The sequence below is a fragment of the Pleurodeles waltl genome, chromosome 10 (genome assembly GCF_031143425.1).
Source record: "Pleurodeles waltl isolate 20211129_DDA chromosome 10, aPleWal1.hap1.20221129, whole genome shotgun sequence".
NCBI lineage: Eukaryota > Metazoa > Chordata > Amphibia > Caudata > Salamandridae > Pleurodeles > Pleurodeles waltl.
Window position 1 is genome coordinate 181,221,670 of NC_090449.1, and position 1,153,433 is coordinate 182,375,102.

General features: G+C 44.0%; 1 protein-coding gene across 4 annotated transcripts; it reads left to right on the top strand.

Annotated features, from left to right (window-relative positions):
- Positions 1-81,559: 81,559 nt before the first annotated feature.
- LOC138261322 (uncharacterized) lies at positions 81,560-969,960 on the top strand. Of its 4 annotated transcripts, none has more exons than XM_069210158.1 (74): positions 81,560-81,712; positions 127,267-127,317; positions 138,776-138,936; positions 180,515-180,585; positions 211,894-212,059; positions 212,917-213,054; positions 246,291-246,477; positions 248,169-248,296; positions 321,722-321,825; positions 335,993-336,158; positions 344,157-344,339; positions 359,970-360,122; positions 383,315-383,459; positions 388,026-388,184; positions 391,691-391,809; positions 408,967-409,254; positions 411,112-411,267; positions 413,969-414,153; positions 421,801-421,983; positions 423,948-424,039; positions 435,011-435,180; positions 481,255-481,414; positions 482,568-482,647; positions 483,678-483,858; positions 514,493-514,648; positions 523,088-523,221; positions 553,254-553,412; positions 556,820-557,000; positions 557,920-558,131; positions 580,918-581,106; positions 591,017-591,156; positions 611,153-611,315; positions 620,091-620,177; positions 624,532-624,666; positions 625,880-625,999; positions 631,209-631,301; positions 641,905-642,122; positions 643,465-643,658; positions 650,611-650,913; positions 656,663-656,892; positions 658,344-658,505; positions 664,395-665,516; positions 669,950-670,324; positions 680,662-681,018; positions 683,176-683,526; positions 720,052-720,183; positions 722,539-722,688; positions 749,311-749,427; positions 785,952-786,125; positions 786,222-786,429; positions 788,617-788,783; positions 792,077-792,189; positions 796,812-796,893; positions 823,379-823,516; positions 835,008-835,170; positions 842,613-842,734; positions 853,815-853,955; positions 860,342-860,455; positions 864,100-864,228; positions 870,666-870,827; positions 884,252-884,413; positions 893,656-893,821; positions 898,968-899,155; positions 912,206-912,298; positions 914,699-914,903; positions 922,984-923,171; positions 933,837-933,934; positions 937,762-937,946; positions 939,628-939,830; positions 945,458-945,617; positions 950,771-950,880; positions 961,120-961,242; positions 966,366-966,507; positions 967,933-969,960. In XM_069210158.1, exons 1-74 carry the CDS (start codon positions 81,649-81,651, stop codon positions 967,935-967,937), a joined length of 12,711 nt encoding a protein of 4,236 aa, XP_069066259.1. In that variant the 5' UTR covers positions 81,560-81,648; the 3' UTR covers positions 967,938-969,960. The 4 variants fall into 4 exon arrangements, 3 of the variants coding, with proteins under 3 accessions (XP_069066259.1, XP_069066261.1, XP_069066260.1); XM_069210160.1 differs by having other exon boundaries at positions 81,561-81,712; positions 664,395-664,472; XM_069210159.1 differs by lacking the exons at positions 81,560-81,712; positions 127,267-127,317 and adding an exon at positions 131,959-132,155.
- Positions 969,961-1,153,433: the final 183,473 nt, after the last annotated feature.

Here is a 1,153,433-nt window from a genome sequence, read left to right on the forward strand (position 1 = left end):
TGCTCACTGCTAGGTGATGATCTGTTCATTCGAACACCCAGTTCTTGAGTTCTTTTCTATATTGCTGGAGAGATGAGGCAGACCTAAGATGTAAGGGGGAGGTCGTTCCAAGCTTTGGCCGCCAGGTGTGAGAAGGAGCATCCTCTGCTGTTTCACCAACGGATCTGATGGGTGTTAGGAAGAGGGTTGCACATCGTAGGTGTCTGATTGGTTGGTGGAAGGTCATGCATTTGTTGATGTATGCTTGTCCTTCATTGTGCAGGGCTTTGTATGTGGGGTCAGCATCTTAAACTGGCATCTCTTCTGATTGGAGAGCTAGTGTAGGTTGTTGAGATGGACAGTGAAGTGGGTACATCTGGTGAGGTTCAGGATGTCTGGTCACTGAGATTTGTATAGTCTGTAGTCTCCTTAGGTGGCGTGTGGTGATTCCTACATAGAGTGCGCTCACATTGTCCAGTCTGCTGAGGAAAAGGGCCTGCTTCACGGTACACCCAAAGATCTTGCAGAGCATGTGGAGGGTGTGGAAGTGAGCAGAAAAGTGTTTACCTGTTTCTTCATAGATAGCTTGCTGTCCAAGATGATGTTGAGGTTTCAGGTGTCGTCTGTCGGGCAGGGGATGGGTCAAGTTCCGCAGGCCACCATGTGACATTCCATGAATAGGTGTTGGTTCCAAAGATGAGGACTTCTGTTTTGTCTGCGTTGAGCTTGAGACAGTTGTCCTTCATCCAGTCTGCAACGTTCATTATACATCTGTGGAAGTTGGCTCTGGTGGTGGAGGGTATTCTGACAGCTAGAGGATGAGCTGGATGTTGTTGGTGTAGGAGATGATGTTGAGTCTGTGCGACCTGTTGGCGTTGGCCAGGGGTGCCATGTATGTATTGAAGAGAGTGGGGCTGAGGGATGACCCTTGAGGGACACCGCAGATGATCATCTTAGATTCTGAGGTGAATGATGGGAGACTGGTTCTCTGGGATCTTCTGGTGAGGAACGAGGTGATTCATTTGCGGGCGTCTCCCTAGATTCCGGTGGAGCCTGTTGATCAAGATATGATGGGAGACAGTTTGGAAGGAGGTGACAGGTCCCAGAGAATGAGGGCTGCCATTTTTCCACGGTTCAGGAGGGCTCTGATGTCATTGTTGTCTGCAATCAGGACTGTTTCAGTGCTGTGGTTCATTTAAAATATGGATTAGGATTAGGTTATTGTGTTCCAGGGGTTCAGTGAGTTGCTGATTGATTGCCTTCTTGAGAACTTTTGCTGGAAAGGGGAGCAGGAAGATGAGCTAGTAGTTCTTTGGTTCCACTAGGTTGGCAGATGGTTTCTTCAGGAGAGGCCTCACTTCAGCATGTTTACTGCCCTCAGGGAAGGAGACCGAGGTGATGGAGGTGTTCAGGACTTTCTTGAGCTTGTCTCCAGTTGTCTTGCTCCTGAGATTGAAGACATGGTGGGGACAGGGGTCCATTGGTGTTCCTGAGTGTACGGAGTTCATGATGGAGATTGTGGCTTGAGTTGTGAAACGGTCCCAATGGGTGAGCAGGTGTTCAGGGTTTGTGGTCATGGGTGTGAGTAGGCTGATTCTGTCGGTGGTGGTGAGTTGGGGTTTGAAGTTTTCATAGATGACTGAGATCTTGTTTTGAAAGTAGTCTGCTAGGGAGCCACACAGTTCTTGGGAGGCGATGATGTAGCTGACAGCACCTGCAGGGTTGAAGAACTCCTTCAAAATGGTGAAAAGCTCCTTGGTACAATTTCTGCTGGCTTCTATGCTGTCTTCTGGGTGGTGTTCTTTTTTTCATTCCGGAGGTGGTGGTACTGGTTGAGTGCTGTCTTGAAGGTGGTATAGTCTCCTACCTGTTTCTGATGTGCCACCTCCTTTCTAGTAGCCGGAAGATGCATTTGGTGGATTTTAGCTCCATATTGAACCTGATAGCTCTTCTAGCAGGTCCTTTAGATTTGACTGGCTTGGCAAGGGCAATTGTGGAAGAACCAGGGTTCCTGGACTGAACGCAGTCCAGGCATGGATGGGAGCTGACGGGCTTGCCTTTGGCACACCTTTGGCCTCCCTTAAATAGTCCTCGGGGGAGGCGGCGCTATGTGGTGGGAGGCAGGTCAGTGAACTGAGGCAAAAGGAGTGGGCAGGAAAAAATAAACTGAGATAAAAACTGCAAGGATAGTGGAAAAAAGAAGGCAGCATAATGCTAGAAAGCAGATCCCCAAGGCAGAATACAGTCAGCACAAATACTGAATCACAGTACAGGCAAACGGCATGGTAACACCAACAAGACCTGGCAAGCAGTGACTGTAGAGTTAGAGACCTGCTATGAGGGAGTGGATCGGGGATCTGTTTCTGATTTTCTGATCTGAATTTGAATCACAATTCCAAAAATGCCACTTTTAGAAAGTTGGCATTTTCTTGTCCCAACCATTTGGTGCCTGCAGCCTGGTTCCTGGGTCACATGACAAGGGGTAGCTGGGAATTGTTTTTTGTGTATTGCTTCCAGACAGTGAGACAAAGGGGGGAATAGGTGTTGGAAAGATGGGCCATCTCTGACTTGACAGGAGCAGTGCTGTCACATACCACCCTTGCATATCACAAAGCCTTTGCTTGAGTACATTCGCAAGAGCTGTGACACTAGTCTTTTGTGTCCCCAGACAAGGTGGATCCAGGGCAGGTAGGGAAATTGTGAACACCTCTGGGGGAGGAAGCCTCCAGAACCTTCTCCTACTTCAAAGCTAGTGCTGGGTATAATTAATGGACTCTGAGACCCAAATCTTCAGCATACCTCTGGACCTGTGGAAGACTCAGAAGGACTGTTGTGCTGGTCTGCTACAAGAAGGACAGCTATTCTGTAATTCTGCTACTCTGCTGCTCTTTTGCCTGAGTGAGAAGGACTGGACCTGCATAATGAACCCAGGACCACCAGAATGACTCTAAGGGTTAGTTGGTAGGCCTCTTGATCAGGGCCTCAGGGACAAAAAATGATCCTACCACCTTGAACCCTGCACCTGGACTATGCCTGCTATGAGTCCTTACCCCAAGTGGTAATATTCTATGCCACTCCAGTCCTAGGCCCTTAGAGGTTGGTCTGAAGGTGCTCTGCCAGCCCAGCTGGGGTCCCCCTCAGAAACGATGCAAAGTGATGCAAGGCCGCACAAAGCCTTCTTGTACAGCTGCCAGCCTGACCGGAATTGATCCCGGGTGGCGCAAAGCCTTACAGCACAGCTGCCAGTCTCATTGGATGTGATGCAGAGTGAAGCAAAGCCGCACCAAGCTTCGCCACACAGATTACAGGGACTAAAGCAAAGCCATGCAAAGCCTCGTCTGACAGCTGCATTGGAATCGATGTGGAACAATGCGAAATCTCACAAAGCAACGCCACATAAGCAATCGCACCAAGGACATAAAGTGCTTTGTTTAATGGGTCTAACTTCGTCCCTGAGCCTGGCCTGCACTCCTTGTGGTCTCCAGAAATCATGTCATTGGACCAGCAACAGGATCGATCTGTTGGTGGTGCAAATAGAGACATTCCCAGCCTCATACTCAGATAGCAATTTTTCATTTTTTCCTTGGCCTTTTCGAGAGGATAAGGTGATATGTTAATAAAAATCATCTAAATATTCACTTTCAATAGCATTCACTGTTTGATTCAGAGCTATCTCCAAGGTCACAGATTCTCATTCTGAAAGGTGTTCTATGTCGATTAAGATATGGAGTGTGCTCTCTTGTGAAACGTGCATATGCAAACATGCAAACACTAACACATTCCCACCCACCCCTACCTCTGTACCATAGTGCAAAGGGCTGTGTGTTATGTCTAGCATAGATTTTGTACTGGAAGGGTACTTTTCCAGTACAGAACACCATGCTGAGACTAACATTAAAACATTTACAATTTTGTATGTGTGTTGTACATTGCAGCATGCATGTAAAGTTCGAAAAGGTTTTAGAAATAACTTTGAGGAAGTGTAATAATTTGGCGCAAAGCCCTGTCTACCATAGTTATTAGATAGGGCTTTGCATCAAAAGACATGAGTGGCAGCATGGGAATGCCCAGCTCAAAGTGTTAAGTTAGGTTGCTAAGAAGGCAACTTTCCAAGGCAAAATACGTTTTGTGCTGGAAAATAAATAGTAAATAATACTGTGCATTGGTTTGTGCCGTTTGTGGGGAATTTGCCCAGTGGAAAGAGTTGATAAATCTGGCCCTACATTTATAAAAGAATAAAACTTGTACATTGACAAAGCCAATAAGTTCGGCTTGCCCGTAAATACATGAAACCCACTAATTCGTGAACTGTGGCTAGAGGTCACACATTAAGGGGCATATTTATACTCCGTTTGCGCCGAATTAGCGTCGTTTTTTTTGACGCAAATTCGGCGCAAAACTAACGCCATATTTATACTTTGGCGTTAGACGCGTCTAGCGCCAAAGTATGGGCAAATAGCGTCATTTTTTTGCGTGAACGCCTTCCTTGCGTTAATGAGATGCAAGGAAGGCGTTCCCGTCTAAAAACAGACGCACATAGCGGTGCGTGGTATTTATGCTCCAGGGCAAAAATCACTCCGGCGCGGCAGGCGGCGCAAAAAAATGGCGCAAAGCACGAATAGCGTGAAATTTTAACGCCTGGGTCAGGGCAGGCGTTAAAATGGGGCAAACACACCTGTACTTAATCAGAACACACAGAACAAACAACAGAGCAGCAGAGCAGCAGAGCAGCAACAGGGAGACATGGAGGTGCTTTTTCTTCAACGTGCACGTAGACGCAGAGCCCTGCAGCAACAACAGCAGCCACAACAACAACAGCAGGGACCCCAAAGACAGCGCAGAAGGCAGGAGAGGATATTCCGCCCACGAACAACCCTGCATGGCCTCAGGGAACGAGACATCATCCAGAGGTACCGGTTGAACTGGCAGGCCATTCAGCAGCTGCTGACAAATATTGAACAGCAATTGGCCCCCACTTTAGTGACTCCACGCACTATCCCAACCGAAACAAAGCTGCTTGCCGTACTTCACCTGCTGGCAAGTGGCTCGTTTCAGACAACTGGTGCCCTGGTTGGTGGAATCTCACAACCATCTTTCTCCGCATTCCTGCCTAAAGTACTGGATGCCATCATTGGACTGACACCCCGCCACATCTGCTTCCCTAACACAGTGCAGAAGCAGCAGGAAACAAAACAGGGGTTCTACGCCATCAGTGGCTTTCCGCACGTCCTTGGTGCAATCGACTGCACACACGTACGCCTTGTGCCACCTGCTGCGAGTGAACACCTCTACCGCAACAGGAAGCACACACATTCCATCAACGTGCAGGCCATAGTCGATCACCAAGGACTGATCAGCAACATTGTGGCTAAATATCCTGGGAGTGTACATGACGCATTCATCTTCCGTCACTGCACCATCAACCAACACTTCCAGGATGGACGGTATGGCAATGGACTACTTGTTGGTAAGGACAAAAATCTACTTATATACTCACTGCACAGAAACCCTCTAGGATAAACAACCCATACACCACAATAGCAACACCTAGACAGGAACACACTGAGGTACTCACATCACTAGCCATGTGTCACAAGTCACCATTGAACCTCTCACACATTTGAATTTACTCCACAGCTTAGTGTGAAGACATTCATGACTGTGGTTGCCTAAATGTCACCTTGCAAATTGGAAGTCTCACAATAACCTGTACACTAATACAATGCATAACTTTTAAGGGATGGGATGGCCTGGCTATGTTCATATGAACGTTTCTAATACCCTTTCATGTTTCAACTCTGCATGGAACTATCATCACACCCCCAGTGAGGACACACGGACACCTGTGTCACAAGTCACAATGCAAGGGAGGGCACACTGTACTTGAGAAACCAATACATCCTGCTGACAAACAGTTAGACAACAAACACTTGCTCAGCCAAGGAAAAAAAACAATGCCAAAGTTTCCACCAACAACCATAGGTTGTCACATTAGTACACAAAATAGTCACAGACAACACAACACAACTACTGCCATCAAAGATACGTACAACAGTGCCTCCTACATCTAATTGATACCATTCTGTGTTTCTCTTTCAGCTGATCAGGGGTATGGCATCCATCCTTGGCTAATGACACCATATGGGAACCCAAATACTGCTGCTGAGCGGGCATACAATGACGCCCACAAGAGGACACGCAGCATTGTGGAGAGGACCTTTGGGATCCTAAAGTCCAGGTTCCGCTGCCTTGACATCACTGGCGGAAGCCTACTATACTCCCCAGAGATGGTCTGCAAAATCATACTCACTTGTGCCATATTACACAATATTTGTGTACAAAGGAACATTCCCCTCCTTGAACCGGACCCAGACATGCCTGAGGATGATGATGAGGAGGATGCTGGCCTGCAACAGGAGGGGGAACAACCTAACACCGCAGCAGGAGTGCGTAGGCGCCAACAGCTTGTGAACAACTTTTTTACTTAAGTTATTATAATCACTTGTATTCCACACTTGTAAATAAACACAGATAACAAACACCACATCATGCTTTGGCCTATTCATTTCTGACCACCTTTAGTTTGAAATAGCTGAAGATGAATGTCGTCTCATTGATCAAGAATGCCATTAAAATTCATCACACCAAAAATAAACATCACAACTGTATGCACAGAGGGTAGGATGTGACATGTTACATTACCATACACAGAGCCCAACAAGAGTACAAATGTGACAATTACACATGCCGGATCCAAACAACTGAAACAGTCTCTCATCCAGCCCAAAATTGGAGATCATTTGAAAGTCACATCACACGTGTTCAGAGACAGGGTGGGACCATCCATGTGTACGTGAACATGTCATCAATGGCTTCTCTCAAGTGTATGATGTGAGCAATACACAATTGCAACAACATCAGCTGCCACTAACTCAGGAGGAGACCTTGAAGTTACAGTGACAACATACACACAGACAGGTCATACTGGATCCACATTCCCACACACATGTACACATATGTCATACAACCAACCTAATATTTGAAAGTAGACCATCACAGTTGTGTCCCAGTTTGAACCTAGCAGGAAGATTGTAACATGACACTAAACCAGTTTATGCAGAAAGGGACACAGACAAGCAAAACAATCTTCGCATTATCACATCGTGAACGCTGAGAGTCTTGCAAACTTAGGGGGTCATTCTGACCCTGGCGGTAATTACCGCCATGGCGGAGGTCGGCGGTAGCACCGCCAACAGGCTGGCGGTGCACCGATGGGCATTCTGACCGCGGCGGTTCAGCCGCGGCCAGAAACGGGAAGTCGGCGGTGTACCGCCGACTTCCCGCTGCCCTTGAGAATCCGCCATGGCGGCGGAGCGCGCTCCGCCGCCATGGGGATTCTGACACCCCCTACCGCCATCCTGTTCCTGGCGGGTCTCACGCCAGGAACAGGATGGTGGTAGGGGGTGCCGCGGGGCCCCTGGGGGCCCCTGCAGTGCCCATGCCAATGGCATGGGCACTGCAGGGGCCCCCGTAAGAGGGCCCCACAAAGAATTTCAGTGTCTGCTTTGCAGACACTGAAATTTGCGACGGGTGCAACTGCACCCGTCGCACCTTCCCACTCCGCCGGCTCCATTCTGAGCCGGCGTCCTCGTGGGATGGGTGTTTCCCGCTGGGCTGGCGGGCGGACTTTTGGCGGTCGCCCGCCAGCCCAGTGGGAAAGCCAGAATGACCGCCGCGGTCTTTCGGCGGGAACCGCTTGGCGGGCGGCGACCGCCGACCGCCGCGGTCAGAATGACCCCCTTAGTCATATGAAAATGGTATGCAACTTAGCTCCAAATCATCATTACTGCAAACGTCAAATGGGCTAATGAGATGAATGAATGGTCAACAGTCATTCATACCATATGGCCTTACATTCGCCCGCTGCTGCAGGTTTGCCAGGATATGATAAAAATACTCCATGGATACAGTAGCTATTCTGGATGGTCAAATCCTAGGGTGCTGGGGGCCTAACTCCACCTCTACCACCCCCAAAACATACAAGAATCATGTACTTGTGAACTAAACACATGCATAAGGCACATGTGTGGCCTCCATGTCACAAGTCCTACACAAATATGAAACACAAAATCATAATGGGACATGGTCAGCCCCATAAAAACTGAAAGTGACTCTCCCACTCCCTGTTAGGACTACAGATAAAAGCATCCCCATCATAAAGGTGGGGACATTTTGGAGACGGAATACATAATGGTATCAAAAACATCATTTCAAAATAGCCATCAGCAATTACACCAAATATGTTGTCAAATATGGTCAATACATTAGTTAACGTATCCCAAACATCACAGTGTGAAGGCCGTCTATACATAAAAGTACGGACATTTGTCATATACAAACACAAATGTGTCTCACATCGCACCGTTTTACCATGACAAATCACCTTTCCAAAGCTAAACACATGAAGACATTTGGATAAATTTGCTCCATATTCTACGCATACAGCATGGCCGTCATAATTTGTTCACGTACATGAGTGCACACAATGCAGAGTCAGATACAAATGTATCCAAAAGTGTCTTGATATTTCACCTTCAAATTATTATTTACATCCACAATATTTTTGACTCTGCATCATGTGCACTACTGTACGTGTAAAAAAAAACACGCCCATGATGTATGCGTCGTGAAATTGACGCTACATGCACAATATGTTGGTCATTTCATGTACAGTATTAATTATTAATATTCATATCATATTTTTTCACTCCGCATCATGTGCACCACTGTACGTGTAAAAAAAACGACGCCCATGATGTATGCGTGGTGAAATTGACGCTACATGCACAATATGTTGGTCATCTCATGTACAATTTGAAATATTAATATTCATATCATATTTTTACACTCCGCATCATGTGCACTGTAATGCGTCAAAAAAATATGACGCACATCTGTGTATGCGTGAAAATATGACGCATTACGCGAAAATAAAAACGGCGGCCATTTTATGCAGGAAGTGATGTAATAGGATATCCTGTTTACCAAATCTGTACTGGGAGTTGACTTTCACTTTCACTTTGCAGTCTCAGAGTTATCTAGACTGTGTGGTTGTGTGAAAGGTGTTGTCCTGTGTTTTACTGCTTTAGTGTCCTGTGTGCCTTGTATTTTGTCTTTGTGTCAATCTTTTATTGTTGTCTAACATTGTCTCAGTCTGTTTAGTGTTATTTTGTCTATACCTGTGATAGTTTGTATTGTCTGTGGGAGTCTGTTGTGGGTAGCATAGTTTGGGGGGTTAGTTGGGCTATTTTTCTCCTTCTTCTTTTTCTTTCACACCTCTACCTTTCCCCATTTCCCACTTTTTCTTTCATTTTTCTTTTGTACTTTTTTACACCTCTCATCATGTCAGGTAGGCCTCGCCTGTCCAGGATGGGTGAGGACGAATTGGGGGGCTTCATATGGCTCGTAAGCCATTTCCTCCCACTGATGCTGGAGGCTGGGGGCCGTGTGATACAGGGGTATCACACGGAGGCGAGGAAAATCCGTTGGGAGAAGGTGCGGCATCACCTGGTCCGGGTCTACGGGAGTCTGAGGAATATACATCAACTCAAGCACCGCTGGGCAGATCTGATCAGCAGGGAACAGGACCTGCTGGACCACCTGGGACTCCGGATTGGTGGCTATGTTGGTGAATACTAATCAATTACATGGGAATAATAGGAATGTGTGCGTGAACATGTGATGATTGGTAGCCAATCTGCAAAATAAGTAGCTGACTGCGTGTTATGCTAGGGAAACCTAGGCCCATGGGTATACACATAAATCCCCATTTTTGCTACACATGTACACCCAATAACAGCAGTAAAATGCAACATCTATTTGTATTTTGCTAAGTAGCCCCCTCTCTGCGTCACAAAATGATGCAAATGCTGCGCTACAAAGGTATACATATGTGTCCAAATGTGTATTTGTTGCAGGATGTGTATGAAGACCTATGCTACCAGGCCGATGCCTCATTTTTGCAACACATACCAGATGGCTGTAGCTGCATGGAATGTACTGTTGCATTTGTGTCTGAAAAGCAACACGTGAACTGCTCTATTTGTACTCTACTGGTCATAATGGCCAGTGAGTACGTCATGTAGAAACAACATACCTACATATGTAGACGCCATAGCTAGACCGAAAATTGCAAACACATGATGATGCTACACATGTGTGTTGCCTTCACGTCACATGAAGTTAGTCATGTTGTCCACACATATGTCACATGTGTGTCTGGTTGCTGTGTGTTGAACCTGTCCACATAGCCTGTTTGATTGTGAGTGGTCATGCAGTCCTCATGGAACCAGTTGTGGAATGTTTCTCTCTGGGATGCACATGCTGAGATGTATGGATCACATGATTGTTGGGGCCTACTAATGGAGGATTAACTTGGACGACACATGACTGTCCTGGCCACTGCATGAGTGTAGTAGGGTGTGTCACTGGAGCAGGAGACTCATCCAATGATAATCTAGAATACAAAGTCAGCCAGGCAGGATGAGCATGTGTGAAAGTGTATCATTACCATGTAATATTCACACACTGTCATTGTAACAGAAATTATTTGTCTGTTCACCCAGTCTGAGTATAATCTTCCTTTCATGCTTTACAGGTGGACCAGCCCCGTACACCGTTGGTGAGGTGGCCCATTTTGACGACCCCGATACCTACAGTGAGTGTTGCCTAAGTGCTATTTACATTGTTTGGAAATGAAGCATGATGGATTACTGTGTGTTCAGGATAATTCATGATTTGATGTGCTGGCCGTTCATTGGCTTTGTTGTTTTGGTGTGATATCAAATTGGAATAATGTTTCTGTAAAGCAATACCTAGTCATCTCTCAGATTGAGGGGCAGTAGGTCATTCAATTAGTGCGACAATTGGGAATGGCATGACTCATTTTGAATACACTGGTCAATGTTAGACTTGGTCAGGAACTTGCCATTAACTGAGTCAGCATATCAGACTGACAGTCTCCCAGATAGCTTAGGCACATGGCTTCGATGACAAGTGCTTCTTCCTAGTTGAGGATAGACTGTGTACACTGTAGGTCGGATCTTCCGGGGGCATGTACTTCCACAAGGTGACCTCGAAGTGTGTGTGACTTGAGTGCAATGGCCTAGGTGTTCTGTTGAATCATGTGAATGGGTGTTCTACCTCCTCTGTGTGTGTTGTAAAACATGCCTCACTAATAGTATGTTATGTTGGGCTAAGTCATATCATTTTGACATGTGTGGACCTGGGATGTGACAAGGTTGGGCTGACTCCAACGTGTTGCTAGCCCTTCATAGGTGTTGTGTGTGAAGGCACATGCTTGTTGAACTTTCTGTACACTCCTGGTTGTGCATTGATCATGGGATTGTTGTTTGTTCTTCCCACACCACCCACAAAGACTGGGATGTTACTGTGAAACAGGGTACCTAGGACTGTAGCAACCAGTATGTTACACGTACTTAACACCTTTTGTGACTTGAGTTTGTACCTAGGTCCAGATGTAGCAAAATGTCTACACATTGCAAATAGCATATTTTGATGTTAGTGAGTTGCAAACGTCTGTTTCCTAATCCGAAATGTTTTTGGTGGTCATGTACATATTAGCAAAATGCTTTTCTAAATGAAAAAAATAAAGGAGTTTACCAGCCCTACTTGCAAATCACAGTGGTAGGCAATCCCATTTGCTAACGAGTACGTGGTTGCAAAGTGAGTAGCTGTTATCATCCACTTGAAGTGGATGCTAACCAACTTGCTGACTGGAAGGGGTCCTCATTGTGAACCTTCACCTTTGTGAGTGGACCAAAATACTCCTGCACAAAACAGCCAGTGGTCTAGGGGAGCAATAATTATTGTGTAAATTACGAAAAATCAATTGTGAATTTAAACAAATCGCAGCTCATTTTCCTTTCAGATAAAGGGCCTACACTTGGTGAAAAATAACTTGCTTCATTTAAAAGCAGTCACGTCTATGGAGTTCTGCTGTTCCCAGCAGGCCTCCATCCCCGTGAGTGCCCATAGTTGCTAAGGTGGTGCAAGTTGGAACCCACATCATTGATGTTCATGAGGTGGGATTTAGGGACCCCATAGTGACTCGCAGACGGTGTCAGAGACACCGTTCAGCTTTGCAATTTGCTAGTTGATTTCCCATCAATTCCTACATCTGGCCCATAGTGTCGACATATGATTCATGGCCAGGGGTTCAATCTTAGCACACAACTATTTCGAAATGCCATTGAGTGAGGAGTGTGATTCTTATCACATAGAATGACATATGTAGTGAAGTCAGTATGCGGACGAGCTGGTGCCATAATGTATAATGCCTTAGGTATGAATTGTAAGAGTAGTTTAGGGTGATGTCATCCATCATGTAGAGACATGGATATGCTATATGTGATATGCCCTTCAGTATGCATGATTCACATGTACTTCCTCTGAGCCTTCCCGTGAACTATGTTGTAACAATTGCTGCAACCAATACATTGCTAGTAATGGACAAATTACCCATTGTGGTATTCAACCCACTGTAAATTCTATGCTCAATATTTGCCTTTTCTCTTCACAGCTGCAAACCTGAGTGCCGCAGCTCGCAACCAGTTCGAGCGCCGGGCAATGAGGTACAGCCACATCCTGCAGGTGCAGTGTGGGTATCGGAGGATGGCCCGCAGATACAATTCGGAACGGGCCTCCGGGGGTGGTATGCCACACCACAGGCTCCCCCAACGGTGCCCCCAACAACCCCCGCCACTACATCCACCAGGTCTGGCCAAGTGGACCCAGCAACGGACCAGGCATCCTCATCCAGACCTGGACCCAGCCGTGTGGTGGGAGCAGGGCAGTCCCGTGCCCACACCACTCCACCAACACAATCCACCTCCACCGGCACCCAGACCTGCACTGACCCTCCGATCAACCCAGCGGACTTCCACGCATTGTCAAGGAAATTGGACAGGTTGATTGGAAAAGTTGACACCCTGACGGAGGACATGGCTGAGGTGAAGAAGAAGGTGCGCTCCATCCGGCGAACACTACGGAGGCCAAATCAGTAGACATTTTGCCCTCCAGAACTTTTACCCCTCCCCTCTCACCTCTTTCCTATTTCATACTGTTAGTTGGGTTTGGGGGGTTAGTTATAGGATAAGTGTAGGAAATTAGCTTAGTTAGTGTTAGGTAAGAGGGTGGGGGGTCCTTCTTCTTTATATCTTATCTTTTTTTGTGATTGGGCAATGTTGGGATTCCTGTTTAAAAAAAATAAAAAATAAAAATAAATAAAAAAATCAATAAAAAAAATAATAAAAAAAATATATGTTTGTTTAGGATAGTGTAGTATGTGTGTAGGTTAGTAAGTGTTGTCCTGCATGTGTCTTGTCTCATAATGGTGGGTGGGGGGTTGATGTTTAGATCGTTTCGTTACATGTGTAGAGTAAGTTTAGCTTAGGTTAGTTAGGGACAGTTGTGGGTTAGTAGTAGTCAGGTTAGATTAGTGTAGGTTTATCTTTCCCTTAGTTGCCTCTTTTATTACTTATTGGAAATAAAAAAATTGTTAACCCTTTACCTGATGCGTTAGGTGCTACCTTTTCATGGCCTTGACATCAGTGTAGCAGAAAGTTTTAGTATGACATTTGTGTCCTATGCTCGCTATCCCCAGGCTATTGAGGTTTAACATGCCAGCTACCCGTGTGCTAACTTGGTAAGTATCCACCATGTGGGAGAGCCACCATTGGTAGTGTGCATAGATCATCAAGATTTGGGGTTGGTATGTATCCTACTTCACAAAGAGTGCTTCCAGAGTTGATTTTGTAGGTAAATAGATAGGTCGGACAGCATTGTGAAATTCAGGGAGAGCTTTGTAGATGAGTATTTGTTCACACTCTTGTCTTGTTGCTGTCATTGCTGACCTACATCATGTGTGTACTGCTTGAGCATGACTTTCCTTCATGGTAGTATACGCTGTAAGGGTGATTGATGCAGTGTAATTTGGTTATCATTCCTTTCATTTTACAGCATAATTTCTTGTTTTAGTATTGCTAGGTGCCTACATTTCTCAGCCACCATTAGTTGTCTAGAATAGCTATGGATGGGGCCTCATTCTGTCCAACACAGCATGATTGTGTGTGCTTAGTCCCTACATCAGTTATTTTCCTCAGTCTAGTAAAGCTATGATGCAATCCTGGCCACTGCACAGATGTTTCAGTATACATGAAATCAGGACAGTAGTATAGAGAATCGACATGGTTGCCACACAGCCACTTTGGAGTTATGTACTGCACTGTTGAAGTGTGAAATGACACAGAGACACAATAGGTGTGCAAGTGATATTTATTTTTAGGTGGAGTAGTGCAAAAAGTCCATTAACAATGTTAGGTGAGTCCGTTCTGGTGCATTCTTAAATGGTGATCCTATTTACAGGGTGTGGATGATGCTCCTGACATGCTGGGGTGATGTCACAGACGGTGCAGAGGAACAGGAATTGCCAAATGGTAGGAGAGAAACATTTACAGCCAATGTGGACAAGTTAAACAGTGGATTGCCGAACAGTCATTGAGGGTAGTTGGAGTGAGGCTGGCATGTGTCAAAACGTAGGACCTTGGTCAGAGTAGGGCATGGTGCAGGGACTAGGGCTTCCGGGTACTCTTGCGAGTGAATGTTATCTGTTCCATGTCTTCTTCTTCTGATGTGTGTGTTGCCTGGTGTGTCCTTGTTGTTGTTGGTTGTGAAGGGGCAACACACACCTCAGTGTCAGAAGACATGGAGGCAGACATCCCGGGGGCTGATCCTTGTCCAGTTATGAAGGGCAGTACTGCAGCAAGGAGGGCGTGCTGGTTTTTCAGAATGGCAGCCACATGCCGATGGTAGGCAGCCAGGTCGGCCCTGAGGGGTTCGATGTTGCATTCGTGCACACGCTGACTGGCTTGCTGTTGGAGTTGTTTGGTCAACTGGATGACAGCTGTGCAGATTGCCTTCTGTGTTACTAAAAGTTCCTCCAACAGCGATGTTCTGGCTTGCATTGCAGCTGCCTGATCAGCAGTTGACAGCATGCACGAACGCACCCCCTCAAGGCTGGCTGCCATAGTTTGCATCCCCACCCGCACCTCCTTGGCCAGCTCCCGCTGGACCCCAACGACTGTTCTTTCGAAGCTGGTGCCAGTGTCGTCAGAGTCCTCAGCTGTGTTGGAGCTGGCAGGTCTTACAATTGGGGTGGCGGGTGGTTCTACTGTGGTGGCTGCTTCTTCTTGGCTCCTCCTTGTTACTGAAGGGGGGGTTTGGAGGCTTTCGAGGACCATGTCAATGGTCTCTTGTGTGAGGTTGATGGTCTCGTCATCCATGTCATCAGGGAACTCATGGACAGGCATATCGGCAGGAGATCCGTGTTCCTCTGCAAAGAAACAGGGTACAATTAGTGTGTCTGTGTTGAGATCATTTTGCACTAAGATACAAGCCTTTGGATGCCTTAACTTTGTACTCTGATTTTGTCTTGGTATCTGCTGTCCGTCATAGGGCATTGTTGTAGGCCTATGGCCCACCTGTGTGTCACATGTATGATATGGAGCTATCAGACATGCCTGCCAGGTCATCTCTAGGTGTTGATTTGTAATTATTTCGGAATATGCATTTTTTTGTCCTACTCCTCCCTCGGTGTTTCACTATTGTTATGGAGGGACATTTGTTTGGGTGGGCTCTCATTATCCTACATGTGATTCTTGGCTTTCTAGGCAGCAGGATAGCTAATGGTGTGGGGGACTAAGTTTGACCCACTTGTAAATAACTCTGTCACCCAGATATTCTATTTAGCTCAGACAGACTAGCAGTGCCTCTGGTCTCCCACAACAGAGGAATGTTTAGAAGTCCAAGCCCATGACATCTTTGGGACTTCTCAGGGAAGTGGTGGTCACTCAGGTCCTACACATTTCTATCTTTTCCTGTATGTTCCCATACACAAATGACACAGACAGTATTTGTTTGATATGAAGTTTCATTGTACAACTGACTTGTAGGAATTTAGGTGTGAGCCCCAATAACCAAAACAATACACACAGTTAGAACTGAAATAGTCCGCAGGAGAGTAATACATTGGTACACAGCTATCATGGTGCCTAACAGTTTCTACTCTCCCTCTGCTTGTTCTATATATAGCACAGCATGTTAAGTTTGGAGCTTGGCTGTCTGAATCACAGGGGAGACATCATCCCTCATATCAGAGGAATGGGCTGGGATCTGGTTGTGCATCAGCAGCAAGGCAGGCAGCATCTAGATGTGATTTTCTGTTTGTAAACTCCCCCATGCGTGTCTTGGGACGAGGAAGTGAATTTAAAAGACATATGTCATTGTGATGACAAAGTTTCCCTACGCAGGAATGGCAAACCTTAACCCCTACCACATCTATCATCAACGAACCAGACGGTATCCTTGACTGGGGCACAGAGTGAATATGTTCTGGCAAACTCCAGTGCAGAAGTAGGCAAAACAGGGTGATTTGACTAATTGCCAACACCTTAGGACTGACTATTTGCTACATTAACTGATAGGAAGGGCAATGAGATTCATTTAGTGCAAAGTGCTCTGAGGCACTTAGATGTGAGCAAATGAGTATAAGTACATTCAGGGTAAGATGCACAAAGGCCTCCAGCCTGAGGCTATTGCGCAAAGTATACGTTTCACTTGCCACGCTACACTTTGACTGACTGTGGGTGTTGTGACTGCCCTGCCAGCACACTTGCCTCACAGGCCCTGCACCATACACTTTTTATTCACATTGCATGATCTGTACATGTTAGGTGGCATGACCTATGTATGTCAATGTTAGGATGTGGTATGGATGTAAACATTGTTGATGTTTGTATCTGATGGGGTCTCATGTGTGTCTTACTGGATTGGCCTGTTTATCGTATGAATGTCCTATTTTTTGGTTAGACTGTGCAGATGTGTTTCATTGACCAGTTGCCTGTGTCCCCTCGTCAATGTTGTTGTCTGAGCAGTATGACATTTGTGATGTAGCATTGTTAGGCAGGCACGTGAGGGACCCTGACGTATGCAGCATGTGTGTGTCGTTAGTGCTGTGTGGCTCCTATTGCTGTTTACTTAGGCTTATGTATGTGTCAGTTATGGACATTCGGCATTTAAGTGTACTGGTACCTTTGTCTTATTTCTAGGAGTAGTTGCAGATGTCATCCTCACCCCCTAATTTAGGTATGTATGTTCCAGGGTGGGGTTCCTGCCATTTGGTACTATAGCTGCCCAGAGATGAGAGGTGTTATTGTCAACTGTGGTGGCAGTTAAGTTGCAGTTGTTGTATTTGCTACTGCATTACAGGTAGGGACCTAGTTGATGGGGAATAGTTTGTGCAAAACAAGTGCCTGGATGTGGATTCAGGGTAGTGTCCTTCCCACCTGTCACTGGTTTCCCTTGGCTCTCTTGTTGTAATTACAGGATGTCCCCGTGGGACTGTAGTGGTGGCAGTATTTTGTCGTGCCCCGGCTATGGCCAGTACTGGGCATTCCCCCCTGCCGTGCCCCTTTCCCCATGCCACTTCATATATGTGCTAAGTTACATGCATTGTGTAGTAGGTATCCCCCCCCTGCTTACAGTCCCCATTATTGCATTGTAATTCCCCATGCGACTTACCCTGCATGTGCGTAGTGTCATGGTAGTCTGCGCTGTCCAGTCCTTGTATCCCTGTGACGATCTCCTCTGGGATGACGGCTGCGACCATCTTCTCCATGTGGTCCATGGCCTCCTGTTGTGCTGGACTCCCCCCTCCAGTCTGCATTGCTGCCTTCCTGTTCCTGGCCATTTTCTCTTTGGTCCTACGTTTACAGTCATGCCAGCGTTTCTTACACTCGGTGACTGTCCGGCGTTCTTCAGCCACACTGTTTATCTTGTCCACAATTTCTTTCCAGATGGCCTCTCTCCTGCTGAGTGGCAATTTTGAGGATATGAAAAGTTGGTGCTGGTGTTCCGTCACCTCTTTCACCAGGATTTCCTGCTCCTCTGCACTGAAGCGACACTTTCTTTTTTTCTTTAACATGTCCTGGTTCCTGTATGCTTCCTCCTGGCTGGTTCCTGGTCTGCTCTCATCCTCCTGGGGTCTGTTGGGGCATCTAGGATCCATTTTGGGTCTCCTCTCCTGTAAGTGCAGTTTTCGCGCAAAAATGTCACGCAATAGCGTGAAAAAAAACGGCGTTTTCAAGATTGCGCTGTCGTAAATCGACCCACAGTGATTTGCGTCACTTTTACGTGGGTTTCCCTTACGACAGACCGACGCTGTGTGCGTCACGAAATAATGACTCCCACCTGTTGGTTGCGCCGCCGTACGTCAAAGTATAAATTTGACGCCCGAATGGCGCATCCAAATGGCGTTAGACGGCGCAAATATTTTTGACGCAAAACTGCGATAGCGCAGTTTTGCGTCAAAAAGTATAAATATGGCCCTAAATATCAATTGTGGCGCCAAGTCACATTCACCAGTAGATGAATTAGTTCACAAGAGAAGTACTACTTCAAATACTTTTAAATCGTTTGTGAGTTGACCCCACAGATTTTAAAAATGAAATCCATTCAAACTGGCAGTAGGAAGACCACAATCATATTTGGATTTTGGATACTATGCATTGCATAGATTTAAAACTGTCAACCTGATTCATTAAACCTTAGTACCTAAGTGAGGGATATTTGTGATTTGCCGAACTCCCTGGATTATGCATAGTTTCTCTAAATGTGTGCTTGAAGGGTATTTGCATTCCTGTGGTTCCAAATTTGCAGAGGCAGTTACACTGTGCAATTCCAAAAATACATTTCTTGATTTTTTTTTATTATTGATTGGAAAATATTGCCCTTCTTTTAGTCCCCTCCCCTATTAAAAATGGGATAACATTGCGCACTTTTACACACTTGCCTGTTAAAATTAAACATGTTTAGAAGTGCGGAAAATGTATCGCAAATGTTTGTGAATACGTACAAAGTTACGACTGTGTAGGCAGTGACCTAATTTCTTTGGATTTTCTACTCACTTTTGTATAGTTCGCTAGGGAATGCCCGCTTCTAAACATCTCTACCTCACCTACACATTTGTACGTTGTTGATACACGCCGAATGTTCCAAAGTGTAAAGAACACATCTACAAACATAACTGAGACGGGTCATTCTACACGAATCGTTACTAAGTAATGCAAGTGTAAATAAAGGTAGATTCAGACTGGCCTATTGCCAATCAGTCACTGCCCGATGGGTTGGTCTGAGAGGTCAGTATGTGGGCCGGTTTTTGGCTGTTGTGTGTGAGCCTGTTTCATAGTCTGATGGGTCCTTTTTGCTGCTGATTTCCCAGCAGTTAAAACAAACATTTCCTGCAGCAGGCTCAAATAATTCCATGTAGTCTCCCATACCTTGCAAACCAATTACACAGCGTGTCTTTACGTTCAAAACTGTCCCAGTTTTCAAACAGGGGCACTTTTTTTAGATATCAATTTCCCTTATGATGGGGGGTCAATTTTATTTTGGTGCCTGGGCCTATTTTCAGTCCTGGTCAGACACTGGCTAAAAGTCGAAGGTTTGAAGTTTGCAATGTTACAGAAATAAGCCGGGGAACGTGCCTCTTAAAAAAAACACATCTAAAAAAGGCTGTTTTTTTTAAACCTGAGCTAATTAGTAGATTTATTTGCACTATGTATATGACGGTAAATTAGTTGAATGCATTGTAATGACATACGATGTTTATATAAGAGTAGCTGTCAGTAGTGAAATCTGGGAAATTCTACCAACAAAGAGAAAAATACTTTCAAAAGGATTCATAGTACTTGAGTGAATGGAATCGGCTAGACGAGGGAAGGGCGGTATAAAATAGAAGTTCGATGAATCTGTGTCGAGAAATGGAGCAAATTATGCCTGAAATATGAGGCTAAAAACATAACTGGCAATAGAAAGCAGACATTAATTCTCAACATATTTTTAATATTAAATACTTATTTTCTTCGTAGAAAATAGTACTATGTTGCATAAGGGGTTCCACTGCCATGCTGCTCTCTCATTCAACCCTTTGCCTCCTTAAATGGTGGCAAACTCCATTACCTGTTTCGACCTAGCACTACTCTGCAATATAAAATCCATTCCTACCCACGTATCTTTTCCCCACCACTCAGCCTCCAACTTCTCATACACCTCTCTCCAGGGAGTAGCTCCAGGAGTGGTGTTTGGGGTGTTACTTCCCCTTAATAAATGTATTATTTAATAAATAGTTGGGTACAGGAGCTTTCAGTCAGGTAAGATAAAGGGCCTGATTACAACTTTGGAGGAGGTGTTAATCCGTCCCAAAAGTGACGGTAAAGTGACGGATATACTACCAGCCGTATTACGAGTCCATTATATCCTATGGAACTCGTAATACGGCTGGTGGTATATCCGTCACATTTCACATTTGGGACGGATTAACACCTCCTCCAAAGTTGTAATCAGGCCCAAAGTGTCTGTTGGAAGTCACCAGAAATACACAAAAACATACACTCTTGCCTCTGTTTTCAAGATCTTAAAACATGGTTATTTTACAAAATACTGGCCCATATTTATACTTTTTGATGCAAAACTGCGCAAACGCAGTTTTGCATCAAAAATTATAGTGCCAGCTTGCGTCATTCCAGAACGCCAGCTGGGCATCAAATTTATGAAACCCCGGAAGACGGCGCAAAGGGTGGGCTAGCAACTGGGAAAATGATGTGAGCTGGGTGGAGGTGGCGGTACAAGGGAAGGGGGGTTTTGCACCAAAAAACTGGCACTAGGCTGTTTAGACGCAAAACAAAATGCCTTTAACTAGCCTAGCGTCCTCTGATGACGCAAAACAATCCAGGCCACATGACTCCTGTCTTATAAAAGACAGGATTCATGCCTACCACCCTAATGGCCAGCACAGGGGACAAGAGTCCCCTGGGCATGGCCACTGCACCCAATGCCATTTCATGGCATTTCAGGCCCCCCAATGCCACTTTTATGTTTTTTTAAAAATACTTACTTCTACTTACCCTACTTACCTGGGATGGGATCCCCCTATCCTCTGGTGTCCCTCTGGTGTGGGTGGTGTGTTCCTGGGGCTTGGGGTAGGCCCCTGTGGGCTCTTTCCGTGTTGTTTGACCTTGGAAATGGGTCCACAGGTCCCCTAACCCAGGCTTAGCACCATTATTTAGGCCGACCTCTTTGAGTCATTTTTTGGACGGGAATGCCTGCCCTGCATCTCATTGGCGCAAGCTGGTTTTACACATCCAAAAAATGACTTTAACTCCAAAATTTGGAAGCTAGACGGGTCTAGCGTCAAAATATAAATATGGGGTTAAGTTTGCGCTGAGTTTGTGTCAAAAACGGACTCTAATTTGGTGCAAAAATAGTATAAATATGCCCCACTGTGTTTTAAGTACCCCTCACAAACCACCATCGTTTCCTTTTCCACTGTCTCTCATAAGCTGCTTCTCATATAATGATCAACATGGTATGCCAGCGTAATTGTCAGAAAATCTGAAGCTCACACCCCTCCAGTCTTACTCATCAAGCTACTCCCCTGCATGTCTCTGCTGGCATCGCCCTTATAGACGGAACCACTGTATAAATCCTCATAGTTACTAGACCTCTTTCGGTCTCAGTCTCCCATAGGTCATAGAAAAGGAAGTTGCAGAAAAGACAGTAGCTAGTCAGCCTTCTGACATAAAATACACTTTTTAAAAATAAATAATTGATGTTGCTCATCTTCTAGCTTAGATTCTTTTACATGCACATGTTTAGTAAGCCGGTCTGGCTCAAGCACCCAAAGATGCCTCAATGTAATATGTTATTGTTTTGGGCTCCATTTGACTTTATTGTTTTGAAGCCCTAGTACCTTGACATTTCTCAAGATTTTGACTGAATGCAGGTAGGTGTGTGTAGAAGAGCTCATATAAGGTAAGTTGTTTTCTGGGCAATGTTAAATGTTCATGGTTCCAGTCTAGGATGGCCAAATTCCCATGATCACTTTGCAGGACACTTTGTGCATGCGGAGACATCAGAAGATGTTTGTTAGGGAGCTGGGGGACTACAGGTCACAGAGCACATTTTCAGTGTTTCATTCCATAACCTGCTCCTCTAAATCAGGCTATCTTAAAAGATATACCCTAGCAAGATATTAGCTTGTTGAGCTTGATTACCTTGTCATACTGCAGTTGAGTGCCACTTCCATTATTATCTCTTGGAGTAAGCCTTGACGGGTCTGTATTACCACTTATTATAGACACATTTACAAAAGGAAAAACTGTGTCACAAAATGGAGAAATTCTTAAGTAGTAGTATCCATCATGGATAATGCTCGGCAAACATCTACTAATGCAGGCCCCCAAGAAAAAGCAATGCAGTTTAGTAATCTACCAATATCATTTTTGCATTAAATAAAACTTTTAGGATCATAGGAAAAGTCTAATTTCATAGCAAAGGTGGGCTATTCAATGGGATGGGTAAACAACATAAGTAAACGTAGTTAAGTGGATATGTTATAACCATATAACTAGGAGACTTGGCATCTATGTTGGCTTTGCCACTTCACTAAACTATGTGGTGAATAAACAATATATTCTAAATCTGGACAGGGCCAACAACACAGTATATTTGAATTGGAAAAGTAGTGCCTTGAACTTTCCATCACAATCAGTGCCACCTCTGTTGTAGTCTAGCAGACTAGTACGAAACTGGAGACATTGTTTGTAGTCCCGGTTTCCACATTTGATCAAATTGTGTTTTAGGTAATCACTCTTTTAATCTATTCTGTTCGAAGTTGGACTCTTGCTCCTTGGCGAGACTATTGGTTGAAGAATGACAGCACCTTGGTTTGTAGGTGACTAGGCCATTCCAACAGAAAGTCGCATCTGTCGGCCCAACCCTCCAGGCTCACAAGCAGTACCTCACCAAAAACCCAAACAGTAAAAGGTGATTTCTGACAGCCTTACGCATGGACTCTAGAGTGCGACATCTCAGGGGAGTAATGGTGGAACAGAAATTATCCTTTTCTCGTGTCATCAATAAGTTTAAGACACAAACAGGCAATAAAGGAGATGAAGGAGAGTTTTCAATAGATTTATTGAAAAGGCTGAAATCTATGATAAAATGCATGAGCTGCAATGATTATGATAATACAGAATAAAAGAAGCATGATTGTAGAGATGAAAGGCATGAATACAAAGACCCCCAACATATTGCAATTAACAGAAAATGTAAAATATGTAGCACGGAGAACCTAATATCTAACCAAATGAGAGCTAGGTGTGATAAACCTAATCTGCAGTATCATTTCTATGAAAAGACCCCGTCAACCCTCAGTACCTTGGAATGAGGTCTAGGTCAGACTTCCTGGGGACACGAAGGCTAGGTGTGCATCAAAACACCGTGCAGCATATATGGCATCGATAACATCTGGTAGGAATCACTCTGATAACCTTTTCTACCTTGTCTGTGTGAGATGTATTTATACAGATCTTGGAGGACCCCTGACACAGGTATGTTCCCAATCAATAGATAAGGGGGCAGGCTTGTGGCAGCAATTATGTAAGCAATTTCCACCAAAAGTACATTATGTTCCTGTCACACGTAAGTGGGAAAGTGACAAAATGTGAATACCTACGTACATCACTTAATTTTGACGCTGATAGTGAAGCCTACACAGAGTCGCATTGATAACGTTAATCAAAACACTGCTCTAACTCTAGACAGAGGGAGCCAGCTTCAAAGAAATAGTAAAATAAATAGGCTAAGATAGAGCAGGCTAAGTAGGTAAAAAGTCACTAGGTGACGGGGGCATAGGCCTGCAAGCCAGAAGGCTAAGCTAAACTCCTGAGACCCATTAAAACTAAATAGGATCCAGTACAATTCCTTTGCTCACTCTTTTGGCTAGATAGTTTCCTAAGGCTAAATGGACCACATTTAAAGCAATGTGCTTAGCTCACCAAGCACTCTGCAGGACTATACTACTCTTCCTTCAACAAAATCTCCACATCTATCCATATACTAGGCCCCCACGCTTAAGGCTTGCATCTTTACTTTATTAGCATCCCTTTAAAATGACACAAACAGATGGACTCTCCCTCCATATACAGTCTGTCAAACTTTGAAACTCAATGCCAACTTGAATAATGGAAATTGACAACCATCTCCAATTCATGAAAATATTAAAAACACAGCTTTTCCTAATGCTGTAATCACAATATCCTGAATATGATCAATGCCAGTGGTTCTTAATCTGTGATCCGAGGACACCGGGTGTTACAAGGCTGTTAAGGGGGGCTGTGCTGCTTAGAAAAAAATAATAATATGGACATAATCATAAAGTAAACAAAGAAGAAAAATTGAAAATTTCAAAACGTTCTGTGAATGTGAAGGTACATCAAATTGAAGACTAAAAACTAAGTTGGCATCCTCAGATTTATTAGTGGGAGCAATGCAAATGCTTTAAACATAATATAGTATTGACAATGGGTGGCCTTAACTGAATTTAGAAAAGCTCCAACATTCCCTTAAAGTTAAAATTTAGGTTTTTTATATTTGTTTTGAATTAACTAAAATATTTCTTAATTTGTGTATTTATTTGATGAATGCTTGTTTTGGTATTTTCGTGTATTATTTTACAGTTAGAATCATAAACATTTCTTAGGCCAGCGAACCTGGCTTCTAGAAATGACTCAGTGGGGTTCCACGGATTCAAATAATTAATCAGTGAGGGTCCCCAGAGTCCAGTAATGATTAAGTTGTGGTCCAGAGAAGTAAAAACACTAGGAGATGCTGATGGACGCCAATAAATGTAATAAGTAGGTATCTCAGGCTGCATCTTCTCTTACACTCTACAATATTCCATGTTTAAGCACTGGTGTGCTTGCTGCACCATGCATGGGGGATGTGTCTAAACTTCACATACCTCAAACAAAATTCCCCATTGGACAGTTTGCTCATATAAGCTGAAATAGAGCTGTACACTCTTGCTTGAAGTGCTCCACATGGCAGCATGACTCCTTCCATCCTGCTACACCTGTGAATGACAGAAAGTAGAACATTTGGTGTCATACAGCAGCTCAACAGCCAGCGGAGTAGACCAATACAAATGGGAACTAACCCACAGTAAACAGAGTGGTTGGCCACCTCTTCTACATACAGTGCCATTGTCCATTTTGGTACGGCAAGTTTGTTCTATTTAAACGTTTACAGAATAATTCAAGCAATCCCCCATCACCTTTTTGTTTTACTCACTTACATCATATGGCAGTAGCTAAGTGTCTCACTAAAGACAGCAAAGGTTAAAGTGAAGTTATAGTTAGTGTTCTAATACTGTCAGCATTGTTTTTAAACAAAAAACACTGACATTCACTAGTTAAAGATCACTGAGTTAATTATAACTTGTGCCCCCACCATGCCCCACTGATGACCTCACACATTACATCACTCAGGAGATGGCAAATTACATGATTGATGACATCACTGATGACGTTAAATGACATTGTTGATACTATTAGTGATCGCATCACTAATTACATCGTCACAGCTACTGCTTCACAAATAGAAGTAGTGTAATACTGAGACAAGTCTCCTTCAGTAAGGTAGAAGCATAGATAGATAGATAGATAGATAGATAGATAGATAGATAGATAGATAGATAGATAGATAGATAGATAGATAGATAGATATTTTCACTGAAAAAGTTAGATGGAAATGTCAGTTAAAAATACAATTTTAAACTAAAAAAAACATTACAATTGACCAGTTATACCAGTTATAGATCAGGGAGCTAATTATAACCTGCATCTCCTCTAAAGAGTGCTTATGGACTTACATATTGTCCATGTTACCCATGACATGGACAATTACATCATTAATGACATCACTGATACAATCTGAAATTACATCGTTAACATCATAGATGGCATCACTGATGACCTCACCCAGTGAGTGTGAGATTTTGCCATACACTTATAATAGTGATAGGTATTTAGTAAGCTGCATAAAAAACATTGTTTCTGTACCTTTTGTACTGTTTAATAAGTGTAAAATTATGCAACATGCTTGGACTCCTAAAGAGGTCTGAGTGTCTGAAGAGTGTGGAGTTTCTGTTAAGAGATCTTCACAGAGCGAAGGTTGTGTTTATTAGGTCCTTTGACATCTAAAGGAGTTGGTTATGTGAAGGGAGTGCACTCTTTGCAAAGACGTGTGCACATACTGAAGGCTGTGCATAGTGGGGGTTTAAAAATCTAATGGTGTTAGGGTGACGTGAAGGAGTGACCTGTTCATCAGGAGCTATGCTCAGGGTGAAAGATGTTCATAGTAGAGGTTTGTCTGGAGGGACTGGGTTCTCTGTAACGAGCTGTGTACAAAGCAAAAGTTGGGTGTAACAGGGTCATAGACACCTAATGGTGTGTGTATGCGGAGGGAATGACATATCCGTAAAGAGTTGTGCACAGGGTGAAGACTGTGCATGGTAGGAACGTAGTCACTTAATGTGGATTGCATGTCTGGAGAGACTGGCCTGTCTGTGGAGAGTTATGCACCGGTTAAAGGCAGTGCATTGTAGGGACATGGACATCTGAAGGAAGCTGGGTGTGCTGAGATAGTGTATTATTCGTGAAGAGTTGTGCACAGTGTTAAGGATTTGCTTAGTAGGGACTTGCTACATAATGGAGCCTGTGTGAAAAGGGACTGGGCTTCAGTATAATAATTTCATATAAGCACATATCTTCTTGTAATTTATGTTTTTGTGTGATTCTATGGCATGCAGCAGTTATTTTAACGTATGAAAGGCTGTACTTGTATGTAGAATAAATTGAACATCAGTAGAATGGATGATGCCATCAGTGGTGTCTTCAATGATGTAATTTGAAATATGATTGGTGATGTCTTCAATGATGTAATTGAACATGTCATGAGTAACATAATATATGAGGTCATGAGCAATGCATGGCAGGGGAAAAAGTTATAATTAGCTCGCTCAACTTTAACTGGCGAATTTCAGTGGTTTTCTGAGTTTCAAGCATCATGTTATGACTGACATTGAAACCTTTCTCCTGCGTACCCTAACCTGGTTTTGTTTCAGTGAATGGCTATTGTTTTTTACTAAAGTTATATTGTTTTGTATACCTAACTATAACGTCACATTAGTCTTTGTTTTTGTCGTGATTTTCTAAGATAATTGTAAATGTAGGCTGAAGTTAACCATCAATTGTATATTGATTTAATGTTTTATAGTTATTTACAATAGTATTGCCTAATGTTAACATCTAATGTGTGTTATCGAGTCTATAATTTTTTTTCTCTTTCTGTGGTCCAGCTGTAGTCTCCTGGCACCTCTACAACCAATGAAACCCCCCCCCCCCCAAGAACACTGAGTTGATTTTACTTCTTGATCTCGGTGTTGCAGGAGTACAGTGAGCCTGCTGGCAAAAAAGTTATGCTTATTATGAAAGAGTAATTTTTATTTGAACCGAATGGTTTTCAAAATAGCTCAGTAATGAGGTACATTTGAGCAAATTTGTGTAAAAATTGCCCTGTTTCTACATTTTGCGTTCCTGCTAATGTATCACAGTAGTACAGGTGGAGTTCCTTGAGACCTCTGGCACACATGAAAGACTTCTGATTGGTTAAAAGCACTGCCTTCCTAAATTTTCATGAAGTTCCCACACTTTCATCTTTATTTGAGATCAACACTTGTCTGAGAGGTCAGTCTGTGTTGGATCCTGCAGTTTCAGGGGCAATTGTTATGGTTTTGTATCGATTATTATCATAACTACTTGTTCTGGTTCAAAAATAGAAAAAATCATGTTTGTTATGTGTATGGCTTTATGTTTGTATATCGTAATAGTCTTCTACAGCAGCCTTTTAACAATAAAAAGCAAGCCTATTGTTACATCTGGAAATAAAACCCACACACTGAATAGATTTATCTTACATTTACAAATATTTTGCACCAGATTTGTGTTACTTATAGAATGCAGATAAAACACAAAATGATATTTCTCATTGAGAAGTAATAGAAATTACTTTTTAGGGTGGTTTATAAGCAATAGTAATTCAATGCAGGACAACGGACTGCCTTGCATTACTTTGCATCCATGGGTATTCTTAAAGGTGATGTACAGAGATTCCCATGCACCTACCAACACATTTTGATGCAAATATATAACTACAATATCTTATAGACATGGGTTTGTGCCAAAATCCTGCACCTCTCTGGGGCTGGTATAATGAGGAAAAATCATTTTTATTTCTCTTTGTTTTTTCTGTTTACATGAGGGCTGCTTTATACTGTACGTATGCATGATGGGAATAGCCATAGAGAACAGCTTTTGTGCAGTAAGATAGATTGTAGTCCACAAATTGGTGTAAATCTGTTCAGAAGTTTTTGAGAAATTGAGGTTCAAAATACATGTATGTCTAGGGACTAGATTCTCAGTGGAACCAACAGATCTGAAGATATTACCTGATTGGCTGACTGACAGGTTTGCTCTACTTATATATGTTGACGTGCTGACCAGTTGATAAAGCCAATACATCTGTCGCATTTTATATTTTGGTGTTCTGACCCTTTGACTAAACCAGTAGCTCTCCATTACATAAATGACACCCTTTATATTGCCACAGGACATAGTCAGCGGTGCGCGGTGGTGGGATGTGGGACAAAGGACCTGGCTACAGGTGGGGGTTTGGACACGCCAACCCAACTCTGCCCACGGTGATAGAGATCTTACTTTAGATTACAAAAATATAAGGTCACTTAAAAAAAAAAAACAAAGGTTAAAGTGAGATTAGAGTTAGGGATTGTAATAATGTGTTTTACATCAAAAAAACCTTAGAAATCCACTGAAAAACCTAAATGCTAAAGAGATGTTACAGTTAGGTGAAAATGTCAGTTAAAACATACTATTTTAAATCAATCATACATCATGCTCCACAAATCTTCATATTGATGTATATACATCTTAGCTTATTTTAGCAAACTCATTACACCAACACTTAAGCACAAGTGGGTGTTCTTCTCACACGCTCCTTTCCATCCATTAATATTACTGCAGTTTCCACCCATGTGTTATTATGCTTAAAACACATTGTAAAAGAGGAACAACTGCATGATTATTACAATTGCAGAATTCTAACCCCATCAAATTATCCAGTGAGACTCCTGCGCAATCATTTTACTCCAGTCATAATTTGCAAACTAACCAAAAGAGAAACACAAAGAGGACACCATAATTCAGTCACTGCCTAAATTATGTATACACGAAAGTATATATCTCCTCATCATTATTAAAACCATTTGGTGACTTAGAATCAAGTTCTAAAATATATTTTGTCTCCAGTTGCTTCAGTGCTTTCACTCAATTTCCCCCTCATTAACTCCTGGGCATTGCATCGATAACATAATACTGCATTTGTATCATATCACAATTATGAAATTCTGCACACTGCCTAGCAACTGGAAATGTTGGATCAATATTACTAATAGTTCCCATATGTTGCAGTGTACTTTTATGAACCTGCAACACAGTGCTTCCTACATATCACAAATTGCAACTGCAGGTCTAAACATACACTGCAAACTCAGTATTTCACTTAAATACACCATTAATTTTATGCAGTTTATCATCAAAGGGGGTTAGATATTCTGAAGTATTTACCCCTATTGTGCGTGGTCTACACTTGGTGCATTTTTTAAATTAATTCTTTGGACTAAGACTTTTCGGTTTAGTTATCACTGGGCTACTTCTCACCAAAGCATCTTGCATAGAGTAAACCCTGTGATATGTAATCAAAGGAAATCAGCACTTTTGCCCCTATGATGGGATCTGATTGAACAATGTGCCAAAGCTAATGATCTTAACACCTTGTCCTTGTTACTGTAAGGGGTGATCAGGTTCAGTCTGAGTTCCCCCTTCCTTTGTTTATTTGCTCTCTTAGCAAAAAGAATCTCACCCCTTCCTTTGTTATGTACCAGTTCTTGCATATGCCTCAGTAATTCCATATTGAATCCTCTTTGCCTGATTCTTACTTTCATGTCATTCTGAATTTAAGATCTAGGCTCTGTAAGTTGAGCCATTCTATAAACTCTTTAAGTTAATCCACATGGCCATGCCATATCATGAAAATGTTATCAATGTAACGCTGTCACTCCCTATTCTCATCCAAGTAGGAAAATCGATACATAAATGGGAGGGCTAAGGTAGTTCAACGAAATTTCCTTGAATGTTAAAAAAAAAACAGTAATCCTAGAACATTTCTTATGTCTTCTGGTGTAAAAGTACAGTCTTTCTTAAAAATCCAATGACACGGGGGGCTCTGCGCAGAGGAGATATTGCGTCCTCCTTTGCAACATACACAGGTCCAACTGTGGAAAAGGAAACATGTGCGTAGTTTGAGATGTGCTATAGAAAAAGAATTGTCAGAGAAACAGTAAAAAAGTGAATAAAGAACACTGATGGAATCCTATTTGGGGATGAAACAAGTTAGTTGGGCTGATGCTGAATGATCATTAAAAGAATAAAGAAACTATTTTGGATTGAAACACAGTATTATGGCTCCCGCTTCATTGGATTTTTAAGAAAGACTTATTTTTATACAATTAAACTTATAAGAAATATTCTAGTATTACTTTTTTGAACACTCAAGGAAATTTCTTTAGACTACCTTAGCACTCCCTCTTATGTTTGTATTTTGGTATTGGATTTATGGGCTCTGAGTAATAGGACCACTGGAAGGTAGAGTGCTATATCCTTACCATTAGCACCTGTGCAGCTGCTTCCAATGGTACTTATCTAAGTAGTGTTTTCAGAGATGATATATAACCATCTCCTCAAATTTCCCCATAAACAGGTTTGCTACATTCAGCACAGGCACAGATACTGATGTATACCATCACCCGCAACTATAGTATATTAACTCACTCTTATAATTAGCATGGTTTTAGCATGTCTGAGGACCTTATTCAGGTTTTCTTTGGGTTCACACTTGTCTCAATTCATGTATACAGGTACCCACAACTGGTATTATGGAACACATCATATAGGCCCTCATTAAAACCCTGGCAGTCGGTGATAAAGCGGCGGTAATACTGCCAAGAGGCCGGCAGTAAAAAAAAATGGAATTATGACCACGGCGGAAACCGCCAACACACACAGCCACTTTAACACACCGACCGCCCCGGCGGTAGCAACAAGCACCGCAGCGGTAACTGCCAACAGCCAGGCAGAAGACAAGGTTCTGTCCACTGTATTATGAGACACCAATCCGCCACCTTTTCCGGGGCGGTACCAATGCTATCAAAAGCACGGTGGAAACAGTACACAGAAGGGAAACGACTGACCTCTGGACACTCAGGGAACAACCGTGACACCATGGAGCCCGAACTGCATGTGTTCCCCATGTTGGTCTGCCTCTTCCTACACCAGGAAACCAACTCCGGCGAAGGCGACCATGGTGAGTACTGCCCCTAGCACATAGGGGAGGGGGAGGAAAAAGAGAGTGACACACACACGCAACACACAACACCCCCAACACCATAAATACAAACAGATGCAGTAACATTACATATCCACCCCTACCCCTCAGGAATAATGCAAGGACAAAAGGAAGTGAGTAAAGTGATTTTAAGAATATAAAATACTACAAATACGTCCTCAAAAATCAACACAGTATATACATTTACACAAATGGAGGGCCCCTCTCCAGTCCATAATGTCCGTGGGCCACAGGGCCATATCACATAGGCCAAGGACCCACTTAACTCCTGCCTCAATACGGAGAGAACACTGCTGGGGCATCAGGTCGAAAATACACAGCCACCTCGGGGGGGAAGGGTAAGGTTGGGGCACCTCAGCCAGAAGATGGTACAACGCCACTGCTCCTGGAGGGGGAAACATGCCCCTGCAATGTCCTTGGGAGTGCAAAGCCACAGTCTCTCTACTGGGTGGTTTGTCCACTGCTTGGTCCTGGGGAGTGCAAAGCCACAGTCTCTCTAGTGGGTGGTTTGCCAACTGCTTGGTCCTGGGGAGTGCAAAGCCCCAGTCTCTCTAGTGGGTGGCTTTCCCACTGCCTGGTCCTGAGGAGTGCAAAGCCACAGTCTCTCTAGTATATGCCTTCTTCCACTGGTTATGGAGGGGGCATAGTGCCCAGTGTGCTTCATCCTGGCAAGGAGGGGGTGAGTGGATGCCTTCTTCCACTGTTCTGGAGGGGGCATTGTGCCCTGTGATGCAGATCTTGGGGAGTGCAAGGTCACAATCTCTCACCTGGGTGTCACACCTACAGGATTTGTAGGGGCCAGGACGCACAACAGCCCATGGAGGCAGGACTACACACTGCCTGCCGGCGGTGATGGCTGCTCAGTAGTGGCAGTGGTGGTGCTGGTGTTGGGGATGCCAGTGGTGGGAGGAGGCTTCAGCCCTTCCCCAGCAGCCTCGGACGTCTGCCCACTGGGGCTGCTGCTGTTGCCAGTGGTGCTGGTGCTGTCAGTGATGGGGGGAGGCTCCAGCCCTTCCCCAGCAGCCTCGGGCGGCTGCCCACTGGGGCTCCTGCTGCTGCCAGTGGTGCTGTTGGCTGTGCTGGTGGCGGTGCTGGTAGCAGTGCTGGGGGCAGTGGCGGTAGGCTCCAGCCCGTCCCCTGCAGCCTCGGACGGCTGAAGTGTGATGGTTGGTGTTGTGGGCTCAGATTCAGCTCCAGCACCAGGCCTCCTATCCTTCCTGCCTGCAGTGGCCGGCCCTTTGTCCTTGCCCTTGGCAGCTGGTGGTACCTCCCTGCCGTTCGCAGCTGGTGGTCCCTTCTTGCCTTTCGCAGCTGGTGCAGGCACACTGGCAATGCTGACGGGTGTCTCCCTTGGAGCGTCTCACAACTGCAGTAGCTGCCGGAACTACAGTGGCCGTGGACTGGGTGGCTGAGGTGCTGTCCTGGGTTCTGCCCACCCTGGCCCAAAGTGAAGGACAGGGTGAGGTAGGTAAGAGGTCAAGGGTGGAAAGGAAAAGTTTCTTAGGGGCAGTGGTGCGGGAAGAGGATGAAGGTTTGGGGGTGGAGGAAGAGGGAGTGGTTGTAGGAGGGGACTGTCTGCTTTGTTTTGGTGAAGGTGCATGGGCAGGATGCTATTGTGAGGTGGATGCCTGTTGGGTGTCTGAGTGCTTGCGTTTGTGTACTTTAGGAGGAGGGGCAGAGACACAGTGGGAGAGGACACAGGGGACGTGTGCATGGATGTGGCGGTGGGGACTGCCAGTGAGGGGCGTGTAGTGATAGGCACACTGGTGATGGAGGTAGTGGATGAGGATGTAGTGCATGCAGGTGTGAGTGGCGACACTACTGGGAGGAAGGTGGACGAGGAGAAGGAGGGGGACTCAGTGGAGGCAGTGGATGTTGATATGTCTGATTCTGGATGGTGTTTGTGTGAGTGCCTGTGTGATGATGTGTGGTGCTTGTGTTTGCCTGAGCCACTCCTGTGTGTTGTCTTGGGTGCATGCTGGTCTGCTGGTGTGCTTGGGATAGGTTGGGGTTGAGGGGAATGGGACTGGGCAGAGGAATTTGTACGGGGGAGGCTAGAGACAGGGACAATGGCTGCCATCAGGGAGGACGCCAGAGCCTGGAATGATCTCTGTTGGGCCGCCACACCAGAGTGATGCCCTCCAGGAATGCATTTGTTTGTTGCAAATATCCTGCCAGCCCCTAGATGGCATTCACTATGGTTGACTGCCGAACAGAGATGGATCGCAGGAGGTCAATAGCCTCCTCACTCAGGGCAGCAGGGCTGACTGGGGCAGGGCCTGAGGTGCCTGGGGCGAAGGAGATGCCGACTCTCCTGGGTCAGGGGGCACTGGAAACACGCTGGGGGGCTGCTGGGAGGGCGGTGCTGGTACGGGGGTGGCGGCTGTACCTGTAGTTGGGGTGGCCACAGAGGTGTCCGCCACCACCAGGGAGCTTCCATCGGAGGAGGTCTCACTGTCAGAACTGTCCCCTCCAGATTCCGCCGTGGTGCTCCCCTCGCCGTCCGTCCCACTGGTGCCCTCACCGTAGGTGGATTCAGCCTCATGGGCCATGTTGGATGCAGCTTCCTCCATCACGGGTGCCTCTGCTCCTTCGCCAGATGATGCTAATGCATATAAGGACAGGGTGATAAAACAAAAAGGGGTGGAAGAGACAGAGGATACATTTGGTCAAGGCCAGCACCAACACCACAGTTGGCGTACACAGCACACAGGGAACAGCCCTATGCACTAGGCGATGCACTACCAGTCACAATGCTGGCCACCAGGCCATGGACAGTAATGCCTAACACCAATAGCAACATACCTGAGACCCACAGATCCCTGCCCAGTAGTAGATGCCCACTAGCATATTTAGGGCTGGAGTGCATCAGACCCTGCCCAACATGGAACCTACCCTGCAATGTCCGGTCTGGCCTAAGGGCACCCACAGGCGCACATCTCCCTCCCAGAGAACACCCCGTCACGTGCAATTTGCAGAACTGGAAACTGTACTCACCCCCTTGTGGCTGCTGTGATGCCCTCAAGCACCCATCCAGCTTCGGATAGGCCACCGCCAGTATGTAGAACATCAGGGGGGTCAGGGTTCGACGGGCACCCCTTCCTCGTTGGGAGGCCATGCCCAGCTGGGCCTCCGCCGTCTTCCTTGCCTAGCATCTAAAGACCTCCCACCGTTTGTGACAGTGGGTGCTCCTCCTGCCGTAGACTCCCAGGGTCCGCACATCCTTGCTGATGTCACGCCATATACCCTTTTTCTGATGGTCACTGAACTGCAGATAAATGAATGCAGAAAAAGGGATCAGTCATACCGTTCATCCTGTTACACCCCCCATGCCTACCATATCCCTCCCATCCCCTTACGCACATACATTGCCCACCATACATGCAGCACTCTGCCCAGGACCGCTCAACCCCCCTCCTTACACAAGGCCTTCACACAGAGCACTCCATGCATTCATGCCCCATACATCGTGCTCACAGTGTACTCACCTGTTGGTCTGGAGGCCCATAAAGCAATCAGTACTGGGGTAGGACCCCATCCACCTGTCTCTCCAACTCCGCAGTGGTGAAGGCAAGGGCACTTTCCCCAGAGACTCGAGCCATGGTCACTTCCAGACACAGGTCACAGCAGCACTTGTCCTCTCCTGTTGAAGGTCAGGTAACAAGTGAGTGAACAGATAGAAAATAGCGGTCACGTCCATGGCGGTGCGTACTGTCACCACTAGCGTACATCACCATTGGATACTGTACCCCATAGGGCTCAATGATAACCAATGAGTAGTTGCACGGTGGTCCTCGACTGCTTCCTGCAGTGGCGCACAACATCAGCGGCAGTACCTCATTTGCATCTGTCCCTCCACACAGGACAGGTGTCCGCCATTTCGGGGTGGGTGGTAGGCCATGGCACCTAACTGGGACACAGCAGACATAAGCACATTTAGGGACTACATGTCAACATACTGCTTCTGTGACAACATGCAATGCATTTTACTCTGAGGATATGTTTAAAAATGACCAGCTACTCACCGTTTTGCCCCCTAGATTACAACCGCTGAGGATAATTTGGAGATAGAGACATTCCCCGTGTACAGGACCCTGGTGGACTTGGCAACAATGGAGGACAGGCACATAATCCTCACCTACAAACTAGATAAGCCACAATCCAAGAGCTGTGAGCTCAATTAGAGCCAGACCTGATCTCAGCTATCCGGCAGCCCACTGGGATCTCCACTCTTGTGCAAGTCCTATCTGTGCTCCATTTCTTCGCAACTGGCTCCTTACAAGTCCCAGCCAATGTTCTCAATAGTGCTGACTAGAGTGTTGTCTGCCCTAATGAAACACATGCGCAGCTACATTGTTTTCCCCCGGGTGGAGGATTTGACCACAGTGAAAGCTGACTTCTATGCAATGGGACATATCACCAACATCATTGGAGCAATTGATGGTACACATATTGTCTTTGTCCCCCCAGAAGAAACGAACAGGTGTTCAGAAATTGAAAGAGCTTTCACTCTATGAATGTACAGATAGTGTGCCTGGCGGACCAGTACATCTCCCATGTCAATGCAATGTATCCTGGGTCTGTGCATGATGCTTATCTCCTGAGGAATAGCAGCATCCCATATGTGATGTCTCAACTCTAGAGGAACAGGGTGTGGCTAATAGGTGATCCCATGGTCCCCACCCAGAGTATGTTGGTATATAGGTGTGGGGTTGGCCCTAAGGGTGAGTGTCTGGATAACAGGTATCCCTTGATATTAGCAGGTGACTCTGGTTACCCCAACCTCTCATGGCTACTGACCCCAGTGAGGAATGCCAGAACAAGGAAAGAGGAACATTACAATGAGGCACATGGGCGAACAAGAAGAATTATTGAGTGCACCTTTGGCCTCCTGAAGGCCAGGTTCAGGTGCCTACATCTGACAGGTGGATCCCTGTGCTACTCACCAAAGAAGGTGTGCTATATCATTGTGGCATGTTGCACAACCTTGCCTTGAGACGCCAGGTGCCTTTTCTGCAGGAGGATGGGGTTGGAGATGGGTGTGTGGCAGCGGTGGAGCCTGTGGACAGTGATGAAGAGGAGGCAGAGGATGAGGATGTGGACAACAGAACAAATATCATTCAACAGTACTTCCAGTGACACGCAGGTAAGACACTGTACCGTCACCTTCCATTGCAGTTTTGTTTAGTGAATTTTCTCTGGCAGGCTGCTGTTCCCACTACTATGGCCACTTACTATACGCTTTGACATGTCTAATCACAGATATTTGTGCCCTTCTCTGGCTCCTGGTGTATTGACTGCAGCACATTACAGGTCATACCTATGTATACATAACTGTACAGTCTAATTGGAATGTCTACAGATTGTTAAACAAATATATCCTTAGATCATTTGACATATTCCATACTTGTATTTTTTCAAAGGGTGTTTATTTAAGTGCTGAGAAGTTAGTGGGGATGTGCAATGGGTTTGGGTGAAGGGTGGAGGAAAGTCCAGGATAGAGTCCAGTATATTTATATCACAGGTGCATTGTCCAATGGGGCACAGGAAGGGGAGCAATGGAAGTTCAAGGTGGACAGGGTAACAGAGTGGGAAACAATGGTGACAATCAGGAGAGTCTTATTTCCTGGTGGGGTCTTGGAAATGTTCACTGGCTTCTGCCTGGTTCACAGGGCCCATTTGCGTGGTGGTTTTCCTTCTGCAGGGGAGGGGTGCTGGTGGCCTGTTGTTCCTGTGGGGGGGCCTCCTGTCCACTAGCGTTGGCAGAGGTGGGGGGCTGTTCATCGGTGTGGCTAGTGTCAGGGGCCCGTTGGTGTGCCACTGCCTCCCTCATGGTGTTGGCCATGTCTGCCAGCACCCCTGCAATGGTGACCAGGGTGGTGAGGTTGTCCCTCAGGTCATCCCTGATTCCCAGGTACTGTCCCTCCTGCAGCCGGTGGGTCTCCTGCAACTTGGCCAGTATCTGGCCCATCGTCTCCTGGGAATGGTGGTATGCTCCCAGGATGTTGGTGAGTGCCTCGTGGAGAGTTGGTTCCCTGGGCCTGTCCTCCCATGTCGCCCAGCAGTCCTCCCAGCTTCCCTGTTGTCCTGTTCCTCTGTCCCCTGAACCGTGTGCCAACTGCCACTGACCCCAGGTCCCTGATCGTCCTGTGTTTATGGGGTGTCCTGGGGTCCCTGTAGTGGTGGACACACTGCTGATTGACGTGTCCTGGGGACAGAGGTATGGGCCCGCTGGGTGGGTCCTGTGCTAGTGCTTCCTGAGGGGGGAGGCTCTGTGGTGGTATGGGACTGTGGCTGGGTACCCGACTGACTGGATGTCCCTGATTGGCCAGGTTGGTCATCCTAATCCAGGCATGCAGAGCTGCTGTCATCAGTGTGGGCCTCTTCTGTGGGGGGGACTGGATGTTGCTGGCACCTCCTCTACGGTGACGTTGTGTGGGGAACCTGTGGGGATGTAAATGCAGTGTTATAGTTTCTGCGTGTGACATCTTGTGCATGGGTGTGTTGCCCTCTATGGTTCATATTGCCATGGCAGATTAGCCTTTGTGTGAGTAGTGATTTGGTGGGCTAGGTGATTGTCTCTACTGTGCATGCAGTGGTGATAGTTGTCCATGCAGGTCTGTGATGGGTGTCCATGCATTGGTATGGCATGCAGGGCTTGGCATTGGGATGAGTGGGTTGTGAAGGTGGGGTGTGTGTGAGGTAGTGAAGTGATGGGAGTGAGGGTAAGGATGGGGGTATGTGATGGCATGCAGGTAGGGGGGTGATAGTATTAAAGAGTTAACTTACCAGAGTTCAGTCCTCCTGCAACTCCTGCCAGGCCCTCGGGATGCAGTATTGTCAAGACTTGCTCCTCCCATGTTGTTAGTTGTGGGGGAGGAGGTGGGGGTCTACCGCCAGTCCTCTGTACTGCTATCTGGTGTCTTGCAACCACAGAACGCACCTTCCCCCGTAGGTCGTTCCACCTCTTCCTGATGTCATCCCTTGTTCTGGGGTGCTATCCCACGGCGTTGACCCTGTCCACGATTCTCTGCCATAGCTCCATCTTCCTAGCAATGGATGTCTGCTGCACCTGTGATCCGAATAGCTGTGGCTCTATCCAGAAGATTTCCTCCACCATGACCCTTAGCTCCTCCGCTGGGAATCTGAGGTGTCTTTGTGGTGCTATGGGTGTAATGTGTGTGGTGTGTGTGAGGATGTGTGGGGTGATGTTTTGGGGTGTGTGCTGTGAGGTGCGTGGATGGTGTATGGGTGATGGTGTTCTGTTGCTCTGGTTCTGTGGGTGCTCTTGGTGTCTCTTTCTCTCTCAGTTGTCAATTTCTATGAAGTCGTAAAAGGTTGTTGGTAATGTGAGTGTGTGTTTTCTAGTGTTGTGGGCGTGTGGGTGTGGTGTGAGTATGTGTGTCAGGTGTGTGTAGTTTGAATTGTCCAATGTGGTGTTGTTTGGTATGTGTGTGCGTATTTTGAGCACAGCGGTATGTACTGTCAATAATTTACCACGGTTGAATGTCCACTGCGGTGATTCGTGGGTCATAATGTTGTGTGAGTAGTTCTGTTGGCGTAATACTGTGGGTTTTGGTACTGTCAGTTTATCACTGACCTTTGGGCTGGTGGACTTGTGTGTGTGTCTATATAGTGACGGATTGCTATGTGTGGGTCATAATATGGGTAACGGTATACCGTCGCGGTATGTTTTGGGCAGTCAGCATGGCGGTAAACGGCACTTACCGCCAATGTCATAATGAGGGCCATAGTGTTTTACTTAGCACTGTGGTACCTGTGAGCAAACTTATACTAGGAGGCACATTGGTGATTGGACACTTGTATGGTTTTTATCTGCATGGTTGGCCACATATCCAGGTAAATGAATACCCTACAATGGGGGCGGTTGAATGACCCAGTTGACAGACGGGATTGATGTGCACTTTTCCAGGCATTGATGGTCCAGGTGGTTTCAGTGGACTAGGATAGCATTTGATGGAAGAGTATCCTTAAGTAGAAGAATCACAGCTGTCATACAGAATACACTCAGCAATAATAGCAACTGTGTTAATCCTGTTAAACAAATTGGGATGAGTCTATTGACAACACATACATCACACACTATATAGGGAGGTGTTTATCAATTGTAGATTGTTGATTGTTCTGGTTTCTGTTTTTTTTAATTATACATGTATGGGGCTAGATGATCTTGTCCTTAAGAGACTCTTTCACTAAAAAGGGGTCAAAACTGTCGACATACATACATCTGATTATTGATAGATCAACATTGTGTTAGGATACATGCACATGATTGTTTGTAGAACAGACTTGTAGAACCAAGGATCATTGATAGTGCCTCTTTTTACACACACCTGAGCACTGTGCCGTCTCCACCATATATGAGTCAGATTGTCAGTAGTATATTTACTGCTTGATAATATACTAGAGCAACATAAACTTTTCCAATCTAGGTGCCTGTTTTGTTGTGCAACCTAAATGATAAATTAACATTAGGCTGTGGAATAAGGACATTCACTGTTGGGTACTTCAGATTCATACAAGGGATTTTAAGCTTTGGCGTTTCAAAGAGTCCTACAGTTATCACTAACTGTGACATATGTGCATACATTTTGAAAAAAAAGGGTTTGAGTTGTGAGCAAAGGGCTTGGAGAAGAGTCTAAGAAATGTCTGAATAGGTGAAAAAGGGTGACATGGGATACTTTAATCACAAGCAATGCATGATTTGTAAAAAACTATTAGACAAGTCCAGGGGACGAAGGATTGTTTAAGCAATTCTCTGCTGATGTTGTCCAATACTGGTACTGGTTGCCAAATACCAAGACTACCCAATCTTGATTCTACCTCATGCCTCTTTCTTCCACCACCCTACATTTCCTTTCACTTATATCAATCTTGTGGGTTCTTTTTCATCCTACGTTTCTCCCTTTGTCACTGTTTTCCTATCACTACCTTCCTTCTTCTTCCTTTTTCTGCCTTTCCTTTTCTTTCTTTGAATCAGTCTGATGCTGAAATATAACTCCAGGGCCCCAAAAATAAGACCTGATACTGCCCCTGGACAGCTACTAGCACAAGTGTAGAACTGGTAACAGTAAACAGTGAAAAGCACAGGCAAACTAGGCTAACCAGCCAAATTACCTGGTAAAACAATGTCAAGCTTCCAAACATAGGACCTGATTTAGAGTTTGGCAGACGGATTAGTCCATCACAAACCTGACAGATATCCCGTCAGCCGTATTACAAACCCCATAGGATATGATGGAATTGCAACAAGGAGGACGGGATATCCGTCACGTTTGTGACGGAGTAACACCATCCACCAAACTCTAAATCAGGCCCATAGTTAGGAAAACAGAAACTGAGTATGAAAGCAAGTCCGATGAAAGGTGATAAAACAGAAAATATAGATGCCAGACAGTGTATGATGCAGAAGGGAATGGCTTACACACCTTATCAAGCCATTTCAAGACCGTGGAGGGTGAAGTATTTTTGGTGAACATGGTCCTGTTGAAGGTCAACTTTAAGGGCAAGACTCAGACATTCACTTTGGAGGTTAAGGCTAAAGAATACTTGAATGGCCTCTCTCCCAGGATGTGAGAGTTGTCTAATTAAGGAGCATCTTCTTTGTTAGGATGTGGTCAGATGTGTTACAATGTGCTTCTATTTATATTGTTATTTTGAATCTAAACTTTAATCAGGCTTAGAATGAAATATTGTATTCACATAGGGCATAGTAGGTGTGATGTAAAGTAAGACATTTATCACAAAAGCTGGGTGGTGTGCTATGCTGCTTTCTTTCGGGGGTATCTCAATCAATCAATCAATCAAAGGCATTTGTATAGCGCACTGCTCACCCGGAGGGTCTCAAGGCGCTGGGCGGGGGGGGGAACGCTACTGCTCGAACAGCCAGGTCTTGAGTTGCTTCCTGAAGGCGAGATGGTCTTGCGTTGTCCGGAGGTGGATGGGGAGGGAGTTCCATGTCTTGGCTGCCAGGTAGGAGAAGGATCTTCCTCCGGCGGTGGCTCTGCGGATGCGGGGGACGGTGGCGAGAGCGAGGCTGGCGGAGCGGAGCTGGCGGGTGGGCTTGTGGAAGGTCAGGCGGCTGTTGAGGAACTTGGGGCCCAGGTCGTGGAGGGCCTTGTGTGCGTGGGTGAGGAGTCGGAACGTGATTCTTTTGTTGACGGGGAGCCAGTGCAGGTCTCTCAGGTGTTCGGAGATGTGGCTGTGTCGGGGGATGTCCAGGATGAGTCGTGCTGAGGCGTTCTGGATCCGTTGGAGTTTCTTCTGGAGTTTGGCGGCGGTGCCGGCGTAGAGGGCGTTCCCGTAGTCCAGCCGACTGGTGACGAGGGCCTGGGTGACCGTCTTCCTGGTCTCGGTGGGGATCCACCGGAAGATCTTTCGAAGCATGCGCAGGGTGTTGAAGCATGAAGATGAGACGGCGTTGACTTGTCTGGTCATCGAGAGGGAGGAGTCCAGGATGAAGCCTAGGTTGCGAGCGTGGTCCGTTGGCTTGGGGGTGGCTCCCAGGGCGGGGGGCCACCAGGAGTCGTCCCAGGCGGATGGTGATGATCCCAGGATGAGGACCTCCGTCTTGTCTGAGTTCAGTTTCAGGCGGCTGTTCTTCATCCATTCGGCGACGTCTTTCATCCCTTCGTGTTGGCTGGCTCTGGCGGCGTCCGGGTCGCTGGTGAGGGAGAGGATCAGCTGGGTGTCGTCGGCGTAGGTGATGATCTTGAGGTTGTGTTGACGTGCGATGGTTGCGAGGGGGCTCATATAGACGTTGAAGAGGGTGGGGCTGAGCGATGACCCTTGTGGAACTCCGCAGATGACTTCGGTGGCCGCTGACCGGAACGGGGGGAGGCGGACTCTCTGGGTTCTTCCGGCGAGGAATGAGGTGATCCACTCCAGGGCCTTCTCCTGGATGCCGGTGTTGTTCAGGCGCTGTACCAGGGTGCGGTGGCAGACAGTGTCGAACGCTGCGGAGAGGTCCAGGAGGATGAGGGCCGCAGTTTCCCCATTGTCCATTAGGGATCTGATGTCGTCTGTGGCTGCGATGAGGGCGGTCTCCGTGCTGTGGTTGGCTCGGAAGCCGGATTGCGAGTGGTCGAGGGATCCGTTGGTCTCGAGGAAGGCGGCTAGCTGTCTGTTGACGGTCTCCTCGATGACTTTGGCAGGAAACGGGAGGAGCGAGATGGGGCGGTAGTTCTTGAGGTCGGAGGGGTCTGCAGTTGGTTTCTTCAGCAGGGCACTGATCTCGGCGTGTTTCCAGCACTCCGGGAAGGTGGCGGTGTTGAAGGAGGCGTTGACGATGTCACGGAGGTGGGGTGCGATGATGTGGTCGGCCGTGTTGAAGATGTGGTGTGGGCAGGGGTCCGTAGGGGATCCGGAGTGGATGGTGTTCATTGTGCGTGCTGTGTCTTCGGTGCTGACTGGGGTCCAGGTGCGGAGGGTGGCGGTGGGGGGCATCGGTTCGGTGGTGGGGTTTGTGGTTGGTGGGCCGAAGCTGTTGTGAATGTTGGCGATCTTGTCGTGGAAGAAGGCTGCAAGGGAGTCGCAGAGGTCTTGCGAGGGAGTGATGTCATTGTTTCCGGCGTCGGGGTTGGAGAGCTCTTTGACGATGCTGAAGAGTTCCTTGCTGTTGTGGGTGTTGTTGTCCAGTCGTTCCTTGAAGGCTGTCTTCTTTGTGGCGCGGATCAGTTGGTGGTGTTTGCGGGTGGCGTGTTTGAGGGCCGTCATGTTGTCTGTGGTCTGGTTGGTGCGCCAGGTGTTCTCCAGGGAGCGGCAGTTCTTCTTGGAGGTGATGAGCTCGTCGGTGAACCAGGAGGCTTTCTTGCTGCTGCGTCTGCTGGGGGGGTTCTTCTTCAGTGGTGCGAGGGCGTCTGCGCAGTTGGTGATCCACTGTGTGAGGTTGTTGGCGGCTTCGTTGGGGTCCGTTGAGCTGGTGGGGGGGTTCTGGCTGAGGAAGGTGGTGAGCTGGTCGCCGGTGATCTTGTTCCAGCTCCTGCGGGGGGTTTGTTGAGGGTGGTGGTGGGTCGTCGTTTTACTGAAGCTGAAGTGGACGCAGCTATGGTCAGTCCACTGGAGATTGGTGGAGTGGCTGAAGGTGACATATTTGCTGGATGAGAAGACTGGGTCAAGCGTGTGGCCGGCGTGGTGGGTAGGGGTGGTTACCAGTTGCTTGAGTCCGAGGTTGGCCAGGTTGTCCAGTAGAGCAGTGGTGTTTCGGTCCTTGTCGTCCTCCAGGTGGAAGTTGAGGTCCCCCAGGAGGATGTAGTCGGTGGAATTGATGGCGTGGGGGCTGACGAAGTCTGTGATGTCTTCGCTGAACTGTGTGCGTGGTCCCGGTGGTCTGTAGATGAGGGTGCCTCTGAGCGTGGTCTTGGGGTTGGTGTGTATCTGGAAGTGGAGGTGTTCGGCGGAGGTGAAGGTGTCATCGGAGTTGGTCGTGATGCGGATGGTGTTCTTGTGGATGATGGCGATGCCTCCTCCTGTCTGGTTGACGCGGTCCCTCCTGGTGATTTTGTAGCCTTCTGGGACGGCGATGGCGACGTCGGGTGCTGAGGAGGCGTTCATCCAGGTTTCCGTCAGGAAGGCGATGTCTGGTGCTGTCGAGTCGAGGAGGTTCCAGAGTTCGACGGCATGCCTGTGAACGGAGCGGGTGTTGAGCAGGATGCACATCAGGTGTTTGTTGCTGGGGCTCGGTTTAGTAGGTGCAGTGTTGGGTCGTAGGCTGGTGAAGCGGCAGGTCAGGCAGGTGAAGGGTCCGTGGGTGCGTCTCGGGGTGGCTCGGTAGCAGGCGGTGTTTCGGCCGGCGTTGAGTGCGTGGAGGGTTCTGGCATCGTAGCTGTGCAGGGTGTGCTGGCGAGGGCGAGGACCAGGGGGTCTGGCGCTGGGCGCGGTCCAGGCGCGGACGGGCGCAGACGGGCTTACCTTTGGCGCACCTTCGGCGCTCAGTCGGTGCTCCCGCTGTGCGCGTCCGCTGCGCGGTCGCTCTGGGGGCGTCATAAGTAAGGAGCCGGGAGGGAGGAGCAGCTGGGTGGCGGGAGCGGTCCGGCGAATGGAATCACAGGGGGGCGGGGCCGCAGGGAGGCAGCGGCGGGAAATCCCAGGAGCAGCGAGCGATGGAATCTGCAGGCAGGAGGCGGCAAAGGCAGGCAGGAGCGGCAGCAGTGAGTGGGGCGACCAAGCCTCATAATCTCAAAATTATGTTTTTCTCTTCTCTCTGCCTGCTCATTTTTCTTCTTTCTGAGTTGGTTTTGTGGTAGCTGTGGGGGAGAACGTAGATGGCGTTCTTGGGAACCATCACTAAGGTCAATGGGTGGCCTGATTGCTTCATGGTTTTGGTTGGAGGTGGGGAAGTTCTGGGGCTGGGGGTGGGAAAGTGGAAGGTGGGACTGGTTTGGGTTTGGAGTGGTTTAGGGTAAGGCTGGGTGCGGGGAAGGGGGAAACACAGGAGGAGAACCAAAAGGATATGTGGTAACAGTAGAAGTTGGTGAAGTGTATCTTTTAGAAGGTACTGACCTCTTTGGTGGTTATCTTTTCTCACATTTTAGTAAGCTCCGGATTACAACTTTGAAAATATGTGGGCTGAATGACAGTGGGAAAAGACAGAGAGTGGCACAAGATACTAATGTGCTTAGAGCCCATATACTTTGTTTACTGGAGACACCCATAAAAGGAACAAGGAGGCACCTGTTAGAATCTTTAAGGTTCCTATAGGTAGGGTGTATGAACCAAGGGACTAGGACCTGGGGGTGGCCATCATGGTATGGAGAAATGTGTGTAGGTTTGATCAGTCAATGGCTGACAAATTTGGTATGTGAGTGATCATGGAGTGTTATTATCCCAGGGTGGGGGAATTTACTTTGTGTTCTGTGTATGGTTCAATCATGGATGACCCGGCAGTCTTTGAATGGTTGGATATTGAGGGCCGTATTTATACTTTTTGACGCAAAACTGCGCTAACGCAGTTTTGCGTCAAAAAGTTTTGCGCCGGCTAACGCCATTCTGAAGCGCCATGCGGGTGCCGTATTTATTGAATGGCGTTAGCCGGCGCAAGCAGACCGGCGCTGCCTGGTGTGCGCGAGAAAAACCACGTACACCAGGCAGCGCCGGCGTAGGGGGAAAATGGCGCATGGGCGTCTTAAAATGGGGCAAGTCAGGTTACGTCGAAAAAATCATCGTAACCCGACTTGCGCCATTTATTTTCGACGCCCATCCCCCATCAACATGACTCCTATCATTGTAAAGATAGGAGTCATGCCCCCTTGCCCAATGGCCATGCCCAGGGGACTTCTGTCCCCTGGGCATGGTCATTGGGCATAGTGGCATGTAGGGGGGCACAAATCAGGCCCCCCTATGCCACAAAAAAAAAAAAAAAAAAATACTTACCTGAACTTACCTTAATGTCCATGGGATGGGTCCCTCCGTCCTTGGGTGTCCTCCTGGGGTGGGCAAGGGTGGCAGGGGGGGTCCCTGGGGGCAGGGGAGGGCACTCTGGGCTCATTTTGAGCCCACTTGTCCCTTAACGCCATCCCTGACCCAGGCGTTAAAAAGCGGCGCAAATGCGCTGTTTTTGGCCACGCCCACTCCCGGGCGTCATTTTTGCCCGGGAGTATAAATACCACGTAAAGGCCTGGGAGTCATTTTTTAAGACGGGAACGCCTCCCTTGCATATCATTAACGCAAGGAAGGGGTTCACGCTAAAAAATGACGCACATTCCGGGAACTTTGGCGCTAGACGCGTCTAGCGCCAAAGTATAAATATGGCGTTAGTTTTGCGTCGAATTTGCGTCGAAAAAAACGACGCAAATTCGGCGCAACCAGAGTATAAATATGCCCCTGAATTAGTACATTGGCCTACCCCGATCATAGTCTGCGGGGACTTTAACATTAATATGGTGGGAGTGTTCCTGGATACTGGTGGTTACTCTTATTCTGGTCAGAAGCCCATAGTTTTTAAATCTTTACTCTACCTCGGAAGGGATCATGAGCTAGATGATGCTTGGCACAAGATCAAAATGTCAGACCTTGGTTTTACTTTTTACCCCGCCCCACATAGGTCACATGCCCAGTTGGATTATTTATTCATCTCCCGTAGATTGCTCGAAGGGAGCAAAATTGAAAAATTCCTCCAGGTTATGTTTGATCACAACCCACTGGTTTTAGAGATTGAAATGTTGGGCTGGGGAAAGAATATGCAGAATTGGTCTTTCGAGTGGACACTTCTTACCAACTTACTCTATATACAACACATGAGCAATTAGATCCCACAATTTATAGAGCAGAATAGAGGCAGTACCTTGTTTGGGGTAGTCTGGGACGCATTTAAGGCAAGTGTGAGAAGAGAGACACTTAGCTTCAGCTTGAGTTGGCAAAAAAAAGAGAGGTCCCACCTGATGGAGCTGCACAGGATATTTGGGGAAGCGGAGCCACAGCTAATCCTGGCTGTGGTAGAGGGGGGAGATTTTGAAAGGGCACAACACAAAGTGGCACTAGCCGGAGCAAGGATTAATGAAATATCTGCAAAGAAGGCAGCGGACAAATATCCTGCTGGGAAGCAGAAGTCTTACAAGTATGGGCCATCTGCTAGCTGTCCGCACCAGACAAAAAGAGATGCAAGGTGAGATAACCGAAGTGAGGGACATTAGTAGAGGACTGGTCACTGACCCAGAGGGTATATGAGAGGTCTTCCAGGGGCTCTACAGTAAGGAAGAAGGGCAGTTAAAAAAAGGATATAAGACAGTATCTGGAGTCTGTTCCGTAAAGCAGATGAATGCCAAAGATCAAACGTATTTGAACGCTCCCCTCCTGTAGGAGGTCTAGCTGCTACGAGAAGTCTCCCTTCAGGGTAAGCTGTAGGAATGGATTAGATCCTGTTAGAGTACTACAAGTGTTTTCTCCCCTTGTAGGAATGATTCTGAAGGAATTATTCTTAGAAATACAAGGGGGGCAGTTGGCCCAAGAGTTTGGGCTTTTGCAAATATAGTAGTGTTTCCTAAAAAAGGTAAACCTTCACAAGAGCTTGGATTGAACAGACCAATTACTCTGATTAATAGTGACACTAAGATATATTCCAAAATATTTGTCCATGTGTCTAAGTCAAATTATTGGTAAGGTTGTTTCTCCCAGACAATATGATTTAATTCCGGGGAGGGGGCCCACGGCCCACACTCTCTGGGTTATTACACTCTTTGATGTCTCTGCCATTTCAAGGGACCCTTGATTTTTTTATTAGATGTAGGGAAAGCATTTTATAGGGTCTCCTGGAGTTTTCTTTGGGCAGTCATGAGATGGTTTGGTATTGGGCCTGGCTATACTAGTGCAGTAAGGGCAGTTTGCGGCAATCCAACTGTTGGGCTCCTCATGATGGGGGTCAGTCTGATCAAAACCACATTCAAAGGGGTACAAGGCAGGGTTGTCCTTGCTCCTCTCTGCTTTTTGCATTATACATTAACCCCGTGATCTGGAAGCTCGACACCAACTCCTCAATTGTACCAATGAGATTTCATGGTCGGGACACCAAAGTACTTGCCTATGCTTATGCCTTGTCCATTGTAGCAGTAAGGGAGATTGACAGGGAAGCCCAGACCTTCGGGAACTTTTCGACATACTCTCTAAATGAGAATAAGACAATCAGACTAAGGCTGTTTTTAATACATTCACACAATGCAGTGATAATCGGGTAGTTGAGAAAGGCACGTATCTGGGTGTTAGTATGGTCTCAGATGTGGACAAAATAGTAGAACCTAATTTAGCCCCTGTTATAGGGAAAGCAAAGCAGGACCTTGACTTCTCCATAATTGGGCAAAGTAATGTGGTGAAAATGATTTTTTTACCCAAGATATTATGGGGGTCATTATGACTTTGACGGTGAGTGGGAATGTGTCAGTAGTATCGCCAACAGGCTGGCGGTACATACTGACACATTATGAGAATAGCGGGTTGGCACTTCTCCACTCATAACGCATTAGCAATGCCATGAAAACCATGGCGGTAGGCCCTGCCGGTGAAAGGGAATTCCTTCCCTGTTACCGGTACGCTGCTCCCCTGCCCCCAACACTCACCTGATGCCCCCACCTCCTCTCAATCCAAACTCCCCACTCTGATCGTCACACTCCCCCCACCCCTCTGATCCTTACACACTCCTCCACCCCCTCCAATCTTTACACACACCCTCGAACCCCCATACACGCACACACCCGCAGACACACACCACGCATACACCCAATCACTCACACTGGCATACACGCATTCATACACACACTGACATACACGCATTCATACACACACTGGCATACACGCATACACCCACGCAAACAACACAACACAGACAGACGCATTCACACACACGCTCACACACTCATGCACACAACCAGACACACACACACAAAACCACCCACCCTCCCACCCCCCCACTGTCAGAAGTCCGACTTACCTTTGTCAAGGAGGTCGCCCGGCAGGGAACGGTAATACGGCTGGCGGCGTTCAACTGGCGTGGCGGTTCTGGTGGTGGCAGCGCCAGCTTACCACCGTCTGCCAGTACGATCACTGCCGAATTTCCAACCTTCTTGTGGCAGAACTCCAGCAGTGCTCATAATCTGGGGAATGAATGGTAGCTGCGGTGACGGTATATTGGCAGACATCACCGTGGCAGTAGGCGGTTTTTACTGCCATTGTTATAATGAGGGCCTATATCTGTTTAGGGCTATCTCCTGGGAGTTCAATAGTCATTAGTTTAAAGCAATTAATGACATTGTGACTAGATTTATCTGGGCATATGCCAAATCTTGAATAACCCTTAAATATCTAACACTGTCTAGAGATAGAGGGGGCTGGGCCATCCTGAATTTTAAGCTTTATTATTGGGCAGCGGCACTCCAATATATGGGTCAGTTGATCGGGAACTAGGAGGACTGATGGAAAGGCAGGAAATCCCAGCAATGAACTGCATTTGAGAGAAGATGCCCGTGGCTGCCTTTAGTGGCAGGTAGAGCCCAGTTATTTTAAAAAGGTTTATTTTAAGACCCTTCATGGAGACATTGAGATTTGGACAGAACTTCGAAAGGGGCTAGTGTAGTTGAATTTTAATACTCCACTACACTGAATCCTATACTTCCCCATATTTTTTGGGATCCTTGTGCACTTTGCTGGGAGGAACGAGGATTAAAGAAGTTAGGTGATTATTTTTCCTATGATGGAAGAATTTCCTTTGAGGAGTTACTGTCTAGTTCTGAGGTTCCACAAAAATAATTTTTAAATATCTGCAAATCTGGTATTTTTTTTATCTAGTAAAGGGGGTAGCCTAAATGGTTTCACAAAAGTGGAATTGGTGGACTTGTTAGTGTGGGGGGTCAGCATTGTGCTATTAGCCAAATTTAGGGGTTATTGAATCTCCTCTCGCAAGACGATCTCAAGAGGCAGTCAAAGAAATGGCAAAATAAACTGGGGGCCTCAGATTGTTCCTTCTTAGAATCCCTCAAACTAGCTCAAACTCTACTGCTTTCAGCTAAAGTACAACCACAAAATTGTAAAACTATTTTTGACCTATAATATACAACTGGAAGGATTGCAAATGGGGATGGGGTGGATTGGTGGGAATTAACTGTCCATTCTTGCAACATCCCGGGGCAGATTTGATACACGTCCTGCAGCTGTCTTGCACTTCAGCATCTTAAAAGCGAGATTACTAAGGCCCGAATTGATACTTTTTTGTTTAAAAACTGCAGGAATGCAGTTTTGCACCAAAAAGTATAGCGCCAGCTTGTGCCATTCCTGAGCACCATCCGGGCGCTAAATTAAGGGATGGCGCAAGCCGGCGCCCAGCTTGGACTAGGGTCAACGAAAATGACGCTAGCTGGGTGGGGGTGGCGATAGGGAAGGAGGAGGTTGTGCTCCAAAAAATGACGCTAGCCTGGTTAGAAGCAAAAAATGCCTCTAACCAGACTAGGGCCATTTCCTGGTGCACAACCACCGAAAATATGACTCCTGTTTTAGGAAAGACAGGAGTCATGCCCACCACCCCAATAGCCAGCACAGGGGAAAAGTGTCCCCAGGGCATGGCCATTACACCGTGTGCCATGCAGGGGGCCCCAAGCTCCTTGTCCTTCTTCCCTTTCATGGAAAGGGAAGAAGTAGCTTTCTGAAGGTGATGTGAGTAGTGAATGGGCACATCCACTACATAACATTAGGAATGGGACAAAGAAGGAGGAATTGGAGTAATGAAGATTACCGGTAAGTAATCTGAGCTATAAAAATAATTTTAAAAAAGAATGGGAAAAAGAAGGAAATAATGTGCTTCATCCAATACTTGCAATTCCATCTTTGCAGGAGTTATGACATTGTACACAGAAATTAAAGTGATCATAACCCTTAGGTAATCACAATAAATTTTAATTTTGATGAGTTTCCCCTAAATACCAAATGAATTGATGGTAATCTAATGTCAGTACACAATAGGGTTATCCAATATAATGAGAACTTTATCTCAAAATTATCACTGCTGAGGGAAGAAAACTTTCCAATCAAGAAGCTAGAAAGCTATGAGAATTTAGATTTATTGATTATAATACCTGTGATTAGTTGAAGTATTGATCTCTTTTTCTTGGCAACGTTTTGAGCTTTTTGTATCCAGAAACCAGAGGGGCAACTGTCCATTCAGCCAAGAAAGATAGGGGCAATTTTCTGGCTCAGAGAATTAGACAGCAAAATGCATCGGAAGATGCTATGACAATTACAAAAAGAAATCTTGCTCACTTACACCTGCTTTTCAAGAAAAACTGCACTACAATCAGGTATTAAAGAAAATAAAATATACTCATTATGAAATTGCATGGGTGAATGTTATCGAAACCATTAAATCAAATCAACTCAAAAGATGATGGCTTTTGGCTGGAAGAGGAATGAATGTTTACAGTCCTCAAAAGATTATTTAATTCACTTTGGGAAATGGGAAGCATACAGGGGTGGCTCCTCCCCTATGGCAGAGGACGTTAGCCCCGGCTGCCAGCAGCAGCAGTTGCAAAACTTTTACAAGAAAATGCTAATTAACAATAATAAACAATGTTTATTATCAAAAGGGGCATGGCCACGGGTGATCACAGGGACGGAGGGGGAGTGCACAGCATGCCCCTTTATTGTGCGTGTATGTTTGGCCGGCTGTCTTGGGCTGGCCAAACACAAATGCCCCATAGGCTCTCTCCATCCTGGCACTGCGTTGCCGGGTAGGAGACAGCAGGCAGGGACTCTCACTCTGCCTCAGAACGCTCTGGCTGGAAACTCCGTCCAATCCCGATACTGCTTTCATGCTGTCAGCAGCTTGAAAGTAGCATTAGGATTGGACTCTGGGCAGGCTGGGAGGCTGTGCCTGAAGTGGAGGACCGAGGAGCGGAGTGGTGTTGTGAGAAAGAAATGTTTAATGTTGTCCTACCACGCTCCAGCTCACCCCTTTTCCCTCCCGGGAGCTGCCACTAGAAGCATACATCACAACTCTCTCTGCAGTAACTGCACACAATCGCTGGATAGACATTAATATTGCAACTTAACTTTTCGTATAAAATAAGATTAAATCATTTCAATGACAGCAAACAGCTGCTCCTCTTGGGCTCCTGGGCCAAACTGTCCACCCATTAATATAATAAAACATGACCCTTCTCTCTGGAGTATCTTTTTATGTTACTTGTTCTAAAAAATCATGTGCGCAGGCACAACACCACCATCTTGGAAAGGATGCATTATCCATTCGATATATAAAAATGGAGAAAAAAATTATCCAAAAAACTATAGATTCCTAGGGCCATATTTATACTTTTTGAGGCAAAACTGCGCCAACGCAGTTTTGCGTCAAAAAAATTAGCGCCGGCTAACGCCATTCTGAAGCGCCATGCGGGCGCCGTATTTAATCAATGACGTTAGCCGCCAGCGCTGCCTGGTGTGCGTGGAAAAAAACGACGTACACCAGGCAGCGCCGGCGTAGGGGGATATGGGGCTTGGGCGTCAAAAAATGGGGCAAGTCAGGTTGAGGCAAATTTTGCGCCTCAACCCGATTTGCGCAATTTTTTTCGACTCCCAACCCCCGTAGAAATGACTCCTGTCTTAGCAAAGACAGGAGTCATGCCCCCTTGCCCAATGGCCATGCCCAGGGGACTTCTGTCCCCTGGGCATGGTCATTGGGCATAGTGGCATGTAGGGGGGCACAAATCAGGCCCCCATATGCCACAAAAAAAAAATAAACATTACTTACCTGAACTTACCTTAATGTCCCTGGGATGGGTCCCTCCAGCCTTGGGTGTCCTCCTGGGGTAGGCAAGGGTGACAGGGGGTGTCCCTGGGGGCATGGGAGGGCACCTCCCTTAACGCCTGCCTTTTGCAGGCGCTAATAAACGGCGCAAAGGCAGCCGTACGTAATTTTTTTGGACCCGCCCACTTCCGGGTGTGAATTTTGCCTGGGAGTGTAAATACGGCGCACATGCCTCGGAGTCAATTTTTTAGACGTGAACGCCTACCTTGCATATCATTAACGCAAAGTAGGTGTCCACGCAAAAAAATTACGCAAACTCCATGGACTTTGGCGCTAGACGCGTCTAACGCCAGAGTATAAATATGGAGTTAGTTTTGCGTCGGAATTGCGTAAAAAAAAACGACGCAATTCCGGCGCAAACGGAGTATAAATATGCCCCCTAGTTCTTCTGGACTGTAACAGTAAGATCTTTGCAAAATATTTACTTCACAGATTGGCTGACTGGGCTATCAAGAAGAGTCCAATAAACTTTCATCAGACAGGTTTTCTGCCTGGACAATCTACTGTTGATAATATCGCAGCCTTGATGTTCTTAGCTCAGAATGGCATTGACACGCATCGCTCTTTTTTTGTCTGTTACATCAATCATAGTAGAGCATTTGAAAAAGTCAATGGCTCCCACCTATGGTCCAACCTGCAAAATTGAAGAATTGACAACTCACTTCTTCACTTTAAAAGGCCTGGCATGAAGAAACATGGCTACAAATCAAATCATCAGACAAAAATGTCCTCTAACCCAAAATGTATTATAGAACAGATTAAACGGCTGTATATTGGCTAATCTTTTATTTTCCCTTTACATTTCTGATCGCCATGCTAATCTGATCAACACTGATGGCATTCCACCAAAAATAAGGAAGCAACCTATAGCACATCTAGTATATCCAGATGATCTGGTGTTTTTCTCACTATTATCCAATGGCCTTAAGTCTCAATTATCAAGAATTCATGAATTTAACAGGATGACATTTCTTTTGGTTAACCAATTTAAAATCAAAAGTAATGTGTTTCGGGAAAAGTAATCTGATCAGTGTCCATTGATAAATTTGGAGTCTATGACTGTTTCATGGTACCATAGATGACAAACAAAATGGAGGTTGCACATCCAAGAAAAGAAAGTGGGAATAGTAACAAAGCCAATTTCAGGGTTTTCAAGGGTCTACAGAGGAACGACGGTTGATCAGGCAATTAACGTATTCATGGCCTGATTTCTGAAAAGTTAGTGCCGCCTTTACATAATTTTTGGACGCAAAAGCGGCACAAACTTTTCATAAATCAGGCTCATAACACATTCGGTGCGAAGGCCCTAGCCCCTATTTACCTGGATTGGACCTTTGACCCGTCTAAGGCCATTCCGGACCCAACCTCGCTGCCTCAAAGCCACAACTTGTACTTCTCCCTCTCCCCTTCTCTTTGTTTTTTATATCTTTTTGTGTCCATTTTCCACTTTCTGCTCTCCCTTTTGGGTCTCTTTGTGCCCGTTCCACTCTCTCTCTTGAGCCTCTGTGTGCCCATTATCCACTTTCCAACTGTTTTCCACTTCACAATCTCTCTCTTGGGCCTCTTTGTATCCATTTTCACACTCTACTCTCTTTCTCTTTGTGCACAACATTTTCCTTTTCTGTGCCTCTTTGTGCCCGCCTTTCCTTTGTGCCCATTCTCTCATTCCAACTTTGCCACTCCTTACCTGTGTCCCTTCTACCATCTCCTGTGCCCCGCCCTTGCCTAGCCCTACTCTCCAAACCCCACGGTCCAACCAGGACCTACTTAATGGTGGTTGCTGAGTGACTGTGCAGCAGCGTGCCACTGGATGGCAAGAGCTAGCCTGTCTGTGTCCATCCATACCTGGACCGTGCCCCTGGTTTGACCAATTGCCACCACTACACAGCCTCCAACCTACATAACCTCAACACCGTACGCTGCCACAACAGCTGCTTCTGCGCCTCCCCTTGCTCCATGGTAGGCCATTTCTCATCAATCAATCAGTAATTTGTTGAGCGTGCTACTCACCCGGTAGGGTCTCAAGGCGCTGTGGGGGCTGGGGGGCTACTGCTCGAAGAGCCAGGTCTCGAGCTGCTTCCTGAAGGTCAGGTGGCCCTGGGTCAGATGTAGATAGATGGGGAGGGAGTTCCAGGTTTTGGCAGCAAGGTGGGAGAAGGATCTGCCACCGGCTGTGGTACGGTGGACGTGGGGGACAGTGGCGAGGGCGAGGTTGTCGGAGCGGAGCTGGCATGTAGGGATGTGTAAGTTGAGACGCTCGTTGAGGTAGGCAGGTCTGGCATCGTGGAGAGCCTTGTGAGCATGGATCAGGAGTTTGAAGATGATCCTTTTGTTGACGGGGAGCCAGTGGAGGTCTCTGAGGTGGGCTGAGATGTGTTTGTGGCGAGGGAGGTTAAGGACGAGTCGTTCTGAGGCATTCTGGATGCGCTGAAGTTTTCTCTGCAGCTTGGCCGTTGTTCCCGCGAAGAGTGCGTTGCCTTAATCCAGTCTGCGGCTGACGAGGGCGTGGGTGACCGTTCTTCTGGTTTCAATGGAGATCCATCTGAAGGTCTTGCGAAGCATGGGAAAGGTGTTAAAACATGAGGCTGAGATGGCGTTGACTTGCTGAGTCTCAGTGAGCGATGAGTCCAGTATGAAGCCGAGGTTGCATGCGAGGGTGGTGGGAGTTCGGGCGGCTCCCAGAAAGGCAGGCCCCCAGGAGTCATCCCATGCAGATTTGTTGGGGCCGAAGATGATGATCTCGGTCTTCTCTGAGTTCAGTTTGAGGCGGCTTGCCTCCATCCAGTTGGCAATGGCGTGAAGTCCGGTGTGGAGGTTGGTCTTGGCGGTTGCGGGGTCCTTCGTGAGAGAGAGGATCAGCTCAGAGTTGTCCATGTAGGAGACGATGTTGAGGCCATGGGATCAGATGATGTTGGTGAGCGGTGCCATGTAGACATTGAAGAGGGTGTGGCTGAGAGAGGATCCCTGAAGGACTCCGCAGATGGTCTGGGTGGCTTTTGACAGGAACAGGGGGAGACGGAATCTTTGGGCTCTGCCAGAGAGGAAGGATGTGAGCCAATCCAGGGCTCTATGGCGGATTCCAGAATTGTGGAGGCGTGTGCAAAGTGTGTGGTGACATATGGTGTTGAAGGCTGCAGAAAGGTCAAGGAGGATGAGGGCAACGGTTTCACCTTTGTCGAGCCTGCTCCTGATGTCGTCGGTAGCAGCGATAAGAGCGGTCTCGGTGCTGTGGTTCTTGCTGAAGCCGGACTGGGAGATGTCGAGTAGGCTGTTGTCCTCCAGGAAGCGAGATAGTTGGCTATTGACTATCTTCTCGAGGACCTTCGCAGGGAAGGGGAGTAGGGAGATGGGCCGGTAGTTTTTTAGGTCTTCAGGGTCAGCTTTGGGTTTTTTGAGCAGGGTGTTGACTTCGGCGCGTTTCCAGCTCTCCGGGAAGATGGTGGTCTCGAAGGAGCTGTTGATGATTTGTCCGGAACTGGGGAGCGATGATTTGGCTGGCTTTATTGAAGATGTGGTGAGGGCAGGGGTTGGCGGGTGAACCAGAGTAGATGGCGCTCATGGTCTTGGTGGTTTCTTCGTCGTTGGTGTTGGTCCAGGCACTCAGGATGTTGGTGTGGATGGGTGCGTTGGGGTCGGCATTGGCAGTGGTGGTGGTGGGGGACAGCGGTGCGAAGCTGGCATGGATGTCTGTGATCTTGCAGTGAAAAAAGGTGGCGAGAGAGTCGCAGAGGTCTTGCAAGTGTGGGGGGTCGGCACAGCAGGAATTGGGGTTGGTGAGTTCCTTGCTGATGCTGTAGAGCTCCTTGCTGTTGTGTGCGTTGTTGTCAATTCATTCTTTGTAGAAAGATCCTTTGGTGGTCCGGATGAACTGGTGATGTTTACCGATGGTGGTTTTGAGGGCGGCATGGTTGATTACTGTTTGTTCTTGGCGCCAGATGTTCTCGGCTTTTCAGCATTCTCGCTTGGAGGCCTGAAGGTGTTGGTGTTGGTGGAGCAAGGGTGTTGGCGCAGTCGTCAAGCCATTGCTTGAGGTTGAGGGCGGCAGTTTTGGGGTCGCTGGTGTTGGGTGGCGGGGCGAGGGTGGAGATCAGTTGGTCCACTTGCGGTGAGGGGTCCGATGCTGTTGGTGGTGGGCGGTGGATTTCTGGAAGGAGAAATGGACACAGCAGTGGTCAGTCCAGTGGAGTTCGGTGGTGTGGGTGAAGGTGATCTGGCTGCTGGTGGAGAAGATGGCGTCAATTGTGTGGTCGGCTGAGTGGGTGGGTGTTGTAACGAGTTGCTTGAGGCCGAGGTTGGCGAGGTTGTCTAGTAGGGCTGACGAGATGCTGTCGCCAGTGTTATCCAGGTGAAAATTCAGGTCGCCGAGGAGCATGTAGTCCGTGGAGGCGAGGGCATGAGTGATGATTGTGTTGGCGATGGTGTTGCAGAATCGTGGTCGGGGGCCCGGGAGTCTGTAGACGAGGGTTCCTCTCAGGGTGGTGTTGGCGTTGACATAAATCTGGAAGTGCAGGTGTTCAGCGGCATCTAGAGCATTGTGGGTGTCGGTTGAGATCCTGATGGAGCTCCTGTGGACTATGGGGATTCCTCGTCCTGGTTTGTTGGTGCAATCTCTTCGGGTGATTTTGTAGCCCTCAGGGATGGCTATGGCGATGTCGGGTCCCGAGGAGGGGTTCATCCAGGTTTTGGTGAGGAAGGCGATGTCTAGGGAGGTTGATGTAAGAATGTCCCAGAGTTCAATGGCGTGCTTGTGGATGGAGCGGGTGTTGAGGAAGATGCAGCTGAGGTTGTTGTTATGGGTGGCGTTGTTGTGGTGTTTGGTGGCTTGAGCGCAGGTGGAGTTGCACGTCCGGCACAGGAAGGGTCCATGGGTATTCCTAGGGGAGGTCTGTACGCAGGCGGTGGGGCAGACAGGGTTGAGCGCGTGGAGTTATTCCGTGGTGTAGCGGCGTCTGGCGGTGTGGGGGTGTGTAGGACTGGTGCTAGGTGTGGTCCAGGCGTGGACGGGCTTTCCTCTGGCGCGCCAGCGATGCACCTGCTGCGCGCAGCCGCCATTAAGAAGGGAAGGTGGGAGGGAGGAGCAGCTGGGAGGCGGGAGCGGTAGGCAATGGGGGCGCGAGAGAAGCGGGCCGCAGGGGATTCAGCGGCGGGGATGGGAGAGTGGATAAACCGTGAAAAAAGGGCAAAAAAGAGAAAAGGCACTATACAGAGTCGGAAAACAGAAAAATGCACTAAAAGGAGGAAAAAGATGGCACAAATAACGCGAAGGCAAATACAGTACGGCACAGATAATGGCACACACAACACGATGGCAAATTACAGGACGGCACAGATAATGGCACAGATAACACGAAGGCAACTTACAGGACAGCACAGATAACGGCACAAATAGCACGAAGACAAGTTACAGGACAGCACATAATACTTACGGCAACCACTAGACACCAGGGATGAGGCGCAGGTGGGTGCCTGCGGGTGGTGGAGGGCTTTGAAGTCGCAGCAGCAGCGAGGGCAGCGTGGGGGGTGCAGTGGCAGACAGGAGGAGCTTGCAGCGTGTGTGGAGTGAAACATGGCCTTAAAACAGGTCAGGGGTCACCCTTCATGCACTCGCTGCAATATTTTCTGCACCAACACACACTCCCCACATACCACACATGCCTCACCCCATCTGGCATGCAAGTTACTCAACACCAGGTCTCTCAACCAACACGTTACGGAGACCTGGGGCACCATCAAGACACACTCCCCATACATCCTGATAGAGACCTGGCTAGACTCCACATTGGCACCCACCATCGCAACAGCCATCCCCCCGGACTACAAGATTCCCTGCCAAGACAGACCAAACAAACCAGGAGCAGGACTTGCTGTTACCCAAAAGAACTATGTCACCCGCACCACCTCCACCAACAACCTTCATGGAACACTTACACTTCTGACTTCAGACTGGCAATCAAGCCTCCATCAAAGGCACCCTATCCACTCCGAGGATCTACTCGAGAGCCACGAAATCCTAGATTGTTCAGGGTTCTACCCATATTGCGGGACACAACCTGGACCCCATTTGCACAGCCAGCAACAAGGTCAAGTTCAGCCACCTCACTCCATATACCTGGATAGACCACTCCATAATACACTTTTTCACTGACATACCCCAACCCCCTTTTGCCAAGCCTACCTACAATCACAGACATAGCTAGAACAAGCTAAAGACGGGACTGACATGCTCACTGTCCACCAACCAAACCTCATTGGCAACCTGCATGTCAACATCAAAGCCTCTAACAACTGAATCACTACCAGTGTGGACACCCTGGCCCCACGAAGAATGCCAGGCACTCAAGAACCAACTCATGAGCCAGCTGGTACACTGAAGACCTTAGAAACTTCAAACAACTCGGCAAACAGATGGAGAGAAATTGGAGAACCAGTGGGGATACCACTGCAATACATTTTTAAAAGTCTGTACTCAGGCAAGAAAAACAGCCCTAGTTCTCGTGCTGGAAAAGAGCTCCACAAACTGCAAACAACATTGTCAAGGAATTCCCCAACCCCTCAGGCACCACCAACTCCACTACCTCATTGCAAGACCTATGTGACAACCTCCAAATTTCTTCCATAACAAATCCTCAACATCTACAGCAACTTCAATACATAACGCAAGACACAAGAACTCATTAGCCAGCTGGACACCACCACCAAATCGGAGGACCACCAGATCACAAATTAGAAACCTCTCAAACCAGAAGACACAGCTTGAATCATGAGAACAATCCCCTCCAGGGCCCCCACCAGCCTGCCCTCAACATATCTTCAACTTTGGAAGAACTCTAATCAGCGCCCACCTCACCACCATCAGCATCTCATCCAAAGGGGAACTTTCTGGACAGCTGGAATCATGAAGAAAGCACAGCTCTCATGAAATAATACACAGCCTACCCAAAGCAGCTCAGCAACTACAGACCCATCTCACTCCTGCCCTTCCCACCAAAGTTGTGGAGAGAGCATTCAAGAAATATCTCTCCAACCTTCTTGATCAACACACCCTACTAGACATCTCACCGTCTGGATTCCACAACAACCACAGCACAGAAACTGCTCTTGCTGCAGCGATTCATGAAATCCAGACCAATCAAAGGAGAAACCGCTGCACTCGCTACCTTCAACACTGTCTCACACAGCACCCTTATCACAAGATTCCACAACTCTGTAATACATTGCCTTCCTTGAGCTGGGTGGACTCCTTCCTCTCTGACCAGGATCCAGCGAATCAGACTCCTGCCCTTCACCTTTGAACACAAGAACCTCACCTGCAGTGTCCCTCACTCAAGAGTCATCACTGAATCCTATCCTCTTCAATGTCTATATGGTGACACTCGCCCACGTCAGGAGATCTTACAGAATCAACATTGTGTCCATCACAGATGACATCCAGATCATGCTCTGACTCACCGACAACAACCACAAGACCAGGACCAACTTCAGCACCTGCATGTCCAATGTAGCTAACTGAATGAAACAGAACAGCCAGAAGCTCAACACTGATAAAACTAAAGCCCTGATCTTCGCAAAAGAGCTCTCCATGGGACTCCTCCTGTGGCCAACAGACCTGGGACCCATGACCACCCCCACTGACCACACAAAATACATTGGCATCATTGTGGATGACTGACTCACAATGGCCAAACAAGTGTATACCATCACCTCCTCCTGTTACTCCGTCCTATGCATACTCCAAAACGTATTGCACCGGCTCCCCACCAACACCAGATGCATGGTCACCCAGGCCATCATCACCAGCAGAATGGACTATGGCATCGCACTCTATGCCGGCATCATGAGTCAAATCTTACAAAGACTCCAGACCATCCAGGATGCCACCGCCAGACTCATCCTCAACATCCCTACCATCGCACGTATTACAGCTCAGAGAGCTACACTGATTACCAATCCAGAATAAATGCCAATTCAAACTGCTCCCCCATGTATAGAACGCTCTCCACAATGTCGGACCTGCCTACCTCAACCACTTGCTCAACTTCCACCAACCAGGCAACTGCGCTCAGACTCACTCCTCCTTTGTAATATGAAAGCAATGCTAGACATGAACACAATACATATGCAAGCAATAAGATCCTCATTTAATCTACGGTTGGTGATCCCTCAAAGTACGTTACATGTAGAACCAAATAATACATCATCATGGGCACTCCATATGGCAGCAACAATAAATTATTTGTGACTGCAGTTGGGCCAACATCGACTCACTTTAAGTGGCTTATCCTTTAAGACTTAAATACAAATGACAACATGAATTGGGGGCTGAATCTTTCTGCATTAAAGGAATCAGTGGAGACTCAAAAAGTACCCCAACTAAATAATAACAGTAGAACACTGTTGGATAACTGTTGTGAGGAAGGCTTTCTGGCATCACTGAAATATAAACATGTAGGTTTGGTTTTAGAAACATACATTATCGCAAAGCAACCATATATCAGTTCAAATTTGGAAGGTCATGTAAAAACAAAAATTTTAAGATTGTAATTACTTATGGCTGTTAGACTTGGCATCCTTGTCGTGGTTTCCTCCTAACTTTTTACCTTCAGACCTCCTCATTTTGCTGTCTTCATTTTTGCTGGCTAATCAGTGCTAAAGTATGTCGGTCTTGTAATGTAACCCGTTGAAGAGGGGGTTAACCTACTCCCAAGACTGGAAATCCCATGCCATGCAGAGAGTAGTGTGTTGTCTTGCAACCTTTTTCCAGAGGAGAGGAAGGCAGAGAGGGAGTACAGACTGGAGATGGCCAGGCTTAAGATGGAGGAAAAGAGAATAGTCATGTAGTCAGAGCAAAAGAAACTGGCTATGTAGGAGAGGAAATTAATGCTGGCTCACAAACTGAGTCTTAAGGAGCCTTACATTAAGGCCAAGCAGGTAGAGTCCAGCAGTAATGGTGGCACCATTTTCTACTTTACTCTCTGAAGACAGTAGGGTCCATGTTCCTAAGGGTCTGGCACCTGACCTTTTTGTGGGAGACAATATTCATAAGTGGTTTGAGGCTTATTAGATTTGCTTACAGATACACAAGCTCACTGAAAAGTATTGGTGGGCTAGTCTGTGGAGGCATAACCCTAGGGAGGGGCGGGACACCCTACTGGCTCTATAGAAGGGAGACACGATGAGGTACCCAGATGAAAGAAGCCCTTGTCAGGAAGTATGGTCTGACCCCAGATAAGTACTGACAGAACCTTAGGGGCAGTCAGACACTGGCCCAACACACTTAGATAAATTGTGTAGGTTCTTTTCGAAAAGCGCTGCCTGGTTAGGTGAAGACCAGTGAAGTGAAAGATTATCAGGGGATGCACAATTTGATTGCAAAGGAGCACATGTTCAGTCTTTGTTTTGCAGATCTGCACCAACACTTGATTGATAGTAAGGTCACTGACCCCATGGAGCTTGCTAAGGAGGCAGACTGCTGGGTCAGCACCAGGTTCCACAAGAAGGTATCTGAAGGCAATCACCATAAGAGTGGGCACGGTCCCTATCAGAAGAAGGAGATAATTGATAAACAAAAAAACAAGGAGTTATCAAAAGGGTCCCAAACTAGTTCCACAGGCTAGGACTCCTATCCCCCAACTAAGAAAAAGAAGAGATGGTTCCCTGACAGTAAGTCTTCAGGGGCGGCACTCCCCAAGTTCTATGAGTGACAGCATGAAGGGCACTTTAAAGGGAATGCCAGGTGTACCAAGCAGGCACAGTCCCCAACAGTGGGTAGTCCCTGGGGTTAACTAGTATAGTGCTTGGGGGTGTGAGTGTCCCAGTTAGTGTGGAAGATAGAGTAGAGCGTATCCTAGTGTTTCTGGGTGATGTAGAGATGGTGCATAGCCTAGGAAGTACGGGCAGTAGGTCACCATCAACGAGCAGAGCATGGAGGCTCTAAGAAACACTGGAGTCAGTATGACAACTGTTAGATGTCACCTGGTGACCTCAGAGTAGGTATTCCCTAATGCATTTCCCCAAGTTGTTGATGCTGACAACCTCAAGAGTCACTTTCCAGTGGCTCTGGTTCCCTTTGAGTGGGGAGGGGGGGTTGGGTCTGAGGTTCCTTAAGGGTAGATGTGAGTCCGCCCATGCTTGTGTATTGTCTGCTTGGCAATGACCTGGTGCACTCCATCTTGAAAGAGGTAGAGCTCAGGTCCCACTTGGAGGTGTTAGGGTTGCCTGGGTGGATGTGCATGACCACTTGATCCATGGCAGCCAGAGAGGGCAGTCAGGAGGACCTAGACTCTGGAAGCACAGGTGCCTGAAAAAAAGAGGAAGAACAAGGCGCATGGGAAAGCCACTCCTGAAACTCCCACAGTCAGGGATGACTTTGAGAGCGGCACCCTGGAGCCTACAGGGGAGGAAGTTGTGCCTTGGAAAGCCTGCCGGGACTCCCAACTGGCAGCAGGAAGGGGCTCCTGTCATGGAGGAGATTTGCAAGACACTGAGGAAGTGCCCTACTCTTATAGCCTTAAGCAGCACACTGAGGCCAAGGCAGATGGCGACATCTCTGGTGACCTGATTTATTGAGATAATGGTTGCCTGTATAGTAAGCCTAAGGTTCCTGTTGTACCCCTGGCAGGAAATTTGGGGCAGAACAAGACTTTTTACAGGCTTGTCCCCCCAGTTCTATTGGCCTCAAATGAGAAGGGTCTCAGATGATTTCTCTGGATCCTACCCTACCTGCCAGGCCAGTGGCAAATCAGGAAGAAATCACAAGGCTCCAGACCATCCAGGACTCCACCGCCAGATGTTGGTGGACCACGCCACCCGGTACTGGGAGGCTATTACTCTGAGAACAGTGACTGCGCCCCGGTGGCTAGGGCACTAATGGGGATCTTTACCCATATGGGTTTCACCAAGGAAGTTGTGTCAGACGGTATACCAACTTTTTGTCAGGGTACATAAAGGCCAGGTGGGCAACCCTACAAGTTCTCTACTCCTTACCAGTGTGAAACTAAGGGGCTTGTTAAAAGGTTCAACACAACCCTAAATGGTCTGTCAGATTTCATGAGGCAGAAGTGGGATGTTCTTCTGCCATGCCTTTTATTTGCCTACTGGGAGGTACCACAGAAGGGGATTGGTCGCACCCCTTTGAACTTTGGGAGGACCTCTCAGTCTGATTAAGGAGAGTTAGGAGCAAGCTCCCAAGAAGTCTCCCCACCACCCAGGATGTCATCTGCTACATGCTGGCAGCTAGGAACCACATGAAGCGCATCAGGACCCAAACATAGGAAAAACTAGAAGGCAGCCAGGAGGACATGAAACAGCAGTATGACCAAAATACCACTCTTCTCGAGTTTCAGCCAGGCCACAGAGTGTGGTTTATGGAGCCTGTGGACCCCTGGGCCCTGCAAGATCACTTGTCTAGTATCTATGAGGCGAAAGAGCACATGAGTGATGTCATCTACTGGGGTACCTTGAGACTCCCAGGAACCCTTAAGGATCCTGCATTTCAATTGCCTAAAGAGGTCTGAGCTAACCATGCTCCTTGTCACGGATGATGAAATGGAAGAGGAGAGTGAACCTCTCCCGACCTCCTTTCTTCCAAGGAGCAGGATGGGTCAGTAACCTCTATTCTCACCCTTAAACAATAGAGAGACTTCTGCTAGTCACTGGGGCAGTTTGCCTCTTTATTCACCCTTACCCCAGGTGTACCCATGACATTGATACTGGGGACAGTATGTCTGTGAAGAATAAGATATACAGATTATCTGATAAGGTGACAGCCAGCATTAGGGAAGAGGTCTCCAGAATCCTGGAGTAATGGTTATTCAGCCCTCAAACACCCCTTGGTCCAGCCCAGTGGTGTTGGTCCTCAAGGCTGCCCCTCCAGGTGCCACTTGCAAAATTAGATTCAGGATCAAATATCATGTATCAATGCAGTCACCAAGATTGATGCCCACCCCATCCCCTGAGTGGATGAGCTCATAGATCGACTGAGAGTTGCCAAGTTCCTCAGCACATTTGATTTCACTGCTGGGAACTGGCAGATTGCTGTGACCAAGGAGGTCAAAGATACGTCTGCGTTCTGAACCCCAGAAGGGTACTTCCAGTTCTGGGCGATTCCCTTCTGGTTGAAGGACACCCCTATCACCTATCAGAGGTTAATCAACCAAGTCCTGGCTTTGTTGGAGAACCTCAGAGCCACCATTCTGACAAAACTGCGGGCTTCAGTTCTATCTGGGAAGACCACCTGTGTCACCTCAGAAAAGCTCCCAGGCTCTGTACAGAAAAGGCCTTACTATCAAGGCTAGTAAGTGGCAGATAGGGCAGGGGTCAGTGGTGTACTTGGGTTACGAAGTGGAAGGATGCAAGACGCAGCCCCCCTGGGCCAAAACCCATACAGAGGTGAAAACCTTCTTAGGTCTCACCAGCTACTATAGGAGATTTGTTAAAGGAAATGGCACCATTATTGCCCCTTTGACAGGGCAGACATCCAAGAAGGAGCCAGGTTAAGTGATCTGGAGAAAGGCATTCCAGAATGCTTTTGACACCTTGAAAGAGGGCAGGTGCACAGCACCTGTGCTCAAGGCCACAGACTTCTCCAAATAATTAATTGTGTAGGCAGATACCTCAGATCATGACATAGGGGCTGTGCTCTCACAACTGAATGAAGAGGGCCTGGATCAGCCTTCATTAGTAGGAGGTTACCTCCCCAGGAATGAAGGTGAAGTGCAATATAGAGGAATGCGTTTGCAGTGGTATGAACACTGACAAAGCTGACGCCACACCTGTTTGGTGCTCAATTCATAAAGACCACAGGCACCTCAAATGATTAATGCAGATAAGGGGTGAGAATCCCAAACTTTTTATGTGGTCCATCTCCATCATATTGTAGCAGGATTTTAGCAAGCCTCAAAAAATCTCTCAGTTATGTGCCTGAGCTCTCCGTCATATTAGTTAATTCCCTTCGACCAGATATCCACAGATGGCACTTTACACCTATTTATAGTGAAACAAACTTAAAATTCAATATCTCCAATTCTACTAATTAAATTTTTGTCACTTTGGTCATGTTTTACTTATTAAATTCAGCTCTATTTCTCTAATCTGGTGTGGGATCCTTTTAGTGTGGTGCTGCATAAATACTTTACACACTGCTCCTCAGTTAAGCCTGACTGCTCTGTACCAAGCTACCAGGAGGTGAGCACCGGTTAATTTGGGGTTTGCTGATGCCTTAACCCTAACAAGGATTGTGGTTACTCCTTGACCAGAGCCTACACCACAGTCAACCAGGAACTCAATTTCTCACAATTCCAATCTTCTAATTTGAAGGGTCATGGAATACCTGCTGTGCTGGTTCTGTGGGATTTAGGGTGTGCAGCTATAAGATTGAGCCAATAGGACATAACATTGGTCTGTTACCCCTAGCATCTGCATATTTGGAAGAAATGCCTACGGGACCACTTCTGAGAACGCAAGGCAAAGACAATAGAATTGGCTTGTAAATCATGATTTAACGCACACAGCATTTTTTTATTAGTGACCCAATGACATTTCTTGATCAAGCCCATTTCCATCTTAAAGAAGTCAGCAAGAGAATGTAGTTTCAATTTTCTCACTGGTTTAAAGTTTTAAACTGCTTCATTGTTTTACCATTTGAATTGTATTTGATGTTCAATTAAGGCGGATGTCGTATTTAGGGGAGTTTCGAATTTTATGTTCCTGATTTTATTGTAATCAATGATATATACAATAAATTATTACTACTACTAATGTGACCAGAACCATGGAAAAGAATGAAGTTTAACTTTGTGACAAGGTGAAGTCAGTGTAAGAGGCATCAGGGTGGGGAGGTAGTTCAGGACAGGGCACAAAATCAAAGGGCCCCATCACAAGTCTGGCAGTCCGAAGACCACCCGATTCGTGTTAAAGGTCAGACCGCCGTAGCTGTGGTAGTCTGACTGCCACATTACAACCCTGGAGGTCGGACCGCCAAGAAACTGCTGCCCCACCAGGATCTTTGATCCAATGGGATGTCAGCTGTCACTGAAATACATGTGCAGCCGAGTCCAATGTTGCTGCACATTTTCCACTGAGCTGTTTTCGCTGGTCAGCCCACTGGAAAACTCGTAAAGGGGCCAGTGAGGAGCCCGTCAGCACTATGGCGGTCTGCTCATTGGGAGTTTGGAAGTCGGGTTTTTCCAATTGTCAAACTCGTAGTCAGCTCCATATTGTCAGAGCCAGGCTAGCGATATAGTTGAATATAAAACAGGGATAAAATAAGAGGAACATGCAAAGCCACACATGTCACAAAAAAACAATGGCCCCCTTGCAAGGTTAGTTGAGGAGCCAGTAAAATATAATTTAATCTTGTGACCTTATAGATAAGAAAATCTCTTGGGCATTTTGGGGTTCAAAGAAGGGATCCTCTGCATTGCTGACGTTTTAGGTGTCTTCCTTACACTAGAGGTTATGAAACATAGGCTCTCGAATAATGAAAGACAAATGCAAGCCCTATGTCATGAGGAAGAAACCACCCTCTCTGCCTGCAGATGTGGGGTTATACAGGGCAACAAAAACATCAGTGTACAAAGAGGCTGATATATGGTATGAGCGCTGGACCACGCGCAGGGGAAAAGTACATTTTATCCTGCACTGTGATGGTTTACTTCCTGTCCTGGTACTTATACGGAGGTTGGTTGGAAGTAGGTTGGGCCGGGCAATGATTTTCTTTCCTTTCTTGAAGTTGTTGGAGACTATGACAGTGACAAGGATTTTAGAATAGTCAGAGGTATGGCAAGAAAGATCTTCGGATAACCAGTGTAGGGTACGGTACATTTTATATAGAGACATTTGAGCCAGTCCTGGTCCTAGTGAGGTCACGCTAAATGTGAGTGATGAGAGGGTTTGAAAATTAACAAGTTAGAATAAAAAAATGGAAATAATCAGAAATAAGATTGTTGCGTTAATTGAAGTTGAAATAAGTAGAGGAACTTCAAAGATTTAAGGGATGGGATTGTATTGGGAAAGAGGGAAAGGGTAAGTTGTTTATGTGAAAAAGCTTGTTGGGACATTTAGATTGTGCTGTGGTTGCGAAGGATGCTTATCATACCTGTGAATTCTACTTGCTACCATTAAATGTGGCTTTTTAAACTTTACAAATGAGTGATGAAGTGGCATGCTCACCCAACCACAGGATTCCAACAAGAAAGAACAGGTGCTTCTTTGGAGCAAGATTACAGATCTGCAACAAAATATAGCTCGTCAACTGACTTTAAAGATGAAACCAGGGACACTCACAGCACTGGTGACCTGCAAGTTTCAAAGTCCTTTTGTTTTTGATGATGAAAGATTTTAAGATTTTGTTTCTGGGAGGAAAGGATGAAAAGGCACAAGTCACTTCACAAGTCACTAATACCTTACCCCTGGAGCAGCGTAATTTAGAGCTCCACCTCTTTACATGCAGTTTATATACTCAACTTGTGTTGAACCACATTCATCTGTGTGCAGTTATTTGCATTAATGAGAAACACCCGTATATCTAGTTTAATTGTAGTCAATGTAAATATGTTAAATAGAATAAAATGTACCTTCTTGAAATCTAATCACTGTATTTGTTAATGCCACCCACATTTACTGGGGTGCCATTTTTAATTTAACATTGGGCTACTGTGTAACCAGGCCTGATTAACATGAATTTCATTTTATTAAAATGCTTTGCCAGTGTCTTGTTTCCCCTCTCCTTTGCAGGTGTCTTATCATCACATTTATTAAGTTAGTATAGGCTTATTGTTTATTGTAGGAGACTGATAAGTAAGGAGCTGAACCTCAATTAGAAGTTGGCCTCGGCCATGGAGGCTAAGATGGTGTGAGAGATCCTCCTGTACCAGGCACACCGGACAGACAGATGTTACATCTAAGGTCACCCAGGTGGTTGCTCCTTTGCTCAGCATTCGGAAACTAGGGAGTTTATCTGCTCTCAGCCATGGGGATTTTTGATTTGCCCGGTTGGTGGGAGGTGATATGGAGAGTCTTCTAGAAGTTTCTTTCATGCTTACATTCTGTGCTCTTTAGAGTAGTTTGGTAGACTGTGTCCTGATATAGTGGAGAGATTTCTTCTCAACTTTGCTTATATCCCCTGTCTGCGTATTGATAATTATGCTTGAACACTCATACTTTTCCCCCTTAGAACTTAAACTTGGTTCATCTGATGCTGAAACCTTTCTCGTAGAATGTATTCTTACCACTTTCAACATAGGGAAGTTCCTTCATGAAACATTCATGGTTGATACTTTACTTGTTATATGGGATTTTAATTGGCAACTTTTTTTCTTATAATATGAACATTCAGAATGCATGATCACTTAAATATATTTTCAGTTTCGATGATTGACTTTATCTGTAACCTGAACTATAATAAAACCCTTAAGGTTTTTACACTATTCTTTCTGTAATTTCTGTAGAACTACATGGTTTTCACTGTACTTGAAATGCTGATGTTAGCTCCTTTCTTACACTTCGCATCCAAAATAGAAGGTTCATAAGCCCAGTCCGAAGTCCTCTTTGATGACATCAACAAGAGGTTAAAAATCAAGTATCTCCACTCCCTCAAGCAGGAGCATACAGTGGATGGTTTGTCTTTGAAATGTAGGAAGTTACATTACTCTAGAAAAGATTTAGAGCTTTCCCAAGTTTGGTGTTTGTACAAAATATTGAATAACAAGTATTGTGCTGCAGAAATATTGTGACAGGAATATTGAGATTACAAATATATCATGGCCAGGAATATTGAAGCCAAAAGTATTGTTCTAGTGTTATTTTTAATGTTGATGTAAAAATATCAATGTAGTAATTATCATTGGGTATACTATTGTTTTTTACTTTTAAATAGTATGCAATGTCTTGTATTTTTTATTTTATCTGTACATTTTTTATTTGTTTTCACTTTAGAATTGTTTTATTTATTACATTGTTCACATTTGTATTTTAATTGTTTTAATGATTTTTAATAATTGTTGAACATTTTGTTTAGTAGCAGGATGTTGGGTTGCTAGGGCATAAGGATTGGGAGCTTACTAAAAATGTGTATTTTAATTCTTATTTCAGTAAATAATTTTTAAAATGTTCATTTTATATTGCAAAATGTATTTTATTATATTAATGTTTATTTTATTTTTATATTTCATGTGAAATAGATAATGTTTTTTTAAATAAATAAATATTTAAAAACATAAATATTTCTTTAATTTTATAAAGTTTTATATTTGGATTTATTTAGATGTTTAAATTAAAATTATTGCTTTTTTTATAAAAACTGTTTTGATTGTATACAAATTTTATACATTAATTACATTTATAAATTATGGTTATTTGAATCAAATATAATTGTACTTTTTTAACGTTTATGAAAATAGTATTTAACATTTGAAAACCTTTATTAAGAAATGACATATATACATTTTGTTTTCTAACTTTACATATTTATATAAATGTTAGTAGTTTACATTAGTGTGTTATAATATAATGTGTTTCAAATATGTTAAAATTTACTAAAGTGTGATAATGTGTAGTGTGAATTGTGGATTTTGCATTTTTACAATATATAACTTTCTAGGTAAATGTTTTATGTGGAACTGGATTAAAATAAAATCATTTAGATTGGACTGGGAATAGTAAATGTCAACCCTTTAGTGTCTGCCACTGCCCCCAAATTGACTTAGATTAAAGAGAGAATAGTAAAGGTCCAACACTTTCCCTAAGTTGGTTTACATTGGAGTGGGCATTGTAAATATCACCTCTTTTTGGTGCCCAACACCTTACCCAAATTCATTTAGATTGCAGTTGGAATAGTGAGTTTCCCCCCTTTAATGTCCAACACCTTCCCCGAGCTGGCTTATATTGGAATGGGAATAGTAAATAACACCCTTTTATTGTCCAACACCTTCTCCAAGTTACTTTAGATTGGATATGGAACAGTAAATGTCACCCTTTTAGTGTCCAACACCTTCCCTGAGTTAGTTTATTTTGGAATGGGAATAGTAAATGTCACCCCTTTAGTGTCCAACACCTTTCTCAAGTTGCTTAAGATTGGAATTGGAATAGTAAATGTCACCCCTTTTGTGTCCAACTCCTTTCCCGAGTTGGTTTATATTGGAGTTAGAATAGTAACTGTCACCCCTTTAGTGTACAACACCTTCACAAATTTGTTTAGATTGGAACACTTAGGGCCTAATTATGAGTTTGGCGGAACGTGGACTGCCATGCCGGTGGTGGTGGTGGGACCACCGTCTTTTCTGCAAGCTGGTGGTGGTGGTTGGACTGCCATCCGGTTGGGGTCAGACCTCTGTAATCTGAGTCATGCAGGCCTATGGAGCAAAGACCACTGCGGTCCCTCCGGCACCGCCCGGTAGCATAGACGACCCCAGTCACAAGGCAGCACAAACAGGCTGGTGGAGCCTGTGTTTCTGTGGACACATTATAAGGTTTTACACTGCAAATGTGATTGTGGCAGTCAAACCACCAATTCTCAGCATCAGGGTACAGACATGTAAAGAGAGGAACTCACCTGCAGGAAGCTTTACATGTCCAGTGCCACCATAGAGCACAGCACACATGTTCTGCCGCTACTGCTGATCATCGAAAGGACCAAAATCCACGCCGCCATGGAAGCAATTGATTGTAAGTACACACACCTACTTGTGTCATTGTGCTCAACAAAAGAATGTTGCGCCGTCATCCACAAGATATGAGGGTTATGCTATGGGCACCAAGTACATGTCTCATTGTTTCCCGGTAAGGAACTATAAACACAGCAGGACACATTAACAGTCACAAAACCCCCTTTGGGCAGATCGCTCACCTTACACTGCATCACTACACAAAAACACATATCTGCTCATCTCAGGCACAGGGACAGTAAAAGTGTACACAACATTGTGTCACATAGCACCAACAACACAGCAATGTCACTTCTACAAATACAACTGACAAACTCACATTCCTCACATGCCATGGACTGCCGTCACATTCAACACACAAATGTATGGATGTGTCATGGTATACAAATACCACTTCCATTAAAAAGCCCTGCAATAGACACTCACATCACTCACATCACCCACAGAGCAACACAAATGAAGGACAATGGGATGCACAATAGTTAGAGAGACAATTATCCAAAGCTCACTATGCAAACAATACCCTCACAATACGGAAGGGGGCATCAAGAGCACTCAGGGAAGGGTGCGGAATAGGGACACATTACAATTTGCACATACCCCTTAAACAGCGTCTGCACAGGGACTGGCCCTTCAGGTATCTCAGGGACAAATAATACTAGAGTCAAATGAAATACCTATCTGCACAATGTGGAAGTGCAAGTCAACAAAGCACATACAACTCCAACTGCATGGAACATACATCTACATGAAGTAGCTGGAAGGTACAGAGCTAAATGGACACATTCACAGTCAAATACAAACAAATGTAGCACTATTGAACACACTGCACAAACAAAATGCAAGCTGCCACACATTAGATGAATTCACAATCCTTATCAGGGGGCAAGGATACACCATATATGCTCACAATGGACCACACAATATGAAATACTTACCATACCAAACAGAACAAAATGCTAGGACACCAAAATTACATTGCCAAACACATAGCCATACAGTCAACATATACCTTTGTCTTGGGGGACACCAGCAATGGCCATAAAGTCTGATTTTGCAAACAACAGCAAATGGATCATTCAGCAGGCTGAAACACACACAACTACATGCAGACAACACAAGTTACTCAGGAATAACATAGCGATAGAAACGTACACAAGAAGACTACCTGAAACACAGGGACACATTATAGCCTGTGAGGAGGGAAGCATTTGAGAGATTACAAATATGTATTTGGGCAAGTGAACCCTGTGCTGTTGTTTGGAGTTACAGACTCTAAGCCTGCTGGGAGTTGCAGACATGTCATTCTCTCTACTACACACACTATACAAATGTTATCCCCCCATGTGAGTCCACTTCAATTGATGATTGTGATACAGATGAAGTGCAGCATTTGACCTCTGTGCTAGTGTATGTTGTTACAGGAACAGTGGCTCCTGGGAGTTGTAGTCATGTCAGTCCCTGTACTGCACACTAAACAAAGGTTATCTCACCAGGTGTGTACCCTTAAATTGATAGGTAATAAACAGGGGTGTTTGGACAAGTGACCACTTGTCTGGTGTTAAAGAAACAGTGCCTGCTGGGAGTTACAGTCAGGACAGTCCCTGTACTACACACGTTATACAAATGCCATTTCTCCAGATGAGTACACTTCAATTGGGAGGTGCCAAATAGAGGTCTTTGGATAGGTGCACACTGGGCTGATGAATGTGTTAACAGTAAATGAGGCAAAAGGTAAACTATGTGCATGCACAACATGTAATTTTGTGATCTATTTTTGTGTTGTGACTTACCAGACTCCACTCCAACAGGTATATCAGTCAAGCCCTCAGGATACATACAGGATGGCCAAGAACTTCTCCACCAAGGGAAAGAGATGTAATGGGGCAATGGGAGGGCTACTGCCAGTCTTCTTTCCCTGCAGCTGGTGCCTGGAGACCAGGGAACAGACCTTACCCTTGGGGTTGTTGCTCCTGATGTGCTCCATTGTGCACAGGGTGGTGCCTACAGCATTCACTCTGTTAACAATCCTGTCTTACATTTCAATTTTTCTACTGAGAGCAGTATACTAGACTTGTACTCCAAACAATTGTATCTCTACCTTATGATTTCATCCACCATGACTCTTAACTCACCTTTGGAAAAACTGGGATTTTTAGAATGTGCAACAAAAAAAACAGCGACAGTGACTTACTAAACAAAGGAAGTGCAAAAGGGGGTGAATGGACAAAAGTGTGTGCAGGGTGTTTAATGGAATGGTGAAAATGGGGTGCCTAATATTTAAACTCTGCGGACAAAAAGTGTTCTGGCTGCTGTGTTTTGTGTTGAAAATGCAAAGGATTGTGGTCTGTGAAGTGCTCTGTTTTATAGTGTCCTTTGCAGGTGTGTCCACTGTGGTGATGTGCGTCAGATGTGTTGTTTTCAAATTAATCTAATGATCAGTTGTGTATTGCTTTGCTGACCGCAAACCGCCATTGACCGATAACCATGGGGGACTTTCACAGAAACTGTGTGCTTGTAATAAGGTCAGTAGTTGGTCATTGGGCTGACAGCGCAGGCGGTCGGACCACCTATTTCCTGGCTGCCAGCCAATGGCGGTCAGCCTTTTTTGGTTGGCAGTGGGGGCTCTTGCCTATGCAAAGAAAGGTAGCACAATTCAACACACTGCACGAACAAAACACACGCTGCCACACAATAGATGAATTTACTATCTTTATCAGGAGAACAAGGCTAAACCATATATGCTCACATTGGACAACACAAGATGAAATACTTACCATACCAAAAGGAACACAATGCTAGGACACTATAATTACATTGACAAACACATAACCATAAGGACAACATATACCCTTGTCTTGGAGGACACCAGCACTGCCCACAAAGTCAGATTTTGCAAACAACAGCAAATGGATCAGCAAGCAGGCTGAAACACACACAACGGTATGCAGGCAACAGCAACACAAGTTACTCAGGAACAACATAAAGGTAGCAAAGTATACAAGAAGACTACCTGACACATAGGGGCACATTGTAGCCTGTGAGGAGGGAAGTATTGGAGAGATTACAAATGTGTATTTGGGCAAGAGAACCCTCTGCTGTTGCTTGAAATTACAGACCCAAAGCCTGCTCGGAATTGCAGACGTCACTCTCTCTACTACACGCACTATACAAATGTTATCTCCCCAGGTGAGTCCACTTCAATTGATAAATGCTATACAGATGGATTGTAGCATTTAACCACTGTGCTAGTGTTTCTTGTAACAGGAACAGTGGCTCCTGGGAGTTGTAGGCATGTCAGTCCCTGTATTACACACTAAACAAAGGTCATCTCCCCAGATGTGTACCCTTAAATTGATAAGTAATAAACAGGGGTATTTGGGCAAATGACAACTTTTATGGTGTTCGGAGTTATAGAAACAGTGCCTGTTGGAAGTTGCAGTCATGTCAGTCCCTGTCCTACACATGCTATACAAATACCATTGCTCCAGGTGAGTACACTTCAATTGGGAGTTGTCAAATAGAGGTCTTTCAACAGGTGCACACTGGGCCGTTGAGTGGATTAACAGCAAATGAGGCAAAAGGTGAGCTATGAGCATTCATTACATGTAATTTTGTGTCCTATTTTTGTGTTGTGAATTACCAGACTCCACTCGCCAGGTATTCCTGTCTAGCCCTCAGGATGCAGGATGGCCAATACCTTCTCCTCTAAGAGAAAGAGATGTAATGGGGAATTGGGAGGGCCACTGCCAGTCTTATTGGCCTGCAGCTGCCTTCTCACTCGTGAGACTTGAGTCAGATTTATCTTGGCCTTTTTGGCTTCAAGCACTCCGTAACCCTTTTATCTCAGCTTATTTAAGGCTGAGGATGATCCTGTTTCTAGGGGATCGAAACAACGTTGGCCAAAGTACCTTGACTTGAATTTGTAATATTGTATATAAGTTGGCATAAACATAGGTACTATGAGTTAATGACTTCTTGATTCATTTTTAAGTCAATCATGTAAAAGCCACAGTATGAAAGCTTGTAAATCATTATTCTGGATGCTAACCAATGTGCGATATGTGTTACTTTTTAGGTTGAGCCTGCCTCTTGTGTTTGTCAGTAAGCACTTCTGTTCACGCGTGCGGTACGTTTTCCGCGTTTGTCCTTCACTTGGTCCTTCCTTTACATAATCAGTAAATACACGTAGCTGTGTCGTGCTTGTGTTTTGTACATTTTTTTGTGGCTTTATATATTTTTATATAAAATCGACCCAGAAATTAATCCTCAACAGTGGCTCTCCCTGCACAGTGGGGGAGCTGATACTACAATATTCACTGCACTCAGGGAAACTCACCACATAATGCTTTGCAGGCATTCCTTTTACAACACATTTTTTCTCATTCCTCAGCCTGTGGTGGTCCTAGAACAATGGGACCACCACCAAAACATTCAGAATGATTTGCTCTTTCTGTCCATGCCATCTTGTGGGTCACGCTAGGTTAGAGGGGGGGGCAAAAATCATAACATTGTCGACCATGCAATTATTATTTAAACTCTCTTATAGCTGAAATTTTTGTTTTTACAGCTGAGAAGAGTTTGTGTTATACAGGCCTTGTTTGTAATAATATGCTGACATCCTTGCATGATCTGCAAATGTGTGATGCACTATGCTTTCCAAGACCTGAAGAATGATAATTGCCCCAAGACGCTACTAACTCAGAAGCCTCTACAGGGACATCTAATCACGACCAGTGGTATTGCACCTTCTGCTAATACACAAACATAGTTTATTTCTTCTAAAGATGTAATGTATGCACAAACACAGTTTATTTCTGATAAAGGTTTAATGTACAGCATGACTAAATATTTTAGCGTTTCACTGAGGACCTAGTACTTCGCCACCTGTCTCCAGGTTTGGGGGACATTCTGAGCTTCTTACATCAGAAGAAGTTCTCGCAGTGTTCTGTGACACTGTACTCTGAGTGCTTTTGGCTCCACAGGGACATCTAGCCACGATCAGTGGTACTGCACCTTCTGCTGTTGGCTCTACAGGGACATCTAGCCACAGCTTGTGGTACTGAACCTTCTGCTGTTGACTCTACAGGGGCATCTAGCCACGACCAGTGATTCTGCACCTTCTGCTATTGACTCTTCAGGGACATCTAGTAACGACCTGCGGCACTGCACTCTTGTGCCGCTGACTCCACAGTTAAATATTTAAAAGGCCTGCTAGGCCTCAAAATGTGTAATACACTATGCCTATAAGGGGCTGATTATATGGTTACACTGTAATGTTCTGTGTCATTCTTTTTTCATGTGATTATGCCCTCTAGGAGCTGACTATATGGTTACATGACCATGTTTCTTTCGAATGCTATTTTTAATGTGGTGCTCTGTAAGGCTATTCAGACCATTACAGTCTAATGACAAGTGTATGAAGGAATGAACAAACACAGATTATTTCTAATAAAGGTTTAATGTGTGGCATGGCTAAATATTTCAGCCATTTCACTGAGGACCTGGTACTTCTCCAGCTGATTCCGGGTTTGGGGGACATTCTGAGCTTCTGATGTCAAAAGAGGTTCTGGCAATGTTCTGTGACACTGTACTCTGAGTGCTTTCGGCTCCACAGGGATATCTAGCCATGGCCAGTGGTACTGCACCTCTGCTGTTGACTCTACAGGGACATCTAGCCATAGCTCTCCCTGTCATTATGGCAAGCACATTGTGAGAATTCTATGTTTCTCCTGTGGTCCTGAATGGGGAAACACAGCTTCCAGCTGATTTGTTGGACGAGACCAGATCGTCCTGCACCCGGCCCACGGGGGTAGCGCTAGCGCTCCCCCCTGTGGGCCTCCTATCCCCCTCCCATGGGCAGGGATGGAAGGTGAATGCTTCCTCTTACACCCCTGCCCCACCTCATCAGAGGTTGCCCCCAGCGCGATTGGAAGAGAATGCTTGCATTTCTCTTCCGATCCGGGTGGGGGAGATCAGAGAGGCATCAAAGGAAAGAAAAGGCTTTTCCTTTCTTTTGCTGTCTTGCTGAGCATTCTTGCAGCACAATCGCATAGCTGCAGGAATGCCCATTAGACACCCAGAAGTTTTCTTTACTTTTGTAAACAAATAAGAGGAGCAATTCATTTCTAGGCCGATCTGCCCCAAAGGGTGGCAGAAAAACACTAGACATCAGGGATATTTTTTTTTTGTTTTCTACGGGGGAGTTGCCCGTTAGGCAAGGGTCGCTCTCCCGAGTGCCAAATGTATTTTAGGGCATTTCTGCCCCCTTGGGGGCAGAACAGCTTATTTTTATTAGGCCAATCGAGGGACCCCTGAAGCAAGGGTCGCATCCCTGAGAGGCAATTTTATTTTACGCCATTTCTGCCTACCTTGGGGGCAGAACGGCCTATTTTTCATAGGCCAATCTACCCCAACGGCGGCAGAAACCACTAGACACCAGGGGTGTCTTTTTTTGTGTCAATTTCAGGTAAGAGGAGCGATCCCTTAGGCAAGGGTCCCTACCCATGGTGGCAATTTTATTTTAGAACATTTCTGTCCCCCTTGGGGGAAGAACGGCTTACTTTTATTAAGCCATTCTGCCCCCAAGGGGGCAGAAAACACTAGACACTAGGGATTTTTTTGCTTGTTTTTTACAGCTTGGGCTCATCCCCTTAAACAAGGGCCACTCCCCTGGTGGGACAATTTATTTTAGGCCATTTCTGCACCCCTTTGGGGCAGATCAACCTATTTTTGTAAGGCCCATCTGCCCCCAAGGGGGCAGAAAGCCCACTAGACACCAGGAAATAATTTTTTTTAAAGAAAGAGTGTGGGGATATGGACTTTCCCCCACCCCAAATAAATGGGGACAAAGTTGTTCTGCCCACCAGTGGGCAGATGGGGCAATTATCCCGGATCCACTCCCTGGGGGAGGCAGAAAGCCTATTAGATGAGAGGAAATTTAAAACAAAATAAAAAATTGTGTGGTGGTGGCTACCAACCAGTATGAGCATGGTTATGCCCCCACCCCAACTGAAGGGGTTAACAGTCTTTCAGCTATCCCCCGAACACTAAAAGATTTTTTCCCAACAGCAAGCAAGAGGACATTTGATTATTTGGGGTTTTGGTTTTACATCTGGGCCTTGGGAGCTTGGCTAACTCTCAAAATCGTCCCACTTGGAATGGTGAGGACTGCCGTTTTTGGACTTTGGGACGCTGCCATGTAGAAAAATCCATTTTTATCGGTAGACTTGGGGGAACACAGATCAGAAGAACAAGTGTTATTGCCCCTTGTCTTTCTCCACATTTTTTCCTTCCAAATCTAAGACAGTGTGTAAAAAAAACGTCTATTTGAGAAATGCCCTGTAAATCACGATAGTATGAGGACCCTGGAATTTAGAGATGTGCAAATAACCACTGCTTCCCAACACCTTATCTTGTGCCCATTTGTTAAATACAAAGGATTCCTTGATACCTATTTTTCACTCTTTATGTTTCACCAAATTAATTCTTGATGAACCTACAAGTCCTATAAATCTCTTCAACCAGAAGAGTCCAGCAGGCGTATAGGTATATTGCTTTCAAAAATCTGCCTTAGCTGGAAAAAGTTATAGAAGAAAATGTTGACAGAAATGGCTCTTTTTTTCACTTCAATTTCAATATTTTTCCATTTTAGCTGTTACTTTCTGCAGGGAAACCTTGAAGGATCTACACAAATGGCTCCTTGCTGATTTCAGAATTGTATCTAATTTTCATAAATGTTTAGCTGTCTGGGATCCAGCATTGGTTTCACACCCATTTCTGTCACTAAATGGAAGGAGGCTGAAAGCACAAAAAATAGTAAAAATGGGATATGTCCCAGTAAAATGCCGCAATTGTGTTTCTTCTGCAGCCTTTGTTTCCATTAAAAAAAAAAATTGCTGTATTTTTATTCATTTCTTGGTCTCCTCCAGGGAAACCCACAAACTCTGGGTACCTCTAGAATTCCTAGGATGTTGGAAAAAAAGGACGCAAATTTGGCGTGGTTAGCTTATGTGGACAAAGTTTATGAGGGCCTAAGCGTGAACTACCCTAAATTGCTAAAAAAAAGACTCGCCACTTGAGGGAGAAAAAGCCTGGCAGTTAAAATAGAGTTGAAGAAAGAAAAGCACTATTCCATTTGTTGCTTTAAACAGCTGCATTAATGATGCTCTGTCACCTGATCTGCTGCTAGCTCTGGCAGAAGACACTGTGATGTCAGAACTCAACTGTAATAACCTTACAAAAGCCTTTTTCTGATGTCTTTTCTTTATAATCAGTGAATGTTTTTTCTTAATAATCAGTGACTTGGTGCGTCACAAAAAGCAGAGTCTAAAGAAATTAGTGATGGCCGTTTATTCAGGGATTACAGATCAGGGCCGGCTTTAAGGCGGTTGGCGGCCTGTGCCAAGGTCTTTTTTGGTACCCCCGACCCCATGACCACCTCCTCGGATTCACTCACTACCACCCAACAAATGCGCCCCTCATATCTCCATAGCCTGCTTTCACATACATTCATTTGTTTTAAAGTGCTTGTGTAAAGGCTGGCGTTACTAATCCACTCACATATCTACATAAAATATAGTTATGTTCTTTGCAGCAGGCATATTAACCCTCTACTCTACTTTATGGCAAGTCAAAGCTGCGCTAGACAAAACTCCCATCTCTCTCCCTAGCAGGAACATTAATCACACGAATTATCTTGACATTTTAATTATTTTCTGAAGGCTGGAGGCACAAGGAACTTTTCAGCAGATACTTTTAAATTGGGAGTTTCCTAAGTCATTGCTAAACACAGCGCCCCCCTGAGGGAAGCGCCCCCCCAATCCAGGTCAGCACCAGGTGCAATTGCATTGCTCGCACTGCCCTAAAGCCGCCCCGTTACAGAGTCCCATGTTTTACATAGCCTGTAACTCCAAGAGCATCTTCAGTGTAAATGCTCCCAGTTATGAGTGATGTGGAGCTGAGCTGCCCAGGATCGCACACAGGAGTAGAAGTGTTATTAGAACTATGGTTTCAGAGCACAGTTTACAATTGTTGTACCTGATTGCTTTTGATATCTCTGATTCGGTTCCAAGCTGCATGGTGAATGTGGGGAACAAAGGGTATGTTCTTCCTTTTTACTCTCCTACCTTTATTTGTTTGCTTCAGTAAGATCCAAGGTTAATGAGCATGTTATTTTTACATTTGAGCTAATTGCTTTGTGAATGTAAACAACATTAAAGATACTTTCAGGCTGTGACAGCATGCTTTCCTTTCTCCCAATTTCACATCCAAACTATTTGATTGTGTACATTTATCGCAGTTCGCAAACAACGGGTGGTTTGTATAGGGTAGATTGAAAAGTCCCCAAGGCTGTCCCTGCCCCCCCTCCAAGAAATGTATTATCTCTTACAGCTCCTGCCTGAGGACAGGCGTGAAGCAGGGGCGCAGACCCAACGTGAACATTGCGGTGGTAAGACTTGCAGCAACCGCAGCATTAGGACGTCGAAGCGTAAACCTCGTCATATTTCCACGAAGTGTTTGAAAGAAACTAAGTTAATTGGGTTTCTGGTCATGTTTCCAGGGGGAAAAAAACACTCGGTCCATTGACTTTTAATTTTCGGACCAAAGCACAGTTTGACAAGCAGCATCTGTTACCAGTTTCTGAAAATGGTCGTTAACCTGCGCGCTCCTTTCCTGACATGCTGCGAATCTGGGATTTAGAGTCACATTCAATCAGATTGGGGGAGGTGTGACATGTGGTAAGATCAAGTGCCCGGGGGTCGGTGCACAGAGCTGCACAGTGCCGGGCGTTGTCTTTCCATAAATGCTTGCACTTTCCTACACTAAGGGGTCCTGTTTGCAGGACTCCTCTGTGCTCTCCTCGGTTCCCCACATGGGACCCAGCTCCCACCACTCCGTAGTAAACCCTCCTGCCTCTCAATGGTGCGCGAGCATGCTGCTGATTGGCTTCACCATTCCCCATCAAGGGGGAGAAGGGGAGAAAACTCCCTGCGTGTGTTGTCATTGGTCACTTTGTTTTCCCACCCCTCCCTCCTTTAGTTACCTCCACCGCCCCCTGCACCCACCCCGAGAAGTGGGTGGAAATAAAGTCCTTGTGCTTTGTGAAACCCGTTTTCCTTCCACTGCTGGGCTCGGAACTTCCTCTGAGAAGGACCGCTGGCTCTCTGTGGATGTTATGCTAAGCAGGGATTGATGTGCGCAGTCATGGGGCAGCGGGCATTCATCCTGCTCTGTGCAGTGGCCGGTGCCTTGGGCAGTAAGTCAAATCCCTTTAAAAGATATTGAATGTGTCTAGTTTTAATATAATGATTTCTAATTGCAATGATACAGCGTTTAGCGTTTACTACTGCTGCACAGGCATTACAGCGTTTTGCGGCGAGTTGCATGCTACTCCAGAACCCCTAGACATCTATTATGGGCTCTACCCGACTTCTAAAAAGGTGCTCAATTGAGCAGAGTTCAAAGTGAGGTACCGAGAGAGGAACGTATTTGCCCAAGGTCACTCAATTGGGTCAGAAATAGCCGGGATTGTGTCACTGGTGTCTTGGCCCCGCAGATCACAATTGAACTCTTAAAGGCATTCCGGAGTATGGTATTGTTTGCAGGGGACATCTTGCTTTATGGAAAGAGCTGACCCGATCTATCTTTCCAGACTTCCAGGACTGCTCAGTTTGTTTTATAGTGCCTGCATCACTTCCCTCGAGCAGGGGTCGCGATAGGTGGATTGATGTATTCAAATGCCAAAAGAAAGAAGAAAATAGGGCCAGCAGTTTTTTTTTTTAAGCTCAGCATTCTTCGAAATGCAGACCGCATGAGCCTCTCCAAATGAGGAAGGATACAAATCACATTAAATTGTGGAAATTTGAAATGATTTATGTGTTCTCTCCAGAGCAGACATTAGAAACTTCTTCCGAGAGAAAAGTAACATTATTGGAATGGGTGATTTTTCCAGATGTCTTTGGAATACAAAGACAACAAGGATGCTGTTCAGACTTGGTAAATTTCTATTGTGAAATCAACACAATTTAAAAATGTTATTCTCCATTCTATTATGTTATCCCATTTAGAAATACAGACGTATGGTTTTGGTTGTATGCTAAACACTTCTAACTTGTCCCAATTCCCTTCCACACAATAATTGGTCATAGAGCCACCTTGTTTTTTAACACAGCCTCTTTTAGAGTACAAGGCAACAGTGGCGGGTTAACATAAAGTGATTTTGCCAAGGATAATCCACTGTTGTCAGACTCAGCAACATGGAAAATAATTGTATTTATCTTTTGATTTGAAGCAGACTATTTTTTGAAAAGCAAGCTTAAAAACACAATATCTGAATGATCAGGGGCAGTTTATACTGCAGCCATTGGTATTTTGACATTAGTTCAACCTTTGTAACAAGGCTGTTATCTGCTTAAAAGTGTTGCAGGATGAATTTGCTTATGTCAATATAATACTTGTGTTTTCAGGACAATAAATACAATTATAAACACAGCCACCTTTCTCTCAGACTGCAACTGATGAGTTTGCACCCTCAGCTAGTGTGAGTTGTGCAATGTTCGCTCATATGGGACTCATTTCATTGCCTATGTACATAGGCAATAATAAAACTATCACTGAAAGAATTTCTGCTGGAGGCATTTCAAGTGACATGCTTGGAGGTAGAAAGGAATTATTTGTCTTGCTTACCCGAAACAGATGGAGCTTCAGGAGTCATAGCAAGCCCAGAATAGTTCTTGGCAGAATTTCAATTATGCCGGAGTAATTTTGTTAATTCCGCATTACTCTTTGATGCGAAATTACTGATAACTATGCAACTACTTCTCCTCCCGTGGTTAGGAGTAATTTGGGGGGACCAAATCCTATTGCAGAGCACAGCTAGGCAGTGTGAGCCGCTGCTCGCTATTCTTGTTCTGCTGCATTTAGCGTTGCCTCTTAGTGCAAAATGCATCTTTACATCCATTTTGGATGCAAAGGTATATTTTGTGCTAAATGCTGGTAGTAAACTGAGGGAAAATCCTACCTCAAGAGCACATATAGAATGAACAGGTGGTTGCTTGTGATTGCTATTTGTGTTCTGTTCCATTTAGCTCTATTTCTTAGTGCAAAATGCATCCCTGTGTCAGTTTTGTACAGTTTGGACAAGACTGTTCCCATGGAGAACAGGGGCAAGACTGATTTGCATATGGCTAGGTCCAAACTGGGGTGGCGTGATGGACAAAGAAACGATGGATTAAACCCAGATCTCTGTGACTGGGGGGCGAATGTTTGCATTGTTCAGCATTTCATCAAGCATCTGTTCTTTTTTGCTTTTGTTGCCCTAAGTGGAAAGGGTATGCCCAGACATGGGTCCCATTCTCACTGAGTCACTGGATTGAAGCTAGTGTGGCTAATGAGGGGTGATACCCCAAATTTGGTCCCAGAATGCATGTTTCTTGTCCAGGGAGGACCTAGCCTGGCAGTTTGGGCTGGACTGTTCCCATAGAGAACAGGGTTAAGATGATTTGTAAATGTCTGGTTACAAACTGGGATGGTGGCCAAAAAACAATGGATTAAACCCAGATCTCTGTGACATGGTGGTGAGGGGGGGTTCGAATGTTTGCATTGTTCAGCATTCTGTCCATCATCTGTTCTTTTTGCTTTTGTTGCCTTAAGTGGAAAGGGTATGCCCAGACATGGGTCCCAAGCTCACTGTGTCTCTGGATTAAAGCTAGCCTGGCTGATGAGGGGGTGATATCCCGAAACCAGTCCCAGGATGCTGATTTCCAGTCCAGGGAGGACCTGGCATGGCAGATTGGGCTGGGCTGTTACCCTGGGGAACAGGGTCAAGACTGATTGAAACTATGGCTGGGTCCAAACTGGGGTGGCATGATGGGAAAAAAAAACGTGGATTAAACCCAGATCTCTGTGACTGGGGGTGAATGTTTGCATTGTTCAGCATTCTGTCCATCATCTGTTCTTTTCTGCTTTTGTTGTCCTAGGTGGGAAGGGTATGCCCAGATGTGGGTCCCCAGCTCAGCACCACTGGGTTCAAGCTAGCCTGGCTGATGAGGGGTGATACCCCAAAACCGATCCCAGGAAGCTTGTTTCTAGTCCAGGGAGGCACTGGCCTGGAAGTTTGGGCTGGTTTGTTCCCATGGGGCACAGGGTCAATACTTACTTGCATTTGGCTGGATCCAAACTGGGGTGGGGTGGTGGGCAAAACAATGATGGACTAAACCCAGATCGCTTTGTAACACACTTTCTGGCTTTCCATTTGTTGCCATTTTTTGCTTTAGGCTCTCCAGGTTCAGTTCATCCCTCTGTTGCCTAAACCATTTTTTCTGTATCCTTCCACAAACTTGCTTTGTGTTAGCAGGCCTTTAAATCTTGTTCTTTGTCACACTTGCTGTGCATTGAAAGGCCAAAGTCAAATGTCTGACACTGTTTTCCAAGGGCGCTTGTTTACTTTTCATTCTCTTACTTCAAAGTGAGAGGATTTGTGTGACAATCTTGCTATATACAGGTGGCAGCAAAGAGGTTTTGCTACCACATGACAACATTTAAATGAACTGTGTAAGTATTTCAAAATATATCAGAATTATGAACCCATAAATGAAGCATATTTTTTATATTTCTGAAGTGTGTTAGAAACAAATACTTTAATATTAACAAAATCAATCATGAAACTAGGTGATGTCATTTCCACACATTTTCGACTGTGCACTGTATAGTTTTATCAGCAAAACTGTATGTCTGTGCAAATGTAATGATCATTATAATTGAAAATCTGTTGTCAGTAATAGCAGTGTGCTACCACACCGTTAATGCTTCACTCTACCTCAGTCACTCTGCTCTGCACTAATCCACACTGCTGCACTCTACGCTGCATCACTCCAATTTACACTACTCCACGACACTGCACTTTGCACCACTCAACTCCACTTTATGCCACTGCACTCTATGTCTCTCTACTCTATCCTGTACCACTCAACTCTAAGCCAATTCACTCTTTGCTCTCTACTCTACACCACTGCACTCTTCACCACTGGACTCTACATCACAGCAGTCTAGGCCACACCAATCTACTCTGCACAACTCCGCTCTATACCACTGTACTCTACGCCACTGCACTCTAAGCCAATACACTCTATGCCAACACACTTTACTCTGTAACACTCAACTATATGCCCCTGCACTCTATGCCAATCTGCTGTATGCCACTCTAATCTACTATGGACAACTGCACTCTACGCTGCTGCACCCTGCACGTTTTTACTGTATACTATTATACTCTATGCCACCATATGCAACCTCAATCTTACCCTGCACCATTCCACTATATGCCACTTCACTCTACTCTAAAACAATCTACTTTAAGCCACTGCACTCTATGCCACTCTACTCTTAACATCTGCCCTCTACGCCTGTGCACTCTATTCAACTGCTCTCTATGTCATTGCACTCTACGTGACTGCACTCTACTCTGCATCACTGCTCTCTATGCCACTCTACTCCAATCTACGTCACTGCACTTTAACACTATCCGCTGAAACACTGCACACTCCACCACTGAAATCTATGCCACTCTACTCTATGCCACTGCACTCTGTGCCACTGTATTCAATGGCACTATACTCAACTCTGCACCACTGTATACTACTCTGTTCTGCACCTCTCCATGCCCCTGCACTCTGGGTCACTCATCTCTACTCTGTGCCACTGCCTTTTGCATCACTCAACTTTACGCACTCCACTCACCCCACTCTACTCTATACCACTCTACTCTACGCCACTGCACTCTGTGCCACCCCACTCTGCATCATTTCAATCTGTGCCACTCCACTCTGCACCACTCCACACCACTCCACTCTGCACCACTGCACTGTACTATGCATCTCTCTAATCTACACCACTGCACTCTACTGTTGGAAATTGGGTCTCTGGTTGGCAGTAAGTTTGCACTCTGTCCAAGCAGGGACCCACACTCTAGTCAGGGCAGACAGGGCAGGGCAAAACACACCCAGGATAAATCCTACTCACCCCCTTGGTAGCTTGGCACAAGCAGTCAGGCTTATCTCAGAGGCAATGTGTAAAGTATTTGTACCAACAAACAGTAATTCAGTGAAAACGCTGCAAAATGGACACAACACGAGTTTAGAAAATAGCCAATATTTATCTACATCAAACAAGACTAAAACGGCAAAAATCCAACATAAACAACCAAAGTTATGCAGTTTTAAAGTTAAAAGAGTCTTAATCCATAGAAATTAATGGATGCATTGTTTTTACACAACGTACCTAGTTTGCGTCAAAAATAAAGCCACATGGGCGAGCGTGCATCGGAAAAGTCAGCGATGCGTTGATTCCTTACTCGCAAGTGAGGCCGTGCGTCATTCTTCTCCGGTCGGGTAGGCAATGCATAGTTTTTCTCTCCTGCAGAAGAGCGAGACATCGATTTCCGTACAGGCAACCTCGGGTCCTCGCAGGTTGACAATGATTTTGACACCCAGTGACCATGCATGTGAAATTCCAGCGCATGTTTGTGAGGAGCTGCGCTGCATGGGTGATCTGTTGATTTTGGCAGCCGCAGACAGGTGTTGTGTTGATTTCCCAGCTGCGATGCAGGTGGTGCGTTGATTTTTCAGCCGCGAAGCAGGTGCTGCATTGGTTTTTCTCCCTCCCAGCTCCTGTGCATGGATTTCAGTCTTAGTTCCACCAGCTTCTCCTTTCAAGGGCCCACTGACTGGATTAGGCATCACTTGAAAGGGTAGGAGTCTCAGAAAGAGAGTCTAGGTGCTGGCAGAGGAAGCCTTTGATGGCCCTGAGATTCAGAACAGGGGGCAAGCTCAGCCAAGGTCCTTGGAGACACTTCATAATCAGGAAAACACAGCAAACTCCAGTCTTTGTCCTCTCAAATGTAGACGCAGCAACTGCACGCCAACCCAGGAAAGCACCCTCACAGGCAAAGGGGCGTACTCCTCCTCCAGCTCTTCAGCTCTTCTCCGTGGCAGAGGTTACTCTTGATCCAGAAGAAATCGAAACCTCTGGGATTTTGGGTCCACTAAATATACCCTTTTCTGCCTTTGAAGCAGGCAAACTTCGAAGGAAAGTCTCTGTGGGTCACAAGTTCCTGCCTTGCCGAGGCCTGGCCCCAGAGACACACCAGAGGGTTGGAGACTGCATTGTGTGAGGACAGGCACAGCCCTTTTACGTGTAAGTGTCAGCTCCTCCCTCCCCACTCTAGCTTTGGAGACATATGAGGATATTCAGGCTACACCCCAGCTCTCTTTGTGTCACTGTCTAGAGGGAATTCACAACAGCCCAACTGTCAGTCTGACCCGGATGTGGAATACACAAGCAGGAAGAGGCACAGAATGTTTAAGCAAGAAAATGCCCACTTTCTAAAAGTGGCATTTTCAAACTTACAATCTAGAAAACAACTTTGCCAAAAGATGTATTTTAAACTGTGAGTTTAGAGACACCAAACTCCAAATCTCTGTCTGCTCCTAATGGGAAAGTGCAATTAAAAGATATTAAAAGCCAGTCCCAGTGTTAACCTACGAGAGATTTAGGCCTTGCAGCAGTGAAAAACAAATTTGGCAGTAGTTCACTGTCAGGACATGTAAACACATCAGTACATGTCCTACTTTTAACCTACACTGCACCCTGCCCATGGGGCTACCTAAGGCCTACCTTAGGGATGCATGTACAAAAAGGGAAGGGTTGGGCCTGGCAAGTCAGCAACAACAAAGTCCAGCACACAGTCACAACATAGTAAGCAGAGGCAAAAAAAAGACAGGGAAGACTACCCCAAGGATGCCAGGTATAACATCTACTATGCACGCCTCCAATCTATATCACCGCATTCTACAATGCTGCATTGTACGCCACTGAATTCAATGCCTCTGCACTCAATGCCCCTGCACTCTGCACCATTATACACTGCAACACTCTATGCCAATGCTCTCTACATCGGTTCACTCTATTCCATGCCATTCCAGTGTATGCCACTCCATGCAACGCCACACTATGCCACTACATTACACTACACTCTCTGCCACTCCACTCTACAACATTCTACTCCACTCTTCACCATTCCACTCTACGACACTTCATGCCACTCTCCTCTTGTCACAATCTTGATCGCAAGTTATGTATTCTTTTATTTGTTAACTAATTTAAAAAATATTGTTTACAGTATATTGTCTTAATATAATACAATATGTAATAAAAATAATATTTAAAAATGTTTACTTTAAACAAATCATTTAATAGTATGAATAAAATTAATCTTATTTAAGTTGTATTTAAAATATGGTATTTTATATGTCTCCCTGCATGTTGCAGTACCATTGGTTAGCCATGCATGGTGCTTGACACTCCAAGGCTGGTCTCGAGTATTTTAATCCTTTTTTGTCAGTAGTACCAATGTTTAAGATTCAAAAGTGTATTTTGTGAATTTCAAACCGCATTTCAATCGTGGGTGCATATTTTGTATTACCATGTCCCTCCTTAAACCTTTCCCTCCTTCCTCTCAACCCATCTATTTTGCAGTAATTATTCTCTAGTTTTCCACCGCTCCTTCTTATTCCTTCCCCATTTCCTACTAAATCATATACTTCTGTGTGCGGAGCTCCCCACCCTGAAGGGATCACCATAGAGAAAAGATAGGAGAGGCAGAGCTCTCTGGCCGGAAGTTTGCAAATTACATTTTGCATTATCTAATGTAGTACTACTTAACCTAATCTAAAAAATATTTTATGAATAAGTCCTCTTAGCTGTTTACCTGAAGGTGGGGTTGCTGAGCAGGTGCCACTTATTCAGATGATCAGACTCCGGTTTTGGATGCCAGTTTGTCACACTAGTAACTTCTGCTTATTAAAATGACAAATTAGGGAACACCGAGCCTTCTAAAAATGTTCTTTATTAACCGGCCCTTAACTATTCAACTTGAGGATGCGAGCATGAGGACTTAGTGGCCCTTAAGCTGGGATGAGGTTGTCGCATTAATTCACCCACAAACATCACATTCTCATTTTAAAAGTCTCTTAAACAGCTTATTTGAACTTTGTTTTCTCCGCGGAGCATTGTTTGAGAATATATAGGCCTTGGATGTGGTTTGGCAAAGACAGCTAAAATATCTTAAGCCATACTTTTTTTCATAATGTTCTTCATGTGCGAGCAACCAATTGTCTGATGAGCCGAAAATATATTTAAAATAAACTATCTGGAATGTGGGGCAGATTATATTTTTGTTGATGGAGTAGATTGTAGGTTATTGGACAGCACCTTTTCCTGTGCATCAACTGTACTTTCCAGAAGGACATCAAGAGAAAATATTCTAATGAATAATGCAAGCAGGATATTAACCAGGAATCCTTAAAAGAAATCTGCAGGATGGCATGTAAAGTCTACTCAAAATGTTCCGTTTACAACGGGCGCTTGTGTAATGAGTGTATGAAGCGACTCTGACTGTTTGGGGTTTGTATTCAGTCTCATGAGTCGCAAGCTCCTACAACCCCAAAAGAGCGATTTCACTAGGTCCATTCATAGTGATTAAAAGGTAGTGTCAAAAGGCAATGCTGCGCCTAGGTCATTGGCTAAAATGGCAACTGTTTGGTGGTGGAGCTTTTTCAGCATTCTCTAATGCAGCAGCAGGAGACACAGGAGCTCTTAATTATGTCACTGTTGGCCTCTATAGTTTTGAGTCTGGCTACACAGCACCGGTCACTGCATACCTATCGTTTATGTATATTAACATGTATATAGGGGGGGTTTTGGCTGCGGCCCACAGGATTCTTATCCGTGCCCTTTGGTGTATGTTTCAGCTTCCGTTGGATTACTTTTGTTGCAATGCAAAACGGAGTGTTTTTACGTCTTAAAAGCCCACTGCATCCTCATACATTAAATTATTTATCTCATACAAACACTGTATACAGGAAACAAAATTGTTTTTCTGTTTTGATTTGTTTACTGTTGCATGCTTTTTAAAATATTTTTGTCAACATAGCTAATGCTTGTTTCTTTGATTTGACCTCTTGTACATTCTGCTGATCTGGCATAAAAGTGAGTAGAAGTGTTTGCGCAAAATCCAGTTGAGAGGCTCCCCAACCATATGCTCCCAAGGGGTTCCCTGTCAGAAAAGCATTGGCAAAATACCGTCTGGTAAAAATATTGTGCCTTCAAAATGTTTTACAAAAATATTGCTCTATTGAGTGTAGATTTTCTATTATTAACTATAGTAGAGTGATTCTTTTTTAGTGAATGATGTGTAGGACGTAATATTCCTGTCAGATGATATTTTGTTTAAGATATTCGCATACTTTACTGTCCTTGGGTTCACAAAGACACTCAAAGGGGACCAGCACCCGCAAGCAGAGCTGAAGCGCATACACAGCAGTGTGGGAAAAGCATGATCCTCTGCACTTAACAGGCATGCCAATAAGGGTCAAATGGCAACCCAAGATCCTTTGCGATGCGAGGAGTGCCCCACTCACTGCTGAAGCAGCTCTTGCTATCTTTGTGAGCTAATTGGCTCAGACCTCTCCCTACTTGTACAGAAAATGGGATGACTGTTCTGTAATAGTAAATCTTGAGCATCTACCCCCTTCTAACAATTTCGGTTTTGTATAGGGGTGTGAGAAAATCGGGTAATTACCCTTTGTGCAATTACACAACATTTTGAAAATAAATTGTTGCAATGATGCACTTCACTTAAAAAAAAAATAGTGCAAAAAAAACCCTGTACCATGAAGAGACACTCGCTTTCTGTCCCTTCTTGTTGTTTCGATGCTCCCACAGTAAGAATTTTCACCTGCGCACCACTAATTAAGCCACATATGTAATGGCATAAATTTACAGGTTTTCATATAAAAACCATTACTGAATTGCGTGAAATTAAGCAAATTATACCAGCCAAGAACAATTTTGCTTGAGCCTAGATACTAGTCAGGAGTTTGTGGACTGAAATCCCAGGTGTCAGTTGAGTCTGAGTATTGCTTTGCTTTTCAGAGCGGGGTGGATTGACTATTCGTTTTTTACGTCTCAAAAGCCCACTGAACCATCATACATTAAATTATTCATCTCATACACACTGTCCGCAGGAAACAAAATTGTTTTTCTGTTTTGATTTACCTACTGCAGCATGCTTTTTAGCATGACCATTCAGTTTAGATAGTGATGCATTGCAACATAAGTTTGTCCCAAAAGAGCTAGATTGCATCCTAACTCTAAACATTGCATTTTATATGTAAAGGTGTGATCATGATCATGCAGCATTCTAAGGCCTCTCAAGTATTCTGGTTTGAGATCCCATTAACATTCAACACAATTACCCTTTCAATTGGGATGTTACATTTTAATCTTCATCAAATGTTTTGTCTTAGACTTTTCATGCTGTCTCTCAATTTATGCATTTGTGTTGCATGAATTGGTCATAGGATGTGGAATAACATCAGTGTGGTACAGTCTGCTATGGATAGTAGTGGTGTAGTATAATGTGATATGGTATATAATTATGAGTTAAATACATAAATTATGGGAAGAATGCTAGCACTTCAACTAACCAATAAATCAATAATTCGTGGTAGCATTCCAATCCATCATTCATTCCACATGCCACATCATTTTGGGCCCAACCATATGCAAATCAGTCTTGAACCTGTTCCAATAGAAACAGTCCAGCCTTCCGGTCCAGGTCCTCCCAGATCCAGGAACCTAGCAGCAGGCCAAGATCAGTTTGGGCCTGATTGTGGTTCTTCAGGCAGCTGTAGCTTGGTTCCAGTGGCACAGTGAGCCCTAGACCAACTTCTGGGCATGCCCCTGACACTTATGGTAGTACATCAAGCACACAAAAGGTGAAGGGAGAAGGGCTTTCAATTGTCTAAGTACTGGTAATTGCTCTAGGTAGCACTCCAACCCTTCATTCTTTTGCCCAACATCCCACCTCAGTTTGGACCCAGCCATATCCAAATCAGTCTGGACCCTGCTTCAGTATGAACAGGCCAACCCGAACAGCCAGGCCGGAACACAAGCAACCCACGACTGGTCTGTTCCTGAGTAGGGCCCACCAGTCAGGTGTAGCTTGGTTCCAGTGGCACATTAAGCAAGGGGACCATGTCTCGGTGTAATGATGGGTGACATTCAAAGGCGTAATGAAACCCAGAACCCACAAGACTGCACTGAGGGTGGGTGAAGGAAGGATAATTCAGGGAGAAGAAATGATGGGAAAGCCTGGTGAGTAGGATCAACAGCCAGAAACACTCATACTGCACTGGCTGTCTGATTAGTAGTGCAAAATTGGTAACCATTTTTAGTCACCTGGTTAGCTGGAAAGGAAGCTATAAGGAGAAGAAGCAAGGTTGGGATAATGGTGGTAGTGCCTATTGTTAGAAATTGGGTCTCTAGTTGGAAGTCGGTTTGCACCCTGTCCAAGAAAGGACCCTCACTCTAGTCAGGATAAGGGAGATACCCAGCTCATATAACCCCTGCCCACCCCCTTGGTAGCTTGGCACGAGCAGTCAGGCTTATCTCACAAGCAATGTGTAAAGCATTAGCACAAAGCACACAGTAATACAGTGAACCACTACAAAAGGACACCACACCAGTTTTAGAAAAATAGCCAATATTTATCTGTGTAAAACAAGACCAAAGCGAGACAAATCCAACATGCAGTAATAAAGATATGACTTTTGCAAGAATTAACTTAAAAATACAGTTCCTTTAAGTTGATAGCTCTGTCTGTGGCTATCACAGCGTCGTGAACAACAAATCCAACAGTTCAGGCCGGGTGCAGCGTCGTGGGCCAGCTATAGAGTCGGGAAGGCCCACAAACAATACATTGGAAATGTAGGGCATCGTGACCCTCGCAATGAGATCAAGAGTGTGACGTTGCATGTGTTGGTTCCGGAGGTTGGTGCAGGGGTTGTCGGGCTCTTGAAGGCACACGCATTGCAGATCCAACTCTGGGCTGATGACGAAGTCAGGAGCCCTGGCGTGCATGGCGTCGGGCTGTGGTTCAAAGCGGGATGGTGTGATGTGTGGTGCCCACAGGTCACGGTGCAGACAGCGACTCAGTGACGGTGTCCTGCGGCGTTAGTGAGACAATGGCTGTGGTGTGAAGCGGGGCGGTGCAACGTGCGCTGTCTCCAGGTCACAGTGCAGGCAGCGGCGTCATCGTTGCTGAAACATTGTGGTCGGTAGGCCCAAGTTGGTGGTGCGGCACGGGGCAGGCTCCGTGCGGCACCAATGGGTTGCATTGCAGACAGGGGCATCTGTTGACGACACTGGAGCCGATGGTGCTGGCGTCAGTGGACTGAGGCTGCGGTGCGGGCAGGATGGTGGGTCATGTACCTCACGAGCAGTATCCTCAGACCACGGTGCAGGCAGCGGTGTCAGTGTCAGCGTGGAGTGGCATCATCAGGGATGCCAAGGCTCTAGTGTGAGCAAGGTGGTGCAGGCAGCGACCTAGTGACGGCATCAGGTGGTGGCGTTGGTGAAACCAGGTTTGCGGTGTAAAGTGAGGCACGGCTCTGTGTGGCGTCATCAGGCCATGGTGCAGGCAGTGGCATTGTTGATGGCGTCACAGTGGTTTTTCTTCTGTTGCAGTACTAATCACACAATTCCCAGTGCTGTACGCAGACGAAGCTGAAGTCTATGATATCCCTGAAACTTCCAACAAGAGGCAAGCTTTACTCCAAGCCCTTGGAGAAACTTCACAAGCAGGATACACAGCAGAGTCCAGTCTTTGTCCTCTTTAAGCAGCCAGCAGCCAGCAGCCAGCCAGCAACCCAGCAAAGCACACACAGCAAAGGAGCAGTACTCCTCCTCCAGCTCTTCACCTCTTCTCCTTGGCAGAGGTTCCTCTTGATCCAGAAGTGTTCTAAAAGTCTGGGGTTTTCGGTCCACTCCTTATATCTCTTTCTGCCTTTGAAGTAGGCAAACTTCAAAGGAAAGTCTCTGTTGTTCACAAGATCCTGCCTTGCCCAGGCCTGGCCCCAGACACACTCCAGGCGGTCAGAGATTGCATTGTGTGAGGACAGGCACAGCCCTTTCAGGTGTACGTGTCAGCTCCTCCCTCCGCACTCTAGCCCAGAAGACTCATTAGGATATACAGGATACACTTCAGCTCCCTTTCTGTCCTTGTCTAGAGGGAATTCACAACAGCCCAACTGTCAGTCTGACCCAGATGTGGAATATACAAGCAGGCAGATGCACAGAATGGTTAAGCAAGAAAATACCCACTTTTTTAAAGTGGCATTTTCAAACTGACAATCTAAAAGCCAACTTTACCAAAAGATGTATTTTTAAATTGTGAGGTCAGAGACCCCAAACTCCAAATCTCTATCTGCTCTCAATGGGAAACTGCACTTAAAATAGATTGAAAGGAAGTCCCCATGTTCACCTATGAAAGAGATAGGCCTTGCAATAGTGAAAACCTAATTTGGCAGTATTTCACTGTCAGGACATGTATTACACATCAGTATGTTTCCTACCTTTAACATACATTGCACCCTGCCCCTGGGGCTACCTAGTTCCTTCTTTAGGGGTGCCTTACATGTACCAAAAGGAAAGGTTTGGGCCTGGCAAGTGGGTACACTTGCCAGCTCGAATTGGCAGTTTAAAACTGCGCACACACACTCTGCAGTGGCAGGTCTGAGTCATTTTTACAGGCACTCATGTGGGTGGCATAATCAGTGCTGCAGGCCCACTAGTAGCATTTGATTTACAGGCCCTGGGCACACATAGTGCACCTGCCTAGGGACTTATGAGTAGATCAAATATACCAATCATGGGTAAACCAATCACCAATACAATTTACATAGGGAGCACTTGCACTTTAGCACTGGTAAAGTGTGCAGAGACAATAAACCAGCAAAAACAGAGTCTAGCGTACCATAAAAACAGGAGGTCAGAAGGCAAAAAGACAGGGGAAACACACCAAAAGATGTCAGGTCTAACACCTATGAATAGAATACATGTATTGCAGAGAGTAAAATGCCATTTATGCTTCTAGTGTGAAAATAAGAGAAAAAAGCAAGAGAGAGAGAGATCATAATAAGGGATGGAATATTTTTGTATATGAGGTTGCCTTTTTCGGGTGATAGAATATGTACCTGACAGGAGAAAAAAAATTGAAGGTAGTTTGGTAAGGGTTATTTGACCCTGGGCTAAGGAAAATGACACCTCCTTTTCTGGTATCTTCTGAAGTCAGACGTCACCCACGGCCCCTCCCTGATCGACACACTTGTGTGGCCCAAAGCTAATTAGATAGATGGGAAGCATTGGATCTGATACGTATCATCTTCATCATCCTTTATTCTGTATCATCTGGGAGGACAGATGTTAGAGAGTTCATGCTCCTCTGGATGCTGAAGGGCATGCCCAAGCACTGATCCTACGTGGCCTGAACGAGGCTACCAGACTTTAGGACCTTGTGGGCATGGCAAAGTCATGGGCTTTTGTTTGAGAGGGTTTGGTAGAGTTTGGAGTCATATTAGACACCATGGCATAATGCCCCCACTGTTTGCTGGTAATACAGCATAGATAGAAAGAGGAAGTACCAAGGAAAAATAAAGATGTTTTTCCTCGTAAGATGATTCCTCTTCGGAGGTGTAGCATTTTGACACAATCCCAGGTTTACCACTGGTGGTAAATCTAAGAATGAGCCAAAATCAATGGGTGGATTTGTGGGAACACCCACACTCCACCAAAGGAACACCTACCTGGGGCAGAGTAACACAACGCATCAATTTGCGCTGTGTTGCGTTACTCTAGATTTATCAAATCAGGCAGGACCAAGGAAGGTGGTCTTGCGTGGGTTGATAAATCAAACTTAAAAGTTGCGTCGCTCATTCACCCCATTGTATGGCGCAAGGACGATGTAACTCCTACATAAGTATGCCTCCTATTCTGAATGAGCTGTGCCCATCCATCACACTTTGTTTTTGTTTTTGTGCAGACTTTTGCCAAAGTATATTACACACATTGAAGCTTGGGCGTAGCCGCGGCTGTCCAGTCATAAGAGTCAGTGTACAGGAATGCTGAGCTCAGAGGGAAGGCGACATCTGAGAGTGGGCCTCGTCACACAATGGTATACAAACATTGTGTTGAAACGAGGCACCTGTCAGATTACGTCAGCTCCTGAGAGAGCAATGTCCGATTCATTTACACCTTATGTGGGCACCCGCCAATGACGTAGAGAAAGGATTTCTTACCCTCCCCAGAAGCAAAAGTAACCTGAAAAAAATGCGGCCGTTACAAGTGACATAGAATAAATGTTAGCATTTTTGTACACACAGATATGTTCAGTCAGATTTTTTCCTTCTGCAATTTTGCTTCTAAAGCAGTTAGCTTCTTAGGTCATAAACTCTGTTAACTTACTGATACTAAAAACAAGTATTTTCCCTGGTTGTCCATGAACTTTGATCGCAGAGTTTATAGGTGCTTGCTAACATGGAGAATATGTGTATTCAATTTTTGTACACAATATTTTTCGGCAAATTTTCGTAGAAGAAGTCAGATTCCTTCATCCACATTTTTCTGAGTTTCTGACATGTAGAGCATCTGAGCCAATTCTACACTTTTGATAACTGGAAGTATTGTATGCGTTTATGGTGAAAAATGATGAACGTTAGTCACAGCTTCCAGTCCTCAGTGACAGTTTGCAAGAAATATGTAATATTTGTTTTATATGTTCTGATAGGAACAAACTGGTCAATTTCTTTGGAAACCTTATTTTTCCAAAGTAATTTCATTGAGGCGCCATCCCATAAGTAGCATGGCCAATAGGAGAACTTCTAAGGCTTTGCCTTGTGTGGATATTGTGGAAAATCTCGAGCTGGCTTCAAACGGAAGTTTGATATTACAACATGTTCCTGAGCTCATGCTCCATGCAAACTTGGCTAGGGAAATCAGTAGTTAAATATGTGAGAAAGAGGCACAACAGCCTGCAATCGAGTGTTCCAGTATTACATCTTTGAGATTTATCCAACCGGTCCAATCTTATCATGACTTGGGGCAATACCACACCTTTAGTTTTTGCACCGGAGGTATTCCTTATAGCCTTACATAGTAAGGCCAGGTGGATGTTACTTTTGTTATTCCATTGGCCCTTTTAATACGAATTTTACAATGCATTTGATCAGGTAACTCAATTTTTAGGATGGATGAATTACTGTAGATATGACACAGCTGCTGCCTGTGGCATATTTTGTCACAGTGGCGGTGGATCATGGGTTAAGACTGTTATTGAAAATGGTTTAAACATGGGTGTGGTTTTGTCTCCCTTGTTATTTATTATGCATGTATGTGATTCATCCATATGCGCTGATGCGATGAATCAACACAGACATTGCCTCAAAGACCCTCATTTATGAGTTGCTGCTTAATTCTGTGAGTGGTAGTCGCAGTTGCTGTGTTTGTCTGTCCCCACCCCCCTTCGGAATTATGGGATATATGGTTGGAAGCAGTTAAAACCTTTTGGTGAAAATCAGAGGCAAAATTAGGAATAACAGTTTGAACTGGATCCAAAATTACTGATTCCAACAGTAATTCCTCATGTCAAGGGTCCAACTCGCGATAGGATTTTCCTGGCTCTTGGAGTTTTCTGTATCTGTGAATTTGATAACTCCAGGAGTGAGGAAATACCACCCCTTTGTAAGGACAAACATAATGAGGGCCTAAATCTGCAAACTTGGAGTAAATCAGCTAATGTGTGTGGATGACACCTTTCTTCGTTTGAAAAACCTATAAGGGCTATAATTGCACTTGAATTAACACTGAAGTTAAAGAGCAAAAACTCTGGTGAAAAATAGTTATAAAGCAAATAATTTTTGGCAGATCTAGGATGTTCTCAAGGTGACATTGGGGGAATAAGCCCAAGAACAAGCACACAGTAGAAATATCTGTGGCAAACAATTTCCACATTCAGCTTCTGCATCATGCATGAAAGTTCTTCACTGCTGAGGTAAAATTTGAGGAGGCAATTCTAGGTAAAATATAAAGAGGCAAATCTTTGAAGAGTCTTCTATTGGTTTATGAGCGATGTAAGAAACTGCTTATGACTTTAGAAATGAAGACATGGAGATCCAGCTTGAATGTATTCACAATACACTTTGCATTTATTATGAGAATGCATTTTTCATCAATCATCTAGCAAGCTAACTTTAATAAGAAATTGGACTTGAGGGATGGAAGTTCTTTGGCTGGGATAGTTTTTGAAGAATACAAGAATTGTGAGAACACCTGACAAGTATTTGAATTTTCATTATTTGATTAAGATACCCCATAATGCCAGAGCAGGTTAGAGTGTGACCCAATTGTTGTTTAAAAGACTAGATATTTTTTGGGGAAAAAAACATAAGGTGACTGAATTTTTACAGACGATGTAAAGAAAATGCTGCCTCTGTCATAAGAAGGCGGCTTGCAGTTGTTGAAAGGGTAATTGTTCCATGTAAATACATCGATGATGTAAATAAACTAGTGAAATGTATTCTTGAAATCCGGGTTATGTAAGTAATTACTTAGAAGGTACGTCTTAAGTGAGAGTTAATGTTTGTGATATTGAATTGGTGGAGCGTGCAATACAATTTTAGAGCTGTGTGTGGATTTGAAAAGGATTACGCCACAGATGATGAGTCTGAATTCTAGAGTGCAATCATAGGATGGCACATCTTCCTGACTACTCTCAAGCATTTGCATGAGCTCATGGCTGGCTTTTTTTGATGGGTCCTTAGACCCACCAAGTAAGTTTGTCTAGAGATTTCGTTCCTATTTGAAACTGATTGAAGGAGTGCGGAAGTAGAGGTAAATATTCAAATGATTGCACAGGACAAAAGCCGTCTTTGAAAATAAATGACTCAGACAGTTCGTGGACACAGAGCACATTATGCCTGCTTTTATTAGGAATGTAACTTCTCTTTTGTAGTGAAGGTGGAATTGAAAATTGGAAATGAAAGACTGAATGAACACCTTATTTTTATTTAAAGTCTAGAAAAAAATCTTAAGACTTTGCCTGAGACCCTAGCTGCATGAGGACTCGATCCATGGCAAGGTTAGATAGCTGAAACACGCATACCCGTGATTGTAAAAGGAAATCAGCCTCACACAGATTCAACTTCAATGAGTGAATGGCCACCTGCTTCTGCATTACCATGAAAGATTGACCCAGATGATAGATTTCCTCTCTTGACAGTAATTTTAAGTAGTTGGAAGTAGAAGGATTCGTAAGAATCTTTATTTTGGTCGATCAAGAAGCACAAGAGGCAATGACACTTATAACCGTATTATATTTGGTATGCAAGCTAGGATATATATTAAGTAAATATACAGTGTACTGTGCGATGCTAGAATATTAATTTGGGGGAAAGGTTTCTACCAAAGTAGTCATTTAGTATCTTTCTATGTCAAAACACAGTTTTAATGAGAAAACCTGCACCTAACCTCCAGTAGTATGTCCTACCGCGGCACGTTTTTCTGGAGAAAAACATGTGAAGTATTCAAACAGCACCACACAACATTAAATCGAAGAGACAAACCAATATAATTACGTAGCTGATTTATTGAAAACCATCTTATAAACAAAATGACACACAAGTGGTCGAAAAAAGATTAATGGAACCAGAGATAGGAAGTTTGAAGGTAAAAAGTGCCAAGAAAACATAATGGCCAGTATTAGTGAACAGTTGCGATTTCAGTCTAAGATGATGGAGTGGAAGATGGTTAAGCCTAGTGGGATGCACCAATCAAAAGTTTTACCTTAAGGTGTAAGTCAATTTTTGGAAGTCCAACTCCTATCTCACAATAAAGCAGGCAGAGGTGAGAGTCCCTTTTGTTGTGAAGTCTTCTATTTTGGTGCAAAATCTCAGAGTGGAACAACTGTAGTAACTGTAGTTACTAGGGCCGATAAGCCGGGCATGGCTTCGCTAGGCAGGATGCCAAGCTAAAAAGTCCAACTGAGGCCTTTTTTCTTTGCAGAAAAAAACTGCGAATGGAACAAACCTGGAATTCTCGCACGCTGTGGATCCACTTTTTCTGGGAAACCTTGGGAACTTAACCTGGTCCTTTGGAGATCCACAAATGATTGCGTCTCAACGTTTTGCAAGTGGTGAAATACGTCTCTTTAGTATTCCTAAAAGTCCCAAACAGCTCGGGTATTTCTAGGATCCAGGTCTTAGATTCAGCAGTATGAGACAAGTTCAGCCACTCACTTTATCCAAGACTCCCACAAGGTCCAGCCCAGCCTATTCTCCACTGGTCAACTGGTATCTTCCATGCTGGGGAGTCCTTCTTCAATCTTTTGTATCCTGTGGCTAACAGGATCCCTTTTGAGTGACCCTTGGGTAGCACTTCCAGTCCCTCGCTGCAAGCAGAGAGTAGGTCACACCTGTCGTTCGAACAGCCAGATTCACTCACAACTTCTTTCTTTTTCTTCATCAGGCCACTTATGTTGTAAAGTGATGGTGGTGGGGAACCATTAGTATACTGCACACTTGCAAGTGATTGGCAACTTTAGGAAATCAGCCTTTACTGTGTGGTCACCTCTGATGTTTTGCCTTCTGCTGGACCATATATTTTGCCTGCTTTAGAACTCTGTGCACTTTACCATTGCTAGGCAGTGATAAAGTGCCTGTGCTCACCCTTTAACCATGGTTCAATTGCCATACTTCTAACTGGCTTATATAATTTGCCTATAAATCTGTAGGATATGCACGGCCCCTGGAACTATGCAGCGGAAGCAAAATTTTGCTGCAAGGTTGATTCAATTATGCTACAGGAAAAGGCAAATTATGCTACGTAATGTGGCACATTTTTTGTGATAGTGTTACTTTACTATTCTGTCATGTTTACAATTGTTAACATTGTCTGAGCATAGTTGCACTTCATCAGTAGCAGTTTATCATTAAAACCTAGCAATAAGCATCATTAAAATTACAGTCAACCTTTGGAAAGGGCCTTCCACTATGCAGTAACGTGTGGCTACAGTGTTAGTAATTTTTTTAATAGTTTGAGTTTGAACTCTTTTTTTTTAAATCTGAAGATTATGCAGCAGTTGATGGATTAGGTATCAAACATGGCAAGTCCATAATTATGTGAAAAATGCAGTTGCTTCAAATCACATAGTTCCAGTGGCCCTGAGTTTATGGCAATACATGTACCAAGGGCCTGGAAGTTAAATACCACTATTGGAATGTAGCACATATTGTGCCATCTACTACACTGGCAGTGCAAACATGGCTTAAGGCCTGACCATAATAGGGCAAAACATGCACAGCAACCTATCAAAATAAACCCTTTTTGAAAGTTAAAAATTATTTTAATTACTTAGTCACTCTTCTGTAAGTCTTGTAGCTGAGAAGCCAAGGTACATGGTATTGTAAAGTAGGACTTGTCAAAATTTAATGTTAACATGGTGCAATAGTGACTGTCACTAAAAAGCTATTTTCACTGTGGCTGGCCTGGCTTATCCTATGTAGAAAACTAGAGCACAGATTAAAATACTATTATTGTGTCTCGGAGAAAGGACCAGCTAGAAAACTCATTAAATATTTTTTTTAATACTTCTTAAAAATCCAGTTCAATGGCGGTCGGTATTTTAACAAATATGAAGGACAAGTACATTTTAGAAAGTTACCCTTCACCTAAATGAACTATCATAAGGCTAATTAACATAGGCATCTGCCAGATCCCAGCCAGAAATTAGCTTTGAATAGGTGTGAAATGCCTCCCAGGAGCAACAAGCAAGCTGTTCACAACGGCAATGAAGTATCCATACCATCAAGACTGTGGTCCACGGAGATTGTCCTCTAATCCACCCACTTAATTTAGATGGCTGGAGTTAAAGATCAGTTTTCACTGCCTGTCTCTGCCAGAAAATCCTGGCAGGAAGGGCAGTGAAAACTGCTAAATGCTCCCCTTGGCAGGGGAGCATTTACATTTTTATTTTTAAATGAAAATCCTGCTTAAGGATTTTCTTTTTTGAAAATTAAAAAAAAAAGTTTGATGGACGGCTCTGTCATTTTGACGGAGATGTGCACCAAACCTTAAACAGCATTGAGAAGAACTACTGTGATGCAGTTCCTACAAATGCCTTAGAAATGACTGTTGGCTTAGCAGACATTTCTAAATTTGGCTGATGGAGTAGCCTCGCCTCGCTGAGGCATATGTTAAGTTCTCCATCGGGAAAACAGAGTTTGCTTTACCTGCCAAAACATAAATCAGGCCCAAAGAGAGAAGATAAACTCTTTGACCAGGAAGAACCAGATCAGAGTACCTTACCCGTGCTCCTCAACAGTCATCCTGAAATTATGCCTAGGTCCCAGCCTACCATGAGCTGTGACTGTCATTGGCTGTTTGTGCTTTTTGGCACTATTTCCTCTTAAACCTCAAATATCCTGATCTGGTTAGTGGATTTTTGCCATTTTGGTGTCATATTTTATTACATTTTCCTCTACTATTCTAATTCGAATTAGGGATTTTTATTGTTTTTCATTTTGACTTTATTACCTTTAAGCTTGTGCCATAGCTACCAGGGGGGGTTGAGTTCAGGTTAATTTAGTGACTTTGAGGGGTTAACCCTGACAAGGGTTGTGATTATTCCTTGAGGTTGTTAGTCACCCACCCCAAATGACAACTATTTTCTCAACTCTAAACCAGTCCACACATAATTCCCACAGAATGGTCTTTACATTTTTCCAGAACTTTCTGTTTGCTTTCCTGCAAACTATGGGTCCAATATAGATTTTGGTGATGGAGGAACCTCTGCACCAAGCTCTTGGTCTGACTGTTGATTTTCAGTTGGGTGGTCCACCTGGTTTATGCCGGTGGAGTAAAATTTATTTTGTGAGTTTTAACCTTTCTCAAGTGGTGTAGGGGATGTCAGAGGAAGCACTTTGACAGTCCAGCATGTTTAGGGTAGATGGCACTATGGGGGTCATTACAACCTCGGCTGTCTTTTAACAAGACCGCCGAGGGACCGCCGTGCGGAAGACCGCCAGTAGTGGCGGTTTGCCGCTCGCGTATTATGACTGTTGGCTGCTCTCCGTCCTTTTTACGACGGAGAGCCGCCAACAGCCATACTGGCGAGTGGCGGGGAAGTGGAGGTTGCTCCACCTCCACCGCCACGCCAACAGAACACCGCCCAGCGAATCACGTCCTGTGATTCGGCGCAGCGGTGTTCTGTTGGCGGTGTGGTGTCGGCGGAGCAGCCCCCATGGCTCCCGTCCCCTCCGAGAGGATCGACGGACAGGGTAAGTCGATCGTCCGTTAGGGGAGGGGGGTGGGAGGGTGTTGTGTGGGTGCATGGGGGTGTGCGTCTGTGTATGTAGAGGGGGGTGTGAGTGCGTGGATGCTTGCGGGTGTGTTGGGAATGAGTGCCTGTATGTCTGTATGTATGTCTGTATGGATGTGTGCGTGTATGTCTGTATATGGCTGTGCGTGTCTGACTGAGTGTGTGGATGTAGACATGTATGTTGGTGTGTGTGCGTGTATGTGTGTTGGTGGTGCCTGCGTGCGTGTCGTGTGTGTGTGAGTTATGTGATGTTGGGGGTCGGGGTGGGGAGGGGGGCCCTGCCACCTTTGGGGGTGGCAGGGGTGGTGGGGGGTGTAGGGGAGGGAGTTGGGGTGGGGGTGGGGGGTGGATGAGACCCCTATCAGTGCCAGGGAAGGAATTCCCTGGCACTGATAGGGCTTACTGCCATGGATTTCATGGCGGTTCCTACCGCTGGAAATCCACAGCGGTAAGCCGAGTCGAAATACCTCGGCGGTATTGTGAGGGCCGCCGGGCTGGAGACCCAGGTCTCCAGCCCAGCGGTCGTCTCCGCCCTGGCGGGCGGAACAGTGAAGCGGCGGATGACCATGGCGGTAACCGCCATGGTCATAATACAAAAAAAAAGACCGCCAGCCTGTTGGTGGTCTTACCGCCGCTTTAACTCCATCCGCCAGGGTTGTAATGACCCCCTATGTGTTTTTTCTTGTTCTTTAGGGAAAGAAAAGAAAATTATGACCCCCAATAACACTTTGGAAACGTTTGTCTATCAGACTTTTCCAGGATTGACAGGAACTTTGAGGCTGGTGCCAATAGATAGACCTGTAAGACTCAATGCATAGACTCAGAAGCATATGTCTCAGTTACGTCTCTCAAGTAAAGGAAGGTTAAAGGATGTGAATTCATTCACCACCCTTTCTGCCTTTATTCTGTCTGCCAACCCCTAAATCAGGCCCTCTACCGTAGTGTGTTGCTCCATGGATCTTCCTAGATGGCAGGTCTAGTGCCAGTGCTCAAATTCAATCCAGGGGCTGCCTGAGAGAAATCAGGACCCACCCCTGACAACCCATCTCTGATTGGTTATGGAAATATGTTCCCTTCAACTGTGAGCAGAGGCAGGATGGTAAAGAAGTATGCCAGTTCTAAAACCTTTTTCACCAAGCCCTTTTTAGTATAAACATGTTGAAAGTCTAGACCAGAGACTAGTCCTTTGTAATAGTATCTGTGTTGTTGTTCATTCCCTTCTACTTAATTCAAGACTAGTGGTCAGTAATGAGTCCCACAGCTTTCCTGCCAGCTGGATTACTGTTGTCTGCTAGGAAGACTATTTCATACCTAACCAGTATGACATTTACCGCCACTGGAACCAAGAGAGAACCCAGCCAATCTGAATGAATGAAGGTTAAGTCTCTCACGCAGAGACAAAGTCGTTTTTATAAAGTCATTGTTGCAATATATTCAGTGAACATTTATTTTCACCACTGAACTAGATTTTTGATAAATATAACAAAAAGTGTAGGTGTCCTCTGTAGCATTTCCTTGTTCTGCCCTACGGAAAAAGTACCTCAATCATGAGTAGGCCTTCTCAATACTAGAAGGCACAGTAGCTTGTACAGTACAATAGTATTTTGTAGCCAGACACTGAGACAGAACAATTTCAATGTTTATGATGTTCCAAACTATACGCACCCAGTATTTTCTCCAATATAGGGGTCCGTTAGATAATGTTAAAAACAGGAATTTCCTCATGTCAAAATACACTCTTTGGACATGTGCTGCTCGTAGACCTTTAGGCAATGCATTTATATTCACTTATGTGAGTGGCGTAAATATACACTGTATATCACATGTAACATTTAACTTTTATCCCACTAGTGTTTTTATGTACCATTTTACTATGGAATTATGTACAGGTTAAATAAGTTTATCAAGTATAACCAATATTTCACAATGGTTTGAGGGTCCACGATGTATACTCTAGGGGCAGAATCACAGTCTTCCAGTGCACAAAATGATAAATGGCAGAATAACAGGTCTATAAAGGCAAACAAAATCTGGTGAGATGTTAGTATTTCTGCTATCCAGCCACTAGATGGTGCTCACGAAGGCCCTCTGAAGTTCTGCCTTTATCCATGAATATAATATAATATACACTCCCACTCCTTGCCTTCCCAGTTACAATTTATATTCTAGTCCATGCTTACACACTACCTTCTTGATGCAGGATGGTCCCTGTAATCTTTCCTGTATCCAAATCTTGCTCCAATCATGCCCTGATGGTGGTATTCTAGTTTCTACCTTGATTCCTATGGCTATTCTAACCTCTTAAACTGCCTTCTGGACTTTGCACCCTCTTAGCTCTAACCATCTTTTGTTCCTGGCTTACCTCTGACCTGTCTTGTCTCTGCTGGTTTCCCTGGTCTTCCCCTTTCCAAGTCCCAGTTCTCCCTTTCCCACATTGGTGGTTTCCTGATTCCTTGCATCCAGTTGATTCCTTTCACCTGTCTCTCTGCTTGCACATGTGTTCCTTTTCTGAGCCTCCTGCTATTTCTGCCTAATACGCCTAGAGTGCTGCGGCTCACAACTGACCTGGCTGCTGTGCTCCTACCTCTCCGTTTGATCGTGCAGCTATATTCCAAACTTGCCTTTCATTTAATTTTTGTTGTTTAATCCTATGTTCCTGCTCTGATTAGTTATTTATTTCTGTTGCCTATCTCTCCTTTATTCTGTCTTCTTGTACTCCTGTTTGTCTTGATCCTAGTTCTGACTGCTCACATCCAGACCTGTCTTGTCTATGCCGTATCATTGCCTTATGTTTCTGTATTTCTGTTCTGACTGCATATTCTGGTCATGTCATAGTTAGTGAGAAGTTTCCCAGTGTATTCAGTTTTGTGTATTCCTGTGTCTGACCTTTATTCCAGTCCAGTTTTTCCCTGAGCCTAGTTCCTGTGTCTATGTACCTTTCACTGTTTTCCTTTGTCTTGTTCGTTTATAGTATTATCCTGGTTTTTACTGCTTTCAAGGATGCCAGTTAGATTCCAAGGCTTGTGCCTTTGGCACTGAGAAAAAGCCAGTGCTCCTTCTCCATAGTTGTTGCTAGGTGTCTCCCTGAACTCTTTGATATTAATCTGCTCCCTGCCTTCTTGTTAACTGTTTTTCGCCTCATAAAGAGATCACTTCAGAAGAGCAGACAAACTAAGTTATGAAAGGTGGTCTATTGTTTCCATGCTTATACCTTCCTATTTGTATTTCTGTTATCTTTATAGTTTACCCTGCAGTGGCAGGTCTGAGACATGATCACAGAGCTACTAATGTGGGTGGCACAACCAGTGCTGCAGGCCCACTAGCAGCATTTGACTTACAGGCCTTGGGCACCTTTAGTGCACTGTACTAGGGACTTAGCAGTAAATCAAATTTGCCAATCATGTATAAACCAATCACATACATATTTTGTATGGGAGCACTTGCACTTTAGCACTGGATTGCAGTGGTAAAGTGCCCAGAGTAACAAAAACAGCAAAAACAGAGTCCAGAACACATAAATAACCTAGGAAACAGAGGCAAAAAGTTAGGGGAGATGACGCCAAGGATGCCAAGTCTAACACGTGTACCCCCCAGCTGAAAGTGGGGAGCAACTACCCAACCTCATGGGAGCTCTCATCACTAAGGCGGAAGAATCTGGACAGACCATCAGCATTGGCGTGTTCTGTACCAGGGCGGTGTTCCACCGTAAAGTCCATCCCCTGTGGGGAAATGGACCACCTCAACAGTTTTGGATTCTCACCCGTCATCTGCTTTAACTAGCTGAGGGGCCTGTGGTCGGTCTGAACCTGGAAGTGAGTCCCAAACAAGTAGGGCCTTAGCTTCTTCAGCGCCCAGACCACAGCAAAAGCTTCACGTTCTATGGCACTCCACCTATGTTCCCTGGGAAGTAACCTCCTGCTAATGAAGGCTACAGGTTTATCTAGGCCCTCATCATTAACATGTGAGAGTACTGCTCCAGTACCATGCTCTGAGGCATCTGTTTGCACAACAAACTCCTTGGAGTAGTCAGGTGCTTTCAGCAGAGGTACTGTGCACATGGCAGCCTTCAGGGCATCAAAAATAATCATGCCTTTCAAGGTGCGGTTGAATCTCTCAACCAGACCATTGCTTTGGGAGTGGTAAGGGGTGGTGAACTTGTAGGTAACCCCACACTCCTTCCACAGAGACTTCATATTTGTAGATATGAAGTTGGTACCCCTATCAGATACCTCTTCCTTGGGGAACCCCATGCGGGTAAAAAACCCCATCGAAGCACGACCTACCACAGGGAAAGTGATTGACCTCAGAGGAATGGTTGCTGGGTACCAGTTGGCATGGTCCACCAAGACCAGGATGAACCTGTTGTCCATGGCTGTCTTGGGATACACAGGCCCCACAATGTCAATACCAACCCTTTCAAAGGGGGTACTAACAACAGAAAAAGGTTGGAGGGGGGCCTTACATTTCCCCCCACTCTTGTCACTTGCCTGACAAGTTTGGCAATACCTGCAATGTGCATCTGAGTGCCTTTGCATTAGGGGCCAGTAAACGTGGGTCTTGCCCCAAATGTCCAGCTAAAGGCACATCATGAGCCAACCCCAGTAGAAAGGCCCTGAATGTTAGGGTTTGTACACAGCAAAGAGCATGTCCCCTCTCACTGCACTAGTGGGTTCTGTAATAGCTCCCTTTTAAACTTACTATTGAAAGCCTTTCTTGTTATCTCACCTTCCCCCCCCCAGGCTTCTGTGTATGTTGTTTAATGTGCTGTTTTGTTTACACATTGGGCCTTGCTTTTACCAAGGCTTCTTTAAAATACTCCTCCCTAGGCCATGTGTTAATCCAAATCATTTGTATAATAACTGAAACTCTGCACACCTTTCAAGAACATGTGCAGCATGTGAGGACCACACCCAGCTCTTCAAACCACACCCAGCTCTGCACACCTTCCAAGAACATGTGCAGCATGTGAGGACCACACCCATCCCTTCAAACCACACCCAGCCCTGTCTATAAAAGGCATCCCCCGAGCCTCACCCAGTGCTTGTGCTCGTCTACCTCCCGCTTACCTGAGAACAGATCCCTCGGCGCTGGCACTCCTGCTCTTTACAGACTTTCATTGACTTCAATGGGCGCAGCTTCTGGCTCTTCCTTCTTCCGGTTTCCGGTTCCTCCTTGCTTCAGCCTCTCTCCTATGAGTAACCTGCAAAAGAGAAAGAAGACAAGGTTAGACTGATCAGTATCTCTTGCCAGCAGCAAGTAAGTGCAAAACCTTTTATTACCTGAAAGAACTTTGACAACAATTTCTGGATTCGTGTATAGACAATTTGAAACGAAATACCTTCCACGAACATTGTGATTCAAACTCTTTGTTACAAGAATATTTTGCAGAACTTTGTGAAGCAAACATTGTTTTTCTCATGGAACTTTTAAGAATCGAACAGTGGAAACCATTAACAGCAAGGCAAACAGTAAATCAAGGACTTGCACAAATTACATGCTGTATTTTGATGTAAAAGTACAGTATTTGTTTTATAAAAGATTCTGGAAATATGGGAAAAGTGAGTCTGCTATTGGGAATTTAGGCTTTAGTTATATTATGATGAATGTTTGATATTGGTAATTCTGATAACGGTATTTGTTTAATGTTTTAGAAGCTTTACAGTAATAGAAAACACATCCCAGAGCAGTAACACATTCCAAACCTGGAAACTAGAGACCAGGATCCAAGAGGTACTTTTAGAAGAGAATTTCTAATAAATAAAGGGATAGTCAGGAACCCATTTAGGAATAGGTTGCACTTATCTGTTCTTTGTTTATGTTTCATTAGCCACCAGTTTCTACAGAAGTCAGAAAGGGCCGCAGATTTGTGCAGCACTTCAACAGTGGAAACGCAAGAACGGTGTTGTCTCTCTTTTTTATTTTATCCACTTCCCCCCTTCCCTTGAGCTTTTGTTCTTAGTGCACTGTTTTAAAAACTAGTGTGCTGGAACAAGCAGTTTCAGGGTGGGGTCGGATTGTCTTCAACCTCCATCAGAACTGAACAAGAACTCAGGTGAGCTGGGCTTTGACACTGAAGCACTGTGGCACCACCAGCATATGGGCTGACCCAGGCTCAGGAACCTTAGGCTCACTATATAGGAAGTCGTCCTCCCAATAGATCAGGTGAGATCCTGGCTCCATGCCAGCCGCCTGGTCTGCAGCCTGTTGCCACAAACCCTCCAGAGTAGGGCATGTCTTCTGTGCTGCAAAGAAAGCTTCCCTGGTGGGCCCCCCTTCCTGCTGCCACTACGACAGTTCAGGGACCTTCCCCAGTTCAGCCACCTGTTACCCTGTAGGCTCTGGGGCGTCTCCCTCAGCTCCACCTCCTCCCGGACCGTGGGAAATCTGGGGCTGGTATCCCGCACCCCCTGCCCTTTCTCTTTTTGGCGCTCCCCTGGGCCACTGTTTCTGGCTCCAAGGGCTCTTGACCACCCTTACAGGCTGTCATTGACTGGGTAGATACGCATACCCACCCAGGCAGACCCAACATCTCCAAGTGTGACCTGTGTTCTACCTCCTTCCAAGGGGAATCCTCCAGGTCATTGCCAAGCAAACAATCTACAGGCATGGTTGGACTCACAGCTACCTTCAAGGAACCTGCGACACCCCCCCATTCAAAGGGAACCTGTGCCACTCTACACAGGCGATCTGAGTTGTCCACTGCAACTACTTGGTGAAGTACAAGGGGATCAATCTGCTCTTCAGACACCATGTGACTCCTCACTGTAGTCACACTGGCTCCTGTGTCTCTCAGAGCCTCCACCCTCTGTCCATTGATGGTCACGCACTGCCTGTACTTCTTAGTGTTCTCAGGCATGAGGGTTCTCCTGACCATCTCACTGTCCCCTGTTGAGACAAGGGTCATCTCAGCTGGCTTCCACCCACCTGGAACCAACTCCTCCCCAAGTGCTACACTAGCCAAACCCTGGGACTGCGCACAGTGGGTGCCGGTGTACTCTTGGGGCATTTGGGGTCCCCCCTCAAATTACCCACTTGGTCACATTCATAACACTTACGTGGGGGACCCCCTGCCGCTGGTTTCCCTTTGGAGAACCATGGCTTCTTCTCATTGGGGGGCTGGGAATCTTTACCCTGGGAATCAGATTGGGGGCCTTTAGAGAACTCCCCCTGTTTACCCTTACCCCCCTTTCTTCTGAGAGTGGCACTGCCCACCCTTGGAGTGGTCTCCCCCATGCATCTTTTGGACCCTGGTGCGTACCCAGTGGTCCGCTTCCTGCGCAAGCTTCCTGGGATCAATCAGCTTGCTGTCAATTAGGTGCTGGCGCAGCTCTGGAAAACATTAACTGTACAAGTGCTTCCAAGCAATCAAATTGTAAAGCCCCTCATACGTTGTTACCTTACTGCCCTTCACCCAACCAACCAGTGACCTGCAGAATGAATCAACACACTCCAACCTTGTTTGGGATTCCTTCTTCTTATAGGACCTAAACTTGTCCCTACTGCTCAGGTGTGAAACCATATCTTGGGAGTAGGGCATCCTTCATAATGGAGTAAGTGAGCCCCTGAGAATCCCCTAAGGATGTCAGAGTATCCCTCCCCTCTACCTCAAAGTGCTTCCACAGACCCACCCCCCAATGAGCTTCAGGGACCAGATTCATGTGGAGAGCAGACTCAGACCCCTTGAACCACACGTATATGTCATCCTCCCTTTTGTAATCCTTCACTAGGTCTTTTGGAATGTGTACCCTTCTCTCAGGCTGCACTGTGCTGTTGCTGCCACCATCTCTCCTGGACTGGCTCCTCTGATCTAGCTCCCTCAAACTAAGCTCATGAGCCAGCAGTATCTTCTTTTCCTCAATGGCCATCCTCTTGTCCTCCCTCTCCCTCTCCATCTTGAGCTTGAGCTTCTCCAGCTCCAATTGATACTCTCTCTCTTCCTGTCTGTCCTGTAACTCTTCAGGAGTCAAACCCTTGGATGACACACTGCTACCTGCCCTGGAGACTCTCTCCCTGGTCATAACAGGCCCCCCACTATACCATTGTGGATGAATTGCACCCCATCCTCCTCATCCTCCTCCTCTTCCTCTGTGTGCCCCTCAGCTTCTTTGGCTGTCACCCTTTTGCAGCTCCTCCTTCTTGGCGGAGCCCTTAATGGGACATGCAAAATCTTTACAGAACTGCTTCAACTGAGCCACAGTATAGCTCTCTAGTTTCCCTAGGTCAAAAGCAGCTCCAGCTGATGCATCTCCAGATTGGGACATGATGAAACGTCAAAAAAGTGCAAAGGTCCAAAGGCAGAAAAACAAGTTCCCAATGAAGTTCAAGAAAAGTCAATCAAGGGATCAGCAAGAATATGGAAGTCGAACAAAACAAGAGTCCCACAGAGAAAAAGCAAAAATCACAAGACAAGTAGTATGTGGTCACGTTGTGGTCTGCACTGAAAACAGTAGTGTACACTTAATCACTGGATGTCAAGTACAAATACAAGTCCAATCCCATCCGCTGATCACCAGTGTTAGAAATGGGGTCTTTGGTTGGCAGTCAGGTTACCCCATGCCCAAGCAAGGACCCTCACTCCAGTGAGGGTAAAGGAGAATCACCCTCAGCTAGCCCACTCTCACCCCCTTGGTAGCTTGGCACGAGCAGGCAGGTTTAACTTCAAAGTGCTAGGTGTAAAGTATTTGTATCAACACACACAGTAACTTAAGGAAAACACTACAAAATCACACAACATAGGTTTAAAAAAATAGCAAATATTTATCTGAACAAAACAAGACCAAAATGACAAAAATCCAACATACACAAGTCAATTTATTAATTAAGAAGCGTAAAGAGTCTTAAATCCTTTTGTAAACAGGTAAAACACTGTTAACATTGAAAAGTACATGGGTAGCGTCAAAATAACATGCATGAGCGAGTGTGCATTGAAAAAGGTAAGCGGTGCGTCGATTTTGGACCCGCAAGCGAGATCGTGCGTTGTTTCTCCTTCTCCGGTTGGACTGGCGTGTGTCGGTTTTTCTCCCCGCAGGGGAGCGATGCGTCGATCCGGGCAACACTCGGTCCAGGCAGGCGGGCATCAAGGTTTGCCTTGAAAATCCTGCCGCACGGTTATTGCAAAACCGCACTGTGTGGGTTGCAATGTTACCAGCCTCCGTCAGCGATGCTGCGCGTCATTTCTCCAGCCGCATGCGTCGATCTCCCAGCCGCACTGCAAGCACTGCGTCGGTTTCAGCTGCGGAGCCGGTGGCGTGTCGTTTCTTCAGCCGCTCTCCGAGGTTGCATCGGAAATTTCCCCGCACTGTGGTCTGTGCGTGGATTTTCAAGCTTGATCTGCCAGCTTCACCTGTCAAGGCCCATGGAACTGGATAGGGCACCACTTGGCAGGGCAGTAGTCTCAGTAGAGAGTCCAGGTGCTGGAAGGGGAAGTCTTTGATGGCCCTGAGGCTTCAACAACATGAGGCAAACTCAGGACATTGGAGATTTCTTCACAAGCAGGAATGCACAACAATGTCCAGTCTTTGTCCCCTTTCACCAGGCAGAAGCCGCAACTGCAGGATAGCTCCACAAAGCACAGACACTGGCAGGGCAGCACTTCCTCTCAGCTCTTCAGCTTTTCTCCAGGCAGAGGTTCCTCTTGATATCCAGAAGTGATCTAAAGTCTGTAGTTTTGGGTGCCCTTCTTATACCCATTTTGCCCTTTCAAGTAGGCTTACTTCAAAGGAAAGCCTCTCTTGTTGTGAAATCCTGCCTTGCCCAGGCCAGGCCCCAGACAGACACCAGGGGGTTGGAGACTGCATTGTGTGAGAGCAGGCACAGCCCTTTCAGGTGTGAGTGACCACTCCTCCCCTCCCTCCTAGCACAGATGGCTCATCAGGTTATGCAGGCTACACTCCTGCTCCATTTGTGTCATTGTCTAGAGAGAGGTGCAAACAGACCAACTGTCAAACTGACACAGAAAGGGAATCCACAAACAGGCAGAGCCACAGAATGGTTTAGGCAAGAAAATGCTCACTTTCTAAAAGTGGCATTTTCAAACACACAATCTCAAAATCAACTTTACTAAAACATGTATTTTTAAATTGTGAGCTCAGAGACCCCAAACTCCACATGTCTATGCGCTCCTAAAGGGAATCTACAGTCTAATCATATTTAAAGGCAGCCCCCATGTTAACCTATGAGAGGGATAGGCCTTGCAACAGTGAAAACCTAATTTGGCAGTATTTTCCTGTTAGGACATATAAAACACATCAGAATATGTCCTACCTTAAACATACACTGCACCCTGCCCATGGGGCTTCCTAGGGCCTATCTTAGGGGTGTCTTACATGTAAGAAAATGGAAGGTTTAGGCCTGACAAATGGGTACACTTGCCAAGTCAAATTGGCAGTTTAAAACTGCACTTACAGACACTGCAGTGGCAGGTCTGAGACATGATCACAGAGCTACTAATGTGAGTGGCACAACCAGTGCTGCTGGCCCACTAGTAGCATTTGATTTACAGGCCCTGAGCACCTCTAGTGCACTGTATTAGGGACTTACCAGTAAATCAAATATGCAATCATGGATAAACCAATTACATACACATTTTGTATAGGAGCACTTGCACTTTAGCACTGGATAGCAGTGGTAAAGTGCCCAGAGTAACAAAAACAGCAAAAACAGAGTCCAGCACACTTCAACAACATAGGAAACATAGGCGAAACGTTAGCGGAGACCACGCCAAGGATGCTAAGTCTAACATAATTCAACAACTTCATGTATGCACTTGTCTGTTCTGTTCCCTCATTGACATACCAATACCCCATACTATTTACTCTACTATAACTACTAACCCTGTTCCCCCTTTTCTTCCCTCTTATATTTGTTACCTGCGAACGCTCTTAGATGAATCCCCAAAAGAGATATACCAGGTGAGGTCATTCACTTTACCTTGCGTGTCAATGCTGAGTCCCTTACAAAGGCAATCTTTGACAATACAGTAAGCACAAAACAAAAATCCAATGAAATGGCACCTGGGCTGGCATCAACAATATCTGCCAAATACTGATCCAGGTCACAGATAAAAATCCTCCTACAGGTGAAAGCACAAATTGTACACTTGGTATAGGCATACATTCTAGGCTGTAGTTTGACAGTTGCCTATGGGTCCCTGGAGCTGGTGTTTCACTCCACAGACCCCTGCAGTAAGCTTTTTTAGACCAAATTAAGGTAATGAGAACTCAACCCAATTCTTTGGATAGGTACCTCCACTGCAGTTCCAGGGCCAGGAGGACTGACAGATCTGGTCAGTGTATCCATCTGGATATCAACCCACAAAGTGATCAGACCCTCACCATCACCCACTGTACATCATCTTGCCCCTCCACTAAGATATTAAGAGCTAGTATAGGTTCTACATTGCCACTTAGCCTATTGAATCCCATGGAAGCTTCCCCTAAGAGCTATGCAAGCAGCTCCTGACATCCGTTACTCTGGGAAACTCTCTTGGCTGGGGCTGCTGCAAATGTGTCTTCCGGATGCTTCTCTGGTATCTTGGAGCATTGAAGGAAGAGCATGCACCCACAGGTTTATGCACCTTTCTTCCACATGCATTTCCACCGCCTGGGGAATTACACCCTGATATTGACCCTTGTGCTCAGGATTTGTTCACTGAAGCTGAACACTTGCTTAGCAGTGCAGGTCTTCCAACTTGACACACAGCCAACATTAGGGTGGCACTTAGTGCCATGCAGGGGTTTGCCTTGTCCAGGTTGCTTGTCTAAGACATCACTTCTAGGAAAGATGTTGCTATAAAAGCAACAGTGGTATAGACTTCTCCTGTTAGAACAGGTGCCCCTGTCTCACTTGTCCCACCACTGCAGGCCACACCTGACTCGTATTACTTACTCTCCTCTTTGTCCTCTGCACTGTAAACTCAGGGTCAGTACCCTGATACACCTGCGGAGGGGAAACCTAGATGCTCTTAACATGTAGCTTGGAATGATGCAGATATGAAACTAAGAAGGCATGATCATTGGTTTGGTGCCACTCCCTTGAACTAAAAAGAGACCACCAGAAGAGCACCAGCATAAAGCCAGTCCCCAATATAACTGGAGCTGTGCTTCTGTCACATCGCTCTTTTCTCCTTCTCCCGGTAATCACATCAGCAGCTCTCCCTGAAACTATTTTGTCTAAAAAAGACTCACTCAGTCACCTAACAGTTATTTCTAAGATCTGTGCTTCCAACTGGGCAGTAAGTAGTATTTGGTCATAAAGCTAATCATAATATCTGTTAAACTATCTTCTGTGATTAACATATTTTAACAGACAGAAGTGTAAAACAAACATGTTTTTTGTATTATAGACCCATGTGCATGGTGGCTCATATTATTTGTGTATTGTAGTATGACAGTTGACATAAATAATAGTTTCCACAAATGTTTTTAACCATTGTGGGTCATTAGGTACTTCCTGTGGAAAAACCAATGAAATCTGAAACATCCCCACAGGAAGCTCTAACTGTTAATATAGGGTTTATCTGAGTTTTTTGTATGAAGACAAAAATCAACAGGTATAATTCTGCCCCAGACCAAAAGGGGTAAGATGTTTGTGGTGTCACCCACCACATGCCCACATGTTGACATTAAACTTGAACTGCAGTGGTGGTGTGCACACCTAGGTTTATGGCAGAGTGGGATCTGTTTAATCAGTGAATGGTAGATTATGCCATGTCATTCTAGACAAGGTGCTTCTGCAAGATTCATTGACTTGCGTGATAAGTGTTTCTTCAGTTAAGAAACAAGCATTGGCTTATATGTGTCAAATCATGTGAACACAGGCACTCACAGATGCTGTTTATATGCATTACATGCACACATTTTAATTATTACATGATAGCTATCCTTTTTGGCTTTGCCTAACCTGTAGGAGAAAGTGTAGGGAGTGCTCCAACAATGTCAAAGTGCTATTTTGCCCAGAGTGCTAAAAGGTATTGTTCTAGTCATGTGCACATCACTTGTACCTAAATATACGTTTGGGGGAGTTGACCTTAGTCAAGAGCTGTCTTTAGGACATATTATTCCATACTACAAGTGGCCCCCCCTGCCCCCTTAAAGGACTAAGGACCACATGTAAAAAGATCCGGTTTTGTGACTCAAAAAATGCGAGTCTTAGAAACTCGTAATTTGCGAGTCGCAAAAACGGATGTACAACAATGTACTTTACACTGTTTGCAATTCCCAATGGGGTCGCAAATGACCTACCTCATGAATATTCATGAGATAGGTCGCAATGTGCAACCCCATTGGGAATGGCCGCCCTCACAGGGATGGTGGCCTGCTGGAGACAGCAGACCACCATGTCTGTGACTGCTTTTAAATAAAGCATTTTTTTTTTTTAAGGCAGCCCATTTTCCTTAAAGAAAAACGAGATGCATTTGAAAAACAAAAATGAAAAGTATTCTTTTCATTTTTTCAGAGCAGGCATTGGTCCGTGGGACCACTGCCTGCTCTGAAAAAATATTTTTGCTTCCATTCACAAAGCGGAAGGGGTGCCATGGGGCCCCCTTCCTGTTTGCGAATGTGTTAGCACCAGTTTGAAACTGGTGCTAACTGCGATTGTTTTGCGACCGCATTCGCGGTCACAAAACAATCGTACATACCATCTGGATTTGGTATTAGGAAGGGACGCCCTTGTCACACCCCTTCCTAATACCGAATCGCAAAACCCAAACTGCGATTTGGTAACAAGTTACCGAATCGCTGTTTGGGCTTTGTACATCCCAAATAGCATTTTTCAAATAGCATTTTTCAAGTCGCAAACAGGACGATTCGCCGTTTGCGACTTAAAAACTGCTTTGTACATCTGGCCATATGTGTAACAAAGAGCTTTTAATTAATGAAATCAACAGTGGTCTCAGAAAGGGTGCCAATAGGGCTTGGTGGAGTAGGAACACCATAGAATTGTATAATGGCACTAGAGTGCAACTGGCAGTGACTATCTCTGTGGAGTGCCCAATGAGAGCTAGTTGAAAGGTGTGGCTGACGACACTATGTTGGTGTTGCTGCTAGTACCCCTAGAGTGTGAAATGTGTAATGTCCAGAAGTGGGCTAGGGATAACATGTCATGCATTTTCATTACCTGTGGCCAGTGGCATCAGGGTCAGCAGCAGTCTCTTGAGAAATAACGTCCTACTCCTTCTGCCCATTTCTAATTACAGAGGAAGGAGAGCACTTAAAAATGGACTACTTAATAAAATGCATACAGCTTTGGGGAGCCTCTGAAAAACAAGAACGTGAAAAAGTATTCATTTTGTTGTTTAGAAAGTCATTGCAGATGGTGGAGGTAAGGGTCCTGTAAAAGCTGTGAATCACATGCTTTTTTTAATGGATTCAAGTAATGGTTCTGCAAATGAAGATACATGGATTCTAACTGTAGAGGGTTCTGAATTTTAACAGGAACACTGCACATAAATCTGAGTGGAGTACACAGGTGGTGCCAGCAATGGCCATTCCAGAGCATGAATATGCTTTTTACCTGATATGCTTATTCCTCAGGACCAGGGTAGCCTACTTGCTGGTGTGTGAGCTAAGCTGGGGGAGCTAAGGGATGGCCACAGCAGCTGGGACAAGAGCATGACTTAGTATTATGGTGTCACTTCTTGTTGCCACCTTGTTCATGGTCACCGTTAATATGGGCATTTCCCAAGGAAAAGGGTTAAGAATTCTCACCAGTAGCTGGGCATAAAGTGTGGGCTGAATATAAAACTGTATGCAGGTTTCCAAAGTGCTGTGTATTCCAGCCCGGATGAGTCTCCACTGTACATTGTAACATGGTTGTGTACATTGTTGGAAGTGTGTTGAACTTATACAAGATCTCTCATAATAATGAAGCTGATTCAACATGGCCTCTTTGTCAGGGATAAACCTTGATTGCAGTGACTGCCATGAACATAAATGACTGAAAACCAACACACAAGCAACAATATAGTATGTCCCATCATCTAACATTGTGAATTCCTGTGATTGACCACGGACGCACCACCTAACACAATGCCATTAGTGAACCAAGAGACAAGTCAGTTGTAAAGCGCACCCTAGATGTGACATACATTTATAATATAGATGGAGCTAAATTATAGTCAAGTGAGAATTTTGTGCCACTAAAATCCTAAACGGATGCATTTCAAGGTGCTTCAAAGTGCAAAGGTATAGGATGAATAAGGTAATTTCCGTAGATTACACAATTTTGGTTAAATATAGAAGCTGCGATTCATCCCAGGTTTTCTGGTTGCGCAGTTCGGCCATTAGATGAGTATCGCTTTATCCTGTTTTACATCATAGATTAGGGTGCAGAGGGAAGCAGAGAGCAAGGCCGCTGGTAATGGGGACCCCGCACTCAGGCAGCAGTCAGACCCTCATTTCGATTTCTCTCCTCTGTGCACACGGGGACCAGCACTGGGCCAGGACATTATTTGTACATGATGGGGGTCTGTGCTTGGAAAAAAGGAAACTTTCAGGCAGAGCTCCACGGAAAAGAATCTGTCTCCGCAGACTCCCTGAACTTTTTCTGAGAGTCGGGAGAGACAAGTTCTTTTCCATGGAGCTCTGACTGAAATAGTCATTGTTTTCTGAGTACAGACCCCCCCCACCCCGCCACATATGCAATAATGTCCAGGTCTAGTGCCCCCACTCCCTGTGCCTCTCATCTATGGGCAAGGGGGTGAGGGCACTGGGCCTGGACATTATTTGCATATGTGACAGGGTGGGGAGATGCCTCTCTGTGCTGGGAAAAAAAGAAACTTGCGGCCAGAGCTCCACTTGAAAAGATCCTGTCTCCCCAGAGTCCCGAAGAAAGGAAGTGGTGTTCGTGGTATGGTGCTGAGGCCAGCAGGGAGAGCTGGAGACCGGGTAGGTGCCAGCTGACCTAATACTGGGCCCTACAGAAAGGGCAGTCTGAGGCTGTCTGTAAGTGCTGAGGAAGCGATTGCAAGGCTGGTGCAAGACAAGGGGTGTGCGTGTCCCTCTGTAGCGAGTTTGCCAAGGAAGGCTTTGGTGAAGGGAATTGTGCAGGTGTGGTTAAAAGCAGAGGGCTCCAGACTGGTTGGCTGTGTCAGAGGCTGGAAGCTTTTGCTGCCTAGAGCCCTGACCTAAATGCACCAGATCTCGGAAGTGCTAAACTTCTGAGATTGGGTACATTCTATCCAGGGTGGTAGGGCAGGCAGCACTCCGCAGCTTGTGTTTTTAGCTAACTACATGGAGTTGAACTCTGTGAGCTCTGCCCGACCCCTTGACACAGCTAAAACTGACAATGGGAGGATGCTGCAGCAAGTGCGAGGAGAGCGGATCCCAGAGATCATGTACTATCAGGGGCGCAACATAAACAAGATGAAGGGCAAGGGTACCAGGGAAGAGACAGGAGTAGGGATTAGTGTTATGTTTGCTGAAATTAAGGGCACTGGGGCCGAAATTGTTGAAATTGTAGGAAGAGAGATAATAGGAAAGAAACATGGGGAAATAAGAGAAATTAGAGAAATCATTGGAATTATAGAAATCACAGAAACAACAGGAATGACAGGGTTGATAGGGATGAGCTCAAGCCATCAGCACCCCCTATGCCCAGAGGCATCCAGCAGACACTGCACCCATTGTGGAGTCCTTTCTGTGGATCACAAGGATCAGCATAAGACAACATGAAGAGAGAGACAGCGGAGAATCTCATGTTTTCAATTAGGGTAGGCAGTAAAGAGATCGATTTTTTGATTGACAGTGATGTGACCCTATCAGCGGCAAGAAACAAGTTAGGCCCGAGCAGTGGCAAAAAAGTGACCGCTCTGGCTGAAAATGGGAGGCTGATGCATGAAGAATTAACAGAACCCCTACCAATATCAGTTGATGACTACAAAATGAACCATCAGTTCTTTTTATCACCAGATGCGCCTATCAATTTGCTGGGGAGAGACCTCCTCTGTAAATTGCGTGCAACATTATATTTTTTACAAAATGGAATTTACTTACAAGTGCCTGAAGATGGGTTAGAATTGGCAAATAAAGTGCTGAATGCTTGTAATTAAATCAGGTTTCTGTGTTATGTGCTCAACCAGTCTTCTCTCTCTCTTCAACTATACATCAATGAACACGATATTGATGAACTACATCACAGGGAGATTGCTATAATAACATGTTTGAAGTACTGTTTAACTACAGCCCTGAAATTGATAGTGAATTGGTCACTCATTTAATGCAGTTGACATTAGAATCAGGGCCTGTACACTGTACGCAGCATTGTTGAAAGGCCAGTGCCTGAATGGTATGCTTACATGGCTCACAAACATTTGTGCTGGACGATTGAGTTACTTGAGGATACTTTGTATGTGGTTAAGGAAGGGTGTGTAGTGAGCGTTGATTTAGGACCACAGGAAGAAAGGTTATTTCAAGTGCCATCTACAGAACCACACATGTATATAGCTGGAGCACCAGATTTCTACACTAAAGATTTAGGGCCCATGGTCAAACGCTTCAGGACTTACCAAAAATTTAAGATTTTACATTTCGATTAGGAGTTGTGTCTGTGTTGGGGGTGGTGAAGGATGGTGTTGGACTTTTGGAATGCTCATGAAGTACAGGACTGCATGTTTTGACAAGCTTGAAGGGAATATGGATTTACAGGTGTCTAAAAACAATCACTAGAAGCCAGTGAAACAGACAGTGTAGCTCTGCTAAACCACCTCCAGGACATAAAATACAAAGCCAAATTCCAGTGCTGCCAAAGAGTGGTGACTTACCTAGGCTATGAGGTATCCAAGGGTACACACTGCATATCACCTGGCAGAATAAAAATGATTCAGAGGATGCAGCCTCCTTCCACCAAGAAAGGAACGATGCCCTTCCTGGGGATGATGAACTACTTCTGCCAGTGGATATCTCAGTACAGATCCTATGATGCCATCTTGTGACAAAATACACTAAAAGATTCATCGAGAAGCATTGTATGAACTAATGAACTTGCAGACTGTTTCAAGAAACTGAAAGAGACATTGTGTACTTTGCCAGCATTGGGGCTGCTTGATTACAAACTGCCCTTCCATCTCTATGTGTCAGAACAAAATGGCATTACAAATGGTGTGCTGACACAACAGCATGCCTCTGGAAAAAGACCACTGGCATACTACTCTGTGGCTTTGCCTCCAGCTTCAGCAGTGACTGGGCATCCAGCTTGTTTGAGAGTGGTGGCTGCAGCAGCTGTGATGGTAGAGAGGATGGCTCCCATTGTGTTGGACCATCGTTGTATTGTTTATGTGCCACTGTAGCAACACAACCCTTTTCGGCTGCCAGGTGCACAGGTTATGATGTCATATTGCTGTCTAACACCAATATTACCATTAAAAGATGCCCATCTGTTAAGTTGGCACCATTATTACCTGCAAAAGGTGATTCTGAGGAGACCCCGGACCATGACTGTAGTGAGGTTGTAGACACATGCACCACACAAAAAACAGATTTACAGCAGACACCATTAGAAAAGGCAGACTATGAGTGGTACACTGATGATTCCTCCAGCAGAGTAACCTACACTGACTACAGAGCAGGGTATACTATTACAACAGTTGACACCATAGTCGAAAGCGCAGATCTGCCACCTTGCACGTCGGCCCAGCAAGCTAAGCTGTATGCTGTAACAAGAGCATGCATCCTAGCTGAGCATGCATCCTACACTGACTTGAGTTATGCTTTTGGAGTTGTCCATGATTTTGGCCAACTGTGGCAATATCGTGATTTCATAACAGCAGCAGGGCATTTCAATCAAAATGGCCCTTTAGTAATGAACTTGTTAAAAGCAATACTGCTATCCCTGAGGATAGCGATTAAAATATTTGCTTGTGTGTGAGTGGATCGGTTTCCAAAATGGGTGGAAGTGTCTCCCACAAGAAAGAATGATGCAGTAACTGTTGTGCGATGCTTGATGAGAGACATCATACCCAGGTTTGGGGGTCCCCCAGTCCATAAATAGCAACAGAAGGGATGAGTTTGTGACTGCAGTTGTGCAAAGAATGTGTGACTATTTGGGAATAGAATGGAAACTCCATGCCCCTTACCACCCACAAGGCTTACGCCAAGTGTAATGGATGAACTCCACCAAACGAAATAGATTAGTAAAGACTACTGATGCAACAGGCTTTAAATGGCCTGATGCTCTGCCTTTAGTGCTGCATACCATAAAGGTGACACCATCCAGAACAACTCTTTTGTCCCCCCCATGAGGTACTGATAGGGTGGCCTATGTCGATGGGGGTGAGATTGCCTCTCACAGCATCCCAAGCAGCACTACTCTGGACTGATGGAAACATTTCTGACTGCGATGTACAGTTGTGAGCAGTCTTGATGCGTCAGCATCTCCAGGTAAAGGAAGCTTTGCTCCGTCCATCCTCAGATCCCACACACCCTTTTAAAGCTGGAGACATGGTAGTGGTGGCAAAAAGTAAAGATGTTTCTCTTACATCTAAGAGGACGGGACCCCCACCTCGTGCTCCTATTGATGTGGACTGCAGTCAAAATAGATGGACATCCTGAGTGGATTCGTGGGACAAGATGCAGAGCTGCGCCCAAAGCGCCTGAGATGGAAGCTCCAGTAACTGATGAACATCTGCCATCAAATGAGCTGCACGGCGTATTGGTAAAGAGGAACACAGACTTGACCATTTCCAGGAGCCATCCTGAGGGCCCTTCACCAAGTGCCACAGGGATGGTGACACCAGCTGATGCTGTTGAATGAAGCACGCACAAAAGTCTCGAAGAAATGTGAATGGTCTACACCTGCAGAAAAATAGACTGAAAAGGACACCGCAGGGCAGGTCTGTGAAACCGCCCCTGAACAAGACGACCGTGTACCAGGAGGAGAAGCAGATGACAGCACACCGCCTTTGCATTGCTGACACTTAGAGTGTCCTGAAACTGAGTGACATAAAGAAATTACATAGAAATATTTAACAATTTCGAAGAAAAAAAACATTGCGTAGTACAAACAATATTTTTTAGTCCATTAATTATGTGTGTGCTATCTGTGTTACAACCACCACCAGAAATCCCCTCATATCAGTGCATGAGAAAGTAGCCCAAGTTTTACATCTTGGAGATTACTGGATTTGTAGAGGGTTATCCAGACACCACAGCACCCCTTTTGGACTAAATAAGGCACCTGAGCCTATACAGAATTATGAACAAGGGAAAGGATGCCTTATATCAAATGTAACTTGAGATGTTGGAGAAGGAAGGATAGATTAGTACCCACAATGCACCTTACTGCCAAATATTCAGGCCCAGTTCCAAGTGTCACCTGTGGTGGAACAAAATGCAGAGGACAATCATTATGTATTCTGTATGTATTAAGAATCAGGTTTCAGGATGCAACCCAGCTTCTCAATAATTAGGATATTAATAAAGTAGCAAGTGTCCTAACATATTGGAATTTGATTATACTAAGGGTAATTGGAATATGAGGGACAGACAGTTAATGAGTAGGAACTGGACTGCTGAGGTGCAAGGGAAACAAGTCAACTATACATTACATTACTTCAACATCACAGTAGAAGGGGAGACATTGGTCAATCAATTGAGTGAGGAAATTATTACGCTACAGCACTAAAGGTGACTTCTAAAACATTAGAATATCCCTTATGGTCAGCTCGCTGCTCTTACATGGCACCATGGGCCAGTGTTACACTTATAAATTCAGCTTAGATTGATTACAAATGATGCGATCAGTTTCAGAACACCTTCCCTATGGAAGTAGGCCTTCCTCTTCGTAAATATCACATGTAGGCCACACAGTTACAGGGAGGTATGTATTTCATTTGTGGCACAATGGCACACAAGGTGCTTCCCTGTCACAGGGAAGGTATGTGTACTATTTCTTATCTTACATCAAACATTTCCATTATACAGAGTACTGCAGCACATGATCCTTTAAATTTGGGGAGTTTCACTCATAGGTATAAAAGAGATTTACATGGCCTAATTCTGGAGACTGTTGAGCTAATGCGTGTATTAATTCCCAAATATGGTGTATATGATTTAGAACTGGCCCTTGTTAACATGCCTTCTGAGTTAGCCATAGCATTCAATGCAACAAGAGATGCACTTCAAGAGTTGCAGGCGGAAATTAATTCTGTAGCTACCATGACTATTTAACATGAATTACACTTGACCTAACATTGCAACAAGGGGGACTGTGTGTTCTACTGAATTCCTCTTGCTGCTGTTTTGTGAATAAAAGTGGAAATATTCAGGGTAGCAAAGAAAAGGACTGATTCAGGGGAATGGTCCTGGATACCAACAGGTTGGTTGAAGAGCCTATTTTTTTTTCAAGTTAATGGCTATTGACAAATAGCATATAGATGCATTCAGTACTACTATACCATTGTGTATTTGTTTAAATATTAATTTCATCTTAAATGTGTATCTGTGTGGCACTATATGCATTCTATCTCAGCACCAGGGAAGGCCATCCAAAGCTGTGAGCTTTATTGTTAGGTTTCATGAGAGATATACATATATATATACCTCCTTCTCCCTTGCTGGCCGGCAAGCCTTGATACCTGCAAATACATTTTGTCTGTTCCCATGCAGCTCCTGTGTCTGGTGCTTTTCTTTTATCTCTCTGGGGAAGGTTGTAAGTATTTACCCCATGATAAGTAGCACCCCTTGACTTTCCTGTGTTCGGATTCACAGACAATGTGCCTTATGGCTCTGTACCCTGCAACCGCGCTCGCCATCATTATGCCTAGAACCATGCGTAACTCTGCGGTTATCCCTCAAACCTGCAGCAACATCTGCTATTTCAGTGCTAACACCCACACACTGCTAGGCAGCCGACTGCTCATTGCACAGTTTGCCACTACATATGCACTAGCTGACTACATACCATTTACCTGGCTGTCTGACAAATGACATGTTCACACCTATCCAGCCCAGTGACGCTTCAAATAATGAGTACTTAATTTTACCGTCATGCTATTGACAGTAAACAAAAATGCTTGTTTATCTCGCTGCCTAATAGCTCATTTTTGGACCTATGTATCAGAAATTCAGAAATTGAAATGACAAGTTTTCTGCAATTTATCCATCTGCTAGTTCCACGAGAGTTGTTTAAGATGATACTGATGTATGCTTTGTAGACGGGCCCTATGCATTTTCTCGCTTGGTCCCTGCTTAAAAATCACGCTTTAGCTTTTCTCCCGCCTGTGAAAACGGAGACACCATGAACGTGTTCCAAATATTAACATGCAAGTTTGAAAAAATTGTTTCAGGGAGGCCGTTTTGATATGGGCTATTAACAAATAGAGCTACTATAATAATAAGAGAAAAAACTTTTCGCTATTCATGTTTTAAGAACAGTTTCAACGAGATTTTTGGAGTTATGCACACACTTCATAAACATGATTACATTTTGCACACCACCTCCGTTTCTGAACACTAGCGCCCCACAAATTGCTGTGTTCTGATCTTTCAAATCAAATAAATGTATTATAGGAAATTAAAGGAAACGAGCACCATTCTTTCAAGGAGCCCACGGTAAAGCATGTAAGAATGCATATACATTAGTGTAGCCTTGGGTATCTCGTATTCCATTCTGTTCTCAACCACACAACTGCACCGTGAAGTCTAAAGCAAATTATTGAAAGGGAAAGACAGGGTGCTGGGACTGAAAAATTGCCATACAGTGCTCATGCCCTCCTCCCTATCTGTGCTCTTGCCAGGGATAAAAAAAAAACTCCATAAAGTATAAAGGAACACATGCTACACAGTATTCATAAACATGCTGTGAATGTAAAAGTGTATTTCACTCACACAATACAAAAAACAAAATGAAGATTTAAACGTTCATTCCATCATAACGAAGAAGTTAAAAGTCACAAAGTTATCCAAATAAGATGTGAATGGCAAACCTGCAGGTTCCTTATAAAAGGCTAACGATAATTTAAAAAACAACGTACTGGTACTGATAAGTAAACATTAACCAAATGAGAAAAGGAGTGATTCATTTTTTGCCTTGTTGATGCGTTAGATTGTCTAGCCTTAAAATAGAACCATTCCAGGTTGACCATACATCACTTAAGACTTTCAGCTTCCGCATAGTACACCAAATTTCAAAGGATGTCGCTCTGAAGGTCAATCATTCAAATTCAGGATAGTTTCGAAGGGAAGCTAATGCAAACCCTGAAGTGTGGCAATGATTCGTTCAGACCGCCTGGCTCCGCCCACAAGGTTTGACTTCAGCCATTGAGGACTAGGTTTTATACATGACTTACATGTACGATTTCTCTTCTCACCATATCCATAATGTGTTCTGTTTTCTGTAGACTGCGTTGGGACGGTAGAATGAATTTACTCTAATTTGGCACAATAAATAATAGAGTAAATAATGATGGATAATTAAGGTGGTAATTGTGTAAGTATTTTACCATGTTTTTCAAATTCTCATTTGGTGAGAATACAGCAGAACACAAGCTTTTGTATTTTAAATGGATCCCTGGGCCTGTGTCAATTAGTCTGTATTTGTTTTTCCAGGTAAAGCCGAGGATTCGGGGCAGAAAGCCACTTGTGTTGCCGAGTGTTCTGGTAAGTCCGATAAAGTTACATTCTTCAGAGCACCATTAGAACAGTGGCACGGTTCAGTTTGAATCTAGGTTCAAGCATATGCAATGGGTTGTATCACCTACATCGTTCCTTCGTAGTGATGTGAGTTTCTCAATTTATCTATGACCAAACTTTTAATGCAACTTCCATTAATTAAATTGCTTCCCTCCAGAACTGCAGATTAAAGTTAAATTGTCTATGTCAAAAAGGCTAGGCAGCAGATGTACTAAGATTGAATTCACAAAAAGCGTTTATAAATTACACACCAACCTTTTGAGAATCCAAGCTGATTTTGTGAACAGACCCAAGTACTTAAAGCTAATTTTACAAAATAGGTACTCACAGGGGGTCGTAGAAAGACCTGTGGTTAATATTCCTTATACAGACTAGCTTGAATCGCTGGGTTGGTGGCCTGCAAGACACGACAGACCATCAGCCCAGTGACTGCATTTGACAGTGGAAACCTTTTTTAAAGCATCCCTAGGAAATATGAGTGCTTAAACATTTTTTCAGATATACCCCAGTGTAAGTGGTCAATGGTTTGTGGCAACAACCGACACATACTTTTCTGACAATTTTAAAAGGAATGACCAAAAATGCCCCTTCAAAATTGCAATTTCATTAGGCTTGTAAATCCCATTTTACTTTGTGGTAAAATGGGGTTAATACATTGGGAAATGGAATTGTACAATTGCAAAGCCTGTGATTTTGTGACCCGTAGGGGCTGAATCTGCAAAATCTCATAGTACATCTGGCCCACAGCATTTACCGAGAGGTGCATTTTCAGGTACACAATTAGGGTTTTTTCTAAACGTGTTTATTTCTTCAAAATGTGGTTCTGCTATTTCATTGTCTTGTTTTGTATGTATACATTGTGTAAGACACATCATCTGTCCTGATGCTATGTGTACAGTTCTGATATTTATCAGGGTCAAACAGATCTCTGCTTCTGGATTCAACTCACAGGACCTTATTCACTATGAACAAGGGTGTCACAGTGTCCTTTCCTCGGGATCTGCACGCCGCCGAACAACAGGCCCACCTTCCGGCGTCACCAACTCAGAAAGCTATTATATCACAGAGTTATGGTGAAGCCAGTCGGGGGGAAGAGAATTAGGGTTGGGAACAGCAGGGAGAGAGATCTGAAAAGGAAAAATGGTTAAGCATGTATGTATATACTTGTTCATAACAGCATTAACATTCAATTATACATTTAGACAAAGGCGTCTCTGTGAATGCAAGTGTTGAGACCCTTATGGAATAAACAAAGGTGTCTTAGGGGATGCAAGAGTTGAGACCCTTATGGAATAAACAAAGGCATCTCCGTGTGTGCAAGAGTTGAGACCCTTCTGGAATAGACAAAGGCGTCTCCGTGGATGCAAGTGTTGAGACCCTTATGGAATAAACAAAGGCGTCTCCATGTGTGCAAGAGTTGAGACCCTTATGGAATAAACAAAGGTGTCTCGGTGGATGCAAGTGTTGAGACCCTCATGGAATAGACAAAGGCGTCTCCGTGAATGCAAGAGTTGAGACCCTTATGGAATAGACAAAGGCGTCTCCGTGAATGCAGGTGTTGAGACCCTTATGGAATTGACAAAGGCTTCTCTGTGGATGCAAGTGTTGAGACCCTTATGGAATAGACAAAGGCGTCTCCGTGTGTGCAAGAGTTGAGACCCTTATGGAATAAACAAAGGCGTCTCCATGGATGCAAGAGTTGAGACCCTTATGGAATAAACAAAGGCGTCTCCGTGAATGCAAGAGTTGAGACCCTTATGGAATAGACAAAGGCGTCTCCGTGGATGCAAGAGTTGAGACCCTTATGGAATAGACAAAGGTGTCTCCGTGAATGCAGGAGTTGAGACCCTATGGAATATTCACAAAAAGCGTCTCTGTGAATGCAAGTGTTGAGGCCCTTATGCAATAGACAAAGATGTCTCCATGTGTGCAAGAGTTGAGACCCTTATGGAATAGACAAAGGCGTCTCAGTGAATGCTAGTGTTGAGACCCTTATGGAATAGACAAAGGCGTCTCCGTGGATGCAAGTGTTGAGACCCTTATGAAATAGACAAAGGCTTCTCCGTGAATGCAAGTGTTGAGACCCTTATGGAAAAGACTAAGGCGTCTCCGTTAATGCTAGTGTTGAGACCCTTATGGAATAGACAAAGGCGTCTCCGTGGATGCAAGAGTTGAGACCCGTATGGAATAAACAAAGGCGTCTACGTGGGTGCAAGAGTTGGTAGAATCATGATACTTCAGGATGTCATGAGCATTAGCCAAAACTGGGCGTGCCCTTCTCTGAATCATGGATCAAGAACAATTGGTAAAGTCATGATACTTCAGGATGTCATAAGCATTAAACAAAACTGGGCGTGGCTCTTCCCTGAATCATGGAATAAGAACAATTAGCAAAATCATGATACTTCAGGATGGCGGGAGCATTAAACAAAACTGGGCGTGGCCCTTCTCTGAATCATGGAAGAAGAACAATTAGTAAAATCATGATACTTCAGGATGTCGTGAGCATTAAACAAAACTGGGCGTGGCCCTTCTCTGAATCATAGAACAAAAACGAACTGAGACCTCTGAACCTTGAGAAGGCAAGAGCTTGGACCTTGGACATACTCTGAACATCAATCATGCAACTACTATGCATTCATAAACATAAAACGTTTGGACTCAGTCTAGAAATTAAATATGTATCTCACATATCATCAAAGGCTTAAATATGTCTCTCACATATTATGGTTCCAAAAACGATGAAACTATGATTTGCTTATCTTTGAGATGTTTTCACATTTGCCACCTAGGCCTGAAAGTTTTACTTATGTAAACTGAAGTGCCTTGATTATTTGACCAAGGGCGCTTTACTCATATGAACTGAAGCGCTTTGATTGCTGTGCGAAGGGCGCTTTACTTCCAATGAACTGAATCGCGTTGACTGTCGTGCCAAGTGCGCTTTACTCCTGTGAACTGAAGCGCTTTGAATACCATGCCAAGTGCGCTTTACTCCTGTGAACTGAAGCGCTTTAAATGTCGTGCCAAGGGCACTTTACTCCTGTGAACTGAAGCGCTTTGAATCCTGTGCCAAGTACGCCTTACTCCTGTGAACTGAAGAGTTTTTAATACCATGCCAAATGCACTTTACTCCTGTGAACTGAAGCACTTTGAATACAATGCCAAGTGCCCTTTACTCCTGTGAACTGAAGCGCTTTGAATACCATGCCAAGTGTGCTTTACTCCTGTGAACTGAAACACTTTGAATACCATGCCAAATGTGATTTACTCCTGTGAACTGAAGCGCTTTGAATACCATGCCAGGTGCGCTTTACTCCTGTGAACTGAAGCTTTTTGAATACCATGCCAAGTGCGCTTTACTCCTGTGAACTGAAGCGCTTTAAATGTCGTGCCCGGGGCGCTTTACCCGCGTGGCCTGAAACGCTTTGCTCATTATGCTAAGGGGCGCTTTACCTTTTGGAATTAACGACTTCCTTCAAACTTGGATTCAGCAAGGCCTTACCGCTACGAGTACGACCTACTCGTTTTTGAATGCACCATGGAAACAAGGATACTTCGGTTGGATGACACTCTGCCATTCAGGAACTCTGCTCTTCTCCAGAGAAATCCCCACGAGGTCTGGCTGCATTGAAGTCTTCAAAATAGTGAGCAACGTGCTTGGGTTTGGCTGGGCTTTATAGGCCTGCCACACCCCAAGATGGCTGCTGCCTCTAAAAACATGGGAATTGTAGTCCCTTCATGGAATAGCACTGATAAGGGCATCTTGTCCACCAATGACCTGAACCTGCAGCTTTTTGAGCTTTGCCACAGGGCAGACAACGTTGATGGCCACCTTTGGAGCAAGAGGGGATGACAAGTGGTGCGCAGAAAGCACCACAGAGCCGCGCAGCGGAGTTTCGGGCGGGACCTGGACCGTGCATGGTTCTATTCCTGACAAAGGGTGAGCATCCAAAATGTTATTGTTTACGCCTGGGATGTCTGCCCTTTTCTCTATTTTCTTGAACAAACATATACACCGGCATAAATCGTCTTGAAAGCACAGTACTTTTACTTTCTATCTACTATGCACTATCTAGCAGACGGTCACATGCTCACTAGTGAGACCACTATCTTATTGTCCACAGCGATTGTAGTTTGCCTCACATTTCCAAATAATTTATGCTATATCCTATCGTTTTCAACCCATTGCCCATTATCCTACTGTTAGAAATGGGGTCTTTGGTTGGCAGTCAGGTTACCCCCTGCCCAAATAAGGACCCTCACTCTAGTCAGGGTAAGTCACACACACTCCAAATTATCCTGTGCCCACCCTCTGGTAGCTTGGCACTGAGCAGTCAGGCTTAACTTAGAAGGTAATGTGTAAAGTATTTATGCAAACAATCATGCAATAATACAGTATAAACACCACTAAAATACCCCACACAGGTTTAGAAAAATATAGAATATTTATCTGATTAAATGCAGGTCAAACGATCAAGATTTGATAAGCACACTTGAAATATCACTTTAGAAAATGATAAAAAGAGTCTTTAGTTCTTAAAAGCAATGTGTCTGTTGCAGGCAGAAAGTACCTGGTTTACGTCTAAATTATCCGCAAGGGACCGCAGAGGAGGAGATGCGTGGAAAACAGGGAGGTGTGCGTCTGTTTCTCCTGGCGTACACAGACGATGCATCAGTGATTTTCCCGTAGCCAGGGCTATGCAGACTTGGATCCTCTTCGGGTTGCGGGGTATTTGGACGCCCCGGGGACGATGCGGAGAAAGCCTGGGCATGCAGGATGAAGTCACAGGAGCTGCATAGATCCGGTGAGCGATGCAGGGAAATTTCTGTCTCACGGCAGGCGCTGCGTCGATTCTTCTCGCAGGAAGCCAGGCTACATTGTTTCGGCTCGGCTATGCGCTGATCCAGTGGGCTGTGTAATTGAAGTTCTGGTAGCAACGCTGGCGCTGTATCTATCTCCACTCAGGGAGCCGGGCTGCGTCGTTCCGGTTTGGCGTGCAGTGATTTTCTCACCGCGATGCAGGCTGTGCATCATTTCTGGCAGGCTGTGCGTTGAAATTTCACCACACAAGGGGTTCTTTGCAGAGATGAAGTCTTTTTGGCCCTGAGATTTCAGAAAATAGGAGGCAAGCTCATGCTAAACCCTTGGAGAGCACTTCACAGCAGAGCCAGGGGGCAGAAAGGCAGCAGGGCAACAGCAAGGCAGCAGTCCTTTTCAGCAAAGCAGCCAGGTGAGTCCTTCGGGCAGCCAGGCAGTTGGTAGGGTCAGAGGCCCTGTTTAAATACCCAAATGTGCCTTTGGGGGAGACTTCAAAGGGTGGCTTAGAAGTGCACAAGGTTCCATTTCAGTTCCGTCCTGTCTGCCTGGATCCAGGTAGGGGGTTTGGCAGTCCATTGTATGAGGGCAGGCCACTGTCCTTTGACATGTAAGTGTCAGGCCCTCCACCCTCCCAGTCCAAGAAGACCCATTCAGAATGCAGATGTGTGCAGGTGTGACTGATCATCCTGTGTTTGGGGTTGTCTGAGTGAAATGCACAAGGGTGCTGTCAACTAACCCAGCCAGACGTGTATTGTAAGGCACAGAAGGATTTAAGGGCCAGATGTAGGTAGCCTTTAGCGCTTTGCAAACTGCGAAAAACGCAGTTTGCGACGCGCAAAAGGCCTAACGCGTTGCACAACCTCAAATTGCGAGTCGGTACCGACTCGCAATTTGAGGCTGCGACTCGCAAATAGGAAGGGGTGTTCCCTTCCTATTTGCGACCGCATCGCCATGCTGAGTTGTTTGTGACCGCGAATGCGGTCGCAAACCAACTTGCAGTTACCATCCACTTGAAGTGGATGGTAACACATTCGCAAAATGGAAGGGGTCCCCATGTGACCCCTTCCCCTTTGTGAATGCCCCCCCAATTTTATTTTTCAGAGCAGGCAGTGGTCCTATGGTTTCGGATGTTTTTCTTTTTGCAGCTCGCTTTCCTTTAGCAGGCCACCATCCCTGTGAGTGCATGGACTTGCTATGGGGTCGCAAACTGCGACCCACCTCATGAATATTCATGAGGTGGGTCTTTGCGACCCCATAGCGAGTCGCAGAATGTGTCTGAGACACCTTTCTGCATTTCTTATTGCGAGTTGCAATTTGCGAGTCGCTATGACTCGCAAATTGCAAGTCGCAATTTTATACCTACCTACATCTGGCCCTAAGTGCAGAGAAATGCTCACTTTCTAAAAGTGCAATTTTTCAAATAGTAATATTAAATCCAACTTCACCAGTCAGCAGGATGTTGTATTATCATCCTGGCCATACTAAATATTACCTTGTTATTCCTTTCAGATCAGAATCTACCACTCAAACAGTATATGAGGGTAGCCCCAATGTTAGCCTATGAATGGAGCAGTCCTCACAGCAGTGTAAAACAAATTTAGGAGTTTTACACTACCAGGACATATAAACTACACAAGTACATGTCCTGCCTTTTCCCTACCTAGCACCCTGGCCTATGGGTTACCTAGGGCCTACCTTAGGAGTGACTTATATGTAGAAAAAGGGGAGTTTAAGGTTTGGCAAGTACTTTTAAATGCCAAATAGAATTAGCGGTGAAACTGGACACAGAGGCCTTGCAATGTCGGGCCTGAGACATGGTTAAGGGGCTACTTATATGGGTGGCACAATCAGTGCTGCAGGCCCAGTAGTAGCATTTGATCTACAGGTCCTGGGCACATGTAGTGCACTTTACTCAGGTCTTAAAAGTAGATTAAATAAGCCAATTGGGTATGAACCAATGTCATCATGTTTTAAGGGAGAGAGCATGGCACTTTAGCACTGGTTAGCAGTGGTACAGTGTGCAGAGTCCTAAAACCAGCAAAAACTGTGTCCAAAATGTGGAGGGAGGCAGGCAAAAAGTTAGGGGTGACCCCCCTTAGGCTGTCAAGTCTAACACCTACACCATTCGACCCCACCCCTCCCCTGCTTCATACAAAGACATGTTGGCATCCAAAAACAACTAGTTTAAATGTATCCACATACACATTTCAAATAAAATGTTCAGCTAGTTTTTCCAAACTTCTAAAATTATACTCATCCGTTTTTGCCAACAACTTCATTGTCCTGATGTTTGTTTTCACCAAATTCGATATATAAACAATGTGAATAGTTCAATGTCAGATTCTGAGTACTCATTCAGATTATTAATTGAAGAAGCTCATCCAGTCCAAGAATTATAAAGAGGATTGATTTGCTTCTAGAAGAAATGTAAGTCATGCTTTTGCTATCATGCCTGTTATACCTGGCAGCTTTTTGGCGTGTCTCCCCTGACTTTTTGCCTTCTGACCTCCTGTTTTTATGGTATACTGGACTCTGTTTTTGCTGGTATATTGTCTCTGTGCACTTTACCTTTGCTAATAAGTGCTAAAGTGCAAGTGATCCCTATATAAATTGTACTGTTGATTGGTTCATCCATTATGTGCATATTTGATTTACTTGTAAGTCCCTAGTAAAGTGCAATAGATGTTCCCAGGGCAAATGCTACTAGGGGGGCTGCAGCACTGATTGTGCCACCCACATAAGTAGCCCTATAAACAGGTCTCAAACCTGCCACTGCAGTGTCTGTGTGTGCAGTTTAAAAATGTCAATTAGACCTGGCACATACACCCACTTGCCAGGCCCAAACCTTCCCTTTTACTACATGTAAGGCACCCCTAAGGTAGGCCCCAGGTACCCCATGGGCAGGGTGGAGTGTATGTTAAAGGTGGGACATGTACTGATGTGTGTTACATGTCCAACAGTGAAATACTGCTAAATTCAATCTTCACTATTGCAAGGTCTATCTCTCCCATAGGTTAACATGGGGGCTGCTTTAAATAACTTTAAAGTGCAGATTCCCTTTGAGAGCAGATAGAATAATGGAGTTTGGGATCTCTGAACTCACAATTTAAAAATACATCTTTTAGAGAAGTTGGTTTTCAGATTGTTAGTTGGAAAATGCCACTTTTAGAAAGTAGACATTTTCTTGCTTAAACCAATCTGTGACTCTGCCTGTTTCTGGATTCCCTGTCTGGGTCAGTTAGACAGTTGGGCTGTTTACACTTCTCCTCTAGTTAGTGACACGAGGGGAGCTGGGGTGTAGCCTGCATATCCTGATGAGCCATCTGAAATAAAGTGGAGGGAGGAGTGGTCACTTACATCAGAAAGGACTGTGCCTGCCCTCACACAATGCAGTCTCCAACCCCCTGGTGTGTGCCTGGGGCCTAAACTGGACAAGGAAAGATCTTGTAAACAACTGAGACTTTCTGTTGAAGTTTGCCAACTTCAAAGGCAGAAAGGGGTATAAGTATTGGACCCAAAACCCCAGACTGGTGGAATCTTTCTGGAATGAAGAGAAACCTCTCCCAAGGAGAAGACCTGAAGAGCTGGAGGACGAGTACTACCGCTTTGCTGTGTTGCTTTGCTGGGTTGGCCTGCAGTTGCAGTTTCTGCCTTAAAAGAGAGCAAAGGGTGAACTTTGCTGTGTATCCTGCTTGAGAAAGTTCTCCAAAGGCATGGAGTCGAGCTTGCCTCCTGTTGGAAGTCTCAGGGATATCAAAGACTTCAGTTTCATCTGCCTACAGCACTTGCAGCTGTGTGTTTTGTGCTGTTCAAGAAGAAAAAGCAACAATGACGTCAACAATGCTGCTGGCCTGCTCGTGACCTGCCGACACCGCGCAGAGCTGTACTGCCTCGCTTCGCACCACAACCCTTGTCTCACCAACACCATCATCTGACGCTGCCTCTGCTCACACCGTGACCTGGGGCCCCACACTCCGGCATCACTTGATCACACCGCAGCCTGGGCATCCCCGCCGCCGCTGCTCCTGCTGACACCGGCACCCCTGCCTGACCGTGGCCAGTGGAATGCGCTTGTGAGGAACACAAAGCACCGTCCCGTCCCGCATCGCAGCCACGGTCCACCAACACCAGCTCCATCGCCTTCACTGTCGTCAACCGCCATCCTTGTCTGCAGCGCGACCCGTGGACACTGCACAGAGCCCGTCCCGTGCCACACCACCGACTTGGCCCTATTGACAACAGCGATTCAACAATGACGACACCGCTGCCAGCACCGTGACCTGGTGACACCGCACATCGGGCGGTCCCACTGCACACCGCAGCCCTGGTCTCACCAACGCCACTGGATGATGTCACTGAGCCTGTGCCTGCACTGTGACCTGTTGTCACCGCACATTGCATCGTCCCACTTCGCACCACAGCCCAGACACCATCCACGCCAGCGTTCCTGACTTCATCAGCCCGGAGTTCAATCCGCAACGCGTATGACTTCAAATGCCCGATGACCCCCACACCGACTCCGGAACTGACACCGCAACACAAGCGACGCCAGCGACGACGCTCTCTGCATCTCATCGGGAGAATCTCGACGCCCTGCAATTCCAAAGGTACCGTTTTGGGTCTTCCTGACAGCGTAGCTGGCCCGCGGTGCTGGGGTCGGCCTGAACTGTTGGTTTTGTTGATCAAGATGCCGTGATAGTCCCAGGTGGAGCTATTGACTTTAAGGAACTGTATTTTTAAGTTAATTCTTATGAAATTCTTATCTTTATTACTGTATGTTGGATTTTAGTCGCTTTGGTCTTGTTTTACACAGATAAATATTGGCTATTTTTCTAAAACTGGAGTGGTGTCCTTTTGCAGTGTTTTCGCTGTATTACTGTGTTATGTGCAAATGCTTTACACATTGCTTCTGAGATAAGCCTGACTGCTCTTGCCAAGCTACCAAGGGGCTGAGCAGGGGTTATGTGAGCTGGGTACCTGCCTTATCCTGACTAGAGTGAGGGTCCCTACTTGGACAGGGAGCAAACCAACTGCCAACTAGAGACCCCATTTCTAACAATGCTGAAAGAGAAACAATTGTAATATATTGTTAATATCAGTTGGCTATGTGAGCTTCAGCAGCAAAATGTAAAAATTGTAGATGGATTGGTATCCACAACAGATTTCCATAGGGAGAGGTATTCCAAATCTGGATAATAAATTTCATTTCAATTTACTCTTTTGATTTCTAGATGAATTATAAGACATTTTTTCCTAAAAATGTTTTACTCCTAAAGAATACTACGAACCACTGTGAGAGTGTCATTTTATATTGTTTTCACTGCCCATGGGGCTACCTAGGGCCTACCTTAGGGGTGCCTTACATGTATAAAAAGGGAAGATTTAGGCCTGGCAAGTGGGTACACTTGCCAAGTCGAACTGGCAGTTTAAAACTGCACACACAGACACTGCAGTGGCAGGTCTGAGCCATGTTTACAGGGCTACTTATGTGGGAACACAGCCAATGCTGCAGGCCCACTAGTAGCATTTGATTTACAGGCCCTGGGCACCTCTAGTGCACTGTACTAGGGACGTACTAGTAAATCAAATATGCCAATCATGGAAAACCAATTACACATACATTTTACTTAGGAGCACTTGCACTTTAGCACTGGATAGCAGTGGTAAAGTGCCCAGAGTATCAAAAACAGCAAAAACAGAGCCCAGAACACATCAACAACCTGTGAAACAGAGGCAAAAAGTTAGGTTAGATCACACCAAGGATGCTAAGTCTAACAGGTGAGAACATAAATAAAAGAAGTTTCTACACAAGCTGCCATGTGAAATCATATATTTTTATCATGCAAATATATTACAGGTGATACTAGGGATGAATCCTCCAGGTCAAGCTTAGAGGAAGTGGCCCCTGTAAATGGCCCAGAACTAAGCAACGACATGCCGAAATGGGTGTTGAAACACCAATTTCTGATGCTATTCCACATTCCACAGTGAATACATAGGGGATTACTAGTAAATCCATAATAATTCTGCATCCCAGGGATACGAATATCTGAGATAATTGTATTTACTTTGATAATTATAGTGTGGGTTCATGTGCTTGCCAAACCTTGTTTCTAAAACGTGCAGCTCAAAAAGTATCCTGACATATTGGGTGGTTAGACGTTGCTTTGCTCTTTATTAATAGCCTATTTTAATCAATTTCAGATCTGGGTCTGTGAAGTAGGTTTAACTAGCCCATTTCTCCTATGTAAAGCCTGCTGGTAGCCAGTAGAATGGAGTGCAGCTACATTAAAACCAACAAATACACTGAAAAATGGTCAAACACTGTTGTTAGAAAGGGTAGCTGCAGAGATTCTGATTTTTGCCGAATTCAGATCCTTGCAGTTTTCCCAACAAGAAATTGAAATGGAAAGGTATTTACCACACATGGAAAATACCTCACTGGTGGTTAGTGGTATGCACTGGTTGTGGTAAATAATCTGCCCTGTTCTGGTCAATGTCATAATAATGGCCGTAGGAGGTTTATATATCAAGCAATGGTGAGCAATGATTGAGGTGCAGTGTGTTCACATCGAAATCTAATTTGTATTTCTTGATTCTTTTCAGAGTCTAGCATGTCACGTTACCAAAAAGGATACAGCTACACCTACAAGTATTCAACAACAACCAGCACCTTCTTGCAGGGGACATCCTATGAGAAAAGTGGAATAATGATTGAGAGCTTGGTCATTATTAAGGCAATGGGAAGATGTCACCTTGTTTTGGAGGTGAGTGATTTTTGATAAACAGGCACCCGCAATAATTGCTCAAACCACCCAGAAGTAAATATATAGTTTAATGTGATAGTAGGCAACAATCGTTGATCCCATGCGGTTTCACTAGACAAGTGCTTCATTTTGACAGGGAGCTAAGCCAGATTATGTATAGCAAAGTAAATTGAACTTTTGCCTTTTATCTTCATCTCAGTTTCTTTAGTCTTGACCATGGTAGGAAGATCTTTAAGCAAAAAATAAAGATGAGATATTTTAGTAAACATGTTTGAATTGTGGGCCAGATGTACAAAGCCAATATGGTCACAAATTCTGTGATCTAAATCACAAGGTTTGCAACTGCTAAGTGGCACATTGGCATGAACTAAAGCCATTTGGCAATACAGTAATACGTTACTGAATTGATAAATGGGTTTACAAATGCATTATGGGTCACTAGTTGAAAGGACGTGTTTAGTGATTCACAATGCAATGTGCCAATGTTTTGCAACTGAAATCAAGTCTCCAAACATTGAAAAGTTGCAGTTCTGCTAGTTGGGGTTTTAACACATTCACAAAGGGAACGGTATTCGAGTATTGCATTAAAAAAAGTACTTTATTCATATGTGATCACAGAAGTGGCTGTATGCTGACCCCAGCCGACCACCATCCCCGTGATGACATTCAATCATGAGTCAAAATTTGCTCCTACCTCATCAATATTGATGAAGTAAATTGGATTCGTACCCACCATAATGTAGAAATTTTTTAATTTATCTAATTGTACATATGTTTGTTCTCAAAATTAACATAACATGAAATGTCATAGCCATTGTTTTGACAAGTATTTTGTACATCTGGTCTTCTTTAGCAGTATCAATATAAAAGTGGCACATTAACGACTTTTACTTCACAATCTCACATTTAATTAATCAAAGCTAAACTTTAAAATCTGCAAGCATGAGACTATTTCAGAGCTTTAACATATACAGAAAAAACGGGTACGTAGCAAACCTCAGTAAGTTTAATTTCAGACAAAAATAAATTTGACCACAGTACACATATTCTACACATTCTCCACTGGCTCCCTCTGGAGGCTGAAATACAAGAAAATCGACTCCATAACTCTCAAAGCTATCCATCAGAGAAGACCGGACTGCCTGACAAACCTTTTGAGTCATTGTGGTGGCTACAAAAACTCCAGAAGCAAAAACACATAGGGCCACATGTACCAACGTTTTGTTTTGCGACTCGCAATTTGACGAATGTTGTATAGTGTCAATGACACTATTAGTGATTTGCAAGGGGGTCGCAAATGCCCACCTCATGATTATTCATGAGGTAGGTCGCAATTTGCAACCCTCTTGGGAATGGCAGCCCTCACAGGGATGGTAGCCTGGTGGAGACAGCAGACCACCATGTCTGTGACTGCTTTTAAATAAAGCAGTTTTTTTTAAATGCAGCCCGTTTTCCTTAAAGGAAAACGAGATGCAATTCAAAAACAAAAAATGAAACATTTTTGTTTCATTTGCTCTGAAAAAATTTTTTCATTGACCTTCACAAAGGGGAAGGGGTCCCCTGGTGCTAACTGTGATTGTTTTGCGACCACATTCACGGTCACAAAACAATCATACATGGGACTGCGAGTCGCAATTAGGAAGGGAACACCCCTTCCTAATTGCAAGTCGCAATCCCTTTTTGCAATTCTGTAAATAGTTTACTGAATCGCAAAAATGGGTTGGTACATGGGAAAGTGCATTTTGCACGTCGCAAATAGCCCAATTCGCTGTTTGCGACCTGCAAAAGGCTACGTACACGTGGCCCTTAGATCCTAGAATCACTCAAGCTCATAACATGAAAAGCACTGAACAGATCCTTCACGGAAGCTAACAAGAAGCCTGTGAAACTCTGTGCTAACAGGACTTTCTATTCTTTAAAAGGGGCTTACTGACTCTCATCTCAGAATACTTAGAGTAATTATCATCCTAGGGCTACTGAACCGGATCCTCCCCAACCCACTGTTTTCACACTAAATACTAATCCCTCAACCTTACTAATCAGCTAGTCCATTTACCACTCCCATACCCCACTTCCATTTACCCTATCCCCAAATGCAGCACTTCGATATTGTTGCTGTTTATACGTGAATGAGGATGTATTGCTTTTAAGGTTGTTAAAATTACAAAGCACTTTAATGCCTAAGGGCTTAGCTGTGCTATTTAAATATAAATATAACAAAAAGCTGATCCTCTTTTACACCCTTCGGTCTATGTGGCTGGCTAATAAACCCAGTTGAGTGAATGTCTGAACTGGACTGTTTTGAGACATTTCCTAAAATACTGAATGATCAGTTCCCACCTCAGCTTGTATGCTGGATATTCCATTTTAAGCAAAACAGCCCCAGTGACCACCTACAAGTGAAATTATTAAAGCAAGTTTATACAACGGATTGTGAGGCCAGATTTTGAAAGTACCAAGGGCTTTTACTTCAGCAGTTCCTGTGTGTGGAACAGGTTTTCGAAACTTGAGACTTGATTTCATGTGATACTTTGTAAACAGGTTTACAGGTACATTGATGGTCTCTTTTAAGCCGTTGTTCCTGTGTGTGCTCTTGAATAGGCACATCCAGGCAATGTCTGCAATTCCAGAAAAAGCCTCACCAGGATGCTCACCACTTCTACATGGTGTGATGTCTGTTCAAGCACAATAATTCCACTGTATGTGTAGTTCTATGATGAAGTCTATGATGAAGTACTTGACTACAGTGTTAATCTGTAGTCCGAATAGGATATCTGAGTTGAAATTGATATCCAGATTCCTGACTATAAGATATAAGCTACAGGCTTGGATGCCAGATGAACCGAAGTGGTAGTAGGTTCTGCTACAGCACCATAATTCTAAGATCTTGTATTTAGCTTGGTTTTCAAAGAGGAAGAATTCTTTCATTCATTTATGAATCTGGTGTAGGCCTTTGGTGCAGGCTCATTGTGATGTTTTTGTGCACCCCCATGTTGATTTTCAGTTTGAGGAGAGTTTGAGTATCATCAGCAGACATGTAGAAATTCTCCTAATATTATATATGGTGAATGTCCTAATGGGCGCATATAGGCATTAAACAAACTTTATAATCACTAACACACAAATGATATGGCATTCACAATGGAATGAAAGTTTTCTTGTAAGGATAAACAATCTGGCTATTCAGTGCACAAAAACATTGAGGGATTAATGATTACAGATTCTGTTTTTAAACAAAAGGAGAATGTATCCCAGCCAGGTCTACTACAAAAATGTGAAGACTTATCAGCAGCAGGTGGCATCATCAGTGTTATCTTACAATTCCATATAAGATTTTGATTAGAATTCTCCTTACAACTGGAGCATACCAGATTTAATTAATTTAACAAATATTGTTCTTAGAAAATTCTCATAAAGATGTTCTTATTTAAAGGAGATTCATTATTCAAATGCAGCCATTAAGGCTCTGGTGAATTCAATCAGTGGATCAAGTATCGGGAATTTGAAAGTGTAACTTTTTCCTGATGTTTTTGCCTATGTGCTGTTCTGCATGTTGGACAGCCCAAAATATTAAAACAATTTCAAGTGTGGAAGCACACTCCAAGGCGTTATGGAAATTGCCACTTATTTCACATAGCTGCAGTCCCCCAAGCATTCTGTTACTTGCAGTATTCATTAATAATAATTAGATAATTTCTTATACTCACTGGCCACTGCTGGTTGGTTAAAATGAATTGAAGTAGTAGAGGGCTTCACAGCGACTGAGTGCGCATCAGGGAACAGGGAAGCATTGCATTGGGTGCCTCACAAGGCACTGGATGATGTGCGTCACTGGAAGACTGGGTGTACTGGATGAGCTGGTCACTGTGTGTTATTCATCATGGGAGCAAAGGTGAGGTGCTGCTCAGTGACACAGGGCTTGAAAGGGAATAATGCCTGCTCTCAGTCAGAAAGGGAAAGAAAAATTGCATGGGAAGGGTTATGCAGTTCCTGAACCAGAAAGAACGTATCCAAATATTTCATTTACAACAGTGTGTTTACAAGAAAATAGTGTATTACCTTTCCTAGAAAAACACTCAAAGGTTGACACAAGAAGGCTAAAAAAGGCTGAAGATGCCCTTTTGTCTTCCAAAATCTCGTAATTTTCCCAAGTAAAGTGAAAGTAAATTATCCTGTCTATTTTCTTTATTATGCTACTTGTGGTCCTCATTTATATAAACATACTAGAGGTACCAAAAATGCAAAAAAGAAACATGACTTGATGAGCTACTCATGCATGACGTGGGACAGCTTTGAGATCCCAATTATTTTAGAAGAAAACACTATGCAAAACAAGCCATACACTGATTGACCTTTCAGTTGACCCCACTTATGTGATGTACAGATTAGAAATATCGGCAGGAATTGTGGGCAGTACCCTGTGTTGCTTCCATTTTCTCTCTAATAATAGTCAAGCAATCAGGATTGGATGGCTGAATCACCCCCTGCCTGGTACCCTGCAGCATCACCCAAGTGTTCGTCTCTTCCCTTCCTCTTGCAACATCTGTGCATGCCTCTCTGGTGCTACTCCTCAAGCAATTTTGTCTAAACTTTCAAATGTATGTGAATGACACACAAATGTATTTCTGGTAATAGATTAGCCAAAATAATAAGTCTAAAATCACATTGTACTTGAACCACATACTCCTTTGGATGACAAAAAGCTTCATCTGCATGAATAGAAATAAAACACATCATTTTAATGGTAGAAAGTGGGCTCATTTCAAGGCCATTTTACATTCCTTCAGTTCTTGGAACTACCACTTCCAACACTCCTGTGGTTAATAAGCCAAGGATAATCTTTAGCTCAGAACTGTTCATCATTATAAAGGTCAAAGGGCTCAATCTCCAGCTCTATGTACTCTGCAAAGTACGCACAAGACCGGCCCTCGTGTGACAAGGCACTTAAGACTCATCTGGTCAGACTTTAAAGTCATCACTGTTAGACAATGAATCCTACTGGCTGAATACATGAGTTACATTCACTCATAGATCATCTTTAAACATACATTTTCCTATCCTGACATATATGCATAATTTACTTGGATCAGATGTACCTTAAAAATGGGAATATCTTCCTTTGCCGTTTGGGAAAAAAAACTGCTTAAATAGGTTAAAGGCTTTTGCATAATTTATGGGTTTGCTAAAATGAACAAATGTATATTCAGTGAGCGTCTTAAATACCTTATGTGGCCAGGACTTAAGAGCCGCATTACCAATGCAAGTTTTATAGGTTCGGTTCCGGTCATGAATCCATCGAATTAACTATATGGAAAACTTGCAACTGAACATTATCAAATGCAGAATCAATGTAATGCATGTACATTCAGACCACAAAAAGTGTAGATTCACTGTAACAAATGCAGGATTAAATCAGTGAAATACGTTCAAAGCCACAAATGTCCATTTGTACCAAGCAATATTCATTTACAACAATAAATGTACATTCACAAATAAATAGCGACATCTGTAGTTTTCACTCCATATTCTATTTATAGAAATCAGTTTAACCTAAGATGCACCGCATTAGCTGACAGTAAAAAGCTAGTTTTATCAAGAATCCCATGGTGCTTATGCTGGGTCATTTACTAAAGAAGCATGGGAAGAATAGTTACTCAGACTGGAGAACTCGTTACTGTGTTCTGTGACGCTCTGCCTAATCACTATCATTCACTTAATACAACGTTTGCACCATGAGTTAAGATTACAAAGGGTGTAAGGTACAAACCTTGAAATACAGCAATTAAATATAAAGGCATGTAACGTGCTATACAAAATCCTTAACTCATTTTGAAAGATCACCAACATTCCATGACACAACTCCCTACGATATTAAGGAATAACTCCAGTATTTTTTTAATAGTTTATGAGGTATTTTCTTTTTAAAAAGCATGTTATCAGATGTGGTACATTACTTTTAAGACTTGTTTTATTATGTATTGTAGCATACACCTGTTGATTAATATCCACCAATACCTTTGTTTTTTTAATCAAACAAATACATTGTAACTTGTTTACATGTGATGTGTGTCACAACTAATATGTTTCACTTTGTAGCACAGTGAATGACAAATGTTCCTATTTGTCAGCTCTGGTATATACATGCCACCATTCAGAGACGGATGAAATGCTGAGATACTGTTGCCGGGAAGCAAACCAGTATTTTACAGATTACATATAGACTCCTGAAAAATACAGATTATAGGCTCGTATACCTATGGGAAGCCGTTCATGTCAAAATTACAGCTCCCTATATAGTTCACCTCATGGAATGCTTAGCGTGTTGCAAAATGATTATGACATACACCAGAATGAATGTGCCATGTGTCAAAATATATGTGATACCTGGCAGAGTGAATCTGACTTGAACCAAAACAAATATGAAACCAGGCAAAGTGAATATGCTACTTAGTGATTATTATTAAAAACACACACTCAGAATTGAATAAGAGATGTACTAAAATATATATCAATCATACTGAAATAAATATGGCCCTCACTGTAAATAATAAAGCAATCACTGAAACACATACAATATTTGTCAAAAAGAATGAGACATTTCTTGAAATGACTGACATATGCCAAGAGGAATATGACACACATTAGAATGAATATGACAGCTTGAAATGAATATAAGGTACTGAAATGAAAATGCAAAATTCTGAAAGGAATATAATGTGCAATGAACATTACATTTATAAAATAAATGAATATGGTTTGCATTGAAAGTAATATGATACACATGGACATGTTTATAATATGTGTTGCAATTGGTATGAGTCATGTTAAAATCAATATCATGCGTTAATATGAATGAGACATCTATTGAAAGGAATATGACACATGCTAAGATGAATATGACATGAAATGAATATGAGCCCTTTTTAAATTAATTGAACATGCCTTAAACTGAATATGACCCATGCTGACATTAAAATGAAACTTGTCAAAATGAATGCTATGCTTTGAAATCAATATGATACACAGCGACATGAATATTGCATATATTGAAATGAATTTGACCTATGTTGAAATGGATATGACCCATATTAAAATGATAATGTCAGATGATAAGGTGAATATGACATCCACTGACACGAATATGCTATTCATTTAAAGCAATATGACACATGTTAAGATTTATATGAACCATTTTCAAATAAATATGATATCTGATGAAGTTGATATGACCCATATCAAAATTAATATGACATTCATTAAAATTAATATGACACTTATTGAAATGGCTATGAAACTATGTGAGATAAATATAGCATGTTTTTAAATTAATAAAGCACATATCGAAATTAACACAAGCCATGTGTAAATTAAAATGCTCACTGTTTAAATATGGTTTGCCTTGAATCGATGTTGATTTGCTTTAAAATTAACAATACATATTGAAATTAATATTAGATATTCTGAAAGGATATTATATGAACACAAATTAATTAACTAAAATAAATATATGTTTTTGACTATGTGCTACTTTAAGGGCCAGATGTATCAAAAAATCAAATTGCATTTCTTAAATAGCGAATTTTAAGAAATCGCTATTTAAGAAATGCAAAATGGTATGTATGATTTTTGCAATTCAGTAATAGCGATTTCTTAAAATTCGCAAATGCTATTACCGAATCGCAAATAGAGAATCCAACTCCATTTGCACCTATGGGCCTGCTGCGCATGGTTTTGCATTTCCTAAATTGCGAATTCCAGTTAGGAATTCGCAATTTAGGAAATGCAAATCCGAGGGTGCTGGGGGCCTAAGGCCCCCTCTGCTGCACCCCAAAAATATTTTTACAGACATGTGAAGCACACACATGCCTTAGGGGCATGTGTGCGCTACATGTCAATTTAAAAAATGCATTTAAAATGCATTTTTAAAATTTGCACATGTTTACCACCAAACTTTTGTTGGTGGTAATTGCATTTCCTAAATGCCCAATTCGCAATTAGGAAATGCTTGATACATATGCTTATGAAATCGCAAATAAAGATTCCTTATTTGCGATTTCCTATTTAGAGAATCGCAATTTGCGATTCTCTAAATGGGGTCGCAATTTTAAGGAATCGCTATTTTAGCGATTCCTTAAAATTGCACTGCGAATGCCTTTCATACATTCTGAAAGGCATTTTTGCATTTGCAAACGGCCGAATTGTGCAATTCGCACCGTTTGCGAATGCAAAATCGCTTGATACATCTGGCCCTTAGTTTTTGCCAGCTCTTGGACTCTGAGCATTTTACCACTGTTGACCAGTGCTAAAGTGCAAGTGCTCTCTGTCTAAATTGTCCTGATTATTGGTTTATCCATGATTGGCATAGTTGTTTTACCCGTAATTCCCTAGTATAGTGCAACATGTGTGCCCAGGACCTGTAAATCAAATGCTACTATTGGGCCTGCAGCACTGATTGTGCCACCCACATGAGTAGCCCTGTAAACATGTTTCAGACCTGCTACTGCAGTGTCTGTGTGTGCAGTTTTAACCTGCCATTTCAACCTGGCAAGTGCACCCTCTTGCCAGGCCCAAACCTTCCCTTTTACGACATGTAAGGTACCCCTAAGGTAGGCCCAAGGCAGCCCCATGAGCAGCGTGCAGTGTATTTTAAAGGTAGGACATATACTGCGGTATTTTACACGTCCTGATAATGAAATACTGCTGTAGGAAAGTACCATCTTCCTTGGCATGTTACCCCCATTTTTACCTGTATGTCAGTATGTTTTTGCCTGTCTCACTGGGATCCTGCTGGTCAGAACCCCACTGTTCATAGTTTATGGTCTAATGTGTGTGTCTGTATAGTGCTTGACTGTGTCACTGAGGCTGTGCTAATCAGAACGTCAGTGCTTATGCATTCTCTGCTTTTAACTTTGTAACTGTAGGCTAGTGACTTCATTTACCAATTTCAATTGCTACACTGGACCCCCCTTATAAGTCCCTAGTATAGGGTACCTAGGTACCCAGGGCATTAGGTTTCCCGGAGATCCATATGGGCTACAGCATTTCTTTTGCCACCCATAGGGAGCTCAGACACACCCTTGCACAGGCCTGCAATTGCAGCCTGTGTGAAATAGTGCACACACTATTTCACAGCCATTTTCACTGCACTTAAGTAACTTATAAGTCACCTATATATCTAACCTTCACTTGCTGAAGGTTAGGTGCACTAGCAAAGGTGCCCCCACATAGTTCAGGGCCATTTCCTGGGACTTTGTTAGTGCGGGGACGCCATTACACGCATGCAACACATATAGGTCAATACCTATATGTAGCATCACAATGGTAACTCCAAATAAGGCCATGTAACATGTCTAAGATCATGGAATTGTCCCCCTATTCCAAATTTGGTATTGGGGAGCCAATTCGATGCATCCTGAGGGCTCCAGCATGGACCCCCAGTTCTGCCAAACCAGCTATCTGAGGCTTGCACTACAGCTATAGCTGCTGCCACCTAACAGACAGGGTTCTGCCCTCCTGGGGTCTGAGCAGCTCAGTCCCAGGAAGGCAGAACAAAGCATTTCCTCTAAGAGCAGGTTGTTACACCCTCTCCCTTTAGAAAAAGATGTTACAGGCTGGGGAGGGGTAGCCTCCCACAGCCTCTGGAAATGCTTTGAAGGGCACAGATGGTGCCCTCCTTGCATAAGCCAGTCTACACCGGTTCAGGGACCCCATGTCCCTGCTCTGGCGCGAAACTGGACAATGGGAAGGGGATTGACCACTCCCCTGTAAATCACCACTCCAGGGGTGGTGCCCAGAGCTCCTGCATTGTGTCCCTTGCATTAGCCATCTTGTTTTCCAAGGTGTGGGGACACTCTGGAGATCTCTGAGTGGCTAGTGCCAACAGGTGACGTCAGAGACCCCTCCTTATAGGTGCATACCTGGGCAGGTAGCCAATCCCCCTCTGAGGGCTACTTAGGGTCTTTCCTGTGGGTTCCTCTTCAGATTTGGCTTGCAAGTTTCCACCAGGAATCCTCTGCAACTCCTGCTTCATCCTCTGACCTCGGATCAACCGCAGACTGCTCCAGTAACTGCAACAAAGTATCCAGAAAGGCTACTGCGACTCTACTACTTCAGTTCCAGTCAGCAACTGCAACAGTTTCCATGGTGTGCACTCTCTGGGGACTCCCTGTCTTCACCCTTCACCAGAAGGACCAAAGAAATCTCCCGTGGAGTGACAGAGTCACTTCCCTGCTCCAGCAGGCACCTTCTAAGACGACAACAGGTTCTCTGGGACTCCTCTCCTGATGACGAGCGTGCTCCTTGGAACACAGGTGGTGTACCCCTTTGACACAGACTGTCCTAAGGTCCAGCTGTCCAAATGTGGAGGAGGTAAGAGCTTGCCTTCCCCATTTGTGACAGTACCCCTGTGCACTACGTCATCTTCACCTCCTGAGGCCTCTGTGCACTATGTGCAAGAATCTTTCATGCATAACCTGGCCCAGGTCCCCAGCACTCTATCCTGTGACACTCAACCCGCTGTGTTGTGCTCCGGCGGCGTGGGACCTTCTTTTGTAGTGCTTCAGCAACCAGAATTTGCACCTTCTTTGTCCCCATGTCCTGGGACCTCTGTGGGTGCGGCCTGTCATCTGTGGGTTCCCTCCAGTGTTGGGAGCCCTCATTGCCTCCTCAGTTTGAGTTGAGGCCCCCAGGTCCCTCCTAGGTCCAGGCAGCGCCATTTTGACACAATCCGTGACATTGATTGAATCAAGGCTTGTTCGACTAATCCAGCGCTACAACTCGCATGCATCCAAAATCTCCATGTGGGACATCCTTTGCATCATGCAGGAACCCACAGCCATCTTCTTTGGTGCTCTTCTGCAGACTTCTTCCAACCTGAGAATCCTCTTTTGCACCATCTTCTAGGTTGACAGGAGCTCCTGTCCTTCCTGGAATCTTCTGCGACTTCTGGAGTTGGTCTCCTCTTTTTACAGGTCTTCAGGTCCAGAATTTCCACCATTTGTTGCTTTCAGTCTTGCTTGGTTCTTGCAATAACTCTATTCACGACTTTTAGTGTGTCCTAAGGAAACTTGCAGTACTTTACTCCTACTTTCCTGGGCTCTGGGGTGGGGTATTTTACCAACCTTTGTGGTTTTATTACACTCCCAGTGCCCCTCTACACACTACACTTGCCTAGGGGTGAATTTGTGATTCGCATTCCACTTTCTTAGTATATGGTTTGTGTTGTCCCAAGGCCTATTTCTTCCTATTGCATTCTATGGTATTTTCTATTGTTTGCACTATCCTATGACTATTTACTTACCTGATTTTGGTGTCTAGTGTATATATTGTGTGTAATACTTACCTCCAGAAGGAGTATTGCCTCTAAGATAATTTTGTTCTTGTGTCACTAACATAAAGTACCTTTATTGTTGGTAACACTGAGTATTGTCTTTTATTGTGTATATGTACTGTGTAACTATAAGTGGTATTGCAGGAGCTTTGCATGTCTCCTAGTTCAGCCTAAGCTGCTCTGCTACAGCTACTTCTATCAGCCTAAGCTGCTAGAACACTACTACATCTCACTAATAAGGGATATCTTGACCTGATATGATGTGTAAGTACCTAAGGTACCCACTACAAGCCAGGCCAGCCTCCTATCACAACCCACAGCCCCACACACCTCAGTCACCATACCCCCAGACACCACCACAACACCCACAGACACATCCACCACATTTTCTGTTGTTTTTTAATATCTGCATTTGTGGGAAGTGTTGGTCACCCAAGACAAGGGTAGATGTTCACTGTATGGATTTGTGGGTGTTGATCCAATTGGGGTGTCATTGCATTGTGTTATGCTTGCTAGGGTAAGTATTTCATCTTGTGTTGGCCAATGTCAGCATGTATGGTGTAGATTTGTCCCCTGATATAGATTGTACTTTCGTCTCAAGTGCGGGAGCTAGAGTTTTGTTTGTCCACACATGGATGGTGTTAAATTGTGGTAGCTTCCTTTGGATTTGACTGACCATGTGTCCATTTTGATGTGTGTACTTTACAGCTACATCATCTAGATGTCTGGACCATGCTGTTGCCGTTGTATGTGCTTTCTTGACTTGCACTTACACATTTGGCAGCTAGGCATATCACTTGGCTCAAATATTGTTTGTCCCTGAGATACATGAAGGGTCAATTCCTATGCAAATGCTGTTTTAGGGGCATGTGCAAAGTGAAATGTGTCCATGAATGCTCCTGATGTCGCCATCACTATTATGCAGGTATTGTTTGGATTGTGAGCTTTGGATATTTGTTTTACAACCTATTGTGCATCCCATTGACCTTCCATTGTGTTGCAATGTGGGTGCAGTGTGGGTCCATTGATGAGCAGCACCTGTGGCAGGACGTTTGTATGATGGGCTCCATGGTGGCACAGGTCATGTAACACTGCCTGCAGGTGAGTTGCTTCCTTTATGCTTTCTGTTTCCACCTGCTGGGATGTGGTGGTTGGACTGCCACGGTCACGCTGGCGATAGGCAACATCATAATGTTTCCATCCGAAACACTGGCTCCGTCGGCCTTTTTGGCCTGCCTCGCCACCGCAGTGGTCTGCGCTGCCTGGTGGTGCTGGCAGGACTGCGGCAGTCTTTCCCGATGGGACTGCCAGCATCGTAATACTGTGGTCTGACTGCCAAGCAGATGGCGATCACACCGCCGCCGTGGTGGTGCACAAACCGCCAAACTCGTAATGCAACCCTTTGAGAATATGTTACATTCATTTCAATATGTAATATTAATTTTAAAGCAAATCCACATAAGTTCAGAGCAAGCCATATTCAATTAAAAAGCAGTCATATTCATTTAAACATGGCTTGTGTTCATTTCAATATTTGCCTAATTCATTTCAAAGCATGTTACATTTATCTCACAGTTTCATTTTCATTTCAGAAAGTGTGATATTCATGTTACAGGCTGTCATATAACTTTTGATGTGGGCCATATTAATTTCATCAGGTGTCATATACATTTCAAAGTGGCTCATATTCATCTTAACATGTGTCATATTCCTTTATATGAATGTTATTCATTTCAATGGATGCCATATTCACCTTAACACCTGTCATAATAATTTTAACAAGGGTCATATCCATTTCAACATAGGTAATATTAATTTCAATATATGCAATATTTATTTTACTGTGTATCATATCAATTTCAAAGCACAACATATTCATTTTGACAAGTTTCATTTTAATTTCAGCATTGGTCATATTCAATTTAAGACATGTTGAATTAATTTCGGTGGAGCTCATATTTATTTCAATGCATGTCATATTCATCTTAGCATGTGTCATATATCTTTCAATGGATGCTTCATTCATATTAACACATCTTTATTTTAACATGAATCATATGCATTGCAACATATATTGTGATCATGTCAATGTATATCATATCACTTTCAATGCAAGCCATATTCATTGTGATAAATGTCATGATCATTTTAATGTTACTCGTATTAATTTTAAAACATGTCAAATTAATTTCAGTGAAGGTCATATTCAATTCAACGTAGGTCATATTCATTTTAACATGTGTTATATTCTTTTCAATCAATGTTAAGTTATTTCAATGGATGTCATATTCATATTAACACTTGTCATATTAATTTTAAGATGCAATTTATAATTTTTAACATATATCATATTAATTTGAATATGTATCATATTAGTTTGGATATGTGTCATATTAATTTCAAGGCGTGCCATATTCATCTTAACAAATCTCATGTGAATTTCAGCTGTGGTCATACTCATTTGAAGACATGTCAACTCCAATTCAGTGGGGTTGCATTCCTTTTAACACAAGCCATATTAATTTTCAATCATCTCCTGTTCTTTTCTGTGAGTCTCATATTCATTGCCATCTCGGTAATATTCATTTCAACACAATGCAGATTCATTGCAACATGTTTAATGTTCATTTCAATGTACATTGTATTAGTTTCATTGTGCATTGTTTTCTTTTTAGAATATAATATATTCATTTCAATACTTTATATTATTTTCAATCTGCTATGTTAATTTCAATGTATGTCATATTTCTCTTGGCATACGTCAATCATTTCAAGAAATGCCCCATTCTTTTTGGTGAATATTGTATTTGTTTCAGTGATTGCTTTATTGTTTACAGTGAGGGCCATATTAATTTCAGTATGATTTATATATATTTCAGTATATTTCTTATTCAATTTGGTGTGTGTGTTATTCATATTAATTACTAAGTAGCATATTCATTCTGCCAGGTTTCATATTTGTTTTGGTTCAATTCAGATTCACTCTGCCAGGCATCATAATTATTTTGACACATAGTACATTCATTCTGGTGTGTGTCATATTCATTTTGTAGCACGCTATGCATTTCAGGAGGTGTCCAATATGGGGAGCTGTAATTTTGACATGAACGGCTTCCAATATATATCCCTCTGCCTTCACATGAAGATCATGTCAATTAGGTAAAATGATCCAAAGAATTGTCTTCTTTACCTTTGTGTTAGGATACAACATTTCACTTGTTAACCTTCTTCTTAGACAGACTCCGTTTTCCATCGTTTACAAGTGGATACAAACGAGCCTATAAATTGAGTACTTGTTTAGTTCTGTTATCTTTATAGAGCCTAGAAATTGTGCTCTAGTATTTATTACTATTTAAAATGAGTTGTTATTTGCCTTAGGAATGGCTTTACTTCGGGAAGGAAATAAAATAAACGACTACTAAGATATCTGTTCTAATTGCACGTACAAGTTCATTTACTTTCTTTGGGAAGGCAAAATAATTTTGTAGGTTGTTCATATCTTGACACTGTTTATGTATCCTAAGTCCCAGATGATGGGAGTTTGCAGACTTTGTTTAGGTCTGCTTTGACAGCACAGCTTTTGCCAGCCCTTACGTGTTAAACAAGCATTTGCAATGCAATAGGTCTAGCATTTTCTTGAGTTAGAGCTATTGGCATTGTAAATTAATAACCTGACTTTTCCTGTCTCATAAATTGGTCAACCCTGCCTCAGAATTTTGTCTTTTCCTGGCATATAATTCCAGTAGCCCAGCATTTAACTAAAGCACTCCCATTTACCTTATTCCTCTATCTTAAAAAACATACAATTATCATATAAACCTTTATCAGAAATGAACTTTTGGTATTAGAGTGTAATGCTCAAAACACCATAACAAAAACATCGCTTGGGACGGATTGAAGGGTGAAAGGAAAGAGGGAGTTTGAAATAAAGATGGAGAGGGTAAGGGGTGCAGTAACGGTGTCATGGGCCCTGGAAAGGAAAATGGTTGACTGGAATTTGGGTACGAAAATAGAGCAGTAATTAGAGATGAGTGAAGTTCGTAGGTCTCTGGGCCCCAGTGCCACTAACTTATTGCTCCATTGATAACTAGGCCTCAGGAGAGAAAGCGGTAGGGCAGAGAAAGAGAAGCGAAAGGAATGCAACAGACAAAAGGAAGAAGGAAACGGGGTCACAAAGAAATAAAAGAAAAAAGGGAAAGAAAAAGTGAGAAAATGAAAACGCAGCTAAGTGAAGAAACAAGGCAAACGTGTGAGACAAATGAGAAAATGGAAGGAAGCTAGCAAACAAAAGGTAAAGAGAAAAAATAATGAAATAAGTGTGAAAAGAAAGAGAACAATTAACATTAGAGAAAAAAAGAGAGATGGTGGGAGAAACAAGCAGCGGAAGAGCCAGGTCATGTATGTACTGACACATTTCCTTCAGATACAGAATGGGAAAACCACTTTGACACTTTGGGTCCCAACAAGTAACTTGTGGCTTCCACATACAGATGGGAAAAAGAGTGATTTATACTAAATGACAGATAAAGATTAGAAAAACATCAGCGAAAGGAAGGAAGAAAGATCTAAAAAAAAGTGAAAGGGCACATACCAAGTCAAAGGAAAGAGGAAATAAAAAGACAAAGAAAGAACAAAGAGAAGATAAAAAATTGTGAAAGAATGAACGCCTGATGAAGAAGAAAGAGAGGAATAAAACAAGGAAAGAAATAACAGAGTTTTTGCAAGATTGAAAGAGGAGGTAGAAATAGGAAGAAGGAAAAAAGGGGGGGAGGAGTGGAAATAAACAGCTGAAAAGAAAGAGCTAAACCGTTAACATATGGATGTTAAGGAAAGAGAAAGGTGGGGGAGAAAGAAAACACTGAGAGTAAACAGGGTAAATGAAAGAACAAAGTGAGATAGTTGAAACAGACCCTCCCAAATAAAGATGGCAGCTAAGAATAGATTTAATTTGCTCCCCCTTGTCCTCAAACAGAAGTCTGAGTGTGGAACAGCAGGGGCCCTGCAGAACAGCAGGAGGTGCACTAGCAGAGTTGTATATGAACCCCCTAACAGCAGTATTGTGGTGCTTCAGATCAGTATTGGGGGTATAGACAGAACTGCGTCGTGGACCAGTGCTGGAATAACAGAAAGGCAGCGGGTGAGGAATGTGAAATGGAGCACCGTATAATTCCTGGTATTGGAATACTGGGGCGCAGCAGGTTAGGGTTGAGGTGCACTGACAGAGATGTATGTGGACTGCAGTATTGGAATAGTAACGGGCGCACAAGATCAGAAGTGAGGTATGTTAATGGAGTTACGTGTGGAACCTAGTATTGGCATGCCAGTGTTGCCAAGTGTAAGCCTGGAGGTGCCCTGGTGAAGCTGTGAGTGGGGCGCAGCATGGGAGTGTCTTTGCCTCTGAGCCACAGAAGCGAGGTGTGTGTGTGTTTGTGTGTGTGAGGGCCTTAGTTTTGAGAAGAAACATACACTGAATGTTAGAATTGATGTATTTCGGAGGAGCTGTGCTGTGGTGGTTCCGATCAACAGTGGCTTTGGATGTTAGATTTGAGGTGCACTGGCTGAGCTGTGATTTGCTCTTTTGAGACCAGTATTAACTTGGCAGTGGGACTGAATATTAGCATTTAGCTGCTGTAATGGAACTGTATGTGAGCAGGGTCCCAGTATAGGAAAGGAAGTGGCCTCACTGCAGTAGAACTAAGGTGCACTGATGGAGCTGCGCCCGAGGTCACAGTACTGGAACAGCAGAGTGTACTGCCTGTAACAACTGAGGTGCTCTGGCAGACACCGTGTGTGGTGTTCTGGCATGAGCACGGCTGAAGGTCTTGGAGTGTGTGAACTAAGGTGCACTGATGGATCTGCACATGAGGGCGCAGTACTGGAAAAGCAGTGTGTCCTGACTGTAAGAAATGAGGTGCTCCTGCAGCCAGCGTGTGCTGGTTTCTGGCATATGCATGGCTGAGGGGCTTGGAGTGTGTGAATTGAAGTGCACTGATGTAGCTGTGCCTGAGGTCCCAAAGCTGGAAGAGCAGTGTGTACTGACTGTAAGAACTGAGGTACTCTGGCAGACAGTGTGTGTGGGGGTCTGGCACATGCACGGCTGAGGGGCTTGGACTGTGTCAACTGAAGTGCACTGATGGAGCTGCGCCTTAGGTCCCAGTACTGACACAGCAATGTGTACTGACTGCAAGAACTGAGGTGCTCTGGCAGACAGCAGGTGTGGGGTTCTGGCACAGGCACAGGTGAGGTGGTTGGAGTGTGTGAACCGAGGTGCACCGGTGGAGCTGCGCCGAGGTCCCAGTACTGTAACTGCAGTGTGTACTAACTGTAAGAATTGAGTTACTGTGGCAGACATCATGTGTGGGGTTCTAGCACTGGCACAGCTGAGGGCTTGGAGTCTGTGAACTGAGGTGCACTGATGGAGCTGCGAGTTGGAACCCTGTATGGAGCAGAAGTGGGCACTGTCTCTATGGATTGCAGAGCCCTGGCAGAGGTGGGTGCCTAGGCTATACACAGTTACAAGTGATCCTCCACCCTGGGGACCACAGGCAGGCACACTTGGTAAAGAATATCTAAGCCAACGAAGGGTGGGAGCCAGGCAGCTGAGGTTGGGTGCAGAGAGCCCACAAAAACAAATGTGACCAAGATAACAGCCTGATTTTAGTCTTTGTTTACAGCTAAGCTCAGAGCAATAATGCTCTGCAAATGAAAAAGGGAATCTTCACTAGACAGGAGCAGGAAATAAAGTTAAAAAAGTCTCCTACAGACCAGACAAAGAGGACAAAGCATAATTATATGGTAGTTGGTCCCTGCTCCCACACAGAATAAGGTGAGACAAAGAGGCATGGCTGACCACTAGGAAGCATGGAGTTTAAAATGACACTGAAACTTACAAACTAAATAGCTGGAAGCCCACAGAAGAAGTATACTTACAAGTATACAAGAGGTAATTCGCTTACGCTCGAAGTCAAAATAGCTTTAAGGACTTCTAAACAGAGGAACTGTGGCTTCACCGAGATGTTGTTTCACCAGCATACAGCTTTTAGGTTTTGCAAAACAACAGAAAGAGTGCTTACCCTCCAACCAAGTTCATAATTGTTCTTTTTTAATCAAGTTGAGGGAGACCAGTCTTTTTCCTGCATATGGCATGTAAGTTACCCTTTAGGCCACATGCATGCCACTGCAATGCTAGGAAAAAGTCCCAGATAATTAGATAGTTATGGTGTTTGTTAATCTCGGGCAGAAGCACAGATGGGAGAAGCACAGTCAGGAGCTCTGTGTTGCTGTACTACAGTCCCAGGCCCCTTCTCTTTCGATCATCAATTTCAGTGTGCAGTTGTGTGTTTGAGATCAGTATGGGATGCCTGGGGCTACATAAATACACCTGTATTGTTACCCACCTTAACATAGCTCTCCTTTAGAGAATGGTGTTATTTGCTTATACCTAGAATAAATTACTATTTTGAAAACTAGTATTAATTGTAATATGCAATGTTGCTTTTAGATGTGTAATGTGCTCTGATAGTTATTAAAGAAATACCATTTGTGAACAGTGAGTGAGTGCTTGGTGAGCACTGAATGAGTGCTGGATGAGAGGTATGTGGGTTCAGGGTGAGTGGTGTGTGATGCTTGGTCAGTGGTGGATGGGTGCAGGATGAGTGCCAGATGAGCGCATGGTCGGTGGGGAATGAGAGCAGGGTGAATGGAGAATGAGTATGAGGTAAGAGGTATATGAGTGCAGGGTGAAGAGTGTGAATGTAAGGTACGTAGATGTGTAGGCAGTGTGTGAGTGCAGGGTGAGTAGTGAAACGCAGTCTGTGCAGGGTGAACTGTGCAAGAGTGCTTGGAGAGTGTTGTTTGAGTTCAGTGTGAGTGTCAGGATGAGAGGCACTTGAGCGAATGGTGAAAGGGTGTTCTGCAGAGTGAGCAGTGTTTGAGAGGGAATGGTGAGTGTTGTAAACATGTGCAGGGTAGGGTGTGAGTGTAGGGTGAACTGTCAGTATGAGTGATATTTTGTTTGTATGTAAATACAGGGTGAGAGGAATGTTATTGGTGTAAGTGGGAATGTGAATAGGCGAGCATAGCATTACCCCCCACCTGCCACCCAATACCTTGAATGGGAGAAATGCTCCCATTCTTCTTGAGGCATTCAGCTGTGCTGGTGAGATTAACAATAATAAGCAATGCTTTATGGTGATGCACTGATAGGGGTGGTTGCTCCTAAGAGGCATAAGAGCGTTGCCCCACTGCCTCCTCTGAGCTGCCACATGTCTTAAACATTGTACTATTTATGTTCCTTATATTAAAAAAATACATCATTGACTGCACTGTTTGGGCAGGGCGTAGCATATCCTTTTAATTTGCAGGCTGCAGGCTGGGAAAAAATCAAGTGCGCATGTCAGGTTGGACAGGTTTCTTACGGTGTCTAACCTGGCATGCGCACCTAAGTCACTTGACCCTGCACTCTGTTTGACAGCCAGGGGAAGACAGCTCTGCCACCTAGTCTCTCTTTGAGCGCTGAATTCACCTGCTCCAACCAATCCTTGCATGGCTCTCATGCTGTTAACTACCACAAACAGCATGGTAGCAACGCAAGGATTGGCTCTGATCACGGAGCTTCAGTTTCACCTGTCCTCGCGGCCCCACATACAAAGGCAGTGTGGGGGCAGGCATAATTAACAACATGGGCAATTAATATGTGGCTGTATTTGAAGTTGCACCATCTACTTTTGAAGCTGCACCATCTACTTAGCACGTGACAAGGAACTCTCGCACGTAGTGCTCTGTACAAATTCACAGGTCTTCCATGACTTGTACTAAAGTGTGTGTGTGGCATTAATTTTGGGCCTAATTCCTATTAGCACTGGGAAAGTGCTTTTCCCGATATTCATACCAGAGGTAGCAGCAGGATGCAGGCTCTAGAAAGGAGTGTGGTGGAGCAGAGGGAAGACAGCGTCTGCATCAGATAAAAACATCCAGCCTGCTGTGCACAAACTGTAGAGCTTTTGCATGGCCGTTCATCTAATCACGGTAATCTGGGCTGTTTGTATTTGGAAACCTGGGGCCACATGTACAAAGATCCGGTATTGCGACTCGCAAGCTGCAACTCTTAGCGACTTGCAATTTGTGAGTCGCTATACTGGATTTACAACAGTGTACTTTACACTGTTTGCGATTCCCAATGGGGTCGCAAATGACCAACCTCATGAATATTCTTGAGGTAGGTTGCAATTTGCGAATCAATTGGGAATGGCCGCCCTCAGAGGTATAGTGGCCTGCTGGAGACACCAGACCACCATGTCTGTGACTGCTTTTAAATAAAGCAGGATTTTTTTTTTCAAGTGCAGCATGCAGAGATGCATTTCAAAATCAAAAATGAAAAGTTTTCTCTTCATTTTTTCAGAGCAGGTAGTGGTCCGTGGGACCACTGCCTGCTCTGAAAAAATATTTTCACTGCCATTCACAAAAGGGAAGAGGTCCCATGGGGACCTCTTCCCATTTGCGATTGGGTTAGCACCAGTTTGAAACTGGTGCTAAATGACAATCATATATACCATTTGGATACGGTATTTGGAAGGGACTCCCTTGACACGCCCCTTCCTAATACCGAATCGCAAAACCCAAACTGCGATTCGGTAACAAGTTACCGAATCGCGGTTTGGGCTTTGTACATCCCAAAAAGCATTTTTCAAGTCGCAAACAGGCCGATTTTGCAAATCGCCCCTTTTGCGACTTGAAAAATGCTACGTATATCTGGCCCCTGGTTTGCACCAAACACTGCCTCGGAATCATAAAGGGCAACAGTGGTAGCCATGTAAAATTCCCCCAACCTCAGGCACTGCCAAGTATGATGATGAGAAAACCCATGTAACCTTTCTGTTGTTTCAGATCTTGATGGCTCCACTGTTTTCTCAAAAAGTTTCCTGCTTCTCCCCCTCTCAGACAAGGCACTGTATTCGTGCACAGCACCCCCACTTACTCCCCTCTCTTCAACCTGCAAGTGTAGGAATTTTAAACTTATTTTTTTATTCCAACAACCCCCCCCGCTTTCAGTCCCTCATTTAATAAACTATTTCAAATGGAATCAATCCAACTAATTAAATAATTCATGAATTAAGTAAATATGTGCAGAGTTTCTTGAAATTGACAGATCACTTCATTATATAGAACTGTGTACCTACCATGCACTTCAACATGTGTAATAAGTTACAGAGGAAATTGTTGAGATAGAAAATCACCCCACTGTTTCCGTGCAATAGTTGGACAGTAGACTGTGACATGGGGACAATTCAAAACTAGGCAACCTCGGTATTAGACAACCCTGGCATCAGACTCCTAGAAATCTAGATCCCAGGACTTTTGGTTTATTTTATAAACTAAGCATTGGTTTGAAGTGTAAAGAGATGTGACGAGAGCAGACAAAGGGACATTCTAGTTTGTGACACGCACCATGTGGTTAGCGCTATGGTAGGAAAAAGGGCCAGAGTGAGACTGCTTCCTAAGTGAAATCCACTGAGACAGCAGCTGAAGTGCACCATCTTTTCTTCATTGTAGATCAACTTAATCTGAACATGCAGGGCAGGATTTACTGGTTGGAAACACACTGTGTGATAGTTTGTGTAGGTCTGAGCTTCATTTGGGGTTTGTAGGGTATTTTGGAAAAATACAAATTGGGGATTATGGCTAAGGAATGCTTTGGCTGTGAAATGCAGCATTTGAACCCCGTATGTTTCATTTTATATTGAGTTTTCTAGAATAGTATGCTGTGAAATGCACCATTACCCGCTCCGCACACCCCACATCACCATCTTCTTTCAGTTCCTCCACACTCAGTGTGCTCATTCACATGTTCTAATTGGGTTATTTCTTTCCGCCCACCACTTTCACCATCCACCAGCCGCCACTGGATACAGGTCTTCATTTTGAACGTGTTGCTGTGCAAGTACAGAATTGCAGTAAATGGTAATAACATTTTGAAAGAAAGATGTCTCCAGTGGATCATTGTTTGGCACTACTGCAGGACCACACACCAGCATGTGGCAACTAGATGCATAGCTGACATGACATTAAGCTGTTACAACACACAGAGCTGAGCTTGCATTCAGCATGTGTGGATCCTGAAATAACACTGTTAATGGAAAACGAAGCACGTGGAAACATTCTGTCAGAAAAACAATTTAGACATTTATGAAGAACGTGTTACTCCTAGCAGTCCCTGCCCAACGCTGTCCATGTTTCAGGTTGTAGCATAAAAACAGATATGTTTGCAAAGTGTGTCCGAGCTTATGGGTTTACCTTCTCTGATATATCCTGTGTTTAGTTGTTATGTACTATCCGTGCCCTCGTCATCCTCCTCTCATCTGTGAGTCAGCATTTCATCACAAAAGTATGCTACAGTTTCCCTTTAATTCGATACTATTTGAGGTTCCTGCTATAGCTTTCAGGCTCTCAGGACGAGCAGGCCAGGTAATTGCCATGAATGCTTAACTCCTGTGACCGCACTCTTGTGATTAATGTCAGTACCTCAAACCTTCCTATATTTATGTGGATGAGGAAACGCCCCATGTTTACTGGAATGTGTTGGTTTTGGTGCCACCGTCACCAAAACTCGTAGGATATTCCCCGGAAAGCTCTTCATTGATTGGTATTCATTGCAGTCATAAATTCGGACTCTGGAGAGTTGAATGTTATCAGGGTCAATAAATATCACACCGTTTACTCATAATGAAGGTCTCTGTATCAACAGAGGCTCCCGGTGCCATTTTAGCTCTGCCTGCTACTACCTTATTCTAAACTGCTCTGCTCTGATCCTTCATTAGAAATGGGGGCAGTGAGTTCTCATTCCCACCCAGATATCAGCAAGATCAGGAGGAAGGGAAAGAGAAGACAGACAGTAGTTATGACACTCCATTTCCCCCAGAAGGGAGTGGGAGGAATCCAAAGTGACATACCTCAAGTGCCTGTACATTTAGTAGCACCCTCTCTAAAGAAACAGCGACTTAGTCATCTATGCTGTCGGCAGGGATAACATTTCAAGCTCCACCCAGGGATGGTAGTGCTATAATATAACGACCCATCCCTGTAGTGTGTCCCTTGGTCTCAGACCCCTACTAACTTATTTTCTCAACCTTAGACCTTCACATACATTCAGCCTATTTGCACAATTCTCTATTCCGTTTCTGTGGAACATTGTTTTCCAGCTCATTGTTGCCTAACATCTTGTTGAATAAGGGCCTAGTCTACAGATGAGCTTGTTACAGTCTTGGCTTTGGCTCTGGTAAATAATCCCAACAGGAAATCCTCAGAGGTGCGTTGAATCTTCCTGTCTGTTGCCTTATTAACAAACTGGACTACTCACAGCAAAACATTACCTAAAGAGGGCATACACACATCATATTATTAAATTTGTCTCCTTCCTCTCCACATCTGGGGTATCAAACATTTGCATCTGGATACGTGCAGTTGATTCTTTTGGACCTGCTACATTTAATCCAATTGCCTTATTCTATCGTTCTGCAGACATCATCAAACCACTTTCCCTGGGGAGAGGTCAGTTAAATTTTAGTCTGCTCAATGAGTGCCTTATATATCAGGGTAATAGCTTTGTGTCTACATCTATGGTGCAAATCGCTTTCAGACAGTGGTGTACCAGCGGTTCCGAAGGCCATGTTTTCCTCTGAGTTTGCATCTTGAATCGTACAGCTCTGTACAATAGAAAATTACCTTTAGATATTCACTACAGAGAGCTTTGAACCCCCCCCTCCATAAAGTTCACCTACAATTTCAAACCCTTTCTTGACCCAACTCTGGCATTTTGTCCAGTTCCCCTGGTGCAGCAAGGCTCTATGGGAAGTCAGTGGTACATAGAGGGCTTTCATGCACATGTTTATGTAAAAGTCTAATCCAAACATACTTGAGTGTTATAAGAAAACTTCTCATATTTGTCTCCATGTCTACACTGGGGTAGACAGTACTAATCACATAAATGCCATATTTGTTTTGTGTGTCCCCCTGATGGCCCCTTGGATAGGTCACTCTGCTATTCCTCCACATGGCCGCCCTTTGCAGTTGAGCAGCCAGGTAGTACAGTTCCAGGTCTGGACCGCTAACCCAACCTGAGCAATATGTAGTCACAGTTTTTACAATGCTACTGTATGTTTATTTGTACCCCAGATTAAGTCAAGGTGGATTGTATCCAGCCAATCCTAACACTGCTTTCATGCAGCGTTAGGATTGGCTACTGGGGAGGCTGGGAGCCTATGCCTCTATTGACCTGTAAAGAGTAATGGCGGTGCGGAGAGGCAGATAAGTTAAAAAAAAAAAAAAATGTTTATTTTGCCCCGCCCCCTCTGCCACGGGCCGCCCTGTCCCTTTACCAGGCAGCGAGCTGCGACTGATGAGGTTTACCAGAATTTAACACCATCTTGTGTAGCTGCTATGACCCCCGAAACAGTTCTATGTACAGAATCCTCTAAATATTTTATTGTGGATGGTTCCTATATTAAGTCCACTCAAAGTGCAGTAGTCCTAGCTTCCTTCTCAGATGGGCAATCGGGAAATGCACAGTATTAGCCCCAGTATAATTTTAGGCCAGACTGCTTTTTAAAGCTCCTGTGGGCTGTAACATCACCAGCAACCTCTGATTGCTCCCACTGCAAGTATAGTAACATATTATCAGCATAGCAAGAGATCTAATAAGACGTGCCTGCAATGTTTAGGCTCCAAAAGCATTTTTCTTGCCTTATTACTGGATTTGTGGATTCTAGAGCCATAGCAAACATTATTGCCTAGTTCCTTTAGTTCTGTGGCAGGAGCGCAATATTACACCACCTATCCTAACCCAAGCTGTATGTTGTGCATAAAGTAACTCAGTCCTTTTCTGAAAACCCAGTCCCTAACCTACACTATCCAGTATGAAATGCAAGTATCCCTACTGCAGGGAGTCAGAGGCCTTTTCAATATCCATGGCTATACTATGTCCTTGGGATGATTTTGAGTAGGATGATCTAGGATTCTTATCAACCTTGTGATATTCCCCATTATATTGTGTTTTGCCATAAAACTGTTTTTGTCAGGATGGATTAGACTTGGGGTTCTGTAGAAGGATACATTCAGCTCATCCTTGCTCTTTTTGGGAACAGTTACTGTGAGGGGTTCCCTCATCTAGGGAGGAAGCCATCTGGTGGGCCTAGCAGAATTCAAGTCTTTCGTTAACTTGGTAGCCAACAAGTCAATAATAAGCAGCATAAAATTCAATGTGTAGGCCACCTCAGCTAGACAGTCTGCCCCTGGCTATGTCTTTTATAGCTATCTACACTTCATGTTCAGTGATATCAGTGCCCAGATACTCTGCATCTTCTTTCTGCATGGCTGCCCCCATTGAGTTGTCAGTGATGTCCGGCCTTTTGAGGAAACTCCGAGCCATGTATGATATTCCATCATATTTGGTAAACATGGCATTCATTTCAGATTGAGAATAAAGAAGCTTTCCCTCATTGTGCCAAATACATATGTTAGGAGAGTCCCTTTTGTGGGGTTAGCTAACCAATCTAATAGTTTGCCAGCTTTATTCCTTATCCCTTATGTCATGAGGTTTAGTCAGCTAACCCTTTTAATCATGGCATCTCAGACTTTCTACAAAAGCCAGTATTTTTGTTTCTCTTTCCACAGTTGTCCATTGAGTTTCAGACATTATAGGCACTGTCTTCCTAGGTTATTTAGTACCTGAGTTAATACATCTTTGGGCAATTGCATGTGCACCCTAGTGAAATTTAAATTGCACTGCTCCCTAACCAGAAATTAAACAGCTTGCAGTTTTATGAAGGCAGAGGAAGTTGTTCCCTAATTTTTAGTGTAATCATTTTATATTGCGTCTCTAAACTCTTGTTGGTACACTAAATCCTCAAGTGTCTCTAGTTTCACTTTCCATGTCGGGATGACAACTCCTAATGACACCTCAATCTATTGATAAAAGCAGTGGGTTGTGGTCTGAGTAAGGCCTTGCCTGGTATTGTGTGCAAATGACTGCTGCATGTATTTGTTGACAGCAAGGGTATTTATCCAGCCTGGAATAATGGTCATGCACTCCTGAATAGCAAAAGTATTGTTTTCCTGCAGGATTGGTTGCTCTTCAGGATTCTATGAGTGTCCAGTGTGATAGCCAATTTTGCACACTTTTGCTACTCCGTAGGTTCCTGATGTGGGCAGTGGCAGTGTGATCTATATCATATAATGTCTGTGATGCAATTCAAATCTCCCCCTTTTATACAAGCATAGTGGAATACTTTAGTAAGTTGTAGTGAAAGGTTATCAAGAAAGGAATGATGTTCTACTTTCATAGCATTTATATTTATAAGGGCATGACCTTATAACTTGACCCCAATAATGATAAATCTACTCTCTCTGTCAGCAGTCTCCAGAGTGGACTGAAACGGGGTGCTGGGCCTAATCCATATTAGCACACCCCAAGTAAATGAAGATTAGTGGTTGAAATAGACCAACCACCACCATCGTTTCTGGAGTGTAGAGCTGTTGCGTAACCTGAGTTTTCAGCTCAACTCTGCAAGGTTTGTTTCCACGGTTGACATGAGTGAACTTAGTTCAATGCATTAGCGCTGAATGTGAAAAACTTCTTATTGTAGTCCCTCAGAACCCCATCCAGTACATAAATGAGGTGGTGTCAATGCCTTTGGGTAACTAACAGTGAGCAGTGGTAATCCAAATTATCATTCATTACTGATTTGCATACTCAAGATCACAAGAAACGGAATATGTATTTCAACATATTTATTTTAAAATAGTAAGATAGTGAAAAGCAGCTACGCTTCTCAATAACAGTGAAAACAGGGAAAAATTGTCACATCACAGTTTACCACTCTGAAACCCTCACTGTGCTATCTCTAAGAGATATGCTAGTTCTAGGAGATGAACAATGAATAAGCCTGCGTTTTGGGGTGGTGCACATACCTGGACACTAGAATTTGCTGTGTGTTTGGAATATTTTATCAGCTATTTTGAGCACGAGGCCAAAAGCTAGGAGATTGTGTCTAAGACAGAATACAGTCCTGGCACCATTTCGTGAAGGCAGAATGGAATGCTTCACAGATTTTCAGGATGTCTTGCTGGAGGCTTCTTTGGTCGGTATGGAATCTGGTGCTGTGCTCATCTGGATCTGTGATCCTCATCTGTGACCTGAGTGCAGTGAGTGAGCAATGTTTCTCCCCTAATTAAGTGGTCAAGTTGTAGTCCTTATATATTGTGTCTTATCCAAGATGGAAATTACAAAGTCACCTTAGGAATGTTTTGACATAATGAGATACATCAATGGATGCACTAATAAGGTAAACATATGTCAATATAGCTTATATGTTTTGAGTTACATTTGATATATGACCTTGTAAAAGGCATCTGTCCCAGACTGATGTCCTAATGGGATTTTTATTGACGTCTGTCTCCGAATGACTTGACACTTTCACAGATCTTGGAAAGATAGACACAGACAACATCTGTGTCAAAGGCAGACATTTTGATGATTCTGCATAATTTGAGAAAAAATGGCAGCCTCCATTGTCAAAGATGGTACCCTTCAAGCTCTAAGATGGTGACAACAATTACCGAGGATGGATTCAGGGCCAAAGGTAAACAAGCCGGACAGGCTAATAAAAATGGAGACCATAGCTGAAATAGAACCTGCCCTATATGTGTTTAAGAACCTAAAACTAAAACAAGGAAGCCTAAAAAAAGCAAATGCTTAGAATAGATAAAATAATAGACTTATGGAGGGTAGCAGTTAATTTCTAAGTAAAATAGTCACTAAATTATTACTTTTGATCTTGCTGATAAGATGTATTCATTATACATTTACAGAAAACAAACACATGCCAGAAGTATGCATTTGATGAAATATCAGTTCACCACCTGTTCAATAACAAGTCTTCAAACTGGAATGAAAAGGGGTCTCTGCGCTGGAAGACATGATCCTTACAACTGAGCTTTCTGCTTCTACTAGATTTATTTCCTGGAGAAACACAATATGTTCTCCCCATCTCTTAATATAAGCCTGGATGTTATACCTCTTGCTGTGATAATTTTGACCCCTTACATTCCATATGAGCAATTTAATCTGACTTGTTGGTGTAAACAATACAGATATTTCTTCCTATTACCTGTGGTGATCCTTCCACCCACCCCCATTCCCCGCCTGTCCAGTTGCATTTTACCTTAGACAATCCTTGTAGTGCAGCTATCCTGGGACACCGACCCACAACTATCAACACATTTCTCCAACTGACCCCGCCCCAGATTAATGAGCTGAAACCCACTGTGCAAATGAGTTACTAATGGAGAAGAGAACATTTGAAATTTGTCTGGGGGATCAGCCTGATGGTGGTGTCTTTTGGTGTGCATTTCAGGTGACTCAAGCTGATGTGTGCTCTAGGTTGACCTTTCCCCCCAAATGGTTTACCAACAATAAGCTAGATGGGGTAATGAAGAGTTTTCCCTTTGTCACAAATTACTATTATCTGCACTCATATCCAAGCCAAAAGATCATTGCCTAATTTCTCAAGGATATAGAGCCTATAAGCAGGTGATTGATGACAGAAAAATGGAACTTAGGGAGACTGCCTGGGCTGACTTGCTGTAGGCATCCAATAAGGCAGACAGTGGCCAATTTTGGGAGGTAGTCAATCGTCCTCTTTTCAATGATAATGGAGCCAATGCCACTTCTTCCCACATTACCCCGGAGAAATGGGTTGAACACTTTGATGGTCTGTATGGTGTTGAATATGATGTTGATATGATTGAGCCTTTTGTCATGGTTGTAGCATATGACCAGAATAGTCTAATTTTTGATGTAAAAGAGGTTAAGCAAGCTATCGAAGGGCTGGCAAGTCATAAAGCCCCTGGCCCGGATGAGATTCCTGCCGATCTGTTTAAGTCATTACCTAGTCTATGGGCTCCGATTTTAACCACATTATTTAATTTAGCTATTCAGAGGGGGTTACTGCACTCTTGGTCCAAGTCCATATCATTCCAGTTTACAAGAAGGGCTCTGGGGATCTCCCCAGTTGTTATAGGCCCATCTTATTGATAGATTTGGTTGTGAAGGTAATGGGCAGGGTGATCCTTGAGAGGGCTATAACTTGGGTGGAGGATGAGTCTATTTTAGTGTATTTCCAGTATGGTTTTCAACCAGGCTTAGGCACTTGTGATCAGTTTCTTCATTTCTATATGCTTATCAATAAATATACAGTAGGCAAACCGGGGTCACTATTTGTTTCTTAAATGGGCTTATCATCCACCTTTGATAAAGTTAATAGGTCTAAATTATGGCAGATTGTCTTGGACATGGGCATGTCCAACTTTGTTGGTTTTGTTGCTGATCTGCACAGAGATATGAGGGCGGTAGTGCGTTATAACATAAATGGGGCTTGGTCTGGCTCTTTTAAATTGAATAGTGGAGTAAGTCAAGGTTGTCTATTGGCCTCTGTTCTGTTCATATTGTATGTGAACAACTTTGGGGCCTGGCTCCTGGACAAACTAGTGCATTATCCGCAGATAGATTTCTCGCCAGATCCCTACATTGTTGTATGGGGATGACACTGTTCTGTTGGCAAGGACAACCTAGAGCTCCAGTCATTACTTGATGGTTTTGTACAATATATGAACAATTTAGATCTTTCTACTAATTACAGCAAATCCCAGGTGATGGTGCTGAGCCCCAAAAAGACTAGGTTAAGATCATTCCATGTGCAGGGTAATAGGCTTTCAGGGTTCAGTCTTATACTTACTTGGGCATTGTCTTTGAGGATTGAACCACGTGGGGCACCCTGGCTAAAGCAAAGAAGTTAGCCTTGTCAAAAAACATAGTTGCCTGTTTCCTTTTCTGCAACAAGGGGCAGTTAGACAGCTCTCTGTCAATGGAAGTACATGTGAAAAGATTGACTGGCACATGTTTGGCCATAATAAGGAAGCTACATAAAATCTTGGACCTATGACCTCTCACATCCAGAAGAATCATGGTCCAGGTCTTAATATTGTGTCGCCTGGACTACGGGAATTCTTTGTATCTGGGCTCACCTAAATGAGTCCCCAAGAGACTTTAGGTTGTTCAGAATGCTGCGACCAGGCTCATTTTCAAGTTACCTAAGCAGGCCCCAGTTAAAGGACTTTGGCCTCTCCACGTTGGCTCCCGGTGGAGGAAACAGTTAAAATTAAGGTGCTGTGTATCACCCATGGTGATCAACCAGAAAGGGCTGAAATTGATTAGGGATCTTTTAACTTTATACACTCCCAGCAGAACTCTTAGGTCTGCCAATTCTGGTTTGCTGATGATCCCCTGGATTCAGAGGGCCAGATCAGGAGGGAGATCTTTTTCTTACATCTCCCCTAAATTGTGGAACTCCTTGCTGCATTAATTGAGAATGAAGACTAACAAAATCACTTTTAGGAAATGCCTCAAAACCTGTCTCTGGCCCATCTCTTGAAACACTTGTCTGCTGGAGTGGTAGTGCGGGGAAGCCTTTGGGTAGCCATGCACTCTATAAATCTCTATAAGATAAGATAAGGCAGTCAGCCATTTGGGACCTCGTTGAAGGTCTACCAGGCAAAATATGTTTAATTGGCTACGTATGGCAGTGATGTATGGGGCTATGCTAACATTAAGGAATTTCAAGTGGCCGAAAATGGCTTCTGCATGTGCCTATCAGTGGTTCTGCCTCTACATCGGCTTATATGGTTCATGAGGAGTTACGGTCATTTTTTTTGTCGGACCTTATTGTCCTTCACCCTTTGATTAGGTGGTTGACCACCTGGGTGTGTACTGAAAACCTTTTAGGTAGGGAGATCAATAAGGATTGTTTGGAATTGGATGGATGGAGATCGATTAGTTGTTTAAAGTGTATTAGGGGCACTTTTGCGAAACAAGGAAGGTCTGCTTTGTTTGAGTCGCCTATTTCTATAATGAAGGCAGATATTGCATGGATTTGGGAAAACATTTTGCTGTGGAGAAAAACTGAGAGGGAGCCAATTGAGCTCAATAAACCCCTTGTTCGTTGTCACACCTTGCTTCTGACATGTCTGACCTTTGAACCCTATCTGTTTAATTCTTCCAATCTCCACTATCGCTTTCTTCTAACTAGATTTAGATTTAATCAGTACCATATGCTGTTGGCATACCCAAAAGCTATTTCGTGGATTAATAAGCAGGGACCCTCTACTTGCGATAATTTCTCTTCACAAGATCTCCTGCACTTTGTTTTCTTTTGAAGCTTTTATGAGATCCTCGTAGAATGTTTTTACTACTTTTATTGAAATACATGCATTTTGTACAGGTGAGGCCCATCCTTATGTTTTTACAGTTACTTCCGGATGTTTATACTGCTTATGCCATGCTTACTTTCTAGCTTCTTCATTAAAGTTAAGGAAATTGCTGGATGCGGGGGAGGGGGGATTCCTTAATGGTGCACTTTATTTATTACCTGCAATGCACGCTATTATATGACTGCTCTGGTTATTGACATGTTTTTATTGTTTTTTTTAAATAAAACATATTAATTGTTAAATGAATTATGTGTACTATGATTTATCCAGATTGTTTGTATATACAATGCGTGGGGTGGATAATGAAAGATTTGTCTGTGACTGCATTTCCCATTAATTTCTTTTTATGTGTTTTATCTTTTTCATTGTTGTTTTTAATGTCATGGTAATTCTTGTACTGTACATTTTATCTTCTTTTGCACTTTTAAGCTCTTGTCTAGACCGAATAAAGTATTTTTTTATTGATTGAGTTACTAATATTGTATTACCTCTCTGCTCTCATAGCCTCTGTAGATGCTTTGGTGAGCAGTGTAATTAAGGAAGGGTGAAAATTATTAGTTAAGACAGCACTCTACTGGCAGCCCCAGAGTAATATGGCAACAACTACTGGCATACATTTGGCCCAGATCTATTATATCCAGCAATAATATTTTCCAAAGCTATTAAGGATTACCAGGACCATGTTAAAAGCATATGCACATTTTGTATCAGTTTGCCCTCGTTGCGCACCTGGCTGTTATGTCGCTGCCCTTGGACCCACTGGTGATGTTATCTATAGTGCCTGTTTATTCCAAGTGTAGTCACCATCTATACTACGCTTTTCTTTGTCCCTTAACTTGATACATGTAGTCTTCGCCTGTTCCCTCCTCATACTGTCATGATGACTAGTAGGTCGGGACACTCATAATTGTTTCATTTTATGGTGTTTGCATTTTCTTGGATTGTGTTGATCCTTCAACGAGGGGGGCCTTCCGTCCACATTTCATTGGTAAATCCATTCCCAAACTTACTCTGGGTTCATGAAGAAAAAAGATTACCCATCAATGATTATTTTGAGTTTGGCTGGGAACAGTAAAGCACAACTAATCTCAAGTTCATATAGGCTTTTCGTGACCATTGTAAACAACACTCTTTGACACGGAACTGACACTGTACTGTAAAGTGTGTAGAAATCAGAACCCTTGCATTTTCGATAGACTAATGACCTTTGCTTCATGCTTGCTGAAGTGTGTGGTCCGTGTCATTGTAGTGAGGAAGAGAAGCAACAACAGGGCTTGAAATAGCCTCTGAGGGGGTGTGGGCTCTTTTGAAGGTGTAGTAGGGCAATAGACCATTGTGGGCAACCTCCTCCTAGATCCATTTTTCCAGGAACATGAAGTTGCATGGTCCATTGATTTTCACATCGAGCCTGCCACCGCAATATTGCTTCTCATAGCCCTTCTTCATTGTCCTCTCTGTTTTCAAGCATTTGTATATGTGGTGACATGTTGCCACCTGTTTTCGGAGACCTTTAGTGTTGGATGTTAGCTCAGCCTTAATAGTCTCGACCTTGTGCAGAAGGTTCGCAATTTCACTGTGGTTGTCACAGAGCAATTAAAGCTCAACATTCACAGTGTTTATTTTGATCTCAAGGGAGTCTTAGGTGAAAGTGATAGCACCAGGTTTTTGCCAGTATCAGGATTCCCTGTAGAGCCCAAGCCTTGTGATTGTTTTTTAGTTTTGTTCAGTGCAGTAAGCACTGCTATTGGGTCCTGATCCCTTTGCTTAGTGCTGCTCCCCATTGTGGCTTATGTAGGAGATGGTACTAAGTTGGACAGTCACAGCTCTCATCTTGACCCCACAGTAAGCAGTGTAACTAACCACCACAATTGCAGCAAGCATGCATGGGATACATTGAACAGTTTTCAGTAGAGTCAGCTATGTCAGGCAGATGGTTTGGTTATCAGAGCCCCCCATGGGTATGCCCTAGCACACTGCCCGTCACTTACTCTGTGCCGTTGAACAGTTTAGTTTTCTAAAGTAGGAGGCTTACCCATTCGGACACTCAGGTGCCTCTGCCACTCGTGTTCCCCGCAGATATCGCAAGCCAATAAATGTTTTTCTGTGGGGCGTTCAATTCACCTACAGTACATACCACAGCCTCAGTCAGTAGGTTGAATGCTAAATAGGCCACAGGGGTCACATGCATCAAATGCAAACATGATCAGGACCTCCTCTCGCAGCTTTCATCTTTCTTAGTCGCACTCCGCCCAGTCTTCGAAGGAGCCATTGCAGCATCCAAGATTGGGGGAGAAGATAGGCCTCGAATGCACCACTCCTGTGGTGCCGTATAACACCTTCAGTCTACCCCCGAGCCGTAAAGATTGGTTCCGGTCCCCTGTAGCCCATGCTCAAGAGGAGTGTATGAAGTGGGTCTTGGCACAGCAAGCAGGTCCCACATTCACAAACAGACATGTACACTCCAGCCGCAGAGTCCCACACTTCTAGTAGTTGGAGCTGATTGCTACCATCCTATTCACGGCCAGGATGGTCTAGTTCCTCAAACTGCTGATTCATCATGGATATGAACCCCCAATGCGACCATCTCCGCTTCCACAACACTGTGGTGCATGGATACGGGGAAGGTTTCAGATGGGCATTCCACACATAAGGGATATTAAATTGCCTGGTGCAGCCAAGAGCTCAAGAGTTCAACTCTTCACACCATGATACTAAGGCACGCCATCCCAGATGCATAGTACCCTTCATATCAAATACCATGTGTCAAGGCAATCAATATTTCGGCTGCGTGTAATATTGTTGGTCTAGTGGTAGAATGTAGAGCTCATATTAAATGGGAAGCTTGGGAGAAGGAACCCCCATTTGTATTTCAACAACTCACACAGAAGCCTTGTCAGTGCATACTTGGTGCTTGTAAATGCAAGCAGCATTTCCTGTTGACTGTTTTGATTTTTTTAAATAGTATTTCTGCTACTGTCTTTCTTAAATGGAACATCTGGAGGAAATATTTTCAGCAGGATAATAGCCGTGTGGACATCTAGCAGCAGATTCCACAGGACTTCCACAACTTCCATCCCCATCAGTGTCCGTATTCCCCCGTCTGTAGTGCACTGGGACATGGTTGGCTTCATGGTTGGCTTCTCCATTGCTGCAATGCAATTCAGCTCATTGCTCTTACACAATACATTTCACATACAAAATTGTTTCCAGACAGCAGAGATGAGAGACGACAAGCACTGGCAAAACGAATGGGTCTGGCATGTTCTAGCATAAATTGTTGTGTGATGTGTTTGAATACATAAATAGAAGGCACAGGGACAGGGGTTCATCAACACACAGAACACCCCCAGATTAAAATCTGGTACTACACACATGCAGTCAGACACCACATCAGTAGGTGCATGCAGACATAGGTGGTTGTTGGTTATTGGCATAGATGTATTGTTTAGCTATGTAGTTGCATAGAAGAATAGTTGGATGGCTATGGGTGTATGAAATGGTGGGAGGGTAAATGGATGAGTGCAGCTGCACAGCTGAATGAACAAATGTGTATGAATGAAACCATGTTTGGTTGTAGATTAATGGATGCAGGTGAGGATAAGTGTAAGTAGAAACAGATTAGCCTGGGTGCAGTTTGACTGATGCCTAGTTGTAAGTAGATTTGGTGAAAGGGCAGGTGAACATTCATGGAAGGAATAGAAGTGTGCATGGGTGGATAGTTGTGAGTAGAAGGGTGGATGGACAAATGACTGGATGCAATGTTGAGTTTAAAGGTGAAGATAGAAGTTGCATGGACATTGTTGTACAGAATACGTGATTTGCAATTACAGTGATCTCCTAGTGAATAACAAGTATTTTAAGAAATCCACATGTTCCCTAAAACTGGGTTTGACAAACAGGGGCTTATGTGGCTCCCTGAGACCTACCTGGGCAGCATACCAAGCCTTCCGGTGGACTGACTGCACAGACTGTTAGTCATGCTCTGAGCCCTTGTGCCACTGTCACTGCTTGCAGACTCCAGTGACAATAAATAGCAAAGCACTAGAAATGACACAATCATTCAACAGGAATCCACCTTATATGTTTACAAAGGATGATCATTGTGGATTTACTCTCTTCAGATATCTCGTTACCCCCTTTAAATTAAAATGTGTCTACACAAGAGCTTCTGAGGTAATTGGGCCCAACCACTTCCACAACGTGGCTCTCACCTTTGACCTAGTCAAGGTGCGATGAGATAGTAAATCTACAGCAATGTGCCAACAGAAGAAATGATAGAAAAAACATAATAGAAGATAACTGAGAAGCATGTAAGTGGAAGAAATAAGCTCTCAGGATCGAAACAGCTATAGATTCATGGCAGACATGAAGACTGCACATTTTAGGAAAGCCTTCCACCGGAAAAGCTGATTTCCGTCCATCACTTTTCTATCCCAATGGACTGCTCCAACCGAGCAAGCATAGCACAGGCAAAATGCCACAACATCAAGCACTTGTTCTGTACCATTCACTGTCATAATAAATGACTGTCATTCAATACTGCTGGTGCCATATACCCAATCCACAACCCAGGACTGGGATCATACAACTGATTATGCACAAGACTAAGCAGTGGGCAGAATGAGTGCACATGAAAATAGCACAAAACTCGTACACAAGTCTGGTTACTGAGCCCTCTTAGCTCTGGACAACAATGAAATTAAGAAAGATCTTGGGAACAGGGAGAGACTTCAGCTACAATCCAGGAGTCTGGGCAATATGTGGATCTCTTGGACTTGAAAAATAATGGGGAGTAATTTGTCAGGTTTGATGCCAAGAGATTTAGCTGTGGTGAATGTTTTTGAAGACTGGCCTGTGACCTAAGTTGGTTTGTTCAGACTGTAGATAATTCTTACTTTTCTTATGGTAAACAAGGGAAATCAATGCCTTCTTTATGATTAGCATAGGTTTTCTATTTTTCACCCAATTTTGACTTTCAATAAGGGAGAAGGTTTAGGTATTTTGAGCATTCACTCTTAGGTTGATGTCACCAGCATATTGGGGAAAAAAATGCCTCTGCTTCATTCAGCACTCACTCAGTGGTTCTGAAGAAAGATTGAGACGTAAGGGTGCTAAGAAGAAGTGTGAGGCACCCTGGATGAGATTTTGATAGGGATGGACATGAAATTGTCAATTTTGATGTGAGCTGGTTTATTTGATTTTTCGGGACCTAATTACCACAATTCCTCCAATAACAGTTGATCATTTAAGATTTTTAGTAGGATTCCGTGGCCAATAGCATGCATGGCCATTTGAGGAGGACCAGCAGATAAGAATTTCCTTCATCAAATAGACTAAATTGCCAGAACCTTAGAGAATAAGGTTTTGGTGAAAGGGTTGCTACTAGTGTACTTTTATATTTCGTTGGCCACACATATTTGCAGAATGTTAGAGAAGAAGTTGAAGCCTGTGATGGGCATGTAGTTGTGTGTTATCAGATGACAAGGAGAAATTATGGTCGCAATTCTGTACTCATCAGCTTATAAAAGCTTTGCAGTAGCTGCACATGAACTCTGTTTCCTTGACTGAAGCAAGATTACCTAATTTAAGCACTAGCTGATGATCATACCAAAGCAAAACCCAGAATTGATCCCTATAACTATACGGATAATGGCACTGATACTGCTAATCATGTTGCAGACATTTAGCACTCCAAAACTCTAGACAGTGAGGAAGGAAGATGTAGTCATTTGAACTTTATCAATTGAATACCTTGATTCCTCTCGCAAACAATAACATAAGTCAGAGCATAGTGCTGACATTATTTGTTCCATGACATGACAGATATTTAAAATGATTGTCTACAACATTAAATGCTCTTATATCTCAGAAACTAGTGGTTTCATTATGATCTCCAGTGGATATGTGTTTGAAACTCATGTGGCTCCATCCACCTTGCAGTAGGTAAATGGAACAACCTCCACTCCACATCAAAGCTTCCTCCTCACTTCTTGAATTCTGCAAGAAGATGAAGACCTGGCTTTCCAAATAACTAACCACACTAGGCAGGGCTAGGCACGCACACCTGCTCAAAACCAGGATACCCTTGCGGCTGATAGTGCGGCTTACAAATACACTTAACGTAAATGTAGAATGTCTTCTACACCACATATCTGTATGCTTCCATGTTTTGATATAGTCTTTCCCTTACACACAAATGTGACTAGTGATCCTGTGATGTTATACACCTAATTTGGACCACCAAAGTTACATTGCATAGCAGCATGGTTTGAAATCCCAGGCTCCTCAGAATCGGAAACTTGAGGAAGCTTTTGTTCAATTGGATGCAGTTGCCATATTGTATGGTAAGGTGCTGTCAAATGTGACAAATCCTAAACTGTTACAAGTGGCAAATTATTCTTGGGCTAAGTGGTTTAAGAAAATGGTTAATAGAGAGTCATAGCACAAGATGCCACTATGGTCTCTTCTTAGGTTTCATGATGTGGTTCAAAGAAACTGCAGGAAAGAATGGAAGGGTGCTGGGGGTACACAGGTCACTAAATTGTATGCCAATGATACACTTTGATACTTCTCTGATCTGTACAGGTGTATGCTGTCCCAAAAGGACAATTCCTTATGCATGCATTGATACTTAATGCCACCTGCATATCATGGGACTGAGAGAATGACTCCAGAAATTCACAGACCTTCACCTTTCATGAACCTTAGATGCCCTGAAAAGTTAGAAACACAATTTCACAAATTAATTGAAGCAACAGCACCATTTGACCTAGCATCAATGAAGTGGAAATGGGATGCTGTTGGGGTCTTCAGAAACATCAGTTTAAGTTGTTGCAACTTAATAATATACATTGTACTTATTTGATGGCCAGACTTCTAGAGAGAATATATACATGTAGACACTAAGATACAGATATTTTTCCCGTAGCGTGAAACATCTCAAGACTGAGAAAATGCTAGAAGGAAGTGACAGACTCATTGACCACCCAAAAAGGCAAACTTAAACTCCTTCCTCTTGAATCATGTCAATTAGGACTCATGAAAAGACCTAAAAAAGATAAAGTGTACAGCTGCTTCATACATCTGGCACTACTGTTAGCCAAGCTTCAGATTCCAATGAGTTGGCCAGATGCCAGACATTACAGCTTGGAGATACGAGTTACTCAGATGGCAACACCAGAAAACAAGACAAATACATCACTAAAATGAAATGGGGGAATACATTATACTCTCAACTTCTGGATCAAAATAAATGCTAGAATGTAGTGGGATCACGTCACAACACAGTTCTGGCAGCTGTTTCTGGGTTGAATCTGGGATCCAGCCGACTCAGGGAAATATGCTGAATTTGTACCAATGTTATTTTCAACACCAGGACACAATTTAGCAGCTCCTGCACGTTATTTGCATTCCCTTTTGTGGATCAACCAGCAGAGAGCTAGGGGTCTTTTTTATTTTTGTTCTAGTCAGGCATATACAAAGACCTGATTTAAAGGGCCATCAACCCTTATTTTATTCAAGTGTCATCGTGGCTTGGAGCCATCTGGAGCCTAACAGAGATGCCAATGTAATGGAACGAAACAGAAAATCTTTGGCTTGGAGATAGATTGTTTACTTTGTCCAACTTCCCCCATGTAATAAATGTGGATGTGCTGTAAGAATGCAAGCGTTTTCTGTGTGTATGAGTAATTACACTTATAAACATTTAAATGGCACATGCTGATATATGTTTTATTTAGTTCTTTTAAATCACAACTCATTTCAGTGTATGGGTGTCAGAGCACTTTACTTCACACACAGAGGGCCCCATTATGAGTTTGGCAGATGGAAAATTCCGGCAGCCAGACTCCCAACAGAGTGGCACTGCGTACGCTGCAACATCCCCAACGAAGCAACTATAGGTTTCCTGCTAGGTTGCAGGGCAGAAACCTAAGTTTCCGCATACCGGCCTAGAAGGAAACAGGCTACAGCGTTGTCTCTGGCTTGTAATCGAGCCGGCGACAATGCTGTCACCTGCAGGCTGCACCAGCACCCTTGCAATGTTCACTGTCTGTCCCCACCAAATGAAAGCCCACCAATAGTGTTCTTTCCCAGGAGTTCTCCACATGTTGTAGCAAAGACTCTTCTTTTCTAGCTCTGCCATTCGTAACTCCACCCCCTTCTCCTCTGCCTCACCTTGACCCCAAATGTATGGGTTCCATTAGTAATATTTTTCCCAATTAAAGCACTGACCACAACACTAAGGGCTATTTACAATAAAATCTGAAATCTGAACATCTATAATCATCATTAAATTAATATTCTAATTCATTCAGAACACTGGTAGTTCTATACTCTTACTTCTAATTTGTAGGTGATTGGAGGCATGACTTTATTCGATATGGGCTGAAATAGTGAACCCAATCCTAGACCAATTTTTTTTTAAAAGAGTCACATTTAGTGAATTATCTGAGATGAAAACAACCAAAATGCCATCACTAGAACTAGAGCTGTGCAATTTCAAAGATTTAAGGTAAGTATAGCGCCTAAAAGCACAAAGCGTCACTCAACATTATCTGGTGGTGCAAGAAAGTCACAGGTTCAGGCCGACCGCGACAGAGCGTGGGACAGATAATGGGACCCAGTTAGCACTGCTGAAAAAGTTACCTTGCAAGGTCCAACGCGAAGAGTCCAGTTCACTGTGGAGGCGGCCACGAGGATCAGAGTTATAGCTGGAGATTCACGTTGGTAATTACTTGTGGGCTGTTGATGCTGTAGCGTGAAGTGCAGATCTCACATTGCAGGTTGTTGCTGGCGGACGCTGCAGCACAAAGAGTCTAGTTCACTGAAGTTTCGCATTGGCAGTCAATTCACATTGGTTCAACTAAAAGAGTGCCTTAATCACCAGCAGCAGGCCTCATCAACCCCACATCAACCCCAACTAATACAATTAATCTGACTTTTGGGTGAATATCGAATATTCTCTCGAATGCCATGCATTTTGCCATTAAGCTAATCAGCACCAGAAATAAGTGCATGACAAAAGTTTAGCATCTCTAGATGACCTCCATCTATAACACGCAAAGAAACTCTTTGCCTCGACTCTCACTCCCTGTAAGAACAAGACTCTCGAAACATGGTACACCTATGCACCTCTCTATTCTCAAGATTGTGTTTCAGTTCATACTGACATGCATCCTGCTGCAAACTGAAGACCTTCTTTAATGACACCTCGGACAAACACCTGATTGCACAACAACTACCAAACACCAATGTTATTGTCAATGATCCGGATTTAAACACCCATGCCACATTAAACTATAACACCCTTTCTCCTCTAAAAGATACACAGGGAGCGTATATATGCATGACTGCAAACAACAGGGGAAAAGATCCCTGGTGTAAATAACATTTCTGCTTGGTTGCAGGTCCTATTAGCTCTTAGTTTACATTTACGTGTAAAAGAATGCAGAACAACACAGGTTTTGTGATTGCCTACCATCGTTTGGTCTTGGATTCGCTTGGAAAGTAGCACCAGGTCTGACTTGGTGGCACTTGATCGTGCAAACACATAAGGCAGCAGAATTATAAACTCACCCCTTATTAGCCAGTGATTTGAAAATCGCTTCCATTGGAAATGTCACCGGATTTTACAATAGGGAATGGGTCTCCGTGGCTCTAAAAATGAATTCTATGTCAAGTGGGGCTGGTTCCAGCTAAACAAAGTCTACACGTGAATAAACCAACAAACATAAAATCCTGTCACTGTTGTGCCACGTAAAGAAAACTTCATTTCATAAAAAGCTAGAATTATAATTTAGATTCATTTCGAATTTTACCCTAAATATTGTGTACATGAATACCTATTTTTCACCCAAGAGTTGTGAATGCTAGTGCTTTTAAAACACAATTCCTTGAGAGGTACACATTTTTACGTTCTTTTGCCCCCAGCTCCAGGACGTGCAGTTGAAAACAACGCTGCGATCCAAACAGGATCCAATGAGGGAACTTCAAGATTTACGGTAAGTGCAACTATAAATCCTAGACTCTTTATCTATGTGCAAGAAGCAGAGCGGATTAACCGTACTTTTTCCAGAGACTGCTTTTGTCATTAATGCGAAAGGAGGCACCAAAGGTTTCCCACTTAAGCTGATCTACCCACAGGATGTAAGGAAGATGGTGGACATAAAACCCATGAAACTGACCCACGCTCATGCTCCAAGCTGAACAGTTTTTTGTTTTTTTTTCCTGCGGGTGTATTTACGATGATTATGCTTGTATTTCTTGACGATTCAGATTTGTTTTAACCCTCCAGAGTGAGGACGCGAGTTACAGTTAAAAAATCAAACTCACTAATGGTTTTATATTTTATTTCTAGATGTGTCATTTTATCTGACCAGTGTTTTAGTACTCTGAAAAAAAATACGTTTTTGTGCAATGTATGTGTTTTTTGTTCGTATTCCGTAGTCGGAAGGACCTCAGCATAAAGGAAACATGCCCAGGGTCCCCGAAACTAACATTTTCAGACTTTTCTGTATCAATCTATAGACGGTGGCCCTGCATGTAATTTTAGGGTTGTAGTTAATGGTACTAGTTCTTAACAAAAAATATATAGGACTTCAATGACATTCGTTATATCGCAGCACTATGATTTACCACGATGTCAACAGTAGTAAAATGCAATCTTAATAGAATTTTACAGGAGTAGAATCAGAAACTATGCGATCAACGGTTAGAGGCCGGGAGTTGTGAAGAAGTAGATATCCCCACATGGAGAACTGAAAGCTCGGTGCGGCCATACCGCTGCCCCTGCGCATCATTCAGTGACTATGCCATGTGTTAAAGCAGTTATTCTAACGAGGCCTCAAACAGGGCAGAACCCACTTTAATCCACACGCAGTTCAAATACACAAAACCAAACTTATTCACTCAGCGAGGAAATCACCTCATCTGGACTGTGAGGAGTAAGTAAACAGATGCTTTCTATTTAGGAAGGCGATGACAGAGGATTTGTAGAAAACTGTCTGTCACGTGTAAAGCTCTGGCACTCTGCCAATATCATAAGAGTATCTAACCTACGGTCAAACACAGTCAAATAATCACAGCAGTGTGTTGTGGGAAATCAATTACAATGCAGTTGAGAAATAAAGAAACAAGAAAGCTAAAACAAAGCTAGTTAAAAATGAAAAAATGTTTAGCAAAACGCTACAAAAATGAACACACAGATACATTGATTAAACGTAAACACTCAACTAAAGCTCACTAAATAATTTATTTCGGGGTACACCCCCCATAAAAACACAAAATATAATGAGAGGAGGCAAACTGCAAAGTGCATATTGCAAAATCTATAAATAAAAATTCAAGACTAAAAACACTATATACATGCATGATACAGGTAAAATCTCAAAGCATCATTAACATGACTAAAACAACTACTATGTAAACTCATATCTCTTCATGTTAAAACAACGACCTGAAGTTAACTCCGCAACATGCAAAATCTTCAAACCATTGATTATTCTGTTCAATGATGCTCTACAATGCCAACGTCCCCGGTTGCTAACTAACCACACTCATCGTAAAAACCTGCTTACTTAGAAAACAATAAAAGGTGACTTGTCAGTTTGAACAGCTCTTAAAGCAGGTTTGTAATGTCAAAAACTCATGGAAAGACAATGACAGCGAATCCACCTTCTCTCTGCTTCGATGTTACCCAGGCAGAGCAGTAACATTTGCTCACTATTTCTACTTTCTGGGTGTTGCAGATTGTGCAAGAGGTATTAAAACCCCGAATAGAATTCCACTTTTTTAAAAATTATTTTTATTGAGTTTTGTAAGTAAGTCAGTAAGGAAAAGGCAATATGTCAAACCATGAAACAGATAAATTTGGTAGTTCACCAATAATATATCATCACGTTTTACTCCCCCCCCCCCACCTAGATCTTATGCAAGGCTTTCCATTTAACAGAGTTCAGAAACAGTATACATAGTAATGGTTATTACTTATCTATTCACCACTTTAGGCATATCTGGTATTAGTTAGCTGTTCAGAAATAAAGAAACAAGAAAGCTAAAACAAAGCTAGTTAAAAATGAAAAAATGTTTAGCAAAACGCTACAAAAATGAACACACAGATACATTGATTAAACGTAAACACTCAACTAAAGCTCACTAAATAATTTATTTCGGGGTATACCCCCCATAAAAACACAAAATATAATGAGAGGAGGCAAACTGCAAAGTGCATATTGCAAAATCTATAAATAAAAATTCAAGACTAAAAACACTATATACATGCATGATACAGGTAAAATCTCAAAGCATCATTAACATGACTAAAACAACTACTATGTAAACTCATATCTCTTCATGTTAAAACAACGACCTGAAGTTAACTCCGCAACATGCAAAATCTTCAAACCATTGATTATTCTGTTCAATGATGCTCTAGAATGCCAACGTCCCCGGTTGCTAACTAACCACACTCATCGTAAAAACCTGCTTACTTAGAAAACAATAAAAGGTGACTTGTCAGTTTGAACAGCTCTTAAAGCAGGTTTGTAATGTCAAAAACTCATGGAAAGACAATGACAGCGAATCCACCTTCTCTCTGCTTCGATGTTACCCAGGCAGAGCAGTAACATTTGCTCACTATTTCTACTTTCTGGGTGTTGCAGATTGTGCAAGAGGTATTAAAACCCCGAATAGAATTCCACTTTTTTAAAAATTATTTTTATTGAGTTTTGTAAGTAAGTCAGTAAGGAAAAGGCAATATGTCAAACCATGAAACAGATAAATTTGGTAGTTCACCAATAATATATCATCACGTTTTACTCCCCCCCCCCCCCCACCTAGCTCTTATGCAAGGCTTTCCATTTAACAGAGTTCAGAAACAGTATACATAGTAATGGTTATTACTTATCTATTCACCACTTTAGGCATATCTGGTATTAGTTAGCTGTTCAGAAATAAAGAAACAAGAAAGCTAAAACAAAGCTAGTTAAAAATGAAAAAATGTTTAGCAAAACGCTACAAAAATGAACACACAGATACATTGATTAAACGTAAACACTCAACTAAAGCTCACTAAATAATTTATTTCGGGGTATACCCCCCATAAAAACACAAAATATAATGAGAGGAGGCAAACTGCAAAGTGCATATTGCAAAATCTATAAATAAAAATTCAAGACTAAAAACACTATATACATGCATGATACAGGTAAAATCTCAAAGCATCATTAACATGACTAAAACAACTACTATGTAAACTCATATCTCTTCATGTTAAAACAACGACCTGAAGTTAACTCCGCAACATGCAAAATCTTCAAACCATTGATTATTCTGTTCAATGATGCTCTAGAATGCCAACGTTCCCGGTTGCTAACTAACCACACTCATCGTAAAAACCTGCTTACTTAGAAAACAATAAAAGGTGACTTGTCAGTTTGAACAGCTCTTAAAGCAGGTTTGTAATGTCAAAAACTCATGGAAAGACAATGACAGCGAATCCACCTTCTCTCTGCTTCGATGTTACCCAGGCAGAGCAGTAACATTTGCTCACTATTTCTACTTTCTGGGTGTTGCAGATTGTGCAAGAGGTATTAAAACCCCGAATAGAATTCCACTTTTTTAAAAATTATTTTTATTGAGTTTTGTAAGTAAGTCAGTAAGGAAAAGGCAATATGTCAAACCATGAAACAGATAAATTTGGTAGTTCACCAATAATATATCATCACGTTTTACTCCCCCCCCCCCACCTAGCTCTTATGCAAGGCTTTCCATTTAACAGAGTTCAGAAACAGTATACATAGTAATGGTTATTACTTATCTATTCACCACTTTAGGCATATCTGGTATTAGTTAGCTGTTCAGCGGGTACATCTGGGGGAAGTTCCCTGAGATCAGCAAGCATGGCTGCCCATGCCTGAAGTTAATCCTCTAATTTATTATCAGTACAAACATGTTTCATTTGGACTTCTTCTGCCGTGGCCCATTCAGTGACATCCTTGAGCCACTCAGTATACTCAGGAGGTAGCACGCAACCATTTTATTGCTATTTTGTAAGGCCCAATACAACACATTTTCTACCAGGTTTCTTACCAGAGGGGGAGGGGATGAGGCCAAGTATCATTTGTTGAGTTTCTAGTGGTACTGCCCTACCAGAGGCTCTATTAAGACTGTTGAGTATCAGTCGAGAGTATGAGGATATGGCCATATAGTCCAAGACCATGTGTATGAAATATCTTATTAGGCTTCAGAACCAGGAACACGTGTCAGAATGTGTGGGCTAGATTACATGTAGGGCTGTGGGGGAGAGGAAAGTTTGATGAATAAAATTATATTGTGTGAGTTTAAACCTAGCATTGGAGTTGGCACTATGGACCCCTTCACTGTCAGTGGATCTAGCTGTAATCCCTCCCACTTAGCTTGACTAAAGAGAGGTCGCTTTGGGAAGGTGTCCTGCAGTGCCCAATATAGATGTGACACTAACTGTTGACCCCTTGCCCTCTCCATTATCGTGGTGAGAATGACAGAGGTGGGCAGAGTGTCAGGAAATGTGGGCCATATCTCTTTCGCCATAGCCAAAAGTTTTTGGTATTGCGAGAATTGACCCGGACCCAGGGCAAAAGATTGTACTGCCTCAGCATATGGAATAAAGCGTCCTCCCAGGTAGAGATCCCCCAATGTAAGACAACCTCCGTCTTTCTATCTTTGGAGCTACGTGGACTCTGATATCCTGCTGAAGGGCTGTTGCATCCAGAGCAGTAGGTCTGGAGCATAGGGAGCCCTTTGTATCACTCTTTTAACCGCTTCCTCCCAGACCCTCATCACTTGGTGTATCTGGTAGGGTGTATCAGGGGCGACTCGAGAGCCGGTCATCAGCCATGTTTAGAGTGTCCCCACCAAATGAAAGCCCACCAATAGTGTTCTTTCCCAGGAGTTCTCCGCATCTACCCAATAAATGGCATGTTGTAGGTGCAGTGCCATAGTAGAGTTCCATGTGTGGGTCCTAGCTACAACCCTGGGCCCATGGTCTCTTCAATGTGGAGAGGCTCACCCATCTACACTTGTCTGCCCATAATAAGTTGACTGGTAGGCCATCAGTTATCTTAAAGTATTGGTGAGGGATCATAAGGAACGTACCCCGAAGGGCATAGAAGCATCTAGGCAGTAGTATCATTTTTGAAATAGGTAGTTTTGCGATAAGGGAGAGAGACAAGTCTATCCAGAAACGTACTTAGGCTTTTAGTTCCCGAACTACCCTCACAATATTCAAATTTAAAAATTTGTCCTGAGTAGGTGCTAAGCGGATACCCAAATAGATGACATCTCTTAATTCCCAGTGGAATCCCTGCTGAGGGAAGATCCTCGAGTGAGGTTCCTGCCAGGGAGCCCATAGGGTATAGTCGGGATTTAGAGGGGTTGACCCGTAGCCCAGAGATCTCTCCACACTTCTGCATCACCTGCATGAGTATTGACACAGAGTAGGCTGGGTGAAAAAGATATAATAGGCCATTGTCTTCGTAAAGGGAGACCACATGAGTGGGGTCCCTTATCGTGATCCCCCATGGGACTCATTGTTGGACATAGTCGAACAGCCAGAGGTTCCATTGCTAGCACAAAAAGGAGAGAGGGCAGCCCTGCCTGTCACTCCTGCTCAGATAAAAAAAGGCCAAAAGCTCTCCACCAGAGGGTATTCGGGCGCAAGGGTCCGTATTTTGAGTTAGTCCCACTGAATAAATTTAGGTCCCTTCCCAATCATCTTCAGGACATGCCATAAGAATGTGCAGCTTAAAGAGATGAATGCTTGTTTGATATCAAAGAGGGCCAGTGCAAGCTCGTAATCCTACCTTTGCAAGGTGTGATATATATGGGAGAGCCGTATCAGATTATGTAATGTACTTCTCCCAGGAACAAATACTGTTTTGTCCGTATGCATGAGGGATGGGAGGTGCGGAAGAAGGCAGGTCACCGGGACACTGCTGAGTATCTTAAAGTCTATATTTAAGAGCGAGATGGGCCAGTATGCTGAAGCTACGGTAGGGTCTTTACCAGGTTTATGAATCATTATTAATGGAGCTACTCGGAGCGTGCGAGGAAGGCCACCCTTCTGGAGGGCTTCTTCAAAGACCTCTAGCAGCTTATCAGCTATATATTTATGATAAAATTCAGCAGGGAGGTCATCATTCCAAGGTGTTTGGGCTGTCTTCAATGTCTGGACAACAACGAGAATTTCGTCTTGTATAATAGGTTTATCTAGGTGTTTTCTGTCGTCTGAAGTAAGGCTGGGGAATAAAGTTTCCAACAGATAGTCTGAAATAGTGCATGATTGGGTCTGCCCTCGGCTGGTTTTAATGTCACTTCAATGGGAATGGAAAACCTCATTAACGGCCCTTTGTGTGCAAATAGAGTGCCCTGCATGCTCATGTAGGATCAGGACTGGAGTTCAGGAATTCTCCTGTTTAACCAGGTGAGGCAGCACTGCTCCAGTCTTATCCCCCTCTGCGTGAAGTGTCTGGCCGTGTGCTGGAAAGTTGTGTTTTTCTAACTTGCGCCAGTACTTCAGGTGCTCTGGTTGTGAGGAAAGAGCCTTCACTAAATTGCCTAGATCCTGCTCATGTTTCGGTATATCTCTTTCAAGACACCGTTGGACTCCATATGGACAGATTCCATCTCCTCCCAAATAGTTGCCATACTGTTTAAGGTGCCCCTATTCTCCTGGAATATTGTGTTAGTCTCTCTGTGAATGTGGCGTCAAAGGGAAGTCCATCAGTACTTCCGGTCGGAGTCACCAGAGTAGTATTGTTGGCCTACCAGTTAGTTTCCAAAGCACTAATAGAACAGGGGAATACTCTGAGAGATATCTAGGTAGATAAGAAGTTCCCGAGACTAGAGGTGCCAACGTATCTGAAACCAGGCAGTAATGCTCATGGCAGGAGTATAACAGGAACATTGTTTAGTACTTGGATGCCAGACTCACCATAGGTCACTCAGTTGCAATTTATGCATGATGTCATGTAATGCACCTGTCATGTGAGGTTTGGTGTGCTGTTGGGGTGGGATATGGTGCAGGCCACCATCTAAGACACAATTTCACTCCCCCGCAAAAAAAATATCAGCTGCTAGGTACAGGGAGGCAACCATGCCATGGTAGTGTAGAAATCTCTGCAATCGTTGTTAAGTGCATAAACATTAATAAAACAGACCTCTCATCCATCTAGTGTGCCATTCAGGATTACGTAACAGCCCACCAGGTCCAGGATGTGGTGTCGATATAGAAAGGGAACTCCCAGGGCCACCCAAATCAATACCACTCGGGAATAGCCAGAGGCCAGAGTAGGACATAACCTATAGCTGTCCTCTCCATCTCTTTCGAATGGAAGGAATACAATTTCCCCAGATGTGGGTTTATTTTAGAAATGCAATGGATATCTTATAATGCTTTAAGTAGGCATGAACCCTTCTAGGCTCTGTTAGTTGGGCAATACTGCGGACATTCCATGTAATTAGTTTAGCAGTGTGGTCCGCCATCAATCAATCATAGTACTCCCTCCTCCTCCTCCAGACATGGAATTGCCATGTCCCTAGCAAACCTTCAGGAAGATGTTCTTTGGCAGTGATTGAGACTGTGAAGAGCACGATACAACGTCCCAAATCAACAAACTCATTAACCCAAAGTAAACATCCAACTTCCTCCTCCCCATGGCAGTAGTGTCACATCCACCCATCTAGTGTACCTGCAGTTGAGGGATGGCAACAGCTGCCCCATTTCTCAAAATTTGAAACACAACTAGATTAACTTACAAATAATACAATATGAAGGTATGGATTGCTATGAATGAGATGTGGATATCAGAAAGGGTGTGAGGTCAATCGCATTGTAGCTCCCTAACTATCTCACACAGCTCTCTTCCAAAGCATCCCATTAGTAGAATCACAGGGCAAGATAGACATGCAGTTTACATTAGTATTAACCATCCGAACTCTTCTCCCGGTCTGTGTTCTATGCTAGTCTTTGTCCCTAGAAGAATATTTCCTATGACCGGATAGGGCACAAGCCATTCCAGCCACAGGGATCCAGTATGCAGCACAGTAGGGGTTCAGTCTCAAGCTGACATAGTACTCACTGTTCATCAGGGAAATTCATGAGGTCAGTCCATACCAGTGCTATCACTAGCCATGATGGATACACTACGGCAGCGTTGGTAGGACTGCCTTGAGTCCGGGATCACATCCGCAGTTTGAAGTGCTCCATCTGGGCACACTATGATTTTCGCTGATTGCCAAGTGTCATCTAGACTTTTCCTTTGCATTCCCAGCCGACCAGAACAGGCAGCGTGTCACTGCTGGTGAAGGTTCTGTAGAACCACACCCTGACCAGAGTATGGAGGGGGAGTGTCCAACCAGTCATTAGCCTCAGCTGGGTTAAAAAAAGAACAGAGCTGATCCTCCGTATTGGACCAGGAGTTTTGCTGGAAATAAAGACTATGGGGGTTATTCTAACTTTGGAGGAGGTGTTAATCCGTCCCAAAAGTGACGGAAAAGTGACGGATTTACCACAAGCCGTATTACGAGTCCATTATATCCTATGGAACTCGTAATACGGCTGGTGGTATATCCGTCACTTTACCGTCACTTTTGGGACGATTAACACTCCTCCAAAGTTAGAATAACCCCCTATATTACAAATTAAGATCTTGCATTCTTTTCTTGATAGCGATAAAAGATTTTCTCTGTTCTTGAACCTGTTGAGTGTGGTCAGGAAATATGGAGATGGGCTTTCCCTGGTATGATGGAGGTTCCCAGGTCTGGGTGCTCTGTAGAATGGCATTGCGGTTGCAAAAGTTAAACAGGTGGGCAATGTTAGCCCGTGGTGGACCCCCCTGTTTCGTCAGTGGCCTCTCTGCTGCTGCAGTCCCAGGCAGCCCCTGGCAGGCCAGAGGTAACATTCGCTATAGTCTGTTCCATTGCCCTCCAGGTCCCCAGCAGCCTCGAAGGGGCCAAGGGATGCCTCCACGGAGGGGCACAGCCAGGCACCTTAGGGTCGCCGTCTTGGCCCACAGGTGCTGTTGACCACTTTCGACGACTTCTGGAGCTTCCCTCCACTGCCAGGTAAGTAGGAGAATATGAGAGGAGAGAGGATGGCCAGGAATATGACAGGATTATAGCAGGATTTATTAATCATTCATGAGAGCTTATGGAGGGATGTCTGTTCGACCATCTTGCCTGGCCACGCTCCCCCATTCTACTTTGATGTACACCTTTTGATTCAAAGAATTCAGTCTCTGAATTTTAGTAAACCTGCTTTTGCTAGTGGAGGGTGTACATCATCCATAAACCTCTCAATGGCGGGTAAAGATTTAAACTCTAAACATTTAGCTGTATGACTCCCCAAGTTAAAAACCCAAAGTTGGCCCTAGACGTGCAGTTGACAGGGAACTAAGCTCTCTTTGTAGCTAGCTCGTAATAGACCATACATGTGTTATAGTTAATGGTTAATTCCAGGCAAAGATTACCTTTAGGCATAGAAACCTTTCTGGTGATGAGAGAACTTTAGCTGGGTAAGGGCAAAAACTGTGACTGGGAAGGGTTCTGTAAGGATGGAGATGTAGTTAAACAGTCCCACCGTAGCCTCAGACTTCTCTGTAAATACCTCAGAGTGGGAAACCACCAAGAAGAAGTTACTATGGTCAAAACTGCTTTGAGCAGCTTTGCACCTTATTCCTTTCTTCCAGATATTAACTTTGAGAAAATGTCTTATGTATGACTGTTGCACAGATGAAAGGTGCCCACATCTTCAGGATTGGCCTCTCATACTCTGGCCCACAGTTTCTTGTTGAGGGGGGCTACCAACAACTCCAGTACAAGATCACATCAAATGTCTGGTTCCAGCTGATCTTAAGGCTATCTCTGCAGAAGCAGCAGCATCCTCTCTCTGAATGCCCATCAACAGCCTCCAGTCAGAGGAGGGAAGTTCTACAGGGGTAAATATGATACATGGTCTTTTTCCAAACAGCATCCTGAGCTACTAAACTTTCTGCTAGCAAGAGGCATAAGAGGAAGATTCCAAAGAGACAGATAATCTTTACTGTTAGTTACTGTAATCCAGTATCCAACAGGTAAACAAAAGAGTGTATATTTGAGCAACGTTCTGGAGCCAAAGACACACAATGTTCTGTCAGGCAGGCAGAGTTTCTATAGTAAAGCAAGCAGGGAAATCATGTTTTCTCCAAATGTTCAAGACAGTTTTCTCCTATGAGTTTGATCAAGCAAGTCATTTAAGATGAAAGCACTTATTAGCAAACAGTGGTGATGGCACATTGACTAAGACTAAAATTCCTGGTTTTATCTCTCCTTGTTTTGCATTAGAGTGATGCAGACCATGTTCCAGTGACATTCATTCAGGCTTTTCCATGGTCACTCCCAATGCACAAGCTACTATGAAGAATATTTTGTTCCTTCTAGTCTTCTAACTTCTCCTAGGTCAGCTCAAGTCAGCTCACCGAGTGTCTTCTCCACCCGAAGTCCACATCGGTCCCTGATTCAGTGTTCTGTCTCTACCCTTGAAGTTGAAAGGAGAGTGGTGTAGCCAGAGCCATTCAGGGGCAGATGTAACCAGAACGTGTCAAGACAAATCTTTTCTCCCCATGCTGGCTACTATGTGGAATTGAAGAAGCAATGAGCTGCTGGCTCAATTTCCTGGAAGTGTGCATTAGGTATGATATGACATGATCTCATCCAGGATTGTAAATACATTGTGTTAAGCATTAAGCTGAATCTACTAAGACTACGTGTAATATTTAAAAAGTAGTAGAAGCACTATAAATACTACAGATCTAATCATACCATTGACCTTTTTAGACTAGATTACCCCTATGTTTCATCTTAGATTTTCATAGCACTTTCCTGTCAGCTGTTAAAGGATTAAAGTCAAACAATTTGATACTTTGCACTATACTTTTCAGTCTGGCTGTAAAAACCGCACACTCTTGTGAGCATGTTTCTAAAAGAATTGCATGTTTTAAGTGGGGTGCGCTGGTACTAAGAGGGGGAGAGAATTACTAGGATTAAAGCATCTGTTTTTTATTCTGGGACTGAATTTGCACTTTATTAAACAATCTGGATCGTCTTAAACCTACTAAAGATTTGATCACTCTGTGTGGCGCATTTTATCACATGTTCCTTAGTTAAGCATAGATTGGAAGTAAATGACCACATTGCACACACCAAGTCAGATTTAATGTTGATTAGTGAATCCTGGCTGGCAGAGTAATCCCTTCCAGCACTGCTTGAAGCAAACTCTGATGACATTTTTCTCCATCAGAAAAATAGGGCTATTACAAAAAAGAAAGGTGGCGTAGCTGCATTTGTACATAAACACTTACAGATTTCCAAATTGCAGTGTAACACGAAAATGTGGATTCCTTATTGTTCAAAATCGAACTAAAAAATAGTGCAATAGCTTGCCTACTGGTGTATCGGCCAACTTGATACATAGCATATTTTAGTCGAAAAATATTTGAAGTAATTGTTAATGATTATCACCATTTAAAATACGTAGTGTGGACAAAAAACGTAAGAGTTGACGGATCTCGTGATACAGCCCTGCATTTGGTCACATCATCATTTGATTGAATTATCCATTTCTAATTTGAATCACTCAAGTAGCCAGTCTGCTTAGTTTTTAAATACTCAAAGATGGAACAAGTTAGTCAAAGAGATGGAAGACATGCTTGTCCTGACGACCCCGACACTGAAGAACTCAGTGTCAGAGGCTGAAATAGTCAAACTGGCTAAAAGTAGCAACTGATCAATTTGCACTATTTAAAAATTAACACATAATTAAACATGCAAAGCCAGCTCCATGGTTCAATGATGAATTGCAGGAAGCTAAACTCAAACTGCTCCAGATCGAGGGCCGGTGGCGTGAACATCTATCAGATAGATTACAAAATCTTAGTGGGACTTAAATAATTTAAAGCTAAACTACAATCAGTGAAACCCAACTATATAGCGGTCGGATTCTGAAAGCCCCTAATAAACAGAAGGAAACTTTCCTAATTTTAGAGGGCCTTATTTTCTCGAAGAAGCTAACCCCTAATGAGAAAGCTTTTCCAGACCTGTATGACCAACTTCATCTTTTCTTTATGAATACAATAAATGGCATTAGGAATGGTATACTGCCTCCATGCCCTACTTCCTACCTGGAGATTAAATTGGATACCAATGACCATGTTTTTCTTGTTGTTCTGAAATTGACAAGACTAGTTTAAAGGTACTACTAAATGAAATAAAATCAGGTTCACCTCATCACCCTTGTCTGCCTTTTACTCTGAAAGGAATGCTCCAGGCAATATTTATTCTGAAACAAATGTTACTCAACAAATCACTTCAGCAGAGTCTTGTTCCTCAGAGCTTTGAGCATTAGGAATTGATTCCCCTACTGAAGAAGCAAGGGATGATATGACGGCTTAAAAAAATTATCGCTTAATCTCAATTTTCTAGTTACTAGTGACTCTCAGTAAATTGTGTGGTGAGTTCAACTGAACCCACTCGTTATTAAAGTTGTGTGGGTCCCAGGACCAAGCTGTGACAGTCAGACTAATTTTACCTGACTTATGGTGCCTGGTTGCAGTGGTGTCCTGGTGGTCCTTGGTGCTGAACGCAGGGTGCTGAGAAAATGGTACGTGTGACACTCGGTCACTTGTGTGTCAAGTTTGTGGGAGCCCACTGGTGGTTAAGTTTATGTTGGCCACTGGACCAGGATTCATAAGGCAGAACAACTGCACTAGTCCCAAGGTTTCAAGTGCAGAGATGTGCTTGGCTATCCTTGGTGCTGAATGGGAGCTGTGCTGGTTCTACCACTGGGACGGTGCAGGCGAGGAAACAGATGCAAAAGCTCAACAACGAAGCCACGGGTGACATTGGCTGAAGGTGTTGCAGTGTGCCCTTGGGTTGCAACGGTGGTCATGACTGGACATTCCACCAACAAGCCTTGGCAGTGGTAAGGTGGAGGAGAAGCTACCTCCCTTTCAGGAGGTCCATTGGAAAACAGTAGTCAGCTGTAATTTGGCAGAGAGCTGGACTACACCTCCCACAATGCACTGCACCATCTGTCTGGGCGATCCCTCAGAGGGCCTGATGACCAGCACTTCTTCGGATCTGGTGAGTACTTTATACCTGCGTGGGCGGGGGAGTAGTACCACTAGTCCAGGGGAGTCTGTTCTTACCTTTGGCTCAGAAAGGGTTCCCTCTTGCTGGACGAAGCAGTCTTTGGTCCAGGATGAGCCGCAGTGGAGCAGTTCCAGGAGGTTGCCTCAGGTTCAAGATATCATGCCATTTGATAGGGCAGGTCCCTGTTGTTGTCGATGCAGGTCTTCCCAAGTCCTTTCTTTGCAAGTTGTTGCAAACCAAAAGTTCTGATGTCAGGGGAGCCCCTTAAATCCAAGATTGAGGGGCATTAGAGGTATGGGTGCAAGTAGCCAATGTGTCAATCCGCCCCTGAGGTGGCCACATCTGATGGGTTGTGGCACCTTTTCTACCCAGAACGCTTTATTCTGCCTCTTTCAGAGATGGTAGAAGTCCTCCTCAGCTGTACAGACCAGAATGCCCACCCTAGGTGTGGCTAGGCTTCTGGGGGCATACCCCTCCTAACTAACACATTTTCCCACTTGCCTGGGAGCAAAAGTGCCTGGGGTCAAGTAGACAGCTTAGTCCTCCACTGGCATACAGCCTGCTTGCATAACACAGGTAGTGTGCCCTTTGAAGCTCACCGCCTTGATGTGAAACTTCATTAGCCTTCCTGGAAGGGAGGAAGGTGTGACCTCCTTCCCATCCAGGCCATTGCCCTGACTCCTGTAAGTGTTTGTACCTCTGCCCAGGGGTCAAAATCCTGTCTTGGTGGCAGCAGCTGGAAGTGGCAGCCAGTTCACAGGAAATCAGGGGTGACTCGGTTGACAACGTCTAAGGTTGCTTACTGGATCCATGCCACATCGCCCTCAGCAAGAGATTCATATTGGGGTGAGAAGGCACGTTGTTTGATCCCAACATGACCCACTTCAGTGCTACCATGATGGAGTTGGCGACTTCGGGTTTGCCCGGGTGCTAGCTCATTTTATTCTATGGACTGTCGATCATTTATAGTAGCGTACCATGGAAAAGGCCACTATAGGGACATATGTGCTTCTTTTATGCCTATACCTTTAATATGATGCACCTTGCTTCCTGAGCTCTGAGGCCTACCTTAGGTATGACTTACATATATTAATGGCAGTGGTGGGGCTGTACCACACATGGTATGGGCACAGTTGTTGTCTGAGCAGTTTGCACTACTCATGCAGTCTGCAATGGTAGGCCTTCTATCAGTGGTTTGCTTGGGTCATACAGAGTGGCACAACCAGTGCTTCAGGCCCTGGTGACCCCTTTAACACCCACACCCTGGGTGTCACTGGTACCATATACTAGGAGTGTATAAGGGGGGGTAAAGTATTGGCCAACTGGGGATAACAATTCACAGTTACCAATTCAGGGAGAGAAAATACTGGCCCTGGGGCCTGGTTAGCAGGCTCCAGTGCACTTTCGGAGTTATAATCAACAGCATCTAGAGCAAAAAGTGGGTTGTGACCATCCAAAAGGGGCACTTTCCTGCAGTCAAAAAAGTGGCTAACATTTAGTAATACCTACTGACCTAGTGACTGGATCCAGAACCTACTCCATCACTCTCTAAAAAGATGGAATCCTAAGCTTAACACCTTGATAGGATGTTGTATCCAAATGCTCCTTTTTTATTAAAGAGCTTGAGGAAAATTGCACCTTTGTTGTCCTTTGAGGACAGGAAAATAATTATGTCAATCATCAAGTCGAAGCTTGACTATGCCATCTCAGTATATGTAGAGTTACCTCATACTGCCCTGCATGAACTACAAATTACTCAAAATGAAGGAGCACAGCTGATTTTCTCCTTCCCTGGCACTCACATTCTACACCTTTATTGAGAGAGCTGCACTAGCTTCCAGTAGAAGAGCAAATTTGCATTAAAATATGCTGTGTGGTGTTTAAGTATTTGAATAACAATCGCCCTTCTTCCTGGCGGAGAGAAACATACGATATAAACTCCCTCGAAATTAGAGATATAGGGCCAGATCTATCAAAGGGTTTTACCCATTCTGTGTCTATGGGAAAATGCTTTAGTACATATGGTCCATAGCCTGGAAATCAGCTTGTTATACAGAGATCTCAGAAACAGGGGACATGAGATCCTAATTTTTTAGTAGTGGCCCTTTGTACATGGAATGACTTACCAGATAAAATTTGATTGAAAAAGGGCATTGGGACCTTTCGTGGGATTCTGAAAACATGGCTAATTAAACAGGCTTATGACATTAAATAAACTCCAATTAGGCCTTATTCGGTCCCACTATTTCTAAGTGCTAAGAAACCTTTGGTGAACGTGCGCTCTACAAGTATTAATAACATAACATAAAGTTTTAATGTGTAATTTTAAATGTACTTTCTTCACTCCTGCGTACAGGCAGTGGATAGGCGACTGTGGCAGTTAAAGCACCTTAGAATAAAAAACTACTGCCCTTTTAAGCAGAGCATTTGGGATTCATGTCTTTTTATGACCCTTTGAGCCACTTCAGAGGTTAAAAGCACCAGTTATCTAGAGTGAAAAGATGGACGGGACACGGCATAAAGTGGAATTTCCTTATATCTAACTTCAAGAACAAAATTATAATTAGAATGCATTGTAAAGGAACATATTTATGTTTATGGATCGATTATAAGATTTGCTGCAGAGGTATGACGTGGCTCCATTACAGCTTAGTAGTCAACACAAAGTGATCTAATGGTCCTCTCCTCTTTGAATATAGGTTGTTAGACGACTTAAGACCTGAAGAGACTCACATTTTCACCACAAAGGGTTGAAACGTCCACAGACCTAAATTTAACCTTTCCAACCTACCAATACTCTTAGAACTATATTGCTAATTAATTGTGTGACACTAAATGAGAGTTTGAAAGCTAATCTGCTCTTTGTTCAATAACATCCGGAGACAAATTATTGTATTACTGCTAACACCCTGTTGTACTTAGAACAACATTTAACATAGTGGAACAGCCTGTCTTCATGGATAAATGGCATCAGGCTGGAAGATGAAGGAGACCTTAAACTGGCTTCAATAATTTCTGAAAAGACGGACCCTACAGTGTTAGAGTATGCCATTTTGAGTTAGGACAAATATCTATGCGATGTGGATTACCCCAGAAGTGAGCTTTGTCCACTGTGGTATTTAACAAGAAAATTGCCGCTTTTTTAACTTTATGCAGAGGCTTCCAAGTAGGATTTCATTTTAGGTCAACAACATGTAACTGCTCCTTAAAATATTGCAGAATTCGTCTTTGTGGCGCACCTAGGGCAATGCCTCTCAATTAATTTGATCTGATGAATGACACAAACTCCAGCTGAACACTGCTAAAATTGGAAATTGTTTCATGTATTTGGATTAGGCTTCTTTATCCAGCTTGTGCCCCAAATAGGTGAAGTTTTTAAATTAGAAAAAGACTGGAAAGTTTGCGGCCACCTTTCTAGACAGTGATGTATATGGGTCTAGCCCCACATTCCTCAGTGCACTTAAACTAAATCTTCGCATATCTCCATGGGAGGATACAAATTCTGCTCTCTCAGCAACATTGTGCTATTATCCTGGGGTGTGCTAGTCGCCTAATGTTCAGATACTGCAAGACTCCCTCCTCATCTATGTAGGACTCCCTAAATAAATTGTTTGAAGACTGAGGAGATGGACTTGTGTCAGAAGCTCGTAAAAACCTACATCGTGATTTATGGCAAGCTTGTTCGAGGACGAACTTTCTAGTCTGTTGTTTACATATACGACCGTCTTTTGTGTTTACAGCTCTGATCGTTGAAAGGGAGTCTGCCTTTGTCTCAGCAGACATAGTGCTATTTATCCACCTTCTTAATCAACTTGTGTGTAGGCCACTCCAATGGGACTCAGTGACTTGGCATCAATATGAGACATGACAGGGCGAAAATATATTGATGGGATCCAAGGACCTTCCTCCTGGTTTTATAGCAGACCTTGTTCTTGTGGCGTCTGCTCAGGTTTGGGAAGCTGAGGGTGCAAAGCCTTCCGGTTGAAGCAGTGTTCCATTTTTACTAGGTAAACCTTGACTGGCAAATCGTTCAAAAACCTACAGCGCAGGTGGCTTCCAATGTGTTCCAACTTTCCAAGGGCACGGGAAATGGTTTAGTAAATCACTGAGTACTTGTCAAAAGTGATAAAGAATGGTCTTTTGCTTCTATCAAACACTGGTATATCAACCAGTCCGGAGAATTAATTGTCAATTAAGGTGTTTGATTGTTTTTCTTCCACCGTCCACTTTCTTTTGAAAACCTAATGTTTAAACACAAGTCCTTCAATTACGGACACGTACACATAGGACAAAAAACAATTTCCCACAGGAGGAACAGTTTTGTAACAAAAGCCCCTCTGTTGTCTGGTGTCAGTGTGACCTTTGACCGTCCAGTATTGTCCGGCATGTTGGATTTCCAAGAGGCAGACAATGTGTACCAGACCCTTACTAAAGATGGCTAACTCAATTGAAAGGTCAGAAAGGCAAGCCGGGTTTCTGCATCTCATTGGGGATTTTGTGAAAGGAACAACGCCTTCTTCGCAAAACTGAGGTGACATGTCTCACTGTGTGTCTTTGAATGCTGTAAGCACATTTTATTCCTTCCATCAGGCAAGTGGACAATTTAAAATACAGATGTCATTAGAACCTATACGAAGAGCCACCCCATGTGTGTCCTGTAGTGAAGGTGTTTTGCCAGTTTTGAACAGTTGTTTAGAAGTGCAAAGGCCATTAATTGACGACCCATCTGTGACTTATCTATATTAAATCTAGGCTCTTCATTCTCACCACTTATATAAAGCCTACACGTATGTGGTAGGCAAAGATTTTATTAAGAACAAAGTTTTACGAAGTACCATATTATTTGCCTTGACTTAGTTCACGGATGCTCTTGCCTTTGTCTATGCCTCTGCAAGGGGTTTCTCTGCACATGGCGCTGAAACTGGCAGGCCATGAGAATTTTGTACACAGGTGCATTCTTTTTCTACCGTTCCCTGACGGGATTCTCACTCATGAAATAAAGGGAAACCAAACTCCACTGCGTCCAATACGGTGTAAATGGGGAGGATGCAATATTAAAATCCTTGTGAAATCCCTGTTTACACTTCGAAATCTCGGCGTTCTGAAAAATACAGTACTGGATGAATTACTCACGCATGGACCTGGGAAGATCGAAATTCCTGAGAATACATATATATATATACATTTTCATTTGATTATATACATTTACGTTATAATATATATGTATATATATGTTTATATCCATTTATATACATGTTTTCATTTGATAACTGATTAAAAAAGTACATTGTTTAAGAAAAGCTAGCAAGCAAATTGCATTGTTTGCCTGAATAAGGAATTGATTGTTTATTTTCTTTGGATGAATGGTAATGCAATGCACAGTGCCAGAAAAAGAGAGAGAGAGAGAGAGAGAGAGAAATTGTGTGTGAGAGAGAGAGAGAATGAGAGTGTGACAACAAAACTTTCAATTCTAGTTATGTTGGAACATCTCCAATACGCTCTTTCATCTGAAGCTGGGATCTGTACAGCAGCTCAATGCCTGTCTGGAATCGCTTTATGGATCAAGGAGACCTACCTGCGCTTAACAGGGCCACTTATGCCTCTGCTCCTTGGATAATGCACTGTCCATTGTACAAAAACTGAGAAATCAGGTGTCTTCTTTGAACAATGAAGCATGGCTTCTACCTACAGGTCAGCTTTGTAACTCAAGGAAAAATATCCAATTGAACTGGCAGAGGAAGGTGCAGTCTCTCGTGGAATTCCTGATAAATTACATCTGTCAACTTCAGAGAATTCAAATCAGAGCAGTCTGAGAAATCAAGAGATCACTTGCAACCCAGAGAAAAAATTCAAAACTGTGGGGCATGCATGGTCCTCCTGGGCAAGACCAGAGGTGCTCACAACAGGCCCATACTTAAGTCCAATTAGATACATTCTCTACAATAGCAACTTTACAACTGGTCTCAACAACTTTAGTCTTAATCACCATGGAGGCAGATTCCTCAAAAGTACAAGGGCCCTGGCCTTGGAATAGACTGAATAAGTCGCAGGTGCCTGATCAGGCAACTTATTGTGAGAAGGCATCTGAAAACGATCCTATGCTAATGGGGACCACCTCCATCCTGCCTTGAAGAGACTCCTCCACTCCAAATGGGATGCCTTTTTCTGCTGCACTATTCAAACAGATCTGTACTTCTCTAGAACCACTGCGCCTCAGCTACACTTGAACCCGACCCAAAAACACAACAGTGCACACGTGCCACAGACAAAGACTGCATGGTTGATACTGATTGGACAAATAGGATTGGGGCCCATATTTATACTTTTTGACGCAAACTTGCGTAAAACATTTGACCGCTGGCTAACGCCATTCCTACGTGCCATGCGAGCGCCTTATTTAAGGAATGACGTTAGCCGGCGCTGCAGACTAGTCAAAGTAAAAAAAAATGACTCAAACCAGGCAGTGCCGACGTAAGGGAAAATGGGGGTTGTGCGTCCAAAAATGGTGCAAGTCAGGTTTGAGGCAAAAATCATGCCTCAAATCGGACTTGTGCCATTTTTTGATGCACAACCCCGCTTGAAATGAGTCCTGTCTCAGCAAAGACAGGAGTCATGGCCCCTTGCCAAATTGCCATGCCCAGGGGACTTTTGTCCCCTGGGCATGGCCATTGGGCACAGTGGCATGTAGGGGGGCCCATATTAGGCCCCCTATGCCACTGTAAAAACAATTACACAAAATACTTACCTCAACTTACCTGTACTTACCTGGGATGGGTTCACCCATCCATGGGCGTCCTCCAGGGGTGGGCAAGGGTGGCAGGGGGTGTCCGTGGGGGCAGGGAAGGGCACCTCTGGACTCCTTCCATAGTCTGAGACCATGGAAGTGAGCCCAGAGGTCCCTTAACGCCTGCCCTCAGCCAGGCGTTAAATAACAGCGCACATCAGGCTGTGCGCTGTTTTTTAAGGCCCGCCCTCTCCTGTGCGTCAAAATGACGCAGGAGTATAAATAAGGCGCACAGGCCTTAAAGTCATTTTTTGGGCGGGAACGCCTACCTTGCATGTCATTAACCCAAGGCAGTTTCCCGCATCCAAAAAATGGCTCACACAGAGGAATTTTGAGATCCGCGAGCTCGGGCGTCAAAGTTTAAATATGGTGCACGGTTTGCGCCGAATATGCGTCAAACTTTTTGACGCACATTCAGTGCAAACAGAGTATAAATATGCCCCTTAGTGTTTATTGACATTATTCTCAAACAAAGAATACATGAACATTCATACATGGACCATGCGGAAGATTGCACTCCCCACAGTAATTAAATTCATGAAGTGAAAATTAAATACCTAAATATATAAGTTTTTCTGTGCCACTTATAAGGCACATGGCTGTAAACCCCGATGCTCTTAAGTTGAAGATAAAGTGGAAGATCTATATGGCCCTTTTTACATACACTTACTTACCCTGTACATTTTCAGTAAATCACAAAGTCAGCATCTAGGCAATTCCCAAATGAATGACATTATTGATGATACAAAAAAACAGCCTTTGCAATTCGTGTCCCAAAGATGTTGTACAAAAAAATCTCGTCCCCAAAAACCGTGATCAGAGCCCTGATATATGAGCCATTCCTCTATTCATAGCATGCACTTAGCTCCCACGAACGCGGCCCTTACAACTCGGAATATCCTAAAAATATTCACACAATACGTGAGCATGGTTTCAAACGGGAGCCTAATCCCCAGTGTAACTGTGTACTCTGTAAGAAGAGCTATTACTTCCCTACTGCAGTGAAATCCGACGAGTTCATGTTCTTTCAGGGTGGTATAGCCCTACTGCTGTGTGTGACTGCACAGTATGCTGCTATTTATGTTTATGTTAACACCTTGCATACTGTAATTGTGACCTAAAGAACCCCCTTACAAGTGCTGCAATCTTTTATTTTTAGACGTTTTGCCGTTAACTGGCTGCATTTTCATTTAGAGATGCCAAACTAGTTGTATACTTTAACACGGAAACTAATCCATTTGTTAAGTTTGCATTTTTAGTTGCTTCAAGTATTTTTTCAGTGACCTTTTATTTTGCCGTTTCTTTCCATTCCACACAATCCTTTTTTTTTTTTTGGTATATGTTTATTGAGAAGTACATGTCAATATACAGACTGTGTTAAATAGAGAAACAATACATCAAATTATGGCCATACATGAAAAATATTATGAAATATTAACTTCTCAGATTTCTAAACACAAAAAAAAAAAAAAAAAAAAAAAAACATTATACATATATCAATAAATGCAATATATGAGATTATTTATAAGGCATCCAACTGTGCATTAACTCTTAGAAGTAGACCTATAACAGAAAATATGGAAAGAAAGAATTATGCAATATGTATTAAACCATATATTATAGGGTGTTAGAAGACAGTCGAGATAGTAATATCATGCAAATCCACATATATAACATTTCAAATGCAGATATTCCTGCCAATTCAACAGTGTTGAATTGGTGAACAGTAAGTCCTACTTAGAATAACAGTGTTAATGGGTGAGATATCAATTGTCTTAATAACAGCATGACTCAAAACAATAATAAAAATGTCTTAATAAAGATAGGAGACAAAGAATGAGAAAACGTTTACGTGTGAATATTAATAGAATATGTATTAGCTAGAAAGGGTTTCCAAATTTTGATGAAAATCCCAACATTATCTTGCAATCTGTAAATCAGTTTTTCATGTGATGCCATGTTATACATTTCAATAAGCCATTCATCATGTGTAGGACGTTGTGGTGTTCTCCAATGTCGTAATATACAAATTATTGCTACAGTGAGTGCAATAGCAATCAATCTTCTTGTATGGTTTGTTAGATTTGGGAGATCAGTAACATCATGTAATATAACTAATTTTTCTGTTAAAGGAATGGGCACATGTATAGCTCTGTGTATAGAGGAAGTTATAGAAGACCAGAATTCCGTCAAAACTGGACATCGAAATAAAATGTGTAGGATATCACAGTCCTCATGAGGACACCTCCAACAGGTAGAATGGTGTAGTAAACCTGCTGCCTTGAGTTTTTGTGGTGACCAGTACCAATTATGAAGAATTTTGAAAAGAGTAAATTTCATTCTTGCCTCTCTGATTCCTTTATCCATGTTCATAACAACATCCGTCCAGTCCTCATTGGAATACGCTACATTAAGTAATCCTTGCCATTTGACGTGGAGTTGTGCTAGTAATGGTGATGAATGTAGTTTATGCACAATGAGATTATAAAATCCAGAGACCGCTCCTTTCAATTTCCCCCAAGTTTTTAAGTATTGTACGACTGGGGAATCCTCAGGTATCCACGGAAATGGTCCTAGTCTACTAAGTAGAGCTTGTTTCAATTGTAAGTATTTCCCCTTTTGAGAGCTAGGGAGTTGAAATTCTATCTGAAGCATCGTAAAGGTTTTAAGCTTGCCTTCTAAAGTGAATAAATGATCCAGCATTAGAATACCTGCTCTCTCCCATGTATCCCAGGAAATTGTCTGTTTCCCTATTCGAATATCAGCGTTATGCCATATGGGAGCCTTATTATGTAGCCTCGGATTACTCTTAAGGAGTTTGTGGGAGTGTATCCAAATCTTAAGCATAGACTGAATAATAGGGTTAGAACTTTGTAAAGCAGGCGATTTATGAGTAGAAAACATTTGCAAACCTGAAGATACCTTTAAAGATTGCTTTTCAATAAGAACCCATAGTGGGGGGTCATCCTGTATTGGCCAAAGATAAACCAATTGAGATAAATGGAGGGCTGTATAGTAATGTTCAATGCATGGTAAACTAAGGCCACCAGATCGCCTGTGAGCAATCAGTTTGGAGATTTTGAGTCTAGGTCTCAGAGATCCCCAAATAAAGGTTTTAATACCTTTGTCAATGTCTCGCAGTATTGATATTTTAACTGTCAAAGGTAACATACCTAAAACATATGTGAAACGAGGCACTATAATCATTTTCACTGCCTGGACTCTACCCCGAAAGGACAGGTTAAGATGGGACCATTTTTCATATTCTGACTTCGTTTTAGCAATGAGTGGATCTAAGTTATCTTGAATCATACGTTCTAAACCAGTGTTGATATAAATACCTAGATACTTCAGGCGATCCGCTTTCCATTGAAAATTGTAGCCTAAGATAGCTGCTTTTGTTGTGCCCCGGGACAATGGGAGAGCTCCACTCTTATTCCAATTGACTTTGTATCCAGAAATGTTTGAGAAGTGAGAAATAGTAGACATGAGTGCCGAGAGTGAAGTAGGTAGATCTGTAAGTGTGAGTAATATGTCATCCGCGTATAGAAGTAGTTTTGAGATGCCTGCTGGTGTAGGAATGCCTGCTATTTGTGAACACTGTCTTATTGCTGCAGCCAGTGGTTCAAGTGCAAGAAGAAATAAGAGGGGCGATAAAGGGCAACCCTGGCGGGTACCTCTTTGCACTAAAAAGGTTTTTGAAAGGAAACCCCCACAATTCACTTGTGCAGATGGTGTCTTGTATAACCATTTAACCTTAGAGATAAAATCATCACCTAATCCCAACCTATGCAATGTACGGAACATATAACTCCATTCAATGCGGTCAAAGGCCTTTTCAGCATCTAAGGATAATGCTACTCTGTCTTCTCCAGCATCCTTAGAAAACCAAAGTATGTGAGCCAAAGTGCGGAGATGGCTACGAGAGTTTCTGCCTGGCATGAATCCAACTTGAGAATTATGTATGAGTTTAGAGATAACTTGTTTGAGTCTTTTGGCAAGAATGGTGGCTAATAGCTTTGAATCTGTATTCAGAAGAGATATCGGACGATAGTTACTGCAGTATAATGGATCTTTCTCAGGTTTGGGATTGACAGTTATGATAGCTTGATTTGAGAGTGAGAAGAGACTACCAGTTTCCTCTGCTTCTTTATAAACCTCATAAAGGGCATCTATTGCTTCTGGTTTTACCCAACGGTAAAATTCCCCAGGAAAACCATCTTCTCCCGGTGCTTTATTGTATGGGAGACTGGAGATTGCTTGCACAATTTCATCCTTTGTTATTTCGCCAGTCAGTATGAGCCGGTCCTGTTCATTGAGACAGGGTAGTGTTATTTTATCAAAGAATTCCTGTTCTTTGAGGAGTTCATCATCAACTTCTGAACTATATAACTTGGTATAATAATCTGCAAACGTATTAGCTATTGCTTGAGTCTCAGTTATTAGTTTACCCTCAGGGTTATACATAGCTGGAATAGCTGTCATAGCTTCTTGCTGTTATAATCGTGCCGCTAGTAAATGGCCTGCTTTTTCTCCTTGTTCATAATTGCGAGCCTTAAGTCTATATAGCATATATTCTGCTTTGGAAGTATATAGTGTATTAAGTTCCATCTTCGCTTTTTCCAATCTGCATCTGGAAGCTTCAGTTGGATTACTAAAATGAGTATGTGTCAGTGTTTTGATATCATTTTCCAAAATGGCCTGTTGTTCTATTCTGCGTTTATTTGTTATGGCAGAATCCCTCATAATTTGCCCCCTAATAGTGGCTTTTGCGGCTGCCCATAAGATTTGTGGAGAAGAAACTGATCCTTTGTTATCTTTCATATAAGTAGTCAAATGTGATTGTAATTGTGACTTTTCTGCTGGTAGTTTGTAGCGCGATATGTTTAATCGCCATGGTTTCCTACAAGGGCGTTTCAGACCCCAATCAAGCTGGAGACTGATAGGAGCGTGATCCGACAGTGCAATTTCTAAAATATCACAATCTAGTACTTGTGGTGTAACAGAATGTGAAATAAGGAAGTAATCTATTCTAGAATGGGAATCATGTACTGTCGAGTGATATGTAAACCCTTTATCTGATGGATGTAGTAAACGCCAGATATCGATCAAACCATGATCTTCTCTGATGTCTCCCAGTATGGCTCTATCTCTACCATGAGTTGTGTCCAGGGGACCTGTCCTGTCTAAGATCACATCTGGCGCAAGATTCCAATCGCCTCCCAAAACTATTCTGGAAATCCCATTTCTGTTAGAATTCTATTTAGATGAAGGAAAAAGGGGGCTTTAGTCCCAACAGGGGCATATATGGAACCCACTCCTAATATATTGTTACCAACTTTAAGCTTCGCTAAAACAAATCTACCATCCTCATCTGACCATGACTGAAGTATTTGGCATTGCAGTGTTTTCCGTATTAGAATGGCTACACCACTTTTCCCAGTAGTAGCGTGGGATGTAGCATCTCCTGATATGTGAGAAGGGGATTTGCAGCTGTAAAGTATCTGACCTACCCAATCTCGTTTTAATTTTTCTGATTCTATATCAGATAGATGAGTCTCCTGGATGAGAGCAATATCAGTATGTTTGGAGGCTAAATAGGAAAGAATTTTCTTCCTTTTAATGTAATTAGTAAAGCCATTGACATTGAGAGAGACAATTTGCATAGGACTTGTTGTCATGATGATGACTAAAAATGTTAGAGTATATTTGTACTGTGTGAAACAGAGTCAAAATGCTAAAAAAGGGAAAAGGAAGTAGATAAACTATATGGTAATGTGATAATGAGAACTTACTGGAGGAAAAAAAAAAAAAAAAAAAAATATCTGGAGTATAGTAAACCTGAAACCAATATGTGGAACTATAATCATAAAATATTGTTAACACTAAACTCTAAATAGTGTAAGTACACCGTTCTAAGTGCTAGAATGTAAAAGAACACTGCAGATCAAATAATATGTATCTTTCGTCGGTGGGTCTAAACCTCAATTCGAAACCCAGACTCTGGAGGGGAGGAAAGGAAAACCACTCATGGTAAATAAATTATACGAAAAAACACTCCATGGAGTTATAAAATCTATCCAAGAGAAAATCTGCAAATACAAACACAGTAGGAAACGTACATGGTTATTGAACAGCAATATATGAGGATAGGAAATAAATCATATCCATCAGAATTAATAATTGTAGTAAAACACTAATAACATTATATTAATACATAGCATGTATAAATATACTCATCTAGCTGGAAGAAGTGATAGTGGAAGGTTGAGCATCAGTTACTTTATTAAAAGACGTGGGTGACTTTAGAGGTGATCTCGATTTGTCTCTGGGATTTTCCTGTGTGAGTGACTTTACGCAGTGGACTGCTTTATCTCTGTCAAACTGTTTCTTAAAGGTACGGACGTGTAATCTACCGGTGCGATGGCTTTGTGGATCTTTCTGTAATTGAAGCGGACTATTCATAGATGTTTTGTCCAGTGGCGTTGAGTCCATATGTTGGTCATCCAAACTGTCCAGGAAGCATACCAGATCCTCAGGCTCCGTGTAGTACCTTGAGTTCCCATCCATTGTGATCCACATTGTGGCAGGTTCTAAAAGACCATATTTGATATCCCATTTGCGAAGTCTTGGCCTAAGTTGCAGGAACGCTTTTCTTTTGGCATTGGTTTCAGTGGAGAAGTCTGCAGCAATAAATACTTTATGGCCTTCCAAGTCATACGGACCATGTTTACGAGCAGCTGTTAATATTTGGTGGACCTGTTCATGGCGTAAGAGGCATGCTATAATCGATCGAGGTCTAGATTCAAGAGTTGAAGTTGAAGTTCTTGATCGAATTCTGTGAGCTCTCTGCAACTCAAGGGGATGCTCAAAAGATATGTTCAGTAGCCGCGGTATTAACGTTAGTAGCAAGTTCTTCACATCATTATTGACTTCCATTTTTTCTGGAATTCCATAAAAACAAATGTTATTTCTTCGGGCCCTGTCTTCCAAATCTATAACTTTTTGTTTTAGGTGCCAGATATCCGGACCCCAATACTCTGCATTATCTAATTTCTCTTCCAAAAAAGTGGTTCTTTGATCTAAAATTTCCACTTTGGTATGAAAACAGTTTAGATCCATCCGTATTGTCTTCATTTCTGTTGCGAGATCTGAAATTTTTACATCCATAGATCCCAATCTTTGCCCCACGGCAGAGATCTCTTTTAAAATAAGGTCCATAGAAGCAATGTCTTGTGGGACAACAGTAGACGTGCCTGGAGGTACAGTGTTCCCTACTACTTGTGTAAACAAAGGCTTTCTATTAGATTTGCCACTGGCCATACTGTTATATTTTAATGTTAGAGAAGACAATAAATAAGTACAGCTTAGTAATCAAATATGATATCTAATTGACTCACAAAGTAGATAGATATTAACACTGTAAATGGTGACAGACATCTGGGATTTTAAAATTATGGCTATATGTTTTCAAGCAGGTGTCGCTGAGAAACAGTGCATCAGAAATGTTGTACAGTTTTCGTCTGCCTACCCAAATTCACTTTACCCCCTCTGCTGATAGGAATTCCGGCGTTTATGTAATTTCGTAGTAGAGTCTGAATTGTCAGATTTAGAAAAATATCTCTGAAGTGAACGTTTACATGCTTCTCATACAGCTGCCTTTCGACATTCAAGGAAAGGAATTTCACATATCTCTTCAGAAGCAGAATTCCTGATAGAATGACTAATTTTCACAAACTCTGTCAGCTGTAGGAATGGTGTACAACACTCATTTGCCAAACTGTATTTACGCCACACACCTGTAGACAAGAAATTCCTGCGCTTACATAATCACGTAATGGATCCTGAACAGTTAAGTGAAGAGAAATACCTCAGAGTTGAGAGTTGTCAGAGGCTTCTCTTACAGCAGCCTTTTCACTTATCTCACCAGCAGCTGACTGTGTTTCCTGACAGAATTAGTCTTTGCCACAGACTTCTATAATTTTAAAAAATAATGACTGAATGCTTTCAGACAGGTGTCCCTGAGAATCAGTGCATCAGAAATAGCTCACATGTTTTGCCTGCCTATCCAGATTCGCTTTACGCCCTCTGCTGATAGGAATTCCAGCATTTACTTAATTGCGTAGCAGACTCTAAACTGTCAAATGAAGAGAAATACCTCAGAAGTGAAAGTCCATATGTTTCCCCAACAGCAGCCTTTCAACTTTCAAGAAAGGGAATTCCACTTATCTGTTAAGAAACTGGCTGTATTTCATGACAGAATGAGTAACTTTCACAGAGTCTCTCAGCTGCAGAAATGGTGTATAACACTCACTTTCCGAACTGCATTTGCTCCACACACTGGGCTGACAAGAAAATCCTGTGCTCACATGTTTATGTAAGAAGTCTGAACAGTTAATTGAAGAGAAAATACCTCAGAGTTGAGACTTGTCAGAGGCTTCCCTGTGCTGTGTGGAGAGTTCAACCAAAGGTCAACAGTTATTTAATTCCCTAAACACAAAGAAAGCCCCATATCTCTTCAGCAGCTGACTCTGTGTCCTGACAGAAAGTGTTGTTCTTTGCTCAGCTGAGGGGCCGTGTTCAGGTGATTTGTAGCCTGGCTTCAGGGCTTCAATTAAGAACTCCGTTTTAACTGGCATTTCTTACTTGGAAAATAACTTCAGAGTTATGTTGCTGTTATCGCATGTATATTTCCTTTCATTCTGAGGCGGCCATTTTGGCAGCCAGACTCCGCCCCCCATTCCACACAATCCTAACCTTTTGCTGTTCTACCTTGTACAATCCTTGCCTGCCTACTGACTCTCTGAGCTCATTTCCTGTGACCGTGATCGTGATATTTTCACTCTCTTCTAACCACCCTTTCATTCATCGATCCTGGCATCTTTCCCACCCTTGTTAGTGTGTTTGCAAACCTCTTCAGTCCTGAGCGTTTGCCAGGGCTCTTGCTAGAGGTGCTTTGTGTTGGCCAATCTCCTGCCCACATCCCTCCAGACCCTGCCCCACGTCTTCCCCAGTGCAACTCCAGCTCATGTCATATCATTTTATTTGCTGAGGAAGAAGGGGGCTTATTTTAACCCAGTGGTATCTGGAGTGACCTTTAGAAAACATTTATTTGAACAATGGAATGTTCTTTAAAGTTGTTATAATGTCTGTCCAACAGTAACCCAGAACTGCTAGCCCAAGTTTATCCGTTGTGGAGAAAGCTGTATCATGATAATTAGATGGAAATCATTTTGTTTCATATTAGGGTATTTAGCAATACATAGTGCATCCTTTGTGCCCTAGGCGACATACCACCTATCAACTTTTCAATCACTCTTATTTTCTTTTCTGTTGACTATCTACAAATTATTATCCCATATCCCTCTGACTTCTCTACCCCTCCACCGCACATCCCTCCCACATCCTCCGCTCACATCCACTGTGCCCCATTCCCTCCTCATCCCCCCACTCCTGTCTTCTCTTTTAAACTCCTTCACAAGTCCACACTCCCTTCTGCTCACGTCCCCTCCACTAGCCTCCCTCTCATCTCCCCCTCCATTAATCTATTGCCTCTCTTTCTCCTGCCCCTTCCCCTCTCTGTGCACCCATCCTCTTCCCTCTTCCTTTCCATTCTCCTTCTCACTTTTTACCGCCATATCCCTCTTCAGGCCACTTCTCTCCCATCTCCTTACTCCACTACACACGTCTCCTCTCCCTATCCACAGTCCATCTCTACTCTCTCCTCCACATCCACCTCCTACCTCTTCTCCTCACCTCCCTGCCCTCTTCTATCACTTCCCCACACTTCTCTTCTTACCCATCCTATCTCTTCCCCCCCTATCTCTCCCCTTTTCGCTTCCTTGCCCTCTCCCCTACCTGTCTCCCTCGTTTCTTCTCTCCCTAGCCTCTAAAAAGCATAAAACAGTTATGAACACATGCTTTTGCCTGATAATAAAACACATGTTTTCCCCTGAAGATAAGAGGTTTATATTGCCACATTGTCAGATCTTTGAAACAAATGATTAATAATTTCGGGATCCTTTCCCCAATGTCATAAAGCAATGTACAATTAAATGTTGCTTGACTTAAGGTGCTTAGCAGCGATTCACCCCTACGACAACTCATGCCCGATTCACAAAGGTAAACTTAGACCAAAAGTCTAAACTTGAATCAAAAGTCTTACTTTATTCGTAGTAAAGTTAGACTTTTGGTCTAAACTTACACCAACAGTTTAAACTTACAACAAACGTTTAACTTTACTCTAAATAAAGTTAGATTTTTGGTCTAGACTTACACAAAATGTCTAAACGTAGACCAAAACTTCGGTATAAACTTAGACTTTGGGTCTAAGTTTACCTTTGTAAATTGGGCTCCTCCTCTCCAATTTAGAGGAAAATTTGCATTACAAAAAATGTCTTGGGACTATTACTCATAAAGATAACCATGTGGAATTATACAGTGCTACAGCAGGCCATTTTCTATATTTAGTTTCTGCAAATCTGTGACCTTGCCCAGACTTACAGCTACCTGGATTACAACATAACACCAGTTCTTGCAATAACCCCATCGGACTGCCAGACCCCTCAATATCTCCCAAAGTAGACTCGGAGGACTCCTTCAGATGAATTAAAAGGTCCACATCGGCAACATGTAAATTGCCTTGCCAGAGATCATAATCTTTATCTGTTACGTGGAGCTCTGGTCATGAATAAGCTGATTTTTTTCTCAAAGCCTGTCCTACTGGAACTATGCAACAATTATCATTTCGTTCCTGTAGTCTCCACACCTGAAAACTAAGCAACTCTTTAACAGTAATAAATAATGACTAGGTAAAACAAAAGTCTTTTAAATCATTGGTTTGCTCCAAGATGTCTTGAGTATTTTATTTTATTTTGTGTAAGCAGAATGTCCTCCAAGAAATCTCTGCTATAAAAAAATTACTATTTTTGTTAAACTTCCGGAGTTTGTAAAAATATGTCTGAATTACTGTGTTTAATTTGGCGATAAATTTCAAAATTTTGCAAGATGCAGACGTCACATAGATTTATTCAGCTGAGCAGACAAACTAACCATTGTTTGGCACATGGGCTGAGAAGGGTGTTGAAGCTCGTACCATTGGTAATTGCCTTCCTATTGTGGGGTTACAGGTATTCCAATTACTCATAGGTAAATTTGCGTTTTTCATAACTCTACAGGTGTGCGAGAATACATTTTGAATTTCCTTTTTTAATTTTACAGAATATTTGTCCCCAATATTTGTTTACAGTGGATAAACAGACAGTGTGATGTCCAGTTTTGGAACAAACAAAATGCATATCATAATATCTCAATATAACCATTAGCAACTATTTTTTGTCGATCATTGTTTTCTTCACACAAGGATTTCTTTGGAGAAGAATCCTCTTGAGTTTACCTTTTGTGATGGGAACATTCCTCTCATCTGCCCCCCAACGAGTGAGCAGACCTGGGCACTGAATATCAAGCGTGGCATCTTGAGTCTACTCCAGAGCTCATACACATCCTCAACACATGGACCAGTTGAAGAGGTGAGTGCTGTCATCGTACTCAAACCTTCATTAGGGCAGAAGAGTGCAGTGGTGGTGGAACAATTTTCAGACTATTGGTGGTGGATGGTGGTATCAACTTACTAAGATGTTTGAAAACATTTTATTACTGAATTTACAAATATGGCAAATGAGCAAAATAACAGAGGAGAATGTGGCTTTTAGGGAGCGGGTAGGTGTTAAAGTGGGATTTTTAAAAAACGAAGTCCATTGATATTTTTTGCAACACATTTTCTTAAATATAAGGGAAACATATTTTACAAGAATAGTACAGTAGTGTACGGTCAATTTTAGTTAGTGGACAAATCCAATTACAACCCATAGTTACAAGCCCATACAGTTTAATCAGTCTAAACTTCCCTTCACTTTTTTATAGTATATATGCTTTTATATTGTGCTATTTAATTAAATCTTAGTTTTTACCACATTACTTACTTATTCACACTCTGTGGTTACAGTTGCTCAAATATTGTCATGAAAGTATACCATTAATCATTATCGGGGGTCAAAGGTCATACTAATGGACCAATAATGTCCTTTTCGCTACAAATATGAGTTTGGTGAATGGCCTCTGTCTACTATTCATAATTTTAACAGCGATACTAATGTCTTGCCCTTCTGTTTCTCCAAATGCTTTGTAGCCCCACAATAAACATTAAAGAGCCATGCATGCATTATACAGAAATATTCACGCAACAGTTGAAATTGATTATCTTTCAGTGTTGATATTTCTGTTTCTTTTGTGCGTTCATTTCCAGTAAAAGTTCAAATAGAACTAACATTTGCCTTCATCTCTTTCTTGAAAGTCGCCTTTTCTCACACTGTAATATTTGCTCTAGGTGGATGTCTTGGGAAAGTGCCCGACAAAATATCATCTGAGGGGTTCGGTTCTGTGGAAAACAAAAGATTTAAACCTTTGCTCGCAGAGATCTTCAAGCTTTTCTTTCCTGAGATCTGTTCCTCTTCCACATAAAGCGGTGAGCTTTCATTGCCACATTAATGCTATGCGCACGGTATTGTTTTCAGTCTTCTGTCTCAGGCCAATCAAATGTCTTAACAGTAGATATTCCGCCGTCTGTAAGTCAGTGTGAAGTAACTAGCACACTTCAAACATAATACCTGGACCGGGGAAGTGATTAAAAATTGGACAGCACACAATTTCAGAATGAATATCTATAAATAATAAGCAAGTACATTTAGGTGCCATTTCAAAACTAAACTCTGACTCGCACGGATAACCCCGGAGCAGGCTAATTTGCTGATATCTGCCAGCATCTACTAGCTCTTTTTACTTTGAAACACCATTGATTGAAAAGCAGCAAGTCGGCGTTTAACGTTTGTTTTGAAAATATTGAAATACAGTGTATAAATTATTTTTTTAGCTGTGATGCAATATTTCGGTGCCCCCTTATAGTTGAAGCAATAAAAGATGTCGAAGACATAAGGGTTAAAGTGATGAATGGCAGGTGGATGTGGTAAAAGGATGCACAAGTAATTAAGGTGTAAAAGTTAAAGAAATTGGGAGGCAAGACTGTCCCTGTTTATTTGAAGTGAGTCTGTAATTTACAGAAAAGCAAAGATGAATCAGGCACACGTGTTAGGCACCCTACAGAAGAGGGGTATATTTTACTAAATTAGTTAATATAACCTAAATTACATCATGAAGTGTTTTTTGTCATAGCAACTTACATTTGACATAGCTATCATTATTTTACTTTATAGCTTTCTTAAAAGACAATGACAACTTTGCATCAAACCCACCAATGATAATAGGTACCTCCTGGCTTTCATCAAATCCACATTACTCAGCATGTAGTTCCAGGTTCCACTAAATTGGCCTGACCACATCCTATTACCCTTTATAATAAGCATTGGATGATTGAGGAGCATAGGCGAAACGTCAGTGTACACTGTGACTCAGTGAGGGCCTCTCAACCTCCGCAATGACCAGTGACATAAGACTAGTGATGGGTATTTACATGAAATTCCCTTATATTTCAAATGACATAAAAGTACAACTAATACACAAATAAACTGGCCTACCCTACAAGGAACAGAAAATTGTTATCTCTAGTTTTTATCTTTCAAAGAAAGGTCTTTCAGGCATAAGAAACTGTAGCAATTTGCCTCAAAAATCTGGATCATCTCTCTCTAGCTGAGGTCATGCAAGGTATCTTGCTTATACCCTCCAGATGTCTCAAATGCTCCAACTTCCTTAGCAATAATTGTTCTTTAGTATCATGCCCTAATACTTATTATCATTCGTTCATCTCATATTATATTATTATCTAGAATAACCTTGAAATGTAGACGCTTAAGGAAATAAGGCTCCATATGGCAACAGAGAAATTGATTAATATTGCTGCTGATAGCTCCTCGTATGGCCATTTTTTTTCTTCAAATAATTGCCATCAAATAGAAGGGATCGGATGTGTTGTGCAAATGATGCTCAATAGTATGTTTTAAAATCTGGTAATGCCCAGCCACCTTTTTGAATGAGATGCTTGATTTTGGAAAGAGACTGGCATGCCCCATGATATGAAGCTGTTGATAGCTAAATCAAGCTGTTGTAAATAATATTTGGAACTCGTAGCGTGAATGACCTAAATAAATACACAAATTTGAGAAGAATGTTCCTTCTCACAATATTGCAATGCCCAATACTGCTACTAGGGAGTTGATGCCAAAGATGAAGATTATTTATGGATTTCTTCAACAGCTGCCCATAATTGAGTTGTATGATACCTTTGTCCTGGCTAGTAATCTTAATACCAAGATATATTACAATCTGTAAAATATTTATTTTTGTCCAGTAATGGGTAATTGAGGATGACCTGAGTTTTATGAGTATTAAGTTTATACCCTGATATAGACCCAAATTGGGAAGCCTCTATTTAATGTGCACTATAACATGTATTGCCTCTCTTGAATTACCACACTGAAATATGGGATGCGTGGTGTAAGGCTTACCATACCCCTGACATCCATTCATATGCCTGAAAAACAACCTCTCTCTCTACCAGCTGTTTTTCAGGCTGGTTTAATAAATGTATGGCTTCAACATGAGCTTAAATGCTTTGGACAGTTGTATAACAGAGGGTTTACCAAACTTTATCAGACATACAGTCCCATTTTGATTTACTGCAAAACAATTTTTACAAATATTTACAGGTACAACATTTTGTAAATCATCATATCTTTCATAATTTTAAATCTGAGGATTCAGCAAATCTATCAACTTTGCACTCCAAAAGATAAGTGATATCAATCAGAGAATTAAATCAGGTCACAAGCCATTATGCAAAGGATAATCTTATGAATTTAGCTAGGAAGTGGACCTAAAGAGTGAGAATCATAGAATGTCCAGAGGATATAGAGGGAGCTTTTAGTGGAATCAACTCTTTTGTTAAATTTATCAATTTGAAATGCCAACAATTTACAACAATCTGTATGATATGCTATACCCTAGATAAAATAGTGAAATTGAAAACTGCTGTTAGAAATTATACAATGAATTGCTGTATATGTGGAAGTGTTGCAGCAGATATTACACAAATGTTCGCTGACTGCCTATGCCTAGTCTATTTTTAGTCTAAAATCATTGGCTATCTTGCAGATCAACTACTTATCCAAATCGAGCTATGTCTAATATAATGCTAACTGTTAGAAATGGGGTCTTTGGTTGACAGTCAGGTTACCCCCTGTTCAAGCAAGGACCCTCACTCTAGTTAGGATAAAAGAGAATCACCCTCAGCTAACCCCTGCTTACCCCCTTGGTAGCTTGGCAGAGCAGTAGGCTTAACCTCAGAGTGCTGGGCGTAAAGTATTTGTACCAACACACACAGTAACTTAATGAAAACACTACAAAATGACACAACACCAGTTTAGAAAAATAGGAAATATTTATCTAGACAAAACAAGACCAAAATGACAAAAATCCAACATACACAAGTCAAGTTATGATTTTTTAAAGGTTTAAAATAAAAAGAGTCTTTAAGTAGTTGTAACACCACACTAGCGCTGCTAGCGTGAAAATGTACCTGGTTTGCGTCAAAAATAACCCCGCACGGGCGGTGTGCGTCGAAAGTAACCCTGCACGGCTGTGTGCGTCGAAAACAACTCGGCACGGCGGTGCGCGTTGAAAGAGCCAGCCACACGACGATCCGAAAGTCCCGCGGCGCAGGGTGCGATCTCTCAGCCTCCGTCAGCGATGCTGCGCGTCGTTTCTCCTGCTCCGGGCGTCGGTTTTTCGGTCGCGTTTCCTGCGGCGTCGTTTCTCAGCTGCGGAACCGGCGTCGCGTCGTTTTCTCAGCCGCGATCGGATTCGCGTCGATCTTTTCTCCGCACGGTGCTCGGTGCGTGTATTTTTGTCCTTAGGCTGCCAGCCTCTCCTTTCAGGGTCCCAGGAACTGGAAGGGCACCACAGAGCAGAGTAGGGGTCTCTCCAGAGACTCCAGGTGCTGGCAGGAAGAAGTCTTTGCTATCCCTGAGACTTCAACAACAGGAGGCAAGCTCTACATCAAGCCCTTGGAGATTTCTTCTTCAAGATGGAAGGCACACAAAGTCCAGTCTTTGCCCTCTTACTCAGGCAGAAGCAGCACTGCAGGAAAGCTCCACAAAGCACAGTCACAGGCAGGGCAGCACTTGTTCCTCAGCGATCAGCTCTTCTCCAGGCAGAGGTTCCTCTTGATTCCAGAAGTGTTTCTAAAGTTTGTAAGTTTGGGTGCCCTTCTTATACCCATTTTAGTCTTTGAAGTCACCTTTCTTCAAAGGGGACTCACACCTTCTTGTGAAATCCTGCCTTGCCCAGGCAAGGCCTCAGACACACACCAGGGGGCTGGAGACAGCATTGTCAGAGGCAGGCCCAGTCCTTTCAGATGAGAGTGACCACTCCACCCCTCCCTCCTAGCAGAGATGGCTAATCAGGAAATGCAGATCACACCCCAGCTCCCTTTGTGTCACTGTCTGGTGTGAGGTGAAAAACAACCCAACTGTCAAACTGACCCAGACAGGGAATCCACAAACAAGGCAGAGTCACAGAATGGTTTAAGCAAGAAAATGCTCACTTTCTAAAAGTGGCATTTTCAAACGCACAATCTCAAAATCAACTTTACTAAAAGATGTATTTTTAAATTGTGAGTTCAGGGATCCCAAACTCCACCTGTCCATCTACTCTCTAGGGGAATCTACACTTTAATCATATTTAAAGGTAGCCCCCATATTATCCTATGAGAGAGACAGACCTTGCAACAGTGAAAACGAAATTGGCAGTATTTCACTGTCAGGACATATAAACCACATTACTATATGTCCTACCTTATCCATACACTGCACCCTGCCCTTGGGGCTACCTAGGGCCTACCTTAGGGGTGCCTTACATGCAAGGAAAGGGAAGGTTTAGGCCTGGCAAGTGGGTACACTTGCCAAGTCGAATTTACAGTGTAAAATTACACATACAGACACTGCAGTGGCAGGTCTGAGACATGATTACAGAGCTACTTATGTGGGTGGCACAACCAGTGCTGCAGGCCCACTAGTAGCATTTGATTTACAGGCCCTGGCACCTCCAGTGCACCTTACTAGGGACTTACTAGTAAATCAAATATGCCAATCATGGATAAACCACTTACATACAATTTAAACAGGAGAGCATATGCACTTTAGCACTGGTTAGCAGTGGTAAAGTGCTCAGAGTTGAAAAGCCAACAGCAACATGTCAGAAAAATATAGGAGGCAGGAGGCAAAAAAGTCTGGGGATGACCCTGCATAAGCAAAAGTCCAACACGACCCCCTACCAGCCTAAAGCCAGGGGAGAACAATCAATACCTTGATGTACTTCCCTGATTGGGGCGATAGAACAGGGACCCAGGCCCACAACAGCAGGGGCATGTTCCAGTTCTACGCCTTCCTGACTCCAGTTGGATCTCTCTGTCCATACTCTCAGGGTCCACTAAGCTAACCCATGGGGAACCCTTCTCCACATCTACAGACACCATCTGTGCAACACCTAACTTTACTTTGCTCACAGATGTATTGCAATGGGCAGATAGTACCACCAGGGCCAACACAGTGGTGTTGCCCACTCCACCACCGGGTTGTGACTCTCGTCCTCCCCCCCCCAGGGGCAACTCTGTCCACCAGGACAGCAAGCCACAGTGGCCCCAGACAACTGTCAGGGATGAGAGCCCGACCTCAGGCCTCTCTAACCACTGTGACTGTGGAGAGTGGGGGGTGGTAGCCCCAGGTGCCTGGCACCCTTTGACCACTCTCTCTTCCACCAGGTCAGGGATGTTAACCTGACCCTGGTCCTCTCCTCTGGGGCTCTGTACCCTTCCTGCAGAAGCGGCACCCCCAGAGTCAAAAACTGTCAGGGTGCTTGTAGAAGCAGTCCTGCACAATTCTTCCATCAGTGCAGGGATGTTAACCTGCAACTGATCCTCCAACCTGGGGTCTGTACCTTCAGGTTGGACCAGGGCCAGGGGTGAGGCTTCCCTCCCCCTGCCCTCTCTTCTGGGGTCCTGAACCACCCAACTAGGAGTGGCCCCCCCAGAAGACAACATGGTAGGGGCACTGTTAGCAGTAGCCCCTTCCTCCAGGTCAGGGGGGACACCCTTAACCTGGCCTCCCAATCCAGGGTCTGTACCCACAGACTGGATCACTGCCTGGCAAACCAGGACTTCCTGGGGGGCATACCTACCCCCTACCAGGTCAGAGTTTACCCTCTGAACCTGGTCATCCAACCCAGGGTCACCACCCTGCGGTTGAACCACTGCCTGGCACACCAGGACTTCCTTGGGAGCACACTTACCCCCCATCAGGTCAGAGTTTACCCCCTGAACCTGATCATTCAACCCAGAGTCACCACCCTGCGGTTGAACCATTGCCTGGCACACCAGGACTTCCAGGGGGGCACACTTACCCCCCTCAAGGGACACACTGTCCCGAAGGGCCACACAAGAGTCTGGCTGGCGCAGGTCTCCTGACCTCTGCCCATCTGACAGAGTCTGGATTCCCCCCAACCCAGAAATGGTCTCACCAAGGTCATTCATGGGGGGCTCTGCTCTCAGAGCTGACCCCTGACCCTCCAGGTTCTCCACTGGGGTCCGCAACCCCCTCTCAACCCTCTGTCTGGACTTCTGCACCCCCTCACTAGGAGTGGTACTGCCAGACACCAGAACTGGTGGGACGCTGGCTACAGCGGCCCCCCCAAGTTCTCCTGACACTGTGGGGTCTCCCTCAACAGATGGCCCTATGGTACAGGCTAGGCTCCCCTCCTGGTGTTCCCGCAGGGAACCCTCCAGGACCTGGGACCGGATCTCGGGCACCTTGGGCCTCAACCCATCCCCATTCCCTCTCCTCTGAGACTGGACATGGGGTCCCTCACCCATCCCACTACACTGGGACCTACCTGGGACACTACAATCCTTCCCTACCTCACCTGGTTGGGAACTACCTAGACCACTCCTCTCAGGAGCACCCCCAAATGCCTCTTCAGACTCTCTGGTACTCACCCAGAAGTCTGCCTCCATTGTAAGCTCCCTGGGGTCAGAGAACTCACACTCCACCTGGTGTTGGCATAGCTCTGGAAAATAAGGACTAGACATATGCTCTCCAGCAATTACATCACTCAGCCCCTCACATGAATTAACCAAAGTACCCTTCACCCAACCATCCAGTGACTCTGCTTTGAAAAAGCACCCCACATCACCCTCCTGAGACTGGTGAGACAGTACCTGACTGTCCCTGACACTCAACCCACACTCTTCTGGGATGTTTTCACACTCCATAACCAGGACTTCTACCTGGGGGGAACCCCTCTCCCTGTCACTCTCACCTAGAGTCAGTAGAGTGTCCCTCCCACCAGTAGGAATATGACTCCCCATGCCAGTTCCCCAATCCACCTCAGGGACCCTGTGCATCACTGGAGCTACCTCATACCCCTGAACCTCCTGGCGTGTGTTAACTCCCTCCTTCAAGTAGGGCACCACCTCTCGGGGCATGTGCACTTCTGCAGCATCACTGGATATACAATTGTTGCTGCCACCATTCCAGCTGGACTTAGCCCTCATGACTTCCAGCTCTTTCAATTTAAGCTCGTAAGCATAAATCATTTTTTTAATCTCTAAGTTCCTCCTCCCTTCTTCCAACTCTTCCCACTTGTCATACTCCCTTTGCATCCTCAACTTTTCTGCCTCCAACCGGCGAACCCTTTCTGCCTGTCTGTCCTGTAACTCTTCAGGAGTCAGACCCTTGGGTGACACCCTGCCATCCCTCCTGGGGACCCTCCCCCCAGGCGTAACAGGTTCTTCCACTACACCACTGTGTATCCTCTGCACTTCCCCACCCATATTCTCCTCCTCTGTGTGCCCTCCAGCCTTCTTGATTGTCACCCCCTCCCTGGTGGAGCTCTCCGTGGGACAGTCAAGATCTTTAAGGAACTGTTTCAATTGAGCAACTGAGTACTCCTTCAGTTTCTCCATTTCAAACACAGCTCCAGCTGTTGCATCTCCAGATTGAGACATGATGGTCACAAGTGCAAAGTTCCAAAAGGCAGAAAAAATAATTTTCCAATGAAGTAAAAAGAATCAGTCAAGGGATCAGCAAAATCATGGAAGTAGAACAAAAAGGAGTCCTTAAGAGAAAAATCAAAAGATCACCAAACAAGTAGTATGTGGTCACGTAGTGGTCTGAGATCAAAACAGTAGTGTACACTTAATTACTGTATGTCAAGTACAAACACAAGTCCAAATCCCGACCGCTGGTCACCAATGTTAGAAATGGGGTCTTTGGTTGACAGTCAGGTTACCCCCTGTTCAAGCAAGGACCCTCACTCTAGTTAGGATAAAAGAGAATCACCCTCAGCTAACCCCTGCTTACCCCCTTGGTAGCTTGGCAGAGCAGTAGGCTTAACCTCAGAGTGCTGGGCGTAAAGTATTTGTACCAACACACACAGTAACTTAATGAAAACACTACAAAATGACACAACACCAGTTTAGAAAAATAGGAAATATTTATCTAGACAAAACAAGACCAAAACGACAAAAATCCAACATACACAAGTCAAGTTATGATTTTTTAAAGGTTTAAAATAAAAAGAGTCTTTAGGTAGTTGTAACACCACACTAGCGCTGCTAGCGTGAAAATGTACCTGGTTTGCGTCAAAAATAACCCCGCACGGGCGGTGTGCGTCGAAAGTAACCCTGCACGGCTGTGTGCGTCGAAAACAACTCGGCACGGCGGTGCGCGTTGAAAGAGCCAGCCACACGACGATCCGAAAGTCCCGCGGCGCAGGGTGCGATCTCTCAGCCTCCGTCAGCGATGCTGCGCGTCGTTTCTCCTGCTCCGGGCGTCGGTTTTTCGGTCGCGTTTCCTGCGGCGTCGTTTCTCAGCTGCGGAACCGGCGTCGCGTCGTTTTCTCAGCCGCGATCGGATTCGCGTCGATCTTTTCTCCGCACGGTGCTCGGTGCGTGTATTTTTGTCCTTAGGCTGCCAGCCTCTCCTTTCAGGGTCCCAGGAACTGGAAGGGCACCACAGAGCAGAGTAGGGGTCTCTCCAGAGACTCCAGGTGCTGGCAGGAAGAAGTCTTTGCTATCCCTGAGACTTCAACAACAGGAGGCAAGCTCTACATCAAGCCCTTGGAGATTTCTTCTTCAAGATGGAAGGCACACAAAGTCCAGTCTTTGCCCTCTTACTCAGGCAGAAGCAGCACTGCAGGAAAGCTCCACAAAGCACAGTCACAGGCAGGGCAGCACTTGTTCCTCAGCGATCAGCTCTTCTCCAGGCAGAGGTTCCTCTTGATTCCAGAAGTGTTTCTAAAGTTTGTAAGTTTGGGTGCCCTTCTTATACCCATTTTAGTCTTTGAAGTCACCTTTCTTCAAAGGGGACTCACACCTTCTTGTGAAATCCTGCCTTGCCCAGGCAAGGCCTCAGACACACACCAGGGGGCTGGAGACAGCATTGTCAGAGGCAGGCCCAGTCCTTTCAGATGAGAGTGACCACTCCACCCCTCCCTCCTAGCAGAGATGGCTAATCAGGAAATGCAGATCACACCCCAGCTCCCTTTGTGTCACTGTCTGGTGTGAGGTGAAAAACAACCCAACTGTCAAACTGACCCAGACAGGGAATCCACAAACAAGGCAGAGTCACAGAATGGTTTAAGCAAGAAAATGCTCACTTTCTAAAAGTGGCATTTTCAAACGCACAATCTCAAAATCAACTTTACTAAAAGATGTATTTTTAAATTGTGAGTTCAGGGATCCCAAACTCCACCTGTCCATCTACTCTCTAGGGGAATCTACACTTTAATCATATTTAAAGGTAGCCCCCATATTATCCTATGAGAGAGACAGACCTTGCAACAGTGAAAACGAAATTGGCAGTATTTCACTGTCAGGACATATAAACCACATTACTATATGTCCTACCTTATCCATACACTGCACCCTGCCCTTGGGGCTACCTAGGGCCTACCTTAGGGGTGCCTTACATGCAAGGAAAGGGAAGGTTTAGGCCTGGCAAGTGGGTACACTTGCCAAGTCGAATTTACAGTGTAAAATTACACATACAGACACTGCAGTGGCAGGTCTGAGACATGATTACAGAGCTACTTATGTGGGTGGCACAACCAGTGCTGCAGGCCCACTAGTAGCATTTGATTTACAGGCCCTGGCACCTCCAGTGCACCTTACTAGGACTTACTAGTAAATCAAATATGCCAATCATGGATAAACCACTTACATACAATTTAAACAGGAGAGCATATGCACTTTAGCACTGGTTAGCAGTGGTAAAGTGCTCAGAGTTGAAAAGCCAACAGCAACATGTCAGAAAAATATAGGAGGCAGGAGGCAAAAAAGTCTGGGGATGACCCTGCATAAGCAAAAGTCCAACACTAACCATCTGATTAGACTCCTTTAGCATCTTGCCCCTAATATTACCATCACAATTATCTCTGGCCCACTATGCATAGCACATCATTGGATCTGTCAGACATATTTAAACAAAGGGTGAAAGGGGTGCAATGTTAAATCCATCTTCTGAGAAGGATGTGTGAAATACCTGCTTCCAAAATCAGAATGTGGTTGCAGTCGTTCTGGCACTTGTTGTGTTCACGCAGCATTTTGAACAGGATGCATGATAGTCTTGTCCAGCAAACATCCACATCCAGACCCAATAAAGGTTACAGAATCTGCCTTGTTCTGACATGTCTCTCACACACAGACACACATATCTACCTCAACTCCATGAAGTGTCTCATGAATGAATCATCAGTGTGAGGTGGTACAATCGTGCTGCCATGCATAAAGAATCTCAGACTTAACAGAGAAACAAACCATGAAGTAATCTGTATGGGGATTTACCCTCATGAAATGGAGCACATTACTGTCAGTATAGACCCTATAAAATAAAGCATCTCTCAGTTTAATAAAAAATCACACTCCGGTTACCAACTTGTACAAACTTTTGCTACAGTAGCATGGACTACGCAACTGCCTAATATTTGTTGAACTTCTTAATTGTTCAGCTATATTTTCTACTGTCTATGTCCTAGTGAAGATTACTCGCTTATCTCTGTGGTAGCCAATCTTGTCCTTCTGCCACCATAATCTTTGTGGAGTAATTATCCAGAAGGCATGCAAGGATGTGGTGCTCAAGGTCTCTGCCCTTGCCCTCTTCATTCTACAGTTGGTTCCCCAACAAAGATCATCATGTGCTATTCCATGACATACAATACATATACACCCTTGTAATAAGAACTCTCACACTTCCATACCTCCTGATTGTTACTCTAGTATCTTACCAATTGTGCCCTTGCTTTGTATTTACCTGCAATTGTTTGTGTCTAAGGCATGCAAATACCAGCTGAAAAGAGTCACCGCGTGGCCTTTTTGCGCTCTGTTGGATTATTTAGTGTGTGCCATAATACACTGCTGATTCTGTCTCTGCTTGTCCTTCACTTTTACCTAAATTTCTCACTTTTTTTGTCTTTAGTGTATCCATTCATTGTTAAAATGTGTAGTTATTAGCAATTTGGCAAACCATTATTCCTAAGCCCCTGTTCTGCGGGCTAATCTAGAGCTTTAAAGGTTTTCACACCCTCATCAATATGTGTCCTCCATTCCTAGCACTGACTTGCAGGCACTATGGGCAGGGCTTTGACTGGAAATGTCGAAGTGCAGGTACTAACTCTTCTGAGTACCTGTTTGCTCTTGAAAAGTGCCGATACTCTCCCATTAAATGTATTGCAGCAGTGCTGAGAAGTGCAGGTACTCTCACTTGCAAATTAAAGAAGTGTCGGTACTCAGTACCGGACAGTACCTGCCCATTTAAAGCACTGACTATGGTTAAATACCTGGTGCCAAATTACGAGTGATTGGGCAATCCCCATCCGTGCCGCGGAGTGTTTTTAATTGGTTCTTCCCATTAGGGATCAGGATAGTGTGTCCAAATATGTATGGACAATATGTGCTGTTCAGATTGATATGCGAACCCTGCTCCCTCCTCCCAAGCGCACCCCAAAGGCTGCAATCACTTTCTTCGTGGGGAGTAGTCAGCACAGGTGTGTGGGCAAAGACGTTCCTTCCTTTACACGAGGCCACTCCCAAAGAAAACGATAAAACGTACCCTTAGGATTACACCCACACAAAACGTGCACGAGCACAGTCGATATTTCAGAAGGGATCGTGCACGAGTCTGGGGTTCCTAGTGCAATGCTACCGTGCTCCAGAGTGCAACAGCGGAAGCACATGCTCAGTGTGCACCTGAAGGTATATTCTGCAATACGGCCCGTGGTTAGGGCTACTTTGTGCTCCTTATAAAATAAATAAATAAATTAAAATTACACCTGACGCCTTCTCCCGTTTCGATTAGAAATGCCATTCACCGTCCAGTGTAATATTTCTGCGAATTTCTCTCTGATTAAAGCCAGGGGTTTAGGGGATATATTGCAAGGTTATCACAATGAATATATATCGTACGAGCCAATATTTTGGTATTATCTACTGCAAACAAGATGCATGCCACATGTGAACTTACAAACCATCAAGTTTCTTTGAAGCCCTTTTGAAGGGTTTTTATATTTGGCGATCAGAAACTGGGAGGATGTGCTTTTTCACTGTGAAACACCCTCCTTTGGTGTTTAAAAGTTAACATGTTTTCCTAACCGAAGGTCTGCTTCTCGAAACCGCTTTACAATAAAGTACTGTGCTGAAAGCCTGTAGACATGATTATGTATAGTTTTGCGCTGGGAAACAAATGTGGGAAATGCAGTTTCCACCGCTTTCCCCATTTTATATTAGAGAATAGAGAAAGCAAAGTTGTTTACACTTTTTAATTTCAAAAATGTTTGCATAAGGTCCTTCTTTCTTATTACTAAATGTAGAAAACATGTTTTTTAAATACTGTTCACGTATTTAACCACACTACCTTTTTTTATAAGTAAAGTACTTCCCTTTCTTATCCTGAAGATGTAAAAATAGTGCCAAATCTGTTTCTTTTGTTGCCTATGTCACAACCAGCAACAACCATGCAAAATGTAGTTGCTCTGTTTTAGTATCAATTAAAGATTTGCATAACTTGGCCTCAAATGTCCACTTCGGATGTGAAGATCTCAGACTCACAGTCTGCTTAGGAAGCTACTGCCACACATTTTCACAGCCTCACTTCTGTACGTACTGTGTCTTGTTAAAATGTTGGAATAAAACAGAAGAACTGCTATTTGTACATTCCTGACTTACATGTACAAACGGTTGAATTAGCGATTTCCTAATTGCGATTTCCTGCAAATTGCAATTAGAAAATCACTAATTCAAATGTATTAAACTGTTTCATTTGCGATTCATAGTGGATCACAAATAGATACCATTAATAAAAATGAGGTAAGTCACAATTTGGGACCCATTAAGAGTCGCAACCATCACAGGGATGGTGGCCTGCTGGGCTCAACAGAGCACCATGTCTGTGACTGCTTTTTAAATAGAACAATCTTTTTTTTTTTTTTTTAACACCGCCCGTTTTCCTTCATAAAATGAAAACCATTTGTTTCATTTTTTAAGAGTTGGCAGTTGTCCGTGGGAACTCTGCCTGTTCTTGAAAAATACTTTCCCAACCATTCTCGAAGGAGAAGGGGTCCCTTAGTGACTCTTTCTATTTGTGAATGGGTTCCCACCAACTTTCTATTAGTGGTAAACAGCAAATGTTTTACAACCACTTTTTGGTTGAAAACATTTGTACATACTGTCCAGATTCGGTATTAGGAGGGGACGCCCACAACGCGCCACTTACTAATACCAAATCACAACACCCAAATCACGATTCGGCAACAAATTACCAACTTGCAATTTGGGCTTTGAACATCCCCCCAAAAATGTCTCTAGTCGCAAATGGGTCGATTCTGCGAACTGGTCCATTTGCGACTAGAAAAATGCTTTGCCATGTGGCCCTTTTTTTAATGTTTGCTTTAAAATGCACCCTGCCAAAAGTATTCTAATGACATCACTTTTAAATGGTGTTATCTAGACATTTCCATGTGCTCAGAGGTTAATTTTTATTTTAATATGCCATAAATAATATCACAAATCTGGCATTACCAATCTGAAAAGTTTTGTTTTATTTTTCACACAGATCTTTAAGTACAGCTACTTTGCCTAGTCAAATTTATAAATACCATTAACTTGGTCCAAGTTCTTTAAATCTTTGAAGGAGATAAACACTTTCACTCCGAAACATATTTGCATGACATATGAGAAAAGGATAGATAACATGACAATTAAAATAATTTGTTGCATGCACTTCTAAGAAGGATCATTTGATAAATCCACCAGCTGTCAACTGTGAAATGTTCAGGCTCACAAGTTTGAACAAGCTTTTGCAATGCAATAGTCTTCCATTTTCTTGCGTTATAGCTATTGGAATTGTAAACTCAGAACTGGACTTCTTGTGCCACTTAAATTGGTCAACCCTGTCTCATAATTTTGTCTTTTCCTGCCCTGCCTTGTTTTGGTGGTCACTGGTGGCTACTGACATCAGAAATCACAAGCCCTTGAGGAGAGTCGAGAAGATGACTGCACTTCCTCGTACTGTGTGAACGTCTGAACAGAAATTGTAAAATAAAGCTGGAAAAGTATTTTCTTTAGATTTTAACAGAATAAAAAGTCTTGCAAGCATTCTTGCATCATACTTCAATGAGCAGAGCAGCCTGAGAAGATTTATGCCCCCAATAAAGGAGATAATCAATGCCCTGTTTGCAATATTGTGAGTTGTGGCAGGGAGGTACCCAGGAGAGAGAGAGAGGGAGATGCTGTAATAAAACGCAGGCAGCTACCAGCCTAAACCACTACCAGTGAAAGGGTAGCACCGAAGAAATATAAAAAATAGTCCTTCACAGCAACAGATAAAGAAACCAAGGTGGAATAATACAGTAGTTGATCACAATTCCAAAATCAAATGAATATTATCCCAAACCTTAAACGCCTTTGATTTTTGTCCTAGCCATCCTCTGCCCTATCTTAACCCAACACGGTTTAATGGAAAAGCAATTCTGAGAATATAACAAATACAATCCCTAAAACATCCAAAAATGTTTTCTGAGAAATGTAATGTATTTGGATGATCAAAAATGATATAACATGGGAAAAAAGACCCCGGGCACTGTATCAAATACAAGGTCCAGATGAGTATGAAAACAGGCACAAATAAAAAAAATTCCTCCCAAAAATTTACCAAGAATAAGAAATCAAAATGAAAACATTAAAGTTAAAGTGGCAGAAGGCAGTGGATGAGAAATACAATGATAGGAAAAGGGGTAAATTAACACCTTCGCTGCCAGGACTTTTCCCCTCAGGTGGCAGGCCTTTTTATGGCTATTTGGGGCAGTTTGCGCTTAGGCCCTCATAACTTCTTGTCCACATAAGCTACCCACGCCAAACTTGCGCCCTTTTTTCCAACATCCTAGTGATTCTAGAGGTACCCAGACTTTGTGGGTTCCCCTGATGGAGATCAAGAAATTAGCCAAAATAGAGTGGAAATTTTGTTTTAAAAAGAAAAATGGGAAAAAAGGGCTGCAGAAGAAGGCTTGTGGATTTTTCCCTGAACATGACATCAACAAATGGTTTGCGGTGCTAAACTCACCAGTTTCTCAGCTTTCAGGAACATCTGAACAGAAATTGTAAAATAAGGCTGGAAAAGTATTTTCTTTTGATTTTAACAGAATAAAAAGTCTTGCAAGCATTCTTGCATCATACTTCAATGAGCAGAGCAGCCTGAGAAGATTTATGCCCCCAATAAAGGAGATAATCAATGCCCTGTTTGCAATATTGTGAGTGGTGGCAGGGAGGTACCCTGGAGAGAGAGAGAGAGAGATGCTGCAATAAAACGCAGGCAGCTACCAGCCATAAACACCACCAGTGAAAGGGTAGCACTGAAGAAATAGAAAAAATAGTCCTTCACAGCAACAGATAAAGAAACTAAGGTGGAATAATACAGTAGTTGATCACAATTCCAAAGTCAAATGAATATTATCCCAAACCTTAAACGCCTTTGATTTTTGTCCTAGCCATCTTCTGCCCTATCTTAACCCAACACGGTTTAATGGAAAAGCAATTCTGAGAATATAACAAATACAATCCCTAAAACATCCAAAAATGTTTTCTGAGAAATGTAATGTATTTGGATGATCAAAAATGATATAACATGGGAAAAAAGACCCCGGGCACTGTATCAAATACAAGGTCCAGATGAGTATGAAAACAGGCACAAATAAAAAAAAAATCCTCCCAAAAATTCACCAAGAATAAGAAATCAAAATGAAAACATTAAAGTTAAAGTGGCAGAAGGCAGTGGATGAGAAATACAATGATAGGAAAAGGGGTAAATTAACACCTTCGCTGCCAGGCCTTTTCCCCTCAGGTGGCAGGCCTTTTTATGGCTATTTTGGGCAGTTTGCGCTTAGGCCCTCATAACTTCTTGTCCACATAAGCTACCCACGCCAAACTTGCGCCCTTTTTTCCAACATCCTAGTGATTCTAGAGGTACCCAGACTTTGTGGGTTCCCCTGATGGAGATCAAGAAATTAGCCAAAATAGAGTGGAAATGTTGTTTTAAAAAGAAAAATGGGAAAAAAGGGCTGCAGAAGAAGGCTTGTGGATTTTTCCCTGAAAATGACATCAACAAATGGTTTGCGGTGCTAAACTCACCAGTTTCTCAGCTTTCAGGAACATCTGAACAGAAATTGTAAAATAAGGCTGGAAAAGTATTTTCTTTAGATTTTAACAGAATAAAAAGTCTCGCAAGCATTCTTGCATCATACTTCAATGAGCAGAGCAGCCTGAGAAGATTTATGCCCCCAATAAAGGAGATAATCAATGCCCTGTTTGCAATATTGTGAGTGGTGGCAGGGAGGTACCCTGGAGAGAGAGAGAGAGAGAGATGCTGCAATAAAACGCAGGCAGCTACCAGCCATAAACACCACCAGTGAAAGGGTAGCACTGAAGAAATAGAAAAAAATAGTCCTTCACAGCAACAGATAAAGAAACTAAGGTGGAATAATACAGTAGTTGATCACAATTCCAAAGTCAAATGAATATTATCCCAAACCTTAAACGCCTTTGATTTTTGTCCTAGCCATCTTCTGCCCTATCTTAACCCAACACGGTTTAATGGAAAAGCAATTCTGAGAATATAACAAATACAATCCCTAAAACATCCAAAAATGTTTTCTGAGAAATGTAATGTATTTGGATGATCAAAAATGATATAACATGGGAAAAAAGACCCCGGGCACTGTATCAAATACAAGGTCCAGATGAGTATGAAAACAGGCACAAATAAAAAAAAAATCCTCCCAAATATTCACCAAGAATAAGAAATCAAAATGAAAACATTAAAGTTAAAGTGGCAGAAGGCAGTGGATGAGAAATACAATGATAGGAAAAGGGGTAAATTAACACCTTCGCTGCCAGGCCTTTTCCCCTCAGGTGGCAGGCCTTTTTATGGCTATTTGGGGCAGTTTGCGCTTAGGCCCTCATAACTTCTTGTCCACATAAGCTACCCACGCCAAACTTGGGCCCTTTTTTCCAACATCCTAGTGATTCTAGAGGTACCCAGACTTTGTGGGTTCCCCTGATGGAGATCAAGAAATTAGCCAAAATAGAGTGGAAATGTTGTTTTAAAAAGAAAAATGGGGAAAAAAGGGCTGCAGAAGAAGGCTTGTGGATTTTTCCCTGAAAATGACATCAACAAATGGTTTGCGGTGCTAAACTCACCAGTTTCTCAGCTTTCAGGAACATCTGAACAGAAATTGTAAAATAAGGCTGGAAAAGTATTTTCTTTAGATTTTAACAGAATAAAAAGTCTTGCAAGCATTCTTGCATCATACTTCAATGAGCAGAGCAGCCTGAGAAGATTTATGCCCCCAATAAAGGAGATAATCAATGCCCTGTTTGCAATATTGTGAGTGGTGGCAGGGAGGTACCCTGGAGAGAGAGAGAGAGAGAGATGCTGCAATAAAACGCAGGCAGCTACCAGCCATAAACACCACCAGTGAAAGGGTAGCACTGAAGAAATAGAAAAAATAGTCCTTCACAGCAACAGATAAAGAAACTAAGGTGGAATAATACAGTAGTTGATCACAATTCCAAAGTCAAATGAATATTATCCCAAACCTTAAACGCCTTTGATTTTTGTCCTAGCCATCTTCTGCCCTATCTTAACCCAACACGGTTTAATGGAAAAGCAATTCTGAGAATATAACAAATACAATCCCTAAAACATCCAAAAATGTTTTCTGAGAAATGTAATGTATTTGGATGATCAAAAATGATATAACATGGGAAAAAAGACCCCGGGCACTGTATCAAATACAAGGTGCAGATGAGTATGAAAACAGGCACAAATAAAAAAAAAATCCTCCCAAATATTCACCAAGAATAAGAAATCAAAATGAAAACATTAAAGTTAAAGTGGCAGACGGCAGTGGATGAGAAATACAATGATAGGAAAAGGGGTAAATTAACACCTTCGCTGCCAGGCCTTTTCCCCTCAGGTGGCAGGCCTTTTTATGGCTATTTGGGGCAGTTTGCGCTTAGGCCCTCATAACTTCTTGCCACATAAGCTACCCACGCCAAACTTGCGCCCTTTTTTCCAACATCCTAGTGATTCTAGAGGTACCCAGACTTTGTGGGTTCCCCTGATGGAGATCAAGAAATTAGCCAAAATAGAGTGGAAATGTTGTTTTAAAAAGAAAAATGGGAAAAAAGGGCTGCAGAAGAAGGCTTGTGGATTTTTCCCTGAAAATGACATCAACAAATGGTTTGCGGTGCTAAACTCACCAGTTTCTCAGCTTTCAGGAACATCTGAACAGAAATTGTAAAATAAGGCTGGACAAGTATTTTCTTTAGATTTTAACAGAATAAAAAGTCTTGCAAGCATTCTTGCATCATACTTCAATGAGCAGAGCAGCCTGAGAAGATTTATGCCCCCAATAAAGGAGATAATCAATGCCCTGTTTGCAATATTGTGAGTGGTGGCAGGGAGGTACCCTGGAGAGAAAAAGAGAGAGAGATGCTGCAATAAAACGCAGGCAGCTACCAGCCATAAACACCACCAGTGAAAGGGTAGCTCTGAAGAAATAGAAAAAATAGTCCTTCACAGCAACAGATAAAGAAACTAAGGTGGAATAATACAGTAGTTGATCACAATTCCAAAGTCAAATGAATATTATCCCAAACCTTAAACGCCTTTGATTTTTGTCCTAGCCATCTTCTGCCCTATCTTAACCAAACACGGTTTAATGGAAAAGCAATTCTGAGAATATAACAAATACAATCCCTAAAACATCCAAAAATGTTTTCTGAGAAATGTAATGTATTTGGATGATCAAAAATGATATAACATGGGAAAAAAGATCCCGGGCACTGTATCAAATACAAGGTCCAGATGAGTATGAAAACAGGCACAAATAAAAAAAAAATCCTCCCAAAAATTCACCAAGAATAAGAAATCAAAATGAAAACATTAAAGTTAAAGTGGCAGAAGGCAGTGGATGAGAAATACAATGATAGGAAAAGGGGTAAATTAACACCTTCGCTGCCAGGCCTTTTCCCCTCATGTGCCAGGCCTTTTTATGGCTATTTGGGGCAGTTCGCGCTTAGGCCCTCATAACTTCTTGTCCACATAAGCTACCCACGTCAAACTTGCGCCCTTTTTTCCAACATCCTAGGGATTCTAGAGGTACCAAGACTTTGTGGGTTCCTCTGATGGAGATCAAGAAATTAGCCAAAATACATTGAAAATTTTGTTTTAAATGAAATGGGAAAAAAGGGCTGCAGAAGAAGGCTTGTGGATTTTTCCCTGAAAATGACATCAACAAAGGGTTTGCAGGAACAAGCAGACTTGAATCAGAAAACCCAATTTTTCAACACAAGTTTGGCATTTTACTGGGACATACCCCATTTTTACTATTTTTTGTGCATTCAGGCTCCTTCCAGTTAGCGACAGAAATGGGTGTGAAACCAATGCTGGATCCTGGGAAGCTAAACATTTCTGTAAAGTAGATAAAATTCTGAATTCAGCAAGGGCTAATTTGTGTAGATCCTACAAGGGTTTCCTACAGAAAATAACAGCTGAAATAAAAGAATATTGAAATTGAGGTGAAAAAAACAGCCATTTTTAGGCCTAATGCTCGTGATAGGAAACGCAACCTGGACACATCACATGTTTACATTGAAATCTGGCTTGTTTTCTGCAAAGTGCCTAGCTATTGATTTTGGCCTCTAGCTCAGTCGGCACCTAGGGAAACCTACCAAACCTGCACATTTTTTAAAACTAGACATCTAGGGGAATCCAAGATGTGGTGACTTGTGGGGCTCTGACCAGGTTCTGTTACCCAGAATCCTTTGCACACCTCAAAATTTGGCCAGAAAAACACTTTTTCCTCACATTTTGGTGACAGAAAGTTCTGGAATCTGAGAGGAGCCACAAATTTCCTTCCACCCAGCATTTCCCAAGTCTCCCGATTAAAATGGTACCTCACTGTGGGTAGGCCTAGTGTCAGATAAAGGAAATGGCCCAAAACACTATGTGGACACATCAAAATTATCAAATACAAAACTATCTGTTTTTGTGGGGGGCACTCGCGTTTTTGGAACTGGGCTCAGTGACCATCTAGGGAAACCTACCAAACCCAGACATTTCTGAAAACTAGACACCCGAGGGAGTCCAGGGAGGTGTGACGTGTGTGGATATCCCAGTGTTTTCTTACCCAGAATCCTCAGCAAACCTCTAATTTAGCAAAAAAATCGAATTTTCCCACATTTCTGTGTGGGATCACCACACCAGCACAAATTTCCTGCCACCCAACATTCCCCTCAGTCTCCCAGTAAAAATGATACCTCACTTGTGTAGGTGGGCCAAGTGCCTGTGACAGGGAAGAGCCAAACATATGTTGAAAATGAGGGGGAACAAAAGCAGGTCCAAAAGGGCAGTTTGAAAAAAAAAGTTTTTAGGCTGACAAGTGGGGCAGAATGTTTATTGGTATAGATGCAACAATGCTGGGTGGTAGGAATTTTGTGGATTCCCGAAGGTTGCATCATAAAAATGAGGGAAAAAAGTGTGATTTCTAGCAAGTTGGAGGTTTGCAGGGCATTGTGGGTACAAAAATGGTGCGGGGTGCATGTGAAGCAAACCACCCTGGACTCACTCAGACGTTTAGTTTTCAGATGTGTCTAGGTCTCGTAGATTTTTCTAGATGGCAGCGTCCCTAAGCCCAAAAAGAGCAGCCCTCGCCATTCCAAGTGGGGCGATTTTGAGAGTTAGACAATCTCTCATGACCCAAATGTAAAACCAGAACCCAAAATAATCAAATGTTCTCTAGCTTGCTGTGGGATAAGATGTTTTAGTGTGCAGTGGGAGAGCTGTAAGGCGGTTACCCCCTTCAATTCGGGTGGGGGCGTAACCATTCCCATACTGGTTGTTAGCCATCACCCCACTATTTTTGTCTTAATTCCGTGGCATCTAGTAGGCTTTCTGCCCCCCCCCCCCCCAGGAAAGTATTGGAGGTAATTGCCCGATCTGCCAACCGGTGGGCAGAACAACATTGTCCCCATTTATTTGGGGTGGGGGTATGGCAATACCCCTACCCTCTTTTTTTAAAAACAAAATTCTTCCCTGGTGTCTGGTGCTCTTTCTGCTCCCAATGTGGGGTTGATGTCAGAGGTAGAAATGGCCTAAAATAAGTTTGCCCCCAAGGGGAGGAACCCTGGCCTAAGGGGTCATTCCCCTTGCATGAAATTGGCGCAAAGAAAATCTCTGTTGTCTAGGGGTTTCTGTCCCCTGGGAGGGAGATTGGCCTAAGGAAAATAGACCGATCTGCCCCTAAGGTGGGCAGAAATGGCCTAAAAACAATTTGCCCCCCGCCCCCAGGGGAGCGACCCTTGCATAAGGAGTCGTTCCCTTTATCAATGTAAAAAAAAATATAATCCCTGGTATCTAGTGGCTTCTGCCCCCCTGGGGGGGGGGCAGAAATGTCCTTAGATAAAATGAACCCCCCTTGATGAACGACCCTTGCCCAAGGGCCCGCTCCCCTAATGTCCATTTAAAAAAAGAAAACAAATCCCTGGTATCTAGTGGCAAAAGAATGCTCAGGTGGCAACAGTTCAAACCATACTAGCTGCTCAGAGAGACATGAAAATGGAAGGAAAAGCCATTCCTTCCCTTTTCATCCCTGCTTGACCTCCCCTGCCCCTGTACAGAGGAAAAACTAATCTGTTTCTCCTCGGATCGCGCTGGAAGCATGCTTCTAGCACGATGGGAGGCGATCTCTGATGAGGTCAGCGCACAATCGCGCTTATGTCATCAGATGGCACTGGGGAGGGGGTCAAGGGGGCTGGGGTGGAAGGGGATTCCATCCCTGCCCACGGGAGGGGGGGGGTGAGGCTCTCGGTGGGAGTGCTAGCGCTTCCCCCATGGGCCCATTCCTGGATGAGGTGGTTACATCCCTGGCGCCTGAGCGCCACGGCAGCGGACGTAACCACCTCGACAAGGGCAATAAACATTTGGTGAACGCATTTATCATCTTCGAGGATGTGATTAGTTGATATGGATTCACATAACTGATATTCTTCTAGTTTACTTTCACAGAGATTATGGCCAATTGCTTCATAATTAGCTGTATGCGATGTCCATCACTGCCCATCAATTGATAGTGGGCGAGTGAATTGTCTTTTGTGTAAGAAAGGAGCTGGCTCTTAAATCGTTCAGTATAGGATTCTTCTCCAGAGATCCTTTGTGTATTTGTGAACGAAATAGCAGATTAAGATTGTCAATAAAACCAGAATATACGTGCTGTGAAGTACTTTCAACATTTGCTTTTTGTCAAAGAACGTCTGATGGCCATGTATTACACATATTACACACATTACAGAGAGATCCATTATATATAGCTGTGTGTGTGCTTCCAGCACAATCTATTACCAAAGGAGCTGCACAACTGCACCCCACACACTTTCTAAAAGAGATCCTGCAAGTGCAAAGTTTTTGTTCACACCATACTAAGCGTGATTTTGCATATACATATAGGAATATTTTTCCTATTACAAAGGTAATTATGGAATTCATAGTAACAAGTTTCCTATAGGAAATACTGATGCCTCGCATCCCTGATGTGATGCGCATTAAGTACCCCTCCCCTAAAGTGATTTGAAGAGTGGTCATTTCGTGAGTCCGCGATTTCAGGACACATCACTAAGAGGCAACAGTCCACTTTTAAAAGTGTGACCATGAGGTACCAATTTACAAACTCTTTTTAGAGTGGTGATGTTTACTCTTTTTGGACACCCACACCAAGGCCTTCTCCATGTCCTTCGTCCCATGGCGAGGGCTTCGTGATGGTTCACCTCATCCTCCTCTAGACCATTGCACGTAGTCAAGGCGTGCAGGCTGCATGGGGGGCTTCTTGCTTTCCCTCAGTTCCTTACATGGCCTTGGTATATGCTTGTGTTACCCCACTGCGGCGCGGTGACTGCATAAGCAATGAACAGCCATGCCGAACTTTCTGCAAAATTGCATATTATGAGGAGGGGTATTTTACAAACCATATCCATGGAGTGATTAACAACAGCTGTGTGCTGTAAAATATTTTAATATGGTTTTTAAAAAAGTCTAGAGATGTAATCGCTGGTACAGGATATTACCACTGACTAGATGACCTGTTCACAAAATGTTGGATCTTCCTTCAAATGTTATCTCAATTAACACTTTCCAACCTATTTTTGTTATTTTCTCAGTCATTGAATTTGTGTCACTTATGTGCTGTGCTGTTTTTGAATGTAATAGAGAATAAAAACATAGATAGTTCGCCAGAGCCAATAGTACGTTATCATACCCACACCAGCCAATGAAAATGCTCTATATGTATTATACAATTCCTCACAAGTGCATCTCACTTAGCCCAATCTGTGTCTGCCCAAAAATATTTCAGCATGTCTTCACTTTCTCCTTAATGTATTTGGCACAATAAAAATGTACTTAATCCCTTAGGCAAACAGCAGTGCAAAACATGATAAAGTCTTTCCATTCACTGTTGATGTTTGGATTCGCATTTTATTGCTGTTGGGAATCACTCTTGCTGTGCTTACCATCTGGAAAGCAAGTAAAAACATCTGTGACCTGGATTGTAACTCTTTTATTTCCTCGGCCCAGAAATATGTCCACTTGTTTCTAATTTATCATACTAAGTCAAGTTTATGTTGGAGAGATCATTGGGTGATGTAACAAAGAGGGTTAGTCTTCAGAATCAGTGGCATGCAAATAATTCAAATGTGAAATGCGGATTTAGTTTCATAAATACATTTATGATATAAATTAATATATAAAATGTTATAACCCCTTCAATTGAGCAACTCTTACTTGAGATATATCCAGAACAAATTGGCGGAGATACTCAGTGAAGATGCAAGGCTGCAATTTTTTATAAATTTACATTTCTTCGCTTGGCGGTGTTCAAAATCATGCATAACGTAACTCAGAATCCATGTAATTCAAGGTACGTACCCATGAAGTTGTGGATCGTTGATGGCATTGTAGTTCCTTAGTGTCGCAGGAAGTCCAGCATTTTGAGGGGGTTAACGTTTGGAGTGTTTAGACTTTCTAGCTTTATAAGTGTCCTCCTGTTGGCTTCTCCTGTGCCTGCACCATGGTCGCCCCGGTTACTCTGATCTCTCCCATTGGCTATGCCTTTTGGCAAAGCAAGGGCCGTGGGTATGAGATGACTACACCAGTTGGTCGTTCTTGTGATCTTGACATTGGTGTTGCTTGTGTGACCTGTCATTACCATTGCCTGTACATTGCTCAATCAGTGTGTTATTGCAAATGGTGCCTGTGTCATTTGCTTTCCCTTTTGATGTGTCCTTCGGTGTGAGTGGGTGGGCCAGCTTCCAAGTCGCAATGGGAGTTGTCAAGGTTTCCGGAGGGTGGTTTAAACTCCCTCCCTTCGCCTCTATCAGTCTTTTAAAATGCTGCCAGCTACTGCCATTGGCTGTCCTCTTCTTGCCCCCTGCCCGCTTCCTTTAGACACCTTGCCGTTCACAGGCTTTTTCGTAGCCTCATTCCCTACTGCTGGCCAGGACGGATGGGCATGCTTTGTTCACAAAAAAGGACGGGGTGGCTGGGCTCGGGGCCTGTGTTAAGGCTCTGGCCCTCCAAAGCATACTCTGCGGGCTGAGGCCTTCTCTCAAAGCATTTGGAGAAAGCTAAAAATGCACATTTTTAGAAAGGCTTAAAAGGGTTGAAGGGCGGAAGCTATTCCAAATTTTATTTTCAGAGTAGTCTCTGACAATGCAAACATTTCCATGTAGATTCATGGTACTTTTGTGCCTCTTGTGCATAGTCTAAAAAGGTGGTTTGACTCCTTGGGCCCTCCCTTAATTGCATTGTCGTACTTTTACATCTCCAACATTTACAGTGTCATCGAGTGATTTAAAATTCAGGGTTAAGTATTGTTGTTTCTGAGGCAGAGTCAGTGTTTCAATTAGTCATGGATTAGGAATATTGTTTGTGAAAGGATTAGAGGTGTGTTGTGATTTAGGGGTTGGAGGCAGATTGTTGGGTGACAGCTGCTACTAAAGTAAAGGTAAATTTGTTTGTTCCAATTTCCATTCTGTGCTTTTCAGGCATTCCTGGACAATGAGCCTTAACACCGTCAGGGAGCAAAAAAAGTATTCCATTTGACAACATATATTTAGATCTGACATTAGCAAGGTTTTTTGATTTTACGACACATAGCTATATTACACTCATGGAGGCCTTTAGCCAACCTTCTTCATCCGTTGGTCTGTGCTTGTATCATTCACGGACATTCAGTCAGCCCACTACACCCACGGTCCACTGCAGTTTTCAATGTGAGTAATGGCCTTCGGCTCTTTCACAAGGATCACATCCTTATTCAACATAGACCTCTTTAGTGCCAGGAATAGTTATGGCAATGTGTGATTTTGAGAGCAACAACATTGTTTTGCTCTTAGCTAATATATGTTTTTATTGGTGAGTATCGAACAGCTCATCCAACAATAAAATATTACAAAAACCATGACAAAACAAGCATTGACAAAAGTAGAAGGTTAGAAGCCTATGCCTGATATATTGACTTTGCCAATGCTTGTTATCTTGTGTACCCTTTTAGTTTCAATGGTCGTTTAACATGAATAATGTACCCAGATATACCGACAGATGCACTCTCCTGAATGTCCAGGAAACCCACTCGGTTTCCCTTTTCTAGACTCCACCCCCAAAATGAATCACCGCTCTATTCCACCCTCTTCAAGAGCGACCACTACATGACATCTCAGACCTCTAATATAATCCTGTTGAACAGGTTGGTTCAGTGCTCCACGCCGCTAAATAGTGCTGCGCTTCCCCAGGCCCAAAGCCCTCAACTTCTGGGGAGCAAGTTACAATTTCAGTAATTTTTGTTAAGGTGAACGTGTACACTGTTTAAAAATTTGAATGTTTATAAAATTCCAGGTACAGAAGTGTTGTTGCCATTATGAATATTGTAATTTAGCAGGGTTGTCATGTGCCTGGAAATGATGTGAGGTAAGTCACAGTCAGTGTATAAGGGGTAAGTGGGTGTGTAAGATGGTTAAATCTATGTGATCAAGACACAATCTTTTTCTGGGATTTCCCCAAACTACGGCGCCGACAATGTATTTGTTTCTAAAGTAAAAACCTAGGTTTGTCACCTGCCACATACTATGTGATGTATTACGTTCAGTTTTAAAGTTTTGCTGTATTAGATGACCTACTTGAACACATCATTTTAAAGTGTTGCTGCAAACAGATACTCAGCACGCTCCAAGCTGCAGACCGCTCACTCACCCGCTCTCCTTCAAATTGTTATTTCGACACATTATACTGACTGGCCACGCATCGGGCTTTGAGCACAGACAGAGCGAATGAGTGGATTGCCCATTCCTGAGCAACAACAACCCTGAGTACTTCAAGACAGGGGGAGGGAGAGGAGCTAGCAGATGCAGTCTCCATTGCCTTGAAAACCAGCCTGCACCTCTCCAACGATTTGCCCGCCAGTCAAAATAGTCATTCCATCCCTATGGGTTTGATGCTAAGATTAGGAGTAAGGGTAAGTTGTGAATGGTTAAAGATTGTGGTTGGGTGCAGGGGCTATTGTTAGTGTAAGTGCCTAAAGTGTGGGGTGGCATTAATTCTAGGTGTAAAGGTTAAGATCATTGATTAGGATTAGAGGTTGGGGTCCACGCTGGAGTTAGGGTTCAGGCAAGGGTTGCGGCTAGGGGTTGGGCCAAGCAGCTTTTGTTAGTTGTTAGGGCTAGGAGTAGGGGTCACGTTAGAGTTACATTTCTAGATATAGAAGCTGACAATATCAAGACATCAACCATGTAATGGTGATATTGTGGTGGCAAATGCTTATGAAGTATACATTGAAGAAGTAGTCATATGATGTTGTGTAAGTGACAGCGCAAGTGCTGATTATGTAATAATTGTACCTATGGTGACGTATATTGCCCTGGACTTATGTTGACTAACAGTGGTTTGGAGAAACTTTTCAAAGCTGTGCACGTTTCTGTATTTAATCAAATTTAAAGGGAACTAAACCCATGCATATTGACTGTGGAGTTCTCAACCTTATTTTATGGCATGAGCAGTTAATATAAAACAACATGGAGTTTCTGTGCCGTATGAAAGAAAAAAGATTTAATTGCCTAAAAAGCTTGTGATTGTTTAATAGCAGATGTTCATCACTCAAACATCAAATAAAATATGTATTTATGCTCCAACAGTTGTCTGGAATGCGAGTAAAATCACAACCATGATTGTACGCTGAGTCTCTTTTTGTGTTGGCATCTTAAGGATAGGTCCTTGTTAGGGTCGAGAATGCAGAAGCATGCACTAGTGCATGCGTATTGCTTGCAAAACACTCTTGTAATCAGAAAAGGGCTTGGAGCCCACCTGTTGCTTATCATTTGTTTGATTGAGTGGCACTCTGCTTTACAGCCTCGCAGTTGGTCACTGCTGGCATGTCATCATTTCTGTTCCTCTCTGTGGAGCTGGGACCAAGCACTGATTGATTCAACTTAATCAGTGGTGGTCACTGCTCCCAATGTGATTGAGGTACTATTTTGTTCTTTATAACAGTTAGTGCCCTGCAAACAGAAGACGCATGTGTGGCAAAAACGGCCTTAGCAGAACAAACAAAACTTCTGAGTTTTATTTTCTATAGTTAACTTTTTGTTTTATTTTGCCAAGTGTACTTTTCTCACTTTTCCCTGACGTTTTGTATTGTTTTTGCTTATGAGTGCTGTTCTCAAAAGATTACTATTTTCTTGGTCTAAATATTGAAAGCAACATTGTTTCTTTCTTATGTGTAATTTTGAAAACATAAACACATAATCAGGGTTTATGCCCCAATCCACCCAACTTCAGCCCAATCCGTTCCACTCCAATCCAAACCATTCACTCCCATCCACTCCAATTCACCACATTCCAATCCTTCCAGCCCCCAATACAACACACTATGCCCCACTCCAATCCATAAAAATTTACCCCTCCCCAGTCCAAAACAATCTGCCACACTTTAATCCAAAACAATCTGACCCACTCTAATAAAAAACAATCTGCTCCACTCCAATCTGCTAAAATCAAAACAATTCTGCCCCACTCCAATCCAAAGCAATCCTCCCAACTTCAATCTGCCCTACTCCAATCCAAAACAATCTGACCCACTACAGTCCAAACAACCTGCCCAACTCAAAAACAAACTGCCCCAGTCCAAGACTAACTTGCCCACTCCAGTCCAATCTGCCGCACTCCAGTCTAGTCCTCCACACTCCAGTCCCAATCCACCACACTCCAATCCTCCCATCCTACCCAACTCCCTTCTGCCCCACTTTAATCCAGAACAATCTGCCTCTCTCCAATACAGCAATCCAAAACAATCTCCCCCACCCAATCCTAAACAATCTGCCTCACTCAAATCCTAAACAATCTGTCCCACTTCAGCATGCCCCACTATAATCCAAGACAATCTGCTGCGCTCCAATCTGCCCCATTCCAATCCAATACAATCTACCCCAATACAATCTAGAGCAATCTGACCCACTCCAATCCAATCCATAACAAACTACCCCTATCCATTCTAACACAGTCTGCCCCACTCCAGTCTTAAACAATCTACCTCACTCCGATCTTTCCCACTCAAGTCCAAACCAGTCTGCCCCACTCCAATGCAAACCAATATGCCCCACTCCATCCTAAACAATCTGCCCTACTCCTATCCACCCCACCCCACCCCAATCCAATCCACCACACTTCCAACCAGACCACCTCATGCTGATCCACTCCGATCCACACCACTCCGATCTGCCCCAGTCTGATCTGCCCCACTACAATTTGTCCCTTTCCAATATGCCCCACTCTGAACGGACCACTCCAATCCAAAACAAACGTCCCCACTCCAATCACACTTCAATCCAAAATAATCTGCCCCTCTCCAATCTGTCCCACTCCAGTCCAAAACAATGTACCCTATCCAATCTACACACTCTGCCCCACTCCAATTCAAAACAGTTTGCCCCACTCCAATCTGTCCAACTCCAATCCAAAACAATCTTCCCTACTCCAATCCAAAACAGTCTGCCCCACTTCATTCCAAAACAATCTGCTGCACTCCAGTCGAAAACAACCTACCTTTTTCCAGTCTGCCCTACTACAATCCAAAAAGTCTACCCCACTACAATCCAATACAATCTGCCCCAGTACAAACCCCCAAAATTCTGCTACACTCCAATCTATCCCAATACAATCAAAAACAATCTAACCCAATCCAATCTGCCCCACTCCAATACAAAACGATTCAGTCCCACTCCAGTCTGCCTCACTCCAATCCAAAACTATTTTCTCACTCCAATCCAAAGCAATCTGCCTCACCCCAATCCAAAACAATCAGCCCCACTCCAATTCAAAACAATCTGCCCACTCCAATACAAAACAATCTTTCCCACTCCAATCTGCCCCACTCCAAACCAAAACCACCTACCCCACTCAAATCCGAAATAAATTGCCCCACTCCAATCCAAATTATTCTGTATTACCCCAATCCAAAATAGTCTGCCCCATTCTAATCTAAAACAATCTGCCCAGCCCCAATCAATAATAATTGAACCCACTCCAGTCTGCCCCCACTCCAATCTAAAATAATCTGCGCTAAACAAATCAGCCCCACTCCAATTAAAAACAATCTTCCCTCTCAAATCCAAAACAACTACCCAACTCCAATCTACCTTCCTGCTAACCAAAACAGTTTGCCCTACTCCAATCTGACTCAGTCCAATCTACAACATTCTACCCCACTCCAATCCAAAACAATCTGCCTCACTCCAATCCAAAACAATCTGCCCACTCCAATCCAAATAATCTGCCCCACTCCAATCCAAAACAACCTGCCTCACTCTAATCCATTGCAATCTGCACCACCCCAATAAAAAACCTTCCCCACTCCAATCTGCCCCACTGCAAACCAAAACAGTCTGACCCAATCCAATCCATAACAATCTTCCCCACTCCACTCCAATCTAAAGCAATCTAAACCTCTTCAGTCAAACTCACCCCACTACAGTCCAGTCCACCCCACACCAGTCCAACCCACCCAAATCTAATCCAACCAATCCCATTTCAATCCACCATATTCCAACCCACCCTACTCCAATCCAACCCATTCCAATCCAACCCACCCTGCTCCAATGAAACCCACCCCAATCCAATTTAACCTGTTCCACCCCAGTCCAATCCAGTTCACCTTACTCCAGTCCATTCCATTGCAATCCAATCCACCATAATCCACCCCAGTCCAATCCAGCTCACTTTAAGCCACCGCTCTCCATTACAATCCACCACACACCACCTCAATCAACCCGACTCTAATCCAGTCCACCCTACTCCACACCAATCCAATCCACTGTGCTCCACACCAGTCTAATCCTCCCCACTCCAATCCATTTAATCCAACTTCATTCCAATCCACCACACTCCAATCCAATCCGCCTGCCTCCCACCAGTCCATCCCACTCCAATCCAATCCACCTTAACCCAGCCAGTCCAATTCTGTTCATCTTAATCCAGTCCCTCACCACACCCCAATCCAATCCACCAAACCCAATCCAATCCATCCCACTCATTTCACCTCACTCCATTCCTGTCCACCCCACTCCATTCCACCCCACACCAATCCAATTCATCTCACTCAATTCAACTCACCCCACCACACTCCAATCAACCTACCTCACTCCAGTCCATCCCACTCCAATCCAATCCACCCCACACCACCTAAATCCACCCCACTCCAATCCAATCCACCATCACTCCACACAATCAAATCCACTGCATTCCTCACTAATCCACACCACTTCAATCTAATTCACCTCACTCCATTCCAATCCACCCTACACCAATCCAGTCCACCCCACCACAATCCAATTCACCAAGCCCAATCCGATCCACCCCACTCAATCCAATCCACCTCACTCCATTCCTATCCACCACACTCCAGGTCACCCCACTCCAATCTAATTAACCCCACCCAATCCAACTCACCCCACTCCAGTCCAATCCACTGCATCTCAATGCATTGCATCTTACTCTGATCACCCACCATACTCAATACAAACGCATCCCACCCTAATACAATCCACCCTACTCCAGACTGCCCCACTCCAATCTACCCCATTGAGACCACCCCATTTCAATCCACCCACTCCAATCTAATCCTCCTGATCCACTTCACCCCATTCCAATCCACCTCACCCACACTCTACTCCAATCTACCCCACCCCACTCTACTCCAATTAACCCCACTCTAATTCAGGTCTACCCACTCTACTTCAATCCACCCACCCAACTCTACTCTGGTCCACCCCACCCCACTTCAATCCACCCTCTACAGTCCAATCTACAACACCATAGTTCAGTCCACCCCACTCCAATCTACTTCAATCTAATCCAATCCACTCATTTCCAGTCCAATACACTCAAATCCAATCCACCTTAACCCACCCACTCCAGCCCAAAACTGTCCATCTTAAACCACCCCGTGCCTGTCCAATCCACCCCACTCCACTCCAAACCACCTTAATCAAACCCCAAACCCACACCAATCAAATCCATCACACATCAGTCCAAATGACCTCCCACCAATCAAATCTACCCTACTCAGCCCAATCCATCTCACACAATCCAATCCAACCCACTCCATTTTAATCCACCTCACTCCATTTGAATCCACCCACTCCATTCCATTCCACCCACTACAATCCATCCAACCCACTCCTGTCTGCCCCACTCCACTACAATCCAATCCAGCCCTATCCACACCAATCCACCCCACTCTACTCCACCACAATGCAGCCTACTCAAACTCCAGTCCACTCCAACCTAATCCACTATACTCCACCCCACTACAAAAAGCCATTCCACTCCAATCCACCCATGCCAACCCAACCCAATCCACCCACACCACTATAATGCACCCCACCCCACTCCAATCCAATACACCCCACTCTAGTGCACCCTAATCCAGTCCACCCCACTCAGTCACTCTACTCCAGTCCAATCCAACCCACTCCAGTCAAATCCACCACACTCCAGTCCAGTCCACCTCACTCAAGTGCAATTCACCCCATTTCGATTAAAAAACCACCTCAGGCATACCCACTCCACTCCAATCCACCCCACCTCAGTGCAGTCCACCCTGCCCCAATCCACCCCACCCCAATCCAACTCACCCACTTCAAAACCCCCTCTCAAATCTAAACTTCCCTCACTCCAATCCACTACACTACAGTCCACCCACCCCAATTCAATCCACCCACTCCACTCTATCCAATCAACCTCACTGTACCCAAACCCAATCCACCCCACCCCAGCTCAATCCACCCCACTCCCATCCATCCAGCCAACCCCACTTCAGTCAACCGCATCCCACTCCAATCCATACACTCCACTCCAGTCCAACCCACTCCAGTCCAAACCACCCTAGTCATGTCCACTCCAACCCAACACACCCCACTCCAGTCCATTCTAATCCACCCCACTAAAAACCACCCCAATCCGATCCACCCCACCGCAATCCAATCCACTCCACCTTAGTCCAATCACTTCAGTCCAATCCACTCACCCCAATCCAGTCACCCAACTCCAATCCACCCCACTCCAATCCACCTGACTCCATTTCAATCCACCACACTCCATTCAAACCACCCCACTCTCTTCCATTCCACTCCACCCCACTCTACTCCAGTCTATCCCACTACGTCACTCCACTCCAACCCTCTCCACTCTACTGCACCCACAAAACTCCAGGCCACTCCGTCACTAAACTCTACTTCCCTCCACTCAACTGTATGATACTCTATTCCCCCTACTCCACTTTGTAACACTCTACTCCCCCACTCCACTCTACGACACTCCATGCCACTAAGATTTAGCCATGCCAAACAGCAGCCACACTAATGTACAACATGGCAAAAACGCATCACCAAAGCGAATAGCTATTGAATAGGCGGGACCTATTGGCTTTGCCAGCGCTTGTTTCAGACCTGTGGTGGTATTGGCGAGCCTTGCTCCCGAGTAATGGCATGCTAGATTAATGATGAGCAGCTTCAGCATCTCTCACCTTTGTGGTATTGTATTTGTGCAGTCACAGCAGCACATCCTGGAATCCAAGCTGGAGTGTATGCAGAGCTTTAAAGATGGAATCCTGTCAGAAACGTTGTGCACAGAGTCTCACCTCGCCACGCCGTTCTCCAGGAAAGGGAACGGGGCAACGACACTAACAGAATCCATGCTGAAGTTGATTACCGTGGACTCTAAAATGGTGCATACAGGTTAGTCACTTTAAACATATAGATATGTACTTTCAGTTAGATCATATACATTATCTAGTTATTTATAGTATAGTACTTAAGGGCTCAAAACATCATTCACTTTAAGTATAGTTAAAGCAGTATCTTAATTGATATTAGATTAGATGGCAGGAATAGGTGAACATTCACCTGTTTTACACTGCGCAAATAGTTTAAGGTGTTTATTGCTCATGCACAGATGTAGTAAAATGTGCACACTCCTTCCCAATTTCACCCTCAAAAATATCCCATTGTCATTCTGCAGTATTCACAGAACTCCCAGAACAGTTGTACAAAATTCATCTGTAAGTGTTTGACCCATGTTGCCCAGCAATAAATACAGAACCCCACCTGTATGCTACGGTCTCTAACACGTCTGATATCTGACTGAGACACTGACTCTTGCAGAGTTCCAAGATGACACTTCCTTGCCGGTAGCGGGGGGGGGGGGGGGGGGGGGGGGGGTGTTCAGGGGGTGAAGCAGTTTATTTCTTTGAAGTGCCATCAACGACCCCCTCATGTGGTGAACACTCAATCATGTACTCATCCTGGCACCGCCTATTTATCAAATGGCTCACTCTTTCATTCATAACTTTCTGTGTATTTTAAAAATGTGTACGGCTTCGTAGCTCCTCAGGGGAAACTTCACAGAAGTTCCAAAAACGCAGGGTGATTCAAGGCGTATGCACCACAAGCATTGCTTGTAAACTGCTGTAAGTGAGGCACAATGATTTGAATTAAGATATCCTAATTTGTGAATTGGAAGTTAAAAGCAGATATGGTTTTGCCTCACAGACCCATTTTTCTCCTTTGATAATCGGAAAAGAAATTCTAGTTGTTTGTATGTGATCAGTGGGTAAAATCAGATTGTGCCCATGTTTTGCCCTGATCCAAATACAATTTTCTCCCATCTTTATTGCATAAATAATGTCACTGTACGTTTAGTCTTTTTACCAACGAACAACAGGCTTGTGTGAATTCTCAAACAGAGCGAATGTGAAAACTGTGGTCACATACATATATCTAGCAGGAACTTTTATGAAGTCTCCGAACATAAATTTCACTGATTGTGAGATTTACAAAAAACTCTGCTCTGCCTTTCTCGCACTTCATCTACAGCTCTGCGGGGCCAGTGATACTAAAATACTAAATATGGGTTTCAAGTGCAGTGCATATGCACTCTTGTGTTTCATTTCTGTTTTGCATCTTTATACATCCTAGCACTTGGAAGCAGGGTGGAACTATAAATAGTACAACAGTTGTAGTTGCACCGGGGCCCAGTGCTGTGAGAAGTCGTCGGCGCCCCCATTTTCGCTGTGTTGCATAAGTGACCCTGGGCGACGTGCAGCACTTTGAAAAGATTTACATCCCCTTAATTACTTCCTTATTGCATTTCTCTCTATTAAAACAACAAAAAACGGTTTCACGTTTCAGTACCTTTGAGAAACAGGTCTAAACAATATCTCATAGTATATATGCTCTAGGGTTCTTTTTTACATTGACAAAAAATCTGCAATTTTTCTGGGTATTTGTAATAAAGAAAATGAATTTGGGGATGAATTTTCGATTGCCAAAGGGTTGAATAACGGGCTAGGAATCGCTGGTGGCAGGAGGGTATCATTATCAATGGAAAGTCTAGACTACAATTCAGCCTGTTTGATTTCTATTTTTAGGGGATTCAAAGGACCTCTTTATGAGCAGCTTGCTATATGAAAAAGAAGGCATTGTGTCTAAGTCCCAGGGAGAAGAAGTGATGGAGACCGTCAGGAAGCTTTGCATTGCCCAGAGCATGAACTTTGCGGTAAGACATGTCCCTGCAAATAGCTGCAGTTTAGCCTTTGTTCGTCATTGGAATAATTGGAAGTGCTTCGAGAAAGTTACATCCCCATGATCTCATAAGGTCACTTTGTATACCATGTCACAGGCTTCAGAGATGTCTTCTCCATTCAAGAATCCCAATCCTACTGTGTGTTTATTCAGATGAGGCCGGCGTGTGCAGATGTACTGTCTGCGTCTGACACCTGTGTGCAAAATCTGATTACCTACTACTGACCCCTTGTTGCACCTAAGGGGCTAACAATGTGCACTTTCATTCGGGCTATGAATGGTCAGGGTGGTAGCGTTCCTCATTCAGATCTGTTGTAAAGCTCCGGGAAGTTACACATGGTATATCATTGGCCTTGCACTCCATGAAACCATAAAGGATTAAATAACCTGACAAATAAAGCAAAGCTCACAGACCACCCACACACCACTCTCTAAAACACTGATCTATCAATTAGAAACCACCTTTCAAATTCAAGTTCTGCTTTGAGTTCACCGCCACTCTAATCAGTTTGGGGTAGTCACGGGCAGCAGTTGTTCTCCTGCCTTGTCTCTTGGTACCCAGGTATTACTCTTGGACTCACGGGTGATGAAGACAGCAGCAGCAAGAAAAGGAAGTAAAGAGGGCTCTAAGAGTCATGCATAATTTATTTCGTTCCTACTGTTAGCTCCTTGGGAACAAATAAGAGGACCAAGGGGATGGCACTTTAATGTCTATGATGGAAAGGGTCTGTGATGTTACTTTCACTACCCTTGACAGTTCAATGAGTAGATGTCACTGAGCTAAGTGCGTGGGCTGATGCATAGTACCTGCATGTGTGCCTCTCCTGAAACACCATGAGACTTACTGAGCAGCGTAATGTTGCATTTCAGCCAAATTTCGTTTTCATTTTTGGCTTAAAAACCACAAATCTCCCAATCTCATAGTAACTCTGTCTAGATAATTGTTAGTGCTCCCAATATGTTTGTATAGAAGGCAAACCTTCTCTCAATCCTCCTTAAATACCCCAGTGGCCACACAGCGATGAAGAAATGATAAGAACAGTTGTGATTCTGCATCAGACTTGAGATGGACTTTGTGTGGTCAGTCGTTGTGAGTTAATTGCAAGCAGAGTTTTTCTGTAGTGCAAAGAACTGCAGGTAATGACCTGCACTCCTTAGCATGAAAGTCTAAGTTAGTCTTCCACCAGGTATTCATGCAAAAATATATTTTCATGGGACAACCTCGCCAATAGAAGAAAAAGAGCTCTGGGCATAGCTCAGGTATATCAGATGCTGTTATGTGTTGATAATGGGCCCCGATCATCGCCACTTTCTGTAGCACCCTTATTTGAAAATGGCACCTGTGGCATTGGTGGGACAGACCTTTGACATGGATGCTGATATCCTGTATGCCGAAAGTTAGTTACGCTATACTGTCCTACCAGTTCAGTTTATCTGAGCAGGCATGACTGCACTAGAGTCTTTAAGATCAGGGACACTTGTCAAAACACAACCTGTGTGGAGAAGTGTGGCACAATGGTTAGAGTGGTAGACCCTGATGCAGACATCTGGCCCGGGACCAGGGTTCAATTCCCACCTTGGCGAGTCTTGGGCTCAATTCCCTTGGACCAGATAATTCTCCCCTCGGTGCCTAATCTAATTAATGGGTCCCACTCTGGGCAATAGCTTGCTCAATCTCCACAACATCTCTCACAGTGCTTGGATGTCTGGCTTCACCCTGGGGCTGTCCAGTAGTGGGTGCCTCACAGGGAAAAGCCAGGAGGGGTTCCACAGCGGTATGCGTACAGCACCTTGAGACCCTAACAGGTGAGTAGTGTGCTATACAAGTGCAAAGTTTACTGTTTTTTAACCTCTGTCCTATAGAGCATAGGAGGCTGAGGCATGGGGAAAGTGTCTTTCATTGCAATTAGAAGAGTAGGCAGTGCCAGCCTGCCACATGATGATACCAACTTATATTTGGAGCATGGCATCCTAGAATGACACATGAAGAATAGTTCCATTTGGTAGCTGTATTGTATGTATAATAAAACCACTTGCAGGATATCCATGTCATCACAGGAAGGAAAGAATATAATTAGCCAATCTCCACTGGAGGCTTTCTAGAACTATTAGTAAAAGGTTGATGCTCCCCTCATTAACATTTGAGATAAAATGAACATCTCTTCTTTTCCTAAAATAATAATAAATAATAAACTATTGCTGTTACAGAATTTCCTCCTCCACGTTATCAGTTAAATCCAAATGTCATTGGTGTCATAATTACATGACTAAACTATGTGTGTAAATATTTTAATAATGTCGCTTTTTAACCCATGCGGTACGTTGTGTGTTAATTTCTCAGGAGATGTATTAATTGGTTGTGGTGAAGGTGTTAGTTTCTGGTCCTAGGGAGATGAGACAGAGAGAGGCTCGGATCCCGCCATTTTGCCCCGTCTCATCACACTGCCTCCCATTAATAGTGCATAGACTCCTAGGATGGGTTGGCCACTTTCTCGTTGAAATGCAGCCGCCACCTTACAGGTACTAAATTCATAGGCTGGTAAATCATTCAAAAGTTATTGCGCCAAAAAGCACAACACAGACAAACAGAAGGCAGATTACCATGTGTATGCAATATGTGCAGATACATTAACTGCCTTTCATGTATCTAGAGGAGGGGCACAGCACTGTTAAAACAGTTTATGTCTATGTCAACTAGAGCTTTGTCTAGAAATGTTCCTGCTGGAAAAGAGTTGTGGGTAGTCCTGCTGTACACGCATCACAAACGTTAGGGTTGCATGTTGGGGTGTGCTTCAAATTCAAGTCACAGGAAAGGATGTTTTATACAGATAAACGGCAACGTTTTTCTCAGTTTTTACACCAACCAAGAAATCCCTTTGTTGGAGTGAGTGAGTTATGCGGTAGTTCTCGAGCCAGTAATTTTCTGCTCTCCAAGGATTTACAAAACTATGTGTGAAACCACAGACAGACACCAAACTTTTAACTATACTGCTCTGCATGTGCGGAACTCTGCTTGCAACCAGATGGGGCTGCTGGGAACTACGAGCCTGTAAATCTGATCTCAAACTTTTTAAATGAATTGCTTAATGTCTATGTTGACAATCAAGTGCTGTCCAGTGATTGCTTACTTTAAAGATTAAATGGGTTTAGGAAGAGAAACCAATGAGAAATGAGCCAAAGGTTCAAAATGCTTCTTAGTTCACATTGCATGATATTTCACGTGCGGCTGGATTATTTATGTTTATATATTGATAATATGCAGTATTTATGCGGCCAGACTGCCTCCAAAATGCCCTGCATTTGCACAAACTTGGGGAATGGCCCAATAAAATAATTATGTACATCGCCTTCACGCAGTACACACTGCATGAAGCGTGGTATATGTGATGTCTACGTCCCGTGACAGTTTTTAAGGGCTTCGTTCGCGGCCTTTGTGACGTGTTAGAAGTGCTTTAGGCCCATTGAAGAGCATGGGGCAGGGAGCAACTGTACACTGTTTTATGTGTATATAATGCCACTGTTAGTCCACCGTACAAACTCTTAAAGTTGTTGTCAGACAAAAGTAAGGTATTACGGCCTGCCCTTGCCTCTGATGTCAGTATGTGTCCCTCTGGTCTTTGTCTGGCCTAGGGGTGTAAAACAGACCCCTGGAGCCCCTGTAGTGCAAGGGGGCTCAACCTTCCAGAGGGGGCCTTTCACTTCAGAGAGGCCCCTCTGAGGCCAAGGCCAATGAATATCTGAGAGATGAATATCTGAGACTCGGGAGCCCTCTTCACATTCTGCGGTGGGGCACATCAGTTTGTGTTATGCCATTGCTTGTCTGCCTGCACTGTCGAGCACAGGAGGAACCGGTTCAAACTGAATATTTCTAAGCAAGGGAAGCATGTGCTGATGCTGATAACAGGAGACATCTAGCACAGACTGTTGGACCTGGCTTTTTGACAGGGACATCCCCAAACTTTTTGCCTCCTTCCTCCTATTTTTGCTGACCTGTTGTTGTTGGTTTTTGACCTCTGGGCACTTTACCACTGCTAACCAGTGCTAAAGTGCATATGCTCTCTGTGTAAATTGTACTACTGATTGGTTTATCCATGATTGACTATTTAATTTACTTGTAAGTCCCTGGTAGAGTGCACTACATGTGCCTAGGGCAGGTAGATCAAATGCTACTAGTGGGCCTGCAGCACTGGTTGTGCCACCCACCTCAGTAGCCCCTTAACCTTGTCTCAGGCCTGCCATTGCAAGGCCTGTGTGTGCAGTTTCACTGCCACTTCGACTTGGCATTTAAAGGTATTTGCCAAGCCTAGAACTCCCCTTTTTCTATACATAAGTCACCCCTAATGTGTGCCCTAGGTAACCCCTAGAGCAGGGTGCTGTGTGGGTAAAAGGCAGGACATGTACTTGTGTGGTTATATGTCCTGGTAGTGTAAAACTCCTAAATTCGTTTTCACACTACTGTGAGGCCTGCTCCCTTCATAGGCTAACATTGGGGCTGCTCTCATACATTGTTGAAGTGGCAGCTGCCGATCTGAAAGGAGCAGGAAGGTCATATTTAGTATGGCCAGAATGGTAATATAAAATCCTGCTGAATGGTGAAGTCGGATTTAATATTACTATTCTAGAAATGCCACTTTTAGAAAGTGAGCATTTCTTTGCACTAAAATCTTGTTGTGCCCTTCAATCCACGTCTGGCTAGGTTTAGTTGACAGCTCCTTGTGCATTCACTCAGACACACCCCAAACACAGGGTACTCAGCCTCACTTGCATACATCTGCATTTTGAATGGGTCTTCCTGGGCTGGGAGGGTGGAGGGCCTGCCCTCACATAAAGGACCGCCACACCCCCTACTGGGACTCTGGCAGACAGGATTGAGCTGAAAGGGGGCTTGGTGCATTTCTTAGAGACTCTTTGAAGTCACCCCCACTTCAAAGGCACAACTTAGTATAAAACAGGGCCTCTGCCCTACCTCATCAGACACTTGCTGGAGAAGAAACCTGAACCAGAAACTACATCCTGCCAAGAAGAACTGCCTGGCTGCTCAAAGGACTCACCTGTCTGCTTTCTACAAAGGACTGCTGCCTTGCTGTTGCCCTGCTGCCTTGCTAAACTCTTGTCTGGCTGTGAAAGTGCTCTCCAAGGGCTTGGATAGAGCTTGCCTCCTGTTCCTTGAAGTCTCAGGGCCAAAAAGACTTCTCTCTTTTACTTGGACGCTCCGTGCGCCGAAAATTTCGACGCACAGCTTGTTTCGCGGCGAGAAAAACGCTGCACTCCGACGCTGATCAACGCAACGCTCTGGGGACGATCGAAGATCTGACGCACGGCCTCGCAAGGACAACGCCGCCCGACCTCTAGAGGAGAAATCGACACGACGCCTGCCGTGAGATCGTAATTTCAACGCGCAGCCCCGCAGATCGAAGTCTAGAGGAGAAATCGACGCGACGCCTGCCGTGAGATCGTAATTTCGACGCGCAGCCCCGCAGACCGACGCGCAGCCGGAGAACAAGCCGGAAAATCCACGCACAGACCCGGGACATCTGGTAATCCCCGCGATCCACAGAAAGAGACTGTCCACGCGCCGGAAAACGACGCCGACTTCCCCGCGTGGAAAATAACGACGCAAGTCCGTGTGTGCTGAGGAGAAATCGACGCACACACCAGTTTTCCACGCACCTCTTCTCCTGTGGCCCTCTGAGGAGATTTTCCACCAGAAACCAGGTACTTTGTGTTTGAAAGAGACTTTGTTTACTTTCTAAAGACTTAAGACACTCTCTATCACTTTTCAGTGATATCTTTACAAATTCGTATTGCAACTTTGATCGTTTTGACCTGAAGATACCCAGATAAATATTATATATTTTTCTAAACACTGTGTGGTGTATTTTTGTGGTGTTATGCTATGGTGTTGTATGATTTATTGCACAAATGCTTTACACATTGCCTTCTAAGTTAAGCCTGACTGCTCGTGCCAAGCTACCGGAGGGTGAGCACAGGCTGATTTTGGATTGTGTGTGACTTACCCTGACTAGAGTGAGGGTTCTTGCTTGGACAGAGGGCAACCTGACTGCCAACCAAAAACCCCATTTCTAACATTGGTGATCAGCGGTGAGGATAGGACTTGTGTTTGTGCAGTGACATACAGTAGCTAAGTATTTCACTACCTACCCACAGTTGAAGGTCAACTTGATTTTTCATCTTTTTCGCTTTTGGTTCTCTGATGTCCTCCTGGATATACTATTGATATTTTGGACTTTGAATTTTGGTTTTTGCTGATAAGATCTTATCAGAATGGGATTGTGTACCTACTCATTCTTTGTTCGTACTGACCACCTCACTAAGGCTGACCTAAGGAAGCTTTGCAGAAAATGGGGCCTTCCTGTAGCAAGGAGATCTACTAAGGCGGAGATGCTCCATCACTACATAGTCTGGGGGGAGGAAAGATGGGCAGAGAGAGAGGCAGCAAGAAACCAAATGACTAAGTACCCCTCAGATGAGGAGGAGGACTACGCACATGAGGAGGAAGACTACTCAGATGAGGAGTAAGTCTACTCAGAGTTGGACAGTGACCCAGAAATAGATGAATGGCTCCGAGGTCAAAGGCGACAGGAGCAACAATTAGAGGAGTATCTTGCAGAGGTTGAGGCAAAAAGACTCTTAGCCCTGGAAGAAGAAAAGATTGCAGCTCAAGAGCTGAGCTGTAAAGAGCTGAAACTGGAGGCCGGAAGGGCTGAGTCCAGTTCAGATGGTGGCAGCAAAAATCTTGCATCTAGTACTGCTGAAGAAGGGCACAAGCCCAGAGATGTGGTGCCCAACTTGAAGAAGGGAGTTGACACACCCCAGGCAGTTCAAGGGTATGAGGTAGTTCCCGTTATGCACTGGGTCCCTGAGAAGGATTGGGGAACTGGCACAGGGAGTCATATTCCTACTGGGGGGAGGGACACTTTACTGACTCTAGCAGAGAGTGACAGAGAAAAGGGTTCCCCCCTGGTGGACGTCCTGGATATAGAGTGTAGAGACATCCCAGAAGAGTATGGGTTGAGTGTCAGGGACAGACAGATACTGTCTCACCAGTCTCAGGAGGGTGAAGTAGAGAGCTTTTCCAAGGTTGAGTTACTGGATGGTTGGGTGAAGGGTACTGTGGTTAATACATGTGAAGGGCAGAATGATGTAATTGCTGGAGAGCATATGTCTGGTCCTTATTTTCCAGAGCTACGCCAACACCAGGTGGAGTGTGAGTTCTCTGACCCCAGGGAACTTACAATGGAGGCAGACTTCTGGGTGAGTACCAGAGAGTCTGAGGAGGCATTTGGGGGTGCTCCGGAAGGGAGTGGTCTAGGTGGTTCCCAACCGAGTGAGGTGGGAAAGGATTGTAGTGTCCCAGGTAGGTCCCAGGTCCTAGAGGGTTCCATGAGGAAACACCAGGAGGGAAGCCTAGCCTGTACCGTAGGGCCATCTTTTGAGGGAAGCCCCGCAGTGTCAGAAGAACTTGGGGGGGTGACTTTAGCCAGCATCCCAACAGTTCTGGTGTCTGGCAGTACCCCTCCTAGTGAGGGGGTGCAGAAGTCCAGACATAGGGTTGAGAGGGGGTTGCAGACCCCAGTGGAGGACCTTGAGAGTCAGGGGACAGCTCTGAGAACAGAGCCCCCCAGGAATGACCCAGGTGAAACCGTTTCTGGTTTGGGGGAAACCCAGACTCTGTCGGATGGGCAGAGGTCGGGAGACCTGCGCCAACCAGACTCTTGTGTGACCCTTGGGGACGGTATGTCCCTTGTGGGGGGTGAGAGTGCCCCCCAGGAAGTCCTGGCATGCCAGGCAAAGATTCAACCTCAGGGTGGTGACCCTGGGTTGGGGAACCAGGCTCAGAGGTTAAACTCTAACCTGGTGGGAGGTAGATGTGCCTCCCAAGAAGTCCTGCTGTGCCAGGCAATTGTCCAACCTCAGGGTGTTGACTCTGGGTTGGATAACCAGGTTCAGAGGTTAAACTCTGACCTGATGGGGGGTAGGTGTGCCCCCCAGAAAGTCCTGGCGTGCCAGGCAATTGCCCAACCTCAGGGTGGTGACCCTGGGTTGGGGAACCAGGCTCTGCGGTTAAACTCTGACCTGGTGGGAGGTAGGTGTGCCTCCCTGGAAGTCCTGGCCTGCCAGGCAATGGTTCAACTTCAGGGTGATGACTCTGGATTGGCTAACCAGGTTCAGGGGATAAACTCTGACCTGTTGGGGGGTAGGTGTGCCCCCCAGAAAGTCCTGGTGTACCAGGCAGTGGTCCAACCTCAGAGTGCTGGCTCTGGGTTGGATAACCGGGTTCAGAGGTTAAACTCTGACCTGGTGGGGGGTAGGTGTGCCGCCCAGAAAGTCCTGGCATGCCAGGCAATTGTTCAACCTCAGGGTGGTGACCCTGGGTTGGAGAACCAGGTTCAGAGGTTAACCTCTGACTTGGTGGGAGGTAGGCGTGCCTCCCAGAAAGTCCTGGTGTGCCAGGCAGTTGGCCAACCTCAGGGTGGTGACTCTGGGTTGGATACCCAGGTTCAGAGGTTAAACTCTGACCTGGTGGGGGGTAGGTGTGCCCCCCAGAAAGTCCTGGCGTGCCAGGCAATTGCCCAACCTCAGGGTGGTGACCCTGGGTTGGGGCACCAGGCTCAGAGGTTAAACTCTGACCTGGTGGGAGGTAGGTGTGCCTCCCTGGAAGTCCTGGTGTACCAGGCAGTTGTCCAACCTCAGGGTGCTGACTCTGGGTTGGATAACCGGGTTCAGAGGTTAAACTCTGACCTGGTGGGGGGTAGGTGTGCCCCCCAGAAAGCCCTGGCGTGCCAGGCAGTTGTCCAACCTCAGGGTGGTGACCCTAGGTTGGAGAACCAGGTCCAGAGGTTAAACTCTGACCTGGTGGAGGGTCAGTGTGCCCTCCAGGAAGTCCTGGCGTGCCAGGCAATTGTTCAACTTCAGGGTGGTGACTCTGAGTTGAATGGCCAAGTTCAGAGGTTAAACTCTGACCTGGTGGAGGGTCAGTGTGCCCTCCAGGAAGTCCTGGCGTGCCAGGCAATTGTTCAACTTCAGGGTGGTGACTCTGAGTTGAATGGTCAGGTGCAGAGGTTAAACTCTGACCTGGTGGGGGGTAGGTGTGCCCCCCAGGAAGTCCTGGTTTGCCAGGCAGTGATCCAGTCTAAGGGTACAGACCCTGGGCTGGAAGACCAGGTTCAGGGTGTCCCCCCGGACCTGGAGGGAGGGGCTACTGATAACAGTGCCCCTACCATGTTGTCTTCTGAGGAGGCCACTCCTAGCTGGAGGGTGCTGGACCCCAGAAGGGAGGGCAGGGAGAGGGAAGCCTCACCCCGGGCCCTAGTCCAACCGGAAGGTACAGGCCCCAGGTTGGAGGGCCAGTTGCAGGTTAACAGCCCTGCACTGGTGGAGGAATGGTACAGGGCGACTTCTGTAAGCACCCTGACCATGTTGGACTCTGGGGGTACCGCTCCAGGAGGGAGGGTACAGAGCCCCAGAGGGGAGGACCAGGTTCAGGCTGTCATCCCTGACCTGGTGGAAGGGAGAGTGGTTAAAGGGTGCCCAGCACCTGGGGCTACCGCCCCCACTCTCCACAGCCACAGTGGTTGGAGAGCTTTGAGAGGCCTGGGGCCTGGCTCTCATCCCTGGCAGCTGTCAGTAATCACTGTGGCTTGCTGTCCGGGTGGACAGAGTTATCCCCGGGGAGGGGACAAGTGTCACACCCCGGGGGTAGAGTGGGCAACACCACTGTGTTGGTCATGGTGGTACTATCCTACTCCTGGGATACATCTGTGCGCAAAGTAAGGTTAGGTGCTGCACAGATGGGATCCGCAGGTAAGGAGAAAGGTTCCCCATGGGTTGGCTTAGTGGGCCCTGAGAGTATGGACAGAGTGATCCAATTGGAGTCAGGAAGGCGAAGAACTGGAGCATGCCCCTGCTGTTGTGGGCCTGGGTCCTTGTTCTGTCGCCTCAAACAGGGAAGTATATCAGGATAGGGATTGTTCTCCCCTGGCTTTAGGCTGGTAGGGGGTCATGTTGGACCTGGCTTTTTGACAGGGACATCCCCAAACTTTTTGCCTCCTTCCTCCTATTTTTCCTGACCTGTTGTTGTTGGTTTTTGACCTCTGGGCACTTTACCACTGCTAACCAGTGCTAAAGTGCATATGCTCTCTGTGTAAATTGTACTACTGATTGGTTTATCCATGATTGACTATTTAATTTACTTGTAAGTCCCTGGTAGAGTGCACTACATGTGCCTAGGGCAGGTAGATCAAATGCTACTAGTGGGCCTGCAGCACTGGTTGTGCCACCCACCTCAGTAGCCCCTTAACCTTGTCTCAGGCCTACCATTGCAAGGCCTGTGTGTGCAGTTTCACTGCCACTTCGACTTGGCATTTAAAGGTATTTGCCAAGCCTAGAACTCCCCTTTTTCTATACATAAGTCACCCCTAATGTGTGCCCTAGGTAACCCCTAGAGCAGGGTGCTGTGTGGGTAAAAGGCAGGACATGTACTTGTGTGGTTATATGTCCTGGTAGTGTAAAACTCCTAAATTCGTTTTCACACTACTGTGAGGCCTGCTCCCTTCATAGGCTGACATTGGGGCTGCTCTCATACATTGTTGAAGTGGCAGCTGCTGATCTGAAAGGAGCAGGAAGGTCATATTTAGTATGGCCAGAATGGTAATATAAAATCCTGCTGAATGGTGAAGTCGGATTTAATATTACTATTCTAGAAATGCCACTTTTAGAAAGTGAGCATTTCTTTGCACTAAAATCTTGTTGTGCCCTTCAATCCACGTCTGGCTAGGTTTAGTTGACAGCGTTGTGCATTCACTCAGACACACCCCAAACACAGGGTACTCAGCCTCACTTGCATACATCTGCATTTTGAATGGGTCTTCCTGGGCTGGGAGGGTGGAGGGCCTGCCCTCACACAAAGGACTGCCACACCCCCTACTGGGACTCTGGCAGACAGGATTGAGCTGAAAGGGGGCTTGGTGCATTTCTTAGAGACTCTTTGAAGTCACCCCCACTTCAAAGGCACAACTTAGTATAAAACAGGGCCTCTGCCCTACCTCATCAGACACTTGCTGGAGAAGAAACCTGAACCAGAAACTACATCCTGCCAAGAAGAACTGCCTGGCTGCTCAAAGGACTCACCTGTCTGCTTTCTACAAAGGACTGCTGCCTTGCTGTTGCCCTGCTGCCTTGCTGAACTCTTGTCTGGCTGTGAAAGTGCTCTCCAAGGGCTTGGATAGAGCTTGCCTCCTGTTCCTTGAAGTCTCAGGGCCAAAAAGACTTCTCTCTTTTACTTGGACGCTCCGTGCGCCGAAAATTTCGACGCACAGCTTGTTTCGCGGCGAGAAAAACGCCGCACTCCGACGCTGATCAACGCAACGCTCTGGAGACGATCGAAGATCCGACGCACGGCCTCGCAAGGACAACGCCGCCCGACCTCTAGAGGAGAAATCGACGCGACGCCTGCCGTGAGATCGTAATTTCAACGCGCAGCCCCGCAGATCGAAGTCTAGAGGAGAAATCGACGCGACGCCTGCCGTGAGATCGTAATTTCGACGCGCAGCCCCGCAGACCGACGCGCAGCCGGAGAACAAGCCGGAAAATCCACGCACAGACCCGGGACATCTGGTAATCCCCGCGATCCACAGAAAGAGACTGTCCACGCGCCGGAAAACGACGCTGACTTCCCCGCGTGGAAAATAACGACGCAAGTCCGTGTGTGCTGAGGAGAAATCAACGCATTTTCCACCAGAAACCAGGTACTTTGTGTTTGAAAGAGACTTTGTTTACTTTCTAAAGACTTAAGACACTCTCTATCACTTTTCAGTGATATCTTTACAAATTCGTATTGCAACTTTGATCGTTTTGACCTGAAGATACCCAGATAAATATTATATATTTTTCTAAACACTGTGTGGTGTATTTTTGTGGTGTTATGCTATGGTGTTGTATGATTTATTGCACAAATGCTTTACACATTGCCTTCTAAGTTAAGCCTGACTGCTCGTGCCAAGCTACTGGAGGGTGAGCACAGGCTGATTTTGGATTGTGTGTGACTTACCCTGACTAGAGTGAGGGTTCTTGCTTGGACAGAGGGCAACCTGACTGCCAACCAAAAACCCCATTTCTAACACAGACAATATCACATTTTTGAGTATCACGATCCAACTACAAACCTAAGAATGAATGTCCTAAGTGTGATGTGTCACCGCAAGCTCCTTGAAGGTATATGTTAGTTGCCTAGCTCCACCATTGAAACACATTTTTAGGCCAATATCTTTTGAGTTATTAAAATGATATACAAGTTAAAACATGTTGCTTCTTCCCATCTTAACAGATCAGATATAACGTGTTCATAATATTCACAGACAAGGCACTGGAAAGGCAAACCCCGTCGCCATATCTGTGCTCTTTCTGGTGTCCACGGATAAAACAATAGCTGGTCACATTAGGGATTTAATGCACTCTTTCTGTCTGCCCTGCTGAATACGCAGCGGAGCTGGTGAGTCAGCGCGGGAGGTTTTGGCAATGCCCTTTTCGTTGCTGGGGAGATGATGCTTTAAATTTCTGTTTAACTTATTAACTCATCCTTGTTTCTAATGGGAGACACAGCAATTTTATCTTAAAAAGAAAAGAGAAACATAAAAATATACTTATTGTAAATTTCTTGAATTTTCAGAAATTTGGTTTAAGTGAACATATTTTAGATATTCTGATACCTGGTTGCCAAGCTCTAGTATAGAGCCCAAAGCGTAACCCACAAGGGCCACATTTGACCAGGAGCCATCTTATGATTAATGTGTGTGAGAATGGAAGCCTCTTGTAGAAAGAACAATCCCGTGGCATTAGAGAAATTGATGGGCCTGTCATTTGCTGATGTGGATTCAGGTAATTAAGTTTTTTTGTCCGGAGATTACTAAGCGTGTTGCTATTGGCGAGTGTAGTTTTCTGTAAGTAAAATGAGAAGTTATTATACAGTGGACACTTTACTCATGCATCCCATCCCTGTCCACAAGTTGGGAAACAGCCACTTAGTGGTGAGTCTGGAAAAAACGCCATATCTCCACTCTTCTCTATCAGAAGGTAGGAATTTTTCTTTCAGTGTGTTACAAAGACCATAGTACAGAAAGTGTGAAGGCTGTTCTAATGACGCAAGCTTTCCACTCTGTACCTCCCTTGAAGGTTGTTATTAAGGGCAAGTGTTAGAAGACATTCTGCAGTACCTAATGGATGATCAAATTTACTCCATACAGTGGCGTTTCCCCTGAAATATTTACTGGAATATCCAACAAGGCAATGCACCTCTCAAGCAAAGCAAGAAATATAGACCACTTGAAGGTGAGTTACATTTTGAGTCACCCTTCACTCCTAAATGGGAATGACGAGAAAAGTCCAATGTTGTCTCCTCAAACACTAGCAATGGAGTAGCCAAAGTCGCAACCTACTCCCCTCTGAGGATCCTGGCCTTCTGTCAAAGGAGGCCTGGGTGTACCTGGCCAAGAGTAAATCAGGTTAGCAGTGTTCATGGTGCTTGCATTTGCCCAAGCTATGCTGCAATTGCTCCTTAAGGTAGGGGTGCGTGCAGACAGAGAGGTTTATTTACAGTTTGGTGTTTGAAGGACATCCACCAGTCTTGTGGCCCAAACTCCTCTATTTAGAGTCTGTGGTGGAGCCTTTACAGTTTTTTGCATCTGAAGTCCCTCCGTTTTTTCTCCATCAAAGTACAAATGTTCATCCACCTTATGTAGGGTGGAAGGGCTGTTGTACATTTTTCCTACAGTGAAAGCCTGGAAGTCCAACAACGAAATGGGCCTCTAGGTTTGGGTGTTTGATTTTGAATAACAAAAAACTTCACTGAGTGGGTGCATTAAATATTGTGCCTGCTCTACAGTGGTTCAAAGTCTTCAATGGAGCCATGAAACTGCAATCTCCTCTGAAGACAAGGAGATCCCTGCCTTCCTGGTCGGGATATTGAACTATGGCGTGCGTTCTTCCACCAAGGGAGTGGAGGGCATTCATTCACTGCTGCTGAGCTTGCGGTTCATCCATCAAACGAGTTCCAGAGAGTTGGACCAACTAGGTGGAGCATTGCTGACTTCATTCGAAAAGCTGATGGGCACAGGTGTAGACTGAGAGAGTGGTAAATATTATGGTCCCTCTCTCTGGTGGTGCCCTTCTACTAAGGAACATTTGTGCTCGCTGCAACAGTGCTCTTGTGTTCTTGTTAAGCACAAAGTGTATGTAATGTGGCATACTTCTTTGCAGCACACATTTCTTGCATGGTCATATCACAGATACGACATAATCAAGCCCTGCTCTAGAGATCCACTTCACCTACCCACTCTCTATCACGTGGCTGATAATGACAGATGAGAAACAGTCCAGAATATCTGAGCCACAAAACTGGAAACTAATTTAAAATACATGGCACAGAAGAGAAACCAGAGAATGAAAACGTACTGAAGAAGGAAGGAACTAAGTGGATTCAATGAAATTCCTCAAGTGTATATACAGAGTATCAGATGCAAGCATTTGTCAGCGGTAGAGTTCTCTAAATCTGCAGTTCACATTTTAAGACTGGATCGCTGAAGCACATTTTGTTGTTGAAAATGGTAGTGAATACTTGTAACAACAAGCAGAAGTGGCAAAAACAAAATGAATACGTAGATTTTACAAGGCCCAAGAATGAGGCAATATAGATGTTGATAATGTATTATTATTATTAGTAGTAGTAGTACTAGTAGTAGTAGTAGTACTATGATTGTTATTGTTAATACGACTACTATTATTATTATTATTGTTAATAATAATAAAAATAATAATAATAAACTACAATTATTACTAGTACTAATGATTCTGACAGTAATTTACTCTAACACCATTTACCCTGGACTGACCCCAAACAACATATAGAAGTCAGGCAATCTGCATTTTTAAATTATGCCTCAACATAGTCCATGACATGTCACAAAGAGACTCCTAGATCTTCCCTTTGTGGCTGATCTTGCCGTCGTGGTGATCCCTTTGATAATTGGCAAGGAAGAAAGACTGAATTGTTTTTGCTGTCTTACTGTCAGTGCTTAATTTGTAAAACAATAAGTGCTGGGCTCCAAAGATACGCCCAGAAACTCGCTGTGGACAATGCGAATGTCGTGATTGCCTAATACCAAGGCTTTGTAGTCTTGGCTCCATCTCATGCATCTCTCATCCACTACCAGATTCTCCCTGCCGCTTTGCTCCGATTTTGCAGGTTCTTTTTTCATCCTTGCTTTCTTCCTTTGTCACTGTTTTTTTAGACTTTTTCTTCCTCTTTCTTTCACGGTTTTGTGTTTTTCTCTCTGTTTCTCTAGTTGAAAGCCTGATGAGAAATAATTAGTGCCAATCCCCAAAAATGAGTGTCAGTGGGCCCCACTTGCAACCATCAGCTCAAATTAAGTACTGCTTACTACTGTGTTTGTCTGCTATAAACATTACTATGGCTTATGTTGTGTTCAAACCACCGAAGTAAACATTTGTGCTCATCAGCAATTCCTAAACTTTAGTTTCACTGTAAGAATCCCCCTGTCAGGATTGAGGTTGATGTGTTGCTAGGTATTGTTCTATGTGCTCCAACATGAAATCCACAACATCCAGTTTGAAAGGCTCCACAGGGGCAATCCTACAATCTCCTTAAAATATCCTTGTACTTGATGTATTGAATGATTTTTCCTGTTCTGTGTCTGAAGGCAACTACATTAGTAAATAAGGGTTTTTTGGCTGTTCCTCATGTAGCAGAGGCCCAGACTAAGCCTTACTGTGAGGGAAGTGCTTGGGAGAAAACCTCCAGTCGGAGTAAACACCACAATCCTTGTTAAGTGTAGTAGTTTATTAGCAAACTATAAAAACATTTGAAGAAAACCAGCAAAGCAAAGAATAGAAAATGAGCTTTAACCGTATTCCATTAAAATCAACAAACACATCTGTGAACATAGAGAGTATGGAAGGCAGTGTACGTCTATGGTAAATGATGTCAATATTGTGTTGCTTGGGTCTAACATCCAGCTCACTTACCCAAGTCAGCTATGGTAGTGCTACTTGTCAATTTTTGTGGATCATAATCTGCCTCTGTGAGCAATCTACAATCATTTATTTGCATCCGGCTGAAATTGTTCACATTACTTCTTGCTACTAGCAATGATTTGTTTGTCTATAATATTATAATTTATCTTAACGTATGTCCATGTTCTTTTTACTTTCTGTATCCAGCCTCTTCATTTCGTCTCATGCACACCCACCCTTGCATACATCTAAATGTCCTTGATCTTTGTTCTTCCTGCCTTACCCATACCAATAATCCAGTGCATTTGTTGCCAGTATCATCTATCATGCTCTCTTCTCCAAATCATGGCAACACTGGCCCTAACCTGATGAAATTGCTAAAATATACACTAGGCAACAAGGAGGAAAAGCAGAGAAATACATGGGACCCTATTGGGTGGGGGGGGGGAAACCATACTTAGAGACTGGTATAAAAATGGAGGTGTCCATCCAAGGTAAGTATGTTAGAATCCCAAGGCTGGGGGAGTAAGGAATTACCTGAGGTAAGTATCAAAAATCCCATAGGTGCCTGGGTGCTGAGTAGTTATTGAGCCGGTCATCCCATAGGGTAACACAGGACTGTTGCGGTTGGAATTTTCTGGATTCAGGACCCTTCCCAGAGGATCCCAAAGAAACCAGTTGGCACAAAGAAGGTTGGATAGTACCCCCACCCGTGGATACCCAGAAGATTAGAGTTCCTACACCAGGGAGCCCAGGTGCATAGGTGTGATTTGACGTTGAAAACCCTTGTTGGAGTCAATGGGAGCCTCAGTTGTCCAGGTGCTGTCGTGACCTGTGGACCACGTTGGTGGAACCCAATGTGGATTCCAGATGTGAAGAACCTGAAGAAGAAGGTGACAGTGTCCAGACCACTCCAGGCAGTGCAGGTAGGTAATACCCACCCTCTTGTAGGTGAAGTTCCTGCAGGATGGTGAAGGAAGAAATCCAGATGTGGAGTCCACGGGATGTAGTAGATCCTTTGACTCACCCACGAGCTGTCCCACATTGGTCTCCAGATTGCAGGAGAGTCAGTGGCCTGAAGGACAACGAACAGGCCTTGGCAAATGCTAATAGTTGTTGCAAGGAAGATTGTAGGTTTTTGAGGACCAGCAAGGTCCTAGCGACTCAACCCTTGGAGGGGATTTAGGGCAGACCTTCAGCAGGAAGGACAGACAGCCAGAGTCAGAGGAGCCACCACGAGTGACCCATGGACACCAGGCACAGGGAACCACAGGGAGAGTGGAAGCTGAACTTTGAGTTGCAGAGTGCTGAAGGTTGGGGCTTCTTGGAGCCTGAAGATCTCCTGGAGGAAAAGTCAACAAGCCTTGGCAAGAGCAACATTTGTGGTTCTCAGGGGTTTCCACTGACCCCAACTACGTCTCAACCCTCATTAACCACCTACATCGTTTGAACAGTTCTTCTTCACACTCCTCACCTTTCTAAACTCATTTACTTTATCTTCCCCCACCACTCCTCTTCCTGAACCTACCTTTTAATTTCCACTATTTCTGACCTGCCGCTCACACTGACAATTCTGCTCCCCTAAAAAAACTACTATTTAACTTCCTCCAACATGCTACACCACCAATAGTCATATGACCTAGCCTACCTAATCAAAATATTTGTGATCACTCACATTGCACATCCTTCATGGCTCTCAAAGTCCCCAGAAAACACCACACCACCTTTCTCCTACTGTACTACCTTTCCCACTGCCTACCCTTTCAACACCCCTTGTCCTATTTCATCTAAATCTGGTCTCCCTATGCTAGAACTTCTACACCCCATTCTTAGATCTGACTGCTTTCTCCTCACAGCCACCTCAGCTCCCTCTACACCAAATCTATCCTCCTGCAACCTAAATATCCTCATGAATGGTATCTATCACATATGTGATATTTTTAGTGATCAGACATGTACTGCTCTACTTTATGGAAACTTGGTTTGTGAAAGATTCACATCCACAATTAATGACTGAAATACGCTTCTCAAGATCCAATTATAGAACCATGGGCTCACTATTGCCCACAAGTCTGCATTGACAGTATAAGCCTATATTGCCATCTGTGCGCCTCAATGTAATCCTTACTTGTGAGGTGCATTCTCTCACCATATTCCTCTTCTTAGTTGCTGTTAGTTTCTCACTTGTCTACTTATTCTACTTTCCCTGAGTCCTGTAACCCTGTTGGGCCCATTACTTCTCCTTGATCATCTTCTTTTACTTAAACTGACCGACCAGAAAAATCTCTCATGCACAGTATAGAAACTTATAGGATTCAACATTGGTTTTCTCATTTTGTTCATTCAGCCGGGAACACTCCAAATGCCATTTTCTCTTCCTTCTACATGTCACTGTGCATTGGGATGGAAAATACTCTTGCATGGTGGGTGGGCATATACTCCTGTCTCAATGCCATAACAGTGGTGATATCTAGATCCTTGGTAACGATTTTTGATCATAACAAACATGTACCATGCATGTGCGCTATGACCTAGGCCTGTTTCATGGACTGCTTAGACTGGGATTGATGCCCACAGCATGATCCTCAGGAGTTGTAAGGCTACAACCTTCTCCTGCAGTTAAGTAGCACGAGTGTGGTTGTGGCAGCATAACATGATTTTAGTGATCGGAAGAATGAACATGTCTGTTTTACCTGTGCTATTACAGTCATGCCTCCTGGCCCACTCCAGTAAAGTTCCACGAGCTGTGTGCTTAACTCAACCCTGGGCCTGCATTGGTTTGTGTGCTGTCTTAAAATGTCTGTGTACATAAGAGCTGGTGCAGTGTAGGATGAATACCGTGAGCAGTTGCTTGTGCTCTCTAGGATATGTGTGTGTGCTTGCAGAAAGCTACAACACTTATCGCCTTGCTAACACCGTAGCCTTGGCATCCCCGACGACGACGCTCAATGCTGACACCAATGCCGCTGCCTGCACCTTGGCCTGTGGACACCACTCATGAGATACATGAAGCACCGTCCCATCCCGCACCTCAGCCTCGGTCCACCAATGCCAGCGCCATTGACTCCAGTGTCGTCAACAGTGCTCCTGGCTGCACCGCTATAAGTGGTCGCTGCATGGAGCCCGCCCCATGCTGCACCCCTGCCCTGGACCTATCGATGACAGTACATCAGCAATGACAATGCTGCTGCCTGCACCGTGACCTGGAGACACTGCATATCTCACCGCCCGCTTCAGACCACAGCCCTGGCCTCACTGACGCCACAGGATGCCGTCACCAAGCCACTGCTTGCACCGTGACCTGTGGTCACTGCATGTCGCATCATCCAGCTTCACACTGCAGCCCAGACGCCATCCACACAGCGCTCCTGACTTTGTCATCAGCCTGGAGTTCGTTCTGCAACGCACGACCCCCGCAACCGGAACCGACGCCCGCGACGCCACACTCTGGATCTCACCACAAGGATCACGACACCCTATATTTCCAAGGTACTGTTTGAAGGTCTTCCCGACACCGTAGCTGGCCCGCGACAGCATGGCCGGCCTGAACTGAACTGTTGAATTTACTGATCATGGCGCCGTGATGGCCCCAGACAGAGCTATTGACTTCATGGGACTGTATTTTTAAGTTAATTCTTGCAAAATTCATATCCTTGTTATTGTATTTTGGATTCTTCTCGTTTTGGTCTCGTTTTACCTAGCGTGTGACATTGAATGGGCACACTAGGATGTGTGTGTCCCTGGGAAAAGATACAGAACATTGGAGATTGCACATGTCTGAATGTATGTGGGCAGCTGCACACCAAAACAAACTGCCAGCTACAACTAGTCATATGATCTAGGATACAGGCAGCAGACACCATGTGGTTAGGACAAGAAAATGGTGGGTACAAGAAAATGCAAACTTACTAAAAGTGACATTTTAAGAATTGGGATTTAAATTTTGACTTTGCCATTTAAAAGGGTTTTAAATTACAATTGCATAGACTCCAAACTCGACATTCCTACCTGCTCCTAATTGAAAAGTATCACTTATTAAATGTAATAATATGCTAACCCAATGCTATCCTATAGGAGAGTCCCTTGCAGTAGTGAAAAACAAGTTCAATAGTTTTTTACTATCAGGACACGTCCAGTATTTTAAATACACTGCGCCCTACCTTATGAGATAGTTAGGTCCTAACCTAGATGTGACATATGTATTAAAAAGGAAGGTTTGGGCCTGGCAAAAGGTTTATTTTGCCAGGTCAACATGGCAGGTTACAGTACAAACATAGGCTGCAGTGGCAGCCTGAGTCCAGTTTAAAGGGCTACTTACGTGGGTGGAACAATGAGTGCTGCAGGCCCTCTTGTAGCATTTAATTTACAAGCCCTGGGAGAATGTATTACTACTTTACTAGGGATTTACAAGTAAAATAAATATGTGAATTGGGTGTAAGCGTTAGCACTGGTTAGCAGTCCTAAGGCCAACAAAATGAGATCAGCAGAAAGGGAGGAGTAAGGCAAAAGGTTTGGAGGAAGCCCACCCTAAGGCTGTCAGGTTTAACAGCCATGAATAAAGTACTGTAATTTATTGTAGTACTGATGACAACTACTGTGACACAAGCACTGAATATAGAGAAAGTGTATCATTGTAACATTCAGTTTTAATTGACTTCCTCATAACGCCTTCAGAAGTTGTAGGTCAGTGGTAGTCCCATCCCATTTAACCTTCTGACCTGTATTTCAGCCATCAAAAGCAGTGAATGAGGCCTTCCATCACGACTCATATCTCATTAGGAAATATATTGCCCAGCAGCTGTTCCATATGTTAGTAAAGGGAATACAGTCCTCCTTATTCATAAGTACTGTTCTTTGTTACACTCCAAGTGGTTTAGTGCCCTCACTGACTAACCAGCTAAATTCCTTTGGTACATCATACCCAGGGTCACTGAAATGATGTGGATCTGTGGCTGGGGTCGTCTCTGTATAACTATGGATTTTCACAATTTGCCACATAATCCATCATCTGCTGCTTAATTTGCAGCAAATTTGAATCAATAAATCTTGTTTCTAACTCTAATGTATCAAAAGTTAATAAAACATTCCTACACAATCCCTTTGCAAAGATTGACTAGTCATCTTTCAATTGTTTATTGCTGTAATTGGTTGTTAAACTGGTGCTAATGAGGTGAAATGTTTTGCCAGACCGAATTACCATCACAAAGGTTCCACATTATGCTGCATAATTCGCTTGTTATTGCCGCAGAATCTAGTCTATTTTGTGGCATAATTTGGTCACATGTTTCAAGTGGCCGTGAGCATAGGAGTGAAGTGACACTTCAAATGCACTCTTGTGGGACAGCAGGATCTGATTCTCAGAGCCAGATCCATACATAGCTTTTTGCATCAACAAAAGACACATGGACGTTGGTTACATGCGTTTCCAGTCAAAATTACAAGCACGGAGTTAAGGATTATTTTCTCTGCAGAGGAAAAACATGATTTGACCATTCTATGAAAGTCCTGGGGGCCACGAAGGGACAGATACGTTTGTACAGGGTGTATTTTAGATGTGGGAGTGATTGATAAATACAGTGTCAAAGGAAACTTTGTGTCGTCGAAATAAATCGATTTCTTTCTTCCCGCGCAACAAAACAAGCCTTGTCAACGTAGCACCTGCGACTGCCAACTGCCGCTCTTTAAAAAGTTACATTTGAAGCAGTTTTTGAGATTTTCGGGCACGTTCTTTTAAAAATCTGTTTGGTCCTGATGTCGGGTGTTATTTTAAACGCAACTGAAATAATACTGCGTATGTTTCCAGGCCATCAGTCAGCTTGCGACTCGCACGCTCAATATTTGCATTCATTAAAACGGCTTTTAAGTCCAAGCACGGGATAACTAACAAACTTTCTTGAGTTCATAAAAATGTTACAAGGTAAAATAAAATAATGGCCGCCCTGAGTTGATTTGGAAGGCAGTGGCCCCATGGTGCTGTGAACTTTTGATGTTGAATCAAAGGGAACTTGTACGAGTTTATTATTGCAATCTTTACCGACCTGGGAATGGTTGCTGTGGTAAATGAAGCTTTACGAAGGGCATTTAGTTACTGAATGAATAATTTATATAGCTCAGCTTTGCACATGGAATAGCTTCAATGTGTTTACTGGTTGAAGGAGTTGCCACATTGAAGTTCAGAAGTGTTGCAGAATGGAGCTCTTCTGAAGATGTAGAAAATGTGGACCGTGGCCTGAGGAGATGATTTGATTGGATGAACAGATTGACTGAAATAGCACCACCAGCATTAAGGGCCATATGTACGAACACTTTTTCCCATAGACACAGAATGGGTAAAAACCTTTGCTACATCTGGCCCTAAATTACTAATAAGTGGACATGGGCTACCGGGGGACACAACGAAAAAAAAACAATATGTTGAGATACAAGAAACGCTTCTGTGTGGGTGTTCTTCACATTTTCCCACATCACATACACTACTCACTGTTGCAGAGAAGCAGTACTTCCTGTTACTTCTGCACAAGACTCCTGGAAGTCTTGCTGTGTTTCATGCGTTTCACTCTTGAAATGCCTGTAAAACCTGTATAATTTTAGTTAAAATTATGAGCTTGGACCTACCTACAGCTTGGTTCCTAAAAATGCAGCAATGCCTTTATAGCTGCCATTAATGGTGAGAGAAAGCACTACAGCAGAGAAAATACTGCAGATGGTATTTAAAACATTTTGTTTATTTTCAGTGGTGAAGATGGTTTTGAATATGACTGTGTTGACAGTGAACATCTTTGAGTATTACTGAGTAGTGACAAGTGAGCATTTTAGAGTGTCCAAGTACTTCATTCTGCCTGTGCCTCTGGCTGCAATGTTTAAAGTGACATGCAGTTGACAGATTTGATGTTATTATGAAGCCTGTGCGCAGAAACACATTTAATATGAATAGTGGCATCTACATTTGAGAGCACTCAAAATTCACTGTATGGTCAGGACTGACCACTGATATATAGAAAGTTCAGTAATCAATGATAATTATAGCCAGCTTTCAGTTAGTAACTGGCAAAAAGTAGCAGTGAAGGGACCGGCCTATGCTAGAATAGGTTGTCTTTGTGTAAATATAATTTTATGACCAGTAACAATTTCAAATTAGAAAGGTTAATCATCTCAATCAATGTTATTGATCTATAGTGTCATTTGTGGTAAACCATATTTTCATGGTTTTCAGTTTTGCTTTCACTGGGATGGATCGCATAGTCAGTGATGTTCTGTCAAGCAAAGCTCAAAGATGAAGAGAATATTACAACTTTTTTTACCCATTTTTGGAGGCAACATAAATAAGCACAATTTTTCTTCTCCGTCATTATGTCTTGGTGTTCAAATTTTGGGTCGTATGAAAGTATAGTTGGCCTAAGAGTTTGGCGCAAGGTTAGAGCACCTTGCATTGCTATCTTGCAGCATCATATCAATCAGGATGGTGATGATGATGTTGATGGTGACAGTTCCTTAACCTGTTGAACAGTTGTTGGAAAATGGCCCTCTCTGAATGGTCACCCGAACCTTTTGCCTATTACTCTCCACGTTTTGCTGAATCTTTTTGTTGTCCTTGAGACTCTGAGCACTTTACCACTGCTGACCACTGCTGAAGTGCATATTCTTTTCCCCTAAACATGGTTACATTGGTGTATACAAAATTGGCAGATTTAATTTACTGGTAAGACCCTTGTTAAGTGGAATACCATATACCCAGGGCCTGTAAATAAAATGCTAAATGGGTAATAGTTTTATATGGCGAGTTTTGGAAATGTGGTCTCTAGTTGGCAGTGGTTTGCACTGTGTCCAAGTAGGGACCCTCACTCTAGTCAGGGTAAGGGAGTCACACAGCTAAGATAACCCCTACTCGCCCCCTAGCTTTGCTCAAGCAGTTAGGCTTATCTAAGAGGCAATGTGTAAAGTATTTGTACACACACACACACATACACAGTAACACAGTGAAAACTCAAAAAAAGTTCTCTACACCAGTTTAGAGAAATATCCAATATTTATCTGAGCAAAACAAGACCAAAATGACCAAATTCCAACATAAACAAGTAAAGATACAATTTTTCAAAGATTAAATCTTTGCATAGTGCTTAGAAACACAATAGCTCCAAATTGAACTATCGCTGCGTATTAACAGAGTCACTTACAACATTCCGACGCCACTCATGAGGGAGTGTAGGCAGGTGATGGAGTTGCACGGACTCTAGGTACAGTACCTCGGAAAATGATGCAGAAACAAAGATGTTGCACTGAGTTGGGGAGGTGAGGCGTCGCTGGAGCTGGTGTGGTATCGGTTCCATACTGCTATCGGGGAGGTGAGGCGTTGGATCCTTTCTGCTAGGCAGGGGAGGTGAGGCATTGGATCTTGGCGATTGCAGGGTAGATGATGCGTCATCCGGGCGAGGTGTTGGTTCCTTACGACAAGGCAGGGTCAATTAATACGCAAGTCAAGATGTGAGGGGTCAACGTTGCGGTGTCACAATCACATCATGGGGCTACAGGTGCTGCAGCGGAGTCGGGTGTCACGGTCGTCAGTAACACAGCATTTGGGACCTATGCTGTGGCAGGACTTCTGAGGCGCTGCAGCGGTGTCAAGCCTGTGTGGTAGGTCGCAATTGTTGCATGCATTGGGGACCACGGCTCCGGTGCAGGCACTGGTGCAGAGTTGGAGAGTGGCGGCAGTTCCAAAATTGCTCTGGAGTCGATGAGCTTAGTTTCTTCTCACCAGAGCTCACTTCCAAAGGCCCAGGAACCTGATTTGGCAAGTCAGGACTCTCAGCAAGAGAGCACAGGTGCTGGCAGGTGAAGTCTTTGAAGTCTTAAGACTTCTTAACAAGAGGCAAGCTCAGTTCAAGCCCTTGAAGAACCTAGGAAAGTTGGATGTAGAAAGCGATGTCCAGTCCTTTTACTCCCAGGACAGAAGCAGAAGGCCAGCACAGCAAAGCAACAGGCAGAGTGGCAGTCCCTCCTACAGCATCCAGCTCTTCTCCCTGGCAGAATGTCCTCAGTTCAGAAGTGTTCTAACTTTGTGGTGTCAGAGGTCCATTATACCCATTTCAGTCTTTGAAGTAGTCAAACATCAAAGAGAAGTCTTTGTAGTGCACAAGACCCTGCATTTTCCTGGCGTGGCTCCAGACAAAATCCAGGGGGTTGGAGACTGCTTCTTTGTATGAGGGCAGACACAGCCCTATTCAGGTGCAAGTGCCAGCTCCTCCCACCACCTTAGCTAAGGAAGACCCATCAGGAAATGTAGGGCACACCTCAGCTCCCTTTGTGTGACTGTCTAGAGTGAATTCACAAACAGCCCAACTGTCATCCTGACTCAGACATGTATTCCATAGACAGGCAGAGACACAGAATGGTTAAGCAAGAGAACCTCACACTTTTTTAAAGTGCTATTTTCAAAGTTACAATTCAAAAACCAACCTCACCAAAAGTTTTAATTTTAAATTGTGAGTTCAGAGAACCCAAATTCCATTTCTCTATCTGCTCCCAATCAGAAATTACACTTAAAAGATATTTCAAGGCACTCTCCATGTTTCCCTATGGAAGAGATAGTCCTTGCAATAGTGAAATCAGAATTTAGCAGTATTTCACTATCAGGAATGTAAAACACACCAGTACGTGTCCTACCCTTTAAATACACTGCGTGTACAGTGAGTGCACTTGCCAGTTCAGCATGGCAGTTTAAAACTAGACACACAGACACTGCAATGACAGGCCTGAGATGTTTGCAGGGCTACTCATGCGGGTGGCACAATTGGTGCTGCAGGCCCTCTAGTAGCATTTGATTTACAGGCCCTGGGCACACCGGGTGCACTATACTATGGACTTACTAGTAAATCAGATATGCCAATCATGGATAAACCAATCACCAATACAATTTAGACAGAGAGCATATGCACTTTAGCACCAGTTAGCAGTGGTAACATGCCCAGTCCTAAAGTCACCAAAAACAGGTACAGGTCAGAAAAAATAGGAGGAAGAAGGCAATAAGTTTGGGGATAACCTTGCAAAAAGGGCCAGATCCAACAGCGAGCGCATCATGGAAATGCATCGGTCCAGAAGTGATTTTTTTTTGCACTGGCCCAAGTACCTTGGCCTGAAAACGTGTATATATATATATATATATATATATATATATATATATATATATATATACACATACCTGCTTGATGTGTTTTATATTGGAGAGGCTTTTGTGACTATTAAGTCTCACTAAAATGTGCCGCAGTGTACTTTGATATGAACATTTTTTATTTATACTAGTAACATATATAGAGATTTAAAGGATACACCTTGATCGAAGGAACATTGAGTGATTCCATAAACAGCCTGCCACCCAAATCTCTTTATAACAACTGAAAACAATAAAATAAGTAAGTAAATTATATGAAAAAAATTGAAAGGAAATGAAAAGGAAATAATGCAAATTTGTCAAGTAGCACGTTAGATCCGGCGAGCGAAACCTAAAGACATTATTATTCCTGGTCCAAAACATGCTGAGGTAGTTATACCTAGCCATATGGCGTGAACATGTATAGATAGAACGGGAGGGAATTACTTAGAAGTTAAAGAGAAAAAAATGTATGACAATGCTCGAGCTTGTTTGCAGGCAGCCCCATAGATAAACAAGTTAAATGCCATAACAATTACAGTGTAACGAAAGAAAAGAAATTTGGTAGTGCAAAAGTGAGTCCGTGCCTTTGGAAAGAATGATTGGAAATGTTGACAATGAAGACGAGTGTTTTATAGAGGATGCTTCACCTACTCACTGAGTGCTGAGTTTGCTGTTATTGAAAGCCCGCTGGCAGACCACTGTTCAGTTTTAAATGCTGGCACAACATGACACCGAACGTTTTCTCTCCTTGGAGAGAAGTCAAGACATTTATTCTTCTGCTGAATAAATAATCTTGTTGGCCCAGGTGGTGACCAAGGAGGAATTTCATCTCAAGAAGTCGCACGCATGCAAGTACATATGGGCAAGAGCTGGTAGCATTTTTTTTTCTCCAAAGGAGGAAGATTCATACAACATTTTGTCAAATATGGAGATAAATAATTTGTGCCGTCTGCTTTAAATATAATGCTTTGCTCCTGCTTTAAATGCATGCTGGTACTGCGGAAGAAGTAAAATCTGCGCACTATTTTGCTCATTTAACATACCAACCAAAATGGCCTAGTTCTTGTCAGAGTGAAACCTTCTAATCGATCCCATATATTATACATTGGAAGCAAATGCTGCCCATATTTCTACAGTTCATAGGAAAATTAAGGGTAGTATGTGAAAAGCTAGCTTTCCTTGCAAGAGATAGTCTTTGTTTCTTTGTAACCTTTATTAAAAGAGTATGAAACAAAATGTGGCACTATGCAGAGGATCACGTGCAATTCTTGCACACCAGTTCCGTCTTTCCATAACTAAACAATCATTGGCAAAGTCAATGGGTCTTGCTTCTAAAATGCAGAGCTATTGCTTTGCCAATTCTTTTTTCAAATCACTTGCATGTGCATACATGTCATAGCAATTTTGGAATGGGTTTCCTAACAAACAAATACCCGTTCCACAATGGCCCTGAAATCATGAAGCAAGCGCCATCGCCGTGAAACATGCATCATGATGCATGTGTGCACGCACATCGAGATGCTAGTGGCCATTTTTAATTTACCAATCTAACATGATGGACATCCATGTTACATCAGATAAAAAAAATACATGGGGAGTGGGTTGGAAGCGGGATGGGTGTTCAGCTGAAAGGAGCAGTGGATGGGGGATGAAAAGAGAGTGCAAATATGGGAGGGGTATTTAAAGAAACAAGCTGAATGGGGAGTGATGGGGAAGGCTGAAGGGGACATTCAGCAGGAGAGAGAAAGCAAACGTGTATTTTCATGTAATGATTCTAAAAACCGAATCAGGAGTAAGAAAAGGGAGGTAGACATCAATGTCACCCAGTCATAAGCAAGGGGCAGACCCAAAGCACATATTTGTCAATTGGACACAATAGGTCCTGCCAGCAGACATATAAAGAGTTATGTAGGTAAGACCTAAATAATAGAGATTTGTAACCTGCTGCTGTCATCATTTCAATGAGCCAGTGCTATTTATTTGGGTCAATTTCAGGGCAGGGAGTTACACCAACTACCAGCAAGCAATCATTATAAAAGCTGTCTGAGTAGGAAAACAATCTATAGAAAAAAATACATATTCTTGTCTGATTTACACCAAGTTTCCACCTGTTTCTAACAGTCATTGGAGGGGAGTGTATAAGGTGGGTGGATCGGTAGAGCCAGCACAAGGAGAAATCATGGAAAGCATTAAGGTGATTAAGAAACACAGACATGATGGAGCTGTGTACTCATTACCAGCTTAGACACTGAGAGCCTCCTTGCGAGTGTGGTGGTCCAAGGACCACCACACTCGCATTGACGGTCAGAGCGCCACACTCCAGGTGGTTTGACAGCCAAATTACAACCCTGGCAGGCAAACTCACGAGGGACCGCCGTCCTCGCAAGCAACATGATTCCCGACAGAATGATGGTGCTCAGAGTTGCACTCAGCCAGGGCGGGGCTGAACTCAGCACCGCCTGGCTGATTACAACCTCCTTCACCACCAGGCTTTCCATGCCGGCCTGACCGGCATGGAAAGGCTGGCAGTGAGGGTGTGCTGGGACCACAGGGGGTCCCCTGCACTGCACATGCCTATGACATGAGCAGTGCAGGGGTCCCCCTGCCCAGCACCATGAGAATGTGCACTGTCTGCTTTGCAGACAGTGCGCCTTCCGAGGGTGGTGGTCGGTTCCCTCTGTGCTATGAGATAGCACTCAGCTCCTTCAAGGGAGCTGAGTGCTTTCTCATAGCACTGTTCCTGCCGGTCTGACCAGCAGGATTGCTCTATTGCAATATTCCTATCTGTCAGACCGGCGGGAACATTGTAATAGGGCGGGGGGGATGCCATGGTGTCCTCCCTGTGAGCTTGGTGGTCCCACAGTGGGACCGCCAAACTTGTAATGAGGTCGTGAGCTATTGAAATTTTCTGCCTTACCTTTTCTTGATTGGTTAAACTAGTTAAGGAGGAGAGACAGTGGGAATGGTATCCATTTGGACCTGTCGGTACACACGCCTCCAAACACAATTCCGTAGTCCAAGAAGTGCCTGGCTGTCAGTGTAGTATGCCTTCACTATTTGCTTTTGATCAGCAGTACTCAAGAGGTGCCCTGTTAAACGAGTAGCTGAGAAGTGCTGGTACTGTTATACATATATCAACACAGTTTAAAATGGTTGGTACTGTCTCATTCAAAGATTAGTAACACTGCTAAGTGGAGGCATTATGGCCTCCCCTTAAATGTGTAGTAGCTCTCTGACAAAATGCCGGTAGCCTTTCATTGTGACAGTGTGATATATATCTTCTAACTAAAGTTAGAGCAGACCTAGGGCCTCATTATGAGGCTGGTGGTCTTGGGGCCGCCAGCCTCGCGATGGCAGACGGACTGCCGCACTTCAGGTGGTCTGACTGAGACGTTACGACCAATGGCGGATTAACCGCCATGAAAAGGCTGGCGGAAAAGAAGTGATGGGGGGTCTCAGGGGGGCCATGTCGTGGGCAGTGCAGGGGCCCCGCTGCCCCGCACCCTCGGAATGTGCACTGTCTGCGTGCTGCGGTTGTGCTGCGGTATTGGCCTCATCTCCCTTAAGAAAGCTAAGACCATAACCGTAGCACTGTTCCTACCAGTCAGACCGGTGGGAACGTCGTAATACAATCTGCCCCCCGGTCAGCCCCATTGTAATATGACTGGGGTGAGATCGCTGTGTTAACGCCAGTCTTATCTCCCATGAGTTTGGCGGTTGGCTCGTCCACCAAACTCATAATCAGGCCCATATTCATATCACAACTTCTCTACAGTAGTGTTGGTTGTGGTTCATTCAAAGTATTGCAACCTTGCAGAGATGTGTTGGTAATCACTGTCTGTCTGCATAATTTCAACAGTGGGCAATTTTGATTGGGGAAGGTGCTCTAAACCTGGCTCCTGGTGGGTCCACGTTGCCCTTTTGGCTATTAATGAGTCCTAATAAAACTTTTAAACTACTTTGAAATCTCAAAGGGGATTGTTAAATGATATCTAAAGACTTTTGTTTCAGCTTTATTAAATTTGCATTGAGTAAGGACTTTACTAACCAAGGAGTATATGCATGTAGGAATTATCAATAAACCCATCATTGTAGGGTAGCTATAATCATCTTTTGTGTAACATTTACATGCCCATCAAAGATGAGTAGGTGGGTTGGTATGGTCAATAAATCACAAACAGATATAGAAGCCTTAATTGATATATATATATATATATATATTTAGAAGTTAGGCCAGCACACTCTAGGGGAGACCACCCCAGGAATATCCAATCAACAAAAGAAATTCACCCCACTCCAGGAATCCAATTGTATCACCGCTATTTGTTGAACAGCAACTACCAATGTGTTTCAACTCTTATGAGTCTTGCTCACGGTCAGTGAGTCCTTCCACATTTTCTAAAATATATATACAGCAAATTCATTCTGCCATTTATGAGGCATTCTGCTTCTTGTAGTTCATCATAATCATAACAATACAAAAACTCAAATAAAACACTTAAATGCATTACACGATAGTTCCACTAGAATGTCAGTTTTGTCACTTTACATAGTGATGCAGGAATATTATGGATAGCATTGTTGCATGTAAAAACTTCGCTTTCTGCAACCTGAGCTGTTTGACAGCTTCCACTTGCAGACAGCAAAGTTATGTTTGCTTTAGCTTGGTGGGAGCTGTCAGCTCCCATCAAGCAAAAGCAAACAGCTACCTCCTGAGGATGGGCACCTCAGGAGGTAGCAGGAGCCAGCCCTGAGGGGTGGCAGTCCCCAGAGCCATTCATGGTTCCACAGGGGGGGGGGGGGCGTACAGCCCACATCCATAGTAGCACCTAGCCCGGGGGAGGTGGTGGTCCCCAGGGATGGAGGTCTGCAATGTAACCCCTACATTAATTTATTTTAGCCCCAGGGAGGTGGCGGTCCCCGGGGTTGTGGGGGAGCAACATGACCCCTCTTAATTTGAATGAATCGCACCTTGGAGGAGGCAGTTTCTGCGGCTGTGGGGGGGTGGGGCTGCATGGTCTCCCGCATTAATTTTATGTTTAGCCCCGGGGAGGTGGTGGTCACCAGAGCTGCGGGGGTCACATGGTCCCTCTTGCTTTATTTTAATGAGATTCGCCCTGGGGAGGCTGCAGTCCCTAGGGCACGGACGGTGCAGTGGGCCTGCACTCATGCATATTTTTGATTGCCCTGTGAAGATAGTGGTCCTTGGGGCTGCGGGAAGGGGGCGCAGGTCCCCCAGCATTTAATTGTACAGATTAGCCCTGGGGAGGGGGCGGTCCCTGGGGCTCTGGGTGTCCACACAGGCCCCCCTTGCATTTTTTTAATGAGATTTGCTCTGCGGAAGTGGTGGTTCCTGTGGCGCTGGGTGCTTCGCGGGCACCCCTGCATACATTAAAGGCAGTGTCCTAGGGGGGTGGCGGTCCCCAGATTTTCATAGGCCCTCACAGGGGTGCCCAATGCAATGCACCCTCCTCCTATTTTTATGGTATGCCAAAGGACCTGGCCTCTCTGGGTGCCAAAAAAACCCAGAAAGTCTGGATGACTGCACTTGCTTTTTTTCTTTTTTTTTTCTTTTATGGCAAGGATGTGCCACAATTTTCACCTTGATATAAAAAAAAAATACTTTTCAGCCCAGAGGGGGAAGTCCCTAGGTAACCCCTGCACCAAGGCTAGAGGGGTGGGGTAGAAGTACCCTACACCTTTTTTCCTTTTTTTGTTTTTTGTTGAGACTCAGCTGAAGCCGAATCTCAAAATGGCTGCCAACTCTTCCATGTTGAAGTGTTGGCAGCCATCAGAGCAAAATGGGAAATGCATTTTTTTTACCACCTTTATCTTGGTCCCCGCTTGACGGATCCCCCCAAAACTTTTCATGCACAACAAGATTCTCCGGTACACTTTTTATGAAAATTTCATGAAGATTCTCAAACTGCTGCAAAGATATAGGCAAGTCAAAAAACTATTTTTCTCTGGATACTAGGTCCTAACTATAACTAACTTTTGGCGACCGCCAGTAGGTTATTTATTATATATATATATATATATATATATATATATATATATATATGTGTGTGTGTGTGTGTGTGTGTGTGTTCTCACAGGGACTTTAATGGATGCTTAGTCCACTTAACCATTCATTACGGGAAATATGCAATTCCTGTGTCAGGTAGCCCTAGGATAGCTGTACCCGAGCTTTCTCCTGGAATACAGAGGAACAAACAAATGACTGTTTGTTGTTCTATCACCAGAATCTATTGGTAACACAAATTTGCCATGATAATTAGCTCATCTAAGCAATGCAAAACATGAAAGATATATGAAAGCCAGTGGCTTAAGGGAGCTGATTCAAAGCCAACTGTCTATACTTGTAGTTTTGATGACCTGAGGTCTTTTGAGACTAAAACTGTCCTTGCCCACTCCTAAAATGCCCCCACTACATTCAGGGAAAGAAAAGTGTACAAAGATTTGTATGTTAAAGGAGTAAACAACAATTTTACCAGAAACATCTACTAAAAATCTATATTTTTCATTAACCTTCGAATTGTTTCAAGGTAACCTGGGTGTGTGGAAGCACCTTAAGCTCTCCTCCTTCCAGTGCCACTAAACTTGGGTACCTTTTATCAGGGCTAACAGTGCATGGCTCACCAGATTTTTGCTTGTCCACACCATGGTAAAGCACAAAGACATTACTTCTTTGTTACCCTAATAAAGGCACCGGAGAGCACATACACATTTTATAGCGGTGGGTGAAATAAATTTACTCTCGAAGATAGTTTAAATTCTTTTGACCTCATTATAGGGCAAGCCTAAGTTCACCTGGATCAACAACACATGCCTGAATATTGGTTTTCTTTTTACAATCAAACCTTATCATTAGTAACAACTCTAACAAGCCTACTAGTTCATTTGCCAGGGTGTACACATTCTTTTAGTGTGTCAAAACTAGGGGTGCAAAAAAGTTTTTTTCTTTCACCAGCAAATTTTGCCAAAGTTTTCCCTTTGCCTAATTAATCAGAGTGTTTTACCCATTATGAGTTCATTTACATAGCATAGACATATCACTTTGAATCCAGTGGAAACCAGTCAAGCTGGAAAATATATGCAGAATATTGCTCTGCGGGTATACCTTTTGCAAAGCTTTTCTACGCACAAGGCCAAATGCTTGCAGATTTTCTTCTGAAAGTTCAGAGTCTGGATACTATTTTATTCATAAAGGTACTGAGCAGAAAGAGCACTTTTTGTTACTGTTAAAAAGCATATGTGCATCACAAGTTGTCCCGTAAGGCATGTAATGGACAAAATAAAAATGCTTTGTTTGCATAAGGATCTCAGCTTTGAACACCAGTTAGAGGGAAGTCCATAAACGTCACAAGATATGGAAGGGTGTTTTTCTAACATGCCAACGTTAAAAACGGGCTAACATTGTAAGTAGCCACATTAAGTGATTACTAACCCCCTTGTGTTACCGTCTTCCTAAAGATTCACCACAATTCTGATTTTGTTTCTGTGTAAAGGCGAGGCTTAGACCGACGGCCCGTCAATCAAGGATTCTGGTGTGGTGGGTGGTTAATGGGAAACAGCCCCGGTGCATGTGTGAGCTGATTGCACAACGCCTTTCAGCAGTTGGTGAGAAATATGACTTAAATATTCCACTGTTGAGCTCAGCCGCTCACTTGAGGAAGGTTGTGCTTAATTTAAAACAAACTGTAAAATATGACCATCCGATATTTGGACATGCCCTAAGTGCTGATAAAGTAGAAGCGGGTGGTCGCATCTGTTTTGAAACAGCTGTGTTGTGTTGCCAGGTCACCACTGGTGTCAGTTTTACCTCTACTTATTTTTATAACAGAACTGGCAGTTTCCCATTTTCCCCACCCAGTCATTTCATGCTACATACATATGAGCTAAAACTTACTACACTTTGTTAAACACAGAAAGGCAATTCCCCAAGATCGGCCACCCTGTTTTGTGTATGCAAGTCATCATACTTGATTAAGGATGTAAATGCTGAATGTTTTGTAAGCGGGTTACTCCCTCGTCATAAAAGCTACAAAGATTAAAACCCATTTGTTTTCTTTAATGTTCATTTGCGCCCCCATTTATTGAATCACAGAATTATCAGGATTGTAGGCTTAATGGAAAAGTGGAATACTGAAAGAATGCAAAGCTAATCAAGCACAGATTGAAGAAACACAGTTGGTAATATGGACGTTGGAGGGATGCCTTTTAGTAGCCAAAGTCGGCCATTTTGGTTAATTGGTCCTCTACGATCAGAGGGGATGATGGTAGTTCTGCTTTGAAATTTAATGATACAGTGGGCCATGGGATTGGGATAGTTTGCAACAACCCATTGGGATAAGATTGATGTTTTTTTCCTTGTGCACACATTCTCCAAGTTGTTACAAATCTAGCTTAGTATCCTTGGACATCAAAGGCTACCAAAATAACCTTGTAACATTTCTAATGTTTGTTTTGCACCAGGATGGCCTGGTAATTGCAAAGTGTGACTCTAGTATAAAGCATGCGGTTGTAGATCCTTAGTCGGGAGGTATGCATATAAGACATTATCTTGGGTAGCCCCTCCATGTTACACCACCATTTTTAGTACTCAGGATTCACATGACTTGGGCATAACTGTGCATTAAAATTAGGTACTGTGATTGCTCCCACAGTTCTTTTTGGTGCTACAGTATAGGTTGTATTTGGGCCATCTTCTGTCACGGAATGTCTTTAGTGAGCATGTCACCTTTTGATCCAAGTTGGAATTGGATACCAGAGAGCCTTGGGCAGGATTCAGGATCCAGTAGACAATCAGAGGAGCTAGGGGAGCAGTATGGGAGTTAATATAGTGTGTCAATATAGCGCCCTAGAAGCAAGGGTTCCAGTAGCAGTGTGCAGCTGCTGGTCCACAGCAAAGGCAATTTAAAACAATTAATACATAAAACTGAGGGTGGAGCTGATTGAGGGAGGTGGGAAGATAAAGACCAAGAGGCTGAAAACGGGGATGAGAGCGTGAGGAAAGTGATACTGAAAGGAAAATAAAAACATACTCTCATCAAGTCAGCAGTGGAAGGCTACCACTCACTCAGTCAGAAACGAGGTAAAGATGAAGGACTTGAACCTCATTTCACGACATGTGTAGCACTAGGATTCAACAGCAGAAAGCAGACCTTGAGTCCTGGGTACTGTGACCATGGAAACCTTATATGTTTATATAAGGTTTCCATGGTGTATCATAGTACCAAGGACATATGTAGTGAAATGAGGGTAAAGTCGTTCATCTTTACCTCATATCTGACTGATATTTATATATATATATAGAGAGAGAGAGAGACAGAGAAAGAGAGATAGGGAGTGGGAGGGAGAAAGAGAGAGAATTCTGCTCTTCTGAAACTAGCAGTAGCATGTCGATGCACCACATTGGACACCCATGTACAAGAGTAGTGCTTGTGCTTCTTAGACAGACTAGTAATATGCTTGTGGTTGGTGTCTATTCTACATCTCTGGGCAATACAAGGGGTATATGACAGGCATGGCCTCCTGGGCTCTATTGAAGCCAGGGAAGTGGATAAGAATTGTCTACAATGGAACAGATCAAACATAATTCACTTGTAGGCACTTATCCAACTTACTCTTCCTGGCCACACTGGGCTCTTCAAAAAGTCATTAGAACTTGGAACACCTGTTCAGGGCCTGTTGAGACTTCTTGATTAGACAGAACTTTTAGCGCTAACAATATTTTGGTTGACTCTGCTCCAGAGGTTTCTGGATGTCAAACGTCAATTGGCAGGGTATTAACTGCCGGTAAATTCATAATTTTATATAGAGGACACCAAATCCAATAAACAAATGTAAATGGCTAACAGTGAATAAGGGTCTGGTTTTCAAATGGGTGAGTTCCAGGTGATATCACATAGACAACAAGAACAAAGCTCCAGTTGTCTATCATGAATTGTATTTCAGAACATTAAGGACAAATATTTTGTGCTGCCAAAATATTGACTACCATTATATTGTGAAGCTAGGTTTTTATAGGTAAGTATAAATTAACTGTTTTAAATCCACATGTATGTACCTTGAAGGTACATACACGGCGAGAGATTAACCTGGTACATAGATGTACAGGGAGTGCAGAATTATTAGGCAAATGAGTATTTTGACCACATCATCCTCTTTATGCATGTTGTCTTACTCCAAGCTGTATAGGCTCGAAAGCCTACTACCAATTAAGCATATTAGGTGATGTGCATCTCTGTAATGAGAAGGGGTGTGGTCTAATGACATCAACACCCTATATCAGGTGTGCATAATTATTAGGCAACTTCCTTTCCTTTGGCAAAATGGGTCAAAAGAAGGACTTGACAGGCTCAGAAAAGTCAAAAATAGTGAGATATCTTGCAGAGGGATGCAGCACTCTTAAAATTGCAAAGCTTCTGAAGCGTGATCATCGAACAATCAAGCGTTTCATTCAAAATAGTCAACAGGGTCGCAAGAAGCGTGTGGAAAAACCAAGGCGCAAAATAACTGCCCATGAACTGAGAAAAGTCAAGCGTGCAGCTGCCACGATGCCACTTGCCACCAGTTTGGCCATATTTCAGAGCTGCAACATCACTGGAGTGCCCAAAAGCACAAGGTGTGCAATACTCAGAGACATGGCCAAGGTAAGAAAGGCTGAAAGACGACCACCACTGAACAAGACACACAAGCTGAAACGTCAAGACTGGGCCAATAAATATCTCAAGACTGATTTTTCTATGGTTTTATGGACTGATGAAATGAGAGTGAGTCTTGATGGGCCAGATGGATGGGCCCGTGGCTGGATTGGTAAAGGGCAGAGCGCTCCAGTCCGACTCAGACGCCAGCAAGGTGGAGGTGGAGTACTGGTTTGGGCTGGTATCATCAAAGATGAGCTTGTGGGGCCTTTTCGGGTTGAGGATGGAGTCAAGCTCAACTCCCAGTCCTACTGCCAGTTCCTGGAAGACACCTTCTTCAAGCAGTGGTACAGGAAGAAGTCTGCATCCTTCAAGAAAAACATGATTTTCATGCAGGACAATGCTCCATCACACGCGTCCAAGTACTCCACAGCGTGGCTGGCAAGAAAGGGTATAAAAGAAGGAAATCTAATGACATGGCCTCCTTGTTCACCTGATCTGAACCCCATTGAGAACCTGTGGTCCATCATCAAATGTGAGATTTACAAGGAGGGAAAACAGTACACCTCTCTGAACAGTGTCTGGGAGGCTGTGGTTGCTGCTGCACGCAATGTTGATGGTGAACAGATCAAAACACTGACAGAATCCATGGATGGCAGGCTTTTGAGTGTCCTTGCAAAGAAAGGTGGCTATATTGGTCACTGATTTGTTTTTGTTTTGTTTTTGAATGTCAGAAATGTATATTTGTGAATGTTGAGATGTTATATTGGTTTCACTGGTAATAATAAATAATTGAATTGGGTATATATTTTTTTTTTGTTAAGTTGCCTAATAATTATGCACAGTAATAGTCACCTGCACACACAGATATCCCCCTAACATAGCTAAAACTAAAAACAAACTAAAAACTACTTCCAAAAATATTCAGCTTTGATATTAATGAGTTTTTTGGGTTCATTGAGAACATGGTTGTTGTTCAATAATAAAATTAATCCTCAAAAATACAACTTGCCTAATAATTCTGCACTCCCTGTAGAGTTAACATTAAAAACATACCTTCTTGTGTGGATACTTACCTTAAAAATATTTTGATAGTCAATATATTGATTACTATTAAACATTACGTGTCTAATTGGCAGAGATATGCACCATGTCCAAGTAGGGACCACAATCCTAGTCCCAGTGCTCCTCAGGAACCTTGAGAGCCTTTAGTGCAACCTCATAAGTAGAAACCCACTCATCAACGTCAGGTCCTACCATATAATTGGGCACCAAATCCATGGGTGTACTAACACTATAGTTTCAATCAGGTACTGCATATACGCTGCCACCATCACTGCTGGAATCAACCTGTCTGGCCATAAGTTCACGGTTTAACATGACTTGGACATATCTGTGTCATAAAATTAGGTACTGTTATGTCTCCCATAGTTCTCTTTGTTTCTACAGTATAGATTGTTTTTGTGCCACCTTCTGTCAGCATGTCTTTAGTGAGCATGTCATTTGATTGATCCATTTCTCCTGCTGCACTCCCACCTCTCAGTCTGCAACTCCTTATTCAAATATAAAAAAATGAAAGCAATATCTGATGTCTTGTCGTTAATTTAACACCATTCTCTGCACATTATTTTTCCTCCCAACATGAAGCCACATTCTCAGCTCTTATGTTGGTAGTGGAGAGTTTGTTCCATGCAGTCAGCTGCCCAGTGAGAGCTGCTCTTCATTGGCACCAACGTTTCCCCTAAGCACATGTCTGATGGTGGTGCAGGAGCACCACACACATTCTCCTGGGTCTCAAAATACTGTGGGGAGCCTGCGCACGACATCAGATGGAGCTTGGACTATGAGGCCTAGTGTTCTGCTCTGACTTCAGTGCAGTGAATAAATACTTTTGAAGTCCATGTCCTTGATAACACCGTTATGTGGAAGCCATACATAGCCATGCATACAAATTAGGTAATTTATGGTGCTGCAGTACTAGGTTTTCATAATGTCAGAAAACAAATTGAGGCTCCAGTCTTATTGTGGATCATTGCCTTTCTCTGACAAGAAACGCAATTTCACCTCTTCCAGACAATTACCAGTGAACCTCCTTACTGAAATGTCCACACAGATCACAAACTTCTGTCCACTAAACAAACAAAGGTTACCAAAGGTAATGGGATTTAGCATTGTATTACACGAATGGAGGTGAGATACAATGTTTTCAACTCCCACCAGACATCTACTTCTTACATCTTACTTATATTCAGACTACTTACTTACTTAGTATTCTTTTGTTTTACTTACTTATTTTCCAGCTATTTATGGTCATACTGCTAACCAGTTCTTACTAACTGATATGGTTTTTCATTAGCTTTTCATGTTTTGTTTTAAAATGAAAATGTGCTACTAGCATTCTTTGTTATATTGCATGGCTGAGTCTCATAACATAGCTAAAGATCCCCACTGTCTCTATCTATCTCTCTGTACATGTGTCCATGAATCTATATCTGATCTCTATTCCTTTCAGCCTGCCTCCATGTAATCAGTGTCTGTCTTTTCTCATCTGTCTCTAGATTCTGTTTCTCGAATAATTCCCAATGCATTTAGTTGAACTGACTAATGCATAACAGCTTTTCTGTCTTCCTTGCATGTCATATTATCTACACCCTTCAAAGAGAGTCATTATACAACATGCTTCAGATGGTTGTATGATTTGATTTACTTGCACGTGGGAAGAGCTTATTGCCACTTGCTGGTTGCGGCAGGGAGGGCTGGAAGCCCGGATCAAGGAGTAAATCTGGCTAGGTTTGCTTGGTTTGTCTCCATGGGAAACATCACTTGCAGTACGGCAAATTCAACGAGATGCATTTACCGCGATGCCGTCACCACCCTTACCAGAATGACTCCCTTTTTCTCTGCCTTAACCATGCATGTGCTGAACAACGCACATGTGTGGTTAAGACAGTGAAAAAGGGAGTCAGCTTCAGGAGAGGATGCAGTCTGGTAAATGGGGCTGGGGGTTGGGTTTTTAGGGGTGGGGTGAGGGGGGTCGGGATAATTTGGTATTTTGGATAGGTGGGTTTTTATGGGCAGGGGTTGGGGGTCGGGTAATTTTGTATTTAGGGGGTCGTGTTTTAAGGGGCAGGGGTGGGGGTAATTTTGTTTTTAGGGGTGGGGGTTGGGGTTATTTTGTATTTATGGTGTGTGGGAGAGTGGGTTTTTAGAGGTGGGGGAAGGGGTTCAGGGTAATTTTGTTTTTAGTGGCGGGTGGGGTGGGTTTTTAGGGCCGGGGTGCGGCAGGTTTTTAGGGGTGGGGTGGGGGAGTTGGGGTAATAATTTATTTAGGGACATTAGGGGGGTCAAGTTTTAAGGAGCGGGATTGGGAGGTGGGTGTAATTTTGAGTTTAGGGCAGGTGGGGTGGGTTTTTAGGTGCAGGATGGCTGGGTCGGGGTAAATTTGTGTTTAGGGGTGGGGAGTTGGGGTAGGACGCGGTCAGGTAAGCGAGGCTGGGAGAGGATTAGGGGTACTTTTTAGAGGTGGGGTAGTTTTTAGGGGTAGGGTGGTTGGGTAATTTTTTTTTTAAGGGGTGTGGGGTCGGGTAGTTTTATTTTTTAGGGTGGGGGGTCGGGATTCAATGGGTTTTAGTGTGGGGGTGGGAGATTGGGGATTTTGGTTTTAGGGTAGGTCGGGGTGGGTTTTTATGGGCAGGGCTGGGGGGGTTGGGTAATTTTGTATGTAGGGTGGGTGGGGGTGTCAGGTTTTTAGGGGTGGGGGTTGGGGTAATTTTGTTTTTAGGGGTGGAGTAGTTTTTTTAGGGGGTGGGAGTCAGTTGTTTTAGGGCAGATGGGGGTTGGGGTAGGTTTTAGGGCTCAGGGTGGGTGGGGGTATTGGGGTAGTTTTGAGGGGTGGGTGGGGAGATTGGGGTAGTTTTATTTTTGGGGAAGGTGTGGGGGGGTCTGGGTAGTTTTATTTTGTGTGTGGGAGGGTCGGGTAGTTGTGTTTTATGGCGAGTGGGGGGTCAGGGTAGTTTCTATTTATAGGGTGGGTGAGGGGTGGCATGCAAAAACCACAAATGCCTCCCCTCTCCCACGGTGTTCGACTTCTTTAAAAGATCTGACTTCACAGTCACCAATCAAGCCATCACAGGGCACCGTACTAAGGATAAAGCAGAAGGAGGCTCTATTCTCAATCTAAATTCAGCGGTCCACGATTCCAAAGTCCAGAGCTCCCAGTACTCACAACGACAATCTCAACAACAGCTCCTGTCAATGCTTGGCTCACCAACCATGCAGGCTCAATGAGCCAAATGCACACCCTATTTGCTTTACAAGAGAAATGCCAGCTGTACATAGTGCCAGAGGAGGCAAATAGCTGCTCGATGTTGCAGCAGCTCACCCCCTCTTTCCATCAACCTTCAACGCTCAGACATTCATTGATATGTACGTGCCAGCTAGAACCAAGGTTCCCAGAGTATTACTATCCCCCCTTCTCCCCAGTCCTGCTTGGTCAGGTAGTCAGCCTCCATCAATGAACAAGGAGGACTCTGTTGTGAAAAAGAACATACTAACCCTGGGGGGTGGTAACACCAGTAGCCCTGAGTATTGGCTCACACTATTGGACACTTTACAGGTAACTGTGGCTGAAATGAATCTAGATTCAATAAAGCTAGAGCTGCAGGTCGAGCTGCTAAAAACAATGGCAATATACATCTCAGGCATAGATGCCAAACTGGAGTCTCTAAATAATCTAATCCTGAGAGTCCAGAGGGACCCAGAGACCTCATTTGCCTCATGACAGCGTACGCAATACTGGAAGAACTATACACACTGCCACACATTTTAAGCAGTCTTGTAGAGGAACTAAAGAGAAGTGCAAATTTTCACTTCTAGCAACAAGAAAAGCACTCAAACACCTGCGCAAACCACTATCGTAGACCCCCCCCGAGACACCAGCTCTAGGCAATTCTGGTCATTTTACACGTCCGCAAACCCGCTCCCCTAGGCCAAAGTAACAACTATGGGGCCAGGCAAATCTCAAAGAACTCCTATAAATATAATACTGGACATGCAGGAACCCAAAATCAATGCATCAACCCACCACAATCATATTTTGACTATCAATCAAGTAAACATGCATGACCCTTGCCCCTCCTGTGCTTCTCTCTATAAAACTGCAAGCCTGGAATTAGGCCACCCACAGAGACAAATCTACTAGGCCCGAATCAACAAGGGTCAGCCAGAAGCTCACAAGGCAACCCACAACAATTCAAGGAAAATACAGTTCAGGGCGAGGCGGTAACAAGGCAGATCAAAAGGGCTAGTTGTGAAGGTGGCTGTTTGTCACAGGGGGAGCGCAAAAGGCTCTGCAAACAAGGAAAACAGGACACCAAAGCTGCTGTGAAGATGACATTGTGCACAAGGGAGAAGCTATTCCCAATTTTTGCTAAAAAGCAAGGGCAGACAAGTGCACCAAAGACCATTGAGGAAGCCTCTTAATGTGTCACTGAGGCCAACGTGCAAGCGGGTGAACATCCAACAACAAGCCCTAGCAGGCACCAAGCAAGCTTGCCCCAGGTAATCACGCTTCCAGATCATGTGCATCTGCACTCATTGGAACATGGAGTCAGAAGCACAAAGGTGAGCTAGATGCAAAAATGGCTTCAAAGGTTCACAGCCAGGCCTCTTACATGTTGTCCAACTACCCCACCAGGGCATGAGGAAGCCCATCACGGGCAGGCAAGTCCTCATCATCAGGTCACCTTCACTCACTGAAACAAGAGCACAGGAGTATAGCAGAGTGTAATGCATCTGTAACAATAACAGTGCCTGCAGACAATGGGCAAGCACCCAACATGACACCACAGAGTCATAGCCACCTCTAATAGGTAAGAAAGTCCTGGTGGTGCCCCAATATGCTTTGCTAGGCCCACATGACACATTAAATCATTGTAATCTGATGAAATTCTTCAAGAACATTAGGTCCATGGAAAATCTCAAATCACAAGACACTGTCTATGAAGCGTTCTTAAAATGGTAACACGCCCAGAGAGAACATCACAACGACCAGTCACAGCCACACAAAATTCAACCCAGGAAAGCCCTTCATTGTGGAAAAAGACAATCTATGATCCATGGAGTAACAAGAAACAGTACTCATTTTCCATACTAAAATATCCAATCAGCTCTTCTACATGAAGCCGAGAGATTCTAGAGGTGCTGCAACAAGGAAGTGCACTAACAAACACCGTCTGATCTTGGCTCCCTTCTGTCTTTGGCAGAGACATGAATTGGGAAGGCACCACAATATGATAACAATAAGCAGGTCACTAAGTCCACCGGAAAGCTGGCACCCCCCCTTCTTAATATGCTCATGGAACATATCAACAAGGTCACAAGTCCTGCAGTGGTTGATTACTTAAAGTGATTCCAAGTGATTTTGCTGCAAGATACATGGGCTGAACAATCAGTGCCTCTGATTGGCTACATGGAGATTTTAAAGTTTGCCATGCAACAAAGCAATATGGGTTGCTCAAGGGGAGGGGGGATCTTGCAATATTCATCTTGCTGCAACTAAATATCCAAACCAAACGAATCTCCTGTGCAGAGAACTCGCTTCAGATAGTGAAAATAGAAGGCTTGATATATAAAGAGAACATTACTGAATGTTTACATCAATCCAGAGTGGAAGTCAAGTCTGGCCTCTGCCTTGATGTTGGACTCAATGCTACTGAGCCTGAAATCACCACAAAGTACACAGTTTACTACTGGGAATTTCAATGCCAATCTCTTCACCATCCTCGCAAACAACAAAAATCTTCAGACACAAGAAGACATATGGAACATTCCATCACAAACAGTGCCCTCACTTGGACGTAGCGACCACCTGGGCTCACGATTCGCTGCAACCCTAAGAGCTTCAGGGTTATGGATCCTTAATAGGAGATTTCCAGAGAATACACCCCCGACTTGGACCAATTCCTCTAAAACATCATTTACTGTGATAGACTCCACAACATCCTCACATTCTTCATTTTAAAATCGAAGATTGCAAGGAAAGTGGCCGTAAACAACAGATAACCACAGCTAACTCTCAGCCTTCTGGCCATGCTTCTGCTAATACATTTATTACTGACTTAAAATCAGAAAATCTTAAGAGATTGAGTTGGCAAGCAGAACAGCAGAATGAAGCCCTGCATAATTGTATGGATCTACTAGGAGAATACTCTTTTTCAGTGACAACGACTAACAGTGAATTTGAGTAGTATTGCAGGGTTTTGATAAGAAAACCTCCTACTTACCAAAAATTCCAACCAGAAAAACCCAACCCTGTATAACAATAACCATCAGGTTAGCAAAAAGGCGTTAAACCGGGAATACAACCTGCTGAGGTGCAACCCCTTAATGATGGAGCAACAAGTCAAAGTCAAGGAGCTGCACAAAGAACACAAGAGAGCAATATGGTTGGCCAAGAAAAAACACTCATATTTTTTGGGCAAAAATTCTTCACACTTGCAGTTCAAGAGACTCTAGGCCATTTGGGATACCTTTGAAAATCCTAAGGGCCATTCAGCTCATTCTTTACACAGAAACTTGGTGGTGTGTTAAACTGGATGATGGTTCTAAACTCCCCCAGAAAATGTATAGAACCACCAGAATGAACCAGGGCAGTGTGCTTGCGCCTCTACTTTTTAATCCTTATCTGTCAAGTCTAGCCATAGAACTCAATTGCATAAATGCCCATCCACCTAACCTTTAGGGTCATCGCCTCTCTCATGCTATATGCAGCTGACCTACTTTTGATGAGCATGACTGCCGTAGGTCTCCAACAGCTTCTCTAGATCCACTTTCAAGTTTTACCAAGCACCATAAACTAAAATTCAATTATAAAAAAAATTAAAGTGGTGAAATTCAACAAGAAAAAGAAAACACCTGGAGCTTGGGTGATGGATGGTGTTAGACTGTCAGTTCAATGAAAATACACATATCTTGGAATACTTTTTAAAGCAAGAGGTACTTCTGCGGCACACCTGAATTTAATGAAGTCCAAAGCCGGTTCCTTAACCTTGGGCTTTAACAATCTGCCAAAATCTTTACAAGGTCCCATTTTGGGTTCTTTGCATATGGTTATGGGGGCAAAGCTACTTCTATCGGTTGTGAATGGGTGCAAAATCGATTGCCACAAAGTGTTTCTTTCTAAAATGTGCCACAGATATAGAGTGGTGGAGAAGAACACACAAGCCGCATGTGCCTGACTTGAAGTTAATGAGCCAAAACCAAGCTCAAATATTAGTCGCAGTCTCAGCAACTCTGTACAGTCACTGCAGTCATCTGAATTGTGGAGTGCAAGGCCATCATCTGCTGAATTTAACAGGATGCCTAATTGATCTGCAGACTTCTCTCTATGCAAGAAGACAGAGAGAAGCTGGCTAAATTCGCCCACGCCTGGCAAAGCATCAACTCCTATGTCCTTTAAAAGCCACAAACATATTTCGATCTGGGTTTGCAATATCATCTTAAACTCATATTAATTCACCTTTGTTTAGGCATCCAGCAACACTGGACCGACTTCCCCCTTGGCTAAAACCAGTAAAGACAAACTGCAGGCTCTGCGATGCGGAAAAAGAAACATTAACTCATCCTTTGTTTCTGTTCATCAATGTCATCGCATCGCAGAATGATGTTAGGGGGGCACCTTAAACCAGGTGGCAGTCCGGACATGCAGGCATGCTGTTATTGCGTGACTTAACCCAGTAAACACACAGATCAACATCAGAATGGATTCCTGGGAATCTTTGGAGGCTAGAATAAAAAACTTACACTCCCTGGAAAACTGTACTCACAAACATCATTTTAATATATACTTTTTTGAACTTATAAATATGTATAGTCACTCAGTAATTTTTATACAGATTCAGTGCCAGATTCAATGCCATGATTGCATTCTTTATGACTTCTTTCACAGATATAAAGTTGTATTGTTCTTTTATATACCTTTGTTGGCGTAAAGATTTTTATTAACTATGCACCTTGCTAATACCATTTTAATTGAAATTGACAGAATGTAGAGAGCAACAATATTGACATACCAGAATATTGTGTCAAAAATATAATCTACAAAAATATTGAATTTACCTACTTTGCAGTCAAAAGTGTTGTGGAACAGAATATCAACAGAAAAACTGTAAATATATTGGGAAAGTTATGTTTATACCACTGCATATAATATGATTAAAATATAATATTACTAATTAATAATATGACTAAAAATTAATAGTTTTAACCCCTTCGCTGCCAGGCCTTTTCCCCCTCCTGTGCCAGGCCTTTTTTTGCCTATTTGGGGCAGTTCGCGCTTAAGCCCTCATAACTTTTTGTCCACGTAAGCTAACCAAGCCAAATTTGCGTCCTTTTTTTCCAACATCCTGGGGATTCTAGAGGTACCCAGACTTTGTGGGTTCCCTTGAAGGAGGCCAAGAAATTGGCCAAAATACAGTGAAAATTTCGTTTTTTTTTAAAAAAATGGAAAAAGTGGCTGCAGAAGAAGGCTTGTGGATTTCCCCCTGAAAATGGCATCAACAAAGGGTTTGTAGTGCTAAACTCAGCAGCTTCCTAGCTTTCAGGAACAGGCAGACTTGAATCAGAAAACCCAATTTTTCAACACAATTTTGGCATTTTACTGGGGCATACCCCATTTTTGCAATTTTTTGTGCTTTCAGCCTCCTTCCAGTCAGTGACAGGAATGGGCATGAAACCAATGCTGGATCCCAGAAACCTAACCATTTCTGAAAAGTAGACGAAATTCTGAATTCAGCAAGGGGTCATTTGTGTAGATCCTACAAGGGTTTCCTACAGAAAATAACAGCTGAAAAAGAAAAATATTGAAATTGAGGTGAAAAAAACATCAATTTTTCTCTACGTTTTACTCTGTAACTTTTCCCTGCAATGTCAGATTATGGAAAGCAATATACCGTTACGTCTGCTGGACTCCTCTGGTTGTGGGGATATATAGGGCTTGTAGGTTCATCAAGAACCCGAGGAACCCAGAGCCAATAAATGAGCTGCACCCTGCAGTGCGTTTTCATTCTATACCGGGTATACAGCAATTCATTTGCTGAAATATAAAGAGTAAAAAATTGCTATCAAGAAAACCTTTGCATTTCCAAAAAGGGCACAAGATAAGGTGCTGAGGAGTAGTGGTTATTTGCACATCTCTGAATTCCGGGGTGACCATACAAGCATGTGAATTATAGGGAATTTCTCAAAGAGATGTCTTTTTTACACACTCTCCTATATTTGGAAGGAAAAAATTTAGAGAAAGACAAGGGGCAATAGCACTTGTTTTGCTAATCTATGTTCCCCCAAGTCTCCCGATAAAAATGATACCTCACTTGTGTGGGTAGGCCTAGCACCGGCGACAGGAAACACCCCAAAGCGCAACGTGGACACATCCAAAATTTTGGGAGAAAACAGAGGTGTTTTTTGCGAAGTGCCTACCTGTAGATTTTGGCCTCTAGCTCAGCCGGCACCTAGGGAAACCTACCAAACCTGTGCATTTCTGAAAACTAGAGACCTAGGGGAATCCAAGGAGGGGTGACTTGCGGGGATTGGACAGGTTCTGTTACCCAGAATCCTTTGCAAACCTCAAAATTTGGCTAAAAAAACACATGTTCCTCACATTTCTGTGGCAGAAAGTTCTGGAATCTGAGAGGAGCTACAAATTTCCTTCCACCCAGCGTTCCCCCAAGTCTCCTGATAAAAATGATACCTCATTTGCGTGGGTAGGCCTAGCGCCGGCGACAGGAAACACCCCAAAGCGCAACGTGGACACATCCTAAATTTTGGGAGAAAACAGAGGTGTTTTTTGCGAAGTGCCTACCTGTAGATTTTGGCCTCTAGCTCAGCCGGCACCTAGGGAAACCTACCAAACCTGTGCATTTCTGAAAACTAGAGACCTAGGGGAATCCAAGGAGGGGTGACTTGCGGGGCTCGGACCAGGTTCTGTTACCCAGAATCCTTTGCAAACCTCAAAATTTGGCTAAAAAAACACATGTTCCTCACATTTCTGTGGCAGAAAGTTCTGGAATCTGAGAGGAGCTACAAATTTCCTTCCACCCAGCATTCCCCCAAGTCTCCCGATAAAAATGATACCTCACTTGCGTGGGTAGGCCTAGCGCCGGCGACAGGAAACACCCCAAAGCGCAACGTGGACACATCCTAAATTTTGGGAAAAAACAGAGGTGTTTTTTGCGAAGTGCCTACCTGTAGATTTTGGCCTCTAGCTCAGCCGGCACCTAGGGAAACCTACCAAACCTGTGCATTTCTGAAAACTAGAGACCTAGGGGAATCCAAGGAGGGGTGACTTGCGGGGCTCGGACCAGGTTCTGTTACCCAGAATCCTTTGCAAACCTCAAAATTTGGCTAAAAAAACACATGTTCCTCACATTTCTGTGGCAGAAAGTTCTGGAATCTGAGAGGAGCTACAAATTTCCTTCCGCCCAGCGTTCCCCCAAGTCTCCCGATAAAAATGATACCTCACTTGCGTGGGTAGGCCTAGCGCCGGCGACAGGAAACACCCCAAAGCGCAACGTGGACACATCCTAAATTTTGGAAAAAAACAGAGGTGTTTTTTGCGAAGTGCCTACCTGTAGATTTTGGCCTCTAGCTCAGCCGGCACCTAGGGAAACCTACCAAACCTGTGCATTTCTGAAAACTAGAGACCTAGGGGAATCCAAGGAGGGGTGACTTGCGGGGCTCGGACCAGGTTCTGTTACCCAGAATCCTTTGCAAACCTCAAAATTTGGCTAAAAAAACACATGTCCCTCACATTTTTGTGGCAGAAAGTTCTGGAATCTGAGAGGAGCTACAAATTTCCTTCCACCTAGCGTTCCCCCAAGTCTCCCGATAAAAATGATACCTCACTTGCGTGGGTAGGCCTAGCGCCGGCGACAGGAAACACCCCAAAGCGCAACGTGGACACATCCTACATTTTGGAAAAAAACAGAGGTGTTTTTTGCGAAGTGCCTACCTGTAGATTTTGGCCTCTAGCTCAGCCGGCACCTAGGGAAACCTACCAAACCTGTGCATTTCTGAAAACTAGAGACCTAGGGGAATCCAAGGAGGGGTGACTTGCGGGGCTCGGACCAGGTTCTGTTACCCAGAATCCTTTGCAAACCTCAAAATTTGGCTAAAAAAACACATGTTCCTCACATTTCTGTGGCAGAAAGTTCTGGAATCTGAGAGGAGCTACAAATTTCCTTCCACCCAGCGTTCCCCCAAGTCTCCCGATAACAATGATACCTCACTTGCGTGGGTAGGCCTAGCGCCGGCGACAGGAAACACCCCAAAGCGCAACGTGGACACATCCTAAATTTTGGAAAAAAACAGAGGTGTTTTTTGCGAAGTGCCTACCTGTAGATTTTGGCCTCTAGCTCAGCCGGCAGCTAGGGAAACCTACCAAACCTGTGCATTTCTGAAAACTAGAGACCTAGGGGAATCCAAGGAGGGGTGACTTGCGGGGCTCGGACCAGGTTCTGTTACCCAGAATCCTTTGCAAACTTTAAAATTTGGCTAAAAAAACACATGTTCCTCACATTTCTGTGGCAGAAAGTTCTGGAATCTGAGAGGAGCTACAAATTTCCTTCCACCCAGCGTTCCCCCAAGTCTCCCGATAAAAATGATACCTCACTTGCGTGGGTAGGTCTAGCCCCGGCGACAGGAAACACCCCAAAGCGCAACGTGGACACATCCTAAATTTTGGAAAAAAACGGAGGTGTTTTTTGCGAAGTGCCTACCTGTAGATTTTGGCCTGTAGCTCAGCCGGCACCTAGGGAAACCTACCAAACCTGTGCATTTCTGAAAACTAGAGACGTAGGGGAATCCAAGGAGGGGTGACTTGCGGGGCTCGGACCAGGTTCTGTTACCCAGAATCCTTTGCAAACCTCAAAATTTGGCTAAAAAAACACATGTTCCTCACATTTCTGTGGCAGAAAGTTCTGGAATCTGAGAGGAGCTACAAATCTCCTTCCACCCAGCGTTCCCCCAAGTCTCCCGATAAAAATGATACCTCACTTGCGTGGGTAGGCCTAGCGCCGGCGACATGAAACACCCCAAAGCGCAACGTGGACACATCCCATTTTTTTAAAGAAAACAGTGCCTACCTGTGGATTTTGGCCTGTAGCTCACCCGGCACCTAGGGAAACCTACCAAACCTGTGCATTTCTGAAAACTAGAGACCTAGGGGAATCCAACATGGGGTGACTTGCGGGGCTCGGACCAGGTTCTGTTACCCAGAATCCTTTTCAAACCTCAAAATGTGGCTAAAAAAACACATGTTCCTCACATTTCTGTGGCAGAAAGTTCTGGAATCTGAGAGGAGCCACAAATTTCCTTCCACCCAGCGTTTCCCCAAGTCTCCCGATAAAAATGATACCTCACTTGTGTGGGTGGGCCAGGTGCCTGCAACAGAATAAGGCCCAAAACCTGAAGGGATAGAAGGGGGAGCCACGCAAGCCACAACTCCCTGGACTCCTTGGGGTGCCTATTTTTAAAAAGTTTCTGGGTTTTGTAGGTTTCCCTACATGACAGCCGCACCGTGGACCAAAAACATAGGTGGGCCCTCCCCCCCCAAACACAGGCATTTTTGGAATATATCACTTTGATGTGTGCACATACGTCTGTGATGTGCCAAACACTAAAATTGTGAAAAGAAACACACTTAGGTTATGTGAAGAAGACCCCTCACCCACCAACCAAGTTGGTGGCATGCTTCATCATCGGGGTCCCACCCGAGGCACCTAGCGTGTCACAGGTGTGCTGCGACGCCTGATTACAGCGGAGCAGGTTTTGTCTTTTTTTACAACACATACTGGTTGGATTTGGCACGAGGGTGAGTGATGGTTCAGTGGATCAAATTTTATTAACAAGAGATTTCACAAAACTGAAATGCACTGCTAATAACTGAAAGGCAAAAAAGTGAACCAATGACTCACAGCTCGTGAGCTGTAAAGCCGCGACAAGGCACCAACCGCTTTACAGGCCATTCACACACCTTTCATACATGACACGCACAAGACCATTCACACCGCCAGCCACGGGCCCAGCACATTACAACACTCACATCGACAGACCGCGCCACTCAAGGGCCCATCACTTACATACGCCCACATGCCTGATACAAGAATCACACCAGCTGATGGGAGTGTGGACTGCCGTTCGGCTGGCACCACCAGCCAAGCGCCACCCCACGCACACCGCCAGCCAAGCGCCACCCCACGCACACCGCCAGCCAAGCGCCACCCCACGCACACCGCCAGCCAAGCGCCACCCCACGCACACCGCAATCACTTTTTTTTATTTATAAACAAAGAAACTACTAATTATAAAATAAGCACAAAACTACAAACACAAAAGCTCTAACTAAATACACAACAGATGCCAACCGTGTAACATATGAAAATATAAAACAGACAGCTTACGCTCAAGGTATTTCCCAGAATTTTTTTTGGGTATGGTAACTTCTGTAACAGCCGGGAACACACAGCCCAGGCTTTGAAGGGCATTCGGGGCAGTACATCCGGCTCTCCCTCCGGATTAATCTCCGGGCACATACTCTACATTTCTTTGTGGGCATGTCTTTTTTGGGAGTGGGAGGAATGTGATCTGGAAAGTGCCGATCTTTCAATCTAGCCACATCCTCCACCACTTCTACTCTAGGAACTCTTGCCGGTTCCACCACAATAAGGCTTTCTATCACCGACTCCTGAAATTTAACAAATGTCATCCTTGACTCGGGTGAACAATCCTTGTATACAATAAAGGCATTAAAAGTTGCCAAATGAAATAAATGTAGGGCCAACTTTTTATACCACACATATGACTTACGAAGAGCAGTGTAAGGTTCTAACCTCTGATCTACTCTATCAACACCACCCATGTGCCTATTGTAGTCCAAAATGCACGCAGGTTTGCGCACTTCCGCAACCTGACCCCAAACAGCCACAGGGGAAGTACTCTCATCATGGATGGTCGATAGCATGTACACATCCCTCCTGTCTGAAAATTTCAGAGCTAGCAGCTCATTATTCCGCAAGGGACTGCACTGTCCCCTCTCAAGTTTTTTACAGACAAGCTCCCTTGGATAGCCTTTCCGGTTAGAACGGATTGTGCCACAAGCAACAGTGTCCACCCTAAACAACTCCTTGAACAACTGCACTCCAGTGTAGAAATTATCTACGTACAAATGGTGACCTTTGTTAAACAGCCGTCTAGCAAGTTCCCACACAATTTTTTCGCTAACTCCAAAAGTGGCCGGACAACCAGGAGGGTCAATACTGGAATCCCTACCAGTGTAGACCCGGAAATTATACACATATCCTGTACTGCTTTCTGACAGCAGATACAATTTAATCCCATACCGTGCCCTCTTACTAGGAATGTACTGCTTAAAAACTAAACGCCCCTTGAAAAGGACCAAAGACTCGTCCACACTTATCTCTTTGCCTGGGACATAGACCTCTGAAAAACGATCCACAAAATGATCAAGGACAGGCCTAATCTTAAAAAGGCGGTCACAATCAGGGTGATCTCGTGGCAAGGCTAAAGCATTGTCTACAAAATGCAGCATACGAAGAAGAAGCAAATACCGATTACGTGTCATAGTTGCAGGAAATATAGCAGTTGCCATCAAGGGACTAGTAGACCAATAAGAAGCCAGTGACGGCTTCCTGATCAACCCCATCAAAAAAGACAAACCTAAAAACCTTTTCATCTCTTCCAGATATGTGGGAACCCAATGAGTAGCTCTAGACTGAGGCTTAAGTCTGGCAGCGTTGTCCCGCAAATATTGCTCTGCATACACATTTGTCTGCTCCACAATCTCTTCCAAAAATACATCGTCCATAAACAAGTGAAAGAAATGGACAGGCAGAAAGTTTTCCGTATTAACTCTACACCCTGGGAGACCAGTAAATGCAGGTAACTGTGGCTGCTCCATGTTTGGGGCAATCCAGGTGTCAGGTCTTCCAATGGGAAACCCTGCAGCCCCAGGCTGCTGCACTCTTGGCACATCAATGTCCTCCTCTAACACAGGCCCTTCATCTGCACTGAGAGTAGCTTCCTCATCAGAAGAATACTCTCGGACAGAAAACTCACTTCCAGAATCTCCTGCTTCCTCCTCTGCCTCAGATGCAGAGTCAGTGTCGTAATCATGGTCTGAAGACGACTCAAAGAGCATGCGAACAACCTGCTGAGCGGTCACTTTGCGGCTAGCCATGATCCTAACAACAAATGGATTGCCAACAACAACTAGCACTAAAATAAGTAATAAACAAAGTGTAGCTTTATCACAAAGAGTTATGTACTACAAAAAACTATACCACACAGTTGCCTGAAATAGCTACTCACCAAGCAACTACTCTGCACAGACAGCAATCACCAATGATATCCCACTAAAAAGAAAAAAGAAAAAAGCAATTTAGACATATGACAACACAGACACCACTGTGCTCAAATCTAAGGACAATGTCAAACACACAATACTGCATTTAGTACACCACCTACAAACATGTCAACAATACTCCTTTGGAGTAAATTGCGTTCACTTACCTAAAACATGCAACTAAGCAAACCACAGGACAACTACTGCCAAAACCGCAAAGATCCACAGCAAAGGAAGCAAAAGCGTTGAACTAGAAGAAAAAGAAGAAATAAATTGTTATAATCACAAATACAAATACTTTGCCAGTTGACAAACACCCCACCACCAAGAACTTAGAAGTTGTCCCTGGTACCTAAGTGGATCCTGCCCCCCTCGGGGTAGATGGGCGTAAAAGAATTGGCCAATCTGACCCCAAGGGGGGCAGAAATGGGCAACACCTCTGTGCCCCCTTTCAGGGGGCGACCCTTCCCCAAGGGGGCACCCCCAGCACAACACAAAATAAAAAAATCCCTGCCGTATTGGTGGTCTCTGCCCTCCTTGGGGGCAGATGGCCCTACAAAATTACGGGCAGAGATGGGCAATACAAATTTTCCCCACCTTAGGGGGGGCGACCGTTGCCCAAGGGGTGCCCCCAAACAAACACCAAACACAATCCCTGGCACCTAGTGTGCTTACACCCCCCCCCCCCCCCGGGGCCAGATCGTCCAAAAAATGGCTTGTCTGCCATCGGGGGGGGGGGGCGAAACAGAAAAAAAAAAGAGCGACCCTTGCCACAGGAGTTGCCCCCAAAATAAACAATAAAAACAAAATCCCTGGTGTCTAGTGGTTTTCGCCCCCCCCCCGGGGGCAGATCAGCCCAAAAATCCGCTGATCTGCCCCCAGGGGGGGCAAAATACAAATAAAAATTGCCCCCGGGGGAGGGTCGCCCCCAAAAACACACATAAACAAAGATGTCCCTGGTGTCTAGTGGTTTTCGCCCCCCCCTGGGGGCAGATCCGCCGAAAAATCAGCGGATCTGCCCCCGGGGGGGGCGAAATACAAATAAAAATTGCCCCCGGGGGGGGCCACCCTTGCCCAAGGGGTCGCCCCCAAAAACACACATAAACAAAGATATCCCTGGTGTCTAGTGGTTTTCGCCCCCCCCTGGGGGCAGATCCGCCGAAAAAACGGCGGATCTGCCCCCGGGGGGGGGGGGGGCGAAATACAAATAAAAATTGCCCCCGGGGGGCGACCCTTGCCCAAGGGGTCGCCCCCAAAAACACACATAAACAAAGATATCCCTGGTGTCTAGTGGTTTTCGCCCCCCCCCCCTGGGGGCAGATCTGCCGAAAAATCGGCGGATCTGCCCCCAGGGGGGGGCGAAATACAAATAAAAATTGTCCCCGGGGGGGGGGCGACCCTTGCCCAAGGGTTCACCCCCAAAAACACACAAACAAAGATATCCCTGGTGTCTAGTGGTTTTCGCCCCCCCCTGGGGGCAGATCCGCCGAAAAAATGGCGGATCTGCCCCCAGGGGGGGGCGAAATACAAATAAAAATTGCCCCCGGGGGGGGCGACCCTTGCCCAAGGGGTCGCCCCCAAAAACAAACATAAAAAAAATATCCCTGGTGTCTAGTGGTTTTCGCCCCCCCCTGGGGGCAGATCCGCCGAAAAATCGGCTGATCTGCCCCCAGGGGGGGGCGAAATACAAATAAAAATTGCCCCCGGGGGGGCGACCCTTGCCCAAGGGGTCGCCCCCAAATTTAGGCAAAAAGAAAATCCCTGGTGGCTAGTGGAGATTCCTGCTCCACGATCGCGGGCCCTGCCCGCGATCGTGGAGCAGGAATCTTGAGAAAACAGACACAGGGGGAAAGGAAAAACCCTTTCCTTTCCCACCGTGTCTGTTTTCTCAACCCCCCCGCCCCCCAAAAACGGAGAGGACTCAACTTTGAGCTCCTGCTCCGAAGACGCGCTGGAAGCAAATGGCTTCCAGCGCGCCGGCAACACTAGATGACGTCAGCGCGCTGTGCGCGCGCTGACGTCATCGGATTGCCGAGGGGGGGGCGGGGGTGGAAGGGGAAGGTCTTCCCCGTCCATCCCCGCCTGGGGGGGGAAGGGGGGTGCATGGGGGGGCGCGCTAGCGCGCCCCCAAGTTCCCCTGTGCCTAGGACGAGATGATCTCGTCCAAGGCACAGGGGAACTGTAGCCTTGGACGAGATCATCTCGTCCAAGGCACAGAACCGGTTAATAAGTAGTTCAAATATTAGTTTAAAAAATAAAAAACATTTTTATAACAATTAAATTAAAAAGTAGGAATTAACAAATTTACATATCTATTTATGTATCTATATACATATATATAATAAGCAAAATATATATGTAACCTAATTTAAATATTAAATACATCTAAATATTGCTTTAATTGAGACTGTGAACTAAATATATAAAAGAAATACCTATATATATATATATATATATATATATATACACAGAAACACTCCTCTTCATTAAAGGATAACCAGGATGCCTCCAAAGTGCTGTAATTACATATCAAATTTTTCGGAAAAATTTATTTCCCCTCCAATTCCGAATTCCAAATACATTTTATATGTAATTACAGCATCTCGGAGGCGTCCTGGGCATCCTTGAATGAAGAGGAGTATTTGTGTATTTTATGGGCTTTTCGGAACCCGACCGGGACCGCTGCGGCATTGCTTCCGCGTTCCGGACCTCGTAGTAAATATATATATATATATATATATATATATATATATATATATATATATACATATAGATATATATATACATGCTTTACAAATTTAAAAAACTATTTAAATCCTTTTTGTAACTTACAAAATTAAATTAACAAACATAAATACAAACAATATTCACACTTAATGAAAAAATAAAATGAGTATAAAGTAAAATAAAGTATTTATTCAAATTAAATAAACATTCGAGAGTGTGATTGACTATTTTAACTCAAATATACACAAAAGTAGGTAAAAGGATGGGCTTTAGAAGGGGTAGATTTACCATTCCTACCCCAACCTGAGGAAAAGTTGGGAAAGTGTTGGATTTTGGAGTCGTTAGATTTTCTCTTCCCACTCCAATCTAACTAACACTAGATGAAGTATTGGTCATAGAATGGGTTTTATTTATTATTCCCACTCCAATCTAAGCAACAGCAGGAAAAGTGTTGGACTTTGGAGGGAAGGGTTTAGGCTTACAATTCCAACTCAAATCAAAATCAATGAAATAATTGACATAATTATCGATGAAATATCAAGTTATCACAAAATATACATTTGTAGCAAAACACAACAAATATTTATAATTTAAATCACTTCTCACCCTTTTCCTTTACTACCCAACAACCCACTACTAAATTATAAATTAGTCTTTAAACTACAGAAAAGAAAAAGAAAAACGCATTAAAAATCACAAAATCTCTTTCATTATTAATATAACAATTTATCAACTAAACATTTTACATAATTATCAAATACATATTTAATTAATCTAAACTATTAATTAAAACAAAATTATAATTTTAATAACTTACCACCCTATTTCTGTACAAACTTTACAACCCACTACAAATGATAAATTAAGGTATAAATGGTAGAGAAATTAAATTACACATTACAATCACAAAATACTCTTAAGTAATTAATACAACAATTATTCAATTACATCATTTACACAAATAATTTGCAAATAAATATGTATTTAACATAAAAAATGCAATTTGAAAGAAAAACAACAACAATTTATAATTTGCATAACTTCCCATCCTAGTCCCCTACAGTCCCATTAACGGCTACTAAATTATAACTCTTGGGTACTCACACACGTTTTCCAAGGGGTCGCAATGTTTGGTCTGTGAAGTGATTACACTGATGACAGCAGGTTGGTGGTCGGGGGTTAGGGGGATTGGAGGTAAGATTGGTGTAAGGGAAGCAAAGGATATGCATTTAGTGGCTGCATCGCCCATTGTGATACCAAAAACATGGAGTGAATCCCAGCTTTTCCACTTAACTAAATTGTGTGATTCTAGCCAATTGTTTTATTTCACTTTCCTTCCTTTTTCTTCATTAGCACAAATGGGGATCTTGAAATATATGATTTTAGAATGTGTGCTAAACAAAACCTTTTCCTGTGTTCGATTTAATAAACTATAATTTTGTTCATGTATAATAGGAACCCAGGCCAACCAAAGATTGCACATAACAACTAACCTGCCTCTTAATTCACTATTGGCATTGTTGTCAGGGTGGTGGAGAAGAATGAGCATTTTTAAATTCATGTTTGAAAACTATCACTTTAAAAAAATACTTTTAGCGTGTTAATGCACTTTCTGAATTTGAACAGGCATTATCATAACTTTACACTTTAGTTGCAAGATGTCTTTAAAGTTGAAGATGTTTTTAATTTTAGGGGCGCAGGACACCCCTAGATACTTCTGTTTGTTAACTTAAATTAACCTTTAAATTAATTCTTGCCTGAATGGTAAACATGTTTTAATGTCCAGGCTCAGTTGAGTAAACAGCAGTCTAGTGCTGATGTTGACCTGGGGTCGCATGTAAAGGTCTGGTAAGCCACATGTAGCCCTGGGACATACTTTGAGTATCACTGTTATAAATCAATGATTAAATGTAAAAAATATATTTACACATTAAAAACTACAAACCATAAGGAAAAATGAAAGTGATTATATTAATAATAATGCTAACACCTAATTAGAATATAACATAATTTAAAATAATTGAAACAATATTTAATACAACCGATTAAAGTAATTATTATCAAATTCAATAGTTAAAAAATATGTAGATAATAAAACAACATTCTTACCTTCTATATTCTGTGTCTCTATATTTTCGTATAGTCGATATTTTTGATGCGGTAGTCATGCCACTCAATATTTTTTCACATCTTCAAATATCAGATAATAAAAAAATCATTTAATTCAAATCGGTTGTGTTTTAAACATTTTCAATTATTGTGATATATGACATGACATAAAAATGATAGTTTATAGAGATGACCAAATGTCATCAATCTCATGTAATAATATTTGATGACTCCTGGGCATATGCACGTGGGAAAAGTATGGGTCCATTCTTTGGCAAAGGCAGTGTATCTTGGGATCAAAAAGCACACCTGTACCAACAAGACATGGTGTACAGTGTGGGGAATATCTCAGACCCAGTAGAATCATCAATGCAAGCCCATTGCATCACAGCATTGGATACACAGTTCAGTACCTGACTGTAATTCATACAGACATATTTGGTTTCTGTATATATTTAATTCATAACTGAAAACAGATTTTAGGGACGTTTGCTTTAAATTTAACTAGCCATGACCCAGATTTTCATGTGTTGATGTTGGGTGCTAAATCAGAAAGCAGATTTGGATACAAACTAAAAGGAACAATGAAGGGACATGTGGCAAAAAAACTTTAATGTAAAAGTGTGACTTATCATTCAAAAGGTTCTGACTCCGAGCTGTAAAACTCATGTATGCAAGAGTTTTGGTTTCATAGGTGTGACCAGTTTGCATGCAGAAGTTACTAACAATATCTATATTGGCACCTTGATGCTCAGAAGTGGGTGTTCAGGGGGAAATGTCAGAGGAGAGATCAATCGAGAAGATTCACCACTTGAGACACTGACATAGACATTGTAATCATTCAAACATATTTGCATTGTATTTATCACACTTACTGAACTACTGGACTTACCATTGAGAAATCCTGTTGTAAAAATCCATCTAGTTGAACAAGGAGTTGGGTGCTTGAGGAAGACATCTGGCGTGATATGCAGAATACGAGGTAGCATACTGGAATTCTGTCTTTCATCCTTTGGAGTTCAATAAATCAGAAAGCAAGATTTGTATACAAACTAAGCAACAATGAAGGGACATGTCCAATATCAATATCCTTTGGAGTTCAATAAGTTGAGTACTTGTACCAAAATGCAGGAGAAGGAGGCAAGACATTGATTGCCCAGTTAGCTTCCCTTTATTTCTTGTTAGATGCATGCCCAGGGGAGATTAGGCATAAGATGGTTAGAGCTTTTGTCTTTGCTCTGGTCTCTGCAACGTTTGTCCGTAAAGTGTCTTGAGTCCGAGGTGACACTGGGTTTTGGTTGTTCACTGGAAGATGAAGGCAGCTCCTAGCACTTTGTGGTGGATTGTCTCCTCCTTCCTCTTCATCCGTGAAGAACAACATCAGGAGAAAATCCTGACTGAAATGACAAATTTGTTTCAGATTTTGTTACAACCTCCTCCCACCCAGAACATTTACTGGGTGATATAGTTCTAAATTGCAGCTAGTGCCTCATCGCCAGGGATGTTGGATGTTTTTATTTTTTGTTTCCTTATCCCTTAACCTTTTTTTACTTTTAATTTTGAGATGTGTGCATCAAAGAGTGTCATCAAGAAATAAAGAGTTGGGTGTCATTGGGTAAGTTTTGAGTTGTGGCCCCGCATTCAGGGCTACTATTTTATGGCCTCTTTGTGCGTCTTTCATTCTAAGAGATTCTTTCATTTCCCACCAGAAAACAACTATCTGCTGGTGTTGTGGGTGATGCCTCAATTTTGCCCCATAGCTATCCTTCAGTACGATTTAGGCAGACTGTCTTGGCCTCTTTCCTTTGGATCTGGGTCAGGTGTTGTTATACAGCCTTAACTGGAAAGGGCTAAAGGGCTGCTTGTGGAATTGGTTTCTTTGTCCCATTTTCCTTCCCTATTCCTCAAGTAAGTCCTCCATTTAGGTCCCTGACATTCTGTGGGGTATATTTATACTCTGTCCGCACTGAATTAGTGTAATTTTTCATTTTTCATTTTTTTACTCTAATTCAGTGCAAAACGAACTCCATATTTATACTTTGGTGCTAGACCCGTCTAGCGCCAAATTTATGGAATAAAGTCATTTTTTGGAAGTGGAAACCTACCTTGCCTTAATGAGATGCAAGGTAGGTGTTCCCTTGCAAAAATGTACTCTATGGCCTTAACGCCATATTTATACTCCAGTGCAAAAATGGTGCAATGGAGGTAGGAGGAGTAAATAAATGGTGCAACGCTAGCTTTGCCCCATTTTTTAACTCCTGCGTCAGGGCAGGCGTTAGGGGACCTGTGGGCCTATTTCAATGGTGGACCACCATGGAATAAGCCCACAGGTGCCCTCCCCATGCCCCAGGGGCACCCCACCCACACCAGAGGAACTGCAGGGGATGGGGTACCCCATCCCAGGTAAGTACAGGTAAGTGCATTTTATTTTTTAAAGTGCCATAGGAGGCCCTGAAATGGGCCCCCATACATGGCACAGGGTGCAATGGCCATGCCCAGGGGACCCTTTCCCCTTGTGCTGGCCATTGGGATGGTGGGATTGACTCCTGCCTTTTTGAAGGCAGGAGTCATGTGGCATGGTGGGTTTAGCACCATAAAATGACACTAATCTGGTTAGCGTCATTTTTTTTTACTCTTATCTGCCTAAAGTAATTTTTTGGTGCTAAACCCCCTTCTCCTATACCGCCACCCCCACCCGACTAAAGTCTTTTTTTTTTCACTCTAGCCTACACTTTGCACCGGCTTGCACCATTCTATAAATATGGTGCCCGGCTGGCGCACAGAAATGGTGCAAGCCGGTGCTAAACATTTTGGTGCAAAACTGAGTTAATGCAGTTTTGCACCAAAAAGTATAAAAAGGGCCTGAGCTCACCATTAACTGAGTGCCTCATGCAGAGGTGATTCAAGTTTGACTTTGTCCCTTGCGTTTATGACAAAGTGATGGGAGGAGCAAATTCTGATCTAGCTACTTGCAACAAATAGGAGCACATCTTGCCACTAGGATATTTCTGATTGGTTAATGTGAGAAATGATTCCGAAAAAGAAATGATATAGCGTCACTGTAGCAAATGTGCAGCAAAGTGAAACAATCTGAAACAGAACTAGGTAAATGTCAGGAACCATCACAGGTTGTGAGGATTTGAATCTATGTTATGAGCCAGCCACATTAATGTGCATGGTTAATAAACTAGGTGGACATACAATCAGCACTTAGTGATGCCCAGATATTACTTTTCCATTACTGTTACTCAAAGGAAATAACCTGTTATGGTTGGAGGGCAAAAAGGTGTTAATGATTTCCACCATTTGGGAAACGATGACCCTATACGAGCGAATGTATATGGATAACAGTAATAGCAATTAGTAAAATTTGAACCTAGCAACATTAGACATAAACAGAGGGTGCTTGAACAAAATATCAGAGAAAGAATATTATGTGAACAAAATATTGTGTCATGAATATCGAGGACAAAAATATTCTGATGGTATGTTTCTATGGATGAGCAAATTTAACTGCATTTAACTCCACATACATTTTCACCTTGACAATATATATATCTTTAAGGTACATAGATGCGGAGTTAAGAACAGTTGGGCTATACTTAAACCTCATTGTATTTATCTTCCCAATACTTTGGCCCTCGATATGTTTGACACACAATATTTGTTTCCTTATTATTCTGTAAGACAACCAAACAGAGAATGATTTTAAGACTGGTGGAAGAGATCTAGTGGAGTTTTTTGGGAGAAGGATTAATGTTAAAGATATGTGAAGAAGTTTATGGGTTTCAAAGTCTGGAATAAAACTTTGATAGTAACTGGCCAAACTAAAGAGGGAAATACTTTTTTTTTATTTGCTGAAGAACTGATAAGTAAGATCGCTGTCTTGGTGGTTGGATCCATCTACTTTTTAAGACATAACCAGGATATGTTCCTTCTGAGACAATTATTGAGCACTCAGTAGTGTCTTAAATATCAATCAGAGGTGGAATAATGAGAGGTCATTCAGAGGCTATAAATAATAGTGTTGTTTATTTACGTGGCAATATACTTTTATTTGAAAAAATAATTACCACCTACAAGTCCTTGTCAAGGCGGGTTGGCTTCTCTTGAATCCAAATGGTAAACAATGAATTGCTACAAAGCAGAGTGGGTAGACAGTGATGTCTTCTTATTCCAATGACCTTCGGTAAGCGTAAACGGGGAACAAAAAAGCCACCTAGACAAGATTATTCATTATTTCCTCTACCCAAAGCCTTTAGTATCAGTTAAATTGTAAACCCTAGTTGAATTTCCTTTGGTCAGTAGAAAACTGCAATAACCCGTTGGACTTTAACACTATTGTAATGGAGAGCATCCAGTTGTTTTTTTGAGATGTCTTGATGAGGCCAAAGCATGCCTATTACTTCATCTTGCATTACTTTTAGTCAAGCTTAAAGTTTCCTCAAAGCCTTCCACTGCACTTCTGCTCAGCCTATCATTATAGATGGGTTTGCACCAACAAGTGTTTTTTAGATACTAGGGCCCTAATTACAAGTTTGGCGGGTGGAAAAGGCCGCCTGCCAAACTCCCGTAATCAGGAGACCGCCAGTGTGGTCTCCTTCCCGCCTGCCCTATTATGAGTTTCCCGCTGGGTCAGTGGGCAGAAACACAGTTTCCACCAGCTGTCCCAGCGGAAAAAGCACAACAACATTGACGCCAGCTCATAATAGAGGCAGTGAAACCGCCATGTAAATGCCAGCAGAGAGAGGGGTCGTGATCACCAGGGCAGCGCTGCTTGCAACACTGCCCTAGCAGATTGGGACCACCAGCACTGCCAGGTTGCCAGGTGGCTGAAAAGAGGCAGTGCTGGCTGTCTGACAGTGGCTGTGACCCTGGCGATCTAGAGACCGCCAGGGTCAAGATGAGGGCCTGGGTGTTGAACTGTAGCTTTTATAGCTTCCTGTCACTCAAAAGTAAGATTTTGTTTTTTACTGATGAGTGCATGATTGTATTTGTTGAAGGCAATTCGTGAAGTTAACAATGAAAGGTCTGAGCCCTATCTAGTAGAAAAGGCAGACAATTCATAGCATATCCTCATCATATGTTTTAAAATATGCATATTTCAAAACAGAGTTTTCTTTATTTGCTCGGTGTGAGAATGAATTGATGAAGTCAGTTGTTGCACCACCTGGTAACAACCTGGCATTTTGCCAACGGTTCATATTTAAAAAAAATGACAGTAATAGTAATAATTGTAGCCATTTTGGAAACTCTTTAGGCGTGCCTCAGCATTGCAATACTTTGCTTGATATTGATGAGATTTTTGCATTTTTCGTTGACAAGAGTTCAGAATCTATCTAGATGGTTCCTTAGCTGTAGGTATTATACCATGAATAAATTTCCAGACCAGGGATGTTCCTCTCGACCTCCTGTGCCCATATCTAACAAATTCCATGAACAAGAGAGTCTTTGAATAATTTCACATAGTAGAGTGTGCCTATTCGTGGTTTTACTTTCCTTTACATCCACCTAAATACGTTTCTTAATACATGATTCTCATTGACACTGGTTTGTTTTTGGAACATGGCATTGATGTATTGCATTCTGGAGCTTGTAGTTGTGGTCGGATATTGCAAGGATGGAGGCTGTCTAATGTGTGGTGAGAGTTAGTTATGTGGTGCTGTTGTAGCTTTAAGCATAGCGTGCGTACGTATTTGTAGAATGCTAATTTACAAACGTTCTGTTGTGTTTTATGAATTGGAGCCTGAGAGTTCCTTGTCCAGACAGTTACTCACTGGCTGGAGAGGGAGGATTGGGCCTTGGTCATCTCTGAGAACAAAGCATATGTTCAAGCCTACACCTTATCTGCGGTGTTTGATCACAAAAGGTACATGAAGATGTTGTCTAACGTTGCAGTGAATTTCATGTTGCACCTCAGCATGCTGATGTAAAAGAAAGGTGTATAAACGAGTCACACTAATCACACTACTTGGAAGGTGCATGTATCTAAGAATATGGTGCTTCATTGCTTGACTTTTGTTTAACAACCTAATGCATTCTGGGAGTTGTGGTCTTGGTGAACTTCCAGTGATCCAGTTGACCCAAGACATATAAAAACAAGACATTTAAAAAAAACTTCTAGGACTGGGGCAATGTCTCCTCAGTGACGTGGAGTCATTCAGTATCTTTACACATGGGAAGGTTAGGGTGCCTTTATAAGGCGTACAGATTTCTGCTCCCATCACAGTAGTTAGGTCTGATGACGTTGTAGAAAGTGTATTGAAAAGCAGAGTAACTGGGCTTTCATACAGACCCTGATAAGCTCATTAAAGTAATGCTGAAATAAATGTATGGTTTTGTGCTGTGCGGTAACTGTTTTTCATTTACTGCCCGCAGAAATATGTTGGCATTCCTCCCTAATGATTTCCATGTGGTAGCTGTGTCTTAATTGACGTTGCTGTGTAGGGGAAGATCTTTTAAGAGATTACTGGTGACCAAATATTAACGCTACTGTCCTGCTGCCTCAGTTCCCTTTTATTAAAGTACACCACCAACGATACAATGTAAAGTTTTAAATACCTACTAGAAATAATTCTGGGCATCAGGGTTGCCGAGTTATCAGCTGCCCTACTCCCCCTCCCATGCTGCACTGTTCTCCAGCACGTCTCCTTTCCTCGACTTCATTCCATATACTAAATGCACTAAACAACCCCTACTCATCAACTCTAAATAATCTATCAGTTTTTGTTAACATTTTAAGTACGTGTAATTGCTGCTTTATGAAGCTCTCAAGCTTCCCAGGTCCAGATGTGAATTCCTCATCGTATTCTTGCTCATACTTTGAATTCTGGTACTTGTAGTCGTGTTTTCACCCTATTTCAAAAGCCGTATGAGTTACTCATACATGGAGCTGGGAAACATGAGAGCTCTAAGCAGGCAGCAAAATACTTTTCCCCTTAGTTGCGAAAACGATTAGTTTCCAGAAATGATCACAATAATATAGCAAAGTTATAAGAACATTAGGTTTAGAAAGTTATGCTTTGCACTGTTGCCATGATAGGCCTGCAGGCATCACCACTGTGCTGGATGCCCTGTTCATGGGAAGATTTTTGCCTACCTCATTGGCTAATTCACTGCCTCTGTACTCTCATGCTCACAATTCACTTTATCCATTTATTTTAATTTGGTGTTTACTTTGTTATACAAGTTAAATTTCTGATTATAACATATTTACAAACACAATCAAAAACTATATTAAAACAGTACTAATATAGGAATAGATTAACATATTAAATCAAATTACATTTCACGCTCCAATTATTATCAAAATCAGATGCTCCACAATCTGAAGACAAACAAACATACTTTAAGGAGGGAAGAAAACAAAGAAAATCTAAGCAAATAAAAAAACTGCACCATATGTTTGGCGAACGACCTTCACATCTTGATATAACTCATAGAGCTTCAATCATATATTTCTCATATTCAGTTATCTGGCCGGTATCAAAGATCATTTCTTTCTGGGATTTAGATATCAATATCATTTCTATGGCCCATTCTTCAATTTTATTGGCATATCATTTTTTTTATTTTTGCAGATATGACATCTCCATTTGCTACTATCCAGAGCATTTCAGTAGTTCTCACTGCTGTGGTTTGCCCAATAATGTAAGGGTCCTGAAGTATAAAATGATTTTACCCATTCTGTGTCTATACAGATAGCCAAGATGTCTAATGACTGCACTAATGATTGTAGCGCCGACCTTTAGCTCAACAGCTTACTGATCTGGCCACAGACCCCTAATTTACTTCTCTGTAGTTTCACCTACAGGAAAAAGGTGTCTATTTCAAGATAACAGACATGGAAACGGGCCTCTCCAGTTTACAGTTGAATATGGAATGATAGTGCCCTCGAGAGCCTGCAAATCCACACTAACTCCATTTCAATTATGATTTATTTGTGGAGGACCACTGATATAGACCAGATGTGCACCAACTTGCACCATCATGCAGAGTAGATTCACTATAAAAGATTTGGCAGTGTGTTTCCAGCCTCTTATTTCTCTATATATATGGTAAGAAAATGAATGAGAAGGGAGTAGAAGGGTTTTACATATCGAGAAAAAGAATGCAATAATGGGCTGAATTAATGCATAGGCGTTAATGAAAATAAATGCATTTAAAAGCAAAAAATGTAGTAGGCAGCTATAGTACTCGTAATAGCCCTAGAAAGTAAAAGCAATGGCAGACCACCGGCACTGCCATTTTTTCGCTGGCCGATGACCTGGCGGTGCCGGCGGTCTTAATCCGCTAGGGCAGCACTGCAAGCAGCGCCTCGCTGGGATTACGACTCCCGTGTATGCAAGTTTTTGCATAGCGGTTCCACCGCCATGCAAAGGTTGGCGGAGACTGGGTGCTGGGAGCCCATGCACTGCCCATAAACAGGGGTCTGATGGACAGCCCTGTTGTGATTTTCACTGCCTGAATTACAGGCAGTGAGAAGCGTGACGGGTGCTGTCGCACCCGACGCACCGCTACATTGCCCCCCGGCTCGATTGTGAGCCAGCATCAATGTTGTAGGTAGTTTCCTGCTGGGCCATATAATGGGGTCAGCGGGTGGAAAACCGGAGTGGCGGTCTTACGACCTAAAGAGTTTGGCAGGCGGCCTCTGCCACTGCCAAACTCGGAATGAGGCCTTTAGTTGGGCAATGAAGAAGTTCCCACGTGAAGATGCAGCTTTTCTGAAGAGAATGAATGATGTGAAAGTCTAAGAGAAATAACTTTGTGTTATAAGAAATGTTTTATTCAATATTGGCGCCTGTGGACTATTGTATTCCTGGTGAGAAGACAAGGAGTGATCTTGTTTCCATAATAGCATCGAAAGATGATTGTATGGCTGAAGAAAGAAGCAACATGTTGCAAAAGCTTTAAAATGTCTATAATAGTGCATGTTCCTAGAATAGTCCATAACTCTTTTTCTCAGACCCTTTCAACTTTTCCATTCAGATCTTGAACCTCTCTTACAGGAAGTTCTGTTATGATTGATTAATGAATTACTGAACTGATATTTTGAGACTAAAGCACTACGCTTATTGATCTCTCCCTCTGACTAGAACTCTTTATGTGTTCTAACTGACACTAGTTCATCCTCATTCCTAGAATAGGGATTCTTTCCTTATGGAATGTGCTTAATTGACTTATTACTTATTGATTACTTATTTTTGATCATTGACAAAACTAATGACTGAATTTGATGGATTTAAATGCTGATCATAATAAAGTTGAAATAATAAAAGATTTGATCAATAAAACCCTAAAACTCACATCAACTCTTATTGTTAAATGAAAATACAATTGAAATTGTGATGGCAATTTAATGTGATGTACTGCTTCTGGTTAATCTCAGGCAACGACAAAGATCCATTGGCCCATGAGTAGTAACAGCTGGGATTTTGCTCTCTGAAGAATTGGCAAAATCTTTCTCGTAGACCTAAAACTAAAATCCCTGCTCGAGCAAGGGCTGTCTGTCACTTCTCCTGTTACTATTCTAGCTAAATTTGTGCTGGCAAATATAGCTGTTCACAAGCACAGCAAATGACTGGTCTTCTACTGACGGGTTTTTTCTGCTCACATTATGAAACACAGGCAACCCTGTAACACCTGAGTGCATGTACAAGCAACAATCGATACCAGGTGCCCAATTGCACACTGGGTCCATATTCCTGGTTTGCGCAAGTGCACATGTTCATGGGTAAATCTAGGGTAACTCTGGACCATACATCCAATTATAGAGAAGCTGGTTTCTGTCTACCACTTGTTTCATCTGAACTTGCCCACGCTCTTTACAGAGCACAGCAATGAAAGACAGAGTTGTGGTTCAAACAACCACTCAATCTTTTACTATGTGCAGTCCTGGCCTACATTTGAAGGGGCAGGTAACCTGTAGAGGGGACTGCATTATGTTGCCTTATTCTCCTGTGAGACCCATGAAGACCACAAAACCCTTTAAGCCCCCTTACAGAGAAAACCCAGGGGCGAAATCCTAACTGTGCACCACTTTCTAGGTGCTGCACAGTTAGTGCTTTTCCCAAGTGCTTTTCAAACATCTTTAACATTCTTCGACCCATGGGCCAGAGGAACACCTGCATTGGGTCTCACATCCATGCAAATGATGCCACACCCCCTCAGACTGCATGGGTGCACAATGTGCTCTAAACGAATGGGTATTAAAGATGAACCTGCGCAAACGCTTGCCGCCCTTTCTGTGGTGCAAAAATGCTCTAGGGCCTCAAAAATCTGGTTCTAATGCAGGGTGCTTTCCCTTGGCAATTATGTAATTTATCCCCTACCTCAATTGGATTTTATTCTATAGCAGAGTCTCTCAAACTGTTGGTCGCGCCCCACTGGTGGGTCACCAGACGATTTTTGGTGAGTAATGAAAGCCTGTGCAATAATTCAAGATTCCTTTAATTCTGGTTTTCTCTTGTCACATTTGATGGTGCTTCAAAGACAGAGTCAAATGGCAGACTTTTTTAGTAGTTTAAATTTTGGATTATTGTTTCTCTGACTGAGAGGAGTATTTAAAGTGAATTATGTGACATTTTTGCTGGAGTACAAGGAATGTGAAGGAAAGGCTGTAGGATGATGTTTTTTGCAATGCACAGCAAAATGTAAAAATCTGTAACTCAGCAGTTAGGAAAGCAAAAATGAAACAGATTTGTTTGTAATTCTAGTGTGTTCTTCGAGATTTTAATAGGACCGTAACAATCAAGAAACTTTACTATGTGATGTACAAATGATAAATGTTCACAGAGCTTGATTTCCACAGATTATTTGTGAGGTATGTAGTTTTATCAGGAGAACTGTATGTCGGTGCACATTTAGTGGCCATTGCTGTCTTTAAATGGCAGTGTACTACCACACAATGCTTTAGGTACATTCAAAAAATCGCCCGCGTCATGTCCATTAAAGGTACGTGGATCACGAACATTTGTTGTTCTAAAAAGTGAGTTGTGGTGCTAAAATGTTTGGGAACCACTGCTCTAAAGTATCTCCAAGATCCACAACAGGCAGGAGGAATGACAGTCCAAATCTGCTATGTAGTTTTTTGTTTGAAAAGTGCACATTTCCTGATTTATGGCATATTATGGTATTTTGTTTTACGTTTCCTTTAGATTTCCTATCTTTGCCCGAGTTTCAAAGCAGAACAAAAGTCTGCAACATCATTTAAAAATTGATAGTATAGTCAGTGGGAAGAGGTAGGTCCATAGCCACAGCTTTTCAACATAGATGAACAACATCGAGGCACTGACTAAAGTAAAACTTAACTGTTACAGTAGCCTTGGACAGTAGTTACAGGTGGGGCCCACAGGCACTCATTTGCGGGGACCAGCACTTATTTTTCCTCATCAAACTTAGACAGCCCAGAGCAGCAAAGGGGAAAACACACAAGGAAGATAAAAAGACTGAGAGAAAGACGGAAAACCCATGACAAAGGGCGAAATCTGGAACCTGCAGGAGTGAGATAAAGGGGCAGCGATGATGGTAGTGGACTAGAGATGCATGAGGTGGAATCAAGACTATGCAGCCTTGGTTTTCAGCATGCCTAAGTCTTTGCTGTGGGAATCTGAACAAAACCGAGGGTCCAGTCACTTACTCTTTTACAAATTAATCATTGCCTTGGGAAGGTTCAGGCTAGGTTCAGAAGTGAGGGGGCACCTGCAGGGAGAGTTACATAGGGAAGCTCTACCCATAATTACAATGTGGAGCCTTTCTACTGGCCAAAATGACTGAATATGGCAATCATTTCTATGGAGTACAACCAGAGAAACGGCATGATGCTAAGTGAGGGAGGGTGTGGATACCAAAATTATCAATCTAAAGAGTGTAAAAAAGAGAAATGTATGAATGGAACAGGGAGTGTGGCATTAAGGTGAACAAAGAAGGATTTAACAGAAATGCATCATAGTTGGGGCCAAAATCCTGTAAAGCCTAAATATCAATTACCTAATTATCATGATGGTTCGTAGACATATGAATATATATTGATCTTGTCATGGTATAGATATGTGTAGTAAATTGTAGTGAATCTGTCCTTACCAATATAAACATACCTTCAATTTCTGCTCCTCCTATACTGCGTTGCAGGTATGGGCAGGAATGTGCTATTGACTGCAACCCTTATAGTTCTTGACAGAGTCCGAGGTCTCTGAAAATGGAATGATCAGGTCTGGTAGAGCAGATAAATCTGGGCCCAGATACACTTAGAATTACAAGTGGAGTAATTGCTCCGGGTGAAACCGGGCCACTCTTATTGACGACGTATGAGTTGAAAATAAAATTATCAGAGAGCTCTCGAAAGTTGAGTCTGTAATAACAATAATTTGTTGTCAATCAAAGGGTTACATTCGTCCCGTTTCTTTTCTGTATTTACTCAAATCGGCTTGAAGAAGCCTGCCTTAATTTACTCTAACTTTATCGAGGGTAAATAACACAATACAATACACAGGAATCTCAAGTCATTATTGGTAGTCAGCTTTCCTCCAAATTATGGCATTTTCAAATACCAGAAATTGGTTTGAGGTAATACAGTATTTTACTCATTAGGAAATTCCCTTAATTGGAAGAAATAAAAATGTTGTTATTCAGAAGGTAAAAGGTGGGTAAGTGCAAACTCTAAGTATAGCACTAAGTGGGTATAGAAATTAATTGAAAGTTATGATTGGTGTTGAGAGATATATAGATTATAGTGTTGAGTCTCTTGTATTCAACCAATACCTTGTTCAGACATGGAGATTTTTACTTAACAGAGATCTTTGCATGGATAAGTGTCACATGTTAGGATGCCGTGCTACAATACAGAACAGCGTAGTGGATTTGGATAGTCTGAGAAAGACACAGCAATACATACAACTCATAACATGTTGGTTTAAGGATATTTAATTTAACTGCATATGGGTATTATTTTCACAGTACTAATTCATAATATGTTTACCCTCCAATGCATCTCAAGTAAATAGCTAAGTGCACCAACCTCCATCGTTTTTTATTTTTTTATGTTTTATGTTGTGGCGGGTTAATCACTATACTACATAAGGCAATGTTTGTAGTACATAGATCATTTCTTGCACTTATGATATGTATTTATTTCTTCACCTTTTCTCTTTCTTAGTTTGTCCTTCAAATTTGCTCTTTCGCCTCTATCTTCTCCTTTTGAACACCAAACTTTTTGTATCACTCATGTCATCCCCTTCGCCTGAACCGTCTCCCTCACCCTCTTTCCCTGTGTATCTTTAGTACTTTCTAATTTTTCCGTCTTTTAGCTTTCTCTTGTTGTACTGCCTATTTTGCTCTTTTTCCTTTTTTGCTTCTTTCTCTGCCCCTCTGTCCCTCTTTCTCTTTCCCCATCTTTTCCCTCTTCCCCTGTCATTTTTTTGTCACATACAAATATTTGTGGTTAATTTATAGAGCAAAGAATGAATAAATAAAAAAATAAACATTTTGAAACAGGGAGGATTTCCCTTACTCATTCCTCATCACGGGCGCATACATATTTCACGTATACCTTACAGAAATCCGCACTCAGTCAATTTATCATTGCTATCCATTGCAAGAACTAGATGAACATATTCTGAAGGTTACTATGTTCTTCACATTATACAGGCCCTGGAAAGTTTATTGGATTAAATATTTACTCTGTTTTCAAGTCGTATTACCTCCCGACGTGAGCATGTGCACATGTATGCCTTTTAATTCAGTCAGTCAAATAACTTTATTCAGCCTAGAAATTAGGCTATGAAGGTACGCAAAATTAAAAATCATATACAAACGATAAAATATCTTCAATACTTCATACATCAAAACCCCATGAGAAGCACCAATTTACCTATATGGTTTAAAAAAAATACAGCACTTCATTTCTAAAACTTGTGTTTCTATCGGGATAAAACCAAATCAGTTTTAAAAAGTATATAATTTCCTTATTGACATAGCAGCAATTATATAGCTAAGCACTGATAAACAAATCTCTAAGGACGGCAAACTCTTCAGGCAGAACAATCGCTCCTTATGAGACATAAAATGCTGGTTCGCCAGCACAGGACGTAAGAAACGCAACCTGGATGACATACAAAGTGCAAAAAGACATAAAGTGAACAGTTGACTGGGCTGAACGTCCATCACATAGACAAGGAGGCAGGCTTTTAAGTCATACCCAGGTCTTTTACACAAAAAGATTAACCTTCTCCACCTCTAATCAAATGTTACAAGTTTTTCTGTTTTTTTAATTCTCTACAAATGTTATTTGATACAATGCTGATATTTCAAAAAGAAACATATTCAGTGTATGCATTTGCTACCTCAGGTCAACCAGTCCTTAAGATTTCAAACTAATAAAAGACAATCCATCTCTATTGACGCTAGTCTGTGAAAGTCGGGCAAAGGTGAATTATGTCTGAAGAAGACCAAAGACAAAATTGTGTAATACAGCCTCGGTCTGATGTAAGGCATTCTAATGCCTTTGGGGCATGTTTAAAAAAAAAATCCAAATGAAAAATTAAGAAACGTCTATAATCCCATTATGGTGCAAACACAGCTACATTATTTTTTGTCAAGATTAAATGTAGCATGTCAAAATAGATGCAAACTTCAGTTCATGCCATTAATACTTTTGGTACGTTTTCCAGTAGTGAACTACAACATGTTTATTTTTGTAGATCCAATATGGTCTTAAAAATTAATGTATTGTTAGAAAAGATTTATTCTACTTAACAGTTTGCCAGAGCTTACGGCTAGTAACATTTTGGTGGGTCATGGACATTGAAGGGATGAATGATGGAAAAGCTCCTGATGTTCAGAACCGGGAAAAGTAAGTCAAGACAGTGTCCTGGGCCTTTGATCCAGTAAATATATTAGGAGAGTTTAAAGTGCATTATGTACTGTTGACAAACAAGGTTGATGGACTTGTGTGGATCTGGCAAATTTCGATGGACCTTGTGTTTTAAAGAAAATTAATATATTGCTGCTGGTATAACAAGTTGTGAGTCATTGTCTGTTCTTCTGCCAGTCATGTGCCAAACAACTTTTATTTGTTCTATATGCCAATGTTTCCATCTCATGTTCTTCTCCCTTTAGATCCTTCTAGTTTTCCTGATAGTGTCCTGTGTGTGACATTGATCCGACTAAATGTAGGATTACTTGTAAAAATCAATTACATTTCACTATCTCACCTCCTGAATAACACAATACTTGCCATTAGTTGAGTGTATTATTTCGCACATCTTATTTGTGGTCTGAACACAACGTGCCATGTTTTTCTCATAGACTGCAGACCTCTTCATATCATTGGTGTTTGAGCTGCGACTCCTAACCACAGATGCATTGATGGCGCTCTGGCAAAGATCATCATTTAAATGCAGAGACAATTGGTAAGGAAAATATCCTTGGACACATTTTTTGCAGAACTGTAAGGACACAAGTAGGCTCAGAAGGGCATTCAACCTCATATTGGATGAGTCTACTTAGAAAAAGAATATACTTCCGTCACTGGATAGGTTGTCTGTTTCAACTGCTTCTCAGAGATATAGAACTCCCTCCCTCATTATGATTTGAAAAGTGTAGCACATATCTATTTTTTGTATTTGCAGCACAGATTAATGCAGTTGATTTCTGCTGGCAATTTCGAAGGTTTGCCACCATTGTTTTTGAATGCAAATATTTAATTTTTAAATTTGTGAAAATCCACACATTCTAGTGCTAGAGAGCAGCTGTTATATTATATTTAAACTTTTATGTATTTCCTAATCGTTGCTTGAATTCATTTAAAGCGTACTGATCCATAGTTACATGTTGGATAGCTATGAATTGTTCATCAGCATAAAATCAGCATATAAGCATAAAATCATAGTGTATTCTAATAAACCCACTGTGGCATGCACTTGTGATGTCACTATGCATGCATAGACTACGTCGGACGTCTTTGAATGGACTTTTCTTTTAGAAAATGCTTTCCAGGTCTTCAACTGTGTTGTGCATATATTTTGTTTTATTTGTTGTTATGTCACAATGCAAGCACACTACAGAACACCCATCTTTTTTAATTTTAAATATATTTTCTGTTTTTTCCTAAAACACTGTCAAAGCCAATAACCCAAACATTTGCTTTTTATAAGGGAAGACAGAAGAAGCACTGTGACCCTTTAGGGGTGATATATATATATATATATATATATATATATATATATATATTCCCTACAGGGCGAAGACATTTTAGAATCGAACCCAACGAGAGCACAGTGATGGTCTTGGCTGTCATACATGTTTGTCATTTAAGTAGGTGGTGTTAAGTACACACTGCAGCCCACATATGACGTTTAACGTCCATGCCTTTGATACATTTTCTGCACCTTCTACATTAGCCGTATTGGAAAGGTAGATAAGCCAATTGGGTGAAACTAATTTTAACAGTACCAGTATAAGGACAGAACACACACTGTGGCTCTAAATAGCAGAGCCACAGTTAGAAGACTAGTACTACCAGCAAAAATAAGGTCCAGTAAAAGGTAACAGCCTATGGTGACCATGCAGGTGAGGCTAAATGACTACAGATAGCCTTTATAACACTAGTGTGATCTTGGTCCTCAGGCACTTTGACTTACTTGCTATTTGTGCCTTAAATAAACAAGTTATTTTCGTAAAATATTTTTATTTTTCATGATAATGAAACCATAAAATTGTAAAAATGTACTGTCCTTACAACACACGAGCAGCAAGCACAACGATCTCTGTAAACAAGTTTTAATATAAATATATATTTTTAAACTATAATTATTAATCAGAAAGCTGCAAAATGCTTCTCTGCAACTGTCAATTTATCGTAAAGGGGACTTCGTCCCTTTAAAAATTCCTTTGTTGCGGAGTGGACGTGCGTGCTTGTAATTTAAGCTCTTTATCAAAATGATCTATGTTTTGCTCAGTATGTCATGGTTTTACTTTCTCCCTCTTTAGGAGCGCATGCATCAGTTACAGGTGGCTGTGACTGCCAGTGCATTTGAATGCTACCTCGGACGCTGTTGTGCTGACTCGTGGTTATGTGGCTCACAGCCTGTAGCGAACTGCCCTGACCTCCTGAGAGCACACACAAAACTTTCAAGAAGCTTTTTGCTAAGTGCCAAGTGACTGTGCTTGCACTCATTCTGATGCAAATGCAGGCCTAACGGTGTCTGTTTAGATAATGACGTGCACTGGTCCTTCATTAGCATCATATGTAGAAAGAGAAGCTTGATTGACAGGATTTACAATGGTCTCATTGCACTTTGATGCTCCCTTTGTAGGCCTTGTCCCGAGTCCTGCAGATCCTCTGCGAAGAATGAGCTCTTACTGTGAGAGGGTGTTTCATGGAGGATTAGGCCTATGTGGGGGGTTTCTCTAACCCCTGACACGCCTGCATAGTCAGTTTTGAAATGCTGCCTCGCTGCATTGCTCTTGCCAGGGCCTTGGACCTCAACTGTCTTTCCACATTTCTGAACCGAGCCTACGCCCTGACCTATGTGCATTCCTACGCACATATAACTGGCATGCAATAATCTACCTGAGTTATTTGCTTGATTTGTACCTGATGCTTCCAGTGTTTAGCTTTCAACCCTAAAAACGGACGCTGTTTCACTAATATTTCAGATACTTTTTTTCAGTAACTCTAAGTCCTACTTTCTGTCAATTATTACTGAACAGCCCTCTCCCACACTACTTCTGGCACTAATGGCTGTGCTCTCTCCATTTTTATTTTAATATTTTTCCTCGATATTCACTCACAAACACTTGCATCCTGTCCGAGATTCTCTCTCTCTCTCGCCCCCTCTCTCTCTCTCTCTCTCTCTCTCTCGCCCTCTCTCTCGCTCTCTCTCTCTCTATATATATATGTTTATTTATTTATTTTTCATTAATCGTTTTTACATGGTTTCCACGGTTCGGATCAGACCTCATTGCCTTCAAAGCTCTGTACATGAGGGACTTTCACAATAAAATGCAAAAATCCACACCTCGTTTTACATCGAGCAGGAGCAAGCGCTAGCAGTATCAACCATAAAAAACTGTTACGCGTGTGGAACCAGAGATGTGGCTGCCAGTATCGGCCAAACGGAAATAAGCGCCTGCCTATTGCAAATTAATTTGGAGTATCACAATATGTAACAGATCCTGTTAAAAAAGAGGCGTGGTCATATGATTATTAAAGGTTATAAAAAGTTTTGGGCAATCTGTAGTCAGACCTGAAGGATAAAACATGTTCTTAAACAGAGGCGGGGTTGCAGTGATCATCCATGAAGAGCTATGTGGGGCATTTTCACAGACAGGCTTGGAGAACACACCATGTCCAATAAGCCACACATAACTGAGGATCAGGGCATGTAAGGACAGTAGTTATATTTATTGTTGAAATAAGTAAACATTGCCCCACGAATGTTGAATTACATAGATAGGACTTTAGGGATTATTACCAATGTTCTCTCTATTTATTTCCCTCTGTTTGAGGCAATTTGGGGTCTCCATAATAAGCACCACAGCAATGCACGCTGAAGACATACGATAATGTACTATGCAAGCAAGCTCAGCATGCAAGCTACTTACTGCTAACATTAGTTATTTTGGTCTGCTTCTTTCTGGCCTGTTAGCCTTTCATTCATCTTTTATGTGTTGATTAAATGGACTCCTTTAAGCTGGTTCAAATACTGTTGTCCACACAACCTTACATGTTTCCTATGAATCACTGCCACCTCTTAAACAAACGTTATTTACATTCACAAAAGCTAGGGGTTGCAAAGAGACCCCCTCGACTTTAGTGAATTGGTAACCAACTCTTTTGAGGAATTGGTAAAATACCAATGTTTGCGATCCGATTTCGGCTACAAAACACTGATACACCATTTGGTATTTGGAAGGGTTGCTGACAACATACCCCTTCCAGATACTGAATTTGAATTGATTCAGATTCCTATTTTAGGAGTCAAACAAAACTTTCCTGACTCCTAAAATATGATTGGTAACTAAGAAAAAGCATATTAATTGTCTCAAACACTAAATTGGAGTGTTTGGGACCATTAGTACATCTGGCCCATGGGCCATAATCCAGCCTTCCCATTTGTCCAAGTAGTTTACTCTTGGGCAATAATTTTTTTTAATTCTTCCTCTGCTCTCAGTTTTTGCCAAGATTGATAGTCCTTAGAATCAGGCATAAAACTGCCAATACATCTGAGATAGAAAAAAGTGAACTGAAACCCAACACACATTACATTTTCCCCGGGGGGCGAAGGCAGTGCCCACTCTCATGGTCTATTCACCTTTTAGTGCTGTAGTGACAAAAACACAGTCCTTAAAGCAAGCCGTGCTGTATTGTATTCTCAGTTCTCCTACTTTACCAAAGTTTGGCTTTGGGACACCCATATTCTTCTTGTTCCACTGCCCCCATTGTGCCAATGTTTAAGAACTTTGTGATAGGCTCAATAGAGCAAATGAGCAGCAATCACATATTCCCAAAACAGCTTTCTAGCACCGTTTTCAATCACACAGGATTACGATCTCATGACATTTTCATGGCTAAATAGGCATAGCTGACAGATAACACCCATTGATGTAGCTGGTTTTTATTTAGTTTCAATTTCTGTCTATCCTTTGACATTTCAATTTAAGCAAATATCTGCACAAATAGCAAAGCTTCAACACAGGTCTGTGGTAGAATATAGATTTCAAAGATTTCTGGACTCCAAAAGATGCACTGTTTTTTTCAGTTACTGAAACTCAGGAATGCAGCCTGGCTAATGAAGGAGCATGGAGAGAATCACTTTTTGTGATACTTAATACCAGGTACTGTTAACAAGGATCACCGATTGCACTTGTGACCAGGAATGCACTGGTATTGTCCGCCTTCAAACCATGTACACTTTAAATGATTCTGAAAATATCATATTGATAATATACATTGACTTATGAAAGTCAGTAGATAATGAGGGTCTACCCCACCAAAGAGGTGTACAGGTGCTGAACAGGAGAGGGGAAAGACATTTGAAGAGTTCCAGCTGGAGATCTTGTCAAATGGTGCTGGGAAAGTATAGTGCAGAGCTCATCTTTTTTAAACTTGTAAGGTGAAATTGTGTGCATCAAAGAGAAATATATTATAGACTTTTCTAGTAAACGCAAGTGTCCTGGTGAAGGTGAGTCTCAAAACCAGGAGGTGTGCAGAAGCAGATTTATGGCTGTTGATCACATCAAGCATGTCTACAGGCAGGTATGTGGTAAATACGCAGCAGAAGCATTCAAGGACAGAACATAATTCAGAGTATGTGTGGCAAGAGACAGAGGTCAATGATGTAGAATTACTAGTTAACCTCTACTCATTCTTGGCAATGAATTAGTGTTTGATCGATCTTGAATCAAAGCCTCACCAATTTCATATTTGTGAAAGTATTTCCTGATCTCTCATCTCTGTTCTGTAATTTTCTTGCTCATTTCATGTGGTCCATTCTGCTGAAGGTGTTGGACTCTTTCGTTCATTACTCCACTATTGATGCATAAGGTGCACCATATAGCATGTGCAAACAGTCTGACAAATGGTAAGCATCTGATCAAGTGTTGCAAGTGTTGTGCTACAGCCAAATACTCATATATTTGATAAAGACACATAAATGATTGTTGGGCATGAAGTCGCTATCTTCAAAAAGTCATCACACTTAGGAGCATATTTTCAAAGAGTTCATGCAACACAGAGCAGCAAGTGAAGTTGCTGTGTTTCATGAACGGGAGAGACCAGAATATGATGGAGCACTTGTGGCTACCTATTGCCAACAGAGGCACCCATGTGCTGTAGAGCAAGGGTGTCTGCGTTGAGGTCAGGATAGTTTTTATTGTGGATGGGGTACATTGCTGCACAAAAATTATGCTCTAGGCAATTTCATCTCATCTTTGTGTGGGTGCTGCAGAATTCAGCACACATGCAAAAAGGAATTAACAAGGAAAAAAAAAAAAAAAACTTCCCCTTATGCCAGTCTCAAGCAGGTGCATCATTTCGGTGCTAACCCATATCTGCAATTTTTTGTAGCTAAGGATGTGCATCAAAATCCATCAGTGGATGCACTAGAATGCCCAGGCATCACCCATGGAACTCCTACCTGACAAAAATTAATGCAAGGCAGGGCAATGTGCTGCTTTGTGTTTCTTTTTTCTTTTTTTTTTTTTTTACAAAGCAGCACAAATAATCAATTGCTTTGCTTTGTAAATATCACAAAGGATTTTGCATCAGATCTGCAGCAAACTAGTGGTGCAAACCCAGTGGCAATAAAAAAGTCAAAACCTAGAATATCTGTCCATTGATTTACCTTTGTGGCCACACTCTACCAAATGACAGAGAAACAGTGAAATGTTAACCTAATTTGAACTGACAAAAGGGGAAGGCATAGTAAATCTTTTTGACCAGTAGATCATATTTCCTCTGATGGTTGTTGAACTGTACCAAGTGCTCTTAACAGGGTTGGCACACCTAGAATTTTGGAAGCTTGAAATGATTTTAATGGTATGCTTGAAAGATCTTAATTTTTATGTATGAAATGTGTATATTTGTTATTAGTTTCTTAAAATAATGCAACCTAATGTTCTCTCAGTTACACTTTCAAGCAAATGTAGTCCATGGTCTCAAAGTCCACTATTAGGTGAGGCTTGGCAGTGTAGCTGTGTGGAGACATATTGTTAATTTTTAAAAATATAAATGAACTGGATGTTGGTTCCACCATGAGGAAAATTACTCTCTCATTTCATGATGTTGGCTACTTAGTGTATCATCACACCTTCAAAGAAGTGTTTTCATTCAAATGCACTAAGGACTATTATACATCTGAAAATCACACTTAGTCATCACACTGTTTGCACATTCTGTTCTTTATCTTCATTATGCCTTTTATACAGACACAGTCCCTTTGTGCTATCTTTTCTCAGCATTGGTAAATCTATAGGGCATGCTTTAGTGTGATAAGTGCATATAAACAACATTGACAAATGTCTGTGTTTACATGCATTGCCACATTAACCCATTCCGTGTTGAAGACGTAATGGTTACGTCCTCAGCCACAGTGGCCATGTGCTGAGGACGTAACTGTTATGTTCTCTGCACGTGACCAACGAATCCTTAGCTGTTTACATCAGAGGGATTTGGTTTTTAGTTTTCACTGAAATGATGATCAGCACACATGGCGCCTGATGTAATTTCAGTGAAAACGAAAGTGAAATGAGCTGATTGGCTCATTTCACTTTTACTGCCACGGTGCTCAGGGGGCTATATCAGTCCCCTGAGGCAAATGGGAGAGGTACTGTTGAAAAGGGGATAATCTCCCCTTTCTAATGGCACCACTCTCTAGTGAATCCCTGCTTGGGGATCTCCCAAGGAGAATATACCCCAAGCAGGGATCCACCCCAGTAGACATCTACAATTTTTTTTCCGTCAGGGAGCTGCCCCTTATGCAAGGGCCGCTTCATACAATGGGGGAATTACTTTGGCCATTTTCTGCCCCCCACCCCAAGGGCACATTGGCCCTATTTTTAGGCTGATCTGCCCCGAGTGGACAGAAAACCACTAGACACCAGGGATTACTCACTTTTTTTACTATTTATATGGGGTACAGGCTGCCCAGCATGGGCATGACTATGCCCCAAAAAAAAGAAAACAGTCTTTCTGCCACTCCGGGGAGAGATGGGGGCTATTCCCACATCTGCCCCTCTGGGGGTCAGAAAGGCCACTAGATACCAGGGATTACTTTTTTTATTTGTAGGGGTAGGGGCTGCCGTGCATGGGCATACCCCCACGAGTAAAACAGTCTTTTTGCCACCGGAGGGAGCTGATGGGGACAATTACCACCAACTAACCTCCCAAGGGAGCAGAAAGCCCACGAGGCACCAAGGATTACTTTTTTCTAAGTATCAGTGGGGGCTGGCTGGCACAGGCATGGCCATGCCCCCACCCCAAAAAAAAGTGAAACTGTCTCTCTGTCCCCGAGGGGGCAGATGGGGACAATTACCCACATCTGTCCCACCCGGGGGGGGGGGATGGGGTAGGAAGCCCACTAGACAACAAGGATTACATTTTTTATTTGTAGGGGTAAGGGCTGCCCACCGTAGGTATGGCCATGCCCCCGCCTCCCCAAAAAGGAAAACAGTCTCTCTGTCCCCAAGGGAGCAGATGGGGACAATTACGCCCATCTGCCCCTCCCACGGGACAAAAAACCAAGTAGACAGCAGGTATTACTTTTTTTTTATTTGTATCAGTGGGAGCTGTCCAGCAAGGGCATGGCCATGCCCCCACCTCCTCCCGAAAAAGAAACAGTCTTTCTGCACCCCAGGGGGTCAGATGGCAACAGTTGCCTCCATCTGCCTCACCAAGAGGGAAGAAAGCCCACTAGACACCAGGGATTACTTTTTTTTTTTTTTTTATATGTATTGGTGGGTGCTGCCCACAATGGGCATGGCCATGCCCTCCACACTCCAAAAAAGAAAAACAGTCTCTCTGCCCCCTCACCCCCCGGGGGTCACCAGGGGGCAATTAGCACATCTGCAGGCAATTAGCACATCTGCGCCCCCCCCAGACACCAGGGATTAATATTTTTTTTGTTGGGGTTGGGGCTGCCCAGCATGGGCATGTCCACACTGCCTTAAAAATTGGAAGACGGTCCTTCTGCTCCCCTGCAGACTAAAGAGCTCATCACAAGCAAAAGGATATTTTATTTTTATGGGTGTTGTTTTTACAGATTAGGACAGGAGAGTTTGGCTAACTCCTAATATCATCCCACTTGCAATGGTCCTGGGTGTTGTGTTTCTCATCCATCCCACACCATTTTCTTACACACAAGCCCTGCAAACTTCAAAGTTTGACAAAAAACACACAACATTTTCCTTCACATTTCTGTGATGGAAACTTTCAGAATCCCCAGGAATCCACAAAATTTGAACTACCGAGCATTGCCCCACTTCTCCACCTAAGAATGCTGTGCCACTTGTGTGGTTGGGCTAGTGCCAGTGACAGGAACGGATCCAACCAATGTCAGTAGGATGGCCCACACAAGGGCTCCCACTGCCCTTGGTTTTATGAGTTCCTGTCACTGGCACTAGGTCCAGCCACACAAGTGGTGCAGCACTTTTAAATGCACAAGTGGGGCAATGCTGGGTGGTAGGAATTTTGTGGATTTCTGTGGATTCCGTAAGTTTACATCACAGAATGTAAGGAACATGCATGATTTCAGGCATGGTTTGAGGTTTGCAGGGCATTGTGGGTAAAAGAAACTCATGGGATCCATACAATTCACCCCTCCCTGGATTCCCCTGGATGTCTAGTTTTTACAAGTATACAGGTTTCCCTAGATACCGGCTGAGGTAGAGCCCAAAAACCACAGCTACCCACTTTGCAAAAAACGGATCAGTTTTACATGGATAAATTTGATGTATCCATGTTGCATCTTGAGTCGTTTCCTGTTGCTGCCACTAGGCCTTCCTACACAAGTGAGGTACTATTTTCATCCAAAGATTTAGGAGAATACTGGGTGGAAGGACGTCTGTGGCCCTGTGCAGATTCCAGAACTTTCCATCATAGGATTGTGAGAAAAATGTGTTTCTTTAGTCGAAGTTTGAGGTTTGCAAGGGATTCCTGGGAAAAAGCTTTGTTAGAGCCACATATGTCACCCTATTCTAGATTCCCCTAGGTGTCTAGTTTTAAAAAATGTACAGGTTTGCTAGGTTTCCCTGGGTTCCTGCTGAGGTAGGGCCCAAAAACCACAGCTATCCACTTTGCTAAAAAAGAGTCCGTTTTGCAAGGAAAAATTGGATTTATCCTTTTTGCGTTTTGGGCAATTTGCTGTCGCGGGCACTGGGCATACCTACACAAGTGAGGTACAATTTTTCTTAGAAGACTCAGGGGAACACAGAATAGTAGAACAAGTGTTTTTACCAATTAAATTTCTCCCCATTTGCACCCTCCAAATGTAAGACAATGTGTAAGAAAGAAGTAACTTTGAGAACTACCCTTTAATTCACATGCTAGTCTGAGTACCCGCAAATTTAGACATGTGCAAATAACCACTGCTTTTAAATTCCATTCTTGTTTCCATTTCAGAAATACATAGGTCACCTGATACCTACTTTTCACTATTTACATGTTATTTACATAAATTGGTCTATACCCGTACTCAATGAAAAACCATTGCAAGGTGCAGATCAGTCATTGGCTCTGGGTACCCTGAGTTCTTACAAAACCCACAAGCCCTATATATACTCACAACCAGAATGGTTTAGCAAATGGAATGGTATATAGCTTTTGTGAATCAGCCAACATGATGTGAAGTTACAAATGAAAGAGTTATCACAAATGCCTGTTTTTTCCTACTAATTTTCAATATTATTTTGGTTTCTTTGAGAAAACCTTGATGGATCTACACAAATAACCCCTTGTTGAATTAAGAATTTTGTCTAGTTTTCGAAAATGTGTAGCTCACTGGGATCCATCATGGTTTTCTTACTAGTTTTCACCACAAACTGGAAGGAGGTTGAAAGCACAAACAATAGGGAAAATGGGCTGTCTGACAGTAAAATGCCAAAACCGTGATAGAACATTTGGTTTACTGAATAAAGTCTATCTCTTCCTGAAAGCTGGGAAGATGGTGACTTTAGCACTGCAAACCTTTTGTTGATGTCATTTGCAGGAATAAACAGACACTTTCTTCTGCAGCAATTTTTCACATTTTCCCAGAAAAAAAACTAAATTTAGCTATATTTTGGCTCATTTCTTGGTCCCATCCAGGGGAATCAACAAACCTTGGGTACCTTCAGAATCCCTACGATGTTTGAAAAAAGGACACACATTTGTTGTGGTTAGGTAATGTGGACAAACGTTATGGGGGCCTAAGAGTGAACTATCACAAATATAAAAAGGCTTAGCACAGGGGGTGAAAAGGCCTAGCACCGAAGGGGTTAATGTCAGACCTGTTGACTTCACCACTGCTTGTCAAATTGATGTTTCATGATTGGTTGCCTAGAGATGTTGACTTCATTTGTGTCTGATTGTTATTGCAAACAGTGCATATGTCAGTAATGTACATGAAATAGAAAAAGTGACATGCGCCATCATGGACCTTTTTCTGATTTTCATTGGCTAAAATCTGCCAACAAGCACTTCCAGTTCAGAACAGTGTCATGGAAAATCTGTATCTCATGCTTTTGGAGTGTATTGATTCGAGCTTGAGAATTCCTAAATTTTGTCCCTGAAGTTTGACAAAGTTTATCAACTTTGCACAGGTGTAAAAAGTTTGCTAAGTTTTCACTTTGTGTCTCCCTTAGCCTGTGGGATAAAGTCTCCGTTAATCAAAGTTTTTTGTGACACAGTTTTCTTGTGAAAGCATTTTGAAGAAGAATTCCACCACTGCAAGCAGAGTGTTTGCAGAAATTTGTCTTCCACAAAGTTACTTTAATGAATGTCATCTTCTTCTACTGTTTTATAAAAACTTTACAAACGTTTGTTAAGTTGTAAAAGGTCACAAAAGTGTGGTTTAAAACCGTTGCAACTTCTCACACCCTTAGAGTTTTAATGAAAATAATTTGCTGTCAGACTAATGGCTCCCAGTCTAATGAGTACTCTGCCAAAAAGGAAATTCTAGAACTCTGTGGTTTCTATGGCTACAAGTGATGCAAAAATTGAGAGTTATGATTTTACAGGACCAAGGTGGTATAACGAGCACCATAGCAAACAAGGCACAATTGTAACCCTGCTCAATTCTCATTCAAAATATCTTGAGCACCTTTGAAAAAGCCTAACATTTTATGCATGCCTATCATTCTAAACCAAAAGAAAAAAAAATAGTTTCCTCTGTCTTTATAGACTGTTTAACTTTTTTTCGGGTGCCGGCCAGCCCCCACTGATACAAAAAAAAAAACACAAAAAGCAATCCCTGGTGTCTAGAGAGCTTTCTGCTCCCCTGGGGGGTAGTTGGTGGTATTTGCCCCATCAGCTCTCTCAGGGGGCGGAAGACTGTTTTGCTTGTGGGGGTGGGGGCATGCCCATGCTCGGCAGTCCCCTCCCCTACACATAAAAAAACAACTAATCCCTGGTATCTAGTAGGCTCTCTGCCTTTATATTTGGAATTGTATATGATACATGGGATGCAGAAACAAAAAGATGAAAGTTAATTAATGATACTTCATTCAAACCTTCCCTATATCTGCACCTGGCATTTTCCTTGTGTGTGTCTAAGTATCTCAAGTGTGTCTGAGCAGGAACCATGCATGACGCTTTAACACAGTAAGTAAAATATATTTTTTTCACCTTGAGCATTCCTCATAAAGTATTTGGATGTTTGCAAACGTGCAACTTCTAAGTGGCACCCTTGATTGGCTGTCTTTCCTTGCATTTCGGAAGCTTTGCTCTTGCGTTTGATATTCCAAACTGCTTGCCTTTATCTCAAACTGTGAACAAGTGTTTGCATAAATTTTGGAAGGTTAAAAATTGCCTAATACTAGACGAGTCAGCAAATCATACAGAAAATAGAGCTGATCATGTTCTTCAGCATAGCAGCGCACAAGGGCTTCTTTTCCGACGGGTTGGTATGTATCTGGGCTTTTAAGCACGCCCACCGCACGCCCTCACTTTCACTGGTTCATGGGTTTGCCCTTCAAAAATCCTTTGTTTTCGTTGGTAAATGCTTTACGTTTGTCCCTCCTTGGGGCAGTTTGGTTTCCGCCTTGGACATCGACCCTGTTACATGGCTAATTGCACTTTGTTGATACGTTTGACTGCAAGCAAACTTCTTTTTCCTTTTGTGTGTCTTCTTCATGCTGATGGCGTGGAGTTTTGAATCGGCTCGCTTATGTAAACTGTATTAGTTTTCATTTTCAATTTATGTGGCAAGAAAAGTCTGGTTAGGGGGTTACAATGCTAATATTTCTAACTCGAGCAAATGTGAGAGCCATTGCATTGCAAATGCTTGTTATGATGTATTTTCTATACAGGGAGTGCAGAATTATTAGGCAAATGAGTATTTTGACCACATCATCCTCTTTATGCATGTTGTCTTACTCCAAGCTGTATAGGCTCGAAAGCCTACTACCAATTAAGCATATTAGGTGATGTGCATCTCTGTAATGAGAAGGGGTGTGGTCTAATGACATCAACACCCTATATCAGGTGTGCATAATTATTAGGCAACTTCCTTTCCTTTGGCAAAATGGGTCAAAAGAAGGACTTGACAGGCTCAGAAAAGTCAAAAATAGTGAGATATCTTGCAGAGGGATGCAGCACTCTTAAAATTGCAAAGCTTCTGAAGCGTGATCATCGAACAATCAAGCGTTTCATTCAAAATAGTCAACAGGGTCGCAAGAAGCGTGTGGAAAAACCAAGGCGCAAAATAACTGCCCATGAACTGAGAAAAGTCAAGCGTGCAGCTGCCACGATGCCGCTTGCCACCAGTTTGGCCATATTTCAGAGCTGCAACATCACTGGAGTGCCCAAAAGCACAAGGTGTGCAATACTCAGAGACATGGCCAAGGTAAGAAAGACTGAAAGACGACCACCACTGAACAAGACACACAAGCTGAAACGTCAAGACTGGGCCAAGAAATATCTCAAGACTGATTTTTCTAAGGTTTTATGGACTGATGAAATGAGAGTGAGTCTTGATGGGCCAGATGGATGGGCCCGTGGCTGGATTGGTAAAGGGCAGAGAGCTCCAGTCCGACTCAGACGCCAGCAAGGTGGAGGTGGAGTACTGGTTTGGGCTGGTATCATCAAAGATGAGCTTGTGGGGCCTTTTCGGGTTGAGGATGGAGTCAAGCTCAACTCCCAGTCCTACTGCCAGTTCCTGGAAGACACCTTCTTCAAGCAGTGGTACAGGAAGAAGTCTGCATCCTTCAAGAAAAACATGATTTTCATGCAGAACAATGCTCCATCACACGCGTCCAAGTACTCCACAGCATGGCTGGCAAGAAAGGGTATAAAAGAAGGAAATCTAATGACATGTCCTCCTTGTTCACCTGATCTGAACCCCATTGAGAACCTGTGGTCCATCATCAAATGTGAGATTTACAAGGAGGGAAAACAGTACACCTCTCTGAACAGTGTCTGGGAGGCTGTGGTTGCTGCTGCACGCAATGTTGATGGTGAACAGATCAAAACACTGACAGAATCCATGGATGGCAGGCTTTTGAGTGTCCTTGCAAAGAAAGGTGGCTATATTGGTCACTGATTTGTTTTTGTTTTGTTTTTGAATGTCAGAAATGTATATTTGTGAATGTTGAGATGTTATATTGGTTTCACTGGTAATAATAAATAATTGAAATGGGTATATATTTGTTTTTTGTTAAGTTGCCTAATAATTATGCACAGTAATAGTCACCTGCACACACAGATATCCCCCTAACATAGCTAAAACTAAAAACAAACTAAAAACTACTTCCAAAAATATTCAGCTTTGATATTAATGAGTTTTTTGGGTTCATTGAGAACATGGTTGTTGTTCAATAATAAAATTAATCCTCAAAAATACAACTTGCCTAATAATTCTGCACTCCCTGTATGTTTTTTAGGCAGCCGCTGGTTGATGCGCTACCATCCTGTGGAACGGAGGCATGCGTACTGCTCATGAAAGACGTTCTGCTGTCCAAAGACATAGAAGAGGAAAAAATTGATTCTTTCCTATGGTCACTGGCGTTTGTCCCTGAACCCACAGCTATAATGATTGGCTCCCTTACAGTAAGTAGAACCCCCCTTATCTAGTGCTTGAAATGGAAATATAGAAGTGCAAGTACTCATTTTACAAGTCTACCTATTTTGCTTCTTAGAAGAATGAGTACTCTCTCGTTAACAACATTGTTAATTTTATATATCACATGTATAGTTCAGCTATCAATCATTTTAAAAGTTTAAGAGATTTTAGACACAAAATAATAATCCTTAAATTACCTTTACAAGAAAAGATCCTACTGCTGGTACATGGTTTTACTACCTATGGAATAAAAAAATTTAACAGATTAATTGTGCTTCAAATACATTGACGTTTTTCAAACTGGAAATGTGAGGAAATGTATTTTTTTCTACTTCGGTTGTATAATTAGTAAAAACAAGCATTGGCAAAGCAAGTAGGTTTGGCCTTGGCACGGATGTTTTTTGTTCTTGCAAACTTGCATAATAAGCATTAGAAGTGTAAAAGTAATAATACAGAAAATGCCACAATCTAACATAGCCTGCATATTTATGCAAAGTAAGTGAAAACTGACGTATTGCAAAAATAAATTAAATAAAAACATGAAAAGAAAGCAGCCAATGGCCTCCCAGCCACGGCACTGTCAACTAATTTTTAGGCGGCTGTGCACATATGCAGATGCAAAATGCTGTCTCTCACATTGAAGAGAGACAGTGTACTGATGTGGGGTGACCCATTGGCCCACGGTGTATGCTGTGGTGGGCTAAAGCAAACTGTGAATGGCACTTGGACTGACCAATAAATGAAGAGGGGCTAAGCAAGAGTCACTGTATTTAGAGCTGCATGTATGCATTTTTCTTCATATATTTTTGGGAACACATAAGGCTGGTGAAACATTTAAAGCTCACTGTACGACATACCTTAAACTGTTCTATCGATTTGCTTCTTCTTTGGTGCCAGATGCAAAACTTTAGTTTGGAGCAAATGCCGTTTTTGACCGATTTGACCTGTATGTTTTGCACCATTGCAATTTTTCTGTGATATGCCACTATTATACAACACAAGGGGCAGTGCCTTGTCCCAAAAGTGGGTTCTGTGTTGCAATGTAGCTCAAGTAGTGATGCTACCTCATTTTTTAAACTCCTACTGAAGCTTAATTCTTGCACTACAGAAACCGCTCTATTCATAGCGTTTCCAGTTCCTACTGCCATCAACAGTGAATATTCCTTTCGTTGTTCTGCGCTGTTGGCAGAAAAGGAAATGAGGGCCCCTAAAATGGCAAATTTCTTCCTCAATGTCCTTTTTCTTCGCTCTCTAGCTTTCACAGCACACTGAACCTCTTGTCAGACTTTCGCTTCTGAAATTACCAAACAGCAGCCTCAGTGGGTTTGAGTAAGTCGTCTGTAAATGGTCATATTGTACTAAAACCATTCAGGAGTTGTTTCCTTGCCCCTCAGAAGGTCAGGACTTGTCTGGGAAGTATTTAGAGAATACGAGGGCAGAGGTCAGGATTTGCCAGTCGTGAAAATTTTATTCACTTTTGTCTCAAAAACGAATGACTATTTATGCATCAAGAAGTTAAAAGGTGAATGTAAAGCTGTAGCACGGTTTTAAAAATACTGGTCAATTAAAGTGTTCGGCTTCCTCCTTCAAACATTCACGGCTCACAGACACTCCGCTGCAGTCCTCCCTATCATGTGATTGGATAGGAGCTTTGCCAATAGCCTGCAGAGCACTCTGACAAACTTCACGGCCTGGTCCTTGCTCCGCGAAGCTACAAAAGTAATTAATAAAACAAGCATTGGTAAAGCCAATACCTCTTACTTCAGGGCACCGCCAATGTCTTTTCTTCACGATGCACATCAAAGCAGTTGCATTGCAGGATGAAGGAAAGATTTTAAAAAAGATTAAAAAACTAAACACAACACAGTAGCTGGGCTGTCATTTTGTAGGCAGGCACTTGTATTAAACACACGTGGTCACACCTACAAAAAGATGCAGCAGCTGCGTCATTGTACTTTAAAAAATAAATGGTGTCAGGTGTCTGAGTACTGGGTCAGGTGGTGTGGGGGCAGCAACATGGAGCAAGAGGAGACGTACACGAAAGAACGAGAGCAGAGAGCAGCATGGAGAAGAGTGCAGGGCACAGAAGCATGGGGACAAAGCAGTGCTTAATTTGTAACTAAAAAGGTGACGGTGCCCAAAGCCCTCCTCCTAAACATGCGGCTGCTGCAATTAAATGTGTGAACATGGAATACTGAGGCGCCATAATCCTGAAGCCATCTCGGGCCTCTTCAATCCCTATAAAGCCACTCCCTACCCCTTCAGCTCACTCTTGCAGATTTCTACTTCCTTCCTTTGTGACGCTTTTTCGATTTTCCCTTCCTCCGTCTTCACCAAATGTGTCTTTTGCTCGCAACAAATGCTCGAGGTAGAAAGAGTAAGCCCCGGCCCTCAAAAATAAGCACTGGGACAAAGGAGAGCATCATGGAGGTATGGGACAGAGGCATGCTGATGAACAAGAGCAACATGAGTTGTACAGCACACGGACGAGGTAAGGCAACACGAGCGAGGATGAGGACACAAGTATTTGGGTGAAAAGCAAGTGACACGGGGGTATAGACCTCACAGGCAAGAGAGGGAGGGCATCATGAGAGCACAGGTTTGGGAAAGAACACACGGGTGAGAGAGAGCAAAATGGAATGCGGGGAGATTAAAAAGCATGATGAAGATAGTCCAAGATCACACGCACAATTATGGAGTACTTAAACAGAAAGAAAAATCAGCTTCCAAAACGTGAGCAGGAGAAGGCCAAAGTACTCTGGCAGGCAGCAAGTACAAGAGGAGGAAGTAAAGCTCACAGAAGATAAGTAATAAGAACCAAGCAAATGACAGTGCTGATACAGCCACCAATTGTTAGCAATGGGTCGGTCTAAGCCCTCTGTAACCTGACAATATGTTTAGCAACAGACAGCACATGTGCAGTTTGGTAGGCAACATCTAATAAATAAAAAAGAAGCTCCAGAGCTGCTGCAGAGCAGCATGTTTGTAAGAGGTCTGTATAATCACACCTGAAAGTGACAAAGGACTTGCTCACCTCTGTTAGATATATATGCCTGGTACTTAGAGTATGCTAAAGAGAGCTACCAAAACTGATCACTACTGGAAGGTAACAGTCATAGTTTTACTACAAAGATGAACCTGACTGACACAGTCACATTTGAATTATGCTAGAAAGGCATTATTCAATTCCAAATGGCAGTGCTTAAATTGTTACTGGCCTGTGCAGGTGATCTGCACCAGCATTCATTTCTGGGGACCAGGACATATTTTTCATCATTCAAATTGAGCAAGAGACAGTGAGAAATTGGAGAAAGAAGGAGGAAGAGAAAGGAAAGCAGTGACAAAGCAGGAATGAATTAAAACTTGCAGGAATGACATAACAAGACTTGAGTGTAGAGAGGTGGGAAAAAGAAGTGTGAGGTGGAATCAAGACAAGGCAGCATAGCATTTGGCAACCCAGGCAATAGGCTGCACTTGCAGTGGGATCCCGAGAACAACTTTGGTCCCTTCCATTTATTATTTGTGATACAAATTATGCTCAGCTGTAAGGAAATGGCTCCCTGTTGCAGTTACCCCACACTTTGTGCCTGATACTGATGCTGACTTGACTGAGAAGTGTGCTGGGACCCTGCTAACCAGGACCCAGCACCAGTGTTCTTTCACCCAAAATGTACCATTGTTTCCACATTTGGCACAACCCTGGCACCCAGGTAAGTCCCTTGTAACTGGTACCCCTGGTACCAAGGACCCTGATGCCAGGGAAGGTATATAAGGGCTGCAGCATGTCTTATGCCACCATAGGGACCCCTCACTCAGCACAGACACACTGCTTGCCAGCTTGTGTGTGCTGGTGGGGAGAAAATGACTAAGTCGACATGGCACTCCCCTCAGGGTGCCATGCCAAGCTCACACTGCCTGTGGCATAGGTAAGTCACCCCTCTAGCAGGCCTTACAGCCCTAAGGCAAGGTGCTCTATACCACAGGTGAGGGCATAGGTGCATGAGCACTATGCCCCTACAGTGTCTACGCAAAACCTTAGACATTGTAAGTGCAGGGTAGCCATAAGAGTATATGGTCTGGGAGTCTGTCAAAAACGAACTCCACAGCTCCATAATGGCTACACTGAATACTGGGAAGTTTAGTATCAAACTTCTCAGAATAATAAACCCACACTGATGCCAGTGTTGGATTTATTAAAAAATGCACACAGAGTGCATCTTAGAGATGCCCCCTGTATTTTACCCAATTGTTCAGTGCAGGACTGACTGGTCTGTGCCAGCCTGCTGCTGAGAGACGAGTTTCGGACCCCATGTGGTGAGAGCCTTTGTGCTCTCTGAGGACAGAAACAAAAGCCTGCTCTGGGTGGAGGTGCTTCACACCTCCCCCCTGCAGGAACTGTAACACCTAGCAGTGAGCCTCAAAGGCTCAGGCTTCGTGTTACAATGCCCCAGGGCACTCCAGCTAGTGGAGATGCCCGCCCCCTGGACACAGCCCCCACTTTTAGGCGGCAAGTCCAGGGGAGATAATGAGAAAAACAAGGAGGAGTCACTGGCCGGTCAGGACAGCCCCTAAGGTGTCCTGAGCTGAGGTGACTCTGAGTTTTAGAAATCCTCCATCTTGATTTTGGAGGATTCCCCCAATAGGAATAGGGATGTGCCCCCCTGCCCTCAGGGAGGAGGCACAAAGAGGGTGTAGCCACCCTCAAGGACAGTAGCCATTGGTTACTGCCCTCCCAGACCTAAACACATCCCTAAATCGAGTATTTAGGGGCTCCCAGAACCTAGGTAAACAGATTCCTGCAACCTAAGAAGAAGAGGACTGCTGAGCTGAAAAACCCTGCAGAGAAGACGGAGACACCAACTGCTTTGGCCCCAGCTCTACCGGCCTGTCTCCCCCCCTTCTGAAGAAACTGCTCCAGCGACGCTTTCCCCAGGACCAGCGACCTCTGAATCCTCAGAGGACTGCCTTGCTCTAAAAGGACCAAGAAACCCCTGAGAACAGCGGCCCTGTTCACCCAAGACTGCAACTTTGTTTCCAAAGAAGCAACTTAAAGACAACTGCATTTCCCCCCAGAAGCGTGAGACTTGCAACTCTGCACCCAACGCCCCCGGCCCGACTTGTGGAGAACAAACACTTCAGGGAGGACTCCCTGGCGACTACGAGACCGTGAGTAGCCAGAGTTGCCCCCCCTGAGCCCCCACAGCGACACCTGCAGAGGGAATCCCGAGGCTCCCCCTGACCGCGACTGCCTGACTCCCAGATCCCGACGCCTGGAAAAGACCCTGCACCCGCAGCCCCCAGGACCTGAAAGATCAGAACTCCAGTGCAGGAGTGACCCCCAGGAGGCCCTCTCCCTTGCCCAGGTGGTGGCTACCCCGAGGAGCCCCCCCCCTTGCCTGCCTGCATCGCTGAAGAGACCCCTTGGTCTCCCATTGATTCCAATTGAAAACCTGACGTGTGTTTGCACACTGCACCCGCCCGCCCCCGTGCTGCTGAGGGTGTACTTTCTGTGCTAACTTGTGTCCCCCCCGGTGCCCTACAAAACCCCCCTGGTCTGCCCTCCGAAGACGTGGGTACTTACCTGCTGGCAGACTGGAACCGGGGCACCCCTTCTCCATTGAAGCCTATGCGTTTTGGGCACCACTTTGAACTCTGCACCTGACCGGTCCTGAGCTGCTGGTGTGGTAACTTTGGGGTTGCTCTGAACCCCCAACGGTGGGCTACCTTGGACCCAAACTTGAACCCCGTAGGTAGTTTACTTACCTGCAAGAACTAACAATTACTTACCTCCCCTGGGAACTGTGAAAATTGCACTGTGTTTAGTTTTAAAATAGCTATATGTGTTTTATTTGAAAAGTATAAATGTTATTGTGATTATTCAAAGTTCCTAAAGTACTTACCTGCAATTCCTTTCAATTGAGATATTCCATGTAAAATTTGAACCTGTGGTTCTTAAAATCAACTAAGAAAATATATTTTTCTATACAAAAACCTATTGGCCTGGAATTGTCTTTGAGTGTGTGTTCCTCATTTATTGCTTGTGTATGTACAACAAATGCTTAACACTACTCCTTTGATAAGCCTACTGCTCGACCACACTACCACAAAATAGAGCATTAGTATTATCTCTTTTTGCCACTATCTTACCTCTAAGGGGAACCCTTGGACTCTGTGCATACTTTTCCTTACTTTGAAATAGTGCAGACAGAGCCAACTTCCTATATCAGCCAAAAGGAGGATAAAATATGTTATGAAGGGCTTGAGTACCAGTGGCTAGATCACAGACTTCAAGATCACACCACACTAGAATTCCTTACAGTTAACTGCCAGCCAAAATATTTAGAGACCGGTTCACAGTGTTCACCAATATGCCAATGTTTGCTTTCGAACAAAAGGCCAGAAAAAGTCATAATTTATTGTTAGGGGTCTACTCACAAATTGAATTTTGGAGTATGTAAAATAGTACTACAGTAGTGCTACCCACATACTTCAAAATGCCATTTATTAACCTACGGCCGGAGTCCTGAGTCTCCTCCTGTACTTCTTCCTCTTCTATCTTTTTTGAGCAGAGATCCCCATCAAAGTGGTGGAAATCTACAGAGACATATGGAGGAACATACCAAAACTAAGACACACCCGCAAAAGAGTAAGGACATTGCTATTGACCATCTACACTTCTAAACTCACTGGAGTCCTAAAGGTGTCGAACAGTCTCAAATTCAGACCTGCTCATCTTGGAGTAAGTCAAGCAACACTCATAGCTCATGGAACACACCTTCATAACAAACAATACAGACAGGACAACAAAATAACCCTCCATATAGTGTGAAAATACCTTCAATAAAATTATTTATGATATTATTTTACAATTTATTAATACAATTAATTACAAATAAACAACAGTTTTTTAAGAAAAATCTACTACATAGTGATTAAAAATAAAAATGTTAGTGAAAGTGGGAAATATTTTAAATTATTGTTTACAAATTACTGTTAAATGAAAACATTTACATTAATTATTTTAATGCACATTTATTTGGTGATTTAATGTGCAGCAACGTTTTATTTTATTAGAACTATGTAAATACATATTTTAAATTATTTCTATTTATTCCACATTAATATACACTTTATAATTTATTTTAATAAATAATTAACTTTAATTATTTTCCCTATACTTCCCCATAGGGATACTTCTTCCAAAGTGGAGTCGTTCTCCACCTGCATATACAAAGTTACTAGTAGTAACTTTATGCTTGAAAACACTGGGGTTGAAGGCTCCACCTCTTGTAGATATGTAAGTTTACACATAGGTGTAAATCTACAATGGAAATGTGACAAGCTAGAATGTATAGAGCTACATCTAGATGCAGTTTTGAATATACATGAGTAAATATAGAAGCGTGTATTAACCTTTGTGAATAAGCCCCCCTAGTGTAACAATCTGACTATGTCAAACTTTCATTTAGTGGCCAGCCGGTAGTTGCAGATGTCACTTTTGTGCTAGTTTATTAAGGCAGACATTGATCCAAATCTGAATTAAATCACTGCAAAATGTATTTAATCTGGCTTTATGTTTCCTGTGCTACTATTAGTGAGCCATCCAAATATGGGCTCAAAAGGTTAAAGAGTGCTAATCTCTTAGTAATTTGTGGTAAGATTCGTTATTTTTCAATTTACTAATGCGCTGTTCTGTTTTCAGCCTCTATAGGAGTAGCTTGAAGCAAATCAGAATGCCCTTTTGGGCGTCACTGCTTACTTTTATGACACAATTGAATGAACATGTATTTTATAATATTTTAAAAATGTAAAGGGATGGTTTGAAGATATTTTAATAGTCTGGTTGTAAATTATTATATCAATGTAATTAATGCTATATTTTAAAATCGTTTTGATATTCCTACCTCAACAGAGGTTTAAACAATTTTATATCATTTTAATAAAATTGAAATTTCCAACATGCTAATATAAAGTTCTGATTTCAGCCTCTTCTGGAGTCGCCTGAAGCAACTCAGAATGTGTATTTGGGGATCACTGCTCTGCTGCACAACTTCTGTTCAACTACAAGTGACTGTGATCGGGTGCCCGAGGTGCAAGGCCTCATAAGGATTTTTCAAGGACATTTGGGTGAAAACTGCAATGTGAACCAAGCCGAGAAGATAAATAAGGTACATGTACCAAGTAAAACCCTTTTTATTCTTTTATTTTAATTAACTCTGCCTCATCTTTTAGATTTTTTTTCTCAAGGAAAATTAAAAGATTTATCTAACTTAACTGCATCCTTAGGTTCAACACCTTAATCCAGACAATGACTGATATTAATAATTATATATATATAATTTTATTTTGGGCATTTATAAAGGGCTGTTCTACCCACAAAAGGCAACTAACTGCTTTAGGTAGTAAAACAAAGTACCATTCAATGACCTTTAGAAAGTCGTGAGCTGACATTTACAAAAAGACGAGAGAGCTGGCTGTGTGTGGATGTAGGAGTTGCTTGGTGTCATTATGTACAACATAAACAGTTAGTAGAGTTATTGCATAGAGCAGATTTATTAATGAAGAGTTTACAAAGAGTTACATTACAAAAAAAACATTTCTGTACTGAAAGAACAAATCTGATGATACAAGAAATTATTTTTAGGTCTGTATCAAAGCCTTAAGAAAAAAGAACTAAATGCAGAATCATATATACTGTAATGCTACTCGCCAAAGGCAAATAGCTTTTTAGCTAACAGTACTGGAACACAAGGAAATAGAGGTGTAACATACAAAGAATTCGGCCATACGTGAGAGCATGAGTCTAAAGGTGGAAGAGAAAAAGATGGTGAGTGGGCCAGTTCTGGCCTAGACCTGGAACAAGATTCTAATTTTTATAGAGATAATAAGGTGACTCATCCATGCTAAAGTAATAACATAAGGACAAATTAGTTATAGGTTGCTATACCGCCCTCCACACTCCTCCGCAGCCCATTGATGACCAAGCAGGATATTGCTTAATATGGATACATATTACCTGCTAAATTGATATGATTCAGACACTATTTTGATAGTCCAGACCGATTAATTTGTTTCTTGTGTCCCACTATGACACTGCTTATCAGCAAGGATTATGAGGTTGCAAGTGACTGTTGCACATACTTCAAATATGAATGCCATGAAATGCCAATAATATATTACATGTTATGGTGACAAGACTCTGCCACATAAATATTAATTGTTAAGTTTGTTTACACTCAGTATTTGATTGTGAGGTTAGTTGCATACTTTTCCTCAACAAGAAACTGATACACCTTAAAACTGTAACCATCAAGAGAATCAATTATACGTTCCGGCTTTCACATCTCGGAATAATGAAGCTTTTGATTTTGATGTGCTTTTTTTTTTTAAAGAATTAATAATAAATTATGTTTCTAAACGACTAAGATATATTTTTATCTAACTTGTAATGAATTTTACTTACAGTATTTTTCTCTCAGTTGATGTCATCTTCTGTCAAGAGGACCACGTCATGTGACACTGCTTCTTTTGATGTCATTGTTGTACATGTTCATTCTGTGTGACTTCCTGAGATATCATTGAGGAGGAAATGAGATGAAGTGTGTTGAAATAACAGAGCATCACAAACCCATCATGGATGACATGTGTTTATGGGGTTTGTGCCAGTCTCATTAGTGTTCTTTTACGCCTCATCAAACAACATATATGTAAAATATACTGAAATATTCTATAATCTTCTTCAATTGGAAGGTACAATTTCCACAGTGCCATCATCTATCTGTTAGTGCCCCATATAAACAGGATCTAGTTGTTTAAATGGACCATTAGTTTGCCATGCTAGTAAATTAACAAAATAATATTGCAAGCTTCACCATTTTTTGGAACTGTGTTCTCATCATCGGCAATGGAAAGGTTCTCCAAAATACTATACTCCTTCTTAGAGTTGCAGATCCAGATGTTATGTTACAGTATCTGACCTTGGAGTCTGTACAAAATCCTCACTCTCAGGCAATGGAATTTAAGTTGCTTCCAACTGAGATCTCTGTCACTACGGGGAATCAGCAACTAGTCAACTTCCCGGTACAATCGGAAAACAGACAACCTGGGCCTGTTATCCTCTAGCCCTGACAGTCTCCCACACTTCTCTAATGCTGCAATGGTTGGGTCTGCATCAGTGCTGATATCATTAAGGAAAAGTAACATGTTTTCGGCACACTGCAAAACAATGCAAGTTTCCTCATTCACTCGCATTCCACTTCTTCTGCCTTCTATTCATAGAACACTCAGAAATGACTCCATAGCCAACACAAAGACCATTGGTGATAAGATGCACCCTCCTACTTTAGCAGGACTTGATTTTACATGACCTGCACACACTATTGCAATATGATTATTATAGTATAGCAAGAAGGTATATTTCAGTATATTTAGAAACCAAGGTCCCAGAACTATACATTTCAGAGAGCCAAATAAAAATGTTCAAATTTAGGGCCTACTCACAGAGTTCTTTCTTTCTTTACAGCTTTATTTCGGTAAAACAATACCATAAAAGCATACTTACAAAATTCTTACATTTCTAGAAGGAACAAAGACACTTTTTAAAAGAAGAAGGACAAAGAAACACTAAAAACTAATCGAGACCAAAGCTCCCTCAGGGCCATACAATACAAATAGGCGAGTTATGGGTATAAATGTTATTAAAAATCAACAATTAATCACTAAAACACTATAAAATATACAGTACACATCATCATGCAGATCGCCATATAAATATTATAAAATTTTATAAAATACCCCTAAAGTATAAGCCTTAATACAAAAAACAGTTAAAATTGCTATCTTGCTAGTAGTATCATTAACTATGGACTAGCTCAAAAAGTAACCATTATGAAAGTAGGATATATGCTTTTAAATGATTATTTGCCTCCAGTAGGTTCAAGTTGCCTCTACAATCTTAGCAATATAGATACCATCATCACGTGAGGGGTTATTTAACTAATTTTTAAAAAGTGATTAACAATCCCTAGGGCCCAACGATTCCTTTCTTTCTTACGTGCCTATATTGCTTAGAGGTCATATACGATCGAGTAATGCAAAAAGGCACATTGTTCTAGCAGCAGCAAATATACACTTATCTACTAGAAACAAGTTATCTGATATTGATCTTAAAAACAGTAGGTAAAAATCGATTACAGTATTTCATTTGTAAAACCCATAAAATTTACCTCCCTTGCCATCAGGCACTTGTTTGCCTAACTAGGAGGAGACCTTTTGGGATAAAAATAAATAAATATCAGAATCCAGGAACAAGTTTCATAGGTGACAATGACCATTCTAGGTAACTTAATCAACCTCCCAGTAGCTACGGTCCTCCCGGGCATAGACAGTGTCCCCTGAGCTAGATATATCCTTGGCCGATTATAGGTCCCAAGGCCATTGAATTGCAGAGGGTGACTCCCAGTTATCGATTTCAGGACCATAGGTTGACTTTGGGAGTTTTGCCTGAATTAGAGCGCCTACAACCTCAGGCCCGCCTTGTCTCTGATGAATGAAATTGCTATTAAGAACCGGCTTAGACCAAAAACAACATATGGTATCGAGCTGGATCTAAAAAATCTGGCAGCTTCATTGTAGTTCCTGATTCCAACGTTCCTGCAGATGGGTCGGATCCATTTCTTCCTTAGTTTATCGTAGGCAATGCAATTTAAAAGGACATGATCCGTCGTTTCTGGTGTCTCCATATTACATAGCTCGCAGGTCGCCTCATGATTACTCCCATTCAGGAGACCCCATTTGAAGGTAAAAGCCTTGACCTGGAGAATCCCATATCGATACTTCATAAATAAAGCTTTTGCTCGTCTAGGTTGAATAGTATCAATCCATTCCTCAGCGCTCGGTAGTGGTTTAAAATCCAGAAAACGTAAGGTTAGTCTACCTGAATCCTTGCTGTGAAAAGGGCTATTAAAGATGAAGTCCCAAAATACTTGCTTTAGTCGGATCTTTGATTGGGTTGTGAGTATATGCGGTTCATCCCAGTAGATTTTCAGCCCTAAATTATAAAAGCTTTGCCTGATATAATAAAGCCACGGGAGGGAAATAGTCTTGTCCAAGCCCATGATCTCAATTAAGGCTTGCCTGTATTGGATCAGTTCAGGGGTTGTCCAAAGTCTACACCAGTAGAGCAGGGGCCTAAGGGCTGCCAATTTGCCTATTTGTTTCATATTAGTGTCATGGGCTAAGGGAATCAGCGGAGTCGATGGAGGGAGGTCCAATACCCCCCTCATGAAATTATTTTCCTGAGTGGCCAATGGAGTTAGTTTTGTGAATCCCCAGAGTTCTGCGCCATACAGAGCAGTGGCCTGTGCTTTGCACCTATAGATCTCGAATACTGGTGACACAGTACTCGACCTTGAACATTTATAATTTTTACTAATTGCCATAGAGCTATGAGTTAAGGAGATAGCAGCTTTGTTGATGTGCGGCGCCCATGACAATTTGGCATCAAGCAGTATCCCTAGGTAGTTGAAATTTTTAACTCGTTCCAGTGCCTGCCCTCTAATCCAAATGTTTCTCTTGAGTGCTTTGTGAGGGTTAACAGTTAAGTATTTAGTCTTGTTTGCATTTATTTCTAACCCCTTTAAGCTGCAATACTCACTGAATTTATCTAGTAGAGTTTGCAGGCCCATTGGGGTTTGAGACAGTAGGATGGTGTCATCTGCAAAAAGGAGGGCGGGGACTGAATCATCATTCAATCTTGGTGAGTCGTGGTTACTTTGTTTCAGATAATGAACCAGATCATTGATGTATAAAGAGAAAAGAGTTGGGGCGAGCACACAGCCCTGTCTCACCCCCCTCTTGATAGGTATTGGGTCTGTCAAGTCTCCTTTTGGCCCCCACTGGACCTTTGCAAATGTATTTTCATGTAGCCTCTCCAGCTGGCCCAGGAGGTTCCCCGGCATGCCCTGTTTTCCTAATGCTGCCCATAAGGAGTCTCTCGGCACCAGATCAAAGGCTGCGCGCAGGTCCACAAACGCGATATACAGGTGGCCTTTCTTTAGTCTAGTGTATTTCCATATTATTGTCAATAGCCTAAAGGCCTGGTCAACTGTACTGGTCTGTTGTCTAAAGCCTGCTTGGTATATAGACATTATGTTGTTCTCTTCTATCCAGATATTGATTCTATTCAGGATCTGTCTAGCATAAATTTTTTGTGTGACGTCTATGAGGCTAATTGGTCTATAGTTCCCTGGGTCTTCCATGGATCCTTTTTTGAGGATTGGGATTATTTCTGCCCCTGTCCATGTCTCGGGCATTGGGCCTCCCCTTGCTATAGCATTACTTAGAAGGTTTAGATAAGGTGCCCAGATTTCTATGCTATGTTTGAATAGATCCCCCGGGATCTTATCCAAACCGGGGGCTTTTCCTGGCTTGATTGCTTCAATGGCAATCACCGTCTCCTCCAGACTAAACTGTAACTCGGGTAAAATACCCCAAGCAACTGGGGTTTTGTGTCTTGAGGGATAGAGATCGAAGGTGAGAGGGTCAGAGTAAAGATATGTAAAATAGTTAACCCATGTTTTGGGGTCTATGTGATGGTCTGTAGTAAATATCCCCTCTTTGCTACCATGGGTAACTATTTTCCAGAAGGTTCTTGCATCATTGCTTTTCGCTGCTACCAGCAGGTCTTGCCATTTTTGGTCCTCCCAGTTGCGTTGGGCAATAGCCAGCGTTTTCTTATAACTGACCCTTGCCTGCTGTATGGCTAATTGATTTTTTTGCTTTAGTGCCTCTACCAGTACTCTTTTCCTCTCTCTACATTTGATAGTATACCATGGACTGTTAGGGGTGGTTTGGGCCTTCTCCTTTATGTGCTTATTCTGTAACTGTTTAGTCAGGACAGGTCTTAACATAGTGCTCAATGACTGGTGGATGGCCGTAATAGGAATGTCACTAGGTTTATTTTCTGCACAAGGCTCCAAGAGATCAGAAAATATGTTGTAAATGTTTATCATAGTGACCTGATTGCCTAGTATTACTGGCCATTTTACAACCCTTCTGTTGTTACTGAGGGTGGGTTGTAACTCCACCTTATCATGTTCTATATATTTCGAGTCCAAATCTAAGAAGTGGGCCTTGAATTCAATTATTAGCGGGAAGTGATCGCTATCCCTTCTTTTATCAATTTTAAAGGTCGCTAGTCTTTCCCATGTGCTTATACTATGCAGAATGTAATCTATTTTTGAAGTTGAGTTGCCTCTCTGGAAAGTAACCAGATTATGGCCGACTTCACCCACTCTGCCATTGCATGCCCTCAGTCCATGGTTTAATGTAAGGCTCATGATTTGCAGTGCGGCCACTGTGCCTGGGACAGTTTTTTCTATTGTTAGGTAAGGAATTGTTCTCATTCGGTCTTCCTCTTCTGCTAAATGTTCGAATCCAATTATAGGTTCATAGTTACAATTAAGGTCACCCCCTATCATAATTGTCTCACCTATTGGAATTTTTTTGAGCAGCTCGTCTAGTAGAGTTATTTCAGGAGACTCCACGTTTGACTTTCTAGGTCTTATATATACATTAAACAAGTGGGTTATTATCTTTTTTTTTTTCCCCATTGTCAACCATAGAATGTCCTCCGACTCAGTGGCATGCAAGCGTATCTCAACATTTAATGAGATCTTCGCCCATACAACCAACCCCCCAGACGGTCTCCCTCTGGCAGCTGAAGTTGCACTGATAAAGTAGGTTTTATATCCTACTTTATACGGTGGATCTTTAAGCCACGTCTCCTGGAAGAGACAGACATGGTGTCGATCAATATAGTCCTGCCATTCGGGGTCTATAAGCTTATTTTTTAAGCCAGCTACATTCCATGAAATCATGGTGATAGGACCCCTTCCGTTTAGGCTTGTGGCATTGAGAGTATGGCTCGGGTAAGTTGTTAAATTTTTCCTACTATACAAAGGCTCCACTGCGCTCCCTGCCCCTATAGCATGGAGATCAATCCCTTCATGGGGCTCCCCTACTATTGGGTCCCCATTGGGTTCCACTTGTGCCTGATCTATCTGGATTAGTCAATCTACTCTCTCAAGGTTTGAATCATAGTTTCTCTTTTGCAGCCCCTCATTGTGATTAAGTTTATGCCTTTGTGCTCGCAGTTTGGTAGTTAATGGATCCAAGCTAAACCTCATAGCATTGGAATTAGGGGCGGGGGTTCTCTGTTCCATGTCAATCAAACCTCTGATTAATCTTCCATCCTTGAGTGTTAATGCAATAACGTCAGGTTTCCCCCTTTCTCCAGGGATTCTTTCTGCCCCCCTAATATCTGATCGAATTATGGATAAACAGTGTCTTTTAGCCCTGATCCAATGTATAAGCTTATTTTTTAAGGAGTCCTCATCTTCTCTGCTATTTAAGGGTAATTTTGGAACATTTAACAGATGGACAACATTGATCCTAGTAGGAGACTTATCCTCCTCAGAGTATGGGTTCCATATGGTGTTTTTGTTATGATCATTAGATGCTTGGGGATAGGAGTTCAAAGTAAGTTCCAAAATTCCTTTTTGGGGTCCTTTTACCAAGCGGGGATCTCTTTGTGGTTTCCCTGTTCCTTGGCATAAGTTACTATCATTTCTTCTCTGGGAATTGCGTGAACCAATATGTTCCACATTGACCCCTATCGTGCATCCCTGTGGTTGTTGTACAATCTTGGCTGTAGCTGGGGTAAGGTTAGGGTTAGTAATCGAATTTTGAGGATATGTGGGTCTACCTTGTAGATGGAGTGATATGGGGGGGGACTCCCTTTCGCATTGGCCTCTATTGGTGCCCCTACCCCCCTCCTTTTCCACAATATCTGTTAAGGTTCTGACTTCAAGTTTCAAATCCCTAACTTCCTGGATTAATCCGGTGATTAGATCATAAAGATCTGCTATAGATCTTGTTTTATTTTTTAGAGGGTTCCCTGGTTCTGAATTGAAAGGAGTGATCCTTTCACTATCTAGCTGTACAGTTGGGATAAATGGGTGTAATTCATCCACGGGTTCCCCCTCTTGTGCATTCTGTATGTTACCACTATCAAGTTCTGCCAAGACTGTATATTTATTGGAGCACCTAACTTCGCACTCCTGGATATGGATCTACTTCCTACCATTATCAATGGTGCATAGGTGCATGGGTCTAGTTGCAGCAACCCTAGGGCTAACAGTCCTGACATCAGATGGTGCCTCCCCCTCTTGCTGGGAAACGATCTCTATCGCTTTATCTTCCACTGGTTTGATTTTCTTCGCGTAATAGGAGGTAATCTTTTTGTCGGGACCCTCCCGAATAGTGGTCCTACTGCATAGTAGTGACTCTACCTCCTCAATAAGATCGTCTATTTCAGCTATCGTGCAGTTCTCACCCGCATTCCTACGTTTTTTTACAGAATTCATCTCCCCCCTTGGGGGTTCTGATGCCTTGCGTTTTCCCATGGATTAAGCTGCCACTATAGATCTAAGCAGACCTCTTGCCAATTAAAAAAAAAAAAGAAAAAAAAGGCAGAGGCCCAGCCTGGCCCCACTCCAATATTTATCGGGTAATGGAAAGAGCATCGCAACAATAGGTGGAGAATACAATCCAAAGGCCCTCTATAAAAGGACCTATTTAGGAGTAAGTATCAACACAGTACCTTCAGGCAGCCATACGTGTAGATTGGCATGTCCATGCAACTTTGGATAAATGTCAGGGGGGTGGCTCCTGCCCTTGCCACGCCTCCCGGGTCCTCCTTGCGCTTCCCGCGACGGCGGGAGCGCGATATGAAATTTAAAGGGCTCCTGCCCTTGCCACGCCTCCCGGGTCCTCCTTGCGCTTCCCGCGACGGCGGGAGCGCGATATGAAATTTAAAGGGCTCCTGCCCTTGCCACGCCTCCCGGGTCCTCCTTGCGATCACAGAGTTACACCTACAAGAAATAAAAAATCAGATTTGTGGCACATGTAAGCTCTTCCTCAATGGTGGAGATCTCTGCTATGAGTCTGTAGCTCTTCACAGCTGAAAATTCCACTCAGGGTGTGTAATTGAAGGTGTAATTGAAGGTGCTTTTGGGCTGTCCAAGCCACGGTTAGCTTTGGAAGTTTGTCAATGCTCACAAAACATTAAGTTTGAGAGCATTCACAGACTGCTATCATTCCTCTTCCAGAAAGGATTGTATTTACCTTCGCCAAGTGCTGATGTAAATACCCCTTTTTAGGTTGGGAATGAGACTGTCATGTTTCTGCATCAATTAGCTTCATGGAAGTCTGGCAGATTTTTATTTTTCTAAATATTGTTGGTGTATGCGTAAGAAATTAGATTTTTGGGGGGACAGGGGCAACTCACCTTGTGAAACAATCACAGCCTTTGTTGTGGTGAACCATTAAAGTAATTAAATTAGCCTGAGTTCATCCCCCTATCAACTATAGCACGGAGCAGACAGTCTTAACTCAGGGCAACATATAAATTATTTATGCCATACCAAAACAGTAATGAATTTAAAACGCAAAACATTTGTCCCTTTAACCTTATGACCCTTAAAGTCCGCTTGTTTATCCTGGGTATAAGAGAGAGCAGGTTCAGTCCTTATTAGGTTGCCAACAACAGGTTTAGTCCTCTTCTGATCTTGAGTTTTCAGAAGAGGATGCTTGGAGATGTCATATTTATGCCTGGCAAGACCTTATGGGTGGAAATAAATCATGGGCATACTCTAACGAATAGGCTAAACATTCCAGAGGCCATCCCTATTCACTTTGGGCATTTTCAAGATGTAGGAAATCTTCAGCCACACTAAAATTAGGCTCTGAAGGCTGGGGATGTGTGTGTGGCATGTACTATGGCAATCCTTGTGTCCCCCATATCTAACTCTAATCTCCAGTGTGGGGCAGTTTCTGCATCCCAGATTGACCCAGAGACAGAAGCCTGGTAGAACAAAGCAGGGTTTTCCAGCAACCAAACAGTGAATATGCAGGAATAGTTTTGGCAAGTATTCCCCAAGCTTTATATTTTAAACCCAAGCAGATCTGTCAAAGAGTAGTTGACACTATAATGTAAAAATGCAGTCCACTGTTAATCGAGTCTGCCTGCCTGGTGGGACAAAGGAGGGGCCTTGCTCAGGTGTCAGCTAACATTTTTTTTATAAAATGGGAGGCCTCTCTGAAGTGTGTCCCAAGTGTTATATGTAAAACCCCAGCATACCTTTGAAGCAGAATTTACCATTCAAGCAGGATTTGACACTGTAATGAAAAAAGGATGCTCACAGCCCCACCTTGCATATACTGCTGGGTTCACCTCTGTTCATTCAGTTCATTCTATTTTTTGCTTCTGGGAGGCATTTCACACCCATTCATACCTATTCAGATGCTAATTTCTGGTCTGCATACGTGGGAGAGAAAATGAGCCTCCAGAGGCTTTAGGCAAGGAAAAGACAGCTTTCTATACATACATTTGCCTTAATATTTATCACAAATCTGACTTCCCCATTGAATTGGATTTTTAATAACTGTAAAGAATAGTTATTTAATTTTTTTCTAACTCTTTTCTAAGCAGAATGAACACTATTAAATGTAATAATGGAACTCATTATTTTCCTATGGAACAGCCAGTCTTCCTAGAGTCCTTAGGCATCTCAGTGACATCTTGCCCCCACAAAAGGGGCGTGCCACTGCACAACCACTATGCCAGCCACCCTGTGTAAGCTTTCCAAGCTGCCTGAGGACATGGTTGCGGGGCATTCAGACTCAGTGGGTCTGGTAGCCAAAAGTTGTCCACCACCAAACCCCTGGCAGCTGCAGCCTCTAAGCCTTCCTAGTTTGATTCTGCAATACCACGGGTGCCTAGTTGGCAGGAAAATCCAACATCATCTCCTCTTCTGGCAATCCATTACATCGGACAAATGGTCACTCAGAGGTGCTACTCTCTCCCTTTCCAATCTTCCCCTACCCCTATCCCGCCAACTCAAGAACGGCTGAAGGATGGTCATCTGTCTTTACTCTGAGAGGAAGTTACAGTTCTCTTGGCCAAGGGAGCTATAGAGAGGGTTCCGATATCAGAAGGAAGCAGCGGTTGTTATTCCTGCTACTTTCTGATTCCCAAAAAGAACAAGGGGGGTCTCCATATTGTAGACCTCCCGACCATCACTCTCTTTCTCAAAAAGGAGAAATTCAAGATGCTCACTTTGGCTCCGGTCTTGTCTGCCCTAGACCAAGAAGACTGGAATTGCAGGATGTGTACTTTTCACATCCTCATCTTGCCTGCATGCAGACGTTACCTGCAGTCCATTGAAGGCCATGAACACTTTCAGGGCCTGACTTATAATCTTTTGACGCTGGGCAGCACTGCAAGCCTTCTTGGTGCGCCATCCTGCATCAAAATAAAAGGGCAGAAATGAGCTGTGTCTATGAGATATGGTGCATTCCTGTCCTTTCCTCCTGTGCTGGTGCTCAATTGGCTGCTATGTGCCAACACAGGCACCCTTGCGCCATGGTGCAAAGGTATGTGCATTGTAGGGGTGATTGTTTTTGTGACGGAAGGTGCCCCTTCCTGCACAAAAACAATCAATGGTGATTTCCTCTTTCTATGTGTGCTGCAGAAAAAACAAGGAGAAATAAAAGTTATTTCTCTTTCCCTCGTAGTCTTTTGATGCATTCCCAGATTTATGAGATGTCATAAATCTGGGAATGTGTCAAATGCCATGAGTGTTACCTGGGAACAAACATCGTAACGCCCATGGCACGGGTCCCCAACACAGTGTGAAGCAACGCAGGAACTTGTGCTGCATTGTCTCACTCCATATCTACAAGAACATGTAAAGCAACGCAGGGTGGCTTTACTTGGCTTTGTAGATACGGATCTGCAGTATACACTGTCAGACCATCCTAAAAGTGACTTTCCAACAAAGCAGAGGGGCTTATAAATGAGCCCCTCAGTTCATTGTGCTCCCCTTTTGGCCTTACCAGCACCCCTTGGTGTTCACCAAGGTGATGGCAGAGGTTGCATCTCATCTGAGGAGATTAGAGGTATTAGTCTACCCTTATCTTGACGACTGGCTTTTGAAGGCAGGCTCGCACCAGGCTGTCTTTTCCCACCTTTAAACTATGGCGGACCTCCTGCATTTGCTGGGGTTCACTGTAAATGTGCCAAAGTCACACATGACTCCTTCTCAGACGATCCCTTTTACCAGAGCTGTTCTGGACACAGTGCAGTTTGGGGCTTATCCTCCTTAACAGCAAGTCCAGGATATTCAATCGATGAACCCGTTGTTTCAGCCTCTGTCCTGGATTTTGGTGAGAATGACTCTGAGGCTGTTGAACCTCATGGCCTCCTGCATCCTGCTGGTGAATCATGCCAGATGGCATATGCTGATTCTGCAGTGGGAGCTGAGGTTCTAGTGGGCGCAGCATCAGGGGTATCTCTCCAACATGGTCTAGATCCCGGAGGGAACTGCAAAAGACCTGCAGGGATGGCTAACAACCTGCGATTAGGTCAAAGGCAGACTCCTCTCCTTTCCCCAACCAGACTTGACAGTAGTGACAGATGTGTCACTCCAGGGATGGGGCGGCCATCTGGGAGGGGTGGAGATCAGATGACTCTGGTCTCTGGCGAAATCTGGTCTCTACATCAACTTGCTGGAGCTCCTGATGACCGGGCTAGCAATTAAGGCACTTCTTCCCTCTGTCAAGGGGAAGTTGGTGCAGATGTTCATGGACAACACTGCCGCCATGTGGTACTTGAATAAGCAGCATGGGGTAGAATTCTGGACCCTTTGTTAAGAGGCTCTGCGCCTCTGGATGTGGCTGGAACAGCGGGGTATAACCCTGGTAGTTCAACACCTGGCATATTCCCTGAACGCCAGGGTGGACAAACTCAGCCATCGATCCCTAGTGGATCACCAAGGGTGACTCCATTCGGAGGTGGCGCAAGGACTCTTTCAGCAGTGGAGAGATCCTTGGTTAGATCTGTTCGCTTCTGAAGAGAATGCACAAGTCGGCGTTTCCAAGGGGGCTGTCGCTCAGAGATGCTTATCCTTTTTAGTGGAACTCAGGCCTCCTGTACGCTTTTCCTCCCATACCACTTCTGCCCAGTGTTCTCAAGATAAGGAAAGACCGGGCCCAAGTCATTCTTATGGATCCAGACTGGGCACGGAGAGTCTGGTATTTTCTGATTAGTCTTCCCCCTCGGCAGGATCTTCTGTCGCAGCAGCAGGGAAGGGTCCTCCACCTGAACCTGTCAAATCTCCACCTTCTTGTGTGGAGATTGAGCAGGGACAGTTGAAAGCTTTTGACGTTCCTCCAGAAGTCTGTAATATTATTCCTGTAATCAGGTGGACCTCCACCAATATGGTATATGCCTGCTGATGGCAACAAATTGTAAAATATTGTACAGAAAAGTCTATCAACCCTATTTGTGCCTCACTTTCTGATATTATTCTATTAATTCTTAACCTTACCCAGCAGGGCTCTACTCTGGGCACTGTTAAGGGTTATCTCTCTTAACAGTGCCATCCTGCAACTGCCTGACCAATATTCTATCTTTAAATCCCCTAATGTAAATAGGTTCCTCAAAGTGCTTGTACATATGTTTCCCCCATCACCCTTTATAATGCCTCAGTGGTATTTAAATCTGGTTCTCCCTTTTGTTATGTGTGCTCCCTTCGAGCCTCTGCACAATTGTCCCATTCAGCTTCTTACCATCAAGACAGTCTTTCTAGTGGCAATAACATCTGTCTGTAGGGTGAGTGGGCTGCAGGCGTTGCCATCCAAGCCTCCCTATGTGACTGTCTTTCCATACAAAGTGGTGCTTCACACTAAGGCCACTTTCCTTCCGAAGGTGGTGACCCCATTCCTTTTGGGACAGTCTGTCACACTGCCCGCCTTTTATGCTCCTCCACATCCCTCTAAAGAAAAGGAGTGACTCTACCATCTGGACCCAAAAAGAACATTGTTTTTCTACCTTGACCGTATATAAGAGTTCCGGGTGGGTGACCAACCCTTTGTATGATATGTGGGAGCGAAGAAAGGTAGGTGGTACAGAAGTGAACTATTTCATGCTGAGTTGTTCTTGGTATCAAGGTCTGAAACGCCCTGGCTAAAAACCGGCCTCCTGAGGGTTTACGGGCCTATTTAACCACAGGAAAAGCTGCGACCATGGCAAACCTGCTCGTGGATTCCCAGTCCTGGACATCTGTCAGGCAGCAACGTGGCCATCTCTGCACACATTTGCCCAGCACTACTGCCTGGACAGTCAGGTCCGCAAGGATAGGCATTTCACCCGTTCAGTCCTGAAGGACTTTTTAGTATAGTAAATTTGTCTGTAGCCCACTGCCAGGATTGTATGGCTTGGGTATGTAGTCAAAGTTAAGGAATCTGCAGCTAGAAGTCTCTATCAGATTAACAAGTTACTTTACTTTTGATAACGCATTATCAGGCGGAGACTATATTTAGCTGCAGATTCCTTAAACCGACCCATGCCTCCTCGCTCTTCGGACAGATGTCTAGGGTCAGGATGCTCCCTTTCAGGGCCATAGTTTGGAAACACATTTGTCAGTTCACTTCATGGCTCAGCGCTTCTGGAGTGGAAAGTCATGAAAAGTAACTGACTTCCGCACGCCTGGGTGATGCCTATAAAGGTGACCGCAACACCACTTATGGTGCCAACGACGGAACCAAACGAAGCCACCCAACGGCGTGCAGGAGTGCTGTTCACACAAATATCTTCTGGATCCAGTCTGACGCCTGGGAAATTCAAAGGTAAGGAACTTGCAGCTAGATATAGTCACTACCAGTTAATGCAATACCGAAGGTAAGTAACTTTTTCTCCAGTATCAGTAATACCAGTTCCAGCATTAATGCATACTGTGCGTCCACAGTGGCTAAGCCACTCATAAAGTGGACTTAAGTAAATTAATGATTTGTAAACATTGCAAGTACATGGTTATCAGTGTGTGTTCGACCACTTTCTAATGTGTACCACTTCTTTAACAGCAGCAGGGAAATAGAGCTTAATAAAACAATAATTAAATAATTTTTTAGACCGAACCTTCTTCTCACATGCGCCCATCCTGTCAAAGAGACACTATTTTAAAATAAATAGATTGCACGGACTAAAACATTTTTAACAGACTGAAAAATGAAACATTAAAATGTTTGGAACCCCCTGCATTTCTTTTCAATACTCTCCTAGGCAAAATAAATGTTGCTTTGTCAAATATCTCTTTATCCATGTTCATGCGCCGAAGTTACTGCGTTTTGACTCGCCTTGGTTTACAAAAGCTGGGCTCTCTTACCCTCTGCTATAATGTGCAGCACAATAATTTACATTTATATTTTTGTATGTCATTAGTGGGAAATATAAAAATGACGCACGAAAGTATAAGCATGCGTAAATAACAGTAAGCACATTCCATTCAAACCTTCAAATTCCGTGTAACTATTGCTATATGTATAAATAATGTATGAATACTGCACGCATATTATCACCATTCTGAGGTTTTGTGTTTAGTGTCTTTCCCAATGAACCGGGTGCATGAATAGTTTTTCAAAATGTGACTACTATAGTGTTTTTAATCTTTAGGCAATTATTCGATTCCTTTATAGAATTACATGTAATAATCCAATTTCATGATAAATGTAGCGTAAAGAGCTTGTGGTTACGAATTGTATTTACCAAAATCGAAAGTCACACGTTGAAAGTCTTTTAGCATTGAGGTTGAAGAAAGGATTCGCGTAGGCTCTAGTTAGTATGTGATTTCTAAATGTTAGGCTCTTACTCTCTTGTGGTTTGTATATGTTTTCAGATGCAGCTCTATTTAAAAGCAATTGGAAATGCTGGTTTGGCTGCAGTGCTTCTAACGCCAGTTCTAAGTTCGTGTGCTCTTCAAGAAAGCAATCCAACAATAATACGACTGGCAGCCATCGAAGCGTTCAGACGCATCCCATGTTCAGCAGAGGTAAGGGCCCTTTCTGATGACTGATGTTCTGCTGAAATTGTTAGCATTACACAGGCAAGGATGTTGCAGATTTGTAGAAAATAATTAGGACTAGTAAAAGTCTGCATTTTTATTTACATTCAGCTTTTTGGATTACAGTGATTTTAGGACATAAATTAACCATCGCGTTTATCATAGAGCAAACAGTAATTTTCCTATGTCATATTATAACTATGGAGCTTTTTTAAATGTTGGCCGGCGGCGCTAGTATCGTCGTCATGGTTAAGTACTTTACTCCCTCAATGACAAGGGTACTTCGCACGCGCCGCATTTTAAGATGTCCACCGATCCACGGCCATGTTTTGCATTCGCAGGAACCGCCGTCACCGCTGTGCCTATAAATGCAATGAAAGTGTACCTTGCTGCTCTGTCAACATGACAGCGGTGCACAACACACTTTCATTTTCTCTTTTTATTTAAAAAAAAAAAAATCCTGAGCAGGATTTTGTTTTTGAAAAAAAAAGCATTGAGTCCCTCACCATGGAGTGCTCTCCATGGTGTTGGGGGTCATTAAAAAGTTTGTACTTTTACATGCCACATGTTTTAGGTGGCGGTCTGTACAGTTAAAAGTGGCTCTGTGTCCGCCCACTTTAAATCGGGTGGGCAGATACATGGACAAACTTCCAATGGTACTTACTCTGTCAGGCCATCAGAGGGGGTTGTACACTGCGGATTCACAGGGCCTGATTTAAATGTTGGCGGATGGCGTTAATACTGTGCCATGGTGGAGTACTTTATTCCAGCCATAGGAATAGCGCTCTGCCCGCCAACACTGTGCCATGGTGGAGCACTTTATTTCAGCCATAGCAAGCCTACTCTGCCCCCCACATGTAGAGATGTCCCCCCAGACATCTCTTCCATTGACAGAAACCGAGAGTTTCCAGTAAATGCAATAAAAGTGTTTGTTACTGCCCTGTCAACTTGACAGTGCTGCACTGCACACTTTCAATTTCTTATTTTTTATTTTCTAAAATAAAATCCCAAATCAGGAAGCAGGATTTTGTTTTTGGAAAAAAAAAAAACAATGATCTCCCATGAAATGTGCCTTCCCATTCTAATTCAGGTGGTTGCTCAGTCTAATTTCGGTTGGTGACAAATAACTAAACCCTACCTTGTCGGGTCATCAGAGGAGTATGTAGGCAGTGAAGACACAGTACTGTCTGCTGTATAAATATTGGAGGTATGCCCATCTGTAAATCAAGCGGGTGGACCTTAAGGTTGGCAGAAAGGGTACTCTGGCACTGTTACAGCCCTGGTTACCATCTCCCTAATCCTTTGTTCATGTATAACTTTCTTTTTTAAGTCACGTCGGAGACAGCGCATGTGCAGTCACTTGCAGTACATTTTGCTTACATACAAGGGGCCTAGAGTCCGCCCATTAGTTACTACTGGTTGGCTTCATTGTCTCATTTTCTTGCTTCTCATTGGTCAGCAATTGTGGTTTCACATTCTCTTTGTTTGTTTGTCACTGCTGTGGCGCATGGACCAAGTATTGCTATCTGTGGCTGCCAGTGTCCTTTCACTGGTTGTGCACTTTCCGGAGGTACTTTTTTATTTAAGCTGTTGCACTCTGTAGGAGTGCATTTGTTTGCCAGCTCTCTCCCCTCCTCCCCTGTTGCATTCTGCTTTGTTGTTTGCCCCACCCTCACCACTCCATTGTTGTTTGACCTGTTCCCCATTCAAACCTATCATTGCTTTCCCTGTCCCCCTCCTTCGTTGTTGCTCTGTCGTTGTTTCTTGCCCTGCCTCCCTCACCCCTCCTGCATTGTTGCTTGAGGCAGTCCTCTTCCTCCCCATTGTTGCTTACCACACCCCGCTTGAGCTTCTCCACATCAATACTTGCCCCTTCTTCTCACCCCTTTCACTGCCATTACTTGATCTGTACCCCTGACCCCTTCCCAATTGTTGCTTCCCCATACTTCCAGCCTCCTCATCCCATTCTTGCTTGCCTCTTCCCCACCCCCTCCTACAAGAAAAAAACTGCTATAACGCAGTCAATGATGGCTGCATCATAGCACTTTTTTACCTAATTTTTAGTCTTGCTGCATATCAGCCACACTGCTGTACAATATGGCTAAAAAAAACATTGACAAAGCCAAAAGATCTCGAATACACATATTGATACTGCTTGTCAGATTTTGCCTGAATGCACTGAACTAATCATGTATAAAATGATTCTTCAAAGGGCTCTAAAACCTGAAAGTAGTTAAAGCAGTATAAATTAAAACCTTGACAAAGCACGATTATGTACATAAGAAGCAACATATTTGTGATAAATATTCAAATAAGGCATAGATATACTCCTACCACCCCAATTAGCTGTCCTCAATGGTGTACAAGAATTTGACTTCCCTGCTGTATGCTCTACTGATTCACTTTTTTTGTCTCTAAGAAGCGTGTTATTCACATATTATACCACCCACCCCCATTTGCTGAGCAGGCTGACAGCCGAGAGGAAATACAGACTACCCACTGGGCTAGTTCCTTAATCTCCCCTACCTATTTTTTCTCAATTAACACACCTCAAGAACAACTGAAGTGTGAAACTTGGTGCCCGATTTACAAACCTTTTGCACTGGTTTTGCATGACATAAGTGATGTAAATCTTGCTCAAAATGTTTTTTGCTGTATTTTCTTTCCAGGGCATTAAATGTTTTGGGCTGAAAGTTTGCTGAAAGTAATGCAAAGAGCAAAGCGCTGTTTTGTGCTACTCTGCTTCAAGGGAGCATTCAACGGGTGATACATGGACGTTCCCATGCAAGCACCCATTCTTTTTGGTGCAAAACCCTATCTGCTAACAATAGTAGACAAAGTTTTGCACCAAAAATTAAAGTCACTTTAAAGCAGTCATTAAAAATGAGAAATGCTTTTATTTCTCTTAACCTTTCCTTGTTTGCATGTTTGCTGCATCTTACAGTACACATCCAAAGTGGGAAAATATTTACAGTTAGTCTAAGCATAGTAGTTCATCCTGCTAGAGTACCCTTTCAGTACAAAACCTATGCTAGACTCACCCAGACACCTTTGCACATAGTGCAAAGGTGTATGCATGGTTCTCGGCAACCTGATTTTGCGCCAGCACTATGGGGAGAGCAGTATATCGCCACATTTCTGTCGATATGGTGCTTTCTTGCTCTTCCCATATCCTTTGGTTGTTGTGCTGCATTGTTTGACAATTTGTTAAATCTGGGGCTTTGATTCTGGTGCAAATTGCGCATCTTTTCATTTCCTCACTCTTCACTAATGGGAATGAGCATTTGTGTACAATTCACATCTGCTGTGGCTTCCGGGTTTTACTGGTGCCCTTTTTGTTCTTTTTGTCCACTGTGCCAGTGTACATGAAACAAGCATCGGCAAAGCCAATAGATCTCGCCTATACAAGAGCTATTGGCTTTGGCAATGTGTTTGTGCCATGTTGTACACCAGTGGGCCTGCTGTTCAGCATGGCTAAAAGCTGGTGGTATGAAGTGTAATAGAGCAGAGTGTCGTAGAGTGGATTTGTTGGTGCAGAATGTCATAGAGTGGGGGAGTAGAGTGTCATGGGGTTGAGTAGAAGGGAGTAGAGTTCAGTGGTTCAGTGGCTGAGAGTGTTGAGGATGATAGAGTGGAGTGGGATGGAATAGGTTAGATTGAATAGATTGGATTGAGGTAGTGGTGAAGAGTAGGGTGGATTGAGAGGTGGATTGGTGTGGGTGGCCTGGATGGGTTAGATTGAATTCGAGACTCAAGTGGTGTGGATTGGATTTGTTAGTGTAGAGCGAGGTGGACTGGATTGGGGTGGGCTGAGTGTGGGGGATTGGAGTTGGGTTGATTAGATTGGATTGGGGCGTTGGGATTGGATTGAAGCAATGTGATAGGACTGCAGTGGGGTGGGTTGTATTAGAGTGGGGTGGTGTGGAGTGGAGTGGGGTGGATTAGACTGGAACGGGGAGAAATGGGTTGGAGTGGGGTGAACTGGAGTGGGATGGATTGCTTTGGACTGGAATGGCTGGATTAAATTAGAGTGGGGTGGATTGGACTGGAGTGGAGTGGAGTGGATTGGGCTGGGGTGTGGCGGATTGGACTGGTATGGGGTGGATTGTATTGGAGTAGGGTAGAATGGAATGAACTGGGGTGGATTTGTTTGGAGTGGGGTGGATTGAAGTGTGGTGGGGTGAATTGGAGTCAGGTGGTGGGACTGAGCGGGATGGACTTGATGGATTGGATTGAGTAAGGTTGAATGAACTAGAGTGCGGGATTGGAGAAGAGTGAGGTGGATTGGTTTAAGTTGGATTGGGTTGGGTTGGACTTGATGGGTGCACTGGATGTAGTGGAGAGAATTACAGTGGGTGGATTGAAATAGGGTGGGGGATTGGAATGACGTGGGGTCGACTGGAGTGGGGTGAGTTGGAGTGGTGTGGGGTGATTGAAGTGGGGTTGGTTGCATTGGATTGGGGTGGATAGGAAATGGGATGGGGTGGATTAGAGTGGGGTGGAACGCAGTGGGGTGGATTGGTGTGAGGTGAATTGGAGAGGATTGGATTGCAGTGGGGTGGATTGGATTGGGGTGGGGTGCATTAGATTGGGGTAGGGTGGACTGGATTAGGGTGAGTTGTCTTAGATTGAGGTGAATTGGATTGGGTGGGGGATTGGAGTGGTATGGGGTTGGTTGGAGTAGGGCAGGGTGGGTGGATTGGAGTGGGGTGGATTGTATTGGAGTGGGATGGGTGGTTTGAACTGAGGTGGATTGGTTTGGAGTGGGGTGGATTGGAGCGGGTTGGGGTGGATTGGAGTGGGGTGGGCTGAAGGGACTTGAATGAGTAAAGTGGAATAAACTGTGTTGGGGATTGGAGTAGAGTAAGGTGGATTGGATTAGATTGAATTGGAGTGAGGTGGACTGGGTAGGTAGACTGGATAGAGTTGACTGCATTGGAGTGGGTAGATTAAAAGTGGGTGGGGGACTGGAATGAGGTGGGGTGGACTGGAGTGGGGTGGGTTGGAGTGTGGTTGGTGAGTGGGGTGGGGGTGGGTTGGATTGGATTGAATTGGGGTGGATTGCTTTGGAGTGGGGTGGATTGGAGTGAGGTGGACTGGAGTGGGATGAAATGGATTGGGTGGTGTGGATTGTATTGGAGTGGGGTGGAATGGAGTGGAGTGGAGTGGAGTGGTGTGGAATGGAGCAGAGTGGAATGGAGTGGGTGGATTAGATTGGGGTGGAGTGAGGTGAATTGGAGAGGATTGGATTGCAGTGCGGTGAATGGATTGAGAGGTGGATCTGTAGTCAAATGGATTGGGGTGGGTGGACTGGATTGGAGTGCGTGGACTGAAATTGGGTAGGGGATTGGAATGAGGTGGGGAGGACTAGATTGGAGTGGGTTGGAGTGTGGTTGGGTGAGTGGAGTGGGGTGGGTTGGATTGGAATGAATTGGTGTGGATTGCTTTGGAGTGGGGTGGATTGGCGTGGGGTGGATTGGAGTGAGGTGGATTGGAGTGGGATGAAATGGATTCAATGGCGTGGATTGGAGTGGGGTGGAATGGAGTGGTGTGGAATGGAGTGGAATGGAGTGGGGTGGATTGGGTTGGGGTGGAGTGAGGTGAGGTGAATTGGAGAGGATTGGATTGCAGTGGGGTGGATTGGATTGAGAGGTGGATTTGTAGTTGAATGGATTGGTGTGGTGGACTGGATTGGAGTGGGTGGACTGAAATTGGTTGGGGGATTGGAATGAAGTGGGTAGACTGGAGTGTGGTGGGTTGGAGTGGGGTTGGGGTGTATAGGGTGGATTGGATTGGACTTGGGTGAATTGGAATGGAGTGGATTAGAGTAGGGTGGGGTGGACTGGAGTGGGGTGAAATGGATTGAGTGGTGTGGATTGGAGTGGGGTGGAATGGTTTGGACGGGGTGGATTGGTTTGGAGTGGGGTGGATTGGGTGGGGTGGGGGTGTTGGATTGGGGTGGGGTGGGCTGGAGGGACTAGATTGAGTGAGGTGGAATAAACTGGATTGGGGTATTGGAGAGGAGTGAGGTGGATTATATTAGATTGGATTGGAGTGGGGTGACCTGGATGGGTTATCTGGATAGGGTTGACTGGATTGGAGTGGGTGGATTGCAATTGGGTGGGGAGATTGGAATGAGGTGGTGTGGACTGCAGTGGAGTGGGGTGAGTGGAATGGGGTGAGTTGGTTTGGATTGAATTGGGGAGAATTGGAGTGGGGTTGACTGGTTGGGGTACAATGGATTGAGTGGTGTGGATCGGATTGGAGTAGGGTGGAGTGGAGTGGATTGAATTGGGGTGGGGTGAGGTGAATTTGAGAGGATTGGATTGCAGTGGGGTGGATTGGATTGATAGCAGGTGGATTTGTAGTCGATTAGATTGGGGTGGGGTACATTGGATTGGGGTGGGGTAGACTGCATTGGAGTGGGTGGATTGAAATTGGGTGGGAGATTGGAATGGGATGGGTAGGCTGGAGTGTGGTGGGTTGGAGTGGGTTGGGTTGGATTGGACTGGCGTGGATTGAATCGGAGTGGGGTGGATTAGAGTGGGGTGGATTGGAGAAGGGTGGGATGGACTGGAGTGGGGTGAAGTGGATTGAGTGGTGTGGATTGGATTGCAGTGGAGTGGGGTGAAATTAAGTGGGTGGATTGGATTGGCATGGGTGAGGAGAACTGGAGAGGATTGGACAGAAGTGGGGTGGATTGGATTGAAAGCAGGTGGACTGAGTAGATTGGATTGGGGTGCACTGGATTAGGGTGGGGTGGATTGGATTGGGGCGGGGTGGCTCAGATTGACGTGCATTGGATTAGGGTGGAGGATTGGAGAGGGGTAGAGTGGATTGAGCAGTGCAGGGTGGATTGAAGTGGGGTGGATTGGATTGGAGTGGAATGGGGTGCAATTTTGGACTAGGTGGGCTTGATTGGGGTAGATTGTATTGGAGTGTAGTGGACTGGATTTGAGTGGGTAGATTGGACTTGAGTGGAGAGGAGTAGATTGGACTGATTGGAGTGGGGTGGATTATGGTCGTTTGGAGTGGGGTGGATTGTAGTGGACTGGATTGGAATGGTGTGGGTTGGGTTAAGGTGGATTGGATGGATTAGAGTGGGATGGGTGGGTGTATTGGGCTGGAGTGGGTCAGGATCGGTTGCAGTGAATTGGGGTGGCGTGGAATGGATTTGAGTGGGTGGAGTGAGTTGGATTTGAGTGGGGCAGATTAGAGTGGTATAGACTGTTTTGAATTTTAGTAGGGCAGTTTGTAGTGGGGTTAATTATTTTGGATTGGAGTGAGGCAGATTGGAGTGGAATAAATTGTTTTGGATTTGAGTGGGGCAGATTTGAGGGGGCAGATGCAGATTAGGGTGGGACAGTTTGTTTTAGATTGGAGTGGTTCAGGTCAGAGTGGGGCATATTGAGTGATGCTGATTCTTTTGAATTGAAGTGGGCCAGATTGGGGCGGGCAGATTCTTTGGATTGGAGTGGGGCAGATTGTTTTGGATTTGAGTGGACAGATTGTTTTGGATTGGAGTGGGGTAAATTGGTGTTTGTTTGGATTGGAGTTGTCAGATTGGCAAATTGGAGTTTGGCAGACTGGAGTGGGTCCAATTGTTTTGGATTGGAGTGGGCTTATTATTTTGGACTGGACTGGAGCAGATTGGAGTGGGCAGATTGCTTTAGATTGGAGTGGGGCAGATTAGTGTGGGGCAAATCGTTTTGGATTGGAGTGGGGCAGATTGGAATGGAGCAGATTGATTTGGACTGGAGTGGGCACATTGTTTTGGATTGAGGGGGCACATTGGGGGAGGGCAGACTAGAGAGGGGCTAATTGTTTTGGATTAGAGTGGAGCTTATTGGAGTGGGGCAGATTGTTTTGGATTGGATTGGGGAGATTGCTTTGGATTGGAGTGGGCAGATTGTTTTGAATTGGAGTGGGGTCGATTGGAGTAAAGCATATTGTTTTGGACTGAATTGGGGCAGATTGTTTTGGATTGGAGGGTGGCAGATTAAAGTGGGGCAGATTTTTTTGAACTTGGATTGTGGCAGTTTGGTGTAGGCAGAATGGAGTGGGACAGATTGTTTTGGACTGGAGTGGTGCTGATTCTTTGGAGTGGAGTTGGGCAGATAGTTTTGGATTTGAATGAGCACATTGTTTTGGATTGGAGTTGGGCAAATTGGATTTGTGCAGACCGGAGCAGGGCTGATTGTTTTGGATTGAAGTGGAGCAGATTGTTTTGGATTTGAGTGTGGCAGATTGTTTTGGATTGGAGTGGGCAGATTGCTTTGGAATTGAGTGGGGTAGATTAAAGTGAGCGGATTGTTTTGGACTGGAGTAGGTCAGATTGGAGTGGTGCAGACTGGAGTGGGGCTGATTTTGTGGACTGAGTGGGGCAGGTTGGACTGGGGTAGATTGTTTTGGATTGGAGTGAGGCAGACTGGTGTGGGGGCAGATTGTTTAGGATTACAGTGGGGTATATTTTTTTGGATTGGAATAGGGAAACTGTTTTGGTTTGGAGAGGGGCTGATTGTTTTTGAGTGGGACAGATTGTTTTGTTTTGGAGTGGGGAAGATTGATTTGGATTCAAGTGGGGCTGATTGTTTTATTTTGGAGTGTGACAGTTTGTTTTGGAGTGGAGCAGATTGTTTTAGAGGGGGCAGATTGAAGTGGGGCTGATTGGAGGATGGCAGATTAGAGTGGGGCAGATTGAGTTGGACTGGAGTAGACAGATTATTTTGGATTGGAGTGAAGCAGGGTAGAGTGGGGTAGATTGGAGTGAGGTAGATTGGAGTGAGGCAGATTGTTCTGGATTGGAGTGGGGCAGAGTGTTTTGGATTAGAGTGTGGCAGATTGTTTTGGAGTGGTGCAGATTGTTTCGGATTGTAGTGAGGCAGATTGTTTTGGACTGCAGTGGGGCAAATTGTTTTAGAGTGTAGCAGATTATTTGGGATTGGAGTGGGGGAGATTGTTTGGGATTGTAGTGGGAAGATTGTTATGGATTGGAGTGAGGCAGGTTGGAGTGGGGCAGATTGTTTTGGATGGAGTGGGACAGATTGGTTTGGATTGGAGAAGGTTGGATTCAGTGGGTTGGGAGGATTTGGAGTGGATTGGATTGGGGTCTGGATTAGAGTGGGGTGGATTGGACTGGATTGCATTGAGTGGGGTGGATTGATGTAGGGTAAAATGGGGTGGATTGGCATTGATTTCAGGGGGGTGGATCTGGGTGTACTACGCGATTATGCACTAAAACTCATGGTTTAATTACGAGTTTGGTGGTCTCTTGGCAAGACCGCCGTGCTAGTGGCCACCAAAAGACCGCCAGTGATGGTGGTACATTAACTGCCGTATTACGAGTCACAAACTGAAGACCTCCCGAATACAGCCACAAATCCTAAACTGCCAGGCTGACCGAGGGTGGGAGAGAAACGGTCCCACCACCAGCACCGCCATACCAACAACATCCTGCCCTCAATATTAGGACCCCCGAAATTAGCACAGCGGTCATTGCACGGCAGAAAACCATTGGCGGTGCGAATCGCTGTGGTCTAAAAATAACCTCCACCAGAACCCAACACCACATTGGACAGTCTGAATACCCCACACCTGACACACATACACACACCACACACACGTGCCCACCGTACCATATAACAAACCCCACTATCTTTTGCAACCAGAACTATTAACAGAGACATCGAGGAGCACACCAATGGAGGACACTGCACATCAATACCATAGGCACCAACACACTTCCCACACATCACACACTACACAACTGCACCAGCAACACAATACACACATCGCCACTACACATAAACACCAGATATCACCAGCACACACAACCAAACCCCCGACCCCGCCAAGTACCCTACACACACAACACCCGCCCCACTAACAGCACAACCACCATGTCCCATCAGAAGCACCCTTGTGTCACAGATGATGAGTTGAGGGTCATGGTAGATGAAATTGTCAGGGTAGAGCTACAACTGTTTGGAGCTGAGGTCCAGGAAACCTCGATAGAGAGGAAAATGAAATTATGGATATAGGATCATTGACAGGGTCAACTCAGTGGCCACCTATCCATGCACAAGGGAGGACATCAGGAAGAGATGGAACGACCTATGGGAGAAGGTGCGTTCCATGGCATCACGTCACCAGATTGCCATCAACAAGACTAGTGGTGGGCCCCCACCTCCTCCCCCTGAGTTCACATCGTGGGAGGAGAAGGTCTTGGACACCATTCTGAGGGCCTGACTGGAATCATTGGAGGACTCGACTCTGGTAAGTGAACAACACTCCCCAGGCACCAACCATTCATGTCCAGCATGTGTCCCCACCACCCATCACTCTCTAATTCACCTCTTCCTGCATCCCCAATCACCCACACCCCTCCCCTGCATGCCACACCACACCACTATCCCCACACAGTCCCTCCGTAATGCATGGATACCAATCACAATGCCAAGCACCACAACTTCCACAATGCATCACTCCCTACATATCAAAAGAACACATCCTCACTTCACAGTGGAGCACCTGCATGGAAAACCATAGCACATGCCTCACCAACTGGATGCTTTGACTGCATTCCAAAACATGGCAATGACAGCAATGCTATCCACTATCCTCAACCCTCAATGGAAATTGGAAACAATGGCACAATCTGTCACCCGAAAGCAATGTCTGCAGTGCTGCAACTGTCATTGCCATCATTGGGCAGCAAGACAAGCTACTCCATGCATCAGAAGATGATACAAACAAGTACATTTCTACAATGTAACTCTCTCTCTTTCCATCCACAGGTCCTGCTGCCACTGCCACCTGGCAGTAGATGCCAGAGACCGAAAGCCCTCCCAGGATGAAGGCCCCAGTGGATGTCTGGATATTGACGATCTGCCTGGCCCATCTGGGACAAATGGTGAGTCCATCACCACCAGCCCCACCCTGGACAGATCGGAGTCCCCCACCAATTTGGCTACTGCAGCACAGCCAACTCTTCATCCCCAAACCTGTGTCCCAAGTACAGGTCAATCAGCAGTGTGTCCCACAGTACAGGGACCAGAGTCAAGGTCACACACCCAAGACGATGAAGGTCCTGGTGCAACTGAGAGTGGGCACAGGCACAGGGGGCCCGGGGAAGTGGGAGGGTACCTGTGGTCCAAGGGATGGGGCACCCACACCAAATGATTGGCCAGGATACCATCTCCCAAGTCCTGGGAGCATACCACTATTCACAGAATACTATGGGCCAGATGCTTGCAACCGTGCAGGAGAACCGGAGGCTGCTGAGGGAATACCACCACGAGGCCATGCAGCAGTGGCAGACCCTAAATGCCACAATGGCCTCTATTGCAGGGGTGCTTAAGGAACTGACCACCACCCTGCATGTGTCCTTCACCCACCAGCAGGCCCCTTCCACGAATGGAGGCCCTGCCAGAGGACCGGCAGACCACCAGCACCCCTCCCCCTGTAGCTGAGGAACACCTACGCAAGCGAGGACATCCATCCAGACATCCTGCAGGACCTGATGCCAAGACCACTGCCAGGAAGTCACCCTCTCCTGAACATTCTCCCTTGTATGCCACTGACACACCCTTTTGACTGCCCACTATCAAGTCTTCATTTTCCCATGCCCCCTTGGATACTGGACCTGGACTGCCTACAGCTAGGCCAACTGCTCTGATGATTTCTCTCACCATGACCCCACTCATCAAACATTGCACTTGTGAATCACATTACACATTTGAGCACAGCTACTGCCTAAGTGTCTTAATTGTAATAATTAAGATTTTTTGTTGTAAAACGTCATTAGAGTCAACCCATTATCCTTCAGAGGTCTGTGAGATAGACAGAAGGGGAGCAATACGCAGCAAGGATGATAGTAAAGCAGACATATTCTGGATACATTTGTCAATGGAGCCAACAGGCAAGGCAGGAACCAGAGTTGCACCACACGAATGCCCTGCAAATAGATCAAGACAGGGACAACTATCACAAAAGGAGTCAATGTTGGCAACTCAACACACATGCAGTACAATGTCGAAATCCCTGGTTTGATTTGGCAGGTGGAATCTCAATCCATATGCCCATGTCAGATCCACATTTCCTAGACATCCATACCCAATGGTCCTTCCCTCACAGCTGACAAAATTTAACTAAAGACATGTTCCGCAGTCAGTAACAGTTAGGTTGCACATTCTCCCATTGTGGACTGTGAGGATAAGTAGCAAAACTGTTGACACCACTGTTTGGCACTACAATTGCAGTTGACATAGCAGTACAGGGAACATAGAACATGGGTATTAAATTGTATAAGTGATGCAACACAACAGCAGAGTGAAAATAGCACTGACATTTGAACAGTAACACCTTCTCTGATGGCCACTATGTTCCCCCCACCCACAAACCCACACAGAGGGAGAGCTGCACTCAACACCTCTACTTATGACAGACACCAGGAGGAGCTATGTCACAACGCAGACAGGAGTACAGGTCACATACAAAAAAGTTGACACACACCTGTTTCTCATGGAAAGTATTGTTGAATTAACTGCTCTAGAGTCAGCTGCATCCTCCTCATCACTCACTATGTCCCCTTCATCAGCCACTGGTGCAGCTGCCACCTCCTCTACATCCAGCAATGGGATGTGACGTCTCATGGCCAGATTGTGTAGCATGCAGCAGGTAACAATGATTTGGCAGTTTTTAAGTGGTTTGTAGAGTAGGGTACCTCCAGAGACGTGTAGACACCAGAATTTGGCCTTCAGTAGCCCAATGGTCCTCTCGATGACATGCCTTGTCCTGCCATGGACCTCATTGAAACGGTTTTCAGCATCTGTAGTCGGATATCTCACAGGTGTGAGCAGCCAGTGAAGGTTAGGGTAGCCAGAGTCACCTGTGTGCACAAAGGTTGGACCCATCTCAGTACTGGTGGAGACACAGGGCAGATTGTGAAGAGAGGTGAGATTACAGGGGCACACATACTATCGGATGCATACAGATGATCCAGGCCGGGTCCCATGTAGTTGTGTCATCATGTGTGGGACTTTGCTGTTCCACAGAATGAATGAGTTGTGCACAGAACCAGGGAACTTGGCCGTAACCTAGGAGATATATTGGTCAGCCAGACATATCACCTGGACATTAATGGAATACAAGTTTTCTGGTTACTGTACACTTGTTCATTTATCCTGGGTGGAACTAAGGCAATGTGGGTGCAATCTATGGCCTATCACATGAGGGACATGTGCCAAATCGTAGAAGGCAGCTTTAACAGGAACCTGATGTAGCAGGGCAGATGTTTTTTAGCAAAGTACACAGTACATCCTTGAAGCCATTACTGAACATCGGCTGTGACATCCCTGCAGCCAACCCCACTGTAACATGAAACAACCCTGAGGCAAAGTTGTGGATAACTGACAACACTTGTACTGTGGGAAAGATGGCATAAGGATGACCAAGGGCAGGCAACAGATCCGTCTCCAACTGAGTACACAGCTCCATGATGGTCTGACGGTTCCGATGATACATCTGTATGCTGTGTCCTTCTTCCAGGGTGTCAAGGTCGACTAGGGGCCGGTACACAGGGGCATGTCTCATTATCACCATTGAATTGTATCTGGGAATAGGATAGAGGAGAAGTGAAAAGTTGATGTTTTCAATGTGTGGACATAGTCAATCTATGCAGCAATGACTATAATTTATCCAGGAAGCACCAAGAATTCAAGAACAAATCACTAATTACATGTAAAACGGCAGTCGTCTGTCCTGCATGCACAGGACAGATGGAAGTGACCTCATTCCGCTGGCGTTAGTCATCATGGCGATAGGCGGTCTCAACCGCCGTGCAACTCATCATTGGCTAACATTGTTGCCTATGGGAGACTTGGTCCAATGGTGATCACCGCAGGCGGTGACGGTCATGTACACGGCGGACGTGACTGCCCTTTACAAGCAAGACCTCCACTGTGTGTGCTGCTGTGTTCTGACTCTGGAAGCCAATATGCCACGTCCTGCAGTAGATAGGGCCCCAGCCTTCACCCAGGAGGAGCTTGAGAAGTTTGTCCACGGGGTCCTACCCCTATGTGGACAGTTGTATGGGGCACCAGAGCAGCAGGTGAGTCTTATGTCACTTTCCTGTCTGATGGTGATGTGTGTGAGGAAGAAAGGCGTTGGGACGAGGAGGACGGAGTGGATGCATGGAGATGGGTGAGGAGTCTGAGCGTTAATGGCATGATGGCAGGTGAGTGTGGTCATGAGATGTGTCTGATGTGTGATGTCCACTGCTGTCCCTGTAATGCCACTCTACATGACTTTGTTGTATGTCTGTGTCATCCGTGCAGGTCAGCACCCATCAGAAAAAGGGGATTTGGGGTGCCATCACCAAGCAAGTGCGGACCCTAGGGGTCCATAGCCGGCGAAGCACCCACTATAGAAAGCGGTGGGAGGACCTGAGATGCTGGGCCGCAGGTCCCAGCTGACGATGTCCTCCCATCGAGAACGGGGTGCCCGTCGGAACCTGGCCCCTCTATTGGCCAGTATTTTGGCGGTGGCCTACCCTGAGGTGGATGGGCTCTTGAGGGCAGCTCAGCAACCACAAGGGGGAAGTACACAGCTCGATAATGTAATGCTTGTATGGCGTTGGGTTGACTAATAGTGGGAAGATGTAGCATAGGTCATTGGTAGTTGCACTTCGACTATGGGTATCAGCCACCCTGGCAGGATTGGTTTCAAAGATGTGTGCCCATACCATGCAGATAGTGACTTATGAGGGCATTTCCTTCCAATTTGAGATTTATTTGGTCACCCTCTACAACGTTTTAGAGCCCAACTGATACCATCAGCATCAGTACACCGGAAGTGTCAGGGCATTGCCGTCAGCATCATCCTACCACTGTGACAGAGGTAATTAGTGAGTCCTCAATCAGCTGCCATGTACTGTATGTGTTGATAGGCACAGTGGGCTCACTGTGCTATTTGTCAATTAATTAGTGGGCATGCTACCTACCCATGCAGGATTCTTTTGAGTAAGGAGTACAGGTTATGTCTCCATGAACGACCATGAGAATGTGCCAAGCACTGGGCAAGTGTGACTAGTATGACTCTCATGAGTGTTGTTGTTCCACCATCAGCAGTTTACATTAGCATTGCTGTTGTTTCCCCCATGGTGTCTCCTGTTGTAGCATGTACAGGTGACGGTATGGCCTGCCATGGCATAGTACCAGATAATGATGTTGTTACTCTGGGTGATTGTTGGGTTGGTATTGACCCATTGCACCCTGTCTTTATATGCCACCCTCCCTCCCTCTTCTCCTCTGTTTTTGTGTGCATCAGCATCATCAGGCGAAGGAGAAGGGGCACCGGCGAGTGGGGAAGCTGCAGCCCACAGGACCCAGGAGGCTGATACTAGCCGAGCCAAGGGGACCAGTGGGATGGAGGGTGAGGGTGTGCCACGGGGGAGACAGGATCGATGACAATATCTTCGGATTCCTCCTCCGATGGATGCTCCCTGGTGGTAGCAGACCCATCTGGGACCATCCCAGAACCATCCTTGCCCGCCACCCCCCTTACCAGTACTGCCCTCCCTGTAGCTCCCCACCCAGTTGGCTGTGCCTGCTAACCCAGGAGGGTGGGCATCTCCTTCACCGCAGGCATGTTTGCCCCAGTCAGCCCTGCTGCCCTCAATAAGGAGGCTGTTGACCTCCTGAGGTTCATCTCTGTGGGTCAGTCAATCATTGTGAATGCCATCCAGGGACTGGCACCCCAGCTGCATCATTCGAATGCCCACCTGAAAGGCATTCATGGTGCCCTGGCTTCTCTGCAGAGATCCTTTCAGGCTCTGGCCTCCTCATTGACGGCAGCCGGTGTCCCTTCTTTTTCCGTCCCCCCTCCAACTACCTGTTCCCACTCCCACAGCCCTCTCTCCTCACCCATCCAAGGCACACTTTCATACTAACATGCATCCACATCAACAGACACGGTTCACAAGGACAAACACAAGCACCACAAAAGACACCACCGCTATGCACACACAAACCAGAGGCATGCAGACACAACATCCACTCCCTACACGGACTCCCCCACCACCTCTCCTCTCACAGACACTACACCACTCATACCTGCAGTCACCACATCATCACTCCCAGATCCTGTCAGAAGTGTCCTCATTCCCACCGTCACCACAATAGCAGACCCCCATACATGCACCCAATACACCACATGTGCACATCCACCCTACCTGCAGACACCACCACAACATACATCCACACATCCACCCTGCCATCCCCTCCCTCCTCCCACTACACCTAAACACCCACAGTCACCCACCTAATATTCACATAGCACACTCATGGCATCCAAGCTCACACCTGCACCATACACACCTCACAACCACTACCTATCCCTCCACTACCAAACGTTTATCCCATGACCAACCTTGTGCCCCAAAAAAAGTTTCCTGCTAGATTTTCCCCTGTTCCCTCCCACTGTCCCAGTCCCTGTCCCCCCCAAGTGCCCTGTTACTCTCCCCAAACCCCTGCCTTCCACCTCCCAGTCCTCCCATGGTCTCCCTGGTACAAGCCATGCCCCTATCCCACCTAAGACTTCTACCCCCACAAAGCCCAAGGTTACCCCTCCCAAACTCAAACCCAAGCCCCCTCCCCCAAAATCAAAGTTTAAACCTAAACCGCCCCAACCCAGACCAAAGGATCCCCCCCAAACCTAAGGACCCCACCTCAAAACCCAAAGTATCACCTTGGACCTCCCCCTGTCACCCCTGCGGTGTCTGTGTGCCCCATTGATGCACCTGCCATGTGGCGACCACCTTGCAGTCAGGAGTCACACAATACAGTTGGACTGACCAGTAGGCCTATGTTGTATATAGTTATTTCTGATATTCACATTTCTATCTAATATAGCTGCACCAGGGACCCGTTGGTTTCAAGGGTAACTAACTTGTCCTGGCTTTCCTTCCACAAGTATGTGTTGCATATGTGTGATTTGTTCTGTGTGGTTTGTGAGTGTGTGTATGTGTGTGTGTGTGTGTGTGTGTGCTACCACGGGTGTTTGTGTGTGTGTGCCTGACGCCAGCCGTGCTGGGTGTGTGTGTTGTGTGTGGGTGTGTACTAATGGCCTTCCCTCCAGTGTGTGCTAGGCGGATGTACTTAAGGTTGGTGTCTTTGTTGCTGGTTCTGGAGTTGTATGGCCAGCAGGAGCACTGGGAAGACTTCCAATTCGGGTTCCATGGCGGCTGCGGACATGCCTGTGTTCCTGAAGGTGTGTTCCCTCTTATGTTATTCGTTTCCGCCAGGCTTTTCGTGGCGGGCAACCACGACGGAAATCCTGGCGGTGTGCGACCTCGTAATATGGTCGGTGGAAACATGCTCCCCGCCGGCCTGGAGATGCCTACCACCGGCCACCGTGGCCCACCCGCACTGGTTTGACTGGTGATGACTTGGCTGTGTTCCACTTTGAACACTGCCATGGTCATAATATGGTGGTCTATGCCGCCGGGCACACAGCGGTGCGACTGCCACCTCTACCGTGGCAGTCTTCAGTCCGCCAAACTCATAATGAGGGCTTCAGTTTCTGAATTTTTACATAAAAATGACATCATTTTGATTTGCAATATTTAAAACAAGATAATCGTCATCATTTGAGAAGTGCCCACAAGCTAACAGAAAACAAACATGAGGCCAAAGTGATAAAATAAGACCTTTCTCACATAACAAAACATGAGGGCAAAGTGAGAAAAGAAGACTTGACAAAATAAATGAAACTTAACTATAGAAAATAAAACTTAGCAATTTTGTTGTCATGCTGTGTACATTTTGCCAGCCACATGCCTTCTGTTTGCAGGGCAATGTAGTGTTCTACTGGACACACACGTCCACTTCTACACTTAGGGGGTCATTTTGACCTTGGCGGACAGCGGAGGCCGTCCGCCAAGGTACCGCCGCTGAATGACCGCACCGCGGTGGCCATTCAGACATTTCCTCTGGGCCGGCGGGCGCTCTCCAAAAGAGCGCCCGCCGGCCCAGAGGAAATGCCCCTGCAACGAGGACGCCGGCTCAGAATTGAGCCGGCGTAGTTGCAGGGGTGCGACGGGTGCAGTTGCACCCGTCGCGTATTTCAGTGTCTGCTTAGCAGACACTGAAATACTTTGCGGGGCCCTCTTACGGGGGCCCCGTGGCACCCCCTACCGCCATCCTGTTCCTGGCGGGAGACCCGCCAGGAACAGGATGGCGGTAGGGGGTGTCAGAATCCCCATGGCTGCGGAGCGCGCTCCGCAGCCATGGAGGATTCACAAGGGCAGTGGTAAACCGGCGGGAGACCGCCGGTTTACCCTTTCTGGCCGCAGCTGAACCGCCGCGGTCAGAATGCCCTCGGGAGCACCGCCAGCCTGTTGGCGGTGCTCCCGTGGTCGGTGACCCTGGCGGTCACCGGCCGCCAGGGTCAGAATGACCCCCTTAGTATTTTGTCAGCCACTCCCTGAGTGCTGGACTTTACACCCACCGCACCCCAACCTACGTAGGCGTCACCGGTCAGGTGACCCTGCAAATAAAGGGCCCAAGTGCATGTGGTCAAGGCCATTTCTCTACACCATCCACTGGTGTCCGTGTTATCACTCATAGTAGCATGTGGGCCTGTGGCCCAGGACACTACAGTCGCTAGAAGTAAAAAAGAAAAGAAAAATAGTACCTCAGTCAGGAGCCGCGGATGGTCACTGATTACGTTGAATGAATCAGTGCTTGGGCCCTGCTTTACAGAGAGGAATGGGAATAATGCAAGAGGCAGTAATGAAGAGTGCCAGGCAACCCAGGAAATGATATGCAACCAACAAGCTCCAGCCCCTTTTATTAAAATTAACATCATGTGTCTCGCAAGCGAAATGCATGCGGTAGCGCATGCTCTCGCAGGCTCGACCCTAAAAAATCAGCAAATGGTAATCCTACAGATTAAAACATCTGTAAATATTTGCGATTGGGCACAGAAAAGCTTTGTGAAAAGTAAAAGTGAAGACAAATTAGAGTGAGAAATATCTCGCCTGTAATGAACATTTTCATGCGGAAAAAAAATCTTGACAACAGGTAAACCAGGAACTTTCACTGAGGATAAAAAGTGTACGCACCTATATGGAAACACTTAAGAACATTTGTTAAAGAATGCGTTGACCGTAGTACCAACACTTTTAATTTGTATATTTTCAGCCTCCGAGCTGCAAGAATGCAAAGCAGCGGAGTCTAAAGATACACAGTATGGCGTATGCACACACCAATTTCCTTTGCGGGCTCTCAGGAAACATTTAATGATGTCCCCAAATACCTTTAAAGTGGACGAGCAAAAACAATTGCAGCGGCCATTGATTTGATTCTAATCTTCTGTTGCCTAATAAGAGCCGTTTAATGGTTCTAAATTGCAATCGATAGACTAAAATGGATCTCTGGCTTGGGTTATATTGCCTCCCATTAATGTTCAAATGCTTGCTTGGCGTTTGATTGTAATAATTGGCTATGGCGTGAAGCTGAGAGGGCTGGGGGCTCCTCAGTCCGCCCGAGAGCCTGTGAGTTAGGCTTTGCACATGACCTCTACCAGCTGCCATGTGCTATTTAATAAAGCCGGATCACATCATATGTTTTATGTTACCTTCAGTCAGTTAGAGAGTTTAGTGCGGTGCACTTAAAGAAATAATCCTACCAACAGATTCTGAGATTTTTTCAATAAAGTAAAGGTAAAAGGAATGTTTGACGAAGTAATGTTTTAATTGTAGTCCCGCCGTTATTCCCCAAATCGCAATTGATGAGCGAATATACATTTATTCTGCTTTTTGTATTTTCCTGGGGAAAACATTTTTTTCACATGCGGAAAAATCGTCCCTTTACGCCCCCACAAAATTTTGGGGTGTGTTCCTCCCCCACACTGTAATGTGAGTTATTAGATGGAAGTTAATCCATCCAGCCTTTAGCTGCAGTAAAAATGAAATGTTTCCAGGCTGCAAGGGGTTGGAAAGGGCTTTTTGAATGCCCACAAGCTGACATATTTATGGATCTTCACAAACTTTGTAGGCGAACCTGAATTTTCCACTCCCAAGACGCTACTTAAAGTTTACTACTGTGAGATTGTATTCCTTGGTGGTGTCCAGATACAAAAGTTAAACTATTTACCTGACAGGTAGGTATCTTTGCTGCAATAAACATATGTTAATGGCATTAACAGCGTTGTGAAAGTTGAATAGAGCCCGACATTAACATTATTGGGCACTTGCTGCTGCAGGAATTTTGGAGCACACTTTCTGACCATCACTCGCTATTAAATATCTATATTTAGTTGACACTGCAATCAACACCATTCCTCATCTTTCCTTTAGAAGATTGGGTCCTACCTGGTGGCTAACTTGGAAAAGACTCTGAGGCCTTGACAAGAGGCAAAGAAAGCTCTGTAGAAATGCTTAAATATAATCGAATACATGCTAGGTACATGTAACGCAACATAGCACAAAAAGTAACAAAAAACATACCGCATGGTCACGCACTGTAAGATCAAGAGTTGACCATGGAAGAGGTGAATAAATCTAAACTTGAGGGGAAGGAAACTGTAGCTCAAAGATCACAGTGGTGGTCATCGGTAAATATGTGACATTTAGGTGCATGGCAAGGCTTTTCTTAGAAGCCCCTCACCGTTCAGAGACGGGCAGAAAATGTGCTAAAATATGCACAATGAATATATTAAAACAGGGGTGAGTCCTGAATTTGCTTATTTTCAACATTTAAACTGTAGATTCAGCAACACACGTTCACCTAATATAGGGCACACAAACTATTACCCTTTTTACATTAGTAAAACTCTAGTTGGGTTGCAAAGATTGTCAACATCCTTACCTAGCTACACGATAACAAATGAGATGGAAATAAATTTGAATAAAAGGAAGGTGGTCATTTTGGTAAAAAAAAGAAATATATCTAGCTCTTGGTATCTGAACAAGAAAAAGATTGATATAGAAGTATATTATAATTAACTTGCATAATATATCATGGTAGTTTCTCTGCATATTAGATTCCTATAAGAACTAATACATGTACCTTAGGGATTTCGTTTATAACCCTAATCAAGAACTTGTGGCGTTCATTACTAGAAACAATTTTAAAGATTGTAAGCACCAAGGGCCAGATGTACTTAGGCAAGCATCAATTTGTGACAAGTACTTTTGCAACCAGTATGGTAATTTGTGAACAGACCTATGTACTCATAGGTCGGTTTGCAAATTAATTATTCCTAGTGTGTCACAATTCAACCTACCTCACAAATATTATGTGTGAGCCATTAAGAATCAAACCAATCACATGGATGAAATACTGCCGGGGTCAGCAATTCTTTTTAAATGTAACCACTTTCTCTGAAGAAAAATGGGATGTGTAAAAAAACAAAAGAAAATTGTAAGTTCCATTTTTTAAGAGCAGGCAGTGGTCCATGGGACCGCTGCTTACGGCTTGCTCTTAAAAGAAATGTTTTGATGAACATTTGCTAAAGGGAAGGGGCCGTTTGTGGACCCCTTCCTATATTTGAATGCCTTACCATCTCCTTTGAGAAGGTGGTAAAAAGTTAATGTTTTGCAACCGGGATTCAGTTGCAAAACTTTAATACATGCCACGACAATTCACTATTTAGGAAAGAGGCCCTAAACACGACCCTTCCAAATACCGAATCGGTGTTGGGTCACAAACCCGAGTTGCGATTCGATAACTTGTTCTTGAATCCCAGTCTGAAGAAAAGGCATTTTTACGATCCCAATTGGTCAAATTCTGTGAATAAAACCGTTTGTGAATGCAAAAATACTGCATACATTTGGTTGAAAATTCCTTGGGGCTATAAGGTACGGATATCAACTACTATTGGAAATGAAGCAAATCTGTTCAACATAGTTAGCAGTAACATCTGCAGACAGCTATTTTGCCTCCTCAAGAAAGCACTGAATTTCCAAATATGCTTAGAGTTTGGGCTCATGAATCAAGATCTTGCCTAAAACTGTGCTCTAACGTGAAGGCTGCGCCCGCACATATATTAAACCACCTTAAATGGACAGCAATATTTAAAACATGGAGAATAAAATCCTTCAAAAATTACTACAAAAGAGCACCGCAAAACCAAAATTTTAAAGGAACTCCTGGCTTTGCCGGTAAGTTTCAGCAAGTTTAAGGAATCACTGAATACAGTGGACTTTTGCAAGTGGTCACATGCTCGGGGCCCATTAACACCCCTGGCAGCCGTATCTCTCTGTCCAGTCTTCAAAACATCTAAAATGTAAATTGATGTCTTACAGATTTGAGAGGTTCACATCAGGTGACTCAAATCCACCATGTATGGAGCGACCTGAAAATTATAACTGCAGGTTGTGCAAATGCAAGAACGAAACAATGTTGCATATATTGTGCATATGCACTGCTCTTCTAGAGAACAGAGAAGTTTACTTGACATCATGTTCAATCAGATGGGAATTCACACTTGTCAACAGGCTATCATTCAGTGTTTAAATGCAGATAATACTCAATTAAATACAATATCTATAAAGATTTTTCACTAGTACAAAAGAAACGTGCAAGGATACGAAAGTGAATCTTGATTTGGCACCTCATTGAGGCTTGATACTTAGAGAAAGTACTCTCATAGGTTTGTTTGATATTTGTGACGTGTTTTTTCAAAATCTTCACAATCTATTTGGTTTGAATTAACTATACAATAAAGATTGATATGATTTGTTTTGATCTGTTCATGCCCTTTTGTTGTTCAAGATCTTCTGAGTTCCTGTTACATGCTTTGCACATTTTTTGGTAATTGAATGGTGCTGGTTTTTAGAATTTCTACATTCATGACACATGGCTTTTTGTTTGGCGGCTCGTTTGTACTTTAAGAATGCATCATTCTGTCACATGCAGGGAACAGCTTTGATGAAATTTGATCCTATTGTCAGTCACCAGGATTATATTCTGTTGTGACTGGTTGGATCTAATGGCGAGGATATGCTGGCAATGGGTAGCCATATCTAGAGCAGGTATCGGGCACCAAGATTTTAGCAAAAAGTTCAACTTCATGTAGGACTGTAATGTAATAGAAATGTTTTTGTATCTACTTTTTATCCCCTTAGAGCAATACACTTGAGAGTACACTATTAATCATTGTCTTCTGTCTTTCAGCGTAAAGCTTTATTCCAGCTCTACCAGGCCCCCAGCGAAGACACCGAAGTTAGAATTGCTGCATACTATACCTTAATGATGTGTCCGAATGAAGAGCTCTTCAAAATAGTGCAACAGGTTCTAAGTGTTGAGAAATCTAGTCAAGGTGAGGAAAATATTTCCAGAATATTCAGAACTCCAAAGCAGTGTTGATGGAATCATTTATGCCCTTTAATCTCTAAGTAGAAATGTGACAATTGCATAACAGTAGTAGCCCTAATAGCAATAGAGTTCAGTACAGCTAGTGTTGAAATGACTGTTTAGAGTATTGTAGCACCTGAGTGGCTTTAGTGCCTGACATTTTACCAATATTTATCTAGCACAATCCTGACTTTTTTAAGGGCTTTTAGAGCTTTCATCAGTCTGGAAGGTATTGTTCTATAAGTTCTGGGTTTCACTTGCTCCCCGGAGTCCTAGCCCTATCCTTTATCAAAAATACATTTGTAGATGGTTTCGTATTAAGCTATTTGAAATAAATGAAACTACATACTAAATCTGATCAGCCTTTGATATTCCTAACGTAACAACTCTGCAACAAATATCAGATTATTTGTATATAATTGCATACAATTTATATTAAATATATATACGGAAATGAAAATAATTTTCCCTGCCATAAACCTTAGCACCACCACTTTCCATTAAAACATTTATTTCTTTATAGATTCATGAAATCAGTTTTTGTTACATTTAATTAATTAAGGAACCCTCACACTAACTGTAGCTGTAATGCTACACATAACCCTTGTTAATAGCGTAATTGTTTAAGTTGAATTAAATGTTATTCAAGTTAATTATTTTTTATTCTCATTCTAGGGCTAAACCTTTTCTTTTTTTAAGCCTACAGCGTAAAGAAACAAACTATCAGTCTCTCCAATTAAAGCAATTTTAGTCCCCTCAAGTTTTCTGCTTTGGTCAGCAACCAGTAAGGCTCAATGTTTGTCTGATCATAGTCAGTGATAGTCTCCCCTCTTCCTGCAATCTCAGATACAACATTTCCATTGACACACTACACACTAGCCAGCGTTCCCCCAACAATGCTGCCAGGATGCTACATTTTGGTCAATTTCCTATGCTGTTCTCTGCTCTCATACTGTTGTTTTGGCTAACATGCACCAGTCAATGTCTTCCTTCTAGTTATGTATGCGTAGTGGGTCACTTGCCCTCCATCACCTAGCTATATACCGTTTGGCAACCACTGGCTGTGTCTGCAATCTGTACTCTTGTCATAGTTTTGAGACAGTCCCTTACCTCATTCTAAGGCTGTTTTTCTTCCATACAGGACCACAGTATATGTATAAAGCTCCCGTCTGCCCACATCCCTTCCCGCATTTATCTGTTGCTACTTTTCCAGTTCTTTGGAGTGCTATTTTAGTATAGTATGACCTGTGTAGTATGCATAGTTGAATCAGACTAAACTCTGATCTTATTGCCACTTCCCGGTGGGTCTCTCAGTGCTTTCTCAAAATTATCTTCCTCAAATTGTCCGTCATCTTTTTCCCAGTCAGCCTTTAGTTTTGCTAATATATCTGGGGAGTTGTATATTATTTTCCCATAAATCATTGAAATAGCTTTCAACAACAGGGGCTCATGCAGCACTCTACCCTCCAATGGTGAGGAGTCTTCAATAATTGTAATGTTTTTTAGGTGCGAAGCCAGTACGTGTCTGACCAACATGTGTCTAGATTATTCTGTTTCAGGGTCTAGTGCTAATCCTTTACCTATCTCTAAGCTCTGTTTTGTATTTGTTTATCTTTTTTAATTAATCGAAATATTTTCAATCATTTTTCGTAAAAACAGAGAAGGCTTACAGTAATTATAATAATAAGCCAAACCGTGCATAGTTAGCATCCTTAATTCGAGCAATAATAGTTTTTTTATTCTATTTCATTAATTACAAATTAATATAATTACATTATTTAAAACTATGATACTGCAACCCTAACCCTACCGAGTTGCAAGTATTTTTTTATTTTATTCCATTTAATTCAACAGCATTAAAAAATACGAAAGATCACTGTTGAGCTAGTATAAGCCTGGGCCTGTGTAACAAAAAATACTCAAACATAATCTAAAAGCAATTGAGTAGGACATTTTGAGGAGATAAATGGTCAGTAGAGGTAATTTTTGAGAAATAATGGTATATCTCACACTAACTACCAACCTCTTCATCACCCCATCAAAAACGTTCTCATTCCAACTCCAGCACACACTCGATATTTCAGTTGGTTTACATTCCAAGTACGCTGGGTGTTTTTGCTGTACACTAGAATAATTGACAGCATTGGAAAATTACTATTATGACAAGGTTCCACACCTCTCTTTTAGAGTATATTTAAAAAATGCAGGTTTTCTAGATCAGTATAAAGCTAAATTAATGCTCACAACTGTATTTTCTGATGGTAGGGATACCTTCCTGAATGATAACTATTGTTGGACACTTAGTAGGTGTGCTACAGAATGCAACACATTTGCAAAAAGGAAGTAACAAGGAGAAAATAAGGATATTTTTCCATTGTTCTGCTAGCCTGGCGTAGGCACACCATTTTGGCGCCAACCCATGTCTACTGATGTGCCATACTGTTCATTGTCAGCAAAGGTATCCACAGCCTCTATGACGTCTGTCCTATAAAGCTAGGACGTGTGTCAAACAAACTCTTAGCCAATGCCTAAACCGTCTGATCAAACTTCATCTATCTGATGGATATGTACATGATCATTTGAACACTGCTGTTGTGTCACCACTGCTAAAATTAATTTTTCTGGATTTGATGAGTTTCTACCATATTTATCTCTTACTTAACCCAGACTAACTTATGGAGCAAGCAATGTTACCTTAACCCTTACAGTATGTGAGCAAAATTACATCTTGAACCCAAATGGAATGGGTTACAATCCATGTGTGAATACTGAGTGGGAAACCTTTGTTGTACTTAATGGTCTTAGACTTAAGGTGGGTAAAGGTGATGCAAAAATACATATCCTAGAGGGATCTTTCAGCTGCTGTCCATACTTTTCCAATATTTCTTTGAGCCTGGAATCGGTAATATAACTCTCAGCGGGATAAACCCTTTTTTATCCTCTTGACGTCAGTCATTAACCTTGAGACCTATTCAGTCGTCTCCCATAGAAGTTATATGGAGAGTTCCTCAGAAAGCTGTCATATTCCATCATTCTTTTTAAATTCGTTTTCTGCTCTTTTGCTGCTCTTCACCATTTTTATAACATAGTTAATTTCTTCCTGTGTGCTGAAAACCTTTATACTTGTTAAATATGATCATATCGGTGTCAGGATACTAAGGGTGACCGACTCAACAAGGATTGCTTCTGTGCTGCATCTTACTTTTTCCTTCCTCCATGGGAATGTGCCTGAAATCTGCATCTTTGGTGAAGAACATATGCAGTCTAATTTATTATGACTTCTCGTTGCTACCACAAATCTTATTAGTGATCAAGAGCTGTTTCGGATCAGGATGCTTACATTTATCCTTCTTTTTGTTTGCTTGTATGTTAGTGTTCAACATATATGTGATGGTTAGTCTCAACTAAAGCAATATAACATTTTTGTGCATCCATTATTTTTCTTAAATTCAATTGAACGAGAAGCCTGCTGAAAAAGTTCATTTTCTAACTTCCATTTCGATTTTCATTTTTGTCTGGGCACATCTTGCAAGCAATAGGGTCATATACAATGAAAAACTGGTGCTGCTTCTTCTTCTGAATAGCTCCACCCCGAACACACGTTTTTTATCGGTCCAAATGTTTGTCATATACTTCATAATTGAAATGGTATAGGTTTGCTACTGTGAGAATATTGTGGAAATTCAGGTAGTTTATAGATAATCTGAAATTGCCTCTGCCTGGTTTAGTTTGAAATGCATGCATGAAGCTGATTCACAAAAACGTCAATGCACTTAAATGGCACCTAAAACATAAATCAATTTCCAATCTGAAATCAGCAGCTACAGATTGATGGAATTTGGAGTCTTAGTATTTCTATCTGTAAATTTCACATATAACTGGAGAAAATGTTAAAATATGACAGACATTTATAGGGGATATGATTGACGGTCGGAAAGGGATAGAGGATGGAGGGGTGTGGTCATGCAAAATCATTGAAATAATTACCCAGGCTCAGATTCATTTTGCCTGCAATTTCCTCCCTTGAAAAACACATAAATATCCGGGAAAAATTGAAGGTGGCAAATACTGCAAATATCTGGGGCATGCCATGAATGTTAATTTTACATTTACAAATATTTTGAGGTGAAAAAATAATAATTGCCTCTTTACTGTAACTCCAAACTAGCAAATTATTTATCACTGCTATACGTTTTTTCTTACCCTTGAAAATCTAGTACAGCAATAGTTTTCCTTTTTCAGGCCTGGTACTTTTGTGAATCCCAAGTAAACAACATCTTTACAAACGTTATTGGCATACGCTACTGAAATGTACAGTAACTCTTTTCAATATGAATACTCTCCTAAGTATTTTTCTTTGGAAGTCAACAATGCTTAGTTATTTATTTAAAGTAAAAAATATTTTACTAAAGATATTTCCGTTGCCAACTTCCTAGTGAGACATAGATGCAATCACTGATTTCTTGATACTCAGTAGAAGGATGATATTGACACACAATTTGCAGCATAACTTTCTGTTTTTTTTTTCCAGTGGGTTCCTTTGTATGGAGTCATTTGTCACAGCTCTTTGAATCTGATGACCCTATGAAACAGCAAATTCGAGATTCTCTTCCTGAGCAGATATTAAGCAAAGAGTTTGACTGGGAAACATGGAAATATTCCTCATATTCAGATGTCACCTTCCGCTCAGGTGCTGAAACAAGCAGCTTTTCTTAATACATTGATTGTCCTTTTATATGCATATGTGTAATGAGTCCTAGATTAAAATTATTCCACCTAATGGTATGGATTTACAACCCTTTCTTCCGTGATATAAATTGAGTCCTGCCTCGTGTCATGACAACCTCATAACCCTGTGTGATGAACCTATCACAATGTTTTTCAACTTTAATTCAAATTCCACTGACTTGATTCTACAAACAAAATATTAATTTTTAATGCTGAAATTATTATTTAACTGATGTTGATGTAGACCTGTGCACAAACAGTAGAGAATTGATAGGTCGCCCGCACCTATTTCTTCTGATGAAAGCATTAAGAGTTCTTGTTTTGGAACTTACAAAAACCCTTTAATAAATAAATGGATTTAAATAGGGACTTCCACCCAATTTACTTATTATGTGAGGCCATTTACCATATGTGAAGGCTAAAAGTAAATGCTGATGTATACAAAGTGAAACGTATCAATCATGTTCCCTTACAACAGTCCTGACCAAAAGCATGGTGGCCGCATGGGAAGGAACAATGTAAGCTAGACATAAAGGACTCCTGTCCCATGGGAGACCTTGTTCTCCACCCCACATTCAACGGTATTAATGGTGAAGTACAAAAATACATTGGCACTCTTAATCTAGGAGTAGAAATGTAAGTGTAAGCGTAGATATGTATAGTCCCTTACATGTCATGACCTCCAGTGGGTGACTAGGATGCAAGCACTGGAGTCCACTCCCATGAACATAACCCGTAGCCATATCAACCTGGCTGATTGGAGAAAACGTATGAGAGAGCAGGAAGAGCATGACTGCTGCTATGACATATTTGGAGGAGCCTGCCAAAATTGCAAGCTCTCTATCTGCAACTGAGAACTGGTCCTTTACCTGCCTGAGTTGCACTATAGTGAATCAGTATTTGTGGAACATGAAAATGCACTTTACCTTCAGAGATATGTCATCATGGTTTTAGGGCTTCGTTCCTTTATGTGCATAGTGTTCTGCCCGCTTTATATATTGAGACATTTTTGTGGGCACTACAGAGGAATGGGTATATTAAACCACTGATTTCTGGTGGGCAAGAACTAAAAGTCTGCGCTTATGCACACTAAGTAGTACTTTTTACCACTAGTCCAAATGTGTGTGTGGAACCGATTGTAGAGGAAACGGAAACATTTGGTGTGGTATCTGGGTATAAACTGGGCGTACCTAAATGTCAAGTACTCCTGAATCATAGTTTGGGTATCCCACTGAGAGTGGTGGTTAACACGGCTGCTTATCTTGGGGTTAAATTAAGTGCTCAAATTGATAAAAATTTTAAGCGAAACTATGAAGAGCTACTACAGAATGTTAAGGTAAAGCTGCGGTCCTGAAATAATCTGCCAATTAGTATTCTTGACCATCATAACATCATTAAAATTAATATTCTCCCACAAAATTTCCGGGCTACACCACCAGCCCAGACTTTGTTCTTTAGGAAGTTAGATGAGGTGAGCAATTGGACAACTTAAGCTATCCTATAGGCAGAGGGGGCTACACCTCACGAATTTTAGGTTATATTTTTGGGCAGCTCTGGTGGGGGGGGGGCTGCATAGTCTGCTTACTATGGATTAATTGGAATTATCTGCCTTTTGTTATCGCCTGGCTTTAGGCTCAGACCAATGGCATTTCCTATACCGCATTAATGACCCCAACTATTACAAACAAGTTTAAGTTTGTCAGGGATGCTGTAACTGCCGAGAGATCTCCTCCTGGTACTCCTTAACGCTAATCCATCAGGATACCCTGCTTTGGGACAATCTGTCATTTCCAGGTGCTTTTATCAGCTCTATTTCCAAGGAATGAGCAAGACAAGGGCTGGTCTCAGTTGGACAACTATACAATATCAACAGCTTTTGCTCTTTGGCCGACCTACAAGCTGATTTCAGCTTGCCTCATAACCAATTTTTAAATATATACAGCTGAGGGATTTTTTTCTCTCCAGAGGGTGGGCTGGGCTGATCAGGAAAGCTCTACCGTAATGTTAACATTTGTTCGATCTGGTCGGTCATCCTTGATAAGCAGAATGTATCAGGGCATTTGTGAAAAGAGAGTTCCGGCTCGCAGCTAAATTAAATTGAATTCTTTCTTGCAAAGTATTGCCATCAGAAATATGTAGGGCACTGCAGACTGTGGTGGGTTAAGTGTGTTTGCTGAACCTTAAACTGTACCAATTTAGGACAATCTGTATGCTTTATCACACTCCTGATAAATTAGTGGTATGAGGGATGCCTAACAGTTTGGACAAAGCAAAATGCCCTAAATGTGGTGTGGATGCAGCAGATATCTTATATTTGTTTTTTGTATGTCTGGCTCTGGGGGAGTACTAGGAGAAGGTAGTCAGAATTATTACGATCGCTATCAAAAGTGAGTTTTCTCTCACCCCGGGGGAGGTCATATTAGGGTACTAGCCAGAGTTCGATATTGGGTCTAGACGGTTGATCTCTATTTTGATTACCACAGCCAGGCATTGGATTGCTAGGCAGTGGGTGGTAGCTGACCCCCCCTCATCCTAAAGAATGGTGGGCAAACATATGGCAACATTTTGATCTTGAAAGGGCTCTGGCTAGGGCCAGGGGGGCTTGTTCAATCAAAAGGTTCGAGAGAACATGGATAAGATTTAACCGGGAGGGGTGATGATTTCAAAAAGCCTTGGATGAGCTCAACTCTTTAGAACAGGGATTAGGCATGTTCTTTACTGGGCCTTGTGTTCAAGGCCTTTGGTGCAGGCTGAAACCCCCCTCCCCCGCCTCCCATTTTTGCCTTTTTGCCTTTATGTCTGTTCATGTATTTATGCATTTATGTATATGTATGCGGTACTTGGCAGCTCTCCTAGGATTTTCCTCTCTATTGTTTTGTAATCTGTACTGGACTGGCTCTAAAAATTAAATTAAAAAAAAAATGTATTTGGAGGATTAAAAAAATGTGTTAATTTAGAATGTTTTCACATTTACAATGTTTTTTAATCATATCACCACAACCTACACAACACATTCTGAATGCTTAGATTTGAGGTGCTTGGTATTGATTACCAGGTGACATAATATCATTGAATGATCATTAAAAAACCCATTACTTTGTGCGAGTAAAAAATATATTGCAGGTGCTTGGCACTCAGCTGAGTGCACCTAGTGTGTCATGCTCACTAGGATTTTGCATTTTATGTTATGTTAAGTTGTCATTTTATTTTATTTTTATATCATAATTTTCGTGTTTCAATATCACACTTCATAACGCACACAATCATAGTATACATTACGAAAATTGTTGTTACTTATATATGCATAAACTAGGCCTCAGTTCAACTTTGTGAAAGATGTCCAATTTATTTTTGCATATATTCTAACTTTTTGTTGCTGCAAGTTTACTATCTGCCAGAAACATCCGTTGTCATCGGTACCACTCTCTTTGTGATGTGGTATGTTAATTTTACATTCTGACATTTCAGAGACTGGTGGTGCCAACATAGAGGGATCCTTGGTGTTTACTTCATCATCATTTATCCCACGATCAGCGATGGCTAATTTGACAGTCCATGCAATGGGTCATGCCATCAACCTCCTGGAGGTAAGTTAGATTTTGTTATTTGTTAAATGTGAGAAATTGGGTTGTTGGTTGACTGGGGTGTAAGCCCTGGTCAAGCAGCAACCACAATTCTTATCAGGCTGAGGCACAAGTCAACTCCAAATTAAGGTGTGCTCACCCTCTGCTAGCTTGGTACATAGAAGTCAAACTTTACTTGAAAGCAATGTGTAGAGTATTTGTGAAACACTTCAAACAGTAAAACAGTAGAAACACCATACAAAAAGATTCCACACCAGGTGAGAAAAATAGAATTGAATTTAATAAATAAAACAAGACTAAATCAACAAAAATGTAATAAGTAGAACTTGACTTATGAATTTTTAAAGAATAAATTGTAAAATAGTACTTTGAAGCAAGAATTGCCAATGGGGGACATTTGGTTGCATCGGACTGAGACAAAGTCAAATGTTCAGGCTGACCACGATGGAGCGCAGGCCAGCTACAGGGACCTATTTAAACACATGGAACCAAATTATCTTAAATCTTGATTGTATGGGTCCGAAGCAGACATGCATCGTGCAGCCAAGGCAAAGTGTTGGCTCTGAGATGCTTTGAGACTGTGATGCAAGCACCTGATGTGTTAACATCAAGGATCCTGTTGATGGTGCTGCAATACGAAGACCAGACCAGATTGCTGTAGCAGTGATGCCGAGGTTCGGTGTTGCTGTCCAGGCTGCCGTTGAGGAGGGATGCAAGGAGCTTGCACAGAGAAAAAAACATTGCGCAGTGGAAGTTCTTACAGCAATGCTTTGGTCCCAAGATGTGGGGTACAGCGATTATGCAAGCCTTGTTGCGTTGGTTCCAACCCAAGCAGTAGCTATCATAAGACGGTTCTGCTTCTTGCAACAGCGGAAATGCATTGGTTTTGCCCCCACAGCAGAGATGCATCGTTTCCACTGGACCAAGCATCTTTGTCCCACTTCTGAGTTGGGGACTGGAAGTTATGAATTGTCTTCTTCAATGTCAGAAATTGCTAAGGATGGAAATGAATCAGCAACAGTCATTGAGTTTTGACAGTCGGTCTTTCTTTCACCATCTCGAGCTGACAATCGATGAAGCTCAGGCCTGAAGTGAGAAGTGCCTCTTCTAAAGGACTTTCGAGGTCAGTGGGCAGTCACCATGTATCACTACTTGAAATGTTTTAGCTTCATAAGGAGAATCAGATTTTCTCTTTCACAGTTGTTGAGCGATCACCAAATCTCCCCTTTGGAATGAGAGGTCTTTTGCATGTCGCCTCTTGTTTGCATACATTGTTATTTTCTGTTTTTGAACCAAGTCACTTGTACATATCAAGTTTTCATTAGTATCACTCTTTGTGGTCTACTGAGGTATCTTTGTTGCCATTGCTCTCCATAACATTACTTGCAGGACTTTTACCTGTACTTGAGGGTGGTTTGGAATGATAAGGTTGTAAAGTAGGGTTCAGCACTAGTCTTAAATTGAGCTTCTCAAGAGTTGCATGCTGCACTGTTTTCTCTAGCGTACCTTTAAAATGCTCAACAAGTCCATTGGCCTGTGACCACAAGGGTGTGATATTTTGATGTTTGACATTCAGATGCTCCAGAAATGTTTTTTAAATTATTTTTTGTTAATGGTTGGACCACTGTCCGACTTTATAATAGATGGCAAAACCCATGTTGCAAATTTGCTATCAAGTTTCTCAATCACTCGTTCACCTGTTGTGGATGAAAGATCCCTGATCAATGGAAGACGTGAATATTCATCTGTTATCACCTTTAAATGATGTCCATTATCAAGTGGAGCAAAGAAATCGATGGCTACATTGTCCTGTGCATGTTTGGGGAGTTCTGACATATTTAGCTTATTTTGAGTGACTTTGGTTGACAGGCAATTGCATATGTGACAGGCTTTGAGCTCCCTGTCAACTCTTTCATTTAGGTTTGGAAGCCAAACATTGTCTCGAAGAGTTCTATTTGTAGTAACAATACCACGATGTCCTTCACGAGCCACATTTATCACTTTTGTCGTAAACTTTCTGGAATCAGGATCCTCACAGAATAACTCCTTCCTTAGTTATGGATAATTCATTCTTGACATTCTTGTACTTTTGATATTCGCATAATTACTTATGGGGTTGATTATATTTGTTCCATAGTTGATATGTAATTATGGTGGTCATTATGAGTCTGGTGGTGTTGGACCACCCCACCGTCGGTGGAGGTGCAACTGCCTACAGGGTGGCGGTCCGGACCTCTGTAATACAAGTCAGGTAGAAAAATGTGAGCAGAGCAGCCACTTCACCGTTGCTACCGCCAGAGTGGGAGAGCCGCCACAGACGGCGGGGGCCATCTTCAGGCTGGTGGAAAGGCCCTTCCCGCCCACCGTAATACAAAACACCACACCGCCAAGATTTTCAGTGCAGAACCACCGCCACACAAAGCCTAGCGAAGTGAGCCATACGTAAGGAAACACTCACCATAGGGACACAGATGACGCTGAGGCCGACATGGAGCATGAACTGGAAATCTTCCCAGTGCTCATCCTTGCGACATTCCTCCACGACCGTGATGGCCGACGAAGACCACAATGGTGAGTACAGCCTCCTAGCACACAAGGGAGTTAAGGGGACATTACACACACACGCCACACACATCCCACACACACACCACCACGCCCAAACACCCCAACGCACGACCCCAAACTAGGTACACAATCTGTACAGGTAGGCACTTACGTGACACATGAACAGCAAGAAAATGTGAAGCACATACCTGTGTGCACGACCCTTCCACATAAAATCACAGGACTACGGAAGAACATTGCACCAACATGTCTGTTGGCCAGATATATTTAACCAGAAACTCTAGGCAGAAAAATAAGTGTAGACAAGGCCATGGGCCAGTCCATTTAAATTGTCCGGCTGGCCCCACAAGGTCGACACTTGACTCCTACCACGACCGTTGCCTCCTCAGGGAAGGGGCATCAATGGGGCAGGCAGACAGCTCAGGGAGCAGGGGTAGGGGGTGGCGGGGTGTGACTCAGGCTTGGGAGGGGGCTTCCCTGGCTTAGGTTTTGGAGTGGGTGGAGTTTTGGACTTGTCCTAGGAAGGAGTGGGAGTGGGCTTGGACTGGAGTGGGAGTGTGATCAGGCCTCCTACATGTCCTTTTCCTCCCTGGGGAACAGGCACAAGTCTGTGAAGGGACAACTGGGGAGGATACTGACGAGTAAGGAGTGGATTTGGTGAGGGCAATGCAGCGTTTAGGGACAAGACGAGTGGGCCAGTGGGTTCGAAAAGGTTGACACAGGAAAGGAGAAGCTTCTTAGGTGCACATGGAGTGGTTTTGCAGACAGGTTTGGGAGTGGAGGTAGAGGGAGTGGAAGTATGTGGTGTAGGAGTGCTATCAGTTGATGCAGGTGCGTGCTTCGTCTGCTCATGTCTGGTGGATGGCTGTTGCGTGGATGTGTGGGTATGCTTACTGGGAGGAGGGGCGGAAACAGTGGGAGTCGACAAGCAGTTAGTGTAGATGGATGTTGGCGCGTCTGCAGGTCTGGTGAGTGTGCTGCAAGTGGCATCGAAAGTTGTCGTGGTGACTGCGGGTGTGGTGTCTGGGGTGCATGAGTGGATGTCAGCAGTTGTGGTGACTGTGAGAATGGTGGCTGGAGCAGTGACTGAGCGTGCAGAGAATGTGGGTGTGCATTGTGAGGTGACAGACAGGGAGGAGGGGTGGTTGACACAATGGGGGAAGTGGCTATTATGGGCGTGCAATTGGATGTTGGGTGTGTGCCTGCTTGTGGTGGACATGTGGTGCCTGTGTTCCTCTTTGACTTTCTTGTGTGTTGACTTGGGTGCATGCTTGTCTGTATGTACGCTTGGGATGGGTGAAGGGAGTGGGGTACAGGAAGGGGCAGAGGAGGAGTAAGGGGGACGGAAGAACCAGGGACACCGGCAACCGTCAAAGAGGAGGCCAAAGCCTGAAAAGATCTCTGTAGGCCAGTCATGGCACTGTGAATGCATTCCTGGTATGCATTGCATTGCTGCATCTGGGATGCCAGCCTCTGTATTGGCATTCATGATTGTTGTCTGCCCTACAGAGATGGTTCTCAGGAGGTCAATAGCCTCCTCATTGAGGGCAGCAGGAATGACTGGGGCAGGGACAGAGGTGCCTGTGGTGAAGGAGATGCCCACCCTCCTGGGTGAGCGGGCACGGGCAACTTGGGGAGTAGCTACTGGGAGGGTCGGTGCTGGTATGGGAGGTGGCGGAAGATCTTGAATATCAGGTGTTTCCAGCTTTGTCCACCACCACCAGGGAGCTGCCATTGGAGGAGCTGTCAGAGTCACTACTTGCAGCGGTAGTTGCCTCTCCCATGGTGCTCCCCTCACCCTCCATCCCACTGGTCCCCTCGGCATCAGTGGTCTCTGCCTCCTGGTCCTGTGGGCAGCCGCATTCTCACTCGCCAGTGCCTCTGTTCCTTCGCCAGATGATGCTAATGCACACATGAACACAAGAACACAAAGGAGGGGGTAGGAAAAAAGGATGTAGGCTGTCAATAGCTGACTGAATGGCATGTTGGCACAAATGCACTCCCACCCATCCCAGGCACTATCCCTCAACATCACCCACTACATCAAGGTAGGTACCTCTAAGTGGTGCTCTAGCTGCCACAATACACCGACCTACCTACACTTCACTGCCCAACTACATCACCATTCATTCTGTATATTTCCAAATAGGTTGAGTTTGAACAAGGGAGAGGGATGCTGTCCCACCACAATGTGTCCAGTCAAAGAGGACATACACCAGACCCACTAGGTCACCTATGGGACCTGTGACATGGCAAAATACCCACCCCTTCTAAGCAGAATTCACAATCCCAATTAAGGAAAGGGGGATGCCTGCATGGACATACCTTAGTACCACCCAGCCACTACTTGCCAACCACCCTTTTGCACCCATCTATACTTCACAAAGAGCAATGTTATCAGTGGTGGTACTCACCCCCTTGTGGCTGCTGTGTTGCCTTCAAGCGCCCATCCAACTCAGGATTGGCCACTGCCAGAATGCGGGCCGTTAGGGGGGGTCCTGGTCCGATGGGCATCCCTTCTTCGTTGGGAGGATGTCCCCAGCTGGGCCTCTGCGGTCTTCCGTGCCCAGTGTCTCAGGTCCTCCCACTGCTTCCTACAGTGGGGGCTCCAGCAGCTGTAGACCCCATGGTCTGCATTTCTTTGGCAATGGCTCGCCAGTATCTCTTCTTGTGTAACAGGTTTGTAGATTGTGTGCGTGGTGTTCGTGGCAATAGCTATGGTGCAATTGGCATGGCAAAGGATTGTGGGATGTATGTGTTTTATAGTGCTGTGTGGGTGTGTGTGATGTGTGTATATGTGTCTCAGGTGTGCTGCTTGTGAATAACCCAATGCATAGTGTTGTTCTTGGTGGGTGCCATCACTATCTGCGGCGGTCCATACTGCCAGTGGTGATCCGCCGTTGAACGACTGTGGGGCTGATTTGTGATTCATATTATGGTGGGCGGGCTTTTTATTGGCGTGTCGGTGACGGGTTGCTGAGTCCTGCCTTTCCGCCGTTGTTGGCCCTGGCGGTGTGTGAAATGTAAGACATTTTTGACGGTTTCCCTTTTTGTACTCAAAATATTGCGAAATGCATTCTGCCGACACTGTCGGTCTTTTTGTGGTCGCGAGCACGGCCGTCGGCGGTGTTTACTGCCAAACTCATAATGAGGGCCTATGTCTTTTACCTTTAACATGTCACTATCATGACTCATAGCAGTGATGATCTGGGCAACCAATACCGCAGCTCTTGTACTTGACTTGACAATGAAATTGATGTAGGCCTCAGCCATTTTGGAAGGTGTACTGTGACCTAGAATAGGCACTCTTGAAAAGTAGTCAGCAGGATTTTGATCCTTTCCAGGTTGATGCATAATTGTATAATCGTGCTCTTGCAGTCGTAGTCCCTTTCTTTCAATTTGAGGAGGCATCTTGGCCTTTGGATTGCCAAAGATAGTAAGCAAGGCTTGATGATCTGTCACCAGCAAAAAAGGTTTTACATCCAGGAAGACATGGAAATGTTCACAAGCCCATGGCACAATCAAACTTTCCTTTTTGGGCTGCGAGTAAGCACATTCTGTTTTGAGATAGACTTTGGCTAGCAGAGGCCACAATATGTCTTCTTGCATTTGGGCATAAAGGGTGCTGTGCAAGTATACCCCTGACAGGGCTAGCATCAACCAAAATGTCAGTATGGAGCTTTGGATTGAAGTTATGCCATTTCGGTAGCATATTCTATTGCATGCTTGATTCTGTTGAAACTATTTTCACATTCTCTTGACCATTCAGACAAACCATTCTTGGTTAATTCTCATAGTGGAGCACTGACAGAGAGAAAGTTCTTTATGCATCGTGAACATGAGCTGGCCATTCCAAAAAGCGAACAAACCATTGAAACATCATGTGGGGATTTAGCATTTGTTAAAGCTTGCACTTTTGTAGGATCAGGAAACATGCCCCCATCATTAAACATATGCCTAAAGAATTTCAATTTTGTTTTACTGAACTCGCACTTTGCACTTAAAGTAAAACCTGCATCACTGAGGAATTGACATACTTTTGTGAAAACTCTATCGTGCTCCTTTTGTGTAGCTCCGAAAATCGATACGTCATTGCTATGGTTAAATGCATTCATCCCAGGTTGTGTTACACGTTGTATGACACCTTGGAAGAGTTCTGCAGCCGATGACACACCAAAACTAAGTCTCTTGATCTAAACAAACCAACATGTGTAGCAAAAGTTGTAATGTATCAGCAGTTTTCTTCTGGCTCTAACTGATATTAACCTTTATTCAAATCAAGTTGAGAAAAGACCTTGGCACCATTTAATTGTGTAATCATGTCAGCAATGTGTGCGGCCCTGGATGTATCTCTAATTTATTCACTTTGTTTGTATTGCGCGTGTCAACGCATATGCGCACAGATCCTTCATGGTCCTTTTTGGGCACTACCACTATGGGAGAAACTTGTGGCGTTGGACCAGTGAAATGTGGAGTAATGACATACTTTAGCAATGATTCAATTTCTTTTTCAACAGCTTCTTATAAATTCAGGGCAACTTGTCTATGTCTCTTAGCAACAGGACGGCCATCCTCATTAATATGCAGTTTTACTTTCATGGTCTCTAACTTTCCCAAACCATGAAACATTGAAGGGAATATCCATATCATATCCAGTGTTGTGTCAATGTCACCACTTCTGCTGTCCAAATTCACAACCTCCAAAACTTGCCAAAAGATGTCATCTTCCATATGTCCTTTCTCTTCAAAATGTCATACAGGTGGGGCTCCTTTCTTTTCTCCCACAAAACAACTGAGATCATAACTATACTGAGTATCAGGAAAATGTGTGCTGTGGAGTGTCGGTGAATGAATAAGGAAAGATTCAGAATAACGTTCTCTTATTTTCATACAGATATCGGGCTTCAGACAGCTCCATTCCTTGAAGCATGAAGCAATGCTTTACCAATTCCAGGGTCTTATGGAAGAAGGTAATCATTCATGTTCAAGAAAAGGAGCATGAGAGATTTAAAAGATCATAATTGATACATTCTAATAAAGAAATAAAAATGGATGTGTTGCAAAATGTTTTGCCAATGGTATCACCAGGGGATGTCTTAGCAGCACTGGATATAGAAGATGATTATAATCACGTTCCAGTTCCTCAGCAGATTCACTGATTTGCTGATTAGTCCTATCAGCTCCAGTCTGTTGTTCACCCATTTGGCCTCAGGCCTACCCAAAGATGTTTTCTTACATTTTAGATTTCTAAGTACAATTCTACATGAGAAGTGGAGAATGGTCAGTCCTCACATGGAAGAGTGATTAGTCAAGGTACCTTAATTAAAGCAAGCATCAATGGAAGTGCTCAGGGTGTGAGGCTTGCTTTAGAATCATAGATTTCTTAAATACTGGATGAAATATATTCTCACCTCTGTCCAAGATGTGCAATACATTGGGACTAGGTTCAGGACAGATTTGAGACTCTTCCACTAGAGAGGTCCAGAAACTGAAGTTGCATCTGATACAGATCATGGGTTGATCAGAAGCTCTCACCCTTTGGCAGGTCAGACTTCAAAGTGGTAGGATAGTTGCATTATTGATAGTCAAATTGGCTTAGTTTCCTATGGAGTTGGTAGTGCATCACATATTCAGATTCTGGTCTCCACCGGAGGGGGTTGGGGTGGGGTTGAAAAATCCAGTTCCAGTTTTCCATCATATCTGAAGAGAGAGGAAAGAGCAGATATCTACCTCTTTCCTGATAGAGGCAGTGTCTCTAGCCGCCTTTAGGCAGATTACAATAACAACAGACACCAGGACTAGAGAGTCAGAAAACACTTGTGGAACTCTGTCACCCCAGAGACGTAGGTCCTAGGGGAAGCTCTTTATTTCTTCATATGTACAGAACTGTTCACAATTTTACAAGATCACCATTCCTTTCAACCCCTTGACTTAGCCTCTGCTGTACTTAGCCAGGCAGTACGATCACCAAAGCATACAGTAGCCATCTGAATGGCACAAAATCCATAAATCTTGTCAGAATTATCTGCAGGAAAGGCCAAAGGGGAATGTCTCATGTAATGCCTCTTTTGGCAGAACACTTCCTTCAGCGATCTGGACAGCTATCTAGGATACGTTTCCTTGTCTTTCTTTGTCTCTCCTGTACATCTGAAATGTATGCATGGGGTTTGCCTATCTTGTCTTGTCTAAGATAATTTTGGTTCTTAGCCTGATTACTTTCTTCCTTGGTATTGCTCACAATTTCTAGAACCAACAGCTTGGCCAGTAGATGACCTGTCCTATCTCCTAAGAGTGCATCTTTCAAAATCTTAGGTTTTATTAATTTTGCATTTTTATCCAGGATGCCCCGGTTCCTTCTCCACAGAAAAATGTTAGTAGATCAAAAATGGATTTGTCCAATATTCCCATCTCTAAAGAGATAGAAATATTTCTCTTCTTCAATCTTTTTCCCTCCAGAAGCTCACACTGCCCACTGGACTTTTGAAAGGTTGGGACTTAAACATTTAGGGCTTGATTTAGATCTTGGCAGTGATGGTCCCACCATTGGCTTTTCGGCTGAAAAACATCCCCGCTGATGTGACGCTTTGACAGCCATATTTAGATGTTGGTAGTCGCATAGATGAAGGCCCACACTCAAACTGCCATTAACGGCACAATAGGGAAAAGTTACTGGCAGTTGCGCCCCTGACCTCATTCCCGCTGTGCAGATTTGAATGTGCCATACCACCAAGAAAAACGGGGTGGCCCAACCTCCATGTTTGAGATGGTGGATTGGGGAGGAAAGGGGGTGAAAATTCACAGTTTTCCACATTCCACACCTGTTTTCGACTGGACATCACTTGACAACACCTACTGTCACAGCTGCCACTGAACCACAGAAAAAAACATGACCACCCTGTCGCCGGACTCGAAGGTAGGGACACAATATTGCCAGGGTATGTTGAGTGGGCACTGCATGGGAGGTCGAAACCACCGCAGGTATATACATGTCACAGTCATTTTTTTAATCACTGTGACATGCAAATGTCGAGGTGACAATTGTGTCACACATAGCTGGGAACACACGGGTACAACACGCATATCTCAAACATACACAACTGTCATTGTGGTGTCATCATTTGTTGCAAAATTAATGCTGGCACCACAATGACTGTACAGTCACACTGGACAATGATGTCCATGTGTGGGCATTGCAAGGGAACCTGTATGGATAGGTTTATGCTAACTTTTGTGTATGTGAATCAGAACATGTATGTGTATGCAGATTGTCTGTTTGAGAGGGAGGGAGATGGAGTGAGTGGTGTGGTTGTGTCTGTATGTGTGTGACTTGCAAATGAGACTGGTGTTGTGTATGTTGTGCTGCCGTGTGACACATTCAAATGAGTGTTGTTGTTGTGTGGTGGTCGTTGTAGTGCTGTGTGTAGTTGTGCTTGTGTGTGTAGTGCTTTCCTCTTATTTAGTTTCTAAGCACTAACATAACACAACAGAAATGCACTTCTGAGGTCAAAGAAGACTTTTATTGTTGTTAATTCTTCCCCAACCACAATATTTTATGTATGACGAATTAGTAGCTTTCAAGTCCGAGTTAATCAAACAAAATATATCAGTTTGCAATATACACAGCAGGTTATATTTATAAGATATTGAATGCAAAGCAAAATAAATACTTCACCGTGTGGGAATTATCTACAGCTTCATCTTTCTAAGGTCTGCAAGCTGATGACCCCTGTCAGCCGCGAGAAAGAGAGATTCATCTACCCACACGGGATTGCTGGCAGCTGGCGCCAAGCTCCAGCACGAGGTCCGGCAGATTCGAATCTGACCCTCTGCAGCCTGTTACATTCGTTACAAAGGTGTGCCCCCTCCTCTCAGACCTGGGAAACTGAGCAAGCCTTTTGAAGACTGGCCAGGTCTCCAAGACTACTCCTGTTCCCAAGCTCAAGCGAAGAAAAAAACAACACCCATGTACTCTCTCTTATCATGTCTAGTCTACTGTGAGAAAAACATCTTGGTTCTCTGGTGCAAAAACACAGCTTGGAAAAATACAGCTTGGATTCTCAACTGCAATGTCTAACTCCACGTTAAAGGCAATGGGCAGCTAACCTAAATATCAAATGCAATGTCATGTTAAAGGCAATAGGCAGCTAACCTAAATATCAAATGCAATGTCTAGTGTCATGTCAAAGCCAATAGGCAGCTGAGCTGAATACAAAATGCAATGTCTTATATCATGTCAAAGCCCATAGGCAGCTGAGCTGAATACAAAATGCAATATATAATATCATGTCAAAGCCAATAGGCAGCTGAGCTGAATATAAAATGCAATGTATAATATCATGTCAAAGCCAATAGGCAGAATATCTAATAGCATGTCAAAGTCAATAGGCAGCTAAACTGAATACATCATGTCAAAGCCAATAGGAATGCAATGTCAAAGCCAATAGGCGGCTAGACTGGATACAGCATGTCAAAGCCAATAGGCAGAATACAGAATGTAATGGCTAATGCAATGTCAAAGCCCATAGGCGGCTCAACTGAATACAGAAAGTAATGGCTAATGCCATGTCAAAGCCCATAGGCGGCTCAACTGAACAAAACATACCATGTGCTACTGGTGAACATTGAGCAACTAATATGCGCAGTGGTGAAACACAAAGTCATTGGTCAAAACAAACTTTATCAAATGGCAGTACATTCCGCCCTTTGACCAATGAATTTTTGTTTCACATATCTCTTGTTTCAAACAAAAACAAAAACATCAGCACAAAAAAAACATTATATTTGAATGATCAAAGCAATCCCTGTAAAGCAATAGAAGTGAATTAACACATTGATCTCATAACTTTTCACATCAGATACATCTACATAGAAAAGACTGGGCAATTTTTATACTCTGAATGAGTCTCTAATTCAACAGTGTTAGCAATTTGATGTGGCATGAGTTCTGCTCATGTAAAGGTGCACGGTCCACCTGAAAGGTTTGCTGGAAGATAAGCAAAAGTCAGAGTTCCATACGAGAGGGAAAAAAAATAAATAAATCACAGCTTAGTTGCAGTGGAAGAATGCAATCAAACAAGTTGAACTTGAACTGAAGGCGCAGTTTGCGCAAAATGGATCCATGGTGCTGGCACTTTACTCAGCCAGGTTCAGGTTGGGGATTCGGTCCCTTCCCTGACCCCACACGCACACACCGGAAGGGGGACCACACAGCACACTCAGGGACAGTGGCGAAACGTGGTAGGATCTGCAAAAGAAACAAGTATGACTTTTCTTGCAAATAACATTTTTCATTTAAACTGCACCCTTTCTCTTTCTTTCCCTGTTTTATGATCAGCAGGACGTTTTTGGGGCCCTTTGTTATATTCTCTGCAGGTTCTGGAGGGTCACTTGGGGCTTCAGCCCACACATCAGCACTGAGGTTTTTATCTGCTGCGCCACAGCTTCCCTTTTCTTGCACTGTCAGAAGGGCTGGGGCAGACTCCTTCTTTACCAAACCTCCATTCACTGCACTTTTGTCAATTTGGGCCATTCTGTCTCCAATTTGTATGAATTAATCAGATTCTTTTCTAGGTATCAGCATAATTTCGATTTTTCCTTGGTAATTTGCAGCAATCACTCTCCCTAAAACCTGATCAATTTGCCATTTCTGTCCTGGTAACTTTCCTCTCCCCAACTGCTCTGTGACTGCTTGCATGACAGATTGCTTTTGTGCGTGCTGCACAGTTTTTATCAAATCTAGGGGAATGTGCATCTCTCTCATCTCTGCCCACCTGTAAGTGGCTTTTTCTCTCAGCTGTTCACATTTCTGGGGCACCCACTTAGCCATCCCCACTAAAGCAGAATTCTGGGTGAACACTTCTCTCTCTGCATTTTTCTCATTAACATCTGCAAGGTAATTGAACCAGTTAGGTGCTAAAACATTAGCAATGAACCAAAAATCAGCGTAAAAATGACACATCTCACGTAGCTCTTGCTTTAAAATCTGACACACATTATACAACGCTGTTCCTTCTACTGTGCCAGAAAGCAACATTTCAGTCAATGAATCATTAGTAAAACAAACATGCTTTTTATCTTCAGTAGACACGAATTCAAATGGTGCACACAACTTCATTGGTAACTCTTTTACCTGTGGTACTCTAGCCCTGTCTTGCAAGTACCAGATCCATTGTATGATTCTAGCTAGGGGCACTATTTTCTTTCCTTGTTCATGATTTAAATGTACATAAGTATTTCCTTCTTGCACTGCGCAGAAACCTAAAGTCTGCATTATTTCATTTGCCAAATCACAAGCGCGCAACTGCATATAATTTTTCACAGTGACCATATACAAAAGTGTTAGGATTTCTCTCAAATGAGGGCTATTCTTTTTCCAAAAATCAAACAAGCTAATGAAACTCGGGGTGTCTTGCTCTAAAATCCTTCGTTTTACTTGTGCATTTTGCAACGGTAACTCGTAAATCACCTTCTGAGCTCTCTCGTCCGTGTTATCAGTTAAGGAATGCATTTTGTCTGACAAAAACCCTGGCTCACACGAAAACTCAAAGCAGCTCGGAGCTGTCTTAACCCCCTCATTACTGGAATGGGACAAGAAAGATTCTTCAAAAACAGCCCTTTTATAACTTTCAGTCGGGCTAATTTGCTCACGTAAATTCCTATTTTCATGTTCCAACTTCCTACATTTCTCCTGCATTTCTCTGTAAGCAGATAAAGGTATCCAGACCTTTCTGTCATCATTACTTCCAAAAGACACGTTTTCTACATATATACAACAGGAATTATTTCTCAAAACATTATCAGGCCTTTTAGCTACACATGCATTTTCTTCTGTAATTCCCCAAACAGAAAACAATTCACAGTTTTTCTTAGCACCATCAGGCAGTTCATCAACACATGTATTCTCAGACATGGTCTGCCGTGCTACTGTGATTCTCCAAACAGAACAATTTCTGTAATTCTCCAAACAACAAAAAAACAATTACACTTTTAAAGTGTGCACTTAGAAATCTACTAACTCGTCAAACCCCTTCTTAATCACCTCTTAATGACCGACCCCACGACTCCAGGTACCAATTGTAGTGCTTTCCTCTTATTTAGTTTCTAAGCACTAACATAACACAACAGAAATGCACTTCTGAGGTCAAAGAAGACTTTTATTGTTGTTAATTCTTCCCCAACCACAATATTTTATGTATGACGAATTAGTAGCTTTCAAGTCCGCGTTAATCAAACAAAATATATCAGTTTGCAATATACACAGCAGGTTATATTTATAAGATATTGAATGCAAAGCAAAATAAATACTTCACCGTGTGGGAATTATCTACAGCTTCATCTTTCTAAGGTCTGCAAGCTGATGACCCCTGTCAGCCGCGAGAAAGAGAGATTCATCTACCCACACGGGATTGCTGGCAGCTGGCGCCAAGCTCCAGCACGAGGTCCGGCAGATTCGAATCTGACCCTCTGCAGCCTGTTACATTCGTTACAAAGGTGTGCCCCCTCCTCTCAGACCTGGGAAACTGAGCAAGCTTTTTGGAGACTGGCCAGGTCTCCAAGACTACTCCTGTTCCCAAGCTCAAGCGAAGAAAAAACAACACCCATGTACTCTCTCTTATCATGTCTAGTCTACTGTGAGAAAAACATCTTGGTTCTCTGGTGCAAAAACACAGCTTGGAAAAATACAGCTTGGATTCTCAACTGCAATGTCTAACTCCACGTTAAAGGCAATGGGCAGCTAACCTAAATATCAAATGCAATGTCATGTTAAAGGCAATAGGCAGCTAACCTAAATATCAAATGCAATGTCTAGTGTCATGTCAAAGCCAATAGGCAGCTGAGCTGAATACAAAATGCAATGTCTTATATCATGTCAAAGCCCATAGGCAGCTGAGCTGAATACAAAATGCAATATATATAATATCATGTCAAAGCCAATAGGCAGCTGAGCTGAATATAAAATGCAATGTATAATATCATGTCAAAGCCAATAGGCAGAATATCTAATAGCATGTCAAAGTCAATAGGCAGCTAAACTGAATACATCATGTCAAAGCCAATAGGAATGCAATGTCAAAGCCAATAGGCGGCTAGACTGGATACAGCATGTCAAAGCCAATAGGCAGAATACAGAATGTAATGGCTAATGCAATGTCAAAGCCCATAGGCGGCTCAACTGAATACAGAAAGTAATGGCTAATGCCATGTCAAAGCCCATAGGCGGCTCAACTGAACAAAACATACCATGTGCTACTGGTGAACATTGAGCAACTAATATGCGCAGTGGTGAAACACAAAGTCATTGGTCAAAACAAACTTTATCAAATGGCAGTACAGTGTGTCAGTGTGCTTGTGTAGCTGAGTGTGTAGTTGTGTTGGCTGTTGTGGTTGTGTCATGTGTGGGTGCAGTGTGAATGGTGTATGTAGGTTGTGTCATTTACTTATGTCAATGTGTGTTTTTGGTATGTATGGGTTGTGTTGTCTTGGAATGGCTGTGGGTTATTGTGCATATGTGATGTGTTGTGTAGTGCGGGGTTACACATATGGTGAAGGAACAGTGTCTGCCACTTACCTCTATTCCATAGCCCCTGCCATTGTACAAAGTCAATTGGGTTCTGCCGCATCCTCCGTCTGCAATCTATCAACAGTCTTCCGTTTGCAGAGTTGTAGCATCTAAATACGGCAGGAGGAACACCGTAGACTTAATGGTCTTCTCACTTCTGCCGTTGACGGATCTTGGTGTTAACAACCCAAATCTAAATAAAACCCTTAGGCTTTTCCAGTGATGTGGTTTCTGTAGTCTAGAATTACTGAAGACAATCTACTCTTAAGGGTAACGATCATCACTGCTCCTTCTTTCAAAATTGGTGGAAAGATAGAGAGATATTGAGATATGATTGGGATTGTGGAAGTAGTTTTAGTCTTCAGTTTCTTTCAAACAGGTTCAACATAGGGCTGACACGTTCAACTTTAATCGTTCAGCTGGAAGCCATCAGAGTCTTCTGGAAACCCTTGACAGTTTTAAAATATTTAGAGCCATCTGCTTTAAGGCAGTCTAAAGGATTATCAGTGGTCAGGCCTCTTTCCAGCTCTTTGGTGCCCCTTGCGATCTTCTTTTAGTTCTCAGGAGATTTATCATACTCTTCTTTAGAGCCTTTAGAAGGGGTTTCCTTAAAGAATTTGTATCACAATGTTTTTTTACTTATAGCCGTTACATGTGCCTGTCCTACAGGACAGTTTGGTCCCATGGTTCACACTCCTCCTTACTTGAGATTTGTTTCAAACAGAATTGTTCTCAGGTTAGGGCCTAATTTTCTTTCCAAGTGTACCACTAATACCACTAAATAAAATCTGGAACAGGAGATTTCCCTTTTTTTCTCTGTCCCAATTCTGTTTTCTACCCCAATCTTTCCATGCTTCAGATTGACGTTGAGTACCCTTTATTTATCTAACCATAATGGTGGAGTTTTGTTGTTGTGATGTTTCATTTGTTAATTTGGTTCTGCTAAGGAAGGTCCTAACCCCCACGGTCTCTTCTCTCAGTGTGTGGATCAGATCTGGCATTTCATTAGTTTCTGATGCAGATGGATTGGTTTGCCTTACTTGTATTCTGGGCAGTCAGCTCGAGGAATGTCAGCTTCTTGGACCAAGGCCTAGGGGGTTTTCTGTTTCTGACATATGTAGGGCTGTTTCCTAGGTAGTTCCCTCCAGACTTTTGCTTGATTACCTCTTCCAGGTCCAAATTATTAAAGAACTGCAGATTGGTTCTGCTGTGCCGTCTTCTTGGATTAAATATACTTGGTGCTGTTCTTTCTCATTTTGTATTAAAGTATACTTGGTACATCCTCATAACTCCTAGTGCAAGGAAGGGGAGGACGAAATAGCCCCAGAAGGTAAGAATGTAATGGCTTGATTAATCCCTAGTATTTTATTTTCTTCTGTGGCTATTTTCCTTGTCCCTTTTACACCCTTCTTGCCCTCTCAGTTGTTTACTTTTGTCTTAGACCGTAGAGAGTGGCTTATTACTTGAACAGAGTTTGCAGGTGTCTGACCTTCTTTAGACGAATATACATTAGAGGTCAAGGGAGGGGTTGTAAAGATGAACTCGTATTTTTACTCTGAAAGGAGGCCTCCGGTGGATACGCAATGTCTCAATGTGAAAGGAACAAGACAAGGAAGATGCCCTTCAGAAGAGATGAAGATTATTGTGAGTAATCCGACATGTGGCAGAATTTTCATGAAAAAGTGCAGCCTTCGTGCATTTGCAGTGTGGCATGGAAACATTCAGCACAGTGCAAAGAATTGGCCAGGTGAAAAGAACTGGCAAGGCCTTTTCACAGACTGCATAAACACAGCACTGCAGCATGAGCCAGCAAATGATGCACTTGGCCCATAATCTCTCATCCTATCGTATTAATAATGCTTTTTCATTGAAATGTGAACACCAAAGGACAAGGCGGTGAAAACCATTTTTAACAGAAGCATGTAGCAATCATATATTTACTATAAACTAAAATACCTTAAATTACCATGTGTGTTTTGTATTTCTTAACTTTACCATCTTACTGTTATATATATATATTTTTTTTGCTGAATCAGCTTGGTATTCGATTGGAAAATGTGGAAGACCTCACACAGAGGTTTCTTGGGGAGCATGCTGCTGCGTTGATGGACATATTTAATTTTGCCAAGAAAAATGAAGACAATCCATCCAAAGCAAACTCCCCCATTGACCCAGCTACAAAAGCAAAACAAGAGAAAAGAACTGTGAAAAGACAAAGTCATGGTGATCATCATGTGACCAAGCCTGACAAATCTAAGTCAAAGAAGGGAAAAAACAGCTGCTCAAGTGGAAAATATAATAGAATAAATGAACTCCAGCAGAAGGTATGGTTACCCACTTAATGCAGTCTTATCGTTAACACAAAAACCTTCATTCTTATTTCTTTGTAGAGGTAAAATCCTCATGATTTTTAAAAACAACTACACACAATTAGTCTCTAGGGGGCCCTGGGGTTCGAGTCTTAGGTTACAAGGGGTATCAGATGCCGGGTCCACTGTGGTCATGAATCCTAGATCCCCTAGGGAGCAGAGTATGGGGTCCCCAGCGGTACCACCTTCACGACATCGGCCCTCGCTCCTCAAGGGAACCAAGTCTTCTCGGTGTCCCTGTTCTTGGGTCCTCCTGGGAGCACTGTAAGCTGAGTCCTGCAGGAGTAGCAGGTATTAGGTACCCCAGAAACACGGGGTCCTCGGTCTACCAGGGTTAGAGAGTATTGAGTCCCCTGATGCTGCCAGCTGTAGGGTCTCCCAGAGACAGTAGATCCTTGGTCCCCCAAAGCTACTGAGTGTTAGGTTCCCCAAGGGTATCGAGTCCTAGGTCCTGCAATTGGACCAAGTCCACAGTGCCCCTGGGGAACTGAGACCTGAACTACGGTCCTGGGTCCTCTTAGGAATACCATTTCCTGAATCCCCCAGGGTACAGAGTCCTAGACCACCCAGTGGTACTTAACCCTGGATCCTTTGAGGGTACGAAATACTAGGTCCCCAAGGAGTACCCAGTCCTTGGTCCCCCTGGGGTACCATGGTCCCTTTGGCCACTGGGTCCTCAGACCTCTCGGGGAGCCTTCTCTAATGGTACCAGGTCCTGGGTACCCCAGAGGCACAGGGGCTTTGGTCCCTGGGGGGTACTACGTATTAGTTACCTGGCGGTACTGATCCTTTGGTCTCCTGGACACACTGGTTCCTTGGTCACCTACGGTAACAAGTACTAGTTCCCCCTGGAGTAAGGTGCTTTTGGTCTCCCCAGGGGCAATGAATTCTCAGTCCCTCAGGGGTACAGAGTCTAAGTTCCTGTGGGGGTACTAAGTCCTAGGAGTCCCAGAGGAACCAAGACCAGGTTCCCCCTCTGGTACAGGTCCTTAGTCCACCAGTGGTCCTGAGGTCTAAGTCCTGTAGGGGAACTGGGTCTTCATTCACCCAGGGATACTGAGTCCAAGGTACTTTAGGGGTACTGAATCATTGGTCTCCCAAGCAGAATGGATCTTCTGTCCCTTGGAGGTACTGAGTTGTAGGTACTTGGGGGTCACTAGGTCCTCAATCTCCCAGAAGTAACACGTTCTAGTTCTCCCGGTAGCACCGTATCTTTTACCTCCCAGGGGTAAAAGGTCCTGGGTTTCCCCGGGTATACCGAATAAACATTCCTGGGGTACAGAGTCCTAAGCCACCACAGGAACACTGAGTACTGAATTCCCCCAGGTTTACTCAGACCTTGATCCCCTGGGGGTACTGGTCCTTAAGTCCCGCAGAGGTACTGAGGGGGAGTCTTGGGCCCCAGAGGATACCAACTCCTTGGTCTTCCAGGTCCTCGATTGCCAAAGGATACCAAGTCCTAGGTTCTGCGGAAGGAGTGAGGTCTGGGCCCCCCCAGGGATTCTAGGTTTGCACCCCCCAGGGGGTACCAAGGCCTGGGACCTCCAAGGGCACTTATTCTGTGATTCCCCATGGGTGCTGAGTTATGGGTTCCCCAGGGGTATCAAGTCCAAGATCCCCTGGGGCATTGGGTCCACGGTCACCTAGGGCATAGGTTTTAGGGTCCCTGGGGGCTCTGGTTCCATGTTCCGCTAGGGTACCGCGTCATGGGTCCCCTGGTTGTATCTAGCAACAGTCATAAGATAATGTTGTTGATGGCCTCTCCCTCTTCACACTTTAAATTTGTTTCTACACTGTTTTTCTTCTGTCCAGTTCATGAGGGGCTTGGGGAACAGGAAGGAGCTAAATTGTGGTCTGAGCATGAAGGTATTTGGACATGAGCTCAGCTTTTTGGACTGTGATGATGTCAAACATGAGCTGAAACACTACTCCCTGAGCGTGGCAGAATTGGCTGTCAAGCTTCTCAAGGTAACATATGATATTCTATTTGTTTTGAGTAAAAGTGACTTTTAAAATAAAAAGTGTTCACTTTCAGCAATTGCTGTCATTTAGAGCTGAGTGGAAATTCTACTTTATCAATGTTGGTGCTTTTCCTTACTATCAGTTGTTATCTGGTGGTAAGGAAAGGTATGAATGGTCCCAGATTTGTACATAATGTGTCCAAAATGGTCATTTTAACTTGTTAGTCTCCACTATTGTACTGATTTGTGAATCATGTGCAAACCTCATAAAACACTGAAAGCAGATTTTATTTATGCCTGGGAGTTTCAGAGCCAGCTTTTCACCGGACTCTACTTGAGCCCTATATTGTGATATATGAAAGAACATACTAATGATTTGTGCCTTTTTTGAAAGGCGACCCAGAATATCACACTTCAAAATTCAAAGTCTAAAGGTGTCTTTATGCTAGATGCTTATCCGGCATCTGGCGAGAATTGGCAGATGCTGAGTCCATCAAACTGTTGCTTTTCCTACCTCACTTGGAGACAGTAGAAACATTGGGGGTCATTCTGACCCTGGCGGCCGGTGACCGCCAGGGTCACCGACCACGGGAGCACCGCCAACAGGCTGGCGGTGCTCCCGAGGGCATTCTGACCGCGGCGGTTCAGCTGCGGTCAGAAAGGGTAAACCGGCGGTCTCCCGCCGGTTTACCGCTGCCCCAGTGAATCCTCCATGGCGGCGGAGCGCGCTCCGCCGCCATGAGGATTCAGACACCCCCTACCGCCATCCTGTTCATGGCGGGAAACCCGCCATGAACAGGATGGCGGTAGGGGGTGCCGCGGGGCCCCTGGGGGCCCCTGCAGTGCCCATGCCAATGGCATGGGCACTGCAGGGGCCCCCGTAAGAGGGCCCCAAAAAGTATTTCAGTGTCTGCTTTGCAGACACTGAAATACGCGACAGGTGCAACTGCACCCGTCGCACCCCTGCAACTACGCCGGCTCAATTCTGAGCCGGCGTCCTCGTTGCAGGGGCATTTCCTCTGGGCCGGCAGGCGCTCTTTTGGAGAGCGCCCGCCGGCCCAGAGGAAATGTTTGAATGGCCACCGCGGTGCGGTCATTTGGCGGTGGTACCTTGGCGGACGGCCTCCGCCGTCCGCCAAGGTTAAAATCACCCCCATTGTTTTTACAATGGCTGCGCCCCTCACATTTGCACAGCAGGTAATGTGCCTCAAGGCCATGCATATTTAGTCGATGTGACTTCTTGGTTGAATTTATTTATATGAAAGGACATGCTACGAGGTACGTAAAGCGCTGCTCTTTCAGCACCCAGAGAAGAATCGATTTTAAATATACGTAAAGAAGTGCCACAATAACGAATGTCTAATAAAAGATAGGGGGCATTGTTAATGTTTAAGGACAAACCAAAGGTACCCAGTCAAGCTAAATTGTTTTTGAAAAAAATAATCGTTGAAAAAAAGCAACATCACACTAATAGATATAAAATGTGACCTTGTTAGTCCCACTCTGGCACAGGGAGTCTCCAAACGCAAAGTGAACGCCATGACAAAAGAGCAACAAGCCCTATAAAAGATGACGTCTGTGGGCAGGCTGCACTGATGTCTCCTGTCGTCTGAGGTTTGATCTGTGTAGTGGCATGGTAGTGGTCAAAGAAACAAACTCGTTTACCAATTGGTGCCTGATTTCCCCATTAATGGCTCACATTAAAGTTGGAAATGTGTTTCTTATGATTACTGACCCTTTAACTTCTGATTTGCGGTCCTCTAGACTGATTCAAAATGTGAACACTGCAACCAAGCAATGGCTGACAGGGCTCAGGGATTGCCTGATTCCACGTACGAGGTATTGTGAATGCTGTTCTAGCAATGCAATCCCAGAAGAGGTCGGTCTCAAGGCACTTATCGCTGTAATACGTTAGGTACTATTTTATTCTTTATTTCAAAAACTCTAGTAGACAGCTGACGTTGTCATGCCAGCCCTAAAACTATTATACCCATTCAAGTGCGTACTGGACAAAATATGTTAATTAAACTAGTAAATCGAAACAAATCTGAGAAAAACAAATGAATACATATACAAATCAAAGTAATACATTTCTATCAAAATAAGGAAAATAGGACAAGAGTTAGTGTCAAAAATAATGTGATCGACATACATATATTCTGGGAAAGTACTGGAGCTCTCCCTCTTATTTCCAGTTGTGTACACTCTGGGCTTCATCTGTTTGTATTTATTGTTTTTATACTTAAGTACGGGGTGTGGTAAATAGCAACTGCAAGAAGAAATGAGAGTTTGCAGACGAAGAGGTATTAGAGCTGGAGTGAGAATGAATGCTTAAATATTAATATTCTGACCATAGCAAATACAAAACTTTATGGTGATAACAGAGTAAAACCTTCCATAAACGAGTATGATTAACTTGGGCAAAAAATAATGTGTAATTTATTGCGCTTAAAATGGCAGAAGTGCAGTAAGAAGCACGACGTAAAAAGCAAGTTCTCATTATCTGTGCATAGTCACATCTTTCCTTATTGTTTCAAAATTGTATAATAGGACATTCTATCCTCATTCCTCTTTGAGGCAGTTCCACATCCCAGGTCAGTAGGGTAAATTAACGCTTTGCTTTAGCAAAAGTTGACATTTGTACTTGCTGTCTAGAAGCCACATTCATGTACGCATCTGTATATCTTTCCTTCCTTTATTTGAAACAGGGCCAGGAAGTTCAGTTCAGCAAAAGGATGAGTTTGGCAACCGAAGAATTGACATTCCCATCGATTTCAGGGATTCCAATTCAGCTATCGCTGAATATGTCCGGAATGGCAAATTTAAAAATCAAAGGAAATATGGACTTCAAGCATCGGAGCAATTTTTTGATAAATGGATACGTTAAGCCAAGGTAATGTTGGGCATTTTACCGAAGGAATGTAATAAGGCAGCACAAAGTAGCCAAGGCTAAGCAAGGAAATATGCTACATTTTACAAAAGTTTACAAAGTGCAATGTAGCAATGTGCTAACTGGATAATGCAAGCTTAGCCAGAGGTAGCAGAATGCTGTACAAGGTCAAATGCAAAGATATAGTCAGTACGTGAGTTTAGCAGTAATTGGTTTGTGAACTGTGACTCAGTGATGATGTAGTGCTCTTTAAAGGGGTATGGAGCTGATTATGAGTTTGGCAGTCTTCCCACTGAACAACCATGGGAGTGGGCCCAGGAACACCGCTGAGTCCGCGGTCTCCCGCCGTATTATGATGTAACCACTGGCCCTCCAGCGATGTCACTGATAGTTTGTATATGTGTCAATGCAGGTGTGTACATTCTGACTGAACAAGTGTCATGTGTACACAATTGTATGACACATACAAAAAATACCTAGCATGAGTATTGTCCCAATGCTGGAGTCTGGACCATAAGTGCTTGGCCCAGTCAATGGGTGATAAAAAGCGAAATGGACTTACCTTGATTACTGTGGCGACAGGGTTGTTTTCCTTGGGATCAGGTTTTCTGTTGTAAAGGGGTGTCCTGGAGGAACTGATCCATGTGGGTGACTGCAGGGATGATAAGAAAATGAGTGAGTGAGCACCCCAAATCTTTCCATCCTGCTGACTCGAAGCAGGCGGTCCCGACGACAGTCCCCTTGTCTGTGCTGTCCTCTGACAGCTGCTCCACCATTGTTGTCGTCTCGGCATTCTCCGACTGGCTGGCGGCATTGGCGGTTCCTCGGAGGAGTTCCTGTCTGCACACCGACAACATTGTAATTTGTCTGTCGGACCGCCTAGTCAGTGGGAGGTGAATCCAATGCTGATGCGACAGCGGTCCAATGACCGCCAAACTCATAATCCGCCCTATGCCTTCACTCTTTCCTGAATTAGTGCAGGTGTGATCTTGATGGATGCAGCAATGTTGTTCAAGATCCTAGGTGCACAGATGGGAAAAAATTATTGCCTTGTTTTTTCATTTTTACACTTCTTTGTCTTAAGTCTGGTGGTGTCCTGACTGCAGGTGTGCTGAGAGCCACCAGAAGTAATGAACTTGTCAGTCAGATAGACAGGGATACATGTGTGCAATAGGGCCCAGATTTACTAAGAATTTGCATTGTGGTTGTGCCACATTTTTGGTGCAGCCGTGACACAAAATGTACATCAGATGTACTAAGCCACACAAATAAAAGATTTGCAAGGTTTAGCATGGAATGCTACCCAAAAAGTAATGCAATGCAACACATTCTGCTGTGTTGTGGTTCCATTCTTTGGAGAGGTGTTGCAAAGTGGAGCATGGGCTTTCCATTCACCCACCCATGCATTTTGATGCAAACCCAGATTTCCTAAATTCTGTATCCCTGGATTTGCTCATAAATGATGCACCGACCTGAGGCTGGTGTAATAAGAAATATCTACATTTCTCCTTGTTACTTCCTTTTTGCATTTGTGATGCATTCTGCATAAACACTATTGTGACAACAACTCAGACACTCTTGCGCCACTGTGCCTGGATCGGCATAAGAATGCCACAAATGCGTCAGTGCAATGAGAGAGTATGAGTGCACCATATCTTAGTAAATATGGTGCATTTATGCTCACTCCCTCTCACTCAACACAGCACAGCAAGTTTCCTTGCTGTGTTGCATGAACGTTTAGCAAATCTGTCCCAGTTTCGTAAGAAAAACACATTGCCTGTGGCAAATGCTCTTTTGCACTGATTGTGTAAGTTAAAATGCATGCACCTCCAACAGCTCACTGCAGAAATATAGAGACATAATCAACACTTTGCATTATTTTGCTGTCTGGATTCACGCAATTAGTGCAATAGGGCAAGCAGACAGTGAACATTTCAAGGGTGCTGGTGCACCCTGCATCCTACACCTTCGCCTCAGGCTCGATTACAAACCGGAGATAATGCTGTAGGTTGTTTCCAGCTAGGCCATCTGGCGGAAACTCATAATGGGCCAGTGGGGAGGTAGCCAGTATGGCGCAACCTCCTCACTGGAAGTTCGACAGATGGTCTAAACCAGTGGTTCCCAATCTGTGGTCCGGGGACCCCTGGGGGTCCACCAAGCCTCCTCAGGGGGTCCATGGCCGCTTAGAAAATTAAGAATATTAATAGGTTAGGTCCCCAGTTTCAGTAATGAGTCACTGGGTGGTCTGCAGAATCCAATAATGATTCAGTGGGGGTCCCCGGGTTCCAGTACTGATAAAGTGGGGGTGCACACAAGTCAGTACTTTGGGAACCACTGGTCTAAACCGTCCGCCGAACTTGTATTGAGGCCCCTAATGTCTACTCTTTTTGAATTTCATAGGTAAAACTATGTTTAAAGCCAAATTATGGTTTCCTACATTTTACTTCTTAAGTAGGATGAGTGAAAAATTGGTTTGATCTATTTTTAAAGGGGTTATTCGTTGATTAATATGCTGCTGTTAAATTCTGTTTAGATCGTTTAAAATAATCTATCAGCAATTCATGTTACATACAATTTCACATTTCAGTCAATGCAATTTTCCCTGATTCAAGAACACTCTGTATCATGTAATGGGGCATGATCGGTTTACTCATTTGGTGTACACCAGCAGGGAAAATTGCACAAATGGATTTACCCAGTTTTTTAAACCATTGCAAACTTTTTACTACGGCGACTCTAGATAGGGCCAGTTTACCCAAGATTTGAAATAGGGCAAACCAGGAAACAAATGTTGATCCATCATTTTTACTGCTTAGTTTTTATATCTGGAGTCATTATATCATGGTTATATCATTGGGAGTACCTCTACATTATGTTACTTTACATCAGAAGTACTTTATCTCGCAGGTAATATGGTAAGTATATTTTTTCCAACATGTACATGTATATTTGTGTGTGTGTGTGTATATTTTAAACAAATATATATGTTTATTTAAAACATATATATACAATATCAATTTTTAATAATATAAAATGTATTATTTTAAATTATATTTTAATTTTGAAAACAAAACCTAATATTAATAAATACTTTTATGAACAATATTAATGTAGTGAAATTTAAACTTAATTTGATAGAATACGCATCCCTGAACCCTTAAAACACATATTAATACTCCTATACACTCATCATCGCTGATCCCTAAAAACTCCTTACTACCCCTACACATAACCCAGCCATGATCTCTACAGTCTCCTTAATACCCCCATATACTACCCACAAGTGATCCCCTTGCTCTTTTTCATTTGGATTTTGAACAGGAATAGCGGCTGAACAACTGAACAGATTTACACCAAATTTAGCAGAAAGGTAACTCCCAGTCAAGAAAGTGACCTTTTGTTATTTGGTGTAAATCCTTTCAGTAGTTTTTGAGAATTAAAGAAAAAACAAATGTGTATTTATAGGGACGCAAAGGCACTGTGAACTCTCCCGATCTCATGCTGATATCTGATTGACTGAAAACACTTCTACAAGGAAGTGTTGATGTCTGTCTTGGGACTTGGCTTCAGCCGAAAAAAAGATAAAAAATAAGTAAAGGGGCAGGGTAGTGACACCCTGACCCCTTAGCTCTGACGCTGCGGTCCCAGAGGGACAAGAGTGAAACATGTTTTTTTAATTTTCATCACACGTTATCCGGGGCGCAAGTTATAGTTACCTAATGCTACGAATTATAGTTACTTGAAACAACTCTAACTATGGCTGCTGAATTTCTTTGCTCTTGTGTGAGCAAATTAAGAACCTAACTATAATGTCCCTGTAACCTTTGGTTTACTTAAGTGAATATATATATATACACACATACATATTCAATTAAACACCAAAGGTTACAGGGAGGGACGTGATAGTTATGCTCACATTTTAAACATACAAAACCATAGAAATTCACCATTTATAATTAGAGTTACCTCAAGTAACTATAACTCACAAACTCGCCAAGCATAGTTTTTTGTCAAATACTTTACTGCGTATATTACATTGATATTATCAATAATGTTATTAAAGCTGTCATGAGTGCCATAATTTGTGGGTTAATTAGCAGTGAATGGCAAGGACATGAGTTATAGTTACCTTAGGGAACAATTTATAGTAACTCTAGCTGTAACTGGTGAATTTCTATGGTTTTATACATTTAAAATGTGAGACTGACTAAAACGTCCCTGTACCCTTTTCTTATTTATATATATGTTTATATGTGTGTGTGTTTAGGTATGTATTAATTTTATACATACATATATATATATATATATATATATATATATATATATATATATATTTATATATATACACACACACACACACACACAGATATATATATATATATATATATATATATATATATATATATATATAATTAACAAAAAAGCGGTGCAACTGGATCAGTCACCGAAAGGCTGCACATTAAACAAAGCTCATGGAATGTAGAGAGTGAAGTTGAGGTTAAAAATCACTCATATGTACAAAATCGTCGGCTTCATTTTATTGAATAAGTTCATATAAAGGCAAAAAATGATGAAAAACATAGTGAATGAATAAATGATGAGAACTTTTAAAAAATAGTTCCTCAATGCAAAAGTCTTAAAAGTGCCTACAACGAACAAAACAAACACACGCTGTCCCAGCCAAATGTCGACTCGTTTCGGCAATAGCCTTCAACTGGACATTGGGAGACATTTTTACACCAGACTATTTATATCCTATAGTCCTTCTTTGCTTTTCACATCATAGCTAAGAAGAAATGTGCAAGAGGGGCGGCCATTTTGTAACGTAACAATCTTAGATTTTAAATCTCAATTTTTTCAATTAATATGCCCACATACTTGAATAAAAGTTCCAAATTTAGCAAGATTATATATTATATGGTTCCCTAAAATCTTATTATAACATTTTCACCAATAAATAATAAATACATTTTCAATTATTGATTGAATTCTATAAAAGAAAATAACCCACATATACAAATTATTTTACTTAAATATACTGACAATTTTAACTTAATTATTTCAAAAGCCTAATATGAATAAATAATATACATTATAATCTAAACATCTTCAATTAATAAATATAATTAATATATTCAAACTGTACATAATTTAATTGATAAATAAATTAGCTGACCTATAAATAAAAGAGAAGATGATAGAAAAGATGATTCTAAAAGAGACAATTATTGAGTTAATATATATCAATAACCCAAGGAAATTTGATCATAATTGATACAAACATTTAAATATCTCAATTCATCTTAATAATAATGCTGAATTCATATATAAATAGATAATTGAATAATTAAATAATTCATCAAAGGGTTAAGATTATATAGAGATAGATATTATATCAATTCAGAAAATTATTATATTCATGATAGAAAGAAGGGATCTTGGCCAATGCAAAAATTGGAACGAAAAGTAAATTTGGTCCAAGGACATGGACATATATATGAGGAGACTGCTAAATGTACCCCTAAGAGTGCTAATTAAGTGCAAAACTGGGAATAAAGTGTAAAAACAAACATTAAAATACTATGTATAGTATATATGTTTCACAAAGAAACAGTATATATATATATATATAGCTATATATATATATATATTTCTAGGTACATAGATGTGGACCTCATAAGTTAAGTTTAGTAAATTCATAAGTAACTATATGCAGTTACCTTCTTGATAGTTTGGTCCTCGACACTTTGTCTACGAAATTTTGGAAGTACAATGTAATTGATATTTTGACATACATCTGTTTTGATGCACAATTATCTGAAGTAAGTGTAATTTATGTGGTCTAGCCCAAATATTTTTATTCTATGGTAAAAAATGTAATACGTTTATTTTTCTTTATTACTCCTGGGTTTACATAACAAGGAATGCAACCAATAACTTTCTTCACTTTTACAATGTGAGGCATGCAATCAGGTACGATGCAAATCCAGGTTTCATCTGTTTCATAAATGAAAGTCAAAATCAACTTACTCCTTTTTTAATAACACTTGGGAAGGGGAAAGATCTGTTACATAGATTTTAAAACTGTATAACACGAGAAAATTGAGTTATTATCGATTGATATGTCATTTATTTTTAATACGATTCAAAATTAATTAAATCGATTTTTTGCACTGGTGCAAACATCTTTGTGCGCCATGGTCCTTCCTTCTGATATGCAAGCATCAAAAGCAGTGCGAAAATAATTTGCTATATTTTCGCACCAATGTGAAATTACTGTAATCTGTCCGAGGCACCCATGACTTGTTCCCTCATAAACACAATACAAAGCGCTTGGCTCAACGAGGTGCAGAGTTAAAAACAGGAATCTAACTCAAATCTACAGCAAGGGAATACCACGACGGTAAAATGTAATTTTTCCATAACAGCGAATTTACAACCACCTAAATGTGTTTAAGGGCTGGCTGTCGTCTCCTACACTTTTAAAACCAGTTGTTGTTGAGTTTGGTGCTGCTGCCAAGAACATGCCAGGTTCATCATCCTGTTTGGCAGTGGTAACTGGCAGGATGTGTTAGCCAGCCCTGTGCGGTGTGTTTACTCAGTCAACATACGGGTCAGTTAAGCTGAAGAGGGAGGGATATATTCGCACTTTGCTTGTTGCAGTAGTTTATTTTCTGACAGTAAAAAGGCCCTCAAATAGGCTTTCGGGTTTTAATGTTCAGGCGACTACAACCCTTTGTTTAACCGACATAAATACTTAGGTGGAGGCAGTCAGAAGATGCCACTTGACTCCACACAGTAATGCCACTAAACCTATTGTACGAGTGTAGGATATTATGCAATTCCCATTGGTATAATTTCATGAAATTGTGAAAAAATAAGTATCAGTATGCGAAATAAAAATCAAATTTTTATCATTATGTTAGTGCGAAGTGAGTCCTCATATGTATTTTGGACGTATTTGCTTTAAAAACACAAAAACACAGGTACCATGAATTTCAGCTACTTGCATTATGTGTTGATTGTGTTGTTCCCATTCTCATCCAATAGGATCTTTTAATGAATGGTCTTTAATTTCGTAGCAAGTCATAATGACGTAATTTCGGGAATTTAAAGTAACAAGCATAGCACACAGTGGTGGAAATTATGCGAGATTACTCCGGCATACAAAAAACCTCACCTTATACCAATGTGCCTAGTTCTTATGCTGTGCACAATTAAACTACAAGGGTGCCATTTTATGGCTGGGTATCTTGGGTCCTTTATTTATATTTTCCTGTTTGTAAACAAGACCGTGTGGATTTTTCTTTTAAATTACAATGCCATGTAAAATGTAGTCTTGATTGTTTGAATGCCTATCATGGGAAAGTGGTTAAGGTGGACTTGTTTTTGCATGACACTTCCAAATGTACCTATGCCTTTTCTAAGCACTGCATAAAACAGGTGTTGCTTTTACACATTTTCATGGTACTTCAGTGTTTTTTTTACCATCAGATGGATTGAAGCCTGAGCTGGCGCTTTCGGGATTCAAACGTCTGACCAGCAGATCACAGAGACAGCCTGTTAACTCAATGACCCACTATGCCAGCACTTTGAGTTAGCCATTGAAGTGTATGTGACCTCTGCTATGTTTGTGTTTTTTGATGACAGTGCTCTTCTTCAAATATCAGCCCAAATGGGGACAGTGGGCGCCATGGGAAAAGCTGGCCTGAAATGGATAACTGGTATCAGGACGTCAACCAGTCTGGATGGGGGGATCCAAGTGAAACAGGGGCGAGAGCTCAAGGTTTTCCTGAACACCCCAGAAGACTCCATGGAATTTATTGATTTCAGGTATAACAGAATAGAAGTAATTGTCAAATGCAGCTGCAAAATTATTTTTAATTCAGTTACTATACGGGAGTGAAAGTGAATTATCTATTGCTAAAATAAATCAAGCCACTTTTCACAACATGATGGCATTTACATTAATGAAAAATGCTATTTCATTCCAAAAATACATTTCGCAGACTCTGTGCATAAACACATAAGTAGAAAAATGTCATATATGAGATATCGTTGGCAATTGCTGTTCATGATCCTTCATAAATTGAGACCCTGATATTTAAAAAAAAAGGCTTTGCAGTTAATCAGCCTATGTTGATGTTGTTTTCGGTTTTCTCTAGCTACCACACCCCATGGAGCATCAGACACTCTACATGCCTTTGGGAGCACCTCTTTAGAACAGCTGTCAGACTGAGGAACTCCTTCATAGTTGTGTGGCTAGTAACTGTGAGAATGTTCACAACACCTTTAATAGATCGGCAATGTAAACTCTGTGCTTAGAGTTTATTCACCAATCCAGCTCTGCACCTACATTTTCATGTGTGCACTCTGCCCCGAAACTGTTTTGTTTTCTTTAGCAAAAGGTGGCTTCTTCAGTGGACTGCATGAAGGTGGGTGATTTACCAGAAGTGAAGCCTCAGTTGGCTTCTCTGACCAGCACCTATGTTTTCACCTGTCCCTCCTCAGGTTTTTTTCTTTCTTTGTAATATGACCAATGTCAACCAAATTCACTCTTAAGTAAACTCATTGTTAAAATTTTGGCTAGCAGGTTAGCTTGTTTTTTTTTTAGCAAACTAATAATCAACCCAAAGACACTGTGCCAGGCACTAGCTGATAAGTCTCGTTCAAAAAGCCCAGCGATCAATAACCCTTGCCAGAGTCGCCCCAATGCATCCTCCCTCTAAACTGAATAGTGGCAAAAACCCAAGTGATAAACACAACATGGCAGATTGGTTACAGTAATAGAACAGGCCTATGAAACAACTTTGTGTGCTTCTTCCAAGAAAAAAATAATCATGGTATTACATTTATTCATGTTGTCCAGCAGCCTAGACAGTTCAGCAGCATGAAAGATGTCAGTAGTATGAAAAAAGACTATCTGCTCATACGCATTTTAGCACTCCCAAAGCAATGTCTAGTCAGCATCAACTTTCACCACTTCCCTTGCCGTCTTTGTTGTGACAGTTCATGGCCTGGTGATTCTTGACAGTGAAAAAAAGTACTCGTTGGAACACGAGAAAGCCACACTGGTGAACAACAATGACAGAGGGTGTATTTTGTTGCCACTTTCACTTCTCAAATGTGTGATGTATGGAGTTAAGTTGACCTATAAGTGTTAAACAAAATTTGTTGTACCCATCTTCCACCTGGGCCAGACAAATGGGGTTGAGTTCAGCTCCCAGTGTGAGCTTCTTTCACCTCATCTTCAATCACCCTGCACTGAATCACTAACATGTAACTAGTATACAGAGTTTAAATGGAGCATGCTATCATTCTAGCGTCGCAATCCATTGGCTAATATACATTAATATGTCATGTAGCACATGACTAAAATTTTACCTAAGGAAGTCTAAGGGCCTAATTACGAGTCCTGCTGTAATTCTGATGAAATCGGTAATGAAAGATACTAGTCCCATCAAAATTACGAGATCCATGGCATCACCAAAGATCCATTTACCTCCACTATAAGATTTCAGCTAATGAAAGCAGTAAAAATGTCAGAGTGTAACAGACTTAGAAGGTTCAATTTCTCCTGGAATTCTGCATTACTAAGGGGACCCACAAGGTTCCAGATGTAATCCTGCATAATTCCGTCCGCCAAGAACTATTGATACCCTCAGTATTGGTAAATTTGGAGGGGAGGTGTGGGCATCACAAAAGGGACCATGTAATGAGGCCCCCAACTGTGCCTTAAATTGACAAAATTATTCGATAACATATTTTGTAAACACAATGTTCTCTTCCCTATGCAGCTCACAGCTTTACCTTGTTACTTATGCTGGCACAGACAAGCTCCAAAACCCTAAAGACCGCAGAGAAACTAAATTATGCACCAGTGAGGATGGTAAGTAGCCCAAAATAATTTAAAATGTGCCATTTAATTTATTTCTGACTATAACATGCTCAGATCAAGTTGGAGCTCTAGTATGGACTTGTAGAGATGTCAACATTGCTTTCCTTCCAACCTGCCAATTAGATCTTTATTTTACCTCAGCAGCACATGTCCCTATAATAGGAACAAAACAGAATAACAATCCATTCCAGTAATGAAGAATTGCACTGTATGCCAAAGCACTCCATTCATCTAAGAAGAACACGCACTTAACTGCATATTGAAATGTAATAATTTTCACTAGCGATCACTCAGCCAGACTAATTTAGAAACAAAATACCAACTTTTGTTTTTATTTTGTTTTGTTTAGTTCATTGTTTTGGATAGTATGTTACAAAGTTGCATGTGCTGCTTCAAAGACACTTTTTTCAGCTAAAATATATTGTTGTGCCTGTTAGAAATGGGGTTTCTGGTTGGCTAGGGTAGGCACCTAAGCCAGGCAGAACCCATCCACTCTAGTCAGAACGAGGGAGTTACTCACCCAAGATAACTCCTGCTTACCCCCTTGGTAGCTTGGCACGAGCAGTCAGGCTTATCCCAGAGGCAATGTGTAAAGCAATTGCACAACACATATAACACACGTGAATCAGTACACTCACCACAAATGAAATACAACACCAGTTAAAATAAACTGTATTCTGTATTGTACACAACCTTATTGGCCCAAACACAGCATGACAGTAATAACCTACTACAGGGAGTACTCAGTTACTGGTACTTTGCAAAAGCCAGCAGTAGTCACATGAAGCATATAAGTTGCCGGTTATTCTGCAACATAAGCAGTAGTCAGGAAAACAATATCACTAGGAATGCACGTATTATGGAAAACACATGTTACCAACAAGGTCAAACAGTATTATGAAATGTACAGTAAAAAGCATATTGCACAAATGTCATCAAACCATCAACAAATGCCCACAACTATGAAGCATTCCTTGCTTGTTCATAGGCCAAGTCCCTGGGGCCACATTGAAGGACTCCAGCGCACCTTTCACGTTAAATAGAGTCCCACAACTGGCTTTTGCAGGGATGGGGCCTGTGTTGAGGTTTCCCTCCCACCCAGCAAGTCATTTCACAAAGAAAGAGGGAGAGGGGAAGCATGCACCCCCTCATTTCCAATGGAGAGACCTCTCCCTGAAAAGAAAATGCCCAAAAGGGTGCAAATCGCCCAAATCGTCCTCAGAGGCCATGACCGGCTGTCGCGGGGGCTGGGAAGGTCGCTGGACCTACGCACTTCGGAGCTCTTACGCTCTTCATGCAGCAACTGGGGAAGAGGGACTTACCTTCACCTCACCGAGCCATGCTCATGGGGTGCCCCTCCTTGAATGGGGGCACCGTGTACAAACCCTCCTCTGGGCGGGGCCTCTGTAGTGGCTTCCTCACCGCTGAGTGAGAGGAAAGAGGCTCTTGCAGCCTCTCGTACCTCGGGGGTCCAGGCATCCCCCCTGAGTGCCCTGCACCAGTGTGGCAGGCCCCGGGTGCGGCCCAGCGAGCAGGAGGGACGTCCGATGAGGTTTCCTTCCCTCCTGGTGCCGCTCATTCCCTCCATCACTCACTTGCACCCGATCTGATGCGTAAGTGATTTGGAAATGATAGTCCTGGGATGCCGCAGTAATTTAACAATAGATGGTTCCTGCCTGTGCCCCGGGAGCACACTCCTGCGCGCTTCTGTCCCCCAGGGGCATAGATGAAAGGCGACCTTTCGATTTCGTCGACCCGCCCGGATCGCAGTGGTGATTCCTTGGCAGCAGCCAGCGGAGCTCTTTGAGACGCACTCCATTGACCAAAGGGTACACCACTTGGAATGCGCTTTGTGGGGCCCACAGACAGCACTCCGAACATGCTCTTCTTACAAAGAATAAAATGCTGGTGACGTGCTTCTGACCACCCAAAAGTGAAGCGCTCTTTCTGCCCAGGCTTCAAGGCAGGGCCAGCCCTTGGAGACAGCAAAAATGGGGCACAGGGTGGCAGGGCCCAGACAAACAGGCCAGCACAAGGGTTTGCAGTTGGTGGCAGTTCCTACTAGTGACCCAGCAGGACACAGGACAGCACAACAGTAGCAGTCCAAGGCGATTCCTGGTGAGTCCCTACAGCAGCATCCTGTGTCCATTTCAGTAGTTCATCATTGTCTCTCCAAAATGGGGAAATCCCCCCTGTACTTATACTCAGTTTTTCACACCTTTTACAAAAGGGAAAGAAGAGGTTCAAACCACTTATAAATGGTACTAGGAGTTTCCTCTCTCTTCTCCAGCACAGGCTACAGACATCAGTGGGGGGTAAACAAGCCCTTTGTGTGAGGCCAGGACATAGCCTTTATAAATGCAGGTGTGCCCCGCCTCTCCTTCTCTCAGCCCAGGAAGACCATTCAATATGCAGATACACCTCTGTGACACCTCTATACTCCCTGTGGACATGATGTCTGAAAAGTATGCACAAAGCCCAGGTATCACTTCTGCCTCAGCCATGGATTGGAGTCAAGCTGCAAAACTCCAGTCATAAGCACAGAGAAATGCTCACCTTCTAGAAGTGGCATTTCTATAATGGTAATAAAAACACGTACACCAGTAAGCAGCATTTCTCACTACCATTACAACCATACCAAACATGCCTACACTACTCCTCATGGATCAGGCAATACCCCATAGACATACGGCAGGACATTTCCTATGCATTCCTATGAGCAAGGCAGCACTCACAGCAGTGAGAAACCAAATAGGCTGTTTGTCAAATACCAGTACAGGCCACACAACCAGGTACATGTCCTGCCTTATACATACATAGAACCCTGCCCAGATGGCTAGCTAGGGCCTACCTTAGGGTGACTTACATGTAGTAAAAGGTGAGTTCCTGGCCTGGCAAGTAAATTTAGATGCCAGGTCCCCGTGGTAGTAAACTATGCATGCAGGCCCTGTGCTAGCATGCTTGAGACTGGTTGGAAAAGCTACTTCTGTGGGTGGCACAAACTGTGCTGCAGGCCCACTAATAGCATTTAATTTACAGGCCTTGGGTATAGAGATACCACTGTACAAGGGACTTACAGGAAAATTAAATATGCCAATTAGGTGTACGACAATCATACCAACTTTAGAAGGGAGAGCACCTGCCTTTAGCACTGGTCAGCAGTGGTAAAGTGCTCAGAGTCCTAGACCCAACAACAGGAGATTAGAAGAAATAGGAGGGTGAAAGACAAAACATTTAGGGAGGCCCCTGCAAAAAGGGCCAGGTCCAACAGTGCCGTACTAAACCAAACTAACCCATGGAGAATAACACATGATACAGGATTATTGCAAGCTAAAAGCCTATAATCGCAGTTCTGGTGAGATTTAGAAACATTTAGAGACCAATGACTGGGCTGGCGGACTCTCATTTGTGTAAGTTGACAATTGTTCTCTATTCCCAAATGTATCTTACTATTATTATCTTTAAGACTGTGGAGCCTCTGCACATAAAATGATAGGACTATCTTATAATTTTATGTGTAAGTTTACCTTTGTGAATCATGCCCTGAATGAATAACTACATTTATACAGTACACAGCACTCTCAATGCCTTATAACCAGGATGTCAGAAAAACCCTAAACAGCATTATATGTATTACTATGTAATTCAATTCATATTATTTATATTTCATAGATATTGTTCTGCGAAATTAAAGAGCTAAGATTGCAAAATTTTTTTGTATCCCAGCAATTTAAATCTGCATGTATAGGTCTCTATAAATTACAGATTTGTGTCTGACTAGGCAATGTATTCCCAAGAAATGAAGGTACATCACACATCATATAATAAAATTTGTGTAGGTACTGCTTTACCACACAAAATTAGCAAATACAATTACAATTCACCATAGAAGACGGAACCTATTACTGAGTTATTGGTACTCTGTTTATTAGCCACAGATAAGTTAAAAGCTCTCAGCTGTGATGGAATGTGAACTTGTGAATTGGAGATCACCAATTGTTTCAGCAGCTAGTGCTCAACTCACTGATCCCTGCTATCAGCTTATCTCTATCAAAGAACATTATTTAATTCTCAAAAAAACAGAACTCAATCTTATACCAAAGCAATGATAGTTAATTAACGATGAATACTGCACACAATTTAAGCTGGGTTCAAATTGTTGTTTGCATAACACCAGTCTTTTACCCAATGTTGTGTGCTCCATGTACTAACCATGGGCGAGTTTAGCTTTTCTTGGTTCGATCTCTTGACCAACAAAACACTGCAGATGCCCGCTGTGAGTATTTAAGTCACTGAACAATCGTGACATTTTTATCCCTGAAAACACCTCCAAGATGCTTGTGGTGGTATTCAAAGAGACTTGAAGTTGTTTCCAGCTCTTCTAAGAAGCAGTGTGCTGGCTACAGCACTGAGTGCTACTTGTATACTTAATGAACTAAGGCAGCCACAAAACATCCGGTTACAGATAATGATGGTTACAAGTTTGAAAACAACTCATGCTGGGATCCACAGTATAGTTTTAGCCCAGTTGCCCATTAGTACTTTGCAACAGTTTACTGCACCTTTCACAGAGTGTCTTGGCAAAGTATGCCCAACCCATTTGGTTGCTATTATTTTACCTGTTCACCTGGAGTTTACTTCTTGTCTGTTAAATCAACTGCATTCAGATACATTTACCTTTGTCTGGTGGAAGGGTAAAGATAGTTCCCATCGAAGTTTTGGAAAAACTTTGAGTTATTCAACCCCACTAACATTGGAAAATTCTATGTAAAACTGTTATGGGATTGGTTATGTTTGTAGACTCGTGTTGAATAACTACTTTCAATATGAGGACTACAGTCATCAACATGAGGCCACCTAATGTTGGATTTACCAGTGAGATTTAAGTTCTGTGCATCAGTAAGGCGTGGCAATGACAATTTAGCAAAGTCTTCTGATTCAGTTGAAAGATCATAAACTGTATGGGTGTCGGAGGATTAGCAGCCAATGTTACTCCTTTGAAAAAAATGTTTTAGATGATACTTTAGTAGTAACAGATTTACTGTTAGTGGCCTATGTATTGAAAATATTTCTCATGTAATGACTGTAACATTATGTCGATTTATTTTCCACCCCTCATAAAGATTTCCCTACTTCTAAAAGATCGTCAGAGAACCACAGAAAATCATGGAAGTGAGGATTTGGGTCTTTATCTTTTGCTTTTCAGAGATAGATATTTTAGAATTTCAGACAGACATTTAGTAGAGCAGATCATAGTGACATTCTGACTGCAGTATAATTGGTAACAGATTAGTGTTTCAGAATATTCTCTCATAATCTTGTACTTAAAAATTATCATTTTAGATTGTTAATAGGTAGAGGGATATAACGGAGTTAAAACACGCCTTGTTTAGGCATTTAGAAATGGAAGAAGCGTGAGAAAAATATATAGTGAAAAATGCACGCTCGAAGGATACAAGAAAGATAAGTCCGAATCTGGCCAAGCAGATTAGGAAATCAAAAGACATGTTCCACAAATTAGAAATGTATCATAAACCGAAGTAATAGAAAGTACACTACACAGCTTAACTTAGATACCCGGCAAAGGTTAGCTATTAATAAAGGACACAAACCAAATGCCAACAGGATAAATACTGAATGTAAGTGCACAAACACTGACTCACACTGTATGCAAGTTACTACTGATCAATAAGGAGTATCAGCTTAATCTGATAAAGTGTGACAGCAGCATAGAATTTTATTATGCAACCCGCATGAGCCAGTTAAAAAGGGCACCATAGCAATTCCAATAAGAATGTGTTTCTTAAATTAGGAGATAAATTATAAGGTATAAGTACTGCAAAGGGACAAATTAAAACCACAGAAAGTAAAACATGAAGGTTCACCTAATAAGCGGACAGCTTCTGATTATTCGAACATTAGTGATGCACAATGTACATGGCAGTTTCTATTATGAAGTTGATTTGAAGTGGACTGAAGTCATAATAGTCCGTACTATGTTATCATCAAGTCATGCCTGTGCTGAGAAATTGCCATACTTCCCTTTCAACTTGGTCAATTCTAAACAGGCCAAGGGGTAAACCAGAGAAAGTTGTGGGCTTAGTGAACTTCAACATTTTCATCAATAAGAGATCACATGATGTCATATAATGACAAGAATGAGAAATCAGCATAACCAGTGAATAAAACAAGTTCAATCAGTAAAAGACTTGTGAAGTGCTGAAACTGGTGCTGTTCAAACGATCATTTCCACATTCAAATCCCCTTTTCACCAAGAGAACTGGCAGGATTCAGCGTTTAGCCTTTAGCTACACATTTCCTTCAAGAGACACATACATCAGACTCAAACTTTCCAGAATGAGGCAACAACAATAGTTTGGTTTGGACCATGATATCAAGTCCCTCAGATTCGCAGGGGCTCTGAAGTTTACTCATAGGTCAAATCAGCTGATCTGTCAAAGACACCATATGCTCTGAGCACTCCTCTGGCAGATCAGCTGAGCAAGAGGTAGCGTGCTGCTCAAATCAGAAGCCACCAATCTGCGAGGACCCACAGCTGCCAAGCACATTCACCTATCTATCACAGTCTTCTGACATATCAATGATTAAAACATGATTACTGGAAATGGTAAATGAACCACAAATACACCGCAGCCTACTTATAGATCGGAGAAAACAAGTTCCTCAGGGTAACTAGACTTTATTAGAATCTCAAGGCCATGCTCATGGCAGAATGTGTGCTATACAAATTACTCTAACATAAGTAAGCTGGCAGAACTTGTGAATTTATCCCTAGTCATGTAGTTGTTTGAAAGAATGCATTCTTCTTACACAGGTCAAAGAGCATTTGAAGTACAAGGACTGGACAAGTGGATCTCAAGATTAAAATTAACGTTACATAAGGGAACTTTTAACGTGTATTGATATATTTAACTCTGTCCTACCTCGGTATGCTAGATCAGCCAATACAATTGTTCTTTCTCAATCCCTTCCTTGTTTAGCCACATCCAACTCTCATAAAAAAAAACAACACTGCCACTAACACACTTTTTTTAAACTGCCAGCTCATAAATGCTCGGTCACTCTCAAAAAACAAGCACCACATCTACGACCTGCTCACAGACACACAACCTGACTTACTATTCATAACAGAATCATGGTTGGGAGATGATATGGCCCCAGTATTGCATGAAGCCCTTCCTCCGGACTATCAAACCATCACACAAAACCATATAGGCAAGAGAGGAGGTGGACTAGTTATATTCAAAAAGGCAATAAATCTCAGTAAAACCGACAACATTTCCATACAGGGTTGTGAAGCCCTAGTCACCAGATGCCACCCTACTCCAACTTCCTCCTGTCACTTTCTCCTCCTTTACAGATCTCCACCTAACAACTCTACATTCCCAAACGCTTTGCTAAATACAGTCTCAAACTTTATTACATTATACTCAAACCTATGCATTCTTGGGTATCTAAACATTTGGTTTGACAAACCCAATATGCCCTATCCAAAAGCTATCACCACTGGCCTAGTCGCATTGAACCTACATCAGATAGTGCAAACTCCCACACACATCGTTGGACACATCCTTGATGTCATTGTTTCTAAGCCTGAACTAGTTACAGTTCATAGCATCCCACCAATCACATGGTCATACCACCATTTGATAACTTTCTGACATAAAACACCATAAATCAACACGCTTCACAACTACTTACATACATGCACCTATCGACCTTGGAGCAAACTCAATTTTGATGACTTAGAAACACAACTAACAGCCAACACAGATCTAGATACAAATAATTCTGTTCCAAAACTGTATGAGTGGCTACAGGATGCTTTTGATATCCTAATACCACTCAGAATAACTGAACAGGAAAAAAGAAAAACAACACCTTGGAGAAACTCAGAACCTAACAAGATAAAGCAACAAATCAGAAAGTTTCAGTGGACCTGGCTCAAAACAAACAACAGTCGAGACAAACTGCAGCTACACAAACTTAACAAAATATACAAATCATCAATCACAAAAGCTAAGAAAAGGTACTATTCAGATGGAATTCAAAATGTTAAAACTGCAACCAAAGAACTGTATAAAATTCTCAATGAATTTTGAAAACCTACATGCATGGAAGGAAGTCCTCCCACTACTCAAGATTTCACCAACAAACTGGCAACTCATTACACAACCAAGGCAGACACATTGGACTCCTATTTAAAACAGAAGAAAACCATCAGCAGCAACCCCTTTCCTAAAATACCCTGTAAGAATAAACCAACCCAGCCTCTACAGTCCTTCAAACAAATATCACAAGGTGAATTTATGGAATTGGTCAAAGCATGCAGACCTTCCGGTTGCCCTGCTGACCCTTGCCCACCACACATCTTCAAGAACATTCTTTTATCTACTTCTGCTGCCACACCTGTAAAAAGAATCATCAACAACTCTTTAACTACAGGAACTTTTCCTGTAGACCTGAAAAAGGCATACTTACGGCCATTATTAAAGAAAACAAACCTAGACCCGCAAGACCCCAACAACTACAGACCAATCACAAATGGACCTTTCCTGAGCAAACTGATAGAAAGAGCAGCATTCACCCAGATGTCACAATTCATTGAAGACAATTCTATACTTTCAGACTTCCAAACTGTATTGCGCCCAGGAAGAGGCACTGAATCGGCACTCATAGCAATGTGGGATGATCTTAAAAACACAGTCGGCCGCAGTGGAGTTGCTGCACTACTTCTCTTGGACCTCTTGGCTGCCTTTGGTACGGTTCACCATGACACCCTAATTCAAAGACTCCACAAGGCCGGCATAGAAGGGACTGCTCTTGACTGGATTACATCCTACCTTAAAAAAAAGAACTAATATCATCTATTCTCCCCCCTTCTCATCCAAACCATACCTCACAAAAGCAGGGGTCCCCCAAGGATCAATCATATCACCTTTGCTTTTCACATCTAGATGATATCATTACCAGAACTGATCAATGATTTTCATCTCACATGCTACATCTATGCAGATGACACACAAATACTACTTAAATTAGAATGCCCCCAAAACATTGAAAACTCACTAATCTTCAGTTGCCTCAGAGCCGTTGATCAGTGGATGACTTGGAGCCATCTGAAACTAAATGCCTCCAAAACAGAAATAGGTGGTGACTGGAAAAATTATGACCCATTGTGCACCTGGCCTGACGATCTCGGACCACCTCTTCAATTATCCAAGGAAGTTAAAAATCTTGGAATCACCATGGACTCCAAGTTAACTATGAATGCCCAAGTGAACAAATTAGCACGAACAAGCTTCATCTCCTTGAAGACTTTACGACGCATCTTCCCCCACCTCGGATTTCCACACAAGGTGCAGGCTACTATCTCGCTTGTACTATCCAAACTGGATTATGCCAATGGCCTCTACCATGGATCATCTTTATCTTTTATGAAAAAACTACAACGTATTCAGAACTCCGCAGCCAGGCTACTATTACATGTAAAGCCACATGCCCACATCTCCCCTGCCTTTAGAGCACTACACTGGTTACCTGTTGCCAGAAGATGCACATTCAAGCCGCTTTGTATCACACACGAAGCTATACATGGAACAGGACCACTATTTATCAGAAACAAAATTACCAAATACATTCAACAAACAAACCTCTGCCCAAGATTGGCACCTCACCTTAGAACACCACCAAACAAGAAAAAGACTATAGGTGGTACATCCTTCTCCATTCAAGCAGCCAAACTATGGAATTCATTACCCCCAACTATAAGATCCACAGATAACTATTTTGTCTTCAGAAGACTACTCAAGAGTTGTCTCTTTCCTTCATAACCACCATATTCAAACAGCTATAGACTGCAGATGCCTGTGTTGATAAATATTTTTTATCTGAGTATGTGAATATTCTAGATATGTATAGTTCTTTAGGAAATATGTATCACTACTATGTCATAACAATAAACTATACACATACTCTTTAAACCTGTTTAACTAATGTATATTTACTCATGGTTTAAATATGTATATGTATGTACGTATATGTGTGCATATGTGTGTGTATTCATGTGTGAATGTATGTGTGTGTGTGTATATATATATATATGTATGTTATTCTATGCTTAACATGTTCATAGGGCATTGCATAGCTCCTAGATAAGTTATGTTAGATACTTATGAATCCCTGTCCTCATTTTATATCACACTTTGTCTACCCATCACCATGTGTCATGTCTCTATCAATCTATCCTCCATTCCCGCTCTGACTCATCCCAAATCCATTCTACTACTTTCATCTCCTAAATAACCCTGCCTAAGCTCTTACTTCCTCTTCCACATCTAACTCACCCAAACCTCACTTTACTACCATGATCTCCCAAACAACCCTACTAAATTTCCCTCATTTATATCACCTTTCACTCATCCAAAACCCCTTCTGCTACTATGATCTCCCTAACCATTTCCACAGACTCCTCCCTCCTCCATCCCCCTCTTACTCATCCCAAGCCTAAATCCTATTACCATAAACTCCCAATTAACACTTCTGTATTCTTCCCTCCTCCACTCCTCCATTACCCCAGTCAATCCAACTAACACTCACATATCCGGGGCTCAAATTAACTCATAATAATACTAAAACTGTATACTAAAACTGTACTTATATTTCCCGGTACTAATCAACCACTAATTTCTTTTGGGTTCCAGAGTAGCGTGCTACTTGCGGAAAAGTAATTCAACACCTCGTCAGGGGTAGTAAGCGCTATATAAATACTATTACAATACAGTACAATACAATATGTCTTTTGTCTTTCTAATGTGCCTGCGTATTGTCTTGATCTTTATTTTGCTTTTTAGCACTCTTAAGCAGTTTGTTTTTCAAGTCTGTACCTAATCCATTCATGATTATAATATTCAACATTTTAATACCTTTTTATTTTTCTAGTGTCAAAGTTGTTTGGATGGCAACTATGTTCTGAAATGTCCTACAGTGATACAAGCAGTGATATCCCTTTCCCTCTGTCTGGACCAGTGAAAGCATCTGTAACATTGAAGAAACAGGACAAGAGCCTTCATCAATACCTGCTTGAAGCTGCATATAACTACATTTCACAGGTAGGAAAGTGCACTGTTGCAAGTCTCATGTGGTGTGACTTATCTTTCTTTCAGTATTTATGATCACCTACTTTTAGGGACAGTGCCATTACAATGCATTACAGGGGATTTAGGAATGCCGGTGTGCAAAATGTGCAAATGACCAATCTGTACAAGGGCATCATTGCCTTAGCAATATTGTAATTACAGGGCATAATGTGTCACTCATCAGAACGTATATTTAATAAATTTCCCCTTGAAAATGAGTATTGGGCCGTGTTTGTAAATACTGGTGCACTTTACAGTATTTTTAAATGTAGGCAATAAGTCAGTGTTTACAAACATTTAGCTGCTTTACAAAGGCAGGACTTCCTTGATCCCCAGTCAGATGGAACTCCCCTAATTAGATTAGGAGAGGGTCTGGAAGGGTAATGCAGTCAGTTGTTAGCCACACCTTTGGAGTGGGTTATACAGACACACACCAAGGAGAGATTTTCTCCATTTAGATTTTTGGGAGAATAGTGATTTCTGAGTCACAAATATGCCACACTTTGCAGGAAGTGGTAATAGCAGAGATGGGTAGATTTACCCCTATTGGTGAGGGTGCCTCCCCTCCTCCCAGTCCAGAATGGAGGATAAATTTAGGAAAGCTGCAGGAGCTCCTCACTTTCTAGAACAAAAGAAGAAGAAGGGCTGCCGTTCTGGACCCTTGAACTGCACCACAGAAGGCTGGCACTCAGGAATGATGCACCTGCTGCACTCACAAGGTTCCACAAAGGAAGAACTGTGCCTGATTAAAAGGAAAAGAGGTGGACTCCCTAATCAGCTACGGGTACAACAGAGCTGGAAGAAGCCAACTGCCAAGCCAAAGAGAGGATCATGCCACTGACCAGCTGCAACTGGATTGTTCCTGCAATGTGCAGGTGCATTGTGGGAAAATTGAGTCCTAGCCCCAAAGAAACAATTCAAAGTCTCTGAACCCTAGGCTGGTGCTACTGGACCCTTATTTTCCCTAAAGGAACCAACAAAAACCAAGATCTCAAAGTTTGGAAACTTTCTGCATAATTTTTCAGAAAAGCTTCAGGAGGAGACTGGCTCAACATCAAAAGTCAAGCTGCCATTGTCAACTTGTGAGTCAACCTGACCATGATGGTTTGTTCTACTGAAAGCTACGGAGCTCCATGATGTCAAGGACAAAGACGTCCAGATGATCACCGAGGCATCGTGATGCAGCAGGCCACCATCATTGAATCAAAGCCTCGATCCGAGAAGCCCGAGGACCCACTGATGAGTCCGTCAAATGAGAGAAAAGTTCCAACAAAAAGTCTTAGGTAATCTTTTGACCAGGACCTAGCCCTTAGCCTGTCCAATCCAAACTCCATCGGATTCGGCTTAAAACTTTGACTTTGTCCCGGTCCAATGCAACCAGATAGCCTCAAGTGGCGCTTTAAGCTTTTTGGCGCTAGAATGCACAATTTTTTATTTAGCCTTTCAAAATTCAGATTTTTGATTCCCTACATTGGATTTTTGTTGTTGTGTTATTTTGAAGATAAATATATTCTATATTTTTATAAATTGGTATTGCATGTTTATGATGGTGTGTGCTTCACTTATTTACTGTTTTGATGTTATAAAATGCTTTTCACATACCTGTCTCCTAGTTAAAGCTGACTGCAGTTTTGCTGAGCTACCATGGGTTGAGAAAGGGTTAATTTACTGGCTTGACGGTATTTATTAGTGATTGTGGTATTATTGCTAGCTGCTCTTAAACACTTCCACCTACTAATAACCAACTGTTAGACAATTCCAAGTGGGTTAGGAGAGTAGGCTATGCCCTGTTATTTTGTCATAGTGAGCTCCACAAATAGTTGTCAATTATAGGAAGAGAGTGAGAGAGAGAGAGAGAGAGAGAGAGAGAGAGACCGAGTGTGTGTGGGTGTGTAAGAGAGAGAAAGAGAGAGGCGAAGATCCTTGATTTGCGATGCCTAGGTGTAGACAGTGTTTATTTGCTTGTAGAGCACATTCAGACTCACTCTCCCTGGCTGTCCTGGAAGAATTTGTAATGATATACACTATTTTAACACTTCAGCTACACTATTACGTACACATGCTAAAATGACAGTTTGACACTAAAGTTCCCACTAACTGGCAAGCTCAGTATACTAGTCACCTACACCAATCATAGCTTTTCCCATTTCTGGTAATAATACAGTCTGCAGCTTTCATATCATTATTAAAAGCCTCATAACAATGTTAAGTCATGTAGCTCGTCACGAGGTTTTGGATCACACAAACAACAGTTGAAAACCCTCGTAAGGCAAGGGTGAGGACCCCACAGTCCTGCAAAAATATAAACATTAGTTATAAGGTGAACCTACCGGTTTACTAATGAAAAGGCAGGTAAATACAGTGATACCACTAGATGATGCCAAATATTGGAGCGGCTAGGTTTTCTCGTTATCCTTCCATGGAGGATACAGTTTTTTAATACTTAAAAGTAAGTAGACCCTGGCTCCGCACAAATCCTCCGTTTTCTCCTTCTCCATCCTTGGAGGACGCTTAAAAGTAAGTTGACCCTGACTCTGCAGAAATCCTCTTATAGGTCAGCTTCTGACAGGCTTTCCATATGTTTCACGAGAGCTGTACCGACATGAAGTGCCAGACAGTCCATTGGCCTGTCCCCAAAAACGGAGTACCAAACGTTGCAGGCAGATTGAAATCCGAATCGACCCCTTAAGTCCTGGACTGCAAACTCTGAAAAGCAGACCGTTTTTCCAGTTCATTTTTCTAACTATTGCAGAAAATTATTGTAAACGGATATTGCTTCCTTATTTCTCTTCAATTAGCAAACCGCCTAGACTTGCGAAGCCAATTATGTTTACATTGCTGGCCAGTAATATGGCTGGATTCTACTCTGTCAGTAAATGTTCACTTAGGTAATGTGTCAACATCCTGCGCAAACCCTTCTGTCAAATAGAGCTCGAGGTTAAAAAACTATTTTCCTCACATTTTTCTTTCCTACAGCTAATAGACTACTCTTCATATGATGCCTACTAAGCCCATTCTCTAGTTCTGGAATAGGCTGATGGTTTTTGAATAATCCTATACCTATTATTAAGCATTAGCAAGAATTAGCTCATTCCATCCTGACTGGTTCAGTATTTAAATGTATCGTATTCTGCTTACAAGTATTGCTAAGGACATCAACAACTAAAGTGATATCAGCATGATTGGCTATGTCCTTTATCTAATTCTTGATTTACTTATATATTGTAGTGTCCAATTAATATATTGCTACCTTTGTTGGTAATTGAGCCCCACATGTATTGATTGTTCATGTATTTACCATTACTTTGAAGAGACTCGTTTCAGCCTTATTAACAGTACCCCATCCAGAGATGATAAAAAATATATCATTTGATACACTCAATGCGTCGATAGGGATTCATAAATATACATTTATAAATAATTATTCACATGTATAATTGTAATCATATTGATATCTCAGTTTGTCATTGTATAAACATGGTGTGTTAGAAAACGGTATGCTTAATACACTTGATAATGTATTGTTGATGTGATTAAATTATGGTACCTGTAACGCAGCACTGTCAAATATGCAGTTGTGTGTTCCTGTGAAAGGTTAACCATGTAACCGCCAGTTGTTACAACATTAGTAACTCTCTACCAAGGAGGTCTGTGGTCTAATTGTTTTGACATCGCTCTTCTGCTCAGGTATTTTTTCATTTTTCCCCCAAACTGTGCATGGATGTGTCCCATGAGCACTGTCTAGCGGCACCCTGAAATTTCAATGCATCCTGCTTCTTTTGAAGGCCATTGATTTTTCATATTGATTTATTAATAATAATAATTTGCAATATATTTATATGAATATATTTATATTAAAATGTATAAAATCTTGAGAATATTTTTATTCATTATAACAGTAAATAATTGTTGTTTTTTTTTGGTTTATGACTATTGTTATTCTTTTTGAATGCAGATTTCATACACACAAATGTATGTTATGCAATGGATATTTTTCTTAGTGCAGTTATGAAGTGTTGGACCTGGCCTTTTTTGAAGGGTCATCCCCAAACATTTTGCCTAACCTTCCTCCTATTTTTTCTGACCTGTTTATGTTGGCTTTAGGTCTCTGGGCACTTTACCACTGATAACCAGTGCTAAAGTTCATATGCTGTCTGTCTAACTTGTATTGGTGATTGGTTTATCCATGACTGGCAAGTTTGATTTACCAGTAAGTCCCTAGTAAAATGTGACTATCACGCCTGCAGCACTGATTGTGCCACCCACATATGGAGCCCTGTAAACATGTCTCAGACCTGCCACTGCAGTGTCTGTGTGTGCAGTTTTAAACTGCCCGTTCGACCTGAAAAATGCACCCACTTGCCAGGCCCAAACCTTTCCTTTTAACAGGTACATCACCCCTAAGGTAGATCCCAAGGTAGCCCCATGAGCTGGCTGCAGTGTATTTAAAAGGTAGGACGTGTACTGGTATGTTTACATTTTCATGATTTTGAAATATTGCTAAAGTTCAATTTTCTGTATTGCAAGGAATATCTCTCCCATTGGGTAACATAGGGATTGCCTGGAAATATCTTTTAAGTTCAGTTTCCCATTCATTAGCAGGTAGAGATATGGAGTTTAGGGTCTCTTAACTCTCAATTTAAAAAATACATCTTTTGGTGAAGTTGGTTTTTAAATCGTATGTTTGAAAATACCACATTCAGAAAGTGGCTATTTTCTTGCTTAACCATTCTGTGCCTCTTCCTAGCTACTACATACACGTCTGGGCCAGACTGACAGATGGGCTGCATGTGAACTCTAGACAGTCACACAAAGGGAGCTGAGGTATGTTCTGCATATACTGTTTAGTCTTCCTGGGCTAGAGTGGTGGGAGGAGCTGACACCTGCACTTGATTAGGGCTGTGCCTGTCCTCACACAATGCAGTCTTCAACCCCATAGAGTGTGTCTGGGACCAGGATGGGGGAAGGCAGGGTCTTGTGCACTTCAAAGACTTTCCTTTGAAATTTACCTACTTCAAAGGCAAACATGAGTATCAGTATTGGACTGCTGACCCCACAACTTCAGAACACTTCTGGATCAATGGGAGACTCTTCTAAGGAGAAGAGCTGAAGAGCTCTGAGGAGGAGTAATGCCCCATTGCTGTGTTCATTGCTGGGATGGCCTGCAGTTGCTGCTTCTGCTTTGGAGAGGACAAAGACTAGACTTTGCTGTCTATCCTGCTTGTGAAGTTTCTCCAATAGCTTGAACTGAGCTTGCCTCCTATTATGAAGTCTCAGGGACATCAAAGACTTTATCTACCAGTGCCCGGGCTCCTCTGCTCGGGATCCTGAGTTCCCAAGTGGTGCCAAACCCAGTCCCTGGGCCCTTGGAAGTGGAAGCTGGTAACCTGAGTGAAAATCCATACATGGGAGCTGTTGCAGCAGAAAAATTGATGCAGCGCCTGTCTCGCGACTGCAAAATAGATGCATCGCCTACTTCAGGGCAGATCCATCATTCTGTGCGTCTGGATTTTCCACGAATCATCCCTGAGCATGAAATCTTCAACATCACCACACGGACCGGAAGCTGCATGTCTGGAAATCGATACATCATTCTCTTGCAGGAAAGGAATCGACACATCGCCTACCTTCGGGGAAAGAATCGGTGCACGGCCTCTTTTGCGAGTAAGGAATCAGCACATCGCTTGCTTTTCTGATACATCACCTGTCCTGTGGTTTTATTTTTAACGCATACCAGGTACTTTGTGTTAAAACAATGCAACCATTGAGTTTTATGGATTAAGACTCTTTTAACTTTAAACAGTGATATCTTTAATTGTGTAGGTTGGAGTTTTTGTCATTTCGGTCTTGTTTTAATTAGATAAATGTTGTCCATTTTTCTAAATAGTGTGGTGTCCATTTCTGCTGTTTTCACTGTGTTACTGTGTGTAGGGACAAATACCTAGCACATTGCCTCTAAGATAAGGCTGACTGCTTGTGCCAAGCTACCAAGGGGGTGAGCTGGAGTGATCTTAGGCGTATGGCTCCCTTACCCTGACTAGAATGAGAGTCCCTACTTGGTTAGTGTAAACCGACTGCCAACTAGAAACCCCATTTCGAACAGTACTTAAGTACCAACCCATGTTTTGAGGAATCCCCACTTCTTCAGGGCACAAGATGCAATAAGACACAAAAGGATGCAGCTGTGCCATCCAGTACTTTTCATTCCAAAGAAAGAATAACCATAAGCCAGATTGAATACAGAAGAGAAACATAAATCACCGAAGGCTCCCTGATAAGACTGATTAGGTGGCCAGGATCCAAATTAGCTCAAAAGACAGAGCATCCTGGATTCCATAGGAGTAATCCCCCATTCCTAGAAGCAGCATGATTCATCCAAAATGGGGTTCAAAAATCAAGTGTACAGTTGAAACTTCAAAACCAAAACCAGCAGCATATTCCCGCATGAACCTCCTAATCAAGGTAGTCTGTGTCCTAACACCCTTCGCCACAATGTGCCAGAACATCTTACTGCCCTTGGTTTTAGCTGCAATAAGTAGATCTCTCCATTGACATTCCTTCTGATTCCTTGTAGCTTTTTTTTGGACTTTGGTTATAGCTTCCTTTTACTGGCCACTGCATTTCTACAAGCTAATTTTAATTCTCCCATCAGATCTTTCCTTGCTGCCTTACAGGATCTGTTAAACCATGCATCTTTCTTTACTTCATACACTACCAGCCGTCCACCGGATTATGACCAGAGCCGGATTTCCACCATAAGGATGCCGGAAATCCATCTGTGGCCATGTCGGTGGATGGCAATAAGGTGCCACTGGTGCCAGCAGCAGCGCCACACCAGTAGACCGCCGGTGGCCGTATTATGAGAATGAATGTGGGAATGTATGTGTATATGCGTGTGTGTGTGAATGAAGGTGCATGTATGAAGGGGGGGTCTGGAGAGGAAGGGGGTGGGAGGAAACCTGTGGAGGGGGGCGGGGAAGTCCCCTATCATTGACAGGGAAGGAATTCCCTATCACTGATAGTGCCTACCACCATGGTTTTCGTGGCGGTAAGGTGACACGAAAACCATGACTGTAGGCGGCGGTCATAATCCCGCAGGCGGGCAGATGACAGCCGCCGGGCTGGTGAGTGAAGTCCCCAGCCCGGCGGTTGTTACTGCTGTGGCGGTCGGGTGGTACATTGGCGGTTTGGCTTATGTCTTAATATGGAGTAAAGTACCGCCAGCCTGTTAGCAGTACTTTCCTCCATATTAATGCCGTCCGCCGGGGCCATAATGAGGGCCATAGTCTAAATCTACAGCTAAAGCATTGTGGTTGCTGTCGTACTTATCGATTATCTTCATATCATTCATGTGTCGCAAGGATGGCAAGTCTAATAGAATATAATAAATTCTCGAGCAACTTTGTGTTTCTAGCTGGACTCGTGTTGCCCGATCCCGGGATTCCTCACTACACTTTTTCCTCCTCAAAACATTTGCCAATGGCTCCAAAGGTTCATATGTTGTGTTTAGGTCTCCTGCCAACGATAAAAAAAAATCATAACCCTCTACCCTATCTAAAAAGTCATCCAGGACTGATCCAGTAGGGGATGCCTGATGCTGAAATATATTGTAGTTATTAACGAGGGTGGATTGCACCCCCTTTGTGTTTGATCATTTCACCACAAGTAGGCCTCTGGAGCTAGCACCCATTTTATTAGTAGTCCAATGTAAGTTGATGTTCACCCATATTATAAGACCCCTCACCTCCTGGCTGCCCCATTGGTGAAGGAGTTGCTTCTGTGCTAAACGTTGTGAACCCCACCCTGTGGTCACGAGCTATGGCCCAAGTCTCTTGAAAAAGGCATACATCAAATCCTTTAGAACCTTTAGCTTTCTATTGGCCACAGGCAAGGGGGGCTGGGTGATGTCTCTTAATTATTATATATATATATATATATATATATATATATATATATATATATAATGTATTTAATTTACATTATATTAATTTATATATTAAAATATGTAACATTTACTACTTTAAACTCTATAATAAAAATACCAATATTGTTTTTATATTTCAAGTATATATTCTCTATTTCTAAAAATATTATTAGTATCAATAATATTTTTTCAATATTTCTGCACTTATTATAATAAGCACAGAAGCACAATATTGTGGCAAGCAATGTTTTGACACAATATTTTTGTCAACAGCATTGTTTACCACAATGTTGTGTCAGCGATCTGGTAGAAATAAGTAGCCACCAGAGTTGCTCAGAAGTTTCAGAAGAAGGATTGCTCTGCTGCCAGAGGACTGCCCTGCTGCATGAGGGCAGCCTTGCTATCTAAGAAGGAAGACTGGATGTACTTATCTTTATCTGAGGCTAACCATAGTGACTTCAAAGGTCAGTTGGCTGTCCTCCTCTTTGAGCTACAGGGATACAACTGCTTCAGAGACCTCCCTGCAGCTGCCCAGATAACCTGTCTGTAACAGAACCTGCTTGGACCTGCTTGAGCACTGCTGGCCTCTGCTGGAGGGAGTGCCTGATCTCCAAGAGGTCTCTCCCCAGGTGCTGGACCCTTTGCTAACATCAAAGTGTACTCCTCGTACACGAAAAGGTGAACTCCTGAACTTTGAGCTCTTCGCTACCACGAACAAGTCAGTATGTGCCACGACTCTACAACCCGTGATGACCAACAACACAAAGCTTTAGTGAGATCTATTCTTCACTCTACAGCGACTGTCAACAATGACGAGCTAAGCGAGAGCCATACTTTGCAATACAGCAATGACAGTTGTAGGAAAACAACAGCAACGACCATCCATGACCCCCGACTGTCTACAGCGACAACAGCGTACAACTCTCTACCTGCTCCTCACAGCCCCTTCTGCTGCCAACTGAATCTTTTGCACCGGACTCAGAAGGTAACTCTTTAACAGAAGTAACTCGGTCCCTGTATCTAATTAATGCTCCATGGCAGTTAGCCCATACTTCTGACTTTTCCCTACCACAGTTGACCTCAAGTGGCGCTTATCTGCATCTATGCACAATTATTACTGAAAGACCCTGAAATTGCATATCTTTGGTTATACTGATTTGACATTTGTCATTCTGGTATCATTTTATTTATTAAACCTTTCGCTGCTAGGTTGCCAGACAGCGATTACTTCATGAATAGGCCTCCATAACGTTTTGTCCGCATAAGATATCCACACCAAATTGGTTTCTTTTTTCCAATATCCTAGGGATTCTAAAGATACCCAGGGTATGTGGATTCTCCTGGAGAAGACCGAAAAAATAGCAAAACATACCTAAATTGTGAATTTTGGGGGAAAAATACGAAAAAAGTGCTCATTATAAAAGTGTCTTTATTTCCATAAAAATTGTGTTAATGGACAGTTTAATCTGCTAAAGTGACCATCTTTCCACCTTTCAGGAACACGCAGAGCTGAGTTTAAACACCTAATTTTTTACCACAGTTTTGTTATTCTTCAAAGAGGTAGCCCATTTTTCCTATTCATTCTGCTTTCAACCTACTTTGCGTTTGTGGTGCAAACCAGTGTGAAACCCATGGGTGATCATGGAAAGTTGTAGATTTCAGAAAAGTAGAAACACATTTTGAATTCACCAAGGGTCATATTTGTAAATTCCTCAGGTTTTCCTAAAATAACTAACTATTAAAATATATAAATATTGAAAACAAGCAGGAAACAAAATCAGCCATTTGTCACAATGTTTTCATCTGTAACTTTCTGTCATGAAGCAATGTACCATTATGTTTATTAGACCCTTTTGGTTGTGGGGATATATAGGGCTTGTAGTTTCTCCAAGAACCCGAGATACCCAGAGCCAAAAACTGAGCTGCACCGTACAGTGGTTTTTCATTGTGTACTGAGTACAGACCAATTCTTATGGTGAAATATGTAGAGTGGAAAAAAGGTATCAAGTAACCTATGTACTTCTGAAATGGGTACAATTTATAGAGTTTAGGATCAGCAATTATTTGTGCATCTCGGAATTTGTGGGTACCCATACGAGCATATGATTTAGAGGGTATTTTTCAAAATGTCTTCTGTCTTACACACTGGCTTACATTTGTAAGGCACAAATGCAGCAAACTCTAATGGATAATGAAAAATATTCTACTGTTCCATGCTCCCATGTGTCTTCTGATAAACATGTACCTCACTTGTGCTGGTTGACCTGGTGCCTGCCATTGAAAATGGCCCAAAATGTAACATGGATACATCACAATTCTCCACTCAAAAACTGAACAGTTTTTTTCAAAGTGGGTGGCTGTGGATTTTGAGTCTTAGCTCAGCCGGCTCCTAGGGGAACCTAGCAAACCTGTACAATAATGAAAACTAGACTCCTGGATAAATTCAGGATGGGATGACTTGTGTGGATCGTACCAGGTTGTTTTACCCAGAATCACTTCCAAACTTCAAACTTTGATTAAACATTTTTCTCAAATTTCTGTAATGGAAAGTACATGAATTTGGGGCGAGCCACAAACGTTCTTCCACTCAGCATTCCCCTAGGCCTTCTGATAAAAATAGGGGCATATTTATACTCTGTTCTGAATTTGCGTCATTTTTTACAATGCAAATTCATTGCAAGCTTTATCCATATTTGTATTTTAGCGCTAGATCTGTCTCGCGGCAAAATATTGGCGTTAACGTCATTTTTTGGATACGTGAAACCACCTTCCGTCAATGAGATGCAAGGTAGGCATTCCCGTCCAAAAAATTACTCTAAGCACCTAGTGCCTTATTTATCCTCCCTGCAAAAAAGATGCACGGCAGGAGGTTGGGTCTAAATAATGGCACTAAGCCTGTTTAGCGCCATTATTTAACACCTGGGTCAGAGCAGGCGTTAGTAGTACACCATGGAAAGAGCCCACAGGTGCCCATCATAAACATCAGGAACACCTCCACCCACACCAGAGGGACACCAGAGGATCGGGGACCCCCATCCCAGGTAAGTAGGATAACTATAGGTAAGTATTTAAAAAAAACATTTAAGTGCCATTAGGGGCCCTGAAATGGCCCCCCCTTCATGGCACTGGGTGCAATGGCCATGCCCAGAGGACACTTGTCCCCTGTGCTGGCCATTGGGGTGGTGGGCATGACTCCTGATTTTTATAAGAGAGGAGTCATGTGGTATGTTTGCGTCAGGGAATGACGCTAGGCTGGCTAAAGGCATTTCTTCTGCCTCTAACCTGCCTAGCGTCATTTTTTGAAGCCAAAACCCCAGTCCACCGTACCCCCACCCGGATAATGTCATTTTTTCTGATGCTAGCCCAACCAGTGCGCCGGCTTGCGGTATTCCCTAAATGTGGTGCCCGGTTGGCACTCTGGAATGGGGCAAGCCGGCACTATACTTTTTGACACAAAACTGAACCAGCGCAGTTTTGCATCAAAAAGTATAAATATGGGCCATAGTATCTCACTTGTGTGGGGAGGCCTAGTGCATGTGACAGGAAACGGTCCAAAATGTAACATGAATGCATCCAATTTTTCCACTCAAAACTGACCCATGTTTTGCAAAGTGGGTATCTGTGGATTTTGGGCCCTAGCTCATCTGGGACATTAGGGAAACCTACAAAATCTGTAAATTTCTGAAAACTAGAAACTTAGGGGAATCCAGGATGGCGTGCATTGCTGTCTCCAGGCTGTTTTAAGCAGAATCCTTTGCAAACCTCCAACTTTGACATTTTTCTCACATTTCAGAATTCCCTTAAGTCTTCTGATAGAAATGGTACCTCACATGTGTGGGTAGGCCTAGAACTTGTATGAGAAAACGGCCCAAAATGCAACATAGATAGATCACATTTTTCCATTCAATGCTGACCTGTTTTCCACAAAGTGGTTAGCTGTGGATTTTGGGATCTAGCTCAGTTGGCACCTAGGGAAACCTAGCAAATCTGTACCTTTGTTTTAAACAAGACACTTAGAGAAATCCAGGATGTGATGACTTGTGTGGCTCACACCAAGTTGTTTTACCCAAAATCTCTTGCAAACTGCAAACTTTGACTAAAAACACATTTTCCTCACATTTCTCTGATGGAAAGTTCTGGAATCTGTGGGGAGGCACAAACTTCTTAGCATTTCTCTAAGGCTTCTCATAGAAATGATGCCTCACTTGAGTGGGTGGACCTCGAGCCCGTGACAGAAAATGGCCCAAAACGCAACTTGAATATATCACATTTTCTACTCAAAACTGACATATTTTTTTGCAAAGTGGGTAGCTGTGGATTTTGGGCCCTAGCTCAGCCGGGACATAGGGAAACCTAGAAAATGTCTGCATTTTTTAAAACTAGACACCAAAGAGAGTCAAGAGTGGCAGGCCTCACATGGATCTCACAAAGTTTTCTTACCATGCAAACCTCAAACTTAGCCTAAAATTACACATTATCCCTGCATTTCTTCGACTTAAAACTCCTGGAATCGGCAGCAGTCCACAAAATTCTTACCACCCAGCGTTGTCCTATTTGTCCCTTTACAAATGCTACTTGACTTGTATAGCTGGGCCTCTTTGACACAACAGGCAAGCATCAAACAAAGGTCAATGAGAGTCTTGTGGAGCAACTCTCACTGACCCAGGACTCTCCTGGATGCCTACTTTTCAGAAATTACTTGGCTTGGTAGGTTTCCACAGGTGGCAGCTGACCCGAGCCCAAAAAGTGCAGCCATTCGGCAGAGAAGAGTGACAATATTGGGACTTAAAAAAAAAATATCAAAATTGCCTTCTTGCCAAAAAGTTTGGGATGCTGTATTCCCCATGGGGACTGTGGAGGTCAAATTGGAGGGGGAAGTTAGGCCTGATGTGTGGGAGGGTGAGCATGCAAACCCCACACCTTGTAGCAATACAAAAAAACTCCCTGGTGTCTAATGGTCTTTCTGCCCTTGCCACTAGAGCAGAATTCATTTGGAGACCTCTTATCTGCCGGGGGGGGGGGACGAAAGACTGTTGCGGCCCCTCCTCAAAAAAGAGTCCCTGGTGTCAAGTGGAGTGGATACCTGCTTGTGATGCTGGGCTGAGCCCCTCTGAGAGATGCTGCAGGGGGACATAGATCCCTGGGGCTTTGGTTGTGTTGCGGAGGTAGACAGAATCAGAGGGGTGGCTGCAGTGGACTGGTGCTGCTGAGGAGATTCCCCCACCATCCCTGCTACAACTAGGGGCCTCCCTTCCGCGTCCACCTGTGATCCCTGCTGCAGCATCTGGTATGGCATCAGGAGCCCCACCTGTTCGAGAGAAGGGATAAGCCGGATCCAGCCTGAGGACTTGTGGCACGATGTCGGGCCGCCATACTGTTGCAGAGGTGGGGGTGGGGCTGCAGGGGACACCGACGGCCTTGATCGGGCTGTGGAGAGACCCACACAGTTATCTTGATGAAAGCTGCAGCCACTCATGCTGTCTGGCATTTGATCTTGGCCGGGAGGGCAGGGCTGCGTTGGACCAGCATCAGAGCTGCCCTGCACTGAATATATATCCTTTGTCTGGACTTATCAGTGCCTGCCCAAATAATGGGGAATCTTCGGCAGCACTTATGCAGGGACCTCCCTTCAGAACTGTAGCCTCAACTATTCAAACCCATGTTGAGAAAGCCCCAGATGTCTCTTTCCTAAGCCCTCTTTTCACTAGTTACTTATAACACTAATTCCCTGTATTAAGTCCTGCGTATGCGATTCTGGAGTACACAGCAGGTGAGTGCCTCCTGTAGCAAGGATGTGCTACCATCTGGTACACTGGTCAACCCCTAGAGAACTCCCCTGTTACCTTTAAACCATTGACACACATGGACATGCTGTGTTACATAGACAAATTGTTGCGGACAAGTTAAGAGTGGAGATTTTGCACTGGCAGGTTGGGGTGGTTAGAGTAGGTTGGGTAGGTGGACATATGCAATTGCAATTTTCTACATGCCAACCTCGATTCTACAGCTACCCAGGCCGTTGGTAGTTGGGAGCGACCCTACAACACGGTGCACACACATGCTGGCCAAACACCAGGCTGATGGCTACAATGTGTAATTCACAAGCTACTATTAACCTACTAACCTGGAAAAGACTGAGGCCCTCATTCCTACTCTGGCGGGCGGCCGGCCCAGCGGGAAGGAGGGCTGCAACACAGGAGCCGGCTCCGAATGGAGCCGGCGGTGTTGCGGCCGTGCGACGGGTGCACTTGCACCCGTCGCGCTTTTCACTGTCTGCTAGGCAGACAGTGAAAAGCTGGCTGGGGCCCTGTTAGGGGGCCCCAGGACACCCGTTCCCGCCAGCCTCTTCCTGGCGGTGACAACCGCCAGAAACAGGCTGGCGGGAAGGGGGTCAGAATCCCCATGGCAGCGCTGCTTGCATGGCGGATTCGCCCAACCGGGGCTAAATCGGCGGGAAACCGCCGGCCCCGGTTTTCTGACCGCCGCTTTACCGCCCCGGTCGGATTGGGCAAGGAAGCACCACCAGCCTGTTGGCGGTGCTTCCGTCATTCGTGGCCCTGGCGGTCGTAGACCACCAGGGTCAGAATGACCCCCTGAGTGTTAGAAACCATTGCAATGCCAGACAACACTTAGCGTATTTATACTACCATAAAACTGACAGAGTGCTCCATCAGGAGACACACCCTGGGGCACAGACAACCCCAACATTTACGACATGGTGGAGCAGCAGCAGGTCCTTCTCGTTTTATTCTTCTTATGCTAGAGGGACAGTCCTATTGATCCACAGTGAGGTGCTGTGAGGAAAAAGATCCACAGAGATAGTATAATATTATTCAGGCACATATAGCCATACAACATAAACCAATAATTAGTACATATGGGCCCACCATGGATGACCCTGGGTTTGTCCTGCATGTGCTGGAAAACTGTAAGCTGTCCTGCCCCTGAAAGGTGTTATGAAGGGGTGATTTTAATCTGGTATTAGACAAGTACCTAGATAGCTCCCACGCTCTCACCCACACAAATCACACTGCAGCCCATGCCCTTAGGGACATTATGGATACTCATGACCTAGTGGACCTATAGCATGAAATGCACCCCGGCCAAAAAGAAGACACACAAGTTTCTACACCACACAGCACATGGACCAGGCTTGATTATTGGTTGGGCACACGAAACACCAAAGGAGGGGTCACATGTATCGAACATCTCCCACACACCTATTCCAACCTCTCACCTGTCAAAATCACCATGAAGATTCCAAGCTCCAGATACCGCACTTTTATGCGGCACCTTCCCCCACTGGCCCTCTCTGACACATCATTTCTGGAGGACATACGAAGAGAGATCTTAACATATTTCTCGCTGAATCAGGGCTTTGTGGCTTCATCTGAGCTTTTATGGAAGGCTTTAAAGTCCTATATAGGGGGTTCCTCATCTCCAAACAACAGGGAGTGTGGCCAGCTATCCAACACTGGTTAAATATGCTTGAGAAGGCACTGATTTCTCTAGAAATTAAGTAGAATGATAACTTCTTTACAGATACATTAGCAGACATCCGGGCCACACTTGATAAATTGTGAGACAAAGCAAATATGGAGGTGAAGCATCTATCTCACTTTGACACCACCCCGTTGTATGGGGAGGCTGACCGGTCAGGTAGAACTGACTTATGAGACAGAATAGGGTACCCTATAATAACACACCTGCAAATGGATAATGCAAGATTTGTCAGGAATCGGGGGCCATTTTACAAGAATTTGTGGTGTACTATTCTAATATATCTGAGAGTCATCAGGGAACCACAGAGGACTTCACCACTTACTTTGAGAGGATCACCCTTCTCTGGCTAGAGGGTTCTTGTTGCCTCTTCCTAGAGGAACCTATTACACTAGACAAAATCAATGAGGCCATATCTGGCCTCCACACACGCAAGTCAGCTGGAGGCGATGGCTTCCCACTGAATTTTAAAAAGCATACGCGGCTATCATGGTGCCTGACTCCAGCTACTAAAACCTGGGAAGAAGCCACAATAGCCAGACTTCTACAGTCTGTTGTTCTTATCAATACTGATGCCAAGCTTTTTTATAAAATCATTGCCAACAGAATCCCACTCCTGCTACCAAAGATGGTCCTCCTGGACCAGACAGATTTAATACCGGGAAGGTCTACATCACACAACCTATGCACACTACTTACACTATTGCACTAGATTGGCCTGCACTAGGATGCAGTAGCAGTGGCATTGGACACAACTAAATCATCTGATTCTGTTGAATGTGATATCTATTTGCCTTTTTGAGCTTTCTGGTGCGATTCCTTCACTTAAAATGACTGATATACACTGTTTCTACAGCCCCAGTGCGAAGAAATGGCCCGACACCTAGAATGTCCAATTTCAGTCGGGGCACCCAACAGGGATGCCTCCTGTCTTCCCTGTTATTCACCCTTGCAGCAGAGCCTTTGGCCTGTGTCATCAGACAGCGGCATGGGCATAGGGAATTGCCCTTTCACCACACAATTTAATCATATCTTTCTATTCTGATGACATTACCCTCTATCTCTGTGATCCCCTGCCTGGTGCACTACATCCCTCAAATACCTTGGCATTTGGATAAGCCACGACAAAGAGACCATAATTACTGAAAACTATGGCTTTGCATGTTCAAACTAGAGGATCAGGTAATACTTTGAACTCGTCTCCCACTGTCGCTACATGGTAGGATCTCCTTAATGAAGATGGTTATACTTCCAAAGCTTTTATAGCTATTCAATAACATGCCAATCCCCCTAAAAATAGTTCTTTACAACCATCGCTCACGATTAAGCCTACCTAGGCATCTAAAAAGCCTTGGCTTAACTGGGACATATTTACACTGCCATACGAGCAAAGTGGTCTGGTAACACCAGACTTTTAACTCTACTATCTCTGCATACAGTCACACTGTGCTTAATATTGGCCACACCCTCCTCCTTATATGGTGCACACTGTCATTGAACACAACATAGCCTTTTACAGGCCCACTTACCACACTCCTGGGACAGGTGCTAAAGCGAAAACGTGCCGAAATCTACAAACTTTGAGGGCATGCACAAGCTTTTTGGGAAAGATGGGTTATACTCACCACATCGAGCCCATACCCATTTTCCTTTGTTACTCAACACTTACACACGTTGGCAAGAGTGGCGACATGGTGGGTGAAGTCAATGCAAGACCTTTACCCGGATGGCGAGTTTTTGCTGATGTCCAAAATGACTGCGCAAGAGGTGATCACAGCCTTGGACTTATTTCTATATATGGGGATATGTGCACAATGTTAGGAACACTTACCTACCTTCCCACTGGTACCCCCCTGAATGTCAGGTATTATCGGCTCTCCTAACGGTGGCCTCTTGCAGACATACTGTCACCTGTTTATACGTGGCTATACAAGCCCCCCCCCCCTAGTAGTGCCAGGTGTGAAAGCTACATGGGAGGTGGACCTGGGAGATAAAACAACGTCCATAGAATGGATGTTTTGCTGCACACAGAGCGTAGTCTTGGACCCCAATGGTCGACTCAGGATAATTAACTTTAATTTTTTTACATTGGGTGTACCATCCTCCACTTCAACTTTGTGTCTGGGGCTGCGGCCAGACTCCAGGAATGTCAAGTGCGGTGCCACCGAGGAAGACTTCATCCAATCTGCCCACTTATAGCTGCACACTTGGTTACAGTTTTCAAACTCTTTCTGAAATGGTCGACAGGCCCCTGGCACCATCACCAAAATTAGCATTGCTAGACTGTAACCTCACCATACTACAAGAGGGCCGACGATACATATCCATTGCTGTATTAATGGTGAAAAGACAGTTTGCATGCATTGGGGAGAAGGTACCCACCTGAGGTGAAGATGTGACTTGAGGACCTAACATATTTTCAGGAACAACTGGTCACTTATTACCTTCTGGTCCCCCTAAAGAGCAGACCGAGAGATATGGGATCCCCTATGAGACTTCCTGCACACACACTGTGATGCTGCTCCTGCTGGGCACTGCAAGAGATACTCCTGGCCCTAACAGGGGTTCAGTGGGTGGATCTTGCTCAGAGTTAACCTCAGCAACAGGCCATGTGATTACCAGAGTTGACGGGGAGAGAGTTGGCCTTCCGTAGCGCAGCCGTATACAACACATGATCCTATCATATAATGAGTCTCATGCACCATTGCTGACCACACTGGTGTATACATCATATGATGCAATGCAATGTCCTGAGAAATGTTCATGAATATGTTTCAATTGTTTTGGTTATTGTCCTAATAGTAAAATTCAATAAAAAAAATAATATCAACAAATAATGAGACGTTTTTGGTAAGACCACAATCGGTCTTTCACAATCAGATAGATTGTGCAGCAGACAAGACCTAAAAACGAGTTCTCTGATATGGAACTGTAAAAGGTACAAAACGTCCAATCAAAGCAGCGGAGGAGCAAACTCAAGAAGAGGAACAAAAGCTATCTTGTAAGTCAAAAGCAAATGCGATTGACAAGAAAGGCAACTGAGTGTAAGCAATGTGCTGACCCACAGCCTACTATATGCAATGGACTTGCCCATAACAGATTCAAGATTAAACAACAGGGAGCTAAAAGCTTCCTGCAATTGAGATTAAAAAATAGATCTATGCAGCTGAATTGCCTGCAAGAAAAGGAAAACTAGGTTCAAGGTGCATACATGTCAAATGCGTGTAGAATAAAATGGGGAGAACTCCAAGAGTGGATTCAGATGGGGAGAAAAAAGATGGGGCCGGAATTTGTACCTTCAGTTAAACAAGGATTATCAAAGTTAAATTGTGTGCCTTGAGGTTTTTGTAATCATTCGCATCAGGCATTTCAAGTGTAAAAATAAGACAAAGTAAAAAAGTACCACAGTCTGAAGGTGGTGTGCATATATTGGCAAAGTAAAATAAAATAAATAAATAAAATGAAAGAAAGGTTTGGGCTACTATGCCTGACACTGGAGTGAACTATTGTTTAGATGATGTCGATAAGTGAACAATCAAAATACTGCCACCCATAGCAAAGAGAGACGTTTGCTGAATTCGGAAAGACCGATTACTCCATGCTGTATATTTTGGTGGACAGAAGCAGAATGTGAAAGCTGGTGTCACCATCAGAACAATGGAAGACGAGCGCTGAACAAAGACTTCTGTATGAATAATATTTGTGCTATGAATTTTCTGAAAACATTAGGCTGCCAAAAAAAAACCTGTCTCTAAGCTTGACCTAAAATCATAAAGTTTTGTTTGCTTCATAGCAGTTGTTTTAAGGTTGACAGAGGTCCATGATGTGGATACAGTTAATATGATTTAAGCAATCATCACTGGCCACTCGCTTAAACACCGAAAGACCCTACCGGCTTCCTAATACGAGCAGCAAGAAAGTATGGCAAAGTTGTACACCCCTCAAATACCTTCTCTGGCAGTCCAAAGGAGATAACTGCAGTGCGACTTAAATATGGAAAAAATATAGGATTGTATTTGCAAATGCAAAGATATCAGCAAGCATGTGTGTTCCTTTGTCCAGGATCACAAACAGCATCAGTTTTTTAGAGGGTGGCAGTGGTATCAAAGAACGAAGATGTCGATATAAAGAGCTGTGACGTCCTGTGATAAGATACAACATGTTGATGTGGACAGTAAGCAATTTGAAGTAGCCATTGGTGCTGTAAATGAAGACATGAGCAGTGGTTGATTGCAGAGTTCTTGCTCTGAGGCAGGCTTCGCTGATTATGAGCTTCAGTGATTTACAGCTCTCTGCTTATTGTCCGTTTCCACATCAAAAGAAATCTTGCAGAAATGTAACTGAAATATAGCTGAACTCTTCTGCTCTTTGGCTGTTTTCATCAACAACATCATGGAACATTGATATAGAATATAAAGGAAATGGTGACAAGACATAATTACACCTAAATGTATAGAGAAACGTTACGGAAGAGAGCTATAAAAAGCATGAACACTAATGGGGTGTTTAAGTAAAAATAAAAAAGTAGTTCCTTTAAAGTGAGCAATGGAATGATAGAGGTCAACCTATCAGACTGATAGTTAAGAGGCGAAGCTCCATGGAGGGACAAAACTATACAGACAGACCAGTGCTTTAAATGGGAAAAAATAAGTGCAGGTACTCATTAAAATGAGTTACGGGTGTGGCTGTTGGGCGGGGCTAGAGGCGGGGCTAAGGGTGAGACATGATGATACATCTATCCAGTATTCATATTGCTCTTGCATTGCCCATGACAGTGGTCCTAAACACACCATATGTGCAGATTCCCTCTGCACATGTGGCACACTACATACATATTAATTAACAGCACGGCCCTCAGAAATATGTATACAGTCCATTGCATTTAAAGGGAAAGGTTAGGTTGAATGACCATGGCAAAGGATCCTTGGAACAAATTTAACAGATCTTGAACGGTGCACTCTCAACATCACTGTGTGTGATATTAGACATGGACAGTGTTCTAGGCCAGTATTATGTGATCCCAGTACTGTGGTATATTGGGCATTGATAAGACAGTATGCATATGCCATTGCTATATATTGGACAAGTGCTGTAATAATGTGTGTGAGTGCTTTGTGATAATAGGGCCAATTTTTGTGCTAATGTCACAATGTTGAGTGATCTTGCGTACCGCTTTTTATTTAGCTGGACTGGGCCAGCACTGTGTATTGAGATAAGTGCTACTAATGCACCAACATTATGTACAGGGAATTGACCCTGCATCTTATTACGTGTTTACCAGTTTCGCTAAGAAGTAGATTTGACTGTACCTGATGTAGAGGCAGGTGTATCCTCAACACAACACAGAAAATATGTTCACTGTTAGCCAGATGTAGTGATTGTACTAGTGATTGGCATGAAGTTGCAGTGCAACTGATATAATACTGAGTTGATTTATAAAATAAATTAACTGAAAGTGCCCCTAGTTCTCTTCTTTAGTTGCTGAATTTGAAAATGGCCAGCAGGGGTGGACCAAAACACCTCAAGAGGCCACTGGCGCAACAAAGGCCCCCGCACACCCGGCAGTGCACGTGGGGGCTGAGCTCCAGGAGGCCCCCTCAGCACAGCACCTGGCATGGGTTAGTCTGGAGGGGGGCCCTCCATGTTCTTTGCAGGGAGGCCCCCTCCACTTTTTGCATCACTGCAAGAGGCCCAGACTGGGTGTGAATGCACACTGTCAATAAGGTGTGATAGGAGTGCCTTTCGGGGGCCAGCCTTTCTTTAAAAGGTGAAATGGGGAAGGCCTTTTATCTTTACGTTTGTTAATAGTGAGTGGCGTGAAGACCTGCTGGGAATAAGCACTAAATCAAAATGGAAGAATCCCTAAACCAGGAATGCATCCAAGCCATCAACAGCAGCACTATTGTCCCCAGCAAGTTAATAATCGGTGTGCCCCTGGAAACTGACTGGAATCGCAGGATTAATAATTACTTCTGTACGTGTTGCAGACTACACCGAACCATGTGAGAAATGTATTAATAGAAGAGGTTAACTCGTCACACAAAATGTAGGCCAAACATGATGATATTCCTTGTTTTGTAATAATTTTCAGCTTTTTAATGGCGTACTTTATGCTTGCATTTGGCACAATACCTAAATATTCTTGAGTGCACGTACACCCAGAAATAAACAAGCAGACATGAACACACACAGCATTCCACATATTTTCTTTAAAATATATCCTGAGTGTCCCGATTCTCTCCCTCTTTCCGTCGCTTTTCTCTTACACAAACCAGGCACACACAAGCAAGCCAACACACAGACACTCATGCAAGAGACTCCGGTGGGATGAAAGCCATTTTAAACTACTTACCTCCGTGGCTTGTGGCTTTCTTAATTGCTCCTGTTATTGGGCTTCCTGGATTCAGTGTGTTCACAAATTCACGAGATAGTTTGAACGAGATTGACAGTGCAGGGCCTTAATGGGCCATGCTCCGTCCTCCAACATAGTGTGTGATCCTGGGCAACCGGACATTATGCAAATTAGACTATGCTGAATAGTTCAGCAGTGGCTCAGCTCGGGGCTACAAAGGCAGTTTGGCTGTCACAGTGTCGTCCAGGCAGGCTTCACTTTCACAGCCTCGAGCTCAGAAGCACGAGCAGCAGCAAGCCTTTTATGAGTAACGGTACTCTCATTGCAGGCAGAGAAGTGCCGGTACTCACAGTGGTAAAAATAAAAAGTGCCGGTACTCAGTACCTGTGAGTACCGGCCCATTTAAAGCACTGAGACAGACTAAAACAAGGAAAGTAATCGAACAGAAAACAAGCAGATGAAAGTCAAGCAATGTTAAGCAAAAGGTGGGCTGCAGGCCCCTATAGGTTCTTGGTAAGCCCATAATACGGCTTTGACATCAGACAGCATGCACGACTGGGAGGCTTCAGCTAAAAGGGGAAACTCTTTATACCAGTACTGTACACCAGTGTCACTACTTGGTGAGATGTGAATCCTGTTTTAAAATGGTGTTCCCAAGTATGACACACAGGGGGTCATTTTGACCCTGGCGGTACGAGACCGCCAGGGCTAAAACGACGGAAGCACCGCCAACAGGCTGGCGGTGCTTCCTGGGTCATTACGCCCGCGGCGGAAGCGCCGCGGTCGCACCGCCGGGGCCGGCGGTAGTAATCCGCCAGGGCAGCGATGCTAGCAGTGCTGCCCAGGGGATTACAAGTCCCCGATCGCCAGCCTTTTCCTGGTGGTTTGAACCGCCAGGAAAATGCTGGCGGAACGGGGAGTCGCGGGGCCCCTTGGGGCCCCGGCACTGCCCATGCCATTGGCATGGGCAGTGCAGGGGCCTCCTGACAGGTCCCCATGCGACTTTTCACTGTCTGCTCTCCAGACAGTGCAACTGCACCCGTCGCACGGCCGCAACATCACCGGCTCCATTTGGAGCCGGCTCCTATGTTGCGGCCCACATCCCCGCTGGCCCGGCGGGCGGAAACTCGGTTTCCGCCCGCCGGCCCAGCTGGGATGTCAAAATGGGCACCGCGGGAGTGCGGCCGCATTGGCGGCCGCCCGGCGGTTACAACTTGGCGGGCAGTGCGTGCCGCCCGCCAATGTTGTAATGAGGCCCATAATGTCCTGCGACTACAGGCCACTACGTTACTCATTTAATTATATGTACTTCCTTTTTGTTTCATGTCAGAAGATATAGCATTATTAAAATCTATGGAATCTGTTTATATGTTTTAGTAATGTTGCAAACAAGAAAACTGTTTGGTAACATAATCATGGTTTGTGCAAGTGAATGATAAGGCCTGTTTTTGGGTTTGCACGTAAATTAGTTTGCTAGAAATGCAGGCTTACAAACTAAATGCGCTCGATATCCAAATATTGTTTTTGACCAATTGTGCAGTAATGTGTGATGAAATATGACTGAAGTATATTTTACTTTAAATTTCGTTAACAGGTCTGTCTTGCTCCTAACTCATATCCACATGAGCAAAATTCACTGGGTAGGGTGAGTGACACCTGTCAGTTTTCTTGGTATCTGATAGGACAACTGCCATGCGTGACCCAGTAATCTCAAGTTACACCACAATATACATTTTCTAGCCAGTGTCAGTGTTTATTGATCGTTTTAAGGCACACTTCTGTGGTAGATGCTTGGCTTGTGGCTGCATATCAACTCCCATCAAGGATTACCATTGAAGGTGAAATGTCTGTACGTCTGTAACAGTTTCCCATTTTATCTGATTCGTGCCTACCTGTAAAGATCTCTATTATTGAGAATGGTATTGATCATGCTATCAGTATTTTGGGGCAAGACACTAGTTACATTTTTGCACTTCTGTAGATCATTTCTGAATAAACCAGAGAGCATCCTTTCGAAGTTTTATTTCTTCGTTTAGAGAGGAAGATCAATAGAGCCAAATATTTTGTGTTGGTTGTTTTCTTCTTTTTTTAGGGTCGAGCTTGACACTGTTGTTTTCAATAAAGAGCTTGGAGCCCACCTGTCGCTCACCATTTGTTGCTTTGGTGACACTCTTCTCTACAGCATCGTAATTCAAGGCATGTCTGGCATCAATTCCATTCCTCTGTGTGGAGCAGAGATCAGGCACTAATTGAATTCAACTTAATTAGTGCTTGTCTGCTGCTTCCGAAGTGATCAGGGTACTATTATATTCTGACTTTCAGCGCCCTGGAAACAGAAGGCTTGTGACTGGCAAAAATGTGCCCAGCAGGACAAACAAAATTGCAACGTTTTAATTTTTTAAAGCTAACTTTATTTTGCTAAGCCGTGTATTCTCAGTTTCCTTAATTGTTTTTTCTCATGGGCGCTGTTGTCAAAAGATGACAATTAAGTAATATGCATGATTTATTACATTGCAAATGCATGTTATAACTCCTTTTCACTTTATCGATCTAGCAGACAGGATGGTCTCTTTTCTTTCACTATTTATGTGTAAAATAAGTGACAACTGAATATTAGGAGCCTCAGTTATGAATTTGTTGGTGCAAATCTCCAAGAGATACTCGTGTGTGGTTGTGAATGTTCTTGATCTGGCTGGTTTTGCAGAGCTTTGCATGTATGAGGTCGGCTGGGGGAGATATTATGGTTTCTGATTACAATAACATTCTTCTTAGTGTAAGTCAGACCCTGGCTGCTGTGGGTGTTTGTCGATGGCAGGGAGAAGGAGGAAGGGATTGCCCACTCGTGGCTCATTTTCTACAGTTTTGCTTGCATGCATGAATCCGCTGCACACAGCATGTTTCAGATTAGCCCCTTCTCTGCCAGGCCTTTTCCCCCTCAGGTGGTGAGCATTTATTTGGGCTATTTGGGGCGGTTCGCGCTTAGGCGATCTTAACTTTTTGTCCACATAAGCTACTGATGCCAAATTTGTGTTTTTTTCCCAACATCCTAGGGATTCTAGAGGTACCCAGAGTTTGTGGGTTCGCCTGCAGGAGACCAAGAAATTTGCAAAAATACTGCTTTAATTTAGCTTTTTCAGGAAAATGGAAAAAAGGGCTGCAGAGGAAAGCAAGTGTTTATTTCCCTGAAAATGGCATCAATAAAGGATTTAAAGTACTAAAATCACCATCTTCCCAGCTTTCAGGAACAGGCAGGCTTGAATCAGAAAACCACATTTTTCAACACAATTGCGGCATTTTACTGGGACATACCCCATTTTTACAATTTTTTGTTCTTTTAGCCTCCTTCCAGTTAGTGACAGAAATGGGTGTGAATCCAATACTGGACCCCAGACAGCTAAACATTTCTGAATGCTAGACACACTTTTGCATTCAGCAAGGGGTCATTTGTGTATATCCTTCAAGGTTTTCCTACAGACAGTAACCACTAAAATAAAAATATATCGAAGATGGCGGGAAAAAAGAGCAATTTCTGTCCACATTTTCTTCTATAATTTTATCCAGCTATGACAGTTTTTTTAAAGCAATATATCATTATGTCTGCTGGACTCTTCTGGTTGTGGGTATAGGGCTTGTAGGTTCATCATGAACCCTAGATACCCAGAGCCAATAAAAGAGCTGCACCTTGCAATGGGTTTTCATTGTATACCCGGTATACAGCAATTCATTTGGTGAAATATAAAGAGTGAAAAATAGGTATCAAGGAAACCTTTGTATTTTCAAAATGGGCACAAGATAAGGTGTTGAGAAGAAGTGGTTATTTGCACATCTCTGAATTCTGGGGTCCCCATACTAGCATGTGAATTACAGGGCATTTCTCAGATAGAGGTCTTTTTTACACACTGTCTTACATTTGGAAGGAAAAAATGCAAGGAAAGACAAGGGGCAATAACACTTGTTCTTCTATTCTGTGTTTCACCAAGTCTCCCGATAAAAACTGTACCTCACTTGTGTGGGTAGGCCTAATGCCCGCAACAGGAAATGCAACATGGACACATCAATTTTTTACATTAAAATCTGACATGTTTTTGGAAAGTGCCTTGCTGTGGATTTTGGCCTCTGGCTCACCCGGCACCTAGGGAAAGCTACCAAACCTGTGCATTTTTGAAAACTAGACACCTAGGGGAATCCAGGATGAGGTAATTTGTGGCGCTCTCTCCAGGTTACCCAGAATCCTTTGCAAACTTCAAAATTTGACAAAAAACACTTTTTCCTCACACTTCAGTGCTGCAAAGTTCTGGAATCTGAGGAGAGCCACACACTTCCTTCTACCCAGCATTCCCCCAAGTCTCCAGATAAAAATGGTACCTCACTTGTGTGGGTAGGCCTAGCGCCCGTGCCAGGAAACACCCCAAAACACTACGTGAACACATCAAAATTATCAAATACATTTACCTGTTTTTGCGTGGGGGGGCACATGCGTTTTTCGTCCTTGGCTCAGCAGCCGTTTAGGGAAACCTACCAAATCATGAGATTTTGGACAACTAGATACCTGAGGTAGTCCAGGGAGGTGTGACTTGCATGGATCCCCCAGTGTTTTCTTACCCAGAATTCTCAGCAAACCTCAAATTTACCTAACAAATCACATTTTCCCACATTTCTGTGGGCACAAATTTCCTACCACCCAACGTTCCCCTCAGTCTCCTGATAAAAATGATACCTCACTGTGTAGGTGGGCCAAGTGCCTGTGACAGGGAAGAGCCAAAAACATGTCGAACTTGAAGGGGGAACCAAAGCGGGACCAAAAGGGCAGTTTGAAAAAAAAAACATTTTAGGCTGACAAGTGGGGCAAAAATTTTATTGGTATAGATGCAACAATGCTGGATGGTAGGAATTTTGTGGATTCCTGTGGATTCCAGAAGGTACCATCAGAAAAATGTGTGATTTCAAGCAAAGTTGGAGGCTGGCAGGGCATTGGGGGTAAGAAAATGGTTTAGGGTGCATGTGAAGCACACCACCCTGGACACACCCACATGTTTAGTTTTCAGATTTGTCTAGGTCTCGTAGATTTTTCTACTCTACATGGCAGTACCCCAAAGTCCAAAAAGTGCAGCCCTCACAATTCCAAGTGGGATGATTTTGAGAGTTAGACAAGGTCTCCTGGCCCAAATGTAAAACCAAAACCCAAAATAATCAAATGTCCTCCTGCTTGCCGTTGGGATTGGATCTTTTAGTGTGCGGGGGGAAAACTCAAAGACTGTTACCCCTTCAGTTGTTCAGTTGGGGTGGGGGCATAACCATGTCACTACTGATTGGTAGCCACCACCCCACAATTTCTTTTTTATTCCCTGGCATCTAGTAGCCCCGCCCGGGAGTGGGCAGAACAACTTTGTCCCCATTTATTTGGGGTGGGAGTATGGCCATACCCCCACCCTCTTTTTTTAAAAATAATTCTGTCCTGGTATCTAGTGGACTTTCTACCTCCTTGGGGCAGATGGGCCTTACAAAAATAGGGCGATCTCCCCAAGGGGGCAAAAATGCCCAATGGTAATGTGCCCCCATGGTGAGCGACTCTTGTCACCCCCCCAAACAAAACACACACACCAAAACCTAAGTGGCTTCTCACCTCCCACCCCCTGGGAGAAGATCGGCCTAATAGAAATAGGCCGATCTGCCCCCAAGGGCGGCAGAAATGGCCTAAAATAAATCCCCCCCCCCAGGGGAGCAACCCTTGCCTAAGGGGTCGCTCCCCTTGCAGGAAATTGGAGCAAACAAAATTCCTAGTGTCTAGTGGTTTCCGCCCTCCTTGGGGGCAGATTGGCCTAAGAAAAATAGGCTGATCTGCCCCCAAGTTGGGCAGAAATGGCCTAAAATAAAATTGCCCCCCATGGGAGCGGCCCTTGCCTAAGGGGTCACTCCCTATCTGTATTTTTATTTTTTTTAAATCCCTGGTGCCTAGTGGTTTCTGCCCACTGTGGGGGCAGATTGGCCTAATAAAAATAGGCAGATCTGCTTCCAAGGTGGGCACAAATAGCCTAAACACAATTTGTCCCCCCAGGGGAGCGACCCTTGTGTAAGGGGTCGCTCCCCACTTGTAAAAAAAAAATGTTTTAATCATCCCTGGTTCCTAGTGGCTTTGGCCTAATTAAAATAGGCCGATCTACCACCAGGGTGGCAGAAAAGGCCTAATAAAAAATGCCCCTCAGGGGAGCGACCCTTGCCCAAGGGGACGCTCCCCTTCATTATTTTTTTTTAACTCCTGGGTGTCTAGTGGGCATTTCTGCAGCCTGATCGCTTTACGATCGGCCTGCAGAAATGCTCATAAAGCCATGAAAGGAAAGGAAAAGACTTTCTTTTTCCTTTCAAGTCTCTATGACCGCCCCCACCCCCCCGATTGGAAGAGAAATGCTTTCATTTCTCTTCCGATCGCTCTGGAAGCTCAGCTTCCAGTGCAATGGGGATGGCATATGATGAGGTCAGCGTGCAATTCCCCTTCCATCCCTGCCCAGGGGGTGGGAGGCCCACAGGGGGAGCGCTAGCGCTCCCCTCATGGGCTGGGTGCAAGACCAGCTGGCCTCGTCCTCGGCACATGGCAACCGCTCGTCCAGGGCACTCAAGCGGGATAAGTGATGCAGGCACTCTTCACCGCAGTGCCTATGTTGGTGCAGGAGTAGACTGAACATATTGGACATTGCAGTTTCTGGTTGTGAGTGTATGACAGGCACGCAGTGTGTAAGGAATTCACTGCTCACTGAGCAGGGTCTTGTGGCTGAGTGTACTGGACTAAAGCAAAGACTGTAGGGAAATTGATTTAATCCCACTCTGTCTTTCATCCACGCGAGAACAATAAACTAAGTGCTTTGAGTTGTGCAACAATAAACATGCATTTATACAGTGACAACAAACCCCTGAGATATCATGCACTTTCTAAACCCACATCATGGTATAGCCATTGGACATTTCAGGGATTTATCAGTGGATTATGTTAAATCACCATACTTAATCTGATATAGAATTTAGCAATAAATTGATTTTTCACAATTAACAACATATGGCAAGATAAGCTGCCCACGTCTGTAGATTTGAGCAGATGCATGCCGTAATTTATGTATGTCCACCTTAAAGCATGGTTGAGGGGGAATCTACATGGCTGTGAGTGTATTGAAGTAACTATCACTTCAGAGGAAGTACATATAAGTAGACGCTACTCATCTGTGTCTGTGGGGTTTTATATGTGCAAACCTAAATGAAAATAAATTAAGTTCATTTTCAAGAAGCTGTAGAAAATCTCATCTTAGGGTATCTAACCTTGTTAAACTGTTTCATGACTAGGACATGTATGTGAGCTATTTCTATATTGCCCTGCCTTTTTCTTTCTGTTTGTGTGTATGTGTAAGAAGTATAAGGTGTCAACCAACCTGCAAGCAGCAGAATGCTGAGCCAGAAAGGGGTACAGCAACAAGTAGGCATATACATCAGTTCACTCAGTTTGTTTCATGGATACCTTTATGTTTATGCACTGCCTTGCCTCGCTTTTTTTTTTTTAGTTATGGGATTTGTAAACAGTGACTTAGCCAAATTGATTCCAAAGCTCTTCACATCCAACCAATAGTGAAAATACCGGCAATATAGCGTGTGGAATTTTGAGATTATTATGATATTGGTTGACTATTAATTTCCAGGCAGACCAATAGGTAAGAATTGGTAAGGGAAGGCAGCTGTGTGCCTTTATAAGGGTTTTCTCCATTGTGATACCTGAAAGGAAAGTCTGTAGGTTTTTTCTGAAGTAAATATGAGAGAAGCCATTGAATGTCGGCATCCCTCAAGACTCCTCGCTCACCACAGCACTCTTCAACATCTACTTAGCCACACATGACAGTATCACCTGATACCACTAACTCAGCATAACACCTAGCTCATCCTCTCCCCATCCAGCGACACCTCCAGCACCAGATGAAGTTCACCAGCTGCATGTCTGAAGCTACAAACTAGATGAGGTCGAGCTGCCAGAAGCTCAACAAGATGGAAGTAGTCCTCTTCAGGAAAGACCCCTCCCCCTGGCCCGCAGCCTGATGGCCCACAGAAGTAGGACCAGCAACTCTGCAGTGAACCTCAGGATTGTGATTGATATTCATATCTCAGTGTCTAAGCAGGGGAACACTGCTGCCTCCATCTGTTTCCACACCCTCCAAGTCTTCTTATGGCTCCCAGTAAGCACCTGGAGGTCCATCATTCAAGCATTGGTCACCAGCCAACTGGTCAGAGGGAGAGACACACATGCACACACTCACACACACACACCCTCACCCCCCTCCAGCCCCATGACCTCTACTGGCTCCCTATTCACAAACGTGCCCTCTTGAAACTCCCCACTCAAACCTACAGAGCTTTACACAACCAAGGGTCTGTATACCTCAACACTTCCATCAAATTCCACACCCTGGCCAGACACCTTTACTCTGCCAACTTCCTTCTTGTCCACGTCCCCTCCAGTGTAGTGTCAGAGGTTACACCTCTTTCATTTCAATTACAGATCAGACGCACCACCTCCATCCTTGAATTATACAAGAAACTGAAAACATCGCTCCTTCATTAGGTTCCCAGTCAGAGCAGTTCCCCACCTCCTTTTTGGTCACCAGAATATCCCATAGGTGCCGCGCCGAACAAATCTTCTTAACATAACATAATCTCGATTAGAGTGGAGTTCACAAATCTTAGGTAATATTACATCTTGCAATCGGCTTGCTTCTGATAGACTTCAATTATAGTCAGTTTTTTTGATCGATGTAAGGTTTGGTTGAAGTTAATAACTGTCAATAATGCTGCATAACTTGAATTTGATTGTTACTGTTTAAGGAGACACAGGGAAGGGACTGCATAATGGGGGCCATTGTATTTCTTTCCATCATCTCTGGTCAGAGATAGGCTGCAGTCGCAATAATGGCCCTTCTTAATGTTGCTTTGAAATTGGAAAGACGTCAGAGCAGACCTGTGCCGCATTCTGTATGGAGTACCCATGAGCTCTTACTCCAGTTGTGAAGTGTGAACAGAAACTGTGGCGTTAACTGGCCATGGCATGTGTGGTTGCAGGTGTATAGCGTTCTCATGAGAAAGACGCAAAATGCATTCAGGAACAATAGAGGAAATGTAAACTTCCCAACACTAAACCGATTATTTTGGTATTCTTTCTTAGAGCTGCCAAGTGTGAAAAAGAGGCTAAATATATCAGAGGCTGTATGGCCTCTCTGCTAGTCTTAATGTAGGAAAGCAAAATGACATTGGCTATCACAGTAATGTGAAAAGCAATTGTCTATGGTTTCTCATCAGTGAGAGTGTATGTGGTGTTTTTGTGGAGATGAGTGGTTATTTGTGAATTGTCTTGTTTTTAGGTCGAGCGCCCAAGCGCTTTGACCTGTCATAAGTATTGTGGGCATTTAACTACGCCCACCTCACGCTCATCGCTTTCACTTGTTTGTGGGCTTGCCTTTCAAAAATCCCTTGATGTCATTTTTAGATGCTTTACGTTTGTCCCGCCTTGGTGTGGTTTTGTTACCGCCTTGCAGACTGACCTTGTTACATGGATAATTGCATATTTGTTGATATATTTCAGCGTGGGTGAACTGTTTTTTTCTTTTTTACTCTGCCCTTCATTCTTCATGACAGCCATGGCCCTCACAGCGCTCACAGTGCGATCAGCGCAAACTCCATCAGCGGTATTGGAGCGCTGGCCACATTGTTCACACTTTTACATAATCATAGTCATTTCTTTTGGCTCTCCCTGTCACGCTCCATAGCTTTCTCAAAAACACATATAATTGATGAATGCTTCACTAAAAACCACAGAAATCAGCAACGCGCCTCTCCCAGCACAGTGGGAGAGCAGTTATTACAATATTCACTGCACTCAGGAAAAGTCCCCCTATAATGCTTTACAACCATTCTTTTTCACAACATTTTTGCCCATAACTCAGCTAGTGGTGGTCCTACAACAATAGAACCACCACCAAAACGTTCAGTTTGACTCACTCTTTCTCTTTAGGGCATCTCTGGGTCAACACACTAGGTTAGTGGGAACCCCAAAATAATAATCCCTCCCACCATTCAGTCCCTTTTCAGCTCTCTTACGGCTGGAACTTTTTGTTTTCTAGATTGGAATAGTTTGTGTTCTAAGGACCTTAGTATTGCAGTAGGTCTGCTAGACCTGAACATTGGTAAGGCACTGTGCCCTCTAGGGGCTAAGTATATGGTTGAATTACATTATTTTGTGCTGTTCTTTTTTCATGTGGTTATGTTCTCTAGGGGCTAATTATATGGTTACATGACCATGTTTCTTAGAAATGATATTTTTATGGGGGTATCTTCTAGGGGCTGTTCTGATCATTACAGTCAACATACTACAATATTTGCTGCCCTTGGTCATCCCATAATGTTTTGCACGGCATTCTTTTACAAAACATTTTTGCTTATGACTCAGCCTGTGGTGGACCAAATTATAACGCCTCCCTCCATTCAGTGTCTTTTTAACCTCTGTCACGGCTGAAGCTTTTGTTTTACAGCTGAGAGTAGTTTATGTTTTAAGGGTCTTGTTTGTAATATCATTTAAGTTGGCCTGCTAGCCCCAAAAATGTGTAATGTAGTATTCCCTCTAGGGGCTAAATATATTGTTACACTGCAATGCTTTCAGTAATTTTCTTTTCATAGTGTTATGTCTTCTATGGGCTAACTATATGATTACATGACCATGTTTCTTACAAATGCTGTTTTCATTGTTGTGTCCTTTAGGGGTTGTTCTGACCATTACAGTCTAATGCCAAATGTGTATTCTAGATAAAGGTTTTTATTGGGTTGATATGATAATTGTATATGTTTTATTAATCTTTCCTTATTGCAATTATGACGATGATTCAGGCCAACTTAATATTCTTACCACACTATGGGGGTCATTCTAAGGACCACCGCCAAACTTACACCGCCAAATGACCGCTCCGCGGTCAAAAGACCGCAGGGGCCATTCAGACTTTCCCGCTGGGCCGGCGGGCGCCCGCCAAGAGAGCGCCCACCGGCCCAGCGGGAAAGGCCCTGCAACACAGAAGCCGGCTCCGAATGGAGCCGGCGGTGTTGCAGGGGTGCGGAGGGTGCAGTTGCACCCGTCGCGATTTTCACTGTCTGCTATGCAGACAGTGAAAATCATGCTGGGGCCCTGTTAGGGGGCCCCTGCACTGCCCATGCCAGTGGCATGGGCAGTGCAGGGGCCCCCAGGGGCCCAGGGACACCCGTTCCCGCCATCCTGTTTCTGGCGGTGAAAACCGCCAGAAACAGGCTGGCGGGAAGGGGGTCGGAATCCCCATGGCGGCACTGCTTGCAGCGCCGCCATGGAGAATTCTCCCAGCCGGGGCTAATCCGGCGGGAAACCGCCGGACCCGGCTGGGCGACTGCGGCACCACATGAAGCACCGCCAGCCTGTTGGCGGTGCTTCCGTGGACAGCCACCCTGGCGGTCTATGACCGCCAGGGTTGGAATGAGGGCCTATGACTGTTTGAACAATCTTGATATGTTTGGGTGATGCTTCTAGTTTATTTCTCTCGTTATAGCTCCGTGGCTGTCTTGTTTTGGGAATTGTGTTAGCCAGCCAGCAACTTTGATGGTGAGGTGGTGAAAGTGGTATTCTACTAGAATTAGCATGGCAGATTTAAATTAGGATGCTAACTGGCAACATTTTAATTTTTTGCTGCAGATAGAGGAAGGTGGTAAATGGAAATGCTTTAGTTATATGCAGGCCACTGGAATTATGTGGCAGGGAAAGACCAAATTATGAGGCAGGGTTGACCATTTTATGTGTAAAAGAAAATCCAGTTATGAAGTTGCAACGCCAATAGCTGTAACTCACGCAAATGCACGACCCATTGTATTGCAAATGCTTGTTATTCCTGTGTTTATTGAGACAATTGTATTTTAGTTCAAGTGCATAATGTGCAGAAATGTACTCCTGTTAATGAAAAGGAAGATAGAAGGAGATATGTTTTCTGTGAATGTATACCAAGAGCTAAAAGACTTAGGAGACCTACCCTTTGTCTTCGTTCTTCCAATGATTTTGGTAAGAAAGTCTTACTTATCTCCTTAAAATGGCTTACAGATTCAAGAGCCTGTAATTTATTAAGGCTCAATGGTATCTGGCTTTGGCTTTTCTGTTTTTGCTTGAGAGGTTTTTGGACCTGCCATTCAGTTTCTGCTATGCTGAACCTTTAATCTGAAAGCATACATTGCACCAGAAAGAAAATGAGTGACTGATGGAAATTAGCATTTTTTAAGGGTTATCCCCAAACTTTTTGCCTTCTTCCTACTATTTTTTTCTGATCTGTTTTTGCTGGTTTTAAGACTCTGGGCACTTTATCTGCAGACCAGAGCTAAAGTACAAATGTAAATTATGATTATGATTGGTTATCCATGATTGGCATATTTTATTTACTAGTAAATCCCTAGTAAAGTGTGCTAGAGGTGCCTCGGGATTGTAACTCAAATGCTACTAGTGGGCCTGCAGCACTGATTGTGCCACTCACATGAGTAGCCCTATAAACATGTCTCCAACCTGCCACTTCAGTGCCTCTGTGGGCAGTTTGGAGCTGCCAGTTCAATCTGGCACGTGCACCCACTTGCCAGGCCCAGACCTTCCCTTTTTCCTACATGTAAGTCGCACCTAAAGTAGGCCCAAGGCATCCCCCTGGGCAGGGTGCAGTGCATTTAGAAGGTAGGATATATACTGATGCGTTATACATGTCTTAATAGTGAAATACTGCCACATTTGTTTTTCACTATTGCAAAGCCTATCTCTCCAATAGGTTACAGTGGGGATTGCTTTGAAATATCTTTTAAGTGCAGTTTTCCATTGGGAGCAGATAGAGATTGGAGTTTGAGGTCTCCAAGCGCACAATTTAAAATACATTGTTTGGTAAATTTGGTTTTTAGATTGTAAATTTGAAAAATCCACTTTTAGAAAGTGGGCATTTTCTTGTTTAACCATTCTATGCCTCTGCCTGGCTGTGGAATACATGTCTGAGTCAGACTGACAGTTGGGCTGTTTGTGAATTCACACAAATGGAGCTGAGGTGTGTCCTGCATATCCTGATGAGTCTTCCTGGGCTAAGGTGGAGGAGTAGCTAAGATTTGCACCTGAGTAGTGCTGTGCCTGTCCTTGCATAAAGCAGTCTCCAACCCCCAGAGTGCATCCGGTGACAGGACAGGAAGAGGCAGGGTCTTGTGCACTACAAAGATCTTCCTTTGAAGTTTGCCTACTTCCAAGGCAGAAATGAGTTTAAGTATTAGACTGCTGACCCCACAACTTCAGCACACTCCTGTATTGAGGACATTCTGTCAGGGAGAAGACCTTGATGTCTGAAGAGGACCTGCCACTCTGCCTGTTGCTTTGCTGTGCTGGCCTGCTGCTGCTACTTCTGCCCTGGGAGTGAAAGGAATGGACTCTGCTTTCTACATCCTGCTTTCCAAGGCTCTCAAAGGGTTTGATCTGAGCTTGACTCCTGATGTGAAGTCTCAGGGACATCAAAGACTTCATTTGCCAGTGCTTGGGCTCTTCTGTCGAGTCCTGACTTGCTAAGTGGTGACAAATCTAGTCCTTAGAAGTGGACGCTTGTAACCTGCGGGGGAAAATCCACACACCTCTCTGTGCGCGTCCGGAAAAAAATTACACAGCGCGATGTCCCACAGCAGAAATTTTGACACAGCGCCTGGAGAATAGGCACAGTACCTATTCCCAATGCGGACCCTTCACACAGCATGTCCGAATTTTTCATGCTTCGCCCCTTCAGCATCGTAGCAAGGACCTGAGGCTGCATGTCCAGAAATTGATGCATCGTTCTCCTGCGGAGGAAAGAATCGACACATTCTCTACCAGACGGGGAAAGAATTGATGTAGGGCCTCCCTTGTGAGTAGGGAATCAACACATTGTTGCTTTTCTGACGCATTACCTCTCCTGAGGCTTTATTTTAGACACATACCAGGTGCTTTGTGATAAAACAATGCATCCATTGATTCCAATGGATTAAGACCCTTTTTTACTTTAAAAATTGATATCTTCTTATGTGTATGTTAACTTTTTGTAGTTTTGGTCCTGTTTGATTTAGATAAATATTGGCTATTTTTCTAAATTGATGTGTTGTCCTTTTGTAGTGTTTTCACTGTGTTACTGTGTGTGTCTATACAAATATATTGCTTCTGTGATAAGCCTGACTGTTTGTCCCAAGCTACGAACGGGGTGAGCAAGGGTTATCTTAGGTGTGTGACTATTTTACCCTGACAAGATTGAGGGTCTGTACTTGGATAGGGTGTAAACAGACTGCCAACTATAGACCCCATTTCTAACAGGGATTTACCAGGATTATTTGAAGAGGCCATGAAGGATATCTCACATCAGGAATCACAATAATGTGAGTTTATATTGTGACTACCACAATGTATTATTTTGTAAAAAAGACATTTTAATTCCAGATATGATGACCTTCCCTGAACCAAAAGCCTAATTCAGTATTCCAAGGGAGGAACAGAAAAGCTGTTTAACCTGATTCAAGATGATAACTGAAATAGTAAGTGCCAGATGTACAATAAACTGGTGCAGCGTAGTGCTGTGCCAAAATTAGCTGCACCAGTTTGGAAACAGAGGGATGTGCCGAATTAACAAGAATACTGTGCACCCGTGTTTCCCCCTGCGCCGGTGCTAAATTTGCTGCAGAGCACCAACGCAGTCACCCTTGCACCATGGTGCAAGTATGCCTTTGTTGTGGGGGAGATTGTTTTTGTGCACTAAGGGACACCTTCCTACACAAAAACAATCTTCAATGTTGATTTGCTATTTCTATGTGTGCTGCTGAATGAAGGACACATAGAAAGGGCACAAAATGACAAGAAATGAAAGCATTTCTCCTCGTTGCACCATACTAACATCACCTGTGGGGTGGCATTAACTTTTGGCGCTGCTTCAGATTTACGAAATTAGTAACTTTTAATACATAATAAATAAATATAAACATTTTACCTTAAGGGGACATCTTTGTTCTGAATAAATTTGTAAATAAATGACTTTCATTAAATTTTTAAGGTCAAATTTATTTAACATTGCCGTAGCCTTTTTTGAAAAATAATCAACATTTAAAATACACATATGAAACTAATTTAGATTAACTTTCAACTTACAAACTTTACCTTTTTTGGGTTTCGCCATACTTCACCTTGGCGAGACTCCTGTTTCTATTGCTGAGGTCTCCACCAAGCATGTGAAACATCAAATGCAGTCATACAGTCGCTACTAGTAGTAAGGTTATGCTTGAGTATGACATTTTAACTGATTCTACCCCCACTAGAGGAGATATGTAAGTCTACACTGATGAGTAACATTACACTCAGAAATTGCCAATAGTCAAAAGTAGTAAAGTTTCTCAAACTTGTAAAAGTAAACTTACACATGTAGATTTACTCATGTGCAAGTTTACCTTTGTGAATAGGCCCAGTTATGCTTGCCTGGAAAGAAAAACATAGCCCTATGGACATGGAACAAACACACAAGTTTTGATTCCAGATATGGGGAGAAACTCCAGCTTTAACTTACATTGTCATTGCCAATTATGTGAAACTATCACCTTGAAGAGTGGTTGTCTGGAAAGGAAACCAACTGTTTAAGTTCACAAAATTATACTGATCACCATGATCTCCTACTTCAGGAATTCATTGGCTTTTTAATCATTCCTGTGCAAGGCGTGTCTAATGATGAAAACAGTGCAGTGCACCAAAGTAAACAAAAAGTGTCTTGCTTGAGACCGGAAAATGGATGATTGAAACAAAATTAAAAACTACTGTATGAATTTATAGACCGCCTGAAGAAGACCCACCCCGGCTTGACCTGCACTGCGGCCGTTAAAATTACTTGTCTTTAAAGATAAATATTTTTCTAAAGACTACACCAAATGATTGCATTATGGACTGCAAGCACAGAAATCAGTGGAAACATGGGGAGAAAATGTACGAATAAAATTTCATTAATTTAAGATATAAATGTGTAATATATTTCTTACAACTTGTTATACTTTTCAATAAGTGAAATACAATAACTAAAAAATCACTTAGGAGTATTCTTCTATTTTCTTTTTATCATGAATCCCAATTCTAAGTTTTTATAAATGTGAAAAATTTGAGACTGCATTTTCCAAGTAAAAGAGTGACTAAATTGTAGTCAATGTACTTTAGTTAAAACTGTTATATGGAAATTCTTCTTTAATGCATTGTTAAAGTTATCTCAGTTACTCTGAAAAATACATTTATTCTGCAAAAATAATGCCCTCAAACGTACATATACTAGCACTGCCATAAGTAAACATATTTATTGGGAATGTAAGACATGCCACACATGTTGTCCAACATGAGAAATTTCAAAAGGATATTTGCCAATTTGGGAGATGTTTCAACCTTGCTTGCGCATCTGACAGTAGTGAAATTACAAATCTAAGAACCTAGACTACACCAATATCTTCAAAATCATTTCTGTTATATTTTTGAATAGTATTTCTTTTTTAATTTGGCATTAAAATCAGTTAATTTATTCTAATCATATAGGATAGAAATAAAAGAAGTTTAGTATCAGTACTTAAAACGTAGGCACATATTGTTAAATTCTTGTTTACGTACACATTTACCATACTTAACTTTATTGCATTTCTACAAAATACCTGGTGGGTCCATGAATTCAAAAACATCTTGACTTCATGTTAGAAATGGGGTCTCTAGTTGGCAGTCAGTTTACACCTTGTCTAAGTAGGAACCCTCACTCTAGTTAAGGTAAGGGAGTCACACACCTAAGATAACCGCTGTTCATCCCCATGGCAGCTTGGTACGACCAGTCAGGCTTATCTCAGAGGGAATGTGCAAAGTATTTGTACACACATACAGGAACACAGTGAAAACACCACAAAAGGACTCCTTGCATGTTTAGAAAAATAGCCAATATTAATCTAAGTTAAACTAGACCAGAATTACAACAATCCAACATACAAGAAACAAGAAAATATGTCAATTTTTAAAGAAATATTCAAATTTACATTTGAACAAAAACTTTAAAGAATTTTTAAAGATATCAGTTTTTAAAATTAAAAAGAGTTTTAATCCATAGGAATCAATGGATGTGTTGTTGTAGCACAAAGAACCTGATATGAGTAAAAAAATAAAGCCGCAGGAGGGGTCATGCACCAGAAAAGCAAGCAATGCATTGATTCCTTACTCGCAAGTGAAGCAGTGCATCGATTCTTTCCCCATTGGGTAGGCAATGCGTGGATTATTTTTCCTACAGGAGAATGATGCGTCAATTTCTGGACACACAGGATCGGTTCCCTCTTGTGATGTTGCAGATGTGACGCCCAGGAACGATGCGTGAACAATCCAGATGCATGGCAATGATGGGTCTGCACTGAGGCAGGTGATGAGTCAATTTTACAACCACGAAATAGGCGCTGCATTGATTTTTCAGCCATGGTGCAGGCGATTCGTCGATTTTTCTGCTGCAACGGCTCGTGGATTTTCGCTCAGGTTACCAGCTTTCTATTCCAAGGGCCCAGGGACTGGATTTGGCACCAGCTGGCAAGTCAGGACTACAAGCAGGGGAGCCCAGGCACTGGTAGATGAGGCATTTAATGTCCCTGAGGCTTTACAACAGAAGGCAAGCTCAGTCCAATCTCTTAGAGAAACTTCACAAGCAGGCTACACAGCAAAGTCCATTCTTTGTCCTCTCCAAAGCAGAAGCAGCAACTGCATGCCAATCAGCAAAGCACACACAGCAAAGGGGCAGTACTCCTCCTCACAGCTCTTCTCCTTGGCAGAGTCTCCTCTTGATCCATAAGCGTTCTGACATTGCAGGGTCAGCAGTCCAATAAGTATACTCATGTCTGCCTTTGAAGTAGGCAAACCTCAAAGGAAAGTCTGTGTTGTGCACAAGACCCTGCCTCTTCCTGTCCTGGCCCCAGACACACTCTAGGGTGTTGGAGACTGTGTTGTGTGAGGTCAGGCACAGCCTTATAGCTTCTCCCACCACTTTAGCCCAGGAAAACCCATTGGGATATGCATGACCACCTTAGCTCCCTTTGTGTGACTGTCTCAAGTGAATTTACAAACAGCCCAAATGTCAGTCTGGCCCAGACATGTATTTAGCAGCCAGGCAGAGGCACAGGATGGCTGAGTAAGAAAATGCCCACTGCCTAAAAGTGGCATTTTCAAACTTACAATTTAAAAACCATTGTATTTTTAAATTGTGAGTTTAGAGACCCTAAACTCAATATGTCTATCTGCTCCCAATGGGAAACTGTACTTAAAAGATATTTCCAGGCAATCCCCATGTTATCCTGTGTGTGAGACATAAAAAAGCAAACTTGTACATATCCTACCTTTTAAATACACTGCACCCTCCCCATGGGCCTACGTTGGGCCTACCTTAGGGGCGACTTACATGTAGTAAAAGGAAAGGTTTGAGCCTGGCAAGAGGGTGTACTTGCCAGGTCGAGCTGGCAGTTTAAAACAGCACACACAGACACTGCAGTGGCAGGTCTGAGACATGTTTACAGGGCTACACATGTGGGTGGCACAATCAGTGCTGCAGGCCTGCTAGTAGCACTTGATTTAGAGGCCCTGGGCACCTCTAGTGCACTTTACAAGGGGCTTACTGGTAAATCAACTATGCCAATCATGGATAAACGAACCACCAATACACTTTAGACAGAGATCAATGGCACTTTAGTGCTGGTTAGCAGTGGTAAAGTGCCCAGAGTCCTAAAGCCAACAAAAACAAGACAGAAAAAGTAGGAGGAAGGAGGCAAACAGTTTGGGAATGACCCTGCAAGAAGGACCAGGTCCAACAAATGCTATGGCTATTGTTGCCACTTATGATTATATCTGTACTTGAGTGTTATGATAGATTTGAAATATTTTTTCAAATGTGTATTAATTACATGCTAATATTGTGACTGTGATTTTTTCTAAATCATGTTTATTTATTGATATGCATTATTTATAGTGTCAACAAGAAAATATAGTAATCTTATACCTACAATTTATTTTGCGTGATTTACATGTCTTTATTATATGTGGATCTTTACTTCCCATGACCCTTAATAGAGACTATAGAAGACCACTATATTCCACCTCAGTCGTTGGTAACTCACTTTAGTACGCTCTGTGCCAGTCAGATCTCAGAGGTATTCGGGGCAGATGAATTGCTAGGCCCCAGCACTTACATCTTGGGAACTTGAACCTTCTGTTTTTAGTTTAGAGGAAACCACGATAGCCCTCTCTACATTAGAGAGTGGTAAGGCGCCCGGCTTAAATAAAATCTCAGGTGACCTGTACCTCTAGGAATTGGGAGTAATGAGTGTGATCGACAACCAATGTTTTAATGCCATTTTAAAAGGAGCAGAGATCCCTGATTCCTGGTTGGGGTGGAGGTGGTCCCAATATATAACAAGCATTTACAATGCAACGGGTCTCGCGTTTGCTCATGTTAGAGCTGATCGCGTTGTAAACTCTTAACCCGACTTTTCACCTATCGGGCAAAAGTGCATTTATGTACATAACCCGAAAAAGTGAAATCAAGTATATAAAGCGCTCGACTTCTGCCAAGCGAGATCGCACTCGTAAATTAGAGAAAAAAAATCCACGAGCCCGATGGAAAACAGCGAGCCTCGCATGTTTTCTGTACTTGGTCGCTGCGCTCGAGGAGGGCTAGCCACCGGAAAAGGCATACCATATGCGTGCCTTCGACTAATGAAAGCAAGCAGATTTTATTAGGGAAGCCCACAAACCAATAAAAAACACTGACGTGAAGTTGACAGGGCTCTGAGCCCTTTTCTAAATACAAAAGAGTCTCGATGCGATACGCATGTGCTCGCGCATGCAACGCAGGCTCGACCCTAAAAAGGGGGGACAAAAGTGATCCAGTGAATTACAGGCCTATTAGCCTTATAGATATAACACAAAAGTTATTTTGCAGACATCTGCTGGAAAGACTGTTGATCTGGATTAAGGAGAATGAGATCCTCTCGCCCCTTCAGAGAAAGTATAGGCACAATTGATTACTTATTTAGGTTTTTAATAATTTTATGGAAGTATGTGGTGATCAAAAAAAGAACATGTATATTTTGTCTTTCTAAATCTCCGGACGCTTTTGATCTCATTACCAGGTGGAAATTGTGGGCGGTATTGGAGCAGCTAGGTGTCCCCAACTACCTCTTACAAATGATTATTAGGCTCCACCAGGGGAATTATGCTCAGATAAGATGGGGTCTGTTGGTTACCCCCATTTTCTGCCTGTTGTCATTGTGTTTGAATATGTTCACTGGGATCCTGATAACCAGGACCCCAGTGATTATGCTCTCTCCCTTCAAACATGGTTACTTTAACCACTTACACCCCACATTTGACATATTTGTGCCCCCATGTAAGTCCCTAGTAAATGGTACTCAAGTACCCGGGCATTGTGGAACCAGGGGATCCCCATGGGCTAAAGCATGTATTATGCTACCCATGGGGAGCCCATGCAAAGTGTATCTGCAGGCCTGCCATTGCAGCTTGTGTGAAAGGGTGAATGCACCCTTTTGACTACAGGTCACTGCATCAGGTCGCTATGAGTCACCCCTGTGGTAGGCTGTCTTAGCGCAGAGGGCAGGGTGCAAGTATCTGTGTGTCAGGGCACCCCTGCACCAGCAGAGGTGCCCCACAAACTCCAGTTCTATTTTCCTGGACTTCGTGAGTGAGAGGACGCTATTTTATTCTACCTATGTCCAGCTAGATAATGGTAACTCCGAACCTGGGCATGTTTGGGATCAAACATGTCGGAATCATACCCCAATACTGTTGTCAGTATGAGAAGTATGACTCCATGCACCCTGGGGGCTCCTTATAGGACCCCCAGTATTGCTCCTACCAGCTTTCTGGGGTTTTCCAGGCAGCCCAAGATGCTGTCACCCCTCAGACAGGTTTCTGCCCTCCTGCTGCTTGAACAGCTCAAGCCCAGGAAGGCAGAACAAAGGATTTCCTTTGGGAGGGGGGGGGGATAACACCCCCTCCCTTTGGAAATAGGTATTACATGGCTTGGGAGGGGTAGCCTCCACAAGCCACTGGTATGCTTTGAAGGGCACAAACCAGTGCATAAACCAGTGCATAAACCAGTCTACATCAGTTCAGAGACTCCCAGTCCCTGCTCTCGCGTGAAACTGGACACGCCCCTGTCCAACACAACCCCAGGGATGGTGCTCCAGAGGGTCTTTGGGTTCTGCCATCTTGAATCCAAGGTTGTCAGGGACCTCTGGGAGCATCTGAGTGGCAGGTCAGGCAGGTGATGTCAGGGCCCCCTCCTGATAGTTGGTCACCTGGCTAGGTGACCAATCCCCCTTTTTAGGGCTATTTAGGGTTTCTCTCTTGGGTGGGTCCTCAGATTCAGCTTGCAAGATTCAAGCAGGACTCCTCTGCAACCTCTACTTCGACTTCTAGTCAGTGGAACCACGACTGGACCCTCCAGGAACCGAAAATCTGAATCCATGACAAAGACTCTGCTTGCTGATTACTAGTGTACATACCTAGTGTGTTACTTACCTCCTATTGGAGAGTTGCCTCTCTAGTACTTTTTGGTAATTGTGTCACTAAAATAAAGTACCTTTATTTTTGTAACACTCAGTGTTTTCTTTCATGTGTGTACGTGCTGCTTGACTACAGTGGTATTGCATGAGCTTTGCATGTCTCCTAAATAAGCCTTGGCTGCTCATCCACTGCTACCTCTAGAGAGCCTGGCTTCTAAAAACTGCCTACGCTACACTAATAGGGGATACCTGGACCTGGTATAAGGTGTAAGTACCTTAGATACCCACCACACACCAGGCCAGCTTTCTACAGGGTCAAAACAGGGAACTCACTGAATGCATGAAGGTAGATAGTGGGGTGAGGAAAGGGTGTGTTCTGGACCCAACCTGATTGAACTCATATGTAAATGGGTTTACTGAGTCCCTCCATGATTGTAAAAGGGACCCTCCAAAGATCGCCAGCAGTCCAGTTGCTTCATTACTGTTCGTCAATGACACATTACTTGTATCTAGAAGACGGATGGGGCTTCACATCTTACTTAATAGATTTTCAGCAGCATTTAAAGAACTTGGTCTAGAAGTTAATTTCAATAAAACGAAATTAATGACATTTAATCCACACAAATCATTTGATAGTAAGGTGAAGCTAGCAACACTTATATATAATAAGTCAAGGAATTTCTTTACCTAGGGGTTAGGGTCTCTAATACATTAGCTTGGACTCCACATATCATTAATAGTCAACTTACCCTTCTGCATGTTAGCTCTGCTTTACTTAGAAGACTGAAAACATATACATATAGGCCTGCTGCCCCCATTATTGAAATTTACCGGGCAAAAGGGGTTAGTGTTGCACTCTATGGTGCAGAGATATGGGGTTCATAAAATCTAGATCAGTGGTTCCCAACCTTTTGACTTCTGTGGACCCCCACTTTATCAATGCTGGAACCCGGGGAGCCCCACTGAATCATTATTGGAATCCGGGGACCCCCTCACTGAGTCATTACTGAAAGCTGGGGACCCAATCCGATAATGTTATTTAATTTTCTAAGCAGTCGCGGACCCCCTGAGGAGGCTTTGTGGACCCCTAGGGATACCCGGACCACAGGTTGGGAACCACTGATCTAGAGTACTAGAAAAAACAGAGAATGTTTTCATGAGATCAATCCTGGTTTTCCCTCAAAGTGTGCCCCTAACTCCGATCCGCCTGGATCTTGGATTGCAAAATATTGTTCATGTGGTAGCATTCAGGCCCCGGCATATTGGGTGTGTGTTTGGCGCAATAGCTCTCCACTCCCAATCACTGAACAATGTAATGGCACAAGATTGCAAAGGACGCATCACTTGGCTGAAATATGTCAAAACATGGCTAACTATTCGTAGCATGTGCGAACGGTAGACCAACCCCCAAACTATCAAGAAAAATACAGTGGTGTCCCTTAAGAAGAGCTACTGGCTCCATATACTTCAAAGAGGACTTGCATTGTGAGGAATTCATGAATCAGATTGAACCCCATCGAGCTAAGTCCTTATACCTACAATTTAGATACAGTATTCTGCCACTCAGTGGTTTCCCATTCAGATGAAGTGGCCTGAATATTTCACCATAATGTCCATTCTACCAAGATAGCCTTGAAACAGAAAAACACTTCCTATATTTTTTGCCCTAGATATGCTATGAATGGGAAAACATGGCTTATTCCGATCTGCCGTACTCTGGCGGTAGGACAGATGAAGCGTACCATAAGATTCCTTAGAAGTGATACTACTGAATGACTTGATTTTGCTTTATCTCGATATTTGTTACACACATGGCGAATCAGATGTAAGCATATGTCGACACATGACAAATAGTTGTGCAGCCTATTGATTATGCTGATACATCGGGGAAGTTGTTCGGGCCCCTAAAACAGGATGTATTGAGGACATAATCTCCACCTGTACCTGAGGCATCTCCCTTCTAACCGTTGATACTCATTTTACTTGGCACATCGATTGTTTACATGTTTACATGTTTTGTAAGTCTGATTTTGTTTGTAATATGTCTTACCGAAGTAACAGTCTTTTTCATGGGCATTCGATCATGGAGCAGGCTTCCTCTATTTTAACAGTTTTTATATCTAATTCATGAAGAAAAAAAAAAATATATATATATATATATATATTATATTTCAAATTTATTTATGTGCTTTTATGGTTTTTATCGAAAGACGAACAGATTATCTATCTATCTATCTATCTATCTATCTATCTATCTATCTATCTATCTATCTATCTATATATATGTGTGTTTGTGTTCATATATCTCTGAAAATCTATATATTTACATAGAGTAACAACATTAATAAAAATATTTATTTATTTTACATTATGAATTTTTTTAATATTTTAATGTATTAGTATGCAAATATATTCACATATTTTCATAGTAATACATTTTAAATATTAAAAAATAACATTTTAATTGGGACAAAAAAATGCCACTTTTCTAGAGGTGGTATTTTTAGGCTTGTGTCTTACAATCCAACTCTACCATTTGAGAGGACTTATGATTCTTTACAGTCTAAACAGCTGATCTCTATCTTCTCCCAAAACGTTTTGCAGAGTTTTGAAGCATATCAAGTCATATTAATGTAATCATAACCTATTTCTTTCACAGAAAAATAGCTGGATTCCACATGAAGCAGCACTACATTTCTTCTTGGGCACCCCAAAGTCAGTCCTGAAAAGGGATGTTGGTATAGACCTGAGCTTTAATGCACCCCAAAGGAAATTTCTGATTAAGTTCATCCATCCAAAGAAAAAGATGCACGTCGAAGGTGTGTTTGTGACCATGCTACATTTCTCTTCCCTAATTATGTTATTTAATAAATAATATTGAGCTGAATTTTGAATAATTGATTGCCCCCTTACTATTTAATGGTCATGAGATGAACAGCAGTGGCTTTTCACTTAAGTACGTACCATAGGGGATTTTCACATAAACTGTAATTACAACTTTTTCAGTAAGACAGAGGACTGTGGTAAAGTCCAAATACCTTAAACATGTAAATCAAGCAGAAATCCAAATGCATACTTTACTCTAGTACCCTTTCTGGTTTGGACGTTCATGGTCAGGATTTTGATAAGGTCGGAAAAGCTGTAGTGTCGTGAGTCAACTCAGCCTTTTAATATAACATTATTTACAATACCAAAAAGCAGAAAAACTGATGAGTTAAGAGCAATTAACAAAACAGACTATTAACAACTTTAAGAAGCCAATGGATTTGCTAATAATGTATTACAGTTTAGTTGTGATGTCAGAATGCCACCTGTCACAGTCAGACGACGGTGTGAAAGGCAGACCACTGAATGGAATTAAAACTTCTGATAAAGCAATGAAAGGGAGATCTAGCTCTATATTGTCCTCAACGTTCAGTCATTCCTGATAAGGAGACTTTATGGCTGCTGTGTTTTGTTGTAGTACTGCTAAAGCTGGGATCCTGAGTTTGGCAAGAGCACCTTTAAATCCGGAAACTTTTTTTACTAGCTTAATGAATTCTTTTGATGCCTTTTCTTCATTCAGAGTAGAGTGCCCCAAAGATCTATAAAAAGGAATACTTTACTTGGATTTTATACAGTTGCTCAGTCACTTGTGTTGTGCTTAATATTTATGTCGACTTTATTTGTTAGTTATTTTGATAAAAATACATTGATACCAATGTTAAAGTGGCTTTTAGAAGGATCTTAGGCACTTTGAACATTTTCATTCTTTCATGTAATAATGTAGTGACTTACAATTTGTGGAAGAATAAAATGGACCTTTTGTGGCCAGGAACACTGCACACTCAATTCTTGTACACAGTTTATGCCATGAAGGAAATTATGATTTGTTTCATATGTTCACCACATTGACATCTACTATTATAGTAGATGACTAGACATGGAAAATAGGTCTGGTTCTAAACAGTCTCAAAATGTTCTTTTTTTCAGGAAAACTTGAAGCTTCTAGAAATGCACGAATTGGACATTTGGAGTTAATTGTAGATGATAAAGATATTTATTACATAAGGGTAAGTCGCCAGATTCAATGTGACTAGTTGGACCATTTGAGGAGGAAGGGTTGAGGTGAAATAGCATCACTGTGCCAAACTGTGGCAAAATGGTGTTGTTAATGACAAGTAGAAAGCAGAATTTTAGATCATGCAAATTGGAGATATTTCCTTCCTTCTTATTTTCAATATTTTATGTTAAATATTAGAACACCCCACACAATAGGTGTCTCCTTCAACTTGCACAGTACTTTAGAAAATGATGTGTGGAACTGAGCCATGACTTCTTACAACTTGCAAAATGTGAATCAGACCTAAACATGGAAGCAAATCAACCCTGCCATACCTCTGCCCAAGGCCACTCCTGGGTTTTGTGCAGGCAGATAACATGAATTTTCTCACGTAAATGAATATGCTCACAAATATGATTGCACACTTGTGCTGGAATTATAAATGTGAATACATTTCTTCAAGAGGTTGGATTATGGGTGTTTTATTGTGCGCATTATCCGCAAAAGATGTGGAATACCAATAAACATGTAAAAGTATGCAAATTTAACAAATGTTTCCCACTCTGAAAACAGTTGTAGATTTACCACATTCATGAGTAGGATTAAATATGCTTCTACGTTGGGAAAAAAGATGGAACAACCTTAAAGTGGTAACTTTATTTGAAGAACAGTTTTGTTCCATTGGGGTTTCTCCACAGAGAAACTAGTTTCCTCACAGGGAAAAATAATTTAATAAATATAAACTCATGTGCTCCATGTACACATTTGAAAATGCACACTAGCTACTTTTTCGCATGCATATATGTTTCCCTACGTAGGTGCTCCCGGGTAGCTACAAGTGGCAGCCTCTATGAAGTGCTACTGGATTCTTTCTGAATTCCCTGAAATTCAGAAACTTGCTTCATTTCCGTTTTTCTATGAGCCAGTGTCCCCAGTACTGTCACTTTAACAGTATCCCTAATTGTATATTCTAGTATGTCTCAGTCTAAAATTTCTTTGAAAACAGATCTAAACATGCAATGGCTTCACTTTAATTTCAGGGGATTACAGATTTACACACAGTGAGTGGAGATCACAGGTACACGGTACAGCTGGAGGTAAAGCTCTCGAAGTACGGCAGCCCAATCATTTTCTCTGGGAATATCACCAAGCAGCTTGGAAGGAAAATGACTATTGTTGTTGCCCTGAATAATTTATTGAAGGATACAGCATTTCTCTCAGGTTGGATAAAAAAAATAACTGAATATTGAAAATGGCCATTGTTGAAATTAAATTATTTTTTCTCACTTTCAAAATACATGATTGTATTTGTGTGACATTGATACTATCATCCCATCTGGTTTCAAATGTTTACTTCAACATGCCTATGTTGAAAATATTTGAAAATGTTCATATTGTGTGGTCAAAATACCACTGAGTCAACGCTAAAGCTAGCTTTTCCTGTTAAATTACAAAGAGAAAAAACATTGCCCCTTTGAAATCGATGTTATCTAAATATGTTGATTCAGAAATCATTGTCTAACTATCATCAGGTGTACTAATTAGATAATTATTTTGTATGGGGTATTATTCTAAGATAAGGGAGGTTAGCTCACTGCTGCCTTTCTCCATGCGCTTTATTCCAGATAGGTGTTTGACACTATCAGGCTGGCCTTCATTTCGACCTCCCCTTTACCTCTCTGGGGAGATACTGCGTCCAGAATTAACAATTTCAAAGTATGTCTTTTCATGGGATAATGACTTCCTAGAAAGGGGAATGACCTGCTAAATTGGGATTACTGGGTTCTTTGACACAGACTGTCTCCAATGCTGTGGAGTGCAAAACTAATATTTTCCACCTCTTTTGAGCAGGTCGTAATTCTCTTTGAGGGACTTGTGGGGGTCTGGAGTTGTTGGTCGGAGTTGTGAGGGCATATAAAGGATAATGAGAAAGGCCCATATTTATACTTTTTGACGCAAAACTGCGTAAACAGAGTTTTGCGTCAAAAAGTATAGCGTCATTCCAGAGCGCCAGCCAGGCGCCAAATTTATGGAATGCCGCAAACTGGTGCAAATGGTGGGCTAGCTTTAAAAAAATGACGTTAGCCGGGTGGGGGTGGCAGTATGTGAGAAGGGGGTTTTGCACCAAAAAATGACATTAGGCTGGTTAGAGACAAAATAAGAGACACTCTAACCAGCCTAACGCCATTTTCTGACGCAAAACCATCCATACCACATGACTCCTGTCATAGAAAAGACAGGAGTCATGCCCACCACCCCAATGGCCAGCACAGGGGACCAGTGTCCCCTGGGCATGGCCATTGCACTCTGGGTCATGCAGGGGGCCCCAAGTTGGGCCCGATGGCAATTTCATTAAAAAATATATATACTTACCTCTACTTACCATACTTACCTGGGATGCGGTCCCCCATCCTCTGGTGTCCCTCTGGTGTGGGTGGGGGTGTTCCTGGGGCTTGAGGAGGGCACCTGTGGACATTTCCATGGTGTTCAACCATGTAAATGGGTCCACAGTTCCCCTAACGCCTGGTCTGACCCAGGCGTTAAGTAATGGTGCGGTGCAAGCTTTGCACAATTATTTAGCCCCTCCTCCCACCCGTGCGTCATTTTAGCATGGGGAGTAAATATGGGGCTATGGGGGTAGCACCATTTTTAGATGAGAACGCCTACCTTGCATCTCATTGACGCAAGGTAGGTTCACGCATCTTAAAAATGGTACCAACTCGAATATTTTGATGTTAGACGGGGTCTAACATCAAAATATAGATATGGAGTTAGTTTTGTGCTGAATTTGCAAATTCAGCGCAAATGGAGTATAAATATGCCACTGAGTGTCTCTGCAGGGAGACTTCTGTGCTGCTACTTTAGTGCTGAAGGGTGGGTGGAACCTGCAGCCCTTGCCCTCTTTTCCCACAGTCTTACTAAGTGTTGGATCAGTGCCTTGTAAAACAGTCCAGTATTTCTGGTCCTGGTGACTTAAGGTCTGGAAACAGCACACCACTCTTACTTGTCGGGAATGGTATGCTACTCGGGACACTGCATTGTGCAACTAATATTGGGTTATAGCGTGCTACTGTCGAGCAAGAGATAGCGATTGATGCAATGGCAGGCTGCAAAAAGGTACCAGAGAGTTTACTTTCATTATGATGTATGCTGCATTATCAAGGTGAGGCGACAATCAAGTTGGAGTTTCTGATACACTTAGGTGGTCATTACAACCCTGGCGGACAGAATTAAAGCAGCGGTAAGACCGCCAACAGGCCGGCGGTAAAAAATTTGCAATTACGACCGTGGCGGAAACCACCAACAAAGACAGCCACTTTAACACTCCGTCCGCTACGGCGGTACAAACGAACACCGCAACGGTAACCGCCAACAGACAGGCAGGAGACAATGTACCGCCCACACAGGCCAATCCGCCACATTTTCTGGGGCGGATTCACAGCGGATAAAAACACAGTGGAAACAGCCATTTCGAAAGGAAAACGCTCACCTCTACACACTCCACGAGGAAGGAGGGCACCATGGATCCACAACTTCATATTCTCCCAGCGCTAGCCTTCCTGCTCTTCTATGAGGAGCATCAACGCCGGCGGCGAAGACCACGGTGAGTACTGCACCTACGACATAGGGGAGGGGGGAGGCAAAAACACAGGGACACAAACACTCAACACCCCAAGCCCCACCCCGACCCTCACCCACTACAACAAACACACCAATGCTTATCGATACATTACAGTAACACCCCCAACCCCCCTGGAAAAATGCAAAGGCAAAAGGAAATGAGTGTAACCATTGTAATATATCAAAATACAGTAAGCAAATATATACATATATATATACACAATAAACAAAATATACACCACGATTAGTAGTGCAGGTTTTGCACCATTCATAGTCCGTGGACCACTGGGCCCAAAATGCATGGGCGAGGCCCACACAAGATACCCGAACATGACGGAGAGAACACTGCAGGGGCATCAGATAGAAATACAATAGGCACCTCAGGGGGAAGGGAAGAGGGGGCACCTCAGCCGGATGAGTGCACCACGCCAGATCCACGAGGGGCCTCCATGCCCATTGATGTATCCTGGGGAGTGCAAAGCCACAGTCTCACAAGTCTCTACAGTGGGTAGTTTGCCCACTGTACCATCCTGGGGAGTGCAAAGCCACAGTCTCACAAGTCTCTACAGTGGGTGGGTTGTCCACTGTTCCATCCTGGGGAGTGCAAAGCCACAGTCTCACAAGTCTCTACAGTGGGTGGGTTGCCCACTGTTCCATCCTGGAGAGTGCAAAGCCACAGTCTCTCCAGTGGGTGGTTTGCCCACTGTACCATCCTGGGGAGTGCAAAGCCACAGTCTCACAAGTCTCTACACTGGGTGGTTTGCCCACTGTTCCATCCTGGGGAGTGCAAAGCCACAGTCTCACAAGTCTCTACAGTGGGTGGGTTGCCCACTGTTCCATCCTGGGGAGTGCAAAGCCGCAGTCTCTCAAGTCTTTACAGTGGGTGGGTTGCCCACTGTACCATCCTGGGGGGTGCAAAGCCACAGTCTCTCAAGTCTCTCCAGTGGGTGGTTTGCCACTGTACCATCCTGGGGAGTGCAAAGCCACAGTCTCACAAGCCTCTACAGTGGGTGGGTTGCCCACTGTACCATCCTGGGGAGTGCAAAGCCACAGTCTCACAAGTCTCTACAGTGGGTGGGTTGCCCACTGTTCCATCCTGGGGAGTGCAAAGCCACAGTCTCTCAAGTCTCTACAGTGGGTGGGTTGCCCACTGTACCATCCTGGGGAGTGCAAAGCCACAGTCTCTCAAGTCTCTACAGTGGGTGGTTTGCCCACTGTACCATCTGGGGAGTGCACAGCCACAGTCTCACAAGTCTCTACAGTGGGTGGTTTGCCCACTGTACCATCCTGGGGAGTGCAAAGCCACAGTCTCACAAGTGGATGCATGTCTCCACTGGTTCTGGAGGGGGACTGGTGCCCAGAGTGCTTCATCCTGTGCAGGACAGACGGAGTGGATGCAGGTCTCCACTGGTTCTGGAGGGGGACTGGTGCCCAGAGTGCAGCACTCACCCTGTGACTGTCCCTGTTGCGTCACTGCCCCTGCCGCAAATGGGCTAGCGGTGCTTTCCATGGCGGTCTTTGCCCTGTTCAGCGGTCCTTGGCCTGTTCAGCGGTGCTTGAGTTGTCAGTTTCTGACCTGTTCAGCGGTCCTTGCCATGGCGGTCTTTGCCCTGTTCAGCGGTCCTTGGCCTGTTCACCGGTGCTTGAGTTGCCAGTTTCTGACCTGTTCAGCGGTCCTTGCCATGGCGGTCTTTGCCCTGTTCAGCGGTCCTTGGCCTGTTCAGCGGTGCTTGAGTTGCCAGTTTCTGACCTGTTCAGCGGTCCTTGCCATGGCAGTCTTTGCCCTGTTCAGCGGTCCTTGCCATGGCGGTCTTTGCCCTGTTCAGTGGTCCTTGGCCTGTTCAGCGGTGCTTTAGTTGCCAGTGTCTGACCTGTTCAGCGGTCCTTGCCATGGCGGTCCGTCATTCCCCAGCTGGGCTGTGGCTGGCGGTCCTTCATGGGTCAGCTGGGCTATGGCTTGCGGGGCCCTCTGGGCCAGCTGGGCTGTGCTTGCAGGGCCCTCCTGGCCAGCTGGGCTGTGGCTTGCGGGGCCCTCCTGGGCAGTGACGATGGGGCTGGCGGTGGCCTCCTGGGCAGTGACGATGGGGCTGGCGGTGGCCTCCTGGGCAGCGGGGATGATGGTGGTCTTCTCCGCCGTGCTGCTCCTCCCAGACTTTGGAGATTTCTTCTGCCCCTTCCCCACCTTGGGAGGAGTCACAGTTGAGTCTACACTCCCCCCGGGACCCCTGTGAGCGGCTTGGCTGGCTGGAGTCTTCCCCCTCTCCCGCCAGGCACTGTCCAACTTCTGGTGCTTCACAGGGGGGGGACTGGCTGTGCTGTGGCTCCGTGCCACACTGGCTGCCCTGGTGGCCGGTGCACTCCACATACCTGTAAGAACAGGCACCACTGGTCCCGGAGATTTTTTGGCTGAGGTGCTAGTACGGGACCTATGAGTTGGATGGGGGGTGGTGGGAAATAGGTTAAGGGGGACAGGAAAAGTTGTTTGGACACACTGGGACGGGTAGCTGGAGGGGGTTTGGGAGTGGAGGAAGAGGTGGTGGTTGTAGGAGGTGTAACTTTTGTGGATTTGGGTGCAGGTGCATGGGCTGGAGGCTGTCGTGAGGTGGATGGCTGTCGGGTGGGTGTGTGCCTGCGTTTGTGTATCTTCGGAGGGGGCGTCACAGACACACTGGGAGAGGACACAGGGGACGTGTAAATGGTAGTGGGGGTGGTGAATGCACGTGAGCGGGGTGTGGTGGTGGGTGTGCTGGTGCGGGACAGAGTGGCTGTAGTGGTAGTGCATGCAGGAGTGAGTGTAGACGAGACTGGGAGGGAGGAGGGAGTTGAGGAGGAGGGGGACACAGTGGAGGCAGTGGATGTTGGTGTGTCTGTATGTGTGTGATGCTTGCGTGAGTGCCTGTGGGATGTGTGGTGCTTATGTTTGCCTGAGCTTCCCTTGTGTGGTGAGGTGTGTGCAGGCTGGTCTGATGGTGTGCTTGGGATAGGCAGAGGTACAGGGGATTGGGTCTAGGTGGAGGAAGTTGGAGAGGGGAGGCTAGACACAGGGACAATGGCTGCCATCAGTGCTGAGGCCAGAGTCTGAACGTTTCGATGAAGGGCAGCCTGACCAGAATGAATGCCCTCCAGGAATGCATTTGTGTGTTGCAACTCCCTTTCTACACCCTGGATGGCATTCAAAATGGTAGACTGCCCAACAGTGAGGGACCTGAGGAGGTCAATGGCCTCCTCACTGAGGGCAGCAGAGGTGACAGGGGCAGGGGCTGAGGTGCCTGGGGCGAAGGTGATGCCCACCACCCTGGGTGAGCGGCCACGGGGCACACGCTGAGGGGCTGCTGGGAGGGTGGTGATGGTAGGGGGGGTGGCGGCTGTACCTGTAGAAGTGGGGGGCACAGATGTTGCCACCACCACAAGGGAGCTCCCATTGGAGGATGAGTCCGTGTCGCTGGTTGCAGATCCTGTGACCGCCGTGGTGCTCCCCTCGCCCTCCGTCCCACTGGTGTATTCTGAGTCCGTAGTGTGGGCCTCCATGCCCATGTGGGATGCAGCTCCCTCGTGCTCTGGTGCCACTGTACCTCCGCCTGATGATGCTAATGCACACAAGAACAGGGAGACCACAAAAAGGGGGGGGGAACAGAAGAAAGACAGGTTGAGTGCATGGCTTACCGCTACCATTGGCAGACAATACAGACACAGCAGCCCCCTGCACTACGTCGCGCTGTTGGGCTCTACAGTGCAATTCCTGGGAAATGGACTACAAGGCTATGGACGACATCTGCACACATAGATGACACAGGGGCATGACTAGCTGTATTTGGCACTCTACAGAGGTGGGGTGGGGGGCCACAGGGCCATACCTTATGAATGGGCTTAGCCTACGGAACTCGCCCTGGCTTAGGGGAACCCACAGCCCTCCTCCCCCACCCAGACACCTTCACTGCGCGCAAAGTCCACTGAATGATAGTGTACGCACCCCCTTGGGTCTGCTGTGATGCCCTCAAGCGCCCATCCAACTGCGGGTAGGCCACCGCCAGGATCCGGAACATCAGGGGGGTCATGGTTCGACGGGCACCCCTCCCACGTTGGGAGACCATCCCCAGCTGAGCCTCCGCCATCTTCTTGCTCCAGCGGCGAATGTCCTCCCATCTTTTCTGGCAGTGGGTGCTCCGTCTGTGGTGGACCCCGAGGGTCCGGACGTCCTTGGCGATGGCAAGCCAAATATCCTTCTTCTGGTGGGCGCTGACCTACATGAAATGTACAGGGGAAGAAGAGAAGTCATTACCAACTGCACCGTCAAAGTGAGTGGCCCACATCCCTACCCTTGCCATGTGGCACATGCATTCACAGTCTTTCATGCACGCAGAACTGTGCCCCCTTCCTTCTTACAACCAGCCCTCTCCACACAGGCATAGCCCATACAACATGCTCCCTGTGTACTTACCTGTTGGTCTGGAGGACCGTAGAGTAGCGTGTACTGGGGGAAGACCCCGTCGACGAGCTTCTCCAACTCCTCTGCAGTGAAGGCAGGGGCCCTTTCCCCAGACGCACAAGCCATTGTCTCTTCCAGACCAAGGTCACAGCAGCACTTGCAGTGTAGGTCCTCTCCTGTCGAAGATCAGGTATCGAGTGATTCAACAGTTAGAAAATGGCGGTCACGTCCGCAGCGGTGCGTACCATCACCGCCGGCGCACATCGTCATTGGCTCCTGGAACCAATAGGGTCCAATGTTAACCAATGCAGCTTTGCGCCGCGGTCTTCGACCGCCTACCGCGACGGTGTACGACGCCAGCGCAGTTACCTCACATCCCATTGTCCCACTTTACAGGTCAGGCAGCTGCCTTTTTCAGGGGCCCACATGGCCTAATTACCAACTGTCACACATACCTAGGCCTAGTCTCACAACACATACAGGCCACATTTTGTGTATGAATGGTGTTCTGTGTAGACTGTGGGTACATACCTCTGAGTTGTTTGACTCTGTGGTCGCTGTTGTCCTTCGCAGGCACCGTCCGCTGGGACATGTGAGGAGATGGCGGCATCCTCCGGTGTACCGACCGCTGGTGGACCTGTCAACAATGGAGGAAAGAAGTTTGATCATCACCTACAGGTTTGACCGTGCCACAATCCAGGAACTGTGTGCACAGTTGGAGCCTGACCTGATGTCAGTAATCTGCCATCCCACAGGAATCCACCCTCAAGTGCAGGTGCTATCATTGCTCCATTTCCTTGCAAGTGGGTCTTTTCAAACAACTCTGGCCATGGCATCAGGGATGTCCCAGCCTATGTTATCCAACGTGTTGTCTGCCCTGCTGAAACACATGCGGAGCTACATCGTTTTCCCTCAGGTGGAGGACTTGCCTACCGTGAAAGGTGACTTTTATGCCATGGGACATATCCCCAACATCATAGGTGCCATTGATGGGACCCATGTAGCTTTGGTCCCCCCCCACAGGAGTGAACAGGTGTACAGGAACCGGAAGAGTTATCATTCCATGAATGTACAGATGGTATGTTTGGCAGACCAGTACATCTCCCAGGTAAATGCTATGTTCCCTGGCTCTGTGCATGACGCCTACATCCTGCGTAATAGCAGCATCCCTTATGTGATGGGTCAACTCCAGAGGCACCGGGTGTGGCTATTAGGGGACTCTGGTTACCCCAACCGGTCATGGCTACTGACCCCAGTGAGGAATCCCAGGACCAGGGCAGAGGAACGCTACAATGAGGCCCATGGGCGGACTAGGAGGGTGATCGAGCGGACCTTCGTCCTCCTGAAGGCCAGGTTCAGGTGCCTCCATATGACAGGTGGATCCCTATTCTACTCACCAAAGAAGGTGTGCCAGATCATCGTGGCCTGCTGTATGCTTCACAACTTGGCTTTGCGACGACAGGTGCCTTTTCTGCAGGAGGATGGTCCAGATGGCGGTGTTGTGGCAGCTGTGGAGCCTGTGGACAGTGATGAGGAGGAAGCAGAGGAAGAAGACATTGACAACAGGTACTCAGTCATCCAGTAATATTTCCAGTGACACACAGGTGAGAATACATTCCTGCCTACTACAAGTACTTTTACACTTCTACCTCTATCCTGTCTGTCGATTTCACCCAGTGTATGGTCACTGAGTTGTCATTTTCCCTTACGGTTTCACAGGTGTGGTTTCCAACGTGTGTCATCTGCTTAGATTCCTCATGGACTAGAGCTGTCTGACATTGGTATGTTGACATTACTATTTCCTGGAAATTTTGTCACTGTAATTGCAAATACACTATTTCGAAATCACAGACAGACGCGAGATCTTTTGGTGCTTTAGGTGTGTTTATTTACATACAAAATATTGGTGGGGGGAGTTAAATGGTGAGGGGTGATGGCGGAGGGGTGTCCATGGTAGAGTCCATTCTATTAGTCTCACAGGTGCATTGCCCATATGGGCATAGGAAGTGGAGCTGGGGCAGTTCCAATATAGACAGGGTGACAAAGTGGGACAGTGGAGAGTGGGTTCCCTTGGCCTGTCCGCCCCCTGTCGCACAGCCGCCCTCCCAGTTCCCCTGTGCTCCTGTGCCTCCGTCCCCTGGACCATGTGCCCACTGCCACTGCCCCCAGGTCCCTGTTGTTGTTGGGGTGGTGGGTTATCCTGGGTTCCCTGTAGTGGTGGACACACAGCTGATTGACGTGTCCTGGGGACGGAGTTATGGGTCCGCTGGGTGGGTGCTGTGCTGGTGTTACCCGAGGGTGGAAGGTCTGTGGTGGCCTGTGCCTGTGTGAGGGGAACCGACTGTCCCGAGGCTCACGATGGTCCGGGCTGGTCATCTGGATCCAGTTGGACAGAGCTGCTCTTCTGTAGATGGGGTGGAAGATGTCTGGCCCCTTCTGTCTGGTGACGTTGGGTAGTGGTCCTGCAGGGGTGTAAAAGCATGATTATTGCATCTGTGTGTGTCATGGTGTGCAATGGGTGGGTGACCGTGTACCCGAGTGCTAGCATTCCTGTGTGGGGGCTTGTGTGATAATGGTTTAGGGGAGTGTATGGGTATGTGCTGTGTGCATGCTTTAGTGATGGGTGTCCATGCGTTGGTGTTGCATGCAGGGCTTGGTGTTGTGATGTGTGGTTTGTGATATTAGTATATTTGTGAAGAGTTGGAGTGATAGGGGAGGGGGCGAGGGTGGGGGTCTGTGATAGCATGCAGGTAGGGTGGGGGATATGGTAGTTAAAGGTTTGACTTACCAGAGTCCATTCCTCCACCAACTCCTGCGAGGCCCTCAGGAGATGCAGAATCACCAAGACCTGCTCCTCCCATGTTGTTAGTTGTGGGGGAGGAGGTGGGGGTCTGCCGCCAGTCCGCTGTACTGCCAGGTGGTGTCTGGAGACCACGGAACGCACCTTCCCTGTAGGTCGTTCCACCTCTTCCTGATGTCGTCCCAATTTCTCGGGTGTTGTCCCACTGCGTTGACCCTGTCGACTATTCTTCGCCATAGCTCCATCTTCCTTGCAATTGAGGTGTGCTGCACCAGTGCTCCAAATAGCTGTGGCTCTACCCCGACGATTTCCTCCACCATGACCCTGAGCTCCTCCTCCGAGAACCTGGGGTTTCTTTGCCGTGCCATGGGGTGGTGTAGGTAATGTGTGGGGTGGTGTGTGTGGTGATAAGTGTGGTGATATGTAGTGGTGTGTGGTGTTTTGTTGCGTGGAAGTTGTGTGGGTGATGGTGTTGAGTGCCTGTGGATGGTAGTTTGTGGATGCTGGTGTCTCTCTCTGGCTTTCTCTCTGTGATTTTTGGTCGTAGGGGTTTGTGGGTGATGTGGGTGTGTGTTTTATATTGTATTGGGTGTATGGGAGTGGTGTGTGTATGTGTATCAGGTGTGTGTATTTCGAATTGTCCAATGTGGTTGTGTTTTGTAAGAGTGTGTGTATTTTGGGCGCGGCGGTGTGTACCGCCAATGGAATACCGCGGTTGAAAGACCGCCGCGTGGATTCGTGTGTCGTGATAGTGTGGGCGTATTTCTGTTGGCGTGACAGTGGAGGTTTTGTTTTATCCAGTTTATCACTGACCTTTGGTGTGGCGGAGTTCTGTGGGTGTCTGATTTTTGTCGGATTTCGAGATGTGGGTCATAATAGCTGTGGCGGAATTCCGCAGCCACGGCGGTGTGTTGGCGGTCTTCTGCATGGCGGTAAGCGGCTTTTACCGCCAATGTTGTAATGAGGACCTTAATGTTTTATGACAACTACCTTCATGTTGTGCTGAAAATGGTGTGCTGCTCTGTCACAGTATAAAATATTATTCTAAAGGGTGTTCCAAAATCACCTACCTCATTATTATGTTTTTATCAAAATCCCAATTAGGACTCCCTGTGAAAGGCGGGAAATACACAGGGAAGGAACTCGGTGTCATAAACTCAGCTGTGCCAGCATGAGGATGTCGATGTAATTCGCTCCGTTTCCTACCTAGAGAGAGAGAGGGAGAGGGAGAGAGGGAGAGAGGGAGAGAGAGAGAGAGAGAGAGAGAGAGAGAGAGAGAGAGAGAGAGAGAGAGAGAGAGAGAGAGAGAGAGAGAGAGAGAGAGAGAGAGAGAGAGAGAGAGAGAGAGAGAGAGAGAGAGAGAGAGAGAGAGAGAGAGAGAGAGAGAGAGAGAGAGAGAGAGAGAGAGAGAGAGAGAGAGAGAGAGAGAGAGAGAGAGAGAGAGAGAGAGAGAGAGAGAGAGAGAGAGAGAGAGACCCCTGCAGGTTTGTAGTTGGCAGATCCAGACTTGGAGTTAGGTCTCCACGTCTGAGTGAGAGAACAAAAATGACTAAGGGATCACAAGACAGGGGGAATTAAGAAAGGTAGACAGTACAGATTGGCACGAGTCTCAGTGCACCACAAAACCAACTCGGGATTTTAACATGAAGACCACTACAGCACTCAGAGGGAGGGAGTCTAGATGGGAAAGACAAACTAAACAAAAGGGGTAAGCTGGCAGATAACAAGTTACAATAGGTGTTGGCTCAGGAGGTCCATGGGAATCCAAACAGGGAAATCAAGGGTGAAGTGACGAGTACAGCTTGAAGCAATTAAATGAAAGTAGCGAGAAGTTACAAAAGCAGCTTTTACCAGACAAGGGGACTCAGTGTTGACCAGGCCTCAGTACTCTGCCACTATTGACCCAGAAGTGTGTCTGAGTGTACTGGCCCTCGAGAATTGCAGTGTAGTGAATGACATTGGGGGGAGCATGCTGTTGTCTGTGGGACCACCTGCTGTTCTATCCGGCGCCACACTTCACAATGTGAAAGCTGTCCTTCGGGGACTGTTTACACTTTGCAAATGTGTTACAACCTCCATTCTCGTCTCAATAACTTATCAGTCATTGGCAACTCCAGTTGATTCTTTGAAGATTCACAAAGTATCTAAACTGGAATTACAAGAGCAATTAGACTCTTCAAATTAGAAACAAAAACTAACGGCGAACCATTTTAATGTTCTCAAATGCTTTGAGAATATATAGAAGTTCAATATGGGTGAACTACTACCGAACCCCTTTAGCTTGCATTTTATTGCTGACTTTTAAGGCATACTTGTGCGTTTTTATTGAATTTGATCTATCTGTTGGGGGCTGGAGTAGGTGGGATCGGGCCTGGCCATGACGATTTGTGCAGAACGTTTTCTCCATGTGAGCACGCTCCCTGTTGGCCATTTTGGCTAAGCTTTGACACAGGGAAATTAGTAGTCTAGTGGCCGCCATTTGCCGGTTCTCAAGTGCGCTATCTGCTATAAATAGGTGGGCAATGGCCTGACTCATTCTACTACCACTGGTGAACTACTATAGAACCATTTCAGCTTGTATTTTATCGCTGAGTTTTAAGGCCTATTTGTGTGTTTTTTACTGTATTTGAGTCTGTCTGTTGAGGGCTGGAGAAGATTAGTTCATGCCAGGCCATGACAATCGTTGTGGAGCATTTTCTTCCTATGAGCATGCTCCCTGTTGGCTATTTTGGCCAGGCCATGACACAAAGTTAGCGGTCTAGAGTCAGTCATATGATGGTTCTCAAGTGACCTATCTACTGCAAAAAGGGGGATGATGCACAGGCGCAAGCAGTAAGCACATCACTAGCACACCGAAGGTGCTCCAAAGGCAAGCCAGTCGGTGCCTGTCCAGAAACCCTGCCCCCCCAACTATGCAAAATATTGAGTATTTGGGCTCCCAGCTTTTGTCATATTACCACAAACTGCACAGGTAATGAACCCAGTGCTTGGCCCCTGGTGGAGGTGGATGTCAGATATAAACAATGTGGTTTCTCTCCCAAGCACGCTAGTCTGACTAGCCCTTCCTATGGTTCTTGTGAGGGGAGACTTTTCGCAACCACCATTAAGATGTTTAGCATCAATTGCCATTCCCATGCCATGCCACCAATATTTTGGATTTCATTATAGATCACACACCAGCTGCTTTGTTACTGATGGATACCTGGCTTAATCAGTCGACAAATGCTGAGACAGCACTAGCTCACCCTCCTGGCTATTGCGTCACAAAGTCCCACAAATGTTATAGTCGGGTGGCATTACAGTCAATTATAGCAGGTCCTTTGGGTGTAGTTTTGGCTCATGATATATACAGGACTGTGAAAGTGCGCTGTTTCATGTTCACCTTAATAGAAACTTCACCTTTTCGGGCCTCCTGATTATAGACCTCCAGGACCAGTAAGAAAAGTTAGCAAGACGCTAGTAGACTATGGACCTGATTTAGATCTCGGCAGAAGGTTTAATCAGTTGCAACAGTGATGGATACCCCGTCCGCCGAAATCTAAATACCATTGTTTTCTATGGAATTTATATTTTGGCAGATGGGATATTCGTCACCGTTGTGACAGAGTAACCCTTCCGCCAAGATCTAAATCAGGCCCTATATCTCTGCGCTTGTGCTGAAACTGGTCAATTTTATTATTATAGGGAACCTTAGCATGCACTTTGAGCAGATTGCTGACAGCCATTTTCACAACTGCATTAATGATATGAAAGCCATTCAAGTTACACAGCTAGTGACAGGCTACACACGTTATTCAGGTCATCTTCTGGACTCTTGTCTTTCTAACATATTTAGCCTTCGAGTATCCACCCCATTCCGGTGGTATGGTCTGATCACTGCATGGTGCCAATTGGCTTAAATATCCCAAATGCCTCAGTGACAGCTACTGACAATCCTTTTATGGGAAGGCAATGGCATAAATTGAACATCACAAAATTCAGCAACCACTTTCACGCTAATATTCCTCAACCGGATCCAAACATTGAGGCAGCTGTGCTGAAGGCAAAGGTCTCGTTAACCTCGGCCTTGGATGTTTTATACCTGTCCCTTCAGGCCACGTGAAGAACAGACTTTTGCCCTCCTGATTTAACGATAAATTGATTGCTGGAAAAAAGCGCTTGAATGCACTTGGAGGAAATCTTATGATGCTTTGGCTAAAAATACGAGAGCTATTAAAGTCTACCATAAAAGGATTGAAAAAGTCTGTTCGGATTTCTTGGCTGGTAAAATTGAAAACTGCAGCAATCTTTTCAAAGAAATTCATACAATTGGCAACAGCTTGATCAAATTGGAAGCTCACCCGCAGCTAGCTGAGGCATCTAATGAGAACTGTAACAAATGTGTGGACCGTTTGGTAAAAAGGGTCAATTACATCTACCTGCATTTGCTGCTTCTTGCAGGTCGGAGGATGATGGGTCAACATCAAGAATGGGCTATATGTTGCTGGAGGATGAATTGAAGGAGCTAGTGCCAGTGGACAGCACCTCTTTCACCTTCCTGGTGAGCAGCGTTATGTCAGGTCTCCTGATGACCTAGCAAACCTGATCTTATACTTAAAATGTAAGAGCTTATTAAGCCCACCTTTCTAAAGTTAGCCAGTCTCTCTCTGTCCTTGGTACTGGTGCCCATGGCAGCCAGAAAATTACTGACCAATTTCTCTCCTACCATTTCTGCAAAGGTAGTGGAAAAACATGTTAACAATCTTCTGACAGCCTTCGTAGAAAAGAATCACTTGTTCGACCGTTTGCAGAATTGGTTAAGATCATCCCACAGTACAGAGTTTGCTCTTCTTGTTAATGAAGACTCTGCGTCTTGCTGCAATCACAGTGGTTTGACTGTACTCATTCTTTTGGACTTAAGTACCTGAAGTACCACCTTCGATATGGTGTCTCATGGGGTGTTACTGGAGCAACTGCACAAGATTTGGGTGTGTGGTAAAGCTCGGGCCTGGTTCGCCTCCTTCCTAAGTGGTTGATCTTTCAAAGTGATATGCCCCCACTTCCGCATCCACTCAAAGAGCTTTGGAGCATGTTGTCCTGAAAGGCTCAGCCCTAATTCCCACCCTCTTTAATAGCTTTGTCAAGCCGTTGGTGGATGTGATGAAATCTTTTTGGGATGTCTTTGGTTTCATATGCAGATGATGCCCAACTTATTGTCTCTTTGTCAGCAGAATCAACGAACTAAATGACCACCATTGCAGATTGAATGCACTCTAATTGCTTGAAGTTGAATGCTAACAAAACAGAGATTCTTCTGCTAGAGAAGCACGCTCAGGTTTGCTGAGATCATTGGTAACTGAAGGGGTTAGGGTCTCCTACCAAGCCTGAATCTGCTGTAAAGAATCTGGGTGCCTGGCTTGATAACATACTCTCATTAGAGCCATGGCTCAAGTGTCTTGGTGCTCTCAGAAGGCTGAAATCGATTATTGGCTTTTTCCATCCCCATGTCTGGCAAATGATTGTATAGTCTTTAATCATCTTGCGTCTGGACTACTGTAACATTCTTTATCTGGGTGCCAATAGCTCTGTGACAAACAAGCTGCAGATTGTCCAGAATGCAGCTGCTAGGCTTCTTTCCCATCCACCAAAATTCTGTTCTGTTTCCAAACTGCTCTGCAAACTTCACTGGCTTCTGATTGAGAAACACACTGAATGTAAAGCTTTGTACATAGTTCATTTGATTAGGAACAAGCAGGAAGCACCTAGTTTGATTTTCCTGTTCCAGCCTTATATACCTACAAGGGCCCTCGCTCCACTGGCTTGAATTTTTCTCTTTTTCCATGCACCAAAAGAGTAAGACAGGGAGGTCACTCCTTTCAAGCAATGGTCATGGTCTTATGGAGTAACATGCCGGGACTGCTAGAGAAGACGCTAAATCATCTGTGTTTTAGAAAGCAGCTGAAGCCCTGGCTGTTTGCAGCATAGGTCCTTTCTGTGTTGTTCTATGTTGCACTCACATGGTTGTAGGTCAGCGCTGGGTAGCCTTGTTTCAGGGCCGCTATGTGCTTTAGAAATCTCCATAACATAACATATGATAACATTGAGTTGCTGTTTGTGAGCATTTAAATAGTTTTTTGCTATGTACGAATCAAAAATATTTCCAACTTCTGAAACGGGGTTCGGAATAATACCAATTTGGTATCTTGAAGGGCATGTTGGAAGTGTCCATTCCAATTAGAAAATCAGTATCAAATCTATCAATGTTTGCGACCAAAATCTGTTTGCAAAACATTGGAAATGTTATTTTTACAGTGCCCCTTACAGGTTTTTTTGATTAGCTAATGGTCCCTGGTACGATTGCCAACTTTTAACCTAACAGACATAAAGTAAAATAAACCCTTCTTTTTAAACACAGACCCATTTTCTTTAAAGTGACCTACCTCATTAATAGTCATGAAATAGGTCAGATTGTGAACAAATCGCAATCTGAATTTTCTGAACGAATCTGTTTGCATATAGCTCAGCTCATAAAATTATTTACTGGTCACAACTTGCAACCAGTGTTTTGTGAGCAGCAAATCGTACATCTGGCGAACCTCAACAAATTTGTGTGGTGTATGAATAAAGAAATCCTCTAAGGTAGCACCATTTTGAAGTTTGAAGCCTGATACTTGGAAGATTGCTGTTCTGGCAAATTCAGAACTGTATCCTTGAGCAGTTTTAAATTATATGAGGTATGCTTCTTAGTTTATTGTTTATAAATGATATTATCACAGATATCATCAGCTGGATCGTTACAACTGTGGATGCGTTTTTCGCAGGTATCAAATGCGCAACAACATAGACAGACCTTTGGACCCAGAAAGATGCGTGGTGAGCCATCAGCAATATTTCAACTCCACCCCAACACTGTAGACACCATGACCAATGTGGCCACGGAAGGACAAATCCAATCAGGAATAAAGTTAAAAGATTATTACAAACGCAAGTTCAAAGTCATGTAGAGAATGCACAAAACAAATTATGCACAAAACAAAAACCAAGGGTTTGCCCAAGGCAACAAAATTAGTTCATGCAAACTTACATTCATAAAACAAAACACCCAAGAAGAAGAATTTATAAAGTCAATAAGAATATGCGTGTTACAGATATAGCACACTGTTCAGAATTTACAATCATTAGTCAATTCAAATTTAGCAGAGTCAATAATCTTTGGCAGGGCCTAGGTCAACCCTACCGCAAAACTATTTAGGAAAGTATGTGTGGGGAGGAACATATGTGGGCAAAATACAAACAGTACCAAAAAGACAAAAAAAATTGGAAAAGAATAACTCGGACTACAGATCACTAACTAAAAACAAAAAGAAAAGGAAACCATTAGCATAGTACAGTGCCTAACCTAAAAGGGCATTTCAATGGGCAGTGGCAAATGGCAGAAAGGACGATACCTCTCCAAGGGTACCACATTCGGGGAATCTTCATCAGCAACGTATCTGGTCAGCAAGGCATCTCAAGCATCAAGAAAGAATCTAAGCCTGACCAACACTGCAACTCTGACTGACCACAGTTCGAATGTCCATTTGGTATATCAGTTCACAAAAAATTGTTCATATTTGTCAAATATGTCAGTTTATATTACATTGTATAGACATCTTCCAGTCATAAATTATCACCATACTCCAGGTTGCAACAGTTCTAGAATTTCCCAAGTCTGACATGGGAACATCTCTGTGACTCCAAGAAGGTTTGAAACAAATGTATATGATCTCAGTCCTTGTTCCTGCACTGTAACATTTCCAAGGACAAATTGTTATGTTTCTCCACAGTTAAACTATAGACTTATTACAAATCGACTTTGCTTGTCATGAAAATGAAACCTGAAGAAAGACTTCACATTATGAAAAATAATTCAATGCTTTTACATGACTGCAAAATGCATGCTCTGTAGGCCTCACTTATGCTAACACAGGAGAACTATACAGCCTCCACCCCATGCACCTTCACCCAAACTCAGCAGACATGCACCTCCCACAACCACTACCTCTTCCTGTTGTGAGGTGGATGGCTGTGAGGGTGTGTGTGCCTGCGTATGTGTAGTTTGGGAGGAGGGCTCACAGACACACTGGGAGAGGACATAGGGGATGTGTGAATGGTAGTGGGGTGGTGATTGCACGTGAGCGGTGTGTGGTGATGGGCGTGCTGGTGATGGAGGTAGTGGCTGAGGATGTAGTGCATGCAGGTGTGAGTGGAGACGAGACTGGGAGGGAGGAGGAGGACATGGAGGAGGGGGACACAGTGGAGGCAGTGGATGTTGCTGTGTCTGCATGGCGATGGTGCTTGTGTGAGTGCCTGTGGGATGTGTGGTGCTTATGTTTGCTATGTCCACTCTTGTGTGTTGATGAGTGTGCATGCTGGTCTGATGATGTGCTTGGGATAGGCTGAGGTACAGGGGATTGGGTCTGGGTAGTGGAAGTTGGAGGGGGGAAGCTGGACACAGGGACAATGGCTGCCATCAGTGCTGAGGCCAGAGCCTGAGATACTCTCTGTTGGGCTGCCACGCCAGAATGAATGTCCTCCGGGTATTTTTTATTTTTTTTGCAAATGCCTCTCGACACCCTGGATCGCATTCAAAATGGTTGATTGCCCAACAGTGAGGGATCTCAGGAAGTCAATAGCCTCCTCACTGAGGGCAGCAGGGCTGACTGGGGCAGTGCCGGAGGTGCCTGGGGCGAAGGAGATGCCCACCCTCCGTGGTGAGCGGGCACGGGAAACACGCTGAGGGGCTGCTGGGAGGGCGGTGCTGGTAGGGGGGGTAGGGGGTGTACCTGTTGATGCGGTGGGCACAGAGGTGCCCACCACCGCAAGGGAGCTTCCATCAGAGGAGGAGTCGCTGTCGCTGGTGTCTCCTCCTGTCCCCGTCGTGGAGCTCTCCTCGCCCTCCGTCCCACTGGTGCCTTCAGACTCCGTTAATTCACCCTCCAGGGCCATGTGGGTTGCAGCTTCCTCCTGCTCCGGTGCTAATGCTCCTCCACCAGATGATGCTGATGCACACAAGGACAGGGTGACAAAACATAAAGGGGGGGAAAGACAGAAGAGACACATGGTCAATGCCTGCAACACCACTACTGTTGGCAGACACAACACACAGGGAGAAGCCCTATGCACTAGCCCATGCACTAACAGTTCAGGGGAAAAGCACATGCCCATTGGTGACTCGGCCTAGACCCATTTGATGCACAACTAGAACCCACCGGAGCCTAGCTAGGTGTAGAGGGCCACTACCACTTTTGGGGTTGGATTGGCACTGGGCCTGCAAAACAATGGACCTACCTTGGCGCTTCTGCCCTGGCCTAGGGGTACCCAAAGCCCACTTCCCCCACCCAGAAACCTCATACAGTGCGCAGAGTCAGCTGAACAAGACTGTACTCACCCCCTTGTGGCTGCTGTGATGCCCTCAAGCGCCCATCCAACTCAGGATATTCCACTGCCAGGATCCGGTACATCAGGGGGGTCATGGTGCGACGGGCACCCCTTCCACATTGGGAGGCCATCCCCAGCTGGGCCTCCGCAGTCTTCTTGGTCCAGCGGCGCAGGTCCTCCCATCTCTTGCGGCAGTGGGTGCTCCGTCTATGGTAAACCCCCAGGGCCCCCACTTCCTTGGCGATGACACACCATATACTCTTCTTCTGGTGGGCGCTGACCTAGAGGAATAGTGAAGTAAGAATGGATGTTACTCCCCCGTCCAGTTCTTCTTACTCATTGGCCACAAACCTCGCACCCTGGCCCAGAAAAACATACACTCACCATCCTCACATGCTGGCCTCTGCCTTCTCGTCTCTTCCGTCCATGACACTCCATGCATCATGCTCACAGTGTACTCACCTGTTTGTCTGGAGGACCGTAGAGTAGCGTGTACTGGTAGAGGACCCCATCCACCAGTTTCTCCAACTCCTCCGCAGTGAAGACAGGGGCCCTTTCCCCAGACACTGTAGCCGTTGTCGCTTCCAGACTCAGGTCACAGCAGCACGTGCAGTGTAGGTCCTCTCCTGTTGAAAGTCAGGTATCAAGTGAGTGAACAGATAGAAAATGGCGGTCACGTCCGCAGCGGTGCGTACCTTCCCCGCTGACATACATCGTCATTGGCTCCTGGAACCCATAGGGCCCAATGATGACCATTGCTGAATTGCGCTGCGGTCTTCGAACGCCTACCGCAATGCTGCACAACGTCAACGCAGTTACCTCATTTCCCCTTGTCCCTCCTTACAGGTCGCCATTTCAGGGGGACACATGGCAGGGCAAGTAACTGCGTCACAGCACTTTTGGCCAGAAATACGGATAGACAGTGCCACACACCTATTACATCACGATTGTTATAAACAGCCTTGTGAGACCTATTTGTTGTATGACCCTCTGCTCACCCTTCTCCTCCATAGGGCACTTCCGCTGGGGCAGGTGAGGAGATGGCGTCCTCCTTCGGTATACAGACCCCTGGTGGACCTGTCGACAATGGAGGGCAGACACATCATTATCACCTACAGACTTGATCGTGCCACAATCCATGAACTGTGTGCCCAGTTGGAGCCAGAGTTGGAGCCAGACCTGATTTCAGCTATCCGCCATCCGACAGGAATCCCCCCTCTAGTGCAGGTCCTGTCAGTGCTCCATTTCCTGGCCAGTGTGTACTTTCAAACAACAGTGGCCATGGCATCGGGGATGTCACAGCCAATGTTCTCTAACGTGTTGTCCAGAGTGTTGTCTGCCCTGCTGAAACACATGCACAGCTACATCGTTTTCCCTCAGGTGGAGGATTTGACCACAGTGAAAGGTGACTTCTATGCCCTGGGACATATCCCCACCATCATTGGTGCCATTGATGGTACACATGTGGCATTTGTCCACCCCCTCCCCCTCAGGAATGAACAGGTGTACAGAAACCGCAAAGCTACCATTCTATGAATGTGCATATGGTGTGTTTGGCAGACCAGTACATCTCCCATGTGGATGCCAAGTATCCTGGCTCAGTGCACAACGCTTACATTTTGAGGAATAGCGGCATCCCTTATGTGATGGGGCAACTCCAGAGGCACCATGTGTGGCTAATAGGTGATCCCAAGGTCCCAACACAGTTGACATAGGTGAATGGGTATGGGAGAGTCCCTAAGGGTTGGATGATGTCTAACAGTTGTCCCTCGATATTTGCAGGTGTCTCTGGTTACCCCAACCTGTCATGGCTACTGACCCCAGTGAGGAATCCCAAGACAAGGGCAGAGGAACGCTACAATGAGGCACATGGGTGAACTAGGAGGATAATAGAGCGCACCTTCGGCCTCCTGAAGGTAGTGTTCCTCCTGCAACCGCTGGGTCTCCTGAAACTTGGCCAGTACTGTGTCCATGATCTCCTGGGAATGATGGTATTCTCCCATGATGTTGGAGAGTGCCTCGTGGAGAGTGGGTTCCCTGGGCCTGTCTTCCCCCCGTCGCACAGCAGTCCTCCCAGTTTCCCAGTTATCCTGTGCCTCTGTCCCCTGAACCGTGTGCCCACTGCCACTGACCCCAGGTCCCTGATTGTCTTGGGTTGGTGGGTTTGCCTGGGTTCCCTGTAGTGGTGGACACACTTCTGATTGACGTGTCCTGGAGTCAGAGGGATGGGCCCGCTGGGTGGGTGCTGTGCTGGTGTTTCATGAGGGGGGAGGGTCTGTGGTGGTTTGTGACAATGGCAGGGGAACCGACTGTCCAGAGGTCCCTGATGGGCTGGGCTGGTCATCTTGATCCAGGCGTGCAGAGCTGCTGTCATCACTGTGGGTCTCTTCTGTGGGGGGACTGGATATGCCTGGCACCTCCTGTCTGGTGATGTTGGGTATGGGTCCTGTTGGGTTGTAAAATGCATTGTTATTGTATCTGTGTGTGCCATCTTGTGCAATGGGTGAGTTACCCTCTACTCCTGTGCTTTCATTATTGTGTTGGCCCTTGTGTGATTAGTGATTTTGGGGCCTGGGTGTGTATCTGTAGTGTACAGGCTTTGGTGATGGGTGTCTATGCAGGGGTGTTGCATGAAGGGCTTGGTATAGGGATGGGTGGGTTGTGATGGTGGGGCATATGTGAGGTGTTGGAGTGATGGGGGTGAGGATGGGGGTATGTGATGGCATGCAGGTGGGGTGGGGGATATAGTAGTAAAGATTTAACTTACCAGAGTCCAGTCCTCCTGCTACTCCTGTGAGGCCTTCAGGATGCAGTATTGCCAAGACTTGCTCCTCCCATGTTGTTAGTTGTGGGGGAGGATGGGGGGGGTCCACCGCCAGTCCTCTGTTATGCTATCGGGTGTCTGGATACCACTGAAAGCACCTTCCCCCGTAGGTCATTCCACCTTTTCCTGATGTCATCCCGTGTTCTTGGATGCTGTCCCACTGCGTTGATCCTGCAGACAATTCTGCGCCATAGCTCCATCTTCCTAGCAATGGATGTGTGCTGCACCTGTGATCCGAATAGCTGTGGCTCTACCCGGATGATTTCCTCCCCCATGGCCCAGAGCTCCTCCTCAGAAAACCTGGGGTGTCTTTGAGGTGCCATGATGTGGTGTGGGTAATGTGTGAGATGATGTTTGTTGTGCTGTGTGATGTGTTGTGTTGGTGAGTGTTGTTTGAGGTGCGTGGATGTTGTATGTGTGATGGTGTTGTGTGCCTGTGGAAGCTGGTGTTGTGTTTGCTATTCTCTCTCTCTGTGCGTCTTCAAAATAATTTGTTGTAAGGGGTTGTGGGTAATGTGGGTGTGTGTTTTATAGTGGTGTGAGTGTGTGGGTGTGGTGTGTGTATGTGTATCAGGTGTGTGTATTTTTTTAATTGTCCAATGTGGTTGTGTTTTGTAAGTGTGTGTGTATTTTGAGCGCTGCTGTGTCTACCGCCAGTGGATTACCACGGTTGAAAGACCGCCGAGTTGATACGTGGGTCGTGATACTATTCCTGTTGGCGTGACGGTGTGGATTTTGGTATCGCCAGTTTATCACTGACCTTTTGTGTACTGGAATTGTGTGGGTGTCTGTATTGTGGCAGATTCGGAGATATGGCTCGTAATGCCTGTAGAGGATTTCCACCGAGGCCACGGTATGTTGGCGGCCTTCCGCATGGCGGTAGGCAGCATTTACTGCCAGGGTTGTACTGAGTGCCTTTGTGTGGCTGCAAGGTTTTAATTAGATCAGACGCTGGTAATGAGGAAATATTGAATTTTTGAAGCTTAAGGGTACTTCTAAGCTAATAAATTTCTCACTGAGAAATACACCCATCTTAGTTGAATTCAAATTCCTTCTCCTCAATCTTCTCTTTGAGTTGTTGTAAATTAGAAGTAATAGCATGAATAACATGTCTGAAAAACTTTCTTATTTTTGAGTCATTCATTTTTACAATTTAAAAAACACATATATTTTAAATGTCTATGAGGGATCGGTGTTTTAAAATGTTAGGCTCATGTTTATGGAAAATGGCGCACAACTGCGCTAATGCTAATTCGTCAACACCGGCGAACACCATTCCCTAACGGCATCCGTGCGCCGTATTTTTAAAATGGCGCATGATGGTGTTGACGAATGGCTAGCGTCTCACTAAAAGACGCTAGCCGGGGAGGGATTTTGTTAGTGGAAATGGTGCTAGTGGGTCAGAAATGACATTACGCTGGTTAGCGGCAAAATATCTGCCTCTAGTCAGCCTAGCATCATTTTTTGATGCACAAGCAGCCAAATAATGGCTCCTACCTAAGTATAGACAACAGCCATTACCACTACCCAATGTCCACCACAGGAGACAAGTGTTCTCTGGGCAAGCCCAACATACCTAGTGCCAGCCAGAGGACCCCATGTAAGGGGACCCCAGTGGCACACCACACACATACACAGTTACCTGCAACTTACCTGGGATGGGTTCCCTTCTCCTGTAGTGTCCCTGTGGTGTGGGTGGTAGTGTTGCTGGGGATTGGGGTAGGCATCTTTGTACCCATTCTAAGGTGTTTCCCCATGGAAATGGGCCTACCTGCACTTTAATGCCTGGTCTGACCAGGTGTTAAATAAAGGTGCTAAGTGGGCTTAGCGCCATTATTTAGGCCTGCCTCCCAGTTGCACGTTGTTTCAGTGTCGGGAGTTAAATATGGCTCTGGGGGACAAGCGTCATTTTTAGGAAGGGAATGTCTACCTTGCATTTCATTGAAGCAAGGTGGGTTGGCACTTCCCAAAAATGGCGCTAACTCCATAACTTTGACACTAGACGGGTCTAGCATCGAAGTATAAATATGGAGTTAGGTTAGTGCCACTTTAGCACCAGAATGAATGACGCTAAGGCAACACAAACCTTCCATAAATATGGGCCTTAATGGGAATTTACTCTGTGAGTGGACGTTTTCTGCTACTCTATAAAGCATAACCACATGAAGAAGATGCAAGGGTACATATTTGTAGTGTAATTTAACCTAATCAATTCAAACTAAACTGTTAAGGGAAATGTCTCACACTGATGACAAATTTCTAAATTGTGTGCATCAGCGCACTGGATGAAACACAAAATGACTTTTGGTGAATTTGAACATGCCTTTTAGACACGGATTAAATGTCAGCAGCCATTTCATTTCACTCAAATTATTACCATGACATCTGGGGTTTCCCACAGATGTCTCGGCTGGGAATGTCATTCAAGACAGCTTAAGTGAAACAAGTAAACACTATGAAACAATGTCTTATCTGCCAAATTAAATATCCAGTGCCAGGTTCTTGAGTTGCAGAGCCTTTTCTTAGCAAGCCAGAACACTGTTTCAGATAATATAGTTGTTTGAAGTTTCTAAGACCTGCATTGAGCAATGTATTATGTTTGCATATTATTTACACAACCATATGGCCCTGTTATGTTATTCCATAGCTCTGCTAAAACAGACAGACATCAGTGGAGTAGGGTAGGCCCTTGCAACCCCTCCGGTGCAGGAGGGCCCACAGCCCTTCAGGGGACCTCAACAGTTGAAGAAGGTACTCTGGTTGGCTGAAGGTCGATGAATATCTTCAAGATATAGGACACTCGGGGTCCCACATCACATTCTGCATAGGGGGCCCTCATTGTGTGTTAACCACTGAAAGGCATGCACAAGACACTCTCCCTCTGATTGTTTGTTTTTTTCTCACAGTTTTACAAAGCACTACTTGGCCAAGGGCACTAGAGCGCTTTACATAGGGCATATTTGTGTAGATATGGAAAAACTAAGTGATTTACATTGAATAACAGAATTTTGAGCTGACGCCAGGGCTCAAACCGTAGGCCATATTTATCGAGGTGTTGTGTTGCCCTTGCATCATGCAAGGCAATGCAACAATAAAGTCAGATTTACAAAGCCATGCAAGGCCACCTTGCGTGGCCCTGCAGTGCTTGGTAAATATGGGATAACGCAATGCCTTACTCTGCCCCAGGGAGGTGTTCCATGGGTAAAGTGTGTAATCTCACGCATCCAGTGTGTATTTTAGTGCATTCCCAGATTTACCATGAGTGGTAGACATGGGAATGCATCAAAATGCTATGGTGTAATGAGGAGAAATTACTTTATTTCTTCTCGTTTTTTCCTCTTTCAGCATGTGCTGCATTCTACAGAACACATAGAAAGAGGAAAAGCCACAGAAAGAGGAAAAGCCAGAGGATTGTTTTTGCTCAGGAAGGTGTCCTTTCCTACACAAAAAAAAATCCAACCTGCAAAGCAGGCACCGTTACAACATGGTGAAAGGGTGCCTGCATTGCAATAGGCAGCACATAGTGCACCAGCGTAAGGGGAGGACAGAAAGGTGCCACATAATGTGAAATATGGCACCTTCCTGCTCTCTCTCTGGCATGCAATGCAGCTCAGCACAGCAGGGTGTCTTGCAGTGCTCTATTGCATGACACTTCGATAAATCTGCATCTCCCTCCATTCTGCCCCCGGTTTTAAAGCCCCACAGTCAGCAGCTCTGGGCATTAGGCCACATCACCGATCCTTCTCTATGCTACACAACTCCATAAAAGAGCTTCACTGTCTCTGGGAATTGGAATCTGTGTGGCGTTAGTTCACAGCTAGTTCAGAAAAGCCAGTAAGATAAACTAGAGTATATCAGCACCTGTTGTTAGAGTATGTGTGCAGTGTGGCAGAGATGGGCACATAAATAACTCCCCAAACTGGTAGTTACAGGCTGCTTTCTGTTAGTCCAACAAACTATCCAAATTAATTAGTCAGGCCGAACGTGTTATAATCACTTGAAAAGACCACGTAACTCAAAAGGACCGGCTGGGCAGAGTGAGAAACGTTATGGAAGAGATGCTCACATTGCCACATCCCACACCTTCTTTGGGACCCATTATAAGTGTTTAAGGCTGTTTAAGTTCCATAAAGCCCGTGTGCCTCAAACATTTTTTATTTGATAGCTAGGCATCCTTAATAGGAATTTTCTGTGCATGGCTGGCTATCCCAACCTCAACATCTCAGGCAGATGGTTGCAATTAAAGTAAAAAAGAATCTGTTATTTCAATCTCTTTTCTTCATCTCACAATGCTGACTTTACCCGTTACCCTTATCTCTATATTTCATTATATTCATTCATTGTATATCTCTCACTACTTCAACTCTTGTTACCTCTCTCTTTCGTGAACTTCCCAATCTCTCTTACCCATCATTCTCCGTACCTTCCTCTTACCCCATCTCTCCACTTCATCTCTCTATCTCTACATCACTCTTCTCTCTGTATCACTCCTCTCTCTGTTCCTTACTGCTCTGCTTCCATTTATCTTCAATTTATCTCTACTCCATATACTTCACTTTCTCTCAGCCTTATCTTTCTCTTTACCTAAACTCCCTATTGCTCTCTCTATCTTTCCTCTACTTTTCCTCTCCCTCAACCCTTTCTCTACCTCACCACCCTCTCCTTGAATCTTCCTCTGTCTCACCACATTCCACGTCATCATAAACACTCCCCGCTCAATACGTACCATGCAGATTCTGAAATACATCTATTATCCTTAGAAAGCAATAATGACATATCGAATCAGGGCATAACAGCCAGCATTAGTTATGAGGACATTGTAAATCCTTGGGGTCTGCCAAGTAACCTGTACTGGTCCCAAAGCACCTTCTATCAGAAGGTCAATGCGCATCTGCGCTTCTTTTACATGTAATCCAGAGAGTGAAAAACCCACTAAGTCAGGCACAGGAGTTCTCGTGCTCCTGTGCCTGTAATTACGGTAGCAAAGACCCTGTACTGACAAGGCCGGGACTGGTCAGTGAAGTCAATGCCCCCCCGAAGGTGTGCATATTAGGATCGGTGAACCACACACTTCTACTTCAGTGAGGAGTCCTTGAGGTGTTCCCTGCTGGCAGAGTGACAAAGGGAGGCCATCTGCATCCGTGTTTGGCATCTGATGAAGCTCCACTCCACAGGTATGCCCCCAAGAGTAGGGGGAGGCTCTCTTACCTCCCTCATTGGCTAGGATATCTCTCCAGGTCCCCCACTTAGGCTGAACAAAAGGCAGCTGCCTGCATCCTCACAGGACAGCTGCTACCTCCTTTTTCTTTGGCCGGTTCATGGTGGGGAAGGCACAAAAGCAAGTGCCTGCTTGTGCCTTGGGGGCACAAACTAGTGCAGGCCGCGTCCACGCTGCTGGAAGAAGCCTCCTCACTCTCCCCAGCCCCCCCCCCCCTCCGGATGGGGGGAGAAATAACACACTACCTCCCAAACGGGGGCAGAGCACTCCTCACATGCTCTCTGGAGATCCAGAGGGCAGCACTCCCAGTGCTGAACTTAGATAGGGCTCATGCTCTTTCTCCTGGGCAAAAGCACTCTCCTAGAGCTAATAAAGTGTTTCACTCCATGCTCCACAATATAAAGCAGAGGGGAAAGAGGTCACACTACCCAGCGCCTGGAGACAACTGTGGAACTTAGGCCAGAGGACAAGCAGCAGGCCAGCACACCAGGGTCTTTGTAGGTTAAGTGGCAGTCCTTTCCTCTGGCTCAGCAGGCCACAGGTCAACAGAACAAGTCAGTCCAATGGTGATTCCTTGTCGCATAACAGCTCCTTCCAGCAGCATCTGGTTCCAGGTCCATGCTGTGTCTAGAAACATGGGGAACAACCCCTGCGCGTACACTCATTTTGTCTTTGATCTCAGCGGGCACTTCAAAGAACCTTTAGAAGTGCACAACACCCCCCTTCAACCCCAGCCCTGGCTCCAGACATCAGTAGGGGGTAAACAAGCCCTTTGTGTGAGGGCAAGACACAGCTTTTACAACTGTAAGTGCACCCCCGCCTCTCCCTCTCCCAGCACAGGAAGACCATTCAATATGCAGATGTAATCCTGTTACATCTCCATGCTCCCTTTGTAATGGCTGTCTGGAAAGTAAACACACAGCCTAGATGTCACTCTACCCCCAGACGTGGATTGGAGTCAGGCTGCAAAGCACAAGAGTCATAAGCACAGTAAAATGCCCACTTTCTAAAAGTGGCATTTCCACAATGGCAATAAAAAATTCACCTACACCAATAAGCAGGAGTTCTCTCTACCATACCAAACATGGCCTCCTCATGGATCAGAAAATACCACTTAGACATATGCAAGAGCGTTCCTAATGCAAACCTATGAGATGGGCAGCACTAACAGCAGTGAGAAGTGCAATAGGCTGTTTGTCACCACCAGTACATGCCACACAATGAAGGCACATATCCTACCTTTTACCTACACAGCACCCTGCCTACAGGGCTACCCTGAGGGTGACCTATATGTAATAAAAGGGGAAATCCAGGCCTGGCAAGTACACTTAGATGCCAAACCAATGTGGCAGTAAACTTCACATGCGGGGCCTGCAGTGGCAGGCCTGAGACAGGTTTGCAAGGCTACTTCTGTGGGTGGCACAAGCAGTGTTACAGGCCCACTAGCAGCATTTAATTTACAGGCCCTGGGTATATAAGGGATACCACTATGCAAGAGACTTACAGGTAAATTAAATGTGCCAATCAGGTGTAAGCCAATCATACCAGGTTTAGAAGGGAGAGCACATGCACTTTAGCACTGATCAGCAGTGATAAAGTGCCCAGAGTCCTAGAGCCAACAAAAAGTGGGTCAGAAAAACAGGAGGAGGAAGGCAAAAAATTTGGGGAAGATCCTGCAAAAAGGGCCATGTCCAACAATCTTCTTCTCCTTTTTCAGCTCATACCCCATTAATCTCTTCCTTCACCCATGCCTCTGTCTTTCCAGCTGTACCCCTGTCTCACAACTCTCTCTGTGCCTCACATTATATCTACCTCTGTATCCACCTCATAATTTCTTCTCTACTTTACCTGTCTCTCAACTTCTTCTTTTCACTCTAAATCTTGTTCCTCTTTTCGCCCTTCACCCATTTCTAATTTTTGCTCTTTCCAACTATTTTCTCTACCTGACATGTCTGTTTAGATCCCTTTTCATTTTGCCCCTCTACTCACAATTTAGCTGTCTCTAGCTTGCATTTCTCTGTTTCACTCACTGTCTCAAGGCTTTCTGCCTATCTACCTTTACCTCTTTCTGCTTTTAACTCTCTCTGACTGACGTCTATTTCAACATTACCTTACCTTTCTCTCACTGCCCTCACTGCCCCACTCTTGGTGTATCCAATTCCTCTGGCTGTTTCTCTGCATTTCTTTCTCCACACCTCAAGGTCTGTCTATCTCACTCTAAAACCTTACTCCCCCTAGTTCTCTGTATACTTCTTCCTCTTCATAACTCTTTGTATCTCTCCTTCTGGCTAACTCAGCTATCTTTCTTTTGCTACTTCATGTCTATCCCTCCCTTACCTATCTACCTTATTTCTGCTTGCAGCCCTGTTCTCCCTCTACTTCATCTCTCTAGATGTACTTTTGAGGAATGTGACTTCTCTCTCTTGACTTCTCCGTGCTTCTATTGTGTCCCAGACGCTCCCATTTCTCTTACACAGCAGCACCAGAGTGGCTATGTAAGTCAGAGAATGCACACATCTAAAGTGAAGAAGAGGAACGAGATAGAGGAAGATACATTTGGAGGAAGTTATCAGATTTTACCAATGGCATGGAGGAAATGTGAGAGTAGGCCATTCATTTTTACAGTTGCTGAAAGAACGCCAGTAGGGAAGGGATATTTATTTGTAATTATGAATATCCAGCAATTTCAAGCACTATTTTGAATATGACTTACTTAAATATTATGTACTAGTCATCTATCATCCACCAAGCGACGCTTGTGTTATCGTGCCTAAAAGGGATTAGGTCGACATAGTAAAATCTAGATTCAGGTGCAAAAAGAATGAGTTTATTAATGCTTGTTCAAACTTTTCTATGGTATTATTTGGCTGGCAGACACCAAACAGCTTGAGTTTCTGTTTTTTTATTCCTATGTTTTTGAAAGTTTAAAGTATAATTCGTTTTTTGGGGGGGGTATTAGAAGGGCTTGTAAAATGAGCAACACCTTTAAAGTTTTTCATATATAGAGCCGTAAACTATATCTTGACTGTGGCCCCAAACATCCTTAAGAAGCCATTGCTCTCCTTGCTTTTGGTGAGAGGGAAGCCTAATCAGCCAGAGTATAACATGCAAACTCACTTCTACATTTCTGTGACTGACTGGACTTCTGTTCACCAAAGGCAAGGGGGGGGGGCACAAACAGTCAAAAGGGCAGCTGCTAGAAAAAAAGGGTGAGAGGCTGTCGCTGGAGAATGGAGACATTTTTTCACTCAGACAATCAGGTGTGAAGCTGCTCATGTCCCCTAAGTGATTCCCATTTTGGGTGGGGATGAGTGGGTTTTCTCGTGGTGCTTTCTTTTGGGCGACAGATTTGGTTGGTCTCTAAGTACAGGTAAATATTTTTTTCTGATTTCTGAATGTGTGCTTATTGACCTTTGTTTTGTCATCCTTTACACCATTTGCAGACTTTGAGAAATTTCTTTTCCAGTTCTGTGGGCAATTCTCATTATAAAGTTCCATTATCTGTAAAATTTGAAACTTTTTCCAGCATGTAATTTATCTTAAGTATTCTAATCACTTTTCCTGCAGGACATCTGGAGAGGAAAGTAGATGATAAATTAAAGCAGTACTCAGTAGATGGGGAGGCCTATCTTCCGGGAGTTTTTGGAACACATACCATTGGACTTCTTCAGCATCGAGACAACACATGGTCCAATGCACTTAGGATCAAGTATGGACTACTAGGTAATCCCTAATTAAATTTCAAGAGATGAAGTTTGAGAAATGTCTATGCTATTATTGCTCCTGAATGCAATCTACGCTACTCTACGGCTTTTCAATTTAGACACAATCTACAGATTAGACAAATTATGTCATGACCAGTGCACATTTACACCAACACTCCCAATACCATTTAGCCCCATTAACCAGTGCAAAAAATGTGTTTTCAATGAAAAGAACATTTTTGCACTTTAGAGTCAATGCAGATGTTAGCACATTTCTTTCATCCCTTTGCTTTGAAGCCTATGCACTCTGTGTAATACTGAAATGTAGATGTAACTTGCAGCACTCACACTGGTGCAATCTATGCAGTTTGGCCTGCTTTGTTGTCGTTGGGATTATGGCCTCGAAGTGGGATAGTATGAGTTCTAATGCAGTCTTTATCTAACAAGTATGAATGTACTTCATTGAACGCAGTGCATTTACACTGCTGTGGGGAAATATGTGTACTTTAAATTGTTTAATACCACCACACTAGTCAACGTATATTTCTGCATGCCGAATCCGAGGATAAACAGCATATTATAAAATATACATTTTGCTGTATCGTCTAATACAATTAACTTCCTCTTTCAAAGCAGGCAAAGATAAAGTAACTTTCAGACAGTAGCCCACTTCTTAAATGGGCGTTGGCCGAAGCCAAAGGGTCTCACACTGGCTACCATTATTTTGTCTTTGTTAATGCTTGCTTAGTTTTTTCAAGTTTTTTGTAAGACTTCATTGTTAGGGAAGCTGGCAGACTTTTGTCAATCTAAAACAAACTATGGCTAAAAGCAAAAACATTCTTGGGCCTAAAAGCATTGATACAAAAGGGAACTACTCTGTGTGGGGATGTGCTGGCTTGTGAAAGGGCAGAGCGCCATCACTCCTGGCTGACGTGGGCTGACCCACTGCTCCATTCTGTGTGCTGGTGTGGGAGGAACACCGTGTGAATACACAATAACTGCCCAGTGGAGCTGGTTGCAAGCTCCTGCTGGTGAATGTATTTATTATACATACAATTTCAACAAAATCAAAAGGCGTGCTTACACAGACCTAAAAGTGAATTAATCTGCTCTAGGACGTTTAAGACTTCGCGGAGTAGTTTTTTACTCATTATGGAAACTTCCCAGGTTACATCTGCAAAGAAGCAACAGTCGCAAAACTGCAGGCATAGACTTGAAACACGTTTGTGAACCCGCAATGTGATCATAATGCAAGATTGCTCATGGGTCGGAGGGAAATCGCAACTGTTTGTGTCTATGCACTTATGTGTAGTGCAGTCAATGAAGTCAAAGCACAGCCATTCGCCGCACATTAATTCACACGAAAATGTTTGCATGCTTAAATGTTTTTACAAGTCAAAAATAAACTCGTGAAGTGATTTCACAGACGTAAAAATGATATTTGCGCGTGTAAGCGAGTCGTACTTGTTCGAATAGCTTTTGGAGTACCTCGGCCACGAGCAAGACAGATTTAAAACACCTGCAATATGGCCGTGATATGACATCCTTTCGGGAAAAGTAACGCAAACATCAGCCGTGATACGCGGACGGACTGCGCATCACTTGCCTTCATTTAGGGGTCATTTTTCTTCAAACTGAATTATGGTCTGGACTGTGTCTCCTAGAAACATGACACGGAATTAATGTTTAACAAGAAACGCGCTTGATGTTCCTGTAACTGTCAAACTGATGCCTATTGATGGAGTGGGCAGGTGACTATTACTGAAGGCCATTTATAACAGTCATAAAAGTGTCAACCCATTCATTGTGCGCCTGCTGAATGCTTTTCTGACATGCCCATAACAGAGAGGCAAGTGGAGGTAATTAATGAAAAGTGACTTAGTGGCCGAAGCGCAGGAAGGGCTGCTGTCCAGCATGCCTCTTTTAAGATTTGATTTCAGCTCTGCTAAGTATTATTGTTTTTACTGAACAGTTTTCCTGTTTATACACGAATAATGCACTCAACAGACAGTAATAAAAATAGTGAATACCTTTTTCATTATGATACGCCTATTCTAAAAGTATATATATATAAATTCACTGAAAAGAACAAAGGTGAAAGTGATGTTATAGGTAGGCGTAGGAATGGGGTAAAATTTAACGTCTATTAACCAAAAAAACACAGAAATTTACTGGTTATAGTTCAGTAAACTAACTGTAACTTACCCCACTGAAAATCACTGCTGATAGCCTCACATATTTTATCACTTTTGACATGATAAATGACATCATTGACAACATCACTGATTACATCTCAAATCACATGATCATTAAACATAAATTCTCATTTCATTACAACACCTAACTATAACGTAATTTTAAACTTTGTTTTTTTGGGGGAATTTCTGTGTATTTTTGATATTCTAAGTTGAGCATTTGCCCAACACCTGGCTGAAGACATGCACTCAGTCTCCTGTGGCCAAACACGGTCTCGGACCTGGCCTCCAGCCAGGCAGGCCCTGCACACAACCCCTGAAACCCTGAAACCGGTCCCAGGATGCTTGTTTCCGGTCCAGAGAGGACCTGGCCTGGCAGTTCGAGCTGGACTGTTCCCATGAGGAACAGGGTCAAGACTGATTTGCATATGGCTGGGTCCAAACTGGGGTGGCATGGTGAGCAAAAGAATGATGGATTGAACAATGGATTAAACCCAGATCTGTGACTGGGGGTGAGTGTTTGCATTGTCAGCACTCCGTTCATCATCCTTTTGTGTCACATAATAAAGCTCCTGGGTCATTAAATTCATGACACAAGGACAGATTTCCATAGTTTTTAAAGCACACTGGGCAAGCGCTTTATGCGCTTCATCCGGGTTGCAGAGACCCCTTGCGTTCGGTTCTAAGGTTGCGTTTTGTGGCCTAAAAAATGTTTAACAAAAAGACTCAAAGGCATGTTTTAGTAGAGCTTTATTGAAAATATTTTATGACAATCACTTTTAATAAACACTACAATAGGTGATTATAAAATATGTACCTATTTTTTGACAAAGACAATAGGTCTACTCTATAGGTGGCTATGAACAGTGGTGGTGGGTGCCCGCAGGGGATTGGGTGTAGTGGCTTGCTGCAATGACGATGGACATCTTATTTTACCTTGAAGAAAACAAAAACATTCACTGGAAAAAAAAAAGGTTAAATGACATTATATTTAGGAATTGTAATAATATCTTCCTATACAATAACAAAATCTTTAGAAATTGCCTGCCTTAAAGTAACTATAACTCACACCCTCCCCAATCACTAATAATTGCTTCACATATTACTTCAATGATGACATGTTCCATGACATCATTAATCACTGCAACATCTGACGTTGTTGAGCAAGTTATAGTTACTTTAGGGTACAAGGTATAGTTGCTTGAGATAACTGTAACTTGTGAATTTCAGTGGATTTGTTTGTCTAAAATGCTTTTTTTTAAACTGACATTTTGACCCATTATAACGTCCCTTTAACCTGTGTTTAGTGGTAAAGCCAATGTCAATGATACAAATTTTTTTGATTACATGTAATTTTGCTAAAAGACATAGGATTAAAATATAAATATGTGTTTTAAGAAGGATATCACATCTGACTGGCAATCCAAGTGCTGTGGGGGGACAGAGCACAGATTAACCAATATTTAATTTTTTTCATTATTTAATAAAGTTTTCAAAGGCTGTTCACTTTTCAAAGCAAGATTATTTGAGCGAACAAATTAAAGGTATGTGAATTTGGGTAAAGCTAATGCTTTTCTAAATCTATATTTTATAAGAGGTTATAAAATGAAGGATGAAATGTAAGGAACCCTCAGTCAATCAATGAACATCTCTTTGTGAGTGTGTGCTATGCCTATGTGTGATGAATAGAGGTAAGTATGTGCTAACAATCATTGGAAAATCTCAGTGCCCTTCGAGTCCTTTGGCTTCACCAGGAAAACAATTTCACATTCTATAGGCTTTTGAGGTATCATTTGTCTTCAGTGAAAATGGTCCAGTCCTCTTTTGTTCAGAGTCCATAAGAGAAAATCTTCCTGTGCTTCTGTTCTACAAAAAGAGATATCTTTAAAATGCAAGTGAAGGACTATGGACATTGGCCCTAGCTGCCACAGCTTAGCCCTCTTACATCATGAAATATCAAGGGACCTCCATGTGATTTTAGAGGTCTGAAAGCATCTCTCATTAGAAGACTGTGGCATGGACATGCTGCTTGTAAAACCAGATCCTGGATAGTTTAGGGCAAATTATCGTTGGAGTACTTTAGGTCACATAAATGAAACATAGAATTCCAGTTCTCTCCTACATAGTGCTGGTGAACTTTGTAGCAAATCTGTGCTCCAAAGTTCTATTTATCCTGACCCTCCTTATGAGAATAGAATCAGACAGCTCAATAGGTAGTAGTCTTGGAACCAATGTGTTACTCTCTTTGTTTCAGCGCCCTCTTTGTCTACTGTGGATGTGGTAGTTAGCTTGGTAGTGGTTGGACCCAAGGAGAAGAGAGGGGACAGAAACAGTAAGAGATCACTCCTGTGAGCTTGAGGTCCTATTTACCATATCACTGTCCCAGCATGAGTGAATGTGATGCTTGTGGTGCCTGCAGAATGGTCTTCTGCTGGAGATTACAGCCAGAGAAAACCTGGAACCTAATCACTTGTCCACTCTTCACCCACTCTCTCAAAGTTTCATGGATATAGAAGAACTGCTAATTCCATGTAAGACTATTTCGGAATGTTGTAGAGCCCACTGTCACTTGGTTAAAGTGCCATGATGCATATTTGAAATACAGCAACATCCCCACAGAGAATCAGCATTTATCTACCAAGGTAACCAACCCATGTGACTATACTTGGTGTGCTGAGACTCTCCAGTAGAATATTTTTGTGCATTGTGTCCCTTGGTTGGACACGTTTTATCGAGTACTATTTTTGTGTTGAATTCTTTTAGCCTTTCTGTTGCCAAAAAGTGTACATTAACATTGCCCAACAAAGGCACTTTCTTCAAACTTCCCTTTGTTGATGTGCTCCATATTGTTTGTTGAGTAGCTATTGTTTGGTCTTATTCTGTACTTGACTTGATCTTTAAGTTCCTTATTCTTTAAAATACCTTGCTGCATGAGTTGTAGCTTTGATCATGTCCCACTTTTTCCTATAGATATTCCCTGAAATTAATTTACATTCTTGGAACACATCACTGTTAGAAATGGGGTCTTTGGTTGGCAGTCAGGTTACCCCCTATCCAAGCAAGGACCCTCACTCTAGTCAGGGTAAGCCACACACAATCCAAATTATCCTGTGCCCACCCTCTGGTAGCTTGGCACTGAGCAGTCAGGCTTAACTTAGAAGGCAACGTGTAAAGTATCTGTGCAATAAATCATGCAATAACACAGTATAGCACCACAAAAATAGACCACACAGTTTTAGAAAAATATAGTATATTTATATGGATAAATGCAGGACAAAACGATCAAAATTCAATAAGTACACGTTGAAATATCACTTAGAAAATGATAGAAAGAGTCTTTAGTTCTTAAAAAGCAACAAGTGTATCTTGCAGGTACAAAGTACTTAGTTTGTGTTCAAATTCTCCGCAAAGGACCACAGAGGAGGAGATGCGTGGAAAACGGGGAGGTGTGCGTCGGTTTCTCCGGGCACACACAGATGATGCATCGATAATTTTCCACACAGGGAAGGCCTTGCGTCGATTTCCAGCACGCTGACTTGGATTCTCTTCGGGTTGCGGGGTTTTCAGACTCCCCGGGGCCAATGCGGAGAAATCCTGGGCATGCAGGATGAAGTCACAGGAGCTGTGTTGATCCGGTGAGCGATCTAGGGAAATTTCTGTCGCATGGCAGGTGCTGCGTTAATTGTTCTTGCAAGAAGTCGGGCTGCATCATTCCGGCTTGGCTATGCGTCGATCCTGTTGGCGATGCGTCAAAGTTCCGGTCGCAGCGCTGGCTCTGCATCGATCTCCTCTTTGGGAGCCGGCCTAGATCATTCCTGTTCGTCATGCGGTGATTTTCTCACCGCGATGCAGGCTGTGCGTCGTTTCTGGCAGGCTGTGCATCGAATTGTCGACACACAAGGAGTTCTTTGCAGGAAGAACTCTTTTTGGTCCTGAGACTTCAAGGAACATGAGGCAAGCTCTATCCAAGCCGTTGGAGAGCACTTCTCAGCACAGCCAGAGGGCAACAAGGCAGCAGGGCAGCAGGGCAACAGCAGGGATGCTGTCCTTCGCAGAAAAGCAGTCAGGTGAGTCCTTTGGGCAGCCAGGCAGTTCTTCTTGGCAGGTTGCGGGTCTGGTTCAGAGTTTCTTCACCAGTGGTATCTTGTCCAGAAGTGTCTGAGTTGGTAGGGTCAGAGGCCCTGTTTCAATATCCAAATATGCCTTTGAAGTGGGGGAGACTTCAAAGAGTGGCTTACAAGGTCCCATTTCAGTTCCATCCTGTCTGCCAGGGTCCCAGTAGGGGGTTTGGCAGTCCATTGTGTGAGGGCAGGCCACTGTCCTTTGACATGTAAGTATCAGGCCCTCCACCCTCCCAGCCCAGGAAAACCCATTCTGTATGCATATGTGTGCAGGTGTGACAGCATTCTGTGTTTGGGGTTGTCTGAGTGAAATGCACAAGGGAGCTGTCAAGTAACCCATCTAGGCGTGGATTGTAAGGCACAAAAGGATTTAAGTGCAGAGAAATGCTCACTTTCTAAAAGTGGCATTTCTTAAACAGTAATATTAAATCCAACTTTACCAGTCAGCAGGATTTTGTATTACCATTCTGGCCATACTAAATATGACCTTGTTACTCCTTTCAGATCAGAATCTACCACTCAAACAGTGTATGAGGGTAGCTCCAATGTTAGTCTATGAAAGGAGTATGCCTCACAGGAGTGTAAAATGAATTTAGGAGTTTTACACTACCAGGACATATAAACTACACAGGTATACGTCCTGCCTTTAATCTACATAGCACCCTGCCCTATGGGTTACCTAGTGCCTACCATAGGGGTGACTTATTTGTAGAAAAAGGGGAGTTTAAGGCTTGGCAAGTACTTTTAATGCCAAGTCGAAATGGCATACTGTGTAACTGCACACACAGGCCTTGCAATTGCAGGCCTTAGGCGTGGTTAAGGGGATACTTAGGTGGGTGGAACAATCAGTGCTTCAGGTCCACTAGTAGCATTTAATCTACAGGCCCTGGGTGCATGTAGTGCATTTTACTGGGGACTTAGAAGTAGATTAACTAAGCAATTGAGTATTAACCAATTTCACCATGTTTTAAGGGAGAGAGCATTTGCACTTTAGCACTGGTTAGCAGTGGTAAAGTGTGCAGAGTCCTAAAACCAGCAAAAACAGTGTCCAAAAAGGCAGGCAAAGTGTTAGGTGTGACCACCTTAAGGCTGTCAGGTCTAAGAATCACCAAACAAATATCACTTTCAGGAATATATGATTTATTTTTAGAGGGTGCCCTGACCAAGTTGTTATATGTGTTTAGCCATATCTCATACAATTCCCGGGCTAATTTCTTCCTCAGCCTGCCATGCGGATTCAATACATTCCCTCTTTATACATTTTCCTCTTTGTTTTAGATTTAATCATAAGAAAACTATTTTTTACTGGGAGGGTTTGGTGCTGAAATGTTTTTATCAAAATTGCTTTGACATGGTGGCTTCCTTCTGTGCATGGCATACACTCTTTATTTAGACCAGTGAAGTGAAAGAAAAGAAGCATTTAGGGCCTGATTTAGAGTTTGGTGGACTAGTCACGCCGTCACAAGTGTGATGGATATCCCGTCCATGTTATTACAAGTGTGGTAGTATTTAATGTACTCGTAATAAGGCAGACTGGATCTCAGTCACATGTTTGATTGTTACTCAGTCCAAACATCTAATTAATCGAAGTTTCAGTGACTGAGTGGTCGAATGGCGGGATCTTCATCAGGACAGAAACGCATACAACATTTTTAGTAATGACCCTGTAACAAGCATAAGTTGCGTGGAAGTGAAGGCAAACCATTTCAAAATCCGCAAGTTGGCAAGAGGCACTTTCTGGAGAGAAGTCGTCTGAGAGGTTGACTAGAGAGTGAGGTAGCTTAATTAAAAGATGTTTTGTGCAAGGTCGGAGCGGGGTAATCCTCTCAGTCTGCCTATTTCAAACAATCCCAACCCGCTCTCATGTGACTGCAGAGCAGGGGAGTCACTTGACTGACAGAGCAATTATTAGTTCCTGATAAATGAAAGTGTAATTTTCTAGTGCCTGCATTTCAATTAAAATAAAGGCATAGTCTAAATTTCCAAACTGTAGAGTTAATAACACTCAGGAGAATCTTTTAGGTGAAAGGTTTCAGGCTATATAAATAAATATTTTATCAAATAAAATGCCCTACATTATTCTGACCAAATTCCCAAGTTATTAATACTGAGAATGTTTGTGTTTCCCCACACAATGCACAGGTGATGCAAAGAATCTACGGTACGAATGTGCAACTGTGCAGAAGATCACATTCGAAACCAATTCCGTTGAGCGCTATATGTTTGATTTTGAGCATGAGCTTCACTGCAACCAGCTTCCATTTTTTAGCCATAAGGTGGGTCTTTGAACGTGTGCATGCTAAAATATCGACTGCAGCATTTTTACACTATTGTCTCATACTGCTGGGTTTTCATTTCACTTTTTCATGTAATACGTAACATGTGAGACTTCGAGATGTGAATATGCTAAAAAGTGGTTTACTCAGTTTTTTTGCAATATTGTGCTATGGTATGGAGGTTGTAAAATTAAGCAGGGGCAGTGGGCTTTGAGATACTACCCACATTAGGGTCTAACAAATAAAGGCAGGAAACCGTACCCTTCACGCTACTTGCTATATTTTTACTTTGTGCAGCCAATTGTGATTCTCTCGTTGTTTACCAGATCTACAGATTACCCTACATATGTCTAGCTGCTGATTGACTCATTTCATATGTGCAATTCGACCTATCAACGAGCAGTGATTTCAAACAAATGAAGTGTTAGAAGACGATCCTAAAAAGGTTTCTTTATAGCAAAGATGTTCTCCTTGCTTTAACTTGACTAGGCTATTCAGTAATATAGACTACGTGAACAGCCGAAGCTGTTTACATTGCCCTGGACTAATATCGCATGATGATGATGGCTCTGCGGTGGCTGCCTTTTGGCATTACAGAAGCCCGTTTTGCAATATGAAATGTGGGTCCACTCTTAGAGGTGGGTGGTGCCCTCGTCTGTTGCGTGGTGCACGCAGGTACCCCTGCGTATGCTTCCCTTCCAGTGGTAAAGTGAGCCGTGGGTGTGCGCACCCATTTCCGTTTGCATGTTCCTTTTTTGTATGCACATATAACATTTAATTAACAAAAGATACTTTAAAAAACAACATGGAAAACTATGATTCAAGTGTGGGAAACAATATCTTTCTCCTGATGCCCCCCTTGGTCCACACTAGGTCAAGCTTTAGCCATCGTCCAAAGCTGATCTATATAAAGGATGCTGAGCTCTCACCCACCCAAAGGTGGTATGGTATACCTCATCATAGGGCCCACTCCTTACTCCAGTGGAATCATTCCAATCGGAATGGGCTCATATCTGCAGTAAGGAGCTCACTGGTTTCTGGTATTTTATGGATTAACTATAGTATCTCAAAATGTCTTACTAATGTGTGATGATGGACAACAAAAAATGGGTCATTTTGGACTACTTGCATTTGACACAGTAGATCACTCCATCCTCTTGACCTGTCTAACTGAACTTGAGATCACAGGGTCAGTCCAAGCTGGGATCACTCCTTTTGTGGAGGACCTGGCACGATCACAGGCCTTAGCATCTTAATGGTCCACATCTTTGGGAATAAATGTCAGAGCTTCACCATGTTCGTCGCTTCTTTCTATGCTATTTAAAACATATATCTGCCCACTGCATGAACTAATTAGTTTCTGTGGCGTTTCTATGGCGTTTTGCCTGTGTCAACACTCCAATACTTGTTTTTCTTGATCATCAAGCCAACCACTACTTTGATGGAATGCCGATGTGGAGTACAGGCATGGATGTCACCATTTGTTTTAATTTAGGCAAAACTGAAATTTGCTGGTAGGTAACAATACATTTCTATGATATAAGTGTTTTTGGTCTTCCTCTGTTCGTAAGGCTTCCCCAGGCAGACAAAAGCTTAATCTCTGAGAGTAATACTTGACAAGACCTCAGTTTAAGATAGAAGTTTGTACTGTTTCTAGTGCTTTCTTCTAAACATGAAAATATATTTAGAAAATGGTCTTCATTTTCTGCCACGTAAACATCATACAACAGTAGCCTTAGCATGTGTTAAGTTGAGGATAAATTATTGTATTATTCTCTGTCTTGGTTTGCCAAAACCCACACTAGCTAAGCTGAAGAGGATGCAGAAATACATTTCACCCTGTCTCAACAGCTAGAATTCATCTTCATTGGCTTCTCAATAAGTAGATCATCTGCCTCCACACCTCAAAGTCATTCACTCTGACCTTGCCTTCAGTAAAGCTTATAAACATTTTAATTCTGCTCAGTCTCTATCCTCTATCATAAGCCTTCATAAATAGAAGCCATTGTTTTAAATTACAGATGATCTGATTGTTCCTCAGCACCAAAATGCCTATGCAGTGTACTGGCACTCTGATAGTACAAGTAGCATCAAACCAGTAGCACTTGAACTATAAACTATGGGGCGTATTTATGCGCCCCTCTGCATCTCTCATGCACCACACAACGTGGTGCAAGAGTGATGCAAAGGAAAAGTGAGATTTATGAAGCCTTATATGGCCCTGCGTGGCTTCATATCTCAAGAAATGTAGCACAGCGCAAGTCGCTGTATTGCATGAGTCGGTGCCAGGAAGGCATTTCCATGGGTGTTGCCTGGGTGTTCCCATGCAACATTATATGGTTGTTGACACATTCCCAGATTTACAAGAACAGGTAAACCTGGGAATGTACCACAAAGATAAGCCTCCCAAGAAGAGGCATAACGAGGTGAAATATTTTTGTTTCTCCTTGCTGTTTTCCAAAAAGGGTCTGAGGGAATTGCACCTTCCTGCACAAAAACAGTCCTGCAGGCAAAGCAGGCACCCTTGCTCCATGGTGTAAGGCTGCTTGCTTTGGCGCAAGGCCACCCATTGTGCACCAGCACAGGGGAATGGACAGGAATGTGCTGTTTTGCAAAACACGCATTGCAGCCCAGCAAGATGACTTAATGCACTGCATGACTTGGCTATAAATATGGCCCGTTATGTCTGCTGCGTGATATCTGTGAAGAGCAGATCACAACTGATGACCTTATCTACGACATTAATTTGAATTGTAATTGTAGTGTGGGTCTAACCAACGGCAAAATGAGGAATCACTTCATCTGTATAAGAGTGACAAACGTGATCTGTGTTACAGGGAACAGAGCATCCGAATTACCTATCTTTTATGTGTTAACAATCCAGTTGGGGTTGATTAGAGCTATTATTCTTACCAGAGTCTTCGCTCATTAGCAAAAGGTTTGGCCAGAGTGTGGAATGGATCCCTAGAGTCCTAAGACAAACATTGGGTTACCGATATTAAAACCGCATTTCAGGCAGTGGGCAGCAAGTTCCTATGTGAGCAGGCTTGCCACACATGTGCCACACGTTAGTCATGGCTCTATCCTTTCTTGATTTCTCCTAGTGAGTTGTCCTAACCAAACCAGGAGTAAATACCAGTGGCAGCTGATAACCTTAAAAAAACGATGGGGCATAATCCTTGGCTCAAAAAGAGCTTTTTGAAGAATTCTCTTACACTTTCAGTCTCACTTGCTCTCACTAATTCATGCAGACTCACTCATTCTACTCTGGCCCACTCTGTCTCACTTAGTCCTACTCATTCTCACTCATTCCGAATTACTCAGTTACACTCACTGTCGTTCTCCCTCACTCGCTCACATACATTCTCATGCATACTGGTCCTTACAGTCACTCATTCTCACTCACTCTGACTCATTCTTTCACTAACTCTCACTTTAACTCACACACATAGTCACACAGACATGCTCGCAGTGCTGGAATGGCGCAGGCTCCTTAATGCACTTGTGTCAGCAATTAAACAATGTCACTAGCTGTCTCAGTTTGCTTCTGAACTGGAAGCGGGTCTGCATTTTATTTCTATTATGTCAAGAGTGAATAATTATTCCCTCTTGATACAACAAAAATGGACCACAAAACAAGGAGTGTGTAGTGTAGCTGTGGAGCCCACAAAGAAGATCCGCCACTAGTCCAGGGACATCTATCTATCAAACCAGTCATCCAACATTTCACTTATCCTTCTCCCTTTTCATCCATCCATTTATCCATCTGTTCAATCATCTTTCCATCCTTTTGCTCAGCCATCCAACCTTTTGCTCCATGTATTCGTCCATTCACTCCATCCATGTATCATCCTCCCTTTGGCTCATCCATCTATCCACCCTCCCACTCAGCCACCCATCATTACACCCTTTGTCCCATCCATCTATTCATCCATCCACCAATTCACCCTTCCACTCTTCCATCCAGCCATCTTTTCTCCGGACATTCATCTACCCTACCTTTCACTCATCCATCCATTGTTTTACCTATCCATCTTTACATGCATAAATTCACTCATCCATCCTCTCACTCATCCATCCATACTTTCACTCTATCCATCCATCAATCCATCCACTCATCTATCCATTTACCCTTCCACTCACCCATCCATCCATACTTCCACTCATTCTTCCATCCATCGTCAAATCATCCATCAACACATCCTTTCACTCCATCCATCCATCCTCCGTTTCACTCTAACGCTCTTGCTGCATTTCACTCTTCCATTCTTACGTCCATCCTTTCACTCATTCGTCCATGGATCTATCCATCCACCATTTCATCCAACCACCCATCCTTCCTTTCACTCAGTCACCCTCCCAAGTTAATTAAGAGCCTTTGCCTGCCGAGCTGCAGGCCTAAGAGGCTCCTCAAGAACCTTTACCCACTGTAGTTGCTAAAGCAGGGAATGGAATCAGGTGGGTTCAGGTGCTAAAGCAGGGAGTGGAGTCAGGTGGGGTTGGGGGGGAGATTGACGATGCCGATGATGCAGGCAGAAGCTTAACAGAACACTTACCTCTTAGTCCAGTAATACAATTGCTGTCAGCAGCTGCTTACTTCCCTCTCTTGGGCCTCTATGGTTGACATAATGATCACTCTGTCTCTCAGCTCCCTAACGTTTTTTCCAAAGTGAAAGCAAATGAAATACTAAACTTGTGTCACTGCCAGGAGGTAACCCCTGTACCCATCCTACTGCCTGCCCCTCTGTGATCATCAACAAATTGTTGCCATCCACTCTCTCTTTGGTCTCATTAACCTGCCGCACCACCAGCCTTTGAAGTAAATGGAGCATTGCCACCTCCTCCCAGGGCCACTGTTTTTGTGCCAAAAGCAACCTGATCACCTGCTTTCTATTATAGCACTCTTTCTTTGATGATGTCACTGCTGTAGCTTATGCCTTCAGGTCTAAGAAAACCTCATCTGATGTACTTGAGCAGTAGGACATTTGCAAAGTTCACCAGAGTTTATCCAGGAGATTCATCACACTGCCTCGGACCAGTGATTTATTTTCAGCTGCTCTTTTTTTATTTCCCTGTTATTGCCTCTCGCTTGAGGGCGGCAGGACAACGCCCTTTTGCCCATAAACACCAGTCGTCCCTGCTAAATCCAGATAGTGGTCCCGCACCCTATCGCCTACTTTTTGAGCAAGGAAGTGGAAGAAGGGCATCTAAATAAATTTCATGTCAGCCGTCATTTTGGACACGTTCCATATAACATCATATTGTTATCAGAAAGAGGCTAAAAATCTAACTCTAAGAAACATGGTGGATCAAAGGTCCAAGTGTTTTTAGCTTATCGCCAAAATTGTCCTGCAGCAAGGTAAAATAGATGTATGGTTCCTAATGCAAAATTTAAGTGCAATGTCAGCCCTTCTAAATCATATATATGACGCACACTAGGATGTTCAAAGATGATGTGCCACTGCGATCAAGATTAAGAAAAATGAAGAAATTGTTTTGGAATTATATCGAACAATTATCTGACTCATGTTGTGAAACTGTTGAGGGTGATAAATGCATATAATGCTATATAAGTATCAGTGTAAAAATTGACAAATTCAGCAGATAACATATGTGAATAGTTCCTTGTGATTGTGACTAACTAATGATATTCTTGAGATTGCTGCAACTATGCAGGATAATTTTGATAAAAAGCTAAAAAAAACTCAGATCTTTGACCCTCCCACCCTTTTCCACATTAGAGTTTTTGCCTGTTTCTCACAACAATATGATCTTTTACAAAACTAGACGAAGATGGCAGCCAATGTAAAATTTATTTAGAAGTCCTTCCTCCACTTCCTAGTTCAAAGAGCAGGCAACGGGTGGGACACCATTATGTATTTAGCCCATGTTTGGTTAGGCAACAACAGAAGGTGAGCGAACCTTGACATCTGGAGAAAACAAGGACAGGATCGAGCCATAACAGTTGTGTGATCAGCCTGGTCAAGTAGGAAGGTTTGTTTCCCTTGCTGCCTACTGCCTGAAATGTGTTTTTTTATAAACCAAATTTTATTGATTTAATTTTTTTATGACAAATTTTATTAAGTTTCATGGAAATAAACAGGCCAAGCTGGCCAATCGGTATATAAGAAGAAAAAATGAGCTCAGTCATGAGCGTAGGAACCCAAAAAGTGCACAGAGAAACTCCTTGGCCCCACCCTGGCACCCCGACCCATGTGCATTGAGATACAGATCAGATATTGTTATACACTCAAGCCACCTGTTTTCCATCCACCTCTCCCTAGTCTCTTATCTAATCTAGTCTTTAATCTCATCATGTAGCGATGATTGTTCCAAGGAGACACGTGGCAGAGTAATCTCCCAATAATCTTCCCAGCACTGACAAATCTTGTTATGTTTTTTAGAACTATCTATGGCCTGATAAAATGCCACCTCCAAACCCATGCAGTGATCTGCGCTTCTTTTCCATGCCACCACGGAAGGTTGGGGGGCTCTACCTTCCATTCTCTAGCTACATCCCTCTTCACTTGGGTTAGCCCAAGAAACAGGTGCACCCTTTTGTAGCTGTTGACCCAATGTCATCCATGATGGGCCAACTTCGGGGTCATAGGTATCACCTAGGAGAGCACTCCACCTAGAGAGGAGAGCATGCCATTCCAAAATCTATGTATGACAGAGCATTCCCACACTGTGTTGGAAGGATGCCTCCTCTGTTCGACAACCGAGGCATAGTGAAGAGTGTACCATCCCCATGCGCCATAGTCTGTGTCTAATGTAGTAGATCCCATGAAGATATTTAGGCTGTATGAGTCGCAGGCATGCTGAAATGGCTGCTTCACAAAGCGATCTCAATATGTCAGCCCAATCATCTTCCTCAAAAGCACCCAGGTCAGCCTCTTAGACCACACGAAGGGCTGATCATATGCGGGGGCTGTGTATGAGGAGGGTGCAATATAATTTCACCAACTTGTGATCACCCACGTTTTCTGCTAGAAGCTTTCAGGACAGTGTCCAATATAACATCCCTTTGAGTAGATATTCCAATCACATTCCACTTCCCAAAACCTTCCAGCTGTGCCACTTACTTCAGTACGGTACCATGCCACAGCGCTGTCTGAGCCTTGAGCCTCCCCCACCCTCTTATTTGCTGTAAAGTAGTTCTTAATATAGTCATAACCACCCACTTAACTGGGATGAAGGTCGCCAAGTTGACCCCCTCCGTTCTTTATTACACTAATAGAGGTACCTGTGTAGACTTAGTCTGCCATCATGTCCTGGAAGGACCGCATGTGTGTTCTCTGCCAAATGTCACCTACTCTGGAAATGCGCATGAGGTCCCATGAGCCAAACCCTGTCACCGTAGCCACGTGGAGCAGCCAAGTGCCTCTTCAAAGGGGGGTGTGCAGTGTAATCTTACCCACTTACCCGTGCAGGGCAATGCCAATCTCCATGTCAGGAACATGCTTCTAGTGAGGGCAGGGAGGGTATGAGGTATGGAAGTACCATAAATTCAGCCTACTGTAGTGTCCCTGCCCATAGACATAAGTTCAGCCTTGTAGGCCGGGTCGTCCCCATTTCCATGGATCCAGTGTTTGAGGACCACAAGCTGAAAGACCCAATAGTATTACACAGGTCTGCCACCACTAGGCACCCATCAAAGGCAGATTGTACACATTTCCCGAACGCGGTGCAAGGTACCCCACCTGCCAAAAGAAAGGAGCGCTCTTTGGAGTGTATCCCTGTCAACCAGTGTTTGGGAAGCAGGTGTGGAAAGTTCCGCAGGGCACACGTAGGTAAGACCATCATCTTTAAAAGAGTTACCCACCCCAATATACTTAGTGGCAGTTGCTTCCATGTATCAAGGCATTTCCGCATCCTACAAACCATTGGCATCAGGTTAAGTGAGTTTGGAAGCTGGGATATATAAATGCCTAGGTAAAGGAAGCTCAGTCTATGGGTCAGAATAAGAGTGTGCCATCTTGTATCTGTCGGGAGTCCAGTCAAGAGACCCAGAAGTGATTTGGACCAATTAACAAGAAGGCCAGAGGCCCCCTATGTTGGGATAACATATGAAGTAGTCTCAATACTGTTGTCTCTGGGTCCGAGACAAAGAGTAGGAGGCCATGTAAATATATAGCTATCCGATTTTCTATATCTTCCCCCCAACAGAATCCCTGGACTTGTGGATCACACTGCACCCATGATCCTAGTGGCTCTATCGCCAGAGCGAAAAGGAGGGGTGATAGGAGGTACCTTTGTCTGGTGCCACTATTGTAACAGTTGAAATGTGGTTTTGATCCCGGAAACCCAATGTTTTGTTTCAGGCCTCATGGGATCAACAGACCATGCCTTAATCTAATGAGCGGTGATTCTGGTAAGAATAATACCTTTGCTCTGCTCCAACTTGATTGTTAATGCGTAAAAGATAGGTAATTCAATGCTTTGTTCCCTGTAACACAGATCAAGTCTGTCACTGATGCATAGATGAAGGTATTCTTCACTTTGGCATCTGATTGTTAGGAGCCACACTATAATGTGGGATATAAAGGTATTCATTGTATTATGCTGTTGACCAATATCATGCTACGTACATATATTTTTTAGCATTCTGGCATAACCATGGGGTCCCAATGCATGTTTAGCTTAATTTTGGGTGACATATGCATGCCCATGAGTAGACTTTTGAACGTAGGAGTCCTAGCACATAATTTGATATACCTGCATTTGAACAAGGTGGTTATAAATATATAAAGCTATTTTTCTTTGCACTTCATCTTGAGGCATTTCACAACATGACACTTATGCCCTCATTATGACGTTGGTGGTAAATACCGAATACCGCTGCAATGACTGCCGCCAGAATACCGCCGTGGAGGCGGACATCCATCTGCCAGATTATGACACATACATACAAAACCGACAGAAAACAGCAACAACCACAAATCCGCCAGACCCACCGAACGTAATAAATTGCCGGTACTACCACCCATACTGTTATGCCACCAATACTACACCCTCTAAATAATGACCCACGAATCACCACAGCGGACATTCAACGGCGGTAAACCACTGGCGGTGAACACCGCCGCAGTGGATATTTGCACCCAAATACAAAACAATACAACATTGGCCAGAACAGAAAACCCACACCTGACACAAATACACACACCCCACACACACACCAACATCACTATAAAACACACACCCACATCACCCACAATCCTTTGCTAACACAACGAGATGGCTCCCAAAAGAGAACTGCACACACATATCACAACTACCAATTCATCCACATGCACCACACACCCCACCACATCACACATCACCCTCTGCACAACGTACACACACACCACACAACACCCATGTCCCCACAAAGGCACACCCATTTCACTGATGAGGAGTTGCGGATCATGGTTGAGGAAATAGTCAGGGTAGAGCCACAGCTGTTTGGATCACAGGTCCAGCAGATATCCATTGCGAGGAAGATTGGGCTATGGTGGAGGGTGAACGTCATGGGACTACATTCATGCACAAGGGACAACTTAATGAAGAGGTTGAACGACCTACAGGGGAAGGTGCATTCCAATGCAGCAAGGCACCAGCTCGCCATCCAGAGAACTGGCGGTGGACCCCCCCACCTCCTCCCCCACAGCTGACAGTATGGGAGGAGTAAGTCTTGGCAATCCTGCATCCTGAGGGAATCACAGGAGTAGCCTAAGGACTGGACACTGGTGAGTCAACATTTACTACCTATCACCCCCCATACCTGCATGTCACGACGACCCCTCACCCTGACACTCATCACCCCACTCTATCAAAATGAAATGCAAGCCTTGCATGCCATACCCACTGAATGCACATCCCTTCCAGCTCTGCATGTACACCCACCACCAATGCATGCACAGCATGGAAAACTAACAATCCCACAATCCATCACCATACACAATCAAAGGTGGAAGGGCAACAGCAATGATATAGGGGAAGCTAGTGATGCAGAATATGTCACAGACATGTAGCATAATACACCACTTACATCCCCACAGGTGCCACAGCTAATCTCAGCGGCGAGGAGGTGCCACAGCCACACAGTCCCCCACCAGAAGATGCCCCCAGTGATGACAACAACTCTGGAGATCTGGATCTGGATGAATTCCATGGTTCATCAGGGACCACTGGTCAGTCGGCTACCCTATCCCAGACCCTATCTACTACAGAGCCTCCCCCATCAGAATCCAACACCACAGCAGCCACAAAATATCCAGAGACCTCTGTCCTCAGGATGCGTTAATTAGTAGTGTGCCCAGCTGTACAGGGACCCCAGTCTACACCTCACAGGCAAGACAATGAGGGTCCTGGGGTCAGTGGGAGTGGGCATACCATTCAGGGGACACAGGCACAGGGGGCCAGGGACAGTCGAAGGACAGCTGCGCGCCAGGGGGAGGACAGGCCCAGGGAACCGACTGCCCAGGAGGCACTCACTAATGTCCTGGGTGCTTACCAACAATCCCAGGACAAGATGGGTCAGGTGCTAAACATCATGCAGGAGAACCAGCAGCTGCAGGAGGAACACCACAGGGAGATCGAGCAAGAATTGCAGGCCCTGAATACCACCATGGTCTCCATTGCAGGGGTGCTGGGTGACATTGCTAACAGCATGAGGGACTACACAGGACACCAGCGGGACCGTTCCACTAGCCAGTGTACTGGCCAGCCCTCCACATCTGCTACAGCTAGTGGACAGGAGGCCCTGCCACAGACCCCACAGGCCACCAGCACCCCTCCCCCTGCAGAAGGTGAACCACCCCACAAATGTTCCTTGCGACCCAGACAGACACCAGAGACAGTTGCCAAGACCAAGGCCACCGCCAGGAAATGAGCCTCTCCTGATTGTCCCCCTTGTGTCACACTGTGTCACCTTGTCCACTTAGAACTGCCATTGCTCCCTTTCCAATGGGCCCTTGAAAACTGGACCTGTGCACCAAACAGAATGGCCCACTACACTGGACTTTTCCCAACCATCACCCACTCTATTGCACTTTGCACTGTATACCAATTTTTAATACACTGCCTTGGACACAACGTGAATAATAGTGCTTTATCTGAAGATAATGTGCAATGTATTGAACTGTAATGAACTGCATGCTCATGTGCAAATGTCCTGTAATATGTTGATCCATTCTACAAATGTGTCTCAGCAGTCTGTACACATCACAGCATTACACTGTTGTAACCAGAGTAACATCTGCAATAAGGGAAGGCATAGGTGACAGTCAGGTGGGATGCAAAGGTAATGACTGGCATTATGCTACAGCCACAGGCACAACACTGAAATGGAGAAATGTTTAGTTCAACAGTCTTATCTGAGTGTCATTTGAAGTACTGCTGAATCATATGTGTTCTGTTGTCCACATCATCCTCCTCTTCCTCCTCCTCACTGTCCTCAGTGTCCACTGCTGCCACAGCTGCATTGTCACCCCCCTCCTCCTGCAGATAGGGCACATGGCGTCTGAGGGCCAGATTGTGCAACATGCAGCATACAACAACAATCCTGCAGACCTTCTCAGGGGAGTAGCGTAGGGATCCACCTGTCAGATGGAGGCACCTGAACCTGGCCTTCAGGAGACCGAAGGTCCTTTCAACAATTCGCCTGGTGCACCCATGAGCCTTATTGTACCTATTCTCAGCCCCTGTTCTCGGATTCCTAACAGGGGTCAGGAGTCAGGACAGGGATGGGTAGCTGGAATCACCTGCAAGAAGTGAGGGACATACATTAGCCCTGCATAATGGCATGGGGTATGACTCCTGAAAGCATAAACTGACATACATTGGGTGGCGACTCAGTCTCACCCTTAAGCCACACTCTGTGTCCTTTTAGTTGTGCCATCAGCTGTGGGACACTGCTAATTCTCAAGACAAAGGCATCATGCACCAACTCAGGATACTTGGTAGTGACTTGGGAGATGTACTGATCAGCAAGGCACACCATCTGGACATTGAGTGAATGGAAACTCTTCCTATTTCTGTACACTTGTTTATTGGCCCTGGGGGGATCTACGGCAATACGGGCCCCGTCAATGGCCCCAATAACATGTGGTATATATCCCATTACATAGAATCCAGCCTTCAAATGGGCAATTCATCTACCTGGGGGAATGCGATGTAGCTGCGCATGTGTCTGAGCAAGGCTGCCAAAACCCTTGCAAGCATAGTAGAGAACATTGGCTGTGACATTCCTGCAGCCAAGCCCACTGTCACCTGGAAAGAGCCTGTTGCCAGGAAATGGAGCACTGAGAATACCTGCACAAGAGGGGTATTATTGTTGTGCAACAGACAGCAGGTAGCAGATCAGGCTCCAATTGTGCATACAGCTCTGTGATTGTGGCCCTGTCCAGATGATAGGTGAGTATGATGTACCGGTCCTCCAGTGTAGCCAAGTCCACAAGGGGTCTGTACACGGGTGCTTACCTCCTCTTCCTAGTCCTCCACATTGGTTGGTACCTAAGGGACCAAAAAGTAAGAAGGGAGTGACAACAGGAACTATGAACACATTACATCAGTTTACACAGAGCATGCTTGTATGTTGGACACTGGAATTGTCTTGATGTGTACATTCGACTACAATGACGCACTTAATTCTGTACATGTGTACTAGCAGTAGAAAATGGCAACCGCCTGTCCTGTATGCAGGGACAGGTGGAAGTGACCTCTCTCCGCCGGCGTTCGCGTCATGGCGGGAGGTGGTCTGCACCGCCGTGCAATTCCTCATTGGCTAACATGGCCCACTATGGAGTATGGGAACCAATGATGATCAACGCCAGCGGTGACAGTGCTTACCACCGCAGACATGAACGCCATTTTATTTCTATCACTTCACTTGATTCCTGACTTTCCACAGGACGACATCTCCACCGCGTGTGCTGCTGTGACCTGCGTCTGGAACCTGCCATGTCCCATGCAACAGGAAAAATGGCCCCAGCCTTCACATCGGAGGAGTTGGAGAGGCTCGTGGATCGGGTCCTACCCCTGTATGGGCAGTTGTATGGGCCTCCAGACCAACGGGTGACTACACCATGGGTACGTTGCATGCGACATGGCTGCATGGAGATGTGTGTATGTGCTGGCAGTGTGTAATTTGTAGGGGGTATGGCTGGTGGCAGTGTTAATGCAGAGGTATGGGTCATGTGTGTGCCTGATGAGGGGCAAATGCAGTTTGTAGGCCATATGTGTGACAGGCTGGATTGTCTGGTTCATGGTGTCCCTGTTTGTGTTTCCTCTACAGGTCAGCACCCATCAGAAGAAGGGGTTGTGGCGTGCCATCGCCAAGTAAATGCAGACCCTGGGGGTCAATAGCAGGCGGAGCATCCACTGCAGGAAATGGTGGGAGGACCTGAGATGCTGGGCCCAGAAGACCGCGGAGGCCCAGCTGGGGACGGCCTCCCAATGAGGGAGGGGTGCCCGTCCGGAACTTGATCTCCCTGATGGCCCACATACTGGCGGTGGCCTACCCAAAGCTGGATGGACGCTTGAGGGCATCACAACAGCCACAAGGGGGTGAGTACAGTGTGTTTGACAACCATCTCTGTTGCCTGGCATGGGATTTGGGTGCAGGGTACTAGTCAGTGGATGCCCCAATATGCCAGTTTAGAGATTGCTGCATGGTCCAGCTTAGGTTAATTGGGTGAAATATATGTTTTTGATAGCCAAGGAGCTGGCGTTCCATGGCAGACAGGGCTTAGTTGGTCCCAGTTGGTGTGCAGATGGCAGAGTTTGGCTCCTACCTGCTATGGTACTTGGCCAATGGTATGCCAGTGTGGTCCACACTCCCCTTTCTGAGTCTCGGTGTGTGATAGTGATGTGTATGCCTGTGCTGTTGTTGCTGAGATTGACTCCGTGCTCCCTTTCTTTCTCCCCCCCTCATTTGTCATCCTGTCCATGTGTGCATTAGCATCATGTGGCGAAGGAGCAGGGGCACTGGCGAGTAAGGGAGCTGCAGCCCACGGGAAAAAGGAGGCAAAGTCCACTGACGCTGAGGGGACTAGTGGGACTGAGGGCGAGGGGAGCACCACAGCAGGGACAGGAGCTGACACCACTGACTCTGATTCCTCCTCTGATGGGAGCTCCCTGGTGGTGGCGTACCCCTCTGGGACCACCACAACTACAGGTTCTACTGCCAACCCCCGTACCAGCACCACCCTCCCAGTAGCCCCCCACTGAATTGCCCATGCCCGCTCACCCAGGAGGGTGGGCATCTTCTCCTCCACCCCAGGCACCTTAGACCCTGCCTCAGTCAGCCCTGCTGCCCTCAGTAAGGAGGCTATTGACCTCCTGAGATCCATCTCTGTAGGGCAGTCAACCTTAGTGAATACCATGCAGGGGCTTGCATCTCAGATGCAGCAATGCAGGGCCTTCCTGGAGGGCATTCACGGTGGCTTGGCTACCCTACAGAGATTGTTTCAGGCTCTGGCCTCTTCACTGATGGCAGCCAATGTCCTTGTTTCTTCCGTCCTATCTCCAACTACCACTTCCCAGTCCCAGTCTCCTCACCCCCAACCCATCCCACGCACACATTCTGACAAGCAAGCACACAAAATATCACACAAGACTTGCACAGACAAACACAGGCAGCACACTTCAGTCCACAAACACTCACACAGCCAACACACAGATGTACACACAACATCATCCACTGCCTCCACTGTCCCCCCCTCTTCCTCCTCCCTCACAGTCACATCCGCCCTCACACCTGCATGCACTGCATCAACAGTCCCTGAACCTGCCACCTGCACGCCTTGCCCACAGTCACAACAGCAGACCTGCAGACATGCACCCCACACACCACATGTGCAGTCACCACCACCACCATCACCATCTCATGCAGCACACCCACCTCACTTGAGGACACCAGCACAACATCCATCCACACATCCTGTTTGCCCTCAATAACACTGTCTGCCCCCTCTCCAGCGACACACAAACACTCACACTCAGACCGCCAACAGCCATCCACCTCACACCACACGCACCCTGTCCATGCACCTATACCCAAGTCCAGCACACCGCCTCCTCCTACAACCACTCCCTCTACCTCCACTCCCATCCCTTCTCCCACATCCTGCCCCATTGGCCCTAAGAAGCTTTTCTTTTCCTGCCTTGACCTCTCCCCCCCCTTACACTGGCCCCCCCGCCCCAAGGACACTCCTCCGCCCCCAAAACGGAGGGCTAGAGTGCTGCCCTCATCCAAACAAACAGCCGAAACCATGGAGCCACTTCCAAAACCAAAGACCAAGGAGACACCCTCCCAAAGCAAAGGCCAAGGAGACCCCTCACAAAACATAGGCCAAGGAAACATCTCCCAAAATGAAGGCATAGGAGACCGCTCCCAAAACGAAGGCCAAGGAGACCCCTCCAAAACCCAAGGGCAAGGAGACCCTCCTAAAACAAAGGCCAAGGAGATCCCTCCGAAAATGAAGGCCAAGGCATCCCCTCCAGAACCAGAGGGCAAGGAGCTCCCTCCAGAACCAGTGGGCAAGGAGCCCCCTCCAGAGGGCAAGGAGCCCCACCAGAACCAGAGGGCAAGTAGCCCCCTCCAGAACCAGAGGTGCCTGCCTGCTATCTCCATGATGCCCCTACCCAGTGCAGTACCAATGTTGTCAGGAGTCAAGTTGAGCCCTTGGACGTTGCCCTGTGGCCATTTGTGTACTTTGGACTGGCCAATGGGCCTGCTTGTACATATGTACTTTGACATTATTTATATTTACGGTTGTTATCCAACATGATTACAGTGGTTGGACCTGAGGTATGTGTCCTAATTTCCTTGCTCCTGTGTTCTGTTGCTGTCGATTTACTATGCAGATTTTTCTGTGTGTGTGGTGTGTGTTGTGTGTGCGTATGTCACTCTCCCCTCCCTCCCTCCTTTGTGTGCTAGGCGGCTGTACTCACCGTCATCGTCTTCATCGGCGTTGGTGCTCCAGGACGGCTATGGCATGGTACAGCATTGGGAAGACTTGCAGTTCAGGTTCCATGGCGGCCGCTGACTCCTCTGTGTCCCTGGAGGCGAGTGTCTCCTTTTATATGATTTGTTTCCACCAGGCTTTTGGTGACGTTGCTACCGCCCCAGAAATCCTGGTGGTATGCTATGTCATAATACGGTGAGCAGATCCTTGTCTTCTGCTTGCCTGTAGGTAGCTACCGCCGTGTTCAGTGGTCGTACCGCGCTGGCGGTTGGTGTGGTACATTGGCTATCTATGGGAGGGATCACCGCCATGGTCAATATTTGGCGATCATTACCGCTGGCCTGGTGATGGTTTTTCCGCCATCACCGGCATGGCGGTCACCTGGCTGCCAAGGTCATAATGAGGGCCTTAGTGGTGGGTGTTTGGATATAGAGGACTATAGTATTACTCTAGAGCAATAATCATGTCTACATACAATTCTTGTTTTAAGGAAAATTGTCTGTATCCTAGGTCCTTATTTCTTGTCCTGAGGAAGTCCGGAAAAGTAAGTGTGGAAACACGTTGAATATTACATCCTGTGAAGTTCCTCAAGTTACCAATAGAATCAGACTCAAGGAAACCATCAACCATGAACCTCAGGGACTAAGTTCACACCTCCTGTATGTGTCACTTTAAATGCACTGAAGGAAGTACCACAGGGTAGATAGACTCCCTCTCCACAATTTTCTAGGAGACACCAACAAACTAAAATATTTAACAAGGACTAATACTACATGGGACTTAGATTATGAGTTAAAAAAACATTGTACATGTCCTTATGTATGTAAGTGTATTTAATGAATTAGAATGTGATACTATGATCAGCAAAATAAAAGCCAATCAAGTTGCATAAACAATTAATGTATATTGCAAGAGGGAGCAGTACCTCTATTGGTGAACCCCTCTAGAAGTACATTGAAATATTCTCTATCAAGAACCCTTTACAGTTTCCAGCTGAGTGTCACATCTCAATGGAAGGTAGAGGTGATGGAAGGAAACGTACACCGATTTTCAAAAAGCCTACTATAAAACGTGAACAATGACGAACAATGACTTGAAGTGTCTTCTGGCCATATGCACAAGTGATTACTTTGGGATGCACTTTTGATTAAAAACCACATTTCCTAATTTACAAATGGTTGGCTTTTCTCAAGCCTGGTCCCTATCCTATTTATATTTGAACAGTGTTGCTATAACTGGCAGTGTGGTATGTGAGGTATCCTGGCTTACTCTTACTTGTTCCATTGCTTTATTTTTGCTTCATATTTACCTGTACTTGCCTAGTTTCTTTGCTGTGTCTGTCTTGATTATTATGGCCTGTGCCTCCCGAGCTCCTGTGTTGCATTTCCAGAACTTCATCTGCAGATGTAGCTTTGAAGTCGAGGACCCAGTGGTGCCAGTTTCTGGTGCTTTAATTACTACTATTAAAGTTACACTTATGGTTCCCTGAAACCCCTTCCTGTGCCTTAATGTGATCGATGAAGTACTACATTGTGGTCCCTTACAACAAATGAACATGAGGCAAGAACAGACAAAAGCTGGTATCAGCCCTCACTTAAAATAACAATAAGGTTATAGACAAGTATAAAACCTTCAAAAGCCACAGGTAAAATTGGATTCCTCACATCTGCCATTTTTAAATATCATGCAAAGTAACAGAAATACTGGCAAACGAGATGGTAATTCCTCATCAACCATGTATCATTTTAATTAAGGAAGTACAAGTCAATGGAATCGTAGCTGGGTAATAGACAAGATACTAGGTTAAATGAAAGAACCTAGGGCCCAATTTATATCTAGGCCTTATATCTACTCCATTTCGATGGAGTATAAAGCCGCCAAGATAAAGGTCCACCCTTCAAATTTAAGAGAAGCCAGACGTTAGGTTTAATCACAGTGGGAACTATTCTGTCTCTGTTGTGATTGAACACCCTATGACGGCCCTAAGGAAAAAGGGCCATGAGAGACAGACCTCTAATTCCCTAATTCTACCCACCTAATTTAGATGATGGGAATTAAAGGTCAGTTTTCACTGCCCATTACCACCAAGAAAACCATGGCAGTAAAGGGCAGTTAAAACCGATAAATGCTCCCCTCACCATGGTGAGAGGAGCATTTTATTTTTTATTTTCAAAAAGAAAATCCAGCTGCAGGATTAAAAAAAAAAATACAAGGAGAACAGTTTGATGCAGGGCTCCATTATGTTGACAGAGCCGTGCACCAAAAGTTCAACAGCATTGACAGAAACCACTGTGACAGTAGTTCCTGCCAATGCTTTAAAAATGACCACTAGCTTGGCAGTTATTTCTAAATTTAGCGGGAAGAGTACTCCAGCCTTTTGGACGTTAAGTTCTCCGCCAGGCCAACTGATATTACTCTAGCCACTAAATATAACTATGAGCTGATTTGATAGAGCCTTTAGCTGCCAACTCAAAGATTTCGTTTTTTCAAGACCTGGTTACACTGGGTGTTAAATCCAGTGATTCTCACAGTAGTTTTTCTACTCTTCCTTTTTTAAATGGCCCCTAAATAAAGTTATTTTGATAAGCATTACATATAAAAAGTACCATTCATTTAGGGATGAGCACGAGAAGTTACATATTGATAATGGTTCTTTTTATGTATGCTCCCGCTTTGCCAATAAGCAGAAATTGATTATGCATCCTTTAGTTCTGTAACTGTTCCTTCTCTTTTTCCTGGCTTTTTACAATAACATCAACCAAAATTCACAGCATAATTTCAGAAGATATTTCATAGATGTTCCAAAGCGAGTTCTCTAATTTGCTGTAAATTACATCTTTCTCCTGAAGATGGCAGTTGCAATCAAGCTTCATGATCGCATGGCCTTATTATCATAGGTTTGTTTCCATGTGGATTGATTAAATAATATAGTGGGTATTTTACTTTGAGCCTTATATTTATAAAGGGTTAGTCTCTAGCTATCTCAGTTTTAAATTTTTGCATATAATTGTATATTTTTGGTTTGGGTTGTGATTGAATACTTATACTTTGGTTTTCCATTTAGTTTTTATTAACATGTATCTTTTGGAATCGTTATACAATTACATTTTATGTTTTGCTAGTGCAGACAGTGTGCAATAAATTTGCACTTCAATTTTTATTAAAAAATATCATGTTTGAAGTCTATATTATTATTTTATATATATATATATATATATATATATATATATATATATATATATATATATATATATATATATAAATATATATATCAGTGTCTCAACTCCTGTTAGATATGAACCATGCAGCTTTATCCATTTGGTTCTTTTCCAATTAACATAATTTGTTTTATAATTTTTTAATGATTCTGTGAGATTTGCATATTGGCGCCAAGTTATGTCTGCCTGACAATGGCAAAACATGTCAGTTGATTTCTGTAGGTTAAGTAACTACATATGCTCATATCTGATAGAGACATCTAGTTGCAGCTTCCTTACCCTAGAATTTTCCCCAAGCATACGTCTGGATCCAGAGATTTTTCTTGAGCAGTACCCCTGCACACTGTTAGGTGGTGTTGATCGGCTCTGAGTCCAGCGTCGGCATCAATACGACATGGCTGGTCCTATATAGGCATCATCCAGGTGCCCTGACGACAGTTCTTTTCTTTCCATGCCAGCCTGCGCGGATCTGAAACAAAGTACCTCTCAGTCACTTTTTGACAGGTCTTTTTTTAAAACTTTTTTCAAAGTCTTTTTTGAGTATTCTCTCTTGGTGTGTCAAAGGATGTCTTCCCGGAAGATAGGATTCAAGCCCTGCGGGTCCAACCATTGGATAATGTCCATGATGGATCCGCACCTCGTGTGCCTTTGGTGCTTGGAGCACGACCACAACCTTAAGTTGTGTTCTGAGTGACGGGCCATGCATCCAAAGGCTTTGAAGGAGCGGTCCCTAAAGCTGATGGCAGCCCAACGCTCAACTCCCCGTAGGTCACCGTCTCAGGTCTCAGTTGAGAGGAAGGTCTCTGGATCGATCTCGGAGTCCCCCATGTCGTCGTCTTACTCCAAGTCTTTGGGACGATTAGGAAAGTCGAGGCACAAGAGGAAGTTGAAGAAGACCAAGCGTTCTTTGACTTCGCCTTGTCAATTGGCCTATGAGATGAGGGAATGGTAATCATTGCTCTAGGTCTCCATCTGCGAAACCTACATCTGGGCCGAATCAGCACCTCCCTGAGTTTCCGGGTGCCGGAGAGACCCCTGCCTAATTAAAAGAGTTTTATGAGGCCATGTGCCTCATTTTTGGGAAGTCTGACACCGATGGAGCATCTTTGGCCCCACAGATTTGGGGGGGTGGCCTTCAGGTTCCACATCAGGGGCTTTGGCCTTGGCTCTGAGAGGCACCCATGGATCCATTCCTGGATCCGGACTGGCACCAGTCATACCCCATTGACCCTCCCCGACACTCCTGGCTCTGCCAGTATACCCCGGGCAGCGCCAACCCATCCTCATTGCCAATTCCGACACAGAGCCAGATGGGTGTTGTACAACGCCGACTATGGTGACAACAGGAGACTTGCCTCCTATGTCAGATCCTGAGCCTTTTTCCTATGGCCTAGGTTACAGTGAGGAATGGGAGGGGTCAATGGACCCTTTAGAATACCTGCTACAAGACCCCATGGACTGGCATATGGACTTGAGTGAAACCAGTAGACTTAACACCTCCTGAGACACTGGCATGCTTTCTCCTTCTACCATGGCTATGGAGGAGGGAGCTTCATATTCTTTGGTGCATCGGAGAGCACCTGAGGTCCTGTCGGTGGCAGTCAGGACTAACCTCTTGACAGAGGTGCTTCAACCTGGAGCTTCATCATCCGAATCCTTGCTGCCCATCAATGAAGCCCTTACGAATGTTCTACTGGGTTCCTGGTCCAAACCCAGCACAGGGACTCCTGTGAACAGGACAATCGTCCGCCACCATTGCCATGCCCCGGGCAACCCAAGTTTCCTCACGCAACACCCAACCCCAGAGAACTTGGTTATCCAAGCCTCCACCTCCAATAGTGCATTCCCTTCCGCACCCTTGGATAGGAAATCAAAGAAGCTGGACACACATGGGAAGAAGTTTTCCTCCACTAGCCTGGCATTGCGGTCTGTGAACACCGCATGCCTTTTGGGCTGTTCACATTCCCACACGCAGAGGGATACAGTTGCGCAAGTGCTGTCACAGGTACCAAAGGAGGACCAGGCTGAACTCTCCCAAGCAGTTGCTGACAGGAGAGATGCAGCAAAGTTCACGATGTGGACTGGACACAACGGACATATTAGGCAGAGCGGTTGCATCAACAGTCCTTGAAGACATATGGCTTTTCGGGGGATGTCTAAGCCAACCTTATGGACCTGCCCTTTGATGGCAACTGTCTCTTCGGAGAGAAAGCTTACTCGACGCTCGAGCGCTTCAAGGATTCTCATGCTATGGCCAGGTACTTGGGCCTTGCAGCTCCCCCTAGGCCCCCTCAGTCTGCTTTTTGCACCTTTCATGGCTATGGAAGGGGCTCTGAGCCATGTCTATTCACATCCAGCCACTATGCTCCATATGCTCCCTAGCCTCTGCATGGCCATGGATGTGAGATCCACCAACCTCATGGATCAGGGAGCCAGAGGTCTGGCCCGTCCACCACTCCCCCTACAGCTTCCGCCATACCTTCCTAGCCTGACTCTCCTCCACCAGGGACAGTCATGAAGGAGGATCTATTGGCACTTCTCCGAGAGGAGGCTATGGCTCTTTTGGCCAAGGGTGCCATAGAGAGGGTTTCTGTGCCAGAGGTAGGCTGTGGTTGCTATTCCCACTACTTCATGGTAACCAAAAATGACGAGGGCTTCAGCCCTATCCTAGACCTTCATTCTCTCGATCTCTTCCATGAGAAGGAGAAGTACAAAATGCTAACCCTGGCTCAGGTCCTTTCTACTATGGACCCAGGTAACTGGATGGTAGTGTTGGACTTGCTGGATACTTATTTCCCTATTCTCGTCCTGCCTGCCCACAGACATTATTGGAGGTTCACGGTATTGGTCACAGCTCATCTGTGCAGATCAAGGGTTTCAGTCCTCCCCTATCTCTATGACTGGCTGTTGAAGGCAGGCTAACCCCAAGCTATTGTCTCCCACCTCTACAATGCGGTGAACCTCCTGAATTCGCTGGGGTTCACTATGAACGTGTCAAAGTCACTCCTGACTCCTTCTCAGATCCTCCCTTTTATCGGAGCTATTCTGCTCACAGTGACGTTTCGGGCTTTTCCTTCCAAGAGGTGAGTCCTGGTTATTTAGGCTATGATACCTATGCTTCAGCCTCTATCCTGGATTTAGTTGAGAATGATTTTGAGGCTGCTGGGCCTCATGGCCTCCTGCATCCTGTTGGTGACTCATGCCAGATGGCATATGCGGGCTCTGCAGTGAGACCTGAAATTCCAGTGGGTGCAGCATCTTTCTGACAAGGTCCAGATCCCAGAGGTAACTGCGAGAGAGCTATAGTGGTAGCTAACGAAACGTGATTGGGTCAGAGGCAGATCCCTCCCCTTCCCCAACCGGATCTGACATTAGTGACAGATTTGTCACTCCTGGGATGGGGCAGCCATCTGGGAGAGGCGGAGATCAGAGGCATCTCCTCATCAACCAGTTTGAGCTCTGTGCGATCAGCCTAGCATTGAAAGCATTTCTTTCCTCTCTCAAGGGAAAGGTAGTGCAGGTGTTCATGGACAACACCACTGCCATGTGATACTGCAGCAACCAGGGCACGGTAGGGTCGTGGACCCTTTGTCAGAAGGCTCTATGCCTCTAGACGTGGATCGAACAACAGGGCATTTCCCTGATGGTTCAACATCTAGCGGGCTTTCTGAATGTCAGGGCAGATTAACTCAGCCAGCAATCCTTAGTCAATCACAAATAGCATCCCCATCCGGAGGTGGCACAAGGTCTTTTTCAGCAGTGGGGACAGCCTTGCTTAGGTTTGTTCGCCTCCACAGAAAACGTGCAATGTCAGCAATGTTGTGCGCTGGAGTTTCCAAAGTGGCAATTGTTCAGTGACGCTTTTCGTCTGGAGTGGAACTCAGGCCTCCTGTACGCCTTTCCGCCAATACCACTTCTGCCCAAAGTTCTCAGGAAGATCAAGAATGACCGGGCCCAAGTAATCCTTGTGGCTCCCGACTGGTCATGAAGAGTCTGGTATCCCAAGGTATTGGGCATGGTCTTCCATCCTACAATCAGACTGCCCCTTCTGGAGGATCTTCTGTCGCAGCAGCAGGGGAGGGTTCTCCACCCTGAACCTGTCCGGTCTCCGCCTTCTTGCATGGAGATTGAGCAGCGGTATTTCAAAGCTTTTGACCTTCCGCTCGAAGACTGTAATGTAATCTTGCCAGCCAGACGTCCCTCCACCAGAATGGTATGCTATGTCTTTGGAAGAAATTTGTGGCATGGTGCACAGACAAGTCTGTTGACCCCCTTTCTGCCCCTCTCTCGGAGGTTCTGTTGTTTATACTTTCTTTGGACAAGCAGGGTTCTGCTATGGGGACTCTGAAAGGTTATTTGTCTGCAATCTCTGCTTTTTTAAGGTTGCCTGACCAACCTTCTTTGTTTAAATCTTCTACTGTAACTAGGTTCCTTAAGGGCCTTACTCAAATGTTTCCTCCACCTCCATTCATTATGCCCCAATGGGATTTGAATTTAGTTTTGATATTCCTATCCAATCCTACCTAGTGATGTACACTCCTTTTGAGACAATCCACAATTGTCCTCTCAGGCTTCTCACCTTGAAAACAGCCTTCCTTGTGGCTATTACCTCTGCTCGCTGGGTGGGTGAGCTGCTGGCCTTGTCATCTAAGCAGCCCTACATTTCCGTCTACCCTGACAAAGTGATACTTAACACTTTTGGCAAAAAGGAAGCCCAAGTGCGTACACCCTTCCATGTAGGACAATACATCACCTTGCCTACTTTTTACAACCCCCACATCCTTCTAAGGAAGAGGAGAGACTCCACCGCCTGGACCCAAAAAGAGCATTGGCGTTCTACCTGGACCATACCAAAGAGTTCCGGGTGGGTGATCAACTCTCTGTTGGTTATGTGGGTGCGTAGAAAAATTGGGCAGTGCAGAAGCAAACCATCTCCAGATGGGTCATACTCTGCATTAAAATGTTCTATGCACTGCTGAAGAAGCAACCCCCTGAGGGTTTACATGCTCATTCTACCAGAGCTAAAGCTGTGGCCACTGCGTTAGCACACGGAGTTCAAGTCCTTGACATTTGTCAGGTGGCTACTTGGGCATCTCTGCACACATTTACCAAACACAACTGCCTGGAAAGTCAGGTCTGTAGGGATGGGCACTTAGCCCATTCGGTCCTGCAGGACTGTCTAGTATGATCTTCATCCGCAAACCCGCCTCTGAGGGTTGTATTGCTTGGATATCTATTCTAAGGTAAGGAATCTGCAACTATATGTCTCTATCAGATGGACAAATGACTTATCTTCAGTAATGCCTTATCTGGTAGAGACAATATCTAGTTGCAGATTCCTTACCGACCCACCCATCCTTCCCACCCTGTGGACTGCTTTCTAGGGGCAGGGACTCCTCTTTCAGGCCTTAGTTTTGAGGCACAAGTAGTCAGTTTCCTTGCTGCTCTGCATGGAAAGTTGTAAAAAGAAACTGTCATCAGCGCGCAGGGGTGGAACATATGTAGGACCCGTGGTGTCATATCTGGCACGGATGATGCCGACAACGGACGTGGACCTAATCGACGCCACCTAACGACGCGCCTGGGTACTGCTCAAGAAAAGTCTCTAGATCCAGAATGATGCCTGGGGAAATTCTAAGATAAGGAATCTGCAACTAGATATTGTCTCTCCCAGATAAGGCTATACCGAAGGTACGTAACTTGTCCTTTAATGAAGCACAATTAGCCACGCTCTGGTCTACAGCTTTTCCAGTCCAGACAGTTTTAGGCAATGGGACAATCATTTGTGGAATCGTGTTCAACTTAATTTCTGTAAGTAAGAAGTCTTTTCAACTATATTTACAGTAGGGAAGGAGGAATATTAGCAAGATATTAAAATGTGTTACTTATCTGTTTTGAATGCTCCATCTGACAACAGAGACACTGCTTCCATTTTACAATGGAACATTTAGTCATACCTTATAAGCGCCAAATCAGTTGGCAGTTGAATTTAAAATCAGATAATGCTAATTTGGGAACACACAACGGTCTTTGATGCCACCTTTACCTGAGCTAAGGTAAAGCTATTTATGTGGGCTGTATTTTATAAACTGACCCATGTACCAATACGACAGTTTGTGAAATTCTAATTCAAAGTTGGTTGTAATCCAAACTACTTCATGGATATCAATGAGGTAGGTCAGAAATTGTAACACACTCTAAAGGGTGGCTATCAAAGGGATGGTGCCATGCTAGTGTCAACAGACCTTTTCAATAACCATTTTGTATTGATGAAAGCCAGTTTCTTTAATGCAAATGGTACTGCATTAAAAAAATTGTTTCTTTTTGACATTTACAAATGGGATGCGGTCCAACTGGGAGTAGGTAACTTTCAATGTTTTGCAATTGGATTTTGGTATCAAAAGATTGATAAATTGCATACTGAATCAGAATTTGAAAAGGGACACCTACAACGTGCCTCATCCAACTACCCAATTGTAATAGTGTCACAATACTATTTAGGGGTTGTTAAAATGGAATCAGTACATTTAAAAAAGGAATTGTGTGATCATGAAAAATGGTTTGGACCCCTAGCTCATTTTCAGCTATTGAGAGATGGATGGAAAAATAAGAAGGTAAGAAAAGTAAAAAGCATGAGTTTAGGAAAGTGCCTATTTTGAAATGGTCACTGCCCCCTCCCAACTTTTTGTCTGGTTTCTGGTGTGATTTTGACTATTAATGCACTGGGTCCCTGCTAACCAGCTCCCAAGGGCCAGATCCTTTTCCCCAAAACTGCACAGTTGTTTTGCACAATTGGCAAACTCTCTAGCTACCACTGTAAGTCCCTATTAAATGGAACCCTTGGCACCTAGGGCTTGGGGTACTAAGGAAAGTCTCTGAGGACAGCAACACCAGTTGTGACACCCTCAGGAACCCCTCACCAAACCCACACAGGTCTGTCATTTCTGACTGCGTGTGTTGGTGCAGGCTAAATTGAAAACACAACCTCTCACACACCCCTGTGTGCCAGGTCCCCTAACACTGCATGTGCCAGGTGTAAGTCCCCCCTAAGGCATGGTACAGCCAGGCACATGTGAGAGCAAATAAGCAGAGCACATATGACCCTACTATGTCAATTCTGAGACATAGTAAGTGCACAGGGAAGCAATTTAAATGCATGTGCTGATCACTGGTCATTGCGAGTTCCCCAGCTCCATGATGGCTCCTCTGAATACTGGGAAGTTTGGTATTGAACATCTCAGAATAATAAACCCTCACTGACCCTAGTTATAGATTCATTAAACAATTGCACCCAGAGGGCACTTCAGAGGTGCCCCCTGAAAACATACCTAGAGGTACTGGTGTGTTCACTGACTAGTCCAAACCAGTACAGCTACCCTAGACTGAATTCTGGCCCCCTAAAGATGGAGCCAGCGCTCTTAGAGGTCCAGAACAAAGGCCTGCTCTAAGAGGCGGTGATAACCCCTCATCCAGATCAGGATATATATATTCCAGGGCAGGGAGCTTCTACAGCCTTGCTTCCTTTGAAATGAAACCCAGGTCTCTCCAAATGGCATAAGTGACCCACCCCACTGTCCTGACCCCACTTTTGGCAGCAGCACAGGCGGGAAAATTCAGTAAATTAGGAGTGGCCATCTCATGCCAGTCCCGCCCCTAAGGTGGATTAGCTGAAGTGGACACCACTTTTTTAAATCCTCTATCTTTTTTGGAAGGAATTAGGTCACTAGGTTTAGGGTTATGCCTAGTTACCAGTGGAAGTGGGCATACAAAGTGTGTAGTTACCCAAAAGGTGGTCAGCCCATTGGCTATGGCTGGCACTTCCTGTAACGTCCCTAAATTGAGTATTTCGGTGGGACCCCTGAACCCTAGAACTCAGATCTTGACTACCTATGAAGAAGAAGAACGACAAAGAAGAGTTGACCCCGCAGAAGAAGAGGAAGAAGAAGCAGCTGACCTGGTACCAGCTCTTCCGGCATGCCTGCTAATCTCACCGGACTCTGCAAAAAAAGACTTGTCCTGCAGCTTCAGAAACCAAGGAAGCCTGCCTGCTTTCTAAAAAGACTCAGACTCCCATGAGCAGTGGACCTGCTCAGCAACAACATATCCAACAAGGACTCTGTAGCCTGGAGACCTGACACCTGAAGTGACCTCTGCACCTGGCGACCTTGTCCCAGTGAGAAGCCCACCAAAGGTGCCAGCAGTACTCCCCAGCTGTCCTGAGTCTGAGTCCACCCAAGTGCCACCTCTCCTGAACTCATCCAAGTCGCCTGAAGCCCCCTGCGTGCAGGCCCCCTCTCTCAAAGCCCAGTGGAGAGAGAAAATCCAACAGCTACAGCAACCACTGCACCTGTGATCCCTGGCCCCAGGTGAGGTGGCTTATCAGTGCCAACAATGTCCCCCAGCTCCTAAGAGCTCAAGTCTACCCTGGGTCCACCATTGTCGGACTCTTCACGTCGCCTGCAGCCTCAACTCACAGGACCCCCCGACAACAAGTGCCCCCAGACAAGAAAACCCACACCAAAAGACACCCCTGCATCCATTGTACCTGGGAACAAGAGAAGAGGACCAAAGGTGCACCTATGTCATTGAGCATCCCAACTCTACTACCTACCTGTTTGTTGTTCCCAAATGGCTTTCCAGCCAGAGCCTGCAGCCTATTTGGCATGGGTCAATCTCTCATAGGAAACCATTGGGCATCCAATGCCTTACTGCACATCTGCACCTGGCCACCTGGTGTGACCTGTTGGTGCAGTTCTGATCAATGCCCAATACTTACCTTAGCTCCCTGAGATTGGCTTTGTAAGTCGTTGTTAACCCTGTGTTTGCTTAACATTGTTTTTCCTCCATAGGCTATTATTGAGAGAACACTGAAAACTGCACTCTTTATTTTTCAAACTGCAGAGTAGTTATGCTTAAAAGTCTACTTACCTGATTATGTAGTTCTTGGGTTTGAAACATATATAAAAAATATTATTTTTCTAAATTGGTCTTGGATTTATTCTTTGCGTGTGTGTCTCATTTATTGCCTCTCTGAGAACAATAGATGCTTAGCACGGCCCTCTGATAAGCCTAACTGCTTGCCCACACTACCACAAATAGAGCATTAGTCCTATCTACGTTTGCCTCTGCAATACCAATTGGGGATTCACTGGCCTCTCTGCACAGTGTACTTTGTTTTGAGTACACTATATAGAAAGTAATGAATAGGAGAAGTACAGAAAAGAGGCAGAGATACTAAGAAAATGAAGGCAGAATAATGAGGAAAAGGAGAGCGTGAATGGAAAGAAAAGAGAGGCAGGTCAAGAGGTAGCTAAACAAGGAAATGGAAGAGCAAAAGAAAGAGACAGGAAGAAACGGATTGTAAGAGAATGAGCCCAGTGCTTAATTTGTGAATGAAAACTTGCCGTTATCCAAAGCTCCCCTCTGAAACACACAACTGCTGCAATTAAATGTGTGAGCTCAGAATACTGAGGCAGCGTAATCCTGAAGCCATCCCAGGCCTCTTTAATCCATTTAGAGCCACTCCATGCCCCTTCAGCTCACTCTTGCAGCTTTCTGCTTTCTCCCTGTCTGGCACTTTTTAGTCTTTCTATTCCTCCGTCCCTCCCATATGCATCTTTTACGCGCAGTAAATGCTTTAGGCAGAAAAATGAGTGCCAGCCCTCACAAAATAAGTGCTGGTGCCCCACACTGGAACTCACAGCTCAAAATAAGCACTGAATGAGTCAGAACAATGTACAGAGGAGACAGAAAAGCAAAGACAGGGTGAGAGAGTGAGGGGAAAAGTCAGAGAAGGTGATAGAGAGTAACTCACAGGAGAAGCCCATCATTTAATGTAGAGCGAAGGTCAAAAGTGTTCAACTTATGGTTACTGGTCACAAAATTACTGGTCACAAATTGCGACAAGTATTTTGTGACCACTAAATTGTACATCTCAACCTTTATTCTTCCATTCCTCCCTCCCTCTTTCCTTCTTTCACTCTCTATGGTTCTGTACCTTCTTCACTCTCTTTCTCTTCCTATGGCTTTCTCTCCTGACCAGAAGTGGCTCGCAGTACTAAAAAGGGTTGGTGCACGCGCGGATGGGGGGGATTTTTTTTTTTTTTTTAAATGTACCTGTGCCGCTGCTGCCGTCACCACTACGCTGCTCCTCTCCTCTCCTCTGCAGACAGGCTGCAGGCACAGGCTCCAAGCCTGCCCTGCAGCCCTTTCTGACGCTGCTCTATCAGCCCGGAAACGCAGTGCCAAGCTGGAGAGAGCTTACTGCGCATGTATGTTTGGCCGCCCGAGACGGACGTCCAAACATACAGGTGCAGTGAGTGGGGAGTGTTGTGCACTCCCCCTCAGTGCTCGTCACTGTCTGTGGCCCTGCCCCTTTTACCAAAAAAACATAACAAACATAGGTTTCTTATCGTTTTTTGGTAAAAGGTTTGCAGCTGCTGCTGTTGACGGGGGTGGCATGCATAGGGCGGAGGAGCCGCGACTACCCCATTCTATGACTTCCTCACCCTGAGTCACTCTCTTTCTCATTTTCTCGCTCCCTCCCTCCTTGAAGTTACAATATAATCTCTCACCTTCCGTTTCACCAAATTATCCTATTCTTATATTGTAAATATTCCATGTCTCTGTTCTCATGTTTTGCCTTTATCCCTAGTAGTGTTGAAACTCGTATATAAGTTTAACTTAAAAGACCAAAATAAATAAAAAAGAGATTTCGCATAACCTTGTGGTATTGTTCGAAGACCCCGAGCTGTAAATGCTTTTTCCTGAATGTCTCCTGACAGCGACGAGCCCTCTGCTGGACACGAGGGGGAGACATGGTCACACAGTACAGAAGGATGTGTGTGTTTTTTTCCCACAGGTGCTGCTGAAGCATGCCGAGAACGTTTCCCATCTGCACTCCCAGCTGGAGGTGAGCTATGGGAAGCACTGGGATGAAATCAATAACAGGAGGAAACTATTGATCAGCCAGACCTTCAGAAATGATTCAACTTCGAGCCTAGCCAACTACATCATGGAGGTAACAGCAGCAGACTTTTAATTCAGGTGCAGAGACTGGCTGCGTGCGTAATAAACGCTGCAATGGAAGAATGAGCGGTAAAGTGCCAAGGGTCCGATTCAGAAAAGATAGATAAAAGTCGTTACATGCGCAGTGCCTTATTTAGTGCTAAGCACGTGCGCAAGCTGTGACCTTTTGCTAATTTACATACATCTGGGTGATTGCTTGCAAGGTGTGCATTGCAGTACGTTTTTACGATGGCGGCTTAAGCCAATTTGCCTGGTCCTTGACGTAGCCTCACTACAGATGATTAAGGGTTAGGCAATCTCAACAAAATCCTCTTATTTTATTTTTGTTGCTGTTTCCTTCTAAATCAATATTTTACCTAAACACGCCTTTCCTTCTTTGATGCTTCTTGTGAGTACTAGATAACTTGACGCATCCAAGAACACATTTACTTATCTCTAGTGCAATGCTGTGCATCAACCAAAGTCGCAGCGATGCACGAGCAGGGCAGCATCATATCTACTGAAATATGGCTCTGCTGCTCTAGTCCCTAGAACTAGCGCACAATTATATACTACCTGCCGCCACCCATAGACCTGTGTACCATAGACCTGTGTACCATAGTGCAAGGATGTGTGTGTGATGTCTAACATAGCTCTGGAAGGATACAATTCATTGGATTAGGCTTTATAGTGTAGTATGTATGCAATATTTGGAAAGTTTGGAGGAGTTAAAAAAGTTTCTCCTACTTAATGACTGTCTGGTAACGCGGTAAAGCCCATTTAGCACCCATGGGATACCCAATCAGTCTAAATTAGAGTAAAGTGCTAGTTGCACTACATTTGAAGCTAGTTTCCAGTGCAGATAAAGTTTTGTGCAGGAAAACAGTTTATCAACAGTTTGCACCTTTTTAAATTTCTTTTTTACGTTGTACCCAAACAAATTGTTGCTTAATCCACCCCCAGTGTTTCATTTGCACCAGTTGCTGCTGGTGCTAGACTCTGGAACTTATTTGACCCTGTGAAATTCTCATTCCAGGTTCAGGATTTGCAGCTTTGTGACTGTTGAGTGATGGGATTGATTCTTATAAGAAATTGAGTAACTGGTTGAGGGGGGTGAAACCCTACTCAAGCAGAAATAACAATCCTTGTCAGGGTGAGGTACATGCAAATCCCCAAACTAACCTGTGCTCAACACTTTGGTAGTTTGCACAGAGCAGTCAGGCTTAACTTAGATATAATGTCTAAAATATGTATGCAGTACTTTAAATAGTACTGCAATGAAAGCACACTCCAAAAGGATCCCATACTAGATTTGGAAAACAGAGTAATTTTTATTAAATAAAACAAGACCAAAACAACAAAATTCCAATCAGTAGATCTGATATTCTCTTATGCAGATGACACCCAGTTTATCATCTCCATTGATTAGAGTCAGCCAGGAACTCGCAAGAATCTACTGACCTGCCTTTCTTAGGTGGCTATCAGGATGTGAACACATTGTCTGAAGCTGAATGCAGAGAAAACTGACGATCTGCTGTTTGAAGGGTCCAATAAAGTGTGGAATTGCTCCTGATGGCACACCTCTCTTGGTGTGGCTCCGACAGCCAAAAGAGCTGCTAAGAACCTGGGATGCACGATATATGATCAGGTGAATTTTGTGTTGTGGACTCCTACGCACATTGAGAAAGGTATTCAAATGGATCCCTATACCGTGACTCATGACAGTTACCCAGGTTTTTTTGATCAGACTAGATTATAGTGATGCCCTATATTTAGGGATGAATGACTATCTATTTAGACGTATGCAACTCATACAGATTGAGGCTGCCAGACTGATATGTAATGGCCACAACCTGCTTCAATTTGCTGCACTGGCTCCCATTGCTGAAAAGAGCCAGATTTAAATTACTCTGCTACACCCATAAGTCACTCCATGAGTCAGGGCCAGTGATTCTGCGTGGCTGCGTGGCAAGGTGCCTTTCTACAAACCCACTAGAGTGCTGAACCCCTCTCATGAAGCCTTGATTCACACTACATGCATTAGGAAAGCCAGAATGGGTGGTCACTCATTTACGGCCAGATGTACGTAGCTTTTTTATTGTCGCAAACGGCCAAATTTGCATAATCGGGCGGTTTGCGACAAGAAAAAAAGCATTTTGTGATGCAAACCCAATTTTGCGATTCAGTATTCTATTAGCCGAATCGCAAAAAGGGTTAGCGTGTCGCAATTAGGAAGGGGTGTTCCCTTCCTAATGGTGAGTAACACTGCAGTCTATGATTGTTATGTGACCATGAATGAGGTCCGCGTCCCCTTTGTGAATGGATGCCAAAATATTTTTTTCAGTGCAGGCAGTGGTCCCACGGATATTTGTACATGTGGCCCCTAGTCATCTAGCCGCACTCCATTGGAATTCCCTACCTCTAGAAATTCGCCTAACAGAGGATCTACCTGCGTTTTCTCAATCCTTGAAGACCTGGCTTTTCCCCCTTTAGTGGCATGGAGTTTGCAGGGCTTGTGTGTGTCTGATCTAGTGCCAGGATGTCCCTACGAGGATGATGGTTGCACTTTATAAGTTAATAATAATTCAAGTAAATAATCGATAACAATGCCTAGGAGAAAACGTGATAGAAAGTAAAAACTTGAAAACCCCTACTTATTCACAAACGATGACACACACACACACACACTCCCTCCCTCCCTCCCTCCCTCCCTCTCTCTCTCTCTCTCTCTCTCTCTCTCTCTCTCTCTCACGTTTTTATGTGCATACTCCAACTATGCAGTCAGTTCGTATTGTCTCCTATGCCCAGTTGCAACCGTTCCCCTTTGACCTACCAGGAAAAAATGTGGTCTAGAAGGCTTTCCAGAACGTGAGAAATGTATTGTGTGACGGGGTGGATTAGGGGCGGGCCTATGGTTTTCAGAGCATATACTTTTTCTGGATGTTTTACTCTTTTGAGTATGTGTCCTCAGTTTGCACTGGTTCTGATAACTACTATTTCTTCATTCCCACGCTACTTTCAGTGTTTGGTAATGTGTCCTCATTTTGGGTGACCCACCACTAGGAACTCTCACTGTTTCACTCTCAGTGTAATTTTACAATTTCAGAGGTTTCACAGTTATAGCTGATGTTCAGGCATATCTTACTTGTTCACCTTCATGAACAGCAGCCCTTGAGTAGTGTTTGAGATCCATCCTCATGTTTTGTGCACGTCTGGCTGGCCCTTTCCTTCTTTTGTGAATCGAGCCCCGCATAATAAGAGAACTTAAACTTGTAATCTAATCCATTGTAATGTGAGGTTTGCACATCGCCCAAGGTTGCTGCTGCTGGGAAGTGACATCTTGTGCTACCATGATGGACTTGATTAAATCTAAACATATGGTGACATTTTAAATAGATTTCTGTGATTATTTTCATCCAGTTCATACTGCAGATTCCAGAAAAGCTGGTGAATTACAGAACACTTCTTCAGCACACCCATAACCTACAAGGCCATTCGGAAAGCAACACCCACTTCAAGGTGCAGTTTAATAATCGCATGCCATTTGTGGCTGGGCTGCAGTGGAAAGATAATTCTAAAAACCAGCTCAGCAAGTGGGAAGGTAAGGACATTGGTAAATTGTATCCCCTTAATCCAAATATAATTGAAGAGAATAAAATACCACTGTTTCATATATGAACACATAGTCAAAATCCAAGCCTTCTTTCCTCGCCTCTTAGGTCCATGGACTCCTTGTTACGCCACTAAGCCGAGGGGCGCATCTTTCACTTGTTTTTTACATGAATATCAACATTTCCTCTATCATTGTCTTTTGAACTATTTGGTAGGATGCATTTACTTCATTTGTTCATTTTTATTTTCCTAAAGCATTGAATTACAAGTATTTTGAGAAGTTTCTTGTCGTGTAATAAGTTATCCTGAGGATAAGTTGCAACCTGTTTCCTAAAACAGTAATAATAAAACAGGAAGCATTTGCCAAATAGTTCACATAATTAGAACAAAGTTTCCATGATCACCATTTTGACCCTCAGCACGAGTGGTCCAGTAAATTGTGGCCCCTGCGCAAACAGCTGTCTGCTTTTGGGTCACAATAATAGGTTTGCTGGAGTTTACTGCGGTCAGTAATTACAGAGTGTGAAAAAGTGCAACCTCCTCAATTACGTTTACATTTAATGTTAAATCTCAACAAGTCAAACCTGCCACTATGTAAGAGGTGAAAATGCCCTCTAAAGTTTGAGACATGCACATTGGTGTAGAGATCACCACATTCCACATGTTGTTCCATATTTAGACAGAAGATAAACTTCTAATTTATTGGCACTGATGAGTATGGATTCCTAGGGTATCGGTTTTCACAGGAGCCAAGATATATCTTATCGCTCACCAGGATGTTGGTATTGAGCATCAATTTTCATTTGACTGTGATATACTGTTTTGTACTCTGAATTTCATAAAGTAATTCGGTTATTTTGCATGACATATCAGTATAAACTGCAATCTCGTCTCTTCTTTAATGGCAGGTGCTTTTAACATGGACACGCCTTGGCTTTACCTGTACACGGCTTTGAAAGTGCACCAGCTTCAGTGGTTTTCCTATGTTTACACTGCGGAATTGACGGCAGGAAAAGCTCTTTCAATTAAGAATCTAGTGATGGAAATGTTCTGCAAAGACAAAGGGAACGAGAAAGAAGGGAAAGTTCACATCTACACACCCACAGCCACATTCCTGAAAGTCAGTGACTGCATAATGTGTTTCTTGTATAAATGAATCTATGTGGTTTGTACTGGGCAGGAATGTAGAGTACAGTTATGGTCCTGAGAAGGTTAAAGAAGTTCAGGTTTTGACGGATCCAGTGATTATGTGACTGAAAATTATTTAAAGCCTCTATGATACTTCTCTGTCTTCACCTCCATTTTGTCGGTTCCAGAATACAATTTCATGATTTCCTGCAAAGGTGACACTGATTGGAAGAATGGCTGAAATGTCTTAAAGGAGATTGGGAGAACGATCTAAATGTTGAAGATGCTGACAATTAGATCACAGAGGGGGGTTTGATGGTTGGGGAATATGCACCTATTGCTAGCTTTGAAAGCATCATTACTACAAAGGAACATGAATTGTGCGATTTAAGTTTTGGTAACAAACTAATCAGCAAAAAGCCTCTATCAAGGGCAATGATTCTTATTGAAATGGGAAAAATATAGTAATCTAGACAGTGGATACTGTAATTTTGAGAAGAATTTAGTTTTTCGTAAATTTGCTCGGAATGAGATGTGTGCGCAGGGTACTTTCCCAACACATTAATACTACATCTTATTCTCACATTTTACACATCAGAATGCGCATGAATACGATTTCAGTTACTAGTTGAAGGAGAGGATTTTCCTTGCCTAAGATCTTTTCCATGGGTGATCCAGCGTGGGCTAGAAAATATTTCCACACAGCCCTGCGGCTTCCATCCACTCTAAAGCCCCTCAAAGAATGGTAGTCAGCACCCTTCAATGGGTGTCAGAAGTACTTAATCTGACAAGAATTTCTTAATTGAAGATTCATGGCAAGGACAGCATGAGATTTATCATATAAGATCTCTGCTTCCAATAAAGCCATAGCATTTGGATAATACCATAAGATCTCTTTAGTCTTGCAAGTTTGCAAGGCACAAATAGGGTTTATAACTAGAGATCGCTGCAACTCTGCTAAGTGCTATTGACTATAAATACTCTAAGAGCTTTGCAGCCATGTCAGGTGCTGTATGTCATTAATTCCCTGAGAATGTCACAGCACTTACTAAATAAAGTTTATCCTGCCATGGATATCTTCATCCCTGAGGAGGACTGTATGGCCTCTGCAGTATGTAATATTTGCAACCCTGACATGCAAAGTGTACTATCTTATAGAGACTTCTAATAGCAGATTCCTTACCTTTAAACTTCCCCCAGGCATCAGACTGGACCCGGAAAAGTTTGTGAGTAGTACCCCTGCGTGCTGTCAGGTGTCGTCGATCAGCTCCTTGTCCATCATTTGATATGTCTGCACCAGATATGATGTTGTGGTTCCAATATAGGCGCCACTCCGGTGCGCTGAAATAATCACTGATCTGAAGAGAGTTACCCCTCAGTCATTTTTGACTGGCTTTTATCAACTTTTTGTAGAATATTTTTTTAAGTTTTCAACTCCTGGTGTGTCAAGGATGTCATAGAGGAAGACCGGGTTCAAGCCCTCCGATTCTTGTCATCAGGCGATGCCCATGATGAATCTGCACCACTTGTGTCTTTGGTGCTTGGAGTGCGGCCACACCCCAAAGTCGTTCAAAAGTGTCAAGACATGCATCCGAAAGCTCTGAGGGTGCGTTCCCTGATGCAGGTGGCGGCCCAGTGCTCAATTCTGAGCTAGCTGAGATCCCGGTCCTGAGGAAGGTCCCAGAATCAGTCACGGAGTCCTCCATTATCATTGTCCCACTCCAAGTCCTTGGGGAGATCGGGTAAGTCAAGGATCAAGAAGAAATTTAGGAAGTTAAAGCGTTCTTCTACTTCTCCTCGTCCATCGACTGATGGGATGAGGGAGCTTTGGCTTTCTAGGCCTCGCTTTGTGAAGCCTGTGCCTGGGTTGACTCCACGCCTCCCCGAGTTCCCGGAAGCCAGAGTGACCCCTATCCATCTTAGAGAGTTTTACAAGGACATGTGCCTCATTTTTTAGCAGCCCAACACTGCTGAGGTGCCCTAGGGCCCTGCAGAGTTGGAAGGGGCTCCTTCAGGTTCCGCACCAGTGGGTTCAGCCTCAGCACCAAAGAGCCCCCAAAGATCCAGTCCTGGATCCAGACTAACACTGGGCGTACTACACCAACCTTCCCCGACACCAGACCTGGCATTGTCGCTCCCAGTGCCGGGCACGCCCATGGACGGCGCCAACCCCATTGTAATCCCCTACTCCAACATGGAGCCGGATGGGCATTGTACGATACCGATTCCCCCTTGCCCCTATGTTGAATCATGAACCCCTTTCTTATGGGCTAGGTTATGGGGATGAATAGGAGGGGTCACTCGACCCTTTAGAATACCATCTGCAGGAACAACCAATGGACTGGCGTACAGACTTGGGTGAAGCCAGCGGCCTGCATACTTCTACAGATACTGACATTCTTTCTCCCCCTACCGTGGTTATGGATAAAGCTTCCGACTCTATGGTGGTGAGGAAAGCAGCTGAAGTCCTGGACCTCGAGTTGCCTTTGGTGGCCGTCAGGACTAATCTCCTCAGAGATGCTACAACTGGGAGCTTCCACCTCAGGACCCATGATCCCGTTTAATAAGGTCTTTCCAGATGTCCTACTGGGTTCCTCGTCCAAACCCGCCGCAGGTGCTCCAGTGAACAGGACTATTGCTTGCCGACATCGCCCGCTCATGGGGACCTAAGTTTTGCGACACAACACCCTGCCCCTGAGAGCTTGTACCTCCCAGGGCACATTACCTTCCACACCCCCAGACAGGGAATCTAAAAGGTTGGACACACTTGGGAAGAAGATGTTTTCTTCCATCAGCCTTGCATTGTGGTCTGTGAACACCCACATGCTTTTAGGGTCGTTATTTCCACATGCTGTGGAATACGGTTGTGCAAGTGCTGCCACACGTCCTAGAGGATGCTCAGGTTGTACTCTCTCAGGCTGTTGCCAATGGGAGAAATGCAGCAAAGTTCACAATCCGCTGTGGACTGGATACATCCGACTCGAGGAGCAGAACGTTTTCCTCAACAGTGACCTTGCTGCGCCACGCCTGGCTGAGGACGGCTGGCTTGTCAGGGGCTCAGAACTGGTCATAACACTAAAACGGCTCTGACACACATCATTGATGATGCCCTGAGACTGATTGATCAAAATGAATCCCGTCTATTTTTACTTCTTGATCTCTCCTCAGCATTTGATATGGACAAACATGACAGCATTTTGAACTCCATGAAAATGGGATGGGGTTATCTGGTCCTTTTTAAAATTTCAAACTGGTTTGCTTCATTCCTTCACAATAGAACTGAGAGAATCAAAATCAAACAATCCCTATCAGACATTACACCGGTAACAATTGGAACACCTCAAGCACCACAATATCACCTACATTATTCAACTTGTTTATGGAACCTCTCACAGACATTTTGAAGATCTCAATTATTCATTACCACATGTACGCTGATGCTACACAATTGTATTTGGAAATCTAACCTGAAGATACCAAAGCACACAGTTGCCCTCCCAGCAATGGCTGACCCACAGTCAACTCATGCTCAACACCCTCAAAACTGAATTCTTTATGGTCGCCCCTCACAACCTCTTTGCCCCCGTAGAAGATTGGATCAAACAACTCATAGCTTTCAACTGCTCCCCCTACATTAATGATGCTCCTCGATCTCTAGCCATAACTTTGGACAAACATCTTATTATGGAAAATCATATTAGTTCAACCATCAAGGGAGTCAATCACCAAATTAAAATTCTAAGGAAAATCAAGCCACTCTTGTCCTCCATGGATTTTCAGTTAGCAGTACAATCTCTAGTAATCTCCTGAATATATTACGGTGTGCCACTCTTACTGGCCTACCCAAATTATAGTTGGCACTGTTAAAGGCTACACTGAACTCAGCTGCCAGACTCATAGCAGGTTCCAGGAGATTCAACCACATTACTCCAGACCTTACACATCTAAAATGACTCCTGTATGAAGCTAGAATCCAATTAAAGATTGCATGCATGACACACAAGGTTCTTCACCATAAAACTCCTGTCTTTGGCCAAAACACTCAAACTGTCCGGGGGTAGTCACTCCTCAAGAAGCATTGACTCCCCATAGTCGAAACCACAGAAGTTAAAAAGAAGAAAACCTACAACTGCGCCTTCTCCTGCCTTGCCCCAAGAATTTGGAACACTTTACCACCTGAAATCAGGGCAAACCCCTTGACTACCTCCCAAAATAGAAGCAAAAAAGCAGTTGAAGCACTGATCCTTCTCTAGGAGCCTGATCATTCATCAGCCTGGCTAGCGTCTGGTGTGAACCTTTGGATTTTGGAACTGATATGCTTAATTGATATACTATATATATGTAACTCCTTGATTATTCCTTTTCTGATTGTCATTTGTTTTTCTCTTTTCCTGTTATGTTTAACTTGATTGCTATAAGTACAGTGTTATGATACCCGGACGGATCATGTTCACACTACATAAAACTCCTTAAATAAATAAAGGGGATGTCCAAGCTGCCATGATGGACATGCCCTTTGATAGCACACATCTCTTTGGAGACAAGGTAGACTAAGCGCTCAAGCGCTTTAAGGATTCCCGAGCTACGGCCAGGTCCTTGGGCCTCACAGCAGCCGCTCGTCCACCTCAGTCCATGTGGCTATCAAAGGGGTCTCCAACATCGTCCATTTCCGGCCGGCCACCGTGCCGTGCATGTTGTCAAGACTCTGCACGGCTGGGGGTGCAGGATCCAACGTCCTCATGGATTGGGTAGCGAGCCATCTGGTCAATCAATGCCTCACCCATCACAGCAGTTTCTAAGCATTCCTAAGACTGACTATCCTGCACCGTGGGTCAGTTCGGAGGCAGGATTCACCCTCACCTGCTCTGGTGGCAATCCATCACACAAGACCGGTAGGCTTTGCAGATAGTCCAAATGGGCTACTCCGTCCCCTTCCAGTCTGCCCCTCCATCCATGCCAGTATCCTGTGATTGGAAGACGGAGGACCTTTTGGCCGTTCTCGGCAAGGAAATAATAACTCCCTTTGCCAAGGGAGTCATAGAGAGGCTTCCTTTGCCAGAAATTGGCCGTGGTTGCTATTCCTGCTATTTTCTGGTGCCCAAAAAAGGACAAGGGCCTCAGCCCTATCCTAGACCTGCAGTCCCTCAATCTCTTCCTCAAAAAGGAGAAGTTCAGGATGCTCACCCTAGCTCACGTTCTATCTGCCCTGGACCCAGGAGACTGGATGGTAGAGCTGGACTTGCATGATGCTTATTTTCACATCCCTGTCCTGTCTGTCCACTGACGTTACTTGTGGTTTATGGTAGGTCACAAGCACTTTCAGTTCACCATGCTCTCTCTTCACATTACCAGCTCCCCTCGGGTGTTCACCAAGATGATGGCAGTGGTTGCAGCTCATCTGTGCAGATCAGAGGTTTCATTCTTCCCCTGTCTCTGCAACTGACTGTTAAAGGCTGGCTCACTACAGGCTGTCATCTCCCACCTCCAGACTATGGTGGACCTCCTACATTTGCTGGGGTTCACTATAATGTGCAGAAGTCAGACCTGACTCCCTCTCAGACTCTCCCTTTCATCTGAGCTGTTCTGGACAGAGTACAGTTACAGGCTTATCCTCCTGAGCGGCGAGCCCAGGATATTCAGGCTATCCTACAGATGTTCAGCCTCTATCCTGCGTTTTGGTGAGAATGACTCTGAAGCTTCTGGGTTTCATGGCCTCTAGCATCCTGCTGGTGACACATGCCAGATGACATATGCAGACTCTGCAGTTGTACCTGAAGCTCCAGTGGGTGCACAATCAGAGGAATCTCTCCAACGAGATCCAGATCTCAGAGGGAACTGCACAAGATCTACAGTGGTGGTTAAAAAACTGTGATTGGGTCAGAAGCAGATCCCTCTCCCTTCCCCAACCAGATCTCACAGTAGTGACAGATATGTCACTCCTAGGATTGGACGACCATCTGGGAGAGATGGAGATCAGAGGAATCTTGCTTGTCTCTGGCGAATTCCAGACTACACATCAGCCTGTTGGAGCTCTGTGTGATTCGGCTGGCATTATTAGGATAATATGATACCTTTCATCAAACCAAAAGTGACAATTATCCCGCCCTGGAAGTGATGAAGCTTCAGTACCTGGAACTTCCAGGCCCCTGGGGGCCCACACCAGATGTGGCATCACATCCGGGTCACATGACCTTGTGTTTCAAATGACATGTGGTGTGGTCACGTGGGGTGTGACATCACCTTATCCATGTGACATGTGGTGTGGTCACGGGGGGTGTGAGACATCACCTTAGTCATGTGACCTGTGGTGTGGTCATGTAGGGTGTGACATCACCTTAGTCATGTGACGGCTGTGATGTCATGAGTGAACCCTGACCTGCAAGACCGTGTGACCCTGGTTGCACCATGCCCTTAGTCAGCTACCTCCCCTAATCCCTCAAGACCATGTGACTAGGATGTGATGTAGAGGCGTCGGCGCCCTTTGGTGTCTAAACATGCCTGGGCATTTTGCACCATTGCTTGGGGCGTATGGTGGCTGTAACATGCCCAGGCATGCTGCAACCCCAGCCCCACTGGAGACCATGTGACCTCGCTTGTGATCCAGAAGAGTACGCCCACTTTTGATGTAGGGAATACATATAAGGAGCTCCCTGCGCAGAGGCCGCCAGACCCCTGTGCTCATCCTGGAAAGAGATCTTAGCACCATTATGAAGCGGTACAACTACATCTCCAAAAAAGACGTCCGATACAAAAGGAGTGAACACCATTAATAAATATTACCACAGCGTGATACCTGGGCCATCGTCGCAGGTTTTGAGGCAGAACGGTTCTAAAGACACAGGTCACAATGTCACAGATTTTAACAAGAAGGTATGCCAGAAGTTTGAGGATCTTAGCCTCAATTAATTGCCACAGCTGACTTCCCTTATTAAGGGAACCAACAGCAGTGTGGCCTCCAGTAACGAGGCATAGGTTCTAATCAGTTTTGCTGAGATGGATGACGTGGAAGGATCTATAACAGCTCCTAAATCTCCAGTGTACGAAGATATGGGGTCTCCGGCCCACTCGTGTTCTGATGACATCATTGTGCGAGAGCCATGTGCAAGCGTCAATGTATCTGAGTAACTTGCAAGAGCTAGGAGGTGTTTTTGAACAAGCATCATGCTTTGAAATGAGTAAAAAGGATATTTATTTAATGTTGTTAAACTTTAGGCAGACACATATTTAACATTAACTAGCAGGTTGTTTTTCGTTCTTTTTTGAACCGCAGAAAGAATCATCAAAAAGAACAGGGGTAGAGGGTATGCCATTGCTGGTTAATTCAGTTAGGGCCAGATGTAGGAAGCCTTTTGCGCCTCGCAAACTGCGAAAAACACAGTTTGCGAGGTGCAAAAGGCTTAACGCGATGCACAACCTCAAATTGCGAGTCGGTACCGACTCGCAATTTGAGGCTGCGACTTGCAAATAGGAAGGGGTGTGCCCTTCCTATTTGCGACCGCATCGCCATGCAGAGTTGGTTTGTGACCGCCAATGCGATCGCAAACCAACTCGCAGTTACCATCCACTTGAAGTGGATGGTAACTCATTCGCAAAAGGGAAGGGGTCCCCATGGCACCCCTTCCCCTTTGTGAATGCCCCAAAAAATATTTTTTCAGAGCAGCAACCAAATGGTTTCGGAATTTTTTCTTTTTGCAGCTCGTTTTCCTTTAAGGAAAACGGGCTGCAAAAAGAAAAAAAAACTGCTTTATTCAAAAAGCAGTCACGGACATGGTGGTCTGCTGTCTCCAGCAGGCCAACATCCCTGTGAGTGCCTAGACGCGCTATGGGGTCGCAAACTGCGACCCACCTCATTAATATTGATGAGGTGGGTCTTTGCGACCCCATAGCGAGTCGCAGAAGGTGTCTGAGACACCATTCTGCATAATATTTTGCGAGTTGCAAATTGCGAGTCGCTGTGACTCGCTATTTGCAACTCGCAAAATATTATTTTGCTACATCTGGCCCCTTAATTTTTACTGCTTCTGCTGCTCACCTGTATTCATAATATTACTGATTTTAAAAAGGAACCCCCAGCCCTCAAGGGCATTTGGTTTGTTAAAGGTTTTGCAGACTGTGTTTTGAGCGCCTGTCTCAAAAAGGACTTTTGTACACTCTGTCATGGACACAAAATCAGTCGCCCGCAGCAGGAGGCTCACAAATGTCTGCATGTCTCGTACACACCAAGAACTATATGTCATATATTTTTTTGTTAGACCCTCACAAAGTAATATAATCTGCTAAAGCTGCAGTATCATTCGACAGGTAAAAAAAGTGTCCATCCAGATATGATCAGGTCCTGTCCACTATATTGAGAGAGATCCAATGTGCATGCGAGCCGCACACAAAACATGAGTGAATGCAAGGGCAGTATTCAAGTTTTGTTAGAAAGATAGTTAAGTGAGCTGTAGAAAAACATGTGTGTGATGTATATTTTAAAAATAGGCAGCGAGGAGGCTCCTTAGTACCGTTTTAAAAATGTTTGAGACCTTATAATCATGGCATTAGCTTGTTACTTAACGTACATTCTTAGTTACTTCTAGGACAAATTACAGAATGACCATCCACAGACTCACACTTTTATAAGGCCTGGATACATATGATCGCTGAATTGATGTATGTGTTGCTTAAAGAAAGAATAATCGAAATACATCCAACAGTTCTATGCTCTTTTAATTTTAAGGTCTCTTAAGGAGGCACCCAAGTGTGATCGTCCTACTTGTATAGCCAGCTGGTGTGTCAAAGTGTAGTGACCTACAGCAAATGGAAATTGGAATGCATACAAGTACCATATGTGGGGCTTAATACAATGGGCGACGGTCAGCTTGCACAGCGCTTTTGATTGTCTAACCGAGGATTACTTTCATAGTAAAGGTTATGTACTGTATGACGGTGAATTCTATGATCTTCTGAATGCAGCCAACATCCTATGTGTACAAAGTTATAGGAGGGGCAATATAAAACTCCTATTTAGAGCCGTTGACTTTGTAGCTTTAAAAATATCGAAACTTGTGACTCCGCGACAGTGTTTCGCCCTTCACCCGAGTGATGTCTGTAATGTATGTCATATTATGTATATACATTGAATGAACTAATTCTCTTGCAAATCAATACGCAGTAAATTATGCGAGTCGTATGGAGTTCAGCACGTTCTTTGTTTTTAATAAAATGAACTGTCACAAAACACTTGTCTTTCATTTCACGGGCTACAGGGACTGACAACATGGCTGATGATGTGTTAAGGAAAATCTATTATGATAAAAGCAGTGCCAGAAGTTTTGGAAGTGCAGAAGCTTTGTTTAGAAGGGCACTAGTTGAAAGAGTCAGTAAATAGAAAGCTGGTGAAGGAGTAGCTGTCTGGGGAAGAGGCATACTCACTCGATAAGGCCGCTAGGAAGCTTTTCAATTGGAGGCCGACCATCATTAATTTGGAAATAGATTGTTAATTTCAGGCAGACATCATCAGTCTTCAAGATCTATCCAAACATAATAACGGTGCATGATATGTATTAACGGTTATAGACTATTTCAGAACTTATTAGAACAACACTCAATCCATAATTTTTTAATACATACAGGGGTCAAAGCAGCAGTGATAGAACTTTTTAACAGAACCTTAAAATCTAAGTTGTGGAGATATTTCACGGCTTACAACACATACTGTGATGTGGACGTATTGCAGACATTTATAGATGTTTACAATGCCAGCCACCACAGAACCATCAAAACAGCGCCAATAGTGGTAACGCCACAAAATTATTTAGCGGTGTGGAGAACCATGGATGGCAATCAGTTTGCAATCAAAGTAAAGAAGCGTCTTCTAAAAGAAAGTGATCATGTTAAGGTGTCTAAGTTGAAAGGGGTCTTTACAAAAGACCACTAACAGACTTTTAGCTATGAAATATTTATAGTGGTGTGGGTAGAGCTTAAAGAAGGTTTATATACCTATTGTTTAAAAAATTACAACGGCAAAGAGGTTACGGGCAACTTTTACAAAGAAGAGCTACAGAAGGTGCTTGCCTGTCCCCACAGGGTCTACAGGGTCCAAAAAGTTCTGAAATAGAAAGGTAGAGTGGCCAAGAAGCAAGTATTAGTCAAATGGAGGAGTGGGGCTGAGAAATTTAACAGCTGGGTGCAGGCTAGCTGTCTGAAAACCATGTGAGTATACAGCTTTCTACACCAGAAGACGAAACAAAAATATAGAAACTGAGTCATTTTATATCACCTTACCCACGCGTCGAAGGACATGTTTCCAAGCAATCAAATCTCTAATTTTACAGTTAAACTGGCAAAACTGGTAGACCTAAAAGGGGAGTGGGAGGCAGCCCTAACTAAAATCCAATACCCCCAAATATGGAATACGTTTACCCAGGCAGAGGCCAAGTTTACTATAAACCGTGATCAGAAGGTCGTTTATCTCCATGCAGGTTTTACTCCCAGACACTGCCCCTCCATCGCCTCGGTGGTCGAGCCCATCAACAAATCCCTAGCCAGCATCGACACATATTCGGCTATTCAGTTATATTTAGATAACGTCAGAGGGAAGGTGTTTATTAAAACGTCCAGACTCAATACAGAGTTTATCTACGTGGGTAAATTAAGTAGGGTTTTAGGTACTGTACAATATATAAAAAGCACAGTGGAGCCAGACACTACATGTCCTGATATTAACGGGGTTCTAAATGATCTTTGTATATGCCAATATTATAGAACCTCAGAGGGTTATCAATAGTTATTCCCCATTTTAAGGTGGGTGCAATTAAAGGGTGAAAACAACATGTTGGTAAATATTTGCTATATCAAGCCCGACTACGTACCATTTAAAAAAAAAAAAACACACTTTGACACTATCTCCATCATGATATTTGTCGACCATTCCTGAATCGATGTACTTTAAATATGAGAAAGTGATTGTAAAGCTTAATTTAAAGCTGCGATGAGACAGCTAATATTAAAGAAGTCGTCATGGTGTTCATGAAAACATACAGCGACCAAGCCCTGTACAGGGACTATTACAGACACCAGGCCCGATATGGCGGACCGCCATTCTTTCGAGGTGCCCCGGTTATGTACAGCACATGGCTGGGAGGCTTCTTTTCTAGGTTTGTTTAGAAGAGCTATGACTTTCTTGAAAAGAGGTTATGAAATTGAAAAACCCCACTTTAAAGCAGCCATTACAAACATTGCCCAGGATGTGGTGGGGTCTGTGACATCGGCGGTAGCTGAGTGAATGAACAAACAACCCCAAGAAGGAACTGAGCTTATCTACAAGGGTAACACAGGTGGGAAAAGGAAGCAAGAAGCATCAAGACGGAGAGGCCTGGCCACGCCCTATAAAAAAAGAAGACCCGCTTCAAAAGTCTCTTACAAAAGAAGATCCGCAAGCTGGAAGAGAACCTCAAAGAACAGGAAAGCAACAGCCCAAGTAAACAGCCATGTCCTTCATGCATTGTGCCTCCAGAGAATGTGCCAAACTGAGCTAGATCTATTTTCTCTCATGCCTACGCACACCAGCATCGAAAGTTGCTTTTTCATGGAAGTCTCACCTCTAGTCGCTTTAACTCTGCTCACTCTGATAAACTTTTTGTTGCAGGGTCTTCCAACATGCATCTGGATCGCAACAATACTCACAAATCACAAAAGCGAATGGTGCCAACATAGACGCTGATGCTAAAGTGGCGATGATTGCTTACACCGTTGCAACCATGTTTAACCAGGAAGATATTACCCTTGGCGATCGTCTCACTTCCGGTAGTTACAATATGTACACCTACAGAGCCTACATCAAGAGTATTCTCAATAACAGCAGGGACACCAGGGACAACCAACTTTCCACAGGCTCTTCTATAAGGAGACTTATGCATATTTTGAAGACAAGGAGTTGGATGGACCCAATAAAGGCTTTGTAAAGAGAGCTAGCTTTGCATCCGAAAGTAAACAGTTTGAATACAAACTTGTCATACTGACTGCTAGTTTATTTGCAAAATGAGTGAAAGTGTCACCCAGCATCAAATTGGCACATGCCAAAGCTTTACAGCTATAGAACATCAAGTATGCTCTTGAAAGAGTAGCTTTGTAGATATTCAGCATACCCGCAGAGACGAGGTTAACCCAACAACAAAATGTATTTTTGGGACAGCTACTAAAACTCATTATCATAGGGTTTGTCGATAACACAGCTTTTAGCGGCCTGTACACCGCAAACCCCTTCAATTTCAAAAACTATGATATTACCTACTCTGCCTTAATCCACAAGGGTGCTGTAATTCCTGCAAAACCATACACATCCAGCTTTGAAGACAATAATTTTGTTAGGGAATATCTAGGACTGGTTTCAATAACAGGAAAACACCTGCAGGACTCTGGAGTCCTCATGTCGAGAGAAGGTTATGGGCAGGGGTACACACTGTTTGCATTTGATTTGAGCACCTACATGGAAGATGGCAACCACAACAATCTGATCAAGAATGGAAATCTAAAAGCTGAAGTGCGTTTTAAGCTACCCCTGGTGGCGAATGTGAATATGGTTGTATTTACCTTGATTGGCAATGTCATCCAAATCAACCGCACTCAATAGATTTTGTTTGATCGTCTTTAAACAGTTGTAGAATGAACACTTTTCAGATTCATGATTTCTTCAGGAAACATATATATGCTGAGAATTACTTTTTAGGGGTATTTTCAATTGATACGTTACTGGCTGAAATTGGGCTAAAAAGGCCTACCACTCTTGTTTTTAACACAGATCTGCAGTATTAGGAAGGAACTCTTTGGGTGGCTCTGTGATGTTGTTACTGTGTTGACAGCACTGTGTCGTTCCCCACACAGCACATCTATACAAAAACTATATTCACTATTTAAAAAAAAGCTGCTTTAAGGGTAGAATATAACAAACTACTGGTCCAGGATACTCTCTCCATTACGAGCAGAGAGCATTGTATATATTTTATTGGTAAATTGTGTCAGAGGGTGTTACTCTTAGAAATTTTTAAAATCTATATTCAAGAGGCCTTGCTAACAAGACCGTCTTGTTCTGAAATATATGAAACTAAACACAAGGCCTACAACAAGCACTGCTAAATCAGTTTCCACAGTTTGTCAAAAGTGTAAGTCCCCATGTGGGGCACCCCCCTTTGTGCAATGTTACAAGTGTAAAATAAGATAGAATGGTAAATCCAAATACCCTTGTGCAGTTTGTTTATTCCCATTTAAACATACATATTGAAGCTTTAAAAAGAACAAGTTTTTAAAAGATTCGAAAGAAATAGTGAAAAGTTAAAAAAGGATTTTCTTTAGAAAGCAGTTTTCATACCACAAGGGCACTTACCATTTACTACAAAATTTTTAAAATGAAAACATGTCTATACAAACATACACATCGGTGTTTAATACATGGATATGCAAGACAGTTTTCAAAGCCTGCAGATTGCTTACAGGTATTTTTCCACCCGAGCTCCCTTTTGCTTACACACTGCAAACCAAACCTAAAAGCTATAAGAAGAAGAATCATTAAAGTGACGCTGGTAACATTTCCATTCAAGACCAGATAGTAAATGGTGTCAACCATGTTGGTGCGTCTTTGTTGAAATCTGACACTTCTTAAAACGCTAGTCTCAGCAAGCCCCCTACAAAGAAAGGCCTTCCTGTGTTCGGCTTTGGATGATTTAGTGGCTGCAATTTCATAGATCGCACTAAACACCCTAAAAGGCAACATACCTATATCAGAGCTTCAGTTCCAAGTTTTAAAAAAGCAGCATAGCTCGATCAAGAAGCTCAGTAATAAACATATGTCCCTAATTTCTAAAAAGTCCCTACTACATTCTGGGCATTATTTGCAGTGGTGCTTTAAAGTGGAGTTTGGTAATTTCATATCCTCTTTTCAAGAAAGGCATAGCTCTTCTAAACATACTGCAAAAAGACCTCCCAGTCCCACACCGTACATAACCGGGGTGCCTTGAAAGAATGGGGGTCCGCCATATCCGGCCTGGTGTCTGTAATAGTGCCTGCGTAGGGAAGGGTCGCTGTATGTTTTCATGAACACCATGATGAGTTCTTTAATATTCACTGTTGCATCGCGGCCTTAAATGAAGCTTGACAACAACTTTCGCACATTTAAAGGACACTGGTTAAGACTGGTTGTCGAATATCATGATGGAGATAGTTTCAAAGTTTTTTTTTAAAATCAGGACGTAGTCAGGCTTGATACATTGAATATTTATTAACATGTTATCACCCTTTACCTGCACCCACCTTAAAAATGGGGAATAACTATCTCCAACCCTATGCAGTTTTATAATGGTACATTTGAAGAGCATAAAGAGCCCCTTGTTAAAATCAGGTAATGGATGGTCCGCCTCCACTGTGCTTTTTTATATGTTGTACTGTCCCTAAAGCCCTGCTTAATTTGCCTGTGCAGATAAACTCTGTATCCAGTCTGGATGTTTAAATAAACACCTTCCTTCTGACATTATCTAAATATAACTGACTATCCGAATATGTCTGGATACTGGCTAGGGATTTATTGATGGGCTCAACCACCACGGTGACGGAGGGGTAGTATCCGGGAGTAAAACCTGCATGGCGATACACAACCTTCTGATCACGCTTTATAGGTAACTTGGCCTCTGCCTGGGTAAACATGTTCCTTGTTCGGGGGTATTGGATTTCAATTGGGGCTGCCTCCCACTCCCCTTTGAGGTCTACCAGTTTTACAAGTTTCACTGTAAAATTCGAAATTTGATTGTCGGGGAACATGTCCTTCGGTGCGTTGGAAAGTAAAATGATATAAAATGATTCGGACTCCATATTTGGTGTAGAGAGCTCTATACTCACATTGCCTTTAGACAGCTATTCTGCAACCAAACTGTTACATTTCTCAGGCCAAGCCCTCCATTTTACTAAGGCTTGCTTTTTACCCCCTCTACCTTTCCATTTCAGAACTTTTTCAACCATATAGACCCTGTGGGGATCGGCCAGCACCTTTTGTTGCTCTTCTTTGTAAAAGCTGCCCGTAACCTCTTCACCGTCGTAATCTATGAAAGGTAGGTATATGTAACTTCTTTAAGCTCTACTCGTGCCACTATAAATATTTAATTGCTAAAAGTCTGTTGGTAGCTTTTTTATAAAGATTTCTTTCAACGTAGACGCCCTAACGTGATCACCTTATTTAAGAAGAGGTTTCTTTACTTTGATTGCAAACTGATTGCTGTACACGGTTCTCCACAACTCTAAAGAATTTTGCAGCATTACCGCTATTGGTGCTGTTTTGATGGTTCTGTGGTAGCTGGCATTGCAAACATCTATAAATATCTGTAAAGCATCCACATAACGGTACGTGTTGTAAGCCTTGAAATATCTCAACATCCTAGATTTTACATTTCTGTTTAAACTTTCTTTCACCGCTACTTTGATCTCTGTATGTGTTATAAAATGATGGGTCAGGTGTTGTTCTAGTAAGTTCTGAAACGGTTTGTTGAAAAATTATTTTCCTGCATCTGTCTGCAGATTTTGACGGGTTCTGCCTTTGCTGAGTATGGCTTTAAAGGCTTCTGTGATGCTAGTCCCCATCTTAACGCATAGTGCTGCTGCAAAGGCGTACTTGGATAATACATCTATGACTGTTATTACATATGTTATTATTATGTTGGGATAGGTCTTCAAGACTGATGATGTCTGCCTGCCATTGATAATCTATTTGCGCATTAAGGATGGTTGGCCTCCGCTAGAAAACGCCTATTAGCGGGCTTTTGGAGCGAATGTGCCTCTTCCCCCGACAGCCACTACTTCACCAGCTTTCTATTTACTGGCTCTTTTTCAACCAGTGCCCTTGTAAACAAAGCTTCTGCACTTCCCAAACTTCCGACCCTGCTTTTATCATAATAGATTTTTCTTAACACATCATCAGCCATACTATCAGACCCTCTAGTCCATGAAATGACAGACAAGTGTTTTGTGACAAGTCATTTTATTAAAAAGAAAGAACATCCTGAACTCCAAACCACTCGCATAATTTACAGCTGATTGATTGTAAGAGATTGAGCTTATTCAATGTATATACATAATATGAAATACATAACATACATCACTATGATAAAGGGTGAAACGTTGTCACAGAGTCACAAGTTTTGATATTTTTACAGCTACAAAGTCAACGGCTCTAAATGGGAGTTCTCTATCGCTCCTCCTATAACTATTTACACATAGGATTCCGGCAGCATTTAGAAGATCATACAATTCACCGTCATACAGTGCATAACCTTTATTATGAAAGTATTGGTTAGAAAATTAAAGGCACTTTACAAACTGACCATCGGCCGTAGTGTAATGCCCCACATATGGTACTTGTGTGCATTCCAATATTCATCCGCTGTAGGTAACCATTCTTTGACACACCAGCTGGCTATACAAGTAAGACTATCACACTATGGTGCCTCTGGCAGGACACAGATCTTCAACAACCACAGAACTGCAGGATGTATTTCAGCTATTATTTCTATAGGCAACACGTACATCAATTCAGCGATGCATATATATCCAAGGCCTTATAAACGTGTCGGCCTGCGCTTGGTCATTCTGTAATTTGTCCTAGAAGTAAGTATGTACATCAAGTAACAATAAAATACCCAATAATGAGGTCTCAAACATTTTTAAAATAGTTTTTGCAGGACTAAGGAGCCTCCCCACTGCCTATATTTAAAATATACATCATCCACACCTTTTTCTACAGCTCTTTTGAACATCTGTCTGACAAAAATTGAACTCTGCCCTTGCATTCGCTCAAGTTTTGCAAGCGGATCACACGTGCATTGGATCTCTCTTAATGTACTTGACAAGACCATGACCATATCTGGATAGACACTTTATTCTCATGTCAAATGATACAACAGCCTTAGCAGAGTATATACTTTGTGAGGATATAACAAAAAACATATATGGCTGATCGTTCTTGATGTGTATGGGGCATGCAGACATTCATGAGCCCCCTGCTGTGGGTTATTTAATTTATGTCCATGACAGAGAGTATAAAAGTTATGTTTGAGACAGGGCTTCACAACACATCCTGCAAGAACTTTAACAAACCAAATGTTCTCGAAGAGTAGGGCTGGGGCTTCATTTTCAAAATCAGTAATGTTATGGATACAGGCACATTTCTTACCTGGTCTCTGCTTTGACTTGTGGAACTTTCAGTCTGTTTTGAACAGCATCAGCAGTAAAAATTAACTGAATTAACGGCGACGGCGTACCCTCTACCCCTTCTCTTTTTAATGATGCCTTCTGCGGTTCAGAAAAAAAAGAAAGACAACCTGTTAGTTAACGTTAAATATGTGTCTGCACAAAGTTTAAAAGTACCAAAATAAATATCTTTTTTTACTCACTTGAGAGCAAGATGCTTGTTCAAAAACACCTCCTAGCACTTGAGAGTTATTCCGATACATCAATGCATAACCACCGTCATAGGTCGCCCGGGCTCTTACACGATGACGCAGTCAGAAAACGAGCGTGCCGGAGACCCCATATCTCTGTACAAAGCCGAGTTAGGAGCTGTTATTGATACTGCCTTTTTACTGGAGGGCACACTGCTTTTGGATCCCTTAACAAGGGAATTCAGCCGCAGCAATTAATTGAGGTTAAGCTCTGCAAACTTCTGGCACAACTCCGCATTAAAAATTGTGACGTTGTGACCTACGTCTTTAGAACTGTTCTGCAGCAAAACCTGCATCTGTGGCCCAGGTGTCACACTGCAGTAATATTTAGCAGTGGTGTTCACGCCGTTTGCATTGTGCGTCTTTTTGGCTATTTAGTTGTACCGCTTCATAAAGGTGCCGGGATCTCTTTCCAGGAGGCGCGCAGGTGTCTGGTGGCCTCGGCGCAGGGAGCTCCTTATATATATTTCCTACACCAAAAGAGGGCGTACTCTTCTACATCACAAGTGGGGTCACATGGTCTTCATAGGGGCTGGGGTCACAATATGCCCGGGCATTTTACAGCCCCACCCCAATCTGGTGCGCAACAAGACGGGGCATGTTTAGACACCAAAAGGGAGCCAACACCTTTACATAACATCCAAGCACATGGTCTTTAGAGAATCAGGGGGTGCGGTGAACTGACTAAGGGATCATATGGTCTTCCAGGTCAGGGTACACTCATGACATCACAACCGTCACTTGACTAAGGTGATGTCACACCAGTGCTTTAAATGGGCCAGTACTGTTCGGCACTGGGTACCAACACTTTTTTTTATTTTGAGACAGAGAGTACCTGCACTTCTTGGGAAAAACGTAATACTTTTAATTAGAGAGTTCCGGCACTTCTCGGAAACAAGAAGGTACTCTGGTACAGAGTACCTGCACTTCTATTTTTCCATTTCAAGCACTGTATCAAACCCCACATGACCACAGGTGACATGACTAAGGTGATGCCCCCCTCCCATGTCCACACCATGAGTCACATGACTATGGTTATGTCTCACCCCCGTGACCACACTACAGGTCACATGACACACACGGTCATGTGACCCGGATGTGATGTCACAGGGCCCCAGAAGTCCCGGCCACAGTTACATCACTTTCGGGACAGGATAGCTGTCACTTTTAGTGTGATGAAAGGTATCATATTATCCTACTGACATTCATGGCATTTCTTCCCAATATCAAGGGAAAGATGGTGCAGGTGTTCACGGACAGCACCACTGCCATGTGGTACTGCAACAAGCAGGGCGGTGTGGAGTCCTGGACCCTTTGTCAAGAGACTCTATGCCTCTGGACATGGTTGGAGCAGCAGGGCATATCCCTGGTGGTTCAACATCTGGTGGGTCTCTAAACACGAGAGCTGGCAAACTCATCCAAAAATGCCCAGCGGATCACTAATGGCATCTCCAATAAGGGTCTCTTTCAGTAGTGGGGAAAGCCTTGGTTAGATCTGTTCACCTCTGTAGAGAACCCGGAATGTCAGAACTTTTGCACGTTAATGTTTCCAAGGTTGCAATCTCTCTGAGTTGCTTTTAGTTTTGAGTGGAACTCAAGCCTCCTGTATGCCTTTTTGCCCATACCACTCCTGCCCAGAGTTCCCAAGAAGATCAAGAACAACTGCTCCCAACTAATCCTTGTGGCTATGTACTGGGCACAGAGAGTCTGGTATCCTGATCTGGTGCAAGTCCATCAATCCTCTGCTCAGAGTGCCTTTTCGGGAGGATCTTCTGTAGCAGCAGCAGGGTAGGGTTTTGCACCTGAACCTGTCCACTCTCTGCCTTCTTGTGGGGAGATTGAGTGGCGAATATGGACATCATTTGACCTTCCTCCTGAAGTCTGTAACATAATCTTAGCAGCCAGAAATCCCTCCACCAAAACAGTATACACCTGTCGGAAACAAATTGTGGTGTGGTGCACAGACATGTCTGTTGACCCCTTCTCTGCCCCTTTCTCTGAGCTCCTATTGTTTATCCTTTCCTTGGCCCAGCAGGGCTGTGCTGTTGGCACCCTAAATATTATCTGTCTGCTATTTCTGCTTTTTTGAGGTTGCCTGATTAACCTTCTTTGTTTGTGCCCCCAATTGTAAATAGGTTCCTCAAAGGTCTTACACATCTTTTTCCTCCCTCCTTGTTTGTTGTGCCCCAATGGGATCTCAATTTGGTTTTGACATTTCTGATGTGTGCTCCTTTTGAATCAGCCTTCCTTATGGCCCTTACATCTGCCCACAGGGTGAGTGAACTGCAGGCATTGGCATCTAAACCATGCTATCTTTCCATCTATCCTGACAAAGTGGTGCTTTGCACTAGGGCTTCTTTTCTGCCAAAAGTGGTTACACTCTTCTTGTAGGCCAATCCATCACCTTGCCTACTTTTTATGTACCTCCACATCCTTCAAATTAAGAGGAGAGACTCCACTACCTGGACCTAAAAAGAACATTGGTGTTCTGCCTTTATTTTACAAAAGAGTTCCAGGTGGATGATCCACCCACATAACTTACTCTTTGTAGGTTATGTGGGTGCCAAGAAAGGTCAGGCAGTACAGAAGCGGACGATCTCCAGATGGGTCGTACTATGCTTTGAGATCTGCTATGCACTGTCCAAAAAGCAATCCCCCAAGATTTTGCTTGCTCATTCTACTTGAGCTACAGCTGAAATTACTACATTAGCACTCAGAGTTCTAATCCTTGCTATCTGTCAGGTGGCACATGGGCATCCCTTTCCACATTTAACTTTCTAGTATGATCTTGCTTCACAGATCTACCTCCAGGGATGGTATTGGTGGAGAATCTATTCAAAAGTTAGGAATCTGCAACTAAAAGTCTGTATCAGATGAACAAGTTACTTACCTTCAGTAAAGCCTTATCTGGTAGAGATAATGGCCCTCATTACGATTCCGGCGGGCGGCGGAGGCCGCCCGCCAGAATTCCACCCTCCATAATACCGCTCCGCGGTCAGAAGACCGCGGAGGGTATTATGAGTCTTTCCCTGGGCTGGCGGGCGGTCTCCAAAAGACCGCCCGCCAGCCCAGGGAAAAACTCCCTTCCCACGAGGATGCCGGCTCGTAATCGAGCCGGCGGAGTGGGAAGGTGCGACGGGTGCTACTGCACCCGTCGCGTATTTCACTGTCTGCTATGCAGACAGTGAAATACATTTTGGGGCCCTCTTACAGGGGCCCCTGCAGTGCCCATGCCGTTGGCATGGGCACTGCAGGGGCCCCCAGGGGCCCCGCGACTCCCCCTCCCGCCATCCGGTTCCCGGCGGGAGAACCGCCAGGAACTGGATGGCGGGAGGGGGAGTCGGAATCCCCAAGCCGGCGCAGCAAGCTGCGCCGGCTTGGAGGATTCCTTGGGGGCAGCGGGAAACCGGCGGGAGACCGCCGGTTTCCCTTCTCTGACCGCGGCTAAGCCGCCGCGGTCAGAATGCCCCGCGGGGCACCGCCGGCCTGTCGGCGGTGCTCCCGCGTGCCGCGGCCCTGGCAGTTCTATACCGCCAGGGTCGTAATGAGGGCCAATATCTAGTTGCCAATTCCCTACCGATCCTCCACGCTCTGCGAACTGATTTCTAGGGACAGAGACTTCCCTTACAGGGCCTTAGCTTTGATGCACCAATAGTCAGTTTCTTTATGGCTCTGTGCTTCTGGCGTGGAAAGTAATGAAAGCAAATTGACGTCAGCGTGCTAGAGTGGTGCTTATACAGTAATAATGCAATTTCAAATCCGGCGCGGACGTTGCCGATGACAGACATGGAGTCGATCGACGCCACTTGATGGCGCGCAGGGGTACTGCTCACAAAATTCTCCATATCCAGTCTGACACCTGGGGTAAATTCAAAGGTAAGGAATCTGCAACTAGATATTGTCTCCACCAGATAAGATTAGTAATGTGTTTGCTAATGCCCTAATGCCCTACGATTTGTGACACTCAGATAGGTGCTGCATTCTGTTAATACAATGATACATCACAATCTGACAGTTACTGTGAAATACTAACACCTTGAGATCTCTATAGCCTGAGCACATATGATATGGAGAGTAAAATCTGAGGTTTCTAAATCACTGATAGTCAAAGAGATCTGTGGAGACCTGACAGTTATAGAGACTTATTTATCACGTGAGGTCTTTGCAACTCATACAGATTCAGTTCTGAAGGTGTTCAGCCGGGTTAATACTGCAATACATCTGGACCCACGGCATGCATGGGGACACCACACAGGGCCCTGTAGTTAAGGTTTAAGTGGTATTGAACGATAAACCAGTTGAAGGTTTATTTACTGAAATTCCTCACCTGGAGGCAAGTCACAGATGAAACATTACAAGAGCTTATATAACCTCACCTTAAATGAGGAAACTTTACACATAATCAAACTGAAAACAAAGTTAGCCCTCCTACAGTAAAATGAGCACCACCAAGCAGTTTAGCATCATATTATAACATGATGTACAACTAATTATCATATGCTGACTCCCGGCTAAAATAATACCTTTCTGGAAGTTTCGTCGCTTCTCAAAATTAATTTTCTGGCGAGTTGAATTTCCTGGTAAGAACCACAAAGACCCAGATGCCCAATACCTGAAAGCTACAAGTGCAGGGAGGTGAGGGTGGCAGACGGCAGTGCTTGGGATAAGAGCTGGTGCAATGATTACCCAACTACCTGGAGTTTGCATCCAAGCCTAGTGTCACTGAACCCCGGGATTTCAACTCCAATGTACAAGTGCGAGCACGTGAAAGCCAGATATGCTACAAAGTCTCAGAGCGTGAGTAGACAGAATTTCAGCTTTCTGGAGGGGAGTGAAAAACCCTTCCACAGCCCAACTACTGGTGCATTACTTTGACTTTTGCTGTGGTGCATTAGGCCACTAGGGCAACACAGTATCAGAGCAAAAGAGTGGTCCGCCAATGCAAAATTTTAAATCAGACCTGCCCCTCAGACCTGTGCTCTGCTGCATGCCAGTCACAAATACGTGTACACAGTTATGTGGATAAATGCCTCACCTGTCAACCAGTAGTGAGGACCACACCTGACCACCAACATGCTGAGGATCTAACTGGGAAGTCATATTGGGGGAGAAAAGGGAGGGTGTTTCTTCTCATGCACCCCCTTGAAGATGCGTCCCTGGGCAAAACACAGATGTGACCATGTTTAACATTTTACAACCCATTGTAACTTTATTGATGATCTGTTCAATAGATCTGGATTTTTTTCAGAAGAAGAAAGTGAACGAGCATCCATTTAACAAGCATTTTCTCAGATTAATAGACTGGGGCTTCCTTTTCAGGCTTCAACCGTGCACTACATTGAGAAGAACGCTTTCAGGAGCTACAGCGAAATAATGTCCCTGTGGAACCCACTTCTTAAGAATGAGATTCATTTGGAGAACAACGACAGAGCCAAGTATCTACGTTTTAAGGTGAAAACGTCGAAGCAGGAGTTTAATTTCACAGCAGACTATGTAAACTCAGAAAAGGTAGGAGCACTAAAGCATGAAGTGTATATGAATATAAAAAACTTATGCTGAAATCGTTATGGACCTCTTTATGAGTGCCCTGTTTTCTCCTCAGAAATTCTGCATTTCTCTGTTTACCAGTACCAGAGGTATTGGTAACTATGGATTTTGTTTCCCATAGAATGGAGGAATTAGTGGGGGAATTGGTAATTCTGCATCAGATTCCCACCGGTAATGCTTACTTTTCCCCAGATGAAACACCACAGATCTATGGTACCTAACAACATCAGCTAGGAATACAGAGGCCCACCAATTTATTGAATTATTCGTTCACCATAATTTAAACTATAGGTCTGTGTGAAATTCGCATAATGTGCTTTCATGGGATTGCGTGAAATTTTGGCAAAATTACGTGAAATTACAAGTAATTGTGCAATATTCAAATCTATCTTTTTCTGCAATTTTTTGTGCAAATGGATACTTGTGTCGTTTTTTGATGTGAGGAGCTAAAAAATGGTGCAAATAAACAAAAGCACCATGAACATTAGCCATTTACGTTCTGTTGTTCCCCTCCATTTGTGGTAAGGTAAACTAAGTGAAGTGGTGCAATGGCGTGATTTGGGGAATTTCTCATAACAAGATGAACTCAAAATTCCCAAAATTCTGTGAAGTGCGTGGCATAATTTAAACTTTCTCCAGGCCTAATAAAAATAATACTAACATTTAAGGGCTTACAAGATAGAGTGGTCTCAAACATTCCCATATTTTCATTGGACAATTAAAACCCCAAAGCCTTTACATAATGTCTTTCATGGCCCTTTTTCATTCAGTAGTTAAATGATGTATGTCTTGTTCTATTAATGTTTGTTGGGGTTTCACTCTGTGTCCTTTTGAAAATTAATGTTTTTACTACATATATATGGTATTTTTAAAGCTGTTCTATTGGTGTTTCTTAAACAAGCGTCCAACTTTTTGTTCTTCAAAAGGAGAATAATTGTTTAGGGCAGATGACTAACAATAAGACCATTCGCTAAAATGTATTACATTGTTTTACAAAGGATAAAAAGCAGCGAGTTGTGAAGCATTACAATATCATCTATAGAAAATGAAGAAAAAGATAATAAAGCCATGAAAACAAAGATTGCCAGTTGACCAGTATTGATTGCCACCAAACAGGTGATTCCTAGTAGTGGAGAAAGTGGCCTCAGATGTATTTACTTGTCTCAGTTTTGATTGTGAACATATTGAAGAGTGCTTCAGTCGGAGACCTGTTGGAGTGTCCACTTATTGGTGGAAATTCATTGTCAGACCCTCTTCGGACTGTATGCCCACAACTTACGATATCACAACACCTAATTATTGTCCTTGTTATTGTCCTTGCTCACATGCTGTAGTATCACATTACTCAGCAGCAAACTCATCTCTTTATTTTATGTAAAAACAAACCAGATTGTAGGTTCTGTTCCTAGCTTGCTAATTGAAAATAACTGATGTGCACACTACTTGTTAGGCAGTGTTGAAAAATTAATATAAAGGAAACAGTTCTTTCGAGAGGTGTAATGGGCTGAACTCACAAAACAGTGAAACCTAATGGTTCCTATTGTATATTCCTGACATTAAAGGTGTTGTTGAAAAACACAGCTAAACCACTGCCATCTATGACTTCCCTGGTGTAAAACATATATAACTATTGTGTGACTATAAACATAGAAACATTCCATACAGAAAGTTTTGCGAACTTTTGTCCTTATTAGGACTGGTCTACAATAAAGTATGTATTAAAAATGCTAGATTTACTGGAGATGCAAATAAATTAGACTTTTCTAAAATATGACATCTGTGCCATGGTATATCTGCAACATTGTCTGTATGTATCCCATTTCTGCATGTCTGTTTGCACTACAAACTGGAATGATATTTTGTGCTAAATTACAATTTATTACGATTTCAATTCAGTTTAATATTATTTATGATCTGGAACTCAAAAGATGTCCACCTTATACGAGATGATGTAACAAAATACATTAATTACATCAATATATATTTTAAAAACATAAACATTATAAAAACCTTTGTACAAATTACCTCATCTTTTGGAAAGTAGAGAAACTGTTGTGCGGCTACTTACTGTCCTAATACTGTTCTTGAAAAACTTTGGCCTTAGGATGTAGTGAGACAGAAGGGTCACCGCTGGGCAGACAAATGACAGGATTAAAATCCTGAATACCATATAGCACAAACTGCACACTTTCTGTTTGTCTCTGGAGTTAGACCAGTTCACTGTTAACACATTTAAAAAAAGCAAATTCATACATAGTAACGTCCAAAAATGACGAACATGCTCGAGACTCCAAAATAGGTACTGCTGGGCGACCTGTGATTGACAGGAAGAGGTCACCACCTCCTACTTTTTCTATGATCTGAAATATTTGCAATATTTTACATCCAACCTTTGACTAATGAGACTGAAGGATTCTTTTAGGAAGCTTTTGAGTTGAATATGCGAAAGAGGCCAGTGTCACTTGATTTAAATCAAATTGGTTTAACGCATGGTCGAGTTCCCTGCAGAATGCATATTTTCCTAGTTCTGAGCCAAAAATACCTGAACACAGAAAACCCCTCAATGAATCCTCTTTACTCTTCTTAAGCTGAAAACCGCACTAGTCAGTCCTTGCACATAATGGCTTGTTAACCCAAATTCCAGTCTCCAGGCAGAAACCGGTACAGGCAAATTAAAATTGTACAATTTAAGTAGAATTTCCCCATCCCATTTTCTCAAAAAAAAATCCCACTTCAACAAATTAATTGATTCAATGGTATATAATAATGTCGAGGAACTTTTGCTTTATAAACTGACAGCAAGTGAAGGAAATGTCTCCCAGTGTTATAAAAGGGTCCGAGCCCACTGGCATGTGATGAAGCCTTGGAGGAACAGCAGTCGAGATGAACCTTTTCACACATACTGTCAGAATTTTTCCCAAGTCGGCATATGATTTTACTTCCTCCAGATCCTCAGAACCTAAACCTCAGACATAACTGTTAGATACTAGAATGTGATGACATGTTGTTGCTTAGCAATGTGGGGAGAAACTGGAATGTTAAAGCTGCTTGTTGGCAGTTGGGACTAAGATCTTGCCAGGGTTGGTTGTATCTTTGGAACTGAAATAAACTAAGGTGATGTTACCCAGAAAACGACATCGGTGTATCTTTTCAGTGGCGACGAGGATGGGATACCTTAATGTATACAGCGTACCAACCCTGGCAATATAAAGATCAGCGTGGAACATTGTTGTCATCTAACACGGCAGCGCAGAGGTGTCGAAGAGGTCTGTGACACGTTTTTGGAAGTGTGTAGGATTGAGCGCTGACTGGATTGACACATGTTATCGTGTGTACATTTGGAAATTGGGCGCAGCAGCGCTGAAGAGCTGATGAGGTCTTTAGCACATTTTTGGGAGGCGTGGGAGCATCGATGTGCTGAAAAGGAGTGCGGGTATATTTTATTTTACATAACCGAGTCATACCCAGTCTTTGCAAGGGTTAAGCACGTTGGGTAAATATATTGTTTATTTACCTTCAGTTCGGCAGCCGTTGAGTGACGCGGATAAGCTGGGAGTGAGCGCGTGATCAAGTCTTGTTTATAACGTGCGCTGACGTAAGCGCGTGGATATCGGGCGTTTCCTTGGCAGCGTTTCCTTGGCAACGTGTAAACTTGATCGGGAGCGCATAGTGCAGCGGATCGGATCCGTGTGTCAACGCGCATGTAAAAAGTGAAACGCCTGGTTAAAACCTTTGTGAACTTGTGAGTGACTTTGGGACAGTATATAAATCTTATTTTGGAAAATTAATTTCTATATTTCACCTTGGGAAATCTTCTCTTAGAAAAAAAGAAAGAACATTTTTTTTGTTGTTTGCATAAAACATTTGAAAAATTGTACAGCTGGGATAATAACAAGGGAAGGTAAAACGAGAAGATTGTAAGTCAACTGTGAGAGAACAAGGAAACATGCAATCAATAGTACCACCTCCGGTATTTTTAAGTATGCCAGGTGAACCATGCATGGCTTGGGAGGATTGGCGTGAAGCATTCGAGACATATCTGGAAGCTTTGGGAGGGGCTATATTTACGGATAAAAGGAAGTTAGCTTTGCTCAAACATAATTTAGGTGTGGAAGGAAGGAAAGTATTGAAAGCATTACCTAGTAATGAAGAGACAGTAACTAATAGGGATGTTTCAGACGAGGAAGATGAGAATAACGATGTGTACGCAAGTACTGTGACAGCTCTTGAAGATCACTATTGTAGGAAATTTAGTATTGTTGTAGAACGGCATCAATTCTTTACAAGAATCCAATTTCCAAACGAGTCACTGGATCAGTATGTGTGTGCATTACGGGCATTAGCCAATACATGTAAATTTAAAGATTTACATGAAGAAATAATACGTGATCAATTAATATGCCATACCAAGGACAAAAAAATTCAAGAAATTTTTTTATCTCTTAAGGATCCATCGTTAGATGAAGCATTGTCAGCAGCAAGGCGCATAGAAGCGACATCTAAATATATCAAAGAATTAGGAAAAAATGGCGTAAATGAAAACAGTATGAATGTTCAAGAGGTGGATAAAATTAAGAGTGGAAGCGATAAATTGAAGGATGGAAAAAAATGTTACAGGTGTGGCAGTGGAAAACATTTAGCTTTCTCGATGAATTGTCCAGCTAAGAACAGCAAATGTTTCAAATGTAATAGGATAGGGCATTTTTCTAAAGTATGTACCCAGAAGAAAGTATGTAACAAGAAGAATGTTAATTTTTTATGTGATGAAAATTCTTCAGAGGTTGGTGAGTGTGGTGAACAAGTTGAGGTACTAATGATTCAAGATGTAGTACCTGAAGACACATCTAGATTTAGTGATGTGTGGATGATTGGTAACGATGAGTATAAACCTCCAAAATGTGTAGTGGGACTGAATAGAATACCAGTGGAAATGTGGGCGGATTCATGTTCCCCACATACCTTGGTGAATAAAGAAACGTGGATAAGAATGGGTGAGATGGAATTATCCAAATCCAATGTAAGTCTGATAGGTTATGGAGGAAACAGAATACCAATATTAGGTTATTTCAAAGCAGAAATTCAGTTCAAGGAAAAGAAGATCTCTAGTGACATTTATGTGGTTGAAAGTGGAAGATGTTTGTTGGGCTGGAGTGAACAGAGAGCTTTAGGGATTATACTGAATCCTAACACAGAAGAACAAGTGTTACTGGTGGAGGGTGAAGTTAAGGACCAAGTTAGATGGAAGTCAGAATTTCCCAGGTTATTCAGTGAGAAATTGGGGTGTTTGAAAAGATTCCAACATAAAATCATATTGAAGGAAGGGGCTGTGCCTAAGGTGCACAAAGTGAGAAGTGTTCCGGTAGTGCTGAAGGAAGCTCTGAAAAGTGAGCTGAAGAGACTGCTGGAAATGGGGGTGATAGAGGAGGTAGAATCCTCGGAATGGCTGAGTCCGGTGGTTTTGGCGCGCAAACCTAATGGTAAGATCCGTATGTGTGTGGATTTGAGAGACCTAAATGAAAATATCTGGATAGATAGACACCCAATACCTAACATAAACGAGCTGTTGTCAAGTATTCTGGGTGGTGAGGTTTTTACCACTATTGATTTGTCCAATGCGTACCATCAAATCATGCTACATCCTGATTCGAAACATCTAACGTCCTTTATAACTCCGGAAGGGGCATTTAGGTATTTACGCATGCCTTTTGGTTTGGCATCTGCTTCAGCGGTATTCCAAAGGGTAATGCAAGGTTTGTTGGGTGGAATTAAAAATGTAAAATTCTTCCAAGATGATGTGTTGGTATGGGCAGGTAATGTAGAGGAACATGATATGTTAGTAAGGAAGGTATGTTCTATATTGGAAGAGGCTGGACTAACTGTGGAAATTAAGAAGTGCAAATTTGAATGTAAGTCTGTTGAATATTTGGGTCACACAGTATCAGGAGGAGGTATAAAGCCAAAAATGAACTTAATGGAAGCAATTGAAAAAGCACCAATTCCGTCAAATAAGGATCAATTAAGATCATTTTTGGGTCTAGCAGAATATTACGCTAAATTTGTGAGAAATTTTGCTGATGTGGCCCAACCATTGCTTTCTATAATGAAAAAAAATCAGAAATTTGAATGGTCGGAGGAATGCCACCAAGCGTTTTCTATTTTAAAACGTTGTATTATTAATGCGGTTGAACTAAAACCTTTTGTTGCAGAAGATCATACCATTGTGTCTACGGATGCTAGTATGTATGGACTGGGTGCAGTATTAATGCAGTCACACGAGGGAAAAGAGCGTGTGATAGCGTTCGCTTCTAGAACGTTGAAGGGAGCTGAAATAACATACTCCGCCATTGAGAAAGAGGCCCTTGCTTGTTGGTGGGGTGTCAAGTATTTTAAAAACTACGTATGGGGAAGGAAATTTGAACTACGAACGGATCATAAACCACTAATTGATGTTTTCAGAACAAAGAGTGCTAATCGTGCATCTTCCAGAATAGCAAGATGGATGTACAGTCTTCAGGAATACGATTTTGTTATTAAATATGTACCAGGGGTAAAGAATGTGAATGCGGATTGCTTATCCAGGTTGCCTATTGAGTGTCATGTCGAGAAGGAAGAAGAAGAGTGGATGGTCGCAAGTGTCCAAGATGTAGGGACCTATGCAATCAGTGAGGAACTTTGGCGCGAGACAGTGAATGGAGATAAGGAGTTACAATTGCTGAAGGAATATTTGGGTATGCATTGGTCCGAATTAGGAGATCGTGCTAATCAGGTGATACATTTTAAGAGTGTATGGTCAGAATTGTCAAATCAGGATGGGTTGTTGAGACGGGGTGACAGGCTAATTGTTCCATGTAAACTGAGGGGGAGGTTGTTGGAAGTTTTACATGAAGGTCACGGTGGTATGTCGGGAATGAAAAGGAAAGCAAGGGATGACTTTTGGTGGCCGGGAATGGACCGTGATGTAGAGAGGTTTGTAAGGAACTGTGTAGAGTGTGCCTGTAGCGATAAATCCCATGTGGGTGTGAAGACACCAGTTATTCCATTTCCATTTCCAGACAAACCTTGGCAGAAGGTAGGAATGGACATATGTGGTCCTTTTTTACTGAATACTAACGACAGGGTTTTTATTGTGGTAATGATTGATTATCATTCCAAGTGGCCTGAGGTGAGTGTTGTAAGGGATGTTAGGTCAAGTGCAGTGATAGAATTTTGCGAAGAGGTGTGGAGGAGAGAAGGTTATCCAGAAGCGGTGGTGACGGATAATGGTCCACAATTTACATCTGATGAGTTTGGTGAGTATATGAAAAGATGTGGAATAAGACACATTAGAACTGCTGTAGCCCATCCTAGGGAAAATGGTCTAGTGGAGAGGTTCAATAGAGTGATAAGTGAAAATATACAATTGTCAGTGCAAAATGGTCTGAACTGGAAAAAGGAAATAAAGAATCTGTTGTGGAATTATCGAACTACGCCACATTCTCTCACGTTGAAGACCCCATTTGTATTGTTAAAAGGTAGAAAGCCTTGCACCAGGGCTGTACCTGGTTGGATGGGCAAAGCGGGAAGGGAAAAGGTGAACGAGGAGGATGTGTTGAAGCGAGTGAGGGAGAGGCAAGTAGTGTATGATGGAAGGAACAAGGAGGGTTGGAGGATGGGAAAAGTGGAAATTGGTGATTGGGTGAGGACTAGAGTATGGAATAAAAGAAAAGGTGTGTCTAAATGGTCTATCCCCAAACTAGTGGTAAAAGTAAACAAACATAGTGTGGAGTTGGAGGATGGTAAGAGGTGGAATGTGAGCAAAACAACGAAGTGTAATGAAGCAGAGTTGCGGAAGTGGAAGGAGTTGAGGGATGATAGCAAGGGGAGAGAGATGGGTATGAGCAGTGAGGTGTGCAAGGGAAGGAGAATGGTGAATAGACCCTTGTATTTGAAGGATTATGTAACATAAGGTGGTCCTCTGAATAGTAGAGAAATTAGTTGTAAGAATGTATTTAGCATATGTAGTTATTTAGTATAGAGTTTGGTTATTTATGTATTTATATAGGTAGGTTAATTTTTAATCATTTTCTTTTGTGGGGTAAAAGGGGAGATGTGTTAGATACTAGAATGTGATGACATGTTGTTGCTTAGCAATGTGGGGAGAAACTGGAATGTTAAAGCTGCTTGTTGGCAGTTGGGACTAAGATCTTGCCAGGGTTGGTTGTATCTTTGGAACTGAAATAAACTAAGGTGATGTTACCCAGAAAACGACATTGGTGTATCTTTTCAATAACTACAGATCTTCCTGACATTTCTACTTTTGAAGATCAATACCTCACTTTTTGATATATTAATCTTCAAACAACGAAGGGTAACATACTGCTGTAAAGAGGCCAACCTGTTATTTAAACCTTTGGGAGTTGGATTTAGGACTACAGTATCATCCGAATACATCAAGCATGGAATCGGACAGCCACCAATACTAGGGACATCCCGCCTTGCTGTTTGTTAAGCTGTCAGGGAGGTCTGAAACATGAAGTGAGAAAAGTACTGGAGCCATCAAGCAAACCTGTTTCCAACCATTTATGGTTGAGATTATGGAGGAAAAAACCACAGGCCCCTTAACGCCTACCCTGACCCAGGCGTTAAATAGTGGCGCAAATGCAGGGTTTTTTGACCCGTCAACTCCCGGGCGTGATTTTTGCACGGGAGTATAAATACGACGCATTTGCGTCGCCGTCATATATTTAGACGGGAACGCCTTCCTTGCATCTCATTAACGCAAGGAAGGCGTTCACGCAAAAAAATGACGCTATTTGCCCATACTTTGGCGCTAGACGCGTCTAACGCCAAAGTATAAATATGGCGTTAGTTTTGCGCCGAATTTGCGTCGAAAAAAACGACGCTAATTCGGCGCAAACGGAGTATAAATACGGGCCCCAATCTCCACACAATAACACCTGGCATCAAGTGGAAGAATGAAGTGCGATAACGAATGAAAAGAGTTTTTTTCATGCATACCTAGCTTCATCAAAGTTTTCCCTAATGTTGGGCGGCTTACCCTATCTAATTCTGTAGAGAAGTCTTTGAATGACACACATACATTAAGCCCACAAATGGAGACATACTTTTCTGCTATAAGCTTCAAACATTATCAAGCGTACAGTGTTTCTTCCTTGTTCTTTTACAATGGTGTCAGTAATACATTTGTATAACACATCTAAGAATGTCCAGTTGTGTGATAGCCCCTTTTCAAGACCTAGTGCTATGATACAATGGCCTAGATTTTCTAATGCTTTGTGCCAGGTTTGTATTACTTTTGAAATACAAATCTGAAACAAAGTGTTATGATGGGATTTACTATCCAACATAAAGCAGATTTACATTGGATGGTTTCCCAAAGTAGTCGAACTTTGTGGCAAATCCGTATGCACAAACATTCATAAACATGGATTTGCAATAAAATCTTGCAATTCCTCGAGGTAGGTTTAAGAAAGAGAAATATTACCATTTTTCCTTATTTTCCTAATTTGCATGCATTACATTGCACACGTTTAAAGCGGAAAAGTGTTGCAGGATTGTTTTTGTACTTGAAGTGCAATATGGCATAATGGTGTGGGCCTCGGCGTATCGCAGCCTAAAGCGCACAAGCGCAGAGAAAGAGGAAAACAGCACTCTAACTTAGTAGATATTGTGCTGCTCTGCTCCCTCCCTTCCATACAATGCAGCACAGCAACTTTAGTTGCTGCACTGTGTTGCATGAATGTTTCGTAAATCTGGGCCTCTGGTTCCAGGGTGACAGCAGAACATCTCATCTCCACTTTTTTTACATCAAAGTTTGATGACGATGAAATACAGTTTTTTCCAATTGTTTTATTTTTTATTTTCATTTCAGCCCAAAAAAGCAAATATGTTGGCAAAGGCTCTCTGGACTGATCACAAGAGTCTGCCAATAGTGTTACAACTTGATGGCGAGATCGAAGAACTGAAAAGGGAAAAGATGCTCTACCAGAAGCGCGGAACCCTCCATTTCAGGTCTTGTTTTTACCTTTTCATTCTGCTTTAATGAACTGCCTTGGTATAATGTTTATACTGTAAGTAGTCTATGTTGTTTAATTAAACTATTTGAAGAGTATTTATAAACTCATATAATCATAACAAGAGCTGGGAGCTATTTTTGGAGTACAGCTATATATTGCACTGAGTAAGTGGATGTAGCAGTCAAGCCATAATATCTCCTTTCAACTATGGCGACGGTCCTGGTTTAATGATAATCATTTATAAAATAGGGTTAATGGCCTGATTTAAAGTTGGGCAGTCAGGGTACCCTGCCACAAATGTGGCACAGTACCCTATCTGCCTGCCCTATCTGAGTTGGGTGGCCCATCATCTTTCCAACGGTGATGCCCATGCTGGCTTCTCTGTCAAAAATCTGACTCCGCTGGCCCAATAGAGTAGGGACTGTCAAAGTTAGTACATCACATCAACCGCCCTATATAGATGATTTTTTTTCTCTCTGTCGCTGCTAGGAAAAACCTGGAGGAAAAACCGGATGAAAACTCCCAGGGTGTGGGAGTAATTTGTTGCACAGCTACCAGAAACTCAGCAGCCAAGCACTAAACTTGCAGTGCCATCAGAGGAACCACTGAGCCAGCAGTGGTCTCTATATATGATGGGTGGGTTCCGACCTGTGTAGAGCACTCAATGTACTCATGGATGGCGGGCCGCCAAACAAACTTAAAATCAGGCCCCATGTTTGACTGTTTAATTCCTGAACATATTAGACAGGAAGCTATAGGGCTTACAAGCAACCCCAAAGAAAAACTCATGAAGTGCTCCAAGACTCAATTCTATGTCAGGACCGGAGGCTCCGATTATGCTTTCTCTTTCTTTACTGACTTAAACAGCAGCCAATCAAATACAAGTAACAGAAAAAACTACACATCCCAAGATGCCTAACATCCCATCACATGGTCCAATCACTAGTCATGTCCTCTGCCATAAGTCCTTTGACCTTTGATGTCACTTCCTCTTTCTTTGCTGCTTCACAGCAGATAAGTACACGTTTTGATTCTCTGTAATGCTTTGGGTGTTTACTTAGTTGTAATTACTGTAAATGTTGTTTATTTAAGCGTCCCGATTCAGCATGCTTTTATTGTGTGTATTTAAGCACCTGTGCGCTTTGTATCTTGGCCTTTTGCCAAGCTTTGAGGCCCGTTTTTGATGTGGCGCGGGAGCAGAGCTGCACTTCCCCGCAGTCTCCTTTCTATTTTTAACTTACATGCGCCGATCCCTTTCCATTTTAGAATCGATCGGCTCATGAGATTGCAGCACGTGCGTCTGGGTGCCCCCCAGACATTTCAATTGCTCCCTGACGCCCAGCAGCAAACAATACTGACTGGGTTGTAAAATTAAAAAATAGGCTATTGCCGAGAGTGCCTTTCAGGCAGCTCCCTCCACACTTTAAAAAAGGGCTCTTCATCTCTTGCCTGAATTGGGGTTTTTGCACTCCCCCATTGATTCCAACATTACCTAAACGATATACATTAATCTTTTAAAGGTTTTTGTACCTTAATACTCTGGTCATGGCTCAGTGGGATGACCAAGAAACAGAATATTATACAGAGGAGTTGGGCAATCAACTCGAGGTGGATCTAGTGGAAGCCCTTGATACCAGGGTCCAGCAATCTGTAAATGATGCCCTGGTGAGAGCTTTGGGTCCCTTTTCAGGGCAGCTATTTGACTACGCTCGATCACAGGGTTGGATGCAAGGGCAACAACTGCAACCCGAATCTAAAAAAGTAAAGGACAAGACAACATTTTTTTAATCTAGAGCCTAGGTTAGTGGTATTCATGCAGACGCATTCGAAAAACTGCGTAAGAAACGTAGTGGGGAACATAATTATAGCTCTAAGAAGGAAGCCTCCTTCTCTCCCTCTTCCTCTGATAAAGATTCCTCCTCTGACGATTGGGATGACTCCGACCCTCCTATGCCTAGTAAAAAGGCTAAAAAAGCGCCCCCTCCCTGCCAGGTTTTGGACTTCGACACCACAGAAATCATACACCCCAGAGCTTCCAATTGGGTTCCTCCACCCGAAGTGGCTCAATTTGTCCAAGCTAATTTAAGAAAAAGCTTGGATAAGGAAGTCAGGTCACGATTAAAAGCAGAATGCCCCAGACCTGACCTAGAAGGCAAGGTTTCTGATACCCCAGAAATAGACCCCACCATGGTCACCTTTATGAGGAAATTTGGGAAGGACCCCAAAAAAGGTTTGGATCGATCCTGGCGTAATTGCCAAGACAAACTGTTGGATCTTTCAGGACCTTTGACCAAGATCCTTGAGATGGCGTATGTGGCTAAGGAATCAGGATCTCCTGTGGACACAGATGTCCTTATCGGTTGGGCACAAAGATCCATTTGCCTACTAGGAAACTCTAATTGTGCTATTTCTGCAGAACGCAGAAAATCTGTTCTAATGCGCATTGATCCTAGGTTGTCAGATCTTGCAACCTCGGAAGCGGGCCCTTCGGCTGAAAGACTTCTTTTTGGATCATCCTTTATCAAAGACTTGGCTAAGTTCTGCCCCACCTTTTCTTCGCTTGACAAGGCCCAAATGTCTCTCAAGAAGGTTTTTAAACAAGGCCTTTTTGTCAGGGCCGGTCGTTACGGAGGACGTATGCCCGGCCGAGGAACATACAATAGTCCCCAAAACTACTACCCGAGAGGCAGAGGTGGTTGGTACGGGGAACAAGACCCCACCTTCTATCCCACACGCCCCAGAGGAGGACGTCCTCATTTCCGCAGGGGCCATCGCAGAGGGCAGGAAGGAGCCATACAGGACTCAAGTTTCACAGGTGAGCATTATTCATTTCTCTCAGGTCAATCTTGGGGGCAGAGTAGCATTATGCTTGGCAAATTGGAAACGGATCTCCGGAGATCCATGGATTCTCCAAACGGTCGAGGGATTTCGACTGGAGTTTATCAGTACTCCCAAACAGCTCTCCCCTCCGTTACAGATGTGTTTTTCCCTAGCAAATCAAAATTTTATAGACAAAGAAGTGCAGGCTCTATTAGACCACGGAGCCGTCCAGTTTGCCTCATCTCATCCTTACGGTTTCCTCAGTTCTATTTTCGTAGTAGACAAGAAAGGAGGAGGTCACCGTTTAGTCTTGAACCTAAAGGATTTCAATCATTGGATCCTATACAGGCACTTCAAGATGGAGGGCATCCACATGTTAAGAGATATCCTCTTGGAAGGGGATTGGATGGTTCGACTGGATCTAAAGGATGCCTACCTGTCGATTCCAATTTTTCCTCCTCACAGGAGATTTCTGCAATTCCAGTGGAAGGGGCAGTGTTTGGAGTTTCTTGCCCTTCCATTCGGTCTGTCGTCAGCCCCTTGGTGCTTCACGAAGCTCCTGAGACCTGTGATGGAATGGCTCAGAGCCAGGGGAGTCAGATTGATTATATATCTGGACGACATCCTGCTGATGGCCCAATCCGGTCAAGTCCTACTATCTCATTTGGATTGGACCATCAGCCTTCTGCAAGATTTAGGTTTCCTTATCAATGTGCAGAAGTCATTGTTGAAACCCTCTCAGGTGATAGAGTTCCTGGGGTTTCAGATAAATTCTATTCTATGCCAATTCCTTCGTCCCTCTCAAAAGATCCGCAACATCAAGAGGGAATTGAGATCGGTTCTATCCAGTCAGACCGTCTCATTGAGGAATATAGCCAGAGTAGTGGGCTTACTAGCTTCGTCTATTCATGCGATCTTCCTTGCACCCCTACATTATTGGGCACTACAGAGACTCAAGATCAGACATCTACAACAGGGTCTGAGTTACTCGGAACAAATCCCATTGACCTCCGAAGTAAGATCAGAGATTCAGTGGTGGCTCCATCATATGGAAGCTTGGAATGGCAGTGCGATTTTCGGGTCTCACCCAGAAGGGGTGATAGAATCCGATGCCAGCAGATGGAGTTGGGGAGCACGTTGCAACTCCCTAGTGACGGGGGCAGATGGTCAGAATGGGAGCAAACCCTTCATATCAATTACCTGGAACTTCTGGTGGGATCCCTTGCCATAAAGAGCCACTCCCCGCAGAAAACAGATTGTTGCATACTCTTACGGATGGACAATGTCTCAGCAGTGAGGTATGTCAACAAATTAGGAGGCACGAAGTACCGAATTCTGGCAGAGATTGCCAAGGATTTCTGGCACTATTGCCTAACTCAACGCCTAGTGGTCATAGCGGAATACCTTCCTGGGGACCAGAACATCATAGCAGACTGGAACTCCAGATACCTGTCGGATTCAAGCGACTGGAAATTGGATCCTCTGATTTTTTCTCAGATAGTCAGGGAATGGGGACAATTGTGAAGTGGATCTGTTTGCCTCACGACTCAATTGCCAAATTCCAAAAATTTACAGTTGGCATCCAGACCCTTGTGCGTCAAAGACAGATGCCTTTCTTCAGGATTGGTCACAGTTTCGGGGTTATGCCTTTCCTCCATTCCTGATGATTGCCAGGGTTTTGTCTCAGGTGCGGAGACAGAAGACAGAGATTGTTTTGGTGATGCCCTTTTGGAGAGCACAGCCTTGGTTCCCCATAGTTCTTCATTTAGCTTGTGCCTCTCCTCTTCTAATTCCACCTCGTCGGAATCTTCTATTGAGTCCGGAGGGCCTTCAACATCCACTGGTCTCGTCAGGGAAGTTGACTCTGTTAGCCTGGTTAATTTCAGGTCAAGTTGAAGTACCCCAGAAGTTTCGAAACAAGCTGCGGAATACATTAAGCAGGCCTGGGCCATAAAAGATATGACTCAGCTTGGCGCAGATGGTCTAGTTGGTGTGATGGAAGAGGTGCCAATCCAGTGGAGGCACATATTGGTATGATTGTTAATTTTTTAGCAGAGCTAGCGAGTTCTGGGTTGGCTTATCAGACGATCAATAACTTTAGATCAGCTATTTCAGCAGGAAATTCTCATCTAGAAGGTAAACCCATTGGAGAACATCCACTAATTTGCAAACTTTTGAGGGGTATACGTCTTTCTAAACCACCTCAAGCTAAATATTCTGTATTATGGGATGTTAACGTTATTTTTAAATTTTTGGATTCTTGGCCTACCAACAGGTATTTATCTCGCAAGCAGCTTTCAGCTAAGCTGACCATGCTTTTATGTCTTATCTCTTGCAAAAGGGTTTCAGACGTCAGAGCATTGGATTTAGCTGGTAGAACTTTTTCTCCAGATGGAGTCACTTTTTCAGTGACAAGAAGGACTAAAACAAATTACAGGTCAGTATCTTATCCAATTTATACTGAAAATTCGAAATTATGTGTAGTCCAATGTTTAAAGGATTATGAAGTTGTCACAGAAGAATTTCGACAGGATGTTAAAGGTCAATTGTTAATTTCTTTGCAAAAACCTTTTAAACTGGTTACCTCAGCCACATTGGCCAGATGGATGAGATGGTAGATGAAGGAAGCAGGCATTGATACCTCTCTATTTGGGGCTCATTCTGCTAGAGGGGCTATGGCTTCTAAATCTTTTGCCCTGGGTTCCCGGTTAGAAGACATTATGAAGGCAGCAGATTGGTCTTCAGAAAATACTTTTCGGAACTTTTATCACAAACCAGTATTGGACGTAGCTACTGTAGTAATGGAACAGCTTTAAACTAGCATAATCGGAGCCTCCGGTCCTGACATAGAATAAAAAAAATTCTAGCTAACGCGTCAAGAATTTTCAATTCTATTAAGGACACGGAGGCGAGGATTATCCCTCCCTTAAGCACAATGACATATTGAATATCAATTATTGTGGATATTTATGATCTATTGTTATTTCTCCCTCCCATTTTATTGTCAATTATAGAAACATCAGTTTATTGAGACATTTTCCGTTTTGTTGGGATATTACCTGCCTGTTTGTTGTTACAGGTTCTGATCAGAAGAATTCCTGAAATTCTTATCTTCATGGAAAAGTTTGTGTGTAACGTTTTGCCTGGGTTGATTCCCCGGTGTTGAGCTCTCCAGGAGACGGTTATCCAGTAGGAGAGGATGTTCATGACTCCGGATTTCGAGATGGCATAAGAAGTTTTGTTTTCATGTTGATCTTATCTGTTCTGACCAAAGAAAGAGGAAGTGACATCAAAGGTCAAAGGACTTATGGCAGAGGACATGAATAGTGATTGGACCATGTGATGGGATGTTAGGGATCTTGGGATGTGTAGTTTTTTCTGTTACTTGTACTTGATTGGCTGCTGTTTAAGTCAGTAAAGAAAGAGAAAGCATAATCCTCGCCTCCGTGTCCTTAATAGAATTGAAAATTCTTGACGCGTTAGCTAGACATTTTTTTAGTCTGGTGCAGTACTGACAAAGATCAATCTACACAGTAGCAAATCATGAAAGTAACTATAAAAAAAGTTATGCATGAAAGCAGCAGATGGACAGAATTCCACCTGATATTTTGTTTACAACATCCGTCTCTGGGTACCTTCATGTTATAAAGATTGCAATATAATTTGACTGCAGCTTGTATCCAAAGAAAATGTTAGAACATACAGAGCACCAATTGATTAGAAAAACAGCATAGGAATATCAGCAGTGTCTCTGGTATTTGTAGCAAGCATTATGATAAACGAGACACTTTTTCAGATTTAGTTTTATGAATGCTGCTTATGCCGATTTGCAAAGAGCTTTGTTGCAATAAGAATGAGGGAAGCGCATGTGCTATGCGGAATTGTTCCGGTTGGAATTAGTTGATTGAGAAAGTTATGCATGGATCGTGCTTTAGAAATGGAGTTTAGCTGTTCTGGCTTGAATCCGATTTCCTTTAAATCACCGGAATCACACAGGGCTGATTTGGAGGAGCGATGTTCAGTTAATCTCTAATCTTTCACACCCCGTGTGAGGCTTTATGACTGCAGTAAAAAGTAAACTCTGGCTATGCAAACGTATTATTTGTTTCTTAACCCCATAGGTACAAAGGTACTTCCATCCTCTCTGCTAACATCTGATTTTTAAATATTGGTAAGACAGTTTCGGCTTATGTCTCCATAATGTGTTTTCAAAAATAAGATCCAGGCCAAATTTGGGTTCTTTTTTCCATATGTTGGAAATTGTAACAATAGCTATTGTGCGTGATTTTCTCCAGAGGTGTCTGAATAAAATCTCCAAAGTGTGGAAAAATTTAGTTTCTTTTCAACCATTAGAAACAAAATTGTTGTGCAGGAAAGTGTTTGTTTTCCTCATGAAAATGGCATTAACATAGGGCTTGTTCTGTTAAAACATTTTTATGAAGATAAATGTGATGAAGCCCTTTCGCAAAGCAAAAAAGCACAAATGTATATATAGTGCTTGTATTTATTCTAATACCCAAAGGAAATAACCGAGCCTTGGCTTACAATGAATTCTCATTTTATACCGACCATTCATCACTTGACAATGAAAAATAAAATGAAAATAAATTTGGTATCAAAGAATTGATATTTGAAGATTGCAGATAGGTGTTATTCGGACCACCCAGAATTTTGAAATTACCACAATGCCCTGCGATTGTGACATTTTTGCAAAACGTTTTTGTGGATAATCACAATTGAGAACTTTTGAAAAAAACTAATGTTAACTGCAAGTCACCTACCATTTTATCAATTATCTTTCAGCCGTTAGAGACTCAAAGAACTCCAGGGAGATACAGCTTGAAAGGATCCTACTAGTATTTTATTATCGAGTCCACTGCAAAGGCACACTAATACTACAAAAACACAATTTTATATACTCTCTGCACATGAAAAAAACAATATTTGTAGCCACAACAGATAGAGTACCAACTCTCCTCCTGAGGTAAAGTGTACCCCCTGAGTGTGGGTGGACCTGTTGTACAGGTCAGGAACTGACCAGAACTGGAGTCATGTCAGGCATCATTTTGAATACCGGATATGGCCTCAACTTGGCATGAGAGATGAATGCAATATCTGGACAGGCACCCAGTTAGTGGCACTTGTTCTACAATGTGGCAATTTTGTTTAAAAACCTTCTTCACAGCCTAATTGAACTTTTGTTCTAAAGGGCCAAGCAATGATAGCAAGTCAAATTAAAAGAGTTTGTATATACAAACATCTGAAAAGATTACATTCGCTAGGCTCAAACTGGAAAATCCCCACGTGCTTCTTCCAGCCAGAGCGGAGTACAAATTATTTTTTAGGGTCCAGCTTCAAATGTACTCACCCAGTACATGTGATCCACCACAGCCCATCCCCCTTTGATACGTCAATATAAAATATCCTTAGTTAAATGTTTTATTGAGTGTTTAGCTTTGCTGCTGCCGACGAGATTTAGCGGTTTGAGATGATGCAGTATCCATCCTGTGCCACATTATTAGAGCATTCACACACACCAACCCAGGATTACCCGTGTGGGATGAGACATAGGTTTTGAGTAAGTTTCTGATCTTTTCCAAACCAACAAAGAAGTCTGTTAGTACTTCTTGAAACCTGTGATTGTGAGACATCCCCAAGAGTACTAACGTGCATATATATATATGTGTATGAAATGTAGCTAATAAACATTCCAGCATTTTCACTTGTAAACCTTTTTTGTTTTTCCTCAAGAAAAATATTTTCAATATGGAGAAATACTTTGTCTATTATCATACCAATTTCTGGGGTGTTGTCTCCAAAATCAAACTTTGGAACCTCCCTCTTAGGAGAAGCTCTCAAGCTATTGCAGGGCTGTTAAACTATTTGCTCAAGGCTTCTGTAGTCCTACATACATTTAGCTTTGTGAACGGGAGATGTGGCCTAACAGTCAGAGCTATTGACTGAAATTGAGAAACCAGATTCGACCCTCGTCGTCAGTTCAACATCTTGAGGTTCTGTTCAAATCCCTTAATCTCCCTGTGCCTAAACACATAGGGGGTCATTCTGACTCCCGCCGGGCGCGGTTACCGCGCGCCCGGCGGGAGCCGCCAAAATACCGTACCGCGGTCGGAAGACCGCGGCGGGTATTTTGAGTTTTCCCCTGGGCTGGCGGGCGGCCTTCAAAAGGACGCCCGCCAGCCCAGGGGAAAACGACCTTCCCACCATGAAGCCGGCTCGTAATCGAGCCGGCGGAGTGGGAAGGTGCGACGGGTGCTACTGCACCCGTCGCATATTTCACTGTCTGTTATGCAGACAGTGAAATACAAGCGGGGCCCTCTTACGGGGGCCCCTGCAGTGCCCATGCCATTGGCATGGGCACTGCAGGGGCCCCCAGGGGCCCCGCGACACCCCCTACCGCCATCCTGTTCCTGGCGGGCGAACCGCCAGGAACAGGATGGCGGTAGGGGGTGTCAGAATCCCCAAGGCGGCGCAGCATGCTGCGCCGCCTTGGAGGATTCTGACGGGCAGCGGAAAACCGGCGGGAGACCGCCGGTTTTCCTGCACTGACCGCGGCCAAAGCGCCGCGGTCAGAATGCCCTAAGGGGCACCGCCAGGCTGTTGACGGTGCTCCCATGGTCGGTGGCGGTCAGAATGACCCCCATAATCTGGTGCTTGTTTAAAGAGTGCTAATGCCCTTAGGCCAAGTTTTTGTTATATAAAAACTACAAAAAAAAATGTTTGCCAGCTTTTACTGGTGTCCCCACCATGAAATGAACATAACCAGCCACTTGGGAGGAAGTCCATTGACACTAAGGGCCTGATTTAGAGCTAGGCGGATGGGTTACTATGTCACAACGGTGACGGATATCCTGTCCACCAAAATCTATTCCTGTAGAGTATAATGGTATTTAGATTTTGGTGGATGGAATATCTGTCACCGTTGTGATGAGTAACCTGTCAGCTGAGTTCCAAATCAGGCCATGTTTTTGCCATAGTGGCGAAAAGTAAATTGTAAGTAAACCCTAGTACAAATGACATTTTTTCTTAATCATTGACATGAATTTGAATTACTACATTTTGGTATTTGCATACATCCCCTTATGTACACAAGTACATTTGTGAACTCTTACCATGATAGTCACTTCATATTTTATGTAGGTTTACAATAAGACTTGGCCCTCTCAATATTTTGCCAGAACTCTGCACTCCAAGCAGAACGCAGAGCGGGCAAAACTCCCCCAGCAAAGCAGAATTTTTCACCAACCCCTAATCCCAGTAGAGAGTCTGGAGGTTGGCACTTGTACTTCAAAGGCATTGCCTCAGCTCACACTCAAAAGACTTAATACTAGCCCATTGGGCTCCTGTTCGGATAGGAAGTTTTCTGTGAGTGTCTCTGGAGAGCGTACTTCCCCTGCCTTACGCTTATCTCCAGGCAAGTCACTTAAAATGTACTGTATGTTTTCTACATGACAATCATGCATGCCCACTGAGGTCTTCCTGTTTACATGGATCAGCACTCTAGAGTTTAGCTCTGAGGCTGAGTGGGGCATGCATTATGTATTCCTATTTCAAATAGACTACAGCCCCCTCTACCCAGGCTGTGGTTGGCTGACAGTGGTGGCAGCAATACTTCTATAGACAGGGATACCTGTGTCCCTGTACCCTAGGGGATGGGTGCTACTAGACACCCTCCTGATAAAGTCTGTGCTGTTCTTTTTTTCCTGTGGTCCTTTGCCTTTGTCTACCTGCAATGTGTGTTTGAGAGCCAGTAGGATCTCTAGGGGAGAACGGTGAGATAAGTGATTGTGGTTAGTGTGAGCTGAGCTGTTCTGCTTGACATTCCAGCTTCCTGTTGCCCCTCCCTATTCCTCGGAGAAGCCTGGTGGGCTGGTGGGGGGGGGGGGGCAGATCAGTCAGCAACCGCGACTCGGAGAACCAGCTGTCCTGTGATGCTTTTGGAGCGTCTACTTGGAACAAAAGGACAATACAGACAGCTGCTCAAGATAAGGAAGCTTTCAGAACATCACCAGAGACAGAGGGAGACAGAGAAGCTTGAGCCCAGTCCTTGAAAGTGAGATCACTTTGCCAGACCCTCTCCAGTGCTGTGGGAGCTTGTGTGATGCTACCAGTTACAATCTGTGGCTGGTGAAGAGTGTCCTGTGGCACAGGCCCCCACCTTTTGTTTTGTGACATCCAAGGGTATCAGGGTGTACTGGCAGTCTGGCCAGCCACTACACTCCTACCGCTAGCCAGTGGCTACTGGACTAGTGGGACTGCAGTAAACTGTGCCAAGACATCAGGCACTTGTGATCAGATCCCTGACGCCACTAGGGCGGTGTCCTCACAAAGGACAAGGGGACACTTCTGTTCTTTGGGTGACAGATTCTGGGGTTGATCCGGAACATTTGACTTTGGGTCATATGCTGAAACTACATCATTTCAGTACAAGGATTGATATAATTGCTGTGGCGAATGAGATCAACTCTGTGCAACATGGTCTGTAATATGCAATGCTAATTACTGTGTGTCTACATGTTAACTGTGTTTTCATAGTACTTAGCATCTAGGCACTATAATACTGTTTGGGGTCAGAACTCTGGCCCAGACGCCTGTAGAAACATCTGTTTTTCACTGTTTATCCTAGTTTTATGTGTAGTATATGTCTCTTATGTTTATTACAGCACTTTTCTTTTGAAAAAGTAAAGCACTGACTGGACATTGATCTTATTAGCTGGTAGTATGTTATGCACTGTATTCTAAATGTCTAAACCCACCTCACCTTCTTGAGTAAGCTTTGGTTTGCTCTGACTCACTACCCTGAGAGAGTTAAGTGCTGGAGAGGAGTACTTGGTTATCCAGTTTTGGGTCCACTAGTACTGAGGCCTCAGGTCACCACCGAGGAACACTCCAGTTGAGGTGATTGGAGCGTGGTGACCTCTGTGTGCCCAGGTGCCCTGGTGCCCAGGAAACTGGGTCTAACCACTCCCATCTGTGGATTTAGCAGAACAGACGCACCTCCTCTGCTCTGACCTCGCAGCCCACATCAGAAACCTCACTTGGGCAAAACTTTCTGAACAAAGACCTTCTCATCGCATATTTCTTGTTGATGGCAGCCTCTATGACAATGCAGGTTTTTACACTGTTGTCTCGCACCTTCTCAGAACCAATGTATCACTTTGACTGTGCGAAGCACCCTAAACTCCAGATTTTGCATCGCAAGCCCTTGTCAACGGGATCCTTGACGACGAAGCAAGACCTCACATCGCAGCTCTGTAGCACCTTGAAACCGAAGCATTGCCTCAGCGGCACAACTCATCCTCAGCCTGGGACCTCAGAATGCCAATAGCAGCAATAGATACACCCACAAGCAGGACCTAAGGTACTCTTGTTCAGTGTGCCTAATTGGGTCCTTGCAGCCGGCCTGTGCTCCATCAGGTTCAACCTAAACCTGTTACTATTTCCCAGTCCAACGCAATCCAATATCCATAGTTGGCACTTTGTGCTTTTTGGCACTATTTTCACTGACATCTTTAAACCTGCATATCTCTGTTTCTACTGATTTTATATTTTTTGGTCTTGTTTTATTTATTAAAAACGACTCCATTTTTCTAAACTGGTACAGGGTCCTTTTGTGGTGTGTTTTCACTGTGTTACTGTTTGAAGTGTTGCGCAAATACTTTACACATTGTCTCTAAGTTTAGCCTGACTGCTCTGTGCCAAACTACATAATGGTTGAGAACAGGTTAATTTAGGGTTTGCTTGTGACTTCAGCCTGACAAGAATTGTGGTTCCTGCTTGAGTAGGTTCTGCCCCCCCCTCAACTAGTTAACCAATTTCTTACAATCAGTGCTTAGGTGCTGCATACATACTTTACACATTGGCTCTAAGTGAAGCCTGACTGCTTTTGTGGGAAGCTATCTGAGGGTTAAGCACAGGTTATTTTAGTGAGTTTTTGTGGTTCACCCTGACAAGGATTGTGGTTGTTGCGTGAGTGGGGATTCAGCCCCCTCAACCAACAACCCAATTTCTCACATTTATGTACATTATTATGTTTCGGAAATTCCGGTTGGACAGCCACTAATGGATACTTCTGGACATGTTGGTACACATGCAAGATTTACACAACTGCACCACAGGTCTGGAGAAAATTCCAGTTGTATCTTGAAACTGGTCGATGATGCATAGCACTATATATTGGTTGAAGTTGGTAATATATTTAAAGCAGTTAATTACTTTATATGCTGTACATAAATATTTCATTGTTCACTAGCCAACATGCTGCAGCAGTATGCAGTGGACAAAACCTTTGAAAGTTGAACGGGAATTACCACTGGGGTTGCTCCTGGTGAATGATTCCAGAGATGTAGGCAGGCCGTTTTCCCCCTACAAGCACCCGGTTTCCCTAACACACAGCTGTCTCCACTGCCTGCTTGTGTCATTCAATAAGATTCAAAATGGATGCCACTCAAAATGAACAGTGGAATCAGATCACTTGAAACGTTTCTTTGCACACCATCTGATCTCTCAGCTACGTAGACGTCGGGTAGATAGCAGTAGCTTTCTTGCCTCACTTGTGGTCACCTTTGTCAAAAAATTGCCTACAGCCTTTTTTTTAAACAAAATCATTATTTTAAATACAAAAAAAAAAAATTATTTTAATCTACTATAATTTGTGTTTTATATCTATAATGACAGAACAAAAGGCAAAGATGCAAGTTGTGGACAAAAAAGTGCAATTTACTGAAGGGTTTTCCTATTTGAATTTCCGTAGATGGAGGAAAAGGCACATTTTAGGAATGTCTAATTCTTACAGAAAGTGTGCAGAAAATGGCCGACTTTTGGACCAATTGAAATACACACGCACACAAACACAGATACTCAACATGCTCGACCCACCACTGACACAGTTATTTTGCACACAGGATCACCCTGGTCCGTTTCCAAACTGTACCTCATCTGTACTACAATATCTACCTGCTACACGCCGGCTTCCACGGGAGTCCTAGCCCAGTGCATGTCGGACTAATATGAAGAATCAATGTAGGCATTTGTCAGAAATGTCCCATAACAGAATTGCACACTCCATATTCCACCACTCATGAGATCCATCACTGTTGGAGTATAGTATTATATTCCGACCACCAATTTAGGTATAGGCATTCACATTTAATGGAAGGGCTCTTCAGGGCCTGCACATATCAAAATGCCGAATAGATTATATGAGTGCCTGGGCCATCAGAAGGGTTACTACATTCCAGTGATCAAAAGTGTGGGAGTCAAAACGACCCGTAGCTTGATGATGCATAAAGGGTGGCAGTGAAAGTTCATGCATTGCACCCGCATTGACTGCCCAGCCCCAGGCCTATCCAAGGCTCTCATGATGAACCGGTCCCTCCAGGCTCTCAATTTGTGAGCGAATGCAAGCGAAGGACATTTACATTTCCCAATGTGCTTCCATCATTCCCCGATTCTGGCCACAAATCTCTGTCTTACGACAAAGCTGTAATGGTTTATTGTACAAGGTTACAACAATTTATATGACAAATATCGAGAGACCATTAAACTAATTAAATACCTAGATCGTTATGTGCAGAGCATACAAAAGACAGCGTAAAACATCTCCGTTTAGCTGAAATCACAGGGGAGGATTTACAAAGGTATTTGCGTTTGCATGTGCTGATTCACTGTGATTAACAAAAAGAGAATTTGCAATCAGAAATGTATTTCATCAGATGTGAAATTACACCAGCGGGGTGCCATTTTAGCGTGCGATTAAACGGCAAGGTCGGTGGTTGTTGCTATTTCAAGACTAGGGCACACAGAAAAGAAAGTGACAACCAACTGGCTTGTAAGTTTGTTGGTCTTTCAAAACACATTTTAGATAGGTTCCCACCCTGAAAGCAAATACTCATTTACTTCTACTCTATATTCAGGCGACGACAAGGGGGGGGAGCTCCGTGATACATGGGGTGAGAGGGCACGTGGGGTACAGGGTAGGATAAAGGACAGGATTTCTCAAGGTGGAAATACATTTTCCTCATTGTTGAAAAAAGTGATTTGCTGTAAGCATTCAGAAATATATAATATACATCTCCAAATGCAAAACTGTTCACACTTGTGAGTACACCTGAATTACTTTAAGATGTGCTCGAAAATCAGGTATTAGATAACAAATATGCTTAAGCCTACAGAAGTAAGTTTCTGAACCTGGTGGGATTACTTCCATGAAAGTGTAAACATTAGTTACAAAATATGAAAAGATCAGTTGGATACTCCTCGCAGTGGAGGAGCTGTGAGTTCCTCTGCTAGATCATTGCCACATGAGATATATTTCTTAATTGGCCTTGTATGGTTCTTGGCTATTAGAGTGTACTTTGGGTCACCAGCCTTTACATAAGAGCTACTTATAATCAATCAAAATCATTCTGAGCCACTAATGTTTAGTCTAGTGACCATATCAAACCAGAATACATTAGTTACCACCCTATGCAAATTTAGCAGCAGTAGATACATCCATGCATCGGGCAGGGAAGGCAGCAATAATGTATGAAAGGCTTTGACAAATTGGAAAGCTTTGTCATGGGTAATACATAACTGCCCCTGGCACGAAGATAATAATGCTAGTAATAACTCTCCCCATTGCCACATGATTTACTATTAAACAATAGCAGATTTATTAATATTTTTAAAATTAAACCATATTTCACCTAACACCAGCTAATGAGTTCTCAAAATACCCACTTTTTGTCTCACATGACTCTTGGTATGCATATATTAATTGAGCCAAGCAAAAGCTTCTGATTTATTAGGCAGGCCTGCACACAGGGAGCTACTTAGAGGTAGCTGTGGAGAGCTATCAGTAGCTCACAAGCTACTCATTGGACAAGCCTGGTGTAGAATCTGCTATTAGAAAAATTAAACTCGTTAAATAGTACAATTGTCCAATAAATTTCATAGACTGAAGAGTATATGAAAGAGACTACTTTCTCCTTGTCTTACAAAATGTCTACTGTCCTTCGCCGGGATCAAGCGTGGCTCCTCCGCTAGGGTGGAGGAGTGCCGCCCTGCCACCAGCAGTGGTAGCTGAAACCTTTGAATACAAAATGATTCTAAACAAGTTTATTTTCGCTTTGTATTAAAAAGGGCATGGATTTGGGGGTGACAAGCCGTGAGGGGATTGCGCAGGGCACTCCCCTCAATGCGCATGTATGTTTGTCCGGCCGTCTCTTGCCGGTCAAACACACATGCGCACAGGGCTCTCTCCAGCCCGGCACTGTGTAGCCGGGCTGGATAGAGCCTGCACAGGCTCCCAGTCTGCCTGGGATCACCCTGGCTGGGCGCTCCTAGACAATCCTGACGCTCCTCAGACAGCATCAGGAGCGTCCGGATTGGCTGCAGGGCAGGCTGGAAGCCTGCAGCCAGTACAGAGGAGCAGAGGAGCGGAGCATCGCGTTGCAGAATTACTGTAAGTTTTTGTTTTTTATTTTATTTTATTCCCCCTCCCGCACTGCCCCTCCCCTTTTCCCTCCCACATGCCACTACTGCCTAGGATATTAAGTGATCCTAAGAGGAGCGCTCTACTGCAGCATCGTTTGTGAAGCCTTGGCCAGCTATAGGGAACGTTTCAGCTCCAGCCCTGTTTTTAGCGGAACGGAAGAACTACCAGAAGTTTTAAATCAAAATGGCTTCTGGCAAGCTAACACATAGGGGTCAGAGTGCAGTCAGGCCTTGGGTTAGCCTATCTAGCCCCTCCCCCTTTGTTAATATTCTATTGAACTTAGTGGTACCCAAAAGAAGCGATATCGCAAGGCGTGGACAATCACACATCCCGCACTGCAAAACGGAGAAGGCAATGAGATTGCAACCAGTCTATTAATTTGCTGTACCACAGTCATGAATTATTTCACAGGTGGGGCAGATTAATGTGTATGCATTAGCCAGAGATCTGTTTTAAATAACAGTGATTCACTTCAGTAAATTGTGTGCACGTCCATTAAGTGCAGAGGAAGAGATGGCCTGAGGCCAGCTCAGCGCCATCTATCCTTAACGACTTGGAACAGTCAAGACATTTTTTTTTGCTTTAAATGTAACCTGGTGTATTACTTCTAAAGAAGCCTACTGCTCGTTTTTCACTTTCTAAATGAGAATATATAAACACATAAATAGGCGCAGCAGATCTTTTTCTTAAACTGAACTCTTCATGAAATATTTTGCCTGAAATGTTTCTACTGAGTTTCCAAATCATCCTGCTGGACTCTAATTAACCTTTCCCTGATGCATACTGTCCTGCAGCGCTATATGACTGCTGAAAGAGCGCTATAAATCTATTGCACGATGACAACCGACGCTTTTAAAACACTGCAATAAAATTATTATTGTTTAATATAATGTGAGAGAATTTATATGTATGTATTTAATTATTTATATAGGGTATCTGAACCTCCAGGGAGTATTAACGTTCCCAGTAACAGTTGATGGCAAAGAAAGTAGAATATGTAAATTCAGAATTAATCAGTAAAAGAACAACTCTCCTCTTTAGGAGGAGAGAAACAAGGTATGGCTGTGGTCAGGGCGAAGAGTTGAAATTAAAACCACAATTAACGCTATTATGATCTCAAAATGGTTTCAACCTACTCAAATGAACAGTTATTTGGCAAAATGTCTGTGGTAGTGGCATTTACAAGCAATTGTGGATTTGTCACAAATCTAGACCTACAAATGTTTTTCTCTTCTTTCTTCATGCTTGGAAAATAATAATTGTTTTTAAAAAGTACCAATCTCTGCAGATGCAGATAGAAACTTCATCAGTTCAACAAATGGAGGCTTCTGAGTTTCTCTGGTAGGGCACAATAGTAGACTAGGTTCAAAACTCCAAGGGGAAAGCGCTCCAGAAGGCAGCTGGTACACCAGACAAGGATTATAGTATATCCAGCCCTGAGCATCTTCTAGATGACTTAAATGCACCCATGGTGCTGTGCAGATAAAAGATCATTGTGAGAGAGTGATGCATTAGGTCAGGAGTATTCAACATTGATGCTCAAGATGTCAGCATTGCAATTTTCCAGGAAAACCACTTAGGCCAGATTTACTAAAGTTTCCCAGAAAGCAGTGCAGCAAGGAAAGTTGCTGTCCGCGTTGCATGAAACAGAGCACAGTAGTGCGGCATATTTATAAAGATATGGTGTAGTGTAACTGTCGCCTTGTATTGGTGCACTTTGGGCTGCCTACTGTCACCGTAGTCACCCTTGTGCCATAGTCCAATGGTGACTGCATTAAGATCAGGATAGTTTATGTGCCAGGAGGTATACTTAACCTATCCTTTGAGGCTAATTTCTCTGTATATGTGTGCCACATAATACAACACTCTTGCAAACCTGAATTAATGAGGAGAAGTAAAGACATTTGTCTAGTGTCATTATTTCCACGCACAATCCCTGTGGACATGACTCCTGTCTAAGTAAAGACAGAACTCATGCCCCCCAGCCCAATGGCCATGCCCAGGGGACATAAGCCCCCTGGGCATGGCCATTCGCCGCAGTGCCATGTAAGGGTGCCCAAGTTAGGCCCCCCAATGGCACTTTGCAAAAAAAATAAAAATACTTACCTGTGATGGGTCTCCTATCCTTAGGTGTCCTCCAGGTGTGGGAGCGGGTGGGTGGGGGTGTCCCTGGGGGCAGGGAAGGGCACCTGTGGGCCTTTTTTCCATGGGCTCTGACCATGGAAAAAGGCCCACAGGTCCCCTAACGCCTGCCATGACCCAGGCAATAAATAATGGTGCTAAGCAGGCATAGAACCATTTTTAAGGCCCTCCTTGAGTCATTTTGTGCCCGGGAACGCATACCTTGTATCTCATTGACTCAAGGTAGTCTTCCGCAGGCAAATAATGACTTTAAATCCAATAATTTGGCGCTAGAAATGTCTTGCATCAATATATAAATATGGAGTTAAGTTTGCGCCGGATTTGCTTAAAAAACAATTACGCAAATCCGGTGCAAACAGAGTATAAATATGCCCCTTGGTGTGATGTGGTGGTTCTAGAGAGACTATAGCTCAAACAGAAGGCCATGGTGAGGGAAATTGGTCAAAGGTTATAAGTATCAAAGGTAAAAAGTATCAAAAGAAACTTCCTAGAGTGCAGGGGATAGGAAGAATCTTAGATGTGAGAGAGCACTCTGCAATGAATCCTGGTCTAACTCCACAAAGTCTGCTTACTTGTATACTCATCTTTAGCTCACTTTGCATTTAGAACTTTACCACAGTAGAGCTGTGAAACCTATTTAAAGTGGTGTTATCCATTGTATTTATGTAGCTTCATCAAAGTGGGCAAAAACATTTAGGTCTATGTTTATGGGTTTATGTGATGATTGGGACCTGTCTGTGGATCCAAACGGACAACCTGCTTTGTTTCCCTCACTGTTGTTAGTTAGTGTGGATTGATATGCATTCATTGAATGAGCATACTGCTTGCCGGAGCCTTTTTATCAGTGAAACCTATTACAACGTCCTAAAAATGTATTGCTCTAAGGGTACTGTGCAGCAAGGATGTTGGAGTTGTCTTTAACAATATTGTTAAACATTATTTGATCCTGTTGTTGTAAAGTGCAAATTCATGTGACACACATGATTGTTAACTACAGAGAGGCATAGATAGGAAAACATATTGTTACTACAGCATTTCCATGTAGGTGATGTTAGTGGCACACAGGAGAATCAATGGCCATACCAGCAACATATGTAACAAAGAAGTTGTTTCAACCAAATAGTAGGTGAACAGTGTCAACCTAAACTTCATTTGTTCTTTTTTGAGTTGATTAAAAGTGTGCACTACAGGCTTGCTGCCAGTATGGAATATGGCATTTGGGAATTATGTTTGTGTGTCTGCATGTTGGAGGTCAGGTTGGAGTGAGATATGCTAAGGGCCTGCTACTATGCAATAGCATATGCTCATTGCCTTTCCCTTTGGTTTACTATCTTGTCGTGCACTGGTGCTCATAATTACAACAGGGGCAAGTATCATCTATTTAAATCCATGACAGAGAACAATCATACATCATAGATAGATTTATGATGTTCATAGATATGAAAATGAAAGTCTTTATTATGAAAATGGTCAATATGTGTATAATTTAAGTGTTTTCTTAAATTCATTTTTGTTTTGTTTGTTATTCCAGGCATCCCTTCAAACTAGCTATTCCGCAGAGCTTTTTTCTTCAAGAAACTTTCACTGTGGATAAAAAGAAGAAGCATTACTTTCTGGAGACCAAGGTTGTGACTAATGGGAAGGAAGAAGCTGTCCAAACTCTTCTCTTTGGATACCAACCTGAAAATCCTCATGTGAGTGTATGTTCCATGAGCCAGTATCAGTTCCCAGAAATGGTTTGCACACTCAAGAAATACATTCAATGGTGGTGTGTCACTCTCAGTACTACAGCCTAAGAAATCATCCTTGTTAGACCTCTCATCCCTAGGGTGGTCCTCCATAAAACACTTTGCCTTGTTCCCTTTTGTTGGCCTTAGGGCTGTGTGCACTTTACCACTGCTAACCAGTGCTAGCATGCTTGTGCTCGCTTCCTGAGAATTGAAAACATTGGCTTTCACCTGATTGGTATTTTTAGTTTCCTAGTGAGACCCTAGTAAATTTATATAATAAATACCCAGAGCTGGTAAATTAAATTCTACTGGTGAACCCGTACCACTAATTGTGCCACCCACTTAAGTAGCCCCTGAAATCATGTCCCAGGCTTGCCATTACAGCCTATGAACAATTTGAAATTACCAATTTGACCTGGCAAAATAAACCCCTTGCCAGGCATAAAAAAACTTCTCTATGTAAGACATATAAGCCACCCCTAAGGTAAACAACCCATAGGGCAGTGTGCATTGTATTTAGAACAATGGACAGGTGTTTTTAAGTTTTATATGTCCTGATAGTGAAACACTCCCAAATTCATTGTTCACTACAGTGAGGCCTGCCTTTCCTATAGGATTGCCTTCCCTTATTGCATTTAATTAGTGATAACTTTTGCTTGGCAGCAGGTAGAAATTACATGTTTGGTGTCTAAGGAATTGCAATTTAATATCCTATTAATGGCAAAATCGGATTTTATGTCGCAATTCTCCAAATGCCACTTTTAGAAAGCTGGTATTTTCTTGTCCTAACCATTTGGTGCTTGCAATGTGTACTGGGTCACATGACTAGGTGTCATTGGCAGTCTTCCTCTGTGTATTCCTCAGCCACAAAATAGAGGGACTTGCTTTTGGCAGGATAAGATATACTAGCAGGATGAGTGGCAGAGCTCTGCACAGCCCCACTTGAGCTTCAAAGACACCATCTCCGCTCACACACAAATAACTTCACACTAGCCTAATGTGACTGCAAAGAGCCTGGGACCAGGGCAAGGAGGCAGGAAATTCCAGAACTTCTATGGGGGGAGCTCCAAGAGCTTTTTACATTTCAAAGCTGGCACAAGGTATAAAATTATAACCCTCAGACATACTCTTCAGTTGATTTCCGGACCTATGGAAGACTTTCAGTGGACTGCTCTTCTGTCTGTGGCCTGCTCTGTACTTCAGAAGACTGCCTTGCTGAACCTAGAAGACTGCCCCGCTGCCTGAACCTTACCTTATTCCCTCAGAAGACTGATCTACTGCTCGAGACCTGCTTTTCTGCTTGAACCAGAGAGCTAGTTGGCTGTCCTCCTGGTCAGAGCCTCAGGAACAGAAATAGCTCTAACCATCTTTGATCTGTGCTAAGACCAGGTCTGATTTAGTCCTGATCCTCCAAGTTGTACCCCTCAAGTCCTGGGCCCTTGCAAGTGGTGCTGATGGTGCCCACATGGAGAGTTGGGTCATCTGGCGACCAAGATGGCCACATGGTAGTGAACCCGCACTAGGAGCCCAAATACCCTACTTCAACATGCTGCTGCCCCGTATCCTCTGCCATCGGGAGGCCCCGATTACTATCAGCACTGTTTGGAGGACCGAGGAGGAGCGGGGCACGAGATCACATTGTGAAGGCAGCGGAAAACAGCTCTGCTTTCCATGCGACACTGCCCTTGCCTCTGAGGCCCCATCAGTGACAGGGGCCATGGGTGAGCCTGAGGCCACAGGCTTCAGAGCTGCGCCGGGTCACGTCATCTTCCCCTTCCGCACAGTGAAATTGCCTACATTGAATCCAGCGGGCATGCTCTCAACATTGGCACTAAGCTGGGATCAATCTGATCGGGACCTGGACATGACGCTGGGTGGGCCGGAGGAGCTACCAAGTGAGGCGATGGCAGATATTGCATCCAATGGGCTGTTATGGCTCCACCGCTACTCATACAATTAGATGCAATCCTGCTAACTCGGCGGAGTACCAGCAAGCACTGCCCTGCGTCACCCCCGGAGGCATGGTCACTGCAAGGAACTGCAGAGGCCTACAAGCCATGCTGCAAGAATGATAACGCTCGATCCCTTGCCCTTGCAGTGACTAGAATGATTAAGGGTGGCACATACATGCTCCAGGAATGACACAGAGGGACAGGCTGCCTGAATCCTGTTACCCTCAGAATTCACCTTGATTTCCCGCAGTCCTTCCGCTTCTGCGGCAGCCTCCCTCCTCTTCTGTAAAATGGGCCTTGCCGAGGGTTTCCCGCTTCTTTCACCCCATGTGCACTGATTGCGTTTCCTGTTGAGCTGGTCTCGGGGGGACACAGGGCCTCATGCAGACTCTGAGACATGAATCCTTGCTGCTCTTCTTGGTCTGTCACAATCACCTTCTCTGACTGCCACCCACTCATCCCAACATAGTGGCTGCTGGTGACCATACTGGCACTACAGGGCCTACTACACCCTCACCTGTCATTAACAGGCCTTGCACAATGATTTATCTCATTGAATATACAGCACAGGGATCCTAAGCAATGCAAGCTCCCCTTTGAGCTCTCTGGAGACTCTGGAAGGTCAGGAGCGCCCGGCAACACGGAGAGTGGAGCTGTTAGAGATGCGGACCATGACCACTCCTCAGGCACTGCTGCTATTATGGCAGAGCTCCATGTGGAGTTTCATACTATAGGTGCCCAATTCGATACCCTGGAGAGTAGAATTGATAGGCTGGTAGAGAGCCTCGATCATCAGAGTGTTCGGCTGGATGGTGAGGAGAAGCGCACCTTGTCCTTTGACGATGGCGCATCGGCAGTACATAAGTGGCTAGAGAAAATTGAGCACATACTTAAAACAGTCACCATCAAGAATGAAGATCTAGAGGCCAGGTCACACTGCCACAACCTGCACATTCTGGGGGTAGTGGAAACTATTCACACCGCCTGAATGGACCTCTTCGTAGAGCACCTCCTTTCAGATCTCTTTGGCCATCAGAATTTCACAACCACGTTCGTGGGACACCGTGCTCACCACTCGTTTGGACTGAGCTATCCCCTAGTGCGCCACTGCGCCCCATCATTGCTTGTCTCCTGAATTTTCAGGATTGAGACATGGCACTCCAATTAGCACACAGGATCAGAGAATTTCAATATCAAGACTTTCCTTCTTCTCTGACTTCACTATGGCGGAAATATGCAGATGTCAAGAAAAAACTAAAGAATCTGGGCCTGGCATATGGCATGCTCTGTCCAGCCCACTTTAAGGTCAATGACAAAGTCTGTATTTTCAACGCCCCGTGGATGTGCTGGTCTTCTACAAACAATACAGCAAAGGTGGCTCACCTCACTGCGCGTCACACCTGTGTGCTCCCCCCCCAGATGTGCATGCATTGATCAGTACGGACCTCTTCCCATTAGACTGATGTCCATCATAGCCGGACATGGACTGCTCACCTCCTAACCCTCTGTGGCTAATCTGCATTCAGAACAGCAGCTCTTCTGTTATATTTGCATCCTGGTGATGTTGTATCTTTGTTAACTCTTGCGACCTGTTTGAACTTCAAAAGCTTCATCTTTAGCCATCAGAGGGACTCTGGTTCAGATGTGTTTTTGTTAGCCAGTGAGGTGTACACCACATTGCAGACTATTGAGTTATTTGTATTTTTGTTGTTTTATTTGGGTTCAGAGACTTGCTGGGTGGGTTCTTGCCCAGTATGTGTGGTGAGTTGGGGTTCACAGGTTTATGTTTGTTTGCTCAACTCCCTGGAAGGGACCATCCTCTCAAAAGGACGCGGTCATGTCTGCTTATATGACCATGTTTACAGGGGTTGCATGACATTTGGGGCACAACAGTTGAACTTCCATCCCTATCCTGAAACATTCAGGGCCTAAACAATCCACGTAGGGGCAAACTGGTGCTCCAGTACCTCACAGACCACGGTATAAAAATAGCATTCTTGCAGGAGACTCATCTTCCCCTAGAAACTTACACTCATTTGCCTCTTTGATATTTCTCCAATTAAAGTGCATACTCATGGGGCTGCGCATCTTAATCCACAGATCCATCCAATTCCACTCCACAACTCACCTTACTGACAATGAGGGCAGGTACATTGCAATCGTAGGCACCCTAGTGGGCCAAACCTCCCTGCTTCTCAATGTGAAAGCCCTGAATGCGGACTCCCCAGACTTTATTTACACCCTGGCATCAGTCTTCGGGCTTGTTGAGGCAGATCATATCATACTTGGGGGTAGAGCACTTTAACCTCCAATGAGTCCTCCCCTAGATTCCACATCCATATCCCATTGTGCGCAGCACTGCCTACATTACCTTTGTGACACACACATGTTCTGAGGGATGCCTGGTGTTTGCTCCATGCTAAGATTCTATTCTACCTCTTCACAACACGTAATCTTATGTAGACTATTTGTTCCTATCAGCCACAGCTGCTCTGTGGCTGCATGATGTCACCACTCCCCATGTGCCCTCTCAGACCACTCCCCTGTCCATATATTGTTGGTCTTATCGTACAGGTGGGAATTGAGCAACGCTGGCAATTTCTGCATAGCGCCCTTCTGGACAAGGTATTCAGGTCAGAGGTCCGTCCTGCTATAATTGAATACTTCAAGCTGAACAAAGGCTCAGTCTCAACACAAGTAACCCTCTGGGAAGCTTTTAAAGCAAAAATCAGTGGTATACCGATCTCTTCACAACGGCCTGGCCCCTGTTGAAACTGCCCTGTGCGACATTGATGGCGAGGCCAAAAGTTTTACTGACTGTGTTTCAAGAGCTGACTGAATGAGAAGTTGCAGTCCAAGGGAAACAGGCTGGGGCCTGATGCTATCGGAGGGTAAAACGACCTGGCCACACTCTGGCACACTTGCTTCAACCTCCCAGGAGCACTGCATACATTCCAGAACTGCAACATCCTGATGGGACCAGGGTGACTGACAATACTGACATCCTGACGGAGCTGATCACATCTCTACACTGCTAGTAGTGGACACGGCTAGAGTAGACTAACTGGCCGAAATTGCAATGGTCTGGATCACAGGCACCCAGTAACAGGTCCTTAGCGAGCTGATCCCTAGCGACAAGATCTTACAAGCAATTGACTCTCTAGCCAGGTCCAAAGCTCCCAGTCTAGATGGGCTCACTGGGAATTTTTATAAGGCTTATAAACAACTGTAACTCCAACAGCTAGTGCCAAATCACTAGAAGTGAGATCCTTACCCCCAAAACTGCATGAGGCTGACATCACAATATTAGCAAAGTCCAGTAAGGACCCACTACACTGCATTTCATATCGGCCACTATGGCTATTTAATTTTGACAATAAGATTTTGGCCAAAGTGCTGGCCAACAGGTTGTCACTTTTGCTAGATCAAATCATATCACCCTTGCACTCTGGTTTTGTTCCACATCACTCCACTTTTCTTATCCTACTTACAGTGTTCTTGGTGCTCAACAGAATTTTCCCTCCCACAGTGTCAGCAGCAGTCGCTTTACTGAATGCAGAAAAGGCATTGTATTCACTGAATTTAATGAAGCTAGGACTCCCTTGGGGTTCATTGCACTTGTTATGTTATTATATTCCTGTCCAACAGCCCACATAAGATTTAATGGCTTGCTTACAGATGCTTATGACATCACCAGGGGACCAGGCAGGGATGCCTCTTATTCCCACCCCTGTTCATAATAGCCATGGACCCCTGGTTGGACATCTTCAGAAGAAGCACCTCCACCAGGAGCTGCCTTGAAACCAGGCCCGTTATTATTGTCCCCATATGCTGATGACATCTAAATATTTCTCCGAAACACAGCTAAGAATTTAGCACCCATAGTTTGGGAGACCATCCACTTCTGCACCTTGTCTGACATGACTGTTAACTGGAATAAAACTGAGCTCTTTCAGCTTGCGGATGAGCCTTGTTGGTCATGTGTGAATTCCCCCTGAAATGGTGTAATGGCCCCATCTGCTACCTTGGCATTCTGCTGCACCAGGTAATCAGACTGAATAACAGCCCTGCAATAGACAAATTGATGACACCGGTCGAGGGACAGATTTGGCTGCCTATGTCAATGGCGGGCTGGATTGCCATTATCAAAGTTGTTGTACTTCCCCTCTTTCTATATCCATTTTTAAATATTCCCATCTTTTTCACTAATGCATTTCTTTACCACATTGAGAACCCTTCTGTGGTTAATTTGCGTGTACCGGAAGCCCTGGTTTAGTTGTGATACTTTAGTGCTCCCCTATGATAGAGGGGAACACTAAAGCTCCCCTACGATAGAGGGGTTTCACATGTTCAACTTTACTATCTGGCTGCCAAATGTAATTTCACATAGACTAGTACCATTGTGATGCCTGGCTCCCCTATGCCATACAAGAACCCGACCAGGTAGAAACCACACTGCTTCCCTCCATCCTTCCTTGGGGTCTGCCTCTTGACCCCACTGACATTTTGACACTTTTCCACCTCCTGCTGGGCATAGAGGAAGCTGCTTTGTATTCTTGGGGGAGCTCCTCTACTCCCCCACACCTCCATTAGCAGATAACCAATGGATCCCCTAACGTGGGAGAAGCTGGTTCAACAAACACTGTCACACCATGCTTCACATACATTCGGGGGCACGTTCCTGATGACCACGTCCTCTCTCACTCTGACGTTGTACGCTTTGCCCATGCTACCCCAATGGACCATTTTGTCCTATCCCGCATCCAAAGTGCCCTCCGTGCACACATCCCCTCATACCCACTAGTCCCGGAGGAGTTCACCCCCCTGTTACTGGTGGCAGGCGCTTGGTGTCCAAACTCTACCATGCATGTGTGGCTCAATTACCAACTCAAGATACTAGACTCTGGGAAACCTGGGGAAACAATTTAGGTTGGCTTATCTCTGATAAAATATGGTTCTATTGCTGCAACCAAACCAAGCTGATATTACCTAACCACAGACACAAGCTCCAACATTAGAAATTTCTACAGAGCACATACACCACACCTAGTGCCCAAGCAAAGATAGACCCTTTGACATCCTCCCATTGTCTGAAGTGCCATTCAGCGGACACAAACTTCTTGTGCTTGACTAGGTCTGTGGCATTGTGGGCAGCTATTGGAACTCAGTCTTCACACAACTTTCCCTGATGGTTGGGGCAGACCTGGAGCTGGATCCGTTCCTCCCCTTACTAGGGTATGTTGAGAATATACAGCGTGGAGTCTGCCGATTCACAGCTATACCTCTACTGCTTACAAAATGGGAGATCGCCATGCACTGGGGCAGTCACCATCACCCATCTGCTTCTGACTGGTTAAAAAGCATGACATACCGGAACACCCACAGTGAAATATATGCCATGCTCTAACCCCCCACATCAGACCAAAAGACATATGGTAACCACTTCTGGAATATTTGTTGTTACAGGAAAACCTTTTCTTCCTCAAATTTCCTCCTTCTACTTGTCATAAATGTGTTGTCCAAGCTGTGCCCAGCTGCTGGCCCCTCACTGTTTGATGTATCCACTCTCTATTACTCTATGTATCCAAATATCTACTTTTGTTGAATGACCCTTCCTACCACTGTATCTTGTAATGTATTGGTTTTCATTATGCCTATTTTATGGGCTGCCCTTCCCTGTATGATTTTTGTATTCTTTCAAAATGATAAATAAAGACCCCCAAAAAGGCACCTAGATATACCTAATCCAAAACATGGGATTTTTTTTTTTTGCCAAAAAACTGCTCTAGGAATCAAGAGGAGATCAGGGCCTATCTGCTCACTGATCTACCCAAGATGCATCCCGGTCGGCGTGACTTCTTGTTATTTCCTGTTACCTTCTTCTCTGCAGCAGCAAATACTGTTCAGTGGCTCCTTGCGGAAGGAGTATCTGGCATCATGGAGCCCTCATGGACTACCGCCTGCAGCTTCATCCCACTTTTAGTTTTCGATTTCCATAAAAGATACTAAGGCCCAGATTTATCAAGGACTTGCATTGCCCTGCATCACACAAGGTTACACAAGGCAACACATGCCCTTAAGTTAGAGTTACTAAGACACGCAGAGTCACGTTACGTGGGCCTCTTATCTTGCTAAACCTGGAGTACGCAAGGCAGCGCAAGTCACTGCCTTGCGTTCCCCTGTGTTGGGAAGACTTTTCATAGGCGGAGAATGGGTGTTCCCATGAATCCACCCATGGTTTTTGGTGTGTTCCCAATTTTACTAAGATTAGTAAAAAATGACTATTTTTCTAAATGAATGTGGGATTTGTATTGTGTTTTCACTTTATTACTGTTTGAGTGCTGCATTAATACTTTACACATTACCTCTAAGTTAAGTCTAACTGCTTTTGTGCCAGGCTTCCAGAGGGTTAAGCATAGGTTAAATTGGTGAGTTTTTCAGGTTCACACTGAGAAGGATTGTGGCTGTTGCTTATGTAGGGCCTCATCCCTCCTTAACAAACAATGCAATTTCTCAGAATCCTAATTTCCAATATTATTTTTATATTAATGCTAAATGATTGCCATACCATGAAAGTGTAGAATGTAGGCAAAAGGATGTCATGTATAACATTTTGCATTTCACATCATTTATTTATTCTCTATTCATGTAAAAAAAGTCAATATTTCAGTAAAATTGAAGATAATGATGTAGCATGCTCAAAATCTATATTTAATTTGTTTCTACAGTTGTGTATGTCCATTGTTTTGTTACGTGCTATAGATAGTCATGTTTTCCTCTCTTACAGGTTTGTGCAAGTCTAGCTCATCCTTATACCAACAGGGTTTTTCCAAAGAACATTGACATATGTGCCTCTGTGCGAAGCCATCGAACTGTAAGTGTTTTTTTGACTTGCTCCCTATTTAAAAAAGAAATAAGTGAAGGCCTAGATTTGAAAAACCTCCAGGCAATGCAGCACAGCAGCCAAAAAGGCTGCGCTGTGTTGCATGACAGGGAGGAAGCAGGAGAGCACCATATCTACAAAGATATGGCACTCTTCCCTCTCCCTAGCTCTGGGGCTGATTGCAGCTGCTGTGCACCACCACACACCTTTGCGCCATAGTGCAAAGGTGTGTGTGTGTCTGAGTCTAGCATAGACCTTCCAGTATGCTTAGACACACTTTAAAACGTTTCCTACTTTGTATGCATGCTGGGCAGTGCGGCACACATGCAAAGTCGGGAAAGAAAGGAGAAATGGAAACATTTCTTCTTTTAAGGCCTGTTTTCAAATGGCATTATCTTTTGTCTAATAATATTTTTTGTAGATATGGTTTTGCATCAAAAGGCATGGGTAGTTGACCATGTACCACCCATGTAATACCCCTTGGCGCTATGTAAAGCAAAGCAGTGCTTTGCGTTAATTTTAGGGTACTTTCCAACACAAAACAAGTTTTACATTAGAAAGTAAATTAGGAAAAAAACATTATGTGCTGGTTAGCAACACTTTTGTGACGCTAACCCATTGCAAAATGTTTGTAAAACTCCCCCAAAGTATTTTATAGGGCATAAGAACTAACATTCTCATGGAAATAAGAGGGTAAAAAGTCAGCCTCTGGAGGGGATTGGTCCATGAACAATTTATTCATAAGGAGTCCCCCGTGAAGGTGCAAGCTGGCTCAGAGGCTGTTAGTGGTTACATATTCTCCAGAAGAACACTTGAGCCAGTCAGGGTAGCACTGGCTGGATGGGACATGCAGGTACAGACATAAGTAGGTAAAGTTGCAGAATTAACGGTTGTGGATTACCTGTCTGGAATACTATTTGGGAAGAACTGGAAGTAGTTTTGTCTTGTCATCAGTGTAGTTCTCACCAACTGGTGCATCAAGGGGCAAAGCATTGTAATTCTTATGTTGATGCCTGGCCTTAAAGTGTCACAGGGCTGTTGCCCAATAAGCTACTTCTGCATACTGGAAGAAGATTCCTGCTTCATTTATCCACCGCACAAACCCTGATGGCTCATTCATTAGGCGGGCAGGCTTTGTGAAATTTTAGCAGATAATCTGCTAAAGTTAAAGACAAGAGGCCAGATTTACTAACATTTAACGCAACTCACCTCAGCAAGTCAGTTTGGAACTCTGTATCGCATCAGATTCAGAGATCAGGAATGTGCCATATTTCCTAAGATATGGCGCATTACTGCTCTCTCTGCCCTGGCACTATGTGCAGCTTAACGCTAACACAGGCACTTTTACACCATGGTGCAAGGGTGCCTGCGTTAGAGGCAGGGGTGTTTTTGTGCAAGAAAGGACACAATCCTACACAAAAACAATCTTTATAATCTTTTTCTGATTTCTATGTGTGCTGCAGAATAAAAGGAGGAAATAACAAGGAGAAATAAACATATTTCGCCTCATTATGCCTATTTGGGGATGGTGTACCACTTTGACGCATTCCCAGGTTTACTACCCCTTGTAAATCAGGGAATGCAGCAATATCAATGGGAGGATGCATGAGAATGCCCACATTCCACTCATGGAATGCCTCCCCAATGCAGAGTAATGCAAGGCAGTGACTTGCATTGCTTTGCATTTTTCTGGATTTAATAAGCTATGCCGCGCCACGCATAGTGGCTTTGCTTGGTTTAGCAACTATCACTTAAGCCTTTGCTTTGCCCTGTGTCACCTTGTGTAATGCAATAGCAACGCAAACGTTAGTAAATCTTGACCAAGGTATGTTGTGGTTGTTGTACTTATCACTAGGAATTTGGGGATTTTTACTACTAATACTCATGCTCTGCTTACAAGCGGAACTGTGGTCCAATGACAACACCAGTATTAAAAGGGCAAAGAGCTATACATGCATCTCAGAAAATTCACTGAGGCAAACAGCATACAGGAAGCAAAGATTTAAAACAACACCTCTAATTTTATTTGTTGCATATTGAAATGATCATCCATTTCACAAAAGCGCAAGTGCAAGGTACAAAATGATTGAGAAAGAAACATAATAGCTGGGCTTACAAGTCCACAAGCATTCTGAGTGCCAAGCAACCATAGAAGATGATTTTATGCCCCAGAAAGAAACAATTCTCCTCAATATGCCAGTTTGTTTTTAGACTAAGCAAATGCGTTGTGATTCTAGTGAGTATTTATTGTACCTAGTTCACCACAGATGTGAAAGAAAAGTCATTCTTGAAGGTACTTTCCCAAATAGGCAGCTTTCCCCCTCAGACTCCCAGAAAAGGAGGAAAGTTACCAGTCATCAAATAAGAGCAAATGTCTAACTCTCAAATCCTTGGGATTTGTAACTCTGGATAAAGATGCATAGTACAAATAGCCACAGGGTAGACCCAAAGATCAATGGGACAGCAGTGGTTAAAGGATGATGATGCAAAATGCCACTTAGCAGGCACCTTCTATCATAAAATGCCATTTCTGCAAAAAGCCCTGACAAATCCATCACATTTTGGTTAACTGTTAGTTAATGCCAGTGTATTTAAAACATTTTGCAAGCTAATAATATATCACTGAAAATAGTGCCACCCATTCATTCATACAAGTGGGACGGTGCTTCCTATTTTTTTTATGGGGCGTGAAACTGATCTAGGTTCGGTAATGTGGAGGAGGGAATAATAACTTGTTTTTCTGCAGGGCTTTATACAACCCTACTGCTGTGTCAAAATGCTCTGAGTGACTGCTATTACTATTACCTAAATTAATGGCAGTCAGTTTACTGAGCTCAGAAAGATAGAAGGCTGGGCCAGCCATGCCGGGATTCAAACTCTTGATATCCCGATTAGCTTAAGTTTAAGCAGTAAGCGTTTAACTCAATCACCTACAAACTGTAGAAACAGTTAACATGGATTGTTATAGCCAACAGCTCTATCTTGCATTTTAAATACAAACTAAAATATGGAAAAGAAGCCTGCTGCAGTGAACAACAAAGCCATACATGATTGGTTTCTGTTGATTGTGCATACATGAGATAAAGGCTCAGGGGCAGATTTATCAAAAAGTCATGCATCACAGCAAGACAGTTTCCTGCACTGTGCTGCCTTGCATACAGGGAGAGAGCATAAATGAGGCATATCTAATAGGACATGACACATTCCTGCTTTCTCCCTTCGCTGGCACACTGAGTGCTGCCTAGCACCAACTTAGGCGATCTTGCACCTTGGTGCAAGGGTGCCTGCATTACAAAAGGGGTCTACTTTTGTGCAGTAAGGGAGACATTCCTGCACATAAACAATCCTTTGAGGCATTTTCCTACTTCTACGTGCGCTGCACAATACACAAAGAAAGAGGAAATGAGTAGAAATAAATATATTTCTCCTTGCTACACCTCATTTGAGAAGGTGTACTATTTTGGTGCAGTCACAGGTTTACTGACCTTAGCAGACCTGTAATTGAGTCTTAACCCATGGGCAGATGCATGGGAATGTCCATGCTGCTCCAATGGAATGCCTTCCCAATGCAGAGTAACATAAAGCAGTTATTTGGGCTAGCTTGTGTTACTCTGGATTTACTAAGCCACGCAGAGCCATGGAAGGTGGCTTTGCATGGCTTAGTAAATCTCACTAAAGGGCTTGCATTGCCTTGCATCACCCTGTGAGCCCTTTCTAAATCTGAGCCTGTGTATATGATATAAAACAGTCCTTTATGCATTGCAAATCAGGCACTCCAGAGAAAGTGGCATCTACTAAAGAGCCAATGACATGAGGTGACAGAGACACACTCCTCTAGTTGCAGCCAAAGGCCACTCTATGTACCTGTTACAAAATTGGTTATAGTAGGTAAATCAAACAGCTATACTGTCTAGTCAGACATACAATATGCACGAGGCTGAAAATAAAATGGAGCAATTGGACATTGTTGATGTTTCTAATTTTCAAGAGCATGTTTGAAATGCTTTGCAGTGTCTTTCAGCTAGTACATAAACACCTTTTACAGTGACAAGTTGGCTTATCAGTGCATAACTTGCTGCTGTTTTTAATGCTCCCAGATTATCTGCTGACAACTGGCGGGATATGAGGCTTAAACTTTGGAATCTGGGCAAAACCAGATTAAGAATTTTTATTCTGAGGTAGTTGAGATGAGTTCTATTAAACTGTCCTGTGCTAGCACTTTTTCTTTACAGCTCTTAGAAAGAGCACATTTTGTTGTAAAAAGCACTTTTATATCATACTAAAGACGTTTACATTTGTGTTTCTGCTGCTTTCTTTTTACCTATTTGCTGCATTTGCATTTCAGTCAAACCTTGAACTTGAGGCAAGTGTAAAGATGAATAAGAAGGATGTCGTTGGATTTGTGGGCATTTACCAAAACAAATCAAGTGACAGGGATGCGTGGTACTTGTTTCGCATGAATATGAGCCACTCATTTCAGGTATTGTATGAATATCATTGGTTTATAGACTTTAGTTACTTTTAAGAATGATGGGAAAACACTGTTGTAGAACATGAATTTGGCAGTGTCCAGGAACCTCTCACTTTTTCATAACCGTGCTGTATGTAAGGGTGGGCGGTGAACTCCGCTCTGCTCTTGGAGTTTGCAGAGTTTTTCCCACTCCGAGCTTTGCTAAGAGCGCATAGTTCCAAAAAACTCTGTGTAGCTGATTTTTTCTTCACTCGCGCTCACCAACGTTAAGTTGGCAAGGATGAGCGAGGAAAATCTTACTCCAGGCCACCTCCTGACGAGATTTCTCTATGTAGGCAGTTGCAGATGGTAGCTACCGCTTGTGCTGAGAAACCCTCTGTTCACGTTCAGGAAGCCTCTGCTCGAGTAGAAAATCTACTCAAGCGGCAGAAAAGAACAGTGCTCTCTTGTGCTGCATGTGGTGCAGTTTGCTCTGATTTTACAGTGCAGGCCTAATGCCCGGCGCTAAAAATCAGTGCGAACGGCATGATCTAACACACTCTGATGCTTTGTGGAACACCGTATAGCGTGGCAGAGTGTTTTTCTCTATAAGAGTGGAGTAATGGCAGCCACTCATATCTACCTATACTATATTTATGCTTTGCCTAACATAAATGAGGACTCTGTACTACATCATACAGGTTGTTGTATGCTTGGCACAACATATGATTTATTTACAAGATGGCACATTACTTACCAAAAGTTAACTTCCAGTAGGATCAAAATAGACAATTCTTCCTTCAGAGGTACATAAAATGAGTACCACTTAGTTAAAAATTATAACCCTTACATTGACATGACAAGAGGAAATTTGGTTTTGGGGACGTGATGTAAACAGCATCAATTCAGTACAAGATTGAGCAGTAACTAATTTGTTACTATATGTTGCCCTAAAGAAGAGATTTGTGTGTAATCTGCCAGTCACGTTTTGCGAACATCCTTCATTTTGAGGCTTACCCAAATCAGTATCTTCCTATTGGAGTGCTAATAATAAGACTTGCTATTTTCAGAACCACATACACACACCAACTCCCTTGCCAACTTGGCTTGAATTTCTTATTGATATTTAGGTATTCCCTTCTTTGATTGTCTTTCAATGTTTACAAAGAAAAACAAACTCTTCTGCATATCTTAATCTTAGTGGTTTCAGGCACTAAATCTGTTATCTCTTCTTACTGAACAGGTTAGATTTCCACAGGATTTGGTCTTCGATGGTGAGCTCTTCTCAAAGCATATCAAACCTGAAGATTTCAACTGTGCTCTGCGTGGAAAACTTCTGATCAACCGAAATGATACATCTCAGGTCTGAAAACATATGAATGTTTTAAATTATAATAATTCAAAATTTGGGCATAATTCCACAAGGTTTAGCAAGGAGAGTTATTGGGCAAATGAGTATTATACATTTAGCACAACACTCTTAATGTGCATGTTGCCTATCACTCTTCAGACATTTCAAAAGCAAAAAGATTACATAATGTAAAGATGAAAAACAGCCAAAAAAAGAACAATTATCATGGGAAATGTGCTGTAACACCAGGTCCCACATCGATTACCCATTTCTTAGGGTAGAAGTAAGACTACTACAGTCAATGTTTAATTACAAAAATAGGAGCTCCTGTTTTCATTTTTTAGAAGCCAGTCATCAGCTCTGATGGATCCCACAGTTGCCTATTACCAGCGCTGCCAGTCTGATTCCATCTCATGATTCTGTCTTCCACCACCATGCACTTTCTGTCTCTATCAAACTCTTGCAGGTTCACTATGTCAGTGTTTAAAAAAGCAATTCGTCCTCCTTTCTTACTCTTACTCAAGTCTAATGTTGACAAATAAGTTTGGTTCTGGTGCTCACCATCTTTAACACCCTGCCACAAATCAAGCAGTGACTAAAGTATGCCTGTGCCAATGAATTATTGAATCCACAGAACTGGTAAATCTGGGGTTACGGCAACTGCATCAGTATTGTCCCTGAAGTTGGAAAGATAACTTTTGTGAAACAGATGCCGTACTAATCCATTGTATGAAATACGATCTTCGTAGTCATCATCTAAAGGTTGAAAACATGAAGACTGGTGACCTGAGTCACAAAGATCTATCATGGAAGGCAGAATTTAGTAATTTAGGGCCAGATGTAGCAAGCAGTTTTGCCCATTTTGTGTCTATGGGAAAATGTGTTCGTACATATTTCCCTTAGCTCCATGAAGACTATCGCCCTCATTTTGACCCTGGCGGTCCGAAGACCACCAGGGCCGTGGTGGCAGTCTCACCGCAGACGGGCCGGCGGTGAAGACTCCACATTATGAGATTGGCGGGTTGGCCTCTGCCATCCCGCCATATCCCCGCTTGTACTGCCAGGGCGGTTGAACAGCCGGAGATTAGCATCTCCAGCGGTATAATGAGTCAGCTTTCCGTCAGGGTTTCCGTGGCGGTAGCACCGCCACAGAAACCCTGGCAGAAAGGCTACCGGTGACTGGAAATTTATTTCCTGTCACCATCAGATGGCTCTCCCAACCGTCCCATGCAAACCCAATACCCCCCACGCCTTTCCATATCAGTAACCCATTCCACCTTCCCGCATACACCCACACACACACACGCACCCTGCATACACTCATTCACTTGCTCCGCCAGTATGACTACGGGAGGATTTCCTCCCAAATTGTGGCGGAAATCCTTCAGTACTCATAATATGTTGGTCGGAAGACCACCAGCACTGGTCGTTTTCTGGCGCCCGTGGCATCGGTGGGCTTCTGAAAAGACTGCCAAAGTCATAATGAGGGCCTAGGTCTACATATGGAGGATAGTTGACAAATAATCACAGCAATACACCTGGACATCCATGTTGCTCCCTGTTTTGCTTTTCACTAATAACCGAGCTGACAAAAGTCTCTGGAATGCACTTCTTAGTCCAAAGAAAACATTTATTATTTCACTAAGCAAGGTTCCTCAAAGGAGATTAGCATGTTGAAAGCACAAGTCTAAAAATAATCACAACAATGAAATGAAACATACCAAAATGATTCTCCACTGCAACATACACAGCAAATATATGTATCTATATTCTAATGCAAAGCAAATAATGAATTAAAAATGCATCACCGTAGGGCCTGTCAGGTGCTTCATCTTTCTCATGCCAGCAAGCTGATGACCCCGTTCGATTGAGAGAAAGGGAGGTCTCTGCCCTTACAGGAACTCTATATCAGGCATTCAACTTCTGAATCCTGATTGAGGCCACTCCAACTCTCACTGTCGCACCGGGTCTTTTTATATCTTAAAAAACCTACAGGAGCCTTCTGGAAAAACCCCGCGCAAGAAGTATTAAAACATGCTGGCTCGTTTAGGTATGCTTTGAAAATAACACATTGGGGTTTGGCCAGAATCCCAAGATGTCAAGTCAAAACAAAGCCGTTCCCTACCGTCTGAGTACATCCTTATCAACCAAAGCCCTTGGTGAGAAAAGGCACGAAAAAAAGACAGAATGCACAGTTTACAATGTGGAAAACTATGGGCAGCCTTTAACATGGCAGTGTCTAATGCTACGATAAAGTCAATAGGCAGAATGAATCTAAGGCTAAACTGAATACAAAATGTATTCCGCAACTGGTGAACACTGGACAGCTAATTCAGGTGCAAAGTGGTGCAACACAAAATCAGTGGTCAAAACACATATTTGACTACACTCACAGATTTCTGAAAGCACTCACATGTGCAAAAATGCTGCCTGTCTAAATTTCAGGCTAATGTGCATTTGCAATTTTTATTTTTTTACTCTATGTGGGAAATATTTGTCACCCCTGAAAATTGTTTTTCCCCCTCTAAACCCATATTTAGCATAGAGGTATCTCACTCCTATTCTCTACATTAAAAACACCCTTACTTTTGGGCTTAACAAAAGTAAAGTTGTATACATTTATCAAATGGAACCTATATCCCTAGTGGATATTCACAAACATGGAAGCTTGTAGGTGTTAACTTACTGTTGCAGGAAGACAGGGAGACTCATCCTAAGCCTAAATATGCTGTTTTGGTAACTCAACCAGACTGATGTAATGTGTGCATTCATAAAGCTGTTTGCTTTGGCCAAATTCTAACAGTATTAGTCAGGGTTGAGTAGTTACCCTTGCAAATGGCTTTCTTGCACACTGATGTTGAGTATACCTGAGTAAATCACTTACAAAATTTGATCCAAGATTACAGGAGGCTATACCACAAACTGAAGTGAGAAAAATAGTTTGAAAGAATGTTTTTTTTGTTCTTGATATGCTCTATCCTATGTGTACTCACAAAAATTTTACCAAAAACAGCATGTGATTTGACAGAGGACTGCATTGATGCCAGCTGTGGCAGTCAAGCGGGGCATGTTTGCCGGTAAGGTGGAGGTAAGGGAAGTGAAGACTATACTTCTAGTGGCTGAATTGCACAATGAGAAACCAGAAACCCTGGGATAAATCCTGGCTTCCTCACTTTACCAAACTGTGTGACCACAGGCAATTGTTTTATTTCACTTTCCCTCCATTTTGTCATTATTTTCATATATAAGAGGACCTTGAAATACATGATTGCAGGATGGGTCCTGTACAAAACCTTTTTGTGTGTTTGATTAAATAAAGTATAGTGTTGTTCAAGTATAATAAGAGCCCAGATTGCCCAAAGAGTGCACACAACAACTGACTTGCCACTTATTTCACAACTGGAATTGTTGTCAGGGTGGAGGGGAAATGAATGCTTCTAAAAGTATGTTTAAAAACTATCACTTTTAAAAAACACTTCTCAATGCACTTCTATAATCTGATCTACTAAGGTGAAACCGTTCTGCGTATTAATAATATACACTTTTTGAATTCTGAAGAAATTTAATAATATTTTTACACATTTGCTGCAAGATTTCATGAAAAATGAAGGTGTTTCTAAAGTTAAGCCATGCAGTACTCCCTAGTTAATCCCTTTTTATAGCATCAGTTAGCCTTTAAATAAAACCTTGCCTGTTTATTTTTGATCTTTTTAAAGCTTAGTGCTGAGTGGAGTAAATAGCGGACCAGTGTCAGGAGGGCCAGGGCTGGACTGGGAAACCATAGCAGCCCTGGAACATTTTGTCAGACCATCCCCCAAAGGGCGCCTAGCGGGGGAGCCTGACCATACAATGGGGCTTTCGGGGGTTCTTTAACCCCCCACCCCCCCAAGAAAGCTTGGGGGAAAATAGCAAAAACAGTGCATTCTACAACACATTTTTCATTAAATATTCAATTGTCTTAGCTTTTACAGAATAATAAATGAACTACAAGGTGTAGGATTCACCTCATTAATACTGGTAGGAATTTTTGCAGAGTGCTTGGTCTTGGGAATCATAAATTCAAGATTCAGAATGTAACACAGCAGTTAGGGTTGATTTTACAAACAATTTATTTCTGCCCAAACAAACCCTTATGAGCAAAATTAGGATAATCAAAGACTGGGTGGAAAACATAACTTTCTAGCCTGTACTTCGCAATTTGCACGCAACTCTATAATGGGGGTTCATAGCTCACTGTGCTAGATTATGATAATTTATTAACTGCACAGTAACAAGAGGACCTCTGTGACGAAAGCAGTATTCCGCTGATCTATGCACTGTTATATGTTCTGTGATCTGCATAGTACACGTTCCTTCCAACAGGCATATTTATCCTCTGTGCTCCCTTGGATAAGTCGAAACTGCCACTAGACAAAACCAAGATCTCTCCCAAGCAGGTGCATTAATCACCACATATCTCTGCACTTTTATTGTTGCTTGAAAACTTTTGACTATACAAGAAACTCTGCAGTGCTATTAGCAGTGTTACAAAACCGGCCCCCAGTAACAATGCTGCCCCCCACCCTTCCATCCTCCCTGAGAAATGCCCGATGCCTGGTACGGCCTGTCCGGCCTTGGGAGGGCTGCATGCGACCCCCAGATCTTACATTGAGTATCAGTGCTTTAGTCTACGATTTTCAAACTCGTGCATGTATGTGATCGTACTAGCTATTGATTTGTTATCCATTGTTGAAGTCTACATTACGGGTTCAAATGGAGGTCAAATATGCAGGAATGTGAGGATTAAGTGGGAGGGAGCGTATGGTAATCTAATGACGAATGGTAGTAAGGCAGTCATGTATAGGAGATATGTAACACCATTTGATAGGACTAGTCATGCAAAAACGCTCCATTTCGATGTGCATTGCTGGCACATAATTCCTAAAGATGAGAACTAACAAAATAGCCATGGGGACTCCCAGAATAACCATCCATACCATATTATTTAGCTAAAATGCTCCCTTTTTAAATTAAATATTGTTTTCAGCTTTTGTAATTGCCACGTTTTGGCCTACTTTCTGCAGAAAGGGGGTACAAGCAGCCCATCCTTGCCTACCCTAATCAGTTGGTGCTGCTTTTCCTTTCCCACATTGCCCTAGCGCAGTTCGAAAATTATGGAATCAGGATGCTTTTGTTGCTCGTTGGTGCAATAAATGTGTATGTTTTCTCTTTTTACCAACAGTTTAATCTTCAAATGAATGGATCAAGTAACGCCATTGGATTTTATTCTCGTTTCACTCATCCGTATCAATCTCAAATTCCACAAAACATACAGGTATAGTGTACGCATTATATGAAATGAAGTATTACACAGCACACCTGTCATTTTTGTTGATTATACATTAATGTAGACATCATGTGAAATATATTTTGACAGAAGAGGAGTAGAAGTCATATTCCAGAAGAAGCAGGAGCAAACCACAAGTCCTAGATGATGGATACCCTTGCCTCTCTCCTCTCTTTCCATGAAACCTCATATATTCATCTATCCGTCCATCTGTACCCATCCGTCTCTGTCCATCATTCCATTCATCCATCCATTGACCCATAATTCCTAAATTCATTCTATCATCTCCACATAATTGCCTTCTGCTTCCCTCCCATCAGTTCATCCCTGGTGTATTAATGCAGTACAGCTACCTGTACCTCTAACCCTGATATCACCTTAGTATCTTTCATATTTCATCCCATTCATCACTGAGGTGGTCATTCTGACCTCGGCGGTATTTTCTCCAGACCGCCGAGGCCGGGGGAGACAGAATACCGCCATTGCCGGCGGTATTCATGCCTCCCTATTCTGACATTTCCGCTGGGTCAGCGGACGGTAACAGCGTTACCGTCCTCTGGCCCAGCGGAAATGGCACATCAACATTGCCGCCGGCTCGTAATAGAGCCGGCGGAAATGTTGATGTGCAGTGGGTGCAGTAGCACCCGTCGCGCATTTCACTGCCCGAAATTCGGGCAGTGAAATGCGCGATGGGGCTATGCCTGGGGGCCCCTGCACTGCCCATGCCAAGTGCATGGGCAGTGCAGGGGCCCCCAGGGGCACCCCCAGTCCCCTTACCGCCAGCCTTTCAATGGCAGTGTGTACCGCCACGGACAGGCTGGCAGTCGGGGACTCATAATCCCCAGGGCAGCGGTGCTTGCACCGCAGCTCTGGGGATTATGCCCGCCAGGCTGAAGCCTGGCGGGAAAGTGGAGGGGCCGGCAGTATGACCGTGGCTTTTCCGCCACGGTCAGAATTGCTGGCGGAACACCGCCAGCCTGTTGGCGGTGTTACCGCCAACATACCGCCGGCCGCCAGGGTCGGAATGACCCCCTGAGTCTTTTGTACCATCTTTTCACGGTTTTGTTGCTCCTTCTAGCCAATTAAAACTTTTTCCATTATTTCAACCAGGGCTACAGTCCCAGTAAACTGACTATATTTTTTCCATATCTCTCTCCTTCTCAGGAAACTACCTTCATCACCCCTCTTCAATCGACGTTTTCTCCTAGCATCATCCCATCTGTCTCTCCCTCATTCCGTTAATGAAACCCCTGATCATTCCTTTGCCCACATTAATTTTTACCCCATCCTTCTAACATATCACCTTGACATAACATTACATGTGTATTTGTACAGCACACCTTGACCCACAGGACTGTCTTCCATCTGAGTAGTACATTATTATTTTTTAATGGTACTCAATATATCACCCTCAGAAGGATGAATGGCTGACTGGACCTGCCAAGATTTGAACCTGTGACCATGAGGTCAGACACTGCTCCCTGTAGTGGATGCATCAATACACTGTGCCACCAGACACAGCTTTTCTCTCACCTGTCAATTCCACAATTGTCTCTCTGCATCTGCATATGACCATCCCTGACTCTGTACTTCGATAGCAGGCCTCCTTCTACTAGGTCATCCTCTCTCATTCTTTCACAATTAACACCTATCTTTCCCTTATCCTAGCCAACAACGGAGGTTCACTGCCATCCATTCCCTGTCACCTGTCACATTCACCCATGCCTCATTCACTTGTTCCTGCTGTAATGTCCATCCATGCCTCTAATTTTTGCCCTGACTCATATCACATCCATCTTGCTTTCTTCGTGTGCAATATTTACTCATCCTACCGTAATTATTCCCTCACATTCTTTTGTATTGTTTTTCCCTTTGACCATCCATATCATCCAGCCTTGCCTCCCTTCACCTCCCACCACATTGATTTTTCTACTGCATCCACAATTCTTGTATATTTATGATTTGTATAGTGCCTTACCGCTCTGAAGAGAAATCCACACTATGAAATCTCTCACACACACAGACACACAACCCCACACACACACACAGACACTCCCCCACACACAAACACGCACACTCACAAGTATAGAATCCTTGTGAGGACTATGTATGGCTACCTGCCTTGTGGAGACTAACTTTACATATCTATGGCCTTCCACCTCTGAAAAGAAACGTACGCTAGGCAATATCACTGATACACACAGACACACACAAGCACACATGTGTAGCATCCTTGAGGGGACTATGTGTGTGCCTTGTGGGGACTAACCTTTGTTGCTCGAAAGTGAATTTACCTTGCGAAACCAATCGACAAGTGGGGTTTGTCAAAGCAGGAACAGTTTGTTTAATTAAACATTACGACTGGGAGAACAGTTACAGAACAGGTGTCTGAGGACTTTCTCAAAGTACTGAGAGGTGTTTTATACATTTTTCTGAGTACCATAAAACAATGTAAACATTCCTTTCCTGGTCAAGAATATGAGCAGTTAGCTTGGAGTCATAAACAAGGTCCTGATAACAAATGCAGATGGGCCTCGACCTTGTGAGGACACAATGAAGGGCAGTGGATAACATGTCCAAATGTCCAGCCTGAGGGCTCATGATTGCTACATGTACTGTGTGTGGTGTGTTCTGATTGGCTGAGTGTTCTAACTACATGTGACATTGGTCTATAGGGTGTTTGGGAATGTGTGTACCCCTCCGGCCATGTGTGATTTATTGGGGCTAATCTTCTGGGACCATGGTGGTGTCGCTGCACCTGTCTGTGGGACTGACCCGAGCCTCCTGTTTGCACGTTTGTTTGCTGGCTACGTGCTGCCCCACCTGTGACCTGCCAGTTAGCAACCTCAAGCCTAGGTCTCAGAGCCTGCCTGACCACATGCTTTCGAGTCGGGGTTGACTGATAGTTCATGATGGGTGAAGTCGACAATAACTATACAATTTCATTAATCTATGTAAACATATCATGGTGTGTATCGACTGTGATTTTTCCAATATTAACGTTCCCCCCTCTAGTTGAATTCTTAACTACACCCATACTTCTTGACAGTCAAATTATTGGGCACTGTTCGTCCTATTTCCCTAGTTACTTGCGCTCTACCCAACTTGAGGACTGCGGTTTTACAGCAGGAAACCCCCACTTGCAGGAAAACACACAGGAACAATAACATTATGAAAATGAGCAACAATGACGTACACAGACTGGTCAACCAGGGTAGTCAGACGAACCAGTTGTGAACCACTCGTGCTCAGGGGCACCTCCCTCCTCACACATGCCTCTTTGTAAATGGTGCAATGCTTGGATGGCAAGAGTTAGAGTTCCATTGTCCATGTTGTTGCCTGGTATAAATGTGCAGCAGGAGGCACCAGTCTTGGGGCACACCCCTCCCTCCATTGCAGTCATTAAGTCAAACACATGTCGATGTGGCAACATCATGAGGTGGATGGCTCCCAGTTCTGCATTTATCAAATTAAGGTTGAGCTCAGTGCTGTTCATCATCTGGAACATTTCCCACCTGGTTATCTGTAACCAGTGGGTGTTTGCTTTGTCTGCACGGTGAAGAAGGGTATGGACCCTCCTGCCGATACTTGTGCGTCGGAGAACAGTCTGAAGTTTTCTGAGATGTCCATGCACTGAGCCCAGCCAAAATAACCAGCATTTCTTTTTTCTCAAGCCTGATGCAACTGAGTCATCTTTTTTAGTGGGTGTTGGTACAACTCTGACAGATCTTCTCCAGGAATGACCAGGGTCAGGGTGTGTATGGTGACAAAGATGCAGAGTCCACGCCATCCAGGGAAGAGCTGAGTCTAGTAGAACTAGCTTTATGCCAGTAAGAGTCCATCCTTGTGGTTGTGCCCATTGCATGTCCAGAATGGTCAGGATTGTGCCACAGTTTTCATTTGTTTCCAACTGAACCTTTCCTTTGCCTCTGAAACACAAGGAATAAAGTGTGAGTTCCCGTACAGTTAAGGGTTGCCCCTTCCCTTCTATCTCTCTATCTCAGAATCCCAGATTTCCTGACATGGGGTATCTATGTTGTTATTCAACCACCCTCTACGAGACTCATTTCCCTTTGTATTAAGACTGGAACTTTGTGTCTGGGGTCTATGTTTTATTAATGAGGGCAGCTCCAGATATTTTAGGTGCCACCCTGGAACCACGGATGGAAGCGGGAACGGACTTGTGTGGTGGTTTTGCTACCTCCATGAGTCTCTTTTCTGGAAGGTCTTGGGGCAAAACAGTATCCTCCCCTCTGGTGCCGTTCCTGTGCATCCTATCTAGCTCAGTTTGGATGTCACTAGGCTTGGTGTGATGGTACAGTGCAGTGCGATTGGTCTCGTACCCGGTCAGATTCACTGCTACCCTATGGGGTTCTACTCTAGTGATTTGTATTTTGGCCCTAATCCTACATATCCATAGGTGGAGAAGGCACTTAGCTTTTGCAATTTGCTTTTTCAGGGGCTACGTCTTGGGTCATCAACAATTATTTCTTAGCAGATCCTGTACTTTTCTTTGGAGGTGTTTTTCTTCCACACTTCATTCGTATCTGTTGTAGTGAGGCACCAGGGAGTGGCCCCACTCAGGGTATTTTCTTTGTTAAAAAATGGGCTATCTTACATGGACTTATCAATTTATATGGGTGAGGCACCAGGGGCGGGCCACACTCTATTTGAAATAAAAAGGGTTATTGTTTTATATGGGTTGTTGGGCTTCCCTCCTTTCTGTGCCTGACAAGGTGTATGGTGGAAAAGCATTTTTATTTTTACGGGGTGATCTTGGACCATGTGGGTGCTTGTAATTAATGACTAGCCCTCTGTTGGCATCACCAGCTCTCCAGTTTCCTAGTGTGTGCATGGGGGTGTCATTGGTGTGGCTGGTGTCCTTTAGCCTACACATGCACTAGGAGATATATAAAGGGGAGGCGTGTCAGAACTGAACATTTCTGGCGATCGCAATGTGCCTTGATGTCACGTGTATACCCCTCTAGTCCGGGCATTTAACGTGCAACATGATCCACCCTATTGGTGCCAGGTGTTTTGACAAAGCCCCTTTTCTAGAGGCTTCTTTTGGGATAGTCTTGGACTTCTTTTCATTGCCATTTGGGCACTTCCCTAGATCTTAACATGCTGTTATTTTCAACTGTCATGAATGAGACCGGACTGGAGAGTTGTTCCCCTGCCCCCACATGCCTCTGAATTGCAGTGTCTGACATTGGGAGTATTGCCTCCTTCAGATGGTGTGTGTACGGACTTCTGTTAGGTGATTGCTACACCTGATACTGGAGTGAGAATAACTCTGCATTCTACCTGCTTCAAGGTGTGATGGGCCTTTTCAGACTTCCCTTTCCCCTTCCCCCACCCCCCTCGCTGGCAGAAAAGAGTAGGCAAAATATTGCTACATGAAGAGTCCAGTGCAAGGGCAAGAGCTTATTGACTTTACTGGACTGTGACAGCTAGTTGTTATGGTGAACCCCCTCTACTGGCTCACCACCATGCAGTGCTTCACAATCTGGTGAATTTTGTGCATGTGCTATGGAGGTTATGAGGTCTTCACTATCCCAAGCTTATGACAAATCTGGTTCCCGACACTGGAGGACAGCATTGTTTTGGGAACTAAAAAAAGGGGGCCTCTATTTGGCTGGAGGCCTTTTAGCTTTTCTGGGGCACTAATGCTGTTGGGACTACATGTCACAAAGAAATTTTGGTCCCGCCTGGGTGTCCGAGATTGGGGGCTTTCCAACTTGGTGAATGGCTTCCGCCCCACTTGTGGGTGCGAGGACCTGGGGTGCCTGCTTTCAAGCACTGGTTGCAGATCTGCCCTGCTCCCCCCTTCAGACTGCCGCATAGGGTATGGCCATCCAGCTCTGCCCTGGGGTATCAGCAGCGAGTGGGGCCTATGCTTCCACAGGCATCTTGAATGGCAGATTTTTGTGAGGATACCCAATCGACAAAACACATGCAGCAGCCCTGAGCCTCCTGAAGGCAAGTAAAGGCTTGAATCTCTAATATTATCTTTTGTCCTTCTTTTGAGATTTTGTACAGTAAATTTTAATGTATGTGTGAAATGGATGCTTCGCATTGGGGGTGTTACCTTTACTGCACATTTGGCTTCTGCAGGTGTGTGAAGACATTGTTTCTCCAAAGTCATCACTCCAAGCCATGGTTATATCCCTGGCTGTTGTTGGCCTGGGTTCCTTGTTTGTGGTTGCTGTTGCCATGTGTTTTTCCAACTACCTGACCCCACTGCAGTGGTGCAGCAGTGGACTGACTTCTCTGCAGCTGAGTTTAAGATGCATTCAGGTTTCTCTGTGTTTGGTTTTATGGAAAGAGATTTTTAGAGGGACTGACCCTGGCTCATCAACCTTTGTTTGTGATATGCCTTTAGCCGACATTTATTGGTCATGTGGCCCATTCTTTGGCAATAGTAACATTCTCTAAGGTCTGGCTGCTGCCAACCTCAATGGTTTCTGCCGTTATAGCTAGTTTGAAACCCTCTGGGGTTTTGCGGTGGAGCCCCCTTTAGTTCTGGTCTCATCTGCACGCTAACGGCCAACCTGGCCCCATCGAGGGTGGTCCTTTTCAATTTATGTTGGACCAACATAGCAGTGTCTCTCTGGGCTTGCTCCTGTCTTTCCCTGTCCTTTTCTGGTTTCTTATTGTGATAGTGTAGTATGTGAGCTTGTATCTCCTGCCAGGGTTTGGTGTCTAGCCCTACTGTGCTGTCTAATCTGCTTTGTATTTTAGTGGGCTGCCCCTTTTTGAGGATATTGTAAAAGAATATGACCTGGGGGGCCGGGCTTGGTCCATGGCTGTCCTGTCTCTTGTCCCCATTGTTCTCTCATCCTATCTAAACAAACCGGTAATGCTCTCTGCCATTAACCTTCTTACATCTGAGCAGACAGGGAATATTTCTCTCAGGGCCATCTATATTTGGTACTTGTATGAATTGAATGCAGCACCATCATGCGGGCTAGCAGGTGACAGAATGGTCACGCAAAGATCTCGCCTTCCTCTCAGGCCACTATCTCGCTTGAGGTTAGTTTGTCCTGTACGCTCAGGAGGAGCAGCAGACATCTTCGTCGCTGTTCTCCTTGTGTGCACACAGAGGTGCCATCTAGATTCTCCTGTGTTTAAACTGAGTTTGCACAGCCTACCGTGGTCTCCTATGTCCTGGTCAGACACTCTCCTACTTTGATGATCTGAAGAGGCTTGGATCCCGGCCAGAAGCCTTTACTCTAGTTCTGCCTCAGACTCTTCCAAGAAATGGTGCTCTGTACCTACCCTCACACTGCCCAGGTGGAGGGTGTGCCGCTCTACTGTCTTGTTTTGCTTCTAGGGTCTGTGCTTCCAGGGTGCAAGGTCTCTCTCTCTCTCTCTCCTTAGTTTGCACCTTTCCTCTAAATCCCACCTAGATTGCCTGCTTCGTTGTGAACTTTGCAGTGTTCTTTTTGGTTGGGACTTGCCCTCAAACTTGCCTTCTGTCATTTCTTTGGCTACCTGAGCAAACCCTGTGACTCCCTTCTTGTCATCGGATCCCAGCGGACTGGGACCCCTTTCTTCACCCCTGCTAGTTGTGTCACTGTCCAGAACGGCTGTGAATCTCCCTGTCACTCAAGCGTGTTCACCAGAACCTGTGGGAGTGCATATTCTCAGTCCTGCTGAGGTTCGATAGGCTGAATGTGACAGACAGGGGTTGAACTTAGGGGAGCTCTAGAGCTGGACTGGGGTGGTGCTGGGAATACCTGGGCCTGTTGGCCTGTCAGTCTGTCATGTCGGGACTTAACGGTTTGTTGTTCAGTAGGGGATCCACTAGCTCCCTTGTCCGGCAGACTGGTCTAACCTAATGCAGGAATAGCAGGCATCAGGGAGGACACCTCCATTCCTGCATATGGCAGAGGAGGTGCAGACTCCTTGCTTGCTGACTGTGGGTTAGATTTATCATTCTGGGCCTCCTCGAAGATGGCCCATACTTCTAGCAGTGCTTCTCTTCTGTCCTTCTTTTGCCCTATGTACTTGGTCCGTATATGTGTCCTCAAGTGTTCGATTATGTTAGTGTCAAAGCTTACCTCCTTTGACTATGGAAACGTGTGTGTCTTAGTGTGTGTGTGTCATACGTGCCAAACCGTGTTACGTTTTTTAGCCTATGTGGGGAACCTGGTTTGCATGTGCTTTAGTGATGACTCCATGATACGTTGGGCAGGTTTTTATTGACTATTCCACTTCTACCTTTTCTGATTTTTAGGGAATCCTAACTTATGTATGTCTAGCTTTTCTCATTTTAGGGAATCTTAAATGTTTTTCTCAGGAAATATGTAAACAGGGATTGTTAATTCTATTCTGGTAGTGGGGATGTATATACAGACGGATTGTTAATTCTAACTACCTTACTACGTGCTCAGTTATTTACAGATGCATCAACATGAATGTTTCACAAACAGCAATGCATATGAAGGGTCACAACCTGGAAGAAACTGCAATTGTTAGTTCAAAACATCATGAATTTTGACATCAAATAGCAAACTTTACATTTGCATTAAATAGCAATTGTGAGAAATAGCAACACCTTCATATTGAACGTGAGTCACCAACAAATGCAACATTCAAGGTAAAACACATTTGAAATAATTTACCAGCACCAAAATATCAAAGATACATCATTTTTCAAAATCAGAAAAAAACTGACAGGGAAAAAATTATGTATTTGTCAAAAATACCGTAGCCTGCTCCTAGCACATGCTATCCTGTGACCAGGGGAAGCTCTGCGCTGTACACGGGACTAAGTGAGCCTAATAGTCTGTCAACTTCGGCCCAAGGACAAACATAGTACAATTTATGTGGAGAAAAAGGAATAACTTGATAACCACATACCCTTCTTACCCAAACACAAGCTACACCTAATATCCCAGATCCAACTCTTTTCTCTAATGTCCACATCACACCCTAAATCACACCCTAAATCACACTCATGGGTCATGCGTACCATCTGTATCACGCCCAGCGGTCCAAACGAACAAAGCCTCTCACTTCTTGCAGATACCAACAGTGTTAAGAAACTAGTAGCACTGGAAACACCTTTTAGACTAAAAAAATAAGGTTGAGGTGTGGGCCCTATATCATACCCAGGGCCTATGTGTACCATCTGTGTCAAACTCAGCTGTCCAAGTGACTAAAAAAAAAAAAAAACACACCCAATGTCACACCCAGGGGACAAGCGTATCATCTGTGTCATGCCCAATGGTCCAAGCGAACGAGTTTCAACCCTGCGTCACACCCAGCTGACACTGTGCGTACTGAAAATGTTACTAAAGTAGTTCACTGAGAATACAAAGAGGGTCAAAATAATGAGTTTGGTTTTGTTATTATATGTAAACGTATCATGGTGTACATTGAAATCGATGTTTCCAATATTGAAACCTTACTTACCTGTGGTCTTCCATGTTTGGAGAGAAACTTACACTATGTGATGACGCACACCCACACAGACACTTTGGCCCTCATTCTGACCCTGGCGGTCGGCGGAGAGACGGCGGTCGGACCGCGAACAGACCGGCGGTATTAAAAATGGCATTCTGACCGCGGCGGTCCCCGCCGCGACCGACCGCTACTTCTCCACTCCGACCGCCACGGCGGTCATGACCGCGGGGCTGGAGTTTGCGCACTCCGGCCCGGCGGTCGTCCCAAGACCGCCAAGGGTATTATGACCCTGCCTACCGCCGCGGTTTCTTGCGGGCGGGAACCGCCGTGCGAACCATGGCGGTAAGCACTATCGGGGCCAGGGAATTCCTTCCCTGGCACTGATAGGGGTCTCCCCCACCCCCCACTACCCACCCGAGTCCTCCCCCCACACCCTCCACCCCCCTGCCACCCCCCAGAGGTGGTACGAACCCCCTCCCCACCCCCACCCCGACATGCACATACATGTACCCCGACATGCACACACCCCCAACATGCACATATACACACCCCCTACACACACATACACAACGGGGACACATACCCGCAAACATACATGCCGACATGCGCACCTGCCGAACAGCACACATTACCCATAGACACAGCAGCACCCCCCGCCCGCATACACGCACTCACACACCCCCTCTACACACTCACACGCACACCCCCATGCACGCCCACATCACACAACACCCCCCCACCCCCTCCCCTCACGGACGATCAACTTACCTTGTGCGTTGGTCCTCCGGGAGGCGACGGGAGCCATAGGGACGTGACCGCCAACAGAAGACCGCCAACAGAAGACCGCCACACAGAAATGTGGGTCGTAATTCTGTGGGCGGTGTTCTGCTGGCGGGGCGGTGGAGGTTGACCAGTCTCCACTTTCCCGCCGACCGCCAGTGTGGCTGCTGGCGGTTTTCCGGCGGAACGCTCCCAGCGGTCAGAATGCGCACAGCGGCACACCGCCGCGGTCGGCGGTCTTCACCGCGGCGGTAACTCAGCGGTCTTGCGAAAAGACCGCCAAGGTCAGAATGAGGGCCTTTGTTTTTATCCTTTTCACTCATCTAGTAGCCCATTTTGAAAAACTGATTTGTCCCATATGCAATTTCTTGATTTGTATTTTTTTTTTAATGATCAGGCACTTGCCATGGGTAAGAAGTATGGGGAAAAGGGTGTGAATGGCACACTGACCCTTAGCGTTGGAGGTAAAAGTCTGGCTCATTTCGAAGTCGATGTCAGCAGTGAGAGGATGAAAAACACAAGAATGATTTCCCTCAGTGCACTTTTGCACCAGTCCATCTTAAAAGAACCTCATCATGCAAATTTAAGGCTCGTGGGGAAAGCCTCTCCTTCGAGGTAAGACCGAACATTGATGCATACGTCTAACTAGCCTCAGAAAGTTGTGTTCGATCCAATCGTTGTTACACTTAATACAAAATGTTCTCTCTAACAGTTACTTTTGCGCACTAATTCACTTGCCAGTTTTTCTCTGTGGAAATATGATGCTCCATTTTGTAAAGTAAAAAGAAAACATTACGCACCATTCCCAGGGCCATTCCTCTTACCAGAAATCGTGAGGCCATTATTCTCCAAGCCGGTTAAAGATTACTTATAATGAAGTCTTTCGTCTTTAAAAGTAGCTGAGCGACAGGCGGGAATATTGACATATTTCTGAGTTTCATTAGGGGAGTTTTATTTGGTCTGCCTCACGGCACGTCTGACTGGACATGCCCTGTGATCTGACATGCCCAGATTCAGAACCCGCCTCATTGCCAAAGTGGTGTCAGAAGTGCACAGAATGTTTGCCGTGGCAAAACCTCAGCTGCACCGCCTGACATGGCTTGGGATTGCAAAACCAAAATGTGTGATGTACTGAAGTGACATTGAATTGAGTGTTTGCTGAATGTACATGCAGCCCACATATAAGTGGGTGAGTTGCAATGCTAGCAGTGCAGCTCCTTCTAATACTCACAAGATACAAGGCACCAAGGCAGTAACCCCTCTCCATGTAATCCCTCTCCATGTTAATGCTAAGTATGCGCACTAATAATGTACGCCGGATGTCGCCTAGGAAGCGATAGTATCACTGAGCACAAGGCAGCCTGGTTACTTAAGAGTTACTTTTTAAGAGTATCTTTTTTGAGTTATAATTTTTTTGTTTGTCTCATTAATTGCTAATATCTGAATTTTGTGAGCTAGGCCTAACTTGCATTGGGACATACGTAGGCTAGTAAGACCCCATGCCCTGTCATTGCCTGTAATAAATGGCAGTTTGTCATTACACTGCCAACTGTGACAACTCACATATGACCCACGATACTCCTGCCTTTTTCTGTTCTTACCGTGAGTTGTGTATGTAGGTGGCACTGTTGGGTCTCTCAGTGGTGATGGTGTTCTAGTGACTCCATGGGGCTGGCGTTCACCAAGGCCTACTCCCTGGAGAGTTAATATCTTACCCTCCTCTGCAACAGAGACACTTCTGCTCAGTGTTGTTAATGCACACTGCATAAATATACTAGGTGTGGGGGAACCAGCCCAGCTGCTCTTTTCCCCACTCCACGCTGGCGGAAAGGGGTTCTTCTGTAATGAGGACCATCATGCTTGATTTATTTGTCTTTTGTTTTGCACAATACAATGTAGTGCATTTGTTACATTCAGTTTTGTTGTGTCTTGATCACATCTATATTTTATTTTCTAGGATATCAATGTCTTCTGAAATTCATTTAAATCAAAGCACCTTTCAGATGGATCTTTCTGGAACCAAGGAGGAAAAAGTTGGCCAAGTTTTGTCTATGACTGGGCAAATCCAGCACAATGTGGATGATCTGAAGACTATTCCAAAATTCATCTCATTGGCTGGATCTCTAAAGCACAAGAACGACATAAATGAAGGTAACTCTAAGCTTTAGGGCATCAGATGTATAAAGTAATTTGGCCAAATGTCTACCCTTTCTAATAACACAAATATGGTTATCAATTATTTTAATTGCACAGGATGCAGTATTATTGAATACTCTTGTGTGCATGCCTCAAGTAATACAAAAGCAATACATAGTTTGATTTCCTAGTTGTTTTTCATGATTTTGGAAAATTCCTCAATAAAGTTTTCACTGTGCTAGGGTGAAAAAGTTAATTCTTAAATGGAAATTTTTATGTCCTGAATTAATTGAGCGTTAAAGCATGTATTCTTGTTCAGATTACCACGGTTTCTCAAGCTGAAGTTCATTGCTTTGGTATATGCTACTAATGCGTTAGAAACAAGTGTGAATGTACAGAATTGATTATGGTTATGAAAATTATGAAATTTTCATTAGTCATATCAATATTCTAAATTTAGCTTTATACCTAAAATGTATGTGTTATTTTAAAAAAAAGCTTCAAATCCATTGCAATTGAAAAAAAACAAAAATTGAGACTCCCCTTCTGATGAGTTCTTTATTCAGTGTGATAATACGGAACCCACTAAATACTGATACTGCTAATTATGGTATTTAACAGACATGCATTACTTCTCTAATGTCCTGCACTTAGGAACGGAGGTTGACATGTTAATAATTCATGCTTCTCCCATTCCAGTTTGAGAAGACTAAGAATGTGTGGTAATGTTTTCAGGTTTAACCTGGTGAAAGTTGTGTGGGGGACAAAGTATAGTAATAGCATAGTGTTTGTTCTCCCAACTCCAGTTTACACCCGAACTGGGATTACCTCAGGACTAAGAATGAAGCCTTTGGAGAATGTTCAAGCTGAATGATATTGTAATTCCAACATGGACACTGCTAGTTCATGCCTCTCTACTCCAGCCACCAAACACATGATGACATTTAACCTACAAAGGCAACACGATAGAAACATTTAAAAACCAAAAAAGAGATAAACACCATGGCCCATATTTATACTTTTTGACGCAAAACTGCGCTAGCGCAGTTTTGCGCCCAAAAAATTAGCGCCGGCTAACGCCATTCTGAAGCGCCATGCGGGCGCCGTATTTATTGAATGGCGTTAGCCGGTGTTAGCCGACCGGCGCTGCCTGGTGTGCGTGAAAAAAAACCACGTACACCAGGCAGCGCCGGCGTAGGGAAAAATGGCGTTTGGGCGTCCAAAAATGGGGCAAGTCAGGCTGAGGGAAAAAAAACGTCTTAACCCGATTTGCGCCATTTTTTTTTGGCGCCCAGACGCCATTAACATGACTCCTGTCTTAGCAAAGACAGGAGTCATGCCCCCTTGCCCAATGGCCATGCCCAGGGGACTTCTGTCCCCTGGGCATGGTCATTGGGCATAGTGGCATGTAGGGGGGCACAAATCAGGCCCCCCATGCCAAATTTTTTTTAAAAAAAATACTTACCACAACTTACCTTTTCTTCCCTGGGGTGGGTCCCTCCATCCTTGGGTGTCCTCCTGGGGTGGGCAAGGGTGGCAGGGGGTGTCCCTGGGGGCTTGGGAGGGCACCTCTGGGCTCATTCTGAGCCCACAGGTCCCTTAACGCCTGCCCTGACCCAGGCGCTAAAATCCGGCGCAAATGCGGGTTTTTTAGTCCCGCCCACTCCCGGGCGTCATTTTTGCCCGGGAGTATAAATCCGACGCAATAGCATCGGAGTCATTTTTTTAGACGGGAACGCCTACCTTGCATATCATTAACGCAAGGAAGGTGTTCACGCAAAAAAATGACGCTAACTCCATGAACTTTGGCGCTAGACGCGTCTAACGCCAAAGTATAAATATGGAGTTAGTTTTGCGTCGAATTTGCGTCGAAAAAAACGACGCAAATTCGGCGCAAACGGAGTATAAATATGCCCCCATGTTTTTAACAGCATCTTGGACATAGATTTTGTATATAACTGTTAGGCCATTGTTAGGGAACACCTTATCTCCTCTGACAGCCTGAGCAGTATCAATTAGTGCCTTTTCTGAACTCATTCATGGAAGAATTTAGTATAGCCTTGTACAGAATCTTATGATGATGGGTAGTTTGTGTATAATGCACCTACATTCGTGCAGCCAATATGTCATGGCAAATATATACTATAATATTTCCACTACTCTGACAACCAAGGAACCAAGGACAGCTTGTTCCACTTCAAAGGTGCAGAGTACACATTTTATTTCATTTTTACTAAACAAAGATACACAATGCTTGGTCAGACTGTAGGATAATCATCTGCAAGAACGATAAGATCCCGTCTGCGTAATGATCAAAATCAGCGATTTTGCCTGGGTGGATTCTAGCTATTGGTATGTTCCTAATGACTCTTGCTACTCTGTGGTCTTCTGCCAAGCAAATGAGGCTCGCAAAGACCTGAATATGACCAGCAAATGGCAGTACACTTACCGGAATATCACCATAGGCATAAAAGCAGAAAAATGGAGACAGGAAGAATGATGTTCTGTTGTCATGCCACTGTGCCAGCAGGCAACTAGATAGAAAGAAAATACATTTGATTGGTCCTGCAATAACATAATTTACCGAGTAACGCATGCCACTTAATTAAAGGGCTCCGACATAAACTTGAAGAATCAAGATGGTCAGACGCTGCCAGTCTGTGGTAGTGAACATCAAGAACCTGTATATGCGCTGCACAAACACAAAGTTGACATCAACAGCGAGGGCAAGCGGCTACATTGTGAGCCAGTAATAGAACAGAGGGAGATATTTCTAGTTGGAGTTGTCTATGAAGATGCAGGCCCAAAGTTGTCAGCTGGTAATAACAGCTGTAAAGGTGGTGAAAACACATTTGTATTAACTCCATCTCAGGTACTTTACCTAAAATTAGGGGAATCGAAAGATGGGGAAACTGGAGGCACTATTGATGAGCAGGTCATCTGTTGGCAAGCAACACCAGTAGATTCATTTTCCCTTACTCATAGTCGTGATGATGATGTTGTTGACTACATTCCTTACATGTAAGGAAGAGCAAGTTAACATTACCTTTCAGCTACCAATGACCTTAACAAGTAAAAGCTTTTTACCAAGAAGATAACTAGCACGAAGAAAGACACGGTGCGAGTGTGGCATCACGTTCACCACTTTCAGTCATACAGCATGGTTTGGTTGGCTGCTGCGGGCAAGAGCTGAAGGGAAGACTCAACGGTTTGGTCTAGGAGCATTACATCCACCTGGGCTCCACTCTGGGAGATATGTGACTGTTATCAAACCTAATGTAACGAGTTTTGCTGTAAATATTGCTTTTATAATATGGGAATATTGGAGAGCTGACCCACTTGGGATCAAGAAGCACATGTTGGAAGAAATCATATCAAATCTCATCCATAAAAAGCCCTGCACGAAAGAGGGAGGGAAAATGCCAACAGCCTTTGGCCCTTGTGACATCCGTTGATGAATATCAGTTTAAAATGGCCATGGCACTGGCAGTGTGGGCAGCAGGTGACAAAATAAGAATCAGAGCATAAGGTGTTTGCTATCATTATACCCAGTCACAGCTGCAGACTGCAGGGATATGTTTGCAATCATTGATCTCAAGGTAATGTGACAACAAAGGCGTATTCAGTGGTTGCAAGTTGATAAGCAGTTTGTTGGTACATTAAGGCAGCCACTTGAAAGGAATTTTTCGGGAGCCAGAAGTACAACTGAAGTCACTTGAGGAAGTCAGAGTTGAATATGAATCTTTCCATCAAGCTAGAAGTGGGCCTGCTCCCTTTTCCTTAGTGGAAAATATGGGGCACCCTCATCTGGCAGACCATAGTCCAAGCATATTATATTTATATTGTGGATTTCAGTTTCTCAACTTAATTCAGAGGTAGGCAACACAATTTTCATGTCCATCAATAAATCAAATAGTACACACGAAAAAAGCAGAGATTGTATTGTTGTTGCTGATGGTGCTTCACAAACAGACTCGATAGACTCAGGGTGTTTTATTCAAGAGGGCCAGCGCTTAGTCCTCATTTTTGTGTGATCCCAAAATGAATAAAGGGTCCATTTTGTATTGTTGGCCTGTGCAATCAATATTTATCTCTGTCTCTATGAAACTAGGGCCCGGCTTCTTACTAAACGCAGAGGAATGTGCTGTGGTAATGGTGTGGGTGAATACTACGTCCCTGCCACCATTCAGTACTTCGGACTGTGATGTGAGACGGGATTCATGCCGAATGGCCAACCTAAGTGCTCTCAAGCAGAAAAATCACAGAAGGGCTGTTTGTTTCAATGCTTTTGAACCAGAACATCAATATCAGAATATCACCGGACACAATTATCATTTACAGAAATCTTACCCAAATTGAGTTAATAATAGAATCAGCATCCTATTGAAAGCTCTTTTTGTAAACTATATTTGGAACACAATATTCATGTCAGACAATATTTCTGTATACACTGACACTCAATCGTTTCAACATTCATGTGAATCTTTACATAGACAAGTAGTAATATGCGCCTCCGCCGCATTTGACACCTTCCAGAGAGTGAAAATAATTCCATCTGAAACATCACAGTGAGATTTCTCCATAAACTGTGTAAAATCTGTTCACCTCCTCTCTTAGATCACTCCACAAATCAGAGTTTGACTTTTGACCCCTCTGATGGTGATTCCTTCATTCTCACGTGTTTTTCAACTGTACCTTCTGCTGTTTAACCACAAATGGTCATGAAATCCAACTAGTGAACTGGGCCTAGGTGAGATTTGCGTAATTTCCTTTGCAGAAATTACACTTAACGCCCCAAAAGTATGCAAAATTACCCGTTATCACACAAAATGCTGGTCAGGCATTTTGAGCTATTTTTTTAGCACAAAATGTATTATTAGGTCCGCTTTAGGAACAAGGAAACATTTCTCTTTAAGACAATATCTTGTGACATGAACAAGCTGCTCCTGTTCAATTTGTTCACACTCTTCATGTGCTCCTGCAGTAGAATTTTTGCCCGAAGGAAATTTCAATTATGCAACGTCGTGCAATGGTGTAATTTCTAGAGTTGTAACTACCCCAAGGTGCAGTGCCAGACATTACACACAACTATAAGCAAAATTTCTCCCAGACCTAAAATTACCAAGATTTAGAAAGTGAAACTGGGCCCACCTTTTTGTCCCGAAATAATTCAGGAATTACTCTTTGATTTCAGTAATTTCCCATGTGACCGTTGACCCATGTTTCACGGAGCGTGACACTGATAGTCCTGGAAATCAAGATGTCTAAGTTCGCCTTCTTGTGCACACATGAACCCAAATATTAAGAATTTGGTGGAGTTACAACCCTCCCACTTGTGAGCTCTTTTTACATGTCACGGGGAACAGCTACAGACTTGTTGATCTCACAGACAAACCAACAAATAACTCAAACTCGTCTCAGATGAGCCAGAGCTCGAAATATGATGTGTCCCCCTGTAATTTGATATTAAAGATCCTGTTAACATTCCATTTAATGATTATTAAGTGCATCAGAAAATCAGTCCAACAGAATATTTTCTTTCCCCTTTTTACCAACTTGGGTTTCACTTGAGTTGCAGTTTTTAGGTCTGGCGTTAACCAAGACCTTTGAATTTTACTAAAATGATTTAAATAATGTACTGACTTCTAGGTGCTTTAAGCCAGTCGTCTTCAACCATTGGTCTATTGCTGTGTCATTCATTTTTTTCAATCACCAACTACAGCATTTGAGCAGTGGAGCATTCCACTTTAGCCACTGGCTAACTTCACTGTGAGCGATGGCATTCTGCTTTTTCAACTGGGCCACACAGTGACACAAAGTAGTGTGATTCAGTTCAAAGGTCTGCTACGGCAATGTGTGCTTTTTGAGATGAAAAAGTGTTTTACTTTTAGCTATTGTTTTTGGTCAATAAAGGCAAAGGCCCAACAGCTTCCCAAACATACTGCATAATGGTAAATTTTCAACAGCCCCCCCAATGCCTTTGGAGCACACCGCAAACTTTACAAAATGCGGTAGCCAGACCTTTTTTTAAACAAAATATTAGTCGGCGGCCACCTCTGTAAAGAAAACTGTACTGGCTTACTATAAGACAAATAATCACCTTCAAAGCACTTTCATTTTCCTACGTAGCTCCTCATGGCATGGGCCCAGCTTTCCTACTAAACAGCTTTAAATTGTAAAACCCTGGCAGGGCCATTCTCTCTGCTTCAGACATGTTTGCAGTGTGCCCAAGTTTAAGAGAGCCACTTGAGGAGGCAGGAGCTTTGTACTGGGAGACACAAAAGTTTGGAATACTCCGTCGTTGTATATTAAGGAAGCACCAAATTTACTAGCTTTCAGGAAGACATTGAAAACCTGGCTATTTAACACTCTGTAGTGTAATGGGCAATTTTGTTTCTGACTGTTTGTCATTAAAGCCAGCCCCAAGACACCCTGAGGTAATCGAGCGCTCTAGAAAAACACTTAACAATAACATACAATTTTACACACCATAACACGCATTGACAACCCCTAAAGGCTGCCAGACAATTCCAGACCTGTTGGCTTTGACTATGCTTGTTAACCATGTATCATGTGCAGCCAAAGACCCCCGCATTCCTTGCTGAGGAAAGATGCCACCATTCCTTACTGGAAGAGTATCTTTTTAGAGGTGGGTGGGTCGAGTTTGGACGATGTGTTATCCACCTATCACCACTATTGTTTAAAGTTTGATTTACGGCTCATGTGTTTAGTATATGCGCACAGTCTGCACCTTTACCTAAAGTATGTTTGTGTAGCTGTGAACCAACTGTCAATCAGTCACAATATTATATAAAATATTAATTATGGTCTCAGTTGAGTTTTTATAGCCTGTTTGATTGGCAAATTATTTGAGTTGCTGTTATTACCATCGACACTAACATCTTCTGTGTATCTTTTGATATTTGATATATTTTAGGCCAGTGTATCTCGTATATTTCTTTTGCAGGTAACCTACGTTTTCTAATGAATCAGGCCCAATATGGAGTGTATCTCAAAAACAGGAATATATTTGGAAACACAAGCCTTCATAATATCAATGTCATCGTGACTCAAAATGGTAGCCAATTATTGCCAACGGAAGCCAAGTTTAAAGGGCAAATGGAATTCACTGAACAACTAAGAAAAGGGGAAGCCTGCTTCCAGATGGATGAAAAATCACTGTGTGTAGACATTTCAAATAACATTGATCCTGAGCACAGGGGAGTGACTGGAAAACTGACACACAACATCATCTTTTTAATAAATGCAGGTATGTTTGAAAATCAAAACCCCTTGTTAATGCAGACTGTATTTCTGTAAGATTTGAAGCTATGATCTAAAACAATAAAAAATAAATAAAGCATGTGTCCTTAAAATTCTAAAGGCCCCTTTTTGCGCCCGGGGTTTGCAAAATGTCTAACCAAACATTTTACTTAGAGTGGGCTTTGGGTCAGCTGACTCCAACCGTTGGCTGATTTGGTGCAGCCTCTTTCAGCCAATGTCTTTAGACGTTGTCAATCACATGCTTGATCAGTCCAGATGAGGTCACCTCTCTCACACCATGGCATTTATGGTTTCTGTGTGTTAATCTGCCTCCTAGTGAATGCATGCACTGCAGTGCACTGTGGAGTATTTTACACCTCCAAGCCTCTCCCCTTGATGGCTACTTACTGCTTCTTTCAACCGCACCTATTTCCGCCAAGTATATCCCACCCTGTTCCTCCCACATCTCCCTCTTTTTCTCTTCCCATCCCTTCCACTTTGCCCTGATATGTCTGTTACCCCTTTCTCCCTCCTAGAACTCCCTCTTTCCTCTGTGTGTTCAGGCTGCCCCTTCTTTCTGCCCACTCTTGACTCTCATTGCTTCCCCCAAACTTTTCGTTTGTCAATGTTAAGATTACATTCTCTTCTTCCACCTGTTCCCAGAGAACAGACACTGAAGCTGGTGACACACATGCAAGGAGTCAATATTCATGGACGAGGTGGCCATCTTGCAATGGGTGGTTATCAGTCTTAAGTGGTGCGTAGTATTTGAATTAAATTACATAGCACTCCATTCCTATAAACTACTTGCTAAGCACTAGTCAATGAAAAACGATGGATGAGTCTAAATTAAAGGAAAGTAAAATAACACTTCTTAAAGGTGGTGGCGTGGTTCTTAGATCTCACGAGCTGTCTTCCTGTTTGTCTCAATGTTGGATTCCCACATGTCTATAGTTCTTTGAGTTTCTAAGTATGTGTTTCTGCTCGTCTTTCTTCCACTTCCATATGCATTGTTTTCAATACTCGCCCCCCCCCCGTCTCCCCCCTTGGTTGTTGTGTAAGAGTGGTCCATTCATGTCCTTGGTCACTGTGCTGGCTGCTGCTGTCTACCTCGTAGAGTGTGAGTTGCCGGGAATGAACACAGAAGGAAACATGCAGGTTCCCTTTATGGATAAAAGAGTCCAGGGAATGGTCACTGACTGAGCAATGTACACTGTATACGTTTCCCTGTACTTTTTATACTATACACACCACATCAGAACGCATTGAACTATATAGTGCTATCTTGAAACCTCTGTATGCGCTGTATTGTGCAGAGCGCAATCAAAAGTGATCTACACAGTGTATAACATATTGAATCATCAGTGCTGAGCACATTGTACCTATTTGCCAGTCGGTCATGTATACACATTCAAGTGAATTCATAAACAAACTTCATACACACCAGAGAAGACAATGTAGGGGGGACCACTTTATCTGCTTTAATAGCTATAACAAAAGATCTGTCTACCCTTGACAGAGTCTGCGAGAGACTGCTAACAAAATAAAACAAGTAAACCGTGGTAAATTTTATTACAAAGTAAAGCATAAAGATTCACTCATTCATTCCGCGAGGCCAGGTAAAGATTGTTTTCTTTAACACAAGCATTTTGGCATGCACCTTCTGGAGGTGGATATCCTACTGATATCGGCATCAAGTTTATTGACCTGCTGGAAATACCTTAATGGGATTGCAACTCGTGACCTCGTGGTTCCACACACATCACTACAAGATATACTCACCCAATTAATGGCTTACCGGTATCACAGAAGGCATTTGCTGCTGGTGCCTTAATCCACCGCGCTCTTTTTTGTCAAGCTTAGAATCTCTCATTATATATCAAATTGCAGCTGTGATTCTCGATCCGTTCATACGATTTTCAAACCTTTTCCTTTCTGTTTTGAAAATGTAGTCCTTCAATTTTGCAATATTTAAAACAAAAATCAGCAGTGCTCCTCGGCAATATGCGTTCCTTTCTTTTGGTTTTGTGCCAGGTAAGATAGTTAAATTGATTAATGCATCTGCTGTACAGTTATTTCAAATCTGGATGGCCCATTCATCACTTAATCCTTCCGACATTGATGAATGAGTAGCACTTAGATGAGCAAAATTAAGACATATTAATAACTCCCAGATACAAACCAATTTTTAGATTGTGCTACACAAGTATACAACTGAATAACTACCCCTGCCCTGCTTCAGTTTTGATTCACTTTTGTTTTAGCCATGTCTTTGTGAGTGAACTGGTCAACAGTGTGTAAAAACAGGGCAACCTGGTAAAGATATCCATTTATATTTATCAATGTATACATCAAGGACTCTGGTATGTTTATTCCCATTTAAAAATGTATGACCAGGTAAGTACATGCCAAGAAAAGGAAGGGTTTGCCTTAAAGAGAACTCAAACTATAATCTTAGTTAGGCGAGTTAGAAAAAAATGTTCTAAACATGGACGTTGTGCTAATTACTATCACAAACGGCTATGATAAATGATGATACCATTGTAGTAAAGCGGACCCCACTAAATAGAAAATGCACACATAATTGTGTCATTGTATTATAATATGAAATCGATAATATATTTTCATATATAAAATCAATGTGGCTTTTTTGGGGCTAAAGCTCAGTAGTGTACATAGGTGTGATACAAAAATAATTGCATACATTTATATAATCAATTCAAGTGTACGGTTAAAGACAGGTGACAATAAGAGATTTTGGCAAAGAGGAATCAAGTCCAATTAAGGCGGTCACAGTTCTATCCCTTCTAGTGTGACCGTTCAACTGTCTACTCGATTAAGTGTCCACTTTTTGACCCTTTTATATTTGTCACATCTTTCTCAGACCAAGATAAGAATTTGCAGCTATTGTGCCAATATCTGGGTTGATTATGCAGATGAGGAATGACTCATCGGCATAATTAATTTAGCACCATTAAAGGTAAGGTTGAAACATAAAAAATTGGCCATTACAGCCATTCCCCCAGAGTGCACAAGGGTTCAACAGGTAAAATAGGAAATATTTAAGTTTTTACAGCGAGAAACTTCAAGCAACCAGGGATAAGGGTCTGCTCCGAACAGAAAGAAAGTGAGGAAAATCAAGGGGAAGCTGCCCACGTAGGGTAATATGTACAGAATTTAGGGATTGCAAGTTCCTGATTGCGATTCTTTGGGAATCACAATTAGGAAATCGTAATTGCTAATGTACAAAAACGTATACTTTGGAAATAGAGATTCCTAATGGGCTCACAATAGACCTACCTCATTAACATTAAGGAGGTAAGTTGTAATTTGCGACCCATTAGGATTTGCAGCCATTTGGGGGATAGTGGCCAGCTGTCCTGCTGGGGTCAGCAGACCACCGTGTCTGTGACTGCTTTTTAATAAAGCAGTCTTTTTTTTTTAATGCAGCTAGTTTTCATTAAGGGCTTGTTTCTGTCTATTAACCCAGATGGTGGCGGTTAGGTTGACATAGGATGCCATGATCTGATTAATCATGTCCAGCCCTTTCTTTAATGATTACCACATAGAGGAATATCCAGCTAACCCTATCAAATGCCTTCTCTGCATTGAGCAAGAGAAGGCAGGAGGGGATATTGTGACAGTGGATTTTTCTACCAGGTGCGCAACCCGACGAATTTGAGCCACACCCTGCCAGTTGCAGATGAAGCCCATCTGGCGGGTGTCTATAAGGACAGGTGGAAACTGTTCAAATAGGTTCTCCAAGATCTTCATGAAGATCTTAGCGACCCTTTTCAGGAGTTCTATGGGATGATAGGAAGAGAATAAAGTGTGGTTTTTGCTCGGTTTGGGGATAAGGCCAATTTTGGCAGCTACCATGGTGGGGGTAAGTCCCATGTTTTGCGTGAGAGACTTAAATAACATCAGCAAGTGATCCTGGAGAACAGGAAGGAATGCTTTGTAGAAGGTGACATGGAGCTCATCCAGCCCAGGCATTTTCCCGAGCGGAAACTCTCTCAGGGCTCGATATAGCTCTGTTAGTGTGATGGTGGTGTCTAAGAGTTCTGCATGCTATGGATCAAGTGGGTCCCTTTCACAGGTGCCTCAGTAGGAGTCTATTAGGACTGGAAAGAAGTTGTCTCGGGTGTAAAATGTTTGTTAGTAACTGTGAAATGCCTGTTTGATGCCCTTTCGGTAGTCACCCAAGTTGTCTTATCATGATTTTAGCTCTGTGCTCCCTGGCATGCTGCTGGCACAGTTTACAGGCAAGAAGAGTACCAACTTTGCCACACCCTTGATAGTACTTCTGTCTCAGAGCCAAGAGGGATCAATGAGGTTCTATGGGCCCTCAATTGTCCCCACAGAATCACAAGCTGTCTCTTGTTGCGCTTAGTTGGGGCAGATTGGTCAAGGAGCTCAAGGGCTCTGATCTGAGCCAACAGGACAGTCTCCCCAGATGGTTAAAAAATATTAATATCAACATTCACAAAGGGGAAGGGGGGGACCATGGGGTTCACTTCCCATTTGTGAATGGATACCACCACCCTTGAGGTGTTGTTAAAAAAATAACATCCTGCAAACATAATTTGGTTGCAAAACATTCATATATACCACTGTGAATCGGTATTAGGAAGGGATGCCCTAAACAGCCCCTTCCAAACACCAGTTTGCAAACCAAAATTGCGATGTTACCAAATCGGAGTTTGGCTTTTGTACATTTTAAAAACCTTTTTTGCAGTTGCAAATGGCTGATTCTGCAAATTAGGCCAGTGCGAACTCAAACAAGGTTTTGTGCATATGTTCCTTAGGCTCCACCATCAAGGAACAATTCACTGGAGCACAGGGACAACGAAAAGTAATTTAGTAATCATAATTCAAGGAATGGTTTGGAAGAAAACAGAAAGCAGGGATCATAATGCCACTATTTATCTATAGAGAGCACTAACTCACAGAGTGCTCCTGAACTTGCAACCAAGCAAGTTTTTCCTTTGCAAGATTTAACTGCTGTTAGTGTCTTTAACCGTCCTGCTCTGAATAAGTGGAAATTTGTGTAAAACCATAGTTGAGGACCTCTTGGAGGTCTTCTTGTAAGTAAGTTTTTACTTCAGCCCTCCCCCCCTCTTCTAACACCAGTCCCACCCAATTGCTTACCATTTGGGAGTTAATTATTCATTTAATTTATACCACGTTCAGGCTTAGTTTCGGATTCATACTATTGCATTTCACCACTTCGGGCTTTCCTTTGCATGCCGTTGATTAATACTGGTAATGTGGGTGGGTGTATTTTTTAGGGTTTATACTTTTAAATATAACATTGTTATTTAGATTGGCATTTCTTTATGACAACCACTTCCTTGTTAGAGGTGTCTTAACTAATCATAAACTGTTAGAGGAAAAGTGAAACCCAAGTAGCCTTTGTTGAGTACACGTACTGTTCTTTGACTACACCTTCGTTCCTCTAAGGTGGAATCCTCACTACTTGGACCTCCCCAGGTTTCTTAGTGTTGCCCTCCATCTTATGATTCATTATTTTGTTTTCCATTAAGCATGAGTTTTTTGTATGTCAGATGATTTCTCCTATTTTACTTTGCTTCTGTTCTTTTTGAGAGTGGTAGTAGGAGACAGCCCAAGTCTCATGTTGAAATCTATTTTCAGTTTTTCTTTAATGTTACATGTTATATCAAGGATGAAATGTGAATGTCTCTCCATTTTTTACCTGCAATGTGCTTTTACATATATGCTGTTTATGTCTGTAGGGCTGCCCATGGAAGGAGCTGTAGTGGTTGCATATGACCATATAAGCACTAACCGCACAGTCACCATGGGTTTGCAGAGTGGCAGTGACCATATAAACATGACCATTGGAGTAGAGCGGCTGTTCATAGAGCCTCCCCAGTCACAGATTACAGCGAGGTTGCTGCACAACCTAGAGGAGCTGAAGAAACATGGTGTCCCTTTCTCTGCTGAGGGAGTTTGCTATTACGAGGTAAGAATGTTCTATTTTTCCAAAGTATTTCTGACTAAACCAAGTATGAACTGAGAGCAACAAGCGGACCTCAAAAGTGTTCAAAAAATAGCATTTTACTGCACGGATAGAGGGTAAGGACATAGGCCTTCATTACAAGTGTGGTGGTCTTACAACTGCTACACTCGCTGTGGCGGTCTGGACCGCCGCCAATGCGGTGGTCCGACTGCCACATTAAAAATCCTGGTGTTCGGACCACCAGGAAACATGAGCTCAGCCAGGATCTTGGATCCCGGCGGTCTGGAGGTGGTGGAGATCCTAATTCGCCAGGGCAGCTCTGCAAGCAATGCTGCCTAGGGGTTTACGACCTCGTTCTCCGCCAGCCTTTTCATGGCGATAACACCACCATGAAAAGGTTGACAGAAAACAGATGTAGGGGCCCCCCTGCCCAGCACCATCCCAATGTTCACTGTCTGCTTTGCAGACAGTGAACATTGCGACAGTGGTGGTGAACTCTATGGGATACAGCACTGCTGGCACCTCGATTATGAGCCGGAGACAATGCTGTACCCTGTTTCCTGCTAGGCTGGTGTGCAGAAACAGAGGTTTCTACACACCAGCATAGTGGGAAACTGTTAATGGGGGCCGGCTGGGAGGTAGCCTTTGTGGCAACAACCTCCCCGTCGGAGGTTCCAAACTCGCAATGACCCCCCAGAGTACGGTCCTTTCCAGAAGAAGCTGTATTTATCATTGGAGTGGCACAAACCATTTTAAGACAAAAAAGTTATAGGTTTTGCAGACAGTTGTGAGGAGAAACATTTGAATATGCCAACATTTGAAGGTCCCATGGTCAACCCAGGGGGACTATTTTTAGGCAGCAGTGAATAATGTATGTAATTATGGGAAAATTGAGAGCTGCTCGTCATGGAAGTTGAGAAACCCACATTTTTCTGATTCTATCGCTGTAATGTGTAGATTTTAAATTGTGTGATCTAGTTAAAATGCAATTCATATCATGATTATATCTGCATATTTTTTAAATTGTATTGCCTGGTAGGGTTTTGTTTAAATACAATATACAGAATTGCATTAACTTATATTAGTATTTTTGACTAACATATAACTTAAAAATATACGATTCAAATATGATAATACTGAACTACTGTCATTGTAACAACACGATAATATCAGTTGTTTCCAGGTTTATTTACGTATTATATTTTTGGAGGGGGGGAGATTTTCATGCAACTACCTGTCTCACCCACAATGTTCTGGTCTAATATGCTACTTTCTCCCTTCATTAAAGATCAAACAAGCAGACAGTTACTGTGCGGTAGGACTTCTGTTGCAGTTTTTTAAGAATGAAAATATTAAGCAACTGGCTTGCTAACAGGCTTTAACCTGCTGGTGTGAATGTATATTCTTGGGGTCTGTTATGGTGCGACCTAATTACTTTCTTTATGTACTTCAAGAATTCGAGCAAAAAAGAAATTGTTGGTGTAAAAGTTGAAGTGGACCAGGAGAGGTTCAGAGGTGAAGTGCAGAAGAAGAACATTGGCAGCTCAACAGAGATATCACTTTTGCTGCACCATGATATGGCTTCTCTGATGGACACAGTACCATCAACGTTACAGGTTAGTTGACACAAAACGCTGTATTGGTCAGCTGCCATAATTTCACAGTGTGCTCAACCGCTCAGATCTATCTACAAAATACAGCACGTATCTTGACTGGAATGTATGATTGCCGTGTTCCCTTCAGATGGAGTCTCCTTACACAAACATGCTGGCATGCATTTTGCAACACGTGACAGTGAGAAAGACGATTCGAGCTATGCCAGGGAGATAGGGGTGACTGGCCTGATATTTAAAGTGGTTTATCTTAGGTGTCAAGAGGCCTCATATTGCAGGACTAATACTTGAGACCATATACCACTTTTAGCATTTGACTCTCAGGATAGTGAGACAGAGCAGTCGAAGTCCTAGGTCTACCCAGAGTCTCTTGCCCTGGCCAGTGGCATAGCAAAGGCCCCCACACCCCCCTCAGTCTGCTATGATGGTCACTTGCAGTACTATTCACTGTCTGTTAGCCATACCTGTTGTTTCAAATGATCATGCACTAATCTTTGGACCAGTTACTTGCTCATTTCTTGCACAAATTGAACTACTTTTTCTGTGTAAGTTAAACACTCAATTGGATTGCATGTGTTTTTTCACCCTGTGTGCTGCTTTCCCCTTCACTTTACACCACCCCTCTCTCTCCTTGTTGCTTCCCCATTTCTCCCACTCCTCCATTGCTCCCCCTCCACTTCCCACCAGTCGCCCCCATTCTGGCACCCCATCCAAACTTTATTTTGTTGGCAAAGCCCATAGGTAACACCACCTCATTGGTTTTGCCAATGCTTATTTCAAACAGACATGCTTTTCCCATTGTTCAACACTTGCAATTTCACCCCAAAGCTTTGCTCACAGCCTCCACTTTACACTTTCCTCTTACACTTTTTGTGCAGAGCAGTAAACCTGCCACACCTTAAGTTGCCTCAATTTTCTCTCTATCTCTCCGTAAACCTCCCCATTAGTCATGCCATATTGCCTCTTGATATTGCATCTTCCTGCTATTAGCACAGTTTTATTTTACATTATGGACTCCATAGGCATGCATGTGTCTTCTTACTCTCCTCTGCGTGTTGCTTCTCCACACCCTCTTGCCCTACTTCCTCTCCATGTTCCAACCAGCTCCACAGTTCCTCCTATGCTTCTACATCCTGCCCAGCAGATTATTTTAATGTTCCATCTGTCCCTCCTTTGATCTGGGCCACCCAAGACCCAACCTGGCACACACTTCCTGTCCCTTTACCACTTCCGTTTATTGGCAGATGCAATGCATATTTCTGCCCATGCTTGTTTCTAACAGACATGATTCCCCCATTGTTAGTAGCATGCGCTTTTGCCCCAAACTCTCACTCTTTGCATTCCCTGTGTGAAACTGTCCCCTCACAGTTATTTGTCAGGAAACCTGCCACCTCACAAGTTATCTCCGATTTTCTCTTAATTTCCGTACCACCCCCTGTCTTAGTCCTGCCACATAGGGGGTCATTACAACCCTGGCGGACGGTGTTAAAGCGGCGGTAAGACCGCCAACAGGCTGGCGGTCTTTTTTTGAGTATCATGACCTGGGTCTCCAGCCCGGCGGCCGTCACAATACCGCCGCCGGTATTGTGACCCGGCTTACCGCCGTGGATTTCCAGCGGTAGGAACCGCCATGAAATCCATGGTGGTAAGCACTATCAGTGCCAGGGAATTCCTTCCCTGGCACTGATAGGGGTCTCCCCCACCCCCAACCCGACTCCCTCCCCTACACCCCCCACCACCCCTGCCACCCCCCAAAGGTGGCAGGGACCCCCTCCCCACCCCGACCCCCGACATTACCTTACACATACACACCCGACACGCACGCAGGCACTAACAACACACATACGCACACACACCAACATACACGCCAACATCCACACACACAGTCAGACACGTACACCCACATTCACACATTCACGCACACATCCACACAGACATACCTACAGACATACACGCACTCATTCCCAAAACATGCAACACCCCCACAAGCATACACGCACTCACACCCCCCTACATACACAGACGCACACCCCCATGCACCCACACAACACACAACACCCCCCTGCCCCCCTCCCCTAACGGACGATCGACTTACCTGTTCCGTCGATCTGCCGGGAGGGGACGGGAGCCATGGGGGCAGCTCCGCCGACACCACACCGCCAACAGAACACCGCCGCGCAGAATCACAGGACGTGATTAGCTGGGCGGTGTTCTGTTGGCGTGGCGGTGGAGGTGGAGCAACCTCCACTTCACCGCCGCCCGCAAGTATGGCTGTTGGCGGCTCTCCGTCGGAAAAACGACGGAGGGCAGCCAATGGTCATAATACACCGAGCGGCAAACCGCCACTACTGGCGGTCTTCCGCACGGCGGTCCCTCGGCGGTCTTTTAACAAGACCGCCATAGACTTTTACCTATGTAGTACCTTCATGCCATGAAGCGACTTATACCGCTGAAGAAGGACAAAGGGCAAGAGCTGTGGGAAAAGTAAGGCGAATGGGAGAAAAAAAGGGTGCAGAGAAAAGAATAACTGGAACATTGTTTTCTTGTACCTTGTAAAACACTACAAGCCACTTTACAGCTCCTTTAGAGCACTTAACAGTACAGGGCAGTACAGGAGAAAACACAGACTGGTTGGTTATCATCACTTATGCCGATATAAGGCTGCTTTGAGTTTCTTCTAAGTTCTCTTTTTCAGCGTTTCTAAATTATATTTTTTTCATTTCTCACGCTCTAGTGTGTCTTTTTCTAAACCTTGCCTTCTCCTGTGCTCTTTCTATGTATTCTAATATCTCTCACTAGTACGCACAAACCTTTATTCTATATGTTTCTCTTTAAGTCTGTCTCTGTGATTCATTCTCCCCATCACTCTCTCCCATCTCTCACACTCTCTCTCTCTCTCTCTGTCACTCACACACATCCACACCCTCTAGGTTCCCTTCTGCTGCAGTGGGTTTCAGTGTTTCGTGTGGCCACAGGTCTTAATCCACTAAAGATTCGTGCAGAATGTCCACACTGTTATGTGCATTGCTTTACTTTTGCTATGCACATGTGGTCCCAGCTAGTATGTGTTAATCAGCCACAGTAGCCACATACTGGTCCACCTGTGGTGTGTTGGTGTTTAATATATTACTTGTAATTGATGAATAGTGTTTGTTTCTCAGAGGACCAGGTGCTGGTGCTAGAAAGGTGATATCCAACAGCATGTCTGAGCACTGTTCTGTCTAATGTGTTCTGTGGCATGCTGTGTATGTGTTGTTTTTAGGTCAAACATGGCAGCGCTCAAGTGTTGTAATCTGTATGTAGGCTTCAACCACGCCCTTCACTTCCATTTGTTCCTTAGTCTGCCTTTCAAAATGCACACGCTTTCATCTGTAAATGCTTCACATTTGTCCTGCCTTCAGGCTGCTTTGTTACTGCCCTGGAGACTGAACCTGTTGCATAGATGATTGCACAATTTGCCACAAAGTTCGTCTGGCACACCATTTTTTTTCTTTTGAATGACCTCTTCGTGCTGTGTGGCCGTATGTAGTTTCTTCTTCACTGTTGGGGGCATATAGTTATCATACGGGTGGCCGTATGGTGTTTCTTTATTTTTGGGAGCATGCCGCTATCGCGCCGTTTTGCACTGGTGGCCGTACGTTGTTTATTGTTGGGGGCATGGTGCTATCATGCCGATTCGCGCTGGTGGGCGTATGGTGTTTCTTCATTGTTTTGGGCATGCCCCTATTGCTCCAGTTTGTGATGGTGGCAGTATGTGTTCTTCATTGTTTGCGGCTGGTGGCCATGTGGTGTTTTTTCATTGTTTTGGGCATGCCTCTATCGCACCGATTCCCGCTGGTGGCTGTATGTCATTTCTACATAGTTTGGGGCATGGCGCTATCGCGCCGATTCACACTGGTGGGTGTATATAGTCTCTTGATTGTTTTGGGCATGCTGCTATCACGCCGCTTCAGTCCTTTTTTTGTGCACGCACCCATAAGGTTACTGTTTACATTTCACATGCTTTACTTAATCTTGCATTCTTGCTTTTATTTTTCAAGGATGTGTTACTTATTTCACACCAGCATATTACACTTGTCTCCCCTCTTCCATAACCGATTTCCCATTTTCTGGTTCTCCAGCGCTCCAAGGTCATATGAATGGCAATTGTGCTATGAACATTTCAGCACTCTTGCAAAATTATTTATTCATACAAAGAATTATTACCTGTTACAAAATCTCCTCCTTAAGGTAGGAGTGAGTTTTCTAATGCTTGAATGCCCTGAAAATGTGTGCATGCTGACAACTGTATTTCTTTGTATGTTTTCTCAACCGATTCCTATCCTAAAAATGGTAGATGATTTCCCCTTGTCTCAGACAAGAGTATTTACATTTTCAGGTTTGGAATGGGCACGGTAGAGATGAAGGGCAATGGGCAACTCCACTGCATACTCCAGGAGGCCTTATTTTTATTTTTTATTGAGAACTCTATACGAGTGCATGTGCTTCCTTCTCCCTCTCTCCATTTTTCATCTTTATCCGCTCACACACTTGTTTTACTTCCAATTCCACTCACTGATGTTCTCTGTCCTACTCTGTCCTCAGTGGCGGCCGGCAGCTTTAGGAGGGAGGGGCCGGGCGGGACACACACACAGACACTCATTCTTTCACACACAGACACGCACATCCATTAACAACACTCATACCATTCAAACATGCATGCACGCACCAAACATTCATTTAAAAAGATCGCACACACTCATTCTTTCACACACACACGCACACACATCCATTAACAACACTCATAACACTCAAACATGCACGTGTGCACCAAACATTCAATTTAAAACATCACACACATACACACACACACTTACCTTCAGCATCCAGGTCCCAGGAGGGTTGGGACTGCTGCCTTCCCTCATTGGCTGACCTTAGGTCAGCTAATGAGGGAAGGTAGCAGTCCCAGCCTCATCACAGAGTGGGATTGGGTCAGTGAGGCTGCTGACCCCACCCCACTCTGTGATGAAGTGTCACTGATTGACACTTGCCCTGGGCACTTCAGGGCTTAAACTGAAGCGGCCAGGGAGAGTGTCAATTGGTGAATTGGCGATGCTTTCCTGTCACCCTGCGGAGGGCCTCGAGGCACCTTTGCTGAGCCGAGGAGGTCACACCCATAGAAGCTCCTCAGCCCAGCAAAGTTCAGCTCAGGCAGCCAGGAGTCTGCGCAAATCGCGCATGTCTGCTCCTGGCTGCCTGAGCTGAACATGGAGAGTGTCTGTCAGGCTGACCTTTGTGCAGCCTGACAGTCACTCTTCATGGGGGGGCAGAACGTGGGGGGGTGTGGCCCCTCCGCCCTAAAGGACGGGCCGCCACTGTCTGTCCTTCTCCCTATGCTAATTGTTTTTTTAAAGTGGGCCAAGCAGCTGGAAAGTGCTTCTTAGCCCCTTGCTTCTTTTTTTAAATATAAATGGGTTTCATGCATCAAAAAGCAGGCACAACCACATCATGATTGCACATGTGCACGCATGCCATGATGCACATGGGAAAGCAAAAGCTTGTGCATCAGGACACTATCCCTCATTGACGCATAGGCAGCGTTCATGGGAAACGTTTTCTTAAATGAACGAACCACTGCAAAATTGTCAGATGTGCTTAGGCATGCATCTTGAGATTGATAGAGAACGTTGGCAATTGGAGCCCAGTCTTTTGAATTGGCTAAGTTTGTCCGGGATTTTGCATAATGAATCATAGTACCGTAAGGCTATCCCACTACCCAAATAAACCTACAGTGTCACATAATAAGCGTAAAAATTGTGAAAGCACCCTACAAACACATTTTAACCAAAATCATGGTTTTCTGTCTTAATTTGTTATGTTTTACTCATATGATGTGTTTCTTTGACATTTTAGGTCATTTGCAGTGGAGAGGCCATATCTAACCAACTCTCTGGCCATTGCAGTGGAGAATTTTCCAGCAAAGCATTCGAGGTATATGGTACAGTCTCAAAGTTCTCTCATCAGCACTGCACTATTCTAAGGCTAAACTACAGTGGGGAAAGTCTGAGACTTCAAGGGTGCCAAAGTAACAAAAATGGTTATGAGTTAACTGGAGTGTTAACAAACTCCTTCAAGTATCTCCTTCACCTTAAACTTCCACAAAACATACAAGCTAAGGCTGTCACAAGGAGAAAAATGGAAAAACGTCTGTCCACATTTAACCTCACTGTGGACAATTGTGATGTACACACTGAGTTTGAAGTGTCAACAACACCACATTTGAGGTGGAACGGGTTTGTATTCTGCAAACCTTCAGACCGCATTTTTGGTAAACATCTAGCAAGGTCGAAAGGGGTTGTCAGATTGGGTGAGCGCGATTTTGAAGCCGACGTCCGTGCTTCCTATAACAGACTCATTCTCTGGCTTGCTGTGAAAACCAAATTCAAGGATAACTACGTGGCAAACCTTAAGTGGCATCATGAGTTCCGAGGCCCACACAAGCACAAAAACAGACAATTTGCTTTGACGTTGTGGGGGGAGGCAAAGAAAAATCTCATTGTCGGTACAATGTTATTAGAAAAACATGGCAATTATTTCAACACAAGTGGTGCACTTTTGCTGTTGAACAACAGGGTAGGAGTGAAATGTACTTTGGACCACAAGTGGGAACATCTGGGAAAATTGTTGGTTCCAGAAAATATGCTAATTGATGGCCTGATGGAGTTGAGTAAGTATTCTATAGGGACTAGCCTTAATTTTGTGGCTGGTGGCAAGCCAGTTAGAGTGGAACTGAGGACGGCCTGGGGTACGAAAATTGAACTGGAGATGTTACTAAGCCATGCAGTTCCAGAATGGATGCATGCAGGGATATCTGCACATAACAGGTTTCATGGAGTCACCCTCTTTGGGAAGAGAAATGATCTAAGCATGGAGTTCATGAGCGGAGCCTGCAAGGTGTCTGGACTAGGCCATCTTGAAAGGAAACCACACTTGAAGTGGAACCTTGTCGTTCACAACCATTGTCCCAGCTTGAAGGTAGAAGGGAACATGTCTTGTCCTTGAAGGAGAACAAACATGTTTCAGTCACAATTTATTTTATTTAATATGTGTAAAGCATGTTCTGCTCCCACTAATACACAAGGCTATGCAGCACGGTATTACCACAAACTAACAAGTTAAGGAATTCTGAAAGAAATCTCTCAACTTTTAAAAAAGTGTGTATACAAAATTTAACCAAATACAATCTGAACTCTTCCAGGAAGGAGAGTACATCAGATGTTATTTCAATATTCATCTGACATGTAAGGCCATATTACCTTTTTAACATTTCAACTGGAAGATAATCAAATGTGAGCCTCCATCTGCATGTGTTGTCTATATTTCTAACTAAAACATTATCTTTAAAGATTAGATTCACAAAACACTTTGGGGGTTATTACAACTTTGGAGGAGGTGTTAATCCGTCCCAAAAGTGACGGTAAAGTGACGGATATACCACCAGCCGTATTACGAGTCCATTACATCCTATGGAACCCATAATACGGCTGGTGGTATATCCGTCACTTTACCGTTGCTTTTGGGACGGATTAACACCTCCTCCAAAGTTGTAATAACCCCCTTTATGTGAGTAGGTATGCAGATTCAAGTTTATTCTATTTGTTTTCTGATGTAATGTTGCTAACTTTTAGGGAGTTGCCTTTGGTACAATCCTTTTCTGATTTCTTCAGGGAATAATGTGCGTGTTTTGGTGTTTGCTGCACCAAAATCCACATGTACTTGTAACTACTGGGCCTTTCTGGCTGGTACATTTGGGTAGGGATGACCTACAGAAATTTAATGAATGTTGCAAACTTTATCGCACCCTGCAGATACAGGGTACACTAAACAGATCACCACTCATAACTGCCATACCCTGCACAAAACTGGTATCTGAGCAGGATTGCAAATTAACAGTCCACTTCTAATCAGCCTTCAGTGGTTTACTCTTAAAATGTTGGAACTAACTAAAGTTTAATGTGGAAGCCAACTAGAAGCATAATGTATTCAAATAAATTGCATGAGAGACTGAGGATGTTTACAAGGCAAAACACACAGCAATCCCATTCAGAAATGGTATTGGTCTTGATCGGCTAAGAATCCAACATACTCCTATATCTCAGTCTATCTTTGCCATTTGGATCAGATTACTGTCTTTAGTCCATCATGGAGCTCCATTGTGTTCTTCTCAAAATGTCAGGTGCACATGTACTGCATTACTATGGCAGCTAGAGATGTGTCCTTGACATTTGGGACTGTAACAGCTAGTGTAAACCTACCCTTGATCCACCATGGGAAAGGATTGTGCTGCAAATAACCACACCAGTACTTTCTATGCTGAAGGCCTTTTTTCTAGTGCAACATCCTGGTTTTAGGCAAGAGCCACCTGTTTCTTTGCTGTACTGATTGCAAGGCCTTGTACCTGTTCTTAGTGGGCATTCATCTGAGCAGATTACTACTTTTTAAGTAAAACTGCTGAATATAGTCAACAGTTTTGAGGCTGCAGTTGTTTAGTTAACTGCATTCTGTTTTGTCCTCTTATCTTTTGTCTAGCCTGGTTGTCATTTGTCTGTTCCTCATGTCCTCTGTCCTGGTGAGAAGTTTATCTGAGAATGCTGTTTACAGTAGAACTATAGGGAGTTCTGGGTTTCAGTTTGCCTGAAGCTGTAGTGTGCTATGTATCTCTATGCCTGTGCCCAGGATCTGAATAAAACCTTTCTTGTTTTTCATCCCCAGTCTCTTGGGAGCATTCTTCACCTTTCACATACTCCGGAGCACAGCACACAGCTATGCGTGGTCATGGACTGGAAAAATGAATTGCAATCTGTTTACTATACAGTTTGATAATATTAATTCTCCCTGATGCAAAAATGATTTTGATTTGAACAGCGTGGAGTGCTAATTTCTCTAGACCCCTAGAACCAGTCCCCAACAAACTTTCTTACAATTTCTGTTTGCACACTTTTCGGACAATAATATCTTATTTCATAGGCAAACTTCCATAGTATCTTGTTCTCGTTCTTTATCCTTTATCATTTATCCTTTATCCTTTATCTACAATTCTTAGAAAAATATACAGCTGCACGAGTCCGTCCCGTGTCAGATTTTCAGGGTAGCTGCACGGTATAAACCTGAATGTGTGGATCTAATAAGAATAATTTTTGTAGTTGGTGATTTTACTGAAAATCTGGTCTTAGTCTGTCCCTTGACACCTATCATGTCCAATGACACAATGCCTTGCAGATCATACCAAAATTGCACATTTTGAATATAGAGGTTTGCTGCTGCAGGTATATTTAGTGCTTCATAAAGGTCAGATTTCCACACTGGACTGTGTGTTTTTCTTTTAGCCACGTTGATTTCTTGACTATTGACCTTTTGATCGTTTAGACATGATACTAAGATTATACAATAATATTTAAAAGTTATTGTAAGTTGGTGCAAGAGGTGAGACAGGCAGGCATATGGGCACAACCAATTGTAGGGTATTTACAAACTCTTCAAACAGATCAAATGGCATAGATATACCAGAGTTACCCAAAGATACCACCTCATATAATAGGTTTCAGTATTCTGTTTCAAACACAAGAATACTATCCTCTGATTATGAGTAAAATGAACTTCAAAAATCAAGTCCTAGGAGAATTCTAATTTGATGGGACAAATGCAGCTCATACTCAGGCAACACTAATAATCAAACCATAATTGTATCATAGTCCGCAATCCCACAATTCCATATTGCTTTTATTTGATTTCAGGTTAACATTTGCACCAGGGCTACAATTTTTTATTGTGATGCTTTGGTTATCCACTGCAGTTCCTTGTACAATTAAATCACTCTTAAGAGCAAGGAGCTGAAGCATCTCACAGGGAATGTCTAAAATGCTGTTAAGCTTGTTATTTTTCTAGCCATGAGTTTGGCATCATTCCAATGTTAATCTATTTAGAGTAAGTAATTCTAATGTACTTCATCACTTTGAAGTCGGAGGTTGGTCTGTTCAGACTTGCAACAAGGGGCTACTAAGGGCCTCATTATGACTTTGGCGGTCCCATTGTGGGACAGCCAAGGCCCAGGGGAGGACGCTGCTATCATACCGGCGGTGCCTGCCCCCCCAGTCATATTACGATGTTCCCACTGGGCTGATCGGCAGTAACATCGTATTATGATGTTTCCCCCAGTCAGCCTGGCAGGTACAGTGCTAGCAGAGGACAATACCGTAGCAAAACAGCACCCTTGGAGTGCGCCATGATTGCAATGCTGGCGGTGCGCAATCCGAAGGTGCTGGGGGGGCCCTGCTCTGCCCATGCCATGGGCATTGGTGGTGCAGAGGCCCCCTGTTGCCCCCAGCACTGGCTTTCCGCCCGCCTTTCCATGTGGTGAGACTGCCAAGGAAAGGCTGGCAGAAAGCAGAGTTGTGATCAGCACGGCGGTGCTGACTTCAGCATCACCTTTGCCTCCCACGAATCCGACCGCCGTCAGCCCATTGGGAACCATGTTCCTGGTGGTGACGGCGTCTTTCGGCTGTCCCACCTGCCGAGGTTGTAATGTGGCGGTCGGACCACCTGGAGTGAAGCGGTTCAACCATCACTGCGAGGCTGCAGTCTCATGACCACCAGCCTCGTAATCAAGCCATAAGTATAGATCATTACATTCGGTGATTAAGGCTTGTCACACATTTGTATAGTATACTACTAGACAGTGCGACATAGAGATGTTTATACAGTTTGAAACTTTACTTGAATAACTAATTTCTAATGCCCAACCACTAAATAAAGTTACATTATTCTGAGCACTGCAGGCAATTTGTAAAATAGTAAGTGTCAGTTCTCAGAAGCGTGTAGCTGGTGCTGTCAGGTGTCTGGACTGAGGATACCAAGACACCGTCGTCTTGATTCCCCCTCCGCCTCTTTCTTTCACCAACATACACTGCCTGCCCCTTCATTACACATTTGTGGATTTGTTCTCGCTACTGCTTTCTTCCTTTATCACTGTTTTTCCGTCCTCCCATTCTTCCTCCTTTCTTCCATTTGTGTTTTTCTTTCTTGTTCTGGGTCAAACCATGATGCGGAAAGGCAAGCTTCAAAAATGAGTGCTTGTGGGCTCCGCCTGAAACCACATCACACATTCAGCACTGACTGCAGGAGAATGCCTGATTTATTAACTATGCTTGCTCTTAGCATGCGTACGTCACCATCTGTATTATTTCACTTTCCTAAAGTGATAATTTAAGTTATACAGAATGTGCATGATTTCTTATGGCCTCCACATTGCTTGGGTTTGCCACTTACTTACTTTCTGTTACTGCAATGCACTCTTTCTTACTATGCGCATTTCCCGGTATTGCTACTCCCTGTATTAAGTGGAAATTTGCATCTGTGTTTAGATACCGTTGATTTGTGCCTCACTGAATGTGTTTTTTATGTCATTTTAGACTCTAGTGCCTCTGAGGTTTTCATTAAATGGATCAATGCTGGCGAAAAGTTGTATGGTCACCTTTCTTGGACATGTTTCTGCAGATGATGATACAGGTGCCCATCTGAACCTTCTTGCTGAGTGCGGCCTCAAAAACCGCATGGAGTTTGCATTTAAGCATTCCTTCCGACAGCTTCAAACTCTGGGCATCGCCAAAGAGAACAAGGTGCGAATTTCAGCTTCCAAAGATGATAAGTTCAAGGCCATGCTAAATATCACTCTTGGAAGGTGCAGTCTGAAAGTCCATGGTGAATCAAGGACAGAAAACAATCATACAGATGCTGCCAACTCCAGCTGGCTAGCTTTAATCAGCAATAAATGCACCACTCTTGAGGTAATGTAGAAGATTCCGTTTTGTTAATCCCTTAGAAGTCATATTAAATTTTCTTGTTTTCTTAGCTTTTTAATCCTTATTTCCACACTTGTGTTTTTTTGTGAGGAATAGCACACTGTAGACTGTTCCATCATAACAGTGTTTTGGGCTTTCCTTGGTAGTTGAGTCCTGTACAACACCAGTGCCAGTGTTGACTTCCATTGAGGCCCATATTTATGGGTGGTTAGCGTCGCCTTAGTGCCATTTATTTTGGTGCTAAAACAGCGCTAACCTAACTCCATATTTATATTTTGATGCTAGACCCGTCTAGTGTAAAAATATAGGAGTTGGCGCCATGTTTAGGATGCGTGAAACCATCTTGCGTCAATGAAATGCAAGGTAGGTGTTCCCATGCTAAACACAATGCTAACCCCTTGGCACCATGTTTATCTCCAGGCGGAGAAATGAGGCGCAAGGAGAAGGCGGGCCTAAATAATGGTGCTAAACCCACTTAGTGCCATTATTTAATGCGTGGGTCAGATCAGGCGTTAGGGTAAATGTAGGACCATGGAATGGGCACAAAGATGCCCACCCAAGCCCCAGGAACACCACCACCCAAACCAAAGGAACACTACAGGAGGGGGAGCCCTTTCCAGGTAAGTGTAGGTAAGTATAATTTATTTTGTTTGTGAGTGCTATTGGGGGCCCCTCACATGGGGCCCCCGGTCTGACACTGGGTATGTTGGGCTTGCCCTGGGGACACTAGTGCCCTGTGGTGGGCATTGGGGTGATGAACATGACTCTTGTCTACACTTGTACAGGAGTAATTTTTTGGCTGCTTGGACGTCAGAAAAATTATGCTAGGCTAGTTAGCGGCATATTTTTGGCCTCTAACCAGCCTAACGTAATTTCAGACCCACTAGCGCCATTTTCTCTTATGCCACCCCTGACCAGCTAGCGTCTTTTTTTTAGACACAGCCATTCCTTAGCACCATCTTGCGTCATTTAATAAATATGGTGCGAAGATGGCTCTAAGGAATGTCGTTAGGAAAAATGTCGCAAAAATGCATTAGCGCAGTTTTATGTCAGTTTTCATAAATACGGGCCTTAGTGTCTTTGTGCAGAATACCACAGAGAAGGCTGCTCAATTACGTTTACCTATATCTTTTATGTATGCCATTTCATTTTTTGTTTGAGAAACTCCGAATCTAGCTAAAATGTTTTGTGGAGCAATGCACGACAAATGAATAATACAATACAATTTGGCATTATGGGGGTGATTCTAATTCTGGCGGGCGGCGGAGGCCGCCCGCCAGAATTCCGCCCCCATAATACCGCTCCGCGGTCAGAAGACCGCGGAGGGTATTATGAGTTTTTCCCTGGGCTGGCGGGCGGTCTCCAAAAGACCGCCCGCCAGCCCAGGGAAAAACTCCCTTCCCACGAGGATGCCGGCTCGTAATCGAGCCGGCGGAGTGGGAAGGTGCGACGGGTGCAGTAGCACCCGTCGCGTATTTCAGTGTCTGCAAGGCAGACACTGAAATACCTTGCGGGGCCCTCTTACGGGGGCCCCTGCCGTGCCCATGCCATTGGCATGGGCACGGCAGGGGCCCCCAGGGGCCCCGCGACCCCCCCCTACCGCCATCCTGTTCATGGCGGCTTTCCCGCCATGAACAGGATGGCGGTAGGGGGGGTCAGAATCCCCCATGGCGGCGCAGCAAGCTGCGCCGCCATGGGGGATTCTGAGGGCAGCGGTAAACCGGCGGGAGACCGCCGGTTTACCCTTTCTGACCGCGGCCAAAGCGCCGCGGTCAGAATGCCCTGCGGGGCACCGCCGGCCTGTCGGCGGTGCTCCCGCCGACCCTCGCCCCGGCGGTCGAAGACCGCCGGGGTTAGAATCAGCCCCTATCTGCCTAAATACATGTGAGAAAACAGGGCTGATTGCAGAGGCCCCATAACTTTTTGCCCCCATTTTCCTCTTTTTGCTGGTGTTTTCCTGACTTTGATGGTGCCCTGGGTACTGCTAACCAGTCCCAGGGTCTGTGCTCTGTGTAAAATGGATATACAAATTAGGCTAATTATAATTGGCTAAGTTAACCTACCTATAAGTCCCTAGTATATGGTAGGGCATGTAGGTTTAGGGACCACAGCATAGGTGGTGCACACCTAGGTGCACTGCTGAGGTGCCCAGTGTCATTTTAAAGGCAGGCCTGCTTTGCTGGCTGCTTTTAAATTAAAGTTATATGCAAATTCGACTTTGGAATTAAAGGTACTTCCAAAGTCTTAAACTACCTTATGTTTACATATAAGTCACCCCTAAGGTGTGCCCTATGTGCCCCTAGGGCTGGGTGCCATGTAACTATAAGCAGGGACTTTATAAAAATAGATTTATAAGCCCTGGTGAGGTAAAAACAGCCAAATTCGTTTTTCCCTCATTGAAGTAAATGGCCTTCATAGGCTAGAATGGGCAGACTTTATTTTAAATTTTAAAGTCTCCTTAAATGTTACATACCAAGAATTTGGTATCAAATTGATTGTTGTAATAAATCCCACAACTTCCAGTTGTTGGATTTAATATAACTTGTCCAGGTAAAAAGTTTAGACTTTACCTAAAAAGTTGCCAATTTCAGCTCTGCATTGTTTTTGCTGCTGTGCTCTGATTGGCCAGCCTGCAGCAGCTTCTGCCAGACTGCCTTGATTAGGTGTGAAGTGGCCTGGCTTCACACAAAGGAATGTGCTTGGGGGAGAGAATCTCCCCTCAGCAGATGGTGAGGCAGGAAGGGGGAGGGCTGCCAAACTGGTCTTCAAAGGCAGAGAAGGACATTTGCAGCACCCAGCAACACCCCCACATCCTGCAACCCCAGACAATTAGGTGCCCCCTTGATTAAATTAGGAGAGGGCAGGAGAGGGGTGTGTTTATGATTTTTAGCCACACCAGTGGGTGGGCTCAGCCAGATGTAACCTCCAAAAATCAGATTCATCCATGTTTAATTTTTAGAGACTGTTGCCTTCTGGGATGGATTTTTGCCACACTTCCCAGGAAGTGGTCATCACAGGGGGACGACCCTGTCCCTGATTGGAGAACCAGGGCCCACCTGCTTTTCACCCAGGAGCAAGGATAAAACTGGCAGACCTGCACCCACGCCTGAGATCCCCTCCAGAATTCAACAAGAAAGGAACTAAAGAAGAAGAAGGACTGCCCTGCTGGACCCCTGGCCTGCACCTGGACCCTGCACTCAGAAGGACTGCACCAGCTGCACACTTGGGCTTCACCACAAGAAGGACTTTGCCTGGCTTCAACTGGTTCAAGGAGGGACTCCCTGTTTGCTACAGGTGAAAAATTGCTAAACCAGAGTCCCCTGCACCAACTCCTGAAGAAAGCGACCAGCTGACCACTGTCCAGTGGCCAAAAAGGAGTTTGCGCCAGGTGCATTCTGGGAGTTGAAGTCCGCACCCCCAAGGACCATCACAGAACTTCTGGACCCTTGGGGTGAGCTGTGGACCCCAAAAGAACCTTAAAAGAACATCTGGGTGAAGCCCCAGAAGTTTGGAAAAGATTGGAGAATTTTTGAAAAAAAGCTCCATAAAGTGACCGACCCGACGCGGAAATTCTAGCCGGCTTGCCTCAACCGCGACCCGGCCTGACTTCGTGGTTCGTCCCGGTAAAGAAAAACATCCAAAAAAGAGACTATGAGGGTCATTCTGACCCTGGCGGCCGGTGGCCGCCAGGGCCACCGACCACGGGAGCACCGCCGACAGGCTGGCGGTGCTCCAATGAGCATTCTGACCGCGGCGGTTCAGCCGCGGTCAGAAGCGGAAAGTCAGCGGTCTCCCGCTGACTTTCCGCTGCTCATTGGAATCCTCCATGGCTGCGGAGCGCGCTCCGCAGCCATGAGGATTCTGACCCCCCCTTCCGCCATCCAGTTCATGGCGGGAAAGCCGCCATGAACAGGATGGCGGTAGGGGGGGTCGCGGGGCCCCTGGGGGCCCCTGCTGTGCCCATGCCAATGGCATGGGCACGGCAGGGGCCCCCGTAAGAGGGCCCCAAAATGTATTTCACTGTCTACCTTGCAGACAGTGAAATACGCGACGGGTGCAGTAGCACCCGTCGCACCTTCCCACTCCGCCGGCTCGATTACGAGGCGGCATCCTCGTGGGAAGGTCGTTTTCCCCTGGGCTGGCGGGCGGTTTAACTGGAACCGCCCGCCAGCCCAGGGGAAAACTCGTAATACCCGCCGCGGTCTTTTGACCACGGCGCGGTAATTTGGAGGGCGGGATCCTGGCGGGCGGCCTCCGCCGCCCGCCAGGGTCATAATGAGGCCCTAAGTCCGAACGTAAAAAGTTGACCGGGACCTCCCAGCCATCGTATCCGAGAAGGGCTCCATGGATGTCGGATCAAGATCCAGGTTTACCCCGGTCGAAGGATTTTCATCTCGAAAAAACGACTAAGTCCGAAGGTAAAAATCACCACCGAGGAAACCGACTTCGCGTATCCGGACAAGGGCTCCAGGAGGTCGGATTCAACTGGCAGGTTCGTCCCGGTGAAGAAAAACTTCAAAATAAAGACTAAGTCAGAAGGTAACTTTTTAACCGAGGCCTCCCGCGACCTGTAGCCGAGCAGGGCTCCATCGCGGTCGGCCTGAAAGTTTGACTTTGCCCCGGTCCTGGTGCAACCAGATGACCCGATTGGCGCTTTTTGTTTCTAAGCGCTAGAAAAATAATAATACTTTAAAAATTCATATCTCCGGTTCCCCTGAACCGATTTTAATCGTTTTTGTGTCATTTTAAAGATAAAAATATAAACTATTTTTATAAATTGGTTTTGGATTTTTAAACTGTTTCCTGTGTTTTATTTAATTACTGTTTTGTGATATTTGAATGCTTTACACTTTGTCTCCTAAGTTAAGCCTTGACGCTCGATGCCAAGCTACCAAGGGTAGAGCTGGGATTCATTTACTGAGACCTAACTGTACCTATGTGGAGGTTAGTGGCTTGTTGCTAGGTGTAGGTACCTACCTGCCCTACCAATAACCCATTTTCCAACAATACAGCATTAAGTTTAAGAAATATAATATCACACAAACATAAAATAAAAAGGGGAAGTACTCATTCCTGAGTATATGTCTGTAAAACAATGAGTACACAACAATAAATTTAGCAAAAGCTAACATTCAAATTATTATTTTAAAAACAATGTTAAATTCCTCTCTTAGCAAACAGGGTAGGTGTAATATTACACTGATAGGGTTTCATAAATGAGTTGCTGCCACAGAGAATGGCTAAAGTAAAGCAAATTTCTTGCAGACTTTTGGATCTTAAAACTAATTACTATTTTAGACAAGGCCCACTAACAAGCACCAATTTATTAAACAAGTATGATAGCTCCCTTAGCATTAAAATCTTGCAGATCAAATGGTAAAGCTTACAATAATCATGGAAATTATGTGAAACTTAAGCAACTCAAAAGGATGATGGACGGAGTGCTGAAACGTTTCAAACACTCACCCTGAGTCACATAACTGAGTTTAATCCATAGTTCTTTTTCTCCCCCTGGGAACAGTCCAGCCTGAACTGCCAGGCACGGTCCTCCTGATTGGCATATGGATGGGTCCAAACTGGTGTGGCATGGTGAGCAAAAGAACAATGGATTTAACCCAGATCTGTGACTGAGGGTAAGTGTCTGATAAGTTTCAGCTTCAGCCCCGGGGCATAGCTGTTTGGCTCCCACCAAGTTAGAGCAAGCACTCCGCTCACATCAAGTGAGACAGCTCTCACTTGCTGTGAGTGGAGGTTTCCTCTGTTTCCCTGCATGCAAAGATTCAGGCAGGGAAGCAGAAGAAACAATTGCTCTCACAGACAGGAAGCTGCATGCTTAGCAGCTCTCTGTCTGTGACAGCAATGCTCGTTCCCACAGGAGGTGGGGAGCTGGCTGGGACCGCTGGGGCCTTCAGGGTCCTCCTGCGGTCCCCAACATTGTTTCTGGGTGCCCTGCAGGGCACTCAAGTCACTTGGCCGGGCCCTGGGGGATGAGGTCCCCGGGGCTGAGAGTGGCCTGGGGAGGAAGGCCACGTAAACGCCCACCCCCCCCCCCCCCAAAAAAATAATTTGTCTTGGCCTAGGGAGATAGGGTCCCCTGAGCCAAAATCTGCCGGGGGGGGGGGCCTGAGCAATAGAGAGTTGCACAGAGAACAGGTGAAAGTAGAGACAGAATATTTTCTGAATAGATATTCACCAGTGCTGTGGTTCTGTAGAGCACTACTCAATCCCTAAATCAGATTTAACAAACATTGCAAGGCTACCTTGTGCTGCCCTGCATTGTTTGCTAAAAATCTGGAATAATGCAAGGCAGCTCAAGTCGCAGCCTTGAGTTACTCTGCTCCGACAAGACGTTCATGGGTGGAGTGTGGGTGGAGCCATTCACCCACCCAATGGATTTTGGTGCACTCCCAGAATTACAAATCCTGGCAAACCTGGGAATGCATCAAAATTAATTTCCGCAGCACACTTTAAAACAGGAAAAAGCCTCAGAGGACTGTTTTTGTGCTGGGAGGTGTCCATTTGTGCACAAAGATAATCCTGCCTGTAACACAGGCCCCCTTGCATCATGGCACAAGGGTGCCTGCACTGGCGCAAAGCAGTATATTGTGCGCCAGAGACAGAGAGCAGGATTGCACCATATATTAGTAAATAAGGTGCATTACTGCCCTCTCCCGTTCAAGCAGCACAGCAAGTTGTTGTGCAGCGCTGCTTTGCTTGAAACCTTGAGAAATCTTGCCCTTAGTTTACAGCCCTGTAGTTTGCGCAATAACCCAAGTCCCCAATAATTAGGTTTGAATAAATCATAATATATGCAGTCTATTAGCCAATGCAAAATTGTAGAAATTAATTATTTTTCTTCATAGATAATGTGAATAGTACACGAGACACATCGTGCATAAATACAAAATGTGTTTAAAAGTAAAGCTAGAAAGCAATCTGTAAATTTGTGCCTTTTGCAAAACTGATCAAAAGATTCTAAACAAGAGAATCCGAAGATGCCAAAAAGTGGAATCTGAAATGCATTTTTCTTTCCTACAGGGTTTATGTGTTAAGGTAATAAAGAGGACATGCCATGTCTATAGGACATACTTTTATGATAAACTCTATATATAATGTTTGTGACAGCAAAACGAAAAATGCATGGATTTACTTCTGTGGCTTTTAAAGATTATTCTTCTGCCAGCTATTTCAAAGGAGCTTCTATAACTCCCAGCATTAAGGATTCACCTTAAGTGCCATTCGGATAAAAACGAGATTCTTCTGTTTGGAAAAAGCAATGCATTGTTCCCAAGGGACTGGTGGTCCAACGATTTCATGACTCCACCGCCCCCAGTGAAGGTGGCCAGGAATTTTAGGAGTAAAATGTGATGTTGTTTGTCTTTCCGACCTCAAATTCTAGCAGCGTCTGGATTTTGGTTATCTGGGATTAAACCCATCAAAAAGCATTTTCGAATTCCTCCCACTTCTAGGCAGGAAAACTATAGCCCATGTCCTTATTACCTCAAGGTTGGACTATTGCATCTCTCTTTATTTAGGCATTGCACATCATTTACTCCATAAGGTACAGTGATCTAAAACGTGACTAAAAATCTGGTGCTTAAGCTCTCCCACTAGAGGCCGACCTCTAAGGGGCTCAGGTACTTCCACTGACTACTGCATCACAAGCAGGTTATTTTTAAGTCCTTGACTGCGCTCTTTACAGCCTTTCACTGACCTGGCCTGAAATATCAATCTGTGCACTTTAAGTGCTACGGCACTCAAAGGCGTCTTAGATTTTCCGATACTAATCTACGAATTTGTAATTTCAGGCATAAAACTAGAAGTGGAAAATCCTTTACCATGTTAGACTCAAAAGCCTGGAACCAACTTCCCTGCTAATTGGGATCTGTGTTAGAGGCCGGTTTTTGTAAGTGGTTATGTGTCTGACATAACACCAGGGTACTCTGTTTTGAGTAGCAGTGCCCTTTAAAGTAGTTCATCATTCATTTGTTCATTCGTTCATCATCCTCATTCGGGTAATGCATTGAAGTACAAACACATTATACATATTGTTTATAAAGTAAAATAGTAGAAGCTGATTTTGAAATTCATTAAGTGGTTTGTGTTATCCTCAAGGGTGTGGATCCTTAATGTAAATGGCAGAACAACATTGCTACTTAAAACCGAAGTTAGAAATAAAGAGGATGGAAAGTGACTGGTAGTTAAACTATTAAAAACTAATACTTTAATAGTTGAATTTTTCATAATGGTTGGTTTCTTTTGGTTATAATGTGTATTTTTTCAAAGAATATTGGGGGTTATTCTAATTTTGTAGGAGTGTTAATCCGTCCCAAAAGTGACGGTAAAGTGACGGATATACCACCAGCTGTATTACGAGTTCCATAGGATATAATGGAGTCGTAATACGGCTGGTGGTAAATCCGTCACTTTTCCGTCACTTTTGGGACGGATTAACACCTCCTCCAAAGTTAGAATAACCCCCATTGTTTTCTACTTTAGTGTTTTATTTGTAGTGTTTGTATTTTCGTGATGTAATAATGTTTACATTATAATTACATTTTTAAATGTGTTTTTTTGGGTTGTATAGGCTGTTAGGTGCATAGTGTTTTTATAACAATTTTTAATATTTTTAATGCTTTAGAAGTCAATTACATTTTTCGTACTATTTGAATAGATATTTATTTGGTTTATATTTTGGGTTGTTGGGCTCTACATTGTTTTCAGGCAGATGATATTTTGAAATGTAATATTTCTAAAATATTTGTGGAAATGTTTTTTAATATCATTTTTTAATTTTGTAATTGTTTAAAAAAATTCATCTGTTTAATACATTTGTTTCAGATTCTTAAACCATTTTTATTTAGACAAACATTTTTAATTAACTGTGACAAAAGAAAAATCTAATTTTGTGAATTAAACTATCATGTTAATTTAAATTTGTATATAACTTATTATTACATTTATTACATTTGTGTTTTACTCCTACTTTTATGATATTGCTTAACTTTAGTAGGTAATACATTTCTGATATTTGTATTGTTTGCATTTTATATTCATTGATTTTCTTTTTCCTTAACTTTGATTAGTTTGGACTCCCCCAGAGTCCAACACTATTTGCAATTTTGCTTAGTGTCTAATGAAAATAGCAAATCTGACCCACCCGCCAACACCCCAGAGTTCAACACTTTCCCCTATGATGCTTGGTTTGGAGTAGGAATACTAAATCTGCTGCACACTCCACTGAAGTTCAACATTTTTCTTAATTTTGCTTAGTTTGGAGTGAAAATAGTGAATCACACTCTTCCCATCTCACCCTAACTCCAGAGCCCAGTACTCTCCATAATGGTGCTTAGTTTGGACTTGGAGTAGTAAATCTGACACCCTGCATAAATATGTTAATTTATGAAAAAAACATTTTTTATTAAAAACTGATTGATATGTTTGTAGATTTATATGTAATTTATTTTACAGTTGTAACTTAAAAAAAAAGAATGGGTGTCATTAGGGGTTCCGCCATCCGACAAACTCCCGACGAGGAGACAGTCATGGTGCTGGCAGTCTCTCCACCGCCCCCATTACAACTTTCTCACTGGGCTGACCAGCGGAAATCAAGGTTTCTGCCAGTCAGCCCAGCGGTAAAGGTGTGGCAGCATTGTTCCCAGCTCATAACTGAGCCAGCAGCAAAGCTGCCACATGCAGGGTGCACCAGAACTCAGTTGCTCTCCGCCAGCCTTTTCATGATGGTGAAACCGCCATGAAAAGGCTGGCAGAGAACAAGCTTGTAATCAGCAGCGCGGTGCTGAGTTCAGCCCATCGGGGTCTTGGATTCTGTCAGGAACGGCTGAAGATTGGCAGGTCTGCTCGCCAACTTCTTAATGTGGCGGTCAGACTTAGGAATTTGAACCATTCAATATTTTCTTGAAATGGATATTTCCATGCACACTTAGTTGATAAACATGTGGAATCACTGTGGTTCTGCTTACTAGTACTGGTGTCTTACACTGACCTTAAAGGTGTAAGACCATCACACTCAAACACAGGTTGATGGTGGCACAGGGGTCACTAATATCAAGTATTGCCTGCACCATATTGACCTAGAGTTGCGACGTAGCTATACAATTACCTTTATTTACTGTCCACGGTAAATATAGCGGAAATGAGGATGAGTAACTATAAAACTGTTTTGTGACAAAGTGGTTGGCTTTGTATTGTATACTAAAACAGATGGTGGTAGTAGTAGTACTTCAATGGAAAAAAAAAGTAATTTATCATTTTATACTGTAGTCTGCACGTTTCCGTACATGCTTTGATCTATTTTTCAGACGATGGGGTTTCCACATAAAATTGTCACTGAAGGGTCGTTCTATGCCAACACTTGCAATCTGAACATGAACACAACATTGCAGCTTGATGGCAAAGCAGTTGCTCTTCACCTTGAAAGCTCCTGTGACCAACAATATACAGTTTATGGATCACTGAACCATTCCATGCCCAAACTCAGCAAGATTGGGGTGTCATCTGAAAATGCCATACTGCTTTCTGCTGGCAAAGGCTCCACCCATGAAGGTGTAATCTTGCTCCAAGCTGGAAGCTGTAAAATCAGTGCTCGAGCAAACTTTGAGCCCAAAAATAAAACTGAGTGGATGCTGGAGACTGAATCGGATTGCCAGCTTCTTAAGGTATTTTTATTTGTTTATCGAAAGTAAGTAGTCCTTCTATCAGACTGATGTATAGTGAAACAAGATTACACACTAGGGCCTTTTACAGAAGAGTGATAACATAGAGAGGAGTTGACAGCAGTGTGTTGTTGGATTATTTGCATAAGCCTTAGATGGCAGAAACTTGAACACAAATGTATACAAATGCTCATCATGGCGGCATTTAATTACAAAATTAAGGGCAGGTGCCAATCTTTTTTTTTTTATAAGGAGCCAACTGCCAATGCTTCTTAATGCTGGCGTTGTCAAATGACAGGGCTTCTTAGACTTCATTCCACCGCTGTACACCTCCTATCTTCTTAGCTTATGCCTCTTATTTTCATTCTTCCTTGGTCAATTTATCCTTTCTTTCTCTTCCTCATTTTTTTCCTCCTTTTACGCACGCTCTCTCTTGCTCTGGGTTTGATGAGGGAAAATGCACTGTGGTCCCCAAATATGAGTGCATACCACTTGCACAAATTAAGCATTACATTGTGATCACTATAGTAATCAAAAAGGAGAGGTGGAGACACAATGATGATAGAGTTGGTTTACATGGTGTTTTCAGCAGAAGAAATAGGTTTTAATGTTGTTTTGAAGTTTGAATAGAGGGTGCTTGATATCCACATGATGGAGGTTTTCTGGAGAGTGAGTATTTTTTATTCTGTGTGGCTGTGCATGAAAATGTTTATGTTTATTATTTTTTCACCTTCTATTATTCCTGACTACATGGAGTTTATAACCTGAAGAACATAGGGTCTGATTACAAGTTTGGCCATCGGCCAAGTCGACCGCCAAACTCATGGGGTTGAGACCACCGTCAACCCGGCAGCATCAACCCCACTCCAATAACAATGTTCCCACGGGCTGACTGGCGGAAACATCATATTATGAGATTCTCACCATACAGCCCAGCAGGAACAGTGCTACGATATTGGTCCCAGCTCGACCAATACCATAGCACAACAGCACCCTCGGAATGCACTCTGTCTGCGTAGGGGGGCCTCCAGCACTTCCTTTCCACCATCCTTTTCATGGCGGTTTAACCACCATGAAAAGGCTGTCACAATGGGGACTTGTGATCAGCACAGCAGTGCTGAACTCAGCATGGCCATGGCTGACCACAAGTCTGACCACCGTCAGAACATCAGGAACCTGGGTCGTAATGTGGGGGACCAACTGCCTGGAGTGCAGCAGACTGACCAACACCGCATGGTACCCTAAAATATTGTTGCTGGGTACTAAAAATCATGTCACTAAAATTCATTTAGTTAGGAACGTTACATTTCAATTTTCACTTTAAAGCATAATTGCTTAAAAACTGCAGTTGGCAGTAACCTATTTCATTATTTAAAATCCAAACTAGGGGATTTATTTATGGGGATTCGGCGGCCGTATGCCAATGTGAAAGGGCAGGAATGCATGGTATTTATGCAATATGGTGCATTCCTGTCCTTTCCCCCTGCGCTGGTGCACAATTGGGTGCCTAGCGCCAACGCAGGCACCCTTGTATCATGGTGTAAGGGTGTCTACGTTGCATGCAGGACTGTTTTTGCCGGAAGGGGCACCTTCTTGCACAAAAACAATCCTGAGAGGCATGTTAGTCTTTCCATTTGTGCTGCAGAGAAAAAACAAGGAGGTGGCTTAAGGTTTTGACGCTTCCCTAAGTTTATATGATTCAGTAAATCTGAGGCAGCATCAAAATCCATGGGTGTTCCATGGGAAAACCCATCGCAATGCCAATACCCTTCTTGGCGCAGAGTAAGGCAACACAGCAACTTGTGCTGCTTTGTCTGACTCCATATCTATGAGGCCATTCAAAGCCACACAGAGTGGCTTTGCATGGCCTCATAGCTATTGCTGAGACTTTTTCTGATGCTCCAGCGGTACAAGCCTCTCATAAATAACCCCCTAGATTGTTTTAATACTGAAAACATACTATGTGCTTGTATTAATCTACCATAACTGAACAGGTACAGAAAGAAATTAGTAGAAGATCTGTTTTCTCTGAATAAATAATAAAACGAACATTTTACTTGAATGTGTATTGCTGTATGTTTTGATCTGTTTTGCAAGTTTCAGTAAATATATAATTTGCTCTAGAGCCCTTATGTCTGATTTTCTTTTCAATATTGACAGAATTTCCGGATTCCTGCTCACACCCAAATCAATGGTTCCGTTCAGATGGAAGGATGCCAGGCAGAACTCCTTTGCACACTCAAAATGGATGGTCATCCTGCCTACCTAAATGTGAGCACGTCTTGCCAGCCACAAGCCAGCCTTGATGTGGTATTCAGGCATGACCTGCCGCAACTGAAGGAAATCCCGGGGCGCAGTGCTCTGTCCCTCAGGGTAGGAAAACAACCAAAGCAAAGTGTTGCTGTTGAGCTGAAATCTGGAAATTGTGAGTTCCATGTCACGGGGGACATTCAGTTTGAAAATAAGATGCAGTGGGCAATGCTGCTCGAAAACAAATGCAAATTTATTCAGGTATGTAGAATGAAGAGTGCTGCAAGTGAAATATCGTTTACTTTGTTGGTTCTGATGAGCGCGGTTGGATAATTCCATCTGGTGTGCCTTTATTTAAATCTTGTGTTTTTTACCGTCCTTGAGGCTCGATGGTACTACTGAAATTGCTGGTAGCTGCTATGTTATGTTTAGTTTTCAGGACAGGGCTAACACTGTAAGGCAGTGGTTCCCAACCTTTTGACTTCTGTGGACCCCCACTTTATCATTACTGGATTCCAGGGACCCCCACTGAATCATCATCATTTGAGTCTGGGCCCCCCCGAGTTATTACTGAAAGCTGGGGACCTAATTCGTTAATATTTTTAAATTTTCTATGCAGTCATAGACCCCTTGAGAAGGCTTCGCAGACCCCCACGGGTCCCAGGAGCATAGGTTGGGAACCACTGCTGTAGGGTATATATATATATATATATATATATATATATATATATATCAACTTTTATTTATTTTCTTATCTGATGCGTTCTTAGCAGGGTCATCATAAGATTGTTCTTTACTGGAGTCTTAATTAACCCCGATTCTTGCTACTGAGGTTTCTATTTTCTGAAGTCTGTAAATAAGTGCCTTTGGAACCTTAGCAAACAAGCCACCTCAATTCTAACACTTTTCAAAGATATCATATGCAAAGAAGGCTCTGTCGGTCACATGTATTGCTAAAAGTACAGTTTAAAAAAAAATGTAAATGATTGATAGGGACCCCAGGTTCAAGTGTGACTGCTGACATTATTTGACATTCTTCAACCCAAATGTATTGTCTAGAATATATTTGAGGTTAGCAAAGGAGTGAGTGGGTAATGGATTAAAACCCTGTAAAGTAAACGTCTAGGGTCAGATGTACCACCCTTTAGTATTGCGACTCACAATTTGTGAATCTTTGCGATTCGCAAATTGCGAGTCTCGATAACAAATGCACAAGAGTGTAACTCACAATGTTTGCGATTCCCAGTGGGATTGCAAATGACCCACCTATTAATGTTCATGAGGTAGGTCGCAATTTGTGACCCCATTGGGAATGGCCACACTAACAGAGATGGCAGTCTGCTAGAGACAGCAGACCACCTTGTCTGTGACTGCTTTTAAACAAAGCAGTATTTTTTTTCAAATGTAACCTGTTTTCCTTGAAGGAAAACTGAATGTATTTTAAAAACAAAAATTAAAGTTTTCTTTTCATTTTTTCAGAGCAGGCAGTGGCCCGCTCACAAACAGTTCTATTACAGCAGCTCAATTCTAATATTCAGCACCACTGTCAAGTTAATACTGGACCCAACAGAGCAAAACACAGCTCAGCCAGTGCACCTCAAGTCTAACATCCAAGGCCACTGTTAATGAAAACCACCACAGCTCTGCCAGAATCCATCAATTCCAACATTCAGTGCACATTTCTTCTTAGTTCTAAGGCTCACACACACGCCATTCAGGAGTCCTCGCTTCTGTGTTTCAGAGGCAATGCCACTCCCATACTGGGCCCTACTCGCAGCTTTACCAGAGCACCTCCAGGCCCACATACAACTCTGTCAGTGCACCTCAACCCTGACCTGCAGCGCCCCATTTCCAGCTATTAAAATCCACACATTAACAGTTTTGCTCTTTCAACTATTTATTTTCACTCCTCTGTCTTTTTTTTTATTCTGTCCTTATTCCTCTAGCTACCTCCTCTTTCAAACTTGCAAAAACTTGGTTATTTCTTTCCTTGTTTCATTTTTCTCTTTTGTCTTCAACAGGCATTCATTCTGTCACAATTTTTTTTCTCTTACCTTCATTCTTTATTTGTCTTTTTTATTTGCTCTTTCCTTTTTTTAGATCTGTCTTCCTTCCTTTCTCTGGTGTTTTTCTTATCTTTATCTGTCAAATCAGGTTTTACTATAAATCCCTCTCTTTCCCGTCTGTGTGTGGAAGCCACAAGTTACTTGTCGGGACCCGAAGTGTCAAAGTGGTGTTCCCATTCCGTGTCTGTGGGAAATGTGTCATGCATACATGCCCGGGCTCTTTCACTGCTTATTTCTCTCATCTTCTCTGTTTTTTCTCTAATGCTAATTTTTCTCTTTCTTTCCAAACTTCTTTCATTATTTTTTCCTCTATCTTTCATTTTGCTAGCTTCCTTCCCTTTTTTCTTTTGTCTCACACATTTGCTCTATTTCTTCTCTTTGTTGTGTTTTCCTTTTCTCGTACTTTCTTTCCCTTCTTTCTTTTATTTCTTCACAACTCCTTATCTTTCTTCCTTTTGTCTGTTGCATTCCCTTCTCTTCTCTTTTTGTGCCCTAGCCACTTTCTCTCCTGAGGCTTAGTTATCAATGGAACAGCAGGTGAAGTGGCACTGGGACCCAGAGATCTTTGGACCTCACTCAAATCTAATTACTGCTGTATTTTCCTACCAATAGTGAGGACAACCATTTTCCTTTCTTAGTCCAGGGCCCATGACACCGTTAATACGCCACTTGTCCTCTCCATCTTTACTCCTGACTCCCTCTTTCCTTTCATCCTCCAATCCGTCCCAAATTATATTTTTGTTATGGTCTTTTGAGCATTAAACTCTAGTAGCAAAAGTTTATTTCTGATAAAGGTTTATGTGATCATTGTATATGTTTTAAGACAGTGGAAGAAGGCAAATGGAAGTGGTTTAGTTAAAGACTAGGTCACTGGAATTCTATGGCAGGAAAAGACCAAATTATGAGGCAGGGTTGACCGATTTAAGTTGCAAGAAAAATCCAGTTATGAATTTAAAATGCCAATAGCTCTAACTCAAGAAAATACAAGACAGATTGCTTGTTCTTGTTGCAAACGGCCGGATTCTGCGAATCGGGCAATTTGCGACGAGAAAAAAGCTTTGTACATGTGGCCCTTACTCCTAAAACTAAAAATGTAGTCAATACAACTTTGAACAGTGTTTGTGGTATGTGAATTTTTCCATAAATACGTTACACAGTTTATTTGAAGGTTCACAAAAAGGCCTCTCTTTTGCCTAGCTACACTACAAGAAAAGAGCAGTCTGTGTCTATAATGGCTAGTATAGCGCAAACAGTGGAAAGAAAGGCTTGGGAGTTGTTAGCGCGTCAGACCTTAATAAGTAAAGGTATAAGGGGACTCAAATAGGTTTATAAGCCCTTTGACTCACATTAAGATGTTCCCACCATAACTCCAGTAAATATAATAATCAATAACCAGTCAATAATATCAATAATTAATGATAATCAATAGCACTAGTAATCAATTGGAGTCAGTAATTTTCACTCACCATGACTTTTCAGTCATGAATAACCACACCTTTAGTAAAAGTTAGAATATTAATTTCCCTATTCTAACAATGGTAATATCACGTAAAATAATCTCAAAATCAAATGATAAACATACAGAAACAACACTGGCTGTCCAAAGCGGCGAAAGAAGTTTAATTTAATCAAAGCTTGAGCCGCTTCACATTCTAAAGTTACAGTGTAACTTAATTAACAAGAACAATTGTGCAATCAATATCACATACATTTACTAGATTCAGCAAAGTAAAGACATCAAACGTTACTCCATATAGTGAATTTCATTAGTGATGAATCCTATCTAACACCAGATTAGCATCAGCATGTTTGGGCTTCATGCAAAACAATTTAGTAAGTACAAATTTGGAAAACATCTAATTATGGCTCTTTCAAAATAGTGCAGTTGGTAAGTAGAAAGAAAAGGCAAATAGTCTTAAGAAACACATTGTTAATAATATACCTTTCCTTAAATGGGTCGGCAAGCTATGATAGTCTCCATCATCAGGACGTCAGTTCAGTCAGCAAGGCACCAGGATTCAGCATCAAAGTTCAGGAAACACAAAGGCCCTCATTCCAAGTTTGGCGGGCGGCAGTTGCCGCCTGCCAAGCGGGAACCGCCAATTGGCCGCTCCGCGGTCAAAAGACCGCGGGGGCCATTTCGACTTTCCTGCTGGGCCGGCGGGCGACCGCCAAGGGAGCGCCCGCCGGCCCAGCGGGAAAGGGCCTGCAACACAGAAGCCGGCTCCGAATGGAGCCGGCGGTGTTGCAGGTGTGCGACGGGTGCAGTTGCACCCGTCGCGCTTTTCACTGTCTGCTAAGCAGACAGTGAAAAGCATACTGGGGCCCGGTTAGGGGGCCCCTGCACTGCCCATGCCAGTGGTATGGGCAGTGCAGGGGCCCCCAGGGGCCCCAGGACACCCGTTCCCGCCATCCTGTTTCTGGCGGTGAAAACCGCCAGAAACAGGCTGGCGGGAAGGGGGTCGGAATCCCCATGGCGGCGCTGCATGGAGGATTAGCCCAGCCGGGGCTAATCCGGCGGGAAACCGCCGGACCCGTTTTTCCGACCGCGGCTTTACAGCCGCAGTCGGAATGGGCAGGGAAGCACCGCCAGCCTGTTGGCGGTGCTTCCGTCATTTTAGCCCTGGCGGTCGCGGACCGCCAGAGTTAGAATGACCCCCAAAGTCTTTAAGCAGTAAAGTTAACCACATCTCTTGTCAAGACCCTCAAGAAAGTAACGACCTTTTGACCAGAAAGAAAAGGGCAAATGTGCTATCTTCCATCAGTGCAGTCTGGCTAAGTTAGAATTCCTAAAACTACTTCCCAAGTCCCTATTGGTCAAGGGATTGCCTGTTCACACTTTGTCCAATAAAACTAAAATATCAAATCTATAATTTCTACTAGTACTTGGTTCACATGTCGCTGATTGGCTCCTCTTGTAATGTCCTCATCATTCGGCTCGTCAGGTAACAATATTGTTGCAGCTTATACTCCAGTGAGTGTCTCATTTGTTCTCTTCCTGAGACAATCAGTATGACACATATTACACTTATAATGTTACATTTAGAAAGAACAGCATCTTCTAACAATCAGTTCTCATGAGAAAGACTTTTAGCTACGAGCACATTTGGTCAGCACAGTGGAAAATCACAATTTAATTCTCCAAGCAAATGTTTTATTAATCTGTTTAAAAATACAGCTTGACATGAGGCTGTGCAACTAGGCCAAGACCTCCGCTAAGTTAAGGCCTATAATTAATCAAGCTTAATATATAATGCATAACCCTTAATATGATGTAATACTACATTAATTAAACAAAAGCTCCATATTTCATATTAATAAGCCATTAATAAGTATACTTCATGAAGATTGGCGGCCACTCACGTGAACACATTTTCAAATGCGTGCATTATTTTTCTCTATATTATTAAATTTTCTACGCAAGTGTGTTACTCAGACTACATGAATATTCGTTAATAATTTTATTAAAACACTTACTTTAGCAACCCCTCCTCTGATGACTAAATGTGTCGTCACACTAAACTATCACTCACAATTTTTTGCATCAGCTAAAATTCTGTCATTTTAGTCCTTTCAAATCCTTGTTCCCTTTTCAAATTTACCCTAAACAATTTTTCCCTTTTCTTTTCTTCCCTGCTCTGATTATTCTTTGTCTTTTCCTTTTATATTCTTTTACACAATTTACATATTCCCCATATTCCAATTAGGCAAATCATGATAATTAATATCCCCTGTAAGATTTTCAATACACCCCCTTTCCCAGTGTTGCTGAGCCAATGTCCCACTGAAGCAAAACCTTTACCAACTTTCTCCCAAACAACTGGTTCTTTCAATTCTTTCAAATCAGCACTTACATTAGCTAGGATAGTAAGTAAGCTTCTAATTTCTTTACTATTATCAGGAATGAACGAACAACAATGCCTAGAATTAAGCATCCTACAAACTCCACCATCCTTTGCTAAAAGATGTCTAATTCAAGGCGATTCTGAAGAGTCAAGGCTCTTTCAGCAGCTAGTTCAGTATCTATCAGGAGTATGGCTCCTGAAAAATTTGTCAGCATGTTATCTGCAATAGTAGACAACTTTCGAATCTGTATCAAATTCAGAACAATTCACACTGAAGGAATTATTGCTCCAAATATATCTCCCACTATACCAGAAGGAGACTGTCTCCTCTGTCTCATATGATGTAATTCAGTCACTTTTGGAAACTTTTTCAAGTTATCCATTTGAAAAATCTTTGGGAAAACTATTCCCAAGTAACATGTCCCATACCATCCTCTTGGAAGACGGTAATGGGCATTAGGACCACAGATGTAATATATCCCAGAAAACGCTGGATTCTGTCCATTCAATTAAATGCCCATTTACTCTGAAACAAAAACACGTCTACTTTCACTCGTTCCCACAAATAAAGTGTCAGTGCATGATTTAGGTCTATATATACAGAGTTTCCCTGTGTGTTGCGAATCTAGAGCTAAATTCCCTTGTGTTTTAATTGTACTATAAGCATAATCATTCTTGTAAGTCCTCTTTTCTAGGCCTTTTTCTAACTTCTCCTTCAATGCCTTTCTCCTGTCATCTGTATGATCTAAGAAGCTCTTCTCTATAGGTGTAAGCAAACATGTTAGATTGTTCTTGCGAGCGTAAGCTGTACCAAAGGTTCATGTAGGTTCAAAGAAACCTCTAACTCATACTATGTCATTATCCTTAGCTATTCTTTTCAAATACCTAATTATAGAGACAATTGAAAACAGAATATCATAGTTGGAGTAGAAATACTGAATGTAGTCCTGATTATAGAATCTTGTTAATATCAAACTACAACTTATCCCATAAGTGAGAGGAAAACTGTAATAAGTAACTCCATCTTTGACTGATGAAGGAATTTGCTTACACACAACAATTCGTTGCATCCATCGTCTCAACATACTCACTCAGCATGCGATAGAAGACATTAGAAGAAAGTTGTCCTCGGGCACAGGTACCTTCATGCAAATACTTCTCATTTAACCTAAACTTCTCTATTGCTGTTAGTGCAGTAGTTGTTTAAAAATCGGACGTATGGTTCGTTTCACCCTTATCAAGAACAGTCATTCCCACTATCAATACCACAAACAATATTCCACATACAATCGCCGAACCAATGCTCATATATTTGCAGCACCTATTTTTCCTGGCTAATGCCAATCATGACCTGTAAACAATTAGAAAGCAGAAGAGAAATTTGGAAAAAAGCAGTAAAATAAAAAAAAATCTTCTTTCAGTAGTTATTTACAGCTCTCAGTCTTTCTTCCAGGATCCCTTGTCAAAATCGGTAAGCAGCTTGTCAAAATTAGGTTTCAAGAAGTCAAATCAGGTTATCAAAGTCTTTTCCTGGTTACTTTCAACAGTCTCTTTCTCTAAAAATGTTCTCAAATTGTTTCAACAGTTCAGTTCTTCAGCTACCTTCAAGTGCCAAAATTATGACCTGGAATGTTTCTATCAAAACAAAAAGACAAAAATTATTTCTGCCATTCACTTGTAGATGCATATGCCCATTCACGACCAGCGTATCTTCGACTTGCTATTCTCTTTCTTTTCAACTTTCGATCACCATTCAATTCTCCTTCACTTAGATCTTTTCTCCTTGTTGTATCTACTTCTTCTTCAATTGTTGTTTCAACAACTACTTCCTTTCTCTTTGCTTGTGACTCCAGCCACTTATCTCCTTTCACTGGACCCTTGGTCAATGTTCTTTTCAGTGTTGAACTTGAAACATCTCCTTGTTCTATGGTGTTTTCTCTTGTCGGACCTGCAACTGGTTCTGGTGGAGTCAGATCACAGTGACTTTGATCCACCTCAACTCCTTCCCCCTCAGGGTCTGGCAATTGCTCTGTTTGTCTCTCAAAATCATCTGCTTCTGGAAAAAACCCTCCTTTGACTAGGCTCTCCTGCTGCCTCAATTGAGATAGGCTCACTGTCACCCTCCTGGAGGTCTTCTTCTTCGTCTCTTACAGGAGTGACTGAATCGTCCTCAACAGGCTCAGATTCGGTGTCATTTCCCCTTTGTTCTCCTTCAGGCCCTGAGACTTGTTTTGCTGTTGTTGGTACTTTCAACAACTCGGCTTCCTCATCAGTCGTCATATCACTCTCTTCGTGTGACTGGCATGGATCCAGTTTGGAACTCCAGCACACTTTACATCTGTGGCAGTTGTCAGAACTACCTGGAAAGCACCCTTTCAACGAGGCTCCAAACACGTTTTCCTCACATGTTTCCGGACCACTTCCCAGTCACCGGCCCTCAGATTGTGCCCTGGGTCATGGATCGGTGGCAGTGTGGTGGCTTCCACCTGCTGAGAGAAAGAGCAACTGACATCAGCCAGACCTTTGCAGTAGTCCAACACCATCATCTGTAATGTTGACAAGTGCATTTGCAGGCACCGCTGGCAACCTCATGGCTCGGCCCATAAGGATCTCATGCGGCGACAATCCTGTCTTCCTGTCGAGTGTGTTTCTCATTGTCATCAGAACTAAAGGCAGTACGTCGGGCCATTTCAAATTCGTGACCGCACACATCTTTGCAACTCTAGACTTCAAGGTACCATCCATTTGTTCCACTAGTCCTGATGCTTCAGGGCGGTAACTACAGTGCAACCTTTGCTCAATGTTCTGTGCTGCACACAGTAATTAAATTGTTTCAATGTTGAAGTGACTTCCCCTATCTGATTCTAACGAGATCGGAAACCCAAAACGTGGTATCAGTTCCCTAACCAGTAGTTTCACTACTGTGAGACTATCATTTCTTCGTGTAGGGTAAGTTTCAATCCAGTGACTAAAGATGCAAATAATCACCAACACATACCTCAAACCTCCAAACACAGGCATCTCAATAAAATCCATCTGCATTCTGCTAAATGGACCTCCTGCTCTTCCAATGTGGCTCAGATTAACCACTGTCCCTTTCCCAGCGTTCATTTGATGGCAAATGATGCAACTATGGCAGACTGCTTCAGCAACCTGTCTTAACCTTGGGTTGAACCAAGTGTGCTTGAACAAACAAATCATGGCATCCCTCCCAACATGTGCTTAACCATGATAATACCTAGCCATTTGAGACAAAAGACTGTTAGGCAAAACTAATTGACCCTCTTCTGAAACCCACAATTCATCTTGTTGCTGTACACATTTAATTTTGCTCCATGATCGTTTATCCTCCCTGTCAACATTATTCTGTAACATTTTCAATTCCTCCAAGGTGTCAATTACTTTCAATGCAAAACTTGGACATGTTTCATCTTCTTCAGGTAACAGTTCCCACTTATCTTTGAACAATATACAGTCAATGCTCAAAACCTTACGACTTGATCTGCATATTCATTTCCCATTGGCATGAAGTCCTGAGACTTCTGATGTGCACTGAATTTCACCACAGCAATCTTTTCAGGCATTTCAGTAGCATGCAACAGATCTTTAATTCTCACACCATTCCTCACTGGTGAACCAGAAGAGTTAATGAAACCTCTCTGTGACCACAACTGGCCAAAACCGTGGACTATTCCAGATCCATACTGGCTATCCGTATAGATGGTAACCATCAGTTGAGCAGAAACATGGTATTCTCTAATAAGAGCTACCAGTTCCGCTACATGGGCAGCATACACTCCTTGAAGCCAAGAAGCTTCCGGAATACCAGTAATTGTGCACATGGCATATCCTGCTCTCCGTGTCCCTGTATTGTCTATTAGATGAGAGCCGTCAACAAATAAAATTTGGTCATTCTTTCCAATCGAGTATATCTAATGTCAGGTCTCGGTTTTGTGTCAGTTACTTCAAGACAATCATGCTCAACGTCTTCGAACTTTTAAATTTCAACATTTTCATTAGGAAGGAAGGTTGCCGGCATAAGCACTGTACATCGTTTCAATGACACATTTGCTAACCCTAGAATACTCATTTCATATCTGGTCAATCTTGCACCAGTCAAATAATGCGCTTTCGTGTAAGTAGGATATCAATAGAGTAAGGGACCATTATAGTCAAGGGATAGCCCATCACAATGCCCTCACACTGTGTAAAGCTTTGTCCAACTGCACACAAACAACCTGGTAAGGCTGCTGCGACTGGGTCCAAAGTAGCTTAAAAATATGCTACTGGGCGGTTTACACCTCCATGGACCTGTGTCAAGACAGACAAAGAACATGCATCACATTCATGACAAAAGAATGTGAAAGGTTTCATGTAGTCAGGCATACCCAAAGCCAGAGCCTTGCACAGACTCCCTCTCAATTCAGTGAACGTTTTCATTCCAGCCTGGTCTAACACTATGGGATCAGTGACTTCCTTATGAGTCAGCTTGTGCAATGGCATTGAAATGACTGACAACATTGGCGACAGCAGCCCACCATCCCTAGAAACATCCTGACATCTTCACTTCTCTCTGACAGTATTGCAATTTAAGTGGGGACACTTTAAGACCATTCTTTCCCAAATGGTTCAGCAAAGCAATTGTGTCATACTTGCACTCATCCCTTGTTTTGGACGCAATCAGAAAGTCATCAATGTACTGTACCAAGGTCGATTGGAAAGGCAATTCCAACTTCTCCAAATTATTTTTCAAGATCTGATTAAATATGGAAGGTGACTCTGGAAACCCTTGAGGAATTCAACACCAACAGTACACTCAGTCCAAAAAGTTGAAACAAAAGAGAAATTGGCTATCCTCATGAAGAGGCACAGAAAAGAAGACTTGCGACAAGTCGATGACAGTGAACCATTCCGCATGACATGGAATCTGAAACATTATCACAGCTGGATTTGGCACCACGGGATAACATTTGACCACAATGTCATTTACTTTTCTCATATCCTGGACAATTCGAACTTTCCCACAGGGCTTTTTCAAACCCATTATTAGTGAATTACATGGGCTGCTTAACACTTCTTTCAGAACTCCTTGTTTTACAAATTCTGCAATTATTTGGACACCCTTCATAAGAACATCTTGTGGCGCGTGGTACTGGGGAATTTGAGGAAAAATACCATTGAGCTTTATAGTAACTCTAACTGGCTCAACTCCCTTTATCAGACCTATCTATTTTCCTGTCAGATCCCACAACTTCTCCTTAACCGTTTCCTATAAATCAGGATGAATCTCCTTGACTGTGAGTATTGGAAAAAATTAAATCAGAGGGTACTCCTCATTTATTGTCTCTCATTCTGACTCTGGGGCTTGGTCATCTTCATCATCGCTATTCGTCTGAATCTCAATTCCATCATTTAAAGAAGTAATCGAGCATTTTGTTTTACACAGCAAGTCTCTTCCTAGTTGGACACTGACCCTGAATCACAGACTATGAATTTGTGCAGTCCCTGGAAGTTGCCAATTTTCCCCTGAACTGGTTCTGTAATTGGGTTAGTCAAATACTGATTCACTACCCTACAATCTGAACTGTTTTACCTGAAAGGGGCAGGTTTGGAACCTCAACTGATCTTACTTTCGAACGTGTAGCTCCCGTGTCAACCAGGAATGAAACTCTGTGACCAATGACTTTTCCCTTCACATAAGGACCTCTCTGATCTACTTCTAAGGAGGTTGCAAGCATACATGGCTCCTTATCTGAATTTTCGCTCACCCAATCATTGATTGTTCCATTCTTACTGGGTAACAGGAATTGGTGTACTGTTTTATTACTTTTGTTAAACTTCTGACCTGTGACCTGTTGAGAAAGCATAATTTGCTGCTGTTCCATTGGGGCTTGAGGTATTTAAATTTGCTGTGTAGGTACCATGGGAACCTACTGCTGCACTGGCTGAAACTGTGTCATTTGTACACGTAGCATTTGCACCTGCTGGACGGGTGGAAATTCTGCACTTGATTCATATTATTTTGAAAATTTGGGTTAGGACCTCTCATTCTTGGTCCTCCCATGTTCTGGAATGAATTGACTTCATTAGTTTGCTGAACAACACCTTCCTGCATCAACATCGGACACTCCTGTTTCCAATGTCCGACAGCTCCACAAGGGTGACAAGGCAATTATTTCTTCATTCATTGTACATCATTCTGAACCACTAGAGTACCCAAGTCAGGACCGCAATTTATGTTACCTCTGCGACCTCTACCCCTCATCTGGGGCTGAAACACTATGTTTCCCTGCTGCTGCTGTGGTAGCTGTTGTGGAAAATTCCCTTGCATGCCTGTCTGAGCAGCTTTAATCTGCATCACCATCGCCTTTTCTTTCAGCTTTCTCTGCTTCAACTCAATTTCATCACTACAGTATTTTGCATACTGCAAAACCTCATCAATTGGCTTTGCTTGCCAGCAAATCAAATGACTCTTAATCATCTGGCTAATTTCAGGTGTCAATCCTTCCACAGATCTGAACACAAAATTAATCATGTTCTTCGCCTCAATTGTCTCTGTACCATCGTAATGCTTGAACGCCTGTTACAACCTCTCATAATATGCATGTATAAACTCCTTTTCTTCCTGGGCTGTCTTGACAATCAATATTCTTCTGCAAAATTATCATTTTCAAAAATTCAGTCACTTTATAGTAACATTTCATTACTTTGGGAGACGGTGCACCAGTCATTTTATCTCTCTCTGGTTCTCTTGTTGGCCAGTCTATACTCTTCTTACACTTTATCCACAGATCAGCTGGGACCACTAGCTCTAATAAGGTGTTCAAATCCTCCCACAGGCACTTTGCAAGTTTTACAAATCTATCTGCCTGCTGGTACGACCTACTGCTTTTCCCTCAATTTTGGATAATCATATGTAAATGATAGAAAATTGCATCTGGTCCAAGGGACATGAACAAAATTTCCTCCTGGAATCTCTCTCATTGGTAAAAAATTTACTGGATCTTGTCCTTGCTGCATGTTTGCAGTCAGCTCCACAGAATCCCTATTCCTTTTCTCTCTTTTCTTTACCCTTCTGCCTTCCCATTTGTCTAATGCTCCTCAAGTCTAGGCACTTTGAAGTAATTCCCTAAGGTGTGACTTCATCCCGGCAGATGTCATGTGTTCAAAATCTTTAGTCTCAAAATATAATCTGTGACTCCTTTTCAAATGCTTTGTTTTCTCTATTTCCATGCCATACTTCTCTGCCAGGTCTGATAGCTTCTGATGCACATCGCTCACTTCCCTTGTAATCTTTGGGCACAGATATCTCAACTCTGCTTCTGTGTAGGATTTTAACCTGTTCACACCCGTTGTTCCCTCAATGAGCTCTCCCGCTTCCATGCTTAGCCTAGCGTAATTCAAATACTCCTCTCCCGTAGGAGCACTCTGCGGGGTATTCAGCTTGTCTAACCATTCAGTCAACTGCTGAGCAGTCAAACCTTGCAACAAGATGTTGCTGGCTTGGATAGGTAGTACCTGCTGTGCAGCTGCATTCAGGGTCTGTGGTGTCAGCAATTTCAAGCTCTGGCTAATGTTTGACCCTATCATAGTATCTGAAAGTACTCCGAATGGACTAAGGTCCAGCAATGATCTCGATCCATAAAAAATTTCAGGGGAAACTACTCGAGTGTTTTTATTACGACCTCCCCCCATTGAATTCTGTGTCCTGACACACTGTTCACATCCACTGGGTTTCTTCTGTGCACGTAAGGGTACGGCCGGACCAACAGTAATAAGTAGAGATATAGCATCTGGGGTTGATCTGGTACTTAAATTCTGTGGGAGAGTAACTCCCATGTTCTGATTCATAATTGAAGACGTATCTTACTGTGATCCGGTTACCGGAGTGAATATCGACATGACTTGTGGCTGCACTTGGGGAATTAAAAGTGGAGTTGGTTCTGTCTGAACCAACATTGGTCTTGGGAAAACCTGTTTCGTCAGCACCATAAAGTTTGTTGCTGTTTCTGTAACGGGTACGTCAGGGTAAATTCTCTGGACCTGTGGCAGTTGCCCCTGATTTTCTACCACTGGAATAGTAAGCGCATTAAGCCTACCTTACATCGTACTCCGTGTCAGACTAGTATTAACCTGCACCGGACTCACTGTCTCATTAACCTGTGTCGGAGCCGAAGAATCAGCACTGGTACTTGGACCACTCTTGTGTGCTGCATATGGTGGTGTATGATTTCTCAATACCTGTAAAATAAATTCATCATCATCTGATTCTTCCTCTACGGTTGAAGTCTCTCTGGTCTCAATACTTTCAGATGGGCTTCTACTAATCTTTCTAGTAGCTTTCCTTCCTTCCTTCTCATTGTCCTTCGTAATCGCTGGAAACAACTTAATTCCGTGCGAAGTCCCATTACTCCAAATTCTCTGAACACTGTCCCACCTAGCCTCTGTTGATGTCTTTTCTGCCTTCCTCATTCGCCTCTCGAATTTCTGTTGCGTTTGCTGGCTGGCTACTAGTTCCTCGCTAATGCCTCAAGCTGTGCTGGTCTCGGAAGGGGCTTCGATCCATATAGAATCATCCTTAAATGCTCTAAAACTTGAACGTTCCATTTGCAGGGAATGCTAAGTTTCCATCTTTCTCTGTCACTTTGCACCATTGCTTTAGCCAAAGACATGGCGCAACACCCTTTTCTTCCATTACAATATAAGCTGGTGTACCTTCTGGCGGTGTAGCCTCACCTTTACTTGTAATGTACGTATCTCCCCTTAAAGCACTCTTTAAAGCTTTGAAAAATTTAATCTTTTCAACTTTTTTTTTTTTTTCAAAATCAAATCAGGAGATGACGTTTAATCCCAGAATTCTCTTCACCCACCTTCTCAACCAATAGCGGGTCAAGGGCGGCTGCCAATCTTTGCGTGACACTTTCTTACTAACTGACCTAACCCAGCGGAGCCCCAATGATGTCACACTCACACGTACTGCGGCTGACAAAATCTTGCGGTTTGTCCTCCCACACTTCGATTCACACAAAACTAATGCAAAAATTATGAGCACTATCCCAAAATCAAAAACCAAATCTGCTGGTTTACTACAGGAAAGGTAACACAATCGCTTCAAAAACTTTACGGATTTTTCACTGACAGCTCTTTCCACACTTACAGCTACTCCTTCTTTCTCAGTCTCAGAGATTCGCAAACAAAGTTTGACCTGCCAATTTTACTCTCAACGGATCAGTAGGTCTGTCCTGGTGCACACAGGACTTGTCAGATCTCAGGCGAAATTCTCTTTCACTCACTTTGACTCACACTTTGGCTTGTCGACCACGCCCTATCGAACTTCTAAACCAGACAAATTACAACATAAAACCAAGTGTCTCATACACTTTTCAATATACTCCGGAGTCTTAGACCATGGAGGGTCCGTACATCAACATCCACATGGACAAGTTTTGAGCACAAAGCAAACACACATGTGAAGTTCAACGACTTCCCTACTCTCACACTTCGGAATATGTACACTCCTTCTACAACTTCATTTGGAGTACGCAAACTCCCTAAAACTTCACAAACATCACAATTCACCTGCAATTTGCATAAGCTGTGCAGGCGTGAGGCCCTACTTCTTTCACTCTATCACTAGAACACCAAGAACATCATAAACAACCATTGGAATGCTCCAAGATTCTGAGAAAGTCATTTCAGGACTTAGGGAAACATTTTCTCTCCAATTTGTATCATTCAAAAATAAATCCAAATCTCAGTATTAATGAACTCCCAAAAGACCAAGGTGGTCATTATGACCCTGGCGGTATTACAACCGCAGGGCCAAAACGACGGGAGCACCGCCAACAGGCTGGCGGTGCCTCCCGGCGTATTTTGACCGCGGCGGTAGCACCGCGGTCGCACCGCCAGGGCTGGCGGGTTTCCGCCACAATGGCCCCAGCGGATGTAATCCATTTGGTTTCGGTTTTTTCAGAGCAGGCAGTGGTCCATAGGACCACTGCCTGCTCTGAAAAAATATTTTTGTGGGCATTCACAAAGGGGAAGGGGTCCCATGGGGACCCCTTCCCTTTTGCGAATGAGTTACCATCCACTTCAAGTGGATGGTAACTGCGAGTTGGTTTGCGACCACTTTCGCGGTCACAAAGCAACTCTACATCGCAATGCGGTCGCAAATAGGAAGGGAACAACCCTTCCTATTTGCGAGTCGGAATCACATTTTGCGAGTCGGTACCGACTCGCAAAATGTGATTCTGCATCACGTTCAGCCTTTTGCGCCTCGCAAACTGCGTTTTTCACCATTTGCGAGGCTCAAAAGGCTTCCTACATCTGGCCCTAAATCCTGGGATCCCTGTGGCTGCCGGCGGGTGTTGGCACGGTTGCGCGACACGGGCGCCTGGGGCTGATGCTCATTGATACGGTACCGCGTTGAGCGGAGTGGCTGCTCGTGCTGCTGCGCCCCATTGTTTTTGGGGCACACGCAAGTGGCCTGTCTTGCTCCGGAGCTTGTCCCCCCCCACACAGGCACCTGACCCTGTTGGCGGCTGTGCCCTGCACGGAAGTGGCTCCTAGTTAACCTCCTGACTACCTACTATTGTTACGTGGACTGGGGAGCAGACAATTTACTTCTGCCTGGAGGCGCCCAGATGTGCTGCATCAGCTGGTCACCTTGCCCGCCTCCTATGGGTCTGTATGCGGTTTGACCGACAAGACAGAGGTGGGGGCTGCACGTGCTGCCGCGTCCTCCCTTCAGACGGCACGTGCAAGCGTGCCCCCCTGCCCACGTTGGCTGAGACTTGGCTTGTGCCTACAGTGACGCCCTGCATCACCACACATAATTTCCTTGCCACAAATATGGTGGGCACTGGCCGCCTCCCGTCCGGGAGTGGCGTTAAGCCCTCATCAGAAGCGCTACATCAGGATAGTCACAAGTTGGACGTTGGGTTGGCAGCAGTGGAGCGCACAGGCGCTTCTTTGGAGCAGGCCCGCACCTCTCTGGAGGGCAAAATAGATAGGGTTACCAGTGACCTTACCTTGCTGCATGCGGAACACCGCAAGCTGGCAGACAGAACATGCACACTCGAGGACCAGCTTGGTGTGCGGACGCCCACGACGTCTTGGCTGGAGTCCTCGTTACAGGATGTTCTGACCTGAATAGGCGAGCTGGAATACCGTGTTGAGGACGCTGAGGGCCGTACCCGGAGGAACAACATTCGGGTCATAGGCCTCCCGGAAGGCGTGGAGGGCCTGGATGCTGTCACCTACTCTGAATCCTGGCTTTGAGGGCTGCTGCCAGAGGGATCTTTGAAGCCCTTCTTCTCGGTGAAGTGAGCGCATAGGGTCCCTACCAGGACGCGGCCACCAGGAAACACACCACGTCCCTTTCTCCTCCGTCTACTTCACTATGCAGACAGAGAGACTATCCTCCAAGTGGTCAGGTTGTTGCCTCTGATCTGAGTGGACAATGCTCAGGTCATGCTGTTTCCTGATTATACGCTGGCTGTACAGAGAGGACGCGCCTCATATCTGCCTTTAAAATGAAGTCTCTGAGCCCTTGGCCTCACGTATTCTCTCCTATTTCCAGCCAAACTTCGTATAACAGGCGAGAACAAGTCCCATTTTTTTACTACACCGGAGTCTGCATGGGAGTGGCTGGAATCTACTGGTCGTATCAGTGGACGAGACCTAGAGACGGATCCAACAATGGCGCTTGGCTGCCACTTCCGCAAGAGACAAAACCGCAGAAACCGAGCAGCCACACCGAGGAAGGTGAAGCATGTCCCTGATCTGGAGCAGATCATGCAGGAGCGTTGATGCGCACTGCAATCAGCAGCGGCTATCAATTTACTCACGGTTGTTTCAGAGGAGGAAACTGAACTCTCACAGTCCAACAGTGAGGAACCCTCTTCTCTCGAGCACTCCTCTGAGGTGGGATCTCCGGCACACCTGGGGGTGACGCCCCAGAGGCAGATGATCTGCTTTAATGTCTTTATAATCACCATTGCCTGCTGACATCACTCCCGGATGATATCCTTGTGAGATTGTTCTCCCCTCAATTGTTGCAGTTTCTATAATTAGGAATGGTGTCTGTACTACTTAGTTCATGACCCGACAGAGACTTTGACAACCATGAAGCGGTCCTGGACATCCCTGGGCACCGATGGCAGCCCCCTGTGGCGTGCTTCACGCTCCTGTGCCCCTCATGCATTTACTCGCTTCACCTTCATTGGCCCCCCTCCATTCATATTATCTGGGGAACCTACCCTACCTTACGATCAGATACAACTTACCTGGCCTACCCCACTCTCCTAATAGTGGAGACATGTTGTTCATACCTGCTTTGTTGACTCTACGGGTTGCTCGGTTTGGGCAGATACCAGTTGTCCCTCTGCTCTAATGATATTTTTTGTGTTAGTTTTGGAATGGAGTTTGGAACTTCCCAGCCTACCAATTTGCCGGATCCCCGCTGTTATCAATACAGCTACTCATATATGTGACACTCAGCTGTTTAGTCACTTTCGTTACCATGACCCGACATGAACTCCTACTCCGCTCTTACATGGAATGTGCGCGGCATACACACGCCTGAGCGTAGATAGGGGGTCATTCTGACCTTGGCGGTCCATGACCGCCATGGCGGAGTGCGGCGGAAGCACCGCCAACAGGCTGGCGGTGCTTCCTGGGCGATTCTGACCGCAGCGGTAAGGCCGCGGTCGGAAAAGGGGAGCCGGCGGTTTCCCGCCGGTTTCCCGCTGGCCCAGGGAACAGCAGCGCCGCCATGGGGATTCCGACCCCCTTACCGCCAGCCTGTTTCTGGCGGTGTCCACCGCCGGAACCAGGATGGCGGGAACGGGTGCCGTGGGGCCCCTGGGGGCCCCTGCACTGCCCATGCCACTGGCATGGGCAGTGCAGGGGCCCCCTAACAGGGCCCCACAAAGATTTTCACTGTCTGCTTAGCAGACAGTGAAAATCGCGACGGGTGCCACTGCACCCGTCGCACCCCTTCAACTCCGCCGGCTCCATTCCGAGCCGGCTTCATTGTTGAAGGGGCTGTCCCGCTGGGCCGGCCGGCGGTCTTCTGGCGGTTGCCCGCCGGCCCAGCGGGAAAGCCGGAATGACCGCCGCGGTCTTTTGGCGGGAACCGCTTGGCGGGCGGCGACTGCCGACCGCCGCGATCAGAATGACCGCCATAATCCATATACTCCTACCTTAAAAGACACTCAATACACATAGCTTTCTTGCAAGAAACACATCTGACACAGCTCGAGGTGCCTCGCTTGCAGCGGTGATGGAGGGGACAGCTCTATGTGACAGGTTACTCTTCCTACTCCAGAGGTGCTTTGGTTTGGATCAGGCCGGGCACCCCCTTTGTCACAGAGGATCAAATTGTTGACGAGCAGGGGCGCTATGCCTTGGTGTGGGAGCGACTCGCGGGCCGAGCTCTGGTGTTGGGCTCCATATACGCACCGAACTTGGATCAGGCCTCCTTCCTCCTCTCCTTGTCCAGTCAGTTTTCGAGATGGAGTGGCTACCCCTGGTTATTGGGGGGGGCTTCAATAGTGTGCTGGATCCCGATTTGGACCGATCCTTCCCTCCATTGCCCACGGTGCCTACTGTGGTTGCAGCACGAGCACTAAATGCCTGGCTCCAGAATTGGTGCCTGATGGACATTTTGCACCACCGCAACGCTACTGCCAGAGTCTACTCATACTACTCTGCCCGCATCACTTACATGTTCGTCTTGATAGACTTCTATGCACAACTAATTTCTATACTGCAGTGTTGGATATGGACTGTTTGGGTCGTATTCATTCAGATCACAACCCACAGCTCCTGCGACTGGGATGGGACATCTCTCCCTCAAGTATTCCTAACTGGAGGCTCCGGCCTGAGCTGCTGAATGAAGGAGCATTTACAGCATCGTTGGATGGGGCCATCCCCTAATACTTCGAACATAACACAGGCACGGCGTCCTCTGGTTTGATTGAGTGGGATGCATTTAAGGTCTTCGTTAGGGGCCATTGCATGGGTACACAGTGGAATCTGCGACGCTCTATTGAAAGTGCTTTCACACAGGTGGAACGGACTTTACTGCAACTTGAGCTGGGTGCTACTCAAAACCCTACAGGGATGGCACAATTATCATCAGCAAGGTTGAGCATATATCCCTTTTGGTGTGGCTACGCTGCTTAAACTATGCAGCCCACTCAGCGCGCACACATCCTTCTGCTGACAGATCGGGCAGACTTTTAGCCTGGCTGACCCGGCGAGAGCAGGGCCGGGGCCCGGTTGTGGAGCTTCGCTCAGTGAGCGGGATTGTACTTTACACTCCCTCGGCGATCCATATTGAGTTTGCACATTACTACGGCACACTCTACAGCTCTACTGCACCGCTGAATCAGCGAGCCTGTGAAGATTTTTTCTCGTCCATCACGCTGCCTAACGGACGCTCAACTGGAGGACCGGGAGGAACCCCTGAAGCTTTCTGAAATCCAGAGCAGTATACATGCTTTATCTTCGAACAGAACCCACGGTCCGGTTGGCCTTCCAGCCGACATTTACAAGACCTTCTCTGCAACCCCGGAGCCCCATCTACTTCATTTATACGAGGAATCTATACACGGGGCATCTCTGTCGGTATCGCAAAGAGAGGCACTGCTGGTATCACTTCCTAAACCAGACAGTGACCCATCGGAACATGGCTCCTACAGACCACTGGCGTTGCTCAATACTGAGTATAAAATTCGAGCTAAGGCTCTAGCGACATGCTTGGCACCCCTGGTCCCTGACCTGGTTCACACTGATCAAAATGGATTTGTACCTGCGCGAGATACTTCTCATTATACCTGTCACCTATTCCATATCATGCAGTACTCAACACGAGACTGGCCGCGAGCGGGGTGCCTGGTCCTAGACTTGGAAAAGGCCTTTGACTCACTGGAGTGGCCGTATCTTTTTGAAACTTTACGGCGGTTTGGCCTTGGCCTACATTTCTTGCGAATGGTTAAACTTTTATATACCTGCCCTACGATTCAGTTCAAGATGGGTGTGAACATCTCGGACCCAGTGTGCACAGAGGCACAAGACAGGGCTGCCCCTTTTCTTGTTACTGCTCTCCTTAGCGATGGAGCCGTTGGCCATGGAGCTTCGCAGCCGGGGCCTCCACTGGAGTATCGCGCTGGGTGACGGTTTACATACTGCATCACTATATGCTGATGACCTCCTGCTGTACTTTATAGACATTGTTAATATCCCTTCGGAGATTGGGATTATCCTGCAGCGCTTCGCAAATCTCTCGGGCCTGCGTGTCAACTGGGCGAAATCATGCCTTTTCCCATTTGACCTGGAGTTTCAGAATCCGGAGTTATGCCTTTCTGGCGTTGATGTACCTTGGCAGCCACGGACGTTCTGATATTTAGGCCTCCACATATATCATCGGAAGGAGGATCTACACGATGGAAATCTTGGAAGGGCAGTGACATCCATCCACTCCCAAATGACTTTCTGGCAATCGCTGATGCTTTGGTTGCAGGCCGGGTTGCCCTCCTGATGATGATTGTGCTACTGCGATTATTATACTACTTCCCCAATCTCCCATATTATATCCTAGTTAGTTTTTTTAGGGAACTGGAGCCCAGACTGCGTGAATTTATCTGGAATAAGGGTCACTGCAGAGTAGCACTGAAAAAACTCTACTTACCTTTGGAGCACGGTGGCCTTTTGGCACTGAATCTGGAGCAGTACTATTTGACTTCGCAGCTTCAGTGGGTGTCCCGATGGTTAGCGGAACTTCATCTCTCCGACACGGAGACCACCTCCGAGCCCTGGACACTTGCGCGACTAGCACACCTTTTCCACCCACTCACACATTTGGCGCCACCTGAGGAGCTTTTCCTTACTGTGGCCCATCGCGGTTACCGCAGGTGCCTGCAGCTCACCAAGGGGGTCATCCCGTTCACCCCTGCCTTGGCGTTGCTGGGTACGCATCGTGGCCCTGGAGTCACATCTGCCATTGAGCTCCGGCCGTGGCATGCTGTGGAATTATATACGCTAGGCGACCTTTATAACAATGGCAGACTGACTCCGTTTCTTACATTGGTGGCTGAAACGGGTCTTCTAGTGGGACAGTTCCTGTTCTGTAACTCGTTTCTGAGGTCATTATCAAACAGATGGGGGGACCTAACAATCGTGCCTCAAACTCATTTGCTAATACAATATGTACAGGTTATGGGGTAGGCAGATATCTGATTAGATGGTTCACAGACGCGCTTTGGACTCACACACAGCATGATCATGGTGCGATGCATGGGAGGGGGGCTCTGGCACTCCCTTCACAGATGCGCAGTGGAGATCGGTCCTGTCCAGTCATACAACTATCCCCCGCAGCTCGCATACATTGGAAGCTTGCATGTTAGGCCAATTTCCTAGAAGCACGAACTGCAAGGCCAACACCAGGTTCCTAGACCATGGGCTTTTAACAGCCAAACGGCTGATAACCCAGAGATGGAAGGCTGCCGAAGCACCAACTGTGTTGGTCTGGAAACACTCCTTCCTGACATGGGCGGAGGCGAAGGGAGTGGTGCTGAGGCGAGAAGACACACTTGGCCTACGCAAATATCCCCTTTCTGATGGCTGGGAAGCAATGTTGACATCTTTACGTACTCCGGAGACAGACACTGACCTCATTGTGGAAAGTCAATAACTCACAGCAGCCCAGCAGCCATAGTCTTCTCTTGATGTGTTGAAAGTGTCATTGGCGATTTACTCAGTTATTACACTTTACCACAATGATCCGGATTGGTGGTGACACTGCACATATAGACACGAGTTGATCAATTCATGTGCGGACATTCCCGTAGCCTTGCTGGGGAACTCCTTGCATACAGGGGCATTGACTTGCTTGTTTTGGACTCCTTGCTCCGTTGAATTCCTTAGTTGTTGTATGTTATTGTTTTGCTTCACATTGCCCTAGAATTCGCATTTACACATAAATCCATAGTCATTCTTACTGTCATTTAGTGAAGCAATAGAGTTGCTGGATATTTTAAGGTTTATATTCAAACACATGTAGTTTACCATTTAGTGAGTTAGTCATCAATGTTGAAGTCTCCACAGACACCGCTGGTTGTAGTATGTAGTTCACAAGTTCTGGTAGCCAGCACAACAGTTCTTCGTACTAGTCACTGTTCACTATACCACCTATCGTAAATCTCATAAGACCCACAAGATGTGTAACTACTGAACTATTCAATTGTAAGCAATGACAGTACTGTAATGTTATGTTATGTTCTGTTACTATTAATAAACAATAAAAAGATTCATGCAAAAAATGAGACCTTATTGGGAAAATCAGTGGAACCCCTAAACTCTTGCTCATTAAGAGATGCCACAAGCAAGACTACTGGGAAACAAATGATACATTATAAGGACTTATATCTAAGATTAAAATTCTATCCTAGTGCACAGGGTATGGACTCAAACTACAATAAAGACAAACATAAAGACACCTGCAATGTTTGCTAACTGCATAAACAAAAGGAACACCACCAACATATTTATGTTATGATTTTATAGCAATCCTACCCCGATTCTTCTATTTACTACACTAATCTATCAATGGAACAAAAAAGAAAACCTAATTTCATTTTCAGAGATGTTCACAACTGCATAATGTTTGAACAATAATGATAATGTTCAATATAACAGCAACGTCTGCTATTCTCATGAATGAAATCCCAGCTGGACTGATAAGCTCAGCAGGCAAAGGCTGAATGCCTCCTTAGTAACCTTAAGGTAAAGTAGGTGATGATATTCTGAAAATACTTTCTTGTTGTCACCTAGCACAAAGGTTCCTCTCCCACCCTTCACAGCCTATGCTTAGCATTACTTCGATGTTGCTGAGCATTTTAGGAAAAACAGCTGACAGAAAATGGCCTGATGCCTTTGAATATCGACAACAAACAAGACATTCCATAAAACCTTACTCATAATGCGATAACAATTATTGAGAACAAAACAAAAGAGTAACAAAAAGATTAAATACTATGAATATATTCACAATGCAAAGAAAAAGTCACACCACAATAAAAATGCATTGTATATCAGCCACACGCATTCACTTCTAAATAATTAACACGTGTCACCTAAAAGGCGAATGCCTTGAAGAGAAAAGACATGATAATCGTAACAGAATAGACGTTGAGGTAAAACTAAAGCTCAGGTCCAGCCCATATCAGGGAAAGAAACATGTTTGTTGGCTAAAAATAAATTAATTACCCAATACTACTTGTTGCAAGTTCCTTTCTCTGCCTGTTTATCAGAATAAAGAGCACATCTTCTCTAAGAATATATGGCCTTGCTGGGCAAGCCGTAAGCAAATACAGCAGGTTGTTTCAGCCATCTTTTCTTTATACCTGTGCTCTTCAGAAGATGCTCAATCAACGTAAAGCAACACACGTGTCAGTGGGGCTCCCAGTCCTTTCATATTTCACCTATTTTACGTTTGCAGTGCTTGAGACAAGCTGTTTTTGTCCTGTTGTATATCTTCTTTAGGTGACCCCAAAACATCTTTACTGAAGTCCTTTGTAGCATGTTCATGGTCATTGAGTAAAGTAAAAGTCACATGCATATTCACAAACTGCAGTTTGTTGTACTTCAGTAGTACTGCATTTAGAATGGAGTACTGAGCCATCCTGAATTGAGTATTGTTTACCCATATTGTGATTGCATGGCCTTCATTGGGGCTGTTTTCATGTTTGTTGTAAGTTTTGATGTATAAAACAATGATTATCTTACAGCCTTTTAGCAACTGATGTAAGATTAGCTGCTGAGTGTTACAATTTATATTTTTCACCCTTTGTTGATTCAGAGACATAAAATGGATTAATGGAAATCAGTCCTTTACAAGAAAACAAAATACTATTCACAAACCTAGGAAGGTAAATCTCCACTTACACCACTCCTATTTTTTCCTATGGGGAGATCCTCTTCAAACACTTAGCAGTAAATGTGGGAGGGGTCAGAGGAAGTGGCTGTAGAAAGGGGGAGCACACGTACTACTAAATGGGAAGGGTTCAGAGCGTACTAAGAAGGGGTTTAGGTAGGGAAATGCACCCTCCCAGAAAAAGAGTAAGCCCATTGCTTTTACAAACTGCATTTCTAAAGTTACTATAGCCAAAAGAAACAAAACAGTAGTTGATTACAGCCGCTCAGAGCTAGAGCAAGTTCAGCACCACACATGGTACTGCAGCTCCCTAGCATAGAAAATAATGGAGGTAGGGACTTAAAGAAAACCATAGAAAATAATGTTTAAGTAAAGTATTTGAAATAGATAAAAATATAAATGAATATAATGTAATGTTAACATATTCTTATACTGAACCACTCTCACAAACGTTCAGTTAATCTTGGGGGTATTTACCTACCGCAACAGGAGAAGGACACCAGCAATGGAGCATCCCACAAAAACGTGGATGAGGTGTCCTGATCATAACTTTTGAAATTTGTGGTAAAACCAGTGGTATGATATAGCCATTATGGGCCCTACAATGAGTCTGGCGGTCCGAAGACCACCAGACTTGCGGTGGCAGTCAGACCGCCTTGGCTGTGGCCACATTATGACCCTGGTGGTCGGTCCACCAAAAGACCACCGTCTCTGGCAGGTTCTTTGATCCCAACTGGATGACAGTGGTCGTAGTCAGCCAAAGCAACGCTGATTACAACCATGTTCTCTGCCAACATTTTCATGGCGGTTCAACCGCCATTAAAAGGTTGGTGGAGAACAAGTGCTGGGGCCCCCCCCAGCACCATCGGAATACGCAAGGTCTGCTTAGCAGAAAGTGCACATTCCGAGGATGCTAGGAAGGCTCCCTGTGAGATGGCATTGGACTCGGATCCATGTGGAGCAGAGTCCAATGCCGCCACACCTTTTCCACTGGGCTGACCGGCAAAAACCTTATGTCTGCAGTGTGCATGTTACTTCAAAATTTTAGCTATGCATAGTAGACTATGTAGTGAAAAACAAATAGTGATGCTTCGCTCTCCACTCCTTGATTGTGTGCAGCTCATCCCCTAGTCTTGAGGAATGCACTGAATGATAATGAGTTCAGGTGAAACTGTACCTACCTTGGTTGGTGCCTTTAGGATCTGACTCACAGCACTGGCTGCCCCTTTGTAGGCACCAACAGTGTTCCTCTGCAATACTTTCATATTCAGCATTTGACGCCCCCAAGGAAGCCGGTGACTCTGCTTAAGAGGGGTCGGGGGCAGGATTCAGCCTGTGAAAGAGATCATCCTAGTAATCTAGCAACAGGCACTCCAGTACGTTCACTAAATATAGACCACTACACAGCATCTGCAGCATAGCGGGGGCACCATGGGCCCTAACTCAAGCAGGAACATTTGGCCACCAATCCCCTGATTCAAACAGCCACTAATTGGTGTCAATAGGCCCATCACACCAATGAGGCCTGGTGCCACTGCAACTCCTACACTATTGATTGTTATGCCCCTGGTGTTTTGCCGATGCTGCCTTAGTCTTGTTTGGTGGAACTAGAAAGTGCTTAAATCATTAAATTAGTGACTATTCTTTATAAACCTGCTCCCAAATGTGGCATACACCATGCAGTAAAGTTTTAAAAATATAACAATGTCCCTTCTTTTGTGAGCCAATTCAAAGTGACTTAATATTTCCCCAAAATAAAAGTGACTAAAGCTTTACTTGATTTATGAAATCACTACACCATTACCCATCCCTTTTCAATAATTACCTTCCTCAAGGGACACATTGTTACACACTGAATATAAATTTATAGATTCTACACACAAGAGGTTGGAGATTTACTTGCAAGATGTAAACGCTGCTGTGGAGGACATCCGGGTGGTCATCATGACCTAGCATGGGCGCAATGGAATTTATTGCATGCGAGTAAAATGAACTCCTCCAAGATAATGCCCCGTAGTTTATGAGCAAGAGACAGCCACAATTAGGGTTCATTGGGTGCCTCATATTTATGGGCACTGCTGCCACTCAGTGGCGTAGCAAAACTTGAGGCCCCATCACCCCTCCAAGGTACTTGGAGGGGCCACCCTCCAGACTAAATCAGGAGCTAAAAGGCCCGGATTATGTGCTGAGAGGGCTTTTGGAACTTGGGGCCTCGCCCCACCCAGCGGGGGCTGCAGGGGCCAATGTTACACCACTGCTGCCACTGAGTATACTGCGCTAAAGATAGCTTCACCCCAGTGGCCACACACGGTGACTTAATCCAAAGTGTGCCTCCAGCATTATTTATCTTCATACTCTGCATCAGGGCTTGCAGGGATTCACTCATTTAAGCCTTTGATAGACAGTAATCCTTTTTTACGTTTAGTGGACTCTTGAGCCATCTTCATTTGAGTATAGTGGCGTTCGTTTAGGAACTTTTATATTTTTTATCCTTGGTTGATGTAGTTCATGACATAAAAACGATTACTGGGAATTAATCCTTCACATGAAAACAGAACTAGACCACATCAGTTTTCTTATGATTCTGCCTTTATAACTGTTTTTGCTTGAGTTAACTCAAACTTGTACTGCATTTGCTGTATGACTGTTGTGCCAGCTTCAAATAGTTACTAAATAAACAGTTGAATTTGTTTTTAGCCCCACCCATCAAGAAGACAACGGTGTCACTCAAAAGTGCTTAATTTGAGCTGGTGGTTACAGGTGGGTCCCACCAGCACTCTTTTTTGGGGACCAGCCATCGTTTTTCCTCAACAGTCTTATCCAGAGCAAGTCAGAAAAATACAAAAAGGGGAAAGAAAGGGCGAAAAATAACCTGCAGGGTTGTCTGGTGGTGGACTGAAGAAGCATGAGGCTGATCTAAAACTATGCAGCTAGGGTATTTGGCAACCCAATGTTTGGCAGTGCTGACCGTGGGCTTCATAGCAAAACTTTGTCCCCCAACAATTACTCTTTTTGAAAATAAGTACTGTCACTCAGTATCTTTATTTTACCTTTGTTCGTATTCAGACACCATTTTAAAAACATGCTCTCTTTGATCACAAAAACATAGACGACAAGGGCCCATGTGACACTTTCAATGAAGTGATGACTTTGGCGACTTCTAGTTTTAAATTGTTTTCAGCATGAGCAAAAAATACCAGCATGTGCCATTGGCTACACAGTCAGGACTTGCTGAAGGTGTCATTGACAGCTTGTGGCCATGCCCAAAATTTAATTTTAAAAAATGACACTTTTTTTATACTTAGGGCAGTTCACACATATACAACAAATTCATTATGCCTTCAAAGATGCCAAAGTACAAGCATACTTGAAAAATTTCCACAGGCCATGTGTGAAAATCCTGGCTTTTTAGCGAAAAGCACTTTGCATGCTGGGATTTTTAGACTCATGCTTATAATGCTAAAAACTAAAATTCAAGTTCCATTTTTTAGGTTTGCAAAGGTTTTGAAATATAACACAATTGGATGAATATGACCTGATCAGAGAATTCATCAAAACAATACTAACAAATGCAAACCGTCAATGGTGTGGTAAACAACACAGTATCTCAATACTTTTAAAAAATATGAAAATTAAGAATTGTTATGGAACTGGAAATAATACTAGCTGTCTTAATTTCTAATAATCAGAGGCTATATTAGAGCCTGCCAGGTCTGCCGAAGCTAGGGCTTCTATTCCCCTGGAAGAGGATCTCTCACCATAATTAGAGATCCCCCCTAGACAGACTGGGCTGACAACACTCTGCCTTCAGTGGAGCAGTGGTGGCTCCATTTAAGACACTGATCCTTTGCTGAACACGTGCCATGATTGAAGCAGCTGCTTTGCACATTTTATTTTTATTTTCTGAAGATTAAGATCCTAAATGAGGCTTCAGAACACAATAAATAAAGGCTCTGGAATGCAGGGAGATTTCTTGTTGTGCCTTGAACCATTGTGCATTTTCCCTAACTAGAACAACCATGCCTTGCACCGTAGTTCCTGGAAGGGAAAAAAGTAATGGTTACCTTCCTTGTTAAATATGGATTAGATGTCTCTGCCTCTGTCTGGCTGCCTCCCTACAGCAGTGATTTGCCATCGGAGGTCATGGTCCTATGTAGAGCAGATTGCATGGACAGGTAGTGGCACAGATAATGTCAGCTGTTCCTTACTGAATGGCCACCAATCAGATGTACTCAGTTGAACTCTATGCTTTCCAGAGACCCCCTACCAAGTCCCTTCTCTATTTCTATGCACCCCTGCCAAGTGCATCTACACGCCGGCTTACATCAGAACGCGGTTCCTTTTAAAACGCATACGTCCTTGGTGCGTCTGTCTTGCTTCTGCCATTTTCTTGGCACCCGGCCTAATTGCAGTTGGATCTCCCAATTCATGTATAGTTTTTTTATAATACCCCCTTCCCTGAACTCTTGGGCAATATCTTATGTAATTCCCTATTTTGCTTTTTTAGCCACCGAATTCTGTTTCCCTTCCCCGCATCTTTGTTGTACCACAACATAACACTTGCTACAGGTTTGCGCAGCTTCATTTTTTGGCAATTTCCAGAGACCCGATTCTGTTTCCCTTCCCCGCATCTCAGGTAATTTGCTTGAATTTTACCCCATCTGGTGCCAAAGCCTTATAGAATTCTCATTCCTATATTATTGTCCTTACAGTTCATTAATACTTTGGAGACGGTTCCCTCCTCAACCTACCTTTCTGATCAATCTCCAGGTGTTGAAATCAGCCCATACCTTTGGACACTCTGTCTTTGGACTTGACTCTAGTGTTCATTCTGTGTGTTGTCACCTGGTGAGCACTCATGTTATACTTATTTGGCTCATTCCAATTTGGTTTAGATACTCCTTGTATCCTGGTTAGGCCTTAGCTTGTTTGTAAGGCCCTAGGCATTTAACTCTTACAATCACCTCATCCCCCTTTGGGTGTAAAACCAATTGATTGGTGTGATTGTACAAATAGAATGGTTTCAATTGGCAACTCTTTTACATTTTAATTTTAACTCTCCCTTTCAGTTTATTCTTTCTTACTTTCAAGTAGAATCTTCTCAGGCATCATTTATAATGTCCGGATGATGATCTGGGTACTTCTATAGGATCTAAACATTGTCGTCTGTTCCCCACTGACCCTATAAGGTGTTGTAGGAGGCTGGCCTGGCTTGTAGTGGGTACCAGAGGTACCACCTTGTGCAACCACCTTGTGCCAGGTCCAGTTATCCCTTATTAGTGTAGAAGAGGTGTTTCTAGCAGCTTAGGCTGATAGAAGGTAGCTATGGCAAAGCAGCTTAGGCTGATCTAGGAGACATGTAAAGCTCCTACTATACCACTGGTGTCATATGCACAATATCATAAGAAAACACAATACACAGAAGTACTAAAAATAAAGGTACTTTATTTTTATGACAATATGCCAAAAGTATCTCAGTGAGTACCCTCAGTATGAGGATAAGTTATATACACAAGATATATGCACACAAACCAAAATTATGCAGGTAATAGCAAGAAAAGTAATGCAAGGAGAGTAAAGTTACAATAGATTGCAATAGGAGCACATAGGTATAGGGGCAACACAAACCATATGCTCCAAAAGTGGAATGCGAACCACGAATGGACCCCAAACCTATGTGAGCTTGTAGAGGGTTGCTGGGACTGTAAGAAAACAGTGAGGGTTAGAAAAATAGCCCACCCCAAGACCCTGAAAGGTAGGTGTAAAGTGCACCTACTACCCCCAGAGAGCACAGAAGTTGTGATAGGGGGATTCTGCAAGGAGAACAAACACCAGCAATGCAACAACAGTGGATTTCCGGACCTGAGTACCTGTAAGACAAGGGGACCAAGTCCAATAGTCGTGACAGTGTCGAAAGTGGGCAGGAGCCCAGGAACTGCCAGTTGAGGGTGCAAGGAAGCTGCCACCGTTTGGAAGAAGTTTGGAGTTCTGCAAGAAAGAAGAGGACTAGGAACTTCCCCTTTGGAGGATGGATGTCCCACGTCGTGAAGAAGCTTGCAGAGGTGTTCCCACGCAGAAAGACCGCAAACAAGCCTTGCTAGTTGCAAGGGTCCGGTTAGGGTTTTTGGATGCTGCTGTGGCCCAGGAGGGACCAGGATGTCACCAGGGAGCCCTCACAGAAGCAGGCAGCACCCGCAGAAGTACCTGAACAGGCACTTGGAAGAAGAGTGAACCGGAGTCCACCCGAACTCGCAAAAGGGAGTCCCACGATGCTTGAGGACAACTCAGAAGGTTGTGCACTGCAGGTTAGAATGTCGGGGACCCAGGCTTGGCTGTGCACGAAGGAAATCCTGGAAGAGTGCACAGGAGCCGGAGCAGCTGCAAATCATGCAGTAACCAGCAATGCAGTCTAGCGTGGGGAGGCAAGGACTTACCTCCACCAAACTTGGACTGAAGAGTCACTGGACTGTGGGAGTCACTTGGACAGAGTTGCTGAGTTACAGGGACCACGCTCGTCGTGCTGAGAGGGGACCCAGAGGACCAGTGATGCAGTCTTTTGTTGCCTGCGGTGGCAGGGGGAAGATTTGGTCGACCCACGGGAGATTTCTTCAGAGCTCCTGGTGCAGAAAGGAGGCAGGCTACCCCATTAGCATGCACCACCTGCAAACAGTTGAGAAAGCCGGCAGGATGAAGCGATACAAGGTTGCTAGTAGTCATCTTGCTACTTTGTTGCGGTTTTGCAGGCGTCCTGAGCAGTCAGCGGTCGATCCTTTGGTAGAAGGTGAAGAGGGAGATGCAGAGGAACTCTGGTGAGCTCTTGCATTCGTTATCTGGTGAGATCCCCAAAGCAGAGACCCTAAATAGCCAGAAAAGGAGGTTTGGCTACCTAGGAAGGAGGATTGGCTACCAAGAGCGGTAAGAGCCTATCAGAAGGAGCCTCTGACGTCACCTGCTGGCACTGGCCACTCAGAGCAGTCCAGTGTGCCACAAACACCTCTCTTTCCAAGATGGCAGAAGTCTGGGACACACTGGAGGAGCTCTGGGCATCTCCCCTGGGAGGTGCAGGTCAGGGGAGTGGTCACTCCCCTTTCCTTTGCCCAGTTTCGTGCCAGAGCAGGGCTGGAGGATCCCTGAACCGGTGTAGACTGGCTTATGCAGAGATGGGCACCATCTGTGCCCATCAAAGCATTTCCAGAGGCTGGGGGAGGCTACTCCTCCCCAGCATTCACACCTATTTCCAAAGGGAGAGGGTGTAACACCCTCTCTCAGAGGAAATCCTTTGTTCTGCCTTCCTGGGCCAGGGCTGCCTGGACCCCAGGAGGGCAGAAGCCTGTCTGAGGGATTGGCAGCAGCAGCAGCTGCAGTGGAGGCCCAGGAAAGGCAGTTTGGCAGTACCCAGGTCCTGTGCTAGAGACCCGGGGGATCATGGAATTGTCCCCCCAATGCCAGAATGGCATTGGGGTGTCAATTCCATGATCTTAGACATGTTCCATGGCCATGTTCGTAGTTACCATTGTGACGCTGTACATAGGTAGTGACCTATGTACGGTGCACGCGTGTAATGGTGTCCCCGCACTCACAAAGTCCGGGGAATTTGCCCTGAACGATGTGGGGGCACCTTGGCTAGTGCCAGGGTGGCCACACACTAAGTAACTTTGCACCTAACATTCACTAAGTGAAGGTTAGACATATAGGTGACTTATAAGTTACTTAAGTGCAGTGGTAAATGGCTGTGAAATAACGTGGACGTGATTTCACTCAGGCTGCACTGGCAGGCCTGTGTAAGAATTGTCAGAGCTCCCTATGGGTGGCAAAAGAAAGGCTGCAGCCCATAGGGATCTCCTGGAACCCCAATACCCTGGTTACCTCAGTACCATACACTAGGGAATTATATGGGTGTACCAGTACGCCAATGTGAATTGGTAAATTTAGTCACTAGCCTGTTAGTGACAAATTTGGAAAGCAGAGGGAGCATAACCACTGAGGTTCTGGTTAGCAGAGCCTCAGTGAGACGTTAGGCATCACACAGGGAACACATACAGGGCACATACTTATGAGCACTGAGGCCCTGCCTGGCAGGGTCCCAGTGACACATAGACTAAAACAACATATATACAGTGAAATATGGTGGTAACATGCCAGGCAAGATTGTACTTTCCTACAGGTGTACATAGTGATTAAGACAAGGGCAGAAATGCTGCGACTAATATATTTCTTTTGATTTATGTCACACAATAAGAAATGTAATTTTGTTTGGTATCATGATCCTACCTAATTGTTTCTTCAAGTATATTTATGATTGTCAATCATTCGGTTCATGTGTCTTCAAAAACATTGGAAGTCAGACAGCTCCTCCAGGACATCTCCCTCTGGGAATTTGCACCCCAATATTCATAGGCTATTAAAGGAGAACTGCAAAGTCCTAGAGCACCAATGGCGGTGGTTGAAGGCCTCTGAAGACCAATTAGCCAAATAAGCTTATAGAACTGCTCTGAAAGCCTATGAAAAGATGCTCAGGAAAGTGAAAAAAGAGTACTTGGTAAAGAGATTGGAAGAGAATAGAGGGTCTGTGAGAGAGTTATTTATAATAGTAAAGGGCCAATCTCCTTTAGCAGAAATCTCTTTTAAGAATTTTGGCCCTCCTGCAGGAGCTCTGGCCCATCTAGGCACATTCACAAACCTTATACCAGAACAGGTGGAACAGGCCATTCTAGAGGTGAAATCTGGATCTGCTCTAGACCTGTGTCCCCATTTCATCTTTTTGAGTCTGCCTATTTATTAAGTCCTTTTCTCACAAATTTTAGTCTTTCCTTAATTGTTTTCCTTGAACCATGCTGAATATCCTGCTAAGTGGAAACAAGCCCTCATCCTACCTTTGGCAAAGAAAGCGGGGATGGATGCTTCCATCCTGTCCAATTATCGCCTTATCTTCCAATTGCCATGTATGTTGAAAGTACTAGAAAGCCTAGCTGATGCCCAGCTAATGCATCTTCTGGAAAGTAACAACTTGCTGGACTTGACCCACACAGGTCTTAGAGCCAAAAACAGCAGAGTCCACCTTGTAGTAGTATTAGATAGTATCAGATTGGAGGTTGATCATGGGAAGGTGGTGCCCTTATCCTTTTGGATCTGCCTGCAGCCTTTGACATGATCTCACACAGCCTAATAGTACAGAGTCTATATGAGACAGGTATACATTCAATGGCCCTGCAGTGCATTGGATTTTTTCTGGGCAACAGATCACAGTCAATACATCTGGCTTCTTTCAGGTCCGGTCCTCAAATGCCTAAATGTGGGTTTCCGGAGCTTTTATCACTTAGCCCCACTTTGTTCAACATATATGTCTCCTCTTTGGTAGGTATCGTCAATGCATCAGCTTTGAGATCTGCTCCTACGGTGATGGCAATCCGCTTATTATCTCTGTAGAGGAGGGATACAGTGAAACACAGAATAGCCTCACTGGCTGTCTATCAGAAGTAGCGACTGGGATGCAATCACATGGTTTGAAACTCAATGTGGAGAAAAAAATAGATATTATTCTTTGGCAGAGCTTGTAGAATTTGGAACGACGTGCTGTGGTTGACACTTCTGGGTTCCTCCTCAGAACCAAGGACAGTAGCTAAGAATCTCAGATTCCTAACATATGATACCCTCTCCATGCAAGACCATGTACGTGCAGCAGGCAGCAGATGCTTTGGTATCCTCTGACTACTGCATGAGCTTTTCTGTTGTATCCTGGTAGAATGGCACAGGACAGTTGTTCAGGCATTGATTGTAAGAAGGCTGGATTATGGGAATGCTTTATGTCTGGGGATGGCTGACTGTTCACCTATTTGCAGTCGATTCAGAATGCCGCAGCTAGACTCATTTGCAGCACTGTGCAAAGAAGCTCAGCCTCCACCTACCGAAATTCGCTCTGTTGGCGTCCAGTAAGTGAAAGGCCCAAATTCAAGTTGCTATCTTATAGTCACAAAGCACTGTACTATACTGGGCCTGCCATTCTGCACAATCAGGTGACCTTTAATAAGCCTATGTGAGCACTCCAGTCAGCAAACATAGCGCTGACAAGTGCTAAGCGCATTAAAAAAGCCTGAATGGACGGCCACTCTTTTTCTCATCCAGCAGCCATCCACTGGAATCGTTTGCCCATTGGTCTTCGCCTGACTTTCGACCTCCTCATATTTCGGAAGAGGTTGAAGAACTGGCTATTCCCTTCATAAGTGGATTTTGTGGAAGGGTGTAATGTCTTCAATCTAGCACCATGATATCCCTCTGGGAATCAGTGTAGCGATTTGAAGTACAGTAAAAAGAATCAGCGCTGAACATAACAGCAAGCCCTTGTCCCTACACCCAAGTTTCTGCTAACCAGGAGAAAGCAGCAGTGCTAGAGTCTGTAGAAAAGCTACAGGCAATTGTAAGAGACACCTTTAGGGCCACTAGGCCCCAGAAGACTTTCTTGGTGTCTAGACCATAAAATCAAGAGCACACACAACAAACCCTGTGGAAATTGACTCATTGGTGCCCAAGCTATCCTCATGTGAGTTAGGCACATTTGTAGTGATTGCTGTGTGTACCCTGCAGTCTTAGGGGACTCAGAAGTGCAAAGAAATTCTAAGCTGATTCAGTAGTAATCCCCAGGATGCACATGAGGCATTGCATCTCACCGGGAGCCACTGATCACCCCATATGCCAATTGGGTTAAAGAAAATGCAAATTTCATTGCAGGTGCTCCATGACTTGCATGGAACACTTGCAGTGATTTGTATATGTTCTCAGGGTATCCTGGAGTGGCAGCATGTCTACACCCTAAGTCTCCCAGGTTGCATAAAAGTTCAGAACAAGAGAGATCTTGTTGATTTTCAAGTAACCTGCAGAGCTAAGATTTTATGAAGCCTTGGGAATAGTGGATTATGTGACTTTGAGGTTCTACCAGAAACCTCACCAAACAAAGGGCCTTATTATGACATTGGCACTGCAGTGGCGTTTGGACCGCCATGGTTGCCACATTACGAGGCTGGCTGGCAGACCCACCAACCTACCACTGAGCCCGCCAGGATCTTTGATCCTGACGGGCTGACGGCGGTGCAGGTTGTAATCAGTGCCGAAGTCGGTGCCGCCCTGCTGATTACAACCTTGTTCTCTGCCAGCCTTTTCATGACGGTTGCACTGCCATGTAAAGGCTGACAGAGAACAGGTGCAGGGGTCCTCCAGGCAGCCCATGACCATGGCATGGGCGGTGCAGGGGACCCCTGCCCAGCACCCTCAAAATGTGCACTACCAGTTATGAGCCGGCAACAATGCTGGAGTCACTTTCCCACTTGGCTGACAGGCGGAAACCATTGGTTCCGTCTGTCAGTCGAGTGGGAAAGTCATAATTGGGCCAGCGGAGAGGGCGGCGACCACCCCATCGGGAGTTTGGCAGATGGGTGTTCCAGTTGGCCAAACTCGTAATCAGCCCCAAAATCTTCCTTTCTATTCCTTTGACAATGGTCAAACAAATGTCAAAGTCCATGGTTCTAGCTTAGTAATAGTGATGCAAATAGTCATGTTTGCTTGATAGGTTCTTTGTTTGTAATTAATGTAACATGAATTACTAAAGGCTGTAGGCCTGATTTTATCATTGGGACCACCATGACAAGCCGTTAGGTCTAATCATATAATATGTTTTGAAATAGGCGGATCTAGGGGTAGTGGTGCTGTAGGCTTAAGGGCTGCCGGTACACGGTTCAAGGAACCTCAAAGTAAGCAGAGTAGTGGAAAGTCTTTTCCTTGGAGTGCATGTCAAAGGATTTTGTAGATAATATTTTAACACCTTTGAACACAAATCTGGCAGCAGAAAATGTAATGGTTGAAAAGAACCCAAGAAAGTGTTCTCACACAAATAAAATGACACATTATAAAAGAGCATGATTTAAAAAAGGTTTCTTTTTTGCAGGATCTTGGGACTCCCACAAAGATTGATGGCTCCGGATATTTGATGATAAACAAGGTGAACCTTGATTCTCAAGCACTCGTCATCATTGATGAAAACACTCTCCAGGGGCTCTTGATTCTAAAAGCCACAGATGTGAGTATGGTGTAGCAATTATACCTAATTATGCATTATAGTCGTACAAATTGAAAAGGCGGTAATATCAGAAATGGAAGGGAGTTGATGTGGCAAGTCTGTAATCAGTTGTCACACAATCCCATCTTGTCATGTTTACAGTTAATCTGGCCTGAAAGTTCACCTGAATTATGTGAGATCATTTGTGCAGAATGTCCAACTCCCTACACATTTGGAAGTGCACATCTATGTTTTCAATTACTTCACAGGATTAGTACCATGGTAGGGTGTGGCTATTTATTCAATACCTACATATATGAATAAGTAAACATAAGGAGTATATGAAAGTTGAATTCTGCTACCAATGTTTGGAGACATTGACAAACTTCATACCTTCACTAAATTGCAAAGGTGGTAAACCTGCGTCCCTGTGGGCACGGGTTTCTTACATAAAAGCTTTGTGAAAAAACGATCAGCTCCAGTCAGCTGATAAGAAATATTTATTTTGTATAGAGTTGAAAAAAGGATATATGTGCTCCTGATGAAAGGAGAAAATACAGAAACTCAGTAAGCAAAAACAGATTGTCTAGAACACGTATGGCTATCATAATGATGGTAAAAACCTATCTAAAAAAATATCTACATATATATGTTGATGAGCTTACAGGTTATTTGGTCCTGAATAAAAAAGTGAATTACATTTATTACTCAGCTTTAACTGAGCAAACAATCTTGCGCTACCCGAGCAAGGCAGAAGCAGAAACGTTATGGTGGAAATATATTTTTGCTGTTTGGTGCGTCTAATTTCACTTCTTTTTGAGATAATTATTTTACTGGGAAATGCATTAGTCTTAAAATGTTAAGGAAGAGGATTGAGATAGGAGTGCAAAACGCAAAGTACCCTAATTGAAGAAAATAGTATGTAGCAATGTAATGAAGATTTATGAAAATAGAGGTTTGGTTAATATGACATTGTGGGCCACAATAGTAGCCACAGCTTTCCATGGTGCCTCTTTAACAATAGGAATGACCACATTGATGGAAGATTTGTTTTCTCTGAAATTCTACAAGATTGTATCCACACTGGATTTGCAATGGCTCATTGTTGCTAACTACTGCTCTACCTCACTTTCTGGTTGTTCGAGTGTAATATATTTAAGTCCTCAGAAAAAATGTGTTTTACTACCCACAGGTTTTACTTACTTCATATTTCTGATCTAAAAGAAATGTTTGCTGTAAATAAAGAGAACTTAGGTCCTCATTACAAGTTTGGTGGAAGGGATTACTCTGTCACAAACGTGATAGATATCCCACCCGCTGTATTACAAGTTCCATTGTGTACTATGAAACTCGTAGTACTGCAGGCGGGATATCCGTCACATTTGTGATGGAATAATCCCCTCCGCCAAACTTGTAATGAGGCCCTTAGTTTACTTACCCTTAAAACAACTAGACTTACTTTACAATGCCAAGACTGTGTAGGGGAAATCTAGGGCCTGATGTAAAGTTCAGAATGAACAGAAATTTCTCTGAATTTTGTAAGAAGTGTGCAATCTAGAGCCGAATCCACATCTATAGTTTTCTCCACCACACTATGGGGGTAATTATGAACATGGCGGTCTGGACTGCCATGTCGACGGTGGCGGTAATTCCTGCCAATGGCATTGCGGTCCCAACCGCCATATAACAAACGTGGCAGAACTGCCACAGATGAAACGCCGCCACCGCCAGGTTCCCACCACCAGGCAGGTGGTGGCAGCGTTTCATATCCAACAGGGCAGCGCTGCCCTCCGGATAATGAGCCTTATTCCACCAGGCTTTCCCTGGAGGTTTATACCGCCAGGGATAGCCTGGCGGAATGAGTGACTCGGGCCTCTCCTGGGGGCCCTGCACTGCCCATGCATTTGGCATGGGCAGTGCAGGGGCCCCCATGCACAGCCCTGTCACGCATTTCACTGCTACATTGCCGCCGGCTCCATTTGGCCCTGTCTCCAGCTAGGCTGGCGGGCGGGCGGAAACACTGTTTCCGTCCACCGGCCCAGCTGCATGTTCTTTATGTGGCCAGGGGGGGGTCCGGCGTGCTGGCGGTCTTTTGTCGACCGTCAGCACCGACAGCTGAGATTGTAATGAGGGCCTATGTGATATACAAAAAGTTTCAGGCACATTGTTTTTCAAATACAGCACTCCTTTTATGATTCAGAGAATTTTCAGCTGCAACCAAACTATAAATTGGTCCCTTCTCGTTGTCCTCCCAGACAACATAGCTTACAGATTGGTGGAGCACTGTAATTGAGAATTACATGTAAACACTATAAAGAGCTTGGTCTTTTTTTATTTAAACATACTTTCCCCCTTCTATGCTTATACCTTTCCCAGAAAAAGCAAGAATTGGATGCATTGTTTACCCATAACATCCAGACTGCCATCGATGCTGGTATTCCTGCAAGGACATTGGTGGATGTCACTTCTGAAAAAAATGGAGATCGCTATAAAAGGTTTATTCAGCTCAGTGTGGATAGCAATCAGGTACAGCATGTTGTTTACAATAAATGATTGAGGAAAAAATAGTAGGCCCATTCCAGGCTGTTCATATTAAAGAAATAGCTGTGCAGGTGTGTTGTTGCAAGCATTGTCAATCAGTGACTGGGTCAAGAATGTAAATAATTTATTTGTTCTGTGTTACCTGAATAAGCCCAGGCTAATGGCTGAGCAACTATTACATCACTTCATGGGATCTGCGGTTGAGCTCCTGGTCAAAAGTTCATATTATAGTGGGTCCACTTAGTATTTCATTCTGTGAAAGTCATTAAATGAGTCCCATGGACTTAGGAAACAGTAAACATAGGTTATTCTGTGGCAGGATGCCTAAGGGGTGAACATACATTTAACACATTCCCAGGCTGTGTAACCCTTTCAGTGCGTCTAATTTTATTTCTTGAAGTTATAACATTAAAGTGGAAATTTCACTATAGTCCTCCGCAAGCAGTTACAAGAAGTAGTTGTCTGTACATTGAACATTTTATAAATAGCTAAATTCATTCACTCACTGTCATGAGTGCTTGCTACCCTTATTCACAGGAAGGAGTTTCAATGTAGTAGATTAATTCCAGGCTATTAATATCTCTGATATCAGGGAACACCAATCAACACAAAGAACATTAAAAGCATCAGTATATTTGAATTATGAAACATAATAGAATTTGTACTTGAGATATTCAGTTTTGGAGTAGTGCACAAGTTGTTTTCTATTGTTAATGTCAATATTTTGTGTCAATAATTACAAGGCTATTTGGCAAAAGAAAATATTTAAAAAATAATCTTAATGTTGACATACCGCCCTTTAAGAATGTAAATTGTTCGCCATGACCAAAATTGTGACTTAAGGCCTCATTATGAGGCCTTAATTGTGACTTAAGGCCATCCCGGGACTGCCAAACTTGCAGGTAGGATACCACCCCATGGCACTTACATCCCCCAATATTGTAATACACCCCAGAGTATTGCAATGTTCCAGCCGGGCTGACCAGGGAAATCCGTGAAATACATGGTTCCCGCCGGGCTGCCTGACGAGAACAGTCCTACGATATTGGTCTCTGCCAAGGCCAATATCATAGCAATCCAATACCCTCGCAATGCGCACTGTCTGCAAAGCAGTCTCTCCGCTTTCCGACGGTGCTGAGCAGAGGAGCCCCCCTCTGGCCCATGGCCATGAGCATGGACAGTGCAGTGGTCCCCTCTGGCCCCCAGCACTGGCCTTCCGCCAGCCTTCCCATTGTGGGCACTGTGTTTTAAGGGCCTCCCTGGGTGAGTACAACTGAGGCCACCGTCACCATGTTGGCAATCATGTTCCTGGCGGGGATGGTGGTCTTGACCATGTCCGCTCACCAGGGTTGTAATGTGGGGGTCAGACTGCCACCATTGCAGCTGTCCGACTATCACCACAAGGCTGGCAGTCCTTAGACTGCCAGCCTCGTAATCAGGCCCTAAGAATCATGGCTTAATTGTCTTGAATTAAGTTGAGTTCTCTTGAGTAGGCTTTTCATCAAAGGTTTATTCATTTACCACTTATGGCTTGATTTAGAGGTTGGACAACAGATTTTCTATTTGCCGATGTTGAAGAATTTTTAACTCTTTCACATTTCAGTATAGCATTTTGTATAATTAGAATATTAACGCAGGGCAGTGGATGTTTCCTCTCCAAGGTAGTGATGTCCATGATTTCAGTAGACTTTTTGGGCCTGATTACGAGGCTGGCAATCAGATAGCCACCAGCCTCGACTGTGACATTCATACCACCACTTTACACGGTTGGTGGGCAGACCTGCCAACCTACTGCCGTCCCTGCCAGGATCTCACATCCTGGGGGCTGATGGCAGTGCAGGTTGTAATCAGTAAGGACAGTGAAGGGGCCCCCCTGCCCAGCACCCTCGAAATGCACACTGCCAGACAGTGTACATTCCGAGGGTGCTAGTGCCTCCTGCGTGCTGCAGCATTGTCGCTGTCTCTATTATGAGCGGGCGCCAATGCTGCCACACCTTTCCCACTGGGCTGACCATTGGAAACATTGGTTTCTGCTGGTTAGCCCAGTGGGAAAGTTGTTATTGGACCGGCAAGGAAGGTCACCAGCACGACAGTAACCACCCCGTCAGGAGTTTGGCAGATGGGGGTTTCAGTCCACTAAACTCCTAATCAGTCCCTTTCTGTAGAAATCCTTTGGTGGGAAAAGCAAGCACTGCTGGCAGAATTTCTGCACCCTAATCTGAGCAATAGAAATGTGCCCATAAAAACTTTTTACACTGTCTTTGCCCAGGTGTGAGGTCTCACTAATATTTTGACAAAATTGAGCATCTGTCAAATTATACATGTCTAGGGGTTATCATTGACAATAAAGTCAAGTGGAACACTCACTTGAAACACTTACTTCACAAATCAGTGGCAATAAATGGAGCAACAAAAGTTGTGTGTTAAAATATGAAAGGGGTGCAACGTGTTTAACTTTAACGGTGGTTAACACTAAATTAGTTCCAGCTCTCACATTCTGTTTAGCTTGTCGGCCTCCAGCTATAATCAGTAAAAAGGAAACAGTGTTTCTGAAAGGCATCAGGAAGTTATTTGACAGAAATTAACTCATCAAAGTCGAATAAGACTGGAACTTGGAATAATATTGCTTAATGCTCTGTCCACCATTAATCACATCAATTATTTTATAGCCAGCTACGGAGTGAACAATAATACCATGAAATGTTATTTCAGTAAAGAGCTGTCATATCCGAGGCACTTGTTGCTGAAAACCTGTTTTTAGGATATTCTGGCTAAATACAGCTAGCCGACTATAAATGGGCTGTACAAAATGGAAAAAAGCTACATGGAATGTATTGTTAAGACAGGAATTGCGAGGATGCTAGGCAGGGGGACACCTGCACTGCCCATGCACTTGGCATGTGCAGTGCAGGGGCCCCCCTGTAGCCCCCAGTTCTCTGCCAACCTTTTCATGGCAGTGATACCACCATGAAAAGGCTGGCAGAAAACCAGGTTATAATCAGCAGGGCTGTGGCTGATTATGACCTCTGCCACTGTCAGCCCATCTGGATCACCAATCCTGGGGGTGACGGCAGTATCCTGGTGTTCTGACCGCCATGGTTGTAATTTGGCAGTCGGATCTCCTCATCAACGGCAGTCTTGACCAGTTCCACGAGGCTGCCAGTCTCAAGACCTCCAGCCTCGTAATCAGGTGACCGAGTAAACAGCCCACAAGCACCAAATAGTTAGGAAAAGAAAATGCCAACTTTCCAAAAGTGGTGTTTTGGGAATTGTGACTTAAAATCCGACTTTACCAATAAAAAGTGTTTTAAATTTCAAATCTTTAGGCACCAAACTCAACATTTCTAACTCCTCAAAATTGAAAGTTATCACTTATTAAAGGTACTAAGTTCACTCAATGTTATCCTACGGGAGAGGTAGGCCTAGTAGTAGATAAAAACAAAGGTTTATTATCAGGACATATAAAAGTTAAATGTACATGTCCAGCTTTTAAAATACATTGAACCCTGAGCTATGGGCTGTTTAGGGCTTATCCCAGGGGTAGCATATCTATTATAAAACAAAGTTTAGGTCTGGAAAAAGGTTTATTCTGGCAGGTCAAAATGGCAGTTTAAAACCGCACACACATGCTGTAGTGGCAAGCCTCAGACAAGTTTAAAGGGCTACGTAAGTGTGTGGCACATTCAGTGCTATGGGCCCACTAGAAGCATTTAATTTGAAAATGTGTACTTGTGTTACCACTTTGCCAGTGACTTCCAAGTAAATTAAATATGCCAATCGGGTTCAAGCCAGTGTCGCCATGTTTAAAGGAGAGAGCTCTAGCACTGTTTAGTAGCAGTAAAATGAGTTCTAAGGTCCACAAAAATGAGAGCAGAAAAAAAAGTGGAGGAGTAAGGCAAAGAAATTGGGGGAATGACGACCCTAAGAGTGATCGGTTTAACAATCGTGTTGCATTTTTGTTGTGTTTTCAGAGTGTCAAATCAACCCTAAAAACATATGTAAGCCATATTAAAATGATTACATGCAAAATACATTAGCAATATATTGAGTTTGAAATTTCTGTAGATTAGGTACAGTTTATGTCAATTAAGAATGTAAGGGACACAGTTTCACAAATAAAAAAGGAATTTTACAATAATTGAATTTAAAACAGTATTTCCACATGGACTTTCAAGGAAAGCCTCACATAAAATAAAAAATAGGATTTTCAGATTAACAAAACGTTTCTTCAGGTATATAATTTTTCAGAATGTCCCAAACCAGATTAATCTTTACTCTGAGTTTTGAGAACATAAAGCCATATGTACAAACCATTTTTGAGTTCAGAAACAACCTGATGATGTCATTTCCTATGAAAAAATGCTTTTATATATGTATAAACGCCAAATTACAATTCAGTAATTGTCAGAATTATCATAACTTTAGTATCAATAACAAAAATATCAGGACCCTATTCTTAATTAAAACAGTCATTATATTTTACACAAAATCATGGACGGCAAAAGTATCTAATCTAACCTATATCACAAATAATAATATCGGAAACAAAAATATTGTGACTTATAACTAACCAGAGACTGTCAAAAATATTGAAATCAAAAATATCGACAACAACATTATTGTTATAACAAATAATATGTTGCAGTATAAAATATGAAAAACGTAAGGGCCTCATTATAAATTCAGCGGACGGGAAGACTGATCTGTTGAACTTCTGATGGGGAGGTTGCCACCTTACTGGCTACCTCCTCGGCCCCTTTACGACTTTCCCTCTGGGCTGACGGCCCAGGGGGAAAGTGGCAGCAGCACTTTCAACACCCCGTAATCGAGCATGTTGAAATGCTTCCGCCCGCAGGTGGTCCAGCATCCTCATAATGCACATTGTTTGCATTGCAGACAGTGCGTATTATGAGCGTGCTGGTCAGGGGAACCCCTGCACTGTCCGTGCTATGGGCAGAGAATCAGGTCGTAATTAGCAAGGCACGCATCGCCGCCCAGGTTGGTTGCGACCTGCACCCGCCATCAGCTCGTTGGGATCACCGATCCCCGTGGAGACGGCGGTATCCTGGCAGTCTGGCCATCAGGGTCGTAATGTGGTGGTCGGACCTCCACAGGAGCGGCGGTCCGGACCACCACCGCAAATCTGGCAATCTAGTGACCGCCAGACTTGTAATGAGGTCCTTGGTATTTAAAAAGACAAAAATATATCCCACAATAATAACTTTAATTTATAAATAAAATATAACATTACATAATAATACATTTCAAATATATTACCAGAAAACTTCTCTAAACTATAAATTACACATATTGACATCCCCCTTACTTACAACACATTTATTTTTAAAAACAATATTTTTCTTTACTTAAACTAAATACATATAATACTAAATAAAATCATTTATCTCAAATACGAGCTTTAAAAAACATTAATTGATGTTTTCTAAATAAGGACATAGTTGAAAAAATAATTACAAGTAAGCAAAAGCAACCAATAATTTAAAAGTATTAAAAAAACAATAAAATAGCTTAACCAATTAAACAAATAATATAAAAGCCACAATAATTTAACCAAAATATAGCTCCAAAAACACCAAACCTTTGAAGAGGAGGAAACTCTCCCGGATTTTCCTTGCAAAAGAGGAACCTGCAACATTAACAATCACTTGTCCAAGTAAGTAACAATTACAGTTAAAATAGCAACTTAAATAATTTTACCTTTAAAAGGCAATTCTACAAAGGAAACCTTCAACTATGCTCCATCGACAAGTACACCTCAAAGACCACAAAAAAAGTAAGTATATCTAAAAAACTGCTCTAAACATGCTAAAACAAAAATAGTTAAAACTCTGAATAACCTAAACATCCTTAAACATCAGAAATAAGTTTTAAAAAAAAACTACCTCTTGTCTTTCAACAGAAAAAAACTCCTGTTTCAAGAAGAAGCTTGAGGAAGATAAAGGGGTTGGTTACGAGTTTGGCAGTCCGAGGACTGCCAAACCTGCGGTGGCAGTCGGACTGACACACTTCTGGTGGTCTGACAATCAGATTATAACCCTGGTGGATGGACCCCCAGGAGACTGCCACCACCACCAAAACCATACTTCCCAACAGGTTGGCGGCGGTCAGAGTCATGGTCTGCGGTTGCACTGGCATGGAGATGTTGGGAGAAAGCCAGTGCTGGGTGCCACAGGGGACCTTTCACATCCAAAGACCATGTCACCATGCCAGCACCCTCGGAATGTGCACTGTCTGCTGTGTGAACACTGCGCATTCCGAGAGTGCAGTTGTGCAATAGCATTGGCCTCGGCTAACCATGAGAACCGAGGCCAATGCCGACGCATTGTTTCCGATAGGCTGGCAGCGGAAATGTTGTAATACTATGTTTCCGCCAGTCAGCCCAGTGTAAACAATCTAATTTGATGAGGGCAAGGCTTTTGGCGTGATGGCGGCCTCATCCCTGCATGTTTGGTGGTCTGTTGGTTAAACTACCAAATTTGTGATCAGCTCCAAAATTTCTGAAAAGACAAAACTTTGCTAAACAAGACACAAGTGCGTTTTAAAAAGAACTATTTAACTCTATATTAATTAAACATTTATTAATAACTCTTTTTCTATATTCATGTTTTTTCAGTAAATAAAGACATAGGGGATCATTAGGAGTTTGGTGGACGGAAACATCCATCAGCCAAACTCCAGACGAGGAGGCTGTTGCAGTGTTGGCGGTCTCCCCACTGATCCCATTACAACTTTTCCACTGGGCTGACCAGCGCAAACTAAGGTTTCTACCAGTCAGCCCAGTGGGAAAGGTGCAGAACAATTGAGCCGGCGGCAATGCTGTTGCATGCAGGGTGGCCCATTACCTGTGAAAGGCGCACTATCTGCACAGCAGATAGTGTGCATTTCAAGGGTGCTGGGGAGGGGGACCCTTGCACTGGCCATTCCATGGGCATGGGCAGTGCAGGGGCCGCCCTGTGCCCTCCTGCACTCGTTTTCCACCAGCCTTTAAATGGTGGTGAAACTGCAATGAAAAGGCTGGCAGAGAACTAGGTTGTAAACAGCATGGCGGTGCTGAGTTCAGAGCCGCCCTGGCTGATTACAACCAGGAGCGCCATCAGCCCGTCAGGATCTTGCATCCTGGCGGGGATGGCAGTAGGGTGGCGGGTCTGACCACCAACCTTGTAATGTGGCAGTCAGACCGCCACAGCCATGGCAGCCGAACACCAATGCAAGTCTGGCAGTCTTTTGACCACTAGACTCTTAATCCACCCCATACTGACAGAATGTGCAAAATTTATAGCATCACCTAAGGGGAAACATTTACTGTGTTTCATGGGATACACATATAGTCAAGAAAATGCTTCTTCTCAACGTAAATAATTGAAAATGCACCAAATATTATTCTAATGCATCTTATGGGAGTTCAACTACCAAGGAATCTGTAATAATTAGTATTAAAGAGCATAACCACCCTCCCATTGTAACAGAAATAGAAGTGAGAGAAGTATTAGAAAATATAAGGGAAACAAGCACTAGTTCCCAAAAACCCAGAGCGCAAATATCTAAAGACATACAACCCACATACCGGAACACATAATAGGTCAGTTACTGCCACAAAGCCTGCCTGGCCTGCCGATGTGGTCGCACAGATGCAGCCGGCGGTGAGCTCCTCTGAGCCAGCGGCAGGCCCCTGCCTGCTGGCCGGATTATGAGGCAGCAGACTGCAAGGCTTTCCGTGGTGTCACCTGCCACGAAAACCCTGGTGGTCACGCATACATGCACAAATGTCCACCCTCCAAACGTCCACACACCTCCATGTACCCCCACTTGTCCACACACTTGCAAACAACCCCACACCCAACCAAAGATATCCATACAAACACCCCCACCCGCTCTCACACTGACGTACACACACCCCCACTCAAACTCACACATACGCACTCCCTCCACAATTATTCACACCCCCACCCCCTCCTCATTCATGCACTCCCCCACCCATCCACGCATTGCATACATTCACACACTCCCCCCTCCGCGAACTCACACTTGCGCACAACCCCCCTCATCCACACACTTACACACAGACACCCCCACTCACTCGCACACTTGCACACATGCATCCCAATACACACACCTGCTCACTCACACCCCAACACCCCCACTCATTCGCTCACAAACACGCACTCAGACACACCCATACGCACTTATACAGCATACACGCACTCAGACAGATACCCCCACCCCTCTGCATACAAACATACATGCACTCACACTCCAAGACCCCCCTCCGCACACATGTAGACACACACATACATACACACACGCACACCCATGCAGGCATACGTACACGCACACACCACATACTTGCACCCAACACTCCCCCCTTTTTGGACGATCAACTTAACCTTTCCGGTGAGGTGGTTGTCTGGGGGGGATGGGTCCTGGGCGTTTTCCACTGCCAGCACTGCACCGCTGACATTAAAAGATTTGCTGTCAGTGCCGCCAAAAGACCTCCGTCTCCGCTAGGATCTCTGATCCCGATGGGGCGGCGGTGGTCGTGGTTGTAATTAGCCAGGGCAGCACTGAAGTCAGTGCCTCTGTGCTGATTACAACCATGTTCTCTACCAGCCATTTCATGGTGGTTGAGCTACCATGAAAAGGCTGGTGAAAGACAAGTGCATAGGCCCCCCTCACCCAGCACCATTGGAGTGCACCCTGTCTGCTGTGCAGACAGTGACATTCTGAGGGTGCTAAGGGGGCCCCCTGTGCAATGGCATTGGACTCAGCTCCATGTGGAGCAAGTCCACTTTAGTTGCTATTTCTGCAATTGATGCCTACCTGCCAACTCTTCTTGTTGATGTATACAGGATTGTGGCTGGTGACTTTAATTGTAATTTTTAACCTTTTGGCATTGACACTGCTTTACTTTCTGGGGAGGAGGAAGAAGTGTAGGGCCCTTAATAATGGGTTGAGAGCTTGCAATAGGAGAACTACTTCAGATAAGGATGGGAAGTTTACCTTTAATGGGCAAGGAGGAACCAGTTGAATAGATTATAATCTGGTGAATATAAGGTTGTGGAGCAAGCTATTGTTATGGAGGTGGTTACGCAACTGGACAGTGACCATAATGCCTTGGCTCTTTCATTCAATTTGGTGGGTTCTTTTATTCCACCTAATGAGCAGGAACCCTGATAGTAGGCTTTTGCTCACTAGTAATCATTGCAGATTGAAGTTGGGGTTCTATTGCATCCTCCTCCACTATTCAGCAGTGTTTGTATGAGTCTTTTGTTGTGGCTCAGAAAGCAATCATGACCCTGGGAGCGAGTTTTTTTTCAGGAGGTTCTTCTGAGGCTTTTACTGTTATTCATAACACCTTGTTTTATTTTCTGAAGGAGCCTTTTCTGGTGGAGGCCTGGTCCTTCCCGAAAAGGACTGAGGAGCCACGCTGGTATACTAAGGTCTGTAGGTCATCCTGGTGTTTATTGACGGCCGCTATTAAAAGCGGTATTAAAGCCTCCCTTCAGGAAACTAGGGCTTCTTATAAGGCCAACCAAGATTACAAAGTGGCCTATTGGGAGGCCCTACTTCATGGAGCAAACGGAAATTATCATCATTCTTACTGGCAAACCCTTGCCAAAAGGACCCCATACTTCACTGCTTCACCTTCTTGTAATATAATGGCTACTGCCTGGGTTGAACACTTTTCTGGCTTGATGTGAGTGATCCCAGTTGCAATCGGTCTGGTGCTATTTTAGTTCATGAGGCAGTCACACCTAGTCAGCCTGATTGCCCTATCTGCCCCATTACTGTAAGTGAAGTTCGTAAAGCTATCGATTGGATCACAGTTGAGAAAGCGCCTGGCCTGGATAAGGTCTCAGGAGACCTATTTAAGGAAGAGAAGAGATTTGTGTTCCTTACTTATGCCTGTTTTTAAAAGCATTACGAATGGGTTTCCCATGCCAAGGTCTTGGGCTGGGACCAAAGTTATTCCAGTTTATAAAAAGGGCTTAAACTCCCTCTCATCTATTGGCCTGTCAGTTTAACTTAGAGCTCACAAAAGATCTTCAGCAGCATTCTATTAAGTTGACTGCAAGTCTGGATGGAGGAAGAGCAGATGTACTCACTCCGTTCCAAGCAGGGTTTAGAGCAAGGATAAGTACCACCATTCAAGTTTTCCAGCTATAATTTGTACACTGGAGAAATGTTGTGATGGGAGGAGGACACATATATAATTTTGGTTGTCCTTCAGTTGGCATTTGATCCTGTCCCTAGAGAGGCACTGTGGAAAGTATTGATTAATATGGGTGTGCCAAAATATCTTGTTGACATCTTTAGAAGCCTCCAAATGAATAGGTATGCCCAGGTTAGGGGTGGGTGTTCTGGTGAAATGATTGATCACATCCCAGTGTTACGGGGTGTGAGACAAGGATGCGTGCTTGCTGGTGCCCTTTTTGGATCAATGTAACCATGATGCCCGAGTCTGGTTAGTAGGAGGGACCTTGCTCTCCTGTTTGCTGACAACACCTTACTGATAATGAAGTCTCCTATAGGTATTAAAAATCTGCTCAATCGGTTTGGTGTCTTCCGCGGATAGAGGGGGCTGGAGATTAACCTTAGGAAAAACTAAGTATAGTACTTTAAATCCTTGTCATTCCACCCGGACTCACCTTAAGTTAAATGGTGTTTGTTTGGAGACGGTTTGTACCTTTGAATATCTGGGGTTCATTCTCAATTTTGGCTGGCCGTCGCAGATTCTGAAGTTCAAGCTTAGACTGGATAACTATACGGGTGGCATTTTGAGGGCAGCTCAAGGTTCTAGCTTACATCTGGTGATTCCTGTGTTACAAATTTATAATATGCATGCTCTCGGCGGGACATTGTATGGTGAGCAACTTTGGGGTCATTGCAATGTAAATGATCTGGAGTTGGTGGAGAATCGCCTTTTGCATCTCCTTACAAATATGCCAGTTATTACCCCTCTTGACCCCCTCTCTTTAGGCCTGAGTATTTGATCTCTTGCCCATAAGTCTAGATTTAAGGGTGATTATGAACTTGGCAGTCCAACAGTTGGACTGCCAAGAGTACGGTCGGTAGTACGCCACCAAGCCAGCAGCCTCCTGACTGGTGTATTATCATGTTTCCACTGGGCCAGGCGGTAGAGACAGTGCTCAGGCAATGGCTTCGGCTTTAAGGGAGAGCCTAGACAAATGCTGCTACACTGTCTATGCTGTCAGCACAGTTGGAATGTGCACTGTTGCCATTGCTTGCAGTGCACATTCTGACTGTGCTGACGGGGGCCTCTGGACTGTGTATGACATGGGCATGGGTGGTGCAGGGACCCCACTGCAGCCCCATCTCTGCCTTTCCACCAGCCTTTTCAACGCAGCATTCCCCATGCTTGACCATGACTTTCACCGCCACCAGCTCATCAGGATCCATGATCTTGGTGGTGGAAGTGGTCCCGCATTGTAATTTGATGGTTGGACCCGCAAGGATGCAGCGGTCACACAGCCACCATAAGTACACTCTCAGTGAGTCTTTTGGCTGGTCATCGCAGGTTCTGAAGTGTAAGCTTAGACTGGAGCACTATATGGGTGTCATTTTGAGGGTAGGTCAAGGTGCTAGCTTTCGTCAGGTGATCCCTGTGTTGCTAATTTATCATTTGCAAGCTCTGGGTGGGACACTGTATGGTGGGGAACTTTAGGGTCATTGCAATGTAAATGATCCGGAGTTGGTGGAGAATCGTGTTTTGCATCTCCTCACCAATATGCTGCCCTCCTGTTCCCCTCCTGTTAGACCTGGGTATTTGATCTCTTGACCATAAGACTAGACTTAGGGGCCGATTGCAAACTTTGTGGTCCCACAGTTGGACTGCCAAGATGACGGTCAGTAGTACAGCCTCCCCACCCCCGTATTATGATGTGTTAGCTGGGCCACATGGTGGAGAAATTGCTGTGGCGTTAGCTTTGCTTCTAACAGCGAGCCGAGGCAAATGCCGCTGCACTGTCTGCGCCGCCAGCACAGTCGGAATGCGCACTGTTGCCATTGCATGCAGTGCGAATTTCGACTGTGCTGACAGGGGGATCTCTGCACTGCCCATGAAATGGGCATGGGCAGTTTCCGGGGCCTTCCTGTGGCCCCACATCTGCCTTTCCACCGGCCTTTTCATGGCAGCGTCCCAGCCATGAAAAGGCTCACGGAAAGGCAAGTCATGATCAGTCTGCCAATGCAGACATTGGCACCACCATGCTTGACCGCGACTTTCACCAGTACCAGCGCGTCAGGATCCACAATGGAAGGGTCTGGATCCTGCCGATATCTCGCAATTTGTGCATCAGGGATTTCAGAACAGCATTTAGAATAGAGTATTTGCTGTCTCTGGGTTTTTATTACATGGGTGGAGATGCATATAGGAAGGGTGCGCTTCTTTGATACGAGAACAGGCATAGGGTCCTATTTCTACATCTTTCAATTGGCCCCATTGCATGAATGATGCTTGATGGGCAGGGATTTGGTTTTTTGCACTTATAATGTTTTATATTTATTTTATTATTTATCTCATGGATGATGGATTACTTTTAAGATTGAATTATTTCTTATTTGTGCATTATTTATGTATGCAATTTATACTTTTTACCATGAATGAGTGTTTCACTATATTTATCTTGTGCTGTCTTGCAAGACGTTTAGATAAATATGAGAGGTTTTACCTTTTTGTTGGATGATCTTGTACTTTTTTGGCAAATGGACGAAATAAAGTTATTTTGATGAAAAAATTATGGAAAAAATATCCACACACATCCAATATTAAATCTACACCTCATTTCAAAAAATGTTTTAAATTTCATTAATTAAATTGAATAAATACACATCCAAAAATAAACACTAATACATATTTTTTCAAAATACTTCCCACTCTTATCTTCTATAAGCCCAACTTCCAGCTTCAATTTATTTTCTCAAAAAAATAAAAAATGAACATTACAATAAATACAATAAAACATTGTTTTTAAAATACTTCCCACCCTTATCTCAAACATCCAGATCCTAAAAAATATAATTTTACTAATTAAAAAAAATATTTAAAAAAAATGCAAAAATAAATTGTTATAAAAAAATACTAAACACATTGTAAACAATTACTATGATTAAATCTAAAAACAAAAATACAATATATCACAATATATGACACACGTTTTATCGCTAAAAGTGATATTACAAACTACAATATTAACAACATCAATATTAAAAACATCGATATTAAATACAACACCTACATCGATAATTTTTGACAACTATGTTGAAGGCAATAATATTTATGTGTCACAATATTCTTGAAACAATATTTATGTTACACAATATTTTTTATTCAATATTTTGTCCGAACATCTTTAGGGAGTCTCTTCCAAATACCGAATTAGTGTGCTAAATATGAATGATTTCCAACTACATTAAGGTCATGAAACATTATTTATTACTGACTACTAAAAGGTAGTGGCAACCATTCGCAAATCGGAAGGGGTCCCCAAGTAAGCCCTTCCCCTATGAGAATGAAAACAATTTTGATGTTTTAAGAGCAAACAGTGGTACCCCGTGACCACTGCCTACTCAGAAAAAATGAAACTTCAAAGTTTCATTTTTTTCCTTTTAAACACATTCTGTTTCCCTTTAAGAGAAATGGGACGCATTTTAAAAAAGTTTGCTCTATTAAAAAGCAATAACAAGCATGATGGTCTGCTGACCCCAACAGGCTACTGTCCCCGTGATGACTGCTATTCCTAATGAGTCGCTATTTATGACCTACCTCATTATTATACATGAGGTAGGTTGATTTGCGACTCACTAAGTATCACTATTGAAAACGTACATATTTTCTCACATTAGGAATTGCTGTTTCCTAATTCGGTAAGAAACGAAGTTAGAAAATCACAATTTCATAATTTTATCCATGTGTCCCATCGTTATTACAAAGACCTTAACTGATCGAGGGGGCTCCGGTGATAAATTTCTCAACTTTATGAAATATGGGAGGTATGTTAAGAATAATCTAGTGTAATAGCACAGTTTACAAGCATGATTGACTAGTAAATATAAAGTTTAATAATGTTACAATAATTTTGTGTTCTTATTATTGTATGTTTCAGCTCAGATTAAACTCAGAAAAAGGGCAATACTGTCTGAAAAACCATGATGAATGCATTTTTTACAATTTATTGTTCTCTTTCAGGAAATGAAGGACAAGGGGCCAGATGTAGGTAGGCTTTTGCACCTCGCAAACGGCGAAAAACGCCATTTGCGAGGTGCAAAAGCCCTCAAGCGATGCAGAAACACATTTTGCGAGTCGGAACCGACTCGCAAAATGTGTTTCCGACTCGCAAATAGGAAGGGGTGTTCCCTTCCTATTTGCGACTCGCACCGCGATTTAAGTTGATTTGTGACCGCGAAAGCGGTCGCAAATCAACTCGCAGTTACCATCCACTTGAAGTGGATGGTAACTCATTCGCAAAGGGGAAGGGGTCCCCAAGGGACCCCTTCCCCTTTGTGAATGCTCACAAAATTATTTTTTCAGAGCAGGCAGTGGTCCTATGGACCACTGCCTACTCTGAAAAAAACCGAAACAAAAGGTTTCGGTATTTTTTTCTATTTGCAGCTCGTTTTCCTTTAAGGAAAACGGGCTGCAAAGAGAAAAAAAAACCTGCTTTATTTAAAGCAGTCACGAACACGGAGGTCTGCTGACTACAGCAGGCCTCCATGTTTGCGAGTGCCCATAGTCGGTATGGGGCCGCAATTTGCGACCCACCTCATTAATATTAATGAGGTGGGTCATTGCGACCCCATACCGACTCGCAGACGGTGTCTGAGACACCGTTCTGCATAACATTTTGCGAGTTGCAAATAGTGAGTCGCTATGACTCGCTATTTGCAAGTCGCAAAATGTTTCTTTGCTACATCTGGCCCAAGGTTCTTACCTTAAGTAACGCTTTATATGGTAGAAACTTATTCTAGTTGCAGATTCCTTACCTTAGAATTTCCCCAGGCATCAGTCTGGATGTGGAGATTTTTTTTTAGCAATACTCTTGTGTCCCTTTAGGTGGCATCGATCGAATCTGCGTCCGTCATGCATGCTGGATATGATCTTGCAGCTCCTAAATAGGCGCCACCCTGGTGCGCTGATGTCAGTTTCTTTTCACAACTTTCCATTCCAGAAGCGCAGAGCCATGAACCACACTGACCACTGGTGCGTCAAAATTAGGGCCCTGAAAGGGAGTTTCTATCCCCAGAAATCAGTTTGCAGAGCGGTGAAGATTGGTGGGTCGGTAGGGAATCTGCAACTAGATATTGTCTCTACCTGATAAGGCATTTCTAAAAGTAAGCAACTTGTCCATCTCACAGAGACATCTAGTGGCAGATTCCTTACTTTAGAATAGATACCCAAGTAATATCTTCCCCAAAGGTGGGTCTGCAAACTAAGATAATTCTAGAATCTCCTGCAGGACCAAACAGGTAAGGTTCCAAGCCATACAGACCTGACTGTCCAGGCAGTAGTGTTTGGTAAACATGTGCAGAGATGCCCATGTTGCTGTCTGATAGATGTCAAGGACTGGAACTCACTGTGCTAATGCAGTGGTAGCAGCTTAAGCTGTGGTAGGATGAGCACTCAAGCTTTCAGGGGGTTGCTCCTTAGCCAGTGCACATCACATTTTAATACAGGGAACAACCCATCTAGAGATGGTCCGTATCTGTACTTCCCGACGTTTCTTCACACCCACATAACCAAAAAATTGTTGATCATCCACCCGGAACGCTTTAGTTTGATCAAGGTAGAACACCAACATTCTTTTATGTCCATGCAGTGGGGTCTCTCCTCTTCCTTAGAAGGATGCAGGGCTGCATAAAACATAGGCAAGGTGGTGGATTCTTCTCCATGGAAGGGCGAAACCTCTTTTGGCAGAAAGTAGGCCCTAGTGTGAAGCACCACTTTGTCATGATAGATGGAAAGGTAGGGCAACTTAGATGAAAATGCCAGCAGCTCAGTCACCCTGCAGGCAAATGTAATGGCAACAAGTAAGGATGTTTTCAAAATGAGAAGCCTGAAAGAACAATTCTGGAGAGGCTCGAAAGGAGCGCACATCAGAAATGTCAAACCTAAATTAAAATCCTATTATGCCATAATGATTGGAGATGGAGGAAACCTATGAGTAATGCCTTTAAGGAACCTAGTTACAGTTGGAGACTTAAAGAAGGAAACTTGTTCAGGCAACCTCAAAAAAGCAGAAATGGCAGATGAACTTTGAGAGTGCCAGTAGCAGAGCCCTACTGGGCCAGAGAAAGGATAAACAAAAAAAAACTCAAAAAGAGGGGCAGAAAGGGGGTCAACAGACTTGTCTGTGCACCATGCCACAAATTTCTTCCAACAATAGGCGTATACCATTTTGGTGGAGGGACACCTGCCTGCCAGACTTTGGGTAGAAGGTCAAAAGCTGTCAACCGCTGCTCAATCTCCACACAAGAAAGCAGAGACTTGGCAGGTTCGGTGGAGAAACCTCCCCTGCTGCTGCAACAGAAGATCCTCTTGAAGGTGCAGTCTGATCAGAGGATCTACGGCCACGCTCAGTAGCTCGGGATACCAGACTCTTCATGCCCAGTCCAGGGGCACAAGGATTATTTGGGCCCAGTCACTTGTATGGGTGGAAAGGCATAAGGAGGCCTGAGTTCCACTAAAGATAACATGCATTGCTCAGTGATTGCCGTAAAAACTCCAACGGGCAATACTGCTGACATTGCATGTTCTCTACGGAGGTGAACAGATCTAACCAAGGCTCTTCTCACTGCTGAAAGAGACCTTGCACCACCTCCAGATGAAGACGCCATCTGTGATCGACTATGCATTGTCAGCTGAGTTTGTCTGCTCTGGCATTCAGAGAGCCCACCAGATGTTGAATCAGCAGGGAAATGACCTGTTGTTCCAGTCACATCTAGAGGCTCAGAGCCTCTTGACAAATGGTCCACTACTCCACCCGACCCTGCTGGATACAGTAGCATGTTGCAGTGGTGTTGTCCTTGAACACCTGCACTACTTCCCCTCGATAGAGGGAAGAAATGCTTTCCATGCTAGTCTGATCACCCAGTACTCCAAGAGATTGATGGGAAGTCCAGACTGCACCGTAGACCAGATGACTCTGATCTCCGCCTCTCCCAGGTGACCACCCCATCCCAGTAGTGACGCATCAGTCACTATTAGCAGATTTAGTTGGAGAAGCGAGAGGGCTCTGCTGCGACCCAATCACAGTTCATAAGTCATCAGTGCAGATCTTGTGCAGTTCCCTCTGAGATCTGTACCATGTCGGAGAGATTCCCCTAATGATGCACCCACTCGAACTTCAGGTCCTACTGCAGAGTCTGCATATGCCACCTGGCATGTGTCAGCTGCAGGATGCAGGAGGCCATGAGGCCCAGCACCCTTAGCGTCGTTCTCACCAAAATCCAGTATCAAGGCTAAAACATCGGTATCATAACCTGCAATATCCTGGACTCACCGCTCAGGAGGCTAAGCCCAAAACTGCACTGTGTCCAGAACACGCAGATGAAAGGGAGCATCCGAGAGGAAGTCAGGTGTGACATCAGCACATTTACAGTGAACCCCAGCAAATGCAGGAGGTCTGTCCTCAGTCTGGAGGTGGGAGACTACAGCCTGGGGTGAGTCTGACTTCAAAAGCCAGGCATCGAGATAATGAAAGACTGAGACCCCTGATCTGCACAGATGAGCTGCGACCACCACCATCACCTGGCTGAACACCCAAGGGGTTCTGGTAAGGCCAAAATGAATCACAGTAATCACTGGGAGCAGGCATGACGTGGATATGGAAATACACGTCCTGAAGTCCAACACTACCATCCAGTCTCCCGGGCCCAGGGCAGATGGAACCTGAGCAAGAGTGAGCAATTTGAACTTCTCCTTCTTGAGAAAGAGGTTGAGGGATCGAAAGTCTAGGATAGGGCGAAGGCCCATGTCCTTTTTGGGCACCAGAAAGTAGTGGGAATAACAACCACAAGCTAATTCTGGCATAGGGGTCCTCTCGGTTGCTCCCGTGGCTAACAGAGATGTAACTTCCTGTCAGAGAAATGCCAAGTGATCCTCCATCACCCGATTGTAGGATGGTGGCAAGGATGGTTGGGTAGTCTCGAAGTGGAGGGAGTATCCACTTCGGCCTATCTGCAAAACCCATCTGTTTGACGTGATGTACTGCTAGCAGAGCAGGTGATAGCCGATCCTGCCTCCGACTGGTGCCTGGTGGGGAATTGTCAGACTAGAAAGGTTTGGAGGCAGCTGCAAACGGAGGGGGCAGCAGGCTGGCCAGACTGCTGGCTCCTTGATCCATGAGGACAGTGGATCCCACATCCCCGGCCAATCAGAGGTGAGGCAACATGCGTGTTATGGTGGGTGGAGGGGAACAGATGAGGCTGGGCACCCTTTCTGTAGCCACAAAAGGAGTGAAAATCAGGCTGAGGGGTATGAGGGGCCGCCACAAGGCCCAAGGACCTGGTCTTAGCATGGGAATCCTTGAAGCACTTAAGCACCAAGTCTGCTTTCTCTCTGTAGAGAAGCGTGCCATCATAGGGACTGTCCATAAGATAAACTTGGACATTGCCCGAAAAGCCAGACATCCTCTACCAGGTGTGGCACTTTAAGGCCACTGTCGAAGCAACCCATCTTCCCAGTGAGTCCGTTGTGTCCAGTCGACATCAGATTGTGAATTTTGTTTTGTCTCTCACATCAGCAACTTCTTGGGAAAGAACAGCCCATGCCTCCTCCGGGACCTGTGGCAGCACTGGCGCAACCGTACCCCACAGCGTGTGGGAATAACATCCCAAAAGGCTCCTCCCATTCCTCACCGTAACATAGCCCGTAGGAATAATTCTCAGGATGCAACACAGGGAACAAGGCCCCGGTTGGTGCTGGAGTCTGCATCATATGACACCCATATGGCTGTGTGTTAGAGTCTGCAATTATGATGGAGGTAGCGCTGTCTTGGGGCATGGGCAGCACCAGGAGCGTCAACGTCGGGACCAGGTAAGGTCAAGATAGTACAACCAGCTCTTTTCCGGATCCAGGAACGGATCCATGGGTGGCCCTGGGAGCCTAGGCTGAAGCCACTGGTGCAGAGCATGAAGGGGCCCCTTCCAACTCAGTGGAAGTCAGTGGAGTCAGATTGCCCAGAAATTAGGCGCCTGGCCTCATAATACTCCTTAAGTTGGGCAGGGGTCGCTCTGGGTCCCAGAAACTCTGGGAGTTTCGGAGTTGGCCCAGACACAGGTTCCACAGAGGGCAGCCTAGATCAACGATGCTCCTGCTCCCTCATCTCGTCGGCCGATGTGCGACATGAAGTTAGAGAACATTTCACTGTTGACGACTTCTCCTTATGCCTCAACTTATCTGATCATCCGAAGACCTGGAGTGGGACGATGACGAGGGGAGACTCTGCAACCGATCCCAAGAACTTCCTCTCAACCAAGGCAGGGACTTATGTGGAGCCAAGCACCTGGCTACCATGAGCTTTAGATGCCACTCCCAGAAAGCCTTTGGGTTTATGACCCGGCACTTGGAGCACGACTTCATATTGTGGTCATGCTCCAGACCCAAAATGCACATCAAATGCAGATCCATTATAGACATCACCTGATGGCAGGATCAACAGGGCTTGAATCTGGTCATATGCAAAGAAATCCCTGCATGCACCAGACGCAGAAATACTCAAAAACCTTCAACAAAAGTAAAAAAAGATAAGTAAAAAAATGACTGAGGTGTAGCTCTTTCTTTGGATCAGCATTGGCTGGCATGGCAAGAAATGAACTAACGTGGCACTTACATAGGTCCAGAAAAGTCATATCTGATGTGCACAATGCCAATGATGTATACAAAGCCGATCAACGCTACCTAAGTGCCTGCAGGAGTACTGCTTGAGAAAAATCTCAAGATGCAGACTGACGCCTGGGAAAATTCTAAGGTAAGGAATCTGCAACTAGTTGTCTCTATCAGATGTAAAATAACAACAATGATCAAATAATGTGAGAAAACTGGAATAAAATATTGAAATGTGAATTAACGCATGTTTCATAGTTAAGATTAATTTGGCACCTCCCTAAACATGTTTCTGAAATCAAAGGGAATTGCAGAAACTAGTGGATCTACTCTAAAGGGTAGGAGCTAGGTTGTTGTGAACATTTTGGAAAATCCAATGTGTGATTATGATATGAGTGATCAAGTCACATGAAGTTTCTGTTAATGCCCAGAGATTCAATCAGGTTCCAGGCCGGACTGCATTGTTATAGATCCAATCGAATGTGATCCTACATTCTAAACCCATGCCCTCTTAATTACAGTGTTAGAAATTGGATTATAAGTTCAGCGAGTAGGTCCTCGCCTCATTTGATAGTTACAGTCCTTGTCAAGGTGAACAACTAAAGTCACTATATAAACCTGAGCGCTTGGTAACTATGGCAAAAAGACAGACTTGACCTAGAGGGAATGTGTAAAGTATTTATGCACAACTCAAATAGTAATAAAGTCAAAATACAACACAAGGAAGATAGAGGGAAGAATAGAGTACCCGTCAATAATTTCAATGAATAAAATGGCATCAGTATGACAAAAATCCAATCAGTAGAACCTGAGCTATGGATTTTTAAAGTTTAAGGTTCAAAATAATGCCAAAAAGTATTAGACGCAAACTGCGGTAATCTGGTTGCGGTTGTTCAGTACAGGTATAACTTAACACTAACTGTGATGGAGAACGGGTGGGATATAGAAACCAGGTTCACCCATTCAAAAGTTTCATCTTTGGAATTAGCCTTTGGAATGGAAGCAAAAAATTCTCAGTGGGGGAAGGCAGCAGTTGAGTTGATAGAAGAGAACTCTACATCAATAGCCACCAAAAGAGGTGTTGGTAAATCTGCTGACTTATGTTGGAAGAGCTCCAAATGGAAGAAATTTGAATTTCACACTCACAGGCTGGATACTTTATTTGCTCTTATCTAGTAAAGACTGCTTCTTTCAAACTTAGGGTCTGATTTAGATGTTGGCAAAGGGAATACTCCGTCTCAAACATGACGGATATCCCCTCCAGCGTATTACTGTCCCCATAGGATAGAACAGGATTGTGATACGGTGGATGGGAAATCTCTTGCATGTGTGACAGAGTTTTCTGCTCCGCCAGCTTCTAAATCAGGCCCTAACTCACCTTGTTAGAGCTAGGATTCTTCCAGAGGGGCAAGGCTTCTGGATGTGGACAAATAGGGTTCCACAAGTCCGGACACTTTTTCTACGAGGTGCAGCTAAATCAGATTTGCAGGTGAGTCAAAGATAGCACCCTGAATCATTTGCCCAGCGGCAGGTCACCTTCATTGGATTGGTTTGGATGCTTGGTCCTGGTCCCCTGGTGGCTGTCAAAAGAAAAAATTACTTTTAAGTGCTAGTTTTCAAAACACTTTAGGAGGAGTACATATAGGCACTGGTCAGGGGCCCAGGACATTCAGGACTACACTTAGGGGTCTAGACTCACTCAAAATGAGGCCAGTAACAGGGTACAGGGCTGGCTGGAAAAGTATGGAAAACCCCTCCTGAAGTGTGTTCCTATAGCCTAAACAGGAGGTCAGTCTTATGCCCCCTGAAGGCCGGTTCTTTTCCTGCTTTCAAGAGGGAGAGCAAGTCCAGTCTTGGGGCTCTTCTCTGTCACAGACAGCAGCTCGAGCACTCCTCTGTTCTTCCACAGGTCCAGAAGTGATCTGAGAAGATGCCTCATTTATGCACAGTCCCAGCCTGTGGGTGGGGGGAACTCCTCGTAACTCCCTACCAGTGTGGTTAACCTTCCCAGGGGTGACCATAACAACTTTTCCAATACTTTCTGTGTGCCCTACTGCAAACAATCCCACAGTGCACCTTTCTGCCCAGAACCAAATGACAGAACCTTTCTCCTCTGTACGGAGCTCCTGTTCCGATCCTAGTGGGCTGCCCAGGGAAAGGAGAAACTCCTCCTCCCTGGTCACTCAAAACTAGTTCTGGGGTAGCTCTTCCCCCACTGGGCCTGTTACATGTCTGGCTAAGGGGCAAAATAAGAGGGTAGGCCTATGTGTTAGCTACATCTGCCTGTGACAGGTTAAGCACCTTTGAAGTTAATTAAGTTGCAGGGCACAGCCCATATGGGCAACGTGCCAGAGAAGCAGAACACCTCCCAGACCCAAGGCATTTGGTGCAGCTCTGGAAGAAAGCTCACACTATATCAAGGAAGTTATGTAGCTCCTGGGTGACAGTTGGAATCTCACACATATAAGCTTATAGTGGCTATAGGCAGGCAATAGGCAGCTTTCTAAAATTACCAATTGTAACATATTTATTACAAATCCGACTTTACGAGTTCATTGTTTGTATTAAATGTTTTAAAAAGTCCAAGAATTAACTCTATGTAGCTGTTTCCTAGGCTGAGATAGCAATGTTAGTTTGAATATTGTATTCCTATACTTTAGTTTCGTACAGCTAACACTGCTATATTGAAAACAGCCTTTTGGGCCTTTTCATGGAAAGGTCATGTTTAACATTACATTTTACATGGCCAACCCTTAAGTATCATGCACCCTGCTTTTGGGGATAGTAAAGCGAACTTAGGGGTGACATTAATATTTAAAAGGAGCGTTTAGGCTTGGCAAAGCGAGTTATTTTGACCCGTCAAATTCGCCCGTTTAAAACTGCACAGCCAGGCTACTTATGGGAGACCTGCAGTCATGCTTGCGCTGTTGCTGCAGTTGGTGGCACAATGAAGACTGCAACATACTAGTGACATTTACTTTCAGGAGTATACCCATATTACCACATTTAAGGGAGCAGCAGCATTGGTCAGCAGAGGTAAGTGCATATAATTCTATAGCTATCAAAAAAATAGGGCTCAGGAAAAAAGCCAAAACAAATCCGAGTTGACCCTGCAGAAAGGGCACATTTCCAACAAGGAAGCTGGTCAGTTTATGTTGCAAAGATTGCTATACCCATAAAAATATGCACATGTGGATACTTTATTCGAAATATGAGATAATAAAACAGCACCCTACAAAACAATACCTCTTATTGAATTTGTGTTCAGTCTCTCTGTAAGACTATGCCTGCAGTATCTGGAGAATTGTGTCATGAATAAAAAATGCATTATCCTATTTCCAGTTGATCATCCTGCCTGAAATGTTTACAAATAAATAATGTCTATTGTGTGATAATAACAAAATGGACTAAACTCAACATTCAAGGGCTGCTTTTAGAGCTGATTGACCTATGGGAAGCCTGTTATACTTTTAATAGAATTTGTTATGTTTTGTGCATGTATAATAGGATAACTAGATGTTAGCTCTAGTTTAGCACCAAGGCTTTTATAAGTTGAACTCCTGGTTTGTGCACTGGAAAATAGAGAACACCCAATTAATTCATGCTGGTCATATTGTACGTCCAGCATTAAAATATTGTGATAGTAATCAGGTAGCCATTAGCTTTTGTCACTTTAAAAGGTCTGAACATAACTTAAAGAAATGTAACAGGGCAGTAAGGTCTACTATTTGCTTGGGGGAATGACCTAGAATGTTCTGAATGTGAAGAAGCAGAAAATGCATATCCCTTTGTTGGCATAGAAATTGTTTTTCATCACCAGTACAGGTTTTCTTTTCCAGTGATCAATTCAAAATACTGCAAAACCTGAAGGATTAGTACATCATAGAATGTACCTTCTGAAACAAATGGACTCCTCTTGAAATTGTAAAGTGGATTCGTTATTCAAGAGTAAGGTTATCTAACAAAATCTTGCCAAAGCAATTTGTCAAGGTGAGAGAAAATTCACTGGCTCAGCTAAAAAACAATCCAAAACAAAAACACAAAAATGATGAGTCTACATCATTACAACAATGCTTCACACATACATTCATTCCAAAATGGTTCAAAAGCAAAATATTATTCAGCCGCTGGTTAAACCCCAATCTCGTTGTCATCCATGCCATACTTCCACGTTAACTAATTGCAGCTAAAACTTGTCCAGCAACCTGAAGCCTTTTAAAGTTTACCAACACCAAGTCCTCCTCATAGAATTTGGCATTCTTCCCAACTAACTGACTCCTCTCACCATATTAATCCATTCATTGATGAAGGGGCCAAGGTAAGAGTGATAGGCAATCCAATGAGAAACCTTATTTTTTCGCTGGACAAAAGATTCACCAATACTCCATTCCAGGAAAGGGACATTCCCCAGCACCATGATCTTGCTGGAGGCAAGTCAATAACAACTTCACTCTTAGTAGTAGTTGTGGGACAAACCGGGCTGGCATGTTGAGGGTCAGGACCTGTCTAACCATGGTCTTAGTGGCATGCTGCAAGGCGATAGAGACAGAAGTAGTAACTGTGGGAACACAACTTGGCTACTGCAAAGAGATGGACATGAAGCTAGGGCAATAGAAGCCAGCATGTGAGCTGGCCGCATGGTAACAACTGGAGCCAGGTCAGTGGAGAGAGGCTTCTCTCCTTGATTGAGGTCAGGCAGACATTTATAACAGCTGTAAATCTAGCCATAATAGGCAGCTGAGCAGTATCATCATTAACATCCTGGTAATTTCCCGTCAGAGGCGGCGGGTTGCCCAAACATGTAAAATGCAAGGCCTCCTGTTTAGGGGCCGGGAGTCTAGACTTACTCTTGCGTTTAGCAACAGCGGTGCCATTATTCGGCAGAGACAACTAGGCCACTGCTTCCAAGGGGGGAGCCGAAGGCAGGGATGGTAAAAGAGGGTTCCTCATCAGCCCAACGGGCTATAAGAGCCATTGAAGCCTCAGTGCTCTCATCGACAGGTGAAGGTGGAAGCATGGTTGGAATTCTAGCATGATCAAGAGACGACAAACGACACTCCGCTAGGTCAGTTTCGTTAGTGATGATACCTACAGCTGTCGCTACAAAAGCGTCTTCGGTCATGCCGAAAGGGCCCGATGTGGGTTTGGGAGCATACCTGCTTCTTCTTCCCCATTGTGAGAGCACAAAACCCCTGCAGCCCAAAAGGTAGTAATAAAGTCAAAGCACACAGAACAGCTGAGCCCAGGGATCACTAAACATGTAAAAGCAAGACGAGACGAGGAGGTGAAAAACAGCAGCCATGGGTCGACCTTGATGGAATGTCCCAAAGACCAAGGAGCAAAGAGACTAGGCCCAGCCCAGCCTTCGGATGGGCATATGCCACGCTGCGGGTCATCAAGATGCGCTATATAGCGCTTGTGGCAGCAGCAATTGGCAGCAGGAGAGGTGTTGAAGGGGCCACCTCCGTATCCCCTGTGGCGCCTGGGACAGGTGGTCCCTGGTGAAAATGCTACTGTGCTGCCAGTCCTCAGGATGTGCTATACAGCCCTTGTGGCAGCAACAGAATGGCAGCAGGTGCGGTGTTTAAGGAGCCCCCTTCTAAGCCGCTGGGCTGTCTAGGGCAGGTAGTTCCTGCTGAAAATGCTCCTGCGCTGCGGGTCCTAAGGATGCGCTTTATAGTGCCTGTGGCAGCAACAGATAGGCAGGTGGTGAGGTGTTGAAGGGGCCGCCTCCGTAGTCCCTTTGGCGTCTGGGACAGGTAGTCCCTGGTGAAAATGCTCATATCAGTAAGACCCCAAGTCTGATTGTCAGATACCAGGAGCGTAGGATGGCAAAAGTACTCATAACAAGGTTTGGTTTAAAGCTGGTGAAATATTTCCACCATATATTCGGACAATAATGTGCTACATCGTATATTGCTGGTTAATAGCTCTTTGTTGATAGACAGATATTTTCCTTGATTACATAAGTATCGCACGTTTCACCTCTGAGCATATCCTATAATTAAATATGTACTCGAAGGAAAAGGATGTCACTTCTATGAAGAAATGATAAGATGAAGTTATCTTTTGTTGTTTCCAGTCCACAACCAAGCACAGCTGCAAAGAGATTGAAATTACTCTGATCACATAAGTTCTCAAACAAAAATAGAAATGTTTGTCAACAGGTTTCTGGTGTCTGGGGTTTTAATTTCTCAAACCATTCCATCTGCAGTTGGTTGGAAATCAGACGTTCTGGTTGAATACTCTTTATGCTATAAGTCATGAAACGGTCTAACTACGAAACGTGGATATGAATATATTATCAAATTGGCTCCCATTGAGAAATATTATTCAAATATTTGTAACTTTTATGTGTTGAATCAATATATTATTTTTGTTATGGATGGCATCCGTATTCTTTTATTTTTTTCTTTCAACAATTAATATGTTTTCTCCTTTAAGGACTGCAGTATTTCTTCACTAGGATCATTTCATTCTCAACACATCAATTGTAATTGACTGCTGTCATGTGCCAGCTTGCTAACCTGACAATATATATGAGATTATTTATTTCATTTTTGCTGCAATGGAAATATGAAATAATAAACCAAGGGATTGCAAAAGGTTTAAACATTCTTCAAGTAAGGCGCTATCGTTTCTTTCACGTATTTTAGGATCTGTTCACATTGCACTTTGAAATCGAAAACTACAACTATTCTTTAAACTAAAGTCTGTTATTTTTGCTGCTCTTTCCAACATAATAGATCACTGAAGAATTGAGTTTCATTCAGAAGGTGGATCATGTCTTGCTTAATTACAAACTCACGCACAACCTTGAAGCACTGAAGGCTTTACTAATTGAAGACAGAATTGATGTACAGGTACTGCACTTCTTTAACTGTTCAAAGGTATTTCTTTAGAACTAACCAATAAATAATAATATATCCTAACCTACCCAAATGATTGCATTTTCCTGCGACTAGAAGAATTACTGTGTAGTGCATAATTGTAAGTGATCTAAGAGTTCTAGACGTTAGATGTAGTCCAAAACGTAGCTACAAATTGTGCACCAAAGTCTTGCGAATCCTATGGTATTTTGCAAACCACCCTATATACTAACAGATCGTTCACAAAATACTAAATCACCGTGGGTTGCATTTGCACCTATCTAATGAATATTAATGAGCTAGATCACAAAATACACCTCACTACGATTCTCTGTGGGCTAGTGACCTGCGTGGGTCAACAGATTGCCATGTCTGTGATTGTTTTGAAATAAAGCAAGTTACAAATAAATGGAGCCTCTTTTCATTAAAGGAAAATAGAATATGTTTAAAACAAGGAAAAGTCTATAAAGCTTTTTTAACAGTAGGCAGTGGTCTTGGGACCACTGCCTTCTCCTAAAATGTTTTTAGGGGAAGGTATCTTTTTGAGGACCCTTCCTATTTTGGAATGGGTCACCACCTCATTTCGGGTGTCTGTAGAATATTAATGTTTTACAACCAGATTTTGGTTGCAAAGCATTAATAAATATACAAATTTGCCATTTTTGAAGGACTGCCCTAAACACGCACCTTCTAAGTAGCAACTCCTTATGATTTCCTAAAATCATTCAGCGATCCTGTAACATGTTACTGAATTGCTATGTGTGTTTAACGCGAACCATATTTTCTTGTCTTAAACCCATCAATTTACCAGCAATTTGTGACTAGAAAATGTGTTAGTAAATCCGTCCCAAGGTCCCCTCACCTGCACCAACCTGCTCATTGTTTATTAGATGCTGATTATACTCAATTCATCTTGAGGGCCTTTAGCCATGTCCCTGAGTTCAAAGGTACAATAGTTTCTCACTAGAGCCATCTAATGTGGACTTCACACATCGCTACCTCAGATTCCCTGATTTGCTCCACAGCAATTTCTCCTCCTTCTGCCCTACATGTTTTTACTTTAAAACATTCCCATGCTTAACATAGGTTAATCTTTTAAACACTGCCTGAATCATCTAATTCACCTATACCTCCATAGCTCCATCAGGGAGAGGTCCCTTTCTAGCTTTAACATATTTTCCACATTGCACTCATGGCACATATAGCTGCAAATTATTTTTTGTTCCATCTGCATCTCCACAGATCAGGGGATTGAAATGCTCTTAACTCTGTTTGCTTTTGTCCTTTTACTAGCCATGCAGCAACTATTATTTGCCATTATTCACTAGTCTGTTTGTGAAACATCATTGTTATATTTAGAATATCAGACTGTCTTCTGGTGGTACAATGCTAACACATAATAAAATATTGGTACAATATTGTCTAATACACAATTTCTCAACTGCCTCCTTCAACATATAATTTGGTCTACCCTTAAGCATGTTGACAGCAGCAGCATTGTATGTGGGACGAGACTAGGGAAAATACCAATGTTTTGTACTGAAGTTTGGGGAACAAATGTTGATATTTTGGGATTGGTTCTTATTTCACTGTGATGTTGTACAGCAGTAAAATCAAGCTCATGGACTTGAACCCCTAGATTTCATGAGTCAACAATTTCCACAGGAATTCCAGTGCCCTTTTCTCTGTCTGCGAATGCATGTGACTTATGGATTGTGGAATACTGTGACATGATCCTGTATCAGATCAGCTCTAGCAATGTTGGGTGTAATGGATCATATTTGGAAGAAGCTGCTTTTTACTTATTCATGAAATACTAATCTCTGCAGAGTGGCTGCTTCAGAATGCTACAATTTGATAGATGTTTCACCACAAGGCGGGATGAAATGTGAGTGACAGGTGTGTGAAAGAGAAAGAGATGGTAGAAAGAAATGAATGGATGTCATTTGGGTATCAGATATCAAAATAAGCAGTACAGTAATGAACAAGCTTTTGACAAACAGAAATAATTGACATTTACTTCCTTAATTTCTTTGAAGAGGCTACATTCTGCACATTTTAGTTCCTTTGGTATTCTGTTTGATAACTGTACTCCAAGGTAGACAAATGTCAGAACTCTACATTATTCTTTCTTTTTATGGTCTGGCTTGACAGTACAGGTGTCTAAAGACAATTATGTGAGAATCACCAGTAGAGGGGCTTTGGCTCCACTCACATATTGGGAGCTAGGAGTACATGTTTTGCTTAGGCAGAAGTTGTGTACTTCCACATAAAAAGTGTGTTCTCTCAACTCAGCGGCTGCCGTTTTGTTTATTTAACCAGATACCTGAGCTTAAACTTTCAGGGGCATACACAGGATTCTGTAATGCTATTAAAATGCCTTAGATAACTTGATTATTTAGCATGTTTTTCTCTAGCTGCAGCTCAGATTGGAGGAGGGCAGTGATTAGTTTTTCAAGTCCTACTGAGATGGGCTATCAGGCCCATGCGAAGAGACCTGCAACTCAAAAGATTTGTGTGCTTCCAATAAACAGAATACTTGTATTGCAGTATTTTGGCTTGTGTCAAGGATTATACTTGACAGAGTAGGACCAAGTTGGTTACGGTGGCAAGTCACTAAACAGAAATGCTTGTATTGCAGTGTTTGCCTTGTGGCAAGGATTATTTTTAGCAGAGCAGGACTGAGTAGGTTACAGTGGCAAGCCAACGATAATGGCTATAGGTCAATGATAAAGGTTATAGGTCTAATTGTTTATAAATAAAAGGTACAATAAAGGCATTGAAAAACATATGTTAAAGGCAATAGGTATTTATGAGTGGATTGTTATTATTCTGAATTAAGGCCTACAGATAGATTATTTGTTACATGAAATCTGCTAGATTGCCTTAGTTTGTGAGGGCTTTGGTGTTGGTTATCCCCGTGACAAATCATGAGCATAGAAGATTTGCAGTGGTAAAGCTAGTAGCCTTTTAACAGTGGATTGCTGTCCCACTATGTTAAAGACCATATGAGGTATTTGGTTACAGGTAATTTCACAGATTACCATTATAGGGAAGGGTAATGTTGTAGGCCACACTCTATGACAAACCTTGGGAGTATAGCTTAATTGTGATGATTTTTGTTAGGCTCTTATGGGAGGGGCTATACGTTGTTTTGCCAATTGTAATTTTGCACATATTTGTAATTTTATAAATGTATGTCTCATGTGTGCCATCTTCTGAGCACTTCCATAGGCCTGGGCTGTATTTAATGTCAAGCAATTGCTAAAGAGTAGAGGCCATATCAGTTCACTGAGAAAGGTATGTCAGATTCCTTAGGTGTGATCCGTTTATTATGAAAAGGTCTAACAAGCAAGTAGGCCTTACTTACTTATTATGAAAAGTATTGGTTAAAGGCAAACAGCTTTTATGAGTGGATTATTATTACACTGTGGTAAAGCCTTTAGGCAGACATTTTGTTACATGGAATCTTGCAGATTACTGTAGTTGGAAAGGATTTTAGTGCTGGTGACGCATCTGATGAAGCTAGGGGGATTGTCATATTGCAGTATGGTAATTCCTATTTGACTCTATTAGTAGAGATTTTATATTGTTTTGACCATTGTGTTTTGTACTCATTTGTAGGTTTATTACAAGATACCTGATATTTGCATTAAGGAAAGTCTTACGAAACAATACAGTAGGCCTGAGTTGCTCATAGCGACAAAGCAATGATAAAGGTTATAGGCTTGATTGTTAATAAAGAAAGGTAGACCTGATATAGTGATTGTGAAAAGCATATTTTGAGTCAGTAGACATTTCAGGGTGGATTGTTGTGTTTTGAAGCCAACGGATGGGTATTTTGTTACATGGAATTTCACAGATTACCGTAGCAGCAAACATTTTGGTGCTGGTTGCCCCCTCTGAATACCTCCTCTGAGTATAGAAAATTTGTTCTATGAGAATCCTTTCTAGGCCCTCCTAGTAGAGATAGAATTTTGCTTTGCCAACTATAAATTTGAATACTATGCCATTTTATGATTGTATGCCTGATGGTTGCCTTGTGGGAACGCTTATGCTCAGTAAAATCATCAACTACTTATGGTGATAAGACAATAATAACAGCTACAGACCTGACTGTTTCACTAGGAAAATAATTTTATTGTTGCCATATGTCTGATCTGCCATAGGTCTGAACTGTTTATTTTGAAAGGTGCTTATAAACACATTAGGCTTAACATACTGACTCAAAAGCATGTGTTAAAATCAAGAAGCATTTAAGAAAGGCATGTTATTTATCTATATTATTAAAACCTATAGATTGGTACTTTTTTTACACGAAATGTCAAATTACCTTTGTATGGAATGATTTTGTATTGGTTACTATCTCTGACAAAACCCAGAGGGCGAAAATAAACACTGTAGGAATTCTTGCTAGAATCTCAATTTAGATGTCTATCAAAATCTTTTAATAAAAACAAATCACTAAATAATACATGCTTCTATATATATATATATATATATATATATATATATATATATATATATATATATATATCTTTGGACCCAAGATGTTCTGCAATTGGTCTGCCTTAGTGTTGCTCTGCGTCTATCCATGACAGCAATCTGCATCGGGTGGGTAATGGTTCAGTCTGCATCACTAATTGGCTTTTTTGCCCTGTGAATGGTGGCATTTTCTGGTAACGTCTGTAAATCCACCTGGAAATAAGTGTACTTTAGTATCAGGGCTTGTTGGTCCTTTGTTTATTTTTTTATTTTCTCCTTTTATAGTTTCTCTTTTAATGTTTTGTAAGAGGATATTACAGCTCTCCAGGCAGTGTTAATGCTTTGCTTGCTTAGCACTTATTTCATTTAAAGTATATCACATTCCACAAGGCCACTTCCTCTAAACCAGGAATTTTGATTTCCATAATGTCTGATTGTTTTATTGTTCCATGACGCTTTGGCTCTATATGTAGCAGCCATGCTTGAACTCCTAAAGCAACAATAAACAACTTACAATAGCTTTGCATGGTGGACATCCACAGATAAGTTTAGTTTTGTCATTGCAAACATATACCCGCCATGTTTAGATGGCAGCTTGTTTTCTTTTTTTCTAATTGTATTCTTTAAATTATCTTGCATCTTTTGTTGAGTTTGTATGTGTTTTATTGTGGTTGTGCCAGAAGGTGATTGGAAAGATGAATCAGAGGTTTGATGAATGGATGCCTGAGTGTAAAGATGATGTGTATGATTACTCATTCAGTGTTTACACCCATCAGTGACACAGATGACACTTTCATTCATAAGCTAGACTTAGTATATTTCTTACTTTCAGCAGGTATGAATGTCAATATTGACTGATGTTTCACGGCTGTTGTCTGTATACACAGTCAGAGTGCAAAAATGCTCCTTTAGAGGCTGTGGAGAATTGTAGACAGTGTGTTAATTGTCTCCATCTGTTTTACATCTGTGCTGATTATCACATCTGAAGAAATTACAGTAGTTCCCTATGTTTTGTTCTTTGAGCGGTTCGTATAACAGAGCACCACATGCATAACATGCCTGTTTGAGGCTTGCCTAATTTTTTGTTCAATAATACTAATTCCAGTGCTACCACATTGGCGCTACAATATTGGTTCAGCCTGTTTCGAACAGTTTTTGAGGCATTGTGTTTTACTGCTTATATGTACATCTAACCTTAAATGAGGTCAAAAGTTTACTAAATTTGATCCTGCTTACGACAGAAAAAGTGATGCTATCATGGATTTTTCATATATTATGAAATATGCAGGCTAATTTTGATCAAGTTGTTATTTCTATGTATATTCATTAGAAGGCCTAGCAACAGGAAATTGCAGAAAGAAAACCTCACTTGTGATAGCCCAGACTATTTCCTTTTTTGTCAAGATGGGATATGCAAGTTGCTTCTTTATCATTCCTGGGCTTAGTAGCAAATATTTTAATAACATAAACAACATTCAGGATAAATGGCAAGTTTTGATGACTCGCAGACTCCTGACCTTAATACTTGAACAAGATTTTGATATTTTCAGAAGACTTCAATGGGAAGTATCTGAGATTATTTAGCACTAACGTATTAGCTGTTGAGTCTGATTAAGGACTAATTTTCTATGATAGAGGGAAAAAACAGAACAAACTGTTACAGTGCTGTTAATCTAAGATGAAGATGAGCATCAAATGCAAGCATATGATATACAGTATCCTATCAGAGCTAGATTTCGAGCAAAGACTCTTGAAAATGTTAGCTGTGGAGGATTAGCAGTTTCACATTTGGTCAAGTAATGTACTGTCTGTAGAAAGTATTTTTTGTGAAGACTAACAATGTGCTATAGATGCCTCTGTATTCATAAGGGTGGAGTAGAAGAAGAGAGAGGTGTTCACATATAATCAGTCCCTCTTGGTTTTATTTTGTGTTAATAAAACATTTTCTCATATGTCCAGTAGAGGTATGTTCACACTCTGAAGAGGATTTAACCCTGATTGCCCGACAACCTGTAAACTTTGATAATTTTGAAGTCACGGAATTACTGTATGTTCCATGAACTTGGGGATACCATTAAAATTGGTGACAGGCCAATAATTTAATAAACATTTAGGATCTCTATGTGGTTCTATCTGAAAGAGACGTCTAGGTGCAGATTCCTTACCTTAGAATTTCCCTCAGGCGTCAGACTGGATCCGGAGATTTTTCTTTGAGCAAAACCCTTGGGCATTGGTAGATGGCGTCGGTCAACTCTGCGTGCATCATTAGCATCGTAGTCGCCGTGATGACATCGGTAGTAGTTCATAGACGCCGCCTCAGCGCAGTGATGTCAGTTCTTTTCTTTCCATGCCACGCGCTGATCCAGAGAGAGCTACCCTGGTCTCTTTTTGACCGACTTCGACCACATTGTCGAGTTTTCTGTGAGTTTTTTGGTGCGTCGAGGATGTGCCGAAGACTGGTTTCAAGCCGTGCAGGGACTGTCACCGTATGATGCTGGTGACAGATCCACATCAGGTTTGTTTGTAGTGCCTGGAGCGCGACCACGACCCGAAGTCGTGCTCCGAGTGCACCCAAAGCCCTTGAAGGAGCATTCTCTCAAGCTCATTGCGGCCCGGCGCTCGACTCCCCATAGGTCCCGGTCTCTCGCGAGAGGAAGGTCTCCATCATTCTGCCTCCTCCAAATCTTCGGGCACAGGTAAGAAAAAGAAGTCGTCGAAGTGGTGCTGTAGCCCTTCAACTTCGCCCCATCTCTCGGCCGATGCAACGCGGAACGAGCGTCGACGCTCAAGGCCTCGGTCCTCGGAGCCTGTTCTGGTTCTGCTCCACGCTTCCCCGAATTTCCGGGAGACGGAGCGACCCCCGCCCTACTTAAAGAGTTGTATGAGGCCATGCGCCTCATTTTTTTGGCAGACCAACCCCGATACGGCACCTTTGGGCTCAAAGAGGCCATCGGGTTCTGCGCTGGCGGCTTTGGCTCCGGCCACTGAGGTCACGGATCCGCACTGATGCCGGTCGTACCACTGATACCTTCCCCGGCCCGGTTCGATTTAGAACAACTCGATGTCGGTAGTTGCTACTATTGACGTCGACCTGATCCTTATCCCCGATGACTCGGAGTCAGAGCAGCATCAGTTGACGCCGCCTCTATCCTTGATGGAGCCTACTCTCCCCAGGTCGGATTTGGACACTTTTTCCTATGGGTACGAATTCTGGGAAGGATTGGAGGGGTCCCTGGACCCTTATAAATACCACGATGACCCATCTTTGGACTGGGCACAGGAATTGGGCGAGGCCAGTGGACTGGACATTTCTCCAGATGCTGGCATGTTGTCTCCTCCTACTGTGGCTATGGCGGACGGAGCGACTTATGCTATGGTGGTCAGTAGGGCGGCTGAGGTCATTGGCCTCGAGCTACTTACTGTAGAGGTCAGGTCCAATCTCCTGACAGAGGAGCTTCAACCAGGGGCTTCCACATCTGAGCCCCTTTTACCATTCAATGAAGCCCTCACCAATGTCTTTTTGGGTACTTGGTCCAAACCCAACACAGGGGCTCCTGTGAATAGGACTATCACACGCTGCCATCGGCCTGCCCTGAACGACCCTAAATTCCTGTCCCAACACCCCATGCCTGAGTCTTTTCATCCAGCCTACTTCTTCCTCAGGCGCATTCCCTTCCGCACCCCCGGATAGGAAATCAAAAAGGCTGGAACAATTTGGGAAGAAGATGTTTTTTTCCTCCAGCCTCGCGCTGCGGTCTGTGAACACCGCATGCCTTTTGGGCCGCTATACCCACTCTCTGTAGGATAAGGTTGCGCAAGTTCTGCCGCAGATACCGGAGGAGACCCGTGCTATTGTCTCCCAAACTGTCAACAATGGGAGAGATGCAGCAAAGTTTACGATCCGATGTGGGCTGGACACCACGCCTTGTTGTGTACTTTTTATCAGGGGATGTCTAACAGTCTCTCAAGAACATGCTCTTTGATGGCTCCTGTCTCTTTGGAGACAAAGCAGACTTGGCCTTGGAGAGATTCAAGTATTCTCGGGCTATGGCTCGGTCCCTTGGTCTTTTGCTGCCCCTTGCCCCCATCAGTCTGCTTTTTGCCACTTTTGTGGCCACAGAAGGGGCTCCCTGTTGCGTCTCCCACCCAACCACCATGCCACCGTGTCACCCATGCTGTGGGTGGGGACATGGAATCACACATGGGCGTGGGACAGGAAGCCAGAGGTCTTCACAATCCACTCCTGCCCCTGCTGCAGCCTCCAAACCCTCCTAGTCCGTCCCATCCCTCCGATCCAGTTGGCGGCAGGATTCGCCATCACCTGCCCCATTGGGAAACCATCACTATGGACAGGTGGCTTTTGCAGATAGTCTGAAAGGGCTGTTCCCTCCCTTTCGAATCTGCCCCACCGGCCATGCTTCCATCACTCAGCCAACTTCCGGAGGATCATTTGGCACTTCTCCGCCAGGAAGTCGCGCCTCTCTTGGCCAAGGGAGCTATAGAGAAGGTCTCTCTGCCAGAAGTCGGTTGTGGTTGTTATTCCTGCTACTTTCTAGTGCCAAAAAAGGACAAAGGCTTACGTCCTATCCTAGACCTTCTGGACCTCAACTACTTTCTCAAGAAGGAGAAATTAAAAATGCTCACGCTGGCTCAGGTTCTGTCTGCCTTAGACCCAGGAGACTGAATGGTAGCGTTGGACTTGCAGGACGCTTATTTACACATCCCCATCCTGCCTGCCCACAGGTGTTACCTACGATTTGTGGTAGGTCACAAGCGCCATCAGTTTACCTTGCTCCCCTTCGACCTTACCAGCGGCCCTCAAGTGTACACGAAAGTGATGGTGGTGGTTGCAGCTCATGTGTGCAGGTTAGGGGTCTCAGTCTTTCCCTACCTCGATGTCTGGCTGTTGAAGGCGGACTCGCCCCAGAAAGTCATCTCCCACCTTCAGACTACAGCGAGCCTCATGCACATGCACATGCTGGGGTTCACTATCAATCTGCCGAAGTCACATCTGACTCCAGCTCAGAAGCTACCTTTCGGGCTTATCCTCCCAAAAAGCAAGTCCAAGATATACAGGCTATGATTCCGATCTTTTAGTCTCTGTCTTGGGTTTCGGTGAGACTGACTCTGAGGCTGCTGACCCTCAAGGCCTCCTGCATCCTGCTAGTGACACATGCCTGATGGCACAGTGGGACTTGATGTTCCAGTGGATGCAGTATCACGGGAATCTCCGACATGGTCCAGTGCTCTGAGGGGACTGCGAAAGAGCACTGCAGTGGTGGCTTTCGAATCCGCATTGGGTCCATGGCAGATCCCTCTCCCTTCCACAACCAGATCTATATATAGTGACTGATGTGTTGCTCCTGGGTTGGGGCGGCCACATGGGAGAGGCAGAGAGCAGAGGCCCTTGGTCTCCGGCGGAGTCTGGGCTCCATATTAATCTTCTGGTGCTCCGGGTGATCAGGCTTGCGTTGAAAGCATTTCTTCCCTCTCTCAAAGGGAAGGTAGTTGAGGTGTTCACGGACAATACTACTGCCAGGTGGTACTGCAACAAACTGGGCGGTATAGGGTCCTGGACCCTTTGTCAGGAGGCACTACACCTCTAGACATGGCTGGAACATCAGGGCATTACCCTGGTGGCTCAACATCTGGTGGGTTCTCTCAATGCCAGAGCAGACGAACTCAGCTGTTGATGCACAGCCGATCATGAATGGTGTCTCTATCTGGAGGTGGCGCTAGGTCTCTTTCAGCAGTGGGGAGAGCCTTGCTTAGATCTGTTCACCTCCGCAGAGAATGCACAATGTCAGCTGTTTTGCGCATTGGAGTTTCCAAGGCGGCACTCACTCAGAGACGCTTTTCGTCTCGAGTGGAACTTTAGCCTACTTTCAGTTTTTCCACCAATACCACTTCTGCCCAGCGTTCTCAAGAAGATCAGGAATGACCGGGCCCAAGTCATCTTGGTGGCTCCAGACTGGGCACGGAGAATATGGTATCCAGAGTTACTGAGTATGGCCATCAACCCTCCACTGAGACTGCCTCTTCGGGCGGATCTTCTGTCGCAGCAGGAGGGGACGGTTCTCCACCCAAGCCTGTCCAATCTCCGCCTTCATGCGTGGAGATTGAGCGGCGACAGTTGAAGACTTTTTATCTTCCACCCAAAGTCTGTGATGTTATCTTGGAAGCCTGGGGTCCCCCCACCAAAACGGTATACGCCTGTCATTGGCATAAATTTGTGCCATGGTGCACCAACAAATCTGTTGATACCCTCTCTGCCCCTCTGTCTGACGTTCTTTTGTTCATTCTTTCTTTGGCGCAGCAGGGCTCTGCTTTGAGCACCCTTAAAGGGTATTTATCTGCCATTTTGGCATTTCTTGGGTTACCTGATCAGCCCTCACTCTTTAAATCTCCTATTGTGAGTAGATTCCTAAAAGGTCTCACCCATTTATTTCCTCCCACTCCATCTATCATACCTCAGTGGGACCTCAATCTTGTCCTTACTTATTTAATGTGTACTCCCTTTGAGCCTATGCACAATTGCCCCTTGCGGCTCCTCACTTTCAAGACTGTCTTTCTTGTTGCCAGCGCTTCTGCTCGCAAGGTTAGTGAGCTTCAGGACATTTCGTCAAAACCACTATTCTTGTCTGTGCACCCTGGCAAAGTGATGTTGCGCACCAAGGCTTCCTTCCTTCCCAAGGTTGTTACGCCTTTTCATGTAGGCCGGTCCATCACCCTGCCTACCTTTTATGCACCCCCACATCCTTCCCATGAGGAGGAGAGACTCCACCGTCTGGACCCAAAAAGAGTGTTGGCGTTCTATCTTATTCGTACTAAAGATTTCCGGGTGGATGATCAACTCTTTGTTGGGTATGTGGATGCGAAGAAAGGGAAGGCGGTTGTATCAAGATGTGCTACTCTTTGGGCAAGAAGCAACCCCCTGAGGGCTTGTGTGCCCATTCCACCGGAGCGACTTCTGCTTCCACTGCGTTAGCACGCGGAGTTCCTGTCCTGGATATGTGCCAGGCAGCTATGTGGGCATCCCAGCACACGTTTGCTAAACACTACTGCTTGGACAGTCAAGTCCGTCGAGACGGCTACTTTGGTCGTTCGGTCTTGCATGAGTTTCTAGTATGATCTTGGTTCGAAGCCCACCTCCGAGTATGGCATTGCTTGGGTATCTATTCTAAGGGAAGGAATCTGCAACTAGAAGTCCCTATCAGATGTACAAGTTACTTACCTTTGGTAACGAAATAATCTGGTAGAGACATATTCTAGATTCCTTACCGACCCACCGATCTTCCTCGCTTGAAAACTGATTTCTAGGGACAGGGATTCCCCCTTCAGGTCCTTAGCTCTGGCGCACCAACCTCAGTGTTCTTAGCAGCTCTTTGCTTTGGCGTGGAAAGTTGTTAAAAGAAACTGTCGTCACTGCGCTGAGGTGGCGTTTATGTACTACTCTCGACGTCATCACGGCGACTACGATGCCAACGATGCCCGGCGAGTCGACCGATGCCACCTACCGACATTCAAGGGTATTGCTCAAAGAAAAATCTCTGGATCAAGTCTGATGCCTGGGGGAAACTCTAAGGTAGGGAATCTGCAACTAGAAGTCTCGATCAGGTATTTTGTTACCAAAGGTAGGTAACTTGTACTTTAGGTAGGGCTGTGAATTTGGCTTGTTTATCAATAATGTTATTTCCTGTAAACAGTGCCAAATAAATGTCATAGTATTTGCTTTTCAGTAGAAACTAGAAAGCTAAATATTTTACTGCACTTTAACTTCTTTAGTGCCCTCTAGTATTTACTGTCAAAGTAGTATACTGCAGCCTATACCACGATGGATGCTTACACTGGGACACGCTTGGGCCATCACAAGCCACTTAATATGCCTTTTTGACCATCCACATTCCCTTTTTTGCATAGGCAAGGTTCCTGCACCTCTTTAACTCACTGAACCTATTTCACATCCCCTTTTGAATGCATGGCTGAACTATACATTGCTGTATGGTGGCCCAATGGTTTGCAGCTAAACTACTAGGAGGATCTGAGCCCAAAGTAAGTAGCACTACCACAATGTCATCCTCCTTAACTAAAAGAAGGATGGAGCTTTGCTCTCTGAAAGCTCAGGCATCAGTATTGTGGAAACAATGATTACACGCGGATACATCCAGAATCATAAAGTGCAATATCCAACTTTTCTTAGTCTTACATTGTGATGGTCTGATAAACATTTGTATAAAGAGCCACATCCCCCCATAAAAGAGGATAGAAGGAGAAGCACAATATCATGAACATCGCCAGCAACTATGCATTGGTCCAGAAGTGCTCCATGCACCGGTTTTACTGATGCTCCTCTGCCTCAATTACAAACATTAACCTAGAAAATCAATGAGTTACTGTATAAGATGCAGACATCGCAGCAAAGGAATATGAAGAGGCAGCCTCTACTCGGTTCCCAATATATGAAAATACCAAAACTAACACCAAATAGAAACAAAAAAGATTGCAGATTCTGCTTTTCAGTCCACAGAGAGCTATTTTCTCTCCCTGTTGCTCCCTGCTCCCCCCTCACCTTCGCCCTATTTTTCCTCCTTCATTCCTTCCATCATCATCTTGCCAGTGCGTCCTACTTAATTGGAAAACATTTTGCCACCTGGTCTGCTATCAGAAGGTGACCACACTGAAGTGGTTTCTGGCTGTTTCAAGATGGCCATCTTTGGGACGTGCATCTCTGAATGGGCTTTGTTTTATTCTCTTAGGTGCTGTGGCTTTTTCTCCCTCAGTGCTTAGCCCTTTTTTGATGTTTACCATACTTTGCACTTTAGCCTTCAAAACTTTTTGAGCACAGCAAAGGAAGTGAAGAGAACACAGAATAACTGAGCAGAACGGGTTCAGAACTGTATATGTGGTTCTTTATGCAAAGCCTTTCCAATAGGGAAAACACTCTAAAGAAATTCAGTGAGCTGTGAACTCAACTTGTATTACTGACAGTGGTTTCAGAAAGACATGTACACGCTTGCAAAATATAACACATTGAGGTTATTTTTAAGCAAAATTGACAAACAAAAATTCAAAATTACATGTACAAAAATTCGTAACTTGAACCAAAAAGTTATGCTTCTATTCTACAACTTCAGGTACCATTTCTTTTAGGCATCATTTAATAAACTGTGTTGGATGCATGAAAATATTTAAAAACATGAAAATGGATAATCAGTGTAAAACTATTTTGGGCAATATTCAAATCAATTATAGGCCACATTCTTAAAGAAAGTGGCAAACGTGCACACGCAGGTATATGTCCTTTAATTGGTGCAAATTTACAACTTCCAGAAATTCACAAGAGCTTGCATAAGTACTCCTACCACACTTCTGTGAATTCCTTTTTTGCATGAGGAAAAATGTGAGTGATCACAAATTCACTTTCCCTAGACCCTCTTTTTCGCCTCCCTGGAAAAAGTTTACTCCTGACCTTGTCAGCAAGAAATGTCCACACTTCTTCAGCATGGAAAGACATTGGAGAGGATTTGAATACCCTTTAATATGTAAGTTTGTAGGTGTATATAGACTCACAGGGCATTCAAACCATGGAACCCATCCCCTGCCTATTTCAGGCTCCTATTTGAAATCTTAGGAAAAGTGCGAAAATCAGATCCGTGCTAAAATCAAAGCCCTGCTACAGTATGAGTACTGGCATTATGAGTGATCCTATTATCAGAGCTCTGATCATTAGAAGGATGCTAACATAATGTATTACCATAGGTCATGGCACTAAGAGGGACAAGCGGATTTATTCACAAGTAAGTTTTTGAAGCATCCAATGTTACTGCAAGTAGATGGTTTTTAAAATTCTACATCCTTGATGAGAGGTTTCTTGCGATAGTCCTGTCACCTACGTCTTTATTAATCTCTACATTCTCGCCTCCAGCTCTTTCAAATCTCTCTCTTGTGTATTTGGTGTGTATTATATCGTGTCAATATTACATATGTAGAAAACCAAGGGAAGCATGTATAGGTTTCTTTTTCATTTATGCTCATCAAATCATTAGTAATCGGTCTTTTATCCATCATACAATCGCTCTCTACAGATGTTTTGATGACTTAATTAATGACCCAATCTCAGCACCTGTGTTTCAGGCATGATCATGCTTTCCTATGCCTTCTGCTTTGCTACAACTTTCACTTCTCATAGTCGTATTTTTCTGCTGCTGGGCAGTGCTCCTAGTAGTACACCGTTGCAGCCTGTTTTGGACCTGGGTGAGTAAAACTAGCTTTGCAGCGATCTCAAAGCACACAGTAAAACTAGTTTTGCAGCGATCTCAAAGCACACATGCCGGAAATGTTTGTGCTGGTAGTTGTAACTCCGTGGAAGGTGACTCAGGGGTATGCAGCCATCCCATACACCTCAGACTCTAACAGGAACTTCCTTCTCCGAAGTCTCTGTCCTAAAACTACGAATTGTGTTGAAACGTGACTGACCTCCTGCGCCTTGAAGAAGGGTGTCTTGTCAGGTACAGCGCAGCATAGGGAATGCACGCATATGCATTCTCACTAGACGTGGAGATAATGTTCCAGCTCACTCATCTTATTGGAGCGAGATATGTCTGGAGGCAGAGATCCTTGTAACGTAGCAACATGGCAAACCCGTGGGAGGAAGGCTGTATGGAGTCCATCACCCGCCTGTGTTTTTACACTCAATGGCGGAGTATAAGTTAGCTACAGGATTTTCTAACTGGCAATACTCCATAGTAGGGCTAAGTTTCCAGGTAGTTAGATGTGTTACAGAGGTCAAGACTGGATACAGTGAGCAAAGGTCAATCATTTTACATTCAAGAGATTTACTTTCATATTCGTTTAACATACTATCATGTAACATAAACAAGCTGTGATTCTTTTGCTTTTATGAATAATGTTTTAATTTGAAATTGAATGAGTTTTGGATTTTCGAACAGCCAATGGATCAAACAAATAAACTTGCTGAATTTTATTTTGCTGATAACGAGTGTCTTAGTATTTGAGGGTTAGAACGCTTTTATGTTGATTCGGGTTTTCGCATTGCTTTTTCCAAACTGCTGTATGGAGTATGATATAGATCAGGGCAAAAAATGGAAAATACCAGTCTCTAGCAGTCCCATGTGCATGCCAGTTGAGGAAGAGTCCCGAAGAATATCAACATAGTTTTTTTGTACATTGAAAAGGGGTCAGTTGTAGGAGGAAACAAATTAACACATATTTTTGCAGTAGTTTCACTGCAACAGAATAAGTTTAAATTACAAATGTAGTGTTTAAAAAGGTGATTAAATGGCAGGTTGCTAACCATGCAGCGCAACCCTTTGCTATGTGTAAGAAGTTGGGTTATTAGTTGATGGGGATGAAACCCCCAACCAATTTTGAAAAATAAGATAACCCAAAATGACATCACAATGACATAAATACAATCAGTAGATCTTAGGTTAAGATTTCTTACATGTTTCAGGCGAAAATAGCGCCAGGAAGCCCAAAGCTTCACTCATGGTTATCTGTCTCAAGTTAGGCCTGGGCAAAGCCACACGTTCAGTGACAACAGATACAGGAACCAGGTTCATCCTGCTAAGACCTTCTCAAGTCTGCGCAAGGAGCTGCTATTCACTGTGGCTGCAAGGAAATTCTTGTCTTCACAAGGAGCAGGTTGCGTGTCACGAATATATTCACAATTGTAGCGCAGAAATGTAGTCATCATTGGAGTTTCACATTGACTTTCAACTTGGGCTGTGGCTTATGGCACAAAGAGCAGGTCTCACTGGAGCTTCATGTTGGTGGTTGTCGTGGATGGTTGCTCTTGGTGGGAACAGCAAGTCCCACTGGAGCTTCATGTTGCCAGTTGTCTTGGCATGAGGAGATCATTTCTCTGTGGCAAGATGCCAAAAACTTCTGGATCTTCACCTTCAGTTCAGCGGGAGTACACTCCAATGCCAACGAAGGGTCCAGGTCCTGGAGGGCACCTCTCTAGGACAAGGAGTCACTTCAGCAGAGGCCAGCTATAGGGCCCAGGAATCCAGTTGGTGCTGGTCAGCTAAACAGTTGCAGGGAGGTATCTGGAAGCTTGTTGTATCCCTGTAGCACAAACAGGAGATTAGTCAACTGACCCTTGTATCACTTCTAGGGCGCATAGGTCAATGTAAGCATGTCAAATATGCTGTCTTCAAACAGCAGATCCGTGCTTCTTCTGAATCTTTCACATTTCCAGGAATTTTCTGATAAGAGGTTCTTAAGGTGGCACTTTAATAATTGGTGCCACCCTTTGTGTGGTGAAATTCTATGGTTTACCCCCAAACTGGTTCTGGTAATTTAGACAGGCCTGTTATCAGGCTCCTTTGTGTGTTCATCAAATGAAGCCCTTTGATGTGCAGTTATGGCAGGGGTTACCTCCTCCCCATCCATCCTGTCTGGAAGGCCGATTCCCCTTACCACTAGGTCTCTTTTATCCCCATGTCTCGAACAAATACCCCACCTACAACAAGAGAGCCATTTACAGTCATGTGACCCTGTACACTGGTAGATACGTACATTTGGTTCAGGCAACAAAAGTAGCACTTTTATGATAGTAACTTAAAATCTGATGAAAGTGGATTTTGAAATTATGATTCATTTGCGTGGAAACAGTATTTTTCATTGAGTACCATGTATAATAAGGTAACCAATGATTAGCCTATGGAAAGATAGTATTACAGCAATGAAATTGACTTTAGGAGATTTTCCCTGCTAAAACATGTGAAACTAAAGTAGATTTGTCCTTCTTTATAAATAATATGCCACCCGCCCTATGAGTCTTTAAGGCCTACATTAGCAGTGGGATATGTATATTAAAAAGGAAGGTTTATGCCTGGTGTTAGACCTGTCAGCTTTGGCGTGGTCTCCCCAGTCTTTTGGCTTTTGACCTGTGCTGAATTTTGTTTTTGTTGGCTTTAGGACTCTGGGCACTTTACCAGTGCTGAGCAGTGCTAAAGTGCCAGTGCTCCCTGTATAAATTATATTGTTGATTGATTTATCCATGACTGGCATATTTGATTTATTAGTAAGTCCCTAGTACGGTGCACCAGGTGTTCCCCAGGCCTGCAAATCAAAAGCTGCTAGTGGCCTACAGCACTAATTGTGCAACCCACATGATTATCCCTTTAAACATGATTCAGGCATACCATTGCAGTGCCTGTGTGTGCAATTTTAAACTACCATGTCGACCTGGCAAGTGCATCCACTTTCCAGGCCCAAACCTTCCCTTTTATTACTTGTAAGTCACCCCTAAGGTAGGTCCAAGGCAACTCCATGGGCAGAATGCAGTGTATTTAAAAGGTAGGGCATGTGATGGTGTGTTTTACATGCCCTGATAGTGAAATACTGCCAATTTCGGTTCTCATTATTGCAAGGCCTATCTTTCCCATTTGGGTAAAATGGGGATTGCCGTGGAATTTCCCATTGGGGGTAGATAGAGATGTGGAGTTTGGAGTCTCTGAACTCACAATTTAAAAATGTGGCCTACATAACCTGATACCCCATCACCAGGCTAATGGGTCTTCCTGAGCTAGAGTGGTGGGAGGAGCTGAGAATTACACCTGAACAGGCTGTGATTGTCCTCACACAAAGAAGTGTTCAATCCCCTGGAGTGTGTCGGGGGCCAGGGTAGGGAAAGGCAAGGTCTTGTGCACTACAAAGACTTCTCTTTGAAGGTTTCCTATTTCAAAAACAGAAATGGGTATTAGTACTGGATCTCTGACCTCACATAATTTGAAACGTTCTGGTCTTTGGAAATTCTGCCAAGAAGAAGACCTGGATGCTGAAGGAGGGATTGCCACTCTGCCTGTTGGTTTGTTGTGCTGGCCTGTTGCTTGCTGCTTCTCTCTTGGGAGTGGAAGGACTGGACTCTCCAAGGGCTTGAACTGAGATTGCCTCCTGTTAAGAAGTCTCAGGGACATCAAAGACCTAATCTGCCAGTGCATGGGCTCTTCTGCTAAGAGTCTTGACTTGCCAAGTGGTACCAACTCCAGTCTCTGGGCCCCTGAAAGTGCAAGATGGAGATCTGAAGGAGAAAATCCATGCATTGACGCGCTACCTCGAAATAATCAATGCAGCGCCTGTCTCATGGCTGAAGAAGCAGCACTTGTCCTGCTGCTATTGATTCAACACAGCGCCTGTTTCACTGCAGTCATATCAACATAGTACATCTCGATTTTCCATGCACCGTAGTAAGGAACTGAGGCCACGTGCACAGAAATTGACACACCGCCTTTCAGGCGAGATACAAATCAGCACATCACCTTTCCTGCGATGAAAGGATTGACTCATTACCTCCCCTGCAGGAAGGAACCCACTCAGCATTTCACCTGGGAGGAAAGAATTTACGCATCACCTCCCCTGTGTAGTAAGGAACCAATGCATCGCTTTGCTCCTCCGGCACTTCACCTCCCCTGTGGCCCGCATCGTCTTTGTTTTTGACACATCCCAGGTACTTCGTGCTAAAGAGATACATCCATTGATTCCTAAGGATTCAGGCTCGTTTAAACTTCTAAAAAGGATATCTTGACTTGTTTATGTTGGATTGTTGTTGTTTTGGTCTTGTTTTACTCATACAAATATTAGCTATTTGTCTAAACTGGTGTCTACTTCTGTAGTGTTTTCACTGCATTACTCTGTGTGTGTGTGTGTGTGTGTGTGTGTGTACAAATGCTTTACACATTCCCTCTGAAATAAGCCTAACTGCTTGAGCCAAGCTACCATGGGTGTGTGCAGGGGTTATGTTAGCTGTTTGGCTCCCTTACCCTGACTAGAGTGAGGATCCCTACTTGGACAGGGTGAAAACCACTGCCAACTAGAGACCCCATTTGTAACACCTGGCAAACAGGTTTTTTTGCTAGGTTGAAATGGCAGTTTAAAAATACACTATAGTCTGCATTGGCAGGCCTGAGACATGTTTTGCAGTGCTACTTTGGTGAGTGGCACCATCGGCGCTGCTGTCCATTAGTAGCATTTATTTTACAGGCCCAAGGTACATTTAGTACCATTTGCTAGGGACTTACAAGTAAAATACCAATCAGGTGTATGCCAGTTTTACCATGTTTTCAAGGTAGAGCACAAGTACTTTACAGCCGGTTAGCGGGTTTGAAGTGCACAGAGCCCTAAAACCAAGCAAAAGCAGGTTCAGCAAAAAAAGGCAGAGGAAGGCAAAAATATGAGGTGACCTTGCAGAGAGGCCAGGTGCAACACTCTGCATGCTGAAAAGTGTATTCTTCTACTTGCGTAGGAAGAAGTCCTGGAGCAGCAATGCTTGTGCTGCTTTCCCCTGGCCATGGTGATTCACTGGCAGAGCGCAACAAATCCCTCCATCGAGGCTTTCGTTATGCCTGCCCTCTCGCTTTCTCCAGTACACCTGATAGCTGCCAACATCCTTGACCCCTCTTCCAATCAAGCACCGTCCCCTCTCACCCCCTGGCACTTCACCTAGATTATCCAATTATCACTCCGCAGTCCTGCTTAGTCTACCTTGGTTCTCTCTTTCCTATACTGCTTGAGGTTCTTCACTACCCTTCCCCCTCCTAGGAGCACTGACTGGAAACTGCTTGAGGCTGGAAGAGGAGTGATGAGATAGGTCTGCCGGAGAAGCAGAAGGAGTTGGGAAGCATAGTAAGCCCCCACACTCCTGTTTGCCCTCTGGCTTGCTGACACCTCTCCCTCACTGTCTGAGGCATTTCCTGCCACTCCCACTCACTGTAGTAACTAAGTGGGAGCTGTGTGAGGCCAGGAGAGCACACAAGAGGTAAGCCTGCTGAAGCGGGAGCCATTAAGAATGGTCATTTAACCACCCTGCACACCATCTTTCCTCTTATATTAGCCCCATTACAATGGTGGTAACCACTGGCAACAAGCTGGGACTGGCATAATCCCCCGGAAACATGGTGGGCCAGTCACATTGTTGGTAATTTTTGGTAACATGCTGACCTTGCACACTGGAAATAATCTGTGCCAGCATGGAGGCCCAGGCAACAGACTGGTCTAGGAACACTGGTGGTAATCACTGGCAACGTGCTGGCCATGAAAAATGGTGGTGATTCCTGGCAACATTCTAGCCCTGGCACAAGGGTTGTAATACCCAGCCACATGCTCATTGTGATACAATAGTGGTATTCTCTGGTATGTTGCAGCAGCTATGGCATGAAAATACCAAAGCACAAATGTGAATCGTTTTGAATTCTTAACAGTTCAGGTAGGCTTAGAGAAGAGGAGAACCATGCTTATCTCATGAAAACACAAGACACATATTTTGCCAATGCCTGGGCTTTGGAGATATGATTGCACAAGGTGTAACGTATTAGAATAGGCAAATATTTTCCCCAGTGAATATATCCCTTCTCCCTACCCACCCACCGATTTAAAAAGAGTCAATAGCTGCCCTTGATAGGAGTAAATCTTCAACTGTTTCCAGGTTGCAAATGGGTCAGGGAACTTGTGAGTGTGCAAAAACATTCCAGGGCATCCAATCCCTGGAACTCCTACTCCCCAATGCTAGAAAGTTTACTCAAATGTAAGAATTCTCCATACTAGTGGAATATTATGCAGGAGTAACTGCAAATTTGCATTTTATGAGTTTAAAATAGAATGTGCACTCTGCAAGACTTTGGGCCTCATTACGAGTGTGGCAATCCATTGTTCGGTCAGGACCACCACTGACTTTGCAGACAGTGAACTTTGCGAGGGTGCTGGTACGCCCTGCTGGCTACAGCATTGCTGCCAGCTCGATTACAAGCCAGACATAATGCTGTAGCCTGTTTCACACTAGGCTGGGGGGCGGAAACCTGACCTAGCGGGAAACTCGTATTAACTCTAGCGGGAAAGTCGCCAAGAAGACGGTGGCCACCCTGTTGGGAGTTTAGCGGACAGGCTTTTCCGTCTGCCAAACTCAAAATGAGGCCCTTTGTGTCAAGGTGTTGAGATTCAGGTTCATAACAGAGGAACAAACATGCTTTTTGGATACCCCACATTACATAAGCATTGTGCTTGATATTATACAGTGTGAAACACTAGGCATGTTTCGAGATATTATTCTGAAAGATGTGCCTAATTCTCCTTTACCTATTATAGTGAACTCTGCAACCTATTCAGGTCTATTACCGTAGATTTTGAATTATTTTCTAAAGAGCCAGGCTACATTGGTGAATCTTTGTTTTTGTCCAATGAGTAATTTTCCTAGGAAAGAATTTAACTGATGAGGCAAAGGCAGATTCAGCAATTGTTTACATATGCTGACCATTTACAGTAACAGAAGTGTTTTGAAAAGCAAGTGGTTGTGTTCAAATTATCAGGAACTGTGAGGCAAGCACACACACTTGAAGACCATTTCACATGGAGATGTCACAGCTGTTCTACCAGTACATCAAAAACAGACTTTATTTGGTGGTAACTGAATGTGTAGTTTATTTTCTTTAAATATAAACATTGTAGTGTCTGAGCGGTCTGACTCGCTTTTTCATGCAAAGAGTTTTACAATAGTTGAGTAACAAAGAGGATTAAATATTATCCAGTTAATTGTATGCATGTAAAGGAAATGTATTTCTAGCCTAACAGCATAATTCATCTGCTTTCGAATTATCAGTGTACCTCAATAAAGCATTGGGAAGCTGGCCTGCAAAGTGTTATTAATTATCCGTGTACACTAACACGAGCCATTGAAAGAGGAGGATTCCACCTAATTGTCTTTCTGGCAGAGAAGCATTTAGAATGTTTTATTCAGGGTTAAGTGAAAGGGAGAGAGCAAAAATGTGCCATATTTACCAGGATATGGTGCACTTCTGCTCTCTCTCTCTCTCTCACAGGAACCCTTGCCTGTATTGTGGTCATAATACTTATTGAGCAGGAAGGGATAACTTCCTGCATAAAACACTATTCTTAGAGACTTATTCCTCTTCGCAAAGAGGAAGTAAAAGAAGAGAAATAAAAATATTTCTCCTTATTATATATCTGTTGGGTAGACACATCATTTTGACGAAAACACAAGTTTGCAGATTTTAGTATATCTGGGTTTGTGCCACAATACTTGAGTGGAGGCATGGTAACACTAATGCTTCAACCATGTAAAGCCTTCTAGACGCAGGGTAACACAACCCAGCACAAGGTGCTGCATTTGATTACTTTTTCATTACAAATTTTGATTTTCATCATAGGTTCTTTGTGGAAATGTTCCTCTCTAAAGGGACACCAACAAAGTTTTGGCCTCTTTCCCTCCACTTTTTGCTGAATTTGTTTTTGTTGGCCTTATGACTAGGCACTTTAACACTGTTAACCAGTGCTAAAGTGCAAGTGCTCACTCCACTAAACATAGTAACATTGGTGTATCCACAACTGACATATTTAATTTACTCATAAGTCCCTAATAAAGTGTACTATATATGCCCAGGGCCTGTAAATTATATGCTACTAATGGTCCTGCAGCTCTGATTCTGCCACCCACCCAAGTAGCTCTTTAAACATGTCTCAGGCCTGCAACTGCAGAGCCTGTGTGTGCATTTTCACTGCCATATCAACTAGGCATTTAAAAACCCTTGCCAAGCCTTAAACGTCCCTTTTATTACACATAATACACCCCCAAGGTAAGCCCAAAGTAGCCCATAGGCCAGTGTGCAGTGTAAGTAAAAGGCAGGGCATATACTTTTGCAGTTTAACATGTCATGGTAGTGAAGGACTCCCAAGTTCGTTTTTCATTACTGTGAAGCCTACCCCTCTCATAGGATAACATTGGGAATTCCTTAATTATTAATTACGTATAATTCCTGATCGAGATGGAGTAGGACTATTGTGTTTGGGACCTATGGCCTTGAAGTAAAAAATCCTCCCTAATGGTAAAGTTGGATTTATGATTACAACTTTAAAAATGACACTTTTAGAAAGTTAGCATTTTTCTGCTGCTAAGCCCTATGTGCTTGCCGCTTGCCTCCAATACACGTCTGGGTAGGGTGACAACTGGGCTTCGTGCATTCCCACCACACAGTCACACACAAAGAGAACTGAAGTGTGTCTGATGGGCCATACAGGACCTGATGGGCCATCACCAGGCTGATGGGCCATCCTAGGCAGGATTGGAGGGAGGAGCTCACTCTTGAACCTGAATAGGGCTGGGCCTGTCCCCAAACAAAGAGCTGCATACCCCCTGTAGTGTATCTGGATCCAGGGCAAGAAAGGGCAGGCTTGTTTGCACTTCAGAGCCCCTCTTTGAAGTCATCCCACTTCAAAGGCATCACTGGGTATAAGAACTGGACTTCTGACCCTATCAGATCAGTACACTTCTAGACCTGAGGACAGTCTGCAAGGACCAAGGACTGCTGTGCTGAGGAGACTGTAACTCTGCTGGAATCTGCTAGACTTTGCTGTACTCCTGCTTTGCTGTGCCTGCCCTGCTGTCTGCTGCCTCCTTCCCTGGGAATGATAAGGACTGGACCTGAATCTCTACATCCCCAGAACCAAGTGACTCTAAGGGCTTGCTGGCTTGCCTCCTGATCTGCAGCCTCAGTGACATCAAAGCATGTGTCCATCTCTCCTACAGCAAATGAACTCGGCCACCTGTGAGTGTTCTCCTGCCAAGTGGTACCAATCCGGTTGTGGGCCCTTGGAAGTGGATTCTCTTGTGTTGCAACTCTCGACATTGACGCATCACCGACACTGCACCGATTGGAGATTGGAACTGCTGCATCTCTCCTCAATGCCAACACATCGCGCCTGCAGCAGAGGACAAATACATTGCAGCACGAACTGCGCAGCTCAGAACCATCACATAGCCTTCTGCTCTGTCGCATCACCTTCACATCACCTGGCTGTGCTGCTTGATGATGTTGAATGGCCATTGCAAAGGGTCTGGAGCCTCACCACTGTTCGAGGATCGTCAACTGCACAGTTCGACAACGGCGCATCCTCTGACTGTTCAGATCAGAACTGATGCATCGCCTTTGCATCTTCTCCTCTGTTCCTTACATCAGATCCTCGACGTCAGCACAACCCTCCATAGAAAGGTACTCTTCCAGTGGGGGAAAGTTGGTCCCTGTAGACGGCCTGGGCTCTATCGCGAGTGTCCTTAACGTTGGATTTACCTCCGTCTAGCATGACCAGATGGCCCCAGTTAGTGCTTTATGCTTCTAAGCCTACAGTTACATTTGAACTTTAAAAAGTCACATCTCAACTTCTACTTTTTGAATTTTTGTCATTTTTGTATAATTTTACTCATAAAATTAAACTCTATTTTATTAACTAGGCATTACATTTTTTGTGTGGTGTTTTTGCTGTGTTACTGTTTGAAGCCTTGCATAAATACTTTAAACATTGCCTCTGAAGTTAAGCCTGCCTGCTCTGGGCCAAACTACCAGAGGGCGAGAGACAGTTAATTTATGGTGATCATCTGACTTACCCTGGCTAGGATTGTGTTCCCTACTGGAACAGGGTGCATACCTCTGCCAACTAGAGACCCAATTTCTAACATGTGACAAAACAGTGACTGAACTAGGATGCAAAATGTTAGTATATCAGGGCCTTGGTGTTTACATGGGGAACCCAAGCTTTCAATATGATCATTCTTCTTTGTCTTTTGTCACTACTTTTTCAGAAGGATGAAAATATGCATGTGGCAGTCATCAGCACCACCAGAGATTTCTCGGTTTTACTTCCAACTACTACCCAATCTCTGTGCTTCTGTTTGACATTTAGGTGATCCACAGTGACTGCCTGACTAGCAATATTTATATATCTGCAGCTGACTGACTAGGTCTATTGGTGCTGGTCTTACATTGTCTAGCTAGCCAGAGCAAACTAGTCTTCAGCTTTTTCTGGAAGCTAGTTAGTTTTAATGGCAATCTAATGTCTTACCAACAGTGAATGTCAAACCAGAGGGGTCTTTACTGAATAACAGAATCTGCTATTGGAGGCATAATCTAGGTACCACAAAGAGGACATTTTCTGTATTTCAAAATGTCCTAAGTCCCGTGTAGGGTGGAGGCTAGGTACTACGTACTAAGGGCCTAATGAATGAGGCATTTAAATTCCAAAGCAAGCTTGGGATGTACACCGCTGGCAGTACTTGGTCAAATGGCAGGATTAGGAGCTGTGCGCATCCAACCCTTAAGCTATTTTCAAAGTCAAGTACATAAATTCTTGACATATTCAAGCCGAAATTTAAGTCACCAAAGTTTTTGTATGAGTAATAGTAAAATAAGCTTTACTTTTGTGAGATGGAAATAACTGCTGCCATCACAGAACTGACCTGAAATGCCTATGATCCAGTGATCAATTTCTGGAAGAGTGGAGGTGCCCAAATCTTTGCTTTGATGTCAATGCAGTTAAATGTGCACATATTAAATACCAAGACTATAACTACCTCTGGACTCTTTAATGCACTAACAGACACTCCCTGCTCCTTTACCTCACTCTTGCAGGTTCTTGCTTTCTCTCTTTGTGATGGTTTTCCTTCTTTCTCTTCCTCCGTCTTCATCTATGTGGGTTTTCCCTCTCTTGCTCTCGGTAAATGTCTGATGTAGAAGAATAAGTGCCAGTGGCCCTCATCTGCAACAACCAACTCAAATTAAGCACTGCAATGACAAATGTTCTTTAAAGAAACTTTTGAACCCACTGACATTTCTCTGCAATGAAATGCTCCGCAGGCCACTGCAGGACACTAGTTTTAAAATATCATGAAGAAATGATTTCTCATCCCCTCTTAAGGGCAGGATTAAGTAGGGGTATTATTCTATAACAGTGGTTCCCAACCTGTGGTCCGCGGACCCCCAGGGGTCCCTGACACTTTCCCAGGGGGTCCGCAGGTCTGGGCTGGGAGGAAGGCACTTCTCCAGCTGGGGCCTCTGACAAGCACGTGCGTGCGTGTTTTCATATTTATTACTTCCTTTGTTGAGCAGTTTTAAATGCACTGAAAAGCTCCTTGTACTGCAAAAATAAAAGTGTCAAGCTAACTCAAGTGATTAATGTATCTGCTGGAGAGAGGTGGGAGTTTTGTGCAGTGCAGTTTTGACTCAAAGGTAGCGCAGAAGGTTAATATGCCTGCTGCAAAGAATGTGTATCATGCAAAAAACAGTATTTTATGTGCATGGCACAGTGGGTAACTGCTTTTGTCACAGAGATTTGTTTTTTACTATGCAGTTCATAATCATAATCTAGCACAGTGAGCTGTGAACTGCCATTAAAGAGCTGCATGCAAACCGCATGGTACAAATTAAAAAGTTATTTTTTCCTAGTCTTTCATTTGCCTTACGCTGCTAAAAACGTTTGCTTGTGTAGAAATACATTCTTATTGCTAACGCAGTGCTTAATTTGTGCTTGTTGTTTCCGGTGCTGAGAACCTGCACTTATTTTTGAGGGCCGGGGCTTACTCTTCTGCCTCAAGCATTTGCTGTGAGCAAAAGACACATATGGAAAAAACGGAGGAAGGGAAAAATGAAAAAGCATCACAAAGGGAGAAAGTAGAAAGCTGCTAGAGTGAACTGAAGTGGCAGGGAGTGGCTTTATATGGATTGAAGAGGCCTGAGATGGTTTAGGATTATGCTGCCTCAGTATTCCGTGTACCCACATTTAATTGCAGCAGCCACGTGTTAAAGAGGAGGGCTTTGGGCACCGGCACGTTTTTAGTTACAAATTAAGCACTGTGCTAACGTCATTGCTAATCACTGTGCTGTGTTCTGAATCCTAAGTTTGTGCTTCTCTGGACCAAGCACTCTTAGAAAATGCCTACCAGTGTGGATGACATGTGAATCCTACATCTTGTAGTCCCCTGTAAAGTGCCCTGACACCCTACAGTGGTATGAGAGGTGCTATAAAACAAATGAAGTACATGTGACAGAGAGGCTAGGGAGGGATGAGAGGCTCTTATGGTTTACTTCCTTTCCCCTTCACTTATTTATGTGAAAAGGCTATCTCAGATCGCATACCTAAAAAATAAAAACAGAAATCGCTCCGGAAATGTAGAATCCGACCTGAGGATTCACCTTTCCCAAATAAAAACAAACATTGAAAAGGTAGTTGCCGAGATGCAGCGTCAACCTTCCCAATAAAATGTTTCGATTTTTGCATATTTTTTCAATATAAAATAATTTTATCTTTAGGAATTTGAGTATTTGTTTGGTGTGTACTTGTTATATTTTTTGTGAATTACTGTTTTAATGTTTGAAAATTAAATTGTACAAATTGCTGGGGGTCCCCGGCTTCCAGTAATGATTCATTGGGGGTCCTCAGGAGTCAAAAGGTTGGGAACCAATGATCTATTGCACCAGTCTCCGTATGTACACTTTGACCAGGCATCTACAGAATTTTAGGGATCCTGTCTCCAACTACTCCTCCTTCTGTGACTTGATAACTTCAAGGTGTCAGGGTAGGTTTGAATTTTGTATGACGCCAGGGATATTGGTGGGCACAGCTCATTTGATCAGACTTTGGGGACTGAGTTACCCTCTTGCTTTTTGTGATACACATCCAGTAATAAAGCGCCTTCAGTCAGAACAACTCAGCAGGGCACACCATGTTTCTTAAAAATTCAGTCTCTATTTCAATATATGTAAATGCTTTGCTGGAGGTTGGGAACTTATTGAAATAACTTATTTTTAGCTTTAGAGAGTACTATTCTGAGCCAGTTCTGCTCCTGAGTTCAGGATCTTTTGTAAACCATTTACTTCCCATAGTAAAGGAACTTGCACCTTTCACTCCTCACACTAACTGATTTTGAAGGTACCTGCAAATGTTAAATGCAGTAGGACTAGATTGTAATGGTGATTCCCAATCATCCATGAATGAAATGGTCCACCAACCAACATCATCACATTATAATGAATCAGTGATATATTTCTCATCTACCTCCTCCATTAAGGGTTATTCTCTGTTGGCCTCCAGCGCACACCCTCCGTTTATTGATCCGAAGTGTGAACTAGCATAGAACCACCAGGGGATTACCAGGGATTTACCCATTTCCGAACCACCATGGGAATACCCCTCTCTTGCTTTCCTGTTTACGTCACGTCATGTTATGTTATGTTATATTACATTTGGTTAGGGTATCAAAGTTTGAACATCATACTGCATAAATCCGAGTAGTTCTGTAGTAGTGTGCATGTTTCCATTGTTCCTATATACTTGTCATAAAGAGAAATGTGGGGCTGACGCCTGGAAGCCAGACACATACATTTGTTTAGAAGCCTTAGTCAATCAACATGATCTCCAACAATACACCTTTTCAAGTGTGTTTTGAACATTCGTTCTTCACTATGGGGATATTTTCAGCTGAGCGTCTTGAATATCTACCTAATGTGTGCTGTGTCGGCATGTTTTGTGTTTCATGTTTAAGATCCTGTGTGCTATAGAAATTGCAACTTCTACCAGGATACTATGAAGCCCAAGATGGAGATTCACTTTCTGGGAGTCTTTTTCCCTGTGGATGTCACCACTTCCAGGTGCTTGCCTCTGGAGCCTATGCGGTGGTGACCAGGTAGCTGCCCTGGAGGGTTGAGACAATTCACTTCTATCCTACCAGCCCCTGGCATCTGCCCTGCAACAACATCAGGGGAAAACTAGTTTTATTCACTAGCCTAACTCCACTTGGGATGTTTATATTGCAGTCTGCCAATCCCCATGCCATTGATAATGTGCTCCTGTCCACTCCAGCTAATCTAGGAATCCCAGCAAGAACATCACATAGATGCATTTCACTCTGATAGGCATCAAGGTTTTATTTTAAGGTGGCAGAAAGACCTTCTGACGGCAAAGCTAGCAGTTCACATAAATACTTGTGTTCTGTCTTCTGCAATAATATCTCATCGCTCGAAAACTTCTATGACTGTTTTCAGGGTCTTTATTGTGATTGTGACATTCTCCCTCCTGTACCTGAGTTCACTACATATTACCACATCTTATGGTAGGTAAGACTTAACCACTCACCAATGTTATCTTATGAGAGTCAGGACTGCAAATGCAGGGATTGATGTATCAAACTAGAGTTAAACCTTTTCTTTGTGGCATATTGATGCCTGTATTGTCTTCGAAGGTAGCTACAAATGAGATAAAGAAAAGAGGTGAAAGGGTAATTCCCAAAGTATCCATTGTTAATCCTCATTATTCCTAGACCTATATTCTCTTCTTCCAGCCCATACAGCCCTCATTGTCTGCACTGCCTTGAGGCAGTGTATTATGGCTAAAGTGTTGCAGTTCACCTCACCAGACAAAAAAGTAAGGGTCTTGGTTTATGGAAGAAGATTGCTGTTGTACATGTGTGATTTTTGGAAGAACATTATGTTTGTTTAACTGATTCATGGTTCCACCTCAAACCAAAGCCTGTCTACTTTCAGAATCTGATTTTCAATCTCTTTTAGATTTAATGAAAACGACCTAATCCCTACTGTACATCCTCCCATCAAATCAGCACCTTTGGCAATTGATCCATTCTGGCTTCCATTGATCAATTCCCACCTTTCTGAAGGAGTTTCTTTCTTGCTGAAAGGCTAGTTAGGCATAGTAAGTTTTAGAAACATGTCTTAGGAATCATATATCATCAACATAACTAAACATAATTTGTCATCTCCATCTTTGGTCTGGATGTGGCAATAAAACAGTAACCATTCAGGTGGTGGCCAATACCATTCCACTGGTTATTTGCTGAACACCAAAACAGTGCAAGGCGATGGGTTCACCAAAGTTATATAATAATCATGTGTAAGGTAAAATCAAAATAAAATGATTCTTCTTTCACATGCTGTTTTCCTTTTTTCACAGTCTTTAATCGTACATTTAACAATCAAAGGCAACAAATCGTTCGCCCTCTGGACTTTTTCAAACCGTTAATAGACCTACAATTTTCTGTTCATATAGGAACGCTTTTTTGTACTGAATTCAAGCCACAGACATATTTCTTTACTTCTACCCTTGTAAATAGTCAAATATCTCCCTATAAATCTGTCCAATAAATGTAATTGTGTGAAAACATAAAAGTGATTACTTCATGCAGTAATACTGATGGGGTATGTGATAATTCACTTGTTTGTGGTGGAGTGACTTGGGCACTTATTTAATATTTTTGGTACAACGCAGTTTTGCACCAAAAAGTTTAGCACCGGCTTGCACCATTTCTGTGCACCAGCCGGGCACCATACTTATGGAATGGTGCAAGCCGATGCAAAGGTTGGGCTAGCGTTAAAAAAATGCCGTTAGTCGGGTGGGGCTGGCGGTATGGAAGAAGTGGGTTTTGCACCAAAAAATGACGTTAGGCAGGTTAGAGTAAAAAAATAAAAAATACTCTAACTTGCCTAGAGTCATTTTCTGACACAAAACCACATGACTGAACTGGTACAGGTATAGCTCTGGAACTAAATATTCTAGGAAACCAGTAATGTGAAGATGAAGGGATAGAATAAACCAGCACAGAAAGGCTTTGCGTGTAGAAGGAAACAGGTACAGAAGATGAGCAAAGGAGGGAAAGAAACTTGTACTGGACAAAACTTTTCTTTTTTGTCTGTCTCTTTCCGTTTGATCTCTAACACAAACACTTAACAGTCTCTTCCTGTAGTCATTATTCTTCCGTCTCTTTATTCCCATAGTCCCATGCCCTATTTCCCCTGCGCCTGTTCCTAATTGTGCGCTCTTCGTGGCACCTAGAGGTCTCACTGTCTCTGTGCAGTGGACCTCTCCTTTCGCTTCTTTTCCGCTTTGCGATTCCCGCCTGCTCTCTCCACCTTCACCCTTGTGGTCCTCCAGAACTTTCAGCACCTCGGTAACATGCTGAAATGTTACGGATGGAAGCTGAGTGACAAGAACAGAGCTGGGGAGGGAGGTGTGCATCCTGCATCCCAACCGGGCCTGTTCAGGTACACCCGGGAGGCCTCCAGGTGAGCAGAAAGAAAAGGCATAGCAACTGTGCCAAGTGACCACACGGGAAAGTAACACAACATCAGCTTGGACCTCATTAACCAAACATGCGGCAGTCTCATGCAGATGCCTCGGTATGCTTTGCTCCGAGTGTGGGCTAGAGAGGAAGGCCCTGATGGGGGGGCTTGGAGACAAGGACTACTACCAGTGTAGGCCAGTAAGCACTAAAGTCACCTCTTATGTGTGATGCGGTCAAACAGATGAGGCACGGCCATAATCCACCCCGCCCCCAGGTATACAAACTACAGAGCCATTCAAGGCAGTGTGTTTTAAACTGAACTGTTGTGTGAGACGAAAACAAACTCCGCCACGCGGCAATAGAGTTTTTGCCAAGCCCTGCACTCCAAGCACAGCACAGAGTGGCAAAACTCCACAAACTTCGCCGGCAAAACGGAGTTTTCCGCCCACCCCTACATCACACAAGGGCAAGGCAAAATCATGATAAATGTTCCCTTTATTCTTTCAAGTTGTGGAAAATTATGCATTCATTGTCTTTCAGCTAGACATCAAAACACCTCTTTCTTGTGTTTGACTGCAATTTCTGGTGTTGGGGGATTCATGTCAGTTCTGTTTCCTGATATGGTTGGAACCCTGATTTATGGATTATCCGTTTTCTCTGGGACTCTCTTTTTTGGCTCTATTTTATTTTGAATATGTTCTTTCTATTCACACTCATGGCTCAGACAGCGTTTTGAAACTTCAATACATCTCGATATGGCTTTTTACCTTCATTTAGGTTTCTCAAAAACAAGGAGACGCTTTGATGATTTGTTCATCTACGTTAGAAGCCGGTAGGAACACTATCAGTTCTCCTCTTCGAAGTAAGAGAGTTAATTTATACTTCTTCAGTTTTTAAGTAGCGTGACACTTCTTCTGGAGCTATTTTTTTTAAGTACCTCTATATTATTACCCATTTGAGGTTTCATATTTGCTGGAGTCATGGATAATTCTAAGCTAGCCTAGACCACCCTTTGGATGGGCTGTTTTAGAGTAATGAGGATGGTGTCGACAAACGATACTAAACAACAAATTATGCATGATTTGGTGCATTACAACACACTGTGTGGATATTTGCTCAGGGCATCAGTTTTTCTTGCATGAGAACAACTTTATCTGGGGATAATTGGAATTACCATTCTTTCTTCTTTTCTCTTTTTTTCTTTTTCCTTTTTTTCTCTTAGCATTGTGTATTATTTAGCTCAAGCCAAGAGTTATAGTTAATTTGTTTACATTTCAGGAACATATATCTTATGAACAATATATTTTTCCCTGGGATTCCTCTATTTATATCCACTTTGTGTGTCCTGAAGAAGGTGAGTGACCCTGTGTGGCCACTTATCTCCAAAACGTATGTAGGCACGATTATGTAGGACAAGGACATTGCACTGGATCCACTCAAGAAACCCACCGCCAACCAAGGAAAGAAAAAACCAGCCTGGTTCACAGACGAACTGACCGCCTCCAAAAGCCACTGCCAGAAGCTCAAGAAGAAGTGGATCTTAGAGCGCACACCCAACAACCTCGCCTCCCTCAAAGACGCCAACCGTGAACACCACCAACGGATCCGAGTCGCCAAGCGCGCCCACTTCACTGAACGCATCAACAACAACGCCCACGACTGCAAAGAACTCTTCGGCATCGTAAAGGAACTCTCAAACCCCAACGCCAACTCCAACGACATCCCGCCCTCCCAGAAACTCTGCGACGACCTCTCCACCTTCTTCCACCAGAAAATCACAACCATCCACGACAGCTTCAACACCACTCCGCCGCCAGACCCCACCCCTGACATCTTCACAGACGCCTGCCGCCTCACCGCCTGGACCCACGTGGACGACACCGAAACAATGACAACCATGAACACCATCCACTCAGGCTCCCCCACGGACCCATGCCCACATCACGTGTTCAACAAAGCCAACGCCATCATCGCCCCCAAACTCCGCAAGATCATCAACCTCTCCTTCGACTCCGCCACCTTCCCAGACAGCTGGAAACACGCAGAAATCCAACCCCTTCTCAAGAAACCCAAGGCTGACCCCAACGACCTCAAAAACTTCCGACCGATCTCTCTCCTCCCTTTTCCAGCAAAAGTCATCGAGAAGATCGTCAACACACAGCTCGCCCTCTTCCTCGAAGACAACTCCATCCTAGACCCCTCTCAATCCGGTTTCAGACGAAACCACAGCACCGAGACTGCACTCCTTGACATCAGAACTCAAATGGACAACGGCGAAACCTCGGCCCTCATCCTCCTCGACCTATCTGCCGCTTTTGACACAGTCTGCCACCGCACCCTACTGACCCGCCTCCATGAAGCCGGCATCCAAGATAAAGCCCTCAACTGGATCTCATCCTTCCTCTCCGACAGAACCCAGAGAGTACGACTCTCCCCTTTCCGCTCCAAAGCCACCAACCTCATCTGCGGCGTCCCCCAAGGCTCCTCCCTCAGCCCTACGTTGTTCAACGTCTACATGGCCCCCCTCGCTAAACTGGCCCGCCAACATCACCTCAGCATCATCTCCTACGCCGACGACACCCAGCTCGTCCTCTCCCTGACCAAAGACCCACTCACCGCCAAAACCAACCTCCACGAGGGACTAAAAGCCATCGCCGAGTGGATGAACGACAGCCGCCTGAAGCTCAACTCCGACAAGACGGAAGTCCTCATCCTCGGGCGCACCCCTTCGGCCTGGAACGACTCCTGGTGGCCCACCGACTTCGGCCCCCCACCCACCCCAGCCAGCCATGCAAGAAACCTCGGCTTCATCCTGGACTCCGCCCTCACCATGTCCAAACAGGTCAGCGCCGTCTCCTCTTCCTGCTTCAACACCCTTCGAATGCTCCGCAGAATTTTCAAGTGGATCCCAACAGGAACCAGAAAGACGGTGACCCAAGCCTTCGTCAGTAGCAGACTTGACTACGGCAACGCACTCTACACAGGCATCCCAACAAAAGACATCAAACGACTCCAGCGTATCCAAAATGCATCCGCCCGCCTGATCCTCGACATACCCCGCCGATGTCACATCTCCCCTCACCTGAAGGACCTCCACTGGCTCCCCGTGGACAAGAGGATCACCTTTAAACTCCTCACCCACGCTCACAAGGCTCTACACAACACCGGACCTACCTACCTCAACTCCAGACTCAACTTTTACGCCCCCACTCGTCAACTCCGCTCTGCCAATCTCGCCCTCGCCATCGTCCCCAGGATCCAGCGCAAGACCTCCGGCGGCAGATCCTTCTCCTTCCTCGCCGCCAAGACCTGGAACTCTCTCCCCACCTCACTACGCCAGACCCAGGACCTCCTCACCTTCAGGAGACTCCTCAAGACCTGGCTTTTTGACCGCTAACAGCTCACCCCCCCCCCCCCCCCCCCAGCGCCTCGAAACCCTGACGGGTACATAGTGCGCTTTATAAATGTAATGATTGATTGATTGATTGATTGATTGATCCTTCTTCTTCAACATATTGTGATTTGAATAAGGATTCATGAAAAATAGTGTTATCAATACACAAGGAGTCTTGATCAAGCAGTAAATATTATAAAAGGAATAGAGGATCCTTTGGAATATGACAACTTGTGGTCAATGAAGTTGTACACATTGAAAGTTATGATCATGTTGGAGGAAAACCAGTGAGACAAGTTGGTCCGGCTGGGAGAGGATAATCTGTTTAGTCACTCACAGTGCAATTTATTCATATGTCTTGTCTTTTTCTGCATTTTATTCTGTATGACTGATTTGCCGTGACTGTGTTCACTGTTTTAGTTTCTCATTTATATTTCCCAGGTGATATAAGAATATTTCTTTATTATATAATTGTTTTTCTACGTAATAATTTGATTTATGAATATATACTCATTGAATAAATAAAAAATGACTTTTGATACTAGAGAAATCTATATGTATTTGGATGTTTGTGGCTTGAGCCTTTTTTCATTATGAGTTGGGGATTTCATTCTTAGGAACCCAGTATATATGGTGAGCATTACCGTGGTTTTGACTAATTTCTATTCACACTCTAATACTTACCTCCTATGGTTTTTTTGGGGTTTTTTTTTTTTTGCAGTTCCTAAAAGTTCAAATAAATACGTGTTCAATTTAGGAAAAGCAATTAGCCTTATTTTTTTTAACACAAAATCTATGCGAACGTGATTTGTTTTATTTTAGAATAATCTTAATGTGTTTCTAATAAACGAAGATATTTTCCTCAGTATTCTGAAAAACATTTCTGATGTAATTATTGTTTGTAAATTTCATGTTCATCTATTTGATTGATATTGTGCCAATAAGGTAACACAAACATACAACACATTATCAACATTACTCAAGAATACATACACATAGGCACAATTACAAAGCCTAAAACCTAAACCACAATTCATAATCATTATGCGTGATCATTAATTACACCCCACTGTCATTTTTTTCTTAAAATAAAATCTTAATTCATGAAGTAATACATATTATAGTAAAACTCCTATTCTATCTATTTAAAAAAAAATCTAATCGATGTTCAAGTCATAATCAACAAGGGAAAGAATGTATAAAGCGCTGTTATTACAAATTCAGTCAGCTCTTTCAAAACTACAAATTGTCTAAGTAAATAATAAAAAGTAAAAATATTTACTGTTAGATTCAGTGGCATGATGTATGATACCTTTTTGTATGATAGTTTGAGCAACAAAAATTACATTCCACCTCCGGAGTTGCACAAAGTTGAACATTTTGCAATTTTGTTAAATTTAGAACTTTATTTTCACAACTTCGAATCAGGGTTAGATTTCCCACAGAGAAAGTATTAGATGGAGATTTGTTTTCTTCTTGAGGGCATGCTAACGTAAAAAATAGGCTTCTTGTGGGACTTTTGACACACCTACATTATGTGGGACTTTTCATTCACCTATTTTTTGAATCTTCAAAATGCTCCAGTATGTGAAGTGCACCAAATTCACACACCCCAACGATAAAGTGACTCAAATGAGGAACGATGAAATCCTAATGGTCACCAGTATTTGAGTTCTGTCATAGACAATAAGTATACAATGGATTGTGTATGAAATATTTAAACTTTGTTTTATTGAGTCTAAATATTAACAATTATTCACTCAGGCAGCCCTGGATCTAAAAGAGACAAAAAACCTGAGCATGAGTGTACAGTATGGATCTCGGTTAATTATAGTTGGGACAGCAATAAAAGGCACTAAAACAAGCACAGACCTAACCTGGAACTTCCATCACAACTGGCCATGGTTGTTGCAGTCTGGAATTTCAACATCTATCCAGGTAAAATGTTATATTTGCATACACATATCATCTGTTAGAAGGAATCATTTAAACCATTCTGAGTGTCCCACCATAACCAATGCCCTTGGATTTCAGGCTACTATCGACACAAAATGGACAGATCCTGCCACAGAGTGTATTTTGCATATCACTGCTGGACAGTCATCAATCACCTACACGGTCAACTATTACTGCAGTCAAAGACGGAAGGAAATGACATTTAACAGTGTTCACAACATTCAGAATCTATTGGTTTCTGGCTATCCCAAAGCAATCAATGCAACTGCTGTGCTGCAAAGGCTGGGTAAGACCCTTAACACAGTCCTTATACTGTTGCAGTAAGGGTGCACGTTCTTCTAATATGTATATTATCAGCACATTTTGTTTTATTAAGTTGTATTATTCGCAGATGAGCAGAACAGAGAGAGAGAGAGTGATGTGCTTATTTTGTCAGTTCTGAACTAAAAAAGGCCGGCTGTTTACTGATTTTAATGTTTCCTCCCTCTTAGGCCTGAATACTACTGTGATCTAGGTATCCTGATCCTAGGAAGCCAGAAATAATGGTTCGAGTTGGTGTCCCCACACCTAAACCCCGACCTTTTCCGGAAAGGCAAATAACATGTAGCAACATATTTACCTGGTTCAAATCTGCACATGGAGACAAGTCTGCCTTCATTTACCACCAGGCCTTTTCCATCTATGCACTTAGACTTCACCTCTTTAAAAAACAGTGCATCATAATGAATTAACCATCCACATCCCAGCTACTTCTCCTATCACTCTTTGGATTTATGCTTGCGTTTCACCCTGTATTGTGCTCTGCTACCCTTTGGCTAGGTGCCTAAAACATAAACACCATACACATACATATATACATACCACATGTTTTTTGCAGGTGGTAAATAGGAGCAAGGGGGCCAGAGCGGAACTAGCAGTGGGGAATTGTGTCATGAGGGTCTGTGGTCTGGCAGGGGGGAGTGTCCCATGCTCTTGCTATGCCATTGGAGGAGGCCAGGCAAGGGCTGGTCTACACATGTGTAATCCACATTATTTAGCAAGTCAATTCTCCAGCTGGTATAATCACAGCCCCGTGTTCCAGCTCCTGGAGAATAAGAAGCAGGAAATTCAGACCGGTTGTAAATGGGCAAAGTGACATCCCAGCTAGGCAGAGCACCATGCCATGATCGTAATTGGGGCATTAGTGGTGACTCAGGCAGCTAAGCACAATGTGAACAATCCATCATTGTATAAATAAGTAAATAGTGAAAAGCAACAAAAAGTGGATAAGGATTCTGGAAAGAAGACATTAACATAAATTCTAAAAAATATATGATGACTATGTATGGTCCCTGATTACTTACTGTCATTGATAACTTAGCACCAAACATCTATAGTGCTCCAGTGCCTTAAGTGGTCTTGTCTATGGGGACAAATTCAGGAAATCTCCAACAAGCATTGCATACAATGCAAAATAGTTGAAGTCCTAGCTATGTAGCCACAGCTCATTGTAAACTGTACTTCACACTAGCCACTGTGGTGGTGAAATCCCTCTTCTAATAGAAGATGGGGCTAGATGTACAAAGATTCCAGTTTGTTATTGCCTAAGTGTGAATCTTTGTGATTCACAATAAGGAAATCGCAAAGTGTGATGTACTAATGTGTCTCAGACAAATTTAGCGATTTGCAGTGGGTTGTAAATGGCCCTGCTACATCCATATTCATGAGGCAGGTCGCAATTTGCGATCCATTTTGAATGGCTACAGTCACAGGATGGTGGCCTGCTGGGGTCAGCAGACCACCATTACTGTAATTGCATTTTAAATCAATCATTTTTTTAATGCAGATGCACTACTAAATGAAAACTGAAAAGTTTTCCTTTCATTTTTTAAGAGGAGGCAGTGTCCGTGCTCCAAAAAAATGTTTGCACCCTTTTTGCAAAAGGGACAGGGTCCCTAAATTGTGGATTTCTCTTTACGTCTTTAAAACTCACCAGAGTTTTTACGAGTACAATTTTTTCAGAAATTGGATCACTAATTCTAATTAATAACCGAACTCCTGCATCATGAATGATGCTCTTTTCGGTATGAGGAGTCTGATTTCCAGGGAGGATTTGTTGTTCTTCTCTGCTTTGAGCGGGTGGTATAAGGGAGCCTGGGGGTGTGTATGAGGAGGGGCTCACAGACAGTGCAGGCTGTGGAGATGCAGAGGGAGCCTTCCTTCCACCAGGGCTGCAGAGAGGGATTCAAGTACATGCCAGGCTGCGCTTGCACTCTTAGACCCGCACATGATTTCTTCGGTTAGATTTTCTGCCCATTAAAACCAGGCACAGTGTTTCCGCACCGCTATATTGAGATGGGGGAACATCACACCTCCTTTTTTGGGGTGGTGCAATATCTTATCGGGACTGCAGCTCTACCTGACTTGTAATCCGGTCCTTAATGTACTTGTCTTCTAACTAAATTGTAAACTATTTCTTCCTTGTTGTTTTCAGGAAACAAGGCGCAGACAATATTAGGACTCCATTTTGATGACCAGTGGCTGGTTGCTGAATTTGATGTAAATGCAGATCTCCTTTTAAATGATACCCTTGAACTGAACACAGAAGTGAAACATTCTACACCTGTAATCAGTTATCTGGGGATTCCTCGTTCAGTTCAGGTAATTAAATGTAGTACATATGAGTTTAGATAGTGAAGACAATGCTGACATGGGCAATCAATTAATACCCACAAATTGTCCACCACATCTAAATGCACACAATGTATGTATAGCCAAATGCGTATATTTCACAAAAGGAAAATATTTGATGCCTCTTTATTAACTTTCATTTCACATGACATTTTGTTTTCTTATGGGAACCCTTATGTATGTATCAAAAAATGTCAAGCCTGAGATTTGTTTCGATGCATTTAGAGTTTCACCAACCTGGAACCACACAACATTTGTTTTGGTTATAATTTATTTTTATTGCATTTTCGATTTAAATGCACAACAATATTAACAATATTAAGACTGGACATCATTAATCTGGTTTGGTTTGGCTTGTGACATTTTGTGCGTATCCACTGAGGGTGGCAGTGCCTGCAGGTGTGGAGGCACACAACAGCTTACTTACACAATTGCAATTTATGGTACTGGAAACAATACAGGAGCAATATTAAGTGTGCAACAAAACAAGTTAATCTATTCACTTGATGGCATATTTTCGCAAGCTTTTCATCACAGTTCCAAAATGCAAAGTGGTACACGCATGACGCAAGGATCTCAGTTAGATTGATGAGGCCACGCAAAGCCACTTTCCGTGGCTATGAGTGTCATCAGATATCTGGAGTAGCCAACGGATCTCAAGTTGCTGTGTTGCGCTGCTGTGCCCTGGATAGGCATTCCAATGGCATTGTGGTGGTTATTCCCATGCTATTCACATGGATTTTAATGTATCCCCAGATTTACAAGGCCTTATAAAGTTGGGGACATGCCAAAACCTTATGCCTTCCCAGGGGAAGGCGCACAGAGGAGAAATATTTTTATTTCTGCTCGATTTTTCCTATCTCAACGTGTGCTACATTCTGTAGCACTCATAGACAAAGGGAAATCCTCATGAGATTGTTTTTGTGTAGGAAGGGACACCTTCCTGCACAAAAACAATTCTGCATGCAACGCATGCACCGTTGCAAAATGGTGCAAGGGTGTCTGCATTGGCGCCTTGCTGCCCAAAGGGCACCAGTGCAGGGAGAAAGGGCAGGAATGCACTGTATGCCATATATACAGTACATTCCTGTCCTTTCCCTGTGATGCTGGACAGCGCAGAAATGTAACTTGCTTTGCTGCCCTTTCGGGCAAAACCGTAAATATGCCCCTGGGTAACTTTATGTATGTGCAAACTGCCAATGGGTGCAAATAGGTGGGCGGAAAACTCTGGGACATCAAAAGCACTGTATTTATTACAGACAAATAGGACTATCCAATGTGTATAGCTTTGTAAATGACCCACTCACCAATGTGGAAATCCCACAAAAACATGCATATTCTGAAATTTTGGAAAAAAATATTTTGCCAAATTCACCTCTGTTTAATCTGCCACTGTTCAGTCGGAGCATTGAGTGGGATGAAATGCATTTCCATGGCCCAAGTATGTGGAGGATGTTTACCTTCTTGCTAACAAAATATATCTGACACATTAAACGTTTTGGTAATTGTTTAAAAGCAAGTATTCTAGCAGGACAGCTCATGTAGTAACCAAATGACGGATGTACAATTACTGCATATAGTAAAACTGTATTGTTTCCCAGAGATAAATCTGCCAGATGATCAAACAAGGAGGATTTTATCTCTTTGGACACTCCACATCTGTTAAATGTAGGAATTAGTGAACTACCATAGATTCTTATTTTATGTCCCGTTTAAACGGAAAGACAATAGGGATTAATTGATGATCCCCAGGCCTTATCAATACCCTACATGTTAGCAAAACAGGCTACAATGATACTGGATGCACTAAATCCACAGGACTAGGCCACTCCAAGCTATACTTAGTCTAAACCGCTCGGCTGACGTTCTAAGGGAGAATCTGTGAACCATCTCCCACTGAAAGTCAGAACCACCCTAAACGTTATTTACGAAAGATTTAAAAACATGGGGTCAGATGTGTAAAAAGTTTTAGTGTTTGCAAACGGTGAGTTGGGCTTTGTATGCACCAACCCTTTTCTGCTATTCAGTAACCTATTACCGAATCGCAAAATAGGGTTTGCAAGTAGGTGTTAGGAAGGGGCGTGTTAAGGGTGTCCCTTCCTAATTGCGAGTCTCAGGGCCATGTAAGAATGTTTTCCGACTGGAATGAGGTCGTAAAACATTCACAGTTTACAACCAACTTAAAGTTAGTGGTAACCCATTTGCAAATGGGAAGGGGTCCCCAAAGAACCCCTTCCCTTTTGTGAAAGTGGCTGCCAACATTTTTTAAGAGCAGGCAGTGGTCCCAGGGACACCCAGAACAACCAAGAGCCCCGGCAAAATGTGAATGCTGATGTACACTAACATGTCACAAGGAAAAATTTCAAAATGTTTTTGAATAGTCTGTAATGTATTACTTAGTGAAAGTAGGTCAGATTTACAGTTCATGACCTTTGCTGGTTCTGTCTCTCCCCATTTTCCTAAGTCATCTAGACGCCAACCTGGTTACAGTTATGCATAGAGTAAGAGAACATAAGGCCAGATTTACAAGAAAGTGGTGCATTAGCTGTGATGCCCCACTTTTCTTGTGCCCCGCAGGGCCCTCCTAAGGACACCATGTGTACACCGTATCTACAATACTTCGCATCATGGTGCACGTCAGGACAATAGCATCATAATTAATTACGCTATTTTTGTACTTTGCAGGATTAGTGTCATGAATTGTGGCGCTAATCCTGCAAAGTAAAGGGAGACCCATTGAAAGTAACGGACACGTCAACTTAATGCCTGCTCTGCATTGAAATGTTGTAAATTTCACTGTGCCATTTTTGTATGCCTCTCTACGCCAGAACACCCCCTTGCATACTTTATGTCTGGCGCAGGCATAATGTGGCGCAAGGGGTTACAATTGGCGCAATGCAAGCATTGCCATTGCCCACTTTGTGAATATTGCAAAGGAGAATGGCCTCCTTAACGCCACATTAGTGTAAAAAAAATGATGCTAGTGTGGCGCTAAGAGGCGCTAGGAGCTTGTAAATCTGGCCCATAGTTTGCACACACTTATGAATTTATAGAGAGGGAGTGTGTGCAATGATTTTAATATGCAATGTTGTTATGTAAACATATGTGTTAGGACCTAAGATCTAAAAGCCCCTAGAAAAGGCATCAGTATTTCAGAATATACGATCTTACATGCTTGATGCCACCTCTCTTCTTGAAAATGCCTTGGTGAGTTGGTTACTTTTGGATTTTCAGCTTCTTTTAATTTCTGTAATTCTCTTCAGATGACGCTCTACAGAACGGTGAATGAGACTGATTTGGAAATATCTCTGGCAATAAACTGCGCCACCAATACCAGCCTCATGGCCAATGTGCACGCAAAGGATCAACAACAAAGGTTAGTCAATTTATTTAGTAGCCATATGAGTATGTCTGGCTGGAATGGGTGGACTATACTCGCTGCTTAATTTATAAAAAATGAAAAGTAATAAGGACAGAGGACCACGTGTTTCACATGAGCCCACCACTGGCACACAATGTGTTGGTGTTGCTGAATATAAAGGCTGCCTAGTCTCTATTCTACTCTGGGCCTTTTTCATCCACTGTGCTACACTTCTGCTTACACTTTATCTCACTCTTTGTCACTATTATCATATCTTTTTCTTCCTCCTCCATTCTCCCTTTTCTGTCTTTCTCCCTTTTGCTTTGGGTCTAAGTCTAATGATGAAAAATGAGTCCCCTTTCCCTAAAATGAGTGCTAGTGTCTCCCACCTGCAACCGTCGGCACAAATTAAGCACTGACTCTACTACCATAATGGCTAACATTTGTCAATTTAAACATTAAATTACTCAAAATTTGATGTCAAGAACCTTTGAACTCAAATAGTCTAGCTAACATGTTCAATCCAGGTTATTATTCTTCCAGTATGATACAATTTTGGAAGGAATTGTGACTGGCCATGCAAAAATTATAATTGCACATTCCGGCTCTTACAAAATTATATTATTTCTCAAGTTGGTCTGTGCAATATTGTTTCCGCACTAGCTGGTCTGTGCAAATGTCAGTGCAAACCCCCTACTGGTTACCAAATTCTGGTAAAAGAAGTGGAAAACTAAATGGTAATGTTCCCATTCAGAGGAAACTGTCTTTGCTTTAAAAGCCTCTTACTTATCAAACCTTTTGTTCTATTAAAAGATAAGTAGAAAAACGTGAAAGACTTAAATAAGCAGTTACACTTGCAAGCATTTTAAGTTGTGCTTTAATACTTCAACTACTGTCAAAATCAAGTAAATTCATTCAGATTTCCCAAGTATATTGTAATACACTTTAGCTAGACATACAGAAACTCGTTTGATGATGTTAATTCAATCATAGCATTTGTAAAGCACACTACTCACCTGTGAAGGTCTCAAGGCTCTGAGGTCGGCTGGGGGTGCTGCTACTGCTCTAACAGCCATGTCTTGATGTGTCTCTTGAAGTTTAGCAGGCCCTGTGTCTCTCGCAGGTGGATAGGGAGAGTGTTCCATGTCTTGGCAGTGAGGCGGGAGAACGATCTGCCACCGGCGGTTGTTCGGTGGATACTTGGAATGGTGGCGAGGGCAAGGTCAGCGGAGCGAAGGCGTCGGGTCGTGGTATAGAAGGATATCTGTCTGTTGAGGTATTCTGGTCCGGTATTGTGCAGAGCTTTGTGAGCGTGGGTGAGGAGCTTGAATGTGATTCTCGTTGATGGGGAGCCAGTGCAGTTCTCTCAGGTATGCTGTGATGTGGCTGTGGAGGGGATGTCCAGGATGAGGCGTGCGGAGGCGTTCTGTATGCATTGCAGTATATTCTTGAACTTGGCCATGGTTCCTGCATAGAGGGCGTTGCCGTAGTCCAGTCTGCTGCTTATGAGGGCTTGGGTGACCGTCTTTCTGGTTCCGGTAGGGATCCATTTGTAGATCTTCCGAAGCATGCAGAGGGTGTTGAAGCAGGAGGAAGACGCGGCATTGACTTGCTGGGTCTTTGATAGTGATGAGTCCAGGATGAACCCCCAGGTTGCATGCGTGGTTGGTGGGTGTCGGTGTGGTTCCCAGTTTTAATTATGATATGAATGTTAATATCCAATCCGATGCCTAATAACTTTGTGATACTAGTTAAACTAGAGGTTCTCTACACTGATGCATTAATTTTACAATGGTCGCCACCTAAAAAGTTACTTTACCAGAATCCTTTCTGTTCTCCATAAATGAATAATGTATGTAGCAAAACAAGTTGTTTCAGCTTGTTTTGTGAGCCTTAATCGTGTCCGAAGAAGCTGTACTCCTTCAATGCACGCCTGGTATAGTGAAACACATGTCTGGATTCACTTTTATTATATTCCAGATTGGCAGTAATATTTATTATTATTGTTATAATTGCTCTGCAATCAGCTGTTATCCCTTTCAACTAGAGATGAACAAAAACTTTGAGTCTAAGGCTGTGTTCAGAATTTGAATGAATCTCGTGCCTCTGCCCAGTGACAAAGGTTTAGTCAATCATTTTGGCCAAAGCCTCCAATAAATGGTTCCCATTTTATTGTCTTGCCCAATCCGATTAGCCAGTCTGCTTTCAACAAATCATACTGGCCAAAAAAATAATAAAAATATGTGAAACAGCCTCACGTTTCCTGAGTACTGCGTGAATGTTTTAACGATCTTAATTCTGCCCAATGAGAATGCGCCGTCCCTTATTTTGCCTTTCTGCTTCTCGGACTATAGTGGGGTGCCCTGCACTTTCCCACGTTTCTCCAACAGCGATTGCCTTTTTGCCTAATTTCCATTTATATTTCAGACGGAAAAGTAACTAAAAGACTTTTTATTAGGATTATTTTCTTTTAAAAACAAAATAACGTACATTATCAGCAAGAAAGTGAAGGCTGTAGGGGTTTTAGTTTTTGTAGCTTGTCAGTGGGGCACGGCAGGCAGATAAAGAGGGCTAGGTTGGCAGCTGTCATGTCCTTTTTGCTTTGTTTGATATGCCCTGCCCCAAACCACTACCTGTCTTTATATGGATATTCAGTTGCTGTTGCGCTAACTACATTCTCTTCTCGTTAAGACGATGGTTAATATATTTCCCTTAAGATTGTCCAATTTTGTGGTTAGATACTGCAAATTATTCAGATTGTGGTTGCACGTGCCTTGACATGAATTTGTAAACCTGATCAGATTTCTCCAAACCTCAATTGAATGTCAGTAGCTGTCTGTGGAACACTGTCTTTAGTTCAACACATTATGTGTGACTTACAGAGTTTTACCTGACCGTGGCCCTATATTTCTGAGGGTGCTTTGCCAGGCGGACAGTCATGTGGCCTGAACAAAACATTTAAACCCTACGTTTTCCTACACCAGACATCCAACATACTTAGAAAGGAAAACACGTGATGGCCTCTAAAGAATTCTGCCTCGAGTTACGAATTATGTCAAATACTTTGGAATGTAGATAGCCATTGCCAAAAGTAATACAGAAATGATTGCACTGTTCTTTTGGCTGTCGAGCTGGGGGGGGATTCACTGCCCATCTCAATTGCGTGCGAAATCTCAAAGCGTTGCCATAGGCGGTGACTTCATCTACAAGACTTTTGTTGCCAAGAAGACTCAAAGGAGCTGCTTTGAAGTCCTACAAAAGTGAACACCTAAACCATGCCTTCAGAAACACATTCCAAACCATGCACGACTCCCAACCAGGGAACAGCAATGTCAAAGGAGCCTAAATCACTTACAAACATGATCAGTGTCTCTGTAGCCCCTGACACATTCAACAAAAATCCAAAGGAATATGATCATCACAACCAAATCTTAAGAGAACTTCATTGTCCGCACATACTAGCCTGCATTATCTCCAAAATATGCTGTTATCTATAAGGTGGTTGTAAGACGAACCCACGCATGCATTTATCACACATGCCTTTAGAACGTGGTCTAAGCAACGAACGTGTTGCTACCACGCAATATTTTACCACATAAGGCATTTCAACAACGTGCTTTAGGGAAGCGCTGGACTCTGGAATATTATAATTCGCTATTCCAACTCCAGTCTGCGCAACAGTAGGGAATGTGTTGGGCTTAAAATCCAATAACAGTCCAACTATGCGTTCCCTAAAGCAAGTCGTTGCAAAGATTTGCGTGGTTCAGGAATGCATATTATAGACACATTCTTTGTTGAGACTGTGTTTTAACAGCGCTGTGTTGTTCCTGCTGCATGGTAAAGGCTGTTTCCCCTATAAGGCACAGTCAGTTACCACTCCTCCATGAACAACTCCTCATGTCTGGCAGCCAGTGCACACATGGATCTATGACACCACCACACAGAAACTGACTCGTGCAGAAAAGACCAGTAATCATTCCTCCTCAAGTTATATGTCATGCCTGTAGCACAACATGCTGAAAGAGATTGCATTCGTACCTTCCCTTATCCATTTCAGTAAAAGTACCCTTCATACCTCATCCACACCTCATCAATACTGAACCATTAGTAGCTCCCATACTCTAGTACCCAATAATGCTTTGCCCGTCCATGCTAATGTTCACTGGCTTACACTGTGCAATTTCCAAAAGATGCATACAACCAATAGGATAATACTGCATGCCAGGGTGGCGGTGGAAATCATGTAAAAAGTGAATACCCTAAGCAAGTAAGGCTCCCAAATTTAGAGGCCATTGCATTCTGACAGTGCTACTGCGACCCATTCTCAGTCTTCACTAGCCAGTCTGTAATAGGACACCTCTGTTGTCTGAAGTAATTTGCTGACCTTCTCTGAATGGGGATGTTAACATATTTGAGAAACTTAAAATGCCACCGCTACTTTTCTAAAATATGTCATTGCATTAAATGATATGTTTGATCTAATCAGTAATTTAGTAGCCCTATATCATGTTTCATTTGTTGGTTTTTATTTGGGAGTGGCAAACGTATTATCCGATGCACGGCAAGCATTGATGTAAATGGAAATTACTCATTTCTTTTCTACAAAACATGTGTTAGCTTCCTTTTCTTTTTTTTAGGAAGGAATTGAAAATCGAAGTACATCAGAATGTCCCCTTCCTTATGAACTACGTTCCAGGCACAGCTGCACTTTCCACAAAGGTAACAAATACATCATTTGTGAGCAACATGACTATGTAATGTGCACACATGCACTGTCATAACCCCTTTGCCTTACAATAATCATATAATGTGGTAGATTAATGTACCTTCTACTTTAAAACATTTTTGTAATGAAAGGCGTGAGAATGGATTTTAAGGAGCTCGTCTCCCAATATCTTGAGAACATTGTGTCTGAATCCACTAATAACTCAGATGCAGAAGATTGCTTGTAGAGTTTCAAGCTCCCAATGTTACACGAAGGGGGAGAGATCTTCAGGAAAAAGAGAAAATGAAAGATACAAATTCTGCCTGTATTTTCTACTTGCGTACTTTGGCCCAGGGAGTTATAAATTCCTGTGGTAGTCATACAAAGAGAACAAAGAAGAAACTGTGAGAGTTTAGTACGAAGCCTTTAAAGTGGTGGAATTCAAGTGCTATCTGATGACTAAGACTGGGTGGAACTCGTGGAGTTCCACAGAGTTTTATAAAGACTCCATGAGATTCCACGGCATTCCACCCACTGAGGTAGCAGTAGCACACGGTTAACTTCTTTGGTACCTCTCTACCTGTCTCACTCTTCCTCCCACGCCCCTCCTTTCTCGCCACTGCTGTCTCAAATTCATGGCTCCGTGGCTCCCCTCCTTTCTTCCATGGCACCTCCTTACCCGTCCATGCTCCAAATCTAACAGCCCAGCTACGGTGCGCTTAGCCAATCAGGGAGACAGAGGCTCAGCATAGCTTCTAACATGACATCTAGAGGCGGCCTTGTCAAGCAAAGCAAGCATATTCTCAATTTCTCACCTGTCCACTGTAAGCTGGTTCATCCAGACTGAGCCTCGGGCAGTGCTGGCGTTTTCCTGAAGGAAAAGTTACCCATACAAATATGCCCCGCACACAGTAGCCCATTCGCATGGGGACTGCAAGCACTGATAGCAGGTCACAGGTCATCGCAGAGCATCTCAGAACACCAAGGGCCAGATGTATCAAAGGGTTTTACCCATTCTGTGTCTATGGGAAAATGTTTTAGTACGATATTGCCCCAAAGCCCAAGTAAACTGAGTGTCAGTTTCAAACCACAGTGACATCACGTCAGCATCATCGAATCGCCTTATTTTTCAGATAACACTCATGAAAGGTGAGTGCGCTAGTGGTGTTGTGAGCTTTGAAGTACTACAGTGGCCCTTCAGAAGACTGTTGCAACAAGTGCAAGTCCTAGCAAAAGAAACCTAAAACAAGCCCAATCCCACAAAATAGAAAATGGATTACAAAAATACAGAAGAACACATATTGTAAAAAAGTGCCCCTCTTTGATATAGCTATCCCCCACTTTTTTGCCTGATATGTAGAAAAGTCCCCCTTTTTGATAAAGTTATCCCCCCCACTTTTTTGCCTGGTATCGATGTAATTTCGACTAAAATTGCACTGGGTTGCTGCTAACCAGGTCCCCAGTCCCAGATCTCTTCACCTAAACCTGCACAGTTGTTTTCCCAATTGGCAAAACCTTTAGCACCCTCTGTAAGTCCCTAGTAAATGGTGCCACTCGTTCCTAGGGCCTGGGGGTTACTAAAGAAGGTCCCTAATGGCTGCAGCACGAATTGTGCCCCCCTAAGGGACTCCTCCCCAAGCACATGGCAGCCATTGCAGGCTATGTGCCTGGGTGCAGACAAAAGTTAAAACACGACATGGCACACAGCCTGTGCGACATGCCCCTAACACTGCATGCAATATATGTAAGTCACCCCTCCAGCAGGCCTTACCTCTCTAAGGCAGGGTGCATTATAATACATGTGAGGGCATAGCTGAACAAGCCGATTTGCCACTGCTATGTCTTTGTCGAGTCTCAGACATAGTAAGTGACCAGGGAAGCCATTTTAAATACATGTGCTGGACACTGGTCACTACAAGTTCCCCAGCTACATGATGGCTTCACTGAAGATAGGGATGTTTGGTATCAAACATCTAGTATTGGTGAGCCCACACTGATGCCAGTGTTGGATTCACCAACACAAGCACCCATGGGGCACCTTAGAGGTGCCCCCTGAAAACCTACAAGCTACTAGTGTGTCAACTGTCTGCTCCTGACCAGTTCAGCCACCCTAACCATGTTTCTGACTCCCCAAGGTGAGCGCCAGCAGTCTTGAGGGCCACAGACAAAAGCCTGCACTGGGTGTGGGAGTTAGCATCTCCACCAGGCAGGATTGACACTCTAGGGAGGAAAGCTTCAACTGCCTAGTGCCTTTGTAATGCAACTCACGTCTCTCCAAATGGTGGAGATGTCCAACCCCTCTGTACTGACCCCACATTTGATGGCAAGACCGGTGGGAAAATTAGGCAGATTAGGAGGTGTGCCCACTTCATGCCAGTTCCACTCCTATGGTGGAGTATCTGAAGTGGACACCACTTTTTAAATATGTTCATCTTGGTTTGGAAGGAACAAGGCCACTAGGGTCAGGGTTATGCTCACTTCCCAACAGAAGTGGTCATAGGAAGGATGTAGTCACCCTAAAGGTGGGCAACCCATTGGCTGTCACCTGGCACTCCCTGTAATGCCCCTAAATTGAGTATTTAGGTGGCACCCTTGAAACCTAGAACTCAGATTCTGACAACCTAAGAAGAAAAGGACAAAGAAAAGACACACCCCCAGAAAAGGAGAAGAAGGAGCAGCCAGCCTGGTATCAACCCTGCCAGCCTGTCTGCACTCCTCGACGGACTCTGCACCAGAAGACACCTTGTCCTGCAGCTGAAACTCCTGAAACCTGGGAGGACTGCCTGCCTTCGAAAAAGACTCAAGTCTCCCATGAGCAGCAGACCTGTTCTCCAACCTGCTCTAAAGAAAAGACTCTGCAGCCTGCGGAACCGTCAAGACCCAACATTTGCTCCCGCTGCCACTCACCTGAGTGGTACTGGACCTCCAGTGCCAGCAAGGTCCGCCAGCTGTCCAGAGTCTGAGTCCATTGTTGTTTCACCCCCTCCTGGACTCCCTGAAGTCGTCTGTAGCCTATGCATGCAGGCCCCCTCTCCCACAGTCTCTGAGGTGAGAGAAACCCAGCACCTAAAGCAACCACTGCACCCGTCGCCACCAGCCTGAGTTGAAGTGGCTTTCTGGTGACAACAATATTACCCAGCTCTCCTAAGCTCGAGTCCACTGTGGTTTCACTCCTCCTGGAATCCACAACAATGCCTGCAGCCTCAGACCACTGGTCTTTCCAACCGCTCCAGGACAAGGAAACCCAACCCCAAAGAACACCCCTGCACCTGTTGCCCCTAGGCCTTGCAGAAAAGGACCAAAGGGGCACCTACGTCCCCAAGATCCCCATGTTTGCAACTTAACTGTTGGATGTCCCCAACTGCCCCCCCCCCGCCAGAGCCTGCAGCCTAAATCCACGGAGATCAATTCCCATTGAAATAGATTGGGCACCAATCGCTGTATTACAGCTCTCCACCTGGCCACCCCAGTGCCGCCGAGAGTGACCTGTTGATGTGGTCCTGAACCATTCCCGGTTCTCACCTTAATTCTACAAAATTTGTCTTGTGAGCCGTCCTAGTGTGCTTGTTTCGTGAATGTGTTTTATTTCCATAGGCTAACATTGAAGAAGTCTGAAATTGCACTTTCAATTTTTGCAGCAGAAAATTATTATGCTATCTTTGAGTAATCATCTGTTTACTCTTTCTCACCTTCTATGGCTGTTCAAGGATAAGCAGGTGAAACTACTTGTGTTGTTTCTCGATGCCAAAAAAGTATTTGATCAGATTGAATGCAGCTACATGTGCCATATTCTAAATGGAGCTGCTCTTGGTGCATAATTCATGGCTAAGACACAATAGCCATACAATTCTCCCACAGCCCGGGTGAATTAAGATGGCGTTTTCTCTGGGCCCTTCCATATCCAACATAGAAAGTTCCAGGGCTGTCCCTCATCACCTCCCCAGTTTCTCTTGGCCCTAGAATCATTACCAGTGTTCATAATGTAGACTGAGTAAGTTGATTGTAGGGATGAATCCTGCAGTGGAAGACACAAAATCCCTACTCTACACTTACAACATACTAGTTACTCTCACGGACCGTCACTTCTCTCTACTGGCTTTTTTAATGCTAATCAATTACTCCTGCAACATATGTGGTTATAAAGTGACTGCATTATTTGTTGCAACTACATTTGTTGTTTGGGCCATAGTACAGGTGCCTAAAATAATGATCACCCTGCCCCCATTTTTAACTGTGTACTTTGAATGCTACCAATGCTGCTACGGTTATTCCGAATCATTTAAAAAAATATTAGATCATTTGTTCAGGGTAATATGAAACTTTTGACTGCTATCACACATTGTGTGTCTGCCAAATGTAGAATATCATAGTAAGACACTGCAGAAGGCTTAGGTGGTGTATGTGGCCCATGCCAAATAGGGGTAATACAGGGTGATATTGGAATGTGATTTTACCATTGGAATGACAGGTCTTTCTCTTTACATGCTGAGAAAACCTCTCTTTGCTTATTGATAAACCAATTGTCCAGTCCATGGTCACACTTCCATCTGGCATAATGTAGCTCTTAGCATAGGAAAATGCCTTCTCAAACAGAAAATATGGGCAACCCCCAGATCATTACACTCAAGCAAATGCTGATAGACAGGTGTTGAAACCATTCCAATATTTGCAAGGGGAGTTTGACCTGCTTGTCTTTCAGTATCTGTAATGCATCCTGTTGAGCCACTGCCTTAAAATAAGCCTAGGACTTCCCTCAATCCCCTGCACGGGCATACATGCAAATCCAAGGCTATCAAAGGTGATTGTTATCTGGCCTCCTTAACATTTTAGTGGAAAACCTATTTTCCAGACCTCTGGAAGACAATGAGTGCACAGAAGAAGACTGGTCTTAGGTATTTGACCTGCATGACATAAGTGTTAGGAATGTCCGACTGAATGTAATCACTTCAAGATACTGCAGAACGGGGACTTGTTCAAACAGAAGTTGTTCAGTGCCAGGATAGCTAATTACTCCAAATTCTGAAGATGCTCGCAACCTGTCTGTGACCTGCCTCATATAATGTGGTACTGCTCAATTCTAGCCAGATGCTGGACATTGACCTGGGATAGTATAAATGACTCTGCAGTACATCCCCAACACCCTCCAAAGGGCAGGAGCTCTTACATGACAAGCCTTTTCTCCCATCAATGCAGTGGTCATTAACTTCAGTGGCCACAGCCAAGATACTACTGAGACATTGGTGCTCACCTAACTCACTGGTGAGCAAGGAATATCTTATTAAAATACACAGAATCTGACCAAAATTATACAGGACTGGATGTCTGTGTTTCTTGACATATGTTGCAATGTGGACAAGTAGTCACCCTTCATCAAAGCAGAGGAATTGGTTATGTTATGTTAAGTTATGTTATGTTATATTACGTTATGTTATGTTACGTCGTAAGGAAACAGGCTTACTGTAGCTTTCCCCCTTTTTTCCCCCATTTGGACTACTAGCTGATGGTTTTTGGTCTGTAAAAGTGCACTGGAGCCTGCTAACCAGGCTCCAGTGCCAGTATTCTCTCCCTTAAATACGATGCATGTAAATTGGTAATCACAATTGGCAAGGACTTTAACCCCTTATAAATCCCAGGTACATATTACCAGGGGTATACAGGGCATGGCAGCTAAAGTTGTCACAAGGGCCTGACGCACTGACCATGACATTCTGAGTGACCCAAGTAAACAAATGACACAGTCCTACCATTGTAGACTGCATGAGTAGTACAGACTGCAGTAACTCGTCTTTGCCATCACCCTGAGTGACACATCAAACCATTATCTTTAATATATGATAGCTACCTGTAAGATAGGCCTCCTGAAGCCAGAAGGCAGTTGCATTTTATTAACGGTGTGAACATATAAGTGCAAGCTTAAATGTTCCTATAGTAGCCTCTTTCCATTAAGGTCTACTATAAGTGTTCAGGGGGGCATAGGATAACATCCTGTGGTTGCCAGCTCCTGTATGGTGCCACTGAAAAGTATCATGTTTGATATCAAACAACTTGTCTCACCAAACTCGACTTGTTTCCGAAGTCTGATTTAATGTTAGTGCACCCGGGTGGTTACCTTAGAGATTGCCCACCTGTTGCCCCAGTCTTTCCTGTGCCCCTGGCTGACAACCTGCAGCTGCTGCCACCAAGACAAGAATCTGAGCTCCTGCCAGGAAGTGTGAACACTTCCAAGAGCCAGAAACAAGGGTCTGCCTGGGTGGGAAGTGTCACCTTTCTTCCTGACAGGATAGCAAATGAAGTTGCATATCAGAGCAGTGAGCTTCAAAGCCCACACCACCGCTGATATACAAGTAGGCTGTCTCCCAGAGAAGGAAAAAGCCACCCCAAGCACCTTAGCAACTTAGGCAGGTGGGACAATTAGGTAGTCTGGAGGCTTACACCCCCAGAAGTCAAGCCACACCCCAGGAGTGGGCTACCTGGTCTGTACAGCCGAAGATGGGTTCTGCCATTTTTAAAAGTGGCAGAATACAGGCTTCTGGGTAGAAAAGGTGCAGCACTCTTCCAGCAGTGGTCAACTCAGGGGGTATAGCCATTTTAGGATGTAGGCAAGTTATGTTAGCAACTAGGCCTGCCGCTTGTGCCCTTTAGCCCAGTTACATTTTATTATGCTTCATTTTTATTTCAGAATCGGCCACATTCGTGGTGCTGTTTTATTTTCTTTATCTAGTTGTTCTTTCACCTAGTAAAACATTGTGTTTCTTAGCAAGACATTCTTTTCACTTTGTGCGTTCATCAAGGCTGCAGCAAGATAGGGTTGCCACTAAAGTGGTACACTGTGTCTCCAACATTCACAGAAACATACACATCCTTACATGGGGACATTTTCCCAGACCATCAGCTGTTTTATTATAAAAACACTTTTCTGTCCCATGCTCATTTGAGGGAGATTCCAACCAGATGACCACAACCGTATGCAGATTGACTTTGCTACAGCTGCTTGCGAAGACTACCTGTTCCCTGGTCTACGTGGGGATGGTGTTTTTATAGACAACAGGCTTCCCTGCTCAGGAATGAGAGACAATGTCTTCCCAGGGGGGAATCCTGAAGGGCGGATTAAGATTTATCATGCTGTGCTCTAACATGGGATTTTGCTTGTATTTCACTTTTCTTGTCACCATTTTCCTTTTAGTGTATTTCATCATTCTAATTATTGCAATTCATGCCATTTTACCTAAGGCACAGTTGTTTCAATCAATTTTATTGAACCATTTTCTGTCTCTGTTTGTCTTTGCATGTGTGAGACTAATGTAACTGAGAGAAAGGATGAGATCTGATACACCACGATTTCCCTGAGAAGTCATTAGGTCATGCGCCCGGTTGCTTTTGGGCAGAGATGAGGTGCTGCTAGTTGGCCGGAAACGGATTAGGCCAACAGTTGACACATGGTGTGGGATTGGACTCAGTTTCCCGCGATTCCGGTGATGCTGCTGCCCGAATCCAGCAGCCTCATTAGGATAATGAGAGCCAACGTGACAGGGGCAGATTAGTCACTTGGGGTTATCTGTCCATTGGCTACTATCATCCACACACATTTCACTCATAAATCTAGGACTGAAAGGTTTCCTCTGGTACTAGAATCTCAGCTCTGGTTGAACTGCAACAAAGGACAAAGAAGAGACCAGAGTCTGAAACTTCAGGTCCTGCACAAAGCAAAGACTACACCTGTGGCAATAACCCTATAGCTGCACAACTGCGACTCATCCTGGACCAGAGGCTGGTTGCAAAGGAAAGAGGAATCTCTCTGCAAGCTAAAGGCAATTCCATAACTCTGAGGGACTAGAGGTACTAGTCCCCTGCAGCCCGCAGACAAACCATGCTCCCGAAACAGAAGAATCACCGGCAATCGGGCCCAGTAACCAGTCTCATGCATTGTGGAAAACGTAGTCCGGACCTCTACCAAGTTGCAGGCAGCTACTGTTTTCCCATGGACTCCAAGACATCAAAGTGACCAAAGGTTGGGCTTGCTGTTACCAAGGTTTGCCAAGGCTTGTTAGTGACCAGTAGGTCTACTGTTACCTTTATTCAACTCTGTGCCTCAAGTGAACCCTGCAGCAACTTCAACCTGATGCCCATGTGGCTCCGTTGTCAAGATTTTGCAACCCTTTTCTCACCAGCATCATCCAAGACTCAAAGACTCAAAGCTAGCAACTGCGGCTCCCACGTTTAGCACCAGGGACAGGCAGGACAACACTGCATCTGGGCCCTACATGTCAGGTAAAAGTCAACTGACTGTCCGACCTTAGTTCTGTTACCCACCTCACCTTGTCACCCAGTCATTTCCACTGACCTCGACCTACGAGTGACTAACTGTCACTAGTGTAATTTTGTATTGGCCACAAGTATAGAGACCGCCGTCATGCTGCAAGAGTAAAATGCACTGATTTATTTTTCCTTTAAAAATCTATAAATCCGGTTATACCCATCCAATTGTGTTAATTTAGGTGTCAAAAATTATACAAAAATCAGCTTTATTTTTATGTCAGTGTCGGATTTCTTTTGAGTCGTGTCAATTACTTATCGTCCATGTTGGTACTCCCAAATGCTTAACACATACTTCTAGTAAAGCCTTACTGGTCTGTGTCACACTACCAGGACTGAGCTAGGAATTTATTAGTGTGAATCCAAAGGACCTATTGGGGGTAACATGAAGGTATTCCATAGTGAAGCCTAACCAGCCTCACTGCCTAATACCCCACTTTTCTACATATGTGTTGTGTTGTGTTATGTTATTTTCTATTTGTATAGCAGACAATTCAGCCAGGAGAGTGCCTTGGCCCTTTAGCAGGAACTGCATGGGCTGAGCCAGGGTCAGAGCTATGTAAAGAGCCAGGTCTTCAGTTTCTTGCAGAACTCAAGGACTGAGAAGGAGGCTCTGATGTGCAGGGGCAGGTTGTTCCAGCCTTTTGGAGCTAGGTAGGCGAAGGCAGTAGGAGAAGGCACAACTGCCGGATCTGGTTCTGCATATTCAGGGGTTTTGCGTGAGTAGGAGTCTGGCTGAGTGGAGGTGTCTGGTAGGTTTGTGAACATTTAGGTGGTTATGGAGGTACCTGGGGCCAATGTTGTGTAAGACTTTGTATATGTGCATGAGGAGTTTGAGGAGTGCTCGTGGTGGAATGAGAGTCAGTAGAACTCTTTGAAGTTTGAGAATATGTGAGTGTGGGGTTGGGGGCTGAGTGAGCCTGGTCACTGAGGTTTGCATGGTCTGGTGTCTTCTGGTCAATTGATCTTTGAATCCAGCATATAGTGGGTGCAGTGGTCCAGTTTTCTGGTGATTAGAGTTAAGGTGGTTCTGAAAGTATTGGTGGGGAGCCATTTTAATATCCTCCTGAGCACCTTGATTGTGTATAATCCTGAGATGGAGACTGTGCTCACTTATACGGTCATGGTAAGTTCATTATTGATTACTCTTTTGAGGTTTCTTTGATTGAGTTGCTGGGGGTTTTGTGGGTCTGAATTCGGCAGGCCATTGGGTGGAGTTCCACCATGAGATGTCTTTGTCGAAGAGTACAACTTCTGTCTTGTCTGTGTTGAGCTTGAAACATTTGGTTTTCAACCTTCTAGTGACTTCAGTCATTCAGGTGGAGAAATTGGTCATGGTGGTGGGTGTCTTGTCAGAGAGGATGTCGTCAACATAGGATATGATGGTGAGTCATGGGCTTGGATGATGCTGGCTAGAGGGGTCATAAAGGCATTGAATAGAGTGGCACTGAGTGAGGATCCTTGTAGGACTCCGCAGATGAACTTGATGTCGTCTGAGGTGAAGGGGACCAGGCTGACCAACAGGGTCTGGCCTGTTAGGAAGGAACAAATCCAGCGAATTGCAGGACTTTGGATGCTGGCTTTGTTCAGTGTTTGGATAAGGATGGGGAGTGGTATGGTATTGAAAGCTGCAGTAGGTGGAGGGTCACATTGTCAACTTTGACCACGATTAGCCAGTTGTCATCCGTAGCAGCTATGAGAGGGGTCTCTATACTGTGGTTGTCGGGAAACCATATTAAGTGATCTTGAGGAGGCAGTTATCAGTGAAATGATCTTTTCCACAACTTTTGCCTGAAAGAGTAGCAGGGAGACAGGCCGGAAGTTGGCTAGCATCTTTGGGTCTGCAGAGGGTTTCTGGAGGAGGTGGGAGTATTGTGGCATGTTTCTAGATGTCCTAGTAGGTGGCTGTAATGTCTTTGTCATTCAGGATTGGGGTGAGGGCTGCGCTGATGTGCTCCAGCCCTTTAAAGAAGACATGGGAGAGCTGGGGTCCAACAGTGCTATAATGCTCTGACTGCCATAAACATGTTTGATACCAACTGCCTCCCATGCACGTCTCAGCATCACTTCTGAGATTGAGTGTGTTATTTTCCGTAAAAGAAGTAAAGGTGGGTTTCCTGATCCTAATATACATCTGCGTAATAGGGAACAATAGTGAGAGGTGTCCCTTTTATCTGTTTAATATATTCTGTTTCTGTTCACTTGGCTCACCTACTTTATAATGTGGGGCTCAAATGAGCTATCTTTGCTTGTTCTATTTTTTTCTTCTATTTATTGCAATTACTCCGAGTTGATGTTGATTGTTAAAAAGTAAAACAAACTCACTAAAGAATTAACACAAATAAAAGAGGTCACTAAAGCTACCAGATCAAATCAAATCAAAAACATTTATAAAGCGTGCTACTCACCCGTGAGGGTCTCAAGGCGCTAGAGCAAGGGGGTTACTGCTGCTCGAAGAGCCAGGTCTTGAGTTGCCTCCTGAAAGCGAGGTGGTCCTGGGTGGTCCTGAGGTTGGTAGGGAGGGAATTCCATGTCTTGGCCGCCAGGTAGGAGAAGGATTTCTCACCTGCCGTGGTGCGGCGGATGCGAGGGGCGGCGGCAAGGTTGGCGGAGCAAAGTTGACGGGTGCGCGTGTAGAAACTGAGGCGACGGTTGAGGTATTCGGGTCCCTTGTTGTGGAGGGCTTTGTGTGCGTGGGTGAGGAGCCGGAAGGTGATCCTTTTGTTGACGGGAAGCCAGTGCAGGTGTCTCAGGTGGGCAGAGATGTAGCTGTTGCGGGGTATGTCGAGAACGAGGCGGGCGGAGGCATTTTGTATTCGCTGCAGACGTTTCTGGAGTTTAGCGGTGGTTCCTGCGTATAGGGTGTTACCGTAGTCCAGGCGGCTCGTGCCGAGGGCGTGGGTCACAGTCTTTCTGGTGTTGGCGGGGATCCAACGGAAGATCTTTCGGAGCATGCGGAGGGTGAGGAAGCAGGAAGATGATACGGCGTTGACTTGTTTGGTCATGGTGAGAAGTGGGTCCAGGATGAATCCGAGGTTGCGTGCCTGGTCTGAGGGGGTTGGTGCGGTGCCAAGGGCCGTGGGCCACCAGGAGTCGTCCCAGGCGGACGGGGTGTTTCCGAGGATGAGGACTTCCGTTTTGTCTGAGTTCAGTTTCAGACGGCTGAGTTTCATCCATTCTGCGACGTCTTTCATTCCATCTTGCAGGTTGGTCTTGGCGCTGGTGGGGTCCTTGGTGAGGGAAAGTATCAGCTGAGTGTCGTCGGCGTAGGAGGTGATGTTGATGTTGTGATTGCGTACGATGTCGGCTAGGGGGCTCATGTAGACATTGAAGAGAGTCGGGCTGAGCAAGGAGCCTTGTGGGACCCCGCCAGTGATCTCGGTGGGGTCTGAGCGGAACGGTGGGAGGTAGACTCTTTGGGAGCGGTTGGAGAGGAAAGAGGTGATCCAGTCCAGGGCCTGTCCTTGGATACCGGTGGAGCGGAGGCGGGATATTAGGGTGCGGTGGCAGACGGTGTCGAAGGCAGCCGAGAGGTCGAGGAGGATGAGGGCGACTGTTTCTCCGTTGTCCATCAGAGTTCTGATGTCGTCTGTGACTGAGATGAGGGCGGTTTCTGTGCTGTGATTGGCTCGGAATCCGGACTGAGAGGGGTGGAGTAGGTTGTTGTCTTCAAGGAAGTTGGTAAGTTGCTTGTTGACGGTCTTCTCTATGACTTTGGCAGTGAAGGGGAGGAGCGAGATGGGGCGGAAGTTCTTCAGGTCGCTGGGGTCCGGCGTAGGTTTCTTCAGTAGGGCGTTGACTTCTGCGTGTTTCCAGCTCTCGGGGAAGGTGGCAGAAGCAAACGAGCTGTTGATGATGGTCTGGAGATGCGGGGCGATGATGTCGTCGGCTTTGTTGAAGATGAAGTGTGGGCAGGGGTCCGAGGGGGCACTGGAGTGGATGCAGTTCATGGTAGCTTTGGTCTCTTCCGTGCTGATGTGAGTCCAGGCGTTGAGGGTGATGGCTGGGGTTGTAGGTTCTGTGGTGGTTGGCTGGGTCTGGTGTCCGAAGCTGTCGTGTAGGTCGGTGATCTTACAATGGCAGAAGGTGGCGAGGGAGTTGCAGAGGTCTTGTGAGGGCATGATGGCGTTGGCGTTAGGATTGGAGAGCTCTTTGACCATGTTGAAGAGTTCTTTACTGTTGTGAGTGTTCTTGTCCATTCTGTCTGTGAAGGAAGTTCTTTTGGTGGCGCGGATCAGTTGGTGGTGTGCGCGGGTGACGTTTTTGAGGGCAGACATGTTTTCTGCGGTGTGGTCCTTGCGCCAGGCTTTCTCGAGGGTGCAGAGGTTTTTTTCGATTCCTTGAGGGTGTCTGTGAACCAAAGAGGTTTCCTGGTGTTGGACTGTCTTGGGAGGCGTCTGAGGGGTGTGAGGTTGTCTGCACCGTTGGTGATCCAATGCGTGAGGCTGAGGGCTGCGTCGTTGGGGTCGGTGGAGAAGGTGGGTTGGTTGTCGCTGAGAGTGGAGAGAAGCTGTTCCGCAGGGATTTTTGTTCCAATGTCTGTGTGGGATGGATTGTGTGCGGAGGTGGCGAGTCTCGCGTCGGAAGGTGAAGTGGACACATCTGTGGTCGGTCCAGTGTATTACGGAGGAGTGGCTGAAGGATACGTGGTTGCTGGTGGAGAAGATGGGGTCGAGCGTGTGTCCGACGATGTGGGTGGGGGTGTTCACCAGTTGCTTGAGACCGAGGTTGGCGGGGTTGTCGATCAGGGCGGTGATGTTGGGGTCGTTGTTCTGTTCCAGGTGGAAGTTGAGGTCACCGAGGAGGATGTAGTCCGGCGAGGCAAGGGCGTGCGGGGAGATGAAGTCAGTGATAGAGTCGCTGAAGAGGGCGCGTGGTCCAGGGGGTCTGTAGATGAGAGTTCCTCTGAGGGTGGTCCTGGGGTCGGTGTGGATCTGGAAGTGCAGGTGTTCGGCGGAGAGGGGGGTGTCTTCGGTGGAGGTGGTGACGTTGATGGAGTCCTTGAAGACGATGGCGATTCCTCCACCGACTTGGTTGGTGCGGTCTCTCCTGGAGATCTTGTAGCCGTCGGGGATGGCTATGGCGATGTCGGGGGCCGAAGAGGCGTTCATCCAGGTCTCAGTGATGAAGGCAACGTCCGGTGCGGTGGAGTCCAGGAGGTCCCATAGTTCAATGGCGTGCTTGTGGACGGAGCGTGCGTTGATCAGGATGCATTTGAGGTGGTTGTTGGCGCGTGGGCTGGCGGGCGGGGTGGTTTCGCGGTGGAAGTTGAGTTTGCAGGTGAGGCATGCGAAGGGTCCATGGGTGCGTTTAGGGTTGGCTTGGAAGCAGGTACTGGAGCGCCCCGGGTTGAGGGCGTGGAGGGTGTTGGGGTGGTAGCGGTGCTGAGGGGTTTGGGAGTGCGGGGGGCCAGGGGTCGTGTCGCTGGGCGCGGTCCAGGCACGGACGGGCACAGATGGGCTTGTCTTTGGCGCGCCAGCGGCGCGGCCGCATAGCGGCCGCCATAAGAGGGAGGAGGGGGGGAGGGGGGTCAGCTGGGGGCGGGGGGGCGACGAATGGGAGCAGGGGGGCGGGGCCGAGCAGGAGGTGGCGGCGGGAAAGCAGAGGGTGGGGTGGTCAGGTAGAGGGGAGGGGAGAAAAGATAGGGGAGGGGGGATTACAGAGGAGGAGCGGAGTCAGGAAGAACAGAGGAGGAGAAGAGGGAAGAGTCAAGAAGAAGAGTAAAGAAGAAGAAGAGAAGAGTCAAGAGAGAAGAGAGGAGAGTCAAGAAGAAGAGTCTGGCAGAAGAGGAGAGACCTGAGAAGCAGAGGGGAAGCGTCCAGAAGATGAGGAGAGGCCACAGAGGACGAAAAGCAACACGCAGAGAAAAGTACAGAAGAGGAGAAGAACACGCAGGTCGGGGTGCAGAGGAGAAAGAAGAACACAGATGAAGAAAGAAGAAAAGAACACGCAGGTCGGGGTGCAGAGGAGAAAGAAGAACACAGATGAAGAAAGAAGAAAGAACACGCAGCAAGTGGGCTGCAGAAGAGGAGCAGAGAGCGAAGGGAAATGGACAGCAGAGGTGCGGAGAGAGGTTGGAGGAGAGAGCGGAAGGCAGAAGACAGAAGTACAGGAAAAGAGAGGTGAGTAGCGTGGGGCTGGGCGAAGGGCTGGGCGGGGGGAGTACTTACTGTTTTAGCAGGTCTTGCTGGGAGGTGTCAGGAGCCTGGGCTGGTGGAGCTGCAGCGGCAGGGGGAGCGACCTACCCTCGGGTCAAGGGTCGCTGACTCTGCCGCGCAGCGGCCGCCATAAGAGGGAGGAGGGGGTAGAGGGGGTCAGCTGGGGGCGGGGGCCGACGAATGGGAGCAGGGGGGGTGGGGCCGAGCAGGAGGTGTTGGCGGGAAAGCGGAGGGTGGGGGGGTCAGGTAGAGGGGAGGGGAGAAAAGATAGGGGAGGGGGGATTACAGAGGAGGAGGGGAGTCAGGAAGAACAGAGGAGGAGAAGAGGGAAGAGTCAAGAAGAAGAGTAAAGAAGAAGAGGAGAGAAGAGTCAAGAGAGAAGAGAGAAGAGTCAAGAGAGAAGAGAGAAGAGTCAAGAAGAAGAGGAGAAGAGTCAAGAAGAAGAAGAGAAGAGTCAAGAGAGAAGAGAGGAGAGTCAAGAAGAAGAGTCAGGCAGAAGAGGAGAGACCTGAGAAGCAGAGGGGATGCGTCCAGAAGATGAGGAGAGGCCACAGAGGACGAAAAGGAACCCACAGAGAAAAGTACAGAAGAGGAGAAGAACACGCAGGTCGGGGTGCAGAGGAGAAAGAAGAACACAGATGAAGAAAGAAGAAAAGAACACGCAGGTCGGGGTGCAGAGGAGAAAGAAGAACACAGATGAAGAAAGAAGAAAGAACACGCAGCAAGTGGGCTGCAGAAGAGGAGCAGAGAGCGAAGGGAAATGGACAGCAAAGGTGCGGAGAGAGGTTGGAGGAGAGAGCGGAAGGCAGAAGACAGAAGTACAGGAAAAGAGAGGTGAGGGGCTGGGCGAGGGGCTGGGCGGGGGGAGTACTTACTGTTTTAGCAGGTCTTGCTGGGAGGTGTCAGCAGCCTGGGCTGGTGGAGCTGCAGCGGCAGGGGGAGCGACCTACCCTCGGGTCAGATCACTAATGTTGAAGAAAAGTGCATAGCTCCAGATAGAATGCTGGGTTCCTATCATAAGCTTTAGATGTTGTCAATGTATTTATAGATGGAGAAATATCTCCCATTACGAGGAAAGCAAATTTTATTTTCAAACCAGGACTGTTGACACCCCTGTGACATTTGAGCAAAATTTACCTCAGTGTTTTTGCTTACTAAAATGGCAATAGTTTTCATCTAAACAAAACATACATTTATGAGGGAGACAGACCATAATTGACAGCAGCTACATATCCCAAAAACTTACAAGTGACTAAATTGTAATTCTAATTTAAATGGACACTGTAGACTTCTGAAGCATATCTGGTGCATGTAGATAGGCTGATTGGGGACCAGCCAAGTTGACCAATTTTCAAAGATCAACGACACAACTTAAAAAAACTGTAACCGCTTGACATTTCACAAATGTGACACAATAATTGCTAAAACAGGGATGGCAGCATTCTCATTCTCAACAACACTAATATCATAAGAAACAATGTATGCAAACTCTATTCAAAGTGTCACTCGGACCAAGAAAAGCATGTTATTGACAATTGCTTTGACTGGAGAAAAAAAATATTAAATGTGTCATTATGCTTGATTCATAATCAAGTGGTCATCCCTACTGACAAGCTCATTTAGGGCCAGGTGTATGAACCATTTTACCAGTCACAAATGTCCCATCGGGCCGTTTGCAACCAGCAAAATACATTTTGCCATATATAAAGGGCAAAATGTGACTCTGTAACTTGCTACTGAATCGCATTTTGCTTTTGAGATTCAGTATTAGGTACGGGCGTGTTCAGGACGCCCCTTCCTAATACTGAATCGCACTGGCATATATGAATGTTTTGCAACCGGAATGTCGTCACAAAACATTCATACTTTACTGACTGTGTGAAGGAGGTGGTAACTCATTCGCAAATAGGAAGAGGTCCGCAAGAGAATGGGGGTTTAAGAGCAGGCAGTGGTCCCAGGGGCCACTGCCTACTCTTAAAAAATGAAAAGATTTTATTTCTTTTTTTGTTAAAAAAAAACTGCTTTACTGAAAAAGCAGTCATGGATATGGTGGTCTGCTGTCCTCAGTAGCCCACCATCCCTGTGAGGGCTGGCCATTTCCAGTGGATCGCAAATTGCAACATTCCTCAAGAATTTTTATGACGCAGGTCCCTTGTGACCCATTTGAGAAATCACAAACTTTGTCTCAGACACTATTGTACGTCAGAGTTTGCAACGTGTAATTTGCGAGTCATTAAAATTGCAAACCACGAGAAACAGACTCTGATATAATTACATTAAATTGGTTCTTCTAGCAAGACCTGGCAAATCAAAGACAAATAAATGCACAAATGTGTGCCTTAATTTATTCCTCAATTATCAGCGGGGAACCTTAAATCCCTGGGTGGTACCCACATGGAACCTTACTGTTGCTTAAGACTATACTACTGAATTAGGATGCAAGCCAGCAAGCCCTTGGAGTCACTTTGATTCTGGGGATGAAGAGATGCAGGTCAGTCCTTCTCACTCCCAGGCAAAGAGGGCAGCAGGCAGTAGGGTAGGCACAACCAAGAAGTGGTCCAGCAGAGTCAAGCAGAGTGACAGTCCTTTTAACGGCACAACAGTCCTTGCTCCTGGCAGAATGTTCTCAGGCCCAGAAGTGTAATGATTCTGTTGGGTCAGAAGCCTAGTTCTTATACCCAGTGGTGCCTTTGAGGTGGGGAGACCTCAAAGAGTGGTCTTTGAGGTACACAAAATCCATGCCCTTCCTGCCCTGGCTCCAGACACACTACCAGGGGTTATGAAGCACATTGTGTGGGCTCAGGACCCAGCCCATACAGGTGTAAGTGTCAACTCCTCCCTCCCATCCAGGCTCACCTACGCCCCCTTTGTGGGTGGCTTTCTGCAGGGAATGCACAAGAGCCCAGCTGTCACCCACCCAGATGTGTATTCAGAGACAGGCAGAAGGCACTACATGATTTAGAATTAAAAACATGCCAGCTTTCTAAACTTGGCATGTTCAGAATTACAATTTAAGATCCAACTTCACTGTGAGTTGTGATTTGAAACTGGGATTCCAGATACAGACAACTTTAGGGTCCCATCTCTTCCCAGTTGGAATTACACTTATAAAGTGTATTAAGGCAATCCCAATGTTGACCTTTGGGAGAAATAGACCTTGCAGTAGTGAAGATGAACTTAAGGGGTTTTCACTACCTTGACATGTAAAACTTAAACGTACATACCCAACGTTTTAAATATACTGCACCCTGCCCTTAGGGCTGTCCAGGGCCTACCTTAGGGTGACTTATGTGCATTAATAAGGAACATTTTGGCCTGGAAAGAGGGTTACCTTGCCAGGTCGACATTGCAGTTAAAAACTGTACACAGGCTCTGCAATGGCAGGCCTGAGACATTTTAAAGAGCTACTTAAGTGGGTAGCACAATCAGTGCTGCAGGCCCACTAGTAACATTTAATTTACAGGTCCTGGGCACAGGAAGAGCACAAGTAAATTAAATGTGCCAAATTGCTGATAAGCCAATGGTAACATGTTTTAGGGAAAAAGCGCATGCCCTTTACCACTGGTCAGCAGTTGTAAAGTGACAGAGTTCTAAAGCCAACAAAAACAAATTCAGGAAAAAGTGGAGAGAAAAGGCTAAATGTTTGGGGGTGACCCTGCAGAAAGGGCCGGGTCCAACAATATATATTACGCCTCAGACAATTGTGCCCAAAGCCTAATATATAATTCACTTCTACACCAATGTTATGGCTACTTATGTATAGCACTGTGTGAGGCTGCCAGGGGCTTCTTTGCACTTCTCAGACTCTAAAACACAGTAATCTGCCACTGAATCTTATTGTTGGAATGCTTTTTCAGATGCTTGCATCTGTAACTAACAGCATTACAATTCCAAGGAACTCACCCATCACGGGTCAAACAGAGAACACAGTCAAAGCAGCTGAGGACATTTCCAGAGAAAGCATTTGCATGCCAGCAGGTTTTTGATGTTGTGATTAATGAGTTATGGACTCTTTGGCAACATCGTACTACATCCCCAGGAGTCACCAGACGTTCAGAGATAGGAAGCACGACCATAACTTTTCAAGAAGTGTTATATACACCTCAGATTACTGCCGACAAGCTCCGTTCAGACGAACAAGTAGGTGCACCCCATCCTGTGCATTCACGACACATTCCTGGATGCATTCTCAGTTTTAACAAGATTGCTGTTAAGAAGTGTAAGAATCTGAATATCTAAGAAGGAAAAATATTTCGGCTCTTGTTAAAAATGCACGCGATTACAATACCTGCTTCTACATTTAAAATATGCACAATAACTATGAGCATAACATTTTTTTTTTCTGTAAGTGAGATAGTTTTATAGGGCACTGCTAGGTAAAGGACGTGTTTCTGGTGCTGCTTGAAAGAGCCCAGAATCTTAACCCATGTGCTGCCTGCAGCCACAATTCAGGCTTTATAAAGCTAATATGGGTGCAGATCGTCCAGAGCAAACACTATGAGAATCTGTGCTTTTAGCTCTCCTTCAGTGGATTCATAGCAGATGCTTGCACTTTTGCTGGCAATACACTAACGTGCCTTGTCTCTAAAAATCATATTGTGTTTGTAAATTTACAATATTGCCCCCTGTAGCTGAGGATCTCAAAACAAAGCGAGTAGTATTAAAATATATACACTAAAGCGCATACTCTCTGATTACAGTCTATGAAAACCATTTTCTTGCTGTTTATTCTTGAGATACAGGTTTAGAGAAAATTAGATATTTGTATTGAACCCAGCCTAGACTTAGTGCATATACTGGTGTTTTGTCCACAATTCTCACGTGGAAAACAGAGTTAGAAACCCTACTGCGTACTTGTGGTACACAGAGCTGTGTGCACCTTTAATTTGGAGTCCATTATTTAAGAAGTTGGGATTGCATCCTCTGCCCGTGTTATGTTGCAGTGCCGTAGGAAGGTTACACAGGGTGTATGAAGTGAATTATTGTGTATAATGCCTCAATTAAGGCACCTATCATCATATAGGCAATCTCATGATTACTGAAGACGTTTCAGTTGTGCTGGAATAACACCTTATTGAGTGCCTTGACCATGGTCTTGGAACAGCAAGAAATGCCCCAATAACAGGGTGATGCACAAACATCTTGTGATTTTGATTACTAAAACAAGTATATACCCTCGACCATCTTTCAGAATCTCAACACCTAAAGCAGTGTCCACTAAACAACAGATCTGTGCGAAAATGGTATTGTGTTCCAAGTAGATGCTGTGTACTTCTCCCAGTGGAATCTTTGACGTGTGCCCGAGAAATACATACGCGCCTAATGAACCTTACTTGAATCCCGGATGAAAGAGAAATCCCAGTTATAAGCTAATGCAATTGTAGATCAAATTGATAACAAAAATGTATGTCTTTCCTGCCCAGTGCCAGTGGCGCAAATGGTTACAAGCCAATGATACAATTTCTGAAAGTAAGCAGATTCTTCTAAATAAACACAGCATGCCACATACTTTTTCCTGTGAATAGTATCCTTGCCCACAGATTGAAGAAACAATGCAAGGGATAAATGGAATTTTGACAGGACTTTGGAGCGAAAACGCAGCATTAAGGCATTTAGATGGACTATCAAGAATCGTCCCTTATTCACAAGGGTCTCTAGATGCACAAAGATCTAGCCGTAGAGACAGTCACTGGAAACACCGCCCTCATTGTTAGAAACATTCATCTTCCTGAATGAGTTCCACTGGTGGACCATCCCAGTTTCTAAAAGCAGTTCAAGATCCCAGGTTTCTCATAGAAACAAAAACGTGACTTCGGAATTTCCAAACTCATCTCAGTCAACTCAGCCATTGGTAATGACCCTTGACCAAGGTCCAAACAACTGCTTTTTTGTTCACTGTGCCATTGCAGACAGAGACCAGCTATATGCAAATCAGTTACTCGCCATAGGACATTCCAACTGAATGGCTAAGCTGTGTCTGAGTAAGAGTTGAGAACCAATTTTGTTTATACATTCTGATGCAACGAATACCTCAAAATGGCCATAACCAAAGGAATTATGAGAACTGTATGAACAGTTTGAAACAGACCTTAGGGCCATGCAAGCGCATCATAGCCTCGTGGGCTTTCCTCTGGGAACCTGGGGAACCCCAGGAGTGGGCTCCAGAATGTCAAGTATATCTTCTGGAACACCAGAGGGCTCAGTCCGAAGTCACTGCTAAAGGAGAAAACTGCGTAGTTTGCCGACGAATGAGCTGTCTATATTTTCTCAATGTGAACAGAAATAAGGGAGAGCAGACTGTCCTTGCCACAACAACCTATGGTGCATGCCAGCTCCACCAGATGTAAGTGCATGAAAGCTTATGTCACCACATTTATTTGGTCCTAGTGACTACAGACATTAGTTGGCCTAAGAAACAAAGACAATAGTACACTGCCCTCATGTCTTTTCAGTTACAGGATTTTATGAACTGTATGGACCTGCATTCAACTTTGAATCTATTGTTCAACTCACCCCTCACTGCTGGCTTTCCATGTACTGGTTACTGGTGGAAGAAATCGCAGCATGAGTCCCCTCGGCAGGGATGCAGCTTCTGGGGTGGAGGGGGGGGGGGGTGAGGTTGGGGTGTTACAACCCCTAGCAAATGCATCATTTAATGAATTATTTGGAGCAGGAGCTTTCAGTCGGATATGTTAAGATGTCCTATCGATTTCACCTCGGATTTTGAAATGCTAACTCAGACAAAAGCACACACACAAACTCACTCGTCTCTGTTTTGAAAGTCTTAAACGATGCTTAGTTTGCAAAATACTGTGTTTTAAGTATCCCTTGCAATCTGCACTTCTTTCCCCTTTCCCTTCACACGCTGCTTACTATATAATAATTAACATAATAAGCCGTCATGATTGTCAGACAATATGATGCTCACACCCCTCCAATATTATTACTCAAGCTACGTCCCTGCCCCTGGGTGAAAATGGGAGTGAAAAGCCACAGTTTTGTTACTTCCTTCAGTTCCTTAAGTTGCTGTATAACTGGTAACATTGAAGTGAAATCCTCGGACCTGAAAGACTAATACACATTCTAACTTGCCACTGAGGTACACAAATGGGGGTCCACCTTATGACGAATATGAGTGACAATAGGCCCTTGGATCATCTGTATCATTACCATTCCCTAGTGGATGCTTTTATGGACTAAAGCCGTTGAACCTAGAGGTGAGTTGAGCTTCAGAGTTTCAAATTTTCTGAAGGAATAAGAAAATTTGATCTGTGCAAAATCTGACCTTTATGTGTTGATGGAGTTACAGCAGTGTTAAGCATTACTCTTTTCAGTTGACTAGGAATCTCACTCTTGCAGCAGGCTTCAATTCTGCATCATGCCTCTGTGAACTGCTGATGATCCCTGAAGGAATCAGTTATCGAGGTACGGAACACCTCCACAGAGTGCTTCTGCAAGGGAAACGCCAACCAGTACAAGGACTTTTGTTAACAGTGTAGGAAGCATTCTTTTTCTGAATTATAGCACGGTAGCCACCACCTTCCTTCATCATGAAGGGTGAAAACCTCTGATAGTCAAGTGGGATAGGCACATGAAATCTGGAAGTAATGAGCACAAGAAGACCCTTTCCTGAGAGCCTGAAAGAACACAAATCTTTGTAATATTTTCTTCTTGAAATTGGGGTCACCGTATGCCTGTTAAGCCTTTGAAGTTCCAACACCAAATTGAATACCTCCATCACCTTGAGGACCATAGAAATATTAGTACACACTCCTAACCCGACACTGCCCTGTTATCATTGGCCTCAATTTGTTAATGACAGTGTTGCTCTTGTCTGTGAATACCTTGTCCAGGAATTGAGAATGATCCCTCCAAAGAGGATATTTAACTTTATACTGTAGCCTTAGTGGATGATGTGCAGGACCCAGGAATCCTAAACTAATGACTCCCAATTCGTTCCAAAGAAACACAGATGCACTTCTACAGACTGCTGTTGTCGGCCTGCAAAATATGGGGCACCGTTTTCTGCTACTGAAATCTAAAGAATGGCCTTCAAATTGTGTCTGACGTGTTAAGTTGATTTGGTTGCTGATAAAGCATGCTGTGTACCTAAGCTGGCCTTTGTGGTGGTGGTTGACAGAAAGGCACACACTTGGGCTTTGAGGTCAAAGCCAGGGCTCTATTTCTTCAAAGACAATTTCGATTGATCACTTGACTTGCTTCTGGATTATATGCATCCTGGTTGAGCAGTCAGTCCCCTCATTAAATGGCTTTAATAGTGCTCTAAAATATGTCAATAGTGACTGAGTTTTGTCAGCTAGACATGTATACAGATGGATGCCAAGGAATGGACCACATGGAATTTTATGAGAGCTGCATTTACAGTTTTATCATCAGAATCCCCTGGGTCTTCAGAGGCACTGCGTAAATGACTGGTCAACAGTGAATCCACCTGTCTCATCTCTAGACAGGAATCTTCGATTTCTCAGAGAAGATACAGAAATGTCATGAATAATTGCCGGGATATCTTATCAGGGAATACCTTTCCATGTGATCTGCTTCACTGAATCAAGCTGCTTGTGCAACCATTTATGCATGTAGAGCTTTTGTAGAACCGCTTCACATACTCATAAATACAATTCACATAGGTACAGATCAGATGTAGATGAATGTCTACACTGTTCCTATGTCTTATGGCTGGAGTTCCTTACTGGGAATGAGTAGAACTCCACATGCATAGTGATTCTTTTAGTTGTAAAGGCTGGAGGGGCAAGGGAGAGTGGCTGAAAAAGGTGAACATCTACTATAAAATGGGTGGAGAAAAGGGAATATTAAGGAGTGGCGAAGGGAGTGTTGTGCAACTACAGAATCTCTCATACAAAAGGGTACGTCAGTTAAAATTCACTAAAGTTACACCTAAAACCACACCAGTAGAACTACAGCCCAAATAGACTCAAAGGTATACTAGTGAAGCCTTTGAGTAAGTCATACACAGCAAATAGACACTCACAGGTACTGGACAGTAATAACTTAGAGCTCAAAAGAGGTATGGAATATCACTGCCAGCACAGAGCGCACTGCCCAAAAATAAAGTAATTGCTACACAGATAAAAGGTTATATTATTACTGTAATCATTGCATACACCCATATATATCATAGTGTACAAATTAAGAAACACCAAGATAAAATAAAACATAATTAAGGTAAGAAAGTAATCATATGCCTGGGAATATTGAAGATACCTATACAAACCACATTTAAAATGATGCAACATAACACATGAGCATATTTCAAAACTTAAAACTCCCTAATTATTAATTAATTCTGAAAAACACAAGACTCATCTCAAATTGAGCTAAACATACTCAGATTTGTCAAAGCACGTTTTAAGTTCTAAACAAGCCCACACACGAGCATATAAACACACACAGAATGACACACAACACAACTGTGGCCGATGTGTGGTTTCCACAACACTTTGCAGTAAAAGGCAAAAGGCGCCAAGTGCAGGGTGTTGTCTCTATCTATGTGGTTTCTATTAGTAATGTTTTTCAGGTGTGTGTTTTGTCTTCTAGTGCATAGTTGCTAGTTACACCTCTACAGGTGTATTTCGAGTTTCATCTTGTCCCATTTCTTAATGAAAGGGAGTGAGGACATGTAATCCTACTACTAGGAGTAAATCTCAGCACTGTGCTGTTCAATTGCATTAAGTGTGAGACTTAATCATAGGCATTAGCATAAATCTACAGGTGCAAACTTTTTCTTCCATAGATTTATCTTTCTGACTCAGGTGCTGGTTGTTTGGGTGGGTGTTCCTTGGCCCTACTCAATATCTAAGTCCAACAGGACATAGGGCCATATGTCCGAACACTTTTTCCCATAGACACAGAATGGTTAAAAACCTTTGCTACATCTGGCCCATAGTCACATATTGTGCTTTATCCTAGATCTTGATTAGTTTATCGTCCTAATTATTTTTGATATAGTGGAGTGGGCAACGCTGGAATTTAAAAAATCACTCTAATGGTTTTCATACTGAACAGTTTTCAAATCATCTGGATAGCTGGTTCACCTGCAGTGTGGACCTTCAGTAAATAACTGGAATATTGCATGTCTTAAAAAATTATACATAAAATATTTCCAAATTTCCTATGTCAATGTGTGATGAGCTGCTTTAGTCTACGTTTTTTCTTTGAATTCTGGGACTTTTAGTCTTGTTCAGTCCATCATAAAACTAGGACTACAACTGTCGAAGTTGAAGACAAAAACCTGAATTGGGAAAGCCCATTACACCCAGACATGGGAAACAAGGCAGTATGTACATATCTTAATTACCATAATTTGACCACAATTACTGGATTATCAGAAGTGATCTCCCATGACCTTTGCGCTTGATGGCTTCACAAGAAGGGACATCACCTTAACTCCAATGCTCAATGGTGGGCCATTGTATTTTTGTTGTATATTTGTGACACAATCTTTATTTACAATTTTTGATTCTACACGACTGACAGGAACATCCATCATTTTACTAATGCTAACAAAAGTAAAATGCAAATTCTCTTTTACATTAATAGATTTGTTAAGGGCTCGGGATAGCAGAGCAAGCAATTAGCTAAAAAAAAAGACAAAATCTAAATGTAAACTTCCTTTAAGATGGCAAATAGAATAATTCATGCGGGTTTCAAAGTACTTCAAATGCTTCGCAAACAGTAACTAAGGGGTAGCAACATTCTAGCCATCTCTGAATGACATGGGAAACCCAGTCAGGTATATTTTACTATAAACGTATGGCAAGTACAATATTCGTTTTCTGTGTATATTTTAAGTTTCTTGAGTTAGCAGGAAGAACAATCGACAGCTTTGGGGCAGGTCTGCTGGATGGACCGATTCCCCGTTGTGGTCACAACTTCAGTGCCCACCTGCAGTACTTTTACTCTACACTCTTATGTCTTCTTAAGCGCACATTGTTACTCCTCCCCCTCCGAATGCTTTTGCATGAACCCAAGGCCGGGGAGCACTGTAAGTCCATTCTAGCATCATTTTACCCTCTTTCTTTTCGATCTTTTAACCTACCTTCCCTCTGCGCCTGCAGCTCGGAGATCATAGGGTGATTGCGTTTTTTTATCTCATTTTAAGCATTTTTCTCTAAAAAGAGACAAACATCACAGATCATTTTTTGTTCACTGTTTTTTCAATGTTTTGACCATAATTACGAGTTGAACGGTGCTGCGGCGAGTTTACCACATTTTAAGATTGCATGTGATTTTACAGTTTTCGTGGTTAAAATCATCACTTTACTATGCAATTAATAGTTGGAGCACCATGGAATGGAAAATTACAATGTTTGGGCTGCTTTTTTTTACTATAAAACCACACAGTCCTCTATTCCATGCGGTTTTACCACATACATCCACCACGTGCTCTCAGTGGGTGGTAAATGTCTGCAGGCCCAAGCATGTGTGGAAGGTGAGTGGAAGGGATGGGTGGAGTAGGGAAGGAAAGGGGAAGATATTTTATTTGGGGAATTTCTTTTGGGAATCACAAGTTGCCCAGGAATTACGCAGGTCCCAAGTTTTTCACAAACAAATTTTGCCTTCTAAAAGCAAGCAAAAAGTTTGTATGAAAATCGGTCTGAAAATTGAGAAAACACGGTAATAGATGCGAAAAAAACAGATTCTAGCGTGTTATTCGGCATTATCTTTTAATGTGAGGTAGACCCTCCCCCCCACTGACAAGAATTACTGATGTCTGTGGTGAGTGAAGAAGCGGAAGTGAAGTTTATACATGATGGAAAAGTCATATTCAAATACTTGAAAGCATCCTTTGGTTCTAGGACTAAGGAACGGATGCAGAAGCCAACGAGAAGGCGGCTACACTTATCCAATGCACGCAGTGTAGAAACATTTTCCAGTTTGGAATGTCTTGCCAACATTTGATTATTTTCATTCTCATTTACATTCACAAATGTACTCATCTGAAATGTGCTAATAGTCATTCAGACTTTTTTTTATTTCTTTCTACTAGGTAAATTATTCAAAGACTGATTCAGAAGGCAAACTGTCCATCCAACTGGAAGAAGATCATTTTCAAGTTTCCACCAAGTTTTTTGTCGAGGGCCCGAACTACACAAAAATTCTCCAGCTAGTGCACAGTATGCCACAGGTTTGTTCCTCAGACAAACGTGTTTAATTATTTATTTGTTTTATTGAGGTCAGGAGAGCAGGGGGTACAGTAAGTGAAAACAGCTTAATGGGGGTTTAGATAAGAGATCAGTAGCTCTCAGTGGTACCTCCACAGTTACTAAGTTCGAACGTTGTTGACACTGTACTTAGTGGTGACTGGAATTCTCTGCCACCATGGGAAAAATGAATGGCTTGAGATTCTGCTGATAGTGTGGCACAGAAATACACAGAAATAGCATTGCACAGTGAGAAGTGTGGGTGAGCAATATTCTAGTTTATTTAATGGACCCAGAAACCAGTAATCAAGTCTCATTTCATCAGAACGTTACTTACGTCCTCCTCAAATTACTATGAGATGCTACACATGGTTGACGTAGTACAAAAGGGCCCGATTTACAATGTTTTGGTGCAGGGCAGCGCTGCAAGTCTTCTTGCTGCACTGCCCAGCATCAAAACAAAAGGGTAGGAATGCTCTATATCTACGTGATACAATGCATTCCTGTCCTTTTTCCCTGGTCTGGCGCACAAATTGCTGCCATGTGCCAACACAGGCACCCTTGCACCATGGTCATGGTGAAAGGGTGCCTACGTTGTGGGGATGATTGTTTTTTAAGCAGGAAGGGGTACCTTTCTACACAAAAACAATCCCAAGAACACACATAGCAAGAGGTAAAAAACAGGAGAATTAAAGATATTGCTCCCGTTGCGTTACTTCTACGCCACCCCATGGGTAGCGTAGGGTTTTGATGCATTGCCAGGTTTACAAAACCTTGTAAATCTGGGAATGTATCAAAATCCATGGGAGTTCCCTGGAAACGCCCACGTAACACCTATGGAAATGCCTCCTCAATGCAAATTAAGACAACGCAGCGACTTGCGCTGCGTTGCCTTACTCCATATCTACAAGGCCATGTAAGAGTCTTTGTGAGGCCTTGTTGATATGAGTCAGCAGTATGCGTCGCCAATGCATCAACTAAAAGTGACACATCGGCGGTGCTGGCTGCTTGTAAATCTGGGCCAAAGTGTTCCATGGAAAACAGGCTGTGTCCTAACAGATTTGGCTCACAAATGGCATATTAAAGCCATCAATTACCTTACTTACAGAAGCTGTTGCTTTTCCTTTCTCTTGCCACATATTTGGGTGTCTTTGCACCACTTTTTTCAGAACCACTGATCTGTCAGTCCCCCATTTATCTCTTCTTCCTGTAGTGGCTGGTCAAATGTGGTGTATTCAGATTGGCTACTATAAGGGTGATTTCAACTGCACACAGAAAATACAGAAACTACAGAAAATGGATTGTATACCACACTAACATGCTGGAAGTTCTTATGTTTCCATACCCCTCCGATGTGCAAATTATAAAAGGCTGGAAGAAGAGCTAGAGAAAATAAAAGAAACATACGTTTTACTCACATGAAGCAATAGCAAACTCTTAAGTGTGAGCTACATGGATTATGAATTGTCAGCAAAATGAGGGGACATGGCTTCCATTTGAACTGCATGAAGGGTCACTGAACAGCTCTGTGCTAATAGAGTTGTGGCTCACTTCAAACTTGACATGCCCTGAGAAAAGTTGACTGCGTGTCTCTAGCAAAATCAGTGTCAGAAATGGATGAGTGCAGTCCTAGCTGTCCACTTTTGCTACTTGTGTTTTCAGACTGGAGGTCTACCCTTGTTAAGTGGTTGCTTCCTTTATGCATTTGTTGCATGCATTGGTTGAATCTCCTGAGAAGTATCCAAAACCACAAAACTGAACAAAACAAGGAAGCTTCACCAATTTCAGGTTCTTTGATGAAACAAAATATGACCCAAAAGCCAGTATGGCCTGACGAATAAAAGCATTTTCTTCAGTACAGAAGCTGTTACCGAGTACAAAGTCCTATGCTGTTCTGATCCACATGAAGATGACTGGTGCCTGTAAGGACTTTTGCTAAGTTTTGTTAGGATTATGAAGGCAGAGGTAATTATAGATAAGCTTGAGGACTTCAGTACTTCAGAGATGAGTTGCAATTCAACTATGATGAAGGTGGTTTTGGAGCTAGATGATGACATGGGAGCAGCGGAATTTGTACAGTGAACCTTCAGACTTTCCATCTTACCAAAAGACAGAGAAGATTGTGCTAATGACTATGTGGACATCCTGGGGACACCTGGATGCAGGGTGATCTGAAGGTAGGATTCAATTGGGAATTCAAAGTCAAAAAGGGTCCACAGAGTTTCTCATCATAAACTCAGAAATAGTTTCCAGAGTTCTAAATATACCTAATTTCAGTCTAGCCTGTGGCAGACCTTATTCTGTGTTGCAGAGGAGACCATTTTTCTTGCTATATATAATTGAGAAAATGATTTGTCACTTGTCTTTCAATACTTTCTAAGAGTTCTATACATACATAAGCCTGACAGTGCTTCTTGTCTGGTCCCAGCACTGAATCATTTGTGCCTCACTGAGGATTGTACCTTGTAAGGGTGATTTGTTAGCTGGTTCTCCAATTTATCTGTGCAACCACTACTGTTGCAATGATTCGAATATGTAGTCTACCTTCAGGTCTTGAAAGGATTTATGTGATCATCATAGAGAACTTTCTGCAATTTAAGGATGTCCTTTGAGGATTATGCCTGCCACACCATTTATTTCCTGAAAATCCGTATCTTTGGGTTATTCCCCCAACTTCAGTGGTTTGTGGGAGAAGTATCAATGCTTTCTGGGTAGGTGAGTTTCCAAAAAAAAGCAATGCATCTGTTATTTCTCTAGAATGTGTTAGCAAATTGCAATGTTCATTGTTTATTGCTGGTATGGCCAATAATTCTGCATGTTTTATTAAATATGCAGCTGGCAGATTACCCACATTCATTCTGTGCTCTTAATACCTCCATTTCAGATAGGATAGGACATACTCCACATGTTCAGTTCACAGGGATCTCAAGTTGTATTATGACTGTTTTAATTCATGCAGCAGTGATTTGAAGGTTCTGAACACAGAGTGTAGCCTGGGCTTGAGTAGTCGTTCCGGGGGTTATTTTCCCAGCATCTCCCTGCCACAAAAATCTGCCTCTCTCTCAATTAACCTCATAGAAGGCCTTTTTTCACCAAAGACTTTATTGGCACTTATACAGGTTTGCAGAACTAGGTATTCGTTCTTCTGAAACCTATGTCCAACCTGAGCGATATTGATGTTGGTGCTTGGTCCAAAGGGCCACCTTCAATATATGACACAATCCAACATGTTAGATACTAGGAACCCATGGGTAAATGTATAGTAAATTCTTGTGCAGGGTCGTGGGATACAAGAAGGAAATGTCTATTACCTCTTGCCTGGATGAGCAGGACACCAATAATCAAAAATAGAGGGGGCAGTAATCAAGTCCTTAAGAAAGCCCCTGTCACAGTGATTTGTCAAGTCTGAGTTCCCAGATCTATTAACAAAATGGTCATATCAGATACAAGAGTTTATTCATGCCCAATAATTATATGGGTTTTACCTAATTCTATAGCCGCCTGCTTGTTTTGCATACCTACCTATGTTGCCCTAAATGACAATGTTTTCCACAATAATATGACATTCCTGGCAACTGCACTAATTCTGAATGTAGCAGCAGAATTGAGACTCCTTGGACCAAATGGGGACAATAGAACCACAGACAATTAATACTATTGCAGCTTTCCAGGACTTATATATTTGCTGGTCTTACCATTAATTCTACTTATGATAACTACTAAATCTTGCAGGCCAAAACATCCATCACATTATTCCAGCAGCGGTCTCATGGCAAGCATCTGTTTCTTCCTAATGATAGTTTCCTGTGAGAAATCAGATGAGATTTGCAAAGCGCTTTTTCTATGTGAGTAGGGGTTATGTTTTCTTGATTTAAGTAGTAATTGTCCCACCCACTGCTGTGAAGAAGACACACAATGACAGGTGTGGGTAAATCTTTCTTTTTCAAGTTTCAGCAGCGCATCCTTTGTGTTTTTTGGATTTTAGCAGTGTGAAATCTATCTCTCTGAGGGTCATCCGGAAACCTGAGACAAAACTACATGCTTTCACTGTTTTCGTGGTTTCAGGAGCATCAAAGAATTTCTCATTGTCCCCATGGTTTCTATCCTCCAAGTCAACATTTTAGTTTGGGGGTTGCACAAACCCTGCCCAAATCAGTTATATGATTAACCATCAGGTACTGCTCTCAATCTCCTTTCTGCAGAGCCCAGCTATTGTGATGTTTGTTCTCATGGATTTCATGTGCAAGGGTATTGCGATGTAGTGCCTTTGACATCTCCTTTGGACATTTTTAAGGTTAAGGTGGTGAGCTCCTTCAACAGTGTGTCGAGTCTAATTGTATCTACTATGCTGGTTGGTGTAGAACTGGCATTCCCTGTCACTGCTTTCAGTAATAACATTCTCCTGTGAGTCGGAGCTGTGCACATCATTGCATTGGAAGCTTCCATCAGAGGTATCATAACTGAAATCAGGGCTATCCTTTAGCACAAAACATTTCATATAGAAAAGAAGATATGTTCACTTGAAATGGGTCAGGTGAAGAACAGTTTGAGTGAAAGTGCAGCTCATCCAAATGTTCTCAAATACAAACTGCACAAAATGTTGATCAGGAAAATAGGATTCTATGCTCACAAACATCAAGCAGCATTTCTGTGTATCTTAAAGATAGCCAATAAAACCCTAATGTCCAACAGTACCCATCAACAATGAGGCTCAACTATTTCTAGTAATGGTACGGTATACACAAAAGAAATGGGAATCACCTAGTCTTACACCTCTACTATGAAACTCTTCATAGCTAACAGAATAAGGGCTTCATCACGTGGCTGGTGATCTTAAGACCACCAGCCTCGCGGTAGCAGTCCGGACTACTGCTGCTGTGGCACTGCCCTTACAATCTCTTTTTCCGCCAGCATTCACATGGCAGTTTCACAGGTGCAGGGGGCCACAGGCCAGCACCCTCGCAATGCTCCCTGCTGCTACTGTTTCCCGCTAGGTTGACAGACGGAAACTAAGGTCCGGTGGAGTGGTCACCACTACGGCAGCAGCCACCCTGTCAGAGTTTGGCCAACGGGCCATCCCGTCTGCCAAACTCTTAATTAGGCCCAAAGTATATGAAAAGCTTAGTTTACCAAATTGTACCTTAGAGCATACACTCCTTTGCCAACATGATGTCCACTGTCAAACTGAAACAACCCCATCCCAAGCCCATTTGACCATGTATAAGCGTTTGTCTATGTGGCCAAAGAAGAGCTGCTATGAATTGTGAAAATATGTGGCTGGCTTTGAAATCCTGCAGCTCCAACCAAACACCACACCATGAGGAAAAAGTACAAAATATTTATCCAAAGGCTAAAACAATTTACTATTCAGACCAGATATTGTAATGTCTCAAATCCTGCAGTATAGATTTTGAAATGCAATCATGATAACATCTCACCTCAAAGGATGCACTTGCATTACCCTGACTGAGAATATACAATAACTTCTTAACTATTTTCATGGGTGAAGATCACAAAATCAGAGAAAAGAAAACAAGCCGCATGCCTTTCAAACAGCTTACTCTGCAAAAGGGAAATATATGGAACACTTTTTCCCTACTATCCTCTGAAAATTAATCAAACATCACAGACCAACTTATTACTTCCAAGATCTTCTGCCATCAAAATTAGCTTAGTCTAATTTTGATCATTTTGTACATTCTTAGGCCCGTATTTATACTCCGTTTGCGCCGAATTAGCGTCGTTTTTTTCGACGCAAATTCGGCGCAAAACTAACGCCATATTTATACTTTGGCGTTAGACGCGTCTAGCGCCAAAGTATGGGCAAATAGCGTCATTTTTTTGCGTGAACGCCTTCCTTGCGTTAATGAGATGCAAGGAAGGCGTTCCCGTCTAAAAAAATGACGGCGACGCAAATGCGTCGTATTTATACTCCCGGGCAAAAATCACGCCCGGGAGTGGTCGGGTCAAAAAACCCTGCATTTGCGCCACTTTTTAACGCCTGGGTCAGGGTAGGCGTTAAGGGGCCTGTGGGCTCAAAATGAGCCCACAGGTGCCCTCCCATGCCCCCAGGGACCCCCCCTGCCACCCTTGCCCACCCCAGGAGGACACCCAAGCATGGAGGGACCCATCCCAGGGACATTCAGGTAAGTTCAGGTAAGTATAATTTTTTATTTTTTTTATTTTTTTTTGGTGGCATAGGGGGGCCTTATTTGTGCCCCCCTACATGCCACTATGCCCAATGACCATGCCCAGGGGACATAAGTCCCCTGGGCATGGCCATTGGGCAAGGGGGCATGACTCCTGTCTTTACTAAGACAGGAGTCATTTAAATGGCGCCTGGGCGTCGAAAAAAATGGCGCAAATCGGGTTGAGGCGATTTTTTTGCCTCAACCTGACTTGCCCCATTTTAAGACGCCCTAACGCCATTTTCCCCCTGCGCCGGCGCTGCCTGGTCTACGTGGTTTTTTTCCACGCACACCAGGCAGCGCCGGTATGCTAGCGCCGGCTAACGCCATTCCATAAATACGGTGCCCGCATGGCGCTTCAGAATGGCGTTAGACGGCGCTAAATTTTTTGACGCTAAACTGCGTTAGCGCAGTTTAGCATCAAAAAGTATAAATATGGGCCTTAGTGTCAAATGAGCAATAATTAGCACAGGCAGAAAATCGTTTGCATACCCCTAAAAAAATGGACAAATAACTCCCAACACTAAAGGCACCAATCTTGGACTCAAACCTAGTACTGAACAACAGAACTGGACCAAGCTTACCATGGCTAGGGAAAACAATTGAACATTGTGTCCCTTCTCGGTTAGTCATTTACATTAATATTATCGCCAATTAGCAGACTACCCATTTGAGTTTTGAGCAGCCGTCAGCACTTAATCAGTACATTTAAAAGTGCTAGATGAGATTAATCAAATCATGGATCAGGAAAATACTTTCCGACTTGATTGATCACATTTTTTGACACAATCAGTCACTGGAGGTTCTAGAATGTGCTGGAATACAGAATGGGCTTCTGAGATCAAGTCCTGAAACAGTTCACTTTGTTACTCAAAGAGAGTAGATAGTGAAATCTGACATGCACACAAATGCAACTTTCACAGTTAGATGAAGTGTTCCACAAGGGACGATCTTCTCCCCTCTATTCAGCCTTTACCTGGACCAGTCAGTTTATCTAGAGTACTGATTTATAAGCTAACGATCTACAAATGACAAGCAACTATAAGGCCGGTGCCCTTGGAAGATAGCCTTACCCTTCTGTCCAGTCTCGTGACAATCAAACAATGGATGCCAGACAGTTTCCTAGTGCTGTATTTATAGAAAAAGCTGTGTCTTTGATCTTTGGCCCACCATTTTAATACAGAGCTGATTGGCTTTACGGAACAAAATGTAACCGGAACGTTTCTCCTCAACTCTATGCCATGAAGTAAATTCACTGGGCTTCATCCTCGATAACATGTTGTCTCTATCTTGTCACATACAAATATTCTCACTCAATTGCCTAGTTTCTTCCTCCACTCTCTAAAAAAACAAAATGCTGTATCCCCAATTATTTGAGAACTTCAGCCAAGGAACTGACATTCCTTGGCCGCATTTCTCCACACTGATGTGGCTGGCATTCGTCAATCTTCTTTGACCCCATTGACAGTCACCTGCTTCGCTATGTTTACAATTGTTGCAATCTCTCGCAATCTGTTATAATTTGGCTCATCTTTTATCGGTTGCATTAAAACTCAGGAGGATACGCCATAATGTTTAAAGGGAATGGTTGGAAGGGTGATATGCCTCTATAGCTAATGTCAAATAATATAGCTTAGTTAATTTATAGTATAACTTAAGGGTTTTTATTGTAGCTATGAGTTTACACACATTTGTTGAAGACTATTGTATCACCAATTAACATTTTATGGGCAATATTTTAGAATATAATATATGTTTATGAACTTGTTTTTATAAGGTATGAATTCTTATGTAGTTTAATTGGATGGATTTTGTATTTGATGTGTGTTTTTATGGATATGTACAAATTCGAAATAAATAAATGAATGAAATGACAGCCATTTTCACCCCCTACTTTCATTCCAAAATCAGACTCATCTCATTCAAGAGGAAATAAAAACACATTTGACTTAACCTTAACAAAATGGACGGGCTACACTTAGAAATTATAATTAAATGTAAAATCTGCTGCCTGGCATATAAAGCCATTCAAGCCATAAGACCGCAATACCAGCCAAATCTGAGACTATTTCAGGAGGGCAGTGGGGTCTGGAGAGTATGGACTCATTCCATCTGGAAACATCAAAACTCTAGAACAAATCAAGCCTTGGAACAATCCTTTTCTGGGACTGCCACCAACCTATGGAGTGCCTTCTGTATCTTTCCGAGGACCCAAGCCAACCACCTTGCTTTTAGAAAGTTAATTAAAAACATCAGTTCTGAATGTAGTTAGGCTAAATCCCAAAACCTCCACCTGTGAAGTGATAGACTCACGCCTGGTAGGAGTTCATAGGTTAGCAAACATATATGGTTTCTTGAAAACTGTTTTCCCTGGCCCCCCTTGTTCTATCTTTCTATTATGCTAGTTCTCAATATTTGTTTGTTCTTTGTTTAAATAAACACACTAATTCCTCCCTTAATGCAGATGTGCTATAGAAAAAAGGCAAACATAAATAAATGAAGGTTCCTGATTTTGAGACTAGGTATTTAGTGGGCCTCATCTTTCCATAATAGATCTCTACAGTGATTTGTTCTTTGCCTTCTGGAAAAACATGAGAGTTTCTCCCATTATACACAATATTTTCTTTTTTTATAAATCACATGCTTGACTCATGAGTGACACCCTTCTGCACGTATTCCATCGCTCTTCAAAGGAAGAGAAATCCTCTACTTGACTGCTGAACCCAATATCATTGTTATTACAAAGCATGTAGTAGATTCCCATTCAAAATCAGTTACAAACAAATCATCATGCTAACCCTCAGCTGCAAAATATATGCAAACATCTACCCAATAGATAGCAAGAATATGTGCACAAGGTCATACGTCCCACGCTGACCGAATATTAAAGGTCAGGCATTCAATGGCAATGTGGGGCACCTTTATCATAGGATACCTGGACATCACAAGAGTGGACGTTCCATTCAATGCAGCAAAATAGTTGAAAGAAATCATGGGATTTTATCTTTGTGTCATGCAGAAGTATCCGTTTGGAGAAACATTAGCTAGAGCTTTCGTCATTGTGTGCAGAGCTCTTAAAGCATGCATGGAAGTAAAGGGACCCAATCGAGTTGGTTTAAAGTATGGCATTGTACCCGATGTGGTTTTTCACCACGGCCACTGCTGATTGTTTTAGCTCCAGAAGCCCTTCTGCAAACAGTCAGGACTTTAGTAGAATAGAGAATGGCAGCCAGATGGCTTAAATATTTTGTAATGAGCATCATCGGTATTGTCCAAGAAATGTGTGTCTATGATAAATCCTAAATCTTAAAAACGATCGAGGATTAAATAGATTCTTGATTTCTAAACTTTCTGACGAGTTCGGGCATGATTGCGATGCTAAAAATGTAGTAAAACTGGTAGTGCCCATCAACCATCATTAGTTGGCAAGCACATTAAGCAAAAACACATATTACACCTTAAGTCCTCTTTAAGTCGTTGTCAGCTTAAGTTATCCAGGAGAGCTCATGCCATTAATACACAGCCTCAAGGGTGAAAGAGCAGTCTCCCCCAGGCATTGTTTTTTCTGTCTCTCACAGAGAGATCAGGCGATATTCATCAGTCACTAGTTGATTTAACCGTGATTAATAACAGTTTTAACTCTTTACCTACAATTTCTTTGTTAGAACAGTTGTTTATGTCCCCGTTGAGACACATGTACATACACTGTAATGTCCATCTTTGGATTACAGAACTACCCCACACGTCCACCCGCCTTAAAGCTGCAGTGACTGCAGCACATCCACTTTTGATATGTGAACTGCTTATATTGAAGGCACACACACTGCCAGGCCCCGACACACAATCTTCCTTGGAGAGTAGCACCTTTTGGGGTGCTCGTCTGCACCAAGTGCCATTCATGCAGTGTTTTATTGTGTCTTCTGCGCCACAGCTAATGGGTGGCAGTGGTTAGTGTTGCTGTGTCCAGGTGGTACTCCAAGAAAACTCTGCAATAGTGGGCCTGCAGAGAAGGTAGGGACTCTGTGTCACTCTGGGACCCACCACCAAGGAGAGTGAGAAGGAATTCCCTACCTTCGTAAAAGAACACCATTTCCTTCTCGCTGTGGCTGCCTTCACTCAGCCTTGAGCAGAACATAGCGGATGTATTTGAGGATTGTGGAGCAGGGAAGTCTGCGACTGCCAAGAAGATGCTTGACAAGACGTCTGTGCTGCCGCACCAGAAAAGGAGCTGTATAAGGATGAGGGTCCACCTCAACTGAAGAATGACAGCAGTGGTTCCCATCATCTATACATCCATCCCTCCCCACACCATCCACACTTCCTATGTCTGACCACTCTGCAACAAGGGAAGAAAGGAAGGAAGGAGCCTCGGGCCCCTGTCAGAGAGACCAATGCTAGTGGCCAGAGGACAGCTTCACTAACTCATACACACGCACCCTTAAGCCATCTTCAAACACAACCTTCCAACAACTCTACTCCCTGCAACCGTTTTCATAGCGCACACCTACACTTAATTCTAAAAATACAATAATTTTGTACTGCTCCGCACCCAATCCTCCTTGCATACCCGCAACACTCATCGCTCCTGGTGCAACATGTGCCTTTCCCACGCTTCACTCCATGCAAGCTTCACACACCTTGGCTCTTCACAGATACAAACCAGACCCTGCTCCCCCTTATCCTGTGCGTGCCTGCACTCAAACCTGCACACCAACCGTCTATCGGAATCTTTTACCACTGGAGTGGCATGTGAATTGTTTTTTTTAATAAAATGACATCATTTTGCTTAAAGTGCAGACTCATATCATACTGGCGTAATCTTTCTACAGGGTGATTCATAAAGGCAATCAAAACAATGACAATCAGAAGTCCGCTGTTTGTTTTCGAAGGTTAATTTTGCAACTACCACAAAGTTACATTGTAACTTAACATTATTTAGTAGCCCTTTTTAATTGTACTAGTTTTTCCATTACATTAACGATTTACAGTAAATGAGAAAGCATTATACTAAAAATAGGGTATTGTGGCAGAGCTGTAGATGTAGGAATGTTTCAGGGGGGACGTACTAGGTCTGTGTTTGACAGATGCATACTAGAGCTAAAATAGCTGGACTCTTCTTCAATGAGATATCAGAGTTCTTCGTCTTCTGGGCAGTTTTCATAATTTGGTTCATTTGTGATTTAATGTTTGTCTCTGATACATACTGAGAATGTGGACTGATTTAATAAATATTCCACATTTGAACTGATAGTCTTAAAATCCTCCCTTATTATTATTATTTTTCTAGTTGATCTTTCTTCCGAGGCAGCTGGAGGTTATGACGGCTCTTGTAAAGCTCAACAGGACTCACCTGTTGAGACATGTTACTTCATCACAAGGCAAAGAAATAAAGTTATTGGCGGCCTATAGAGGACTCTTTCCAAAGTTAGCTGGAAGTCATGAAATTAAAGGTAGGTTAACCTTATGTGTGAAGTTCAGTGGTTAAAGTGCACTAAAAAAGTCTGGGACCTCGGATCATGAGTGTGATGAGACGGGGTCAGTGAGCATGCGGGAAGGCTCAAAGGTGTGGCTAAAAAGAACAAAATATTCTGGAACTGTTTTGTTGGTCCCCGTCTATCTAAAATATCTTTGATGAAAAATACAAACACGTTTAAGTAATCAGTGGGAAGTGCACATTTTTCAGTTATGAAACTTCTATGGGTTAATGCTATCACTGCAGATCTATGTATGTGTGACCAAAGATTCACAGAATTGAATCCTGATGCTACCAGCTCCCAGTCTGTGACAGAATGTACTGTGAATTTGTAAGTCATTGTTTTAAACGTGTGTCACACACAGTATATCAGGTTGCCACAAAAGCACAAAAAATTCTAGGCTCAAGATAATATGCTTCCAAACTCTACACTTTAGTAGTATTCAAACTGTACCTAGTGAAAACATTTTTTATAACTGTCCATTAAAAACATGTACTTCACAGCTCAGCTGATAAAACCTTACAGTACCGCCTAAAAAGAATAGATCTTCTTCACAAAGCTTCAAGTGGCTCCATCAAGTACCGCCCATTGCCTTCCAAGCAGCCTTACCAAACTGCACACATTTACATTCCTTTCAGGAAGCAGGCACATTGGCAAGAAGGCAGGGACAGACTGGAACAAAAAATAGGCAAGGGCACCAAAATAAAAGTAACCACTGTCAGCAAACCAGATCTGTAAAAATGTGGCCCATATTTGCAAATAAGGACAGTTTTGAATTTTTAAAGACACACTGGGCCGCCCGCCAGAGTTCCCCCCTCCAAAATACCGCTCCGCGGTCGTGAGACCGCAGAGGGTATTCTGGCTTTTGCACTGGGCTGGCGGGCGGCCGCCAAAAGGCCGCCCGCCAGCCCAGTGCAAAAGAGCCTTCCCACGAGGACGCCGGCTCAGAATTGAGCCGGCGGAGTGGGAAGATGCGACGGGTGCAGTGGCACCCGTCGCGTATTTCAGTGTCTGCAAAGCAGACACTGAAATACAAAGTGGGGCCCTCTTACGGGGGCCCCTGCAGTGCCCATGCCATTGGCATGGGCACTGCAGGGGCCCCCTGGGGCCCCACGACAACCCATACCGCCATCCTCCCGCCAAGAACAGGATGGCGGTATGGGCTGTCAGAATCCCCATGGCGGCGCAGCAAGCTGCGCCGCCATGGAGGATTCTAAAGGGCAGCGGAAAACCGGCGGGAGAACGCCGGTTTTCCGCATCTGACCGCGGCAAAACCGCCGCGGTCAGAATGCCCTGCGGGGCACCGCCAGCCTGTTGGCGGTGCTCCCGCCAACCCTGGCCCCGGCGGTCCATGACCGCCGGGGTCAGAATGACCCCCTCTGTGTAAGTTTCCTTCAGACTATGAGTGACTGCATTCATTTGTGTTTGTTCCAGGCAGTGCCACAATAATGTCAGGTAAATAACCTGTAAAACTACTAAAAACAACGACCCACACACAGATCTGTCAGACCAGTCAACCAGGCACCGCCTGATTACCCTGTAGGCCAGTCGACCCCACAAGAAGTCTTGTATCATGTCAGTCCTGTCCCCAGCTTCACAGACCAGGAAACTGTGCCTCCCTTTCACTAAAGCTGAAGCTTCTCACCTGTTGGAATCAGCAGCTTTACTTGTCTTTTAGCAATAAGTAGAGCAGCTGTTTTTGTTAAATTAAAAACGTATTGGCTTTTCGTGTCGTGCAGATTCTGCCCACTTCCACCTCTGGTCAAGTTGGGCTAAATGTATATCATGCAAAAATATATAAGTGCTCTCTAGAATATAGGGTATAATGAGTGGTGAGAACAGTGCATGTTCACACTTTCCTTGTGGACTTAACAAAAATGTTTGAAACATAAAAACACTGCAAAGATTTTTTAAAGTTAGTGGTAATAGCATTTCTTCTCACTGAGGCACTGACAATCTAATAGGTTTCAATTTGCTGGTGGGATCCTCTTGTTATAAAGGTTTGAGTGGGCTCAAAATGCCTCACGCTTGTGAAATGCTGTTGGAAAGCAAACAGTGTTAAATGGGACCATACAAAGTTTTATTGAAAGTACAGGGATTCAGTTTACAATCATTGTAGGTAATGGGTGGGGCACAGGAGAGGAAGCGGCATGGACTCGGGTTCCTCAGGCTCCCTGCTGAGGTACCATGCAATGTTCACAATAGCGCTCCAACGCCACCTCTAAGATCGTAGCTCTGAGTTAGCACAAATTAAAGCAGTGTATTGAACTTCCACTGACCAGTGTTCTGCAGAGCTCACGAGTTCAGGGTGTGTGAGCAGAGTTGCATCAGGTGTCGCTGTGTTGCCCTGGCATCAACTGACCCCCCCCATCCCCCCCTCCCCACACACACACACGTTCCTTACCTTTTGTCATGAAAACAGCTCCTTTGGCTGATGTCAGCTTCTTTAAAGTCTGATAGCTGAAGGGTTTCCAGGTGTCCTGTATTTCCTGTGCTGTGCCTGGGTTTTCACCGTCTGTCCAAACTGAAAAATAAATTTAGCACATGTCGTGGTTTTGAAATGAACAGACATAAAGGTACGTTTTTATCTGTTCAAGTGTACTATTAATCAGCAGCCCGTAAAAGAAAGCACGTTAGTTAACAAAGTTGCTGTGTGGAAAAATTGCATATAATTCCATTTAGTGCGTCTCTGTCTGTTTTTTTCTGTGTTGGTGAGCATGGTCAATTAAGTCATGTTTGGCCTCTGTATCAATGTAAAATTGTAGTCCTGCTTCTGTGTTTGTGAAATGCCCCTGTTGGTTTTCAAAACATGGTCACAATAGATAAGTTCTAAATTATTGGACTGGAATTGAAGACTTCTTATCATAGATTACCTTCAGCATGTCCCTACTCTTTCCCAGATTGTCGAACTCTGTTTGATGAATATTACTTCTGTAATATGTAGCATCACTAGGCCTTTATTTGAGCCCCCGTCCCATAAATGATAAAGGGGCCTTCTAAGTCACGCACCAAGATGCCTGACAATTAGGGATTCAGCTATCGTACTTTGTTGCTCTCTCTTCGCTTGTGATGGAAAGCCAAGCAGGCCTTATTGTGCTGCATGTTGGGAGGCGGGGAGAGAAAGGAAGAGTGTATTTTTTTTAAATAACTGCACCCTGCCATTCGCCCCCTCCCTTCCACTGTACAACCACCACTGGGAGGAATAAGAGAAGGGACTGAGCAGCCATCCAAAGCTCGGTTTCTTTTCACCCCAAGTTTAGAGGAGGACCTCAGGCTCAGTAAGAACCAGATATGTGGTACTAGCCAGTCTCAAAACTCTCCGGCTCAAGGAAAATTACCTGATAAGTGTGACAAGAGCTGAAACACTGGGGAGGAAACAAAATGGCAAACGTGTTAGATTTTGGCTCTCCTATCACAAACACCAGGGGTACAGCGTTTCCTTGAGCTATGGGACGGAGCCCACCCGATTTCCTGCACTTTAAACACAATCATTTCTTAATTACTATTATTACACAGCCAGGCACTTTTCACTAGCACATGCGCTAGTGCACATGTTCCACCATTAGTAACTTTGCTGGCCAATTTATCAGTTTAAATTATCAACAGCCACCACTGACAAACACAAAATTAGGTATTACCGCAACAGACATAAAGGATTTTGGAATCCACCTAAAAATGCTTGAGGTGCTTGCTTTGTAAATTTAGACATGGCTGTGCAAAAAACTGCATGGCGTCTAGTTCACAAGTGATCAAATTAATACCTGTAAATGATGTTGCAGGGATATATCCAGGTACTTGCTTCAGAAGGTCATAAAATGTATTCTATAATTACCAACATTACATGATGACCTTCATCCACAATGTCCTACAAGATGGGGCTACTGCCAGCTCAAACACAATGCAACATCAAAAACTGGTAGCACATGGTATTACTGTATATGGTCTAATTTTGTGGAATTTGTCTCACAGTTCTCATTAGGAACTGCCATTGATCTAGAGGAGGGGGGAAATCAATGAATGGGAAATCGTAGGTTTAAAGAGCACTTTAATACTTAAGAATGACTCCTGTGTTAATTTACTGTAGGAGTGTTTCACAAGTATAGGTGAAAGAAGGGCCAGGAAGTGAACATCAGTGAAATTGTTTAGTTGTTAAATACCTTTTCTATCAGGGAACTATCCATATTGCTGTTCTCAAGTAGGAAGGATGTTCTGACAGCCCCTACAGACATTGGATTTGGAACCCAACTGTTACCTTGATACTTTGTTTCAAGAATATCTGTCTGAGCGTGTTCATTGGCTTCTGGAGTGAATAGTATTATAAGTAGTGGCAGGCAATGAGAGAATAAGATGTCTACTACTTGGTAAACAAATAACCATAAATATGTCAAATGTATAATAAAAATATATTAGTGAAGATAATAGATGTGCTACAAAAGGTCAGGCATGAACAGCTGATCGCTTAGTCAATGATGCCCACGTACCTTCCTTCACTCTTGAAAGTTATTGCCAACTAGAGTGACAGAAGAATTTTCTGGTTGATGCTCCTGACTACCTAATTTACAGCATACCCTAACAAGGGTCATTCCGATGTTTAATTTTTAAAGAATATATTGCTGGGGCCCAAAGTTTTGCTCTGAAGCCTGCGGACAGTGCTCTCATGGTTGAGTATGCTCAATACCAAGGCTGCATAGTGTTGATTCTACCTTGTACCTCTTTAATTGACTCCAGATACTTTCTGCTTCTTTACATCACTCCTGCCGGTTCTTTTTCATCCCTGATTCCTCCCCTTTGGCACTGCTTTTTCTGTCTTTCTCTTCCTCCTTCTTTCCACCTTTTGTGTTTTCCGCTCTCTTGTTTTGGATTAAAGTCCTTGGAGTAAAAGTAAGTGCCAGCTCCAAAAAAAAGGAGTGTCGATGTGCCCCACAGGCAACTACAGACTCAAATTAAGAACTGGGTCGTACAGAAATGAAGAGCCAGAAACAACAAGGGCAGTTTTAATGCAGATGTATTTATTTACGTCGATGTTTAGTAAAGCGATGATTGTCATCTTGTGATAGCTTCTGAGCACTGAACAGAATTGTGGAGGGAAAAAGAAAAGCAAAACAGTATTTGGAAGCGAGCAGCTCACTGCACACCAGGTGGACGAGGTGCACAACAACCTTCCACATCCTTCGATAATGATTTTTGTCTTAAGACAAATGATTCTCATTTGGAGTGCTCACTTGAGCACCAACCATTTACAAACTAGATATGTTGAGAACACAACTGAAATCCTAAAATCGTGATAACTGCACGTTCCAATAACTTGGAGTTTCCCTGCAGAACATTGATTTAAAGCAACTCTTTTACAGTGGCGGCTGCTGCAAATCTCAAGTGGGGGGAGGGATTAGGGAAATAATTTTAAAAACGTACCTGTCCTGTTGCCGACGCTGCCAGCTACCTCACTCCTCTTCTCTCCTGCTCCTGATGGTGCCCCAGCAGACCCTGGGACACCAGCACAGGCTCCCCACCCAATCCTGGTGCTGTTCTCACGCCATACCTTGCATAAGAGCAGTGCCAGGATCGGTCTTAGCGGCTTGGTGTGCCACTCAGACAGTGCATGGGAGTCTGTGCTGTTTCTTCAACCAGGCTGTGCAACACAGCTGGGTTGGAGAAACCTAAGTGTGATGTCTGTTTGATCAGCCTAAGACGGACGGCCAAACTTACATGTTCACTTTTAAGTGCACTCCAGTGACTTCACTCATCCCTGCCCCTCCCTGCACACTCTGCCTCAGCCAGCAGCTGAAAAACAAAACAATAATAAAACATTGTTTTATTTTTCAGCTGCTGGCTCTGAGGCAGTGGGGCAACCCTCCTCCCCCATTGTAGAAGAGCCGCTGCTGCTCTTTTTGGGATATTGTGATCAATTCACAATGAGGCCTTCATTTTGTTTTTTCAACCTTTGAGCTTTACGTTGCAGTAGACATGAAACATGCTTCCTGGCAGATGGTATTTCTCATGGCTTTTCATCCTGTTGTGGATATAAGCTTTTCACCCCTCCTGTTTCTTCCACTCAGCTGAGGGTATGTGCTCTGTATGTGCACACAGTGCATGGACTGGTTCGATCCATTGCCTTGAGGCATCATACACCTTGAAGATGACCAGCAGGACAGCCATATGTCCCATTCTGAATGTCATGTGTGCAACTGTGTGATACCGGATGGGAGCTCGAACAGGCGGTACACATCAGCTGTCAGCACTGGGGACATGATCATACAGAAACCCCACATAAGCAGCTACCAAAGGGGCTGCTACTTTGTCGATGGTCCAGCAGACTGTGCCACAGTGAAAGTGTAATTAGTGTTTTATGGTCCCCGTCCTGTTTGTTACTTATGAAGAAGTTCATAAATAAAATCTCACCAGTGTGCCTTGTCAGAAGTAAGAGGTGGGGGTTGAGAGCAGACACTGGAACAACAGCGATGGGGAAGGGAAACATAAATTATAACAAAAAATGGGACGAAAGGAGAGAGAGAAAATAAAAAGTAAATTATGAGTGAAAGGAAAAGGAAAACATAGAAGAAAAAAAGCAAATGTAGAAAAGGAGGTCTATGAAGAAGAACCAACATGTAGTGGTGGTCATCGGAGTCCCTCAGTTTGCTCTTGCAGTGCCTCAGATGCATGGTCAAAGTAGGGGGTATTTTAGTTTTCTGGCTCTTCATTTCTGTACGACCCAGTTCTTAATTTGAGTCTGTAGTTGCCTGTGGGGCACATCGACACTCCTTTTTTTTGGAGCTGGCACTTACTTTTACTCCAAGGACTTTAATCCAAAACAAGAGAGCGGAAAACACAAAAGGTGGAAAGAAGGAGGAAGAGAAAGACAGAAAAAGCAGTGCCAAAGGGGAGGAATCAGGGATGAAAAAGAACCGGCAGGAGTGATGTAAAGAAGCAGAAAGTATCAGGAGTCAATTAAAGAGGTACAAGGTAGAATCAACACTATGCAGCCTTGGTATTGAGCATACTCAACCATGAGAGCACTGTCCGCAGGCTTCAGAGCAAAACTTTGGGCCCCAGCAATATATTCTTTAAAAATTAAACATCGGAATGACCAACACATAATGATGGCCAGTGACATTAAGGTCATCATAGTGACAACAAAAATCACTTTGATAATTTTTTTCTAAAGACAAAACAATTAAATACTTCATTGACTAAACAAAACATATATCATACGCTAAACAATAGTTAAAGAATTGGGTATTAAACCTAAGAGATAGAAATGAAATGTTGTGGTTTAATTACTGTGTATTCTATTCCTTTAATACCTGTGTATTTTATTCCTTTATATCATAATTCTATATGGAATAACAATTAACCCCAATACCATATTTTGAAGCACTGACAGAAGAGTTTGTATTAACTATTTGCATTTATTTTTTCAGCTGAAGCTTTCCAGACCCTTTTTAGTTCTTTTCCATGGCAATCGAAGTTTAACATCTATGCAGAGCACCTCACTCACAGTCACCGGGATGAGATCACTATTGGCTGGAATGGCAGAAACCAGGTACAACCAATGCCAAGTGCAAGAGATATCATGAGATTTCAAAGGACTCATTGTTCAAAAAATCAGTTCCAACAGGATCTAGCAACAGAACAACACACAGGAAGCAGACGCAACAAAAGTGTCACTTATATAGCACTATGTTGCCTTTGGAAGCTCAGCATGATTTCATTCTTCCTTATTGCATATCAGAAATTGTACAGTGTCCAACAGCAGTTAATTATTAATGCTTCCTCAGACCTCTCTTAACTATATTTAAATGCTTTTAAATTAGATCTAAGTCCTTAATCAAAACACATGGTTTATTATGTGTTTTATCAACTGAACATGCCGCATGACAGTAATAAATGTTCATTTAAAGTGGCTACAAGGCTGTTTGAGCACTTCCTATCAGTTCCAAGGAATTCAATTAGCATAAATTCGAAAACAAATGATTTTTGCTCTATCAATTAGTTGCTCATATTATAAGAAGGCACATGGAAAAGACAATGTTCAAAGATTACTATATACAATTATTAAAACTTAGGATGCCAGTTAAATAATCAACATACATCATGACAAAATTAAGCAAAGCTTTATTTCAGAAATGTAAAAAAATATTTGGGGGCTTTCAAGATTTCTTTTCTACTGCTGCATTGGTAGTCCCTGACTTGAAGTTACCACAACCAGTGTTGTTGGTTATCAGCTGTCCCCTGAGAAATGGCTTCAGGTGGATAAGTGCTATACTTTATCTACATATTAAATTAGACCAGATACTCCAATAATAATGGACCTGTGATCAACAGGATGCATATATTTGTATTTAACTCTAAAATATGCAAAGCTCTGTTCATGAGTCAGAAATATGGGTCAAATAGACTCATATATTGACTAGAAGTGATCTCAGCAGCTTGGACATTCATCTGTGCATGCTCTCTCAAGCACTGTGAGCTCTTTTATCTATAAACATATTGGGGGTTATTCTAACTTTGGAGGAGGTGTTAATCCGTCCCAAAAGTGACGGAAAAGTGACGGATTTACCACCAGCCGTATTACGAGTCCATTATATCCTATGGAACTCGTAATACGGCTGGTGGTATATCCGTCACTTTACCATCACTTTTGGGACGGATTAACACTCCTCCAAAGTTAGAATAACCCCCATTATCTGTTTGCTTGTAAATTTCAAGGTTAATAATAACAACACATATAGAATTTGTTGGAACTGGCCCTTTTTGCAGGGTTATCCCCAAACCTTTTGCCTTCTTCCTCCTATTTTATCTGATCTGTTTTTGTTGGCTTTAAGATTGTGGGCAGTTTGCCACTGCTAACCACTGCTAAAGAGCATTTGCTCTCTGTCTAAAATGTATTGGCGATTGGTTTATCTATGATTGGCATATTTGATTTACTAGTAAGTCACTAGTAAAGTGTACTATGTGTGCCCAGGGCCTGTAAATCAAATGCTACCAGTGGACCTGCAGCACTGGTTGTGCCACCCACGTGAGTAGCCATATTAACATGTCTCAGGCCTGCCACTGCAGTTTTAAACTGCCAGTTCGACCTGGCAAGTGCACCCACTTGCCAGGCCCAAACCTTCCCTTTTACTGCATGTAAGGCACCTCTAGAGTAGGCCCAAGGCAACCCCATGGGCATGGTGTAGTGTATTTAACTGGTACAACATCTACTGATGTGTTTTAAATGTCCTGATAGTGAAATACTGTTAAATTTGTTTTTCACTATTGTTAGGCCTACCTCTCCCACAGGGTAACTTGTGGATTACCATGAAATAACTTTTAAGTGCAGTTTCCCATTGGGAGCAGATAGAGATCTGGAGTTTGGGGCATTTGAACTCATAATTTAATTTTTTTGAATTGTAAGTTTGAAAATGCCACTTTTAGAAAGTGGGCATTTTCTTGCTTACCCATTCTGTGCCTCTGCCTGTCTGTGGATACATCTCTGGGTCAGGATGACAGTTGGACTGTTTGTGAATTCACTCTAAACGGTAACACAAATGGATCTTAGGTCTGCCCTGCATATCCTGAGTAGGGCTGGGCCTGTCCTTACACAAAGTGGTCTCCAACCCCTGGAGTGTGTTTGAGACCAGGGCAGGAAAGGGCAGGGTCTTGGGCACTACAAAGACTTTTCTTTGAATATTTCCTACTACAAAGCAGAAATGGTAAGTACTGAACCTCTGACCCCACAAAGTCAGAACACTTCTGGACCTAGGACCTAGGACATTCTGCTAGGAAGAATAGCTGGAAGCTGTAGAAGGGACTGCCACTCTGCCTTTTGCTTTGTTGTGCTGGCCTGCTGCTTGCTGCTTCTGTCCTGCGAGTGAAAGGACTGGACTCTGCTTTCTACATCCTGCTTTCCAAGGTTCTCCAAGGGCTTGAACTGCGCTTGCTCCTGGTAAGAAGTCTCAGGGACATAGAATTCTTCATCTACTAGTGCCTGGGTTCTTCTGCTGAGGGTCCTAACTTGCCAAGTGGTGCACACCCCAGTTCCTGGGCCCTTGGAAGTGGAAGATGGTGACCTGCAGAAGAAAATCTACACATCAGCTCTCCACACCAGAAAAATTGACACAGTACCGGTCTCACCGCAGAAGAATCGATGCAGCACCTGTTTCAGTGCGGATCCATCAACACAGCACATCCTCATTTTCCACTCATCATCCCTGGGCGTCATTTTCTCATCGACCCGCACTGCAGTAAGGAACCAATGCATTGCCTTTACTATGAGGAAAGAATTAATGCATTGCCTTTGTTTCCAATTCATCACTTTCTCTGCACCCCTCATCTTCTTTGTTTTTTGATGCGTCCCAGGTACTGTGTATTAAAAGGATATAACTATTGATCCCTATGGATTAAGACTCTTTTACACCTTAAAAAAGTGATATCTTTACTTGTTTGAGTTTGTTTTTTGTCATTTTGTTCTTGTTTCACTCAGATAAGTATTGGCTATATTTCTAAACTAATATGGAGTACCTTTGTGGTGTTTCACTGTGTTACTGTGTGTGTGTGTGTTTGTGTGTGTTTGTGTACAAATAATTTACACATTGCCTCTGAAATAAGCCTGACTGCTCGTGCCAGATTACCAAGGTTGTGAGCAGGCAGGGGTTATCTTAGCTGTGTGACTCCCTTACACTGACTAGAGTGAGGGTCCCTACATGGACATACCACTGCCAACTAGAGACCTCATTTTAAACAGAATTATAGGCAGGTAACAGTGAATGTCAGGGATTTTTTCAGTGTGGGATTGTGAGTGACTTTATAAAGACAACAAGAATGTAGCTCAAGTTATCTTTGATCTGTCACTCAGAAACTTGAAAATTCACTTTTACTCATCTACATCTTTTTGTTATGCATAGCCCACCCAAATTGTATGCTCATGCTTTCAACAATTAGGCAAGGGTAGATTAACTACGGTGGCCAAAGTACAGCAAGGCTTAACCTGCCTCAGTCGCCTGCCCCAAGTTAGACACGGTGTCCCTGTACCTACATCAACCATCCTCTGTCCATTACACCACTCCCTTTACCAAAATAAAGAATTCCTGTCATCTCATACCAACCTCAGTATTGCTTCCAACACATTATTAAAAAGTACCACGTGTCAGGCTACCCACCCTCACCACCTTCTGTATTTACCATACTAAACTCACTCCACCTCTCTTCAGTCCACTCCTTTATCCCCCAGCTACATATAAATAGTAGCTGCCCTCCTACCAACCACCCCCACCATCCTATGTGCATCCATTCCCCACCCTGCCCGAAGCAGTGCTCTCTGCTCCCCATCAGAGCAAAGACCCAGCGCAGCCCTGACAGGAACTCTATGAGACTTGTTGGAACAACAGAGAATTCCTTTATGACAGAGAAAAATGGGAAACAACTTTTGTTTGTCACTTTTTAGAATTTGATATTCACTGCTGCTGCCTCGCAATGACAGCCATGCAGAACACACACATAGTACATGGCTGCTGAGAATGGTCAACTACAGCGAGGTTTGATCAATATAAAAAATATACAGGGCCTCACTTACGAGGCAGTGGTGCAGGGCAGCCTAGCAAGTGCCTTGCTGCACCACCAGGAGAGGGCAGAAAACGATGTATCTACAAGATACAGTGCAATTCTGTCCTCTCCCCCTGCGCTTGTGCACAAATTTCTACATAGCACCAATGCAGGCACCCTTGACCCATGATGCAGGGATGCCTGCATTGCATGGATGATTGTTTTCCTCTTTCTATGTGTGCTGCAAAGCGCTATTATTCTCCCTGTTGCTTCATTCTTATGCCACTCCTGAGGTGGCGTAAGAATATGACGCATTCCCAGACTTTGTAAATCTGGGAATGCATCAGATTCCCCACGGTTCCATGGGTGTTGCATGGGAACACCCCAATCGACGCCCATGGAACACCCCTTTGATGCAGTGATAGGCGTGAAAGGGGTCCATATTTACAAGGCCATTAAAAGTTACACAAGGTGGCTTTGCATGGCCTTGCAAATATCGACTGGCACGCTGCGCCACTGGAGTGTAAAAAGATGGCGCTCTGGTGGTGCAGTGTGCTGCTAGGGCCTCTTGAATGAGTCCCTGTTTTCAGGCATACTGGGGCAGGGTCTCGACTTTAAAATTGCAATTCACTTCCAAATATCTGTCAGTAGAGAATCTCTTGATAAGATTTCTATTGCTATTTCCCACCTCCTCACCGACTATTGTCATTACCCTACAGCTTCCCCACTGTTGGAACCACCACAAAGATGGCGCTTGTACTTTCTGCCTCTGATTTAGCGATTCTAGTCATGTAAATCAATAATCAGTCATTTATTTATTGGAGGTTTTTATAAAATACAACAACATCACCTTGCTTCTTCTTTGGTTAATTTGTTAAAGGATAATTGGAATCTAGAAAAGTCTAATTAGTATCTAAAGGGCAAAAGGACAGATCTCCGCTGCAGTGTTCTTCAATCAGTGTCATATTTGCTGATGGCCCTAACGTCTCTGATTACAGGAGTTTCCTAAAGATCATGCAGTTGGTTCAGATCTCAAGTTACAGTTCAGATTGTTCCAAAATCTGGATCTCCATACTTCCAAGGCATTCAAAAATATTTCACCTTTTGAATCATTTTGGATCATTATTCTTGAAATAGATTAAATACACTGCTTTCCCCCCAGGACTATTGGAGCACTATTCAAACTGGAGTTTGGGTTTATTAGGCAAACTTGTGATGTGAAAGTTTTCCATCTGAAGATGTGCCTTTCAAATGGACAAGCGCCTGATTGTTCTCTCAAAAAAGTGCTATGTTGTGTTATTTCTCCTTATGAACAACTAGGTGTCAAAAACCAGGTAACTCCCTGAGCTACTTTTATGTCCAGTGCCCAACAGTATGTATATACAACCCTTTCAGATATAGCTTGTCACAACCTAATGCACCTAAGATTTCTGCTGACTAATCAGAGAATTTAGGGGAATCTGGTTGATGTTTTGCATTAAAATAGACACTTTGTGAAATGGGAAATGTATGAATGTCCCAGTACCTTATTTCAAATTATAATCTGTAGGCTAAATAAGGAATATATGACAGTAATGTTCAAACAAACATAAGGCCTATCCATGTAACCAACTTAACCCTCTTGTTTGATCCTTCTGCTCATTTCTTGGGGCACTTAGTAGGATGAGTCAAGATACTAAAGCCCTTCACCATTTCACTGTTCCAAGTACCATTTTCTTTACCAACTCTCAGACCAATATTTGACCTCCCTTCCATTTCATGTTTTTAATCCACGCTAATCTGCAAACCTTCATTAGGACTAATTGTGTCATCATTTAATCTCTTTCTGCCAGAAAACTATGGCCATTGTTTGATTCTCTAAATATGTCACAGAAATACTTAATCAAAAGAAACCCCTGGCTTGTTAGAGGTCCTTAGACTACAGGGACACAAAAAACCTATTTCCCTGTATAAGATCAGTTTAGTCTTGCAAGAAAAATGTTTTGGTCCAATAAATTAGAAAAACAATGCAACAATCCATCTCACAATCATTTTCAAACTTGAATCGCATTTCCCCACCAGATGCCCAAATTATCCGTTCTGCCCTCTTTAGAGGGAATGGTTTGGAACTCTCCAGTTACTTCACAGATAAACAGATACAAAACTAATCTTGTTGAGCTTCCTTCATGAACTTAATTTCAGAAATGTTTCCTAATAACAAAAATATGGGATCGAGGATTGCCCAAAGTGAATCTCCTATTCACTTTTGTCTTCAAACTACCATTACCAAATCTTACTTAATTCTCATTATTGCTGTTTAAATAAAAATAATATACTACTCTTTGCAATATTCCCAAAGCACTAAAAACAGTCATATTAATCCCCTGCTAAAGAAATATAGTTTAGGCTGATAAATTCTAAACAGTTACTGACCAATTGCAGTCCCTTAAAAGCATAGAAATGAGTGTCCATGTAATAATCCAAACATCAGTAGGCATGATCCTATCTAACTATCAATTAGGCTTCTGTCTCGACTGTAGCCCCAAAACTGAAACATTAACAGTTCAAGATGAGAACATCTGCATACTAGGAGAGTAAATCCCAGGTCTTCTCCTCCTAAAGTATTTCTCAACAATTTGTAAAACAACTAAACATGGGAGATGCATCCATGCCTGGAAAACATGCATGAATATTTGTGGTAGTTTTTTTTGTTGCTGGTGTTCTTTATTCCTATTGGTTTTTAAATCACCGTCCCAACAACAGGACTTTGTGAAAAATAGGTTATGTGCTCAGCGGCATGGGTGTTGTATTACCCAGCTCTGATGCCTCTGCCTTGACCATATTTGCTTAATTTACCCTGCCCTTCAGTCAAAGAAATTTATTTTAATCAGTAGAATCTCAAAAATATATCATCACAATAATTGTGAAAATAGCTTTTTACAGCAGTATGTTGTATAATACACAATACATAGCATATGATAATATAATATCTTATGCCAAATATTTTAATAGAAAGAAGAATATTTCACTCACAAGTTGATATAATGTTAAAGTCACATTCTGAGAGCACTCTGGCAGCATCCACAATTTGATCAATGTAGTACTCAGCAAATAACCATTCAAAACAAAAACCTTCTTTAAGCTGACACTGTCATTGGCAGAATCATCAGGAAGGCTAAATATTTCATTGGTGTTAGAAATGGGGTCATTGGTTGGAAGTCAGGTTACCCCCTGTCCAAGCAAGGACCCTCACTCTAGTCAGGGTAAGTTACACACAATCCAAATTATCCTGTGCCCACCCTCTGGTAGCTTGGCACTGAGCAGTCAGGCTTAACTTAGAAGGCAATGTGTAAAGTATTTGTGCAATAACTCATACAATAACACAATATAGCAACACAAAAATACACCATGGATTGTTTATAAAAATATATAATATTTTATCTGATAAGATGTAGTTCAAAACAATCAAAGATGCTATAAGTAAATGTAGAGATATCACTGAAAATGGATATAAAGGGGCTCATTCTGAGCCCGGCGGGCGGCGGGAGCCGCCCGCCTGGAGGGAGCCGCCAAATGACCGCACCGCGGTCAAAAGACCGCGGCGGCCATTCAGACATTTCCTCTGGGCCGGCGGGCGCTCTCCAAAAGAGCGCCCGCCGGCCCAGAGGAAATGCCCCTGCAACGAGGACGCCGGCTCAGAATTGAGCCGGCGTAGTTGCAGGGGTGCGACGGGTGCAGTTTGCACCCGTCGCGTATTTCAGTGTCTGCATTGCAGACACTGAAATACACAGTGGGGCCCTCTTACGGGGGCCCCTGCAGTGCCCTTGCCATTGGCATGGGCACTGCAGGGGCCCCCAGGGGCCCCGCGGCACCCCCTACAGCCATCCTGTTCCTGGCGGGCGAACCGCCAGGAACAGGATGGCGGTAGGGGGTGTCAGAATCCCCCATGGCGGCGCAGCAAGCTGCGCCGCCATGGGGGATTCCAAGGGCAGCGGAAAACCGGCGGGAGACCGCCGGTTTTCCTTGTCTGACCGCGGCCGAACCGCTGCGGTCAGAATGCCCTGCGGGGCACCGCCGGTCTGTCGGCGGTGCTCCCGCCGACCCTGGCCCCGGCGGTCTGAGACCGCCGGGGTCAGAATGAGCCCCAAAGTGTCTTAAGTCTTTTAGAAGCAAACAAAGTCTCTTTCAAGCATAAGGTACCTGGTTTGCATGAAAAATCTCCGCAAAGAGCCGCAGGGGAGGAGATGCGTGGTAACAAAGGGGTGTGCGTTGATTTCTCAGGCCGCACACGGCGATGCGTTGTTTAGTTTTCACGCAGGGACGGCTGTGCGTCAATTTCAGGCGCTCGGTCGTGGATCCTCTTCAGATTGCGGGGTTTCAGACGCCCCGGGGACGGTGCGTGGATGAAGTCACAGGAACTTCGTCAATTCGGTGGCCGTTGCGTCAAATTACCGCACAGCAGGCGCTGCGTCGATTCCTCTCTGGAAGTCTGGCTGCGTTGTTCTGGTTCGGCTGTGTGGTGTTCCGGTGCGCCATGCGTCGAATTTCCGGTCGCTACACTGGCGCTGCGTCGATCTTCTCATTGCGAAGTAGGGCTGCGTCGATCCCGATCGGCGAGCAGTGAAATTTTCACCGCGGTGCAGGCTGTGCGTCGTTTCTGGCAGGCTGTGCATCGAATTTCACCACACAAGGAGTCCTTCTTGAAGAGATTAAGGTGGTCATTCCGACCCTGGCGGTTTCAAACTGCCAGGGCCGGGGACCACGGAAGCACCGCCAACAGGCTGGCGGTGCTTCCAGGGCCATTCTGACCGCCGCGGTCAGTAAAGGGGAACCGGCGGTTTCCCGCCGGTTTTCCCCTGGCCCAGGGAATCCCAAGCAGCGCCGCCATGGGGATTCCGACCCCCTTCCCGCCAGCCTGTTCCTGGCGGTTTTTACCGCCAGGAACAGGATGGCGGGAACGGGTGTCGTGGGGCCCCTGGGGGCCCCTGCACTGCCCATGCCACTTGCATGGGCAGTGCAGGGGCCCCCTAACAGGGCCCCACAAAGATTTTCACTGTCTGCTTAGCAGACAGTGAAAATTGCGACGGGTGCCACTGCACCCGTCGCACCCCTGCAACTCCGCCGGCTCCATTCGGAGCCGGCTTCATTGTTGCAGGGGCTTTCCCGCTGGGCCGGCGGGCGCTCTTTTGGAGGGCGCCCGCCGGCCCAGCGGGAAAGTTGGAATGGCCGCCGCGGTCTTTTGACCGTGGGGCGGTCATTCGGCGGCCAGATATTGGCGGGCGGCGACCGCCGCCTGCCAATATCAGAATGAGGGCCTAAGTCTTTTTGGTCCTGAGACATCAGGGAACAGGAGGCAAGCTCTATCCAAGCCCTTGGAGAGCACTTTTTTCACCACAGCTAGAGAGCAGCAAGGCAGCAGGGCAAATGCAAGGCAGCAGTCTTTCACAGAAAGCAGTCAGGTGAGTCCTTTGGGCAGCCAGACAGTTCTTCTTGGCAGGATGCAGGTTCTGGTTACAAGTTTTTTCTCCAGTAAGTGTCTGAGTTTGTAGGAGCAGAGGCCTGTTTAAATACCCAAATGTGCCTTTGAAGCGGGGGAGACTTCAAAGAGTGTCTTAGAAGTGCACCAGGTCCCCTTTCAGTTCAATCCTGTCTGCCAGGGTCCCAGCAGGGGGTGTGGCAGTCCTTTTTGTAAGAGCAGGCCCTCCACCCTCCCAGCCCAGGAAGACCCATTCAAAATGCATATGTATGCAAGTGAGGCTGAGTATACTGTGTTTGGGGTGTGTCTGAGTGAATGCACAAAGAGCTGTCAACTAAACCCAGCCAGACGTGGATTGTAAGGCACAGAAATATTTAGGTGCAGAGAAATGCTCACTTTCTAAAAGTGGCATTTCTAAAATAGTAATATAAAATTCAACTTCACCAGTCAGCGGGATTTTGTATCACCATTCTGGCTATACTAAATATGACCTACCTACTCCTTTCAGATTAGCAGTTACCACTCAAACAATGTATGAGGGCAGCCCCAATGTTAGCCTATGAAGGGAGCAGGGATCACAGCAGTGCAAAAACGAATTTAGGAGTTTTACACTACCAGGACATGTAAACTACATAGGTACATGTCCTGCCTTTTGCCTACACAGCACCCTGCCCTATGGGTTACCTAGGGCATACCTTAGGGATGTCTTATATGTAGAAAAAGGGGAGTTTTAGGCTTGACAAGTACTTTTAAATGCAAAGGCGAATTGGCAGTGAAACTGCACACACAGGACTTTCAATGGCAGGCCTGAGACAAGGTTAAGGGGCTACTTAAGTGGGTGGCACAATCAGTGCTGCAGGCCCACTAGTAGCATTTAATCTACAGGCACTGGACACACATAGTGCACTCTACTAGGGACTTAGAAGTACATTAATAAAATTAAATAGTCCAAGTGGGTAAGATCCAATGTTACCATGTTTAAAGGGAGAGAGCAAATGCACTTTAGCACTGGTTAGCAGTATATATTATCTATTTTATTTAGAAGCATAGTGTGTGAGACTTTAATATGATGAATGCTTGTGATTTTGCCCCAGATTTATGAGAAATTTCAGTTCTGTGGCAGCACCAAAAACTTACGCCACCCCAGGGGTGGTGTTAGCATGGCAAAATGAGGAGGAATGTTTTTATTCCTCCTCGTTTTTGACTTTTTCTATGTGTGCTGAATCCTGCATATGCAATTGCTATGGATGATTGTTTATGTGCAGGAAGGTTTCCCTTCTCCTGATCCAATCACTCCTCTCAACGCAGACACCCATGCAGTATGGTGCAAGGATGCCTCAGTTGGCACAGGCAGTTTAATTTAGCACCGGTGCAGGGGAAAACACAGGGCTGTTCCATACTCTTGTGAATACGGTGCAGCCCTGCATTTCAAAACTGGTGCAGAGCGGTGCTGATGATTCTGGAGTAGCACTGTGCTGTAGCAGTTTTTATAAATCTGGTCCAAAATGTACTATTGTGGCTTATGTTAGTGCACACAATAGCATAAAAAATTGTTAAAATCAAGTTTACAGGTCAGCATTATAAAGTGATAATTGTAGATAAAAAGTGCAGCATTTGTAATTCTATTTCAAATTTTGTTGCAAAGGTGGGCATCTCATCATCCCTGAAGATTGGAAAGGAACGGTTAGAGTGCAGAGCTAGTTTGACTCACCCATTCAACATTGCTCTGAAACAGCTGGAGGTAACTTCACTGTCAGAGAAGAGAGGAAACAAGTATAGTCAGCAGGTAGAGTATAATAATAATTCTCCGACATAATTCCAAAAATGTTCTGTATGTATGTTTATCACATATATGTTAAAATAGCATTATCTTCACTATAACCCTTGAGATGTATGCAGGATTGAAGAACGTCACTGCAAACAGAATATACAGTTTGGAATGTGAAAAAATGTAGAGACTTCACTTTCACCTGCTTAGTAACACTGTGGATTTTTTGACAATTTAATGAAATTGGAAGATTGTTTTCTTTAAATTAAGCAGAAAAAAATGCAGAATTAGATTTCACTTGAGAAGAAAATAGATGAAATTAAAAAAGTTATACAAATTATTTATAAGGTTATCTAGTCATTCCCTACATATTTTGAAATGTCAACAACTTTTAGAACTTTGTAAAATAATGCTAATCTTGAATTTGCTGACTACTCCCCTTATAATCTGTAAGCATTTAACAGAGGATGTTAATGGAGGGAGATTGCCAGGAGATGTTGCTGAGGGTGCATGGCAGAGCAAATATCACTTGCACTGCAATTGGGGATAAAATAATGCACCCAGTCTTAAATTGGTGCATTTGTGAATAAAAGAATTCTTGTAATTCTCTGTGTTGAAGAGATACTATTCTTCCTGTAGTCGGAGATTAAATAATTAGATATATTTCAGTGACGTTTGCCTTTTGTGGAAGGTAATGCCCTTCTGGACAACTGGTCTTACAATGACTAGTCATAATTTCTTGATAACATGAGCAATACCTTTGACCAAAGTGGCACCCTAAACATCACCCACATACTGAGTCAGGCCACACAAGTTCGGAAGACAAGCATACACACCATCAACCATGATGTGTATGTCATCCATATAAAGAAGCTCTATTTGAGTTAGTAATGCTGCATATGGCTAGGATTTGAAATGAGGTGCTGATGACCTGGATGCAGGTAATCTATTGGTTTTGGATTTTTGTTCCTCCTCCATTTTCGGGCTTTTCGTTTTTCAGAAGATTTGATTGCCTGGTGGAATAAATCTCTTACATATCTTTAATTACATATGTCCAGGATGAGGAATTTGAGAGATCGGCATGTGAAACTTAATAAGGAGTGAAATGCCAATGTGTTGTTTGAAAGTAAAACAGTAATTTCTTATCCCTTCTGTAATGTACATGAGGTTGGTTTCTGCCAAACAGTTTGGTTTAAGCTAAGTGTTAGCAGTGGCTTGTGAGAAAGTGGATTATTAGTTGGGATAAATGGGAACCACCACAAGTAATAATGTCACTATCATGTTAGGCCCACTAAAGGTTTCGGTAATTTAACCCTGAGCTCAACCCCTGGTAGCTATGGCACAGAGAAGACAGGATTAACTTAAGAAAATGTGTAAAGTATTTAAATTTACTAGGACATTTAAAATGTCAAAAACACAGTTCGATTTATACAAATAGAGAGTCATTTATTGAATAAAATGACACCGAATTGACAAATATGTTTTTTGAGGGTACCCATTGATATGAATTTTGAAAGTTTTAAATAAAAATAGCCACACAAAGTGCTAACTGCAAACCAAAGTTATCTGGTTGCACAGAACCAGCACCTAGGCACAATTTAAGGCCAACCACGAGTGTGGGTCAGCTGCAAAAATGAGGCTAGACCTAGTCAGAAGTTTTAGCTTCTCAAGACCGCCAGGGTCTGGTTGGCAGTTTGACTGTTGCCAGAGCAGTGGTCCGAATGCTTTGGCGGTGGTCTGACCACCACATTACGGCCGTGGCGGTTGCGCAACAGTTGGACCACTGCAGTGCCAGCACAGCCAGTCTACACCCACAGGAGGGACTGGCAGTACTAGTGGTCCCAATCCTCTAGGGCAGCACTGCAAGCATTGCCGCCCTGGGGATTACGACACCCCTCCTCTGCCAGCTTTTACATGGCGATAGCACCACCATGTAAAAGCTGGTAGAGATGGAGTGCAGGGGACCCCAAAGGGCAGTGCAGGGGCTCCCATGGCCAGCCCTGTTGTGCTGTTCACTGTCTGCATTGCAGGCAGTGAACAGTGTGACGGGTGATAGCACACCCTACACACTGCAACATTGTCACCGGTTCAATTGTGAGCCGGCGTCAATGTTGTAGGCTGTTCCCAGCTGGGCTAGTGGCAGAAACACCATTTAGGCCTGCTGATCCAGAGGGGAACTCATAATGGGGCCTGCGGAAAGTCTGCCCACTGGAAGCAACCTGACCGGGGAGTTTGGCGGACGGCCTTTTCCATCCACCAAACTCATAATGACCGCCTTAGTCTCTGAAATTAAAGTCAGAAATCCTCAATGAGGCAAAGCAGCAGACTGTGACAAAGGAGGGATCCATGAGGCTGGATAGCAACTGCATGCGGTCCTGGTGAACCTATTGACTTTTGCAGGCAAAGCTCAGAGCAGGAGAAATTCAAAATTTGTGCTCAAAGAAGGTCTCTCACTGGACTGGCCAGGATACTTTTGGTGCCTTCACTGGTGAAGATTGCTGTGTCCAGACTAGGGCCCTCATATACAAAGGCTGATGGCCCACAGTTCTGCCACGGGGAAGGAGTAAATTATTCCATCTACATGATGGAGGGACCTCCCACCTAATTTAATAATTACCTCCAAGCTAGCATTCATTTAAAAAAGCATTGGCAGAAAGCACTGTTCCTGCGGTTCCTGTCAATGAATTTTCCTCTGTGGTACAGGCTGCATCAGCAGGCCACAGCCCTATAGCACAGGGGTATTTCTTTTTTATTTACAGAAAGAAACCCCCCAAAAGGCATTTTCTTTTGTAGAAAAAATAATAATAAAGCTTCCCTTGCCATGGGAGTCCGCTCCCATGGTGAGAAGAGCATCCTTTGGGGCGAGCCGGCATGTAGAAATTTCTCCAATGGCCCTCACTCACCACGGCCGTCGGAGAGGTTTGGCCATGGTAGGGGCCAAGTAGTCTCCCCTGTGGCCAAACTGATGGTCCGCTTGAATTTAAATTGGGTGGGCAGACCACTACGTTGGTGAGAAGGGAACTATGTTGCAGCAGCAACAGAGTTCCCTCCCTACCAACATATAAATCTGGCACTTAGTCACCTTTTTGGAGCTCGTATTCCTCCAGCAGGGCAAGGCTGCTTGCAGCAGCTGAGCAAGGCTCTAGGAGGCCAAATTTCCTCTCCCCAGTTTCCTGCTGACACACATTTTCTGTTGTGGAAAAACTGAAGAAAAAAAATGGGAGCAACCTAACTCTTTGGCCCATCGGCAACAACCTTAGTTGGATTGACTAGAAAGGTTTCACTTGCTCCTCTGGAGGACTTTGGAGCCAAAAAACGTACTATTCCCAGGTATTTCAGGATTCTAGAAGGCAAAGTACACTTTGGCAGAGACAAGGGTCCCAGGACATCAGTCTAATACTGCAGGGGGTGGGGTCAAGACACTAGCAGAGGCCACCAGCAGGGACCAGGAAAGATCCAGTTGGAGCTGGTCCGCTGGGTTATTAACAAAAATGGGCTTCTTGCAGCTTGTGGTAACCCTGTACTTAACAGGAGGTCAGCCAACTGACCATTGAAGACTGCTTCTTTGTCTTGGGTACAAGCGGCAGCAGGTCCACCCCCTCAGGTCTCCACACAGGTCTCAAAAGCAGATGTAGTCCTTCTACCTTCCACAGTTCCGTAGTGTTCTGGGAAATGTGCCCATGGATGCTACATTTATGCCAGGCACTAGCTTGTGAGTGGGGGAGACTCCTGGCCCTTCCTAGACAAACAGGGAAAACATTCACAGAGGTAACAGTGCTCAATTTTTCAGCAGTTCCTGTCTGTTTGCCTTACAGTAAAATCCCACACTGTACCTCTCTACCTAAATTCAACATGGCTGATCCCTTCTTTCCATGTGCAGAGCATGTGTGCACATGTATGGCCAGAAAATGAGCAACCCCTCTGTTGTGGTCATTTCAAACCAGTTTTGGAGGCAGTTTCTCTCCCACAGGAACCAGTGCCTGTCTAACTGGATGAACGAAGAAGTGCCCTGCCCAGGTGTCAGCTAGCATTTGCCTGTGACAGGATAGGACGTTCTGAAGTTAATCAAGTTCATGGGAACAACCCGGATGGTCATCATGCCAGAGGGACAGAATCACCTCCCTACATCCAGTTACTTCTTCTCTGCAAGAAGTTTAGACACCTCAACATGGGGGCTATTCTGCTGATAGGTGACTGTTGGATCTCATGCAAAAGGGGCAACAAAGCTGTAGACAGGGAGAGAACATTTTCTAAAATCACCTTTGTCTTAATAGATAATAAAAAATAATTCAGCTTACCATTAAATTGGATTTTGAACAACTAATGAAAAGAGTATTTTATCTACATTTCTAACTGTTTTCTAAACAAAATTAGCATTATTAAATGAAATAATGTAACCAAGTTGTTTCCTAGTGAATAGAGAGCTTTACTGCAGTGAAAAAAGCTTTTGGGGCTTTTTTTCTGTAAGAATATATGTTACATTAATTTTCTACAAGTCCTAATTTCAAATACTATCTACTCTTCTCTATGGCCTTGAAGGCCTATCAAAAAGGCTTGTTTTCATAAGTCAAAACTGCCAGAACCAAGCTAAAATTGCAGGCCTGCAGTCATATTTACTCTGTCAGTGTAGAGTGTGCACAATGAGTGCTGCAGCCCAGTACTGGCATTTAAATTACAGGCACCGTGTAACATGGTACCATATACTAGAGATGTATAGGTATGTCACTTAGGAGTACATCCTAATTCAGGGACTAATTAGAAGACTTGCAGTATACAGAGTAAAAAAAACGAGCAGCATCAATCCACAAAACATGGGGGCGATCATGGAAAAGATGTGTTTTCCTACGCTTGTATTAGGTTTGTAGGGTTTATGGCTGGTGGACACCTGTATTTTTAGGATTCGGAACTCAGAGTTGCATGGGTCAGAATTTCATTAGGTTTATCTTATAAACTGATGGTTCTCTGGCTAAATCTTCTTTCGCTCATTGGACTCAGAGTTTTCTGAAGTTGCTCTTTTGTACCTCAGTGTTATGAGTCTTGCTTGATGTAACTGGAGTTTGGTTGTACTTTGGTTTACTTGAAAACCAGGGCTGTTCAGAAACTTTACTCATTGCGTTTTTAATTGTTACTTCAGATCTGTATTATGATTTTTCTTTTCTTCAATTTCACTGACTTTGTTGTGCTGGATAGACATAGTTGTGTATGCTTCCTGTCTTTTGTGTCTCCTGATCTAAATATCAAAGAAGACAAGGACACAGATGTGTTCTTGTTCATTAGAGAATTAGTAATTGTTGCTGTGATGCCTCTGCTGCACTTAACCCATCAACCCTCTGGTTTGTTTGAAACTGTGCTGTACTTCATGTGAGCATGACCTGAGGGAAAGGCTATTATGCTATTTTTTCTCCATCTGTTAATATTCCATTTCTGATCTATTGTATTTACAATTTTCTTACTTAAAAAATATGAATATGGAATTTTACAACCAAAAGGCATAGCCATACCTCAATATAATGTTTGGCAATAGACCCCTTATTGGATGTTCATAAGCCAATCAGTCATCACTGTTCATGATATATATCGCACTTAATGGCTTCATTCCCAACAGAGGTATTTAACTTTGTTTAGTTCACTGGGGAGAAACATCGAGTAACTCAGGAAGCATGGGCTAGGGCTCAGAGGCAGGATTTAAGTTGCTTGTCTTCTGTTGCCAACATTTGAGATTTAATTACTAAATTATGCTAACGTGCAGTCATTGCACCAGGTAGAGCTCACCTTTAGTCAGTGCTAAACTTATAAAGAAAACATATATTTTACAACTGAATGCTGGAGTTGCTAAGCACCAACGCTGCTGAGCCATTATAATCACTAATACCTCTTTCTTCTACTACTCTAAACTTGCTGTCTGTGTATCTATTGCATATTCTTTCTCCCTTCGTCACTTTTTTCCTATCGTTTTCGTCTTTCTCCCTTATGATTCTTTCTTCCTTTTGCTCTGGAACACACTCTGATGATTAAAAAATATGCCCTCGTCCCCAGAATTGAGTAGCAGAGAGCACAAACTAAGCTCTGGGAAATGCTGACTACTTAATTATTTCTGGTTAGAAAGCTAAATAGTTTTTGGACACTACAATGGTGAATATATGGATTGTTAGCAGCAACTGGATCATTCTAGGATCTCAATTGTACCTCTGAGATTCATTAAAATGATCCTTTAGCTGTATACTTTGTATCTAAACAGTATGGTCAGATCCAATTACCTATATGGAATGGGACCGCAGAGTACAGAATGTTGTGTACATAATTCCACCAGTGCAACATACTAACAGGGGATATACCTGATCTCTTTTAAACCGTTTTCCACCTGCTGATTAATGACTGCACCACTATTCTTTTCTTTGCTTTAGGCACAATTGGCCTGGGACGGTGGTCTGCCAATTGACTTCAAATTTACGTTGAACAACAAGTCAAAGAACAACACAACATCCTGGGATGCCTGTTTGACGTTTTTGTCAGGTCAGGTATGAGTTTGGAGCTTAATGCCTTTTCTATGTTTAGAGTGATGTTGACATTTCCCATGAGTAGGTCTGTTCCATCCAACTGCAACAGGAGACGTTGAAAGAGAACTTTAATAATATTTAAAAGTTGTGTTTCATTTTAAATCTATCAGATGAGATGAAAATGCACTTTAATAATTTGTAAAGCCAGTACTCACACATACAATAAAGGTTTCAAACACAACTACAAGAGTACATGCCTAATCATTGCTCACTTTGATTTTGACAAGACAGCATCATCCTTTCAGTTGGAAGGTTCTGGGGACCTCTTCTATCTTTCCTCTGCCACCCACTGAATCCTTTCCTCCACTTAAGTTCTACCTCCAACCATATTACCTTTCACAAAAATAGTAGTGAGACATAAACAAGAAAGTTGTGAATGAGAGGATGGCAGGGAGTACTTGCTCTTTTTCAATAGAAATCCATTATAAACAGATATTAGAACATTCGAACGTTGGCAGCTCCATTGAAAACAATGGAGTGCTGCGGGCTTTTACTGGCCGGTAAAAGCCCGCAGCGCCAACATTCCAATGTTTGCTTTGTTCACAGCAACAGCTGTGAACAAAGCCTCACGGAGCCCGAGGGGATTTTAATCATTTTTTTTTTTTTAATAGAACATTCTGCCCTGAGTGGCAGAATGTTCTAATAGCCTTAGAACCCGACGTAGCAGGCTCTACCGGCTATTAAAGGCCCTTTCCCTTGTTAAATGTGGCCTTTAATAGCCGGTAGAGCCCGCTACGGTGGGTTCTAAGGCTATATTAGAACATTGGAATGTTGAGAGCTCCATTGGAGACAAAGGAGTGCTCTGGGCTTTTACTGGCAGGGAAAAGCCCGGAACGTCAACATTCAAATGTTCTTTGTTCACAGCAAACACCTGTGACAAAGGCCTCACGAAGCCCGATGGGGATTTTAATCCCCTCGGGCTCAGTGAGGACTTTGTTTTATTTATTGGAACATTCTGCCCTTTAGTAGCAGAATGTTCTAATGGCCTTATAGCCCTTCCTAGCTGGGCTATTCTGGCAATTAAAGTCTTGCTCCCTTGTTAAAGGCACTCGCCTTCGGCTTGGGCTTTTAACGCTGGAGTGAGCCTTTATTGGCCGGTATGGCCCACCACGGCGGCACTAAGGCTATATTAGTGAAAAATACGGCCTTCAGTTCTCCTAGACATCGCTCTGCCTTGAAACACTGTAGACTCCATGGCCCCTTTACCAGTGCCCAGGTAACTCTGATGTCCCTGGTTAAAACAATTGCCAGCGTCATAGGAATTATGAGATCCTCAGGAACAACTTCAATCGGTTTTGTCCCAACAGGGGATTTTAGTAGATGAAAGCAGCCAAAGTCTCTGGATTAAACTCCAGGGAAATGCGAGAAATTGTGAGGGAAATCAGATCCGGTAACACCAGTTTTCTATATTAATTTGCTTTTGCATAATTAGGCAAATTTCATTAAAAATATATGAAATTATGCTAAAAGCAAAACCAGCTATACCAGCGCTACATTTTAACACAAAATTAGTCGATTTTAAATGAGAGAATGTATTTTTCACCTAAAAAAATACCACAAACAAACAAAAGTAATGAGAACAACAGATGTTCGTGGTCTGGTTGTTGGCACTTTTCATGTGCTCCTGCCACATGGCGTGATGGCATAATTTCAGGAATTTTACATATTAAGTGTAACAAGAAATTTTCAAAATTAATCAAGGATATGCCACATAACAGAAACGTCACCTGGGCCTAATCTAGACCTGCCGATCACCATTTTGTTACAGGTGACTTACTCATCAAGCCAAACCTCTGATATGCTAACAACTAGCCTCAGAGCTGCATGAAAAAAATGCATCAGAGGGCGTCCACATACAAAAAAATATATAACTTTAAGGCAACTTGAATCTCTGTTAGCCCAGGAAGCTTTAGATATGGTGATGTAAATGCATATCTTTAAGATTAAAAAAAACTCCTTTTTGGATGAAAAAACAGTGCAGGAGTGCCTCTCTGAAACTGAGTCGTTCAACCTACTGCCAAATGTGTCTTCTCTTTCCACGTCTCTGCCTTCTGTCAATACAGATACCTCAAAATGGTGGAGAAGCAAAGCATAACTAGTCTGGTCCCATGCCTACGAAGCAGACCAGGAGATTAGAGATATCGCACTTTCTCAAATGTTTACAGTATATGATTGTAAAATATAAATGGAGAATGCAGGCAATAGAACAAATTATTGAAGGCAGCTCTCTTACTCATGTGCAAATGCCATGACAGCAGTGAATAAGGGCATCAGCATGTTGCAGAGAGAGGCATCAGGAGGAAGAAATCACCAATCAAAGGATAGATGGGAGGAAGAAAAAAGAAGAAAAGTGGGGCGTAAGAAAGAAAATGAGGATCAAAGACAGAAGTAAGCAATAGTTGGGAAAGAAAAGTAATGAGCAGGGCTAAAAGGCGAGACAAGAAGAAAGTTAGAGTCATGAAAAATGAGTTTCAAGCCAGGGGTGACAGAGGATGAAAGGAAGCAGTGTCTGGGCAGGGAAAATAATGAAAGGAACCAAGCGAGGGGGGAAGTGCAGGTGTGGGGTAGTCAAAGGGTGGATGCACCAGGGATGCAAAGACCAAGGGGAAGGGAAGGAAGCAAGACCATTTGGGTGGTGAGAGAGGGAAGAAGGCCATGCCCCGGTTTTGGGTGCTCAAATAAAATGCTACTGCAACATGCAAAACGAAAAATAGTTCCCTGACGCCATCAGTGAAAGGAAAAACTCATCCAACCAAGACCAGGGTTAAAGAGCTATGCTCCAAGGACCGGACAAAACAGAACAGGTAGAAAATAACAAAACAAATCCAATGCAGAACGCTATACCAGTCGACAAAGCCACCCAATGAAATACCCTAAAAAATATGCAAAGGTGTACCTAACGATGCTGTCTGCGAAGGACAGATGTAGCAAGAATGCAAAGAGCTTGGTGGAGTAATGTAGAGGTGACTGGACTGGGGCCAAAATCTGCAGAATACATTGGGGACCTGTAACATGCAGCAGACTACACTGCACATGTGCAGCTTGAAGGGCATCATGACAAGCACAAGGGGTAGTATGATTGATTGCAAGATTGGTGGAATTATTTTCAGAACTCCTAGCATAATTGCATTTTACATGTAGGAGCACGGCACATGCACAGCTAAAAAAAAGATGCTTTGAGCCTTTTGCTGTAATTTGAACCAATAAACCAGATGGTGCCTAAGTTGTCTGCCCTACCTCACCTAATGGAAGAGCCATAACTGGCTGCAGGCAAATGCAAGCTCAGGACCCGGGTTTGGGAATGCATTTTGGCAACTTCCTCCCCTTCCAATAGAAACCGTTTTGATGTATCTTTTGTAAGTATGGCGCTCCCTGCTGACAGCACCCAGAACTGCTGCCTATAATTGCCTTAATGCAAATTGGTCGAGCAGTCAGTTTCCTTAGTTGTCAAGTATACATTCAATTGTGTGGTTTTAAAAAAGTAGGCTCGCAAGTCCAAAAAAACAATTGTGCAAGATGACTCTTATCTGGTTGCCCTATAGTGATTCTAATGTTTATTAATCAAGGACACTAACGTGCACATAATGTTCTTTTATGTATCTTAGCTCCAGAAAATACTACACTTTGGAGATGTTCTAGCATGTGGCTCTGTGGAGCAATCATCAGACTCTTTCAATGAGACCCTAGACCTGAACTGGGAAAATAAGAGAATCCTTCAGAGCCTGCTGTTTAAGGTACAAGAAATATTTTGTAATGTATCGTTTCATTTTCAAACAGTATTCTGTCAACAAATTTGGCTATGTAGTAGGTAGGCCGGTGTATTTTCAAATGTCACATCCATCAAATTCTGCTTTTGCAAAATATGACGCCTTTTCTTTCATGTTTCTGCCAAGTCACAAACTGTTTTGTGGAACTCTGTGAGTAGCAATGTATCAAGAAATGGCGTGACGAGGGAAAAAAGGATCAAAGCTGTATTATTCATCAGGTGCCCTGTTCATGTTTGCACCACGACGCACCTTTAAACAGGTGTGCCGGGCACAAACATGAACAGGGTTCCGGATTACAATCAATGCGATGTCCTCAGGGCAGCTATAAACCAGGATCTGCCATGGGGACAGGCATTCAGTGAAATACGGAGCGGATGCTTTAATCAGCCTCTTTGTGTTTCACAGGATGGCCTTTGGGACCTGCTTTGTTTCCTCCAGAGGGCTGCCTTCAGGTGACACATTGACACTGTGCCACCTTTTTGTGGCACACTGTCGGTGCACCTCTTGACAGCTTCTTTGCCTTTGCTCCAGCATCTGTAATATGGCGTGGGCACAGAGACAAAGAGATTCCCTCACTTGCATGAAGCCACACGCCAGTGCAAAATAGCATTTGTGCTACACATGCACAAGCACTATAATGTTTACAAAAGGGGTTGCACAAGTGTCTGTGACCCCTTCTGTAATACCAAAGTGCCCTAAGGGTGCACAAAGAGGGCGCAAGGCACTCAGTGTAATAAGGCTCCATTTGTTCAAAGTGTTGATTTGGGATAGTGAAGATGCTGTGCAGTGTCGTGGTGGCAGATATAAAACAACATGAAGTCATGGGGATGCTAACAAGGAGAGGTAAACCTACTGCAGAGATGTTTTCATGATCTGTATGTCACTGTCAGTCTAGGCACATCTGGGGATTTCTGGATGCTCTGAAATGATAGTCTTGGGCCATGGTAGAGAATTGGCTATGTAGGGGACACTAATACCTATGGAAGTTATCTGCATTCAAAGCACAGGGATAACTCAAAGTTTTGGTTTCTCTGCAAAGGGAGAGTGGTCTTGCTGCCAATCGTCTCATTACTACTGTTCCAGGAAGGTGGAATATCGTTACATGCAGACAAGGAGAGAGCTACACATTTGGCTGCTGAGTGGCTAAGATTTATTGGACCTGATATCTTTTAAAAGAGTCTCAACATCAAATTTAACACAAGGGTGAAGAGTACCTGGCTTCTTTGAGATGCTGTTAATGTTACTATTAAACATATCTGAATTACTAGATTTGTCTATGAGATTGCTCAACAGGAAAACCACATGGTCAGTTAGGTGGAGTCACTTTCTATTTTTTCTAACAAATCTAGATGATCCTTCACTTTGTGAAATATATCCGTTTTTGATGGAGTGGTTAGACAGCCCCCATTCCTCCAAAATCTTTTATTAATGCTCATTCCACCAGGACCATCAAAATCAAGAACACTCACCTCATAGCAGTGTACTGAATCTTGTGAGTTTCATGAAATACCCTAAAACATACAAGTTTTGGAATATCGAGGAAGTAATGTCGAGGTCACACAGCATTGTGACAAGAATATTGAGGGCCAAAATATCGACAGATAAGCAGATATTTAGCTTCAATACCTAACTCCACATATACATACATTAACAATACATATATCTCTTCACCAAACATAGGTATCGAGTTAAAAATAGTACACTAATACCCAGCTTGATGCACTTACTTTCTTGATGTTTTGGTCGTCGATAATATGGACATAATATTTTGTGACCTCGATGTTCCCTCCTCGATATTTGATAGTACACTCCTTCCCTCCTAAGACTGTCAATATCCGTTGACAGTCACAATGAACATACATTTTTATATTTATGATATTTATTGAAAGGATTTTACAGGTGAAGATGTAGAAAGGATATTGAAAATATCTATGCCATTTGCCTAGTTCCACAAACATGACAAAAAATGGCATTCATAATGTTTTCTTTGATATAAAGAGTACACACATCCCTAAACTGATGTAGGCTGAACTTCTCAAAATAAACGAATAAATATATTTTCACTGCATTGTCCTCTGTACCTTGTTCCAAAGTTTTTGTAGGTTCTTGAATTGGGGAATATGGGCTTTTAGATATGTAATAAATCTAGGTGATTAAAGAAAAGTTTAACTGATGAACTTTAATAAAAAAAACAGTTGTAATATCAATGTCATTAACATTATCTCTTTACAATAAAGCTTTTTAAATTCAGTGGTTAGTGTAGGATGCTGGATAGCTATGTAGCGTACCAATGTAAGAGGACAATATGCAGATAGTCCAGGGCGACCATTATGAAGTGATGGGTTAAAATTATTAAGTCCAAAAACTCTCTTTTGTGGCAGTATGGGCGAGCAGTTAGGTTTATTAGAGGACAGTGTTAAGCATTTATTGCACACACAGAGTTAGTAAGTGAGACACTCACTCAATAAAGAAATCCAACACCAATTTATAAAAATAACACTTATTTCTATATGAATTTAGACACCAAGGTCATCAGAAATGGGTACGTACTTTTCAAGATATACATTTTTATAGGTTTCAAACATTCACATAGTGCAATTTCTGTGGCGGTAATGATATTCTATGGGGTAAAAACATATCATATAGTGTATTTAGGTGTCATGGCGTTCGGGTCCTGCAGGGGTATGAGAGTATGGTTATTGCTTCTGTGTGTGCCATAGCGTGCAATGGGTGGGTGCCCGTGTACCCCAGTGCTGGCATTCCCTTGTGGGGGCTGTTGTGATGGTGGTTTGGGGGGGGATGGGTATGTGCAGTGGGCATGCTTAGGTGAGGGGTGTCCATGGTTTGTGGTCGCATGCAGGGCTTGGTGTTGGGATGGGTGGGTTGTGATGGTGAGACATTAGCAAGGAGGATGAGTGATGGGGGCGGGGGGGAGGGCGGGGGTATGATTTGGCATGCCGGTGGGGGGGGGGGGATGAAGTAGTTGAGATTCGACTTACCAGAGTCCATTCCTCCGCCTACTCCTGCGAGGCCCTCAGGATGCAGGATCGCCAAGACCTGTTCCTCCCATGTTGTAAATTCTGGGGGTTGAGGTGGGGGTCCGCCGCCAGTCTTCTGCACCGCAATGTTGTGTCTGGATACCATGGAACGCACCTTCCCCGTAGGTCGTTCCACCGCTTCCTGATGTCGTCCCGATTTCGTGGATGCTGACCCACAGTGTTGACCCTGTCCACTATTCTTTGCCATAGCTCCATCTTCCTGGCAATGGTGGTGTGCTGCACCTGTGCCCCGAAGAGCTGGGGCTCTACCCGAACTATTTCCTCCACAATGACCCTGAGTTCAGCGTCTGAAAACCTGGGGTGTCTTTGGGGTGCCATGGGATGGTGTGGATGAGGTGTGGGGTGGCGTTTGTGGCGTTTGTGGTGATGAGTGTGGTGAGTGTGGTGGTGTGTGGTGTTTTGTGCGTGGATGTTGTGTGAGTGATGGTGTTATGTGCCTGTGAATGCTCTGTACTAGCTGGTGGTGTCTCTCTCTGGCCTTAGTCAATAAATGGTGGTCATAGGGGTTATATTGTGTTGGGTGTGTGGGAGTGGTGTTTGTATGTGTATCAGGTGTGTGTATTTCAAAATGTCCAATGTGGCAGTGTTTTGGAGCTGTGTGTGTATTTTGACCGCGGCGGTGTGTACCGCCAATGGAATACCGCGGTTGAAAGACCGCCGCGTGGATTCGTGGGTCGGAATGGAATGGGCGTATTTCTGTTGGCGTGACGGTGGAGGTTTGGTCATCGCCAGTTTTTCGCTGCCCATTGGTGTGGCGGACTTTTGTGGATGTCGGGTTTTTGGCGGTTTGCCTGTTGCGGGTCAGAATGAACGTGGCGGTTTCCCGCGGCCGCGGCGGTGTTATGGCGGTCTTCTGACCGGCGGTAAGCGCATTTTACCACTGAGGTCAGAATGACCCCCATTGTATGTAACTGTAAAGTTTTTTGTTCTAGGCACTTTAACCGAATAGTCAACATACAACCACATATTGTTTTGCTACAGTGTCAACACTACACAGTGATTTTCTGTAATAATCCAGTGATTTATAAAACAACTCATAAAATAAATCAACATTAGCCATTTTGATCTGTGCTTATGTTATTCATCTCTAAAGGGTGAAAAGCTGATTTGACCTAGTCGACACTGGAACTGCCGGGGACCGCAGAGTTTAAAAGCCTTAATATCTTGGGTGTCTCACTGGTCTTGCATTATGTCATCAGCATCAGACAGAAGGCACCCTCAACTGGATAATTTTATAGAGGCAGCAAGAGAGTCTTGTAGCTGTGGTACAGAGCCTCTATTTACAGACCAGTTGCCCAAATGGGGTGTAGGGTGCCTTTGATCCTCATCCCTTGACTTTCCCCTTAAACCAGAAAATAAATGGATCAGAATATTTCATGAGTGCCCCTTCAGTGTGTCCTTGAAGAGCATAGAGCTTTTGAGCAAATCTATCTGCAAATTGAGCAATAAGGTACACTCACAGGCATCGTCAGAGCCCACATCATCAAGATAGTATTCTACACTGATGACACATAGCTCATCCTCTCCCTTACCGACTTATCCAGCACCGCCAAAGTAAACTTCACAAACTGCATGAGCAATGTCACTGATTGGATGAAAAACAATTGCCTCCAGCTCAACACAAACAAAACTGAAATCCTTATCTTCAGCAACAACCAGTCCCCCTGAAATGCCTCTTGGTGGTCCTCTGAACTTGACCCCCCCCCCCCACCTGCTCCTACAAATCATGGCAGGAATCTCTGGATCATCCTGGACAGAAATCTCTCCATGAGCAGATAGATGAATGCCGTTGCCTTATCATGCTTCCACATCCTGTGGATTATACACAATATTTTCAAGTGTGTCCCACTTAACACCATACAAACAGTCACCCAGACTTTTATATCAAGTACATTCAACTACCGAAATGCCCACTACTTCAGAATTCCAGCCCATGCTCTATGCCACCTCCAAACCACCCTGAACACCACCTCCAGACCCATCCTGAACATCTCACGAAATTACCACATCTCTCCACATCTCAAAAGTCTCCACTGGCTCTCAGTCCAGGATAGATGTAAGTTCAAGCTACACACCTATGCCTACAAAGCTGACTACAACACTGGCTCAGCATACCTCAACCACCACCTCAACTTCTACCAACCCACCGTACACCTTTGATCTGCGTCCCACACAAGAGCACACCTCCCTAGCATCAAGAAGGCTCGAAGCGGAGGACACTTCTTCTAATACTGAGCAACCAGGACCTGGAACGCATTCCTGCAACCTCTCAGAACTTCCCCCTCCCTCATAGACTTTCGAAGGAACCTCAAGACAAGGCTCTTCGAGACAAAACAGGTATGATTTCCTCCTCCTTCAGACCTTCTAAATTTAGCACCTGCGTACCCTCCTGGGTGATTAGATGCACTCTACAAATCCCCGTAATACAACATAGTTGACATAATTCTTCAAATTGTTCTTGAGAAAAGATCCCACCCTCACAAACGCACCTGAGTAAGACAGGGCCAACTTTTCTCACAATGATCCAGCTTTTATCATTGTTCACGGTGGCAGCAAGCAATAGTGTAATGATGGAAATGGGCAGTGTCAGGAGTGGTAGTGGATTACATCACTGGTTGAAGTAGGTGTCAGCGTCCCACATTTAAGATATGTATTTATTTATTTATTTTGCATAATAAGCACTAAGTACTGGGCAGGAAAAAACTTTGTGTGCTTCCCTTGACTAACAGAGTCAGCCTGAAGCGAACAGATTGCATTCAAGGGGTGTCATTAGTCCGGAGAAGCTATGAACAGATGCCAGAGGTTGAGGGACACTTAAAAAGAAAATGGATGGTTAGCAGAGGAGGTGTCAGCAAAAATGTAGCTGAGAAGAATTTGTGTGGTATTTTGCACGGGAGAGAGCAGTGGGGCATTTATCGAGAAAAAGAGGAGCACAAGAGCTTGCGTCTAAAAATGTTATTAAAAACAATTTTACTTCAATGTCTTTATTTTAAGTTTTGATAATTTTACGAAACCCAATGCAATCCATTAGGATTTCATTATTTCTGCCTTTTTTCTAACCCTGCATCCTAAGTCCTCTTCATTTCATTATGAGTCTTTTTATGTACAAACAGACACTTAATCCTCATTTCTGAGTATGATTTTAACAGAGGAGTGGTCTGGGCTATTGGTAATTGTAGTTCAGCAGAAACAAGGTCACCTTTTCAAAACATTGAAGAAGAACTGTACAATCAATTTACATATTATATTTTTTTTAAATAACATGTTCAAGTATTGAATTTCAAGAAACTGTTCAGAGTAATGATTGCAATAGCAATCATTTGTGTTTTCTTTATCTTGTTTTAGAGAAATGGGCCATTAAAACCAGATGTAATTCAAGCAGAAGCTACTCTGGAAAATCTTTTCCTAACATCTTGCAGCAAGGAACACATACTGGCAAGGATGGAGACAAACTACGTGGACTCGCTAGAACATTACACGAGTCTTGGAGTCTGTGAACTTCCAAATGTAAGTCGCTATTAATACAAGAGGGCAATTCATGTCTGAGTCGTAGTGTACAAGAACACGTAGGTAGCTCTCATCTTAGGGTACAGATTGAGCTTGAGTTTTGAATTAGTAAGGGTTTTCTTCAGCATCTATCTATGATGGTCCATGTCTTAGCTCCTATTTGCTATCAAAGCTCAATTGCTGCCCTCTATTTGAGTTACTACTTATGTCAGTCCTTCCAAAAATATGGTTCCACATTTCAGATATTTCAGTTATTAGACTGGTTCTTGGAATTGTATGGCATGAATTATTGCAAGGTTTAGAGTTCATGGACCTTTGTCTGCACAGCAAGTTGAATTCGGTTTAGGGATGAATCAGGCGTGAAGTTAGAGAAAGGGATACTCTTGTCATACAAATGAGCCAATGCACAGTAGATGTCACAAATGATCAACAAAAGAAGTAGGCTGGTATGGAATATAATTCATTCCAGTGCTAAAATACCTCTAAAGGGGACCAATGATGGCATTTTACAAGTTGCAATGCGATAAATTGTGATATGCGAAAAAATTCAAGAATATTATAACCATGCAATGATTGTAATTTGACAGTCAGCAAATATTTTAATAATACAAATGGTTTGTGGACCATACTGTCGTTCACTTCCTTGCCTCTTTATATTCCTGACTATTTTATCTCAAACTGTGCCCAAGGCAAGACTGCAGTGTTGGATGACTACGTAAACATTTCAGGAGAAGACTGGTGGAGCCTGGATTGTACTCTTCAAACTCCTCTGGAGGCTTGCAGTTCCAGCACATACAGATTTCAGACTGTAACTAGGCATCTGTGAAATAAAGAAAGGTTATCTAAAATAATGTGTAATCATGCAAAATTGGCATTTGGGGCTATATGTACGAACACTTTTTCCCATAGACACAGAATGGGTAAAAACCTTTGCTACATCTGGCCCTTGGTGCTATAATTTAACACTAAGGGGGTTATTCTAACTTTGGAGGAGGTGTTAATCCGTCCCAAAAGTGACGGAAAAGTGACGGATTTACCACCAGCCGTATTACGAGTCCATTATATCCTATGGAACTCGTAATACGGCTGGTGGTATATCCGTCACTTTACCGTCACTTTTGGGACGGATTAACACTCCTCCAAAGTTAGAATAACCCCCAAAGGCTCATATTTAAGGAAAATAACGCACTAAGGCCATCAGTGCTCCATATTTAAAATATGACGCACAATAGGGCAAAAGAATGGTTAGCGTCTCAAAAAAAGATGCTAGTCGGTGATGGATGGCATTAGGGGAAATGGCACTAGTGGGTCAAAAATGACGGTAGGCTGATTAGCTGTAAAATATCTGCTGCTAGTCAGCCTAGCATCATTTTTTGATGCACAAGCAGCCAAAAAATGACTCCTGTCTAAGTAGAGACAGGAGTCATTACCACAACGCCAATGCCCACCACAGGGGCCCAGTGTCCTCTGTGCAAGCCCAACATACCCAGTGCTAGGCAGATGGGGTCCATGTATGGGGCCCCAGTGGCACTCCACACACATACGCTTACCTGTGATGGGCTTCCCTCTCCAGTTGTGTCCCTGTGGTGTTGGTGGTAGTGATGCTGCGGGTTGGGTGGGCATCTATGTGCCCATTCCATGGTGTTTCCCCCTGGAATTGGGCCAACCAGCTCTTTAACGCCTGGTCTGACTAGGTGTTTAATAATGACGCTAATTGGGCTTAGCGCCATTATGTAGGTCCGCCTCCTCGTTGCGTGTTAATTCAGCATCGGGAGTTAAATATGGCGCTGAGGGCTAGCATCATTTTTAGGAAGGGAGAGCCTACCTTGCATCTCACTGTCGTAATGAGACGCATGGTGGGGTGGCGCTTCCTTAAAATGGAGATAACTCCAATATTTTGAAGCTAGACCGGTCTAGCGTCAAAATATAAATATGATGTTAAATTAGCGCCATTTTCCATAAATATGGGCCTAAATGTGGCCTTATGTCCATTTGGACACAAGGACACATTTTGCACTAGAACATATTGCAAAAAACAAGCACCCCAAACAGCAGCCTCTTGCATTCTGGTTATTTGTTGTGTTCCTCTGCACCTATGCTAACTTTCTGCCAAGAGCAGTGCGTGATTACGTGATGTGGCCTAATAGCATAATTTCAAGAATTTCCCATAACAAGCATAACACAAAAATACCAAAATTATGTGACATTACACTGGCCTAATGGAAATTTTGCCTGGGCCTTTTTGCAACATACTGCCACCAAGATATGAAAAGTTGTAAAATAGATTTGCCTGCTCAAGGTCACCTGCATCATGGCGTTGGTGCTTAAATTTACTGGTTGCTTCTTGCATTTCTTTGGTTGTGGGCAGCTGCAGGGTTGCAATGGGTCATAGCTGAAATGGCTAAGGAAAACTCTTTCTGCCATGGATCTCAGCACTTACTTGATGTTACCACCCTTCATTGGCCACCTGCCTCCTCAAGACTACCAGAACTGAGCCAGCTGGCTGGGCTCCCTCATCTTACCACCGTTGAGCCATTGCCTGAACCCTCAGAAGCCATCATGCATCAAAGCAGCCTATCTAATAGTCAGGGTGAGGTGTTTGGGTGAGAAATAAATATGAATCAAACTTATTGCAATAAGGTTATTCCCTTGTGCTATTTTTCTTTTTTTAACTTTGTTATATTGATTTTGTACAACAAAACTCAACTGTAGCTGGCCGTGCATGTCTTCAGTCATACATGAGGAGAAGTATCACTTACACAGTAGATGGCATTACATGCAGAAGGCAACAGTGTACATGGCTGAACATAAATGGATAGCAAAAGTACCACAAGCAAGAAAAGGAGAAAGAAAAGGAAAAAAGGAGAGAAAGAAAAAACATGTTTTGTGTCCAAATCATTAAGCCAGGTATACAGTAGATAGTACAGTGCTGTCACACTTGGCCTTCACAGCTGTTTACATATCATTACAGAGTACACAGAAGTAATATCTCCGAATCTGAACTAACTTTTGAGCTGGAATCATCCCCTCCAGTGTACTTATTGAGAAGATGCCCCTACAGCATAATTGCATCCATGGTACTCTTATCGGTACTGGCAAAGTACATATGCATCTCCTAGGCCACCCTCCATTCAAGAAGATCCTGCAGCCAAGAAGACGTGAGCAGCACCTGAGTGCCCATCCACCCAATAGCCACTCATCGTTAAGCCAGAAGCAATGCAAGCTGGGCGAGCCTGTAGAGAATCCTCTGCCCCCTGGGGGACATTACCTCCCCCAAAAGATAATCAGAATCAGGGGTACCTCCACCCCTATCGCCCTGACTATAATAGGCACTACTTCCTTCCAGAAATTCTGAATACCAACACAGTCTCAGTCAAGATGCAAGAAGATGGCCCCTAGCTCTCCACACCATGCACATCTTGCTTCTTTCAAGGGCTCTATCCTATTCAACTGCCTGGGGGGGGGTCACATAGGTACAATGGAGGAAGTTAAAATTAAATAACATAAATCTATGGTTGCAAGGCACCTTCTGCACCTACTCACAAGCACGTGACCAATCTGCATCCCCGATGGGTTCCACCAACTTCCTCTCCCAGACCCCACATGCGGCACAGGGGGCACTTGCCAAGTCCTCCTGGATCGCCTTATAAATAAGATAATAAGGTGCCACCCCTCCACCAATTGAAGTAGGCCATAAAGTACCGAAGAGGGCCATGGCCCCACTGGAAAACAAGCCCACACCTCTTGTGTGACGCTTTCCAGTTTGGCATAATGAAGGAAATGACCCGGTCCCACTTTGAAGGTTTTATGAGCCTCCTGAAAAGTGAGGAACACTTCCCCAGGATACAAGTCCCCCACCACCCAGCATCCTTCCACCCTCCACTGATCCATTGACAAATTCCCAATAATTGCCCAAAACAAAGTCCCAAAGATAAAGTGCCCTGTCAAAGGGAACCCTGTGCTATACCTTCTTGACCACTTCTTCCCATAGCGCTGCTGTCTGCCCCACCAGGTATGGAATCGGGTGCTCAGACTGACCCCCTCATTAAAAAAATGCCAGGGTGTGTCATCCCCAGCATTCAATGGAGCAACCTCTTTCCCCAGTTATTCGTTTCAGTCAACCACCGTACAACATGTTGTAAATTAGCCCCATAATAGTAGTGTAGTGTATCCGGGAGGGCAAGGCCCCCGTCCTCGATATCACGTTTGAGAACCAGAAGCTACTCTACAATGCTGCTCTGCCCAACCAGGGAGATGAGTAGGCTGTTCAGCTTATGAAAGAATTGCGGTCTGAGTGGGAAAATTGTATTTTGAACTAGATACAGGCAGCAAGGGAGAAAAACCATCTCGTACACTGTGGCCGTACCTATCACTGACAGGGGGAGCCTGTTCCACAATGCTACTAAACCTTCATGGCCACCCACGAGTCTATCCTCATTTAAATGCCGATACACCTCCACAGTATGAGCAACACATATACCCAAGCATCTAAATCCCTCCATCTCTCAGCAAAGGCCCAGCTCTGGCAGTCGGTCACTGGGTGTCCCAATCGGACTTCCAAGTGGAAACAGTAGTGACACTCTGGACATTGATTGGAAGGCCAGGCACCTCACTAAACTTAGTCAACAACCCCATCAAGATTGGCACTGCTCTGCAGCGGGACTGAACATACATCAGTGCATCTTCCGCATATAGAGAAACAACATGCCTGGAGCCACCCCCTCGAATCTCCCACAGCTACAATTCCCTCGCAATGGCTCAAGTGCAAGAGCAAATAGGAGGGGTGAGAGGGGACAACCCTGCCTGGTCCCCCTCCAACCACCGACTCATCTGAGAGGCCACCCCCCAATCTTGACACGAACCGGGGGATTAGTATATAAAAGCCACACCCAGCTACAGAAAACTGGCCCAAACCCCATTGCCCTCAACACTACCATAAGATATAAACAGTTAGGAGCGCACCTGCCTGACATCCCAGCAATTAATCTGCTCCAGAGCTCGTCAGCCCAATAGCTCAAGGGAGCCTTTAAAGTCACAAACAGTTAGGAGCGCACCTGCCTGACATCCCAGCAATTAATCTGCCCCATTGCATCATGGTAGATGTAGTATCTTCAAAAAACGAACTCCATTAATTTTAAATATTTCAGAGATGCACAGTAAAGGCTGTACCTACTTAAAGGTGAAATATTTAAAATTAATGGAGTTCGTTTTTTGAAGATACTACATCTACCATGATGCAATGGGGCAGATTAATTGCTGGGATGTCAGGCAGGTGCGCTCCTAACTGTTTGTGACTTTAAAGGCTCCCTTGAGCTATTGGGCTGACGAGCTCTGGAGCAGGCACCAGCAGGCCAGGGAAGAGGTACTGAAACCAGGTGATTTATGGCAGCATTCCCAGCACCCCGCAAATATGTTCTCTGCTGAAGAAGGGACTAACCCAGAAACACATGTGTCCAGAGATGCACAGTAAAGGCTGTACCTACTTAAAGGTGAAATATTTAAAATGAATGGAGTTCGTTTTTTGAAGATACTACATCTACCATGATGCAATGGGGCAGATTAATTGCTGGGATGTCAGGCAGGTGCGCTCCTAACTGTTTGCTACCATAAGATATGCCCTCTCCACAGTGCCAAAAGCTTTTTCCAGGTTCACGCAGCCCAGGGCCAGCTCACGCTCGTCATCCATGGTCTCATGCAGCACCTGATTGAGCCTCTGTAGATTGAAAGCAGTGCTATGGGCCGGCATCAAGCTGCATTGGTCGTCATGTACCAGTTCTTGAATCACTCCCTCAAAATGCCTCACCAACAACTTAAGTAATACCCCCGAGTTTCAATAGAAGGCAGACAACCCCTTCCTTCAGGAGTGTGGGAGAATCCCTTTTGCTTGCACCTCCTGAAGGACCTCTAGCAATTTCTCTTGAAGTATAATGGAGTAGGCCTGATAAAGCTCACAGAGAAGCCTTCCCGGCCTGCTGTCTTGGATCCATTGAGTGCCCGAATTGCTTCACCCAGTTCCTCCAGGGAGATCTCTAACTTCAGGTCCTGTACGAAATCCAGTCCCAGAGTCAGTAACCCCAAAGCTGCCAAGAAACCTTCAAATCTCCCCATGGGTCCCACCCCTCCCGCGTGTTATACCCCGCTAAGATGGTCCACAAAAACCCTCAGGATATCCTGGCAATTAGTCACCAAGTCCCCCTCTGGATGGTGGATACGAAGAATAGGGTGGACCTCCTGCTTTTGCCACAATATTCATGCCAGAAGCCTCCCAAATTTCTCCCCCCATGGAGACGTTGGTAGATAGCACTGGGTGTGCACCTATTTAGAGAGTCCTAGATCTTCCACACCTCCTGTTGAGCCTGGAACACCCCACCTGCACCTCTAGCCACGTTACCTCAGATCCCTGGAGGTCTGCCAAGAGACGTTCCTGCACTTCCAGCACAGCCTCCAAATTGGCGCTGCACACCACATGTAGTCCCTATACATGCCCCACTCAAAACTGCTCTGGAAGTCACTGTCCCCCAATTGGTGTCCAAGTAATCAATGAGGGAAGTCACCAGCGCATCCTGACACACAGGATCTCCAAAAATCTCTGATGGCTTACACCAGCTGCGTACTGAGTGTGCTGATGAATGATCCTTGAGGAGCCATCGCAGGTGAGACACCCCCAGTAGTATCCTTGAATCCACACCAGCCACTTACATGCAGTCCAAGTGACTATAGGTGCCATAGGGTAGGAAGTGACAGGTATACTCTCGACCCTCGGGGTGCAGTACTCGCCAACTATCACGAAACCCCAAGTTACGCATGACTGCCATAAGAGATTAAGTCATCAGGGGCTTGGTAGCCTGCTTTGACGAATAAAGGTCCCCATCCCCATCCAGGACACAGTTGTAATACCCCACCCGATCACCAGAATCTCAATGCTATCTTCCAGTAGGTCCTGAATGCAGGCAAAGGAATAATTGTCATCGATGTTCAGGAGGGTCATGGGCTGACCATCCAGTGTACCCTGGAGCAGAAGATAGCACCCCTCTAAATCCACCTCGCTGTATGTGTGCCGAAAGGGGACCCCCAGATGGAATCCATATGGCTGCCCCCAGGCATTAAAGGAGTACGTGGCTGAGAACAATTTACCCCTTTATTCCTTTCTCAACTTTTGTGATTCCTCTCCCATTAAATGTGTTTCTTGCAAGCAGGCTATTGGCACTGGGTGGCGCCGGAGGAACAAATGAACCCTATACCTCGTGGAGTAGCCTTTCAGGCCCCTAACATTCCAATTTAAGATATTTGTACATTCAGCCATGCAAAAGTACAATAACTTCTCTGTGGTACCAACATCAGTCCCCTCCTCAGCCACCTGCTCTTAAGTTGCATTCCAGTTGACTGTCAGGAAAAACTCAGCTGCTCATATGCACTGCAAGCAAAAACTCAAACTCCATAACAAGTAGGAGCATCAAACAATGTAACACCCCCAACTCCCCACACCCTGGATAGACAGTTCAACAACAATAACTCATACTGTATATCCATTTAATCCATGCTGCCAGGACCCACAGCCTAAACCCCAGACCCAAACACATGGCCTACCACTTAGCATGGAGAAGAACACCTCCCTAACCCACAGAAGTGTTTTTCTGTACCTAATACAAAATAGCTATATCTGCTCAGCTGACTTAAGATGACAAAGCTCCATCACCTTTCTTGGGAATGGTGTCTCACAGCCCCCAAGGAGAAGAACTTAGAAAGGAGAGAGAGAACACAAGAACATTGCAAATACACATATAAAGGAGACCATTTCAAGTATCAGAATCCCCCTTGTCCAGGTCTCGCTCCGAATTGGACACAGTCCCCCCAGTGGCGGGCTCGGAATCCCACGGCACCAAAGCCATGATGCCATCACCCTGGATATCAACTCTTGGCGGGCCCTCCTCCATGAGAGATGATGATCATCCTCTTGGGTTCTCCAGTTTGAGCTACGAGCCCCACAGGTACAACGAGGGCCACCCCACCAGGATCCCGTACCTTCTCGGAGCACCTTGTCACAAACCTCCAACCACCTCCACACATCGTCAGGAGTGTCAAAGAAATGGGACCTGCCTCCAGACAAGACCCTCAGTTGAGCCAGGCACAGTAGTATGTAGCGGAGGCCCATTGATCGCAGCTTGGGCTTCCCCTCCAAGAAACCCTTCCGAGACCCCTGATTCTTGTTGGTGTAGTCTGGATAAATGGAGATTGTATGATTCTCAAAGTGAGCAGTGTCTGTCTCACGGGCTGCATTGAGGATGCAGTCCCTGTCTTTGTAGTTCAGGATCCCTGCAATGATAGCACGTGCCGGCTCCCCAGGACTCGGAAGGGCCACCAAGTGCCTGATGCGCCCTTTCAGTCACGAACATCAGGTATAACCTAGACGATTTCAGCACGTTCCAGATTCATCCCTCCACAAACAATTCTGTTGCACTGCCTTCAGCTCGCTCCCGAAACCCAGGAAAATGAACATTATTGTGGCAGGACCTGCCCTCCACATCCTCTACTTGTGCCTTAAGGGTCCCAGCTTTAGAGGTGACCATGGCCAACTGTTTCTGCAGAGTAGTGATTTCACTTTGAAGTTTGAAGATAGAGTCCTCTGCAATCTGCACCTTATCCGATACCTTCCTGAGATCCACCTGGAGGAGGTTGACCTCAGTTGCCATGTCTCAATCTTTCCCTCGAAGGCTGCACTCGACCCATGTATGACGCCAACAGTTCTGCCCGAGAGGGATCCTCAGCAGATGAGCTAGATCCAGGATCTTTCCCATGACCAGCTTGTCGCGTTTGCTGCTGTGAAGAGGGGGCCAGCGTAGAGTAATGGTCCATGGTGTTCTCCTAGAAGGGGGTGAGCTGCATGTTCCTCCCCATAAATGGAGATATGGGTTAGCCCACTGCAGTAACACTCCTGGAAAACTGGGAGTCAGGACCACCTCCCTGTGTACTCTCTTTCCCCTGCAGTCACCAGTAGAGTGTCTGCTCCGGCCTCCACCAACTCACCAACCACGACGCAGCTTATAACAGTCTAAGGAGAGTCTAGGAGACACAAGTAGCACTGCAGCCCAACTCACAACATTTAACTTTGCCCTTGACTCTTATCACTCTGGGGGCTGTCCGATAAGAGGGGGAGTACAGACACTCCCACCAGGGTCTGTGACACACAGCTCCAGTTGAATAGTGTGACTAACTATACAGTGTCCGGCCACAGGCTCAGTTCAGGTGATTGGGCCAGCACCGTCTCCACCCACCCCGGCCAGGTGACCAGCAGCACCACGGAGCTGACGCCCCTAGGGCCACACAAGGATATAGGGCACCCCAGTCTGGCCCCCCAAATGTTCAGAGGGGCCCCCAGAACTCCAGCAACACAGGTCCCGCCTCCAGCAAATGCCTCCAAAGTGTTGCCTGCCTTCAATCAAGGAAACCATTACATCAGGGGATCCGGGGTCCACAACATCCACAGCGTCCCCACCCCGGCACCATGGCTGCAGCCTCCTCAGGCTCTCACCTGTGCTGACCTCTCCACAAGATAGAAGTCCTTCCGGAGGCAAGTGTCATCCTCCCCATGCAACAGGAGATTTAGGGAGCCACGCATCACCAGGGCCCAACTGGACCCGCACGATCACAGATCTGCATGGTGGGGTGAGCCCACACGACTCCTGGCCAAAGATTAGGGCCATGCCAAAAATGTATAGGGATATACACTTAGGAAGAATTATGTGGTCCAGTGCATCAACCTACATTCATGAACCTATAACTGAATCAAGATGCGCTATTCCAAAAGAACAGACTCCATTCCACCAATTAGGGTACGGGTCTTTTCAGTCACCGCATGCATTAATCTTACAAGAACAGTAGCCCTCACTCACCATTGGGTGACATGCTTCATCATCGGGCACTGCTCCTAGACAGGCCGGCACTGCAATGTTTGACGGGCACCACTGGAGGGCTCTTTGCCATAGATCTTTTTAACAAAGAATGACAGTACTAAGCGGATGTGTGAGGGGCATAGGGCCCCCTGCACACCTCTCACGTGTCTTCTCACTGCCACTTTGCCCGCTCGAAGCACTAAAGGCCATGCAGTGTCCTCTGGCCCACCCGCAATCACGAGATGGCATAGGTCCCAGGCAATTGACCCCATGGCTTCAAGTGACGCAGCAAGCCGCAAACACCCCATCGGTCAAACTGCCCGACTCCACCTGTAACTTACAATGCAGGACATCTTTCAGATATAATTAGGGACAGTAGTTTTTAGGTATGGCAGGTATTGGAGGATAAGGCTGTGGTAGCACAGAGCTCCTTAGAAGCAGTTCCTGTCGGCCATCTTGGGTGGCCACACCCCATGCTAGATTTCTTAGTATAATGACTAAATACAATACATTTTCTTTCTCAACCGAAAGCGGGTTATTATGATAAGTGCTTTGAGTGCAGAAATTAGAAGACAAGTGATCTTAGATGTTCATGCTAATTTCTGCACTTTTATTCAGTGCGACTTGACTCACTAAATGTGTTGTAAGTTGTCATGTCTTTTACATATATACATAGGGCTCTCTACAGTGACTATTGAATGGAGTTGCTACTTTTAATTTTTTACAACTGAAAATGTGTATAAATGTCGTTTGAAATACAGTTTAAAGTTTAACAATCTTTAATTTCATCATATATCCCTACAATGTGTACTAAATTTCAATTTTCCAAATTTGAGCAGCGGAATCGACTCTGTTTTGATATCTGCAATTTAATTTAGGATTATATCTGCTTTTTACAAATACATATAGATTTTTAAAAGTCTTTTTTACCTAAAAATGTGTTGTTATCGATTGTTATCTCCGAGGTCAAGTTCCTAAATTTACACAAACTATAACTACTCAGGGTTCTAAGTTCCCCGAATTCATGTGAGAGCAATGTCTGCTAACTTTTAAATGCATTTAAGGACTGCTTTTCTTAACCCGGGTCGAACAGTCATCCAAAAAGATATGAGGATGATAACATGGTTTGTTCACGGCAGTCATAGGTTTTCAAGTGAAAGTGTGACTCGTTTCATAAAGTGAAGTTAGGAGTTTTTACTTTTATTCTCAAAATATTTGCAATGACATATTGATGAAAAAATATTAGGGGATAAAACAGTTTTTGCATTTAGGGAATCATATCTATTCATTTAGTAAATCCCTAATTGAAAAGATATTGTACAGTAATCCGAGCGGTACTTCTTAAACTAAGCTAGATTTGTCAAAGAGCGCACAAAAATGGAAAATATTTACAATCAGCCACAATAATGCCATGCTAGATTTTTCTAAACTGCTCGCTCAATGTGCATGTTTTTTAATCTTAATGCGGTCAGTTAGTCGGTCACAATACTGATGCGATACAAAATATAACCATACACAATAAAGCTTAAAATTTAAAAAAAGACCATAGAATAGTGAAGTTAAAAAGGCGCTCACTTAGAAAGGAGTTCTCTGAAAAGCAAACATTATTCCACTCTGGTAACTGAAAAAATCACAGAGCTGGTCTACACTGAATGAAAATATATATTTTCAATAAAGGAACTAAGAAACATTTTTAACATATACAGTAACATTTACAGAATAATACAAAGTGCAATAGTATCTGGTCAGAGAGCCCATCACAGGGACAGACGTACTTTACAATAAGTATTTTGACTCAATGAGAAGCAGATTTGAGAATGGATGAACCTGGTCCAAAAGTGAGTAAGGAGTCACCCATTCCCCTTTCAGTAATTAGGCTTCTCTTCCCTGCCATGTCAGATTAATAACATAAAACCTATCAGAGATTTCAACCAGTTCTTCATCTTCCATTTTCATATGTCTATTGTTCAGAAACAGTAGCTTTACATTCTGTCTGTCTGGCCCACGATTAGTGGCTGAGTCTGTAAACAGATCAGATCTCCCCAAGTCCTCTAGAACGTCCTTAACATAGGACAAGCAGGGGGTTTTGAGAACCTCTTTGCAGTTTACGCAGTCCATAATAACATTCTGATTAAATATAGCAAGAGGATTGGACCAAACTGAGATCCAGAGTAATAATGGAGGTATTTTATGAAGTCTTCTATATATATGAAAGGCCACACTCCTCATGGCAAATGAAAGTGGAACAGAAGGGAGGAAAGCTCAAAAGACAGAAGACAGTAATTCTCTTCAAGCTGATTAGGTCGTTCATGTCAGTATCCCTAAACTCATGCTCTATACAGAGCAATCGGAACACATTGTCCATAATACATTTCCATCAGAGGTGCAGGGGACTTGTTGCCTATAGCAGAAGATAAAGGTGCCCACTGACTGTCGTACTATCTGACCCTGGATAAACAGACAATGTCTCCACAAATTTGAGTGATCAAAATAATTCCCAAGTATGGAAATTGAGAAACCTTAGACAGAATGTTGCCATTAATTGATAGAGCACTTAAAGTTTGGCTACAGCCCCTGCATACCATTATTTTCGACCTGTTAAAGTTTGTTTCCAAATCGAATTCCAACATAAAAATTACAAAGGCTCTGAAAAAAGAGCTCCAGGATTTTCGGCCAGTAAGACCGCCTCATCCATGTACAATAAAGCCAGTAGAGGTAAGGATTTCATTAGGGGCACATCCAATACCTGATCCATTAAGTATTTATTGAAATCGTTAATATGAAGAAGAAACAGAATTAGTGCTAAAACATAGCCCTGTCTCTCTCCCTGCTCTAATTGGAAAGCTCATTGTTTGGGCCAAAGCGCCCCTTAGCCTTCAGGTCAGAGTGTATATCAGCAAGGAAGTCCACCATAGACTCCTCGAAACCCTGGTTTAATTGACACAATCAAATGTACAGGATAAATCCATGAAGGCCAGATACTTAGGCAGTGCTTCACAGTGATTCAATTAATGCGTGTGTTCGTTTGTAAAAGAGTAATGTTAGAGTTTGATCTAACTTTTACGAAGAAGACATTATCATAAAATTGTATAAGCACAATTTTCTAACTAGTTCCATATCTACAACTGTGGGAGTAAATGAGTTTCAGCTATGTAAGCCATTAGTAGGGTAACCTGCTGTGGAAATCTTTAACTTTCTAAGTGAGGCAACTCTGTCTATTACCATTGGTTTGAAACCAATGTTTCATGTATTGATGCTGATTTGTAAAGTGCTGGAGTGAATATCATCAGACTTTCTATTAACCTTTCATTTGAAAATGGCTCTATCTGCAGAAAGTGTGGTATGTTATTGACAAGGGAAGGACAATTTGATTTTTCACATACTCCAAAAATGTACAGTGCATTAGAGAAACATATTGGCATACCTTTTTAGATTCAATAGACCAGTAACCTAATGATACACCTGTGAAACCGGGAAATAAAAGTACTCATTGGTTTTCTTGGTTGTAACTTTGGCAATGTTTTATTGTGGCAGGTAATTGTCTCTGGAAAGCATCATCTGGACAAAGGCGAACATCTCCTCCAATCACAGACCAGGCTTTATTTGTCAACAAATGAAAAAGATGATTTATCGTTTACAGTAGCATTAAAGAATAATGGGTCCACAAAAGCAAAGAACTACATGGCAAACTTAGAGGTAAAAGTCTAAAAACAATCAGATGTACACTCTTTAATGAAATAGTATCTTATTTTGATTGAAGTGATGAGCGATATTGTAGTAAATAATATTTTGCACAACAAATATGAATGCTGCTCTTAACTTTTGCAACCAACAAATTCAAATATTGCTGACACAAATCTGTTTGTCACCTGGAAAAAGGCCTTGAGCTCTTTTAAGATTCCAACTTAAAACATTTTAGGAAGGTGCATTGCCTACATTTTAAAAGCAATGTATCCATCCCTATAACACTTGTGATTTCTAAAATATATCCATTGTACTGCCAATTGTAGTACTCAGCCATGGCAAGTGGCATCCATCTTTGGTTTGACTAACACATATTACAAGTGTTCTTGCATCACTACTGTTTAATTTAGTTTATTAAAATAATTTTGTTAATTAAAACAATTGCAAAAACAATTAAAACCATAAATGCACAAGTTAGTCATAAAAGTACCAGAACAAATGGACACTAAAAAGCATCAACAACAATGCAATGTCGAAATTCACCATGGTCACAGCTTAACGGTTGTGGCATATCAATCCTGCAAGTCTTGTATCTTCCAGAGCAAACCCAGTAACGGACTCAGATGTGAAAATTGCCCCAAATTGTGGCACAGTGTGACATGCCAGTCCAGTGAGTCATTTGTCTTTTAAGACAAGCCATGTAAAGACCTTGATGTGCAAATTAACAGTTATAACAGGGACGGTAGACTGGATGCACAGTTGGGAACCTTTTAGGTAAAAAGTGCAAGAGAGCATAGACACTGCGTGACTTAGGTCCAGTCTGCCCATGTGCCAAATTAGGTTCTTGTTGGCTATCAGATGCAATCCCGCCAAGTTACCCATGAGAGCCGGTCTCTTATCTATGTAAACATTTGGATGATACTGCACTAATTTGCAGAAAGCGGTAGGTAGATTGAATATGTATACTAGTATCACAAGCTCTGTACTAATTGCGCAAAATCTCAAAGGATGGCAGAGATAATACAGGTTGTTGTAGGTGACAGAGTGTGGAAAAAACAGGTGTCAGTTAGGCTCCTCTGGCAAGTTTCTGCCAGTGCAGACTTGGGAGTCATAAGAGTACCTGTGTTAAAAGTAATTGAGTGCCGGTTGCATACATTCAGTGGAATAACGCGTCTTAGGAGGACGATGTTGTTAGGGCTGCCATTTTCCTTTCCACCCTTCTGAGGAACTTCGCTAAGCTACAGTTGAGTTGTGGATCAATAGGGGCAAAACAGGGCAGCATGGCCTGCTTGCGTATACGGATTCTTCTTTGATTAAAATGGATTTTAAGAGTGACCTCCAGTGCCATGGCAGATCCTTAAAGGTACATATTAGGTGGAGCAAGTCCTGTACTCTCTCGTGGCATAGTCAACACCAGCCTGCACCTATATTCTCTGCTTCTAAGGTAGATGAATCTGCAATGACAGCAATCCAAAGCGGTATTTTAGAAATTTCTCTTTGACACTATTATTGTACCCTACCTGGAGATATAGTTAAGGATTGGGTGTACTATAGTTATTCAGGACCATCCAGTAGTGGCTTCTTTTGGATAGAACCACATTTTCCTCTGCCATAGAAAGCGAGTTGTTGGTTTTGCTCACCGGATTTTTGAAGCATAGCTTGCTGGTAGGAGTGTCCCACAGTTGACTCAAACTGTTTTTTTGTGAGGGACATCTTAAGGTATTGTCTCACTGTGGCGTCCTTGAACTGTAGATCTTTCTATAGGTGAAAATATAGGGCCACATGTATAGCCTTGGGTTTGCGATTTTCTAAAAGCACATTTTTGCGATTCACTATTATGAAATCACAAACAGCTAAGTACAATAATGTGTTTTACACTGAATGCTCGTCCCTTTGGGTCCCAATTCTCCTACCGCATTCGTATTCATGAGGTAGGTAGCAATTATCAACACATTGGGAATCACTACAAATACAGGGATGGTGGCCTGCTGGGGACAGCGGGCCACCATGTTTGTGTTTGCTTTTAAATTAAGGAACTTTATTTATTGAAATTCAGCATGATTTCCTTAAAGGAAACAGGATATGTGTCAAAAACAAAAATGAAAAGTTTTATTTTAATTTTTTAAGAGTAGTCAGTGGTCAGTGGGACCACTGCCTGCCTTTACAAAGTGTTTGCACCCACTTTCACAAAACGGAAGGGGTCCCATGGGGACCCCTTCCCATTTGTGAATGGGTTACAACCAACTTAAAGTTGCTGGTAAACTGCAAATGTTTTGTGACTGCATTTCGGTCTCAAAACATTCTTACATCGCGTCGCTATTACAGCGAGTCACAATTACGAAGGGACACCCTTAACATTCCCCTTCCTAATACCGAATTGCAAACCCATTTCGCGTTTCAGTAATAGGTTACCAAATTGCAAAATGGGGTTTGTACATACAAAAAGACTATTTGGCAGTCGCTCAGTAGGCTGGATCTAGTTTATAGAGGTCCAGAGAATGTTTGGACCAGGGGCCCCTTCTCTTCTGCCCTTTGTTTTCTGCCTTTTGATTTGGTTTGTATAAGGAGTAGGTAGTGGTTTCCTGACTCCTCTTAATGTGTAGTGGTTGTAGCCTGGTGCTGGTTCTTCCTTGCTTATTGCTCCAGGGGTCCTCAAAGGGCTGGCTTATTGAAATGAGCAGTCAAGACGTTGACCCAGGTTTTCTGTGTTTGGTGCGAGTTGATCATCCTGTGACTAGAATGGAGCAGCCTGTTACTGTTGCCCAGAAGCGAGCACCATTGTGGTTTTTTATGCCACAAAATAGTTTGGCACATAAGGTGTCTTCCTACTGCCTTTTATGGACAATTTCAATCTCTTTAATAGATGTTTGTTCGTCCTTAATATTTTTATTTGCTGGGCATCACCTGGTCTTTGATGAAGATTTCTTATTGCCTTATTTACAGTCCTTTTCAGTGATTTTAATTGTTTGGATTGTGCTGGAGGGATAAATCCAGGATGTTGGTTTCTTTGTTTTTTTACCCCTGCACATACTTGAGTTGCAAATTCCTTAGCTAGCTCTGTGGCCAACTGCTCCCCGGTTGTTTCGGCATTATCAGAAGTTATTTGATAAAGTAGCCTCTTTGCTAAGTCTAGCAACCCATTCATAGTTGAGGGAGAAATTTTGATTCTCTTACTGTTGATGGTATAAGTTTGACCATTAATTTCCACAGACTGTTGGAAGCCTTCAGTAGCTGTTCGAGGATCACCTCTTGCGGGAGATGTTTACCATCCTTCCTTTCACCAAGATGAAATCAGGATACCTAAATTAGCAATGGTATAGTGATAAAATTGTGATTCATTGTGGAGTGATCTGTAGTGGAGTGGTACGAAACAGCAAGTGGTTTATACCCTTGGAAGTGACCGTAGAAAGCACATACGTTTTTGTGTTCTAAATCACCTAGGAGTGAACTGCCTGTTGTACTTAAATTGCCAGTTCTGCTCGTCCCTTGAGTTGGTATGTTCCAGAGCAAGAATTGTGCTGATGTAAGATCATCTCATGAGGAAGAATCAAGGTGAAGATTGAGGTCTCCTGAGACTATAAGGTCAGTGATCTGCTCTTCCTGCTGGAACCTCAGAATTTCCACCAGCAGTGCTCTGGCATACATTTGCGTGTCTGCACGGTGTATGTAGACATTGATGATTGCAAGTTTGATCTTGACATCCTGGCAGCTAATTGGAATGATGATTGCATTTATGGCTGGTGAGTTGGAGTGTAGTGCTTTGCCTGTGTTCTTTCTCGATGTAGAAATGTATGTCGCTAGCCAACCAGCGAGTGTCTGTATTTTTCTTCTTTACGTGCCGGCACAGTGAAGTGTGTGAAACTCTGCAGATGGAAAGGGTTTTCAAGCCATGTTTCCTGTAAGAGGATAATGTTGTCAGATTGCAGGTATGTTAAGACTCCTAGATCCAGTGGTTTGTTTGCTAGGCCATTTACATTCCACGAGCAGAGGCAAAGGGATTTAGGTACTGCCTTGGTCCTGGCGCTGTTATCCAGGTTGTGTCACAAGATACACGTGTTGTTTATAGCTTGAGAGAGCAATCACCAATCTCGGACTGAGTGCCGAAGTGCTTATGAATGCAGGCCAGTTGGAACACTGGAGGAAGCTCCATGTAATTTACTCAGCGCTCCAGTAAGAACTGAGTATGGAGCAGCGCACAAGCGGGCGTTATACTTTGTTAGTGCCTCAGGTAGTAAAGGGAGGGGGTCCCCTGGTTTGATAAATGGCCTTAGTCTTATCCCACATTACCAAAGAGTTGACCTCTCATTATCACCTTCTGAGCAATATTGACTGATCTGCCGGTTGTGTAGGTTGCTTCATTGTGGGTATTTTTGTTGCAATTAAGTCTATTGAGACCAGGTTGGTTGACTTTAGGAATGCCAAATTGGGGATCCAGGCAAGCAGCCTTAGGGTGTTGTCCCTGTTTAGAAAGTCATGTTCCCCCTTTGATTTATAGGTGGCTATTACTACATTTGTGACAGGTTGGTCAGTCTGCTCAGTCTGTAGAACATCCCTTATTATGCTATGCTAGGAACTGGTTCTTTTAGGCAGTAGTATCTCGCAAAGCAGCTGGGCCAGGTTGCTAGTTGTTTCCCTGGTGAGGCATTGACTTCAAGAGCTGCTGGGCTGGTTTGTTCATGGTCTTACATGGAGCACTTCCCTTCTTGGAACCACCCACTGGTAATTGGGAGGTTTCGTCATGTGCACTGCTCAGTATCATTCCTGGCATACTTTTGATTTCTCAAACAGTCCCTATCTTTATGCTCTTTGTGCTGCCAGGCTGTGGGGCCACTCCTCTTGCCAGTGAGCTGGTTCCAGTTCCACAGCCCTGTAAATTCTTGCTTAGACTATCACAGTTGTTTGCATCCCTCTCATTCAGAATACTGCAGCGCTGCTCATTCCATTTGATGGCTCCCTGTTTTTCCCAGTCTGATCCTTGAGGCAGCTGCCTTCTGAACTCTTGCCAGTCTGGTTATCACCTTGTGTTGGGAATTGCTGGTTAGGAGAAATAACAAAATACCTTTCCCTACGATACCTTACGATGAGAATGGAATATTCCTTGAGGGGGTTTGCTGTGTTGCATTTTTTATTCTTGCCTTTACTCTATTGCCTTTGTTCAGATTGTGCTCTGGCAGTCTGACCAGCCCCCTCAGGAGAGCTCGGTGAGTTTATATTGATGCTGGCAGGAATGTCATGCTGTGTGTTTGGGCTTTTAGATCTTCTAGCTTGATTGCCGCCTTTTTGGCCCAAGCTGGTTTCTAGTGGCAACTTGTACAGGGAGATGCTTATATCCTCTTGTGATTCCTGATTTCCAGGCCAGAGCTCGTGTTGGTACATTGGTCATTGTTAGATTGATAGTCTGCTTCTTATCCTTGAGGAGATCAGTCAGCATAGCAGGCAGGGTAGTTAGCTTATGCATAACTGGTGGACAGGAACAATTTTGTTGTAGTGCATATGCTTCACCACATGTGCATTTGATTGGTTGTTGAGGTCACCCAATTTCCCGTCTGTACCCGCAATGTAAGTCACCAGTCTGTTGAGAGGTGTGATCTGGATATCCATTTTATCCAAATAATGGTGTAGGGCATCTACAGTTAACTGCATAGTGGTTAATAAAGTTGACCAGGTGGTGCTTGTATTCTTGCAGTCATACCCCTCTAGCCCAGGATTAGTGCCTTTGAGTTTAATGCCTTGTGTGGCATTTGTAGGGGATGAGCCCTGTGCATATGATTCCACCATCTCCTTCCATTCTTGGGTCATGAAGTAGGAGATGTCATTCTGTGACTCCTGTTCAGCCTCTGGCTTTTGAATCTTGATGCTCTTTCTTAAGAGATGCCTTGAGGCAGCATGTAGGCTCAGTTGTAGCTGTTGATGCAATGGACTGGCTTTTTATCATTAAGCTTAACTCTTCCTGCTGAATAAGCTGGGGTAATAGTAAAGATGCAGCAGACAAAGTCATGCCTGGATCCATGGGTGCAATGAGATTTCTATAAGAACTCTGTGATTCCCCTTCCTCTGAATGTTGAGGTCCGATAAGTTTTCCCTCTGGAGCAAAAGAATGGCTTGTCTCCTTATCTGCAATCGTCTTGCTTGTCACGCATCCTGTGATGAGAGGCCTGGAGAAAGGTTTGCCTTCTAATACTTGTGCTGGAAAGGTGAGAGACAGAAGGCTCTGGCTTGAAAGAGCAGTTTGGCCTTGAACAGTTTAGTTGTGCCATTATGTAAACTTTACATCCTTTAGGTCAATAGTTCTCCTTTCAATTTAGTTATGGAGGAGTTGAGCATTGGCCTCTTTGCTTTCATCCTGCCCTTGAGCTGGAGTTGCAGTTGAGGGCGAAGCACCTAGTTGTGGTAGGCCCCTCTCCCCGGGGTGTATATGAATTTTCTGTTAGGAGCAGAGTCTTTCGTCCTGTTAGACAATCATTGCTAGAAAAAAGCATGGCTCCAGCATCCTCCAAAAAACACTAAATTTAATGTAAGTTTTTGGTTGAAGACTGCAAGATGAAAGGGTAGAGGTAGGGAGAGTGTCCTTCTGGGTGTGGGTTTCAACCAAAAGCCCTCCTCCAGGTTGCTTGCGGGACCTTTTCCAATGAGAGTTGTGGAGGGCTCATTGATCTTGGGGGATGTGCGGAATGTTTCTTCCTGGCAGGCCTGCTAGGGATGAGCCCCCTGACCTTCCCAGCCCCCATTAAAGTGGTGGTATCTGACAGGGACCCTGCTCAGCCTGAGTGTCCTGTAAGGATTGTGCTATTCAGAATAAAAAATTAAGGGGAGACAGTAAAGGGGGGGGGGGATTACAACTGTCTGCTGCCCTCACCAACAACTCTCTGTGATTCTTTTCACTGAGGTAAGAAGGGCTGTGCTTGTCAGGGACAGCCCTGCTGCCGCAATACACAGATGGTGGTCTGTCCCTTTGGCCTGAGAGCCCCAGAAGCCTGCCTTGACTCAGGCTGCTGGGTTGCATTGACTTCCCCCGTCACAGCAAGTGATCCCTAAGTGATGTCCTCCTGTCACCTGTTGCTGGAAATGAAGAGGTTGCAGGGGACTGCAGGGGGAATAAGCAAGTCTAAAAGCTAGGTGGGTTGCAGGATGTAACATGAGTCACAGTGATGTTACAGGAGGCAGAAGGGTCCCCCCCCCCAGGATTCTGGCAGTATCACTGAGTGGAAAGGGAGGCAGTCCTTTTTGGTGCAAGCCACACCTGCTAACCTAGGTGAGCTGATTCCCACACCTGAAGGATGCCTCCTGTGCCTAAGGCATTCTGCACCCATCCGCTCCCTCTCCTCCACTCACCTCTATGGCCCTTCTTCTGCTGTGCGGGCCTCCTGTCCGTCACAACTCAAGCCCATGGCTATCTCTCCTCTTGCCTCCTGTCCTCAGAGGCATTGATACTCTGAGCTCTGATGTACCAGTGCTCCAGCAGCACCTGGCCAGTCCCCGTGGCAGTTCCCTACAGTGATGCGCAGAGTCCAGCGTCACTACAGGAATTGACGATTGGCACATAAATGCGTGTCACTTGGCAAAGCCCTGAGTAATAGAACAGGCTGCTCTTGTTTCTCTGATCCTAAAAGGTATGGTCTGTATGATAGCACAAGCTTACTCTACACTTACTGCAGTGCGATGTTACCCTGGAGACTGCTCTGGTGGCTTCCCTTTCTGGGCAGGGTGATGAGTTGTATGAACCACTATGTTAGCACATGTGCACCACACAGTCAGGCTCACCCGCCTGCACAGAAGTGTCTTGCGAATGGGACATACTAAGCAGAGCTGAGTGGATATGGTCTCTCATCTGAACCACTGACCATGGACCAATGACTGACCCTCACCAAGAGGATGAAGAGAGGTAGAAAAAAGGAGGCATACAGGAAACTGGAGTGCGCCTCTGTCCTTCCAAATTGTTGACTCTGGTCACAAGCACATGTGGGCACCGGACAGTTAACACAGCAACCAACACACAGCAGCTGAATAACACAATTGCCGGAGATTTCCATATGCATGTGGGCTGCTTTGAGTAAAACTAATCAGGCTAGACTGCATGCAGCCTTTCCTATGATGTGGCCTGATAAGTGACATTCTCAGTGCTGCAACAGTGGCCTGTAGGTTTAAGTACGTCATCCTCAGCACTCTATCACTGCTGTTTAGCCATCTCACATCAGTGGCTACCTTCTGCTCCATGCTCGGGTTCACGCTGTCATTCAGGTACGTCATTTCTTTTTCCATATTTTCTTTGTTTTCTGCTGAAGGTCACCTATGAAAAGAGAAAACTAACTTCAGCCCAAACATGGATTTTTTGGATATCACACATTTAAAATAGTCTTTCGGTGAAGTCTTCTTTGAAGAAAACTTGTTGCACTTAAAGCCTAGGAGATCATAGTGGGCTGCGCTAGTGTATCAAAACGATTTTAACTGGGCTGGATATACTCTCAAAATGTAATGTTCAACCTATCATTGGATGTACTCTGTTGTTTTGTTAGCTACGTGTCTCACCGATACAGAATGCATAACCTCTGCTTGCATACAATGTCATACATGTACAATATATGCATACATAAATGTTAAGCAAAATTGACAGTTCTCTTGCTAAGCTTTTTATGAAATGCGATGCCATTTTTTAATTGTTCAAGAAAAGGTATTAAACATCTGAATGAGAAAAAAATCTGAAAATTAACTTGTTCTCTTTTTTTTAGCTAAATGTTTGCTAAAAAAAAAAAGACAGGAGGATTTTACTTTCCAGTGGCGTGTAGGTGGTGTGATAATTATCTCATCTTTTAAAGTCCACTAGCATGGATACTAGAATTTAAATGGTTCATTAGTTAACTCTTGTTACAAGTTTTGCCTTTTAAAATAGAGCATAGCATGCAAGTTTGGTTCTTTGATGATCACAATCTGTATGTAACGATATTTACTGGACATTCTCCCCGGTACATTACGGTAGGTTTCTCCTGCCACAATTTAGCTTAGGAAAGATGTGGAGGGATGAGGCAATTACCACATAACATCCAATTCTGTTTGCACAGGGATGGGAACCAAATGAGCCACTCGTAATGAGGGTTCGGCGTCACAACAGACGTAACTAAAAAAAAACTTTAAAATTACAAAATTTCATGAAATGGCTAGTAATCGTTTCCTCTAATTACCTTATTAGAGAATCACATCACACAAATTGACTTAGACCGTTTAACAAATACGGAGATGTTTTTGTTCACTCACAACAGCTTAAAGCCTCTGAGAGGGTGCACATGGCGGTGATGGGTAGGTACACCACATCACCCACTCGTGGCCGCATCTTGCTGGAAGGAAATGTTGACGAAAAGGAGAAAGTGAGATTTGCTGTCTCCAAAGATAAAGACTGCCTCCAGTACTCAGTGGAACACATAACAGGTAATGCAGATTGAATATCTCACCATACCGACATGCTGTTAAAAAAAAAACAAAATGTGTTTATCTCTTTTACAGTTGTCTTTTTTCTTTGATGTTATAACTGTGCTATAAGTTTCAGATTTGAGTTAATATGTTTTATCTAATACTGCTTAGTATCCGAAAACAGATCGTTGCAGGGATGTAGGATTATATTGTTACACAAAGGCAGACATTGTCATATTATACCATCAGTGTTTTTTAATAGCCTCAAGGCACTTCTCGTCATATTCAGGGATCCAAAGTTATGCTGTCTGAAATAATTGAAAGTCCTTGATGTCAAGCTGTTTGATATTGGGTCTCTAGTTGGTAGTTGGAACCACAGTCCTAATCACAGTCCTAGTCAGGGTAAATCTGTTACACACCATAAATTAACTTGTGCTCACCATCTGGTAGCTTGCCTCAGAGCAGGCAGGCTTAATTTAGGAGGCAAAGTGTCAAAACAGTAACACAGTGAAAACACTACAAAAAGACCCCACACCAAGGTAGAAAATAGACTATGGCTCTCATTATGATCCTGGTGGCGGTCACCAGACCGCCAGGGCCGCAGTCGCACTGCCACCAAAGTGGCGGTCCAACTACGACATTACAACTGTGGTGAAAGCGACACATACGGTCCACCTGCCCTGTCAGGTTGCCACCAGTCAACAGCCTGGTGGTCTTGCGGTTGTAATCCGCCTTTCTGCCAGCCTTTGCATGGTGGTAGCCTCGCAATGCAAAGGCTGGCGGAAAGGGAGTGCCGGGGACCCCATAGGGGCCCCTGCACTGCCCATGCACTTGGCATGGGCAGTGCAGGGGCCCCATGAACAGCCTTGTTGCGCTTTCCACTGCATGTATTATGGACAGTGGAAAGAACGACGGGTGCTGCTGCACCTGCCGCATCGCCAAATTGGCACCGGCTCAATTACAAGCCGGTGTCAATGTTAAGGCCCTGTTGACTTCAGGGCCGATGGGCGGAAACATTTTTCCGCCCGCCAGCCCTGCGGTGAATTCCTAATAGGGCTGGCAGTGTTCAGGCTGCACAGGCGGCCTGATGGTGGTATGACATTGGCGGGCGGGTGAGGCTGCCTGCCAAACTCGTAATGAGGGCCAATATTTTTATGAATAAAACAAGACCAAAACAACAAAAATCTAATAAGTAGAAGCTGACATATACATTTTTTAGATTCAATGTAATTATAGTGCTTTGAAGCGTAAAGCGCCATTTGGGGCTATCTGGTCACAATAGACGAGTAAATCCAAAGTTCAGACAAACTGCGATGGAGCGCAGACCAGCTACAGGGACCAACCTTGTCTCGCTGAATGAATGCGTTGTATGGAGCGTTGTGTCGATATTGATGATGCGATGAGCAGAAGAGACAATGCAAATGTGAAGAATAGGTTCCGTTTGTCGTCTTTGAGCCTCACAGTCGTCGATCCTAGAACAGTAGTGCAGTGGCAAACCGCTCTGCAATGGTGATGCATATCATTGAGCCGCACAGCTAGGTGATGGGAAAGCGATGTGTTGGGGCTGAAGGCAATGAGATGGTTCTGAGCTGTGCAGCTGGTGGTGCAATGTCTTTGTCCTCAGTGGTGATCTGTTGGTGCAGAGGAGGGATGAGGTGGTTCTAATTGGCACAGCCAAGGCAGTGCGCTGACACAGAGGATTGCAGCACAAAATAACCCAATTCCAAGGGCCTAGGGCTGGATTGGCACCACTTGGCAGGATAGGACACACACGTGGCAGAGACCAGGTGTTGTAGGAAACATGCAAGTTGTCTTTGATGTTCCAGAAACTACAGAACAGTAGGTAAGCCAGCAAGCCCTTGAAGTCACCTTGGTTCTCGGATTGTAGAGCTGCAGTTCTAGTCCTTCTCACTTCCAGGCAAGGAGGCAGCATGCAGTAGGGCACGCACAACAAAACAGGAGTCCAGCACAGGCGAGCAGAGTTCCAGCAGAGTGACAGTCCCTTCAGCACAGCAGCCCTTCTTCCTGGCGGGATGTCCTCAGTTCCATAATGTGCTGACTTAGTAAGGTCAGAAGTCCAGTTCTTATACCCAGTGGTGCCTTTGAAGTGGGGGTGAATTCAATGAGGGGCTTTGAAGTGCACACAGGTCCTCCCTTTCCTGCACTGGCTTCAAACACACTACTCAGGGTTTGCAGGTGTTAGTGTGGGGACAGGCACAGCCCTATTAAGGTGCTATTGTCTGCTTCTCCCTCCCATCCTTCCCATGATGGCCCTTCAGCTTGGTGACGGCCCACCAGGAAGTGAATGGCCCATCAGACACACCTCAGTTCCCTTTGTGTGTGACTGTCTAGAAGGAATGCACAAAGCCCAGCTGTCACCTCACCTAGCGGTGTATTGGAGGAAGAAACCAGGCACACAGGGCTTAAGAGCAGAAAATACCAACTTCCTAAAAGTGGCAATTTTAAAGTTGTAATCATAAATCCAATTTTACTATTAAGGTTGATTTAGTATTACAAATCCATAGGCCCATAGGTACCAAACACAACAGTCCTACTCCTCAAGCAGGAATTACACTCAAGAGATCCCCAATATCATCCTATGAGAGGGGTAGGCCTCAGTAGTGAACAATAAATTTGGGAGTTTTTCACTACCAGAACACGTAAAACTAAAATGTATATGTTCCCCCTTTTACTTACACAGCACCCTGCCATATGGGCGACTTAGGGCCTACATTAGGGGTGTCATATGTGCAATACTAGGGGAGTTTAAGGCTCGGCAGAGGGTCTTAAATGCCAAGTCGACCTGGTGGTGAAACTACACATACAGGTTCTGCAGTAGCAGACCTGAGACATGTTTAAAGTGCTGCTTAAGGGGGTGGCACAATCAAGGCTGCAGGCCCTCTAGTAACATTGAATTTACAGGCCCTGGGCATGTGAAGTATAAATGTAAATTAAATATGCCAATTGTGGATACATCAGTGTTACCATGTTTTAGGGGAGTGAGTACATGCACTTCAGCACTGGTTAGCTGTGGTAAAGCGTCCAGGGTCCTAAGGCCAACAAAAATAGATCAGCAAAAGTGAGGCAAGGTAGGCAATATATCTGGGGGAAGACCACCCTAAGACCATGTGTTAGTCCGTTTTCTTTAAACAATAAGTCTAGTATAAGAGCAAATTGTTCATCCTGGATAAGAAGTAAACTTTGAAAATTGTCTGAAAGGTTTTTCCTGTAACTGCCGATCCAAAGTTGATTGATCTAAAAGCACTTAATTTAAAAACATGAAACTACACTACCAAAGGTGCAGCATTGTACACAATCAAGGGCAGCTCAGAGATTAATGTAATTCATTTGAATAAAAAAACATTGCCCTTAGTTAGGATGCCAGAACACACCATCCAAACAAAGGAACGTCTCAACTTCAAACTCTAAACAAGAGGTCTTCAAACTGGGGGGTGGGCCCCCCTAGGGGGGCCTCAAGTGGTCCCGGGGAGGGGGGGGCGCAGACTCTGGCCAAAAGAAGCATTATACAGATAAATGCCTTTATTTTAAGCAGAAACATGTAATTGCCCTTTTAAAAAGGCAACAGTACTTAACTACAATGTTTAAATAGGTCTAGACATATTTAAACAGTGCCATCTTTCTAAAATAAATGTGACAAATTCTGAGGGGGGGCAATGACTTTAATTTTTCAACTAGGGGGGTGCGGTATTAAAATGTTTGGAGACCACTGCTCTAAACAGAGGGGGGAAAAATAACATCAGAGGCACCCTTGCCTACAGCACACCTGGACCACGCCCTAACTTCTGCTTCATCATCCCCAACTTCATCACCCCTTTTGCCATTGACACCAAAGACTACATCTTCCCCAGAGATCTGATTTTCCACCCCTATGACCTCAACAACACCAACATCACCAGCCTCCTCAACAGCATGAATGACATAGAACTCATTCAACTTGTCACTGACCTCACCCACAATGCAAGACACACACTGGACCCCATCTTCACCTCCAGCAACACTGTCAAGTACAGCCATGTCACCTAGTTCACCTGGACTAACCACTCCATCCTACACTTCAACATCCCCAGTCCTCCCACCTCTAGGCCACTGCCATGACACCCAGCGCCCATTTAGCACTCCCCCATTGCAGCTGGAGCAAAGTATCAGAGAGCCAATGAGTGGACGCCCTCAACACATCATGCCCTAACACTGCATCAAGCCTGGACCAAGCTGTCAAAAACCTCAAGTTCTGGATTACCACTGTGCCGACATCATTGCTCCCATCAAGACCAGCAGACACAGGAGATCCACCTGGCAGGCATGTTTGTACACCAAGAAACTGAGAGCAGCAAAAAGCCACTGCAAGCAACTTGAAACATGGTGTACAAGCATGGACACCTCATACAGGACCACCTTCAAGACCTCCCTCAACTGTTATTACCACCAGCTAATGAGAGAGACAGAAAGGAAAGGAACTAAGGTCAGCCAGAGAGGGAAGGCAGCAGTCCCAACCCTCCTGGGACTTCTGAGCTGAAGGTAAGTGTGTGTGTCTGTGTTTTTTTTTTTAATGAATTCTTGGTGCGTGCATGTATGTTTGAATGCTGATGAGTGTTGTGAATGGATTTGCATGCCTTCGAGTGTGAATGAATAAGTGTGAGTGTGCTTCTCGTCCGCCCCTCTCCCTCCTAAAATTACCAGCTGCCACTGGAGGTCATCCCCTCAATTACGTATCACCCACCGGCTTCACTGCTACTGCGTCAAGAAGGGAGGTGATTCATTAATTAGTTCGGGATGTTGCACGTCTCCAGAGATTGACATGTAGATACTTGGCTGCCATATTGTGCATGTTGTGAATCAATGTTCTGCTTGGCTCCCATTTTTATTAATTTATTCCCGTTGCTTGCTCTCTGACGCCATTAAATGATAACTCTGCTCCATTTTGTAGAAAAGCGGTAGTCTGAAGAATATGTTTGCTAGGTCTTTCTTTATGTTTAATCTCAACAACAACCCAAAGACAACCACAGAAAATGCCATGTTTTTATTCTTTATATGAAGATCATGAAGCCTATTTTATACCCTTTTCTTAACTGGTGCCCTTCTCACTGAAACACGCTATATCTGAAGTGACTACTTAACTCCTAAATGTGTTGTTTTTCTCTCCCAGGGCAGGCTGAAGACAATGGCCTGGAGCTCAGTGCATGTGTGGATGGGAACAAGTTGGCTGCTTTGGAGACCTATCTCACTCTAAATGGCAAAAGACAAGAAAGACTGTGGCACATCGCCATTGCAGCTGTGAACCAGAGTGTGATTTTAACAGCGCATGGCTGTGGGAATGCTGTTGTTAAAGTTGAGGTAGAGTATTTTTGATAATAGCCACAAGTCAAAGAAAGCATAATTTAAACCCTACAGCCCTCTTCTCCACACCAATTTGTTCTCATTCAGAAATTGTAGTAAGCCACATCAGTGACTGAAACGTATCTGCATCTTTTACCTTTATACATTTCTTTAACTTGAATGGGCAAATACAAAGATATCTAAAAAATAAGTGTGATGGGGTGTGGCAAACCTATAACAGTGTGCAGCACTGTGCCCTCCTATCGTCTGTGGAATAGTGCAGCAGAAATACAATATTACCTATGTTATTCCTGCACAACATACCAGCTTGAAGCATTTTTCTTAAGGTTTTATATCTTCTCTTTGGAGCCACTGTACCTAATGTTCATCAAAATATGACACCTACTACAGCTCCTTTAGGGTACCTAATCATGGTGCACTGTTTGCCACTTATCAGGGATTTATGAAGTTGACCGGTTTTTGAATTGTGAATGAAAGTAATCATATAACTTGGTAGCCATGCTCCACAAAACACAGGGCAGACATTAAAAAGTAATATCCAAATTAACATATCTAACAGCTAAATTAAATCAGATATTCAAACTGTAGGGTAAGAAACAAAGACAACAAAAAAATAAACCGATGAGTACAAAAAATCATTACCCTCGATAACATAGTGGTCTAAATCAGACTGCTCCATTCCACTCCATGCCTCTATATATTACCAGCACCAGTATGTAAGTATGACTTACATTGCCCAATATTCAAACACCACACTCGCCCAGAAAAGCCTGCCTAACTAATTTTCCATGCCTCAGGTTCGCATCACAATTGATCACATGAATTTGTAAAAGGATACTTTGCTTGGTGATAGGTATGTGCCAAATGAGTCCACCAACATACACTCAGGCCCTCATTCTAACTCTGCCGCCCGCCAGGCGGGAAGCGCCATTTGGCCGCCACGCGGCCAAAATACCGCTTCCCGCATTCCGACCTTCCCGCTGGGCCAGCGGGCGCTAACAATGTTAGCGCCCGCCGGCCCAGCAGGAAGGGGGCCTGCAACATTGAAGCCGGCTCCGAATGGAGCCGGTGGTGTTGCAGGTGTGCGACGGGTGCAGTTGCACCTGTCGCGCTTTTCACTGTCTGCGAGGCAGACAGTGAAAAGCAGGCTGGGGCCCTGTTAGGGGGCCCCTGCACTGCCCATGCCAGTCGCATGGGCAGTGCAGGGGCCCCAGGACACCCGTTCCCGCCAGCCTCTTCCTGGCGGTGTACACCACCAGAAACAGGCTGGCGGGAAGGGGGTCGGAATCCCCAGGGCAGCGCTGCTTGCAGCGCTGCCCTGGTGGATTCGCCCAGCCGGGGCAAAAACGTCGGGAAACCGCCGGCCCCGGTTTTCCGACCGCAGCTTTACCGCTGCGGTCGGAATGGGCTTTGAAGCACCGCCAGCCTGTTGGCGGTGCTTCCGTCGTTCTGCGCAGGGTCAGAATGACCCCCTCAATCTGCTTTAACTGAGAAACATGAAAATAGGCATACCACCTCACATTCAAGCAGACAATGAGTAAAGTCTAGAATCTAAAATTTGTGAAATCCACAGGCTAGATCTCACCCTGAAAATCAACTCTCTTTACTGGTAAGTAGCCTACATGAACTGATCGTGCACCCATAATTTTCAAACGTTCAGTGGTTTGCAGTCAGCAGACTTACAGTTCCATCTTATAATCACTAAATGTTTGCCTATCACCCTCTGCTCTCTGGGTGTTTGCTAATTAATAATGGTGTGTCATTTACATTAAGCACCTTAATATATTTGTCTTTTCTTATATGATAAACAACTGTTAAATAAAATGTAGAAAATACAATTTCATACATAAAGAAAAATCAAAAACACCAACCTGTGGATCCTACGTGCTGAACCAAGTTTTGTTAGTTTTTATATCTATTTACATAGTCTCCTATATAATCTTTAACTATTATGATGGATAGACCATAAGAGTGTGATGAAGTAGAACTGGTAATGTGCAATTTAAAGGCAAAATACATCTCAGTGGCTAACCAGAGTGTGTTCTATAGTCTGTTAAATCTGATTTATGGTTTAAACTGTGTTTGGAAAGTGTATGTAGAACTCGTTTTTGGCTTGAACAAGTGATTAGTTTAAGTCTGTGGAAAAGCAGTATTTTAGTGGCTTCAGAATTGTGCCTTACTTGTAGAGCTGAATCAGGAAGGTACAAAGTGTAGATTGAGCCTGTCTGTATCCAAGGCAACTCTGAATTGAGAAGCACCTCCCTTCCCCCTGCCCCAGACGCCTGTGCTTAAGGTCATATGCCTCTTATATACATTTTTACTGGATGTTGCATCTGTGCTGTCATTGGTTTCTAGGGACGGGTGTCTATTGGACTAAGGGTTTAGGGTTTGAGGTTTGATTGGCTGTTAGGGCTAGTGTTCTGATGGGTTACTAGGGTTAGGGTGTCTACAGGACTAAGGGTTTAGGGTTTGAGTTCTGACTGGCTCTTAAGGCTAGGGTTCTGATTGCATCCCAGGACTAGGGTTCCTATTAGACTTAGGGCTTAGGGTTTCGGTTTTGATTGGCAAATAGAGCTAGGGTGTGATTGGTTATTAGGGCCAAGTCTCCCATTGACTCTAGGGTTTAGGGTCTGATTGTTTAGGGCTATGGTTCCTTTGCCCAATACAGCTATTTATGCTTGGGGCTCAGGGCATCTCAGCCCAGGCTTCAAAGGCTATGGGTGGAGAGGGCAAGGGCAGTTGCCTCTTTGGGCCTGTTCGGGCCAGGTCAGAAATGCTGACCAATTTTTCATTTAGCAGCAACCACCTTAAGCCATCCACATCCACAAACATCCAATCACAATATCAGCAAAGGCATTCTACTAACATACCTCAAACAAACCTCATAGAGATTTCAATGTCTCAACAAAACCATAGAAATTCAACTGTTTTAGAGTTATCTCAAGTAACTATAACTCGTGCTCTAAGATAACTATAACTCGCGCCCCTGCCATGCACATTTCTTTTGTCAAAAGTGTTACTGAAAATATTACTTTGGTATTATCAATTATGTTATCAAAGATGTCATGAGTGTCGTAATTTGTGGCTAATTAACAGTGTATATCGACGGCACGAGTTGTAGTTACCTTAGGGCACGAGTTATAGTTACTTGAGATAACTCTAATTATAACAGGTGAATTTCTATGGTTTTGTATGAGTAAATTCAGAACCTAACTATAACGTCCACTTAACCTTTGTTGTTTTCAGTCAATTTCCAAGGTTTTTGTAATTCTATTTCCTAACTATAATGTCCCTGTAACCTTTGGGTTTTTCAGGGAATGTCTATGTTTTTTCAAATTCTATTGCCTAACAGTAACATCCCTATAACCTTTTGTTTTTTTCAGTGAATTTCTTTGTTTTTTTTAATGTATAGTAATTTTCATTACTTTATATAAATCTAACAACCACCTCACACTGCCTTCGGCCATGGGTGGTGGCAGTTGGCCAATGCCAGGTCCTGAGGACAACTCCCTATAAGTACCCAACCTGGAACCGTGCACTGCCTCTGCCCATGAGCAGCTGATGTGGCACGCAAGGCTTGGCCTGCAGCCAGTCCCTGTGGTCAGCCCCCCTAACCACCCAACCCTACTCTGCACACTGCCCTTTGGCCATGACAGCAGGTGTTGGCCAAGGCCTATCTCTCTGGGTGTGAGAATAGGTGTAAGAGGGTGTGTCTGGGGAGAGAGGGGTTGTGAGAGTCTCTGTCTGGGTCTGGTAGTGCATGCATCAGTGTCTTAGTGGGTGTGTCCGTGCCTGCGCAGTTCTGTGAGTTGGTGCATGTGGGTGTCAATGGGTCTTTGAGTGGGTGTGTGAGAGTCTGAGTGGGTCTGTGAGTGGGTGTATCAGTGTCTGAGTGAGTCTCTGAATGTGAGCATGAGGGTCTGAATGGGTGTGGCTAAGTGGGTCTGTGAGGGGGTGCGTCAGTGTCTGATTGGGTCTGTAAGTGGATGTGTCAATATCTGAGTGGGTCTCAGTCAGTGGATGAGGGTCCGATTGGGTCAGTGAGTGGATGTATCAGTGTCTGTGTGGATCTGTGAATGGCTGTGTGAGGGTCTGAGTGGGTCTGTGAGTGGGTACAACTGTGTCTGAGTGGGCCTCTGAGTGCGTGCATAAGGGTTTGAGTGGATTTGTGAGTGGGTGCGTGAGAGTCTGAATTGGTCTGTGAGTGGGTGCATGAGGGCCTGACTTGGTCTATGAGCAGGTGTTTCAGTGTCTGTGTGGGTCTGTGTGTGGGTGTGTGAGTGGGGGCGTCATTCTCTGAGTGAGCCAATGACTGGGTGCGTCAGTGTCTGAGTGGATCTGTGAGTGGGTACATGACGGTCTGAATGGGTCTGTGAGTGTGTGCGTCAGTGTCTGAGTGGGTGTGTGAGTGGGTGTGTCAGTGTCTCAGTGGGTTGGTGTGTGGGTGCATGATGGTCTGAGTGGGTCTGTGAGTGGGCGCATCAGTGTCTGAGAGGGTCTGTAAGTGGGTGCATGATGTTCTCCATGGGTCTGTGAGTAGGTGCTTGAGGGACTGAGTTGGTCCGTGCTGGGCGTGTGAGGGTTGGAGTGGGTCTGTGAATGAGTGTATGAGGGTCTGAGTGGCTCGGTGAGTAGGTGCGTCAGTGTCTGAGTGGGTCTGTGAGTGGGTGCATGAGACTCAGTGGGTCTGTAACTGGGTGCATCAGTGTCTGATTGGTTGACTATATATTATAATATAATTTACGAAGGCATTGCAATGCTACATCGGGGTTCCACGCTGAGCGTCGCGAGTTATTTACAATTATTACAACACTCGACTAATTTGTAAGGTCTTAATTTGACCACCATAGTCTCCTACATAACAGCCTTGGGGTCAGGGTAACTCCATCCTTACCCCTTATGCCACTTTCCACATCAAATTTCAGCCCCGGGGACTGTAACCCATTCCCTAAGATGGTGGCTGCAACCTTCTAGACAGCTCAACTCAAGCCAATCACAGCGTCTCTGTTGTCGCGTGCATTTATGAATACATAGCGATAATCACAAAATCATCACAAGCCCAGATATACAAATCTGTTTTCCCTTTAATATCTCCTAAAGTACTGCACAGATTTCCATCAAATAAGGGAAAGTTAATCTGCGTACCGGAACCTAGCTTTCTGCCACATTTCGTGTGATTCTGTCCAGTAGTTCGGGCTGTAGTCGTGTCTGAAGGTCCTAAGGGATTTAACATGGAAAATTCAACTTTTTTTACCCTCCCCCTTTTTCTTGCCCCGCTTGATGGATTATTCCAAAATTTTCAATGACCAACAAGAATCAGAGGGCACTTTTTTGGGAAAATGTTATGAAGATACGTCAAATGGTGCCAAAGACATAGGCAAGTCAAAAAATGCTTTTTCTATGGAAACTAGGCCCTAACTCTAACTACCTACTGGCGGCCGCCAGTAGGTAATATATATATGTATTATTCTATGTTTAACATGTTCATAGGTCAGTGCATAGTTTTTATATGAGGTGTTTGATTAGATGTTTATGAGTCTATGTTTTATCTATATCTACGAGCATTTCACTATTGAAATATTGAGGAAAAGATTAAAAAAGTTGAGTTATGAAAAATACACTAATAAATTACCTTCAAATACTGCAACACTTGAAAGTCTGTGTTTACACAACACTTCTTTAAATCTCAGTATATCATCTTCCTAATACATATATTCCCTTTCTATGTAATCATGTATCTATATATTCATTACTTTAGTCCTACTGTACAAGAGAAAAATAATCACTCTCTCTAATGTACTACTCTGTCTTACCCTATACCTCTCTCAATCTATACTCTGTCTCCACTTTCTGACTCTTACCAAACCTCATTCTACTACTATATTCTCCAAAATAACACTTCCTAGACTCTTCCCTCCTCTGTCACTCGTGGTTCACCTCAAACCGATGTTTACTACTATGATCTTCCAAACAATCCTAATAATTTCTCCCCCATGTAACTCTCCTTTTACTCATCCCAAGCCTCATTTTATTACTATGATCTCCCTAATCCCTTTCTGCAGACTTTTCCCTCCTGCATCTCTCCTTTGCTCATCCCAAACCTCATTTTACTACTATGACCTCCAAATCAACACTTTCTAGATTCTCCCCTCTTCTGTCCCTTCTTTATTCTATTCAAACCAATTAACAGACTGCACATGCCCACCGTTCAAATCAACTCATATTTCCCTATACTAATACTATGCTCATATTTCCCTTTACTATTCCACCACTAGTCCTTTTGGGTTCTGGAGTAGCGTGATACTCGCCAAAAACCATTTCAACGTCTTGTCAGGGGTAGTAAGCGCTATATAAAATAATGCCAAAAAGCGTAAAACTGTGGATATCTGGTCGCGGCAGTCTGAGACAAAGTCACAAGTTTAGGCTGACCATTATGGAGCGCAGACCGGCTGTAGGGACCGAGTTAGGCTTACTGAATGAGCGTAGCTTAAGTCCTGGTTGCAGAGCTCTGCAAGGTCCCGTGCCAAGGATGTGTTACACAGTCGAGGTGATGCGACTGTTCTGCGGTGTTGAGGAGCTGTGATGCAAGGTCCTGCATCATCGCTGATGATCCCATTGAGGGCTTGAGATGTGAAATCCGTTGTTGTGGATTCGTTGCTCATTCGGGGACATGCGTCAGTTCTGAGGAGCTGTGAGGCTGCGATGCAAGAACCGGCATCTTCGTAGAGGCTGCCGTCGGTGAGAGATTTGCTATGTAAGGGCCTGTATCTGGAAACCTTTGCAACGGTGGCTGTTCTGATGCAGGCTGTGAAGCTGATATGGAGTCCTTGCATCGGAGAACCCTCGCAACAGAGGCAATGAGTTGGTTCTGCTCGGGGTTGAGCGTGGAGCAGAGAAGTTGTGCCGGTTCTGCTGGTTCCACAGATAAGCGATCAGAGCACCTTTAGGGCCACTTCCAGGGGTCCAGGCCTGGGGGGCACCACTTGGCAGAGCGGGACTCACAACTGGTAGAATCCAGTTGCTAGGCTCAAGGTTGTTGAAGCCTTCTGTCATTGAGGCTCTAGTCAAGAGGCCAGTCAACTAGCCCTTGGAGTCATTTTGGATGCTGATCCAGTCCTTCTCTCCCAGGCAAGAGGGCAGTAGGTAGCAGGTCACCACAGCAAGGCAGCAGTCCAGCTAGGTAGTAGTCCGGTAGGACAGCAGTCCATCACAGTGTCAGGCCTTTCAGCAGCAGCAGTCCTTCTTCCTTGCAGATTATCCACAAGTCCCGAAGTGTACTGAAGAGTTGGTGTCTGAGGTTCGATACTTATACCCAGTTCTGCCTTTGAAGTGGGAGAAGCATCTCTAAGTTTCCCTATGAAGTCCTGAGGCATCCTGCCTTCTCTGTCCTAGCTCTAGCTAACCACAGGAGGTATATAGCTCTTTTATTGGAGACAGGACACACACCTACACTCTCTATTGTGTGTGGCTTTCTAGGTGGATTACACAAAGCCCACAGTCCTTTGACCCAGGGATAGACCCTAAAAGGCTAGGCAGGAAAACCCCAACTTCCTAAAAGTGGTATTTTAAAAATTGTAATTTAAAATCTGACTTTATCATGAAAGGATTTTTCATTACAATTTCAAAGTCACCAAACAGGAAAACAAGAACTAGTTACCTGTTCCCACTTGGACATTACAGCTTATGAAATGCAATAAGGTAATTCCAATGTTATCCCAAAGGAGAGATGGGCCTTGCAATAGTAAAAAACGAATTAAGCATTTTTTCACCACCAAGACATGTAAAAAGTAAAAGTACATGTTCAACTATTTATATACATAGTACCCTGCCCTCTGGGCTGTCAGGGTCCTACCCCTGGGGTGACCTATATGTACTAAAAAAAAAGGTAGGTTTAGGCCTGGCAAAGGGTTTATTATGCCAGGCTGAAAGGGAAGTTCAAACTGCATACACAGTCTGCAGTTGCAGGCCTGAGACATGTGTAAAGGTCTACTTAAGGGGGGGCAAAATAAGTACTGCAGGTCCACCAGTAGCATTTAATTTACAGACCCTGGGTACATGTAGTACAACCTTAATAGGGACTTATAAGTAAATTACATATGCCAGTTGGGGATAAGTCACTGTTACCATTTTTTAAGGAGTGAGCACATACACTTTAGCACCGGTTAGCCGTGGTAAAGATGCTGATTCCTAAGGCAAGCAATAACAAGGTCAGCAAAAATGGAGGAGAAAGGCAAGATGCTTGGGGGAAGACCTCCATAAGGCTGTCAAGATTAACAGCTACTTTTCCTTACTATTGGTATTCAGGACCTAAAGCATTATTTCATTTCAACAGCATAACTAATAAATTGTCACTTACTTTAAAATTTACCTTGTTGAGGTTTTTTATTGTTTTCAACCCTGGGTAAAGGTGCTAAATAAGCAGTTAAATGGAATAGACTGCTGATTCTGATTATGCGTTGTCCAGTGAGACTCCATTTATGAATTTGTCAAATACAGGATGCTATTTTACATGTACTAATTATATAGACTACGCCTTATATAAAGGCTTCTCAAGCCACACCCATTATAGGGCCTGCCACCTTTTTCGTGCCACTTAAAACAATGAGAATCACTTCCTTAAACCATTCTAATCTTTATTATTTTAGAGATAATTAAAATTTTAAAATGGCATCAGTATAGTAATAGCAAGGTAGGGGTAGTAGTTGGCGAAATTTGTTTGCAAAATATTGTGCAGATGAAATGTATGCTTATTCAATGTTTATCTGTGAAGTAAAATCTGCATCCAGAATTTACTCTGCAAGTATAGTCCAGGATGTCGGCACGGGGCACTAGGACCACATGCACACCTATACGTATGGTCACTGGACACTGGACACCAGCGACCGAGACGAGGTTCAGGGCAGAACTGGGCCCTACTGGCCAGCACCATGTGTGGACAGACATGCCCGTCCGTGTGGCAGAAATAAAGAATAACCAGCATACACCCTTACTGGTCTCCTGCATGATCTTTTTGTGAGTGTTGCACCACGACGGAACAGCTGACGACGACAGTGGGGATGGACCGAGGCATACACAGCCACACTCCACGTTGTGTCACCAGCCCGACGTCTACAATTCCTGCCTCATCAGTGCAGCGTCATCTACAATCCAGGGATAAGACGGGCCCACAACAAACAAGCAGTAGGCACCGCTGGGCTCTGCATAGTTGACTACACCTCCTACGTCTGATATCTGCTCCAAGTGAGAGTTCGTGAGAATTGGACTCCCTTGGGGCCATCTTTAAGTCAGGCTTGGGGAGCCTATGAGCTGTGTGGAAGCCCCAATGGCCATCTTAGAGCCGGCATACATACTGACTGAACACTATGTCACAAACTGTGGCCATTTTGAAGTCAGGCAACCCTATAATATGGTGGATACATGAAATACACAAAAGGCTAAAAGAGATACTAAAAGAACTACAACAGGAAAAGCAAGTTTAGTGATATAACTGCAAGTAACACAATTATAAGACATCCATACATTATGGCGATCGCAACTGTAACGGCCTACACCGGATTCACAACCAGCAGACCAACCATGACTGAAGCGCTCAATGAGGCGTAAGTCCAAGCACAATTATTAGGCCCCCTCTGCCCTTTGACCTCTCAGACTCACAAACAAAGGGCGCTCACTGGGAGAAATGGATCAGGCGGTTTGAGTGCTACCTGCGTGCTACTCGCAAGAATCACACGGATAAACAGGCGAAGGGCCAGTTTCTAAATTTGGTAGGGGATGACGTTGAAGACCTACTCGTGGCTTTCCCACCTCAGTCCATCACTACATACAAAGGCCAAATAAAATGCCTCACAGACAATTTCAACCCCCAGCGAAATGTTGACTTTGAACGCTGCAAGTTCAACACAGGGTGCCAACGAGCAGATGAATCACTGGGCGACTTTGTGACTCAACTGCGCAAACTAACCACCTACTGCAAATTTGAAAAATTCAAGAAAGAGGCAGCAGTCAGGCTGCAAACCATCAAAGGATGGCACTTGAATGGATTCGGCACAAAAATACTGAAAGAAACATACACGCTAGACAAAATACTGACCAAGGCAAGATCAGAAGGCAGGGCCACATCGCATGCAATATAGATGGAAAACAGGAGAGTAGGAAAGATGGAAAAGGCGCACCACATGGCCGGCAGCCACAGCAAACATGACAAACTACTGCCGCCCCTGAAGGAAAAACAGGAAAGGACGTGCTATCGCTATGACCTGGAATACCCTCACATTGGTGCCTGCCCAGCCATGGGGCACAAATTTGGGAAGTGAAACTGCAGCAACCACTTTGCAAGCATCTGCATAGACAGACACATCAAGATGGAGAGGCGGCAACCTGCTCGACCACGAGTGATGTTGAGTCATCACACCTCACACATGGAAGCACGCAGTTTTTCCTCTGACTTAGATGACACCAATGCGCGTGAAGCCAATGAACGTCTATATCTCAAGATATGCCCCAGTCCAGGACCGAGTGCCCGTACATGTCCAACTTGTTGACAAACAGCACATAAAGAAGATAGCAACAGTAGATCTGCAGGTTGGGAGTCACACAACACACTTTCTACTTGACAGTTGACCCAAATGCTGCAACATGTGTGGGTCGGAGTATGACAAAATGTAACACAAACCTCCGCTGTCACTTTCCACTGTTGACGTTTTTACCTGGGGTTCGAAACTCCCCATAGTAAACATGGGGAAATTCACTGAGACACTCACTTACCGAACACATCCATGAGAGAAGAGATACATGTCCTATGGGGAGACCTTCCAGTGCCATGTCTGCTCAGCAATGTCACTGCACAAGTGATGGGACTCCTAGCCATGACGTAACATATGGCTGAGCATCATAACATCCTCAGTGAACACCCTGTAATCCTCAAAAGGCTTGGACAGCTGAAGGACACGCAGGTCACTCTTCACATAAAGGAAGCGATCAAGCCTGTGGCTCAAAATCACAGTTGAGTTCCTGTGCACCTACAGCCTCATGTAGAGGAAGAAGTAAAGAGTCTGCTAGCACAGGAGCTCACGGAAGGACCAACTCCATGGGTGTCCCCCATCATAGCTGTGCCAAAGAAAAAGACACAGAAAATCCTCATTTGCTTCGACATGCGCTTACCAAACACAGCAATAGTATGACACCCAGGCCCTTACCTAAATGACATGATCAGCTGACTCACAGATGCATCCGTATTCTCTAAGCTGGACCTATTCAAAGGCTACCATCAAACCAACTGGAACTAGACCCGCAGTCCCGCTACATCACCACAGGTTCTACTCACCTAGGACTATTTTGTTGCAAATGATTAAGCTTTGGGGTGTCATCAGCAGCAGAAATATTTCAGGAGATGATGAGACAAGCGATGACATCCTAGTATTTGGCTGCACAAAAGATGAACATGACTCGGCACTGCAGGAGGTATGCAAGCAGTTGGACGACTCCTGATTCAGGATAATTAATGCCAAATCAGATCTCTATCATCCCTGCTAATTATTGTGCATCCTTTTCATATGAGCTGGAAAAGCAGTGTTATCAGCAGTGCTGGAGAAATGATTTTCTATAGATTCCGACTTACAACAACTGCTAATTAACATGCTACAGGGGGTTCACATAAATAAATACACATATAAAAAAAAATATTATAAACCGTGACTTGACAACCACAATAACTTGTGACTCAGTGAGATTTTGCACTCACCCTTTTGCACCTACAATGCACCTGAGGAAAAATGTATATTCATTCGACATATTAGTGGAAAGACTCCAAGTATCTTAGATCATTCTGAATATCCTTTTTGAAAATATAGTTCTGTACAGAATCCTGCAGAGCTTCATAAGGCAAGCCGGCTAATATGTGTTCGGCGGAGCCTGTGCAGATTGCAGTCTGTTGGGGTAGATGCTTCAAGTGAGGCACTAAACTCGGGACTCAAAAGGTGCATTCTTCTTGAATTACTGTCTGAAACAAAAGCAAAAGATGGTCTGTCCATGGGCTGTTTATGGAGAACTGTGCTCAAAGCATGTCAAGTACTGAGTCAAAGACAGGCCTCTACCCCTGTTCAAACTACCATAATAAAAGGCCATCCTGACTAGAGCGGTAATCTGGGTATTCTTGTTAAGGGTATCACGGAAGAGAATTCTACAGGTAATTATCTTAACCATGAGTCATGATATAGTGTGCTGCATGGTACGTTTTTAGGATCGTGCCTGCGTTGCATGCGCTTGTGCATGTGTATCGCTTGTGAGACGCTTTAGTAGTTAGAAAAGGGCTCAGAGCCCCGTACATGACACGTCAGTGTCTTTCATTGGCTCGTGGGCTTGCCTTTTAAAATCTGCTTGCTCTCATTAGTGGAAGGCATGCATACGTCATGCCTTTTCCAGCGGTTAGCCCTCCTCGAGCGCAGTAACGAAGTACTGAAAACATACGAGGCTCGCTGTTTTCTGTCCGGTTTGTGGACTACTTTTTATCTTTTTCACAGCACAATCTTACTTGGCAGAAGCCGAGCGCTTTGCATGACATCGACCCTGTTACATAGTTAATTGCATTTTTGCCGGTTACGTAGATAATTGCACTTTTGCCGATAGGTTTCACTATGAGTGAACTGTAGCAGCGCGATCGCGTTTTTTTTCTCCATTTAATGTGGCAAGAAAAATCCGGTTGGGAGTTTACCACTGCTAATAGCTCTAACTCGGAGAAATGCGAGACCCGTTGCATTGGAAATGCTTGTTTCTTTTGGAGCATCTGAAATTTTACATGCTTTCCAGCTTTGTGGGAGGTGGGGGTGACTGTGATAGTATACCATCACAGACTGAATAATTAATGGTAGGAACAGATCGCTGTATGTACCCTGTACTGCTTAATAATGATTCCTACTGTGTGTACAAAGAAAGTAAATTACTTGTGAAATTAATATAAATGATAACAGATGATCGTCTAAAATATATTCTATATGGTGCTAGACATTTCTAAATTGTTTGCTTTCATTTTCTTCCCAAACGCCTCACTAGTCTATACTAAGTGGCATTGGTTCCCAGCTGAAAACAAGTATTCTCGATAAGATACATGCATTTGATGAGTTCATTTTGGAATTCCGTAAAATTGTAAGTACTTATTTTTAACCTAAACATTTAAATCATTCCAAAAGCATACTGTCAGTATCTTGCTACAGTGAGTTAGCACTACTGAATTGAAGGAGCACCTCTTTTGGGAAGTAGTAATGAGTGGTAGATTAAGGCGTAAAATGAGCTCCCAATCCTTTTCTTCTGGAAGATCTATTAAATTACTTTGATTTTTCCAAACTTCATCTCTTTGGCAGGAAAGGGGAATTTAATAGAGAAAGAGACAATTGAATATTGATTCTTGTGAAGCTACCAGAATAGAACCCAAAAGTGTAAAACAGGAGAAAGAAAAACATCCACATCAAAAATCAGAGTTAAAGAACTTTTCATTTAAATTTGTTAATGCAAAATTTAATCCACCACCCACAAATGTAAGGAAAATGTTAAAACAAAGTAGTACAATTCATAAAGGTTGACTTAGAATCTTAGAAAATTACTCCTATAGGTTTCCACTTATGATTGAAGTGATTTTAAACTACTTTCAAGTTAAGGCCATTCCATACGTAGTCCAGGAGATATATGATTAGCATACATTTGCAGAAGTATTCCAGCTAGCCAACACATACATCTGTTAAATTAGATGGAAAAACCTACATAAATAAATCGAGAAAAATGTGGGTTTCTTCCTATGGAGAAACCCCTTCTCCAGTGAAAATATACAAGGGCATTTGGGTGCCTTTTCCAGCCCATTCATTTTCTCAAGCCATGTTGGGCGTAGTTATATTTGAACACACTTTTTCGGTTTCTTTGAATGTTTCTATATCTGCATTACATCCTCTTAATGTTTGCTGTCCTCAGCAGTCTGTTTTTGGGTTGTTTACTTTTTTGTCTCTATATTGTTTCTTTATCCTCTCTTATTTCTAATTATGGTTTTGAATAACTTGTTTGCAGTCAACTCTAAATTATTATTTTCTCTTAAGGGTTATGTCTCTACATGCCTTGCCACTGTTGAGGATTGTGAGGCAGATTTACTAACCTTTCACCTAAAGCTACTTAGTACATTGTGTTCTGTGAAAGAGAGAGAACAGAAATGTGAGAATATTTACTATGATATGGCACTCTTTTTCTCTGTCATAGTGCTGGCACACTTCAGGCAGCCTAGCACCAAAGCAAGCCTTTTACGCCATGGTGCAAGTGTGCTTGGGTTACAAGCAAGTTTGTTAATGCGCAGGAAGGGATACTATGCACTTTGTCCAAGTATGTACTTAATAACCTTTGCCATTGTATTCACATTTTGGGTTTTGATATTGGTGCGCATCAAGAACTTCACTCTGATCTAAGGTGTATCCTGGTTTTGTTGGAGAGAGGGATAGGAAGGCATGTTCTTTTCCAGAATAACCCCTCATATGAGCCTTCTCTTGAGAATGGTTTACTAAGGCAAATCATTCTGCTTTATATACTAAGACCCAGATTTACAAGAATCTGGCGCATCAGTACTGATGCACCAGATTCCTTGCGCCCCCCCACACGCCCCCACATGCCCCTAACGGCCTCATGGCACACATTAGGCCAATTGCATCAACATTTTTTACACTACTGTGATGCTTTGCTGCACTAGCATCAAAAATGGTGATGCTAGTGCAGCAAAGTGCAAGGAAACCTATTGATTTGAGCAGACACTTTGAACGGGTGTTGAAAATGATGCCATAAATGATGCAATGAAATCTTGTAGATTTCATTGCACCATTTTTGTGGGCCCCCTAATGCCAGAACACCCCACTGGCATACATTATGATTGGCACAGGCATAATTTGGAACAAGGGGTCGCAAAGTAGAGCAATACATGCATTGCGGCACTTTGTAAATATGGCATTGCTATAAAAAAAAACTCAAATGTGGTAGCAAAGAGGTGCTAGGGCATTGTAAATCTGGGCCTATGTTTGTACAAATGCAAAGGGTAAATTAAGACAGCAGTTTAACCAGTGATTCATTTTTAAATAAGAATGTGCAGTGCCTAAAGTTTTCCTTTGATACATGCGGCTGCTGCATTTAAATGTGCGAGCACTGAATGCTGAGGCAGTGTAATCCTAAAGCCATCTAGGCCTAAGTGCCGGTGTCACGCACCGGAAACCACTGGCTCAAATTAAGCACTGAGTTTGACATAGTATGGCCACACAAAAAGGCAAGTGGTAATAAGACTTCTGTCCAAAAACAGTGGATGGTTCTCCCTTCTCATTTACCGGCAGAGTGTGATAGTCAAATGCCTCTCTAATTAGCTTTGTGAACCAAATGTCACAGCATTTTAAATTGGAAGGGAATTGGCAGCAGAAGAGTGCATTTAAAGGGAAATGTGAGCAACACAGGAATCGTTTAGGTGTTTTGAGAGTAATGCATAAATCATCTTTCAACATGTACTTGATTTGTTCTTTCCTACCATCAAAGTTTCGTCCAGTTGATTTTCTTCAGGAACTCACAAGTTGGCCCTTAAAGGCTTCCCTGCAAGTCGCTGGTATTCTTCAACATGGAGCTAAGGCTGCCGGCCAAGTGTGGAAGCAGAGCGGTGTCAGACAAATTTTGTGGCACGACCTCCCGTTGTACTTGGAAAAAATTCAAGACATTGTTCAGCAAATGCAGTATGAACTACAAAGTAAGTACCTAAATGTACTGTGTCAGCAGAAATAGTTTACAGCTTAAAAAGAGATAAGAGGGGCAATTAAGAAAGAAACACAATTTAAAGGTGCTATTTCAAGGAGTTGCATGATATGCACAAGAGGTATTTACTTATGGCTAGATAGTTCTTAGAAAAACTTAGGACCTGATCTAGATCTCTATGGAATGGTTACTTCATCGCAATGGTGATGGGTATCCCATTCGCTGAAATCTAAATACCATAGAAAACAAAGGTATTTAGATTCCAGCGGACAGGATATCGTGATCGTTGCAGGGGAGTAGCCCCTCCTCCAGATCTAGATCGGACTATTAATTTGCTTCTTAAGTCTGGCTAGAAACAGATTTAGGTGTGTGCCAAATCTCATGTCATAAATAAAGAGAGTGTTTACACATGGAAGGGCTGTGGGTCCCAGCACCTTCCTTAATGAGCTGCTTTGCAACAGGCTAGCAATTGATTGGCCAGCGGTCATAATCCACCTTATAATTCTGAGTGCATTGATGGTGATTTGTGATTGGCTGTAATGGAGGCAAACTGTTATACAAACTGTTATTCATATGCATCTCACACAACACCTGCGAAGAAACTACCTGTGCTACTACTAAGTTGTCCTTGCTGCCACACTGCAAGAGTAACAGCAGCATATTAGTGAGGTGAGAAATCCAATTGTGCCCCCATTCACTGAATTTCACCAGAGCCCCTGCAAGAACTGTCTGCTCCCAACTCGTGAGGTCAGTGGTCCCTGGGCACTTTGCATGTGGTGACTTATTTGGCAAACGCAGTAGCGACTGTAGTTTCCGTACATAGCCTTACCTGTATTTTGGGTCCATGGGTGAAGGCTATTCTCTACTTATCTGTTTTAACTTTTGATTTGCCCTCCCTCTTCCTACCTCCCTACCCTTGTCCTCTCTCCCACACACTGAGCACCATCTTTTAGTGGCTCAGCAGGGGTGCAAAATACAGCCCTTCCTGGATTCCCTTTCTTTCATCTGAGCCTCTGACAGAGTGATCTGCTCCAAACTCAGTAGTTCTCTCCTTCCATGGGCTCTCTCATAGCATCATCTTCCAGCACCTCAGGGAAGACGGATATTGACCTTTCCCCTCCATTGCATGCCTTTCACTGAACCACTTGCAGAGTAATTCACTCCTGGTTCATCCATTCAGCAGGCCCATGGCCTTTTGTGTGTGGAGATTATAAAGAATATCAACCAGATGTTGTATTTTCATGTAAAGGACATCATTTATTTTTACCCACAGATGTTTGTGTTTGCTTTCCAAAGGCCATCCTCCCGACCTATCATGATCTGTTTTTGTCTTCTCTCCCTCTTGTGAAAAAAAGTTGAAAATGTGAATCTAAATGTATGCATGACCTACTTATGCAGAGACTCAGTGAAAAATCTGCTTGAGTAAACTTTGTGAAGTAAGAGCACTCCTGGAAATCTACGGGTATCATAGTTTTCCAGGAGGACTTCTAGGAATCTTTGTAACCCCAAAGGGTAATTCTTCTGCTCTAAACATAGGAGGAAAACTATTAGAGTACATTTTTTACTTGCGTTTAAAGCAAGCCTTTGTAAAACAAGCACTTACATACATACATAAGCACTTACATTACTTACAGAAACTCAAAAAGAAATGGATCCAAGAACGCACACCCGACAACCTCGCCGCCCTCAAAAACGCCAACCGCGAACACCACCAACGGATCCGCACCGCCAAGCGCGCCCACTTCACCGAACGCATCAACAACAACGCCCACGACTGCAAAGAACTCTTCGGCATCGTGAAGGAACTCTCCAATCCGAAAGCCAACTCCAACGACATCCCGCCCTCCCAGAAACTCTGCGACGACCTCTCCACTTTCTTCCACCAGAAAATCACCACCATCCACGACAGCTTCATCACCGGTCCACCGCCAGACCCCACCCCTGACGTCTCCTCCCGCGACTGCCGCCTCACCGCCTGGACCCACGTGGACGAGGCAGAAACCATAGCAACCATGAACACCATCCACTCAGGCTCCCCCACGGACCCCTGCCCCCATCATGTTTTCAACTCAGCCAACGCCACCATCGCCCCCGAACTCCGCAAGATCATCAACCTCTCCTTCACTTCTGCCACCTTCCCGGACAGCTGGAAACATGCAGAAATCCAACCCCTCCTCAAAAAACCCAAGGCTGACCCCAACGACCTCAAAAACTTCCGTCCGATCTCTCTCCTCCCTTTTCCAGCGAAAGTCATCGAGAAGATCGTCAACACTCAGCTCACCCACTTCCTCGAAGACAATTCCATCCTGGACCCCTCACAATCCGGATTCAGACGAAACCACAGCACTGAGACCGCCCTCCTCGCCGCCACAGATGACATCAGACATCAAATGGACAACGGCGAAACCTCAGCCCTCATCCTCCTCGACCTATCAGCCGCTTTTGACACCGTCTGCCACCGCACCCTACTGACCCGCCTCCAGGAAGCCGGCATCCAAGATAAAGCCCTCCACTGGATCTCATCCTTCCTCTCCGACAGAGCGCAGAGAGTCCGTCTCTCCCCTTTCCGCTCCAAAGCCACCAACCTCATCTGCGGCGTCCCCCAAGGATCCTCCCTTAGCCCCACGTTGTTCAACGTCTACATGGCCCCCCTCGTTCAACTGGCCCGCCAACATCATCTCAGCATCATCTCCTACGCCGACGATACCCAGCTCGTCCTCTCCCTGACCAAAGACCCGCTCACCGCCAAAACAAACCTCCACGAGGGACTAAAATCCATCGCCGATTGGATGAACAACAGTCGCCTGAAACTCAACTCCGACAAGACGGAAGTCCTCATCCTCGGACGCACTCCCTCAGCCTGGAACGACTCATGGTGGCCCTCCGTCCTCGGACCCCCACCCACCCCTGCCAGCCACGCAAGAAACCTCGGCTTCATCCTGGACTCCACCCTCACCATGTCCAAACAGGTCAGCGCCGTCTCCTCCTCCTGTTTCAACACCCTTCGAATGCTCCGCAGAATCTTCAAGTGGATTCCAACAGAAACCAGAAAGACGGTGACCCAGGCCCTCGTCAGCAGCAGACTTGACTACGGCAACGCACTCTACACAGGCATCCCAACCAAAGACATCAAACGCCTCCAACGTATCCAAAATGCCTCCGCCCGACTGATCCTCAACATACCCCGCCGAAGTCACATCTCCCCTCACCTAAAGGAACTCCACTTGTTCCCGGTAGACAAGAGGATCACCTTCAAACTCCTGACCCACGCTCACAAGGCACTTCACAACACCGGACCCTCCTACCTCAACACCAGACTCAACTTCTACACTCCAACACGTCAACTCCGATCCGCCAACCTCGCCCTCGCCATCGTACCCCGAATCCAGCGCAAGACATCCGGCGGCAGATCCTTCTCCTTCCTCGCCGCCAAGACCTGGAACTCTCTCCCCACATCTCTTCGCCAGACCCAGGACCTCCTCGCATTCAGAAGGCTCCTCAAGACCTGGCTCTTCGACCGCTAAACCAGCAGCGCTCCCCCCCCCCCCCCCCAGCGCCTCGAAACCCTGACGGGTACATAGCGCGCTTTATAAATACTATGATTGATTGATTACATGGTTTAAGACATAGAGGGATCAGGCACGAGACAGCTAATCTGACTCCATAGGATAGGGATTAGAGGAAACGCCCTGCAGTGGATCACCTCCTTCGTTTTTGGTAGATCGCAAAGAGTCTTCCTCCCTTCACCTCTCAACCCAAGAACATCATATGCAGAGTACCGCAGGGCTCTTCCCTCAGCCCCAGCTTCTTCAACATCTACCTGAGCCCCTTGACCAGCACCATCAGGTACTACGGTCCGAGAATAATCTCTTATGCAGAGGACACTCAACTCAGCCTCTCGCTATCCAAACACACAATGACCACAAAAGCCAATGTCCACCTCTGCATGAACTCCATCGGCAAATGGATGGATGATAACTGCCTCAAGCTTAGCACTGACAAAACAGAAGTCCTATTCAGAAACTCTGCCACACCCTGGGACATCTCCTGGTGACCGGACGAGCTTGGACTACCTCCCACACCCTCCAACACAGCCAGGAACCTGGGGTTCATCTTTGACTATAAACTCAGCATGGAGAAACAAATCAACGCATTCTCCGCTGCATGCTTCCTCACCCTACGCATGCTATGTAAAATATTCAAGAGGCTCCCAATCACAACTAGAAGAACAGTTACTCAGGCACTCATCACTAGCGGCCTTGACTATGGAAATGCTCTCTACTCAGGGTTCCCAGCCCATCTCACAAAATGACTACAGGTCATGAAAATCTCAGCCACCAGACGCATACTGAACCTCCTGTGTTGAACCCACATCTCCCCACACCTTAGGGACCTCCACTGGCTGCTTGTGCACAAACGCTGCCAATTCAAGATCAGTGGCGGCCGGCAGCTTTAGGAGGGAGGGGGGCGGGCGGGGCACACACACACACACACTCATTCTTTCACACACAGACAGGCACGCACGCACGTCCATTACCAACACTCATACCATTCAAACATGCACACATGCACCAAACATTCATTTTAAAACATCACACACACACATACACACACACACTTACCTTCGGCCTCCAGGTCCCAGGAGGGTTGGGACTGCTGCCTTCCCTCGGTCAGCCAATGAGGGAAGGCAGCAGTCCCAGCCTCGTCACAGAGTGGGATGGGGTCAGTGAGACTGCTGACCCCACCCCACTCTGTGAGAAGTGTCACTGATTGACACTCGCCCTGGGCACTTCAGGGCTTAAACTGAAGCGCCCAGGGACAGTGTCAATTGGTGACGCTTTCCTCGTCACCCAGGGGAGGGCCTCGAGGCACCTTTGCTGGGCTGAGGAGGTCACGCCCATAGGAGCTGTGATCTCCTCAGCCCAGCAAAGTTCAGCTCAGGCAGCCAGGAGTCTTCGCAAATCGTGCATGTCTGCTCCTGGCTGCCTGACCTGAACATGAAGAGTGTCTGTCAGGCTGACCTTTGTTCAGCCTGACAGACACTCTTCATGGGGGGCAAAAGGTGGGGGGGCGTGGCCCCTCCGCCCTAAAGGACGGGCCTCCACTGTTCAAGATACTAACTATGCATACAAGGCCCTGCACAACCTAGAACCCACCTGCCTCAACCATCAACTGAACTTCTATCAACCTTCTAGACACCTTCGCTCCCTCGCAGCCACCCCCGCATCTGTTGTAGCTCCTTCAGAGGTTGCATCTTTTCCTTCACCGCTGCCAAAATCAGGAACAGCCTGCCATTGCACTTAAGAATGGTTCCAGCCCTCCAGGTTTCCACAAGGGCCTCAAAGCCTGGCTTTTCGACTAGAGCTCTTAAGCCTACAGTGCCTGGATACCCTTACGTGTGACAAGTGCGCTATAAAATTCCACTGATTTATTGATTGATTTATTTAGTAAATAGGGTGTAGTTGGCACATTAAGTGTCTGCCTAATGTGCAGACAGACAATGGATATAACTGGGACTGACAGTCCCTCGTTTGATCATATTCTATTTCAATATTACTAGAACATTTTGTGGATGGATGATGCTGGGTATTTTGACCCTTTGCACCTGGCCCCAGTTCATGTGCCCTGACTCCTAAACATTGCCAAGCTCTTAATTGGCATACTTAACTTTCCTATAAGGCCATTATATGAGGGTGCCCAAAATACACCCATGGATAGGAAAGTTAAATATGAAAATGGACCGAAGCACCACTGTGCCACCCACTAGTCTGACTAGGCAAACCTGACCCCAGGCCTACCATTGTAACTTGCTTCCTGCATTTGAAAACCTGCAGCCTAACCTGCAAAACAATCCTTTTTGACTTTAGAAAACCCACCTTTTAAATGTAGTGCCGTCCCTATGTAGGCCTTGCAACCCATAAGGCAGTTTTCATGAAATTTAACAGAGGGGCATGTAGAAACTTAGAATTCACATGTCCTTAAAGTGACTAGCATCTAAAGGCTATTTTCACTGTAAGAGATCCTGGCTGGCCCATATAGAACAATATTAAACTGGATAAATGTTAATTCTGCTATCTCTGGATTGGGACAAGCTAGACATAGACGGGCATCCCGGGAATTAAATGGAAGCGACTCACTTGTTGGCGTGATAGTCATGTCGTCTAACAGGTTGACCACCTTATGAATGGGGAGTGCCCCTGGTATTAGCAGCTGTCATGATCCGCTTCTGTCATTATTCTATCTAATGCATCGAACATGAAGTGGTCACAATTTGGTAGTTGGGCAACTTGAGCCAAGAATGTATAATAATAACGTCATATCATAAAATAGTAATTTTATTGAAGCTTTCACTGACTACCTTGACAGGAGGGAAATACAAAGGGCACAAACTATAAGAAAATTATGTTATTACCTAGTGTACTGCCATGGGAAAGGGGTAGAAAAATACACTGTTGTCGTCGTTTTAGAATTGAAAAATGCTTTTTTGTTGCTGTATGTAGCTTAAAATTGAATGCCTTCGAAATCATTTAAAGGTGTTTTGGTCCAGTCATCGTAGAAATATTTATTTGGATCGAGGGCCAAATGATGCCTCTACAAAAATGTGATTGTGGTGGTAAATAAGGTCAAAAATCCTTTACCTATTACAGTAAAGTATTAAAAAAGCAACCTGCGTAAATAAATCAAAGTCCTGGCACACCCGACTTTATGAAGGAATGAAGTGAGTGTGGTGCAGCCGCAAGAAATCATTTTAAGAGTGGAGCATGCTACTTCTATTTTTTCTGCATCCAACCCCTTTGGATAGCTGTGCAACGCGTCTGGCTTCTAATAATCCCTCATGTGACCTTGGTTGTAGCATGTGTTTTATCAGCGAAAATTGTCTATGGTCTGTGATTGATCATTGTTTATGAACTTCCTGCTGCCTCAAGTTTTCAATTACAATGTTTTTAAAAACATGCAGTTCATATCAATGGAAGAGAACTGGATGGAATGGAAGGGTGGTCTCTATAAGTGGGCGGCCTAGGAAGGTTATCTAAGGTACCCCCAAAAAAGAACTGGCCTACGAAACTAAGGGAGCTGCCTAATAATGCATGTGAAGCAGAAACCTTGGCCTGACAAATTCATAAACAGTGTCTCTGGGCAAAGCATTAACGAAGTAACCAGGCATCAAGACATTTTTTACCCTGTGCATGACAATATTATCCCGGAACATACGCAATAAAAATGCAAACAAGATACATTTTCAAAATAAACAAGAATAACTTGGTTGCTCAAGTGGAGTGAAATAGTGTCTTGGGTCCTAATGGTAAACAACAGTATCTACGGCGTTGCTTCATTGACGTTATACTGTAGTTCCGGTGTGTGACTGACAGGCAAATGGTTTAACTTTTAGATGGTGAAGAACAGCACTATAGGACCCTGCATAAATAAATATACATATATATATATATTATCGGGGTTCAATCTTGGAGAGCTTTCTTAGAGCTGTTAGGAGGAAAGGTGGGTCATGTTATGTCACTTCCTGTAACTGAATCTAAACTCAAATCGGACATGATGTCATTTGTGTTACCCTTATGATCAGGGCGAAGTGACACCACAACAAGGATGTGGTCTCTATGCAGGCATTGGGCCTGTGGAAGAGTGTTTTTAATTTGAAGGGGTCTCAGTAAAACACATTATCTGGTGTGTTAACCCCTGATTAGTGCTAGTGTATTTTGATCCAAAATAAGAGGACGTAACTATTCACAAAGTCAAATCACTTTAGTTTTTTTTAAGTCTATCCCCATTCCTTCTTAGCCAGACACGAGTGATGTGTCAGTCATATGATAACAGAGCTTCCAGAATTACGAGGAACTGAAAAAGAACCGTTATCACATTTTTTAGTCATCACATTTTAACATCCCCTCCAATAATTGGCTTCTTAGGCTCACTTTTGTTTATTTACATCAGGCACTCAACAGAACCGAAGACATGCAAACCCCGAAGTTGTTTCTAGAATAGCAAGGCATACACTCTGAGAAGTTTCAGAGACAGTCCATGTCTTAGCCACATTAAATGTTTTTTTATTTGTGTTTCAGAACCACTTGAAACGCTGAAGGAGGCTTACTATGACGTAATGTTAACGCCGCTGGAAGAAGTCTGGCGAGAGAAGACTGATGAATATATGAAGAAAATCGAGACTTTTCTGCCCAGTATAGTAAAGGATGTCCGGCTTATGGAACCTATCCATGGTGTGCTAACCGCTGTGAAGAGTGCTTTGGATATGGTTGGTAAAAAAGTTAATTTTTCCTATATTGCCAAGGTTGCTGTTAATTCTGTTACCATGGGGAACCAGGCAGTTGACATAGTCAAAGATAAAAAACATAACATTAACTATCTCAAGCATTTTCTCTTTTGGTAAATAGGCATGGAACTTTGGGGCATATTTACAAACGATCTGGCGCAGAGTGGTGCTGCTCTAAAACTGGAAGCGCAGCGCTACGTCAGTTGTGAAACGCAGGGTTGCGCCATATTCACAAAGATACGACACATCTCTGTGTTTCACTGTGTGTGGGAGCAAAATTAGCTGCCTAGCACCAATTCAGCAACCCTTGCGCCATGGTGCAAAGATGGCGCCGTTATGGGGGAGATTGTTGTTTTGCAGGAAGAGACACCTTCCTGCACTAAAACAATTTTCAATGGCGATTTGTTCTTTCTATGTGTGCAGCAGAATGCAGCATACATAGAAAGAGCAAAATACGAGGATAAATGAAAGCATCTCTCCTTGTTGCACCACTCTAACGCCACCCCTGGGTTGGCAGTAGATTTTGGCACTGCCACAGATTTACGATTTCTTGCAAATTTGGGGCGTGGTGTCAAAATTCAATGGGTGTTGCAGTGGAACGCCCACAGCAACACCCACTGCACGCCCCTTCCACGCAAAGTGCTGCTTGTGAAGGAGCTGTATTTACAAGGCGGCATTAACCCACAAAAAGTGGTTTAAGGCCACCTTATAAATATGTTGCAGCGCACAGCACCACCGGAGCGTCATGAAAAGTGACGCTCCAGTGGCAGTAGGGGCTTGTAAATATGCCCCTGAAGGTTTGATATTTTAGAAAATATATAGTCGGAGATGCGCTCAGAGGTGTGCTGAGATTTTAACAAAAAAAAGATTTAAGATAAATGACATTTGCCATTTCAGTTTGTAGCATATCATTGTATTACCTTTCACCTTTTTTAAGTTATAAACACAAGTAATCTTGAAAAATGATTATCTCTGTTGGCTTTTTTTATGCAGCTGCCACGACCATTTCTAGATCATGTTACTGGTTATTGTTTCACTTCTTCTGTTTAAAACTGCAGTTTTGAGGGGTCATCTCTCACAAACCCCCTTCTTTCTTTACGCTGCTTTTATTCCCTTCCCTTTTCTTTCTCTCTCGCCCCTCAACATCCCATCTTTGTTTGTTATCCCCTACAACTGACCATCCTTATTTCTTTTTTACCGAACCTGCCTTAATCTACCTTTGCATCTTGACCTCTTTTTATGCTTTATTATTAAGCCTGTGTTCCCATACTTGGATGCACCTTGGGTCCGCATTTCATTTTGTGGTCTGCCTTTAGCCAATCTCTTTTGACTTTCAGGGCTGGTGCTAGCCAAGACCTTCTTATTTTAATATAATATGTATAGTGTATTTGCAAACAGAGCCTTTCAGCCACCTCTCTTCATCCATTGGTCTGATCTTTTGCCATTCACATTTTGCATCCACCCACTACAGCATACAGCATGGGGTAGAGGGTCAGCCTACTTAAACCACTGGTTAACTTCACTTTGAGGGGCTGCATTTTGCTCTCTCACAAGGAGAATATATGGACATAAGTTAGTTCCCTTTAGTTTTAGTGTTTTTATTTATAATTACATTAGTGTTGCTCTTGTGTTTATAGCCTGATGTAATAGCTGGGTGTTTCTGATGCACATTCCATCTTTATCAGATCCCAACTCTTTCCAATGCAGTTGTACATTCCTTTAGGAGTGTTTTGATTTTCTGACCACTGTATTTCACAGCATACCAGATTGTGTCCATTTGCAACTGTTCTGTGTGTTTTTTTCTTTCTTCTTTTTTCCTGCCGTTCTTTCTTTCCTTCTTTCTTTCCTAATTATTTTCCTTCCCTCTCTCCTTCCTTCCTCCCTTCCTCCTTCCTTTCTCTCTTTCGTTCTTATTCCTTTTTCTTTCATTATGTCTTTTTCTTTCCTTTACTCTTCTTTTTTCCGTCTCTCTTTCCTTCTCCCTTTCTTCCATCACTTTCTTTCTTTCTTTACTCTCATGCTGCACAGGTTTTAAATTAATTCCCCAGGTTTACTTCCAGAACATGCTCATTCGCCCAGAATGACTTCTGCAACGTGTAATTAATAGAGCAGTTGGTCTTTGTTGCATGTATGTAGATCAGTACAGTGACTATAAGCAGACAATAGCTGGCATGTTTATAGGGAATGGTCAGTCTGGAGGACAGTAGCAGATGTCAGTCCCCTATAGTCAGGGCCACTCGAATTATGCAGCATGGAAGGACCAAATTATGCGGCATGGTGACTAAATTATGTGGCAACACATGGCAAACTATGTTTCATATTGTGGCACATTTGTTCTAGTATTACCTCATTATTTTGTTATTTGTATGCATGTTATCTCTATTTGGGCAAAGGTTTCAACTCAATAATGTCGGTTTGCCACCCAAATACAGCAAGAAGCAACTAATAGATGGCAAATCAGCCTTCGCAAAAAACCCTCCACCGTGCATCAACATGTCTCACTGCTTTTTTAGTAACCTTTGATCCCTTTGAGCTGGAAACAGTTTTTTTCTCAAAATATCCAGATTAGGCAGCAGATGATTGATTATATGGCAAATGCAGCAAATCCATAAATATGTAGGAAAATGCAGCAACTACATAATTCCATTGTCCAAGGCCATAACCGCAAAACATGGAAAGAGTTAAAAAAATATCCTATTGATTTTCAGATTCCCAAGTAATTGCCACATTGTCCTAAATTATTAACTGAGACCGGTGACAGTCATTTGTGTACCCTTGCAGTAGTACAGCATCGGTCTATAACAAAGTAGGGAGACATCCTTTCACTTTTCTCCACTTTCCGCTCAGCTCCTTACCAACCGGTTGAGGGGGAGTGCGGCACATACTTCTTAAATGCCAGTAATTTGTCAATTCAAATAAAGTCTATTGGCCCTTTAAGAAATGTATGCCCTTTAAACAAGCTAAATTTTAAATGGCACAGAATCCTAAGATGTGAAGTCGCCCATTTTCTTTCACTGGTGCCGGAGGACCAACCTGCCTAGCCGTCTGACGCAACTTGCTTCGATCAATAAGATCTCCAGTATGTTTCATACACTTAAAGTTTCTATGACTGTTGTCTCTCCACCAGCTCCATGATAAAACGCACTACATCCTCGAATCTGCCCCTCTCGTCAGTTGTCCAACGTTCTCCTGACTGCGAAAACTCCCGCCACACCCGAACGTACGCTTGCTGTCTAGAAGCAGCCAATGAGTTCACCACCAACTGCAGCATCCGCTCTCTCCTATGGTCCATAAGGCTGCTGGCATACGCGTCCTGCACAAGGGCTCGCCCGCAACCAGCCCATGGAAACACTCCCACTGTGAACGAGACAAAGCATCCACAATTTCATTGTTCACACCTGGAACATGCCTGGCCTTAAAATTAATATCGCGGCGCAAGCAGTGAAGCCCAAAAACTCGCAATAATTGCAACAACTGAGCCTCCCCGGCCGATTGCCTATTCACAACCTGTACCACCGCCAGGTTGTAAACTCTGAAAAGCAATTTTTGATGCTCGAGCAAGTGACCCCATATGCACACTGTGACTACCAGTGGAAACAACTCAAGAAATGTGATGCTCCGCCTGCCCCCGGTCCAAGCCGTCGGCCACGTCTCTGTGCAGTATTTTCCCTGCCAATACAGTCCACAGCCAGAACCTCCCGCCGCGTCCGAAAAGATTTGAACGTCCCAGTCATATACCTGCCACGTCCTGAGGGGAATCCCATTGAATTGCTCCAGAAACACACACCACATCCGCAAATCCTCTTTCACACCAATGCGGAGCCGAACATGATGATGCGGCAGCTGTCGTCCCGCCAAGGCCATCCCTAATCGTCTGCAGAAAGTCCGTCCCGATCTCACAACCCTGCGAGTGAAATTGAGATGGCTCAACAATACCTGAATGTCCCTGACTGTCACCTTATTCTGTTGCACCATGTCCCTGACTGTCATAATCATCGCCATCTTCTTCTCCATCAGCAACCTTGCCACCATCATTGTCGTATCCAGCTCAATGCCTAAAAATATCAAGGCCGTACAGGGCCCAAACGTCTTTTCGGGGGCCAGGGGCACACCCAGGTCCCCCTAAGCATCCTGAAATTGCCGAAGGACGACCGCACAATGGGCCGATCCCGCCGGCGCCACAAAAAATAAGTCATCCAGGTAATGTGTCACAGCCTTATGCCCCTTTATGGCAGAAAAAATCCATTGTAGGCAAGTGCTAAAGCACTCAAATAAAGAACATGAAATAGAACATCGCATAGGAAGGGCCTTATCAACGTACCAGTTGCCACCAAACTGAATGCCCAACAATTCAAAATCACTGGGATGGACTGGAAGCAGCCGAAAGGCAGACTTGATATTCGTCTCGGCAATCAGCGCCCCTTTTCCAAACGCCTCCACCATGTCAATGGCCACGTCCACCGACGCGTACGAAACCTTAGTCACTTTCTCTGGTGTGAAGTCATTTAAAGATGACCCTTCTGGCCAAGACAAAGGGTGAATAAGCCAAAATTGACCGGGCTCTTTTTTAGGCACCATCCCAATGGGAGCGACCATGAGATTCTCTAAAGGCCAGTCTGAGAAAGGACCCTCCATACGTCCTTCCGCCACTTCTTTATCTAACTTGTGCTGCACAATGTCTTCTCTATCTTTGACAGACTTCAGATTGTCAGCCCACCGTCGGATATGCGGACCCGTGCTGCCTCCCTGTCATGATATTGTTCAAGCCAAATCCGTAACCTGTCCAATTTAACCAGAGTACGAGCTTTTTCCCATAGGGCCTTGTCCGCTTCTGTATCACCCGGTATTCTGGCCCGAGCCGCCTCCAACCGCAGATTGCCCCTGTCCTGACCCTGATGCTCCCTGCTTCGCAGGGGCATAACTGTTAACAAGTGCAAGCCTTCCCGCGCAGCGTGAACACTCATTCCGGAACTTGCAATATTCACAGGTTCACAAACCCTTGTTATAGTCCCAACATGTGCCCGACTTCGCCACCCTGGTCCCTCCAGATCCTGATTCACCTTTTGCATTAGCTCCCGCCCCACCCTGGGTGGGGCGCTCTCGAAAGGGCTGATAGGTAATGGATAACCCACTAGCCGTAAATATTGTTTTACCGAATTTTGAGGGCCCCATAGGTCTGTATCAATCTCCCCCCACTATACCTCCTTGTCGGCGGGCATCCTCGCCCGGAATTCCTCAACATATTGAACCCAGGCGTAACCCCCATAATTCCAATGAGCCTTCCGTATGACGGCCATATATTTCAGGAGCGCTACTGCCCTTTCGGGAAAACGCTCACAATAAACACTGGCATATATTAAAAAGGAAGCCGCCTAATTCTCAATGTTGAACGGCAACTTCGGACTCTTAGCTAGCTCGTACTCCTCCTCCTTGGAACCCTCCTTGGACTGTACCTCCTTGTGCAACAACTTTAGCCTCTCTACATACTCACCTTTCCATATCTTTTCTTTAGTGGCTAGCATCAAATGCGTCCCTAATGGCTTTGCTATACCCATATATGGCAATTTTTTAGGTTTCTCTTTCCCTGAGGCCGTCGCCACATCCCCTTTGCGCTCCCCTCCCTCCCGTGAGGGCCCCCAACCTCATCTGGTCAGCCACCGACATCACCAACGTAAGCCTCTTTGTGTAAATGCTCATTGATCATATCCACCTTTGCCTCAACAGCCACAGAAACCGCTGCCTTACGTGCAACCATGCAGTTTTTACCTGGCGCCAAGGACAGGGGTTGCTCCCGAGCCATCCGCTGCACCAATAGAGGTCCTCTATTGTCCGATGTTGAAGTCTGAAACGCCTAGAAAACATCATTAGAAACCCCAACCCTGGTGCACCACCAGTCATCTCCCGTATCCTCCTCAACTCCCCTTCCTCCACACTGTCCTCATCATAATCCAATTCATCACCCAGGCAGGGCGCTCCCCGAATCCCATGCCTGCGCCGCTAATGCCGCTCCTCCCGGGTGTGAAACCATCTTACCCGTTGTCCTGTTTGCCTGTTCCTGTAGTGGCAGGCCAGGTCACTGCTCCTGCAAGCCGCATCAATGGGGGGCACAAAACCCACTCCATCTCGCGGCCTCTTCAGAACTAGCATATCTCTGAATGTGCCCTCTGCTGCCTCACTTTGTGACGCCATCCAGCTGCCTGCTTGTGGCCCCGCCTAAACTTCCTCCCGGGTTCGCCAGGACGCCCCGACCTGCCTGGGTCACGCCAACTGTGCTTGCCACCCTGCCTGGAAAAGCCCAGAGTGCCGGTGAAACCTGTGCCTACACTGCCAATATCTCCCGTAATATCTACCAAAATCCCTGTCTCTACACTCTCCTGCTCCGTGCACGGTAGGTATTCTTCTTCACCTGCACATTGAACCTCTCCCTTAACTCCTTGTACTTACCCGATACCGCCCAGTCCACAAGTACGCCGTGGGGGGCGCACCCTCAAAATAATACTGTCCTCCTCAACCCCACACCCTTCCCCTTCCTCATCGTCACTCCAGTCCCATATAGACTCCCCTAGATGAGAAGCAATCACTTCCCCGGTACCCTCCTCCATGGAAACCCCCCACTACCCTCCCAGGACCCCCTTTCCCCTATATCTCCACCCAGACAAGCCTCCGCCTCCCAGTGCACCTGAGCACCACCATGCCATCTCCCTTCAATACCATCCTGGACCTCCTCTGCTCCTGATACCCCCTCCGCCTCTGCCATTCCTGAAAAGCCATAGTCCTGCCCCCTCCCATTCCCCTACGCTTGGCCACAAGATGCTGCCAGAAAGCGAGACGCGCGTGCTGTGATCCCAGCCCCAGCCAAGTCGCCCGCCCTCTTGAAAGCCTGGGCTCCCGAGCCGCTCCCTCTGGCTCAGAGCCCTAACCTTCCCACCTTCACGGCTGTCTGGGTTCCCAAGGGGTGGGTAGGGAAACCCCCTCCCCGCCCCTTCGCTGCCGCTCGTCCTGCATTCCCTCTGCCCCTTCACCCACCCCTCTGGTTCACCGTGGCTTGGATGCTGCTCTCTTGCTCATTGGCGAACAGGCCAAAACGGCCGCCACCACCCTGCTCGCCTCTCTTCTGGCCTGCCACAGGGGGCCCAAGACTCCTTCGCCTGGACCTTTTTGTCGGACACCATGCTGCCGCCGCCCAAAGACTGTCAACACCGCCGGTAAGCCTCCTAAGCGCTGCCACAAATTATTTTTAATCCTGCACTATCCTCCCCAATAAACACAAATATTCTGACTAACACAACTCCGCTCTGCCTACCAAAACATCAAAAGCAGGGATAGCGCCTAACTAAAGCCTACTAACACTAGGGGCACAACGACTGACAAAAAAAACACTCTAGCAACCCGGCTACCGTGACGCATGCCCAAAATGGTTGGGACTCCCTTAAAATGGCAGAAATAAATATTTCCCTCCGTAGCCCAAAAAGGAGCAAGCCCGTGGGCCGCACCAACTCCACAAACATCCCAGGGGGGAGACCTTGTGTCTCGCCAGTCCCCCCCCGGGACGTCCATGTGAGGCGTGCAACTCCTGCTGAATGTGAATTGATTGACGAATAAGAAATTTACTATGATGGCCTTCAATTCCTTAAGTGGTAAGCAACGTGTACCGAAATCACCACTGAATGCTGAAAATCATGTTGAATGCACAAAACATTACTGCTTGTTGGTGTTTATCTACATGCATAAACTGAAAGATGCAAACATAACGAAACACAAAATAAGTTAGTGACACGTGGTTAATGAGCTTGTGTGCTTTTACTGCAAAGCTGACATACTGTGCTTATACAAAATGAAGAAATGGCACGCTGATGTTAAACACCCTGCCGAACAGTTAATAGTGCAAATGCCTGACAGGACACAGCGCGTCATTACGTGCTATGTAGTAAGTACAACCATTCATTTACATGCAATGCGAAAATCAAGTCTGTAACAATGCCTGGAAACGCAGCGTTATGATTGAGCATGCCATATATCTACATTCGTGCAAGCAGACAGTAGGTAAAGGTTTCTAAAGGTCACGCGCTGTGATTAGACATACCAAAATGGAACCGGTTAATTAAGAAAACTTACGTGCGAATCTGTTTGTCAGTTCATTAATGTAGTTCAAAGTATTCACTTGATGAAACACTCCAACACGGAGGTTGATGAGATGCTATTAAAAAAGAGCTGATGGTAGCTCCACTCTACACCTTGGTAAACATGCAAAACATAAAAAATTACTAACACAAAAAGAAAAGCTGAAGCTCTGTATTGAAACTGCTATGCTTGAATCTTGCTAAACCTTTAAAATCGTAGTTAATGTACTGTAAAACCAAAATACTATGCCTGACATCTCAAAAGTTTAACAAGAGTGCCATTTGATGACGGCAAATGTGACCTCAGATGTAAATAGGCAAAGAAAATAAGGCACAGCAGAAATATTACCCAACCACATCAGAAACTAAATCATGCCACTCACATGAAAGATACATCACAATAATGCAAAAACATAACAACATGCATCAACCCTTTCAGAGAAAACATGCATAGTCAGGTTAATCGTTCTTGCCTACTAGTTGCATAGTGACTAAGGCTCTCATTACAACCTTGGCGGGCGGCAATCCAGCCGGACGCATTTTGAGATCCCCGCTGGGCCGGCGGGCAGAAACAGAGTTTCCTCCCGTCAGCCCTGTCGGGATGTCGGCTGTAACATGGGAGCCGGCTCCTAATGGAGCCGGCGGTTTTACGGCCATGCGACGGGTGCAGCTGCACCCGTCACGCCTTTCAGTGTCTGCTGTGCAGACAGTGAAAAGCATGGTGGGGCTGTGCCTGGGGGCCCCGCAACTCTACCGCCATGGACAGGCTGGTGGGAAGGGGATTCGTAATCCCCTGGGCAGCACTGGAGGATTAAAACCGCCACGACAACTATGGCGGGAAACCGCCGGTCCCGGCAGTGCGACCGCGGCACTACTGCGGTACAATCGCCAAAACAGCCCTGGCGGTCTTTGACCGCCAGGGTTGTATTGAGGCCCTAAATGTTTAATCCAAAAGAATTATGCTTTTGAAAGGTTTTTTTGATTGTCCTTTCCAATCCCCCATGGTACGAGTTCTAAAATTTGAAACTTCAATTGAGTGATGGTATGGCCAGCCTCCAACCACTTTCATAGCTACACTGGATGTTTTTGATTGGTTGGTATGTTTCTTTTATGTTCGCTTATAAAAGAACAAGGGCACTTCAAGGCATATACTAAATGCTTAGCGTTGCAGTCTCCTGAATGTTTCACCTGGATGTTGTGTCCCTGTGTATGGTGGATCACTGTAGTGCCAGTTATAATATAATTGCAATGTACACAGTTCAGACATCTCAAGGTGCCTCGATAATTAGATTCTCTTCTCTATATTCTATAAATAAAATCTCCTTGATGTTTTTGATCTGCTGAATACAAACAATGGTTTTTCTTGTTAAAGATCTTTAAAAGTCCAGTTCATTGTGAAGTATTTCACATCATCTGTTGATACTGCGAATGGCAGCATTGCCACCGGCTCTATTATGAGCAGGCTCTATTATGAGCTCTATTATGCCGCACCTTTCCCACTGTGCTGACAGGCAGAAACCTTGGTTTATGCCGATCAGCCCAGTGGGAAAGTTGTAATGTGGCCGGTGGTGTGGATGCCAGTCCTGCAGCGACTTCCCCATCAGGAGTATGGCAGACCAAACTCATAATCAAGTGCCCATTTTGACATTCAGCAGCCCCTGGATAAACTCATATCGGCCGGAAGAAACAAATGAAAAAAAGGATACTGCAGCATGTTAAAACAAGTCAGTAACTAGTTCTGACCAGATCTCTGTGAAGAAAATGATTCAACAATATAGCTGATTGGATACTGGCTGACCAAATGCTAACAATTTTTAACACCTGATTTAAGAGTGAGTAGGTGAAAATCCACCATTCCCGTGGCAGATGGAGGAGTTCCATGTCCCGGTAAAATGGTGAGTTGTCAGAGTAATTTTTCTCACTTAACAGCACTGGCCATGAACACCCTTTACTGTAGTCACTCACTCTGTTCTGACCAACAGGTTTTGAATACATTTTTAATCTTAATTCGTACCAAATTTTTACATCTCCCTCAAACTCCACTTGGAAATGCTCATCCCTCCTGCTGGGGGCTTTCACTCGAAACTGAAGAAGAAAATAGGATCAGGTCCAAGTCATAGCCCAAAATTTGGTAACAGCTAATAAATATTCCATCTTTAGGGCTATGCTAAAGTATCTATTGACCGTGCAGTCTCAGTTTGTTAGCTTCATTTGAAGGTGTTTGGCCCTAAGTCCTAGTTGATGCACCATCTTGACATATCACTACTTAGTCCAACTGAGAAAGAGAGGGAATTGGCAAGGATCACACATTTTGTTAAGTGGTGTTGACGTCTGGTCTCTGGGTCACAAAAGTGCTGACTACTGGGCTGTTGCTCCACTCTGGGTAGCTCAAATGAGTGTAGAGTATCAATATTCTTTGGGGGATAATGTTAGGCCTCTTCTTCTGTTATTTTCTGCATTGTTTCGAACTCCTCTACTTGTCTTCTTAACTGTGTTTATAACCATTATTTTTCTACTTTCATTTAAGGGAATTCAATATCTTCTGAAGTGGGCAGATACAAAACTATCAAGAACTGTCAGCAAGATCCGCCAGCCTTTGTCTGATCTGTATAATTTCTCCAAAAGGTACAACCTCTTTCTCACCTTTATGAGAGAAATGCATGTTATGGCCTCCAGATGATATGTTAAAGAACTGCTTAATGTGATATACCTAAAAATTTGCCTCACTCAATAAGAAGGAAAGTCTACCTCTAAAGTAGCTCACTTGCCTAGGTGTGGGTTTACATGTACTGTACATTTCTTCAACACAAGAACAAAGAATATAAATGGGCTTTAATTTTGATTTTATGTGATAACTCCTGATACACTTTTTGGAATTACGAGCTTTATGGTGAGTTCCCTACCCGTGTCCGAATTGCCACTCTTTGACAGGGAAAAATGTCCAGTAACTACTTATATAGGGCAATGTCTGTGTGATGGCGTTAGCCTCTGCGCTTCTAGGTGGGGAGGTCGCCGGCTTGGCAGCCACCTCCCATCGTCATATTGGCAGTTTGACAGTAGGATCGCCAAATACGTAATCAGGCCTTATGTCTTTGATAGTCAAGAGTGTCGCAATTGGCTGATCTGCTGCCCCCAGCGTTTGTTGAATACAACTATCCTATCTGCCCAGTAACACTGCCCTAATGTCCTGGGAACAGGTCCTGCCCTAAGTCTTCGAATCTGCAAAGTACAGTGAACTCAGTCTTTGGTGTGCCCTGCACTAATCCTCCCATTCCCAAAGACCACAGGGTATGGCCAGATTGCACTCTTGATGGGAACTGCATAATCATACCCTACTCTAATTTCCTCTGCTTCATAAACCCATAGTGCACGGTCCTCAGTTCAGTACTGAGCAACTATACAAAATATTTTTTAGTTCTTTCCCCTTCTCCAATAATTCCATAACTTTTTTTTTTGCAATTTGACTGTTACTTTAGAAACCCAGAAACCTGCTTCACAAACCAGAAAGAATCTTACATTTTAATGTTCATGGGAAAGGGTCACCACCCCCCTTAAAGGTTTGGTGTGTGTTGATATTAACTCCAACATTACCCAAGCAAACGTTTTCTCACAATGTTATTTCTTAGCTTTGAGGGATAGTTCACAAACTGCAAAGAACTCAATAGGACAAAATATATTTCCTTCAATAACATTCCAATTTGGATTCTAATTTAGGTTTGTGAACAAGTTCACAAACCTAATTATGTAGATATATCTGATAGAGACTTCTAGCTGTAGAATCCTTACCATTGAATTTCCCAGGCGTCAGGCTGGATCCAGAAACTTTTGCTTGAGCAATATCACTTGCGTGCCGTTGGGTAGCTCCATTCAGCTCAGTGTGGTATTGTTGGCACCTGAAGTGACATTGCGGTCACCTATATAGGCACAATCCAGGCACGCGGGGCTACAGTACTTTTCTTTCTGCGTGAGTTAGCGCAGATCCTGAGAGAGATACCCCTCCTGTGCTTTTTGACAGGTCTTGTTTTGACATTCTGTAGAGTTTTTCTTCAAGTGTGTTGAGGATGTAATTGAGAAATGCTGGGTTCAAACCATGTGGCGCCTGTCACCGTGCCATGTCAGTTACAGATCCCCATCTCATTTGCCTCTCGAGCACGACCATGATTCCAAGTTGTGCTCTGACTGCCTAGCCATGTCACCCAAGGCTTTAAGGAAGCAGTCCCAAAAGCTGCTTTTGGCTCTAGTCGGGAAGGAGGTCGAGGAACCGCTGTAGGAGCCCCAAGTCCTCTTCATCCCATTCAAGGCCCTCAGGAGACTTGGGGAGAGGCACAAGAAGAACTCCAAGATGACTTTGACTTCACCTCGTCTGTCGGACGACCAGATAAGAGGAGAACATCAGCGTTCCCGGCATGGTTCTGCTGAGCTGTTGCCCGGTTCAACTCTGTGCCTCTCCCTGTTTCCGGGAGTTGGTTCGACACCCGCTTAGATCAAACAGTTTTACAAGGCCATGCACCACATATTCTATAGAGTGACCCATCTTGAGCACCTCTGGGCCCCCCGGGATCGGAGGAGGTCCCAAATCAGTTCCACGCAGGTGGCATTAGCCTCAGCTCTGGTGGGGTCTCATGGATCCGATTCTGGATCCATACCAGCACCAGCCATAGCCAGGCAACCTTCTCCAGCACTGGTCACAACGCCGATGCTCCCAGACCCACCAGCACCCACTGTCGGCACCAGTCCCATTCTGATTCCTGATGAGCCGGAACAGCATTGCATGATGCCAATTCCGGTGCTGATGGCACCAACAGTTGCCAAATCATTACCATAGCCTTATTTTCAGCAGCCGGGAATGGGAGAAGAGTGTGAATGGACACTGGACCCCCGGAACACCATTTAGAGAGTAGTCTGGACTGGCATGAGGAGCTAGGAGAGGCCAGTGTCCTGGACACCTCTCCAGATACTGGCTTGCTCTCTCCTCCACTGGGGATATGGAGGAGGGAGCTTCTTATGAAATGTGGTGCATAGGGCAGCAGATGTCCTCGACCTCAAACTGCTCTCAGGGGCATCTTGATGGAAGTCCTTCAGCCTGGGACTTCTACATCTGAACCCCTTCTGCCCTCTAATGAAGCAGTGGCAGATGACAAGCTGGGAACTTGGTCCAAGCCCAGCACAGAGGCTCCTGTAAATAGGTGACTGCCGCCGCCATCACCATGCACCTGGCAACCGTCGTCTCCTCACCCAACACCTCACCCTTAAGAGCTTGGTAGTCCAAGCATCAACTTCCTGTGGTGCATTCCCTTCCTCTCCCTCTCTCCTCCACTCCATCCCCAGACAGGGAATCCAAGAGACTGGACCATCTTAGGGAAGAAATGTTTTCTTCCACCAGCCTGTCGCTAAGGTCAGTGAACACCTTGTGCTTATTGGGCTGTCTCTCACACACCATTTGGCATATGGTTTTGCTAGTGCTGCCTCAGGTCACGGAGGAGGCCCGGGCCATACTCTCCCATTCGTGTGACTTACATATGACTGACTTGCTTGTCTGAGCGGTTTCATCGACAATGGCCCTTAAGGCACAACACTTGGCTGAGGATATCTGTTTTTTTGGGGGATGTACAAGCAAACCTGATGGACATGCCCTTTGATGGTACTCTCAAATTATTTTGCAAAATGCCCCCAATATGTAGTGGAAGGGGCTTGATGCACACTTTGTGGCTTTTTTCTGGGTTATTTTGGTGGTGTTTTCCTTCTGCTTGTTTCTTCCCTTATCCCTCCTTGCTGTATGCAGTTTTGAGATGGACATGTAATTTAGTTACTCCCATCTAAGGAGGCATTGATTACTATTTTTGAATTTAGTTTATATTGGGAATTTCTGATTGATTATACGATTGTACATGAGGTTCATCAGTTGTAGCTAATCGCTTTGGTTTTGTTATACATTATAACATGGCCACCTCATTTTATTAGTTGTCCATGTAAGATTGCCAACAGTAGTGCTTTGTCTGTCTTTAGCATGATTTGCTTTAAATGTACACTTGTTTTTATTGAGTTCATGGGATCAAGCCCGTATGATGGGCGAAATATATCTACATATATATGTTCATATTTTTGCCACAATATTCTTGTGGCATGAAATTGTTGTGCTCGATATTGTGTCATACAGCTGTTTGAGTACACACAGGACCCTCCATCTTCCACTTTATAGCAGCCTGTGTTTTTCACGCCAGGAATTCAGATATTAAACAACGTCCCATTAGCTTTAACAATGAGCTGCATCTTTGGAGTGTAACAACACCCCACATTTTCTTGCTAGCAAATATTGATAACATAATGCTGCCTTCTTCAATGAGTACAATATTTTCATTGCAACATAGTATATTGACAAGTGTATCAACTTTGTGATGCTTTGCTGACAAATGTTAATGTGTCATATCATATAAAATCATATTATATTGCAGTAGCTGTTATCTGATACTGAAGCTTCCAGTGCTTCCCAAAAGCCATTATCCTGTAGACCTGGCAAACATAACTAAATATCTCATAGAGGAGAAGTTAATGAAGAACACAAGGGATTTCTACAACATCAATCCCATGGCAGAGTACTACAGATTTAAGCATCGAATGATGGAGAGCCCGTTTGAATGTAAGTGCTGCAAACTCTTAACTAAAGAGCAGGTGTTTTTTTTTACTAAAACCTTAAATGATGAACAAGACATTAGACACTGTATATTTGTAAATTCTCCGAAGAAATCAGAAAATTGTTGCAAATCTTACCACTTTATGGTGTGATATATGTGATGGCCTTGCACTCAATCATAAAAGATCGCTGTAAGGTTTATGAATGTTGAATGCCACAGTTAAGTGATTTGAGTCACAAACTAATGCTGACAATTGTGAATATGTCAAGGAGGTCCAAGAAGGTTCCTGTGAAAGTGTTTGCAATTACAGTTGTTTCTGAAAAATAAATGAACACAACTTAATATCCAAACATTGATATGCAGACTTTGTAAGTTCTACTGGCTTCTTGAAACATTACATTTTCCACATCATAGTGATGACTCTTGGTGATTAGTGCACCATAGGTAATGCATCATTGGCTAAAGGAGGTAAATGTGTGTAGAGTTGGTAATGAGGTCCTTAGGTTTCAGGGTGATGTTTTCTCATTTATTAGGCCTCTTTTGATTTAGGCTTTGGTGTGCAAGTCATGTTTGATTAGAGATAATGGGGTTTTGAGTATGGCAGTACATATGGCATTTCCAGTGAATAGGGCTTGGACTGCATTTTGTGAGGTTGACCATGTGATTGCACAGCTTATTTTTTCACATTGATCAAAGTTGATGTCAAACAGAATGTGTTTTATTTGTGAAGTGGGACTTAATGAAAAGGTATCTGTCTATATAGAGGTCTAGTGTATTGGAGAGACAGTCCCTCCAGCTACTCCTTGGAGAGCCACTCAATGTTCTTCACTTTTAGGAGCCAGGATTAATTTAGGCATGGTTTGATTCATTTTAAGGTAGGCCTTGATGTCAGGGGCTCGTTGAGAGCAAGGCATGATTTGAGTCAGTCGGCTTCTGCTCAGTCTGTGATCCAATGCACACTATTCCGATTTTTCTTTAGCCTTTCTGACTGTATTTTAGTAGTGTGCCTGATATACACGAGAGAACTGTGTCTTTTCTTAAATATTCCTCAGGCTTTAAGAAATTCGCTCCATTTATAAATATAGTGCAACCCTCTGTGGCGTCCTTATAACATTATGCATTGCTCGGGGTTACATCATTTGGTTTTCATGTAATAGGTGGCATAACCACCCAGTATCTCAAGGTAAACATTGTTGAATGCTTGTTTTTTCTATCCTGTCATTTAACAGTGGACATCTACAATCACAGCAATCAGCCTAACCTTCCAATGCCTCATGGGCACTCAACTAAAGTTGTAGGTTTCAACATATTTGCTTCGTTTTCAATGTAGAAAATGAGTCTCACTAAACTACAACCAGGAGGCAGTTTAAGCAAACATGTACATAAAGTCTAAAGGAATGTCTCAGACTTATTTTTTAATGTATCTTCCGGTGCATTAGAGAGAAAACGTAAAGTACTCAGTAAAACATGTTTGATAAAAGAGAAGAGTGGAGTATATCTTTAGATTATATGTAATTCTTGGTAGACACACAGAGACCACTCAGTACAGTCTATATTTTACTGCTTTTACTACTCTATTTGTCACCCAAACCAAGATAGTAGTGTTTTTGAGAAAATGTAAACAATGCACTTGGTGTTCTACAACACATTCTTAAATATTTCCCTTTTTGTGTTTTGTTTCACCAGATCATTCTTTGTTGATTGGAAATAAGTATTTTGTGACATTTGATGGACGGGTGTATGAAATGGGCTCTAAATGCAGCTTTCTTCTAGCCAAGGACTTTTTACATGATAGCTTTACCATCATATTGAACCAAGAGAATGCTGGCATGAGATCTCTCCTTGTAGAGATGAACCACACAACCATCACAATATATCCAGGGCTTGCGGTAAGCATGTTAATTGCAAGAAAAAGTTAATTGCAGGTAGAATTCTACCCTCTTGGCTCAGTAAATCAGAAAGAACAATGGTTTGATGACTTAAAACAATGGGTGAGATGTATTGCTATTAAACTCTCGAATAGTCAGCTATGGCTCAGGGTACTAGAGCCCAAGAAGTGGGTAACTCTTCCCATATTTGCAGAACATGAACACACATTAAAAATATAGATACAACTTAAGACTATGATGACCGCGGCTTCTTCCAGCCATCCCACTACTACTGTTTTACTGAACTCATTCCACCCGCACACATTTACCTACTTTACTGCAGTCGCAAGTTCATACCCTTTGTTCACCATAATCTTCCCTCAACTCCTCCTTTATCCTAACTTAACTTTAATTGGGTTGCCTATAATTCTGCATGCTTCGTTTTCAGTTGTGTTTCCTTGAAAATATTTTATTTAATCAAAATAATAAAGCTAAGACTATTTCCTAGATACGGGCATGGACAGGTCATCCCAAATAGCAGACACAGTGAGACAGCATTGTGTCCCATATATTTTGGTGTTATTCTTTTGAAAACCGAGTGAAATATTTGCTATAGTAAAATACATCGTTTTTTGAAAGAGAAAACCGCAAAACGTCCAGGTATCAGATGGAGTTTTCCATTAAAAAAAAATGTTTCGGAGGGACATTGCACGCCTATGCAAGGATTGTGTCCCACCGTCAATAGGTGCATGGAAGAGAGGGATGGACTTCTGCACGGGGCTGGGGCAGAGGGTGCCCCCACAAACACTGAAAGATTTGGCAGAGATGGGCAGATTACCGTGGCTTGTACTTGGAGCTGGAATGTACGGCAGGGTCACGACTGGGGGGTCAAAATGGGACTTTGTGGCCAGTGATGTGTGGAAACATGAGTTATAACTGTCTACCGCTTTTAGATGAGAGGGTGGGTTTTGTTTAGGGGGGTGGTCTGAAGCTGATATTGGATTTGTGTTTACACGTTTTTATTGGTAACTTATCCTGCAAAATCTGCTACATGTACATGGCTCCTTGGGCCCTTTCTCTTATAAAATACGATACATTTTGTTATGAAAAAAAAAAGTTTCAGCTTGAAAATTCTCACAGGAGGGTTTTAGCACAAGTTGCCAGGAAGAGGGATTTTAACAGATAAATTTCACCCATAGGTGAAATCAAGCACAATGCACAAACTTCACAACTGCATGCAGTTTAAAAATGACATGTTTCACTGAACGATACTAGCGAAAATATCAGTTTCTACAACCCTGAATCGTCATATCATCTTAGACATCTCTTTAACGTCCTGTCAAAAATGCAGACACTCTAATAAGCTCACAACTTAATTATGCTAAAAGGGTCAGACATTAGCGATCTTCAAAAGTTACAAATTGTAGGTATTTGGAAGAGCTAATTATGAACTAGTCACGTTTTTACTTCCTTTTATATTTGTGTTTTCCATACTTATATTGATGTTCTTAAAAAACGTTAAAGATACATTCCATTGGGGTCTTTTATTGAAAAAAGAGGAGTAATGATGCATATTCTTCAAGACTAACTATGCGAAGTTCTCGCAACATTGATTATTAAGAGTATGGCCGTCATTACGAGTTTGGTGGGCAGCAGAGGCCGCCCACCAAACTTGTACCACCATCTGACCGTCTGTGCGGCCAGAACACCGCCGGCCCTATTACAAGTTTTCCGCTGGGCCGCCAGGCAGAAATAGCGCTTCCACCTTCCAGCACAGCGGGAAACAGGGCCCCCAGCTCGTAATCAAGCCGGCGGCAATGTGGTGGTGCAGCGGGTGCAGCAGCAACTGCTGCGCTTTCCACTGAGCATAATTCAGGCAGTGGAAAGTGCAACAGGGCAGTGCAGGGCCCCCCGACACACCCATTCCACCAGCCTTTCCATGGTGGTCCAACCGCAGTGAAAGGAATGGCAGATTGAGGAGCCGTAATCCCCAGGATGGTGCTGCATGCAGCGCCACCCTTGTGGATTACAACTGCTGAGACCACCAGGCTGTAGACTGGCAGCAACCTGGCAGTGACGGCGGTCGAACCATGGCGGCTCCACCACGGTCATTATGTGGCGGTCGGACCGCCACGATCGTGGCGCTCCGACTGACACCGCCATTGTGGCGGTCTTAAGACTGCCAGACTCGTAATGAGGGCATAAATATTCAAATCATTCATATGAGGCACAATAGGGCCCATATTATCACGTATCGTATGACTTAAGAAAGCTAATCCAGAACATGTGCAAGAGTGGTTGTTGTTCTGCATGCAGGACCACCACAAAACACAAGAAAGATTTGTTAGTAGAGCGAACAGGTATTTCTGTAACCCGGCTCTTCCCATCTGAAGAAAGCTGACATGTGTCACGTGAGTTAAAGTTTTAAGTTCTCATACAGACCATGGAATGCTTATTTATTTCAGTAATATCTTGTTCACTTTTCTCTGAAATAGGATAGATGTATTTTGGTATATTTTGTTAAATTTATGTCCTCTGTAACCATGGACTTTATAATCAGATTAGCTTTCAGTATGACTGGAGGGACAGATAGCATGTAGTCAGTGTGAGTTACACACATTTTGAACTAGTTTTCAATCCCTACATTGTTATAAATAACCTTTGCAGTCAGGCAAAATTTAAATGGATGTAGTGACTGAGTGAGAATATCCTTGTATAGCACAGCAAGCCAAAACTGCCTTTAGGCACTTTCAGGCTGAAGCAAAAGCAAATGTTCCAAGTTCTGCTTTGCAGTAAAGTTTATACAGGTGCTCAGCCTATTTTCAATCCTGGTCATTTTTAGAGCAAACAAATTAAGGCGCAAGAAGATAAAGGTCTTCTCACAAGCTCAAGCAACTTTGGCCAAGCAAGGATGCCGAGGTTAGAACCCATGGGCCTGAGGAAATGATGCAGCGTGGCGCGGCAGCCAGCTTGCTGTGCCACGCTGCAACATTTAAAAAGTGCATGGATGTGCCGTATTTACAGAAATACGATGCATCCCTGTACTTTCCTCAGCGTTGGTGTACAAACTGCTGTCTAGCGCCAAAGCAGGCACCCTTGCATCATAGTTGTAGGGATAATTGTTAATGTGCAGGAAGGGATACCTTCATGCACATAAACAATCATTAGTGGTGTTTTCCACTTTCTATGTGTGCTGCCATAGAAAGAGAAAAAGACAGAGAGAAATAATGTTATTTCTCACCATTGCGCCACTTTAATGCCACCCAAGGTGGCATAGGAATCTGACACATTCCCAGCCTTTTAATTCTGGGAGTGTATCAGATTCTGTCAGGTTTCATGGGTGTTGCATGGGAACACTCACCGCAATGCCCATGGAACACCCTTTCACGTGGTTATGCGGGAAAGGGGGCCATTTTTACAAAGTCATGAAAAACAGTGCAAGGTGGCTTTGGGTGGCTTTAAAAATAAGGGCCGGCCCACTGCTCTACCAGAGTGTCAACAAAAAAGATGTTCTTGTGGCACGGTGTGCCAGTAGGGCCTTGGAAATGAGCCTTATATCTTTTGCTTAGAAGTTGAACATCAAAGCTTCCTCAACACATGCTTGAAGCAATCCAATATGAACACATCTGGCAATACCCTTTCTCATTGGTTCAAGGGAAACCGGTGCTACTATGGGTCTGATCAAATATGGCTTGGATTTTGTGGGTGCTAAGTGCACACTTGCTAATTTGTGTTAGTGTGCTTTAATTTCTGGGTGCATAGTTTGCAACAGATACCAATTTGCAGACCTGATTATGGTGAATAAGGCAGTAAATGCACAAAGTTTCACTTGCTATCTGGTGAGCAAAGTGATGTGGTACCAGAGTATTGTGGACTAATTATCATTGGACATGCATTTGCTGCCCTGAGTATCACTTACAAAAACATCACACCTTAATGTAACAATATTTTGGTAAACTTTATTTAGGACAGACGATATTTTGGTCATTGGTACTCTGACATAAAACTGAACAAAGCAGCTTCCCTGCTTTTTGCAACAATGATTTGTGTCCAGTGTGTCCTGCCACAAATCACGAGTTCAAACACCTAACATTACAGCCAAATAGTAATTCTACTTAGGACACAAACTCCAATATTTTGGCAAAACAGGATTTACCGGGCCCTCATATTCAGCACCAGTGCTAGTTACAAGTCAAAATAAGTTTTATGTGTGCATTTCAAGTGTGCAAGGAACTATTGTCATTTGTAGTTACACACTAATGGTAGTATCTTGTCTAGAACAGCTTTGCATTTAGACAATTATATATCGTTTGGTCTCCCTGCGCTGTTAGCAGTTGGTGGAGAAAGTCTGCAGCATGGAGGAATCCTCGTAAAAGATGTACGATCATCTACTCATAATCATGAGGGTTATTCACTGGCTCACTGCTTCAGATCAGTGCTAACTGCAATGTGCTATGCTTTTTCCCACTTAGCACCTTACTAAAAATGGTCTGGTGGAAGGTAAGTTACTTAACGGTCCAATGAATATCTCCTAATAGCATCTAGAAACAAAATGTTTGGAGCTGGGCTGCCAAGAAGAATGCTCCTCTTGCGGGCTATTGTCACCATTGCAAGGCCTCAACGGGAGCATTCAGTTGGCGCCAGCTCCATGATCAGCTTGCGTGCCTTGTCTTAGATGCGTGCAAGTCAAGTTGAGTCTGAGGCGCTGTGATCTTCTAAAGGCTTCAGCAGCTGCATACATTGGAAGCTGCTCTCTGTCTCTCACTTTGCTGGCCATTTGTTATGGGTTTTCACCTCGGGCTTGGGCCCATAATTGTGGTGGAGAATGATTAGCACAATTTTCCTTCCCAATCATGGGATAATAAAGATTAATTATGCACTTCCCCATACAAAAATTTTACCGGTTATATTTTGGCAGGTTTGAGCCGCCGAAATTTAACATTAAGGGTCGGATTTTATTACACTCATATTTACTGATTGAGGTACAATTAATAAAACCTTTAATTCTGAACCCTGCATTTGACCAGAGTCTGCAGTTTACTGGACCGCTTGTCACGAGGACCTTAGTGCCCACAAAGATCCCTTCTATGGTGTGCATGAGATCCACTATGAAAACTAATCCGTTTCCCGTGACATCTTGCCCAATTCAACTGTTACATTGTCCCTCCAATTGCCTACTCATCCTTTCATAAACAGTAGTTTTTGTTGTTGTTTGGGCACATCTCTGCACTTTTTGCATTCTATAAAACATAGCTGAAATCAGGAGTTTCTTACTCTCCCTAAACGTGCTCTCCAGGATTTTCTCCCTAGATTTTCTTATCCAACCACACTAGTGGGACCTCCATTGATGTGGACAGCTGCACTCCAAAATGCTCCTCTTTTGATTCATTGGTTCATTTAATTCCACCAATGAGAAAAAACAACTGCAAAACTTGTGTTTTGTATAGAGTGACATATAATATGGTATATCACACTTTTTAACAGTTATGTGTACGTAACTGGCAATGTGGTAAGACAATGTTTTCTGTGTTAGAAAAGACTGCTGTGCTGCAATGTGCTTAACATAGTGCATTAATCTTGCACCACTTACAATTTTTATCTTACCATAATAAACGTTTTTGTTTTAAACGACTTTTACTTTTATGCAGATAGAGGAGAATTGCCATCGTATTGATATGCCTTTTGAAAAGAATGGGATTTCAATAAGAAAAGAAGCCACCGGAATCGAAGTTTCTAATCAGAAGGGTGTTTCCTTGGTGTGCGACCATCATGAAATTTGCAGCCTCACCTTGCACGGGTGGCATCATGGTGAGTTCCACAACAGTTTGAATACTTTTTAATTTCATATTTTTAGGTCTGGCTTATACACAGTTTAGCTGTCTTGATAGCATAATTGATTTTAAAAGTTATAAATAAAAACTCATACCTATAAAGCTGCAGAGCGGATAATACCTGTTCAATGATTGGTCTGTTCACCTGTCATTTACAATTTGCTTCCACCCACCAAAGCGTACACAAGAAACTTATTTTCACATGATGTGTATGAACACTATAAAGGGTTTCTATATAATGTCTAACCATAACTGCACCCACACGATGTAATACAATTGTATTTGATGCTTAACTTTGGTTTTCTGATTTCGAGAAATTATTGCAAGCATATGAACACCAAACTATGACAGTGTTGTATGTTTTTATGTTTTATTTCTATTTTTGAGGCATATATTTGAAAAATACAAAAAAGTAACCATTGAATAAGCGTGCCAAGGCCAGACCTTTTGGCTTTGCTTTTGCTTATTTGTATTTGTTCTTTTTATGCATGAATGTTGACGTGACTCATTTTACCAGCTTTGGGTATGAATGGAATTGCATTGTGCCACATATTTTTGGTTGTAAAATAATGTGTTCATAAAAATGTTATTTTAACAAAACATTTTTGAAAAGCCTAAAGAAATTGCAGTAGAGCAGGCATTGGTAATTGTAAGAGTCTCACTTTTCTCAGTTCCTGCATTTAGAGCACCCATATCTTTCCCACTCTTACTTCACCTTAAACCCTTCTGCAATTGCCTTCTAACTGGTATTCATTGTGTGCTTTCTGGGCAAACAAACAGTAAGGGGGAGGTCAATAAAAAGTAATGAAAGGGTCAAACAACATTTTAAACATTAGAATTTTTTTAATTTTACATGAACTGATAGAGACTTCTAGCTGCAGTTCCTTACCATTGAATTCTCTCCAGGGGTCAGACTGGATCCGGAAGATATTCATGAGCAGTACCCCTGTGTGCTGGTAGGTGCTTTGATTGGCTCTGTGTCCATCATCGGTGTTGTCATTGCTGGAAATGATATTGCAGTGCCTATATAGGTGCCACCCATAGGCGCCAACGTGAGTTCCTTTCTTTCAGTGCCAGCCTGCGCTGATCTGAAGAGAGCTACTGTTAGTCGTTTTTTGACATGTCTTTTTTTTAGGTCAAGCGTGCAAGCTCTTTGACCTGTTGTAAGTATTGTGGGGTTTTAACCACGCCCCCTGCATCACTTTTACTGATTCATGGGCTTGCCTTTCAAAAATCCTTTATTATCATTGGTAAATGCTTTCCATGTGTCCCTCCTTGGGGAGGTTTTGTTACCGTGTTGCAGACTGACCCTGTTACATGGATAATTGCATAATTGCCGATATGTTTGACTGTGAGCGAACTTCTTTTTCCTCTTGTGTCTCTCCTTTGCGTTCATCCTCATGGCGGCCACGGCGCTTTGAATCAGCTTGCTTATGTGAACCAATATTTTCCTTTTCATTTTCAACTTATGTGGCAAGAAAAGTCCAGTTAGAAATTTACAACGCCCGTATCTCTAACTGGAGCAAATGCGAGGCCCATTACATTGCAAATGCTTCTTTTACTTTTGTCAAACTCTTTTTCAAGCGATTTCTCCTAGTGTGTCCAGGGATGTCTTCTAGACAGGTTTCAAGCCCTGCTGGTTCTGTCATCGGACAATGTATGTGACAGATCTGCACTTTGTGTGTTTGTAGCACAACCACAACCCAAAGTTGTGCTCCGAGTGCTGGGCCATGTATCCGAAGGCTTTGAAGGAGCGGTACCTGAAGCAGATGGCGGCCCGGCACACAACTCAATGCTGATCAAGGTCTTGGTTGAGAGGAAGGTCCTGGGACCTTGTCGCGGAGTCCCAAGTCATCATCCCGTTCAAAGTCCTAGGACGATCAGGTAATTTGAGGCATAAGAAGAAAGTAAGAAGTCAAAGTGCTCTTCAACGTCTCCTCATTTTTCGGCCGACACGTTGATGGAATGTCGTCATTCTAGGCCTCATTCTGTGAAATCTGTGCTTTGGCTGACTCCGCGCCTCCCAGAATTTCCAGGAGCAGGAGCGTCTCCTGCCCAAATGAAAGAGTTCTATGTGGCCATGTGCCTCATTTTTGGGCAGTCCGACCCTGCTGGAGCGCCTTCGAGCCCCATGTTGTTGGAGTGGGCCCCCTCTGGTTCTGCAGTGGCAGCTCTGGCTTCAGTGCTATGGGGGTCTGAGGGATCCAGTCCTGGATCCGGACTGGCACCATTTGTACCACTTCAACTTTGTCCAGCACCGGTCCCAATGCAACGCTACCAGCACCACAACACCTACCAGCAGCGCCATCCCCATTTTCATCCCGACTCCAAAACGGAGCTGGATGAGCATCACTCAACACCGACTTGGCAGGAGCTTTGCTATCTTGCTTAGATCCTGAGTCCTATTTCACCAGGCTAGGCCTCGGGAAGAATGAGAGGGGTCGCTGGACCATTTAAACTACAAGCCCTGCAAAAGTGCAATGGACTTGCATTCGGACTTGGGTGAAGACAGTGGACTTGACACATCTTCAGATACTAGCATGCTTTCTCACCCTCCCATGGCTATAGTGGAGGGAGCTTCTTATGCAATAGAGGTAAGGAGGGCAGCTGAGGTCCTGGACCTTCAACTACCCTTGGTGACCGTCAAGACTAATCTCTTGACAGAGGTGCTGAAACCAGGACCTTCCACCTCAGAACCCCTGTTCACATTTAATAATACCCTCACTGATGTCCAGCTGGGTATCTGGTTCAAACCCAACACACTGGATTCTATAAACAGGACGAGTGCCCACTGCACCTGGGGACCCACGTTTCCTGACACAACACCCTTCCCCTGAAAGCTTGGTGGTCCAAGTCTCTACTTCCGAAGGCCCTTCCTTACCACTGCCCCAGATAGGCCAAAAGGTTGGATTCATTTGAGAAGAAGATATTTTATTCTGCCAGCCTTGCTTTGCAGTCAGTGAACACTGCATGCCTCTTGGGCCGTTATTTCCATGCGCTGTGGGATACAGTTGCTTAAGTGCTGCCATAGGTCCCAGAGAAGGCCCAGGCGATACACTCTCAGAGTGTTTCCAATGGGAGAAGCGCAGCAAAGTTCACAATTCCTTGTGGACCTGAGAGGGCTGACTCACTAGGCAGAGCAGTTTCCACAACAGTGGCCCTGAGACACCACGCCTAGCTGAGGAAGTCTGGCTTTTTGGGGAATGTCCAGTCTTCTTTGATGGACATATCATTCAATGGCACCTGTCTCTTCAGACACAAGGCAGGCTTGGCATTCAAGCGTTTAAAGGATTCTTGTGCTACGTCCAGGTCCTAAGGCCATGTTGCGGTCCCTAGTCCCCCCAGTTTTCCTTTCACCCCTTTTGTGGCTACAGAACAGGTTACCAACCACATTACTTCCTGTCCAGACACCGGGCCATGCATGCTGCCTAGCATCTGCAAGGCAGGGGGCACAGGATCCAACAACCTCATGGGTCAGGTGGCCAGGGGTCTGGTCAGTCCGTTGCCCCCCTGCAGCAACCTCTGAACCCTCCTAGTCTGCCTCCCCCCCACCATGGGCCAGTTAGCAACAGGATTCACCATCTCCCCGCTGCACTGGCAATCAATTCAGACAGGTGCATTTTGGAGATAGTCCGAAGGGGCTACTCCCTCCCCTTCAAGACTACCCCTCCAGCCATGCCACTATCTTACAACGGGATATCGGAGGATCATTTGTCCCTTCTCTGTTAGGAAGTTGCGACCCTCTTGGCCAAGGGAGCCATAGAGATGGTTCCTATGTCAGAAGTAGGCTGTAGTTGCTATTCCTGCTGCTGTCTGGTCTCCAAAAAGGACAATGGCCTTTGCCCTATCCTAGACCTATGAGCCCAAAATCTCTTCCCCAAGAAGGAGAAGTTCAGGATGCTTACGTTGGCTCAGGTTTTGTCTGCCCTGGAACCAGGAGACTGGTTGGTACTGATGAACTCTCAGAAAGCTTATTTCCACATCTCCGTCATGCCTGCCTACAGACATTACTTGTGGTTCATGGGAGGCTACAAGCACTTTCAGTTTACTGTGCTTCCATTTGGCCTTACTAGCGCCCTTCGGGTGTTCACCAAGCTCATGCTGGTGGTTGCAGCTCTGCGAGATCAGGGGTTTCAGTCTTCACCCATCTCGGTGTGAAGAGATCTACCTGAGATGGTTAGAATGTCTGCAAGATAAGTGGACATGCTGGTCATTGTAAATGATTGAGCTGGCTTTGAAAATGGTGCGGGCCAGTAAGAGGAGCCAATAGAATTCCATCAGGATGTGGGTGATGTATATTCCTTCAGGCTAGGATGAGGCGTGGTGCACTATGTAGGATGCCCCTAAAATAGAGCATTACCCCCATCCAGATGCAAAAGTATGAATGAATGAACAGAAATTTTGAAGTCACTTTTTGGACGGTTTGATTTTGTTTAGAAGAGGGAGCTGGTACCAGGCTATCTTTGTTTTTTAGCAATTTGCTCCTTGAGGGTGAGGTTTACGTCCTGGGTGAATCCAAGTGACTTTACATCCAGTGAAGGTTGTTACTCAAAGTCCCATCAAGGTTTATGCTTTGATTCTGGTTTGTACTGAATCTTGTTTTTTTAGGTTTTAGGTTTTTGGCATATAACTGAAAAGATTACTTAGTTGAGTTGAGCTTTAAGTAGGAGCTGGTCAACGAAGGTCTGAATGATGTGCAAGCAGAGTTTGAAGCGTTGGATGCCTGAAGCAGAACACAAGTAATCTAAACAGCCTAGGGCCGGAACAATCTGTGGTCTGTAAAACATTTGCACTCAGAACCTGTATGTAGAATCCTTTCCTATACACATTTTAATATCTAGGTGTTCTTTCATATATTGTGAAAGAACATAAACCATTATCTAACAATAGCTAGAAAAACAAAATAAGGTCTGTGTAACATTACATCCCTACAACTTCTTCCTAATGGTAAACCCGCCCTTTAATATCTAAAACACCGTATCCTGAACACTGCATAGAAAAATGCCTCAAATGTTCTTAAGTGTTGCCTGTTTTCACTGATTCACAGCTGCCATCATTGGATCGGGTTGATGATTGATCATTATCTATAATATAATACACTCTATTAAACAGTGTTTGTTCTTTGATTAGGTACCTCAGCTGGACTCTTTGGAACTAATGACAATGAAGCTGGAAATGAATTTATGCTCCCTGATCACTCCTTCACCGACAATGTCCAAGAGTTCACTAAGAGTTGGCAGGTAAATATAACAAACAGTGGTGAGAAGAACATTTTTTCAGTTTTTGAAAACACTAAATCAATGTTTTTGGATATATTCTTATGGAAGGTTACACATGTTAATTAATTTGCTTCATTGAATATTTACAGTACACTACTGTACTTTCCCGGCAACAAAAGTGAGGAACACAGTCCCAGAACATTCCGTATGACACATTGACAGGGACAAATCTCAGAAGACTGTTTTGCCAGAATCCTTACTGACACCAAAGTCACTCTGCTTGAAGTGATCAATGACTGACCAAAGGGTTCAAAGCAAATGCCCCCTATTTTGAAATATTTGCATTGAATCATCTCCCTGCCAGATTCCAATTAAAATCCTGTTGTGTGATTTGTAAGGCACTACACCCGAGGAATATGATTAACTTGCTTCTAAACCCGCAGTGTTCATTGGTGTCTACATGACGAGGACTACCTAATGGCCAGGCTGTAATCCCACGTGTCTCATAAAAAAAATGTATGCCACCAGGATCTCTCTGCACATGGACTCTTGACCTCTTCTTGCACTTCAGACTTGCTCCTTACTTGAAGCAACATATGAACGGTCCCAAAACCTATCCCTTCACAGGCTTTCTACCATCCTAGACTGTATCTCTTCTCCCACACTTACTTTTCTAAATTCATAATCTAACCGTCTGAACATGTTTCTGTATCCTGTCCTGACGTGTTGGCAACTTATCCTGCAGCTGTGTAAAGTGTTCAATTTCCCTTTGAGGGTAGTCTTGTTTTTCATAATTTCCTCGAAAAAATTAAATAACACAAATATCTATGGGACAAAAATAAAACAAGTATTGCAATTATGACATAGTCAGACCATGCAGTATCTTTTTTTCTGTCTTTTGTTTACTAACCGTTGACTGTTTCCATTTGCAGGTTTCTTCTATTTCTCTCTCTTCTCCAACACTTAACTATTTTTTAGGGTTTACAAATGTTCCCCGAATTCTGGTCTCTTAGAGATTACAGATCACACTGAACTTAGGTCACTGCTCAAAGCATTATAAACCTAAAGTACTATCCCCGTTCGTAATGCCGGGATGTATAAATTGCACACAACTGGTTCATGAACTGGGATGTAATTTGTGACACGGTCTGTGTACTGGTCAGTGAGATCACAAATTCCCTATTCACAAAGTTGCAAAAAAAAATTGTCTAATGAACAATCAGGCAGGTCACGTTTCATGACCCACTGTGAGAGATGGTTATCGAGGGATATGGGGCTGGATATAATCCCTGCATAAACATAAAAAAACATAAATAAGAAAAACATCTACCATCAATTCGTACAGCAGGTAATTGACCCACTCGAGCAAATGAGCTGTAATGCCGATTGCCAGATGTGCAAGTCAGTTGGATGGAGGGAACACAACTCTCTTGAAAACACATTGCAAGAGACACAATAAGGGCTTCCATAAAACTGAAGTGAGCTCAAAAACGTCACATCCAGCTAAATCCATCACCGAGGCTGCAAACCAAATAAGGGAGATTTTAACCTTGCACAAGAAGCTAGCCATCCTCGAACCCAAAACATCCCATGTGTTACCCAAAACATTATAGAGACTTTCTAACATTATTTGAGCCCAAAATTACCAAAATGCATGTCTCCATCTCTTAGGATCAGTAAATATCCCTGCACTGGCATCCTGGGGATAATCACAAATTGATTCTGCCGGTGGTCTTTTTACACAAAATAATTTTTCTGTGCTGGTCAAGGGGTGCCTTGACGTTCATCCTGAATGATTATTAGAGCTGTAAAGCTGAGCTGCCAAAATATCTTCGAGGTCTTTTGACCTGGATACCTACAGCAGCGGATGGTTACTTTCCCTTTCACCTATAGGTAGGAAGACCTTCCTACTTAGATATACCTCCGCTTACCATTTATTGGCTTTGAGGGTGTATCTGCTTTCCTTGTCCTGATGAAGACCCAGCTTCAAATCATTCATGTAAACCGGTTGACAAGTCAACACTAAAACAAATTAATAGCTTGATATCAGTTGATTGTTCAAAGGCAGAATGACTGTTTGCCCTATTGATAGTGTCTAAAAGACTTTCAAGCGCTCTTCTGTTTACTATATGTTGTCTGTGTGTTATGTTATGACCTCACGATTGCAAACACCTCTGTTTGTAGATTTTTCTGCTTTAAGTTTTGAGATATATTTTGGCATACTTAAGTGATGTCTTTCTTGAAGGAATACATTTCTTATCAAGCGAACTCCTGACCCACAAAGAAAAATATTTTGTATAAATAAACCAGTGATAATATATGTAACAGACCCAGATTCTGAGGGTTGCCGGGCACAACATATGTGTATTAAACTGGCATCCCGTGGGAGGCGGAATACATTCTGTGTATTATATTAAATGTTTGCAAGGTATGCCCAGGCTACATTGAGGAAGACATTATAGTACAATACTCTTGTAAAGCTTTATGATCCAAGATCTGATGATACAATTGAAGAGACTTTCTATATCTGAGTGCCAACCTCTGGAATCAGTACCTCATAACTTTTGCACAATAGGTACAGGTTTAAATAAAATAATAAAATCTATTTGTAGGCTTGCCTACTGCATCTTTAACCCCTTAGCTGCTGGGCTTCCCGTCCCCCCAGTGATGAGCCCTTTTTTGGCTATTTGGGGTAGTTTACACTTAGGCCCTCATAACTTTTTGTCCACATAAGCTTTCCAAGTCAAATTTGCAGCCTTTTTTCCAACATCCTGCGGATTCTAAAGGTACCCAGACTTTGTGGCATCCCTGGCGAAGACCGAGAGATTAGCCAAAATACAGTTGAAATATGGGATTTTGGGGAAAAATGGGAAAAGGTGATGCAGAAGAAAGCATCTGTTTTTACATGGAAATGTGATCAATGAAGGGTTTGCAGTGAAAAAATAGCCATTTTCCCAGCTTTCAGGAGCAGACAGACCTGAATCCGAAAATCTAATTTTTCAACACAGTTTTGAAATTTCACTGGGACATACCACATTTTTCCTATTTTTAGTGCGTTCAGTCTCCTTTCAGTTAGTGACAGAAATGGTTGTGAAACCAATGGTGAGTCCAGGACGGCCAAACATTTCTGTAAAGTAGACAACATTTTGAATTCAGCAAGGGGTAATTTGTGCAGATCCTTCAGGGTTTTCCTATGGAAAGTAACAGTTGAAATAAAAAAAATGAGTTGAAAAAAGCAGCCATTTCTGTCTTCGTTTTCTTCTGTAACTTTTTCCAGCTATGACATATTTTTGAAAGCATTATACTGTTACATCTGCTGGCCCCTTCTGGTTGCGGAGATATATAGAGTTTGGAGGTTCATCAAGAACCTAAGGTACCCAGAGCCAATAAATGAGCTGCACCTTACAATGGATTTACATTGTATACCAGGTATACAGCAATTCTTTTGGTAAAATATAAAGAGTGAAAAATAGGTATCAAGGAAACGTTTGTATTTCCGAAATGGACACAAAATATGGAGGTTAGAAGCAGTGGTTATCTGCACATCTCTAAATTGAGGGTACCCATACTAGCATGTGAATTACAGGGCTTTTCTCAAAATGACTTATTTCTTACACACTGTCTTACATTTGGAGGGCATAAATATAGAGAAAGACAATGGGCAATAACACTTGTTCTTCTATTCTGTGTTCCTCCAAGGCTTTTGATAAAAATGATACCTCACTTGTGTGGGTAGGCCTAGTGCCCGCAACAGGAAACACCCCAAAACACTATGTAAACACATCACATTTTTCCAATGAAAACTGATGTTTTTTTTGCCAAGTGCCTAGCTGTGGATTTCTTTGCTCTAGCTCAGCCGGCACATAGGGAAAACTAGGAAACCTACATATTTTTTAATACTAGACACTTATGAGAATCTAGAATGGGGTGATTTGTGGGCTCACACCAGGTTCTGTCACCAGAATCCTTTGCAAACCTCAAAGTTTGTCTAAAAAAACACATTTTCCTCATATTTCAGCGATACAAAGTTCTGAAATCTGAGGGGAGCCCAAACTTCCTTCCACCCAGCATTCCCCCAAGTCTCCTGATAGAAATTATACCTAACTTGTGTTGGTAGGCCTAGTGCCCGTGACGGGAAACGCCCCAAAACACTACGTGGACACTTCACATTTTTCCAATGGAAACGGATGTGTTTTTTGCAAAGTGCCTAGTTGTGGATTTTGGGCTCCACCTTAGCCGGCGCATAGGGAAACCTAGCAAACCTATACATTTTTTAAAACTAAACACTTGGGGCAACCCAGAATGAGGTGACCTGTAGGGCTCTTCGCGAGTTCTGTGCCCCAGAATCCTTTGCAAACATCAACATTTGGCTAAAAAACACTTTTCGGTGCATTTCGGTGATGAAAAGTTCTGGAATCTGAGGGTAGCCACAAACATCCTTCCACCCAGCATTCCCCCAAGTCCCCCGATAAAAATGTTACCTCACTTGTGTCTGTAGACCAAGCACCCACAATAGGGAAGGGCCCAAAACGTATAGTGGCGATAATGATAACTGAGGTGGCTGTACTATCTAGTCCTGGGATAGGAAAACCTATCAAATCCATACATTTCTGAAAAGTAGAAATCAAGGGAAGTCCAGGGAGGCATTGATTGGGAGGATTCCCCAAAGTCTTTTTCCCCAGAATGCCCTGCAAAGGTAAACGGTTGAATAAAAACACTATTTTGCTTGCATTTCTGTGACGTAAACTAGAGGAATATACAGAGATCCACAAACTGCTTACCACCCAACATTCCCCAACTTGTCCCAATATAAATGCTACCCCACTGGTATGCTTAATGCCCATGACAGCAATGTATCACAAAACAGTCAATGGTAGTCTTTACATGAAGGCTACTGTTGACCCTGGTGTGATCCATTCCTGACGCAGGCACTGGGCACAGGCAGATAGGTGGGGTACCGTTTTTATCAAGACAAATTGGGAAACGCTGGGTGGTATGATTGTTGTAAATCCCTGCACATTCCTGTAGTTTGTGTGACAGAAATGCAAGGAAAAATAGTTTTTATTTAACATTTCACCTTTGCTGGTAAGAAAACTTTGGGTAATCCACACAAGCCATGCCTCTGTGGACTCCCCCAGGTTTTCAGAAATGTTTCTGGGTTTAGTAGGCTTCCCTATATGGCCACCGAGCCCAAGACCCAAAATGCAGGTGGCCCGCCTTACAAAACCAGATTGTTTTGAGATAGATAATTTTGATGTCTCCGCAATACGATTTGGGCCCTTCCCTGTCACGGCCCTGTGCGAAGATGGGGATTACCCAAACTGTGCGAGTCCTCCAGCAGGACTTCAAGGTGGGTTTCTGCACTAACTTCGTTTTGAGTGTAAGGCCCAAAACTATCTTGCACTCTGCCAGCGAAGAGGGAGTCCACTGGTGTGCCTTAGAATGGGGCCCTAGAGTGCCTCTATGCTCCCTCACAAATTGTTCTGCATGGAAATGTGTCTGCAGCACAATTTGCTGAAGGAAGTCAACATCCAAAAAGAGATGGACGCTTTCGACTGGCAAAAACATTGGCCGTATCGACTTTACATCCAGCATCACCAGTATAAGGTGGAATTTGGGTCTGAACTAAATTGAGGGGGGGGCTGCCAAGAGAGCACTCTGTCTGTGCTTGCCACCACACGCACTTGCTCTCTGCTTTGGGCTAACCCGTTTTTGTCCCACTGCACAGACTGTGCTTGCGAAGGGACAGTACTACTGTCTTCATCGTCTCCCTCAGAATCACTGGAAGAAGTGTCTTCGGATGGGACTCCGCCAACTGAAAAATCACTCCCAGATTCTGCTCCATTGTCCTCTCCCTCAGATGCTGTCCCGGTATCTGCTGTCTCGGTCTCCGATCCTGCAACAGAGCTGTCAGCCATAACCCAAGTTGCGGCTTCAGCAGCAGTCATCCAACGAGACACCATCTCTGCTTCTGGCTAAACTGTCCCTCTAAAACACTAGCCTTCATAGGTGGCAGATATGGTGACAAAATTGAAAGTGGGTGTGTGTGTGTGTGCAACAGTAAATGTAAGTCACCGTACCTTTGCTTCTTCCCGTAATCAGCAGGTTCTCCGAAGACACTGAAAATAAAAAACAAAAAAGACACACTATTACTTCACCTTACATACCCATTATCACAGCCTATAGTGCTGGTGGCACCCAGTGCGACAAGCTTTTTTGCTGCTCCCCCTCACATGGCCTCCGCCTTGGATTCCCTCACTACCACCCAGCAAAATTTCCTTCATCTCTCCATAGACCCCCTTACACATACATTACGTTTCTTTTAAAGCACAGGTAACGTCTGGCTTTACTAATCCACTCAGCAATTCACATAAAATACAGATCTGTTCTTTGTAGCAGGAATATAAACCTTCCGCTCTACTTTATGGTGTCATTAGACAAAAGTCGGATCTCTTTCTCTAGCAGGAACATAATCACAAGATTTATTTTTTATTTCTACCTAAAAGCTATATATATTTAGATAAAACCTATATACATATATAGGGAGACAGTCTCTCTCTCTCTCTCTCTCTCTCCATAAGTATATGTCTGTGTGTGTGGTTTCCCTGGGGCCCTTCGCAGCCCCCAGGGAAACCACACATGGAATGACAAAAATTATATGTATATATATATATATATATATATATATATATATATATATATTTATATATATATATACATGTGGGCAGGTGGGGCGGGGCTCGACAAAGAAGCTCCTGGCATTGCCAATGGTCGTGGTCCGCACAAGGGAGGGTGTGCGTGTGTCTGCTATTGGCCAACCCAGGCACTAATGGGGTTAATAACAACAACAATAATAACATTAATAATAATAATAGTAGCATCAATAATATTAACTTTAATAATAGCAGTACTACTACTACTAATAATAATAATAAATAACAGTTACACTTTAAGAGAACACTATTACGCGTTGATAAGATGTTAATTATTACTCAGCTCAATGGCACAATTTTATTAACTTCTTGAGAATAAAAGGCAGGTGTGTTCTGTCAGGGCCTGAACCTCCGACTGTCAGGTTACACACATAGCTCTACAAGGGCATTGATGCTTAGGCCACTGCCTAAAGGAGACCTTGCTGCGTTGTGTGTTATATAATTGTATTAGCAGTCAGTCAACCCTTCCTCCCTATTATACTCCTCAGCTATATTCCACGTTTACATCATTTAAACCAGGTTTCAAGCAATGTTTGTCAAACATGTCTCTCCTCCAACTTGTCTGGGGCACCTTTTCCTCCCATTGTGCTTAAACATGTTTCCTCCCTTTAAAGTGGACCTCAGCCCAAATATACACTTCTATCCACAAAGGAGTAAAAAATATATAGTTATTCAACCTCTTCTAAAGAAAGCAACCAGGGCATGTAGAACCTACCGAACAGCTGGCAAAGGTCCAGTGTACATGTTGGAAAGTGAGGTTATGAGCAGCTTCATGTATATATAAAAATTAGTCATGTTCTTCAGGATCATCAGTCTTGATTCAGACCTGCAAGAGGACTGAATCTGCTCTGGGAATATCTTAAAAGAGAACTTGTTTTCTTTGGGAGAAGACAATAAATTAGCCATCATACTTCTCAATTTCCCTGCAGCCTACTGAAACATGCATAATAACATAATGCTGAGTGGACTTTTTGAATTTTGTAAAATGTATATATTTGCCCTAATACGGGTCTGATCCTTCATGTTCAGCTGCAATGAATAAATTCAGATGAAGTGATTGGAACAGTCCACATAAGGTGTTCTGCGGACCGGAGGCAAACTATGGCGATTTCACCCTGACAACTATTTGAATCGTACATGCACCCTCTGGTTCTGCTTCTACAACAACAGTTATAGGTGTGCCTCGAAACGGAGGATGATGATGACTCTAAAGCCAACTTCCCGTTGAGAAATAAGATGAATGGGATACGATTTTTTTGGTCCTAGAAGTGAAATCATATAAGTGCCCACCATGATTCCATTTCAGGTTTAATATATGTACACCATAAAGACGACAATGATTAGAGTTATATTGCTAAATGATCTCGTCATTCCTGTTAGGAATATATTGATTGCTTGACTGCACCTGCAAAACGCTTAATATGCAACGATCGCACTGCTTAGCTAATTGGGTGGAGGGTAGTGGTAGTGGTTTTTTTGGGTAAGTTAGCTGTAGTTGGATTATTCATGAACGGTACAAAATAAAAGTTGTATTTATTTTTCATTGTTTGAAACAGTAAAAGAAATGATTGAACATATTATTATATATTTGCTTTAAAACTTAATAAACACATATTAAAAACATATTAAAGAACAACAACTAACCCAAATCTAATGAGGTAGCTGGTTAAAAAAACAGACCTAGAATTGGTTCCACTGGTTCCAGAACTATCAGTAGCTATTTCTTCTCTATTCCTCTTTAAACGTCCTGAAAAACAGTTAAATGCTTCTGACTCTGATGTAGGGCGAGGGCCTCCCAATCCATCAGTCCATACTCCAGGATGTCAATCAATCAGGAAGTGGTGGACACAGGCTGCATCTTCCTGCTGAGGGCCATATTTATACTTTATGACGCACAACTGCGCCAACGCAGTTGTGCATCAAAAATGTTACCGCCGGCCATGCCAACGCGCCATGCAGGCGCTTTTTTATGGAATGACGTTAGCCGGCGCTGCGGACTCGTACGCGTAAAAAAAAAATTACTCACATCAGGCAGTGCCGGCGTATGGGAAAATGGGGGTTGTGCGCCAAAAAATGGTGCAAGTCAGGTCTGAGGCAAAAATCAGGCCTCACACCGGACTTGTGCCATTTTCTTTTACGCCCAACCGCCATTGACATGACTCCTGTCGTAGCAAAGACATGGGCATGGTCATTGGGCATAGTGGCATGTAGAGGGGCCCAAATCAGGCCCCCCTATGCCACTTGAATAAAAAAATAAAATACTTACCAGAACTTACCTTTCCTTCCCTGGGATGGGTCCCTCCATCCTTGGGTGTCCTCCTAGGGTGGGCAAGGGTGGCAGAGGGTGTCCCTTGGGGCAGGGGAGGGCACCTCTGGGCTCCTTCTGAGCCCACAGGTCCCTTAACGCCTGCCCTAACCCAGGTGTTAAAAAACGGTGCCCATCAGGCTGGGCACAGTTTTTTAAGGCCCACCCCCTCCTGTGCATCAAAATGACGGCAGAGTATAAATAAGGCGCACAGGCCTTAAAGTCATTTTTTGGAAGGGAACGCCTACCTTGCATATAATTAACGCAAGGCAGGTTCCCCCTTCCAAAAAATGACACACATGGTGGGATTTTGAAGTCCGCGTGGTCGGGCGTCAAAGTATAAATATGTGCGCCGAATGTGCATCAAAATGTTTGACGCACATTCAGCGCAAGCAGAGTATAAATATGCCCCTGAAAGCGCCTATAAGGACAGCTGGGGTAGTTTGGGGATTTTGGTGGTGTCATGAATAGTGTGAGCAGGTACAGGAGGTTATCACTGTGTTGGAAGGCTGGAAAGTACTGCAAGAGGACAGACGGTCTTTGGCTGGAAAACATTTGGGCAGGTAGGATATTGTGCAGTTTTCCACAAATCTCCTTGCAGGAGTTCAAAGGAGAGGATGAAGTGGAAGACATTTGAGTGGTGATAGTCCAGCTGTAGCCCTGAGAAGGCCTTACATTATTTTTTATTCTACAAATATGTATATATTTTGGGTGCCTGCATTTAGTAGTTACAACAAAAATGGTGGGCAGGTTTTGAAGTAGAAAGGACTCAGTAATCACATATTAATCCAGTCTGATTTCGTCCTCTCTTTTAGCAGGCTACCACAAGGTTCTAAATTCTACTTAGGAAATTGCACAAGTCACCGTTCTGGAAACAGATTTTGTGAGAAGAGATTTTCTGATTACTAGAAAATGAGTGCCCCGACCAAGCAAGTGATCTTGCAAACCACAAGCTGGAAAAGCCATAAGCATAAATATGGTCCTCTTACTTCATTGGATATATAGATTTAAAGTGGTTGTGGATTTTAGATTAGTTAACGTTTGGAAATCAAGAAGGAATACCTCAAAAAGGACACTTTGAGGATTTTGAATTTCTTGCACTCCGTGTTAAATATGAAGGAGATAATGGTGGAATGCCAAAATTGACGTTTCTATTTTCCAGGGCAAATTTTACAAAGTGACTAGGATGCTCATGAGAACAAAATATGGTCATGCAGATTTAAAGTTCTTATTTTCTTTTAGGTTGATAGTCAATGTACCCACACACCGAAGAAACTGAAGATGTGTTCCGTCGCCGCTCATCAAAAAACATGTAAATCTTTCTTCAAAGAAGGTTACTCAACACTAAAGAATTGCTTTAGAGTTGTAAGTATTCATCCTAGGCAAACAACAACTCCAGTTCTCAGTCTTTATTTTCCTGTCTGTTTTATCATAGCCAGTTTTAATGGACTAATATGCAGACATCATAAATTCTACAATTCAGTTTTGCTGTGTTTTTTATGGTGTTTTAATCATTATGTGAATGCCAAACCCTTGGAATTGAATAAACAGTGTTTGCAGTTGACAGAAATAGTTACCTTATTTGTAATATTGGTATCACTGTCTTACAAATCCATTGGTGCAAATTTCTCATGTAGTCATACCATTCCCTTTGTTATCAGCTGCAATGGTCTCAGATTCGTTGTAGTGCGTTGTTGAAACCAATGGGCATTGTCATGTTTAGCAGAGGAATTTTTTGACATTGGCAAAGGATGGTATTCCTAAATGATCTGATCTTAATAATGAGGACTCAACTGTAGATCTGAATGATTCAAGATGTTTACCTTTTCTTCTTGGGTTTCAAATCCTCTGCTGCCCTCCCCAGCTCCTCTGGCTGTTGCTGCTGCTGCTGCCTCTGCCTTTTGCTGGGACAAACTGAGATTCTCCTGGCTATCAGTTTGAGGCCCTCCTCCACCCGCAGGCTCATCCCTGTGCCTCATCCCTGATGGTCTAGTGGCCATCACAAGTAAATATCTCTTTCTCTCTGTTGCTATTTCACTCTTACTTTTTCTGCCTATTTTCTTTTTTTCTCTTGTTTTTCTTTTGTTCCTTTTCCCTTTCTCCCCTCTTTCCTCTGCCCCCCTCCCCCATTTAGCATCTTATCCCACCCTCCTGCCTCCCACCTGACCGCTCCCCCTGCCACCCTCCCCTTCTTAAAGGCGGCCTCAGCACTGTGAGAGGGCAACTACACTGACCTCCTTGTCAGCGTCTGCTGCCTTCCCCAACTCCTCTGACTGCTGCCTCTGCCTTTAGCTGGGACGAACTGAGAGTCTCCTGGTTATCAGTTCAAGGCACTCCTCCACCCACAGGCTCATCCCTGTAGTTCATCCCTGGTGGTCTAGTGGCCATCACAAGTAAGTATCGCTTTCTCTCTGTTGCACTTTCACTCTTACTTTTTCTGCCTATTTTCTTTTTTTCTCTTGTTTTTCTTGTGTTCCTTTTCCCTTTCTCCCCTCTTTCTTCTGCCCCTCTCCCCTCATAAAACACCTTTCCCGCCCTCTTGCCTCCCAGCTGACCCCTCCCCCACTCCCTCCCCTTCTTAATGGTGGGTGCGCGCTGCAAGCACCCCGCTGGTGCGCCAAAGTCAAGCCTGTCTGCACCCATGCGCACCTGGACCGCGCCCAGCGCCAGGAACCCTGGATCTCTGGCAAACCACCCCTGAATTGCCTCTGTTACGACTCTGAGACCCTCCTCCGCCTCAACACCGGACATTTCAGCGACTGCTGCACCATCTTCCCCCAAGGACACCCACGGACCTTTCACCTGCAGAAACTGCAACTTCAGCCCCAGCCTCAACAAGCTGAAGATACGCTCCGCACACAGAGATACCAACAACCTCCACAACACCATCAACTGCCTGCTCCTCAATATCCACTCCCTCCACAAACACACCACCGAACTCTGGGACTTGATCGACACCGCCCAACCGGACATCGCCTTCTTTACCGAGACCTGGAAAAACCCCACCTCGGGTCCAGGCATCGCCATTGCCATTCCCGATGGTTACAGCATCCTAAGGAGGGACCGGCACTCCCTCTCTGGCAGAGGACTCGCCATTGTACACTACGTGTCAAGGCCATCCCAGAAGAACACTGCACCACCGTGGAACACCTTAATTTCCTGGTCCACTCAAACCACAACTCCTCCACTCTCGGCATCCTGGTGTACAGACCACCCGGCCCCCGCCCAGCTTTCATAGATTACGTCGTAGGCCATGGTGTTAGTCGACTACCTCCTCCTCAGAAACCTGAATTTCCACTTCGAGGACCGCACCGACCGAAACACCAACGCTCTACTCGACAACCTCGCCACCCTCGGTCTCCGACAGATGGTCTCCGCACCTGCTCACATTGCAGGCCACACACTGGACCCCATCTTCACCTCAAGCAAGCGGATCACCATCAAGACCATCTCCACCCCAGACTGGACCAACCACTGCTGCATGCACTTCACAATCGCCGCACCCAGCAGCTGCACCCACACCTCCAGAACCCTTCCACAGGAAATGGAATGAAATCACCAACGAGCAACTCACCTCATCGCTCACCAAATCCCTCCCTCCTCCCGCCGCCAACGCCAACACAGCAGCGCAGAATCTCAATGCATGGATCACCGAATGTGCCGACACTCTTGCCCCTCTCCGTCTGACATCAGCCAAACGTGTACCCAAGAAAGCCAGCTAGTTCACCATCGAACTCCAAGAATTAAAGCGTACCGCAGACGTTTAGAGAAAAAATGGAGGAACAGCCAAACCAGCAAAGACCTTGCCTCATTCAGAGCCACAACCGCCGCCCACCGACAAAAAGTCAAGAACGCTAGGAAGGACGCGCTCCGTAAGTGCATCAACTGCTCCATACACAACTCTAAGGAACTCTCCTCAGTCATCAACGAGTTCACAGATCCCCCCTCCAAAGCCACCCGCATCCCACCGTGGGAGGACCTCTGCAACAAACTTGCCACCTTTTTCCACCACGAGATCCAGGACATCTATAACAGCTTACTTCTGGAAAATCCTGGCCACAAGAATCCCAGAACCCACCCAGACCACCCACAGCTGGTCCACGCTCACCAAAGAACAAACAGTCAACATCATGAACAGCACCCACTGTGGAGCCTCCTCGGACCCCTTCCCGCACCACATATACATCAGAGCCAGTGCATCCTCATCCCGAGCACCAGAAAACAATCAACTGCTCCATCAACATGGACACCTTCCCTAAGGACTGGAAACACGCCAAAATACACCCTCTCCTAAAGAAACCTCCGGCCGACCCATCAGAGCTAAGGAATTTCCAGCCCATCTCGCTGCTACCCTACCCTGCCAAAATACTGGAGAGAGCAATCAACGCACAACTATGGAATGTCATCGAGGCCACCAACTCCATGGACAGCTCCCAGTCCAGCTTCTGCAGCAACCACAGCACAGAGACAGCCTACCTGGCAGCCACTGGTGACATAGGAATCCGCAGAAGAGCCCTGGAACGTTCCCACTCCTTCCTCTCCGGGAGGACACAGAAGGCCAGACTCCCGTCCTAACTTCCAGACCCACAGGAGTCAACTGCAGAGTCCTCCAAGGATCCTCACTGAGTCCCTCACTGTTCAACGTATACATGGCCGCTCTCGCTGCCATTGTCAAAAGCCACGGTATGAACATCGTGTCATATGCCGATGACACACAACTCATCATTTCCCTCACTGAAGACCAAGACACGGCAAAAGGAACTTCCACTCAGGAATGGAAGCAGTTGTCACCTGGATGAGAGAAAGCTGCCTCAAGCTCAACTCTGACAAGACTGAGCTCATCATCTTCGGTGACGCAACCTCATATTGGGATTACTCCTGGTGGCCCACATCCCTCAGCGCCCCCCCCCGCACCTACTGAGCATGCCCACAACTTTGGAATCATCATCGAATCCTCCCTATCCATGACCTGCCAGGTAAACTCTGTCGCCTCCTCCTGCTGACACACACTCCGCACACTTCAGAAGATCTTCAGATGGATCCCAGCAGACTGTCGCAGGACAGTCACCCACGCCTTAGTCACTAGAAAGCTTGACTATGGCAAACTCCCTCTACACTTCAACCAGGAACATTAAAAAACGACAACTCATCCAGAATGCCGCCGCCAGACTCATTCTGGACCTCCCTCGCCGAGAACACATCTCCCAACACCTGAGGACCCAAATCAAAGACTTTTTAAAATAATTTGTATTTGTTTTGTATTCACTATATCCCACCCCCACCCCCAATCGTAGTCTTTCCATTTCTTATCTGTTCCTCTTCCACTTACATTAGTTGAGATAAATCCTGGCTATTCTAGATAGGTTTATCATATTTCTTCTTAAGAATCTGAGTTATTACAGATGAATTATCTTTATCCTCATGATCCTTGCTACTTTGATTGATTGTATTCTTGTTCATGAAATAGCATGGTTATTATCTATTCATCACTTTGCTTTATCCCTAGTTGAGTTTCCCTTTCTATTTTTTCTAATTATTTGATTTCTTTCTTGTACTAATTTGCAGACATTTCAGAGCACTTTGACAGAAAGAGGGCAAGGGAACAAGTGAGAATGCATGTTCCTTAGTGTGGCTTAAGGCTTTTGGAAAAGAGAAACAGCTGTGCCTGCAGACTTCTCAGACGTGTCATGAAGTCAGCTTTAAGTCATAGTTGATCCTTGAACCAGGTCGATGGTTATGGTGTGCCAACAATAGTTGTCTCAACAGCGCTAGGATCAGGTGACAATGGCGAGACAGGCTGCCAGCCACCATGCAGCTCTTTGGGGACTACACAGAGTAATTAGGAATTGGGACCGCTCCTCGATTAGGAGCCAAGTAGGTGAGCTGAGGTCAGAATTAAACAGGAGGCCAAAGATGAGGTAGGGAGATCTGGTTTGGATTAGTTGAATCCTGCATCCTATATTTGCTGAATGCCTCAGTGTAGGCTGCATTGCTAGAGTTCGGGCAGGATGCTTTTCTCATGATAACTAGGGAAGTATTGTGTTATTCTTTTAATTTGGTGGTGTCTTGGCTTTTATCCTATTCATATACACATCTCCGGACCCAAAAGCCATGGACTATTTAAAAAAAGCTGCAGCAAATTCACTGTGTTTGAATCTAGTATGTGTGGACCACTGACTCTGACTTAAGTGCACTTGGATTCTAGATGCATATTTGCCAAACCAAATGATGTCTTCGCACAAAGGATGGAGGAGGAGAGAATTGACATTAGACGCCTCCTCCCTTGGTATCCTCTAGCAGTCAATCTGTATCTTAAAAGTGTGGGGTGAGAATGGTTTGTAGGTTGTGTCATAGTGTTGGGTATTTAACCATTTTTCAAGAGATCACTGCAAAATATTCACTTTTTTAAACCTTTGGAAACGAATACACCGTGCTTAACATAGTTCCTATTTTAAGAGACAGAAAACTCAGCCATTTTCTAATTACAGGTAGACCCTGTGCCATTCTATGATATTTGCTTACAAGACACTTGTGAGTCAAATGAGTTAAAATCAGTATGCAAGCTGGTGGCAGCATTCGTCCATCTCTGTAACAGAAATCACGTGCCACTTGAAATTCCTTTACAATGTGGTAAGTTTAATTTAGTTGCACTATGAAGTTGTGTTTTATTATCATTTTCTCTTTCTATAGGCTTTCAGTTAAGAGGAAAGATGTTGTGGAAAATTCTGCCTTCCGTGTAATAATCATACCATAATACATATGTGAACCCTTTTAATTTTCAACAAAGAGATTGACTGGTATTTTGCAATATCTTACTGATTATAAAAGTGGTGGTTAGCACACATTTATATTCATGAACACTATTATTTCCCACCCATATTGCCATATCTTGTTTTTCTTTGCAAATGTGTGATGAAGAACTGCTGAATGGACTCTTAACACTGCAATTGTGGCTATCTATGGGATGAAGTGATCAGAGTAAAAGAAACGTTTACTGAATAAAAAAGTAGGATTTACCAGACTGATGAAATCAGAACACAGTTTTTAAAAGCTTTTCGTGCTGGATAACGTTTACCAAAACACATTTGTGTGTAAAGGAGGGAAGATCCCAACCCAGCGTAGGTGCATGCTTCATTTTGAGGAATGTGCTCCTCAGCCAGGCATTAGGTCTGTCGTGTTTTGGTGAGCTTCAATATAGGAGCTCTCCTCAGAACGTTTTTGTCCATTATTATGAAAGGCTCTTTCCGCTCCATTGAGAATGAAATACTGTTCCTCTTTCAAGAAGAGACATAGTTATAGGTGTAAGCAATGTGTAAACTGGTAATATTACCTAATGGTAGATTCAGACGTTTTTATTCTTGTCTCCTATGGCAAGATTAAAAATGCTATAGGATAACATGGGTGAGTATCATCCCTCTTATCAAGGACACCTCACATAGGCTATTCTGGATGCATATATAGATAAACTATTGAAGCGGACAGAATACATAGAAATTTGTTCTGTTATAGTTCATCCTTGAAAACTGCGAATAGCTGCTACCCACAATGTAGTGCCTTTCTACCCAATTGCACCAGCTTTCATGCCCTCACCTGCCTGAAACAAAACCTAACATAAACTTGTAGGGTGTATCTGTTGAAGGTTGATAGAGGGCTGCACTGTATGAACTACAATGGCAAGGAAACTACTGAGTTACTGAGGTGGCATTCATTTTAGGTTTTAGTGCCAACTCTCACATTGACCAAATCAGTGGCAATGCAAAGGCCAGAATGGGAGAATGCATATGATTAGCCATTTATGCTTCCACAATTGCAAAGACTGTTACATTACATCAGTCGAATGACTAATGCCAGATATTGGCAATCGTATCCTTTTATGCTTGCTAAAGATGCAACATAACCATATAGATTGGCAAAATATTACATTTCCATAACAATGTACACTAATCATGTCAGTTATAATATCTTGGTATACATTTAACAACTACTATAAAAGAAATATGTATTAAATGACGTATGACGGTGAAAAACTGATAAATGTTTTCTTTCAACTTGCAGTTTGAGCTTTGATAGGTTGGGAGCAATATTGCAAGACTGCATCATGTTTTTAAAAAATGAAGTATGGATACTTCCTGAACTTCGTCAGCTTGGAGGTAGATCGTGTGAAGTGACAGAACAACAAAGGAATGATGACAACCAGGAATATTGTGCTGAAATTGAAGAGACTTCAACACTGAATAACCTTGAAAGATACACCTTCTAGTCGAATGAAAATAATGGGAACATCTAAAATTATAACTGTTCGGATACTGCAATAAATCATTTTGTCAGTGTCTTCTACAGCCATGCATCCCATTGGATTCATTTAGGTCTCATTTTCTAAACTGCACTGCGATGGCGTAAAACTTTGTGAAGTGTTGTTTGCACAGGATGATAAACATCTGCTTCGACATTCCCCTTTGCATGTTTGAAACTTTGCCTTAGCAGCTCCTGAGGAGTAGAAAATGCTCATAATTGAGCTGGTTGAAAATTAAAGAAATGTAAAATCGAAGCATGACAAAAGAATTCTTATAAATTTGTGTGGAGTCTAATAAGTGCTCAGAGGAGCAAATCCAAAAAGAAGAAATTAATTTAACAGTCTGAACTCTGGTCTTAGAATTTTCTGCAAGACTAGCTCGAACATTTTTCATACTCTCATGCATACTGGCAAATTTCTTGATGTAATACCCTAATGAAGTATTACAAGGTGTTACAAGGAAAGAACAGTTCCAGTTACCTAAATAAATCACCAAACACTAAATACTTAATTTGAAGAATAAGACAGGAGTAAATATTTAGAAATATTCTGATTTATCCTGAAGATTTTGTAAATACGTATGTCACACATATGAAAGCAATTTAACTTTCCATGTTGTGTGTAAGTATGATGGACTCCTTCTTAACTCGGTGAAAACATCCTATGGATTTTAAACTTCACAAAGAGTCCTGAAATAGGAATGTGCAAGATAATCAGACATTGTCTGTTATTAATTAAAAGTGAGGTACCCAATAAAACTATTGTGACATGAGAATGTTTTAGAAACAGTGATATTTCTTATATTTTGTCCTGCAATTTGTTTTTCTTTTCGTTTGCAAGAAAATTGTAAACATCAAATTAATATTTACACTTCTGGAAAAAACAATAACCATCCTCTTGCTTTGCACTTCAAAATTTAGGTTAGAGTCGTGTTATATTTTGCAACATTTTTTGTGCATTGAAGTTTTACATTCTGGCACACTTGAACCAATGACTTTTGCAAGTTAAAATCATTACAAATTGGTGTAACCAATACACTGTAACAAGATTCAAAGACAATGGTAGGGTATAGGAAATTGATCCTACCTATTGTTGTAGAAAGTAAACCAAGTCTGGTTTAAAAAAGGTGACATTAATTAATTTAAGGTTTGGGATTTTTCACTTTAAAATTCATTTTACATTATTTTGCTGTTGTTTCCAAATCAAACCTAGTTAAAGTCAATTTGAATAACATGTCTTCTACTCTTTTTTGTAGCGGCATTGAAATTCCTTGATAAAAAGCATTACACATTTAGGATGATGTCAGCTATATCGCAATGCATTTAAAGATTATCTGGTCCTTCTTCAGGACAAATAGTTTTTTTTTGCTTTAGAGTCAAATCTACTCTAAAAATTAATTTTCCATTCACACAAAATTGTTACATTGTTTGGTGCTATGTATGCAAGAGAAACAGCCCCTATGCTTTTTTTATTAGAGCTAGTCATTCTCTGTCTTCGCTGTGAACTATATAAATTGTATGCATTCAAAGCATATTTCTGAAAAGGGGGACATTTTGTATTAAGTGATGTAATTCAGGACTGGGAAATAGTGTTTGGTGATAATTTCTGATAAAATGAAAATTACATGTTCTGTCTTGTTTTAGAAATAAGATACTTTAGTGTCCTAAATGGAATACCAGGGGCCTATATGGCATTAGAATGGTTCATATTTCAACTTCCATTCTTTAGTTTCATTGTATTGCACTAATGAACTTTTTTAAATCTTATTATTAAAATTTGTTATAAATAAATCATGTGTGTGTTAAGTTTTTCCAAATGTCAACTTAAAGTTTTCTTATTTTATATGTCTCCATTTTATTCAGTGTTTTTCTATTGCATAGGCATCTGTTGTGCCAGCCTGTTAGTTGCCTGTTGAAATGCGATGGCCTACTAACTAATTTTCTGATGCTGCTCTATGATAGGATGCTGAATAGGCAAAGATTCAAGAAGAGCCACAAAATGTACAGTGAGATTTCATTCCAAAAGTAAAGCAAGGCAGCGCACAGCACTCCCTGACATGACCTGCTTCGGGAAGGCATTAAGTGGTGGAACATGGGAGTTCCGGTGCATCCATTTTGATGCAAATCCATATTTGTAAAGTCAGTAAACATGAGCGCTAGAAATTGGGTTTCTAGTTGGCATAGGTATACACCTTTGTCCAAGTGGGGCCTCAGTCCTAGTCAGGGTAAATCACATCACAATCCAAATTATCCTGTGCTCGACCTATGGTAGCTTGACACAGAGCAGACAGGCTAAACTTAGAAGACAATGTGTAAAGTATTTTTGCAATAACTCATACAGTAACACAGTGAAAACACCACAGAAATACACCACACAGGTTTAGAAAAACAGATAATATTTATCTAAAGAAAATAAGATCAAACCAACAAAAATACAATAGGCACAAGTTGAAATATCAATTTTTAAACTTTCCAATGAGTCTCAGTTCTTAAGAAACAGTGGTTGTATCCTTGTAACACACAGTACCAAGGAGGCATCAAAAATAACGACGCACTGGGGCCACAGAGGAGGAGATGCAATGAAAAATAAGGCGCTGCGTCGGATTTTCCGGCACAGCACTTAAGATGCAGCGTTTCTTTCTATGCTGCCAGGTAATGCGTAGTTCCAACCGAATTTCTAACAATGAGTTTGTGCAAAGGCTTGGTAAGCAAGAAGAAATATCTTTATTTCTCCTTTTTACAGACTCTTAGCATGTGTGCTACATTCTAAGGGGCATATTTAACAGCCCCACAGTGCCATCTGTCGACACGTTAGCATAATATTTTAATTCAAATGTTTTGTTAGATGGCCAAATTCCTTTTCCATCTTTTTAAAGTGGCGCAATGCATGTAATGCGCCAGTTTGTAACCTCTTGCGCTACATTATACATACGCCAGGCATAACGTATGTGGAGGGGCATTCCCCTTTTAGGGGGGCAGAAAAATGGCGCAAGGGAATCTAAGAGATTTCCTTGTGTCATTTTCTTTGGCACTTTCAACCCCTGCTCAGAGCAGGGGTTTAAAAGGGGCACACCATTGAATACAATGGGCTCCTATGTACTCTGCATGGTAGCACAAATATGTTGGCGCTACTCCTGCAGAGTACATCAATAGCGTCAATAAGTATTTTAGATACACGCACACATGGTGGCAGTAGGAGGCGCTAAAGAGGGCAAGGAAAGTGGCACTGCACTGGGTGCAGCGTCATTTTCCTTAAATCTGCCCCAACATTTCTCAGAATAGTTTTTGTGCAGGAAGGAGCAAAAAATCTATTCTTACCACAACGCAGGTACTCTTGCTTTGTGGCTCATTGGTACCAGCATTGGTGCTAGGCGGACAGAAATGTGCCAGTGCTACAGGAGAGCAGAATTGTGCCATATCTTAGTAAATATGGTGTATTTCTGCTCTCTGTCTTTCACACAAAACAGCACAGCAACTTCCTTTGCTGTGTTGTGTTGCGTAAAAGTCTAGTAAATCTGGCCCTAGGATTCTTCTTCAGCTTCACAGCTAGTGTCTTGTAAAATTTGTGACTGAGGGAGTGGTCTTTATTTTGTACCCTCCTACACAAATGTCATTATGTAGTTGGTAACCCACATCACCTGTTAACTTTTTAGACTTACATCTGTGAACCATTTAAGGAGGGTGTTCACTTGGTGGGATTTGTAGATTTTTAGTGAGCAATCCCCACAAATCTAGATCTTCTTCAAGTTTCTTGTCTTGTTAGTGTCATTCAGATCTCTTCTGCTACACACAGTGCTTCTATATCTCTTATCCAGCTATCTTCTTTTGGAGCTTTTGGGCCCAGGCAGCGTATAGTGATTGGCATACATGCCAGCAATATTGTGAAGTAAACAAACTAATGCTTCTATGTTGGGAGCACGTGACGGGAAACAGGAATCAGAAATCAGGAAGGGCGGAGTCTCAGCGTTGCAGCTTTGTAGCGGCCACGACCGGGAGCAGGGTTTGTGGCCACAAACTCGATCACAACCAGCACAACCTGAAAGCAGCCACCACCAGGAGCTAGAATTTGCCCAGTTGCAGGCTCCAATGCCAGCTCCCTTCGAAAATAGTTTTTTGCCACTGGACAACCCAGTGGCCTCGACCTGATTTCCTTCATTTATGAGGCCCCATATCATGTATGGGGCTCATGCAGGCACTGCTCCACTACTGCATCTCAACTCAAGGCACACTTTAAACCTAACCCTAACAACGCTCAAGATGAAGCAAGTCCAACAACATCAAGGGTTATATGCACCACCAGCTTCAATGGCACTGTGGCAGTTATCAATCAAGCTCTTGATCAAAGTAGTTGCTCCGCAGCCTTACTTCACACAACATAAGGAGTCATCACAGCTCTAACATTTTGAAACTTGACCATCAAGTAGACCCACTGAACACCTTAGATGTATTTGTATCTGGCATTGATACAAAACTGGAAGCCTTGAACAGCCTGGTAACAAGGGCTCCGGCTGATGCAGGTTCTTCAAACAATTGCGGCTGCTCTTCCCTTATTGACAAACTGATTGAACTTCCATCTTGTATGGCTGAGATAATATGAGCATTGAAATCAAGGCCCAAGTCACCTTCACAACATCTTTCTAACTCCATGCCTTCTATCATCTACCCTGGTAGAGCAAAATAAACTGAAGGGGACTATCCTGGGGCCCTTGATTACCCGACTTTCAACATAGAGAAGGCAATCAGTTCAACTGACACCTTCTCTGCACCAAAAGAGGTCACTTCAAAGAAAACTAACAACACTTTTCCCCCAGAGGCAATAGGTCCACTAGTGGGAACAACAGACCTTCTACTAAGGCAGAAAGGAAGGTAAGCACAAAAGCCAAAACAAGCAGCTGAAACTAGACTAGTAATTAAAAGGACCATAAAAGCCCCAAATCTCCCCCATATTTACTTCTAAAATAAATCCACAAAACTGTCCCTGGATTCAACTCCAAACACCAACATCTGGCAGCACTGAGGTATTTTCAAAACACTCAATTCTTCTTCAGGAACTTCTGGTGGCATTGGCTCAAACAATGTTCAAAGCCCATGGGTGAATGGAAAAGCAACAAGACAGTCTACAGCACCTCTGCAAGGACCACCAGAGGTTCTGGGAGAGGAGTTGCAGCCGAGTTCGTCCATCCCAAGCCCTGACATTCGTTAAGAGGTGACACAAAGAGACCCCTTAGTATGGTTGGTCTACATTCCCATTGATGGTGGTGAAGGAGAAAAGCAACTTCTGGCTCTGCAATTTTGTCCACCTGTAACCCAGCAAGACATCCCAATAAGCCCGCCTACTACTGCTGCCCAAAGTCTGCAATCGCAATGGACTAAAAAAACCTGATGGTAACGCTGAAAAAACATCCATACTCAACAACTCAACATCCCAAAGAGCTTAAGTACATAGCTCCTGTTTTACACAGCATATGAAACTAAGGAGCATATTTATGTGACCCTAGCACCACCGGAGTGCTCCTCGATTTTTGCTTTTTCTATGTGTGCTGCATTTTGCAGCACACAAAGAAAGAGAAATATGACAGAAATTAGTGTTTATGGGTGCCCCTTCCTGCACATAAACAATCTTTGAAACTGACGCTTTGGCACTTCTGTGTGTGCTGCATTCTCAACGCAGACATCTTTGCAAGATGGTGCAAGGATGCCTGCATTGGCAGCTTAATTTAGCACCATCGCAGGGGGAAATGCAGGGATATGCCGTATTCTAATAAATACAGTGCAACCCTGCGATTCTAAAGTGACGCAGTGCGGTGCTGCCAATTTTGGGGCAGCACAGCGATGCGCCATTTTTTAGTAAACCTGGCCCTCAAAGTCTCCAAGACATCTTAACCCCTTCAATGCGGGCGTCGGCCACTGGCCGACGCCCGCACTACCTCCCTGGCGCGGGTCACGACCAGTGGCCGACACCAGGGAGGGTGTTAATATATTAATGTTTTTTTTTTTCTAGCCCCGGGAGACATGGAACCTTCCATGTCTCCCCCCGCCCCCCACCCGCCCCTTTGTGACGTCAGCGCACCGCGAGGCGCGCTGACGTTATAAAGTTGTTTTCCCCATCGCAGCAGGAAGCAGCCTTGCGGCCGCTTCCTGCTTCAATGGGGAAAACGGCCTTCCCCACGTTCGGGAAGGCCTCGTAAGAAGCACAGCTGCGATAGGGGGCCAGGAAACACTTTCAGAAGGCCTCGTAAGAAATGGGGGACACTCCCCTTTCTTACGAGGCCTTCTGAAACTGTTTCCTGGCCCCCGATCGCAGCTGTGCCAGGAAACACCACTAGACGCCAGGGATTTCACTTGGGGGGGTCGGCCCCCTCGGAAAACGGATCCCCCCCCACCCCCCCACCCCACAGGATTTTTTTTTTTTAAATAATAAAAGGACAGGGGGTCGCCCGTGGGCAGGGCGACCCCCTGTGGGGGCAATATTTTTTTTAGATGTTGTAGGGTTTCCCTGGGGGCCATTTTGGCCCCCAAGGAAACCATTCAACAACTAAAAAAAATAGATCTATATATAGATCTATATATATAGATATATCTATGTAGATATATCTATGTAGATATATATATATATAGAGATAAATCTATATATATCAATCAATCAATCAAAGAGACTTATAAAGCGCGCTACTCACCCGTGAGGGTCTCAAGGCGCTGGTGGGAGGGAACGGGGGGAGGGAAAGGGGCTGGGAGGTTCACTGTTCGAAAAGCCAGGTTTTGAGGCCCTTCCTGAAAAGAAGTATGTTTTGGGTCTTGCGAAGGTGAGTTGGAAGGGCGTTCCAGGTTTTGGGTGCAAGGTAGGAGAAGGATCTGCCCCCGGTGGTGGTGTGTTTGATGCGGGGGACAGAGGCGAGAGAGAGAGGTCAGCTGAGCGGAGGTTTCGTGTGGGGGTGTGGAAGGTGACTCTCGTTGAGGTAGGCAGGGCCTGTGTTGTGGAGTGATTTGTGTGCGAGTGTCGCGTGGGCTCTCATTATTCTAAATGAGACTACTGGATTTCTAGGTAGCAGGATCTATAACGGTGTGGGGGACTGAGTCTGACCCACGTGTAAAGAACTCTGTCACCCTAAATCCGGTTTTTGCTCCGGCTAACTAGCAGTGCCTCATTTCTCCCATGTGGAAGGAATGATTTGGCAGCCGAGCGCATGACATCTTTGGAACTTCTCAGGGAAGTCGTGGTTACTCAGATTCAAACCAACTCTCTTATTTCCAATATGATCTCATATACAAATGAAAAAGACAGTATAAGTTTTATATAATGTTTTAATAAAATGACTGTATTTTATATATTAAGGCGTGAGCCGCAATAACCAGAACGATACAACACAGTAGGATTGAAATAGTCACCAGGAGAGTAAAACATAAGAACAAAGCTATCATATTGTCTAACAGTTTCTCCTCTCCCTCTGCTTGCTCTATTTAGAGCACAGCATGTTAAGCTTCTAGCTTGCCTATTAGAATCACTGTGGAGACATCAGCCCTCATACCTGAGCAAAGACCTGTGATCTTGGTTCAGCATCTGCAACGAGGCAGTCAGCGTCTAGTTGTGGTTCCCTGGTCGGAATCTCCCTCTTGCGTGTATTGGGACAAGGAAGTGATTTTATAACTAACATGTCATCGTGATCACAAAATGTCCCTACGCAGGAATGCCAAGTCTAAACTCTTACCACGTCTATCGGCAATGTACAAGACTGTATCCTTGACTGAAGCACAGAGTAAATATGTTATGGAGAACTCCAGTGTTGAAGTAGGCAAAACAGTGTGATATGAATAAAAAACAACACCGTAGAACTGGCTATTTGAAAAATAACAGTACGAAGCCTAATAAAAAGCATGTAGAGCAAAGTGCACAGAGGCTCTAAGCTGTCAGCAAATGAATAAAATATATTCAGGGCAAAGTGCACAAAGGCCTAAAGCCTGAAGCTAAAGCGCAATGAATACGTAAAACTAACCACACTACACCCTCCCCTTGTCGGTAGCAAGTGGTTCCAATAATATAAAAGGATGCCCTAAATATAAACAATAGCTAAAAGAATTATTTCGACAAGGTGAGAAGACAACAAAGTCATAAATTTAGGTAACATGTGATCATAAAGCCAAATTCAATAGTGTCAATTTCGTAAAAATCCAATCATCAGATAGAAGCAATAGAATGCAGGAGTTCCTCCACTTCGATATATGTCAATATCGGAAGATCCACGCCACAAAGTACCATGGAGCAGGTGTGATCCAAAGCCCCAAAACCATTCAGGGCGGCACCCCGTGCAGGGCCTATGAAAGAGACAATACCATCTTCCTCCAGGAAGGGAATCTCATAAACTGCCTCACGAAGCAAGCGCATCCGTAGTGCACAAGTCTGGGAATGAGCCCTAATCGGGAACATCAACAGATCAGTATCGACCATTGGAGGGCGCTGCAATGAGAGACAGAGAGCCAGTGCATGTTCAAACGAGCACCAAAGGCATCGAAACACGGGTTGCACACAATCCAAAACCGGTCTGAATGACAGAGACCAGTCGCACTCCAAATGTCCCAGGAGTGTCGCTCCAAAATGCTGCATCATGCGTTCACGACACAGCTGTGCTGACGGGAGCAGCAATACAGGATCTCGTCGTGACGGGACAGCCATTGCGAAAAAATAGCAACAACAGCAAGACTCCAGCCAATAAAGCCAAAGTAATCGGGAAGCCCCCAAAAATGCTTCCGAAAATAGAATGTATAGCCGAAGGTATCAAACCGAATATGGAAGAGAAGGTATGAGCAAAACCAACACCAACGACTTTGAAAAAATGTGCAATACCAGCAGTGCTGGATGCATTAAATATACGTCCCACAAGTTCACCGAAGTGATTCGGAAAGTTAGTGTTCAAAAGGGACTGTATCTCCGCCGATGACCTTCCCACCTGAAGTGCGTAGGTCTCGCTAGCAGATGTAAGGGCCACATGCTTTTGAAACAATAAAGCTTTTAGCCGACTCAACTTGTCGAAATCAACCTTGGAAGTAGCAATATGAGGCCAGATGTCCGCTACCTCCCTAAATTGAGTGGGGGGAAACAACACATTCCCGCAGCACGTAACGGCCTTGTTGACAACGATGATGTAAACTATTCCGGCACGCATGCCACAGCAGCGTTCGCTGTTAAGAACAATGTAACTGCCGTTAGAAAGCACCTGGAAAGTGTTTTTAATAACCGGGACTGGAACTCCCTTCAGATATCAAGCTAAGTTAGCATTCGAAGCGTTACACGCCCCGTGCAAGGACAGCTGTTTACAAACCATTGAATGGCTGACAGAAGCTTCGCATTCGCTGCCGCTAAGAAAAACCTCCTTCAAACCATTAACACATCTGTACTGAAAGGAAAGGTCCCACACCTCGTGTATGTAACTGTCTCCCAATAGTTCATATCTACCCACCGGAATGTGCTTCAAACACGAAGTAAATTGCAAAGTAGAGATAGGCAAATTAATAACCCCATGGATCAACCACTCAGCTGACGGAATCTCAGCTACCGTGAAAGGCAGTTTCTCTAATTTCTCAATATTTAACATAAGATATGTCGCTTCCTTTTTAGCCATCAGCTGTTGTTGACGAGTCAAATGAAAAGAGATAAAGATCTCTCTGGCACGAACGTGCTGCCATGGAACGCGACCCGCCTTCAAGGTCTGAAGAGTCCAACCCAGCTGCATGATGGACCGCGTCTGACTCTGCCCATGATATAAAGAAGACATGTCCGAATTAATAATGTCAATGGCAGAGGAAACAATGCTGTCAATCGTGTAAACACGGTCAGAAAGGGTATGCATGCCATTATCAACAACAGACAAAGTCTGCATCAGATTTTCTTGATCAATCTGCCTCAACCGGGCTGCAGCCTCTTGTTGTGAAAGCTTCCAAATCTCATTATAAACCTCGTATAAGAACCTTTTCTTCCGTGGTACTTTGGGACCTGACAAAAAATCTTGTAAATCAGTATCATTAGACAGTAACGTGAGATGTGACTTAACTGCATCCAGCGTGGATGACTTCAACCATTGCTGACAAAGCTTCCCCACACTGTATGTAGTTATAATATCAGCATGTTCTGGTGAAACGTAACGAGGGTCTGCCCTACTAGTCCTGAACCCCCCTGAAGAGGTGACAAAACGTTGATGACACATATTAGTGTCTACAGGCCATAATAACCACCCGCCTGGATGTAACGATGAAGTGTTAAGCGTACCATTCTGGACCCAATGTGTAAAGTCACTGAAAGTAGCATTCACATAGTGCTGCCAATTTTTTAATTTAGAAGGGACAGGTATACTAGGCAAAGTCAACTCCCTAATCGTCGCTAAGCCCAAACAGCTAGTCTATTGTACTGTGTCATTGAGGAAAATCATCTGCACAGGGATAATACATGCTCTAAATAACGTGTCCCTGCCTTGCATTTGCCAATTTTTCGTACCCCAAACACTTTTCAAGTCAACAGTTTTAAACCAGTATTCATATCCCTCGACCGAAAGTTTAGATACAAACAAATTGGAATACAGTAATTTAGTATCGGTCAATAACATTTGCTTATTAGAATACGGTGCAACTTTAAAATAGTAGGACTTAGCATTACGTGGATCATGCCCAGCAAAATATGCAAATTTATCATAATACGTTTTTGAACTCCCTTGTGGAGGAGTCGAGCAATGTTCCCATTGCACATAATTAAACATGGACTTTGGGCTACTAGCTTTATGAATAAAGTAGTGTCCATAATAGTTGTAACAAAACATGTCACCATGATTATCTCTAAACTGGTAAGCATCATCATCGTCATAGACAGTATAATATTGCAAATCCGTTAGCATAGAATCTACTGCCTTCACATCCCAATCATCAGAAACAATGCCAGGTATAACAATATCATTCATTGATAATTTGAGGACATACGGTATTTGAATCAATTCAGTGGGACCATATATATCAAACATTACTTTATCCCACACAATTCCATCCGGAACTGGTATAGCAGAAATGTTTACTGTGGACAAGTCTCCTCGAACCATATGAGACGAAAAATGCGGTTTTAACACAGTCTCCACGTGCTCAATGTCAGATCGATCAGGAAAAAAATGACCATGTAGTATCAGAAAAAAAGTAACCACAAATCCCAACCATAATAAAATAGTCATCACGGCCAAAAACAGGCAAAAATAGTTCCAAGGAAAAACAAAATATGTGCGTTTAAGCCAACCCAGCAGCCGTCGTGGACCGTGGACAGAAGACATCGAGGACGAGGAGCCGGACACATCATTATCAGCGTCGTTGAAGCAGCCAGAAGCAGTTCTAGCAAAAGGTGCAACTGTGAACAAAGAAGCAGATGGAGGCTCTCGCCGTGGCACGCTATAAACCACATGTTCAGAAACGTCAGTAGAACGTACAGCAATTTGATCACAAGATTCCAAATTAATCGCCGTCGGTGGAACAATCGCAAGATCATCATCCACCCTCCCCAAGCTCGGAGAGGAAACAGTGTCTGTGAAAATCACCTGCAGCGGGACTTCCTCCCCAGTAGTGAGAGGGATTCCGGAACTACTGGGTGTCCCTCTTGGTCTGCTGTGCAGAATCGGCCACATGTTGTAACTTGACATTATCAATGGAAACAAAGCGATTTCCTTTGGCCCCTCGCAGCGGCGGTAAAATCACAGTTCTCGTGCCACTCACCCCCAACACAGGGACAGGTTCTCGATAAGAAGGACCAAATTCTTTTTTAACTGCAACCTTTTCACGCACTAGATCCCCAATCCTGGGTATCCAACCAGTAGGTGTTACTGGCTCATCCTTAATTCCTGAGGAGGCAGCACTGGCAGAAGAGTTATCTTCACGGAATTGTTGTAAATCCTGCAAAACAGTGACACGATCATTTATGTCAAAGGGCGTATCTGCCGCCTCCACACCAGGACCATTTAGATCAGGAACATACATTCGTGTTCCAAACAGGCACTCATATGAAGTACGACCCCCCAGTGACCTTCTAGGCAAGTTATTAAGTGCTCTCTGTACTCCATATAGGTGGGCTAGCCAACCACGACCCGCACCTATAACTCTGGCCGTTAAGGACTGCTTTAAATCACGATTTAAACGCTCCACGACAGAATTTCCCTCGGGATGAAATGGAGACGAGAATTGGAGTTGGACCCCCAACGAAGCCATGGTGTCCCTGAATGCCTTAGAGGCAAAAGCAGGGCCCTGGTCCGAATGAAAAGCCGCAGCCGCAAATGTATCGACAAAGATGCGCCAATCTTTAATAACAGTTTGAGCGTCAGCCGAGCGTTGTGGCCACACCCACACAAATCTGGAGCACGAATCTACAGCAACCAATATATATTTGTATGCACTATCTGGTGTCAGCGGACCACAATGATCCAAGTACACACACTGTAAAGGTTTATTTGAAATCAGAAGGGGCGTCTGCTGCGGGCGTCTAGCCGACGATGCTTTAATTTGTTGACAAACGTCACAACAAAGGACATATTGCTTCGTCTCTTTATAGAGACCAGGCCACCAATAACGAGCCTGTAAAAGTGAAATCGTGGCAGCCACACCAGCATGTGCAGAAGCAACCCCCTCATGTGCTGCAGAAATTAATCGAGGTCTCTCAATTTTATTGGGAATTTCACGTACACCAATGCCTGGAATTGTAACAGTAGCATTTAGCGCACCATTCAAGCAGTAACTATATTTTGAAGGAAATCCTTTAGGAAAGGGCATGCCAGCAGCCGTAGCCTTTATGGCAGCCGAAATTTCTGTGTCTGGTTTGGAACTCGAACGAGTCACTGCGGCCACAGTGGCAACAGCCACTGCCGATTTCGCGGCATCATCAGCCAAAGTATTCCCAGCAACGTGTATTCCAACGCGCTGGTGTCCAAGTGTATGCACAACATGGACTTTAGGAAGCGTTTCCTTCAGATCCGCAACCTTACCCCACAACATTTTATGTTTAATGGTGTTGCCTTTAGTATCTCTGAACCCATTCATCTTCCAATAGTGTAGATATTCGTTGAAAGACTGCACACAGTAGTAGGAGTCACAGACCAGCAAGGTTAAAATCGCCAGATCCGCGTGCTCCAATGCTAACAATAGAGCTTTGAGCTCAGCCAGCTGTGCCGTGCAATCTCCCAAGGTTTTAGTATAAGTATGTCGGGGGCAGAACACATCCCCCTCCATAGTGCCGCTCACCACCGCACATGCAGCAGAATACTGTTGTTTAGTCCCAACCGCTGGTTGCGCAGAGCCATCGGTATACATGACCACCTGATATTGGTCAATAGGCAACGTACCAGCAGGAACAGGGTATTCCATTTCATATTGAAGAAATTCTTGAGTCTGCAGTTTAGGGTCAAATACATAATCTACATCAGTGGCTGTCAAAGACGTAGCCCATTGTATCCATCGCGGGTGTAAAGCTTTCGAATTTGGAACACTCGCTTTTGTAACTGCCTCTAAGGCCGGAATTGGGGAAACGACAACAATGCGTTGACCCTGGGCCAGCGGTCTTTCTTTAATCACAGCCATCTGTACTGCAGTGAGAATTTTCTCAGTTTGCGCAAAACGTTGCTCTGCAGCAGAATACAAGTGAGACTTGTATGCAATCGGGACTGTCTCCCCCTCATTAAAGGTGACATAAGTAAACCCAACAGCCCCAGGTATCACCCTGATGACTAAATGTGTCTTATTGTCCCGTGCGTGTAAGTGTTTAACTGCCAAGAGATCACTCTGTAATTCTCGGAGTATGTGTGTATGTTCAATCGTCCAAAATTTACTCGAAAAATTCGGGCGAATCAACTCGTATAAGGGTTTTATACGTGTCACATAATCAGGAATGTAAGTTCTGCCAAAATTCAGAAACCCCAACAATGACTGGAGCTTCCGAACCGTATTAGGAGGCTGCAATAAAGCACATTTCTCCAAAAAATGTGGCGCTAAGCTCTTGCCCTCACTCGACAACCCATATCCCAGGAAAATGACGCTGAGGAAGGCAATCTTTGATTTCTTAAAATTAAACTTATAGCCAATATCAGCAAACCCCACAACAATGCGCAATACACGCCTTAGATGTTGCAGAATCTCATCATCTGTCAGATATATGTCATCAACATATGATAATGCTTCAGGGTCGAACTCATGCAGCATTTCAGTTACACGAGCCGAAAACAGTCCTGGGCTATTCTTATACCCCTGAGGCAAACGACAAAAAATTTTCTGAGAGCCAAACGCACTAAAACAGGTATAGTCCCGACTCTCGGGTGCTATATTCTGGCAGAAAAATCCATTCGAGATATCTAATGTTGTCTTGTATTTTTTACGCACTATATTATTCATAAGCGCTGCGCTGTGTGAATTCTGTATTGCATACGTGCGTGTGTGACTATTCAAATGTCGGTAATCCACCACTATCCTATATGAATGGTCCGGTTTAGCTACCGGAAACAAGGGATTATTCATCGGCGAGACACAGGGCTCAATTACACCCTAATACTCCAATTGTGTAAGAATTTTTCTAACCGATGCCCTAGCTTCAAATTTGATAGGATACTGCGGTTGTTGCTGAGGTTCGCCTTTTATCGGAATTACATGATAAGGTGATTGTCTGTCCCACCCCACGTTATTTCTATACAAGGCGGGAGCCTGTGCTAGAGCCCATGATTTACTATAGGACTCTGCGAGTTCTCTCGGAACAAGTGGTGAGAAGGAAGGTGTAATAACCTCCTCCCCAACCGGACAGTCGCGAACAAAGTCAGGTGGCCAATCTTGTTCGGCCAGCAGAACATCATATGATTTTACCACATGGTCCCAAAAAATTGCGTTTATAATACGGTCAATGTCCCCTTCCAATCGCAGAGTCACTTCATATACTCTATCAGGATCAGAGACTCGCATATCCGCCGTCTCGACTTGTATGAAGTCATCAGTTGCTTTCACCTCCAGATGCTCTAGAAGACTCCGGCGAACTACTGTGACCTCTGCCGCGCTGTCTAACAGTGCTAACGCCCATGTCTTGTTCGTCAAGAGAACTCTCTTCTTGAGCGGCATGTCTAACTGAGACTGCTGCCACTTTCTTCTTTTTAAATAGCTGTTTTAGTTGCAGCGGTTTCTCTTCTTGTTTAATAGAAACCTCCGCTGAGCATTGTGAATCCTGTCTCGGTTTCACGTACTCCGTCCTCCGCTCTGACCGTCCACCTCTCTCACTTCTCTTTTCCGAGGAGTCCTGAAAGGAACGAGATTGGCGTGTATCAGTATATTGATATCTATCAGGCGTCTTCAAAGTATCCCTATCCCTGAGATTATACTTATTCTGTGGTGTCTCGGTTGCGGAGACTGTCCACCATCTTTCTTAGGTGTTTGCTGTTTCTTTTCCCAGTGCTTTTTTGAACCCTCAGGTTGTTGCTGTTTAGCATTATCTATATTATTTTTACCCTGTAACTGGGGTTTTTGTGGTCTAGCCCCTAGGCTATCACGAACAATACTAGAATATGTTTCCGCTATTATTCTCGGAAGCTCCCGCTCCTGATTAAGCAGCGGAACATCCCGAAGACGCATTCGCACTGCTAGTGCTACTGCCTCTCCTTTGAGATTACTCAAAATAATAGAAGAAACTGTGGCAAAATTGCCCAGCAACTGCATGCCCAAATCTAAGGCAGGGGCAGCCCCATATTCATCCTGAATCTGTTTAAGCACGTCCGGTAAATTAGCTAATGTCGGTGTACCGTGTGCCGTAGTGTAGAGCGCGGCAAACACCGTGCCCCAGGTATTACAAAGGTCCACCGGAGGAACCATCCCGTACGGTAAACACATCGTCAAAATTCTATGTTTATCCTGAGGTCCCGTATGGGGAAATACTGCTTCCAGCGTATTAATTTTTTGCGCCAGTCAAAATGGAGTCTCCTCTCGTTTAGCCGGTACTTTACCCATAACTGAGTGCACAGTGGCCGGATTAATACCCGGAACCACAGCCTGTGGGTGCGCTGGAGCAGCACGCGCTGCATTCGTATTTAGTGTCTGCATGACAAACTGAACTAATCGTCTATATGTAGCCGTTAATTCTGTATATAAACGACGAACTTTAACCACTGCCAATTGAGCAACCGCAGGATGAGGTGTATATGTAGCCAATAAAGGCCAGGTAGGACCATCATTACTCAGTGGACCTAACCTAACTTGTGCTACTGAGTGTGGGAGGTCGCCATCAAGCCAATTATGGTGTTCTTGATAAGATAGAGGTATTTCTAAATAAGCGTAAGCCCTGTATTGTCCAGGGACATTCGCAAAGGTGTATTCGTGAAAAGTATTTGTTCCCCCATCCACTGCTGGAAATCCGACCCAAGAATAAAAAAGTTCCGTTCTATAGGCTGCATGGGCGTCCACCACAAAAGTGACTGGACCCCCCTGGACTGTCAGTCCATGTGTCAACAGATGTCCCGTGAGCGGATGACGCATATTAATTGCTATATTCACTACATTAGGATTCGCCATTTTATAAAAAATAGCTTCAGGTCAGAGAAGGCACACCAATATCTGGGTTTTTCCTTTCAAAGTTCAAGCTTGAACAACCAACCACTAAGCAACAGGAAGCACCTATGCCGTGGCGGCGGAAACCCTCAGCCCCACGGACGTCTCCGTATACTGAACCGAGGAGTCAAAATATATATGAGACCAAGAGAGTCAGTCGTACCTAATCATTAGAGCCAGACCAAACGTTGGCGGCGCCATGTCGCGTGGGCTCTCATTATTCTAAATGAGACTACTGGATTTCTAGGTAGCAGGATCTATAACGGTGTGGGGGACTGAGTCTGACCCACGTGTAAAGAACTCTGTCACCCTAAATCCGGTTTTTGCTCCGGCTAACTAGCAGTGCCTCATTTCTCCCATGTGGAAGGAATGATTTGGCAGCCGAGCGAATGACATCTTTGGAACTTCTCAGGGAAGTCGTGGTTACGCAGATCCAAACCAACTCTCTTATTTCCAATATGATCTCATATACAAATGACAAAGACAGTATAAGTTTTATATAATGTTTTAATAAAACGACTGTATTTTAGATATTAAGGCGTGAGCCGCAATAACCAGAACGATACAACACAGTAGGATTGAAATAGTCACCAGGAGAGTAAAACATAAGAACAAAGCTATCATATTGTCTAACAGTTTCTACTCTCCCTCTGCTTGTTCTATTTGGAGCACAGCATGTTAAGCTTCTAGCTTGCCTATTAGAATCACTGTGGAGACATCAGCCCTCATACCTGAGCAAAGACCTGTGATCTTGGTTCAGCATCTGCAACGAGGCAGTCAGCGTCTAGTTGTGGTTCCCTGGTCGGAATCTCCCTCTTGCGTGTATTGGGACAAGGAAGTGATTTTATAACTAACATGTCATCGTGATCACAAAATGTCCCTACGCAGGAATGCCAAGTCTAAACTCTTACCACGTCTATCGGCAATGTACCAGACTGTATCCTTGACTGAAGCACAGAGTAAATATGTTATGGAGAACTCCAGTACTGAAGTAGGCAAAACAGTGTGATATGAATAAAAAACAACACCGTAGAACTGGCTATTTGAAAAATAACAGTACGACGCCTAATAAAAAGCATGTAGAGCAAAGTGCACAGAGGCTCTAAGCTGTCAGCAAATGAATAAAATATATTCAGGGCAAAGTGCACAAAGGCCTAAAGCCTGAAGCTAAAGCGCAATGAATACGTAAAACTAACCACACTACTGTTTGATGCGGGGGACAGAGGCGAGAGAGAGGTCAGCTGAGCGGAGGTTTCGTGTGGGGGTGTGGAAAGTGACTCTCGTTGAGGTAGGCAGGGCCTGTGTTGTGGAGTGATTTGTGTGCGAGGATGAGGATCTTGAAGGTGATCCTTTTGTCAATGGGGAGCCAGTGGAGGGATTTGAGGTGTGGAGAGATGTGTTCGTGTCGGGGAAGGTCGAGGATGAGTCGTGCTGCTGAGTTCTGGATGCGTGTAGTTTGCGCTTGAGTTTTAGAGTGGTGCCGGCGTAGAGGCATTTCCGTAATCAAGTCTGCTGCTGATGAGTGCGTGAGTGACAGTTTTTTTGGTCTCTGTGGGGATCCATTTGAATTTTTTTTCAGTATACGGAGTGTGTTGAAGCATGAGGAGGTGAGTGCGTTGATTTGTTGGGTCATCGAGAGGGAGGAGTCTAGGATGATGCCGAGGTTGCATGCGTGGTTGGCGGGGGTGGGTGCAGGGCCTTAGCGTGGTGGGCCACCATGAGGGGTCCCAGGTGTTTTTGTGTGGGCCAAAGAGGATTATTTCGGTTTTGCTTGAGTTGAGTTTCAGGTGGTTGGCTGTCATATGTATATCACTTTTGTCAATATGTGTGTGGTTTCCCTGAGGGGAAAAGGGTCAGACTTGTCTAGTGGCAGATTTAGTGCCATAAAGAAGCGCAGAAGGTTTATATGCCTACTGCAAAGAGCAAATCTGTATTTTATGTAAATAGCTGAGTACATTAGTAAAGTCAGCCATTACCTGCGCTATAATACCAATGAAATGTATGTGCGGGGTGGAGGGCGGCTACGGAGAGATGAAGGGCACTTTTGCTGGGTGGTAATGAGGGAATCCGAGGAGGAGGGAGTGGGAGCACCAATAATGATTGTTGGATTGGGCGCAGGAGGTGCTAAAGACTGTGACGAATGGTATGTGACAAGGTGTTTTTTGAGTGTCTTGAAAGAACGTGCTGATTGAGGGAAGAAGCGCAGGTAAGGTGGCCTCTACTGTTGCACGTATCTCACACAGCCCATCGATTTTGTGCCTTTCTACGTAGGCTAGTGTTTTAGAGCAACAGTTTAGCCAATAGCAGAGATGGCATCTTGATGGATGACTGCTGCCTGCACTCGGGTTATAGAGGACCGCTCTGACATAGGATCAGAGACTGAGACATCAGATACTGAGACAGCATCTGAGGGATAGGACAATGGCGCAGACTCTGGGAGTGATTTTTCAGTCGGAGTAGTCCCATTCGATAACTCCTCTTCCAGTACATTATGAGGGAGGTGATGAGGACAGTCCTGCTGTCCCTTCGCAAGCTGTTTGTGAAACTGGGTAATAGTGGGTTAGCCCAACCCAGAGAGCAGGTGAATGCGGCGGCAAGCAGAGAGAGAGAGAGTGCTCTCTTGGGAGCTCCCCAATTTAGTTGAGCCCCAAATTCCACCAACCAAATCGTATTGTGGAGAAATTAAAATTATCTATGGCAAAACAAACTGGTTTTGTAAGGCAGGCACCTGTGTTTTTGGTCCTGGGTTCGGCGGCCATATAGAGAAACACACTAAACCCAAACATTTCTGGAAACTAGACATTCAGGGGAGTCCACAGAGGTGTGACTTGTGTGGATTCCCCAAAGTTTTCTTACCCAGAATACCCTGCAAAGCTGAAATGTTGAATAAAAACTCTATTTTTTCTCACATTTCTGTCACACAAACTACAGGAATATGCTGGGATCCACAAAATTCCTACCACCCAGTGACTCCTCACCTGTCCTGATAAAAACACTACCCCACTTGAGTGCCTACACCTAGTGCCTGCGTCAGGAATGGATCACCCCAGGGTCAACAGCTGCCTCATGTAAGGACCAACATTGACCGTTGTGTGATCTATTCCTGTCGCGGGCACCAGGCCTACCCACACAAGTGAGGTATCATTTTTATCGGGAGACTTGGGGGAACGCTGGGTGGAAGTAAATTTGTGGATCCTCTCAGATTCCAGAACTTTCTGTCACCGGAATGTGAGGAAAACATGTTATATTAGCCACATTTTGAGGTTTGCAAAGGATTCTGGGTAATAGAACCTGGTCAGAGCCCCACAAGTCACCCCATCTTGGATTCCCCTAGGTCTCTAGTTTTCACAAATGCACAGGTTTGGTAGGTTTACCTATGTGCCGGCTGAGCTAGATGCCAAAATCTACAGGTAGGCACTTTGCAAAAAACAGCTCTGTATTCTGTCAAAAAATTTGATGTGTCCACGTTGTGTTTTGGGGCATTTCCTGTCGCGGGCGCTAGGCCTACCCACACAAGTGAGGTATAATTTTTATCAGGAGACCTGGGGGAACGCTGGGTGGAAGGAAATTTGTGGCTCCTCTCAGATTCCAGAACTTTCTGTCACCGAAATTAGAGGAAAACGTGTTTTTTTAGCCACGTTTTGAGGTTTGCAAAGGATTCTGGGTAACAGAACCTGGTCAGAGCCCCACAAGTCACCCCATCTTGGATTCCTCTAGGTCTCTAGTTTTCACAAATGCACAGGTTTGGTAGGTTTACCTATGTGCCGGCTGAGCTAGATGGCAAAAGCTACAGGTAGGCACTTTGCAAAAAACAGCTCCGTATTCTGTCAAAAAATGTGATGTGTCCACGTTGTGTTTTGGGGCATTTCCTGTCGCGGGCGCTAGGCCTACCCACACAAGTGAGGTATAATTTTTATCAGGAGACCTGGGGGAACGCTGGGTGGAAGGAAATTTGTGGCTCCTCTCAGATTCCAGAACTTTCTGTCACCGAAATTAGAGGAAAACGTGTTTTTTTAGCCACGTTTTGAGGTTTGCAAAGGATTCTGGGTAACAGAACCTGGTCAGAGCCCCACAGTCACCCCATCTTGGATTCCCCTAGGTCTCTAGTTTAAAAAAATGCATAGGGTTGGTAGGTTTCCTTAAGTGCCGGCTGAGCTAGATGCCAAAATCCACAGCTAGGCACTTTGCAAAAAACAGCTCTGTTTTCTGTCAAAAAAATGGGATGTGTCCACGTTGTGTTTTGGGGCATTTCCTGTCGCGGGCGCTAGGCCTACCCACACAAGTGAGGTATCATTTTTATCGGGAGACTTGGGGGAACATATAATGGCAAAACAGCTGTTATTGCCCCTTATCTTTCTCTACCTTTTTTCCTTCCAAATTTAGGAGAGTGTGTAAAAAAGACGTCTACTTGAGAAATGCCCTGCAATTCACATGCTAGTATGGGCACCCCGGAATTCAGAGATGTGCAAATAACCACTGCTCCTCAAAACCTTATCTTTAGCCCATTTTGGAAATGCAAAGGTTTTCTTGATACCTATTTTTCACTCTTCATATTTCAGCAAATGAATTGCTGTATACCCAGTATAGAATGAAAACCAACTGCAGGGTGCAGCTCATTTATTGGCTCTGGGTACCTAGGGTTCTTGATGAACCTACAAGCCCTTTATATCCTCGTAACCAGAAGAGTCCAGCAGACAAAACTGTATATTGCTTTCAGAAATCTGACATTGCAGGAAAAAGTTACAGAGTAAAACATAAAGAAAAATGGCTGTTGTTTTCAGCTCAATTTCAATATTCTTTTATTTCAGCTGTTATTTTCTGTAGGAAAACCTTGTAGGATCTACACAAATGACCCCTTGCTGAATTCAGAATTTTGTCTAGTTTTCAGAAATGTTTAGCTTTCTGGGATCCAGCATTGGTTTCATACCCATTCCTGTCACTAACTGGAAGGAAGCTGAAAGCACCAAAAATAGTAAAAATGAGGTATGTCCCAGTAAAATGCCAAATTTGTGGTGAAAAATGTGGTTTTCTGATTCAAGTCTGCCTGTTTCTGAAAGGTGGGAAGATAGTGATTTCAGCACCAGAAACCCTTTGTTGATGGCATTTTCAGGGAAAAAACCACAAGCCTTCTTCGGCAGCCCTTTTTCCCCATTTTTTTGGAAAAAAATAAATTTTCACTGTATTTTGGCTATTTTCTTGGTCTCCTCCAGAGGAAACCACGAACTCTGGGTACCATTAGAATCCCTAGGATGTTGGAAAAAAAGGACGCAAATTTGGCGTGGATAGCTTATGTGGACAAAAAGTTATGAAGGCCTAAGCGCGAACTACCCCAAATAGCCAAAAAAGGGCTCAGCACGGGGGGGGAAAGGCCCAGCAGCTAAGAGGTTAAATTGAGGCATGTTGGAAATGACCCTCCCTGCAGAATCACCCTAAAACCTTTTGCCTTAATTCCCCTACTGCTTTTCTGAATTTGTATTTTCTGACTTTAAGGTGCTTGGGCTCTCTCCTTAAAATGTGATAACATTGGCTTATCCAAACTTGGTCAATTTAATTTACTTATAAGTCCATAGTAAACTGAACTACATGTGCCCAGGTTTGTAAATTAAATCCTAGTAGTGGGCCTGAGGCACTAATTGTGCCATCCACTTAAGTAGGCATTTAAACATGCCTCAGGCCTGCCATTGCAGAACCAATATGTGCAGTATTACATATTTTTGCCAGGCCTAAACCTTCCATATTCCTACATGTAAGACACATCTTCGGTAGCCCTGGACAGTCCAGGGGGCAGGGTGCAATATATGTAAAAGGTAGGACATGTACTTTTATCCTTTACATGTCCTGTTAGTGAAAAAATCCTACATTTGTTTTACACTACTGCAAGGTCTATCCCTCCCATAGGATAAAATCAGGATTACCTTATTATGTTTTATAAGTGTAATTTCCAATTATGAAGAGATAGACCTCTCAAGTTTGGAGTCTCTGGAATTCTAATTTAAAATCCTAACCTACGGTGAAGTTGAATTTTAAATTACAATTCTGAAAATACCACTTATAGAAAGTTGCCATTTTCTTATATTAGCCATTTGGTGCCTGTTTCCTGTCTCTGATCACTTGTCTGGGATGGGTAGCAGTTGGACTTTGTGTATGCCCTCTAGAGAGCCACAAACAAAGGGAGCTACTTGCATCTTCTTTGACGTTGATGCTAACAAGGTACTTTTTCAATAGGCCAAGGCTGTTCCCTTTATCCAGCCCATGTTCCATCACGGTCAGTCTAACTTTTCAGATTTCACCTGGTCCAGCTCCACTAGATAGCCCTGGTGGGCACTTAATGCTTTTAAGCAAACAAGTCAGTTTATTCCCTCAAAATTAATATCTCAAGTGATCTTTTTGGATCTTTGTCATTCGGGTCTTGTTTTTAAACTAATTTTAACTCTATTTTTCTAATCTCTATCTTTCTGCATGATGTTTTCGCTGTTTTATTGTTTAATGTGTTGCACCAATACTTAACACATTGCCTCTTGAGCTAAACTTGACAGCTACATGCCAAACTGCCAGGGGGTAAGCACAGGTTAATTTAGGGTGTGTTGGTGACTTACCCTAACTATGATTGTGGTTCCTGCTTGGACAAGATGCACACCTATGCCAACCAGAAACCCAATTGCTAACAAGGCAAAATACTTACATTGCTCACTCCATCACAGATGTGGAACATATCAGTACCCAGGAAATAGTGCTCGTACAATTTGTACCAAGAGGAGGCAAGCAGAATAAGGAACCAGCACTTATAACATGGGCTTCATCCACAATTACCCACCTTGTGTAATTGAGGAACAGTTCAGAGATTGAGAAATTAAGGTAACGGAATACAGGAATAACACCTACCCTGCACCCTTGTCTCGAAGCTCAGCTGTGAAACACTGTCTCAAGACTGGCCTCCCTCCAGGTTCAGGAAAAATATAGCCTTTGAAGGGCACAAGAGGTATAACCCCTAACCTGCTACGAGTACACCTTCACTACCCCTAAAAATCACCATAACCTAAGAGGAGAACCTTACAGACACTTTGCTACTGCGTCCTAAGGGGTTAGAGCTTGGTCAGCACCCACAAAACAGGGGGCTTTCAATCAGTGGGAATACAATTTGTGAAACTTAATTCAGATTTACCAAACCCTGACTCCGTAGCCTCCTCTTTGTCCTGGTTGCCTTCTTAGCCCTGGTTGCCATCAATCCTGTCATCAGCTAGAGAAACCTAAAGTCCAAAGTGCAGGAGCCAAGGAGGTGACACTTTGCTCTTGGTCCTGAAGTCTACACTAAATGATAGTGACAATATTCATTACTTTCAAAAGTATGACATACTCACCCTTTAGGAGACATGGGCTCTATAGCAAAAGCCATTAATTGGATTTATTCAATTGCTCAACCCAGCAAAAAAGAACAAGGTCAAAGGCAGCCCAATAGGAGGAATCTCGACCTACATATCATCCAAAATTAGCCCTAAAAATCACCAAATTAGACCCAGCAAAATGTTCTTTCTGCAACAGGTCCTTCTCGAAAACTTGCCCTAAGGGACAACCTAAAACTACAAATAAAGAATGCTTACCTAGATCCATTAAGAAAGCAAAAAGTCAACCTCGTCCGCAATTTACAATCTGTCATCACGGCAACCATAGCTGAATATTCATACAATTGATCACAGGCAATTTAAACATGAATCTAATAATTACGTCCGTGACAGATAAAATAATAACCTTGTATGATATTTCACCAAGATAAACCAAAAAACCCCAGAAAAGATCACTTGGGTGGATCATTCACAAATGACTACACATTTCATAACTTTAAAGCTCTCAACTGGCCAACTGTGCCCACACATAGCACTGCAAGTTCAAAATCAATACTAGATTTTACCCTTGTGAATGGGCCATTGTTTAACTACTTTGAATCATTTAGAAATGAGCAGTGGACAGAAGGCTTTTTTCCCACATTTATACTTTTTTAACGCCGCATTTGTGTCATTTTTTGACGCAAAAACGACGCAAACGTACAAAATACAATTGTATTTTGTAAGTTTGCGACGATTTTGATTAAAAAAAAGACATACGGTGGAAGGTAGGTTCCATGGCAGCAAGGCACCAGCTCGCCATACAGAGGACTGGCGGTGGGCCCCCACCTCCTCCCCCACAGCTCACGGCATGGGAGGAGCAAGTCTTGGCATTTCTGTATCCTGAGGGACTCGCTGGAGTAGCCGGAGGAATGGACACTGGTGAGTCAATATTTACTACTTATCACCCCCAATACCTGCATGCCATCACACCCCTCACCCTCACTTCCATCACTCCGCTCCATCCCACACACTGCACCTACACATCTGACTAACCCCAATGCCAAATCCTGCATGCCATACCAATGCATGTACAGCCCTCCCAGCCCTGCATGGACACCAATCTCTAAAGCATGCACAGCATAGGGAAACTAACAACCCCACAATACATCACCATACACAAACAAAGGTGGCAGGGCAACAGCAACGATAGAGGGGAAGCCAGGGATGTACAATATGTCACAGACATGAAGCATAATACATCACTTACATCCCAACAGGTTCCACAGCCAATGTCAGTGGAGAGGAGGTGCCACGACTATCCATCCCCCCAACAGAAGATGCTCCTAGTGATTACAGTAACTCTGGACTTCTGGATCTCGACCAACAACCTGGCACATCAGGGACCACTGGACAGTCGGTCACCCCAGCCTACTCACATTCCACCACAGAGCCTCCCCCATCAGTATCCAACACCACAGCACACACCCAGTGTACCCACACCTCTGTCCCCAGGACACGTCAATCAGCAGTGTGCCCACCGGTACAAGGACCCTAGTCCACATCTCGCCTCTAAGACAATCAGGGACCTGGGGTCAGTGGCAGTGGGCATACCGTTCATGGGACAGGGGCACAGGGCAACAGGGACACTGGGAGAACCGCTGTGTGCCAGGGGGAGGACAGGCCCAGGGAACCGACTCTCCTGGAGGCACTCACCGAGATCCTGGGAGCCTACCAACATTCCCAGGATACGATGGACCAGATCCTTGACAAAGTGCAGAACAGGCGGCTGCAGCAGGAACAGTATCAGGGGATCAGGGAGGACTTGCAGGCCATCAACACCACCTTGATTTCCGTACCAGGGGTGCTGGCAGACATGGCCAACATCATGAGGGAAGTAGCAGCACAGCAGGGAGCCTCTACCACTAGCCAGTACATTGACTAGCCCTCCACTTCCACTACAGCTAGTGGGCAGGAGGCCCCACCAGCACCCCGCACCCCCAAAGAAGGTGAACCACCCCACAAACGTTCCTTGCGACCCAGACAGAAGCCAAATACACTTGCCAAGACCACTGCCAGGAAATGAGACTCTCCTGATTGTCCCCCTTGTGTCCCACACTGCCACCTTGTCCACTTTGAACTGCCTTTGTGCCCCTTCCATGGCCCCTTGGACACTGGACCTGTGCTACAAACAGACTGGAACAATACCCTGGACTTTCCTCTATCATCCCCCCATTCCATAGCACCTTTCCCTCAATTTCATAGCACTACAATAAACACCCTTGAACACAACTTGAGTGGCACCGTTTTGTGTTGAAAATATGCATTTATGGGAACAGTCACATCTAGTGCAAATGATTTGAAAACTGTGATAGCATACAAATAATGACCTGTAGCTGTCTGCAGTAAACACATCAGGACACTGTTGTCATATCACCAACATCTGTAAAATGACAAGCCATAGGTGACAGTAAGTTGAGTTGCAAAGGAAGTTAATGCCATCATGCTACAGCCACACAGAAAACATCAATAGTCAGCGGAATGGTCAGTTGCACCTCCTCATCCTCACTGTACTCAGGGTCCACTGCTGCCACAGGGACATCTCCAGTCTCTTCCTCCTGCAGAAAAGGTACATGGCGTCTGAGGGACAGGTTGTACAACATGCAGCATGCCGCTATTATCTGGCATACCTTCCCGGGTGAGTAGCACAGGATCCACCTGTCAATGGAGGCACCTGAACCTGGCCTTCAGGAGGCTGCAGGTCCTCTCAATGATCCTTCCGGTATGCCCATGTGCCTCATTATAATGTTCAACAGACCCTGTCCTGTCATTCATCACAGGGGTCAGCAGCCACGATAGATTTGGGTAGCCAGAGTCACCTGCAAGTATTGAGGGACAACATTTAGCCTCACACAATGCTATTGGGATGACACCTGAAGGCATACACTAACATACAATGGGTGGGGACCATGGCTACCTATCAGCCACACCGTGTGCCTCTGTAGTCGTGCCATCACATTTGGGATGCTGCTATTCCTCAGGACAAAGGTGTCATGCACCGACCCAGGATACTTGGCAGTGACATGGGAGATGTACTGGTCGGCAGGCCAAACCATTTGCACATTCAGTGAGTGGAGGCTCTTACGATTCCTGAACACCTGTTCATTCAGGAGGGGGGGACTAATGCAATATGGGTCCCGTCAATCACCCCAACAATATTGGGGATGACCCATTGCATAGAATCCGGCTTCCTGGGTGAAAACGATGTAGCTGCACATGTGTTGATATGATCGTTGTCCACCACCATGAAATGGCGACCGCCTTTCCTGTATGTAGGGACAGGTGGAAGTGAGGTAACTCCGCTGACGCTGGGCATCATGGCGGAAGGTGGTCTTGCACCGCCGTGCAATTCCTCATTGGATAATATGGGGGTCTATGGAGTACAGAGGCCAATGGGAATCTGCGCCGGGGGTGACGGTGTACACCGCCGCGGATGTGACTGCCATTTTCCATCAGATTCCTCACTTGTTTTCTGACCTTCAACAGGAGAACACCTACACTGCATGTGCTGCTGTGACCTGTGCCTGGAACCTACCATGGCCTGTGTGACCGGGGAAAGGGCCTCTGCCTTCACTGCGGAGGAGTTGGCGCAATTGGTGGATGGGGTTCTACCCCAGTACGGACTGCTGTGTGGGCCTCCAGACCAACAGGTGAGTACACCTTGGACACGATGCATGTGTGAAGATACATGGAGATGTGCATGTAAGCATTGTGTCGTCGGGGGATGTCTTGTGGTGGTGTACATGGTGTGCGCCGGGTGATGTGTGTGCCAGTAGTGATGGAAATGGGACTGGTGGGCCATATGTGTGACAGGCTGGATTGTATGTGTAATGGAGTCCTCCTGTCTGTATTACCTCTGTAGGTCAGCACCCATCAAAAGAAGGGATTATGGTGTTCCATCGCCAAGGACATGCGGACCCTGCGGGTCTATGGCAGGCGGAGCACTCACTGTCGGAAACTGTGGGAGGACCTGAGATGCTGGGCACGGAAGATTGTGGAGGCCCAGCTGGTGATGGCCTCCCAACGAGGATGCGGTGCTCATCGGAACCTGACCCACCTGATGGCCTGCATACTGGCGGTGACCTACCCAGAGCTGGATGAGCGCTTGAGGGCATCACAGCAGCCACAAGGGGGTGAGTACAGTGGGCATTACTACAATAATTGGTAGGTGTCATGGGATCCGGTTGGAGGGTGTGAGTTTGTGGGTGCCCCTTAATGCCAGGTCAGACATTGCAGCGTGATCCAGCTCAAGGGTAATGGGTGTAAGGCAACCTAGCTTGTTAGCATTCCATGTCAGTCAGGGCCTTGCGGGTACCCAGAGGGGTGCAGTTGGCGGTGTGTGGCCCTCATCTTGCTGTGGCATCTAGGCAAATCACTGGCAGTGCAATGCATAGTGCTCAAGCCTGATCACTGAGTGTGACGGTGCTGTGTATGCCAACTGTGGTGTTGGTGCAGTAATTGACCCAGTGTTTCCTTTCTCTCTCTCTCTCCCTTTTTTCTTCTGTCCTCCTGTGCATGTGTGCATTAGCATCATCTGGTGGAGGAGCAGGGGCACCAGCGACTGAGGGAGCTGCATCTCACAGTCCCCCGAGGCAGAGTCCACCAATGCCGAGGGAACTAGTGGGACGGAGGGCGAGGAGAGCACCATGGCGGAGACAGGAGGAGACAACACAGACTCAGATACCTCCTCCAATGGATGCTCCCTAGTGGTGGCAGACACCTCTGTGACTACCCCAGCTGCAGGTGAAGCCGCCACCCCGTACCTGCACCGCCCTCCCAGTAGACCCTGGGTTGCCCATGCCCACTCACCCAGGAGGGTGGGCATCTCCTTCGCCCCAGGCACCTCAGGCCCTATCCCAGTGAGCCCTGTTGCCCTGAACGAGGAGGCTATTGACCTCCTGAGAGCCATCTCTGTGGGGCAGTCAACCATTGTGAATGCCATCCAGGGGCTGGCATCCCAGATGCAGCAATGCAATGCATTCCTGGAGGGCGTCCACAATGGATTGGCAGGCCAACAGAGATTGATTCAGGCTCTGGCCTCCTCTCTGATGGCAGCCATTGTCCCTGTTCCTACCGTCCCCCCTTCAACTAACACTTTCCATTCCCAGTCTTCTCAACCCTAACCCATCCCATGAAGACATACAGACGAGCATGCACACAAGACAACACACAAGAGTGGCACAGTCAAGCACTGGCACCACACTTCATCCCACAAGCACTCACGCAAACACCAGACAGTTGCAGCCACAACCACATCCACTGCCTCCACTATTTACCCCTCCTCCTCCACCTCCCTCACAGTCACGTCCACACTCACACCTGCATGCACTGTATCAACATCCACCACCAGCATCACTACACCAAGCAGCACACACACCTCACTAGCAGACACCTCCACTACAACCATCTATGTGTACCCTGTGTCCTCTCCCACCCTGTCTGTCCCCTCCAAATGCAAGCACTCAGACACCAAACATCCATTCACCTCACATCAGCACACTGCCCATGCACCTGCACCCAAGTCCTGCAAACATACACCTCCAACGACCACTCTCTCAACCTCCACTTCCATCCCTCCTCCCTCATACCACCCCACCGTCCCTAAGAAGCTTTTCCTTGCCCAACTTGACTTCTTCCCTCCCCCCAGTCCTGCCTGTAGGAGCAGGGTCCCAACAACCCAGGCCAGCACCTCAGCCAAACGGTCCACGGGTGCAGTGGAGGCACCTCCTAATCGTGGTGGCAAGACAGTAAAGGATCCCACTCCACCAGCCAGGAAGGTTAAGGATCCCGCACCTCCTGCCATGAAGGGGAAGAAGCCCTCAACTCCTGCCATGAAAGGGAAGGAGCCCACACCTCCTGCTATGAAGGGGAAGAAGCCCTCGACTCCTGCCAGGAAGGCTAAGGAGTCCGCAACTCCTGCCATGAACGAAAAGAAACCCTCAACCCCTGCCAGGAATGCTAAGGATCCCACATCTCATGCCATGAAGGGGAAGAAGCCCTCGACCCCAACAGGGGCTGTCAGGGTGACACCACCACCACCAGTGATCACGGAGCCCTCACCGCCAGCTGAGGAGGTGCAGCCTACTCCTCCTGCAGAGGCTGCCCAGGAGGCATCTTCACCTGCTGAGAAAGTGCAGCCCTCACCTCCAGCAGAGGCTGCCCAAGAGGCACCTCCACCTGCTGACACAGTGCAGCCCTAACCTCCAGCAGAGGCTTTTAGGGTGACACCACCACCACCAGTGGTCATGGAGCCCTCACCGCCAGCTGAGGAAGTGCAGCCCACTCCTCCTGAAGAGGCTGTCCAGGAGGCACCTTCACCTGCTGAGACAGTGCAGCCCTCACCTCCAGATGACACAATGCAGCCACCGGTGGAGGGCATTAGGGCCACCCACAAGGGACTGCTGTACAAGTGGCCCTCTCCAGAACAGTGGGTTAGTTCCCCACCTGACAGATTGGGACCTTGCACCCCCAGCAGAGAGAAATGGGCATGGAGTCCCCTCCAGAACCAGTGGGCAAGTTCCCCACCTGAGAGACTGTGACCTTGCACTCCCCAGCAGAGAGAAATTGGCAAGGAGCCCCCTCCAGAACCAGTGGGCGCGTTCCTCACCTGAGAGACTGAGGCCTTGCACTCCCCAGCAGAGAAAAATGGGTATGGAACCCCCTCCAGAACCACTGGGCGTGTTCCCCACCTGAGAGATGTGACCTTGCACTCCCCAGAAGAGAGAAATGGGCACAGAGCCCCCTCCAGAACCAGTGGGCTTGTTCCCGTATTCGGCTGAGGTGCACCCCCATCCCCCTGAGGTGCCTGCCCACTTGCAAAATGATGCCCTTGCAGAGTTCTAACCAGATGAAGTCAGGATTAGAGTTGGGCCTTGGTCTGTGCCCTGTGGGAATGTGGGTGCTTAGTACTTTGCACTGGGCATTGGCCCTTTGTGTACATTTGTACATATCTGTTTTTCATACAATTGGTTCTTTTGGTAGCTGTTCACAGTCAATACATTCTCATTACTGCATTCTTGTTGTCCTTGCACTATTATGCCATTAGTTTTCGTCTGCAGCCGGTTGTGTGTATGGTTTGTGTGTGCCGGGTGTGTGTCTTGCGTGTGTGTGTCACTCTCCTTTTGCTCCCTCCCTCCCTTGAGTGCTAGGCGGCTGTACTCACCATCGTTATCTTCATCGGTGCTGGTGTTCCAAGTGGAGCATGGTGTAAATGAGCAAGGGAAGACTTGCAGTTCGGTTCCATGGCGGCTTTGACCTTCTCTGTGTCTCCGATGGTGAGTCTTTGGTCTTCTACGATAGGCTTTTGATGGCATTGGTCCGCCCCAAAAATCGTGGCGGTTTCCCGGGTCATGATATGGTGGGCGGTACTTTGTCTTCCACCTGGCTGTTGATATCTACAGCCAGTGTCTGTGGCGTTTATACCATGGTGGTTGGTGTGGTACATTGGCTGTCTATGGGAGTAATCACCGCCATGGTCATAATTTGGCGGTAATTACCACCAACCTGTTGGCGGTATTATCGCCACTTTATCACTCACTGACAATGTCATAATGAGGGCCATAGTCTCTATCCAGCCTTGAGGCATTGATTGGGAATTTGTCGCTTGCTCGCAACCGTTTGAATCAAGATCTCATCGAAAAGGTCAGGGGGTTATGTAGACAATACAAAAATAAACTCTCTCAGCACGAGAATAACCACACCAACATCTTTTGGGCCAAATTACTTTCTGCCTGCAAAAGCAGCACCTCCAAAGATTTGTGGGTAATAATCAATAATTTTGAAAAAGGTCACTTAGCTGCCAAGAACGCTAACATCTCTGAAGATGCCAGGGTCTCATATGTTCGATCATCGCAGAGGAGCCCTCAAACCTCAGTTGTGGCAGTCCGTTAACATGTTTGAACTGCTCTGCTGATGCTTTGTTCTGAGTCCTTAATGGAACATATCATCAGCAAAAGCAGGGCTGGTGGAGCGCCTGGCCCCAGGATCATAGCCAGAAGCCATCAATCATGCATCTGATATTTAAAGGTGGAGACTCTTAAAACCTGTCAAATCTCTTTGTTGGTTAACAATGTAAAATACTAAGGAGGCCTCCTCCTTGAGCAACTTGACACCTGGGTAGCCAATACCAACATTGTGCCAATAAATCAGATAGGATTTAGAAAAGGAATGGGCACCATCACCAACCTAATGACCAGTTTTTCTAATGATTGACAAAGTTAAATCAAATAGCACATTTCTCTATCTCTGTTTTGTAGACTTTAAGGAGGCTTTTGACTCGGTCCCAAGATCCACAACATCTATTCAGAGCAATCATGGAGCTGAATTCAAACTTGTGGGTGCACATAAAGGTGGGGAATGGGAGTACTGTTGCTAGAAAAATTACAAACACCACTGGCTTCAAGCAGTAATGCATACTTAAACCCCCCTTCTTTTCAACCTTTTTTTGTCTGATCTGGCAACCTTTTTAAATGATCTTCTGGCCCATCCCTCCAAAATAGGCAGGAAGAATCTGGCTGTTTCTTTTAAGCAGATGATGCAGTCATCACGAACCGGACAAAAATAGGCCTCCAATAACTGCTAAACAGCCTTCAAACATAGGCCCAGATTTAATAGGGCCTAACACCTCCTTGTACCATATTATGTAATTTTTTATGAAGCTAATGTAGCCCAATGAGGCGAAATTTGCAGAGCCATATTTACATAGTTGTGCGATGCATGCATTGCACCATTTAGTAACCCCTTGCGCTACATTATACCTGCGCCAGGCATAATGTATCCAAGGGGCGTTTTTCCCCGTTAGGGGGACCGCAAAAATGGAACAGTGGAATGTAAGAGATTCCACTGGCCATTTTTAGCGGCTATGTTTAAAGCCTGAACAGAGCAGATGTTAAAAGAGGTTATACCATTGTTTTCAATGGGCCTCAATGTACTCAGCAAGATTAACTCCAAAATTTTGGATCTAATCCTGCACAGTACACCAATAGCATCAACAATTTTGACGCTATTGCCCCTACCCTGCGCCATGGTGCACCGTATATTAAATACAGTGCATACACAGGGTGGTAGGGGTGGTGCTAAGTGGCATAAGACAAGTGGCACTGCATTGGATGCAGCACCACTTTTCTTAAATTCGTCCCTTAGTCCGATAAGAACCAAATTGTGGTGAAGTTACAAAAGATAAAAACAACGATTATCGAGAACAAATTCATCAAGCATTTTCAGTGCAAGGGGTCTCGCATTTGCTCGAGTTAGAGCTAATAGCACTGTAAACTCTAATAAATGATTATAGAGAACAAAATCAAAAAGGAGGGTGAATGTTTTTAAAATGGTAGTAAGATTCCAAAGGTAACACCTACATGTATTTGTGCGAGTTTAGTGACAGACGTGGTACTTTCCTGCCCAAAAGAAATACATCCGGAATCATGCAGGACCTCTTTAAAACACATCTAGAAACTGGCAAACTGCATGTCTTGACCTTCATGCCACTTTTAGATGTAATCAGGGCAAAATTGATCCGGAAAATCTCATATGCATCCAAAGCCTGTGTGGAAGGAGCGTGCAGCTTCTTGACAGCCTGGTCTTAAGCACATTTAGGAAGGCCTTTAGATAACCACATGGTGAATCTCCGACTCACATATAGCTGGAGTTTGGGCTCACCAGCCAAAACGTAATGCGCCAGGACACTTTAAAACAGCTTCTATGGTCAGAAATGCAGCTTCAAGGACCATCATTCAAGTTTATCTTCATCATGCAATCACAACTTTACAACTAGGGTACTTCCGGCACTCATCAACTTTGTCATCAATCCTAAAAACTGCAGTTAACCCCTTCGTTGCCAGGCCTTTTCCCCTCTGGTGGCGAGCCTTTTTCTGGCTATTTGAGGTAGTTCACGCTTAGGCCCTCATACGTTTGTCAAAATAAGCTACCCACGCCCAATTTGCATCCTTTTTTCCCTACATCCTAAGGATTCTAGAGGTACCCAGAGTTTATGGGCTCCCCTGGAGGAGACAAAGAAATTAGCAAACATACAGCTAAAATTCTTTTTTTTTTTAATGGGAAATAAGTGCTGCATCAGAAAGCATGTGGTTTTTCCCTAAAAATGGCATCAACAAAGGGTTTACGGTGCTAAAATCATCATCTCCCCACAGGCAGGCTTAAATCAGAAAATCCCTTTCTGGCATTTTACTAGGACATACTCCATTTTTCCTATTTTGTGTGCATTTAGCCTCCTTCCAATTAGTGACAGAAATGGGTATTTGACAAATGCTGGATCCCAGACAGCTAAACAAGTAGACAACATTCTGAATTCAGCAGGCGGTCATTTGTGTAGATCCTACAAGGTTTTCCTACAGAAAATAACAGCTGAAATAACAAAATATTGAAAGTAAGGTGAAACAAACAGCCATTTCTCTCCACGTTTTACTCTAGAACTTTTTCCTGCGATGTCAGATTTTCAAAAGCAATATACTGTGATGTCTGCTGGACTCTTATGGTTTCGGGAATATATAATCTTGTAGGTTCATCAAGAACTCTAGGTCCCCAGAGCCAAGAAATGAGCTGCACCTTGCAATGGGTTATCATTGTATACTGGGTCTACAGCAATTTATTTGGTAAAATCTAAAGAGTGAAAAAAAGGTATCAAGGAAACCGTTGTATTTCCGAAATGAGCACAAGTTAAGGTGTTGAGAAACAGTGGTTATTTGCACATCTCTGAATTCCGGGGTCCCCATACTAGCAAGTGAATTCAAGGGCATTTCTCAAACAGACGTCTTTTTTACACACTGTCTTACATTTGGAAGGAAAAAATGGAAAGAAAGACAAGGGGCAATAACTCTTGTTCTTCTATTCTGTGCTCCCCCAAGTCTCCAGATGAAAATAGTACCTCACTTGTGTGGGTAGGCCTAGTGCCCGCAAGAGGAAACGCAACATGGACACAGCACATTTTCACATTGAAATCTGAAGATTTTTTTATAGTGCCTAGCTGTGGATTTTGGCCTCTAGCTCAGCCGGCACCTTGAGCATTTTTTAAAACTGGACAGCTAGGGGTATCCAGGATGGGGTGACTTGTGGGGCTCTCACCAGGTTATGTTACCCAGAATCCTTTGCATACCTCAAAATTTAGCAAAAAACACTTTTTCCTCATATTTCGGTGATGGAAAGTTCTGGAATCATGGGGAAGCCACAAGCTACCTTCTACCTAGAGTTCGCCAAAGTCTCCCAATAAAAATGGTACCTCACTTGTGTGGGTAGGCCTAGTGCACGCGACAGGAAATGTCCCAAAACACAACGTGGACACATCACATTTTCCCAAAGAAAACTGTCCTGTTTTTTTAAAAGGGCCTAGCTGTGGATTTTGGTCTCTAGCTCATCTGGCACCTAGGAAAACCTAGCAAACCTGGACATTTCTGAAAACTAGACTTCTAGGGGAACACAGGATGGGGTAACTTGTGGCACTCACACAAGGGTCTGTTATCCAGAATCATTAGCAAACGTCAACTTTTTCCTCACATTTCAGTGCTGCAAAGTTCTGGAATCTGAGGGGAGCCACAAATTTCCTTCTACCCAGCATTCCTCCACATCTCCCGATAAAAATGGTACTTCTATTGTGTGGGTAGGCCTAATGCCTGCGACAGGAAAGGCCCCAAAACACTACATGGACACATCAAAATGATCAAATACAAAACTCCCTGTTCTTGCGGGGGGCACCTGCTTTGTTGGTCCTGGTCTCAGAAGCCATCTAGGGAAACCTACCAAACCCAGACATTTTTTTTAAACTAGACACCTGAGGGAGTCCAGGAAGGTGTGACTTGCGTGGATCCCCTAGTGTTTTCTTATCCAGAATCCTCAGCGATACTCAAATGTAGCTAAAAAATCAGATTTCCCCACATTTCTGTGTGAGATCACCGCACCAGCACAAATTTCCTACCACCCAACGTTCCCCTCAGTCTCCTGATGAAAATGATACCTCACTTGTGTAGGTGGGCCAAGTGCCTGTGACAGGGAAGAACCAAAAACATATTGAAATTGAGGGGAAACTTAAGGGTGTCCCAAAGGGCAGTTTGAAAAAAAAAGTTTTTAGGCTGACAAGTGGAGCAGAATTTTTATCAATATGGATGTGACAATGCTGGGTGATAGGAATTTTGTGGATTCCTGCAGATTCCGGAAGGCTCCATCACAAAAATGTTTGATTTCAAGCAAAGTTGGAGATTTGCAGGGCATTGTGGGTAAGAAAATGGTGTGGGTGCATGTGAAGCACACCATCCTGGGCTCACCCAGATGTTTAGTTTTCAGATGTGTCTAGGTCTCATAGATTTTTCTACACAGCAGCGTCCCAAAGTCGAAAAAGTGCAGCCCTCACCATTCCAAGTGGGACGATTTTGAAAGTTAGCCAGCTTTTGTGGTCCAAATGTAAAACCAAAACCCAAAATACTCAAATGTCCTCTTTCTTGCAGTTGGATCTTTTAGTGTGCAAGGGGAGAGCTGAAAGAGTGTTACCCCCTTCAGATGGGGTTGGAGCAGAACCACGCCCATACTGGTTGGTAGCCAACACCCCACTATTTATTTGTTTTCCAATTCCCTGGCATCTAGTAGGCTTTCAGCCCCCCCTGGGAGTGGATCGGGGGTAATTGCCCCATCTGCCCACCGGTGGGTAGAACAACTTTGTCCCCGTTTATTTGGGGTGGGGGTATGGCTATACCATATATTTAAAAAATCCCTGGTGTCTGGTGGGCTTTCTTCCCCCCTGGGGGGCAGATGGGCCTTACAAAAATAGGTCAATCTACCCCCAAGGGGGGCAGAAATGGCCAACAGTAATGTGGCCCAATGGGGAGAGACCCGTGCCTGAGGGGCTGGCCCCCAAACAAAACATACACACACACCAATCCCTGGTGCCTAAGTGGTGTCTGCCCCCCCGGGGGGCAGAAATGGTCTAAAATAAATTTGCCCCCCAGAGGAGCGACCCTTGCCTAAGGGGTCGCTCCCCATTTGTAAAAAAAAAAAAAAAAAAACCCTGGTGCCTAGTAGTTTCTGCCCCCCTTGGGGGCAGATCACCCTAATTAAAATAGGCTGATCTGCCCCCAAGGGGGGCTGAAATGGCCTAAAATAAATGTACCCCCCAGGGGAACGACCCTTACCTAAGAGTTCGCTCCCCTTGCGTGAAACTGGCATAAAAATAAAAACTCCCTGGTGTCTAGTGGTTTCTGTCACCCGGGGACAATTGGCCCAATAAAAATAGGCCGATCTGCCCCCAAGAGGGGGGCACAAATGGCCTAAGAACAATTTGCCCCCAGGGGAGCGAACCTTGCCTAAGAGGTCGCTCCCCACATGCACAAAAGTAAAAAAAGAGCCCTGGTGTCTAGTGGGTTCTGCCTCCCCTGGGGGCAGATCGACCTCATTAAAATAGGCCGATCGGCCAGCAAGGGGGGGCCGAAATGGCCTAAAAATATTTTGGCCCTCTGGGGAGTGACCTTTGCCTAAGGGTCCCTCCTCTCATAATAATAAACAAACATAAAAAACTTCCTGGTGTCTAGTGGGCAGCCAGATCACTATACGATCAGGCTGCAGGAATGCTCAGAGAGACTTGAAAAGGAATGGAAACAACTTTTCTTTCCTTTTCATGCCTCCCTGACCTCCCCTGCCCCCCTTACTGAGGAGAAACTAATCAGTTTCTCCTCAGTCGCGCTGGAAGCCATGATTCCAGCGTGATGGAGTCGACCTGTGATGAGGTCAGAGTGCGATCGGGCGCTGATGTCAACCAGCTCCCCCCCAGCACCTAAGGGGTTAGCAAAGCCATGTTGTGTCTCTAGTCCACTATAACAAGAGTACATTGCCAAAGTGATCTGATGCCCAACTTATTATTAACAGCTACAAGTTCCTGGACCCGGAACTCTATTTGACAGCTGGCCTGTCTTGCACAGATAAACGGCAGATCGTCATATACAGACTTAGGGGGTCATTCTGACCCCGGCGGTCTAAGACCGCCGGGGCCAGGGTCGGCGGGAGCACCGCCGACAGGCCGGCGGTGCCCCGCAGGGCATTCTGACCGCGGCGGTTCGGCCGCGGTCAGAAGAGGCAAACCGGCGGTCTCCTGCCGGTTTACCGCTGCCCTTAGAATCCCCCATGGCGGCGCAGCTTGCTGCGCCGCCATGGGGGATTCTGACACCCCCTACCGCCATCCTGTTCCTGGCGGTTCGCCCGCCAGGAACAGGATGGCGGTAGGGGGTGCCGCGGGGCCCCTGGGGGCCCCTGCCGTGCCCATGCCACTGGCATGGGCACGGCAGGGGCCCCCGTAAGAGGTCCCCACAAAGTATTTCAGTGTCTGCCTAGCAGACACTGAAATACGCGACGGGTGCAACTGCACCCGTCGCACCTTCCCACTCCGCCGGCTCAATTCTGAGCCGGCATCCTAGTGGGAAGGTTGATTTGCCCTGGGCTGGAGGGCGGCCTTTTGGCGGCCGCCCGCCAGCTCAGGGCAAATCTCAGAATCACCGCTGCGGTCTTTCGACCGCGGTGCGGTGTTCTGACGGCGGAACCTTGGCGGACGGCCTCCGCCGTCCGCCAAGGTTAGAATCAGCCCCTTAGTGAGCTACTGACTTTAGATCTGTCTCCGAGCCAATGTAATTCGGACAGCAAAAAGCAATACAGGTTATGCAATTATCGGTGGGAGTCAATTAAACATAAAACATGCACCTGCCTTGTCCTGCAGACGGAACGCAAATATTGGCTAAAACCCATTTATTTAACAGGTGAGATCTGCACTGCAGAAGAGCTGTGATCGAGCCCCTGCAAGTCAATGGCTACAAACTGCTTATTTAGGCAAATGTTTGACTTGTGCGGCAAATAAACTGACTGCTCACGCAGCTAAGCTCCCATAGAAAGCCTCATGGATGACAGACTATTTAAGCATATAATTGGATAATCATTCTGCCAATTCTTTAGGATATATAGCTTGAGCTTATAGCTATTTTTTGTTTTTTTTAATGTAAAAATTCAAAATCTAGTCATTTTAACTAATGAAACATTGGCAAAACTGATGTTTTATATGACTAGTATTTATGTAAACCAATTATTTTAGCATTTTTGTGTACAATGATTTTTAATAACTGAGCATCTATAAATACATAATGAACAGTCATAATAAATATTGAACGTATGCTTTATTTTATTCTCAGAGCTGCATGCCCCGATATCATGGAAGGACATTTGTGGGGCATTTTGCAGTTCTATATGTAATCCTTTGTGGTATGAATCCACTACCTTTGTCCATTATGAGGGTATGAGTGGACATTCCCATGTCCGATGGAAATACTTGCCCCTGTTTTGGAAATGGCCCTTTCTGTCAGGTTTTCCCCAAAACATTTTGCCTTCCTCCTCCTATTTTTCTGACCTTTTTTTTGTTGGCTTTAGGACTCTAGGCACTATACCATTGCTTATCAGTGCTAAAGGAAATGTGCTATCTCCCCTAAAACTTGGTATGATTGGCTTACACCTGTTTGGCATGTTTAATTTACCTGTAAGCCCCTTGCAAAGAGGTGTACTATGTGCCCATGGCCAGTAAATTAAATGCTAATGGTGGGCTTGCAGAGATGATGGCATCACCCACGGAAGTAGCCTGTAAAACCTGTCTGAGGCCTGGCGCTGCAGGGCCTGCATGTGCACTTTACTGCCACCTAGACTTGGCAATACAAACTAATTGCCAAGGCATCAATTCCATTTTTAGTACACCTATGTCACCTCTAAGGTAGGCCTTAGTTAGCCCTATGGGCAGGGTGCTATGTAGGTAAAAGGTAGGACATGGCCCTTTTTGTTTTAAGTGTCCTAGTAGTGACAAACAGCCTATTTTGTGAGCCAGCCCTGCAATCAGAAGATGACAGGCCGACTCAGCTCAGCAGATGGCAGTAATGGCTGTTCCTTGTGGAAATATACAGCAGTTGAATTAGAATAGGGTCAGGGAGCCAACAGAAGCAGGGCAACAACCAGGACGCACTACCACTCCTTATATTGATCTGGAGAGTTGGCCTCCCTGCTTTGTGCCCAACTACAAGTGTTCTCAAAGGAACTCTTGTTTGTGTGTCTTGCCTCTTCAGATTCAGCGTGTGGTGAGCGCTGCATTTTCCCTGCTTTAGCAAAGCTAGCGCGTCAACAGCACCCGTCTAGGTTCCCGAATAAGCGTGTGTTGCACGCCTTATCTCTGGTAAACTGAGGGCATGTGGAGTGCCTCACTCCTGGTATCATGAAGCGCTCCTGTCCAGCTTGTAGAGAGCCATCCGGACTCCTCCTATACTTTGTATCCTGTTCGGTGCGTCCGGGCGGAGCGTGGACAGAGCTTATAAAAATAAAGACGGGGCTGCGCTGACACAGTTTCCTCTGTGCAGGCAACCACACTGTGTCTGTGTGTTTCCATTACTGATCTGTGCAGGCCTACTACACAGCTGAGCCTTTGTTTTCAGGATGGTCCCCTCCCCCCGGACAAGGGAACTGCGACAGACCACCTGGTGGGGAGCAGTGCCATCCAGTGGCACCAACTCTCCCTTGTGAATACTAGAGCTGGCCATCTGGAACTCCCAGTGGGCCCCCCGCTTTCACGAGGAACCCACTGTGTTGGGAGAAGATCTCTCCTGCAGCTTGCTGTGGTCTTGTAGAGGAGGTCCCCCGGGAAGTGGGACTGTTCTCATCACTCCCAGTGCCTGCAGGGAGGTCTTGTCACTACCAGGAGTGCAGAGTCGGGCCCCAGGTGAGTCATCCAGCTGTCCTGAGCTCCTTTGCGGGTGGCTCTGCATTCACTCAGAAGGCCGGTGTGGCCCTGTGGAAATAGGGACATCTGCCCACACTTGTGCCAATGAAGTACCTGTGGAATTCCGTACTATTGATTGTCATTGGTCTCAGCCTAAGAGCGGCTATATTCCTCTATTAAACTGACGGCGGGGAGGGCCAAGCGAGGCCTCCCCATGTGAACCCTTCAGTGTGCAGCCCCCTTCCCCATGTTTGCACATTTGTGGGGGGCACTTGATTTTTGGCTGATATCGTGGGTGGCGGGAAGGAACCTCAACGCAGGCTCCCTGTTTGCCGTTAAGGAATTGGCCGCATTTTCTTTTAAAAGTACTGCAACACAAGAAGCAGGCACCCTAGTGCTCTGGGACATACGCTTGGGGTCTAATTATCATCCAAAGTGCAATATGAGAATAGGTATGCCATGCCCTATGGTTTCATAGTGTTATGTGTTTTGTTATGGAGTGACTGCTACTGACTTGCTTACATTAATTTAGATACTACGGCTGACATGTGGTGCTAGTTGGTGATATATGTCCCTTTTGAATAACCTGATTTGTGTTCTTGCACTCCTGGGATGCTTCATGTTTTCATGTCATAACCCAGCTACGGTATTCTCATGCCCGGGTAGTATGTTGTATTGAGATTTGACAATTGCATTGCCGGGATAACAAGTAATATGTCAATGATTACACGATATGCACCGTATTTATGATTTATGTTGTCTTTTTCCTTGGGTTTTCCTTGGTATATACATCATAGAAGCATATGTTTGTATATAACCCGATGTGGAGTCCCATTTGTGGTATATTTATTACGTCACTGGTGTGAGTGTGTTAAACAAACACTTTACACATGACCTCTGGGGATTAGCCTGACTGCTTTGTGCCAAGCTACCAGGGGGGTGAGCACAGGCTATCTTAAGTGTGTAACTTACTTGCCCTCACTAGAGTGGTGGTTTCTGCCTGGCTGAGGTGCACACACTAGCCAACCAGATACCCCCTTTATAATACCCTGCCTGTTGATACTTGGGACAGTTGTGGGATTTTGCAAAATCTATCTTGTTCAAAATCCCAAGAGTGTTACAGGTACTTTGTATAAAATGTGATTGTATTAATCGGAAACTAGCATTACTGGTAACTAAGTATGAATGCAAGTGTCTTCTACAAGTGCTTATCTACAAAGTCCATTCTGCAGTCTCTTTCCTGTTTTGCTCTCAATTTCAATGAGGGTTCTGGGTATGCGATCTCAGTGCCAGGTATACTCATGTAATGACCCTTCTTCCTCAGTTTATATATATTAACAAGTACAATGTATGAGATCTGCGAGTGTCCTCAGTGACCGTACCCCATGGCTTCCATGCTGTTGCACACAGAGCATACTAATGTAGCAATCACCTCACTCCTAACTGAAACTTCTCCATAGCTTGTTGCAGTGTGAGTAATGGGCCCTCTTCGTACAAGTCACTTGGGTATATCTAGGAAAGAGGGCAGCCACATGCCCCCACGAGATAGATACATCTGCCAGGCAGGCAGCGTGATGCCAATTATACGAGTATCACCTGGCCTAGTGTAACCCTTTCTTATAGATGCCCAGTTAATTACTTATGTATAGAGGCCCCATCCAGCTGGAGCTCACCTATACTATTGGTTAATTCATGCCAGCCAGCAGCAAACGGTTATTGTGCAGCCTGAGAGTACAATTCCATATCAGATACTTTAAGCCCCTCTAGATCATAAGGACATTGAAGCATGTCCATACAGCACTGATTTTTTTCTTGCCCTGACTATGTGATCATTAATTAACTAAATAATCTAAGTAGTGTACATTGAGTTGGGAATATACCAGACTGCAATGAATATAGGTAGTGCTGTAACATTTAGCTGTTCAATATAGCTATTCTACCAGCTCCTGGTAATGGTAGTGTCATCCAATGATCCATAATCTCCTGTATGCTTGTCAGTAGGTTTATTAGGTTTAATTTCAGCCACCTATCTTTATCTATTGTCAGTGCTTTGCCTAAGTATCCAAATGTGTCTTTAGATTCCATGGTATGTCGGTTTGGTGTACCTGTTGCAATTGAACCAGTGGGAACAGCAAAGATTTTTTGCTTCTTCACCTTCAGCCCTGTCTGCCTCCCACTGTAATCTATTCTGATATCAGTACCCCAACGATTCCAATGGGTTCAACGGGTACACCAATGTCAACTGCATATAGACACCATAGGGCATATTTACGAAAAATGGCACTGCACACAGTGCAGAACCACTTTTCTTGCACCCCTAATCGCCCCCCTAACCCACCATGTGTGCACTGTATTTAATATACGGCGTACCATGGCAGTTGTTAGGCGACTATCATCAAAATGTTTGATGCTAGTTCGTGGCTTTGCAGGATTAGCATTAAAAATTCCGACGCTAATCCTGCAAGGCACCCAGAGGCCCATTGTAACCAATGGAAGCCTCCTTTTAACACCTGCTCTGAGCAGGCATTAAGAGTGAGGCTAAAAATGGCGCAAGGAAATCTTTTAGATTTCCTTGCACCATTTTTTTAGCCCCCCTAACGGGGGAACGCCCCTTTTCCATAAATGATGCCTAGCGCAGGGATAATTTAGTGCAAATACATCGCGCAACTTTGTAAAGATGGCGCAGTGTTTTCGGCCTTCTAACGCCCCATTAGCGTAAACAATTGATGCTAATATGGCGTTGAAATGGCGCTAAGGGCTCTTAAATATGTCCCCATGTGTTCCTGTGCCCTACCTGACTCTTCATGCTAATGGTTCTATTGCTAGCGCAAACAGAAGGGGCGTCAATGGGCACCCTTGCCTGGTGTCCCTTTATAGTTCCCTTTCCTCTGATATAAATTGATTTCTCGTGACGGGAGCCAGCAATTTAGTGCATTATAGGGGGCAATATCAAGCTTTATGAATTACAGCCAAACTTCATAGTTCTTAAGGTTGCAAATAGGTATCCCCATGCTATCGTGCCAAAGCTTTACCTATGTTTAAGAATATCAAGGCCAGCTCCTCTGCACTATCTTCTGACTCTCCCATCACATAAGCCATCCTTCTGACATTCAAAGCCCTATGACACCTGTGATCAAGCCATTCTGGCCTGTAGGTACCAAGAGACATATTTATACTTTCTTTGCGCTGAATTAGCATAAACATTTTTTACCCAAATTCACCGCAAATTTAATTTCATATTTATATTTTGACACTAGACCCGTCTAGTGTCAAAATATTGGAGTTAAAGTCATTTTTTGGATGCATGAACCCACCTTGCGTCAAAGAAATACAAGGTAGGCGTTCCCATTCACAAAATGACTCTAAGCCTCTAGCGCCTCATTTATCCTCCTGTGCAAAAAAGGGGCACGGGGAGGCGTGCCTAAATAATTGAGCTAAGCCTGCATAGCGCCATTATTTAATCGCTTGGTTAGGGCAGGCTTTAGGGACCTGTGGACCCATTTCTGTGGTTGAACAGCATGGGAAGAGTCCGCAGGTGCCCACCGCAAGCCCCAGGAACACCCCCACCCACACCAGAGGATGGTTCATCCCATCCCAGGTAAGTAGGGTAATTATAGCTAAGTATTTTAAAATATTTTTTAAAGTGCCTTTGGGGGCCCTGAAATGTGCTGCCCTACATGGCACTGGGTGCAATGGCATGTCCAGAGAACCCTTGCCCCCTGTGCTGGCTATTGGGATGGTGGGCATGACTCCTGTCTTTCATAAGACAGGAGTCAAGTGGTATGGATGGTTTTTTGTCAGGAAATGACGCTAGGCTGGTTAAAGGCATTTCTTTTGCCTCTAACCAGCCTAACATCATTTTTTGGTGCCAAACCCCCTTTCTCCAAACCGGCACCCCCACCAGCTAATGTCATTTCCCCAGACGCTAGCCCACCCTTTACGCCGGCTTGTGGGATTCCATAAATTTCTCGCCCTGCTGGCCCTCTGGAATGACGCAAGCCAGCGCTATACTTTTTGATGCAAAACTGCGTTTGCGCAGTTTTGCGTCAAAAAGTATAAATATGGGCCCAAATCTTTAATAACACAATTTGGCATTTAGCTAATATTTTGCCTAGGATTTTATTGTCTGTGTTCCATATAGGCAATTACTTACCAAGCTTCTGTAACATTATGATTACAGCTTCTCTCATGGGTTTAGGGAGCTTTCCTCAAGTGTTTCCTGGTACACAACCAGTAATTTATCAAGAGAATGGCTGTGCATGCTTGATACCATTCAGCCAGCAAGCTGCCTGGAATTTTAGATGTATTTAGGTCAGATACAGCAACTTTAATTTCAGATACAGTAACTGGTTCCTCTAGTAATTCATGTCACTCACATCACAAATTCTGAATTGATTGAGCACTCAAAACCATGTACCCTGACTCATCAGGAAGGTCTTGCGGCTAACTGTATGATGTTTCATTGAAGTCATAAAATATTCTGATTATCTGCACCAGTGTATTAACTATACTACCTTGCTCACTCCAAACTGTCGTTATAGTGACTGCAGCTTTATACGGTCCAAAGAGCCATGCTCATAACTTTCCAGGTCTGTCACCCTTCCTATGTAGAAGCGGCCAGTATTCTGTATTGCCTAGGTCCTCTCATTGTTTATTTTCTCTGTATTACAGCCCTCAAATCATGCTCTTGCTGCAGGCTTTCACTGCCTAACATTGGTCAGGACTGTAAAGCTTCAAGCTGCACTTCTAATGTTTAACCTTGTGCCAACTAGTTTACATACACTGGACACTAGCAATCATCATCCCTCTCAATACCACCTTCACTGCAGCCCATTCCAGCCCTATATTAGCAGGGAAGAGCTTGTTATGTTCAAAGTACTGTTCTGTTTCTTCACCTATAATTTGTCTGTGAACACTCTCCTGCAGAACACCTATTGGCAATCTGCTGGTTGGGACTGAAGTTCTTTGCTTGTTTGCAGTGGTATTTAAAAACTAATGGGGCGTGATCAGAAAGAACCCACTTCTTGTATGTCATGGATTTTGTCAGCATCTGCTCAATCTATTAGTATGTGTTTGAGTGTGGAGTAAGTCAAGGCTCTAGTGTAGTGAGAGAATGCCTACTCGTGTGTATACTGCTCCCTCCAAACACACAGTAATTCTAAGGTTAACATCACATTATGTAATTTTTCTCTCATCTTCAGCTTACATATAACACATTGTGGTATTCACTCTAGGCTATTATCAAAAACACACTTGAAGTCTCTCATTCAAATAATTGGGGTTCCTATATATCGATTTGCCTTTAAATTAGTCTCATAAAGAAGTCAATGTTTTCTATATTAGAGTCATGGCGGTCTAATAATGTAAGTTCCCGTCTAATCAGTTTACCTGCTACCATAACATATCAGCCCGGTCAATTGTTCCTCTCCATGGAGACCATCCCAAATGGTGTATGAGGGGCAGCCTTTATGCCCTCCTCCTCGCATGAACACTATAACTTGCTTGATAATATTTTCACCCTCCCTTTGCATTGTAGCTTATTTATCTGTGTCATTTGCAAATATGTTTCTTGGAGGCAGACTATATGGGCCATCAGCCTCTGTAGATATGCTCCTACTTTGCTCTCTTGGTGAAGTTTCTCAACCCATGAACATTCTGGGTTGCCATTACTACTTTCTGACACAAAACCATCCATACCACATGGCTCCTGTCTTAGAAAAGACAGGAGTCATGCCCACCACCCCAATAGTCAGCACAGGGGACCAGGGTCCCCTGGGAATGGCCACTGACCCAGTGCCATGGAGGAGGACCCATGTATGGGCCCCTAATGGCACTTAAAAAAAAAAAAACTATCTGTACTTATCCATACATACTTGGGATGGGGTCTCCCATCCTCTTCTGTCCTTCTGGTGTGGGTGTCCCTGGGGAGGTCACCTGTGGGCTTATTCTATGGTGTTCCACCTTGGAAATAGACCCACAGGTCCCCTAATGCCTACCGTGACCCAGGTGTTAACAAATAGTGCAAAGCAAGCTTTGCACCATTTGTGGACCCCTCCTCCTTCAGGTGTGTGATTTTAGCACTGGGGGATAAATATGGCGCTAAGGCCATAGAGTCATTTTTTGCACAGGAACGCCTACTTTGCATTTCATTGACGCAAAGTAGGTTTCCACATCCCAAAAAATCACTTTATCTCCATAAATTGGCGCTAGACGGATCTAGCACCAAATTATAAATATGGAGTTAGTTTTGCACCAAATTTGTGTAAAACAAATGATGCAAATTCGGTGCAAAACAAGTATAAATATGTCACTTAGAGTACCACCTCATTGAAGAAATAGAATGACATGTTTTGTCTACGATGCTATTAAGCCTAGAGTTCTAAGATAATCAAGCCATATATAAGATACCAGTTCCATTCGCAGGCAGGGCCAGTGTCCAGCACGTTCCCCTGCTTGGGGACGCACTAGGTTTGATCCCACAGTGAGTTGTGTAGGGAAGGCTGCTAGATACTCCCAGTAACTACTCTACCCATCAGAGATCTCAACCTCCTTCGGATTGCCTTAAGCTTTCTCCATGGTTAGTGTTTGAATGTACACTGGGGCATATTTAAGAGCCCCTAATGCCACCAGAGCATCACTTTTCATGACGCACAAGTGGCGCAATGCCCGGTGCCGTATTTACAAGGAAGCGTTAAGCCACATTTTGTGGCTTAACGGCACCTTGTAAATACGGCCCCTTCACACTCAGCAGTTTCCGTGGAAGGGGCGTGCAGTGGGTGTTGCTGGAGCGTTCCGGCAGTGTCCGTCTGGCCAAACACACAATCGCACTGTGCTCTCTCCAGCCTGACACTGTGTTGCCTAGCTGGAGAGAGCCGTCACAGGCTCCTAGTTTGCCTGGGAGCACCCAGCCAGGGCACTCCAGCCAATCCTCATGCTGCTTTCATGCAGTGTTAGGATTGGCAGCAGGGCAGGCTGGGAGCCTGTGCCTCCTGTGACCAGGAAGAAGGAGGGACAGCGCGTCAGCGAGGCAGGTAAGCTTTTATTTTAATTTTAATTTAATGTTTATTCCCCCCAGCCCCGTCGCCCTGCCCCTCCACCATGCAGCGAGCCGCAACTGCAGTCCTCCAAGAACAATTCAAGACATTTCCCTTCAACTTTTTCTAGCAGTCCTCTATTACAGTTCCAGTACTTTTGATGCCATTCGTGGTCATGAATGAGCACTTGAGCTTCAGGGTTTGAGTGGATTTTGTAGGTCTCACTCCAGGAACTCCATAGCATACATCCCCACAGCATCGCGCTTAGCCAAGCCCCACCTCCCCAAGTAACACTTGAGACGAATTGTGTCCTCTAGCCAAGATTAATTCTATGGCCTTCTAACTATTTTTAAATATGAGGCATCTTAAATTAATCATAATAAATCAGTGGACACCACATAAACCTTTTGTTTTATGAAAGTTTGTTGATGTCATAATTATTGATTGTGCAGACATTGCACCAGTGAAGCATTACAACCTGATTTATGACTGGAGATGTGCGCTTTACTTCTGGCCTGCAAAAGTAAACAGAGAAAGGGATCTGTGAACTGTCTAACAAGGGCTGCTTCCATAATAAATGTTAACATAAAAGGCAGCAAATAAGTGACTGAAAAGGAGAGCGCAGAAATTTCTCCCATATCTAATGCACTTCATTTTTAGCAACTACTGATTTGCAGAAAAAGAATTACTTTTCTTGCAGACCTACTGCTGAACATAAAGTTTTACACGGATCTGTGTTAAATATAATTAAAATGAATTCGTGTGAAATGGTATTTGCGTTTAAGGTGGTTTTACTAATATCATCTATACAGTAGATAGTCACATATAGATTAGGATATATATATATATATATATATATGCATATATATATATATATATATATATATATATATAGCAAATTTCTGTAATGTATTTTGTTGTATGGAGATAAACCATGGAACAGTGTATGACAAAGTTTGTCTTGTGTTTAGTAAATATGACAGGACAAGTGTAAAATACATCATTTCATAGTAGTAAAGATACATAATTTATGTATAAATCAAGCACATTGTTAAATGAAAATTGTCGATTTCTAAAACATTTTTAAAACACGGATTTTTTACAGTGTCCTCTCTCCCTTTAAAAAAAATGTTTTTGTTGTCTTTTCAACATAATTTAATCGGTACATTATGACGTTTTTTCCTTTGTTCTTAAATGCCTCTCCCAGGTCGTACGGTGATTTATATCCGTAGTTGAGATAACACCCAGTTGCAAACAGTGAGCACAGGTTTACGTCTAAATGAGAGAGTGTCCCAACTACGGCCACCTGAAGTGATCGGAGCAAAATAATCCGACATCCTAACACGTTTTCATATTAGCTCCGATCGAGGGCATCTCGGTGTTTGAAATATGTACCTTAAAACACAATAACAGCCCGTGAGACATACAAACAAGCCATCCCAAACCACCCATTACCTCTTGAGCTAAACCTGATTGCTCCATGCCAAACTACCAGGCGGTGAGCACAGGATAAGTTAGGGTGTGTTGGTGACTTACCCTGACTATGATTACTGTTCCTGCTTGGACAGGATGCACACCTATGCCAACCAGAAACCCAATTGCTACAAAGGCAAAATACTTGCATTGCTCTTGCAAGCCCAGATGTGGAACATATCAGTTCCCAGGAAATAGTGCCCGTACAGTTGGTACCAAGAAGAGGCAAGCAGAATAAAGAACAAGCACTGATAACATGGCCTTCATCCACAATTACCCACCTTCTCTTATTGAAAAAGGAACAGTTCAGAGATTGAGAAATTAGGGTAATGGAATACAGGAATAACACCTACCCTGCCTTCTTGTCTCGGAACTCAGCTGTGAAACACGGTCACAGACAAGACTGTCCTCCCTCCAGGTTCAAGAAACATATGGCCTTTTCCATATTGAAGGGCACAAGAGGTATAACCCCTAACCCGCCACAAGTACAACTTCACTACCCCTGAAAATCACCATAACCTAAGAGGAGAACCTTACAAACACTTTGCTACTGCGTCCTAAGGAGTTAGAGCTAGGTCAGCACCCGAAAACAGGGGTCCTTCAATCAGTGGGAATACAGTTTGTGAAACTTAATTCAGATTTACCAAACCCTGACTCCGCAGCCTCCTCTTTGTCCTGGTTGACTTCTTGGCCCTGGTTGCCATCTATCCTGTCATCAGCTAGGGAAACCTATTGGCCGTATTTATAGGCCCCTAACGCCACAGGACAATCACTTTTTGCGACGCTAAGCTTAATGCCACCTTGTAAATACGGCTCCTTCCCACACAGCAGTGTGCGTGGAAGGGGCGTGCAGGGGGTGTTGCTGTGGGCGAGCCTCAGCAATACCGATTGCATTTTGACGCTGCCTCAGATTTCTGAAATTTCGTAAACATGAGGCTGCGCCAAAATTCAACGCCACCCCTAGGGGTGGCATTAGCAGGACGCAACGAGGAGGAATACTTTTATTCCTCCTCGTTTTTTGCTTGTCTATCCGCGCTGCATTCTGCAGCACACATATAAAGAGCAAAATGCCAAAAATGATTGTTTATGAGCGGGACGGAGTCCCTTCCTGCACATAAACAATCATTTGAAAATTACACTTTGGCCCTTCTATGTGTGCTGCACTCTGCAGCACACACAGAAGTGCCAAAGCGCCATTAGTGATTGTTTATGTGCAGGAAGGGACACCTTCCCGCACACAGTCACGTCCCTCAACGCAGACAACCTTGTACAATGGTGCAAGGATGCCTGCATTGGCGCTGGCAGCTAAATTTAGCACTAGCACAGGGGGAAACGCAGGGGTGCACTGTATTCACTTAAATATGGCGCAGCCCTTTGTTTCTAAAGCGACGCAGTGCGGCACTGCCAATTTTGTAGCATGACCACGCTGCACCACTTTTCCTTAAATCTGGCCCCTAGGTGGTATATTTATAGGCCCCTAGCTCCACAGGAGCATCACTTTTTATGACACTCTTGTAGCGCTAAGCACAGGGCCGTATTTACAAAGTGGCGTTAAGCCACTTTTTGTGGCTTAACGCCACCTTGTAAATACGGCCCATTCCCACGCAGCACTGTGCGAGGAAGGGGCGTCCAATGGGTGTAGCTGTGGCATGCCACAGCAACAACCATTGCATTTTGATGCTGCCTCATATTTATGAAATTTCGTAAACATGAGGCAGCGCCAAAATCTAACGCCACCCCTAGGAGTGGCATTAGCAGAACGCAACGAGGAGGAATACTTTTATTTCTCCTCGTTTTTTTTGCTTGTCTATGCGTGCTGCACTCTGCAGCATGCATATAAACAGCAAAATGCCAAAAATGATTGTTTATGTGCGGGAAGGAGTCCCTTCCTGCACATAACCAATCATTTGAAAATTATGCTTTGGCCCTTCTGTGTGTGCTGCACTCTGCAGCACACACAGAAGTGCCAAAGAGCCATTAGTGACTGTTTATGTGTAGGAAGGGGCACCTTCCTGCACATAAACAATCACATCCCTCAACGCAGACAACCTTGTACAATGTTGCAAGGATGCCTGCATTGGCGCTGGCAGCTAAATTTAGCACCAGCACAGGGGGAAACACAGGGGTGCGCCGTAATCACTTAAATCCGGCGCCGCCCTGTGTTTCTAAAGAGACGCAGTGCGGCACTGCCAATTTGTAGCAGGACCACACCGCACCACTTTTCCTTAAATCTGGCCCCTAGGTGGTGTATTTATAGGCTCCTAGCGCCACAGGAGCATCACCTTTTGTGACGCTCCTGTGGCACTAAGCACAGCGCCATGTTTACAAAGTGGCGTCAAGCCACTTTTTGTGGATTAACACCACCTTGTAAAAACGGCCCCTTCCCACGCAGCACTGTGCGTGGAAGGGTCATGCAATGCGTGTTGTTGTGGCGTGCCACAGCAACACCCGTTGCATTTTGACGCAACCTCAGATTTATGAAATTTTGTAAACCTAAGGCAGCACCACCAAAATCTAATCTAACGGTGGCGTTAGCAGGGCACAATGAGGAGGAATTATTTTATTCCTCCTCAGTTTTTGCATTTTTCTATGCACACTGCATTCTGCTGCACACATAGAAAGAGCAAAATGCCAAACATGATTGTTTATGTGCAGGAAGGTGTTCCTTCCTGCTCTTAAACAATCATTTGAAAATGACGCTTTGGCACTACTGTGTGTGCTGCATCCTGCAGCACACACAGAAGTGCCGAAGTTCCATTAGTGATTGTTTATGTGCAGGAAGGGACACCTTCCCACACATAAACAATCATACCCCTCAACACAGACATCCTTGCATGATGGTGCAAGGATGCCTGCTTTGGCGCTGGCAGCTAAATTCAGCACCAGCACAGAGGGAAAAGCAAGGGTGCACCATATTCCCTTAAATACGGCGCATCCCTTTCTAAAGTGACGCAGCACGGCGCTGCCAATTTTGGCGCAGCACTGCGCTGCACCACTTTTCTTTAAATCTGGCCCTAAAAGTTCAAAGTGCAGGAGCCAAGGAGGTGACAATTTGCTCTTGGTACGTCTTAGGCCTGAAATCTACGCTAAATTACAGTGACATTATTCTTTACTTTCATAAGTATGACATACACACACTTTAGGAGACATGGACACTTGAGCAAAATCCATTAATTGGATTTATTCAATTGTTCAACTGAGCGAAAAAGAACAAGTTCAAAGGCAGCCCAATAGGAGGAATCTCTACCTACGTCTAATTCAAAATTAGCCCTAAAAATCACCAAATTAGAACCAGCAGACTTTCCTTTCTGCAACGGGTCCTTCTCGAAAACTTGCCCCAAGGGACAACCTTAAACTACAAATAATGAATGCTTACATAGATCCATTAAGAAAGCAAAAAATCAACCTCGTACGCAATTTACAATCAGTCATCAAGGCAACCATAGCTGAATATTCAGATAATTGATCACAGGCAATTTAAACAAGACTTTAATAATTACGTACATGACAGATGAGATAATGACCTTGTCTGATATTTCACCAAGCTAAACCAGAAAAAAACAGAAAAGATCACTTGGGTGGATCATTCACAAATCACTGCACATTTCACAGCTTTAAAGCTCTCAATGGCCAACTGAAGGTGGAGCAGCCACCGTGCCCCACACATAGCACTGCAAGTTCAAAATCAGTAATGGATTTTACTCTTGTGAATGGGCCATTGTTTAACTTCATTGAATCATTTAGAAATGAGCAGTGGGAAGAAAACTTTCATTTCTCCCAATGCCCTGAAATTAACCTTGATATTCCTGCCTACAAGGCTGCTCAGCCCTTGGGAACCTCTCCGCACTCAATGAACCTGTAGAGGTTATTCTGGAAGGATTCTCTGGAAAACTCCATCAGGTCAGAGCTTTAAGCCTTTTTAGCCAAATCTTTAAACAACCCCAAAAACCCAATCAATGCAAGGGAGGACTTAGTTACAAATTTACACGCCTGTCAAAAATCACCAACGCATAAAGCCCACAAGCTAACACTCAGTCCAGCAAGGTCACATAGTCTCTTTCCAGCCTTGAGGCATTGATTGGGAATTTGTCGCTAGCTCGCAACCGTTTGAATCAAGATCTCATTGAAAAGGTCAGGGGGTTACGTAGACAATACAAAAGTAATCTCTCTCAGCATGAGAATAATGACACCAACATCTTCTGGACCAAATTACTTTCTGCCTGCAAAAGCAGTACCTCCAAAAAATTGAGGGTAAAAATCAATATTCTTGAAAAAGTTCATTTAGTTGCCAACATCGCTAACATCTCTGAAGATTCCAGGGATGCCAGGGTCACACACGTTCGATCATCGCAGCCGCCGAGGAGCCCTCAAACCTCAGTTGTGGCAGTCCATTAACATGTTCAAACTGCTCTGCCCATATTTTGTTCTGAGTCCATAACAGAACATATTATCAGCAAAAGCAGGGCTGGTGGAGCACCTGGGCCCGACAGCCTCCACTGGGCACTACGTAAAGCAAATCAATCCACATGGGCACAAATTCTAACAATGCTCTATTACCAAGTGGCCACACCAGGTTAGATCCCAGGATCATAGCCAGAGACCATCAATCATGCACCTGATATTTAAAGGTGGAGACTCTTAAAACCTGTCAAATCTCTTTGTTGGATAACAATGAAAAATACTAAGGAGGCCTCCTCCTTGAGCAACTTGACACCTGGGTAAGCGAGACCAACATTGTGCCAATAAATCAGATAGGATTTAGAAAAGGAATGGGCACCATCAGCAACATTATGACCAGTTTCTCTAATGATTGACAAAATTAAATCAAATAGCACCCTTTTCTGTCTCTGTTTGGTAGACCTTAAGGAGGCTTTTGACTCGGTCCCAAGATCCACAACATCTATTCAGAGCAATCATGGAGCTGCATTCAAACATGTGGGTGCACATAAAGGTGGGGAAGGGGAGTACTGTTGCTAGAAAAATTCCAAACACCACTGGCTTGAAGCAGTGATGCATACTTAAACCCCCCTCCTTTTCACCTTTTTTGTCTGATCTGGCAACCTTTTTAAATGATCTTCTGGCCCATCCCTACAAAATAGGTGGGAAGCATTGGGGCTGTTTGTTTTATGCAGAAGATGCACTCCTCATGAACCGGACACAAATAGGCCTCCAATAACTGCTAAACAGCCTCCAAACATAGGCCCAGATTTAAGAGGGCCTAGCACCTCCTTGCGCCACATTATGTAATTTTTTATGAATTTAATGTAGCCCAATGAGGCGAAATTTGCAGCATCATATTTACATATTTACTTTGTAACCGCTTGTGCTACATTATACCTGCGCCACGCATAATGTATGTGGGGCGGGGGGCATTCCCCATTAGGGGGACCGCAAAAATGGCACAGTGTAATGTAAGAGATTCCACTGCGCCATTTTTAGCGGCTATTTTTAAAGCCTGCTCAGAGCAGGCGTTAAAGGGGGTTATATCAATGTTTTCAATGGGCCTCTATCTACTCTGCAGGATTAGCTTCAAAATGTTGGTGCTAATACTGCACAGTACATCAATAGCATCAACAATTGTGGCTCTATTGTCCCCACACTGCGCCATGGTGCACCATATATTAAATACAGCGCACACAGGGGGGCATTAGGGGGGTGCTAAGGAGCATAAGAAAAGTGGCACTGCATTGGATGCAGCACCACTTTTCTTAAATTCGGCCCTTAGTCTGATAAGAACCACATTGTGATGAAGTCACAAAAGATGAAAACAATGATTATAGAGAACAAAATCAACAAGCATTTTCAATGCAACAGGTCTCGCATTTGCTCGAGTTAGAGCTATTAGCGTTGTAAACTCCTACCCGGTCTTTTCTTGCCACACAAATGAAAAGAAAAAACAAACGCAGCGCGATCGCATGTAAAATGCAGCATGATCGTGCTGAAATTGAAAACGAAAAAACCGAGCGCGATCGCGATATGTAAACCCCAGCGTAATCGTGCTGCGTGGAAAATAAACAGATAAAGTAATCCGGAAACCATGCTGAAAACATCGAACCTCGCATGTTTTCAGTAGTTTACCAGTGCTGAGTAGGTGGGCTAAACACTGGGAAAGGCATGACTTATGCGGGCCTTTCACAATTGAAAGCAAGCTTTAAAAGGCAAGCCCACAAACCAATGAAAGTGACTGATGTGACATGGGCATGGCTGGAAGCCCAAAGAGAGATTACTACAGGGGATGGAGCGCTTTGCGCTCGCCCCTAAAAAAGGAGGGTGAATGTTTTTTAAATGGCTGTAAGATTCCAAAGATAACACCTACATGTAATTGTGCAACTTAAGTGACAACCATGGCTCTTTCCTGCCCAAAATAAATATATCCGGAATCATGCAGGAGCTCTTTAAAACACATCTGGAAACTGGCAAATTGCATGTCTGGACCTTCATGCCACTTTTAGATTTAATTGGGGCGAAGTTGATCCTGAACAACTCATATGGATCTAAAGCCCTGTGTGGCAGGGGTGTGCAGCTTCTTGACAGTCTGGTCTTAAGCACATATAGGAAGGTCTTTAGATGACCACATGGTGGATATCTGTCTCACATATAGCTTGAGTTTGGGATCACCAGACAAAATGTAATGCGCCAGGACACTTTAAAACAGATCCTACGGTCAGAAATGCAGCTTCAAGGACCATCATCCAAGTTTATCTTTATCGAGCAATCTCACCTTTACAACTAGGAGACTTCTGGCACTCATCAATTTTGTCATCCGTCCTAAAAACTGCCGTTAACCCCTTCGCTGCCAAACCTTTTCCCCTCATGTGCAGAGCCTTTTTTCTGGCTTTTTGTGGTAGTTCGAACTTAGGCCCTCATAACATTTTGTTCAAATAAGCTACCTATGCCCAATTTACGTCCTTTTTTCCCAGCATCCTAGGGATTCTAGAGGTACCCAGAGTTTGTGGGTTCCCCTGGAGGATACAAAGAAATTAGCAAACATACAGCTTAAATTCATTTTTTTTTTTAATGGGAAAAAAGTGCTGCAGAAGAAAGCATGTGTTTTTTCCCTGAAAATGGAATCAACAAAGGGTTCCCAGCTTTCAGGAACAGGCCGACAGGAATCAGAAAATCAAATTTTTCAGCACAATTTTGGCATTTTACTGGGACATACCCCATTTTTTCTATTATTTGTGCCTTTAGCCTCCTTCCAGTTAGTGACAGAAATTGGTATTTAAACAATGTTGGATCCCATACAACTAAACATTTCTGAAAAGTAGGCAAAATTCTGAATTCAGCAAGGGGTCATTTGTGTAGATCCTACAAGACTTTTCTATAAAAAATAACAGCTGAAATAACAAAATATTGAAATTGAGGTAAAAAAACTGCCATTTCTCCCACGTTTTACTCTGTAACTTTTTCCTGTGATGTCAGATTTTCAAAAGCAATATACTGTGATGTCTGCTTTGCTCTTCTGGTTGTGGATATATATAGGTTTGTAGGTTCATCAAGAACCCTAGGTACCCAAAGCCAATAAATGAGCTGTACCTTGCAATAGGTTTTCATTGTATACTGGGTATACAACTATTTATTTGGTAAAATATAAGGAGTGAAAAAGGTATCAAGGAAACCTTTGTATATCTCTGAATTCTGGGGTCCCCATAATAGCATGTGAATTCCAGGGCATTTCTCAAACTACATCTTTTTTAGACCCTGTCTTACATTTGGAAGGAAAAAATTTAAAGAAAGTCAAGGGGCAATAGCATTTGTTCTTCTATTCTATGTTTCCCCAAGTCTCCATAAAAATGGTACCTCACTTGTGTGGGTAAGCCTAGTGCCTACGACAGGAAATGTCCCAAAACACAACGTGGACACATCACATTTTCTCAAAGAAAACTGATCTGTTTTTTGCAAAGTGCCTAGCTGTGGATTTTGGCCTGCAGCTCATCCGGCACCTAGGAAAAGCTAGCAAACTTGGATATTTCTGAAAATTAGATACCTAGGGGAACCCAGGATGGGGTAACTTGTGGCACCCCCCCCAGGTTCTGTTACCCATAATCGTTAGCAAACCTCAACTTTCTCCTCACATTTTAGTGCTGCAAAGTTCTGGAATCTGAGGGGGACACAAAATTCTACCCAGCATTCTCCCACATCGCCTGATAAAAATGGTACCTCACTTGTGTGGGTAGGCCTAATGCCCGGGACAGGAAATGCCCCAAAACACTTCTGTTTTTGTGGGGGGGCACTCGCATTTTTGGTCCTCGGCTCAGAAGCCATCCAGGGAAACCTTCCAAATCCAGACTTTTCTGAAAACTAGACACCCGAGGGACTCCAGGGAGGTGTGATTTGCGTGGATCCCCCGGTGTCTTCTTATCCAGAATCCTCAGCAAACCTCAAATTTAGCTAAAAAAATACATTTTCCCCACATTTCTGTGTGGGATCACTGCACCAGCACAAATTTCCTGCCACTCAACGTTCCCCTCAGTTTCCTGATAAAAATGTAGATGTGAAGATGGGCCAAGTGCCTGTGACAGGGAAGAGCCAAAAACATGTTGAAATTGAGGGGGAACAAAAGTGGGTCCAAAAAGGCAGTTTGAAAAAAAACATTTTTAGGCTGACATGTGGGGCAGATTTTTTATCAATGTAGATGCGACAATGCTGGGTGATGGGAATTTTGTGGATTCCTGCAGATTCCGGAAGGCTCCATCAAAAAAATGTGGGAAATATGATTGATTTCAAGCAAAGTTGGAGATTTGGAAAATGGTGCCGCATGCATTTGAAGCACACTACCCTGGACTTGCCCAGATGTTTAGTTTTCAGATGTGCCTAGGTCTCGTAGATTTTTGTACATGGCAATGTCCCAAAGTCCAAAAAGTGCAGCCCTCACCATTCCAAGTGGGACGATTTTGAGAGTTAGTCAAGTTTTCATGGCCCAAATGTAAAACCAAAACACAAAAAAATCAAATGTCTTCTTGCTTTCCTTTGGGATAAGATCTTTTAGTGTGCAGGGGGAGAGCTTTAACAGTGTTACCCCCTTCAGTTGGGGTTGGGGCATAACCATGCCAATACTGGTTGGTAGCCACCATCCTACTATTTTTATTTTTTTTCATTTCCTGGCATCTAGTAGGCTTTCTGCCCCCCGGGGGATGAATTGGGGGTAATTGCCCCATCTGCCCACTGGTGGGCAGAATAACTTTGTCCCCATTTTTTTTAGGGTGGAGGTATGGCCTTACCCCCAGCCTCTTTTGTTGAAAAAAAAAAAATCCTGGTGTCTGGTGGGCATTCTGCCCCCTTGGGGGCAGATGGGCCTTTCAAAAATTAAATGGCCAACAGTAATGTGCCCCCATGGGGAGCGACCCTTGCCCGAGGGCCTTCCCGCCCAAACAAAACATACACACACACCAATCCCTGGTTTCTGGCCCCCCCTCCCAGGGGCAGAAATGGCCTAAAATATATTTCCCCCCAGAGGAGCGACCCCTGCCTAAGGGGTCGTTCCCCATCTGTAAAAAAATATCCCTAATTAAAATAGGCCAATCCCTGGTGCCTAAGTGGTTTCTGGCCCCCCTCCCAAGGGGGGCAGAAATGGCCTAAAATAAATGTGCCCTCTAGGAGTGTCTCTCCCCTTGCATGACACTGGAGTAAAATAAAAACTCCCTGGTGTCTAGTGGGTTCTGCCCCCCTGGGGGCAGATCAGCTTAATTAAAATAGGCCGATCTGCCCCCAAGGGGGCCGTAATGCCCTTAAAATATTTTGGCCCCTTGGGGAGCGACCCTTTCCTAAGGGGTCCCTCCCCTCATAATAATAAACAAACAAAAACTCCCTTGTGTCTGGTGTCTAGTGGCAGCCTTTTCTTTCCTTTTTATGCCTCCCTGACCTCCTCTGCCCCTGAAACGATACGTAACTAATTAGTTTCTCCTCAGTCGCGCAAGAAGCTATGATTCCAGCGTGATGGAGGTGACGTTGATGAGGTCAGAGCACAATCACATGCTGATGTTATCAGATGTCCCTGGGGGAGCTTGGGGGGGTTGGGGTTGAAAGGGGATTCCCTTTCCATCCCTGCCCATGGGAGGCTGGTGGGAGGCCCACAGGGCGAGTGCTAGCACTCCCCCCATGGGCTGGGTGCAGGACGAGCTGTCTGCGTCCTCGGCACACGAGCACCGTAGCAGAGGACATAACCAGCCGTCCCCGGCACCTAAGGGGTTAACAAAGCCATGTTGTGTCTCTCGTCCACTATGACATGGGTACGTTGCCAAAGTGATCCGATGCCCACCTTATTATTAACAGCTACAAGACCCTGGACTCGCAACTCTATTTGACAGATGGCCTGTCTTGCACAATTAAACGCAAAGCAAAACACAAATGATGGACGGAATGCGGAACCAATCAAACATTCACCCCCAGTCACAGATCTGGGTTTAATCCATCGTTCTTTTGCTCACCAGGCCACCCCAGTTTCGACCCAGCCATATGCAAATCAGTCTTGACCCTGTCCTCATGGAAACAGTCCAGCCGAACTGCCAAGCCAGGTCCTCGTGGGTCCCGTGGGTCCCGTGCTTGCCATGCCACCAGATTCAAGCTAGCCTGGCTGATGAAGGGTGATACCCTGAAACCGGTCCCAGGATGCTTGTTTCTGGTCCAGGTAGAACCTGGCCTGGCAGTTCGGGCTGGACTGTTCCCAAAGGGAACAGGGTCAAGACTGATTTGCATATGACTGGGTCTGAGCTGGAATGGCATGGCAAGCAAAAAAACTGATGGATTAAACCCAGATCTGTGACTGGGGGTGAATGTTTGATTTGATCTGCATTCCGTCCATCTTCTGTTGCTTTTGCATTTGTCGCCCCAAGTGGGAAGGGTATGCCCAGACGTGGGTCCCATGCTTGCCATGCCACCAGATTCAAGCTAGCCTGGCTGATGAAGGGTGAAACCCTGAAACCGGTCCCAGGATGCTTGTTTCTGTTCCAGGGAGAACCTGGCCTGGCAGTTCAGGCTGGACTGTTCCCCTAGGGAACAGGGTCAAGACTGATTTGCATATGGCTGGGTCTGAGCTGGAATGGCATGGCAAGAAAAAAAACTGATGGATTAAACCCAGATCTGTGACTGGGGGTGAATGTTTGATTTGTTCTGCATTCCGTCCATCTTCTGTTGTTTTTGCATTTGTCGCCCCAAGTGGGAAGGGTATTTCCAGACGTGGGTCCTGTGCTTGCCATGCCACCAGATTCAAGCTAGCCTGGCTGATGAAGGGTGATACCCTGAAACTGGTCCCAGGATGCTTGTTTCTGGTCCAGGGAGAACCTGGCCTGGCAGTTCGGGCTGGACGGTTCCCATAGGGAACAGGGTCAAGACTGATTTGCATATGGCTGGGCCTGAGCTGGAATGGCATGGCAAGCAAAACAACTGATGGATTAAACCCAGATCTGTGACTGGGGGTGAATGTTTGATTTGTTCTGCATTCCTGTCCATCTTCTGTTGTTTTGGCATTTGCACAATTAAACAGCAGCTCATCATGTACAGACTTCATGAGCTACTGAATTTAGATCTGGCTCCGAGCTGACGCAATTCGGACAGATAAAAGCAAATCAAGTTATGCAATTATCGATGGGAGTCAATTAAACATAAAACATGCACCTGCCTTGTCCTGCAGACGGAACACAACTATTGGCCAAACCCCATTTATTCAACAAGTGACATATGCACTGGAGAAGAGCTGTGATCGAGCCGCTGCAAGTCAGTGGCTACAAACTAACTGCTTGTTTCGGCAAATGTTTGACCTGTGCAGCAAATAAACTGAATGCTCCCTTAGAAAGCCTCATGGATGACAGACTATTGAAGCCTATAATTGGATAATTGGATAATCATTCTGCCAAATTGTTATGATATATAGCTTGATCTTATAGCTATTTTTTGTTTTTTTATGTAAAAATTCAAAATCTAGTCATTTTTACAAATGAAACATTGGCAAAACTGATGTTTTATATGACTAGTATTTATGTAAATCAATTATTTTAGCATTTCTGTGTACAATGGTTTTTAATAACTGAACATCTATAAATACATAATAAATAGTAATAATAAATAATGAACTTATGCTTTATTTTATTCTCAGACCTGCATGCCCCGATATCCCGGAAGGACATTTGTGGGGCATTTTGCAGTTCTATATATAATCCTTTGTGGTATGAACCCACTACCTTTGTCCATTATGAGGGTATGAGTGGACAATCCCATGTCCGATGGAAATACTTAGCCCCTGTTTTGGAAATGGCCCTTTCTGTCAGGTTATCCCCCCAAAAGTTTGCCTTCCTCCTCCTATTTTTCTGACCCTCTTTTTGTTGGCTTTAGGACTCTAGACACTATACCATTGCTTATCAGTGCTAAAGGACATGTGCTCTGCCCCCTAAAACTTGGTATGATTGGCTTACACCTGTTCAGCATGTTTAATTTACCTGTAAGCCCTTTGTGTAAAAGTACACTATATGCCCAGGGCCAGTAAATTAAATGCTAATGGGGTACTTGCAGTGCTGATTGCATCACCCACAGAAGTAGCCTTTAAACGTGTCTGAGGCCTGCCACTGCAGGGCCTGCATGCACACTTTACTGCCACATAGACGTGGTAATACAAACTAATTGCCAAGGCATAAATTCCCTTTTATAACACATAAGTCACCTCTAAGGTAGGCCTTAGTTAGCCCTACGGGCAGGGTGCAATGTAAGTAAAATGTAGGACATGGGCCTTTTCGTTTTACGTGTCCTAGTGGTGACAAACAGCCTATTTTGTGAGCCAGCCCGGCAATCAGAAGGCGACAGGCCCACTCAGCTCAGCAGATGGCAGTAATGTCTGTTCCTCTTGGAAATGTACAGCGGTTGAATTAGATCACGGTCAGGGAGCCAACAGAAGCAGGGCAACAAGCAGGACGCACTACCACTCCTTGTATTGATCTGGAGAGTTGGCCTCCCTGCTTTGTGCCCAACTACAAGTGTTCTCAAAGGAACTCTTGTTTGTGCGTCTTATCTCTTCAGATTCAGCATGTGGTGAGCGCTGCACTTTCCCTGCTTTAGCAAAGCTAGGGCGCCAACAGCACCCGAACAGGCTCCTGAATAACTGGGTGTTGCACGCCCTATCTCTGGTAAACTTAGGGCATGTGGTGTGTCTCACTCCTGGTATCGTGAAGTGCCCCTGGCCAGCTGAGCCTGTGTTTTCAGGATGGTCCCCTCCCTCCTGGACAAGGAAACCGCGATGAATCACCTGGTGGGAAGCAGTGCTATCCAGTAGCATCAACTCTCTCTTTGTGAATACTAGAGCTGGCCATCTAGAATCCCCAGTGGGCCCCCCCCTTTTACGAGGAAGCCACTGTGCTGGGAGAAGATCTCTCCTGCAGCTTGCCGTGGTCTCTCGTAGAGGGGGTCCCCGGGAAGTGGTACTGTTCTTATCACACCCAGTGCCTGCAGGGAGGTCCTGTCACTACCAGGAGTGCAGAGGGCGAATCAGGCCTCAGGTGAGTCGTCCAGCTGGCCTGCGCTCCTTTGCGGGTGGCTCTGCATTCACTCAGAAGGCCAGTGTGGCCCTGGTGAAATACAGACAACTGCCCACACTTGTGCCAAAGAAGTACCTCTGGAATCCCCTACTATTCATTGCCATTGGTCTCAGCCTAAGAGCAGCTATATTCCTGTAATACCCTAACGGCGGGGAGGGCGAGCAAGGCATCCCCATGTGAATCCTTCAGTGTGCGGGCCCTCTTCCCCATGTTTACACATTCGTGGGGGGCACTTGATTTTTGGGCTGATATTGTGGGGGGTGGGAAGGAACCTCAACAGAGGCTCCCTGTTTGCGGTAAAGGAATTGGCCGCATTTTCTTTTAAAAGTACTGTAACACAAGAAGCAGGCAACCTAGTGCTCCAGGACATACGCTTGGGGTCTAATTATCATCCAAAGTGCAATATGAGCATATGTATAGTGACTGCTACTGACATGCTTACATTAATTTAGATACCACGGGTGACATGTGGTGCTAGTTGGTAATACATGTCCCTTTTTAATAACCTGTTTTGTGTTCTTGCACTCCTGGGATGTTTCATGTTTTCATGTCATAACCCAGCTGCTGCATTCTCATGCCCGGGTAGTATGATGTATTCCAATTTGACAGTTGCATTGCCGGGATAACAAGTAATATGTCAGTGATTACATGATCTGCATCATATTTATGATTTATCTTGTCTTTTTCTTTGGGTTTTCCTTGTTATGTACAATATAGAAGCATATGGTTATATATAACTCGGTGTGGAGTCCCATTTATGGTGTATTTATTGCGTTACTGGTGTGTGTTGCACAAACAACATGACCTCTGGGGATAAGCCTGACTGCTTTGTGCCAAGCTACCAGGGGGTGAGCACAGGCTATCTTAAGTGTGTAACTTACTTGCCCTCACTAGAGTGGTGGTTTCTGCCTGTCTGAGGTGCACACCCTAGCCAACCAGAAACCCCCTTTATAATACCCTGCCTGTTGATACTTGGGACAGTTGTGGGATTTTGCAAGGTCTATCTTGTTCAAAATCGCAAGAGTGTTATAGGTCCTTTGTATAAAATTTGATTGTATTAATCAGAAACTAGCATTACTGGTAACTGTAAGTATGAATGCAAGTGTCTTCTACAAGTGCTTATCCACAAAGTCCATTCTGCAGTCTCTTTCCTGTTTTGATCTCAATTTCAATGAGGGTTCCGGATAGCCGATCTCAGTGCCAGGTATACTCATGTAATGACCCTTCTTCCTCAGTTTATATATATTAAGAAGTACAATGTATGAGATCTGCGAGGGGTCTCAGTGACTGTACCCCATGGCTTCCATGCTGTTACACACAGAGCATACTAATGTAGGAGTCACCTCACTCCTAACTGAAACTTCTCCATAGCTTGTTGCAGTGTGAGTAATGGGCCCTCTTCGTACAAGTCACTTGGGTATATCTAGGAAAGAGGGCAGCCACATGCCCCCACGAGATAGATACATCTGCCAGGCAGGCAGCGTGATGCCAATTATACGAGTATCACCTGGCCTAGTGTAACCCCTTCATATAGATGCCCAGTTAATGACATATGTATAGAGGCCCCATCCAGCTGGAGTTCACCTATACTATTGGTTAATTCATGCCAGCCAGCAGCAAACGGTTATTGTGCAGCCTGAGAGTACAATTCCATATCAGATACTTTAAGCCCCTCTAGATCATAATGACATTGTAGCATATCCATACAGCCCTGATTCTTTTCTTGCCCTGACTATGTGATCATTAATTAACTAAATTATCCAAGTAGTGTACATTGAGTTGGGAATATACCAGACTGCAATGAATATAGGCAGTGCTGTAACATTTAGCTGTTCAATATAGCTATTCTACCAGCTCCTGGTAATGGCAGTGTCATCCAATGATCCATAATCTCCTGTATGCTTGTCAGTAGGATTATTAGGTTTAATTTCAGCCACCTATCTTCATCTATTGTCAGTGCTTTGCCTAAGTATCCAAATGTGTCTTTGGATTCCATGGTATGTCGGTTTGGTGTACCTGTTGCAATTCAACCAGTGGGAACAGCAAAGATTTTTTACTTGTTCACCTTCAGCCCTGTCTGCCTCCCAATGTAATCTATTCTGATATCAGTACCCGCAAAGATTCCAATGGGTTCGACGGGTACACCAATAAATCATCTGCATATAGACACCATGGGGCATATTTATGAAAAATGGCATTGCACACACTGCAGCACCACTTTTCTTGCACCCCTAATAGCCCCCCTAACCCACCATGTGTGCGCCATATTTAATATACAGCGAACCATGGCGGTGGTTAGGGGACTAGCATCAGGTTTTTTTTTTACGCTAGTTCGGGGCTTTGCAGGATTAGCGTTAAAAATTCTGAAGTTAATCCTGCAAGGCACCCAGAGGCTCATTGTAACCAATGGAAGCCTCCATTAAAACGCCTGCTCTGAGCAGGCATTTCAAGTGCATTTAAAAATGGCACAAGGAAATCCTTTAGATTTCCTTGTGCCATTTATTTAGCCCCCTAATGGGGGAATGCCCCTTTTCCATACATTATGCCTAGCTCAGGGGTAATTTAGCGCAAATGCATTGTGTCACTTTGTAAATATGGCGCAGCGTTTTTGGCCTTCTAACGTCAAATTAGCATTATAAAAGTATGCTAATGTGGCATTGAAATGGCGCTAGGGGCTCTTAAAAATGTCTCCATGTGTACCTGTGCCCAAGGTCTGACAGCTCAGGTGCTCATGACCTACCTGACTATTCATGCTAATGGTTCTATTGCTAGCGCAAACAGAAGGGGCGTCAATGGGCACACTTGTCTGGTGTCCCTTTATAGTTCCCTTCTGATATAAACTGATTTCTCGTGACGCAAGCCAGAAGTTTGGTGTATAATAGGGGCAATATCCAGCTTTATGAATTACAGCCAAACTTCATAGTTCTTAAGGTTGCAAATAGGTATCCCCATGCTATCGTGCCAAAGCTTTACCTATGTTTAAGAATATCAAGGCCAGCTCCTCTGCACTATCTTCTGACTCTCCCATTGCATAAGTCATCCTTATGACACCTGGGATCAAGCCATTTTGGCCTGTAGGTACCAAGGGACATATGTATACTTTCTTTGCACTGAATTAGTGTAATTTTATTTTACCCAAATTCAGTGCAAACTTAACTTCATATGTATATTTTGACATTAGACCCGTCTAGCGTCAAAATATTGGAGTTAAAGTCAGTTTTTGGATGAGTGAACTCACATTGCGTCAATAAAATACAAGGTAGGTGTTCCTGTCTAAAAAATGACTCTAAGCCCCTAGCACCTCATTTATCCTCCTGTGCAAAAAAGGTGCACGGGGGAGGCGTGCGTAAATAATGTCGCTAAGCCTGCTTAGCGCCATTATTTAATCCCTTCGTCAGGGCAGGCTTAAGGGTACTTGTGGACCCATTTCTGTGGTCAAACACCATGGAAAGAGTCTGCAAGTACCTACCCCAAGCCCCAGGAACACCCCCACCCACACCAGAGGGATACCAGAGGCTGGGGGACCCCATCCCAGGTAAGCAGGGTAAGTACAGCTAAGTATTTCAAAATATTTTTTAAAGCGCCATTGGGGCCCTGACATGGGCCCCCCTACATGGCACTTGGTGCAATGGCCATGTCCAGGGGACCCCTGTGCCCTGTGCTGGCCATTGGGATGGTGGGCATTACTCCTGTGGTATGGATGGTTTTGCTTCAGGTAATGACGCTAGGCTGGTTAAAGGCATTTTTTTTGCCTCTAACCAGCCTAACATAATTTTCTGGTGCAAAACCCCCTTCCTCCATACCGCCACCCCCTACTCGGCTAATGTCATTTTCCCAGACGCTAGCCCACCCTTTGTGCCGGCTTGTGGCATTCCATAAATTTGGCGCCCTGCTGCACTCTGGAATGGCACAAGTCGGCGCTATACTTTTTGACGCAAAACTGCATTTGCACAGTTTTGCGTCAAAAAATATAATTATGGGCCCAAATCTTTAATAACACAATTTGGCATTTAGCTAATATTATGCCTGGGATTTTTTTGTCTGTGTTCCATATAGGCAATTACTTACCCGGCTTCAGTAACATTATGATTACAGCTTCTCTCATGGGTTTAGGGAGTTAGCTTTTCTCAAGTGCTTCCTGGTACACAGCCAGTAATATATCAAGAGAATGGCTGGGCATGCTTGAAACCATTCAGCCAGCAAGCAGCCTGGAACTTTAGATGTATTTAGGTCAGATATGGCAACTTTAATTTCAGCTATAGTAACTGGTTCCTCCAGCAATTCATGTTGCTCACATCACAAATTCTGAATTGATTGAGCTCTCAAAACCATGTACCCTGCCTCATCAGGAAGGTCTTGCGGCTGACTGTATGATGTTTCATTGAAGTCATAAAATATTCTGATTATCTGCACCAGTGTATTAACTATACTACCTTGCTCACTCCAAACTGTCGTTATAGTGACTGCAGCTTTATACGGTCTAAAGAGCCATGCTCATAACTTCCCAGGTCTGTCACCTCTCTGTTTGTTTTCTCTGTATTACAGCCCTCAAATCATGCACTTGCTGCAGGGCTTGGCTGCCTAACATTGGTCAGGACTGTAAAGCTTCAAGCTGCACTTCTAATGTTTTAACCTTGTTGCCAACTAGTTTACTTACACTGGACACTAGCAATCATCATCCCTCTCAATACCACCTTCACTGCATCCCATTCCAGCCCTATATTAGCAGGGAAGAGCTTGTTATGTTCAAAGTACTGTTCCGTTTCTTCACCTATAATTTGTCTGTGAACACTCTCCTGCAGAAAAACCTATTGGCAATCTGCTGGTGGGGACTGAAGGTCTCACTTGTTTGCAGTGGTATTTAAAAACTAATGGGGCGTGATCACATAGAACCCACTTCTTGTATGTCATGGATTTTGTCAACATCTACTCAATCTATTAATATGTGGTCTAGTCAAAGCTCTAGTGTAGTGAGAGAATGCCTACTTGTGTGGATACTGCCCCCTCCAAACACACAGTAACTCTAAGGTTAACATCACCTCATGTAATTTCTCTCTTATCTTCAGCTTACATATAACACATCGTGGTATTCAGTCTAGGCTACTATCAAAAACAAACTTGAAGTCTCTCATTCAAATAATTGGGGTTCCTATGTATCGATTTGCCTTTAAATTAGTCTCATAAAGAAGTCGAGGTTTTCCATATTAGAGTCATGGTGGCCTATTAATGTAAGATCTTGTCTAATCAGTTTACCTGCTACTATAACATATCAGCCCCATTGAATGTTCCTCTCAATGGAGACCATCTCAAATGGTGTATGAGGGGCAATCCATATGCCCTCCTCCTCGCATGAGCACCATACCTTGCATGATACATTTTCACCCTCCCTTTGCATCGCAGCTTCTCTATCTGTGTCATTTGCAAATATGCTTCTTGGAGACAGAATATATGGGCCATCAGCCTCTGTAGATATGCTCCTACTTTGCTCTCTTGGTGAAGTTTCTTAACCCTTGAACATTCTGGGTTACCATTACTATAGCATCTCCCATCACTTATTTTAATTAACAATGCCCACCCCAATTGACAGACCGCATTTGGACCTTGTGCAGTAGTGAACATGAGATCACAGACACCCATCAGCAGATAATCAGCTATCAGTAAAGCAGAAAAGAAAAAATGGGAAGTGCCCTCTTGCAAAACTTTAACAGTCAACAACAATAGCACCCTGGCCTCAAATATTTGGCCCATATGTGCATACTTAGAGTACCACCTCGTTGAAGAAATAGAATTGCATGTGTTGTCTACAATGCTATTAAGCCAAGTTCTAAGATAACCAAGCCATATATAAGATACCAGTTACATTCACAGGCAGATCCAGTGCCCAGTGCGTTCCCATGCATGGGGACGCACTAGGATGGATCCCACAGTGAATTGTGTAGAGGAGGGCGCTAGATACTCCCAGTAACCACTCTACCCATCTGAGATCTCAACCTCCTTCGGATTGACTCAAGCGCCCTCCACGGTTAGTGTTTGAATGTACACTGGGGCATATTTAAGAGCCCCTATCGGCACCGGAGCATCACTTTTTTGTGATGCTCCAGTGGTGCAATGCCCTGCGCCGTATTTACAAGGCAGCGTTAAGCCACGTTTTGTGGCTTCACGCCACCTTGTAAATATGGCCCCTTCACATGCAGGAGTTTGCGTGGAAGGGGCGTGCAATGGGTGTTGCTGTGGGCGTTCCACAGTAACACCCATTGCATTTTGACCCTGCCTCAGATTTATGAGTTTTCGTATACCTGAGGCAGCGCCAAAATCTAATGCCACCCCAGAGGTGGGGTTAGCATGGGCAACGAGTAGAAATACTTTCATTTCTCCTCGTTTTTTTTTCTTTTTATGTGTGATTCATCCTGCAGCACACATAGAAAGAGCAAATCTCCATTTGAGATTGATTCTGTGTAGTAAGGTGTTCCTTCCTGCACAAAAACAATCTCCCCCTAAACGCAATCATCCATGCACTACCATGCAAGGTGGCTGTGTTGACGCACGGCATGGGTTGCGCCTTATTATTGTAAATGCGGCGCATCCCTGAGTTTTGAAAATGACGGTGCATGATGCTGCCAAATTCGGCGCAGCGCCAGCCACCATCATTTTCCATTAAATGTGGCCCACTGTGTTCAAGCTGTGTCATCCAAGTTATTGAACCTCATTTGAACTTGGTGAGTCTCGTGTTTCCTTTGCATTTGCCTTGCCTGTGTTTTCTTCCATTTTGTTGAGCCAGCCCCAGATCTGTGTTGTGTCTGTGACGAAATGTGACCTGCTGCCCTCCATGACTTTGAATTCTGCCAGGAAGAACATCATATCCTTACGCTGGTGTTGGAGAAATCTACAATCTACACTTGACTGCTTCCAAAGAGTATTCCATTTTCCGCACTTGAACAGCAGGGGCATAATGAATCTTGAGCACCCCCACCCCTGCAAAGTACCTGGAGGAGCCCCCTCCAACCTAGATCCATCCAGGTGCCTAGCTGCCACCTGTGTACTGTGCACTGTGCTGAGGGGGGCCCCTGAAGCTCGCCTCTCCCCCCCCACGCACAGCAGGGACCTTTTTTACGCCACTGTTGAACAGTATGTTCTGGAAATAGCATTACTTCCCTGCAACATAGCCGGATCTCTTTTGTACATTGTGATTCTTGCAGTAGCATATCTCTGTCCCAATAGAATATTAAATGGAATACAAATTTGTTTTTGGTAGTTCTCAAGGGGTAGGCTGTCTGTGCATTTTTTCCATAGGGTCCATTTCCTTAGTGATTCAATACGCTAGTGGCAGCTCCTCTGCTATGGCAGAGAAGTGTCGCCCCCGCCAGCAGCAGCCGCTGCAAACCTTTAACAACAAAATGATAATAAACTATGGGGCAGATTTAAGGAATGTGGTGCTGCACATAGTGCAGCACCACTTACCTTGCGCCCCTTAATGTTCCCCTACTACCACCATGCGTGCGCCATATTTAAAATAGGGGGCACCATGGCACAGGGAAGGGGGCAATAGCGTCATTTTATTTTTTATACTATTGATGTACTCTGCAAAAGTAGTGCCACAATCTTGGTGCTACTCCTGCAGAGTACATAGGGGCCCATTATAAATATTGGTATGCCCCTTTTAACACCTGCTTTAAGCAGGTGTTAAAAGTGTCGAAAAAAATGACACAAGGAAGTCTTTTAGATTTCCCTGCCCCATTTTTTGGGGCCCCGTAATTGGGAACGCCCCCTTTGCATACATTCTGCCTAGCACAAGCATAATGTGGCGCAAGGGTTTACAAAGTGTCGCACTGCATGCATTGCATCACTTTGTAAATATGGCGCTGGGGAAATACCCCTTTGGCGCAGACTTAGTGTGATAAATAAAGGCGCTAAGGGTGCGCTAGGGGCTCCTAAATCTGCCCCTATATTTATTATTGGTTCATTGTTAAAGGGGCGGGCATTGAGGATGATGAGGACGAGTGCTGGGCACTCCCCCCTCAGTGTGCATGTATGTTTGTCCTGCAGTCTCGGGCCGGCCAAACACATATGCGCACTGTACTTTCTCCAGCCTGGCACTGTGTTGCCGAGATGGAGAGAGTAGGCACAGGCTCCTAGTTTGCCTGGGAGAGCCCAGCCAGGGCACTCCACCCAAACCTAATGCTGCTTTCATGCAGCGTTAGGATTGGCGGCAGGGCAGGCTGGGAGCCTGTTTCTCCTGTGACCAGGAAGGAAGGTCGGCGCGTCAGCGTGGCAGGTAAGCTTTTTTTTTTTTTAATTTAATGTTTACTCCCCCAATCCCTTCCACCTGACACCGCCGCCCTGCCCCCTCCACCGCACAGCGAGCCGCGACTGCAGTCCTCCAAGAACAATTCCAGACATTTCCCTTCAACTTTTTCTAGCAGTCCTCTATTACAGTTCCAGTACTTTTGATACCATTCGTGGTCATGAATGAGCACTTGAGCTTCAGGGTTTGAGTGGATTTTGTAGGTCTCACTCCAGGAACTCCATAGCATACATCCCCACAGCATCGCGCTTAGCCAAGCCCCACCTCCCCAAGTAACACTTGAGACGAATTGTGTCCTCTAGCCAAGATTAGTTCTATGGCCTTCTAACTATTTTTAAATATGAGGCGTCTTAAAATAATCATAATAAATCAGTGGACACCAAACAAGCCTTATGTTTTATGAAAGTTTGTTGATGTCATAATTATTGATTTTGCAGACATTGCACCAGTGAAGCATTACAACCTGATTTATGACTGGAGATGTGCGCTTTACTTCTGGCCTGCAAAAGTAAACAGAGAAAGGGATCTGTGAACTGTCTAACAAGGGCTGCTTCCATAATAAATCTTTACATAAAAGGCAGCAAATAAGTGACTGAAAAGGAGAGCGCAGAAAATTCTCCCATATCTAATGCACTTCATTTTTGGCAGCTACTGATTTACAGAAAAAAACGGATTACTTTTCTTGCAGACCTACTGCTGAACATAATGTATTACACGGATCTGTGTTAAATATAATTAAAATGAATTCGTGTGAAATGGTATTTGCGTTCAAGATGGTTTTACTAATATTATTATTTTTGTCTAAGCATAGTTTCCATCTATACTGTAGATAGCCACATATAGAGTAGGATATATATATAGCAAATTTCTGTAATGTATTTTGCTGTATGGAGATAAACCATGGAACAGTGTATGCCAAAGTTTGTCTTGTGTTTATTAAATATGACAGGACAAGTGTAAAATACTTCATTTCAAAATAATAAATATATATAACTTATATATAAATCAAGCACATTGTTAAGTAGAAATTGTGGATTTCTAAAACAATTTCTCAAGAAAAATATTTTTTACAATGTCCTCTCCCTTTTAAAAAAATGTTTTTGTTGTCTATTCAACGTTATTTAATCGGTACGTTATGACATTTTCTCCTTTGTTCTTAAATGCCTCTCCCAGTTCGTCCCGTGATTTATATCCGTAGTTGAGATAACATCCAGTTGCAAACAGTGAGCACAGGTTTACGTCTAAAAGAGATAGTGTCCCTACTATGGCCACCTGAAGTGATCGGAGCAAAATAACCCGACAGTCTAAAGCGTTTTCATTTTGGCTCCGATCGAGGGCATCTCGGTGTTTGAAATATGTACCTTAAAACACAATAACAGCCCGTAAGACATACAAAAACCATCCCAAACCACTCGTAGCAAGGTTTTTCTGCAGTGAAACATTCTCCCTGCTCAGCTAAGAACCCCTAAGCACTCCAAAGCGGTGGATTTTACGTATTTTGTGTAAGATGGTGAGAACGCCTTATGCTCCCTTCTGGGGCTATTACACTAGTGGGTCATTTCTGATGCCCGTCATTTCGCATGACCAGCGTGGGCTTTTTTATCAAGTGGCTGAATAGTGTATATGTAGGAATGGTTTGTTTGGTTTCCGTTTGTGCTCAGAGACTCGTCAGGTCATCTAATCTCCCCTCCTTCATCGCTGCGCACAGATCACCCCATTCTCTGGCTATTGGGAGCTTGCGGACGCCTCGTGTCTTTTCCCTTTGAAAGCCAATACTTCCGCTGGCCGCAAATCATCAAACAGCTGTTACTCATTGTGTCATAAAGGGCCCCACTGTATGGTGATTGAGCGCTTCGCAAGCGTCTGCAAGAGGTTTTCAAGCTTAGTGGCCCCTTTCCTCCGCTCAGTCGGGGAGGGAGGCCCAAGAGGCAGTGTTCTAGGCTGGTGTATCTGTCCCTTCCTGTGACCTTCCTCATGAATGTCTGGGCCTCTTGCCAAAACTGTGTTATTATGAGACAGCTCCACATCATGTGGAAAAGTCTATGTCGGTCACCTGGTAGCGTGGACAAGTGTCTGTGGTGTGTGAATTATTAATAATGTTAAGGCTTAAGTACACTGTGTGGAGTTGAAAGTACTAAGGGCTTCATTTACAATGTTTTGGCAGAGCGCACTCCTGTCCTACACAAATTGCTGCCATGCGCCAACGCAGGTACCCTTACACCATGGTGCAGGGGTGCCTGGGTTGCAGGGATGATTGCAAAATGCAGCACAAAGAGGAAAAACTGGGGAGAAATAAGGATACTTCTTCCTTTTGCATCATCCCTATGGTACCCCTAGGGTGAAGTAGGCCTTTGACGCATTCCCAGGTTTACAAAACCTCGTAAATCTGGAAATGCTTCAAAATCCAGGGATGTTGCATCGGAACACCCAGGCAACACCCACGGAAGTGCCTCTGTTAACATAGGTGTCTTAATTAGAAATTATTAATGAATGTCTATGTATTTTGCATAATGAGTTTGGTAGGGAATAAAATAATGTAGAAAAATAATGTGCATGTTTGAAATTGTGACCTCCAAGAATGGCCACCAGTAGTCATGAAATGTACTAATTGAGTGATTAATATATATGAAATATTGAAAATGTATTAGATTAATGTAGTAATATGTCATATTGAGAGTTATAAACTATGTTCCTGCTTATTGAATGTAGGGCTTAAATTAGCGAGTGTCTTGGCCTAGTCTTGCCATGCCTCATGCAGAAGCTGTATTTCTTAACGTTTAATGGAAAATGCTGACAAAATGAAACAACTGTGAACTGCTCATTGTTTAATAAAATACTTAGTCGAAGCATCTATGGGAACCAACGGACAGGAGATGATGTTGCTAAAAATGTATCCACTTATGTATAACATGTATGAGATGTACTTTCCCAGGACTCGAACAATGAAGACACTGACTGGAGAAGAAGATGCAACATTTTTGATACCTGACGAACCGGATGATGAGAACATCGTAAAGCGAACCAATCAACAACATGTGAACTGTGAAATATTAAAATTCATAGACTTGGTATATGGGCACTAATGGGTAGGATAATAACGTACGACTATTTGACCAATTGGAAACTTGGGGATAGTTTGGGTGACTGATATAACAACGTGACAGAGGGAAAAGACTTCAGATGTTAGGGGAAAGAACTGCAAGACTAGACCTTATTCCGAATTTGAGACGCGATATTGAGAAGAAGAGACTCCTGATTCTGTCATTGGGCTCATACTCTCTGAGAGCCTGATGCAATGCTGATCGACTGATGACCTGAGGACGAAGACTGATTCTGTTTGCTGACCATACCGTAGATAGGTAGATATGACAATATGACTGAAATGTATTTCTATGCCTTTTCTTTCTAGATACCAGCTGCGCTGTCTTAGTAGTATTCTTAGCTAGATGGTTGCTAAATTCTTCTTTCTAAATTGTTTTGCATGAAGACCCACATGCTGATGCTAACCTGGCTTAGATGAGGGATTTTCTATCTGACTACTGACAGAATACAGAGACAAATGGTTGAGGGACTGTTTTGATGAACTTCATGGACATATATGTGAGTGTACTGTGATGCAAGCTCTGATTAGATTATGTTTTTGGCGTCTTCTAACTAATTAATACTGTTCTCACATGAGTTTGAATCGAGTTTGTATTGATCTCTCTTGACTTAGTGTTGTAGCTAAAGGGAAATAAAATTACTAAATCATATACTGAGGTGTGGTTATTATGGCTGAAAAGTCATGGTATGAGGCTTATTGGTTTCATTGATTATTGATTACTGATTTGTCTAATGAATATTGATTTTTGTAAATTGATTACTGAAATATGGTCACATCATAACTAGGACATTCCATGCGAATCAAAGGTTCATCGACCTATACACGTCACCTTGTAAGTTTACTTATGAAGGACCCACGCGCTAACACCTCCCTGATGCAAAGTAAGGCAACGCAGAGAGTAGCGCTGCATTGCCTTACTCCATATCTACAAGGCCATGAAAAGCCACGCCAAGTGGCTTTGCATGGCCTTGTAGATGTAGGTCAGCAACCTGAGTTGCCGGTGCGTCACAAAAAGTGACGCACCAACGGCGCAAGCCACTTCTAAATAAGTCCCTACATTTTTTGCAATCTGGCATTCTGGGATACTTTCCAAAGGTAGTCCAGTATTTTGTCCAATTTTTTGTCATCCAGCAGGTGTCCTAAGTCCTTTCACAAAAGAGTTTAAGGTTAGTGAGGTGGGTTTTATGATGTGATGTCAGTGATCTGTAGATCTAATTTGAATAACCTGCACCCGTGTCCAGTCGCTGCTCGTGGAGCGTGGAAGGGGTAGGTGGGGAGGGGCGAATAAACATTTAAATAATAATTTAAAAAACACACTTACCTCGATCACCGCACCACTCCATCAGCTCCTCTGCTGCAGGCACAAGCTCCCAGCCTGCCCTGCGCCATTCCTGATGCTGCTCAGGGCAGCATCAGTATTGGCTGGGAGCGCCCAGCCAGGGCGCTCCCAGGCGGACTGGGAGCTTGTGCATGCTCTCTCCAGCCCGGCAACTTTGTTGCTGGGCTGGAGAAAGCCTACTGCGTATGTGTGTTTGGCTGGCCAGAGACAGCCGGTCAAACATACATGCGCTGTGAGGGGGAGTGCTGTGCACTCCCCCTCACAGCTCATCACCGACCGTGGCCCGCCCCGTTACAAGAAAACGCTAATAAACTCAGTTTATTATTTATTTCTGGTAAAGGTTTTGCAACTGCCACTGCTGGTGGGGGTGACGCTCCTCCGCCCTAAAGGAGGAACCACCACTGCCCGTTTCTATGCTAAACAATCTTTGTATATATATGTGTGTGTTGTGGCTCAGTGGTGGTGACGTGCCAGAGCTTATTCATCTGGACCAGGAGCATCCTGTGGGTCAGGAACTCGCAAGGGCGGAGCTAAAAGCCGTTCTGTAGGAAGTCAAAAGGTGAGACCATCCCATTTGAAAAGAGATGCCCAACTGTGTTTTAGCCAAATCAGGCAGTTGTCATCCTGATTAGTGTGGGTATGAGTGTGAATAAAAGAGAGAGCAGGATGTCAGAGACTTAGGACTAAAAAGGCAGATGTCTGGTGCAGGATCCTCCAGTGCACTGGTGTAACATTAGTTCCCTGAGTACCTCTGGTGCTGCGGGACCCCCTCAGCATAGCTAGCACTGTACACGAGAGGCGGGTCCATGGCCTGAGAGCTCCTGACTGGGTCCCAGGTGGAGTTTGTGGGTACAACTCTATGTTTCTTGCAGAGGGTCCTCCTCAAGTTTCTTCACACCACTGCTCCAGTGGCACTGCTGAGTAGCCTAGGTTGTGTATTGTGTAGTGTAATGTTGTGTTATAATAGAGAATCTAGGTAACATGACCATTTTAGCCACTGTTATCCTGCCTCTTGCTGATAATGGAAGAGAACGCCAAAAGATGACCTGCAACTGGACGGCTCTCATCACCCGCCCAAAGTTCCCCCGATGATATCTGTTCCCCATTGTAAATCCATACAGCCAATTATTCAATGATGTTTGGTTTTCATCGAGGAAGGGCAGTCATGTCAGGCTGGATATTTTAAGCCCTATGAGATTACATCCGATGGGAATGCGTGCTAGGGGAAAAGATTCAGAGGCGTGAATGAGCAGTAATAATGATGATTGAGATGTGCAGGTTGTTTATCCATAAGTGCATATATGTATTTGATATTAAGCATGGTGTACAGGAACTACCTGACCTAATTTTTTTAAACAACTCTCAATGGCTGGACTTCTTGTTTTGGTTGTATGATGGAACCACGCATCCCAGAACAACGCATGTCTTAACAATGCGGTTGGAACCACGACTGAGTTGTTTCCACACATGCTTTTACCACACATGCCTTTACAATGAATTTCATTGTAAAAGCATGCCTAGTAAAGGCATGTGTGGAAACGGATGCGAAATGGCATGCATGGTTCTGTCATGCAACCCCCCACCCGCCCTGAGGCCCAAAACTACCCCCCTAATACCTAAACTACAACGAACCTTCCCCACCTGCTCTGAGCCCTAAAAAGAGATCCCAACTCATCAACCCCATCCCCTATAAACGAAAGTACCCTGACCCCCAACCCACCCTAAACCCTAAAAAAAACTACCCTGACCCCCGCATCCCTGCCCCTAAAAACTAAACTAACCCAGCACCTCCCACCCACCCTGAGCCCTAAAACCTTCCCTCCTAATAAGTAAACTACCCCGAACCCCCAACCCACCTTAAGCCCTAAAAAAAACTATCCTGACTCACCACCCCACCCCTAAAAACTAAATTACTCTGACACCCCACCACCTGAGTTAAAAAAAAAGAATATCCTGACCACATTCCACCCCTGCCCCTAAAAATCCATCCACCTAAGCCATAAATCCACCCCCACCGCTAATAACTACCCACCAACCCTGCCACAACCCCACTTACCTCACATGTCCTCTCCCGATTCTTCCTCCTATTCTCTCCTCCCTCCTCCTGCCCTTCCTTACACCTTCTCCCACCCCCTTAAAAATAAACTATCCCACCCTAAGCCCAAAATAAAAATATACCCAACCACCCCACTCCGTCCATTAAAAAAAATAACCCACCCCCACTCCCATAGCCCTTAAAAAAAATAGCCTGACCCCCACCAACCCCAATCCCTTAATCCACCCTGACCCAGCTGCACTTACCTCACTGCATCCTCAGCGTCCTCTCCCGAACAACGCATGGCTTTTTCTGTGCCTTAACCTCACATATACATAGCTCAGCACATGCGTGGTTAAGGCACAAAAAATTACGTGTTGTTCAGGCAGGCGTGGTTACGCTTACGTGGGAAACCTCTGCGTTCCTAAGAATACGTTATTAAGGACGTTTCCCCTTGTTTTGCGTTATACTACTATATACTGATGTATGATATTCTATGGCTAAATATTTGGATTTCAAAATGATAAAGATTTGAAAAAACACTGAATGGTCTGTTGTTTAGAACATTATAAAAGTGTGCTCCTTTTTTGATGTGTTCTAATACCTTTTATACTGACCTTAGGAAGCAAATCCATGCTCTATGGGTTTCCCATGTTATATTCTGTATTTTGCTGACCTGAACTTAATTGAGTTCTCTGATTGATTCTATACTTTAACTGAGCTTTGCGCTCTGACTTATTGATTTTCTGATTTTTACTATACTACCCAATTTCGCTGTGATTTATAACCTGAAAATAAATATTTAAGGTTTAAGCCTTCCCTGTCTTTCGTTCTCGTAGAACCAAATAGGTTCTGTGTGTCCATAATGAAATTCCCATGTAGAATGAAGTAAAAGAGATTGGTCTAGCGAGAAGCACCAAAACCCACTGAAGGATTAACACCAATCCCATCCATCAGTCACGCAAAATGACGAGGTGGCGCTCAACATTCAAGTACTTTTATGACCAGAGTGCAGAGGCCATCAAGGGGCATATTTATACTCTGTTTGCATCCAATTAGCGTCATTTTATTTATACTCTAATTTGGCGCAAAACTAACTCCATATTTTTACTTTGGTGCTAGACCCATCTAGCGCCAAATTTATGGAGTTAAATTCATTTTTTGGAAGTGGAAACCTATCTTGCCTTAATGAGATGCAAGGTAGACATTCCCGTGCAAAAAATGACTCTTTGGCCTTAACGCCATATTTATACTCCTGCGCAAAAATGGTGCACGGGAGAGAGGAGGGGTAAAAAAATGGGGCAAAGCTTGCTTTGCCCCTTTTTTAAAAGCCTGGGTCAGGGCAGGCGTTAGGGGACCTGTGGGCCTATTTCAATGGTGGAACACCATGCAATAAGCCCACAGTCGCCCTCCCCAGGCCCCAGGGACACCCCCACCCACACCAGAGGGGCAGCGGAGGATGGTGCCCCATCCCTGGTAAGTACAGGTAAGTATTTTATTTTATTTTTTAAAGTGCCATTGGGGGCCCTGAGATGGGCCCCCTACATGGCACTGGGTGCATTCGACATGCCCAGGGGACCCTGGTCCCTGTTGCTGGCCATTGGGGTTGTGGGCATGACTCCTGTCTTTTCAAAGACAGGAGTCATTTGGTATGGATGGTTTTGCGTCAGAAACTGACTCTAGGCAGGTTAGAGTAATTTATTTTACTCTAACCTGCCTAACGTCATTTTTTGGTGCAAAAACCCCTTCTTCCATACTGCTAGCCCAACCCGACTAAAGTCATTTTTTTTGCCGCTAGTCTACCCTTTGCACCGGCTTGAACCATTCCATAAATATGGTCCTCGGCTGATGGACAGAAATGGTGCAAGCCGGTGCTAAACTTTTTGGTGCGAAACTGAGTTGGTGCAGATTTGCACTAAAAAGTATAAATCAGGGCCCAAATGTTTATTTCCCATTAGATTTAACAGGCATAATTTCCTATCCTTTTACCATACACCTTTATTTATGATTCTTTTCCAAACTTGCCTAACCAAATTCTGCAATTTTCTTTTATTTCAAGCGATAGGCCATCAACACAATGACCTAAAACTATATCTCCCTTCCTTTTCTAATGGGAATGGCTAAATACCACTCATGTATTTTAATTAAATACTTCTTAAAAGAACATTATTTTTTACTCAAGATTTAAATCTTTATTCACAAGTAATATATAATAATGCAGACATGCTTCCGAAATAGGCTTTTCACTATATTTCATGAAATAGTTTGCTTCATAACATAACTTTTGGTCTTTGAACTTTACAACTTGCTTGCTACACCCTGTCAGTAATTTAGACACTAAGGGGCTGATTTAAGAGCCCGTAGCTCCACCAGAGTGTCACTTTTCATGAAGCTCCGGTGGCCTAACAACCGCTCCATATTTACAAGGAGGTGTAATGCCACTTTTTGTGGCATTACGCCTCCTTGTAAATATGGGACCCTCCATGCAGAGGGGAGTGCAATGGGTGTTGCTGTGGGCATTCCACCGCAACACACATTGCTTTTGACACAGAAATCGTAAGTCTGTGGCAGAGCTCAAATCTAAAGCCACCTCAGGGGTGGCATTAGCATGGCAAAACGAGGAGGAATGCTTTTATTCCTCCTCATTTTTTGCTTTTTCTATGTGTGGTATATTCTCCAGCACACATAGAAGAAGCAAAATGTCAGGGATTATTGCTTATATGCAGGAAGGTGCACCTTCCTGCACATAAGCAATCATGCCAAAATTACGCTTTGGTGCTTCAATGTGTGTTGGATTTTGCAGCACACATCGAAGTGCCAAATCACCAATATAGATTGTTTATGTGCAGGAAGGGACACTTTCCTGCACATAAACAATCTATCCCCTCAACGTAGATAGCCTTGCACTATGGTGCAAGGTAGCCTACGTTGGCACAGGTGGCTTAATTCAGCGCCGGCGGAGGGTGAAATGCAGGGGTGCGCTGTATTCCTGTAAATACGTCGCATCCATGTGTTTCAAAAGTGGCGCAGCGTGGCACGACTATTTTGGGCTCAGCACCATGCTGCCCCACTTTGCCATAAATCTGGGCCTAACCCTTACAAATGTTATAATCAATTAATTAAACTGAACGGCTTAGAGTTTACAAATTTAATAGCCACTGTTAGAAATGGGGTCTCTAGTTTTGCACCCTGTCCAAGAAGAGACCCTCACTCTTATCAGTATAAGGGCGATACCCACTCAGATAACCCCTGCTCACCCCCTTGGTAGCTTGGACCAAGCAGTCAGTCTTATCGCAGGAGCAATGTGTAAAGCATTTGCACATAACACACAGTAATAAGTGAAAACACTACAAACGGACACCACACAAGTTTTAGAAAAATAACCAATATTTAGCTATATAAAACAAGACCAAATCCGATAAAAATCCAACATACAGTAATACAAATATGAATTCTGCAAGAGTTACTCAAAAATACAGTTCCTTGAAGTCGATAACTCCAACTGTGGCTATCACGCCATCGTGATCAACAAAACCAACAGTTCAGGCCGGCCACGGCATTGCTGGCCGCTATTCTGTCGGGAAGACCAACAAACAGTACCTTGTATTTGCAGGGCGTTGTGATCCTCGCAGTGAGGTTCGGAGAGCGGAGTCGGTGCAGGAGTCGTCGGGCCCTTGAGGTCACAAGTGTTGCGGATCGAACTCCAGGCTGATGAAGTTAGGTGCGTCGGGGCTGTGGTGCGAAGTGGGACGATGTGGCACACGATGCCCACAGGTCACAGTGCAGGCAGCGGCTCGGTGACAGCATCCAGCGGTGTCGGTGAGACCAGGGTTGCGGTGTGAAGCGGGGCAGTGTGACGTATGGTGTCCACAGGTCACGGTGCAGGCAGCGTCGTCGTCGTTGCTGAAGTGCTGTAGTCGGTAGGCCCAAGCCAGCGGTGCGGGACGGGACGGTGCTTCGTGACCCTCACGAGCGGTGTCCACAGGCCACGGTGCAGGCAGGACGCCTGGTGACGACACAGGAGCCGATGGTGCTGGCGTCGGTGGACCAGGGCTGCGGTGCGGGACGGGACGGTACTTCGTGTATCTCACAAGTGGTGTCCACAGGCCACGGTGCAGACATCGACGCTGGTGTCAGCAGGAGGGGCGTCGTCGGGGATGCCCAGGCTGCGGTGTGAGCAGGCGATGCAGGAGTGTGGGGACCACAGGTTGCGGTGCGACGAGCGGCTCGGTGAAGTCGTCTGATGACGGCATCAGGGAGGCAAGGGTTGCAGTGCGAAGTGGGGCAATGCGACTCCGTGTGGCGTTGGCAGGTCACGGTGCAGGCCTGCAGCGTTGGCAGCGATGCTGTGGTTTCTCCTCTTGAACAGCACAAAACACACAGTTCTCAGTGCTGCAGGTCAAGGAAACGGAAGTCTTTGGTGTCCCTGATACTTCCAAAAGGAGGCAAGCTCTACTCCAAGCCCTTGGAGGATTTCCTCAAGCAGAACGCACAGCAGTTCTCAGTGCTGCAGGTCGAGGAAACTGAAGTCTTTGGTGTCCCTGATACTTCCAACAGGAGGCAAGCTCTACTCCAAGCCCTTGGAGGATTTCCTCAAGCAGAACGCACAGCAAAGTTCACCCTTTGCACTCTTTTCAGGCAGAAGCAGCAACTGCAGGCCAGTCCAGCAAAGCAACACAGCAAAGGGACAGTACTCCTCCTTCAGCTCTTCAGCTCTTCTCCTGGGCAGAGGTTCCTCTTGATTCCAGAAAGATTCTAAAAGTCTGGGGTTTTGGGTCTTTTTCTTATACCGAGTTCTGCCTTTGAAGTTGGGGAACTTGGTAAACCAGCATAGCAGCACATAGAAACCAACAATCACTTGAAAAAATTAAGAATTTGCAATTGATAAAATATACATAAGAAAAGCCTAAAACAGGAGAATACAGTACTATCAGGTCACGCACAAAACCCCAGGTAAAAATTGGGAAATCAGAAAGCACAGGTTTGGTGTGGCCATAAGCTGCAAGTATAGATAGGCCGGTCTGATTTGCTTAAATCTGCATGCAAACAAAATAGGTTTTAAACATTTTTGTCACAGGGCAGAGAACTTTGGGCAAAGCAGAACTATGCGTATGGAGGTAGAGATAGAAACATTGTCACAAGTACAAGGGGGCAGATTGGATTGAGAGTACCAAACGCCCTATGGAAATAACAGCTGATGAAAAATGTTCAGTTTCAGGAATGTTAGGAAGAGCCAATGGTACATGGACATGTCCAGAAGTAGGTAGGGCACCATTACTGGTAGTGATTTAACCAAGTCAGTCACTCTCTGTGTAAAAGCCTGTTTGACTCAAGTTATGCCCTTTTTAACAGTGCCCAAAGGATCTAAAATAAAATCAGGATGACCCAATTAAAAAATAGATCTTTTATCATATGAGATCCATGGTGTCTGGGCAGCGTTGTCTAAGGCCAGGCAGCCCTAAAGGAGCAGTCTATTTAGGTGTAGTTCCTCCTTTTTTTATAAAGATTTTTATTTTATTTTGAAGAACAAAAAGGAAATACACAACAAACATACAATACAGCAATACCTGTGAAACACCGATTTCAATACCATGGCGCTTTCACCACGATGTAACATCTGCCACCTTTGTCTCAATCGTCCTATGGGGCCAGGAGACCTGTTAAGTTTTATGTTTTTAAGGTTTGAAGGATTCTGGGAATTGTGGTCCTGTCTTATAACAGTAGAGTAGCTGACCAATCCCCTCTAACACCACTCCGAGGGAGGTCAGTATGTTTTCCCCTTTTGTGGCCAGTGAACGGTCGCCCCGCACACAAAGCAAGATCTTCAGCTATAGCTGCCCCATGGACCTTGGGTGATTTTTATTCGGGGGTGTATGGAGCTTCTTGTCGTCTTAGTTTAATCAGTCAGCCAACAAACCCACCCATCTCCCCCATATTCTATTGTATTTTTCAGGACACCCTCTCGCTTCATACACCAGTCTTTCGCAACCTGCACACCAATACACTCCTCTTCTCCACTTGTTAAGGTTCGGCGCTTTTACGGCCTTCCATGCCGACATAATGTCTCTTTTTGCCACTAAGCAGGCCACTCCCAGGAATGTGCGGCTCGATCTATTTAGCCCTGTCTCGCCCAGTGCCCCCAGTAGAAGTGGTATTGGGGATACCTCCACCATAGACTGCAGTACCTCTGAAACTTCCTTCATAACCGCCCTCCAGTATGACTCTATAACTGGGCAGGCCCAGACCATGTGGAAGAAATCAGCTCCTGGCTGAAAGCACCGGGGGCACTCGTCTGTGGTCCGAAGATTCGCCCGGTGGAGCCTCTTAGGGGTAAGGTAAGCTGCGTGTAAATAAAGGGATTGTAGCAATTGAAACCGTGTGGATATGGCCAATGTTCGGGGAGCCATTAGTGCCTCTCTCCAATCCAAATCCTCCATGGGACCCAACCATTCCTCCCATTTCCGGCGGAGTTCCTCGAGGGGAGAGGATGTATTAGTAAGGATGGAGCGGTATATTTGGGAGGTTCCTCCTTTATTTAAGTGTCCCATCATAATCATAGCCTCAAGCGGGCTATACTCTGGGATGCTGTCTCCTGGTCGTACGTGTACCCTTAGAGCATGTCTGAGCTGTAGATATTTGTGAAACTGGGTGTTGTGTAGAGAGTATGTTTTCTGAAGTTCCTCATATGATCGAATGTGGGAGTTGCCCCAGATGTCGCCGATCGTAGTTATCCCAATATTGTCCCAGTTCCGAAAGCCCTCCAGGGTGGAGACTTCCCTTAGCCATTTCCCCTGCCAAAGAGGTGTCTGTAGAGTTAGGCGAGCCCACCACCCCGTGGCTCTCTGTGCAGTGCGCCATCCCGTGAGGACCAGCTTGGTCACCTCTGGGGTGGATTTCGGAATCGCTCCCCCATACAGGGCATTGAAAACCCCGTTATAACCCATCTCATGAAGATCCAGTCTGTATGCGGGGTCGGTCCAACCCCCCGTTAGCCAATCGTTAATCACCAGTAGGCGCATAGCTAGGTAGTAAAAATAAGTGTTGGACATCCCCAGTCCCCCTTCGTAGACATTTCTTTGACACGTGACTAGAGCTAGTTTGGGGCGTGAGCCGTGCCACAGAAATTGGCGTGCCATAGCCTCGACCTCGTTGAACCATTTCCGAGGGATTAGGTGCGGGAAGTTTTGCAGTTGGAATAGGAATCTGGGGAGTACCATCATTTTGTATAGAGCTATTCTCCCCAACGTGTTGAGTGGTAGTTTCCGCCAGCGTTGGAGGTCTTTCCTGGAGTTTTTAAGGAGCGGTGTGATATTCAGTTCCCAAGCTAGCTCTGGGAGCAGAGCTATGTGGACGCCTAGATATTTAAAACTATTGCGGCGGATTGGGATGTTATCCTGCCAGTTAACACAGTCTCTCGAGGGGTGTAGTGGGATCAGTAGGGATTTGTTAGCGTTCAGGGTAAGCCCCGAGGCTTGTGAGAAGAGCTCTAGGAGTTCCAGGACCCGCGGGCCGCTCATTGTCGGGTTGGAGAGGTAAAGGAGGAGGTCGTCAGCATACAATGCCACTCTGTCCTCTGGTCCCGTAGGCCATGCCCAGCCTGATATCAGTGGGTCTTCTCGCAGTAGTTTTGCCAGGGGCTCAACTGCCAGGGCGAAGAGTAACGGTGATAGGGGGCAACCCTGGCGGGTCCCGCGACGGACAGGGAATGGATCGGATGTCACTCCGTTCACCTGAATACGAGCTGTCGGGTCGGAGTAAAGTAGCTTTACTAGGTTTCGGAATTTAGGCCCAAAACCGTTTTTCTTTAAAACGTGTTCTAAGTACGTCCAGTCCACAGTGTCAAAGGCTTTTTCAAAATCTATTAGTAGGAGCGCTAGGGGGGACCTGGACAAGATGTCACGTCGTGCTAGGGCATTGTGCAACCTTCTAATGCAATGTCTGGTGCTGCGTGAGGGCATGAAGCCACACTGGTCTGGATGTATCAGCGAGGGGAGCACTTCCTTTAGTCTAGTGGCCAGTAATGTTGAGAGCACTTTAATCTCTGCGTTTAGCAGGGAGATGGGTCTGTAGGCTGAGCGGTCGGGCGCCGGTGGGCTAGTCTTTGGAATCACCACTATTGTGGCTTGGTCTATTTCTGCGGGGAACCGTCCTTTTTCTGTTGCTTCGTTAAACATGTTGAGCAGATGAGGACCTAAGATGTCCCCGCATTTGTTGGAGAGCTCGGCTGGGAAGCCGTCCGGCCCAGGAGTCTTGCCCGATGCTAGCCTGGACATGGCCGTTATTATTTCGGCCAGGGTTATGGGTTCCTCCAGGACCTCCTTGACTGCCTGTGGGATTTTAGGGAGGGTTATGTCATCTAGTAGGGGAGATTCCCTTTCAATTTGCGGGCGGGGGCGCTCAGCGTATAGTTGGGCGTAGTATGAGGCAAAGCTCATAGCAATTTCCCGAGGGGTCTTCGCGATTGAGCCTGCCTCGTCCACGACCTCTGGGATAACTCTATCGGCTAGTGGCCGTGAGGCCAGCCAATGCTGAGTTTGCCATTTTTATCGCCCCATCCATACACACGAGCCGCCGATGCCCTCCATGTGTGTTTCGCGGCCTCAAACACCAGTTGTCTTATTTCTTCTCTAACCACTGTTAAACGCCTCAAGGCAGATGCTGATGCCACGGTAGTCCCTGACTGCTCCAGGGCTAGGGCTTTGGCTTCGAGGGTTGTCACTTGTAGGTCTCGTGCCCGTTCGCGAGTGCGCACACGGTACTTGGCATAGCCTCTTAGTGTGGCTTTACAAGCCGCCCACACTATGCCCGGTGAATGTACGGATCCCAGATTTTGCGCAAAGTACTGAGTGAGGTGATCTCTTATTTCGAGAGTGAATTCGTTGTTCTGTAGGTACCATGCATTCATGCGCCACATGGGACGCTGATTTGGAGTTATGTCTCCTATCCGGATTTAGACTGGAGAATGATCCGAGACTCCCCGGGATAATATCTCAGCGCCAGTGACTCTAGGGACGTCCAGGGCGGGCATGAGCACAAGATCAATTCTTGCCTGAGAATGGTGAGCCGCTGAAGTGTGTGTGCACTGTCGTGTTTAGGGGTGCCATGTCCTCCATACGTCACACAGGGCTAGACTCATTGCCCAACCATTTAATTTGGCTGCTCTCCCTACTCGGGTGGATGAAATAGGTCCGGGTACGTCTATCTTAGGGTCCAGGACCGAATTAAAGTCCCCCCCAATAAGTGTGAGCCCCTGTGGGAGGCCTATAATTGCCCGGCGGAGAGTTGATAGGAAGGTGTCAAAGCCAGCTGGGGGAGCGTACACACATATGAAATTTATCGGTGACCCATGTAGTATACCGGTTACTGTTACAAATCTACCCTGTGGGTCTGACTGTGTGGCTGTAATCACTATGGGCAATGAGCGATGGAACAAGATGGCCACCCCTCTGGAGCCTCTCGAGAAACCAGCATGGAAAACTTTGTCAAACCCTCCCCGTGCTAGGATAGGGCATTTGGTTCCCAATAGGTGGGTTTCCTGCAAGAGGACCACTGAGGGGGCATACCTGCGCAGGGTGCTGAACACTGCAGATCTTTTGATTTTATCTAGGAGGCCATTAACGTTCCATGAGAGAATCTGTGTCAGCGCGGGGACCGTGTGTGCCATAGGTGCGTTGCAGGAATTCGGGGACCTGGCCAGGGGGCCAGAAATAGGCACCTTGAGTAGAAGGGATCTACGCGGTGGGTGTATGTATTGCTGTAATGACTTATCACAACCATTTCACTAAGCCCTAACGTGAGCTTTAAACTCCCCAACTCCCCCACACCCCATACTTCTACCTTTGAAGCATCTGTCGCCCTAATGCCCAACGGGGCCAACGCAGCCGTGCAGACTGCCATCGAGTGGAGTGGTGGACCCCTCCTGTATTTCGGATCAATTGCAGTTGATTAATGAAAAGCCCCCTGTCCGTAATAAAGTTGTCGGGGTGCTTGGCGTAGTACCGCCGCGGGCGTGCAGCGCACCAACCACGTGGACGCCATCTAGTTCTGTTAGCGCTGTCCACCGCAGAAGAAGCTCAGCACACGAAGATTAGAGTCAACCAAGTTCGGGAGATTGGCTCAAACGGTCCATTCGTTGCTCTTCCCTCGAGGTCTGGTCTCCAGGTTGAACCACTGGCTCCTCCCCTGGTGTGGGGGCCAGGATCCGATCGCTATCCTCAACTGTTTGGGCATTGGAGGTCTTCAGCCTCCCTCTTCTGGATCTTGTGCGCTTTCGACCTCTTCGCTCGATCGCTTGCGTGCTCGAGCGTGCCATCCGGAGGCCTCCAGATGAATCATTTGGACCCCTTCGGTTTCCGATGCCTTCTTCCGTCAGCCAGTCCCATGCCTCCTCAGGTGACTCAAAGAAGTGTGCTTTGTCGGCAAGGATTACTTTCAGGCGAGCTGGGAAGAGGAGCATATAGGAGAGCTGCATCGCTCTCAGTTTTTGTTTCACCTGTTCATATGATCGGAGTTTGGTTTGGACTTCTTGAGTGTAGTCCGGGAAGACCAAAATTTTCTGGTTGTCCCAGAGGAGGTCAAGGGAGCGCCTGGCTTCCCTAAGGATCGCATCTCGGTCTTTAAAGTTAAGAAAGCGCGCTATCATGGGCCTTCGGGGGCCGCCAGGGGGGGGTCGCGGGGCCAGGGCTCTATGCGCTCTTTCAATCGCGAACCAAGGTGAAAGAGTATTCTCCGGCATCCAGGATTTAATCCAATTTTCTAGGAACTCAGTAGCTTTGCCATCTTCCGCTCCCTCCGGGACCCCCACGAAGCGTAGGTTGTTGCGTCTGAAGCGATTCTCTGCGTCTTCCGCTCTGCGATGGAGTTCGCCGGTCCTAGTCTGCAGCTGAGCCACCTTGGTTCTAAGGTCGGCTAAGTCATCCTCTGTCTGTGAGACACGGTTCTCCACCTCCGTAATGCGGCCCACAGCATTTCTAAGATCTTGTCTTACGAGGCCCATCTCCTCCCTCACCTCACCAATCTTGGTTTCCACTGCCCGCTGCGATGTTTGTATTGCGAGAAGGATAGCACTGACCCCGTCTGCAGTCTGTCCATTAAGTGGAGCGTCACCTCCGGTTCTGGGGACCGTTGACGTGGTAAATTGGTCGATCTTCTGCTGGGATGGCTGCGCCTGCCTGGTGGCTCTATCTTTACCCATGTTGTCCGAGGGGCCAAGGAAGCGCGGGCGTGGTCTGGTGGGAGCGGTGCGTATCCACGATACGGGTCGTGTGTCTCTTGTCCGGGTGGATCACCTGTCTCCCGGGGTAGTCCCAGAGTCGAAGCTTGTCCAGTTGTTATCGTGGCGCACTCGTGGAGAGTTCATGGTGCCCGGTGTCCCCCGCAAGCACGGGACAGCGTCGATCCAGGGCCACTCCCAGGTCAGCGCCCGCCCTGGGCGCAGGCTCCAGGACCCTCAGGGCCCCTTTGTCCAGTCGCTCCTCCGCTCCCGATGATCTTCTGAGGCGGGGGAGGGGATCCTCGATTCGTTGCCAATGTCCAGTAGTCCCCAGGTTCCGGGTTACAGGCCCAGCCGACTCCCTCTTATTGGTGCGCGGTAATGTCTTTCGGGGCCCAGAGGGTGCGGAATCCCTGCTCGCGCCCCTCTATGTTTCCTACCTGGGGACGTGGAGCTCAAGTCAGTGCATCGGTGTTCGGGTTCCCGGGAACCGGCCCGCCGATCCACTGGGCCGGCCCGCCCCGGAGTCACCCATTCTCAGCGCCGCCGTTCGCGTATGCGGCCTCCCGCTTGGCCCTTCCTCGGGCGTGTTGGGTGGTGTTCCCGCCGGTCGGGTCCGGTACGCCGCTCGCTCGGCTATCACGGCCGGAGGGCGGATCCCGCTTCGGTGTGGCTCGGTCCCTCGGTCGGCGCCGCTCACCAACGGAGGCAGGCACTCCCGCGTCCCGGATTTTTGAGGTCCCGGGGGTCAGGGGGCCATCAAGGCACCCCTCGAGTTCCGATTGGGACAAACAGGATCGATTATGGCAGTGGGTTTGAGCGGATGACGGAGGGGTCTGGAGCACTCTTAGAGTGCGACCGCCATCTTGACGCCCGTGGCCACGCCCAGGTGGAGTTCCTCCTTATACCAAATTGAGCACCACAGAAGCAATGGGCTAATGCAAATGAAGTCAGAAATAAAATCCAGGCCCATTTCCACATGAACAATCTCGGCAGGGGTTAGATTTCTAAGAAAGCAGTTTAGTTTTCTAGAGCTTGAATGAAATACATTTTGGCATGCCCCCAGATTTCATACCCAAAAGTGGCCATCGGGAAACACATAGCCTTGTAAATCTCTAACACAAATTTTGGTGGCTTGTGCCCAATGTGTATAGCAAAATCATGCACACCAGAAATAGCTCTTTGAAGTGTGCTCCCATTTTTGTTTTGCTGGAATGTATCAGGAGACCCAAATAAGAGAAGTCATCCACCCTTGATAAGATCTGGCCCTGTGAAGAGAGACTACAAGGTTTAGTGTGTTCCTGCAACCATAACAACAGAGTTTTTTAATTTGTGGAACGATCCAGATTATTCATAAAAGCAATGAATGCATCTAGAAGGCATTGCAGACTCCTGGCTGTACGAGCGATTAAAACAGCATTGTCAGCATAAAGGAGGACCGGGATATGTCTTCGGCTGACTCTCAGAACATCTGCCTTGATATTAATGAGAGTGTCCTCCAGCTTGTCTTTCTTCTCCTATAGGTACACATAATGCATTAACCCAGGGTTTCGTATTGGCACCACTGCTATTCTCATTGTATTTGATTTTCCTTATCAATTTTCTTTTTGTAAATAATTTCCCACCAAATTAGGTTCAAATCATATGCTCACTCTTAGGTATGCAAATTATGTAATTTTATACGCATCTTCTAGTATTTGTTAAAGATAAATATAGCAAAAACAAACATTCTTAGTAAAAAAGGGGGGCATTCATAGAACTTATATCTGGGACATGCAAAACTGGAAAAGGAGAACAAGTATGTCTATCTATATATTCTCCAGTAACTTATGAGACAAACGCATTTCCCAAACCTAGGAAGTAAAGCCCTGGCATGCTCTTTCCTTTCTTTTTATAATGTAGTTTTTCCTAGTAATTTATGACGGAAAGTCATAATTTTATTAATGACACGGAGGCGAGTATTATGCATTTTCTTTTCTTGTTTAATAAATAGCAGCAGTCAAGAAAAAACAGCAACTCCCAGAAGGCCAAATGAAAACGGGCCAATGGGAGACAAACAGTAGTTCTAAGAGTCCACCAATCATAGGTCATCAAACCCCTAAATGCTTATCTTGACTGTGAACAGCCCTCTTTTCTTGTGCGAGGGTCAAACAGTAAAAAACAAAGGCACAATAGAACAAAAGATGCAAATGGCCATGACAAAAGTCAGAAAGTCGTGAGAAAAGTTCAATAACTGGATCTCGGAAGAGGAAAGGATGACATCCGAATGGAAACGGTGTAGATGAAGAGGTGAAACCAATGAAGATGAGCGATGATGTTCTGCTGAAGGATGATGATCACGATGAAGGTAGTGAAGTAGTAGTTGATGCTGGAAGGGAGCGTTAATTGTTGAGGCGAGATAATACTAGCCTCTGTGTCTTTAATAAAATTACGACTTTCCTTCATAAATTACTAGGAAAATCTACATTTTATCGCAAGACCGGAGGCTCATATTATGCAAGTTTAAAGCATATTAATAACATCTAAAGCAACATGATGAACCGGTTTGCAATAAAACATTTTAAACACATTGTCGTAGCCAATCAGCCGATTTGAGAATATCCTCTAAATGGGAACCAGCCCAAAAAGCTTTGGAGCCATAGCACCTCTTGCAGAATGGGCACCAAAAGTGGAAGTGTCAATACCAGCTAAGGACATAATCCATTTAACTCAACAGGCTAGGGTTAGAGAAGAAACTGTTTTGAAAGTTTTTTTGAAGGAAATAAGTAGTTGAGAAGCAGAAGAAGATCTCAAATCGGTTGTTTGTTGTTCATAATTTTTAGACATTGATCCACACAAAGTTTAGGATGGTCTGGAAAGTAAGGACAAAACACTGATGACAAATTCGTTTTTTATACGTCTATAAATACTAAACAAAACCCCCGAAGGGGTAAAATGACGAGCAGTAACATCAAGAGCTCTAACATCTGAAAGACGCTTAAATGAAACTGAACATAGTAACATAGCCAACTTTGCGGACAATTTTTTCAATGAAAGCATATCATTGTCAGGCCAAGATGAAAACAGATTAAACACCACATTGACATCCCATAATGCACTGTATTTGGGAAAAGGAGGATTAGAAAACTTTGCTCCCTTTAATAGTCGGCAAACTAGAGGATGTTCCCCAGCAGGCTTACCGTTGATGTAAGGGTGACAGGAAGAAATTGCCGATCTGTACAGATTAATGGTACGGTATGACTTACCTTTACTAGCTTCAGCTGCAAGGAAATTAACTATAAAAGTTACATCTGCTGAAAGGGAATTGATATTTTTTTTCCCATGCACCAGCTATGCCATAAGGATAAAGGTGAGCTAAAGGCCTTTTTTGTGCTTGATGCCCATGAATGGTCAATGAGGCTTGAAGCTTCTGCCGAAATCGCAGGGACTGGTTGGGAATTCCCGACAATTTCCATGCTGAAAGGGAAAGAAAGTTGTCTAGAATTAAGTTGTGAAAAAGACCGGAGGAGTTGGTGAGAAGATCCAGAAAGGAGGGAAGGAGAAGAGGGGAGTCTACTGCCAACTCTAGAAGTGAAGGGAACCATACTTGGGATTGCCAGAAAGGAGATATGAGGACTACCACTGCTTGTTGACGCCTGATATGCGCCAATAGTCTGTTTAGCATAATGAAAGGGGGAAAAGTGTAGTTCAGGGATGTTGACCAATCCTGAGAAAAGGCATAGAAGGCCAGAGCGTACGGATCTGGATGCCAACTGTAGAATTGGGGTAACTGAGTGTTGAGCCGTGACGCAAAAAGGTCTATTTGGAATGGACCCCATTTGCGAGAAATAGCCCTGAAAATGTCGGGATGAAGTTTCCAGTCACTGGAGTCTTGGAGAAAATTAGAATGTCTGTCCGCTACGGTATTGAGATTGCCTGGGATGCATTCCGCTTGGACTGAGATTTTTCTTTGAAGACAAAACTCCAAAAAAAACTTTCGCTAATTCCGCTAAAGATTTTGATCTTGTGCCTCCCAGACGGTTGATATATCTGACAGCTGAAATGTTGTCCATTCTGAGAAGAACTGAACAACATACTCGATCTCTTGCCAGACTTTTGACCGCAAAGGGGCCGGCAAGCATCTCTAAACAGCTGATGTGCAACTGTGACTCCTGAAGAGACCATGTACCCCCAGTCGAGATTGTACCACACCGGACTCCCCATCCGGAGAGGCTTGCATCTGATTATAATACTAGATCTGAGGCTGACGCAAATATAGTCCTGCCGTTCCAGGCATCTAAATGGTCTATCCACCACTGGAGTTCTGTGTGTGAATCGTGATCTAAAACCACGTTGTCTGTATAAGCGAGACCCCTTTGAAGATGACGTATTTTGAGTCTTTGAAGGGCTCTGTAGTGAAGAGGACCCAGAAAAAATGGCCTGGATGGAAGGTGACAGCAGGCCTACAATCCTTGCCAAAGATCTGAGGGTAAGGGATTTGCGTAGGGTGTGAATAATTTTGGACTTTATAGACTTTACCTTTGCGGGTGGAAGAAGAAGAGTAGCTGACACGGAATCTACGAGGAACCCTAGAAACTCTATGCATTGGACTGGAACAAGAGAAGGCTTTTCGTTGTTTGTGAGGTAACCCAGATCGGTGAGAAGTGAGGAGGTCAAGTGAAGATGAGATTGAATTTGAGAGAGTGTAGTTAAAATATTACATATACTAGAAGTAGTGCTTATATCAATGCTTAACAAAGCTGCATAGAAAACGACAATAAACAGTGATTTGCTTAACGTGCATTTGAATTACAACGTACAGCTATTATTATGTACACAAACTAATGACGGTTATAAGACATGATTGTTTGCATTATGATTAGTCAAGCATATATTAAGCGCTTTTACGATATTGCATTTGTATTCAAACCTATAGGCCTTAAGTTAGTGTGAGCTGTGGATTTAGCTGCCTAGTTTCTCATATTAAAAGCGTTTTTGTTTGTTTTTCAGTGTGCTGACTCACAAAGGGCCATGACCCTGCATTTGTTCCTTTTTCTCCATCTCATGTATCTATACCAATTCTGTTCCCATCAGCATGATAGCTGTCTTAGTATGAGTTTAATACAATTTTGAAACAAAAGTAGATTAAAGAAACGTACAAGGACATTTGACCATGGACAAAGGAACTTACGACCAGAGGAACGTGCCAAAAACGATGAAGTAAACCCGGATGTGCCACCTCCGAAGACGTCAATTAGGAAGACCAATCAAAGTGTTTTGAATTATCATGGGGTGACAATTGCAATTACCCAATGTATAATCTGATAGGTTAAAGATAGTGGGGTATAGTGAATATCCAATAGAATTTTGGGGGAAGGCATTATGAAGAAGGGATAAAAACTCATGTCACAGAAGAGACGTTAGAACTAGGTAGGGAATGCTATTGATTTCATCCAGAAACTCTGTCACTTTATTTGGTGATTGGAGACTTATGAAACCATCCTCACCTATATACTGCCCCTTACACTTCTCCTCCTTATGAGGGAAGTGTTCCCTGCCCTTAGATGAAGTTAGACTGAAGGCGATATTGACTGATGCCCTGAAGACGAAGACTGATCCTGTGTGCTGACCTATTCCTGGAGGGTAATTATGACAATGCGAATTATAATTTGTCTGTTTGCTTCTCCTTTCTAGGTACCAACTGCTGTATTTTGAATAGAGGCCATAGCTACATGGTTTTTCCAAATTTGTGTTCTAAATTGTTTTGCATGAAGCTCAACATGCTGATGCTAATTAGGGGTTAGGTTAGGAGTAAACTCTGACTGACGCAATAAACAAATGACTGACGTTACGTCTTGCTGAACTAAGAGATAATTGATTCTTACTGGGTTCTGATCTAAGTTTACGTCGTGCTATGTTCTTATGTTTGTGATCCTTGCATTAATGAAATCTTAACATAGTTGCCATATTGTGACTATACACTTATGCTTCTTAGTTTTGAGATTGACTCTGCTGCTCGTAGATTGTAATCAATAGGGAATAAAATTCATAAAAATTATATCAACAGGTGTGGTTATTCATGACTGAAAGGTCATGGTTGAGTCGATAATTTGATTAATGTCTTCCTCAAAAGTGAAATACATTGTGGTGATAAATATTGATGAAAATATTGATATATTGCTTGACATATTGATCAGTTATCTCGTCCTACGGTGTCTCTCCACTGGGTCACAAGATTCATTGGCCTAAAACGAGTCCTAATGTGTACAAAATTGACATAAAAGGAAGTGTTACCAGTTCTGGTAGCAGAGCGACGGTTTGGCCCTTGGGGGCCCTAGGACAGAGAATTATTGTTCAAACTGTTTTTCTGTAATAATGCAAATTGGAGGTATGATGGGTTTCTAAGTTCACCATGACTTTCCCGGGATCTCGGAGCCTGCCTAAGTGAGTTGGGAATGTTCTCGGTGTCATAATGTGTGTGGTTTAGGGTTTTTGCACTTGCTTAACTTATGCCTTTTGCAGGTGATTGTGAAGATTTGCGTGCATTTAGGGTAACTATGTGTTGTTTAGTAGGAGTGGGCGTACTCCGCAGTATGAGAGTAGGGAAGTCGGCGTACTTCATATGAGTGTGGCGCTTGATGCTCAAAAAAATTATCCACGTGGTTGGTTGTTTGTGTACGGACCTGTCGTGGTCTAAGACTCCGGAGTATGTTAATAAGTGTATGAGACACTTGGGTTTATGTTGTAATCTGTGCGGTTTAATAGGTCAATCGGGCGTGGTTGACAAATCAAGTTTGAGTAGACGTATGTGTGTGACCTTCGATGGAGATTTGGTAAGTTCTAAAGTGCACTAGAATAAGCCATTGACAAGTCGAGAGTAGAATTTGTGGGCCGAATTCTGTTTGCGTATGCGGGAACTGATAAGGAGAAAGTAACGGCTGAGGCTTCAAGTGAAATCTCTGTAAAGTTCTGAAGCGAATGTGTTACCCTTCCTGTAGTAAACCAACAGATTTGTGTTGTCATTTATGGTGCTCACAATAATTCGCATTAGATTGTGTGGGTTCAGTGAGGAGCGGACGAGCCGCAAGACTTTGTCAGCTGCAGTGTGTGTGAGTGTGACGTCAGTGGTGCCGCGCTGAGATAGGTCAGTTGTCGAGAGGGGTCGCGCACAGATTAGCTGCCATCCGTGAGAGGCAATAGGTTGAGAAAGGTGGGTGAAGAATGTCCTGGGAACTAAGTCACTTCTGATTAAAATACAAAACAAGGGAAAATCGCAAAAATGAATTTTGTTAAAGCATTCAAGAGTGCTCTGAAGGGAGATACATATATTATAGCAACTGATGGGGAGCCTACACCACCCAAAGGTACTTCAGCTTATATAGTCATGGAAGAAAAAGGTGTTGCTCCATGTTTGTGGATGAAACAGTGGCGCAAACTAACAGAGAAAGAGGGATGTTTAGCGTTTCCGGAATACGGAACGTTTAATACGAGGATTCTTGCAAGATTGAGGTGGATGTTAAGTGAACAGAAACCACCTCCAAGGCCAGCTCAGTATGAGGTGTTAGCGGTTTGGGATCTAATGGCTCTTAAACAGAGACAGGAAAAGTTTCAGAAAAGATTGAAAAGGGCAGAAAAATCTTATGCAGAAGCTAGATGGGGAGATTAGAGCAAAATGTGGAGAAGGGGGATTGTTGATGGAATAAAACTGTTTCCAGCAATAGCACAGGGAGAAGAAACGCAGGGAAAGAAAGCCTCCTCTAAAACAGATAAAGACTCAGGCAAATCTAAAGATAATAAAAGATCTTGGGAAGAAGAAGATGATTCAGACGATGAGGAATTTATGGACAGGTTGTTGCATGATCGCCCACCACCCTATGCGGTGAGCGACAGTGCTCCAAGCATTAGTACGGATCCTGGAAACCAGACGCAGGAAAAGGGAGCTGCTGATATGGCACAGACTAGTGATATGACTCCGCTACAGAATGGTGTCAGTGTACCCACTGCTCCAGACATACCGATACAGTTGCAACCTCCGCCACAGATACCGAGAATATACCCAGACGTCCCAGTACTTGAGACTACTACAAATCTGATAGTGCCACCAGACCCGATATATACAAAATCAAAGTTAGTGCAGATTGGGTCAACTCCGAAATTACTGTCCCAGCCACAACCACAACCACAGCTGATACCAGGGTACAACCCAGTAGCTGGGCCACCATTAGTACCTGTCCCGGGTACATTGGAACAGACCTATGGAGTCACTGCTCCACGGAGTTTTGGTTCAGGTCAGACACCTGCTGCCATATCATTACCAATCACTGTTGGTCCACCAGTGCCATTGTATGTGCAAGGCAAAGCTGGTGCATGTGATCAGGGAATAATGACTCAAGATGCGATGAGAGGAGAGTCCTTGGGAACTCCCCAGATTATGGCTCCGGGAGAGCAAGCAGTTGAACAGCCGAGGTCATTAATGGACCTTAGTCCAGTGGGAGCACCCATAGAAGCAACGCGACAAGCAGGGCTAGGGGTTTTAACTCCACAGACAATAAGTACGAACACTTCACGTTCCCCGATGGTGCATGCAGGGAACATTTCACTACAGGATTTCACAGTCCAACAGTTAAATGAATGGTTAGAAAAGACTTACACTTCACAAAATGCTGCAGTAGTTACAGTCGAACCAGAAAAAGAAAAACAAGATGAATACTTGAACTTTGTAAGACGAGGGGCAGAAGCTGCTGAATTAGTGGAAGGTACAATGGGAGTAAATAGATTGGAGTCATATACGGAAGCAGAATTGAGATTCCTGTGCCCTAAAATTACCAAACAAGTAGGCAAGGTGCATCTGAGATTAGCGAACCTGGCAGATAAATACAATATTGATAATGGAAACACTAAACACCTGAAAAGAAGTTACAGATTAGATTTTGACTCAAAAAAAGTTTGAGCACATGAGATCTGCAGGAATGAAGGCACATTTGAAAGAACTGTTGCAGAGTGCGCAAATATGGGGTGCGCTGGAAAAATGGGAAGGCAGGTGGGCAAAGAAAAGAGATAAAGGAAAGGGTGACAGTCCAGGGTCTAATCAAGTTAAGGCCTCACCTGATTTGGATTCGGTAAAGATATTACCTATGAGAGAAACTGCTGGTGGTGTCTTAGTTCATGTTCCGTGGTCCAGAGGAGACATCATATCCTTTACCAATGATTATCCCAGATTGAGAGAGAAACCGATCGAGTGGTACCAACAGACAGACAGGTTTGTGAAACTTGCGAAATGTCTTTGGGAAGACCTGAATACCTTGTTTGAGATCATTGTTCCGCCTGATTTGTGGCTTGAATGTAAGAGAGGAGTTGATTGGCCGACAAAAGAACCGGCAAGGGATAAGGTAACAGGGGCACCCTCTGAAGAAGTGATGAAATATTATCATAAGGTGATTGAGTTTTTGAAGCAAAAGGTGTCGCCGAAGGTGACTGATTGGCAGAAAATCGACCGGACCTCTCAAGAGATTAAGGAATCAATACATGCTTATTATGAAAGACTGTTAAAGGCATTCAAACACTACAGTGGTACTGAAACTATTGAACCGAAGGACATGAACCACCTTGTGTTTAGATTCGTCGAAGGGTTGAGACCAGAAGTTAGCCAGATGATTAAAAATCATTTGATTTGTTGGCAAGCTAAACCGATTGATGAGGTGTTGCAATATGCAAAATACTGTAGTGATGAGATTGAGTTGAAACAGAAAAAGTTGAAAGAAAAGGTGATGGTGATGCAGATAAGGGCTGCACAGGCTGGAATACAGGGAAAAGGAGTTCAACAGATGATACAGCAGCAACCGCAAATGAATGGTGTGCTTCAGGCACAGCTGAGAGGTCGAGGCCGAGGGTTTGTGAACCGCGTTTCAGACATGAATACTGTTGTGGTTCAAAACGACGCGCAAGGGGTAAAAAAGATGTCACCATGTCACACGTGGGGGGGCGTGGGGCACTGGAAACGGGAGTGCCCGAATATAGTGTAGGATGGTGCTGTTCAGCAAGGTGATAACGTTGGTACGTTACAAAATGTACGGGGTCTGAAAATGAGACATCAAAACCCAAATTTTCAGAGCAATCTAGTACAAATGCAAGGGGTACAACCCATGCAGCAGATGCAAATGCCACGTTTTCAGTCAGTGCAAATACAACCAGCAGAACAGCAGATTCAGGTGGTACATAGACAGCAAATGCAATTACCAATGGCTCCAATGGGACAGCAACAGGTGATGGTTCCTCTACAGGTCACAGGTCAAGTAATGAGTCAAAATAACACAGTACAACAGTTCCCATTGCGGGGTGAAAATGGCATGAATGGGGAATGGTCAGACGATAGCTCAGACAGTGAAGAGTGCAGACTTGCAGCATCCTTAGAGGTGGATCAGAGGGGTCCATATGTAGAAGGAAAGGTGATGGGTTACAAAGTTTCATTTCTGGTTGATACAGGAGCCACACGCTCTACAGTCAGAAGTGTTGAGGTTCCAAAATTACCACTCTCGGGGCGTACCATAAGAGTGGTAGGGGTAGCAAGCCAGTATTTGACAAATCCGATTACAGACCCAGTACAGGTTGAGATCGGCAACTTCCAGGGACTACATAGGTTTGTAGCCTGTGATTCGAGTCCGGTATCAATACTGGGAAGGGTCTTACTGTGCAAAACAAAATGTTCAATTACTTGTTCCAATGACGGAATCGAGGTGCAGACAAATAGTGACGATGAGGGAGACGAAGGGCAATTCTCAGAAGAAGACACAGGAACAGCTAATGAAGATTACCCTTTAATTACCCTGTTCCCGATGCTTACCTTGATTGACCTACATGCTGAATTACAGGGAACGGTAACAGAGAAAGTGTGGGATCTGACCGGAAAGGAAGTAGGACTAATAAAAGGGGTAGAACCAGTCCAGATAAAGCCAAATGCAGAATTCCCTCAAGTGCCACAGTACCACATGACTCAAGATGTTCTCATCGAAGTGTCACAAATAATTGCAGATTTTCTCAGGCAGGGGGTTCTGAAAGAAGTTTTGAGCAGTCCATGTAACTCTCCAATAATGGGTTTGAAGAAGCCCTGTGGGAAAGTTCGAATTGTGCAGGATTTGCGGAAAATAAATGAAATTGTGATAAAATGTTGCCCTGTGGTACCCAATCCAGCAGTAATAATGTTCCAGGTTCCCTGTGATGCTGAATGGTTGACTGTTGTGGACTTGTCACAAGCCTTCTTTTCGATACCTCTTCATGAGGATAGCCAATTTTTGTTTAGTTTCAAATTCCTGGATAAGGTGTACAGTTGGTGCAGAATACATCAAGGGTTTTCTGAATCACCGTCCATCTTCAATCAGATATTGAAAAAGGATTTAGAGCCTCTGGTATTGCCTTTTAATTCGACTCTTGTGCAGTACATTGACGACTTGCTGATTGCATCTAAAACAAGGGACAGCTGTAAATACGATACCATTGCCTTACTAAATCATCTGGGAAACAATGGACACAAGGTGTCACCTAAGAAATTACAATACTGTCAGAAAGAGGTGAAATATCTAGGGCACCTAATTGAAAGAGGTTCCAGGAGAATATCAAAGGAAAGAATAACAGCCATTTTACAGATGAACCCTCCAACAACAAAAAGAGATGTCAGGATGTTCTTGGGAATGGGGGGCTACCGTCGTCAGTGGATACCCAACTTTTCGATAATTTCAAAACCATTGATAAAACTGACAGGCAAAGAAATCAAGGACGAACCATATACCATAACTTTGTCTAAGGAAGAACTCGAATCATTTATAGAGTTAAGAGAATGCATGTGCAGGGCACCAGCGTTAGGAATGCCAGATTATACGAAACTTTTTCTGTTGTTCTGTCATGAACGTGATGCTTGTTCTTTGTCTGTTTTAACACAGGTCCATGGAGATGCAAACCGCCCTGTAGCATATTTTTCAGCTACCTTGGACCCTGTCGCAGCAGCCTTACCGGGTTGTTTGCGTGCAGTTGCAGCAGTTGGTCAGAGCCTTACTCAATGTGAAGGCATAGTCATGGGATATCCCCTAACAGTAATGGTTCCGCATTCAGTTGAAATTTTGTTGACTCGAACTAAAACTCAGCACATGACAAATGCTCGTCTCACTAGGTATGAGATGATCATACTGGGGTCACCAAATGTTTCTCTTAAACGTTGTAATGTATTGAACCCGGCAACTTTACTTCCTGTTGAAAATACTGAGATCAAAAATGAGGAAGAATTTGAACATGATTGTCTTGAAGTAACAGAATTATTTACCAAACCTCGTCCAGATATTCAGGACACACAATTGAAAGAAAATGACTGTATCATGTTTGTCAATGGGTCCTGTCTAAGAGACTCTGCTGAAGTGCTGAGAGCTGGTTATGCGGTATGCACTATAGCTGGCATCGTTGAAGCCTCCTGGATCGAGACAGTGTTTTCCGCACAAGTGGCAGAATTAATCGCACTTACTAAGGCATGCCACGCAGCAGTAAACTTAACCCCTTCGCTGCCAGGCCTTTTCCCCCTCCTGTGCCAGGCCTTTTTTTGGCTATTTGGGGCAGTTTGCGCTTAGGCCCTCATAACGTTTTGTCCACATGAGCTAGCCAAGCCAAATTTGCGTCCTTTTTTTCCAACATCCTAGGGATTTTAGAGGTACCCAGACTTTGTGGGTTCCCCTGAAGGAGGCCAAGAAATTAGCCAAAATACAGTGAAAATTTCGTTTTTTTCAAAAAAATTGGAAAAAGTGGCTGCAGAAGAAGGCTTGTTGTTTTTTCCCTGACAATGGCAACAACAAAGGGTTTGCTGTGCTAAAATCACCAGCTTCCCAGCTTTCAGGAACAGGCAGACTTGAATCAGAAAACCCAATTTTTCAACACAAATTTGGCATTTTACTGGGACATACCCCATTTTTAAAACAAATTGTGCTTTCAGCCTCCTTCCAGTCAGTGACAGAAATGGGCGTGAAACCAATGCTGGATCCCACAAACCTAAACATTTCTGAAAAGTAGACAAAATTCTGCATTGAGCAAGGGTTCATTTGTGTAGATCCTACAAGGGTTTCCTACAGAAAATAACAACTGAAAAAGAAAAATATTGAAATTGAGGTGAAAAAAACAGCAATTTTTCTCTACGTTTTACTCTGTAACTTTTTCCTGCAATGTCAGATTTTCGAAAAGCAATATACCGTTACGTCTGCTGGACTCCTCTGGTTGCGGGGATATATAGGGCTTGTAGGTTCAAGAACCCAAGGTACCCAGAGCCAATAAATGAGCTGCACCCTGCAGTGGGTTTTCATTCTATACCGGGTATATAGCAATTCATTTGCTGAAATATAAAGAGTCAAAAATAGCTATCAAGAAAACCTTTGTATTTCCAAAATGGGCACAAGATAAGGTGTTGAGGAGCAGTGGTTATTTGCACATCTCTGAATTCTGGGATGATCATACTAGCATGTGAATTACAGGGCATTTCTCAAATAGATGTCTTTTTTACACACTCTCTTATATTTGGAAGGAAAAAATGTACAGAAAGACAAGAGACAATAACACTTGTTTTGCTAATCTATGTTCCCCCAAGTCTCCCGATAAAAATGATACATCACTTGCGTGGGTAGGCCTAGCGCCCGCGACAGGAAACGCCCCAAAACGCAACGTGGACACATCACATTTTTTTAAAGAAAACAGAGGTGTTTTTTGCAAAGTGCCTACCTGTAGATTTTGGCCTCTAGCTCAGCCGGCACCTAGGGAAACCTACCAAACCTGTGCATTTTTGAAAACTAGAGACCTAGGGGAATCCAAGATGGGGTGACTTGTGGGGCTCTGACCAGGTTCTGCTACCCAGAATCCTTTGCAAACCTCAAAATTTGGCTACAAAAACACATTTTCTTCACATTTTGGTGACAGAAAGTTCTGGAATCAGAGAGGAGCCACAAATTTCCTTCCACCCAGCGTTCCCCCAAGTCTCCCGATAAAAATGATACCTCACTTGTGTGGGTAGGCCTAGCGTCCGCGACAGGAAATGCCCCAAAACGCAACGTGCACACATCACATTTTTTGAAAGAAAACAGAGGTGTTTTTTGCAAAGAGCCTACCTGTAGATTTTGGCCTCTAGCTCAGCCGGCACCTAGGGAAACCTACCAAACCTATGCATTTTTGAAAACTAGAGACCTAGGGGAATCCAAGATGGGGTGACTTGTGGGGCTCTGACCAGGTTTTGTTACCCAGAATCCTTTGCAAACCTCAAAATTTGCTAAAAAAACACATTTTCCTCACATTTTGGTGACAGAAAGTTCTAGAATCAGAGAGGAGCCACAAATTTCCTTTAACCCAGCGTTCCCCCAAGTCTCCCGATAACAATGATACCTCACTTGTGTGGGTAGGCCTAGGGCCCGCAGCAGGAAATGCCCCAAAACGCACCATGCACACATCACATTTTTTGAAAGAAGACAGAGGTGTTTTTTGCAAAGTACCTACCTGTAGATTTTGGCCTCTAGCTCAGCCGGCACCTAGGGAAACCAACCAAACCTGTGCATTTCTGAAAACTAGAGACCTAGGGGAATCCAAGATGGGGTGACTTGTGGGGCTCTGACCAGGTTTTGTTACCCAGAATTCTTTGCAAACCTCAAAATTTGGCTAAAAAAAACCACATTTTCCTCACATTTTGGTGACAGAAAGTTCTGGAATCAGAGAGGAGCCACAAATTTCCTTCCACCCACCGTTCCCCCAAGTCTCCCGATAAAAATGATACCTCACTTGTGTGGGTAGGCCCAGCGCCTGTGACAGGAAATTCCCCAAAATGCAACGTGCACACATCACATTTTTTTTAAAGAAAACAGGTGTTTTTTGCAAAGTACCTACCTGTAGATTTTGGCCTCTAGCTCAGCCGGCACCTAGGGAAACCTACCAAACCTGTGCATTTCTGAAAACTAGAGAGCTAGGGGAATCTAAGATGGGGTGACTTGTGGGGCTCTGAACAGGTTCTGTTACTCAGAATCCTTTGCAAACCTCAAAATGTGGCTAAAAAAACACATTTTCCTCACATTTTGGTGACAGAAAGTTCTGGAATCAGAGAGGAGCCACAAATTTCCTTTCACCCAGCATTCCCCCAAGTCTCCCGATCAAAATGATACCTCACTTGTGTGGGTAGGCCTAGGGCCCGCGACAGGAAATGCCCCAAAACGCAACATGCACACATCACATTATTTGAAAGAAGACAGAGGTGTTTTTTGCAAAGTGCCTACCTGTAGATTTTGGCCTCTAGCTCAGCCGGCACCTAGGGAAACCTACCAAACCTGTGCATTTCTGAAAACTAGAGACTTAGGGGAATCCAAGATGGGGTGACTTGTGGGGCTCTGACCAGGTTTTGTTACCCAGAATTCTTTGCAAATCTCAAAATGTGGCTAAAAAAACACATTTTCCTCACATTTTGGTGACAGAAAGTTCTGGAATCAGAGAGGAGCCACAAATTTCCTTCCACCCAGCGTTCCCCCAAGTCTCCCGATAAAAATGATACCTCACTTGTGTGGGTAGGCCTAGCGCCTGTGACAGGAAATGCCCCAAAATGCAACGTGCACACATCACATTTTTTTAAAGAAAACAGGTGTTTTTTGCAAAGTACCTACCTGTAGATTTTGGCCTCTAGCTCAGCCGGCACCTAGGGAAACCTACCAAACCTGTGCATTTCTGAAAACTAGAGACCTAGGGGAATCTAAGATGGGGTGACTTGTGGGGCTCTGAACAGGTTCTGTTACTCAGAATCCTTTGTAAACCTCAAAATGTGGCTAAAAAAACACATTTTCGTCACATTTTGGTGACAGAAAGTTCTGGAATCAGAGAGGAGCCAAAAATTTCCTTTCACCCAGCGTTCCCCCAAGTCTCCCGATAAAAATTATACCTCACTTGTGTGGGTAGTCCTAGCGCCTGTGACAGGAAATGCCCCAAAATGCAACGTGCACACATCACATTTTTTTAAAGAAAACAGGTGTTTTTTGCAAAGTACCTACCTGTAGATTTTGGCCTCTAGCTCAGCCGGCACCTAGGGAAACCTATCAAACCTGTGCATTTCTGAAAACTAGAGACCTAGGGGAATCTAAGATGGGGTGACTTGTGGGGCTCTGAACAGGTTCTGTTACTCAGAATCCTTTGCAAATCTCAAAATGTGGCTAAAAAACCACATTTTCCTTACATTTTGGTGACAGAAAGTTCTGGAATCAGAGAGGAGCCACAAATTTCCTTTCACCCAGCTTTCCCCCAAGTCTCCCGATAAAAATGATACCTCACTTGTGTGGGTAGGCCTAGGGCCCGCGACAGGAAATGCCCCAAAACGCAACGTGCACACATCACATTATTTGAAAGAAGACAGAGGTGTTTTTTGCAAAGTGCCTACCTGTAGATTTTGGCCTCTAGCTCAGCCGACACCTAGGGAAACCTATCAAACCTGTGCATTTCTGAAAACTAGAGACCTAGGGGAATCCAAGATGGGGTGACTTGTGGGGCTCTGACCAGGTTTTGTTACCCAGAATCCTTTGCAAACCTCAAAATTTTGCTAAAAAAAACACACTTTCCTCACATTTTGGTGACAGCAAGTTCTGGAATCAGAGAGGAGCCACAAATTTCCTTCCACCCAGCGTTCCCCCAAGTCTCCCGATAAAAATGATACCTCACTTGTGTGGGTAGGCCTAGCGCCTGCGACAAGAAATGCCCCAAAACGCAACGTGCACACATCACATTTTTTTAAAGAAAACAGAGGTGTTTTTTGCAAAGTACCTACCTGTAGATTTTGGCCTCTAGCTCAGCCGGCACCTAGGGAAACCTACCAAACCTGTGCATTTCTGAAAACTAGAGACCTAGGGGAATCTAAGATGGGGTGACTTGTGGGGCTCTGAACAGGTTCTGTTACTCAGAATCCTTTGCAAACCTCAAAATGTGGCTAAAAAAACACATTTTCCTCACATTTTGGTGACAGAAAGTTCTGGAATCAGAGAGGAGCCACAAATTTCCTTTCACCCAGCATTCCCCCAAGTCTCCCGATCAAAATGATACCTCACTTGTGTGGGTAGGCCTAGGGCCCGCGACAGGAAATGCCCCAAAACGCAACGTGCACACATCACATTATTTGAAAGAAGACAGAGGTGTTTTTTGCAAAGTGCCTACCTGTAGATTTTGGCCTCTAGCTCAGCCGGCACCTAGGGAAACCTACCAAACCTGTGCATTTCTGAAAACTAGAGACCTAGGGGAATCCAAGATGGGGTGACTTGTGGGGCTCTGACCAGGTTTTGTTACCCAGAATCCTTTGCAAACCTCAAAATTTGGCTAAAAAAAACACATTTTCCTCACATTTTGGTGACAGAAAGTTCTGGAATCAGAGAGGAGCCAAAAATTTCCTTCCACCCAGCGTTCCCCCAAGTCTCCCTATAAAAATGATACCTCACTTGTGTGGGTAGGCCTAGGGCCCGCGACAGGAAATGCCCCAAAACGTAACGTGCACACATCACATTTTTTTAAAGAAAACAGGTGTTTTTTGCAAAGTACCTACCTGTAGATTTTGGCCTCTAGCTCAGCCGGCACCTAGGGAAACCTACCAAACCTGTGCATTTCTGAAAACTAGAGACCTAGGGGAATCCAAGATGGGGTGACTTGTGGGGCTCTGACCAGGTTTTGTTACCCAGAATTCTTTGCAAACCTCAAAATTTGGCTAAAAAAAACACATTTTCCTCACATTTTGGTGACAGAAAGTTCTGGAATCAGAGAGGAGCCACAAATTTCCTTCCACCCAGCGTTCCCCCAAGTCTCCCGATAAAAATGATACCTCACTTGTGTGGGTAGGCCTAGCGCCTGTGACAGGAAATGCCCCAAAATGCAACGTGCACACATCACATTTTTTTAAAGAAAACAGGTGTTTTTTGCAAAGTACCTACCTGTAGATTTTGGCCTCTAGCTCAGCCGGCACCTAGGGAAACCTACCAAACCTGTGCATTTCTGAAAACTAGAGACCTAGGGGAATCTAAGATGGGGTGACTTGTGGGGCTCTGAACAGGTTCTGTTACTCAGAATCCTTTGCAAACCTCAAAATGTGGCTAAAAAAACACATTTTCCTCACATTTTGGTGACAGAAAGTTCTGGAATCAGAGAGGAGCCACAAATTTCCTTTTACCCAGCGTTCCCCCAAGTCTCCCGATAAAAATGATACCTCACTTGTGTGGGTAGTCCTAGCGCCTGTGACAGGAAATGCCCCAAAATGCAACGTGCACACATCACATTTTTTTAAAGAAAACAGTTGTTTTTTGCAAAGTACCTACCTGTAGATTTTGGCCTCTAGGTCAGCCGGCACCTAGGGAAACCTATCAAACCTGTGCATTTCTGAAAACTAGAGACCTAGGGGAATCTAAGATGGGGTGACTTGTGGGGCTCTGAACAGGTTCTGTTACTCAGAATCCTTTGCAAACCTCAAAATGTGGCTAAAAAACCACATTTTCCTCACATTTTGGTGACAGAAAGTTCTGGAATCAGAGAGGAGCCACAAATTTCCTTTCACCCAGCTTTCCCCCAAGTCTCCCGATAAAAATGATACCTCACTTGTGTGGGTAGGCCTAGGGCCCGCGACAGGAAATGCCCCAAAACGCAACGTGCACACGTCACATTATTTGAAAGAAGACAGAGGTGTTTTTTGCAAAGTGCCTACCTGTAGATTTTGGCCTCTAGCACAGCCGACACCTAGGGAAACCTATCAAACCTGTGCATTTCTGAAAACTAGAGACCTAGGGGAATCCAAGATGGGGTGACTTGTGGGGCTCTGACCAGGTTTTGTTACCCAGAATCCTTTGCAAACCTCAAAATTTTGCTAAAAAAAACACACTTTCCTCACATTTTGGTGACAGCAAGTTCTGGAATCAGAGAGGAGCCACAAATTTCCTTCCACCCACCGTTCCCCCAAGTCTCCCGATAAAAATGATACCTCACTTGTGTGGGTAGGCCTAGCGCCTGCAACAAGAAATGCCCCAAAACGCAACGTGCACACATCACATTGTTTTAAAGAAAACAGAGGTGTTTTTTGCAAAGTACCTACCTGTAGATTTTGGCCTCTAGCTCAGCCGGCACCTAGGGAAACCTACCAAAACTGTGCATTTCTGAAAACTAGAGACCTAGGGGAATCTAAGATGGGGTGACTTGTGGGGCTCTGAACAGGTTCTGTTGCTCAGAATCCTTTGCAAACCTCAAAATTTGGCTAAAAAAAACACATTTTCCTCACATTTTGGTGACAGAAAGTTCTGGAATCAGAGAGGAGCCACAAATTTCCTTCCACCCAGCGTTCCCCCAAGTCTCCCGATAAAAATGATACCTCACTTGTGTGGGTAGGCCTAGAGCCTGTGACAGGAAATGCCCCAAAATGCAACGTGCACACATCACATTTTTTTAAAGAAAACAGGTGTTTTTTGCAAAGTACCTACCTGTAGATTTTGGCCTCTAGCTCAGCCGGCACCTTGGGAAACCTACCAAACCTGTGCATTTCTGAAAACTAGAGACCTAGGGGAATCTAAGATGGGGTGACTTGTGGGGCTCTGAACAGGTTCTGTTACTCAGAATCCTTTGCAAACCTCAAAATGTGGCTAAAAAAACACATTTTCCTCACATTTTGGTGACAGAAAGTTCTGGAATCAGAGAGAAGCCACAAATTTCCTTTCACCCAGCATTCCCCCAAGTCTCCCGATCAAAATGATACCTCACTTGTGTGGGTAGGCCTAGGGCCCGCGACAGGAAATGCCCCAAAACGCAACGTGCACACATCACATTATTTGAAAGAAGACAGAGGTGTTTTTTGCAAAGTGCCTACCTGTAGATTTTGGCCTCTAGCTCAGCCGGCACCTAGGGAAACCTACCAAACCTGTGCATTTCTGAAAACTAGAGACCTAGGGGAATCCAAGATGGGGTGACTTGTGGGGCTCTGACCAGGTTTTGTTACCCAGAATCCTTTGCAAACCTCAAAATTTGGCTAAAAAAAACACATTTTCCTCACATTTTGGTGACAGAAAGTTCTGGAATCAGAGAGGAGCCACAAATTTCCTTCCACCCAGCGTTCCCCCAAGTCTCCCGATAAAAATGATACCTCACTTGTGTGGGTAGGCCTAGGGCCCGCGACAGGAAATGCCCCAAAACGCAACGTGCACACATCACATTATTTGAAAGAAGACAGAGGTGTTTTTTGCAAAGTGCCTACCTGTAGATTTTGGCCTCTAGCTCAGCCGGCACCTAGGGAAACCTATCAAACCTGTGCATTTCTGAAAACTAGAGACCTAGGGGAATCCAAGATGGGGTGACTTGTGGGGCTCTGACCAGGTTTTGTTACCCAGAATCCTTTGCAAACCTCAAAATTTGGCTAAAAAAAACACATTTTCCTCACATTTTGGTGACAGCAAGTTCTGGAATCAGAGAGGAGCCACAAATTTCCTTCCACCCAGCGTTCCCCCAAGTCTCCCGATAAAAATGATACCTCACTTGTGTGGGTAGGCCTAGGGCCCGCGACAGGAAATGCCCCAAAACGCAACGTGCACACATCACATTTTTTTAAAGAAGACAGAGGTGTTTTTTGCTAAGTGCCTACCTGTAGATTTTGGCCTCTAGCTCAGCCGGCACCTAGGGAAACCTACCAAACCTGTGCATTTCTGAAAACTAGAGACCTAGGGGAATCCAAGATGGGGTGACTTGTGGGGCTCTGACCAGGTTTTGTTATCCAGAATTCTTTGCAAACCTCAAAATTTGGCTAAAAAAAACACATTTTCCTCACATTTTGGTGACAGAAAGTTCTGGAATCAGAGAGGAGCCACAAATTTCCTTCCACCCAGCGTTCCCCCAAGTCTCCCGATAAAAATGATACCTCACTTGTGTGGGTAGGCCTAGCGCCTGCGACAAGAAATGCCCCAAAACTTAACGTGCACACATCACATTTTTTTTAAAGAAAACAGATGTGTTTTTTGCAAAGTACCTACCTGTAGATTTTGGCCTCTAGCTCAGCCGGCACCTAGGGAAACCTACCAAACCTGTGCATTTCTGAAAACTAGAGACCTAGGGGAATCTAAGATGGGGTGACTTGTGGGGCTCTGAACAGCTTCTGTTACTCAGAATCCTTTGCAAACCTCAAAATTTGGCTAAAAAAAACACATTTTCCTCACATTTTGGTGACAGAAAGTTCTGGAATCAGAGAGGAGCCACAAATTTCCTTCCACCCAGCGTTCCCCCAAGTCTCCCGATAAAAATGATACCTCACTTGTGTGGGTAGGCCTAGCGCCTGCGACAAGAAATGCCCCAAAACGCAACGTGCACACATCACATTTTTTTAAAGAAAACAGAGGTGTTTTTTGCAAAGTACCTACCTGTAGATTTTGGCCTCTAGCTCAGCCGGCACCTAGGGAAACCTACCAAACCTGTGCATTTCTGAAAACTAGAGACCTAGGGGAATCTAAGATGGGGTGACTTGTGGGGCTCTGAACAGGTTCTGTTACTCAGAATCCTTTGCAAACCTCAAAATTTGGCTAAAAAAAACACATTTTCCTCACATTTTGGTGACAGAAAGTTCTGGAATCAGAGAGGAGCCACAAATTTCCTTCCACCCAGCGTTCCCCCAAGTCTCCCGATAAAAATGATACCTCACTTGTGTGGGTAGGCCTAGCGCCTGTGACAGGAAATGCCCCAAAATGCAACGTGCACACATCACATTTTTTTAAAGAAAACAGGTGTTTTTTGCAAAGTACCTACTTGTAGATTTTGGCCTCTAGCTCAGCCGGCACCTAGGGAAACCTACCAAACCTGTGCATTTCTGAAAACTAGAGACCTAGGGGAATCTAAGATGGGGTGACTTGTGGGGCTCTGAACAGGTTCTGTTACTCAGAATCCTTTGCAAACCTCAAAATGTGGCTAAAAAAACACATTTTCCTCACATTTTGGTGACAGAAAGTTCTGGAATCAGAGAGGAGCCACAAATTTCCTTTCACCCAGCATTCCCCCAAGTCTCCCGATCAAAATGATACCTCACTTGTGTGGGTAGGCCTAGGGCCCGCGACAGGAAATGCCCCAAAACGCAACGTGCACACATCACATTATTTGAAAGAAGACAGAGGTGTTTTTTGCAAAGTGCCTACCTGTAGATTTTGGCCTCTAGCTCAGCCGGCACCTAGGGAAACCTACCAAACCTGTGCATTTCTGAAAACTAGAGACCTAGGGGAATCCAAGATGGGGTGACTTGTGGGGCTCTGACCAGGTTTTGTTACCCAGAATCCTTTGCAAACCTCAAAATTTGGCTAAAAAAAACACATTTTCCTCACATTTTGGTGACAGAAAGTTCTGGAATCAGAGAGGAGCCAAAAATTTCCTTCCACCCAGCGTTCCCCCAAGTCTCCCGATAAAAATGATACCTCACTTGTGTGGGTAGGCCTAGGGCCCGCGACAGGAAATGCCCCAAAACGTAACGTGCACACATCACATTTTTTTAAAGAAAACAGGTGTTTTTTGCAAAGTACCTACCTGTAGATTTTGGCCTCTAGCTCAGCCGGCACCTAGGGAAACCTACCAAACCTGTGCATTTCTGAAAACTAGAGACCTAGGGGAATCCAAGATGGGGTGACTTGTGGGGCTCTGACCAGGTTTTGTTACCCAGAATTCTTTGCAAACCTCAAAATTTGGCTAAAAAAAACACATTTTCCTCACATTTTGGTGACAGAAAGTTCTGGAATCAGAGAGGAGCCACAAATTTCCTTCCACCCAGCGTTCCCCCAAGTCTCCCGATAAAAATGATACCTCACTTGTGTGGGTAGGCCTAGCGCCTGTGACAGGAAATGCCCCAAAATGCAACGTGCACACATCACATTTTTTTAAAGAAAACAGGTGTTTTTTGCAAAGTACCTACCTGTAGATTTTGGCCTCTAGCTCAGCCGGCACCTAGGGAAACTTACCAAACCTGTGCATTTCTGAAAACTAGAGACCTAGGGGAATCTAAGATGGGGTGACTTGTGGGGCTCTGAACAGGTTCTGTTACTCAGAATCCTTTGCAAACCTCAAAATGTGGCTAAAAAAACACATTTTCCTCACATTTTGGTGACAGAAAGTTCTGGAATCAGAGAGGAGCCACAAATTTCCTTTCACCCAGCGTTCCCCCAAGTCTCCCGATAAAAATGATACCTCACTTGTGTGGGTAGTCCTAGCGCCTGTGACAGGAAATGCCCCAAAATGCAACGTGCACACATCACATTTTTTTAAAGAAAACAGGTGTTTTTTGCAAAGTACCTACCTGTAGATTTTGGCCTCTAGCTCAGCCGGCACCTAGGGAAACCTATCAAACCTGTGCATTTCTGAAAACTAGAGACCTAGGGGAATCTAAGATGGGGTGACTTGTGGGGCTCTGAACAGGTTCTGTTACTCAGAATCCTTTGCAAACCTCAAAATGTGGCTAAAAAAACACATTTTCCTCACATTTTCCTCACATTTTGGTGACAGAAAGTTCTGGAATCAGAGAGGAGCCACAAATTTCCTTTCACCCAGCTTTCCCCCAAGTCTCCCGATAAAAATGATACCTCACTTGTGTGGGTAGGCCTAGGGCCCGCGACAGGAAATGCGCCAAAACGCAACGTGCACACGTCACATTATTTGAAAGAAGACAGAGGTGTTTTTGCAAAGTGCCTACCTGTAGATTTTGGCCTCTAGCTCAGCCGACACCTAGGGAAACCTATCAAACCTGTGCATTTCTGAAAACTAGAGACCTAGGGGAATCCAAGATGGGGTGACTTGTGGGGCTCTGACCAGGTTTTGTTACCCAGAATCCTTTGCAAACCTCAAAAGTTTGCTAAAAAAAACACACTTTCCTCACATTTTGGTGACAGCAAGTTCTGGAATCAGAGAGGAGCCACAAATTTCCTTCCACCCACCGTTCCCCCAAGTCTCCCGATAAAAATGATACCTCACTTGTGTGGGTAGGCCTAGCGCCTGCAACAAGAAATGCCCCAAAACGCAACGTGCACACATCACATTGTTTTAAAGAAAACAGAGGTGTTTTTTGCAAAGTACCTACCTGTAGATTTTGGCCTCTAGCTCAGCCGGCACCTAGGGAAACCTACCAAACCTGTGCATTTCTGAAAACTAGAGACCTAGGGGAATCTAAGATGGGGTGACTTGTGGGGCTCTGAACAGGTTCTGTTGCTCAGAATCCTTTGCAAACCTCAAAATTTGGCTAAAAAAAACACATTTTCCTCACATTTTGGTGACAGAAAGTTCTGGAATCAGAGAGGAGCCACAAATTTCCTTCCACCCAGCGTTCCCCCAAGTCTCCCGATAAAAATGATACCTCACTTGTGTGGGTAGGCCTAGCGCCTGTGACAGGAAATGCCCCAAAATGCAACGTGCACACATCACATTTTTTTAAAGAAAACAGGTGTTTTTTCCAAAGTACCTACCTGTAGATTTTGGCCTCTAGCTCAGCCGGCACCTTGGGAAACCTACCAAACCTGTGCATTTCTGAAAACTAGAGACCTAGGGGAATCCAAGATGTGGTGACTTGTGGGGCTCTGACCAGGTTTTGTTACCCAGAATCCTTTGCAAACCTCAAAATTTGGCTAAAAAAAACACATTTTCCTCACATTTTGGTGACAGAAAGTTCTGGAATCAGAGAGGAGCCACAAATTTCTTTCCACCCAGCGTTCCCCCAAGTCTCCCGATAAAAATGATACCTCACTTGTGTGGGTAGGCCTAGGGCCCGCGACAGGAAATGCCCCAAAACGCAACGTGCACACATCACATTTTTTTAAAGAAGACAGAGGTGTTTTTTGCTAAGTGCCTACCTGTAGATTTTGGCCTCTAGCTCAGCCGGCACCTAGGGAAACCTACCAAACCTGTGCATTTCTGAAAACTAGAGACCTAGGGGAATCCAAGATGGGGTGACTTGTGGGGCTCTGACCAGGTTTTGTTATCCAGAATCCTTTGCAAACCTCAAAATTTGGCTAAAAAAAACACATTTTCCTCACATTTTGGTGACAGAAAGTTCTGGAATCAGAGAGGAGCCACAAATTTCCTTTCACCCAGCGTTCCCCCAAGTCTCCCGATAAAAATGATACCTCACTTGTGTGGGTAGGCCTAGGGCCCGCGACAGGAAATGCCCCAAAACGCAACGTGCACACATCACATTATTTGAAAGAAGACAGAGGTGTTTTTTGCAAAGTGCCTACCTGTAGATTTTGGCCTCTAGCTCAGCCGGCACCTAGGGAAACCTATCAAACCTGTGCATTTCTGAAAACTAGAGACCTAGGGGAATCCAAGATGGGGTTACTTGTGGGGCTCTGACCAGGTTTTGTTACCCAGAATCCTTTGCAAACCTCAAAATTTGGCTAAAAAAAACACATTTTCCTCACATTTTGGTGACAGAAAGTTCTGGAATCAGAGAGGAGCCACAAATTTCCTTCCACCCAGCGTTCCCCCAAGTCTCCCGATAAAAATGATACCTCACTTTTGTGGGTAGGCCTAGGGCCCGCGACAGGAAATGCCCCAAAACGCAACGTGCACACATCACATTTTTTTAAAGAAGACAGAGGTGTTTTTTGCTAAGTGCCTACCTGTAGATTTTGGCCTCTAGCTCAGCCGGCACCTAGGGAAACCTACCAAACCTGTGCATTTCTGAAAACTAGAGACCTAGGGGAATCCAAGATGGGGTGACTTGTGGGGCTCTGACCAGGTTTTGTTACCCAGAATCCTTTGCAAACCTCAAAATTTGGCTAAAAAAAACACATTTTCCTCACATTTTGGTGACAGCAAGTTCTGGAATCAGAGAGGAGCCACAAATTTCCTTCCACCCAGCGTTCCCCCAAGTCTCCCGATAAAAATGATACCTCACTTGTGTGGGTAGGCCTAGGGCCCGCGACAGGAAATGCCCCAAAACGCAACGTGCACACATCACATTTTTTTCAAGAAGACAGAGGTGTTTTTTGCTAAGTGCCTACCTGTAGATTTTGGCCTCTAGCTCAGCCGGCACCTAGGGAAACCTACCAAACCTGTGCATTTCTGAAAACTAGAGACCTAGGGGAATCCAAGATGGGGTGACTTGTGGGGCTCTGACCAGGTTTTGTTATCCAGAATTCTTTGCAAACCTCAAAATGTGGCTAAAAAAAAAAAAAATTCCTCACATTTTGGTGACAGAAAGTTCTGGAATCAGAGAGGAGCCACAAATTTCCTTCCACCCAGCGTTCCCCCAAGTCTCCCGATAAAAATGATACCTCACTTGTGTGGGTAGGCCTAGCGCCTGCGACAAGAAATGCCCCAAAACTTAACGTGCACATATCACATTTTTTTAAAGAAAACAGATGTGTTTTTTGCAAAGTACCTACCTGTAGATTTTGGCCTCTAGCTCAGCCGGCACCTAGGGAAACCTACCAAACCTGTGCATTTCTGAAAACTAGAGACCTAGGGGAATCTAAGATGGGGTGACTTGTGGGGCTCTGAACAGCTTCTGTTACTCAGAATCCTTTGCAAACCTCAAAATTTGGCTAAAAAAAACACATTTTCCTCACATTTTGGTGACAGAAAGTTCTGGAATCAGAGAGGAGCCACAAATTTCCTTCCACCCAGCGTTCCCCCAAGTCTCCCGATAAAAATGATACCTCACTTGTGTGGGTAGGCCTAGCGCCTGCGACAAGAAATGCCCCAAAACGCAACGTGCACACATCACATTTTTTTTAAAGAAAACAGAGGTGTTTTTTGCAAAGTACCTACCTGTAGATTTTGGCCTCTAGCTCAGCCGGCACCTAGGGAAACCTACCAAACCTGTGCATTTCTGAAAACTAGAGACCTAGGGGAATCTAAGATGGGGTGACTTGTGGGGCTCTGAACAGGTTCTGTTACTCAGAATCCTTTGCAAACCTCAAAATTTGGCTAAAAAAAACACATTTTCCTCACATTTTGGTGACAGAAAGTTCTGGAATCAGAGAGGAGCCACAAATTTCCTTCCACCCAGCGTTCCCCCAAGTCTCCCGATAAAAATGATACCTCACTTGTGTTGGTAGGCCTAGCGCCTGTGACAGGAAATGCCCCAAAATGCAACGTGCACACATCACATTTTTTTAAAGAAAACAGAGGTGTTTTTTGCAAAGTACCTACCTGTAGATTTTGGCCTCTAGCTCAGCCGGCACCTAGGGAAACCTACCAAACCTGTGCATTTCTGAAAACTAGAGACCTAGGGGAATCTAAGATGGGGTGACTTGTGGGGCTCTGAACAGGTTCTGTTACTCAGAATCCTTTGCAAACCTCAAAATGTGGCTAAAAAAACAAATTTTCCTCACATTTTGGTGACAGAAAGTTCTGGAATCAGAGAGGAGCCACAAATTTCCTTTCACCCAGCATTCCCCCAAGTCTCCCGATCAAAATGATACCTCACTTGTGTGGGTAGGCCTGGGCCCGCGACAGGAAATGCCCCAAAACGCAACGTGCACACATCACATTATTTGAAAGAAGACAGAGGTGTTTTTTGCAAAGTGCCTACATGTAGATTTTGGCCTCTAGCTCAGCCGGCACCTAGGGAAACCTACCAAACCTGTGCATTTCTGAAAACTAGAGACCTAGGGGAATCCAAGATGGGGTGACTTGTGGGGCTCTGACCAGGTTTTGTTACCCAGAATCCTTTGCAAACCTCAAAATTTGGCTAAAAAAAACACATTTTCCTCACATTTTGGTGACAGAAAGTTCTGGAATCAGAGAGGAGCCACAAATTTCCTTCTACCCAGCGTTCCCCCAAGTCTCCCGATAAAAATGATACCTCACTTGTGTGGGTAGGCCTAGGGCCCGCGAGAGGAAATGCCCCAAAACGCAACGTGCACACATCACATTTTTTTAAAGAAAACAGGTGTTTTTTGCAAAGTACCTACCTGTAGATTTTGGCCTCTAGCTCAGCCGGCACCTAGGGAAACCTACCAAACCTGTGCGTTTCTGAAAACTAGAGACCTAGGGGAATCCAAGATGGGGTGACTTGTGGGGCTCTGACCAGGTTTTGTTACCCAGAATTCTTTGCAAACCAAACCTCAAAATTTGGCTAAAAAAAACACATTTTCCTCACATTTTGGTGACAGAGAGTTCTGGAATCAGAGAGGAGCCACAAATTTCCTTCCACCCAGCGTTCCCCCAAGTCTCCCGATGAAAATTATACCTCACTTGTGTGGGTAGGCCTAGCGCCTGTGACAGGAAATGCCCCAAAATGCAACGTGCACACATCACATTTTTTTAAAGAAAACAGGTGTTTTTTGCAAAGTACCTACCTGTAGATTTTGGCCTCTAGCTCAGCCGGCACCTAGGGAAACCTACCAAACCTGTGCATTTCTGAAAACTAGAGACCTAGGGGAATCTAAGATGGGGTGACTTGTGGGGCTCTGAACAGGTTCTGTTACTCAGAATCCTTTGCAAACCTCAAAATGTGGCTAAAAAACCACATTTTCCTCACATTTTGGTGACAGAAAGTTCTGGAATCAGAGAGGAGCCACAAATTTCCTTTCACCCAGCGTTCCCCCAAGTCTCCCGATAAAAATGATACCTCACTTGTGTGGGTAGGCCTAGGGCCCGCGACAGGAAATGCCCAAAAACGCAACGTGCACACATCACATTATTTGAAAGAAGACAGGGGTGTTTTTTGCAAAGTGCCTACCTGTAGATTTTGGCCTCTAGCTCAGCCGGCACCTAGGGAAACCTATCAAACCTGTGCATTTCTGAAAACTAGAGACCTAGGGGAATCCAAGATGGGGTGACTTGTGGGGCTCTGACCAGGTTTTGTTACCCAGAATCCTTTGCAAACCTCAAAATTTGGCTAAAAAAAACACATTTTCCTCACATTTTGGTGACAGCAAGTTCTGGAATCAGAGAGGAGCCACAAATTTCCTTCCACCCAGCGTTCCCCCAAGTCTCCCGATAAAAATGATACCTCACTTGTGTGGGTAGGCCTAGGGCCCGCGACAGGAAATGCCCCAAAACGCAACGTGCACACATCACATTTTTTTAAAGAAGACAGAGGTGTTTTTTGCTAAGTGCCTACCTGTAGAATTTGGCCTCTAGCTCAGCCGGCACCTAGGGAAACCTACCAAACCTGTGCATTTCTGAAAACTAGAGACCTAGGGGAATCCAAGATGGGGTGACTTGTGGGGCTCTGACCAGGTTTTGTTACCCAGAATTCTTTGCAAACCTCAAAATTTGGCTAAAAAAAAAACATTTTCCTCACATTTTGGTGACAGAAAGTTCTGGAATCAGAGAGGAGCCACAAATTTCCTTCCACCCAGCGTTCCCCCAAGTCTCCCGATAAAAATGATACCTCATTGTGTGGGTAGGCCTAGCGCCTATGACAGGAAATGCCCCAAAATGCAACGTGCGCAGATCACATTTTTTTTAAAGAAAACAGGTGTTTTTTGCAAAGTACCTACCTGTAGATTTTGGCCTCTAGCTCAGCCGGCACCTAGGGAAACCTACCAAACCTGTGCATTTCTGAAAACTAGAGACCTAGGGGAATCTAAGATGGGGTGACTTGTGGCGCTCTGAACAGGTTCTGTTACTCAGAATCCTTTGCAAACCTCAAAATGTGGCTAAAAAAACACATTTTCCTCACATTTTGGTGACAGAAAGTTCTGGAATCAGAGAGGAGCCACAAATTTCCTTTCACCCAGCGTTCCCCCAAGTCTCCCGATAAAAATGATACCTCACTTGTGTGGGTAGGCCTAGGGCCCGCGACAGGAAATGCCCCAAAACGCAACGTGCACACATCACATTTTTTTAAAGAAGACAGAGGTGTTTTTTGCAAAGTACCTACCTGTAGATTTTGGCCTCTAGCTCAGCCGGCACCTAGGGAAACCTACCAAACCTGTGCATTTCTGAAAACTAGAGACCTAGGGGAATCTAAGATGGGGTGACTTGTGGGGCTCTGAACAGGTTCTGTTACTCAGAATCCTTTGCAAACCTCAAAATTTGGCTAAAAAAACACATTTTCCTCACATTTTGGTGACAGAAAGTTCTGGAATCAGAGAGGAGCCACAAATTTCCTTCCACCCAGCGTTCCCCCAAGTCTCCCGATAAAAATGGTACCTCACTTGTGTGGGTAGGCCTAGCGCCTGTGACAGGAAATGCCCCAAAATGCAACGTGCACACATCACATTTTTTTAAAGAAAACAGGTGTTTTTAGCAAAGTACCTACCTGTAGATTTTGGCCTCTAGCTCAGCCGGCACCTAGGGAAACCTACCAAACCTGTGCATTTCTGAAAACTAGAGACCTAGGGGAATCTAAGATGGGGTGACTTGTGGGGCTCTGAACAGGTTCTGTTACTCAGAATCCTTTGCAAACCTCAAAATGTGGCTAAAAAACCACATTTTCCTCACATTTTGGTGACAGAAAGTTCTGGAATCAGAGAGGAGCCACAAATTTCCTTTCACCCAGCGTTCCCCCAAGTCTCCCGATAAAAATGATACCTCACTTGTGTGGGTAGGCCTAGGGCCCGCGACAGGAAATGCCCAAAAACGCAACGTGCACACATCACATTATTTGAAAGAAGACAGAGGTGTTTTTTGCAAAGTGCCTACCTGTAGATTTTGGCCTCTAGCTCAGCCGGCACCTAGGGAAACCTACCAAACCTGTGCATTTCTGAAAACTAGAGACCTAGGGGAATCCAAGATGGGGTGACTTGTGGGGCTCTGACCAGGTTTTGTTACCCAGAATTCTTTGCAAATCTCAAAATGTGGCTAAAAAAACACATTTTCCTCACATTTTGGTGACAGAAAGTTCTGGAATCAGAGAGGAGCCACAAATTTCCTTCCACCCAGCGTTCCCCCAAGTCTCCCGATAAAAATGATACCTCACTTGTGTGGGTAGGCCTAGCGCCTGCGACAAGAAATGCCCCAAAACGCAACGTGCACACATCACATTTTTTTAAAGAAAACAGAGGTGTTTTTTGCAAAGTACCTACCTGTAGATTTTGGCCTCTAGCTCAGCCGGCACCTAGGGAAACCTACCAAACCTGTGCATTTCTGAAAACTAGAGACCTAGGGGAATCTAAGATGGGGTGACTTGTGGGGCTCTGAACAGGTTCTGTTACTCAGAATCCTTTGCAAACCTCAAAATTTGGCTGAAAAAAACACATTTTCCTCACATTTTGGTGACAGAAAGTTCTGGAATCAGACAGGAGCCACAAATTTCCTTCCACCCAGCGTTCCCCCAAGTCTCCCGATAAAAATGATACCTCACTTGTGTGGGTAGGCCTAGCGCCTGTGATAGGAAATGCCCCAAAATGCAACGTGCACACATCACATTTTTTTAAAGAAAACAGGTGTTTTTTGCAAAGTACCTACCTGTAGATTTTGGCCTCTAGCTCAGCCGGCACCTAGGGAAACCTACCAAACCTGTGCATTTCTGAAAACTAGAGACCTAGGGGAATCTAAGATGGGTTGACTTGTGGGGCTCTGAACAGGTTCTGTTACTCAGAATCCTTTGCAAACCTCAAAATGTGGCTAAAAAAACACATTTTCCTCACATTTTGGTGACAGAAAGTTCTGGAATCAGAGAGGAGCCACAAATTTCCTTTCACCCAGTGTTCCCCCAAGTCTCCCGATAAAAATGATACCTCACTTGTGTGGGTAGGCCTAGGGCCCGCGACAGGAAATGCCCCAAAACGCAACGTGCACACATCACATTTTTTGAAAGAAGACAGGTGTTTTTTGCAAAGTGCCTACCTGTAGATTTTGGCCTCTAGCTCAGCCGGCACCTAGGGAAACCTACCAAACCTGTGCATTTCTGAAAACTAGAGACCTAGGGGAATCCAAGATGGGGTGACTTGTGGGGCTCTGACCAGGTTTTGTTACCCAGAATCCTTTGCAAACCTCAAAATGTGGCTTAAAAAAACACATTTTCCTCACATTTTGGTGACAGCAAGTTCTGGAATCAGAGAGGAGCCACAAATTTCCTTCCACCCAGCGTTCCCCCAAGTCTCCCGATAAAAATGATACCTCACTTGTGTGGGTAGGCCTAGGGCCCGCGACAGGAAATGCCCCAAAACGCAACGTGCACACATCACATTTTTTTAAAGAAGACAGAGGTGTTTTTTGCTAAGTGCCTACCTGTAGAATTTGGCCTCTAGCTCAGCCGGCACCTAGGGAAACCTACCAAACCTGTGCATTTCTGAAAACTAGAGACCTAGGGGAATCCAAGATGGGGTGACTTGTGGGGCTCTGACCAGGTTTTGTTACCCAGAATTCTTTGCAAATCTCAAAATGTGGCTAAAAAAACACATTTTCCTCACATTTTGGTGACAGAAAGTTCTGGAATCAGAGAGGAGCCACAAATTTCCTTTCACCCAGCATTCCCCCAAGTCTCCCGATCAAAATGATACCTCACTTGTGTGGGTAGGCCTAGGGCCCGCGACAGGAAATGCCCCAAAACGCAACGTGCACACATCACATTATTTGAAAGAAGACAGAGGTGTTTTTTGCAAAGTGCCTACCTGTAGATTTTGGCCTCTAGCTCAGCCGGCACCTAGGGAAACCTACCAAACCTGTGCATTTCTGAAAACTAGAGACCTAGGGGATTCCAAGATGGGGTGACTTGTGGGGCTCTGACCAGGTTTTGTTACCCAGAATCCTTTGCAAACCTCAAAATTTGGCTAAAAAAAACACATTTTCCTCACATTTTGGTGACAGAAAGTTCTGGAATCAGAGAGGAGCCACAAATTTCCTTCTACCCAGCGTTCCCCCAAGTCTCCCGATAAAAATGATACCTCACTTGTGTGGGTAGGCCTAGGGCCCGCGACAGGAAATGCCCCAAAACGCAACGTGCACACATCACATTTTTTTAAAGAAAACAGGTGTTTTTTGCAAAGTACCTATCTGTCTGTAGATTTTGGCCTCTAGCTCAGCCGGCACCTAGGGAAACCTACCAAACCTGTGCATTTCTGAAAACTAGAGACCTAGGGGAATCCAAGATGGGGTGACTTGTGGGGCTCTGACCAGGTTTTGTTACCCAGAATTCTTTGCAAACCTCAAAATTTGGCTAAAAAAAAAACATTTTCCTCACATTTTGGTGACAGAAAGTTCTGGAATCAGAGAGGAGCCACAAATTTCCTTCCACCCAGCGTTCCCCCAAGTCTCCCGATAAAAATGATACCTCATTGTGTGGGTAGGCCTAGCGCCTATGACAGGAAATGCCCCAAAATGCAACGTGCGCAGATCACATTTTTTTTAAAGAAAACAGGTGTTTTTTGCAAAGTACCTACCTGTAGATTTTGGCCTCTAGCTCAGCCGGCACCTAGGGAAACCTACCAAACCTGTGCATTTCTGAAAACTAGAGACCTAGGGGAATCTAAGATGGGGTGACTTGTGGCGCTCTGAACAGGTTCTGTTACTCAGAATCCTTTGCAAACCTCAAAATGTGGCTAAAAAAACACATTTTCCTCACATTTTGGTGACAGAAAGTTCTGGAATCAGAGAGGAGCCACAAATTTCCTTTCACCCAGCGTTCCCCCAAGTCTCCCGATAAAAATGGTACCTCACTTGTGTGGGTAGGCCTAGGGCCCGCGACAGGAAATGCCCCAAAACGCAACGTGCACACATCACATTTTTTTAAAGAAGACAGAGGTGTTTTTTGCTAAGTGCCTACCTGTAGAATTTGGCCTCTAGCTCAGCCGGCACCTAGGGAAACCTACCAAACCTGTGCATTTCTGAAAACTAGAGACCTAGGGGAATCCAAGATGGGGTGACTTGTGGGGCTCTGACCAGGTTTTGTTACCCAGAATTCTTTGCAAATCTCAAAATGTGGCTAAAAAAACACATTTTCCTCACATTTTGGTGACAGAAAGTTCTGGAATCAGAGAGGAGCCACAAATTTCCTTCCACCCAGCGTTCCCCCAAGTCTCCCGATAAAAATGATACCTCACTTGTGTGGGTAGGCCTAGCGCCTGCGACAAGAAATGCCCCAAAACGCAACGTGCACACATCACATTTTTTTAAAGAAAACAGAGGTGTTTTTTGCAAAGTACCTACCTGTAGATTTTGGCCTCTAGCTCAGCCGGCACCTAGGGAAACCTACCAAACCTGTGCATTTCTGAAAACTAGAGACCTAGGGGAATCTAAGATGGGGTGACTTGTGGGGCTCTGAACAGGTTCTGTTACTCAGAATCCTTTGCAAACCTCAAAATTTGGCTAAAAAAACACATTTTCCTCACATTTTGGTGACAGAAAGTTCTGGAATCAGAGAGGAGCCACAAATTTCCTTCCACCCAGCGTTCCCCCAAGTCTCCCGATAAAAATGATACCTCACTTGTGTGGGTAGGCCTAGCGCCTGTGACAGGAAATGCCCCAAAATGCAACGTGCACACATCACATTTTTTTAAAGAAAACAGGTGTTTTTAGCAAAGTACCTACCTGTAGATTTTGGCCTCTAGCTCAGCCGGCACCTAGGGAAACCTACCAAACCTGTGCATTTCTGAAAACTAGAGACCTAGGGGAATCTAAGATGGGGTGACTTGTGGGGCTCTGAACAGGTTCTGTTACTCAGAATCCTTTGCAAACCTCAAAATGTGGCTAAAAAACCACATTTTCCTCACATTTTGGTGACAGAAAGTTCTGGAATCAGAGAGGAGCCACAAATTTCCTTTCACCCAGCGTTCCCCCAAGTCTCCCGATAAAAATGATACCTCACTTGTGTGGGTAGGCCTAGGGCCCGCGACAGGAAATGCCCAAAAACGCAACGTGCACACATCACATTATTTGAAAGAAGACAGAGGTGTTTTTTGCAAAGTGCCTACCTGTAGATTTTGGCCTCTAGCTCAGCCGGCACCTAGGGAAACCTACCAAACCTGTGCATTTCTGAAAACTAGAGACCTAGGGGAATCCAAGATGGGGTGACTTGTGGGGCTCTGACCAGGTTTTGTTACCCAGAATTCTTTGCAAATCTCAAAATGTGGCTAAAAAAACACATTTTCCTCACATTTTGGTGACAGAAAGTTCTGGAATCAGAGAGGAGCCACAAATTTCCTTCCACCCAGCGTTCCCCCAAGTCTCCCGATAAAAATGATACCTCACTTGTGTGGGTAGGCCTAGCGCCTGCGACAAGAAATGCCCCAAAACGCAACGTGCACACATCACATTTTTTTAAAGAAAACAGAGGTGTTTTTTGCAAAGTACCTACCTGTAGATTTTGGCCTCTAGCTCAGCCGGCACCTAGGGAAACCTACCAAACCTGTGCATTTCTGAAAACTAGAGACCTAGGGGAATCTAAGATGGGGTGACTTGTGGGGCTCTGAACAGGTTCTGTTACTCAGAATCCTTTGCAAACCTCAAAATTTGGCTAAAAAAAACACATTTTCCTCACATTTTGGTGACAGAAAGTTCTGGAATCAGACAGGAGCCACAAATTTCCTTCCACCCAGCGTTCCCCCAAGTCTCCCGATAAAAATGATACCTCACTTGTGTGGGTAGGCCTAGCGCCTGTGATAGGAAATGCCCCAAAATGCAACGTGCACACATCACATTTTTTTAAAGAAAACAGGTGTTTTTTGCAAAGTACCTACCTGTAGATTTTGGCCTCTAGCTCAGCCGGCACCTAGGGAAACCTACCAAACCTGTGCATTTCTGAAAACTAGAGACCTAGGGGAATCTAAGATGGGTTGACTTGTGGGGCTCTGAACAGGTTCTGTTACTCAGAATCCTTTGCAAACCTCAAAATGTGGCTAAAAAAACACATTTTCCTCACATTTTGGTGACAGAAAGTTCTGGAATCAGAGAGGAGCCACAAATTTCCTTTCACCCAGTGTTCCCCCAAGTCTCCCGATAAAAATGATACCTCACTTGTGTGGGTAGGCCTAGGGCCCGCGACAGGAAATGCCCCAAAACGCAACGTGCACACATCACATTTTTTGAAAGAAGACAGGTGTTTTTTGCAAAGTGCCTACCTGTAGATTTTGGCCTCTAGCTCAGCCGGCACCTAGGGAAACCTACCAAACCTGTGCATTTCTGAAAACTAGAGACCTAGGGGAATCCAAGATGGGGTGACTTGTGGGGCTCTGACCAGGTTTTGTTACCCAGAATCCTTTGCAAACCTCAAAATGTGGCTTAAAAAAACACATTTTCCTCACATTTTGGTGACAGAAAGTTCTGGAATCAGAGAGGAGCCACAAATTTCCTTCCACCCAGCGTTCCCCCAAGTCTCCCGATAAAAATGATACCTCACTTGTGTGGGTAGGCCTAGGGCCCGCGACAGGAAATGCCCCAAAACGCAACGTGCACACATCACATTATTTGAAAGAAGACAGAGGTGTTTTTTGCAAAGTGCCTACCTGTAGATTTTGGCCTCTAGCTCAGCCGGCACCTAGGGAAACCTACCAAACCTGTGCATTTCTGAAAACTAGAGACCTAGGGGAATCCAAGATGGGGTGACTTGTGGGGCTCTGACCAGGTTTTGTTACCCAGAATCCTTTGCAAACCTCAAAATTTGGCTAAAAAAAACACATTTTCCTCACATTTTGGTGACAGAAAGTTCTGGAATCAGAGAGGAGCCACAAATTTCCTTCCACCCAGCGTTCCCCCAAGTCTCCCGATAAAAATGATACCTCACTTGTGTGGGTAGGCCTAGGGCCCGCGACAGGAAATGCCCCAAAACGCAACGTGCACACATCACATTATTTGAAAGAAGACAGAGGTGTTTTTTGCAAAGTGCCTACCTGTAGATTTTGGCCTCTAGCTCAGCCGGCACCTAGGGAAACCTACCAAACCTGTGCATTTCTGAAAACTAGAGACCTAGGGGAATCTAAGATGGGGTGACTTGTGGGGCTCTGAACAGGTTCTGTTACTCAGAATCCTTTGCAAACCTCAAAATGTGGCTAAAAAAACACATTTTCCTCACATTTTGGTGACAGAAAGTTCTGGAATCAGAGAGGAGCCACAAATTTCCTTTCACCCAGCGTTCCCCCAAGTCTCCCGATAAAAATGATACCTCACTTGTGTGGGTAGGCCTAGCGCTTGTGACAGGAAATGCCCCAAAATGCAACGTGCACACATCACATTTTTTTAAAGAAAACAGGTGTTTTTTGCAAAGTACCTACCTGTAGATTTTGTCCTCTAGCTCAGCCGGCACCTAGGGAAACCTACCAAACCTGTGCATTTCTGAAAACTAGAGACCTAGGGGAATCTAAGATGGGGTGACTTGTGGGGCTCTGAACAGGTTCTGTTACTCAGAATCCTTTGCAAACCTCAAAATGTGGCTAAAAAAACACATTTTCCTCACATTTTGGTGACAGAAAGTTCTGGAATCAGAGAGGAGCCACAAATTTCCTTTCACCCAGCGTTCCCCCACGTCTCCCGATAAAAATGATACCTCTCTTGTGTGGGTAGGCCTAGGGCCCGCGACAGGAAATGCCCCAAAACGCAACGTGCACACATCACATTTTTTGAAAGAAGACAGAGGTGTTTTTTGCTAAGTGCCTACCTGTAGAATTTGGCCTCTAGCTCAGCCGGCACCTAGGGAAACCTACCAAACCTGTGCATTTCTGAAAACTAGAGACCTAGGGGAATCCAAGATGGGGTGACTTGTGGGGCTCTGACCAGGTTTTGTTACCCAGAATCCTTTGCAAACCTCAAAATGTGGCTAAAAAACCACATTTTCCTCACTTTTTGGTGACAGAAAGTTCTGGAATCAGAGAGGAGCCACAAATTTCCTTTCACCCAGCGTTCCCCCAAGTCTCCCGATAAAAATGATACCTCACTTGTGTGGGTAGGCCTAGGGCCCGCGACAGGAAATGCCCCAAAACGCAACGTGCACACATCACATTTTTTTAAAGAAGACAGAGGTGTTTTTTGCTAAGTGCCTACCTGTAGAATTTGGCCTCTAGCTCAGCCGGCACCTAGGGAAACCTACCAAACCTGTGCATTTCTGAAAACTAGAGACCTAGGGGAATCCAAGATGGGGTGACTTGTGGGGCTCTGACCAGGTTTTGTTACCCAGAATTCTTTGCAAATCTCAAAATGTGGCTAAAAAAACACATTTTCCTCACATTTTGGTGACAGAAAGTTCTGGAATCAGAGAGGAGCCACAAATTTCCTTCCACCCAGCGTTCCCCCAAGTCTCCCGATAAAAATGATACCTCACTTGTGTGGGTAGGCCTAGCGCCTGCGACAAGAAATGCCCCAAAACGCAACGTACACACATCACATTTTTTTAAAGAAAACAGAGGTGTTTTTTGCAAAGTACCTACCTGTAGATTTTGGCCTCTAGCTCAGCCGGCACCTAGGGAAACCTACCAAACCTGTGCATTTCTGAAAACTAGAGACCTAGGGGAATCTAAGATGGGGTGACTTGTGGGGCTCTGAACAGGTTCTGTTACTCAGAATCCTTTGCAAACCTCAAAATTTGGCTAAAAAAAACACATTTTCCTCACATTTTGGTGACAGAAAGTTCTGGAATCAGAGAGGAGCCACAAATTTCCTTCCACCCAGCGTTCCCCCAAGTCTCCCGATAAAAATGATACCTCACTTGTGTGGGTAGGCCTAGCGCCTGTGACAGGAAATGCCCCAAAATGCAACGTGCACACATCACATTTTTTTAAAGAAAACAGGTGTTTTTTGCAAAGTACCTACCTGTAGATTTTGGCCTCTAGCTCAGCCGGCACCTAGGGAAACCTACCAAACCTGTGCATTTCTGAAAACTAGAGACCTAGGGGAATCTAAGATGGGGTGACTTGTGGGGCTCTGAACAGGTTCTGTTACTCAGAATCCTTTGCAAACCTCAAAATGTGGCTAAAAAACCACATTTTCCTCACATTTTGGTGACAGAAAGTTCTGGAATCAGAGAGGAGCCACAAATTTCCTTTCACCCAGCGTTCCCCCAAGTCTCCCGATAAAAATGATACCTCACTTGTGTGGGTAGGCCTAGGGCCCGCGACAGGAAATGCCCAAAAACGCAACGTGCACACATCACATTATTTGAAAGAAGACAGAGGTGTTTTTTGCAAAGTGCCTACCTGTAGATTTTGGCCTCTAGCTCAGCCGGCACCTAGGGAAACCTACCAAACCTGTGCATTTCTGAAAACTAGAGACCTAGGGGAATCCAAGATGGGGTGACTTGTGGGGCTCTGACCAGGTTTTGTTACCCAGAATTCTTTGCAAATCTCAAAATGTGGCTAAAAAAACACATTTTCCTCACATTTTGGTGACAGAAAGTTCTGGAATCAGAGAGGAGCCACAAATTTCCTTCCACCCAGCGTTCCCCCAAGTCTCCCGATAAAAATGATACCTCACTTGTGTGGGTAGGCCTAGCGCCTGCGACAAGAAATGCCCCAAAACGCAACGTGCACACATCACATTTTTTTAAAGAAAACAGAGGTGTTTTTTGCAAAGTACCTACCTGTAGATTTTGGCCTCTAGCTCAGCCGGCACCTAGGGAAACCTACCAAATCTGTGCATTTCTGAAAACTAGAGACCTAGGGGAATCTAAGATGGGGTGACTTGTGGGGCTCTGAACAGGTTCTGTTACTCAGAATCCTTTGCAAACCTCAAAATTTGGCTAAAAAAAACACATTTTCCTCACATTTTGGTGACAGAAAGTTCTGGAATCAGAGAGGAGCCACAAATTTCCTTCCACCCAGCGTTCCCCCAAGTCTCCCGATAAAAATGATACCTCACTTGTGTGGGTAGGCCTAGCGCCTGTGACAGGAAATGCCCCAAAATGCAACGTGCACACATCACATTTTTTTAAAGAAAACAGGTGTTTTTTGCAAAGTACCTACCTGTAGATTTTGGCCTCTAGCTCAGCCGGCACCTAGGGAAACCTACCAAACCTGTGCATTTCTGAAAACTAGAGACCTAAGGGAATCTAAGATGGGTTGACTTGTGGGGCTCTGAACAGGTTCTGTTACTCAGAATCCTTTGCAAACCTCAAAATGTGGCTAAAAAAACAAATTTTCCTCACATTTTGGTGACAGAAAGTTCTGGAATCAGAGAGGAGCCACAAATTTCCTTTCACCCAGTGTTCCCCCAAGTCTCCCGATAAAAATGATACCTCACTTGTGTGGGTAGGCCTAGGGCCCGCGACAGGAAATGCCCCAAAACGCAACGTGCACACATCACATTTTTTGAAAGAAGACAGGTGTTTTTTGCAAAGTGCCTACCTGTAGATTTTGGCCTCTAGCTCAGCCGGCACCTAGGGACACCTACCAAACCTGTGCATTTCTGAAAACTAGAGACCTAGGGGAATCCAAGATGGGGTGACTTGTGGGGCTCTGACCAGGTTTTGTTACCCAGAATCCTTTGCAAACCTCAAAATGTGGCTTAAAAAAACACATTTTCCTCACATTTTGGTGACAGAAAGTTCTGGAATCAGAGAGGAGCCACAAATTTCCTTCCACCCAGCGTTCCCCCAAGTCTCCCGATAAAAATGATACCTCACTTGTGTGGGTAGGCCTAGGGCCCGCGACAGGAAATGCCCCAAAACGCAACGTGCACACATCACATTATTTGAAAGAAGACAGAGGTGTTTTTTGCAAAGTGCCTACCTGTAGATTTTGGCCTCTAGCTCAGCCGGCACCTAGGGAAACCTACCAAACCTGTGCATTTCTGAAAACTAGAGACCTAGGGGAATCCAAGATGGGGTGACTTGTGGGGCTCTGACCAGGTTTTGTTACCCAAAATCCTTTGCAAACCTCAAAATTTGGCTAAAAAAAACACATTTTCCTCACATTTTGGTGACAGAAAGTTCTGGAATCAGAGAGGAGCCAAAAATTTCCTTCCACCCAGCGTTCCCCCAAGTCTCCCGATAAAAATGATACCTCACTTGTGTGGGTAGGCCTAGCGCCTGCAACAAGAAATGCCCCAAAACGCAACGTGCACACATCACATTTTTTTAAAGAAAACAGAGGTGTTTTTTGCAAAGTACCTACCTGTAGATTTTGGCCTCTAGCTCAGCCGGCACCTAGGGAAACCTACCAAACCTGTGCATTTCTGAAAACTAGAGACCTAGGGGAATCTAAGATGGGGTGACTTGTGGGGCTCTGAACAGGTTCTGTTACTCAGAATCCTTTGCAAACCTCAAAATGTGGCTAAAAAAACACATTTTCCTCACATTTTGGTGACAGAAAGTTCTGGAATCAGAGAGGAGCCACAAATTTCCTTTCACCCAGCGTTCCCCCAAGTCTCCCGATAAAAATGATACCTCACTTGTGTGGGTAGGCCTAGCGCTTGTGACAGGAAATGCCCCAAAATGCAACGTGCACACATCACATTTTTTTAAAGAAAACAGGTGTTTTTTGCAAAGTACCTACCTGTAGATTTTGGCCTCTAGCTCAGCCGGCACCTAGGGAAACCTACCAAACCTGTGCATTTCTGAAAACTAGAGACCTAGGGGAATCTAAGATGGGGTGACTTGTGGGGCTCTGAACAGGTTCTGTTACTCAGAATCCTTTGCAAACCTCAAAATGTGGCTAAAAAAACACATTTTCCTCACATTTTGGTGACAGAAAGTTCTGGAATCAGAGAGGAGCCATAAATTTCCTTTCACCCAGCGTTCCCCCACGTCTCCCGATAAAAATGATACCTCTCTTGTGTGGGTAGGCCTAGGGCCCGCGACAGGAAATGCCCCTAAACGCAACGTGCACACATCACATTTTTTTAAAGAAAACAGGTGTTTTTTGCAAAGTACCTACCTGTAGATTTTGGCCTCTAGCTCAGCCGGCACCTAGGGAAACCTACCAAACCTGTGCATTTCTGAAAACTAGAGACCTAGGGGAATCCAAGATGGGGTGACTTGTGGGGCTCTGACCAGGTTTTGTTACCCAAAATCCTTTGCAAACCTCAAAATTTGGCTAAAAAAAACACATTTTCCTCACATTTTGGTGACAGAAAGTTCTGGAATCAGAGAGGAGCCAAAAATTTCCTTCCACCCAGCGTTCCCCCAAGTCTCCCGATAAAAATGATACCTCACTTGTGTGGGTAGGCCTAGCGCCTGCAACAAGAAATGCCCCAAAACGCAACGTGCACACATCACATTTTTTTAAAGAAAACAGAGGTGTTTTTTGCAAAGTACCTACCTGTAGATTTTGGCCTCTAGCTCAGCCGGCACCTAGGGAAACCTACCAAACCTGTGCATTTCTGAAAACTAGAGACCTAGGGGAATCCAAGATGGGGTGACTTGTGGGGCTCTGACCAGGTTTTGTTACCCAGAATCCTTTGCAAACCTCAAAATTTGGCTAAAAAAAACACATTTTCCTCACATTTTGGTGACAGCAAGTTCTGGAATGAGAGAGGAGCCACAAATTTCCTTTCACCCAGCGTTCCCCCAAGTCTCCCGATAAAAATGATACCTCACTTGTGTGGGTAGGCCTAGGGCCCGCGACAGGAAATGCCCAAAAACGCAACGTGCACACATCACATTATTTGAAAGAAGACAGAGGTGTTTTTTGCAAAGTGCCTACCTGTAGATTTTGGCCTCTAGCTCAGCCGGCACCTAGGGAAACCTACCAAACCTGTGCATTTCTGAAAACTAGAGACCTAGGGGAATCCAAGATGGGGTGACTTGTGGGGCTCTGACCAGGTTTTGTTACCCAGAATCCTTTGCAAACCTCAAAATTTGGCTAAAAAAAACACATTTTCCTCACATTTTGGTGAGAGAAAGTTCTGGAATCAGAGAGGAGCCAAAAATGTCCTTCCACCCAGCGTTCCCCCAAGTCTCCCGATAAAAATGATACCTCACTTGTGTGGGTAGGCCTAGGGCCCGTGACAGGAAATGCCCCAAAACGCAACGTGAACACATCACATTTTTTTAAAGAAGACAGAGGTGTTTTTTGCTAAGTGCCTACCTGTAGAATTTGGCCTCTAGCTCAGCCGGCACCTAGGGAAACCTACCAAACCTGTGCATTTCTGAAAACTAGAGACCTAGGGGAATCCAAGATGGGGTGACTTGTGGGGCTCTGACCAGGTTTTGTTACCCAGAATTCTTTGCAAATCTCAAAATGTGGCTAAAAAAACACATTTTCCTCACATTTTGGTGACAGAAAGTTCTGGAATCAGAGAGGAGCCACAAATTTCCTTCCACCCAGCGTTCCCCCAAGTCTCCCGATAAAAATGATACCTCACTTGTGTGGGTAGGCCTAGCGCCTGTGACAGGAAATGCCCCAAAATGCAACGTGCACACATCACATTTTTTTAAAGAAAACAGGTGTTTTTTGCAAAGTACCTACCTGTAGATTTTGGCCTCTAGCTCATCCAGCACCTAGGGAAACCTACCAAACCTGTGCATTTCTGAAAACTAGAGACCTAGGGGAATCTAAGATGGGGTGACTTGTGGGGCTCTGAACAGGTTCTGTTACTCAGAATCCTTTGCAAACCTCAAAATTTGGCTAAAAAAAACACATTTTCCTCACATTTTGGTGACAGAAAGTTCTGGAATCAGAGAGGAGCCACAAATTTCCTTCCACCCAGCGTTCCCCCAAGTCTCCCGATAAAAATGATACCTCACTTGTGTGGGTAGGCCTACCGCCTGCGACAAGAAATGCCCCAAAACGCAACGTGCACACATCACATTGTTTTAAAGAAAACAGAGGTGTTTTTTGCAAAGTACCTACCTGTAGATTTTGGCCTCTAGCTCAGCCGGCACCTAGGGAAACCTACCAAACCTGTGCATTTCTGAAAACTAGAGACCTAGGGGAATCTAAGATGGGGTGACTTGTGGGGCTCTGAACAGGTTCTGTTGCTCAGAATCCTTTGCAAACCTCAAAATTTGGCTAAAAAAAAACACATTTTCCTCACATTTTGGTGACAGAAAGTTCTGGAATCAGAGAGGAGCCACAAATTTCATTCCACCCAGCGTTCCCCCAAGTCTCCCGATAAAAATGATACCTCACTTGTGTGGGTAGGCCTAGCGCCTGTGACAGGAAATGCCCCAAAATGCAACGTGCACACATCACATTTTTTTAAAGAAAACAGGTGTTTTTTGCAAAGTACCTACCTGTAGATTTTGGCCTCTAGCTCAGCCGGCACCTAGGGAAACCTACCAAACCTGTGCATTTCTGAAAACTAGAGACCTAGGGGAATCTAAGATGGGGTGACTTGTGGGGCTCTGAACAGGTTCTGTTACTCAGAATCCTTTGCAAACCTCAAAATGTGGCTAAAAAACCACATTTTCCTCACATTTTGGTGACAGAAAGTTCTGGAATCAGAGAGGAGCCACGAATTCCCTTTCACCCAGCGTTCCCCCAAGTCTCCCGATAAAAATGATACCTCACTTGTGTGGGTAGGCCTAGGGCCCGCGACAGGAAATGCCCAAAAACGCAACGTGCACACATCACATTATTTGAAAGAAGACAGAGGTGTTTTTTGCAAAGTGCCTACCTGTAGATTTTGGCCTCTAGCTCAGCCGGCACCTAGGGAAACCTACCAAACCTGTGCATTTCTGAAAACTAGAGACCTAGGGGAATCCAAGATGGGGTGACTTGTGGGGCTCTGACCAGGTTTTGTTACCCAGAATCCTTTGCAAACCTCAAAATTTGGCTAAAAAAAACACATTTTCCTCACATTTTGGTGACAGAAAGTTCTGGAATCAGAGAGGAGCCAAAAATTTCCTTCCACCCAGCGTTCCCCCAAGTCTCCCGATAAAAATGATACCTCACTTGTGTGGGTAGGCCAAGGGCCCGCGACAGGAAATGCCCAAAAACGCAACGTGCACACATCACATTATTTGAAAGAAGACAGAGGTGTTTTTTGCAAAGTGCCTACCTGTAGATTTTGGCCTCTAGCTCAGCCGGCACCTAGGGAAACCTACCAAACCTGTGCATTTCTGAAAACTAGAGACCTAGGGGAATCCAAGATGGGGTGACTTGTGGGGCTCTGACCAGGTTTTGTTACCCAGAATCCTTTGCAAACCTCAAAATTTGGCTAAAAAAAACACATTTTCCTCACATTTTGGTGACAGAAAGTTCTGGAATCAGAGAGGAGCCAAAAATTTCCTTCCACCCAGCGTTCCCCCAAGTCTCCCGATAAAAATGATACCTCACTTGTGTGGGTAGGCCTAGCGCCTGCGACAAGAAATGCCCCAAAACGCAACGTGCACACATCACATTGTTTTAAAGAAAACAGAGGTGTTTTTTGCAAAGTACCTACCTGTAGATTTTGGCCTCTAGCTCAGCCGGCACCTAGGGAAACCTACCAAACCTGTGCATTTCTGAAAACTAGAGACCTAGGGGAATCTAAGATGGGGTGACTTGTGGGGCTCTGAACAGGTTCTGTTGCTCAGAATCCTTTGCAAACCTCAAAATTTGGCTAAAAAAAAACACATTTTCCTCACATTTTGGTGACAGAAAGTTCTGGAATCAGAGAGGAGCCACAAATTTCCTTCCACCCAGCGTTCCCCCAAGTCTCCCGATAAAAATGATACCTCACTTGTGTGGGTAGGCCTAGCGCCTGTGACAGGAAATGCCCCAAAATGCAACGTGCACACATCACATTTTTTTAAAGAAAACAGGTGTTTTTTGCAAAGTACCTACCTGTAGATTTTGGCCTCTAGCTCAGCCGGCACCTAGGGAAACCTACCAAACCTGTGCATTTCTGAAAACTAGAGACCTAGGGGAATCTAAGATGGGGTGACTTGTGGGGCTCTGAACAGGTTCTGTTACTCAGAATCCTTTGCAAACCTCAAAATGTGGCTAAAAAACCACATTTTCCTCACATTTTGGTGACAGAAAGTTCTGGAATCAGAGAGGAGCCACGAATTCCCTTTCACCCAGCGTTCCCCCAAGTCTCCCGATAAAAATGATACCTCACTTGTGTGGGTAGGCCTAGGGCCCGCGACAGGAAATGCCCAAAAACGCAACGTGCACACATCACATTATTTGAAAGAAGACAGAGGTGTTTTTTGCAAAGTGCCTACCTGTAGATTTTGGTCTCTAGCTCAGCCGGCACCTAGGGAAACCTACCAAACCTGTGCATTTCTGAAAACTAGAGACCTAGGGGAATCCAAGATGGGGTGACTTGTGGGGCTCTGACCAGGTTTTGTTACCCAGAATCCTTTGCAAACCTCAAAATTTGGCTAAAAAAAACACATTTTCCTCACATTTTGGTGACAGAAAGTTCTGGAATCAGAGAGGAGCCAAAAATTTCCTTCCACCCAGCGTTCCCCCAAGTCTCCCGATAAAAATGATACCTCACTTGTGTGGATAGGCCTAGGGCCCGCGACAGGAAATGCCCCAAAACGCAACGTGCACACATCACATTTTTTTAAAGAAGACAGAGGTGTTTTTTGCTAAGTGCCTACCTGTAGAATTTGGCCTCTAGCTCAGCCGGCACCTAGGGAAACCTACCAAACCTGTGCATTTCTGAAAACTAGAGACCTAGGGGAATCCAAGATGGGGTGACTTGTGGGGCTCTGACCAGGTTTTGTTACCCAGAATTCTTTGCAAATCTCAAAATGTGGCTAAAAAAACACATTTTCCTCACATTTTGGTGACAAAAAGTTCTGGAATCAGAGAAGAGCCACAAATTTCCTTCCACCCAGCGTTCCCCCAAGTCTCCCGATAAAAATGATACCTCACTTGTGTGGGTAGGCCTAGCGCCTGCGACAAGAAATGCCCCAAAACGCAACGTGCACACATCACATTTTTTTAAAGAAAACAGAGGTGTTTTTTGCAAAGTACCTACCTGTAGATTTTGGCCTCTAGCTCAGCCGGCACCTAGGGAAACCTACCAAACCTGTGCATTTCTGAAAACTAGAGACCTAGGGGAATCTAAGATGGGGTGACTTGTGGGGCTCTGAACAGGTTCTGTTACTCAGAATCCTTTGCAAACCTCAAAATTTGGCTAAAAAAAACACATTTTCCTCACATTTTGGTGACAGAAAGTTCTGGAATCAGAGAGGAGCCACAAATTTCCTTCCACCCAGCGTTCCCCCAAGTCTCCCGATAAAAATGATACCTCACTTGTGTGGGTAGGCCTAGCGCCTGTGACAGGAAATGCCCCAAAATGCAACGTGCACACATCACATTTTTTTAAAGAAAACAGGTGTTTTTTGCAAAGTACCTACCTGTAGATTTTGGCCTCTAGCTCAGCCGGCACCTAGGGAAACCTACCAAACCTGTGCATTTCTGAAAACTAGAGACCTAGGGGAATCTAAGATGGGGTGACTTGTGGGGCTCTGAACAGGTTCTGTTACTCAGAATCCTTTGCAAACCTCAAAATGTGGCTAAAAAACCACATTTTCCTCACATTTTGGTGACAGAAAGTTCTGGAATCACAGAGGAGCCACAAATTTCCTTTCACCCAGCGTTCCCCCAAGTCTCCCGATAAAAATGATACCTCACTTGTGTGGGTAGGCCTAGGGCCCGCGACAGGAAATGCCCAAAAACGCAACGTGCACACATCACATTATTTGAAAGAAGACAGAGGTGTTTTTTGCAAAGTGCCTACCTGTAGATTTTGGCCTCTAGCTCAGCCGGCACCTAGGGAAACCTACCAAACCTGTGCATTTCTGAAAACTAGGGACCTAGGGGAATCCAAGATGGGGTGACTTGTGGGGCTCTGACCAGGTTTTGTTACCCAGAATCCTTTGCAAACCTCAAAATTTGGCTAAAAAAAACACATTTTCCTCACATTTTGGTGACAGAAAGTTGTGGAATCAGAGAGGAGCCAAAAATTTCCTTCCACCCAGCGTTCCCCCAAGTCTCCGGATAAAAATGATACCTCACTTGTGTGGGTAGGCCTAGGGCCCGCGACAGGAAATGCCCCAAAACGCAACGTGCACACATCAAATTTTTTTAAAGAAGACAGAGGTGTTTTTTGCTAAGTGCCTACCTGTAGAATTTGGCCTCTAGCTCAGCCGGCACCTAGGGAAACCTACCAAACCTGTGCATTTCTGAAAACTAGAGACCTAGGGGAATCCAAGATGGGGTGACTTGTGGGGCTCTGACCAGGTTTTGTTACCCAGAATTCTTTGCAAATCTCAAAATGTGGCTAAAAAAACACATTTTCCTCACATTTTGGTGACAGAAAGTTCTGGAATCAGAGAGGAGCCTCAAATTTCCTTCCACCCAGCGTTCCCCCAAGTCTCCCGATAAAAATGATACCTCACTTGTGTGGGTAGGCCTAGCGCCTGCGACAAGAAATGCCCCAAAACGCAACGTGCACACATCACATTTTTTTAAAGAAAACAGAGGTGTTTTTTGCAAAGTACCTACCTGTAGATTTTGGCCTCTAGCTCAGCCGGCACCTAGGGAAACCTACCAAACCTGTGCATTTCTGAAAACTAGAGACCTAGGGGACTCTAAGATGGGGTGACTTGTGGGGCTCTGAACAGGTTCTGTTACTCAGAATCCTTTGCAAACCTCAAAATGTGGCTAAAAAACCACATTTTCCTCACATTTTGGTGACAGAAAGTTCTGGAATCAGAGAGGAGCCACAAATTTCCTTTCACCCAGCGTTCCCCCAAGTCTCCCGATAAAAATGATACCTCACTTATGTGGGTAGGCCTAGGGCCCGCGACAGGAAATGCCCAAAAACGCAACGTGCACACATCACATTATTTGAAAGAAGACAGAGGTGTTTTTTGCAAAGTGCCTACCTGTAGATTTTGGCCTCTAGCTCAGCCGGCACCTAGGGAAACCTACCAAACCTGTGCATTTCTGAAAACTAGGGACCTAGGGGAATCCAAGATGGGGTGACTTGTGGGGCTCTGACCAGGTTTTGTTACCCAGAATCCTTTGCAAACCTCAAAATTTGGCTAAAAAAAACACATTTTCCTCACATTTTGGTGACAGAAAGTTGTGGAATCAGAGAGGAGCCAAAAATTTCCTTCCACCCAGCGTTCCCCCAAGTCTCCCGATAAAAATGATACCTCACTTGTGTGGGTAGGCCTAGGGCCCGCGACAGGAAATGCCCCAAAACGCAACGTGCACACATCACATTTTTTTAAAGAAGACAGAGGTGTTTTTTGCTAAGTGCCTACCTGTAGAATTTGGCCTCTAGCTCAGCCGGCACCTAGGGAAACCTACCAAACCTGTGCATTTCTGAAAACTAGAGACCTAGGGGAATCCAAGATGGGGTGACTTGTGGGGCTCTGACCAGGTTTTGTTACCCAGAATTCTTTGCAAATCTCAAAATGTGGCTAAAAAAACACATTTACCTCACATTTTGGTGACAGAAAGTTCTGGAATCAGAGAGGAGCCACAAATTTCCTTCCACCCAGCGTTCCCCCAAGTCTCCCGATAAAAATGATACCTCACTTGTGTGGGTAGGCCTAGCGCCTGCGACAAGAAATGCCCCAAAACGCAACGTGCACACATCACATTTTTTTAAAGAAAACAGAGGTGTTTTTTGCAAAGTACCTACCTGTAGATTTTGGCCTCTAGCTCAGCCGGCACCTAGGGAAACCTACCAAACCTGTGCATTTCTGAAAACTAGAGACCTAGGGGACTCTAAGATGGGGTGACTTGTGGGGCTCTGAACAGGTTCTGTTACTCAGAATCCTTTGCAAACCTCAAAATTTGGCTAAAAAAAAACACATTTTCCTCACATTTTGGTGACAGAAAGTTCTGGAATCAGAGAGGAGCCACAAATTTCCTTCCACCCAGCGTTCCCCCAAGTCTCCCGATAAAAATGATACCTCACTTGTGTGGGTAGGCCTAGCGCCTGTGACAGGAAATGCCCCAAAATGCAACGTGCACACATCACATTTTTTTAAAGAAAACAGGTGTTTTTTGCAAAGTACCTACCTGTAGATTTTGGCCTCTAGCTCAGCCGGCACCTAGGGAAACCTACCAAACCTGTGCATTTCTGAAAACTAGAGACCTAGGGGAATCTAAGATGGGGTGACTTGTGGGGCTCTAAACAGGTTCTGTTACTCAGAATCCTTTGCAAACCTCAAAATGTGGCTAAAAAAACACATTTTCCTCACATTTTGGTGACAGAAAGTTCTGGAATCAGAGAGGAGCCACAAATTTCCTTTCACCCAGTGTTCCCCCAAGTCTCCCGATAAAAATGATACCTCACTTGTGTGGGTAGGCCTAGGGTCCGCGACAGGAAATGCCCCAAAACGCAACGTGCACACATCACATTTTTTTAAAGAAGACAGGTGTTTTTTGCAAAGTGCCTACCTGTAGATTTTGGCCTCTAGCTCAGCCGGCACCTAGGGAAACCTACCAAACCTGTGCATTTCTGAAAACTAGAGACCTAGGGGAATCCAAGATGGGGTGACTTGTGGGGCTCTGACCAGGTTTTGTTACCCAGAATCCTTTGCAAACCTCAAAATGTGGCTTAAAAAAACACATTTTCCTCACATTTTGGTGACAGAAAGTTCTGGAATCAGAGAGGAGCCACAAATTTCCTTCCACCCAGCGTTCCCCCAAGTCTCCCGATAAAAATGATACCTCACTTGTGTGGGTAGGCCTAGGGCCCGCGACAGGAAATGCCCCAAAACGCAACGTGCACACATCACATTATTTGAAAGAAAACAGAGGTTTTTTTTGCAAAGTGCCTACCTGTAGATTTTGGCCTCTAGCTCAGCCGGCACCTAGGGAAACCTACCAAACCTGTGCATTTCTGAAAACTAGAGACCTAGGGGAATCCAAGATGGGGTGACTTGTGGGGCTCTGACCAGGTTTTGTTACCCAGAATCCTTTGCAAACCTCAAAATTTGGCTAAAAAAAACACATTTTCCTCACATTTTGGTGACAGCAAGTTCTGGAATCAGAGAGGAGCCACAAATTTCCTTCCACCCAGCGTTCCCCCAAGTCTCCCGATAAAAATGATACCTCACTTGTGTGGGTAGGCCTAGGGCCCGCGACAGGAAATGCCCCAAAACGCAACGTGCACACATCACATTTTTTTAAAGAAGACAGAGGTGTTTTTTGCTAAGTGCCTACCTGTAGATTTTGGCCTCTAGCTCAGCCGGCACCTAGGGAAACCTACCAAACCTGTGCATTTCTGAAAACTAGAGACCTAGGGGAATCCAAGATGGGGTGACTTGTGGGGCTCTGACCAGGTTTTGTTACCCAGAATTCTTTGCAAACCTCAAAATTTGGCTAAAAAAAACACATTTTCCTCACATTTTGGTGACAGAAAGTTCTGGAATCAGAGAGGAGCCACAAATTTCCTTCCACCCAGCGTTCCCCCAAGTCTCCCGATAAAAATGATACCTCACTTGTGTGGGTAGGCCTAGCGCCTGCAACAAGAAATGCCCCAAAACGCAACGTGCACACATCACATTTTTTTAAAGAAAACAGAGGTGTTTTTTGCAAAGTACCTACCTGTAGATTTTGGCCTCTAGCTCAGCCGGCACCTAGGGAAACCTACCAAACCTGTGCATTTCTGAAAACTAGAGACCTAGGGGAATCTAAGATGGGGTGACTTGTGGGGCTCTGAACAGGTTCTGTTACTCAGAATCCTTTGCAAACCTCAAAATGTGGCTAAAAAAACACATTTTCCTCACATTTTGGTGACAGAAAGTTCTGGAATCAGAGAGGAGCCACAAATTTCCTTTCACCCAGCGTTCCCCCAAGTCTCCCGATAAAAATGATACCTCACTTGTGTGGGTAGGCCTAGTGCCCGCGACAGGAAATGCCCCAAAACGCAACGTGCACACATCACATTTTTTGAAAGAAGACAGAGGTGTTTTTTGCTAAGTGCCTACCTGTAGAATTTGGCCTCTAGCTCAGCCGGCACCTAGGGAAACCTACCAAACCTGTGCATTTTTGAAAACTAGAGACCTAGGGGAATCTAAGATGGGGTGACTTGTGGGGCTCTGAACAGGTTCTGTTACTCAGAATCCTTTGCAAACCTCAAAATGTGGCTAAAAAAACACATTTTCCTCACATTTTGGTGACAGAAAGTTCTGGAATCAGAGAGGAGCCACAAATTTCCTTTCACCCAGCGTTCCCCCACGTCTCCCGATAAAAATGATACCTCACTTGTGTGGGTAGGCCTAGTGCCCGCGACAGGAAATGCCCCAAAACGCAACGTGCACACATCACATTTTTTGAAAGAAGACAGAGGTGTTTTTTGCTAAGTGCCTACCTGTAGAATTTGGCCTCTAGCTCAGCCGGCACCTAGGGAAACCTACCAAACCTGTGCATTTCTGAAAACTAGAGACCTAGGGGAATCCAAGATGGGGTGACTTGTGGGGCTCTGACCAGGTTTTGTTACCCAGAATCCTTTGCAAACCTCAAAATTTGGCTAAAAAAAACACATTTTCCTCACATTTTGGTGACAGAAAGTTCTGGAATCAGAGAGGAGTCACAAATTTCCTTCCACCCAGCGTTCCCCCAAGTCTCCCGATAAAAATGATACCTCACTTGTGTGGGTAGGCCTAGGGCCCGCGACAGGAAATGCCCCAAAACGCAACGTGCACACATCACATTTTTTGAAAGAAGACAGAGGTGTTTTTTGCAAAGTGCCTACCTGTAGATTTTGGCCTCTAGCTCAGCCGGCACCTAGGGAAACCTACCAAACCTGTGCATTTCTGAAAACTAGAGACCTAGGGGAATCCAAGATGGGGTGACTTGTGGGGCTCTGACCAGGTTTTGTTACCCAGAATCCTTTGCAAACCTCAAAATTTGGCTATAAAAACACATTTTCCTCACATTTTGGTTACAGAAAGTTCTGGAATCAGAGAGGAGCCACAAATTTCCTTCCACCCAGCATTCCCCCAAGTCTCCTGATTAAAATGATACCTCACTTGTGTGGGTAGGACTAGCGCCAACGAAAGGAAATGGCCCAAAACACAATGTGGACACATCACATTTTTTCATAGAAAACAGTGCCTACCTGTGGATTTTGGCCTGTAGCTCAGCCGGCACCTGGGGAAACCTAGCAAACCAGCGCATTTTTTAAAACTAGAAACCCAGGGGAATACAAGATGGGGTGACTTGCGGGGCTCTGACCAGGTTCTGTTACCCAGAATCCTTTGCAAACATCACAATTTGGCCAAAAAAACGCTTTTTCCTCTCATTTCGGTGACAGAAAGTTCTGGAATCTGAGAGGAGCCACAAATTTCCTTCCACCCAGCGTTCCCCTAAGTCTCTCGATAAAAATGGTACCTCACTTCTGTGGGTAGGCCTAGCGCCCACGAAAGGAAATGGCCCCAAACACAACGTGGACGCAACACAAACAGAGGTGTTTTTTGCAAAGTGCCTACCTGTAGATTTTGGCCTCTAGCTCAGCCGGCCCCGGGGGAGGGGCAGAAATGGCCTAAAATAAATTTGACTCCCCCCCAAACCCCTCGCGCCCGGGATCGACCCTTGCCTACGGGGTCGCTCCCCCTGCGTGACATTGGCGCCAAAAAAATAATCCCCGGTGCCTAGTGGTTTCTGCCCCCTTGGGTGCAGATTGACCTAAATTCGGCCAATCTGCCCCCAAGGGGGGCAGAAATGGTCTAAATACAATTTGCCCCCCAGGGGAGCAACCCTTGCCTAATGGGTCGCTCCCCATCTCTAAAAAAACAAACAAACCAAAAAAAAACACACAAAAAAAATTTGCCCTGGCGCCTAGAGGTTTCGTCTAAAATAAATTTGCCCCCCCACCCCCTCTTGGGGAGCGACCCTTGCCTGCGGGGTCGCTCCCCCTGTGTGAAATTAGCACCAAAAAACAAATCCCCGGTGCCTAGTGGTGTGTGCCCCCTTGGGGGAAGATTGACCTAAAATCGGCCAATCTGCCCGTAAGGGGGGCAGAAATGGTCTAAATACAATTTGCCCCCCAGGGGATCGACCCCTGCATAATGGGTCGGTCCCCATCTCTAAAAAAACAAACAAACAAAAAAAAAAGGTTTCTGACCCCCCTGAGGCCAGATCGGCCTAATAACAATAGGCCTATCTGCCCCAAGGGGGGACAGAAATGGCCTAAAATAAATTTGACCCCCCAACCCCCACCCCCCCCACCCCCCCCCAAAACCCCCCTCCGCCCGGGAGCGACCGTTCTCTACGGGGTTGCTCCCCCTGCGTGACATTGGTGCCAAAAAATAAATTCCCGGTGCCTAGTGGTTTCTGCCCTCTTGGGGGCAGATTGACCTAAAATCGGCCAATCTGCCCCCAAGGGGGGCAGAAATGGTCTAAATACAATTTGCCCCCCAGGGGAGCGACCCTTGCCTAATGGGTCGCTCCCCATCTCTAAAAAAACAAACAAACAATAATAGGCCAATCTGCCCCCAGGGGGGGCGGAAATGGGCTAAAATAAATTTGCCCCCCCAACCCCCACCCCCCCCGGGAGCGACACTTGCCTACGGGGTTGCTCCCCCTGCGTGACATTGGTGCCAAAAATAAAATCACTGGCGCCTAGTGGTTTCTGCCGACTTGGGGGCAGATTGGCGTAGCAAAAAACGGCCTAAATACAATTTTCCCCTCCAGGGGAGCGACCCTTGTCCAAGGGGTCGCTCCCCATCTGTAAAACAAAAACAACAAAAAAATCCCCGGTGCCTAGTGGTTTCTGTCCCCCTTGGGGGCAGATCGGCCTAATCAAAATAGGCTGATCTACCCCCCAGGGGGGCAGAAATGGCCTAAAATAATTCCCCCCCCCCCAAGGGAGCGACCCTTGCCTAAGGGGTCGCTCCCCTTGCGTGAAATTCACGAAAACAAAAAAAAACTCCCTGGTGTCTAGTGGTTTCTGTCCCCCTTGGGGGCAGATTGGCCTCATCAAAATAGGCCAATCTGCCCCAAGGGGGGAAGAAATGGCCTAAATATAATTTGCCCCCTAGGGGAGCGACCCTTGCCTAAGGGGTCGCTCCCCACCTAAAAAAAAACAAAAAACAAAACAAATAGAAACAAAAAAAAAAAAATGATCCCTGGTGCCTTAGAGGGGGGGGGGGGGGGGCAGAAAAGGCCTTCCTAAAAAATGCCCCCCATTGGGAGCGACCCTTGCCCAAGGGGTCGCTCCCTTATGTCTATTTCAATAAAAATAAAAAAATAAAACCCTGGTGTCTAGTGGGCGTTTCAAAAGCCGGATTGCAAGCAATCCGGCTTTTGAAACGCTTGGAGAGACCTCAAAGGGAAGGAAATACATTTCCTTCCCTTTGAAGCCTCTCCGGGCCTCCCCCACGTGATTGAAAGAGAAATGCTGAGCATTTCTCTTTCAATCGCGCTGGAAGCAGAGCTTCCAGCGCGATGGGGGAGACCCTGTGACAAATCAGCGCGCGCTCGCGCACTGACGTCACAGGGGGGGGGGGGGTCGGGGGTGGAAGGGGAAGGGCTTCCCCTTCCATCCCCGCCTTGGGGGGGTGGGTGTGATGCACAGGGGGGCGCAGTAGCGCTCCTCCCAGTTCCTGTGCTTCGTCCAAGGCACACTGGAACTATAACCTTGGGCGAGGTCACCTCGTCCAAGGCACAGAACCGGTTAAAGGTCACTATCTATACTGATAGCAGATATGGATTTGGAATTGTGCATGATTTTGGCCAACTTTGGTCACAGAGAGGTTTCATGACCTCATCTGGATCCCCTGTGAAAAATAGTGAACAGATAAAGGATTTGTTACATGCAATTCAGTTACCTCTTGAAGTTGCCGTGGTGAAATGCAGTGCTCATATTAGATCACAAGACTTTGTGTCCATGGGAAACGGATATGCAGATCAAGTTGCAAGGTTTTGCGCATTGAACTGTATATCGTTCAAGGAACAATGGGAACTACTACCACAAACTGAAAAGGACACATGTTTGAATCTTGCATTACGGGTAGTTGACACCTTAGATGAATTAAAAACATTACAGAGTCGTGCAAGCAAAGAGGAAAAACGTTCTTGGCAGAGAATGCAATGTGTACAAAAGGCAGATGATTTGTGGGTTTCAGAAGAGGGGAAACTAGTCTTGCCAAACAGTCTTCTATCCCAGTTTGGCAGGCTTTACCATGGACAAGCTCACCTTGGGAGAGACGCAATGATAAGGTCATTTAAAATTGATTGGTTTAATCCAAAATTCAGAGCTGCTGCCGAGGTCATTTGTCACAGGTGCATCATCTGTCAACAGATGAATGCCGGTAAAGGAACTGTGGTAACTTTGAGCCACATTGGGAGAGCTGGTGGTCCATTTAGCAAGATGGAAATGTATTTCATTGAAATGCCTGTTTGTGGAGGATTGAAATATGTGTTGGTGATTGTGTGTGTTTTCAGTCACTGGATTGAGGCATATCCGACACGTAGGAATGACAGTCTCACAGTTGCAAAATTACTACTTAAAGAACTGATACCAAGGTTCGGGTTTCCGGTCTCTATAGACACAGATAGGGGCAGACACTTCGACAATGAGGTGATTAAACTCCTATGTGCGCACTTAACATCGAACAGAAGCTGCATTGTAGCTATCGCCCAGAAGCATCAGGACTAGTAGAACAAATGAACGGTACCTTGAAATCGAGAATGGCAAAAATGTGCGCAGCTGCCAATATGAAATGGCCAGATGCATTACCTTTAGTGCTGATGTCAATGAGAAACACCCCAGATAAGAAAACAGGATTGTCCCCCATGAAATCCTAATGGGTAGAGCCATGAGGTTACCAGCAGTACCTGCAAATGCTCTAGTGAATATTACAGATGATATGGTGTTGGACTACTGCAAAGGTTTGGCTGATGTGATTCGCTCTTTCTCTCACCAGGTGGAAGCTAACACTTTGCCACCGATTGGGGATCCAGGCCACTCTCTACAAGCTGGTGACTGGGTGTTTGTCAAAAAGCACGTGAGAAAGTCGTGTCTGGAACCACGTTGGAAGGGGCCATATCAACTAATCTTGACAACTACCACTGCTGTAAAGTGTGCCGGAATTCCAAACTGGATCCACGCCAGTCACACAAAAAAGGTAACGTGCCCAGCTGAAGAGGAACTTGAAGTTTCCGGCACAACAGCTTCAGAAGGAGAAGTCTCAGGTCTAGTAAACAGTCAAGGAATAACTGAGACTGGTGGAGAGCTCACTGAGAACAGCCTCGTCCCTCAAACAGTCAATGAGTTTGAGAGAGGTGACAGAGAGCCCATCTCAGTACAGGCGACAGGAGAACAAAATCAAGGAGAAGTTCTTCCAGAAATAGACAGATACGGGTTAGAACTTGAACCCGGTACAGACCCAGAAGTAGAAGAAGAAGAAGAAGAAGGAGAAATAGTAGAGAAAAACCAGAATGAGCCAAAGTCACCTGAACCAATTGCAGGTCCATCAAGTGAAAACACCATAGTACAAGAGGAGGGTGCTGTCCAAAGTCCTGAAAAGGCACATCAAAAGAAGACTCATAAAGGTGATAACTGGCCAGATAAACCACTCTTCAAGGCACAGGACGTACCAAGAGACACAATAATAGAGAAGAACAATACATCCCGAGTAGAAGACCTAAGTGAAGGAGAACAACAGGGTGAACGAAGGCTGAAAAGAAAAAGAGTCGCAAACAGAAGATATACAGGTCCTGAATGGGCGTATGCTACCTAATCTGAATGGCAACAAGAATTCCTAGCATTCTGTTTTGATCGAGAAGTACCAGGCCAATACTATGGTACCTGAATGAATTTAGAGAAAACTTGGTTAAAACTGAAAATTTGAAAACTGAAAGAGGGACTTTATAAATCACCAAAAGTGACACTAGAACCGGATTGACTTTTGAGAAACCTGATTACGACAAGCTGCTATCCTGATTTGACAAAAAGGGGGTCCTGGAGTGAGTGAAGACGCTGTGACTATACGCAAAAGAATTTTTTTTTTTTTTTTTTAGATCATCCTCTAGTTGATTGTTATTCTGCTATCTGATTCTATACAGACATGGCTTATAATAGAAGTAGTAGCAAGAAAAGTAAAGTGTGTGGGTGGTTGAGCCTTATAGTAGGTATTGTGTGTCCAATAATGATTGTGGGTGTAATTGTAGGAATGCCGTGGTTGGAGAAAAAGACCATTAATGCTACCTCAAAACCTGAAACTACAACACTAACACCATGGGAAAGATTTGAGCAGGATGCAAGACACATGCATGAGGGAACTAATTCAGAGGGGGAACTTTCTACTAATGTCTTCTATCACTTGCTAAATGAATATGTGGAGACCATGGATGCGAAAGATTGTTATGTGTGCACTAAGATTCCTTCATCGGTGCAGGAGGGAGTTACATATCATAGCCTCCCTTTAAGATACGGGATTAGTTGCAGCTTGCTATTAACAAGATTCTATAATCAAGAGCATGTGCAATACTTTTATTCAAATCTGGATGTTGTGTTCTCTTTTGTGCCTGTGATCGAATTTTTGAATAAATTAGCTAAGGAACATGATATAAAAATAGTTAGAGGATTCTTTGAGCCAACGCTTACATTTGGAACCGCTTATGCACATCGCAATAATTTGACTTGCTTGCTATCACCTGTTGAAAAAAGCATCCTAGATCACACTGATGATAGACGCAAAGCATTAAAGGAAAGATTAGAAAAAGGATTAGAAAAGCGCACATATGCAAATGATTATGCTTACACTGCAATCAAAACACAAGGCAAATTAGCTATAGATGCATTACATGTAGGTAGGCTTTGTATATATAGACCAAAATCTGACCAAGACAATTTGTTTGTGGGAACGAGTGAATGTAGGCATGTGTTTCTGTTTCAGAGTAAATGGACATTTATGTTGAATGGACAAGATCCAGCGATCCCTGGGATCTATTACATCTGTGGGCTTAATGCTTATTACAGTCTTCCTAAGGGATGGTATGGGACATGTTATTTGGGAATAGTCTTCCCAAAGATTTACCAGAACAATGGCCTAAAACAAATACCTAAAACGTCTGAATTACAACATCCTAGACAAAAACGAGAATCAGTGGCGGCTGTCATTGGTGATATATTCGGAGCTATAATCCCTTCAGTGGGGGTTGTCTTGAATTCTATGAAGATTCAAAGGTTGTCTACTATTGTGGAAAACAAGCTGACAAATTTTACAGGGGCTATACTCCTGATGGATACTGAACTTGCTGCAGAAAGAGTTATGACTCTTCAAAATCGGCTTGCTTTAGACATTCTTTTAGCAAAGAGTGGAGGGGTCTGCAAGATGCTCAATGAGCGTCATTGTTGCTCGTTCATTCCGGATAATAGTAAAAAGATTATAAGTATGCTTACTAACCTTACTAGAGATAGTACAGATTTGAAGGATTTGAAAGAACTTGGTGTCTGGGAAAAGTTTGGAAAGGGAATTGCCAGAGTAGGGAGTTGGTTTACCAATATTTGGAATGGGGTCCTTGCGAAAATATTAATGGGCCTATTAATTGTCTTGGTCTGGCTATTAGGATTGTGGGGGGCATGCAAAATCAATGACAAAATTAAGAAAAATTGGACTAAAAGAACCAGAAGAAATGAGGAAAGTGAAAGAGAGAAAATAATCAATGAAATTTGGGAAAGTTCACATAAAGGGCAAGATGTTGAAATGCGCCTTATGCGCAAGGTGAAAAAATAAAAAAGTGATCGGTTTGTGTGATGACGAACGTCATCAGAGGAGGGACTGAGAGAGTGTAGTTAAAATATGATATATACTAGAAGTAGTGCTTATATCAATGCTTAACAAAGCCGCATAGAAAACAACAATAAACAGTGATTTGCTTAACGTGCATTTGAATTATAACGTACAGTTATTATTGTGTACACAAACTAATGACGGTTATAAGAAATGATTGTTTGCATTATGATTAGTCAAGCATATATTAAGCGCTTTTACAATATTGCATTTGTATTAAAACCTATAGGCCTTAAGTTAGCGTGAGCTGTGGATTTAGCTGCCTAGTTTCTCATATTAAAAGCATTTTTCTCTGTTTTTCAGTGTGCTGACTCACAAAGGGCCATGACCCTGCATTTGTTCCTTTTTCTCCATCTCATGTATCTATACCAATTCTGTTCCCATCCGCATGATAGCTGTCTTAGTATGAGTTTAATACAATTTTGAAACAAAAGTAGATTAAAGAAACGTACAAGGACATTTGACCATGGACAAAGGAACTTACGACCCGAGGAACGTGCCAAAAACGATGAAGTAAACCCGGATGTGCCACCTCGGAAGACGTCAATTATGAAGAACAATCAAAGTGTTTTGAATTATCGTGGGGTGACAATTGGAATTACCTAATGTATAATCTGATAGGTTAAAGATAGTGGGGTATAGTGAACATCCAATAGAATTTTGGGGGAAGGCATTATGAAGAAGGGATAAAAACTCATGTCACAGAAGAGACGTTAGAACTAGGTAGGGAATGCTATTGATTTCATCCAGAAACTCTGTCACTTTATTTGGTGATTGGAGACTTATTAAACCATCCTCACCTATATACTGCCCCTTACACTTCTCCTCCTTATGAGGGAAGTGTCCCCTGCCCTTAGATGAAGTTAGACTGAAGGCGATATTGACAGATGCCCTGAAGACAAAGACTGATCCTGTGGGTTGACCTATTCCTGAAGGGTAATGATGACAATGCGAATTATAATTTATCTGTTTGCTTTTCCTTTCTAGGTACCAACTGCTGTATTTTGAATAGAGGCCATAGCTAGATGGTTTTTCCAAATTTGTGTTCTAAATTGTTTTGCATGAAGCTCAACTTGCTGATGCTAATTAGGGGTTAGGTTAGGAGTAAATTCTGACTGACGCACTAAACAAATGACTGATGTTACGTCTTGCTGAACTTAGAGATAATTGATTCTTACTGTGTTCAGATCTATGTTTACGTCGTGCTATGTTCTTATGTTTGTGATCCTCGCATTAATGAAATCTTATCATAGTTGCCATATTGTGACTATACTCTTATGCTTCTTAGTTTTGAGATTGAATCTGCTGCTCGTAGATTGTAATCAATAGGGAATAAAATTCATAAAAATTCTATCAACAGGTGTGGTTATTCATGACTGAAAGGTCATGGTTGCGTCGATAATTTGATTAATGTCTTACTCCAAAGTGAAATACATTGTGGTGATAAACATTAATGAAATTATTGATATATTGCTTGACATATTGATCAGTTATCTCGTCCTACGGTATCTCTCCACTGGGTCACAAGATTCATTGGCCTAAAACGAGTCCTAATGTGTACATAATTGACATAAAAGGACGCGTTACCAAAGGAAAGTACGATTTTGGTTCATAATGAGGATATCGTCTAGATAAATGATCAGTCTGATGCCCTGAGCCCTGGGGAAAGCCACAACGGGCTTCATGAGTTTCGTGAAACACCAGGGAGCTAAAGAAAGGTCGAAAAGAAGGGAAGAAAAATTATAGATTCAAATTGTAGGAATTTCCTGGAATCTGGATGCATAGGAACTGGCGGGTAGGCACCCTGGAGATCCAAACGCACCAATCAATCGCCCTGAAGCAGCGAGTCCCTGAGATGGAGAATAGTCTCCATTTTGAAGTGAAGGAAAACTACAAATTGGTTGAAATGTTTTAGATTGATGACTGGGCGCATCTTTTTGATCTTTATCTGTACCAGAAAAAATAGAACTGAAGAAACCTGAGGGGTCTGGGTGACAAGGGAAGATGGCATGTTTCTGAATTAAGGCCTGGATTTCTGCTGATATCGCCAACGTCATCTCCTGGGAAAACCTGGGAGGCTGAGGAAAAAGAGTCTGAATAGGCTCTGAGTAGAGCTCGATGTTGTAACCTTGAACAGTGTCTATAACCCATTGATCTGAAGTTATCGACTGCCATTTTGGGAGGAACAACAACAGACGACCCCCTACAATAGGAGGGCCAGAAGAAAGACTTACCGGTTTGGGCTGCGAATCTGGAAGCTCGGCCCCCTCTGTTGCGGAAACCACGTCCTCTTTGTGGATAGATTTGCGGTCTCTACTCCTGGTAGGAGGCATTGAAGGCACCGCGGGAACCTCGGTTATTGTATGAGCGGCCGGCAAAGCGGTTCCTGCCTCTGCCGGCCCTGGCAAAAATCTGACTGTGAAACATCTTCTTGAGCGACTGCTGGGCCTTGTCCAAGGAGGCAAAAGTTGAAACATATTTGCTCAGTTCCTTGATGAAGGAATCCCCAAAAAGTAGCCCTTCTGCCTTGAGACCTGGGTCCGACACAGCCAGAATGACCAATTTTGGATCCAATTTAAGGAGGAGGCCTTTCCTGCGTTCGTGGGTAATTGCCGCATTGCCTAGCAGGCAAAAGGATCTCTGAACCCATAGAGATAAATCCACAGGATCAATAGTACAATTGTCCAAACGAGCAGCTTCGGCCAAATCCAAAATGCGGGTGAGAGGACCCACTACATCCAGCAGCTTATCCTGGCAAGTGGACCAGGCTTTGTCCACGCCTTTGCGCGGATCCTTACCAAACTTAGTAAAAAAGGTAATGAGGGAAGGGTCAATAGCTGGTGTGGATGTAATTTTTTAAGCTAAAGAAGGATGAGGACATTCAGAACGGAGTTTGGCTCTGGTTTGTTTATCCAATGATGTGCACAATCTAGATATCACATAATCACCTACATGATCCGCAGGGAACCATTCTGTAGAATTAGGATGATGAATATCAGTTGGGTTAAACATAGGAACTCCTTCCGCATCTGAAAATACTGGAGGTTGGCTCACCTCCTGCGCCATCATCTTTGCTTTCTTTGGAGGAGGAGAAAATACAGAATCGTCATAATTGTTCGCCTCAGAGACGGAATCTGTATTATCACCATCAGTATCTAAAATACTGGAAATAACAATAGGCGCAATATGCTTGGATTTCTTTGCACACTTAAGAGACGATTTAGAATTTAAAATCTTAGAACCCTCCTTAGAAGGAGCCTTGTGAGGAGCCATGTCCTCTGCCTTTTGTGAGGTAACCTCACTAATCAACGCCTTTTTGGAAAAATGTTTTGCAATAGGGCGTTTTCTGCTTTCCCCCACAGATTGGGCCAAAATCGTCTTAGAGACCAAGCTTAAAATAGAAATTTCCACATTTTTAGATAATTTATTAACAGAAGTTGATACAGCTTGCTCCACAGAACATTGAATGAAATCACTTAGCTGTTCATTAATTTGTTCATCCTCCTCCAAACTATTTTTAATGTGCATTAAAAATGAATTAATCAGGAATTAACAATAAAAAAGTAATAGAAATATGAGAAAGGGTTAATGTCCCCTTTAAATTTTACAGAAAACTAACTTGGCTCCGCCTATGGGTGGAGAATAGACAAAAGCTGACTGAAAAAGGAAGCCAGGTCGCCGGGAGGAGGCAGCAAGCAGGGGAGGAAACGCCCCACGAGAAGAAATAGCACTAAACTGCCATTTCCAACAAGCGCTGACAAGAAATGCCGTCGCGCTATGAGAAACAGCTGTTTAGAATGCCGGCATGAGGAAAAGGAATGCGCGCGCTTGAGGAGATGCGGTAAAACGAAAATATGTGGCTACAAGCCGATTAGGAATGAAAGGGCAGCAAAAGCAACATTGCGTGCTGACGAGGCATATAAAACAATAAGGCAACACCTTTACAATGAAGAACATATATAATAACAAAAATGAGTATAAATGTGAAATACTTATATTGACTGCGAGCAGCAAGAAAAGAGGGCTGTTCACAGTCAAGATATGTATTTAGGGGTTTGATGACCTATGATTGGTGGACTCTTAGAACTACTGTATGTCTCCCATTGGCCCATTTTCCTTTGGCCTTCTGGGAGTTGTTGTTTTTTCTTGACTGCTGCTATTTATTAAACAAGAAAAGAAAATGCATAATATGAGCCTCCGGTCTTGCCATAAAATTCTGTGGGAGAAGACATTTTAATAATTTATGACAAATTTATAGAAGCAAAATTTCCCCTCCTTAGGTTATGCCCTTGATTATACGTCTATTTCGAACTGGTCATTTTAAAATGTATATGAAGGGAGGATCCTAAGGAAATTCTGTAGTCTAGACTCTGCTATCCCGGTACAAATGCTTAGACTGGAGCTTGGATGGACTAGCACATATACTCAAGCTCTGGTAATATAAGGTCCAACACGTGCCAATTTAATTTTTAAGGGCCTTCCTCAAGGAAGGTTTAGTAAGGATATCAGCTGACTATAAGACTTTAATAGAAGTCCAAAAGATGCTATAGAGCATTTTAACTGTAACATGAACCTCTTTCGATTTTAATCCTCAAGGCACCTTCAATTCTTCCTTAAATTCAGACACATTGGCTATGCTTTCCTCAGGATGTGGATGATTGTCCTAGATTGAAAATGCATAAAAACATGTGCTCTGATATTTATTTTAGCCAGGTTTAATCTTATCTTCCTTTTCAAATCTCACATAAGGTCAGATATTAAGGGTCAGATTTACTACTATTTGGCTCAATGCAATGCAGTAAGACAACTTGCTGGGCTGCACCAAATGGAGAGGGCACGAATGTGCCATATCTACTAATTTGTGAGGCATTCCTTCCCTCCCTCTGCTCTGGTGCACTTGTGTCTGCCAATCACCAATGCAGGCAGGATTGTTTTGTGAAGGGACACTTTCCTGAACAAAAGCAATCCCCTGAGGCTTTTGCCTCTTTCTATGCGTGCTGCAGAATACAGCCCTGGTAGAAAAAGAAACAACAAGGAGAAATAAACATACCGTTTTTAACATTTTCAGGTTTGCTCATGTTTATAAATCTGGGAATGTACTTAAAAACATGGGTGGATGCATGGGAACACTACACAAATTCCTTTCCATGGCACAGTAATGTAAGGCAGTGATTTGGGCTGTCTTGCTTACTCAAGATTTAGGCCCATATTTATAGTTTTTGACGCAAACCAGCGCTGGCTTGTGTCAAAATTTTTACCGCCGGCTAACTCCATTCCTACGCGCCATGCGGGCGCCTTATTTAAGAAATGACGTTAGCCAGTGGTAAAATTATCAGGCGTCTTGGAAAATGTGAGTTGTGCGTCAATAAATGGTGCAAGTCAGGTTTGAGGCAAAAATCATGCTTCATACCGGACTTGCGCCAATTTTTTGACGCACAAACCCCATTGAAATGACTCCTGTCTTAGCAAAGACATGAGTATTGCCCCCTTGCCCAGTGGCCATGCCCAGGGGACTTCTGTCCCCTGGGCATGGTCATTGGGCACAGTGGCATGTAGGGGGGCCCAAATTAGGCCCCCTATGCCACTTTAAAATTTTAAAAAAAATACTTACCTCAACTTACCTGTAGTTACCTGGGATGGGTCCCCCCATCCATGGGTCTCCTCCAGGGATGGGCGAGGGTGGCAGGGTGTGTCCCTGGGGGCAGGGAAGGGCACCTCTGGACTCCTTCCATGGTCAGAGACCATGGAAGTGAGCCCACAGGTCCCTTAACGCCTGCCCTGACCCAGGCTTTAAAAAACATTGCACATCAGGCTGTGCGCTGTTTTTCAAGGCCCGCCCCCTCCTGTGCTTCAAAATGACGCTGGAGTATAAATATGGCGCACAGGCCTTGAAGTAAATTTTTGGGGCAGGAACGCCTACCTTGCATGTCATTAACGCAAGGCAGTTTCCTGCATCCAAAAAATGACGCACATGGAGGAATTTTGACGTTTGCGGGCTCGGGCGTCAAAGTTTAAATATGGTGCACAGTTTGCACCGAATGTGCATCAAAATTATTGATGCACATTCGGCGCAAACAGAGTATAAATATGTCCCTTAGTACACCATGCAAAGCTGTGCAAGGTGGCCCTAGGTGGCATAGTAAATCTCACTTAAGAGCTTGCTTTGCATTTGCATCACTTTACATGACCCAACGGCAACACAAGCAATTGATAAATCTGGCCCTTAATTTTGATTCTCCACATAAGGAGTCTTCCTTTAAATACCCTGACTTTGAGGTGGAGATGCAACCTTTGTGATACTCCTTTCTGTAATATTTGCCACATAGGAACTGAGAACGTTTTCCATGTGCTCTGTTTGTGCTCAGCGTTAAGGGAGTCGAGAATAAAATTATTAAATCCATTATTTATAATTTTAGTATTGATACACATTACAAATTGATTCAATTATTAATGTACCCTCCGAACGAGCAAGTTTGTTTTAAGGTGTTTCCATTTTTTAGGAGTTCCTTGCCTCTGTTTTGAGAAGTAGTATTAAGATGTTTATTTCGGAAAAATTGCATTCCATAAAACATACAGATAATAAAATGTTTCTTTTCATACATTAGTCCAACCTTTGGATGGAGCTCTTGAGCCCTACGTCCAAACAAAAAGTGCAAGGTGCATAACAGCACTTATAGCATCTCACATTCATTCTACAAGGAATAAAATATTATATTACATATCATTAAATATCAGATAAAACATGAGTTAAAAACTAATATAAACGTTCTAGTACCATAGTAATATCCAAATACTACTGTTTGTTTAATAGGTATTTTCTCACAAAGGGGTTATAAGTGTTTTTGAGAAACCAGACACAGGACTCAATACATTACGAATTGGGGAAAGTGCACAAACCCCTAGCACAGTTTACTAAACAGCAGCATAATTAATTCCTTTCTTAACTAATCAATCCGCCTAAAAGGGGGACAATAATGCATGATAACATTCTGCGTGCCTTGCCAATCGGTCTGCTCTGCAAGGCCAACATTTTTTGACCTTTTTGTTTCCTTATTACCCTTACTGAAAATGAATATTTTCTAAGGGTAGCCACTGTGTAAATAGATGTGGCACCCTTCAGTACCCTTAGGGCCTCAATGTGCCTCCTTATAGCTAAATGCTTATACAATGGGTAAATCCATTTGCTTCTTGGCTTTTTATATGCAGGGCAGAAATAAAAAACGCGACTTATTGTTTCTTTAGTTGCCAAGGAGACCATTGTACAGAGATCATTAAGAGCAGTGTTCCCACCACCATTCCACGTGGAAGTAAAGGCCCCTATCTCAAGTATGATGTAGCAAAACTTCAAATATATCGTTTATGCCAATTGATATTGGGGAATGTCTAAGAATGCCCTGTATGAGGGTCTGTCTTTTAAAGTAAGAAATTCATTTGTCAGTCTCACTAAGGTGAAAGAATGGGAATGACTGGCTTGAATATAAGCCCATTAACTCTTTCTTTAAGGCATAGGTCATCGATGTGGGGTCCATCCAGAAAAAATCGAAACCCAGTTTTTCATACCAGGATTGGACATGCCTAAACCACAGAAAACTAAGGCCTTTGTCAATCGACAGTAATTATTTTACTGTATTGCAGTTAAGGCTTAAGGTCCTCTGTGGTCCAAATCCTCACCCTTTATTTTAAGTGCCTTAGCTTGGCAATATCTCCAACCTATTTGAGTGCCACTTCAATAAACTTAGGTATTAAAGGGCTGCTCTTGGAGAGATGGAGGAGCGATCGTACTAATTTATTTTCACTAAGAATGAGTGGATCAGTATTCACATAGCCCCACAGTTCAGAGCCATTTAAGGCAGCTGATTATGCTTTTAATTTGTATAACTCTATGGCCGGGAGTAGGGCTTAGGAAGTTGTCCCGTGATGCTGTGATATTTTTTTATGGATAATTGATGCCTGATATTGAAGCACCACCCTTCTCTTCTGGATATGAGTGGACCACAAGTCCCTGCTATCTAGCCTAATGCCAAAATATTCCAATATAAAGACCTGCTCAAGTTTCTCAATTCCTAAGGCTAGAATGTTTTTAAATGATCTGTGGGGTATAACTACCATGAATTTGGTTTTTCAACCATTAATCTCTAGACCCTTGGCCCCACAGAAGAAGTTATACTGGAGCTACTGTAATCCGCTAAGGGTCTGTGAGATTGGAACAGTGTCATAGACAAATAGTAAGGTGGGGACACTATCCCCATCTAATTTGGGTGCATTTATATTTTGTTTCCAGAGGGCCTCAATAACATCATTAACAAATAAGGAAAAAAGGGTGGGTGCCACCACACACCCTTGCCTCACCGCTCTGCTTATTGGGATCCGGTCTGTTAGTTGTACCTGCGGAACCCATCCCACTTGGGCATAATTATCCTCATGGAGTTAAACTAGATGGCTGAGCAGGTCGTCAGTCGCCTCTTGGGTTTTTAATGTCACCCACTGGAGCTCCCGGGGGACAGAGTCAAAGGCTGCTCTGAGGTCAGCAAAAGCTATACACAAAAGGCCTTCCTTAAGCCTTTTATAATTCTAAATTATAAGAAGCAGCCTCAATACTTGGTCCATGGTGTTGACCCTTGGTCTAAATCCAGCGTGATAGGGGGTTAGAATCTCTGTACCTTTAATCCAGTTGTTTCATTTGTTTAACAGCTGGAGAGTATCCAAAAGGCTTATTGGGCTGTTACTACCCCAATCCCTATTTTTATAGATCAGGATAATTTCCGCCCCTTTCCATGTATCGAGAATTGATGCACCTGCAGCTATTGCATTGCTCAGCAGTTGACATATGGGGTCCATACTAGCATTTCATGACAAAGTAGCTGACCGGGGATTTTGTCTGGTCCTGGGGCCTTAGCTATTTTAATTGTAGTGATAGCTGTCTTGGTTTCCTCAAGTGCGAAGTGAAGGTCTAGAGGAGTTAAATTAATGGGAGGACAAGCTGGTGTAGTCAAATCAATTGCGCGTATATTTGAGGGAAGTGAACTACTAGGCCCCAGGACTTAGGTGACAATCTAGTTGTAAAATAGAGCTCCTGCTCCCCTGGGGAGCTATTTTCCAAAATGACTGACTGTCTCCAGACCTGGCAGCCATTACCAGATCACTCCAGCTGGCATCCTCCCACCTGGCCCTTGCATTTATTTGTGTTTTCTTAGACAAGCTCCTGGCTATACGAATCTCAGGCAGATTTTTGTTTTTTAGAGCATTCACCAGTACTTTATTTGCCAGCATACAGTCCTTTGTATACCATGGATTACTTTCTGCACTATGCACACTTGCAGGGGGTTTCTTTTTTAGTAGTTGGCTCAAACTCGATGTTAGAGATGCTACCAGTTTTGCATGAATATCAGGAATAGAAATCTCAGAGTTTTCCAAGCTATTTAGCGGGGATAGGACCATCACAAATATATCATATATCTCTGGCATAGTCTCTGTATTCTCAACAATTGAGGGACACTCGATGGACCTACGAGAGTTTACCATTATTGGAATTATTTGTGGTGCAGCAGGGGCCGGGTAGTTGTTGGAATGACAACCCACGAGAACAAGATGCAAGGGATAGTGGTTGCTCGCCTCTCTTTTATCCACTTCAAAATCCTGCAATCTTCCCCACATTGTGACCCTTATAGTGATGTAATAAATTTTTGATATTATAGAGTCTTTTTTGAATGTTGGTGCCCCAGCTTATCAGATACAGATCTACCATTACATGCACTCAGTCCGTTTAATGTTGTGAAACAGGTAACTTGCATGGCAGCCACAGAGCTTGAGAAATAGGACCCTGAACTGATGGAAGGAATACCCCAGCTCTCACCATCTTCCACCACTACTAAATCTTATCCAAATATAGGTTTGAAGTCTATATTGAATTCTCCACCTATAACAACCATGTTCTTGGAATTAATCCAGCTAACAGAATATTGCAAGATGTTTCAAACAGGCAATTCCTCAGTTCTGCTTCTAGGTCTGCAATAGACATTAAACAAGTACATACAATTCCCCTCTCGGAAATAGGTGTTTAGCCCCAAAATATCCAACAAGTTGACATTTAAATTTTGATTTGTAAGTTTAAGCCAATTTTGACCCAAATCAAGAGGCCCCCTGATGTCCTGCCTTGAGCAGACGTCAAAGGGAAACATCCTTTTTTACAACTTTTTTATTACGAAAGTCGTGGTTAATGAAAGTGCAACAACGCTTTCTTTAACCACAACTTCGTTTTTTTGTGCCTTAACTACGTATGTTCTGAACAACGAACATTCGTGGTTAAGGTACAAAGAAGGGAGTTGGCGAAGGAGGACGACGCAGGTGACAAGGGGTTGACTAAGGTAAGTAGTGGGTTTAGGTTTTGGGAAGGGGGTGAGGGGTCAGGGGGTTTTAGGTTTTGGGGTTGGGATGGGGGGATGGGGCGTTTTTGGTTTTGGGGAGGGGGTGGGGGGGTCAGGGGATTTTAGGTTTTGGGGTGGGGTTGGGGGGATGGGGCGTTTTTGGTTTTGGGGAGGGGGGTCAGGGGGTTTTAGGTTTTGGGGTGGGGTTGGGGGGATGGGGCGTTTTTGGTTTTGGGGAGGGGGTGGGGGGTCAGGGGATTTTAGGTTTTGGGGTGGGGCGTTTTTGATTTTGGGGAGGGGGTGGGGGGTCAGGGGGTTTTAGGTTTTGGGGTGGGGTTGGGGGGGTGGGGCGTTTTTGGTTTTGGGGAGGGGGTGGGGGGTCAGGGGGTTTTAGGTTTTGGGGTGGGGTTGGGGGGGTGGGGTGAGGGATGTAGGGTGAATGGTGCCTATTAGTAATGGTTTTATCAGGAATGCCTTTACAATGAAATATCGTTGTTAAGGCATTCGTGGTAAAATCATTAGTAGTAAGGACGAGGTCGGTGTTCCGACCTCGTTGTTAAGGTTAGTAGTTGTTTTTAATTCGGTGTTCCGTCGTATAATCGGCATCAATGCGTTAACATAGTATGTAGTATAGCCAGATTTAAACAGAGGTTCAGTTGCCCATGTCTCTTGGAACATACGTAGATCAAATTGGCCTATGTAGTCCCTCCAGTTGGGTGCAAGTTCTTTGGACCTAATACCAGCAATATTTCACAAAAGAATTCATATTGTTCTTGATAAGTTGAAGCTTTGGCCAATACGAGGACCAGAGATCAGAGCCACCGGGCTGTGGGATGTAAGTTTTAGAAAAAGCAGACATGCAAAATTGTTGCCTGTCCCCTTTGATGGTGTCAAGTTGGCAGTGGGTGTTACTACATTATCAGGATAAGGACCCAGATCAAGAGCATCCAGCTGACATCCTGTGTTTGGTTGTACTTCAGATGCATCTGTAGAAAAATTCATGAGAAAAAAGATATCCACTCCATGGCAATGGGCCCTTTTAAGGGAACTAGATTTAATGTGCTAATCAATCCAGAGTCATCTTGGTGATTCCCCCATCTAAGGGATCTACTGGTGCCCCCACATAACATTTTCACACACACAGTCGATTGAGCATCCAGAGTTGAAAGGGGCTCATAGGAGTTTTCTGTAGCTATATTAAACATTGTTTGACCATGGTTGTTGATGGCATCTTCAGGTTGGGGTATATCCCTATTAAAAGTGGGCACAGCAACTGAAAATACCCTAGTGGAAGCGCTTTAATTTGGCTTAGAGTGGAAGTCATTGAACTTAATCAGCATAAAAGCAATTCTACTAAAAACTGGAACTTGAAGTTAACTAGTACACAATACCGAGGGCAGTCTTTGCGATGTTTGCCTAGCCAGGGGGCTCTTCTAACTGATAAAACCTCCTGGGCCAATTCCTGGGACCATCTTGCATTTGTTTTTATCCAATAAACAGATTTATTTTTCAAGGCCTGTGAGCTTTCACTTAGACAAGGGGGTATCCCAGGAACATTCTTGAGCACAATCAGATATGGAGTACACTGTGGGGGCAGTTGGGAGTATTTGGCTGGGGCTCTACCTGAATGGCTACCTAGATGGATGGGACCTGACCAATCCCGTCAAGCTATTTTAGCGTCTAAATCTGGATCTCCCAATGATCCCTAGCCACCGACAATCCTACACAAATTGGTAAACATAGTTAACCTTGTGATTAACTGGATTTTGAAAAACTCTTTGAGTTCAGCTGAAGTCCCAGAAGTCTGGAAGGGGGCTGTGGTCAAACATCTTAAGAAGAAACACTCCCTTAGTGAGACAAACCTACCTAACTTAAGGCCAATTTCCCTTTTGCCGGTATTAAGCAAAATCATGGAAAAGATGGTAAACAGCCAAGTAATCTCATTCTTAGAGACATCAAAGGTACTTAGGCCCATATTTATACTTTTTTAGCGCCGCATGTGCGTAACTTTTTGACCCAAAAGCAGCGCAAACTTGCAAAATACAATTGTATTTTGCTAGTTTGCGCCGCTTTTGCATCAAAAAGCGGCGCTAATGCGGTGCTAAAAAAGTATAAATATGGGCCTTAATGCCTTTCAGTCAGGCTTTTGCCCTGAGCACACAGCGGTAATAGCCCTCTTGGAAGTGGCTGATACGTTAAACTTACATGAGATGAAGGGCGGAATGTCCTATTGGTACTTTTGGACCTATCAGCAGCGTTTAATACCATCTCCCATGAAATTCTTCTACATCAAATCCAAGAATGTGGAATGGTTGGATCTGCATATCCCTGGCTGAAATAATTTTGTACTGACCGCAAACAGCTAGTGAAATTAGGATCTTATATATCACAGAAAACTATGGTTGCAGCAGGTTCGCCGCCGGGATCATCGTTAAGCCCTGTTTAATATTTATATGGAATCATTAATCTCCTTAATATCATCTTTTGGGATTGATACTATTTTCTACATAGATGACACTCAGCTGATCCTGTCTCTTGACAATTCTTCATTGGGCTCAGAACAGAATTTCGAAAATTGTGTAGGTGCTCTTATTAGATGGATGCAGGCCAATCATCTGAAATGTAACACAATGTCAGAGATCATGCTATTCAGCAAAGCCAAGGATTTTTCCCCTTCAATCTGGTGGGCAGATGATGTCCCTCCCCCGACAGTAAATGTGGTCAGAAATCAGGGAGTCAAATTTGACTCTCAGCTGTCGTTTCTCCAGCATGCCCTGGCAACTGCAGGGATTTGTTTTAACCTAATAAAATCTTTAAAGAATTTTTTTGATCTACCGCTGATAGATGGATGCAGGCCAATCATCTGAAATGTAACACAGGAAAAACAGAGATCATGCTATTCAGCAAAGCCAAGGATTTTTCCCCTTCAATCTGATGGGCAGATGATGTCCCTCCCCCGACAGTAGATGTGGTCAGAAATCTGGGAGTCAAATTTGACTCTCAGCTGTCGTTTCTCCAGCATGCCCTGGCAACTGCAGGGATTTGTTTCAACCTAATAAAATCTTTAAAGAATTGTTTTGATCTACTGCTGACAGACAGAAAATCGGTAGCATTAGCCCTAATCACCTCCAGGCTAGACTATTGTAATAGCCTGTTTGAGGGCTCCCCAAAACAAGTACTTCACAGACTTCAGACTGTACAAAATGCTGCTGCAAGGGAAGTCCTTAAGCTTCCCAAGAGAACTTCGGCTTCAGTGGCCTTAAAATCCCTTTATTGGTTGCCTATCCATGAGAGAGTACTCTTCAAAATTATTTTATTCACTTTCACACCCTACAGAGGGATTGGTCCTAAATGTCTTTCTGCCTGATTCAAACGCCATCTTACCAACAAGCTCCTAAGATCGTCACAAGCCAATCTAGTGATACCCTTTCACTTCAGACTAAAAACCAAAGGAGGCAAAGCTTTTACGGCCCTGGGTGCTAAAGCCTGGAATTCCCTCCCTTGTCAGCTGAGGTTTATTGAGCCCTAAGCTACATTTACGAAATACCTTAAGACCTGGGTTTTTGGATCTCGGATGTCCTTTGCTATTCTTATATTCTGTAAGTTGATTCTGTCTCTCTATCTCTTTTTCTCATAAAGCTACAGAGGTCTCCCTTTTTTGCTGCCTTATCTTTTTTTGGCTCCATAATAGCACCGGGATACTCCCTTGGGAGTGGCAGTTGTGCTTTACAAATAATAAATCCAATTAAATTAAATTCAATTCAATGGCTATTTGCACTAGACATGTCCTTTCTTTCCAACTGCTGCATCCTTATATTACCTTGGGCTCACCCTTCTGCATTACCCGCTCAGTCTGCTGTGCACTGGCAAGTTTTAGATTCAGGCTGACAAGGCAGTCTCAATGGAGAGGAAGCATTCAGCCTTGGCTGTCTAGTTTGATGTAATAGCGCAGTGGTGGAGGAATGTCTATTTCATACTGCTGGGGGAGGAGGGCTCCTAAGGGGGGAGAAGGGGCTCCTAAGGAGCTGTACTTTGATATCCAAGGTTTCTAGGCGAGCCACAAGGGGAGCTAGCTCTTCCCTTAATATTTCTCTAAATCTATCTATGCAGCTCTCTATCAACCTAGGCATGTACTGGGATGACGATTCTTGAAGACCCTCATTTATCAGGGTCAGAAGTGGATGAGGGTGCAGGTCGCACTGCAAGATTTTGTCTGATGAGCATCTTGTGTGGTTAGATAATGCAAAGTTTGTGGCCTTAGCATTCTTACTATTTTGTTTCTGGCATATTATCCTTTTTGACTCAGGGTCAGGAGAGTGATGAAATCAGGTCAATGGGTGTAATTCTTCACTCTGAAAACTCTTACCTCGACCTGGGCCTGAGGCTGAGGTTTTGGTGTAAGACTCAAAAATGGGCCCTGGGATGAGATGGCAGCTAGGTCCAAATTTATGGTTGCCTCTGGGGAAGGTTGTGAGGGTTGTAGAGATTTGCGAGGCCAAAGAGGAAAGAGGGGATCCTTGATTTAACATAATTTCTGAGAAGGCAATCTCTGTACTCACTACCCCATCTCCCTCTCAAGCATACGGTCTACAGAAGTACATTTCATGGTAGGGGTAGAAATAGGGGTGTGAGAAGGGACACTTCTGCTGGTTTCTTCCTCCCCAAGTCAAGTCAAACTCTAGTAGAAGTTTGGTTAGATTTGGTTAGATTAAGTTGGAGTTCATCTGTAAAGGTTGAACCAAGAACGGTAGTCCAGCCCAACCCAAAGCTCTATTCCAGACTATAACTAATTGAGCAAGCTCAGTCTGGACTGAGTTGCATTCGGTTGCTACAGCTTGCTGTGAGCTCAGAATTTGACCCAAAAAACACCCAGCCCAAGGACTCAAGTAAAAACCGTGGATACTGTGGACGCTGCGGGCACTGGACAATGCAGGTGAATACTGGATACTGCAGGAATGGAAACTGCAGTCCAAGCATACTCAAAGCACACTCATAATGTGAACACCTGGTGACCTCTCGTTCTCATCCTCTCGTTTCATGTGTTGTGTAGGTGGGTAAGTGACACAGGTCTAAAGCTTCCCCCACACACAGTCGTCACGTGTAGCAGAATGTAGCACAGTTTAGCACAGTAGTGTCCTAGCACTTGCCCTGCGAGTGTGTGTTTAAATCACTTGTCACTTATGGTCACTTATAGGTCACTTACCTCCTCCCTGGGCAGATAATATGCCGTTGCCTCCACCCACAGGCTCAACTCAACCAATCAGCATATCTAATATGCACTAGCATTGAGTGTGCTACCAAAACTTAGCGCAGTTTTAAGCCTTTGCCTTGAAACCACAATCCATAGGCCGTAAGTCCTGAGGACAGTTTATAGTCCAAGTCCAGAGGAACTATTCCACCAGGAGGACAGAAGTGAAAGGGCAGAAGAGAAGAAAGGAATAAGTTGGGGAGAGATCAGCACCTTGCTTCTCTCAATTCCTCCCATAAACTTTTCCAAGCTTCCAGTATCCTCCGTGTCACCTGACACACACACTTATAACAAACCCACCCACCCATTCCATCCTGCCGTACTCTTCAACTCACTCAGCTCCCCAAGTGAGCTGAGCACAATGGCGCTGGTAGCAGAGGGGAATGGCAGAGTGCAGTGAGAGGTAGAGAGAGGGAGGGAGCAAGCTCTGAAACTGGCTCCAGTATCTGCAGTATGGTAAACCGTTATAGTAAACTAGCAATGTCCCCTTAAAACCTCCTCAAGGAAGTATCTGGGTGTTGGAGGGTTATCCCGTATTTAACCGCGAACGTGATGGCGTAGCACCAGCATGCAATTCACAGCTCCCAGCTCCGACACTGCTCAGTGCAGCAATTGACTCACAGTCCTGGCTCGTGGGCAGGCATGAGTACAACGAAGGCACCATGCTCTGAATAGATAATATTGTTTACTACAGATTGCTTTTTGTGTGGTAATATTATAGACCCACTTGTATTATTATGTATTAATGAGGCAGATTGTCGCGGTCAAAATCAGTTTTGAGATAACCTTGAACTGAACTTGAACCGAACAAAAGAAATAGTATAAACTCTACCTTAGTAACTAAATAGTAATAATGGCTCAGGCTTAAACCTCGCAAAGTACCACAAGACCTTCCCCAGGTTCCCTGGAAGTACCTGCCCTTCTTCTGCCATCCAATGCCAAAGGATGCTTCTTACTGGTTTTCAGGCTGCATTCTGTAGCACACATTGAAGACGCAAAATGCAGTGGAGGATTGTTTATGTGCAGGAAGGTGTCCCTTCCTGCAAATGAACAATCATTCTAAAATTACACTTTGGTACTTCTATGTGTGCTGCATCTTGCAGCACACATAGAAGTTTCAAATCATCATTATAGATTGTTTATGTGCAGGAAGGGATACCTTCCTGCACACAAGCAATCTTTCCCCTCAAAGCAGACACCCTTGCACTATGGTGCAAGGATGCCTGTGTTGGCCCAGGCAGCTTAATTCAGCATCGGCACACTGGAAAATGCAGGGGTGCGCCGTATTCGTGTTAATACTGTGCATCCCAGCATTTCAAAAGTGGTGCAGCGCGGTGCTTCTATTTGTGGTGCAGCGCTGCGCCACTTTGACATAAACCTGGGGCAGGGTATTTGGGATTCTCTTTTAGCTGTCAGACATTGGGCAGTACTCCACTCCCTAGTGGTTAACTTTGCTAAGATCCAAACCATCTTCTTCCCTGCCAGATCAGCTAGTGATGCCCTTTCCTCTCCTATCATGTCCCTCCAACATCCTGACACCTACACCAGCAGCTAGGAACCCTAAGGTGCATTTGTAGTTTAACAAGAATCTGGAATTATTCATCATACACACTTCCACAGTGGCAGATTTAACAACTCAGCCTAGAGAACATCTGGAAATACCTCACCTTAGAGGCAGTCAAGTTCCTTATAAACAATTTAGGGGCTTATTTAAAAGTCCCTAGCGCCATCATAACAAATCACCATTATTGATTGTTTATGTGCAGGAAGGAACACCTTTCTGCACATAAACAATTGCTCCCAACCATGCAGGCACCCTTGCACTATGGTGCAAGGGTGCCTGTGTTGGAGCTAGGCAGCTAATTTTAGCCCCAGCGCAGGGAAAGAGGACAGAAATGCATTGTAGCTTAAAGATATGGCACATTTCTGCCCTTTCCCATTGGCGCATGGCGGCGCAGCAAGACACTTGCTTAGCCGTTCTGCACCATGGGGGCTTGTAAATATGCCCCTTAGAGTTCAATAAGTTGTACTCCTTCTGTCTGCTTCCTTTCCTTTTGCTCTCATTAACCGTTTTATTATGCAGGCACCTGTAAGAAACACGTGCTCATCACTCTCACACCAGGTTTGGTGCCTGTCTCCCCAACACAGGGTGCAGTACAAATTGCTAAACTTTGGCCCATATTTTTACTTTTTGACGCAAACGCGCGCCGGCACTGGTTTACGTCAAAAAATTTACCGACGGGTAACGCCATTCCAACGCACCAGGCGGGCGCCTTATTTATGGATTGATGTTAGCCGGCGCTGCGGGCTGGTCAGAGTAAACAAAAATTACTAGAACCAGGCAGCGCCGGCGTAGGGAATAATGGGGGTTGTGCGTCAAAAAATGGTGCAGGTCAGGTTAGAGTTAAAAATCATGGCTCTAATCGGACTTGCGCCATTTTTTGACGCTCAATCCCCATTGAAATGACTCCTGTCTTAGCAAAGACAGAAGTCATGCCCCCTTGCCCAATGGCCAAGCCCAGGGGACTTCTGTCCCCTGGGCATGGTCATTGGGCACAGTGGCATGTAGGGAGGCCCAAGTTAGGGCACCCAGGCCACTTTAAAAAAATAAAAAAATTATACTTACCTCAACGTACCTGTACTTACCTGGGATGGGTTCCCCCATCCATGGGTGTCCTCCAGGGGTGCGCGAGGGTGACAGGGGGTGTCACTGGGGGCAGGGAAGGGCACCTGTGGACTCCTTCCATGGTCAGAGACCATGGAAATTAGCCCACAGGTCCCTTAACGCCTGACCTCACCCAGGCACTAAAAAATGGCGCACATCAGGCTGTGTGCTATTTTTTAAGGCCAGTCCCCTCTTGTGCGTCAAAATGACACAGGAGTATAAATAAGGCGCACAGGCCTTATAGTCATTTTTTGGACGGGAACACCGACCCTGCATGTCATTAATGCAAGGCGGTTTCCCGCATCCAGAAAATGACGCACATGGAGGAATTTTGATGTTCGCGGGGTCAGGCGTCAAGGTATAAATATGGAGTTGGGTTTGCGCCGAATTTGCGTCAAACATTTTGACACAAATTCGGTGCAGCCAGAATATAAATATGCCCCTTTGTGTTTAATGCCATACATAGGTGAATTCACCTTACATTCTGCATGCTCTATCAGGCTCTGAATTCTCAGCCAGCTAAATTCTTACAGTGCTCAAATCTCCTCTGCTTCCTCTTTACTTATGACAACTCCTCCATTTTCTGAGTATAAACAGAAACTCAAATCCTATATCTTGAGTCTGGAATGACTAAATACTAACAACTTTGTATTTCTTGGAAACAATGATTTCCTTATATAATAGTTAGGGTCAATTTCTTATTACGTGACATATGACATCAGAATATGTCTGTAATGGGATAATGCCCTACTAGTCAATCAATCATTTACTACAAGTAACTAGTGAGGTTGCGGCTCACGTGCATGTTACACTGAAGTCAGATTGCCCATCTCTTTAACCCTCAGGACCTCAGAAGTTGGGAGGATGGAGCCCAGGCAATGGTTAAAGATGCGGGCTGTGTTAGGCCTCACACCGCAACACCATAAGCACCATGAAAGTACCTTCAAAGTTGGTTCAGAATGCCCCCACACTGAGAGTCCGAATACCTCACTACCCTAGGCACAAGTGCAGGCCCTTAAAGGGGAGCTTCATATGGCAGTTTTGAATGCACTATCAGAGAGGCCTCACATAGAAGTACAAGCAGAGGGGCTTCACAGGGCAACACCACAGCCAGTCTCATAGAGGCTTTGCACTGCAGTGCTGCGTAGAGGACTTGGAAGGCAGAGCCACTGGCTGTCTGAAAAAGACCTCTCATGACACAGAAACAGACCTTCACATTAGAGGCCTTACATGGCTGCTCTTTCACCTTCCACAAGCTAGTATCTAATGGAGTTACTAAGTATGGGGAACAAGGCACCCCAAATTGATTGGAACGAGGGTTTGACGACACTCTTCTGAGTTCCAAGCCCCTATAATGACAGGAAACATCCAGTACTGTAAATGTATATAGTCCTCAGTACCTTTCACTATTCTTCTAATGTAGAGTTGAGCACACACAATCTCAACTTTAAAGCTTATTATACTGATACTAATGAAAAATTATTGTTTCTTTTTATAGATGTGCCCTTTTTGTCACCCACCATATATCTTCCACAGGCATATCTTCTAGGTGTTGCCACCCAATCTAAGGACGCACCCCTGCCATACCCCCAATTTATTCTGAATTTGTTTGTAAGTTAACGGTTCTTCCCAACTCTCACTCTAGCCTTGGTGCCTGTATGAAGGGTAACCAACATATGCACAAGAGCAGGATCCATATCTAAATCCGTTAAAATTTGCCACAGCTTCCCTCGATTCACACAGTCAAATGCCGTTGACAAATTCATGAATGTTAGGTAAGGTTTGGATTTTTTGGCCACTGTGTACTTGCCAATGATTAAGTACAGATTAAGATATTGGTCAATCGTGCCAAGGCCATTTCTAAAGCCCTATTGGCACTTAGTTAACACTTTGTTATCTGAGGCCAATTCTATTATCCTATTGTACAGCACTCTACCCAGACATTTTGCAGGAAAGTCAATCAAGGAGATAGGTCTGTAGCATTTGGAATCTGGCCTGTTGCCCTTTTTAACAATTGGATCAATGGTTGAGCTTAGCCAAGAACACGGAAAAATTGCCTGACCAAGACTATTGTGAACATTTGTCAACAACAGGGCCCAGAGATCTATTTTGCACTTAATTTTTATCTATTGGGCCACCATCTGGGCCCAGAACTTTTCCAACAGGGCTCTCCTGGATATCCACAGTCACTTCTTGCAATGAGAATAATAGTGACAATGGGGGGAGGGAATCTTCTCCCACCCCAAGTCGAGAGGGGGCTACATTATCAGCATGGTATATTTGGGTAAAATGTTCATCTCACACTTCCCTCCTTATGTGGCAATCAATTGAAGATGCCTTATGATCCAAGGACGTAAGGCGGGAAACTGTCCTCCAAAATGACTTACTATCCTTGAAACAAGCCACATAAGATAGCTGGCCCCACAGTTTACCAAACACTTCACTCCTGCCTTTGCCTAAGACAAATTTGATTGCATTGTGCAGTTCTGCCACTAAAACTTGATCATGTGGCCTGGCGATTAAAGCCCTATGCAAGGCTTGATTAGTCCACTAACAATCTTGGTTAAACCACTGAGAACACCCTGCCTCAGCTTTAACGGGTTTTAAGAGAGAGGATCTAATCCCCTCACATAAATCAGTAAAAGCACCAACAATTGCTCTAGGATCATCTGTATAGGGTTGAATACATTTTAGGATCTTCTACAAGTTATCAGCAACTAGCCTATTGAGAGAATTAATAGGATCATCTAGCTTCCAGTTCAACCAGAGGTTGTACTTTGAGGGTTGTAAATCCATCAAACTGTTTGCAGCCTGGTGAGTTCCCCCAACAGACACATTTAAAATGATTTCATTTGCATTGTGGTCTCCATATTCAGTTTCACCAATGTCCCCATGTAATAACAAGCCCCTCAAAGTATGTGAAATAAAAATGTAATCAATTATTGAAGAGCTGCAACCACCTCTATAAGTTGGCAATGCCTGCTTAGAAACCCTGCCTCCTCCATAACATTATACAAACCTGCTGAAGCAACCAAAGCCGCTAGTTCATTCCCATGTTTAAAACACCTATTGGCTACTATCCCAACACCCGCTCTGTCTAGGTATGCGAGTCGAGCATTAAACCCCAACTCCCAAGGCAGAGATAGAGTTGCTGTCCTTGTGGAGTCCTCTCCTCTACTAGGGTGGCAATATATGAAAAAAGTGCAGGAAACCTTTGATTTGAAACATTAGTAAAATCATTCATATAGAAATTAATAAGTTATCGCCAAAGCCCCTCTAAATATAACAGCTTGAAAATCAGAACGCAGTGTACCTAGATCCTCTAGGCGGCCACCCAATGAAAGCTTATCCCAAATTGACAGATCTGCAACTGACCTGCCAGACCATGCAGGTAACGTAGGCAAACGAAAACATTTATAACCATCAAACATTATCTGATTGACTTCCCACGTTTCCTGGAACAGACAATATCATATAATCTAACAGAATTCTGCCAATCAGATAGTTCTCTCTTAGACTGCAATCCTGCGATGTTCCAACTCAATATTTTTAACCCACTAATTTTAATGTAGGAAGTTCTGAGAACAAGATTGCGATCATCATTCCGAGACACTTGATCACAGCAGACAGATGATACAAAGCCTGTAGGTGAATTTACAAAGGAAACTCTGCTATCAATACAATACTTGAGCTTCCCAGTGTAACCTTTCCTTCTTACTTCTTGTGAACATTTATGGCCAGAATAGACACCCTGCCAAATAGCCCATTTGCAGGCCCCCCTCTGCAGAGGCAGCAGCCAATCCACTTTGTGAAGATCAATCAGCGGAGCAAACCAATTAGAACAAACAACAGCCCTACCAACCGGTTGTGACATGCCCCTAAACCCTCTCTGACAAGCTACCGCAGGGGGTTTGTAAAAATTACCCAGGTGCAATGCTATAATTTTGGTATTTACATAAAAACGTGATGAATATGTGTCCAAAAGATTACTCACAAAAGATGGGTGCTTGAAATTAATTACCACACAATCCCCATCTATATTCTTTTGAGGGCCCAATCCACTCTACTATCCGTACCATGAGAATATTTTTACTATCCATAGGGTTAAAGTGCAAATGCGTACTTTATCAATTCTTAGCCTTGTTACGAAGGCTACTCCATGACTCTTCCAAATTGGCATGCAGTGGGGGCTTGCCTGTCAAAATTAACACATAAGGGCACCATGTAGGCAGCAAGTTCAGTATAGATGGGTTAGAAACTGTCACCGAGCCAATGTCCATATGTGTAACTGCTGAGTTCTTACTATGACACAATGGGACTGACTCAGCAGAAGTAGGATGATGAAGTTAGGGAGGTTGTGTGGTTTGGGAGGGAAGATTAAATTGAGAGGGCAACTGTTGCACGGCTTTATTAGCGTTGGAAGTGAAACCTCCTGCTAAAATGTAGACTCTGGGTGGGCCACAAGCCGAATAATCACAGGCATTCCCCGGTTTTACTGACCTACAAGTGGGACATACAGAGTCAGCTTGCTCATTGTGAGCATTAACACGGGTAGAAATTGGATAGGTGGCTCTTGATCTTGTCAAGATGCTCTCTAATTGGCTGCAGATAAGAGTCAAACATTTTTCCCAAATTGTTATATAAATTCTCCTCGAGGACATTGACCACCGAAATAGTTGATGTTCAAGAAGACTTCCTTGGCACCGTTTCAGGACCCTTTGTCTCTGCCTCGGTCTTCACCATGTTACTTGCTCAGCAGGGGCCGGTACTATTGTTTGCACTGGTCCCCTCACTGGGTCAGTCAGTAAGTGAGAAGGTAAATAAGAAGGTGATTTAGCATGTAACTGGCTCCCTCGTAACAAGTCTAAATCATCGTCGGCAGTCTTCTCGATTTCCTGGTGCGAGGGTACCCTAGGGGGCAAGATGGACTCACTGACGCTTGTCCTAATTTCCGCCATGCAAATGTTCGGAGAATTTAGTGGAACATTATTATTGTCAGTCGGGATATTACCAACCCCAACCCGGCCCAGCAACAACCATTGCTCATTAATAGCAATTTCATTGCTCACTACTGTCACTGCACACTCCAGCATTAGATCAATAGACATTGGTTTGCAATGGGTTCTCTGAGAGGGGCCAGAGCCGGAACACATCACCCCTTTGCGCTTTCCCCTTGGTTACACTTGGTGCTTTAAAAACTTAAAAGGTACCTCACCTTGGCTCTCACAGGGCCTTAATGCCAGCTGCCAACCTCTGGCGATGATTAGAGAGGGGGGGCCTGACCCAGACCTGGACAGTTGCGGAAAGGCACAGACGGGAGGCCCAGTTTACATAAATACAGCACCTCCAGGCATTGTAGGCAGTCCCTTGCCACAAGCTATCGCGGGATGTGTAATTTCCCGCCACAGAGTCTCCTCAGTAAATAACCCATGCTGCAGGAGGCCCATATGACATAAATACCACGCCTCCAGGCGTGCTGCCGTTGTTGGCGGCCTCCCTTCCCCATGCTATTGAGGGATGTATAGTTCCCTACCAAAGAGTCTCCTCAGCAAATTATAAATGTATTCAGAATGTTGCCTTAAAAAAAAACTCCTTAGGTGCAAGGGTGCAAGCTGAGTCTACCAAAATAGTTTCCAAACTGTACAGCCACCAGACAAGGTCCTCCTAGGCCTCTAATCCCACTGGGAAAGGCTCAGATAGGGAAGACGTCTGTTTACATGGCAGACAATTCTCTTGCAGGTAAACTGGCTTTATAGTGATCGTTACTTAATAGGTGACAGCTGTCTCCCTCAAAGCGTTGCAATGAATTATTTACTATATGAGCTAGCAAACATTATATTTTTCACCTATCAATCATTTTCCGGGTAAAGATAATGCTAACTCACTTCAGTTACCTATTATTTAATTGCAATACATTCCTCACATTAAATCACCCACAACAGAACATTTGAGTGATGCCAAGTTTTTGCTACAAAGGCATGCAAGACGTGGGCCTTTTCATATAGAAAGTGGTTTGTTGGAGAATGTTCTCATATACATTGATATGTGTTTTGATATCTATGAAGAGAACTAATAAAAGCTTCATAATGGAGCCAACCCACTCCAGCTATTGCCAAGTTTAAGTGTTTCAAACGCCTGCTGAGCAGCAATTATCTTCTAGTTATGCTTGTCAATTTTTTAATTACGCCCAGTTAGCCCCAGTAACATCTGGAACCTGCAATAAGTATTTCCTGTTATCGTTCGTACTGTTAATAATGAGTTTTTTTTTCACTACCACTACATACTGGATGCAATAAAATCCAAATCCCGTATACATTTTGTAAGCTCAAACCTGCTGATATTTATTAGGGGAAAATGACGTGTAAACCAACATCTTGATGCTATGCCCTGTTTTAGGGTTAAGAATTATAAGCAGCAATTTTCATAGACGAAAAATTCTATGCACGTCGATGTAGGCTTTTAAGTGATAGTTGCAGAATATACATCATGGGGCGCCATTAGTAATGAGGGCCATTTGCATGAAGAAGTAACTTTACTAAATTTGTCTCAGGGCAAGCATATATCACCCAGTCCCCAGAGCTGGTTGTCACGCTCAAGGGTGACATAAGATTTCAGAACTTTGTGTTCACTACTCCCAAACTGTAAAAGACAAAAAAACAATGGCAGTCTGGCTGCATCATCGTCTCTTTTCCCCACTCCTGGAAGTCCCACCTTAGGGTGGGGAGAGGAAGCACGATGTGGCAAGAAAAGAGCTAAGTGGTATGTTTTAGGCTTTGACAAGGGGGTGCTTATGAATTAATGAGAGCTGAGCCAGTGAACTCTAAAGGGAATATGGAATACAGGACACTGGCGTTATTATGATTTGAGAAGGTGGAGTTAGAGCTGGGAAGGAATGAGACAAGCTGCTCAAAGGAGTTGTGGTAATAAAACTTGTTTAAAATAAAACACAACCTGCTCTAATTGTGTGTTTCTCTACAAATTGGCGATGAGCGGATGGCTCCCCACACTGAGTGCGGAGTAAGTATTCTCCTGAAGCTAGAGCAGGCTTATATCTCTATTCCTCTAGCCTCTCTTGAGGCATCGCCCTGCACCCACGGTGGATTGTGAGGGTGCTGGATGACTTCACACCTTTATTTGCTTTGTGTCATTCATTTGGGAGGCTTAGCAGGAATTGTGTGTTGCCCTGTGGCACACATCCGCGCATCCCATTTCGCTGGAGCACAATTTCAGACTACATTTCTCCCAGGAAGGAGCGTGTCTTCCACATGTAAAGGGACTGGCTGAAGCTGTATTCAACATTATTTTTGGGAACATTCTTCTGGCTGAAGGATATAGAGTACTACAGTGGCTGACATCTTGGAGTGTACTTTTAATACAGCATTACACGGCAACTACATTTGAATTTGGATACTTACTTTTTAAAAATATTCTAATTCGCAATCTCGATATACACATTCTCTCATATCAAGGAAAAAGGAAAAAAAAAAGCATGGTGGGAGACATTGGCCGAGAAACCTGTGTTCACATTTGGTAGCTGTCCCCCCCATCGATCATCATATCAGCAAAAGTTCATTTTTACTGTCAAGATTTACAGTGTTTTACCCCCTTTAATACCTCCCCCAACAGAGCAGCAAAAACAACAGTAACAGTAGGAGGCATATGCCTTATCGTTTTCCAGCATGTTTCAATCAAATCAACACCTTAGGACAGATAGCGGCCTATTCCCAGGTAAAATAGCGCAGGCACCAGTGGAAAAAGACCAATAAAAGACCATGGAAAGAAGACGTCAATTTAGGAAAAGATACCACCATTCTCATCTATTCCATTCAATACCAAGCTGTCAGGATATGCCATCAACCAAAACTGTATTCCAACAATAAGCTCCCCCTAACCCTTACCTCCTATCTAGGACAATCCCTGCCTGGGATCTGTCTGCTCGGCCAATCTATTAAAGGAGCCCACATGCCTTCACCTATGCAAATAGAGCCATTTCCAGATTAAATATTGCCAGAAGGTGGGTAATCCACTGTTGAAAGATGGTAGGTGCCTTATTCAGCCACGAGGAGGCAATACAGAGCCGAGTTGTGGTCAGGACTTTAAAGCTAAAACTGTGAGTTCGACTAAAGGCCCTATCACCCTGCTGGTTATTTAGCTCCACCCTTCTACCCAAACATATTGATGAAATTAGAAATCTCCCTCCAGTAACCGATTAAAGAAGGGAAGCTATTCAGCGTATGGACTAGATCAGCCTCATGGGAGTTGCACAGCGGACACATAGTGCCCACAGAGCCTCCCCATTTCGCAATTTTAAGAGGCATATATTAGAGGTTGAATACTGTTTTATAATCCTGGCCTTGCAGATTATCCAATAATAAAATTGAATTAGCAAAATCAAGAGATTCTAAAAAGAGGTGCTCTGCCCGTTCTAATCCCAGCCTGGGAGTCCTTTTGTCAGCATGCCGTTTTAGATCATTGGGGGTTAATGCATTTAATTCCTAATAGATCTGGGTGATCGTGCAGTTTTCTGCCCCAGTTAATTGATCCATAAGAGCTGTATCCTGAAAGCCTGAAACCCCACCTATTTTCTTAATTAGAAAGGTGTGTACCTGTAACTAGTTAAAAACCTCTTTCCATGACAGATCAATACTTTTTCGTAGCTCCTCATATATGATTATCACCTATTGTCTGAAAACATGGATTCTGATGCATAAGAGTGTAAGAATGCATTCGGCCTAGACCCAGTTTTCTGCGGAGCGAGGCCCATATCCTATATGCCCCTTACACATGTCCTATACCGTGTTTTTTTTTAAATAGCTAGGTTCTACCTGCCCCATGAACAGCCCAAGTGCTTCCTTTCTCAGCAAAATTTTATACATAGTAGGAGATTTAGTAACCGGTCCATTACCACCTTGATCCCTGAATAAAGAACACATAAATTATACAGCTTAAAGCAGCCCAACCACCTCTCTCCCGGCGGAGAGTCAGAAATTGAAGTGCCCTTCTAGGCTTAGCAAATACCCACAACATTCATGTTGTAAGCACATTTATGATTGTACACCAAGAGTTGTTAAACTCTGAAGGAATAGCGTGTCTTCCACAAGTAAAGGGATTGGCTGAAGCTGTATTTAATATTATATCTGGGAACATTCTTCTGGCTGATGGATCCATAGTACTACAGTGGCTGCCATCTTGGAGTGGACTTTTAATACAGCATTACATCAGCAACTACATTTGAATTTGGAATATTACAATGACAATGCACTCTATAAGTAATTGCTGCAAGCCAGACAATGGTGACAACTTTATTTATTTTAGATTTTTATTTTGAGTGCAGTAAGACAAGGGTGAAACCTTTAATTGTTTTAATTTATTATTTAGGGTTCACAATGTTACCCAATTTATCAGGTCCACCAATGTTTTTACCTTATCCAGGTGAGCCTGTGCCTCCCTGGGTAGAGTGGATTGGTGGGTTTAAAATCTTTATGCTAGCGTCTGGAAATGAAAAAATGACAGCTGACAGCAAACAGATTCTTTGGGCAAAGAAGATTTAAAAACTTAGGGGCATATTTATACTTGTTTTGTGCTGAATTTGCGTCACTTTTTGACGCAAATTCAGTGCAAAACTAACTCCATATTTCCACTTTGGCGCTAGACCCATCTATAGAGTTAAAGTCATTTTTGGATGTGGAAACCTACCTTGCGTCAATGAGATGCAAGGTAGGCGTTTCCGTGCAAAAAATGACTCTATGGCCTTGGTGCCATATTTATCCACCCGTGCTAAAATCATGCATGGGGGAAGGCAGGGACAAATAATGGTGCAAAGGTTGCTTTGCACCATTATTTAACACCTTTGTCAGGGCAGGCGTTAGGGGACCTGTGGCCCTATTTCCATGGCAGAACACCATGGAATAGGCCCATAGGTGCCCTCCCCAGGCCCCAGGGACACCCCCACCCACACCAGAGGCACATCAGAGGATGGGGGACCCCATCCCAGGTAAGTATAGGTAAGGACAGGTGAGTATTTTTTTTTTTAAGTGCAATTGGGGGCCCTGAAATAGGCCCCCCCTACATGGCACTGGGTGCAATGGCTATGCACAGGGGACCCTAGTCCCCTGTGCTGGCCATTGGGGTGATGGGCATGACTCCTGTCTTTTCTAAGACAGAAGTCATGTGGTATGGATGCTTTTGCGTCAGAAATTTTTGCTAGGCTGGTTAGAGTCTTTTTTTTTACTCTATCCTGCCTAGCATAATTTTTTGGTTCAAAAGCCCTTCTCCCATACCTCCACCCTGCTAAAAAATTTTTTTTTACATTAGCCTACCCTTTGCGACGGCTTGCACCATCTGGCGCTCAAGAATGGTACAAGCCAGTACAAAACTTTTTGATGCAAAACTGCGTTAGTGCAGTTTTGCACCAAAAAGTATAAATATGCCCGTTACCGCACTTTTCCTGATTTTCCCAATCAGGAAGCAGGTCATGGTACGCTAAGACTATAAAGCAGTTGGATTTACATTTTGGTAACAAGACTAATGTTGCTTTAGAGAGATATAAAAAAAATTCTCGCATACAGGCAAGTGATGAAAACATTGATTCATTTGTAACTGGTCTGAGAGCACTAATAGTGAAATATTTGTGACCACTTTATGATGTGTACTTCTCACCCTGCAATTAAAAAAAAGTTATGGAGTGCATGTATTCCTACTTTATTCGAAGTACTTATTCGAGGTGAAGAATTAACAAATAAATGTGTTATTGCTGTTAACCAGGGTCAAATAAAAGACAAGAAATGGCGTGAAGAGCAACAAGTTTGCATAGTCAAGTGGAAGAAGAAAGCAGGAGGGTAACGTAGTATAACTACAGAAAAGAATAAAGTAAAATATAAAAGGGCCAGAAAAGGTCATGTATGAGATGTGCCAGTATGAGTCATTGGGCAAATTATGTCATGTCCTGCATGTAACGTACATGCATGAAATGCAAATGAACTAGGTAATTATGCACATTTGCAAAGGTATGTCATCCATATATGAATGACTTATGAGTGACGAGTTATGATGTCTTAAAGAAGGAAAATGGGTACAATGATCAAATTGTGTGCAATATTGATGATGAAGGTAAATAATGTAAAGGACAAGTTTAGTTGGGTGGCAATGGGTAAGACCGTGTGAGAAACAGGTAGACATTATCATTAATAGCATGTTACCTACTAAACAAAGATGATGTGAAGTGATTTTTACGTGTAATTGAATTTTACTCCAAATTTGTAAAAACTTTGCAAGAAGACCAAGTCAATGAGGAGTTTACTCAAGAAATATTCCAAATTTGAGTGGTATGAAGGTTGTCACAAGGAATTTGACAACATCAACTTGGACTTTGCAAACGCACCCCATTTAGGTAGTTTTGATATGTCTGGTAGCACTCTGCCTTCCACTGATGCCAATGTATGTGGATTAGGAGCAGTACTTACACAAATTCAGAAAGGAGAAGAAGTTGTAATTCCTTACAATTCTGCACATAATCTAAAACAGAAAAACAGTTTTTTGGGTTGGTATACACTTTAGAACTTATTTATGAGGCATACCTTTTGTGATAAGAAAGGATCATAAGTCGTTAATCTGTATATTTTCGACAAAGGGCTCGGGCATATTGTCGCCTTGAATTGCAAGATAGTTGGCCAATTTGGAAGAATTTAATTTTGTGATGTAATTTGTTCAGGGCTCAAACATGTTTTAGTTGATGCTCTAACTAGGAACAAAATAGTGGTGAAAGCACACAGCTTTTCTGAGGGTGACTTGCAGGAGTTTGCTTGGGTGGCAGACTTAGAATGTTTTGATGAAGAATCCATCACAACAAAACAATGGTTAGATGATGATAAGAAGATGCTGAATTGGTGAAGTTTGCTAAATGTATTGAGGAAGGTTGTTCGGACGTTATGGACATGCAAGGGTACGTCCAAGTTAAGAATTAAATGAGTGTGGATGAGTGGGGTGTCAGGAGAGGTGGCAACCCCATTCATCCTATGGCATTATCGAAAAGAATTGTAGATTGGGGCCACCAAGGTAATCTTGGAAAGAACAAGGCAAGGAGTTGGTTGAGAGAAGTGTACTGGTGGCCAGGTATGGACGAGGATGTGGACAAGTGGTTAAATGATGTGCTATATGTAGAAATAGTGACAACATTTTGAAGACCAACACACAACAGCTTTGACCTATCAGTTATACTGCGGGACCCTGCTTGAATGTTGCCATAGCTATAATGGGTCATTTTGACAACATGGGACATCGTAACAGGTTTGAGGTAGTCATGGTAGATCACTATTCTGAGTGGTTTGACACTGAATTCATGAGTGAAGTGGCAAGCAAAAATGTAATTCATAGAAAAATTATTCATTAGAGAAGGTTATCCATAAGAAAGATATCAGACAATTGGCCACAATTCTGCTCCCAGGATGTGGAAATATATTTATGCCACAGAAATATTTGTCATTGTAAAACTGAAGTATACAATCCTAGGGCCAATGGTCGTTTTTGAAAGGGTCAATAGTATTGTGATGGAAAGCATTCAACTGGCAAAATGTTATGATCATACAGAACCAGTATATACTGCACCACAGGTTTATCTCTGTTTGAACTACGGAGAAAGAGGAAACCAAAACTGGTGGTTGCTTTCAGTTACAAGACAGGAAGTATCGAAGAGGATGAGAAGGTATCGCATAAGTAGGTTAGTGAAACACAAATCTTGTATAAAAACTATTTTAATGAGAGGAGCAGAGCCAAGGATCTTGATGTGGTGTGTGGTCAAAAGGTCTGTATTAAATTGCCAGGATGTATAAGAAAAGGAAGATCAGTATTTTCGGAACCAAAGGTTGTCAAAAGAGCAGGAAGAAATTACATGAAACTGAATTATAAATCTAGATGCAACACAAGATGATTGGTAAAAGTGGGTGATATGCGTGAAGACAATGAGCGTGAATGACGTGAAAGAAAAACTCAAGGGTGATAAAAAGGTTAATTAAGGATCGGCTGATACGGGGAACAAGAGGGAGGCAGAAGGAAACAAGAAATTACATTTCTGATGTACTATACAGGGCTGTAGCCAGAAGTATACGTTTTGGGGGACATGGCTACAGGTAGTTCAGGGTAGGAAGTAATGGTTTCTTTCTACAGAATCTGTTTGAAAAAAGTCTTTCATTTTGGTGATATTTAAAAACAGGCAGGTTTTTTGTATATTTGGCTACTTTATGATCCTCAAGGGTGCTTTGAGGAAACGGGTGCCAAATTGTTCGTTTTAAAGCATGCTAGACAAAACTGAGCATAATGTAATAAAACATATTGGAGCAATCACAATACTCACATTATGCAATATAGGATATATCTTACATATGACTTTACAGTGGATTTGGGATCCATTCATTTTTAAGCAAAATCAATGGCAAATTGCAAAAGGGATAAGGTTCATTACTATTTGATTGAAGGATTTTTTTAAAGAAAACTTCATAACTATGGTTGCTGTTGGTTCACTAAGAAATAGTAGTCAAAAATAAATTTTCCATTTTAAAGCATGCCGGGCCAGAAGTATCAGTGCACTCTAATAGGGTTTTAATGTTAACAAAACAATTGAACTTTATAACTAAATCATTTTCAACTAATACATTTTGGTGTCAGCTTATAACTGCAGGCACACACATACACACACACACACACACACACACACACACACACACACAAATTGACAGACAGATGCAAAGCCTGTATTGAAATGGGGACAGTTTTTGTAGACCAATTATTTATATGCAGGGCCACTTATTATGAGATTATGCAACCGCAATGATTTTTGCATAATTAGAGATTTGTCGCATTTGCCACATAATCCATCATCTACCGCATAATCTGTGGATTTTGACAAAAACATTGTTTCTAGCCCAAGTGATTCAAAAGTTAATAGAAATGCAGTGACACATGTTGCCATGCATTGGCAGGCACTTTGGAAAGCTGGACTGTTCACCTTTCTGTTGCTTATTACGATAGTTGGGTGTTAAATAGACACTAATGTGGTGCCACCAATGCCCAGACAGTGTTACCAAGTTTAAAAATGCTGAAAAATGAAGTAGTGATAGAGCGTTACGTCCTAATAAATTACCTGTATTTGGACGCTCTTAGGTCGATGAATCTTTTGACCAAGTGGGGCTCTCTTCACCCGAGATTAGTCAATTTAATCTAATCAATAATCAATAACGAACATAAGCAATGCCCTGATCAACATAACACTTCACAATTAATCCAGAAAACATTTCGGCGAATCATGACCTTTCGGCCATGAATAACCACACCAGTTCATTCAAAGTTAATGAATTTATTTCCCTATATTAACAAAGCTAGCACGATATAAATGTGTCTCAACACCAAATGATATATGTAAATGAACATTAATAGCTGTCCATAACGGAGAAAAAGATGCAATCTATGCAGCATTTGAATAACAATGCATTCGATAATAGCAACGCAAACCACTAAAACTATAATCTGTAATGAGCTAATTACATACATTAGTCAGCATAACAAGGTCTCAAATTGCATCGTGCAACAAATGAATCCTCATCTAACCTCAAATTAGCATCTGCATGTGGGACTTCATGCAAAAACAATTTAGCAACATTGATTTGGAAAACTCCTAACTAGGGCTCTCATCAAAAATCAGCAGTTGGTTACCTAAAAAGAAACACAATGCAATTGTACATTTTCCTTTCATATTTACCAAATTCAATCAGCATTCAAGGAAGTCTTCGTCTCACAGGTACCGGTTTCGATCAGCATGGGACGGGGCAAAGGGGCAAGGTGGACGGGGCAATTGCCTCACAGCGGCAAGATAAAAGGACAAAACTACTACTTCATGCAAAGGGGCAAATCAAAGTTAAAGTCACTAGGGCGAGAATTTCTTAAAGTCTCTTTCTCTCGATTAGAGAAAGCATCAAAGTCTCATTCAAAATGGCGTCGAACATCAATTGGCATCGTAGAAGATGGCAAAATGACGAGGTCGGCAAGATGGGCCATAATGGCTGCAATGGGCAATAATGTCCTCAATGGGTGCAATGGGTAATGGCCGCTTTCTTCTTGTGCACCAGGTTTAAATAATCAACAGTTCAAATCCAGTAGGGTCTTCCATTGGAGGGATCATAGGCTGGCTTCAAATTGTCCAATCAAAAACAACAATTCACAAGCTTCTACTTAGGCATACATTATCCTTGGAGTCGGGAACGTAAGTTGCAACATATTTTACCAATTAACTCACTTTCAGAGCTTCCATTGTCTGCACCTGCAGATTGACCTTGGAGCAAAGAAGAAGATGCCAGGCTGGCACGAAACCTTAAAGATAAGCATGTGAACCGATCTCACTGGAAAAGTACAGCTTCAAGCAAGAATACACGTTTTATTAGCACATTAGAAAAACACGAGCATCTAAACCGTGAGACAAGGCAACTAGGCCGAAGCCTCCACTAAAGTTATGCTAAGTTAAAACATTTCAAACAAGCAAATCATGGCACACGTTTACGGTTATGTCAGATTAGTACAATTCTAATACATCACGTTATATAAAGCACGCTTATAAATGTTGGCGAACTACTCTGAGGGCACATTTGTCCCCGTACAATCTTTATTAGTTCGGTTAAAGTCACACTTGATTATTGCAGCACTACGTTTATGCGCTAATAAATGTAAAACCTTTGTTTCTGCGTCATCAATCCCTCCTCTGATGACTATTTGTCATCACACAAAACTATTCCCACAAATTTTATTCCATTAAAATTCTGTCAGTTCTCTTTGCCTTTTAGTTCCCCTTGTTCTTGCCTTGTATTCTTCTGCCATTCTTTTCATCATTTTCTCTTCCTTCCTCCTCTTAATTCTTGCCATGATCATTAGTATTCCCCTCTTTATTCCCCAAATCCCAAAGATGCAAATTAGTACTATTAGTATTCCCTGTATTATTTTTAGTAATATTCCATTCCAAATGCTACCAAGCCAATTTCCCACTGAAGCAACTCCCTTTCCAACCTTCTCCCAAACTCCTGGTTCTTTCAATTCCTTCAAGTCTGCACTCTCTTTTGTTAGATTTGCAAGCATTGTTTTAATCTTCACACTGTTGTCTGGTATATACGTGCAACAGTGACGCGCACCAAGCATTTTGCAAACGCCGCCATCCTTTGCTAAAAGAATGTCTAGGGCAAGCCTGTTTTGAAGAGTCATAGCTCTTTCTGCTGCAAGTTCAGCATCCATCAGGATTATAGCACCTGAAAACTTTGTCAACATGTTATCCACTATAGTAGACAACTTTCTTATTTTGATGGAATTCAACACAACTCCCAATGAAGGAATCATGGCTCCAAATATATCTCCTACCACAGCAGCTGCGGTCTCTCTTTTCTGGATACGATGAGATCCAGGCGTCTTTGGAATCACTGATAGGTCATCCAGTTGATAAACCTTTGGGAACACTATACCCAAATAACATCTCCCCCACCATCCCTTTGGAAGACGATAATAGGCATTATGCCCACAAATGTAATATACACCAGGTATGACAGGGTCAAGTCCGTTCAGCATGAATGTCCATTTGGCCTTAAAGATAAACGTATGTTTACATTCACTCGCTCCCACGAAAATGTTATCATAATAAGATTCACCACGATATATACAAAATTTCCCTACATGCCAAGCGTCTAAAGCTATTTTCCCTTGTGTTTTTATTGCGGCAAAAGCATAATTATCTACTGAAGTCCTCTTACTTAGCTCTTTTTCTAATTTCGCATTCATTTGTGCCCTTCTATCATCTGTGCGATCTAAAAAGCTTATTTCTACTGCGGAGAGCGAGCAGGTAAGGTTTTCCCTATGAGCGTGAGCTGTTTCAAAAGGTTGCATTGGCTCGAAAAATTCCCTCATTATTTTAGCATCCCAATCTTTAGCAATCTGGCTTAGTTGCGTTATTATAGGAACATATGCAAAGGTAACATCATAATTTGAATAAAAATACTGTATGTTAGTTTGACCATAAAATCTAGAAGTTACTAAACTACATGTAATCCCATATGTAAGAGGCATGTGGTGATAAGTCACCCCTTCCGTTACCGATGTCGGTATCTGTGTACACACATAACAATCTTTCGCATCCATAGTCTCAACATATTCTGTTAGTAGGCGATAGAAAACATTATACGAAAGTTCCTTCTTATCATGCAAGTGTCTCTCATCTAATTCTAGTCTTTTCAATGCGGTTAGTTCAGTGACAGTAACAGGAGCAGAAGTAGAAGCATCAATTTTCTCATTCTCACCCTTACCACGCATTGCAAGCACTATTGCCATTATTATTAGTACACATGCAGTTATCAAGCCTATACACGCATATTTACAATATTTCACTCTACTGTTTTGTGTAGCGTACCTAGTCATGATCTGTATAGAATCAGAGAGCTAGAAGCACCTATAAAGAAACGATTTAGCAATTAGTTACAAAGCTGAACGAGCGCAATGTTCACACAGTTTTCTTCAGGAGCCCAGTCACTTATCGGTTAGCAGCATTTGTCTCAATTCGGCAATAACTCAGTCTTTTATCAGTTAGCAACGTTGTCTCAAATCGGGTTTAAGAGTCAATCAGGTTATCAAAGTCTTATCAAGTTATCAAATGTCTCATCCGGTTTAGCAATGTCTCAGCTGGTTGTATCACGTTAGATTATAGCAAGCAATGTCATTTATCACCTTTTCAATCAATAGTGTCCATAAAACTTTTCTTTTCTATTGGTATCTCTTCTTCTTCGTTCTCGAGGCTAAGAGATACAAATTCGTCGGTCCAATCGTCATTGACTACATATGCCCATTGTGGACCGGAATATCTCCTGTTTGGTATCCTTTTCCTTTTCAATTTTGCATCTCTCTTTGATTCTGCCTCACTGGTACTTTCCTCTTTGGCCAAGTCTTTTTCTTCACTTGATGTTGGTACCACGACAGACACTTCCTTTCTTTTCTCTTTCACTCTTGGCCCTTCACTGTCATTCAACGTTTCTCTAGTTCTTAGTTTTACTGGTGATACTTGGTCTTCTCTTTGCACTGTGTCCACTTGATGGACCTGCGATCTCTTCTGAGGAAGTTTGAACAGTTTCGTTCTGTTCTGCCTTGTCCCCTCCTTCTGGGGAGTCAATCAGGTTTTCCTTTTCTTTTTCTGTACCGTCTGCTTCTGGGAAAGCCCTCCTCTGATCAGGCTCTCCTGCTTCTTCACCTCTTTCGAGCCCTTTGTCACCGTTACTTTCTTCAGGCTCTTTGTCACTTTCAGCTGCTTCAGGCTCTTTGTTACCTTCAGCTGCTTCAGGCTCTTTGTTACCTTCAGCTGCTTCGTCGCTGTCTGAGGTTTCTCCTTGGTCTTCCCCAAGTGAATCGGTTGTTTCGTCCTCAGAGAATATTTCTCTCTCCTCTATTTCTGCCTGTTCGCTTCTAGTTCTGTTTTGCTCTGTCTCAGCGCTCGGCACTTTGTTATCAGGTACTGGCAGTTTCAGCGCTTCAACTTCCTCATCTGTGGGACACAACACCTTCTTTGTATGACTGGCGTGAATCCAGTTGGGAACTCCCGCACACTTCACAGCGGTAGTGGTCGTCAGGATCACTTGGAAAGGGCCTTTCCAACGGGGTTCCAGACACGACTTCCTCACGTGCTTCTTTATCACGACCCAGTCACCTGCTTTCAGTGTGTGTCCTGGACCTTGGATCGGTGGCAAGGTGGTTGCTTCCACCTGGTGAGAGAAAGAGCGAACCACGTCAGCCAGACCCTTGCAGTAGTCTAACACC

Excerpts from the sequence above, each read along its gene's own strand:
- LOC138261322 (XM_069210158.1), top strand. The coding sequence starts at position 81,649 with ATGTGCGCAGTCATGGGGCAGCGGGCATTCATCCTGCTCTGTGCAGTG. Across the intron at positions 138,937-180,514 it reads GATGTCACCTTGTTTTGGAG|CTCCAGGACGTGCAGTTGAA; the intron begins GTGAGTGATTTT and ends TTTTGCCCCCAG. Across the intron at positions 246,478-248,168 it reads CTCTAAAATGGTGCATACAG|GGGATTCAAAGGACCTCTTT; the intron begins GTTAGTCACTTT and ends TTCTATTTTTAG.